At 46.2% G+C, this 1059755-nt stretch overlaps 18 protein-coding genes, 1 long non-coding RNA gene, 3 other non-coding genes and 1 pseudogene across 73 annotated transcripts in view; 11 read left to right on the top strand and 12 right to left on the bottom strand.

Annotated features, from left to right (window-relative positions):
* Positions 1-56296, top strand: part of MTMR3 (myotubularin related protein 3) — a 57049-nt gene extending 753 nt beyond the window's left edge. Inside the window, exons 2-24 of one of the 19 annotated variants that reach the window (XM_077920165.1) lie at positions 1501-1616; positions 7654-7742; positions 21315-21379; positions 23778-23854; positions 25174-25263; positions 26666-26782; positions 28708-28740; positions 32467-32549; positions 33495-33661; positions 35472-35568; positions 36224-36337; positions 37561-37766; positions 38995-39126; positions 40972-41083; positions 41826-42021; positions 42670-42855; positions 43191-43361; positions 44659-44804; positions 45031-46426; positions 49178-49288; positions 49815-49903; positions 51687-51713; positions 53819-56296. In XM_077920165.1, the coding sequence (XP_077776291.1) occupies positions 23852-23854; positions 25174-25263; positions 26666-26782; positions 28708-28740; positions 32467-32549; positions 33495-33661; positions 35472-35568; positions 36224-36337; positions 37561-37766; positions 38995-39126; positions 40972-41083; positions 41826-42021; positions 42670-42855; positions 43191-43361; positions 44659-44804; positions 45031-46426; positions 49178-49288; positions 49815-49903; positions 51687-51713; positions 53819-53990 (3648 nt within the window). In that variant the 5' untranslated portion in view covers positions 1501-1616; positions 7654-7742; positions 21315-21379; positions 23778-23851 and the 3' untranslated portion in view covers positions 53991-56296. The other 18 variants (XM_077920164.1, XM_077920166.1, XM_077920168.1 and 15 more) reach the window with 18 other exon arrangements.
* Positions 56297-58097: 1801 nt separating this feature from the next.
* Positions 58098-72602, bottom strand: LOC114586129 (acyl-CoA dehydrogenase family member 11-like). 2 transcript variants are annotated; one of them, XM_077920183.1, is made up of 15 exons: positions 71963-72602; positions 70332-70564; positions 69716-69815; positions 68542-68659; positions 67831-67973; positions 67065-67214; positions 65978-66072; positions 65354-65453; positions 64416-64556; positions 63815-63907; positions 63422-63586; positions 62167-62274; positions 60569-60740; positions 59093-59159; positions 58098-58376 (listed from the first exon to the last, which is right to left on the bottom strand). In XM_077920183.1, the coding sequence occupies exons 1-15, from the start codon at positions 72506-72508 to the stop codon at positions 58250-58252; spliced, it is 2358 nt and encodes a 785-aa protein (XP_077776309.1). In that variant the 5' UTR covers positions 72509-72602; the 3' UTR covers positions 58098-58249. The 2 variants fall into 2 exon arrangements, with proteins under 2 accessions (XP_077776309.1, XP_077776310.1); XM_077920184.1 differs by lacking the exon at positions 63422-63586 and having other exon boundaries at positions 71963-72596.
* HORMAD2 (HORMA domain containing 2) lies at positions 72491-101859 on the top strand. Of its 14 annotated transcripts, none has more exons than XM_028709126.2 (13): positions 72491-72598; positions 75948-76035; positions 76140-76284; positions 76979-77042; positions 77327-77366; positions 79241-79261; positions 81643-81669; positions 83462-83529; positions 85982-86139; positions 88577-88842; positions 89469-89565; positions 91363-91412; positions 100058-101855. In XM_028709126.2, the coding sequence occupies exons 2-13, from the start codon at positions 75985-75987 to the stop codon at positions 100163-100165; spliced, it is 1095 nt and encodes a 364-aa protein (XP_028564959.1). In that variant the 5' UTR covers positions 72491-72598; positions 75948-75984; the 3' UTR covers positions 100166-101855. The 14 variants fall into 14 exon arrangements, with proteins under 14 accessions (XP_028564959.1, XP_028564957.1, XP_028564962.1 ...); XM_028709124.2 differs by lacking the exon at positions 72491-72598 and adding an exon at positions 72635-72757; XM_028709129.2 differs by lacking the exon at positions 72491-72598 and adding an exon at positions 72783-72842.
* A 36682-nt stretch (positions 101860-138541) lies between these two features.
* On the bottom strand, positions 138542-140236 carry LOC114586982 (leukemia inhibitory factor-like). The gene is made up of 2 exons (XM_028710862.2): positions 140055-140236; positions 138542-139078 (listed from the first exon to the last, which is right to left on the bottom strand). Exons 1-2 carry the CDS (start codon positions 140208-140210, stop codon positions 138662-138664), a joined length of 573 nt encoding a protein of 190 aa, XP_028566695.2. The 5' UTR covers positions 140211-140236; the 3' UTR covers positions 138542-138661.
* Positions 140237-166820: 26584 nt separating this feature from the next.
* LOC114586088 (leukemia inhibitory factor-like) lies at positions 166821-176599 on the bottom strand. The gene is made up of 3 exons (XM_077920387.1): positions 176226-176599; positions 172857-173011; positions 166821-169273 (listed from the first exon to the last, which is right to left on the bottom strand). The coding sequence occupies exons 1-3, from the start codon at positions 176395-176397 to the stop codon at positions 168791-168793; spliced, it is 810 nt and encodes a 269-aa protein (XP_077776513.1). The 5' UTR covers positions 176398-176599; the 3' UTR covers positions 166821-168790.
* A 17546-nt stretch (positions 176600-194145) lies between these two features.
* CASTOR1 (cytosolic arginine sensor for mTORC1 subunit 1) lies at positions 194146-217874 on the bottom strand. The gene is made up of 9 exons (XM_028709898.2): positions 217651-217874; positions 212252-212322; positions 207211-207404; positions 205847-205979; positions 204167-204290; positions 203346-203459; positions 200869-200951; positions 195205-195299; positions 194146-194731 (listed from the first exon to the last, which is right to left on the bottom strand). The coding sequence occupies exons 1-9, from the start codon at positions 217761-217763 to the stop codon at positions 194666-194668; spliced, it is 993 nt and encodes a 330-aa protein (XP_028565731.2). The 5' UTR covers positions 217764-217874; the 3' UTR covers positions 194146-194665.
* A 16107-nt stretch (positions 217875-233981) lies between these two features.
* TBC1D10A (TBC1 domain family member 10A) lies at positions 233982-273071 on the bottom strand. Its single transcript, XM_028709726.2, has 9 exons — positions 272531-273071; positions 248967-249066; positions 243875-243982; positions 242724-242830; positions 241228-241342; positions 240182-240247; positions 239264-239453; positions 237642-237796; positions 233982-236200 (listed from the first exon to the last, which is right to left on the bottom strand). The coding sequence occupies exons 1-9, from the start codon at positions 272929-272931 to the stop codon at positions 235808-235810; spliced, it is 1635 nt and encodes a 544-aa protein (XP_028565559.2). The 5' UTR covers positions 272932-273071; the 3' UTR covers positions 233982-235807.
* A 12176-nt stretch (positions 273072-285247) lies between these two features.
* TMEM233 (transmembrane protein 233) lies at positions 285248-307726 on the top strand. 2 transcript variants are annotated; one of them, XM_028711000.2, is made up of 3 exons: positions 285250-285823; positions 297232-297366; positions 305703-307726. In XM_028711000.2, exons 1-3 carry the CDS (start codon positions 285602-285604, stop codon positions 305712-305714), a joined length of 369 nt encoding a protein of 122 aa, XP_028566833.1. In that variant the 5' UTR covers positions 285250-285601; the 3' UTR covers positions 305715-307726. The 2 variants fall into 2 exon arrangements, with proteins under 2 accessions (XP_028566831.2, XP_028566833.1); XM_028710998.2 differs by lacking the exon at positions 305703-307726 and having other exon boundaries at positions 285248-285823; positions 297232-299151.
* Positions 307727-314019: 6293 nt separating this feature from the next.
* On the top strand, positions 314020-323681 carry PRKAB1 (protein kinase AMP-activated non-catalytic subunit beta 1). 2 transcript variants are annotated; one of them, XM_028709902.2, is made up of 8 exons: positions 314020-314152; positions 316898-317092; positions 317645-317811; positions 318372-318465; positions 319104-319218; positions 320178-320311; positions 321947-322015; positions 322103-323681. In XM_028709902.2, exons 2-8 carry the CDS (start codon positions 316937-316939, stop codon positions 322178-322180), a joined length of 813 nt encoding a protein of 270 aa, XP_028565735.1. In that variant the 5' UTR covers positions 314020-314152; positions 316898-316936; the 3' UTR covers positions 322181-323681. The 2 variants fall into 2 exon arrangements, with proteins under 2 accessions (XP_028565735.1, XP_077776516.1); XM_077920390.1 differs by having other exon boundaries at positions 314070-314152; positions 316881-317092.
* A 3261-nt stretch (positions 323682-326942) lies between these two features.
* On the bottom strand, positions 326943-433948 carry CIT (citron rho-interacting serine/threonine kinase). Of its 10 annotated transcripts, none has more exons than XM_028710768.2 (48): positions 433813-433948; positions 431791-431945; positions 430659-430800; positions 429417-429592; positions 427715-427816; positions 425332-425474; positions 424362-424455; positions 420070-420273; positions 418811-418964; positions 411047-411227; positions 398313-398415; positions 397280-397423; positions 396344-396463; positions 395842-396021; positions 394681-394734; positions 392094-392147; positions 389118-389258; positions 388053-388178; positions 383176-383271; positions 381247-381363; positions 379926-380035; positions 378674-378848; positions 376545-376742; positions 372774-372827; positions 365987-366184; positions 362191-362384; positions 357979-358114; positions 356138-356242; positions 354229-354369; positions 353978-354085; positions 352897-353059; positions 352467-352631; positions 348550-348687; positions 346945-347125; positions 346646-346737; positions 345552-345656; positions 344649-344818; positions 342748-342828; positions 342431-342566; positions 340434-340573; positions 339222-339314; positions 337669-337777; positions 336919-337047; positions 336524-336604; positions 335087-335165; positions 334792-334971; positions 332221-332554; positions 326943-330496 (listed from the first exon to the last, which is right to left on the bottom strand). In XM_028710768.2, the coding sequence occupies exons 2-48, from the start codon at positions 431884-431886 to the stop codon at positions 330473-330475; spliced, it is 6246 nt and encodes a 2081-aa protein (XP_028566601.2). In that variant the 5' UTR covers positions 431887-431945; positions 433813-433948; the 3' UTR covers positions 326943-330472. The 10 variants fall into 10 exon arrangements, with proteins under 10 accessions (XP_028566601.2, XP_028566605.2, XP_028566603.2 ...); XM_028710772.2 differs by having other exon boundaries at positions 332221-332524; XM_028710770.2 differs by having other exon boundaries at positions 345552-345653.
* Positions 433949-458537: 24589 nt separating this feature from the next.
* BICDL1 (BICD family like cargo adaptor 1) lies at positions 458538-521392 on the top strand. 3 transcript variants are annotated; one of them, XR_013391022.1, is made up of 11 exons: positions 458538-459399; positions 470535-470750; positions 484577-484693; positions 496120-496266; positions 498519-498743; positions 499346-499564; positions 500995-501138; positions 503689-503819; positions 509214-509334; positions 509643-509753; positions 516374-516478. XR_013391022.1 is itself a non-coding variant. In XM_028709412.2 (10 exons), exons 1-10 carry the CDS (start codon positions 458959-458961, stop codon positions 516572-516574), a joined length of 1962 nt encoding a protein of 653 aa, XP_028565245.2. In that variant the 5' UTR covers positions 458540-458958; the 3' UTR covers positions 516575-521392. The 3 variants fall into 3 exon arrangements, 2 of the variants coding, with proteins under 2 accessions (XP_028565245.2, XP_028565247.2); XM_028709412.2 differs by lacking the exon at positions 509643-509753 and having other exon boundaries at positions 458540-459399; positions 516374-521392; XM_028709414.2 differs by lacking the exon at positions 509643-509753 and having other exon boundaries at positions 458541-459399; positions 498519-498698; positions 516374-521392.
* A 1098-nt stretch (positions 521393-522490) lies between these two features.
* Positions 522491-537332, bottom strand: RAB35 (RAB35, member RAS oncogene family). 2 transcript variants are annotated; one of them, XM_028709838.2, is made up of 6 exons: positions 537048-537326; positions 530828-530878; positions 530144-530267; positions 526142-526266; positions 525650-525774; positions 522491-524793 (listed from the first exon to the last, which is right to left on the bottom strand). In XM_028709838.2, exons 1-6 carry the CDS (start codon positions 537097-537099, stop codon positions 524662-524664), a joined length of 609 nt encoding a protein of 202 aa, XP_028565671.1. In that variant the 5' UTR covers positions 537100-537326; the 3' UTR covers positions 522491-524661. The 2 variants fall into 2 exon arrangements, with proteins under 2 accessions (XP_028565671.1, XP_028565672.1); XM_028709839.2 differs by lacking the exon at positions 525650-525774 and having other exon boundaries at positions 537048-537332.
* Positions 537333-540554: 3222 nt separating this feature from the next.
* Positions 540555-540695, top strand: LOC114587253 (U4 spliceosomal RNA). Its single transcript, XR_003704255.1, has one exon. It is a non-coding gene; the product is annotated as a U4 spliceosomal RNA (small nuclear RNA).
* A 3058-nt stretch (positions 540696-543753) lies between these two features.
* PXN (paxillin) lies at positions 543754-608369 on the top strand. Of its 3 annotated transcripts, XM_028709272.2 has the most exons (15): positions 543754-543910; positions 580472-580698; positions 583344-583441; positions 584546-584685; positions 585286-585487; positions 586872-587007; positions 589343-590329; positions 591499-591765; positions 592704-593078; positions 593957-594025; positions 596486-596656; positions 597029-597202; positions 602571-602652; positions 603432-603580; positions 604553-608369. In XM_028709272.2, exons 1-15 carry the CDS (start codon positions 543898-543900, stop codon positions 604817-604819), a joined length of 3357 nt encoding a protein of 1118 aa, XP_028565105.2. In that variant the 5' UTR covers positions 543754-543897; the 3' UTR covers positions 604820-608369. The 3 variants fall into 3 exon arrangements, with proteins under 3 accessions (XP_028565105.2, XP_077776878.1, XP_028565102.2); XM_077920752.1 differs by lacking the exons at positions 592704-593078; positions 593957-594025; XM_028709269.2 differs by lacking the exons at positions 589343-590329; positions 591499-591765; positions 592704-593078; positions 593957-594025.
* On the bottom strand, positions 595661-595983 carry LOC114586195 (protein S100-A6 pseudogene; annotated as a pseudogene).
* TRNAA-UGC (transfer RNA alanine (anticodon UGC)) lies at positions 605359-605427 on the top strand. The gene has a single exon. It is a non-coding gene; the product is annotated as a tRNA-Ala (tRNA).
* Positions 608370-611364: 2995 nt separating the features above from the next.
* On the top strand, positions 611365-618110 carry RPLP0 (ribosomal protein lateral stalk subunit P0). The gene is made up of 8 exons (XM_028709273.2): positions 611365-611453; positions 611544-611648; positions 614010-614185; positions 614452-614539; positions 615301-615447; positions 616178-616363; positions 616750-616890; positions 617893-618110. The coding sequence occupies exons 2-8, from the start codon at positions 611595-611597 to the stop codon at positions 618046-618048; spliced, it is 948 nt and encodes a 315-aa protein (XP_028565106.2). The 5' UTR covers positions 611365-611453; positions 611544-611594; the 3' UTR covers positions 618049-618110.
* Positions 618111-619480: 1370 nt separating this feature from the next.
* GCN1 (GCN1 activator of EIF2AK4) lies at positions 619481-695412 on the top strand. 2 transcript variants are annotated; one of them, XM_028709264.2, is made up of 58 exons: positions 619481-619568; positions 622572-622674; positions 622900-622963; positions 624369-624500; positions 624899-625007; positions 632398-632496; positions 632742-632876; positions 633567-633635; positions 635044-635152; positions 635935-636009; positions 636593-636721; positions 637567-637617; positions 638194-638292; positions 638418-638591; positions 638696-638848; positions 639957-640049; positions 641031-641106; positions 641462-641621; positions 642794-642983; positions 644185-644309; positions 645500-645678; positions 646539-646632; positions 647824-647937; positions 650626-650824; positions 651218-651373; positions 651888-652069; positions 653076-653156; positions 654675-654818; positions 655159-655286; positions 655645-655834; positions 658304-658374; positions 659227-659392; positions 659526-659720; positions 661326-661572; positions 663169-663290; positions 664007-664121; positions 665056-665235; positions 665983-666203; positions 667661-667729; positions 667824-667962; positions 669501-669697; positions 669871-670013; positions 671235-671352; positions 673344-673559; positions 676966-677130; positions 678488-678649; positions 679581-679673; positions 681813-681956; positions 683427-683696; positions 684702-684815; positions 686781-687011; positions 687960-688153; positions 688358-688472; positions 689894-689990; positions 691482-691630; positions 691780-691887; positions 692912-693130; positions 694720-695412. In XM_028709264.2, exons 1-58 carry the CDS (start codon positions 619551-619553, stop codon positions 694843-694845), a joined length of 8016 nt encoding a protein of 2671 aa, XP_028565097.2. In that variant the 5' UTR covers positions 619481-619550; the 3' UTR covers positions 694846-695412. The 2 variants fall into 2 exon arrangements, with proteins under 2 accessions (XP_028565097.2, XP_028565096.2); XM_028709263.2 differs by lacking the exon at positions 619481-619568 and adding an exon at positions 619580-619744.
* LOC144325827 (uncharacterized) lies at positions 657391-658073 on the bottom strand. The gene is made up of 2 exons (XR_013391016.1): positions 658037-658073; positions 657391-657955 (listed from the first exon to the last, which is right to left on the bottom strand). It is a non-coding gene; the product is annotated as an uncharacterized LOC144325827 (long non-coding RNA).
* A 520-nt stretch (positions 695413-695932) lies between the features above and the next one.
* CCDC60 (coiled-coil domain containing 60) lies at positions 695933-747176 on the bottom strand. The gene is made up of 16 exons (XM_028709267.2): positions 745831-747176; positions 726552-726632; positions 724578-724657; positions 709890-710081; positions 708301-708423; positions 707100-707204; positions 706223-706313; positions 704614-704845; positions 704419-704506; positions 703113-703178; positions 702468-702548; positions 701278-701367; positions 700499-700609; positions 699968-700099; positions 699051-699240; positions 695933-696855 (listed from the first exon to the last, which is right to left on the bottom strand). Exons 1-16 carry the CDS (start codon positions 746113-746115, stop codon positions 696748-696750), a joined length of 2055 nt encoding a protein of 684 aa, XP_028565100.2. The 5' UTR covers positions 746116-747176; the 3' UTR covers positions 695933-696747.
* Positions 747177-765579: 18403 nt separating this feature from the next.
* On the bottom strand, positions 765580-796674 carry HSPB8 (heat shock protein family B (small) member 8). 2 transcript variants are annotated; one of them, XM_077920786.1, is made up of 4 exons: positions 796290-796674; positions 780982-781409; positions 772364-772427; positions 765580-768607 (listed from the first exon to the last, which is right to left on the bottom strand). In XM_077920786.1, the coding sequence occupies exons 2-4, from the start codon at positions 781367-781369 to the stop codon at positions 768448-768450; spliced, it is 612 nt and encodes a 203-aa protein (XP_077776912.1). In that variant the 5' UTR covers positions 781370-781409; positions 796290-796674; the 3' UTR covers positions 765580-768447. The 2 variants fall into 2 exon arrangements, with proteins under 2 accessions (XP_077776912.1, XP_077776913.1); XM_077920787.1 differs by lacking the exon at positions 796290-796674 and adding an exon at positions 781528-781848.
* A 7117-nt stretch (positions 796675-803791) lies between these two features.
* TRNAA-UGC (transfer RNA alanine (anticodon UGC)) lies at positions 803792-803868 on the top strand. The gene has a single exon. It is a non-coding gene; the product is annotated as a tRNA-Ala (tRNA).
* Positions 803869-808132: 4264 nt separating this feature from the next.
* Positions 808133-922193, bottom strand: SRRM4 (serine/arginine repetitive matrix 4). Of its 2 annotated transcripts, none has more exons than XM_028710028.2 (13): positions 921492-922193; positions 847864-848004; positions 840182-840265; positions 838017-838091; positions 834698-834724; positions 833673-833723; positions 830794-830892; positions 828889-829051; positions 816208-816539; positions 815067-815189; positions 812935-813045; positions 810481-810627; positions 808133-809576 (listed from the first exon to the last, which is right to left on the bottom strand). In XM_028710028.2, the coding sequence occupies exons 1-13, from the start codon at positions 921620-921622 to the stop codon at positions 809303-809305; spliced, it is 1758 nt and encodes a 585-aa protein (XP_028565861.2). In that variant the 5' UTR covers positions 921623-922193; the 3' UTR covers positions 808133-809302. The 2 variants fall into 2 exon arrangements, with proteins under 2 accessions (XP_028565861.2, XP_028565862.2); XM_028710029.2 differs by having other exon boundaries at positions 816208-816407.
* Positions 922194-1059755: the final 137562 nt, after the last annotated feature.

Below are 1059755 nucleotides of genomic sequence, written 5' to 3'. Positions count from 1 at the left end.
GTAGTTTCCAAGGAAGCGTACACGGGTCCCAAATTTTGGCCTCTTAACTCTTGCTCAACTGCATGGGACATTTGAGGAACATAAACATACGTGTAAGTAAATGCAAGGTGTACTTGGCTTCCCTTTGGCTGTGTGCACCCATGTTTTAGGCCTGAGACCAATTTGTGTGGCAGAAGATTGAGTTTGTTAACCCCCCCCCCTTTTCCTCCCATATTGTGTGTTTCTCCTTTTCCCTTTTAACCCTAGATCTGATATTTTGGTTTTTTCCTCACCTTCCTGTATGTTGTCTTCCCTGCCCCCAGCTTAATGTTATCATCAGCACACAGTCATCTTTGGTTCTCCACAATAATTAATATCCAAAGTAACTCCCAATTTATGCTTCCATCCTTGCCGTCACCATGCAGATTAGACCACACTGAAAAGGGTGTACAGAAAATCCACCCATTTGTGTCTCTGTAATCTGCTATGAGTATGACTTGGTGATTGAAGCAGTGCTGTAATAACCACTTACCAGGTTACCTGTGGCAAGTGTAAATTGCCTCTGGAGACTAGCAAAGGAGCATGACAAAAGTTGGCTTTTAATATTGTGAAGACCACAAATGACTAGACACAAAGATGTGTGCCCTTACTGGGTTTGGGTTAACTTTTGTAGATTTTGATATGCAAGCTAAAGGGATACTGGGGGAGCATTTAATCTCTTTTAAGTGATCTTGGGAATGTCCTCAGGTGAGACCTTTTAACTCTCACACCCCTTATAGTATGCATGTGTGTAATGGATAAGTTTCCATTCCTCCTCATGCTGCACAACTGTTTGCAAGGTTGCTGGTGCTACCCACTGCACGTTGGTGACTTTCGTATGAGATACGGTCAGTATTGTGTGTGGGATACCTGCATATGAAAATAATTAAGACCGTTGTGAGGAAGCCTGGGTTAATCACCTTCTTTCCCACCCCTGTATCCTTCACCTTTCCAAAGGACTACAACATCCCTTTATTGGTTCAGAGTTTGCCTCTGTATTCAGATATAGGGGTTTATCTTTCTACTCCCCTGATGTATTAAACTAGGTTTTACCTAAAGTGGATAGAGACATAGAACCGAGAACATGAAGTTTTCTGTAGAAAGACAGGATTTTACCACTGCAGGGGTGTGACTAGAAAGTCAGAATGATGATTTCAGAATTATTGTTGTGTCATGGGATTCTGTTTTTACCTTTTCTGATGCAAGTTGTGTTGGAGACTATGTTCCATTTGTGGTGTTCTAGATATGGGGTGTGGTGTGCCATGCTGAGTTGGGTAGACACTGTTATGTGATTGCTTGCAGGTTTACAGGAGCTCGACTTGAGTTTGGTTCTGGACTTGAAGCAGTTCTTTCATCTTGAAAGTTGGCAGTGGTTGCTAATTTCAGGTTTTCTTGCATATAATATACTGTTGCTGGAATTTGTTGTTTTTGAAGGCCATTTCATTCTATACTTGTTACTATAAGCTTCACAATCTCTTCCAGATCTGTCTGTCTAGCTGTAAAGAAGGATTTTTTCCAAAATCATTCACCACCAGCACTATCCTAACCATGTCTACTCAGAAGGAAGTTCTATTGCATTCAGTGGGGCTTACTTCCAAGTAAGTGCAGCTAGGATTGCAGCCACAGATGTTTCTATATCTTTGCTTGGGAGCTGAAGGGATGGTGCTGGTGTTACCACAATGGTCTTGAGTGATTCAACTGTACAGTATTTCTAAGGCTGCAGTCTTATGCACACTGACCAGAGTGTTAGCCTAATTCAACATAGTGACACTTCCAACTAAACAAGCATAGGATTGAGCTGCAGGCTTCAAGTTCAGTGGAAATCTGTCAATTAACTAATGGACATCCCTTGGAAATTCAACTTCAGATCAAAGTGACCAGTGCCCTTTAAAAGCTGTATTGTGCTGAGAAAACATGTGGGATAGAGAAGGCCCGGCTTTCCCTCCCTTGTCGAGTGTCCACTATGAGTGGAATGTGTATGTGAGGATGGGGGTTGTTTGCCCTGGGCTGCCAGGAAGGTATTGGATATATCCACTGTGTAGGTGCATACTATTTAAATGTCCAACATTGCTTCCACATTATCTTATCTCTACTACTTATTGTGACATGATGAATGGTCACTGCTGCTTCACTCCTCCTCCATCTGCTGCGTCATTAATCCAGAACTGGAATGTCTTCTATCAGTACTTTACATATGGATACATGGAGGGGTTTGAATATTTCAGAAGTGTAGGTGAAGTGGAACATCAGAGTGATGAAAAGTACTGAGTGTTGTATGGAAAGATTTCTCAAAGTTTCATGTGACAGAGGGCAGGTAGATATAGGAACATTGCCAGGTTTTGAAGGAGTAATGATATATGGCAACTCCCCTCTCTGTGCCTAATGCCCTCCACTTGTTGTGGACTACAACTCTCATCATTCCCAGTCATTGACCATGCAGGTTGGGACTGATGGGAGTTAGGCTCCAAAAAAACTATCTGGAGGGAATAGTTGGGGAATGTTAATACAGTATGTGGAATTTGAGAACTGCCTGGTGTGGAGTAGGCACATAGCTTCAGGTGGTTGGGTATTTCTTGGTTAGTAGAAGACTGAAGAATGGAACTGCAGCCTGCTGTGTCATTTTGTGTGGCAGCAAGCAAAGCATCTCCTAATTGCATATTGCCATGCGAAGCTGTGTATTGAGACTGTAAACTGCAGAGGTGTTAAGGCAAGGGGGGAAGCCAAGATTAATGCAAAAGAGATACTTAATGTTCAAGGACAACATTGCAGGTGGTTGTTATGCATACGGGAATAAATAATCAAGTATGAGGAAAGAAGGCACACCACCTTTGATACTTCAGGTAAATTTTGCAGCTTGTTAAAGAATGATTCTAGTTGCTTTTAAACTGCTTGCACTAGGTGTGCTTAATGGATTTGACTAAAGTTTTAAATCCTCAAAAATTATGTTACTAAGTTTTGGATTTTCCCAGAACATTGGAAGTTGCATTATGCAGAGTTTATTTCAGATGGGTTTCAGGGAGGAGTCTTTCGTAGTCCTAGTTGAAGATATTGAGGATTGAACCTGGGATCTTTCACATCCAAAGCATGTGCTCTACTACTGAGCTGTGGCCCTGAGTAAATCCCATGAAGATGCTTTGCAGCTCACTGGCTATAAAATAGCAAACACTGTTGTTACAGGGAAGATTTGCCACTTGGCTCTTTGTACCATGTTTAGGGCTTTAGGCAGGTTTTAGCGATATCTGTCGCTTGAGATGGCTAGTAGTAGTGGGTTTGTGCATACCTGAATCAGAACCTTGTTTATGGCACACAAAATTTATTTTCCAGAAAAATATCCTGTAGAAAACGAGAGCCATCTATTTTTACAAAAGTAAAACCAACCAGCCAACCAACCTGTATGCATAACTTGTACAAGCTGGCATGCTGTATGCCATGGGTAGCCAAAGTGGTGCCCTGCAGATGTTTTGGACTACAACTCACATCCCTTATCATTGGATTTGCTGCTGGGAGCTGTAGTCCAAAACATTTGCAGGGTACCATGTTGGCTAGCTCTGTTGTAAGCCATACAGTGTAGCATATCACCTGGCACCAGAATTCCTCACTGAGGGAGAAGAGGACTGAAAGTGAATAAAAGAGTCATGCCATACTTTCATTTAGATCATACAGGACTTTCTTATGGTATCAGTGATGCAGACGTTTGTTTAGTTTGTTCCAGTTTAGCAATCTTTCCTTCAGTTTATTTGCACAAACTTGAGGCTGTTAGCTTGGATGCCAGAATAATTTGGGGTTGCCAACACACAAGGGAGGGAAAGGGAGCCTTCTCTGCCTGGGCTCCAATGTGCACTTCTTATTTATTCATTTATTTCATTTATGACTCGCTTCCCAAGAAATATCCTAACATCAAAAACATAAACAATTTCAAATTCAATACAAATTGGGATAAAAATCCCCACTTAAAGGTCTTGTTGAAAAAGGAAGATCTGAAAGGACAGTAGTAAGACTGCTCCTTTCTGACATGTAACGGGAGGGAGTTCCAAAGGGTAGGTGCTGCCATACTAAATTCTTGATTTCTACCTTGTATAGAACAGACCCTGTGATGAGATGGTCATGGTTTGAGTCAACCAGTTTAAGACCCAGGGTGTGAGCTTCCAGGCAAACCATTGCTTGTTGCTGTGTTTCCTTTCATTTCCAGTACACTAAGCACTTCACAAGTTGATTCCTGTCTCTGGAAGCAGTGGTGTGATTGTGTAACTATGGTTTGTCAGTTCAGATATCATGCCCATCATTCATTAATTATGTGTGATGCCAGAATTGAACCCTGTGCTGAACTTTGAAAATAAGTTTCTTCTGTAAGAGAGAGTTTTGCTTCTTGTATGGCTAATACAGTATACACAAACTGACTAGAGAAGCCTTTCTCAAACTTGAGTCCCCAGATGTTCGACTACAACTCTCATGAGTCCTAGCCAGAATGGCCAGTGGTCAGGTATGATGGGAGTTGTAGTTCAAGAACATCTGGGAACCCAAGGTTGAGAAAGGCTAGACTATAGTATTGTGTTTCAGGTCGGTTATCATAAGGGGAAAAGAAGGATGAGACTGATTGCTTCATTCTCTTTCCTAGGTGATTCTTGGTCCATAAGCAAATCACATCCTGGGTAGGATATTTTATTAGGGATGTGATGATGTAATCAAATCTCAAGAAGGTCTTTTAAGGAGTGCAGAATCCTAGGCAAACATTATAGCTAAGGTGTTCCTCATAGAGGAGAACATGCTTCTAGCTGATTTGAACACTTTAAAGTATGTGGATGTGACTTTACACCCAGGAGCACAGCATATAATTCTCACTGTTCTGTAAAGTGCTTGTCTGTGCATTGTGACATCATCTGATTTAAAATGGGGAGAGAGAAGCTGTTATTCCAAATTCCATTTTCAGAGTCTGGGAATAATAGCCTCAACTGGTATTTGCACGTGTATTTTCCTGCTTGTACAAGCCAGGCAAGTAGGCTTTGTTTGTCATATCATGTTTTTAAAGACTTGAGATCTCAGGAATCTCCAGTTAGAGTGGGGAACAATTCTGTGTGGAACCCTGGAGAGAGACTGTTACTCTGAGTAGACAGTATTGAATTTGGTGGACTAGTAGTCTGACTTGGTTTAAGGGAAGTGGTTCCTGCCTTCTGTTACCTGCCCTATGCATGGCAAGTGGAAGCTACAGTGTTGACCAGGAGATCATGTCTAATTACCTGGGAGGGGAATGAAAATGCTATAAAAATGTAATGGGTTAAAGTATATTTTCTTTAATCCCAATTCAGTCCTTCACTCTCATTTTTCTTGCATTCAGAATGGTTGTTTAAAATAATCAAGCAAATTGGGAGGCATGCTAACAATTTAAACATTAGCCAAAACATTACATCCAGAAACAAACAAAAAATAGTTATATCATAGTCCTATCTGAACTGGGAAGCATGAGCCCTGTCTGAAAAGGCCCTGTTGATTTACCTGCAGCCTAAGGCCTCTGTTGCTGCCAGCTGTCTGCATACCATTCCCTTTTCGCAAGCTTACTCTTGGGGGTAAGGATAGCAACAGAGAGGGCTTGTGGCTTTGAAGACCTCAGACGTGATGCTGAGGGAATGCTTATTACTGCCAGGAAGCATTGGAAATGCAATTTCTATTATTTTGTAATGTAGTGAACGCTCTACATTTGACACTGGAAGCATCAGGAACTAAATTCCCCATGTTTCCTTGTGTCAGACTGGAAGGTGTCCCTGCTGTCAGCATCCCCTTCTCATCTCCATGCAAGAGTAAGTGTGAGGAAGGGGCTGGAGGGGCTGCTTTGATGGCACTGAATCTAAACCCCTAGGTCTTTGGCAGGGACTTGGAGTGGGGGGAAATTCTTGCACTTTCCATTCCAAAGTTTCCCATTGCAACTGTGCAAGATCTCTAACTGGCTGAAGGCAAATGCCGTGGTTATCTTAAAAAAGGGAGGGTCCATGGAATTGTGTGCTTCCTAGAGATAATGAATAAGCTTGGCAAGTAGAACAAAAAAGCAATTTAAGCTTATAAACAAGCTGAGCAGTTCCTAGCAGTCTACAGTTTTGAAGAGCATTTTTATAAAGAGCAAACGGTGTCACCTTAGTTCAGCTTCCTCTGTTGGTATGGTAAATTGTTTGACTGAGGGTAACACACTAGATTGAAAGCATTCATACATCTATTTGATGACATTCATGAATTATAAATTGGAGAAATATATTTTAGAGCATTAGGTTGGGCTGTTGGAGAACTTCGCTAATAATTCATTGTTGGTGTACAACAAGATTTGGCTGGGATCTGCTTAGTCAATTCTAGTCACTTTTATTAGTCACCTAGATGAAGGGTGTGACATAGGCCTGGCTCTCACTGTGGTGGTAAGCTTGTCTCTGGATGTGGCACTTCAGACAGGTGCGGCTCACGTAATGAAATGCTGCTCCACGTATATATAGTAGATAATATCCTTGCACATTGAAAACTAGGGAGACTGGTTCTAGCCTTAGCCTTCTCTCCCATTTCCTAGTTTTCTGTGCAGAGTGGGTATTTTGTATGGAGAAGCATTCCATCACGTGAGCCCATACCTGTGGTCTAAAACAGAACAGCTCACGTTCAGGTCAACCACCTCAGTAGAAACAAGACCTAAGAAGGACTGATTTAGAATTCAAAGTTTATATTGGCCAGTTAAAGCACTTGCTTGGAAACCAAAGACAAATGCCAAGTTGTTACTGACCTCAAAATAGAGGAATTTATAAACTGGTGGATAATTGGTGGATGGGGGGGGGGGGGAGAGAGAGAGAGAGACGGGGACGAATCCACAACGCGACAGTGACAACAGAAAATGCAAATCAATTTTGAGGTGCAATAACAAATATGGCATGCAGATTAAATTGTGTACCTTCCATTGATTAAGCAGTATTCTGTCAATTTTTGTGAAAGATATACAACTAAGTAGAATAGTTGCGAACGCACAACACAGAGTTTCCTAAAGCTAGTTACCATATTTTTTTTAGAAATAGGGTGTTCCAAATGCTTAATAAATGGCTGTTATAATGTATATCTGCTTGCTTGTGAGTATAGATTACCCTTAGGCAAGCAAGCAGTTATTGGGAATGAATTTCCCTTCTCCTCCCCTTGCTCCCAGCTAATGTGCCGCAAACAACTTACTTTGTAATGCCTTAACAGGTGAACAGTAAAAATTATGGTGGGCTAGTAATTTTGGGAGTCTTATTTGCAAAGCTTTTATACTTGGAACCCCTTCTTCCTTTGGCACTAGGACTGTCACTAGTCCCATAATGAAATTTCTAATATGCAAATATCTTGTCTGATTTGTGGGAAGGGAATACTGTACCTATTTCTTGTTTCTGTGCCTGTCTTTGATTTGTAACCCTTTACCAGCTACATTTCCTGCTGGAAGTGGAGTACTCTTTTAGTTCATCATAATTAAAAAAAAATGGTCTTCCTTGTTTGCTCTAAAAATAAACGTCGTATGAAGTTATGAACTTTCTCTGGTATAGTCTATTGGTTCAAGTAATATATGTTGTAACTTAATTTTCTTAATTAAACTTAATTTTAACTTAAGTAACTTAATTTTCTGTTATGTTACTGATAAATTAATAGATAAAAGGAACCAATTACCTTGACTTAAAAAAGAACATTGAGGATGCTGAAGGGATCTAGAAGACATATGAAGAAAGGCTGAAGGAACTGTGAGTTTAGCTCATAAAGGATTTTTCTACCTTTCTGGGGACTTGTTTGCGAGGCTGTTATAATGTTGACTGTTGTCAAATACATATCCAAAAACTACAGAAAAGGCTGTTTACATTTTGCACTGAAGATCGACTAAGAAGCAGTGGGTTTAAACTACAGGAAGCTAGACTGAAAATGGAGGGGGGAGTTTTACAGCAGCAACAGCAAGATGATAATTCATTACTTAAGAGAATGTGGAATTTACAATCATTTAGTAGGTTTAGAGGAGATGGTATTGTGTCCCTGCCAGTTATGATTCTACAGATTTACTTTAGTTTTTTAAAAAATTAAACAAATGTACTCTGCTGGAGAACAAATTGGCTGCCTTTAGATATTTACTGTATTTCTGTTTAAATAGGAAGGTTTATGTTGCTGACAGCCAACCTTTTAAGCAAGCGTGCTACAGGTACAGCATTCCAGTTTTCATGTAAAACCCAAGCCAAGGATGAAAACTACAGAACCAGCTTCTTGGATCTTGCTTGGTCACTACGCTCTCACCCGCTGGAGCAAATGAAAAACCTTGCTTTCATTTGGTACAGTTGACGTTTACTATAGCTGTGTTATAGGCTGCTAGTAGCTCTAACTTATTATGGCTGCATTCCCCCCCCCCCCCGCCCCCGGTATACAGTCTTACTTGTCAAAAGTAGTCTTTGGTCAACTACATGCATTTTGTCTTAAGTTACTGGTCTCTTTCTACTTGTTGATGTTGACATGAGCCTAGGCAGAAAAGAAAAGTGTGGTTCTTCCAAGGGCACTAATAACTGCAAGAGAATTCCCTTGTACGTACCGTACTCAATTTTAAGAAGTGCTTTCATTGGTGAGAAATGAGAATTTCAGAACCTGTGTGTTTACTGCAGAAATTCCGGAAATTTTTAAAGTCAGCAGAGTCGGAGTTATATTCTGCAGCCTTCTGGAGAACACCTAAGTTGGGAGGGAACCAAAGGATGAAGTATAAAGTATCTTTGGAACAAATGTGAAATTTACCCAGAGCACATTTAAACTCCATAATGAATTCACTGTTACAGTTCTGTAAGGTATACTTGTTCAAAATGGAAAATTGAGTGTTTTTAGTATTTTATTGTCCTGCATATTTCTATTGTATTATTTGTGCAACTGCTTCCAGGTTGCATAAGTAAGACTGATAGGTACAGGTTTGTTTATATTAAATCTGTGAATTGTGAAGTCAGTTTTGATTCATATCAGTTTAATGCCACCACAGTAATATAAAATTTTGTCCACTCACTAAATAAATTGTTTACAATTTGTAATACAGTTCTGTTTGCTCAGAATGTCTGGGGCTGTTACCTAGTTGAACCCATTCTTATTAAGTCCTTAACTTGAGCGTGATAAGGGCCAGCCCTTCGGCAATTCTGTTCCTGGAACCGGCACCCACCCAGCCATCATGTGTGGAATCACTGGTTTTCATTCTCATGCTTGCAAAAGGATCTCACAATCTTGATCATCTATACCAGCTCCCTTAACTCAAGGTTTTAAAACCCCTTGTCCCAGCTTGGGTTGGGGGGAACGTAAACTCCCTGAAAAATTGATATGTTAGTATTTAGGACTTCAAAATATTGATTCACCATTTCAAAGAGCTAGTACTGAAAAAGCTGGTATGGTTTCTAGGAATTTGAAATATCTTTCTCTTCCTCCATCATGTTCACTCTTGCCCTTAGCATTGCTGTTGCATTATTTTTTGAAGAATGGTATGCTGGTTTACAGTCTTTTAAAAAAGTGATTCATGAGGAAAAGGGGGAAAGCTTAGGAGAGATAGGTACATCCTTGATTTCTTCAGTGGACTGGGGGTTTATTAATATAAGAAATGAAAGGCAGAGTGTCCAGATTGATGGCCATGTCCCCTCACAACACAGGAAGTCTCATAAAAGACACAAGAAGCAGCAGCAGATCATCTTAATCTATAGGGAGAAATTCCTCTAAGTCTCAGTCCCCAGCACTGCAGCTCTCTGCAGGCAGTGCTTGAAGAAGAGTGTTACTATACTTAGGAAACATGTCTCTTAACATGTCTGTAGACTACTACTCCATGTTCAGAGAACAATCTCTTCCATGAATGGTAGGGGAGTGGGGGGTAATCTTAACATGTGATAATATAACCATTTCTTACAGCAGCTCTGCTGGTAATCTGCCAGAAGCTGCTGTTTGTCCTGTGGGGCTGGCTCAGAAGCTAACACTAGAACGCAGGAGAGCAAAATATACGTAACTTGGATCATTTAGTTAGGCTAGTTGTGTTTTCAAGGGATCAGTGGAGACAAGATGAGTTTTTCCAGAAACGAAATTTTATTGAGAAACTCTACAGCAGGGATGTCCAACTTCCAAGAGACTGTGATCTACTCCCACTGTAAAAAAACTGGAAGTGATCTACCCATTGGATTGACCAAGTTGTTGAGCTTTTTTGGGAGAGGATGAACCAAAGTTTTTGAGCTCCCCCCCCCCCCCGGGGTGATTGAGTGCTCAGGATCACGGGATCAACCAGGGGTGCCCTGCGATAGACCAGTAGATCGGGATCAATGTTTTGGACACCCCTGTTCTGCAGTTTACTATTTAACAGTTAAGACTGATGAGACAAGCAGGATGAGTGAGGGCTGATGTTGCAGTGAGATTGTGTGATGAATTGCTTCAGGTACTGAGGAAAAAGGAAGAGGAAGTTGCAGTGAGAATTCAAAAGCTGGCAGGAGGAGTAGAGAATGAGATGGGGGGGGGGGAGCTTGCAATAATACTCTGGAAAACGGGAAGGAGGAATCGGGGTTCTGATGTGCCAGAATGGGCATCAAGCTGAGAGCTCCAATGTCTTCATAAAGCAGCATGCTTGCCAGCAGAACTAAATAAAAATGTACTTCAAGGACTGTGGAAAGACACTCAGGAAAGGGCATTCTAGAGACTCACTGAGTTCAGGGTTTGTGAAGCCATTTAGCCTCTGTAAAGACTCACAAAAGGAACAGCTGATCATGGACTGATTTCCAGATTGCTTGATGGAAAAAGTGAAGGATCTGACTCTACAGTGTTGTGTATTGCACTTCTTAGAAAAGCCACTTCCCCTCTTCTCGCCAATTCGTCTTATCTCACACAAACATGAACATCTTGCTGCTGATAAGTAAAGAGTTGATCCATCCAAGAAAAAAGTGATGTGTGTATATGTGGCCTCTCCATCTCACATGATTAGCTTATAGTTTCGCTTCTATAGATCAGTGCCCTGCAATTATCAGTTTGAAGTCTGGTCAATACCAGAGGCAGTAATTTAGGAGGGGATATTCCTGCTGAGCTCTGAGAAGCTCTGAAAAGTTACTTTGGGGAAGATGATGCATGGAGAAAATGTTCATATTGCTGGCAATGGGTCCTTACGACTGTTAGGTGCCCACAATTCCTTAGCCTTGGGAGCTACTATTCATGGATTGAACAGAGACTGGCTAGATAACAGAGTTACCTAATTACAAAACTGCCGGTTTAAAACTGTTATCTGTCACATCAAAAGAAATAATGATATGCTTTTGTTGAATACAGTTATTGAACTATAACTGCGGACCAAATTTTGTTTCCCAAGAGTCCATGGCAACATTTTACATTGCATCTATATTACCAGATGCATGAAATCTAGATGAATTGTTGCCAATCAAGAGACTGTTAAATAGGAAGAGGAAAGCTGTAGTTTTGGATTTTCAATTTATGGTGGAATCAATACATATTGCATGCAAGTTTGTAAGGAAATAACACATTTGGTGGGAATCCTTCCATCTTCACTGTTGTTAATACTCCTGGTAACAGGAATTTGCTGTGAACAGGGGCATTATATTCTGGTTGGGTGCTCATAATCAAATTATGCTCTTTGTCTGTATGCAGTGAACCTTTCTTCTTTATTAGACAAACTCCCACAGAAAGATAATGTACCTTTTCATTTTGGAAGGATCATGCTGCCCCCTCCCCATGTTTAATTTTCTTTTGTTAAGCAAACATTTATTGAGATCTAATGATTTTCCCACTGCTGACATTCTTGTAGGCTTTGGTTTATGGATTAAAGCTTTGAATATAGATTGCTCTTCTGTACAGGACAGAGCAGTTTGTTTGGTTTTCGTTTTGACTTGGGATCTCAGCTCAGTCCTTTCTTTCTCAAATGGGAATATCATGTGTTTTGAATGTATTATTCTGGTTTATGTAGTTTTGCTTGCAGGGGTCTAAAGTTTTTGGTGGACCAAGTAGTGTTTGTTTGTTTTTTACAACACTCCCGCCCTGGGGCATGGTAGTGTGTAGGTGTGTAGGTGTCACTGTTTGACACCTACAGACCTACACACTGTTTGACACATAGCACTGTTTGACACCTACACACTGTTTGACACCTAGCACCTTCCAGCAGTGGTACCGAACAACCCTCCCCAACAACCCTCCCCGTTAGCCTTTCCTAAGGGAAGGGCCGCTAAAAAAAGAGATTGGCTGCTTGGTCACTAGTACCGGAAGAGATAAAACCTAATGGAAAACACAGATGTTGAGCTTTGCAATAGAAATGTAATAAATCTGAATCTCTCTCCAGTTCATGCAAACCTGTTCCCTAAATGACTGAGATTTTTATCAATTTGGGGGGGGGGGGAATAGCAGCCACTGGACAAGATTTTTTGTCTAATTCAGTCTTCCTCAACCTGGTGCCTTCCAGATATTTTGAACTACTACTCCTGTCACCCCAGCCAGCACAGTCATATGATGCTAAGGTGGATGGGAGCACAACAGAGCTGGCTGAAGCTGGCAGGAGTTGTAGTCCAAAGCACCTGGAGGGCACTCGGTTGGGGAAGGCTGATTTCAATAATAACCTGGTAGCCACAGGTGACAGGGAATTCTGTGCAGGTGATGGCAAAGGAGCCAAAACATCTGGAGGGCATGAGGTTTGTGAAGGCTAATTAAACTTCAGTACAGTGATGGCCAAACTTCTGGAAAGCATGTCAGAAGTTTGAAACGTACCGACCCCCCCTCCATCTCCCAGCTTTCATTTTGCCTAAGGGAGAAACATGTACTGCCAACTGAAGAGACAGTGAGGTATCTATGCCATGGGGGCTCATGTCTCCATCCAAGATTCAGGGCATCTTGAATGAGAAGCATTTTGATAATTTTTGCTCAAGAATCTTGCTGAAGTCACAGAAAGGAGCTACTTCCAGTCAGTTCCGGTGCCTATCTTGTTTTTCGGGCTAGCTAATCATTCTTCAGGCAGTCATGTCACATTTTTCTGAAGTGACTGTTGTGTCTCATTAGAAGTAACTGATGTGGTTACAATAGAGGTAATCTGATATAATATGAAATAGTCCCGGTTCATTCTATATATATTTGTATCAAAGTTGTTTAAGGTTAAAGAGAAGGACAAAGAACAGTAATAAGACAATAAGATGGTTGAAGGGATTTTTCTAAATAGAGATGCTCAGAGCAAAGTTCATAATGTGTTGCAAAGGTAATAAAAAAAGAGGTAGCCACTCATTTCTCAAATGCTATTTTGGACAGCTGTGGACTTCACCACTACACAGAGACTACAAATAACGTTTGTAGAAAGCTCCCTTGGTAGTCAAATAAATTGCTACATATTTGTGACTAAAGTTTCACCTGTTGTGTTGATAATTATAGGATAGAGCTGAAACTTCTGCTTTGATTTAGGATCACTTTGGAAATCTCTGGGGAACCGGCCCCCATCAACCTCCTCTGTAGGAGGAATTCTGTATCCATCATCTGTGCTTCATTCGCAAGGCACAGAGTTGCAAAGCTCTGGTCTTCAACTTGGAGTTGTCTTTCATCACTTGGTGGTGGGTATTGTGGCTTGGCCTGCATAGACTAAGCTTCAGTCAGTAGTACTAGTGGTTTGAGTGTGACTCCATCAGATACATGCATTTTGTTCTATTTCTGCTACATCATTTTTACCTAAAACCAAGGTCTGAAGCAGCTTGGATTGTAAAAAACAAAACAACCTTTCTCAACCTTTTAAGAAATACAGTGGTACCTCGGGTTACATACGCTTCAGGTTACAGACTCCGCTAACCCAGAAATAGCGCTTCAGGTTAAGAACTTTGCTTCAGGTTAAGAACAGAAATCGTGCTCCGGCGGTGTGGCAGCAGCAGCAGCAGGAGACCCCATTAGCTAAAGTGGTGCTTCAGATTAAGAACAGTTTCAGGTTAAGTACGGACCTCCAGAACGAATTAAGTACTTAACCCGAGGTACCACTGTATCAAAGTGGAATAACAATTCAAGGAGGAAACCATAATTTAGGATTGATAGATGAAGCCAGCAATCAAGAGGCACTGTTCAGCACATGTAGGTCTGTTTTGCATGCAATGCAAAAACATAATTCAGTGCTATGTTCATGAGAAGGATTATCACACCTTGACCTCTCCTCCAGTGACCTTTCCTCCAGTGTGGCTGAGGAGAGGAAATTGAACAGCTTTGCGCCTGCCTTTTAAATTTCCAGGGTTCTTCTGAGCTCAGGAGAACAAATCATTTAAACGAAGCTTGGGGAAATGGACCTGACTACAGGACCAGATCCAGAAGTGGCCAGTCCTCCATAGACAAATGTCACCTGACATCACATGCCATCAGGTGATTCAAACTGTAAGCCATTGCTTGAATTCAGGCTGTGATTGCAAAGGGAGAATTGGAAGTACACTCTTAATAGTCCTCTTGATCCTTCCTTTCTAGCTTGAATTTGATGCTTTTTGAATTTGGTGGTTTTTTTTCTGCTGCTGTGCATGGCAACAAAAAAAGTTCCGAATTCAAGCAGTGGATGGAAAGGAAGTGTGATCCTGATTCTTCCTTTTGAATTTGGTGCTGCAACTTCATCTGTTCAGCATCCTCAATGGTTCAAATTAACTACTTCCTTTAGTTGGACATAACCCTGGTTTAGAAACAAATGCTTCCAATTTCCTTCTTGAGGCTGTGTCAGAGTGAGGAGTGTGTAATCCTGAGACCTGCTGCTTCTCAAAGGACTGGTGCATGTGAAACAGGCCGTTTTTGTGTGGCACTGACTCATACTTTGGCCTGGGCCTGTGGCACACTTAGCACTTCTTTTTAAAATCCCTTTTTAGTATGCCTCTTTAAAAATGCAAAGTTTGCTTTCAGTGACATGCAGTAAGTTTTCCCACAAGTACTTTCCTTAGCTCATGGCCTGTACAGACTAATGGATACAGTTCTGTTGCGTTCTAGCTTTTGTTTATTTCAGGAAGACTATAAAAATAAAACCTAAATTCTTATAATGCCATTTAATAACTCCTGTGTGTGAAATGCAAGATAATGAAATGTGCAGTAAGAATTATTCCATTATACCCGCAAAGTGGAAACGAGCCATCTCATTCTCGGGCATGATGTCAGACTTTAATGTTTGCCAAGTAGGAATTTACTCATGCTTCAAAAAAAAACCTGCTACCCCACTGGAAGTATTTAGTGAAAGCCACACAGGCTGCAGTGATGGAAAGGACAAATCTGCCACAATGGCATTTTATCCTCCACGGGTAAGGAGGAATAGAAATGCTTTATAGAAGTTCAAACAAGGAAGGCGGTGAATACTGTGCAAAGAAGGGATAATGAAAGTTTGAAAGCTGGAATATTTGCATGTGTCCAAGTTTGAAAATATGAATACATGTAGCTTTCTTAATACTGAGTCTGATTATTGGTCCATGTACCCCAGTATTGTTTAATATTTTGTTGGAAGCCATCCATAGTGGCTGGGGAAACCCAGCCAGATGGGCGGGGTATGTATGTATGTATGTATGTATGTATAATAATTTTATTTTATTGGAAATCTTTACTTGTTAAATCTGGGACCTTCTGCATCAGGATGGTCCCCCCAGATGTTGTTGTGCTCTAACTCACATCATCCCTGCATAGCCAGAAATCAGAGTTGATGGGAGTTGTAGCCCAGCAACATCTTGTGGAGTGGGGTGGGGGACATAGGCTTCCCATCCCTCACCTACATTCTAAGCATGTGCTCTACCACTAAGCTAAGGCCTAGTACATGAATCATAACTGAGAAGTTCATGGCTATTTTAAAAGCCCATCAGGACAACTGAGGGGACATGGGAGATTGATTATCTATTTATTTATTAATTTATATATTATTATATTTATTATATTTAATTATATCCTGCCTTTTCCCCTCACAGGGATGCAAGGCGGCTTAAGGCTAAACTAGGAGGACTTGTGTTATCAGTGGAAGCTGTCTTAAGAATGTTCTGTTTTTCAGCATGTCATCATCACATGCATCCCTGTTTGCTTGAGATACCACTTAAGAGCTTGTGACAAACATAGAGCGCAATGCTACGTATATTTTCTGAGAATCTAGCCTGGCAAGGGTTCCTCTCAAGGAAGCATGCACAGGGTTGCAGCTTTTGAAGAGTAGCTTGAAGAGTTTGTCATATTTGTAAGCAAGTGGCGCTTAAACTAGTTTCTCGCGTGAGAATTAAAAGGCAGGTGTTTTGAGAAATTAACTGGATTGGGGAAACTGAGCTGGATCTGACTGCCAATATCCACAGGGTACATGGTTGTAAATATACATCCTGCGAAACTGATTTGAAATAATTGTAAGTGCATGTGTTCATTTTAATATACCTTTGTATACAAAGTGTTGTGTGATATTTATTGTGTCAGGCATCATCATGTGGAACAAGCCACTGACATTTCAGTGCTCAGGAAGTGAGCCTAATGGCCTGTTCAGACAGTTTCCTCCCCCCCCCCCCTGATATTTGGAGAGTGAGAAACCCCTTGGGAAGAGAAGGAACATTCTTTTCTGAAGCCCAACTGACCTGGACACGAATCGACCAAATATGGATAACTAGAAGTCTGGCACCCAAGATCAGAAAGGTGGAAATCTGCCCAAAGACATGCTCCGACCATAACGCATTGAGAATGGATATGACACTGACCCCAATTGGCTCCTATAGATGGAAGATGAATGATGGCCTGTTTAGAGATCAAAAACTTGTAGAGAAGGCCCAAAAAACCTTAAAGGACTATTTTGAGGTTAATATGGGCACCACGGTGGAAAAAAGAACCATCTGGGATGCAAGCAAGGCCGTGATGAGAGGGTTCTTGATACAACAAAATTCGATAAAGAAAAGATTACAAAATGAAAAGAAGGACAAGATTCTGGAAAGAATTAAAGAGTTAGAAAAGAAGTTAAGATCTAACCCGAAGTCCCAACCGATTCTGCGAGAAATCAAACTTTATCAAGCACAATATTCTAAACTGATAAATCAGGAAATAGAATGGAAGATCAGAACAATGAAACAAAAAACTTTTGAATCGGCTAATAAATGCGGAAAACTGCTAGCTTGGCAGTTGAAAAAGAGACAAAGACTAAATACGGTAACAAATTTAGAGATTGAAGGAAGGAATATCCAGAACCCTGGAGAGATTAGAAAGTGCTTCCAGAGATACTTCAAAAAGCTATACACCCAAGGGCCACAAGACGAAATAGAGATTAAACAATTTTTAGAGAAAAATGGATTAGCAAAGCTGTCAGAAGAAAACAGAACAATTTTGAATGGTGAAATAACACGACAAGAGATTGAGCAGGCCATCCAGAGTTTGAAACAGGGCAAATCGCCAGGGCCAGATGGACTGACCTCCAACTATTATAAGACACTGAAAGATTATCTGATACAGCCATTGTTGGAGGTCAGTAATGAAATAATGGAGGGGAAGAAGGCGCCAGAATCGTGGAAAGAAGCATTTATCACATTGATACCAAAGTCGGAAACTGAAAAGACACAACTCAAGAACTACCGTCCCATTTCTCTTTTAAATGTGGATTACAAAATATTTGCAGACGTTTTGGCACGTAGATTCAAGAAAGTTTTAAGTGAGATAATCCATAAAGACCAGGCAGGCTTTCTCCCGGGTAGATATATGTTTGCTAATACAAGGAACATTATAGACATATTGGAACTTTTGCAAACAAACATAAACACTAAAGCAGTTTTAATTTTTATAGACGCGGAGAAAGCCTTTGACAACATATCCTGGAAATTTATGAAGGGGAACTTAAAAGAAATGGGAGTGGGACGTGGGTTTGAGAATGGGATTGAGGCTATATATTCAGAACAAAAGGCTAAACTGATAGTCAACAATGTGGTTACAGAAGAGTTCAAAATAGAAAAAGGTACACGACAAGGCTGCCCGATTTCCCCATTACTGTTTATTTCGGTTCTGGAAGTGCTGTTGAATATGATCAGGGGGGACCGGTTGGTGGAAGGGATCCAGGTCGGAGCGAAACAATATAAACTTAAGGCATTCGCAGATGACCTAGTTTTGACATTAAAGGAGCCGGAATCTAGTACGAAAATAGTATTACAACTGATTCAAAACTTTGGTCGAGTGGCGGGATTTAAATTAAATAAGCAAAAAACTAAGGTTTTGGGGAAAAATTTGACAGATACTGAGTTGGAACGGTTTCAGAAAGAGACAGAATTAACTGTGGTTAAAAAAGTCAAATACCTAGGGGTGAACATAACAGCAAAAAATCTGAGTTTATTTAAAGATAATTATGAAAAATGTTGGTCAGAAATTAAGAGAGACTTGGATAGTTGGTCAAGATTAAAACTTTCCTTGTTAGGCCGGATAGCTGCCATCAAAATGAATGTATTGCCAAAAATGTTATTTTTGTTTCAGACACTACAGATTGTAGACAAGACAGAATGTTTTCGGAAGTGGCAGAAAGATATTTCAAAATTTGTCTGGCAGGGCAAAAAGCCCAGAATTAAATTTAAAATATTAACAGATGCGAAAGAAAGAGGGGGCTTTGCCCTGCCAGACTTAAAGTTGTACTATGAAGCTGCAGCTTTCTGCTGGTTGAAAGATTGGATACTCCTTGAAGATACGGATGTATTGGATTTGGAAGGTTTTAATAATGCATTTGGATGGCATGCATATTTATGGTATGATAAGGTTAAGATAAACAAGGCTTTTAAGAACCATATTGTCAGAAAATCATTTTTTAATGTCTGGACAAAATATAAAGACTTATTGGAGAATAAAACTCCGAGGTGGTTGTCACCCCTGGAGGCTAAGGCCCGAAAAAGAGCCAATATGGAGGCCAATTGGCCAAAATATTGGGAGATATTAGAAAGAGATGGTGACAATTGGAAATTGCAGAGTTTAGAGAAAATGAGAGATAAAGTGCGAGACTGGTTACACTATGCTCAGATTAAAGAAGTGTTTAAAAATGATAAAAAGGTAGGATTCCAGGTGGAGAAGTCAAAGTTGGAAACTGAACTGTTAGAACCTAAGACTAAAGTACTTTCAAAGATGTATAATTTGCTGCTGAAATGGAACACACAAGACGAAATGGTTAAATCGGCAATGATAAAATGGGCTCAGGATATTGGGCATAATATTATGTTTGAAGATTGGGAAAGGTTGTGGACCTCTGGGCTGAACTTCACTGCATGTAATGCTTTGAAGGAAAATGTAATGAAAATGATATACAGATGGTACATGACCCCAGTCAAATTGGCTAAAATATACCATTCGTCGGATAATAAATGTTGGAAATGTAAGGAAAATGAAGGAACATTTTTTCACCTCTGGTGGTCTTGTCCTAGAGTGAAGGCCTTCTGGGAGATGATATACAATGAGTTAAAAAAGGTGTTTAAGTACACCTTTACTAAGCAACCAGAGGCCTTCCTCTTGGGCATTGTCGGCCAGAGTGTGTTAAAAAAAGACAGAACATTTTTTATGTATGCAACAGCGGCAGCAAGGATACTGATTGCTAAGAATTGGAAGACTCAAAATCTACCCACTCTGGAAGAATGGCAGATGCAGCTGATGGACTATATGCAACTAGCTGAGATGACCGGCAGAATTCGAGACCTGGGAGAAGAAAGGACGGAAGAAGACTGGAAGAAATTTAAGATTTATTTACAAAAGTATTGTAATTTGGCTGAATGCTGACCGGGATGTCAGAATAGAAATGATTGTCTACCACTAAATTAGATTTAAGATTAAATTATATGTCAATGAACAAAATTAAGATTATGGATAAAATGATAATTTGTTTGGAAACAATTGTATAATGATGTAAGTGTGTGCGGGAGGCGTGGGGGAGTCCAAAGCAATAATGGAAAGATGCTAAACAATCAATGTTGTTTTTGTAATATGCTTTTGTATTGAAAAAACTTTAATAAATATATATTTAAAAAAAAAAAAATGAGCTGGATCTGACTGCCAATATCCACAGGGTACATGGTTGTAAATATACATCCTGCGAAACTGATTTGAAATAATTGTAAGTGCATGTGTTCATTTTAATATACCTTTGTATACAAAGTGTTGTGTGATATTTATTGTGTCAGGCATCATCATGTGGAACAAGCCACTGACATTTCAGTGCTCAGGAAGTGAGCCTAATGGCCTGTTCAGACAGTTTCCTCCCCCCCCCCTTTCCCCACCTGATGGAGTTTTTGCCAGTTCTGTTTTTGTTTTCTGCTCTTGTGCGGAAGAAAAGTTGAAACTTAGAAACAAGTGTGTGGGTGGAGAAATGACTGCAGAAGCAACAGCTCTGGGGAATGTCTTGGTCAGTCCTTTTAAATGAAAGTCTTGCTCCATGACCACAACTATCTCCACCCAGACCATGTCTAGTCTCTCCCTTCCTTGTTTTCAGCAAAATATGTTTTCAGGATTTTGCATCATCCCTTATGAAATGGATATATTGGAAAGGAGAAGGAGGTGCACTCGGGCATTGCTCCATTGTGCCTAGTTACAGCTCTGTGACCTCCTGAATTACTGCCTGTTGTGCAGATTCAGAGGGTTTTAAATAGCAGTCAAGTCAAGACAATCTAACCTTACCTGAAAGGGAGTGCTGTACAAGTTTGTAATCTTTCCATCATTAGACAAAGGTTTCAGACTAGCTAAGACAGTAGGTTTTAGTGGACCGTTTTAGTGGCAGGATGGCTCACAGGTGGAAACATAAAAGGAAAGTTGTTGGGATTGGGAATGGATTGTACTGGACAATGTTTCTGCTGTAAATATGATGCCAAAATATTCTGGGGTGTGTGCGTGTATGAATGAAGCAAATTATCAAACTGGTTTGAGAGGACTTTGCCCTGAAAGGGGTCATATAAGTACAAATCAGTAAAAATAATTTTTAAAAAATGATATCACTGGATTTTGAGTAAGCACTTGAAATCTACCTTTCGTTCTGTATTTCAAGCTCAGCTGAGATCACGGCTACCCCCAACTTCCAAAATTATTAATTATCCCTTTATGCAATTGTTCTTGCTGCCTAGAGATAAAGTGAGCTCCAAACGGGTACAAGCTACTGAAAAATACATTTTAGGGCATGGACATCTTGAAAGCAGTGCTAAGATTAGAAGAATGGATGAACTGGAGAGTTAGAAATAACAGTTTACCTTTAATGCTTAAATGCTATTTTGGGATGAAGGCTGTTCATTTCTAGTATTTATATTTTGCTGTGGCTAGTTAAGCAGGCTTCTGAGGTGGCATACACCAAATAACCATGAATTCAGTTTGATTACAGCATGGCCTTTCGTTCTTTCTGCTTTCAGTTTGAAGTAACAGAACATTGAACCAACGCCTGGAATTTTTGGAAGGAATATTCTGGTACTAGCTGGTAAGTTAATAGATGGTTAGTAAAAAATGAAGCTTAAGCATCTCAGCTTACTGTGTTGAACCTTCTGGTAGTCCACATCTGCAGAATGTGAATGTATGGGGAAGGGCCACACCTCAGTGTTAGAGCATGTGCTTTGCATGTACAAGGCCTGCAGTTCAGTCCCTGGCATCTCCAGGTATGACTAGGAAAGAACCCAGCCTTAAACCCTGGTGAACTACTGCCAGTTGATTAGCAAAAGACAGAAGAGTGTGCCCCCATTTGTGGCATATTTCTGTGCACAATTGGAGGTATTCCATATGATTACGAAGGCAGAAATAGGGAGTAGCAGCTTGTTCTGATTCATCTGGTGGTAACCTTGTTATGGAGCTATTCATTTCGCTTTTCAGTTGAGCCAGCTATGTGGACCAAAAAGCTTTCCACTCTTATCTGCTTCATCCTGTAGCCTCTACTCCATTCAGTCTCCAGTTAGGAAGGACTGACATAGGCTTTGTACGTGAAGCTGTTATGATTCTGCCCCCTTCTAATCTTACTTTGTTCTGTATTGTCTTGGATTATGTCATGAAGTATGGATAGGCATTAGGTGAACATGACAGCATTGCCTGTGGTAATATTTCAGTTGCGAGCATAACTGCCATGAACACGTGTGTGTGATGCACCATTCAGTGTGAATGGAATTTCACAGACATGGGCAGGGTTAGCCCCACCTTCCACATAACAGATAGCTTCAGCAGTGCATGGTCTGCATGCTATGTTGGAGAGGCAACCAAGCTGCACATCTGAGCCATACCAGTCTCTGCAGTCCTGTTTCCTTGCACTTACAGGCTCAGAAGTTCTTTGCTACTCAGTAAGAATCAGAGTGCCTTTTAGGAAAGCCATGTTGCCGAATAGATGCTAGTAGAAAGCTGCCAAAAGGCTTCATAAATGAGTTATTATTGAATTTAATCAGACTGCCTTTCCCATATCACCTTGCCCACTGCATTGGATATAGAGGAGGCCCTTCTCTATGTCCCATCTTTGGGGAAGGATTGTTTGACTGGGATGAGAGTGAGGGCCTTCTCAGTCCACTCAGACTGTTCAACACATTGCCCCAAGAAGCCAGGGTGTGACACACACACACACCACTTGTTAAAGTTAAAGTTGTTGAATACTTTTTTATTTTTAAGGGCAGGCTTTGCCTTGATGAAGCAGTTTGCTTTATAGGTTCTGCCTTTTGCTATTGTATTGTATTCTACGGTATTTGTGTTTTGTCTTGGTGTTGTAGTTTTTATTGTGAAACTGTGAACTTGCTTGTTGTAAGCTGCATTGTATAAAAAAATACAAATATTTGCAGCTCCAGTTATTAGGCAGCTCTGATCCCTGAATAGCTAAAAAGTTAAACAGCAATGTTTTTAGTTAAATTCTCTTCCTAATACAGTTTAGTCAGACCAATCAATCAAATGTTTATTAAAGTCAACAAACCATTAAAGAAGCTATAAAAAATAAAATATGAAAAATATGACATCTCATCCTCTTAGTAGCCATGGTATTTCTCCCCCCCCCAACATATTATGGCCATTAACCCAGGCTCTGAATTTGTTGCACAGAAAGCTGGCACAAAATTTTCCTGTAATAGACAATAAACTCATTATTAGACTTCTTTCCAGGACTTTTCTTCTAACTCAGTATTATAATGGCTTTCTAACTTTTTAGTTAGGCATAATAGGGAGAGTATTGTAAGCAGCCCTGATTCATTTGAGGGCCTAGTTAGGATATCAGCCTTCTAAATAAATAAGGTTAGAACTTTTAGAGGGCTATAGGGCTTCTCGGAAGGCTGTATTTCATAGTGATATTCCAGGTAGTTAAACATATTGCAGAGCTCTATGTTAATAGGCTAAATGGCAGCCCACAGAACTGCATGACTTTGTACTTTTCTTGAGGTTCACTGTTAACAGTGACGTTAAAAGTGAATTCGTCACCATGGCAGGTGAGCTTGGTTAATAAATAGAACAGCCAGAATCCAAAGAGCTACTTTTGATGTGCCTCAGGAGTTAAGTGCACCCTGCGGGACTTGTTTTTACTTTTATTCTTTGAATGGCAGATTCCAATACCATTTTTTCAGACTCTTCAGAGCTTCAGAAATGGTTTGCTCTGCAGCATGGACATCTGTTATAATGCAAGTTCAAATCAGTCTTTTAAAGAAACCCAGCAACCAAAAATTCAGAACAAATTTGAGTGAGTCAGTTACGCTTTGAAAAAATCAAATGGAGTTAATTAAATGCCTTTGCCTATATTTTGTCGTTTGAACTCTGTTTTCTTACATCTGTACTTGAGTTATTTAGAATCCAAGTGAATATCGGTGCTTATTTACTAATAGTAAATGTGTTGTCCTGTTTACTCACTTTCTAATTTTGTCTTTCAGATTGTTACATGATATACAGCGCTACAGACAATTGAAAGCAGGGACAAGGCTCTGCCTATTAACCTGGCTCTGTCATGGTAAGCGTACAAATTCTGTTAAGCTTAATCAGCACAAGGCAGGTTGAAGCATGAGAAAGTGGGGTGTGACCCTTGGATGTATACAGTAGGCTGTACTACACTTGGGGATTATATTTCATTCAAAGGACAGAGCTGTTTGAAATGAGCAAGGATTGGTACGGCTCGTTTCTGCCCTGTTGAGTACATAATAAATAGCTGCCAGGTTCCATCAAAGCACCAGAGTTAGGGATTCAAGTTACTTACAGTACTTACTAACTTTTTCTTTCTCTTCCTGGAGAAGGAAAGTGGCTTTGATGTCCCACCCTTGCAGGGTTTTAGGTGTCTAAATCACATCCTTCAGCACAGTTAAAACACAATTTTTGGCACCTTGTGCACCATAATTTAACTCTGTATTTAATATTCATGGGGCATAAATTCAATTTGTCATCACTTTGAAACTAATCTGGAGTTCCATGCACTTAGATTACATTTCTGGGCATCTGACCAGTCCAGGTGTCAAATACAAGAGGCTGATCTGCTTTCTCAAAATGGCATCTAAAATAAAGGAAAAAATAAAAAGAGTTGCATACTTTCATATGTTTATCATGAAGTGAAAAAGATGTATAAAATATATGTTTTGATACTGTTCCGAGTGAGTTTACAATTAGTTACAGTTGTCAGTTATTTAATATATTTTTAAAAAAAAGAACCACAAGTTTTCTGAAGTAGTGCTGAGATTTCTCAGTGAGTCAGTACCATTAGGCAGGGGAGGGAAGAAAGGGAAGTTTCTTTTGAGTTTTTATGGTTGTTTTAACTTTTTGTTTTAAAACATTGTTGTAAACTTTCCTTGTGATGATGTTATTGTTTTATCTTTTTTGTAAGTAGCTTTCAGGTTTTTTTCTACAACCAAGTGGTGCATAAATTTTATTGTTTATTTAAAATTTCAAGGCATTCCAGACCTGAGTGATACCTCTGCAGGCAGCAAGTAGAGGGAGGTGCTGCTCAGTTCCTGTCTTTTGAGTCAGTTGAGAACGGGGAACTGGAGGGTAGGCCAGCACTTTGAACATCCCTTTGCCCCAATCTCCACATTTGTGTGGGCAGCAACAGGCAGCAAGCTAAAGTCTTGTATGCTCCTGTCAAAAAGGTGGTTGGTAATGTAAGCATAAAAGGATAGTGACAGATTTAAAAATTAGAGGCTTGTAATAGCAAAGCATTTCATTGGTGCATTGCAGTGATTCCCCGTGACCCACCCCATCCCCCCAAAAACTCAGTCAGTGAAAAGATTTAGTATGTATGGGTGTATAACTGTTGAAATAAACTGCATGATCTGTTTTTTTCAGGATGAAGAGACTCAACACAGCCTTGAATGCATCCAAGCTAATCAGATCTTCCCCAGGAAGCAGCTGATCCGTGAGGATGAGAATCTCCAGGTAGTCACCCGACTCTCCTTTGCCCTCGCAGCAATGACACATGGGCAGATCTGATGATGCTATTTCTAGCCAAGATCAGACACTTGATTTATCTTAACTCATGGGACTATTAATTCAAACCCTGTTGCTGCACTTGTGAGCTTGATTGCAAAAGTTATTTAACACTGCGTTTCTTAGTTGGAAGTTTTCCTGCAAACCCATCTATGCTGTCTGCAGCATGTTTCTGAATGCCACTTGCTGATGGGAGGGCTCCTGTGCTCATGTCCTGCTTGTGGGCTTCCCACAGGCATCTAGCTGACCATTGTGAGAAGCAGTCTGCTAGATTCAATAGGCTTTTGGTCTGATCTGTCAGGGCTCTTATATCCTCACTAGGCTTAATCACTTACTTTCAAGGGACATTCTCTTCCTTCCCTTCACCTTGTTAGAATTAATTCCTCAGCTATACAGTATATATGAAAACCTTGGACTTCTTTGTGTCACACTTTCCTTTCCTCTGTGTCAATTCTACAATTGTTTATAATACAGAAAAACTTCCTGCTTTCTGAAGTAGCTCCACAGGTTTTATTTCTGTCCATTGCTTATACAGTCGTACCTTGGTTTTCGCACATAATGCATTCCGGAAGTCTGTTTGAATTCCGAAACATTCGGAAACCAAGGTGCAGCTTCCGATTGGTTGCAGGAGCATCCTGCAGCCAATTGGAAACTGCGGAAGTTGCGCCAGACGTTCGGTTTCTGAGGCAAAGTTCGCAAACTGAACACCTACTTCTGGGTTTGCGACATTTGAATTCCAAGTTGTTGATTTCATTTGAATTCCAAGTTGCTTAGTTCCAATGAACTAAGCTGTTAGAAAACCAAAGTACGACTGTATTTCTATCCAACTTGATATTGAACTGAGGTGATGTTTCAGCTCTGTAACAGTCCCTTCTTCTACTGCTGGAGCTAATTATTTGGGGCGAATCTCCTTTTGGTGTTTTAGATCATCTTTGACTCTCTGTTCAGTGTGGAAGGTGGAGACGACTTCTCTACACTTTCACAATGGGCATCTTGCTGAAACAACATGAAAGTGGAAGGCAGCCACTGCCCAAGGGGTCTTTGGTTGTGGCTGCCTGCCATATTAATGTTGTTTCAGCAAGAATCAACTTACTGTGGGAACATTCAGCTGCAACCGCTTCCATCAAAATATGCCCCTCTTAATGTTTTGTGACACAGCTTAAAGCCCTTGTTCTGTCAGGTGTTTACCCAAAGCTTTCTGTGGCTTTTAACAACTACATGCACGTCCTTGTCATATTCTGTCAAGATCCGTATGCTTTGCATTTGAGGCGTGAGTGAGTGAACTCCTTGAGAATCCATCATCAACTTGTTTACATAAAACTTATTTCCCTCCCCCTTCCCCTTTCAACAGGTCCCGTTCCCCGAACTTCATGGGGAGAGCACTGAATACGTAGGTCGAGCTGAAGATGCCATCATTGCACTTTCCAACTATAGACTTCACATCAAATTTAAGGAATCAATTGTGAATGTAAGTCTTCACGTCTGCCCTGGCTGTTCACGGCTAGAGATCTTGCTGGTTATGTGGTTGGGAAACGCACAGCCACCCATTCCTTATATATTGGGGCTCTTATCATGTAATTCATAGATGTAAGTTAGGAAACAACAAGGATCCAGAATGAAGAATTATGTCCATCTCCCTGCTGCTGTTCTAGATAACTAACCTGCAGTTCTTCTTTCCTCATCCTGGTTCAGGGTGGGGAACCTTTGGCCCTCCAGATGCTGCTGACTGCCTAGGATATTGGGAGTTGTAGCTCAACAACATCTGGACTGTCAAAGGTTCCCCACACATGTCCTAGCCCCGCTGCATTAATTCTTCTTGGTTGCCTTATTAGTATCCTTGATTGAACACCTTTTTGGATTTGCTTCTTGGCAGCTGTAGCTCAGCTGAACAGCGGTAGGTCTTTGGCCCTTGCAAACTTTCCAATCCATTTGGTAGCAATGTATTGAGATTCCTGCTCTGGTTTTGGGGAACCGAGCTGTGAGCTTGCATAATATGGCTGCTGCCAAGGATCCTTTGAGACTGGTGGTGCCATGCAAATGTTTTCTCAGCCCCTGAGACCACATGTCAACAGGTAGTAGAATAGTAGTATTCAGTTTTCCACTGATGGGAGTATATAGGCCCACTTGTAGAGAGCATGGCTCATTGTCTGTGCCCAGCATTCCTTGGGTTGTGGTCCATGTGCTTCAGCTCAGAGACCTGGTAAAGTAAAATGCATGAGGTTGTTTGGAAATTGGAAGAGGCTGTCATGGAGCATAACAGTGCTCTTTGTATAGTAGCTGTTACATGCAATGAATCACGCTGTTGTTGAAATAACTTTCTCCATGTCACTCAGTGACATGTTAGAAATATCTGGCTTTCTTAATTTCTGACCCTGTTGAAGAGCACCTAGCTCAAAACTTGTTAGGCACCCAGTTCCCTAATTAAGAACAAAAAACAAAAACCAGCAGTGACTTCTGGTGCTGCACACAAAGAGCCTCATTCAAGTGAGAATTTATTGTTCTACTGCTTAAAATAGATTCCATGGGACAGAGTTCCTTGGTGCCCCCTTGCTGTGTGCTAAAGTGGATATGCAGTCTGAATTTGTTTTTGCATTTTTAAAATAAATAAATGATTAGGACTAGAAGTTCTTCTGTGTAATTTTTGTGTTGTGTTGTGTTGTGTGTGTATAAAAGTTAAAACAAGTTAAAACAGTTTCTTGGTTGCAGCTGTGGTCCTCACCTGACAACCCAAGTAATGTTCATTCTGCTTCGTAGCTTATCACCAGCTGCGAATCATGTGGAATTATGCGAGTCATGTTGGTGAGATGAAGTAGAATTAAAACACATATTGCTCTTCTGTAATGAAATCTGGGTGTGTATGCTAATCCTAATAGATGAGTGGAAACAAAATTGATACATTGCATTGAGAAGCTACTGACTCATAACATGGTAGTTTAGATTTAGAAGTATCTGCTTCAGTGTCACCGGACAAGTAATACTGCTGTAATTCTAAGTATTCTGAGATGCTATTAATTTCCATACTTTTAGTGTGTTTATCTGATCATAGGGAAATGTTTATCAATATAATCATTCTGGTTAAAATTTACACTGCAGTTTAATACACTGATTGGAATTTTGAGTCCTGACAAAACTGCTGGCACTTAATGTTGTAATGCTAGTTGAAGTTATCCCCATGTGACATCCTGAATTTTGTTTCTGTGCCTCTTGGCCAGGCAAAAATTAGTGCTCCTGAAGTCACTTGATATTGCACATTGGCAGTAGTAACCTGGGCCCCCAGCATTCATGTTTGGTATGCAAGTTAGCTGACTAATAGAAAGGGAAACTCAGCTGAGAATATCCAAAGCCTGCCTTTTGGTTTCATTCTAATTTTGTCCTTTGTTTACAATTCAATAGAGAGTCTGTAAACTTGCCGCTTGTGAGCTCTCAGTAAGTAAAACGGTGTTGCTGTGTAACATTTTACTGCTGCACCTTTGCTTGGAAAAGAATAAACTTGTGTGGCCAGTGCTCACCTTGCAACACAGGCAGGGGCTGTAATGCATGATGCATTTTGACTGACTGGATAAATTCATGGATCGCATAGCAATAGGAACTTGATGTCCCCTTTTGAAAAAGCAAACAAAAGGCTCAGTAAACGAAGCAATAAGCTGATGGAATGGTGGCTTTCAAAAGTGTTGACTTATTCATCCATGGGATTGTTTGCAAATTCAGCAGTGATACACACTCTGCACATCAAAACTTGAATGCCCAGGTTTATTTCTTAGTTGGCTCCATCTAAGGAAAGTGTTTAAATCGTGGCATTTGGTAAAGCTATGGGAACAGCAGCAGCAGCAGCAGCAAAAGAATTATAATTTGGTTCAAATGTCATAGATTTGAATTGGGACTTCTTGTAAGTTTGTAGTAGGTGCAGTGCACTAAAATTTAAAGGGTCAAACAAGGGAAGTTTAATGACACAGTGAAACTTATTTCCTGTTCAGTTCAGTTAATATTTAGGATTTTTGCCCCTCTACTCGTGGGCAATAATTTAGTTTCACCAAATGTAGCTCTCTTCATCTGCAATCCATAACAAATTCAGACACATAGCAGGAATATTAACATTTGTTGGAAATCGTATTTTTTTAATTAAAGGCAATAAACATGCTTAGAGATTTCCCACTGTAAAATGACACTGGTGGGTTTGGATAGCTTTGCATGCTCACTGAAAACAGGCAGAATGGTTTGTTCATTGTTTTACTGATTCTGCCTTATTAGTGCACTACTGCCTGACCAAGCATTTTGTGTTTTGGAGGCTGAACTAACTGCACGGATTTGTGGTGTTCTAAAGCATGACTATTGAACACAAGAAGAATCTGGCTGCTGGATCAGATCAAAAGCTCACCTAGTCCAGCATCCTGTTTTCTGCAGTGGCCAACCACATGGCCACACAAACAAGACATGAGCGCTGTAGCCCCTTTCCCCACTATTGTTTCCAGCAGTTGGTATTCACTGCATGCAGCCTCTAACCCTGGAGGTAGTTCCTAGCTGTCGGCATTCTCCTTCCTGAACTTGCCTGGTAGAAAGGCAAATGGAATTCACAGGTCAAGGTGAGGCAGAATGCTTGGCAATATGAGATGAAGGAAAGTTATATTCCAATAGTCCCCCCCCCCCCACCGGAAGCAAACGCTCCACTTTTCATAGAGAATACTGTGGAAGGCTGTATTTAATAAAGGAGGGTTGTTTAGAGCGAAAGAGAGAAGGGGAACAGATGGAGGCAAGGAACAGGGCGGGAGAAAAAATAAGGAGGGCAGCAGGAAACATCTATTTGAACTAATAAGTGATAAAGAGGAGGTTTTAATAGGATAATCTTGGTAAGGAAGTTTCAGCTCCGCAACTGTGATCTTGGAAAGGTTCAAGGAAGGGTACACAGGGAGAGGCTGATGCACAGCACAAATTCTTGAAGCAGCCCAGGTTCCAGAGTAGGACAAAGATGTGAGGAAAGTCTTTGACTTGATGGAGAGCTTGGGTTCGTTTGGTCACAAGGTTTCTGAGCAGAAATTTTCAAGTCCCCTCTTACTATTTTATTTTATTTTATTTTTGGTCCCCTAGCATGAAACCTTGGTCTATTGTCCGTTGCCACCCTCTTTATGCCTGTAGCAGGGACGCAGGTGGCGCTGTGGGTAAAAGCCTCAGTGCCTAGGGCTTGCCGATTGAAAGGTCGGCGGTTTGAATCCCTGCGGCGGGGTGCGCTCCCGTCGTTCGGTCCCAGCGCCTGCCAACCTAGCAGTTCGAAAGCACCCCCGGGTGCAAGTAGATAAATAGGGACCGCTTACTAGCGGGAAGGTAAACGGTGTTTCCGTGTGCAGCTCTGGCTCGCCAGAGCAGCGATGTCACGCTGGCCACGTGACCCGGAAGTGTCTCCGGACAGCGCTGGCCCCCGGCCTCTTGAGTGAGATGGGCACACAACCCTAGAGTCTGGCAAGACTGGCCCGTACGGGCAGGGGTACCTTTACCTTTTTACCTTATGCCTGTAGCAGTATTGACGCCAGCCTAGTTCCATCTCAAGCCAACAGCTCAGGATGTGGGAATATTTGTTTGTTTGTTTGCTTACTGCTGTATCATGAAAATGTATCACAGTGGTTTGCAACAATATAAAAACATAAAACCAAACAATAAAATCACAAGCAGTTAAAAACAAAAGCAGAAAGAAATTAAAAGCAAACATCAGTAGGCCATTATGGAGGACGTACTCTTAATTGCCTCCATAGGCCTGGCAGAATAGAAGAATTTTCAGCAGGCTTTTAAAAGTTGGCACAGAAGGTGCCCGTTTATGGTGCCTGCCCCCCAGCAACATTGCCCTGCTCTGTCTTTGCACAGATAATGCATTCCAGGGACCCTGGAGCCATGGTGACTGGTGCCCATAGGGGCTTCCAAGGTGGAAGTCAGGGAGACCAACATTAGGTGGAGCCAGCAAATTTTAGTTTTGCCTCTTCCCTGCTGGGTTCTGCAGTGCCAACTTCAACCAAGGAGGAGGAAGTAGCCAGCTGGAACCAGCCCCAGTAGGAAGGCAAAGCAGATGGGGGCTGGCTGAAGTAGAGTGAGATTGGTGGTCCAGTGCCCTGTTTGGCTTAATGGACCAGCCTCCACTGGCCTTGAGGCAATGCTGTTGCTTGGTTTCTCTGGCTGCCCCCATTGCACATGGGCCTTCTCCTGTTTAACGGGTGTGCACCTTCTGCCCAATCAGAAGTTCACGGCTGCCAAGAGACAGAAGTGATAAACTTGCTTAACAGCTCATATAATGGACATAATTATGGTGAGTTGGTCCATATATTATAGTGATTGCTAGTGGGGTGTAGTTGAGAATACACCATAGTTTCTGTAGGGTTTCTGTCGGCAGAAGCCGTATCAAGACAGATTGACCCATTTCTACATATTGATATAGGTGTGGTATTTTATTTATCAGTTGTGAGTTAAAGGCTGGTGTTTACTCTAAAAGGAAGCAGTGCTGAATTTGGGGATACTGTTGAAGTGGAGGCACGGGAGAATCCAGTAACAGAATTGTGAAGGGCAGAGTTTCCCCTTATCCCAACATTTGCTCTATAGAGAATTCGCCCTCCCTCCCGCCCCAAGGAGTGAATGAAGGTAAAACAGGAGTAGAAGAAGGTAAAACAGGAGTGTGGTTGTTTCTTAGGTTTGGAGATGAGAAAGGTGCACTGCACAAGAAGTATTGCATGACCAAACCATATAAGCTGGAGAACTGTCTCTAATGTTTGAGAGAAATGTACTTCTCTTTTCCTGTAGAATTGTTGCTGCTTTAAACATGGAACTCGAGTGATCGCCTTAAAATGTGCTTTATAAGTACCATAAACATAAAGCACATTTTAAGGAAGGCAAGTGTATATCTCTTACATTTCTGTAACATTTCTTGCATCTGGTGAAGTGTAACCCAGTCCATGAAAACTTAAATGCTATAATAAATGTGTTCGCCTTTAAGATGCCACAAAATAGGAGTCTGTTTATGCTGTGTCATAATTACACATGTTCCTTTTCCATGACTCAACTGTACCTGTTCATATGGGAAGAAAATGAGGGACAATAGTCTAATAAATCATTATATTAAATGCTGTGAAACTGTGTCAGCCTTTTTTAAGCAAGGTCATTTAATCTTTTTAATCACAGGTTCCATTGCAGCTTATAGAGAGTGTTGAATGCCGGGATATATTTCAGCTTCACTTGACTTGTAAGGACTGCAAAGTTATCAGGTATGTGTGTATATATACATATAAATTATCCTGATGGTTGTACACGTTACACTATTACAAGGAAGCATGGCCTGCTAAAGATTGGTATCAGTGCCCTGTTTAATAATTATTACTTGGTCTCATGACTGGGCAACGTTTTCCCCCTTGTCTTGTATTGTATCAATAGAACATTGACAATCCACTGTAGCAGTTTAACTTTTCAGTTGAAGGCATGCATTTGCAGGAGTATAACAAATTATCCATCTCCATCAATTGTGGGTGCCTTAGATTAACTGAAACAGCTTATTTCATTGTGTGTTCATTTTCACGTTATTGTTGTTGTTATTATTTATTACATTTGTGTACCACACCTCGTCCAAAGATCGCAGGGCGATTCACAACATAAAAATACAAAATAAGAAAATGCGTAATAAAAAACAAAAACCAATGGTTACCATCATGAACTTTAAAAAGGTCATTGGATGTTTAATCAGGCAAAGGCTTCGTTATAGAGAAATGATTTTGCCTGGCACTTAATGAAGGCACCAGGCGAGCCTCCCTGGAGGGGAGCAGGCCACAGATGGGAAGCCACTGTAGAAAAGGCCTGTTCTCATTTATCATTTGCATGATTTTGCTTCTTGGGGCCAGAGGTGGTGATGGCCTTTCTTCAAATTAAAAAAAAAAGTATTTAGATAGCTTTGGCTATGGTCTGAAGGTTTATGCAAAGAACCCTAGATTAAAAATGGATGATCTTGAGGTAATGATATTAACTTTGCATTTTTGCATATTGGAGTTCACTTGTAAAATATATGCAGTGCAGCTTTTGAAGCCAAATGCCAGGGTGTTCTCTCTTCTTGTCTGCTTTGAAGCTAAACTTTCATTGGATTCTGTGGCTTGGATCTCTCTGGGTGAGAATTAATAGATTTTTATCTGGCTTAATTTTTTTTAAAATTTTTTTTTTTACAGATGTCAGTTCTCTACTTTTGAGCAGTGTCAAGAGTGGCTTAAACGGCTGAACAATGCCATCCGCCCTCCTTCAAAGATAGAGGATCTCTTTTCATTTGCTTACCACGCCTGGTGTATGGAGGTGTATGCTAGTGAAAAAGAACAGCATGGTGATTTGTGTCGACCAGGTATGATGCAGACATTCTTTGTGTAGCTGTAGAGATAAATGAGCTTGTTCCAGTTGATTGAGGTGCTGGTGAATTTTTGCCTCTGAAAAGTTTCAAGGTTAAGGGAGTGAAGGGTTTAATGGATAGGTTTTAAAGCTGCCACTATTCAGTTGCCTTTTTTTTTTTTATTCATTGTTTGTGGCTGCTTTCTCCAACATGCAGCTTTCCTGCTATTTTTAATATTATGTTTGGGCTTCTTCATAGGCAGTTCAAGCCAATTGCATATTACATAAGCAGCATTAGGATGCCATGTCATCATGCATCTATTCAGTCTTGACTATGGGATGCCACAAAGCCAAATCAGAGCAAGGGCAATGAGTTTGGCCTTCTTTAATAATGGGTGAATATTCTGGCCTCATTTTGCAGACCCTCTGGAACAACAAGCTGAAATGGAGAGAAGGCTTTTAGTGGTAATAAAGTTCTTCCCCCTCTCTTTTGACATAGGCCTATAACGTATGCATGTGCAGAAACAAAAATTTATTATTACACTTTATGCTGTTACTATAGAAGGTCATCAGGTTGGGTTATGGCTCCACCTTCTTATAGTAATGGAGAACTGCCTTTCAGGTGAGAACCAACAGTTCTTTCTGCTGATGCCATCTTCATAATAGGAACAGCCAGTTACAATGCAAATGATGTTTTACTTGTTCTTGCTCTTGCAAATTCACATTGATATATGCAGTTCTCTGCAGAGCAGAATTCTTGAATTCAAACTCTTACTCGGTTGAGAGTTGACCAAAATTATACAGTGGTATGAAGGTGCTGCTGAGAAGAGCTTTCAGTATTGCAATTTTCTGGCATAGATCAAGAGAGCTTTGCTGCTGCACGACGATCAGTGAAAACTTTGGACCTGATCCACAGTCAGAGGGGTTTTATCATATTCAGGGAAGCTTACTTAACCCCTCCCACCCAGAAAGGGGACTTAGCTCTAGCTGCAAGTCATGCTTAGACCATAAAATTGAAGTGAAGCACACTCTTGGCCCCATCCATTGGCCCCATCAGGGGAAAGTTGGTATGTGTGTCATCTCATGACCCTGAGATTAAGAGTCTCATGCTCTTCCGACTGAGCTGCTAGTGCAGGATATTTGCAGCTATTAAAGAACCAGCATTTTCCCCAGCGAATGTTTACAAATTGTCTTTTGCTTGTGCAGTAGCATCATGTGTTCCTCAAACAGACCAGCCTAATTGTACAAAGTGATAATAAAATTTGTCTGAGCGCTTTTTTTACAGAGGGAAGAAGTGCATTGAAACTAGAAGGGGGCAGGCAGATACCAACCAATCTTTAAGGGGCCTTAGCTTAACTGGTCTTCAGCTAATAATCAGGAAGCAACTGATTATTAGAAGAAGAGAAGAAGAGTTTGGATTTGATATCCCGCCTTTCACTCCCCTTCAGGAGTCTCAAAGCGGCTAACAATCTCCTTTCCCTTCCTCCCCCACAACAAACACTCTGCGGGGTGAGTGGGGCTGAGAGACTTCAAAGAAGTGTGACTGGCCCAAGGTCACCCAGCAGCTGCATGTGGCGGAGCGGAGACGCGAACCCGGTTCCCCAGATTACGAGACTACCGCTCTTAACCACTACACCAAACCCATCACTGTGTGCAGAGCCAATTAAAATAACATGATACTGCTAAAGATGGTTACCAAATTTAGATTTTCATGGTTGGCATAAGCAAAGCAGATTTTCTGCTGTTTTAATTTCTTAACAAAATCACTGGAGCCATCTCATATTAAGTTCTTTTCATTCTATTCCTATTGTCTTCTTTTGTTGTAGGAGAACATGTAAGTTCGAGATTTAAAAATGAGGTTGAACGGATGGGTTTTGATATGAACAATGCCTGGAGGATCTCCAACATCAACGAGAAGTACAAGTAAGTTCTGTGGATGCTTGCAGACAGCTGGCACCAGCCTAACTTTTATTGAAGTAGGCATTTTGGAGCAGAGCATATCATAGCCTTTGCTGTGGTTGGATGCACTTGTAGATCCTGGTACTGCTGATGGTTTGGAACTGAGCGGGTGGGGTTTCTTAGTAGCCTTAAAGCTCTGAAAAGCAAAGTGATAGAGCACCCCATGTAGCTGCCATTTTGTAGTTCTGTTTCTCACCATCTATGAAACAGGCCTGCAGTGGTGTATTCAGACACTATCTGCCATCTAGCCTCAGAGGGCTGCTAAAACGAATAGTGCAAGCTACCTAAACACTTTGGGTCTCCTGTCCAGTTACTTCCTGGCCTTAAAAGACCCAGGAGCATCCGAGAATAAACAAGCAAGGTTGGGTCATGTAATATAAGGCTGTGTCTGGCAACTTGGAAACCATTGTTGCTCTCCCTAGGCGAGTGCTAAATTATAAGATTGCTCTGTTCTTGAGAAAGTAGTGCTCACAAAGGACTGTGGAATAAGGGAAGACAAGGAAAGAATACTTCCTTGAGCTTCTATGTTGGAAGGGTGCTAACAGCTTGTCATGGAAGGAAACCAATGCTGTGGCTATACATGCATGGCTTTAAAAAATGTCCTCTTTTTCCCACACAGGCTTTGTAGCAGCTACCCTCAAGAACTCATAGTTCCTGTTTGGATCACAGACAAAGAGCTGGAAAGTGTGGCAGGCTTCCGATCTTGGAAACGCATCCCTGCTGTGGTTTACAGGTGAGGCCTGCACTGAAGCACCCACTAAATTGAATGTAAAGTGGCGTGTGTGCTTTTTATCACCTTGCCAGATGCTTAATCAAGCAGCTTGGCAACTATGCTGAACTACAAAACTGGCACCATTGATCTTTCACTTGCCTTTCTTTGGGCTATGGAGCATTGACCCCAGATGCTCAGCTGTAAGCTAAGCTGGCTGGGACTTGTTCCTTGATTCACTCCAGCTGCAAAGCCCAGAACCCCTTCAAGATGTGTAGGAATGATTGGATAAATGGTGGCTGTCTCTGTAGTCCAACAGTTGTGAAATTGTCTCCCCAGGGAAGCCCATCTGTTTGTCTGATTATGACCTTTGTGGCATCAGGTGCAAAATATTCTACCTTTTAATTTTACTCTTATGTTTTGGTGTATTTAAACCTGGGCACTTTGCTTTCCTTTTAATGATTTTGAGGCTGGTTTTTATAATAATTATCTTGCTGCTCTGTTTTCAGTTGTGTTTTTTTTGGTCCTGATTTTGCACTGAATTCCGAGTTTTTATGTCATTTGTTTTGAGAAATGCTTTTTTGACTGGATTTTATTTGATTTATTTGTAAACTGCCCAGGGGACTTTGTTTGACGATCAGTCTAGAAATGTAATAATAATAGTTGGCTACATGGGTTGTTTTGGGACATGGCACAGGTTATATAAAACTATAGATGGGCTTCACGGACTGCCTGTTTCTGAACAAAAGGCACATCTAAAGTACTGAAGCTGCTGATCATCATTAACTTTGGCAGTTTGTCACTGATCTCTCTCTTTAGGATTAAACAGGCAGCCTCCCAGTTCTAGACATCTCTGCATTATAGACATTTTATATGCGTCAACAAAAAACTGTTTGAAATTCCGACCCTGGTATAAGTGGTGATAGATCTATTGGTTCAGCTACTTTGAAACTTGTTTCTTGAGCATTCTGACACAAATCTCTTTAAATCCTAACTTCTTTTTTTACTGCGTTTTGATTACAAATGTTGATTCAAATGAAATACTGTTTTCATAGGGCATACGTTAGAATGCCCTATGAAACAGTATTTCATAGAAAGTATTTCTGCTTTAGAAAGTCAAAATTACTTTTGGAATTCTACAGTAAGGTGGCAATTCCTATGTCACTGTGCTTTTGTTCTAGCATTACCTGCACTTAGGGCCCTATTGTGATGGCTACTGTTAGCTGTTTCATTTCTGTTTCCGATAGGCATCAGGGCAATGGGGCGGTCATTTCCCGTTGTGGGCAGCCAGAGGTCAGCTGGTGGGGCTGGAGAAATGCTGATGACGAACATCTTGTCCAGTCAGTGGCCAAAGCTTGTGCCTCAGATTCCAAGTCTAACAGCAGTAAACTAGTGAATGGAAACTGTTCAAGAGATTTCTCCAATGGAGGAGACCTCTCTGATGTAGAATTTGGTAAGTTTGATTATCTCTTTGTTTCTCAAATATTGCATTTCGGATTTCAGCCTTTTGTCTGCAACTCTTGTGTGTAGGACACCTGGATGCCTGCTCTGCCTTGGAGGAGGTGGGGGGTGGGGGGGAAGGATAGCCAGGGTGCCACTCATGTCATTGATGGGCCATAACTTAGTGGTAGAGCATCTGTTTTTCAGAATAATAATAATAATTTATTATTTATATCCCACCCATCTGGCTGGGTTTCCCCAGCCACTCTGGGCGGCTTCCAACAGAATATTAAAATACAATAGTCTATTAAACATTAAAAGCTTCCCTAAACAGGGCTGCCTTCAGATGTCTTCTAAAAGTCTGGTAGTTGTTTTTCTCTTTGACATCTGGTGGGAGGGCGTTCCACAGGGCAGGTGCCACTACCAAGAAGGCCCTCTGCCTGGTTCCCTGTAACTTGGCTTCTCGCTATGAGGGAACCACCAGAAGGCCCTTGGCACTGGACCTCAGTGTCCGGGCAGAATGATGAGGGTGGAGACACTCCTTCAGGTATACTGGACTGAGGCCGTTTAGGGCTTTAATGGTCAGCACCAACACTTTGAATTGTGCTCGGAAACGTACTGGGAGCCAATGTAGGTCTTTCAAGACTGGTGTTATGTGGTCTCGGCGGCTGCTCCTAGTCACCAGTCTAGCTGCCACATTCTGGATTAGTTGTAGTTTCTGGGTCACCTTCAAAGGTAGCCCCACGTAGAGCGCATTGCAGTAGTCCAAGCGAGAGATAACTAGAGCATGCACCACTCTGGTGAGACAGGTCCCAGGTTGAATCTCCAGCATCTTCAGGTAGGGTTGGGAAAATTCTCTGCCTGAAATCCTGAAGAGCTGCTGTTAGTGCAGATAATACTGAGCTACATAGATTCAGCAAAAAGTGGCCTCCTGAGTACATAATGACAGGGTGGAATGATAACTGCAGGAGACAGTTTGAAGGAAAAGCAAAATGGCAGTTGGTTCTAGGCAGCCCGGTGGGGTGGGCCTTGTGGCCTCACTTCTCCCTCTTCTGTAACCAGGTTGAATCAGCTACTGCTGGGGCCGGAATTAGACGTGAGGAGTATGTTCCACTGTCAAAAGCAGCTCCTCTGCTTCTCTCTCACTTTCTTGATGTAAGATGCCATGTAATCCATGTGTCAACTGTGCACTTTTTGGATATCTGCTGCAGAATAAGCTGTTCTCTCCTTTTCTTCTTCAGATTCCTCCATCTCCAACGCTTCAGGAGCAGAAAGTCTAGCCATTCAGCCTCAGAAACTTTTGATCTTGGATGCACGCTCTTATGCAGCTGCAGTGGCAAACAGGGCCAAAGGGGGAGGCTGTGAATGCCCAGGTGAGTAGCCGTGCTGTGCTCTGAGCATTGTGCAAAGGTGTTTACACGTGCAGAGAAGGAGTGGGAGTGGAGACCTTGTCTAAACCAGATCAAATTTTGATTACCAGAGTAGCTACCATTAATTCAAGGAGGTTGGAAATGGGGTGTGTATGCTAAAAAGTGTTAAAATCCAAAGGGGTTGTTGCTTAAGAAGAGAAAGATGCCACCTTTTGTCCTGCAATTTAGATCCAGTCTCTAAAGCCAAACTACAGCATTTGATCATGGAGTCCTTACCAGATTTTAGTCAAAAGTATGGGTTTTTTGTTTGTTTTTTTAAACCCACCTTGTTTTGTTTTAAGGAAGTGAAGGAATTGCACTGCATGGCCAAATTCACTAAACCATGGTGTTTAGTGTTGCATCTGAATTTCGCCACAGAATGCAGAAGCTGCAGGTAGCTTTGGGGTCATGTGTCTACCCCTTTCCCTGTTTGTAATTTGTAACAAAGAGCAGTTTTTAGTTTCACCCAAACTGGTGAAACTCCAGGTTGTTGCAGATTGCAAACAAGAAGTTTTTAAATTCCTTCTCCTGGTGTGCAAAGGAGGAAGGAAGGGAAAAATTGAGAGAGACATCTGCTTAAATTTCTGGAGAGGCACTACCAGTGTGGTGCAGACAGTAATGAGATCTACCGATCCAGGGGTCTGATAAGAAGGCCAAACACTTATGTTCCAAGTGACACCCTGATTCTCTGTATGATTCAAAATCTGCAATAGATGTCAGCTTAATAGTTTATAATATTATGGCATGCGCTTGACATCATTTATAAGTTCGCTGATCCACCCAAACCAATACATGGTGAAAAACTGCATGGTGCAGCAGCCAGGTGCATCTTATTTATGAAGACCTAATGATTGTAATTTGTTTAAAAATTGCAAGATGCTACGGAAGTCCAGCATGAACCCATATTTCTACCCTCCAGGCTGCATTCTAATTATACCAAAAAACTTCTGTGCAACTACGTCACCCATCCCAAACAAGTACAGTGGTACCTCAGTTTACAGACACTTCAGGTTACAGACTCCGCTAACCCAGAAATAATACCTTGGGTTAAGAACTTTGCTTCAGGATGAGAACAGAAATTGCGTGGTGGTGTCGCGGCAGCAGCAGTGGGAGGCTACATTAGCTATAATGGTACCTCAGGTTAAGAACAGTTTCAGGTTAAGAATGGACCTCTAGAACAAATTAAGTTCTTAACCCGAAGTACCACTGTATTGGGATCCGTATACTTGAAATTCCTACATACAAAGTAGCCCATGGAAACAATTGAACTTGTATGTCTACAGTTACAGGTGTTGCTTCCTGGCAGTGGTTCAGGAGTATAGTGGCTGAAGAATGTGCCACTGTTGTCATGCTAAATTGCCACCAGAGAGGGCAGAGGGTGAGAGATAATATCCAGACAGGTCCTGAGCATGCTGACACTACACAACTCTTATTTTTCAACTCCTCCACTGCCATGTCCGTGTTGCTAACTAAGGGGGTTGTCTGACTTATGTTCACTGGTGATAACAATCAGTTTCAAACCACTTCTATAGATAGAGACCATTGTTCCCAGCAAGCAGTCCAGTAGATCAGTAAGTTCATGTGTTTTCTTTAGACTGTGTTAGAATAACTCCCTCTATTCTGTCATAACAGTCGTCCTTTGTCATGATGTTTGGTGTGCCTGAGAGAACCTCAAAGGCTAGAGGAGGCTGATGGGATAATAGCGCCTAGCACAGGCCCCAGCTGCTGCTGGCTCATTTTTACAGTAAAGCTCCTTCATTCATTTCGCTTCTGCCTTGTTTGAAGTGCCTTATCTTCTGCTTTTAACAGAGTATTATCCAAACTGTGAAGTAGTGTTTATGGGAATGGCAAACATCCATTCTATTCGGAAGAGCTTTCAGTCGCTGCGTTTGCTCTGCACACAAATGCCGGACCCAGGAAAGTGAGTGACGTGTGCGCCTTCTCTCTGCTCCCCCCCACTGTTGTCCCCTTGCACATCTCCCCTTCCCAGCACGCACACTGTACTAATAGGTTTATTGGTATTGCTTTTTAAACAATCTAATCCTCAGTCTTCTGTTTGTCATTGTAAATAAAGGCAGTCATTTGCATGCCTTCCACCAACCTTGTGCCCCCCACATATTTTTGGATTGCAGCCCCCATTATCCCCAGCCATCATGGCCATTTAAAAGGCACCAGGTTAGCGAATGCTGGATTAGTTATTAGATAAGAGAAAATTAACATTTGTAATTATTTGTATATGTTTGTGTGTATATACACAAACACACGCATATATTTAATATTGGCTTTTTAAATTTAAAAAACCTAGTTGTTTTTTTTTAATCCACCTACCTCCAGACCTATTGACCTTTGCTGTTTTCCCACACAAAATGCCCCGGAATACTGCCAACACACACTCCTGCATTGTTGGCATGTGTGCAAGCTTACCTTTAGGGGGAACCTACCTGTTGTTACTGTTCTCTTTGGGAACCTTGGATAAGCTTCTGAGACACCCCAAGGTTTCTGGAAATAGAGGCTTGGATACCCACTAACATAAGCGATTTGTACTTTTTGATGCAGAAGAAAAAAAAGTATACCCTCCACTTGTTACTGAAATTTGCTCAACCTACAAACTTCACTTTAACAGAACAGAGAGGTCAAAACTATTCTCCCTTGTTGATCTGCAGCTGGCTGTCAGCTCTGGAAAGCACCAAATGGCTGCAACATTTGTCTGTCCTTCTGAAATCGGCACTTCTGGTAGTTCATGCAGTGGACAGAGATCAGCGGCCCGTCTTGGTACACTGCTCAGATGGCTGGGACAGAACCCCGCAGATAGTGGCTCTGGCTAAGCTGCTGCTGGATCCATATTACAGGACCATCGAGGTTCGTGGCATGGGAAATAGCACAGTTGGGGGACCTCTAAATTGTGTTTAAAAAGGTTTATGGTGGTGGCTCTTCTAAAGAAGAGCATCTGTGGCCCTCCAGATGTTGCTCAGCTGCTATCCCCATTGTTCCTGGCCATTGGCTATGCTTGCTAGGGCTAATGTGAATTGTAATTGAGCAACATCTGGAGAGCCAGTGGTCCCCCACGCCTGATCCATGTTCTTTCCTCCAAACTGCTGAAGAATAGACTTGGCATGAAATAAAATGGATTTAATGCTGGAAGGGTTTTTTGGGGCTGGGGTGCGTAAGAGAAATGTGAGTTTGTGTCCGAGAATGAAATAGGTAGTCTGAAGTAAGGATCATTTTGAAGTGTTATTAAGGATGGCAGAGATAGAAACATGGATCTGGCTCTTGGGGTGCCACCTGTGTGTAAGCTCTTTTCCTCAAGCCTCATTGATGCAAATGAGAGCAGCTTTTCTTCATTTCAGTGGGTCTTGCCCATGAGGCTTTCATAGTGAATTTGACCCCTTGCTGGTTAATTGCTAGGAGGGAAAGCATTTTGGGTTTTCCACCTCATGCCAGCATATCTTAGTTTGGCTTTGTGGACTTGAGCCTTGTGCAAATTTAATTCAGTGATGCTTCCCTCAGGGTTTCCAGGTGCTTGTGGAGATGGAGTGGCTGGATTTTGGCCATAAGTTTGCCGATCGCTGTGGTCATGGTGAGAATTCGGATGACCTGAATGAACGATGCCCAGTGTTCCTGCAGTGGCTCGACTGTGTCCATCAGCTCCAGAGGCAGTTCCCCTGCTCTTTCGAGTTTAATGAAGCATTCCTTGTGAGTTGAATACTTTTACACACTGCTTCTAATATTTTGAACCTTTTCGTAGTTCAGTATTCAGATCTGAAAAGGAAGCTACCAAGCCAAAAAAAGTAAAAAGTAAAAATCTCTCATTGGAGTCTGCAGAAATGCTCACTCAGAGGGTAGTTAGGTATGTTCCATAGCGTTATTTAAACTCTGAATTGGAAAATCAAATTTGGAGTTCACATTAAACTCACATATTTCAGACCTGCGTATCTGTGTTTTGGTGGTGTGTGCGAAAGAGAAATTGAGAGATCCTACTTTTCAGGCTTGTGTGCCAACAATAATATAGCTGCATCCTTTCTATATAGGTCAAGTTGGTGCAGCACACATACTCCTGCCTCTTTGGTACATTCCTGTGCAACAACGCGAAGGAGAGAGGTGAAAAGCACACCCAAGAGAGGACCTGTTCAGTTTGGTCTCTGCTGCGAGCAGGAAACAAAGCCTTCAAAAATCTGCTTTACTCCTCCCAATCAGAATCTGTATGTACTTTTTATTGTTTGCACTCCTATAAAAATGTAACCAGTCTGATGCACATAGTTCTTTTTCCCTTTCCCATTCCCACAACACACCTGTCAGGTAAATCAAGATAAGGTGAAGTATGATGCAGCTATTCTGCCTACCTCATTGAAGCAAGAGTTTGTATCTAAAGAGGGTAAAGGAACCTGGTCTTCCAAGACAATTCAAAACACTGCATTAGGTAACCCAAAAAGACTCTCAGAGCTACAGCACTCTGAGAATAGTCTAAAGATGTAGGACACAGTCCAGCAGGATGTTCCTTTCTGCAAACCCCCTTGAGATGAGTGGGAGCTGGGCAAGAGCACAGTAGGTCCATGTTGCAGTTTGAGTGTCTGTCCCCATATTCTGTCTTCATGGGAAACACCTGGGAAGAGTGACTTGAAAGCAGCCAACATATGTGGTGGACATACTGTACTACTATTCAGCTATTTTAGATTCAGAGCAAACAGGCTGTAGGCATATAATGTACTATTATTTCCCTATAGACGCCAAAAGGGCTTCTTGAAACCCACTCTTTTGACTACAAACATTCAGTGATCTTCAGTTAACCAATTTTGCAGCTGTTAATAATGTCAAAAAACTCTTAAGGCTTCGTGTGCGCACTCCCACACATCCTTGTAATGCTGGTAATGGTCTGGCATTACATGCAGCCACAGCAAATGTCACCCAACTGTAGGGAATGGGGTAGGTTTTGTGTTATTGGGGGTACATTGCTTGAGAGAGAATGTGTGCTGAAGGACACATTATTACAGTATTCTAAAAGTATGGCTGTAAATAAGATAGTTAAATCATCTGGGAAAATCATGTAAATCACTCTGAGCTCTTCTGAGACACAGAACGGCATAAGTGCAGTACATATAATAATACAATTTGTGGATGCACTACACTGCTCATCTGGTTGTTTTAAAATAAGTTGCCATTTTAATATAACATTCTTGGTTTTGGGCGTTTGCTTGCTTTCCCAGTCCTTGCAATGATTCACCCTCTTTTGAAATAGTTTGTCTACTTTCTAAATTAGTGGCACTGTGGTGGTTAAGAGTATGAGCAATGAGCTGGCGGGAGGGGCTGTATCAATTGATGGGGTGGGCAAACAGAGGCCATTCCAAAGTGTCTGGAAGGGGCAAGATTCAAATGGCTGCTCTTGAATATATTCAAGATTAACCTGCGACTGCAAATTAAAATGCAAGGTCAGTCAATCTCAAACCTTAATAAAAGGATTACAGCCTTCTTAGTAGTCTGTTCGTCCTCTCTCCCTCTCAGGTGCTGTATCCTGTGTGCCACGTGCGAAACCTCATGCTGTGGAGTGCCGTTTACTTGCCATGTTCTTCCCCTTCGACCCCTGCGGATGACACCTGTGCCCCTTACCCAGTCCCAGGTTCCAGCCCTGAAGATCAGCCTCTGGGCAGGTGAGCTCAGAGTTCAGATGATGTAATGTAAGTAGATGTTTGACAGGTGAGGGAGTTGCCTCTATTGCTGTCCACGTGATTAACAAATGGCAGTTTTCAGGAGTTGTTGAGAGAGTATAGCATCATGCGAAAGATGATTATCTGCAGGCGTGATTGGCCGTTAACAGCTGATTTCTAACCTGTAATTAGAAACAATTCTCAGCATTTTTCTTTCTTTCCTCTCCAGGCTGCCAAAGACAAGGTCATTTGACAATCTGACAATGGCTGGTGACAGCAGCGTACCGACAACCAACCGGCGTAGTAGCGACCCCAGCCTCAACGAGAAGTGGCAGGAGCACCGCCGGTCCCTGGAGCTGAGCAGCCTTGGGAACCCGGAGGACGACCCCTTTGACGGAGAATGTGTGAGCAAACAAGGCAGGACTCTGGTTGGAGCAGAGCTTTCAGTGGCTGTAGCAGAGGGGCAGATGGAGAACATTTTGCAAGAGGCTACCAAGGAGGAAGTGAGCCTGGAGGAGTGTGTGAGGGGCGTTCCAGAAACGGCAAGTAAAGAAGGGGGAGAGGACACTGCTCTTGATAAGGAAAGCAGGACTGAGAACCTGGACAGCTCTACTGATAACATGGGTGGGAAGACCGAACTGGATACAGCAACTTTATTAGACAATCCAGTTTCCAGCCCACAGATGGATTTACAGGGTGCTTTTGAGCTTCAGGGGCAAGATGAGCTCCATTACGATGTCCAGAAACCATCTCAGGTGAAGGAACTACGGCCTGGCTTTTTGGGCAATGCTGTAAATAGTAATATTCAAAGATCAGAGGAGGACAGTGTTAGTAGGCTACCTGTAGAGGTCAAAATCCCTCAGGGCACTCCCCAGCCCAGCCTCCCATTTCCTGTCCTGCATGAGATGGGAACATCAAACATGGAGAGCTCTACGGAAACTTTAACAGAGAATGGGGCAAAGACGGAGCTGATCCAGAATGTCTCTTGCCATTGGCTCCATCCCATGGACAACAGTGCTGGCGAACTTTCCCGCACTGTCGAAAGTCGGCCTGAGAACGAGGACTCAATAGAGCTACACAAACTGGCAGCGGACCTAAACAGGACTACTAAGAGCAGCAGCTTACATGACCCAATGCCTTCACCTTGTGCCTTGCCTTTAGCTGACTATAAAGAGATTGTGTGCAATGGAGAGCTGGAGCCTGAGAACAAGGTGGCAGAGAGCCCGGCAGGGTTCAGTGTTACCCAGAAATACCCTGCACCAAACGGACACTGTGTGAACGGGGAGGAAGGCAGGGTAAAGGCTTCCCTCAGCCGACAGGTCTCTGCAGCTAGCTGTAGTTCTGCCCCGCTGCATCTGAGGAATTTGCACCACAAGTGGGTTCATGCTATTCCAGGCCGGCAGCAGACAGCAAACAGCCCGGACCAGCCTGCCCGGAGTCACCTGGATGACGATGGGATGCCAATCTATGCCGATGTCATTCAGCAGCGCCTCCGCCAGATTGAAAGTGGGCACCAGCAGGAAGTGGAGACTTTAAAGAAGCAGGTGCAGGAGCTGAGGAGCCGTCTAGAGAGCCAGTACCTGAACAGCTCGCTGCGTTTCAACGGGGATTATGGGGATGAAGTGGTAAGTTAAGCGACCTTTGCCATGATTGTGCCCGTGGTTCTGTGCAAAGAAAATGGATCCTTGGAAGTGACTCCACAAAAAAAGGCTACCTGGATACATATGCCCTCTTCCCCACAGATATATATGGCACATTGATAGCCAGAGGCTGGGGGTGTAGGGAACCAGCCTTTCCCTGATTCACAAATTCTTTCTCACTTAGGCCCCCTGGAGGTGATTCTGATTCATTACAGGCAGCTAGATGAATGGCTAATTTGCAAAGCTACTCATTCTTTGGAAAGAGAGAGAGAGAGAGAGAGAGAGAGGAGTGTGTGTGTGTGTGTGTGTTTTAGTGCCAGTAAAAATGGCAAAGCCATACATGCTTTATTTGGTTGAGGAGGGCCACTGCCTTGTATAAACATTGTATAAAGGCTTGTTGATGTTGTATCAGGACTTCTTTATAGTTATTAGCAAAAGACGCCAAAGCACTGCTGCAGCAGAGACTAATTTATTCCATGTCCTGTCCAAGTTCATTGAAATGCCTATGCACCATTTAGGCCTGTTAAAAGGTCTCGACAGTCCAGTCCACTAGTTTCTGCATTTTCTTTTGAGTGGCCAAGAGTCCTCACTCAAAAGAGGCACCCCGTTGCATCATTTTTTAACCTGTTGGTGGTTTTAAAGGGCAGTTCTTTGTGTCACGTGTTTATGAGTGCAGGTGTTTATGGATGCTTGGGGCTGCTCCAGAATTTTAAAAAATGCATGCATAACATAAAGCATGAAAACAGGGCCGATCATGATGTGGCATGCAGTGGGATGGATCGCCAGCTGGCAGTCCTTGATCCAAATCCCTGCTGTGTTCTGCTCACCAACGTGAGATCTGTCATTGTGAGGTCTATTCAGAGGGGAATGAGCAACTGTGAAAAGGTGGTTAGTAGCCAGCCAGCCACATGTGTCCCGTTCTTTCCAGTGCAGCCTGGATGAGAGAGAGCAAAATTGCCAGTAAGTAACCTAATGAGTCGAGAGTACGCGGGTGGCGCTGTGGATTAAACCACGGCACCTAGGGCTTGCTGATCAGAAGGTCGGTAGTTCAAATCCCCGCGACGGGGTGAGCTCCCGTTGCTCGGTCCCTGCTACTGCCCACCTAGCAGTTTGAAAGCACCCAGTGCAAGTAGATAAATAGGTACCACTCCGGCGGGAAGGTAAACGGCATTTCCGTGCACCACTCTGGCTTCACTAGAAGCGGCTTAGTCATGCTGGCCACATGACCTGGAATCTGTATGCCGGCTCCCTTGGCCAGTAAAGCGAGATGAGTGCCACAACCCCAGAGACGTCTGCGACTGGACCTAATGGTCAGGAGTCCCTTTACCTTTAACCAAATGAATCGGGGGGGGGGGTGAATAGAGAGAGTGTGTGGATATTTGGAAGGTAGGCTGTTGGGCTTGTGCTTGGCTCTGGATTGGCCCTCCCAAGTGATGTAGTTGTCGTCTTAAAGGTTTTGGGTGTGATGGGAAGACATTAAGACCTCAGTTGAGACTTCATTTCTACCCCAATATATAGAACAATCCTAAGGTAGGATTGGGGAGCCTCAGCCCTGGGGGCCAAATGCAGCCCTCCAGGCCCCATCTGTTTGCCCTCTGAACTTTATCAAGGCTACACCTGCCCTATTTTGCATCCTCCTTGAGTGTATTTATCTGACTGGAATGGATGGAGAATAGAAGAGTGTGAGAGTGCTTATAAAACTTATCCTACTGTGCAGAAGTAAAATTCACATCCATTGGCCACTTTTGCTTCTAGTCCTGCTCATCACTGGCTCGCGGCCCCTGGAAGGAAATGTGGTCCTTGGGCTCAAAAAGCTTCCCCTTCCGTGTCCTAAGGAGAAAGGCTTGTCCCATAGACTTCTGCTGTGTGTTGAGTAGAACTGCACAGTAGCTGGAAAACTGGTATTTTAAAAATAACCAGTGTTTTGTTTGCACAGCCTTAAAACTGTCTGAAACTGGCCAAGGGATTTGGCTGACAGGAGGATGCTGCCATGGAGCAGCAGCATCTGCGGTGCTGGCACAAGTGGGGTGTCTGAAGAGTTTATACTAGCTTCTTCCTCCCAGCTGACAAAGCCTGAAAGAGAAACTAAGTACCCCTGATCTCCTCTCATTTTCTTCCCATTTTTACCCAAAGGGGATGTCTTCTGGCCACTGCTGCCACTCCATCACTCCACTGTTGCCTCTCCCAAATTGCTTGTACTCCCACAGTTGCTCTAGTGAAGCCCCATTCCGTTCTCCATGCCCCACAACCACTGCTGTAGGGCTTAAATAGTATTTTCTGCATGGTTGTATTAAATGGTGCTCTGCATGGCATACAGTTTTTCAAATGGATTGGAAAGCGACTGAGTCTGTTCAGGGATTCCATTGTTTACTGTTGGAGCTTTTGCAGCACCGTATTTATGCCACAGAGCTCTGTCTTCTGCTCCACATCTCACACACCTTCAAGTATCTACCATATAGAGAGAACATCAGCACCCCAATCATTGCCAAAATATATGAGCCGCGAAAGTATATTGCTATCAGATATGCTCATGGCAACATTTGAATTTTAGCAATGAGTTTGGGTTTTCTGTTTTGCAGAACTTTTGAGGAATTTGGTAGAAGCCACCTCTCCACCCTATCCCATAATCTGATCTCTGAGCAGGAGGTTAAGAAGGATTCCCTCTTCTCAGCTGCCTAATCCATGTTCTGAGGGGTTGGGAGTAGGTTCTGTTCAGCTGTGTTTGTTTGCCAACAGACTTCAATCCCTGACTCGGAAAGCAATCTGGATCAGAACTGTTTGTCTCGCTGCAGTACAGAGATTTTCTCTGAAGCCAGCTGGGAGCAGGTGGATAAACAGGACACAGAGGTACAGGCAAATTCCATCTCCGTGGCCTTCCTCTCCCTTTTCCTTATATCGGCACCTGCTACTAATCACCTGGCTCTACTCTGTATCCCTTTGGTTCTGACATTGGTCTCTTGAAACCTCTTCCCTCTTGTCCCTGTTGTCTCTAATACTTAAAAAATCTGTACCCGTGCCAAAGAAGCCCCATAGCTGTCAGTTTTCTGCCTTTGGACCTGCACTAGGAAATGATGAAAGCATTTTCCTTGACTAACATGTGGTGTGTCAGTGTGCTTGGCTTATTTAGCTATGTAAGTGTGAGAGAAAGTTGGGGGCCTTAGCACTGGTTGTGAAAACTTGGTATTTGAGATGCTCGGTTAGAAGATTCTTCTGTTATTTGGCCAAAGATGAAGAAACAATTCCTTCCTTCCTTCCTTCCTTCCTTCCTTCCTTCCTTCCTTCCTTCCTTCCTTCCTTCCCTCCCCTCTGTATCCAACTTACTTTCTAAACCATGTATTTAAAGTTCTCTCTCTCTTTACATCTCTGTTCCCAGGTGACACGATGGCTTCCCGATCACCTGGCTGCACACTGTTACGGCTGCGACAGTGCATTCTGGCTTGTCAGCAGGAAGCACCACTGCAGGTAATGCATGTAGGATGGATAGTGTGGGGTGCAGGTATGCTATTCTGCTGCCATGTCCTGGAGGGGCTCCTCTTTCTTTTAGCCTCTGGGCACTTTGCCTTTTATTTTTCCTTGATAAGATCACTCTCCCATGTCAGACCATAGAGCCACACACGGCAGTGTTATAGCAAGGGTAGACACCCACTGCATAGCATTCTTCTTGCTGAGTCCACCATGGCCTGCGTCAGAAGGGCTTAGCTTTTGACAAGCTGTAAGAGTGTTATAAAGTTTGTCACACAGCCCACCTCCACACCTTACAGTTAAAGTACTAGTATACCACTTTAAAGACTCCTGGCTTCTCCCAAATAATCATAGGAACTGTAATTTCTTAAGGGGGCAGAGAGTTGTTAGGAGGTCAGATTTCCCGTGGCTTTGCACTGGGGCTTAAGTATGAATCTTAAACTTCCCACCAATGCACAGTTCATAGAATCCTGTGGAAACTTGGTCCCCAGATGGTGATTTGAGAAGAGGGACAGAACCCTTTTGCTTTACACCTGCAGTCTTATATCCTGCCCTTCCTGCCAAAAATGCCCAAAGTTGCAAACATCAAAACATTAAAGCAATGCAATTTAAAATAAATTTTTAAAACACACATATAAAATAATTAAATGTAAAACATTTAAAAGCTGTCACTAAAGCTTAATTTCAAGTTTGCCATGGTCAGTATCTTTTAGCCATCAAATGCCTTGTGTAACCAGGAATGTGTTTCAGGGGAAAGTTAAAGTCAGTAATGAGGAAGACAGGCGCATCTCACCCAAGAGGGCAATTCTGCAACTGGGGAACCACCACTGAGAAGGCCCTGTCATGGGTCAGCACCAGCCAGGTGGCAGTCGGGTATAGCGCTGCCAACAAGGCCTCCCTTTTTAGTGTGTTTGCTTGTCTCAAACTTTCTCACTAACTTGTTTTGTTTCCAGTCAAGCAGCAGCACCAATAAGCTCCATGCCCCCCCACGTTCTTTTAGAAAAATATTCCTGGGCTTACTCTGCCAGTTTAGCACCTGGCCCGTGCTCAGCCTTTTAGACTGTATTTTCTGCTTTGAGCAAATGTTTAAATCACCTCATACAGAGAGGTCTTCTGCTTTGTGCTGAAGTCTGTTAGAACAGCAGCTTTGGAGAATGTTGGAAATGTCCCATTCAATTTCTTCATCTTCTAGCTGTGTCAAGACTTCTTAGCTGAGAAGGCTTCCAAAGAACAAGTAGGAGCCGATTTTGAGATTTGATCCATCTTGAGACAGTGTGTGCCATGTCCATTTCCTCAATAGTTAAATTGTGTTTCCCAGTCTGATTTCTGTGGCTCTCTTTATTTTATATTAAAATCAGAGGCATGTGCCTCATATCTCTTCACCACCACCAACCCCCCCAACCACCATCACCACCACCACCAAAAAACCCAAACCAGTTTATTTTCCACAATAAGAAATGATGTTTCTCAGTGGAGGCCATGCACTGTGTTTCTGCACGTGTCACTGTTCTTGCCATGCCTACTGATTGGAGGAAGGTGGGTCCGAAGAAAGATACCATGCAAAGATACAGCAGGGACAGCCTCTTCATTTGTTGGGCTCACAGGGGCCATTTAACTTCATTTCTCACAGCACACTATCATTTTTCATTTAAAACATAGCTGTATATTACCTTCTCTCAGGCTAGCAGGAAAAGACAGTGGTCTCACCTTGCCATTTCTGGGGGAAAAACCACAAATCCTCCGATTTAGTCTCCCCTCTGAGCTTTTTCTCCCCTCCTTGCAGGGACCCTGACCGTGTTGATCAGACTTGGTGAGCATTTGGAACAGCCTCTGTTGTCTGCTTGCACTTCTCCGATAACCTCTTCAAACTAACCTTTGACTCCCTCCCCTGCACGCCTCTTGCCCATAAATCGTTACACCAAAGACGAATGGTAGCAGCCCAGTTGGATATTGAGGTCTGTGGGCCTCTTTTCACGTTATACTAATAAGACTTTTTGTTTCATACTGCATACTGCAACTTTGGCTAACATGCAAGTGGCTTATCTGCAATGAGTATTTCAATTATAAGAGCAGGCAATTTCTGTGTATTGAGTGGTAAGATCCGGTTTGGTGGAGTGGAGACCCCCTGTATCGCTGCAGCTTACCTGCTAGAGCTGCAGCAAAGGCGATGTGTCCACCCTGCCCTGGCCCCATCCAGGTAAGCTGCAGTGACACCAGTATCAGGAGGGCAGCTCTACTTCTCCACACCTGCCACCACTGATATATAGAAACCAACAAATTATTTTGGCCTTTTTCCATTGAATTTGGTATTACAGAGAGCTGGCAGCTGTTGGGGAGTTCTTGAGCAGTACACTGAGAGAACCTTACCAATCACTTCTGAAATAGCACAAGAGTGAAAAAAGCCTTAATTGTGGGCTAATGGGCACTGAGTGAGGGACAAGGCAGCGTGAGCATTAGGGTCTCCTCTGCTAGCCAGGTGGAGTAGAGTCCCTGAGAAGGAACATGACTTTGACACTGAGGGCCAGGAGTCTGGCAAAAATCCTGCAATGGATATAGGTACCTACTTAGGGACTAAGTGATCCCTTTGCGTGAGATTTGAACAGATATACCCAGGCAGAAAATTCCAGATAGTATCTCTTTTACACAATGTCCAGGAGTTTCTCTTGAAAGGAAATATTTAGTCTTCTTTTGGCAGCTAGGTCATGCTGTGAACCATCACCCTTTCAGAATCTTCACTGTGACGGCATTTGAATGGCTTTTTAATAGAGTGGTCTGTCTTCACTGCATTATTGTTTTCACTCCTGCTGTTCTCTCTGATAGCAGTGTCTATTGGAGTCCATAAGAAGACTTCCAAATCACCAGCCCAAGTCTAGCCCTGAGTGAGTGATATCTAGAGGTTGCTTTGCCATGCTAGAAATATGAAAGTTTGTGAGATGAAAAATGGGGGTTTCCCTTTGCTTGTTACATCAACAGTTAACATAAAGAAAAACCACACCTGGCACGAACCCTTTATATAAAGCCAGTTGCCTCCTATCTCCCACTATTAAGCTACTGGAGAAGAGCAGATTAAACCTGCTATGTTTGTTTATGCCAACCTCAAGGCACCTGTAGTGAGGCGCAAAACAATTCTTACTTAATGCTTGCCTATACTGCAAGTCAAAGATTATGAACCAGGGACCTTGTCCACTTATGCGGCTCAGAGCTGCATTTGGGGGAGAGCAGGTTTGAGATCAGAAGTGGGGGGTTGTGGGGTTCTAGTTGCATGCAGGACCCCATCCCTGCCCCAAGATGCATGTGCTGTTATGGCCCTGCTGTGACTGACAACTGACAGATGTGTCAGCTGCTGCATCCCTCATTCACTCAGTATGTGGGCTGCATCTTTTCTGGCTGCTCACTGCGTGGCTTTGCATGGTCCCCATGGACTCACATTTTCTTTGTGCTGAAAGGCAGTGTTGCTGTAGTTCCCTTGAGCTGCAGCCGGCTCACTTCTGGCTTATGTAGGCTTTTTTCTTTTTCGGGGAGGAGTTGACTGGCTTGCCAGTCTTCAAGGCTCGATTCTAGTTAACTTCTTTTTGGGAAGCAACAGCCAGGAGCAGACGGAGACATAGCTGAAGTGTTCCATTGCACTGAAGATAGGCACAAAAGAAATTTGTGGCTCGGTTACAGGCTCTTTTCACCCCTCCAGATCACCATTTCTCGGCTGGCATCATAGCAGACATCACCATCCTTTGGCGCTCTGACCCACTGCAGCTTGCAGGGGGGAAAGAACTTAACCCTTTTCCACCCAAGCTGCTCTTTGGCAACTAGTCCAACCTTTTTCTGCAAGCACCAACTTAAGACATGTACTGTTGTGGAAACTGCATTTCTGAGTTGCAAATTTACTGTAATTTCTTCTCTTCCTGTTCCTGACTGAAGGAATTGTGGGAATGTCTTTTGCTCCAGCTGCTGTAACCAGAAGGTGCCGGTCCCCAGCCAGCAGCTCTTCGAACCCAGCCGGGTCTGCAAATCCTGCTACAGCAGCTTGCATCCCAGTAGCCCCAGCCTTGACCTCGAACTGGACAAACCTATTGCTGCCACCTCAAACTGAGGCTCCAGCGTGGAAGGAAAGCTGGGAAGAGACAGCACCACCTCTCCCTGCTAAGCAGATACGCACATTTCTCTGCTGACTGAAGCTGGTAGGACTGGAGAGAAGCCTTGCACTCTGGAGTCGGGAGGAGAGATGACATGCTCAGAGGGACAGGATGCTGGGCCTGTACTAGTGGAGCAGAAAGCCCTCCTTTCCAGCTGTTCCTCCCAGTGTCATTTTCATCCACCTCATGTAAATTTTGTGTGGATTTTGCTGGGAGACTACGAAAAGAGGGTCTGGAATCTTCCCCGCTGGCATTTCTGTTGCCCTGCTGTCAGAACTGTGCTGCAGACGGATGATTCTACCTTGCTGTGAGAGGAAGGGAAATCGGTCCAGGGACCTTGTGAATACCTTGTAGCGTCAGTGCTTATGCTTTCTTTTCCCCCAGTCACTCCTGTTGCTTCCCAACAGCAACCTGCTGTTTGGGAAGTTGTTGCTGCTAGAAGAAATGGGAGCTGCCTTCTCAAAAAAAAACCTCTCTCCCTCTCTGTTCTTAGAGTGGGCTTAGTTATCCTTGCTGCACGAAAGGGCAGGCATGGCGGAAGGGGCGGCAGAATGGGTTGCAGATCTCCACGTTGGGCAGTCCTTTGCCGATGTTGGCAGACTTGTGGCTCAAGGTAGGCAATGCCTGGACCACTTTGGCTAAAGAAAGTGTACGCTTGTTTGAGGGAAGTGAGAGGGAAGGGGGATTGGACAGACCATTCCTGTTCAGGGTTGTATTTTTAAACTGGCACCTCACTTGTACATGCAATTTGTTTTGAAGGAACTGGTGTTTGGGCTTATTACTAGCTGTTAAAATGCTATCCTTGCCCCCACTTTTTTCTTCTTAAAAAAAGATAGTTTACACGGAAGGCAGAGCTGCTTCGCTGCACTGGGAAGGCTGCATGCAAAGTCAAATAATACTGTTGGCCAGGCTCCCCCTCTCACAAGGAGAACCCCAAAGCAAATGGGGGATGGCTTTGATTTTTTGGGTTTTTTTCTGCCCAGGAGAGTCAGTGAAAACTGGTTTGCCAAGGCCCCCAAACTAGGGCATTTTAACAACTGCCCCCCAAAAGATATGTATGTAAAGATACAACTCATCTAAAATGAAAATGTGCCCCTTACATTAAAATCACTTTTCTGCTGCTGTGCTATGAAGAGTTTTGAGTCCTCCTATTTTTATTTTAATATCGTCTTCCCTACCCAACCCTGCCAACAAAAAAACACTTACAGGTTTTGGTTGGTGGGCGTGAAAATACATTTTTTTCTGCAATTCATTTGCTAGGGGAAGCTGAAGCAGCTTCTGCCTAAATATTCCACCAAGTAGTGACATGCCTCTATCTTCCTCTGCCCCAGCCTGTAGAATTTGACTACTGAACATGTTTCCCTTATCACACGGCTGCCACCACTTGAAACTGCCTCAGCTTGAGATGTCTTCCTCATGGCACAAGTTCGTAGGCAGCACTGATCTCCCTGTGGCTCTTACGCATTGTGGGCAACTGTACCTAAGCCAGCAACTGTGGGGAATGTGTGGCACTGCCAGTAAAGCCCTCCAACCATACCAAGGGGGGCTGTGTATTAATAGCAGCATGGAGGAAGAAGAGAGACTCCAGCAGCAGTGCTGTAATAAGCAAACCAATCTTCCAAAAAGAGATTGCAAAGTTAGAAGTAACCTATTGCCAAGATAGGGCAATGCCTTCTAAAGTGAAGTTTTCGAGTGTATTGGAATACCTGATAGAAGAAAGCCGTCAGCAAACTTTTGTTTCTTTCCATGTTCTCTGTGAAAAGGTGTGTGTGTTGATTACAAGACAGTCATACATGGGAAGCATTTGGGAATGAAAATCAAGTGTTTCCAAGAGACATAGGAAGAGACTTTGCACCTTTTAAGGCAGCTTGGGGATGTACGTAGCTTCTTTGTACTCCTCCTTTCTTCCAGCTGGGAGAACGGGCAATACAAAGTCTGGCTCTAATTTGGCTTTTGGATTTTTAATATAAAATTAAATGTTATGGGAGTATGCAGCAAAGATGCATAGCACTCTTTTTTTAAGAGGTGGGAGTTGCAATGGAGTAAATGGAGTTTATCTATACTTATCCATTAAAGTGGGTGAATAGAGAGATGATTTTTGAAGGAAAAGCATAATTGTGGTTTTAATGGTACAAATAGATGGTGAAAACAAGGTCTAATATTCTGCAGTTCATAACGACAGGTGCCAAGAGGTTCTGATACGGGTTTTTTGGGGGGGGGCGTGTCTGTGATGTACAGTGTGAATAAACGCTTGCAGCTCTTAGTCTTTTTGATCAATGAAGCACTTTTTTATTAATATTTTATTCTTTGTATGTAAAGCAGGACACTCGCGCCAGATAGCTGTGTATATATAATACTCTTCTCTCCTGAAGAGGAGCGCAAAGTTGCTCCTTTATATTTTTCAATTTTCTTTTGTCAAGAGCAAGACATAAATACTTTAGAATTGTTAAATATATAAATAAAAGTGAATAAAGTTTAGAGTTTTGCATGGGAGCATTTGCTGACCCACTTCCTACTTTTTTAACTGCCCCACCCTTCCGTAAGCTGGAGAAATGTGCTGCTACGTCTTCCCTTTTTCCTTATCACTGGTTTGGGCAGGGTGGTGGTGGCAACAACAGCAGCAGCAGCGGCACAGAGCCTTGTTTGCCTTTGGAAGCAAGTTGACCTCTTGAGGGTTTTACTAGTATGAGATGCCTCTCCTCTTGTAAAAAACCTTTCAAAACCTTTTCATGTATATATGCGCACACACTGTGTTGTACCAAATGCACAAGCTATGAGAGACACCGGTGTACTACACAGCTACATCCCTCATTACTCACACAAGAAGAGAACACTGCATCACCAATTGGGTATTCTGCTTGAGGTGTGTTCACTACCTCAGTGGCAGGCAGTAGGTAGGATCTACAGCAGCCTTTCTCAAACTGTGGGTCCCTAGATGTTGTTGAACTACAACTCCCATCACCCCTAGCTAGCAAGGCCAGAGCTCAGGGATGATGGGAGTTGTAGTCCAACATCTGGGGACCCACAGGTTGAGAACCGCTGATCTACAGCATTAAATGACTTTTCCTGCGCTCCCAGCTTACCATATAAATTTCCCAGTTTACCATATAAATCTGCTACAAATTTCTTTCTCCTTACTCCCTTTAAGCAGCCCAGCTAAGTATCCCACAATAAAACTAGAGTTCTTCCTAGCACTTTTCTTTCATCTGATCTGTTTTGGCAAGAATCTCCATGTTTATAGCCTTCTCTGTCATCCCCTCTGAGAGCTCCATCACACTCTCTGGAAAGACGTTCCTGTGTAAACCATTTTGCAAGTGGGTGAGACTTCATATGAACATTTGGCCTGTAGTCTTTGGTCTGTGTGGTGTGGCTACTTGGAGCTGCCGATCCTTGGATTCCCTTGTGGTTCATTAGGAGCAGCTAACACCCATCTGGCTGGATAAAATGGCTTTCCATCTAATAAATTCCATGGATTTTCTTCTGAAACCACCTACAGCTTTTGGGGATGCAGCCTAAGTGCCTGCAAATTGGAAAGGTTCCTAGGGCTTAAATGGGGTCTTTTTGGTTTGCAGCAGTTATATGGGCAAAGACAGAGCCTTCAGAACTTAGTAGTTGGGACACACACGCGCACACGCACACACACGCACACACTCAAACACACACACTGCTTTGTAACCTATGTCATTTAGCCCTGTTAATATCTTTTTGTGTGTTTCTTGACAAGTGTACATGAAATGTAACTGGGAGCTAAGCAGGTGTCCGATGGAGGAGCCACATTCCAAACTTTTTGACACAATGCCACTGTCCTTACAGGTCAGGTTTGCTTTGTATTCCATAATGAGCTAGAAGTTGATTATGCTGAGTGGTCATAACATACCTGTGTGTCATTAAGGTAGAGGCACAAAGAGTAACTTGGGGATCTATTCAACTGTGATTTGCAGCCATGGATTGCATCGAGACTTGGGCTCATACACTTCTTTCTATATCCTCATGGCTGTTAAAAATTAAGAACTGAAAAGATTTGAATGCACACAGTTGAATGCAGTGTTTTGTGACAAAGGCTGTTTGTTTCTCAAATTTCTACTTTTATTTACTGCAGTCTTTGCCAGCTTACTTCAGGGTAAAGCAATACCTTTTTTATTGTATCAGAACTGTCTCTATCCCCACTAACTTCTTTATTCCAGGATAGAGCATGGCATCTCTTCTGCCTTCCTTCTTACAGTCTTCCTTTCAGAACTGGGTGTTTGTCATAAACCAAGGAAGTATCCAGAGAAGCTGCTCCAGTGCTATAAGACCCAGCTTTGTCTTCACTGTCCACAGGACACATGTCTTGGTGACACCATCTGTAAGAGTTGCAGCAAAGCCCTTTGTGTACAACTGATTTAAACTGGAAATCTGGTTTTAAACTTTAAACCCATCAATGATTCTCCAACTGCATTAAGCAGAGGTGGTGAACCCTTGGCCCTCCAGGTGTTGCTGAGCTACATCTCCCATCAGCCTCAGTCAGCGTGGCCAATCATCAAGGCTGATGGGAGTTCTAGTTCAACAACTTATGGCGGGCCATAGATTTCCCACCTGGCTAAAGGTTTGCAAGAAACTGCCCTGATGTATGTTGGAAACTAAATACTATCTCTTCGCCATAAGCATCAACATTTAATATTTATATTTAGTGAAGAGATTTGTGACCATCTGCTCTGCCACCCATATTCAGGAGCCTAATGTTCACAAGGCACGTGTGGTCCCATTAGAAAACCAAACAGTTTACTGGATAGATTTGACCACTCTGAAATGCTTATGTGAGAGTTGACCGCTTCCCACCAATATCACACAGTTCTGTCCTCTCAGTATGTCCCTTTCTCGCTTCCCTACATGCATACAGCCTGGCGCTCTAGAGCCGTATGAGAGGTTCTCCGATCTAAACTGTTTCTCTTCAGCCTTGACAGCTGCACTGACTTTCAGCATTCCAGGACTGCCCCCCTTTCGTAAGCAGTTAAAAATATGAATATGCCTGTGCCATCTTAGAAATTGCTTTGGAGGATGGACTAAGCTTATTAAATACCTCTGAGCAGTATAGATGTCTGTGGCTGAAGCATTCGGCCTGGCAGCATATTCCAGCAGGAGAACTCCTATATAAAGCAAATACATAGGTGGTTAATATTACTGACCTATCGTCCAAGTAACATTATTCTGCTACAGCAAGGAGGGAAACCTCAGGTTCAGGGGTAAAATATGGCCCTCAAGCACCACTTAACCTGGCCCTTAAGACTCTCCCTAGACCCACCCCTCACCACCCTTCTGTCATATCCTATTTGCCTGTTTAGGCTGGCTGGAGTATTCCCTTGAGCTCTAATAATGCTGCTTGCTGGAGGACAGGGGTGCATAGAAGCTAGTCTATTGTAAAAGATAAAATTTACATTTATTTCTCCACCACTTTGGGTTTGGGCCTTACGCATCACAGGTCTGTGGTCCCTGAAATGTTTCCCTGAATGGTATGCAACCCTCTAACTGAAAAAAGTTCCCCATGCCTCTGCCAGAAATCAGCCAGTCATACGTGAGTCATTCTGGCCCATGGTGGGCCTTTGTGGCATACAGACTAGTCTGTGAATATCCCCTCACCCCCCGTATACACCTAATGCCACTAAAGTAACAGCAGTCCAAAGATCTAGTGCCATCTCTTTCCCACCCCTGCTGGGTGTTTTGTCTTTGCCACACTTAATTCCAGAGGCAAAAGCTGAAAAATGGGATTTAAACTAGAAGGTAATGAAGATAACGTTTCCAGATGGGTGTATGCCTGAGGAAGTAGTCAATAGATCAGGTAGTCACAGGTGGTGGAACAGATAATGGCAGTGATTGGGAGCAACAAGGAAAGGTGATCTGGCCATTGGCTTCTCTGAAATTACACTGATCACTGGCAGCCTGCTTGCTTAAAACGACAGCAGTTCACACAGACAGGAGATTGTGCATCCAGCATCTTCTGAAGAATTCCGAGACATGTTCTTAGGAACAATTGCCTCAATGAAAATAAACTATTCCAGCTTGATGTGCTGGCTTTCCAAGAAATTCAGTTCTGTGCTGGTAACTTAAATCTTTTTGATGTCCACTGATTTGGTGCTGCCCTCTTGTGTACTGCTATGTGCCATATGATGTTAGTTGTACTGAGGGAGCCAGACTCTCCTTTGTATCAGGAACTAGAACACATTTTGTGCCTGTCAAAAATCCTCTTTTGATTGTCACGGTATTGGAAACAGCTGTTTTTCAATTATGGATTTCTTCTCCCTATCCCAAAGTAAATTTCTTGCATCTTTTACATTAAGACATTTTACTCCTGCCTGAGATGAGTCACTTGCTACGTGGCTGTGCATCCAGTCAAAAAAATGCCACTTTTTAATCATTGGTCAGCGACTCGCAGTGCAGAGTTGGGTTGGAAGATCACCCAGAAATGCCCAGTGATCATAAGCTTCAGCCTACTGCACTGAATTCTACATCATTCCGTAGTAAGCTGGCAAAGTGATTATTTAACAGCATTTTTCATTACCTCCATAGATCCGTGCCAGAGCATAGGCAAAGTCTCTTGCAGACAGCTGCATCCCGGCTTCCCCCTTTAAGGTTATTTTCTGAGTGAACTGTTTGAGTTTGTGGAGAGCATTTTGAACTATTTGCACAGAAATTTCCAGTTCAGAGACGCTAAGCGCCACCTTCAACCTGGCCTGCAAGGAAATCAATCATATGGTAATCAGTGTTTCTCGAAACAGCCAGTACTGCTGTCCAATCTAAACCATCTTTTCAGCTGTTAGCAAATCTGAACCAAAGTTTACCTTTTTCTCCGGACAAGTATGTTGATCTGAACTAGAAAGAGGCTTCGGGTACCTTAAAGGATTTACAGTTGTCAGTATGACATAAACTTTTAAGAACTTGAGTCCGCTTTATCACATGCATAAGCGTTATCACATAGTGCAATGGGGAGGGAGGGGAGTCTGTAGTCCTCCAGCTATTTTTAGACTATACCTATCATTCCTGAATACATAGTGCCCATGCCAGCTAGCTGATGGAGACTCCAAATCCCATGTTGCAGCTTCCCAATCACATCTGGAGGGTCATGTCCCCCTCCCATGTCATAGAATAAACACACATGATGTTAGATGGAATGAAATACAAAAATACAGCCGGGATCAAATACATTAAACCTTGAGTCAGAGCTTTCCAAACTGTGTTTCATGACATTTTAGTGTGTCGGCTGCAGTGTATAAGTGCAGCTGGTATAACCTTCCATTTGACAGCATGGCTAAGAATCAAGCCATCTATGCTAGATGTTTTTGTCACCTCTTAATAGTGGCCTGCTCCTCAACCTGTTGCCCTCTGCCTTTCGGACTATAACTCCTGTTAGCCCCAGCCAGCATGATGGTTAAAAAGTACAGTGATTTCTTAAATACTTTGGCCCCTAATACACACATGTCTATTCACAAACTCTAGAAAACAACCATTCATCTTTATATTCATGATATTTGAGCTTTGTCTCTTTGAAAACCACTCTAGCACAGACAAACTGCTGCAATCTCTTCATCATAGCTGAGGGCACAGGAATGGATGTGGCTTATGCACTCCTTTCCACCTTCTGCAATCTTAAGATTGTTTTAATGCAGCCTTCCCCAGCATGGTGCCCTACACAAACTAGGCTATATTCAATGTAGTGGCTTTGGTGTATAAAATCCTATAGACCTTGGGACCACGGTACCTGAACGTTCATCTCACCCCCTATATACCCAGTCAATGATTATGTGCCACTTCTGTTGCCTTTTTGGTACCTGCTGAAGACCTCCCTCTTTCAATAAGCCTTTTAAGTGGCTATATTTCCCAGTCTGCATCTGTACTGGAATGGTTTTTAAGATGTTTGATTGTTTTATTGCTTCCTTGCTTACTGGGCTCCTTTGGGTGGAAGGATAGAATATAAATTTTAAAAAATCACACAAACACACATGCCATCAGCCCCTGCCAGCACAACTCTGTTGGCCATGGCTGTTGGGAATTGCAGTCAAAACCATTAGGAAGGCACCAGGTTGGAAGATAGGTATAGTTTAGAATTACATTTGTAGCAGTGGCATTAACAGTAATGTGTCCTTGTTGAGGAATGCTCACCTGGGCAGTAGAGAAAAATGCATCCAGCACTTTTCCTTGGCTCTTGACTAGGGAGCGCAGAACATCCAGAGAGAGGATATTGGTTGTTCCTTCCCAGATAGTTAGCACCTGTCGGGGAGTCAGAGAAAAGTGGGACAGCAAACAAAATGACAAGGGAAGGAACCAAAATCTAAAACGTTAGGGAAAGTTGAGATGTTAGACTAGTAATAGATGGAAGAGTAAGAACAACTGCATGTCACTCCAGATGAAATATCGCTCCTGAAATCTCTGCAATATATCAATCTCTGCCAATCTGTCACCCTCCAGATGTTTTGGACTACAACTCCCACCAGCTCTAGCATTCTATGGCTGTGCTGGCTGGGACTGCTAAGAATTGTAGTCCAGAACAACTGGAGGGCACCAAGCTGGCAAAGACTGAAGAAAATAAACGTAGAAATCTGAAAAACAAATTGCCCTTTCTGGTCACAAAATACACTGGTCAGCACGGTTTTGAGTTGGAAAATGGGTAGCAGAGGATGCTGAGCTCTTTCCCGACAGCTGCTTTCTACCATCTGTGATGTTCCCATCCAGACTATATTAACAAGCAGGGGAATAGCATGGGGCAGTGGGGAGAGCAGCAGGCGCATGATTTTTAGGGGGTGTGAGCAACACAGGGATTCCTGTCCCACTTGCCTGCTGCTGCGGGTTATCAGCACTGGAGTCTGGCCTGGCCTGACAGCTGTGTCCCCAGCCCCCTTGCTGAATGTCTGCCTGGCCAGCGTCAGGGTGGGTTGGGGATTTGCCAGCCAAGGGCCATGTCGGTCAGCCAGGCTTCTCCCTGCATGGGTGGGCAGGGGTGTAACCCCGCTTGATTCTGGTGGCCAGGGATGAACTAGCACGCAGGCTCCGTGAACCCTCCATGCCCCATGTACGTACACTTAGCAGTGTTGGCGGTGAGGGAAAGCCTGGCATGTTGGGTTTTCTGGGCCCTGCATGTCCGGCCCCCGCCCAGTGCACACTCGCCCCCGGCCACCAAAAAAGACCGCTGTAAACAAGTGAGAGTGGAATGATGACACGTGCCCCCAGCCCTTCTCTGATGAAATGCAGTCTCCTGGATGTGCTTTGCAATAGAGAAGGGATTGCCCTCCAAGTAATATTTTTGAATGCCCCTCCCAAATATAGCCTGTTTGTGTCTATCAGCTTACTATAAATATTCATCTTTGAAGAAATAACATTGGCACTAAGGGATTGTATCTAACTCATGATTAACACCTGCCGTTAAATTGAAGTCCCTGGCATTTGGCGCGTAAATCCAGTTACAAGCTGTAGGGGCACAGTTTGAAGCTGCTCTTTCTAAGACATTCTCTATCAACAGCTGGTGCATTCTTAATCCTGGAGAAACAGATGCAGAGAGTACATTTTTGAACTGCAGAACTTTTACCTGAAAGAAGAGTGAAAATAACTAATTCTAGTGTGAGCTTAGACCACTGTGACAAGCAATGTCTAAGCCCCTGGAGATTCCAAATAATGGAGCCACCACCAAGATTCTGAAGCCAGTTTTTGTCCCCTGCTCTACCTCAACAGCATTGCTATAGGATATAAGCTGCTGAAAGAAGGAGAAGCTAAGAAAAATGCATTTATTGCAGGGTGTGGGTGTGTGGCTTAATACCTGGGCATCCCGTAAAATTCCTGCCAGGCCTGTATCTTCCATGTAGCCCTGCCCTCCAAAACACTCCAGCCCTTCTGAGGTAACCGCAACAGCCTGCAACAAAGACATGTGGTATGTGCACATTCCCATTAACCTTGAACACCCAGAGATCTGCCCCTGGTCTCTGCCCATCTCTGACCACTTCATATACACCTAAAGCGCATTACAGACCTGTCAGCAGACTGGGGTGTGGGGAGGTCAAATGCGGCACATTTGCACTATCCCACTTTGCACTGTCTAGAATCTGGGGATGGGAAAGGCTTGTTGAAAAGAGGATCAAGGCTAAGGGACCACCTTAGGGCAGAAGCCCATCCAGGAAAACATCGGAGTAGCTATCATTCCAATATGTTTATAGTAGTTCAATTTCTTGAATACGCTTACCCTGGCAGGGTGTTACTATTTCACAACCACTTGGCCATTAAACAATTACCAAGTTTTGTTCTTTCCTTTCCTCTTCTCCCCCACAATTAGCATCTGGCTCCTCTGTGGATCCTCCCTTTTTGCTTCAGAGCCCAATATGTAACTAAACCATGAAACCAAATTCTAGGCCTTGAAACAGTACTTGTTTCCCAGTGTAAAGTTTGGCAACAGGCGTCAGCAGCCTAAGCATGTGCTGGTCTTGTTCAGTGTCCTTCTTGGTTTCTTCCAGTCCAAGCAATTTCCCTATCTCCATCATCAGCAGGAATGCTCCTCGAGCTTGCACCTGCAGGAGCAAGACTGCGTGGGATCATTGGGGCAGGGTGGAGGAGCACACAATGTTCTTACAACAAGTATCAGAAATAAGCAGAAACAAGGATTTCATATTGGGCAAGGGCGGTAGCTGAGAGGCAGAACACCTGGTTGGCATACAGAAAGTCCCAAGATCAATCCCTGGAATAGATAGGTAGGGCTGGAAGTGTTCCCTGCCTGAAACACAGGAAAGCCAGTGCCAGATAATGTAGACAGTAATGAACTAGATGGAAAACGATGTCTTACTCAGTTTAAGGCAGCTTCCTATGTCTTAAGGATTTTAGCTTAATGGTAGAGCATTTGCCTAGCATGCATTAGGTCCCAAGTCTGATGCCAGACATATCCAGGTAGGGCTGCCTGAAATCCTGGTTCAGTGCCTGATATATCCAGGTTCCCTGCCTGAAATCCTGGAGAGCCATTGCCACCACCTCTGGTCACTTCTTTTTGCACTCCCACTGGTAAGCTCCCACTGCACCTTGAGACAGAGAAAAACTACAGGCATTTTGCTTTTCTAAGGGAGCTGCTGGATCCAACAGAATTTATCTGAGGTCTGAAAAGAACGTGGAGCTGAAACAGGTTGTGAGAAAGAACCTCACTCTTCCAACTTCCTCCTTTGGCTCTATGGGCTTTTCAAGGGAGAAAGAAAAGACCACTTTCACCTCACGACCAAGAGGAACGTGAATGTGGAGAGGAGTCTCATGTGCTTCGTAGTTGGCAGGGGAAGACCTCAAGGGTCAAGGTCAAACAAAACCAGCACCTCCGAATGCTCACCTCCATTCGAGCCAAAGTCTGCATGTGCAAAGGGTGAGCCTTCAGGGGTTTTCCAAAGGCTTCCCTCTTGGTGGCATAATCTCTTGCCAGGGTGATCACTCTGGAGATGGAAGGCAATTTTTAGCTAATTAAATGCAAAGGTCACATGTGAGAAGACATGCCCCAAGGTCGCAAAGGCCACAGCTGTTGAGAGGAGTGACTAACCTGTGGCCTTCCAGATGTTGCTGAACTACAACTTGCACCAGCCCCAGCCAGCATGGCCAATGGTCAGAAATGATGGGAGCTGTAGTCTAACAACATCTGGAGTGTCTCAGGTTCCTCATTCTTCCTCTGTGTAGACTTCTGATTGAGGTAGCTAATTGTAGCTCACAAGTAGTGCTTTTATTTGAGAGATAGTAACATGGAAGTTACCATCTGTACCATACACTGCAAGTACATGTTTCTCCCAAAGGAATCCTGGAAACTGTAGTTTACTACCACAATTTGGAAACCAGGAGTTTCTTAACAGCATTTTCACAGCCAACTTCATCTTACTTTAATGCTTATTCAGACAGCAGCATGATTCAAAGAGCCATAATTAAGCTCAAGCACCCAGCAGGTCTTAGGGAAGAGGACATGAATTACCTTCTCATGGACGCAACTGCACCAATGACATTGTGGATCCTAGTGATGGTCAGCATGTTTACAATGGAAGCCACACCCCGGCCCTCTGCAGAGATCTGGAAGCATGAAGCAGAAAAAGCCAGAATAAGGTTAATTAGCATGGTCTGGATTGAAATTTAGTAAAAAGGGAATCTCTTTGCTTTCTCTCATGTTCTCCCTGGGGCATAAAAGCCTATAATAACCTTTCCGCCTGCCCGTAATTCCTAAGCAGAGCAGTGGGAACTCTGCACATATTCTTCAGTCAAGAAATACATACACACAGCACAGTTGCATAGATACATATCTAGCCATTAGGAAAGGAAGAGCTGCTCATAGGGTATAAACAACAGGAATGCTGTGAGGGGGCAGCTCAGTAAGCAAAACAAACCTGAAACATGCTAACCAACGATTGATGCAATTCTTTGGTAAGGATCTGCGTAACCAAAGCAGAAAGGGCATGAAGGCCAAGGAACGAATTTTCGAGGATGCCAGTGGTGGATGGGACCAAAAGTGATCATGGACAATAATCTACTTTCAACACACACACCTCTTTATTCTCCATCCAGACAAAGGCCATAATTGGAGTTCAAGGACACATTCCACCCTGGCCAGAAAAAAACAACCCTTGGAGTATAAAGTAGGCCCAGTGGGGTGTGTGGCCTGGGGTGTTTTAAAGCCCAGATAGAGAGACCTGGAGCACCGCATTTGGCCTCCAGGTCTGAGGTTCCCCATCTGTGAGGAGATTGTAAGGTAGCGGCCACAGAGTGCATTGGCCTGCTCTTAGTCTTCCTCTGAGTACCATAGTACTCCAGAAGGCATTATTCAACAGTTTGATGCTGTTTCTTTTTTGCTAGTAACTTGGTCTTCCTAAGGAGGCAGAAATTCTCATCCATGCTGCTTTGGCTGTTAGATGTCTGCTTCTGCAGCTGCATGGCAGCTCCATGCATGGGCAAAATCCACAGAGAGCTGCCCTACTCCAGAGCAACTTGCTTTCATTTGTCTCATACCAGGGAAGTAGAAAGTGAGCTTTGGAGGAAGTTTTCCTCCACACCTTTTTCTTTTTGCTCACCTTGAGTGACTTGGCTCCATTTAGGAGGAGCTCTGCAGTCGGCAGTTGCCTTGTGCCCAGCTTGTCTTTCAGCCGTTGTATCTCAATCCCATTCAGCTTCCCTTCCTCATCGCGCATCTTCAGGTAGAACAGAGACAGACCTTTGGAGCCCTGTGGCCGAGAATGCAAAGATGAGAAACACTGACTGGTAACAAGGAGAATGGAGCTAGAATGAATACATTGTGCAATACATTAGTGCAGCAATGGGAAACCTCCAGTCTGTGAACCAAATTAGGCCAGGCAAGGGTTCTCTTTGGCCTGTGAAGCTGTTTTCTGCAAACCAAGCCCACCTGATCCTCACCTGACATCGTATGTGAAATGAGTATGTGGCAGGTAAAGACATGGCTGTAAGGGAACAATCAGGATCCTTAAAGTGTACTACGCTGGATAGTTTCTTGGCAAACAAGGTTTGCTGTCAGTGCTGATCAGCTGTTCGGTGATGATACAAGCCCTGTAAGGGATTGGCTGTGCTACAGAGTTCTCAGAGCTTCTTAGTGCAGCTGAGCCACCACCCTTTTCCTGACCAAAGTGGGTCTTGCTATAAGCGCTGATCAACTGTTTAACACAGCAAGGCCCAATGGATCATGTGATGTCAGGTGAGTGGCAGGTAAGTGGCCCCAACGCCTGTCAAAATGGCCAGTGAAGGACCCTGTTTCTCACCCCACTTCCACATTACTGATTACTGCTTGTGAGCTGGTCCTTCAGTTTCCCCAGTAAGGAATCTGACCTGCTGTATTTGTCCATCAGCAGTCATGCTCCTTGCCAGTGTCAAAGTTATATCTGAATCGGTGGCCGAAGTAAACCATTTCAAGCCATGGAGACTGTAGCTGCCATCAGGGAGTTCCAGGGCTACTGTTTCTGTGCCACGAGCTGCAAGAAAAGAACACCCAGTCTTAGCTGCTGATGATCTTCACAAATAACCAGCACTGGCTTCAAGCTAAAGAAAAAGCAACATTATCATTCAGCAGTGTAGCGAAAAAAGAAACTGGCACCTCAGTAACTTTGGGAAAAGGTCATGGCACCAAGTTCAAGTTTAACAGAATCACATGAGAAAGCATTAGAAACTATCAAATTTTATTCATAAAGTCATGGTGGTGCTGTGAGTTAATTGAATTTTTAAACTGTGAGACTGCACATGCTTAACAGTATTATCTTTCTTATTACCAGGTTGGTAAACTGTTTTTGATTTGTTTATTTTTCTTTTCCATTAGAAATGTGGAAGCAGTTAAAAGCATGGAATGGAAGAGGTGTTGGGAGAAGTGTTAATTGTGCATTTCTCAACAGACGTTATACACATGGCCATCTAAATGACCTCTCTCCATGCCTCAACAGACCATTAGGCTGATGGTATAACATTATCTAGCTGCACCACTACTCATTTCTTAAGGCATTTTGTATTGCACTCTGTGTCAGACTTCCCACTTTGGGGCACACTTACCAACATCAGAGCCCCCTCTGCGTTCAGTCATCCACTGGCCAGAAGTCCAGAATTTGGCAGGGTCACGTGATGTCAAGTGGATAAAAACTTCTTTGAGGGGTTTGGGGATACCTAAGGACTGTTGGGAGTTGCAGGAAACAGATGGGAGAAAGAAAAACAAACAGGATTTCCTCTCCTGGTTCCTTCCACAGCAGCCCAAAGCTCTTTTGTCCTGTCATTTATTGCTCCTCCCTCTTTATTCCACTGCATGCTTTGGGAGACCAGGTGGGAGGAGAGCTGGTCTCAGCCGGAGGGGGAGACTCCCTGAATTCTTCAGCAGCCTCCCTCATTTCTGTCTCCTGGCCCCATTCCTCTGACACCTCTGAGGCTTGGCTGCCCTCCACCACAGCCTCTTCCTGCTCACTATACCTTGTTCCTTATTCAACTTTCAACACTTTCCTCTGACCCTGCATCATTGTCCTACCACAAATGCCCTGGCTCTGAACCTTCTCTGCCTGGTGGTTCCCTTCCTGTTGCCTCCCACCACTCCTCTGCATCCAACCAGTCCATGACAGTCTGGCTAGGGCTGGGTGGGCTGCAAAGTCAGGCAAGGGACCTTTCCCACAGAGGTCTTACACAACAACTCCAGATAGTTAGGGTTAGACTTTGATCTTTTAAATTTCAGTGGCGCCCTGTGCAAGACCAAATTTGGAGCCCCACCCCCGGCCTTTGCCTTCCATTCTGCTCTGTTCACTATGGTGCCCTGTAGGCTCAGAGCCCAGTATGGTGGAACCAGTTGTGCTGCCAAAGATCTGCCTCTGAGATAATGGCTAAAAGGGTTTTCAGCACAGCTGGCTGATATGCTTCACTTTGGATCTAAGCAGAGCCAGGATGCCACGTATGCACCAGTTTTGCTAACTTCCAATCTGGCCTTATTAGGGAAGGCCTTGGGGAACTGAGGAATATGTCTTATATAGAGTCAGACCATTAGCCTTCCTCAGTATTAGTCTAGCAGCTCTCCAAAGTTTCTAAATAATAGTGTTGTGGATAGGGGTTTTGTTTTTTGGTAAGGGGAACTTATGGGTACGGCGTTTTACTTTGGTAGCAGCATTCCAAAAATGAACCTCCAACTTAGTCTAATTCAGAGCAATGCAATATAGTGATCTACCTGCTGAGCACTGACTTGTGATCTCACCTCTATTACTTTTGCTGCTCCATCAGTCATGGCCAGAGGACATGAAAAAAAACCAGAAGAAGGTGCAAAAAGGTACAGTTTGGCAATCTGATGAACGCGGCTGTGGAAGGAGAAACAAAGCCTTGCTGAATTTAGAAATGCCAAGGGAAAAATATATTTGCTATAGAGAGATCTCAGTTGGATTATAGCTACACAAAAACAGAAGAAGAGCTTGGCTAAAGGCCTATCAGGTTCAGCACTCTGTTCTCACAGTGGCCAACCAGATGCCTCAATGGGAAGCTCACAAGCAGAACATGAGTACAACAGCAGTCTTCCCACTTCCAATTCCCAGCAAATGGGGTTCAGAGGCTTACTGCCTTCAACAGTGGAGGCAGAACATAGCCATCATAGCTACTAGTCATTGACAGTAGCCTTACATGAATTTGCCTTGCTGACTTTTAAAGCCATCCAAATCGGTGGCCAATCATTACATGCTGTGGGAGTGCTTTCATCTAGGAAAGTGTCACTATCCCCACTGTAGGGACATTTCATTTTGAATGGCACTGGAGGTATATGGACATGTTCGCCGCCCTGAAGTGTGGCCAACTGAGTCAGAAAGTGTCAACTAAATTTGTACCTCCAGTTAGAGTATCTCCTCTCATAAGCCTCAGCAATCAGCCCCTCCTCAGCCGAGATCTCCTTCATCCTCTTCCAGGCTGGGCAGGTGATAATTTCATCCACACGCCGCCCCCAGGCATCGAACTGCTTAAGTTGTGGAGGGTTTAACTCACACTCGCGTCCCAGGAGATCAATTTCATCCTTCACTCGAGCCCCAAACTGTTCAAGGTCCAAACTTACGTCAGCAAACACCTGCAAAGTAAAAGAATGTGGGCAGATGGACAAGTATGTACAGGTATGTATGTATGTATGTATGTATGTATGTATAAATAAAAAGTAAAATAAAATAAAATAAAAAAATTAAATAAAATTAAATAAAAACAAAACAAAACAGAACATCACAGCAAGCAGAACATAAAACAAATTATTGGGCTCCCTGTTTGACCTCACCTGTCTCTTGTACTGATCCTTTTAAACTGAGTATTATGTACTGCTGCTATTTGAAATGTGCTTATGTTAGGAAGAATCAACCCCGCTGCCTGAACTTTTGGACTTTCCTCCAGGACATGGCTTGGGAGACTGTCTTGCACTTAAAAAATATACTACTTAATAATAATTATTATTTTTATTTATTATTTATACCCCGCCCATCTGGCTGAGTTTGCCAGCCACTCTGGGTGGCTCCCAATCAAGTATTAAAAACAATACAGCGTTAAATGTTAAAAACTTCCCTGAACAGGGCTGCCTTCAGATGTCTTTTAAAGATAGGATAGCTACTTATTTCCTTCACATCTGAAGGGAGGGTGTTCCACAGGGTGGGTGCCACTACCGCACATACATAACTGCACATACCTGCTTCAACTAGCGAGGTTTGTTTTTAACTGTGGACAGCAGCTTGGGAACAGGGCAAACTGCTGGCTTCTTGCATAACTTTTAAGCAAAGAACAAACACCCATCTGACTTTTAAATCACTGGAGGGCAAAATACTTTTCTGTAACTCAGGGGAAGAGCATCTGCTTTGCAGACAAAAGGTCCCTAGTTCAATCCCCAATGGTGGCTCCAGGTAGGGCTGGGAAAGGTTCCCTGGAGAGCTGTTGCCAGTCAAATATACTGAGCTAGATAGGCCAATTGGTTTGATTCAGTGGAAGGTACCTTCCTATGTAGGGTCAATTAACACAGGTGAGAGAACAGAACCTTTAGCAATGTGCAAAAGATAGTGGTGGCTTGTGCAGTGGTCCTTGGTATAGGAACAGGAATTTTATTAACCTGTCTCTATTTCCATTTGTGAAATATTGGAGGGTATTCAAGGACAGCTTTGGAATTCAGTGTAGGCTGCTACATTTGGATGAATGGGGTGCTGCCCTAAGAGTCTCAGTCTTGCTTTTTTAAAAATCAGAGGAAGTAGTCAAATCCATGTAAATTGTCTGTGCAAACGAGCTGAGATTCTTGCATTGTAGGGGGTTGGATGAGATTACCCTTGGAGTCCCTTCTAATTCTACAATTCTAGGAGTCTCTAGATGTCACAGAACATTGTGTGTGTGTGTGTGTGTGTGTGTGTGTGTGTGTGTGTGCGTGTGTGTGTGCGTGTGTGCATGCATTAAATATATATCTGTGTGTCTATGTATAGAATATGATATATAAAATACAGACCTCAGTTGGTAGCTGTGATTTCAAGTAATCCTGAAGAAAAGCATCTTCCAGATATGGATTTCCAATCCTAGGCTGCTCTTGACAAAAGACCCCAATTTCTTTCCTGGCAAAAAGCTCCCTTGGGTGTTGTGAGGAGCATTGTTGATCCATGGGCTCCGCTTGCTGATTCCAGCCTTTGGAAAACGCGATTGGCCTTTTGCCCCAAGCTTTGCACTTTTGATTCCCTGCTTGCCCTAAGCTTTCCAACCAAACTTCGCAGTTTGACAGCTTCGGCTTGCAATGCGTCCACATGGCCAACTTTCCAAAATAAATAAACAAACAAGCCAAAAGCCCAAAAGCAAACCAAAAGCGGCCGAAGAAAGAACCTAGCGGGCGCGTTTGTTTCACCTTGAGCCACCTCCCCCTTCCAACAACACGATTATAAAGTTCAGTAAAGGCGGAAGCCGAAAGGGGGGCGATCCTGCGTGCATAAACAAGTTTAGAAAGAGACAGCTCCTCTGCGGGCCAGGAGGTCAATTGCCCCAGAGGCATGGCTGAGATTTGCATAAAAAAAGAAAAGAAAAATGGATCTCTTTCCCTTGCGCAAGCAGCCGGCAGGATCAGGCCGGCGAGCAACGCCGAAAGGAGACTTCATAGGTACACCTTGCAAAGCACCGATCTGAAGGTTTCCCCAACCGGCTAAAGGAGGAAAAGGAAACAGCGGAGCTGGCGGAGCAGACTCCCTCTCTCCACCCGATTCACCTTCATTTGCACGAAAAAAGGAAGCTGCCTTCTACAACTTAAGTCAGCCCATTGGTACTGTATTGTCAACAAGCCCTGGCAGATATCGCTCGCCAGGTTTTCAGGCAGGGAGTCTCTCCTCGCCCTTGCCTGGAGATAGGTGCTTTTTAGCCACTGAACCCGGATTCATGCTTCAATATGAAACCAACAACATGGTTTCAATATGAAACCAACAACATGACTAAAGAGGTTCAGGAAAGGAGGTTCCAGTAAAGGCGGAATACGAAACAGGGACTACGACGCCTCCTGCATAAACCAGTTTAGAAGCAGAGGCATGGCTGGAGGCGGGAACTGGGGCTTGTAACAAAACAAAGGACCCCTTTCCCTTGCGCAAGTAGCCGGCACGACGAGCCTGAACGGGACCTTGGAAAGGGCTGGCACCTATTGAAGGTTTCGGGGAAAGATTGGAGGAGGAGGAGGAGGAGGAAGCAGCGGAGCTGGCGAAGCAGATTCCCTCCCTCCACCCGAGCCAACTTTATTTGCAAGAAAATAGGAAGCTGCCCCTTGGTCCATCGAGCTCAGTATTGTCCACAAACCCTGGCAGCAATCGCTCTCCAAGTTTTCAGGCAGCGAGTCTCCCCCAGCCCAGCCTTTGGAGATAGATGCTTTGAGGCACTAAACCCGGATTAATGCTTTAATATGAAACTAAACGGCCAGAGGTTTTCCCTCAGACGGAGGTTTTTTCCCCCTCAGGCTGAATAGAATCCTACCCGTTTCCCGCCTAAATTCAGCGCCCACCTGAGGAGAGCGTCGGAGTCGACCGTTGAATTTAGGCGGGAAGCGGGCAGGATTCTATTCGACCTGAAGGGAAGCTCCGTCTGAGGGAAATTGCGGCTTTCCCTCCCGCCGTCGCAAAACTCCCCCAGATATATAGGGAAAGAAGGAAACAAATGTCCCCACTGCTTGCCCCACCTTCGAGATAGCCCACAGCCTAATTAGAGGTCTGGAGAGGTTCAGTTTCTTCTCAGTTTGAAAATAGCCCTTCTCTAATCTGATCCTCAAGGGAAATGCGCTCTGCACTTGCTCAGGGACACTTCAGCTGCTCTTCACGCGTTCCAGGGATCGCTTAGTACTCATTTCTTAAATTTATAATCCCGCCCTTCATTGCAAATGAGCCCAGGGAGGCAAACACTTCTTTAATAAAAAAATACAATTAACGACTAAACAAACAAAAAAAGAACTTCCAAAAGCAGTTAAAAAACCTCTGGGGAGAAATTCACCTCACAGCTAAACATTTCAGGGATTGTGTCCAACTTAAGTCCTGCTCAGGGTAAACCTGTGGAATTTAATTGATTTAAATGAGTCACACCCTCTATTGTATGGTACATACAGTGTATTTATAATTGTTGGAAACCACTTGGATATTGTTATGAGTATATACACATTTATTAAAAATAAATAACCCTCTGTGGGTCTGCTCCGAGTAGGACTAGCATTGGTGCAACCCAGAATTGCCAGGGACAGTATCTGTCAGCCTTCAAATGCACCGGATCAGGGGTCAGCAAACGTTTTCAGCAGGGGGTCAGTCCACTGTCCCTCAGGCCTTGTGGGGGGCCGGACTAAATTTTTTTTTGGGGGGGGGAATGAATGAATTCCTATGCCCCACAAATAATCCAAAGATGCATTTTAAATAAAAGCACACATTCTACTCATGTAAAAACACCAGGCAGGTCCCACAAATAACCCAGAAATGCATTTTAAATAAAAGCACACATTCTACTCATGTAAAAACACCAGGCAGGCCCCACAAATAATCCAAAGATGCATTTTAAATAAAAGCACACATTCTACTCATGTAAAAACACCAGGCAGGTCCCACAAATAACCCAGAAATGCATTTTAAATAAAAGCACACATTCTACTCATGTAAAAACACGCTGATTCCAGGTCTCGTCCGTGGGGCGGATTTAGAAGGCAGTTGGGCTGGATCCGGCCCCCAGGCATTAGTTTGCCTACTCATGACCTACGCAATATTCAGCAGCTATGGCTTACCTGATTGTGTGTAATAGTTTTTGCTGCCCTTTATTCACATGCCACTGGTTAGAATAATTGTATTTATAATTTAGTCGGCACCTTTCATCTATGTTACTCAAGGCAATGAACAATGTTATTTCCCTCTTCTCCTACCTCATTCCCGGTTACACACATACTTGGAATAAAAAGCACTCAGATGGCAGGCTAGAAAAAGACCTTTGCCTTAAACTAGGACAGAAGAAGGGAGACTAATGGTCTATGTGACTCAGTATAAGTACTGTACAAAGTTAATGAGTGTGGCACGCAGGGATAGTGAATAGCATAAAGCTTCACTTCTTACTGAGAATCACATTTTCTGAGTATTGGAAATTGGTTCAGTTACTGCTTTGAACCATAATAATATTATAAAGAATTGTATAGTCTTCCAGGTTTGAGCCCCAGGTTGGGCAAAAAGATTCCTGCATTGCAGGGGGTTGGACTAGATTACCATTGGGATCCCTTCCAACTCTACAGTTCTACAATTCTATGATTGGGGGACCATAGAGCCGCTGGCACCCAGATCATTCAGTTCCTGACAGAAGTTAAATGAATGCTGCTCAAGAAAGATATTACACAAGCGAATTTTTTATGTTCACAGCAAGAACCTCTGGCCACTCGTGATAAAACACTCAGCCATGTCAAAAGTTCAGATCTCATATTTTTTGCCACCACTCAAAACCTTAGGTACGAATGTGGGTGAGAACTCTTGAGAAATTCCTAAGGCAGGGGAGAGGTGATGCTCTTCCCCACACTCCCTAAATTTTGTATCAAATCTGCATGCACACTTAATAGTGGTGCTTAATTTGTGTCAAACACTCAGCCCCTTCAACACCATGACTTAATCATGGGCATTTGCCCACTTAGCCGTGAACTGTGACAGGGTCTTCTTGGTGGTGCTTTTATTTAAAATGCATCTCTGGGTTATTTGTGGGGCATAGGAATTTGTTCTTTTCTTCCTCCAAAAAATATAGTCCAGCCCCCCACAAGGTCTGAAACTGTTTGCTGACCCCTGGCATAGGTCAATCTTGAAAATCAGCCTCCAAAGCTTAACGGTCTTCAAAAACTTTTGCTAGCCTGCCATACTTATGGTAATCATTTGGAGTCTAAAATTGGGGCAGCCAGGGAACAGCTAAAATCCCTGGTTGCCTAGAAGTAACTCTTTCTTATCACAGGCATATCTGTCTTCTTGTAGGTCCAATACTCCTTGCAAAACAGTTAACTGAACGAATATGGCTACTGCTCAACTCTTGCATATTGGGCAGAAGCCCAAAACTTTGAAGGTACAAAGCAAACTTGTAGTATTATTTCAAGAAGAAAATGTAGACCTCCAATTTATTTATTTGTCTTCTAAAGCAAATAGGAAATATGTTTTCATCATTTTCAGGAAACGTCTCTGTTTCCAAACAGAGTTGCCACTGAGCAGCAGTCTATGGTTTTGGTGAAAAGGCTGCTAGCAGTTTCAATCTCCTGCATAACTTACCTCCGAGGGCTCTTCCCAGAAAGCTCTTATGGAACCTGCTATTTAGATGGTAACTTTTGCTGCCTTTGCCTTTTCTTTTTCATTGAGCTCTTGAGTTATTACATGTCAGGCGTATCCACATTGAAGTTTAGGGACGCAGGTGGCGCTGTGGTCTAAATCACTTAGCCTCTTGGGCTTGCTGATCAGAAGGTGGGTGGTACGAATCTGCATGATGGCTTGAGCTCCCGTTGCTCTGTCCCAGCTCGTGCCAACCTAGCAGTTCAAAAGCACGCTGGTGCAAGTAGATAAATAGGTACCGCTGTGGTGGGAAGGTAAACGGTGTTTCCGTGTGCTCTGGTTTCCATCACGGTGTCCTGTTGTGCCAGAAGCAGTTTAGTCATGCTGGCCACATGACCTGGAAAGCTGTCTGTGGACAAACGCCAGCTCCCTCGGCCTGAAAGCAAGATGAGTGCCGCAACCCCGTAGTCAGCTTCGACTGGACTTAACTGTCCCCGGGTCCTTTACCTTTACCTTACATTGAAGTTTAATGTGGATTTGAAGCTGCTCTCTCTGTCTTTGTCTCTGTCTCTCTTTGCAAATACGTATAGTGAGATGTACACATAGAAAAAGCACAATACTTCCGAGTTCCAACGGAAGAGCAGTTAGGTTGAACTTGAAGCCACTTGTCCGGAAGCAGCCAATATTTGGTAGCTGGAAATCAACTTGGCAAACACCAGTTAACTGCATTGTTTTTCTTCCTCCAGACATGTGCCTAAAAATTCTTCGAGAAGATAAAAGCTGCCAGGGTTCACTCCAGATAGTCAAGTGGTAAGAAACAGAAATCCTAAATGATCAAGAAGATACCATAGTGGATATTGATTGTAGCAGATGCCTGGCTCTGCACAAACTCTCTCCATACATCCCCAACCAAGGATGGTACAAAAACCAGAGATTTATATAATCCTTACTATTGATTAACTGGGCACAGGTTTTACATTCCAGAGCATTCCTTCATTTTGTTTGCTATGAGCTCTAAACTCCATTTGGCAACTAAGAATGTTATCACTATATATATTTGGATGAATGTTCATTCATTAATATATCTGCTCCAGCAGGATTCAAGGGTGCTTTGATGCGCTGGAAAAGAACTATGTAAGTTTTTATTTCATTTATATTAAACCGTGTTTTAAGTATCATGAGATTTCACCACAAGGTTACAGAAGGCAGGGAAACCTCACTGCAAAATTGTCTGCTCTTCACCTCTTGCCTTGAATGAATTGTCTTGACCAAAGAAAACTGTTCCTCTAGAGCTGTAAGGTTTGCCTATGCCATGTCTGCAACTGGAGTAAATATGGAGATGTCCATGAATAAAATCAATTTGCAGATTATTCTGCTGCATGTTGTGCCTGATAGTCAGTAATTCAATAAGTAAGTTTGAACCAGACTCGTAATATATATATATTATGATAATAAAAAAATTAGATGACCATATCCCAGTCCAAAAGTGCTGCTTGATATGCAGATATTGAACAGATGAAGTTTTTCTCTAAAGATGGAGATTCACTGACAGGAAAATCACATTTGCAAAAACAGTTGTCAAAGCATCATTTAAAGAAAAAGATACCTGTCCTAGGTACTTTTCTTTGCTTAGTGCTTGTTACTTTGGTTGCTTATTTTTTTAAGTTATAATGCTAGTTCTTTTGCTATATACCGATGGCCAAGCCAAACACTCTGCAGGATCTCCTGACATTTTTTTTAAGCTTAAAGCATTCACAATAAGTTCTGGTTTTAATCAGAGCAGAGGTGCGGGGAAAATATTTAAGAGGGGCGCACAGCAATTACAAGGATCTATTTGTATCGGTATTTGTAGCATTTAGAAGCAACCCAATCTCTTTTGGATCTGTTCTGTGTCATTCTGATTTGATTTATTATTCAGGTTAAATCTGAAAATCTGTTTCATCCCTGTTGACTATAATAGAGAATCTAAAAATAACTACAACACATTTTCCTTTTCACATAAGTAGATGAAATTATGTTGAGAATGTGAAATCATGACCTGACTCACCCTCATTTGCCTCCTTATTTGGTGTACATACAGAGGCAGCATATTTTTAGTCCTTTCCCACCATGCTGACCCTGAAGCTGCTATTAATCTCTCTCTCTCTCTCTCTCTCTCTCTCTCTCTCTCTCTCTCTCTCTCTCTGTGTGTGTGGGGGGGGGGGGTAGGGGTTGGGTATCAGGCACAATACAATTACCCATTTCCCTCTTCCTCTGGGCACCGAAAAGAGGTGTGTGTGATTTAGCACATTACCCCGCATCTGCATTCATAAAAACTAAAATCCCCCACAACCACTTCAAAGGTAAAAAGAAGTCGGAAGATCTAATTTGACCGTATGAAAGTAGTTGAGATATACCAAACACTGGGTTAAGACTGCCTTTTTAATTTGCATGTGGTACAGAAACTGATTTTATAAGATTTATACAGGTGGGTGCAACTAAGAAAAGGAATATAAACCTAAAGCTACCCTTTTATGTGTAATTAATCCAATTGGCCACAAGATGTCAGTGATGTTTCTTGCAGTTTCATCTACCACTCTAAGTGGGAAAAAGACTGTATTGGCACCAGTGAGGGGTCTCTCTCCCCATCCTTTGGGATGGAGATTTGCATCAGGACCACAGCTCAGGAGTGAAAGTTTAACACACCCACCCCATATGCTGTAGTCTCATTTCTGATAAGTCCTTCCCAGCAACTGCTATTTACAGTAAAGACAATTTTTGCAATGTTAAATCACGTGTAAAATGGCATCTGAGATATTTCTTTGCGTAAACAATTTAGACTTGAAAAGTTGCATTGTTCAGTCACCAAGATACCGCAACACATCCAAGTAAAAAAAAAGCTGGTTCCCCCGCCCCCTCAGCCCTGAGCTATTGGAAATAGTAGCAGTTGAAGGGAAGAAATGATGGGGACATTTTAAAATGAAATGCTGATTTTTGATAGTTCATTTGTTTTTTTGTTTGTTTTCCAGCTACATATGGCTGTCTTAACAGTAAGTAGTACATGAAATCAATTCACAGAGGATTTCCTCTTCCTCTGTTTGGAAAGAACAAATACTAACTTGGCCTCACCTACCTTGGGCAAAGATTAAGATATTTCAACAATATATTTTACCTCAGTATCTGAACACTTTGCTCAAGTTTTACTTCCCACTGTGATGTACACTCCGAAATCTCTAACTTGTTTGAATATGTTTACAAGTGCCATCTTTACACACCTACATCTTTTTATAAGGTTTAATACCAGTTCAGTTTGCACCAGTCTCCACCCACCCCAAGCCTCTGGGTATTGTAGTTTGGTGAAAGTGCTGAAAATTCTTTATGAGAAGTTTTAAGTTATTTCATTAAACTACAGTTCACTGTACAGCTCCGGGCCAGCCCAATACATTTTGGCACCTGAGGCGAACCACAAAATAGTATGTCCCCCACCCTCAGCCAGGGAAGAAGGGTTGAGTGAAGATCTACACTGGGAACAAGGGTGGGAGGAGATCAGGAGGGCCTCCTATGGGTCAAAAGCCTCTATAGCAGGCATAGGCAAACTCAGCCCTCCAGAAGTTTTGGGACTACAACTCCCATCATCCCTAGCTCACAGGACCAGTGGTCAGGGATGATGGGAGTTGTAGTCCCAAAACATCTGGAGGGCCGAGTTTGCCCATGCCTGCTTTACAGCCTCTACAGAGGCAGCACTGGGGAAGCAGATGATCTGACCTCCAAACGCAGCAGCAGGTGATGCGTTCCATGGAGGCCGGATCTGCTGCTCCTGTGGATCCTGCCACCTGAGGCGGTCACCTCACCTTGCCTCATGCAGGAGGGGCAGCAGCCCTGGTACAGCTGATAAATCACAGACAATAAGTTTGTTAAATGTAGGATTTCTTTATTTTTTATTGACACAGTAAACAAAAGCAGACTAATGTTTAATCACAGATACTGAGTTTATTGTAGATTTTGTTGCTAACAACTAAATAAATAAATAAATAAATAAATAAATAAATAAATAAACAAACATAATAGATTTGCTGTTGGAGTTTGGAGGGATGAAGAGGGTCTTTTTCACCACCCTGGTTTTTACTCTACTCTCCCCCATGTTGCAAAGGATAAGAAGCCCCTATCAACCCAAGGGCCACATTCCTTCATGGACAATCTCCTGGGGGCTGCGTGGTGGGTGGGGATCAGTGGCAATGTGGGCAGAGAAATTAATAGGACTCTTACTTTTGTACTGTAGGTTACATTCTGGTCATGCAAAAGTCAGCTTTATACACACACACCACACATCTCTCCATCCAAGACAAGCAGGGAGCATTATCAGAGTTCAAAGACACATTCCAGCCATGCAGAAACACTCCAAGAAGATGCAGAGAAGAGTGTGGCCTGGAGATTACTTGCGGGCTGGATAGAAAGGTCTAGGGGGCTGACAGTCCCCCACCCCCTGAACAGCAAGCTCCACACACCACACTTTACAAATAGCTGGAATGATTGGTTATAAAAGCTTATTCTTCCTGCAGTCTGTTGTTCATTTAGTTTTGACTGTCCCTGTTAAGTAGTGGCCAGGAGAGGGCAGTTTTTCACTTTGCGTGGTAGACTATTGTGGCTGTTACACTCGAAGTAAAACCAGTCTCATTTGCCCTAAAGGACCTCTCCAGACTAGTGTTTTATTGCAGGTGCATTTTGCATAATGTTCTTAACACAATAATAGTGCATTAGTGGTGGATTTATTCTGGTTTAGTTTATTCTGAGATACTTCCCCAATGCTACCATATTATTTCTGTCTGGAGGGACAGTGCAACAAAAGGCAGAACAAAAATAAACCAGAACATTTGTACGTATAAAAAATATAGCAAGTTATGGGATTTTGCACTGATTGGAAGTAAAGCAGTGTGTCAGCCCCAAACATTTTGCAGGCACAAACAGTATTGAAAGTGTGTGATTGCCCCAATAGCATCAAGAGAACAAGTAATCATGAATGTGCACTAAAAATTATGTCAGGAGAGGTCCCATGTTTCTGTAGTTGCTACACTGAGATATGATTGACATTTCTGCAGAGAAATGTGTATTAAAATCTGTTGGCTTTATTTAAATCTATTAAAATTAGAAGTCTTGAATATTGGGTGGTTTGGTGAACTGACTATAGGTATCTATGTGGGTGCTGCTGCTTTATTAATTCCCTGAATGAGAGCTGGGGTTATGGAAAGTTTTGCAAGACAGATATTTATATACACATCTCACAGTTTCACAGTTTGCATGACTAGTTACAGATCCAGGAAAGATGAGTAAAAAAAATTCCTGCGTTGAGATTTATAGTCCACCTGTGATCAAACAGAATTGTACAGTACTTGCTTCATTTTTACTATGAAAATTCAATGCTTTCTTAAAACAGATCTATACCAACCCTAAAGAACCTGAGGTAAGAGAAAGTCAAAAATCAAGTAGGCAGAAATTATGCTTTATGTTCAAGTTAGCCAGAATCTCAGCTTCCACCACCAACACATGCATGCTTGGAACATAGGAAGCTGTGTTATACTGAGTCAGGCCACTGGTCCAGCCAGCTCAGCTTTATCTACAATGACTGGCAGCTGCTCTCTAGAGTTCCAGACAGGGATATACCCAGACCTACTTTGAAATGCTGAGGATTGAACCTGGGACCTTTTGCATGCAAAGCTGGTAAGCTAAAGCTCTTTCCTTTGCTAAACAGAGGACACAGCTTTATTTTAAAAAAGAAAACCAGCAAAGGCACTCCTAGACAATCATTTCTAAGATCTACAATCATCACCAGGACTAAGCTGAAGCCATGAATCTTACTTCAATTTCCAATTGCCTATTGGATCTGTCAGCAGCTGAAGGAAGTGTCTGGCAACAAGCCCTCCTTTTGCCATTATGGTTGGCTTTAGAACATCCACAGTCAGCAGAAGAGGGAGGTGTCAAAACCAGCTTGCAGTTTTTATCCTGAATTACTATGATTTTTTATTTGATTTATTTTTTTGTATCATTTTTGTTCATTGTAATTGCTTTGTGCAATTTTGTTAGCTGTCTTGATCATCCTAATGAGAAGGCATGATGTGAACTTAATCAGTACACATTTGAGTAGGGACGCAGGTGGCGCTGTGGGTTAAACCACAGAGCCTATGGCTTGCCGATTGGAAGGTCGGCGGTTTGAATCGCCGCGATGGGGTGAGCTCCCATTGCTCGGTCTCTGCTCCTGCCAGCCTAGCAGTTCGAAAGCACACAGTGCAAGTAGATAAATAGGTACTGCTCCGGCGGGAAGGTAAACGGTGTTTCCATGCGCTGCTCTGGTTTGCCAGAAGCAGCTTAGTCATGCTGGCCACATGACCCAGAAGCTGTACGCCGGCTCCCTCAGCCAGTCAAGCGAGATGAGCACCACAACCCCAGAGTCGTCCGCGACTGGATCTAATGATCAGGGGTCCCTTTACCTTCTTTTCATTTGAGTATAATCACAGCATCTCCCACTCTGAGTTAGTGAACTCATTTATGCTTACACTGGTACCTCTAGTTAAGAACTTAATTCGTTCTGGAGGTCCATTCTTAACCTGAAACTGTTCTTAACCTGAGGTACCACTTTAGCTAATGGCCACTCCAGCTGCCGCCGCGCCACCGGAGCACGATTTCTGTTCTCATCCTGAAGCAAAGTTCTTAACCCGAGGTACTATTTCTGGGTTAGTGGAGTCTGTAACCTGAAGCATCTGTAACCTGAAGAATCTGCAACCCGAGGTACCACTGTATTTCAGAACAAGCAAACCATTTCAATTTTTATTTTCATTTTTTGCCCTCCTTCAGCTATTTACTTTTTCCATACACAGTTTTTCTTAGCATGACAGATGAGTTGGCTGGCACCATTGTACACGGAGCACTAAATGTTCCAGCTAATTAGAGCCAAAGTAATGTAATAAATGGTCTGTGTATGGATAAAATAACATTTTATAGGACAAACATAAAGTTTTCTGTGTAATGGCATCAAGTGTGGGACTGTCCTTAATACAACACAGTAATGATATCTAAGGACAAAGCAATCAACTTGAAGAAGGGAGTAAAATGTCAACAGATAGCTCATGTGCTTTAATCTAAGGAGATGGAAAACACTTTCTGAGATCTCATGTGGGAATTATTATATGGCTAGAACATCCCATGATGGTCAGAAGTCTAGTTACAATCGGTCTTGCTCTTTGCTTTTCGATCTCCAGCACATGACAGAATTCTACCGGTTCAAGTTCAAGTATTCAAGGAATGGACCTCAGATGGACTTTGATAGGTAAACACTTCATCATTTAATTTCTCGGACAAATACCTTGAGAGAGATGCCTGCCTTAAAACAGGGATGGGAAACCCTTTTCAGCTTGTGGGCAACACTCCTTCATGGGAAACCTTCCAGGGGCCACATGCCAGCCCTAGGGCCTAGGCAGTGCCAGAACCTAAAAGGAGCAGGGTCTATGTTTTTTTACAGAAGGCTATCCAGCAGTCAGAGGTTTCTACACTTCTCTCCATCCTCTATCCAGGTAAGCAAGAGACATTGTTCAAGGACACATCAGAACCAGGCAAAAGCTCTAGAGGAGGGGCAGTGAAGGGCATGGTCTGAGGAGAGTCCTGAGGGATGGACAGAGGCCTGGAGGGCTGCCTTTGGTTCCCTATCCCTGCCTTGAAGTGTTTAATTTGAGAAAACTGCTCTTATGCAGACAGACTTTTGTTTTATTTATTTATTTACTGTGTAGTGCCTTTTCACATGCAAACTACTTTGCAGTCTATTATTGCATGTCTCCTACAACAAGCCTGTGAATTAGATACCGTAACTATAAGATTTCTCTTTACAGTACTAAGGGTGCAATCATGTGTCCACCTCCTAAGGAATAAATCATAATAAATACAGTGGGACTTGCTTCAGGGCAAGATCAGGATCAGACAGAGACAATAGTGAGTGGCCTCAGGCCATATTCTGATTTGACAGATGAACTGAGATGTATTACGGTAATTGGACTCCAAATTGCACACTTTCCTGTCAGATGGTGTTTTCCCCACCACTGCCACCAGGTGGCACAAATCATGTGAAACTGTAGTTTGTAAACAGTTCCACAACATCATATACCATCTAGTTAAAATACCCTGTACAACCTAGAATTCAGATTTTCTTTGATAAGCCACTTCACAAGGTACTCATGATGTACCTCCATGATGAAAAAAAATGTTAATGTGATTTGGCACTTTCAATTATCCTCTTGAATATCTCACCACTCACTTTGCACCTAGTCCTCTCGCTGTGTGAACTGGAGCTAGATGTCAAGATCTGGTTTGCAGATTTAGAGGTGCTGAAATAAACCTGTTCAGTTTGCTATAATTAAATCTTTCTTAGAAGGATGAGCACATACTCTCCAGTGGCAATCTGATGGTTTCTGAAATTGCTTCCTTATTTCTTAGATAGGATTCATGGATACAAATGCTGAACAAATGAGTATTCATAACCATTTTTAATTTTGGAGCTGTGCCCTTTCCACAGTCATACTGTCAATTCATGTGTTAATGACAAATTTTGTAATTCTAGGCAGTAGCCCACTGCAAATCTGTCTTTCCTATTTATCTTGATTATAGTGGTGAAAAGTTTCTGCAGCCCTTTTATATCCTTACTGTAAAATGTGTCAGTGGGTGTTCTATATTTGCCAGTGGGGCATAAGTGGCAGTGGTTGCTTTTGTGACTGAAAATCATTTTGCTATTTTGGCTTCTACTGTCGCTGTGAGATTGATGTTCAAATCCTGTAGAATGGTTAGATGCTATAGCCAACATGTACACACTGGCTTGCGTTGGTGTAACTACAATGTTATCCTAAGTCTGGCAACTCAATCTGCAATCTTATCAGAAGAGGCTGCAGCAGCATATCACTGTACATGTTTCAAGTTGTCTTGTTGTAAGTAGATCTGTGATAGCTGAAGTGTCTTCAGATGGCACATACCTCTTGTCCTATCCTTGGCCCTCTTTCCATGTGTCTTCCACACATTTATGAAAGATATAATGACACAGAACACTTCAGAGTCAGTTCTAATGTTTCATAGGTTGCTCGCTCCCACAAATAATTTTTCACGTGAAATTATCTGATTACAGTACTGTGAACTCATGTAAGATCATTGCTCCGATTCCAGAGCAATGGCATTGTTAAAATTTTTCCAACAGATGCAATCAGATTTGCAATCTTGTGTGTGTTAAAGGCTTTCATGTCACACTGCTCATGCAACTAGTGTTCACACGAGCAGTTATTCATGAGAGCGGAACTGTCCATGAATGTCAATGGCACATCATCTTGCAACTGACTCATGCTCCTGTGGGTTCAAACTCCTAGGGTTGGCTCACAGGTTGGGGGAAGGACCAAAGTTCAGTAGCAGAGCACATGCTTTCCATGCAAAAGGCCCAAAGGTTTGGGAAAGACTCCTGCCAATGGGATCAGTGGTTTGACATAGCACATGTCAGCTTCCCATGTTGTCAGTACACAGCTATGCATTGCGCTGGTATTGCATATAAAGTAGTGTCCCTTTCATCTGATCCTGCACATCTATTTTCTGGTGCAGTAGCTTGTTTTGTAGGATTATATTGAACTTCAGCTCCTTGATTCCGTAAACTGTTTCTTGGCACCTGTTGAGTGTATCTACTTTTAAAGTTTGTTTTATGCCTTAATGTTGAGCCATATGATTTGGAGCAGACTTTGACTTCTTTATTGTTTCAGTGGTGACACTCAAGGGAACTTTACAAATGGAGGAAACAGTGAGGAAATTAAGCAAGCCAGCATCTTGCTGATCCGCAAACTGTATGTCTTAATGCAGAATCTTGGACCGCTGCCTAATGACATTACATTGACCATGAAACTGTTCTACTACAATGATGGTAGGTGATCATATTCCACCTTTCTTTGCTTCCCTTAATTTAATTCCCAGGACTAGCACACAAACAAGGAAATTGGGGAACTGCTGTCAAAATTTATGTCAGAGTTTGCAGCTTGGAGGCAAATTGGTTAACAAGGTGGGCAGCAGGAAGGAATGGAGGGATCATGTGAGAACAGCTACATACCTAAGTGGTTCCTTGTCATCCTAGAAAAATGTGTCAAGTGGGGGACCACAGGGTTCTGTCCCCAGGGTTCTGTTCTTGTTTAAGATCTTTCTAAATGACTTGGATGAAGGTATTGTGGTTATGCTCATCCAAACAAACTGGGAGGGGTAGCCAGTGCCTCAGAAGACAGAATCAGGATTCAAGATGACCTTAACAGATTGGAGAAGTGGGCCAAAACTAATAAAATGAATTTCAATAATGACAAATGTAAGGTTTTAGGTTGAACAAACAGCTGCACAAACATAAGATGGGAGACACCTGGCTTGACAGTAAAGGTAAAGGGACCCCTGTCCATTAGCTCCAGTCGTGGCCAACTCTGGGGTTGCTGCACTCATCTTGCTTTATTGGCTGAGGGAGCCGGCATACAGCTTCCGGGTCATGTGGCCAGCATGACTAAGCCGCTTCTGGCGAACCAGAGCAGCGCACGGAAACGCCATTTACCTTTCCGCCGGAGCAGTACCTATTTATCTACTTAAACTTTGACGTGCTTTCGAACTGCTAGGTTGGCAGGAGCAGGGACCGAGCAATGGGAGCTCACCCCGTCACGGGGATTTGAACCGCCGACCTTCTGATCAGCAAGTCCTAGGCTCTGTGGTTTAACCCACAGCACCACCCGCGTCCCTGGCTTGACAGTAGTACATGTGAAAAAGATCTAGGGGTCTTCGTAGACAACAAACCTGAGTCAACGGTGTTATGCAGCAGCAAAGAAACCTAATGCTATTCTAGGCTGCATCAACAGAGTAAGGTACTGTATCCTAATTAAGGGAAGTAATAGTCCTGCTCTATTCTGTCTTGGTCAGAGCACCTCTAGAGAACCACAATTTAAGAAAAATACTGACATGATGGAACATGTGCAGAGGAGGACTACCAAGATGATAAAAGGTCTGGAAGCCAAGCCTTATGAGGAACAGTTGAGGGAGTTGCTATGTTTGGCCTGGATAAGAGGAGACTGAGAGGAAATATGATAGCCATCTTCAAATATAAAAAATGCTGTCACATGGAAGAGGAAGCAAGCTTGTTTTCTCCTGCTCTGGAGGCTAGGGCCTGAACCAACAGGTTCAAATGAGGGGAAAAAGGAGATTGTGTGGCAAGGTCCCAATACCTTCCAGGATGCTGGAATAAAGACACATGAAACCAGTATTTTAGATTAATGGGCAAAAAAGGCCACAACTTTATTGGTTACAGAATGTGAGTGGTATTGGTATTGGCTTAGGCATTGGAAATGAAATGACTATATCTGACTTCTGCCCATCTGCAGGAAGTCTTGGAAGCATTAACTAACAGTTGGGGGAAGCCCTGCTGATGCACATCAACTAGGTACTCCCCCGGGGTCACCGCTAGGGGTTGTGCCATGGCCCTAACCCCCCATCTGGGGCTTTGGACAGAGACCACGCCCCTCAGATTTCTTTAACGGAATACCCTTGAATTAGGAGGGGTAGGTGATGGCCACTACCTCTCCTCACCTTCAACCTAATACTCCAATGCCTAACCGCATAACCTTACAAAGTTGTGACAATTTGCTACGAGGTAGGCGACAAAACCAAATGGGTTCAAATGGCTGGTTTCAAATATCTAAAATGCTTTCACATGGAAGAGGAAGCAAGCTTGTTTTCTCCTGCTCTGGAGGCTAGGACCTGAACCAATGGGTTCAAGTTACAAGAAAGGAGATTCCAACTAAACATCAGGAATAACTTTCTGACAGTAACAGCTGTTCACCTCCCTCAGGAGGTAGTGGGCTCTCCTTCCTTGAAGGTTTTAAAGCAGAGGTTGGATGGGATGCTTTAACTGAGATTCCAGCATAGTAAGAAGTTGGACTCGCTAGGTGACCCTTTGAGTTCATTCCAAGTTGACAATTCTCTGATTCTTATGTAAGCCATTCTGGGAACTTCTTTTGACTGAAAAGTGGTGTTAAAATGCTAAATAAATGTTTGAACAAATAATTCATTTTGATAACTTCATTGTTTTATTCTTTTCATAAACCACTTTGCAGGTGTTTTTTTTAAAACAATCAAGCGGTATTTAATTCTTTGACATAAATAATAAATAAACAAAAGATGCACAAAATAACATGGAGTACAATATCTAATGAACTAACCATGGTTGTTGTTTTTTCAATTTTCGTCAGCTGCCTAGCCTAGCTTCTTGCTCTGGGGACTGCATTTGCCTTTTGCTTCAGGCTGTGCAGCACAGGATTTCATATGTCTTTCCTTTGCAGTCACACCCAATGATTACCAACCCCCTGGCTTTAAGGAAGGCAACATCTCTGATTGCCTGCTTTTTGATGGTGAACCAGTGAACCTCAAAGTCGGGTCAGTCTCCACTGGGTTCCACATTATGAAAGTGAGAGTAACAACAGATAGCAAACGGATGGGGTTGCTGGAGAGCAATCTGGTTGAGGAGAATGGTTCCACTGAGATCTCCCATCAGGGGCTAGACTGTGATGAGGAAGAAGAGGAAGGCAGCACTAAAGTAAAGGAAGAGGTTATATACAATATCATTTTCCTGAATCCATTGTGTGTATGTGTTGTATAAGGGGACAGCCCTGTATCGGGAAATTTTTAATGTCTGATGTTTTACATTTTTTTATGTGCTGTAAGCTGCCCAGAGTTGCTGAGGAAACCCAGCCAGATGGGTGGAGTATAAATAATAAAATTATTATTACTATTACTACTACTTAAAATTCTAGATTTAAAAGGAATTGAATGGTGGTTGTGTTTGACCATGCTGCTGAAAGAAAACATCCTATTATTAAAGCATCCACTGCACAATATCTGTTCAGTCTTTCTTCAGGGCAGTTGTTTCACAGGCAGGATGGTGGACTGCTGAACAGTCCTTAGGCTCAAGAAGTTATTTCTAAGGGCACATCCAGATGTTTGATATGGTTTTAAAAAAAAAACCCCAAAACCAGCAACAACAAACCACCAGGGTTGTATAGAAAGGAACATAGGAAGTTCCAAATTTAATCAGTGGAATAATAACTCAAAATCACATATTATTGTTTGCGAAATAATTAACTAATTAGCAGAGTTAGTCATGAACATGCAGATAACTCTTCCCTGTACTGAACTGAATGAAAAAGAATCCCTGTGCTGTAAATTGTTTTACAGAACCTTCAAGTTGATGGCATGGACAAAAACAGGATGCATGAAGGGAATGCAGATTCAGAAGGCAAAAACAGTGTTTTTTTTAATCAAAAGGGAGCAGGTATTTCTTTATTCATTTGAAATATTTTTGTGCCACCTTTAACAGTGATAACCTTCTCAAAGTAATTTATAGAATATCAAGCTATAAAAAATAAACAAAAATAAAAATACTTATAATGGTTAAAATGATAACTATCAAATATGAGACCAACAATCAGTTAATAGCAATTATAAACATCAGAAATAGCCAGGCATTTAAGGCCTGTTTATAGTCAGCAAGGAACTAGGCGTATGTCACACAGAAGAGCATTTCATAGGGATGGGGCCACCACAGAAAGGCCTAGTCTGATGCTTGCCAAGTGAAGTGCCCCCCCCCCCCCGAAATAGTGCTTTCTGGTATTACCAAGGTCTCTTTCTGGGGCCTGTGATAGGCGGGAGTCTATCTCTGCAGATAGCTAGCCAGGAGCTGTTTAGTTCAAGGTGGAACTCAGTGCAAAGAGAAACTGTCTAAGCCTGGGACACAGGCAAGCAAATAAGAAAGGGCTGCTACTCAAGATAAAGATTCCTCTTGAGAGTCTGGTGAGGTGAGGACTGGTTAAGTCTAGGGAAAGTGGGTGGCATTTTTATCTACTTTATTTTGCTATTTTGCGCCAAAGGAAATGAATTGGTCTTCTGTAACTTTTGCATTGCATTTCTTTTTCTCAAAACTCCATATTGTTTTGCATCTTGGTAAACTCTTCACTTGTTTCATTAGCCTGTGTGGTCTTAAAGGTAAAGGGACCCCTGCCCGTTAGGTCCAGTTGCGGACAACTCTAGGCTTGCGGTCCTCATCTCGCTTTATTGGCCAAGGGAGCCAGTGTACAGCTTCCGGGTCATGTGGCCAGCATGGCGAACAAGAGCAGCGCACGGAAACACTGTTTACCTTGCTGCCGGAGCGGTACCTATTTATCTACTTGCACTTTGATGTGCTTTCGAACTGCTAGGTTGGCTGGAGCAGGGACCAAGCAACGGGAGCTCACACCATCACGGGGATTCGAACTGCTGACCTTCTGATCAGCAAGCCCTAGGCTCTGTGGTTTAACCTATAGCGCCACCCGCATCCCTGTGTGGTCTTAGCTTATGTTAAACACCCTCATACCTGGAAGCCATAGCCTACAGTACCTTGAAAGGCTTCAAGGAGGCACCAGGAAGGTTATCTAGGCTGAATAATAATGGGGTATCTGGTGGCAGTGAGTTCATAAGCAAAGAAAAGTTGGAAGAAAGGGGGAGAGCGTTTGGGGAAAATGACTTTGGCAGTCTCACCCGCAGTTGCACTCAATGTGGTTTGACTATATGGGATTTTGACTTCATGCGCTATCCCTGGAATGTAACCCCCTCATAAGTTGTGGGTCTGTTGCATTACAATTTTATGCCTGTCCCAGTGTTTGCCTCTGTTAGGATTATACTGCTAGAGGTTAAGACTACCAATGGCTTCTGGTTGCGATAGCTATACTACTTACAGGATCAGAAGTACCATGGCTCTAAATACCAATCACTAGGAAGAATAGTGGGAGGGGGCTACTACTTGGGGACTTCCCATAGATACTTAGTTAGCTACTGTAGGACACATAGATAGAGATAGGCCTTTGGTCTTATGCAGTAGGGATTATGTTCTTATGACTGATCTGGTGTCCAACTAATATTTAACATTAAAAGAGTTGCATTTTAATTTTCCTGATTTAGCTCCTTTGTGTTCAGTGATTTGTCTGTATTATAAATTTGTGTTTATCAAAATCTTTTTTTAAAAGGTATATATTTAAATAATAGAGTATTTTAAAAAAAGATATCTACCTGAAACAGCATAATGTTTATATTTCAGAAACATCTAGAAAGACTGGTGTAAAAGGGGCAGAAAAAGCATCTCATCAGGTGAGCATCACTACATTGTAAATATGATTAACAATAGCTGATTCTCTGACTACCAGTGCCAGTTCAAGGCATTTTTCTGCCTGAAGTGGTATGCAAATGTTCCTCTACCCCTGGCTTGGACCAACACTTCAATAAGTCTTCTTGCACCATGTGAAATCAATTGTTCCCTTCAACTATCCCTGCACCCTGAAGTGACACCTGAAGCTGGAGAATGTGGCTTACTGTCTTTGTTGGCACCATCTAAAGCCAATGTATCTGCATTTCCAATAGGAGTCCAGGAAGTTTGGAAAATATTTTGCAATAGTGCACAACGGAATACCACCTAAAAAGCAAAAACCCCAAATTGTGATTTATCTGAAACAGCTAGATCTTCTAGCATTAGGCCACACCTTTAACCAATCCCTAGTGCCACATGATGGTGCCAACATTAGATGAGAACTTAATGCTTGTTTTCAGTTTTTAGGGGATGCTTGGAATCAATGCTGACATTCCTTAAAACAGCAGTAGTTGTGTTGGTTCTGTCAAGATGTAAAATCCTTTAGTATTCAAGTTAGATTGAGGGGGGGGGGATTCGTAATCTCTGGATTACAAATGTACCATGGTTTTGGAACTTCTTGGTAATGGTTGATGAAATCAAATGACTGTAGAACTGTCTTTGGATTTTGCACACACACACACACACACACACACACACACACACACACACTTTAGGATTGCAGCCTCAGCTGCCTGCCTGCAAGATTAGAGTGGTAAGACTGGCCTGTCTTACAGGAAAGGATTTCTGAAATAAGTGTGTGCAGACTTTGAACACCATAAAAGTGCTATATAAATTATTATGCCAATGATTTTGCAAACCATTAAAAGGTTTCTTTTAAAATTATTTTAACTGTTTGAAATGTACAGCACACAGTAATGCATAGCCAGATGAAGGTGATAATAGAAACCTATGTAAGGGAAAATATACTTCAGTGCTTCTATGAACATCTTGCAATGTTTTAAAAAAGAAAGCCGAGGAGGACAAGGATACTGCTAGAGGGTTTGGCTTCATGGAGTAAAAAATGCTCGTTAACCCTGTGTCAGCCCAAAACATTTCAGTGCTTGAGGCAGAAAGTCTGAGTGGCAGCACAGGACAAAAATATACATACTGTAATATATTAAATAACTGAAAGTTTGGCGCCCTGTAATGGTGTCCAAACTTTGACCCACGAGGCTACTGACTCAGTGTATGTGGTATATTTTGAAATGATGACATGACATTTTGTCTGAAGTAATCATTGAGTAAGTTTAGGGCTTGTTCACGTCAGCCCTTGTCTCTTGTATGAAAAAATAGGAAGGATACAATTTTGCACTTCCTTTACTCAGCAGTCTGAAAGTGCTGACTCATTGAACACACACTGTGGATAGTGGCCCTCATTAAAATGGCATGATTCATGCATGCTGCAGATTTAAATTTGATGGCTTGTATTAAAGTAGAACACGTTAGTACTGGGCACTCTACTGTCAAGGAATAGATGTGGGCACATTCTTCCCTCTACTTTTTGTCACCACAGTAATTAATTTCTAGCATAAATAAATAACCATTTTCATTGGCAATTTTATCAATGGGAAAATGGACTCCCATTTTTCAGAGACTCTCTTGACTACAGGCAAGATCATGTGGACTACTTCAGGGGAAAAGAACACCAGGTTGCTAGACAAAAGCAGTACACTGATCTCAAAATGCCATTACTTTGTGAATGATTCATTCATTCTGTTCCACATACCACAGGGACTTTCCCTTCCCATTGTCTCACTAGGAAGTAGGCAAGCCAAATAAATGATTAGCACATACTTTAGTGGAATCGGGCTCACAAAGAAAACCAGACTACAAAAATTTGAATATAACATTGTGGGTAAGAAAGTGCAGTAAAACGTAGGCAAGAGAGATCAAAGAATATATTAGGGTGATCTCATTTTGTAGCTGACTCTTCTTTACTTAGCCCAGTATGCAGCCAAATTAATCTGAAGTACTTGGCTCAAGAGGGATGTGGGTGGCACTGTGGGTTAAACCACAGAGCCTAGGGCTTGCCGATCAGAAGGTCGGCGTTTCAAATTCCTGCGACGGGGTGAGCTCCTGTTGCTCGGTCCCTGCTCCCGCCAACCTAGCAGTTCGAAAGCACGTCAAAGTGCAAGTAGATAAATAGGTACCGCTCCGGCGGGAAGGTAAACGGCGTTTCCGTGCACTGCTCTGGTTTGCCTGAAACGGCTTACTCAAGCTGGCCACATGACCCAGAAGCTGTACGCCGGATCCTTTGGCCAATAAAGTGAGATGAGCACCGCAACCCCAGAGTCGTCTACGGCTGGACCTAATGGTCAGGGGTCCCTTTACCTTTACCTTTACCTTTACTTGGCTCAAGAGCTAACCAATAGAGAGATGGGAACCTGTGATCCTCCATGTGGTGATCGCACCATCTCAGACTATTCCTATATATTGGCAACTTTGGCTGGAGCAGATGGGAGACAACAGGAGGGCCACAGATTTCCCGTCCCTGTGCTAATGCATGTGTGTTCCAAGGCTCTCTTTTAAAAAGTTAAAGTCAGTTCCAAAGGGGAAATTTAGAAGTGGAAGGGAAGGCTGCTTAATCCTTTCTGTGTCCACCATTTCTTTGCTCTAAATCTCACTCATTTCCTGCCCAAATAACTTCCTCTCCTATGAGATGCAAAGTGTGCATTTGCAAGGATAATATTTGTTTGAAACCCTGTGCTAAGGAAAGCAGCTTTGAGGGAGGAATTATGAAATGATGAACAAAGAAAATGTTAATCAGCTCACCCACCTTTGCCAGTTCTCTGCTCTAAACACTCATTCCAGAAAAGGGCTGGGATGCTGTTGCACTCATTAGCTGTAATGCAGCTTGTCAATTCCATTAAAACTATTGCATGTACCCTCTCACTTCTCTCTACCTTCTTTTATTCCACTGATCTCCCTCAGTTCAGACACAGATCAGTTCATGTCAGATCTGAACCCACATCATTTGCATGTGAAATTTCCCCCTTCCTGGTGGATTTCAGTTTCCCAATAGCTTGTCTGGGTTTCTGAGTGCCTACTCATATTCCATAATGGCATATCTCATTGTATCTCTCTATTTCTAATAGGAACTTTTAAGCTAATGGTCCAGGCAATATAGATTTGGGTAACCTCAGTATTCACTAACCTCCCTGCTATTTTATCTTTATGTTTTGTCACTTTGAGCTGCAAAGCCATTTTTCTTATGTCTGCCATTTTTTTTGTAAATAAACATATATTCATTTAGATTAAGAACATAAAAAGAGACTTTCTGCTGGAGCTGGCTAATGGCCCATCTAACCTAGAATTCTGTTCTCATAGTGCCCATCCAGATGCTTGTAAGCAGGACCTTTTCTTACATTTGTTGGCCTTCGCTAACTCCCTTAAATAAGCAGGATTTCAACTGGTATTTTTAAAATAATAGTGTCCATTTCAATAACATCTGTGGCATGCAAGCATCTCCACTAATGAGCCCCACGATAATAGTTCCATGAACATGCATGATCGATACGGTTTCCCATATGCATGTACAGATACATGAGTAGATCTGTTCTATGAGTAGAACAGACTACCCATACGAAAATTGTTACAATGGAATGGATTATTAAGTTGCTCTGGGTGACCGAAATGTATTTTACTTATAAATCTCTTCCATTTAGCTTGGATCTTATAGTGTCTGCCATCCAGCTGGCACACCCATTGCAGTGGTATCACTTTTTCTGATCACTCAAACAAGTGCTGTTGCTAGGAAAATGTGGCAGTTCCGACCCACACCCTCTCCAGCCACCAACTGGTTCTTCCCCATCTAGCCATCCATTCTCCACACAGCATGTTAAAAGTGTGACTAAAGAAGTATTGGGGCAGACAGACTTTCCCTAAAAGCAGCTCTCTCCCCTTCGGCAGGAACTCTCAGACATACCTTCATCCTTAACATTGCTCTTGGCATAAGGACTGCTTTTCCTAGGACAAAGAAGCAACAGGGTGGAGCAGAAACTCTTCCACTGTTGTGATTCCAGGGAAGGGCAGAAAGGATGTTTGCCTGAGACAAGGGCTATCTAGGGAACAGATCTTAAAAAAGATGAAAATGCCTTTCTTGCAAAGTCACTTTTCTAATGATATACACACACATTCAAATGACAGTGGAGATACTAGTATGGAAAGAATTTCACAGAAAGGGGTGGCTTTACTATTCACTTGCTTTTCATAGTTTCCCTTACCATATTTGGTAAAAACTAGAGGTATATATAGGCTTTTTAAAAAAACCATGGAAGATCCTGTTCTTGGGCCTCAAACATTACAAAAAATGACATATTTGAATGAATAGATTCATGGCTACCATAAGTTTCCCCTGGCATAACCCTGTTTCCTTTTCCCTCATCTTGTTGGCATCCATCTGTCTTGGGAGATGATGGAGGAGTATGAATTTGAGAAGTTCTAGGAGAGGCAGGAATTATTAATAATTTGGACTCTTGTGCTAGTCAATTAATTAGCCTGTCTGCTTGTTTATATTTGGTGCTCCTGGTTAAATTATGGGGCCTTTTAAATGGGCTTTCTCCCAACATTATGATTTATTTGCTATGGTTTATTTATATACTGTACTGGTTTTTGGCCCAAAGGCTTCCACAACAGTGAACAGCATATTAATACAAAAGAAGGATACAATAAATAAAACTATATATATATATCCAAATATCCACCAACCACATCCATCCCTTACATCATCTAATCTTGAAATTCAGCCTCTAGCCTCACTCCTTGCCACACCCTCTCCTCAGTTGCAGTGACCTTTGAAGCAATCTGTAATGGGAGAAGAACTAGAGGGAGCAAATTAGTAATCAGTTGGATTACTTACCACCTAACTGAAAGGCATGGGAAAGCCTTAGGTTTACTCCATCCTTCAACCACCTGTACCATCATGGGATGGGAGACAGGCCAAGAAGAGAAGAGTGATATTCTGATGAAGCTGAGACTGGGGAGGCAGCTGCGATAGGCCTGAGAGCTGAACTGGATTATTGTTAATATTGCCTAGGTTTGGTTTTTTGTTTTTTTTGTTTTTTGAGGGGGGGAGACTTCATAATTTGAGGAGGTTGTGGTAATGAAAATAAGAATTTTCAAGTTGTGAGGTTGAGTTGGGAACTACACATTGTTGTTCCAGTTGGACCTGGAAATGCAGCAGGGAAGATGCAAAGAGCACTCATGTGACTTACAGCTGTCATAAGACTTGTGGTGTTTTTTTTAAAAAAAGAAAAAATCCCTACTCCACTTAGCCACCTTTCCTGATAAATAAAAGTAAGCCAGTCCCTTTCCAAATTCTTACAAACATTTCCCACCCCCAAAACTTCAGGGGAGTTCTCCTCCCCACCCCTTCCCAAATCACCAAGAGAACTTGAGCGGAAATGTTCATAGAATCATAGAAGTGTAGAGTTGGAATGTACAACAAGGTCATCTAGTCCAATCGCCTCCAATGCAGGAATCTTTTTGCTCAATGTGGGGCTTGAACCCACAACTCTGAGATTAATAGTCTCTTGTTCTTCCGACTGAGCTATCCCAGCTTCAGACCATTTCTAATTTGAACTAATTCCTTTGCATAGGAAGAGCTATAAATTAAACCTTAATTCACGAGACAATGATTTTTCTTTAAAAACTGACTTATCTGTACCTTCAGATGATTGCTGGAATTGTTCACCAAGAGAACTACACAGCCATTTTTGGACCAGTCAAATGATTTCCCCATAAGCATTTCCACTGACCAGCATTGACACTCTTAAATGAAGTGTCTTGTAAAATGGAACTCTTAATCTAAAGAAGCTCTACTGTACATTGCTTTTGGTGTGGAGAAGGTGGCCATATTAGTCATATCATCTAATTGATCTAATTAATTGGAGCCTATAGTATGAGCGTGAGGCAAGGCGAGGTAGGTAGATCACGTTTAATTCCCGGCCTCTCCGGGAAGGGCTGGGAAAGACTCCTGCCTGAAACTCTTCAGAACTATTGCCAGTAAGTGTTGACAATACTGAGCTAGGTGGAACAATAGGTCTAACTCAGAATAAGACAAAACAAAAAAAATTCCTTCCAGTAGCACCTTAAAGACCAACTAAGTTAGTTCTTGGTATGAGCTTTCGTGTGCATGCACACTTCTTCAGATACACGGAAGAAGTGTGTATCTGAAGAAGTGTGCATGCACACGAAAGCTCATACCAAGAACTAACTTAGTTGGTCTTTAAGGTGCTACTGGAAGGAATTTTTTTTGTTTTGACTATGGCAGACCAACACGGCTACCTATCTGTAATCAGAATAAGACAGTTTCCTATGACCCTGAGCACAAGTAAGGACCACAGAATGGAAGACAAGACAAATCTGACCTATGGGCATTCTCCTGAACAAGCTTCATTGAAAGGAAGCTTGTACATCAGAGCATCCCACTAGAATGTGCCCCAAAACATCTGTCTTCAGTTTTACAACAAGGCATGTTTGTACCAGTGTCTCTCCCATTCACTTCAATAGAACTACATTTGAACTTACTTGTGCTGTCAGCTACTTCAATTAGTGTCTGTGCATGGGGCAGGGGAAAGTTGCTGTTTTTGCCTTAGGAATCAAAATGTCTTGGTCTCAGGCCAACCCTGCATGAGGCACAGCAGAAGTCCCTACTCATGCATTTTAAATTCCCAGCCATTTGATGGTGGCTGTGGTGGGGAAGTCAGCTTAATCCTGTGTGCTTAACTTCTCCAGTCTTCAATGAAGACTTTTTCAAGACTGTGCAAAGGCTGAACTTCTCCTTTTTGATGATGTGGGGATGAGGAGATCACTGCATTAAGAGAAGTAACAGAAAACTGTGGGAAAAGTTCATCTATCTAGCAACTCCTGCATTTACTCGTAAGCCTAAGTTGGAAATGGTTGCTTTCTAACAATTTGAGGTTTCCTCCCTTCTATAAAAATAGTTTATTTTTGTTTAAGGTAGAATAATATTTATAGACCAGCTAGAAGAAAGCATTTGAACCCTCAAAAGCAGCATTTCTGCAAAGGAAACACGTCCTTGTGGTTGCAGTTCTGCCACTATGTACAGGGTAAAGAGGTGCACTGTGAGATCTGGCTGTGTAAAGTTTTATATACTATACCTTGAGCTGTGTGCAATCTGTGGATGTCTAAAAAAAAGTCAATGAAATTTCTGCATTTGTTCCGTGCACAGAACATGGAACCTCTGGCCCATTAGTTGTTGTTAGATTACAACTTCCACAACCCCTAAACATTGGCCACGCTGTCTGGGGCTGATGAGAGTTAAAAAAAACAGCATCTTAAGCGTCACAGTTTCTCTATCACTATTCTGTGCCCAAAAATAATTTATACAGATTAAATGTTTGTTTTTACATTTATGATTATGATTAATCATCACCGCCGTTAAATAATTCTGTGGAGAAGGGAACTTTCCTCAGGGTCAGAAACATGGAAGGGCAGCCAATTGCAATGAAATAGTGCTGTGGTGCAGGGGTGCTGGTATAATCGATCTGCATAATCGATCACATGACATCATGCGCGCACACACTATTTGAATGGCAATGCCCATCAGCTTGCGGTGGGGTGGTTCAAATATTTTCTTGGGGGTGAAGAACCCTCAGCCCCTAGGACTTGGCTCCTATGCTGTGGTGTCACTTAGAAGCCATGGTTACAGCATTCACTTGGTAATAGAACATAGAACATGGCCTCATGATGGAACGAGGATGAAAGCTGTAATCCATAACATCTGGAGGGCACTAGGTTGATGAAGGATGCTCTAGTCGGTACTATTCTTGTCCCTCTGCTCTGAACCTTCCCACTACCTGGATACAATTAAAAGACTTATGACAAAATGCTTTTTCACTGAAATATAATAAGCTAAGCCTGGGACACAAGGATATTTTGTGGCACAATCTGATGTATGAATACAATTAAAGAAGATTCAGAAAATGGACTGTTGGCCTTGGGCCATGAATGTTGATTAGGGTAGTTGGGTGTGACTGTGTGTACTTGCCTTTGTTTGATATTGCAGCACATTCAAAAGGCTACAGTCTTCTAGAGCTGTGGCACTCATACTGTGTACTTTGGGTGAATATGACGATTTTGGTTTCTCCCAATTCCTCATTTTTCCATCCTTAAATTTGGTTCTCCATATTTCTACATCAGTTTGTGATTTTTGTTTTAATCCTCATGAACATTTCTTATATTGTATTTTATTGTATTACAATTTGCGCTCCATAGAATTCAGTCTGTAACACAAGAAGAAATAACAGGAGGAATGAAAATACATTTAAAAATCAATATTAATAGTTGATGCAGATACGCTGCAGACCACCTGAATGAAGCTTGCAGACCACTGATGGTCCTTGGATCACAATTTGGGAACTCGTTCCCTAAAACATGCTCTGGAATATTCTGAAATATGTTACATTTCCATCAGTCTTCCTGCAAGTATTCCTTAGCAGACAAGTTGATGGGGAAAAGTTTAAGTTGATGGGGGAAAGTTTAGTGAATGATACACAGTTTGAAATACACTACTCTAGAGAGGCAGATGTGCCTAGAATTACAAGATATACTGAAGGACCAATCTTCTTTCCCATTACTCTTGCAGAAATTGAGACTGGACAGTGCTTTTAGCCAGGAGGAAGCAAGTGGCCCAGTGAAGAAGAGGAAGGTCAGCATGCCAGTCAACTCCATTCTTGCAGCTCAGCATCTATGACTGCCATGGACTGCTTTGCTTTGACAATAATGTGCTAGTAGGCATCCTTCCTGTTTACTATGTCTTCTAATCTTTTACCTGCTTTAGTGAACTCTATGCACAGAACATATCTATATTTTGAAGAGGCTATATCTAGTTTCCTGTTTTAAACCCTGTGTGGAATAGACCTGTATATATAAATGTATAGGGTGTAGTTACTTTGATGCTGTATAGCTAAGGTAGAATGAACCTACATAGATTCTATACGGTTTGGGGGTGTTGTTGTTTTTGCCACACTGATAGAAACATCCCCCATTCTTTCCTTTCCAGTCGTTTCTATTGAGCTTGTATCTGTCACTTGGTTATTAATTGTCATTGAAGATGCCACAGTCTGAAAATGCAAGTTGTAGCTCAAACTAGCAGGATATACAGTAGTTGCTTCATTGTCTACTTCCACTTCCCCAAGCAGTTGAAGGTTTTGGGGACAGTCACCATAAGATCCTATTTATTCTTTGTAGATGAGAGTACTGGAGATTTGCACTCACGCTCCATAATCTGTTAATTTACAAATATTCAGGTATTTATCTGCCTTCTGTCCACATAAAAAGTCTCATCTCTCATTCCGTGGCTCACCCCAGGCCAAATTGTCACATACTATACCTTTTCCCAGAGGGCAGTGCTCTTCAGACAACAGCCCCATTTCCTTTCCATTAAGTGACACGGCCCCAAAGTGCTTCATCACAAGGCACATAGCGTGGAATTGCTACACTTGGTTCATATTTTATGAGGAATCTACATCAGACCGCAAAATATCTGATGCATTTTAAAAGAATTGAAGAGCAATGCCGTCCCTGCAAGTATAGACTACTTTAGCACTTCTGTCTGTTTAACAGTTCTAGTTATGATATGTGCCAGGGAATCTATTGCCACTTTACACCATTTAAATTTGTATTCTATTTAGTGCTAGAATGCTTTTCCATCTATATTTCTTTTAAAAATGAGCATATGCATACAATAGTGCTTAACTGAAATACAGTTATAGGGGTGATTATAAAACTGATTTTAAAAAATTCATTTTTCTTCATCATTAATTTTAGCACTTCTTAATTTTTCCCAGTCATCCTAAAACACTTCATAATATTTAAAAACACTTTATAATATTTAAAAACATTTATATTAATTCCTACCTTTTCGAATATTCTTTATACACCAACTATATTAATCTATATATGCTAAATATAACGCAGCATGAAACTGTGTGTGTGTGCGTGTATATAAATATAAATGGTTTCTATACTAATATTACAAAGAAAATGAATATCTGTATTGTAAATAGATAAATAAATAAATAATTGGCAGTTTCAAAATGTAACTAACTTGTTTATTTCTTGTCCCAAGTTCCCCAATTCCTTCTCAGCTACCAAACTCCAACCATTAATAACTTCCTCTCTTTTTCTCCTTAAGCACAGCTGTTAGTTTTACAGTATTTGGTTGTTCCAAGAGTTTCCTTAGAAGGCCCATTTAATTAGGTTTTCAACATCTTCCAATGTGTTCTTTACAAGATTCTGGCCAGTGTTATCATAAACAATACTTGTGTTTGGTGTCATGTCATTTTGCATTCCTTTACATAGTTTGAGAGAACTTTCCATTTCAAAACATTTTTTACTAGCTCTGAAAGTAATAAGACAATTGTACTTGAATAAATATGTGCTTTAATGCAAATTAAATCATTGATGAAAAGGCTAGATTTTAAAAGTGGGGGAAATGGTTGTTCACGTGAATTGTGCCTGTCCTACATACACACCTCTATCCATCCTGTGGATGAAAAACAGCAGGATGAATAAACCACAAAAAAGCCACTATATCCCTGAAATATGGGACGTCAGGGTTCATCTACACTTTTGTTTGGTCCATGACTTCTAGGTTTGTTTGTTTTTGTTCTGCTGCTTTCCCCGGGAAAACCAGCTGTATACCACTAAATCAGAGCAAACATCAATCAAGTTTTTTGTGGATTGACTTTGTTCCAATTCAGTGGTAAACAGCAGATTTTCCCAGGAAAGCAGCAGGACAAAAGAAAATCCTCTCAGACCTGTGCCTAGAAGTCATAGACCAAATGGAAGACATCACTAGGCAAAAGGAAGTGTGGATGAGACCTCAGTTGCATTTCCTTACAGCAGAAGAGCAATGATTGACTAGCACTAGGAGCTTCCTGTCTGAGGATCCTACAAGGTGACTGAAGCAAGGGACTCAGGCCACATGGTACAGTAGAAGGTAAATATGAGGACCAGCCCTTATGAAATCTGTAACACATACCAGATGCAGACAAAGTATGTTTCCTGGAAGTAATCATATTGCAAGAAGATCTCTCCTTCATAACTCAAGTGATGTGCAGAGTGAGGCTAATTATGCACATGTTCTGAGGGTGGCGTCACAACTGATTTGTTATTCCCCAAAATCATCTGCCTCGTTGGTTCCAGAAACAAGCAGTGTTTTTATGTAGCTTTTCATATGACCACACTTCAGGTTGTGTAATCCGGCAGTCCAGAAAAGCTCACAATGGAAGCTGGAATGCGTGGGTGGTTTGGGGAATTTGTAGGAGGCTGTAGGAGGCCCCTTTGTGGGGTACAAAATATAATCCATCAACCCCCAGCAGCTAATGAATTCATGAAATCTGAACTCTGTAGAGTACTAGCAGCAGTGGCATTCCACAATAGTCTTTTTCTAGTCCTCTGCGGAGATGCCAGGGACTGAACCAGGAATCTTATGCGTGCAAAGCATGTACTCTACCACTGAGCTATGGTTTCCCCCCAAATGTTGGGCCAAACTAAACATGGCAGAGAGTACTTTTATCTTGTTAGTACTTTAAGTGGCAAAACCACTGGAGGGAAAAGGTTTAACATCCCCAAAAGCCTTGTGTCATTTGACGCTGAAGGAGGGACATGATAGAGGCTTATACACTGATGAATGGTGATGTTCCACTCACTCTCATTACACACAAATGCGGAGTCGGTTAATTGGCATTAACTGTATTTCTTCACATGATGCCTGTGGAAAGCCTGCAAGCAGGACCTGAGCATGAGAGCACTCTCCCCTCCTATGGTTTCCAGCAACTGGTATTCAGAAGCATACTGCCTCCGACTGTGGAGACAGAGCATAGCCATCATGGTTAACAGCCACTGATAGCCTTATGCTCCATGAATTCCTCTTATCTTATTTTAAAACCATCCAAGTTGGTGGCCATCACTGCTTCCTGAGAGAGCAAGTTCCGTCGTTTAACTAAGCACTGCATTGAAAAGTCCTTTTATATTCCAAGATTCAATCCCAAATGCTGCAACCTTTCCTCAGAGGGGAGTTGTTCTATCTTTATAATTTTGGTTGCTCTTCCACAACTCTACAGTAGCCACCCATCCCTAGCTATAAACACACATGCAGCACATAAATTGGCAGAAGCTTATAAAATAATTCTCAGATAAGATGAGGTCAAAGTTGCTTACCTGTTGTTGTTTTTTAAAAGCCCCTTAACCAACCAACCAACCAACCAACCAACCAACCAACCAACCAATACATTTACATATTATAGGGAGGCATGTTTATTCCCCTTTGGACAAAAGACAAGAAACTGTATAACACACATGTTTGTAAAAGTGTGAGTAATCCAGAAAGTCGCGTAACATCCTTTTGATCTGCCACCAGCATGAAAATTTCAGTGGGCAATAAGCATGACCTCTTCGAAAGATTCTGTGTGATGCAAGTTAATGACTTCTGCAGGGTTTTTCAGGAAACTGGTGAATAAGGGGAACTCTTTTGCGGTCACCTTCCCCCTATGAACACATGCCTTTCCTGCAATACTTCACAGAAACCTCACACCTTCCTTCACAAATGTTTCAAATTTCCCTAAGCAACCAGGTAGCATAGATTCAAGCAGAAGCAGCACCTTGATGGGGCTTTGCCGGGAAAAACACCAAAAGAGGTTAAAACATCTGCAAGCCACTTCCTTAAACTTCAAACCTATTTCAAGTTTTGATAGCGGGGAGGCAGGAGGCAACTATGACTGTTATCTTCTGTCCCTGAAGTCTTCTGAGTGAGTTACATGTTGCTCACTGCGGTCAACAGCTTTTGCTTTTGGTTAGACCGCTGCTTCCTCCTGATATGTAAAATGGGCCGACAAGCAAAAATGAAACTTTATTATTGCTTCTGGTAAGGAAGGCAAGGCCCCCGTGCTTTTCACATTGTGTAAAAGGGTTTTTAAGCAAAAAGGGAAGGACTCTTTCATCCCATACTTGATCAGTGGCATTTGCCAAAATTCCCTACTTTGCTCACGTATTAATTTGGCAGGATCTCACATACCTTCCAACATTCCTCTGGTGAAGATAGGAACATTTCTCACTTCCCCACACAACTGACCCTCCTTGATTCCCGCCCCCATTTTTGTCCTCCCACAATAGCATTTCCTATCAGAAGAAGGGCAATTGCCAACACCATCACACCAACAGGACACAGCACACACAGCCTTCACTGTCCTGAGAAAAGTCATTCATCCTTATTTTATGGTAGATTTACAAAGAAGTAAATTTGAGAAAGGGCCAAGATTAGATGTTGGACGCACAATGTTTTAGTTTTTTAAAAGACTCCTTATGCTCCTCTCTGCTCCCTCTCTGTGTGCCCTATTTTGTACTCCCTTGGTGGTGCATGTGACTGGCCCACCGTGACTTCACCCACCTGGTTCCCACCACCCCAATCAAAACAGGCATCCTTGGGAAAGCCTGTGATTCACTACTTGACAACTCATTTTTTCTAGGTCTTCCATGATCTCATTGTCTTCAGAAAATAGGTGTGCTTTATGACTGTGCACCTTTACCCTTAAAAGAGGCCACAAGAATTTTTTTGAAAGGGAAATTAAGGAAACTTTCCTAATAACCCCATAGTTGTAAGTGTTGTGAGGTTCCTCAGGGTTGCTAAGAGTCATCTTCCCATAATTTTTTATTTTTTGCTTCAAACAAACAAACAACTATTTTCCTTGTGGAGATATAAGTGAAAATAGGAAGGCAGTATTCTACCCAAATAGCCAATACAGTGGTACCTCGGGTTACAGATGCTTCAGGTTACAGACTCCGCTAACCCAGAAATAGTACCTCGGGCTAAGAACCTTGCTTCAGGATGAGAACAGAAATCATGCTCCGGTGGTATGGCGCCAGTGGGAGGCCCCATTAGCTAAAGTGGTACCTCAGGTTAAGAACAGTTTCAGGTTAAGAACGGACCTCCAGAACGAATTAAGTTCTTAACCCGAGATACCACTGTACATTTCTACCTTCCAGTGCTGTAGCTGATTAATGAGAAGGCTTTGGGCACTAATTTTGAAAACAAGTTTTATTATTTTATTAAAACAATTTAACACATTCATTCCATTCTAAGTTTTTACTGAGAAAAAACCCGCTTGACTTCAGTTCATCTAGTAAATGTCTCAAGGACTGCAGCATTAATAAATGCATTGGGTGGTAGTCAACATGAGTGAATAGTGCGATGCAGCAGCAAAAAACCTAATGCTATTCTAGGCTGCATCAACAGAAGTATAGGGAAGTAATAATACCACTCTATTCTGCTTTGGTCAAACCACGCCTGGAGTTGAGTTTTGGTTGCCGTAATTTAAGAAATATATTGACAAGCTGTGCAGAGGAGGGCTACCAAAATGATAAAAGGCCTAGAAGCCGAGCCTTATGAGGAACATTTGAGGGAGTTGGTATGTTTGGCCTGGAGAAGAGGAGACTGAGAGGAAATATGATAGCCATTTTCAAATATCTAAAGGGCTGTCACACTGAAGATGGAGCAAGCTTGTTTTCTCCTGCTCTGGAGGCTAGGACCTGAACCAATGGGTTCAAGTTACAAGAAATGAGATTCCGACTCAACATCAGGAATAACTTTCTGGGAGTAAGAGCTGTTCACCTCCCTCAGGAGGTGGTGGGCTCTCCTTCCATGAAGGTTTTAAAGCAGAGGTTGGATGGCCATCTGTCTAGGATGCTTTATTTGAGATCCCTGCGTTGCAGGGGGTAAGACTAGATGACCCTTGGGGTCCCTTTCAACTTTACAGTTCTAGGATTCTATAATTCTATAGCCAGCTAGGTTTTATTCAAATTAGACCTAATGAAATTAATGGGTCTAATTTTGTCATGTTATTTCAGTGGAGCAACTTTTGAGTAAAATTTAGTTAAATACCACCCATTTTGTTGTTGTTTAGTCGTTTAGTCGTGTCCAACTCTTCGTGACCCCATGGACCAGAGCACGCCAGGCACTCCTGTCTTCCACTGCCTCCCGCAGTTTGGTCAAACTCATGCTGGTAGCTTCAAGAACACTATCCAACCATCTCGTCCTCTGTCATCCCCTTCTCCTTGTGCCCTCCATCTTTCCCAACATCAGGGTCTTTTCCAGGGAGTCTTCTCTTCTCATGAGGTGGCCAAAGTATTGGAGCCTCAGCTTCATAATCTGTCCTTCTAGTGAGCACTCAGGGCTGATTACCTTAAGAATGGAGAGGTTTGATCTTCTTGCAGTCCATGGGACTCTCAAGAGTCTCCTTCCGCACCATAATTCAAAAGCACCAATTCTTCAGCGATCAGCCTTCTTTATGGTCCAGCTTTCACTTCCATACATCACTAAAATACCACCCATTAGATTAAGCTTTTCTTTTTCTACATTGGCTTATAACGGCCCCTTAAATTGACCATCCAGAGTGGTGGGGGGCAAGGCTTTTTAAGCCCAAGGGCCTCATTCCCTTCTGCGTACCAGTTAAACCTCTGTGCTTTTTTCACATTTTAAGGAGTATGTCCAGTTACAGAGCCATTTCTGACCAGCTGAGCAGAAAATGGCACGACCCAATCATTTGCCTTTAACAGTCTTTGGTGTGCAGAAATCAACAGTGAAAACCTCTCATGGCATGGAGATGCAAGTGTTATTATATCTAATGTCCACACACCAAGCTGCTGTTAAAAGCGCAGGAGCACAGTCTAGTTAAAAAGCTGGGTTTCTTACTGATCATCTTTCAACAGCCTTTAAAGTTACACAACATAAGCAACCCCACCCCCATATTACCCATGCAACTCAGAATGTTCTCTTTTTTTCAGATGTTTCTGTAACTGCAGGTCTCAGCATGGTTTACCCCACTGATCGGAAATTGCTTTAAAAACAACAATTATTGAGCACAGCAGAAACGAGAACTCAGCACATTGGTCACTAATTGCTATGCAATTTTTTTTTTAAATGAAGGTATTTTTTTTCCTGTCCCATCGATCTCATAATTTCTCACCAGGAAGACAATGGAATTGTCAACTGCAAGGGACAATCTTCCATTTTCTGTCATCTTCAAAGTAAAGAAAGAAAAAATTAAGAACACCCAAGCCAGTGCCGTAACTACGGGGGGCTAGTCAGGTTTTTTTTGCCCCTGGTGAAGCCTCTAGAGGGGCACCATTGGAGCTCCAGCCTGTGTGTGTGTGTGTGTGTGTGTGTGTGTGTGTGTGTACGCAAATGCACATGGTGGGGGGCGGGTACCAAACTGGGTCTTTGACCCGAGTGAAATGAAGCCAAGTTTCACCTCTGCCCAAACCTACATACTGAAGCAGTAACAGTGTTTGTCCATCTGTTCTGTGACCTGAAACCTCCTGGTATAGGGTTATACATAAATCCAATTAATAATAATAATAATAACAACAACAAAAGCCACAAATACTGTAGAGTTCTATGGCACCTTAGAGACCATAAAGTTCTATGGACTTTGGTCAGTCTCTCAACAGATAGCTAGATAAACAGAGGGGTGCCTAAATTGACCGGATTATGTATATACAGTGGTACCTCGGGTTAAGTACTTAATTCGTTCCGGAGGTCTGTACTTAACCTGAAACTGTTCTTAACCTGAAGCACCACTTTAGCTAATGGGGCCTCCCGCTGCTGCCGTGCCGCCGGAGCATGATTTCTGTTCTCATCCTGAAGCAAAGTTCTTAATCCAAGGTACTATTTCTGGGTTAGCGGAGTCTGTAAACTGAAGCATCTGTAACCTGAAGTGTATGTAACCTGAGGTACCACTGTGTATAGATTAGCACAATGAAGGATGAAGAATTTGGAAAGCATGAGTCAAAAAGTGAATGAATTACAAGGAGCAACTGAGAGTGTGTCATATTCTTGAGTAAAGCTAAAATATATGCAAGATAAAATCAGAATGACCCACTCCTCATGAGCAGTCATTGGTGATCAGTTAACACAGCATTTCAAGAGGTACTATCAGTTTCTGGATGTTTGCAGATGGGAAGTTAATTTTCAAAAGACTCATTGATTCAATGAATCATTGGCAACAGTTGTTTATTTAATATAGGATTTTCCCTGTAAATAGTAAATCGGGATTAAATGGAGGCGAGGTGATATGGGATGGGATTTTGATGCCAACAACACTATATGCATGCTGGGAAGTGAATAAGGAGCACGCATCCCATAATAAGCACCCGCCTGCAAGTACCCCCTGTGGTGGAAAAGCCACCTGAATCCTGACTCAGACCAAATTCAGTAGTGTCAGATTTGCAAAATGAATGATGAAGCGAGTGCTGTCTCCCTGTTAAGTAAGTAATGCCGCCCTTAAGTAATGTCTCCAAGCATGAACTGAATTCCCACGTATGCGTTCGTGTTACTAATCCCATTCTACCAGCTCTTGAGCGTCATGACTTCATGACTCAGCGGGTTTTTTGTCTGAGAAAGATCATACCGAGGGCAAATCTCCAGATTCCCCAGCTCTTGACCATGTGGTATGTGCCATAAGTCTAGTGAAGTGAACAACAGATGATGTTTTAATGGGTGCCGCAGAGCGTGCGCAGCAGTAGAGTTCGCAAAACTATTTTTGCCTTGGCATGCTCCCAAGGGCTGGACAAAAGACACATTCAGCAGCAGTCAGACAGCGTCCTGGTGAGTCAAAGGCTTCCAAACTAGACCTTTTGAAGCTTTGTAAAGCTGGAACAGTCCACAAACCTATAACAGTACGGCATGGGATAGATCTGGTGACAAGTGATCCTTTGAAGTTCACCTCTAGGAATTCAATTTCCTGCTTGATTTCATTGAGCCCAGCAGAAAACTTCACCAAACCATTGTGTTTGTTTATGCTGCTGCTGCTTTTTTTTTTTTTTTAATTGGCATCAAGCTAGACACAAGACTAGATGATGCCTCATAAAAAGAGCCGTGTATTGCTCACTGGCTGATTACATCAAAGAAATTTGACTCCTGAATCTGATGCCTCAAGTTTTTCAACAGCAGGAAATTCTGTTCTGATATAACACAGGAGTTTTGGTTTTTTTTACAAGCTTTTCATTCCTTTGACATTTCCCAAATTTCCTTTCCCTGCTTACTATTAATCTAGTTTTCTTTTTGATCCGTCTATTAATTAGTGCTGAAATAGTTTGGGCTATGCCTTTTTATTTTCTTTTTAAATTAGAATATTGGAGAATTAAAGAGTGCTGTAGTGCTTGCTTTTTAAAAAATAAAAATGAAAAGCCTCCTGGTTGACTTTTTGCTGCTGCCATTTCCAAGCCTCTAATTTAACTATGTATACATTTAATATTTTAAAAGTTTTTTGAGTTGCAAATGACTTTCTATATTTTGGTGGGTAAATTTATGAAAGCACTTTAACACCGAATAAAGCACAGATTACTAAAAGGCTTAAAACATTTTATTTTAAAAATTATAGGTGAATTGACCTCCACCCAGCATTTTTGTGTGAATTTCTATTAATAAAAGAACATGAAAACCCAAGAAAAGCCCTGCTGGATCAGGCCAAAGGCCCATCTAGTCAACATGCTGTTCTCACAACCAGATCCCTCTGGGAAGCCTATAATACACACATATATATGTATATATATACCTGAAGGAGCTTCTCCACCCCCATCGTTCTGCCCGGACGCTGAGGTCCAGCGCCGAGGGCCTTCTGGCGGTTCCCTCATTGCGAGAAGCAAAGCTACAGGGAACCAGGCAGAGGGCCTTCTGGGTAGTGGCACCCGCCCTGTGGAACGCCCTCCCATCAGATGTCAAAGAGATAAACAACTACCTGACATTCAGAAGACATCTGAAGGCAGCCCTGTTCAAGGAAGTTTTTAATGTGTGACATTTTAGTGTATTTTTGGTCTTTGTTGGAAGCCGCCCAGAGTGGCTGGGGAAACTGAGCCAGATGGGTGGGGTACAAATAATAAATTAGTAGTAGTAGTAGTAGTAGTAGTAATTTTGCCTAATGTATACAATTTTGCAAGCAGTTTGCAACAATATAATTATTTCAGTATGTTATTTTCCCTAATATATGCATGTTTAGGCACACTTTCTCCCAATATATCTTTTTTGTTCATTATTATTGGGTTGGAGAACTTCATCACAAAATTCAGAGAAGTGTGATATAGTTGCATTTTGGTTTTGCGGACAATTTAGGGAGGTGTAGATCAAGTAGGTTCATATTAAAATGCAAGCAGAACCAAATTTCTCCGGTGTTCCTAACCAGTGCACCAGCTGCCTGCTACCGCTGTCCAAAAAAGAAAGGAACGCTTTCCAACTTAACAAGAGTCCTCTGGCTCAAGAGCCGCAATTCCTGCTTTTGCTGCTGCCTCTCTAAAAATTATTTAAAGACATCAGGAAGTACTTGGAGATCTGCTGAGTAAGAGTGAATTCTACAAGCATGGGCCTCAGTTCCTGGAAGAAGAAGAAGAACAAAGTTTTTTCCCCCGTTTGGGTCATGACAAAGGGCCCTTCAGAAGGTGGGAGAGAGATAAAGCTGTGTTTCATTAGCAGAGAGATACCTACACATTCCTCACTCACCAGCAGAGCTGCCCAAGTCATTTTGCTGCCCGTTGTGAAGGAAAAGATCCACACACATCTCTGTAATTTAGGGATGTATCCAATGTAGTGTTAAGTTAAGGTCACTTAGTGGTATGCTTGCTCCGCTGGCAAAACTTCTATTTTCATGTCAGTTGATAGTAGTTGCGCAAGAGAACACGTAAGTAAATTGCTGGTAACTGTTGCAAAATAGGTTACATCATCTGTTGCCCAATGAGCTTTCACTAGTCCAACTGTTGCACCGGATTCCTTCGTTGTGCTAGCGGACAGAGGATACAACCCACAGAATCCAAATGGACCGGAAGTTGAATCTTACTTCAACACTGGCGATGAGACAGTATCCTTTACTGCAGTGGTGTAGCGTGGGGGTGGGGGAGCGTGACCCCAGGCACATTTCTTTTTTCCCCTTCTAATTTTTATTGGAATTTTATTTACAACATAACACAACCGCCCCCCAATACACAAATCCACTCTCATTAAACAGGAACACAACATACAGTGAGCATAACATACAGCAATAAAGGTAAAGGGACCCCTGACCATTAGGTCCAGTTGTGACCAACTCTGGGGTTGCGGCGCTCATCTCGCTTTATTGGCTGAGGGAGCCAGCATACAGCTTCCGCGTCACGTGGCTAGCATGACTAAGCCGCTTCTGGCGATATCAGAGCAGCACACGGAAACGCCGTTTACCTTCCCGCCGGAGTGGTACCTATTTATCTACTTGCACTTCAACATGCTTTCGAACTGCTAGCTTGGCAGGAGCTGGGACCGAGCAACGGGAGCTCACCCCGTCACAGGGAATCGAACCGCCGACCTTCTGATCGGCAAGCCCAAGAGGCTCAGTGGTTTAACCCACAGTGCCACCCGCGTCCCTTATAACATACAGCAATACAAATGACCAAATAAAAGACTTCCTTTATCCTGTATCTGGCCTCTTTATTTACTTCTTGAGGGGATACAACCAGGCCCCCCCCCCACAAGCAGGGGCGTAGGAAGCGGGGTGCGGTCCGCCCTGGGTGTCATCCCTGAGGGGGTGACATGGAGAGTGGCACTTACAGCGGGTCCTGGCCTGCAGCGTGCCCGAACCACGCGTCTCTCCTGGGAGTGATGCGGTGGCTCTGGGCCCCAGGCTGCCCGAAACAGCAGCGTGGGGCTTGTGTCTGCCAGGTGGACTCCATGGGCAGCTTGCTGTGCTGCCCCCTGGGTACATCGTCCTGCCCCTGCCGCTCCGGGTGCCTGAGTGGCTAGCTACGCTCCTGCCCGCAAGAAGCTCCCTCATTGAGGCCAGAGCCGAAGGGAGTGAAGTGGGCACCCAGGCTGGGGCTTTGGGGCTGGGGGGGGGAGGAGCCCCATTCTCCTTATGGCTGGTGAAGGGATACCCTCCCTCTGGGCTGACCGAAAGGGAGGGGAAGGGTGGCCCCACTGCCCATCAAGGAGGGAGGAAGAGGGTGTGACCCAAGGGCAGACCGCCCCTCTCCTCCGCTGGGCTCTTGTGTGCAAGGTCTCTTCCTATACTGGGGGAAGATGGAAACTTCGGAAGGAACTTGGAAGGGCATATTTTAAATGTCTAACAGCCTATATACCCATTGTAATAAACAAAAATCTTATTCCCTTATAGGGGACACAAGTGCCCTCATAGAGTCCTTTGTAGGTTCTCCATCGGTCGCAGAAAATAACAGAGGCCAACCAGAGAATATTGAGAAGCAAAGCAGCTAGTAAGCCTGATCTTTATTGAAACTGTTGCAACAGGCTGCTCCCCTCACACGCAGGAAGGGAGGAGGACTCCAAACAAAGGTGTGCCTGCCCTTATATAGACATTTTAAATTCCCTGCCCTAGAGCCCAAGACCACCCCTCCATACATCACAGAAAGGGGTGGAGCTCAAGACCACCCCCCAGATACATCATACCTACATCACAGAAAGGGCAGTCTACAACAGAAATATGAGTGGGTTGTTTAACGCCTGTCTGGCAGGTTACCTGTTAATGGTTACTTGATTGGATACCCTGGGGAGCCTGGCCAGTCTTTTGTAATGACAAATACTTAGTTCCTGAGCCAGGTCACAGGCTCACCCTATTCATACACAGACATACCCTTAAGACAGGATTTGTGAAGGAAAAGACAATGGGGAGACTTTTCCATTTACCTTCAACCTTGCAGAGAAATTATTTGAGGTCAATTTGGGAGGGACAAAATGGTTTCAGGACTTTTTCTGTGGGGTTTCAGACATGTGGTTTATATATGGAGTTATGAACATTATATATATATATATAGCCTTAAATTTTTTATTTCACCACACATTACTTTTCTGCACATTTTGTGACTTTGAATCTCTGCTGGGGTTCTCTCACCAAAGAGTACTTGCACCAACAGTCAGCTCAGTATTTTCTACACTGACTGGCAGGCACTCCAGGGATTCTAGGCCAGGGATGAGGAAGGTCAGACCTGGGGGCTGAGTGAAGGCCCGCCCCCCCCCCAGGCCTCCTTCCCTTGCCCTCAAGACTCTCCCAGGCCATACACCCTTCTGAACCACATCCATTCTCTGCAGCCACTGTACCCCCTCACCAGTCCTTCTGGGCACCCTTCTTGAAGTGTTTAATTATTTGGGGGGGGGGAGGGTCTGGATAGATTGTATCCTTGAACTCTGATTGTAGAATAGTGGGTAGACATGGCAGACGACACAGCGATTTCTCCAAAGCAGCTCTTTATTTTGTAAGCTGGAACAGAAACTGAACAGCAAACAGCTCAGCCGGCCTGCTTTTATAGGCAGCCGGCTGTCAACATTGTAGCAACAACAACCCAGGGTTTCCCGCCTAAAATAACTGACGTGGACCTGAGTGAAAACTATCTACAGTATCCCCCTGCTGGCCCAGGGTGAGAACTTCAGTACATAACACTGATCATGTTTCTTGCTTGAATTGAAAGGGTTGTGCAACTTTTGCCTGGAGAAAGGCCCTGTCTCCAGTCTCTGTTACCTGTACAGTGGACGCTCAGGTTGCGAACGTGATCCGTGCGAGAAGCATGTTCGCAACCCGCAGCGTTCGCAACCTGCAGCGGCGCATCTGCACACGCATGGGTTGCGATTTGGTGCTTCTCTGCATGCGCAACCCCCAAAACCTGGAAGTAACCTGTTCCGGTACTTCCGGGTTTCAGTGGGTCCATAACCCAAAAAAAAACGCAACCTGAAGTGTCTGTAACTCAAGGTATGACTGTAGTTGGAAATGCTTTGGTAGAAAGTGATAGGAGAGACACTTCCCTGCCTCCTGGCACCCTGAAAAGTGGCCAGGCGAAAACCTCCTCCCAGGCTGTCAATATTTTGCAGAAGGGATTCAGGGACATCCTGGAACATCAGGTTTGCACAGTGAAAGTCTGAGAAAGGGCTCTGCTGCCGTAGTGCAACAGCAAATGGACTTTTAAACAGAAACAGGCCCTTTATGTGGTTTGGAAAGTGACAGGAAGATGGAGTGGGAAGTGTGGGGTGGACAAACGATTAATAAGATGTCTAAACACACCATGCGAAGAACTCAGGATTCTAACTGAACTCTCAAATGAGGACAAATGTTCAATGAAGAACTGGCATTGCATAAACAACCCCATGAGGTCTGTGAAAGCAAATCAGGATCGATACTCGTTAAACAGGTTGCCTAACCTGGAAACAGGAATGAGATTCAATTCAGTTCACATTTTAAAAAGGAACCTACCTAATTTGCACTTTCTGAAACAATACGCACAATCGTCCTTTGAAATTTGCACTTCTCTGGATTTTGCAACGCAGTTCTCTGGCCACGTAATGTGCACAGAAATGCATATAATTAGGAGAACATCAGCACTGAAATGCAGGTTAATTTTCATGATGACTTCTTCTTTTTTCCTTTTCCTTTTTAAAAGGAAAATCACACACTGGCATGGAAATGTGAAGAGCTTAATTTAAAATGTGTGTGTGTGTGTGTATGTGAGAGAGAGAGAGAGAGAGAGAGAGAGAGAGAAAGAGAGAGAGAGTGAGTGTAATTAACTTGGCAGATTCATTCATCCATAATCTGACCTGGTATTAAATAGCTTCCTGTGAAACCGAAAAAAGCCAGGGACAATCCAGAGGACAGACAGCTGAGTCAGATGCACTTGTGCCCTCCCCAAGTCCCTGCTCATTTTACTTGGACTTGTAAAGATCTCATCGGATCGTGACCCTTGAGCTGAACCTCGTTGCCTTTCCCATCCTTAATAGTACCTAAGACCTGCCCTATCCTGCATCAGGTTGACCTCTGCATGGGATGAGCTCAAAACAACTCCCCCTCCCCCCAGCCCTGGAAGAGCGCCATTTGAATTCCGCTTCCTTGGGCCCTCAGGACGTCTAAGAATTCAAAGCCGGTGCCAACTATTTCGCTGATTATGCTCAAGGGGGTATAGCTGGAGCAAGGATCAATGCAACCTCTTGATTGGAAGCAGCAGCCTTCTCAGTCCAAAATATGCAGCCGCAGGGAAAGCAGTGACATCATGGTCTACTTACGCTGCCACTTCTCTTTTGCAGAGCAAAAACCTCAGGAAAGGTTGCCTGGGCTTGAAACTGGCCTTGGGATAAGATGGAAAAAGTTCAATGCATGTAGGCGTGCGTACAAGCATTGGGTGTGTAGGCAGGCCCGCTGTCAACGCCGGATTTAGGGCGGTGTGGGTGGTTCCCCCGCACAGGGTGCCAAGCTGGGGGGGGGGGGGAGCCAAGGAAGTGTGGGAGGGAGGAGGGCATGAAAATAAGCAATATTGGGGTGTATGTGTGGATTTTGTCCTTGATCAGGGCATCATATGACCAAAATCCACCCTTGCTAGCGTCAACACAATGCACAGCTGCAGAAGTGTTGAGGCCCCATTAGGACCACAACAGCTGACACCAGCACCTCCCTCCACCATATTAAAAAAAGGTTAAGACAAGAGATATCACCATATTTTTGTTTGTTGCTGTGAGACCATCCATTGCCCCAGTGGAATGTACAGGGTTTGACCTATGGTCAAAAACAGGGGTCAGCAAACTTTTTCAGCAGGGGGCCAGTCCACTGTCCCTCAGACCTTGTGGGGGGCCGGACTATATTTGGGGGTGTGTGGATGAATTCCTATGCCCCACAAATAACCCAGAGATGCAGTTTAAATAAAAGGACACATTCTACTCATGTTAAACCACGCTGATTCCCCTACTGTCCGCAGGCCGGATTTAGAAGGCGATTGGGCCGGATCCGGCCCCCGGGCCTTAGTTTGCCTACCCATGGTCTAAAAGGTATGGAGCTCTAAAGAGCTTTCGATATAGATGTTGCTGGCTGCAGGTAGGATTTCAATAGCCCAGCAATGGAAAATCTTGACAAATCTGCATTTGGCTGTATGGTACTGTATAAAGAATTCATGCATTTCAGCTATTGTGGGGGGAAATGACACATAAACCGTGTGTTTCCGGGGGGGTGGATGATACAGAACCATTTTATGTCCTCTGGTGGGATTTTATTTCCTATGCTTTGGACTGAGAAGCTCAATATTCACCGACCATATCTACTTATTAAATATGGATGCCTTGATTTATACTGGTGTGCCACCATTTCTTTCTCTTATTGTTTTTTGTTTGTCTTCTTTGTACAGTTGTATCTCAGAAGTCGAACAGAATCCATTCCGGAAGTCTGTTCGACTTCCAAAACGTTTGGAAACCAAGGTGCGCTGTTGCATTAAGGTCCTGCTGGTGGGTTCCCCATGGGCATCTGATTGGCCACTGTTTCATACAGCTGTTTTAGGTTGCATTTTGTGTTTTCATGATCTAGGTCTGTACACAATGCTAGTCTAGCTCAGAGCAGACTCATTGGAAAAAAATGCACTGGCATGACTAACCTAGGTTTATTAACTTTGATGTCTAGTTCAGAGAAAAGGCTAGCGAGAGGTGATATGAAAGAAGTTTACGAAATGATGCAAGGCATGGGGAAAGGGGAAAGTTTTGCTCCATCTCTCATGACGCTGGAACTCGTGAGCATCAGATTAAGCAGGAAGTTGGGAGGCTCAGGTAAAAGAAAGTGCCTCTTCATGCAGCACATCAGGCTTCTTCAGCCTCGGCCCTCCAGATGTTTTGAGACTACAATTCCCATCATCCCTGACCACTGGTCCTGCTAGCTAGGGTTCATGGGAGTTGTAGGCCAAAAACATCTGGAGGGCCGAGGTTGAGGGAGCCTGCAGTACATCGTTAACTATGGAACTCACTTCAGCAGGAGTGGAACTTCAGCCCCTCTTTCTGCAGGGGGAAGAGGGGAGAATTTGAGACCCTGCATGAGATAGATTTGACAGTGGATTAGACTCTTGCTTTTTGGAAGCGGACCTCCCAGCGGGGGAAGGCTCGACTCCATTATTGAGTCACAAAGGGAGCGGATACATTCAACTTTCGTTTTCCTCTTCGGGGATTACAAGGTAACTGCTGCTGTCTGAGCTTGCTATAACAGTACACAGTGTTTCTCTTAACCTCCTTGATTTGGATATAAGTGTCCAAATTAATTTTGGAGGGTAGTTAAAAAGAATAAGAAGAGTAAAAAGGATAAGACTTTGAAAGGGGGGAGCTGCTGAGTTGTTTGCTGCTGCCTGTGCACAGGAGTGGAACTTTGTTGTTGTTGTTTAGTCGTTTAGTCGTGTCCGACTCTTCATGACCCCATGGACCAGAGCACGCCAGCCACTTCTGTCTTCCACTGCCTCCCGCAGTTTAGTCAAGCTCATGCTGGTAGCTTCAAGAACACTATCCAACCATCTCGTCCTCTGTCCTCCCCTTCTCCTTGTGCCCTCCATCTTTCCCAACATCAGGGTCTTTTCAAGGGAGTCTTCTCTTCTCATGAGGTGGCCAAAGTATTGGAGTCTCAGCTTCAGGATCTGTCCTTCCAGTGAGCACTCAGGGCTGATTTCCTTAAGAATGGATAGGTTTGATCTTCTTGCAGTCCATGGGACTCTCAAGAGTCTCCTCCAGCACCATAATTCAAAAGCATCAATTCTTCACCGATCAGCCTTCTTTATGGTCCAGCTCTCACTTCTGTACATCACTACTGGGAAAACCATAGCTTTAACTATACGGACCTTTGTTGGCAAGGTGATGTCTCTGCTTTTTAAGATGCTGTCTAGGTTTGTCGAGTGGAACTTTAGGATTAGACAAATTTGTGAAGGCTATTGATGGCTACTAGCCATGATGGCTGTGCTAATGCTTCTGAATACTGGCTGCTGGAAACCAAAGGAGGGGAGAGGGCTATTGCACTTGCTGCTTTCTGAGTGGCCACTGTGAGAACAGGATGCTGGGGCCATTGGCCTGATCCAGCGGGCTCTTCTTATGCTTGCAGTGCAAGAGAAGAGCGAAAGTGGCAAAGCACCTTGGCCCAGAAAATTTAAATCCCACCCTGTCTTCACTAGATGCCCTGCGGCAAGATTCCTCTCCACACCCAGGCTGGGTGGCAAAGGATAGGATTTATGAGGATCACAGGAAGCATAGAAAGATGGCTTTTTGCCCTGCCAGCCATCAGCAATAGAGATTAAATGGAACTGAGGTGTGGTAGCACCTGGAGCTAAATCCTCTATGTGGGAGTAATTGAGATTAATTACCCACTTCCTTGATGTTGTTGTTAAGGGATGTATGGAAAGAGTTTATGGCATTTCCGTCCACTGTTTCGCAGGAAAGGTTGGGAACTAGCTCCTGGGTACCACGTCACGATATCACTCGACTGTGTATTGTGTATTTTATCATGTCTTGCATTTATACCCCACCTTTTCCTCCAAGGAGCTCAAGGTTCTCCACTTCCTCATTTAATCCCCACAACACCCCTGTGAGGTGGGTTAGGCTGGGAGCCTGTCATTGGCTCCCAAGGTCACCCAGTGAGCTTCATAGCCGAGTGGGAATTTGAACCGCAGTCTTGCAGGCTCTAGTCCAGTTCATCACGATGTTCAGTTGATGTCATAGAATCATAGAATTATAGAATCATAGAGTTGGAATAGACCACAAGGGCCATCGAGTCCAACCCCCTGCCAAGCAGGAAACACCATCAGAGCACTCCTGACATATGGTTGTCAAGCCTCTGCTTAAAGACCTCCAAAGACGGAGACTCCACCACACTCCTTGGCAGCAAATTCCACTGTCGAACAGCTCTTACTGTCAGGAAGTTCTTCCTAATGTTTAGGTGGAATCTTCTTTCTTGTAGTTTGGATCCATTGCTCCATGTCCGCTTCTCTGGAGCAGCAGAAAACAACCTTTCTCCCTCCTCTATGTGACATCCTTTTATATATTTGAACATGGCTATCATATCACCTTCTGGAAGATGTTGCAAGACAGCATCTGCACTAGAAATCTGTATTGATTGTACAGTGGAACCTCAACTTACGTATGGCTCTACTTACATACGATTCCAGTTACGAACTTGAGAAGGTGCTTTGACTTATGAACTTTCCTCTAGATATGAACAGAGGCTGGGGCCTCTGCTGCTGGGGAGAGGGCCCCCCCCCCCCCGAAGCTGTTGAAGAGGTGCCGCCTGCAAGAGGCACAGCAGGGTGCGTTGCAGCCCCAAACCCCGCCAAGGAACTAACCTGAGGAAGTCCAGAGAAGAACCTGGCCTGGCAAGAAGAAAAAATGACCCTGGCCAAAGTGAATCCACTCTTTACTGACCCTTGCCCCACCCCCAGCTTGTAGCCAGGTAAGCCCACCCACCCACAGTCCACGTAAGAAAAATAAATAAATGTTAATTTCCCCCCCATGTACAATAATGTCTTAATTATTTTATAGTACAGTACATTGGTTACTGCCTTCATTTTATGGATCTATGGTCTTGTTAGACAGTAAAATCCGTGTTAAATTGCTGTTTTAGGGGGTGTTTTTCATCATCTAGAACAGATTCACGTTTCCATTATTTTCTATGGGAAAGTGCGCCTCTACTTATGTACGTTTCTAGTTATGACCAGACCTCCGGAACGGATTATGCTTGTAAGTAGAGGTTCCACTGTATACCAGTTTGTTTGGCCTCTTCCCTCCCTCCCTCCCTCCCCCCCCCCTGTAAATTCTATGATGCCTGCATTCACTCAGAGCAACAGCAGAAAACAAATCTTGTGTAGATAGAACTCTCTTGCAGTTAAAGACCTGAGGGCTGATTCATTAGGACCACAATTTCAGTTTGCTTTTCACCTGCTTGCCTTCTAACTTACAAACAGTACAGGTGTGTGTGTTGGGGGGTGTCCGTGCCCATCAGCTTCCTCCTCCTTAGACTCAGTGTTGCCCTTATAGAACTCAACAGGAAGGAGGATGGGGACCAAACTAGAATTAGTTGGCTCTGCCCGCTATTGGCTCTGGCACCACCTACTGTTGGGCTCCCTCCTTTCCTTTTTTTTTTTAAATAATATTTATTAAAGTTTCAATCAAAGTTACAATAATACAAAAAACAAAAAACAAAAAAAGAGAAAATAAAATACAAAAAACAGGAAAAATAGAATAACAATTAAAAACAAATCAGTATTTCCATATCTTATCTTTCGTTCACTTGTTTCCCGGACCTCCTCACACCTCCCTTTTTTGCATCCCAAATCAGTTAATTAATTCAGCAAATCCTTTCCCTCTTTGCTCTTATCTTAATCCTTTATCTTAGTATATTTTTACTTCAAATTCCCATCTATTAACAATCCATTTTTACATAGAGCTTAATAACATTGCTGCTAAAACCACTTAACTTCATTCCAACATCATTCTAACATTCATTAATTTTGCAATATTTCTGTAAATAGTCTTTAAATTTCTTCCAATCTTCTTCCACCGACTCTTCTCCCTGGTCTCGGATTCTGCCAGTCATCTCCGCCAGTTCCATATAGTCCATCACCTTCATCTGCCATTCTTCCATGGGCTCCCTCCTTTCCACCCCAATCGCATGAGCATCAGCCAACAACAGTGATTTATTTTTTTTATGACTCAATAGTAAGTCCCATTGAATTCATTGGGCTCACTCTCAACTTACCTGAGAGTCAGGATTGCAACATTACTTGAGGAATCAAATTAGTTTTTATCAGTTTTTAAGAAGCATCCTTTGTTCTGTATATGTCGCAGCAGATACCACGTCTGTGTGCAATGTTAGGAGGCCCAATTCCATGTCTCCTATAAATTGTCTAGTTTGGCTCTCAGAAATCTGTTATTTTATTTTATAGTATATTTTTATTAAAGATTTTTAGTTTACAAAAATATGTGTCTCAGAAATCTGTTATGAGGCTCCTATCTGTCCTTACAGAAGTACTGTCAGGAACTGGGCAGAGGAGGAATGGCGGAGACTGCCTCACCAGCTCAGAGGTAGATAATGGGAGAGGGGGAAGAAGAAGCACCAGAGGGGGGAGAGAGGACGGACAAAGTGTCTTTAGAAAGCATTCCAGACCCCCCCCTCCCAGAACCTGGTGGGCATTGAAAGTAGGAGAGCAAAGAGCTCAAAGGCAGAGGGCAATTTTCAGCACCTGTAGCGATGATGCATGAGGAAGTGGGAGAAAGGGAAGGGGTGGAGACTCACTCGAGGCAATGCCACGATTCCAAGAGGCTGCATTCCCAAGCCTCTCTCTGTGAGTACTGAATAAAAAGCAGTTGGTAAGGACATTTCCTTGTCTTATCCATTCCTGGCAACCTGCTGTGGGGGTTGGATCCTCTGACGCCTGACAAGTACAGTTCCCAATATCCCCCGGGAAGATAACTGTTAAACCACATTACACTTGTAGTGTGGTTATGAACATAGGAGAAGCTCTACTGGGCCAAAGGCCCATATAATCCAGTATCCAGTCTGCCAACCAGATGTCTGTGGGAAGCCCGCCAACAGAAGCTGGGTGTAACAGCAACTCTCCCATTCCACCAACTGGTATTCAGAAGTGCATTGCCTCTGAAACTGGAGGTGGAACACAGCTATTGGTAACCATAATTTTATATACCTCTATCATGTCCCCATCCCCCTTTAACTTTTTTTTCTAAATCAAAACACCCCTTCTTTTGGGTGGGAACCCTACAACCCTCTTTCAATGTGGGGCAATGGTGGCTCGTCCCATTTCACCACTTAAGGCAAATCTCGAAGGGCTACTTTGCCCTGCCACTGCTACTACTACTCCTGCCACCACTTACCTGCTCCTGGCGCCGCCACCTGCTGTACCACCACTGTGCACCTTTTTGCACCCACCACTGGCAGAGAAGCAGCATCACCACTGGCACTGATTTTTTGATCAAGGCCGTGCTGATTTTGGGTGAGATCTCACCTGAAATGGATGCGATTTAGTGGAAACGGGCACTGTTTGCAGAGGTGCTTCTCTGCCCCTAGAGGTGGTGGCAGGACATGTGGGGCCCCTGGGGGTGTGAAGAAGAAGAAGAGTCTGGATTTGATATCCCGCTTTATCACTACCCTAAGGAGTCTCAAAGCGGCTAACAATCTCCTTTCCCTTCCTCCCCCACAACAAACACTCTGTGAGGTGAGTGGGGCTGAGAGACTTCAGAGAAGTGTGACTAGCCCAAGGTCACCCAGCAGCTGCATGTGGAGGAGCAGGGAAGCGAACCCGGTTCACCAGATTATGAGTCTACCGCTCTTAACCACTGCACCACACTGCCACCTAGGAGGCTTCTGCCGCTTGAAGCAGCGTCCTCCCCACGTCTAATGATTGGGTCGGCTCTGATATAAGGGGTAAAGTGTCTAAATCTTCACTTACATCTGATTGTTCCAGCCCTCAGAACCCACCCCCCTGTCTCCAAGACAGCTTTATTGTCTTCCCCTGAAAAATTTCCATTTGAATTGGCCAAAGAGGTTCTCTCCCTCTCCCCATTTCCCTGAAGAGTTGTTTCACCCACCTTGTTCAGCCCAAAGACCCTGCCTGTCTTCCCACGACTGTATCCTTTAACCTCTAGCGGCTTGCTCTTCTAGAGAGTCTCACTGCGGAACCGCCCAAGGTCTTGTTTCTCTTTTGGGACTGACGCCAAGCCAGTTCCTCCTCCTTCTCTATATCTCACCCAAATCCCTTCTCTTGCAGTCATTTCCGACAGGAATTTTTTGTTCTCAGAACACGTGGAGATGTCTGTCTGTGTTGTTGCATTGACATGTTTATGGCTGCCAATATGTTCTGCAATTTCCCTTTGTGGCACGAAGAAAGAGAAAAGGAAAGATGAAAAGAAAGGCAATTAAAAAAGAAAACGTTGGAAGGAAATGCTTTCTTGGTTTTGTTTTTGCCAGGTCATCGGGGCTGTGGTTGCTGTCTGACTGGAGGCTGAGAGACGCAAGAGTCAAGAAGGGGCCTCTGTTGTGGCTTCCCAGTTTGATTTTGCTTTCCAGGAAGTAGGGCTTGTACGTGATGGGCGCCTGTACACAGAATGCCCCCTGCCCCGCAGTGCTGAAGAGCTTTTATTCCCTGGACTTTGGAGCACGACAGGGAACACTGCAGGAATAGGACTTGCCACCTTTCTCAGACTTGGGAGCTGAATTCTCTTCTGGGCAATTTTCTCCAGGGACCACATTTCAGTGATGGGTGGGGCCAGAGGCAAAAGTGGGTGGAGCAACAGATGTAAATTTCACCCTTATACAGGAAGCTAGTTTCCCCCTCTCCATTCTCTATCCAGGCAACCAAGAGGCCTTATCACAGTAGAAGGAAACATGGAAAGAAAGAAAAAAAGCATTTCGCTCAGTTGGTAGAGTATGAGACTCTTAATCTCAGGGTCATGGGTCTGAGCCCTACGTTGGGCAAAAGATTCCCACATTGCAGGAATAATATAAATATAAATATAAATATAAATATAAATATAAATATAAATATAAATATAAATATAAATATAAATATAAATAATATAAATAATATAAATAAAATAAATAATATAAATAATATAAATAATATAAATATAAATATAAATATAAATAAATAAATTTATACCCCGCCCTCCCCAGCCAAGGGCGGCTAACACCAAATATAAAAACAATTGATTAAAATACTGCTTAAAAAACAAGATTAAAATACAACATTGAAACATTAAAATGCAGCCTCATTTCAGTGGAAACTCAATGAAAAACTTTTTGGGGGAACGTCTTCACCAAGGCTAACTATCCAGACTGGTCCTTGTCTCATTCTATGATTTCCAGTCAGGCAGAAACACTCAAACTAGATTTTCACTGCTGGTTCTAAATGTGTACTGATGTAACTAACGTTTTAACTAGTATTTAACTTTTGTGTTTTATAGTGAAGTTCTTAGATGTCGGAAGCCAACTTGAATCCCAACCTTAGAGGAAGGCAGGATATAAACTCAAAAACCAATAAGAATAAAGAAGATGTTGATGGACTCCCAGCAGTTCTGTTGGGTTTTCTGGCAGGGACTAATGGGAGCTGGAGCCCAAAGACAGCTGGAGGGCCACTGGTTCCCCCATTCCTGCCCTACATGGACCCCACCTTCGTGTTGAGACTCCATCATACCCAGTAAATATTTCTCTGACAGCAATGGCACTGTGCGCCCTCTGTCAACCCATTACCAACCACCTTCATCTCTCCATCTATGATGTGGCATTTCAGTTCAGAGACTATTTGTCCTTACCATTCCAAGAAAACCTCAGCGGAAACTTGAGAGAGGCAATGTGTGAGCGATAAAAGGCATCAAGGCCGATTAGATGCTAGCCTTGATTGCCGGATTGTATCACCTCCCTGTTATCTGTCAAGAGACCTCAGGTTCCATTTTTTCCTCATAGCGTCTTTTCATAGGGGGTTTGGTCTCTCAGCAATCTTTTTATGGATATGGTCTTTCACGAGGCAGGCATCCCTGGCAACCTTTCCCAAGCTGGTGCCCTCCAGTTGTTTTGGACTACAACTCTCAGCAACCCCACCTGGAATGGACATAGGTTGCAAGGATTGATGGGAGCAAAGGTGTGCTGGCTGGAGGTGATGGGAACCAAAGTTCAATACATGGGTGTGGGCCAAGTTGGTAAAGATTGATCTGAGAAATAAATAGCGTTGCAAGCCTTGGGGCTCTGTATGGTAGGCTTAGGGACGTGGGTGGTGCTGTGGGTTAAACCACAGAGCCTAGGACTTGCCAATCAAAAGGTTGGCGGTTCGAATCCCCATGACGGGGTGAGCTCCCGTTGCTCGGTCCCTGCTCCTGCCAACCTAGCAATTCGAAAGCACGTCAAAGTGCAAGTAGATAAATAGGTACCGCTCCGGCGTTTCCGTGTGCTGCTCTGGTTCTCCAGAAGCAGCTTAGTCATGCTGGCCACATGGCCCGGAAGCTGTACGCCGGCTCCCTTGGCCAATAAAGCAAGATGAGCACCGCAACCCCAGAGTCGGTCATGACTGGACCTAATGGTCAGGGGTCCCTTTACCTTTTTATGGTAGGCTTATTTCCACACACACTTAGACAACCCTCTCTCTAAATAAGTGGTTAAATAATTAAGCAAACCACTAATATGACGAAATGGCTTCTAAGCACTTGACAGATTACAGTCGTACCTTTGAAGTCAAACGGAATCCGTCCCGGAAGTCCGTTTGACTTCCAAAACCAAAACATGACTTCTGATTGGCTGCAGGAAGTTCCTGCAGCCAATCGGAAGCCACGGAAGCCCCGTCGGACATTCAGGTTCCAAAAATAGTTCACAAACCGGAACAGTCACTTCCGGGTTTGCGGGCTTTCGGGACCCAAAACGTTCAAGAACTAAGCTGTTCAAAAACCAAGGTACGACTATATAAAGTCAATGATAAAATAGTCACTTATAATTAAAACACACAGTAAAACAATTTAATCAAAATGTTTTTTAAAAAATCTGTCATACAATAAAACAAGCTTGTTTAAAAGGATCATTCAAACAGAAAAAGAGCAATTAAAACAATTAGATCAAGTGGTTCAGCTTCTGGAGAATGCTTGTCTAAACAGGTGCGCCTTCAAGAGCCGGAGGAATGCCAATACTGATGGAGCCTCTCATATTTCAGTTGGAAAAGCATTCCACAACACTGGTCCCACTGGTGATAAAGCCCCCAACAAGCCAATGATCACAAGGGTGTGGCAAGCTAGCCAGATTCCATTTGCCGATCTTATTACCCTGACCAGGCAGTGAAGTGGAAGATGATTTCTATTGTAACCTGGTCCAGTTGTTCAGGGCTTTTTAAAAGGTAAAGGTAAAGGACCCGTGACAGTTAAGTCCAGTCGCAGCCGACTCTGGGGTTGCGACGCTCATCTTGGCTTTATGGGCCAAGGGAGCCAGCGTTCATCTGCAGACAGTTTTTCCAGGTCATGTGGCCAGCACGACTAAGCCGCTTCTGGCACAATGGAACACCGAAACCAGAGCAGCGCACGGAAACGGCGTTTACCTTCCCACCACAGTGGTACCTATTTATCTACTTGCACTGGCATGCTTTCAAACTGCTAAGTTGGCAGGAGCTGGGACCGAGCAACAGGAGCTCACCCTTTCACGGGGATTTGAACTGCCAACCTTCTGATCGGTAAGCCCAAGAGGCTTAGTGGTTTAGACCACAGCGCCACCCGCATCCTCAGGGCTTTCTAGCAGGACCTTAAAACTGGTTCAGCACCTAATAGGCAGCTGGCGCAGATCCCCTTAGAACTGGTGTTCCTAACCAAGAGCACCGCTTGCCATGTGGGTTGCAGCATTCTGACCAGCTGTAGCCTCTGGGCCAGCTGCAAGGGAAGGCACACACACAGTGCATTACAGTAATCCAGAAAGGTGTGGATGGTGGAGCTCTGCTGCTCTCCCTGCTTGCCAACACATTTGAAGACGATTCTACCCAAGTCACACTTTCCGATTCAGTACAGGAATTGAAATACAGAGACCCTTTGAAAGTCTCCCTCCTCTGAATATTGCAAGGCAGTTCTCCAGCTGAGCAAAGTGTACAAAAATGCACACCCTAGGGTAACAATGTGTGCTCAGATCCATCTTTTAATGAAAACAATGTTCAAAAATCCTTCTGTACAGGAACATTGCTTTGAAAAAAATGTGTGCAACATCTTGCATGTCAACATATGCTTATTAGGAGAAACATGCACTTGAGTGTGGGCGGAGAGGTTTCATAAGGGCTTTTATTCAAAAGAATTTGAAAACCGATGTGGAAATGTGGAGGGCTGAATTTAAGATTAGAAAAATGAGAAGCCAGATTGGAGGGATTCGTCCTACTTCACTTCTGGCCCTTCCTTGTTCTCCAGATTTGTTCCCCCTGAACAAAAGAGCTTCTCAAGAAAAAGAAATTTGCATCTTAAGCACACTGAGATCTTAATTAAACATGGAAAAATTCTCCTGATCCAAATTACAGAACTCTTCCAGGTAGCATTTTCAACTGTGAGAAGGTTCTTTTTTTATGCTGGCTGCTCTCCAGTGTTGCAAATCTCATGCACAACGTGCCTACATTTTCTATTCATAGAGAACCGAAACTGATAACAGTGTAGCATGATCAACGATTTGATCAGATTATGTTACTGAACTCAATGCAAGCGCATAATCTTATCATCGGGTCTTGCTGTTTTTCAGCCCCAATAGCGTAATGTTCCACACTCCTCATGCCCCCGAGAGCTTAGCAATTCTAAAGAAGTCTCCTTCTGAGGAAAGACGATTGTATACTAATGATGCTTTTGCAATACCTGTTTCTTTATAAATGCAAAGGTTGGCAGTGAGCAGGCAAATGGTAGATACGGGCTTGCCGTGGTGCGTGGTGCCTGGTCACTCCCACTTTGCTCTTCCCTTGACCTGAGTGGAAAAACCAAACAAAGGAAGATGCAATTGAGCTTGCCTTCCCTGTTCCATCCAAATCCAGATTCGCTCAGTAAACCGTGGTTTGGCGTTATGTGCAAAAAAAGAGAGCATTGGTTATGTATTAAAACGATCAAGGGGATACAAAACAACTTCCTTACAAAGGAAGGTTGCAGTGCCCAGGACTTTTCAGTTTAGTGGAAAGGTGAGTAAGAGGTGATTTGACATAAGTTTTACAAATTATTCACGGCATGGAGGGAGTGGATAGAGAAAAGCTTTTCTCCCTCTCTCAGAACACTAAAACATCCAATTACCGGTAAATTGAATACTGGTAGATAAAAGATGTAAGAAATGACAACAACAACAACAACAACAACAACAACAACAACAACAACAACAACAAATTATTATTTATAATCCGCCCATCTGGCTTGGTTTCCCCAGCCCCACTCTGGATGGCTTCCAACAAAATATTAAAAATACAATAAAACATCAAACATTAAAAACTTCCCTAAACAGGGCTGCCTTCAGATGTCTTCTAAAAGTCAGACAGTTGTTTATTTCCTTGACATCTAACGGGATGGCGTTCCACAGGGCGGGCGCCACTGCTGAGAAGGCCCTCTGCCATGGAACTCGTTTCCACAACAGGTATTGATGGCCACCAACACAGATGGCTTTGAAACAGGATTAGGCCAATTCATTGGGGAGAGGGTTCTCAATGGCTGCCACCCAACATAGCTATGCTCTGCTTTCAGAGTTTGAGGCCGCAATGCTTCTGAATACCAGTTGCTGGAAACATCATGAGGGAAGAGGACTCTTGTGTTCTGGTCCTCCTTCCAGGTTCCTTACAGGCGTCTGATTGGCCACTGTGGGAACAGGATGCTGGATTAGATGGACCACTCACCTGGCCCTACAGGCTCTTCTGTTCTTGTGTGCAATGTGATCGATATGTCTTTGCATTGGGAGCTGTGAAATTCTTCGCCTTTCTTTTTTATACTCCCGCCACCCTCTTGCTGAGCTTTCACATCTGCTGTTTCAGTCACTCTTTGTGTCAGTCCAACACTGGTGTCACCAGAGGACACAAGATGTTCTGTGGCAATGTTTTGACAACCCCGTTCCCCTCACAGGGGCAGTTTAGGCTCCCACATGACACATCTGTATGACAGATGACTTTTGCTCCCGGATCAGAACTTTTGCACGCAACCAGAAAGAAAGGGAAACTCCCCGAGAGAGAGTCTCCCTGGGGATGGCATTGGGACACTCGCAGCCGCTGTTGTAACAGCTGTGGAGGAACCATCATGTATTCCATCATGTATTGTGAAGGTTCACGGATTCCCGCATGAACCTTGGCTATAGAACTTGGCTGGGTCTCAGTTGTGGGAGCCCACTGATTCTAGCCTCTGGGACCTTATATTAAAGCATAGGTGGGGGGAATTTCAGACGGGTGCAGAACCAGGACGGCAGGGACTTAATGAACGGAAACCTGTGAAATTGACGTGGTCCAAGATGTCCATTTTGAGACATCCTTAAATTCATATCTGTGAAATGTTTGCCTCTATTTTTCAGCCCGAGGGCCACGTTCCATCAAGAACAACCTTCTAGGGGCCGCATCCCAGTGGTGGCTGTGGCCAGAGGCAAAAAGTGGCTGCAGCAACAGGCATGTGCCACATTCCATTCATGCAACCATCAGAGTGGCTGCAGCAACAGTGTGCCACATTCCATTCATGCAGCCATCAGAGGTTCTTATGTTATTATTTATTAATTTAATTTAATTTAATTAATTTAATTTAATTAATTTAATTAGTCTTCATCATGAGATCTCAGGGCAGTTCACAGGACAAAATGGAAGGGGAAAGCACAAGTAAATAGTTAAAATGAAAACAGCAAAGCAATAACCTGTATAACACACCTATCAGTGGACATTGCTGTGTTGGGGCAGGTGGTTCACTGCCCTACCAGCCTCAGTCTGCCATTAGCCAACCCCCCATCCCTGCCTGCCATTCCAGAAGGGTTATCAGCTTACTCCTACTTCGCCTCAGTGTTAAGAACATAAGAAGAGCCTGCTGGGTCAGACCAGTGGCCTATCTAGTGCAGCGTCCTCTTCTCACAATGGCCAACCAGATGCCCTAAAGCCCACATGCAGGACCTAAGCACAAGAGCCCTCTCCCCTCCCGTGGTTTCCAGCAACTGGTATTCAAAAGCAACTGTGGAGGCAGAGCATAGGCATTGTGGCTAGAAGCCCTCAATAGCCCTCTGCTCCATTAAAGGAGGAGGATGGGGGCAAAACTAGAGTGTTAGCTCTGCCTGTCCTGGGCTCTGGTTACACATACTGTTGGGCTCCCTGATTGAGTCGTCATCTGCAGGTCCTTGCAGGCTAAATTTCTACAATGCACCTGAAGTGCGATGGGCTGGGGTTTTGCACTCTAATAGTAGGGCCGGCCTTATCATTAGGCAATAATGAGAAGAGCGCTTCAGGCAGCAAGTGCTGGGTGAGGGGCTCTGGTTCCATCTACTGTGGGCCTCCCTACCTTCCACCCCGCCAGTCTTAAAGGAGCAACCATCCCCACTGCCAAGAGCTATTATCACAGCTCCAGGAGCCAACGCAGCCAAGCAAACAATCTCAAGGCAAATGCAGAGCTAGACAGTGAGGGTCTGGCTTGGGAGTCCTGAGGGCCTGATAAACAGGCCTGGAGGACCACATTTGGCCTTTAGGCCTGAGTTCCCCCACCCTTGGAAGTCTGAGATTAAAGTTGTTCCAAAAAGTTCAGAAAATTCCATATCTACTTTTGCTTCCTTCAATGAACAACAAAATAAATTCAAAAATCATGAACTGAAACCCTGGTGAACTCCTGACCAATGCCTCTGGCCTGATTGAGTGTTCTGGAAAAGGCGTTTTTGGTTTGCTGTGCTGCTCAGCGCATGCTGGTGTGAGGCAGTAAGAACTTGCATGGCCAGATGGAAAGAAGAAGATAGAGAACTCTGGCTTGGTTGCGGAAACCCAGTTCTTGGAAAGCACATGAGCATGGGGAAGGGATGTAGCTCAGCGGTAGAGCATCTGCACTGTGTGCACAAGGTCCCAGGTTCAAATCCCCAGTGGCATCTCCAGGTAGGACTGGGATAGACATCCCTGCCTGAACTCCTGGACAGCCGCTGAGCTGGAATGGACCAGTGGTCCGATTTTGTGTAAGGCAGCATCCTGTGTCGCTATGCACCAGTCTGCATCCTCTGAGAATTTCTGCCCTTGGATGGTGGAAGTGCATCTTGCTTGGCTGGATGGTTGTTGTTGTTTAGTCGTTTAGTCGTGTCCAACTCTTCGTGACCCCATGGACCAGAGCACGCCAGGCACTCCTGTCTTCCACTGCCTCCCGCAGTTTGGTCAAACTCATGCTTTGAGAACACTATCCAACCATCTCGTCCTCTGTCGTCCCCTTCTCCTTGTGTCCTCCATCTTTCCCAACATCAGGGTCTTTTCCAGGGAGTCTTCTCTTCTCATGAGGTGGCCAAAGTATTGGAGCCTCAGCTTCAGGATCATTTTCAGTGAGCACTCAGGGCTGATTTCCTGAAGAATGGAGAGGTTGGATCTTCTTGCAGTCCATGGGACTCTCTTCTTGAATCTTCTTGCAGTCCATGGACTGCTTGGCTGGATGGAGAGGTGTGTTTCTGTCCGTGTGGTTCTGGTGCATGCATGTCTAAAATGGTACCTGCTGTGCAACCTTTGCCCTCTGTCCCTCCCATCACTGGCATGCAGCCCCCACATCAGATAATGTGGCCCTCAGGCTGAAAAAGTTTCTTCATCTCTGCCCTAACATCTACTAACATCTAATTCCTTAAAAATCAGCACTAGCATGCCACAGGGATGTGTGCTAAGTCCCTACCTGTATTCATTGTATACATACGTTTGTGTACCATCTGACTGTCTACTGCAATTATTAAGTTTGCAGATGACACCACCATAATGGATTTAATAACAGGTGGAGACGAATCAGTGTATAGAGGGGAGGTCCAAAAAGTATCTACACGGTGCCTAGGGAACAACTTGCTCCTTAATATCAGCAAGACAAAGGAGATGGTGTTGGACTTTCGGAGGAAGAGAGGAGAACTAGCCCCGCTGTACATCGGGGAGGGCTGTGTGGAGAGAGTCTCTTCCTTTAAATTCCTAGGAGTTTATCTCAGTGCAGACCTTACTTGGAATATCAATACAACCCAGGTGGTTAAGAAAGCCCAACAGAGACTCCATCTCCTCAGAGTATTGCGGAAGAACAGTGTCAATCAACATCTGGTGATCTCCTTCTACCGGTCAACAATAGAAAGTGTCCTTTCATACTTCATCACAATGTGGTATGCTGGTTTGACATCATCTGAGAGGAAGTGCCTACAGAGGGTGGTGAATACATGACAAGATATTATGGGCTGTCCCATGAATCCACTGGATGAAATAGCGGAAGAACGTTGCCTCAGGAGAGTGAGGAAAATTCTCAGGGATGATTCACACCCTGGCCGGCACTTTCTTGATCTCCTGCCCTCGGGCAGAAGATATAGAATCATGATAACTCGCACCAACAGGGTAAAGAACAGCTTCTATCCGTGGACCGTTAGGCTGCTGAATGAAAAGATAACAACAGGGCAACTGACTTTCGGGTTTGGTGGGTGTGCGTCAGTAAACGAGGGGAATTAAGACTAAGAGAGCTGAGTGGGGGTGTGTGCTCATGTAATCTCACTGTATAAAAGTTGTACAAGTGACAATAAAGTATTTCAATATTTCAATTTAAATAAAAGCTCTGAACGTCGGAGATGCTCAACCCCCGGCTTTCTTTCCATGTGGTTACGCTAGAGGAGGCTTCATGGTTCCTAAGAAGCAAGCAGATGCTTAATTTAAGCAAGCAAAGAATTCCAGGCTGCTCATCTGAGTGTAACTACACAGACGAGAGTTCACAGACTTTCTTTTCTTTCTTAAACTCCGTTTAAAAGGGCAACCGAAAGAGGAGATTTGTCCTCCAGCTTCACCATCCCGTGCCCTGCGGAGGCAGCAGGAACAGGCCTCTGATTCTCCTTGCCCCGAAAGGGCAGGGCTTCCGTGCCTCAGAACCAAAAGGGAGAGCCTGGATTAAGCGTTTGGCTGCCGTGGGTCTGCGTGACGCAGAACTCCGATGCCGTCTCAGCAGGACAGTCAGTGACACATGGTGAGACCTTTTCTCTGCAGGGAAGTCTAAAAGGAGCCATCAATGCAGCATTTGTCCTCCTCGGCCATTGTCTGGGGGCTGCCAAAAGGACAAGCCGGCCTCGGCCGCCTTGCATCACCAACGGCCAAAGGTCATCCCTCGACACCCCTCGTGATTTCTTCCCCTCGGGGAGCCCAGGAAAGGCCTAAGCAACCTGACGGGGCATGTCGTTCCTCCCAGAGAGAAAAGGGATTTTGCATTCCCCAGAGACGAAGGGCGATGATCAAACAGGATCTTAGCTCATCCGCTTTCTGTCCGCTTTCTGTCTCACTCCGGGGAGGTTTGGCAAGGCTCCTGCAAGCCTTTGGCGGGAGGATTTCATCACTCGGCATGCAAAATCACAATCGCCTTCTTGTGCACTGATACAACCCAGTTTTATTAGCCGGAGGAGGAGGAGGTCGTTGTCCTTTGGAAGACCTAGGTGGTCTGAGCTTAGCTAAATGATGGAATCTCAGAGCTGGCTGCGGCTTTTATCTGATCCTTTTGCCTGCCCTCCAGCCTTTCAAGCTTGCAAATCATCATATGGCTCTTCCCTTTGGCACTGGGGGGATTTTCAGTACGCGAAGGTCCAGACTGCCTCTCGCTCATTGCTGCCTCACAGTCTGGTTCTCTGGAAAATGCACACCTGCATAAGTTTGCCAAGTCGGGAGCATCCAGAGATTTCAGGGCCCTGAAACCTAGGGGCAGCCCCTGGTGATAATGCGGAGGGAGGCCCCATTTGATGTCGTTCAGGCAGCCTCTGGTGATGTCACAGGGACAGACCCAGGAGACGGAGGTTAATTGGGAGAGGGGAGCAGAGAAGGGCAGACCCCCTCCCCCTAGAATGCCCATGCTACAATTCACAGCCAGCTCCTTCCGGGCTGAAGTTTGCAAGCTCAATGCACACTCTTCTTAATGATTTATTTTATTAAAGGCACTCTCACTCACCTGGAGATTCAAGCCCTCCTACTCAGGGGTCAAAGGCCAGGGTAAAGAGGTGCATCTTTAGCATACGGCTGAAATTATGCCAATGAAGGTGCCAAGCACACCTCTGTGGGGACGCAATTCCACAGCTTAGGGGCTGCCACAGAGAAGGCCCTCTCCTGGGCTATCCACCCACCACCGACGTCCAAGGATGGTGGACCTAGCAAGAGAGACCCATTTTACTACATTTTGAAGCAAGCAGTAAAGGTAAAGGTAAATGGACCCCTGACCATTAGGTCCAGTCGCAGACGACTCTGGGGTTGCGGTGCTCATCTTGCTTTACTGGCTAAGGGAGCCGGCGTACAGCTTCCGGGTCATGTGGCCAGCATGACTAAGCTGCTTCTGGTGAACCAGAGCAGCACACGGAAACGCCATTTACCTTCCCGCCACAGCGGTACCTATTTATCTACTTGCACTGGTGTGCTTTCAAACTGCTAGGTTGGCAGGAGCTGGGACCGAGCAACGGGAGCTCACCTCGTTGCGGGGATTCAAACCTCCGACCTTCTGATCGGCAAGCCCTAGGCTCTGTGGTTTAACCCACAGTGCCACCCGCGTCCCTCGAAGCAAGCAGTATTACCAGCTAAAGAAAGGGCCACTGACTCCAGAGTTTAAAATTAGCTAACTGCAGTGATGTATTCATGGAGGCCGTGACAATTAAAAACAATTGCGAAACGTATTTTCAGTCAGAGGCAGTAAGCTTCTGAACACCAGCTGTTGTGCTTTTGGGCTTCCAATTCGAGCATCTGGTTGGCCACTGTGAGAACAGGATACTGGACTAGATGGGTCACTGGGCTGATGCAAGTGCCGGGTTATTCTGATGTTCTTATGACTAACAGTAAGAGAGGGCTGTTGCCTTCGTGGCCAGCCTGTGAACTTCCTGGAGCCACCTGATTGGCCACTGTAGGGATACGGGAAGCTGTATTCCACAGTGGCCAATCAGGTGGCTCCAGGAAGCTGGACTGGACAGGGTGGTGTTTTTTTTGCCAGATCCAGCTATGGGACTCTTTGGGTGCTCTTAGGGTCGACATGCGTTCGGAAATAGGTAAGCCAGTGTGGTGTAGTGGTTAAGAGCGGTGGACTCGTAATCTGGTGAACCAGGTTCGCGTCTCCGCTCCTCCACATGCAGCTGCTGGGTGACCTTGGGCCAGTCACACTTTTCTGAAGTCTCTCAGCCCCACTCACCTCACAGAGTGTTTGTTGTGGGGGAGGAAGGGAAAGGAGAATGTTAGCCACTTTGAGACTCCTTCGGGTAGTGAAAAAGCGCGATATCGAATCCAAACTCTTCTAAAAGCCAGGCAGATCAGAAACAAACCAGCAACGACAGGGTTCCACAGAACTTCTTTTTGGAAATGTTTATTTTATGAAAGGCATTCTTTCCATACAAAAAAAAAAATAGTATAAAAAATTAAATATTTAAATATTGCACAATATATTATTCATTCGAGACACGTTCTTTCTAAAGTCATATAAAACAAGTCATATAAAATCCTGCGCTCTTCAGAGCATTACTGCTTGTCTTAGCCCACCCGGGGGGTGGGGGGGAGAGAGACAAGCGTCAATGCCCCGCACCGGAACACATCCCTCTCGCCGGCGAGAGGGGGGCATTTCGGCAGCGGTGGGGCAGGTGGGGCGCCGCCTCTTGCGCTTCTGCCGACTGAGGCGGGTGCTTCACCCCGCCTCATGGGTGGGCCGGCAGTGCTTGTGGGTTAAAATGGTGGGAAAGTGGCCTCTCCCTTAGTAGGACTGCATAGAAGGGAGTGGCGAGTGCTGTCAGAATCTTTGCCTGGACTTCCCTTCAGTGGAAGGCACATTGGCTACCCTATTGCCAAAGATCAAATAAATATACTCTATTATTATTATTATTATTATTATTATTATTAAATTATATTTATACAACAAAAACAAATCACTAAACATTAAATATCCTCACACCATCCCTCCAAGGAGGTAGGTCATAATTGGAGTTTGATGGCTAAGCATAGGTAGGTTATTTCCTCATATCATGAGGAGGGGGGGAGAGAGAGGTGGGCCACCTCTGGTCCCATGAGTGCAACCTCTGGCACGAAGAAGGCACGGACTGCAGTGAACTGTCCAAAAGGGTCAGCTGAGTGCAAAGCAAATTCAAGCATTTTAAAAATCGGGTCCCAGACCGCCACTCTATTGCACCGTACATTGCTGGGAAATGTCAACATTCACCGGTCAGTCTGAGGATTCCTTCCCAGACACAGCCTTTTTTTGAGAACAGGACCAAAGGCTCTTCTTGCCGGAGAGGTCTCCCCAGCCCCAACTTTAATATCACACGAGGCAAAGTGCCTTTTTTATTTCCCCAAGACTTTCAAGAAGATATTTCTATCTCTGTATAATGCAGTGTTTTAAACTATGATGTTTCGGTTCTGGGATTTTGACTCTTGGTATCCATGAATATGGGAAGTGGCCATAGCTCAGGGGCATCTGAGGTCAGGAGGTCCCAGACTAAGGTCCTGGAGAGCTGCTGCCAATCAGTGTAAAGGTAAAGGTAAAGGTACCCCTGCCCGTACGGGCCAGTCTTGACAGACTTTAGGGTTGTGCGCCCATCTCACTCAAGAGGCCGGGGGCCAGCGCTGTCCGGAGACACTTCCGGGTCACATGGCCAGCGTGACATCACTGCTCTGGCGAGCCAGAGCCGCACACGGAAACGCTGCCAATCAGTGTAGACAACACTAAACTAGATGGACCCATTACCCTGACTCTGTATAAAGCAGCTTCCTGTTTTCCTATAATTGCTGTGTTGTTGTTTTCAATCTCTACTCTGGAATGGGTGTTTTTTAAAAAAATATACATACTTTTAAAAATTGCTTGCTCATTTGCATTTGTGGTTTTCCATATGTTATCCTGTCGCCTGTTCTAACAACTATTGATAGACTCACAGAGTTGCAACTATGAAGACCTGTTATTATAAAAATAACGATACCATCTAATAAATATTATAGCTGTAGAATCATGCTTACTCTTGAGCTGCTGGTTATTTCTTAAAATAAATACACAAACATCCGCAGGAAACTGTGGACCCTTTGAGAAAGCTTGGCTCCATTACGATTCGTAATTCTCGGGCGATATTCCCATCTGCCCCCACCCCCATTAAAAAGGGAGCGGGGAAGCCCAGGCATTGTGCATTGTGCCTATGCCAATATTTAAATGCATGCCTACTACTGCTAATCCTAATTACCCTTTGCTCAACACTGAAAAGAGTTGGGCAGCAAGAAACCCAAAATCACATTGAAACTGGCCGGTGTCAACATCTGAGACTGAACACGGTAAAAAAAGAAATCTTAAGTTATGAGCGTGAGAAAATAACCCTTTTTCGGAGGGTTCAAAGCATCATATTACATCATCTTGCCATAATCCTAAGGACAACCCTGTAAGGTACGGTAGGTCAGTATTATTATCAGTATTGCAGATCAGCATGGTGTTGGGTAAGGCAGAGAGAAAGACAAGAGGGCTCACCCACACTTATGTTTTGCCCTGTGTTTTCTGGCACAGGCTTGCGGTTTTCCAGTCCATGCCCAAGCCAGAGGTGTGTGGTCAGTTGACTAGGGCAACTAGGCTAGTCCCCTAAATGTTCCCCAGGCGCCTCCTTCCCAAAACCTGGGATGCTTCTGCCTGGCTTAGGGAGGGAGGCAGGATGTGGCAATGTCACACGCACAATGTTGCGTTCCCCCACCCCAAATTGCCCTCGCAAGCTGGCACCTCTGGACCTAACTTTTCCCCTACGAAAAATTTCAACAAGCATTGTCGTTGCTGTTGCTGTTTTGCCCTGCCAGTTCCCCCAGGAAAACCTGCTCTTCAACGCTGAATTGGAATCATACAGAATCATAGAGTCGTAAAGGTGGAAGCATAGCTGTCAACTTTTCCCTTTTCTTGCGAGGAATCCTATTCGGAATAAGGGAATTTCCCTTTAAAAAAGGGAAACGTTGACAGCTATGGTTGGAAGGGACCCTGAGGATCATCTAGCCCAACCCCCTGCAATGCAGGAATATGCAGCTGTCCCATATGGGGATCGAACCTGCAACCTTGGCGTAATCGGCACCACGCTCTGACCAACTAAGCTATCCAGCGACAAACAGCAATTTAGCTTTCAGAGGCAAAATTCAGTGGTGAAAAAAATGGGGTTTTTTGCTGGGAAAGCCCTGGGACAAAAAAGAAAAGGTGCTTGGACAGGGAACTTTAAAGCATGGATCAGTGCCTAGAAACGCAGAGCAAAGCTATGTGTAGATGAGCCCAGAGACAGAGACAGACAGACAGACAGACAGACAGACAGACAGACAGAGGCTTAGCTACGTCCACTTAGTGAGATGGGCTGCAGTCCCAACCTGGTTTGTTCAGAAGCAAGTCCTACTGGATTCAACGGGGCTTACTCCCAGGTAAGTAAGGTTAGGAGTGCAGCCTGAATCACTCAGGATAGCAGGAGCTTCCCTGCTCCACATACAGGCTCAGGACTGAGCACCGTTTTAAACCCCTTTGACCATCCTGACTGTGAGTAGTGAAGACTGTAAAACTAAGTAACTGCGAACAGGTGTGCAAAAGCTTATCATATCACGGTGAGGTAGCTGAGGTTGGTGGGTGTGCTCGGGGCCCCCTCCCCCCAGTAAACATTTCTCCAGAACTCTGCAGCCCGCCCGCCCCCCAGCTTTCCTGATCCGGAAAGGAAAAAGACCCATGGAGAGGAATGACTATGATGTCATCCCCAGGGCTATGGATACAACCCAAAACACGTTGGGTTGACGCTGCAGACAAAGAGTTCTTAGCATGGTCTCACGCGAAAGCTCATCTCTGCCTGTGGCATTTCCCCAAGGCCTGAGCGATGAGCGGGATGGTCTCTGCGTACATCCTGAGGGCCCAGCAGCCCTGCTTCTTCTTCTCAAACGCGCCCGTTTCCTCCGAGCCGTAGGTAACCTTCACGTCAGTGACTTTGTACTCGGAGCACAACAGGCAGGTGAGGTTGGCTAGGAGGCCCCGCGTCTTGGCGGTGGTGTTGCTGAGCCGTTCCAGCAGGTCCTTCCTCTCGTTGTTCTCCTGGTCTCTGGTGATGTTGCCCAGGGAGGCGTTGAAAAAGGTGAAGATCTTGTACAGCGAGATCAGCATCTCTTTCCTGGTCCGGTTGTCGAAGGAGGGGAAAGTGTCTTTGGAGACGCAGAGCGATTTCACCTCCGCTCTGTTGAAGGGGGAGCCTTGGCTCTCCAGCTGCTCAGGATAGAAGGAGGAACCAAATTAAGAGCTGGCATTGATACCCATTTTACTTTATGCTGCTTGCTTTAAAAAAAAATACCCTTGTTATACACATTTGGCCAAAAGTAGTCAGGGGAGCATGAGACACTTAATCTCGGGTTGTGGGTTCAAGTCCTACGTTTCTGCATCGCAGGGGGTTGAACTAGATGACCCTCGTGGTCCCTTCCGACTCTACAATTCTATGATTCTATTATCTGGATAATGTGCTTTTAATCTTTCATAATGTTTCTTTAATTCTGGCCATTGGCAGTAACAATCAAGATTTGAGAGCGGGAACCAATGTTTGTAAAGTGCCTAAAATCCCACCTAAAACCAAATTAAGAAGCACATTTCTGGGAGTGGATTAGTCTGCTGATTTCATTTTCTCCTTCCCATCTTAGGTTCAGTTTGACACATTTCCGTATCTGTTGATTTTATTTTACTTTTTAAGGTCCTCGTAAAAATTCATCAGTGATTTAGGATGACTTCCTCCCAGCACGTATATTTTTGCATGCAATTACCCCTTGTGTACGCATTTTTAAAAATCAATTTCCCCTAACATAACGCATTTTTGTATATTGTTTTTACTAAGATATTCATTTGGATGCAAACGTTAATAGATGCACCTTTTTTGTTGAAGGACCACATTCCCTTACGAGTAACCTTCTGGAAGGCCGTGTGGCATTGGTGGGCGGGACTAGAAGCAAAAGTTGGCGGAGCAACGAATGCAGATTTGTACAATAGACTAGTTTCTACACATACACTCTCTCTCCATCCTCCGTCCAGGAGCATCATCAGAATTCAGGGACATATCCCAGCCAGGCAAAAACACTCAAGGAGGGTGCAAATCAGGTGTGGCCTCGGGAGAGTCCCGAGGGCCAGCTAGACTGCCCTGGAGGGCCGCATTCCTGTGCCTAAAGTTCCCAGCCTCCCCTCTACACCCAAAACTTACATAGGCATCGAAGAGACCTGGGGCCGACAAATTGAGACGTGTCACTTGGCACTTAATTTGATTGAAGACTGTTTCTCCGCAAGGGCTGATGTTGTCGCACATGAGGTTCCGCCTGTTCCTCAGGAGGGGTTTTCCGGGCACCAGTCGGCAGTGCATGGCTAGCAGCAAAGGAACAACTCCTGTGCGGAAGAGGAGGAGGAGGAAAGGATGCGTCAGGGTTTGCTGTCCAGTAGGGAAACAATGTGCCCCAGAACCAAACATACAGCAAGTAAAGAGAGAAAAGCAGGAGGCTCTGGGCGCTTATATGCATGAGTTCTGCTGCATTTCAAATGCCAACTGTGCGACAGAGCCAACTTTGCCTAATGCACACATGTAGTTATTCACTTAAGGGACACGGGTGGTGCTGTGGGTTAAACCACAGAGCCTAGGACTTGCCGATCAGAAGGTTGGCGGTTCGAATCCCCGCGACGGGGTGAGCGCCTGTTGCTTGGTCCCTGCTCCTGCCAACCTAGCAGTTCGAAAGCACGTCAAAGTGCAAGTAGATAAATAGGTACCACTCCGGCGGGAAGGTAAAAAGCATTTCCGTGCATTGCTCTGGTTCGCCAGAAGTGGCTTAGTCATGCTGGCCACAAGACCCGGAAGCTGTATGCCGGCTCCCTCGGCCAATAAAGTGAGATGAGCGCCGCAACCCCAGAGTCGGCTACAACCTAATGGTCAGGGGTCCCTTTACCTTTACTTTTAGTTATTCACTTATTTTGCAAGGAATTCCCCCTGCCATAATGCATCTTGGCGCATTATTTTCATGAATGCAGATAAAAGAAAGGACTTCTTCAGAAAGTGCCGTGTTAAACTGTGGCTCACTGCTGCAGTGATGGTCACCAACTTGGATGTCATTATTATTATTATTATTATTATTATTATTATTATTATTATTATTATACCTTTGAAAGAGGACTGGACAAATTCATGCGAGGACAATGTTCTCAATGGCTGCTAGTCACAGTGGCTATCCTCTGCCTCCACTGTGAGAACAGGGTTAATTTTAAAATTATTAACCCCTTACGTTGATTTCTTACTGCTTTAATATAATTATTTTATATTTCTCACTGTTTTGTTTTTTTAAAAAACATTTTACGTTGTTTTTAATTCTAGATTTAATAGTCTGCTTAATGCATCCTATTGTGTTTTACATGCTCTGTTTTGCTTCCTAGCTTTCATACTGGTTATTGATCAAAATAAATATATAAATGGAAGATATAGATGTGAAATAGATGGGCCATTGGTGGCCTCACCTGATGGTCTTAATCATCCCTCTGGGTTTCCCCCTCCCCAAACACCACCAGTCCTGAGAGTGAATTGCAAATGCCCTCTCCTTACTCTCCCCTGGTTTTCTTTACTCTCTGCTCCTCCTCTTCCAGGCTACTATAGCTGGATCTGTACCTCCCTCGCCGGCCACCCACAGCTCCCATGTGCTATTGTTTGATTCGTGCAGCCTTGCCCAGCCAACGTCACCAGAATTCCCCTCGGTTCTGAGTGACGGGTGGCAACCTTCCCAGATTTCATAACCGCAGGCCAAACAATGTCAAATATGCAAAGCGGTTCCTACCGGGAACATCTCCAGCTCAGCATCAAAGCAGCAATTTGGGAAAACCTCTTCCCTCATTTCACAGTTATTTCTTTTTTAGACAGTCGGAGGAGGACTGTGCGCTAGGCAGGTGTCCCACAAAAGTAAAAAGAAAAAGAAAAAAGCAGGGCATAGGAAGCTACCTTATACTAACCAGCTTGATATTGTCTGCACTGACTGGCAGCAGCTCCTTAGGTCTCAGGCAAGGGACATTCCCAGCCCTACCTGGAGATGCCAGGAACTGAACATTAGGACCATCTCATGTGAAATAGTTGCTCTACCCCCTTCGCTATAGTCTTTCCCCATTGCTCCATCCAACTCAGTACAGTGGTACCTCAGGTTAAGTACTTAATTCATTCTGGAGGTCTGTTCTTAACCTGAAACTGTTCTTAACCTGAAGCACCACTTTAGCTAGTAGGGCCTCCCGCTGCCGCCGCACCACAATTTCTGTTCTCATCCTGAAGCAAAGTTCTTAACCCGAGGTACTATTTCTGGGTTAGCAGAGTCTGTAACCTGAAGCATCTGTAACCTGAAGCATCTGTAACCCGAGGCACCACAGTATTTTCAAGGGTTTGGCAGTCAAGCCTGATGAGGAATGGTTGAAGGAGCCTGGCATGTTCAGCGTGGAAAAGAGGCGACTGAGAGGAGATATGATAGCCATCTTCAAATATCTTAAGAACTGTCACGTGGAAGATGCAGCAAGCTTATTTTCCCTATTCTGGAGGATAGGTCTCAAACCAACGGCTTCAAGTTACAAGAAAGGAGATTCCGATGGAATAGCAGGAAGGACTTTCTGATGGCAAGAACAGTATAAGGCAGGGGGAAGTTGGGCAAATGTGTGGAGGAGAGCAAGATAGAGGATGAAGCACATTTGCAAGCAGACCTTCCATGTGTCCCTATTTTCCAGGGACAACCTTGGATTTACAGAAGCTGTCCCAGTTCCTTGGAATGTCCCAATTTTCCATAGGATGCCCCTATTTTCACCAGAGAAATATTGGAGGGTATGGAAGGAAGTCCCTCAGTGCTGGATTCAACCCTGTGGAGGCCCCTAGGCAATCAAAATCTCAGGGTGGGGAGGAGAGAGCCTCGTGGGTGAGCTCTAGTGGGATAACATTGAACTAAGGAAGATTGGTTGCAATTTGCTCTCAAGGTTAAATCAATATTATTTTTAATCCGTTGCCAAGAGGACCCTAAAATAAGGTTACCAGACGTCCCCGTTTCCCGGCGACAGTCCCTGGATTTACAAATCAGTCCTCTGACAAAATCCTATAATTCCTATTGAAATTGAAAAGTGTCCCCGGATTCATTGAAAAAAATCTGGTAACCTTATCCTAAAAGGTGTGGGGCTCATAAGCTCGGACACTGGCACCCCTATTTTCACCAGAGGAGAGAGAAAGCAGGGGGAACTGGGCAAGAGAGGGCAGAAGATTTCTCAAAAGAGAATTGCAGAGGGTATGATGTCTAGTCAATATGGTGCGCGGGCTGAGCAAGGCCTAGGGGGAGGCCACCAAATTCCAGAGATGTGGGCACCAGAAATTGGGAATCCTCTTGTCCGTGGGCCAAACTCTCCCCATCCAAGGTCTCAATCTGAGCCCTATTTTCCCCAAGCCATGCCCACCCACCCTTCAGACTTAAAGCAAAATCGTTTGGCTAGTGCACCCTTCAGTTGATGGGATGTTGAGGAGGAGGGCAGTCTTGCTCCAGGAAGAGGAAGCGGTTTCGGAAAACCGCTGCTGCTGCCATGGAAGTTGTTCGATAAGGGAAATAGCAGCACATGACATAGGCAGCCCTAACTCAAGGAGCTGTTGGTGATAGCATCTCCCCTAAGATCTGCAGTTGATTCCGGCTAAGCATTCAGCTCTGTTCCTCAAGAGTCAGGCTGGCTGTCCAAGAGGATCACACTAACACCTCTTTGCAATGAGAGGCAGAAGCTACTCCTCAAGTGAAAGCTATTACATTTCCAAGGACGGAAGAGGTGATTTGTTGCTGGGTAGCATTCAGGTCCAACATTCCAAAAACCATCCACTTCCACATGGATGCCTCCAGGAGCCAATCGGCTTCTCCTGTTGGCCTTTTTCCAGGCAGGTATTATTAGTCAGAGGTTTGGTTCTGTTCGCCAATCACAGATAAGTAGCCAAAAATTGTCTAGCCCTTTCTAAAAAGCATCTTGTAGCTAGTTTCTACAGATGGGCAAATCCATCTATTTCTTTTTCTCTCTCATTTTTCTCAATCTTAAATTCAGTTTGCTACATTTCCACATCATTTTCTGAATTTTTAAAGTTTTAACAATGCATGTTCCTCCCCACACACACACATTATACACATTTTTTGTATTAAATTTTGCCCAATACGCCCATTTTTTTGCATCCAGCTTTGCCTTATAAATCACATTTTTGTATACTACAAATAATCATAATCACAATCATAATATTTTTATGCCACCCATCCTACTGGTTTGCCCCAGCCACTCTGTACTGAGTTTTTGGTGGGAGAACTGCATTGCAAAATTGGAGAAAGTGTGAAATTGTGAAGCATGACTACATTTCAGTTTGTATACTGTTCCAGGAAGTGCACCACAGGTAGATCCAAATTAAAATGTGAAGCAAACTGAATTTACCGTATCTCTTATCTCGACTAGTGACCATTAAAATGTCTTGTGCTGGTGAATTCTGATGGCACAGCCTTAGAATGTACACACTATAATAAATGAGTATGTTTTCTGTTGAAGATGCTCAGGGACAACCCTGAGGTTTTGGGGTATTATTATTATTCTTAAAAAGCTTATCCAGGTTGCATTATTAGCCATTCATTCACCAGCTGAAGAGTTCTAGCAAGAAGTTATTCATCCCTCTAACACATGAGCTCTTGCAAAGCTTATCTTGCTTCTAGCTTTGCAGAGGGTTGGACTAGATGACCCTCAGGCTCCCTTCCGACTCTACAATTCTACAATTCTAACTGCCCTTTTAAAGGTGTCAGAGGATGCTGAGGTTTTGGGGTGGTGGTTGTTTAAACTTTTCTGGGTTTGCATTAATTAACAACTCAGGAGCTCTAACAATAAGCTGTCCACCTCTTGGCAGCTGAGCTCTTGGAAAGCTTATCTGGCTTATTCTAACTGCCAAACAGTTCAGGAAAATCCAGTGAAGAAAGAAATGCTCTGTATCACTAATTTAGGTAAGCCTGACCAGTGGGGTGGGGGGTGGGGAGCCTGTGAAGCAGGAAAGGAGACCCAATCTAAGAATCCCAAACTGGAAGAACAGAATAATTCCTTAGAGAGGCCCAAAACCTTGAGAGGTTAGCATGCCTTCATTCTAGGTTTGATTGCTCCCTATGATGGGCTGGTGGGATGCGGGTGGCGCTGTGGGTTAAACCACAGAGCCTAGGACTTGCCGATCAGAAGGTTGGTGGTTTGAATCCCTGCGACAGGGTGAGCTCCCTTGCTCGGTTCCTGCTCCTGCCAACCTAGCGGTTCGAAAGCACATCAGTGTGCAAGTAGATAAATAGGTACCGCTGTGGCGGGAAGGTAAACGGCGTTTCCGTGCGCTGCTCTGGTTTGCCAGAAGCGGCTTAGTCATGCTGGCCACATGACCCAGAAGCTGTACGCCGGCTCCCTTGGCCAGTAAAGCGAGATGAGCGCCGCAACCCCAGAGTCGGCCACGACTGGACCTAATGGGGTCCCTTTACCTTTTTTATGATGGGCTGACTACAATCTGAGCTGCTTCATCCGCTGGATAACATTTCCCTTCTTTCCAAACTTCCTTTTGGGAGGGGAAGGGGATTAAAATGTCTAATTCGATAAGTGAAGTGTTTCTCCCAACAGCCAGAAATATGGGGGGAATCTTTCAGAAGTTGCCAGGAAGTTTAGCAGAAGTCTGCCAAAAAGAAAAAAGCGAAACCATCTTTTTCTCACGCTGCCCCAAAATGCTCAGAAGTCTTTGGAGTAACTAGAGGGATAGAGCTGAAAGTTCAACCGGGGTCACGCTTTGGACTGCAGAGGGCAGAAGGCGCTGACAGCGGTCCTCAGTGAACTTTGGAAAGGGAAAGTGGGGGGGGGGAGACAACAAAGAAGAAGTAATTTGAACTGAAGAAAGGTGGGTTACCTGAAATGATGGCTTTCATTGTAAGCTGCATCCTGGAATGACGTAAGTGAATTGGCCGTTGGCAGGAGTGTTCATTCAGAGAGTGGTGCTTAATACTTGGGGATGCCACCGGTTTATATATACTTGTGAGCCTGTGTTGTAAGAAAGGGGAGGGAGATTTCATTGAGAGTGGAAATACTGAGCTCTTCCGAAGAATGAAAATGTTGAGGTCATTACATTTGTGGTTTTTCTGGTTCCTCCCCATCAGTCCCCCCCCCCCCACTCCACACCCGAGTGTGGCTCATTTTGGAATTGTTTGATACGAAATTAAGTGGGCAGATAAAACAACAACCATTTGAAGAAAAATCAGCTCCTGTTTTTCCCTGCCTACATCGAGACAATCATGTCACGAGTCATCGCAAGGAAAAGAGCTGTCAGACCAAAGGTTTGACATCATAGGCTCCCCCCCCCCTCCATCTTCTGTTCTCATCCCACCCCTCGCCACAGAGGGGAGTGCAACTTTCACTTTTGTAGCCCAATGATTTCCCCTGGGGAAGGCACTTTCTTCAGCGTTTCCGAGAGGCCGGGTTGTACAAAGGTAGACGCACACCCACGCATGGCCTCATTTGGTAATTATCGGGGCAAAACAAGAAGAAAAAACGGAAGCCGGTGGAGGAATTTCTGTGGAGGAAATCAAAAACCAAGAAAGTACATGAAAAGTCTGGGTGTGTGTGTGGGTGTCTGAGAGAGAGAGAGAGAGAGAGAGAGAGAGAGCTTTATCGCCCCCTGGTGGGCACTTTGGAACATAAATGGATTTGTGTAAAAACATCCAATCCTAGAACCAGCGCTTTTTTTCTCTTTTAAAAAATAATGTTTAGGGGTACTCTCGTTTTGACTCAAGAAAATCACCATTTTATAGTTCATGTCAGGAAAAATAAATACAGTAAATGGAAAAAGGTTCAGTGGTACCTCAGGTTACATACGCTTCAGGTTACATACGCTTCAGGTTACAGACTCCGCTAACCCAGAAATAGTGCTTCAGGTTAAGAACTTTGCTTCAGGATGAGAACAGAAATCGTGCTCCGGCGGCACGGCGGCAGCCGGAGGCCCCATTAGCTAAAGTGATGCTTCAGGTTAAGAACAGTTTCAGGTTAAGTACAGACCTCCAGAATGAATTAAGTACTTAACCTGAGGTACCACTGTACAAAGATTCACAAAATGTTTAGGGGTATGCGTCCCCCCAGGAAAAAAAAGCACTGCCTAGAATCCAAAGTACAAAGATGTTTCAAATCAGACACTGCAAAGCACTGGCACCCACAGATATCATACCCTCCAACATTTCTCTGATGAAAATAGGGACGTCCTAATCCATGAGAATGAAAATAATACTAATAATGTTATTATTCGTACCCCACCCATCTGATTGGATTGACCCAGCCATTCAGGGCAGCTTCCAGCATATATAAAAACATAATAAAACATTTTTAAAAAAAACCTTCCCTATACAGGGCTGCCTTCAGATGTCTTCTAAAGGTTATATAGTTACTTATTGTATCTCCTTGGCTCGGAGGCCACAAAACTCCATACCCTCCAACATTTGTCTGATGAAAATAGGAAACCCCCCCCCAACATTTCACCAATGAAAATAAGGAAATCTTAAGGAAAAGTAAGACATTCTGGGATCAAATCAGAAACAGACGACTTCTGTAAATCTGGGACAGTCCCTGGAAAATAGGGACACTTGGAAGGTCTGCACTAACCACTATATAGTGGTACCTCAGGTTAAGAACTTAATTCATTCTGGAGATCCGTTCTTAACCTGAAATTGTTCTTAACCTGAGGTACTATTTTAGCTAATGGGGCCTCCCGCTGCCGCCACACCTCTGTCGCGCAATTTCTGTTCTCATCCTGAAGCAAAGTTCTTAACCCAAGGTACTATTTCTGGGTTAGCAGAGTCTGTAACCTGAAGCGTATGTAACATGAAGCGTCTGTAACCCGAGGTACCACTATACTGCCATGGCTAATTTGTGTGAAGCAAGAGACTTGGAAGGAAAGCAGGCCACCATATTGCATGGCAAAGCAATGGATGTAAATTTTACCCCCGTAAAGGTAAAAAAGGTAAAGGACCCCTGGATGGTTAAGTCCAGTCAAAGGTGACTATGGGGTTGCGGCGCTCATCTCGCTTCAGGCCGAGGGAGCCAGCCTTTGTCCAAAGACAGCTTTCTGGGTCATGTGGCCAGCAGGACTAAACCACTTTTGGTGCACGGAAATGCCATTTCCCTTCCCGCCACAGCGGTACCTATTTATCTACTTGCACTGGTGTGCTTTCGAACTGCTAGGTTGGCAGGAGCTGTGACAGAGCAACAGGAGCTCACCCCGTTGCAGGGATTCGAACTCCCGATCTTCCGATCAGCAAGCCCAAGAGGCTCAGTAGTTTAGACCACAGCACCACTCACCTCTTGCATGCCAGTAGGCTGGCATGTAAGAGACGTCATCAGTGTTGGACAATATCATTCCAGCTAGCCAAAAATTCTCAGGTTGTGAAGCAAGGCCCATGAGTTGTGTCACCTGAGGAAAGGGGGAATGACCTGGGAAGTGTTCCAAGGGCCAGACACGGAAACCTGGAGGGGGATGAATTTGCACCACAGCTGTCAACTTTTCCCTTTTCTTCCATGGAATCCTAATCAAAATAAGGGAATTTCCTTTAAAAAAAGGAAAACATTGACAGCTATTATTTGCGCGCGCGCACACACACACACACACACACACACACACACACACCCCAGCTTGAGGTTCCCTGTCCTTGTTATAAAGCAAGTGTGGGGAATATTTGGCCCTCCAGATGTCACTGAACTACAACTCCCAACACCCCTAGTCATTGGCTGTGCTTGCTACGACTGGTGGGGAATTATAGTTCAGTAACATCAGGGGGTAATGGTCTCCCCCCACCAGCCCTCCTGCTATAAGGTGTGATGTCTATGTAGGAAATGGGAAACTCTGGACTGGAGTTTCTCAACGGAGGACTCAGGAATTCCGTTGCATTGTGGAAATCTTGAGGTTTGAACTCTGAGGCCAGAAGAGGATTCTGGTGAGAATGACCAAAAAGAAGAAGCAGGCCTCTGGGAGAGAGAGAGAGGGGGGGGGGAAAGGAGAAGTCGCATCCAGTATCAACAAATTCTACCTGAAGTGAGTTTCGAGAACAGAAAATGTGATATTTCCAACGCAGGCAGTATCTGGGCTGCAGCTGAAACGAAACTGCTCAGGAGACATTCTCCCTGAAAAGGTTTCTGGGGATTTTTAATCTGAATTAATCATCTGAATATAAACTAGTCATCCTTTCAACGTTAAAATTTACGTCGTTATCCACTGAACGAAACCTCGTGTTGAGAAGCTTTTGTCCCATGGAAGAAGTACAAGAGAACTGGGGATTTATTATGTGCCAGCTATTTCTAACCGTTAAGCAGGAAAAGCTGTCTTTTAAGATCGTTGTTCTCATTCCCAATGCCATTCCCAGCAGAACTCATCTTGCGTCCAAAGATCAATGGGTGTGCCCATAACTCAGATTGCTTCTTCAGACTGCATCCTTACCCACAATCAGCTGGTGATGGTTCCACACACAACTTCATATAGCTTTTTTTCTTTTTAAAAGGCAGTGCCCCTCCCTACAACCAAAATCCTTCTATATTAGAGATCATAGAATGGTATGGTTGGAAGGGACCTTGAGGATCATCTAGTCCAACCCCCGGCAATACAGGAATATGCAGCTGTCCCATAAGGGAACTAGCAACCTTGGCATTACCAGCACCATGCTCTAACCAACTGAGCAATCTAGGCTTGCTTAATCAGAAGGTCCCTTACAAGGTTAATTAATAGCTGTTTTAATTCTTTTATTACCTTTTTAACCTAATGTGCCGAGCCTATTTTGGGCCATTTATGCTTTATATACATCCGCATTTTAGATTCCCGGCGCTGGCAACTAAATCTTTACATTATTGTCTTAGGGTAATTTAAATGTCATAACGTCAGTAATATCACTTTGTATTTTGTTTGGTTGCTTGTCTCTAGCATTTTTGTCTTATCCTGCTATGGCTGTATGCTAATGCAATAAAGGTTTGATTGATTGATTGATTGATTGATTGATAATAGCTTCTCCCTTGTGACTTCTGCTCCTGTAATTGCTCCTAGTGCAGCACAGTGGGGTATTAATGATGACTTGCTCCTTAACACTCTAACTTGTGGGGTAGCTCAGGGTTCTGTCCTCTCCCCCATGCTTTTCAACATCTACATGCAGCCGCTGGGAGAGATCATCAGGGGGTTTGGGCTGGGTGTTCATCAGTATGCGGATGATACCCAGCTCTACCTCTCTTTCAAATCGGAACCAGAGAAGGTGGTGAAGGTCCTGTGTGAGTGTCTGGAGGCGGTTGGAGGATGGATGGCGGCTAACAGATTGAGGTTGAATCCTGACAAGACAGAAGTACTGTTTTTGGGGGACAGGAGGCGGGCAGGTGTGGAAGACTCCCTGGTCCTGAATGGGGTAACTGTGCCCCTGAAGGACCAGGTGTGCAGCCTGGGAGTCATTCTGGACTCACAGCTGTCCATGGAGGTGCAGGTCAATTCTGTGTCCAGGGCAGCTGCCTACCAGTTTCATCTGGTACGCAGGCTGAGACCCTACCTGCCCACGGACTGTCTTGCCAGAGTAGTGCATGCTCTGGTTATCTCTCGCTTGGACTACTGCAATGCGCTCTATGTGGGGCTACCTTTTAGAGTGACCTGGAAACTACAATTAATCCAGAATGTGGCAGCTAGACTGGTGACTGGGAGCGGCTGCCGAGACCATATAACACCAGTCTTGAAAGACCTACACTGGCTCCCAGTACGTTTCCGAGCACAATTCAAAGTGTTGGTGCTGACCTTTAAAGCCCTAAACGGCCTCGGTCCAGTATACCTGAAGGAGCGTCTCCACCCCCATCTTTCTCCCCGGACACTGAGGTCCAGCGCTGAGGGCCTTCTGGCGGTTCCCTCACTGCGAGAAGTGAAGTTACAGGGAACCAGGCAGAGGGCCTTCTCGGTAGTGGCGCCCTCCCTGTGGAACGCCCTCCCATCAGATGTCAAAGAGAACAACAACTACCAAACTTTTAGAAGACATCTAAAGGCAGCCCTGTTTAGGGAAGCTTTCAATGTTTAATAGGTTATTGTATTTTACTGTTTTGTTGGAAGCTGCCCAGAGTGGCTGGGGGGACCCAGCCAGATGGGCGGGGTATAAATAATAAATTATTATTAATATTATTAACCAGCAGCATTGATTTAAAATTGAAATTGGCTGTAATCCCTGAATTACTGACATTATTTTTTGTTTATTTCTGCTGCAGAAGGAATATTAGGGGGAAATGAACAGAAACATGAAACTGACGTCCGAGTTCCACTCTGGCGAGGAACAGAAACTGACGGAAGAAGGAGCTATTCATCAGTAATCTGCCCCCCACAAGCCTCAGTAGTGACTTTTTTGAATTTGCTGATGCTGCAAATTCATTGAATTATATTTAAAAATTGCTGAAAGCCAAGCTGGTGGGCAGACAGGCAAACAGGAGGACAGCTCTGCAAATGCTGGAATATACCAATTTGACATTGCAACCATATCTATAAATGCCATCTATAAACAGCATTGATTGCATCCCGATGCTCTGGAAAGTGAGTGAGCAGCAGATTGCAAATCCATAGTGAAGTATTGTGTGGAAACAAACAGACACACTAATTAAAATAGGTACCCCCAGTTAATCAACCAAAGCTATAGTTGATTAATCAGTGGAGCCCATTAAAATGTGCAACTCTATGTTTCTGCCATCCTCTTTATGGGCTTAGGAAGCCTCGAAGTTCCTCTACGAAAGTTCAAGTTGACAGTCATCTCATGACCTTACACTTTCACTCATGTCTAGACGGGGATATTGGCCAACAATGGGGAGTCAGAGGAGCAGAGGGCTCATTTGGCCCCATGACGAAATTTTATTTTCTATCATCTTCCCTCTTGATTTCTTGCAGACCTGCCCTGCCCAATTCCTGCTCATACACAGAGGGGGGGAATCCTTCCCTCCCCCAGGCACTCTCCCTGCCGCTTCCAGAATCATAAAGGAGACTATTTAACATCAAAGAGAAGAGAAAGAACTCTGTTCCTGCACTAGCCCACTGGAAATGTGTGCTCAGAATGAGGCCACAGATTCCAAAGGGAAGAGTTGTACCCAGTGCTTTTTTCCTTTAAAAAAAAATGTTTAGGGGTACTCTCATTTTCCTACTCATATTGAAACACTGCCCCTCAATGAGGCCAGACTTTGATTCACAAAATGTTTAGGGATATGCGTACCCCTGTGTCCCCCCCCCCAGAAAAAAATGCATTGGTTGTAGCTCAGTGGGGTAGCATTGCCCCTTAAAGGTACCCCTGCCCGTACGGGCCAGTCTTGACAGACTCTAGGGTTGTGCGCCCATCTCACTCAAGAGGCCAGGGGCCAGCGCTGTCCGCAGACACTTCCGGGTCACGTGGCCAGCGTGACAAAGCTGCATCTGGTGAGCCAGCGCAGCACACGGAAACGCCGTTTACCTTCCCGCTAGTAAGCGGTCCCTATTTATCTACTTGCACCCGGAGGTGCTTTCGAACTGCTAGGTTGGCAGGCGCTGGGACCGAGCAACGGGAGCGCACCCCACCGCGGGGATTCGAACCGCCGACCTTTCGATCGGCAAGCCCTAGGCGCTGAGGCTTTTACCCACAGCGCCACCCGCGTCCCTAGCATTGCCCCTTACCCAGCTACAAATTCCAGTATCCTTAACAAACTACATTCCCCAAGATTCCTTGAGGGAAGCCGTGTGACTTTAATTTATGGTGTGGATCTGACCTCTGTCGTCCTTACAGGGAATTAGTAGCAGTTTTCCTGTGTTTTGAATGGGGAAATGATCTTCCGCTACCTAGAGATGCCAGGGATTGACCTGGGACCTCTCTTTATTGCTCACCTTCCAATGGCAGGGATGCGAGTGAATGTCTCCTAACTTTTTCCTGTTTGCTGTGGTTGTGCAAATCCTCATCCTCTCTTCCTGGGATGGGAGGGTGGGAGCAGACAGGACGGGATGGTAAATTTCAATTAGGTTTCTCAGACAAGGGCTGGTCCGAGCTGACATTTCCTTTCTGAATCAACATGGGCAAGAATTTCCCATTTTAGGCAATCGATGACATCTTTTTGCCCAAAATCTTACACCGGATGCTTGGTACCACTCTGGAATGTAACTACAATAGAGAAAACTAAGCTCAGTGATTTTGACAAGGACTAGAACCACTTTTTGTACGATTTGGCATTTTACATATACAACATCGTTTTCGAGACAGCCCTCTACACCAGCCTGAGGGCACATGGACCATTCGTTCCTCTTTATTTGCCTGGAAGAGATGAGGTACATTCACATTTGTTCTGATTTGTGCGCAGGGAGGTTAGATAATGTTGTGTCAACATTGAGTGTTATCTCACACTTCCCAGTAAATTTCCCTATCTTGCTTTCCTTATCTTTTGGGCCACAGCTTTGTTTGCAACCGTTAGATCACACTGAGCCAAAGTTAAACACTATTGCACACTTCCCAGTGCATTCTCCCCCCCCCCCACACACTTCACTTTCCTTTATCTTTTGGGAGAGTGGTTTCCTTGCGCAAAACCTCCCAGTTGCACAGTCTCAGTTTGCGGGTATGGGTTTGAATACCACCTGAAGATAGCAAGAGCCTGGGACTGAGAGATAGCAATGGTGCCGTGGTTAGAGTGGACCTGGGAGACTAGGGCTCAAATGCCCACTGGGCCCTGAAACTCACTGGGTGTCCTTGGGCCAGTCATTCTCTCTTTGTCTGACCTACCCCACAAGGTTGTTGTGTGAGGATCAAATGGAGGGGTGGGGAGAAGCGTGTAGGCCACACCTTGAGATCCTTGGAGGATATCAATGTAGAAATAAATAAGAGTAGACTCCCATCAGCCCACATCCAACATGGTCAACGGCAGACCCTATTTTTCAGGGACAGTCCTGGATTTACAGAAGGGCTCCCAGTTTCTGATTTGATTCTGGAATGTCTCACTTTTCCTTAAAGGTAAAGGGACCCCTGACCGTTAGGTCCAGTCATGGACGACTCTGGGGTTGCGACGCTCATCTCGCTTTATTGGACAACGTACAGTTTCCGGGTCATGTGGCCAGCATGACTAAGTCGCTTCTGGCGAACCAGAGCAGCGCACGGAAATGCCGTTTACCTTCCCGCCAGAGTGGTACCTATTTATCTACTTGCACTTTGACGTGCTTTCGAACTGCTAGGTTGGCAGGAGCAGGGACCGAGCAACGGGAGCTCACCCCGTCGCGGGGATTCAAACTGCAGATCTCAACCATCTGCTCCCCCAGGACAATCCATTCTATTCCGCCCCTCCCCAACACAGCATTCCATGCCTACTGAGCATGCTCAGTAATCATTAGGCTATTTTTTGCATTTCACCCTCTTTGGGCTTTGTGCATGTGTGTGCTTTTACAGATATTTTTGTGGGTGATCTCCAATGCTAGTCCTGCTCAGAGCAGACCCGTTTAATGGATCTGCTCTCCGAGTGTGACTTAAAGGGCATTATCTACAAACTGTGTGCACCTATGTACACAAAGAGCTGAGCCATACACTCATGATTCACACGCAACATTCAGCAAGTGTCTGCACCAGGGAAGGGGAACCTCAGGCCCACATTGTGAACTGATGTGAGATCTTTGGATGAAGAGCAGTATATAAATTTAATTAATAATATGTGGCCCTACAGGCCTCTCTAACTGGCCCTTCCATCTTTCTGTAGGCCACACCCCCTCATTCACAGGCCACGCCTCCTCATTCACAGGCCACGCCCCTTCACTCACCAGCCTCCCTTCTCACACCCTCATTGAGTGAATCTGTCCTCGAACTCTGAATGATACCTCTTGCATTATCTGGGCAGTGGGTAGCCGCCCCTACCCCTTCCGTAGCTACAGCTCTGAAATGGAATAGCTATTTACTTATTTCATGGAATTTATATACTGCTTGATTGATTTTTTTTTAATTAAAAAACCAAATCCAAAGCAGATTACAAAAAAGGAAATAATGAAATGATTGGTAGAACAACAGCAACAGTTAAAAACAGCCATTTGATGCCTCTGAGAAAGAATTGCAATCAACGAGAAGCTAAAAAACACACACATTAAAACAAATGGCAACAGTCTACATGTGTGGATAGGCTTTGCCTAAAGAAAAATGCTTCGAGCAGGGACTGAAAATACAGTGAAGGCACCTGCCAGAATAAGAAATACGAGGTAAGGAAATCTTGCAGGTAAACTGGTCCCAAACTTGATTTCTCCTTGTTCGGCTGAAAACCTGTGGATACCTCTCTCTTGGGTGTTGATGGGACCATTTTGGCTACAGAAGGCTTAATTCTCTGTTTGCTATTAGTCTACTCTACAGCAAAGGTATGGTATCCCACAGCTGAAACAGTCCTAAGATGCTGAGATTGTCCGTGGTGTTTAAGCAGTAAGCAGGGGCAAGAGTTGACTAGCCAGGGAATTGCTCTGCAGCGATAATCTCTCCTCAACCCGCACCCAGCCCCACAGGGAATTTTCTGGGCTGGAGACCTGAATACAAATCTGTGTAGCCTTTTGGCTAGGAGGAATGATCTCTCGTGGGGGATTCTTTTATGCAGGCCAAGAAGCAGAAAATAAGTGTTTCACTCCCGTGGCTTGGGGAAAGCGTGGGGGGCACTCTGGCCCTCCTGAACTCATTAGACTACAATCCCAGCATTGCCCCCCAGCCAGCACAGGAATGATAACCCAATAATGTCTGAAGAGCTACAGATTTCCCCCACACCTAGCTTAGGATCTGTTTGAACAGAGTCCAAATTCAGCTGGTGAGCTTTGTGGGAGGATTTGAACACAGATCTCCCAGGTCAAAGTTTGACCTCTATGTCAGGCTGGCCTCCCAGGCATTCTACCTCTCAGTGAACACTTTACGTATCAGATAGTCTGCTCCTGAAGCTGTATGCACTGCAGAAAGTTTGAGGGTTGGGTAACCCAGAACTGCATTCAGCTAAATAGTAGAGCTGGCAGGAACCTCTGTGCAAGGACTCCTGTTTGGGCAACAGGGCTTCTCAGTCTCTCCTCCTCCCATCGCCCCCCCCCCTCAAATCAGCTGGGGGTGGGAGACGCTGGATCCTTCCATCCAGCAAGCAGAAATGCTTGTGCCAAAGGAATGCTCATTTATTTATTCATTTCATAAAATTTATACGCTGCTTTATTGTTAAAAACAATCCTCAAAGCAGTTTACAAAACGATGAAACGATAAAATTACCGACAAGCAAAATCGGCAACCGTAATTTGAGACTTTCAAAAAGTTAAAACTAGATTAAAACTCGCACCAGCTTTCTAAACATCTGAGCAGGCTTGTCTAAGCAAGACTGTTTTCAGCAGCTGCTGAAAAGAGTACAGTGGTACCTCGGGTTACATACGCTTCAGGTTACATACGCTTCAGGTTACAGACTCCGCTAACCCAGAAATAGTGCTTCAGGTTAAGAACTTTGCTTCAGGATAAGAAGAGAAATCGTGCTCCAGCGGCGCAGCGGCAGCAGGAGGCCCCACTAGCTAAAGTGGTGCTTCAGGTTAAGAACAGTTTCAGGTTAAGAACAGACCTCCGGAACGCATTAAGTACTTAACCCGAGGTACCACTGTACAGTGCAGACGCCTGCCTGATATCAATAAGCAGGGAGTTCCAAAGTGTAGACCTAGTTCTTTACAAATGCAGAATTGGTATTATGTGGGTATTAGTCTCAAAATAGCAAGACGTCGAATGATGTCCGTGGTTCACCCAGAGCAAATGGTTTGACAAACCGTTATTAAAATATGGCTCAGTCTGGATCAGGTGAAAGAATGTAGGTTGAGTTAAAAATAATAATATTCCAATTCTGAGGGGAAATGTGGGCTTATTGATCCACATTTTGATCCTAATGAAATGCCGATGATTCTCCCCTGTAACTGTACATTTCAGGACATGAACAAGGGAAGCTTCAGGGAAGTTTCTGTTGTTTTTTTTAAAATGATATTTATTAGAAGTTTAAAAATTGCAGAAAAAAGAAGAAAAAACAACAACAAAAAATTTAACAAGACATACATTACAATACATTAAAAAAAACCCACAAAAACCGATACAACAATACAGCAAAAAAGAACAATAACGTTAAAACACACATTCAATATTCCATATCTTTATCTTTCATTTACTTGTTTCATCGACCTCCTCACACCTCCCTTTTTGTATTCTATTTTAATTAATTGCTTCAGCAAATTCTTTCCATCTTTCTCAATTTTTGTTGAATAATTTATCTTAACGGTCTAACCTATTAATTGACTCGGCAAATCCTTTCCATCTTTCACTATATTCTGTCATTCAATTTACCTTAATTTATTTTAGCCTTATCTTACCATAAAATACCTTAAATCTTAAAACTTAATACTTATTTATACATAACTCCTTATATCATTTCTGTGCCATTACTGGGTTGTTCATCGAGAAGGCTATGGTGGAATTTAGACACATATAAAAACCACTTTGAAGCATTTTAAAAAATACATTGAATTTTCCAAAAGGCTCACCATCACCACCCAGTGTCACATATATTGCACTTAAAACACACTTAAAACTTTTTATTTGCAGCTGTATAGCTGAGTCCTAAGGCTGGATCTAGACACATCAAAAAAACTTTTCAGGAAAACGCATTGTAAACCTCATAAAGGGAAACTACGTTGCTGAAAGATGGAACTCCACAGCGCCATCTAGTTTCAAAGTGTTATAATGCATTTATAAAACACTTCTTTTTTAACTAATGTAGCTGAGTCCCCAGATGAGCTTCTGAAAAGCCCTAGAATCCACTCATCCCTGATCTGCTGCCTGCAATTGTAATTGTAATCCTTCTACATTGTAATTCTCCTTCCAGAGTAGCATATTTCCATTAGCAGAGCTATAGAGAATGGTTTGTATTCATTGCTAGTCCTACTCTGAGTAGACCCACTGAAATTAATAGAAGTCATTAACTTAAGTCCATTAATTTCCTTTTAAAAAAAATAAAAATTATTAAGTACAAATTGGAAAACATACATATTTACAACAAAATGCTATTCACAATAAAGGAGTGAAACGAAAGATGAGATGTCAGAAAAAAGAAAAAAAAAGAACAAATTAAAAAATTAAAGAACTAAAAGAAAAGGATCATAGGTGAAAAATTTTAAAAATAGATAAGTATTCACTATATATAGCCGTTTCCCATCTATATGTGGGAGCCCTAGGAAAATGCATTCACACTTTTTCCAGGGTCCCCTTTCTATCCACTGGAAAGAGATCATTTGCAAGAAGTATAAACAACCTATCCTGGGCCTAGTGCTACTTTCGGGAGAAGTTCCCACGCCCACCTCAGGGACTGGGTGCCTTGAAAAAATGCCTAGGTGCCCTTAACTCAAATTTCCCTGTCTTCCTACAATAAGAGCACGCAAGCATTCCAGTGGCAAGGAGTTCCTGCGGCAGGGACCTCTGCCTAGTGCACATTCTTAACCCCACCGCCAAAAAAAATGTAAGTCTAGTCAAAGCTCTCGCTTCACTTTCGTAGCTTGCGCCCCAAACACAGCAACAACTGAGCCATTCTGTACACACAGCACCATTCAGCGCCTTGCTGGATAGCATCAAAACATTACCTTGCTCTTCAATGTTCTCTTTGGATGGAGCTCAGATCAGCAGTGAAACGGAGGAGACCTCAAACGGCACTCAGTTGAAACGGGATGTGTAATTTGAGTCACTTCAAAGCAAGATGTTGGAAGAATGGAGAAGACCCTCTTTTATCTTTCCAAGACCTTCTTGAGAATCCACCTCTCGGGGCTGCCACAAGCCTCATCTATGGGTAATCCATTGCTTAGGCCGTCCTCCTTATTGTACCAAATCGGGGTTAGAAGGGGGAAAGGAGCTCAGATTCACTTGCCTTCTGAAAAGCAAAGCCCTCCAAGAGAGAGAGAGACTGACTCACTGATCCAGCTGATTCTTGCTCTCCATCCTGGGCTGTGGCCAGAGGCTGGTCCGGTGAGAGGGGAACGACTGACTGTCTTTGATCTCATGACCAGACAGTGGATGCCTCAGGGGGTTTTTGGACTCCATGAGGCTCTCGTTCACCTTGCACCACTGCAGCCCCATAGGGATAGCTCAGTCGGGAGAGAATGAGACTCTTAATGTTCAGGGCTGTGGGTTCAAGCCTCATGTTGGGCGAAAGATTCCTGCATTTGCAAGGGGTTGGGCTAGATGACCCTCGTGGTCCCTTCCAACTCTACGATTCTATGATTACAGCAGGCCAGTGGCTGTATTCTACCTCCACTGTTGGAGGCAGTATGCTGGGGCACTTGTTTGGCCACTGTAAGATGGACTAGATAGACCATTGGTATCATTCAGCAGGGTTCTTAATCCTCAACAGTGGCGGAGCTTCATGCTTCGGCACCAGGGGTGGGTGGGTGGAGAGCAGGTGGGGGTGTGGTGTGCATCTGGGGGCGTGGCTCCTGCAGCCAATCAGGAGCTGCGGAAGCCCCGCAGGATGTTCGGGTTCCAAAAGAGCATTCGCAAACCGGAACACTCACTTCTGGGTTTGCAGCGTTCGGAGCCAAAACGTTCAACTGCTAAGGCGTTTGTTAACCAAGGTACGGCTGTATGAACTTTATTTTATTAATCTAGATATTCAAGACATCCTACAAAAGAGAACCATAAAACAAATATAAAACAGATCAAAAAGCTTTTTGGGGTTTTAATTGGTTGTTTGTAAGTCACTTTAGATCACTTTCTCAGACCCTCCAAGTGACCCTATTTTCCAGGGACGTCCCTGATTTAGAGAAGCCATCCCGGTTTCTGATATGACCCCGGAATGTCCCATTTTTCCTTAGGATGTCCCTATATTCATTGGAGAAATGCTGGAAGGTATGGAGTTATCCGACCCACAAGCCGTCTGAAGGTACTCCTGTACAGTGGTACCTCGGGTTACAGACGCTTCAGGTTACAGACTCCACTAACCCAGAAATATTACCTCGGGTTAAGAACTTTGCTTCAGGATGAGAACAGAAATTGTGCTCTGGCAGCACGGCGGCAGCGGGAGGCCCCATTAGCTAAAGTGGTGCCTCAGGTTAAGAACAATTTCAGGTTAAGAACGGACCTCCAGAACGAATTAAGTTCTTAACCCAAAGTACCACTGTACAGTATAGGGAAGGGTTTTTTTAAAAAAATGTTTAATGTTTTATTATGCTTTTATATATATAGGAAGCTGCCCAGAGTGGCTGGGGCAATCCAGTCAGATGGGTGAGGTATAAATAGTTAAAATTATCATTATGGAATGGGACGTCCCTATTTTCACTGGAGAAATGTTGGAGGGTATGCTTTCTACTGCCACACCATCCTCGCTAAAGGGTGTACCTGAATGCCCAAGACTTCTCGGTTCTCCTTCTCTATCCCTTTCTGAACTTTTCCTAGTTCCTGATAGAAGAACATATGGATCAGGCCAGTAGCCCATCTGGTCCAGTGTCCTGTTCTCACAGTGCCCAGCCAGGTGTTCCCATGGGAAGCCCAGTAGCAAGAATGGAGTGCTCTCCCTCCTTCTGATTCTCAGGCTCTCGGAAGCCTACTGTCTCCAGCAGTGGAGGGAGAACGCAGCCACTGTGGCCAGGAGCCATAGAAAGCGTCATTCTCCATACCTGTAAGTGACGGGCTCTACTCTACCTGGAAAAGGCATCCAGCTGGATCTCCGATCACCCCAAGGATCTGGCAACCGTTTCCGCCACTGCTGCAGGCGTCCCTCAAGAGGAGCGAAGCTCACCTCTCACCTCCCTTTGCTGCAAGTTACCGGATGAGGTTTGGAAATCAGGGAGGGAGATATTTCTGCAAATGCAGTTGTGAAACAGAGGCAAATCTCGTTTGAGAGAGCTTAAACCAGATGGAGATGGTTGCGAGGCCGCCTAAAGTTTCCGAACGTAATGGAAAATTGAGGGCATAAGAACACGAGGCTTCCGGATCAGGTCCATGGCCTGTCTAGTTCAGCATCCTTGTTCCTGCAGTGGCCAACCAGAGGCCCCAGTGGGAAGCCCAGCAGCGAGATCTGAGCCTGAGAGGGAACCAGTAACTGCCCTTGGGAGGGAAATCCACAATCTGGGAGCAGCCACAGAAAAGGCTCTCTCTCAGGTCACCAACAGTTGTGCCTCTGACGCCTAGGAGACTGAGCGAAATATGCCCACCCAAGGATTGTGGCACCAGGGCAGGTTCCTGTAGGGCAAGGTTTCCCAAACCTGGGTCTCCAGCTCTTTTTGAACTACAATTTCCACCATACCTGGCCATAGGTCCTGCTAACTAGGGTTGATGGCAGCTGTAGTCCGAAAACAGCTGGAGACCAAAGTTTGGGAAAGACTGATATAGGGAGATATAATCTTTCAGCTAGCATGGGCCCAAGCTCCCTGGTCCTCAATGGGGTAGCTGTGCCCCTGAAGGACCAGGTGCGCAGCCTGGGAGTCATTTTGGGCTCACAGCTGTCCATGGAGACGCAGATCAACTCTGTGTCCAGGGCAGCTGTTTACCAGCTCCATCTGGTACGCAGGCTGAGACCTTATCTGCCCGTGGACTGCCTCGCCAAAGTGGTACATGCTCTGGTTATCTCCCTCTTGGACTACTGCAATGCGCTCTACGTGGGGCTACCTTTGAAGGTGAGCCGGAAACTACAACTAATCCAGAATGCGGCAGCTAAACTGGTGACTGGGAGTGGCTGCCGAGACCACATAACACCTGTCTTGAAAGACCTACATTGGCTCCCAGTATGTTTCTGAGCACAATTCAAAGTGTTGGTGCTGACCTTTAAAGCCCTAAACGGCCTCGGCCCAGTATATCTGAAGGAGCGTCTCCACCCCCACCGTTCTACCCGGACACTGAGGTCCAGCGCCGAGGCCTTCTGGTGGTTCCCTCACTGTGAGAAGTGAAGTTACAGGGAACCAGGCAGAGGGCCTTCTCAGTAGTGGCACCCGCCCTGTGGAACGCCCTCCCACCAGGTGTCAAAGAGAACAACAACTACCAGACTTTTAGAAGACATCTGAAGGCAGCCCTGTTTAGGGAAGCTTTTAATGTTTAATAGGTTATTGTATTTTAATATTCTGTTGCAAGCCGCCCAGAGTGGCTGGGGAAACACAGCCAGATGACCCAATAGAAACGAACCTGCAAGTTATCACTGAATTGTTGAAACTATGGGAAGGCTTTGCCCTGATCCAGTGAAGAGCTTCATGAATGTGGCTGCTTAAATGTGCATAGCATCTGCTGGATCAGGACTTGAAAAGCACATCAGAGTGTGGGTGCTCCCTATCCACAGAGCATTGCACAAAATTGGGTGGGTTGTCTTCACACCTATATTCCACATTCTAGGCTCCTGCTTGTCACATGGGAGATATATTTTTATATATTGATTTGAGCAGGTTCAGGGGTCTTGCTACAGGCTTCAGTTCCTCTCGTGGTTATTCGTCAACATGGTTGTGCTATTATTCTATAGCAGTTGCAGAGAAAACCCAGAATGTGCGACTGGCCACAGAATTCAGTTTCCTGCAAACTGAACTGTTTCCTTTTTAAAAATGCAAGTTTCTAGTCCTTATGAGTAAGTGCAAGAGATGGTTGAGAGTGTGTGGGCAATGCATGACATGAGATCTCAGAAGTGAGAGTATTCGATGAGTAAAATCTCCAGCAGTCACAGAATGAGGAATCAGTGAAATATATAGGGAAACTCAGGACCATTTCACCTATTAAAATGGTAGCCAATGCACAACCCACATTCACACAGAGTTTCAGCCATTCCTAGGTCCTTGGCTGATCATAGAATCATAGAGTTGGAAGGGAACACAAGGATCATCTAAGTCCAACCCCCTGAAATGCAGGAATATTTCACCCAATGTGGGGCTTGAACCCACAACCATGGGATTAAGAGACTCATGCTCTCCCGACTGAACTATCCTCTGTGCTAATTTGCCACATTAACCAAAGCAGAGCTAAACATTAATGAATTGATTAGGCTTCATTAGATTACAAAGCATTTGATCAAATAAAATGGTGAGGTCCCAGTCCAATCCCCATCATCTCCATGTAAGGCTGGGAGAGACACCTCTTTGAAGCCTTAAGAGAGTTGCTGCTGCTCAGTGTTGAGAATACTGAAAGGTAAATGACCCCTGGATGGTTAAGTCCAGTCAAAGGCGACTATGGGGTTAGGGCGCTCATCTTGCTTTCAGGCCGAGGGAGCACTTTGACGTGCTTTCGAACTGCTAGGTTGGCAGGAGCAGAGACCGAGCAACGGGAACTCACCCCGTTGCGGGGATTTGAACTGCCCACCTTCTGATCGGCAAGCCCAAGAGGCGCAGTGGTTTAGACCACAGTGCCACCTGCATCCCTACACACACAAACACACACACATGGTTCAGTATGGGACGCGGGTGGTGAGCTCCCATTGCTCTGTCCCAGCTCCTGCCAACCTAGCAGTTCGAAAGCAGGCCAGTGCAAGTAGATAAATAGGTACTACTGTGGCCGGAAGGTAAATGGCGTTTCCGTGCACTGTGGTTTCCGTCACGGTGTCCTGTTGTGCCAGAAGCAGTTTAGTGATGCTGGCCGCATGACCCGGAAAGCTGTCTGTGGACAAACATCGGCTCCCTTGGCCAGGAACTGCGTTCCATACTGAACTGTATGGTTCATTGGTCTGACGTATAAGGCAGCCATCTATGTTCCCATGTAACTCCAAGAACATAAAGACGAGCTCTCCTGGACCAGACCAATGACCCATCTAGTCTAAGTAACCTGTTCTCACAGTGGCCAACCAGATGCCTGCTGGGAACCCACAAGCAGGATCTGAGCACAAGAGCACTCTCCCCTCCTGAGGCTTCCTGCAACTGGTATTCAGAAGCAATACTCTCCCTGTGACTGTAAAGGCAGGGCATTGCTAGTGGCCATTGGTGGTCCTCTTGTCTCAGTAGGTAGAGAATGGGACTCTTAATCTCAGGGTTCGAGCCCCATGTTGGTCAAACGATTCCTGCATTGCAGGGGGCGTGGACTAGATGATCCATGGGGTCCCTTCCAACTCTATGATTCTCCTCCATGAATTTGTCTTTCAAAATCATCCAAGTTGGTGACCATTACTGCCCCCTTACGGGAGTGAGTTCCACTGTTTGTCTCTGCATTCTGTGAAGAAGTCCTTTTGATCATCTGTTCTGAACCTTCCAGCATTCAGCTTCTTGGAAGGCCCATAAGCTCCCAGTGCTATGAGAGAGGGAGAAAAATGTTTTCTCTGCCCACTCCCTACATGCTCTGCATAATTTTATTTTACTCTGTATTTCACATTATCTGAATTGCACATTTCAATTGAAAACTAACAGCCAGTTCTTTGACATTGGGTCTTGGGCTATAAATATGGAGCCATTGCTGAAGTTGCTTAAAAAAAAAAAAAAAAGACAATTATTTGCTTGCTTATTTAAAATACTTACCGTATTTTTTGCTCTATAAGACTCACTTTTTCCCTCCTAAAAAGTAAGGGGAAATGTGTGTGCGTCTTACGGAGCGAATGCAGGCTGCGCAGCTATCCCAGAAGGCAGAACAGCAAGAGGGATCGCTGCTTTCGCTGCGCAGCGATTCCTCTTGCTGTTCTGGCTTCTGGGAATCAGAATATTTTTTTCCTTGTTTTCCTCCTCCAAAAACTAGGTGCGTCTTATGGTCTGGTGCGTCTTATAGAGCGAAAAATACGGTATATTCCACCTGACCTCAAAGCTCAAAGGCGAGTAACTCAATAAGTGAAACTGGATGTACAATGGCAAAACATAAGGTTATTTATTTTATGAAAATACAAAAAACAAACAAGATTTATATTAATATCAGAAAATAGGTCAGTGCAGGTGGAACATTTATTATTCCACAAAGTCACATTCATACAACCGAGGCTGAATGCTCTTACTTATACAAACATATGTCATCCACTCTGGAAGAATAAATAAACCTGAGAAAACAAGTCCCATCTGCAGGACAGCAATGTGTTATTAAGTTAACTTTTACAAATATGTACATGTTGTATAAATATTGACCGCAATGTTTTAAATAGGCTTTCCCAGTGCAAAGGTGCTCTCCTAAAAATAAAAATCAGTGAAGTTTCAATAAATAATAGAACCTTAACATCGGAAATAGAAAGAATTGTATATACTGCACATTGGCTGCTGAAAGTTTAAAAATAAAAAGGCAGTGTGTTGTCTCAGAAGCCAGTCTTCTTCAAAGGAGATGCATTTAAGTTAATGGACATAACTATATCTTACCTCCACTGGTATCAGTGGGTCTCCTCTCACTGGGACTAGCCTTGGATGCAACCCAGTATCATATTAATTTAAAAATATATGCATTGTAAATATCTTCAGTAAACCCTCTCCATGTCTAATTGCCTGCAGAAGAACTCAGGTGTGCCGGTGAAATTTCTGAAAGATTTTCTATGACAGTGCAGCTGTCCTTCCCCCACCCACCCCCCAAAAAACTTAGGGTGTTAAAATCTCTGATCTGTAGCAGCTTAGCTGTAGATTTGTACTTATTTGTGGACATCATTCGCTGAAGAATTGATGCTTTTGAATTATGGTGCTGGAGGAGACTCTTGAGACTGCAAGAAGATCAAACCTCTCCATTCTGAAGGAAATCAGCCCTGAGTGCTCACTGGAAGGACAGATCCTGAAGTTGAGGCTCCAATACTTTGGCCACCTTATGAGAAGAGAAGACTCCCTGGAAAAGACCCTGATGTTGGGAAAGATGGAGGGCACAAGGAGAAGGGGACGACAAAGGACAAGATGGCTGGACAGTGTTCTCGAAGCTACCAGCATGAGTTTGACCAAACTGCGGGAGGCAGTGGAAGACAGGAGTGCCTGGCGTGCTCTGGTCCACGGGGTCACGAAGAGTCGGACACGACTAAACGACTAAACAACAACAACAATGGATGTCATCCCTGTGCATGGCTCCTGGGAGGCACCACGAAAGAACATAAAAAGAGGCTGCTGGATCAGGCCCATTTGTTCCAGACTCCTGTAGCCACAGTGGCCTCCCAGATGCCTTTGGGAACCAGGCACGTAGGACCTGAGCACTCTCCTTTTCTGTGGCTTCCAGCAACTGGTCTTCAGAAGCCTTACTGCTTCGCACTGTGGAAGCAGAGCACAGGATCATTTATGGTCAGCCTCAATATCTTTATCCTTCATGCATTTGTCCAATCCTCTTTTAAAGCCAACCAAGTTGCTGGCCATCACCGTCTCATGTGGCAGAGAGTTCCGCAGCCTAAACTATGTGCCTGCATCTGGGAAAGACGCATATAATGATACCAAGGAGGATGACCTAAAAAAAGGGTCAGATTTCCTCCAAAATGATTCCTACACAGGAATATAACTCAGCAGATTGTCGTACACATAACCTCCAGGGAAAGGCAGAGATAAACCCGCCTTTAATTATGAAAGCACAACACATAAGGGAGGGCAGTATAAGGTAAAGGGTAAAGGGACCCCTGACCATTAGGTCCAGTTGTGGCCGACTCTGGGGTTGCGGTGCTCATCTCGCTTTCCTGGCTGAGGGAGCCGGCATTTGTCCACAGACAGTTTTTCCGGGTCATGTGGCTAGCATGACTAAGCCGCTTCTGGCGAACCAGAGCAGTGCACAGAAACGCTGTTTACATTCCCACCAGAGTGGTACCTATTTATCTACTTGCACTTGATTTGCTTTTGAACTGCTAGGTTGGCAGGAGCAGGGACCGAGCAACGGGAGCTCACCCCGTTGCGGGGATTCGAACCGCCGACCTTCTGATCAGAAAGTCCTAGGCTCTGTGGTTTAACCCACAGCGCCACCCGCGTCCCTATAACCTCAAGGTAAAGGCAGAGATAAACCCACCTTTAATTATGAAAGCATAACACATAAGGGAGGGCAGTATATCGCCCCCTGAAAGGAAAAGCACCCCCAAGGAGATCTCTCTGGGCTTTTCGACTAAATGAGATATGTGCCTGCACGAGTAATTCCTGTCTTTTATCTGTCCAGAATCTCCCAACACTCAGCTTCACCGGTTGTCTATGAGTTCTAGCTTTACAAGGCCAGGGGAAATGCTTCTTTTCTCTATCTGCTTTCTTGCAGAATTTTCTTAACACCTATTATGTCACCTCCGACTTGCCTTTTCTCAGAACTGAAAATTCCCAAGCGCTGCAAACATTCCTCATCGGGGAGTCACCCTGAGTAAAGCCGTGGCTACAGGTAATTTGCTGCAGGCAAGACAGGCTCATTGAGGATTACTGCTGAAAACTTTTCCCCCCAGGCAGTGGCTCTACACTGGGAAAATCCCCCTGATCTAAATATGCCACAGGCAACTCCCAGCATCATCTCCCTCCTGAAAGGTGTAGATTCCACTGTCCAGTGACATACCGGGAAAATAGAACCCGGGGGTGGAGTTATGCAGATGAAGAGGAGGGACCATGCAAATGAAAGCTGGCTCAGTTTTCTGCAGCTTCCAGTGATGGGAGTAGATAACTTGACTGCAGCCTGAGACATGGTCCAAAGAGGGCACATGTGTCACCTGCAACCATGGGTTTACCAACCTTTTTTGGGGGGTGGCAAATGTAGCCTCTTTCCTTTCTCTCTTATGCATTGCAGAGGGTTTGGCCAGATCATCCTTTAGGAACCCTTCCAGCCCTACAGTTTTCTATGGTTCTACGACTAGCTGCCGTTTCGTTCCCATGGGAAAGCCACAACTTGGGTTGGAAGTAAACAGGTGAATGGATGATTCCCGCTCACCCCTTTTAGATCACAGAAACAACTTCTGCCTAGCAAAGGGAAGAGAGCATTTGCCTGTCAAAATCACATGCCATCGGCTGTGGGGCTTCTGCTCATTCTGCAACATGCAGCGATTTAGTCAAGCAGGGGATATTGAATCACTGCGGGAAAATCATTGGGCTACGATGGACAGCCATCCTCAGCTGGCCTCCGCTGATGCCCTGGAGTAACCTCTGAAGTGGATCCTTCCCAGGGATCTATTGCTGCAATCAAAACAGCAACAGCCCTTCAAATGCTAATTCAGGTGCCCCCTCCCCTATTATAATTTGTACAATCTTATCTCGCTCCCTAATTCAGCTGCCCCCCCATAATCAATAAAAAATCAATACAAATCTGAGGTTCTGCCCACCCCTAAGAAAAGCCTGTCCCCTAACAAAAATCCTTGCTATGCCCATGTGTACAGATGATATCGTTTCAAAGTGTAGCATACCAACCAAGAGAAAAGTATTCCTGTCCATGTGCAAAGTTCCCGAGGCCAGAGTGTTCCTGCCCTTGTGCAAAGTACATTCTGTGTCGGCGACACACACGTTTCCTCAGCGGGAAATATAGGAGGCCCCTTTGTGCAAAGTGCCAGCTGAGCAAAAGGCAGCGAATCTCTGCCCCTATATCGTTCCTCTTCTTAATGCTGCCTTCTGTTCCACTCTTCTTGAATTCTGGATCTCAGGCCCGGCAGCAGCCTATACTGCACAGAGCCTGGAGACAGGAAATAAAAGCTGTGAGGCAAGACTGAAGAACAAGCGCCCTAGCTCAGTGGTTAGAACATCTGACCCACATGGAGAGGACGCCAGGTTCAGTCCCTGCCATCTTCAGGTAGTGTTGAGAGAGACCTAGTCCGAGACACTGCAGAGCTGCTGGCAGTCAGTGTAGACAATACTGAGCTAGGTGGCCTCCCTATAAGGCAGTCCACTGTGTCCCTAAGTCAGCAACAAAGGGCCATAATCTGTGTTTTGAAACATGTCACCCAAAGGCCTCTTCATGTCTTGAGGGCACCGCTTCTGCATTTGGGCTGGTCTTGCACGCAGATGCCTTCTGAGTTATTATTGTCTTTCGGGGAGGCTGATGAAATTCCATGTTTCTTTTCCTTTTTTCTTTTTTGAAAAAGAACACGCTTTTGATGAGTCAGTCAGAAAGCTGCAGCCGGCTTAGTCCTGTTTCTCGTTTTCTGACGCTCTGCCCCTTTCCCTTTAGCTAGGTGCTTTCTGAAGGCCTTTGCCAAGCCGCCAATCAGCTTGGAGTAGTTCCTGAGCACCCGGCAGCCGTCAATCTTTTGCTGGAAGGCCGATGGGCCCGTGGGTCTCGCTGGAAGGGTGACGGCGGGCAGAGTCAGGCCCTGCAGGCAGAGGGTGCACTGAGTATTGGTGACCAGGCCGGTCACTTGCTGCTGGGCTTTCCCCAATTGGCTGTGCAACGCCTCGTGGTGACCAGTCAGTCCGCTTTGCTGCTCTCTGATGAGCATGAGGGAGTCTTTCAAACAGAGTGCTGTCCTGTACAACTCCTGCAGCATAAGATTCTGCGGTTTCCTAGCGATATTGCTATCTGGGAACCAGGGAACTGGCGTCGTGCTGCAAAGCTGGTCCGCATCTTGCACCAAGCCCATATGGGTCAACTAGAGACAAAATCAGAGGCATGTCAATTATGGGCATATTGATGAAGACTGGCTTCGCTTCTTTGAATATATTATCTTCCCATATCCCTCTGACTTCCTGTTCTTCACTACGGTGGCGGTATTTAAATCCCACCTGATATTCAGTGAAGTATTATTGTAATTTGGCGCAGAGGTTTGCTGCTGTTATATTTCATTCTGCAACTCTGCGGTGCTTTTTCTTTGTTAAAGGTAAAGGGACCCCTGACCATTAGGTCCAATCCTGGCCGACTCTGGGGTTGCGGCGCTCATCTCGCTTTATTGGCCGAGGGAGCCGGCGTACAGCTTCTGGGTCATGTGACCAGCATGACTAAGCCGCTTCTGGCGAACCAGAGCAGGGCACGGAAACGCCGTTTGCCTTCCTGCCAGAGCGGTACCTATTTATCTACTTGCACTTTGACGTGCTTTCGAACTGCTCAGTTGGCAGGAGCAGGGACCGAGAAACGGGAGCTCACCCCGTCGCGGGGATTCGAACCGCTGACCTTCTGATCAGCAAGCCCTAGGCTCTGTGGTTTAACCCACAGCGCCACCCACATCCCGTTTTCTTTGTTACCTACCTTCTTTTTCGGTGCCTACATGCTTTTGTTTATAACAAAAATTCAAAATAAAAAAGTTCAAAAAGTCATTTTGGGCATATGTCTTTTAATTCAAACCAACAGAGGCTGGTCTAGCCCTGTGGATCGCTTGGCTGGTACAGCGTGAGACCCTTAATCTCAGGGTCGAGGGTTTGAGCCCCACATTCGACAAAAGATACCTCCGTTGCAAGGGATTGGACTAGATTACCCTCATGGTGCCTTCCAATTCTACAATTCTATTCTATTAGAGCAAATAGGGTGCTTGCCCTCTCCACTTCAGTCTGCCCTCAGCCAGCACCCGCCTGTCTCCCTGCTTATTTGCAACCAATCCAGGGGGTTGGGACCTGTAGTTTGTTAAGGGTGCTGAGAGTTGTTAGGAGGCTCCCTGTCCCCCTCTCAGATCTACAATTCCCAGAGTTCCCTGTGAAGAGGGACTGATTGTTAAACCACCCTGGATTGTAACTCTGGGAAGGGAATATGGGTCCCCCAGCAACTCTCATCTTCCTTCACCAAGGCCGGTCCACCTATTAGCCCGGCTGAGGCAGTTGTCTCAGGCAGCAGGCTAGGAACAGCTGGGTGTACCAGCAGATCTGAGGAGCCTCTGTAGCCACCTGCCTAGATTCGTTTTCTCCTCTTCTGCTGCTCTGAAGGCCCTCAGAGGAGTGTGTCATTCGCCACCACCTGGCAAGAGCAAGGGCTTTCCTGGGTCACCTCCAGTGGCAGCAGAGATATAGGCGGCAGTGGCAGATTTTCTTTTTTCCATTAAGCAACAAAATGTCTTCAGCTGGCCCTGCCCTTGACAACCTACACTTCCCAGAATCCTCTGGAGGAAGCTGTGTGTCTGAGTGGTATCATAGTGCTTCGAATGTGGCCTTAGTCTCAGGGTTGCCCTTGTAGGACTCAGGTGGGTTCTACACACAGATAAAAACTGTTCTGAAAATGCTCTTTTTAAAAAGCGTTTTTAAAAACACATTGAATTTTCCATACGGCTCACCATCGCCATCTAGTGTCACATTGTATATTGCACTCCAAACACACTTAAAACGTTTTATTTGCAGCGGTATAGCTGAGTCCTCAGTGGGGGACGAAACTAGAATTCGTTGGCTCCGCCTGACGTTGGCTCTGTCGCCACCTGCTTTTGGCTGTGCTGGTTTCTCCCTACACCAATCCCACTTGGCGCCAGCCATCACTGATTCAAAGAGCTGATCTCACCAAAATGTAAAGGTAAAGGTAAAGGGAGCCCTGACCATTAGGTCCAGTCGTGACCGACTCTGGGGTTGCGGCGCTCATCTTGCTTTATTGGCCGAGGGAGCCGGCGTACAGCTTCCAGGTCATGTGGCCAGCATGACTAAGCTGCTTCTGGCGAACCAGAGCAGCGCACAGAAACGCCGTTTACCTTCCCGCCAGAGCGGTACCTATTTATCTACTTGCACTTTGACGTGCTTTTGAACTGCTAGGTTGGCAGGTGCTGGGACCAAGCAACAGGAGCTCACCCCGTCGCGGGGATTCGAACTGCCAACCTTCTGATCAGCAAGTCCTAGGCTCTGTGGTTTAACCCACAGCGCCACCTGCGTCCTTCGCCAAAATGTAGGGCAAAGCAAAAAAAATCTGAAGAGGGCAGGATTTCTCTACCACTGGGGTCGCTGGAATGAGCAACAGCAGCAGGCAAACAGGAAGGGCAGTAGGAAGTATGTCATAGACTTGCAACTTCCTGTTGTGGTGTGACAGAATGTGACCTTCTGTGCCAGGCTGGCAATGAAGCAGATTGCTTATTGTCCCCCAGATGTGTGTCAAAACACAAGTGCGGGTTGTATACGTCGACAGGTTTGTGCGGGCATGCAAATGAACAGAAATGGCAGGGCCGGCCCTATCCTTAGGCAAAGTGAGCCAACTGCCTCTGGCGGCAGATACTGGAGGGCAACAGTAGCGGCTTCTTGCTCCTCCTAATCCATTCTCCTCTGATTTGTATGTTCTGGCCTGCTGCCTCCAGTGGGTTGTAACCAATGCCAGTCCTACTTGGAGCAAACCCATTGGAATTAATGTACCTATGTCTGTCATTATTGTTAATTTCAATGGGTCTACTCTGAGGGGGACTAACATTGACTACAACCCAGTATCCTGTCCGCAGAGTTGAAATAAAACGCAGCTACCTGTATTATTGGTCGCCAGAGAAATGCTTCTTTCTGGTGCTTTTCTGGAAGTGCAGAACATCTGGAGGACACCAGACTGGGGAACTGTGATTTGGACTGCAGTTCTGACCCCATTTATCTGGGAGTAAGCCCCACTGAATTCAATAGGACTGACTTCTGAAGAGGGGTGTGGGGAAATTCTGATGGAAACAGGGAGTGGAAATTGCTACGGTTTGGTTTCAGTCCGCAAAAAAGATGTGTTTGATTAGATTCCTCACTACCAACACACTTGCATTGTTTCGTTGGCACTGAAATTGATGTGGTGGAATACCTTAATGACAACATTATTATTATTATTATTATTATTATTATTATTATTATTATTGCAATGGAAGACGTTCAATGGCATACAGAAATGTGTTTTGTGCAAAATTAGAAGATGACCCACTATACTGAATAATAATTAGCAATAATATTAACTGCCTGCCCTTCACCCTGAAGCCCAACAACTAAAACAGCATGTTGAAAACAACTTACAACACCAGAGATGAAGTGGGTTCTAAAAATATCCATCTCAAGTGTCGTAAGTCAGGGTAAAGAGGTGTATCTTATGTAACTAACTGAGCACACAAACGATCTAAATTATGTAATTCCGCCACAGCGGGACAGATAACATCGTTTTTGCAGAAGGCAAACTGCAACAGAATGTAAACAGAGTTGTGTGTGAGGAATGCAGGGGTAGGATAGCAAGTGATTCCTTCTTACACCCCTACTTCTGAGTAAGCATTGCTCTGTTAGATCCCCTTGTAGGATGTCCGAGTGAATCAATTCCAGTTTACTTACATAGGACTTGTAGAGTTTCCGGGCAGGCCTCCTCATCGATATAACCAGTTGCTTTGTTTGGAGGAGGGTCTCTGAACCAGCAAAGCACAGTTGGCAGGAGCTGGAGCTGGAATTCACCGGTGTCACACCCAGGAGAACAAGTGGGGTCACCACGACTGGATGAGAAGATAGAGACAAGGAGCAAGTGAGACAGGCAGGGTCCACAGAAGACGGCTGTCTCCGAAGTCCCAAGGCAAGCAGACTTGCGAGTCATTCAACGATACAGTGGTACCTCAGGTTACATATGCTTCAGGTTACATACACTTCAGGTTACAGACTCCACTAACCCAGAAATAGTGCTTCAGGTTAAGAACTTTGCTTCAGGATGAGAACAGAAATCGCGCAGCAGCGGCACGGAAGCAGTGGGAGGCCCCATTAGCTAAAGTGGTGCTTCGGGTTAAGAACAGTTTCAGGTTAAGAACGGACCTCCGGAACGAATTAAGTACTTAACCTGAGGTACCACTGTATATGGAAATGCATTTTGCACAAAAATTAGAAGATTTTGTCATTTAAAATAATCGGCCAAGCATTGCTCCTCCATGAGCACAACAGCATCCAAGCAATCTTTTGAATTTATCCACAAGAGCAGAGATTTCCAACCTTTTTGAGTCCACAGCTCCCTTGCCCTTTCTATGGCACCCCTGTGGAGCTCAGGATCCCAGTTTTGTCACCCCTTGCCTGCAGCCCCTCAACCTTTTTCGAACACCCCCCCCCCCGTAGAGCGTTCCCTCAGCCTCCTCTCTTCTCCCCTCTCCTTGGGAGTCCTCTGGGCAGCTGCCGCCACTGCCACTGGTCTCTGAGCTAATCTCCCACCCTGCCCCAAAGAGCGGTGCCTCCTCACACTGCCCCACAGGGGCCTGGCAAGAGGATGCCCCCAGCCTTAGTGGCCCAAAGGAGACTGGGCAAAGGTGAACATGAGGCCAGCACCTTACCTTGGGGAGTCAGCAGTGGCGGCAGCAGGCGCTGCCAAGGCCTGCATGGCAGAAAGGCTCCCCTTCAGCACCGGGCACTCAGCTCCCAGGCAGGCCTTGCACACAGCAAGCACAAGAAAAGCCAGCACAGCGCCAGCCTGCCTGGTCTCCCACTTGCCTGTCCATTCCCGACAGCAAGGGCTGGCGGACTGACTGGCTGGGCTCCCTCGCCCACTTGCTTGCTTACTCCAAGGCCACCTCAGCTCCTGGCAACCAGCCCCAGAGGCACCCTTTTCCTGGAGAGTTTGTAGCCAGGGCTGCTGCAAGGAAGAGTCGTGCAAGCCTTTGGGGACACGAGAGGGCATCAGAGGAGAGAGGGAAGAAAAAGGATAGAGGCTAGCGTTGCCCACGGCACTCCTGGCCATCATTCAAAGCGCCCTAAGCGCCCTAGGGTGCCACGGCACACTGGTTGAAAACCACTGCATAAGAGTTTCTGGCTGGCCCACTGCTGGGGGTCATTAGATCTTTCTGAAGCAGGTTGACATTTCTCTGCAAAGGAATAATGGGTTAAGGTCTCAAGATGTGTGCTGGTGGGTGCATGTTGTATGCATGCATGTATGTAAATATTACATGTATGTGCTGCATGTATATATAAGGGTAAAGGTAAAGGGACCCCTGGCCATTAAGACTCTGGGGTTGCGGCGCTCATCTTGCCTTACTGGCCAAGGGAGCCGGCGTACAGCTTCCAGGTCATGTGGCCAGCATGACTAAGCCGCTTCTGGCGAACCAGAGCAGCACACAGAAACGCCGTTTACCTTTCCGCCAGAGCGGTACCTATTTATCTACTTGTACTTTGACGTGCTTTCGAACTGCTAGATTGGCAGGAGCAGGGACAGAGCAACGGGAACTCACCCCATTGCGGGGATTCGAACCGCCGACCTTCTGATCGGCAAATCCTAGGCTCTGTGGTTTAACCCACAGCACCACCCGCATCCCTTGTATGTATGTATATTCCTTTTATATTCCACCTTTCCTCCAAGGAGATCAAGGTTACGTACATCGTTGTTCTCTTCCTTCCCATATTTTATCCAAACAATAACCCTGTGAGGTAGGTTAGGCTGAGAGTGAGTGTTGGACCCAGTGAGCTTCAGGTCCCGTTCCAATGCTCTAACCACTACACCACACTTGTGTGTGTGTGTACCTCTATGTAATATACATGTAACACACATACTGATTGTTCTACTGGAATAATTTGCGCTTGCAAATAAAGCAAAAGTGGCAATTAAAAACAGTGGCGGCATACATAGCATAGATTTAAAGCACACAACTGCCCCAAAAGAATCCCAGGCATTATAGTTTAGCCTCGCAGAGCTAGAATTCCCAGATCTACAGTTCTCAAGATTCTCTGTTGGGGTGGGAGAAATGTGCTTTTAATACTTCTGCATGCAGAAAGTCCCTCTCTCTGCACCTGAAACCCTAAGGTAAAGGTAAAGGGACCCCTCACCATTAGGTCTAGTTGTGACCGACTCTGGGGTTGCGGCGCTCATCTCGCTTTATTGGCCGAGGGAGCCAGCGTACAGCTTCCGGGTCATGTGGCCAGCATGGCTAAGCCGCTTCTGGCAAACCAGAGCAGCGCACGGAAACGGCGTTTGCCTTCCTGCCGCAGCGGTACCTATTTATCTACTTGCACTTTGACGTGCTTTCGAACTGCTAGGTTGGCAGGAGCAGGGACCGAGTAACGGGAGCTCACCCCGTCACAGAGATTCGAACCGCCGACCTTCTGATTGGCAAGCCCTAGGCTCTGTGGTTTAACCCACAGTGCTACCTGCATCCCGACCTGAAACCCTAGAGAGCTGCTGTTTGTCCGATTGGGCACTTGTGGATGTGAAAACGCTGAGCTTCCATATGTATATCTGCATTGCTGGCTGTGGCTGATGGGAGTTGTGGTCCGAAACATCTAGAGGGCACCAGGTTGGGGAAGTGAGCTCAAGGTGTGTTCAAAAGCTGGGCGCAGTGCTGCTTCCCCATGGATTCTGTTTCCAGCGTCTTAGAGGTAAACAGCCACGACACACAGAGGAGCAGACCAGATGCTGGGAACGAAACAATGCAGCACCCCATGCCAGTCCTACTCAGAGTAGACCCATTGAAATTAATGGACATGGCTAACCTAGACCCATTAATATCAGCGGGTCTGCTCTGTGCAGGACTAGCTTTGGCTACAACCCTCTGTACTCCAGCCATTCCATTTATCTGCCTAGCTCTGTCTTGTCACCTCATTAACAAACCAACGCAAAATAACAGTTTGAACTGAGTAGCACACATGGAAAGAGGAACTTGAAAAAGAGCAGGGAAAATAGAAGACACAGAATAGGCCAGCATCCCAGGCAAAAGGGAGGAGAGAGCGAGATTCACCACGTACCGAGACAAACGGCAATCACCCGGGGCTTCAACACCATGCTCAGACCGCCACGGGGTTGTTCAGCCAGCCACTGCTTCCTTCGCGAATGGCTCAATAAAGGTGGAAGTAGATTCTTCCTCCCAACCCCACCCCGCTTGCTGATTAGCCAAACTCTGCTTTCAGGGTGTGACATTGCGTGGTGGAAAGAAAAGAGAAGAAGGAAAAAAAACGAGAAAAAGAAGAAGCGCCGTGGACCAGCCTCAATGAGTCTCTCAATGTGCGGTCTCCCACAGGAAACACATCCTGCCCCCGGGTCTTCGAATTAAGTTCCTCGAGGTCATCGTGTTTCCTGGGTGCCACAGTCTAACTGTGTCTAACTGGGTTACCGAACCCCACTTCTCATGGTAGCAGGGTTCCAGTGATTTGGTGTCAAAACCAGGAGGGTGGGCAGGCGGTTATAGCTCAAAGCAGTGGTTGGCTTTTGCCAACCTAGGGCCCAAATGTTTTGTGCAGCTATTCCCATCATCCCAGCCAGCATGTCAAATTTAGACTATAGCGCCCATCGTGACAGCCATGCTAGCTGAGGCTGATGGAAATTGTAGTCCAAAAAACACTGTACAGTGGTACCTCGGGTTAAGTACTTAATTCGTTCTGGAGGTCCGTTCTTAACTTGAAACTGTTCTTAACCTGAAGCACCACTTTAGCTAATGGGGCCTCCTGCTGCCGCTGCGCCGCCGGAGCACGATTTCTGTTCTCATCCTGAAGCAAAGTTCTTAACCCGAGGTACTATTTCTGGGTTAGTGGAGTCTGTAACCTGAAGCGTATGTAACCCAAGGTACCACTATACTGAGACCCATTGTCTAAGCACAACTTACCCATTATATTATCAAATATAGACGCGGTGTGATTTATTACAGCGCTTGCATGCGTTATTTATAGTCGCATCGTCTCAAAGTGGTAACAGACCACAACAAATAGATAGTTCTTACTTATTTTAAAGTATTTCTCCCCTGCCATTCAGCCCAAAAGGCTCCTGTAGCAGTTTTACGTAAGATCAATAACAAACAAGGCAGTCCCTGCCTAAAGGCCCACAATCCAAAAAACTGACACAAAAGGAAAAAGGGAGAAGAAGAGAGGAAAACAAGGAACTCGCACACCAGTTCTTAAGTTCTTAGAATAATCAACTTGAAGGGAAACAGTTCAGAGAAAAGTAAGGAGTTAGACTGAGCTCGTCTCTCTGTCTGATGTTGGCCACCAACTTGAATGGTTTTCAAGTAAAACATGGAAGAAGATAAAGCTATTGATTGTGGCTACTAGTCATGACGCAGGTGGCGTTGTGGGTTAAACCACAGAGCCTAGGACTTGCCGATCAGAAGGTCGGCAGTTCAAATCCCCGTGACGGGGTGAGCTCCCGTTGCTCGGTCCCTGCTCCTGCCAACCTAGCAGTTTGAAAGCACATCAAAGTGCAAGTAGATAAATAGGTACCACTCCAGCGGGAAGGTAAACGGCGTTTCTGTGCGCTGCTCTGGTTCGCCAGAAGCGGCTTAGTCATGCTGGCCACATGACCCGGAAGCTGTACGCCGGCTCCCTCGACCAGTAAAGCGAGATGAGCGCCGCAACCCCAGAGTCGGTCATGACTGGACCTAATGGTCAGGGGTCCCTTTACCTTTACTAGTCATGATGGCTATGGTCTCCCTCCACGGTTGGAGGCAATAATGCTTCTAAATACCACTTGATGGCGATCACAGGAGCAGAGAATGTTCTTGTGTTCAGGTCCCGCTTGCGGGTTTCCTACAGGCATCCGGTTGGCCACTGTGAAAACAGGATGCTTAGATGAGATGGGCCATTGGCCTGATCCAGCAGGCTCTTCTTAAAGTTTTTACGCACTGGGAAGTGTAGGGTGACACTTGCTTTGACACAGTGTTTGGCTAGCCTCCCTGCAAACATACCAGAGTGAATGCACATTAAATAGCTAACTTCATCTAATCTCCCTGCAAACAAATGAGGATGGATGCGTAATAATAATAATAATAATAATAATAATAATAATAATAATAATAAATTATTTATACCCTGCCCATCTGGCTGGGCTTCCCCAGCCACTCTGGGCAGCTTCCAACAAAATATTAAAATACAGTAATGCATCAAACATTAAAAGCTTCCCTAAACAGGGCTGCCTTCAGATCATCTGGAGTCCTCCTCCATCGCCTCTGCATGAGCTTTCCTTCCTGTGCAGTGGGAAAATGAGTGCAACGCTACTGTCTGCTTTGACATTTCCACCAGCCTGATGGCGGAAGCAGGTAGGTGTTCCTCCTCCACTGGTCCACTTTCTTAAAAACTGCAAGACAGCAAATCTGCTGGCGGGATCTCTTTTCCAAACAGTTGTTTTGACTCATGGACTGGTTCTGTGCAGTTTCAGAATCTCACACTGGGAGCCTTGGTAAAGCTGAGGTGAGAGAAGCAACGAAAAGACTCCCCAGCGGTTTGTGGTCTGTTTCCATTCTGACTAGGCAGCCGTCTATGTACTGATGAAATTTCTGACAACCCTGCCACAATGGCCAACAGCTCCTTTATCTATCGGGGCATCGTTTTGCTGGCTTGGCGTATATGGGATGGAAAGCCACTACATTGACACAATGGAGGGAATAACAGAATTTGACTCCCCTCCTCTCCTGACCTTATCCTCCCCAGGTGCTCATTAGAAGACCTGGCAGCTATGATTTTGTACCTGAGCTTGCTCATTTCCTCCTCCCTCCCAACCCATTTTCCTTTTGTGTCTTGTCTTTTGTAGATCAGACTTCTCCAACCTAGTGCCTTCCAGATGTTCTGGAGTACAACTCCCGCCTCGAAGGCGAACCTTTCAAACGTGCAGAACACTGTTGCAAACTGAAATGCAGGCATCTTCGAAATATTGCAACCTCTCCAAATTTTGCTACGCAGTTAGCTCTCCAGCCAAGTCATGTGTACAAAAAATGCATACAGTTGGATAGAATGCGCATTAAAATGCATATATTGATGAAAAGAACATACAAAAAAATCTATTCTATTTGGGGAAATTGCTTTGCAAACTGATATGGGCATCTGGAGAGCTAAACTTAAGACTGGGGGGGGGGGGGGAATGAGAAACTAAGAGAAACTGGAATTGTCACATTTTCTCATTTCTGCTCCTGTCATCCCTGATCATTGGCCATGCAGTGTTTTGAGAGAGGGAGAAAAATGTCTCTACCCGCTTTCTCCATGCTAGGCATACATAATTTTATAAACTTCTATCATGTCGCGTTTTAATCGCCTTTTCTCTAGACTAAAAGAATCCCCAATGCTGCAACTTTTTCTTGCTCCATCATTTTCCAGCTCCTTTTTGAAGGGCGGCTTGCCAGAACTCACCAGAGATTTGTACGATGTACCGTAGATTTGTATAAGGGCCTTATGATATTGGCAGTTTTGTTTCCCAACAATCCCTTAAGTAATAGTAATAGGGACCCCTGACCGTTAGGTCCACTCGTGGCCAACTCTGGAGTTGCGGTGCTCATCTCGCCTTACTGGCCGAGGGAGCCGGCGTACAGCTTCCGGGTCATGTGGCCAGCATGACTAAGCCGCTTCTGGTGAACCAGAGCAGCGCACGGAAACACCGATTACCTTCCCGCCAGAGCGGTACCTATTAATCTACTTGCACTGTGTGCTTTCAAACTGCTAGGTTGGCAGGAGCAGGGACCGAGCAACGGGAGCTCACCCTGTCGTGGGGATTCGAACCGCCAACCTTCTGAGCGGCAAGTCCTAGGCTCTGTGGTTTAACCCATAGTCCCTTAGCATGAGGCAATAGACTATTTTTCCACAAGGGATCATCATTTTTTCCAGCAGGCTCAGTCTGGGAGCACCCAACTATGCCTCAAGCAAGTCACCACGACCCCCTTTGATGCTTTGTGATTAGATTTTTGTCACGTTTAATGACTGCAGGGTCTTTCGAGTGCTGATATTGACATAGCTGGCTTATCTATCACACAGAGATTGCATTTCTGCAGCTTTTTTGACAGTTGCCCTCTATTGCCATCCAGGTGGGGGGGGCACTCCTTCTGCATCTTGCTAATGAGAAGGAATGAGCTTACATGCCAAGGATTCCAGCTCCAACCTTTAGCATCCAACACTTAAAAGGAGGATTGGGGGAAAATATTTTCCCCCACCCACCTGCCTGAAGGAGAACCACTGCTGGGTTAGATAGTGCCAGGGCTGGGGTGGACAATCTGACCTAGTTCATAGAAGCTTCCTGCATTCCTAGCTTCATTGATATGGCCAATACAACTTTGATTGACTGTTCGCTGAGCTTTCCTTTTAGAATTTTTAAAGCAGCTCTCTTGGAACCCAATTTAAGGTGTGGAGGTTTGTGTTTAAAGCCCCCAAATGACTTGAGCTCTCAAATATCAAATACCTACTTCCCCACTGACCCTCTTGCAGACACGCCAACTCTATGGGGCTGAGGCCTCTATGTCCCCCAGGATGGGGTTCAGCCCCCCCCCCATTTTAAGGGGGCAGAGCAATTTTGGTGGGATATTTCCCTGGAGAGTTTTAATGTATTTTCTACTGGTTTTAATATATGTATGCATGTTTTCTGTCTATGGCAAAAAAGTAATAAAAATAAATTCAATTAATCATTATAATTATTATTTTAATGTTATATTTTTATACGGCTGGGACCTTGTGGAAAAGGTCAGGTTCACCTTCAATCATTTTCCTAGGATCTAGGTATTCTTTTGTAGAGTTGTACCCTGGAAACCGTTCCGGGAATCCGTTTGACTTCCAAAATGTTCTGAAACCAAAGCGTGTGTTCTGATTGGCGGCAGGAAGCTCCTGCAGCCAATCGGAAGCCCCGTCGGACATTCTGCTTCCAAAAACAGTTCGTAAACCGGAACAGTCACTTCTGGGTTTGTGGCGTTCGGGAGCCAAAATGTTCGAGAACTAAACTGTTTGAAAACCAAGGTATGACTGTATTCCCTCTCAGAAATGGAGTTACTTTGTGCTCCGGTGTCAATCTGAAATAATTATTAGCATTTCCTTTGGGCCTCTATGGAAGGCTGGCAACAGCTTCCTCTGTTCCAACGTCATCACTTATTGTGGTTGCGTCTAAGCAACAGCCTGCTTCTTCTCAGGAATGTTCCTAGTCCGTTACTTGCGTATCTGCTTGCATGCTTGCGTGTGCTTCTGAAATGCTTTGTCATAGGGTCCATCCTGCATATCTCGCTGGGGGATGAGAATTCATGCTGCCCTGCACATCTGCTCTCAGCATGCGACATGCAAGGAACCTACGAAGCAGCCTCAGAACAAGTCATGCCATTGGTCCATCTAGCTCAGTAGGCAAACTAAACACCTTCTAAATCCGGCCCACAGACGGTCCGGGAATCAGCGTGTTTTTACATGAGTAGAATGTGTGCTTTTATTTAAAATGCATCTCTGGGTTATTTGTGGGGCCTGCCTGGTGTTTTTACAGGAGTAGATTGTGTGCTTTTATTTAAAACACATCTCTGGGTTATTTGTGGGGCATAGAAATTCGTTTATTTTCATTTTCAAAATATAGTCCGGCCCACCACAAGGTCCGAGGGACAGTGGACCGGCCCCCTGCTGAAAAAGTTTGCTGACTGGCAGTGGCTCCCCGGAGGTTTCCGATATGGAGTTCCAACTCAACCAAGAGATGTCATGGGTCCTTCTGCATGCAAAGCAAATGTTCCACCTCTTCCCACTAGAGTGGATGCTCAGGCCTTTTGAACCAATATGGATCAGAAAATGTGTAGAACTTTCTTTTTGTGTGGGGGGACGACGACCCCCCAACCATCAATGTTACAGAAGCCCAAAGGGCTTTAACTTGGGCGTTTAGCATTCCTGGTCCCATCTCAGCTTCCCAGCAGAGATTCACATCCCTCACTGCTAACTTAAGGCCATCCCTTGAAGACCTTTTTATGCCGACAGGCCTATAGAGCTGTTTCAACTTTCCAGTGGTGGTTGGTGTCCGCTGGGACTGATAGTGCGGAACACAGGGAGCCCAAACAGTGGAACGCCCTCCGATCAGATTTCAAGGAGATAAGTAAATATACAGTGGTACCTCAGGTTACATACGCTTCAGGTTACAGACTCTGCTAACCCAGAAATATTACCTCGGATTAAGAACTTTGCTTCAGGATGAGAACAGAAATCGTGCTCCGGCAGCGCAGCGGCAGGTGGATGCCCCATTAGCTAAAGTGGTGCTTCAGGTTAAGAACAGTTTCAGGTTAAGAACGGACCTCCGGAACGAATTAAGTACTTAACCCGAGGTACCACTGTACAACCTTTAGAAGACATCTGAAGGCAGCCCTGTATAGGGAAGCTTTTTTTAAAAAAAGTTTTATATTTTACTATGTTTTTGTATATGTTGGAAGCCAGCCAAGATGGTGGGGTACACATAATAAAGTTGTTGTAGTTCTTGTTGTTGTTGTTAAACAGAGTGTAGCCAGAGACAATGATAGGCAGAGCCAAATAATTGTAGCTTTTTCCGGATCAAATGTTCAGTACTGGGCACCAGAGTTTACGAAGGACAGCTAGTTACAAGCTGGAAAGTGGGCAGAGACAGATGACTAAGATGATCAAGAGTCTGGAAACCAAGCCTTGTGAGGAATGGTTGAAGGATCTGGGTATGTCTATTCTGGGGAAGAAAAGGCCAAGAGATTATATGGCAGCCACCTTGAACTACAGTGGTACCTCGGGTTAAGAACTTAATTCGTTCCGGAGGTCTGTACTTAACCTGAAACTGTTCTTAACCTGAAGCACCACTTTAGCTAATGGGGCCTCCTGCTGCTGCCACGCCACCAGAGCACAATTTCTGTTCCCATCCTGAAGCAAAGTTCTTAACCTGAAGCAATATTTCTGGGTTAGCGGAGTCTGTAACCTGAAGCATTTGTAAGCTGAGGTACCACTGTATCTGATTTGTTCAGCAACTAAGCTGTTTGGGAACCAAGGTACCAATGTACGTTTGATCTAGTTAATTTGGGCTACTGGTACTCAGTTATCTGGCAGATAGCCTTGTTAGAAAAACTTCCCTTAAACTAAAAGTCTCTAGGGGGGTCTAGTTTTAAAAAAACCCAGACAGATTTTATGCAGTGTGGTTTGAATAAGGCAGCCTATGGATGGATGTTCCCTCCAATTTATGCTGCAGTGTGGATTACAGGAAAATACAATCAATAAGATACAACACATCCATGCTCTTTCGTTTTATCTTATTTTATTCTTATGACATCTCTGTTCATATGGTGTATACCTGGTAAGAAAGCGAGGGAATTAAGATTAACATTTTTGCTTGATTCCTCACATGTTCATCATATTGGTAATTGCAGTGTCATTTTCTTTTTCAAATAGGCAGGCGTGTTTCTTAAGCCACAATAATATTTAGGCTGCGTTCATGTTCCGTGTCTGCCCTGATGCTGCATAGTGATTTTCTTCTGGTATCTTCTTTTCCTTCTGTAATTTTTCTCATTTATCATTTTAAAGCTTCGACAAAAATGATAGTTAAAAAAATAAATATTTTAATATAAGAAACGGGTATGAGGCAGTGCTATTATTTTCTAGAAAAAGAGGTTCTGGAACTCACCATGAACGCTGCCTCCCATGTTCTCTTACAATGGCAATGGCGCATACCTGAGATGTGCCAGAACTGAGTTATGGCGAGTTCCGGCTGAAAAAAAAAAGCCCTTGCAATTTAATAAATTGTTAAAAAAATGTGCCCCTGCATCATAGCCCTTCCCTTTCCTTTCCTTTCCTTTCCTTCCCTGCCACTGCTTTTACAGAAATGCATTTCTTTTTTTAAAAAAAGATCAGGAGATCTGAACTTCCACGTCATTCTAGCTGGCCAGACGCAATGTAGGCACAGTGAGAAAGGAGGAATATTATTTGTCTCACCCAAGCGAGATTAAAAAAAAGACGAGTGGGCATTGGGGAATCCCAGACCACTGCTGGCGTAGTAATGACTGGGGGGGGGAGTTCTGGGGGGCTCTCCCGGGCTTGGAAGGCCCTTGGCTTTGCCCCTTAAATTCGCTGGAAAAGGATAAGAGGAAACACTTTACACAGAACTCGGTTTAAAAATAGCCTCTGTGGTTGGCTGTAGACTATCACGGTCTGTGGTTTCTTAATCTTACTTGCTCTTCAATAGACGTCACTGTGGCCTCATGATTCGGGAAAGAGCAGGAGGGCATTGCAAGGGAGGGAACTTCAAGCTTCACTAGAACTTCTCAAGAGTTGCCCTGCCCAAGCAAATCCCCGGCGGTGCTGGGCAGTTAGAAAACTGCTTGCAAAGGTGGAAACATTGCCACGTGAATGCCATGGTCTTCTGCATGACCCCAGCCGTGTTCAGTATGGCTGGAGGAGAGGGGAGGAGATGGCCTAGGGGGCTGGGAGATTAACCTGCCACCCCACCCATCCCAAACTCTGGATTGCTGCTGCCTGTCAGCGTTGCCAACACTGAACTAGGTCAGGGATCAGCAAGGTTTTACCTGCCTGGCTTGGTCAAGTCCCACAGAGATCTCTGCATGGGCCAGATCGTGCACATGAACAATTTCCGGTGTCTGGGCATGTGCAGACGCGATTTCCGTCGCCGCACCGGTTTATTTTAATTTTTTACCAATTTTCTCTATTGATTTTCCAGAATTTTTAAACAAACAAGCATAAATCTTAACTGTACTTCATCCAATCTTAGTAAAATTGTTAAGTGTCTTCCTCGAATCCCCGTGGCTGAGTTTCAGTGTATATCATTGTAACAGTTTTCCAAAACCAAATTTCTCATCAAATTAACTTAATCACTTAACATCATTCTTTCTTTTCATTTTAACTTTAAACATATTATTCTCTAACATCACATATTTAAATCCTAAGCCTATCTGGTATTTGCAAGTTTCCCCAATTAAGCTTTCTTAGCGTATTTAACTAAATAGTCTTTGAATTTCATCCATTCCTTCTGGTACTCTTCCTCCATCTGGTCGCGGACTCTTCCAGTCAGGTCGGAAAGCTCCGAAAAGTCCATCATCAGTTTAGCACAGCATGCGGGGACTCGCCGAGTAGGCGGCTCGGTTCGGGGGCGGCTCAGGGGCCAGTTAAACGGCTCTCGGGGGCCACAGGTTGCTGACCCCTGAGCTAGGTGGACCAGTGGTCTGACTCAGTGTATGAAATGTCTGTGTTGGCTTTTACAGCCCAGCTCGTGAATGGACTCAAGTCCCCCCACTCCCAGTCAATTATCTGTCAGAGAAGAATGGATGAAGACAGAAAGCAGTAGAAGGAAAGCATGGAAGATCTTTATTTTTTCTTTTGCAACAGAGGTGTCCCCCCCCCCCGCCCCGCTCACCCTGCAAGGAGGTGAGGACCCTAAACAAAGGTGTGTAACAGCTTTTAAAGGCTTTAGAAATTGCCCAACCCCTTAACCAAAGACCACCCAAAAGCATCACATGAGCATCACAGAAAGAAGCGGTGTGCAACAGAAATTTGAGAGTGTGGCTTGTCTCCTGTTTGTCAATATAATGCTTGCTGGTTGCATTATCCTGACGATCTGGCCTGTCTTCTGAAATGGCAAATACCCTAGTTTCTGAAACCATTGTCACAGCAGACCTCCCCTATTCATACACAAAATATGCTCTTTTGACAGCATTTGAAGGATCTGAAAGCGAAAAGGAACTATTGGGAAAGGTTTTTTTCCGAGATACTTCTACTGCAGAGGAAATATCTGGGGTCATTAAGAGAGTCAAGATGGCTTTGGGATTGCTCTTTGTACTCGGATAAAGCATATTTATTTTTCCTGGAATATTTCCTAATTTTGAAGGGTGGGGAGGGAGGATTCTAAATATTAGAACAGAAACCGAAAACAATGCAAACTACCACATTCATTAAAAAAATATGAAACCCAGTTTAAAAAAATAAGGCTGTATCCTGCGGAGGTGAGGGCATACGGTGCAATACTTTGTTGCAGCAGGTCCCCCTTGCAGGAGCCGATTCTCAGAATACAGAACAGCTTGCTGAGGAGTGTGGTCGTGCACTGCCTCGCGTCCCCTTTGTTCGAAATGCACCCTGCGACTCCATTGCATGAGTGGAATGGCGTCCGAAGGGATAATGTGCTGCGTGACTTCAGCCTGCAGGGACCTGAGGAATTCCTTCGTGATTCACAGCCATACAGTGGAGGCAGTGATGTGGAGCAGCATCGAAGATCTGGTAGCTCCGGGTGGAGCCTCCTTCCAGGTTACCAGGGATTATCCTAGTATGTAGTCACATCCTGTCACTTTCCAGTCACGGAGGGCAGAGGCAGAGTCGAGCGAGGACCTCAGGGCAAGGGCCGTTGGAAGCATCGTACGAGTGACGGCCAGCCCAGTAACATACCAAGTGACGTCATTCGCCTGCTCCTCCATTGGCCCAGGGAATCATCTGCTAAGGACATCCGTCCTTGGTTGAACGCTGCAGATTCGTGCAGTTTTACTTAAGTCTCCTGTTTCGTTAGAAGGGAAAGCACACAAAAAAGGCCTGCTCTTTTTAATCAGCAAGGGGCAGGTCTGTTCACGTCCCTGAATTAGTCATCCAGCTAGATTTCAGAGACTTTCTGCATCAAGGGCCCATCTCGTCTGACATTCCTGTTCGCACAGTGGCCAACCAAATGCCTCTTCCTGGGGAGCCCGGGAGCAGGATCTGAACTCAGCAGCCGTCTCCCACCCTCCTGCAGTTACCAGGAACTGGTATTCAGAGGCATAATAGATACCAGTCTAGCCTCTGGTGGAAAGTTATCTCATGTTAGTTTCGTACGAATGCATTCCTCCTATCCTGCCTTTCACAGTACGAGAAAACTGTGAAAGGTGCCTAACATTAAAATCAAATTAAACATCCCAATTAAAATCTAATGCACATAAATATTTTTAAAAAGTCATTCCTCTTTTGAGAAGCTTTCCATAATCTTTTATCTCAGTTGGTGTTTGACTTGGATTTTAGGAATAGGTTTTTACATTTATGAGTTTTATATTATATTATTATATTATATTATATTATATTATATTATTTAATATTTTATTTTATTGATCAAATTTATATCCCACCCTACCTCCAAAGGAGCCCAGGCAGCAAACACACAAATAATGAAACCCTTAAGATAGCTAAACATAAGGTAATTCCAGTGCAATCGTTTTAAGTGTGTATATTTCTGTTTTATATAAGTACAGTGGTACCTTGGGTTAAGTACTTAATTCGTTCCGATGGTCCATTCTTAACCTGAAACTGCTCTTAACCTGAAGCACCACTTTAGCTAATGGGGCCTCCCGCTGCTGCTCCGCTGCGGCAGCACAATTTCTGTTCTCATCCTGAAGCAAAGTTCTTAACCCGAGGTACTATTTCTGGGTTAGCAGAGTCTGTAACCTGAAGCGTCTGTAACCTGAGGTACCACTGTAGTGATATTGTAAATTGCTTCACGATGCCTCATGAAAAGTGACTGAAAAATGGAACACATGAATCAATGAGAAAATTAATACCCCCAAAAATGTCTTTTATACATCAAAATAACAGCAGCCCAAAGCCCAACTTGTCGTTAGATGCCCAAAGAGCAAAATATATGTCCTCTTTTGTGGGGGCCAACATGCCCCTCTGGTGGGAGTTTTACATTTTAAAGGAAATGTCTGGGATTTTGGGGGAGGGGATGGATGGATGTGTTTTTTAAATCTGGCTGGGGTGTGGGCTGCTCTGCATGCCGTGGCTGCTGCCAGCCTGAGCTGGGGAGAGAGGCATGCAAGCATGGCGGCGGCAGCCCCACACACCTCTTTCCTGGCACAGGCTCGCAGCAGCTCAGGCTGTCCTTTTTTCCGCTCTTCAAGATATGGCAATCCTATCCGGATCTCCAACCTCTGTTTGAAAACCTCCAAGGAAGGAGTCCACCATTTCTTGTGGGAGACTGTTCCACTGGAAAACTATCAAAGCAACATTCATTCATTCATTCATTCATTCATAACCCACGTTTCTCCCTGGTTGGACTTAACATTAGCCCAGTACATAAAGAGGAGAAACAGATTCCCTCAAAAAGCAAGAGTCTGGCTCCCTCTGTTGACCAACCCTGTCATTTTCACATTAGCCAACTATTTTAACTCTGGAAGAAGGAAAAACAACCCAAAAGCCTCTCAAAATTCTCCCCCCTATTTTCAAGCAGCAAAACCAGGTGCACAATTTTAGAAAATATTCTCCAAAGGTAGGAGAAATTGTACAGCAGCTTCTGAGGAAACGAGTCTACCAAAAATGCTTTGAGGTGGTGGTTTTACAATCATGCAGTTTATGAAATAAATTATGAGATGAAGTTTGGGACCCGGCTCTTTAAAAGCATCTAATGCAGCAGGGGCACCAAGAGGCAAGGAGAGGCGACAGGGCCAGAGCCGTAAATGACTAGAAGACCTTGAAAAGCTGGAATCATCAAATCAACTCCATCCATTTTGCTGGATTAATTATAAACCAAATTGTTTCAACTGCATTTTGAACAAATGTGATTTTGTTCAATTTTGAACAAACAAATAATATTTAATGCTGTATTTTTTTTAATATTTGATTGGGAGCCACCCAGAGTGGCTGGGGAAACTCAGCCAGATGGGCGGGGTATAAATAATAATTGATTATTATTACTATTACTACTACTACCACTACTACTACTACTACTACTACTACTACTACTACTACTACTGTTTTGGATTCTGTTGCATTATTACCATATTGGCCTGAATATAAGCCTCACTTTCCCTCCCAAATTCTGACTTGTGAAAAGTTGGGCAAAATATCCCTGCACTGCAGTGTGTTGGATTAGATTATACTTGTGATCCCTTCTAACTCTGATTTTTATTACTGTTATTTCCAGAGAATATTCTGGAAAATACCATCCTCTTTCTTCAGGGGGAAGCAAAGAAGTATCAACGTTTTGGCTCGTGTCTTTTACGTGTCATGTCGATTTTTCAGTTGGCTCTTCCATCCTGCGGATAGATTTACATTCTGGGCTGTGAATGTAAAATTTATTGCCCGTGTCTCGACAGCGTTACCACATAAACAGCTCCTACAGAGCTCCCACAGGCCCTGTTCCCTGCCAGGGAGAAGCCGCCGAGAAGAAAAGCTGTAAAAGAAATTCCTCTGCTGACAGGAAAGTCAAGTCCGGGTGTTGCTGTTATTTTAATGCCCAGTTTTTCACCACCAGTCTTCCTTGCCGGTAGCTGCTTAACAGGACTGGCGTCTCAATTTTCAGGCTTCTGTTTTCCAAGGCTGTCATTGGTGGCTGTCATCCCGACCTTTTACTATGATAAATCCCACATGGGGTGGCTGTGATAATCTATACAACGCAAGAACAGTCCCTGCTGGATCAGGCCCTGGCCCAACTAGTCCAGCATCCTGTCCTCACAAGGGCCAACCAGATGCCTGTGGAAAACCAGCAGGCAGGATCCGAGCACAACATCGCTCTCGCATCCCGCGGTTTCCAGCAACTGGCATTCAGAATTGAAACTGAAATACTTTATTGTCACTTGTACAACTTGTATACAGTGAGATTACATGAGCACCCCCCCCCCTCAGCTCTCTTAGTCTTAATTCCCCTCGTTTACTGAGACACACACACCAAACCCGAAAGTCAGTTGCCCTGTTGTTATCTTTTCATTCAGCAGCCTAACAGCCCACGGACAGAAGCTGTTCTTTACCCTGTTGGTGCGACTAATCAGGCTTCTATATCTTCTGCCTGAGGGCAGGAGATTAAGAAAGTGCCGGCCAGGGTGTGAATCATCCCTGAGAATTTTCCTCACTCTCCTGAAGCAATGTTCTTCCGCTATTTCATCCAGCGGATTCACAGGACAGCCCATAATATCTTGTGCTGTATTCACCACCCTCTGTAGGCACTTCCTATCAGTTGATGTCAAACCAGCGTACCACACAGTGATGCAGTATTAAAGGACACTTTCTATTGTTGACCGGTAGAAGATCAAATGTTGATTGACATTGTTCTCCCGCAATACTCAGAGGAGATGGAGTCTCTGTTGGGCTTTCTTAACCACCTGGGTTGTATTGATTTTCCAAGTAAGGTCTGCACTGAGATAAACTCCTAGGAATTTAAAGGAAGAGACTCTCTCCACACAGCCCTCCCTGGTGTACAGCGGGCCTAGTTCTCCTCTCTTCCTCCGAAAGTCCAACACCATCTCCTTTGTCTTGCTGATATTAAGGTGCAAGGCACCATGTAGATATTTTTTGGACCTCCCCTCTATACGCCGATTTGTCTCCACCTGTTATTAAACCCATTATGCCCATTATGGTGGTGTCATCTGCAAACTTAATTGCAGTAGACGGTAATTAATTACTACATCCAGATATGGAGTCAGAACATAGCCAAACACTCAGCTGATAACACTCAGAGGGACACAGGTGGTGCTGTAGTCAAACCACAGAGCCTCTTGGGCTTGCTGACCTTCTGATCAGCAGTTCGAATCCCGTGCAACGGGGGTGAGCTCCCGTTGCTCTGTCCCAGCTGTGCCAACCTAGCAGTTTGATAGCACACCAGTGCAAGTAGATAAACAGGTACCACTGTCATGGTGTCCTGTTGCACCAGAAGCGGTTTAGTCCTGCCGGCCACATGACCCGGAAAGCTGTCTGCGGACAAATGCCAGCTCCCTCGGCCTGAAAGCGAGATGAGCACCGCAACCCCACAGTCGCCTTTGACTAGACTTAACCATCAAGGGGTCCTTTACCTTTTTACCTATAGCCTTGGGTGTAGCTGAACACTCGGCAGAGCCATTTGTGACTGTTAATGTTAAAAATCCAGCAGGGGAAAATTTCTGTGTCCCCCCCCCCCGCCCCCCTTGATGCCCTGAGAATGTGCTTATTTTGCTTAATGGTTATTCCAGCCTTGATTAGACACAATCACCTGCCACAAGCATTATTTGCAAGAAATAAATGACCTTTATTGACAAAATGTAAAACTATGCGCACACGCACAAACACACACAAATAATGTAAAGGACTTTGCATTCTCGCAGCACGCAAACTGGCTTTCATTGGTGTAGTGTTGAAAAGAAGTTTCTCCGGGTAATTCATCTTAGAACTGAGCCAGGAATCCGGAACTAGCAGCCAAAATGAGGAATGTCAGTAGCTGTGAGTTACCCCCCTATGAGAGCCCTTCGCTTTCTTGAGATCTACATAGGAGGCGATCTCCTTATCTGAGCACACCTATTCTCAGCCCTGTATTAAAATACTGGAAAAAAGTTCAAGGATGCCATCACGGGTCTCTGTTCCCTTGCGTTCTGCCAGAGGTCTTCCAATGGTGCTGGGTGACTGCACAGGAGTTCTCAGGTCGGGTTTAGTGTCTGCAAAAAGCTTCATTTTCTATATAAACTGGCACAAAAGTTTCAAAGGAATCCAGGACTGGGAGGGTCTATTTCAGGCTCTGTGGGGTGGAGAGAAATGAGGGCAACACCATCCCTCTGGAGGGCAGGCACACAGGGCTTGGGCCAGCCCACCCAGAGGGCAAGGACTCCAGCCCTGATCAAACCTACCCTCTTAGACTTACCCAGCTCCCAACACTCCTTTGCGGCTGCCTGCTGAGACCTAGCCTTTGCCATGGCCTAGAGAAAGCACAGAGAGTGTCACTTGGCAGCTGTGCTACTTCCCCTTCACCTGTGCGCCAGGTGAGAGGACTAGGGATGAGCAAAAAAGGTGGCCACAAAGGGGGAAAGCATTGTGCAGCTCTTGGGCAGAGACTGACAATGCCCAGTCAGCTCTAGCTAATTGGCAACTGTAGAAACCCAGTTGTGCAAATGACAGACAGCCACACCTTTTCCTAAAGCTCTTCCTGAAATAAGCCTGAAACCAGACGTAGCTGTGGGACCTTACCCAAACTAAAGGGGTTGCACTTCACTTGGTTAGCAGGCCCAGATACAGTAGAACCTCTGTTTGCGACCAAAATCTGTTCTGGAGGTCCATCTGTAGGTCAAAACGGGTCGCTGGGAGAAGCGCCGTTGTGCACAGAAGCAGGCGGCGATCACCCGCTTCTGCGCATGTGTAAACAGCGATCGCTGCTCCTGCGCATGCGCAAACGGTGGCAGACGCACCAGTTACTTCTGGGTTTGCCACGGTCACGACCGTAAAAAGAGGCGGTGGTAAGTAGAGGTTCGACTGTACTGGCAACCTGCTTTATTTATTTATATATATATTTTAAAAAGAAACACAAATAGAATGGGTTCCCTTTAGGCTAGCTTGCAAATGAAAAAGTTCCAGTGACGCAAGGCTGATCCATCACAACCGGGAAAACTACATTCACAGCTGCTTCAAAAAGTTAGCACCCAGGAAAGGTTGAGAACTTGCCAAAGGCTCACATCTAAGCACTTCTGATTGCCCAAGGCCCAGCACAACAACACCCCCCCCCCAAAAAAAACCCCAAAGCAGAAATGGAGGCATTTTTTCAGCTCGCTCTGGTTCCCTAGTCAGTGGGTTCATTTCAGCAGGCAAGGACCCTCAATGTCTTTCACCTGGCTGGGTGAAACAAAAGGACTCTCACCCTTTGGGACAGAACAGAATGAGGGTGCCTTTTTCCTTGAGATGAACCCCAGCAACTCAGGTTTGGCACTACTCTCCTTACAAAGCACCTGCCATCTGGAACAGCTCCAAAGGTCTGCATGATCTCAACTACCCCCTTTTCCAGCACGGAGTTCTTCAGCTGGTTTGACATTGGTTGTTTTCAAAACAAATACCCAAAACCCAAATCAAGCTCTCCATGCTGGATCCGCATACACAGCAGAATAAGCGGGAGAGGGCTACGGGCACCAGTTTTAACTTGTTCAGAGCAGCTTCTGTAGGGGGGGCCAACCAAAAACAGGATCCCCACCACCACCAACCCACTTTCCAGCTTACCCCACCTTCTCCTTCTGTTCTGGCACCGGGTGCCCCTTTAACTGGGCTGCTGGCCCAGCTGCTCCTCTGTCTGTCTTGTCCCCTCCTCCCCAAAATAAAATGAAATCAAACACACGGTGGAGGGTGATAAATTTCTCAGGGTACCGCCGGCATGAGCTCCTTCGCCCGTAGCCCAAAGGAAGGAGGAGCGAGAGGAATGTGACTAACTTCATACATCGTTCTTTTGTAAAAAGTATATAAATGCTTCATGATAAAGCACAATAAGGCACCCTTGGGTTTTAAGGCCACATGAAATAGAGGAATTGGGGGGGGGGGGAGAGAAGGGTTGTTGTTTTTTTGCTCAAGTCCTTCTCCTCCAGCTCAAAGACCTGACAAAGTATCCTGTCCATTAATGCATTGGGGGGGGGGGGCGGCGGCGCAGATGCTGACAGATGCCAGCTCCCACCAGCTCCAGCCAACCTGGCAACATCTGGAGGGAACATCTGGAGGAATGAGCGTCACCTTAATACTGTTAAAACGGGGGGCACTGTCCCAGCAGAAAGCAAAGAGGATGCAGGACGTGCAGCCACTGGGCAAGCGACCTACAAATGGGAACTTGGCGGAAGGTTAGCGTTAAAAAACCCCTGGCGATGATCAGTCACTTAGGCCACAGTCCCACCATTCACAGTTAAAGCCCTGTGGTGCCCTTTTAAACAGTCATAGCTTCTCTCAATGAATTATGGGAGCTGTAGTTTGTTAAGGGTCATTGAAGGAGACACCCCCCCACACACACACCTTCTCATTACAGAGCTACAATTCGCAGAGTGTTAACAGTCAATCCCTCTCCCCAACGATCTCTGGGAAATGCAGCTCTGGGAGGGGAAATAGAGGGACTTCCTAACAACCCTTCAATGAACTACGGCTCCCATAATCCTTTGGAGGAAGCCAGGACTGTTTAAAGCAGTATCCTAGAGCTTTAAACTTGTGGTGTGAATGTGTGGATTTTGCCAACCACCTCAACAAGGAATGGCCCCAGTTATATCCCAATCTTAGCACTGTGGATCAAAAAATTAAAAAAAAAAATCACAATAAGAAGTAAACTGTGCAATTCCAACATATTAGCAACCACAACGAAAACGACAACAAAAAGTTCCAGGCTTGTCTTCCTATTGGAGAAGCTCAGGTAATGTGCAAAAGAGAGAGAGAGAGAGAAAGAGAGATTTTCCAGAAGCCCATCAGAAGCAGGAATCTCCCTCCTTGGCTCTAGATACAGCTAGGCCCAGGACCAAACGATAGGGCCGGAAGGCTAGAGCGGGGTTTGGAGAATACTAAAGTCTGACGCAGGCAATCGGAACTGATTCACCGGGTTCTGGGGAGTGTCTAGATAAGGCACAGGTTTGGGCTCCCCTCCTGGGAGCAAAGGAACAACAGCTCTCCTCCAGCTGGAGGGTGACGCACCAGTCGCTCCACGTTTCCAAGAAAACACTGTGAAAAAAGGACAGCTTGGCTCACACTCAGGGCAAGTGGCTTCCGCCTTGCTCCAGGGAACACCAGGTGTCAGGCGCAGCAGAAATCGGCGTACATACTGAGCCAAGGGGCTATCTCCCACTCTCCTGCCGTGTCTGAAGCACTTGGGTGACGTTATCAATGCCATCCTCTGGAACCTGGAAGAGATGGAGAAGGGTAGCAAACCATCCGGACCAAATAGCATCTCCTCCCTGCAGTACAGCTCAAAGAGGATTTAGAATATTTTTTCATTTAACAAAATTTATACAGTGGATGCTCAGGTTGCGAACGTAATCCGTGAGGGATGCACGTTCACAACCTGCAGTGGTGCGTCTGTGAACGCACAGGTTGAGATTCGGCGCTTCGGCGCATGCTCAAAGCGCGATTTAGCGCTCCTGCGCATGCGCAACTGCCGAAACCCGGAAGTAACCCGTTCCGGTACTTCCAGGTTTCGGCAGTCCGCAACCCAAAAAAGGCAACCTGAAACGTCTGTAACCTGAGGTATGACTGCATGCTGCTTTAGTTCAAAAGACAAACAAACATGGCCTCTAAATAAAACATTAAAATGATCATTTAAAATAAAATAGGTAGGCAGCTGCTCACAATTTGGAAGACAGCCTGACCGACTTACCAGGGCGTGGTCGAAGTTGAAGGTGCTAATGTAATATGCAGAGATGTCTGCATCGGCGAGAGGTTTGGCAATCTGAGCCACAATCCCACATTCGTCTGGGGAGGCAAGAAGGCAGGTGATAAACTTGTGCCCTTTTAAAAAGAGTAAGACAATCCCTACCCTTCTCTTAAGCGCTGATTGGTCACATGCACACCACACATCTAAGGCGCTATGATACCACTTAAGCAGTCCTGGCTTCTCCTTCCCCCAAAGGATTCTGGGAGTTGCAGTTTGTTAAGGGTGATGAGTTGTTAGGAGACCCCTATTCCCTTCCCATCATGTCCCAGAATTCCCTGTGAGGATGGATTGACCATTAAACTCATGGAACTTTGAAGTGTCAGGCATAGCCCTATTGGCTTTAGCCCAAACGTAGCAGAGTTTTCCTGCACAGCGAAGAAGCTAGTTGCGGCAGTAATGACTAGTCAGCTAGACTCAGAATAACTATTTACAGGATTTATTAAAAGGAAAAATAAAACCAGCAGAGTTTCTGCATACAAAACAAAGCAAAATAAATCCTCTCTTTCTCTCTCTCAAAACCATACACAGCACTTCTACTCCTAACAACACCTCACCTCAAACTGAGCTAGCAATCCCTTGATAACAGAGCAGAGTGCTGGTCGTTAACCAATCAGAGTGAGTAGTTTCTAGGTCAAGCAGACCTGGGCTTTCTGCCAAGAGTAAATTGACACCAGCTTGAGTTAATTGTGCAAAGCTAGAATCTGCAAGTTTCCCACGAGAACCAATTAACAGAAACTGAACACCCCCTCACAGATTCTGCTGAACAATTAACATCAAATACACCTATGTAGGAGATCATTTTTCCAGCAAACCTAAACCCTTGCACATTCGCTTGTTCTTTATCTTTGCCAATGGTTTAGTTAACACATCTGCTACATTTTCTTCACTTGATACATAAGTACAGGTGATTACATTGTCTTGTACACAGCAACGTACATTTTGGTATTTTACAGAGATATGTTTGGAACGCGATTTGAAACCCTCTGTTTTACTTAAGGTTATACAAGCTTGATTATCAATGTAAACTTGTACTGGTTCTCCACAATTTACATTTAAATCTGTTAACAAATGCTTGAAATAAATCACCTCGTTGCACAATTCACTCAATGCGGCGTACTCTGATTCCGTTGATGACACACTTACAACGTCTTGCTTGCGTGACCGCCAGCTGATTAAAGCTCCACCGACCATTATGACTAGTCCTGTGACAGATTTTCTATCCGGCAAATTTCCCCAGTCACTATCACAGTAGCAACTCAACATTTCATCCTCTGAAGAATTTAATTGTAACATATAGCCAATTGTCTGTTTGAGATACCTCAGAACTTGTTTTACCCCTTTCCAGGCATTTAGTGTGGGTCTTGAGACCAATCTACTTAATATGCCTACTGCATAGCTAATATCAGGTCTGGACCACTGTGCTAGATACAATAAACTTCCAATTACAGAATGATATACATCAGGATGTTCAAATTCAGGACTCTCATCTATATGAAGTGATTTTATGAAACCTGGATCCATAGGCACCACTGCCCCTTTGCAATCCTGCATCCTGTATGTAGTCAGTAGTTGTTTAACTTTGTTCTGCTGACTAATTAGGCAGCTGCCATCTTGGGCCCAGCACACTTCCAACCCTAGATATGTCCTAACCGGGCCTAAGTCTCGTCATAATCTTTTCCAGGCCTCTGAGAGTATCCTTGAGCCACTAAACGAGCTTTGTATTTGTACTCTCCTGTCACAAGAGGTTTAAGTTTGTACACCCACCTGCAGCCTACAATCTTTGCCCCCTCAGGCGCTGCTACTGGTGTAAAAACCTTGTGCTCATTCAGAGAGGACATCTCTTCCTCCATTGCCTGTTTCCAGAGCTCTGCCTCCTCTTTTGGTAACTTTAACACCTCCTGAAAACTCTTGGGTTCTGCACTTACACTAAACACATTTGCAGTATCTGGGGAAAAACGCACCGGAGGCACTCCTTTGTTTTGTCTTTTAGATCTTCTGGGAGAAAATTTTTCTTCTGACCCACTTTCCTCCTCAGAACTTCGACCTCTCTTTTGTTGCATAGCCACTGGTCTCTGGCTAACTTCACTTTCCTGAGAGCTCTTATCTGAACTTTCCTCCCCCTCAGACTCTGACTTCCTGTGTCTACCTTCAGAGTCATGAAGCTCCTGGGAAGGTTCAAACCAAACCTCAGTATTGGCATGTAGTCTCTCCCAGCCACTATGTTCACAAAAACTGGCATTCCTGGAGATCACAATGCCATTTGTCCCTTCAGCAAAACGGAAACCTTTTCCCAGTTCCTGGTAACCCACAAACACTAACTGTTTGGTCTTAGGATCTCCCTTCTTCCTCATTTGTTTTGGAATTAATACCCAGGCCTTTGATCCAAACACATGCAAATGGTCAATTTTGGGTTTTTTCTGAAACAATTTAAAGTACGGGGTTGTACCTATTGTTTGATGAAAGAGCCTGTTTTGGAGATAACACGCGGTGAGCATGCTCTCCCCCCAATAAGACATGGGCAAATCAGCATCGTCAAGCATGGCAAACATCATATCTTGTAAAGATCTGTTTTTTCGCTCTGCAACGCCATTCTCCTCTGGGGAAAAAACGTTCGTTTTTCTATGCCCAATGCCACGCTTTTGTAACCAATCTTTAAAGGCATTTGACATAAATTCGCCACCTCTGTCCGTCTGAATCCTTTTAAGTTTAATGGACAGAAATCTTTCCACAGATGCCACCCAGCCTTTAAACTTAGTGAACACGTCACCCTTATTCTTCATGGGAAAAACCCAGGAGTAACGCGTGGCGTCATCCACAATTGTTAGTGAAAAGCGCGATCCACCCCTGCTTACAGCAAATGGACCAATTACATCCATGTGAATCAGCTGTAATGGTGCCTCACTAACTCTGTCGCTTCTGGGGTAAGAGACTCTGTGGGTTTTGACCTTTTTACAAACATTACAATCAAGGTACTTGTTACAACTCTTTAAATTACCCCCATCAGCCAATTCAGACATTTTTAGTACACTTTTCCAGCAAGCATGCCCCATTTTCCTATGCAATAAGTGCACACAGTTGTCATGTATAGCTTTGTTATTCACTGCAGGCTGAGATTTACTGACTACTGCTGCAACTTGAGATCCTGCTTTAAGCCAAAACAAGCCTCCCTCTGACTTAGCAGTGTCTAAAATCTCACCAGCCTTCTTAATAATGCAACTGTCTCCTTCAAAATGCACTTTAAACCCAGCTTTTAACAAACAATCTACAGACATCAGATTGCTCCTTAATGAAGGCACACACAGTACATTTTGCAGACATTCACGAAGACAAGGAACAAAAACTGCACCCCCCGAAATCACTTCGGAAGTACTTCCGTCTGCTAGAGCCACCTGGCTGCGCTGTGCTGAGTTCTTGGAAACAAACAATTCATCTGTATTTACGATGTGGCGAGATGCTCCCGAATCGACCACCCAGACCGCTTGTTTCTCATCAGCAATCTTGACCTCGCCGGTCACCAGCTGAGCCGACTGTTTTCGTTTGAAGAACTTCTTTTTACGCTGCTGCTGCTGATCTCGTCTCTGCTCCTGCACCGGCAACTGAGACTTGACCAACTCCGGACATTGTCGTTTTAGATGCGCTGAAGACCCACATCGGAAACAACGCCTAACAGCAAACGCTGACTTCTCACCGGCACGCTGCTCTTGCTTCACCTCCGGCACGGCATGAGAACTCCTTCCAAACCGCCCACCTGTAGAAGCCTCTGCAGCCAACGACCTTTCTTGCCTCTTCTGCCATTCTTCAATCAAACGCCCAGTAACGTAACTGACTGATAAATCATGCTCCTGCATGCCTTCTAGAGACAAAACTAAATTATCCCAGCTTTCCGGGAGAGAACTCAAAATAATAGCCACCTTCTCCTGCTGGTCTAACGCACAGTCTCTTTCCTGTAGCGCAACAAACTTTAACTGTAAACTGTGTAGGTGTTCCTGCATTGTAACCCCAGGCTGTAACATTGCCTTGTACAATGCCTTGCGAATGAACAGCTTGGAAACCGCTGTCTCACGCACATGGAGTTCTTTAAGTGCTTGCCACACACCTCTAGCTGTCTTGATTCCCCTCACATACGGCAACTGGGAATCTTCCAGCCCCAAGACAATTGTGGCCCTTGCTCTTTGGTCTTTATCGAGGTCTTCATCATCAGGCTTCGCAGGAAACTTACTCACCACTTGCCAGAGACGATCCCTCTGCAGCACTGCCTGCATGCGTTCCGACCACAGCAAGTAATTGGAGTCATTCAGACGCTCAAAAGCCATCTGAACTGGTTGTGAGGCCATCTTGAGAGCGATGTCCCTGGAACCCGGAACCAGCTACTCACGACCACCGAGAGAGAAAACAGGAACCACAGCACCCAGCACTCACACGCTGCAGCTGTTGTCCTTGTGTCCACTGCGTCACCAGCTCACCACGGTCAGGAACCAGCCAGAGTCCATCTGCTGCACCAGGAGGAACAACAACTTCTGGAACTACTGGAACCAACGCCGTTGATGCTGACACCACCGCAACTCAGGCTGGCAGCACAATGCCCATAACCTCATGGAACTTTGAAGTGTCAGGCATAGCCCTATTGGCTTTAGCCCAAACGTAGCAGAGTTTTCCTGCACAGCGAAGAAGCTAGTTGCGGCAGTAATGACTAGTCAGCTAGACTCAGAATAACTATTTACAGGATTTATTAAAAGGAAAAATAAAACCAGCAGAGTTTCTGCATACAAAACAAAGCAAAATAAATCCTCTCTTTCTCTCTCTCAAAACCATACACAGCACTTCTACTCCTAACAACACCTCACCTCAAACTGAGCTAGCAATCCCTTGATAACAGAGCAGAGTGCTGGTCGTTAACCAATCAGAGTGAGTAGTTTCTAGGTCAAGCAGACCTGGGCTTTCTGCCAAGAGTAAATTGACACCAGCTTGAGTTAATTGTGCAAAGCTAGAATCTGCAAGTTTCCCACGAGAACCAATTAACAGAAACTGAACATAAACCACTCTGGGAACTGTAACCCTGGGAGGGGAATAGGGCCCTCAAAACAACTCTCAGCACCTGCAACAAACTACAGCTCCCAGAATTGTTTGGATGTCTTCCCCATTGATTGTAATATGGCAGCCAATACCTACCTTCCAGCGTTGGCTTAATGTTTTGTTTTATTTATTTAAACACACACATATTATCCCACCTTTCACCATGTTGGTCTCAAAGCAGCTTAGAGCAATAAAATATACAAACATGGTAAGCTCTTAAAATAGCCCCCACTAAGGCTGTACCAGCTGCACAAAGAACACATTTTTACTAGATAACCCACGCTTACCTGGTACAGGTAAGCATGGCTTAAAAGGGAAGGGAACAGAAAGAGTCTGCTCTTGCAAGATCTCGCTGCCTGCTCGCCTGGAGGAAATTCTAACTCGCCACAGGCGATCAGGTAACTGAGCACTTGCAAGGCTGTACTTTATGGCTAGCATCTTATACTGTTAAAAACAACAGCCGTCCCTGCGGCTATCAGTAACGCCGCCCACAAGGAAAAGCAGAGCTCAGAATGTGAGGGTGCACTCACTCACCGAAGCCCAGGGGCTGGCCACCAATCCTCACCATCCTCCAGAGCTCCCCTGAGGAGCTGGTCAGCAGGAGGTCGCTGGGGAACCTGGGAGAAGGAGACAGGAGAATTTAGTCATGCCACCAGGCACCTTTTCTAAAGCCCCACACCCAAGTGACGGTCTGTGCCTTCTGCCCTGTTTTTCCTACACACAGCAACACACCAGCACGATCGCATCCACACCACGCATTTAAAGCACACGGCTTATACATATATTCCAACCAAAGAAGAATGGTTGAATAAATTATGCGAATACTTGGAATTAGCAAGGTTGACCGATTTGATAAGACAAAAACCAAAAAATGTAATCCAGAAACAATGGAAATGCTTAAATGATTATCTATGTAGACAAGGATTAAATGTAAGGTATTGGTTGTGTTCAGAATATATTTATGAGATATTTAGAAAACTTATTGATTAGAATATTTGTGTGAGATTGTATGGGGAAAATACGGAACAACAGATACAATCTTGCTTAAAATGTATATAGGAAGTGCAGTGTAAGCGATGGAAGTCAATCAATGAAATTTTATTATTATTTTCCTATTGAGATATCTGTAGAATAAACTTGGAAGACATTCTTCCAACATTTCTTCTTTTTTCCTATTTCTTCTTCTTTTTTCTCTTTTGCTCCTTTTTTCATACATATGTGCTTATTTGAAATATATATGCATGTATGTATTTGTAACATTTTGCTTACATTTTGTAACAATTATGTTAAATAAACAATACAATTATCCAAAATAAATAAAGCACACGGCTTAACCAGATAACCCTGGGAACTGTGCTTTTACGGTGCTGCATGGATATGACCCTTTATCCCAAGACTGCCACGCGACAAATAGAAATCTCAGCCAAACCACCGCATGAATTCCAGCAATTGCCTAGGAACACAGCAGCCGGCAATTTCCTAAGGCAAACTACGAGATGCTGTCGCAGGGCTTTCAAACAAGAAAGGGGATTCCTGCCCTGACAGACACCCCCCACCAGGAGACGCTTCGACTGGCACTGCACATTGCCATCATCTGTGAAAGACAACGCTGGTGACCATTCTTGGAATATACTGTGTATGCAGTTCTGGTCCCCTCAAAAAGGATACTGCAGCGTTTGTAAAAGGTTCAGAAAAGGGCAACACAAATGATCAAGGGAATGATGCAGAGCCTCTCTATGAGGAAAGGTTGCAAAGTTTGGGACTTTTAAGTTTAGAGAAAAGTCAAGTAAGAGGCAACATGATAGACATTTCTATTAAAAGATGCGTGGCAAGGCAAGAGCAGACAGAGAAGGTATTTTCTCCCTTTCTCAAAACACTGGAACTTGTAAGCCTTTTGACTGATATACCGGCATGCTGTGCTAAATTTCATTTTGTGGGAATGTTCAGGGTGGCAGGAGAGGATATATTGTTTATTCATATTAATATCATTAATATCCTTCCTAACTTGCGCTAGCAAGTTCCTTCACTTAGCAGAGTTTACATTCACCTTTACACAGCAGAAAACTAGTTGCGAACTCGTGTGAGTTTCTTAAGACAATACACAATTCAATCTGGATTGTCCAGATGGAAATGTGTTCTAATATTTTCTTGGTAAGACCCCTTGAATCCCTCCTAAAAGAATAAAGACACCACAGTCTTATTCATAAGCAATGAAAAGAAAGTTTGCTCACAATCAGGCAGAGCACAGTGTGATCTCTGAAGGCAGGCTTAAGGCTTAAAGTTACAAACCTATACTAACAGGTTTATCCCATAAGGGAGATGACCTGAGGCTGCTTGGCTGGCAGCCAGCAGTTCATTCCAGGAAGTTTGCAGGAAGAAAGGAAAATGGAAAAGAGAAAGAGAGTGGCAGGATGCCTTGTCCTTTTACCAGGTCTGGAAAGGTCACGCCCACCCACTAGTCACATGCAAGGAAGGATGCTCCAAGCCAGGAGGAACAGGAAGGTTCAACTGGCTGGACCAAACATTCCCTTGCATGTCCACTCTAGGAAAACAAGGAATGTTGTATTTGACTGCTCCCAGTGGATTACATCCCACACATTTACACAGAGGGCCTGGTAAGGCACATCAACGAACGTCATTCAGTGTTGCCGATTTGCTTTTGTTCACCCATGGAAACCTCAAGGAAGAACTTGCAAGCTGGTTTACTGCTCCAAATTTCATCACTTTCCTCTTGCAATTTTCTGATTTAACGGGGCTGCAAACAGGGCCCCACCCCAAAGCAATTAATACGAAAATGAGTGCGAAATTTCCATAATGTTCTGCTACGTTTCCCAGAAGCGGCTTCCGAGTCATGCAAAAGCTCAGATGTAATGGGGAAATTAAGAGCCAGGGAAATGTTAGGGACATGGAATAAACCGCCAGTTGAATGCAGCCCTACTCTCAGAAAACATTAAATTTAATAAAAGTTTTCCTGCTACCTGCAACAAAGCTGTCTACCTGACGGCACTTACTTCTTCTTGGTCTCAGCATCCATGACGATGGAGATGTACCCCTCGATCAACGAAAAGGCAAAGAAAGTAATGGAGTCGAGGTCCTGGCTGGCTGAAGCAGCTTCTTTTGAGGGGCTGAAAATGGAGTGAAGAAGAAACATGAGTTGCCAAAGTAAGGACTGAATAGGCTAAGCTGACCAGTTTTTTAAAAAACAGAAGGGGGGTTAATCATAAATTTTTATTAGTTTTCAATTAAAGCCCAATAATAGCCTCATTATAACAATACCAATTTATATTACAATTATTAATACCAATCATTCAAATAACAAATTATATAATTTGGTTAAAGTGGGGCCCCCGCATGCTAGATTTGATAGTTTTCTTTATTTCTGCGTTGCAAAATCTTATTAGTTTCAGTTACATTCCGGTCATAATAATGATCCTTTATACAACAACTGCAATATTAAAAACTTCTATTCGTGTTGACAACTGAATGGATTTATAAGACTGCAAATGAGGAACCCAAACTATATCCTTGTTCTTCTTGTGTACGGGAATTATTCTGTCTGTGGTGTTTCTTCCTGTCCTTGTACGATATTATGGCTTTCTTTCCCCCGATTTTTGCTGTTATCCGTCATGCCTTGGGCAGAGCTGATATCCCATTGTTGTTCCAGAAATTTCTCAATCGTTCTGTCCCATGCTTCGTTGTTTTCCACCAAGAACTTTAACAACAGCTGCAAAAGTCACTCTGTACATAAACTGTACAGTACATAAACTGTTGTCACAATTTCCCCCCCAAACAAGTTTTGATCTTTACACAGAAAGCAGAACTGCGCTCTTACCTGTGTGAGTAGAACAGGACGTCAATGAGGATTGTGGCGATGGCGGGCAAGGAGTCCGGAGAGATGCTCAGGATACAGAACCTGTTTTGGGGGCTCTGCACAGGGTGGACAGTGGGGTTCACATCTAAGGACAAGAGACAAAAGTGTTAAGACACCTGACACAACAACAGCCAGAATTCCCAAGGGATTGGCTTGGACCAGACAAAGGAATGCCATGGCAATGACAGGAGAATTTCCAAGCAGAGGAGCAGGGCTGAATTGCATCTGCACAACAACTGCAGCAACAGCCCATTTGGCTAACAGCCATCTTTATTTTCTCCCTCTCTCATTGCACTAGAATTTGGAGACATCCATCAAAGTTGAATTTTGTTGTTGTTGTTATTATAATTTAATACCCACCATTCATCCGCATCTCGAGTGTCAGAATTTCAAGCGCTGCTCAGATCCATATAGTTTGGTTACTGGATTCTTTTAACCGCCTGCTCAATTTTACCTTTATAGTTTTTTATGTCTTAAATCTGTGGTTCCCAATGTGGGGCACACGCCCCACAGGGGGGCAATTTGATTTTTAAGGGGGGCAATTCAAGAAGAAAATAAATTGACTAGATATCACTAAACGAGGAGACTTGAGACTGAAGCGGATTAAATTGGTGCCTAATATAAAATCTGTCTGCAGCTGGCATGAAGCACAAGGATCTCACTAACTTTAAGTCTACTTATCTTGAGGTGAGCTCAAATTGTATTTTGAATTTGTTAGGTACCTTTTATTTTAGTAATTAAAATTATCAAAGTATTACAGGAAAAGCTTCCATTAAAATTATTTTATATTTATGCATTTCGGTTTTCTATTATACGTTTTGAAACTTTATTTGCTATTTTTTCATATCACTTCATATTACATCATTATTATTATTATTATTATTACTACTACTACTACAATTTCTTAGTGATTTCTTCCTCAATACTTCACTTGTCCTTTTGTTCTTTTATTTTTTCTCTTTCATGGGTACCATGTTCTTTGGAAGTTTGTTTAGACGAAGTTAATGGCCCTTTAGGCTTCTTCCACGTGAATAGGAGTTCACTTTTCGAATAATAAGAATTACCGTATTTTTCCGTGTATAAGGCTAGATTTTTTTATTTTAAAATTCTGCAAAAAATTGGGGGTCATCTTATACTCTGGGTAATCTCCCCCCATTTTCTCAATTTGGAGTCCCAAAAAAGAAGGGGCTGTCTTATACACAGGGGCGTGTTATACATGGGAAAATATGGTATATGTCACCTGGGGGAGGTGGACATCAGTATTTTAGAGATGCTTAGGTGGGACATGGCCAAAAAAAGGGGGGGTTGGGAACCACAGTTTTAAATGTTTCTTGGTTATGCTACCAAGAGAGTGGTGACTAAAAAAAATATTTTAAATCAGCCAACAGCTCCCACGGCTTTGTTTGCAAGGTTAAAGCACAAATCCCCCTATTGTCTAAGCAAAACAAAAAGATACTTTCTTCTCCTCCCAGCATCAACACAATAGATGAACTTTGTCCCCATCGGACTGGCCTGACATATTTTTGATAAAACTGGGTGGTGGTGGAGACGAGGAATCCAATTTCAAAGCCTCCAAAAGGAGGCCATAAGGTTACAGAGGCTGTTTCCATTGCAGCCCTCTCTCGTTCCAAAAAAACTCACCTTGCTTTGGCTTGAGGAACCCGTTGGTTGCGTCGTCGCAGCTTGCGGGGACCGGCTCCCCGTTCACCTCCTTGTAAATATCAAATTCGCCTTCCAGGGTGTGGATCACGACAGGGAGGTCCTTCTCCCGCACCTGGAAGAGAGAGCCAAGGTCGTCGCCGGTGCCTTTTGGGATGGGTAGAGCGGAAGGCAGGGAGGCCAAGAGTAGGTGGCGCCAGTGGCAAGCAGAGCCAACCAATTTGAGCATGTCCTCCCCATCCTTTTCTTCCTGGCTGAGTTCTACAAGGGGAACACAGAGGAGGAGGAGGAACCTGACAGGCAGGGTCTCCCCCCTTCATCGGTTGTAAGAAGGCAGGCAGGCTGAGGTTGGTGGGGCACTGCCCCACTAGCCCTAATTGATCAGCCTCCACTGGTGGTGGCCCAAGAGGCTGAAAGTGTATAGTTTGAATTTTGGCTCTGGCCAAAACTCATCTGATGCCCTTAGGAGAATCTCCTTTTATTATGCATAAGATGAACAGCCTAGGACAAGAGTTAGGAACCTCGGGCCTAGATGCTAAGTGTGGCCTTCTAAGTCTGTCTATCTGGCTTTTGGCCGCACCCCACATTGACTTTGCTTTGTGCCCTCCTTGAGTGGTTCTGCCTGGCTGGAATGTGTCCATAGACTCTGATCATGCCTCTTGCTTGTCTAAGTGAAGGATAGAGAAGGACAGTGGGAGTGTGTGCAGAAACTAGGTAAAATTTACATTCATTGCTCTGCCCACTTTCACCTCGGGCACTGCCCAGAACGGAATGTGGCCCCAAAAAGGTTGCCCAGAACAGAATGCGGCCCTCAGCCTGAAACCAATTCTCCACCACTGTCCTATGACTAAAGAAAACGGTGTTTTTTTCCTCGGCCACATTCACACCAAACATTTAAGGCACTATGGTGCCACTTTGAAAAATCATGGCTTAGCCCCAAAGAATTCTGAGAGCTGTGGTTTGTTAAGGGTGCTGAGAGTCATTAGGAGACCCCAACAATCCTCCAAGTGGTATAATAATCAATCCCTCTTCTCAAGGAGCTCTGGGAATTGTAGCTATGTGAGGCCTCCTAACAAAATTCTCAGCACCTTTAACAAACCACAGCTCCCAGAATTCTCTGACAGACGCCATGATGGTTTAAAGTAGTATCACAGCACATTGAATGTATCATGTGCACACAGTCCCAATTGTATCTAGAGATGTTGGGGGTTGAAGTTCGGGCCTTTGGGAAAAGAAAGGGCTCAACCATTAAGAGTCTGCCCTTCCTCGGGTGGCCTCCTCCCTTTACAATTGTCAACTGTCTCCCCTGGGGATGGGGGGGGGGAAAGTCACCCCAAAAGACTCACCAGGATGAAGTCTGTCTGATAGGTGGAGAGCATTAGCACCGAGACGTTGTGCTCTGCCAGTGGCGCGATGACCGACTTGGCGATCTTGGTGACCCCAATAGGCTGGAGGTTAGCGGAAGCGCTGCCGTTGGATGAGACATTGAGCACCAGCCAGGTGGAATCGACGACTTGCAGGAACTCAGACGGGGGCAGCTCTGGAAGACAAGGGTGGAGGGAGATCCAAGATTTGTTTTCGTGCTCCCCCCTCCAAAAAAATAGAATACTGCTGATGAAGTACAACTTATGTTCGTCAGATAAAATTACAATTACACACAACTGTCTACCCAGGTCAAAACCTGAACTAAATCTCTTTTATCTTCCTATATACATAAGAACGTAAGGCTGTCGTCAAAACAGGACAGCAGGCAGGCAAGCAAGCAAGTGAGCAGTGCTGGTGGCCCAAGTGAGCTGTTTAATGGAGGGGGGCAAGCACTTCACAGAGGTTTAGCGAGCAGGGGATGGGGCTTAAAAGAAGTGGGGCTTTGGTCAAGCTTTGAAAAGACAGTGAAGGAAGTGGGTAAGGTTTAAGACAGGGGGGTTGCTCAGATGTGGGGGGAGGGTGGTTGGCAAAGGGGTTGGCAGGTAGGCAGGGTTGGCAAGCAGAGCAAATGGGGCAGTAGCCCCTAGTAGCTACATAAAAGATTACCCAAACAACCATATTCTTCATAGTATCTGAATAAGTGTGCATGCACACAAAAGCTCATACCAATAACAAACTTAGTTGGTCTCTAAGGTGCTACTGGAAGGAATTTTTTTATTTTGTCCAAATAACCAGGTTTATCCCATTGCACAGATCTGCAAGGTTGCGTAGATCTGGGAAATTCTACTAGCAGCAATGCAGCCTACTGAATTTTACAGAGTGGTGACCCCAAAATGAGCATCTTTTTTGTTTTACAGTCTGTAGCACTTAAAAGGTAAAGGTACCCCTGCCCGTATGGGCCAGTCTTGACAGACTCTAGGGTTGTGCGCTCATCTCACTCTAGAGGCCGGGAGCCAGCGCTGTCCGGAGACACGTCCGGGTCACGTGGCCAGCGTGACAAGCTGCATCTGGCGAGCCAGCGCAGCACACGGAAACGCCGTTTACCTTCCCGCCAGTAAGCGGTCCCTATTTATCTACTTGCACTCGGGGGTGCTTTCGAACTGCTAGGTTGGCAGGCGCTGGGACCGAGCAACGGGAGCGCACCCCGCCGCAGGGATTCGAACCGCCGACCTTTCGATCGGCAAGTCCTAGGTGCTGAGGCTTTAACCCACAGCGCCACCCGCGTCCCGAAGCACTTAGGAATGTTTAAAAAAATATTAAGCTATTTAGAGGGACTTTTAAGTAAATAAACAAAATGGTGCTACAGTTTTTACACGAAGTTGTTGGGTTGTTTTTTTTTTTAAAAAAAACCTTGTCTCTTATTTTAAAACGATCCAGGGAACTTCACAGAATTTTGAGTTCCAATGAGGTTTTGGAATCAGGAGGAGAAGTTTACTGCAAGACTCCAAGCCCCTTGCCTCCCCACTTCCCTGCCAATGGGCTCTGATGCCTTTGGCAAGCCTGTTCCCACCTAAGACAAACTGTCCCTCTAACCAGAGATTTTAGCGCTCGCTCTCTCTCTCCAGAATGAAGCAAGAGCCAAAAAGGGGCTTGGAACAGTCCCCAGTCAAGGAGGGAAGTAAGTACATGGCGTTCTCGGCCAACAAGGATTCTTGTTGATTCAGCTACTCCAGAGGTTAATTCAGAAGATATGAACCGCCTTTGCTCGACCAGACCAAAAGACACAAGGAGGAAGAACAGGAGAGGCTGCTGGATTAGACCACTGGCCCATCAAGTCCAGCATCCTCTTCTCTCAATGGCAAACTCGCAAGCAGGAACCAGGCACAAGAGCACTCCCTCCCCTCCCTCCCCGCAGCTTCCAGCAAGCTGCCTTCATAAGCAAACATTAAGAGGCTTAACACAGAAGACGCCTGCTGAATCTCTATCGGAAGAGCAGCCCACAATTTAGAACCCTGCGCTGTTCAAGGTTCTAAGTCAGAACTTTAACCCAAGGTTCTAACACTTACAAATATCCAAGAGATGGCTTCCTTCCCAACAGACCTTCTCAGGTGTTAAAATCTGAGGTGTGTGTCTTATTCCTGTGGCTGTAACCTGTTTTAACTGTCCTTAATTCTAAGTGTTAACTGCTGTAATTCACCATGGGGCCTGCTGGTGAAGAGTGGGTAATAAATTTAGTAATAGTAATAATAATAATGATAATGATGGTGATAATAATAATATCGATACTGATGATATAAGATACCTGCTGGATTTTTATTGGAAGAGCATTCCAGTTTAGAACTCTGCGCTACACAATGTTCTAAATGAGAACCTTGCTTAACCCAAGGTTCTAACTCATAATCTTAACTCAAGATTCTGACTTGCTCTCTGTTGCAGATATTCAGACGCAACACATGATAGGGGTGGGGCCATGAGGAACTCAACAGAAGGGTGTCAAAGACGTTCCTGCTCCCCCTCTCGTGCCATGGGAAATGCACAAAGGGCATCTGGCTTGGGTGTCAAGGCACAACCACATATCTACATTTATATATGGAAGGAGGGGGCGATGCAGGTAGGAAGCAAAGCTATTGATTCATTTGCCGGCACTGCCTACCCTTCCCAACGGAAGGCAAAGGGTTACTTTCGAATGGGCCTTTTGGGGGCTTCTGTTCCAAGGAAACAGGATGGAGTCGTTCAGAAGAACAATGGCCAACCAGGCTGTAGAAATCCTGGGAACGAGAGCAAGGACTTCTCAAAAAAAAAAACATCAACCAAGAAAGCACCAGAGCTTTTTATCCAGAGAATAAAACTGCATCTCTAGACTTCTAGGGGAAAAAAGCACTGGCAAATCAGCTGCTCTCAACTTCCAAGGGGGCGGGAGGGTCAGAATGGCCCTTTTAAGAGAATCTGGTGTGAATGAAAGCAAACATCTTGGAGGCAAGTTATCAAAGGTTATGTAAATCCCTGTCACTGCCTGGAGAGAAGGCTAAACACTGGAGATCCCAGAAAAGGACCAGTGTGGCCTTCCCAGGTTGCTTATGCATCATACAGTACTGCAGCACACATACTTTGGAACTCCCTGCCACTTGAAATCAGGCAGACATCTTCACTGCACTCTTTCTGGCGCCCACTTAAAATATTTTTGTTTATGCATGCCTATCAGGACATGGATGGCACACAGAATGTTGGGTGCTTTGATCTATTTTTGCTGATTTAATTTAAAAAAATAAATCTTCTTTTTACTGGTAATTTTATTGTTTCCTTCTTTCTGCAAGTTCTTCCGAGGTCTGCTTGTTTGTTTTACAATCAAGAGGCATATGAGATAAATAAAATGGGGGGGACCCCAAACCATCCCTTGGGTGAGTAAAAACCAAGACTTCACCTGCCTGGCCCCCCTCCAGCTTCTCTCACACAAGCAGCCAGGTAGCCACATTTATGCATCACTCCAATGGATGTGTGTGTGTGTTGCTTTTCCATGGGAACAACACCAAAAGAAATCACAGCTTGGGAAGGCCACGCCTTCCATCCGCTCTGAAAAATGTCCTGCCAAAGCCACTCTGGAGTGGATCCAGGAAGCAGTTATACAAAAGCTGCTGTTGTCAGCAGTGACCGGGGCGGCTTCCTATCTCCCTTCCTGTGGCCCTGCTCCCTCTTCCCCATGGGGTAAATAAAACAGACGCACAATACCAACATCTGCTCTCCATCTGTTCCCTCCTATACTTGGAAAAAGCAGAGAACAGCAGGGAGATTTTCTTTTTCCTCTCTCTCTCTCTATCTCTTGATAATGCTCAAAATTAAGTCCAGGGCGGGGTCACCCGGCGGCAAAATTGATCAACAGCACATAGGGAGCTGCTTGCCTTACGATATCAGTGTGTTAAGTCCCTGCAGGCCAGTATCACCTGTTCTAACCAGCAGCATCTCATACTAAGGAAGGATATTTTTCTTTTTAAAAGGGAAAAGAAAAAAAAAGACTGGAAATTGAACCAGAGGCTGTCTGCATGCAAAAGGATGTTGCCAAACATCCTTTTCTCAGGGCTTCCTGGACTAGATGAACTTTTGCTCCTATCCAGCTAAGGCTCAGTGGCAGGGCCTAAATCCTTTTCCCACATTGCTTTTTGTCCAGGCGTTCCCTGACCCAGAAGGTTGGGTTTCGATTCATGCGTCGGAATCCTCAGAATTTCCGTTTTATTTTTCTCTTTCTATTACTAGTGTTTTTATAGGATTGGTTTTACAATGCATTTTTAAGGATAAATTGTCCAGCTTTCTTAGATCATATGCAAAGAATTTTTATTTTTAATTTAAAAAAGTTAAGTGGCGTATGAATGCTCTTAAGTAAGTGTAAACTCCAACCAAGGTGCCAGTTAAGACCCAAAAGGCATAATAACCTTGTGATGGGCCATTTCAGCATCAGAGAAAAGGCTCTTTGTAAGCAACAAAAATTAAACCCAGAAAATTGCATTAAGTCAGGGATGGGGAATCATTCACTCCTCTCTATCTGACCTTTTGGGACTCTTCCCAGGCCCCGCCTCCTCTCCCAGGCCCCGCCTCCTCTCCCGCCTTGCTTTACACCCTCCATGATTGCCGAGCAATAATCTTTTCTTAAACCCGCACCTCCAGCCAGATGTAGGAGAGAGGCGTGTGGGAAGAGTGTAGACGCTAGCCTACAAAGGCATCACTTACCTCCATTGCTCCCACCCATTTTTTCCCTCTGGCCCTGCCCACCACTGACATGTGGCCCCCGGAATATCACCCAGAAAGGAATGTGGCCCTGAGGCTGAAAAAGGAACAACTTAAGCCCCAAGTATTCCTTTATTGGTATGTATAAGCTGTTCCTTCACCATAACGTCCCCCTTGAGGGTTTCACGCAGCTCCATGCAAGTAATCCCGTGCGGCGCACCCTAAATTAAACTGAATCAACAGCTGTTGGAAACTGCAACAATGCCACGCTGGGAGTCAACACATAGAAAGGACGGACACTGGTACCTTTAAAGCCTTCTTCATCCAGCATGATCGTATAGTCTTCAGGAGTCTCTGTCAAGCTGAAGAATTTGCACCTGGGAAGACAGAAGAAGAAAAATCAGCATTGCGTTTTTTTATTTTTAGCCAACTGCGTGAATGTTTGCTAGCCTTTGAAAAAGCACCCAGAAATTTCAAGTAGCCCAAGATGTGGCAGGCAGGAGTTCTGTGTGTGTGTGTGTGTGTGTGTGTGTGTGTGTGTGTGTATAGATAGATAGATAGATAGATAGATAGATAGATAGATAGATAGATGATAGATGATAGATAGATAGATAGATAGATAGAGATAGATAGATAGATAGATAGATAGATAGATAGATAGATAGATATGCTACATACAGTGGTACCTCGGGTTACATACGCTTCAGGTTACACACTCCACTAACCCAGAAATAGTGCTTCAGGTTAAGAACTTTGCTTCAGGATAAGAACAGAAATCGTGCTTCGGCGGCGCAGCGGGAGGCCCCATTAACTAGTGGTGCTTCAGGTTAAGAACAGTTTCAGGTTAAGAACGGACCTCCGGAACGAATTAAGTACTTAACCCGAGGTACCACTGTATACATATTACTCCACATGCATCTGATTCCAAATCATTTCAAAGCCTAGCACAAGTGCCAGTTGCTACGGGCAACTAATGGCTGGCTAATGGGAGGCAAAGTCAACTCAGGAACCTGCCTATTACATTCAGACCACTGGCCCACCTAGCTCTGTACTGTCCACAGTCTGCACTGATTGGCAACGTCTCTCCAGGTACTTGGGTAGGCAAACTAAGGCCCGGGGGCCGGATGCGGCCCAATCGCCTTCTAAATCCAGCCCGCGGACGGCCCAGGAATCAGCGTGTTTTTACATGAGTAGAATGTGTGCTTTTATTTAAAATGCACCTCTGGGTTATTTGTGGGGCATAGGAATTCATTCTTCTTTTTTCAAAATATAGTCCAGCCCTCCACAAGGTCTGAGGGACAGTGGACCGGCCCCCTGCTGAAAAAGTTTGCTTATCCCTGGATTTCAGGCATTTATTAATAATAATAATAATAATAATAATAATAATAATTATTATTATTATTATTATTATTATTATTATTATTATTATTATTATACCACAGCAGCTCCCAACAAAATACTAAAATACAATAATTTATCCAATATTAAAAACTTCCCTAAACAGGGCTGCCTTCAGAAGTCTTCTAAAATCAGATATTTGTTTATTTCCTTGACTTCTGACGGGAGGGCGTTCCACAGGGCAGGTGCCACTACCGAGAAGGCCCTCTGCCTGGTTCCCTGTAACCTCACTTCTTGCAGTGAGGGAACCGCCAGAAGGCCCTCAGCGCTGGACCTCAGTGTCCCGGCTGAACGATGGGGGTGGAGACCCTCCTCCCAGCCCTACCTGGAGATGCCAGGAATTTAAGCTGGGGCTACAAGCAAAGCAGATGTTTTGCCGCTGAGCTACAGCCCTGCTTATTCTAGCTTTCTCCCCATTCTCTCATTCCCATTCTCCCTTGCAAAATTCCAGCAAACGCTTGTGCAATTCTCACGACAAAAAGCTTGAGGGGAGAAAAACGTGACCCCCATCTATTTCTCCTTCCCTGGAACTTTTTGATCAGAGGTTGGATAGTCATCTGTCATGGATGCTTTAGCTGAGACTCCTGCATTGCAGGCGGTTGGGCTAGATGAGGCTTCCTCAAACTCGGCCCCCCAGATATTTTGAGACTACAATTCCCATCATTCCTGACCACTGGTCCTGCTAGCTAGGGTTCATGGGAGTTGTAGGCCAAAAACATCTGGAGGGCAGAGTTTGAGGAAGCCTAAAGATGATCCTTGGGGTCCCTTCCAACTCTACAATATACAATTCCATTATTCTGTTTCACATTTCTAGGAGTCAACATCAATTACCAAGATAGAACCGTAACTGTTCAGTTCTGCTTCTACCAGGAGGGATGGACAAATAAAGACCGCAGAGAGTCTCCAAAGGATTGGAAATGTACAGATATCGCTCTGGGAAGACACAGGACTCCTTGGCAAAATACTTCCGATCTGAAACCTTGGAGAGCTATTATTTTTTATTATTAATTATTAATAATAATAATAATAATAATAATAATAATAATAATAATAATAATAATATTGACTCAGTACTGTATAGGGAAAGGATGTTAGCTCAACAGTGAAGCCTCAATTCCCAGCATCTCCAGATCTGGCTAGGGGAGACAGACCCTTGTTTAGAAACCCTAGAGGGTTGCTACAAGTTATGTGCCATTTCAACAAAACACAGTTTAAAAACAAACAAACCACCGTTTACACTGATGCAACCTCAGAGATGTAACAGAAACCCCTGACAGCCGAGAACTTACAATTGTAACATACTAAGAAATTAAGGTAAAATATTATGAATGGCGAATAAATGTTCTGATTGCTGTAGAACTACGGTAAATCCATTGGTACTTTGCAGAAGAGAAAACCACTCCCAACTCTGCATGGAAGAAATTCAGATTATTTCACTACAGAAACCTCCTAATTCCATGTGAGTTTTAAATGCATGGGTGAGTTTTAAATGCACGGGGATCCTATGCAAGGCAGAACTCAACCCTGAGGATTTTAACAGAATTTGGGGCAGTACCGGGATATTAAAAGGCAACAACAACAACAGCCCTTGATTGTCGAGAGACCAAAAATTTAACAATGGTGGTGCCTGAAGAAATTTAATTTCTTGGCTAACTTCACACACTCCAACTGCAGTGTTGGGGATTCTAAATCTTGATGTGATCTATTTGGACTGGGCTGGGTTACGGGACTAAGAAACCAGAACATGAGCAATGAAATTATTTGCTTCAGATCAGTGGTTCCCAAACTTTTTCAAGCCACCATAAACTCACTCCCAGTGCCCCTGAGGGATAGCTCCATCCATAGAGCAGGAGGCTCTTAATCTCAAGGTCATGGGTTCAAGCCCCAGGCTGGGCAAAAGATTCCTGCACTGGATTAAATGATGCCTTTCAACTCGATGATTCAGCACCCTATAAAATGCATTATTCAGAATAGAGGTTTGCATGACCCACTAAGGAAGATATCAGCACAATAACATCCAAAACAGTAGCAGTTAATCGTGCCTTCATTCAAAATCCGATTTAAACTAAATTTAATTAATTCAACACAACTGATAAAACTTGATCCAGCGATACCAGCTTCCCAGAGTCTGACAATCATTTAGCAAGTCTTAGATAAGAGGCTTAGATTACCATCTTTAGTAAACTACTTCACTACTCAGCAAACTCTTAAGATAGATGGGCTTGACGAAGGGATACCAGTTTCCCAACACCTGGGATAGGTCACTCAGCAGAGCAAGAGACTCTTTTAATCTCTGGGTCACGGATTCGAGTCCCGCGCTGGGCAAAAGATTCCTGCATTGCAGGGGGGTTGGGCTAGATGACCCTTGCGATCCCTTCCAACCCTACAATTCAATGATTCTAAGTCACTTAGCAGGAGCCTTAAAACACCACCTCCCGGTGACTCCCTATAGGGGGCAGTACCTCCTATTTTGGAAACAGCTGCTTTAACTGAAAGACTCAGCACAAACACAGGGACTTTCTCTCCAATTCCAGAATCCCAAAGCAAAGGGGGGGGGGCTCTTGCAAGTGTGGAACTCCAGAAATATTTCCCTGTGCTGACCGACTTCTGGAGTTCCACACTTGCAAGAGTCCCCCCTCCCAATGCGTTTGGATTCTGGAATTGGGGAGAAAACCCCTGTGTGTATTTATATATATTGGAAAGAGAGGGGCTGCCAGCCAGCTGTGAGATCCAGTTGGAAGGGCTGATCTAATAACACCCTGTAATTGTTTGCTTATTCTCTGCAAGGCGGGTAAGCGGAGGGTGTTAGTTAGGTTGTTTTTGCCAGCCTTTGCAAACAAACTGTAGGAGGAAAAAATAGGGGGGGGGGTGTCCATTTTCAATCCTGAGAAAGGGGAGGATTTTCCTTTTTTTCTTTAATTAAAAAAACACATTTTTTCCACAGTTGACTCAAAGCACAAAGTGTGGGAGTGCTTATAAGCAGAACATATTTAAAACCTTGGCCTGCAATTGCTTGCTTTGAAAAACAGGAGAAAGAAACAGAGTCCCACGGGCTCAAACGCCAGCAAGAATAGTCCGCTGTTACTACAGGAATATTACCACTTGCTCACCCAACACCCAGCTTTGAACCCTTAGTTTGGGAGAAGAGGCACATAGAGACCAGATTTGCCTGTTTGAGGCAGGGTTGGGTCTTCAGCTGCTCGTCCTCTGGGTTTTAAACAGGGTAGCACATTCTGCGTTACAAGATGCTGAGCAAAGATACCTGCTGCCCAAACAAGGCTCACTCCATTTAACCCAGATAAAGAAACAGAAGTGTTTTTCAGTAATTCCCTGAGCCGAGTTTGCAGCAAAGCACCCTGCCTATCCTATAAGATCCCATGCAAAGCAAGAGTTTGGAGGCAATCCTTGCTATGTCCAAGTGGGGTCAGGATTGCATCTGCCACCACACACACACACCCTTCTTGGCTCAACAGCACGACCCCTTGGTACAAGGGATGGCATCCAATTTTTAAGGGATGGCATCCAATTTCGTTGCACTTGTGCAATGTTGCACTTGTGTAATGACAATAAAGAATCTATTCTATTCTATTCTATTCTATTCTATTCTACAAGCACAGAGGACCCAGCCCCCTCCCCAAATGAGGTTTACTCAGAATGCTCCACACACTCCCTACAGCTCTCAGGTAAGTGGGCCCAATCCTGCAGTGACAAAAGAGGCTTTCGCACATTGCACTCAAAACAATGCGCTCTTGTGTTTGTGCATTCCCACAACCGCCTGGTAGACTCATATACACGCACGGAGGAACCCAATCCCTTGAAGGAGAGGAAGAATGTAGTCCAGTTCTCTCTCTCTCTCTCTCACACACACACCTCCTTTGCTCACCAACACAACCGCTTGGACCACATGTGCACGTGCCCCGCTACACCCCAATCCACACGTTCAATATACCACCTTGGTCCACCCCCACAACCTCGCCGTATGCACGCAATACTTTGCGGCACGTGAGCGCACCTAACAGGGACCAATTCTGCCCCTTCCCCAAAGGGCTTCACCCTGCGGATGGTCCACAACACTCAACACGCCTCCTCGGCCCAGCTTCCCACAACCTCCGTCTACACGTGCGCGGGCTTATAAAATGGGGCTTGGCAACCTTTGCTCAATGAAGCCTTCTCCTCTCTAGACTCTCGCATCCCCTTTCCGTGCTCCTTCCTTCAACCCCTTGGTGTACACGCGAGTGTGCGTACGCACGACACGCATACACGCCGCTAGGAACCCGACCCCGAGCCACCCCGTCCCGGTGGGGCACCTGCTTCGCTGGGGCAGCAGCAGCATCTTGAGCAGCGGGTGCGTGTAGAGCCAGAGGCCGCTGCGAGCCAGGCTCAGCACCCGCACGCGGGGCTCCAGGATCCGCAGGTCCATCGCGGCGGCGGCGGCCCGAAGCGCGTGTCTCGGCAGCGGCGCACCAAGCAAGGCCGGATCGCAACCCCGGCGCTCGGCTATAGGCGAAGCCGGGGCCGCGGCGCCGCCTCCTCGGCCAGGCCTGGCCCGGCCCACGGGGTGGAGGCTCGCCGGCCCCGGGATCCACCCACCGCCGCCTCCTTTCCGCCCCTTGGCTGCCGGCCGCCATGGGCGCCTCTGGGAGAAGGAGAGACGTCGGAGCTCAGGCAGCCCATCTGAAAACGCAGGCAGCTGCCTTATGTCGAGTCGGACCCTGACCCACTAATAAATAATAATAATAATTTTATTATTTATACCATCTGGCTGGGTTGCCCCAGCGGGGATCCTTTAGTACCAAGAGCAATGGCTTTCCAGGGTTTTCAGCAGGGCCAGATTTAGGTTTGATGAGGCCCTAAGGTAATGGGGGCCCTTTATATGCCCAGCTGTCCTTTGTCAACAACAAATTGTCACTGTTTATTGTGTTGAATATATGCTATATGGTAATTTATGGACCTAATAGGTATCTAAAGCCATTTGCACATAACAAATAGGAGCCTACACAACACAAAACACTCTTGCTGTATGTAGGTTTTGTTTTGTTTGTTTTTTATCTTATATTTTGGGAATGTACATCCAGTATTTTTTTCCTTTAATTTTTTTTGGGGCCCCCAAGAAAGTGGGGCCCTAAGCTTTAGCTTACACGTAAATCCAGCACTGGTTTTCAGAGACATACCCAGCCTGTGTGCAAAGCAGATGCCCCCACCACTAAGCTATGGTCCTTTCCTTAAAAGTAAGATTCTAGTCCTCATGGTCCTGTAAAAAAGAGAGCTGGTTTTCAATAGGAACCTATCGAGCTGAACCATTCGTCCACCTAGCTCAGTACTGTCTGCACTGACCGGCAGCAATGGCGCTCCAGGGATTCAGGTGAGGGACAGCCTTCCTGGAGATGCTGGGGATTGAACCTGGGACCTTCTGCACACAAGACAGGTGCTCTGGCACTAAGCTATGGACCATCCATTAGGTAAAGGTAAAGGGACCCCTGACCATTAGGTCCAGTCGTGAACGACTCTGGGGTTGCGGCGCTCATCTCGCTTTATTGGCCGAGGGAGCCGGCGTACAGCTTCCAGGTCATGTGGCCAGCATGACTAAGCCGCTTCTGGCGAACCAGAGCAGCGCACAGAAACACCATTTACCTTCCCGCCGGAGCGGTACCTATTTATCTACTTGCACTTTGACGTGCTTTCGAACTGCTAGGTTGGCAGGAGCAGGGACCGAGCAACAGGAGCTCACCCTGTCGCGGGGATTCGAACCACCGACCTTCTGATCGGCAAGTCCTAGGCTCTGTGGTTTAACCCACAGCGCCACCCGCGTCCCAGACCATCCATTATAGCAGAGTAAAAGGTGAGGCAAAAGATTCCTGCAGTACAGGGGGTTGGACTAGATGGACCCTTGTAGTCCCTTGCAACTACAGTTCAATGATTGAATGAAGCTGGGAATCACCAATTTAAACCATGAGACCCTCTGTAACCACAGAACACACATCCTTTCACTCTGGATATGGTTTACAGTATTATTCCTCAGTACGTCTTAGGTCTGTATTCCATATTTCCTTGGCAATTGCAATACTTTATTATGCTTAAACCTTTTTTTCTTTCCTTTTTTCTTGACCCTGTCTGTTGGGATTCAAATTCCATTTTAAAAAATATATATGCAAATAATTGGCAACGGGTTGGTGGTGGTTGTTTTTTACTTTTCAGCTATTCCCTGGAAAAGGGAAATCCAGATTAAATTGGGGAGGGGAGGGATTTGTGGACTGGCGTATTATTGATGCTGCCAACATCATGAAGAAGCTGCAAAAATCTTGCATCCACAAGAGTGCAATAAACACGCTTTTAGAAGCGCCCTCCTTGCTCTCTTTCCCTCGAATGAAAACGCTGAGCATGGAAAAAGTCGCCTCTCCCAAGTGTGGAAAATTTCAGCCCCGTGGCCAAATTTTGTGGAAAGTTACAGGCAGCTTTGATGACTGCTCAGTTATAAAGAGACCTGTTGTGCAACTGCCTGGCTACTAAGTTTTATTTCTGGTAAATCCAGGTTGTAGGATATGCTTTCTCTCCAGCGTTCAAAAAGTCAAGAACAGCAGCTGTCTTTCCGCTTAATCCTCAACACACCGCTACGTATCTATGTCATAAAGTTATAACAACACTGCCTTTGACAACCTGGTGGCTTGCACTACAATTCCCATCAGCCCAAGTGCTGGCAATTCTCCCCACCTCTCTCCCCTATTGGGCAAGAGAGGTCCTCAGAGCAAAGCAGCTGGGAAATTCTGTTTTAATGCACACACACACAAACATCAAATAATCGTGTGTTATGGAAAAAATCTAGGTGCGAGGCTGCTCAGTCACCCAGCTCGTCGGGCAGAGCCCGCGGGTCCCTGCGGAATAAAGGAAGGAGTCCAGTAACCAACCGGAGCAAATAGCTGTAGACCAGAGTTTATTGCGCAACAAGTTCAAAGAGGAATTTTGAACCCCGAGGATGGGGCGACAAGGACTTTTAAAACTTTCCCACCATATCCCAGAATACAGTTCGTACAGCATCATTGCTACATCACTGATATGTCACAAAAGGGGAAGGGTAGACAGGGGTTCCACTAGTTTAACCTTGGCAAACATGTCCAGACAAGTCCTTGGTACAAGATTAGCATAAGCAGACATGTCAGGGCAAGACCCAGGTATAAGATTAGCATAGGAAAACACCTCTGAAGTCCCACCACCCAAAGTACAATAGAACTTCCTTTGCATGTCTGGACTCCTTGGCAAGTCTGGTGATGGGATCAGGCTTTCCTTGGCCAACAACCAGCTCAGCAATTGTCACCTCTGAGCACTTCCTGGGCTAGGTGGTTTGCTCAGCTTAACAGACACTTGCCAGACTGTATTTGAAAAGGGAGGTGTAAGCCCCTACGGTCCAAAGACAATTGGAAAGCTTTCCCCATTTCCTTCCTCCTTGCAGAGAAATATTTGAGGTCAATTTGGGAGAGTCAAAATGGCTTCAGGATTGCTCTCCTGTACTATTTCAGACACGTGGTTTAAATACTTAATGTATGTGTTTGCCTTGTACATTTATGAATATTTATTCTGTATTTGAGACCTTAGAATTCTTATAACAGTGGTATGGAGGGTTCTGTTCTGTTCTTTTTCTATTATATATTTTGTGTTATAATCTTGTATTTTTATGCTGTGAACTGCCCTGCGATCTGTGGAGGAAGGACGGTGTAATATTTATTTATTTAATCAATCAATCAATCAATCAATAATCAAGGACCCCTTGGGCTTTCCTCAGAGCAAGACAGGAGCAAGGCAAAGCCTCAGGAGATTGGCGGATGATGGCCACCACCAGCAGAGCAAGAGGATCAAGCAGTAAGAGAGCTGTGGGGGGAGCCATTTATCACATACACCCCATGTATGCCATCTGCCTAAGGCAATTAACTCAGCTTGATGGGAGTTGGAACCATAGACTCAAAGTCTTTTCAAAGGGAGGGCCCATGAGCGTCATCTAGTCCAACCCCTTGCAATGCAGGAATCTTTTGTGCAACACAAGACTTGAACCCACGACTGAGACTAAGAGTCCTGTGTTCCACCAACTGAACTATGTGTCCAACAACATTTGGAGGGCAACAGATCCCCCCCCCAATCCTTGCAACAGAGCACAGAGTATTCTATGATTTGCAGTCAGCTCCTAGTGGATTGAAGGCTGCAAATTGCATGCACAGTTGTCTGAATAATTCTTGCTATAGATTTGGGGGAGACCCCCCCCCCAAACCACACCCTCCAAATGTCCATATTTTACTGGGACAGTCCTGGATTTACAGAAGCCGTCCCAGTTTCTGATTTGATCCTGAAATGTCCCACTTTTCCTTAGGACGTCCCTATTTTTCATTGGAGAAATATTGGAGGGCATGGTGTTATGAGACCCCTGAGCTGATAAAATAAGTAACTATACAACCTTTAGAAGATATCTGAAGTTTTAAAATGTTTGTTGTGGCTGGGGCAGCTCAGTCAGATGGGTGGAATATACGGTACATAATAAAATTGTTGTTGTTGTTGTTGTATAGGACGTCCCTATTTTTATCAGAGAAATGTTGGAGGGTATGCTAAACCCTAGAAATTAATGCTAGGATTTTGATTATTTGGGGTGTGAAAGGAGAAATGCAAGCTGCAGAGGAATTCCTGGGCTAGCCTATGAAAAAGGACCTGGCTAAGCTAGGGCCATCAAGAAACAATACAGGGCCATTGAGGACCATTGGCAATGTGAGAAGTCCCTGCTTGCCCTGAAGTGTGAACAGAGACTGGGGGGGTTGGAAGACTGCCTGGATAACAGGGTGTGAGATGACAGGAAAAGAGAGTTTTTAGCAAGGTGTTCTGCAGGGAAGAAGAAAGGAGAAGAAAGACTGGAATCCATCTTGGGCAGGCTGGCCGCTTGCTGCCTGGGAGAAAGGCCTTGGACTCCAGGGCTGTAGTGAGGTTCAAGCCCCTCTTGAAATAACCATGTTGTAAGATCTGGACTCCCTCCATGTGGCCCAGTTGTGTAAATAGGTGAATAAACCATATTTCTTCAAGCTGTGACAGTCTCCATTGTGTCTCAATCCTCCGAAGGAACACAGATCCTGGGTGAGGGCCTGGAACCCCCTGAGATCTTGCTATTGCTCGGCAGCGAGTGGGTTGGCACCTAAGTTTTGTAACTTTTTTATCATCGTCATTAAAGGCACTCTCACTCACCGGGAGATCCATGCCTTCTACCTAGAGGGGTTCAGGCAAAGCTGGGGACTTCAGGTCAGACCTGGAGACCTGGCAACCCTTTCAAGAATGTCCTTTGTTTGCATGGATAAAGGACAGAGGAGCATGTGAATTCATATGGAAACTACTCTAGTGTGCAAAGGACGAATTTACATCCAGTGCTGTGCCCACTCTTGCCTCCATCTCCACCTGCCATGTGGCCCCTGGAAGACTCTCCAGAAGGAAAGGTGGCCCCCGGTCTGAAAAATACCCCCTATCCTTATTTTGCAATTTTCTTCTGAACCGACTTCTTTTTCCTAATCCCTGCCACTCATTAATCATCTGGAGCCAGGGGGTTAAGCCAAAGTGGGTTACTTATTGATTTTGCACCTTTGTGTCGCCTTATCCCCTTGTCTATGATCAACCAGTTGCATTCTGACTGATGCCACCACCAGGACATAATTCATGCCCCTTAAGGAAGCAATTTCCAGAGGGGTCACCGCATTAGACTGCTGCAGCAAAAGCAACCCTCCAAAAGCCTTGGGATTTCCTTGAAGACGGACACTTTTATTATAGCATAAGCTTTCCCGGACTCGACAAGCTGCGCTCACGCTCCCATTCATTGGGCACCCCCTGAGTTTCCAGTGCTGAGGTTTTAATCTGTGTTCACATGGATAGCTCAGTTGGTGCTGACAACACCAAGGTTGCAAGTTTGATTCCCATATGGGATATTTGCATTGCAGGGGGTTGGACTAGACCAGGGGTAGGCAATCTAAGGCCCGTGGGCCGGATGCGGCCCAATCACCTTCTAAATCCGGCCTGCTGACAGTCCGGGAATCAGCGTGTTTTTACATGAGTAGAATGTGTCCTTTTATTTAAAATGCATCTCTGGGTTATTTGTGGGGCATAGGAATTCGTTCATTTCCCCCCCAAAAAATATAGTCCGGCCCACGACATGGTTTGAAGGATGGTGGACCTGCCCACGGCTGAAAAAGTTTGCTGACCCCTGGACTAGACAATCCTCAGGGTCCCTTCCAACTCTACAATTCTTTGATTCTATGACGTCCTCCAAAGAGCAAATGTATCCTCACTTGGTCAGAAAACCCTCGTGTCTGGTGGGTTGTCTCTCAAACCAGGTTCGCACCTTCACAGGAAAGCGGAACCCAAATGGATTCAGACCCTCCAAGTGTCCTTATTTTCCAGACACAGTCCTGGATTTACAGACGCTGTCTTGGTTTCTTATTTGATCCCAGAATGTCCTGCTTTTCCTTAAAAAGTAAAGGTAAAGGTACCCCTGCCCGTACAGGCCAGTCTTGACAGACTCTGGGGTTGTCAAGAGGCCGGGGGCCAGCGCTGTCCGGAGACACTTCCAGGTCACGTGGCCAGCGTGACATCGCTGCTCTGGCAAGCCAGAGCCGCACACGGAAACGCCGTTTACCTTGCCGCTAGTAAGCGGTCCCTATTTATCTACTTGCACCCGGGAGTGCTTTCGAACTGCTAGGTTGGCAGGCGCTGGGACCGAACAACGGGAGCGCACCCCGCTGCGGGGATTCGAACTGCCGACCTTTCGATCGGCAAGCCCTAGGCACTGAGGCTTTTACCCACAGCGCCACCCACGTCCCCTGCTTTTCCTTAGGACATCCCTATTTTCATTGCAGAAATGTTGAAGGGTATGCCCTGTGGGGAAAGGTTGCAAGTTTAGAGAATAGGCTGAAATTAGACATATCCATCATTTTCAACGGGTCTCTATAGGCGGCCTGTTGTTGGATAAAACCCATACTAACTGGGGGTGCATGGAATGGGAATGATTTGGTGATTTCACAGGGAGCATTAAAAGGGGAAAGAGACTTGTCCCTTAGAAACCAGTTGGACCACGTGCAAAATACCACAAGTAACTGGATAAGACTACTATATAAGATAAGACTGCAATCCAAAGGGTAACTGGAGCCCCAAAGTACGCAAGATAAGACTCTGATCCAATCATGACAAGTGTGTCCCGTTTGACAATGCTGTCTTTCTCCTTACCCTTTGCTAATCTAACACCTCTGTGGGGAAACAGGAGCAGAAGCAGCCCTGATTATATCAGAACTGAATAGAGAGGAATTTGCTGACACGTTTTCGATTCAGCATTTCTACCCCAGAACCTCCCTTTGAAGTCTTTGTGCTGAGGCACTCCCACTTTTGAGGTCGCAGAGGTTGTCATAGCAAATGTCATCATTTCCCCCCTCTGCTCTCGTTAAGTTCCCTTTTTGTGTGTGTGCATGCTCTAAAAAAACCCTGAACCATAATACTTAAGAAATTGAGTCCAACCACAAGTTTTAATTTATTCAAAAACCTAAGATGAGCTGTGCAGGATCAGGCCCATCAAATCCAGCATCCTTTTCTCACAGTGGCCAACTAGATGCCCATAGGAACCCCGTAAGGCATAAGCAGAATCTTGGGGTACCACCTTTGTTCTGGCAAAACACAGCGCAGGGCAGGGGGTTGGGGTGCAATTTATTTCCTCACCAGTTGCTGAAATGACTTCAAAACAATCCATTACAATCTATTGCAGCCTAAGGTGGCCCCTCTGGAATTTCACACAGACTCACGAATTTGCAAATTTGTCTGTGCTTTGCTGCCCAGAGCTTAAATGCATGACCTCTCACATACATACAGCAATATACATTCCTCCCATCAGATGTCAAGGAAATAAACAACTCTCTGACTTTTCGACGACACCTGAAGGCAGTCTTGTTTAGGGAAGTTTTTAATGTTTGATGCTTTATTGTATTTTTAATATTTTGTTGGAAGTCGCCCAGAGTGGCTGGGGAAACCCAGCCATATAAGCAGGGTATAAATAATAGATCATTATTATTATTATGCAAGCAACTGTCATTCAGAAGCTTCGCTGTCTCCAACCTTGGAAGAAGCAGAGTGTAACCTTTATGGCTAGTAGTCATTGATAGCTTTCATGAATTTGTCTTATCCACTTAAAAAACAAACAAGCCAAGTTTTTATTAAATATTTTCTTGTGCTACAAAACAAACAGATGAATGGGGGAAAGTACATCTTTCGCCTCCACTTTCAGTGAGATACACTTTTGTCATGGACCTTCTTCCTATGCCTGGCTTAAGTTGTGTCATGTTCAGAGAAGGCAAATGGGACTCTGCCCTGCCTGCCTGCCCACTTAACAGCCAGCCCAGGGGGTGGGCCTGTCTATCCGTTTCCTCCTCCTCAGGGTTGTCCCTCTAGAACTCAGCAGGGCCAAGGATGGGGACAAGGCAAGGAGGAGTTGCTTTGACCTGCCATTGGGCTCTGGCGCCACCTGCTGTTGGGCTCCCTGCTTCCTGCCCCTCAAGATTTCCAGGTTTCTTTAAAATCAGTATTGTCCTCATCAGGCTTAAGTAAAGAAAAAGAAAAAGTCCTTTAGCAGCTGTGACTGTGAGCACAAGAAGATGCTTCCAGGAGTTAGGAGAAGCTAAACTTAAGAATGTTGCGCTTCCTAATGAGCACCTTCTTTAAATAAGTAGCTGAAAGCTTCTGAAAAACAATTGTTTTCATTAAAGGCTAATGGTTCCTGGGTGCTAATGCAATGCCCAGACATGTGAGAATGGCAAGAGGGTTCTTGATGGCTTCTTGTTGTTGTTTATGGAGATAATTGCTGTTTTTTGCATTCATTCCTTCAAAACCACATCTGGGAACGCTGGCGACCACACCTCAAGAGAAAGACAGAGTGTTGGAAATTTCAGGACAGACAAAATAAAGGGTCTCTTTCGCACAGCACATAGGTTAAATATGTGAAACTGGCTAGGAGAGGTAGCAATGGGCGACAACCTGTTGTTGTTGTTGTTGTTGTTGTTGTTGTTGTTGTTGTTTAGTCGTTTAGTCATGTCCAACTCTTTGTGACCCCATGGACTAGAGCACACCAGGCACTCCTGTCTTCCACTGCCTCCCGCAGTTTGGTCAAACTCATGTTTGTAGCTTCGAGAACACTGTCCAACCATCTCGTCCTCTGTCGTCCCCTTCTCCCTGTGCCCTTCATCTTTCCCAACATCAGGGTCTTTTCCAGGGAGTCTTCTCTTCTCATGAGGTGGCCAAAGTACTGGAGCCTCAGCTTCAGGATCTGTCCTTCCAGTGAGCACTCAGGGCTGATTTCCTTAAGAATGGATAGGTTTGATCTTCTTGCAGTCCATGGGACTCTCAAGAGTCTCCTCCAGCACCATAATTCAAAAGCATCAACAACAACTTGGATGGCTTTAAAAGGTGGTTAGGCAGATTCTTGAAGGAGGCTGTCAGTGGTTACCAGCTGCTATGGCTACATCCTGACTCCACCATCAGGAACCACAGGAGGGGAGAGTGCTATCTATCTGTATATCTACTGCATTTATATTCTACCTTTTTCTCAATGGAGCTCAAGGTGGCTTACATAATTCTCTTCCTCCTCCTCATTTAATCCCCACAACAACCCTGTGAGGTAGGGTAGGCTGAGAGTCAGTGACTTGGCCCAGTGTTGCCCAGTGAGCTTCATGGCTGAGTGGGGATTCAATCCTGGGTCTCCCAGGTCCTAGTCCAACACTCTAACCACTGCACCACCTTGACCGTCAAGTTCCTATTATGAGAACAAGAAGCCTGGCAGCAGGTTTAACACCTTCCTCTTCCAGCTACGGCTGGGTGAATCCGACACTCTGGATTTCTCTCAGTTTCCCATTTTCCTAATTTTAAAGCTGAGTTCACCTCATTTCCGCATCAGGTTGCAATTTTTCTTCAATGGCCTCGTGAAAATTCACCAACATTTTTGGGCACACCTCTCCTAACAGACACGTTTTTGCGTGCAATTTCCCCGGACATGATGCAACTCGCATGATTTCCCTCTAATACGTCTCCTTTTATGCACATGACACACCACAAGCTCTGCAGGCCTGGACTGACGCTAAATTACTTCTTTTTAATTTGCCCTATACTTTCTCTCTTGCTGGGCTCTGCAGAGGCAAGATGCCTCCTTCCTGTTCCAACCTGTCTGCTGGCATCACTGCAAGTGCTGCTAACCCTCATCATCCAAACTCTGCCAGGTGAGAGAATGCTTTCTCCTCAACTGTCAGTGGTACGGAAAGCGGGTCTTGTGACAAGGGCAGCTTTCGGCCAAGGTGCATCTTCCAGAGAGGAAGTCATCGCAAATGTCGATGGAATCTGCCTGGTGTCAGGGAATGGTCTGAAGACAAGGACCGGGGAATGCATTCTATGGCAGACCAGTTTCTCTCCAATGGAGAGCTGGAGAGGGAAGAGTCGCTCCTCTTGTCCACAGCGTGTTTAGAAGCAGAGACACAGAAGCTGAACACCTTAGGGAGGAGTTACCCAGTTTCATTATATAGTGGTACCTCAGGTTACATACACTTCAGGTTACATACGCTTCAGGTTACAGACTCCGCTAACCCAGAAATAGTACCTCGGGTTAAGAACTTTGCTTCAGGATGAGAACAGAAATAGTGCTCTGGCGGTGCAGTGGCAGCAGGAGGCCCCATTAGCTAAAGTGGTGCTTCAGGTTAAGAACAGTTTCAGGTTAAGAACGGACCTCCGGAACGAATCAAGTACTTAACCCGAGGTACCACTGTAATGACAACAGAACCAGAAGGGAGGGGGCAGAAAAAAAGCACTGATAAATTCAAAGTTTTGATGGTTGTTATCTAAATGCTGCCAATGTTTTCAAGTGTACACAATTTCCCCCATATATTCAATAGACGTTTTCCAATCTTCTCTAAACGTATGTTCTTGTTCTCTTATTCAGTATGTTAAATCCGCAAGCTGCTTGCAATTTCTTCATCTCAAGACTCAACAGACGATATCCTCCAAACGCCATTTTTGGATGTCTATCTAGCCCTTAAATGGTTTAGTCTTTAGAAGAAGATAATAATTGTAATGTCTTTCGGCCTCTTTTGTACCACTGTATTGACGCAAATCTAGCTGGACCACAATGCTAAATTGCTAGTAGGGAGCAGGTTTTAGCTCTGCAATGCATCACCAAAGCTGCAGTCAGTATTGCTGGTGTGATAGATTTGCTTCTTGCTTTCACCCTTGGTGGGAGTTTTGGAGGAACTGGGTTGCCAATTACCACCAGGAATTTCTTCTCATTAGATCATGGTTAAGTCCTGAAGTGATGGCTTCTTCAAGGTTTTGAGCTCAGTGACCCTGGCTTCCTGCCTAAGGCTTGTCCTTGAACAGCAGATATTCATCTCCCAAGTAACCTTCCAAACAAGCGTGCACTGATAACTGACCTCCCAAATGTTATGTCCTACCATATGTAGTTTCCTAAACTCCTACCCACTCAAACCTCTCTTGTACCTGCGATACATTGATGATATTTTTATCATCTGGACACATGGTCAACAGACCCTGAACACCTTCCACCAGAAATTCAATGATTTTCACCCCACAATCAACCTAACAATGAATCAATCTATGCAAGAAATACATTTTTTGGACACTACTATAAAAATACAGGATGGGCGCATAGACACCACCTTATACCGTAAACCAACTGACCGACAAACATATCTACATGCCTCTAGCCACCATCCCAAACATACCAAACAGTCCATTGTTTATAGCCAGGCACTACGTTACAGCCGTATCTGTTCCAATTCTACAGACAGAGACTCTCACCTAAGAGATCTACAGCAAACCTTTTTAGAACTAAAATACCCAGCAGATGAAGTTAGACAACAGATCAACAGAGCCAGACTGATACCCAGAGAGAACTTGCTGCAAGACAGACCCAAAAAAGAAAATAACAGAACTCCTCTAGTCATCACATACAGCTCCCAAGTTAAAACAGTACAACGCATCATCAGAGATCTACAACCTCTCCTGGACAATGACAGTTCTCTTTCTCAAGCTCTGGGAGGAAGACCTTTCATTGCCTACAGACAGCCACCCAATCTTAAACAACTCCTAACCCACAATAATACTACAACCAGACTTAACACGGACACTGGCACCAGAGCCTGCAATAAACCCAGATGCCAACTTTGCTGCCACATACACCCGGACAACACCATTACTGGCCCCAACAACATCACACACACCATCTCTGGACTATTTAATTGCTCATCGTCTAACATTGTGTATGCCATCAAATGCCAACAGTGTCCTTCAGCTCTCTATATTGGACAAACAGGCCAAACCTTACGCCAAAGAATAAACGGACATAAATCTGACATCAAGAATCACAAGACAGAGAAACCAGTAGGAGAACACTTCAATCTCCCAGGACATTCTATACAAGATCTCAAAGTAGCTGTTTTAATACAAAGGAATTTCAGAAATAGACTGGAAAGAGAAGCTGCTGAATTGCAAATCATTACCAAACTTAAAACCATGGAGACACCTGGCCTGAATAAAGACATTGGATTCTTATCTCACTATACATGACAAAGCCATTTTTCACCTTCTCACCCCTTGCTTTTTCCTGTAAGACCTACTGCAGTCGTTAATAGTCGTCAACAGGCTCATCACAGCTATCTGCCAATCACCCATCCCCACCCTCCTCTGAGTAATACCCCTCCCCACCTTCTCACTATATAGAAGGATCTGGCAACTTCTGTTTCAGTGTATCTGAAGAAGTGTGCATGCACACGAAAGCTCATACCAAGAACTAACTTAGTTGGTCTTTAAGGTGCTACTGGAAGGAATTTTTTTTGTTTTGACATATGTAGTGAGTTACTTACTTCAAGCTTACATACCGGGCTAAATTCAAGGTCATGGGTATGGTGTATGAAAGCCCAATACAACTTGGGACCAGGAGAGCTGAAAGATCCTCTCACCCCGTATATACCCAATGCATAATTTTATAAACTTCTGTCATGTCACCTCTCGCTAGCCTTTTCTCCAAATTATAAAGCCAATAATGCATGAGACCAATGGTAATGTTTTTTGAGGGGTTTCAGAATGCAGGTCTAAACCCCAAAGAACACTTCATCCAAAACCCATGCCCTTAACTCTGAAAGGTAGCATCACACAAGGCATCGGCGTCAAGCAGAAAAAACGTGGATGGGCAAATCCCTTCAATGATTTACCCATTTGCCACATTACATCTTGATCTCCAGCTTCACATTAACCAGCCATCTTCATGTCCAGTTTTGTTGATCAGAGAACCGTCTTTTGAAGGAGGAACCAACGCAGAAGTAGTTCTTACTGCTGGGATTTTCCACCACGGATTTTGCTCTTAACGCAAGACGTTGGGGACTTCCAAATGTTGTTGGACGACAACTCCCATCATCCCTGACCGTTGGGCCATGCAAGCTGCAGCTGATGGGAATTGGAGTCCAACATCTAGAGCAGGGGTGGCAAACTGCAGGCCTAATTAGCCTTGCCAGACTCACAAAGGTCATGGTCACCTATCCCACACCACCTGGTGTCATATGTCAGGTATGGAGCAGGTAAAAACTTGGCACAGCTGACAGGCTTGTTTGTAGGCATTGCTGTTCATCTGATGGGCAGTGCCTTCACAGTGCAGCATGAGGTAGTGCTATGAGAGGGGCTTCTGAAGACACCTTGCCCAGCATTTTGAAAGAAGACATCAGAAGAGCTTGCTGGGTCAGGTCAATAATAATAATAATAATAATTTATTATTTATACCCCGCCCATCTGGCTGGGTTTCCCCAGCCACTCTGGGCGGCTTCCAACTGAATATTAAAAACAGTACAGCATCAAACATTAAAAACTTCCCTAAAGAGGGCTGCCTTCAGATGACTTTTAAAAGTAAAATAGTTGTTTATTGCTTTGACATCTGCTGGGAGGGCGTTCCACAGGGCAGGAGCCACTACCGAGAAGGCCCTCTGCCTGGTTCCCTGTAACCTTACTTCTCGCAATGAGGGAACCGCCAGAAGGCCCTCGGCGCTGGATCTCAGTGTCCGGGCTGAACGATGGGGGTGGAGACGCTCCTTCAGGTATACTGGACCGAGGCCGTTTAGGGCTTTAAAGGTCAGCACCAACACTTTGAATTGTGCTCGGAAACGTACTGGGAGCCAATGCAGATCTCTCAGAACTGGTGTTATGTGGTCCCAGCGGCCACTCCCAGTCACCAGTCTAGCGGCCGCATTCTGGATTAATTGCAGTTTCCGGGTCACCTTCAAAGGTAGCCCCACGTAGAGCGCGTTGCAGTAGTCTAAGCGGGAGATAACTAGAGCATGCACCACTCTGGCAAGACAGTCTGCGGGCAGGTAGGGTCTTAGCCTGCGTACCAGGTGGAGCTGGTAAACAGCTGCCCTGGACACAGAATTAACCTGTGCCTCCATGGACAGCTGTGAGTCCAAAATGACTCCCAGGCTGCGCACCTGGTCCTTCAGGGGCACAGTTACCCCATTCAGGACCAGGGAATCCCCCACACCTGCCCGCCCCCTGTCCCCCAAAAACAGTACTTCTGTCTTGTCAGGATTCAGCCTCAATCTGTTAGCCGCCATCCATCCTCCAACAGCCTCCAGGCACTCACACAGGACCTTCACCGCCTTCACTGGTTCTGATTTAAAGGAGAGGTAGAGCTGGGTGTCATCTGCATACTGATGAACACCCAGCCCAAACCCCCTGATGATCTCTCCCAATGGCTCATCTAGTCCAGCATCCTCTTCTCCCAATGGCCAACCAGATGACCCAGTGGGAAACCAGAAAGCAGGACCTGAGCACAAGAGCACTTGCCCCTCCTGTGGCTGCCAGCAGCTGGTATTCAGAAGCACTATTGCCTCTAACCACGGATACAGAGCACAGTCATCAGGACTAGTAGCCATCTCTATCCCTCTCCTCCATGGATTTGTCCAATCCTCTTTGAAAGCCCTCCAAGTTGGTAGTCATCCCTATCAGGAGCTCGTCCTACACTCGAGTAGGACCCTGGCAGAGACAACAGTCTCACTTCACAGAACACAGTAACACAAACATCCTGTCTCCGTCTTTGTGGAGTCAAAATATACGCCGTCATGTGAAAAACAACAATCCCATGACTGCAATCATGGAGCAGGAATTCTAACAATCCCTGCCTCCTGGGGAAGCAAGTTCCACAGTATATATATGTGCTGTGTGAAGAAGTCCTTTCTTTTGCCTGTCCTGAATCTTGCAACATTCATCTTCATTGGATGGCCACAAGTTTTAGTGTTATGAGAGAGAAACTTTTTTCACTATCAACCCCACCCAGGGTGTGTGCAGGTAGAAAAGAGGTTTCCCTATCCAGATTCTACAGGGGGCACAGGTTTTCCCTCCAAGCCCTAACTAAAGAGTTTACTGAGAGTACAAGGAAGGGGAAACCAAGGAAGGGTTTGTGCAAAACCCTTTGCTTTTTTTCTTTAACTGTCGAGGCTCTGCAAAAACACTCAAGATTTTGCTTGCTACCTTGCAAAGGGCTTTCAACCAATCTAGCAAGTGGAGATGTTGCAGTGTGATGAACTGCGTGGGGAACACACCCCGTCTCAAGAGTCTGTTAGCTCTACAAATGATTCCTGGTGCAGGAGTCAGAAAACATTAAAAAAACACAGACACATACAAACCAACAGCTAGCTGGTTAAGGGTGGGAAAATGATCTACTAGCATGAAATACATGTGAGTTACAGAATAGCCTATACATGTATTTAGCCAGATTCCTGGGAAAGCAGACTAAGAACTCCTCCACCATCCCTTCACTCACTTCCTTAGCAGAATTTCACTTTTGACACCCCACTGCTCTGGATTAAGGATTAAAATGAGAGTGGAATTCGGCAGACAAGAAGAAAGCAGCCCCTTTCTACCTAAACACGTCACTGGAGCTTCAAATCAGATCAAAGGTGAAGGGACAGAGCTTAATTTCCCCCCAAAAGTCTCATGCTCAGTCTAGGTTCTGACCCAAGGGCACGTTAACATGGATGCCATAAAACAAGTAACCTGCTTTTCAATGATGGACGCTAAGTCGACAAGCAGTATACATAGATCAGGGGTCAGCCAACTTTTTCAGAAGAGGGCCAGTCCACTGTCCCTCAGACCTTGTGGGGGGGCCGGACTATATTCCTATGCCCCAGAAATAACCCAGAGATGGACTTTAAAGAAAAGGACACATTCTACTCATGTAAAAACACCAGGCAGGCCCCACAAATAACCCAGAGATACATTTTAAATAAAAGAACACATTCTACTCATGTAAAAACACACTGATTCCCGGACTGTCAGCAGGCCGGATTTAGAAGGCGATCGGGCCAGATCCGGCCCCCAGGCCTTAGTTTGCCCACGATGACATAGATGCTTAGGAAAGCAACACACAGGGTGGGCTTTTCTGCAGCAAAGGCCATTGAGGAGAAAATCAGAATGGAATTTATAGAAGTGGCTGCAGGCTCAGCTGCCAAAGACACTCACAAAGGCTACTTGCCAGGCTACCAAATACTCACTTCTTTAACCGCCCCCGCCCCCCCATACCCAACAGAAAGCCACTCAGACAATGCAGACCATTTACATAATTATGGTTTTATTTTGCCTTTTGTACAAAACACTTTCAGCTAATGATTTCCCGTTTTTTTTTAAAAAATGCACAAAAATAACTCCAGACCCATCAGTAATAACCTAGCATTGGGGGAGAAGGAAGACAAGCCTCCACCTCCCCACCCAACCTGGACACACAACCGCCTGGGATGGGATGGTGCAGGCGAGGTCGGCTATCAGAAAAGATGGCCTCAAGTGCCACTGCGTCACCCCATCCTGACGGATCTGTGTTGAAGGAATGAAAGGGGGCCTGTGGAGAGGAGGGAGGGGCCTCTCCTTGAGCCTTCTTAATAAACTGCAGCCTCCCACTTTTTTGCTTTGGCCAGGAATTAAATTGTTGCCCATGGGAGCCTTCAAGAACAGGGAAGGTTCAACCTCAGCCTGCAAAGGGGCTAGAGAGAAAATGAACAGTGGCAGGGGTTTTGTATTTTGGAACCAACCATTCTATGAACAGCACCATATTAGTTGGGAGGCAGGGCCACAGGCAGCAACCAACGGTCAGTCCCTTCTCTCTGGCCATTCAGGGTTCCAGCTTTAATTCCATCAACTGGGGGAGGTTGTAGGTGAAGGACCAGGACAGCCTTCTGAAGAATGAGAGGATGGGCAATGGACTAATGCCTTGGAAACAAGCTGCCTCGTTTTCCAGGGCATCACTGGCAGAGCATGACAGTATGTCAGCTCAAGCCAATGCTCAAAGACCCAAATCGCACACACGAAGCAGCAAAAGCTAACAGATTTCTGCAGCAGTTCCTTCTATAAAGAAAATTGGTCCAGAAGTGAATAGTGATTTCAGTACTCCCAATTCCAGCATGGAAAACCCTTTTGAGAATTTTGGTCAAGACAGCAAGGGAAGGTGAACGTGTTAGTTCTCTGACCTTCACAAAACTCTGAACCATGTATGCACAGAACAGGTCACCCGACTGTTCTGGCGTACAGGGCAGAAGACACTGGGGTAGGAGGGGAAGAGGTTGGGCCCTCCAGGAGAAGAAGGATTTTCAGATCCAGGTCAGGGCCACCAGAGTACTGGCAGGCGCCTGCAATGCTTGGGCAGTAAAAGGAATAGTTTCATCAGCTGATGTGAGGAACCCAAAGGGAAGGGAAGAAGGCCCAGAGGGGAATTTTGGGAAGGGAATGTCAAAACGATACGAGAGCACACAGCTGCTCCCGTGATTGAGGTTGGAATGCAAGTCCTGTAAGAGGCAAAGTCTCGACCACAACCCTGATTGAGCGAGGAAAGAGTGACAGATGGCTAATAGGAATGGATGAAAGTCCCATCCGCCAGAACAGAGAGGGCCACCATCAGCCAGCCAACCTGGCTCCTGCCAATTCCCCACAGAACAGATACTCGCTGGGCTGTCCCCAGCACTGCCAAAGCAATGATGGTGGGTGCATAGCAGGAATTAAACCTGTATCTATACCTGTGTGATCCTCACAGACCAAACCCTGCAGGTGCACAGCAAGGGCAGCGCCCTGCCCCATCCTGTGAAGACTTCGCAACAGAAGGCAGAACAGCAGCTTCTTGCTTTAGCCTTTCCCACCGGAGACACAGAGAGGTGCACTTGTGCCTCACCTCCGGGCCACTAGGGGGCACTGCTGCATACAGTTAAGATCAAGCTAGAGAGCCCCTGCAGTCCTAGCTCACCTTGAGTGCAACAACAGAAATTCTCAGAATCCCAGCTACCCAATCACCCCCACCTATGGGTCGCTGGCTCCCTCTGGCTGCAGAGGCTACTAAGACAGACGGCAGAGCAGGCCGGGGTGGTGGTGGTCTGGAGTGTTCAGCCACACAGTTTACAGGTAAGTGTCCTCGCTCTCCTGAGAGCTGAGGCTCTCCTTGGACTGGTGGAGGAGAGAGGACTCTGGCTCCAGCAATGTCCGAGTCCCGTTTTCTTCGGGGATGGGGCCGTTGACCGGGGTGCTCTTCCCTTGGCCGCCTCTCTTGTTCCCCTTCAGCGGTTTGGTCTTGCGGCCCTTGGGCGAAAGTGTGGTGCCGGGGGGCAGGATGATGGAGGGGGAGGGCTCCAGGGCTTTGCGGGAGTAGGGCTCGGCGTCGCTGATGGCCTTGGCACCGTGGAAGCGGGGAGGGGATTTGCATTGCAGCTCCCCGCGGGTCTCTTTCCACTTCTTCAGCTGGATCAGGTGCTCTCGCTCTATCTGACGCTCCGTCACTGGCAACTCTATGATCTAAAGGAGGACCAAACAAATACATCAATGGCCAGTTCCTCCTTGGGCATCATGCCAGAACATGGTACGGAACAGAGGAATGCCAGCACCCAAAGTTTAAGGGTATTCTGTCCCCATCCCCAAATATCCACCAGGTTCAGCTTCTTAAACATGGAAACGCATTGATATCCACATCTTAACTTCCATTCAATAAAAAACGAACGAATGTTGACTTCTGCTCTTAAGACGCAAGCTGAATTTTGAAGGGGACCAAGTGCACAGGCTTACTCAAAAGATGAAAGAGTGTCTCTCTTCTTGAACTGGGGGCATATTTGTCCCATGGTTACAAGGTTAGCTGCCCCTTGCCTAGGAGAGTCACTAATATAAAAGTGACTAATCTTCGGAATACAACCTTCTGCAGAATATTGATTACACTTTGTGCTTCTTGAACAGTTAAGGCAAAAAGCAAGGCCTGCCTGTATAACACAGCACAATGGCAACCAGGAAAGACTCTACTTTTGTAAGCCAGTTATAAAAAGGCTATTCCAGCAGAGGGCAGTGTTGCCTTGAACACATCAACATCCCAGCAGGAATGAAGTTTCTGCAGAGTACCCCATTGGTCTGCCTAGCCCATTACTGTCAGTTCTGGCTGGCAGCTTCTCCAAGGCATCAGGCAAGACTCTAGAAGCAGGTGTGCACAGTGAGATTGAACCTTCAGGCAGGCATGGGCTGTGTTTTATATTACTTTTACACACTCTGGGACCTTCTGCTGAAGGAATCATAGAATCGGCAGAGTTGGGAGGAACCACAAGGGTCATCTAGTCCAACCCCCCGCAAGGCAGGAATCTTTCACCCAATGTGGGGCCCGAACCCAAGACCCTGAGATTAAGGGGTCTCATGCTCTACCAGTTGATATAAACAAACAAACAACAACAGCAACAGGTGAGGGGTGGGCAGAAGGTAGACTTGGCTCTACCTGAACATCTTGGGGTGATCTGCAGTAGATCCATAAGGATTTCCAACTCTCAACTGTTTCAGCAGGAGCAAAACAAAAAACTAAACAACATGCCCATGTGACACAGAATTCTAGTTCACTAAGCTTGACAGAGTTCTGTGTAGCCTGGAAATACACACACACTGCTTCAACTGACAGAGCTTGTAGTATAGTCAAATCTGGTTTTTTGGAAAGGGAAGTAGCAGTTCAAATGCAGCACATTTGCTGCGAATCTCAGGAAAATCCAGTTCTGTTTGCACTTCTCCAGAACCACAAGTTGGGCCTTTTTGGGGAACTCTGAGCTGATGTGGTTGGCTACTGACTTGGGAGAACTGAGGCAGCGATCAGTGCTATGAGCTGCACTGGGGAAAAGTGACTCCTTCAGTCTGATCAGGTGACCAGCTTACAGCCACGTGCAGTGAGGAAACCCACTGAACTGGCTGGGGCCAGCCCCCACTCCCATCTTACCTCTTGCACAAGGAAAGTCTCCTGCATGATCTTGGGGTTCAGGGCCCTCAGCCGTTCCATTGTCTCATACTGCCCCTGGCAGGACTTGAGCTTCTCAGAAGAGCCCAGGGTGTACTTCAGCAGCACCAGACCCACTCGGAATATAATCTTGACTCCTGGAAAAGAAGAGCAGGCTGTCAAGTTAGCCATCAATGTGTGGAACAGTCATCAAGAGGCAGAATACAAGTCAACCTACCTGCCCCTCCCAATTTATTTAGAATACTTCTGTCCTGTTTTATAAGCCTGAAAACAGGCAGGGAGAAGTCTCAGTCCTGGGGGCCAAATACAACCCCTCCCGGCCCTCCACCTGGCTCTCAGGACCTGCCCCAGGGGCCACACACCCTCCCTAAGCCACATTGCCTTACAGATCCTGCTGCACCCCCTCCAGGTGCTGTTGCCTGGATGGAATCCCACCTTTGAACTCTTGGCTTGTCTGGATGGGGGATGGAGAGGGGTGTCTGGAGAACTCTCTGACTTTGAGGTGTGTGTTCTGTACAACGGTGAGACTCGCCCACTTTTGCCTCGGGGCCTGCCTGAGGTTGCACACAAGGAACTGCAGCCATCTGGCTGAAAAATGGTTCCCCACACCCCTGCCTCAGAGACAGAATTCGCCCAAGCACGGTTATGCTGGTAAAAACTGGGCCAATCTAGGCTTTTTAGTCACCTTCTTCAGCAGGAAATGCCCAATACCACCTGATCAACCTACACTCAACATGCACAGGGGTCTTCCACCTTCCCATTCTTCCTCAAGTAAGGAAGTATGGCTTTACATTTAAGAGAGCCATCAGTGTGCTGTAGTAGAAGGAAAGAGTGTTAGATTTTGAGCCAAAGGGTGTGGGTCGAAATCCCCCTGTCCTCAGCTACAAAGTCTACTGGTGATCTTGGATCTCTCTCACACACAGACCCCACAGTGTGGATACAAGGGTCAAACATGCTGCATATTGCTGCCATCCAGATATACACTATCTGGGAATAAAGTGCAGGCATTCCTCAATATAAAGATGCACATATGCCAATTGCCAGCAGGAGGCAGCATTTCAACACAAATGGATTCTCCCAAAGTGGAAGATGAAAATTCAGCATTGAGAATGCTGCTTGCCCCACATCTGCAGGTTTAGGAGGCCCTCACGCTTATGTGACCTCCCCAGATATGGGACAACCTTCCGGGGGCCACCTTCCGGAGCTAGGCAGGGCCAGAGGCAAAAATGGGAAGAGCCTGCTATAAAGTAGGACAAATTTGTTATCAAGGAACCTGGGAACAGTAGCCCATTCCAGAAACTTTCTCCAGTGGGCTTAAAATACAGAGACAGGGAAGCGGTGGCCTTCCAAATGCTCATGGACTCACATCAGCCCTGACCACTAGTGATGCTGGCTACTCCTGGAGTCCAGTGATATCAGGGGGGTGGAGGGCACAGATCCCCCAGACCGGGCATAAAAAGACCCCCTCTATGGTTGTGGAGCCAGAGGCAGGAGGATGAGCTGGGATTATCCCTCATCCTAATGCAGCCAAGTGTGCCTCACCCCCTTGGTCTCCCCCCCTCCAGTTAGCAATGCGATTCAAGGTGCCCCACCCACGACGGTACCTTCGCAGAAAAACATGTCCCAGACGCGCAGCACGGAACTCCAGGGCAACGTCCTGGAGAAGGCGCACATGAACCACTCCGTCATGTACAGGATGGGGTCAATCTTCTGCTTGCTCAGGTGCTTGTAGGCCACAGGGGAGACCTTGTGCAGGAGGGAGAAGAGGATCTCCCCATCCAGCTGGATGGCCTCCTGTGCATGGAGAGAGAGAGAGGGAAGGAACCTGGGTCAAGGGCAGGCAAAGGGGTAAGGAAAGGCCTGAGTTGTCACAGGACCACATGCTCAACTCCTGCTGGTCACATGACAAGTTGAAAGCCGAAAGGAACATAGGGAGATGGGCCACTGGGCCCATGCTGCTCAGGGCTATTTACACTGACAGGCAGCACCTCTGTGGCATTTCAGTCTCTCCCCAAGCTCTAGAGGACTGAACCAGGGATTGTCTGCTTGCAAGGGCAATGCTCTACCACTGAGCATGCTTTTGAGGGAATTGGGTGTGGTTAGCCTGCGGAAGAGAAGACAAAGAGCTGATACAACAGCTATCTTCAAATATCTGGAGAGCTGTTCCATAGAAGATGGGAGTGAGCTGGTTTTCTGCCGCTCCAGAGCAGAGGACCCAAACTAATGGATTCAAATGACAAGAAAGGAGATTTCGACTAAGCATTAGGAAGAACTTTTGAAGAGAGGTTGGATGGCCATCTGTCAGGGATACGTTAACTGTGCTTGCTGCATTGTGGAGGTTTCGACTTAGATTATCCTTGCAGCCTCTTCCAACTCTACAATTCTATTATTCCATGTCCCCTTCCTCCTCCCTGCTGAATTCTACAAGGGGCAACACAGACTGAAGATTGAAGAAGTTGCCATCCCTTGGACTAGCCTGCCCCCCTCAAGGGGGGCATTCAGGATTGCTCCAGTTAACTCACCAGTTTCTCACTGTAGTAGCCAGGAAGGTACTTCTCGCAGATCTGCACAAGGCACCAGAACGCTTGCTGAGGGCAGGAAGGAAAAAGGAGAAAGGGCATCACTCTGCAGCACAGAACAGAGGTGATTGGAGCAACGTGCATTCAAGGTGGTCACGTGCAGACTGATTTAACACCCACCCCACCGCTTTCCCCATCTGTGCAGTCCCATGATGGGAGGAGCTGCAGCAGAGAAAATTCCCCCTTCTGTTGCAACTATTCATAGCTGCTTCATGCACCCCACTCACTCCCAATGCTCCCAGAGAGGCAACACTGTAAGTGAGCAGCACACAGAGAGCACGAAGCTGCAGCCATTGGGACAGAGCAGCTGCCCGGACATCTCCAGCTGTTTCAACTACATCGAAGCTGGGGGGGGGGATGCACAAGGGGTTTCTTCAGCTCACTATGTGGAGCTGTGCCTGACATGCAACACCTTGTGTGGATATGGATAAGTCTGGCTAAAGATTCCCGGGAGTTTGGGGTGCAAATCCAGGACCATGATTACTGGGTCCCAAATTGCTTTCAAAGCCAGATTCCAGATAAGAGAAATGTGAAGAGCTGCAAGGATCACGTCAGACCACACAGGCACCGCACCCCCTTTTAAGCAAATTTAAACAGACAGCACAGGATGTGTATGGGGGCTGAAACACCTTCTCCCCCCAAGTGCTGCTGACCCAAACAAATTCAGAGTCCTATGTGCCCATTTTACAGTTGTTGGTTTCCAAAAGCCAAAAAAATCCAATTGCTGATCATGCGGCCCTTCAGAAAAAAATGGGGCTGATGGGCCAATCTTGGCCTGCCAGGGGATCCAATGAGGGTCAGACCTGTGGAGCCAAAAAGGTTCCCTATCCCGGTCTTAGATGGAAGCGGGAATCAACCCAACAGGTTGATTAGGTTGAACTATGAGGGGAGAACTATGAATGGCACCTCAAGCTCCTTGGAGGTAAAGTTGGGATACAAATGTAAGAAATCAATCAGGGAACCTCTGTTCAAAGCAAGGCATCACCTACCTCTGCAGGCATGTGCATCAACAACACTGCAGCAATTGGAGCTTGGGCCTGGCAGTAACCTTCCTCCGGCCGATAGAGTGTGTAGGCCTTCAGTACCCGGAATAAGTCTTGCTGCCTGCAGGGAAAGAGCAACCCACACCAGAGGCATGAGATCTAAGGGAATGCAAAGTCTGTTGCTCATAAGTGGAGCCCCCAAGGACTCGAAATTGCACGCAAGCCAGGAGAGAGGTGATGTCCACAATAGGGACCACAGAATGAACTTCAGCTTACAGAGCCCTGGGTTAAAATCTTGCCTGTACTGCCGCAAACTTCAAGCAAACTTGTCACTGCCTCTTTGCTGCTGCAGCAGCACCCCATCTGCCACACTGGGAAGGCCTATCTTGAAAGGTTGTTTTAAGGCAGGGGTAGGAAACCTGTGGCCCTCTGGATGTCACTGGACCACAACTCCCAGCATCTCTGACCATTGACCATGCTGGCTGTGGAGAGATGGGAGCCCATGAACACCTGGAGGGCCACAGGCTCCCATGCCCTGTCCAAAGGAGGATTGCTTTTACTGAAAGGGCTCTGAGTGGTTGAAAAGCGGTGTTAAAACAAAAAACAAAACGTCATGTTTGGCAACCTGAAAACAACCATACTTGTGGTTTGCTTGGTAGAATTTCCATTCCCTTGGCAGAGCCTGGGAGATTAGCTAAGCTTGGAAGTTATCAATGAAATTTCAAAGCGGCTCTCTTTGCCCCTCTCACCATGAGCTGAATTTCAGTTATCCAAAGAGGGAAGGAACCTAGCGATCAGAGTTGAGACTTTGGCCCCTTGCCCCTTGTCCATTACTAGCAAAAGCAGGGAGAGGGAGGTAAGAGTACAAAGTTGTAGAACTACAACCGATGTAATCGCACCAAATCATGATGCAAGCTTGCTTATTTGCCTGAGCCACGGAGGCAGCAAGATTCAGCTGCCCTTGGTGCCAAAAGGTAACCAGAAATACTGCACCAAATGCTCACAGCCCTGTGAATATCCCTAACAATAATAAAAGAGATTGATGGCAGCTGATGGCTTCCATGGTCTGAAAGGAAAGTGAACTGCCTCTATTTGCCCAAGGGTATTATTTTCTTCCCTCCCCAGGCAACCCTCCCACCCTAAAGATTTGCCAGGCATGCCCAGAACTGCATCTCTTTGTATGCCAGACGTGCCCAGGTGGTCAAGGCAACCTGAATACCTGGCAGAGAGAACTTCCTTATAGTCACTGCCCTCTGCTAATCCACTTTCCTCAGCCCCCGTCAGCAAGACAAGAGGGTCCAGTGGGGTTGCCAAAGAGATTTCAGACAATGCCAACAACGCAACGCTAGGCAACCTGCAACACACACCTAAAGAAAAGCTGGGAAGCCTGCCCAACACTGGGCTCACCAAGCCACTGGGCGGGGAAGGTGGGTGCCCATGTGTTTGCCTTGAACAATAAGGATCAGCTGGTATTTGACAAGAGGAGAGACATTCTGGCTTACCCGTGTCCTCCACGAGCAACAAACATTTCGTGGAAGGGAAACTGCCTGTGGAGATCCCGCTCAATCACATCCAGCCACTTGGGGTCTCCCGGCGCCAAATCCAGCTCCTGGGGAACAGACAGAGTAACCACTTTGTTAGCTGCGAGACTGTGATAGAAAATGAGTTGTTGGGAGAGGTTTCCCCCCAAGTATCCAAGGTGATCTCCTCTGGATTGATGCTGTTAAAGATATACCAAAGTGGATGCTTAGAGATCCTTGTGCAGGGGGAAATAGTAAAATGGGCAACGACAAGACAGATTCTCAAATGAGGGAGTGTTGACACTGTGGGTTAAAGGTGAGGACAACAAGCACCACCTCCCTCCACGACTGAAGGAGGAAATGTACAGCCCAATAAGAACATCAGAAGAGTCAGATGGATCAGGCCAATGGTCCCTCTAGTCTGGCCTGCTGTTCTCACAGCAGCTACCCAGGTGTCTGTGGGAGACCCTCAAGCAGGACCCTGAGCACTTTCCCCTGCTGTGGCTTCCAGGAACCAGTATTCAGAAGCATTACTCCAACTATGGAGGCAGAGCATAGCCATTGATAGCTTTATCCTCTGATTGACATTAGAGGGGCTGAGACGGAAAACACTCTAGTAACCCTGAACCAGGGTGCACATAACAGGATCAGAGAAAGCTGCCTTACAGCAGGTCAGACAATTTGTCCATCAATGGCTATCAACCCTAATGGCTGTGTTTACCTCTTGATATTTGCGTCTGCCCATGTTTGTTCTCATTTATATATGCAGGCACAATGCCACAGAGAAGGAACTCCTTTTTGTTACTTGTGCTAGAGAAATTATTCAGCACCAAAACAACATGTTCAATTTTTTGTTAAGGGTGCAATGTCCAGAGACTTGGTTACATTTTAGCACCTTTTTGCAGACTTTGCCCCTTTAAAAAAAAAGTGAGTTGCCTCATAGGATCAGAGCAGGGTCTGAATTACACAAAATGTTAAATGCATCTTTACATTCCACCTAAGTCACATGGACTTTTCCATCTAAGCAACTGAGAAGTCAGCCCATCACGCGGTAGCAGATGCCCTTGAATAACTCTGCACTGTAGGAATGGGGGCAGAGAGGTCGTCTTATCCCGCCTCGAGAAACGCCTTACATCAAACTTCCCGGAATTCTGCTCCAACTTGACTTTCCCTCCGGAGAGGTACTGCCAGGCCCTACCCCGCAGCGATGGTGGGATCCCCTTCTGGCATCGCAGCCGGATCTGAAAAGGCAAAGGAGTTATTGCAGAGGTGTGAGAAAGCCATATTATACACAGCATGCAAGAATTGCACATGAACACAGAAAGCAGGGTCAGGCGTCCCAATGCCTGACTGGGTTGCTTGTAGGATGAAACCCAGAAGGCAGCTGTGTGTTTAGTAGCTCACAGGCCCATACAAAGGCCCCTATCTCTTTACCATGAACTCAGGGGCCCCTCTAGACATCTGTTTTATTGTGCATTGATAGTACTGGAAAGGCAACATATGAACTAGTTCTCAATACTGCTTGCACTTACAAACACTGAGTTAGGTGGATTGCTTCATTTCCAACAGTGCACATCCCGTAGCTTCCTGCTAAAACCTTGTAACTTTTCATGCCACAAAAGTTCAGAGGGGTGGGGGTCACCTGCTTTCATTGAGCTGCAGAGCACAAGAGAGCCCCTCCAGGCAGCAGTATTGCTGCAACACTGGGGATGCATAGCAGAACAGCTAATAAATTGGAGCAATGTGTGGACAGTTCAGTATAAATCCACCATTAATGCACTATTATTGCATCAATGATGTGCTGCAGAATACAACTACAACAACAACAACACGACTCTACAGGAAATCTAAGCTAGGGTGACAGCAGCAGAAGCAAAAGTGGTGCTGCCAACTCTAACTATATGCTTGCATATTTTATCCGTACTGCTCTAAAATGTGAATTTCTTTTGCTACTTTTCTGTGTTTGTCATTTTATTTAGGATCTTTTTAAGTTGCTGTAAATGGCTTAAGAGATTTTCTTTGATATAGGAAGCAGTGTATATCAATCCCCTAAATCAAACACTATAGATTTGCATGGGGGTGGGAAGCTAAGGGGTTCCTTAGAAAAAAAATCAAGGGCAGACACTCCAGAACAGCAGAGCATGTTGGGATATGGATGAGAGGGGGGGCTGTGGGCAGGCAGAGAGAAAAGTCAACACGGGATGCAGTTTTATTCATGGGAAGGCGCCAGAGATTAAATGCTGGAAAACAAAGGAAATCTGAAGGTCTAGTGCAGACAGAGGAGTCAGCAGTCTAAGGCAGGGCCTGGCCACAAGAGTCCACATCGGCGAAAACCAGTTGCAGGCAGACCTCTCTCTCTCCCCACCCTACCAATCCCAGTGTCTGTGGGAAAGGCAGCTTGCACTGCTAGTGCCAAAGGCAACTTCAGATGCAAACTCCTACCTCCTGCCAGACTCTTTGATGCTGGGGTGGAGGAGGAGCCAGGGAAAGCACAGGAGAAGAAACAGACAGCCTGAAAGGGGGAAGCATCGAAAAGTTTGCAGTTGACAGGGCCCCACAGGGAGCAAGGTTCAGCCCATTCTAGGAAAGAGCTTGAAAAACACAGACTGCAGAACTGATGGGCTCCCTGTGGGGCTGGCACACTGACAGAGCGAGTGCTGCCAGGAATTTGCAGTCACAAAGGGAATGGCCTCCTCTGGGACATGCCAGGTGCAAATTCAAAAGCTGACCTGGGGAAGTGGGCAGAACTTGCCAGGGCCAAGGAAGCTCCAGAGAACCGCACAGTCCCTTTAAACCCACCCACCCTGTGCCCAACAGAAGTGGGGGCAGGCGTGATTTGGCACCATTGATTCAGGTTGCAAAATCCAACCACCTTTTGTGCTGGTGAATACAAGTTAAGTTGGGCACAAAAATAAGAGGGGAAATGTATTTTGGAATGGTACTTGCAACATGCTTTTATTTATTCTGGTTCTCCCACCCAACCACCCATAACCAGGGAAGTTGGCCTGACAGGTGTCCCTGAGCTACTTGCATTCTACCTCCTTTCTTCACCTAAGAGGGAAACTGGGGAAAGGGGGCGGGACAGGGCTGTGTCCAGGGCATAGCTGTGCCCCATATGATGAAGCATGGTGTCTGTTTCAAATAGTTCCTACAAAATCCTAAGCAGCATGGCTTTTTAGGACAAAAGTCCCTAGTCTTCACAGTTGCATGGAAAACCAGGGACATTACCAGATGAGCCTTTGGTATCGTGTAGAAGCTACTAGTTTGTGCCCTACACACTTTGACAAGGTATGTCAGACACTAATCCAGTTCACCAATCTGATTACACTTCAGTTGGGGCTTCTATCTCCGTACACTTCCACCTTTGATCTCTCCAGAAAGGCGGGCGGGTGGGTGTTGGGCTGCACCTCCAAAAAATGCAGCGGAGGGATTTTTGAGTAAGAAGTGATCAAAGTATTTTGGGTAAGACAACCTGCTAGAATGTTTATGGCTACTTTCGCTCCCTTCCAAACTCTGGCTCCTTGGCGAGGCTTACCCATATCAATCCCAAGTTCCTAGTTCTTCCAGTTTAAGACTGCACTCTTAAAGCCCACTCTGATCACCTCCAAGGGAGCTTCTGCAGGGGGAGCTCTAAGCCTGTCCTATGCCACAGCTGGTAGGACAGCAGGCTCAAAAGTGCCAGGGAGTGTCCCAAAATACACACACAGCAGTGCTATCCTGCTTGGTGACTTCACAGGCAGGAAGGAAACAGACAGGAGGAGTTTAACTGGATGCCGCTTGTTGAAAGCTCTGTCTCAACAAAGCTGAGCCAAGCTCCTCTCGATTAGGGAAGCAGATGGATTCCAGCTTTGCATGGGGGCGGTGCAGGGAGGCAGAACAATTAAAAGGCCCAGCAGGACAAAGGATCCCTGGGAATTTCTGGGTACAGAGTCACTGATCTTGGCAGGGATGGCAGATTCTGTCTGCACAAAGCAGAAGCTGTTATCATGGGATGAGCTGACAGTGTAAACAGGAAAAAAAAGGGGATTCCCAGCCTGTGCATACAAGGGATTTGATGCAGGATAACAAGTCCTGTTGAGAGATCCCTGTCCACAAAGCCTGTATGTTTAAGCAACCTGCCCCACTCCTATGATGGGGTTGAGGAGGGGGTGTTAAGACCAAGAATGAAATGTTAACAGGAAATGCTTAGCCTCACCATCAAGCCACAATTATTCCTACTGTTTTTGATTTTGATTTTTTTTTAATTCTTACTATTTGAGTCCAGAACAGGAAAAAACCTGGAAGACCTAAGAAGCACCTTAGGGCCAAGCTCCGTCTGACAAGTATCTTGAATCACTGCAGGTTGCTTAATGTCACAATGGATTTGTGAGGCTTATCAATGCGTTTGCTTTCCTTGGCCAAGTTGGTCAGCATACCGATTACGAGGGACTGCAGTCAATGCCATGGAAGTCAGTGAGGATTATCAACCAGTAGAGATGGCTCTATTTGGTCACCAAACCACAATTCAGAAGTCATGCAAGTGAAGGCCCCTGACTCTCATTCTGCAGGCTAGAATTGTGAACCACAGTTTGATCAGTGGAGGCTGGTTCATGAGGGTGAATAAAGTACTGCCCCATTAACCTCAGCCAGCCCTCACCAGCTCTGCCAGCGGGTGGCAAACCTTAGCTTCAGTGTTACCTTTGCAGAACTCAGTAGGGGAGAGAATGCCATCAAAACCAGAATTAGCTGGCTCTGCTTGTCTTTGTCCCTGGCTCCCTGCCTTCTATCCTACCAGCCACTGCAGTTTGATCATGGCTCAGATGTTTATGGTGAAGTGTGGTTTGTGCTAAATAGAAAAAAAAATAGAACCCCAGAATTGTAGAGTTGGAAGAGACTTTGAGGGTCATCTTGTTCAATCCCTTGCAATGCAGGAATCTCAGCCAAATCATACATGACAGACAGCCATCAAATATCTGCTTAAAAACCTCCAAGGAAGGAGAATCCACCACCTCTCATGGTAGTCTGTTCCACTATCAAACAGCTCTTACTGTCAGAAAGTTCTTCCTGATGTTTTTCCTACAGTGCAAAGGGAATGTGAGGGTATGAGCTTTCAGTATGTCCCTGATCATGAGTGTTGTATCTGAACCAAACTTTGTATGAAGGACGGTATATAAATTTAATAAACAACAACAACAACCTAGCAGGCAGGTCTTAAGCATTCTCTCCTCGTTCCCCTCTTTCATCCAGCATATGGAGCTACCTAACAGGGGTGTTTTACAAATGAGATACTCAAAGAGTGCTCTATACGTGTCATTCCATTTAGAGAATGGACAGGGGTGTGAGTTACCAATTCCGGCAAGGTTAGGAAGACTCTTGCATGCCCATGCAAGCACAAATCCAAATGTTATCATCTTGGGACAAACTGACAGTATAAAGAAGCCCACAGCGGGTTAAGTACATGCTGGGATTCCCAGCCTGTGTAAACAAAAGCTTTGATTCAGGATAATAAGCCCTGCCAAGAGGCTGACTGGAAGCCTTTCCCAGCAATCTGCGGCAAGCTTTGCAGCATGGCCAAGTCAGATCAAAGCAGAAAGGGTTTCGCTGACACACAGAGGCAGGGCAACACAAGCCCTGAGCCCTCATCACAGGGAGACATTTTGCATCAGGAAGCCTGCCTTGGGTAGAACGCCTTGCCTGTTTGAGTGCTCAGTCTGCTCTCAATCAAGATGCTGAACTGCAAGAGGCAGAAAGGGGAAATTGTGGGAGGGCAAGGCAGTCTGATTGCCCTTCTGATTCATCATCATGATACACTGCCAAAAGCCCTTGATGTGGAAGATGTTATGAAATGCAGGATGATCTGCTGCTACAACTGACCACTTGGGAAGGTGGAGTCCTAACCTGGAGGGCAGAAACAACACCCACCTCCACCAACCCCAAAAAAATATGGCACACTGACTTTTGCATCATTCATGTGATTGTCTCATGTTGCAAATGTTGTTTTGTTTTTTAACATTCTGGCAAAGAAAGGAAGCAAAGAGCACAGGAAAACAGAGGAAAGGTAAAGTCTGTAGGGACTGGGTCACAGGATGTATCGCCCTGCCCAAGAGTGGCTCTACACATCAACTGCGGCTATAGCAGAAGACAATGTGACAAAGGAATGTTCAGAAAGTGTTAAAAAAACATAATACAGCGAAAGAAAGAGGAAGAGGGCAACAGCCATCACCCGACCCTTGGCCGGTGACTCACCTTTTTGTGTTTCTTTGCCATCCACTTGTCCCAGTTGTTGAGCATATCTAGCCACTTGGACTCCCTCTGCCTCAGCACTTCCAACGGCACCTCCTCCAGCCTAGGAAAATGAAGGTAACAGGCCAATTTACCCCTCCGAAGGTGATCGGTCTATCACAGTAGTGAGAAAGCTGTGGGCCTCCAGATGTGGCTGGACTACAACTCCCAACGCCAAATGTGAGAAGCAAAACAACAACAAAACCACCCCATTGCCAAACTCCCATTTTCTCTCTGATCTATTTGCAAGCCCCATCTGGAACCACCCAGTTAACAGCCACCCTTCCCAGGCTATAGGAATCACTTCCATGTCTAAAAACCTTGGGCTCTCCCAGAAGACCTGTTCATTCATCCTGATTTGGTTGCACAAAGCTTACATAGCGGTTAGACTATGTCTGGTATTTACTGAGTTTTTGCTTGGGTTTGTTTACGGGGCGGCTATGCAAAAATTAACATTCATCCCAATTTGCTGTTAATCATCCATTTGTTCCATACTTTTCAATGTCTTTCCATGTGACTTTCCAAGCTGTAAAAAGCCAATTGCATACAAGAGATTCCTCAGCACTCCCCCATCCAGGTGAGACAAAAACTAGGCTCTGCTAAGTTTCAAAGATGACTTACAGACTCATGGGCGTAGCCAGGATTTTTGTTAGGGGAGGGCAGAACCTCAGATATGTATTGATTTCCCCCGAAAGGGTTCTTAATGAATCACCCCTCTAGTCTAGGGAATAGACAGGGTGAAGCAGAACAATTGAGTGTCTTGTGACCCTAGACAGCCTCACTCATGTCCTTTTTAAATTTATCCCACGGATTTGAAATGTCTAAACTTGTAATGCCAATAAAGGTATTTGTATTGTATTGTATTCATTTTTATTGATGGGGGGCAACTGCCCCCCCGCCTACGTCCATGTACACACTGAACTTCTTTGGACCATAATCCGCTACCTCCTGCACTTCCATCACAAAGCAAGCACCCTCTCTCAACTTTAATCCATGAGTCACTCTGCCAATACGCAAACAGCAATATTAATATTAATATTAATAATATATTTACATGCCACCCATCTGACAGGGTTGCTACATTCTGCCAAACATTTAAGGCACACCCACCACAGCAATGGGAATGCTATAATCATACTCCTCGCTCCCTAGGGATTCCTGGGAATTGTAGGCTGGAGCTCAGCTTGGGAATTCCCAGCAACCTCAAACCACAATTCCCAGGATTCCTTAGGGAAAGAAAACAGATGAACCAATTGTAAGATGCTGCATTCAGCACCAGCTACAGTCTCTGGACCAACCCCAAACGTAGCCTCCCCTGCCCCCCACAGCACATGACAGTAATTGGCTTACTATACATGGAAACCTTGGAGACCATATTATCCTGCACCTCAGGCAGCAAACAGTCTTGAGCCAGCCCCAATAAACCCCATCTGTGCAGCACAGGAGGGGAGCAGCAGAGCTGGAGCACCCCATAAGTGAGGAAAGCAACCGCCAACACAGAACAGGCACCAGCTACGCAACTCCCTAGGTTCAGCAAGCACAACAAGTTACCATACAATCTGCAAATCAGGGTCAGGCAAAGTTTTCAGAAGCTGGGCCAGGGAATCAGGAGGCATTTTTTTAATAGAAAAAAAGGAAGTAGACAAGGCCAAACCATCCCGCCCACCTTGGAACCGAGCTGGCTGCTCCCACTTTCTCTGCCGGAAATGTGCATTTATGGAATTTCTAACGCTGAAAAGCCAAAGCCCAGTCCACTCACTTCCTCCCCCCTCCGGGCCTCTTGCAATGCAAGAAGAGTAGCAGAAGGGAGAAGCCAGCACAGGCTGCAGTCAAAAGACTGGGCAGACAGGAGTGACAGCAATGCACAGAGAATGGCTGGTGAAGGAAATCGAGCCCTAAACATCACGTCCAGCAGTTCACTGGCTTGCTATAAGGTGGGCAAAACTCTGTCCCCAAGCGATACCCAATACTGGTGTGTGTGACCCCAGTAGGATAAATCAGACCATTGTTTCCAGGTCATAAGGTCAAAAATTAAGAGGATTTTTTGGCCTGGAAAATTTTGTACAGATCCTTTCAACTATCAGGAGCTTTCTCCAAGAGCACAATATGGCTTGGCAGTGGTGACCGAACTCAATGCACGTCCTGTCAATGTACTATGAAATGGGGAGGAGGGATTTCAAGCACAGCATAGGAGCTGAACTCTCACCACTTTGTGGCTAACCTGGGGCCCTCCAGATGTCAATGGACTTCAACTTGCATGAGCACCAGCCAACATGGCCAATAGTCATGGGAATTGTAGTCCAGTGAGGGCCAAATGCCACCCTTGGTAGGAAGAAAGAAGGTGTGTGTGGGGGGGGAATCTTCTTGGGGCAATGCACAGATGCGCCTGCCCATGATAAGCCTTAAGCCACCCTTTACAGAGAATCAGCCCTAAACCACAGGTGGGGAACCTTTCTCGGCACAAGGGCCACATTCCCTCCTAGAAAACCTTCCAAGGGCCACAGGCCAATGGGGGCAGAGCAAGCAATGCAAACTTTAGCTTAGTACAGCAGGCTAGTTCCCACACACATTCACACTTCCCTCTGCATCCTCCATCCATGGAAGCAAGCAGAATCAGAGTTCAAGGACAAGCCAAGCCAAGCCAACACATTTCAGGTGTGAAGCAGAGCCAGTACTGGTAAGTGGAGCAGCCTGGAAGGCCGCCTTTTGTTCACAGGCTTGAGGTTCTCCACCAGTGCCCTAAACCTTCTCCAGGTGCTTATTTTAAAAACACATCCTCCCCAGAACTGGAAGGGTCCCCCCCCCCCACAATTGCACAGTTTCACTCTAGATTCCATTCTGCACACCTGCAGATGCAAGACATAAGCCAAGGCCTGCCGATAAGCATGGCAATCAGGCAACAGCAGTGCCTCAATGTATCAACAGGCATCAGTCACCACCAAGGCCAGTTTCCCTTGAACAAGTCTCAACAAGCAGCCAATAACTGTATAATCAATAACTGTACATGGTTTATTCATTTTTTACCCTTTTGAGTCACTTGCATTCTCACACTACTAGAGAATGTACATTTTAAACCCACTTACTCCAGCAAAGGCTTAAGGTGGGCAACAGAACTAAATGCCAAAAATTCCTTGGCTGATTGTGCTGAGATTGTGCCAAAGCACCTGGGATTTTTTTTTTGGGGGGGGAGGAGGAGATAAGAGAGAACCAGCTCTGTGCCTGGCTTAAACCACATGCAATTCAGCTGCGGGCACTGAGCGGTAGGGAGCCTATAATGCACTCCTTCAGCACATTCTGAGCCAAGCACGAAGGAAACGGGAACCATCCACTGCAGAAAGCCTCAAACATTCTCCACAGATGGCCAGCATTGGAAGCTGCTTTACTAAGAAGTCCAGCACCATCTGGAGGGCCACAGGTTCCTCCTTCTTGGTGCAGGATGAACAGGCGCTCTAATGTTTTTTCCTCCTGAATCACTTGGCTGAGGCAGTAAGGCCTGCTCATTGGAGGGGGGGGGTAGAGAGGAGGGGGCTAGGGATCTTTTAATCTGATGCTTGGAATGGACCCAACTGCTTGTGCTTGAGGCTCCCAGGGCTGCCTAAACAGGCCTTTGTGTACCTCTGTGAACAGGCTAGACGATTCATTAGGAGTTCGGGGGGCTGGACAAGGTCCCCTTTGTTTTCACATGGGGGCTGGAAAAAAGTCGGGATGCAGAACGGCCTCAAGAGGAAGTAAGTGCACAGCTCACTGCCAGCAGACACACCAGGTTGCCTCTCTGATGGCCTTCTGGTGCCACACACAGCAGGAATGCCACCTAGGCACATTTTGAGGCCCCGGTTCAAGTGTGCCAATGAACTCGCATCAAGAACAGCCCACTAGGGCCAATCCTCTGAGTCTACAGTGATGCTAGGTGAAAGCACAGGAACATAGGATGCTGCGTTATACAAAGCCAGTACTGCCTACACTGGCTGGCAGCATCTGCCCAGTGTTTCAGAAAGTGAATCACTCCAAGCCCTACCTGGAGATGCCAGGGATTGAACCTGGGAACTTCTGCATTAAAGCTCTACCACCACTGAGCTATGACCCTTGCCCAATCTTTCTAGGAGAGCTAGCACACAGGTGATGAAGAAACAGGGCTGTGAGCCAGCAAAGTCAACTCAGTTCACATCTCCCTGGTAGGTTCTGTCTGGTGCCACCATTAACCACCTTTCAGTGCCAGGTAAAAAAATTTCTGCCAGGTATTTGGGGAATTACTGCGATTGTGCTTTCTATTAATGGCATGTTTTTGCTGTTGAAATCTTCCCTGTTTTTTTCCATAGATTACTGTATGGCTCTTATTGCAACAACAGTGGTATCTCTAGATACGAACGGGATCCGTTCCGGAGCCCCGTTCGCATCTAGAGGTAAACGTAACTAGTGATGGCACGTCTGCGCGCATCGTTTTTCGCCGCTTCTGCGCATGTGTGTGACGTCATTTTGAGCATCTGCGCATGCGCAAGCGATGAAAAGCGATACGCGCTCCGTTACTTCCGGGTTGCCGAGGAGCGCATCTCGAACGCGCTCAACTCGAAGCATATTTAACCTGACGCGGGTGGCGCTGTGGGTAAAAGCCTCAGCGCCTAGGGCTTGCCGATCAAAAGGTCGGCGGTTCGAATCCCCGTGGCGGGGTGCGCTCCCATCGTTCGGTCCCAGCACCTGCCAACCTAGCAGTTCGAAAGCACCCCCGGGTGCAAGTAGATAAATAGGGACCGCTTACCAGCGGGAAGGTAAACGGCGTTCCGTGTGCTGCGCTGGCTCGCCAGATGCAGCTTTGTCACGCTGGCCATGTGACCCGGAAGTGTCTCCGGACAGCGCTGGCCCCCGGCCTCTTAAGTGAGATGGGCGCAGAATCCTAGAGTCTGTCTAGACTGGCCCGTACGGGGAGGGGTACCTTTACCTTTACCTTTTATGACTGTAACTGATTCCCCAGCCCCAATTTTATGTCAAGCTTTACGCTCCTAAAATATTTTAAGTCACTCTGAGACTCTCACACGCAAGCAACTAATAAACTGAATAAACATTAAACAGATAAGTGCCTCTGTCCAGTGGCTCCAGCACCACAGTCAGCAGATGGGGCCCCTAATGGAGCAGGACTGGCTCACCACATTTTGGCGCAAGTGAAGTAATTACCAACAAAAGAGGGAGGGTGTGGGGGGGGTAAGGTAATTAGGCTCTGGATTTAATGGTTTAGCTGCATGACTACCTGTTACAGACTTGCCTAAGGCAACTTGTTTTTGTCTCAGCCTCAATTGCTTTTGGCCTTTAATTTGGAGGGTGCTAGACATCATGGTTTCTGTTAGCGGGCGGGATTTCTTAGACTGCTTTTTATGTATATCAATGTTTTCAGCTTTTGTTTTGGTTTACATTGGTTTTAATGGTTCTTTATATTATATTGTATGCCATAAAAAGTGACTAGTAAGTCCAGTAAGTAATTAATAATAAACTTAATCTAGAGAAAACAGCCATGTTTTTCTTATACCTCCTGACCTAGATAGCCCCATCTTTTTAATCCAAAATGGATATAGACCATCTGCTGTGGCCATAAATCTCTCTTCCATCCACTCATTCATACACACCCCATATGGGCAAGTCAAGAAATACCACTGACTCACTCGTAAGGGATCATGAGGAGACAGTTGAATCCCCTCCAGAGAGCAAATTCACTCATCCCAACCATGGTTAAGGGGTACATCAGCAGCAACCCTAACCACAGTTAACATCAACCAGGGTTCCTTCTTCTGAACCCTGGGCACAAAACCTACATTCAAACTGCTATGCTTGCACCAGGTCCACAGAGTCACCAAAGCCGATAATCCAAATCTGACTTCTTGTGTCAGATAAATCAACTGCGCTTGCTTGACCTTCCTGAGAACTTGAAGCCTGCACAGGTTGATTTAATAATACAATCTGCACCAGCTTATAAACAGTTTGGCGACACACTGCCTAGCTGCATTGGCCCTATTCCAGGCTAGATTACCGGTTTCAGGCTAGGGAGAAGGAGTAACAGACAATAATAATCTATGAATGTGGGAGAGGTTCTAGGAGCAGGAAGCCAAGCAAAGTTGCACTGACAGATGCAGTCTTAGTGCAGGAGGTTGACCGGAGGCACAGCTAACAGAACCAGCACAACTCATTTTTTCCGGGTGTTGCCGAAAAAGGAGACATAACTCTAGAAACAAGCAATGCTGCCAAACCAGACTGAAATTAAAACTGGGGGCAGCCAGGACAGCACATTCCACAGAGATCTAACTGGCTCTTTGCACAGAAGTGTGTGGCCTTACTAAATCGAGAGTCCATGATGCAGGGGCTTCCCCTCACCCCATCAGCAGTTTAGGAGTTTTGAGAGCCAGCAAGTCTATGAAATTCCTGGAAATCCAGCGTGTCTAATAAAAACTGAAGCTAGAGTGATAAGCAAGGCAGCTTTCATCCAAGACTTGCCCATTTTATTCCCCAGTGGAAAGCTGCTTCAGTTTCTGTTAGACCTGCTGGGTTTCTGTCAACTCAGAATTCCCTGTTTGCTCTTCAACTCCCGGCTGCTGATGGAAAAGCCAACATTACACCTACGTATGGGGTGAGAAATTTGGGTTGGTATGAATCTGAAAGTGAACCCTCCTAACTCATACTTGCTGAAACAATATGCAAACTTTAAAGCAGCCACCCTTCAAAACTCACATTTCTCTAAATTTTGCAATGCAGTTCTCAAACCAAAATAAAATAAAATACAAAAGTACAAATATTAGGGGAAAGCATACATAAAATGCACGTATTAGTAGAAAACCTAGCAAAAGGCATTTAATATAAGGCAAAACTGCTAACAAAAAAAGCATTATCAGGAGATTGTACACAGTAAAGGGCTGATGAATTTTTGTGAGAACTTTTTATACAGTCGTACCTTGGAAGCCGAACATCTTGTGTTCCGATTTTCGGAAGCCAAACATCTGGCATGGCTTCTGATTGGCTGCAGGATGCTCCTGCAGCCAATCAGAAGCCGCGCTTTGGTTCTCGAACGATTCCAGGAGTCAAACGGACTCCCGGAATGCATTCTGTTCCGAGAACTTGGGTACGACTGTATTTTAAAAAATCAGAAACTGATTGAGAAATGTAGAGAACAGAACCTTTAGGGATGGGGAAATGAGAAAGTGAAATTGACAAATTCATCCATCCCTAGTTACACCCAGCTTCCACCTACATAAAGAATTGACTGCCATCAAAAACAGGCCCAAATATGAGAATCTCTACAAAGCACTTCTGGAAAGATGCTCAGGCTCTGACTTAGGCAAACCTCCAAGGAAGAGCAGTAGCCACAAGATCTATTTATTTATTGGATGTGGTTTAAAACTCCACCTCTCCGAGTGCTCAAAACTGCTTATTAACAAAAATACACATTAATTCTATAACCAAACCATTCTGGGAACACCCACACACAGCTGCAGCAGTATTTTATTTAGACATTGGACTGAGTGAAGGATTCTGACTCCGCTCTTAACTGGGGCTGGGGAGGGAGAAAGGGGACTCCCAGAGCAGCTTACAAATATCAATCCCACCAACAGTTAGCGCCCTCAATATTACGGTCTAAGAGACACAACACAACAGGGGAAAGTGGCAGGAAGGGAAAAAGAGAGAGATGAAAATCAGCTCAAACAGTTCTGTCATTCCACCAATCCTTACCTAGTAGAAGCCTTGAAAAATATGGTAATTACAATTTTCTTCAAGGAGATGTACCAACACATGGAGTATTATTGCATAATTTGAGATTCCAAGAATTCTGCTAGCGATGTTTCAGTCTTCTGTAAAGGGATATATGGAGTCCTATGACATCTGGAGGGCCATAGGGTCAACACCCCCCTCCTAGTATAGAGGGTGTGATCCTCTCCAAACATCTCAATCTGCTTGCTGGATTTCCTCTAGTGGACAGATCAGGATGAATTTGCACTCTCCCACCACCTTAACACTATTCAGGGCTCCTTGCTTCCTCTCCACTTACAGAGCAGAGAAGAAAGCAAGAGACCTGGGCATAAGAAACATTTCAAATCTTTTCTTTGGGAGAGTGGAAAATTAAGGTCCTCATCTGGCTCTACTGGGAGAAGCATTTTTAGTTAAAGTATTCTCCCAGCCTCCTTTTCCAGGCTTGCTCCTTTTTAATCCTACAACCACCCTGTGAGGTAGGTGAGGCTGAGAGAGCACACCCAGCAAACTTGGGGGCTGGTGACAGAATTTGAACCTGGCCCTCTCTAGTCCAAACTCAACCTTCTAGCCTCAACAACACACTGGCTCTCCAAAGTAGTTCTGAATATGCACTGGCCACGCATACATTGGGAATGCCAAGTCAGTGCTTCAAAGCTCCCCACTCTCTCTGCACCTCAGTCCCTGCTTGTATACGAGCTGCCATTTTACAGTCAATGACAATTGTCTCAAGAAGGGTGGGAGGCAGTGTACAGGTAGTCAGCCTTGCTCTTTTGCACAAGAACTGCCAAGTATGAACTCCTCCAAAATTCACGGGTGAGCTTTAACAGCAGGCTCACCTGCTGCTCCAAAGTGACACCCACCCACCCACTCTTTTCACAAAAGCGAGAGATTTTCCCATTCCTCCTGTAGGAAGGAGATTCTGAAGGGAGCCAGATAAAGCTGCTTATCTGACAATGCTTAAGCCAAGTGCACATCAGTGTGCAAAAATCCTGCGTTTGAATGGAAAAACCAGTTTTGCAGCAGACAAGAATCTGGCATGGCTTGACGGAAACGGAACAGCAAGATCCTGGAGCCTGGAATAGCTGCCAGAGATTCATTCCCTGCAGATTCTAAAAGCACTGGGCCTTCTTCTAGCCCACTTCATGTAGCTGGTGCCGGCTAAACTTCTATTACTGGTGGTGGAGCAGATGAGACATATAAGCCATGTGCCTTTCCTAACTATCAAGGCCCAGCTGGATCTACATGCTCAGGCCCATGCTTCACTAGATAGGAAGCTGCCAAATACAGAGTCAGACCATCTAGTTCAGTGTTGTCTACACTGACTGGCAGTGGCTCTCCCAAATTTCAGGCAGGGGATCCTCCCAGCCCTACCTGGAGATGCTGAGGACTGCGCCTGGGACCCTCTGCATGCCAAGCAGAAGCTCTACCAGATCAATCAGGCCAGCCCAATTTCCACAGTGCCATTGAACACTGATGAACAAAGGTAAAATTTGCCCAACCACTTCAGCAAGAGGTTATTCAAATCTCCCTACCATTTTTTATACAGTGGTACCTCTGGTTGCGAACAGGATCCGTTCCGGAGGTCTGGCTGTATCCCAAAGTTTTCTCAACCGGAGACACCGCTTCTGCACATGCACATGCGGTGGTAGACCGCTTCTGCACATGCACGAGCGGCAAAACACTACCAGGTTTGCCGCTTTCGCAACCCGAAGTTTACATTACCCGAGGGTAACGTAACCCAAGGTTCCACTGTATGTAACATATGCATGAAGAAGCTCATTAGTTAAACTGATTAGGCAGGTATGCCAAAATGTGGGGTGTACTTTGTGCTTTAAACACAACATTGTACACCAAAGTAACTCAAACTTTAAGATGCACAACTTGTGAGTCATGTCAAATTACACAAAGCATGTAATGTCCAGTGGCAAAGCTCCTGGCAGTGATCGGCAGAGCTGCCCTGAAGTCTCTGGCTGCCACTGGCTCAGCTGCTCTGACTCTTAAGAGGTCTTGCTGAGCTGCTCTTACCCTAGAGAAGCAGGGCACATGGATGGGCCTAGGAAAGGAGATGTAAGCAGCATGAATATCAAAAAAGAAGGTCCGAGAGGAAATGGTCAGAATGAGGGCAGAGGGGAGAAAAACAGAGGAAGGAGTCAGAGTTGGAAAATTAGGAGGCCACATAAGTCAGCTTAAGAGGTGAAGAGTCAAAGGATATAAGACTTTGGCTGCAGGCCTCTGAGTAAATCCCCAGCCGGTTGTTCCGACCACAGGCCAACAACACAATGAAGTTTGGAACACTTCAACCACCAGCATAATAAACCACCTCCTGCTAGCCAACTGCTCTCAACCATACCCATCTCAGAAAATGAGAAAAAGCCTTCAAGCTTTTTACTCTGGAAGGCGGCCTGCCACCATGCTTAAAATGGACTGTAAACTACACAATGTCCCTTGCCAACCCCTTTAGTCACTAGCTTCTATTCTCAAGTTAAGCCCTAGGTTTCTATACTCTGGACTCATAAGGCTTTACCCCCTCCTTCATTCTGATCCCTTGCTCTCAACAACCCATTTTCCTTTTAACTTCCTCAGGTTCCTGCTTTCCTCTGCTCCCCTTAACCTAGGTGTGAGGAGCCTCTGCCCCACCCCTTTGCCCCATATGTTCCTGAACTACAACTCCCATCAGCCCCAGCAAAAGTGGCCAATGGCCAGGGATGATAGGCACTGCAGTTCAGCAATGTGTGGAGGGCCAAAGGTTTTCTATACATGCCTTAATACCACCCACACACAGCTTTCTAATGACCAAATATTGGGAAGTAAGAGATAATAAAAGCTTCTGCTTCCCCATCAATCATGTACTGGCTTTATTGAAGTGTTTTCTAGCTTGATTTACACACTAGATTTGTTCCGCTTCTTTGTCAGAAAACAAACCAGTGGCACCGCTTGCTTCATTGCGATAAAACAGCTCAGTTAGAATGTGGCACATCTTAGGTGCAGGCACTCCCAGGCTAATCACTTTTGCAACAGCATCCCAATCCCACCACTCTGCCTAGTGCAGCATTACTTTAGGAACTAGATGGGATTTTAATGTGGAGCAAAGGCCCTGCTTTGACCTAGTTTTAAACGCACAATTCACACACCCCACTCACCCTTCTTTTCTTTTCTTTTTTTAAAAAAGAGCAAACCACCAGATTCATTAGGCAAGATCTTGCTTCTGATGCTATTTGTCAGCACAGAACAGATGAGGATGAGCTGCTAATAAATCCAATTTTAAAAAGACATGTTATTTACAGGCAAGCTGTACAAGTATTGTCAAAACATATGGGGAGGACAGCTCCCCACATTATAATTTAAATGACAGATGCCCAGAACCTGACATCTCACTCTGCCCTTAGGGTGCAGGAAATGGTTTACCCAACTCTGAAGGCATATTAGACCTGCACCATTTGCAAACAATCATTGAGGTAAAAAATGGGTCGTTGCAACTTAGCATGAAGGAAGTTCTGCTTCTCCTCCAAGTTCAGGAGCGTGTTGTCTCAACAATTCTGAGTCAACCTTTCGTAGGTGCGGCCAGTTTTAGGGCTATAATGTCCACTTGCAGAAAGATGATGACTCAATAAACCTAGGCTTTAAAAAATAGCTTCTAGTTAAAGAAGGTTTTCTACATGTATTTGGCTCAGCTGGAAAAGAAGAGCCTGGTCACTGGTCAGGCCAGTGGCCCATCTAATCCAGCATCCTGTTCTGGCCAATCAGATGCCCCAATGGGAAGCTTGTCAAGCTGGAACTGAGTGCAACACATTTCTCCCCACCTGGATTCCTGGTAACTGGCACTCAGAGGCATTCTGCCTCCTGATTGTGGAGGGATAACACAGACAAGGTGGTAGGAGGGAAGAGGGCTCCGGACATCTGCTTTTGGGGGAACAGATGCTATTCTTTTTTTTAAAAAAAATGAGGATATTTAAGAACTGCCCCACACCCAATTTGCAGGTATGCCCCACCCAGTATGTTTGTATGCAAACATAATATTACATGACATCTCCCCACAAGGAGACCTGCCCTGTCCAGGTCTTATTATTCATTTATTGTGGACGGTGATCTCTCAAGGCTGCATGCCTTTTGCAAAGATATTGCTTAGGTTTATCTCATTTACTGAAAGGGCAGGGAACTTTCTTTCTACTGAAGGCTATACTCCTTTCAAAGGTAATCAAGTGGGGGCCACTTGCTGGTAATGGGTGAGGAAAGGTCTGACATCTGGGGTGAAATACCATACCTTTTTCTCCCTGCCACCCCCCTTTCCTTCCCTCCTCCCTTGAACATAAGAAGAGCCTGCTGGATCAGGCAAGTGGCCCATCCAGTCCAGCATCCTTTGCTCACAATGGCCAACCAGATGCCTTTTCTGGGAAACCCACAAGCAGGACCTGCGCACAGGAGCACTCTCCCCTCCTGTGGTTTCCAGCAACTGGTGTTCTGAAGCATTATTGCCTGCAACTAATTGACCAACTGTGTTGCAGATAACTCTGTTTTGTCCCCCAATATAAAGCCTGCCCCCCTAAAATAAATCTTAGCTATGCCCATGTCCCTAGAACATAACCCTTATGCAAGTTGAAAGTGTCTTGTAGTTTGCCTCCTGCATCAACCTGAAGACAAAAGCCCCAAACAGGCAACTCCCCAAATCACAAACAAAACTGGAAAAACAAAACAAAATCTCTTGATTTTTGTAAGAAGGGGGTCTGGAAAGACACCTGAATGGGGAAGGCTACATTAAGCATACTTTCAATGTGCCACTCAAAGTGCTTAATGCAGTCTGCTGGTCAACCTCCCAGCTGCGGAGGTCTTCCAGGTCTTCTACCGTTTGCCCCCAGGCACCCATCCAAGCAGGATGTATTTGCCTCCTACCACAGCTGCATCTGTTCTCCCTCTAATCTTTGTTTTTCTGTTCTCTAGCCCCTTTGTCACCATCTTTCCTGGAAATGAGAGACTTTGGACCAAAATAATATTTAAAACTGCAGCAAAATCAGAGTAATCTGGAAAAGGAACCAAACTGCTTCTCGCACATTAACAGGATGTGTATTCCGTGTGCGTGCATATAAGTTATGCAGCACGGTCTCTCAATCCAGGCCTCAGGCCTCTCCCTAGCCATGCCTCCTCCCCAGGCTTCACTTCTCAATGCGTCCTTAAACTGTCCTTAAACTCCTACCTGTATAGGGAGAGGGGTGTGTATAGAACCCTTTGATGTTTGCTTTTCTGTAAAACAGAGTAATGTACAAAGGAAAGAGCCGTGTGTTGCTCCAGCCACTTTTGCCTCTGATCCCATCTATTTTTTACCCCTTTGCCCTGCCCACACCTGCCAGTGGCCCCTGAAAGGTTGCCCATGAGGGAATGCAACCCTCAGGCTGAATAATGTTCCCCAGCCCTACTGTGGTCAATACAGGGCAATGGCCTGACTCAGCATGGCAACTTCCTAGGTTCTTGACTCAAGCTATGGAATGAAGCACTCCTTTAGCATGCCCCGTGGCATATGCAAAGTGCCTGTAGCTACAGGGCAGTTCATTAAACAAGGATTAGGCAATGAGAATAAGATGAGAGTGTCGCTTTCACAACAGCCACTTGCTGCTCACCTGCAGTGTGGAATAATTGCCTTCCTGGCCACCAGGTAAGGGAAGTCTGATAAACAGGAAGAGAGAGACTGTTGTTGGATCATTCAGTTTCCTTTCAGGCTGTTGTCGGGTAACAAGCAACACTGCAGCATTATGTGTGGGCTAAAGGATAGGCTATTAAATGCTCGTAAGCCAAAAATAAGTAATAGGTTAGGTTTGTGGATTTATCTGCAAGCCTGAGATAGCAGAAGTCTCAGTAACTGTTTGTTCCAAGTCAGTGGTTTCACTTGCAACCTTCGTGCCAGCAACCTAGGAATGTGAAGAGATCTAAAAGCACCACAAACAGAAAGGGGGGGGGGGACCTACAAGCCTCTAATCAAAACTCTGATAACTGCCACAGAGCCGTGAGAGAGTAAGTTGGTTTCTTTAGACCTCACAGCTGCAGAGACAGACTCTGGGCCATTTGAGAGCTTCTGAGATGCTTTTGAAAAGTTTAGTGGAAGGTAGGTTAAGATGCAAGAAACCTTACACCCTTATGCTATTTTAAAGCAGAGGTTGGATGGCCATCTGTTATGGATGCTTTAGCTGAGATTCTTGCATTGCATGGGGTTGGACTAGATGACCCTTGGGTCCCTTCCAGCTCGGGGATTCTATGATTTTGTTTCTTTTGAATGGAGCTTTAAATCCATCCATGGCTACCAGGATAAGGTAGGACAGTAAAAACCTATTCTGCGTCTCAGATTATTATTGCATTGTTTTGTTTAGAACAGAAACTCCAAGCAAAAATGATCATGATGAAAGTTCCTAAGAGATGCATTTTGCATACAGTTGCCTTGACTCAAATGTTTGTTGCCCTCTTTTAATATTTCCTGTAGCTCAGAGATAGAGCACTTTGCATGCAGGGGGTCCCAAGTTCAATCCTTGGCATCTCCAGGCAGGGCTGAGAGAGAAACCCACTTGAAGTCCTGGAGAGATGCTGCCTATCAATGAAGACAATGCTAAGTTAGATGGACCAGTGCCCTCACTCAGTATAAGGCAGCTTCCTAGGGGTCTTTCCCTTAAATTGCTACCTGATTTTTTGTTGTTGCCAGTTCCTTAAGAGGAGCAATTTTTGTCAAGGCTCCAGCCAGGGAGGAAAACCCCCTCTTCTCATTCATTCCATTTCCAGTGGGGAGAAGTAGAAGGCGGACTCTTATGTTCCAGATCAGGCATCCCCAAACTTGGCCCTCCAGCTGTTTTGGGACTACAACTCCCACCACCCCTAGCTAACAAGACCAGTGGTCAGGGATGATGGGAATTGTAGTCCCAAAACAGCTGGAGGGCCGAGTTTGGGGATGCCTGTTCCATATTGTCATCATTCAAGGATACTTATGAGATGCACATAGGTTTTCCTGATCACCTTGACCTGGAACTCTTCTTAAGACTGCAAAATAGCCCAGTTAATATTGCCTCCAAACCTCTGATAATACCCTTTGGATCGTCAGTCAGGACTCAGGGATGGCACCATGCTCCCTAGCTAATGGAGATGCTAGGGTAATGCTGTGCCCATCCACAGTAGTGCAGCAGACTGCACTGTAGAATCCTGATACATCCTAAGGTCCGTCCTCAAGTTGATGTCACTGTTCATATGAGCAGGAGACAGGATCAATCCCACATGGGGCCTCTGAGCTCAAAGAGGTAGTGGGGGACACAACACCCAGTTTGGGAGTCACTACCACACTCAGAGCAGCCAAGGTAACAGGGACTGATTTCCCAAATCTCCTTTCATTGTTGCAACCTTTTCTGGGTGTTTTGCGCAACAGCCATAGCCTCCCAGCGAATGAAATTCATGCTCTCATATATACAATGGAGCAACAAGAGGGAGTAGCTCTGGCACCAGCACACTGCAGTACTGGCTGCTTGCTCTCTCCTTCACTCTCACTTATCTCCTCTGCTACATATTCCAGACACTCCTCCTGCATGTTAAGGAGCTCTCGCAGTCTGGCAAAAGCTCTCATAAAAAGCAACATTCACGCAGTCTGCATATCCTCCAACAGCCCTGAACATCAACCGTTTGCTATGTGTGGGTGGCAAATATTGACTCCTAGTCTCCATGAACTCAACCAGAGAAACCCACACTCCAATCCCTACACCTCTTTGATTCAGCGTACTATTTTCTTCCTAAACACAGCAGATCTCCTCTCAATACTAGAAGCAACTGAATTACATCAATTGGGCCTGGTAAACAATGGCTTATCTTGGAACCCCCCAACAGGAGGTAGCATGTTCTTAGATACCTCAGTCCATTTGGGGTCACAGTAAGAGCTAACAGGTCTGCTGTGATAGGATGATCAGGCTGTCCAGTTGTGCCCCTGCTCTTTTCAATACAAGGCAGTCAGAAACTGCTGGACAATATTTCAGAGCTAGGTATATTCACACCAAAAGCAAGTATCCAAGATGTATTTCCTCAATGAAGGCAGTGCCACAATTTTATTTTTAGTTGCTAGGAAAATAACAGTTTCTCTCCAGCTACCACATTCATTGAGATTCCTACCTGAAGAAGGAAAAGCACAGACCGTGCAGGCACCTTTTAATAAGTGGCAATATCTAATACTGTACAGTATAAGCCATGGGTAGGAAAACAAAGGCCTGGGGGCTGGATCTGGCCCAATCGCCTTCTAAATCTGGCCCACGGACAGTCTGGGAAGCAGTGTGTTTTTACATGAGTAGAATGTGTCCTTTTTATTTAAAAGGCATCTCTGGATTATTTGTGGGCCCTGCCTGGTGTTTTTACATGAGTAGAATGTGTGCTTTTATTTAAATGCATCTCTGGGTTATTTGTGGGGCATAGGAATTCATTCACACACACCCCAAAAAAATAGTACGGGCCCCCCCCCACAAGGTCTGAGGGACAGTGGACCGGCCCCCTGCTGAAAAAGTTTGCTGACCCCTGGTATAGGCTAATGCTGCAGGCATGAGCAGAAAGGGAAATCAGAGAGATACAAGTTGAGCAACACAAATTCCTCTACCATCCCATGTCCAACGCCTACACTGTCAGTAGATTTTGGATATATTGTGTAGGCTCAGTGCTCCCTCGCAGTATAGCCCCAGTTTACAAGTTCGAATCCGAATCTATGTGTTTTTTTAATAAACAAAAACAGGGTGTTTTCACTGCTTTAAGTCTATCCTCCTCTCTCTCTCCCTACCCCCCAGTCAGGGAGTGCCTCACCCATTCTGTGAACCTCTTGCGATTTTTAATCTGCCTACTGGCATACTGTTTGAAGGCCACCCACTCCCATTGTTCCAGGGTAGTGTACAGGATGTGTCATTTTCACTTCCTCATTTCTGACAGCAAAAGTGAAATTGACAAGCCCATTTGAAAAAAACAAAAACAAATCAATTCTGCGGAACTCCTTTACAGCCAACCAGGATCCACCTTCAATCTCAGGCTTCAACACAGAGCCCACAGCTGTCCCTGGGTGAGCTTCCACCACCAACCTTCCGGTTAACAGCTGGTCACACTGACCCATTATGTCGTAGGAGGTGCTTCTATTTCATATCTTTATCCTTTTCTGCTTCTGCTTCCCCCCTCAGGTGGTCTGAACCATCATATTGCTTGCTGGTGTACAAAAGTGGCCAAAAGCAGCTTCACTCCATAGTGGAGTGTGGCTATTTCCGCATCTTAACACCTGCTTTTACCCTGAAAAAAGCAGCTACTGTATTTTTCGCTCTATAAGATGTACCAGACCATAAGACGCACCTAGTTTTTGGAGGAGGAAAACAAGAAAAAAAATATTCTGAATCTCAAAAGCCAGAACAACAAGAGGGATCGCTGCACAGCAATCCCTCTTGCTGTTCTGGCTTCTGGGATAGCTGTGCAGCCTGCATTCGCTCCATAAGACGCACACACATTTCCCCTTACTTTTTAGGAGGGAAAAAGTGAGTCTTATAGAGCAAAAAATACGATATTTTAAGTTGGGAAATGAGACTGTGGCAGCACCACTGATATACCCCACCCAAGGTCCATTTGTAAACCACTTGTGAGTCACAGCTCACTGAATGAAGCTCAGTAGTTTAGGTTCTGAAGTTAAAGGACCCAGTGCTCCTATCCTAGGAAGAGGGGGACGAGGCTCAACAGTACTCTTTCCCCCTTCACAGCAAGGCATCTTGTTCCTATAACTCATAAAGGTTAGACATGGCAGGCTACTCACTTGGTCACCTGTAGGGAAAACAAAACAAAAAAGCAATCACTTCTCCACATGATCCAACAGGGAATCATTTGGGAAGTGGAAAAGACAGCATCTCCACTTCAGCATGCATTCAAGTTTTTAATGTGCCACAAATGACTATACATCCATATGCACTGGCAAGCAGGCTGGTAAACTAAACCAGGTGTGAGGAAGCTTTGGCCCTCCAGATGTTGCTGAATGGCAACTCTCACCATCCCTAAACACTCGCAGTGCTCTCTAGGGCTGATGGGAGCTGTCATTCAGCAACATCTGGAGGTTGAAAGTTCCCCACACCTGATCTAAACAGCCATGGCTCCTCCTTCCCCCACCACAGGGGCTTTTGAAGCACCCTTTGTCCTGAGGGTAGCAGAAAAAGAAGCCGAAAAACAGCTGCTTCAAAACTCCCCCCCCCCATTTGCATGTATACGTAATTTTTATTGTCTCGTTTTGTTGTACAAATATTATTGTAAACTGCTTTGCAGGATCCATTTGACAAAAAGTATATAAATGCCTTATAGAAATATAATAAATTATCCGCGGGTTTATTTGTAAGGCTGGGTTATATTTTAATTGCTGGGTGGCTATGAAAGGAAGGCTGCCCTATGGGAAATATCGCTATCGAGACATGCTTTTTACAGCGTCACGTGGGTAAGTGAACAGTGCCAACTGTCTGGGATGGGCCAGGTGTTGGCTGCTAGCCAGCTTACCACCTTTCCACAGTGACCCTGCTCTCACCAAAACAGGTATACCTACTCTCACACAAGAGATGTTGGAATGCAATACACGTCTCATTTGCAAGGTGTGCATTAATCATTCCTCAGGCTCGCCCACCCCAGAGTGTCACGGGTTACGTGGCTTCTTCCCCCCACATTTACTTCAGTTCAGAGGATATCATGCTCTTCAGTTCCAAAAAAAATCATGCTGAAGGGAATGTTTCCTCCTGGATCAATTGTCTTCTTTCAGAATGGGGAGGAAGCAGGCCACAGAGTCAAAGCCATACAAAGCAAAACAAAACAGTTGCTGCTTCTGTGGCGCAGCAGAAAAAATGCTTTACAATCATTAACCTGCCTCACGGTCAACTGAGAGAAGGGTAATTATCCAAGACAACTGCCTAGTGTCTTTGAACATGATCATCTATGCTTTACAGCAGACCAGCCCCTGAGAGGGAAAACTGCTTTGGGGAAGCCCAGTTCCAGGCTGGCTCAGATAGAGTAAAGGGACACAGACTGCAACTTAAGGAGCTTACATAAGAAGTCAAAACATCTTATGATGGAGGGCACCCCCTCCAAAACAGTGCATGAAGACTTGAGGAAAGAGGTTGATTTTAAGAGGCCCCATATAGCAAGCCCTAGCCTACTGCCACCACCCACCCAGTGGAGACTGGGATGAAGGTATCCCAGAGAAGGGGCATTTGGCAATCAAGATCCATTCCCCAAGCCATAACATCTGCATTCCTAAAGCCTGCCTTACTCTGCTACCCTCAGATAAAGCTCCTCTTGACTTCAAAACAAGAATACTCCCTGCACTGCAATTCCCATGTCATCCAGGATCAGAAACAAGGGGGTGGTGGTTTCACCCTGGTCACCCTCAGGCACTTGTGGCCCAGATGCCCCTAGACTGGGTTTGCTGCCTAAAGCCTCTATCCCTCAGTTGTTTCAATATCTCAGAAGGGCTCTGGTACTGTTAAGAGGGGAAGTTCAGCAGCAGCAACTTCTCACTACTGTTGAACTGAGACAATTTCCATTTTTCCTCCACCCCTCACTGGGAAGAACAGGGGAGGCCTCCCCTAAATCTGGCAATCCAAAATCTACACATCCTTCCCATTCCATGCCTTAGTACTCAGTCCCTAAACAAGTTTCCAGACTCAAGAGTGCTAAGCAGAGAGAGGGAGAATAAAAAGTGTGAAAACCCAAACTCATGAAAAGTGCCTTCTACTCAACCATACCCTGAGACATCCCAGGGAGAAGCTGGATAGGAGGCTTCAACCAAGTAGGCTTGGCTCCATTTTATTCTGGACCACAGTGGAGTTTAAAGTAACAAGAGGTCCTCAGAATCCCTTTAATCACACATCTCTCCAAGCCAGGTGGTGGGACACACCCCAATCTAGGCAGGCTGGAGCCCTGGTACCTCTCTGAAGGCAACAGACATCTGTAGCCAAAAGCGATATTCTTCAGCCTCGGGTCATCCTCAGACACAATTAGACTCCAACTCTCAAAAGCAAATGAACCTCTGCCCATGGGGAAAGCTTCCTCCAGCCCATCTGAGGTTACATAAATAGGAAGCTCTTTGTGCTTTACTACCAAAGCAATTGCTTACCCACCTCTCTCCTGCCTAGAAACAACTTTTAACACGGCCCACAAAAGCAAGAATATCCCTGCCCATGGAAAGAGGACCCCTGGCCATCTGGATTACACATGCATATACAGTAGCTCCCACCGACCGTTCTCCCTTCACAGGGCTCACCGTTAGGGCTCATTCCTCTGGGATGCAGACAGCACCCCTCCCCACCCTGGCTGCTGGGGATTACAGAAATTTACAGCCACTGGTTGTCCAGCCTCACCCACCCAGCCTGCCAGCCAGCAAAATTCCCAGAAAGGCAAGAGTGCTCCTGCCCATGGCAAAAATGCATCAGCGTCACTGGGCTTAGAGAAACTTGCCCTTGCCACTCCGGGAAGGGAGACAAGCCAATTTCCCCAAAAGGCAACAGGGGTTACAGTGGTACCCCGCAAGACGAATGCCTCGCAAGACGGAAAACCCGCAAGACGAAAGGGTTTTCTGTTTTGGAGGCGCTTCGCAAGACGAATTTCCCTATGGGCTTGCATCGCAAGACGAAAGCCCATAGGGAAATGCTGGCGGTCGGGAGCAAAGACTTTCGCCCACAGCCGGCCTTCAGAAGAGGACCTCTTCTGAAGGCCGGCGGGGGGGCAAAAGTCTTTGCTCCCCCCCGCCTGCCTTCCCCCCGCCTGCCGGGGGCGATCTTAAAATGCTGGCGGGCGGGAGCGAAGCGCTGCCGACCCCCTGCATTTTAAAATCTCCCCGTGTCCCGGGGAGGTTTTAAAATGCTTGGGGTCGGGAGCGAAGCGCTGCCGACCCCCAGCATTTTAAAATCTCCCCGTGTCCCGGGGAGGTTTTAAAATGCTGGGGGTCGGGAGCGAAGCGCTGCCGACCCCCTGCATTTTAAAATCTCCCCGTGTCCCGGGGAGGTTTTAAAATGCTTGGGGTCGGGAGCGAAGCGCTGCCGACCCCCAGCATTTTAAAATCTCCCCGTGTCCCGGGAAGGTTTTAAAATGCTGGGGGTCGGGAGCGAAGCGCTGCCGACCCCCTGCATTTTAAAATCTCCCCGTGTCCCGGGGAGGTTTTAAAATGCTGGGGGTCGGGAGCGAAGCGCTGCCGACCCCCTGCATTTTAAAATCTCCCCGTGTCCCGGGGAGATTTTAAAATGCAGGGGGTCGGCAGCGCTTCGCTCCCGACCCCCAGCATTTTAAAACCTTCCCGGGACACGGGGAGATTTTAAAATGCTGGGGGTCGGCAGCGCTTCGCTCCCGACCCCCAGCATTTTAAAACACTGTTCCGAAGGGGGGGGGGACACCTGCCCCAGCCGCCCCACTTCGGAAAGCTGTTCCGAAGCGGGGAGGGGGGGCGCGGACATCTGCCCCAGCCGCCCCACTTCGGAAAGCTGTTCCGAAGCGGGGAGGGGGGGCGGGGACATCTGCCCCAGCCGCCCCACTTCGGAAAGCTGTTCCGAAGCGGGGAGGGGGGGCGGGGACATCTGCCCCAGCCGCCCCACTTCGGAAAGCTGTTCCGAAGCGGGGAGGGGGGGCGGGGACATCTGCCCCAGCCGCCCCACTTCGGAAAGCTGTTCCGAAGCGGGGAGGGGGGGCGGGGACATCTGCCCCAGCCGCCCCACTTCGGAAAGCTGTTCCGAAGCGGGGAGGGGGGGCGGGGACATCTGCCCCAGCCGCCCCACTTCGGAAAGCTGTTCCGAAGCGGGGAGGGGGGGCGGGGACATCTGCCCCAGCCGCCCCACTTCGGAAAGCTGTTCCGAAGCGGGGAGGGGGGGCGGGGACATCTGCCCCAGCCGCCCCACTTCGGAAAGCTGTTCCGAAGCGGGGAGGGGGGGCGGGGACATCTGCCCCAGCCGCCCCACTTCGGAAAGCTGTTCCGAAGCGGGGAGGGGGGGCGGGGACATCTGCCCCAGCCGCCCCACTTCGGAAAGCTGTTCCGAAGCGGGGAGGGGGGGCGGGGACATCTGCCCCAGCCGCCCCACTTCGGAAAGCTGTTCCGAAGCGGGGAGGGGGGGCGGGGACATCTGCCCCAGCCGCCCCACTTCGGAAAGCTGTTCCGAAGCGGGGAGGGGGGGCGGGGACATCTGCCCCAGCCGCCCCACTTCGGAAAGCTGTTCCGAAGCGGGGAGGGGGGGCGGGGACATCTGCCCCAGCCGCCCCACTTCGGAAAGCTGTTCCGAAGCGGGGAGGGGGGGCGGGGACATCTGCCCCAGCCGCCCCACTTCGGAAAGCTGTTCCGAAGTGGGGAGGGGGGGCGGGGACACCTGCCCCAGCCGCCCCACTTCGGAAAGCTGTTCCGAAGTGGGGAGGGGGGGCGGGGACATCTGCCCCAGCCGCCCCACTTCGGAAAGCTGTTCCGAAGCGGGGCGGGGGCGGGAACACCTTCTGAAGGCGGGTGGGGGGTGAAAGTCTTTGTCCCCCCTGCCTGCCTTCCCAGGGGCTTTTAAATCGCCTCGGACAGCGGAGAAGTCCTCCGCTGTCCCGGGGTTTTTTAAAATGCTGGGGGTGGGAAGAAAAGCCCTTGTTCCCCCCCCCCCAGCCTTCAGAAGAGGTCCGGGGACAGACTGTCCCCGGACTTGGTCTGAAGGCGGTTTCCCTAGGAACGCATTAATTGATTTTCAATGCATTCCTATGGGAAACCGTGCATCGCAAGACGAAAAAACCGCAAGACGAAGAGACTTGCGGAACGAATTAATTTCGTCTTGCGAGGCACCACTGTATAACTCTTGGGTGCAAACTCCAGCCCACTGGGATGTGTGTGTGTTACAGAAACTTAGTCACCAGCTGTTCACCCTCACCCACACCTACCCACCCCCAGGAGTGGCACAAGCCAGCTCCCAAACAGGGAAGAGCACCCTTGCCCACAGACAGAGCGCCTCTACACCACAAACATATAGCTACCACTTGCAGTTTCCCTTCCACAGGGTTTTCCTACCACAGCTCATCATTCTTGGCACAGAGAGTGCCTCCTGACCATGGCAAGAGTGCCCTGCTAAGTGTGTGCGCGTGAGTGTATGTGAGAGACAGAAACTTCCACCTACCACCCTCCCCAAGAACATGGGATGCCAACTTGAATAAAATACAGTGGTACCTCGGGTTAAGAACTTGATTTGTTCTGGAGGTCCGTTCTTAACTTGAAACTGTTCTTCACCTGAAGCACCACTTTAGCTAATGGGGCCTCCTGCTGCCACGCCGCCGGGGCACGATTTCTGTTCTCATCCTGAAGCAAAGTTCTTAACCCGAGGTACTATTTCTGGGTTAGCGGAGTCTGTAACCTGAAGCGTCTGTAACCTGAAGCGTATGTAACCCGAGGTACCACTGTATTGGGAGAGGCAAGTAAGCCCCACCCCGTATAATCGATCGTATGGTGCTTTGCACGCGCACACCATTCCTAAGGCAATGTCCATCAACTTTGGGGGTGGGGGCGGCCCCCTCAAATATTTTATTTGGGGAGGCGGCGGCGAAGGAACCTATGCCAATAACAGAGACAGGCCAATCTCCGGGGAATGGCAACAGTGCCCCTGCGCATGGCGAGAGCGCCTCTGCCGCACTTGAGGCTACTACAAAGAGGTGGGACACCACTTGCCTCCTGATTCTGGCCGGCCACTCCCGGGCTCGAGGCGAGCCCATACCCACCCACACCCGAAAGGGGCAAGAGTGCCCCTGCCCATGGCAAGAGCGCCCAGCGCGCACTCCCCCCCCCCCCCGCCGCCGCTGCCACTCACGGCGCCTCCTGCTCTGGTCTGTCTCCGCCGTCGGCGACGAGGAAGCCGAACTTGTCGACGCGGCGCTCGCCGTCGGAGCTGCTGCCGCCGCCGCCCAAGGAGCTCCGCGAGTCCATCTCGCTGGCCGCTGCCGCCGACGCCGCCTCGTCTTCGGCAGCGTCGTCGTCCTCCTCCGCCTCGGCCAGGGGTCCGCGGGGCGCAGAGCCCATGCCGCCGGCCTGGGCGGCGGAGGCAGCCTCCCCGTCGTCGTCGCCGCCGCCGCTTCCTCCCGCTCGGCTCTTGGCCATACGCGGCCGCCTCAGCGGGAAGGAAGGGGCGCCGCCATCGGACGAAACCCACAGACTATCCGGCCGGGCCGTCTCTCCCTCAGCCGATCCGGCCACACCCATTGGCTGAGCCATCGCTCCCAAGCCCGCCCCTACGCAGCCGGCATTGGCTCTCGGGCGCGGGCGAGGGCCGGCGGCCTCGCAGGCCTCTTGAATGGAAAATGGGCGGGAAAGGGAGGGCGAGCCGGCAAAGCTCTTGGCCGTCCGAGCTGCCAATCAATCAAAGGCTTAAAGAACCCCCCTCCTCCTGCTTCTCAACCCCCCAATCCAGTTGACCAGGAGGAGCGCGGTGTTTCCTCCTCCGCACCCGCCTCCCCTCCTCCACACTCCTCTTCCATTCACTTTCCACGTAGGACAAAACTTGGAGAAACGCGGAAGGGGCGGGAGGTGGAGGCGGTGAAGGAGGTGTTTTCCAGTGTTACGGGCCTGTGCAATAGTGCAGCTCAAACGTATTCAACAGAATGGATTAAATTTAAGGAATACTTAGTTAAATATGTTAAGTTAAATTAACTGAAAATTGCTTGCAGATACTTAATTGGCTTAGGATTTTATTTATGTTAAGTGATGAAGTAATATGTTTAATTTCATAATGTGAAGATCTAAGGATGTTAAATTTTATAAGAACTGTGATTTGGAAAACCATTAAAAGGATATGCAATGAAATTCAACCAAGGGAAGTCACTTAACAATGTTAATAAGTGTAATTTTCAATAAGGCTATGATTTATGTTTGTTTGTTTTATCTGTTTGTTTATAATGTTGTGAAAACCAATAATTTTTTTTTTTTGAAAAAAACACACAAACGTATTCATCAGCAGGCTGCAATCCTATATCCACTTTTTTTGGGGGGGGGAGAGTAAGCCCCATTGAATTCAATGGAACTGATTTCAGTGTAGGCATTCATGGGATTACTTTGTCCCGCTTCGGACAGGCGGTTATGTAGAGGAGATGCAAGTCCTGTTGGCTTCTGTAATACAGCAGCGTTTATAAACCATCAAAAACATACAGTATACTGTATCATCTCAAATGGTAAAAACAAGCCTGCTCAGCTATGTAGAATGCTGATGTGTCTTTTAATGTGTCCCCCTCCAAAAAATATTTTAATGCTTTCACTTTTTTATTCAAGGATCATCAATCAGCATTCAACAATCTCCCCCACTCTGCCCAACCAAAGCACCAAATGTCTATTTGATTACAATAAACTTTCACATAGTGATGTATGGAAGTGAGAGCTGGACCATCAAGAAGGCTGATCGCCGAAGAATTGATGCTTTTGAATTATGGTGCTGGAGAAGACTCTTGAGAGTCCCATGGACTGCAAGAAGATCAAACGCATCCATTCTTAAGGAAATCAGCCCTGAGTGCTCACTGGAAGGACAGATCGTGAAGCTGAGGCTCCAGTACTTTGGCCACCTCATGAGAAGAGAAGACTCCCTGGAGAAGACACTGATGCTGGGAAAGATGGAGGGCACAAGGAGAAGGGGGCGACAGAGGACGAGATGGTTTGATAGTGTTTTCGAGGTTACCAGCATGAGTTTGACCAAACTGCGGGAAGTAGTGGAGGACAGAGGTGCCTGGCGTGCTCTGGTCCATGGGGTCACGAAGAGTCGGACACGACTAAACGACTAAACAACAACAACAACAACAACAAACTTTCACATCATTTCAGTTTTTAAACAAAAATATCATATGTTTTATTTCACTTTTAATTTATAATAAAAATAAATGGTAAATAAGTGTATACATTTCCTATAACCTGGGAGCATAGAATACTACCACTTCTCCTTTAACATAAAAAAACCCCTGATGGATGGGTTCAGATCCTACTGCTCATGCCATGTCAAAGAAAGTTTGGAGGACAGTCAAGAAGCTGCTAGACAATAACTTTCTGGTCTCTCTCAGGCAAAAGCAGAACAGATACAGGGAACTCCAGACAACAGCTAAATTCAAGTAAGTCCAGTACCATCTAGTGGCTAAATCATGTTGTTGTTTAGCCGTTTAGTCGTGTCCGACTCTTCGTGACCCCATGGACCAGAGCACACCAGGCACTCCTGTCTTCCACTGCCTCCCGCAGTTTGGTCAAACTCATGCTGGTAGCTTTGAGAACACTATCCAACCATCTCGTCCTCTGTCGTCCCCTTATCCTTCTGCCCTCCATCTTTCCCAACATCAGGGTCTTTTCCAGGGAGTCTTCTCTTCTCATGAGGTGGCCAAAGTATTGGAGCCTCAGCTTCAGGATCTGTCCTTCCAGTGAGCACTGATTTCCTTAAGAATGGATGCGTTTGATCTTCTTGCAGTCCATGGGACTCTCAAGAGTCTCCTCCAGCACCATAATTCAAAAGCATCAATTCTTCGGCGATCAGCCTTCTTTATGGTCCAGGTCTCACTTCCATACATCACTACTGGGAAAACCATAGCTTTAACTATACGGATCTTTGTCAGCAAGGTGATGTCTCTGCTTTTTAACATGCTGTCTAGGTTTGTCATCACTTTTCTCCCAAGAAGCAGGTGTCTTTTAATTTCGTGGCTGCTGTCACCATCTGCAGTGATCATGGAGCCCAAGAAAGTAAAATCTCTCACTGCCTCCATTTCTTCCCCTTCTATTTGCCAGGAGGTGATGGGACCAGTGGCCATGATCTTCATTTTTTTGATGTTGCACTTCAAACCATATTTTGCGCTCTCCTCTTTCACCCTCATTAAAAGGTACTAAATCATATACCAACAATATATACACAGCTAGGTCGCAGAAATGTTTGGCTGCCACCCCCACTTTCAGTAGGAAAGCTTAAGGTAAAGGTACCCCTGCCCGTACGGGCCAGTCTTAACAGATTCTAGGGTTGTGCGCCCATCTCACTCTAGAGGCCGGGGGCCAGCGCTTCCGGGTCACGTGGCCAGTGTGACAAGCTGCATCTGGCGAGCCAGAAGCTGCACACGGAAACGCCGTTTACCTTCCCGCTAATAAGCGGTCCCTATTTATCTACTTGCACTTAAGAGTGCTTTCGAACTGCTAGGTTGGCAGGCGCTGGGACCGAGCAACGGGAGCGCACCCCGCCGCGGGGATTTGAACCGCCGACCTTTCGATTGGCAAGCCCTAGGCGCTGAGACTTTTACCCACAGCGCCACCCGCGTCCCTCTGCTTAGGAAAGCTTAGGCCATAATAAAATTGATAATTTCTAAGGTGCTGCAAAACTCTTTGTTGTTTAAGTACAAATGCACCACCCCAGTTGGCTCTGCCACCACCCCCTAACTGGCATAGGAAAACCTCCTACAAAGGGCACATTAAAACCATCTAGATCTCGGGGGGGGGGCAGCAGCAGCAGCAACAACAACAACAACAACAAGCCACTATGAGAATAGGATCCTGAACTAGATGGGACATTGGCCTCATCCAGCAGGCTCTTATGATGTTCTTCCTGGATTTCCTATTAACCGGAAATACTTAGGACTTGCATATATTTTATCAGGGAGAGAGGATATTGACAGGTGAGGGACACCATGAATGCAGCTTACAGCAGGATAGTTTTATCAGTCCTTTGCAGCATCCAAACGTAGGAGTCCACCGGATCAGACCAATGGCCCATCTAGTTCATCATCCTGTTCTCACACTGGCCAGTCAGGTGCTTCTGGGAAGCCTGCAAGAGGCGCAGGAGCACTCTCTCCTCTGTGGTTTCCTGCAAGAGGCATTCCTAGGCACGTTGAAGAACATAGTTATTGTGGCTATGAATTTGACCCATCTCTTTTTAAGGCCCTCTGAGTTGGAATGAGCACCCAAGTTTTCTTCTTGCTTTCAGGCAGGGCTCTTGCGACTTTCCCAACTGCACCACAGCCAGAAGTTCAGCAGGTTGAGTTTTTTCCTGCAAGCGCTCTCCCCAGCCTTCTGGCACAAGGATGGTGGCTGCGGAGTACATCAGTCCATTTTTCGAAAGAAATACAGTATTGATGGCTGCTGCCACCTTCTGGTGGCAGGCTAGCATTGGGTTGTGGGAGAGAAGGGAAGCAAGGCTCATTCCATCAGCTCTGCTGAAAGGCTGGCTTCATCAGGCCTCTTTGGCCACTGAATTGTTTCCAGCTGCTCCTTATAAGAGTAAAATATACTCAGAGTCGAGAGTGGATTTCATGATCTTTATTCAGCTCATAGTGGTGAGGAGGAATGGAAGTTCCCCCACAATATCTGCTTTATATACATTATTTACACAATGGGCTGCACATGATTGGCTAATTCCGGGATTCTCCTGTAGGCCAATCAGGTTGTGGATTCACTTCCACCTGGAGCTGGATTGGGTGGCTCCTGCGGACCAATCATACTGCTGCATTGTTCTAGGACCAATCAGACTGCTGCATTCTGAATCCTATTGTTCTAGGACCAATCAGACTGCTGCATTTTTTATCCTATTGTTCTAGGACCAATCAGACTGCTGCATTTTAGATCCTATTCAACTCAGTACATAACAAAGAGCTACTATTTAACTTTAAGAATGGGCACCTGACTTGTTTTTCCCCCTCTTCCCTCCATGCCCTTTTCCTTTTGTGCTATGGCTTTTAGAATGCAAGCCTGAAGGCAGAGACTGTCTTGTTTTTAACTGATTGTATGTGAGTTGCTCTGGGAGCCTTTTCTGGATGAAGAGTGGGGTACAAATGCTCTAAATCAGAAATGGGGAACCCCAGGTGCAGGGACCAAATATGAACCCGCCCCCCAGTTTCTCTGTCTGCCCCTTGGGACTCTCGCCAGCCAACCCCCTTTCGTCAACCCTGCTCACATGACCATTTAGTGTTTTTCTCCTGGCTAAGATGTATCTTTCAACTCTGAAGATGTCTTTCCTTGCCGGATGTACAGTGGTACCTTGGTTCTCAAACTTAATCTGTTCTGGAAGTCCGTTCGACTCCCAAAACCGTTTGAAAAGCAAGGCACGGTTTCCGATTGGCTGCAGAAGCTCCTTCCACTGAAGCACTAGCTGTGTCGGACGTTTGGCTTCCGACAAACTTTCACAAACCGGAACACGTATTTCCAGGTTTGCGGTATTTGGGAGCCAATTTGTTCAGCAACTAAGCCATCTGGAAACCAAGATACCAATGTATATAGCATTTGCATATGTTGCTCCACCCACTTTTCTCTCTGGCCTTGCCACCACTGGAATGAGGCCCCTGGAAAGTTTCCCAGAAGGGGCTGGGGCCCTTAGAGAGCCAGTGTGGTGTAGTGGTTAAGAGTGGTGGACTCGTAATCTGGTGAACCGGGTTCGCTTCCCCGCTCCTCCACATGCAGCTGCTGGGTGACCTTGGGCCAGTCACACTTCTTTGAAGTCTCTCAGCCTCACTCACCTCACAGAGTGTTTGTTGTGGGGGAGGAAGGGAAAGGAGAATGTTAGCCGCTTTGAGACTCCTTTGGGTAGTGATAAAGTGAGATATCAAATCCAAACTCCTCCTCCTCCTCCTCCTCTTCCTCCTCCTCCTCCTCCTCCTCCTCCTCCTCCTCTTCTTCTTCTTCTCCTTCTCCTCAGGGTGAACAGGGTACCCACCCCTGCTACAACCTAACCACCTGGAGACTTACAATGCTTCTATAATATCTGGATTTATTTACAGATATGCAAGTTGAGTATAAGACATCTTAATATGCCAGCATGGTCTTGCACATGAGATCGTCACCAAGAGGCACCCCAGCCACTCCAGGTGCTTTTTATTCACCAGAGCCCCCCAACCCAGCTCTGTCTGCAAAACTGCAGCTTCTGGCTGGGCTGGCCCTTCCATTGGCAAAGGGAGACAGCTGCCTCAGGCGGCAGATGCAGCAGGGTGAGCAGTGACAGCAAGATATTGGAGGAAGAGTGTGGACCACGTAGCCTGCTCTGTACTTCCCTAATGCTCTTGGGTGAAGTGAAAGGTGTTGTGCATCAGCACTGCTGAAGTAAGAGTCACTGCGTGGTTTAGTCAGCTTGAGCAAAGTTCTGCAGCAAAACAGGCCTGAGTTGTACACAGGGCCGGCCCTACAATGAGGTAGAGTGAAGCATCTGCCTCAGGCGGCAGATGCTGAGGTGCGGGGATGACTGCTATCAAGTGCAGCAGAAGATACTATCACCAGTATGGAAGTTAAGATTTGACTACCAGCCCTGCTGGCTTCTGCATCTGCTTTGCAGGAGGAAGACATCTTGCTCTTCGCCTCAGGCAGCAAAATGTATTGAGCCGGCCCTGGTTCTATTGGTTCTTTCTCAACCACAGATCCTGTTTATATCTCCCTTAGTTGAGAGGGGCAGGGGAAGATGTAGCATTGCAGGGAGCTGTGATTCCTGGATTGCAAAGGGTTGGACTAGATGACCATTTGGACCCCTTCCAACTGTACAATTGTATGTTTCTATGATTCCTCCAAATGGTTGTCACCTGCCAGCAATTTCCTAACCATTCCTGCGAGCCTTCAACCTTTCATTTCCCTAGCAAGAGATGGCGCCTGATAACTAGAGAAGGGGGATAAATTCAGCTCAGTTTGCCAGAGCCCTTTGAAATTCGCTCTGCTCAAAATTGTGCACTGCAAATGACGCTTTCAAAAGTGCATTTATTAGGGTAAAATGTGCATTGGTGAAAGATTTAACCTGGGGCTGTCTGCATGCAAGGGAGATGTTCAGCCACTGAGCTATGGACCTTCCTAGGTGATGCAAAACACTACTAAACCTTAGGCTGCGTAAATACAATCCTGGTAGCCACACACACAATGTAACAGTCTGTTTTTGATAATGTGACTTCCATTTCAAACACAATTCAACATATAAGTGTAATTCCATAGACCAACACATAATGCAAACAGAACATATCAAGAGAAATTTTGTTGCATGTTTCCATCATACAAGAATATGGTATGTAAACTTGTTGTTTAACGGGTATGTTTTGTTACTTAGTTTGTATAAGGCTTATGTCATATCGTGTTTATTTAATTTAGAGTATGCACGGCTGATGAAGCCTGATTGGGTGAAACAAGGTATTATCCTGGAATCCTTGTCGTGCCATACTTTCAAGTTTTCCATCTGATCCGATATCTACATACAAGGAATGTTAGAATCGTCAAAGCAGCGATACCATAAGATAAGCATAGCATGTTGTGGTTATTACCGATATTGCCGATTTAGGAACCAAATGGACTTTATCTCCTGACCATCCATCAGACTTTAATTTATCTTGATATGTTCTGTTTGCATGATGTGCTGGTCTATGGAATTACACTTTGTGAGATATTATATGTTGAATTGTGTTTGAAATAGAAGATACACAGTCAAAAACAGCCTGTTACGTTGTGTGTGGGCAGGTAAGACAGTCAGCGGAGGAGAATAACCTAGGAGTGCAAAGTCCCTCTGCAACTTAACAGAAGGAAGAAGGACGTGTGTAAACTGCCCTGTTTTTCCCATCCCAAGGTGGAGCAGTACATTTTCTCCCTCGCTCCCATCAGTAAGTGGAGACAAATTGATGCTGTTTAAAAATTGATCAATTTCCTGCTAAATGGCTGCATCGCATCATTGGCTTTGAAAAGTGCTTTATCAGGCACATGCGTGAGATCCCTCTGTCTCTCCCTCTCCTCTCTGAAACCCCTTGATAACAAGAATGTCATTTCTACCAGGTCTGGTGTCACCATGCATTATCTTTTAAGAGCTTGACACCCCAGGCAGATTTACTGGAAAGCGATGCCTGCTCTGTCCTAGGTTTGGGCTTACGTAGGTAGGCGAAGTGGTAGAGCAACTGCTTCACATCCAGGTTCAACCCCTGGCATCCCCAGGTAGGGTCTGGAGAGATGCTGCCAGTCGGTGTTGGCAATACTAAGCAAGATGGGCCAATAGCCTATCTCAGTATAGAATTCAATATTAGGAATGGTGTGGCTCAATGGGTTGAGCGTCTGCTTTGCATGCAGAAGGTCTCAGGTTCAACCCCCAGCATCCCCAGGTGAGACCCCCCCCTTGCCTGAAAGTCTGGAGAGATGCTGCCAGTCGGTGTTGGCAATACTAAGCAAGATGGGCCAATAGCCTATCTCAGTATAGAATTCAATATTAGGAATGGTGTGGCTCAATGGGTTGAGTGTCTGCTTTGCATGCAGAAGGTCTCAGCATCCCCAGGTAGGGTTGGGAGAGACCCCCCCCCCTTGCCTGAAAGTCTGGAGAGATGCTGCCAGTCGGTGCTGGCAATACTAAGCAAGATGGGCTATTAGTCTATCTCAGTATAGAATTCAGTATTAGGAATGGTGTGGCTCAATGGGTTGAGTGTCTGCTTTGCATGCAGAAGGTCTCAGGTTCAACCCCCCAGCTTCTCCAGGTAGGATTGGGAGAGATCCCTTGTCTGAAACCTGGGACAGTTGCTGCCAGTCATGGTTGGCAGTGCTGGGCTGAATGGACCAGTGGTATGACTTAGTAATAAAGCACCTTCCTATGTCCTTATATGCAACTAACTGGCTGTCACAGAGTGAGTTGGTCAGTAAATCACACAGATCAGAGTTGGTGTTAACTCTTTATTAGCAAAAACACGATCTTCATAGACTTGTCTGAGTGTCAGACCTAATGAGCATAGCAGCTCATTCCCAGTAGGTCTTACTCCATGAAATCAGTTGCCAAGACCTCCCCATAGCTGCCTGTATCTCTTCCTCCCCAGGTCCCATTCCCCCCCCCCCCCAGCAATCAGAGACTGTGCTCTTCCCATTTCGCACCTCTTCTGGTTCTGGGGTTGGTGGGGGGAGGGAGCTTGTCACAGCAGGAAGGGGAGGCACCCATGACTCTTCACCAGTCTGACTCATCTCTGCCTCTTGGCCCCCCTCCTCCCATTAGCCTGCTTCAGCTTCTGCCTCTGATTCTGGACTGCTCTCTGCCACAGACTCTCCCTTCTCACTGAGCCCTGTTACCCCTTCGGCTTCCGACACCTCCTCTTCCCATCTTCTCCCTCTGACCACTCATCGTTGTCCCACCACCACCACTCCCTGGGCTCTGAGTCTTCTTCCCTTGGGGGTTCCCCAACTGGTTCCTTCCACCATTTCTCTGCGTCCAACCAGCAGCGATGATGACCACTATTGTAACTTGACTGCAACTGACTGGTGAGATTTCATTCCGTTTCCTATGTTTTTGCATAGCTGCCCATCCAAATCCTTCAGCACTGGGTGGCCTACCTATCTAAATGAATTAACAACAAAAATGGCCAGCTCTTACACCAGTTATTTCTTTAGTGATCACTCATAGCTGAGTAAGATTGACTTTTTTGTCTCCTAAGAACTCTCAGCACCCTCAACAAACTACAACCCCCAGGATCCTTTGGGAGAAGCCACGACTGCTTAAAGAAGTATCACGGTGGATGGTGTGAATGTGGCCATAGAGAAGTCCCCAACCTTCAGTAATGCTAGTGCAAAGCTATTATACTTTCAGCAGAAACCCCTGAGATCAAATCAGTCTGTCTTGGAGAGCGCCAAGGAGAAGGTGGAGGAGCTGCTTCAGGATTAATGGGCAAATTGGCAAGGAAATGAGCCCGATGGATCTGTGCCTTTTCTTGGAGATCAAGAAACGTCTGTCGGATCAGCATTTCTGTTTTGTTTCACAGCAAGAGGAAAGTGTGGCGACAGGCAGAGGCATCATCATGATGACAGTGTTGGCTGAGGGATTGGATGGAGTCCAAGCCAGGGTTCAGATCCTCCACTCAGTCGTGGCGCTTACGTGGTGTTCATCAGTATGCGGATGATACCCAGCGCTACCTCTCTTTTAAATCAGAACCAGTGAAGGCGGTGAAGGTCCTGTGTGAGTGTCTGGAGGTGGTTGGAGGATGGATGGCGGCTAACAGACTGAGGTTGAATCCTGACAAGTCAGAAGTACTGTTTTTGGGGGACAGGGAGCGGGTGGGGGGTGGAGGATTCCCTGGTCCTGAATGGGGTAACTGTGCCCCTGAAGAACCAGGTGCGCAGCCTGGGAGTCATTTTGGACTCACAGCTGTCCATGGAAGTGCAGGTCAATTCTGTGTCCAAGGCAGCTGTCTACCAACTCCATCTGGTACGCGGGCTAGGACCTTCCCTGCCCGTGGACTGTCTCAGCAGAGTGGTGCATGATCTAGTTATCTCCCGCTTGGACTACTGCAATGCGCTCTATGTGGGGCTACCTTTGAAGGTGACCCGGAAACTACAACTAATCCAAAATGCAGCAGCTAGACTGGTGACTGGGAGCGGCCGCCGAGACCATATAACACTGGTCTTGAAAGACCTACATTGGTTCCCAGTACGTTTCCGAGCACAATTCAAAGTGTTGGTGCTCACCTTTAAAGCCCTAAACGGCCTCGGTCCAGTATACCTGAAGGAGCGTCTCCACCCCCATCGTTCTAGCCGGACACTGCGGTCCAGCACCGAGTGCCTTCTGGCGGTTCCCTCACTGCGAGAAATGAGGTTACAGGGAACCAGGCAAAGGGCCTTCTCGGTAGTGGCGCCCACCCTGTAGAACATCCTCCCATCAGATGTTAAGGAAGTAAACAACTATCTGACTTTTAGAAAACATGTGAAGGCAGCCTTGTTTAAGGAAGTTTTTAATGTTTGATGTTTCATTGTGCTTTATTCTGCTTTTAATTCTGTTGGGAGTTCCCCAGATGGGTGGGGTATCAATATATTATTATTATTATTATTATTATTATTATTATTATTATTATTATTATTACTATTACTATTGTGTGACCCTGGGCCAGTCATAAGACCATAAGAAGAGCCTGCTGGGCAGGCCAATGGCCTATCTAATCCAGAATCCTAGCCACCAAGATGTCCCAAGGAGGTCACAAGCTCAAAAGAGGTAGCAGCTGGTATTCAGAAGCATTGCTGCCTCCTATAGAGCCCAGCCTTAGCACAGTGCAAGTGGCTTCCTTCCAGCAGGCCTGAAGGCCACCATCCAATCCACACACCATCAGCCTCTGCGCTTTCTCCCTTGTAATCATGTCCCTGGTTTATCAGGAAAGGAGAGCAATCTGCTGGAGTGTGTGTGTGTCATTTTGGAGTAAAGAAAGACTGGTGTACTGTGCAGTTTTCCAGTGTCCCATTGCCACACAGAATCATAGAGTTGGAAGGGGCCCTGGCGGTCATCTAGTCCAAGTCCCTGAACATAGCCATCCCCACCAACCTTCTAGTTCACAGCCAGACACACTGACCTAGTATGCCAAGACATGTGGATGTAAAACAGGGGTCAACAACCTTTTTCAGCTGTGGGCCAGTCCACCGTCCCTCAGACCTTGTGGGGGGCTGAACTATATTTTGAAAAAAAGAAAATGAACGAATTCCTATGCCCCACAAATAACCCAGAGATGCATTTTAAATAAAAGCACACATTCTACTCTTGTAAAAACACCAGGCAGGTCCCACAAATAACCCAGAGATGTATTTTAGATAAAAGGACACATTCTACTAATGTAAAAACACATTGATTCCCGGACTGTCCGTGGGCCGGATTGAGAAGGCGATTGGGCTGGATCCGGCCCCCGGGCCTTAGTTTGCTTACCCCTGATGTAAAACATTGCTTGATTGTCACGTCTCACACGGGAAGCTGCCCTATACGAAGTTAGACCACTGGGTCTATCTAACTCAGTTCTGTCTACACTGGCTGGTAGTGGCTCTCTGGGGTTTCAGGCTGAAAACATTTGGCAGCCCTACCTGGAGATTGAACCCAGGACTTTGGAAGTGTTGAGATGTAACCCAGCTTGCACCAAAGGCTGATGTGTCTGCATGGGAAAGAGCAGGCAGAGAGGGGAAACTTCCACATTCCCCTCTTCCTGTTGCTCTGAAGCAACTGATTTCAGTGGTATACTACCACTGGCTCTGGAGGTTCAGGTCACACCTACACAACACATTTAAAGCACATGGCTTCCTCCCCGGAAATCCCGGAAACGGTTGTGTGGTTAAGGGTGCCGGGAATTCTAGCTCACTGAGAGGTAAGCTAGAGTTCCCAGGATTGGGAAGCCGGCCATGTTGAATTTGCTTTAAATACATGGTGCGGATGTGACCGTAGGAGCAAACTCCTTGGGGCTGAGGGCTCTTTTCCGCCCCTCCAATAAAATATTTGATGGGGGCTCCCCCCCCCCAAGTTAATGGTCATTACCATTCAAATGGTGGGTGGGTGTGGGTGGGTGTACCATATCATGTGATCAATGCGGCTTTACCTCCACCCCCAAAAAAAATATTTTATTCAAGTTGGTACCCCTGGATGTGACCTCAATCATCCCCTTGCCATACTGCCTGGAAAGACCGTCTAGCCATCCTGGCTCAGAGCCAATTCCTGAGTCCTCTTCTCCTCCTCCTTCTCCCATCTCCCCACAATACCTGATTGGGTCGAAGAGCTCCGTGTAACTCCAAAGTGGGCGTCCCTTCCCTCCAATCAGACGGCGCTCCGAGTGCCTTGGTGCTGCTGCTACCGCCGCCGCTGCAGCCGCTGGCCATACCAAAGGCGCTTTCAGTCCTTGCTGAGCCCGTCGGGAGCGATCTCTTCTTCCCCAAGCCGCCAACCTCTTCGGCTTGGCCGGGGAGCGAAACCTGAGAGTTTGCCCGGGATCGAGGTGGGCTTGGCTCGGTCTGCCTTTTGGCCGCCGTCCCTGAAGGGAGACGGGAGCGAGTAGGAGAAGGAGAAGGAGAGAGGGGCTGAGCGAGGTCAAGCGGCTCCCTCTGCAGCCGACGGAGCAGCTCTTTCCGCCGCAGGGACAGCAGCAGCCGTGCGCTCCTCCTCGGCTCGCGTCCGCCCCGTCGAACTTCGTTTCTCCCTTCTTCTCCTTCTTCCCGCGCCGGCTTCATGGAGGGCTCCTCTTCGCCGCCGCCCGCCTACTCGGACCTCAGGCGGGGCCTGGGGAAGAGCAACAGCGGCGCCGACCTGCAGATGAACGGCGACGAGGAGGCGCCGGGCCCCGAGGAAGAGGAGATCCACGCGCCCAAAAACTACCTGTGGCTCAGCATCCTTTCCTGCTTCTGCCCGTCCTACCCCATCAACATCGTGGCCTTCGTCTTCTCAGTGATGGTAAGCCTTGTGTGGTGTTTTTTTTGGGTGGGTTTAAGGGGGCGCCGTCGGGGCTGGAGCGTCCCTATCTCCACCATTGCGCCCCTCCCCAGTTCGTCGCCTCCTACTGGACAGCTCTTACTTGGAAAGGGGAAGGACATAATAATAATAATTAATAATAATAATAATAATAATAATAATAATTTATTTATTATTTATACCCCGCCCATCTGGCTGGGCTTCCCCAGCCACTCTGGGCGGCTTCTAAAAAAAATATTAAAATACTGTAATACATCAAACATTAATCATTAGGGTTTAAAAGGGTTGTATTCAGCTGGACCCTACTCAGAGTAGACCTTTTGATTTCTTTCCAAGCCCTACTCAAGAGAATATTGGTTGGACTCAATGGGCATGAGGTAGCCATGCCCATTGGCTTCAGGGGGGTTTACTCTTGAGTAGAACCAGTGCTGGAGAGATTCGCCGACATTAAAAGGACACCAGTTAGCCATGTTCCTTACTTTTAGTGGCTCTAATGACAACCCCAGACTGACCCGTGATTCCCCTGGACTATAGAGGGAGGGGACACAACACCCCCTATGAAATTTATTTTTCAGAACCTCTCCTTTCCAGCTTCAATCTCCACTGCATCTTTAGATTCTGATCCGCTGCAGGTGTAACTCAAAAGTCCCATGGAGTTCAAACAGGGGCTTGCATCTAAGGAAGCATGGATGTGATGGCAGCCCCGACCTATTAATGGTTGGCTCAGAAGCAAGCTTCCTGGGTGATATTTAGCTGGGCTTAACTTTCCAGGAAGTGCAATAGATGGTTTCAAGATGCAATGTCGGGGGGGGGGGGAGCCTCCAGATGTCCCGTCATTCCATTGTCAGCCCACACTTCCCCAAGCATTTCTGCACTACTTTCCTTCCTGAAAAAGCCCCCTTTTTAAAAAAGGTGAATTTACTGCCTGAGAACACTTTAACCCACTTCTAATTGCTGAAGCCTAAATTTGCAGCTATGCAACTGAATCTTTCTCCCAAAAGAACCACAGGCTGTGTGTACATATTGCTGGCTTAAAATCCAGCTAGGTTGTTCTTTTTTCCAGTTGGGATCAAAGCCAGGGTGGGTGTTTTTTTTGGGGGGGAGGGGGAATGCAGCATTTTGTAAAAATAAATAAATCATAGAATTCTAGAGCTGGAACCTGCTCAAAGGGGTTGTCTAGTCTCTTCTCCCTGCAATGGGGAATCAAAGTTGAGGGTAGATTTTATCATTATTTATTATTGCATTTATCTCTCTCCCCCACCTTCGTCCCAAAGGGGTTCAGAGCAGCAAAAGGCAGGATAGATGTGGATAGATGTGGATTGAACCCAGGAGTGAGAGTGTAGTGGGTGCAGAGTAAAAGGGAAATGTGTGTTTACACAGCCCCAATCTGGAGGAGACCTGAGTTTACTCCGGATCCTAAGCACTGCGGAGTTCAGTGGGGCTCACTATGCTGTTGGTGCAAGCCTATGTTAAGGTTGTAACCTTTTGTCTCAAGATTTTGTTATCAATACAGTGGTACCTCTGGTTAAGTACTTAATTCGTTCCGGAGGTCCGTACTTAACCTGAAACTGTTCTTAACCTGAAGCACCACTTTAGCTAATGGGGCCTCCTGCTGCTGCCGCGCCACCGGAGCACGATTTCTGTTCTCATCCTGAAGCAAAGTTCTTAACCCGAGGTACTATTTCTGGGTTAGCGGAGTCTGTAACCTGAAGCGTATGCAACCTGAAGCGTATGTAACCCGAGGTACCACTGTACTGGATAGAAGTTGTGGTTTCTGTAGTGCAAAGATCCTGCTTCTCAGTCACTTGCCTTGATTATCTGACTGTCTTGTTTCTGGAACTTGTTCTCCTTCTGGTGCCCAGTCCATACAACAACCAGGGTGGTGTAGCGGTTGCAGCATCAGACTAGGGATCCGGGACAGCAGGGTTCAAATCCTCCTTCCCTCACTGAGCGACTTCCTAACTCCCTCTTGGCCTAGCCTACCTCACAGGGTGGTTGTGAGGATCAAACAGGGGAGGGGAGAAGAACCTTTGAGCTCTTTGAAAAGTGGGATATAAGTGCAATGAATAAATACAATTTCAAGAACATGCACCATTGGTTTTGTTTTCAGAGAGAGAGAGAAATTTCAGATAACAAGCGGCGAGTGATTGTGTCTTGTACAGCACCAGGCATAGGAAGGATAGAACAGCAAAGTTAAAACCAGAGAGCCAGTGTGGTGTAATGGTTAGCATGTCAGACTAGGACCTGGGAGACCAGAGTTCAAATCCCCGCTTGGCTATGCAGCTCACTGGGTCACCCTTGGAGGCCAGTCAGTCTCAGCCTAACCTACCTTGTAGGGTTGTTGTGGGGATTGAATGAGGAGCAGGAGAAGCCCATAAACCGCCTTGGGTGGATCTGGGTCAACCTGGGATTCGGGTGGATCAGACTGAGGCAGCCTTGGATACCCTTGGCTTGGATCAAGTCCACCTGAAGCAATCCAGGGCTGTCAAAATGCAAGACAAGGAAAGCAGGGAGAAGGAGCCCTGTGTGACTCTGTAAGGTTCCTGAATTGGGTCAGGGCCTGGATCCAAGTTGGGTGCAAGACAGGACGGGAGACCCGCTCAGCCCTCACATGCACACATGAGGAAGATGTGCACAAGTCTTTTATAGTGGTGCATGCTTTGTTGGCAAGTTGTCATCCTTACCCCCCTGGCAATTCTAAACTTTCTTCTCAAAAGGCCTCATCCCAGTCACTGTTATTCCAGTGCCTTAGGTGTGAATTTCAGAACAGAGGGTGGTGAACTCCCTTGCCCTGTGTTCTGGCAGATTCTAGGCTATATGGCAGCGAGATCCAGGAAGCAAAGATGGTTTAGGAGCTCTAGCCTGGAAAAGGGTGTGAGATCGACTCGTCCGTCTGTCCCCTCCACCCACCCTGCAATGAAAAGAATACCTGCAAGCTCTGGGGTCCTGGTAGAATGCAGTTCATGACCAAAATTAGGTTTATTACAGCAAACTTAAAGCAGAACTTTTAAATTCTTAAAGCATAACATTTCCAGTCGCTGATAAAAATGTTCATCAGTTGCTCTGATGAAAAGGATGCATTTAAAGGATGATTTTGAAACTTCTGTTTTGTCCGTCACTATGATATCTCTCTTTCTCTCTAGGAGGTGAAGATCTGTGGCCCATTTTGGCCCATTTTGCAGTTCTGCCTGTCTCAGGGGTAGAGAGTACACCTTCTGCATGCTAACTGCTGTCTCCTTCCCGACATTGGGGTAGGGTTGGGATCAGGGGTACAGCATCTGCCTTGCATTCAGAAGGACCCAGGTTCAATCCCCAGCATCTCAAGGTAGGGCCAGGAAAGACCCCTGTCTGAAAGCCTGGGAGAGATGCTGCCAGCCAGTGTAGACAATACTAAGCTAGATGGACCAATGGTCTGACTTGGTTTATGGCCGCTTCCTATGTTCCTAGCTGCCAACCCAGAAGCCCAAGAGGAATGTGAAGGCAGAGGTTCCTGTGGCCAAAGGACCATTCAACAGCCCAACCTAGCCCTGTCATTTACCAGTTTGAAAGATTTTGACCCCTGCTCTTCAGCCGGGGGTGGGGGAAGCTTCCCAGAGTGGCTTACAGCTATCCATAATAAGACTTGGCTTATAAGCTAAAAGATACAATGCAAAAGGAAAAGGGAGGAGGAGGGAAGAGGAAGAAGCAAATTCAGGTGCTAGGTCTTCGCTCTGGAGTTCTTGTAACAACCAGCTGTAATAGGTCAAGGAGAGGAGGTGCTCAAAAAAAGTCCTGTGTGTGCATGTGTGTACACGTGTGTGTGTGTGTGCACATGCAGGCACATAGGGGATTCAGGAGATCAGAAACGCTTCCAGTTGCAACTCTTTTTTCAATAAGAGCAACATTGGGCTGTGCATATGAGTCCCTTCTACAACAAATGCACAGTATATTGTTCTCTCCGTATTGATTGCTAGGGGCTGCGCCCCTGCTCACTCAGTTCACAAACCTCCCACCATTTCCCTGCCCCCCCTGAGCTTCCCCTTCCCACCTCAAGTGACTGCTAAGCTCCCTATTCTTCTCCATTTTTCTCTTCTATTCTGCAGTCCCACACTGCACCCCCATTTTCACAGGCATGCCCATGACTCTCCCCACCCGCCATGTTCCTTCAGTTCCCTCCATCCCTACTTCACACAAACCTCTGCTCTTGTTTTCAACCACAACATTTCACCTGTCTATGCCCCTCCCTCCTCGCTCCCACAACATGGTGTTGTGCAGCTTGCCTCCTCACCCCACCCTAACTTCCTGCAAATCTGGGATTTTGATGCGAGACCCAGAATCCTCCCAATGGGGGGGGGGGGCTACGTGACGACAACCTTACATTTTTATGCATATAGGAAGATAAGTGTAGAAGTGTGGGTGGATACGTGCACGACACAGACCATCCATTCCGAGAGAGTCCATTTAGCCAACCTAATGGGTTGCGGTCCATTACTTGCGCGAAGGGAGAAATGGCTGGCCGTTTCAGAGCCCTGAGAGATTAGGAGAGGCTAAGGGTGTGTGCTTGTGTGTGCCAAAGAACCTCGAAGCACGTTCCGTCTGCAGTTGGCAGGACGGTGGACTGGAGACAGAAGGTATTTCGCTAAGAGAGATGGCTTCTCCCCCATCTCTCTGGGGACCATAAAGCTTTCAAGCAGCAAGGGTTATTTGAGAGCTCAAAAGAGATGCCTCGAATCACTATACAGATATCTCACCCTGCTGATCTGCTCTTTAAATAATGGGTACCATTTTCTCGCCATCAGAGTTAATGGCTCAACAAAAAAACAAGTACGAATGGCACCAGCCCAGTACAGCAATATCCAACTGCCTTGTCCACAGTTGTTCCTCTGCATCAAAGGTAGGGAACCTCTTTCAGCCTGAGGGCCGCAAATCCCTTCTGGGCAATCTTCCAAGGGCCACATGCCAGTGGTGGGTGGAGCCAGAAGGAAAACTGGGAGGAGCAATAGATGCAAATTGGACCTCTGTACAATAGGCTAGTTTCTACACACACACACACACACACACACACACACACACACACACACACACACACAATCCAGTCAAGCAAGAGGCACGATCACAGTTCAAGGACACATTCCAGCCAGGCAAAACACTCAAGGAGGGTGCAAAGCAGGGCTGGTGAGGGCTGTGGCCTGGGGAGAAGAGATGTGGCTGGAGAGGGTTATGTGGCATGGGCATAGGTGTAGCCAGAATTTATATTGTAGGGGGGCAGGCTCTGATACCTAGCACATTTGGAATGAAGGGTCTCAGCTGTTTTTAAGTGACTTTCTTTTGACCCCCAGTGCTCAGGAAAATCTGTCCAGTTCTTTCTACAATTTCTATTTTTAGTTAAGTATTTTTATTTATTTATTTGATGGGCATGGGGAGAGTCTCAGGGGCCATGTGGAGGGTTGAATTTGGCCCCCGGGTCCAAGGTTCAATAGAAGCTTATAAAATTATACAGTGGTACCTCGGGTTACATAAGCTTCAGGTTACAGACTCCACTAACCCAACAATATTACCTCGGGTTAAGAACTTTGCTTCAGGATGAGGACAGAAATCGTGCTCCAGTGGTGCGGCAGCAGCAACAGCAGGAGGCCCCATTAGCTAAAGTGGTGCTTCAGGTTAAGAACAGTTTCAGGTTAAGAACGGACCTCCGGAACGAATTAAGTACTTAACCCGAGGTACCATTGGACACAGCTGGGAGAAAGTGGCTAGAGAAAAGTTTTTCTCCCTCTCTTTAATGCTAGAACTTGTGTATATCCAATGAACCTGAATGTTGGAAGATTCGGGTCTTCTTCCTGAAAGGTTAAAATGCAGCTTGGCTCTAAGCGATGAGGAGGCCTGAGCCCCTACATAAATTCAGGTGAAGACGAACCTCTTTTGTCAGGCTTTTACAGGTGGAGAGGTTTGATGGGTGAAGGACGTCACTGTTCCTGCATTAGCTTATGCAGGGAATGTATGCAAATTGGTTCAGATTATTTCGTTACATGGTGGCTGTGGCGGTGCAGAGCGATATGAAAGCACCTTAATAAATAAAACGAAACAAATGTCTTTAACCGAAGCATTTTTAGCTTTCTCTCCAGCTGAAGAAGCCTCCCACAGTGGTTGGCAAAGATCAATAACAAGGCAACCCTGAATTTTTAGAGTTGCGGCCTAAAAGGCACGTCACAAAAGGAAAAATGAACGGGGAGGGAGAAGGGGGGAAGCCTTTGGTTTTACCATAGAAAATACATGAAACAGAAGGGGGCGGGGGAGAAATGAAGCCATTTCATTTAGGAGAAAACAAACCACAATCCTTGGATCTGATGTAACACAAAGCCAAGGCTTCTTGGTTTGTTTGATTATTCTGCTTCCACCAGCGGATGATAGAAGAGGAGGCAATTGGGCAGTATATACCCGCCTTCTGTTCTTTCACAATAAACCACAATAAGCCATAACATCTGCCATATCATTACATGCAAACATGGCCATCAACTCATACAAAATCTGGGTAGGGGAACTTCAGGCCCAGGGGCCACAACTGGCCCTCCAGGCATCCCTGCCTGACCCTTGGCACTCTCCACAGGCCACGCCCTCCTTGAGGTCAAATTTAAATACGTTGCTCCGCGCAGTTGTGTTTCTGGCTCCACCCATTTGGCCCCCAGAAGGCTCCCCAGGAAGGCAGGAGGCCCTCACTCCCACAGAAGCTGCAATGTATTCGTTTTGTATTGTCTTATGGATAAGCTCTTGCAAGGCTCCCAAAAAACCCAAGTGTAATGAGAAGCTCAGGAATGCCCACATGATATATTTGCTGCATTGCTTCTGAAAAAGGGCCAGATGAGAAACTTGATCTACTAGCAATTTCCCTCCGGGCCTGCAATTCAGCTAATGCTGCATGCCGTCATCGCATGTGCAGTTGAGTAGACCTCTGCCTAGTTGTGTAGCCGATAGGATTTATTCTGTCTGCAGAATGTCTTCTTGAGGCGCTGGCAGTCTGAAAAGCTTGCATCCGTCGTGAATCGCCTGTGCTCCCAACCTGCCACAATTTATAGCAATTCCTCTGAGGGGAGGAGAAATAGGATGCCTTATACAGTGATACCTCGGGTTAAGTACTTAATTCGTTTCAGAGGTCCGTTCTTAACCTGAAACTGTTCTTAACCTGAAGCACCACTTTAGCTAATGGGGCCTCCCACTGTCGTCGCGCCGCTGGAGCACGATTTCTGTTCTCATCCTGAAGGAAAGTTCTTAACCTGAAGCACTGTTTCTGGGTTAGCGGAGTCTGTAACCTGAAGCGTATGTAACCTGAAGCGTATATAACCTGAGGTACCACTATACTGAGTCAGATCGCTGATTCCAGCTAGCTCAGAATTGTCCGCAGTGGCGGAGGAACCTGTGGTGGGGCGAATCGCCCGGCGGCGCACACACGACATCCCGTATGGTCGCCATGTGACAGCCAGTCCGTATGGACAGTGTGTGAGAGCGGCAGACCATGCAAACGCCACACGAGCGGTGCACATACTAACTGTGTGCATGCTCTCAGCTGCTCTACAGCTGGGGGGGGGCAACGGGCCATCTTGCCACCACCACCCCCCGAGTCCATCTTGGGAGTCATTCTGCAAAGAAACAGTCAAGATGTTTGTACCTTTAAGAACTGTTTCTGTGAGCTCTGGGCAGATTGGGTACAGCTGGTCATGACTACAAAAGGAGGAAAAGTTGCAGTTTGAATCTGCCTGCAAGGAAAAACACCCACAAACTTTGTTGTTTTGTAATAAAACCTTTATTTTATTTGATTTTACACCGGTCTCATGGTGTCGTAGTTTCTGTCACCTGCCACCAGAAGAAAAAACCCCTCTAACAGTCCGCATTGATGGAAGTATCTCCCAGCCCTATCTGGAGATGGCAAGAATTTAACCTGGGGCTTTCTGCATTCGAAGCAGATGCTTATTTATCATGGGCTGGCCAAGTCGGGAAAATGCAGAGGGAGGATATGGGGAAGGCCTCCAGTGGGATGTGGGGCATCTGCTGGGAGTGGGGGAATCTGCTAGCAAGGATTGCAGAGTGGGGGGCTTCCTCAGCCTGCTCTCTCCCCTCCTCCCTTTCCACGTTTGGTGGAGAACCTCTGTCAGACACAGCTGTCTGATACTGGGAATAGCTCTGCCTTCCCAGGAGAGAATAGTTCACCAGTCCCAGCCACCTCTCAGGTGGTAGCGACTTGTTCCCTGTCACCCAAGTCCAGGAGGAGCCCAAAGAGAAGGAAATAGAGAGCTCTGCCTACTGAGCATTGCAAGAGATTTCAGAAACTCTTTCAGCCTTAAGATGAGCGCACCCCGTTCCTATATTCAGGATAGTCATTGGATCATCTTTCAAAGCTTTGCCAGCTGGAGCGCCTACCTTTGTTGTAGCTGTATTGAGGATTAGCAAAGAGTATTGCCTAAAGTGCCTTAAGCCAACAATCTGCCTATGTACCACAATAATCTAAGCATAAAAGCCTTTGGAAAGCGTGTATCAATTTCCTTCAGCAACTGGGAGCCAGGACAATGGTCTGCCACTGAGCTATGGCCATTCTCAAGGTTTCGTCCTGCTCTGATCTGAGAGACGGGTGGGGAGGGGAAGGTTCCAGCACCATGGAGAGCTCCGAGCAAACCACTTGTTCCATCAAAGGTAGAGGGGGACCGAGGTCCTTGTGTATATTCATGAAAACAATATACAAACATGAATTAAATTAGGGTAAATGTCTTGGGGAAAAAGAGATGTGTATATTTGCCAAATGGACATGCAAAAATCTGTCTATATACCTTAAGAAATGTCCAGATTGGTGCATTTTTAAAATGTTGAGTCTGCCATATTGATTCACAATGGTGGCCAATATCAAAACATAGTTAAAAAACTGCTCCATGATCTCAGGACCCATTGTGCCAAATTGCTTGTGTCACCTTAAAGGTAAACGCAAAGGGACCCCTGACCATTAGGTCCAGTCATGGCCGACTCTGGGGTTGCGGCGCTCATCTTGCTTTATTGGCTGAGGGAGCCGGTGTACAGCTTCTGGGTTATGTGGCCAGCATGACTAAGCCGCTTCTGGCAAACCAGAGCAACACACAAAAACGCCGTTTACCTTCCCGCCAGAGCGGTACCTATATATCTACTTGCACTTTGACGTGCTTTTGAACTGCTAGGTTGGCAGGAGCAGGGACCGAACAACAGGAGCTCACCCCGTCATGGGGATTCGAACCGCCAACCTTCTGATCGGCAAGTCCTAGGCTCTGTGGTTTAACCCACAGTGCCACCCAATAAATAGAGGATTTAGCTTTTTGCCCTCAGCTTTCATCTGACCTTTGTGTAGTTTATATGCCAGGAATTAAACCTAGAACTTCTAAATGTTGGTGGCCATCACTGGCTCTTGTGGGAGTGAGTTCCGTAGTTTAACTATGTCCTGTGTGGAAAAGTTCTTTTATCTGTCCCAAATCATTCAGTTTCATTTTATGTCCCTGAGTTATAGCATTAGGAGAAAGGGAGAAAAGCCTGTTCTACATCCACTTTCTGTGTGCCATGCATCATTTTATAAGGTTCTATCCTGGCACCTCTTTCTCTCCTTTTCTCTAAACTAAAAAATCCCAAATGCTGCAAATTTTCCTCATGGGAGAGTCATTTAAACCAAAGTCAGCTACAATTTAGGAGCAAATAAATGTCAGTAAAACCACACCTAAAAATAGTTTGCCCTCTTACTCAAATGCCTGGCCAGTACAATGATATCTATGGCCTCCAGGTAAAACCAGAATCCCTTTCCTCCTCCCCTCCACTTCGCACTGCTCAGATGCATATTCTGTCAAGTGGACAGCCGAGCCTTCGAAGTGCAGCACTTAGTTAAATTGCTGTGGGATTTATTGATCAGCGGTGGTGGAGCAATGAACCGTACGAATGCAGCAGTAATAATCAGCTCCTGGATAAATGGCCGCTTCGTCCCTGGCGTTGATTGGGAATAGCCAGTGTGGTGTAGTGGTTAGAGTGTCAGGTTCTAGCACCCGGGAGGTAAAGGTAAAGGGACCCCTGACCATTAGGTCCAGACTCTGGGGTTGCGGCGCTCATCTCGCTTTACTGGCCGAGGGAGCCGGCGTACAGCTTCCGGGTCATGTGGCCAGCATGACTAAGCCGCTTCTGGCGAACTAGAGCAGCGCACGGAAACCCCGTTTACCTTCCCGCCAGAGCAGTACCTATTTATCTATTTGCACTTTGACGTGCTCAGGGTTCAAATCCCCCACTCAGCCATGGAGTGCATTGGGTGACCTCAGGCCTGTCATTAACCTACCTTGCAAGGTTGTTGTGGGGATTAAATGAGGAGGGAGAGAACCACGTACACTGCCTTGAGCGCAGCGGAGAAAAAAGTGGGATATAAATGCAATGAGTACATAAATACAGTGGTACCTCGGGTTACATACGCTTCAGGTTACAGACTCCGCTAACCCAGAAATAGTACCTCGGGTTAAGAACTTTGCTTCAGGATGAAAACAGAAATCATGCTCTGGTGGCACGGCGGCAGCAGGAGACCCCACTAGCTAAAGTGGTGCTTCAGGTTAAGAACAGTTTCAGGTTAAGAACGGACCTCCAGAACGAATTAAGTACTTAACCCCAGGTACCACTGTAATAAATAAAATTATAAGGAAACAAAAAAAGAAACCCAGTACCTTTTTGAAATCAGTGGTTAAAATCAGCACAGCTTTTAAAGGTTCAGTCCACCTTCTTGATTCAAAATGGTTTCCAAGTATATCCAAGCACAGACCAAAACCTATGATCTTGATCACAGGAACCACTGTGTAAGAATTGGTCACAATATCTTTTAAGAGATGTATGACAGCTTTCCAAATTATATAGATTTGGGTGGAGGGGGAGAGAGGACAGGAGAATGAAAAAACTGTGAGCTGGTTGTTAAATTATTATGCCGATGATTTATTCATTACTGAATTGATACACAGCCCTTCCTCCCCAAGGATCCCAGGCTGGCAGACAGATGCAAAACTGTAAAAAGAAAAAGAAAAACATTATAAAACAGATTAAAATGTCCTAAAATCAATTCCAATCAAAAACATACTTCCAGCCTATTCTCTCGAGGTGGCCGGGCGCAGTATTCTTCAGCCACCAAATGCTTGGGTGAACAGGGACATTTTCTCCTAGGGAGTTAATAATGATAGAGACAGGCACACCTGGCTAGAGAGGGCATTCCTCAACTGGGGGGCCACCACCAAAGAGGCCCCGTCACAGAACACTGCCAACCACGCAGCCTTCGGTGGCAGCGCCTCCGGCAGCAAGGCCTCACCCGCCAATGGTGACAAAAGGAGAATGGAGGCACAGGTTGGTTGGTTGGTTGTTTTTTTAATTAAAATCACATTTCTCCTCTGCAGGCATTAAACAGTTACACACAGGGAGATATAGAAGGGTCAAAAAGACTGGGCCACACTGCACTCCTGGTTGCTATCGCAGCGATCCTCATTGGCCTCGTGTTGATCGGTATCCTTTGTGCGGTTCATTTCACTACGGTAAGTCAGATTTTGCCATTCTCCAGCCAACACACTAGAACTTGATGCCATCTTTAACAACGCTGTTAATTTGCAGAGAAGGGAGAGAGGGAGAGGGAGGACAGTTATTTCTAGTACTGTAGTGGATACTCGCAGCTATGGCAGCTTCTAAGATTATGCTATCTTCTTTAATCTGTGTTTCTTGTGCTCCTGCATGCTTACAGGGGCAGGGCCAGCACTCAGGAGTTGGCTTTGCTGGGTACCTACCAGTGCCCACATCCCAGTGGGGGGACCACTGCCAACTCCTGGAGCTCCAGGAAGCATGGATAGGAGATGAGAGAAGAGGAGATGGCCTTTGCCCACCTTTCCCCCCTCTCTTCGGGCAGAGTAGGCCCAGAGGAAGAGGGTCAATCAATGGGGAGCGGTGACTTGCAGCGTAGCAGCAGGCTCAAAGCCACCAGCCCCTTCTGAGGTTGTGCAGCCTTCTAAAAACAGTCTTATTAATTTTCAGTAATTAGGGGTGCATTGCAACCATCAATGCAGATCTCCACGGGTTGCCTTTCAGCTAGTTCTACAATATTCCATGCATGTACATGGGCAAATGCTTTGGAGCGCTCCGATATCTTCTTTTGGAGCAAGTTATATTGTGTTTTCCGTGAAGGTCCGTTGGATGAAACAGAACATGCACCCTGTTCCCTTGAAGCTGGAACATCTGCTGTTTTCAGTCTTCCCAAATGTTTGGGCTTTGGAGCAGCTCTGGGTTTGATTTTATTTTTAATAATTTTTATTAATTTTTACAATTTGGCATAATATTCACCAGAGTCAACATTTTCCGCACAACGCTTCCTCGGGCATGACTCAGTGATACTCCGATTACCCAGATTCATAAAAATAAAAACAAATAAACACACATCAACAAAGTAACACTATATGTGGAGAGTCTTCGAATCTCACGACTTCCCCCCATCCTGTCCATGGAGTCTTGTTTTAAAACATCTACAACTGCATATTAGTTTGTACTCCAGTTATTATATCAAACCATATTATCCATAATATTTTTTTACACTAACAGTATGTCAAAATCCTGCTCTTGTTTCCATCTGCTTACAGTGGTCTCCTAAATAACTTGTAAATTTCCCCCATTCATTTATAAAGTTTTCATCCTCTTGGTTTCCGAGTTTTCCAGTCAGCTTTGCCATTTCGGCATAGTCCACCAGCTGGGTTTGCCATTCTTCTCTGGGAGGGAACAGCTCTGGATTTAGGGCAGTGTGGGCTGTCCCCCCCGCAGCACACAGGATGCCCAGCCGAGGGGGGGCAAAACAACAACCACGTATATTTATAAGGCTACCTAGTGAGAAGATCCATAACAATCAACTGTACCAAAAGGAATTATTGCGAAAATGAAAAATATTTCTGAGGTGGGGGAAGCATCAAATTTTGTCCTTGCTCAAGGGTGTCATATTACCAAAGTCCACCCCTGTTTGGAGCAGAATAACTCCTCCTTGGGTATTCTTCCCATGCACCTTCTCCAGAGTGACCCTAGGAGCCCATCCTCAGTGGCTAACTCGCCTCCTTTCACTCCAGTTGCCTCCAAGAGCCAGTGTGGTGTAGTGGTTAAGAGTGGTAGACTCGTAATCTGGTGAACCGGGTTCGCGTCCCCGCTCCTCCACATGCAGCTGCTGGGTGACCTTGGGCCAGTCACACTTCTCTGAAGTCTCTCAGCCCCACTCACCTCACAGAGTGTTTGTTGTGGGGGAGGAAGGGAAAGGAGATTGTTAGCTGCTTTAAGACTCCTCAGGGTAGTGATAAAGCAGGATATCAAATCCAAACTCCTCCTCCTCCTCCTCCTCCTCCTCCTCCTCCTCTTCTTCTTCTTCTTCCTCCTCCTCCAATCAGCGCATAGCAGGAGAAGGCTGCTTATCGGTAGCTAAAAAAGCTCCTCTTTCATGCTGATTGGGTGAATCCAGGAGTCTGTGGACAGGGACCCTGCTGCAGAAATATGAATGGGTCTTTGACCCCAACATGACCCCAGACCAAAACACCACTGGGCAACTCACAGGCTCTGGTTTAATTCCCGAGAAGCCAAAGCTTTCATTTTAAGAAATAAAGTCTCTAGACCTCATGCGCTGAAACTAGTGGAGCTGTTTTTTAAACACCAAAAAACAAAAGAAAACAAAACACCCGCACAAAAACAGATCAAAGGAGCAGGCAAACAGCCCAAATACATTAAAAATATTCTTTTGTGATTTCAGGTTCTGAATGAATAATAATGAGATTAGTGGTAGTAATGACATTTGAGTGTGCAATCCTGTACACACTTCCCTTGCCTCCCCATAAATCTTAGTCCTTCCTCCGGGTATCCTAAGGAGGAGGAGGCCAAAGCTGCAACCCTATCCCCACTTACCTGGGAGTAAGTGCCATTGTACCCAGTGGGACTTCCTTCTGAGTAGACACGGATTGGATTGCACTGTAAAGACCCCAGAACTTCAGGTCAGGCTGCATCGCCAGCTGGCAGCCTTACCTTGTCACGATGTAGGATCTGAAAGGGAAAGTTGCATAAGGGAAAGGTGGAAGGAAGTGGATAAATTTAGCCCAAAGAAGATTAAGGGGGGAATTCCGTCAAGTATCTAGAAGGAAGATGGGAAATGCTTGCGCTTTCAGCCTACGTGGCAAGGAGCAGAGGAATCTTCCCAGAGGCATCTGGTTGGCAGCTGCAAGGAAACGATGTCGGGCAAGGTGGACCTTTGGCCTGATCCGGAACCCAGGCCCTCCCTCCTCTGTCAGAGCCAGTATGCTTCTGAATTAACAGTTAACAAGGGGAAAGAAGATAAAGGAAACTTTTCTTCCCTCTCTCCTAACACTAGAACTGACCGACGTCCAAGGAAGTGGAAGATATGGGATGGATTAAAACAGGGGTCAGCAACCTTTTTCAGCCGTGGGCCGGTCCACCGTCCCTCAGACCATGTGGTGGGCCGGACTATATTTTTTTTGGGGGGGGGGGGAATGAACGAATTCCTATGCCCCACAAATAACCCAGAGATGCATTTTAAATAAAAGGACACATTCTACTCATGTAAAAACACGCTGATTCCCGGACCGTCCGCAGGCCGGATTGAGAAGGCAATTGGGCCGGATCCAGCCCCCAGGCCTTAGGTAATTATAATAATAATTATAATTATAATTTATTATTTGTACCCCGCCCATCTGGCTGGGCTTCCTCAGCCACTCTGGGCTGCTTCCAACAAAATATTAAAATACAGTAATGCACCACACATTAAAAGCTTTCCTAAACAGGGCTGCCTTCAGATGTCGTCTAAAAGTCGGGTAGTTGTTGTTCTCTTTGACATCTGACGGGAGGGCGTTCCACAGGGCGGGTGCCACTACCGAGAAGGCCCTCTGCCTGGTTCCCTGTAACTTGGCTTCTCGCAGTGAGGGAACCACCAGAAGGTTCTCAGAGCTGGACCTCAGTGTCCAGGTTGAACGATGGGGGTGGAGACGCTCCTTCAGATATACTGGACTGAGGTTTCCTACCCCTGGATTTTTTAAAAAAAGGTCTTCTTCACACAGCACATCGTTAACCTGTGGAACCAGCTCCTGCAGGAGGCAGTGATAGCCATCAACTTGGGTGGCTTTAAAAGAGGATTAGACAGATTCATGGAGGAAAAAGCTCTTAGTGGCTACTAGCCATTATGGCGAAGCTTTGCCTCCATGGTTGGAAGCAGTAAGTGCTTACCAATAGCAGTTGCTGGAGACCACAGGAGGGGAGAGGGCTCTTGTGCTCAGGTCCTGCTTGTGAGTTTCCCAGAAAAGGCATCTAGTTGGCCACTGTGAGAACAGGATGCAGAGGGCTAGATGGACCTCCTTTGGCCTAGATCCAGCTATAGGGCTCTCCTGGCGTTCTTACGAGTGTGGAACAATAAGGTTGATGGTCTGAACCGTAAGAATGGGGCAGGGAATGAAGGGAAGGCTGGTTTCACGCATGCAGGTTCACGGCAGTATCATCAGGTGAGTGGAAGCAGCCATGGTGGCCCAACAGCCATAGGCAAAGGTGTCCCATCACCTTTTCCCACGGAGGTGGCTCACCCACTCAGCTGAAAGGCTGGGGAGGGATGTAGCTCAGTAGTAGAGCATCTGCCTTGCATGCAGATGGTCACTGGTTCAATCCCTGACATCGCCAGGTAGGGTTGGGAATTTCCCCAGTCTGGAACCCTGGAGAGCCGCTGCCAGTCAGTGCAGACAATACTGAGCTAGATGGACCAAATAATCCAATTCGGTATAAGGTAGATTCCTGCAGCTGAATAATCCTATGCCCGAAACATCATGTACAGAAGGTATCATCAATCTTTTCAGACCCACGGCCCACTTTTAACCCAAACAGGCTTTGGAAGCCTCATTTCTTAATCGTTCTCCATTTATTTGCATGGCTGTGATGTTTCTGTTGTGACCCACTAGTGGGTCCCAGCTGACCAGCTGAAGACCAGTGATGCACAGGCATGGGTGAATCTACTCATGGGTGCTGGTTGTGCAAGTTGGGTGCAGAATTCAGGATGGGGGGGGGGACCTCGATTTTCATTAAATAGGGGATTTAAGTTCCTAGTCCCTAAGACTATGGAGAACATGTTGAAAGTGTAAAACAGGCATAGGCAAACTCAGCCTTCCAGATGTTTTGGGACTACAACTCCCATCATCCCTAGCTAACAGGACCAGTGGTCAGGGATGATGGGAATTGTAGTCTCAAAACATCTGGGGGGCCGAGTTTGCCTATGCCTGGTGTAAAATCTCACGTGGACAGAACCTGGGTGAAAGGAAAACCCAGAAGTCAGGAGGTTGTGCTTGGATGCCTGCAGAGCTCCTTACCTATTGCTGTGACTAGTCAAATAAGGTTTGCAAGTGAGCAGAACAAATTATCTAAAGAAATACAGTATTTTGAAATGCAGTAAGCTCATAACTTGTGTGCAATCAGCTTTATGCAAAATAAAAATAAAATAGAAAGGGGGCAGGCATCCAGGAAAAAAGACTTTTGCAATCCCACTTGCCATTGGACTTACAGTTTTTTTTAACTATATGCAGTTTTGGCTTTAGGGGTGATACCTGGAATGTACCCCCTGTGTAAACTGTGGGCTTGCTGTATGCATCCCTTTTGGTAGGTAGGGAATTGGGGGGAGTGGATGCAAAAGGGGACCGTGGCTCCTTCACCTTTAACGAAGTCAGGGGCAGGAGCCTGCCACCCTATCCAATTAAGGATTGCTCACATTGCTACTTATCTCCAGAATCTTCACAGCACTCCTGTAAGGTGGGCCAAAGACTAGCATAGCCAAAGTCGCCAGAGATCCTGCACCTTTAAGAGCTGAACAGAAGAGGGGATTTCTATACTATTAAAGGTGTGGGAGCATTTTGCCTCTGTAGCATTTGGCTACCTTATTACAACCAGGATTGTGAAACCTGCAGCCCCTCAGATGTTATTGAATTCCAAATCGCATCATCTCCAACTCTTGGCCCCCTGGAAACTGCAACGTAAAAGACAGCTTTCCTTGACACAGCCTTTTGGTTATTTCCCTCCCACTCCCTGTATAAAAAGCTCTGTGTCGATGCCCTAGATGCTGTTGGACTCCAACTCCCATCATCCCTGACCATCGACTAATTTTGCCAGGGATGATGGGAGTTGGAGTTCAACACGTGAAGCTCCAAGGTTGAAGAGTGCTATCCTGTGCTCTCAAAGAACAGCCTTTGGTAACCTGGTGCCCTCCAGATTCTTTGGAATACAACTTCTTCGAGAGCCAGTGTGGTGTCGTGGTTAGAGTGTCGGCCCTGGACCTGTGAAACCAGGGTTTCAAATCCTCGCTTGGCCATGTGAAACTCACTGGGTGACCCTGGGCCCATCGCTGCCTCTCAGCCTAATTTGCTTCACAGGTTTGCAGTGGGTATTAAATGGGGAGGGAGAGAACCACGTACAGTGGTACCTCGGGTTAAGAACATACAGTGGTGCCTCGCAAGACGAAAAGAATCCGTTCCGCGATTCTCTTCGTCTAGCGGTTTTTTCGTCTTGCGAAGCAACCCTATTAGCGGCTTAGCGGGTTAGCGCTATTAGCGGCTTAGCGGCTATTAAAGGCTTAGCGGATTATGGTAGCTGCTAAAAGGCTATTAGCGGCTTAGAAAAAGGGGGGGGGGAGCAGGAAAAAAAATCGCAAGACTAGCAAGACGTTTCGTCTTGCGAAGCAAGCCCATAGGGAAAATCGTCTTGCGAAGCAACTCAAAAACGGAAAACCCTTTCGTCTAGCGGGTTTTCCGTCTTGCGAGGCATTCATCTTGCGGGGCACCACTGTAATTCATTCTGGAGGTCCGTTCTTAACCTGAAACTGTTCTTAAGCTGAGGTACCACTTTAGCTAATGGGGCCTCCCGCTGCCACCGTGCAATTTCTGTTCTCATCCTGAAGCAAAGTTTTTAACCTGAGGTACTATTTCTGGGTTAGTGGAGTCTGTAACCTGAAGTGTCTGTAACCCGAGGTACCACTGTACACCGCTTTGAGCTCCTTGTAGAATAAATAATATAAATATAAATATAAATATAAATATAAATATAAATATAAATATAAATATAAATATAAATATAAATATAAATATAAATATAAATATAAATATAAAATATAAATATAAATAAATAATATAAATATAAATATAAATATAAATGCAAGAAAGAAATAACCCTGAAATATCTGTAGGGCACTCTGTTGTCAAAGAGAGATTGCAGGGAGAGGCTACTCATGGATGGACACAGGAAGTTAGTTCCTCTGCTGTACAGCCACGTCCTGGGTGTCTGGCAACCTTCGCTGGCATATTTACATCGCTGGCTCTTCATCCTGGCAGATGGAATTACCAGCTGTCCCCAAAGACACAGGAGCAGCAGAAGGGCTGTGGTGGGATGTTTCTGCAAGACACACAAGTTGAGATGGGCATGAACTTTTCACCTCGTTCTGCTGTACACCGTGCTTTGAGGAGGACGAGTTGTGTGTGTTTCTCTCCCCACAACCGAAACCAGAGCTCTCAAGAAACATCCTAAATAATTAGGCCTGCCTGCTTGAAACTGTTTATTACTTAGTCCTTTTTTTAAAAAAATCTGCCCTGGATCTTCCAATAATCAGCTTCATTGCATGTCCAAAAGTTCTGCTGTCACGAGAGAGGGAGAAAAACAACCTATCCATTTCTTCATGCCCTGCATAATTTTGTGAACCTTTATCAAATCCTTGCTCACTTTTGCTCTAAACTGGAAAAAGTCCATAATACTTGCATTAGATGTGGTAGAAATTGTGGGAGGCACATACTTACACAATCCATTATGCACAACAGTCCTTTGGGGTCTTTTCCCTGTGCAGCAACTGCTATGAGGGAGACTCCTGGTAGGAACCTCAGGGGTCAGGGGTCAGCAAACTTTTTCAGCACGGAACCGGTCCACCGTCCCTCAGACCACGTGGTGGGTTGGACTATATTTTTTTTGGGGGGGGAGATGAACAAATTCCTATGCCCCACAAATAACCCAGAAATGCATTTTAAATAAAAGCACACATTCTACTCATTTTGGAACTACAATTCCCATCATCCCTAGCTAACAGGACCACTGGTCAGGGACGATGGGAACTGTAGTCTCAAAACAGCTGGAGGGCCGGAGTTTGCCTATGCCTGTAAAATCTACCACTGAGCTGTGACTCTTCTCTCTCCTTAACTATCACCTTCCTTTCCCCTTTAAGTCAGGCATGGGGAAACTTTGGCCCCCCTGATGTTGCTGAACTGCACCACCCACCACCCCTGGCTATTGGCTCTGCTTGCTAGGGCTGATGGGAGTTGTAGTCCAGCTGGGAGTTGTAGTCCCCCATTCCTGCCTCTGCGTTACAGCTGTGCTTTGCCGCTATGAGCACCAGCGGCTCTGGTAATTGCCCAGGGTGTGGCTGATTGCTTCTTCTATGTTAAAACAAGGAAGGCTTTATGAAAACACCCAAGAACAAAACAAAACAAAAGCCATTAGTGAATATCAAACCATTTCCTGACAGTCAGGAATCCATTGATTTTTCGAGATCGCCCTGATACATAATTCAGCACGAACTGTCAGCGAGATGACAGCTACCAGTGGAGACTTAATGCTTCTGATTCAAAAGAGTATTGAGCCACTAATGCAGTGAGTTGTTTGTTTAATGGGAACAAGGGCTATTAAATAATGTGTCCATTAGGCCTTGAGGATGAATAATTTAAAGAAGGCAATCAAACTTTCTAACTTTCTCTTCTTCTCCTCTCTCTCTCCCCTTCCCGAATTCTCCTCTTCTCTTTGTGGGAGGGAAAAACCGCCATTATTTTTAACACCAACGCAGCACGTCATCTGACATCCAAGACTTAGGATGGGAAGCGTTGCCCGTCTTCAAACCTCTGGGAAAGGCACAGAGAATCTCCGACAAAGTGAAGGAAAACAAGGATCCTTCAGTCCAGACGGTTTGATTCCAGTTGCTGGTGAACAGATTGCGTCCGCTATCGCTGTCCACGGTGCTGCGTAAACCAAGACGAGCATAAAAAAGTATTTCTTAAGGAATGCTGTTAATAGAGAAATGCTTCCAATTCGCTTTTCAAACCCCCAAACTTCAGGCCTCCGTTTTCATGTATGTTGGAGGTGGTACCTCTATTCCTGCAACACACACAAACTCCTCTCCCTCCATCCTACATAGTAGGCTCACCCTTGTGTGCAACATGGCCCAGGTCAGAGGCATTCGCTGGCTGAACTTTTTGGATCACTGATGGATGCAAGGACCGAGCTGGAGGAGCAGGCCGGACAAGGTGATTTTTGGGTTGACTTCTGCTTCAGGTCCATTGACCCCATTGGAGCCTCTCAGGACAAAAAATGAGAATGCTTTCCCAGCCCATCATACATCTTTGATCTACTGCGGCTCAACCCTCTCTACAGCTTCAGAGTTATCATCTGAGTTTCTCAGTCTAGCATGGATATTTAGAAAGCTGCCTCGTTGGTCCATCTTGCTTAGTATTGCCTTATGCAGCCCTCCAGGGTGTCAGACAGAGTTCTCTTGCTTAGTATTGTCTTATGCAGCCCTCCAGGGTGTCAGACAGAGTTCTCTCCCAGTCCTACCTGGAGATGCTTGGGACTTGAATCTGAGACTTTCTGCATGCAAAGTAGATGCTCCACCAGTCCACTCTCTTTCTTCCTGAACTGCCTTCTCTCCAGTCCAGCTTTCTCCCTGCTCTTTCTGCAAAACAGACTCCTTCTTTTGCAGGAATGTTTTGCTATCTCTTTTTACAGACTCCCATTTCTTTGATCAGGCCACATGTTTGTGCTTGTCCGGCTGTGTATGATGTCATGTGCGACTCAAGAGGACAACTCGTCCTGAGAGTCGGGGAAGGATGGTGCTGGCGAAGGGAGATCAGCCTGGTCTGCTCAGGTGCCTTTAAGAACAACTCGATCCGCAGAAATGAGCAGGCGGAGCTTTCCTCTGCATGGAAATTACATGTAAACCACCTAACTTCCCCCAAAGAATCCTGGGAACTGTAGTTCTGGGTATTGTAATTCTGGGCGTTGCAGCTCGGGGGTAAACTACAGTTCCCAGGAATCTTTGGGGGAAAGCCATGTGCTTTGAATGTTAAACTTGTAGGCAGAGCACATGACTGAAAATCAAGCTTCAGTTAAAGGCACCAGCCAACTTTGGGGTGGCTATAAATTGGCAAGTGAAATGTAATCAGGCTTGACTTGCATTTTGATACCCCGTAGGACAGGCATCCCCAAACGTGGCCCTCCAGATGTTTTGGGACTACAACTCCCATCATCCCCGGCTAACAGGACCAGTGGTCAGGGATGATGGGAATTGTAGTCCCAAAACATCTGGAGGGCTGAGTTTGGGGATGCCTGCTGTAGGAAATACTCTTTTCTCATGCCGGATCCTGAATGGAATGGGTTGTAGCCAATGGTCAACCTACTCAGAGTGGATCCACTTAAATTAATTGACATGATTAACTGAGTTCTATTAATTTCAATTGGCTAACTCTAACTTAGTTCGATACAGCAGAATGGAAAATTTCTATAGGGTAGGGAGAATAAATTTTATTTTATTTATTATTTATTAAATTTGTATACCGCCCTATAGATCTCAGGGCGGTTCGCAACATAAAATGCATCCCCCCACCTTTACAAGTAAGGAAATATAAAAAAAATTATCCCTTCCCTTCCATCACCATAATCTAATTTAAGGGATGTTACAAGGAACTTTCCCCAAGGGATAAAGGGTAATTGTGATCACCCTGTGTCTGACTGTGGATTTTATTTATTTTTTAATTAACACTTAAATGTCATGTCTGGAAAGGGGGGGGATCAATAAACTTGTATTGGTTTGTATAATTATTTGTTCAAATAACTTGAATGGTTTATTGAGGACTTCTGTAAAGGATCTGCTCCCCAGCGCATGGGGCGGTCTACAGCAGAATCCTGTCTGGCAGGAAACCTGGTGATCAGTTTACCTGGACAGCCTGGCCATTCGTTTGTGATGATAAATACTTACCGGTAATTCCTGAGTCCAGGTCACAGACTCACTCTATTCATACCCAATGTGCCCTTAAGGCAGGATTTGTGAGCACAGAGACAATGGGGAGGCTTTCCCCACTTCCATCCAAACTGCAGAGGAATATTTGAGGTCACTGAAAGAGTCAAAATAGCTTTAGGACTGTTTTCCTGTACTGTTTCAGACATGTGGTTTATATAATTATGTATGTGTTTGCCTGGCACATTTAAGAACACTTATTTTATATCTTAGACCTTAAAATTCTCATAACAGTGACACAACCAGGGCTTTTTTTAAGGAGGAACTGACAGGAACTCAGTTCTGGCACCTCTTAGGTGGGTGCCATTGCCATTCTAAGAGAATGAGGGAGGGTTTCATGGCAAGTTTGGGCATTTCCCCCCCAGAAAAATAGCATTGGACACAACTATAGTACTTTAGTCTACACATCTCTACACTTTACATTAGTTTTCTCAGAGTTACCTCATTTTTGCTGTCCATTAACTGGAGAATAAGTGTCGTAGCAGTAGTCTCTCTAAAGATCATAGCCTAAGAACCTGATCATGACAATTCCAGCACATGTGTATAAAATTCCCTCCAGCAATTGTAATTTCTACTCTTCATTAAGCTAGCCTTAAAGGAATCAGATGTGATCCTGGGGTTTTTCTTGTACTATGGTGTTAAGGTTCCGTAGCTCTGGCAGCATTCAGACAGGTGTTTATGGCAGAATCATTGCTGCTCATGCAGGCAAGACCTATTATGCAAGATCCACAGGATATCATTGGCATCAAAATGCCAGGCTGCTCCCCCCCACCCTCATTTAATCAGGATTTACCCTTTCCGTGGGAAATCCAGTGAGTTAAAAAAAACAACACACCCATTGCAAGCAGCCTGTTTGTGATATCTGAATAACTCATTTGCAGTATTAAACCCCCCAGGGGGGCAGGAATGTTTTTTAGTGCCAAGTAAAAGATGGATGGCAATGTTTGTTCGCCGCCTGGGGTGAGTAAAGGTGATCTCAGACCAAGCAGTCTGCATCAGGAAGGGTGGACTAAAGAGCCTTTGACGTATGTGTTGGCTTGGGAGAAACCAGCTGAGGTCAGAGTCATCAGGTCCACATTGGGTCTCATCCAGGTTAGCAGTACACAGGACCAGATTTGGGCAGGCCACCAGCTATCCACCCCAGTCATTTGGTTTGTGAAGTCCAAAGGATGTGTATTCCTGTTTGCCTATGAGTGGAGCAGGACCTTTTTTATCCATTAATTTGCTTCAGGCTTTCACTGCCTCATGATATCTCTTTCTCTGTCTCTCTCTCACACACACACCATAAAATAGTCTGCTTTTATTTACCACCTCAAGTTCTGCTGTGCCATTCCCTGTGCCTCAAAACCAAGCCTGCCCGCCTGCCCCGCCACACACGCGTTACAGGCAGAGACAGATGGGAAGGTAAATTGCTGTCCTCAGCTCCTCGATCAGATTAGCCTCCTCCAGGTCTTTGGGACAGCTGGGCTCTGTAAAACAGCGGTGTGTGTGTAATTCTGATATGTAACTTTAGAGCAGGGCAGCTAAATATAAGAGATGAGGGCCCAGTGAAGATTTAAGCAACAGGCTTCTGCAGGGCTCCTTTCTCCACCAAATAGTAGTGAATTATCATCAGTAAGACAAATGCGCAGGCAAATCCACTCTTCGGTAATGTTCATTCATTCATTCATAAAAGGTAAAGGGACCCCTGACCATTAGGTCCAGTCGTGGCCGACTCTGGGGTTGCGGTGCTCATCTCGCTTTATTGGCCGAGGGAGCCGGCGTACAGCTTCCGGGTCATGTGGCCAGTGCTTCTGGCGAACCAGAGCAGCGCACGGAAACGCCGTTTGCCTTCCCGCCGGAGCGGTACCTATTTATCTACTTGCACTTTGACATGCTTTCGAACTGCTAGGTTGGCAGGAGCAGGGACCGAACAACGGGAGCTCACCCCGTCGCGGGGATTCGAACCGCTGACCTTCTGATTGGCAAGTCCTAGGCTCTGTGGTTTAACCCACAGCGCCACCCGTGTCCCTCATTCATTCATAGAATCATAGAATTGTAGAGAAGGAACTCCAAGGGTACTCTCATCCAACAGCTCTGCAATGCAGGAATCTTACCTAAAGCAACCATGACTGAGGGCCACCCAACCTCTGCTTAAAAACCTTCATTCATTTTGTTTACAAACCATCTTTCCTCCAAGGAGCTCAAGGGGGTGTATTTTGTGGGATTTCCCCCTCTCCACTCTATTCTCACAACAGGCCTGTGAAGTTGGCTGGTCTAAGAGACAGTGAATGGCCTGAGGTTGCCCACGAAAGTTCACATGGCTGAGTGGGGATTCGAACCCTGACCTATGCCAGGTCCTAGTCCAACACTCTAGCAACTACACCACTCTGGCTCTCTATAAACACAAACAGACTTCCTTTGAATGTTGAATTGCCCTGGTAAATCTCAGCATTCCCCTTTAGAAACTGGTCCCTAAACTAAACCAACCGGGACAGAAATGTGAATGCACTCACGCTTTGTGCCCCTGGAAAAGGAAAATGGAAGCCCCTTTTGCAGAGGAAGGAAATCTTTGGTAAGCTGGAGGGAAGATTTAGCCACAGCCCTACCACTGACCTATTCCTTGGCTATCTGTTGAATGTGAGCAACTTCGGAAGTCCTCAGTTATATCTCAAGCGGCAGAGAGCCAATTGCACTTGCAGAACTTCGGCCCTCCGCTAAGAAAGGCCACCCTGCTCCTTCCTTGCTCCACAAGGGTCCTCCTATGCTGCTCAGCTGCACCGCCAAGGCATTTAGGGGGTGAAATATCATCCCGACGCTTGGGAAGTTGTTAAACTGAGTAGACCGGAGAGGAGGAACAGCTTGTATTTAAACAGCCATCAGAGACTTCCAGGGCTTATCCGAGGTGTCAGCTTGCAGCCCTGGTACAGCATGCATATACTCTGCTTTTGTATTGGGCCATCTAATCTTGGAAGTGCTGTCACAGTTCTCAAGCAACAGCCCAGGGCTACCTCAGGAGAAGCTGTCTATTAGGGCTAATGGGGCACTGCCCCACCAACCTCAGTCTGTCCTCAGCCACTCCACACCTGCCTTCTTAAGTCGTAACAGGAGGAAGATGAAGGCAAAAATTAGAATTAGTCAGCCCTGCCTGTCATTGCCTCTGGCGCCACCTACTGCTGGCCTCCCCATCTTCCATCCTACCAGTCTCAGCGACTAGGTTAGTTATCTGTTTGGATTGATCCAGTAGACAGTTGCTTTCCCCAACAAAACAGGCTCGCCTGCAACCTGATAACAAAAAAAAAAAAAAACAGAGGTCAGTGCCTCTTCTATAAGACCACAAGGGAAGTCCAGCAGTTGTCCTGTCAGGAACTCCCAGAGCCCTCCTATGTAGCCTTAAGAACTGTTGTGTCTGCAAAGGTGTAGTGCCAACTGAAACCTTATATACCTTGACCAGGACCAGTAGTTCAGTGAGCTCCACCTCCTCCAGAGGAGCCAGCTGTCTGTTAAAGGGCCCTCGCCTTATTCAGCAGTCTTTGGTTCCTGCAGGCTTGGGAATCACAGGATGGTAAGCCTGTGTCTTCCAGTTGGGGAGATTCAGAAGGCAGCCCTGGCAGCTCTTCCCCCAGGGACAACGGCTCCAGAGACTTGCCATCTTCTGAGCTTATTGCATGGTATCTGGGTTCTAGAACTGTGAAGCTGGATGGGACCCCAAGGATAATATAGTCCAACCCCCTGCAATGTCATGGGCCATGACAGTCAGTTGGAGGGTAGGAGGGCTAAGGGAACGGGGAAGAGATCCAAGGGCGGACCAGGTCAGAAGAATGGCTATTATGAGGGGCTGAGTACATGCCTACATCCTGTTGCAGGAAACGTCATTCAGCTTGTACAATCATTCAGTTTGTACAAACATGACACACACACACTCACACACGACATATGCGACCTTTCTGTTATAAATTCATAGTAAATCAACCGTACATCGGATTTACACCGGTCCACTTTTATTTTGCTCCATGAAGGAGGGACTATCAAAGGGGTACAGTTTGATACAGGATGCCCATAATCCCTTAACCGTACCAACACATACTCAGGAGCCCTGCCCAGTTGGCATGGCAACCTTGATGGTCCCAGACAGAAGACCATCAAGGACACAACGGACTTGCATATGGGAGTGGATTCAACACGGACTGGAACAAAGGACAATGATCAGATCTTCCCTCTTGGGGCAGGAAACTGCCAACTCCCCTTTGTCCTCTAGAAATGACTCATGGGGAGGGGGAAAGGAGGAACCAGCCAGGTGACAAGATACTCAGGTTACTTCCACAACCCCTCCTTTTTGTGATGTGTCAATGATGTAGTCATGATGTAGTTGTGATGTAGTTCTAGGGGTGTAGCTTGGGGGATTAGTAGCTAATAAAAGTTGGGGTCTTCTTTTGTTTGGGACTTCCATCTTGCTTCATCTTGTTGTGGGTGGGAGTCCTGTCGCAACAGTTTTCAATAAAGGCCAAGCCTACAGGCTGCTGTTTTGCTCCAAATTGTCCTGGTTGGTGTCTTTGTCTTTTTGTCCAAGGGAGCCCTCAGATTCCTCCGTTAACACGCCAAACTGGGCTAATGAGAACTGAGGTCCAAACTGGAGGGCACCAGGTTGTGGAAGGCTGTGGTATGGAACATGCTTCTGCGGATTGCAGTCCACTGAATCAGATCCACCGAGTGTGTTGGTGCCTATTGCTAAACAGTCTGTTGCACCAAAACTCCAAAGACAAGGATGGGGAACCTGTACCCCCCAATCTCCAAATGTTGTTGGACCCCAGTTCCCACCAGCCCTGGCAAGCATGGCGAATGGGCAGGGGTGATGAAGTCCAGCAACCCCTGGAGGGCCACAGATGTTCCTCATCCCCACAAGAGTCTTGAAGCATCATTCCAAATACATTTGTAACCAGAGGTACCACTGTATTTTATTTAAGACAAGTCATGATTTAAGGTTCAAGGTGTGACTATTAGCATCCAAATCCACAGCTTGGGGCCAGTTTACTCCCAATATATAATAGTAATAATAATAATAATAATAATAATAATAATAATAATAATAATTTATTATTTATACCCCGCCCATCTGGCTGGGTCCCCCCAGCCACTCTAAGCAGGGCTGTCTTTAGATGTCTTCTAAAATTCTGGTAGTTGTTTTTCTCTTTGACATCTGGTGGGAGGGCGTTCCACAGGGCAGGCGCCACTACCGAGAAGGCCCTCTGCCTGGTTCCCTGTAACTTACTCTATATATGCTCTCTCAACCGCTTCAGTGGGCGGAACTGGCACTGTTTCAGGTGCCACATAATATAGGTTCGGTATCTGTAAGAAATCAACCTTTCAGTGTGGCAGCACCTACACTGTTGGTATCAGGCAGGTGCTTCACTGCACTCAGATATGTAAAATGCTGATGTGTGTGTGTGGGTTTTTTAAGCTTATTGCTGATTATACTTTTCTGAATGTTTTGATTGTTTTCACTGATCATTTTATTTTTCTATTCTTCATGCAAACTGCTTTGAGGTTTGTTACAATCAAGTAGTATGGAATCATTTTTGTGTGAAATAAATAATTTTGCTACCAGAGCAGGCAGGAGTTGGGTACCTCTGGGCTTCCAGGTTTTGTCAGGCTGTAGCACTTGTCTTCACCAATCAACATCTGACCAATGATCAGCAGTGGGTGGTGATGGTGGAAATAATTTAATTATTGTATACCCAAAGGGCAACAGGTTCCTCACCTCTACTTAAGGGTGCCACACAAGGTTTTATTTTTATTTTTGCTATTTTACTTCTGAATAAGCACATGTATGGGCTGGCAGCCTCTGAGCGCGTATAGAGGGAGCCTCTGAGCATGTACGGAGTGCAGTTTCCTTCCCTCTAACCACTTAGAATCCTCATATATTTCCAAGAGTCTGTTGGGCGGCGCGGGGGTAGGAACAAACTAGACGATGAGACTTGCGGGCGAGTGACGCTTCCTAGAACTCTCGCCGCCGGAGCAGAAGGCAAAAAGGCGACGCGGCCCCTTTAAATTCCGGCAAGCTCCCGCCCCGCCCCGCCCCCTGCCTGCTTCGCGCACCCGCATGCGCAGTAAGAACTAGAGTTCAGCTGCGCCGCCAGGATCTCCCCGAGACCGGAAGTTGTTCCTCAGGCGGCCGGGGAGAAACCGGAAGTGGCGAGAACGGCTGTTGCCCGGGGACCCCGAGAAGAGAGTCGCGGAGCCGCTTGCAGGTGAGTGAAAGGGAAGCGGGCGGGCGCTGCGGCGACTCCCTCCTCGGCACAAAGAGGCTGGTTGAGCCCCGGAACCTCCCCCCCCTCCGGCAGGGGAGAACAGGGCTCCTGAGCATGTGCAGAGGATAATTCTTTGCCTGCTGTTTAGCATTCAAGTGTTGGTGTTTAATGCGAGGAAGGTCCAGGCTGAGAGGAGGGGACTGGCCCAAGGTCACCAAGCGAGCCTTTTTAAAAGCCCGTTTCCCTGCGCAGCGCTAGAGGTGAAAGGAAGGTTCTTCGCGGACATCCGGTGCCACTTGCCTGCCAGACTTTGAATTTATGTTGTTGTTTAGTCGTTCAGTCGTGTCCGACTCTTCGTGACCCCATGGACCAGAGCACGCCAGGCACTCCTGTCTTCCACTGCCTCCCGCAGTTTGGTCAAACTCATGCTGGTAGCTTTGAGAACACTATCCAACCATCTCATCCTCTGTCGTCCCCTTCTCCTTGTGCCCTCCATCTTTCCCAACATCAGGGTCTTTTCCAGGGAGTCTTCTCTTCTCATGAGGGGGCCAAAGTATTGGAGCCTCAGCTTCAGGATCTGTCCTTCCAGTGAGCACTCAGGGCTGATTTCCTTCAGAATGGATAGGTTTGATTTTCTTGCAGTCCATGGGACTCTCAAGAGTCTCCTCCAGCACCATAATTCAAAAGCATCAATTCTTCGGCGATCAGCCTTCTTTATGGTCCAGCTCTCACTTCCATACATCACTATTTGAATTTATATATTAGGAACTGCCTCGAACCAGATCAGGTTATTCGTCCCTTTAGCCCAGTGTTTTATAGTTCCACCAACAGTGGCTCTCTGGAGGCTTTGGCACAGAGGGGTCTTTCCTTTCCTGCTGGATGTCCTTTTTATAAGTGGGGATATTTGAATAGTTGCAAATATTAGGGGCGGGAGGTTGGTGGGTGGGTGGGGGTGTCAAAGGGTGAATAACTCACAACTTGAGCAAAACCTTCAACAGTTGTAGCTATGCTAGTCCTTTTGTGGTATAAAAACGTAAGAGCCATACTGGGTCAAGCCGACAGCATCCTGTTCTCAGAGAAGCCAACCAGATGCTAAGGCATGGGTTCGAGCCCCACGCTGGGCAAAAGATTCCTGCGTTGCAGGGGGTTGGATTAGATGACCCTCGTGGTCCCTTCTGGCTCTCTGATTCTATGTACCTTCTGCTGGATGACTTCTTGACTGGTGGTACTTAGGGGTTGCATATGTTACTGGGGAGGGAGGGCCTGAAGGACAAGTCACAGCTTGAACACAACTCACAGCAGGTGAGAGAGCCTTGCTGGATCAGGTGAAAGGGACTCATCTGGTTCCAGCATCCTGTTCTCACACTGGCCCAAAGGGAAGCTTGCAAGTAGGGCATGAGTGCAATAGCACTCTGCCCACCTGCGATTCACAGCAGCTGGCATGCAAAAGAGTTGAATCCTCTTTTAAAGCTGTCCAAGTTTGTGACTGTCACTACATCCTGTGGCAGCTAATTTCGCAGATGAATTACATGCTGTGTGAAGAAGGACTTCCTGTTTGTCTGTCCTGAATCTTCCAAATGTTCAGCTTCCCAGGTCTTTTTTGAGTCTTGTGCATGTTTAAAGCTTAATAGCTTTATTTAGTGGAGCATACTTCATTGGAACCCAGGTGAAGAGTTTTCCTGATTTGGAAGATACATGTAGGGATATTGGGCTAGGAAGAGGGAGACCTGGGTTCATATCCCCCATTAATGTTGTTGTGTGATCTTGGTCCAGTCATACACACTCAGACTCACCTATCTCACAAGAGATGGGAGAACCATTATGCTATCTTGAGCTTCTTAGAGAAAAGGCTGAATATTTTGCTGGCATCCGTCTGTCTCGGGAGACAATGGAGGAGTGTACCTTTGTGGGTGAAGTCAAACTATTGGAAGGTTACAGTGCCTGTTGTGGCAGTAGAGATTGAAAAGGGAGAGACATGTTTTGTTGCAGCTGGGGCAGATGGCAGTTAAAAAGAATATATTTGTCTTGCTTGGACTTGTGAGGAGCACAGGCTGCAGATTCCCCTTTCTATTTTATCTCCACAACAACCCTGTGAGGGAGATTAGGTTGAGAATGTGGCCCAAGGTAATCTAATGATCTTCATGGCAGATGTTGCTCCTTTCAGCTGGAGATGCTTCCAAAGACCTTCTATGCTTTCACCTCATTGCATTTTTATTTTTTATTCCATCCTTCCACTAATTAGCCAAGGGCCTTTTTGCTCCCCTCCCCTTTTTGCTCTCCATTCTCTCCTCTCAATAGCCCTGTGAAGTAGTTTAGGCTGTGAGGGATGGGGAGTGAATCAAGGTCACTTAGTGAACTTCCTGGCTGAGTGGGGATTTGAACCCAGGTCTCTCAGGCACTTTAATTGTGACACCACACAGGTTCTAAGCTCCTCTCTCTACAGGACACAAGCCTTATGTCCTGGTGTTCATCCCCACCCAAATGGCATCATTGGCTTCAAGACAGGAAACAAACAAACAAACCAAAGACAGTAAACCAACCAAACAGCACATGTAGTGGACTTTGTAACTCAGCAGGGCTTTCAAACCAGATCTCTGCAGTCAAAAGCCAGCATTAAACCACACTGGCTCATTTTCACCACCAGCTTGTCATTCTCCTGCCCATTGCTTATTAGATTATGAGCTGGGCTGTTTGTTTATGCCGACTGAACAGCCTCTGGTTTCTCCGGCACCTGATTTGTTGCAGAGATTTGTGGCTGCCTTTCTCTTTGGGATCTGAAGAGCAATGGGGAACACGAGCAGTGAGCGGGCCGGTGTGGAGCGTCAAGGGAGCCACAAGACACCTCGGAGAGATAGCGGAGGAACAAAGGATGGAGACCGGCCGAAGATCTTGATGGACAGCCCTGAAGACGCCGACATGTTCCACGCCGAGGAAATAAAGGTATGTGACCTCAGGCGTTCGCCCTCATTCGCTGGGAAAGCCGAGCAAAAGGGTTCATGCTGCCATTTTGAAGGATGTGAGACAGGCGCCAGTTTACTCTTGCAGAAACTCCAGCAGCCAGTTGGTTGTTTCTCTTTTTAGAGAGGGGGAATCGGCCATTGGGTTACATCAAGCTTTAGTACCACTCAGAACAGACCCACTGAAAGCAATAGACATATCTAACTTGGATCTGTTAATTTCATTGGGTCCTCTCCAAGTCAGACCTAGGCAAATGCTGAGTCATTTGAATGTCTGTTTCCACCTCCTTCACCCTCTGCTAGGAGGTGGTCAGATAATGGTATGTAGGCCCAATGGAGCAAAGGTCTGCTTCAGAAGGTTGTGGGATCCTATGGATAAGATTTTGGGAGTGCCTGGAGAAAGGAAAGGAAGGAGAAATCCAGCTATGCAAGTGACCGACCCCATAGCCACTTAACCTAAAACAGATTGCGGAACTGAATTTTTGCCAAGACTTGGTCATTACACCACATGTTCCTCCCTCCCTGTCCCACGCAGCTTGGCAAGGAAAAAGAAGAATTCCTGGCCTGGCAGCATGACGTCGAGGTGAACGATAAGGCTCCTACACAAGCTCGGCCAACCGTTTTTCGCTGGACCGGAGGAGGCAAAGAGGTCTTTCTGTCTGGCTCTTTTAACAACTGGAGCAAACTTCCCCTGACACGGAGGTGAGCATCTTTGTGGCTTGGTCTGGGCTACCTTTGTTTGCTGTCTTGGTGAGGAGGCCCAATATGTTTTAAAGGGTATCTACAGTGTCTATCCTTACCGCAGTTTCCCACAAGAGCAGGAAAAGTGGGCTGAACTTGGCGCCATGCTGTTATCAAATACTGGTGGTGAAGCCAATGCTCATTTTCAAGAGCGGCTCACCTTTATGGGCATGGGGAGCCAGTCTTGCAACAAAACATCGCTGCAAATCCCCAGCCTCTAAGCAAGAGCGGCCTACAATCACACTCATGGAGAGCTGTTGGGGTTTTGCTTTTGGTGGGCAGGACGGTACTGTGTGTTTCATTCCAGTATATTGGGGTGGGTTGTCTGCAGAATGGGAAGAGGCAAAAATTGTCCTTCTGATTGGACCACTCTTCAAATTCAGACTTTTTAATTATTATTTAGCTGACTCACTTTCTACAGTAAAGGATTAATTGTATCCCCTCCCTCCCCCCCCCCTCTCTCTCTCTCTCTCTCTCTCTCCCTCTTTCTCTTTTTAATCCCCTCCCTCTCTCATTCATAGCCACAATAACTTTGTAGCAATTCTCGATCTCCCAGAAGGCGAACACCAATACAAGTTTTATGTGGATGGCCAATGGACACATGATCCTGCAGAGGTAATACTGCCTTTTTCAGTCGCCTTACTTGGCCATCATGAAGGGCTGGTTCATGCATCCATGCCTCCGCCTTCTTTAATTTCTCCGTGATTGGTGGCCGGCAGATGATCACGCGAAATGCCGGGTGCGTTAGAAAGCGTGTTGTTTTAGGGATGATAGTTCACATCAAAGGTGGTGGCCCATTTACACATGTAGGCCATCACTTGACGTTGCATCATAAAGTCACGTATATCCTTGTGCAAACCAATTTTGACAACTGACTTCTTTCTGTAATGAACCAGTGGGGCACCTGCCGTTGGTCAGACACTCAGCCAAAGACATCTCCTTTTTTTAAAAAAAAATCTTCCTACATCCTTCCCATGGGAAGGCCTGAGATTCATTCTTCAGGGCCTAGGTCATGGGTGGGGAGCCTGTGCCCCTCCAGGTGTTGCTGACATCATCCATGACCATTGGCCACTCTTGACTGGGGCTGATGGGTCTAACAGTCTGGAGGTTCCCAAAAGCTATGAGATGGAGCCTATTTTGGAGATGCAAAGTAGAGCTTTGCTGGTCTACATTCTGTTCCTCCTCCTCCTCCAATCTCTTCCCATGAGGCACTCCAAAGCGATTTACAAGCTGCCCCTTGGTTTTCTTCCTAGCCTGTAGTAACCAGCCAGCTGGGGACTGTCAACAACGTCATCCAGGTGAAGAAAACAGACTTTGAAGTATTTGATGCTTTAATGGTGGACTCCCAAAAGTCCTCAGATGTATCTGGTAGGTATCTTGGTGTCATGCTTCTCCATAGTTGGGGGTGCTGTGTTGCCTTGCTCCAGGGTTTAGTAGCATTTTGCATTAGTGACATCATTGAACACTATTTGTTTCCTGGCACTGGGGACGGTCTGAATGCTGTTAACTCTGGAGGACTTTGTTCTTCCCGGCACATTATTGAGAGTGTCAGTAACCACACGGAAGGTGGTGATCGAGCAGACATTGTGCACTTAAGAGTGTCAAACAGTTCTTCAGCAAGGACTCCCAAGTAAGCTTAGCAGTCGTGAGATAAGATCCCTTATGGATCAAAGACTGGAAAGCACCAGGTAGGAATAAATGGACATTTCTCACAGTGGAGAGATGTAAAAAGTGTCCTCCTTAATGGAATTGGTATTGGGGCCTGTGCTTTTTAAACTTGGCCTGGCGTTAGGTGTGAGCAGTGAGGTAGCGAAGTTTCCCGATGGTACCAAATTGCCCAGGGTGGTAAGAACAGCAGCAGCATCCAGAATTAAAGGCATAATATATTATTCGCCCAAATGTTGTTCTGCTGTCTTGGAACATCCCGTGGATGAGCTAGAAGAAATGATCTAGCTATGCAGATGTTGATCAGTTACATTCTGAACGTTTTAACTGTTTTTAATACTGAGTTTTAAATTGACATAGCCCTCCCTGGGACCTGGTGGTGAAGGATGGGCAATAAATTCAACAATGATAATGATTTTTGTTGTTGTTGAAAAAGGCATTGCTGAGAGTGCCAAAAGGATCTCTCTCAAGTGGGCTAAACAGGCAGTAAAGTTTGCTGAATAAATGGCATTCAGTGGTAAAGTGTAGAAATCAAGTAAGGAAACCTTTGGGGATTCAAGACCACGGCTGAAATGGGAAATTGTTTAGAAGTGCTTTCTCCCAAATAGACCAAGGTTAACCACAGGAACCTCCCCTCTCTCCCCCCTACCCTCCCTGAGCAGAGCTGTCGAGTTCACCCCCCGGACCCTACCACCAGGAACCCTACATCTGTAAGCCTGAAGAGCGCTTCAAGTCCCCCCCTATTCTTCCTCCGCACCTCCTGCAGGTTATCCTAAACAAAGACACTGGGATTTCGGTGAGTAGAGAAACGTGAAGATAGAAGCAAGCCCCCGCTTTCCCCCCAAATCAAATGCACTGTGTAAGCTGGTGTGTCCTTACCAGCTTTGGGCAGTTTTTATGTGGGGATTCTCCATTTGAAAACAGAGGTGGCGCAGTGAGACTGCACCACTGAAACTCCAAATTGTTTGAATTGACCTGGCGAGGAGGGTTATTGGTTTCTTTTGTTCTTATTATGTGTTTTTATCTTGTATTTTTATGCTGTGAACTGCCCTCAGATTTACACATGAAGGGAGATATAATTATTATTATTAACAATAAGCCCCGCCCCACCTAGCATCCTGTTTTCTTAATAAACCGGTCATGCTTGGGTTTGCATTTCAGAAGCTTCCACAGGAATGGAAAGTTTCTCTTTCATGCTACAAAAAAAAAAAAGTATTTGGTAGGTGTACAAGAGTCCTCTGGTGGCCCCTAGTGGCTTTCCTGATTTTGCATTCAAAGTTCTAAATAGGGCTAGGCGACATATTGTCCGAAAGCGGTTTGAAGTCCATATTGGGATATCGGTTTCATAATTTTTGACCTGGCAATATATTGCAAATCACGATGTGTTTGTTTGTGTGTGTGTTCGCTATGCACAAATCACAATGTGGGGAAAACCATGGAACCAGCCAATGTTTCTCTTAACTCTGCTCCACTGCCTCGTGCTGGGGGCAGATGAATCACAAGAGCAGGTGTCGGCAAAAATCACGATGCGGGGAAGACTGTGAAACCAGCCATTGCCTCTACATAGCGCCATCCTTATTTCAGATATTGTGATATATTGGTATATCACGATGCTTTGCTGGCGATATATCACGATGCTGAAAACCAGATATTGCCCAGCCCTAGTCCTAAATCGGGATGCGGGCAGCACTGTGGTCTAAACCACAGAGCCTAGGGCTTGCCGATCAGAAGGTTGGCGGTTTGAATCCCCACAACGGGGTGAGCTCCTGTTGTTCAGTCCCAGCTCCTGCCCACCTAGCAGTTCGAAAGTATGTCAAGTGCAAGTAGATAAATAGGTACCACTCCGGCGGGAAGGTAAACGGCATTTCCGTGCGCTGCTCTGGTTCGCCAGAAGCGGCTTAATCATGCTAGCCACATGACCCGGAAGCTGTCTGTGGGCAGACGCTGGCTCCCTCGGCCTATAGAGCGAGATGAGCGCCGCAACCTGAGTCATCCGCGAGTGGACCTAATGGTCAGGGTACCTTTACCTTTCAGTCCTAAATCGGGTAGAGTGCTTGGGGGCCAAATGCAACCCTCTGGGGCTGCGTACCCGACCCTTAGCCACACCCTCTCCTTAAGCTGCACCTCTCCCCCCAAACCACACGTTCACTGAACCCTCTCTGCCCTTTCCTCAGAAGCCTATGCCTGGCTGGAATGTGTCTGTGAACTGCATCAGTGCCTCTTACTTGGTTGGGTGGAGACAACAGTGGTGCAGAAACCTGTCCCTTGCATATTGTTGGAATGTAGCCATGCTCCACTCACTTGACTTTGGCGCCACCTGCAACAGCGATGTGGCCCCTGGCAGGCTCCTTGAGAGGGAACGTGGCCCTTGAGCTGAAAAAGGGTTCCCCATCCCTGTCCTGAACTATTCTCCTTTGTCGCTCTCTTTTAGTGCGATCCTGCCCTGCTTCCCGAGCCGAATCACGTCATGCTGAATCACCTCTATGCCCTTTCCATCAAGGTAAGGCGGCGGCTTAAGTCATTGCTGTCTGCCTGTGTTCAGACGGCTCCGTCTTCTGATCTCCCTCTCTTCGCAAATCTCTCCTAGGACGGGGTCATGGTGCTCAGCGCTACCCACCGTTACAAGAAGAAATATGTCACTACGCTGCTGTATAAGCCCATATGAAAGCAGAGCTGGGTGCCCGGGCCGATGGAGAAGCGGAGGGAACAAACGAGAAGCGTATGCTCTTTGAAACAGTAGCGGACTTGCTGTCGAATCATAACGGATATTTATATATATATATCTTTATATTTTTTAAAAGAGCCCAAATTTGCCTTGCTCTCTTTCTCTCCCTCCTGCTCTGAATGTTCTTTAGGCCCACACAAGCAGGTACCCACTTGTGCTGCCAATCAAGGCCGTGGGTTTTTGAGGGGGTTCATTGCCCTGTAATATTGCGGGGGGGGGGGGGATCTATGAAGACGCACAAGCTGCCAAGGGCATTTAGTTTGCAGAGTTAAGACAAACGAATTTTTGAACTGGGCACTCAGAATGAATGGACACCTTCAATCGTCCAAAGTCCCCAAAGTGGCTTTCCTTTTTTCGTACAGCAATATGTGTAAGAGAAGGTGTTTTCCTTCTGTAGCAATCTGGGCATACCCTTATAAATAACTTTATATTTTTTCGTTCTCGTCCATCCCTGCCCTCCCCGCTGGTCACCTTTTGTAACCTGGGCGCGACTTGCCAGGTTTCAGATGACTGGCAAAGGCAGCCAGCTTTGGTTACTTTCCAGCAGAAAATGCTTGGCACACCTTTCAGTTTACTGCAGCTGGACTGATGGCTTTAGGTTGGTGGTTTCACTGTCCAGTGGGCAGCAGGATGTTACTTACGAAGAGGCTAGAAGAGTCAGACACTGCTGTGAAGCTTCGAGACCAACCCTTTCTGGGTCCTATGAGCCTCCTCTCTCCCCCTAACTTCTTGGGTAGCTTGCTCAGAAATGTGGCTCCTTCCTTTCCAAAGATTAGAACTCCCAAGCAATATTGCTGCCCTGCTCCAGGGTTGCAAGGGGAGGTGGGCTTTGCACCCCAGGCCTTCACATGTCTCTACACTAAGGAATCAGGATGCTTCTCCTCTCAAACAGCTGTAGCCTCCCCTTGTTTGTGGAAGGAGGCTCGTCAAGGGGCTATGCCTCCCATAAAAGATAAGCTGCCTGCTTGTCCCTCCCCCCCACAAAAAAGGCCAATTAATGTGTTGTCTGTCACACCGAGGTGCACACACTCCCTAGCCTGCTGTGGCACCAGCTTGTGCCTTCTTAGCCAAGCGAGCCCTGTGTGGTTTTTCCCCTTCTGATTCCATACCAATCTTTTGAGGCCACCAGGCAGTTTTATTGCTTTGAGTAGCTGAAACTGATGTATAGGTAGAACAGGTGCTCTAGAACAGGGGCTGGCTAACCTGTGGCTCCTCCAGGTGTCATTGGGCTTCAACCGCCTTCCTCCCTAACCTTGTCTGACCAGCTGTTTGGGACAGATGGGAGCTGGGCGGCTCCAAGCTCCCATCCCTGCTCTAGACCGCCGCTGAGAACAGTATTTCACGTCTGCTTTTTTTAAAAAAAAATATCTTCTGTTTGCTGTTTTATTGGTTCTCTTCAGAAATCAGTTTTTTAAAAAGAAAATAAAATCAGTTTACATAATGAAGAGTGAGCATTTCCTCTGCACCTTTCTCGAAAGGAACACAGGTTAATTTCCCGACATTACGGCAAAGGTTGCAACCCATACTGTCACCTGTTGCAATATGTGAGAGGAACATGCCCTTTGGGTAGGGCAAGACAAAGGTCGGGGGGGGGGGGTTATATGGTCGGGTTTACAGAGTGCTGGAGGTCAACAAAATGATTGTCTCGCAGTGGAGCTAAGTTAGCTACATTACAGGAAAATGTAATGGTCACTATATAGTAGCCTCTCAACCTGTGATCCCTCATGTTCCAGGATGGTTAAGTTATTTCAGCCTGAGGGCCACACGCCAGTGGTAGGTGGGGCCAGAGGCAAAAATTGGGTGGACAAATGTAAATGCAACAAATGTAAATGCTACCTTTGTACAGTAGGCTAGTCTCTACTCAAACAGCCCTCTCTAATCTCCATCAACCAAGGGAGAGACATTATCAGCGTTCAAGGACAAACTGGAGGGCAAACTGGATAGGTCTGGAGGGCTGTATTTGGCTCCCGTCTGAGGTTCCCCACCCTCTGCTCTAGTTATTTTCACTATGATGAGGAAGATGAGCTAATCAAAAAGATCAGACTCTGGGAGCAGGCAGGCAAAGAAGCAAATGTCCAGAGTCATGCAGATTAGGGCAAAACAAATTCCTAACTACACATATGTGCTTGTAGTGACTAACCAAGAAGAGAGTTCTGGAGGCTATAACAGATAGCTTGGTGGAAATGTCAACTCTGCGTGGGGCAGGTTTTTTTTTTTTTTGGGGGGGGAGTGTAAACTCCATCTAGGTATTGCTAGAGAAAGGGTGGAAAAAATAAGACCGCCACTATCATTATGCTGTTGTACAAAAACAATGGTGTGAGCAGTTGGGATACCATAGCAGAAAGACACACAGTGGCGGGAAAGGTTATTGCATTTGAAGAGTTTCAGTTTAACAAAAAGAAAAAAAGGAAGGCAGGTTGATATTATAGATGTTTAAAACTATGTATGGTACATCGAAAATGGAGAGCTTTTTTCCTGTATTCGTAACTCTAGAAGCTGAAGGGTCATTCAAGGAAGCTAAAAGAGGGTGGGGGGATTCAGGACACAAAACAACTTCTTCCCACAGCACATTTAACTATTTCTCCCCGCAGAAACTTTAAAAGAAGTTTAGAATTATTCATGGAGAAGGGTATAGATAGCGACTAGCCACAAGAGCTGCCTCCAGGATGAGGCAGGATGCTTTTGCCTTTATGCCCTGGCTTTTATGTTTCTCACAGGACATTCAGTTGGTCACAGTGGGAAACTGGATCTGAGACTAGATGCCGTCCAAGCCAAGCAGCTCTTAGGCTCTGACATCTCTAAAACTGCTAGGCTTATGAGCCTAGCAGTTACTGGGACATTTAGAACATCAAAAAAGCCTTGCTGGATGAGGCCAGCGGTCTGTCAAGTCCAACATCCAGTTCTCTGGCTGCGAAGTCCACAAGCGAGACCTGAAGACAACACAGCAACCTCTCCCCACTTGTGATTTCCTGTAACTAACATTCAGAAGCATGCTAACTCTAGACATATCTGTTACAGCTCATGTAACTATGGCAAATCCTCCTCGAATTTGTCTAATCCTCTTTTGAAGTCAATTAAGCCCGTAAATTCAACCATGCTGGATCAGGTTAACCATTAAGGGCAGATGAGAGTTGAAGTCCAATATCTGCAGGGCCGCATGTTCCCCACCCCTGCGTCAAAGGTATAAAGCGACATTTAATATATAAAGGACAAATTAAGAAGTCATAATGAACAAGATTTTCATATTTAAACTTCTCTGCTGGCTCCGTTTTAAGCAACCATGCATAAACAGCTCTTGCAGAGGCTGAATCACCATACCTAATAACATTTATCTCTCATATAGACACACCCTTTTTCTTACATAATCCCAAGCTCTTCTGAACTCAATAGATCTACTGCTTTTTTGCCCCCATTTTTTTAAACATTTTTAAAATTAATAAACAAACCAAATTTTGCACATCTGTGTGATATTTTCGCCCCAATAGATGGCATTAGATTCAATTTGAAATCCTCAAGACTACGACTGAAATCTTCCCCACCTGCAATTTTTGGTGACTATAAATATAAAACTGGAGAGATAAGGGGAGTGAGTGGCCAGTTTTAGGTTAAGGGGAGAAGTCTGCTGGACGGCACTCCCAACCCCAGCCAGCTCTACGCACAGCTAGCACAACTCGCTGCCCTTGATGTTTCATTGTTGCAGACCACATCCACTAGCAGGAAGTACAGCTGTGTTCACCAGGAGTTGAGCAACAGCACCAAGTGTATTCTCAGAAAGTTCCCTGTTAGCTTCAGGGGCCTGGGGAGGTAGATAAGAGTCCCCCTCCTGTTAGAACAGCCTTCCCCTCTCATCTGTGCCCTAGTCAGTTTAGCTGGTGGTCAGCAGCGGTGGGAGATTTAATCTAACCATTTGGGGAAGGCTGTTGGAATGGGAGAATGACTGCTATGATGCAGTACGGTCATGTAAAATTCAGTTGCCCCAGAAACTCAGCTTCCCAGTTCTGGCCCTGACAGCTTCGAATATGGAAGTGTGTGGGGCGGGGGCTTTGCAGATGAGATCCCAGAAGTCAGGTGAGTAACTGAAGATGTGCAATGCTTGGGGGCAGGCCTTCAAACCCTGCGTACCCCTCCCCACCGTGAGCAAAATGCAGAATTATGCGCAGCTAGAGATGATGGATGAGGGACGCGGGTGGCGCTGTGGGTAAAACCTCAGTGCCTAGGACTTGCTGATTGTATGGTCGGCAGTTCGAATCCCTGCAGCGGGGTGAGCTCCCGCCGTTCGGTCCCAGCTCCTGCCCACCTAGCAGTTCAAAAGCACCCTTAAGTACAAGTAGATAAATAGGTACCGCTTTATAGCGGGAAGGTAAACGGCATTTCCGTGCGCTGCGCTGGTGCTGGCTCGCCAGAGCAGCTTCGTCACGCTGGCCATGTGACCCGGAAGTGTCCTCGGACAGTGCTGGCTCCCGGCCTCTTAAGCGAGATGAGTACGCAACCCCAGAGTCGGTCACGACTGGCCCGTACGGGCAGGGGTACCTTTACCTTTACTTTAGAGATGATGGACAAAGGGTGGGCAGCCCAATTGCTTTAAGTGCGGGAGAGCAGAGGAAAGAGAATGCTTGCTTTGTTTAGTTCACCAGCAGTCCTCCCCGCACCCCCCCAAAAAACCACAGTTTGATTATGAATCTTATCGACAGGACTGAAACAGTGAGTCTTAAATAAGTATATTTATGTGCACATTGAAAGAAAAATAAAGGAACATTTGTAAACAAGCTTGCAGTTCATTTATACATTCAAGATTAGGCACAACAGAAGTCAAAGCAGTTTGGTTTTTTTGTTTGTTTATGCAGAGCATCACTATGAGCTATATGGAGACCAAAAGGTGGTGGTTAAGGTGGTGGTTGGGGCGGGGCTGGGGGGGCATCGCTTACTGGTAACCTACCCACAGCAGGCTGGGAAAAGGTTAGGTGTACAACTCATCAGGAAACACACTTCAGTTCCTGTAAAGCCGATAAGTTAGTAATAGACACACACGATCCCTGTAGAAGAATACATCAGACCCTGTATAAACTGGCTTCGTTTAAAAATAGAAGTATTTACATTATAGTCTGAACTTGCATTCTCTTGCCAAGCGTTACTTGTTTTGAGATGTACAGTCTGAATTAACATGGGCAATAAGTTGTTTTTTTTACAAAACAAACAAACTTGAAGCTTTAGGGGTGTTGTTGCTAGGAAGAGGGCAAGGAACTATTCCCCCTTTGTTGTTTTAGGACGGTGCTTATGGGAAGCCATTGGCTCGTGTGTCTCTGCCGGGACCGCTGACCTGCTCAATGTTTAAAAATGGACAGATTGGCTTCCTTATGGGGACGGGATAGCTTACTCCAGGGCTGAAGATGGAGAGCTGGAAGTTTAGCAATTACTGCTGCTGCTGCGTTCTAGAAGGCCTGGCAGCTTTTATCCTGCAGCAATGGAGAGGGTTGGGACGCTCAGCTCATCCCTGTGACTTCAGGTAACAACCATGGAAGCCAAGCACTCACAGAGTAACTTCTGACAATTTATTTATAGTCTTGCTACTTGAAATATTTATAACGCCACCTTTCTGCCTGACGACAGGCCTCCAGGATGGCAGACGACAAGTGAAAGTTAGTATATAATTTTTTTAAAAATCCCCCCCTTTTAAAAGGCAGTGGTGAGTTATAAAGGCTCTGGGAGACAACGGTGGAAGATATGCTCTCCCACCCGCCTTAAGCTGCTGCTGCTGCTCCTGTAGGAAGGAAAAGGTCACTGCACCATGCCAGTCAGAGTGAATTTTGTTTTTATTTGATTATTGTTAACAACAAGTTCAATACTTTTCCAGGTGGAGTGTGAGTTGCTCCTGTTGTTTCTTTACCTTTTCTGCAACCGTTAAAAGGTAGTGGCGACAAATTCTATATTGTAGTTATGCTCGAGAACCTCACTGATGCTAGCAAGCTTCCGCTTGCAAATTTAACGTTATTTCTTCGTGGGATTCCTGGAGGGTGAGGGCGAGGCCCCTTCAAGTAGCTGAAGACGCCTTTCCCCAGCCACCGTTAAAACAAAGGGCTGGTGGTTGAAAATAAAGATGCACACTTTACAATAAAAAAGTAGAAACTGATTTGATTTCCTTTTTTTTTTGTTTTTTACGAATATAAAGTTTCTTGTAAATATGTACAGTCCTTTGAGCTATTCTATAGCAGGAAGCATTTCACAAACAAGACACAAGATATACACTCTCAGGACTCGACAAGCCGAGCTTTCAGGTCACGAGGGACTTTTTTTCCCATGAGATGCAAAGACCTTAAAAACCTTTCAGAACACCCAGACCCAGAGGCAGAAGTCTCAGCATGTTTCCTGACAAACCATCTGATATAAAATAGCCCGGATATACAACAGACCAGACCCTGTAATCCACAAGACCCTCCAGAAGGGCACTGATTGAAGCAGAAGAGATTTTAGGTGCCTCTCCAGTAGGGCAGCACCAGCTGGCAAAAGGAGTAAGCAGGAGAGGCAGAGTGGGATTTTTGCTCTTGCCAGCTTGGAGTGAAACGCAGCAGCTAAAGCAAACCAAATGGCCGAAAGCCTAAACTTGGAAACTTGTTTGCCTCAGTGGCTCAGCAACACCCGGACGTGAGAAGCTATAGAGGGGATTGCAGCGGGGAGGCAAAAAGTGATGGAGAAATGTTTGGAAGAGTTCGCCAAAGCTGTTAAAATTTGCCTTTATCCTCACTGCCGGGAAGGGGTGGTCCGTTGCTGTACTAGGGATGGGGAGCCTGCCGACCTCCAGAACGGGAGCCAAATGGGGACCTGACGAAGGCAGGAGCAAATGGCACGGTGAGAGCACCTACTCCCCAAAAGCTGCTGCCTGCCTTTGACCACCAGGTGAAGCCATCAACCCATTCCCACTGACTGTGGGCCTCCAGATGTTGGGCTCTGTCTCCCATCAGTCCTGGCCAGCGATCATTATGGGCCCAACGCCAACAGGAGAATCAAAGGTTCCCTGTCCCTGACCTACCCCAAAAAAGTACAAACCACACTATGGCTTGTTTTGTTTCGGTCCCCCACTCCCCTCTTTGGTAGCGTCTGAGCGCTGGTTGCACTGCTGCGGCAAGGAGGGCCTTTCCTTTAGCTTAGCCTTTATCCAGTATATAGTGATACGTTTGTGAACAGGATCCTGCCTAGTGCTGGCTGGGGATGGGAATGTCATCATGCCTCGCTAAGTTCTGTTGTCGTGGAATCGAGAACTGTTAAAGCTCATTCTCCTTCAGTGCCAGTTTCCCCAGTAAACAATGATGGTTAATTGTTGCAGCATAATCTATAAAGGCTTCAGTTTAGTTAACACGGGAGGTACAAGATACAATATCTAGCAAAAGCAACTGAAAAGGAGACTGCAGCCAGGAGGATGGTGGTGTATAGAAGCATGCAGGGAGCTGCCATGCAGAAAACCTGGGTAAGAGAGGGAGGTTTTACACCTCCATACTGCTTTAGTGCAGAAGGAGAGAGTGAGAGAAGTGGATCGCGACCACTTATTCTGTGTTATCGCGGGATATTTGGGGAGAGCTAAAACAGGACGTTCCCTTCCCTGTAACCCGGCTGACGGCAGAACTGCACTTAACGGGTATCTTTTTCTTTGGGAATCCTAAATTCCAAAAGGTTTTGGAAGGAGCGGATGGACTAAATTGATCAGGCTTTCTCTAAAAGCTCTACAGCAGAAGCTAATGATGTTGGGTGTGGAGACACGAATCGCTGTGGCCTTTTGCCGGTTAAAGGGCCTTCCCAGAATTCCAGCATCTTTCCCAAATGCTGATATAGCCCACCTTTCAAGACGTAGGTGAGATCCCCATCCCATCTGACTTCTGTTGATGGGGGGTGGGGCGAGGGGGGGCTGGTAAAAGGCTAAAAGCGAAGTATAAAAAGTCCATGAACTGCTTGAAAGAGCAACGGTAGTAACAAAGTGCTCAAAAAGAGGGAAGGGGCAAGAAGAGAGAGAAGGGAAGAGAAAAACCGAACTGCAGGAAGCTGCAGGAAAAGAAACTGAGATGCAAACGATCCTTGCGAGCAACTTGAGTCCTGGTGGATCGGATCCTGTTGCCAGAGCAATTATTTGGGGCCCAGTGCTGTTGGCTGGGTGGGTACCTGGGCAGCTAAGTTAAGAAGTGCATCTACTCAGTACATTTCCTCGGCTCTTCCTGCAGTTCAAGGTCAAGGGGAGGCTTGTGTAGCTTATACTGACGATTGGTCCCAGACCTGTTACAGAAAGGAAGAAAATGATATGAAGTTCAGCAGATGCACTTGGCGTCAGAGTTCCTAGAATTGTTTACAGCACATACTGCTTAGTAGTAAACAGAGGCTACTGTCTTGTGATCTTCAGATGAAGGGCGGTATAGAAATTTAATCAACAACATTTTCCAATAGTACCTTTCCCCAAAATCCACCATTTTGGGCCCTACAATTCAGTGAGGCCTTCTTGGTGGTGGCTCCCAATTTGTGGAATGCCCTCTCTAGTGAGGTGCATTGGCCTCCTTCATTACTAACTTTTGGAGGGAGCTTTAAAACATTCCTGTTTAGACAGGTATTTGATAGCTGAAATACCTGTCTCTGGCAGCCTTGAAATTATTAGATTTGAGAGTAGGTGACTTACTTTTAGAAGTTTTAATTGTATTGTTTTAGTATTGCTAGGTTAGCTGCCCTGGGTTCCTTTGGAAGGAGGGTGGCATATAAATTTAATAAGCGTTGAATCTGAACACACAGGGATGTATTGCTTGATTGCAAGGTTTGCCCCAGCCACCTAGACCACAAAGCCAACTCCTCTGGGATCATTCCTATATATAAGGGATTTTTCTAGTATGAAGGGCAGAATTGCTCTCTTGGAATTGCCACGATTTGAAGCTATTCCACACAATAGCACAGCCAATTAAGAGATTTCTGCTGAAATATGAAGCGGCACACAAGTTAATTAGATAGACAACAGAGTTGGGGTTTTCAAATTGAAGTCCATAGAAGCTCCATTCAAGTGGTTCATAGAAAGTTTGCAGAACAAATCAATAATAAGTCCTCTACTTTAGCTCCCCCCCCCCATGACAATATCAAGGCAGTTTTGACCAGGGGTAGATTCTCCAACAAGGAAATAAGGCCCTGCCATAGAGCCCATGATTTTCATAATATGGTTCTGGGGAGGTCTACTTAATTTCCCCTGAGAAATTAAAACGGTGATCTGGCCTAATGCCTGGACTGATTTCAACAATGACGCCTGTGCTGAAGGAAAAGTTCAGTTTACTTCACATTTAAAATCCAGAAGCAAAACTTGGTGTGTCCCTCCAAATTGTTATCAACCCAAATCAGTATCAGAACAGTCCAATTTTGTCAGCTGCGAATTCCTGGTTTACACTGAATACATTTTGTCAGATAGCCTACAAGGGCGGGTTTCACTGGCTGCGGTTCAGCTAACCCACGCAGACTGTTTGGACTGATTACATTCTACAGCGGCGTGGTCGTGAGGGTTTTATGTGAGTAATGCACTTCCCTTTGCCAGAATAACAAGATAATCAATTTTAAGTGATCTTTCAAGCCCCGCTGCAGCCCGCCCAGCAATTTTCAAGTGGTCTATGAGAAAAGAAACGTGTAACAACTGCTGTAATAGAGAAATTGCTACAGAGGAGAGAATCTGCTGGAATCATCAAGGGGCACCAGCTTTTCCCTCTGCCTGGGATCCTTTTAGGGAGGAGCCGCTGCTTGAGTATTTACTCTGGCTCTCTCTTAACATTTTTGTGGGGAATGTTCATTGCCCTGTTTTCAGGAACAGGAATGTATTTGTGTGTTTTTTAAAAAAATACATTTAAGGTTTTGTTTTGGATTTCTATCATTTGTATTGTTTGCATTTGCATGTTTATTGCATTTTTGGCTTTTGGCTAAAAGGCAGCATAAAAATAAACTGTAAAGTACGATAAATGGTGCAGGACAGTCCAGCTTACCTTGTTGACTTGGGAGAGGGGAGTCCTTGCTCCCCCCACCTGCATCCGTCCCCTGCTGCTCTCCTCAAACAGCCTCCCAGGAGACCTTTCCCTGCGGGTGCTCAGGACCCTGCCAGGAGATTTCTCCCTCTCTAGAGGACGCCCAGGAGACTTGTCCCTGCGCATCTCCGTCCTTCCCTCTCGATAGCGATGGGGTGTGCTTGGCTCCCGAGGGTGGCTTGGACCTTCCGGAGGCCCAGGGCTTGACGCTACCCGCTTGGTTATGTGCTCGTTATATGTCGGGGGGCCTCTCTTGTTCGGACTGCTGTCATTCAAAAACAATGGACGTGGACAGCTGAGTGACAATAAAAACCTTAACGTTACATTTTTATTTGCAACAGCAAAACCCCCCACTGTGCCTTTCCCCTTGCTCTGCGATGCCGTTTTTGGGGACGGACACAAGCGTGCCGCTGCGTCTGTAACAAAGCAGGGCTGGCAGACGGAAAGGGGAAAAGATTTCTCTGTTGTGGACTCTTTAACATGCGGCAGAAACCCTGCACTGCTGCGTAACCAGCCCCTAACATGTAACCTTTGGATCCAATCTAGTTCTGCCTCTGGGTTACTATCCCTCCATCAGTCACCAATCTTCCAGCTCTTTTCACATGGAATGTGCACATAAGAACATAAGAGGAACCTGATGGATAAGGGAAAATGGCCCATCTAGTCCAGCATCTTGTTTGCACAGTGGCCAAGCAGATGCCTGTGGGAAACATGCAAGCAGGACCTGAGCACAACAGCACTCTCCCCTCCGGTGGTTTCCAGCAGCTGGTATTCAAAAGCATTCCTGCCTCAACTGTGGAGGCAGAACATAGCCAGCACGGCTACTAGGCATTGATAGCCGGCTCCTCCAAGAATTTAACTAAACTGCTTTTAAGGTCATCTAAGTTGGTGGTGACCAATGCCTTCTGTGGGAGCAGTGATGGCCACACACACTACTGCTCCCTGCCCCCTTAAAAGCCAGCAAAAACCATCTCCTTTACATAGCCTGATCTCCTTTTCACCTTTCAATATCTGGATTTGTACCGTGCTCCCATTGACTCAGCTTTCTCTTTTTCCTACACCTCTCTCTTGAGAAAACGCAGTCTGGCTTCCATCCACTGCATTCCACTGAAACAGACCTCACTTAAATAAATAAATAGCCTTGTTCTCAGATCTAAAAAAATCTTCGCTCTTCCATCACCATCCTTAACCTCTCGGCCACCTTTGACGCAGATGCTTGTGAACATGCTCTTCAGGTCAACACCTTCCCCATCTTTGGATCTCTGTAACCCTGATGGTTTTATTTGAGCCCAGTTGAATGCAGCCTGCTTCAGTGTTTTCCCTGGAGGTCTTCCTCTGTTCCAGAGGACTCTGCCATGATCCCACAGCTATCTAAACACAGGGTGATCTTCATCAGGTCTCTATGCTGAAGATATCCAGATCTCTCTTCCCTACCACCAACCTCTTGCCTTCTGCTAGTCCTTCAGCGGCTCATCACTGCCCTCAACATGCCCAAGTCTGAACAGCTCCTCTTTCCCCTTCATCCTCCCCCTTGTCATTGGGTGTAGAGAGTAGCTGATATTACCACTACCTACCCAGCTGAGTAAGGGACGCGGGTGGCCGTGGGTTAAACCACAGAGCCTAGGACTTGCTGATCAGAAGGGTTGGCGGTTCGAATCCCCGTGACGGGGTGAGCTCCCATTGCTCAGTCCCTGCTCCTGCCAACCTAGCAGTTCGAAAGCATGTCCAAGTGCAAGTAGATAAATAGGTACCGCTCCGGTGGGAAGGTAAACAGCGTTTCCGTGCGCTGCTCTGGTTTGCCAGAAGCGGCTTAGTCAGGTTGGCCAAATGACCCGGCTCCCTCGGCCAATAAAGCTAGATGAGCGCCGCAACCCCAGAGTCGGTCACAACTGGACCTAACGGTCAGCGGTCCCTTTACCTTAACCTTTACCCAGCTGAGTGAGGTAAGGCATGCTCAGCTTCATCTTCTCTATATTCAACATCTGTTCCTTCCCCTGCATCTTCTCATTTAAGACACAGGCCCACATTCTCATCATCACTTGGCCTGGACCACCACTTTCTTTCAGAGGCATCCCCCTTATTATTACACCTTCTTCTCCTCAACTTGTCCCAAAACTCTGCCTCAAACTACTCAGTTTACCTCTCCCTTTGGGGAAGAGGCATAGCTGAGCGGTGGAGACTGTAAAAATGGGATGCTGGACTAGATAGGCCATTGACCTGATCCAGCAGTCTCTTCTTATGTTCTTAATGGGTCTACGCTGAGCAGAACTTGCATTGGCATGAACCACGTATCTTTCTCTAAGGCTTTTCTCAACACTGGTGATGCATCCTGCTTTCCATGCAATCTTTAATCTTCTCCACTTTTCTTCCCCAGTCAAACTGGCATCTCGGTAGGTCAAACTGTGCCTAGCTCATCATGTCCATCTACTGCCACCATGCTATCCCCATCCCTCCAAAGTAGAGGGCACCTTGGGGCAGGGGTCTCTCTTTCCCCCTCTCCTATAAGTGTAAAGCTGTAATATTACTTCTTACCTGCGCGTAGTAGAGGGGACCCGGTGGAGTTCGTTGTTTGATTCCTTCACCAAATTCCCCTTGCAGCAAATAACTCTTAGTTTGTCCTGGTAGGAAGAGGCCAGGTAAATTGCTCCTGATGAAATTGCTGGACCCAGGTAGCGAGGGCTCGGAATATCCAAGTGGGCTCGTGCTGGAGTGCTGGGGTGGGGTGGAGAGGGAAGAGTGCCTTTAAAATTGGCTCTTAAATCTTGCTTCGGCCAGTTTGGCCTCCACAGTTGTAGAAGGCAAGCAGTGAGGCGGCGTAATTACTTACCCGAGGGAGGCACGTGCTTGGATCTCAATCACTTCGAGAGAGTTGAAGTGCGTCACAAACAGGTAAGGCTCCCTGTAGGCTACAGCAAGAACAGTGCCAGGAACAAAGATGAGTAAAGTAGTCAGGGAACTCACAAGAAAACATCCTAAGAGCCTGGCTGCTGATTCAGGCCAATCTTGTCCAATACAGTGGTGCCCCGCAAGACGAATGCCTCGCAAGACGGAAAACCCGCTAGACGAAAGGGTTTTACGTTTCTGAGTTGCTTCGCAAGACGATTTTCCCTATGGGCTTGCTTCGCAAGACGAAACGTCTTGCTAGTCTTGCGATTCCCCCCCCCCGCTGTTTTCCCCCTTTTTCTAAGCCGCTAAGCCGCTAATAGCCTTTTAGCAGCTTAGCCGCTAATCCTTTAATAGCCACTAAACCGCTAATAGCGCTAATCCGCTTAGCCGCTAATAGGGTTGCTTCGCAAGACGAAAAAACCGCTAGACGAAGAGAATCGCGGAACGGATTCTTTTCGTCTTGCGAGGCACCACTGTATCCTGTTCTCAACCAGATGCCCCAATGGGACACCAGCAAGCAGGACCTGAGCATAAGAGCGCTCTCCCCACCTACTGGTATTCAGAGGTATACTGTGTCCAGTGGAGGTAAAATATAGCCATTGTGACCGGTAGCCACGGACAAGCTTGTCCTCCGTGAACTTGTCCAATTATCTCTTAAGAAGCGCATGTCTTGTCCTCCTACAGCCCTACTTCTGAAAATGTTTTAGACAGTTGTTCTTAACTATTTTTACCGATTTCTTTTACAATCAAGCGGGACCCCACATTTAAATTCTTCCCTGGTCTCCTTGCTGGCCCTAGTAGGATCAACTTAGCCAAGTGATCATTTGATGTCTGCTGACTGGGGTTCTTGTTCCACCCCCCCCAAAGAAAATGACCCCTGAATTTTTTAATTTTATTGATATTGATGCTGCATTTTATGTTGTATTTTATGCTGTTTTTAAGTCGCATTTTAATCAATGTTTTATATTTGCTGTTAGCTGCCCTGAGCCCGGTTTTTAAACTGGGGAGGGTGGGGTATAAATAAATTTGTTGTTTGTTTGTTCTTGTTGTTGTTTAAATTTTATGAAATAAATAAAACCATGCCTCAGATTTTTGAGTTTTTGTTTTGTAAAAGAACACATCTACTTAAGCCAGGGATGTGGGAACCTGTGACCTTTCAGATCTAGCTAGATTCCCAGCTCCCAACATCCAGGACCACTGGCCATGTTGGCTCAAGGCCATCACCACCAGGAAGGCCACAGGTTCTCCCTCCTTCTCTGCTGAAGGTCCTTCTACAAAAGGAAAGACAAATGCCCCCTCGCTATTTCTACAAGCCTCGGCATCTCTGAACGCTAGAAAAAGATGGGTGCACAGGTAATAAAATCACACAAATGCTTACCGAATGCTAAAGGCAGACGACTCCATTTCAGGTCATCTGAGCGACTGCGCCTTCCATAGGAGTCTACAAAGACGCCGAACTCTGCAGGAGGGGACACACACACACACCCAACAATCACCACCATTCCATTTCAAGCTATTATTCTTAAGAGAAATGAAATGTGTGTTTGCCAGGTTTCCAGAGCTCCACGAAGCCATAATTGCAGTTGTTGGATGTGGGAACAATTTCCCTTTGAAAAACCTAGAGCATGCGCTGAACATGCAGTTTGATCTTTGAAACTAAGCTGGCCTGAGAGTTGCCAGTACCTGAATCACCCTGGAAAGCTCCAGGTGTGCTGCTCTGAGCTCCTTGGGAGAAATGGGCAGAAGCTGAGCAAGACACTGGACTAGACTTACCATGAAAGCAAAGCAGATACTCCTCCCTCTGCCCTGTAGGGTTCACCTGGATGATATTGATTGGAAAACTGTTGGTGGATGATGCAAACACAGCAGAAGCTAAAGTATGGTCATTTTTGTCCAGGAATTCTAGAAGGCACAAGAGAACTAGATCAGTGCCTATTTCATTTTGAACAAAGGTCATATCTCAGTGCCAGAGCATCTACTATACATGCAGAAGGTCCCGGAATCAATCCTCAGCTTTGTCAAGTAAGGCTGGGTCAGACTCCTGCCTAAAACCCAGGAAGAGCCATTGAAAGTCAGTGTAGACCACGGGTAGGCAAACTAAGGCCTGGGGGCCGGATCTGGCCCAATCGCCTTCTAAATCCAGCCCACGGACAGTCCGGGAATCAGCGTGTTTTTACATGAGTAGAATGTGTCCTTTTATTTAAAATGCATCTCTGGGTTATTTGTGGGACATAGGAATTAGTTCATTCCCCCCACCCACCCCAAAAAATAATAATATAGTCCGGCCCCCCACAAGGTCTGAGGGACAGTGGACTGGCCCCCTGCTGAAAAAGTTTGCTGACCTCTGGTGTAGACAGTGCTGAGCTAGATAGATCAATGGTCTGATTTTGTTTAAGGAAGATTTCCTACACTCCTATGACCAAGGCAGGGCAGGCATGAAGGTGACAGCCCACCCCTGCCACACATCCCATTGAAGACTTAAAGCACTAGCTCTTCAAAGCATGGTTAGGAAGTGACACCTACCCTCAAGGGTGTACTGCTTCATCTCAATTTCATAGAACTTATTTGTTCCAATGATGATGCTGTAACTGGTGAAATGAATGCAGCTGCAGGGCTCCGAGGTTTCAATCTCCTGCAAGGACGGAAACAAAAGCACAGACATATAAGCCTCAGTTAGCCTACTTGGATTATACTAGAAAAATGCAACCTCTGCTGCTGATAGAAGTAGTGCGACTCATGCAACACGTTGGCAATTAATATACACAGAACAATAATTATACATACTTTATCAACCTTCCGATAAGTTCATTTTAGGCTGGGTAGTTCGCAAGTCTTTGTGGCTTTGTTTAATGTTTTGTATTTTTTTCAGAAGGTTGATAAGGTATGTATAATTATTGTTCTGTGTATATTAATCGCCAACGTGTTGCATGAGTCGCACTACTTAGAGTATACAGCACCCTAAGGGTGGTTAGGATTAAGAAGATCCTAGGAATCTGTCTGGCTGCAGTCACAAAATCCAAGATAGGTCTGGAGTTTCCTGGCTTGGGAATGTGACAACTGCATTGGCTTGTTCAGTCTCACTTTGAGGAGAGTGGTAGAGGATTCTAGGTAACACTGCTGGGATAGGGATTAAAATCCTTGCTCTGCAGGAACAAATAATAATGCAGCTGCCCATTGGCGTCCTTCCAGCTTGTCGGTTTTAGTCTCTTTCTTGAATTATGGGGTCCAGAACAGACCTCAGCATTCAAGGTACAGAATTATAAACCAAGTTGCTGCATTTAGCCCCTTGCAACTAGACTACCACGTTCTTGTTTACTCTGTGTTAAGTCTCACCAATGCCCTGCATAAAACCAGGTCACGTTGTGGACCACACATTTCAGCTGTACATTTCAGAAGACCGGTTGGCTTTCAAGGATGCATGTCCACCGTTACTGTTCTCCAAACTGATGGATCGCTAGTAAGCATCTGTGGGATTCTTGTAGCACAGATTAAATCTCAAACGGGGCTGCATATCCTAAACTACACTGACAGGCCAGTATAGGATCACCACTACGTACTTTTGCATCAGTCTGATTCTGTGTGGCAATGTGTAATGTCCAGGGGAGTAACTTAGAAGAAGAAGAAGAGTTTGGATTTGCTATCCTGCTTTATCACTACCCTAAGGAGTCTCAAAGCGGCTAACATTCTCCTTTCCCTTCCTCCCCCACAACAAACACTCTGTGAGGTGAGTGGGGCTGAGAGACTTCAGAGAAGTGTGACTGGCCCAAGGTCACCCAGCAGCTGCATGTGGAGGAGCGGAGACGCAAACCCAGTTCACCAGTTCACCAGATTATGAGTCTGCTGCTCTTAACCACTACACCACACTGTAGTGTGGTGAAATATTCATTACTGAATATTTATGATGAAGACACTATACGGTTGCAGCTTGGTCAGTGCAAAGGCAAAAATGGGTGGAAGGCAGGTCTAGTCATAACTAATGGAAGAGTGGGCAGGTTATTCGCCATGTCAGGGTTGGGACCAACTGTTGCCAGCCTCTTGTGGGCAAAAGGGGACTGCATTGCAATTGCAAACTTTACCTTCCTGATGCAGAACTTGCTGAGGCTCTCATTATAGCGCAGAACCACCACTTTGTTGGGCATTGCTGCACAGATGCACAGCCCATTCTCAATCTGCATGTGAAAGATAACAAATAGTGCTATTTTTTTTTTTTTAAATTTTATTTATATCCCGCCCTCCCCAGCCGAAGCTGGGCTCAGGGCGGCTAACAACAATCAAATAACCAAATAGTTGAATAATCACACATTCTAAAATATTTCATTATAAAAATTAATTAAAATCAAATTGATGGCAACCAAAATACTGTGCAGGTTGCCAGAGGAGGGAGTCAGGCTGCGCCCTGACCAAAGGCCTGGTGGAACAACTCTGTCTTGCAGGCCCTGCGGAAAGATGTCAGGTCCCGCAGGGCCCTAGTCTCTTGTGACAGAGCATTCCACCAGATTGGAGCCACAGCCGAGAAGGCCCTGGCTCTAGTTGAGGCCAGCCTAACCTCTCTGAGGCCTGGGACCTTAAGGATGTTTTTATTTACAGATCGTAGGTTTCTCTGTGGGGCATACCAGGAGAGGCGGTCCCGTAGGTACGAGGGTCCTAGGCCGTATTTTGTTGCACACAGCCTTGATAATATAATATAATATAATATAATATAATATAATATAATATAATATAATATAATATAATAATAATTTATTATTTATACCCCGCCCATCTGGCTGGGCTTCCCCAGCCACTCTGGGCGGCTTCCCAAAAAATATTAAAATACTGTAATACATCAAACATTAAAAGCTTCCCTAAACAGGGCTGCCTTCAGATGTCTTCTAAAAGTCTGGTAGTTGTTGTTCTCTTTGACATCTGGTGGGAGGGTGTTCCACAGGGCGGGCGCCACTACCGAGAAGGCCCTCTACCTGGTTCCCTGTAACTTGGCTTCTCGCAGTGAGGGAACTGCCAGAAGGCCCTCGGTGCTGGACCTCAGTGTCCGGGTAAAATGATGGGGGTGGAGACGCTCCTTCAGATATACTGGACCGAGGCCGTTTAGGGCTTTAAAGGTCAGCACCAACAATTGTGCTTGGAAATGTACTTGAAATCTAATATGACCCAGGGTGACATACAAATGTCGTAAACAAATAGTGGATGCATGGTCTTGAGATGGGGCCTAACAACCCTTTTGATCATCATACCCTGTGTTCCAGGGATCATTGCATTAAGAGGCAAATTCAGAGTTTGGGGGGTCCTACCTTGCCAGCAGCAAAAAGATGACATCCTTTCACAGCCTCGAAAACATTTGGAGAGACATCAGGCTGGGCTGGCAGGTGGGACTGGGCTAGAGACTGCTTAACTTTCTTCACGTCAACAAGACACAGTGCTCTCTCATCCCCTGAGGAAAGACACAAAGGAGCAGGGAAACATTTCTAGCTAAGCCAAGGAGCAAAATTACAGAAGTAAAAGCTTCATGCTGCTCCCGCACTTAATGGCACCAAATCACTAAGAGCTGGTTTCTAGAAATATTTTATGTCTAAACAGCACTGGAACTTGTTCCGTTCACTGAAAATGGGTTAAGTCCTACTTCACAAGTCAGAAGGATCATCAAAGAAAGCTTAATAAACTTTTATCAACTTCTGTTTATTAACTTAATGGAGGAGGGACCATAGCTCAACAGCAGAGCACCTGCTCTGCATGTAGAAAGTTATCAGTCCTGGTTGGACTGAGAATATTCCCTGCCTGAAAACCTGGAGTGCTGCTGCCAGCCAGTGTAGACAATACTGAGAATACTAAGCGCTGTGTAAGGCAACTCCCCAATTTCCTAAATTTGATGATGCAAAAGATAGTGGAAGGTGGTTGCATACAAAATAAACCATCCAAAATCATTGAAAGGTGTTTCAAAACAAGGACAAAATTGCCGACGCAATTCTATATGACTAAATGCAAACAAAAGAAAACAAAAACAAAACTCTCCAAGGAGAGAGTTACCAAGGTACACACGTACACACACACACTGCAGTCCTGAGAGTGCAGAAATGCCACACAGAATGTAGCATTAGCCACAAAATCTGCCATCACATAAACTATGATGTTTGTATGGTTTTTTCTCTTTTTCTAATAGTAAGTTTCCAGCTACAGTGGTGCCCCGCAAGACGAATGCCTCGCAAGACGGAAAACCCGCTAGACGAAAGGGTTTTCTGTTTTGGAGGCGCTTCGCAAAACGAATTTCCCTATGGGCTTGCTTCGCAAGACGACAGCCCATAGGGAAATCTCCGGGACAGCGGGGAAGCGCAGCGAGTCTTCCCCACTGTCCTCGGACCTCCTCCGAAGCCTGGCGGCGGGGCGGGAACACCTCCTCCCGCCGCTGCCGGGCTTCAGAAGGCTCCTCCGAAGCCTGGCGGCGGGGCGGGAACACCTCCTCCCGCCGCTGCCGGGCTTCGGAACGATGCTCCGAAGCCGGGCGGCGGGCGGAGAGGTCCGCGAAGCCTGTCCAGGACAGCTTTTGAAGGCAGGGGGGGAGCAAAGACTCTTCTGAAGGCGGGCGGGGGGCAAAAATCTTTGCTCCCCCCCGCCTGCCTTCAAAAGCCGTCCGGGACAGCGGAGAAACGCGCTGCCTTTCTCCGCTCTCCCGGGAAGGCAGGCAGGGGGGAGCAAAGACTTTCGCCCCCCGCCCGCCTTCAGAAGAGGTCCAGGACCTCTTCTGAAGGCTGGCGGGGGGCAAAAGTCTTTGTCCCCCCTGCCTGCCTTCCCAGGGGCTTTTAAATCGCCCCGGACAGCGGAGAAGTCCTCCGCTGTCCCGGGGCGATTTTAAAATGCCGCCCGCCAGCATTTTAAGATCGCCCCGGACAGCGGAGAAGTCCTCCGCTGTCCCGGGGTTTTTTAAAATGCTGGGGGTGGGAAGAAAAGCCCTTGCCCCCCCCCCAGCCTTCAGAAGAGGTCGGGGGACAGACTGTCCCCGGACCTGGTCTGAAGGCGGTTTCCATAGGAACGCATTAATTGATTTTCAATGCATTCCTATGGGAAACCGTGCATCGCAAGACGAAAAACTCGCAAGACGAAGAGACTTGCGGAACGAATTAATTTCGTCTTGCGAGGCACCACTGTATTATGGTTGGGGTAAGGTGTGCCTGTAAGAGTGCAGGCAATGCCCACTGAAGTTTCAGGAGCCTGATGAGGAAGGCTGATGAGGAAACATTCAAATTGACATATAAGAGTTCCATTATAGCAGAATACATGGTTTCCCGAACTCTACCTGCTATCATGAGCAGCTTCTCCAGATCCTTGATGAGGTGCACTTGGAAGACGGCACCAATTCCTGGGACATGTGTTAAAGAGTTCTTCAGCACATTCAGGGCATAAAGGCCTTCCTCAGCACCCACTAGGACCACCTGCAAAAGGGGTTTATGAAGAGTCAACACACAGAGAGAGAAAGGCTACAGGGATGCTATTAAAAACCACCACCACCACCGAAGGAAGAAATCCCAGAAGGTCCAAAACTAAAGAGGTTCCTTGTTCAGTTTGCTTATTCCCCAGCATGGCAAAGCAAGGGTTGGCAAAATCCCCCATTACCTGGTCACTGAAGGGCAGTGTGCAGTTGATATCCAAACGGTCCTCTCCCTCCAGCTTCAGGAGAGAATTTCCAAGGAGCTTCTGTGCATGAGGGAGAGAAAGGGAGAACTAGCATGGTGCACAGGAACGATACAATGGAAACTTCTTAAACCCACCAATGAAAAGCTATGTTTGCCAAAGACATCACCAGGAGCAGGCTAAGACTAAGGATGGCCGAGTCCGAAAGACCGCAGTGGCACAATCCTTTCTTTCTAACCTAGCCCATTTTGCCATGGGGTGGACACATTCCAGTAATTCTGCATGGCTACTAACAATAACAACAACCATAATAATAAAAAATACAGTTGTACCTCGTTGCAGACACGATCTGTTCTGGGGTGCCGTTTGCACCCCGAAAAGTCTGCAACTAGAGCGGCGCTTCTGCGCAAGTGCGGAGCGCGATAGAACGCTTCTGCCCGTGTGGCAAAACCCGGAAGTATACAGTTCTGGGTTTGCCGTGTTCGCAAGCCGAAAAGACGCAACATGAACCTAACGCAACACGAGGTATGACTGTACTTTCCCACCTTCTTCACAGAAGCACATGAGAGAAGAGCCCTCGGGTTCAGATCTCGCCCTGTGACAGCAGATCTTCACTCCATAAAGGAAAAAGTAATGCAAGCACATACTTTCTTGCCAGCCCCACAAAACTAGTTGCATGCAAGAGTAGATGCCAGGGTTCCTTTTGCTAAGAATGTAAAGAGAGCCTGCTGGATCAGACCAGTGGCCCATCTGGTCGAGAACCCTGAAAGTGGCCAGTCAGATGCCTATGGGAAGCCTACAACAACAGCACTCTCTACTCCTGCAGTTTCTAGAAACTGGTACAGTGGTACCTCTAGTTAAGTACTTAATTCGTTCCAGAGGGCCATTCTTAACCTGAAGCTGTTCTTAACCTGAAGCACCACTTTAGCTAATGGGGCCTCCTGCTGCCGCCGGAACCTGATTTCTGTTCTCATCCTGATGCAAAGTTCTTAACCCGAGGTACTATTTCTGGGTTAGCGGAGTCTGTAACCTGAAGCGTATATAACCCGAGGTACCACTGTATTCAGAAGCAGACTTTCTTTGACAGTGGACGGTATTCCATGCTTCTCAAGGGACACATACGCAGCCTCCAATCATACGTCCAGTACCTCTTTGTCCCTCCTCCCATGGATCACACAGGCTCTCTGGTTCTTTCCTTCCCCCACACCCCTAGCAAACTTAAATGTTTGCATTCTGAGAAGAAAATATCTTCCTGAATGGCAGAAAGGCTGCCAAATCAGAACTGTGCATTGCTCCTTCAGCTGCAAACCAAAACACTGTGTTTCCCCAGGGCTAGATTAAAAGATGCATGTCCAAAACATGGCCAATATGCTTCCACAGCAGGCTCACCTTTGAAATTGTGTGTGTCTGGATGCACCTGAAAAACCCAAGCCACACCTTAAAAATATATATTTCCATTCTGATTGCTTGATAAAAGGCCTAGAGTGCTGCGGTCATTAGATTTATTTTGTGCTTTAGGCCCTTGGTCAGAAATGTGATGCAAATGGCGAGTACCTAGGTTAGGGTACGCTGGGTGGTGATGGCTGTAAATCAATGGGAAACAGGAATTGCCTAAATGCAAATAATATTCTGTTTCGGTTAATTAAAACAGCTTGAGTTAAGTTTTAACAAAATCAGATAGTGCCTGTCCAAGAGCTTATTAATCATCCCACATAATTAGTTAGGATGCAGGAAGGGTGGAGATTTACTTACTCAGCAAATAGGATAGAATTCTCCTTGCCTATGTTTTTTTCTTAGAGAACTATGTTAAAAAGGCTAGAAATATCCCTCTTTTTAAAATGAAAGAGGATTACACCCCCCCAACCCTCAATGTTTTTACTTACAGCATCAGCCTCAGCCTTTTCCCTGGAGACTCTTCCTCCAGCAACTATGGATTCCAGCGCACTGACCCAGCGTTGCTTATCAGGAAAAGTGGGTGTGAGTAAGTAGAGAGTCCGGCCAGGCCAACACGTGGTATGAGGATGAGATTCCAGCTTCAATATATAGGGCACATCTGTTATCAAAAAACACAGAGGTTTAGGAAATGGGGTGGGTGGTGGGTGAATAAAGACCTAGAGGTCAAAAACGGCTTAGGGTGGAAAAGAAGTTTTCAAGGTATCTTGAGAAAAATGCCATCAGGAACTATGAGCCTCCGAAATCAAGGTCACAGACATAATTATTTTTATTTTTATTTATTTATTTATACCCCGCCCATCTGGCTGGGTTTCCCCAGCCACTCTGGGCGGCTCCCAACAGAATATTAAAAACACGATAAAACAGCAAACATTAAAAATTTCCCTAAACAGGGCTGCCTTCAGATGTCTTCTAAAAGTCAGATAGCTGTTTATTTCCTTGACATCTGATGGGAGGCCGTTCCACAGAGCGTACCTTCCTTGTTCTTCCTGTTCACTAAATACTGTTGCCCCTTCAGCATCCAGCCTCTCCTCCCAAACCTTTCCCTCTGACCTCTCCTCAGCATCCCACCACCCAATCCCCTGGCCCTGAGCCTTCCTCCTCTGTGGTTTCCCTTGTCCCTGACATCATGGACCTAGATGGATCAAGGGTCCAACTCAGTATATGGCAGCTTCCTGCATTGTATGGCTCAGGTTTGTAAAAATTTGTAAATTTAAATAACGAATGATGGGACCACACTGTTATTTTCTTTTAAAAAGATATCTGAAAAAGCCAGGGCTCTGCCACAGCCAGCTGATGTGTTCACACATCAAATGAAACACAATTGACCTCACCTGTCTTAGCTGTGTTTAGGAGCTCAGTTGCGCCCACAGCTCCATGGACGGTCACATCTCCGTCTGGAGGACACAGCTCAAACTCCTCCGAAGGCCTCTGTCCTGCTTTGGCAAAGACAAGAGTATGAAGGGGGAATGGAAACTTGGAAGACAAAGAAATCAGAGAGAAAAACAGGTGTCAGGGGAGAAGGCACCTCACACGTTAAATTTCACATCATTCTTGAGTTGGAACAAATGTAAGACAAAAGGCCCCTCCAGACGTACTTCTGATTGCGCATTCACAAAGATTTGTGCGCAAAATGCTATCAGGGAGGTCATACACAATTCCACTTTCAATACCGTTTGCACTTGCAGAATGGTTTTTTTTGGGGGGGGAGGGGGCATCATCACACTGCTTCATTGCCAGCTAATGTGCATCGCTGCTAAAATCAGCATTATTTTTGTCCCGCTTTCATTGCACTATAGGCCCTCTGGACAGCAATAACGGGGTAGCCTTGGGGAAGAATTGCGGAATGGACTAAAGCGGAACCAATCTGCCGCTAAGGAACTCTTTACCGTCTCAACAGCATGTTGCCAACTAAACCCACAATAAAGCACCAGCCTGGAGGGGCACTAAGACAACTAGAGCAGAAGTTTTCAAATTGCGCTTTGTTCCTAAGGGGCGGGGAGGCTCTGGGGCACCTCAGGGGGGAGAAGATCAGTAATGGCAGAGAAGCGCCCCTGAAAGATAACGTACCTGTCACTACTGATCTTCTGATCAATGGCTCAGCCACAGAGAAGGTTGGGGGCATGGTCAGTTTGTGTGGCGCAACAGCAATCAGCACCCCATATGTGCGGCAAATGCAGCCTAGAACGCACTCAGGTTCCTTTGCCAATCGTAGGGATTATACCGGAGGCGCCCAGTGGCAGCTCCTTGGCGGTCAGATGCAGAAAGGGTTCTCCAAGGGCGAGGCGTTACAAAGAGTGAAGTCCTAGAGTATTAAGCCAATCTCCCCACTTCCACAAAGTTCAAAGGTTTTTGTTCAGACAAAGTTATGCATTGAGAGGCCATGTCAGAGGAGACGGGGAAAGCGAGTCAGATGTTAAGAGGTTACCTTCTCTTGCTTCTGTGTCATAAACAAGCACTTTAGTTCCTTCCAGAACTATATACTTCCTGTCCCAGCCCTGCTGCCCACGCTTATTATTTCTGAAAACACAGAAAAAGGACAAAACTGCGTTAGAGGGTTGCGTCAAAGGTTCCCGTTTAGCGTGGTCAGCCAACCTCCCGTAGGAGTCTTCACCAGCGAACAAGAGAATCGGCTTCACAGCTACAGTCTACGGAGCGGCTCCTCCGGCGGCGGCAGCACCAGCAGCTCTGGGCAAGCAATTTTAGCGCAGAGACTCACGTTTGTACCTTGGCACCTTCATCCATCCTTCTAGCCGTAAACTGCTGCTTGGCTCTTTCAGCTGCAGACCCGGAGAGTTCAGTTTGTCCCGGCAGAAGGCTTCGGAGAAATGCGTGGCGTATTCGGCAGGCAAGCCACAAGTAGCCGGCAAACAGGTTGAGCACTTTGGATGGCACATCATCTGGCATTCTGGCAGGGGGAGGGTAGAAAGGGAAGAGGGGGAAACCTTATAGAAACATTAGGATTTAAGGGCTATCAAATGTAGCACTACATTAGTTGCTTAGCGGTATACTTGTTGCACAACAAGCTTCTGCTAATGTACCTGCTGTGCTGGATTTCTTCACTGCTCAACCTTTAAACTCCACCACCTGCTAGTGCAAAGGCTCTTGTGATAGCAGACAATAAATGTTGGATAGAGCCCTGCACTGAAAAACTTCAGGTAAAGGATTTTTCACAAAATCAGAATTGCTTGGACTCAAGTCTGCACCGACCCAATATTAAGCTGAAGAATCTCAACTAACTTCCCTATTATCACCACATGTTTTGGTTCACAACTTCTTGGCTTTAGGTACAGTGGTATCTCAGGTTACAGACGCTTCAGGTTACAGGTTCCGCTAACCCAGAAATGGTACCTCGGGTTAAGAACTTTGCTTCAAGATGAGAACAGAAATTGTGCAGCGGTGGTGCGGCGGCCCCATTAGCTAAAGTGGTACCTCAGGTTAAGAACTGTTTCAGGTTAAGAACGGACCTCCAGAACGAATTAAGTTCTTAACCCGAAGTACCACTGTACACCCATTCTTCCCTTTCTGGTTCCCTATCCAAGCTGCTTACCAAGGCCTATTGATAACCAATTCCGATACAGTGGTGCCTCGCAAGACGAAATTAATTCGTTCCGCAAGTTTTTTCTTCTTGCGAGTTTTTCGTCTTGCAAAGCACGGTTTCCCATAGGAATGCATTGAAAATCAATTAATGCGTTCCTAGGGAAACCGCCTTCAGACCAGGTCCGGGGACAGTCTGTCCCCCGACCTCTTCTGAAGGCTGGGGGGGGGGGGGAACAAGGGCTTCTGAAGGCTGGGGGGGGGGGTTGGGGGGAACAAGGGCTTTGCTGCCGACCCCCAGCATTTTAAAATCTCACCGGGACACGGGGAGATTTTAAAATGCTGGGGGTCAGCAGCGAACGCTTCGCTGATCCCGGGACGGCAGGCAGATCTGCACCGCCATCCAGATCCAAACTCTGAGGTAAATTTGGGCTGCTGTCTTTTAAGCTGCTCTAGCTAGTGATTAAGTGACTCTGGCTCCAACTGATGGAAATGAGCCATTACCAGGCATTGGTGTAGCTGCTGCGGTGTTATGGAACATTTACTAATATTCTAAGGAATTCTTTTTAAATAATAATAATATTTTTTTTAAATTGTCAGCCTACAAGGCCCAAGGACAAATAGGGCTATATAAGTGGAAACCTTTCTTGAGGCAGAGAGGACAGGAAAGGGAACACAGATAACAAGCTAAATTGGCCAAGAGAACAAAAAATTAGACAATATGGACATAACATTAGGTATTATTACTCTTCCAGTTCGGCCCTGTTACCACCTTTGTTTCCTTGCCATTCTTACCAAGACATTTAGATGCCTGTCGTCCAAAGTGAACCGTATCCAAGCAAACTGCACATTTAGTTGCTCTCATGTTCAGCCCCACATTGAACCGGTGAGGGATATTGTGATGCATCCGTTCTTTCAGACGCCGGTTAAACTCTGGGGGGAAGGAGCAAGTGGCAAAGCACAGTTAAAAGCAGCTCGGCAGCTATCAGCACGTCCTTCTCCCTCGGCTGGTTTGGTTGGTACCTAACTAAAAGGTCTTTTAGGCAGGGCTGCGCAGAGAGGTATATCTCACAATCCTAAGGCACTTAATATGCATATGCCACCAGCAAGCATATGGCCGGTGGTGGCAGAAGCAGCACACATACTCGGAACTCAACTGGCCAACGCATGTGAAAAGGAGACCTTAGGAATGTAAGAAGATGCTTTTTGCTGGTTCAGACTATTTGCCCAATCCTGTTTGGGAGTGGCTTTCTATTGTCACAGTACGTTTCCGATCACAATTCAAAGTGTTGGTGCTGACCTTTAAAGCCCTAAACAGCCTCGGTCCTGTGTACCTGAAGGAGCGTCTCCACCCCCATCGTTCAGCCCAGACACTGAGATCCAGCGCCAAGGGCCTTCTGGCGGTTCCCTCACTGCGAGAAGCCAAGTTACAGGGAGCCAGGCAGAGGGCCTTCTCGGTAGTGGCACCCGCCCAGTGGAACACCCTCCCACCAGATGTCAAAAAGAACAACAACTACCAGACTTTTAGAAGACATCTGAAGGCAGCCCTGTTCAGGAAAGCTTTTAATGTTTGATGTATTACAGTATTTTAATATTATTATTTTTGAAGCCGCCCAGAGTGGCTGGGGAAGCCCAGGCAGATGGGCGGGGTATAAATAATAAATTATTATTATTATTATTATTATTATTATTATTATTATTATTATTATTATTAAAGGTCCTTCCTGGCTTGAACTGGAGGCTTCAGGAATTGAGCTGGGGACCTGCAGCCAAGGCGCACACCCTACTACTGAGTTAGCTGCCCCTTCCCATTTCACCAAGCGCTGCCACCACCAGCAAGGGTGTAGCAAAAGAACGCTTGTGTGAGGCAGAAAAGCAGCCCTTCGATTTCAGTTGAAACAGGCTGCTCCCACCCCTAAGCGCAAATAACTGAATGCGGACGCAGTTGCTTGCTTGTTTAAACAGCGATACCTAATCCACTTGTTGTTTTTCAGAGGTTTGGCAGAGAGATCGCGCCAATTCTACAAAAAAAAAATATAACTCACTGTGCAAATAAGTGCTAAATGAAAGGGTTTCATGCGGCAACATGGAGTAAGAAAGGATGATGATTTAACAGCAGTGAGACTCAAGCAGCGCTGCTGTTAGCACTCAAGATATATACTCGGGTTTTGGCAGGAAAGTTAATACGTACCAAGTGTTTAGAGTTGGGGCACACCGGAGTTTAAAATCACAGGCCAGCCAGTTAATTTTAACTTTTGCAGATGAAAGAACAACTAGCACTTATAGTGCTCAGAGGGTTCAAAGCACGTCACGTAATTATCTCAGCGATCCTGATTATTGTGTAAAGCACAGGAGGCTAACATCTTCCGGCCAAAGGGCCACGCTGCCTTTCTGAAAGGCCCTTGGGGGGCTGAATGCTAGTGGTGGGTGTGCCCACCCCACACTTATGCACACACCATAGCCCCCTCTCTGGGGAGAGAGGTTGCAGAGAAAGGATAAAACTCTCCTCACTCTTGCTCAGCGGGTATATCATTGGGCTCTCTGACTCCTTGGTTTTCCAGATAGGAGAGCCACGTAAATCTTTCTTCTTCTTTGCCAGGAACTCCTTTCTATTACCTGAGCACTTGGAGAGGGATAATTCCCAATGCCACTGGGGGAGTGGGGCAGATAAATTGCACTGGGGCTGGCAAGCCGTTGGAGAAGGTTTGATGAGCCAGATAAGGCCTGTTGTTCACCACCCATGTTATAAGGTATGCCAGAATTATTCCTATATTTTAAATGGGGGGTTGATGCTAAGAGACACGGCTTTTGTAAAAGGCATACGTCATATTCACACCCGATAAGAGGTTTAAGTTGGGGGCCTTTCCCTCAGCTCAACAGTACACAATAGCCCTAGACCTGCAAGGCCTCTAGACCGGGCACAACAGTACACCAGCTCTAGACCACACGACTGAATCACACCGACAAGTACACCAACAGACCTGCAGGGATGGCAGACAAGCCGTACGTACTTCAGACATCAATAAAAGGGAGACAAGCACTGCAGAAGAAACACGGAGAAGTAACACACGCTGGAGAGCTGAAAACTTACGCTGAATGTTGTTCTTTTAGAGGGCAAAGCGTTCAAGTGTTAATGGCTAAACAGATCTGGAAAGCTAAAAGAAATCTTAGTGGCATGAGACACTGGAATAGTCACGGATGGGCATGGAAGACAGCCAAGTAGCTGCAGAAGCAGGTTGTCTGAAAAGGGTTCCCGAAAGCCACATTATTATTATTGGGGGTTTTTGGGGGCAGGGGGAGAGATGGCTCAGCATTTGAGAAAAGATGGCTCAACAGGAAATTGCCTACCCTAGGCAAAAGAAGGAGGACCCCAGATTTTCAATGGTTAAATTAGAATAACCCAAGATAATGCCCGAGGGTGCAAGTAGGAGGAACTGCTCACGAAAGAGACTTGGACGCTGTAGAACGAGTTCGGACCAGAACAGAATATTAGGATAACCACAGCTGGGTAAGATGGGAAAGCCTCTGATTCAAACTTATCACCAATAATTAGGGAAAAAACCAAATTGTTGGAAGTAGAAAGTTCAGTTTTTCAGAAGAAAAAGGAAGTATTGAAAACTATTAAAACAGATTACTATCAAGAGAAGAGGGTGGGTCCTAACATGTATCTCAAGTGTCAAAGGCCAGGGTAAAGAAGTGCTCCTTCAGCATATTTCTACTAGGAAGAAACCCTTTCTTTATGTTGTTGTTTCTGTTGGAACTAAAATCTTCTGCTTATTATGTATACAGCTCCATCACGGTATGTGACACTTTGGAATTAAGTGAGCATCCTGCAAAGAGGCAGGACCAGCCCCAAAGCACTCAGCATTTCTATATACACTTGAAAAGGAAAGGGAACAGAAGAGTTAAGTCTCCTTCCATGGAAAAACTGAGCAGTTCTATACATATTTGCCAAGAATCAAGTCCCTATGTGTTTAGTGGGGCTTGCTCCCTAGTAAGTGTGCTTATGATTAAAATAAAGCGATCACCCTTACATATAACACTTGTACTTTTAAGCAGCACAGAATTTTCCGCCACTCCAGCCCACACCTGCCATCATCCCAGCTGATTTGTGTTTCCAAATTGACATGTTCACTATTTCTTTATTATGATCTTCATATTGAGCAGCTCTGAAGCCTACCCCAGGCCCTGCTACCAAGTCTCTCTTAATAGGGAAATGCATAAGACCGAGCCTGGCACCTCCTACGTGCAAATAATTTTGCTGTGTGACAAAGCGACGAGGGTCCTTGAAATGAAAAGAAGAAGAAAAAACTTTTCACTTTCTCTGGAACTTGTAGTTTGCAGAATGAATCATATAGCAGCCTTTATTTTAAGAAGACTCTACTTTTCTCTCCCTTTCAACCGATTTCCATTTATGTTATTTGTTGCTTGGTCAAGTCAGACCTTTAGGTTGAAGAATAATATAAAAAGAATAATTATGAAGGCTTGGGTCACAATAGAAGAGGAAGTGATTGGGGCGGGGGGACATTTTCATGGGGATATATATATATATTTCTCTCTCTAACAAGTCTCCAAGCTTCCCGATTCCCTTAAGGTTGCCAAACTCATGGATATGCTTGGTTAGAATGTGCATAGATGAAAGGAGGGTGAATCAAGGTGAATCAAGGGATAGGGACTCTTCCCATACCCAACCCGCCCCCTCGAAGCCTTACCCTCTGGTGTGGAAGACTCCTTTCTGCGGCTTGAGGGAGGAGCAAGCAGACTGATGGGCGTGGGCTGATGTTCTGGTGACCGGACTATGGCAGACATGATGATCTGCTGCCTGGCCGTGGCAGGAGTGGATGGGTGAGGGTGGTCTGTAATTTTCCTATGGGCAGCTACAGATACACATAAATAGTTAGTCAACTCCTCCCCGGCACGAGGAGCAGCCGTGGTTCTAAGGCAGCCTTAAGAGTTACAGCCTGCAGAAAAGGTGTTGCTCTATTGGATCCTCAACAGCAAACAGGGGGAAAGGGGGGGGAGAGGATGGGGGGGGGGAAGAGAAAAACATTTCACTGCTACAGAAAACACAAAAATATGAGACACGCGTTTGGACTAAAAACGGCCCTTCTCTCCAGATGCAACTTTTCAGTAGCCCCCTACCTTCCTCTCGAGCAGATCTGAGCTCGATGCGAGTTTTCTGAAGGGCCTCCTCCAGCTCAGCCGAACGGGCCTTCTCCTTCTCCAGCGCCACCTTCAGCTCATTGTATTGCAGAGGAACCTGTGTGGGTAAACAAGGGTCCTCTTTCCGTCGACTAAACAGGCCCTAGCAACAGAAACACACAGACAGCTCCTAACTCCTAGTAAGTGATGGTTTAAACTAGGGGAAGGGAAACCTCACTAACTGCAGACCAGAGGGTCTGATGGTATTCCTCATCTCGATAAAGAAAGAGGTTAAGGGGTGGAAGCGGGGAGAACCTGAAGCTCTCCCCCCACTCAAATTGTTTTCGAGAAGCTTATCCGGGCAATTGCTAACATTTTCCATCTAGCTCGACGGAGAATTCTGTGGCGGGCATCCAACTGGCGTTAAAAGCTGAAGTCGCTTAGTGGCATGTTTGTTCCGCTGGTGAAATGTTTTGCACCAGGGGAACATCACTGTGCAAGGGAATGCGTAATCAGGCTGCTGGTAACTTTATTTCACAATAGATTGAGCAATCTGTTGTGCGGAATTGCGTCAGCGGATGGATAAAGCTGCATATAGCCCTCCCATCTCCACTGCCGCCTCGTCTCTGTCTAAGAGCTTGCTAGTAACAAAGGCGACATCCGGCCGTGATGAACCTGAACAGCCATTCCTGCCCTTATTTGCAAACATTTATTTCACGGTTTGCTCCCACGTTTCAGCATAAAAGTAGGGAAAGCGTGCACTTTCCCCAAATTGTTCCAAGTGGGTTCGCTCAGAGAAGAAAGAGCAAAATACTCCACTGTCATGTGCCGAAACTGTCTTTACAGCATCCTCTTATAGCTTGGGCATGTTTTTCCTTCGGGTTATGGCTTAATATCAAGACACCGCAGCTAATCATTTAGGCCAGGTTCCAAAGACAGACTTCAGGCACACGCAGGGGGCTTGCACACACCCAGCAGGATTCTGGGGCACACGGAACTAGCTGCAAGTGTTCTTTGGACTCCAGCCTTACGTTTATTTATTTTTTAAACACCATGTGTAACAAACAGCCTGATTCCTCACCTTTTTCTTTTTGGCTGGCTGGTCCATCTTTGCTTGCAGAAAGTCAATGAGCTTGGTTTGTTGTGAAATGGTGCCCTCCATTTTCACCTTTTCATGGGAATAGAGAACCTATGAAGTACAAAAAAAGGATGAAAAGGAAAGATAGGGGGGAAAAACCATATATTGTGACACATGTCCATGTAGACAGCAAAACAATCCCAGTGGAGGATGTGTGAAATCCAGAGCGTGTGTAAGGCATTGCCTCTTCTCACCTGGATATTTTCTAGCTGGTACTCCAGGTCACTTCTCTCAGTCTTCAGAAGATCTGCCCTATCCAAAGCCTCTTGCAGGCCTTGAGTCAGGCGGAATATGTGATTTTTCTGTAGATCCATTTGTTGCTGCAGCTTTGCTTGCTGTTGGTAAGAAGGAGAAATCCAGATTCTTTAAGTCAGGGGTAGTGAATTTCAGACTGGGGAGGGCAGGTGTCGAATGGGGCCCTCTAGGCCTCTCTATATGGCCCTCAGAAGTCTTCCCAGGCCACCTAGCCAGGTCACACACCTACTGCATGAAGGTTAAATTTACATTCATTGGCCCACCCACTTTTGCTTCTGGCCCCACCCACCACTGATATTGGGCCTTTGGAAGAGGTTGCTCAGAAGGGAATACAACCCTCAAGGGGAAAAGGAAAGAACCCTCAAGGAGGTTTACAAAAGGAATAAAGCAGTAAAATCATCAATAAGAACAGTTACGGCAGCTCCATTAAAATATTAAAAGCATAATAATTAAAATCAACAATAAGCTGAAAACAGATCAAAACACTTTCCAATATCCTACGTATCTGGGTAAGCTTGTCTAAGCAAAAATGCTTTGAGCAGGTGCCTAAAGTACAGTGAAGGTACCTGCCTGGTGTCAACAGGCAGGGAGTTCCAAAGGGTGTGGGTGCTGCCACACTAACAGATCAATTTCTTACAAATGCAGAAGTAGTATTAGTGTCACTTCTGCAGATTAAAGCAGTCGAGTGGGGGGAGGCGAGTTCAGTGGGTTTTGTAGTGGTTGGTCTCCCTTCCCTGAGACCAGAAACTTTTACAAAATACTAAAAAAAAGTTTCAGAATAAACGAAGTAAGGATTAAGAAAAAATATGCATGAAGTATACAGAATTATTGGATGTGGAACATGGGCTTTTGTGGTGCGGGAGTATTCGAAGATATTCATCTACCCCTTCCTTGTCCACAATCATGAAAGAGTCAAAAATTCAAAAATCTATTGAGAAGTCATTGAAAACAAATTGTGCAGATCAAGTAGTGTATTTATGCAGTATTTAGTTAGTGGAGAGAATATATTCCTATTAGAGGATCTGGTAATATTCCAGTGTTCTAAATCCCTTTTGGCCTTAAAACTATGCCCATGCAGTCTGCATTTTAAATAGAATCCTCTGCTTTTCCAAACGCACAAAAAAATCAAAAGAATCTAAAGACTGATACATAGAAAAGGTCAAGGTGGTTGTGACTTGGCAATAGAGTATTATTAACTGGCATAAATACACAACAGTGTCATTTTATTTGCCTTTCCAGTGGCAGACTTCTTTATTAAGGAAGAGAGGGGAGGCAACACTTGGGGGTTAAAATCAGCTTCCAAGCCAACTGAGAGCAGTTCTCTACCTCAAAACCTAACAGTGCAATCCTCTACATGTCTACTCATAAGCAAACCCCATTGAGTTCAATAGGATCTACTTCCAGGGAGGTGTATACAGCCTAAAACAGTTATGCATCACTATCTGGGATGGCTTCTCTCAAAAAATATTAGGAGCTGAAGTTTGGTGAGATGTTGAGAATTTCCCTGCTAAGTAACCCAAGCCTGCATCTCCCACCCGCCATCAGAGAATTTCAGAGTACAGACTGAAGGCAAATGACAAACACCACTTTATATGAAGCTAAGTGAGCCTGGGATTGATCAGTGCCTGGATGGCTGACTGCCTGGGGACCACTATGATGAAAGCAAAGCAGGATATAACAGCAAGCAAATATGTGCATGCATAACAATTGTAATTCCCAGGGAAGATGGAGTTATTATTAAACCAGTAAAGTCTGTGGTGTAAAATACCCGCTGTGTGAAGCTGGGCGATTTCATAATCTCTCCCAATACGGATGAATGGCATCTCATTATGAGTTGAGTATTATTACCTCTTCCAGAAGTCTCTGCTTGAGTTCACGCTCCGTCTCAAGCTTCTGTTGCAGGCTACGCGCGTTCATCTCCAGCATAGCATGCTTCTTCTCCAAATCATTAAGCTAGATAGAACAGATACACTGACATTAACACTTCCTTCCCCACTGGGAACAAACTGATCCTTATTTTTAAAGGATCTCCATCATTTTTCTTATCTTCCAACAGGCAAACAAAGCTGCCTTACACAGTGGTACCTTGGTTGTCGAACGGCTTGGCTCCCAAACAAATCAGCTCCCGAACGCCACAAACCCAGAAGTGAGCGTTCCAGTTTGCGAACGTTTTTTGGAAGCAGAATGTCCAATGCGACTTCTGCTTGAGTGCAAGCAGCTCCTGCAGCCAATCAGAAGCCGCCCCTTGATTTTCGAACGGTTCCGGGAGTCGAACGGAAGGGAATGGATTTAGTTCGACAACCAAGGTACCACTGTACAGATTCGGACCATCAAGTCCATCTAGCGGGGCATTATCTATCCTAGCTGGCAACAGTTCTTCAGGGGTTCAGGTAGGGAGTCTTTTTCACAGCCATACCTGAAGATGGCAGGAACTGTACCTGGGACCTTGGGCCTGCAAAGTGAATGCTCCAGCCACTGAGCTATAGTCCTCCCCTTTGCTCCTTCAGCTCTACCACACTCAGCTGCCCAAAAGTCTCCTAATTTCTTAGAGGACTCCACCCTTTCTCCCTTGCTGACCTGTTTAACTCCCTCTGGGAACACCTAAAAGGTAAAGGGTAAAGGTACCCCTGACCATTAGGTCCAGTCGTGGCCGACTCTGGGGTTGCGGCGCTCATCTCGCTTTACTGGCCGAGGGAGCTGGCGTACAGCTTCCGGGTCATGTGGCCAGCATAACTAAGCCGCTTCTGGCGAACCAGAGCAGCGCACGAAAATGCTGTTTACCTTCCCGCTGGAGCAGTACCTATTTATCTACTTGCACTTTTGAACTGCTAGGTTGGCAGGAGCAGGGACTGAGCAACAGGAGCTCACCCCGTGGCGGGGATTCGAACCGCCGACCTTCTGATCGGCAACTCCTAGGCTCTGGTTAAACCCACAGCACCACCCGTATCCCTTTGGGAACACCTAAGTAGCTTCATTTCTCACTTCCACTGGATAGCTTTAAAAGAGGATCAGACAAATTCATGGAGGTTAAGGCTATCAATGGCTACTAGCCGTGATGGCTATGCTCTGCCTCCACGGCTGGGGGCAGCAACACTTCTGAATATCACTTCCTGAGATTCGCAGGAGGGGAGAGGGCTCTTGTGCTCAGGTCCTGCTTGCATGTCTTTGACAGGCATCTGGTCAGCCACTGTGATGGGCCACTGGCTGATCCAGCAGGCTCTTCTTATGATCTTATGTTTCTTCTTTTCCAGGAGGCCTCCAGCTTAATACAACTTCACTGCCTGGCAGATGGCCTTCTTATTAAACATCTCCAGCCAAGATCACCTCCCTAGACATTCAGTTCCACTCTCAAGCGGCTCCTATGTCCCCTTCCTTCTGCTGCCCACTCCCCGCCTCTTTAAATTTTAGACTATAAGCTCCATGCAGGCAGGGACATGTCTCTACTCTACAAAACATATTATATATTCAATGCAACGTATCAAAGAAACAGTAACTGTCACACATGAAAAGAGCGATTTGCATTCATTGCATCTAAGCCAAATTAAGGTGAACGCTGGCCAGACTTTGGGCATTTCAGAGCCGTAATTATAACATGCTAAAAGATTTTTTGGCTGTGATGTAGCCTCTGGAACAACTGATTTTGTCAACGCTGTATGATGGAAAGGTGCTTAAAAAAACAACTAACTAACCTTGTCGGAAAGGCTCTCAGCCTTGAGTTTTTGCTCCTTCAACGCTTGCTGGAGAGCCAAGATTTCTGCTTTATGTTCTTTAACAGCAAGCTCTACCACCTGACGGGATTCAGTGATGCGCTGATCTGCTCGCACCCTGCATGAAAAACGAGAAATACGTTTTCTTAAAGACTCCTTTCCTGGGAACGGATTTCTTCCAAGGATCCCATGGCATCAGATGGGATCAATGGGTAGGAACTGTTCCAAACCTCTGCTTTAAAGAAAGTCATCATTATATGGCGCTCCCCGTACCACATAACTTATCCACACCTGCTGTGCTGAGAGAGATCCAAGTTGCCACAGTGAGAATCTGGAATCAAAGCCTAGTGCCATATGGCAGTACAGAAGAAGACAGTTGGCAAATCACCAGAGTGGCCGTTTTCCAACTCCACATCCCTTGTATTAGCATAAAAAGGGATCTGTAACTCAGTATAATCCATATTAAAACTAGGGCAGGCCTGGACTTTAATCTTTCTCCCCAGCTTTCATGGCCCCCACTCGTGAGCTGTGAAAGTAGAGATGTGAGTGGGGGTGGCTTCCTGGATGCCTGCTGCTGCCGGTTGCCATTTATATTGCCTCAGAACAATGTGTTGCAATTTCTCTCTGAGAGACATTTAGGGAAAATAAACACGTTGGCCAGCAAAAGGAAGAAGACTGTAGCACTGCCTTCCTCCCCCAAAAGGTGAAATTTTTCCCACACTTTCATCAGAACCCTCCTTCTGAACTCAGGCAGGTCTTCTGACATTTCAAAGCCTGAGTTAAAAGATTCCTAGTTTGCAGCTCTGTAGATCAATTTGGATTTCACCCAAAGGAAATTGGAAGCTAATGTGAATATTTAAGCTCAACGTGCTTAAGCATAACAAGTCCTCAACCAGTAGTCAGGCCACCATTATGGACCAGTTGTCCCACTCGCTGGATCATCACCTTGTCGTGGTGAGTGCGCTTGCATGTTCCTATGACCCTTGTGAGTGAAGCTGTCGGGAATCTCGTACTCCCAGCACAGTCACCCAAGACAGTAAGGTCAAAGGGAAGGAGCTAGACAAAGAATGATACAAGAAGTCCTCAATGGCAGAACAGGCAGATGATAACAAGCGGTATGTTACAACGGCTGTGAAGGCGGATGAAAGCTGCAGTAGATAAGAATCTAACGGTTTGTCGTGACTACTTCATGCCATCGGAACAGAGCCCTGCTGCGAAGACTGTGCATTGGTCGGCATGCAACTACACACATAAAACCAATTCACACACAGGCGTCTTCCAAAAACCCAACCCAAACCCCAAAAGTCCTAATACGCTCCACGATGGCTATCAAGATTATACCTCAACACAGGCTTCTAGGAAGGAAACCAAGGCACAAAATGAACACTCAAGCCCTTCAAGATCCCATTAAGCGGGACTGCTTCCAAACGACTCTTAAGGACCATCTGCTTTCAGAATTCCCTGATAACATCGAGGAACACTGGACCAGGCTAAAAACATCCATTATTGCAGTCTGTAAACAAACTATTGGATACCAAACCAAGAAACACCAGGACTTGTTTGATGAGAATGACAGTTAGATTGAACGCATGATTGACAAGAAAAGGAAGGCCTTTCAGATCTGGCAAAGAGATAGAAACTGTGCCACTAAGAAAAAAACCTATGCCAACGCTAAGGCTGAGGTTCAAAGAAGAACCAGAGAACTAAAAAACACCTGGGGGATAAAAAAAGCTCAAGAGATCCAGCACTTAGCCAACACTCATGATGCACAGAGTTTCTTTCAAGCCACAAAGACCATCTATGGGCCAATAAATCATGGCATATGCCCCCTACGCTCAGCAGACGGTATCACACTTCTAAAATATAAAGAAGCTATTACACTGTGCTGGAAAGAACATTACCAACATCTCCTTAACTGCAATTCCCCTGTAGCAGCTGAGGTCCTCTCACAAATTCTGCAAAAACAAGTTAGAGAAGAGCTTGCAGTATCTCCAAATCTGGGAGAGTTGTGTATAGCTATTAACCAAATGAAAAACAACAAAGCCAGTGGACCTGATGGGATACCTGTCAAAATCTTCAAAGTGGGCAGAATTGAACTTACACAAGAACTTCACAAGCTCATCGAAAAAATCTGGGAAAGAGAAGAAATCCCAGCATATCATCATCATTCGGCTCCTCCATGATAATATGACAGCAACAATCACAGATAACAATGGTTCTCAAAGTGAACCATTCACAGTGGGATCAGGTGTTAAAACAGGGTTGTGTTATTGCCCCAACTCTATTCATTATTTTCATTGCCATGATCCTACACTTTGTCGAAAGAAAACTACCCACCGGAGTAGAAATCATATACTGAACAGATGGAAAACTCTTCAACCTGAGCAGGCTGAAAGCAAAGAGTAAGGTTACCGTAACTTCCGTCATAGAGCTTCAGTATGCTGATGACAACGTAGTGTGCGCATGCTCAGAGGATGACCTCCAAACCATCCTAAATATCTTTGCAGAAGCTTACGAAAAGCTCGGCCTATCACTCAACATCCAAAAAACCAAAGTGCTGCACCAACAAGTACAAAATAACCCCTCTGCAGCGCCACAAACCCAACTCAATGGTGTAACATTGGAAAATGTTGATCACTTCTCCTACCTAGCAGTTATCTTTCCACAAGGGCCAACATTGATGCTGAAATCCAGCATCGCCTGAGCTCTGCGAGTGTGGCTTTCTCCTGATTGAAGTGCAGAGTGTTTGAGGACCGGGACATTCGCATGGAAACCAAAATGCTTGTTTACAAAGCTATTGTACTACCAGCCTTACTATATGCTTTTGAAACATGGACCACTTATAAACTCCAGCTCCAGCTCCTCAAAAGATTCCATCAACGGTGCCTCCGAAAAATCTTACACATCACTTTGGGAAGACAGGCGAACTAATATCAGTGTACTGGAAGAAGCAAAGATCACCAGTGTTGAAGCAATGTTCTTCCACATCAACTTCGTTGGACTGGTCATGTTGTGCGGATGCCTGATTATCGTCTTCCAAAGCAACTACTCTATTCCGAACTTAAAAATGGAAAGCGTAATGCTGGTAGTCAACAAAAGAGGTTTAAAGACTTTCTCAAGGCAAATCTTTAAAAATGTAGTATAAACACTGGCAACTGGGAAACACTGGCCTGCGAGCGTTCCAATTGGAGAACAGCCTTTACCAAAGGTGTCATGGGCTTTGAAGACACTTGAATTCAGGATGCAAGGGAGGAACGTGCTAAGAGGAAGGCTCACTTGGCAAATCCACACCATGATCAACTCCCGCCCGGAAACCAATGTCCCCACTGTGGAAAGATGTGTGGATCCAGAATTGGCCTCCACAGTCACTTACAGACTCATTGTTAAAATCATGTTTATGGAAGACAATCTTACTCGGCTACAAGTGATCGCCAAAGAAGATGAGCCAGTTGTAGTCTTAAGAGGGTTCCAAAGGCAGCCCCCCCCCCCAGCACATTGAGGAACCTGGATGTTGATAAGGCATGGACGATGGTGGCCAAATCAATTTGTCCCAAAGGGGATGTAGTGCACCAACTATGTTTCTGCACCATCAGCTGTAGGTGCCACCTGAACATCTAACTGTTGAGTCCGTTCCAGCAGCAAATTCCTGGCTGAGGCCTTGTGAAGATTCTGTCCCCAATCGCAGAGGCAGAACCAAATAGTTAAGGATGTCAAATGAAGAGGAAGGCAAGCCCTTGGACACCACTTCCTGTTCCTAAAATTAGAGCAATCTGCATGTGGCAGTTTGTTCTGGGACAGAACCCTCAGAGCTGGCAATACTTCTAAGTACCATTTGCTGGAAGCCACAAGAGGGGAAAGTGGTCCTGCTTGCCAGTTTCCCACAGACATCTGACTGACCACTGTCAGGACAGGGTGCTGGTTTAGATGGGTCATTGACCTGATCCAGCAGGTTCTTATGTTCCTCCCCAACCCTGTACAGTTGTACCTTGTCCGACACGACTTCCGTGACTTCCGATAGGCTGCAGGAGCTTCCTGCAGCCCATCAGAAGCCGCGGCTTGGTTTCTGAACGTTTTGGAAGTTGAACAGACGTCTGCAACAGATTCCGTTCGACTTCCGTGGTGCCACTGTATTTACTTATTGCTTTATGTAATGCAGAGCTCTCCAACAAAGCGTGCAGAAACAAAAGTCCATACCTGCTTTGTTTCTCTGTATCCAGCATTCTCTGCAGCTCTCGAACCCGACATTCAAACTGGGTCTTCTCGTCCCCCAGAACACTCCGCCAAGCCTCCCATTGGCGCTCCTTCTCAAGCAGCTCGTCATTCAGAGCCTCCAGATCCATCACTTGCTCTTCAAGCATCGTGCAGGTTGTCTTTAAGGCCTCCATCGTCTAAAAACAAAGCCTTTCATCACTTTTCTAATCTCTACCTCTGATCCACTGCAAAAATAAGCCTCCTTCATGATGGCATTCTAGAGCGAAACCTTCCTAGATCAAGAAATATATTTATATATACACAGTCCGAGCTTCTCCAAGTATAATACATGAACACAGACGGACAGTTCGGCTGGTCGTACGCACTCTTGTCCTCAGCCCAGAGGCAGCTAAAACAAAGGAAAAGGAAGGATCAGGGCTATGGGGGCCGGTGGTGTTCTTCAAGGTCAAACAAAGAAGGGGTGCCATGAGAACAAGTAAAACAGTCTACAGTCGTACCTTGGTTCTCGAACACAATGTGTTCCAGGAGTCCGTTCGACTCCCAGAACTGTTTGAAAACCAAGGCGCGGCTTCTGATTGACTGCAGGAGTGTCCTGCAGCCAATAGGAAGCCACGCAGGACGTTTGGCTTCTGAAAATTGTTCAAAAACCGGAACACTCACTTCCGGGTTTCGAACGTTTGGGAGCTGATTTGTTCAGGAGCCAAGGCACTTGAGATCCAAGGTATGACTGTAATAGGAAGTGGTCCAGAATGGAGCAACTGATGCAGCTGTACCCCTGGACTTCCAGGGGTGGGGTGGGAATCTGACCTAACTGAACTGAGGCTATTTGTTGGTAAATATTTCTATTGAATAGTTTTCTGAACAGAAAAACAACAAAAAGCAGAATCACAGTACTTTTACTGTAATGGTGTTCACTGTGACGTCCCATTGATAAACTCAGAAGAGAAACTTTATTTTGAGACTTCTGCAAAAGAAAGGGAGGGCTTGCAGGCAAATGTCTGTTCCCTTTTTGCCTGAAAAAATGACATAAAACACACCCAGCGTGCTCTTCCTGCAGCTCTATGTGGCAAAGAACTATGGTAGTGGTGTGGCCAATGTGCCTTTCAAGGAAATGGCTACCCCAACTGGCTTCTTGTTGGAAATCCCCTTTAAGTTAAAGGAAAAGGGACCCCTGACCATTAGGGCCAGTCGTGGCCGACCCTGGGGTTGCGGCGCTCATCTCGTTTTATTGGCAGAGGAAGCCGGCGTACAGCTTCCGGGTCATGTGGCCAGCATGACTAAGCCACTTCTGGAGAACCAGAGCAGTGCACGGAAATGCCGTTTACCTTCCCGCTGGAGTGGTACCTATTTATCTATTTGCACTTTGACGTGCTTTTGAACTGCTAGGTTGGCAGGAGCAGGGACCGAGCAACGGGAGCTCACCCTGTCACGGGGATTCCAACTACCGACCTTCTGATCGGCAAGTCCTAGGCTCTGTGGTTTAACCCACAGCACTACCCGCGTCCCTTATGAAAATCCCCTTTATTTAATTTATTTTCTGCCCTTCCTTCCAAAGGAGCCCTAGGCAGCCGACACAGAAGTGATAAAACATTTAAAACACATTTGAAGGAATTTCAATATAGATGCAGACAAAGAAAGACCTGTGCTTGAAAAGCTTGTTAGAAGAGGAAGGTCTTCAAAAGACAGTGCCTGATATTTAATGGGAGGGAATTCCAAAAGGGAGGGGCCACCACACTAAAGGCCTGTCCTCTTGATAAGGCCCTCACTTGCAGATCACAGTGATCAGTTGGGTATTTAAGGAATGAGATGATTTTTCAGGTATCTCTGATAAGCTTCAGAGAAACTGCAGAATCCCCCAGAAGTAAGTACAAAAAACCATTTGTGTTGTGCCGTATAATCTTTACTGCTCTGACATCAAATATGGTCATTATTTTAAGTCAAAAAACTCCATGAAATTGCATCTGTTTTCCGCCCTTCAGTTAAAACCAGGATCAGGTTGGTTTATAAACAAATTGGCAAAAATATAGCAAGCAATAAAACAAGAAACACATTAAAGCAAACAACCCGACACCAAAATCCCACCAGCAATTTCAAAGCCTGGCTTGAAAAAATGAAAAGCACAACAAGGCAAGCCCCCTTGGGGAGAAAATTAAGTGTGTAGAACTGTGTGATGTGATGGTGTGAAGACAAATGCTTGAATAGGCTAAATGGCTCCCCTTCAGTGCCTTCCTCTGACCTAAGGCTGAGGAAACAGGAACATGAGATGGTGAGCTATGTCAATGGGGACATGTCTCCTTGTGGCAGGCTCTTGTGCTTACGGATGAAATCTCTTGTGTTCATTAGCAATGTCTCATCCATATTTCTTTTCCATTCAATTTTACTGCGTACAAAGTCTACTGCCATTCAGACAGTTGACTAGACAACTTGCTGTTGACTCTAAGTGATGTTCCGCTATCAGTTTGCCACATGCCTTAATAGCAGCCGGCAACATTTTGGATGCTCCTCCTGTATCTTTCTGGGTAAGGTTCAGACTATGGATAAATAAAGGCTTCAAGACAACCACTTTAGAAGTTAATATTTTTAAAAAATAAAAATAAAAACCAGATTTTCAAATACCCCTCAATAGAACAGATGTGTGAAATTCACCAAGCAAAGAGGCTCAGTAAAATCTTGCCGCCATCAAGATTAGTAAATAAGGTGTTCACTCTCTGGCTCCCCCCCCCCCCCATGACAGTACTTACTGGTACAGAGTACTGGCATCTCGCTTTTTGCTGCCTATGGCAGTCGTTTTGTGCTGGCACCAATGGCACTTTTATCAATGTATGTGTACCAGCACCTCATTTTTTCACTTACAAAAGCACTATACCGTATATAAAACTGTCTCGGTTAATTAGGTGAAAGATTAAAGCAAGCCAAAGTCAGGACCTGTGATTTAAGCGAAATATTTACTTCTTGTTAACTAGAAACTTTGCACACGCTCAAAATAATGGTATAGTGAAGGGAACTGCTACTTTGTATGCAAACCTATTACAACTTTAAAAGGTAAAAAAAATCAACTGGAAAAAGAGGAAGTCGGACAAGATTAGATGGCAATGATGGTGCCTGCCATCAAGCAACCCCTCTGGAAAGCTTCTAGTCTCTGCCTTCATGTTGACCAGCTCCAAACCTGTCACGTTCTGTGTAGTACTTGACTGCTGTATCCCACACTGTGAAATACTGTATCAATAAAACGTGAGTTTTGTCTTAGCAGTTTCCATCTGTTCCACTGTCTGAAAAGATATGTTCTCCAAATTATACAGATAATTTGTATTCTTATACAGTAGTTATAGCTTAGATAATTTGTATTTTTGTGTTTTGCATGCACACACTCATGCACGTTTGCATGTACATTTGCTTTAACAACAATGCTTTTTATATCATTTCATTGTCACTTCGATTCCTGTGACTTCGTCCTTTGGATACTTATACTTTTGGGATCCCCCTCCTCTGTTTTCCTCTCCCCTGACCCTATATTTTGGTCACATATTTGGTCTACACTCCAGTCCAACAGGCAATTCTTTAGGTTACTCTGCTTCTGTTGTCCAATTCTGGCACAATCTGATTCAGGATTGTGTGCATTTAATTGTGAGACAAGAGCTGGCGATAGGAGAGTCCTGACCCTGAGGAGGAGGCAAACCATCAAAGCCCTACAAAGACCTCCAGTGACTGAATATTTAGTAACACTTAGACAAAAGCCTTGAGAAAGTTGGACTTTACAATGCAAATTCTGAACACCTACTTGCTTCTGGCTGGTCAGCTGCATCTCTCGCTCCGTGATCTCACGGCGGAGGTGGTCTACCTCGCTTCGCAGCTGCACGACCTCATCATTTGCCCCCGAAGCCTCATCTAGTTGTTTGGACAGGAAGAAATTCTGGTTGTTCAGCTCAGCGTTGTCCTCACTCAACTGATTCAGCTGCTCTTCCAAGTCTGTAATCACCTAAATAAAAATAATAAGCCAGAGAACCTAAGATAAATGGGGACTAAGGAAAAAAGGTTAATAAGGCCAGGATTCTTAAGATAAATGGGGACTAGCCAAGTCTTTTTTGAAAGTCAAACTTCAAACCCTAAAGAATGGGTTTCTGTAAAGCTCAGTATACAGTCTCGTAGGCTGATACATACCTAACAGATACACACTTTGAAAATCTGGGGACTTCAGGGAGAGGAACACAGCAGACTGAACATCTTCTGCCGGCAAGTTGCTGATGTGAGATAATTAAGACAAATCTTGGCTATTGAATTCACTCTGGAGATGAGTGAACCTCTGATGCTCTGATAAAGCCATGAGCACATTGCCAAAAGATTATCGTGCAACTGATTGCACAAGAGCCAGCTGTTGCACAAGCTTCTGCTAGCACAACTGTTGCGTTCGATTCCTTTGTTGCGCAACCTTTAAACTCTGCTGTCTGCTAGCACAAGAGCTCTTGCACCAGCAAACAAGAGAATGTCGGATACAGCCCTAAATGGCATCAAGCAAAGGATTTTTCACCAAGTAAAAATTGCTTGTACTAAGTCTGCACCTACCCAGTTTTAAGCTGATGTAACTCAACTTGCTTCACTATTGAGCATCACCACACTGTTCAGGTTCATACTTCTTGGCTTTAGGAACATCCATTCTTCCCTTGGGCAACTTTTAAACTTTGTCGTCTGCTAGCACAAGGGATCTCACCCTAGCAGACAGAGAACGTTGGATACGGACCTTTGTCTTCAGAAGAGCTAAGCTTAATTCAGCCTTAAGGTACAAAATACATTGGACTGTAAAGTTTTTGTGTCCTATGGCATGACTTTGAGAGCGCATCGTTGTGGCAAAATCCAGGAACTGGGAGTCCACAGTTAATGGTCTTCTCCCCAAACTTGCTGCATGGCGATAAAAGGGCATAAGCAGATTGGTTTCTCTCTCCAAACCTTACACTGTGCTATCTGAGGAAAGGTGATGCTAGCTTTCAAAAGAGAGATTTTCATAATACCCAACAGAGAGCTCTGTTTGAAGAGAGGTGCATTATCTGGAATGCCACTCTCTTAAAGCGTGTTTTAAAATAAGAAAACCAAGCAGAACTCGCAAACCGTTAGAAAAAGCCACACACACTGATTTAACAAGGACTGGATTTCTAATGTCAGCAGAGTTAAGGACAGCAAGATGAAACGTGAGGGGAAATGTTTGGCAGCACAACAGATTATAAGAGGAAAGTCAGTATCAGCGTCAAAACAAGAGATAAGAACCAGGCAACAATGTTTTTGTGCAAACAAGTGATGTCCAATGTTTTAAGCAGTACTGTAGCAATCTGGAAACATCTCCCCACCCCCAGCAAAATGCTGAATTCAACTATCCCATGTTAGTACACAGCTATATTGGGACAGGGGTTGGGGTTGGGGAGAGAGAGACAGAAACCACACAAAAAACACAGAAAGTCACAGTAACTCTGGAATAAGAAAAGCATGGCTTTCTTTTAACACCTGCTCACACTATTCCACTACGGACAGAGGCAACACTCGCTATAACCACGGGAACAGATTAAAAAAAGCTGTTCTAAAAGACCCTGGCCACCTACTAGTCTTCTAAAGCACAACCGCAGCAATTTTTTAAAATTCTTTTTTGGAAGTGAAGTTTAAGGGAAAGAGTTTAAGGGGGAGGGAAGAAAGTGAAGAGGAAAGAAAGAAGTGAGGGTGGGGATATTTAACAGGAAAATATGCCCCATATTACCGCTTAAATGTGGACCTCCTCCATTTTAAAAAGGAGACAATCCCTTTTCTTATGTGTAACTTAAAGCACACTACTGTAATTTTGCACAACAAAAAAGGTATAGTAGAATAGGTATGGGTGGAAAATTTGTTCTTTAGAAAACATATAACACTGATAATATCTTCCAACTGGTGGTTTGGAAAAGTTGCTGGGAGAGGATGAGGGGCAGCAGCGGGTGGGGGTGAGAAATTAGGGGAAAGTGCTTCTTCGGTTTTGTAAACGAATACTGATTTGGACTGAAGGTATTCATCATGGGGTAAAAGGGTCTATACGTTTTATCCTGGTGCACTTGCTTGAGCTGTTTGAGATAGGATCCCACAAGAATACGCTTTGCTCCCAAAGAGGACATTTAATCTAATCTCACAAAATAAATTACTGACTTCTAGCACCATCCAGGAGGACTCCTTCCCCTCTTCTCTTTTTAAGAGGACGGTGTCTGCGTTAAAACAAAATCACTGTGGAGTACAAGGCTTTTTCTTCTAGACATTTTGATCCTGGAATAGTGAACATGGTGCCATCTAGATGCTGCTACAACTCCCATCATCCCTGATGGGGATAATGATCCCTGATCATTAGCCAATGCTGGCTGGGGCTGGTAGCAGTTTTAGCCCATTAAATCTAGCAGGCACTATGTTACCTAATCCTGTCCTAGTCCAACTGCTTGTGACTTATCAAAGGTTAGGTGAGCAGTTGATTAAAAAGGGTGTTGGGGATTTCTGTTAACATATTACACACATAACTCTGAAACGTCAGGCCAAGAATATTCTTGTATCATGACCAACAGTGGTACAGAGCACTTGCTTCCTTTATGAATGTTCCTTTATACATGGACCCAGATTTTATTCAGTTTCTAAATAGCATGGACTAAAAGAAAACATGAATATGTGTTGGCAGATCTCTCATCATGTTGCTACTAGCTAAGAAGGAATTTAAAGAACCTAAAACAAATGTTGAAAATCACTCTGAATACACTGGAACTCATTTAACTAGCAAAGTAGACATCAAAGAGAAGGCATACAAAAGGAAGCACTTCCTATTTCAATGTATAATCAATTATGAAACTCATTGCCACCGGAAGTTGTCATGGCAACTAGCCTATGTGCATATATCTATCAATGGCTCAATCAGGCATGATAAATAAAATGGAATGAATTATATTGAGATGACATGACCCCAATTAGCAGGTGTGCAGAGGACAAAAGCAGCAATGTATCACTTCCACCCTGATATCTTCTTTTTGAGTTTCTCTGTGCTGTTTGGGCTGATCTCTAATGTAGACAATTGCTAGATTAAGTGGGCCATTGGTCTGATCCACCAAGGCAAGACTTTGGGTAAAAATTCTTGTCCACTGACTCATCCCCCAAACCCTTCCCTTGACAGATAGTTAATAAATGCATTTCTCATGTGCATCATAACTACAAGTGCATAGCGATCCTTACAGTGCAAGACAAAACACTATGACTCTGCTCAGAAGCAACATTAATCCAAGTGAACCCAGGCCAGGGAGCACACATACCATCAGATCTTCAAAGGACCACCAATGGTCTGATAGAACTCTTGGGGCAGCTCCTTCCACACCTGCTCTGCAGCCTGGAGAGGCCTGAGTAAAGGCAGGAGCGAGGGAGCACAGATACAATACTTACATACATTCCAATACAGATGAAGGCTAGAAAAGTTCCCTACTTAAAATGCTTGTTGGAAGAAGGGTTTCAGTAGGCACTGAAAAGACAACAGAGACGGCGCCTACCAAGGGGAGGGGATTCCAAAGGGCAGGTATCACAGGAGGTGGTCGACTATATAAAAGGTGTGAAGCAATTATTTCGGGTATGCCCCCGTTTCCTCCTGTCTCCTGGGAATAAGCATGACAACAGACATATTGCACCCTTTGCTTGAGGATGAAGTATAAAAACAGTCTAGGAGTCTTGATGCAGTATGGTCTCTATATACATAAACAGCAAAATATGGTAGCACAAACCATTCATCTTTTCCAAACTCCAAACAGCCCTTGGCTTCTCCATCTAATTCCTTCATCTAGGAAAGCAACTGCAATATGCAGCTTCCAGTTTTCCATCAAGAATCATCACAGATGGGTTCTGGAAGCAAAACCTCCAGTATCAAGGCACCAAAAGCTTAGGCACAAGAGATAAAACAGTCAGGACCTAACTGGAAGACTATGCTCCAACTTCCTAAGGAAGCAACCCACACACAGTTGTCTATTAGCCGAGCTGATGCAAAGAAGCAATTGCTTATATAGCTGAAATGAGCATAGACCAAAAGCTATGAAAGAGATGTTTGGGTTTATGAGAAGTCATGGCAAACTCCTTAGCTTTCCATGTTTGTATTCTCAATTTTTACACGTGCACCTCTATCCTGTTTCTGAACTTGGCAGACTGAGCATGAATAAAACGAAGAGACACTTAGTGGGGTTGCAGACTGTGTTAAATTTGAATAAAAAATTGCACGCAAAGGATCGACAGAAAAAAAAAAGTTGTCCCTCCAGCACACAGGAAACCACACCAATTTCAGCTGCAGCTTGGGTTTCCCATTTACCCAAAACAAGCATCTACACCCAAGCTGAAGCTCACAGAGAGAGGAGAAAATGCTGGTGGCTTGGGGAAACGTTTAATACAGTCCCAATAGGTTTTGGGATCTAGTCCTTCTTCAGGGGCAGGTTTAAAGAAGCAATTCTCATCAAGTGTGTGAAATGACAAATGAATTACTATAGTGGTTCAGGCACTATTGATGAGATCTGTTGTTTGAAACCTCCTTTATCTTATCACGTGAACAACATAACCCTTAAAGCCTCCAGAAGTCTTCTCAACCTTCTTGGAAAGCTCAGGAGAACATGAAGGAGGCTCCCAGAGAAATCCCAGAAACGGCAACTTATTTGGTGACTATTCCACAATACAACAGAAAATCAACTTGCACTGAAGAAAACGCCCAATTTCTTCCAACAGGCTTTCATTTCCATGTCCTTTTTGTTCCTCCAGGGTTCTTTGGTCAAGGTCCAGGGTTCTTTGGTGATTATTAGCAGCAGGGAATGGATATTTAACCCCACCCCTGTCCCTTGATTATTTTTTTTAAAGAAAAAGCAATATGGCTTTGCTGCAAAAACAAAGCCTTCAACCTCTAGCCTTGGCCTCCTCTACGGTGCAAGGTTATGTCTTTCCTTACAAACCAAGGCAGCCTTGGTACCAATGACACTCTGAGTCATTTATTTCACCTTCCCTATTCTTTGCCTAACTCCAGTAGCTTCTCTCCCTATTGTTACAACGTTATGATTTCTGCATAAGGACACGCAAAACCTATGCAACGATCTAGTTCCCTACAATGAGAACAAAAAAAAGTTTCCATTCATGCTTTTGCTCACAACAGCACTCCTTCCAAATTCTTCAGCATCTTTAGCGAGGATAACCTCCAATACCTGAAATGTACACTAGACAACAAAGCAGCTGAATGTGTGAACTGGAAAGCATTGTATTTGAGGTGATACAGTGATGTGACAGTTCAGTTTGTGGTGTAGTGCCTGCAACAGACCCTTCCACAGGTTGAAATCACCACCTGATGTTGCGGTCATCAAATGATGAATATGCATGCATAAACCAGCACTTTTTTTTTTTGCTAACTTAAAGAACAGCTAAAGGTTACACACAAACTGGTAAGAGATATTTGGAGCCACATAGCTGTAGTATAGCTCTTTCTATCATACTGCATGATGTGTGAAAGGAGATCCTTTGGTGGCATGTATTTTATGAAGAAATCCAGTACATGAAGCAGCCAAGATGATAAAGGAGGGAATCTTCCATTTCTAAAAGCTGCTTTGTTACTACTTTTGGGGTACACTTACCTCTTTTACAGAGAGTGCTTAGCCATAAGCCTTTCCTCCTTTTACTTACTTGCTTTCTGATTTAAAAATCTAAAACACTAGAGACATTTCAACTCCTAAAAAATATTTATTTCAAGGCAGACCACTTTGGATCTGTATCTTGAAGGCAAACTACGAGGAAAATTCTCTCTCTCTCTCTCTCTCTCTCTCTCTCTCTCTGTGTGTGTGTGTGTGTGTGTGTGTGTGTGTGTGTGTGTTGTTCACTTGCACAAAATGTAGAGGTCTTGAAAAGCAGTCAAGGAGCCTTAAGAGGCTCACCAAAATGCTGATGGCAGGAAACTGAAAACAATAATCTACATGCATGGTTCTGTGGGGAACTTTAGGGCTACTTCCCGTTACACACCTCAGTAATGGAAAATAAGACTACATGCAACAATTGCTTGATCTGTTTATTGGCACACCCATGTCGCACTTCAAATGTGACAAGTGTACGTACCGTTTCTTACATACAGATGAAATACTGCCACTGCTGCAGCCTACAGGTCATTTGGTAGTCAGGCTACATATTAGGAACATTTGAGCCCAGCTAAATGCCCTCCTTCGCCTTTCCATCCTACTGTACTATGATAGTTCCCTTCACCTGTAAGGGGGGAAATGTTATCTCTAGATATACATCACTTGTTGCAGCTGCTACACCATTCTTATTAGCTGCACTACAATGAGATTTCATACTGGCTTCTTCAAAAACTTGAGAAACACTGTCAATTTTAAATCAGGATAAAATCTCTAAGCTGAGATTCACCTGAGATCTAAAGAAGCAATCCAATCAGTCTTGGTCCTGCTAACTCCTTGAAAGCAAAAGGCCATGTCATGAACCCTTGTCTTCAAGGAGCAAAATTAAGATTGTTTTCCTTCCTTCTCCTTAATTTCAAAATAATTCAATGATCCGTATTTAATACTCACTGTGCAGCTATTACGAAGGGCTTCAAATTTACGCTGGATTTCATCTCTATGAGCCTAAAGGAGGTAAGAAGTTGATCATCAATTTTTTCATACATTACTTTTCGAATCCAACAGCTGTTTTCTTTCTTTCTAAATGAACTGCAGAACAATCTACCAGCAAGCAAAGTTAAAAAAGGCAGATGCTGCAGACTATGAATGCTACCAGGACAAAAGAACCAAACGTTGTGTCGACTTAAGGCATCCTCATGCTTCCGTGTTCTCAGCTACTGGAGCTAAATGTACAACTGAATGCACTGCTTCGTGGCAAATGCCAAAGTATTCCTTTTCGGCGGCCTTCAGAAGGTAGTTGCCATTTAATAAAGAGTTTTGAAATGGTTTGCCTTGCGTTTTTTATTTCCACATCTGAGCTACTACTTCATGGGATTTAAAAATAAATAAATAAACCCTACACATGTATTGAAGAGTCCACACACAAACACAAAGTGTTAGAAAAGCCTATCATGGAGATTAGGCAAACTTACCAAGCAATTCAGCCACACAACCACAAGCCTAACAAGCAGCCTGATGCCTTCCCCAAGGAGTGACCAAACCAACTAATAATTTTATGCTTATTATTGCTTGGATCATGGAAGTCTAACATTCAAAGACATGAAGCATTTCGTTTCAAGACAACTGCGAAAAGGCATGCACCGTTATAAGTGTTTTTGCAAGCAAAGTGTGACACAAAGACAAAGCTCATCTTCCAGCCACTGGACCCTCTCCCATCAGTCCGATTGAGGCAGTCTCAAGCCGCAGCAAAGGGACTCTCAGGTCACTGGTTGCTCATTGGACATTTCTTCTTTATTCAAGCCAACCCATTCATTCCCAAGACACCCAAGGCGGAAAAGCTGCTCAACCCAAGTCTGAAGTGAATGACTAGAAAATGAACTTTTTCTTCCACCAATCAGCTGAAAAAGGCTCAAACGAGACCCCGCCTCCCCCCTTCCCAGCATTCCACTATCTTTAATACCCAATTCTTAATGGGGTGTTTGAATCATTACACTGAAACAGGAGCTCTTTTGAGGAAATGCAGGTTGTCATTTTAGTGCTAAGTAAAATCATCTCATACAGCATGCCCCTGTTTCTATTGGCCTAGAAGCCAAGTATTCCACATTTCCGTATCTGCACTGGAAAAGATCGGATAGAGAAGCAGAGCAGTGGCCAACCTTTTGCAAGTGTGTCAGAAGTCCAACGTACAAGACATTGCCATTCTAACAGGCACTACAGCGCATGTGTAGATCTCTCCCACCACCCTCCAAAAAACGAAGAAACCATTGGGCTAGGTTTTGCCTCGCATCCACTGAGCCAGAGAGCAGGCAGCAGCACAGCATGGCAGAGGTTGGCACTATGGGCGTTTCCAAGCCGCACTGTGACCCTTTCCCATGGAAAGCTTCCTTATAGATTTGTCCAACTGGCCCAGCATTTTCTACTCTGAGCATCAGCGTCTCTCTGGAGCCCCAAGTTCCATTAGTTTGGGAGCAGGCAATGCAATTATAGATTCTAGGTAACTTTGGACAATCGCATTACAGAAAGCATTACGGTACAACCACCCATGTGAAAAGTCACCCTATGCTCTCTAACATGACCCACGGAGCTTTGGGCTTCAGTCCAGGAGTGTCACAAACTCCTAGTGCCTGTGCCACTTATGGCACCCATGCCTCAGGTTGACCACTCATGGGATAGAGCACGGCATTCATTACTCACAAGTTTCCTGCGCTAGTACAGTTGCATTTCCTAATAGTTAGCACTCAGCTTATGTGCATCTCTGAACGCAGAAGAGGTCGGGCTTTCCTTCCCCAGGATACCAATACCACAAGCAATACATGCACAGGTCTACTGCTTAACCCCTCAAGCCCCAAGGTACAGCTGCAAAAGCGGTTAAAGGGGTCCCTAATGAAAGACACTGCTCCTTTCATTAGCATCCACTGAGACACAAGCCCACTTCCAGCACTGCTGGATGCACGAAGCCACAGCTGGCAGCCAAAGCAGGAGTTAATAATCTCTACCACCCAACAATTTGGCAAACCTTAAAGTGAAGATCCAGCTTCATAAAGCACATAGTTGTTTATTTGAGTTTTTGTTTTGCAAGGGCAAGATCTTTTTTTAAAAAATCAGTAGCATATAGTATACATTTAGGTTCAGTTCAGGGGAGGGGATAAAAAATGAAAGAGTACCTTAATGAAGGATTCACTATTTCTGCATAGTAAGATATACAACTGACACCTTTGTTAGGGAACAAGTATAAGGCAACATTTATTTCACCAGCTTCCTTTAAAAACGGGGCAGCACAGCAGCATGAAACTACAATATTAAAGAGAATCCTCACCCACCTAAACAAAATCTCAGTACTTCTGTGAAAAAAGGGACACAAATCCACAGGAATGATGGTTCTGAAACATCAGTTACTTACCTGTAACCAGTCTTTTTCAAAGTTAAATCTGACCATTAATTTATATATATATTGGCAGAATGTCACCAAACTTCCATGAAAATAAAGACATTGTACTTCAATAATATACTGTATTTGGAGGCTGAGGAATCAATGCCCTATACTGGATTATCTGAAGGGAAATCCACATGAAGCTGCCACCAATTCTTAGAGCTACTGCCCTTTCGGGGGTTGAATAGGGTTACAGAGGGATTCTTTTGTCGCACTTCTTGCCTCTAAACCAGGATATTTCAATGCCAGTGCTGTACAATCCTAAAGTAGTTATGAAAGGCAGAGCACATGGTGTTTCAAAATCCAAGGAATACTGGATAAGAGCAGGCCCCGCTTGAGTACAGTGTTAGTTTATATTCTGATATCAAGGCATGATTCAGAGCACAGAGACGAAGTCTACTGCAGGCATTTCTTCCCCCTTTCAGAAGCCTTGATCATTCACTCTCCCAACTTTTCCTTCTACAGCTTCAGGACAGCATCTCAACTCACGTAAGGACTTTAGGTGCTCTTGGTGCACTCTTTAAAACAGAGCATTCCAATGTTAGTCCACGGCTTGTGAACCCACTGAAAATAATAGACGTGGCTAATTTAGGTCCATTAATTTCGATGGGTCTACTCGGAGTACAAAGCTTAGCTGGCTACAATCCTCATGTTATGCTGGGTAAACTCTTCCGAAAGATCATTCACCAACGGATCATCTTCCCCTCCTCTAAAAAGGCCTGGATGTAAAAGCCTTTGTGTCTGGACTGGGTTTCAAAATGGCAACAGAAATGGAGTTATACTTCTTCTCAATGTCACTTAGCTGTGCTCCTGTTTCAAAGAAACAGGTAGAAGGAATGAGACTGGTGCCCCAAAGGAGGAATTTGAAGACACCATATATGGGTACTTTCACTGAACCCAAAATGACTATCTAAATTTTGAATGTGCCAGATGACAAGTAGAAAGTAAAACAATGGCAACGTTCTAGTCCTTAAAAGGAAGTCACCATGCCTGATCAGGCATATTTCCTTTACTCTGAAGAGACAAACCCAGACGAAGAAAAACATCACATCTATGGAGGCTGATCCATATGAAAAAAAAAAAGTGTAGATCTGTTAGGAGCACATTGTCAACAAACATCAGAGACATAAGATGAAGCAAAGCAAAACAGATCAAGCTAAGCCATCTGCAGATGATCATTCTCAACCAAGGGTATATTTCAATATTACAATTTCAAGCCAGCCAAGAGCATCACTGGATCGTATGCTTCAAGGGCACAGCTCCTTACACCAGCCCAGAATTCTGGAGCTTACCGTCAGAGCTTGGATCTCCTCTTCTGCCTCAGCCGTGGTCTCCTCTAGCTCAGTTTTAGCCTCCCGGAGTTGACTTTCCAGGGCTGCGCGGGCAGCCTGCAACCCCGAAATCTGAGATTCCCTCTCCTGGAGGGTGAGCTGCAATTCTGTAAGCTGCCGCTTCAACTCCAATTTTTGTTCTTCGTGTTCAAGGCTAACCTGAAGAGTTTAAATACAGTATTGATACGTATGAACTTCAAAATGGAAGTTTGCTTAAGATCTTTCAGCAATGTCCTTCTGCTGTTTATGTAGGACAAAAAAGTCATCTCCATGCAGAGGAACACCTGGGCATAAATCTGATATCAGATAGGATAATATTCACAAAGCAGAAGGAGAACATTTTAATCTCCCTGGATACTCTGCTTCTGATCTGGCGGTTGTCATTCTCTGGAGGAATTTCAAAGGGTGAAATAGCTGAATTTATTTGGGTCTGAAATGAGATAGTGGTTTCCTGTCCTGCTACAGACCTGAACACAATCATCCTAGCACTGCTGAGTGAATTATCATGAACTACCACTGCTATGCATGTTCAATGGGCTTATTTTGCAAACATTTAACCTGAATTGGCACAAATTGCTTTTCTTACATGTTACCATGACAGCTCTATTTTTTGAAAAACGTATACCAAGGATCATACTACACCTCTATTGAAGTGGCCTCTGGTCCACAAAAGCTTATGCCGTGACAATCACAACCCACCACCCATGTGGCCAGATGTACATGAATTGCTCAACTACATGCAAGAACAGGCTTTCATTTGGAAAGCTCTCCCCCCCCCCCCACACACCTTAACTCACTCTCATATCCCTTTTCAACAACACCTGCATTCCTTGCAGCTCATTCCTCCAATGAAAACCACCCTCAGAATATTTGCCTCTCTCCATACACAGATCAACATTAATTTTCACTTCTTCTTTCCTAATACTATGGGACGCCAATATCTTAGAAAATTTACATTTTTGACAGTGAGGATATCATCTAATACAGGTGGCTCCCCACTTACGCAGAGGTTACATTCTCCACCACACAGTGTGTGCATAGATCGTGTAAAGTGGGGAGCACCGTCTAAATACCCTTTAAACCCCCTCTATGCCACTTTCTCTTCAACCCATACCAAAAATACTGTATCCAAAAGTATCCACAACTAGAATTGAAACTCTGGGGCTGGCAGGAGGCTGGAGGATGCACAGGAAAGCGGCTGTTGCTGCTGCACTACCCTGTACATCAGCTGTTAGGCGGGGAGGCTGAGCAGCGTAAACAAAGTCCCGCTGTGCCTCTGGTCACTTTGGGGTTTCCTCTGCCCACACTGACGTCCTCTTTGGGCTCTGGGGAGGCCACAAGGACTCACGGCTCTCTCCCACCATTTCTGGGTTTGAACTGACTTATTTATTTTCCAGCACCATGAGTATATAAGTCAGAAGTGAACTGATCGCACATAAGTGAGGTGCCGCCTGTAGTTGTCTAAACGTCCAGCTAAGCAGGCTGTTGAGTTTCTCTCTCTGTCATTTCTTGTTTCGGCTGCAGTTCAAAAAGCGTCAGCAACACATTTTCAAAATCCAAAACTGATCTTCCATCTGCCGTAAGCATTGCCACTTCTGAATAATTAAACCTGTCAGATGTTTATGGCAACCAAGTAGGTTAACATGCAGTTTTAAGGATGTCATCCTAGAAAAAGCTTCATGTACCGTTCTGAAGGAGGCCAACATTAAAATATACAATGAGGAAAAAAGAGTCACCTGTCTAGCTAGTCTTCAGACCCAAATTACAGATTGATCTACTCTGCGTACCACTGAAAACTATGCCCAAACAGCCCTGTGAAAGCCGTTCCAATGAGACCTAAAATAATCATGTTGAGCAGTCACCCCACTTTCTCCCATGACAAGAGGCAGTCTCATCTTGAAGTTATGAACAGACACTCCACAGTTATCATCCTGTTCAAGGGGGTTGAGAAGCTTCACCTTCATTCACCTGGAGCTACCACAAGGACAGAGAAAATCTGCCACACTGCCAATTTTGCCAGTGCCAGCTAGACAATTCAGTTTCATTTATAGAAGCAGCAGCAATACCGACATTGGCAAGCAAACTTTTACCTCTCGCAATCTAGTCTCCAGCTCCAACAAGCGAGCCTTGTCATTGTGGTCCTGATGACTGATTTTCTCCAACTGTTCCTCCAGCTTACTGTTCTGGGCCTCCAATTTTCCAGCTTGAGTTTCCAGATAAAATTTCTGCTGTCTGAGCTCAGAAATCATTTCTTCTTGGGCTTTCCTGAAAAGTGGGGGGGGGGGGGGGAGATGTACTCTAGTCCTGGCCAAAAGCCTTTTCTTACATTGGGGTGCAGAAGAAATGGCTCCCTAGGCCAGGAGTGCTGATGCATCAGCAGAGTCAACCCCATCCAATCATATGAACACTTTTATTTTGAAAAGGTAATGAGAGCACAAATGTAACTTGAGTCTTCTCCCTAATCACAAAAATATCTGGCCATTTCCCCAATGAAAATTAGCTAATCCTACAACTGGGCTTTAGGACAACAAGCTAACTGAATGCCAGTTGCTGCAAACCACAGGATAAATGGGAGGAGAGTGCTCTTGTGCCTGGGTCCTGGCTTGAGGGTTTCCCATACGCATCTGTTCAGCTACTGTGAGAACAGGATGCCGGACTAGATGGGCCATTGGTTCTTATGCTCAAAGTTAAGAGCAACCCTTAAGAGCTGCTCCCCCTTGTGACTTAATGTTGCTCACAACTACAATACTGACAACACGCCTGGAAACAGTAGTATACAGTATCTGCTTTCCCCCTGCTATATAACTAAAAGCCTCAGGAGTTTGTCCTGCTGTATCCAATTCCTATCCTACTCAAGAGTAGACCCAATGAAACAAATGAGCTTGACTATGTCCTTTAATTTCAATGGGTCTCCTCTGAAGAGAATTTTAGTTGGATACAAGTCACAGCTGTTAATTCTCCTACCTAAAGCTATCATTGCGCACACAAGAAATTTGCGTAATCTCAATTTTCCTCGCTCAGAAAATGTCTCAGAGGTTCGGGAACTGAAAATGAAAATTTAAAGCAAAAATTAATCAAGTGGCATGCCAAAAAATAAAAAAGAGGGAAAGGTTACTGAGGCACCTCACACCAAAGGGACATTTCTGACTAGCAAGAGCTAATAGACACAGTAGCCGAACAGGAGGCAGTGGAGATTTCAGGGAGTTTCTCTTCAGCTAGAAAAATGCCCTCGAGTCATCGGTTCTTTATGAAAAGCACAGAAAAGGGCTTGTTTCACTAGCAGTTACAGGCACTCCAAACTTCCCCAGGGGGCTGTGAGCCAAAGGACAGCTTCATGCTTACATGTTCCTCTGCGTAAATAGGCTGCTATTTGCTGCAAGCTTATTAGCTTCAGACAGTTCCACTATTCTCTGTTCCAGAGACCTAATCTTTGAATCCATGGCATTGAGCATCTGAAAGAAAGATACCTACAGTTAATATGACTTAAGGGTGGCTTTCAAACTATGTTCTGAAGAGCCCAGAGGTTCCTTGGAGGCTTAAGCAAGGATTCCTTACATAATAAGTTTAGTGGTGGCTGACAAGCTCACTTACCATTACTGAACTTCCTTTGCCATGCAAAACTGGGACACATTCTTAATTTGGAGAAGGGCTCAGAAGCTACTCATCACTTCATGTTAGTTGTGTGTGCACCCTACAGCACTCCCCAGAAACTTATGCTGTATGCAGGCATTCCACGGCACATGTGCACAGGGCTCCTGCAGACAAGCTGATGTCATGGGGATTTGAAAAATGCTGTGTGTGCTTCTTTCAGAACAAAGCAATTCTCTCCAGATATGAATATATAGCATGGTCTCTTGCTGAAACAGATCAAATTATTCAAGCTGGGGAATGCAGTCACAGTTATATGGAGCATGTCCGGTTTAGCAAAGCCAAACGGGGATTCCCATACAGAGGCACCAACAATAATCTGCTCATATTTATTTTTACAGGAAATTAAAACTAGATTAAGAGCACACTACCCCTTGGATATTTGCGGACATATTTCAAGGGATCCCAATTTAGCACAAACAAGCCCTTTGGCTAAGGACCACACAGAAGCTGTTTACAATGCAGTTCTCTCAAACTGCTCTTAGGAAGCTCTTCAATGGCCCAATTCTAGGAGTTGCTGCTCTAGAAATAAGCATTTAGGATGAGTGCATTGACTGCATCTCAAGCAAAGCTGATCTAGGACACCACACTGCAATATAAGGGCGTCTTTCAACACAAGCTCTTGTGCAGCACAGGTTAAGGTAGAGACAAGCAAGGTAGTAATATGACAAGGTTTATATAATTATGAAAGGCATGGAGAGATTTGAGAGGGATATGTTTTTCTCTCACACTGTCACCCTAGTGACACTGACTGACAGAGGCCCAGTTGGTGGAAAACAAATTCTGGCTTAATAAGCCAAGATACACACAAGCTCCATTCACCCACACACAGCCCCATCGAGTGAATGGGGAGACAAGCCAGGAAGCTGCAAGTTAACCATAGCTTCCCATTACACGCAAACCAAGAACTGTAGTTCACAGCTTCCAAACAAGCCAGGATTTGAAAGCCAACTTTAAACCACAACTGCATATCCCGGCTTGTTTGTGTTTGTAAGTAAATCGGAGCTTCACATACTGCCTTCTGTTCTGCAAGAATTTTGCATTTTTCATGGGCTTCTTCCTCATGCTTTCTCAACAAGTTCTCGAGCGCATCCTTGTCTGCAAGATCTTTTTTCATCTGATGGTCAAGCACCTAAAAGAAAAAGAAATACATACTTACTTTCTTCCTTCGTGCCTATTGCCAGTCATCAAGTGGACGGTTCCAGAATTAAGGCTGGCACAAGACATTTTGGTGCCTGAATCTTTTCCTATGGCAAACATTAGGAATATAAGGGAGCTGACCTACACCAAGTCTAACCACTGGTCTATCTAGCACAGGGCTGTCTATATTACACTGACTGGCAGTAGATCTCTAGGATTTGGGGCAGGAGTCTTATGCAAAGCACTATGCCCTTCCTCCTTTCTCGCTTCAAAGAAAAGGGCCGTAGCATGGAGGCAGAGCACAAACCTTGTGTACGAAAAGCTCCCAAGTTCAGTCCTCGCCATTGTCAGTTAAAGGAACTGAAGTAGCAGGATCAGTAATGACAACTGCCTAAATCCCTGGGTACTCGTTGTTAGCCAAAGTAGACAGTTACTTGACCAGGCGGGCCAGTGGCCTAATGCAGCTTAAAGCAGCTTCTTCTGCTCACATATGTTATGTTAAATGAAACATTCTTCCCTTAATGAACATCCAGTAATTTGGGAAAGGCAGGAGAAACTAATGATGTCAGAGATAACTCAAGTGGAAAGTGGTCACTTTCAGCTCTGGGAATTATCCTGAAGGTATCTCGGTTAATTGGCACATTATTAGAAGTTAGGATATAATCTATGGTGCTAGTAAATCCTCTGGGGGAGATAAAAGTAAAATAACCCTCTTGATCCCCTTGACCGTGCCCATTGCATAACAAAAGGTTATGTTCACAAGGATATTTCCCAGCGCGGTTAGAGGTGGTGTCCATTGCTGCCCTCTGACAGATTTCAGGTTCGTCCTCCAAGTTTAGTCCAGATAATATTGTATTTTGTGGGGAAACAATGCCGATCCAGGCATTGAAGTCGCCTCCCAAGACAAGGCGAGGGTTGGGTGACAAAGAGTCTATACTTTTGAGTAGTTGGGCCCTTAATGAACATGGGACACTACTGGGAACTAATAAATGTGAAGTAGGAGACAGATTTGACCTACTGGAGCTGACTTGGGAGAGCTGAAGCTGCTCAAAATTCCCACCAGCAATTTGTGCTCCATGGACCAGAACTGTCTCTCACTCTGCCAGTAAGAATTCCCAAAACCCACTGCACAAAGCAGCTTGGGGCCACCTCTGTTAAAGAGGTCACACTCCTTCCGGTTACTAGGTATGTTCAGCTACTGACTGACTGACTGATTGATGGATTGATTGATGGATTGATTGTGTGAATGCGGTACATTGTTTATTGCCTTCATTTTATGGATCAATGGATCAATGGTCTTGTTAAGAGAGTAAAATTCATGTTAAACTGCTGTTTAAGGGGTTTTAAAAAGTCTGGAACAGATGAATCCATTTCGCATTACTTTCTATGAGAAAGCGGGCTTTGGTTTTGGAACGGACTTCCAGAACGGATTAAGTTTGAGAACCAAGGTACCATTGTAGTTATGTGACCCAAACACAGCAACTCTTTCCTCACTCCCCCTTTCTGATTTTTGGCCTTTTAAGACTTCACAAATAAGCATTACTTTATCAAATAGCATTGCAAAACTACTTCTGACACCTGCAAAGCAACCATCTCCGACCACAAGGCACCACCAGCATGACAGAACAAGTCAACTAAGCATGTTTACCCGCTCCAAACACTGAGAGAGACAGAGACAATGCCTCAGAAGTGCAGGAGCGAGGGAGAAGGAAGCTGGAAATTTTAAAAGCACAACTACTTGGGGTTTTGTGCAGAGGGCCATGCATCTTTTAAGCATGCCTGAAGATAAAAAAGGTATCTTTACTTTGATCCTTTCTTCATACATCTGCTCTTTCTGTTTCAGATGCAACTCCAGGTGCTGCGCGGAGAGCTGGGCCTCCCGATGCTTCTCTTCTAATTCCTGGAAACAAAGGTTTAAACGTATCAAAGATTAAGGAAGAGGGGGAATGGCACCGCAAGCACACTCACGAAATGCACACCACAAACTACGCATTTCTTGCTCCGGGGGAGACAATTACAGGTCAGGCCTCATCAGACAAACGCCCCATTTGGATGGCTCTTTCCAGATGCTGCAGCAACAACACACGCTGTCACACAAGTGCACATTTTTAAAGAGACTTAGGCTACAATTATTTTGCTCGGGCACAGGTCAAAACTGATTTCACTCACTCTCTTGATTCAACAGCCTGCACACACAAAAGAAGGGTTGAAACAGCTTTCAAGGCCTTTGGCAAGTGATGCCATCAAGAAGTCACTGAATGGTTCGAAACATTACTGAATCTACTTGCATTCATGAGAAGCAAATGCCTGAAATGCATATTCATGAAAGTATATAAATAGTATGCAGCTGTTTAAACATGTTCTTGAGAAGCCAGCCACTTTAATGATTGTTTTGCAGTATTTCTAATGGCTTTTATGGTTTTCTATTGCTGTATGTCAACCTGAAATTTTATGCGAGGGTGGTATTTAAATACTTTTATAAATAACTCAACAATCTAAGTGAGATATTTGAATCTAAGGCCTGGAATGTAATGCCCTTATTTCAATAAATAAATCCAGAGCATCTCCTTCTAGGCCACAGAGTGCAGCTTCATATTTAACTTACAATCAGTATTATAGTGTATATCTGTGTGCTTCTGGGTGTGTCTGGATCCTTCCCGAGTCGAGGAGTAGCCACTTAAAAGTCAATATAAGCTCAGAGGCAAAGATAAATAATTTTAAAGGATTGTTCTTCGCCCGTTACCATAGCCACTGACAGCATCCACCTACACTTCCAAAAAACCTCAGACAAAATGTATACTTGGCAATTCTCTCACTTGTCTAGCTTTAGTCTTTTTCAGAGCAGATCCCAGTTTGAACGGGATCTTTTCTTAGTCAAGAGAAACGGTATGGTGCCCATTTCCCCAATAATTTAGGAAGTTTATTTATTTACTTCCTCACCGTTTCCTCCAAAGGGATCCCCGGTTTCCAGGTCTTGAGTTTGCTCAGGAGATAGGAAGATACCCTGATTTAGGACAGCTCATCTAGAGGCATGTGAGAATATATTGAAAGGGAATCCCACCTTTTTTAAAAAAAAAAGTGTGTCTAAAGCTGCTTGCAAACGAGACATTTCTTTGCCAGTTTGGATAGATCCCCAAAACCACAGCTTGCACTATAAGCGTGGCGGCTTTAAAATGGAACTTCCGTTTTCTTGACTGCTGTCATCAACAACCGCTATGGCCCATCTACTATATGCACCAGCTTGCAAGGATGTTGTCAGCATCAACTAGAGAGAGTGAGGATAATTTCCTATGCTACAAGGCAGCGCTGAGGCTGATCCATCTGGCTGATCCAGTGGTTCATTAAGCAAGAGGGGCCTTTCATTTCTCTGATGTGTCCTTTGCTAACGCCATCATTCATCTGTTGTGCCCTTCCTAATGTCACCAGTGCCTCATCCTTCAAGGGCCACTTCAGATGTGACCCATTTCCTCTTTGAAAAGCACCTCTTTGTAGGCAGAAGCATAGAAACTTTGCATGGATATTACCATGCCTATTTTGCAGCATGCAACATCCCTGAATGCTCCATGTATTATGATCTAATACATAAGAGGCTTCACATTTCAGTCCAGAATAGGTAAACAAAATCCAGGAAACTGATTGGCTGATTTCCCCAGGGAGACTTGCCCCCCGCCCACACATAGACCTTTTTTAGTTCTAGCTAATGCAATGAGAAGTTTAAAGGTGCAGCTTTTGTCTCAATCTGGTGCGCTGGACTTAACTGAATTCTGTTCTGAGCTGTCCAACCTGGAATATCACTGAATCACATGGGTCGAGAAGCAGCCTGCAACCCCACACTAATGATACAAGAACATGAAACTGCAGTACCCTCCTCTCTGGAAAGGTTTAAGCAGTTCAGACACCTACTGCTGAACCTTTAATTACAAGAAGGTATAGATAACGTGGTTGTTGTTGTTTTTTCATTTGACTGCCTACTTGGAAGCAGCTACCTTTTTTATAAATAAAGATGTTCTGGATTTATTTTAGACTTTTCAAACTGTCTTATTGCAAAAGGCTTTATTTATAAGCCTAAGCAGGTTTCATACTATTGAGAGCTATATAATCTGATGTTTGAAGAGAAAAGTAGAGGGTGCACAAATTCCTCAAGCTTAGCCCTCCCTCACCCTGAATTTTCTCAAATTATCATCATCATCATCATCATCATCTGGTTTTGTTTTTGCAGCAGCCTTTGGAGGATGATGGCAGTGATCTGCTGAAATAGCTTCTCTACAATTAAGCAGGGTTTTTTAAAAAAATAAATAATGTTCTGTTCCCTTCCCACCCCTCTCCCCAGGGAGGCCCGCCTGGCACTAATCTTGCCATTGTTTCAGTGCCAAGCAAATATGTTTTTGTTTTCCTGGGCATTTGGGCCTCACAAATGATACACTGTCTCATTCAATCTGTTTTTAAACCTGTTTATGTGGTTTTATCATTGTATTTTTTGCTTGGTTGTAAATTGTCTTGGGGTGCTTGTGTGATTGGGATCAGTAAAGCCCTGCTACAGAAGCTAAGAGCGTGTGTAGGCGTTCATATACCTTGGGGGTCCTCACAGGGGGGAAAAGACAGTATAACTGTTTCTATAAACAAACAAAAATGAGCAGGCTTATATGCATGTGCCTGAGTGCAGACAGGCATACAACCACAATGTATATATGGATGCAAGCAAAAGCAAATGGAGGATTATGTGCACACACAGATGCATGTCTAAGGATACGAATGGATGAGAGTGCAGCATACGAACCTACACACAGTTTTTGGACAGGAAGACTGATGCAAAACGAATGAATCTGAAACTGCTGAAATGGCCCTGGGTTGGTCCTGCAACAACAGCTGCAAGTCCCTCTGCCTGGCTCCCCAGTGAACAAAATTAATAAATAACAATGAGCATCATAAACAAAAAGTGAAACTCATGTACAGCAAAGGAGGAAATCCTTTCTCTCCCATGCACTGAAAAGCATCCAACCATTTATATTTGGATAGGAAAGAGTTACGATGACTCATTCGGTTCTTCAACAGGGAAGATGCAGCAGACATTGCAACACAGGAGAGGTTGCCAAGACTTCCCAAGCTGGGCTCTGCAGATTTTATTGTCACACAACTCAAAACACAGGATGGGTACGGAGTTTCCGAAACATGTTTTATTTGAGTTCTAGAGCTTCTGTCGAAGCAAATGGAAATTTTAAGTCTCTCTGACGTGGCAAGCAGGCGTTTTGAAATAACGTTGCAGAAAGGGTTCCCATCAAATTCCACTTATAATGGAATGTGAGAGAGCTACCAGGTGAGCGGGCAGGGATTTCACTGTTGTTGTTGTTGTTGTTGTTTAGTCGTTTAGTCATGTCCGACTCTTCGTGACCCCATGGACCAGAGCACACTGTCCAACCATCTCGTCCTCTGTCGTCCCCTTCTCCTTGTGCCCTCCATCTTTCCCAACATCAGGGTCTTTTCCAGGGAGTCTTCTCTTCTCATGAGGTGGCCAAAGTATTGGAGCCTCAGCTTCACGATCTGTCCTTCCAGCGAGCACTCAGGGCTGATTTCCTTAAGAATGGAGAGGTTTGATCTTCTTGCAGTCCATGGGACTCTCAAGAGTCTCCTGGAACCTATATTACTTCTGACCAGCTCTGCCTCGTTCCCTCAATGTTGCCACATCAAGGGCCAGCAGAGCACGAATAAGATAAACTCATGTGCACGTCACTTAGCTGTGCCACAGCTATCTCGCATGGGTGCAATTTGCCTGGTTGCACTGCAGCATGGGCACTATAGTGTACTGCAGATTACCTGTGACAGGATGTAGATGATTTCGGCCTATGTCTTGGGGACAGCCTAGGCACAGTCTCCAGGTCAGGGCTCACATGGTTGCATGTTCCTCCATTCAATAAGGTTCCTTTCATAAGAACATGAAAGTAACAGGCCTCTCTGTGCTGCTACTCAACAGTTGACATTCAGAGGCACATCTTGAGACATGTACTTGGGTTTAAAGTGGGATTAAAAGCATCTAAAACCAGATTTGCAGGGAAGGAGGACACTGGCACAACCTTGTCCCTAACATGATAGTTTGCTATGTGGAGCAATTCCTTTATTTTTGTACTAAAGAACATTCCGTCACGTGAACCACGGTGTGAAGTGGTACATCCCATACACAGATAGATCTCATTGAGAATTAGGCACTAATGAATCAATGCTAAGAGAATCTGGGCACCATATAATCCTAATAATAAATAATGTCAGTCTATGTGTCAGCCCAGAAGAGACAGAGAACAGGAAGACATCCTCTTGGCCCCGCCTTGTTACAAAAAGCAGCTATAGGTTAATTGGGGGAAAAACTATCCAAGGCCTTCTATGAGCTTCCATGTGTCTACAGTTTGCTGTCAGCCACTGAGAAGCCAGCTGGACTCTTCTTTCTGCCACAGAACCACAGTTGTGTTACATCTGCACAAAAGGCCCCCTACACTAAATGTTCAGTCCTGAACCAAGAGCCCAAGAATCTGCATGAAATCCCTTCATTTGGTTTCACCTGGCTCCGGCTACGCATTTTAACATCTAGAAAAAAAACTTTTCAAAATGTTAACACTTCCCACTGCATCTTATGGAGCCAGAAACTGTGCCCACTATTCCGCTCCAGTCTCCCATTTTGTAATCACTACCCACCAAAATTTTATCCGCCATCTGCTGGATCTGCTGAGATTTCGTCTGGATATCTTCCTTCAGCCGGTTCTCTCTGCGTTCAACCGTTTCCAATCGCTTCACTTGGTTCTCCAGAGAATGGCGCCTTTCCTGTCCGACATTCAGGAAAGCAGAATTGAGGCTAAAGGAGCCCTGGGTGTTCACACAGCAAGTAGCAGTCACAGTAGAACCATTTCAGCACCACTCCCTAAATTACATACCCACCCCCCACTTAAAGATTAATTTAAAAAGCAAATCCAGCAAAAAATAATAATTATTCTTTTGAGAAAAAACAGTACTTGAACACAGAAACAAGGATAAATATTGTTTACTTTAAAAACAAAAAAACAGTTCTTTAATTTGACACAACATAGTCCAGTTCAGATATAAAAATAAAGGGTGGTTTATGGCAGGTGTGGGGGACATGTTGCTGAACTAGTAAAGGTAAAGGGAACTAGTAAAGGTAAAGGGAACTAGTAAAGGTAAAGCTTCCCCCGACCCCAGAACAGGCAACTCTCCGCAAGCCTTGGGAGCCCAGCGCCGGGTTCCCGCGCCTTGCGGAGAGCTGCGCGAAGCCTGGGCGCGCTGAGCTCAGTGCGCCCAGGCTTCAGCATGCAGGCAACTCTCCGCAAGCCATGGGAGCCCTGTGCGGGCTCCCATGGCTTGCGGAGAGCTGCGCGAAGCCTGGAGAGCGAGAGGGGTCAGTGCGCACCGACCCCTCTCACTCTCCAGGCTTCAGCGAAAGCCTGCGTTTGCCCCATAGGACGCACACACATTTCCCCTTCATTTTTGGAGGGGGAAAAGTGCGTCCTATAGGGCAAAAAATACGGTAAGTCTCAGACTCACACAGAAGAGGGGTTTAATAAACCTTCCATTCCTGGTTTAGTCTAAACATCAGCTTCCCATTTCAACCAGACTCAAGAAGCCTGACCTGTACAACCCACAGGGAGTTAAATAAGCCAGGATATCAAACCAAGGATGGGATTTGGTATGCCTGAAGTGGACTTTCCGGTTACTCAAACATCTTAAAAGTTAAAAGCTTTTGCCAACCTCTGCTTCGAGCAATTTCTTTTTCATGCCTTCGTTAGAGTCTTCCCGGTTTTGCAACTTCTCCAGTTCTTTCTCGGCTCTTTCTTTCGCTTGGCGTATGTTCTGAAGGAGTTCAGTGGCCTCCGAGCTGGCTTTCATTGCCTTGAAGAACAGGCAGAATAATGCTAAAGTTTTTAACGTGTATAAGATTGCAAGCGCCAATATTCAGCATTCCAGTAACAACTTAATGAAGCAGCTAATCAGTGAGATTTTGATAGTGTGTGTGTGTGTGTGTGTGTGTGTGTGTGTGTGTGTGTGTAAAATAAGCATTTAAAGCATTGCTCTCTGCATTACCCTCAAACTCTGAACTAGAATATTACTGACAGATGCTCAGAAAGTTATGGTAATTTGTTTTAGTATTTTAACTTTCACATGTTTTATAGTAGGGTTGTAATTTTTTTATTGATCTTACTGTTATATCTTTTGTAAACCACTTTGAGGTTTTTACAGTCAAGCACTGTCTAAATTTTATATCTGTCTGTCTGTCTATCTATCTATCTATCTATCTATCTCCATACAAGTTTCCAGAAATTGAACTAGACTTCTTGACCCAAGTAGTAGTACACATATTTAGGTTAGAACCTCAAGAAAACCTTAATGGGAGCATTAATATAATTGCACGGCACTTGAGCAGACTTTCCAATTTACTGTGTTCACCAGTTATCCTTGCTGCAATTTATGGCAATTGCCTTTGCTTTAATTTGTCTGGGAGAGGGAGGCACCAATGGGAAAGTGGCAGGGAGAAGAGAAGGCAACTGACTGCTAGGCTCCAATGTAGGTTGGTGGAGCAGCTAGTTTTGAGAAGGCCCTAGCTAAACAAAACACATCTTAAGCAAAGAATGACAAGGCTTCTTAAACCTCTGTTGAATGACGGCAATGCAAAGTGCTTCTATGCCTAATACCAGAACAACTCACAGCCAATCCTTTCATGGGGCGATACCCACCTTCAAATAAGATTGCAACGTTTCTGCTCAACCTGAAGCAGCCAGCAACACACCCCTGCAAAAGTGCAATACCGCACATCTACTTAATTACTCATTAGTGTGACAGGTGCTGTTGCTCCTCCTGTCTGATAATGAAGCTCATGTAATCCAACACAAACCTTTGTGAATATGCTGGTCAGCTTGCCCACAGTAAACAAATGACTAACCAGAAAGTAATTAAATCTGAAGTACTACAACTAAAAGCATCCCTTTTGCAGAACTGGAAAAATATAGCTGTAAAATAGCAGACACATGTATGTTTTGACATTCCCCACATGTATGTTTTGACATTCTGATATTGTATCTTTGCATAGCTGGAAAAATATCCCCCAAACGCCCAAAATTACTCCGGGTAACAAAAGTTAGGCTGAAATTTTACGGTCCGTTTGGCAACTAGAAGCACATGTGGCCAATCCGTGGCCCATATTTAACTCTTGCGGGTGCCCAATGTAGCTCCAACGCCACAGCTACTGATCTCAGTGCACCTGCCCTGCCCGCCCTCTTGTGGTCTAACTAATCTAGAAAGCTACAATTCCTGTTTCCAGGCCCAAAGTGCTCCTGGTATGCTGTATGGTCAGACAGCATCACAGCTTGGTGTTCTCTGTTCAGATTTTGAGGAGGAAGGTGTGACCAAAGTGAGAGCAGAGTTGAAATGGGGGAGTCAAAGCCCAATCCAACCTCCCCTGTGTGTCCTTGCCATGCCCCCCCCCAAATGAAAAGTGAGAATGAGCTGCGGTTCTGCTCCAGCCACACCCACTACCACGCTATGCCATGCCTTATCTTTCAACATGTACACAGCACTTCAAAATATTTTGGATGCTCTACAGGTGATAAACAGCAACAACTCTAACTCATGAAGCAGGTTAGGAAATTAGCGGCTTGTCTCAAGCAAGGACTCCTTAGCCTAAGTCTCTACACATATCCACTGTGTAATGGCAGTTCCTTCCTCCGCAAGAAGTCTAATGCAATGGGAAACACTCAGCAGAGAGGTAGGCTTATGTTGGTGGCAAAAGTGTCCATGCATCTTTCAACCACATGTTTACAATTGCATTCTGAAGTTTGAGGCAAGGTTTGCTGTTCAGCTGTAAACCGGCGTGTTATTTGCATGGGATTACAGGAGTTCTAAAAGGAGATGGGTAACTTTTTTCCTTTTTTTAAAAAACAACCTTTAAAAAAGTATATGGAGAAAATAGAAGGTGAATTGTGAGTGGTTTGTGTGTGCCTTTGTTTCCATGGGAAATAGCTCTCTCTGTGTGCCCCGATAGCTTTCCACCAGGTCCAATGAGTTCCAATGTAGACCTCATCATGAAAAAGGTCTATCCCCCTACATGAAACACACACTTTACAAGAGAAATTAAGTTCAGTTTTAGAATCTCATTAGTGCTGAACGTGTCTCAGATTGCTCAGGGGCTGCTCTAAAAGGCCTCACACTTTGTATGCAAAGTTCCAGAACAGATGCAACATCGTCCACAAATTATGATTTGGCACCCACCCCATTCATGAAAAGTAGATCCAAATTAAGCAGTCGCAATCTGTTGCTGCTTCAGGGTTCATTCTATTTTTATAATGTGGCCCCCAGTACTGAAAAAGCTCACACCTGGTGCAGAGCGCCTGATCCGGCTTTCCAAAGTTAAATCTCTACCAAACATTCCAATTCTGGCTCAGCTTTGGTTTTAAAAATAAACATAGGATGACATGTTGTGAAGAGGAGAAAGCACTGAGATCATCACGATTTTGGATCCCAATCCCCCACCCTTCTTCTCCCTTTCCTACCCAAAGCACAATGACTAATTCTGTTTTTGAACACGAGACACCACTCCTCCCCTCCTCTGCATTACGGCTTGCTGGTAAGTCGAAGGAGGAGATGTATAAACCACACAAGAAAAGACTCACAACTTTTAACTCACATACAAAAGCAATCAATTCTCTTAACACGCACCTATCCAAACCTTACCTTTGTCAGCTTCTCCTGTAGCTCCTGGATTTTGACCTGCTGTTCTGCATTCACCTACAAGGAAGAAAGAGGCGTGGAAATACTAGGTAGTGTAATGCTACATTGAATCACTTCAATCCAATGACTGCAGTCCCCCCGCACTCTCACATGACGCTTCTTAAAGCAGGTCCCCTTGACTAAGGCATCCTCCTCCTGGGTGTTGTTGAATTACAGCTCCTATCAATCCCAGCCGACATAGCCAATGGTCAGGGATGATGGGGGCAGAAGTTCAGCAATATCTGGAGAGTACCATGTCAGCTACCCCAGTTGTCCAATGAAATATGGAGAATGAAAAGGGACCCAATTTGATTCTGATTGGCTAGCAAAATATTTCTGGGAATGGTGCAAAGTTTCTCTTTGCAAGGTAGAAAGGACTGAGGGTTGGTGAAAAGCCATTTGGGAATATAGAGCATTCATTGCTTTTCTGGCAATAAGCCATGTTTGGAAAGAAACACCTAGAAGGACCAGAGGTCTAAGGAAAATAGGGTTTGGCTGGTTGCTTATCTACCAACCACACTGCCCACTTGTTCTCCTGCTGCCCCTGGGCCCAATCCTCACTTCAAACAAGGAAAGGAAATGACAGCCAAGTGAGCTGGCAGAGATGGCTGCTGCTCTTTCTCACTCCCATTGCTTGATCTACATTGCTCTCCCTTCTTGACCAGAGGAAGAGAAAAGGAGGCAAATGTGAAAAGGAATAGCAGTAGAGCCAGAGGCTCAACGATGCCTACCCAGATGCCAGCTCTGCGCCTAGCAAGATGCCAGGGATTGGCAAGAAGCTGATGAGTGTGCACCGGGGGAAGGGGGATTGAAGTCTGACTCGGGAGAGGGGGCAGTGAGTTATGGGGAACTGTTGTTGCCAGGAGGCAAGAGTAAGGCTGGGAAGGCTTCAGAGCTGGAGGGTGGAGCACAGGATGGGTCAGAAGAAAAGGAGGAAGAGGCAAGTAAGGCAAGTGAAGAGCCAGGAGCTTCTCCACCCTCTCCTGCACCACTGTTTCCTAAATTCAGGAGGGGATTGAAGAGGGGTGAGCAGAGGAAGCTTCCACACAGACATAGACTTTGGCTACATGTGCGCAGTCCATCGGGGGGAGGTATATAAACTGGTAGAGGGGGAGTGGCCCCCTGTCGCTGCAACTGCTCCATTGAGTGATGACCTTGGAATAGCTGCCTAGACACCAGTCCTATGCGTGGGCATTCAGATCCATAGAAATGACTATGTGTCAGCTTTGATAATAAGGAGTTAACTATCTGCTGTGTCCACTCCTTTGGCTGGGGAGCGCCTTTGACAAAAACCTATGTCTCCTTGGCACTGCAGACCACAGTACTCCAGTACTAAAGGTAAAGGTACCCCTGACCATTAGGTCCAGTCGCGGACGACTCTGGAGTTGCGGCGCTCATCTCGCTCTATAGGCCGAGGGAGCCAGCGTTTGTCCGCAGACAGCTTCCGAGTCATGTGGCCAGCATGACTAAGCCACTTCTGGCGAACCAGAGCAGCACACAGAAACGCCGTTTACCTTCCCACCGGAGCGGTACCTATTTATCTACTTGCACTTTGACATGCTTTCGAACTGCTAGGTTGGCAGGAGCAGGGACTGAGCAATGGGAGCTCAACCCATCACGGGGATTCGAACCGCCAACCTTCTGATCGGCAAGCCCTAGGCTCTGTGGTTTACACCACAGCGCCACCCGCGTAGAACTCCAGTACTACCGGACCCTTATTTCTGGCATTCAATTCACAGTTCAGCTTTCTCCTTGGACGCTCCTTTCTTCATCTCCCTGCCCGTTTTCTCTGGCCCCACCCTTTACCACCCCGGCTTTCAGCGAGCTTCCCTATCAATTCAGAAGCAGCACTCTTGCCTCCATCCCTTCCTTCTAACACACTTGCATACAGGGATTTCTCCCTATAGCACCTTATTTTCTCAACTCCAGATCTCTGTTTGATATGCCTACCCTTCCTTAAAGTTCCTGGGTGGTAGCCATCTAAACAGCTCCACTATGAGTTTCAGCTGTGCAATGGAACGACCCTGCCCCCCTTTCTCTTTGTGTGCCCCTAAACTTGTTCTAGGGGCTCCCCCAACCCCCCAGAGCAGATTTATGGGGTAGGCAAGGGGCAGAAAGGGCAGGGAAGTCACCTAAAACTCATTGTATTAGAAGAGCTGTTTAAGATGGATAGCTCTCCATTTCTCAGTAAATTGTCACGAATAGCTTGCTTCTCTCATCCACCCACTCTGCCTCTGGGGTTCTCCTACCCACTAAGTATCCCTAACTTAGACATTTCTTTCTCTTGAACTTTCCAGTCTTCTTAACCCAAGGTACTATTTCTGGGTTAGTGGAGTCTGTAACCTGAAGCGTCTGTAACCTGAAGTGTATGTAATCCAAGGTACCACTGTATACATTTTCTTACATATATACATCTCCCAAGTGCCGGGGACGGGGGGACACCACCTATTGATCAGGCCTACTTCAAAATCAAACCACAAAATCACTAAATGAAAAGCCCATTGAATTCATACTGGGGTTCTATCAGTACAAAACACCCAGAGGAACATACCTTCTCCAGTTTGGAATACAGCTCTCCTACTTCCGTTTTCCCTTGATCTTTAACCTTTAAAAGCAAAGATGAAAGAAAGATGAACCACCCAGCCACAGGACTCAGATCAGACACCGCAGTATGAGCAGCAGTTCCTCAGTTTCAAAGCTGTCTCAATCTGTTCTTTCTTCAAACGAACATTAGAAAGTGAAGCTCTAAATGGGTCATGTTTTTTTTAAAAAAAATATTACTGGTATTTAAAATGAATAAATGGGGTCAAAATAAAAGTGCTGCGGTTCCAAACTGCCAGTGAATCATGTCTGTAGATCCATTATTAAGTTATGCTAAGAGGAAGGGGGTAAATTGATAAAGAGTAGTGAGAATGAACTCTTTCCTTTTGGAGAACAGGAATTCTAGAATAGATGCATCTATTCCAATTAATTTGCACAAAACGTTTCCCCCATGAACCCTTGATAGGCAGGCAAGAAAAACTGACTGGTAACAGAGAAAAATGTAGATATGTAGATATGACTATCAGATTTCATGGGTATTTTTTTTTAACCATTGCTGCTCCATATCATGCTATTTTTCTACTCATTAACAAAATAAAAAGTCTGAATTTCTACCAAAGCCATGTTTTTTTATTTGCAACCATATGAAGAGGCTGCTGGATCAGGCCAATAGCCCATTCTAGTCCAGCATCCTGTTCTCACAGTGGCCAACCAGATGCCTGGGGGAAACCTGCAAGCAGGATTCGAGCACAAGACCATTCTGCCCTCCTGCAGTTTCCAGCAACTGGTACAGTGGTACCTCTAGTTACGAACTTAATTTGTTCCGGAGGTCCGTTCTTAACCTGAAACTGTTCTTAACTAGAGGTGTGCTTTCGTTAATGGGGCCTCTTGCTGCCGCTGCGCCGCCAGCACACAATTTCCGTTCTCATCCTGGAGCAAAGTTCTCAACTCAAGGTAACTCTTCCAGGCTAGCGGAGTTTGTAACCTGAAGCGTTTGTAACTCGAGGTACCACTGTATTTGGAAGCATTGCTGCCTCCACCTTTGGAAGCAGAGCAGAGCAATCATGGCATGCAAACAAAACCTCATGAAGTCGAATCTATTCTCAATACATTGGTGTGAGGAGCAAGACTGCCAAAATTAACCCCCAAAACAGAATTATAGTTCCCTGACCTTAGCTACCTTCTGGAGCCTGTTGTGACATTCTGTGGCTTTACGTTTGAACTCTTCAGCAGCCAATCGGGACTCTCTCAATTCCGATTCATAAAGATCACTCCGTCTGCGAGCTGAAATGAGGTCTTCTTCTAACTGATTCATCATTAGCCTCATCTCTTCTACCTGAGCCTGATACTCCTGTGGGAGGAAGTGGGGTGTCACACACTTCAGAAAGAACAAAGGAAAAAATGGCAACCAGGCAGTTGTGTAAGGAAAAACACAGAGGGAGGAAGCACACAAAACGACACAGAGTGAAACACATTTTTGCCGAACACAAAGGTTATGTCCCCTTTCATTAAAAAAAAAAGTGTATATATGGAAAGCCACACATGAGAGAGAGAAAAGTTTTTAAACTCCACCAACACCCTGGATCTATTCCTAGTGTGAGGACTGGCTAGCACAAGCCAAAGCCAAAGCTATCATCAGCCACTAAATTCCTCTGAGAAGTAGCTACACACACCTGTTCTTTGATTTCCTGAAGCTTCCGGCTCTGTTCCCTGATATCATGAAGGAGCTGCAGTGCCTTGTCATCCTCCTGAGACACTTCCATCCGAGCCTGCTCCAGACTTCGCTTTAAGCTCTGCAAAAGCGCAACGTTTAATACACAGCCACTTTGCATGCAGCTGTACCAAGGAAAATGTTATCAGTTATGGATAAAAAAACACACCAACAGGACAGCAAAACCCAAAGCTTGCATCTTAGCTTCTGTTCAGCTCCAGTCTCCTGCCTCGACAGCAACAAAAGAACACGTCCACTTGAATGAAATATGGTATGTTGTTGTTTTTTTAAAAAAAATTGGAGTGCAATTTAAAGAGCTACATGAGCAAGGAGGACACCGGCAACTATCCCTGTTAAAGTACAGAATGGAAAAAGGATCTGCTATTGAGCTGTGGCCTATTTATGAACACAAGGTCCACTCTCTTGACACCTCCAGTTAGACCAAGAATTCCTTGGAAAGTCAAAGTATTGGCAGTTTCAGATATGCTAATACTACAGAAAGAAAAGGATCAATGTAAGAAGATTCTTTGCCCAGACTTCCCTACCAGTGTCAAATAAATGCTTCTGAATCATGACTACCTTGCTTCAGATTTGGTTAAGGAAATAGTCCAAAGTATGTAAACTCCAACAAGCACCATATCCGCTGCTATCTTCTGCATGGAAGACTCAAGCTAAATTTCCTTTGCCTTCTCTGCCACGCTGTCAACTTATCAGGTCATTAATGAATTAAAACCATGTAACAGGCTTACAGTGCTTTGCCAATTAACCACCCCTATTTAATTAAGACAGCTGTCCTTCTTAAGCTCCCTCTGCCATATGCCTTACTGAGACATCCATAACAGAAAGGTTTTAGACCAACGGAAGTCAGTGACTTCAGGGGGAACAGGTAGAGGCTCACACTGCATTCTGTGATGTAGGTAGCCAGGTCCTGCTCAAGGAGGGATCGCTGGGTCTCGGAGGCTTTCAGTTCCACCTCCTTTTGGCTAAGTACAGCCTCCACCTCCGATACTCTGCGGTGCAAGCGCGTCATTTCCTGCTCCATCTGCAACAAACATTAAAAGGTTTAAAAGCATTTTCCAAGGGTCTACGAGCAGACAAAGGGTCGATGCACAACTCGGGAGGAAAATCTGTCTCTGGAAGAGAGACTAGGCTAGAATTCTGTTTAAATTCAAATACCATGGTTCTGCTCCTGGGAATTCACAGTTCCTTCTCAAGGAAAGGCAGTAAGTCTAAGTCACCCCATTCATTCAAGCCGCTTGTTCACATTCAGTCATTCTTCGAACCCCAGTTAGCAAAGAAGCCACAATCATTTTTTCACCTGATTATTTTTTTTTCTCCAGAGATGGGTCACTTTAGCTTTATCCCAAATCCATGTTGGACCAGAGGAGGGCTCCCCCCCATGTCCTTCTGAGGGATCAAATGTCAAGTCCAGCACGGAACAGAAAGAGAAGTAACTGCACACTCTTTAAAGTCTCTCAAAACAAAGAGAGGGGTTTAAAATGTATATCCCAGTGAGTTTTCTTTCAGCAACAGTTCTCACTGTCAAATCAATGAAGCGGCAACAGTTACATAAGCAGAAACCGAAGGACGAAAAGAGGAAAAGAAGAAGCAGAAGAGAGACTTCGTAGCATTCAGAACAGAACCGAAGCTTCTGAGCATTTGATGGAAGAAGAAATGCCGCCTGCTGGAAACCACTGCCGTCACCGCCAGGCCAAGCAAAGGTCTAGAGAAAATCCAGAGCCTCCTTTTGTTATAAAATTAACGGGTCTAGAAACAGACATGACCTAAACTCATCTCCCTCATCTAACTGGTGAGGAGGAAGCTGATCCACCGAAGCTGTGGACCCATCAGCAGCATCTGGTAGGTCCTTTGGCATATACAGGTTGAAGATCCCTGGAGCAAGGTGGGAGGCTGGCCATGTAAATAAATACCTTGTGGCACTTATCCTGGGTGTCTTGCAGCTCTTTACTCTTAAGAAGGATTTTCTTTTCCATGGAGTTAATCTTGGCTGGAGAATCCAAACCCAAAGCAGACCTTTAAAGGAAAAAAAAGAACACCAAATAATAATAATAATAATAATAATAATTTGCACATATTTATGTACCACCACACCAGAGCAGTCTAAATGGTTTATAAAAAGATCATTACACACACACACACACACACACACACAAACCCCAAAAAACTGGTGTTATCTAACTTCAACTCAGAGCAGGTCCATTGAAATTAATGGATCCGAGTTAGTCAGACTATTTTCAATGGCTCTACTCTATATATGAGTATCATTGAATGCAACTCTGAATAGCAGATAATACAACAAAAGCAAAATCATAGCAGCACATTTTGATAATACCTTTACAGTCAGGTAAATTACTTAGTAACCTGGCCACCACATACTTTTTGTTGTGGACGGACTATAAGAGACATTATTTATGGAAGATTACTTATGGATATGAGCTGGGAGCCGGGAGCTGTTTCCTCCCAGACATTCCCAACTCCCATAATCCTTGGCCATTGGCCATGCTGGCTGGGCCTGATGGGAGTTGGAGTCCAAAACCCCTGGAGGACCCACAGGTCCTTCCTCACCCCACCCCAGAGGATGCAAAAACCCACCAGAACCTTGTTGGGATAGGTTGCAAGATGAATATGAGAATGCCCTAGTTACAAGAGCTGAGCCACTTTATGTTGCTATTAAGCATCACATAAAGACTTTTTTTCTGGGAAAGGTGGGTATATTATTATTTTCACAATGGCCATCACAATACATGGCAATCTTTATGGCTGCAATTTAGAAGCCAGTCAAAGGAAGTAATGGGAAAGACATGAAAAAGGTGTTGCTAAGATAGAAAGACCCCATGGGGTTTTCAACCATTAAGCACAACCTCCACTTAGAGCACATTATTGAGGTCTAACCTAGAGGCATTACTAGTAGCTTGCACAGTGTTTGTTAGCATTAGAAGAGCAAAGTGTTAAAACTCTTCATGGGGGAAAAGAAACATCCAGAGATGTGCTTGATGGCTTGAGAAAGACTGGCCTGGTTCAGACATCACCATCTCAGTGTGATAGACCAGGCGTGGGGAAGCTCTGGCCCTCCAGATGCTACTGAACTACAACTCCCATTATCCCTGGCCACTGGCCATGCTTGTTGGGGCTGATGGGAGTTGTAGTTCATTTCTCCACAACTATGAGAGACAGAAGGCAGAGTAAGACCCTCTTGCCCCTTACAACCTACCATGCAGCTCCCAGAAGGTTGCCCATGTAAGAATGGCTCAAAATAATACTAGCTATCCCAACCCCTATACAACGTTGTTGTCTAAAAATAAAATCAAATCAAAACCTACTCTACATGCCAGCACTGCAGAGGGCAAACACTGAAATATTCTTTCTGGAACTGGAGCTATTTGTTGTTAGACACTTTATATATTAAGAACTAGATTGATAAAACATGTTTATACTCCCCCACCCATCCTTGAATGCTTACCATAATAAAAGAAAAAGAAAACCACAACATGCACACACAAAAGCTATTCACAGCAGCACAGTCTATTTAACTAGGCAATTAATAAACTGGTTGTAGATCCCTGGAGCGAAGAGGGAAGCCAGCCATGGAAATAAATACCTTGGGGTAGTTTGAATAGCAAATGCTTACTACTAGAGGAATTTGCAGAAGCACAAATGCAAAGAAAAAGCAGGTCGCCTGTCCATACACATACACTTGCCAAGGTGCCATTGGTCACTACCTTCTTTTTGTCAGAGGAGAGCACCCCCAAAGTATGGCAGCTCCCCCAAATCCAAGGTTTCCCTGACTTTGGAGTTTCTACGAGGCTTGCTGCAACATTAGGGAGAGTCCCTGCCTTTCTCCAGAGTCCAGTTGGGCTTGACCGACAGCAAGTCATACTGACATTTTCTGACCCTCCCCATGGCTCTACATAACAGGGACACACATCCCAGTCTCCTTTCCACGCAACTATGAATGGGGGGAGGGGGGACATAGGCCGCACCAAGCCTTCAAAGCTTACCTATGGCATTACAAACAAGACCTTGCTTTGCTCTCTCAGAGGAACGGACAGAACCAATGGTGAACACACTTTGGTTGGTTAACAGAACCAATCGCTATCTGTAATTTGGTGAACATGGAAAATGTTTTCTCCATGAAGGCCTGCCAAATCATACCCCACCTTAATTTTTTGCCTGTAAGCAACTTGAGATTTTTATGTTTGTTTCATCTTAGTTGCTGCTTTGGTGATATCATTGTGTTATCCATGCACAAGTATGTAAGAGCGGCCCTACTGGATTGGGCCAAAGACCCAACTAGTCCACCATCTTGTTCTTACAGTGGGCAATCAGATACCCATGGGAAGTCCACAAGAAGGACACAAACCCCCAAGTATTACTCCTCCCTCTTGTGATTCCCACCAGTATGAGTACAGAGGCATGCTGCCTTCAACAGTTGAGGGAGAACATAGCCAACATAGCCTAGTCATATTTATCTTTTCTCTCTACCCATATCACCAAATTTCTTTCTTCTTATTTCTCTGGATAATTCCTTCTGCAAAGCCCCATTCTGACCTGTTTGCTGGGTTCTCAAGACTTCCAGCTCCTGCTTTCCTAAGCTCATGCTTCCACCTTCCTTATCTAGGCCTTCAAAATGTTCTTCCTGTCAAGGATCTAAGCAGCCAGCATTTCTTCTCCCTATCGTACTCTATTGTGCTTTGACTCATCTCAGGCAGTCAATGTAGAGTTTCACAACCACAAATGCCACTTGCACCCATAGCAGCCCTAGGAAACTGACTTCAAGATTATAGATTTCATAGAATTATAGAGTTGGAAGGGACCCTGAGGATCATCTAGTTCAACCCCCTGCAATGCAATGCAGCTGTCCCATACAGGAATCAAACCTGCAACCTTGGTGTTATCAGTACCATGCTTTAACTGACTGAGCTTAGATTCACTAACTCTTCTCCCTGGCCCACCATTTCTTAAATCAGACTGGTGGGTACCAAGGACAGGGCCTTTTCAAAGCTGGTGCTACAGCCCTATGGACATCTGCTACACACCTTCTCTTGCTGACTTTAGCTGTGCTGCAAGAAACACTCTGCTCGGAAACCCTTTCTATGATTAAGCCTTAGTGTCTCTTTAGGATGGCCCCTTAAATTCTTTGTATTGCTTGTGTTGTAGGACACCTTGGAAACATTTTATTTTGGAAGGTACGACTGACTGACTGAATTAATTAATGAATGAAAAAGCATTTCATCCCATTTTTAGAAGTACATACCCATCATCAACAGACTTTCTAATCTGAAGCCAGTTACTAAGGAACTACAATATGCCCAACTACGAGAGCGTTTAGTAATACGTATTCCAGTGATTACCCTGCACTACATAATTAGGAGAGCCTGCTCCAGATAAAGAAGAATTTAAAAAACGACCAAGAGACAAAATTCTTCTAACATAACCCAAACCAAGAAAAGGCATACAACAGGTCATATTAAAGCATGAAATGAACTTGGGCCATAACTTTGTTCCCAAACAAGCACTTACTTCAATATGCTGAATCCAGCTTCATGCAACACATGGGAAGCTGCCATACATTGAGTAAGACCATTGGCCCATTTTGCTTAATGCAATCTACACTGGCTGGCAGCAACTCTCCCGGATTTCAGGTAGGGGACACTCCCAGACCTATCTGAAGATGCTGGGGGTTGAACCTAGGACCTTTATGCAAAGCAGACACACTACCACTGAGCTATGCCCTTCCCCCAAACACCTACCCATTTCTTATTTCTTACATTTATATAACTACCCCCACGCCCCAGGAGCTCAAGGTAGTTCTCCCCTCTCCATTTTACTCTCACAACAACCCTGTGAAGTAGGTTAGGCTGAGAGACAGCAAACGGCTCAATGTCACACCCAGTGAGCTTCATGGCTGAATGGGGACTTGAAACCTGGTCTCCAAGGTCAAAGTCTGACACTCTAACCACTACCCCACCACTGACTCTCATGTACATCATCACTAAACGGTTTTGACAGCTCTGTTCACTGAAAACAAGAACTCAAATTAATGGGCAGTAGCACCTCTGCTGCGTGGCATGAAAAATAAAAGCTATCCAAGTTGCATAGGATCAGGAAACTGCAAGACTGTTGCTGCTTCTCTTCAGCCATCTTCATTTATAGAGGTATCGACGTATTGGCCTAGTTCATACAAACAAATGCAGCGGTAGGACTGTTTCTAGACTATATCCTATCAGACTTCCAGTAGGCGACTGTAGGAGTCCTTTCCCAACCCTACCTGGAGAGACCGGGTATTGAGTCTGGAAACTTCTGAACTTCTAAATCCTCTTGGCTTTAAAAAAAGATTAGACAAATTCATGGAGGAGAGGGCTATTGATGGCTACTAACCACAATGGCTATGCTCTGCCTCCTTAGAGAGAGGCAGCAATGCTTCTTAATATCAGCTGCTAGAAACCAAAGGAGGGGAGAGTACTCTTGTGCTCGAGTCCCAGAGGCAAGTGTTGCCAGAGGCGCTGTGAGATCAGGATGTTACACTAGGTGGACCATTGGCCTGATTTAGCAGGCTCTCCTTATGTTCTTATATATGCACAGCTCTACCCACCAAGTTACAGTCCCTCTCAGTCATGCAATACCACTTCCAGTTGCTAGTGGAGAAACATTTGTGAACTTTACCACCCTATAGGCTATTGATATGAACTGCTTAAATTGGGGACTGATCCCTGGTTTCTCATTTTTTCTCTTCCTACAGAACTCTATATACTCTGTTGGCGAAACTACCAAAAAAGCCCCCTCTGCAGATCATAAAGCCCAAGAAGGCCAGTAGGGAAGGAGGTCATTTATCTGTTAACTAATTAGAAGGGGAGAATTAACTAATTTAACCCTCTGAGACCACCAATTTTGGTAGTACTAGCTTTAGTAACAGCCCATCTCAGTTTTCCCTAGAACCCTTTTCACATTTAATAACTCTTCTGTACAATATAATTTAAGTGCCTAAGCCTGCTGAGGAAGTATTTTTTTCCACAGGCTGCCTAGAGTTTTTAAAATGTCTTCCATTTAATAAAAGTATAGCAATTTGTCCCCCCCCCCCTACATTTCAGAACTAATTAGATTTTTTTCTTCTGCAGTATATTTGATGAAGGCTACACACCTGGCATCCTGTAGGTTTAAGACTATTGTGGTTTGCTCCGTGTGGAGCTGCTTGCGGAGACAATCCAGAAACTTCCAGTCACCCAGTACGTTCCCTAACTGGTGTTCTTTCATTTTTTATTCTATTCTATTTATTTATTTTTAAATTATTTTAAATGAATAACTGGCTGGCTCCTGGCAGCAGCTAGGATGCTTATAGCACAAGTGTGGAGGACGCCACAGGGCCTGCTAATATCTTTATGGCGGGAAAACATACAGAACCTGACCATCGCAGAAAAGATAATGCATAATATTGCTATGAACTTGGGGGGGGGGGAGGCTAGATCTCCCTAAATGTGTTGTGGGTTTATGCCAGATCCTCCCCATAATTCTTGGCTTTAGTAAAAGTCAAAATTAAACAAGGTTTGATTACACCGGGCCAAACACGGAAATTCCTAGGTTTAGGTTTAGCATATGCAAACAAACCAGGCTAGCAGGGCAGGGCCAGCTGAGTGCAAGCCTTTAAGGCAGGCATGGCCAAATTTGGCCCGCCAGTTGTTTTGGGACTACAATTCCCATCATCCCGGGCCACTGGTCCTGTTAGTTAGGGATGATGGGCGTTGTAGTCCCAAAACAGCTGGGGGCCAAGTTTGGCCATGCCTGCTTTAAGGAATAAAGCAGAGTAAATGGCACATCAATGGAAACCATCACCAGGGCAGAAGACTCCCAGCCGGTCAACAGAAGAGGGCTGTTTCCAAAGGTTACAGGGGGGGCCCTTCTTTGCTGAGTGCTAGTAGACAGAGGCAAAGGCCAGGTTTAGGATTTCTAATAGAAATGCTGTAGGCCAGGGATGTCCAACCAGTAGATCGCGATCTACCAGGTTTTTTTATACAGTCTCTTGGGAGTTGGACATGCGTGCCGTAGGCTTTGGGAGCTCCTTGGAGTCAGATAGCAGTGAGAAGGAGGAAGAGGGGCAAAGCTCCATGTGAGCTGGGAATGACAGGCTGGAACTAAGACACGGGGAGATGGTGTTTTGGCTGCCCTGGAATCCAATACTGCACTCCTGCAGGAAGCAAGGCCACTAGAGATGTGAATGCTTTGAACTCTCCACAGTAGTTTCTGGTGCAAATAAAACCCTGTAACTTAAAGATATTATTCTCTGCCGTACCCAATTTTCCATGCCCAGCTAGAATCTTGTCGCTGCTAGGCAGAGTTTGGGGGTGGCGTGCAACAATATAAAAGTCTCCAAAGGTTTAGAAACCACAGAAAATGTTTATGTGGTATAGTCAGATTTCATTTCTAATGCTACAATAATTATCTCAGGACTCTTTGTCGCCAGCAATGTGGAAGTATGGCAATCTTAAAAGCTTATTTACAGGTGTTCGCTCATGTTTTCTCACCTTGTACTTAAGAAAGAAACTGATGGCCCTTTATTTGAGTTTCTTCCTCTTGTGTTATTTTCTGTGCATGATTGAATTTTTTTTTTTTTTTTACTTTTTTAAAGTGAATTCTTACCCACCCTTCACCACAAGGTCCCAGGGCAGGTAAGAATCATATAGTATTAAAACCTAATAGAACTACTTGGAACAAACTAAAGAATATATATCAGACAATAGAGATGGTCTCTCTCACACACAAATAAATAAATCACAAAAAAACTTAGCTGTCAATGTCCAAGCTAAAGAGGAGTATCTTTTGGAACCACATTCTGCCCATCTTAGAAGAATTTCATTAGCTGTGAAGTTGTTTCAGGACCATGAAAACCCTAGACTAGAGAGTCTTGATTAAGGGTGTTTCAGAAAAAACCCACTCCCATACAAGCTCCCCACCCACTGCAAGGTGATAAGGTCTTTGAATGAGACCCTGCTATGGTTTTACCACTCAAAAGGGGCCTTTTTAAGTAGTGGAATATCACCTGCAACCACTGTTCCCCTTGAAGTCCACAAGGTGGGCCCCATTCCTGTGGTTTTTTGATGAAAGGTTTGATGAGCTATAGGCAATCCTTTTTTTAAAAAAATCCTTTTGCTGCCTTGAAAGTTTTTAATGGGTCCCAACTGTTACTAAATAGTGTTGTAGATGTCACTGTTTACATTGCTTGTAAACAACCTGGTTGGTCTATTTGGGGGCAGAAAGGCAGTTAGGAAACAAAAATAAAAATTAGCCATCTCCTGCAAAGGCTTGCTCTAAATCCTCAAGAGGGCTTTCATGCAAGAGCATCTTCTACAGTCTCTGTCAAAACAATAACTAACCAATATTATCATATATTTGCAAAAGCATGCAAGCTATTGCATTGCTTGAACCATGGATGTTTGCCACCTTGGGCTACTTTGGGAGGAAGAGTCGGACAGAAATAAAATAAATAAGTAAGCTTGAGCTTGTGGCAGGCGAGCACAACAGCACAAACCAGCCCTGTCTACAACTTCAGCTTCCTTTGTGTGCATCTGATGCAATCTCTACAGTACACAGTGCAGAATGCCAGATGCATAGGCTTAAGAATGCATGTGACTTTGGACATTGTCACAACTCCTAATGCCGAGATGCAATGATCATGCATTAGAGCCAATGAGGCAATATGGCACGGGATGGAGGAAGAGAGATGATCCCAATGTAATACCTTAGTTTACATCATTGATGTCAGGAACCTGTGGCCCTCCAGATGTTCATCAGCATGACCAATGGTCAGAGGTGCTGGAAGTTGTTGTTCAACACCTTCAGAGAGGGACCACAGGTTCCTCATCCCTGCTTTACATACACATTAATAGGCTGAGTAAATGCTAGTTTTCTCCAAAGCCAGAAACCAGTTTCCAATGCAGAAAGTGTTTTATTTACCAAATTATTGAGAACCCCAGTTCCTGCTTAAAAAGAAAATCCATTTTCTATCCCTCTTCAATGTACCCCAGTTACAGCAACACATAAACAGCAGCTTTTAGAGGGTCACTGAACAGGAAGCCTCAGATGTTTAAGGAACTTAGCAGACCAGCTGATGACATTTTTCAAGGCTTGAATCAAGACTGTGGGTGGTTCTCTCATGGCAAGCAAAATCAGCCCATATAGACATTCTCCCACCAGTTCTCAGCTCATTAAAGTACTTAGTTTGGTAATTAGTTCTCAGCAGTCCTTGCCCAAGACATCTCACTGGTTGAAGCAGAGCTGGACTCCACACACAGCTCACAGGAAGATAGTAACCCATGTACCACTTCAGACTGTAGGTGGGGGAATCACATGACAGAATGCCCCTATCAAGTGATACCAAAATAAATTCCCTGCTTGTAGAAAACGAGAATGTCAACAACAGTCTTTTCCCTGATATGCTGGTTATCTATGTGCAGGGCATTTTAGTTACTTCATTTGTAGGGAGCGCCCTTGCAAGACTCCTTGTACCAGCACTCCAGAGTGGTACACCCCAGACACAGGTTACCACCACCTCTGTGAAAGCAAGGCCCAAGATTGCACAAGGTGCTTTAAGGGTCAGGATTCAACTTCAGAGCTTGCTGCCCTCTCTCATCCCCCCTCCTATACTTTATGGCAACAGCAACCCTGCAAATGCCATCACTTTCCTTAGCAGTGCACTAATGTGTTATTAAGACGGGAGATTTCACACTCCAGCATGGGTGGCACTGTGTCACATCCACGCTCGCTAATTCAATCCATGTCTAGTGTCTACTAAACAAGCAGTTATCGATCAAAATAAATCAAGGCATGCACATGGCCTTGTGATTTGCAAGATGAAGTCTATAAGCAATGGACTGTGTTACAACCCAGAATTTTCCTTATCAACTGGAATGCCACACAACTTTTCTGAATGTGGAATTATGAAATTCTGGTTTCAAATCTGCGTGAAACCAGGATTCCTGGTCACTGACAGGCATCTGAGACCCGAAGCAACTCAGTTGGATCTCAGTGGAGAGTTCAGTCCTTGTATCCAATGTCTGTCTAGCTCACAGTAGGTCTGTTGAAATTGGTAGACCTGACTAACTTATTATGTTTTTAAATGTGTTGGAAGCCGCCCAGAGTGTCTGGAGCAACCCAGCCAGTTGGGCAGGGAATAAATAATAAAATTATTATTAACTTTGATAAATTAATTTCAATTAGTCTAACGCTGAGTAGGACTGATTGGGTAGAACCCTTGTTCTCCCACACAATATACTTATCTAAAATACCCCAGTTGACAAGCCTGCTGTTGAGAAATGTCAGTTAACAAGCAGAAGGACACCGTTCCTTATTATTCCAGGTGACCCAAGCACTCACAGAAGCATCCTAATCTTCTGAAATCCACTTTATCTTTTCTACATGAAAGATATAGCCATTCTTATAAGACATCAAAAATGATAATGGTATTCAAGACCGAAAGATGAGAAGGGCAATTAAAATCATTGCTTCCAGATGTATGGCCATCTCATAAGCACCTCTCTCATTATTTTAAAGGGCAAGCTTATCAACCATTTCTGTGCACAGTGTCTAGGCTCTTGTTTCATCTAAATAGCTGGAAGACCCTTTTGACTGAGAAGTTACCTGCCATACTCCACAGTTAACAAAAATGGTTCCCCGAATTTTAAAAATACACAGAGCATATCAACACCACATAAGTAGTGTGGCACACACTATTGTCATTTCCTCTCCCTAGGGAATTCTGGGAACTAGTTCTGTGAGGAGGGGGTAAAGCTTTGCAGCAACTGCACAACACTACAATTCCCATGATTCTTTGGGGGAAGCCATTTCACTTAAACCAATATAAAATTCTATAACGGTCTGCAGCAGTGCTGTTTTCCTAGAAAAAGAGGTGCCGGAACTCAGCATGAACACCTCCCTCGTTCTCTTAGAATGGCAATGGCACCCACCTGAGAGGTGCCGGAACTGAGTTCCAGCTGAAAAAAGCCCTGGTTTGCAGTGTAACATAAATCCAGAGATCAGAATGTCTAGGCATATTCAGCAACACGACTTGGAATCTTGAGAGGTTTCCTAAAACTATCGTAACTGACCTTGCTACTTTTTAATTATGTCATTTGAGGATGCTGCACCTAGCCAGAAACAGACAATTAATCCTCTGGTTCTGACAATAAATGACAATAAATAAACAGTATCTACCAGATGTACGTGGAATTAGTGCAATACGTTTGTTAACATTTCTCTTTAAGAAATATCTGCTATTGCAAGAAAATCTTACTAAATCTGAATGAAATCATTTTCAATATATCCTAAAAATTATAAGGTGACCACAGAAACTGTCCAGCATCCAAGCCAAAGCAAATCAACCACAACCCTTTACTGTACAGGCACTGCCTTCTCACACATCCAAGATAGTCTTCACCAAGTTGCATGCCCATGTCGGAGGTGAAAAAAAATCCATCTGACAGCCAAGCTATCCCATGGGTCATCAATAAACTAATGCCATAAAACATGATCCGTAAGTCAATGAGCACAGTATGCAGTCTGGACTTCCAGTTCAACTAAAATGGCTCAAGTATCCTGGCAACAGTGGTCTATAGGTCTCTATACTGAGATCTATAATCTCAGTTATGGACTAATTTTCTGGACATGATCATACCAAAGAGTTTCATCTATTGGTCTCCAACTCAGTGCTAAATATTAATAGCAGCATTTGTACAACGCTTTCAGATGTTCAAGTCACACCCTATACATTATCTTGTTGCAATCCTTACAACAATCCTGCGAGGTAAGCTGATGCAATTAGCTGCACAAGGCAGATGGGGGCCACAGGCTGAGAGGGAGATGCTTGCCCAGAAGCCAGTACATGATTTTATGGAAGAGGCAAGATTCAAACCAATGCCTTAGCCACTCTTTATTTCTATTGCAATCAGAGCAGATGTTCTGGAGCACAATTTAAAGTCTCAGGGAAAGTCTCTGGTCTTTTATTTCAAGATCTTAATTGTTAATTTGATCACTATTCCTAGTCTAATCTTCAGCTTCCAAAATTTACATTTAAAAAAAATATAAATTACTTCCTTGAATAAAGGTTTATTTGTAAGAAACAGTAAAAGCCCGGGGGAATTGCCCTGCTGGATCAGACTAAAATGACTAGAAGTCTCTGGGCAGCTTACAAGTCGGATGTGAAGGCGACAGCCTCTATTTTATTTTATGCCCCCCTGCATTAGGTATTCACAGAGGTATACTGCCTCTGAGCATGGAGGTTTCAGCCAATAGCCATGGATAACCTCCACGAATTAGCCAATATAAACCCCACCGTTCCATCACATAGGTAGCAGCAGCTCAAGACGCCTAGTGTGAAAGGAAGATCTCCAGTCTAGCAACCATCTTCTTAGTTCTTATCGGAACATTTTAAAAAGCTTTTCAGGAGCGACAATGCCAAAATTGAGCACAAAAGACATCAAGAAAGGATTGTCTCACTGGCGCAGAGGCAACAGCACCACCTTCCAATTCCTGCTTGGTACTCCCTTGTCTTCCTCCCCCTCCAGAAAAGAGACACCTGCGAGTAGGAGGACACCACAGGCAGTCAAGAAGCTCCCTTCTAATTGCTGGCCTATTTAAGGTTCCTCTCTGACTCATAACACTGGGAACATCGTTGGTGCCAGGAGAGAAATCTGATTTGGTTTCCAGGCTTCTCTTTTAAACAGATCATCTTCCACACATGCCCCAAGAGTTCACATTTAAGAAATATAGAGACCTGATTTGGTTAGACTTTCCACCCCATAATACAACTTGCTTTATACTGAGACATCGGGGGCGGCTAACAGCACACTGTACATGGAATCCCAAGGAAAGTCTCTGCATTTATCTGACCGGCAACCCTATAGCTGTTCTTCAATTGGACGTGCTATATACTCATGCTTTACTTCTGGGCAGAAGCAGCAAAAAAAAATTAAGGGCCCACCAGACCAGAAGGGGCATCATTATACAACCGATACTCTTCCCTGTACCACTGTCGTATAGGACCTTCTATCTTCCCCTAAGACATCCAATAGCTATGGACCTCTGCATCATCTATCCTGCAGCTCCAATGCCTCTTTTGACCATGAGTTTTGTCGATACCTTGCTCCCAGTTTCAATGGGTAACCTGAGCTGCTAGTTTGCTCCTAGGAAAATGAACTCCACACCTCTGTGCCTCACCGGACCAACCTTGTAGACCTAGAGTGCTTAGCAATGCCCTAGCCATTTCACACCAATCAAACACACCCCCATCCCTCAAGATCTGAAACTCTTCTAAATTTCTCCTAAATTCCTGCAAAGCCACACAGAGAGAATTCAGTCAAAACCGTTCACTTCCCTCTAGGATGTAGCAGACAGATTCTAAGACGAGGAACGTTAAGACTCAGAATGAAGCATTCCTTTCATGCAACAATATTGGGAAGGGGGGTGAGAGCCAATGACATGAATCACAGCTAAAGCAAAGCCTGAATCATCTTCCTATAGCAGAGGGAAGACCAGTCAAAAGCTGGGTATTCACATTTCCCCAACCTAACCCCCCCCCCGACTCCCCGTTCCACCGCCAAGTACATCAAGCACTGATTTTCCCCTATTCATTCTCTACAAAACAGCAATTCCTACTTACTCTGTTCGGAGAATCCCCAACGCCTTGATGAAGGAGAACCCTACAAACGGCAAATCTTCTCCTGAGAAACCTGCAGGGTTCAGCTGGCACAGAGAGGATACAATTCGTGAATTCTTGTCTGGTTCATCGAAATTTGAGGTGTCATCATCAGACTTGATGGTAGGCACAAAGGGGGGAGGAGCTGGTTATTTCGTAAAAAAACATAAAGAAGAAGGGACAGAAAATTTTTAGCTGCAGTTTGCTGTCAAAGTCCCTCTCGTTCAGCATTGTCAATGGCACTGCAGCTCCTGCTTTTAATCTTGCTAACACCAGCAGGCTGAGCCACTGCTCTCCAACCTATTACAGCAACAAGAGATTAACCCTTCGGCTGCCAACATGGCTACCATTCTGCAGGCAGAGAATCTCTTGCTGCTTTTGAACCAGCCTTGCACCTTCAAGAACAAGCCAACGACGGCAATATGTCAAGTTTCAATCTTGTCTGTCTGCAGGATGCTTCTTCCTGATCTCTTTGGACAAGGGAGATCCATCTAAGCAACCTGAATCAATGAAGCAAACCGGCTGCTCTGCCTACAGATGGGGTCGTGCCAAACGGAACCAGTAGCACCCGCAGCCTGGATAGCAGACCCTCGCCTCCCTTTACTAAATTAATCTTGTCTGTGGGAACACTGCAGCTGATAAACCTCAGCCCTTTTGAGAATTCATGTTCCCAGCTTTGCTAAAACACTACTGATGGGACTCCACCGCAGTCTAGCTTCAGCGCTATCAACTCTATCAAATAGGCAACAGTAAGAATAATTTCTCCCCCTTTAGCTGGCACCCTTAAAGCTCCTGCACTCAAACTGCTTCATTTTAGCCTTCCTTTAAGGTTTAAATAAAGCAGCAGAGCTACAAAATCTTGAAGAGATAAGCTTTCCCTAAAAACCACGTTCAGCAGCAGAGTTGCTTGCTGGTCTGCATGTATACAGAACGAAGCCCTGCTCATTAGAATTATGCACCTTCGTTCGTTTCAAATATGCATTTAATCAATCAATGCAAATCATCGCAAAATGCAAATCAGCCAGGTTCTCTTTTTGCTCTGTGAAGCAGAATCCCTTCAGCCAGCTCGCTCCTCATCACAAGCTGATGAATGTATAGTGTGCTAATGCCGTTACCATGGATTCCGTATAGATCTCCGGCAGCTGAAGGGCTGATGGGAAATGAATGCTGGGAGCCAGCATTACAGTCCCTGCAGTGCAGACTCCTTGCTCCTCACTTTGTGCATGCTCCAGAGTTTAAAAGCCTGCCTGACTCCCTCTATTCCTGACAGATGCTGATACTTATCTGACTGACACAGGCAAAACATGAGTCACTACTGGAGCTTACTAGCTCCCTCTAGCCTGCCAGAACCTTTTGCAGCCCAGGTTTTTTAACTCTTTGCTTTTTCATACATACTTTTAAACCATCACAAGTGAATGGGCCAGAATTAATAAGCCAAAAAAAAAAAAAAAAGCGTCTTCCTAATTCAAATCACCCAGAACACATATTGGCAGCCTCTCATAGAGAAAATGCTGACACTGCTTTCACAAAATAGATGAGCAAGCTGATTTTCTCAGAGGTTAAAAGTAACTAAGAGTAAACGGCAGGGTGGATAACGCAATGAGGAGATTTATATTATAAGATACAGCCTAACGATTTTACATATAGGGATGTAAAGAATGATTTTTTTGAAGCATTGTTTTTAAAAGTTGGTTAAATTAGATTTTATTTTCCCTCTTCAATAGGTGTATGGCAGGGACGTCCAACGCCCAAGAGACTGTGATCTACTCACAGAATAAAAAACTGGCAGTGATCTACCTTTGGGGGGGGGGGGGTTTGAGGTCAAAGTTGTTTAGCTTTTCCAGGGAGGAAAGTCAATCTTGCATAAATTTTCCTCCACTGTTAGTTGATGAAACAAGGATAAAATGATGAACGTATCTTTGGATTCTTTTGAAACGCAAAAGGCCCATTGCAGACTACTTGCTTCCTGACCTCTTAACCTATGGGCTTATGTGCTCCCTCAGTTTTCAGCCTTAACCATGGTGTAAAAATGCCTGGAACAAGGCAATGCCCAATCCATGACTACCTTCTTACCCAGATTTAAAGTTGGTAGCCAACGGAAAAATATCCTGTAGTTTAATGCTAACAATGGAAGAAAGGAGGGAACAAGCCCGTGGAATGTTCTGTAATTTCTTAACCATGGTTAAAGATTGGGAAACAATCTTGGTGCTGCTAACCAAAAAGCAATATTAATCTGCACTCAGAGTTGAAATAGTCTATGGCCTAGGGAAATAGCAGGTGCAGTTTTTAGCAACTATGTATTAGAAAAATACAGTGGTACCTCTAGATGCGAACGGGATTCGTTCCGGAGCCCCGTTTGCATCTAGAAGCAGACGTAACCAGCAACGGCATGTCTGTGCACGCACGCACGCGTCGCTTTTCTCCGCTTCTGCGCATGACGTCATTTTGAGCGTCTGCGCATGCGCAAACAGCGAAACCCGGAAGTAATGCACTCCGTTACTTCCGGGTTGCTGCGGAGCGCAACTTGAACACGCTCATCCGGAAGCACATTCAACCCGAGGTATGACTGTACATCAGAATGTCTTTTTTCTGGTGCCTGGACACAACCAATTTCTGAAAGTTGGTTAAAGAATTTCCTTTCTACAGAGATTTTCCCTGTCCTGTAAAATTTATTCTACTTGTATCTTTGAAAACATGTTGAGTTCAGCAGCCCCTTAAGTGCTTGCCAGTAGAATGAGCCTTGAATTCCTTCTGCTGCCTGAAGGCAACCAGCTTCCTTATCCCCTTGCTAGTCTTCATTATTCAGCTGCCTGAGAACTTGAGCATGGACCCCTGTGGATCAAGCACTGTCTCTCTGTTCCAGCTCTGGGTTTTGGTCAAACGACAGAACTGCAGGCAACTCCAGCCTGAAGGTGCACATCACAGCCACAGTGCACCTAGTCTGGGAAGTCAAAGGACACTAGGGAGCCAATCTGGTGTCACTAACTGGCATACTCTCAGACCTACTGACTTCTTTCAGTCCGAACAATCTGTCATTGTAGGAACCACTGAGTTCTCACACCATGTTGCCTGGTGATTGGCCTCCTGCCAACCCGTTTGTCTCAAAGGCACTTGCCCACCCTCAGGGCTAAGCACCTGACACACTGCTGACTTATCTTCCAAAGACACAAGCACCTGATCTCCCAGGACAACCTAGAGACTGATTTTATAAAGCAAGGATGGGGAACCTGTAGCCCTCCAGATGTTGCTGGACTCTATCAACCCTGGGCATTGAGCATGCTGGCTAGGGTTGAAGAAGAAGAAGAAGAGTTTGGATTTGATATCCCGCTTTATCACTACCCGAAGGAGTCTCAAAGCAGCTAACATTCTCCTTTCCCTTCCTCCCCCACAACAAACACTCCGTGAGCTGAGTGGGGCTGAGAGACTTCAGAGAAGTGTGACTAGCCCAAGGTCACCCAGCAGCTGCATGTGGAGGAGCAGGGAAGCGAACCCGGTTCACCAGATTACAAGTCTACCACTCTTAACCACTACACCACACTGGGTTGATGGGAGTCGGGTCCAACTTCTGGAGGGCCACAATTCCCCAGCCCTGTTATCAAGGCATAACTGCTTGAAATATTTGGCTACTGTCCTAAACTTGCACAGCTGTTCCCCTTTCCCTGGTTTCTGAATCCAGTCCAACGCAAGTCCCTTGAAGTTGCAAAGCAAATCAGGGAGCTTTTTCCAAAGGAAGAACTGTGAGGTGGGAGAGAGTTTGTGCTGGCCACCAGGCAATGGCTTTTCCCACCTGCCTTGCCCCACCTTCCAGCTGTAGGAGCCTTTAGAATGGAGTTGCTGCCAAAGGCATTACAGTGGTACCTTGGGTTAAGAACTTAATTTGTTCTGGAGGTCCATTCTTAACCTGAGGTACCACTTTAGCTAATGGGGCCTGCCACTACACCGCCACCACACAATTTCTGTTTTCATCTTGAAGCAAAGTTCTTAACTCGAGGTACTATTTCTGGGTTAGCGGAGTCTGTAACCTGAAGCGTCTGTAACCCGAGGTACCACTATATGTGTATGTGTGAGGTGAGGAGAGGGAGTTGATCATGGTGATCAACACCCACTCGAAAACCTATGTCCCCACTGTGGAAAGAAGTGTGGATCCAGATTTGGTCTCCACAGTCACTGACAAACAGTCGCACCTAATAAGAATAGCTAATAGCACAGTCACTTACTGGTGATTTGTTAAATATTCTATGATTTATGTTGTGTCAGTTTGCATTTCTTAGTGTAGAAAGTATTGAACTGATGTGTAGAGATCTTTCCTATTCTACTTAATTCAAAAGGGTTCTGGAAGCTTCTCTGTATGTATGAAAGAAACAAAGCAGAACGTTCATGATGTTTGGGTTATTCCTTCAGAGAAGCTGAGAACAGCTGGCTTAAACTGGTTCTGTTATCTCTTCTGTGTCAAGGTCATGCTGACTATAACAAGAAGAGCCTGGGTTTCTCTTTCTCTTTCTATCTCTTTTCCTTCTGGTGTGGTGTTCTGTACATAGTATGCTTAGCGTTAAGGTTTAGGCTTATTATAAGTTATTGTAAGTTTAATTTAAGTCTGCTGCAACTGGATTTCTCATGGACAGTGCCAATCCTGAATGTATTGGATTTGTCACCATTATGCTCATTTGCCTTCAGTAGCAGTAAAGCTCTGCTGGATGAAATATTAATTGCCTCTGGACTATTTTTGGGAATCCTGCAACGTGTTTAAGTTTTTACTCTGCTAACTATACGTTGGAATCTGCTTTGGACCAATATTGTGTAGAATTCCATGACATGTTGTACTTGTGATGTTCTATTGTGTTATCGTTATTCATCATTTGTAAGCCAATTTGCAATTCATGTGAATGAAAAGCAGCATAGAAATATAATAAATCGAATCAAAAACCCAGTATTCCACCTGAGGCCTGGGATGCAGATCCTCCTTTCCTGGCAAGACTTAAGTCACTTCATGGCAATTTCATCTACTTTTGGAAGCAAGAAAACCTTCTGCTTAACCAGGGATGCGAACAGGCTAAGAGAAACAGGCAAGGGCAAGATGTAAGGATGGATGGGTGCTAGAATCAGAACTCTGACCTCTGGAGCTTGCTCTGGAAGGCACTGTGGAGGCGGCATGGGACAATATTTTAGATGTTATCGTGCATCACAGCTAAGAAGGAATCTCCTCTGAGAAAGCCGGAGATAAACATAACAGAAAAACAGCAAACAACTGTTTGCTCAAGGGAGAGGTCATTTGCACTTAGGTTAATTAGATTCTCTCCTTGAGAAATGAATGCTCCTTCCCATTTCTCTTCAGTAGATGGATTCATCTAAGACACTTTCGAAGGGCCTTAAAACATTAAGTGGTTTATAAAAGAATTAATTATTTGAAAACGAGAATACAAGACATCCCTTTCAAGGTCTTTGATTCTCTTGCTTATTTATCTGTTGAAGATTTTTACCCTGACCTTCCTCAAAAAATTGATATGGCTAACACTTCAAATGCAACAACACTGACAGAATTAAAAAGAACACCAAGGAAGTCTCAGAATAAAAGTGCAACAAAAAGCAAAGGGGGGGGCTGCAAAATAAGTCACAAACAAGTCAAACTGTGACATCATCCAAAAATATTGCAGTGATTGTTTAGCATTGAAATGTTTTCTGAATTTTTATCCACAAGACTCAAAATATGGCATTGGTATTCAAGATACCAACTCTAGCCCAATTGACAGCCATTTCAAACAGAAGGGACCCACAAGCATTTGTGGACCCGGCAACTTGAGGCTAGTCCCTTCATGAACTGCAAGGGATGAGTTGTCCATGTTATACAAGGAAGCTGGCAGTGTATAGAGGGAAATTAAGAGTATATGGCTCTTCCACTCATGGTCCCAAAGCACTTTCCCTTTACACCAGTGTTAGGGAAACTGTGGCCCTCCAAATGTTGCCACTGTACAACTCACATCATCCCTGATCAGTGGCCATGCTGACCTTGATGGGAATTGGAGTATGTGGTGTCTGCCCTCCTAGGTGTGTGACATCATACTGGGTTTATAGGGAAAGGGTTAACTAATTGTAAAATGACTAACCAATGGGAACCCAAGGGGAAGAGTTAGAAGGGAGTCAGAGTGGTTGAGAAGTCAGCCTGGAGTTAGAAGAGACAGAGAGGATCAGTCTGTGGGTTGGGCTAGTCTGATGAGAGAGAGAGAGAGAGAGAGAGAGGGGGGGGGGGGAGAATTTGTTAAGAGGAGTCAATCAAACAGTTGAGATAATCAGTCAGAAGGTATTAGGAAGGTATAGGCCGGTAAAGAAACTAAAGTTAAGATAATGACAGGAATATTATCTGAGAAACCATAAACTTGTTAATGTTTATAAAATAAACTTGTTTATTTGGTTCACTTTTAACAACTGTCTGGACTCAGTGTTTTACCCGAGAGTAACGGGTTGGCGGCAGCGGGGAAGCGAGCACAGTGGTGGCACAGGGATCAATAGACCGTTAAACGTCCAGGGACCCTGTGTGATCGCCACAGAGTCCAACAACAGCCAGAGGACCATAGGTCCCCCAACAGTGCTTTAAACACACGCTCACAAACTCTGTTCCATTGCAATGACTACTGTTGACTGGCAGAAATCAGCTTGGGTGCTTGTTGCCCGCAGGGCAGCAGTTGGGCACCCCTACCCTCTATACTCTCAAAAATAAAGTATCTTCATTCTGGCTTGTAAAGAACTATTCATTGGTCACCCGTGATGAATAATAATCTTCTCCAGGTGAACAAGAAAATAAGAGTCATGAAAGCTGGGGGGAGGTTATTTTAAGCAACAAATGACTTCTCCCACTTTTCTTATGGAAATGACTTAAAGAAGCTTAAACCATAAAATCATACACAAAACAGAAAAAAACAGCATTAAACACCCTCAACCAAATACCTAACAGGAAAAAACAGAAAGTCAGCAGGATTTAAAAGAGGGAAAGAAAACCTATTAAAAGAAACAGAATATGATTCCAGTAGTCATCTGCATAAGTCTCTATGAAGAGCCATATTTTGAGAAAGCAACAAAAAAAGGGGGGGGGATAGTCAGGCATGTTTCCTTGCGGGAAGGCATTTCATGATGTCACACATAAAAAGGTCCTGCACCTTTTACTCATCAGGTGAACCGCAGGTCAGCAACAGAATCCAGACCAGGACTTCAGATCTTAACTAACAGTGATAGGGTACACGTGTTGGCAGATGCATTCATGGAAGTATTTGTAAGCCAACGACTTGACTTAATTTGCTAGCCAAGTTTAAATACGTAAAGGAAGTCCTGTGTGTCTTTATTTTGTCTTAATAGCATTTAGGGAGGTCCAAGCAGCCTTCTCAATGCACCACTTGACAAAATTACACCCACTACTCGCATCCTTACCAAGTATCTCAAATACGTATAGCACATTTCAAGCACATAGCAAAGCAAATCATTTTCCATGCATCTCATTTTGTACGACGACATTTGTGGCAGTTCAGTGCAAACATCAACAAAATTCCCTTTGTAAATTATTGTCTCTCTTTATTCCATTCATATGTTCTCTCTGCCATGATAGTACTCATGGTGGCATACATGAGGGAAGTGAATGAAGGGAACACCCCTGAAAGTTGCTGCATAATGTTCCTTTGGAGTGTGCCCTGAGAATTAGCCACCAATCAAGGGCCTAAATTTCATCAGGAACATGTTACTCACAGTTACGGATGCAACTCCAGTCAACTGTAGAAAAGAATGGATGACAGCAGAGGCTTTCATAATCTAGTCTCTCTTTCTGCCCACACAGTAAGCTCTGCACCAGATCAAGGAATTCTTTGCTGACTTTCACATCCTCAGGGAACTTCAGGAACCTCTGAAGTTGAAGCAAAAATAAATCGTACTCAGTAGTACAGAAACCAAAATCTAAGAGCTGGGATCCAAAGAACTACTTTAGCCAAGCCAAAAAGCTTGCATACCCTGAAGTGGGCCATGTGGATTTGTATTTATTTTAACACAACATCCCATTAAGCTATATTGCAAACTGCTTTTGAAACTTCCTCCACACTTGAAAACAAAATAAGGAGGCAGCTGTTTGGAGAGGCGACAGCCCAGAGTCCTTTCAGGTACATGGGATGAGCAACACAGTTCTTTGGACCCCAGCCAAAGGGTTTCAGTATCCTTCAAAACATCCCCAAAAAGTAGTTAATGAAAGTATGCACATGCAGCAACTTCACAAAAGCACAGGAAAGCAAAAAAATATTCTTATTAGCTGATGGTGATGTTGTTGTTGCCATATTAGCTATTCTTATTAGGTGCAGCGTACAGAACATCAGATTTCACTTTTTAGTAATGAAAGTTTCTAGCCCTTATGCCAAGGATGGGGAATCTGTGGGTCTCCAGATGTTGCTGAAGTCCCAACTTCCATCAGTCATAGATTTAATAGTCAGTGGTCAGGGGTGATGGGAAATGTAGTCCAACATCTGGAGGGCTGCAGGTTCCCTGTTCCTGCGCCATGCAAAGCAATGTTTGAAAGCATGCTGACAATTCCTGATGATGAAGACTTTGCCAGCGACTCTGGATGGGGTTTTGCTGCCCCTTCCCAAGACTAACAGAAGCAGACTAAATAATGCAAGATAAATGATGAGAAATGCATAAATACCCATCATAGAAACTCACTTATTTGCCACAGAATTTGGGTCAATGGCACAGAGTATCTTGCTTTTAATCATGCAAAATGCACACAGTTCTAGGTAGAATTAAATGTATGATTGAACGAAGTTTTAGTATTGGCTAATCAGCACTAATTTCACAAAGTTCCTGTAGCTAATAATACATCTGTCAATAATGCCCAAAGCACTAGTACAGCAGGAAATAACTAGCAAAAGCTATGCAGGACACAGGACCATACAGACAAATGCTTGGAGCAGTTTTGTTCTGGCAAATTCCACCTTCACATGTACTGAGAACGTTGTTCGTACCTGAAAGTTCATTATGTTATTGAAGGTTTTGCTTGAGGTTCCTTCCGTAAATGGTGATTTTCCATACATCATTTCATAAGCAACCACCCCTAGAGACCACCAGTCACATTCTGATCCATATGAACCCTTGCCATTGCTATTCAGAACTGTTAGCATCTCTGGAGCCATATAATCTGGGGTGCCAACTGGCAGTTTGGCATCCACCTGGAAAGTAGAACACAATGGGTGCAGTACAGCTTACTCTATTGTTAATATACTCTGGAAACCAAGCATTCATCACGTTACTTATGAAAGGAATTTAAGATAACATTTTCTGTGTACATCCCTGAACAAGAAAATAATGGATTGCATGCTTAATACAACATTAACATGATGAACCAAGGAGGAAAATGGAAATGTGTGTTACATGGAGGAGTCTGTATTTCAAGTCTTTTGAATCATAACAAAGCCAAATCTTTTTACCATGGATAACAGATTTTGAAAAGATTGTGATATCACACATTCCTTCCTCCCAGGCATTTGCCTCAACAGCAAAAATGCCTCGCTTGAATTATCCGCAGTTAATGCTTTTGTCAGCACCAACTTTAGTCATGGTTAATGCTAACCATAATTTCCTGTGTCACTACACATAGCACCCAATGTATCAGAAGCTGTTTGTAATAGGAAACAAGAACTTCATCCGCTCAAAAATGCCTTTAACCAACTAAATGCCTTTAGCTAACAGCAGAAGAAATGGCAGCTCATCTCATTCAAATTTAGCTGCATCTCTCCTTTCCAATGTGTGAAAATTGCCATGCTACCATTCCCTTCAATAAGGTTTGGTTGCTAGATGCCTATCCCACCCGAAATAAGCAGTGGCTTCTACGTAATAGAGGATTCAAGGCATCCTCCAAGTAGGCACACAGGCTTATGAATTAAGTGAAAGATACATTTTAGCACTCACATAAACTGCCTGGGAGCCTACAGAAACTGAAGCACTTGAGTCTACCAATTGATATAAACAAGCTTCTAGAAGCAAAGATGGGGGAGGATGCTTCTCCTATCTCCTGATCTGTGTCCCCTACTACTTGCTGTATAGCTACAAAATACATTTTTCAAAAAAAATTATTGCATATCACACCCTTCCTCCAAAAGCAGCCCTGGTTTGGAGGTGGCAACCCTCTAGCACTATATAGCGTAGCAGATGGAGGTTGCGGAGCGTGAGCTATTTTTTAATGCCTTTCCCAATCCTAAGAATCTGAACAGCACTACAAGGCTCCTACTCCAATATGCCTGAAGATAAGAATAGGAGCACATCCACTATTTATTTATTATTGAATGGCCCTCTAGCCTACCTTTCCCAAGGAAGACTACAACAAATAAATAATATGCAAGAAGAAAATGGCAAGACTGACAAAACAATTAAAAACTAACAAAAGCACACACTTTAGGGTTTTCCTAAAGGACAACTGTTCTTTAGATTCCTTTGGCCCAAACTGTTTAGGGCTTTAAAGGCCAATGTTGTTGCTGTTTAGTCGTTTAGTCGTGTCCGACTCTTCGTGACCCCATGGACCAGAGCACGCCAGGCACTTCTGTCTTCCACTGCCTCCCGCAGTTTGGTCAAACTCATGTTGGTAGCTTCGAGAACACTGTCCAACCATCCCGTCCTCTGTTGTCCCCTTCTCCTTGTGCCCTCCATCTTTCCCAACATCAGGGTCTTTTCCAGGGAGTCTTCTCTTCTCATGAGGTGGCCAAAGTATTGGAGCCTCATCTTCAGGACCTGTCCTTCCAGTGAGCAATCAGGGCTGATTTCCTTCAGAATGGAGAGGTTTGATCTTCTTGCAGTCCATGGGACTCTCAAGAGCAGGGGTCAGCAACCTAAGGCCCATGGGCCACAAGCGGGGGTTGTTTAACCGGCCCATGAGCCGCCCCCGAACTAAACCGCCCACTCGGCAAGTCCCCACGCACTGCGCTAAACCGGTGCAGCGCAGCACGGGGACTCGCTTCCGCAGCGCCGGAAATCACATCTGCACAGATGCAGACACCGGAAATCACAGGCACGCACGCTCTCTCTCTCTCTCTCACACACACACACACGAGATCCAGCCCACGGAGGGATCTCTGCTAGAGTGAACTGACCCAGGTGAGGTAAACCTTGCCGACCCCTGCTCAAGAGTCTCCTCCAGCACCACAATTCAAAGGCCAATACAGTAGTACCTCTGGTTACATACTTAATTCATTCCGGAGGTCCATTCTTAACCTGAAACTGTTCTTAAACTGAAGCACCACTTTAGCTAATGGGGCCTCCTGCTGCCGCTGCGCCACCGGAGCACGATTTCTGTTCTCATCCTGAAGCAAAGTTCTTAAACCGAGGTACTATTTCTGGGTTAGCAGAGTCTGTAACCTGAAGCGTATGTAACCTGAAGCGTATGTAACCCGAGGTAACACTGTACAGCACCTTAAATTGGACCCTGAAGCAGACAGGCAACCAGCATAATGGATGTCATATGGTTAGGGCATCTGTCTCCTGCCAAGTGTCCTTGCTGTTCCATTTTGTCCCAGTTGATGTTTCCAGGCTGTTTTCCCCACGCAGAGTGCTTTATAGTAAGAATGCATTGAAAGATTTTGTTACAGGTCCCATTCATACAGTACTGTGATTGCACTTGTTCTGTTAGTGCAAGGACTCAAGCTTGGGCAACAGAACTTCTGCCCTTCTGTTCCCCAAGGCTGCTCTGAAGGATTGGGGGTACCCTTCTCCGGACATATCTAAGAAGCACATAGGGAAGGAGAGGAAAGACAAGGTTGCACAAGCATAAAGTCTTGCGCTAATGGAACCATTTATTTAGCACTACATTGGGTATCAATTGTTTACCGATTTTCCACTATTGTAAATCTTTCCACATCAACTCCTTTAACAAGGAACCCATGCACATTGGGCCTGTGTGTTGCAAAGGATTCTGGGGCATGTAATTATTTTTGATTAAACCAACAAGCACAATGACTCAAGAACACTGGCCTCACTCAGCCTACTTGAGCTGCATGTAAGAACACACCAAACACTCTCCTAGATGGAAGGGGAATATTATTTCCTTTAAAAGAAGCTTACTGTGGTACCTCGGGTTAAGTACTTAATTCGTTCCAGAGGTCCGTTCTTACCCTGAAACTGTTCTTAACCTGAAGCACCACTTTAGCTAATTGGGCCTCCTGCTGCCGCCGGAGCACGATTTCTGTTCTTATCCTGAAGCAAAGTTCTTAACCTGAATACAGTACCACTGTATTTGACATTTCTGGGAACACAGTCTGAAGACCACTGTTCTTTTAGATTAAATATGCATTAATAAATGCTGTTAGTTTAAGCAGCACACATTTCCAACTGGCTTTTAAACAAAAAATTAACAAAAGAATGTAATAATATTATATATCCAAGGCCAGGACTGGCAAATGTAACAAGATGAGTAATTAGCCAATATTCATTTCTATATCGAATCACATCCGTTGCATTAGTTTAATCAAGAAGCACTTGTTAGCATCACAAGAGACAAACAGTTCTAACTGTAATCAAAAAGACCATTACTCACCATCCACCAGACCTCAGCTACTTAATTACCCATTTCAGTTTCTTCCCAAATTAGCAGGAACATCATTAAACTCAAGAACCAGGGTACACTCTAGCTGCCTTTCAGTGCTATCCACTACTTCAGTTTTTTTAACTGAAAGGCACAGCTCTCTCTTTGGAAGTACAGCAATTTGAGAAAAACACATCAACTTAACCAGAAATCCATACTAATAATGAATATGTAAAACACTCAAAACTCATAGGTAAGGAATTTCAAGAGCCCGCAATTTCCTGAATAGGCATTCAGAGACAATCTGCATTGGGGCATTATTAATAATTACTTTTGGTGTCTGCCACACAGTTATCCATATAGAAGGGATGGCTGACCCATGCCCTGTAAGCTGCCCAAGGTTTTTTTGTGCCACTCCCAAAAGTTGTCATTCTTTAAAAGGTTGCTAGTGTTTTCCTTACCAACCAATCACACAGCTCCCTGCTGTGATTCTGCGATGCCAAAAGATCCAGATACAGAGCAACTACACACACACTCAAATAACAGTAAGGCTAGACATAAACAATTTGGCGAAATAAATGCTTTCACCTGTGCTAGCATTGCTTACATTTCTTTTAAAGAAACAGTATACTCATGCCTCATTACTAATAATCTGTATTAAATTAGTGACAACTACAATAGGCACCCGCAGCCATAAATAAAAAGCTGAGATGTTTACTTTCCCCATCCATTCTAGATCTTTATTACCTTTTTATCCACCGTCAGTTTGGCGGCAGACCCAAAGTCCACCAGCTTGATGTGTCCTGTTCGGTCAATAAGAATATTCTCTGGCTTAATATCTCTGTAAATAAAAAACCCAAAGCAATCGATAAAAGCTTTTCACAAGACCATAAATGCTTCCCTAACACATACTGTATTACAAAAACCATTAGAGTGGTAAAAAAATAATCCAAAAGGGATGTAGTCAAACACGAGTTCTCAAACTAGTCAGACTAACACTTTACAATACCACATGCATCTCACAGAGAGAGAGAGAGAGTATTTAGAAAGTTTAGAATACTCAACCTAGAACTATATTCCAACTCCAACTTCCAAGTTGGAAGGTGTAAACTGGAGTTCCTCATGGAAGCACCTGTACTGCTCACAGTCCTTTCTTTAGCTTTGGTGTCCTGTCCTGTCCCCCGACCACATCTTAGAGAGCCAGCGTGGTATAGTGGTTAAGAGCGGTAGACTCATAATCTGGTGAACCGGGTTCACTTCCCCACTCCTCCGCATGCAGATGCTAGGTGACCTTGGGCTAGTCACACTTCTCTGAAGTCTCTCAGCCCCACTCACCTCACAGAGTGTTTGTTGTGGGGGAGGAAGGGAAAGGAGAATGTTAGCCACTTTAAGACTCCTTAGAGTAGTGATAAAGCGGGGTATCAAATCCAAACTCCTCTTCTTCTTAGGCAATAAAGCTACTGAGAATTCTTCAGTGAACTCAAGAGTTTCAAAAGCTGATGACGATATTGCAACAGGGTGTTCAAATTCTAGAAACCCACTGCCTAAAACAGATGTTTGACTCCAACAATCTTAGTAGTATTTTAAGGGTAATGTCTCCAAATACAGTTAGAAGTATCGATAGTTTCCAAAACTGTTCCCTTCACTGATTTCCAAAATGATCCATTATTCCCAGTGTTGAATTAAGCCTACTGGTGTAAGGCACAGCAACACTTACCGGTGGGCATAGCCCATTTGATGGACACTATGGATGGCCAGAACTAACTCCGCTAGATAAAACTGAATAGTGCTTTCATCAAGTTGATCCTCATATCTGTTTAGGAAGGACAGAAGATCTCCTCCAGGCTCATATTCCATAACCTTCATGTAATTTCAAAGTAATCAGACAAAAAGAAAGCAAAGCTTTGTGAAGCTCTTCTACTATGAAAAGCACAGAGCATCAGCAAACAAACAATAATTTAAATAACATTTTCTGTGTTCTCAATATATTCAGCTTTGCTACAACAAAATAAATTCAGAAGCACTAATCTTTCTTACAATCCGGTAATTAAAGTTGGAGGACGGGACCCTAGATGCATCAAGAAGTATTTCTTTTTAACATGGCTTGACTACAAAAATGGCTGTTCCTTGGAAAATGGCTGTGTTAACTATAGCTGATGGGTACTGATGACTTCGTAACTTATAAAGCAGCACTATATGCGTGGGCAGCTAAGAAGATCAGGAGAAAAGAACTAGATAAAATAGCAGTCAAATGCAAAGGTGATTCGGACATTTAAGCTGGCACATTCTACCTGAGAACCCCCTGCTATTCTATCGTATGCAACAAATAATTCTTAGGAGACGTGACCATGGTTTATTGTATCTGCAGTGGCTGATGTTTTTATGGTTTTTATGGTTATTGTTGCTTTTCTTTTTGTTCCCTTTGTGAACGATGCCATGGCCTTTGGCTAGTGCAATAAAGTTTATGATGATATAGCTGATGGGCTTTGTAATCCAAAAGAGCTGGAGGGCACCAGGTTGGAGAAGGCTGGTTCTAACTCCATGCAGGCCTGCATAGGATTGCAGTCTTGGCCCATTCATTTATGTCTGAGGTACGCATACGTTTTTCAGGAAGTGGTTCCAAAGACAGGCTTGGGGGCAATGCCATGCTGGCTATGGCTGATAGGAATTGTCACCCAAAGGTGAATGATCTCCTCTGTTCTTTCCCTGTGTCTATTTTAAATTTTAAGCTTCTTAAAAGGTCCTGTCAAACCTTTGTGAAGTATCACACACACGGATGGCTTGCTCAGTCTCTTCTCCTCACATTCACCAGTGTGGCATAATGGTGGACTAGGAACTAGAAGAGACCAGGGTTCAAACCTTACTGGGTCATGAAACTCACTGGGTGGCCTTGGGCCAGTCACTGCATCTCAGCCTAACCTACCTCACAGGGTTGTTGTGGGGATTAAAGGAAATGGGTAAGAACCAAGGAACCTTGAGCTCCCTGAAGAACCTTGAGCTCCCTGAAGAAAAAGGCAGGGTATCAATGCAAGAAATACAAATGCAAACACATGCAACAAGGCTCAAGATGATACACTGCCCTGCTCCCTTTGCCTTCTTCATGCATAGAAGGTAATGCTTTTTTATTTAAAAATGTGCACACACACCCACTTCCTCCACTGGCTTACATCTCCCGCAAAAACAAACTTCACCAGCCAATCAAAATATAGAAACAAAAAAACACAGTACGATTCCAGGCACGGCCAAACTTGGCCCTCTAGCTGTTTTTGGGACTACAGTTTCCATCATCCCTGACCACTGGTCCTGTTAGCTAGGGATGATGGGAGTTGTAGTCCCAAAACAGCTGGAGGGCCAAGTTTGGACATGCCTGGATTAAGCAATATACCAGCATTAAAACGTGAAGTGTAAAACAAACTGTAAGATATAGATAATAAAAACAGTATTAAAACTTAAAAACCAAGAAGAATTAAAAACTGCAGAAATAAAATAGATTCATTTGAGAAGCCTTAGGAAAAAAGAAAAGTTTGCAGTCAGGTGTCCCAAAACATTGCTTGCTTCGTTTTAGTGGGAAGAGAAGTCCAGCCATAATGCTAAAAGCACATGCTTGAGTCATAGCATGGTTTACTATAGAGTGTGGCTTGAACCAGAGCACCCCACAAGTATTTCAGCATAGTTCAATAGTGGCTTCTGTATGCACAGAAGAGAATAAAATTCACTCTCCACCTCACTGTTTACAGTGGAAGGGGAGAAGTATTACCCATGCAGGGTACCCTGAAGGTATCAAATTCTTTATCAATCATGCTTTTTCCCTTCTTCTTAAAATGTTAGCATTTAAATACAGTTTGATAATTGGAAAAAAAAAGTTAATTAACTGTCAAGAATTCTCCATTCTCGGATTGAAGTATTCACTGTTCTGCAGAAAGGCTCCCACCTTTCCTAACAGGAAGATTTAATGACTAGTTTCTTCCTGTAATTGCTTTGAAGTGAATGTGGTAAAATCAAACTCTACCTAGTGGTCTCCAGCAGCGAGCAACTTGCCTGGCGTGTGAAAGTAAAAGCTGTCAGCCCACTTGAAGTGATGCTGCAAATACAAAACTCACCAAATAAAGATTCTTTTTGTCTTGAAATGCATAATGCAACTGTGGAATCCAAGGGCTGGTACTCTGGGATAATATATTCCTTTCTTCCTCAAAGAATAATACCTGTGAGGAGTAAATATTAATAAATCATCAACTCCTTGGAGGAACAATAAAGTGAGTGCAGATTTGCATTTTGAAGATTCAGCAGCAACAGTCACTCACATCTAAAGTCTTTCATCTACTATGGATCTAGCTTTCCTTTTCCAAAACTGTCAGCCTTTGGATTTTAAAAACCAAGTTCCTAGCCATCATGGAGAAAGATATATATTTTGAAAAGTTGCATGTTTAAAGTTCCAGCATTCATGATCTCCAATTACATTTTCCCTCCCCACACACCCTGTTACTCACTTTTTCGCACAATGTCTCTCCCTCCTAAAGAGCATCTTTTGTGCTCTTAGATAAAATACTATATGATTCACAACACATCATTTGCACAGATCGTACTAATCTGCAACAACTGAATGCAGAATGACTTTTCTGGGAATTATTTCCTTAGCACAGAGCTTAAAGAATTCAACTGCCTATCTCTTTTTTAAAAATCTGATGAACCCGGCTGAATGACCAAGCTTCTCCATTACATAACAACCTACCTGTTGTGTTTCCAGCAGCCTCCATACGGCCTATTCTAGAATGCACTGATCGCTCGGCGTATTAGTAGATGAGAAAGCTCTCTCAGCTCTCACCTTTTATCTTCCTGGGTTGTTCCTGGTGGCCTATCTTTCGCTGTCTAAATGTTGGGCGTCAGGTGTCCCATGCATCAAAACTCTGTCTCTACAGGTGTGCCCAAGGCCACATAGCCAAACCTGATTAGAGGATCCATCTCCCTCCCTGAAAACCCTCTCCTGCAATTCTACAGTTAAAAAGAGGGGGGTTCTTATTCCCCACAGAAATGCTGTCGGCTTCTGTGTCATGTAGCATCCTGTTTTCAGGAGGGTCATGTATAGTTCCTGAAAGTTTGAGCTTCCTTTTTAAGACTACTTAGCTTATGTTACTTAGAGCAGTGTTTCCCAACCTTGGGCCTCCAGCTGTTTTGGGACTACAACTCCCATCATCCCTAGCTAGCAAGACTAGTGGTCAGGGATGATGGGAATTGTATTTCAAAAACAGCTGGAGGCCCAAGGGTGGGAAACACTGACTTAGAGGAAACGGGGGGGCGGGGCTTATGCTACCTGTTTCCCCTCCATTCTAATCTCAATGACGCTTCTAAATTTGGAACCTGGGATTTGACCATACAATTTTTGACAACTCAGATCTTCTGCTGCTTGTCAGACCATATTTTCACGCTATATGCTTTGACCAAGGGGAGGTGACTCACTCCATTATGAGTGGGAAGTTGTCCCCTCCCAGGCAGAAATTTAACCTGCTACTCTTCTGAGCTCCTCTTACTCAGATGAAGCAGGAGGTGGTGGCAAATGTAAGTTGGGGTGTTGCAAGCTCCACAGCAGCCAAGCACTTTAGAGTTTTGCACTTCACACAGATGCCAGAGAAGCCCGTTCTCTACCACTTCTATGGGCATAGGTTATTTGATCTTGCTCTGGGGCAACTGTATATTTATATCTGGATCACAACTGGAACTCCTGATTCCATACCCTGTTAACACGCTTTCTCGCTATGAAAAGGTTATGAGCAATTTGAAGATTATAAAATCAAAACAGGAACTTACATGATCCTGTGCCAGCAGCCTCTCCTTGCTCATCACTTTCATGGCGTACACATCGCCAGTTGCCTTCTCTCTCACTACCTGCACTTCTGCAAAGTGACCACATCCCACTAGACTTCTGACTTCAAAGTCCTTCACACTGGGCTGAAGTTCTCGGAATGCTGCTACAGAGTCCGAATCTGCGCAATATTAGACAGACACTTTACGTTGGGGAGAAGCAAACCGTGAGGTACAATGCAGAATTTAACTTAAACAGCCATGGCCATCCCATCAATAAAATTGTTCCCATGTCCTCTCCTCAGTCCAGATCTTGGGGACCAAAACTGTTCATGTCTCTTTTTATTAATTTTATTTCATAACATTCATATACAGTGTTCAAAACTCCCATTGTTCTAGGCGCATTTTGCACAGGAAATTTCATTATTACAAGCACGTTTCTGAGCTCTGGGCACAGTACTGCGCCTAAGATTTCAGATTAGAACTGCAGAGTGGAAGGAAAGGAGGACCTTTTTCTGCCTCCCCACTTCCAGCCGCTCTCTGAAGACTGGAAAAGAGACCCTCTTAAGAATATTAGAGGGGTGGGCAGGGGAAGGACTAGATCATGTGAAAAATGAACATAGTATTTTAGCTGCATTTTCAGCTTTGCTTGTTATAAAAAACCGTGCATAAACATTCCATTGTTGCACTCATAACCTAGCCTTAAGGTGCCATTTCGTTCCTAGTTTTCATATCTCAGTTCCTAATACTGTTCATATATCACTTGATTGTGATGCCCCTTTGTACACAACAGTCAACACATATATCATGCCAAAACTATGCACAACAGCTGCCAGGTAGCATCTGCCCAACTCTTCAATTCACCAGACTCTTCCATTTGGGAATCTTATTTTCTACACTGGGTAAAAAGGAAGGATGCACATACAAGCCCAATACAATATCCTGCTGTTACTACATGGATTTCCTCTGTTGCAGTGGGGCTGCAGCTCAGTGATAAAGTATCTGCTTTGCAGGCAGAAAGCCCCAGGTTCATTCACTAGCATCCCTAAGTAAGACTGGCAAAAACTCCTTTGTGAAACCCTGGAGAACTTCTGCCCATCAGTGTGGGCAATATTAAGTAAGATGTACTGATGGTCTGGCTCAGAATAAGGCAGCTTCCTATGTTCCTAATGTATACGCTGAACAGGTCCTTCACAGAATAAATTCACTCTTGCATAAAAAAGCTGTAAGAAAGCCAACAAGACGTACACTTTTTAATGAAATTGCCCACATGCTTGATTTTCATTAAAACAGGGTTGCTGCATTCTTCGAAAAGCACCATTAGGGAGTCCAAAATGCCTTCCCTGGAAAATGGAGACATCTGCTGCTGTGCCACAGAGGGCAGCTTCCCCTGGTAACGAAGACAAATACCAGTGAGAGACAAGAATGGAAGAACATTGGTAGACAATTCATAGTTGCTAGCAAAATTAGAAGCATATGTTACAACAGGTCACTATGTGTATATATGGAACTGCTCAATTTCTTTTTCTCCTTTTAGGGTGAATAGTTGAAGTTTGTGTGTGTGTTTGTATGCTAGTTACAGTTATATTTCCCACCTTTTCCCTAAAGAGCTCTGGGTAACATATATGGTTCCTGCACTCTCAAGTTTATCCTCACAAACCTGTGGAGGTGAGTCAGGCTGAGAGGCAGTGACAGGCCCAATGTCATCCAGTGACTATTTGAACCTTTGTCTCCTGGTTTCTGTTCCAACACTCTAACCACTACACAGCACTGCTTTAACGACAACAGTCTACTGTCACACTAGTTAGAGGTGGCAATTTTGAAAGGCAATCATTAATAAGACCACCCTGTGTAATGAAGAAGAAAGGAAAAAAGTGTCACCACTGCTGTCTCTGCCTCCTGTACTCCCTTTAACAGAAGACTTTTAAGAGATACTAAAAAAATAAAGATAAAGAGGAGAAGTTCTAATATAAACTATGTAAACAAAGTGTAGAATGTACAGAATTCCGGGAGGTACCATTTATTTTTCTTTATTTAACAACATTTGTAAACTGTTTAACTATAAATAGAACCTCTAAGATGTTTACCTGTGCCCCCCTGACCAAATTGACCAAGCTCCAATGCATCAGATATTGCCCAACTACACCCAGCTTTTGTGATCAGCTGGTGGCTGATGATACCAGTCAGTGGGGTCCCAGAGGGTGAAGCAGTTGTTGGCCCCTCCTTACTGCATGGGACGTACAGAACTTTGAAGACAGCCACAAATATTTGGCTACAATAAATGTTACTCCTTCAACACAACAGAGAGTTGAATATGAATTGCAGATGCTGATGTGAAACCAGTATAGTTTACACAATCTGGGACAAAATAAACATTTACCTGTAAAAGCAGGTTAAGTCTAGAGACACGGCTGGCAATGGGCTCCATCATGTCTATCTCCGAAGGATTACGCACACCATACTTAAACTTCAACATCTTCAAAATTCACCACCAACAGACACCTCCCAAGATGGATGCTGTAGTTTGTTTTCAATCTGTATTAGAATTATTAATTTCAAGAAGTTATAAGAAGTTTGGGCTTCCTTCAAATCACACAATTCTAAAGGTATCATTGAATGTCATAGAACAGGACGGGGAAGCTGTGGCCCTTCAGATGTTAATGGACTCAACTTCAATCGGCCCCAGATAGCATGGCCAATGTGTCAGGGTTGACAGGAGGATTTAAAAGACTATGGTTTACCGACCCCTGAATTCCCTGCCCTGGGAGTCCAGGGTTCAAATCCCCACTCAGCCATGGGTCTCACTGGGTAATCTTGGGTTAGTCACTGCCACCTAGCCTAGCCTCACAGAGTTGCCATGAGAGCAAAATGGGGAGAGAGAGAACCACATACAACACACTGAGCTCATTGGAAGAAAAGTGGGATTGAAATGTAATAATAAATATTTATTTGGCCACTCATGTGCAGGGTTGAATAAGATGTGGAACAACAACAACTGTGAGGCGAAAGGTCGCTGTTAGGTGGTAGAACATCTGCTTTGCATGCAGAAGGCCCCAGGTTCAATCCTTGGCATCTGCAACTAAGGCTGGGAGAAACTCTTGTCTCAAACCCTGAGAGAACTGCAACCAGTCAGCACACTGAGCTAAGGTGGATCCAACTCAGTATAAAGCAGCTAACTATGTTCCTGGTTGCAGTTCATCTGCTTTGCATGCAGAGGTATCATGTTCAATCCCAAGTTTCTCCTACTAGTGCTTGAAACCCACCCCACCCCGGCTTTTTTCTTTTTCTTTTTTAAAGGTCAGCGGTTCGAATTCCCGCGATGGGGTGAGCTCCTGTTGCTCGGTCCCTGCTCCTGCCAACCTAGCAGTTCAAAAGCACCTCAAAGTGCAAGTAGATAAATACCATATTTTTTGCTCTATAAGACTCACTTTTTCCCTCCTAAAAAGTAAGAGGAAATGTGTGTGCGTCTTATGGAGCGAATGCAGGCTGCGCAGCTATCCCAGAAGCCAGAACAGCAAGAGGAATTGCTGCTTTCACTGCGCAGCGATCCCTCTTGCTGTTCTGGCTTCTGAGATTCAGAATATTTTTTTTCTTGTTTTCCTCCTCCAAAAACTAGGTGTGTCTTGTTGTCTGGTGCGTCTTACAGAGCGAAAAATACGGTAGGTACCGCTCCGGTGGGAAGGTAAACAGCGTTTCCGTGCGCTGCTCTGGTTTGCCAGAAGCGGCTTAGTCATGTTGGCCACATGACCCAGAAGCTGTACGCCAGCTCCCTCGGCCAATAAAGCGAGATGAGGGTCGCCACCCCAGAGTCAGCCACAACGGGACCTAATGGTCAGGGGTCCCTTTGCCTTTTTATAGTACAGTGGTACCTCGGCTTAAGTACTTAATTCGTTCCAGAGGTCTGTACTTAACCTGAAACTGCTCTTAACCTGAAGCACCACTTTAGCTAATGGGGCCTCCTGCTGCTGTCGTGCCGCCAGAGCACAATTTCTGTTCTCATCCTGAAGCAAAGTTCTTAACCTGAAGCACTATTTCTGGGTTAACAGAGTCTGTAACCTGAAGCGTATGTAACCCGAGGTACCACTGTAGTTGGAGCTCAAAAGTTGGAGCATCTGCGTGGCACACAGAAGGTCCCAGGCTCGATTTCCAAACTCTCCAGGTTACGCACGTCCCTGAGCATGTGCAGTGTGCCTTTCGCCGGTTACCCGCACCCTTGAAGTGTACGCGACTTCCAAGGCAAGCTTGAGCCACGATTTGAAATCCTCCCCCCACCCCGGCTCTCGCTCTCTCTCTCTCACACACACACACAAATATCACGTTACTATAATGTATAAAGCACTTGCATCCCCCACCACCCCTTTGGAAGGAAGGGCAGGACAGACATTTAATAAATCATCATTACCCAGCGGCATGTCAGGAAAGGAGCCCCCTGAAGCCTCAGTGCCCTTTTCCCCCAAACGCAACGAGCCACATCCGCCGCAGTCGCCGTCGCCTCAGAGAAGCGCCTCCTCCGCCTTTCCCGCCATCCGCATTTGAATGGACGAAGCGGAGAAGGGGCGTCACCGGCTTCCTTAAGCCACGTGACCAGAACACCCTCCGCCAATCCGCTCGCTGGGTGACGTCATGAGGAGACGGGAGCGCGCCCTTCTGTCTCCAACGCTCCCCTTTCAAAACAGCAGGGAGAGGCGTGGCCACGGAGCGAGATGGGGCGTGGCCAGCTCAAAAAGGGTCCTAACGGCTTTTTCCTCTCATCCTGTCAGAGCTCGTATTCCCACACCCTGCATATAATACAAAAGGCCGCAGTGCTTGCATACTGTAATAAGACACAATTATTTCAGGGAGGATAACAAACACAATTCTCCCCTCCTGTCCTGGATTTGTCTTCATGTGGTGAAATATACTCGGAGTCGAGTGTGGATTTCATGCTCTTTATTCAGCTCATAGTAGTGAGGAATGGAAGTTCCCCTGAAATGTCTGCTTTATATACATTATTTACACAATGGGCCCCACGTGATTGGCTATTTCTGGGATTCTCCTGTAGGCCAATCAGGTTGCGGATTCACTTCCACCTGGAGTTGGATTGGGTGGCTCCTGCGGACCAATCAAATTGCTGCATTCTGGATCCTATTGTTCTAGGACCAATCAGACTGCTGCATTTTGGATCCTATTCAACTCAGTACATAACATGTGGCAAATGCTCCACCACACAGATAACAGCTAGGAAGCCCCTTCATACTGTTTGCATCGTGTAGAAAAATTAAGAGTCACAACTGTTGCCCCGCCGACTTTTGCCTCTGGTCACACGCACCCCGGCATGCGGCCCCTGGAATGTTGCCATCAAAGGAACATGGCCCTCAGTCGTGAATGTGCCAGACGTGGTGGCTGGTGTCCATTGGGACTAGCAGAGTAGAAGGCAGGGAGGCCCAGCAGTCATTGGCGCCAGAGTGAATGATGGACAAAAGTCCCCACAACTAAGTTGTAAATATGGAAGCAGGGGTGAGAGACAGCAGACTGAGGATGGTGGGGCAATTGCCCTCAAAGAGCAGCCTCCACTGGGTTCAGAGATGATGGTGTATCAGTAGCCCAAAGGGCCACAATAAATGTAATAATGTGTACCCCTGTAAATCCTTGAGTGTGCTTCTAATACAGACGTTATGGTAGCCTCTTACATTATGAAACATTATTTTGCAAGTTGCTGCCCCTGTCCCCACCCCCACTGGGGCAGAAATACAGCTAATATGTGAATCACAAAGATACAGCTCAAAGCTAGAACGTGAGTTGCTACATGGTGCAAATGGCTACACGTAACACAGGTTCCCAACATGCACAACTAACACAATGTAACACAACACGGAATCAGAACTTAATCAGCAGAAATTGTCAGTGCTTATTGTGCATGTGTATTAAACATTAAATGAGGTAATGATGTATATGATTGGTGGGAATTGAAATGCTTTGTTTGAAATTTTATAAATACCACTGCCTGGACCACTGGGCAGGGCTGCAGTTTTGCAGAACAATCCGACTGTAACCTATTGCTTTGCAATAAACAACGTTGGACTCCTAACGCCTCACATTTCTGAGTATTCTTGAGAGAGCAAGTACAGTGGTTTAAGAACAGCTTAGTTTATGAACAACTTGGAATAAGAATGCTGCAAATCCAGAAGTATGTGTTTTGGTTTGTGAACTTTGCCTTGGAAGCAGAACATGTTCCGCTTCCTGTTGAGTGTGTTCCATTTGTAAATTGAGTCCCCCGCTGCTAATCAGAGGCTTCCTGTTGAGTCTGCCGGCTGTTGAGTCCCAAGCACCCACACAACACAGAAGTGATATTTGGAGCTTTTGTTTTTGCTATTTTTTTGCGTTTTTGTTTGTGTGGCATTTTCATTTTTTTCACTGTGAAAAAAATGGGACTGTGGCTTGTGACTTCGTTTTTGTGACTGTGGCTTGTTACTTCATTTTTGTGACTTGTTTTTGTGGAACCCAGTTCAGCTCCTGGCTGATAGTGTGACTGCAGAAATGGATAAAAGCCCCCCATCCAAACAATGACTATCATCAGTGCATGTAAGAAAAAATAATAATTTTAATCATCTACAATACTGTCTTATTCATTTTATAGTACAGTACATTGATTATTGCCTTCATTTTATGGATCAATGGTCTTGTTAGATAGTAAAATTCATGTTAAACTGTTGTTTCATCGTCTGGAATGGATTAATCCATTTTCCATTACTTTCTATGGGAAAGCACGCCTTGGTTTAAGAACGCTTTGGTTTAAGAACAGACTTCTGGAACGGATTATGTTCGTAAAAACTACAAGCATTTTTTTTTTAATCGGCTCAGATAAATATGGTTTACTTGATTGGGTTCTTGCTTACAACTTAAAAAAAGATGAAGCCTGAAAATGCATTCCCACTTTATTCATTAAACACCAAACAAGGGACCTTCTGTTATAAGAACATAAGAAGAGCCCTGCTGGATCAGACCAAAGGTCCATTCTAGTCCAACATCTTATTCTCACAAAAGCCAAGCAAATGCCTTTGAGAATCCTGCAATCAAGGCCTGAGCATAACAGCACTCTCCCCATTTGTGATTCTCAGCAACTGGTATTCAGAGGCATACTGACTCTGGCATTGGCAGTATTACACAACCACAATACAGTCTCTTTTTAAAAACACTGCTGACACATCACTGGTTTGTGGCTGATGCTTTGTGATGTCACTGCTGCCGGAGCAACTGTGTGTCCACATCTGTGAAGGTGCCGTCTGTCAGTAGAAGGGTATGGAAAAGTGAAAGAGGAGACACACACACATCTTGAGTCTCACAGGAACATGGCACGGGTTCAGCAGAAAGAACATTCTGAGTTTGAGTCCCTTATTCCAACCATGATGGCTCCAGACATTGACTGGTTGCACTGTCGGGCAAGCCTGTGTAAAGTTAACCTCTTCAGCAGTGAAAAACTGAAAAGTGACAAGGAGCGGAAACTGGTCTGCTTTGTGGATGTCACCAGCCTGAACGCAAAAGAGAGAGGTCAGAATTCCAAGCCATCTACTAGCGAGTCCAGTGACATGGAACCTATTGGTGGATTTGATCTGGAGGAGAAGGAGATAGTTATAATAAAAGATGAAAACAAAAATTCAGCCAACACTGAAGGAGCTGTCTGCTTTTTCAAGCAAGGCCGCTGTGAGAAAGGCAATGTGGTGAATTGGCTGAGTTGTGACCTTCAGAAATATGCCGCCGGATTTCAGCATGCGCTAACCCCTGCGAATTTCCCTCAGAAACCCAACCCTTCTGATTCAGCAGCAGAAACAGTATCTCAGGACAGCAGTACTTCAACTTTCAACTGTTCTGGTGCCTAAAGAAGAGCCCTAGATGATCATTTCCATTCTGTCAATAAGCTGTGTCTTCTAAACAGCCTGCAAAGAGATCAAGGAAGATCATCAATAAATTTTTTTAAAAGTGGAGAGGGGCTATTTCATTTCTCACTTCTGCAGAGCTTGACAAACATAACCAGCAAGATTCTAGCAAAGGAATTTATAAGATAGTGTCAAGAAAACCCAAATTAATGCTGCAATCATACATACAGTGGTACCTCGGGTTACAGACGCTTCAGGTTACAGACTCCGCTAACCCAGAAATAGTACCTCAGGTTAAGAACTTTGCTTCAGGATGAGAACAGAAATTGTGTGGTGGCGGTGCAGCGGCAGGCCCCATTAGTTAAAGTGGTGCTTCAGGTTAAGAACAGTTTCAGGTTAAGAACAGACCTCCAGAACAATTTAAGTTCTTAACCCGAGGTACCACTGTACATTTGCCTACAGTGGAGGCTGGTTTATTAGGGCAAATGCAGGCACTGCTCAACCAATCTCAGTCTGCCCTCAACCAGTTCCCATCTGTCTGCCTTCTAACTTACAACCTGTCCAGCGGGTGACAGCATTGCCTATTAGCTTCCTTCTCCTTAGTCTCAGTATTGCCCTTGTATAATTCAGCAGGGAGGAGGATGGGACAAAAGTAAAATTAGTTGGCTCTGCCTATCATTGGTTGCAGCTCCTCCTGTCAGGATCCCTGTATTCTGCTGTTCCAGGTCCCAGTGAGCACCAGCCACCACTGCTTACCTGAGAGTAGGAATATATGAATTTGTCATTAGTCTATCTAACTCAGTACGTATTGTCTACACTGACTGTGTGTCCAGGGTTTCAGACAGGGCGATTGTCCAGCTTACCTAGAGATGGCAGGGATTAAACCTGGGACCTTTGCATGGAAAGCATGGGCTCTGCCACTGAGCTACGGCCTTTCCTAATGCAACAGTAATCCCCATCAATCTCAGTGGTTCTTATTTCTGAATAAACATTTATAGGATCATGGTGTACATGTTTCTAATCAAACTTGTCCCTGTAGTTAGAGGTAGGGTTCTCATTAATCTGTAAGAAGTTCCAGCACTGGGATTGATCGGTATTAACCCAGTAATTAAACAAACCTGTAGAATGAAATTGACATTCTACAAAACATGAAGACAAGGGTGAACAATGAAGAAAATACATACAGTTCAATTACACACATGTATGGAGATTAAGGCTTAACTACAGGTGGGTGTGGTAACCAAGGCTGCTGTGCTAACCCCACACCTGGGAGCAAGTCCTACTTAATTCAGTAGGACTGCTAAGTATAAAGGTAAAGGGACCCCTAACCATTAGGTCCAGTCGTGGCTGACTCGGGTTGCGGCACTCATCTCGCTTTATTGGCCAAGGGACCCGGCGTACAGCTTCCAGGTCATGTGGCCAGCATGATTAAGCTGCTTCTGGCGAACCAGAGCAGCACACAGAAACACCGTTTACCTTCCCGCTGGAGCGGTACCTATTTATCTACTTGCACTTTAACTTGCTTTCAAACTGCTGGGTTGGCAGGAGCAGGGACCGAGCAACGGGAGCTCACCCCATCGCGGGGATTCGAACCGCCAACTTTCTGATCAACAACAACTAGGCTCTGTGGTTTAACCCACAGCGCCACCCGCATCCCTAAGAATACATGGTTAAAATTACAATGATTTGGAAGAAGCAATAAGGCGGCCTCACAAAAACTGTGTGGTAATTCCAGGCACAAGGGAGAAAGTGTAGAGTCATTTAAGGAAGCACGAAGCCTTAGGAAAACTGAGTGTTGAGGAAATACATTAGGATGGTTATATCATAGGGGTGATGATACTTTTTCAGTCTGAGGACTGCATAACCTTCTGAACAACCTTCCAGGGACCATATAGAAGAGGACGTGTCCAGAGGCAAAAATGGGCAGAGCAATGAATGTACACTACCTTTGTGCAGTAGTTAGGGGGCTGAACTAGATGACTCTTGAGGTCCCTTCCAATTCTACAATTCAATGATTTTAAAAGATTTTAAAATGTTTTTATTTAATTTCCTTATTACTTTAGGTCCAGTAAAAAAAAAATGCTTCAGTAATATACAACAAACAACATCTGGTAGGCTGGTTTCTGCATACCTTTCTATCTTCCATCTAGAAGAGCAAGGGTCCGAAGACACATTCCAGCTAGGCAAAAAATCTTAAGGATGCTGCAAAGGAGGGCCACTGAGAAGTGTGGCCTGGTGAGAAGGGGAGTAGCTGGGGAGGGGTGTTATCTGGTGAGGGTCAGACTGAGAGATCTGGAGGGTCTTGACCTTCTATCCCTGCTGCATCAGGATATTACGGCAGAGTGAGAACAAATGAAGGCAAGAACATTAAAGACTTTGAAAGCAAAGATGAGGAGTCTTCATCCTGAAATGGCATAAGGATCTACAGTGGTATCTCAGGTTAAGTACTTAATTCGTTCCGGAGGTCCGTACTTAACCTGAAACTGTTCTTAACCTGAAGCACCACTTTAGCTAATGGGGCCTCCTGCTGCTGCCGCGCCGCCGGAGCCCGATTTCTGTTCTTATCCTGAAGCAAAGTTCTTAACCTGAAGCAATATTTCTGGGTTAGTGGAGTGTGTAACCTGAAGCGTATGTAACCTGAAGTGTATGTAACCCGAGGTACCACTGTATACTCTTCAAAAAAATGAAATAGTGTTGTTGTTTTTTTAAACAACAACCCAGTGGGCATGTCTGAACCCCTCAGACAGCTAAAGTACTCCTTTGGGTCCCAGCCAGAGTACAGGCCAAAAGCAAAAGGACGGCATTGAATTGCAACTGAAGTTCCTTCGATTATATCCTGTCAGTTTCAGGAATTCAGCCAAGTTTGCTAATCTTTTCTTTTACAAAAAAAGATTACTAATTGAAAGGAAAGGACTAAAAAATGGATTGGATTCTTCTTTTCTTTTTTATACACACACATATGCACTCCCTGTTGAAGGACAGGACAGAGAACCTTATAGCCCAATCCTATGCGGATTTAGATGCTCTCAAACCTATAGGTTTAAGATAGTCTCAACTAGTTAACTAGTCTTTAAACTAAATTCTTAAAATCTTTATTCCTCAAAATCTCAAATACTGGATCTAAAACAAGATCTTGCCTTATGTTCTTGCATGATATTTTGGACCTACAATATTTTCCTCTCTAATCTTGAGTGTTCTATGTCAACAAAGCATTCATCCATTTAATTTGCAACCATGAATCTATGGTCCATGTTACTGGTTCTGCCTTTCCCATCACAGTGCAGATTTGAACCCTGATTCACAGCTTAGTGTAGTAACTCGTGCAAGGAAGGGGAGACAAAGAAAAGGATGCATGGTGTAGAGAAAGCTGAGAGGCTGAAGGTTTTTCTTCTCTCGTTATACTAGAACTCAGAGTAATTTAGTGAAGCTGTACATTAGAAAATTCTGAACAATATTATATATTATTGTATTTTAATAACATTATTTATCCCCTTATTACATGTTTACATTTTCTTATGGGATTAAAGTTGCATTTTAGCCTGAAAAGTAACCTGAAAAAAATTAATGAATTGATTAAAAACACACACAAAGCCTAGATCCCTAAACTTGCAGCGGCTCTTATTCAGATCTGTCCCACCGTTTAACCAGCTAAAGCTTTTGGTTTACTGTATTAACCTACCAAGTAACGCTTGCAGCCTTAATAATATGTTATGAAGCTAATTTCAAAGAACATGCACATAAAGTCTACTTAGTTTTTAAGCTATATAAATCGAGAAAGACACTCATATCTTTAATTTTCCTGTATAGCGTGGCTGACAACTTCTAAGCAAAAACACAGCACGTGAAGCAAAATTGGGAATGATTGCAGTGGGCTGAGTCCACACACTGCATTGTTCAGAGCTGGCTGTGCAAAAACAAGAATGCCTGTATGATGAGAAGCATGAAAAGAACACAAATGACTAATGCAGGTACTTTGTTTTTAGTGTAGGCAAGATCAACTGTGACAGGTATATGATGCAGTGAATTCTTTTCCAGACAAAATCGCAGAAAGACTACAGATATGATTGCCCATAGTTGTTATTCTGAATCATAGCATTTGGGTTCTGCACACAGTTAAGATGTCCCCTTCCTAAATGGCTGAACGTATTTCTGTTTCAGTAAAGCTTGGCAGAGCCTCCTACATGTTATTTTATTTCTCCCCTAAATTAATAATTATGTGCTGCTGCCGCCTTTGTCAGACTTGGCTCTGAAATCCTTTATATTATTGTTGTTGTTTCTTCAGTAATAAATAGCTAGTTAAGTCTCTTGTAACCAGTTCTCCCCACTGATGTTTGTGCTGTTTTATAAACATACTTTAAAAAAAAACCCATAATCTAAACATAGCAGTAGCATAAGGGGCAGCAAAAACAAAAACAAAAACACCTCATAAAAAGAGGTCAAAATCCTGGCATTATGTTTTTATGAATGACAGGTCACCATAGGATTATATTCATTTGTTTCATTGATTTATATACTGCTGTTCATCCAAGGATGACAGGGCAATTTACAGTATAAAGGTAAAGGTAAAGGGACCCCTGACTATTAGGTCCAGTCATGGCCGACTCTGGGGTTGCGGCGCTCATCTCGCTTTATTGGCTGAGGGAGCCAGCGTACAGCTTCTGGGTCATGTGGCCAGCATGACTGAGCCGCTTCTGGCGAACCAGAGCAGCGCACGGAAACGCTGTTTACCTTCCCGCCGGAGCGGTACCTATTTATCTACATGCACTTTGACATGCTTTCGAACTGCTAGGTTGGCAGGAGCAGGGACCAAGCAATGGGAGCTCACCCTGTCGCGGGGATTCGAACCGCTGACCTTCCGAACGGCAAGCCCTAGGCTCTGTGGTTTAGACCACAGCGCCACCCGCATCCCTAATTTACAGTATTATTGTTGTTTAGTCATTTAGTCGTGTCCGACTCTTCGTGACCCCATGGACCAGAGCACACCAGGCACTTCTGTCTTCCACAGCCTCCCGCAGTTTGGTCAAACTCATGCTGGTAGCTTCGAGAACACTATCCAACCATCTTGTCCTCTGTCGTCCCCTTCTCCTTGTGCCCTCCATCTTTCCCAACATCAGGGTCTTTTCCAGGGAGTCTTCTCTTCTCATGAGGTGACTAAAGTATTGGAGCCTCAGCTTCAGGATCTGTCCTTCCAGTGAGCACTCAGGGCTGGTTTCCTTGAGAATGGAGAGGTTTGATCTTCTTGCAGTCCATGGGACTCTCAAGAGTCTCCTCCAGCACCATAATTCAAAAACATCAATTCTTCGGCGACCAGCCTTCTTTATGGTCCAGCTCTCACTTCCATACATCACTACTGGGAAAACCATAGCTTTAACTATACGGACCTTTCTTGGCAAGGTGATGTCTCTACTTTTTAAGATGCTGTCTAGGTTTGTCATTGCAATTTACAGTAGAAACACACACAAATATACATGGGCATAGCCGGGGGGGGGGGGGGTAATCAATACAAATTGAGGTTCTGCTCCTCCCTAACTAAGCCACCATCCTCACATCCAAGGCAAGTTGCTCAGACTGAGGAGATAGCTTTTGAGGCTAGGCTTTTAGAAGGCCCAATGGGAAGAGATTAGCTTTTGGGAATCAGCTGACAGAATGCTGAGGCCAGCTGGTACTACAGCACAGCAGTACTGAAGCACAGAGGTCAGTTTGGAAGGCTTGCCCTGATTCATGACCCTCATGCACACACCTTATTTATTGCACTTTATAGAAAGTCCTGCCCACTGAAGCAGTGGCGTAGCGTGGGTTGTCAGCACCCGGGGCAAGGCAAGTAATTTGCGCCCCCTAACCCATGGATTTGCGCCCCCTAACCCGTGGATTTGCGCCCCCTAACCTATGGATTTGCCCTAACCCCAGATGTTGCGCCCGGTGCGGCCGGCCCCCCCTGCACCCCCCACGCTACGCCACTGCACTGAAGTCAGACTTACAGAGGAGAAATTTATCCTGGCAATCGTGTCACTTTTGTGATATGGCCTTTCCCTGCCAACCCATTCCTCCTCAGCCATTAGCCTAGCCTAGCCAATATTTTGTTGGCTGTTTATTCCAATCTTAAAGTCATTTCTATTTGTTGAAGTGTCAGCTATTTATAGTAATCCCTTTCAACTCTGGCACAGCAGCCATTTTAAATGTGAGTGCTTTTGTAGTCCCAGACTTTTATGTTGCCATTCCACAGTCCACTAGTCTGCTTCCTCACCATCATGGTAGCCCCAGTTGATATCAGCATCCTTAAGCAGCTCACAGGGCTCTGGCAGGGTCCCCTACTGATTCCTGCCCCAGGCTCCTTGTTATGTACTGTGTTGAATAGGATCCAAAATGCAGCAGTCTGACTGGTCCTAGAACAATAGGATTCAGAATGCAGCAGTCTGATTGGTCCACAGGAGCCACCCAATCCAGCTCCAGGTGGAAGTGAATCCACAACCTGATTGGCCTACAGGAGAATCCCAGAATAGCCAATCACGTGGGGCCCATTGTGTAAATAATGTATATAAAGCAGACATTCTGGGGGAACTTCCATTCCTCCTCACCACTATGAGCTGAATAAAGAGCATGAAATCCACTCTCGACTCCGAGTATATTTCACCCCTCTTTATATTTTCTCTGGCCTGGTACTCCAAGCAGCTAGATCTATCAGCATTGCCTAGACAGGGAGGAAAATAGGACAAAACTAGAAATAGTTGGCTCCACTTGTCATTGTCTCTGGTCCTGCCTATCATTGGCTTTGACTCAACCTACTGTTGACATCTCTGCCTTCCAACCCATCAGTTCCAATGAGCAGCACCCGCCACTAGCCACCTCCATGCACGGAGGAGACTCTAGCCTCACCTACTGGTGGCCTCCCTGCCTTCCATTCTACCAGTCCCAATGGGCACCAACCTCCACTTTCATTTCCCACAGTGCTCCTGACCTAACATTCTGGGGCATTGAAGAATATTTTAAATGGTGGCTTTATTCAGCTACTCAGTGCAGATTGGTGTAATGCCACCCCAGTCAGGTTAAGCCTAACAGAACATGCTGCCCAGGGACCCCTCAGATATGGAGCTGCCCCTGTTGGTGGCCTGGAGGCTGTGATTTTCGCTCTATACCGCAACTGTGATTGTGACTCTTGAATACCCGTGCCTCTTGTGGTTTCCAGAACCATGCGGCATGTATGCTGTCAAAACTACAGTGGTACCTCGGGTTACAGACTCTTCAGGTTACAGACTGCGCTAACCCAGAAATAGTACCTCAGATTAAAAACTTTGCTTCAGGATGAGAACAGAAATCGTGCTCTCGCATCACAGCGGCAGCAGGAGGCCTCATTAGCTAAAGTGGTACCTCAGGTTAAGAACAGTTTCAAGTTAAGAACGGACCTCCGGAATGAATTAAGTTCTTAACCGAAGGTACCACAGTACTGCAAAATTCTCCTATGTTAACTGAGGTCCTGTTTCCTGGCTAGCCAGATGTACAGGCTAAGGCTGATGGGAGTTGCAGTCCCAAACACCCTGAGGGCACCTAGGTTAAGGAAATCTGTGTTAACAGGATCTGTTGCAGTGTGCATGGGTTCTGTTGCAGTCATTTGAAGGGTTTTTCCACGGAGGAGTTGAAAGCAGAAAATTAGAAAAACACTGCTCTAGATAAAATTTAAATGTACTTTTTAGAGATATTAGCTACCGAGTTCAAGATCAAGGGGAGAAGTCTTTTTTTAGGGCATTTAGTTTCTTTTTTCTTTTTCAATAGGAGAAGCAGTCATCTTGTTATTCAGCTATTACAGAAGTGAACTTAGCAGGGGTGTCAGTGCAGAATCTCTTGCTAACAAAGTCTTTGAATCTAAAATTCACCCACACAAAATGGGTGTCGAAATAGATAATTGATATAGAACATATCAGTGACAAACCAGGGCCTGTGCACTTCCTAAAATATCTGGAAATATACAGTCTAATGTAGTGGGTGAGGAAAGCGACTTGTATAGAGAACTTCTTACCTTTTAAAACTTTTTTTTAATTCATCTAGAAGAAGGGGGGCTGAACTTTACCTACAACTCCTCCACCAAACCTGTTCATTTCCCAAGATTAATGAGCCCCAAATGTCAATCTGTTTCAGAAGCTTGTTGCCAGTCCTCAAAACACATGTGATGGTGAAATCTTGGCAACAAACTGTGTATATATATATCTATATCTATAAAACACCCTGTAGACTGCCAGGATTTTCTCCCCCAGTTGGTGGAATAGATCAAGCTGCCAAAGAGACGACAGGTGTGTCACTGAATTCTACCATCTTCCAGGGGATGGAGGGCAGCAGGACAGACCTCTGGTAGCATATGTATCATACATTTAAAAAAGATTCCCCCCCTCCCTAAAAAAGAATAATGGTAACTGTGGTTTGTTAATGATGCTGAAAATTATAGCTCTGCAAGGTAAGGACGAAACTACATTTCCCAACATTCTTTTTTGGCAGTGGTGGGGTGTGTGAGATAAATGGCCTCGGCCCAGTATACCTGAAGGAGCGTCTCCACCCCCATCGTTCTGCCTGGACGCTGAGGTCCAGCGCCAAAGGCCTTCTGGCGGTTCCCTCATTGCGAGAAGCAAAGCTACAGGGAACCAGGAAGAGGGCCTTCTCGGTAGTGGCGCCCGCCCTGTGGAACGCCCTCCCATCAGATGTCAAAGAGATAAACAACTACCTGACATTCAGAAGACATCTGAAGACGAAAGTTCAGGGAAGTTTTTAATGTGTGACATCTTAGTGTATTTTTGGTCTTTGTTGGAAGCCGCCCAGAGTGGCTGGGGAAACCCAGCCAGATGGGTGGGGTACAAATAAATTATTATTATAAATTATTATATGATTTAAATGTATGGTGTGAATGCAGCTTCTGTCCAGTTAGCAGCCAACCATTCTACCTGTGCCTGCTTAATAACACCATTAATTGATCTTAATTATAAAAGAGTAATATACATTTGTCAGGGACTGGATGGATGCACAAGAGTGGGGGGAGGCACCAGGTGGGGAACCCCCAAGGGAAGAAGGCTCAGAGCCAGGGGATTAGTAATGGGACAGAAATGAGTGGTCAGAGGAAAAAGAGGAAGCAAACTGGGTGCAGAAGGTGTCAAAAGCTGTAGAGGTAACAGGGCATAGTGAGAAGGAAGATGGTGTGGCAGAGAGCCGTCCAGAATCAGAGGCAGAAGCGGAGGCTGGAGAGGAGGGGGGGGCCAAAAGGCAGAGATGATGCAGGCTGCTAGAGAAGCCAGGGAGTTTCCCCCTCCTGCTGTGACCAGATTCACTCTTTCCTATTCTCAAAGAACCAAAAGAGGTATGAAGAGCGTGGAGCATAGACAGGCACAGTGATGAAGTCTGTCACAGTCCGGTTCACGGGCGATCAAAGTCCCGGCTGGGGATGTCAGGACCGGGGGCAAGATGGTGGGGTGGGAGCAGGAACGGGAGTCCAGAAGCCAGGAGTCAGGAAGCCAAGAGTCTGAGGGTCAGGAAGCAAGGAGTTACAAGGCCAAGGGTCCGAGGATCAAGAAGCAAGGAGTCATGAAGTCAAGGGTCCGAGGATCAAGAAGCAAGGAGTCACGAAGTCAAGGGTCCGAGGATCAAGAAGCAAGGAGTCACGAAGTCAGGGGTCCGAGGACCAAGAAGCAAGGAGTCAAGGAATCAAACGCAGCAAGGCAGGTAACATGTTGCTGTGGCAAAGAGCCGAAGGGAAAATGCTGACCTTATATCCCTTCCCGGCTCTTGCCACCAGGTGCTGTGAGTTACAATCGGCCTCACCTGTGTGGCTGCGCCTTGCCTCTTCAGAACAAACTTAGGAAGGCCCCAGTCCTGCAGAGTCCTATTGGTCACAGGGCCTGGGTCCTGCATGCACACCTGACAAAGTCTCAGGTTGCTTGGGAAGGACCCAAGGGAGGAGGAGACTTAGGGAACTGCTGGAACGCAGAAACCTTCATTCCCCACAATTGCCTCATGGGGGAAAGGTCTACCAGGAAGAATTGCTGTGATCTCTAGGCATGGCCTCCTGGGTCAACCTTGTTTCCCTGAATAAAGAGTTGCAGGTATCTCCCCACTTATGCAGGGGTTGTGTTCCTGGGTACCACACATGTGAAATTGGGTATAGTGGGGAACCCCATCTAAAAAGCCCGTAAACGTCTGGAAACCCTTGAAAAATGCTTTTAAAAAACCAGCAGCACTTATCAGACTGGCATGAATGGTTGGAATGGTGGCTCTCAGTCTTCCTCATTGCTGGAGGACAATGAAGAAACAACGACAAGTGGGATAAGCTGGTACCCTGAAGTACCTGACTATGATTCAGAGCTAGATTGGTACCCCAAAGTGGTATCCTCCAGCGTGGGCACCACTTGCTGCTTCTTGGGTTTCTCAGCACCCAAGGAAGGTGACGATGCCTTGTGTTTAGGTGTCGTCTCAAAAAAATCCTCCAAAAACTCAGCCCCAAACTCCACCACCATCACTCCCTCCAAAGCTCCTTTCTCAAACTCCAGCTCTCCACAGGCCTGAAAGTTTGGTGCAAAGGCTTGTGGGATTGCAGTTGCAAAGGCCTCTGGGATTGCTAGCCAATTGCTCTGCTATTTTTGCACCATTTTGCAGTTTGGAGGCTGTTTTTGCCCTTTTCGTGCCTTTTGGCAGTTTAAATAAATTTATTTAATTATTTCCTGGCGCAGCACATATGTGCGTTTGACTCACACGTGACCGCATATAAGTGGGAGATGCCTGTAACTTCACTGACACCGTGTGATTTATTGCCGGCTTGCTCCTGACTCCCACTCCTGACAAAATACCTCAGATTCTTTGGGTGTGTTTTTGAGGATTTTTGCTGCAACATGGCTAATAAAACACATTACAGCAAGTGATAAAGCTTTTCCTAAATAGTATCCTTTTAGGCTGCAGGAGTCTGTACATGCAGATTTGAATGTTTTCCAATGAAAAATATATGGCTGTAGCAGGAGAAAGAAAGCTAGCCTAGTCCTTATTGATAAGAGTTGCTTCTGCACCTGAGCCCTTTAGCTATTGAAGAGGAATTAAACTGAAGTTTTGACACAAGTTTTGCACTGTACTATCCAGCAATGCCCACTGCTCTGATCAAAATCCTTCTTGGTTTGCTCACAGGCAAGCAAAGCTGCTCAGGAATGTTAATTAAAAAGTTTCCCCCAGGATATGATGAAAATACATAATTGAACATAAATATAGATTGGAAATGGCTGTGTATAGTGAATACTTATCTACTTTTAAAATTCTCATTCTTGATCTTATTTCTTCCTTTTCTTTATCTTCTTGTTCTTTTCTTTTCTATTTTACCTTTCATTTCTTTTCTTTATTGTGAATATTGTTTTGTAGAGGTTTAAATAATTGTAACTATGAGAAGAGGTAAAATGTTTTCTAATTTTCTCTTGGTTACATGTATTTTCCTTTTTTTGTATATTTGTATTTTTTTCTAATTTGTACACAATAAAATTAATAATAATAATAATAATAAAAAAAGTTCCCCCCAGGTATGTTTTACCTATTTTATTGCTTTCTGATTAGCACAGGCAGGGGATTAGTTCTGAATTGCCCCTTGAAAATCCTCTTAGAAATGTTCCAGTGCGGGCTACTTTTCCAGCTATGTTGGGGAAACTTTAATCACCAGCTTCCTTTCAATTTTTTATAGGCAAAAGAACAGGTGGTTGCACTAGCTCCATATATAACAGTTAAACCTGCACCAGGTCACTTCTGAAGACCAACACAACAGCTTTCTGGTCACTTGCCACCCAGCTACTAAGATTCTATACTTCAGAGGTAGGCCAATTGGTTTAAACTTGTTCTGTCGTCTTTTCTCACTGCTGTTGTAATAAAAAAATTAAGGTCTTATATATATATAATAAATGTTCATAAATGTACCAACCAAGCACAAACATAGATATGTGGACCACATATCTGGAGTAGCACAGGAAGACCGTCCTGAAACCATTTTGACTCCCAAACTGACCAAATATTTTCTCTGCAAGGAGGGAGGGGGTGTGAGGGAACCTTCCCATTGACTCAGAAATTGGGAAATCACCATTTCAAAGGAATGGGCAGACTACCAGGAAAGGCAATCAGATAAGGCATTATGAGATAACCCAGCAGACAGGAAAAAACAACATTCAAATTTCTGTTGTAGACCACCTTTTCTGTGATGCAGGTATGATGTTTGTGGGGGGGTGGTCTTGGGCTACACCCCTTCTGTGATGTATGTATGATGTATGGAGGGGTGGTCTTGAGCTCCAGGGCAGGAAATTTAAAATGTCTATATAAGGGCAGGCACACCTTTGTTCTGGGTCCTCCTCCGTCCTCCTGCGGGTGAGGGGAGCACCCTGTTGCAACAGCTTTAATAAAGATCAGGCTTACTAGCTGCTATGCTTCTCAATATTCTCTGGTTGGCCTCTGTTATTTTCTCCTACCAATACAGAACCCACGTAAGTACTCTATACGGGCTCTTGGATACCCCATAAGGGGGAAAGGGCAGATTTTGTTTACAACAGCACTGTCTAAACCTCCAGTTGCCAAAAAAATCACCTCTTGAGCTTGGATAGTCTTGACACCCCTCTTCAGTTCTGTACACTAGCTTCCTCTTCCTTTCTACATATATCACTTGCTTTAGTAAAGGGCTCCCAGGTACAAGAGAGCAAGAATGGGGAACCTTTCACAGCCCATGATTTTCATTTCCTTCTGGGCAACATTGTGAGAGCCACATGCCAGTGGTGGGTGCGGTCAGATACAAAAGTGGGCCACACAATTAGTGTGCATTTTACCTGTGTTCACTTAACACATTTCTGTGCACACTCACACACTTGCCTCTATCTTCCATCTGGGCAAGCAAGAGTTATTGCATGGCAAGGTCCCATACCCTCCCGGGAAGTGGAATAAAGACACATGAAACAGTATTTTAGGTTAATGGGTGAAAAAGGCCACAACTTTATTGGTTACAGAATGTGAGTGGTATTGGCTTAGGCATTTGAAACCACACGACTACAGTATATAGTGGTACCTTGGGTTAAGAACTAATTCCTTCTGGAGGTCCATTCTTAACCTGAAACTGTTCTTAACCTGAGGTACCACTTTAGCTAATGGGGCCTCCTGCTGCTGCCGCACCGCCGGAGCACGATTTCTGTTCTCATCCTGAAGCAAAGTTCTTAACCCAAGGTACTATTTCTGGGTTAGCGGAGTCTGTAACCTGAAGTATCTGTAACCTCAAGCATCTGTAACCCGAGGTACCACTGTATCTGACTCCTGCCCATCTGCAGGAGTCTTGGAAGAGTTAACCACCAGTAGGGGGAGCCCTGCTGATGCACATCAACTAGGACTTCCCCAGGGTCACCGCTAGGGGTCGTGTCATGGCCCAACCCCCAACCCCCCCAGTCTGGTGCTTCAGACAGAAACTACACCCCCTTGGATTCCTTTAAGGGAATACCCTTGAATTAGGAGGGGTAGGTGATGGCCACTACCTCCCCTCCCCTTCTACCTAATACTCCAATGCCTAACCACCTAACCTTACAAAGTTGTGATGATTTGCTACGAGGTAGGCGACAAAACCAAATGGCCGGTGCCAATTTCCCAAGTGGATGAATCCTGACCAGGCCCCTTGGACAACCAAGGCGACCAACTGAGGTCCATAGCAAGGTCAAGAACTAAAAGAGCCTAACCTAAGGGAGGGAGGGAGGAAGAACTGGCTGAGCAGGGAGAAAAACAGAGGTGAGTCCTCAGCCGCGGGCAGTTTAAATAGCCTGCTCCATGCCCCCAGACTGTCCGACCCTACCCTGCACACGTGGTGAGGGCTTGTTCCCAGCCTACAATGTCATCTCCCTGGGAAATGGCTTTATCAGAGTTCAAGGACACATTCCAGCCAAACAAAAACACCCAAGGAGGATGTGAAAAAGGGCCAGTGAGGGGGTGTGGCTTAGAGAGAGTCCGGAGGGTGAGGCAGAGATATTGGGGGGTGGGGCTGCCTTTAGTTTGAGGACTTCAGCCCAGAATGTGCAATACAGCCACAGATACACCCACTCTTATTGGGTCCAAAGTTTGCTCAATGGAGCAAGGCCCCTATAATTACAGAAGGCTTTCCCTAGTCGAATGGAACTACCCAGCCCAAGCTGCAAGTCTGTTAAAGTTGCAGGAAACTCTAGACTTGTGCTAAAGTCTACAGTTCATGTGTCTGCGGGACTTGACATCCTTCTGCGGGGCCTGCAAGACGGAGCTGTTCTGGCCTTCGGTCCGGGCCCAGTTTGACTCCCCTCTATGGACCCTGTAAGTTACCTCTTTGGCCCTTTTATCAGCTCATGTGGGACCAACATGGATAGCTGGTCCTGATGTATACTTAAGGTTCCCGACCCCTATGGTTGTAATTCGTGGGCAGTCATTTAATTTTATCCTGATTCTAATTTCTAAGCTGTATTTTAATTAATTGTTTGATTATGTCTTAATGTATTTGATATTTGATGTTAGGCACCCTGAGCCCGGTCTTGGCCGGGGAGGGTGGGGTATAAATAAAAAATTACTTACTTACTTACTAAAGCAACATGTAAGGCTGTGAAGCTTGTGTGTGAGTCTTCAGTGTGCACTTTTGTTGGAGCTGTCCAGGGTCATATTTGACCTCATGCATGGACCTGAAATCCAATGGAAACTCCATCTTTGGGCTTGAAACTCTGGGATTCCTTGCCTGGAATAGAACACTACAGTACTTCTGTCCCTGTTTAAATTTAGATCAGGGTTAGACAATGTAGTGTCCAATAGTCATGGATAATGAGAACTGGAGTCTTAACATCTGGAGGACACCGTATTAGTTACCCTGATTGTTAGAAAGGGTCCTGTATTTTTCTATTTTTGCTTTGTTATTCTGTTCAACACCTTGTACATTAATGCTAATGCCAATAAAATGCTTATCACTGGGTGTGTTGTAAGTAGGTCCTGACTGCATGTTGCCATGATGTTTTGCAGGTACCAACTTTGGGTTCCTGAGGGAAGAGAGACACTTGGCTCATTTTTTTAAGCCTTGTATTTGAACCCTAGTCACCATAGCAACACCATTGTTTAAATGAGGCATATATAGCCAGTAAGGTTGAAATTGTCATGGAACAATTGATGACATTGATAAGTACGGTAACTAAAGCTCATGCTATATACTAAAATGTTTTGTGTTGATGTGGTCCAATTTGAGAGGATATGATGAAGATCTATTGTTTTCCATAGAGAAGCATCTTATAAAACCAGTCATGCAGGAGCAATTCACAAAGTCAAGACTCCCCTTCCCCCAGGTCCTGCTATATAATAAAAGGAATACTACTTTGAATTAAAAGGGACGCGGGTGGCGCTGTGGGTTAAACCACAGAGCCTAGGACTTGCCGATCAGAAGGTTGGCGGTTCGAATCCCCGCGATGGGGTGAGCTCCCGTTGCTTGGTCCCTGCTCCTGCCAACTGAGCAGTTCGAAAGCACGTCAAAGTGCAAGTAGATAAATAGGTAGTGCTCCAGTGGGAAGGTAAACGGCGTCAGCCGCTCCCTTGGCCAATAAAGTGAGATGAGCACCGCAACCCCAGAGTCGGTCACGACTGAACCTAATGGTCAGGGGTCCCTTTACCTTTTTACTTTGAATTAGTTCATATAGCAGCCCCTAAAATCTATGGCTGCGTATCAATAAGCCCAGTAGTATGAGAGTATCTCAATAACTTTTCCTATCCTGGGCAAAGCAATCTGACGTTACAGTATCCCAGGATCATTTGTTGTTGTTGTTTAGTCGTTTAGTCGTGTCCGACTCTTCGTGACCCCATGGACCAAAGCACGCCAGGCACTCCTGTCTTCCACTGCCTCCCGCAGTTTGGTCAGACTCATGTTTGTAGCTTCCTGGGAAGTTGGTAGCTTCCCAGGATCATAGAATCATAATATTGCAGAGTTGGAAGGGACCCCAAGGGGCATCTATTCCAACCCCCATGATGCATGAATATTAACTAGATCATACATGACAGATTGCCATCCAACCTCTCTTTAAAACCTCCAAGGAAGGAGAGTCCATCACCTCCTTAGGGAGTCTGTTGCACTGTCCAACAGCTCTTACTGTCAGAAAGGTATTCCTGATGTTTAGTCAGAATCTCCTTTCTTGTTTCTTGAGTCGCTTCGTTCAGGTCCTAGCCTCCAGAGCAGGAGAAAACAAGCTTGCTCCATCTTCCGTGTGACAGCCTTTTAGATATAAGAACATTGCGTATCTCCTCTTTGCCAAGCTAACATGCCAAGTTCCCTCAACTGTTCCTCATAAGGTTTGTTTTCCAGACCCTTTATCATCTTGGTATAGTCCAGGAGTCAGCAAACTTTTTCACTGTCTCTCAGACTTTGTGGGGGGCTGGACTATATATATTTTTTGGGGGGGGATGAACGAATTCCTATGCCCCACAAATAACCCAGAGATGTATTTTAAATAAAAGGACACATTCTACTCATGTAAAAACACGCTGATTCCCGGACCGCATTTAGAAGGCGATTGGGCCGGATCTGGCCCCTGGGCCTTAGTTTGCCTACCCATGGTCTAGTTTGCCCTCAGAACTCTCTCTCTCCCCCCTCCCCCTGAGTATTTTTACCTGACTGGGATGTGTCCTTGAACTCTGATAATGAATGAAACTAGTATTAGTTGGCTCTGTCTGTTGTCTCTGGTTCTGCCCACTATCTGGGCTCCTTGCATTTCACCCTACCAGTCTCAATGAGCACCAGCCACTACTGAGAGCAGTGAGCACTTGGCAGCAGCTGAAGCTTGCAGTCCTTTGCCTTGGATGCTTAGCAGGTGTTGCTGATGGAGAGGGGAGCGGTGTCACCTGAGTGCTCATGTCTTAACCCTCTACAGGTGGGAGAAGGGAATTACACTAACATACCGTACTTCCCCCAGGAAAGGTGCAGTAGCTGTTAGTTCTGTGGTAGCAACATCATTTGCGGGATGCCAGACAGGCTGTGTGGCTCACACTATTGTGTGCTCCAACATCTTCCTGCCATTTCCCAGCATTTTCCACCTGCCTCACTTCTTCTAATGTCCTGGCCGGCCAGTGGGTTGCAGGGTATACAGCTCAAAATAATTTAGGATGACTGATGTAGCAAGAGACAGTTTCATGGACAGCTTCCAATGCATTCATATTTGCCCTCAATTGAATGGCTTTCATTCATAGATTTGGATCGGTGCACTACTTTGATCTGCTTCTGTGCATACCACAGTCAATGGCTGGATGATGACATGAAGGAGTTCAAAGCAAGCTCCCAGCCTGCTTCTGGAAATGGCATTCAATAATTTAATTCAGAGGACGATGACAGAGTTGTTTCTGAACTGGAGATTAATGGATGACCTTGAAGTAAACAAAGCATTAATATCCGACAGAGGGAGCATGTGAAGTGGGACATGGGGTGGGGGATGGGCTGGCATGTCTGGGGCAGGGGTGAGCACATTGTTCCGGGTTTGCAAGCCAATGCACTTGAGTGGAACTAGACAGAAGCCATGTGTCTGTCTCTGTGTGTGTGTGTCACTTATGTGCATGGAAGGTGCGAAAGCAACACTGACATATGTGGGGAGCTGGGTATGCCCATTCTCCCACCCAGTCCTCTGAGCTCCAACAGTTTTGGGGCATGGCTTTGTTTGGAGTGGATTAAATCCTGCTCCATATAATCCCTTTGTGTGCCATGCTCTGGAAAGAGGCATTAGAGATTAATGCTAACAGCACAGTGGCTTTTGCTAATCAGGCCAGGAGGATTATAACGGGCTCTACCAGCAGAAGGCGTAATATTGTGGATGCTCATTTCCTCTTGGTGAAGAGAAAGGAGAGAGGCTGGAAACAATCTCATAGGCTCTGTGAAAGACAAATTGAGTTCGAGCAGAACAAACTGTCTGTGGCTGCTTCAGAGTCTACAGACATAGAAAATCAATGTGGGGAAATCTTTCACTTCGAGAGCAGTGACTGGAGTGTGTGAATTACTGTAGGCTGAATTATTGGGGCTTTACATGGGGTTGCTCTGGAACAGAATTCAGAAACTGCAACTGGCCTATGATGCTGTGGCCAGACTTCTGACAGGGCGAGTTGGAGGATGACTCAAATTATTATTTTGCAGATCTAGAATTAGTGAATGCTAGAAATTAGTAAAATGGTAGAATTTAGATAATATTGGGGATACTGAAGGGAAAATAAGAGTCAGAACCATCTTGGTGGGCTGGCTGAAGAGAGACCGGGACAGAGGCATGGAGATGTCTTGGAATCTGATGCTGCACAGCTTGTGGGGAACAAGCCCCTTTTGAGATTTGAATGCTGTAAACCCTGCACTCGCTCCATCTACACCCAGGTGTAAATATGTGTAAAGTAAACCATACTTCTTTAAGACACCACAGTCTTGGCCATGTGTTGACTCCCAATGGAAACACAACCCTGGGTAAGCATGTGAAACCTCCTGAAATCTCGCTACTACAAGATTGGAAGAGATTGGAAGTGGCATTCAACCTTCGTGTCAGTAGCGGGATCTGTGTTCCCTGGTGGAAAGGGCCAAGAAGCAAAGTGTGCCTAAAGTCAAAATGGAGGGAGAAGCAGCAGCACCCCTTGAGCAGTTCAAGTGGATGAAAGGAGCACCACAATCGGCAAATGGAGCAGTATAGGCAGTGAAGTAACCAAAGGCTGGAGCAGCTTCTGCAGTCACATAAATGGTAGAGAGCTGTTCAACATAACAAAATAACCACAACCAGAGTGGATGAGCAGAGTGAGAAGCCTCACTGGATAGCAAAGTGAGACTCCATGTGAGGTGATAACCTTGCAATGGGTTCAAAATGACCTAGAATCCGAGTTTCCAGGCATCCAGATGAAGAAGGTAGCCAAAGAGACCTAGAGCTGAGGGGCTACTGATCAATCTTCCTACTTCCAGGCAGCCTGCTGTGGGAAAGGGTGTACAGTGGTACCTCGGGTTACAGATGCTTCAGGTTACAGACACTTCAGGTTACAGACTCCGCTAACCCAGAAATAGTACCTTGGGTTAAGAACTTTGCTTCAGGATGAGAACAGAAATCATGTGGCACGGTGACAGCAGGAGGCCCCATTAGCTAAAGTGGTGCTTCAGGTTAAGAACAGTTTAAGGTCAAGAATGGACCTCCGGAACGAATTAAGTTCTTAACCTGAGGTACCACTGTACAAGAGAAGAAGGGCTGGCAGGCAGAGCTGCTTCCGATTGATTTCACCATTTCCTGGGAGACTGCTGTAGAGGACAAAATGGAGGTGCCCAAGGGCATACAATAAGTGCTGCTAATTGATCTCTCTGCCCCTCAGGAGCCTGCTGGAGAAAAGGGTGTGCAAGAGGAACTTGTGCCAGAAAAGATTTCAAAGAAGGCACCTCCTCGCTGGGGAATACATTCTGCAAATGGAAAGCCACAACTGAAAAATGCCCCCCCCCCCCACCGCTCTGCTTCAGGGTCACTGCCACCCTCTGAGCCTCCTTCAGAGGGAGTTATGTTTATTAATTTCTGACATTGTTAATAGTCTGCTACTAAAGTTTCCTGTGACTGTTGTGGGTTTTTTTTCCTGATTGTGTTTTAACAGTACTGTAAGTTGCTTGGAGACCTTTGAGTAACTAACAGATCAAATTTGTCTCTGGGGCAACCCAGCCAGATGGATGGAGTATAAATAATAAAATAATAAGGTAAAGGTAAAGGTAAAGGTACCCCTGCCCGTACGGGCCAGTCTTGACACTCTAGGGTTGTGCGCTCATCTCATAGAGGCCGGGAGCCAGCGCTGTCCGCAGACACTTCCGGGTCACGTGGCCAGCGTGACGAAGCTGCTCCGGCGAACCAGCACCAGAGCAGCACACGGAACGCCGTTTACCTTTACCGACAGCGCCACCCGCGTCCCAAGAAATAAAATAATAATTATTAGTAAAAGGTAATTAGGTTGTCATGACTGACTCTGGGGTTGCGGCGCTCATCTTGCTTTACTGGCCAAGGGAGCCGGCGTACAGCTTCCGGGTCATGTGGCCAGCATGACTAAGCCGCTTCTGGTGAACCAGAGCAGTGCACGGAAACGCCGTTTACTTTCCCGCCAGAGCGGTACCTATTTATCTACTTGCACTCTGACGTGCTTTCAAACTGCTAGGTTGGCAGGAGCAGGGACCGAGCAGCGGGAGCTCACCCTGTTGCAGGAATTCGAACCGCCGACCTTCTGATCGGCAAGTCCTAGGCTCTGTGGTTTAACCCACAGCGCCACCTGCATCCCAATAATTACTATAATTATTAGTAGTATTATAATTATTATTATTAGTAGTAGTAGTAAAAACAGCAACTTGGATCCAATTAATTTCAGCCGGTCTACTCTGAATAGAACTTAGTTCGCTACAACACTGAAGTCTTTTAAGTTGCCAGGGGACCCTTCCTTGAATTCAGGGAGGATCTGCTAATTCGTTATAGTGGCTGTGAAGAAGGTGTGGGAGGGAAGCTATTTAACACCACAAACGGAAGCTCAGTTTACTGAGAAGTAAATCCTGCCAAATTCAATTGGACTTACTCTCCAACCAGCGCCTTTAGGATTGCAGCCAGAGGCTATCACCACCCACCTGGGATGTAATTGAACTGCATGGGCCTTACTTCTGAGGAGACGTTTTATAGGGGTCCGCTCCAATATGCCGGATTCCTGAACGCAGAGTCTGCTGGCGAGAGCAGAAGAGCAATGCCCTTAGAGATGTGCTGTTTGATGCAGCTGCCTACAAATATGATACGATAATCTTTATTGTCATTGTCCCATACAGAACAACGAAATTGAAAAAAATCTGCATAAGACATTCAAAAACCTGCTATGCCAGCTATCCCGACCGGGTTAGCCCCCTAAAAACTCTGATACCCCATTTTTAAATACAGTATACTCCCTCAGAGAGTACACTGCATTTCAAACCAAAATCGCATTTGGATAGAAACTGTTTCTCAGGCGGCTAGTCCTAGTCTTTATAACCCTGTACAGTACCTTCTTCCAGAAGGCAAAAGCTGCAAGAGATAATTTCTTAGCAAATCAAACAATTGGGCCCAGCGCCAGCCCAGGGCAAGAAGAGCGAAGGGAAAGTTCCCGGGCATGCAGGGGGTTAAGTCAAGGCAGGGCTGCGGGGAGGGGAGGGGGCCGCACCTGTGGGCCAGTTTGTGTGGAGCTACCGGGCTAAGCGAATCAGAGCAGGCCGCCAAACAGGTGTTTGCTGCCGTCAGGGGCGAGGGGCGGGGCGGCGGGGCCGGGCTTGCGAGTCGGCTGGCTGTTTGTGCAGCAGCAGCCGGCGGCGGCGGCCTTCCGCGAGCTTCCCGGGGCCGCGCGATGTTTTGTAGGCGCCTCGGCGGAGATGGGGCTCGGGGAGCGGCGCTGCAAAGCTGGGCCGGCGGCAGCAGCAGGAAGAAAAGCCACGACGACGACGACTGCTGCTGCTGCTTTAACTCGGCCGAGGGAGGGACGTCCCGATCGCCTTGAGAGCGCGCGGCTCCAGCGGGGCGGCGAGACAGAGTAGGCGGCGGCGGCGGCGGCCCCCGCGCGCAAGCCCAGGGCGGCTCGGCTCGCCTCCGCGCAGGGGCGCACGGAAAAGGCAGGAGAGGAGAAACGCGGCTCCCTCCCCGCTGCGGGCTCCGGGCTCCCTGCTCCGCTGGCTTTCGTAGCCTGGAGTGGCCCGGGGCCCGGCCATGTCCGCTTTCTGCTTGGGGCCCGTTTCAGCACCATCGGAACTGGACAGCGCCTGCCGCATGGAACTGCAAGGGCCGCCCCAGTCGACGTCGGAGGGGGGAGCCAAGGACAGCCGGAGCTCGCCCACAGCCGGGCCCGCCGCCGCCGCCGCCGCTTCCTCTTCCTCTTCCTCGGCCTTCGAGGTGGGCGGCTCGGAAGGAGAGCTGGAGCTGGAGGAAGAGCTGGCTCTGCTAGCCGCCGCCGGGGATGCTGCGCCCGGGGAGCCCGAGTCCATGGGCCCGGCGGAGGCGGCTCCGCAGCCGGAGCTGCTCTCCCTGATGAGGCAGAAGGAGAAGGATTTGCTGTTAGCAGCGCGGCTCGGGAAGGCGCTGCTGGAGCGCAACCAGGATATGAGCCGCCAGTACGAGAGGATGCACAAGGAGCTGACGGATAAGCTGGAGGTGAGGCGGCCCGGACGAAGAGGGCGAGGAGGGGAGGGGAAGGGGAAGCCGCCCCTCGCTGGGGCTGATTCTGGAAGGGAGAGAGCTGCGTCTCTATGACTCAGGTGGCCTGCCCGGAGATTGGGGCCGAGGAGCTTCCTCCTACCCATAACCCCAGATGTGCAAGCAGGGGACAGTTAATGTGAACTCGGGTTTACAGAAGGCCTCGACCCAGAACCAAGGTGGCAGGTTCCAAAACACATTTTTGTGTGTATGTGTGTGTTTTTGGGTCTACAGTCTAGGCCCTGGGTGTGAATATTCAACCAAAGGGCATCTGACCATGTGCAGAGAACATCTTTTGGGGATGATGAAGAGTTTCTGAGCATGTGCAGAGAGCCTCTCCCATCAGCTAACTCCAGCCGCCCCCTTTCTTTCCCCAAGACCTTTGCATCTTGGATTGTGACATACACTTTCTAATTTGTCATTGCTAATAAGGGTTTATGACTTCAGGTTTGGGTCTCGGGGTCTCCTGTTTGTAGTGGGGGGGAGGGAAGTATTCTGCCCATGCTCAGGACTGCCATTTATGGGAACCTAACCTCATTTGAGAGGACTGAATTCAGGGTACTGGCAAATAGATTGTGCTGCCGGGGCCTAGCAAGTCATGGTGGCTCTAACTAAGGCCACAGAGAAGGTTTGAGCAGTGGAGCAGAGGAAGAGCAGAACTTCTGTGTAATATCAAACTAACCTGAAGTATCTGAAAGGTGCAGTCCTGAGAGGAGAGGGGAAGGCCCTGTACATTTGCCAGATGTCCCTTAATCATTTCTAATGCTACAGAAGACATATTTAGTGCCAGCATGGGATGAAATATAGAAACTGCATGCAACAAACATAGAAATGTCCTTCGTCTGACCAGGCTCTAGCGCTGGGAGCCCCATCAACATATTGCCCCTATTTGTGGTAAGCTCAGAGTCAGGGAAGCCTGAGGACCTCCAGGCCTCTCTGTCTGGCCCTTGGGACTCTCCTGTGCCACACCCTCTCTCCCCAAGCCACAACTCTTTCTGTCCCTGCTTCGCACCCTTGTGAGTGTTGTTGTCTGTCTGGAATTTTCATAAAGAAATAAATGTGTATTCTCCATTTCTAGGGCCTATGTACTGCTCAGTGTGCCTTACAGTTATTTTAAAATCACAGTAGCATATGAAAGGTGTGTGTGTGGGGGGGAATCGTTAAAATACAACAGAAAACAGTCTTCAACTTGGTGTCCTTCCAAATGTCCTGGACCACAGCTCCCATCATCCCCAGCCAGCATGGCCATGCTAGCTAGGGCTGATGGAAACATGTCCTTAAACTCTGGTAATGGCTCTTGCTTGTCTCGATGGAGTCTAGAGACGGAGGGGTGTGCAGAGAATCTAACCCGCTGTACAAAGGCACATTAACATACATTGTTCCATCTGCTTTTGCCTCTGGTCCCACCCACCAACAGCAGGCGACTCCCTGCAAGGGCGTGTGGCCCTTGCACTGAAAAAATATTTCCTAGCCCCTCTATAGGCCTCTTACTTTTACCCATTCAAAGGGAGTTGAGAAAGAATGGGATGGGGGAGAGAGACCAAGGATTGCCACCTAAGCAGTAGAGATGAGAGCAGGTTAACTATCCTGCACATCAGGGAGTGTGTGGGCCTAACCTGTAACCCTCCAGAGGTGGCTGTGTTCCAGCTTCCATAATCCCCGGCCATTGATGATGTGATGGGACATGGCATTGGGTTGCATCTGGAGGGACACAGGTTCCCCTTCCCTGTTTTAGATGTTCCTGGGCTGCAAGTTCCACCAGCCCCAGCCAGTATGGGCAATTGTCAGGGATTGTTGGAACTTTAGTCCAACGACATTTGGAGGTCCACGGGTTTCTCACTTTTTCTGTACATGAGAGTTGGAGCTCTGTGTGGTCTTACCCTGGGTAGGCTCCACGTGTAACTTCTTGGTCTTTTCCTGTTAGTATTTGGACTGTGTCATTTTTGTTTACACATACACACACACACACACACACACAAAACAAATTTTGCAAGTAGGAGGATAAGTTTGCAGGAAGCAACATGCTCCTAGTTGCCCAGATGATCAGCAGCAGTTATGCTGTGCTCCAAGGACGATGCTCTGTCCCACTTGCACTTTCCATGGTTTCATAACTTATTTTGAAGCCTTGATTCTCAGAGTGAGAGGGCCTCCCTAAACAAGCACAGGCAGTTGTCAGGGGGAGGGATAAAATGCCACTGTAGGCCCCTCCTAGCCTAGTTCTTTGGGCCTGCTGATTGGAGGAGGAGACAGCATGCTAGCCTATGCACTCTCCAATCAGTGTGCCCTGAATGACACTGGCATCCTACAGTGCTGAGGCTGACAGATCTGGGGGAGAATGGGTGTAATATCTCTTTCACCACTCACCCTTTCGTGATACCTTTTTTATTTCTGTGGATTCCTTCCCTTTAGGGCAGGGGTGTGGTTCAAGTAACACTTCAAAAGTTGTCAGACTCCTGGTCCCACCAGGCTTAGCCAGTGCAGCCAATGATCAGGGATGATGAAACTGTAGGCTGTGTAAAGGTAAAGGGACCCCTGACCATTAGGTCCAGTCGTGGCCGACTCTGGGGTTGCGGTGCTCATCTTGCTTTATTGGCCGAGGGAGCCGGCGTACAGCTTCCGGGTCATGTGGCCAGCATGACTAAGCTGCTTCTGGTGAACCAGAGCAGTGCATGGAAATGCCATTTACCTTCCCGCTGGAGCGGTTCCTATTTATCTACTTGCACTTTGACGTGCTTTCGAACTGCTAGGTGGGCAGGAGCTGAGACCGAGCAATGGGAGCTCACCCCGTTGCGGGGATTTGAACCGCCGACCTTCTGATCAGCAAGTCCTAGGCTCCGTGGTTTAACCCACAGCACCACTCGCGTCCTCCGTAGACTGTGTACCATAGCTGTCAACTTTTCCCTTTTCTTGTGAGGAATCCTTTTCGGAATAAGGGAATTTCCCTTTAAAAAAGGGAAATCTTGATAGCTATGCTGTGTACACACTATATATCATTAAAGCACGTTCAAGCACATTCTTTCCTTGAACTAATTCTGGGCACCATAGTTTAAGAGTATAGGTTTATACTGGACCGTTCACGTACCATTCTGTTTTATTATATTCTCTGTGAAACTTCCCCAGTGTTACTGCATTTTGTCGTCCAGAGGAGCACCCTTGCTCAATAGCACAACAAAAGCAGGACAAAACAAAACAGGACACTTGCCCCAAGAGTTCTGCAGGTGTAAACAATACTGAAGGCAGGATCATATATAACTTCCCTGATATTGCCATGAGCACCGAATGATAATGAATGCTCAGTAACAAGGATGTCTGGCTGGGTCCTTAATCTACATTCTCTCCTTCCCACTAAGCATTTAGTTACTTAGTTAACAGAAGCCGCTGGAGCAGTGTACAGGATAAAACACAAAACCCATTTCTAAAAGCAATAAAATCATTTCTAAAACCCCATCTTACCAATTCTATAAAACAACAAAACTGTTTTTGCAAACAGGCAATCAGTATTGTGTAAGTGACTGGGTCAGCCATCAAGGAAAGCCTAAAAAGGTATTAATTAGGGAGCTAAACAACATGATGTGATGCACCTGTGCAATTCTGGCTGGTAATTGATTGCAGGGGGCTGGGCTTACAATCCTGAAATCCTAGTTTCTAGGGCAAGCTAAGCACACCCTCAAGAGTGCCTGTCTGAGAATTGCAGTTGCTAGGCAGGTATATATTGGGTGAGGCGGTCCCTTAGGTAAGCTGGTCCCAATGCTAAAAGTAGAAACCTTGAAATGTTCCTTTTCATTTCATAAAATTGATACACCAGTTTAAAAAACCCCTCAAAGTAGTTTACAAAGAGAAATGTTCCTGGTAGCATATTGGCAGCCAGTGCAGCACTCTCAGAGGTGTCATACGGTGTTAAAAAAATGCCCCAGTCAACAACCTAGTTGCTGCATTCTATACCAGCTGTAGTTTCCAAGTTAAGCCCCAAGGGATGCCCCACTTAGAGCACATTGCAAACAACTTTAATGCAGATACCTACTAGGCTGTTTTGAGTTTGATTTATATACTGTACTTAAAAACCTCCAAGAAAGGAGAGTCCACCACAGAGGTCAGCAAACTTTTTCCACTGCCCCTCAGACCTTGTGGGGGGCCGGACTATATTTTGAAGGGAAAAAATGAATGAATTCCTATGCTCCACAAATAACCCAGAGATGCATTTTTAATAAAAGCACACATTCTACTCATGTAAAAACATGCAGATTCCCAGACCGTTCACGGGCCAGATTTAGAAGGCCGTTGGGCCGGATCTGACCCCAGGGCCTTAGTTTGCTGACCCATGGTTCACCATCTCTTGCAGAAGTCTGTTCCACTGTTGAATAGCTCTTACTGTCAGAAAATTCTTCCTGATGTTTAGTCAGAATCTACTTCATTGTAACTTGAATCCATTGGTTCGGCTCCTAGCCTCCAGAACAGGTAGAGGCAATTCAATACTATAGAGTTTACAGCAGCTGTCCTCGTGCCCTGCTGATATTTTTGGCTACAACTTCCATCAGCCCCTGCTGGCCCTAGACAGAGTGAGGTGGGATGAGACCAGCCACCCTGGGGAGGGGGACAGCCGTGTATGCCACCTTGAGCTCGTTGAAGGGAAGGTGGGATATAAATAAAATAAATAAATATTCACCACATCATCAATTCCGCTTTCAAACTGCTTTTGACAGGGAGAGTGTTCTGTCTCCAGCCTGTAACTTCTATGAAAAAAGCACAAAATGACCATTTTCCTGAAATTCCATCTATTAGCCCTAGTGTGGTGCTGTATTCTCCCCCACCCTCTTTCTATATAAAATGACCTTAATTCTTTCATGCCTGGAAATGACTGCACTAAATCCTCCAAATGAGCTTTCCATGACCTCCAGCATTAATGCTTTAGGACAGTGTTTCCCAACCTTGTGCCTCCAGCTGTTTTTGGACTACAATTCCCATCATCCCTTGCCACTGGTCTTGCTAGTCAGGGATGATGGGAGTTGTAGTTCAAAAACAGCTGGAGGCACAAGGTTGGGAAACACTGCTTTAGGAAACACAAGGAAACCACTGAGAGACCCTTTATGTATCCAGGAGTGACGGAGCGTTCTATAAATTGCTTCTGGTATGAACTGCTTTGCATACATCTAGCACCAACCTTTTTCTTAAAGGCCAATGAAGAACATAGAAAGCTGCCTTGCCTTGAGTCTGACCCATGCTCCCACCTTCCTGAGTGCTGTTGACACTGACTGGCAGCAGTTCTCCAGAGTTTCAGGCAGAAACCTTTGGAGAGCTGCTGCCACCAGTCAGTGTCAATAGTACTCAGCAAGTGTGGGATGTGAAACACAAGAGCAGTCAAGTACAACATTCCTAGAGTGAACATGTTTACACACGGGGAGGAATGTTTGTCCAGCCAACAGGTAAACTTCCTGTTTCCCTCCGGGCTGGGACAGACTTCCTCTGCATGTGACTAGAGGTGGGCGTGGCCTCACCTGTGCAGGTAACGACAAAAGCACAGGGCAGGACAGCCATCTCTCTCTCTATGACTATTTTCGTCGAAGAAGCAACATCTGCTTAGCCAAAGATGCTCTCTTGGCAAGGACAGTCTCCTTATGAGATAGTTTCCAGGTGTATGTTACTTTTCTAAGCTACATCTGCCTTCTGTGATCCGACTGTGAACAGAATGTGAGTGAGTAAACTTTTTAAAATACTTTTATAGAAGACTGTGTCGTGTCTTATCTTTTATGAGCGAATAAGGGGAAAATACCAGAGCAGTTATTACAGAGGCTTTAGCAAGCCTGAGCAAACGCATCCACTGTGAGTTTAAAAGGGGGAATGTTACTCTGCTAAATTGTGAACTTGTTAACACAAGCTGGAAAGGCTATAATCAAACAATATATCCTCTCCTGCATCCCTGAACAGTAAGATGGATCAGGAGTTCAGCTCAGTATAAAGCAGCTTCCTATGTTCCTTATTGATTTCACACAGGGAATGTTCCCAGCCCTACCTGGAGATGCCAGCAATTCAACCTGGGATTTTCTGCATGCTAAGCAGGTGCTCTACCACTGAGCTATGGCCCTTCACTATATTGAGTCACACTATTGGTCCATCTGGCTCAGTATTTTCTACCCTGACTGGCAGTACCTTTCCAGGATTTGGGGCAGCGGTCACTCCAGCCCTGAGACATTCTGCATGCAAAGCAGGTGCTCTACCACTAAGCTACAGCTGTTCCCCACTGGTCACCATCTTCTGCTTCCCCATATTTCAAGTTTCTCTCACCTTCCACAAATATGTAGGCCACACTGGTCTCTGGCCCATCATGAGTTTATTTCCGTGACAATATGTAGTCATTGAGCTCTCAGTCGTCTCTCATGCAACTGCACTAGATGCAACAGCTTCAATCCTGTATGCACTCACAGACTTTCTTGGGAGTAAGGCCCATTGAACACTATGGGCTTTTCCCCCCCTAAAGGCACGCAGCATGGCAATGTGAGAGATGGAGCCTGAATCTAGAATCCCTTTGTTCAACTCTTGCCTCGGCTATAAACTCACTTGTGACCTGAGATATGAACTCACTCAGTCTCTCTCTTCAGTAAAAAAAACACCAAACTAATGCTAAATAGTTTTTATATTGTGTTTCAATGCTGTAACCTGCCCTGGAACCTTAGGGTGAAGGGTGGGTAAATAATAATAATAATAATAATAATAATAATAATAATAATAATAATAATATTGCAAGTGGCCTGATGCCCTCCAGATATTTTGATTACAAATCTCAGGCAGCATGGTCATGCTAAAATCGTGTGCCTGAAGCACTTTGGACAATCAGAATTGTATAAATGCTATGCATTTTTTTTATCCTTGAATCTACTTGGAGATGAGGTGCTAAAAATGTAATAAGGTTGCTTTAAAAGCTTACTGTGTGGTAGATGCATTCAGAAGGTCCCAGGTGTGATCCCCTGCCTCTCCAGGAAAGGCTGGGACAAATCACTATCTGAAACTCTAGAGAGTGACTGCCAGTCAGTGTGGACCACACTGAGCTAGATTGACCAATGAGTCTGACTTGGTATAAATCAACTTCCTTTGTTCATCAGGAGGAATTTGAAGGAAGGAGAGATGCTATCGTACAGGTGTTGTAGGGAATGGTTTTAGGCAGAGGTGAAAGCAAGGGAGGAATGGCAGTTAAGGATAAGGATATCAGTGACTGCTAGCCATGGTGGCTAGGCTCTGCCTGCTGGCCTGATCCAGCAGGCTATTCTTATGTTTTTATTTAAGAGAACAAGAGACTTTGGGTGTTGTCCCAGATTATCTGTTTATTGAGCATTCATCTTGATAAAAGAATGAAAGACAATCCTAATGATAATTTTTGTTACTATATATCTTATATGGCTGCTTTTGTGTGTGTGTGTGTGTGTGTGTGTGTGTGTGTGTGTGTGTGATTGTATATGGATGTTTTTAGATGGTCTGTACCTGTAATGCATAATAAAGGTTTGGCAAAAGAAAGATTCATTTTGATTTGTTTTCAGAGAGACTGGACAACGGTGGCTATTTAATGAGCATTCATTCTGATTTGTTTGCAGGGAGGTTAGATGACATTGCATCAAAGCAGGTGTTATTCCACACTTTTCACAGCATTGCCCCAATGCTTTCCTTAGCTCGGAAAGTCTCGTCTTTTGCAGGAAGCAGGTATGCTGCAAAAGGCCTCCTAATTAGCCATAATTGTGTGACCTGAATTTGCTGGTATGTGATTGAATCCCACCGACAATACTGACGGGGTATAAAGCTGCTCCATTTTCTCGTTTAAGTTAACCCTTTGTTCCCAACCACGAGGACAGAGATGTTTACTTTTAGGAGAAGGGTCAAAGCACAGCGGTAGGGCAACTGCTTTGCATGCAGAAGATTCAATTGCTGGTGTCTGCAGTCAGGGCTGGGAAACCCCCTGCCTGAAATCCATGAGAAGCATAGAAAACTGCTTTACACTGGGCTGAACCCTTGATCTATCTACCACAGAACTGTTTTTTTAAAATGTATTTTTATTAAATATTTTCTTGATTTACAAAAGTATGTGCAATGTCTCTCTTATTTTTCCCCCATGTAACTTTTTTTACAAATCGGTTTCATTTGTTGAGACACTAGGAAGAAAAAGGGGGGAGAAAGATGAGTGGGGGTGGGGTTGGGTGGCGATGTTTCTATTTTACTCAATATATGTGGGGTTTGGTGTCAGCGTTGCTTGTGCAGGTTCTCTGCTGTTCACTTGTGTTCCTTTGGTGGTGAGAGAGGTTGGGGTTAGCCTAGGGCAGGGGTAGGCAGACCAAGGCCCGGGGGCCGGATCCGGCCCAATCGCCTTCTCAATCCGGCCTGCGGACAGTCCAGGAATCAGCGTGTTTTTAGATGAGTAGAATGTGTCCTTTTATTTAAAATGCATCTCTGGGTTATTTGTGGGGCCTGCCTGGTGTTTTTACATGAGTAGAATGTGTGCTTTTATTTAAAATGCATCTCTGGGTTATTTGTGGGGAATAGAAATTCGTTCATTTTTTTCCCTTCACAATATAGTCCGGCCCCCCACAAGGTCTGAAGGACAGTGGACCGGCTCCCTGCAGAAAAAGTTTGCTGACCCCTGGCCTAGGGTGTGGTTGTTCATTTGTACCACAGAACTGTTGACACTGACTGGCATCAGCTCTCCAAAGGCTTAGACAGGTTTCCGTCTGAAACTCTGGAGAGCTGCTGCCAGTCAGTGTCAACAGCATTCAGCAAGATGGATCTTTTTGTGGGGATATTCAGCAAATTGTCGTTGATGCAATAATAGTGGATTAGTGGTAGATTTACACTACAGTTTCTGCACATAATTCCTCTTTATTAATTTTTCTGTGATGCTGTGTGCTATAATGCAGCAAAGTAGGACACACACACCAGGACATTAGTGGTATAAAAACTTACAGGATATCACACTGGTGGCTGATGCCCATGGGACCGGTAGGGTGGAATTCAGCACCATGCTATTACAATAATGATGTCAGCACAAGCATGTCATTCCTGATAGAATTATCTCTCCTCGTCTCCCTCTGCACTCCTCAAATCCCCTTGGTGACTGGGAGCGGACGCCGAGACCACATAACACCCGTCTTGAAAGACCTACATTGGCTCCCAGTACGTTTCCCAGCACAATTCAAAGTGTTGGTGCTGACCTTTAAAGCCCTAAACGGCCTCAGTCCAGTATACCTGAAGGAGTGTCTCCACACCCATCGTTCGGCCCGGACACTGAGGTCCAGCTCCGAGGGCCTTCTGGCGGTTCCCTCACTGCGAGAAGCCAAGTTACAGGGAATCAAGCAGAGGGCCTTCTCGGTAGTGGCACCCACCCTGTGGAACGCCCTCCCACCAGATGTCAGAGAACAACAACTACCAGACTTTTAGAAGACATCTGAAGGCAGCCCTGTTTAGAGAAGCTTTTAATGTTTGATGTATTACGGTATTTTAATATTTTGTTGGAAGCCACCCAGAGTGGCTGGGGAAGCCCAGCCAGATGGGCAGGGTATAAATAATAAATTGTGCAGGGTATAAAATGATAAATTAATATTATTAGTATTATTATTATTAATTCCCTGGAGCCAATTTGGGGGAGCACAGGGGAGAAGAAGTTATAAAGCTCTGTTGTGCTAGTGGGTATCGTTGCACAGACTTCCACAAGTATAATATTTAGCCGAATCCGGTCTGTAATTCTAGATTTGTCCCCATTTTTCTCATTGTTGAGTCCTACAAAGGCAACACTAAGACTAAAGAGAAGGACGCTGACAGGCAGTGCCACTCTGTGGGCTGAATGTGAGTAGGAAGGCAGGGAGATGGGGGCTGGTTGAGGGCAGACTAAGGTTGGTGGGGCAGTACCCCATTTGCCAAAATGAATCAGTCTGCTAGACCATCTAATTCAGCATATTCTGTCAGCTTTTGGATCCGAGGTCTATCAGAAAAAATAAAGAATAAATCAAAACAGGATTTTTTTTCAAAGTGGGAGGTTTTCAAATAGTATCTGAAAAATAAATATAGTAGTTTAAATTCTGTTGCAGCACTTAAGGAACTTCAGTAATAGTCGCAAGGTAGGTATAAGAAATTAGATATATTAAGAGAAAGTTTAATTATGATAAAAGTGTGTATTGGCAATAAGTAATATGAAATTGAAATATGGAATAGACGGGAGGTTGGGTCTTTAGTGTTAAGACCAATATATGTTTTATTGTTTGCTAAGAAAATTATGTGTCTATGGTTATTCCTGTGTGTAATTTGGTATTTGTGTTTTTTTTCCCTTGCTGTATCAATAAAAATCTTTAAAAAATAAAATAAAAAAATGAATCAGTCTGCACTGGGTTTATCAGAGGGAAATTATCGGACATGCACTGATTGGAAATGAAGCTGTATGTCTGCCCCAAAACCTTTGCGGGCCCAAAGAGTATTAAAAAGCAGGATCCCACCTCACTGCCACAAAACCACAATGAGTACAAATAATCATGAATGCACAATAACAATAATAATAACTTTAGGTGCAAACCAAAGTTCTGGAATGCAGTTGAATTGCTGCTGGAAGATGCTTACAATCTCGAGATGCCTCGAAGAGGATTCAGATAACTACCGTATTTTTTGCTCTATAAGACTCACTTTTTCCCTCCTAAAAAGTAAAGGGAAATGTGTGTGCGTCTTATGGAGCGAATGCAGGCTGCGCAGCTATCCCAGAAGCCAGAACAGCAAGAGGGATTGGTGCTTTCACTGCGCAGCGATCCCTCTTGCTGTTCTGGCTTCTGGGATTCAGAATATTTTTTTTCTTGTTTTCCTCCTCCAAAAACTAGGTGCGTCTTGTGGTCTGGTGTGTCTTATAGAGAGAAAAATACGGTAGTTTTTCTGGCTTTCTTACGTGGGACTGAGAAAGGGCACCATCTAGTACTTGACCCCCAGAGAAGCAGATTGTCTTTGGGCAGCCCTGGCTGGAATTGATGTGACTTAAGTCATTAATTTTTAAATTTAAAAAACGTGCATGGCAGCAGGAAAGCGCAAAGGGTTGGAACAGTGACATTTTGACCCTTTCCTCCTCCCTCTCCCCTGTTACACAGCACTTGGAACAAGAGAAGCATGAACTAAGGCGACGCTTTGAGAACAAAGAAGGAGAATGGGAAGGACGAGTGTCGGAGCTGGAAAGCGATGTGAAGCAACTCCAGGATGAGCTGGAGAAGCAACAGGTTCACCTCCGAGAAGCTGATCGAGAGAAAACACGGGCAGTCCAGGAACTCTCTGAACAGAACCAAAGACTCTTAGATCAGCTCAGCAGGGTGAGTGAGACTCATGCGGTTGTCAGAACTGCTCAAACAGCTCAATATTTCTTTTGAAGTCCATGCTCCTTCACCTGACATTGCTTCACTTTCTCTTTGGTTCTGATGTGTGTAAGTGGAGTTTAGTGATTTGGAGCTGTTTTCAGCGTGAAGGCTACATTACTTTGCAAGCAGGATTTTGGGGGCCACACGGTGGTGGGTGGGACTGGAGGGGAAAGTGGACAGGGCAACAGATGTTACTCTTTGTAGGCAAGGCTGCATTCCAGCCACACAAAAATCAGAGTGATGTATGATAGAGCAAAGTATAAAGTGATGCATGTTGAGACAAAAAAATTTAATTTCATATATACATTCATGGGGTCTGATTCATGTGACGTACCAGGAAAAAGGCCTTGGCTGGGATTATAGTAGATAGCTCAATTAAGATGTGTGCAGCAGCTGTCAAAAGGGAAAATTCCACGCTAATGATCATTAGGAAAGGAATTGAAAATAAAATTGCTGATATCATCCCTGTTAAAAGTGCTGTTATACACATCTGTTGTGTACAATTCTGGTCACATCACCTCACAAAGGATATTGTAGATACAGGTAGGTAGCCGTGTTGGTCTGCCATAGTCAAAACAAAACAAAACAAAAAATTCTTCCAGTAGCACCTTAGACACCAACTAAGTTTGTTATTGGTATGAGCTTTCGCGTGCATGTCCACTTCTTCAGATACACTGAAACAGAAGTCGCCAGACCCTTATACAGTATATAGTGAGAGGGTGGGGAGGGGTATTACTCAGAAGGGTGGTGGGAATAGGTGATTGGCTGATCAGCCAATCTGAAGAATCAGTATCTGAAGAAGTGTGCATGCGCACAAAAGCTCATACCAACAACAAACTTTGTTGGTCTCTAAGGTGCTACTGGAAGGAATTGGTTTTTTTTATTAGGATATTGCAGAGTTGGAAAAGATTAAGAAAAGGGTTTAGAGAAAAGATGAGTCAGAGGCGAGATGCTAGAAATTTATGAAATTTTGCATGTCATGGAAAAAGTGGATAGAGAAAAGGTTTTCTCCATCTCTCTGAACAGTAGAACTCGTGGACATCCAATAATGCTCAGTGTTGGAAGTTTAAAAAAGGACTTTTCATATAACATATAGTTTAAACTGCAGAACTCGCTCCCAAAGGAGGCTTTGATGGCCACCAACTTGAATGGCTTTAAAAGAGGATTAGACAAATTCATGGAGTATAAGGTTGTCAACGGTTGCTAGCCATGATGGCTATGCTCTACCTCCACAATCAAAATACCAGAGGAGGCTAGAATGGTGTGGAGCTGGAGTCCTGCTTGCAAATTTCCTTTCAATGCATCTGCTTGGCCACTGTGAGAACAGGATGGTGGCCTAGATGGGCCATTGGCCTGTTCCAGTAGGCTCTTCTTAGATGCAGAAGGTTGCATCCAATGTTAATCCTATTCTGCGTAGGCCATTAAGATGAATGTACCTGAATTAGTCATGCCTGATCATTTCAATGGGACTACTCTGAGTAGGACTCACATTGACTACAACCTAGAGCAGCCTTTCTCAACCTTGGGTCCCCAGATGTTGTTGAACTACAACTCCCATCATTCCTAGCTAGCAAGGCCAGAGCTCAGGGATGATGGGAGTTGTAGTCCAACAGCATCTGGGGACCCAAGGTTGAGAAACACTGACCTAGAGGTTCCTGTATACACACTTCTCCATCCCAGGCGAGCAAGAGGAATTTTCGCAGTTCAAGGGGAAAGTGCTCAGGGAGAGCATGGTGCAAGCCTGGGGATGGGTGCTGGGAGAAACTAGCCTGCTGTATACAGGTAAAATTTGCATTTTTTTGCTCTGCCCATGTTTGCCTCTGATCCCATTCTCCACAGCACGGGGCTCCTGGAAGGTTGCCCAGACGGGTATGCAGCCCTCAGGCTGAAAAAGGTTTCACACCCTACTCTAAAAGGATTTGAGCATATCTTTTTCCTTTTCAAAAAGGCTGTGGCTTGGGGCAAAACTAGGCTTTATTTTACCCTGGTCAAAAACCCAGTTTGGCACACACACACACCCTACTGCACACACACATTTGCACTTTCACGATTTTTTATTCTTTAAAATAAAAAAATAAAACATATTCATCAGTATTTCTGTCAAATTTCTAGCATTCCTATGTTTGTGTGCAGTTTTGCCTAATGTACATTTTTGCAAGTGAAAATTCGCCAGCATTTTAGTGCAAGTTTTCCCCAACTGACACGTTTTTGTACGTCATTTCCCCTGTTATATCCACCATTCTGCAAGCTGGATTTTTGCATATTATTTCCACATATAATATATGCATTTTAGGCATTCTTCCCCCTAATAGTTGCATTTGGGGTCATGCTAATTTGGTTGGAGAGCTGAATCACAATTTTTGAAGAAGGGCAAATATCAAAGGTTAGCTGTGTTTCAGAAGCTGCTCATTAGGTAGGTTGACACTAAAAGACTACCAAATTTCTCTTCCATCCCTAATTGCAGCCCTTCTCTGTGTGGATTTATACTTTTGCTATGTCTGTTTTGCAAATGAACAATGAGACCTGAGAAGGATCTCATTATTCAGCATGAGGTTCTTGAAGTTAACACAAACTGGAAAGGTTGCCTGAAAATGTCTTCTTGGAAAGGACTGCAGCTCAGTGCTGGAACATCTGTTTTGTATTCATAAGGTTGCAGGTTCAATCCCTAACATCAGGCAGGGCTGGGAGAGAGACCCCCTATCTGAAGCCCTGAAGAGCTACTGCCAGGCAACGTAGACCAGGGGTAGTCAACCTTTTAATACCCACTGCCCACTGATGCATCTTTCTTGATGGTAAAATTTCCTTACTGCCCACCAGTGCTCGATGGAAGGAGGATTTCAGCTTGTGCCGTAGAACCCTCTGCCGCCCACCTAGAATCCTGCAATGCCCACTAGTGGGTGGTAGGGACCAGGTTGACAACCCCTGATGTAGACCATGGGTAGGCAAACTAAGGCCTGGGGGCCAGATCTGGCCCAATCGTCTTCTAAATCTGGCCCATGGACAGTCCAGGAATCAGCGTGTTTTCACATGAGTAGAATGTGTCCTTTTATTTAAAATGCATCTCTGGGTTATTTGTGGGGCCTGCCTGGTGTTTTCACATGAGTAGAATACGTGCTTTTATTAAAACTGGGTTATTTGTGGGGCATAGGAAATTGTTCCTTCAAAATATTGTCCGGCCCCTCACAAGGTCTGAGGGACAGTGGACCAGCCCCCTGCTGAAAAAGTTTGCTGACCTCTGACAATATTGAGTTAGATGGACCAATGTTCTGACTCAGTATAGTGAAGAACTATGTACAGCAGGCATGTCCAACCAGTAGATCACAATCTACTGGGAGATCCCTGGCTGATCCTGGTAGATTGTGGGACCCTTATCGATCGTGGGATTAAATAAAGTTTACCAGAAGTTAACAAATAAAAGCTGAAGAACTCTGGCCAATCCTCCACAAAAAAAGCTAAAGAACTCTAGGCAATCCACCCACCTCATGCACGCTCCTCCTCCATCCAGTGACAATGGATAGATCACTGCCAGTTTTTTTTAATATGGGGAGTAGATCACAGTCTCTGGGGAGTTGGACATGCCTGATGTACAGCATCTGTTTTGCATGTACAGTGGTACCTCGGGTTACATACGCTTCAGGTTACATACGCTTCAGGTTACATACTCCGCTAACCCAGAAATAGTGCTTCAGGTTAAGAACTTTGCTTCAGGATGAGAACAGAAATCGTGCTCCGGCGGCGCGGTGGCAGCAGGAGGCCCCATTAGCTAAAGTGGTGCTTCAGGTTAAGAACAGTTTCAGGTTAAGAACGGACCTCCGGAACGAATTAAGTACTTAACCTGAGGTATCTGAAGTTGAATCCTGACAAGACAGAAGTACTGTTTTTGGGGGACAGGGGGCGGGCTGGTGTGGAGGACTCCCTGGTCCTGAATAGGGTAACTGTGCCCCTGAAGGACCAGGTGCGCAGCCTGGGAGTCATTTTGGACTCACAGCTGTCCATGGAGGCGCAGGTCAATTCTGTATCCAGGGCAGCTGTCTACCAACTCCACCTGGTACACAGGCTGAGACCCTACCTGCCCGTGGACTGTCTCGCCAGAGTGGTGCATGCTCTAGTTATCTCCCGCTTGGACTACTGCAATGTGCTCTACGTGGGGCTACCTTTGAAGGTGACTCGGAAACTACAACTAATCCAGAATGCGGCAGCTAGACTGGTGACTGGGGGCGGCCGCCGAGACCACATAACACCGGTCTTGAAAGACCTACATTGGCTCCCAGTACGTTTCCGAGCACAATTCAAAGTGCTGGTGTTGACCTTTAAAGCCCTAAACAGCCTCGGCCCAGTATTCCTGAAGGAGCGTCTCCACCCCCATCGTTCTGCCCGGACGCTGAGGTCCAGCGCCGAGGGCCTTCTGGCGGTTCCCTCATTGCGAGAAGCAAAGCTACAGGGAACCAGGCAGAGGGCCTTCTCGGTAGTGGCGCCCACCCTGTGGAACGGTTCCACATTCAATTCCCAACATCTCCATGTATAGCTGGGATAGACTCCTTAGCTTAAACCCTGGAGAGCTGCGGCCAGACAGTGTAGACAATATTGAGTTAAAAGGACCACTGATGTGTCTCAGTATAAGGTAGTTTCCTATGTTTGGCTCTTCTTGCTGCTTTGGAAGGCATACGTCCCCTTCCTTCAGCTCCCGTATATCCCTCCTGGCCCCAGAAGCCGGGGATGACGTGTGCATTTCCCCTCATCATTCTTGTACCAGAACAGTCAGCGCTGCGGATTGCACAGCAATGTGCCTCGCCCCTCCTTTGCTTCAGGACGATCAATCTCGGCCTGGATGGCTTATTTGCAATTTCCAGAGCGGCTCAGGAGCTCTTGTCGCTGGTTGCTAGGCGACTGTATATCACAGTGTCCCAGTCGGCTGGTGTTGCCACGGAAACAAGGATGGTAGTTCCTGGATCCCCCCCCCCCCTGCAATTCTGTTACCGTGAGGCTGCAGATACCGTGGGAGACACGGCAGTGACGTCTGCAAGTGGCCACTGGGGGCTCAGCGAATGTCCTTTTAAAAAGAAATAGGTATTGAGCAGTAGGGATGTTACAGGGAACGGACCATTTTCACCCTATATTTTTATTATTTTGGAACAACAACAAAAGCAAATTCAGCTGTTTGAGCACATATAATTTTGTGATGTTTTTCAGAAGCGAGGTGTCCATATAGTCACAGGGTCACCTGTTTTGGTTGGAGGGGGCTATTCTGCAACAAGTCATTGAAGCAATAATAGTGCATTAATGGTGGGCTTATCCTGGATCATCTACACATCACTCTGCTTTATTAGATTATCTATTATTATTTATTTAATGTATTTATATCCCACCTGTATCAAAACCTGGGATTTAAGTTGCTTCTAATATTTAAAAAACATCATAATAAAATACAGATTAATAAAACAATCCCACAATCGGGACCTGAGCACAACAGCCCTCTCCCACATTGTGATTCCCAGGAACTGGTATTTTGAGGCATACGACCTCTGACAATGGAGAGAGAGGCAGAAAGAAGCCATCATGGCTAGAAGCCTTTGATAGTCTTATCCTGCATGAATTTGTCTAATCTTTTAAAGCCAGCCCAGTTGTTGGCCATCACTACCTCATGAGGGAGTGAACTGCATATAACTTTGCGCTGTGGGAAGAAGTACCATATTTTTTGCTCTATAAGACTCACTTTTTCCCTCCTAAAAAGTAAGGGGAAATGTGTGTTCGTCTTATGGAGCGAATGCAGGCTGCACAGCTATCCCAGAAGCCAGAACAGCAAGAGGGATTGCTGCTTTCACTGCGCAGCGATCCCTCTTGCTGTTCTGGCTTCTGAGATTCAGAATATTTTTTTTCTTGTTTTCCTCCTCCAAAAACCAGGTGCATCTTGTGGTCTGGTGCGTCCTATAGAGCGAAAAATATGGGACTTTCTGTTGTCCGTCTTGTATCTCCTAACATTCAGCTTCAACAGATGACTAATAAGTTCTAGCATTTTCTCCACACCTTCACAATGCATAATTTTATGCACACATTCCACCATTGCTCACCTTTTCTTTTAGGCAACTTTACACGAACATACAGATGATTGGCTCTTTAAATAATTTCCCATTATCAAGCACAGGAATGATACCTTAGATGAAATGCACAATTTGTCTATGATGGGGAGGTACTGGCAGGTTTGGGGGTGATCCAGAGGTTTGCACAAGTATAAAACATGCAGCAACTTTTCATTACAGGACCCAGTTGTGATTCCTGAATGTGGCTGCCCTTCTTGGGGCCTACCTCGTTGAGAACATTACTTAAAAAAACCCCACTACAACTGTGATCCTTAGCTTGTCCTTTGGATAAAAATAAACACTGAAACCATTCTCTCCATGGATGCTCTGGCAGCCATGAAACAACAGGGCTGTTTCTGAAAGCCTTCTTGTAAACTCAATACCTGGTGTTTTTGGTTTGAGTATACAGTGGTACCTCGGGTTACATACGCTTCAGGTTACATACGCTTCAGGTTACAGACTCCGCTAACCCAGAAATAGTGCTTCAGGTTAAGAACTTTGCATCAGGATAAGAACAGAAATCAGGCTCCAGCGGCGCAGCAGCAGCAGGAGGCCCCATTAGCTAAAGTGGTGCTTCAGGTTAAGAACAGTTTCAGGTTAAGAACAGACCTCCGGAACGAATTAAGTACTTAACCTGAGGTACCACTGTACAGTCATACCTTAGGTTACAGACGCTTCAGGTTGCATTTTTTTGGGTTACGGACCGCCGAAACCCGGAAGTACCGGAATGGGTTACTTCAGGGTTTCGACGGTCGCGCATGCGCAGAAGCGCTAAATTGTGCTTTGCGCATGTGCAGAAGTACCGAATCACAACCCTCATGTGCGCAGATGTGCCGCTGCAGGTTGGGGACGCTGTGGGTTGCGAACGTGCATCCTGCACGGATCACGTTCGCAACCCGAGCGTCCACTGTATATTCCACTATCTTGGCAATCCACAAAAGGCTGTTCAATGAACAGCTTACCTTGCAAGTAATCCTGTTTTAAAATAGCTTTAGCACACAGTCGGGGGTTATTATGGAACAGTGAGGCTATGTCCCCCAGTGGAATTGGTTCAATGGTTTTGTTTCTCTTTCGCAAGCAACAAGGCGGTTGGGCTTACTTGTGGCCTGGATGCCATGAGTGGCACACTGTGTAGCCATGGAGGCTGGTCCGCTGGGAAGAATGGGGCACTGCCCCACCAACCTCAATCCCACTTGACCTTTTTGCTTACAACCAGGACAGGGTTTAGCCCTGGCTATCAACTTCCTTTTCCGTAGTCTCTGCATTTCCTCTGTGGAACTCAGTAGGATGGAGGCAAGAATCCGTTGGCCCTCTCTGTCATTGTCTCTGGCCCCACCTACCTTCCACTCTACCAGTCCCACTGGGCACCACCCATTATGTGGGGGGAACTACTTTGAACACTTGTATGGGGGTGTGGTGTTTGCCCTCTTAGGTGGGTCATAAGGAAAGGGTTAAATGAGTGTGAAGTGATTGGCCAGTGGGAACCAAGGGGAGGAGTTAGAGTTGGAATTGTTTGGAAGTCAGTTGGGAGTTGGAGAAGGGAGAGGGAGGATAAGTCTGTGGGTTGGTCTAGTTTTGATGTGTGTGTGAGAGAGAAACTGTTAGGAGTCAGATAGACAGTTGGGATAATCAGGAGTTATTAGGAAGGTATAGGTCAGTACTAGGGACGCGGGTGGCGCTGTGGGTAAAAGCCTCAGCGCCTAGGGCTTGCCGATCGAAAGGTCAGCGGTTCGAATCCCCGCGGCGGGGTGCGCTCCCGTTGCTCGGTCCCAGCGCCTGCCAACCTAGCAGTTCGAAAGCACCCCCGGGTGCAAGTAGATAAATAGGGACCGCTTACTAGCGGGAAGGTAAACGGCGTTTCCGTGTGCGGCTCTGGCTCGCCAGAGCAGCGATGTCACGCTGGCCACGTGACCCGGAAGTGTCTCCGGACAGCGCTGGCTCCCGGCCTATAGAGTGAGATGAGCGCACAACCCCAGAGTCTGTCAAGACTGGCCCGTACGGGCAGGGGTACCTTTACCTTTACCTAGGTCAGTAAAGAAACTAAGATTAAGAAACTGACAAGAAAAATGATCTGAAACCATAAACTTGTTAAGGCTTATAAAATAAACTTGTTTATTTGGTTTAATGTTAACAGCTGTCTGGACTCCGTGTGTACCCGAGAGAAACGGGTTGGTGGCAGCGGGGAAGCAATCACAGTGGTGGCACAGGGATCAGTAGACCGTCAAACATCTGGAGATCCTGTGTGATCGCCACAGGGGCCCCGCAGCATTATCACTTGTGGGTCTGGCCGTGGCACAGGCCGGTATCACACAAGAGTTGCTCAATGCTGCTGTTGTGGGTGTTGCGGTGGAACTACAAAGCCTACATTGGCTTGAATGGGTTATCACAGTGCCTTCTGCTTTCCCAACAATCCCAGAAGTGGCAAATTAAAATACTGCCTGAGAGGCTCAAGTGTACTGTCCCTGTCTTGTGGGGAAATTGCATTTATTTATTTATCATCTCACTTTCCCGATAAAATGTTCCGCGGCAGCTCACCCCGCACTCTTAAATTGCAACAAAAGGCAAATCAATAATCAGCAGTGATAGTTTTAAAAGGAAGATGGACAATCGATGGCTTAAACCCAAGGTTTCACACGCCAATAGAATTCAAATTAAGAGGTCAGGATGCTTCGTAAATACCTGTCTAAATGAAGAGCTTCAGGAAGTAGCAGAAGGCTGCTGGGGAGTGAGGCAGATCTAGAAAACCTACTTTCCTCTGTTTGAAAGGCCACCTGGTGCCAAGTTTGTTTTTTTAAGATGAAGAATCCTAAGAAGGGAGAACAGGAAGTGGTCTTGGAGCTGCTCATAAGTACCTTCCATTCAGACATTTGAATTTTGGTAGGATGCATAGAACAGCCTTCACAGAATATCCTAAAGCATAATGCAAGATGGAGCTGTTCTGCCTGGCCTTTGGGCTGGACTCAGTCTGACCCCCCTCTCATTTTTTTATTTATTTTTTGATGGAACCCCTTATATGGGATTTTGTATACAAGTTTTCCCTCGGCTCTTTTTGCTGGCCCATGTAGGACCAGCACGGATAGTTGGCCCTGGTGAATATTTGACGTTTTCCCCCCTTATGGACTTGATTTATGGGCTACCACTAAAACGAGGCTGTATTTCAAGCTGTATTTTAAACTGTATTTTAACCTATATTTTAATTAACTGTTTGTTTGTTTGTTTGTTTGTTTGAAATGTTTTTACTGTATTTTATATTTGGTGTTAGCCGCCCTGAGCCCGGTCTTGGCCAGGGAAGGTGGGGTATAAATTATTATTATTATTATTATTATTATTATTATTATTATTATTATTATTTATTTTATAGCATATGTCCCAATTTTCATAGGAACAGCAGAAGCTACCTTATACCGAGACAGACTCTTAGTCCATGTAGCTCAGTATTTTCTACACATTGGCAGGGGCTCTCCAAGGTTTGAGGCAGGTGACAACCCCAACCCTACTTGGAGAGCTGGGGATTAAATTTTCTGCATGCAGAGCAGATGTTCTACCATTGAACTATGGCCTTTCCTATAAAGGTTTATATAGCCAAAGGTAGATATCTCAGTCCCAGGCTGTATGGGCATTAAAAATCAGAGCGGTGACTCCCCTGAAGACTTCAGTGATCAGGCAAGGATATAAGGAATCAGGCTGCCCTTGAGGTATCCTGGAACCAAATTGTTAATGGCCTTGTAAATTTCATACACACATACATAATTTTATTTGTATGCTGCCTTTCCATAGTTAAAACCATGCTCAAGGGGGCTTACAACATGAAAAAAAAAATACTTAATTACCAGCATAACAAAATGGCCATAAACAATATACAGTGGTACCTCGGGTTAAGTACTTAATTTGTTCCGGAGGTCCGTTCTTAACCTGAAACTGTTCTTAACCTGAAGCACCACTTTAGCTAATGGGGCCTCCCGCTGCCGCCGCGCTGCGATTTCTGTTCTCATCCTGAAGCAAAGTTCTTAACCTGAAGCACTATTTCTGGGTTAGCGGAGTCTTTAACCTGAAGCATATGTAACCTGAAGCGTATGTAACCCGAGGTACCACTGTATAAAACATCAGAAAGTACATAGTGATGATGATGTCGTCATCATCATCATCATCATCATCATCAACAACAACAACAACAACAACAACAACAACAACTTATACCCCACCCATCTGGCTGGGTTTCCCCAGCTACTCTGGGCTGTTCCAACAAAAGATTAAAAATACATTAAAACATCAGTCATTAAAAACTTCCCTAAACACAACCAAATTAAACAATTAACACATAAATCATAACAAGATCTAAAATGAAGTTGCAAAAAAAAAAAAAAAAATCAAAAACAGCAACAACTTGCTGCCTGCAACAAAACCCTTAAAGAATACCCCAATCCAATAGTTTATTCAGCAGCTTCAGCTTTCGTAGCTGGAGTCAGTCCGGGCCCCACCCTCCAAAGCCAGGTGGGAAAAGGCCTGCAAGACAAGGAGCAGGTCTTCCAGGGCTCACAGCCAAGATGGGAAAAGAACCTTGATACCTGACCCAGTAGTGTATATCCTATATCCTATATCCTATATCCTATATCCTATATCCTATATCCTATATCCTATATCCTATATCCTATATCCTATATCTATATCCCATCTAAATGGGAACAGAGATTCTTCTTTAAGGTGTCAGAGGACAGATGGTAGATGGCTTAGACGTAGCCCTGTATCAGGACCATAATCTTATTAACTCTGAGTCTGCACAGACCTGCACACTCGCACTGGCATCTAGACAAGAAGCAAGCAGATGGTCACTTAGCTCATCATCATGACACATGGCACTCTCTCTCCCCCACCTGCCTGCAGTACAGCAAACAAAGCCACTGAGGTCACTTGTGCATAAGCCACTTTCCTGGGGTCAGAGTGAAGCTCTTTTCCAGGCCCCACGCCTTGCCCTCCTTAGTAGCACAGCGCACATCCTCAGTTCTTGCTGCAATGCATTTTTGTTGCCAGCAGGGGGAGCACTGCATGCACACCAATTTAAGAAACACAGGTCACACTCCACACCTTACAGTGGTACTTCAGGTTAAGAACAGAAATCGTGCTCCGGCGGTGCAGTGGCAGCGGGAGGCCCCATTAGCTAAGGTGGTACCTCAGGTTAAGAACAGTTTCAGGTTAAGGACGGACCTCCAGAACGAATTAAGTTCTTAACCCGAGGTACCACTGTATAAGAGTGCTTTAAATGTCACTGCAGGATCTGTGCTGTGGAGGAATGGCATAACTCAGTGGTAGATCATCTGCAGGTTCAATCTCCAGTTATAGTTATAAATTGTGGGTTGGCATCTGATTTATTCTGATTTGAATCTGATTTGAATCTGTATTTCAGTTGATTGCTGGATTTTATGTTTTAATATATTATATACTTTGATGTTAGCCGCCCTGAGCCCAGTTTGGCTGGGGAGGGTGGGATATAAATAAATTATTATTATTATTATTATTATTATTATTATTATTATTATCATCATCATCATCATCATCATCGTCATCGTCATCATCATCACCATCATCTCCAGAAAGGATAAGTGGAAGAGGAAGTTTAGACAATACTGAGTGAAGTCACTTCCAGATGACCTGCGCATTGAGTAGTCATCTTGATTTGCTTGCACAAAGTTTGTGGGGAGGTTATGCGACATCATCAGCTGTTTTTTTGAGCGGTCATTCTGATTTGTTTGCCGGATAGTTATATGATGTTGTGCCAAGCAATTGTTTCTCCTACTCTTTCCTGTCACTTTCCCTACTGCAAAGCATCCTATGTTTGTGGGCAGGAAGTGGGAATTAGTTCCAGCAAGGGAAATAGTCCCCTCAGGATTCTGAATCTTTTTCAGCTCAAGGACTGTATTCCCTTCTGAGCAGCCTTCTGGGACTACATACCAGTGGCAGGAGGAGCCAGGGGGAAAAGCAGGCAGAGCATTGAGAGAGCCAGTGTGGTGTAGTGGTTAAGAGCGGTAGTCTCGTAATCTGGTGAACCAGGCTCGATTCCCAGCTCTTCCACATGCAGCTGCTGGGTGACCTTGGGCTAGTCATACTTCTCTGAAGTCTCTCAGCCCCACTCACCTCACAGAGTGTTTGTTGTGGGGGAGGAAGGGAAGGGAGAATGTTAGCCGCTTTGAGACTCCTTAAAGGGAGTGAAAGGCGGGATATCAAATCCAAACTCTTCTTCTTCTAAATTCTACTTTCGTGCAGTAGGCCGATTTCCACGCACTCTCACACGCCCTTCAGCTAGTCAAAAACAATAAAGAAAGTGTGTTTTTTGCAAATTGGGGCAAGTGGGGGAGTAATGAGGAGCCTCATGCCTGAGGTTCTCCCCCCACCACTGTACCAGATAAAAAATGTAAACTTTAAACCTGATGTCCCAGCTGAAATGTTACCTCAGCTATAAACACACTGGGTAGCCTTCTGCAGCTATGAGGCTGGTTCCATGTTGGATGTGGGAATATATGTTTAAAATATATAGCAGGCAACTCTTTATCAATGGATTATTTCAAATGCTCAGGCTTCCTCCTTCATTCAGCAGATCTCATTTTCAGTTGCTGGGAGATGGGTGCCTCTGGCGCTAAACGAGGTCTATTTTTACTTTTTGCAAAACAGAATGGTAATGATTTCCTTTGGGAACATCCTAGGGCAATTTGTGAATAACTGGAACCAATTCCCGGTCTCACTTTTTGTTTCCTTTTTAAAAAGCAACATCAACCCTGCAGGAAAGTGGCTATCCCCGAAGCTTTATTCCTGTGAACCTCCAATATTGGGGGACTTCATTGCTTCTGCACTCTGAGGTGGAAGACATTTCTCCACATGTGTTTATCAAGTGTGATTGGTTGCTTAAGTGTCTAATGCAGATGTGAGGAAGCTTTAGTCCTCCAAATGTTGCTAAACTGCAACTCCCATCATCCCTGGCCGTTGCCCACACTTGCTGGTGCTGATGGGAATTGTAGTCCAGCAATACCTTGAGGGTCAGAGGTTCCCCACACCTCGTCTAATGCACAATTAGAGTTAGACAGACCCAGTGTCAAACTGAAATTAGGATGCAACCCTGTACTTTAGATCAGTCAGCCAAGGGAACTTAGAATTTGGAAGACACTTCCATGACAGTAGGAATGAGGAACCTATGGCACTACAACTCCCATCTTCTCTGTCCTATGCTTGCCAGGGCTGAGGGCATTTGGAGAGCTACAGGTTCTCCACCTGCTCCATCACAAGTTATGCTGTCCTCTTTTGTCCTCTGGTGGTATTGTTAGGTGACTTACACCAACTGCATGTGCCTGCTTTGAGTACAGATCTGAAAGCTCACATGTTTACAGCTATAAGATTTTTGATCATTGCCCAATGGAAGAGCATTAATTCTCCATCTATAGCAGCACATATCGATAAGGTGTAGTAAGTTCTAGCATCCGATGGAATTACTTATTTAAGCACATCATGAATCCCAGTTGTATTTTTGGAAATGCTAACCTGGTGGAACGTGGGATTTGTCACTGTCTTACATGAAGCTGCCCAGCTAAGATGACAGAGCCATTCTGCCAGCAGAGAGACACCAGTGTTCAGTGGCAAGACCAAAACAAGGCAGAGTTCTACATTAAAACTGTTGGTACCTTTGATTGATTGATTGCTCAGCCCTTCCATCTTTTGCAGGCATCGGAGGTGGAAAAACAGCTCTCTATGCAGGTTCATGTCCTCCAAGAGGACTTCAGGGAGAAGAAGTCATCGACCAGCCAGCACATCGTACGACTCGAGAGCCTTCAAGCAGAGGTGAGTTCCCCCCATGGCTGGAATAGTCTATGGCAGTGGTAGAGAAGCTGGAGGGGAAGGCCCATAGCAAAATGGTAGAGGGTCCAAGGTTCAGTTCCCAATGGCATCTCCAGGTAGGGCTGGGAAGAGCCGCTGGAGAGCCGCTGCCAGTCAGTGTGGACAGTACTGGGCTAGATGGATCCACTGGTCTTATTCAGTATAAGGCAGATTCCTATGCTCCTATGTCGGTCCAAAGGCTGCAGGGAAACACACACGCCCTACCCTGACACTGCAGGCCCATACTTCCTCTACCCCATTAAGAAGTGGACTATAAAAAAGGTAAAGGGCCCCCTGACCATTAGGTCCAGTCACGGATGACTCTGGGGTTGCGGTGCTCATCTTGCTTTATTGGCCGAGGGAGCCAGCGTACAGCTTCCGGGTCATGTGGCCAGCATGACTAAGCCACTTCTGGCGAACCAGAGCAGCGCATGGAAACGCCGTTTCCCTTCCTGCCAGAGCGGTACCTATTTATCTACTTGCACTTTGACGTGCTTTTGAACTGCTAGGTTGGCAGGAGCTGGGACAGAGCAATGGGCACTTACCCCATCGTGGGGATTTGAACTGCCAACCTTCTGATCGGCAAGCCCTAGGCTCTGTGGTTTAGACCACAGTGCCACCCGAGTCCCATAATTGGACTACATTCCTCTAAGAATTGTTTGCTTTATCTGCAAAGTGTCTGTGTGTGTGTGTGTGTGTATGAGGGTGTGAGAGATAATGAGGTGGTGCAGGGAGTGCTATGCAATCCTCCAAACACCTCCCACCATTGGTTTCACCCCCTAATTGATTCCCCCTGAAGTAATATGGTCTTTAATAGGGGGGGGGGGAATCATCCACCAACCCCGGTCTATGGTCCATTTTGCAAGGATTCCAGAAATGGCGAGTCCACCATTGCAATTAAGACCAATTATGCATTCAGCACTATTAAATGGTGAAGCTCTTTCTGGAATGTTCCATGTCAGCCTTGCTGGCTGGGGTGGAATAGCTCCCTTTACACAGAAAGATGGGGGAAAGCTTAAAATAGACTGAATCTTCCTTCTAGACCACTTAGAGTTGGAGTTTTCATGAATGTACAGGGAGTATTTTTTAGTTGGGGGGAAAGCCAGCCAGATGGGCGGGGTATAAATTTATTATTATTATTATTATTATTATTATTATTATTATTATTATTATTAACATCCAGTCCGCTGCTTTCTGGATTCTGAGGACACATTCACACCATACATTTAAAGCCCATTAGTTCCCTGCCCCCTCGGCAAGGTAACATGGCAACTGTAGTTTGTTAAGGGTGCTGGAAGTATAGCTTTGTAAAGGATAAAAAAATACAGTTCCTACTATTCTTTGGGGGTTTGCCACATGCTTTCAATGTGTGTCGAATGTGCTTTAAATATAAGTTGTGGATATGAGTAGAACAAGATTTGGAGTCCTTGCTCCTTTGGCAAAATTCTCCAGATTTCCACTTTGATTCATGTTTCTAGATCTTATGGTTATAGAAATAACATATGGCACAGGCAAATATAAAATATCTGCTCAAAGAAACCGGAGGCTGGATCAATGCAACTTTGAGCAGGAACAGAAGCTTCTATATTTCTCTCTTCTCTTTTAGCTTCCTTGGGGGCCCCAGATCCTGCCCACCATGTTGAGACTCCTGTTTTCCCAATGACCCATGTGTCTATTCTTTTCTGTCCTTGTCTTTCTTCCCTTTCCCTCTTACTAAACAGAACAAAAAAGCTACAAAACCTTCCAATATTGCAGCAAGGTGGATAAATATTTGTTGCAGCTTTGCATAATTTACTCCACTTGTTCCAGGAGCTCTGGGTGTGAGTGTCTGCCACTTCCGGCATAGAATTATTTCCCCACTCTTCCTGGGGCAGCCAAAATGTCTCTTTGGCTTCCCCTACTTGACCTCCTGGCCAAGTGGGTTGGCCATCATTGGCTTAAATGCAAAGATGGCTTTGTCTATAATTTGTGCTTTGTACCACAATTGCACCTGCAGTGGTGCTAAACTGAAGCCACTCATCAGTATCTTTGTTCTGCAGGTGAACGGTTTTGTGCCGAAGGAAGGTTGTGCAACCAAATGCATAGGCAGGTTGCTGGTAGCTTTGTGTAAAGGGCTTCTGCTAGGTCCACATTGTACTACATGGGTTGGCAAACTAAGGTCTGGAGGGCGGATTCGGCCCAATTGCATTCTGAATCCGGTCCGTGGATGGTCCAGGAATCGCCGTGTGGATTGGCATGGGGATTTTGATCATTTGTGTTGTACCATTTCCTCCCACACACACTGTGATGGCGCCTCCTCCCTCCCTCCTCCTGGCTTCTCCCTGCCCTGCCTAGAGGAGGAAGGAGGCTGGGCTTTGTTGAGCCGCAGTTGGCTGAGCGCCATTTTAAGCAGCCCCTCTCCGGAGCCAGCCCTTTTGTGCCACTCATCATCCTGCCGCCAGTCCCTGCCACTCGCAAGGCACAGGTAAGCAGCCACCGGGGCTCATCCTGTGCTGTGGAGAAGGGAGGGGAGAGTCAGTGGAGGGGATTCTCCCCAAAAAAACATATAGTCCGGCCCCCCACAAGGTCTGAGGGACAGAAGACTGGCCCCCTGTGGAAAAAGTTTGCTGACCCCTGTTGTACAACATTAAAACTCAACATCTGCTACAATAGCCCTTGCTGACTCCAATAGCATCCAGATCAGGGGTCAGCAAACTTTTTCAGCAGGGGGCCGGTCCACTGTCCCTCAGACCTTGTGGTGGGCCGGACTATATTTTGAAAAAAATAATGAACGAATTCCTATGCCCCACAAATAACCCAGAGATTTTAAATAAAAAGCACACATTCTACACATGTAAAAACACGCTGATTCCTGGACCGTCTGGAGGCCGGATCCAGAAGGCGATTGGGCCAGATCCGGCCCCCAGGCCTTAGTTTGCCTACCCATGATCTAGAGCAGTGTTTCCCAACCTTGGGCCTCCAGCTGTTTTTGAACTACAACTCCCATCATCCCTGACTAGCAAGACCAGTGGCAAGGGATGATGGGAATTGTAGTCCAAAAACAGCTGGAGGGCCAAGGTTGGGAAACACTGATCTAGAGGGCCCCAGGCTCCCACCCCACTCTGTTTATTAAAAAAGGTTGGAGGGCTGGGATAAGCATTTTGTTTTCTTGTTTTAGAAAAGGTTTCCCCTCCCCCACCTTGAGCTTTTAGGTTTCTTGGTTTCTCCTCGTCAATCCTGACTTGTCCCCTTTCTCTCCTTCCCCGTTCCCTTCCTACTTGACTGTGGAGCAGCAAATCCTTGAAGTAAGTACAGAAGTGGTCCTTGGGTCCGAAATGCATGTCCATCAGCCTCCACCTCTTGCATGCCATGCTTGTGATGCTCTCCATGGGTTCTTGGCTTCCTCCATCATCTTCTTGTCTCTGCTGGTCTGCCAGAAGAGTTGGGGATTTGGTACCCTCAGTGGAGGCTGGTCCCCTATCAGTGTTTCCCAAACTTTTTTGGGCAACGGCACACCTGTTTACTGAAAAAAAATCTCGCGGCACACCACCATTAAAGCCCCGCCCCGTGACGTCAGCGCGCAGCGTCACGCCGGGAGGGACGCACGAAAGTGAAAGTTTTTTCCCTCCCCCCTCAGTCCCTCGCTCGGAATTCAGCTTGTTTGGGGCATCGCTCCGGCTGCTCCCTCTCCCGCCGCGCAGGAGCGATGCCTCTCTCTGGCTCTCCCTCCGCGCAGTCTACGGAGACAAAGCGAGAAATGTAAGACTAAATCTAAGTGAATCAATAAGAAAGGAGGATATGATGGTATGTAAATTAGACGGGCAGGTTGAGATGACAGGAGGGGCTGGGATGGATGCGGCTCTGTAGGAGAGAGGGGCAACCCGGGCAGCGGCTGAGAAACCCGCTGCGTCCGCCGGTTTCCACTTATTCTGCCCCGCGTGGGGAAGAAGGCGGGAGGCCTGTGGCAGGAGCTCCGCCCCGAGGGTTGTCTTCTGCTGCGCCGGGTGAGAGGATCCGTCGCTAAGCCGGACACACGCACGCTCTTCTCCGCCCAGAGGTTCGGGAGCGCACGCAGCTCGGGCTCGGCTGAATCTCCCACCAAGCGCCTCCTGCTCGCCGCTGCTCTTGGCTCCAGCCTCCCTCGCTTTGCGCGCCGAGCGGCTCCTCGCCGCCGCCGCCCCGCCTCTCGCCGCCCGACTCGCCCGCCTCCCTCCAGGCATCTCGCGGCACACCAGCCGATGTCTCACGGCACACTCGTGTGCCGCGGAACACCGGTTGGGAAACACTGCATTAGGGTAAACGGGGTACTGCTCCCGAATCCCAGTCTACCTTCAGCCAGCTCCCATCTGCTTGGCTTCTGACTTGTATCCGGTCCAGAGGGTGGCACTCACTGCCTATCAGCTTCCTCCTCCTCCTTAGTCTCAATGTTGCCCCCAGAGAACTCAGCAGGGGGGGGGAGGATGGGGACAAAACTAGAATTTTGGTTGGTTCTGCCTCTCATTGACTCTAGCACCACCTACTGTTGGGCTCCCTTCCTTCTGCCCCACCAGTCCCAATGGGCACCAGCCACCACTGGGTACAATCATTCATTGATAAAGGATGCTTTCATCATTGACGTATGCATTGTTTTTAAGTCTGGGTATCTGTGTTGATATTTCTCTCTTCCAAAGACCTTAAGACAATGGCGGGGAAACCCAGGGACTTCAAGATGTTGCTTGACTCCACCTGCCATCATCCCTGAGCATTGATCATGCTGGCTGCTGGGGCTAATGGGAGTTGAAATCCAGTAACGTCTGGCTGGTCACAGGTTCCCACCCCTGCCATTAAAAATTGGAAATCTCGGAAATTTAAACATAAAATATAAGATTTTTTTATTTAAAAAATCAGAACACCATTCATAATTCAAAGACCACCTGAAAACAGTTTTAACTAGACATCTAAAACTCACCTGATTTTATTTTTTATCCCTTTCCTAATGATCCCTAACATGGAAGCTGCCTTTTTCACAGTTGCTGTACACCTTGTGTATCTAGAAATTGGGTTTTTCTTTCTGCTGAAGAAGAGCTCTGAATGTCTCAAAACATTTTTTAGGTTCTTTTAAAGCCTGTCTGCACTCTATATTGCACCTAGCCTTTCTCTGACTTACATATTTCTGAGGGTTTTTTTTAAAAAAATTCTTTATGGGGCCTTTTGACCTTCTTTGTGTGAGAAACAGACTGGATAACGGGAAAGATCTGGAACTGGTGAACTGTTATTTGTGTACTAAAGAATTACAGACCACAGGACGGATGTGAGTAATAAAACATAAAACGTACGGGCAGAAAATCCCTTCAGTGGCACTGGATAACCTTGGGGGATGCTGAAAATTTCCCTGACACTCCCCCACGGGTACTGAGAACGCTACTCTCGAACCTTTGCTTTAAAATGTCCGACGTTCACTTGCAGCATCTTTGCTGGGACAGGGTTTTGTTTACCTGCCTCTGGTGGAGGTTGCACAGACAGAAAAGGGTCTCAACAGGAAACATCAAGAAAGTGGAGGCTGATCCATTGGGGCAAATAGGGCACTGCCCCACCAATCTCAGTCTGCCTTCAGCCACAGCCCCCACTTGCCTACCTTCTTATAATCAGCCCTGGCTGTCAAGTTCCTCCTCCTTAGTCTCAGGGTTGCCCTTGTAAAGCTCAGCAGGGAGTTGGAGGATGGGAACAAAATTAGCATGTGTTGCCATTGCCTGTCATCGGCTCTGGCGCCACCTACTGTTGGGCTCCTTGGCTACCGCCCTACCAGTCCCAATGGGCCCATATCAACATCAGTTGAATCCTACTTGTTAAGTTGTGGGTGAACATATCAGACGAAAAAGCGATTCTTCAAACAGCTCTTGTTTATTCACAGGCCAGGACAGAACTGAACTGAAGGGTTCAGTCAGCCTGCTTATATAGAGCTCCAGTACAACGTAACTGTAACAATTTTCTAAAACTATCCAATCACTGAACGTCACTTTCGATCCCTTATTTGCATAACTATCTACAGTATCCCCCTGCTGGCCCAAGGGTGAGAACTTCAGTACATAACACTACTTGTTCTCTGAAAGCTGCTGTTTTTTATTGCCTTCCTTAAACATTAATTATTTTAAAATTTATTTTCTTGCTTCTTCATCCTGTCTTTCCCACCATGGAACCCAGGCATCATAGCATGTGGTTTCCAGGCAGTCCTCCATCCAGGCTCTGGCCAAACCCAGACCTGCTTAGCTTTATTAAGGTGGTACCCTCAGATGTGCCTTCAGATCATGGCCAGGACCATTACTGATATCAAGGGAAAGGGCAGTAGCTCACTGGTAGAGCAGCTCTTTTGTAAGCAGAAATTCCCAAGCGATCAACAGAATGGCCAAAAATGTTTAAACAAGAACTAATGTAATCTAGAGAGCACTTTTGTGTGGACTAGAAGTCATCGCCTCAAGAGTAGTTCAAGTACAATCCCAGGCATCTCCAGGTACTGCAAGGAGAGAGCCCCTGGCAGTCAGCATAGACAATTCTGAGCTAGATGGACCAGTAGTCTAAATCAGGCATGTCCAACTCCCAAGAGACTGTGATCCACTCCCAGTATAAAATACGAATTGGCAGTGAGCTATCCCAGGGCTAGGCAACCTAAGGTCCATGGGCCAGATGCGGCCCAATCGCCTTCTAAATCCGGCCCATGGACGGTCCGGGAATCAGCGTGTTTTTACATGAGTAGAATGTGTCCTTTTATTTAAAATGCATCTCTAGATTATTTGTGGGGCATAGGAATTTGTTCATTTTTTTCTTCAAAATATAGTCCGGCCTCCCACAAGGTCTGAGGGATGGTGGACCGGCCCACGGCTGATCCCTGATCTACCCATTGTCATTGGAGGGAGGAGGAGTGTGTGTGGGGTGGATGGATTACCCAGAATTGTTGAGCTTTTTGGGGGGGAGGATTGCCCAGAGTTTTTTAGCTCTCCCCCATAACTTTCTGTACACAATAAGGATCCCGCGATCTGCCAGGATCAGCCGGGGATCTACCGGTAGATCGCGATCTACTGGTTGGACATCCCTGGTCTAAATCAATATAAGCTTCTTATGCTCCTAATGGTTTTTAAGCCCTTCCCTCTTGGCACATTGACTGTCCCTATGAACTACTTCTGTTTCTACCGAGCCCAAAAGAGAGGGTGGTTTCTCCATTCTTGATTCTCTTGATCCATTGCAGAAGGCAATTTTATCAAAGTCAACAGAGGGTACTCCTTAGTATGGTCATTCTCCTTTGATTTGTCCTTATCTCAGAGCAAAATAGTATATGAGTCATATGTGGTACCCAGTGGGAGGAAAGAGGGGGTGGGAAGGAATGCAAACAGGCAGTAATTGTGTTTTGCTGATAAAGCAAATTAGTTTCTGTAGAATCTACAGAATTCTAATTCTGTAGAATTCTGCAGAATTACCTCAGTTAAAACAAGTGTGAGTGTTAAACAGCCTTTCCCAACTTGATGCCTCCAGATGTTTTGGACTACATTTTCCATTGGCCCCAAACAACGCAGCCACATAATGCTGGGGTTGATAGGAATTGTCTTCTAAAACATCTGGAACGCACCAGTTTGGGAGAAGGCTAGCACAAAATGTTGTGATCATCCACCAGGCCTAATTGATGGGAGGTCAATTAGACAAGACTGGCAAGCTGCTACTCAAAATAACAAACCAAGTAACCCACGGTTTGGGGATCAATACCATCACACCCCTTATATTCTAGCTTGGTCTCTGAGATCATGTAGAGGAGTGCTGTTCGTTGTATTAGAGGCCCAGCTTGGCTCAACTAGAAATCAGGCATTTAGTGTTGCGGGTCCCATGCTGTGGAACGCTCTTCCAGCAGAGATTCGGCACACACCCTGTGACTTCTACGCATCTCCTTTCTATGCTGGCAGGGCTTTGTAGCTGCCTAATTTTTGTTTTTGGATTAGCCAGTTACCTCAATGGTTATCTGCATTATTATTTTTGTCAGTGGTGTTTTATGTTTCAACGTTCAGCACTATCCTAGTACTTTATGATATGGCAGAATGAAAACACTTTTATCAATAAATAAAGAACAGAGTTACAGCGACAGGCCCAGATCCCAACTCTGCCAGGACTGTTACAGAACCTAATAATATCACTTACAACATTAGGGGCTCCTTCGCTGCTCATCTTTCAATCTGGTATATATGCTGTCATCTGCCAGTAGCGCCTTCTGCATTAGGACAAATAGGCCAGACTCTTCTATGCAACAGAATAGGTAAAGGGACCCCTGACCATTAAGTCCAGTCGCAGATGACTCTGGGGTTGCGGTGCTCATCTTGCTTTACTGGCCGAGGGAGCCGGCGTACAGCTTCCGGGTCATGTGGCCAGCATGACTAAGCCGCTTCTGGCGAACCAGAGCAGCGCACGGAAACGCCGTTTACCTTCCCGCTGGAGTGGTACCTATTTATCTACTTGCTCTTTGACATGCTTTCAAACTGCTAGGTTGGCAGGAGCAGGGGCCAAGCAATGGGAGCTCACCCCGTCGCGGGGATTCAAACCACCGACCTTATGATCCACAAGCCCTAGGCTCTGTGGTGTAACCCACAGCGCCACCCGCGTCCCTTTTATGCAACAGAATAAATGGACCCAAATTTTATTTTAGAAACAGCAATAGCCCCAAACCAGTGTGGGGACATTGAAACTTTTCAAGAACACCCTGTGACTGACCTTGAGGTAGTAGACCATCCTTGAACAAAAAAAAAAATCTTCAGAGTAGTTTTTAAGATGCCACAAGACTCTTCATTGTTTTGACAAAGGAAATTCCTTCACATCATGTGCCTGTCGGAGCATATCTACATAGGAATAGCCTTGCTGGATGAGAACAAACTACTCCAGCATCTTTTTCTCACAGTGACCAACCAGGTGCCCCCATGGGAGTGATCTGGGGTTGTGTCAACCCAACCCAGCCAAATCTGACTAGGAATTGCCCAGAACTGGTTCAGGTTCTGGGCTTTGATTGCATATGGTGCACGTCCCTTAGACACACATACACATATTGGGATTTCCAAGCTGACTTAGCTGCAACATTCACAAAATGCAATCATTCCACTACAAACCATTGACAATTTCAACATTAAATTAAAGCTTTTTAACAGAGAGAGGGATCTTTTCTCTCTCTTTTTTTTACAGTACTGAGTTTTACTTTTTAAAATTTTTTATTCTTTTATATAATAATAGTAAAATAAATAATAATTTACCTTTAGATGGGGGAAACTGAAAAACAAGCAATAGTAAATCTCAGTGTAATTTGTTCAAAGAAAATAGACTGTATTATACCTAAATTAATGTTATGGATTTATGTGAGATCTATAAATGTTTATGTACCACACTGGAATCTCTGAATACTGGGTGCTTGGGGACAAATAGAAGAAAGGGGTCCGCTTGTGAGCTTCCAGAGGCAACTTGGTGGCTGTTGCTGGTAAATGAGCCAGGGTAATGTAATGGTTAGAACACGGGTAGCCAACCTGGTGCCCTCCAGATGTTGTTGGGCTCCAGCTCCCATCAAGCCCAGCCAGCATGGCCAATGGTCTGATATTATGGGAGTTGTTATGTACTGAAGTTCTCACCCTGGGCCAGCAGGGGGATATTGTAGATAGTTATCACTCAGGTCCACATATGCAAATAAGGGATTGAAAGTGACGTTCAGTGATTGGATAGTTACAGAAGGTGGTTACAGTTGCGTTGTAGTGGAGCTCTATATAAGCAGGCTGGCTGAACCCTTCAGTTCAGTTCTGTTGTGGCCTGTGAATAAACAAGAGCTGTTTGAAGAATCGCTGTGTCATCTGATATGTTCACCCACAACTTAACAGGAGTTACAGAGTGGGAAAATCTGGAGGGCACCACAGTGGCTACCCCTCAGTTGAAGTGCTGGCCATGGACTGGGGGAACCCAGGTTCAAATCCCCACACAGCTGTGAACCTCACCGATTGACCTTGGGCCAATCGCCTTCCCTCTCAGCTTCTATGGATATAAAAATGAGTTTCTGCAACTCACAGTGAGGATTCGTGAACATTATACAGCATTAACTTAAGTGTTAGCTGCAGGTTTTGATGGGGGATTTTATTGTACGGAACCTCTGAGAATTTGATTTGGGTAGGGGAGAAATATGTTCTCTCTTTTGAATTGCTTGGAGAAAAGGAGAGCTCAAATCTCCACTCCATGGGTGACTTTGAACCAGTCAATCTTTCAGTCTAGCCTACCTCACAGGGTTGTTGTCAAGACACAATGGGGGAAAGGGGGAGGGGTGAACCATGCACACTACAGTGGTACCTCGGGTTACAGACGCTTCAGGTTACAGACTCCGCTAATCCAGAAACAATACCTCAGGTTAAGAACTTTGCTTCAGGATGAGAACAGAAATCGGGTGGTGGCTAGGTCCAGTCGTGACCGACTCTGGGGTTGCGGCGCTCACCTCGCTTTATTGGCCGAGGGAGCCCGCGTACAGCTTCCAGGTCATGTGGACAGCATGACTAAGCCGCTTCTGACGAACCAGAGCAGCGCACGTAAACGCCGTTTACCTTCCCGCCGGAGCGGTACCTAGTTATCTACTTGCACTTTGATGTGCTTTCGAACTGTTAGGTTGGCAGGAGCAGGGACCGAGCAACGGGAGCTCACCCCGTTGCGGGGATTCGAACCGCCGACCTTCTGATCGGCAAGTCCTAGGCTCTGTGGTTTAGCCCACAGCGCCACCTGCGTCCCTTAAAAGTCCTTGGCGGAGTTCAATATCTATTTGAACTCCATTAAAGTCCTGGGAGGAGTTCAAATAGATATTGGCGTAAAAGTAAAAGAAAAGAAGCAACAGTCTTTGGCCTGAAGCAGCAAGAAGGCCTCTTCCCCCAATCTGATGGGGCTGTTTAGGTACCTGGAATCCAGACCATGGAAATTCCCCCACATTTGACTACCTAAAAGAAAAAGGGGGAAAGGCCCAGTGTGGAAAGCAGTTGCATAAACAAATCTGTTTGTGCTTTGAAGGTGTAAGCAAGGTGCTCCGTGAGCAGACTGAGAGAGGGGCAAGGCGTCCTTCCCCGGCGTTTTTATCTCTCTTGGGAATTCCAGAGAACACAGCGGCCTAGCTTTCCTCCTTCCCTCCCTCCTCCTTTGCCTGGCAACCCACATTCCAGCTCTCTAAGAGTTTAAATTCCTCCCCCACACTCTCTCTTTCTCGCCTCTCCAGACAAGTTTCTGGCCAGGGGGAAAGCGAACTCCTCTTTTGACCACAGGTGCAGGTAGATTTTGCATTCATTTCTCTCCTTCTCTACACCTGGCTGAGTTCTCATTCTCTCCAGACTGGGAAATTGCAAACACTTGAGACTTACTTTGGGGGTTCCTTCCCCCCCCCCTTCCTCTGCTTTCAGATTAAGATGCTTACGGATAGGAAGCATGAGCTGGAGCGTCGGCTGAGTGCCATGATGGAAGAAAACAACCTTCTTCAGGGGACGGTGGAGGAGCTTCAAGATCGCGTGTTGATTTTGGAGCGGCAGAGTCACGAGAAGGACCTGCAGGTATGGGGGGAACAGGGGCTTGGGGAAAGGGGGGGGGACAGCTGGAAGGAAGGGACTGATTTAAAATATTATTATTATGATTGAGCGATGCTGCCAGATCACCAGTTTGGGAACAGGAAGGTAACATTGTGAGGCTTGAGCAACCTGAATATTGGACTTTTACTAGTGTTTCAGGAATTTATGTATAGGTTGGGAGGGGGTTGCCCCTCCAGCAGATATCATGCACATGCAGCCCACTACCAAAACCAGCACTTTTGTAACTTTTGTGATTTGTCCCCACAAAACACTTCATCACAGTTTCTTCCTATCTATTCAAAGGGCCTTTGCTGCACGATACCAAATGTAACAATTCACTGATAAATGTCTCTATGTACTGGCTCACTGGGAAAACTTCAGAAATTCATATAGACACGTGAGCTCAGCTACTCAGCAGCCCCTCTGCCTGAGTGATAATCCCTGGCATCCTGATACCTGAGTGCCAGACAGGTAGCCATTCCAGAATTAACAAACCCAGATGAAGACAAAAGGGTGTGATTGACTTGATTAATTTACAGGGAAATGGTAAATATCTTTTTTGTTACATTTGATGGGTGTTTGGTGGAGGGCAAGGGGAACCATGGGGCAGGGTCCAGGACGCTCAGATTACTGCCACCAGACCTCCCCTTCCATGATGTAACCGTGATGTATGAGTGATGTAGTTTGGGGGGGGGTGTAACATGGGGATTAGCAACTAATAAAAGTTTGGGGGCTCTTTTGTTTGGGGCTTCCATCTTGTTCCACCTGGTGGCAGGTGGGAGTCCTGCCACGACAATCTTCAATAAAGACCAAGCCTACTGGCTGCTGTTTTGCTCTGGTATTCCTGGCTGGTGTCCTTGTTTTTTGTCCAAGGGAGCCCTCAGATTTCTCCGTTAACACTAGGAACCAGTATGTCATCGGTGGGAGGAAAGGGGAACCCATGGCCCGCCAGATGTCCCTGGACTACAACTCCCATCATTCTTGACCATTCATCACGTGGGTCGGAGTTAATGGGAGCTGAACTCCAATGAAATCTGGAGGGCTACAGATTCCCCTTCTCTGCTGCATATTCTCAAAGGCTGCTGCAATCCTAGACCTGCTTCCCTGGTACTGAGCCCTATTGAATTCAGTGGTACTTCCTGTTCAGAAAACATGTATTTTAGTTTATTATTATACTTCACAAAAACGTGTATGCCACTGAGCAGTAATTATAACCTCTAAAGTGGTTTACAGAGAATATAAAATATGCATTAAAATTGTATTGAGTTATATTTATTATGGGTAGCATTGATTTGTTTATGTGCCCAATTTACCGTATTTTTTTGTCTATAAGACGCCCCCATGTATAAGACGCCCCTTATTTTGGGGGACTCAGATTTAAGAAAATGGAGGGAGCTGTATCCGTGTATAAGACTCCCCCTAATTTTTGACATTATTTTTAGGGGGAAAGCCTAGTCTTATACACGGAAAAATACGGTATTTTCTGTCTCTTAGTGTTTAATTGTCCCTTCGAAGCAGCATACAAAGCTTTCTATCCAACCTAAGTTGGACTCGCTGAAATTAATGGATCCAAGGCAGCCATGCCCATTATTTTTAATGAGTCTACTCTGAGTAAGATTAACTGGATACAGCTTAAAACTTTGTAAAATACAATAATGATGATTAAACAAAAGGATATGATCATCCAGTTAAAGCCACATTATGCCCCCTTAAACGTGAACAATAGCTCTTAAAACATTAGCAGTGAATAAAAGCAACAGCAGTGATTAAAAAACAGACTGAAATAAAGGGTGTTTGAGCTGTTTTGGAGCTGTGCAATGTTTTTAAAAGACATGTAGGATTGTGTTGTAAAAGCCTCATTTATGTTTTTTTAATTGTTTACCTAAAAACAAAAACTCAATGTTGTGAATACAGTGAACAGGTGTAAAGGCATGCTAATTTTAACTAATAAAATACTGGCATCATACAGGCATGTGAAGCTGTGGGAATCCCTCCCCACAGAGGTGTGTCTTGCACATTCACAATGCAGTTTTCTTGAAATGCAGATATATATTTTAAGACCCACCCTATTCTTCTGATTGTAAATTGTTTTAACTGGTTTTTATCTTGTTTTTTATATTGCTGAAGCCTGCTCTGTGACCTTATGGTGAAGGGTGGAGGATGATTAATAATAATAATAATAATAATAATAATAATAATAATAATGAAAAATATATCTTTATAATTTCTTGTGCCAGTTGCATCAGAACCAGCTAGAACTTCAGGAGGTGAGACTGTCTTATCGGCAACTGCAGCTAAAGGTAGATGAACTCAGCGAGGAGAGAAGCCTCCAGAATTTCAACTCTACCAGCACGTCTTTGCTCTCAGAGATTGAGCAGAGCATGGAGGCCGAGGAACTGGAGCAAGAGAGAGAACAGGTAGCATCAAAACTCTTGGCTCCAGAAGAATTGGGTGCAGCACAGGTGTGTTTAAATGTGTGTGGTAGAGCCATAGTGGACTTCCTTCCTAAAATCCTCCGTCCGCAAACATTTGTGTTGCACATTCTCCGAATACTCCGGTGTTCCCTGAATGTTCCTGATCTGCATTTGACATCCAGTCATCAACTTGATTTCTCAAGATTTGCTCTTTTATGGTTGGCACACAATAATATTTAATACTAATAATTTATTTGCTGGGGGCGGAAGGGTAATCAATTCCACAAGGACAAGCTATGTGTCAGAATTGATGCCTAGCTTGGCGCCAAGTGTGCTTCTTTGTTCGAAATATATGGAAAAGTGCCACCCCAGGTCAAATGTAGACTGGCCATTAGGGAAACAGGGGTACTGCCCCACCAACCCCAGTCTGTCCTCAGCTGGCCCCAATTGCTTGCCTCTCCCTTAGACTCCATGTTGTCCTTCTAGATCTCAGCAGGGAGGAAGATGGGGGCAAGAGTAGAGTTCGTTGGCGCTGCCTGCCATTGGCTCTGGCGCCACCTACTGTTGGACTCCTTGCTTTCCACCCTATCAGTCCCAATCAGCACCTGTCACAACTCCCTAGAACAGTCCTTTCTGCATTCTCATCACAGCTCAGACTCCAGCTCTGGGAGGCCTACTGCCAGGTCCGATACTTGTGCACTCACCTTCGAGGGAACGACAGTGCGGATTCTGCGGTCTCCACGGACTCTTCCATGGACGAGTCATCGGAAACCTCCTCGGCCAAAGATGTGCCGGCTGGTAGCTTGCGGGCAGCCCTCAGCGAGCTGAAGAGGCTGATCCAAAGTGTGATAGATGGCACAGACTCCACGGTAAGGGGGGGGGGAGAGATTTGAAGCTCACATTTGAAGCAAATGTACCTGTGGTGTTTGCCCTCCTAGGTGGGTCATAAGGAAAGGGTTAAATGAGGGTGAAGTGATTGGCCAGTGGGAACCCAAGGGGAGGAGTTAGAGTTGGAGTTGTTGGAAAGTTGTTGGGAGTTGGAGAAGGAAGAGGGAGGATAAGTCTATGGGTTGGTCGAGTTGTGATGTGAGACAGTGAGAGGAACTGTTAGGAGGAGTCAGATAGATAGTTGGGATAATCAGTTTGAAGTTGTTAGGAACGTATAGAAACTAAGATTAAGAAACTGCCAAGAAAAATTAACTGAAACCTTAAACTTGTTCATGCCTATAAAATAAACTTGATTATTTGTTAACGTTAACAACTGTCTGGACTCCGTGTGTACCCGAGAGAAACGGGTTGGTGGCAGTGGGAAAGCAATCACAGTGGTGGCACAGGGATCAATAGACCGTCAAACGTCCAGGGACCCTGTGTGATCGCCACAGTACCTAATTTGCACTTTCCAGAATGAAACACCCAACCCAAACGCCGCCATCCCAATTTGCACTTCTCTAAATTTTGCAATGCTGCCAACTAATGGGATAAAAATGCACATACCAGGGTATAGTGTGCATAGAAATAGCATACAGGTGTATTATATCGGAGAAAATTGCTTTGCAAAACTGTGTACGGTGGTACCTTGGTTCTCAAATGCCTTGGTACTCAAACAACTTGGAACCCAAACACTGCAAACCCGGAAGTAAGTTTTCCGGTTTGCGAACTATTTTTGGAAGCTGAACGTGCTCCGGTTTGAGTGCCACGCTTCCGTTTTGAGTGTTATGCCGAGGTCTGTCTGTTTTTGCTTCTTCTTCTTTTGCATTTTTGTATTTGCTGCTCTTTTTTTTTGTTTTTGTGACTGTGTGGAACCCAGTTCAGTTACTGATTGATTGATTGTGTGCCTGCAGTACATTGTTTATCGTTTTCATTTTATGGATCAGTGGTCTCGTTAGATAGTAAAATTCATGTTAAATTGCTGTTTTAGGGGTTGTTTGTCTGGAACTATTTTTGGCTGGAACTAATCTATTTTGCATTACTTTCTATGGGAAAGTGGGCCTTGGTTTTGGACTTCTGGAACGGATTAAGTTTGAGAACCAAGGGACCACTGTATATGGGAAGAAATTGGCGCTAAAGTGCTGATGAGTTTCGATGAGGACTTCTATTAAAAATTTGCAAACTGGTGTGGAAATGTGGAGAACCAGACTTAAGACTGGGAAAAGGTGAAACTGAGAAGAATTAACCTTCAGAGTCACCTGTCCCTGACTGAACTTTGTGTGGTCCCTCCTGGATCTCTCCTTTCTTCCATTCTGCTTGCCAAACCTCTCCTGATTTCACTTTTCTTTCTTTGCTTCGTTACGGTTGCCAGAGCTCACGGCGAAGCGATGATGATGCCTTAGAAGAACAGATCAAGCAGACGAGCGAAGATTCGAGAGCCTTGAGGGAGTTGATGGAAGGCGAAAGGGGGAAACTGAGGCAGAGCCTGGAAGAGCTGCAACAGCTCCATAGCCAGGTAAGCATTCACCTCTATCCAAAGGTCTATCTATCCCAGCAACCTCTTTTCACTCTGGCCAGTCATACGCCAATGAGAAACCGAAGCAAGATCTGACCACAGCAACACACCCCTCACCAGCACTTCCCAGCAATTCTTTTTTTTACTATATAAATTATTATTAGCTTTTTTAACATATCATTTTCAACAATAATTAAACATACTTTTATATCTTATACAATTTTTTTACTTCCATCAACCACATCTGAAAATTTTGCAATCTATTCACTTAATTTACATTTCTTACATTTAAATCGCATAACTAATATCTCTATTCTTTCTCCACTTTGCAATATTTCATATATTTCGCCTTACAAAACTTCTTGTAGTCCTACTAGCGTAATTTGTTGATTACAGTTGCTCTTCAAATAGTTTGTATATTTCTTCCAATCTTCTGTAAATCTCTGGTCCCGCAGGTTTCAAATCTTTCCTGCCATTTTATCCAATTCTGCGTAGTCCATTAATTTTGTCTGCCATTCCTCTTTCGTTGGCGCTTCCCAGCAATTCAGTTGCATGCTACCCTGACTAAACTCCTTTGAGCTCATTTGTTTTCTGTTGCTGGTTTGAGTTGTCATGGAATTACGTAGCTTGTTTACATCGTTTCAATCTTACTGTCCAGTTAAAGGGAGGAGAGGCTTGTGGCTCTTTCAGTATAGCTGGACTACAACTCCCAAAATTCCTCCTGATGCCTTGGCCAAGAACATCTGAAGGGCTAGAGGTTGCCCACCCTTGGTTTAATTTTTGTTTGGGGATATCGTACACCAGTTTTGGTTCCTGAGAATGAGGAACAGGTTTTTCCTCTATATTTGGATGCAGTCGGACACCATTTTGAATGGTGGACTGAACCTTTCTAAAGCACAATCGTTTTAACCTCTGATTTCAAAACTCCACTGATGTTTCTTTGTTTCTTAGAATTTCCAAGCAGAGCTGAGCACAAGTATATTAATAAAAAAAAGTCGGCCTGGAAAGGCAGACTATAAAAACTAATAAGCATCAGGCCTTTGAGAGAGGGCCTGCCAAGGAAAGCTTGCCCATCAGGGTGAAGGAGCTCAATCTGCCCTCAGCCAGGCTCACCTGCCTATTTTCTCACCCAAGAGAAAGTCACTAAAGAGTAATCTAGCCCAAGCCTCTGCAATGCAGGAACCACAACTGAAGAATCCCTGACAGATGGCCATCCAGCCACTGTTTATAAACCTCCAAAGAAGGAGAGGGCACCACTTCCCAAGGGAGTCTGTTCCACTTACCATCAGAAAGTTCCTCCTAATGTTTAGTTGGAATCTCATTTCTTGTATTTTGAATCCACTGGTTCGAGTCTGAGCTTTTGCAGCAGCAGAAAACAACCTTGCTCCATCTTCCATCCCCTTAGTCTCAGTGTTGCCCTTCTGGGGCACAGCAGGGAGGAAGATGGAGACAAAAGGAGATTTGGTTGACTCTTTCATTGGCTCTGGCACCACCTACTGTTGGGCATCCTTGCCTTCTGCCACACCAGTCCCAATGGGTGCCAGCTGCCCCTGGAGCCTGAGGAGGGAGGCCGGCAAGCAAATGCACTGGTATGTGTGCCCAGTCCTGAATCCTATAATCTGCTTCCCCATGTTCCTGTGAACTGATCATTCTCTATATGTGGCGGACTTTGTTGTTTTTGTTGACTTATCTCTATATATTAAATGGATTTAAAACCCACTCCCCTCTTCCCCTCCCCAGCTATACTTTTTCCTTCTGGATCCATTTATGTGGTGTGTTTTTTAATTGATTGTAAATCCTTAAGGAACATGGACACGTGTGTGTGTGTGCGCACAAATTTAATTCATTTTAAATTAAGCTGCTGTTGTATTTGCTGAGCCTAACGGTAGGAGATAAGCCCTAAATAGATAGAGAAGACTAGCTGCAAAGCAAAGCTATGTGGTCCTCAAAACTCTGCAGCGGCCAATTTTCAATTTCTCTTGCAACTGAGGGGTGGTGCTGAGGAAATGATTTTTTATAGTGTTTCAGCTAGCTATGGTAACCACGAATTCTGTATTAGTGACCTTGAAATGTTCAAAAATCCTAATGTGGTTCCTTTCACTGATGGGAATTACTTAAAACAGCCTCACTCTAACCTGGTGCCTTTCAGATTGTTAGCCAGCACCGATGAGAGATGTAGTCCAAAACATCTGGAGGACCACCAGTCTGATTTAAAAATATGAGGTTTGAAAACCAGCATGGTGGCTTTTTCAAGTTTTTCTCCGCTGTAGGTTCTTTTTAGGAATTTAAGGTTTTAATATTTATTCCTACAGCCATGTGGTCTGGTTACATAAAACCTCCAGAATGCAGAGTCTCAAGATTGCAACCATTTTTGTTCCTGACTCCCCTCTCAGAATACCCCATTTATAACTGTGGTTGTGATATGACAAGCACAGCTCCCTATCCACGATCTTTTCCTTGCGGCACCTTCAGAGCGGTCACTCCAGCCCCTTATTCTTGCCATTCAATGAGTGGCAATCAAAGGTTAATTTTTCTTCTGCTTCTTATCAGGTGACGCTACTGAGTGTAGAGATGACTTCCCTGAAAGAGGAACGGGACAGACTCCGGGGATCAGTAGATGATAAGGATATGAGCGAACAACTCTTGAAGGCTATCAGGGATCGGGATGAAGCAATCGCCAAGTAAGCTGGATTATTTTTTAAAGACGTGTGGGGTTGTGACCCCCAGGGAGAGGGGCAGCTGCATCGTGATGGCTTTGTGTGTGACAAGAAGCTCAGTGAAAAGTCAGGGGTGGAGAACCAGTGGCTCTTCAAACGTCATTGGACTCCAACTCCCATCATCCCCAGGCAGCATGATCAACAGTCGGGGTGATTGGAATTGTACCTTGGAATCCTGGAGGGCCACAGGCTCCCCAGGTGTGCTGCAAAAACTTTTCTAGAAAGGTAAAGGGACCCCTGACCATTAGGTCCAGTCGTGACCGACTCTGAGGTTGCAGCGCTCATCTTGCTTTATTGACCGAGGGAGCCGGCGTACAGCTTCCGGGTCATGTGGCCAGCATGACTAAGCTGCTTCTGGTGAACCAGAGCAGCGCATGGAACCGCCATTTACCTTTCCGCTGGAGCGGTACCTATTTATCTACTTGCACTTTGACGTGCTTTCAAACTGCTAGGCTGGCAGGAGCTGGGACCGAGCAACAGGAGCTCACCCCGTCGCGGGGATTCGAACCGCCGACCTTCTGATCGGCAAGTCCTAGGCTCTGTGGTTTAACCCACAGCGCCACCCGCATCCCTGTTCTTTTCTATATAGAATAATTAATTTGCAATCCTGCAGAGCTGGGGAACGTAGCAGGTAGCCAGAAACAGTGTACATCAAGCAGATGCAAAACCTCTATCATGCATGTGAATGTGTATTGTTTTGAATCCATGGAGAAGGGCAAAATCAAAACCCCAAAATGCACCAAAATTAATCTGCTGCTTAGTTTGATTATGTCACCCTTCCTTAGCTAGGTCCCCTCTAGATGTTTTTGGCTGCAGCTTCCCTAAGGCCCAGCCAGCGCAGCCAATGGTCAGGGAGCTGGAGTCATAGCAAACTGCCTTATATTTACACCTTATTCCATTGGGAAAGATGGAGGGAACAAGGAGAAGGGGACGACAGAGGACGAGATGGTTGGATAGTGTTCTCGAAGCTACCAGCATGAGTCTGACCAAACTGCGGGAGGCAGTGGAAGACAGGAGTGCCTGGTGTGCTCTGGTCCATGGGGTCACGAAGAGTTGGACACGACTAAAAGTCTAAACAACAAATGCCATTGGTCCATCTAACTCAGTATTGTCCAGCTTATTGGTAGCAGCTATTTAGAGTTTCAAATGCGGGACATTCCCAGCCCTACCTGGAGATGCCAGGAATCGAAACAAGAGACTTTCTACATACAAAGCAGATGTTCTACCACTGAGCCACCACCCTTCCCATTTACAGAATATTACAGTTTATCTGGGTCTCAAACCCTTGTTGTTAGTTAGGGACTTCCTTTGCATGCACAGACAGGCTCTGGCAGATTGAGCGGACGATACCAATAGTTTCTCCAACAATCAAGAAGGTGGTTTCTGCACTTGCCATAGAGGGAGATGAGAGGCAGATGGGGCTCAACAGCCTGGGAAGGTAGCCCATCTAGGAGAAGGAAAACTCTAATCCTCTGCTGCCTTATGGGATATTTTGGGGAGAAAAAAAATCTAGAGTGGAGTCCCTGAGACAGTTGGGTGGTGCCTTGTATACTGAGAGAGGGCTTTTATCGTCTGTACAGTGGTACCTCGGGTTACAGACGCTTCAGGTTACAGACTCCGCTAACCCAGAAATAGTACCTCAGGTTAAGAACTTTGCTTCAGGATGAGAACAGAAATTGTGCTCCTGCGGTGTGGCAGCAGCAGGAGGCCCCATTAGCTAAAGTGGTGCTTCAGGTTAAGAACAGTTTCCGGTTAAGAACGGACCTCCAGAATGAATTAAGTTCTTAACCCGAGGTACCACTGTACAGCCCAGGACCTCCATACACACTGCCCAGGTTTTGCACCCCAGAGAAGTCATGTTTGGCTTGACTTCACCCCCGGAGGCACACTCCATTGTCTGAGACAGATGGATGCCAACAACAGCAGCTTATCAACAGGCTTTTTGCCAGGTCTTCAGCCATTTTGCCTCTGGACCACCCACACTGATGTATAGCTGTCCTTACAGAGTACTGGTAGGAATGCCAAAGTGATACTGTTAAATCTGTCTTTTTAAAATTATTGATCCATTATCCTAATTGCCACTCAGTGGTGATTTAGCCTCCTTGCCAGTTAGGAACATAGGAAGCTGCCTTATTCTGAGTCAGATCATGGGTCCACCTAGCTTAGTTTTGTTTATACCAACTGGTAGTAGTCCTCCCCTAGGACTTGCCAATCAGAAGGTTGGTGGTTCGAATCCCTGCAAGGGGGTGAGCTCCCGTTGTTCAGTCCCTGCTCCTGCCAACCTAGCAGTTCGAAAGCACGTCAAAGTGCAAGTAGATAAATAGGTACCGCTCCGGCGGGAAGGTAAACGGCGTTTCCGTGCACTGCTCTGGTTCACCAGAAGCGGCTTAGTCATGCTGGCCACATGACCCGGAAGCTGTACGCCGGCTCCCTCGGCCAATAAAGCGAGATGAGCGCCGCAACCCCAGAGTCGGTCACGACTGTACCTAATGGTCAGGGGTCCCTTTACCTTTTTAGTGGTCCTCCAGGATTTCAGAGGTGTCTCTCTCCTGTCCCTACCTGGGGAGGGTATGAATTGATCCTGGGACTTTCTGTATGCAAAGCAGATGCTCTACCATGGAGCTATGGTCCTTTCCCAAAATATAAATTATTTCTTATATATTTATATTTCCCCAAATATAAATCATTTCTTATATTTGCCGTACACGGGACACAACCAGATTTGTATTGGGGGAAGCTATGCAATGGCTCAATCTCCTTATCTTCAAGGACTCTGTCACCATCATCACTCAAGGGGACCTTTTCAGCACGTAGAACAGGAAGCATACAGATCTCTGTTTAAAGAGCCATTGTAGCGCTGCCACCTGTTGGCTAAGGGAAGGAACTGCCAACTGCTGAGTTTTGGATGCAAAAGGCAGCTTTTGATATTTTAGTATGTGTGTGGGTTACTGGCTCTCCTGTATCCATGGAAACCAGCTGCCGTTCTGGGGCTGTACGAGTCCCAGTGTTTTTAATATTCATTCAGCAGTAAGGGGATTTTGCAGTGCAGGACTTACTTGTTCTGGTCATCTATCTTGGAAGCCGCAGTTATATTTTGCTGAAACGTGACCCGTGATACATCTTAAAATACAGATATATTAATTTAAACAAACCTATCCCTCTTTCCAGGGACGCGGGTGGCGCTGTGGGTTAAACCACAGAGCCTAGGACTTGCCGATCAGAAGGTCGGCGGTTCGAATCCCCGCGACGGGGTGAGCTCCCATTGCTCGGTCCCTGCTCCTGCCAACCTAGCAGTTCGAAAGCACGTCAAAGTGCAAGTAGATAAATAGGTACCGTTCCGGCGGGAAGGTAAACGGCGTTTACGTGCGCTGCTCTGGTTTGCCAGAAGTGGCTTAGTCATGCTGGCCACATGACCCGGAAGCTGTACGCCGGCTCCCTTGGCCAGTAAAGCGAGATGAGCGCCGCAACCCCAGAGTCGGTCACGACTGGACCTAATGGTCAGGGGTTCCTTTACCTTTACCTATCCCTCTTTCCAGGCTCTGGGATGGTTCAAGGCAGCAGACAGGTTTAGCTTTGATTCCAGTGCTGTTCCACATAGGGGAAGATCTGTAACTCAGTGATAGAGCACCTGCTTGGCATGTAGAAGGTCCCAAGTTCCTTTAAATCCTGCTGCACTCAAATCCTGCTTGCAGACTTTCTGTATGCATCTGTTTGGCCACTGTGTGAACAGAATGCTGGACTAGGTGGGCCACTGGCCTGGTCCGGCAGAGTTTTCCTTTAATGAAGCAGATAGCTGTGTTGCCACCTATCAGAAATGCTATAACAATGGAATTCCTGCATTGACTGGGGGGTTGGACTTGATTACCTTTGAGCATCTCTTACATCTCTATGAGTCTGTGAAATGCCATGTACAGTGCTACCTCAGGTTACATATGCTTCAGGTTACAGACGCTTCAGGTTACAGACTCTGCTAACCCAGAAATAGTACCTCGGGTTAAGAACTTTGCTTCAGGATGAGAACAGAAATCGCGCGGTGGCAGGAGGCCCCATTAGCTAAAGTGGTACCTCAGGTTAAGAACAGTTTCAGGTTAAGAACAGACCTCCAGAACGAATTAAGTTCTTAACCCGAGGTACCACTGTACGCAAGTTCACCCTCTTGTATTTCATACAATCCAGTACAGTGGTACTTCGGGTTACAAACACCTCAGGTTACAAACACTTCGGGTTACAGACTCTGCTAACCCGGAAGTAGTACCTCGGGTTAAGAACTTTACCTCAGGATGAGAACAGAAATCGTGTGCCAGCGGCAGTGGGAGGCCCCATTAGCTAAAGTGGTACCTCAGGTTAAGAACGGTTTCATGTTAAGAACGGACCTCTGGAACGAATTAAGATCGTAACCAGAGGTACCACTGTATAATGATCATCTCCCCTCACTCCCTGGGCCACTTTTGTTAGCACAGTCCTTATTAAGGCCCCCCAGCCTTCCTTCCCCCTTTCAGTCCTTCTGCTGTTCTGCTTCTGCGGTGTTTTGAACTCTTTTCAGCCAGATCAGTGGGTGGGTGGGAGAGGTCTTTCCAGGCAGCCTCATCCCGAATTTGTAGAGGACCATCTGGTGACTCAGGGTGCTTCCAGATTACCTGTTTATTGAGCACTCGTCCTGATTGGTTTGCAAGAAGATTTGACCGCAGTGGCATTCATTCTGATTTGTTTGGTGGGGTTAGCTGACGTTATGTTATCTATCTATCTATCTATCTATCTATCTGTCTATCTCTTACTGCCAACTTCGGCTTCTAAGCAGCTTACATGTATAAAAATTGATTACATGTGTGAATATATAAACCTCCCTAATTAAAGTACATGATAAAACAACCCCATTAAAACATGCCGTAATTACCGTAAGTAAAAAAGTAAATTTTCTTACTTTTATGTCTTGATGTTTTCTTTTTTGTGTGTATTTAACTCTTCTATACTTACCTTCGTTGTACATTTGTATTTTAAACCAATAAAGATTTACCATGGAGAAAAATAAATAAATAAAAACAAAACTTGCCATAATTAAAATAGGAAGAGATCCAAGGAAAAATAACAGTCACGTCTTCAAAAGCTGGCAGAATGCCAGTTGGACTCCCAACTTCCATGAGACCCAGCCAGCATGACCAATGGTTAGGGGTGATGGGAGTTGGCGTGCAATGACGTCCGGAGGGCACCATATTGCCTTCCTCTGTGTTCACGCATGGACCGTCCTTTATTGTCCTTGAATTGCCACGTTTCTCGGGCTGTTTCTAAATCCAAAAAGCAAGCAATGGCAGAGGGTCTCCCGAGAAATGAATCTGACCGTCTTCTGCTTTTGCTTTTCAGGAAGAACGCTGTCGAAATGGAGCTAGCCAAATGCAAGATGGACATGATGTCACTGAATAGTCAGCTCTTGGATGCTATTCAGCAGAAGCTTAACCTTTCGCAGCAGCTGGAGGCGTGGCAGGTAAGAGGGAAAGGGGAGTGTGGAGTAACAGTACAGAGCCCTCCTCCCCAGCCCCTATGCTCTTAAGTCAGAAATGCTTTGCGGATTCCACCAGAAGTCCCTTTTTTGTGCGTTCATCCTGGTTCACTTGCCTAAACCTTGCACAGCGGTGACATACATGCATGTGTTATTGAACTAGGCCTGATTTTCCTACTTCCCTGTGATCAATAGAAACCTCCCCCTGGTTGACCTTTTCCCACCCCAGTTTTCAACTTCTCCGTCTTCTCCTCTCTCTCTTTCTCTCTCTCTCTTCTCTCCTCTGCTTCCAGTTTGCTTCCTCAGGCCTTTTTACAATATGGCTCCTTTGGTTTCTGATCTAGTGTGGCCTTTCTCAGTTCCCGTAACAACAGCTTTAGTCGTACACCCCTCCTGCCTTTAAGGTGAGCGCCCACCCACCTCTCTCCTTAACCACCTCATCCTGTTTCATCTCATCCCAGTTCAGTTTCACTGCATCCTCCGGGGGGAAAGAATGCGAGCATCTCATAGGCACCCACAGAATCAACTCTGTGGGCACGTCGCTCTTTTCATCTTCCATGAGCATGTCACAGTTTCTCTCTCTCTCTCCTCAAAAGTACCTTTCTGAATTTGCTTGCCTGTCTTGTGGACTAGTGTCTCTCTTTTTTTAAAACACATGCTTTCCTTTCCAGATCATGGACTTGTAGTAACATTGAAATATACTCAGTCGAGTGTGGATTTCATGCTCTTTATTCAGCTCATAGTAGTGAGGAATGAAAGTTCCCCCAAAACATTTGCTTTATATACCGTATTTTTCGCCCTATAGGACGCACTTTTCCCCCTCCAAAAATGGAGGGGAAATGTGTGTGCGTCCTATGGGGTGAATGCAGGCTTTCGCTGAAGCCTGGAGAGCGAGAGGGGTCGGTGCGCACCGACCCCTCTCGCTCTCCAGGCTTCAGGCAGCTCTGTGCAACCCTAGGGAGCCCAGCGCAAAGTCGCGCCGGTCTCCCGAGGTCTGCGCAGAGCTGCCTGCAGCCCTGGGCTTCGCGCAGCTCTGCGCAGCCCTAGGGAGCCCAGCACGAAGTTGACTTCTTGCCAGGCTCCTTAGACTTGCAGATAGCAGGCTGTTCTCGGGGCTGGGGTTGGGGGAAGCTCAGGCTTCCCCCGCGCCAGCCCCGCGCCTGGGGGGGAAATAAAATATTTTTTCTTTATTTCCCCCCCTCAAAAACCTAGGTGCGTCCTATGGGGCGGTGTGCCCTATGGGGTGAAAAATACGGTACATTATTTACACAATGGGCCGCACATGATTGGCTAATTCCTGGATTCTCCTGTAGGCCAATCAGGTTGCGGATTCATTTCCACCTGGAGCTGGATTGGGTGGCCCCTGCGGATCAGACTGCTGCATTGTTCTAGGACCAATCAGACTGCTGCATTTTGGATCCTATTGTTCTAGGACCAATCAGACTGCTGCATTCTGAATCCTATTGTTCTAGGACCAATCAGACTGCTGCATTTGGATCCTATTCAACTCAGTACATAACAAACATCTTGCATTATTATTATTCCAGCAATTAGAATGCAGAAGCATAGATACCTTCAAAGGTGGAGGTGTAGCGTAGCCATCATGGCTAGTAGCCATTGATAGCCTTATCTAGTGCTATTTTTCTAGAAAAAGAGGTGCCAGAACTCACCACGAATGTCTCCCTCGTTCTCTTAGAATGGCAATGGGGCCCACCTGAGAAGTGCTGGAACTGAACCCTGACTTATTCTCCTCTGCGAGGTTATCTGATCCTCCTTTAAAGCCATCCAAGCTGGTGGCCATTCCTGCATCCTGAGCGAGGTCCCTAGTTTAACTGTGCACTGTGTGAAGAAGGTCCTTTTCCAAAATCTGTCCTGGCCCAAAAGGCCCAAAGAGTCTAAAGAGGGTGGGGGAGGGGGAGTGTCATAGAATGAACTTGAAAATGAACTAGAAATTGCTCATGAATTTAATTCACATTCAGTTCACCTGGAAATTGTGGGGAAAACATAGTTTTTCAAAACTAATTCAGTAAACTTTGTTAAACCACACTAGTTCATTCCAAGCACTGTTTAGAACTAAATCACTGAGCACATATAGTTCCAGGGTGGGGAGCTCTTCATTTCCACGCAGAAGGTCCCTGGTTCAATCCCCGGCCTCTCCAGGTAGGGCTGGGAAAGGCTTCCTCAACCTTGGCCCTCCAGATGTTTTTGGCCTACAACTCCCATGAGCCCTAGCTCGCAGGACCAGTGGTCAGGGATGATGGGAATTGTAGTCTCAGAAACATCTGGAGGGCCGAGGTTGAGGAAGCCTGCCCTATATCCTAGAGAGCTGCTGCCAGTCAGTGTTGATAATATTGAGCTTCATGGACCAATGATGATTTTTCCTCCAAAGACCTCTAAGTGGTGCATATGACTCTTCCCTTTAACATCTTCTTCTCACAACAACCCTGTGAGGTAGGTTAGGCTGAGGGACTGTGATGGAGGAAGAGGAGTGCGGGGGCAGCGCAATCCCAGTAGGGTGCCATCATGGCTGCCCCCCCGCCTGCCCCCAGCGGCATGCCACACCCCCAGGACGCCTGTCATGCCCCTGTGGGAGGCGTGTCACACCTCTGGGATGCGCACCAGCCCCGCCCCCAACCGCACTCTGCGCCACCCGCCCCGGTGCCGGAGCATGAAGCTCTGCCACTGACTGTGATTGGCCTGGGGTCAGCCAGTGAGCAGAGCAGGCATTTGAACCGTGGTCTCCCTGGTCCCAGGGATGCGGGTGGCGCTGTGGGTTAAACCACAGAGCCTAGGACTTGCTTATCAGAAGGTCGGTGGTTCGAATCCCCGCGACGGTGTGAGCTCCCGTTGCTCGGTCCCTGCTCCTGCCAACCTAGCAGTTTGAAAGCACCTCAAAGTGCAAGTAGATAAATAGGTACCGCTCCAGCGGGAAAGTAAATGGCGTATCCGTGCGCTGCTCTGGTTTGCCAGAAGCAGCTTAGTCATGCTGGCCACATGACCTGGAAGCTGTACGCCGGCTCCCTCGGCCAATAAAGCGAGATGAGCGCCGCAACCCCAGAGTCGGCCATGACTGGACCTAATGGTCAGGGGTCCCTTTACCTCCCTGGTCCCAGTTTAACACCCTAACCACTACACTGCCAGTGGTGCTATGGAGCATTTTGCTCAGCTGGCGGAGAGATGCATGTTGTTTTGTTTTGGCCCCATGTGCCCCTCTCCCCAGCAAGATGACTCATAATCACAAGCTGAAAGCATTGTATAATAAGAACGTGGAATGGAGAACTTCAAACCGCTCCCTGTCTTCCTGTTTAGATCAGCCCTTTATTCACAGCCATGACGACGGGGATCTTTACTTTCAGTGTAAAGGCCAAAGCAAACGAGTCAAGCATCTGCTTTGCATGCAGAAGCTCCCGGGTTTCAGTCCCCAGCATCTCCAGGTAAGGCTGGGATAGACTCCTGCCATAATCCCTGGAGAGCTGCTGCCCATTGCTGCTTATATGAACACTGGCCTGTAGCTCAGTGGGAGACCAGGTAGGGATGGAAAAAGTCCCCTTCTCTGAAACCCTGGAAAGATACGACGGACAGTACTGAGCCAGATGGACCAGTGATCCGACTTGGTGTCAGGAGTCCCGTTTCCCCGCCTGAGGCGAAATGGGAACATGCTGTGCTGCAGCCTTACTTAGCTGGGTTGCTTGGTGGTGGCTACAAAATGGAGGTGATGGCGGGTTCCAGCGAGACCTTATGCTCTCCGCAAGATCTCACCGGAAGCCAGCACTGCTTCTTGGCCAGCAGAAGTGGCAGAGCATACATGGGGTCTCTGCTTCTTTGGTTTCTGCTGCCTGAGGCAGTTGCATCACCCCACCTCACGGGTGGTCAGCCGTGCTTGGTATATTTCTATTCCTGTGCACCCCTTCCTACAAGCAGCCCCTCCAGTCTCTTCCATTTGAATTTCCTGTCTCCTCTTTCTCTCCCCAGCTTGTCTTGCCTTCTCCAGCCCTCACTTCTGACTCGATCGCTCAGTAGAAATGAGAACAGCCAGGCCTGCTCCCATGACCAAAACAACTTGCTTTAACGCAGGGATGGGGAATCTGTGACCCTCCAGAGCAGGGGTCAGCAAACTTTTTCAGCAGGGGGCTGGTCCACTGTCCCTCAGACCTTGTGGGGGACCAGATGATATTTTGATGAAAATAATGAATAAATTCCTATGCCCCACAAATAACCCAGAGATGCATTTTAAATACAGTGGTACCTCAGGTTACATACGCTTCAGGTTACAGACTCTGCTAACCCAGAAATAGTGCTTCAGGTTAAGAACTTTGCTTCAGGATGAGAACAGAAATCGTGCTCCGGCGGCACAGCAGCAGCAGGAGGCCCCATTAGCTAAAGTGGTGCTTCAGGTTAAGAACAGTTTCAGGTTAAGTACGGACCTCTGGAACGAATTAAGTACTTAACCCGACGTACCACTGTAAAAGGACACATTCTACTCATGTAAAAACATGCTGATTCCCAGACCATCTGCGGGCCGGATTTAGAAGGTGATTGGACTGGATCCGGCCCTTAGTTTGCCTACCCATTCTCCAGAGGCATACCTTTCAAGTGACCCAGAAAAAAGGGGCATCTCGTTTTCTCTTGCGAGATCTTGGTAGCCATTTTGGGTGCTGCGATCTTGCATGCTCTCGTGCTGCGCTCTTGCCTCGAAAAAAGCACTTTTTTGGAGAGCGAGTGAGGCGCAGGACACATGACTCCCCTGGGAATGCGTCCCGGAAGATGCATGTCTTGGTTTTGCATCAGAAAAAGTTGGAAGGAATGCAGAGGTTGTTGGCTTCCAACTTCCATCATCACCAGCCAGCATCAGGGATGGTGGGAATTGTAGTCCCACAACCTTGGGAGGTCCACAGGTTCCACATCCCTGATGTTAAAGCCTGAAATATCTTTTGTGTGTGTTCTTTTTTAAAAAATAAATCACTTCCATTATTTGGGGGGCAGGGGTATTCTAGAAATGAACCCTTCCTTGGCATGCTCTTTGAAATTGCTAGGCCAAAGGGGATTTGCATATAGAGTGGTACCTCTGGATGCGAATGGGATCCATTCCCGAGTCCCATTCGCATCCTGAAGCAAAAGTAGCCCATGTCTGTGCGTGCGCGGGTCACAATTCACCACTTCCACGCATGTGCATGACGTAATTTTGAGTGTCTGCGCATGAGCGAGTGGCAAAACCCAGAAGTAACGCATTCCATTACTGCCGGGTTGCCGCAGAGCGCAACCAGAAAACGCTCAACCCAAAGCTACTTCAACCCCATGTATGACTGTAGATCAGGGGTTAGCAACCTAAGGCCCATGCGTTTAACCGGCCCATTAGCCACCCCCGAACTGAGCCGCCCGCTTAGTGAGTCCCCGCGCTCTGCACTAAGCTGGTGCAGTGCGGCATGGGGACTCGCTTCTGTGGCACCGGAAATCACGTCTGTGCAGACGCCGGAAATCACGGGCGCGCTCGCTCACACGCGCAATCCAGCCCATGGCGGGATCTCCGCTGGAGTGAACCGGCCCAGGCCAGGTAAACCTTGCCGACCCCTGATATAGATGATAGCCAATTGGCTGCTTACCAGACATGTAAAACAGTGGTGGGTGGCTGGTGCCCTTTGAGACTGGTGGAGCGGCAGGCAGGGAGCCTGACAGTAGGTGGCGCCAGAGCCAATGACGGGCAGAACCAACTAGTTCTAGGTTTGTTCCCATCCTCCTCCCTGCTGAGTTGTACAAGGGCAACAGAGAGACAGAGGAGGCAGGCAAAGACACCCCCTGGACTGGGTGCAAGTAAGAAGGCAGGCTGGCAGGTGAGGGCTGGCAAAGGGCAGGCTGAGATTGGTGGGATAATGCCCTGGTCAGCCTAATGGACCAGCCTCTCTGCTGGTGTAAGATGAGGCCTCAGAGCTAGGTGACTGGCTGTGTCTGTTTTACTGATGCTGGTGGTGATATGGTAGGAGTGAAGTGTGTGTGTTTCTGCATGAGTGCACAGACGTCTTCGCTGTGTCCATGTGCATTTGATGGTTGTTCCTAGCAACCGAGCCCTTGCTGTGATGATAATCCATGTGTCAGATGGAAATTCTTGTTTCTTTCCTCTTGGCTTCACTGATTTCTGGTTAATAATGATTCCCCCCCAACCCTCCTTTTAGTGCTAGAGTCTGCTTGTCATGCAGCTCATTCCTCCCATTACATAAGCCCCGAGTGCAAAAAGCTTTGATGGCTGAGAAAGAACTCATGGCAAGATTCTTGGAGCTATTTCACCTCAATTTAACATTTAAGTGATCTACAGGCACTACAGTTTAAATAATGGTACCCAAATGCCCTTTGCCATGATGCACAAGGAATGTGTTTCTGTGCAGAGGCAGAACTTAGTATGCCTATCTGTGTATAATACTGCTACCACTAGTACTTCTTCTACTACTACTTTTTATTATTAGACATTTTTATCCCACTCTTCAGCCAATAAAGGCTCCCAGAGCAGCTTACAAATAACCAGTGGGAAGACATGTTCTCACAATCTAAGAATTCATGACACAAGAGGAAAACGAGTTAGGGAGGGGAGAGGAAAAAAGCAGGCTCAGGCCCTAGTTATTAGTTACAGATATTTTGCAACGGGAAGAGTAATGGGAAATAAAATTGGCAGAGGAGGCAAAAGTTGCTGGTTTTCAGTTGAGCCAATGTACAGAGTCCGATCTCTCCCTCTCCTGGTGAGCTCTCTGCCTACAGGAGCGCTGTTTGTGGAGGCTGGGCTGGCCGCTATTCTGCATTTGTGACTTTGTTTGCAGAAGCCGGCACAGCCATTTATTTATATGGGTGGGAGGGAGTAAAAGAGAACATTTTTGGCAGCATGACTGAAGGGAGAGGGGGACCCCAGAGCCTGAGGATGGCCCAGGTTTTGCTGCTTCTCGGCCTTCCCAGAATTTGGCCCCTTTATGTTTGTTTTATCCCTCCTGCTCTCTCTTTGTCCTTCCTGTTAACAGCGTTCCTTCTTTCCTTCCTGCCGCAGGATGACATGCAGAGGGTCATTGACCAGCAGCTGATGGACAAACATCCAAAGGAATGGAGCCAGCCCACCTATTCCTTCTCCAGCGGTCACGGGGCAAAGCGGCGCACTAGACCCTCCCCCTTGCTGAGGCCAGAGCAGCAGGGGTCAGAGCCCAGCGGGGCAGAAGGGAACCGCCTCTTTTCTTTTTTCAAGAAAAATTAATTGGACAAGAGCAACCACTCTCCATTCCTTTCCCCCCCCCTTCCCTTTTCCTTTTTTATTTTTATTTTTTGAGATGAAGGATGCTGGAGAGAGATTCAGCAAGCCCAGCTTTTGATGGATGACGGTCTCCAATTCCGGTCACAGAAGAAGCCGCCAAAAAAGAAAAGAAAAAAAGGGGGGCAAGGAGTCCCGTCCCCCACCCTTAAGAACACTGCACTAATCTTGCAGGCTGCGTGGTCTGAACTCAATGTTTACATGCGTCATAGTCCAATCGCCGGTCTTCTGCGCGATAGCAATTGAAAAGGACACTCTTTGATACCTTAAAGCAACATGATAAGAAAACACACAACCTTCAGGGTCTCTTGTTAGGTCCACTCTGTTTCTGCTGTGAGTAATCCAGATGTCTTAAAAGTCATTCTCTTCTGCAAAAAGAGGAAACTTTAAAGGACCAGTTGAGATGTAGGAGCCAAGGAAGGGGCAGGGGCCAGGGGGGGGGGCAGACGGGGAAGAGAGAGAAGGGGGAAAATACCCATTCATTTTATTGGCTGAGTTTCCATTCTTTTCATCAGACCAGAGGGCACCAGGTTGGCAAAGGCGGGTCATGCTTATCTGTCCATTGAGAGAGAGAGAGAGAGAGAGAGAGAGAGAGAGAGAGAGAGAGAGAGTGAGAGTGCAGTCGTGGCTTCTGGTTTGGGCAGAGCCAGACAGAACTCAACGGACGGAGGAGTGTTTGTTCTCTGTCCTGGTCTCTCTCAGGGTGGGTGACTAAGCAAAAATGTAAGCACACTGAAGGCAGTTCAGCTTCCACGTCAGCTCTGTTCCCTGCTCTCCTTTCCCAGAGGTTGTGGCTGCAAGGAAATGGGCAAGTCTCTAGCCAGCTGGAAGTTGCAAGTATGCTGCAGCAGGAGTCTAAGAGGGGCAGCCGCCCCTGTGCCTAAACAAGCACCATACCCAACAAGCAGAAGAATCCCTGGACAAATCCTGCTGTCTCTGCTTGTGAGAACCAGAGCCCAGGTTTTTGCAAATCCTTGGAATTCACAGTATTCCCCCACCTCCTCTCCCAAGTTTGTCCTTCAGCAAAATGAGACCACTTGCTGTCTTCTAACCCTTAGGCCAGGACTGGCCATGTGGTGCTGTCCAGATCTTGTTGGACTACAGTTCCCAATATCATGAACCTTTGGCCATGCTGGCAGGGGCTGATGGGAGTCCAACAAGATCTGGAGGGCACCATGCTGGCAAGGGCAAATGGCATGTGCTGCCCTGCCCTGCCACTGACGGAGAAGTGGCACCAGCCTCAGTGCCAATTTTGGGAGAGATCTTGTATGTAATCCTGAAATCAGCACCAATGCCTGTGCTGGCAGTGGTCTGCCCACAAGGGTGCTGCCTTGCGGGCTTTTGCTGCCTGAGGCAGTGGCCTCACCCCACCAGCCCTGATGTTGGCTATCCCTGCCTAGGTGCTAACCCCCCCCCCCTTGCTGCTATTGTGAGGTTAAATTGGGAGTGAGGCTCATGGGAGAATAGAAATGACAGGAGCGTGGCATTTTCACAAAGGGGAGGCCCTACTGCTGAGATGTGGGAGCTGCTGAGACTTCAGCCTGATCCTCACTGACTCCCAGCCAGCATGGTCAATGGTCAGGGATACTAGGAGTTGTGTTGCCGCTGTCAGATTGAGGGTCACAGGTTCCTCACCCCAGCATAGGTGAAGCCAGATTCCATCTTTTCTTGGCATGGCAGTGTTCTAGGCTAGGAGTAGCCAACATGATGCCCCATAGGTGCTGTTGGACACCTAACATCTTGACTATTGGGCCTGTTGAGAATCCATGAACAGGTGCAGGGCAGCACATTTAGCTATTCCTCTTCGAATTGGAGGAAGGTTTGGGGGAGCTCCAATCTAGAAGTGGCAGAGCTGAGATGCAGGTGGACTTTATGAGAACAAATCCTTTTCAAACCATAGACAGTAGGTGGTGTATGAACACCCAGTCTGCTGTTCTATCTTCTCTTGGCCCTCCAAAAACAGGAACCCAACTCTTGCACCTGCTGCAGATGCCCTTCACAGCTGGAGCAGCCAGCAGAAATAAACTTGTCCCATATAGATTTAGACTGAGTGCACACTATACATTTGAAGCACATTTCCCCCTTAAAATTCTGGGCACTAAAGTTTGTTAAGAGTTGCTGGGAATTGTAACTCTGTAAGGGATAAACTACAGTGCCCAGAGTTATTTAAGGCAAAGAATGTATTTTAAAGATATAGTGTGTTACAGTCTTAATCTGGTAACTGGCTGTTAGAGCAGAATGCTTGCAAGGGAAAGACAATAGCTTATGAAAAGGATGAGAAACCTGTAGCCTACTGGCTGCTGTTTAACTACAGTTCCCATCATGCCCCTAACTATGTCGGCTGGGGTTGATGAGTGCGGCAGTCCAACATACGGAGGTCCGTGGGACAGATAGTGCTGGTTTATGCAGAAAGGAATCCCTGCGCTGTGAGTTCTGTTATACCAGGGGTGGGGAACCTGTTGTTACTGGAATCCCATCTGCCCCCAGCCAGCCTGGCCAATGGTCAGGAGTTGTAGTTCAGCAATATCTAGCCCATAGGTTCCTGATCCCTGCATTACACCAGTCTGGAACAGAACCCGAGTGGCAACATTCATAAAGGTATTCTGGTTAAAATAGTGTGCAAAGAACCTGTTATCTATATCCATACACTGGTTTGGCAGACAGCATCCTTGAGCACTGTGGGTCTTCCTTTTGAGTAAAAGCATGCATAGGGTGAGGCTGAAATCTTAGGGGGGTGGGTGGGAAGGAAAGCAGCGTCTTTCCTAAAATGTGATATACCATATTTTGCCGCTTTCTCCTGAAAGGTTAGCTGCTGCCCACTGCATTATGGGATAGTGAACTGAAAGCAATAACGAGAGAACAGGGAGGGCTGGTCTCCCTCCCCCCCCCCCCCCCCCGCCTTGAGAAACCTGACAGCCACACTTGTAGACTGTTTCCAGGAGTTGCCAGTCCCCCACCCACGCTCTCTGTGGAGCATTGCCATCTGTCATAACAGCACAGCTCCACGCCCCCCCACCTCCAGCCACATCATATTGTGATATTATTGAACTACACAGCCAGGGGTGATGGAGCTTCGTGACAGGAGTGGGGAGCTCCATTAATTTGGGAGAAGCGGGTGGCTGCAGAGCAATTGCAAGGAACCACACTGCCCGTTTTATCTCCCCCCTCCCCGCATTAGCTGAGAATCCTCACTAGGGGCATCAGTTGTGGTATCACTACCTAAAGATCAGATCAGACAAAACATTGCACAGATTCATTCAGTTAATTCTTGCACCTAAAAGTACACCATGGTATATTTTGGAACAGGAAAGGGAAAACTGTGTCCTGTTCCACCTGCCACCCCCATTCTGGGGACTGCGACTCCCATCAGCCTCAGCCAATGTGATCCAACTGGAGTCCAACAACAGCCCAAGGGCTGCAGTCGTTCCCCCCCCTGTTTTAGAGCCTGGCATACGTTTTGCCTGTAAGCAAGAGGCAGACTGATAATGCAAGAGGGGCACTTGTAGAGCCTCTGGCTCGCTCCATCATTGATCACTGCCAAGTAGCTAACCTTTCCTTAGGAGGAGCAAAGAAAGCTACAGTAAAACAGTGGCAGGAGAGAGATGGCCCACAGCTCCTGCTTTCCCTGTGTATGGCTATCTGGGATCCTTTTCAGCTTTCTCTGGCTGTGGGTTGGGCAGGCTCAGCATTGTCAAGAAGGAAGCAGAGCTAGCAAGCCCCGTGGGTACACTTCACACGGGAGGTGCAATGGGCCACCAAGTCTATTGCCTATAGCAAAAAAGAAAGTAATCAGGATCCAGAGAGGCCCAGTTCCACATGGCAAAACTGATCCTCATTTTTACCATTTGGAGGAGGGCAAGAGAGATTGCATGGGTGAATGCCTGTCTGTAATAAAATAAATCCCTGCACATCAAAAACTTGCCTACCAGGAAAGAAGGCAACTCTAGAACATTTCTCCAAGTTTTATTTTATGTGCAATTAAGAAGAAGAAAAATGAGCATTCAGTTGCTCAATTCCCCATTATAGAGCCCGAAGTAATATAGCCCAGGAAGTGAGCAGTACATAGCCTTTTTAAGAACATCGTAAGAACCTTCTTGCCGGATCAGGCCCATCTATTCCAGTATCCTGTTCTCACGGTAGCCAACCAGCCCTTTTCACACACGATTTGATCTAGGCTGTAAGCCAGAGCTGGGGCAAGCCTACAGTCCTTCAGACATTTCTGGACTCTCAGTGCCCATCATCTGTCACCCACTGGCCATGTTGGTGGGGCTAATGGGAACTGGAGTCTAACAACAGCTGGAGGGCCAGAGGTTGCCCAGCCCATCATAAGGGAACTAGGAACCTACTAGCAATGAGCATTCCCCACAGACCGTGGCAGGTTCTGGGGACAGTTTGCACCTCCAGAGGCCCTCGGATCTGGATCTGTCAGCGTTCCCCACTTCAGCAGCTCAAACCGCTTACCCAAAAGTAAAGCGAGATGTGCCTGGGAGCTGCATCAATAGGCTTCCCCCACCCTGCCCAAAGCCCTTGGAAACCAAGCACACAGCAGGGATGAACAGACAGAATGTATCTATAGAGGTATATGTACATATTACACAGTGCAGTAATTTTTGTATGTAGCAGTAATGTAAATAAATGTACTTTTTATATAAATATATATAAGATATTCTATAAAGGCATATTTTAGTAGAAAACGCCGCTCTACTGCTTCTTTTGTAAATAGTTCTCGTCAGAATAAAATGGGTACTTTCTATGGGTACTGTCTTTCTATGGGTACTGTGAATTGCTCACTGTTGTAGGGGGGGGGGGGAGAAAAGCTGTACCCTGCAAACATTGCTAGACTCCAACTCCCATCACCCTTGACTACTGGTCATGTTGGCTGAGGCTGATGGGAGTTGGAGTCCAGCAACATTGCAGGGGGGGGAGAGACCTTCTTTGGGAGTTCCAACAGGGAAAAGCACTCCCTTGCTGTACTTAAGCCAGTCCTGGAGAACTGCTTGGCATACTGACATTGTTGGACTCCAACGCCCATCAGCCTCCAGCCAGCATAGCCAGTGGCCAGGCATGATGGGAGTTGGGAGTCCAGCAACATCTGGAGGCCCACTGGTTTCCCTGTCCCCAACTTCAAACGATGGTAGCATGTTAAAAATAATAATTTGTGGTGCTCTTTGTACAAATATATGCCAGTTGTTCACAATGCAAATTACATAATTAAAATAATACAGGTTAAAAACAAAAGCACTTCTCAACAGCTCCAAAACCAATTCAGACAGAATGAATGATCCAATTGGGCTATTTAAAAAAACACCTTCATTTTCCATAGGATTTCTATTTAAAGCACCTAGGAGAATAAAAATGTCCTAACCTAGTACCTGATGGTGATGCTGACACTCAGGGCGGCTTACTGAACTGTTCAGCTTGTAGACTCCATCCCAGATGTGTCTCTTCTGGATTATAAACCAGCTTTCATTTTCCTAGAGATGAGGAGCAGCCATTGCTTTTTATCCAAAAATCTTAAGTGTATAACCACATTTTTGTACTCTACCCTCTTGCCCCCTGCTTTGTGCAACATCTTGTCCAATGAAGAGTTCTAGACAACTCAGAAACCTGCCACATTTAGGGCATTTTGATTGGCCCCAATAAAGTTGGTGGGCCCCCTCCGCTTTGTGAAGAAATATAATCTAGCAGATCCCTTTCCAAAAGAGGCTACATACAAGACATTTGCATACAATACATTTTCCTGACGGGCATATGGAGCCTAACTGGGAGGGCGGGGGGGGGGGGGGGGAAGAGTCAAGGAAGCCAGATAAGAAATTTGCACACCTGGTACTGGGGAAGAAGCAAAAGACAGGAGCCTCGAAGGAAGATTTGGCAGCTTGGCACCTTTATTTTTAGTTTTTTAAAATTATTTAAAAAGCATAATTAGAAAGTTTCAATATACAGAAATAGTCCTAGCAAACCAGTTAGACATTCCACCGCTTGACATCAGCACCGCTAAAAACGCAGCTCTCCCCCCCCCCATTTAATACTCCACAGGCACCACCCACTAGCACTGTCCACCAAGTAAATCTACCACCGTGAAGCATCCTTTAACGACTGGAGCTTATGCAGCAGCACTGAGCAAAGACAAGAACCGGGAGAGGTGCTGCTAACGGCATCCTTGGGAAAAGCATCCCATGCTTCAACATCGGAAACCGGGACTGCTGCATTGGCAAAGCTCACACCCACGCCCCCCCCCCCACGCTTCACAAAAGACCACTGCAATATGAGAACCATCCCCCCTCCCTGTCACACAATGAGGATCCACCGTTGCTTCAGCCCGTGAGTTCCAAAACAGCACGTTCCATCATTTTCTGCGGGCCTCTTAACGCTAGCCATTCCTTCCCAATTGGTTTGCTCAGCTCACATTCTCAATTCTGGAATTAGTGAGAAGTTAACTTACAAGAGACGCACAGAGCAGACAGCTGTGGAAGATGGGCAGCTGGGATGGATGTTGTCTTTGAGAACAATTTCACCGGCCGAAACCTGTCACATTCGCCGCTTGCGTGGGAAAAGCCTGCAGAGTCAGACTACTTGCAATGTGATTGCACGAGGGCTTTGTACAACCATAACTGTTGATTTTTGTTATTGAAGGCAAGCAAATAAGAAGGGTTTTCAACTTAGCCCTTCTTGCATAATTCAATGTCCAAAGGGTCAGTGACGCTGGAGAGCCTCCTATCAATTTCATATTCAGGGGGAGGAAGGAATCATTTTGGTTGAAAAACATGTGCTCTCCTATAGCCCGGGCCATCTTAATATGCTAGGTGAGCTCATTTTTAAACAATGAGGAGGTAAGCCTCTGGTTATTTCCCTCCTAAAGCCCACCATAGCCATTAAAAAAAGAATGAGGGGGATAAAAACCTTTTACTTTCAGCATAACCAGATCAGAAATCCAGTCAAAACTGCACAAACCACAGCAAGAAGCCCCATCCAATACCTAAGAGACCACCTCTGGTCTGATAAAGGACACAGAAAATAGCCTGTTGACACCTGTTGGGTGCAAGCACCATTTGGAAGAGCCCTTCAGCTCTTAATTTGTGGGAGAAGGGAACAAAGAAAGAGTCACAGAGAATGTTGGCAGCCAGAAATGCACTTTTGAGAAATGCACATCACGTAACTGTGTGCAGAATGATGAGTGCAGGAGTGGGGAATAGTTTTTGAGAGATTTACACTTTGGTAGCTCTTAAGGATGTTATGGGAGAGAGATTCCACCAGGGTGGGGATAATACTAGTTTTAAGTCTCACATCTAATTGCCAAAGATTTCATTTCAACTGGCCAGAGAAGTTAAATTGGGGTGGGGGTGGGGGAAGCCTCTCTCACCCCCTTGCCAGGGAGTGTGGAGAAGAAAGAGAGCACAGCTATTCCAAGAAGTGACAAAGCTCCAGCAACATTGGCTATTCTGGAGACTGGGGGAAAAGGAATCTCGGAAGGTTGCCCACACAGCCTGAAAAAGTAGCTAAGGCCTCCATCCTAGCCTGAAGGTTAACAAAGGCTGAAGAGGAATGAACGCCAACAAGGGGCAGCTTCACTTAAGGACACTGTACTGTACTCTTTCGAGGGAGAGAAAAAATGGTGAACTCTGAAGAAGCCATGATTGGTCGATAATTAAGAAGGCAGAAGCGACAACGAGGGAGGCGCAGCTGGTTAAAGCACAATATACATTATGTACAAAACTCTTGAGATCAAAAGTCCACTTGGTAGGCAAAGTCATTTTTGTCTACAAGATGTTCTTGGGGGGGGGGGGATAAGGTAGGAAAGAGGGGGCAGAATCACCTCCATCCAATACCTCCTTGGCACTATTGTGGTAAGGTGCCTCCTGACCGAAAAAAAAAACGTGGAGAGAACTCATTTAAATAACGGCACAAACTGAGGGGTGTGCGGGGGGGCAGGGAAGAGTCCTCCCGTGGCCTAGCCCAGTGGAATCGCCGCCTGCATCTGGCTGGAAGGGCTGAGCTGTCTGAGGGTGCAGTCTCTGCCGCAAAAGAAAAGGGCATTAGCAACACCGGGCCTTCTTCCGTTTACTGTTCTTCGTTAGCTTCACCACATCGTTCTGTTGCTGCTGCTGCTGCTTTGCTAGGTTGTCTTTTTTGGCTCGCAGAACCAACTCTGTGATGCAGTTGAACATCTGAAAAAGAAAAATGCAAGATGAGAGTGGAGAACTCTGAACAACAATAAGCAACACGCCGGAAAGCAGACCAGCAGCAGTCTCTGGCTACACCAGAAGTGGCCAGTTCTAGAATCAGGGGCACTGAAGACATTATGTTAGCTGGCCACTAACTAGAGTTAAGAGCTTGGATAATGGGATCACATGTTCCGTCCCGAGCTCCTCACCCATCTCGCCCCTCTTGTTCAGCATGGCAGCTGAACAATGTTGTCCCTGCTTAACACAAACTGTGGGGTGCTATTGAACAAGCTTTAAGAAAGGGATGCAGAAGCTCCAGATGTTGACAGATTCCCATCAGCCCCAGCACCAGGGCCAGTGATCAAGGGAGACAAGGGGAGGTGTAGTCCAACACCACTGGAAGGCCATAGGTTTAAAGCAGGGGCTTTAAAAGAGCTGCGAGGGGCAAGTGATATGGTTCTGGATAAAAGCCTTAAGGATACTAAATGGGGAGGGGTCCAGAATAAGAGGTAACTTTTGAACCACAACTCCCATCAGCCCCCAAGGTAAGGAAAGGAAATATGTGGCCTTTCACATGCTGTAGGGCTGCAACTCCCATCCCCCTGACCATCGGCCCCACTGGTTATGCCAAAGGACTCTCTTCGCCAGCCTCCAGAAGCAAGTCTATTGCTTTCTACTTCCTACATATCAGGCACTCAGCAGAGAGAGGGATGCTTTCTTCACAACCATGTCAACGCCTTCCTTGGTATGTAGCCTAGAACAGTCAAGGGATCAGCAATGTGCTCATCAGAAGCAACATGTCCCCTGTGGGATTAAACGTAAGCCACCACCTCCCATCTTTTCCTTGGTTATCACTTACTTCTTCCACATTAATGTTCTCTTTGGCGCTGGTCTCAAACAGTTGGATCCCCATCTGCCCAGCAAATTTATAGGCGTCTTCCGTCTCCACCACTTTCCGTTCTGGGTCATCATTCTTATTACCAACTGCAAGTACCAAGAAGTCATATTTAGCATTTATACAGCTCTTCAAGGTGATCAAACCCTTCATATTCTCAGTAATTCGGACAACAGCCTTATGAGGTAGGGCCATATGATGATGCCCACGTTGTAGGTCGGGGTGGGGGATAGACAGAGGCCAAGAGACAGAATCTTGCTTGCGTAAGACCACCTGAAAAGCTCATGGCTGAAGTGCGACATCAACTGGGACTTAAACTGAGAAATTTAAGCTGGTTCACAGCTCAATCTGCCACTAGGATTCTTTAGCCAGCATGGGAAAGTGCAGTCCTATGAATCAGCCATCAGCTGGCCACAGTAACATGACTCAAAAGGCTGCTCAAACCAGGCAGCTTACCTAATATCCGGCACACATCGTCGCAATTCTGGTTTATTTCATGCAACCACCGCTTGACGTTCACGAAGGACTCAGCGCTCGTAACATCATAAACCACAATAACCCCGTGTGTCCCTCTGTAGTACCTGAGGAGAGAAAGAGGTGTGTTAAGGCATGTGTCTGTGACACGTTGAGATGCTTCACATGCTTGCTTATTGGGGGGTGATAGGAGAGAGAAACACCAGTATACCTGAAGCAAGCAAGATGGCTGTGAAAGGCTTGGGGTTGCCTTTAACTGCTTGGACTGGGCAAATAGAAATTGTGATAGGAATAGAAGGGCAAAAACTGGAGCCTTTGAAGTGGGGAGAGGGGAACCACACAAACAGACAATGATAGGCTGCCTGGGCTTCAGCGCCGTGGGGGAAGCATATGATGCAGGAAGTGGAAGCAAGATTCTGTGGGATGCAGTGTTGGCAGAGATGGTTCAGAATCTCAGATTACCATGGAGAAGACTCTGTGAGCCATGGACAACTGCTGTCACCATGAGCTTGAAATGGATTAGAAATTCAGAAAAGAGAGATGAACACAAGAGGAAGATGTTACAGAAGGAATGATGTTGGCTGAACCAGTAATGTTACCGGCCAGCAAGCCATACTTGGGTAGGAAGTTTCCGAGCATGATAGGAATCCAACAGAACTGAGACATGCAAGGCCCATGGAAAGATTTGATGGACAGCTTTTTTGGTGGAATGATTGTGGCATTCACAGCTGCTATTTTGTGGGGAAGGGACCACAGTTCAACATTAAGGCCTGGCACGCAGAAGGTCCCAGGTGCAAACCCCAACATGTCTGGGTGGGGAAAAATTCTCTGCCTGTCAGTCAGTGTAGACCAGGACGGGGAAACCTTTAGCCCTCCAGATACTGCTGAACCACATATCCTATCAGCCCCAGCCAGCATGGCCAATAGTCAGGGCTGACAGGAACTGCAACCCAACAACATTCGCAGGGTCAAATGTTCCCCACCCTGGAGGAAGACAATCCACTACCAGATAAACTAGTAGTCTCAACTGGTGTGTAAGTCAACCTGGTGTGCTAAAAGATGGGTTGTAAGCACCTTTGGGCAGGGACCTGTTTATTTGCTGCCATGAACATTAGATGGTGTAGTATAAGCAAGAACAACTTGTAGGCAGCCTTACCACCAAGCAAATGGCACAATGGGGGACAAGGGTAGGAACAGAAGTCGGCTTTTACATGTTAATAAGCTTATTGTGCATTAAACAGCATCTGGACCTGTCACCTGAAGTCACCCTGCACACTCCCTTGGTTCCATTTCAGTAGAATTTACCAGATACAGTCTTAAGAACATCAACTGGACCACACAACTATGTTTCTTTGTTGTAACAAATAGAATAACAAAACACAGAACTAGACAATTGTAAATCAGCAAGTGTATCTCACATGCTGGTTCAAACCTACTATGCGGCCTGCAGCATTTAAGCCTTCAGTCCCTCTTCAGGGTGCAACACACAGATGCATGAGTGCACACAAATCCTGGAACAATACCAACTAAATGCTGCAACCTGAACTCTGCTCATGTGTATTATTTTGGCTGAGTTTGCATGTCACTGGGAGGGGCCAAGTGACGTACAGAGCCCTGAAGCCCCACCCTCTGATCCTGCAATGTCTTGTTCAGCATTTCCTCTGGCTTCTGAGATTTCCCCTTGCTCAACCCGGTCTTTATGCAAAAAGCTGAGATTCTGAGGGAACTGAATACCACACTGGATGGCTTCCCTGTGCAATTCTGGGGAACTTGAGTGCACACACCCAGTCCTGGGCGTTGCCCTTTCTTTACCAAGTGGATTAGGGGCAAAGGCATTCAGCAACTTTTCTTGTTTGCACCCGACATCTTCTGGGTATTCCACACAGGGTACTGGTTCAATTCCAAAAGAGCCCTAAGTCCAAGTCGCAATGTGGTGTGTTTGCACGTGCGCACACACACACTCACACAATCACACACAGGAAGAGAGCTCTGCTGACACAGCACCAATGAGACATGTTGCAGCTGACCCACACTGCCCATTTACCAGATATTCTGCAGTGCCTGGCTGTTTTACCCCCAACACATTTTCCTGTATGAATCTGGCCCACGCAGCACAACCCTCAGAGGATATGCCTCAGGACTTGAAGGAAGTCAGGGGCCAGTTCAAGCAGCATGCTCAAAGCTTGCTGTTCATACTACTTCCTGCAGCAATAAAGAAATGCAAGACAGCAGTTTCCAAACAGGCTTTCATGTAAATTGGGGAGACCCCCACTGCACCTCAAGGTATAACGTCTAGTTAAGACATGCATTTGTCTCATTTCCAAAATATTTGTATTTGAACAATAATTGATTTCCCCTGCAGATACGCTTTATGTAATATGAATTTCATCTGCAAATCTCACTTTATAATCTAAGTAACATGCCAACATTAACCTCTTCCTCTGCCCTGAAAAAACAGCAGACATGGAATCAGCCTAATAAAGCAAAGCTGATTTCCTGCCCTGATTTGCTCCTGTTCTGTGAACAAGCATGCCTCCTGTGTTCTGGGCAGTGCAAAGCCCTTCAGCCACTATTTTTTAAAGCACCCATTGGTTGAAGAAAAGCCATCATCTTGTATACACACTACGCATTAAAGGCTTATCAACACTGCAAACTTATATTGGTTTAATGCCGCTAACTGCCATGGCTTACCTCAAAGAATCCTGGGAACTGTAGTTTGCAAAAGGTGCTGGGGATTTTCTGTCAGTGATCCTTATCTGCCTTACACACTTCCCAGGATTCCTTGGGGGGAGGGTAGGACTACTGAACTAGTTCAAGTCATGAGGTGGCAGTACACCCTTCCTTGCTCTATAGTAAACAACCCACCTGAGACAACAGGCAACAGGATTTTAAAGACTAAATGCTGACAGGCAAATAATCCCCATTCAAAATACACACAGTATCTGGACTCAAGTCATCCAAATTACTTCTGTAGGGCACTTCCTCTTCTCAAGCATACGCCTATTTGCAGCTAGCCACACATTTCTTTTTGTGAGCAAGTCCTGCCAGAATGCTATGATGACATCCTCAAGAACAGAACAAGGATTTTTTTTCTCATTTTCCTACCAGTGCAAAAAGGAACTGGGACCAACAGAAAGACAACCCTCCTACCAAGCTGCGATTCCAGCCTATACTCTTAACATTAGATCATGTTGGGAGGGGTAAGGAACTGGCAACCTTCTAGATCAGCGGTTCTCAACATGTGGGTCCCCAGATGTTGTTGGACTACAACTCCCATCATCTCTGACCACTGGTCATGCTGTCTAGGAATTATGGGAGTTGTAGTCCAACAACATCTGGGGACCCACAGGCTGAGAAACACTGCTCTAGATCAGTGTTTCCCAACCTTGTGCCTCCAGCTGTTTTTGGACTACAATTCCCATCATCCCTTGCCACTGGTCTTGCTAGTCAGGGATGTTGGGAGTTGTAGTTCAAAAACAGCTGGAGGCACAAGGTTGGGAAACACTGCTCTAGATGATGTTGAGTTCCAAACTCCCATCAGCCCCACCCAGCAGGACCAATGGTCAAGGATGATGGGAGTTGGAGTCCAAAGAATCTTGAGGGCATCACATTGGTTAACCTTGGTCTAACCACCACACAGCACAGCAACATCTCATAGGCCACAGGTTAGCCACCTCTGGAGTAGAATCACAGGATCCTCATACCCTTATAATATACCTTTCTGTGGATCTTAACTGTCAAATGCTTTGGAAGCAAATCTTGGCAATAAAGCTAGGTAGTAGCAGCAATAAAAATAAATATTACTGTTATTGTTGTTATAGTACCGTGTGTTTATTAGGCGGCAAGTTCTCATATACTTCCTCTGGTATTGTGGAAAGGCACCTTAGCTAATAATATGCAAACTTATTTAAGCAACTAATTATTAAAAGACAGGATGAAATCAAGTCATTGGGTCAATTGACAATCCTACTGAAATAAACTCACGTAGACGTGATGGTCCGGAAGCGCTCCTGTCCAGCAGTATCCCAGATCTGCAGCTTGACCTTTTCTCCATTAATCTCAACTGTTCGGATTTTGAAGTCTACTCCAATTGTGGTGATGTAGCTGCCTGTTGAGGGAAGCAGCACAAACAAGAAGCAGTCAAGCTAATAAGCTCAGCTGTACATACAGAACTTCAACGGCCAACGAAAGGGAGGGCCCTGTTTTCTCACCAGAAAACATTCAAGCTTCAAACCCCGAACAATGAAAATAAAACTTTATATTTTGTTCAGAATTAAAGACTGCAAACCCAAGAGCATTTAACAGGGAGAAGAAAATTGTGTTGAATGGAAACCTTCTCCCTAAAAGACTTTAAATCATGACATTCAGGACTTTTACATATATATGTTTGAAATGTGTTGCAAGTCGCTTGGAGACCTTCAAGTAACAAGCAGCTAACAAGCTGAAATATTTATTATTATTAGTTCCGTGAGTATGTATGGACAAATAAAGGGGGGCATCCTTGTCCCACATGACCTGTTATCCCCAGGATCTAGGGTGATGAGCAAGGTGACTTGCCACCGGCTTCCCTGCCTTCAAGCCCCTTCTCTTCTCCTTGAGTGTGAATAGAAGCATTCTGGAGCTCTTTGGATGGAAAGCTCCTCTGGAGTTGTTCTGGGCCCAGCTTACCTGAGAAAGTGTTGTCTGCAAAACGTAACAGCAGACTGCTCTTGCCAACACCTGAAAGAAAAAAGAGGGAATGCTCAAGGATGCAAACTGAACCAGAGTAGTGCATTTTATGCTTTATTTCAAGCACTTTAGAACACAAAGCATGTAATGCTCTTTTTGTTGGGATACATCTAGCAACAGTAGCTTCACATATCTGGGACTCTTAAAGGTAAAGGTAAAGGTACCCCTGACCGTTAGGTCCAGTTGCGGAAGACTCTGGGGTTGCGTGCTCATCTCGCTCTATAGGCCGAGGGAGCTGGCGTTTGTCCGCAGACATGGCCAGCGTGACTAAGTCGCTTCTGGCGAACCAGAGCAGCTCATGGAAATGCCGTTTACCTTCCTGCCGGAGCGGTATCTATTTATCTCTTAGGTGTACCCAAATCTGCTTACTAGAGGCAAATGCTTTAGGTTTTCTGGTGAGCAGGTAACACAGATAATCACACCCAGGAGCTCTTATTTGGCTACAGTTTGGAGAAGATTAAGAAACAGGAGTCCTTCTTAAGCAGCAGGACAGATTCTACCAATCCCCTACATCAGTGTTCCCCAACCTTGGGCCTCCAGCTGTTTTTGGACTACAATTCCCATCATCCTTGACCACTGGTCTTGCTAGCGAGGGATGATGGAAGTTGTAGTCCAAAAACAGCTGGAGGCCCAAGGCTGGGGAACACTGCCCTACATCATACAAGCCCCCAACACAAATGAGCAGACCTCATCTCCAACTTGAGTCCTCTGCAGGTGCCAGATAGGGGAGGGAACTGGGTAGTGTCTATGAATAATGGTTGGCTAAAAAGCCATGGGAAGGGGCCACTAGGATATCATTATATGAGCTGGTTCTTAATGACATTGTATGTTGCCAACAAACAAGAAAAAAGTGAAGAACTCAGGACAGAGGCTCAATGAATGATTCATTTTAACTCTTGTAATTAAAGTTTTGTTATATATACTATTTTCTATTTATAAGCTACCTTGGCAAGACTGCAGTCTTGAAGAGCAATGCAAAAAAACATTCTAAATGAATAAATGAACAACATTACTAGGGGTGGGAAGGGACAGGAAGAATAGCTGCTATAGTTCATGCAGGAACCACATACGAGTCCTCATTATATCATGGAAATCTCTCCATGTTACCTTTTCTGGTTCAGAAGGTTTACCCCTTACAGGATCAATTGCACAGGATAAACAAGATAAGAAGTGTATAGTTTCTGTGGACTAGGACAAGCAGCATACAATGTACATTACATAAGCATGTGTTCCTAAGGCCTACAAACCATTTTTTCAAGAGAACTGGTAACATTAATATTGGGATTAAATGGTACACCTTTTGTTTTTACCTAATTGGGATTAAATGGAATTTCTGATACTGGATTACATTTTGATGACCAACCACTGAATACTACCTAACCACTGTACCTGTAATGATTTGGGAAGCCCGTCATACCACCCTTTGCACAAGCCACGGGGGCGGGGGAAGTTTACAATAAAATCAAATAATATAATAGTACATAAAATCCATAAACAACACAATCCTTCAAACCACCACCATTCATAACAAATCACTAAACAACAATTACTAATAGTGGCAACAACTAATTCATTTGTCTCATTGGGTCCCCAAATGGTCCACAGAAAAACGTTATGTCTTAACTAACTGGCAAGGAACTGAGGCCAGATGCACTTCATCATGAAGGGAGTCTCACATGCAAGGAGCCACCCCTGAAAAGCTCCTGCAAGCGCTGAAAAGAAGCCTCCTGCTTTTCTGTCATCTTTCCATTTTTTGTGCAGAAGCCTGGAAAAAATGAACATGGGCATATGAAGCTGCCTTATCCTGTCAGACCATTAGTTGATCTAGCCCAAAATGGTCTATCCCAACCAGGCCTTTGCCCTTTTAAAATTTGGGGTTGGGGGGATTATTGGGTTGTTTTTATTTTTATTATGTATTTTGTGGTTTTGTATTTTGATTATATTCTGTGAACCACCCTGAGACCTCCAGATATAGGGAGGTATATAAATACAATTATTAATATTAATAATAATAACAACAATAACAACAACAATAACAATAATGATGGCTGGCAGCAGCTCTCAGAGGTATGTTGTCATCACCCACTGTCTGATCCTTTTGTAACTAGAAATGCCAGATGCTGTTATAATAGCGTTCCAGTGCTTGGTGGGGCAATACAGACAACTGTTTTACTACAGTGTTGCATGGGCTCTGTGCTAAGCTACCATTTGGTAACTGGTCATCTAGATGCACCAGTTTTTAAGACATTTTAGAGCAGAAAATGGATGAAGAGTGGCTAAACTGTAAACTGCAGAAAGATCTCCCACAGCAGAGCCAAGGGAGCAGATGGAAAACTTGCACAAATTAGTGCCACTTCATACATTATGCATTCCCTACACAGGCAGCATTTTCATGTATGAATTAAACAGCGTGAAGCATTTTACACAGCACATGTCAAGCATTCAAAACCTTTCACGTACATTATCTCAGTAATCCCAACAACTATCTGAGGAGGTAGGCTAGTATTATCTGTATACAGCAGGTGAGGAGTGGGCTGAAATAATATAATCTTGCCTGTAGCCCCCTAGTGAGTTTGTGGTTGAGGTGAGATTGCAAAGGAGCATTTCCTGGCTCATACACAGCTACTATTGCTAATATTAAATCCTTAAAATGTTTTCTAGAGGCATTTATAAACTGTATGCAAAAGAAGAAGAAAAGGGGGGCAGGCTCTGCCCTTGGGTTTACAGTCTAAGTAAGACTAGACACAAAAGGAACGGGGAAATGTAAAACAGCTCTTACAAATGTTAGCTCTGGGAACAGAGAATTGCTTTTAATTAACCAACACTGGAGGTCTCTAAGCTCTCATAGGAATGGCCTACAAATCTAAACACCTACATTTCACAGTTGCCTCCTTCCCCATCCCATCAACCAGGTACCTCACATTCACAATGCAAACTGTATGTCGTGCAATCATTACAGAGAGAATTCTCATAGGCTGTTCCATTTTTATAGAATGTCCTTTCTCTGAAGGACCACCAAACTGAAAATAGTTCAGAGGCAGGGCAAGACCTTCCTGGTTTTTAAACTAGTTGTGGTTGAAGGGCTGCTTGCTTGGGAAGCCGGTGCTCAAATCCACATTCAGTTTTGAAACTCACAGAGGAAATAATTCCCTTTCCATCCAACCTGCTCAGCTCAATTATTGTGAGGTGACTACTCTAAGCTCTTTGGGAGGAAGGGCAGGAAACAATCGATATTAAGCCAAATTACATGTAACGTCGCTGCCAGGATTTGGACCTTGTCACCTGTGCTTGTCCTCCAAACTCTCCACCATTTCAGCATTTAAAATGCAATCTAGCTGGGACAGAGACCTATCCTTTTTGCAACACCACGCTCTAAGGTGTCATGTATATGAATGGTGCTCCATGAATAGAAATGACAACGCGTAGGCGATTCTAACCTTTGGGTAAATGTTTGGTGGCCATGGAGATTAGGAGGAAGCATATTTAAAATTTACTTGTTATTTCCAGTTACTCGGTCTCCTCTTATAAGAGTTTGGATTTGGATTTGATATCCCGCCTTTCACTCCCCTTCAGGAGTCTCAAAGCGGCTAACATCTATACTTTTTAAAAAATCTGCAAAATACTTTACAGTCTTTCATTCATTATTATTCCTCACATTTAAATCTACCCTCTCCCTCCAAGGAGCTCGGGGCATAATAAATAACAGTCTCCCTGCGCCTATTTTATTCTCACCACAAGCCTTGAAAGTATGCTGAGGGTTAAGAGCACAACTGGCTCAAGCTATGCAGTAGACTTCTCACCAGTGGCAAGTGGGGATGAAACCAGTGAAAACCTGTCTTGAACTACACCTGTGTTCAAGTATCCTTGTTTTCACCCATGAGATGTTCGACAACATGCAGACAGCTGGCATGGCATAGTGCCTAAGAGAGTTGTAGCCCAGCAGTTTACTCATACATGCCCCACTGTTTTTGAAGGGTCTTACTCAGAGGAAAGTAAGCATAGGATTGAAACCTCATTTACAAATCAGGAAGCTCTTGGTTCAGAATGTATCCTCTACCACAAACACACTAGGTAACCTAAGGCAAGCTGTTTCCTCTCTTTCAGACTTGCAACTTGGAGATACTACTGACCTACCTTTCAAGGCTGTTACAAGTATCACAACAAGAACATGCACAAGGTAACCAGTCTGTGTGGTGTAGTGGTCCAGGGATGGTCAACGGTGTGCCCTTCAAATGTTTTGGACTACAACTCCTATCATCCTCTACCATTGGATATGATGTCTGGGGCTGATGGGAGTTGTAGTCCAAAACATCTGGAGGATGCCACAGTCAAATACAAGATTAGACAGTTAAATACAAGAGATATCAGAGCTCCAAGTCTTCATTTACCCGCTAAGTGACATAGGGCAGGTCACTTTGTCTAAGCTACCTCACAAGATTGCTGTGAGGATAATACAGCAGACAAGAGATAAATATGCATGCCACGCTGACCTCCTTGGGGGGAAAGGGGGGATATAAAAATGTAAAATTTATTTATTTACAATACTTATATTCGGCTTTATGGGCCTGAGCAGCTCTCAAAGCAATTTAGAAAAGTTTCTCATAAAAATAATCAAGTCTGATATCAGGAAAAGAAATAGTATGGTTCCCTCTAGGGTGCCAAGATTATTTGAGTGGCATTGCCTGCCCTCATCCTTGGGCTTCCATGGCATTGTCCTTCAGGCCTCTGTTTACTAGGCAGCAGAGCCCACAGAGAGGGACTGAGCAGTTAGAACAGAGGACAGAAGGAGGCAACTGTTTTAACTGATTCTAATACTGTACTGTATTTTTGTATTATGGTTACCTGCCCTTTGCTTAGAAACAAATAACATAAAGGAGGAACAGAATAAGCATAATAATAATAATAATAATAATAATAATAATAATATACCGCTGCTTTACAAAGAAATACTTTGCTACCTCTCCTTGACATTCCAAACAAGAGCTCCAGGAAATACACACATACATAAATAAATAGAATATTGTTTTGAAGTAGAAATATACATTCATTTCTCTGACATGCCCCCTCCAATCTTCCACAGGCTAGCTCTTCCCATTCCAGTTTCTTTATTAATTAATTACGAACATTTATATCCAACTTTTCATCCAAGGAACTCAAGTTGGAGTTTGTAGCTTCCCACCCCCCCCCCCCAGCAGTTTATCCTCACAACAACATTGCAAGGTAGGTTAGGCTGAGAGGTACAATGACTGACCCAAGGTCACTGATTGAGTCTCACCCTGATTGAACAGGGGATTTGAAACCTGACCACCTCAGGTCCTAACCCAGCTGTAGCCAACCTGGCACCCTCCAGATGTTGTTGAACTACAACTCCTATCAATCCCGGCCAACTACTGTATTCCTACTATACTAGCTCATTGTTTCTTATACTGTGTTCTGTCCCAGGGATGGGAAACTTTGGTTCTCCGGATGTTTTACATCTCCCACCCTTGCTGCTCACTGACCTTGCTGGATGGGGTTGATGGGAGCTGTAGTCCAACAGCATTCAGAGTGCTTTAACCACTAGGAAACACTAGCTCTAGAGTCACCCTGCTTCCTCAAAGAAACCTCTGGGGTTCCCCCCCCCCAGCACCCTACAAACAATACTCTTAAAAGCTCCAGGGTACAGATACATACATTAATAAATAGAAAATGAAGAGGGGGAGGGGGTAAACAGATATTCTTCTTCTCACTTCCCCCACCCCTTGGGGATCAAATCCCTACTCGGCCACGATGAAGCTCACTGGATGACCTTGGGCCAGGCACGCTCCCTCTCAGGCTAGCCTACCTCAGGGGGTTGTTGTGAGGATCAAATGGGGAGAAGTTATGCACGCCACCTTGAGCTCCTTGGAGAAAAAAGGCGGTATGCAAAATGCAATGCAATAAATAAACCCCCTCCCCCCCTCCCTGATTTCCCCACTCTCCCCAAGGCTGATGCTGCCCCCCTCTTTGCCCAGCTGCCCCCCCCGGCTCTTCCGCCTCACACATCCTCCTCCCCGCTTTTCCTTCCTTCGAGGCTCTTCCGCTCCCTCCCTCCGCGCGGGCTGGGCCGAACTTCCTACCCTACCTCCCCGCCCGTGCCCCGCCCCGCCCCCTCCTCTCCCCCTCCCCCACCCTGCCTCACCGCTGTCGCCGATGATGAGGAGCTTGAAGAGGTGGTCGTAGTCCCGGGCCATGGCCGGCGAGGCTGGGGGAGGGGAGGACCGCCGGGCGCCCCTGGTGCCGTCGCGGGAAGGCCGAGTTCTCCTCAGGCGGCAGCGGCAACAGCGGCGCCTCCTCCTCACGAAGCCGACCCAGCAGCCGGAACTGACAGAAGCGGCGGCGGCGGCAAAGCAAGCGACGGCGACACCCGCCCCCTCCCCTCAGTCCGCCGTCTCGCTCTTCCGCACCAAGGCGCATGCGCGCCGCGCCGCCCGGGCAGCTGGAAAAACCGCCAGCTGCTCGAGCGCGGCTCGCAGCGCACGCGCGGCTCCGCCCCCTTTGGCCTGCCCTGCCGCTTCCTTTCTTCTTCCTCCCCTTACCTCGCTCTCATTCGCTTCCTCTGCCCTTGCTCGACATGGCGGCCGGAGCGACCATTCCCGTACTTCTTTCTTGCTCGGCGTATTAATACGCGTGCGCACGGAACGGGAAGCGGGTGCGGGAGGGGGGGTCACCTAATGGGAAGCGGCAAGGAGAGTGGGTTGGCACCTTGCGCATGCGCCGCCTGAGGACGCCTCTGTCATCTCACCTGACAGGTTTCCCTGACAGGGGTAAGAGAGCGTCTTGACAGGATCTAGTTCACCAAACGTAGCTTCTGGAAACTCTGTTAGCTGTATAGTGTGCGGAGGGGAGAGTGCCCCTGAGGGTGTGCAGAGTGCCTTCACTTCACCACATCAGTGAGCTGCCAGTCAAGGTGGGATGAACCATCATGAGACTGCGCTCCTGAGAACATAAGAATAGTCTGCTGGATCAGGCCAATGGCTCATCAAGACCAGCATTTCGAAAACAGGTCCTGAAGCCAAAGGCTACATCGGTACCCACATCTTCTAAAGTGGGATCACTATGGGGGCCAGGATGAGGCAGGGACAGCTCCTACTGACCATGGCCACATTCACAACATACATTTAAAGCCCTGGCTGATCGCCGAAGAATTGATGCTTTTGAGTTATGGTGCTGGAGGAGACTCTTGAGAGTCCCATGGACTGCAAGAAGATCAAACGCATCCATTCTTAAGGAAATCAGCCCTGATTGCTCACTGGAAGGACAGATCGTGAAGTTGAGGCTCCAATACTTTGGCCACCTCATGAGAAGAGAAGACTCCCTGGAAAATACCCTGATGTTGGGAAAGATGGAGGGCAAAAGGAGAAGAGGACGACAGAGGATGAGATGGTTGGATAGTGTTCTCGAAGCTACAAACATGAGCCTGACCAAACTGCGGGAGGCAGTGGAAGAAGACAGGAGTGCCTGGCGTGCTCTGGTCCATGGGGTCACGAAGAGTCGGACACGACTAAACGACTAAACAACAACAACAACAATACCACTTTGAACAGTTATTGTTTTCCCCAAAGAATCCTGGGAATTGTTGTCTGTTAAGGGTTGAGAGTTGCACAGTGGTACCTTGGTTCTCAAACTTAATCAGTTCCGGAAGTCTTTTCCAAAACCAATGCGTTCCAAAACCAAGGCCTGCTTTCACATTGAAAGTACAGTGGAACCTCGGGTTGTGGACATAATCCGTGACAGAGGCACGTCCGCAACCCGCAGTGTTCGCATCCTGAAGCGCCGCATCTGTGCAGGTGCCAGTGTGATTTGGTGCTTCTGTGCATGCGCAAAGCCTGATTTAGCGCTTCTGCACATGCGCGAGCGGTGAAACCCAGAAGTAACCCATTCCGGTACTTCCGGGTTTCCCATGGTCCGCAACCCAAAAACACGTAACCTGAAGCGGTCGTAACATGAGGTATGACTGTAATGCAAAACAGATTAATCCATTCCAGACTTTTAAAAACAACCCATAAAACAGCAATTTAACATGAATTTTACTATCTAATGACACCATTGATCCATAAAATGAAAGAAATAATCAATGTACTATAAAATAAATAAGGCAGTATTGTAGATGAAAAAAATTATCATCCACACAGTCACAAAAACAAATTAACCAGAAAAGCCTCAGAAACAAAAACGCAAAATAAATAGCAAAAACAAAAGTGCCAAACTTAATCCATTCTGGAAGTCCGTTTGACTTCTGAAATGTTCAAAAACCAAGGCACAGCTTCTGATTGGTGCAGGTGCCCTGGAAACAATAGCCGACAACCGCAACGGCCATTTGGCTTCCGAAAAACCTTCAAAAACCGGAACACTTACATCCGGGTTTTCAGTGTTTGATAACCTTAGTGCCCTGCTACCAAGTTTTAGGCCTGATGACTGGCCACACAGAGGTAAAAGTGGGATTCAAGTTGCCTCCAGACTCTCACTATTTTGTGTTTGCCCAGTCAAAGTGCTCTGTCACCCCAGTGCAACAAATTTGCTTAAAAAATAAAACTAAACAGCAACAGACTTTTGCATGGGGGAAATGCACTGAAAAGTGGGGGATAAATGATAAATGGGAAAGCATAGCCCCAAAAGAAAGAAATCAGGATGAATGCTCATTGTCATATAACCTCCCCGCAAACAAACTATAATTAAATATTTAGTGAAGACACGACACACTCTAACCTCTGTGCAAGCTTTGTGAAATCAAATCAGGATGAGCGCTCAACAAACAAGTTTCATCTGAGCTGGAACTCTCAGTGGTTTAGAGCCAGAACCTGTTCTCAATATCGGCACGGAAGCCATAAATTTGTGGCTTTATAAATAAGAGTATTGTGGACACGTGCATATTTTCTCTCACTGCCCTAACTATCCTAAACAAGCTTGGGGTTGGAGGGAGAGGCTGTCAGGGTGGTCTGGAAAGACGCGGGTTTCCAAGGCAGACTTGGTCCATTGTCTTTGCTTTTTGGAACAGTGTTCTGAAAGCATCCTCTCTCCAATGTATTTACGCTCAGCTCCATTGCCTTCAACAGTTCAGTTTGTATCTGGGCAAGCGTGTACATCAGAAGGGCTCGTGATAAGACTATGGTTAGATTAAAGTGCTGTGTAAAGGATCGTTTTTTTCAACATTTGTGCCTTCTTACCACTTTAGTGATCTGTATGCCTGTGCTTTGAGTCCCTAATCCCACAAAAGGTGACACAGTTGGTCTGTTTGTAGCCATCCAAATCCCCAATGCCTGTTGTTAGCTGTTCTATTGAGAGCAGTTCACTGTTAAAAAATCTTTAAACCACACTCCTTCACAATTGGATTATACTGTAATAGGAGTAGCGAAGCCAGTCAAAGAATCGTTGCACCCACCTCTTTTCTCGACAACTGCTCAGACTTCCGCGTATGACATCACAGGCGATTAACATAAGGCAACCAGAAGCCTTTGCGACTGCATGTCAGCTTTGTAACTAAGAAAAAGGGGAACCCCCGCCCCATTGAATGAAAGAGTGGCTGTGGATATTTTGAGATGCAGGGTATCAACTGATCGGTACCCCATCTTTTGCCTGGTTGGCTGCTCACCATAGCCTGATTAATTGTTGCTTGCTTGGGGGCCGAAGGGCCTTGCAAACGAACGTTAGCTTTGCGCAGTGGCAGTATCGTAGCCAATGAGGTTAATCCGAGGCGCGATTATTGCTAATTGAAAACTTTTCCCAATACCCCGCCATGACGACTTGAAATATAGTCGGCAATGGCAATTTTTGACAGTCTCTACGGAGACTGAATTTTCTGGTTTAAAAATAGATTAATATAGTCTGTCTTTAGTTGCGAGTCTAGCAGTATAAGAAGGTGTAGTGCTGTTTGATTATCACTATAATATTGCTTTTTATTTAGTGTGCTAGTTTGTGTCTTGGGTTTAAAGTTGTAGCTGAGTTTTCTTAAGAAAAAAGTTTTGTAAAATCCTGAAAAAAGGGTAATCATACAAAGGAAGTAGGTTTTTCCCATCCTCATGTTTGTTCTGGATCACAACTCCAGGTCTGAGATAATGGGAGTTGTAGCCCAAATATTTGGAGGGCACCTGGGTGGAAAAGGCAGACGCAAAACATTTGCTGTAGAAGGAAATACTGAAAAAGTGGCATTTTCTGACTGTAAATATGTAATTCCTGTATGGCAGGGGATTGGACCAGATGACCCTCATGTCCCCTTCCAATTCTACGGTTCTATATATAAATTGGTTGTCTGTTTGTTGGCATCAGTGTGTCTTGGGAGCCAAGTCAAACTGTCACGGCACCTGAGCTGCCCAGACACAAGACTAAGGGGGGGGGGGGTGTCTCAGCCTTGTTGATGTGGTCTAAAGGAAACCAGAGCAATACGTTTGGCACCAGCTTGGCTGCAGGAGTTGCCAGAGGGAAGCGTACAAGATTCCACCCGACCATCTTAGGGACTCCACTCTAGATTTGCACATAGTAAGGTAAAGGGACCCCAACCATTAGGTCCAGTCGTGACCGACTCTGGGGTTGCGGCGCTCATCTTGCTTTATTGGCCTAGGGAGCCGGCATACAGCTTCCGGGTCATGTGGCCAGCATGACTAAGCCGCTTCTGGCGAACCAGAGCAGCCCACGGAAACGCTGTTTACCTTCCCGCCGGAGCGGTACCTATTTATCTACTTGCACTTTGAGGTGTTTTTGAACTGCTAGGTTGGCAGGAGCAGGGACCGAGCAACGGGAGCTCACCCCGTCGTGGGGATTCGAACCGCCGACCTTCTGATCAGCAAGACCTAGGCTCTGTGGTTTAACTCACAATGCCACCCATGTCCCTAGATTTGCATGTAGTTTCTTGTATTTTTGTGTGTAGTACCAAGTCAGACCACGAGTTCATCTAGCTCAGTATTGTCTACACTGACTGGCAGTGGCTCTCCAGGTTTTCCGATGGGATCCATTCCCATCCTTACCTGGAGCAGCCGAGGATTGAACCTGGGACTTTCTGCATTCAAAGCAGATGCTGCACCACTGAGCTATGAGTGACAGCGTGCTGTGGAAGTTAAGAGTGTCGAACGAAGGCCTTGGGAACTCAAGGCTTCTCTCAGGCACCATGCAGAGCTCACTGGCAGCCACCCATCTCTCAGCCTAACGTACCACATAGAGGCTGCAGGAAAGATTAAAACAGGGAGGGGGAGAATAATGTAAGTCACCTTGAGGAAGGCTGGAATGCAAATCATAGAACTCTGCAGTTGGAAGCGATCCTGAGGACCATCTAGTCCAGGGGTCTGCAACTCCAGAGCCGCATGTGGCTCTTTTACACCTTTGCCGCGGCTCCGGGGCGGATACTAGCGAGGGGAGGAGGCACATTGTGCGCCGCGACACTCCCCACTGTGGCGGGCGCTGTACTGGCTGTGACGTCGCATGGGGGCGGTGCGTGTGTTAGTCACGCACCGTCCTGACGTCACCTTCCCACCCGCTGTCAGATCGGAGGGCAGCGGCGTGCATGCTTTAAATGTTGCAATGGTTTTGTGGCTCCCAGTTTTTTTTCCCTTCGGGAACGGGTCCAAGTGGCTCTTTTTGTCTTAAAGGTTGCAGACCCCTGATCTAGTCCAACCCCCAGCAATGCAGGAATATGTAGCTGTCCCATACATATGGGAGTCGAACCTGCAACCTCGGTGTTATCAGCACCCAGTTAAGCTATCTAGAATGTATAACACTTAAGAACGCACGGCCAGAGCTCTTGCGATTGTTGACCTCCCAGTAAACAACAAGGACATCTGAAGTAGGATGGGGTGGGGATGACGGGTACACATTTCAACAGGTCCGTTCAACCTCTCTCACCACCAAAGGAACACAAGTGAATGCAAAGAACCTGCACGAGCAACGCTGACACCAAACCCTACATATATTAAGTAAAATAGAAACATCGTCACCCTCCCCCCCACCTCTTTCCCCCTTTTCTTCTTAATGTCTCAACAAATGAAGCTGATTTGTAAAAATGTTACATGGGGGGGGGGGGGACGAGAGAGAGACATTGCACGTACTTTTGTAAATCAAGAAAATCTTTAATAAAAATACATTAAAAAAAAAGTTATGCTGGAGTGGAAGGAGCTGTCCCATTATTTACATTTATGTCCCACCTTTCAATCCCGGAGCTCATGGACAGCACCATCACCCCCACGTCTCCCATTTATTATTAGTAATTATTATTATTAGAGTGGTACCTCGGGTTAAGAACTTAATTCGTTCCGGAGGTCCGTTCTTAACCTGAAACTGTTCTTAACCTGAAGCACCACTTTAGCTAATGGGGCCTCCTGCTGCTGCTGCACCGCCGGAGCACGATTTCTGTTCTCATCCTGAAGCAAAGTTCTTAACCCGAGGTACTATTTCTGGGTTAGTGGAGTCTGTAACCTGAAGCGTATGTAACCCGAGGTACCACTGTATTATTATTATTATTTATATACCGCCCTATACCCGGAGGCCTCAGGGCGCTTCGCAGAGCAAAATCAAAACATAACATAAAACCGCAAAAATCATCCCCACAACAACCCTGCGAGGTAGGCGAGCTTGTGACTGTATGACCCAGCCTAATGACGGCGTGCGTTCTTTTCTTCCTACCCCGGAGGGTCGAATATTAGCCTCACACACATCCCGCGGGTGGCCGCTAGGAGGCGGTGGCGCTTCTAAGCCTATTCGGGGGGTCTCTCTTTCTCTCCCTCTCTCTGTATAGATTTATGTCGCGGGTTGGTTGGGAGTGTGGCGGTGGGGGAGGCGTGCGCGTACCTGAGTTCGAGCTCGCGCCCGCGTGAGGTGGTTTGCTGCTGCTACGGCGGCGAGAGGGCGGTTTGTGTGTGTGCGCGCGCGCGAGAAAGAGAGAGAGAGAGAAGCGAGCGGGGCTTCTCCAGGACGCGCTGCCTGCGCGAGCGAAGGGAAGAAGAAGAGGGGAAAGTTGCGGCTGCGCTTCCCTCCAGTCGAGCGGGGAGTGGCGGCCAGGCGGCAACATGGACGACCTCGGTGAGCTTGAAGGGCGGGAGGGCGAGGGAGGGAAGGAGGCAGGCAGGAGGTCCGACATGGGGCAACTTCCCCTTCCCCTCAGGGTCGGACTCCCACCCCCCTCCCCAAACCGCCGCCAATTTCCCTCACAATTTTGTCTCCCTTTTCCTCTTCGGATACTACACCCCCGTTTCTCACAACTCAACCTTTCTTCTTATTATTTGAGTCTCCTTGGTTTAACTAATACCTATTAATTTGGACAGTATTTCATAGATACCTTTTTTTAAAACGTTCCAAAGAAATGTGAAAGTTTTGCTGCAGTACTTACAAAAGGATAAAAAAATAATAATAACAGGTCTAAAATATGCCAAGAAATGCTGCCAAGTATAAAACTTGAGGAACCGTTTTGTAGGTTGCCTGACAAAAACCTTAGCTTTTACCTTGTTTTGTTATGTGTATTTATCACGATTATCATTGTGGAACATTGGAAATTGTACACCATAGCTTAGGGATTGTCCTTGGTATGTAATTTTACAAACGTTTCATTCCGCAAATAAACAGTTTCTTTTTTTTTCTTTTTAAAAAAAAGAAAGAAAAGAAAGGGGGAAAAATAACTCCACCTTTCTTTACTTTTTCTTGGGGGGAGGGAATCCCCAATGGTGCCTTCCATTATGTCCTCTCAACACCGTTCAGGGATTTTTTTTTTTTAGGGTGGGGGGGGGAAAGAGGCGTGTTAAGTCAGTTATGCCCCCCTTGTTGTTCCTTTTTGGGAGGTCCCCCTTTGCTTGTTTGGCGGGGCCCGCTGGTCTACTTTGATTTACCTTTACTTGGGGTGTGTGGGAGGTGATTGGTGGGGATCTATCACTGGCCCGTTTTGAGATTTCCCCTTACTGTTTTTATTATTTATTGAATTTATATACAGTACAGCCCTATACCCGGAGGTCTTAGGAGGGAGTCCCACGGATCCATTATCTTTCCTTTTCGTGGGGGTAGGAAGGGTCCCAGTAGTTTATTACGTACGTGCTTCCATTACTGGCTTTTGGGGGGGGGTGAGTCCCCGCTGCACCCTAACTGTTGCATCCTCCAACTTCTTCCCCTTCCCTCCCTACCAGCTTCCTCTCCACCTTAACTGGGCTCTTGCCATTTCCTCCCCCCCCCCCAAAAAAATTATGAATTTCTATATTGTAACATCACCCTCCATAAAAGCCTCTCCGCTAAGCCTCCTTCCTCTCACTTTGCTTAAATTCCTTTTGTTAAATTGATTCTTTCTATTCCTTTTGTTGTTGAATTGATTCTTTCTTGCTCCCTCCCTGCGAAGCCCTCACCTATTTGCTATATTTCCTCTTCACCCTGTGCACCTTCTGTGTTCTCTCTGCTTCTCCCCTTCTCTAAGTGATGTCTTTAACTTCTTTACGCACCCCACTTGAGTCTCTCTCAGAAGTCAGTAAGGAAGCAATCTCCCACCCCGATTTTCTGGCCGTATTTGAGAGAAGTGCTTGACGCAAGTGTGCCTTCAAGTACATTCAGATACAATTTGGAGGTCGTCCTTTTCTGAATCTTGTGTGTAGACAATAAAGGCAGGTAACTGTTTCTGTCCACTAAGAAAACCCCCAAGCTCAGCAGCAGCATGCAGCATTTTATTATTATGCCTGCTAAAATGCCACACAAAGTAGTTGACAAACTTTTTAAACATCCCGAAGCACAAATGTTTTGCTTTGCAAAACAGCCTGAAGAAGTGTGCAAGGGAAGTTGTGAGCTTGTGTCCTACTTTGTGCATCCTTTTTAGTCTTAATAAAGGTATTCAAACTCTTCCTGTTGCTTTGAGGTTTTATTTCATTTATAGGTTCTGCTGACTGTGAAAGTTGTGTAAAGTTTGGCTGCCCCTTTGGATATTAAGTCTGTGATTAAGTGCACAGTTCCTTGGGCAATTGTGTAAGCATGTTTAGGATCGCAGTGTTACACCTCAGCTATATTTAAGCTATGCAGCTTGGGTTATTGCCAACTAAATTCACCTCAAAGGAGACCCATTGACACTAAGAGACTTCAATCAGTCATGTCCTTTAATTTAGGTCTACTTTGAGTATGACATACAACCCCTTGGCTTTGGCAGATTATTTTGCATGTCTTCTCTTCATTCTGATGATGCTTTTTAATGTTCTGGGATTTTATTTATTTATTTTAACATACCGTATTTTTCGCACCATAGGGCGCACCGGACCATAGGGCGCACCCAGTTTTTAGGGGGGGAAATCAAGAAAAAAATCTTTCCCCCCCCCCCCAGCGTACAGGGTGCGCACAACCTCTCCCTGCCGGAGGGGTTGCGAGCAGCTATGGAGCAAGCCAAGTTTTGGCTTCCCCTTTAGCCCCATGCAGCCTCTCCTTGCCGGGAGACGCTGCACAGGGCTAAAGAAGGCATAGCCCCATGCAGCCTCTCCTTGCGGAGGGGTTGCGCGCGGCTATGGAAGAAGGCAAGGCAGCGAGCGGGATGGATCCCGCTCGCTGTTTTGCCTTCCCCTTTAGCCCCGCGCAGCCTCTCCTTGCGGAGGGGTTGCGCGCGGCTATGGAAGAAGGCAAGGCAGCGAGCGGGATCCATCCCGCTCGCTGTTTTGCCTTCTCCTTTAGCCCCGCGCAGCCTCTCCTTGCGGAGGGGTTGCGCGCGGCTATGGAAGAAGGCAAGGCAGCGAGCGGGATCCATCCCGCTCGCTGCCTTGCCTTCCCCTTTAGCCCCGCACAGCCTCTCCTTGCGGAGGGGTTGCGCGCGGCTATGGAAGAAGGCAAGGCAGCGAGCGGGATCCATCCCGCTCGCTGCCTTGCCTTCCCCTTTAGCCCCGCGCAGCCTCTCCTTGCGGAGGGGTTGCGCGCGGCTATGGAAGAAGGCAAGGCAGCGAGCGGGATGGATCCCGCTCGCTGTTTTGCCTCCTCCTTTAGCCCCGCGCAGCCTCTCCTTGCGGAGGGGTTGCGCGCGGCTATGGAAGAAGGCAAGGCAGCGAGCGGGATCCATCCCGCTCGCTGCCTTGCCTTCCCCTTTAGCCCCGCACAGCCTCTCCTTGCGGAGGGGTTGCGCGCGGCTATGGAAGAAGGCAAGGCAGCGAGCGGGATCCATCCCGCTCGCTGTTTTGCCTTCTCCTTTAGCCCCGCGCAGCCTCTCCTTGCGGAGGGGTTGCGCGCGGCTATGGAAGAAGGCAAGGCAGCGAGCGGGATCCATCCCGCTCGCTGCCTTGCCTTCCCCTTTAGCCCCGCACAGCCTCTCCTTGCGGAGGGGTTGCGCGCGGCTATGGAAGAAGGCAAGGCAGCGAGCGGGATCCATCCCGCTCGCTGCCTTGCCTTCCCCTTTAGCCCCGCGCAGCCTCTCCTTGTGGAGGGGTTGCGCGCGGCTATGGAAGAAGGCAAGGCAGCGAGCGGGATCCATCCCGCTCGCTGCCTTGCCTTCCCCTTTAGCCCCGCACAGCCTCTCCTTGCGGAGGGGTTGCGCGCGGCTATGGAAGAAGGCAAGGCAGCGAGCGGGATGGATCCCGCTCGCTGTTTTGCCTTCCCCTTTAGCCCCGCGCAGCCTCTCCTTGCCGGGAGATGCTGCGCAGGGCTTTCCTGGCTTTTCTGGGAGGTGGGGGAATTCCCCCACCTCCCGCAAAACCGGCAGAAGCCGCGCGCACTTTAAAAGGGCTGCACGGCTTCTTCTGGCTTTCCTGGGAGGTGGGGGGATTCCCTCACCTCTCGCAAAAGCCCGCAGAAGCCGTGAGCTCTTTAAAGGGGCTGCACGGCTTCTCCTGGCTTTTCTGGGAGGTGGGGGAATTCCCCCACCTCCCGCAAAACCGGCAGAAGCCGCTTGCACTTTAAAAGGGCTGCACGGCTTCTCCTGGCTTTCCTGGGAGGTGGGAGAAGGGACTGATGCGGCCAGTCAGTCCCTTCTCCCTCCTGTGGAAAAGCCCGCAAGAGCGCACGGAGCTTGTGTGCGGCTCTTGGGGGCTTTTCCCGCCTGCCTCCCCCCCTGCATTCGCTCCATAGGACGCACACACATTTTCCCTTGCTTTTTAGGAGGGAAAAAGTGCGTCCTATGGTGCGAAAAATACGGTAAATATGCTTCCATTTGTCACATGTCTCAATATAGCATTTTAAGGAACTCAGGTTTTTTTTTTTTTGTTTTCTGTACAAAAATCAGCAATAAGTAAAAGTTAGGTTTTTTAAAAGTTAAAACTTCCAATCACCTGATTTTCTTGGTTCCTCTCCAGTTTTCCAGCTTTCACTCACATTCTAGCTACCCTTTCCCAATTCACCTAGGCCCTTTTCCTTGCTGCTTCATCCTTTCATAGCCTCTGTATGGGCCAAGTTTTTCTCAAGGCTCTTCCTGCATCAGACTCTTGGTTGATCATTTCCCTTTGTTGGCTGCATTCCCCACCCCCCACACCATGGAGGGAAAATTCATGGTTGGGATAACTGAAAATGTGCCCAAGTCATAACCTGAATGTCACAGTATATTTTCAGTTTCTTATAAGATTTGTTTAAATGTTTCTGCTAACTGCACATGTTGCAGTAAATGTCACATTTTTATGTGGGAGTGGCAAGAAGTTGGCAAGGCAACCAAAGCTTATACTCGTAAAATGGTTACTCCATTTACTGTTATCTTTGCACACCTTATGCTTTCTACATATTGATGGCCCCACACTAATCCAAATTATACGCTTTATTCACCGGAATACATTTAAAGTACTTGACTTCCCCAAGCAACCCTGTGAACTGTATTTTGTTAAGGGTACTGGGAATTGTAGGTTTGTGAGGGGTAAACTACACTTCCCAGAATCCTATGGGTGGAATTAATGTAGTTTAAATGTATGGCATGTATGAAGCCTGTGTGTGCGATTATTGACTGTCTCCTGTATGCTCAGAACCTAGTGGAAATTCATATCATATCTTCTGCATATCATATCTACTGTAAAAACCAGGCACACTGCTTTCTGATAATATTCTACTTACGAATCCTCCATCTCTACCTCATCAAACCACATTTCTTATTGAGCTGCTCCCTTACCTAACCTATCCCTCCATGTTATTGCTTCCTGTTGCCATGTGTTTATTTAAGATCACTGCATTCTCCCCCAAACATCTGCATGTCGTATGTGGTATAATATATATGTAACATACCTGCTTTCCAATTTCCTCATTCAACCCTGAATTATTCATTGTTTGGATATGGATGTGGGCTTATATTGACTGTTGAGTTCCCTTCATGTTATAGCATATTTACTTTAATGTTTTCTAGCACACATCCTTTTACCAGCAGCAACATCTGGTGCAACCTGAGATGGCATACATGCTATTCTTTTTGTACTCCATTTTTCTTGCTTTCTGCCCTAAGTTGACTGCCTGTCTTCTTTCTTATGGTTCATGTGTGGAAAGTTGTTGATAATTGCACCTTCTATGTACTTGATGTGAATATTCAAAGGCAGGCTGGGAGGGGTGCTTACCATGTATGCTTATAGCACAATCCAAAATAGCTGCTTGGACATTCTGTTGAATTCAGCTGAATTCTCTTGAGGGGAGGGAACAGGGCTCATTGGTAGGGCACTTGATTTGAATGCAGAAGGTCCTTGGCTCTCAGTCCCTGGCATCTCCAGGTAGATCTGTGTTTGTCCCCTACATAAAATCCCAAAGAGCCACTGCAGTTTCAAAAAAAGCTGTTCTAGATTCACCAATGATCAGACTTGGTCTGCAACAGTTCCTGTGTTCCCCCAGGGAAGTGAGGTTAGAATTGCAGCCTTATTCTTCTAGGATTGTCTCACCTACAATAATAACCACCTTAGTCACATGCATCAGTTTCTGAAATTGATTTATCCTCTTATCCAGCCACACTTTCCATTCATAGCCTGTCTGGAACTTTTTGTTTCAGCCCTGCAATTCCATTTATACCATTAGACTTCTAGGCATCACACATTGCCTTCTCTTGGCGTTGATATTAACAAGACCTGGCGCCTATATTTAGTTTTGGCTTGTAATTTTTGCATTTGTAAAATGATCCCCTTGGATGTGAAACAAGCCATCTGATTTTACAACTAAACTAAAATACAATCATGTTGACGTTGGAGGCTCCTACTATCATATCATCCTTTCTCCCAATGCATGGATTCTGAGTGCCCTTCCCAAGTCATCTTCAGGTCCTCAGGTTTGAACAAGAGTTGAAAAAACTCTTGAGTGAAGGGCCCTGGAAAGTATTTGCTCCCTACAACTCTCATTGGAGAAAGAATCTCTATCACAAGTAACCTAAGATCCATTTATGGCATCTTCATCGTTCCTCTAATAGCAACCAAATGTTCTGTTCAGATGTGCTCCAAGAAAATCTCTGTTTTATTACTAGACTTAGAGTATTCAATTACCGTGCTAATTTAAAATCGGCAATAACACCTACAGAAGAGGAAGTCTAAACTGAGCCCGTGACAAATGCACCAAGACACTGTGTCCATCAGCCAGCTGACTACCTGAGACTATGCTCTGCACCCTTCATATGGGAGGGTGCAGACTGCTTAAAATGACTGAGAATCTCAGTAATGTGATAAAACAATTCTCAAAAAAGTTAAGTTCTCATTGGAGTATAGAAGTCCATGTTTTCCTCTCATGTATTTCTCCTTCCCAAGAACCTGTTGGGTTGTAAGGCCAGCCCTTTTGGTAGGCAGACTGAGGTGACTGCCTTAGGCAGGAGGGAGGAGAAATTTGATTCAGTTTGTATTTAAAAGCTACCTAATTTGCACTGTCTGAAACAATATGTGAATCAAAACCCAGTCATCCTCTGGCATTCACACGTGTCTGAACTTAGCAGTGCAGTTCTCCAGATGAGTAATATGTACAAAAATGCATATGCTGGAGGCAAAGTGTGCGTTAAAATGCATGGATTAGTGAAAATAACATAAAAATGCATGATGTTAGGGAACATTGCTTTGCAAAAATGCGTGCATTAGGCAAAATTGCATACAAACATGTGTATATTAAAATAAATTTGCACTAAATTGCTGATTTTTTTTTGTAAATTGCAAATTTATGTGGAAATACGGAGAGCTGATTTTAAGATTAGACAAATGAGAAACTGAATTAGCCAAAATTGGCTAATTGACACATCCCTAGCATCAGAGAGGGGCAGGGGAAGGGAAGTGGCTGCAAGGTTTCAGAGGACAGTCCTGTGTGTGCATGTGTCACACGCCTTCCCTTTAACTCAGGGTAGTCTAATGCAAAGCCCAAGGGCCACATGTGACTCTTGAGGCCTTTGTGTGGCCCTTGGCAACATTCAACACTCCCCCCGCCACCCTTACGTTGCCTTCCCAAAGTTGAGTAAGCGAGGCGCTGGGCTTTGGGAATGAGAATCCGTCCTTTTCCCCAAAGCTTATTAAGCACTTTCCCAGCTTTGACAAGGAGCTGGGAGGGCTTACACCTCCTTCCCAAATACAGGTGTCTTGCTCAGCTGATTTGGGAAGGCAGTGTAATGGCTAGGGAGAGGCGTCAAATTTTGGACTCTCTCTAGCCCTCACACTGCGACAAGACTGTGGCCCACAGGTTCTGTCACCATGTCAAAGTACTCTTGTGACTCACTTGGTATGAAAATTTGGACCACCCTGCTCTAACTAACCTGCTGTTTTTACAGGCAGTGGGAGAATGCTACCCCTTTACCAACACTGAAATGTCAGTTGCCAGTTGGGTTGACTTCTGTAGATGGAATTTGGGGAGTGAGGCAGAGGGGGAAGGGGCTTTTCCTTCCTAAGGAAGTAAAATACTTTGGTTTGGCCCTGACTGGGTATATCTTAGACTACATCTGCTCCATACGTATGAAGGGTAATCATACCACATTAACAGTCATGTTTCCCTACAAAGAATCTTGGGAACTGTAGTTTAAGGGTGCTGAGAGTTGTAGGAGACCCCTATTCCCCTCAGAGAGCTACAGTTCCAAGCTACGATTTTACAATCAATTCTTCACAGAGAACTGTGGAAATTGTAATTACATCAGAGGAAATGGGGTGTGTGTCTCCTAATAGCTGCCAGCATCTTAAACTAAAATTCCCAGGATTATTTTGGGGAAGCAATGACTGTTTGAAGTGGTATGGCACTGCTTAAAATGTGTGGATGTGGCCTTGGCATATGTGGTTCTGTCTGAAGGGTCCTTTGGGCTCTTACTTCAAGGTGTAAAAGTTTTCCCATAATTGCAGCCCATTTTTGTGAACAGCTTTCAGCTTTCCGTGAGAGGTTCTCTAGCTAAGCACACACAATTTGATGACGTTTATGAAATGAGCAGAGAAACTTTCCAGTATGTGCTAAGATCATGGGTATTGAAATATACAAGCTACAGCTGTTGCATTCCATAAATTCATTGAGGTATTTGTGACTCTGCCATCTGGTCAGATGGTGTACTGCTGCACCAGTGACTATTCTCCATAGAGGGATGCTTAATCTGTTTCTTTCTTTTCTTTTTGTAGGTTTGTCATGTGTATTGTTAACTTGCAGTATTTGAAATGATTTATTTCCAGTTGTATTACTAAACTTGTTTGTTGGTTGGTGGTATCAATGAAAACACAGGAGAGATTATTGAAATTGTTCCCTTTTTCCTGCTGTTTGTTACACACTTAGATTAAGTGTGTAGTAGTTAAAACTATGAACTTCTGCGTTCAAAAAGACTGATACCTAGCATAGGCCTGCTTATATCTAGCCCATCCACAAGTTTTCTTGCTCCTATTTTCACTTCCTTATCTGTAAATGAGAGTGAGAAAATCCCCAGTTTGTGGCTGACATGTGTAAAGGATTTGGTTCTCTGAAAGTACATGATATTACAGTGGTACCTCTGGTTATAAACGCTTCAGCTTCCAAACTCCGCTAACCCAGAAGTAGTACCCCGGGTTGAGAACTTTGCCCCAGGATGAGAACGGAAATTGTGTGCTGACAGCACAGCGGCAACAGGAGGCCCCATTAGCTAAAGTGGTACCTCAGGTTAAGAACAGTTTCAGGTTAAGAATGGAGCTCCGGAACGAATTAAGTTTGTAACCCGAGGTCCCACTGTACATTTCATGATTGAAGCAAGCAAAAAAGGAAACTGAGAGTTTCATTTTTATTCAGGGACAATACTTCTCCTCTAGCAAAGCCACAAACTTCTTTTTCTATGTCCACAGCTTCAGATTCAGAAAACCCGAATATAAAAATCTGAATAGCAGAAAAGCGGATGAGTTTCAACACTTACTTTTGGATGGATGTGATCACCTGTAGTAATTTCACACAATGCATTATTGGGACATGACATTTTATTTTATCTTCTTAATTGCATCGTGAGTGCTCTCAGTTGGTGTACTTGGTCACCTGCTACCCAGCTGATCCAGACACAAGACAGCAACCATACAGCAGCCATGCAGTCCACACAGACAGGGAAAGCGCTGTCAGGCTGCAAGGCACCACGTTCACAAGCACCGCTTCCTATGCTTCTCTCTTTATTTCTTTATTCATTACTTATTACATTTATCTCACATATTTCTTCTAAGGTGCTCAAGCACCCCCACGTTTTTAGCCTCACAACAGCCTTGTGAAGTAGGCTAGTCTGAGAGATGGTGATTGATCCAGGGTCACCCAGTGAGTTTTATGGCTGAGTTGGGATTGAATTCTGGTCTCCCATGTCCTTGTCCAGTACTCTAACAACTAGACCACACAATCTCTACTTGGGGAAGCTGGGGGTCCTCTATGGATGCAACCATGACCTAAGGGAGCCTTTGCCAACCTGGTGTTCTCCAGATGTTTTGTACTTAAAAGTGCCATCAACTATAGCCACTGGTGGGAGGATTAGATGGCAGTTGTCGTCCAAAACATCTGGAGGGCACCAGGTTGGCAAAGGCAGATCTGTAGCTTCATTAGCTAGCAGGTGAGATCAAGACTTTTTTAATTTCCGTGAACTACGGTTTTGGTTTTTGTTCTCCCTTACCCAAAATTTCAGTACTAGCTATAGCTGGAGGCTTAAGGAGTGGGAGTATTGTCTTACGTAAAGGTAATACAAAGAATATTGGACACAAAGCTTGGAGAACCTTTCTTGTATAAATCATCTTATTGAAAAGAATTGAAGCACACAGTTCTCAAGGACTTTAATTTCAGCTTATTTATTTGTTTCCTATTTTGGAGCTAGGTTCTTCCAATTCTTGGGAGCCTTATCAGATTTTAGGAGCTAGCCGTGTATTGAACTGAGGAAATGTTAGGTGCCATCTATAAGGTGTTTTAGGGGCCAAGGTAACCCATGTGCCTGAGTTTTTTTGAACACTGAACCAATAAGTAAAAAAGACATTTTCTCCAGTAAGCAAAGATCACAGCTTTCTAAATTTTGTCCGCTGAAACTAACACATTCACAGTGCATCCTACACAGAGTTACCCAGAAGTAAATCCCACTGTTTTATGTGAGGTTTGCTCCTTAGTGATATATCAATATTTGTATAGCACTTAACTTTTGAATTGCTAGGTTGCCAGGAGCTGGGACAAAGCAACGTCGCGTGGATTCGAACTGCTGTCCTTATGAGCACCACACCCTCTAGTCGAATTTGACTAGAGTTAACCATCCAGGGGTCCTTTTTTTTTAACCTTACCTATCGCTTAACTGTAAAGAAAAAGTCTGAGTGGTTTGTAAGATACATAAAATGTACAATAAAATTATCTATAACTGTCAGAGTTAAAAGCAAGTTTAAAAAAAAAGTGTAAGTAAAAGTAGCAGTTAACATTAGAAATCAAAACGTATGTCACCTGTACATTTCTGGGTAGGCTTGCCTAAACAGAAACAATTTAATCAGGTGCCAGAAAGTGCGCCAAAGACACCTCCTGGTGTCAGTAGGCAGGGAGTTCCAGAGTGATCACTGTTAAAACTCCATTCAGATCAGTGGAACTGCACCAGAATTATTAAGTGACATAAATCCAGATCTGTCGTAAAAGATGCTAGGGCAGGGATGGGGGACCATGCACCTACATCTCTACCCATGGATATACCTCATTTGTCCCCTATTACTGGCAATGTGACTCGTGACTGGGGAACCTGCAGCTCTCCAGTTGTTGTTGGACCACAACTCCCATTATCCTTGACCATTGACTATGCTGGCTTGGGCTGTTGTGAGTTCTGGCCCCACACCATATGAAGGTCCGCAAGTTCCTAGTTCCTGTATTTGGGGGTTCAATGCTCTTGTGACTGCTTCTATTTATATCAGTCAGACTTCTGGTAGAGAACTTCCTTGTGAAGTGGGAAGCTAGAATGGCGGAAGAGATACTCTTGACAGATGTAGATGTGCTGTGGTTCAACTTAAAACATCTTTTCCCTCTCCACCAAAGAATCTTACTGTATGCTTTGAATTTTGGTTTCTCTCCTGATGCATTTCTCTTCCCTCTTTCTGTGGTAGGGAATTTTTTCATGCTCCTGTAGAAGGCAGCAATACCTTTGCATGTTGACTTTGATTGGAGCTCTTTTGGGCCTGAAGTAGAGCACCTACACTCACATACGTCTGTTTTCTCATAGAAAAAAAGAGAGAGAAAGAGCCCTAGCTTCTGCCTGTGAAGCCATTCTGCTTGTTTGAGAGTGGGCTTTGTCTGCACAGGCTTCAATTATTGTTAGATGCACTGCAGTGTTTGAATGGTGATCTGTTTCTGGACTTAACTGACTGTTGTTGAAACACCCTCCTTGTGAGCTACAACCAGGAAATGGCTTTCGTTTGGAATGTTGGGTTTTTGTTTTGCTTTGTTTTTTTGCTTGCTGAGGTTCCTGAGAGTGTTGCCCCGACTGGGGTATGTATGTAAATTGGTCTGTAACCCCACCAGAGTGAAGAGTGATTCTCCCCTTCCTACTGCCTTAAGTGCTTCAATTCCCTTGTAAAACAGAGGTGCTATTGTCTTGTAGGACTTGGACGAAGTCCTGTGCCTGAAGCAGTGTGTGATGCAAAGCCCCCCCTTGCCCCCCTTTCTGTAGCATTTCCATGGAAAGTCCGGACTCTGCAGATACTTTTTAACTCCTTTGTGTCTCAGAGTATGCAAGTGTCTGCTCTCCCTGGAGCAATGGAGCAATGATCTCTCTCTCTGTCTCTGTCTCTGTCTCTGACGATATATATATATCATGCTCACTTTCTCCATGTCCTTTTAGCTTTCTGTTACATCACCTATTTCTCTCCATGTAGCAAGACAGAATATTTCAAAGCGAAAGGAGTATACATTCTGCTTTGTCCTTTAGAGACTTCCCATTCCTTTTCTGGAGTTGTGTGGTTTACTCCAGGACATCACTCCTAGGGGACAGTTAAACTTCAGATTTATTGTTGTTGTTGTTATTTATTTCATTTCATTTTTCTAATTTTAGGGAAAAAATCTCAAAGCGGTTTACACCCTAAATTAATACATCAAGTAAAACAATCCAGAATAAAACATTACTGAATCAAGTAAAATATAAAGTATATATTCAAACTAACATAATTAATAGGAACCTTAAAATATTATCATAAGATTTCAAAATTAAACATTAGAAATGAGGTCTACTACAGAATGCACATTTAATGCAGCAAAGTTAACAGCCTTGGGAAGCCCTAGGAAGAATTCCTTCCAGATTTTTTTAATGCTTTCCTCTGACTTTGCCTGCTTCACTGCTCACAAGTTTGCTCTTTAAGCATAGACATTTAGCCAGCATCCATGTAATTTGGAATTCACAATGGTGCCTTTATGGCTTTCCTGAACTCTGATGGCTTGTGAGACCTGAAGCTATTGTGCTATGCTTGGATCTCTTTAGCTACTGTAGCATTGGAGGCAGGGCAGGGTGTGGGTGCACATGCAGCCCGCGCAAGGACTGCAGCTCACATTTTGTATTGGCTACGTAATTCGCTTGACTCTGTCATTCAGAGCCAATAACACCATAATTCCTACAGATGTGAACTTCTGCAACCCTGAATGCTAGGAACATAAGCAGAGGGTGGAATGTAGGCTTGTCGACACAGCTAGGAATCCAAGTGGTTATCTTCTGTCCTGGTATTATTCATGGTTCATGAATTCCATAGTATTTCAGTACACTTCTAGATATGATGGGGGCAGATGCATGTTTATAAGAACATACGAAGAGCTGGCTGGATTGGGCCAATGGCCAATCTATTCCAGCATCCTGTTCTCACAGTGGTCGTTTATGTACATGCCTGTGCTGCTGACACAGGGGAATACAGTCCTTTAAAAAATAAAAATAAGAAAAAGAGCATACAGGTGAAGGTAACAATTCTCTCCCCCTCACCCCCAGGCCATGCTTTATTGCTTTAAGTGGTTTTCTCCCTAGCTGGCTCTTTACTGAATTTTAGTTGGGACGAAAGTTATTTGAAGAATGGAGGTAAGCTGAATAATAGAATTGTAGAGTTGGGACCCCGAGGGTAATCTAGTCCAACTCCCTGCCATGCAGGAACCTCAAAACACAGTCTTCCATCCAGTTTGAAACCATACCGGACCCTGCTTAGCTTCGCAAATGTGCTAGTAGGTTTGTTGCTGCCCCACTAGGAAGAGGGAGAGCGTTTAGCAATCCTGACCTGCCCACTCCTTTCTGTGTAAAAAATAAAAATAGATGCTCCTCCCTGCTTTAAATGTGAACAGGGCAGACACTGTTCGGCTTTCCCACCCCATCACCCTTTGCTGACTCTGTTGGTTCTTTTTCGGGTCATTGCCTTTCCCTGCAGGGAAAATAGGAATTCCACCCACTGGAGATGCTAACTTGAATTATTGTTCACCTGGAATCCCAGGATTAATGCAGGGTGAGTTAGGAGTCTCCCTGCTGTCACGAGGGATGGTAGGCTGTCTGCTTACTTCAACCTCAAATTCGTCCTTTGAACATGTAAACAAATCGGGCTGAAGTGATTACAGGGGTGTTTATTGCTGCACAATAACCGACTGTGTAAACACGGCGCTGGGATGGCTACAAAAGGTTTTGTTTTGTTTTGTTTTTAATGAAGGATTTTAGTAGACAAATACCATGGTGTACCAAACCTTAATGCGATTTGAGATTGCAGTTCTGTCTGGCATGAACAAATAGCACAAGTGGGAGTATCAAGTGGGTACTTAGTCTTCTCAGAGAGAAAAAAACCCTCAGACTCATGTCCCTGTGGTCCATTTAGAAAGCTTGTATCTCAACATGGTGTCCTTAAATTCCTTTTCATCCAAAGAAAGGCACACCTGATGGCCCCAAACAAGCTTTAATCTGAGCCAGAGCTCAGAACTGAGCTTGGTAGCTTATTTAAAGCACAAGGGCTTGAGCTGTCTGTAACTAGCGCCTTAAAAAAAAGAAGACCAGTGGCCCATCTAGTCCCTTCATCCTGTTCTCACAGGGGCCAACCAAAAGAAATACTGTATTTTTCTATGTCCCCCCCCCTGTTTTTTCAAGTTTAAAATTGGGGGTTGTCTTATACATGGATAGTGCATATGGGGGATTTCTTTATTTGGAGTCCCAAAATATAGGGGTTGTGTTATACATGGGGGCATTTTATACATGGAAAAATACGGTATCTGAGTGCAACAGCACTCTCATATCCTTCAGCCATCCCAGTTTATGTGAAACATCCCAGAATTACAGAAGCCATGCGGTGTTTTGGTCTCACGCTCTGGTACGAATTACCTGGCTCGCACTAGAGCACAGGACCAAAACATGCTCTTTTTTGTGGTCTTGCGCTCACACACAAACCAGCTGACTCATGTCAGAATACCAGACCAAAAGACACTCGTTTTTCTGGTGTCATTTGAATCAGCTGGCTCCTGCTAGAGCTTGGGACCAAAACCCTAGCATCCTGATTTTGATCAGTGGGAGGATATGTAGTCTACCCACATGTGATTCCCAGGAACTGGCATTCAGGGACATACTGCCTCCGACAGCAGATGTAGAACATTACTAGCATTGTTAGTAGCCATTGATAGCATTATCCTCCGTGAATTTATTTAATAAATGCACGGTGTGCCTTTCCCATGCCACTAAGAAACCACAGCTGTCTCCTTCACACAGGTCTATGACTGGTGAAAGTACTTTATGGTTCAGAGATGTGGCAGTTTGCTCTTATTTTAGAAATGAACTACTGAGCTTGTCCAAGCAATGAATAGACTCAGGAGACTGGGTTGTAGCTAACAAAGCTGTCCTGTTAACACAATGACTTTTCCCTATGCAACAGGTCTTCCTCTTTCTTTGCCTCCCTCCATATCTGTTGTAGGTTCCCTCCAGAGCAGATTTGAGGGGTGGGGGAATAGAAAAGGGACAGGAGATCTTATTGTTCTGGTACATCTGGTGGCAAGTCGTTTTATGGGAGGGCCACTTTGAGGCGGGTTGAAGGAGAGGGGTTGAGCCAGGGGCACACTTATCAGCCCCTAAATCTGAGATGGGGAATTTCAACTCCCATCAGGCCCCAGTCAGTGGTCAGGGATGATGGGAGCTGTAGTTCCAACAGCATATGGAGGGTCGCAGGTTCCCTATACCTGCCCTTAATAAACTCCAAGCAAGTCCCATTGCCACAGCCACGTCCCTGACACCATCTCTCTTGTCCTCAAGTTGGCAAATGGATGTTTAGCTGGTGTTGACTGGAGGGCTAGATTTGGCCCCAGGGCCTCTGTTTCCTTTTCCTGCTCTGTGGGCTTCATGGTCCTTGGCATTTATAAAGCTGGAGCTGCTCCTACTAGCTGTAAGCCTCTCTGGCATTTCAAAAGAAACTCTGCATAAGGAGTAGGGGGAGGGGAAGAAATACCATCTCTTTGACATCATATCATCTCTTATCAGTGCCTCCAGTTGTGCACGTGGGTAAGGCATAACCAAGGACAACTGGTCTCTTTTCACTCCTGTAAAATGCAAGAAAGTCTTGTCTGTCAGTCAAACTGAAGACAACCGTCCTACAATTGGATAATTTCAATTCAAAGGCTGGATCTGCTTTTTAATGGACATGCTCCTTTAACTAGTGTTTCTTTTAGGGTTTCTTTTTGTGTAGCTGATAAGGGCTCTGCAACTGTAGCTCACTGGCAGAGCACAATGTTTCCATGCAAAAGTTCTTAGGTTATAAATTTCCAGCATCCCCAGAGAGCTGCTGCCAGTTAGTGTTGATTGAACTGATGGATCAAGGGTTTGACTTGGTGTATAGCAGCTCCCTATGTTCAGATCTCTGCTGCAAGCAGGAGGGTATCAAATCCTGATTTATTAAAAGCAGGTTGTATTATGTAACATTTTGTTTTCAGAATGGAATAATTAAGCAAGTTTTTAAGGTGTTAGATGAGAAGCCAGATGCTAGCCTGCTCAGAGGCAAGGTATTGAGGAGTGCCAACAGGCCACACAGAGTTGTACTATAGCACCTTCTCATTAGCAACACACACAAAAATTCCAGCCATTCTAGTGAAGAAAGAGAAAACTGGAGAAATAATGGCATTGGACGACATCAGCTGTCAGATTTTTTTACATAATAGGAAGGGCGGGATATATAAATTGAATTAATGAATAAAATATTTAAAATTAAATAGGTTCAGTTGTTGGAGCTGTGGGGGCTTGGCATTTCAGCAGTGTTGCTGTCAAAGATTCACCACTATTCTTAACTTGCCTTGCTACTGATTCTTGGAAGTGAGGTTGACACGTAGAAGAAACTTCCTCAAATGCTGAAGTGACTAGTTATGGCTCTGGTGTTTCTGGGTGCTAACCCTGGGTGTTGGTCCATTACTTATGTGCTCAAGTCAGAAGTCAGGCAGAGAACGTAGCTTGACAAAATGAAGAGCTTTCCCCACCTCAATAACACATGAACCTGCTGGTTGAACCATTTAGTCCAACATCCTGTTCTCACAGTGGCCAACCAGATGCCTGTGGGAAATCTGCAAGCGCAACTCAAACACAAGAGCCCTTTCCTCACCTGTGGTACTTAATGGATGTCTGCTGCTGTGCATTGTCTACATTGAGCCACATTACCTGTAATGTGGGACAAGAGAGGCATCACCATGATGTAGAGATACAGGCACAAGGAAATGAACAACTGCACCCATGGAAGCAGTATTCAGGGGCAACCCCACGCTCGTTTACACTACTCTTGGTTGTTGCCTAGGATTCTTGGGTCAGTAAGGCATGCCTGCATTTCACATCCTGGTTGCTTTATATATTTTTCTGCATGTGACGCTTAAAGGGCCTTGTGTTGCCCCCTTCAGCCCTGTTTTCATAGGGTGGCGTGCATAATCTGTGCATGGTACAAATAGGGCTGGAAAGCAGTATGAAATATGCGGGTGGAGGAAAGGAGCTGGGGTGGTGCAGAGAGGAAGTTTTATGTAATTCTTGGCTGCCTTTCTGGTAATTGTTTTAATCAAATGGAATGCAGCATAGTCCAGGGCTTGCTTAGCAGAAATAACCATGTTCCCTCCTCCCGCTTTTTAGATTTTGGATCTGGGTACGTTCTTGTTTGTTCTCCAAGTGGTGAGATTTGGACGTGTGTTTCAGGGAAGGGAGTACAAACAGAAGAGGGCTAGGCAGTAATGAGGAAAGGACGTGTATTCTGTTCTGAAGAGCTGGAGAGAGTCGGGGTGGTGTAATAGTGCCAGGCTAGGATTGGGAAGACCTAGGCTCATTCAGACACAAAGCTCTCTTGAGTCATCAGCCACACACACACTGCATATCCTATCTCTCAGGGTTGTAGTGAGGAGGAGATCCATGGAAAGTGAGTCTTCAGCTCTTGAGAATTTCCATTTTCCATTTAAAAGATTAGCAAGCTGCATGCCCTCAGTGTCGTGGAGAAACGTGATCGTAGACAGGCAGGACAAGAGGTTGAGAAAAGCTGCTTAAAAGTATTTGTGGTGCAGGGAGATTTTATGCATCATATGAACAGTGGGTCTACTGTCCCACTCAGCCGATTCTGTGTAGCATGCAGAGCTGAAGGGCACATTATAAAAGTTTGATAAATAAAACCGCAATGCTACAAAAAGCAGCAACACCATATGCTTAAGAGGCAACCTGTGTTAAAGCTCAAATGCACCAGCATTGTAAAATAAAAAGCACCAACCCTGCTGTAGCGATTTAAAAACAGGTACTTTCCTTATGGGGAGCCTGTAGCCCTTTAGCTGCTGTTGCGCTATAACTCACACCTTCCCTGACGCTGATGGGAGTCCAAGTCCCAACAGCATTGAGAGGGCCAGAGGTTATTTATCTCTATTGTGCACTCAGGTTTAGGCTTTTGCCCTCCATTCAGAGGTGTTCTCTTAACTAGCGGGCATGCTGGGTCATGGGGATAAAGCCTGGAACATAACAATTTTATGCAACTGAGGTCACAAGAATGTATCTTATTTCCGCCATATCCTGCTAGTTGTTGGGACTTTGATTATATTGGTCCATCCAGGCTGATGGTTGCTGGCCCCGATTTCAGGGGTTACAATTCTCAGCTTTTCAAAATGACCACTTTTAATCTGTCAAATAATCATAGAGCTTTAACACTTTTAAAAACCACATTCATCCTTCTTATCCAGTGCCAGTTTCTTGTCTGATGATTACTTATAAATTGTTTAATCTTTTTGTTTTTAAAAAGCTTCCCTTCTCTGTCCAAATTTTTTTTTGCTTTGCAGTCTATGGTTAACAAAATTGGTCTCTCTTAAAGCTTTGTGTGTGGTTAATTTCACTTTGCAAAGTGAAAGGCATTCCTGTATTGGGAAGTTTTTAACATTTGACGTTTTATTATGTTTTTGTATTCTGCTGGAAGCCACCCAGAGTGGCTGGGGAAACCTAGCCAGATGGGCGGGGTATAAATAAAAAAACAACAACAGTTGCTGTGCTCTCTTAGTGTTCAATCACTTCTGTTGGAAAGAGCCTTATACAAATACCAGCTAAAGATAAACAAAATTCTAAGCAATTTAACCATAATCTACTTGTACTAATTAGTACTGCAAACAAAGCATAACGGGTTTTTAAATAAACATTTTTATTGAAAAGTTTTCAGATATACATTTCCATATTGAAGTACAGTGGTACCTCGGGTTACATACGCTTCAGGTTACAGACTCCGCTAACCCAGAAATAGTGCTTCAGGTTAAGAACTTTGCTTCAGGATAAGAACAGAAATTGTGCTCCGGCGGCGCGGCAGCAGCAGGAGGCCCCATTAGCTAAAGTGGTGCTTCAGGTTAAGAACAGTTTCAGGTTAAGAACGGACCTCCAGAACGAATTAAGTAGTTAACCTGAGGTACCACTGTAAATGTACTTAAGACTGCAACTTGAGTGTATTTCAGATACCTTTCTGGCACATGGATTTCCTTGCAGTGCAGCTGAAATATACATGTATATTTCATATTATAAGTAGATTTTCTTACAAGAATGTAATGAAAAAAATGGCTCTAAAATTATAGACCACACACATCTCTTTTTGGTTCTCCTCTTTATGATTTCAGGAAATACTGCTCATCTTTATTTATAGAGGTGGCTTGAATTCTTGCTTTGAGCTATTAATAGTGCATCTGATTCTTATTTTTTACCAATGGATTCTTGCATATCATGTGTGTGTGTGTGCGCGCATTAATCTATGGTTAATGGTTGGTATGATTTGCCTTTACTCAAATGCTCACTACTCTGCTGAAAGCAATAGATGCTGTTTGTAATTCTTATCTGTATAGCCTAATAATTCCACCTTTGCTAACCCTTCATGAATGCTATCCAATGAATTTGGTTGCTTCATGAAGCCCCTTTTGGAGATTTCTGTGCCTTGTGTTGGTGGCCTTCTTCTCCTCAAGAAGGTCTGAGAATTCTTGTGGCTCCGTAGTCTTCTGCTGTGCCTAGAGGCAGAAAGAAATATTATTTGTTGCTATAACCCGCCCATAAAGATAGCCAATGTTTTCCTTGGTCCAGGAAACATCCCTGAAGCGTTCCATGTATAGCAAAGGTCTAATTTAGGGTTTGTGTTTCATAGACTAGCTCTATCAGACCTCCCCTCTTCACTTGGCACCTGACAGCAGCCTTTCCATCAGGCTGCCTCAATGGGAGGGATAATAATAATAATAATAATAATAATAATAATAATAATAATAATAATTTATACCCCCGCCCATCTGACTGGGTTTCCCCAGCCACTCAGGGCGGCTTCCAACAAAATATTAAAAATACATTCTATCAGCTCTGCCAAAAGACCTCATACCCCTGAATGGTTTCTGTGCCAGCTGGTCATTATAAGAACTACTATTTAAGAATTGGTGCCTGAGCCTGAGTTTGCTTTTTTCTTCTTCCCTCCCTGTCCCATCCACCTTGTGTCTCTTGTTCTTTAGATTGTAAGCAGGTCTTGGTTTAACTGTTTTTATGTAAGTCACTCTGAGAGAATTTTTTGGATGAAGGGTAGGCTACAAATGCGCTAAATAGATAAATAAACACCTTGTGCCATTTGTGTGAAATGGCTTATGTTCTGGTAATGTTTCAATGTTCCTTTTATCCTAACAACAACCCCTATTAGTGATGTTATTGTAATGCCCTTGCTACAGATTGAGAACAGAGAGAACCTTCTTCAGACACTTTTTATGTGTTTTCTTAAGGTGCATGTCAAGAGGAGGCCCAAAGAATTGTGATGTCATACTGTGAGAGCTGACTGGTGTGCTTATTTTTCTGTGGCCCACACATAAATTTAGCATAAAGAACATGTTGGGGGGGAACTACAAAAAAGGCAGGGAACTTGAGATCGTACTTTTCCTGGCTGTGAGCTGTGTTTTGAGTCTAACTTGCCTGGACACCCTGATTTACTTTGTACTGTCATGTTACTTCAAGTAGATTTTTATATAATTGCTTGTTGTTGTTTTTTAAAAAAGCTTCTTCTCTGCTTGTGAAATATGGATGAATATGCCACTTACAAAATATAGCACATGCCCAATCTTTGCCCCAAATCCACTGCTTTTCATTCAGAGTCCCTGTATGACTCTAGGGTCACTTCCTTACATGTTCTTTGCTGCCAGTGAAACACCCGGCATTTATGGGCAGGCAGAGAGAGAGAGAGCCACTTTGCCTGACCAAACGTTGTTTTTGCAGGATATGGTGTGAGCGGTGACTTCTTGAACTCTTGTTTCCCAATTTCGAACTAAGTACTGCTTATGAAGCCACAGTTCTGCCGATGGCTTTCTATACTGTTGCTTCCTGCCATTTGTTCATCGGGTGGGCTGGAGATCTGTGGTGAGCCCTTGCCCTCCTCATAGTGAGGCTGGACAGAAAGGAGAAGAGGAGGTGCAGACTTTCCCTTAAATGAGAACACTTTCCCCTTTTTACACAACTTCCCCCTAGCTTTTACAGGGGCTATGTGCGTGTTTTAAGGTTCATGTATTGTTAAGAGCTTAAGCAGAGTGCAGCTGGATCAGATCAAAAGGCCCATCTAGTCTAGCACCAGCCAGCCTGATGATGATGATGATGATGTAGTAGATGTATTAAATTTATATCCGCCCTTCCTCCCAAAGGAGCCCAGGGCAACAAATGTATCTGCAATAAAACCAATTTTTAAAAAAACGGCTACAAACTTTCAGCCAGTGATCTCAGGTTTGCCAGGAACAGATCCCTCTGGGAAGCCTACCAGCAGGTATGAAAACACACTCTCCATCTTAATCTCGGCATCTGGTATTCAAAGCCTTTGATGTTGAAGGTAACATGTAATTATTGTGAGGCCACTGATAGCCTCATTTGAAATGATTCTGTCTAATCCCCTTTTAAATCAAACTTGTCGAATCACTGTCATTAAAATAACAAAGTTAAAATTGCATTGCATTCCCTGTTAATATGCGGAAAACTAAGAAACCATTCACAGAATACAGAACAATACAGCCCACAAAACACAGGTTACTCTGTCTACTCATTGGTGGCCTAAAATTTGATGGCCCTACTTTACTGATCAAAGGCAACCTTTACTCAGACAACCTGACAACCTGTTGTAATCCTTATCGACTTGCATTGGTAAAGTCGGTCGGTCCAAAAATATGTGTCAATTTTTAAAAGTCTTTGAGACTAATGTGGGCTAAAGAGCAGGAGATTTCCAGCCAAGAAAAACAGAGGGTTTTTAACAGCTAAACCAGCATTTTTCACTGCTTAAACATAGCCCCCTCCCCCTTTAAACCTTTGAATCTATCCTGCTGGTGCACATGTGGAAATCCTTGTGAGCATGTGCGCACAAACACAGTATATTTCTGTTAGTGCTCTAATATGCTAGTCCTTAGGATGTCAAAAAGTCTCTTGGTTTGGTATGCTGTCTAATGTTACAGGGGACTCACAAGCTTCCTCTGTGATGTTTTAGGTGGTCCTAATAAAAGTATTGTACTATGGCTACATTTATATTCCCCTGCCCTATTAGACCAGCACAGCAACCTGCAATTAAAGTCTTTGGTAAAAACTGTGGGGTAAGATAATGGTTCTGATTTTACAAATGAGGAACTAATGTTTGTTTATAGAATCCCAGGGGCCAGATAGGGAGACCTAGCTGGCCGCATTCAACCCTGGGACCTGATGTCCCCCTCAATTATATTAGATGGCCTCCATCTATTGAGAGAGAAATGAACACCATCTCTTTCTGCAAGACTAAATAATGTTTCTGTGCAAAATGTGGGTCTTGAAACTGTTTTCCTGGGCACATTTTGTTTATAAACCTCTGTCCAAAAGAACCTAGTAAAATAGACATTTTGTTTCTTGTAAGTGAGCACACAGCCCTGTGAAGCAGTGGAGGGATTGAACCTTGTGGGGCATGCAGACAAAACTTAATTCAGGTGGAGAGTGCCAAGAGAAATGGAGCCAAAGGGGGCTACTGAGGTAGTAATGCTCAGGGAAGTCCTGAGGTTTCAGAAGGAAGAAACTACCACCGCCTGGAAATCTAAGGGGGCTCCCCCCCACCAAAATAAAGTTCCACAGAGAGGGCTGAGTATGCTCAGTAGCCATGGAATGTTGAACATCAGTTTATCGTAAGGAATTTATCGTAAGGAGAGCAGAAGTAGAATGACCTAGAGCTCCTTACAGATTATAGTATCTTGGAGAAAAGTATGGCTGGCAGGAACACTTCTCCTAGGAGAAGAGCTTAATAAAAGCTCTGTTGGATCAGGCCAGAGGCCGATCCAATCCAGCATTATATTCTCACAGTTGCCAGCCAGATGCCCCAATGGGAAACCTGCCAGTAGGACAGTAGTGGTTAAGAGCGGTAGACTCATAATCTGGTGAACCGGGTTCGCTTCCCCGCTCCTCCACATGCAGCTGCTGGGTGACCTTGGGCTAGTCACACTTCTTTGAAGTCTCTCGGCCTCACTCACCTCACAGAGTGTTTGTTGTGGGGGAGAAAGGGAAAGGAGATTGTTAGCCACTTTGAGACGCCTTAGGGTAGTGATAAAGCGGGATATAAAATCCAAACTCTTCTTCTAGGACCTAAGCTCATCAGCACCCTTCTCACCTGCAATTTCTGACAACTGAGGCCGACTGCCTCCCACAGTGGAGCAAGAACATAGTCATCATGTTTAGTAGCTGCTGGTACCTTTATTCTCCTTTGTGAATTTATCTTACCCTCTTTTGAAGCCAATCCAAGGTGATGGTCATCACTACATCTTATGGAAGTGAATAAGTCATTCCTTTTCTCTGTTTTGACTCTTCCAACGTTCAGCTTTGTTGAATGACCCTGAGTGTTTCTAGTATTATGAGCATGTAGAGCAGTGTTTCCCAACCTTGTGCCTCCAGCTGTTTTTGAACTACAACTCCCATCATCCCTGACTAGCAAGACCAGTGGCAAGGGATGATGGGAATTGTAGGCCAAAAACAGCTGGAGGCACAAGGTTGGGAAACACTGATGTAGAGGATGCATTGCTTGCTATTTTATTACAGGGTACCCCTTCAAGGTAATAGTGATGTACATTGCCATGCCCTGGGCACATTGTGTTCCTGGTCAAGGTTTGGCAGGAGAGGGAGAAAGCTCTGGGGTTTTTTTTTGGGGGGGTCCCTCTCTGTGCACTTGATAGTGCCAGTACGAGGGACTGGATGTGGCTATTGTTCTACCTGTTTTGTATTTCTGGCCTCATTTTGCAAGGGTTGGCTGTAACCAGTGCAACACATCCTTTCAGCAGATCTGGCAGAACCACAACATGACTTTGGGCAAAAAGCCACGTCTGCTGCAGCTGCCTTGGTACAGCCAGTCCTCTTAACTGTGTCCCACAATACAGTTCCTTGTGCTTAGAAATAAACTAGAGACCTTCTGATGCTGAACCAAGAGTGCTACCCAGTGTTGGCCTTTCTATAAGTGGGTAAATATTCTAAATTTAAAAGCTTCAAACTTTTAAAGTTAAGCAGATCAAAAAGATTATAGTGAGCATCCTTTCAGATACAGGAAAAAAATATTTAATCTCAGGCATTATTCTTACATTACAATAATTTATTTTTTAAATGATGACAGAAGCATGTTTGTGTCTTTATTAACAAGAATTAGAAAGTTTATCCAGGGCTAATGAAGTAGCAGGTGCAGGCTGTTTTGTTTTTTTAGTAGGGATAGAATGCCATGTTAGAAATGTTAACTTGAGTCAAGCAATTGCTTCTTAAGACAAGTTTCAAGCTACTTTAACAATAGCAGGGCTAGTGGAATATACATAGTTATGATATCCAGAGCAAGTTAATGTGCAACTCTGCTTTAAATAATACTCCACATGTGGTCCAAGAGCATCTCTGTAACATCACCTATGATTGCAAGGACACCCTTTGTCACGGCATGGCAGGTAGATTCTATTCCAAACATCCCTCACTTTTCTCTCTTTAACTCCTTAAGAACTGGGGCATTATCTGGAATCTGCCATGGAGTGAGATTGTTACCTGCACAGAATTCATCTTTGCCTTGTTAGCTCAGTGCAACTGGATGTTGGCAACTGGTGGTTTATTTTTCTATGTAACTGCCTAGTTCCCAGTGGTGATTACCAGTGGCTGCTATGTGAATATGACAGTTGCTGTTAATATTCGGGGGGGGGGGCATTCGCTTTCAGCAATCCCTGGGATGCAATGTAAAGCCCTGCTCCCCTGCTTATATCATGAGCCCTTGTTTGTGTGTATGTAGAACGTCTTCTACAAATGTTCTACAGAGTGAACTGAGCAAGGCAGAAAGTGTGCAGGAAATGGGAGGGCTGCTGCAGTTTATTGCTGTTGCTTGTTGGGGATAACTCTGTTTTTGTGCAGGAAGGAAGTGCTGAGGTAAGAAGGGGAGGGTGCAAACTGGACTTCCTTTAAGCAAGGATGAAGAGGGTGGGGGACAGCAACTGTGTGGAAAGAGGAGCAGGACAAAGGAACTTTTCTCACATCAGCTTCTTGATCCTTTCAGAAGTCCCAGTGTTGGAGGAAAGTTATCTCACTCACAGTCAGGCTTTCAGTAGATTGGGGATATTTTTCATTTATTTTTATTATTACATTTATATCCCACCTTTTATCCAAAGTGCTCATGGTGGCGCTCATGCGTCTTCCCCTCTCCATTTTATCCTCACAATAACCCTGTAGGTTAAGCTGGCAGACAGTGATTGGCCCGAGGTCACCCAGTAAGCTTCATGGCTGAGTGAGGATTTGAACTCTGGTCTTCCAGGTCCTAGTCCAGGACTCTAACCACTACAGTGGTACCTTGGGTTACAGGTTACATACGCTTCAGGTTACAGACTCTGCTAACCCAGAAATAGTACCTCAGGCTAAGAACTTTGCTTCAGGATGAGAACAGAAATTGTGCTCCGGCAGCGTAGCTGCAGCAGCAGCAGGAGGCCCCATTAGCTAAAGTGGTACTTCAGGTTAGGAACAGTTTCAGGTTAAGAACAGACCTCCGGAATGAATTAAGTACTTGACACTGGCTTTCAGGGTGCTTTTTGGTGCAAATTAAAGTTCCTAACTCAGGCGTTGCCACTTCCTTCTATAAATTACAGTCTTTGTCCTGCTTCTTGATTGCTATTAACTCCAGGTGAGAGCCGCCCTAGCTGGGTTTGCTCTGAAGCATAGGCATTGAGGAAAGAACTGTGTACTGTATCCATGTTGCTGTGCCACCTGGTGAAAAGCACCATTTCATCACTGGCTGTACAGTTTGGCAGGGAACACGCTTTTTATTTTTTAACCCACAGCCTTCTTGCGTTACCCAGTGGCGCGTGGCTCGGGCGTGCTGCAGGTCCTGTGGTAAGTGCCGCCCCCTGGGTAAGTGGCACCCAGTGCGCCCCACCCCTAGCTACGCTGCTGTCTGAGTTAACCTCACTCCTCTCTTGTGTTGGAGGAGGCCTTGCTAGTTCCCTGACTTCTCTCTCTCTCTCTCTCTCTCTCTCTCTCTCTCTCTCTTTTCTTTTTGTGAGAGCTCAAGAACATGACAAAGAGACAATGTTTAGAACTGGTTGGTTTATATATAGAGATGACTGCTACTACTTTTCCATGTGGAAATTCAGATTCCAACTTGGTTTGGATAGCTACTGTCCCTTTCTACTTTCATTCTATCCCAGGGTCCTAGGTTTGCATTCTGATTTGAGTAATCCTCTCTGGGCAAGCCTACTCCTTTCAGGTAGGAGAGGATCCAGCATCTCTTCATCTGGGTTGGTTCTTTTAGCAGAGGCAGCAAGTGTCCGTCCTGAACGAATGCTTAAAGTGATAAATATACCCACGCCTCCCATTCCTGAACAGTTGCTCACCAAGTAAAACTGTCTTGCCAGGGATTGGGTTACTGCCTGGGATTGTGTCCTCCTTAAATGAGTAGTGAGCGCTGGGGAGGGCCAATTTACTTTGTGCAAAAGGGGTGGGGAGTAGGCTGATGGAGTCTGCCTTTTTTAATGTGAGGGTCTATTTCTGTCTGAGGGTCTCTTCTTTGCTCACAAGGACTTCTTAAATTCAGTCTACCAAAAAGATGCCATTCTAAATGCTTCTGTGCTCTCAGGACTTGTGCTAAGTGTTGGGAGTTCAAGCTGTAGAAAGCTGTTTGCATTCATTCTGTTGAGCCTGTAATGAATGAATCTATAGTGCAGACAATTCTTCAGCCATTCTTTTTTGTGGGGTGGGGGCATATATATTGTGAGCATTCCTTTTTCCCTCACTGCAGTTAGGTGCACAGATTCTGCTTCACATGTTACAGACAAACTTGTAGAAGCCTGGTATATTTCCACTTTCTGTTCCCCCTGTATTCCACAACACATAAGAAGAACCCTATTGGATCAGACTACAGATCAATCAAATGCTTGTTGGTAGGGCTGGGTGATATATGGATATATTGTCCTAAACCAACTTGAAGTCCATATCTTGATATTGGTTTCATAATTTTTGACCTGGCAAAATATTGCAAATCATATGCAAAAATCACAATGAGTGAAAAAAGGTGAAGGCAGCCAGTGCTTCTGCAGCTCTTGTTAACACTGCTGGCTCTGCAATCCCCTACCTCCTCCAGTGGGCAGTGAATCACAAGAGCAGGTACTGGAACAAATCACGATGTGGGGAAAACTGTGAAACCAGCCAATGCCTCTACATACATAGCTGTCAACTTTTCCCTTTTCTTGCAAGGAATCCTATTTGGAATAAGGGAATTTCCCTTAATAAAAGGGAAACGTTGACAGCTATGCTCTACATAGCTCCATCCTTATTTCAGTTATTGTGATATATTGGTATATTTAGCTGGTGATATATCACAGTGTTGAAAATCAGATATCGCCTAGCTCTACTTGTTTGCCACACTGTTCAGTTAGATGCAGAACCCAAACACAAGAACACTTTTCCAGCTACTGGTCTTCAGTGGTATATTGTCTCTAAACCTCGTGGTCGCATATAGTATAATGACTACTGTCATTAATAGACTTCTACTCCATGAATTTGTCTCTGACGCTTTTAAAGCAATCCAAGTCTGGTGGATATCACCATCTACCCACCACAAGTGGACAATGCTACACTATGCATGTGAAGTGTGTGGCCTCCAGTCATGTGATCTGGTCTCCCTGGGGTTTGGGTTGACATCATCCATTCTCCCTCCCACCCCTCCAGGCATATCCTTTGATAATGTGTGGGGCTCTTCCTGGAGCATTAACAAAATAATTGTTGGAGTGAATTGAGTTGACAGCTAGGTATGCACGCAGCCTGAAACTCCTCTTATCTGTTTCTGTAAATGATGGGTGGAGGAATATGGTTAATGTGGGAGGGGGCAATTTCCAGCATTTTTGTGTGAGTAAGACAATGGCTTTATGTTATAAGCCAGCTGAGTGGGTAGGAGGCAGACAGCTTATTATTTATGCTGGCTGAGCCTGTGCAGTGTAGGGTGGGCTCCATTATGCTCCTTCATTGCACTCATCTTGTCCTTCAAGGGCATTCCAAGGATGCATAGGAGGTTTCTGCTCTGGGGCGGGAGTTTAAAACACTGTAGCAAGTGCAGTCTCCAAGCTGTGTGTCAGCATAAAGGCAAACCACCCCTTTACAGTCATGCCTCATGTTGTGTCCGCTTCAGGTTGTGTGTTTTCGTGTTGCGTCCTGCAGCATCCCGGAAGTACCAGAACGGGTTACTTCTGGGTTCCACCGCTTGTGCATGCGCAGAAGTGCAAAATCGCACTGTACGCATGTGCATATGCACGCGTCAGTTCCATGTTACGGATGGGCCTCCGGAATGGATCATGTCCGTAATACGAGGTTCCACTGTAGTAGTGTTTTACCTAAAGGCTCCTGGAGAAACATAATTATCTGAAAGGGTCCACGTAGCCTGGAGTCAGTTATCCATTAAAATGGTCTAGAAACAGCAGCTAATGCAGAATGTATTGGCTATCTAAATTACTAACTTGGACAGAATATTGCAATTATATCACGCATGTGCTATACCAGCTTCAGTGGTCCTCTGTTTCTTAGTCCAATTCTGAGTGCTGGTCTTGGTCTTGGTTCATGGCTTAGGACCAGGGCAACTACGTGCCTACCCATATGTTAAAACTTTCAGTAGAGGATCTTCTGTGGCTGCCCTGCAGGGAGATGTCTTGTGTGCCCGGACCAAGCATCACTGTCCCTTCGCATTAGGCTAGGCTCTCCCTTTTGAGTCCTGTAGAAGGCGCCATTCAAAAGGTAGTCAGTACATTCTGGGAGCCTCCCATAAACACAAACACATATACAGTGGTACCTCAGTTTACAAACTTAATCTGTTCTGGAAGTCCGTTCTTAAACCGAAACCGTTCTTAAACTGAGGCACACTTTCCCTAATGAAACCTCCTGCCACCGGTACCCTTCCACCATTCGGCTTCCATTCTTGGACCATGGTAAAGTTTGCAAACCAGGACACTACTTCCGGTTTTGCAGAGTTCGTAAACCGAATAGTTCGTAAACAGTGCTGTTCTTAAACTGAGGTACTACTGTATATCTATCTATAAAGGTAAGATGAGAGGAGGGCAAAAAGTCCTTGAATTTCTTTATCTTTTTATTAACCTTCATGTAAATCCTCTACATCTACAGAGTACAATATAGTATGTGTGTCTCTTGCATGCTATTGCATGCTGCATAGGGTCATTCTTCAGAGAACTGGTCTGTAAATGTTGCTAATAATTTGTTAGAAATGAAATAGCTGTCATTGGCACTATTTTTCTCTGTGTTTGGCTTCACTGCTTTTATAGAGAAATCTGGGAAATGTAGGAAAACGCCTTTTCCTTGCTTATTCTGCCTAAGGTGCCTGCATTCTTGGCTGGCAAGAACCAACATGCAAGGATCACTGAAAAGCCTGCAGCGAAGTGCCTAGAATGAATGAGCTCTTCCCCTGTCTGATATGAGGGAATGTGTGCAACTAGGAACATAGTGAAGGAATGTTTACTGTATAACTTGGGGTCACTTGTGGAGTTTAAGAAAGGCATCTCTTACTTCACCTGAAACTTGTTCCCCCACATTTTTGTAACATGCCCTTGTTTATAGGGATGGTTTTATGCCAGGCGCAGCACTATTTCACAACTTTCCCACTGTATGGTCAGCCAGATACATTGTTCTATGACAATGGTAGAATCTGCTTCATGGTACATGAAACATATATTGCACCTGCTACCAGAACCCTAGCATTTCCTGGATATTATCTGGAGGTAGCTCAATTGCATATTGATTTTGTATGGTTGAGCAACATCCGGTTCAAAGACTAGGAGCCGGCAAGAACAAATAAACTCAGACTTTAAACAAGGCGGCCAGGCTCCATGCTCAGTCAGTCATGTAATGCTCTGGATTACCTTTTGTCTATCACTGCCTCTCATGGTCAGTTCTCTTTCTCTGTAAAAGAGAAAAAAATCACTGACCCACCTTGGGGTTATGAGAATAAATAGGAATTGTACTTAATATATTTCCCATGCAAAAAAATTATATAGAAATTATTGCTGCAATAAAAGATTAATTTCATAATGGTGGGATAAATTAAGGTCTAGATGCTTGGGCAGAGGCATATTTTTGGGGATATTTTGCTCATCAAAACCTTTTATCAGGAAAACCTCTAAGCCATTATTGCTTTAATGATATGGGAAATATAAACGCTTTCAAAATAAATGGGGGGATATCATCACCAAACCAATCTATATTGTGCTGAAAAATGTGCAAATGCACAGAACTCTTTATTTGGTTAAGCAAACTGGTCTGCATTTCCTACAAGCATTTTCAGAGTTAGCCTAACTTTGTCATTTGTGGATCCATACATGGCTGATGTTGTGGAGTTTTTTTTTAAAAGGTTTGGCTGCAGCCTATGACCTAGCATAGCTAGAATTTGCATTTGATCCAGGTAATTTGCCCCTGTTGGCACTGGTTGTCTGTCCTTCAGCTGCCGTGCCTGTGTTGCTGCATATTTTCTTCTCATAGTGAACACAGACTATATCAGTTGGCTCCTTCAGGACTATAACATTGTAGTCACTGGTTATGCTTCAGCATAATTTGTCACTAGCCCTTTTGATCAGATCCCACGTGAGAGATCAGCACCCAGTATTTCTTCTATCCTCTTTTACTTCCTATTCCTCAAACAGTGGAGCATGCTGCTAAAGTCAGGAAGGCAAAGGATGTGGGGTGGAGGAAGTTAATGAATAAACCTGTGATCTCCGCCACTTAACTGTTTCATAGGCTGGGCTTTCAGTGTTCACTTAGAAACCTCCCCTGCTTTACTTTGCCTGCATGCCAGATTGCCAAGACCAAAGGAAGGAGATTTTCTCTTCAGTGGAAAACATGTTGCTTAAGAATCCATCTTTGCTCGCCACACTTTTCTACTGGCTGAGTTTGCAGATCTAGCTTTGTTTCTGGCTGAAGACCATTACTTTGCATTTGTTTGGAACACAAACTAGTCTAGGTTGCCATGTGGCCTAAATCCTACTACACCAAAAACCCTCTACAGTACTTTTTTATTTACATAGAGTTGCATCCAATAATAGCCATACATAAAGTACATCCAGTGAGATTAATGGACTTGGCAAAATTAGATCCACCAATCTCAATAAGTCAAGTCTGAATAAAACTTACTTGGAAGCAACCATATATATATATATATATATATATATATATATATATATAATCATTTGCACAAGTCATTTACATTTACATTTAAATTATATAAATCCAATAAAATAAAACAATCCTTCAAACTCATAACAAATCACTGAAGAACAGTTACTAATAGCATTAGCAGTCAGGCCTTCTGTTCCAAACCCCTGCTTAGAGAATTGCCTTCACTAGCTACCTTAAAGTATAAAAGATGTGTCAGTAGGGAGGAAGTTCCCTCCTTTTTAAGCTGCAACTTAAAAAGCTGCTTCCCAGGCCCCCACAGTACTTACTTTATACTGTACTGAGGAGGAACCACCAGGAGGGCCTCATCTGTTGATCTTGGAGCTTACCTAGCTACCTACACAGAATGCCTGTTTAGAGATGGTGCCTCTTAAGGGTCGCAGCTGTGCCCCCTAACTTTTACTATATAATGCATGTTCACAACTGCCTTTTAAGCAATAGTCATTTCTTGCCCACCACATTAACTTAAGCAGTAAATTCTAATTTTCTATACTGGGGAAAAAACATTATACGTTACCCTTTGGACTCTGAGAATTGCAGCAGTATCACCCAAAGCTATTGATAAGGCACTGCACCCTTCACAAATCATTCATGAACAAATGTGGAAAATTTGGTAAATAACTTTTTGAAAAAAAAGTTAGGGAGTCAAGCAAATTGTCTATTGTACATCACTTCCAGTTCCAAGCAAGCCTGTGTGACGTATTACGGAGTCATTAATCACTAAAAAGGTCAAAGCAAAGCAGTGTCAATCGCCAGAGTTCATCATATGTCAAGTACTTCTTAGTAAGAGCTTGGGTCACATCCGTGCCATACATTTAAAGCAAATGGCTCCCCCCCCCCCCCGAATCCTGGGAGCTGTAGTGGACACCTTACAGAGCCACAGTTCCCAGCACCCTTAAGAAAAACAGTTCCCAGGATTCTTTGGGGTGGGGGTGGGTGGGGAGTGTGCATGCTTCAAATGTATGGTGTTGTGACCATGGTCTCAACAGATGTTGGCTATGTTTTTACTGCTAAGACAGCTGTTCCTCTTTGATTTACCTCTCACTGAAAGGGGAAAAAAAGCAACTGTCCAATAATGAAGACTTGTGTTGAATATGTGGGATACTGTATTTGAAAAGGGCACTCCATCTGACTACAGTATTTTATGCCCAGGAAGACAGAAATAGTTGCAGTTTATTCCAGAATTCTTATCTTTCAGGCACCCTAGAAGGGAACAGTGCATAAAACTGCCATAGAGGTGTGTCCAGCTGTAGCTGCAGCAGAAACCTAACAATGTGAACAAACACTCACTGGGAACTAAGTTTCATCCTTTTCAGAGACAATATTAAGCATTTGTTTAAAAAATAAGGGAAAAGGGCAGTGGAGTGGGAAAATGTGCCTGCATCAACAAGACTGCATACAGGCCAGGCAACTCCATTCCCCTCTTTCTCTGGACTGTTGACCTTTGCAATTGAGAATTCCTCCTTCGGTAATTCACAGAGTGGGGTGTGCGTGTGAGAGAGCGCATGAGCGCAAGAAAACATGATTTGATAATCATTTCACGAGGAAAGTTTTTGTCATTCAGAGCCACACCTTCTCTGATAGAGCTTGAATCATAAACTGTGTACACACAGTCACACATTCAAAGAGCAACAGTATTAGAACAACTGCAGCTTCTTGCCCTCTTCTCTGAGGTATGTATTCTGCGCCTTGGAAATCCTTGCTGCATATCGTGTTCCTTAAAAACAAGTCCTCTTTCTAGGCTGTGCTCCAGTTACGTACCCTGAGGGAACTGAGGGGTTCACAGATGACCTTAGAGTCCTTCTAAATAACTTGGAGCCCCTTTAGGCTTAGGTTATGTTCACTTGTCGTTAATATGAGGATGGCAGTAATTGTGTTAGCCTGGTTGTTTGAAAGGTATGTTGTGTACTGAGATGACCTCTTGTGGGGAAGGACTGTGGCTCAGTGGTAGAGCATCTGCTTTGCATGCAGAAGGTCTCAGGTTCATTCTCTGGCATCTCCAAGTAGGGCTGTGCATGTCTCCCATCTGAACCCCCAGAGAGCCTCTGCCAGTCAGTGTAGACAAGTCTGATAGTTGATCAACTGATAGTTGGCCTCTGTTTATGACTGTTTCCTATGTTTGTCTTACAGGCAAACACATTGACACCAACATGTAAAAATGCCTGTGTACAGTGGTACCTCGGGTTACAGACACTTCAGGTTACAGTCTCTGCTAACCCAGAAATAGTACCTCGGGTTAAGAACTTTGCTTCAGGATGAGAACAGAAATTGCGTGGCGGCAGCACAGTGGCAGCGGGAGGCCCCATTAGCTAAAGTGGTACCTCAGGTTAATAACAGTTTCAAGTTAAGAACGGACCTCCGGAATGAATTAAGTTCTTAACCTGAGGTACCACTGTATTTCTGATTTTTTTCCTTCACACACATGCAGCGTGTAGTTTATACAGGCAGTACTCCTTGCTCCCGAAGGGAGCGTTTTACTGTGTCCCTGGAGGCACTCTTTTAGTAATCTAATTAAAACAACGCCTACAATATCCTTGTCTTGAAAGACATGCAGGGTGCTCAGATGTTACTTCACCACTCTTTGCTATACATGGCAAGATTTTATATGTGGGCTGAAGCCTTGAGTTGGTGTATACTTTAAAGAAGAATTTAATAACCTGTGACAACTTCATCAGACGAGCTGGTATATTTATTCACCAATGTGTTATTCACCTAGAAATGAATCCGTAGGTTGCAGGGTCCTCCAACCATCAACTTACTTGTTTATTGAAATCTCTTTTAGAGAGAGCCAAGGGAGATAAATAAAGCATGCAAAAGCAGATACCCCATTGCAAAATCTCTTTGTCTGAGTGTTCAGTTTTGTATGCAGTACAGAGACATGGGTATGCAGTGTTGAGGCACTCTCCTGATCTGGCCACGTAGGTGTGTGTATGCTGAGTATCGTCTTCATAATTGGGTGAAGAATAACCTAAGAGGGCAATAATGTTTTTTCTTCCAACTCTGAACATCTAAAGATTGCTTTATGCACAGCATCTTTCGTTAATAGGTGCTATTTCTGCATAGGAAATTGCACATAGACCTTAACAAGTGATGAACTTTCCATCTGCTATGTATAGCAAAATACATGTATGCCGACATCACATGCAGTTTTGTGCCCATAGTTTCCTTTATGGCTGTGATAGCAACATAAGAGGGAGTTCATAATCAAAATGTCCAGAAATTTGAGTTCATATGGGGACTTCCGAGCAGCTTCTGAAGCCAGCCAGAGTGAACTGCTCCGGGTTGCTGAGACTGCCGCTGCTGCGTTTCCCAGGGACATTAGATGAAATCCGGGGACATTCCGGGGATGCAATTTGTCTGGGGACTTATTCGCAAATCCTGGGACTGTCCCCGGGAAACAGGGGCGTGTGGTAACCCTAAGAGTCCCCTAATTGTTCCCTAGGACTTCCTTCTCAAAGCCTGGGAAGCTTCTGCTCGGCTTAGGAAGGAAGGTGCAATGCTCCGATGGGTCCAAGAACCCTCCCTCCACCTTCCCAAAGCCCAGGAAGCTTTGGGAAGGAGGCAGGAGAGCTCCAGTATCCTGTCAGGGGCCTGGTACCTTCTTCCAAAAGCCTTGGAAACTTAGGGAGGGAGGTGATTCTCACAGGCATTATGTGGCTCCCCACCCCCATCGCCCTCGCTAGCTGGCACCTCTGATCCTACAAAAAAAATCACCACATGCCATTGATAGTTAGGCAGACACTGCCCTAGAAACACAGCTGGAAAATGAGCTTTGTGTGACTCAAAAGCTTACTTCTCTTTTTGAAACCTTAACTGGTCTATTGATAGCGTATTGTCTGGTTTGCCTTCAACCTTTCCTGTGCTCCATTTCTCTTTGAGAGTAGCCTGACTTGGCAAATGTCATCCATTGTTCTTTTCCTTGAAGCGTCTTTTTACAGCGACTCTGGCTGGGATTCACTGCAAGTTGCTGTAGCTTGTTATGCTGCAGACAAAACCTCTCATCTGTTGCACAGTTTCGCTTCTTGCACTTTTCTTCCTCCCTTACTAAGCAAGGACAGGCTGTGCTAGCTTAAGTATCCAGATTTCTCCCTGCCCCAGTTTCCCTCTGCCTTTTTTGAAGGTGCATTTTTATCTGGGAGAGGCTTTTCCTCCCCTTCAGGAATTTGCGATCTGACTCAGCATGTTGAAAGCTATTTGCAGGAGGCACAATTGCATTTACCTGGCAGGGAACTGATCTCGTGTTAACTCTTTGCACCTGGGAAGCAAGTTTGTGGGCCGACAGAGTCCTCTCCTAGATGTCTTTGGATTTTGAGGAAGAAAAATCTTTCCTGAGATCTCTGCTTTGCACAAGGCAGTGCTTGTGGCCACGTTTTGAATGAGTTCATGACACAGAACTAGTAATTAGTCTGCTTCAGACTTTGGTGGGTTTGTCTCAGAGAGAGGCCTGCTTAGGTTTCTCTTTAGCAAAGCTGTAGGGGCTGAGGAGTCATTACTATCTGGCTTTTCTTTGGATCTTCAGGGTGCTTTGTTGTTGCTATCACCTGCTGTAGTGTCTTGGTCTGTTTACTTTTTTGTAAAGGTAAGGAAGGTTTTATTAATTGTGTTGGTGCTGTGCTGGAAAGAACAGATTTCTAGAGACTTCGTTTCTGACAGTATAGTGAAGCTCGTTGAAGGGCTTCATTCAGGACAGCGATGCCTGTTGAATTGGCTGGGAGGAGTGAAAGAAAGTGTGTAGGCCCAGAGGAATGTTTTTCAGTCTGAGGGCTGCATTCCCTTCTAGGAGACCTTGTGGGGGCTGCAGTGGTGGGCAGGGCTGCAGGCAAGACAGAGCAATAGAAGGCTTCGTTCTAGCCATGCAAAAAATGAGGTTTCTGCGTACACACACACACACCCCTGCCCAAATCACACATGCATGTACCTTTCACTCCTGGTGAGCAAGATGCATTATCACCATTCAAGTACGCATTCTAGCCAGCAAAAGCACCAGAGAAGGGCTTGGAACAGGGCCAATGAGGTGGGTGGCTTGGAATTGGGACATGGCCAGGTTGGTCCTGAGAGTCAGATAAAGAGGCCTAGAGGGCTTTGTTTGGCCCCCAGACATGAGGTTCTCTACCCCTAATATAGACAAAACCCTCCTTTTCTAATTCTCCTCTTGTATGTCTTCTGTGCAGACGCATTGTTAGCAGACCTGGAATCCACTACCTCTCACATCTCCAAGCGACCAGTCTTCCTGTCAGAGGAAACATCTTACTCGTATCCAACTGGAAATCATACGTACCAGGAAATCACTATACCTCCTCCGGTGCCACCCCCTCCTTCTAATGAGGCCTTGAATGGGACTGTAAGTGAACCTTTAGACCAGTGGCAGCTCAGCATCCCCAGAAATATTCACCAGCAGGTAATTTTGCTTGTCTGTCTTAGTTATGCTCATGGAACTGAGGGAGCCAGTTGTTGGTGTGTTGTGGAGCAACTTATTGTCTGTTAAAATATTTGTATCCCATATTTCCGCTCAGAGCTGGTTTATGGCCATATTGATAAAAGCATTTGCTCTAATAACATAACATGAAAACTTTACTGCCAAGAACTGAAAATAAATGGCTAGTGATTGTTTAATGCTTCCATTTGGGATTGGACGCTTCCTCGTTTAATTGGAAGAAGCCTCCTCTGGCCAGCGATCTTCACATTGTGCTTGTTACCAGCTCAGTTTAAATGCTTACATGGAAACTGACTCTCCCCTCCCCACATAGCTCTGAGTAAACATGGCAGTACTCAGCTTTAGCTGGCAGCATAATGTGAAGATTGCTCAATTTTTCTTTCAGTCTGTAAAGCTAGACCTGAAGGTTCACGCCCTGAAAACACTACTCACAGTCTCCTCACCAGTGCCCTGTCTGAAGCCACAGTGGAATGATGCAGATCTTAATCAGTCACCTTGGGGCTTTTGGAAAAGAGATTGTAGTTTTGTAGATCACAGGTATATGAGCCATAGATCAGATTGGAGGAAGCATGAAATGTGTTTCTGGAGGGGGGTGAAGGCTAGCTCTAGGGAGAACAATTTGTTACCAGGTTGCATCCTGTTTGTTCCACATTCCAAGATCCCAGTCATGCATTGCATGTAAGTAGAGGGTGAGCTCTCAAAACTGTTTGGGCCTGTTCAAATGCGGAAGTGGCAACTTTTTGTAAAACTGGGGAGTGGGGGAGAGTAGTTTTCTTGCATGATCTGATTTTGTGTAGATATGTTTTGGAGGAAAGTCACTGTTCTAACAGCTGTACAAGTTGGGTTGTGAGCCTGAGTGAGCAGCTGGCTCAAGGCCATCCAATTTGTGTATATTCCTGAGGAAATAAGTGAACTGTAACTATTGCTACTTTATAAAATAAAAGGTGCTAGGGTTTGATCTGGAAGCCTGTGTGTTAGGGGTAAACTGTGATTTGCTTCCTTGTTACTTTGCATGTTCCAAAGGCTGAATTCACAATGGGTTCTTGGGGTTAAGCTGCAGCTCAGACTAATCTGCAAACCCAAATGCTAAGACCAGCAGATTTAACTGAACCCCATTGCTTTGCATGCACCCTGAATTGTTTTTGTTTTGTTTGTTTACAGCAAGGCTGGGGAACCCTTGGCCTCCAGACATTGTTGGACTACAGCTCCCATCATCCCTCACCCATTGCCTACACTGGTGGGAGCTGATGAGAGTTGAAGTCCAACAACATCTGGAGGGCTAAAGGTTCCCCAGCCTTGCTTTATTAGTACAACTAAAGAATAAAGTGTGCATTATGTGGAGCTCCATGTATCTCTCTCCTGACGGTTGAAGGAAAAGGAACATCTGGGGGCTGCATTTGGGAGCTGAAAAAGGGGCTGCTTATTCCTTTCCAGCTTATTCTGCTTTGTGTCCCCCCCCCCCTTGCCCGCCCCTAGACAGCCTCTCCTCAAGCTGCTTTTCTTGGGGGTGGGAAGAGCACATGGGAGAAGAATATTCTGAGAGAGGCAGCAATCAACAGGAAAGGGTTAAGGGCCTACTTGCCATTCCTTGGCCTTTGATTTCAGTCTTCAGTGGCAGCTTTTCATTTTTAAAAAAAATGTCAGGGAGAGCTCCATATGAAACCTGATTTTTACTCTGACGGTGTGCTGTCAGCCACCCAAATTCATCATTGGCTATGAACATACTAGCTGACCTTAAGTAGTCCACTACCTGCCAACCTTTCCCTCACCATCATCTGCACTAGGGATTTTAATGGTGGCTTGCAGTGAAGATTACGGTGACCATGGTTGTGTTTCCATTGCAGTGCTAAGCCATAAATCCGAGACTCAGATCTTAGCCATATACTTCCTATTATGTTCAGATCTGGAAACTATGGTCAGTGGCTTCCAAACAAATTCAGGTTTTAAGCCAGTTTCAAACTGTGGCTTCATATCCTGGCTTGTTCTGACCATAGTGTCTGAGTGCTCATATAACAGGAAGGGAGGCGCAAAGACACAGGAGAAGGGTTGTCTGCAAGTGCAGTCTTCTCATTTTGACTTAGTTTTGTGTGTTAATGTGACAATTTTATAGGATGGGGTGGGGAACCTCATACCCAGCGGCTGACAGTGGCTCTCCAGGTCTCTCTGTCTGGCCCTTGGAACTCTTCCCCAGGCCACACCCATCCCCTCCTCTACTTTGCACTCCAAGTGTTTCTGCCTTTTGCTTGTCTGGAAGAAATATAGAGAGGGTTGTGTACAGTGTGTGTAGAAAGCAGCCTACTGTGCAGAGGTAAAATTGACATTTTTTGCTGTCCCCACTTTTGACTCTGGCCCTGTCCACCACTGACTTGAGGCCCTCAGAAAGTTGTACATGTGGCCCTCAGGTTGAAAAAGGTTCCTCAGCCCTCATTCAGTGCTTTGAATTTGAAAAAGGACTACCTACTTGTGCTAAGATCCATGTGCAGCTCAGTAGTTGGGTGAAAGTCTCTTGCACAGAGCTGGTTTTGGAACAGAGGTTTTGACTCATATACATTCTCTCTGTCTCTCTCCTAATAAATTTAAATGAAATGTGCAAATGGTTTTTTCTGCAGCCACAGTCCCAGTCTCCTGTGTGCAGCTCCAGCACTTCGGTGTCCAGAGAGTGTGCCATCTCTCCTTCACGTGTAAGCGAAGAGGAGCACGTCTACAGGTAGCCCACTATTCCCATGCTTACTCTCCCAAATCCCCCCTACACTCAGAAGCTTATGGTGAAGCCAGGAGCTGGTTCCGCTTGTGGTGGTCGCAAAAATATTGGGCACCCATGTTGATACCACTTCCTGTTTCACTTCAGAGCTAGTTCTTGGGGATCTTTTCCTACTGCCTTTGTGGAATAACATTCCGTAAACAGGATTTTGAGGTGGCAAAATGCAGTTAACTTTCTCTAGCACAGCGGAGTTAGGAGATCAGGATTTTTATTTTCTGCTTTGCCATTCATTTTCGATCTGCCTTCGGTAATTTGGTTTTGATCACTGTATCTCCAGCTGTAAAATGGAGATTTGGGTGGCTGTCATTCCCAATCAAAGTTATTTTAAAATCTGTAAAACAAAAACACTATTTAAGCCAATCTAGCAAAATGCCACCAAGGCATCTCAGACTGCATCATAAATTGAAGCTCTTTGTGTGTGTGTGTGTGTGTGTGAGAGAGAGAGAGAGAGAGAGAGAGAGAGAAGGAAGGAAGGAAGGAAGGAAGGAAGGAAGGAAGGAAGGGAAGAAAGAGAAAGAAAGTAAGTAAGTTCAGGAATATGCAGCTAACTGCAGCTCCATGGTGATGGTTCTTAGAGGCTAGAGTGCCTCTTTAAGGTGCATTGCAAACAAAGGTGGCGGGGAGGAGCTTGGATGGATGCTGGCAAGAAAAATTACATGTACTTAGGTTTTAATTCCCTTGTACCATAAAGACAAGTGAATTAAGCTGTACACTCCCTCACCCCCAGTAGGTTTTGGGGAGAGAAATAAGAGAGGGCTCCACATCAGGTATATTCTGGGGAAGGGCTATAACTTTGCGGTGGAGCCCATGCTTTGCATGTGGAACTCTAGATGCATCAGCCCTCGTTGTTGCCAACTCAACAGTAAAACCACAAATGGGATGCAAATAAGCCATTTGGGGTTTATCACTTTTGATGACTTGGAACTGCGTTTATATAGAAGTAAAAACAGCAGCAACCATCCCTGCAAACCTATAATGCAAGTAACTTAACAAGGTTTAATAAGAAGATCTGTGATCAATTCACTTTCCTTTTGATCCCTTGAACACCAGTTTCCCCAACAAGCAGAAGTCTGCAGAACCATCTCCCACCCTGATGAGCTCTTCGCTAGGCAATAACCTGTCAGAACTGGACCGACTGCTACTGGAACTGAATGCCGTTCAGCACAACCCTCCCAGCGGCTATGCACCAGGTAGGAAGCAATAGCTCTGGCAGCACAGGACAACCATAGGTAAATTTGATGGCGGGAGTCAAATTCCTGTCCCCTGATCCTGGATCTGTTGCCTGCCCCATGCACATGCTGCGCTCTGACTCCCAGTGTAACTGAGATGCCTGCAGACACACATTTTGGTGGTCCCGAAGTAGCCCTTAAGTTATAATTTGAGGAATTAAAGTACAGGGAACTGAAGTGCCACATAATATTCATTCTGCACTTGTAGCAAATGGGTCTTTTAGCATGACAATACCTATAATTTGGAGCTCCCTTCCTATTTACACCAGGCAGATGCTTTTATTGTACTTTTTTGCTGCCTACTGAAAACATTTTCTTTAAGCAAAGCCTATCCAGACACAGAAAATGCTGACATGTTCTTTAATCTCTCTAAAGTTGATCTGAATTATCTTTAGATATCTTCTTTGATTGCTTGTTTTTTAAGCTGGTTGTTTCCCCCCTCGATAATTTTTCTGGTAAACCATTTAGAGGTTGGTTCTATTACAAGCAAGCAAGCGTGCATTTCCTTTTGAATAAATAAAATGAATAAAAAACATTTGCCTGTGTCTTTCTGCTTATAAGATGAAGCCACTAGGAGCCCTTCATTGCCTGGTGGGACTGGATCTCACTACGGTGTCCCTGAGAACACTACCTCTTTGAACACACAATCAGCAACCCCACCGAAGGAGAAGCCCAAGCGGAATGGAGGGCACGGCATTGAGGATGTGTGCCCTAGCGTGGAGAGCCTTTTGGATGAACTGGAAAGCTCTGTGCCCAGTCCAGTGTGAGTAACAACTTGACCACTTTCTCCCTTCCCACTATAATGCGGGGGCTCCCTGGGCGGTGCAGGAAGCAGTGGTGTCTCACGTCAGAGAATGCAATATGGGCCAGTTTCTGGTTCCTCAAAAGAGAAGGGGAACTTCTTTCCAAAGAAGAAATGGAAAACTGGGTCCCATGGGTTGTGTCAAGGGTCAACAAGTGCTCTCATAAGCAGAAGCAGCAAGGGTGAAAAGACGCAACCAGGGAACCGATTGGTGTGATTTTGCAGTTTACAAGAGTGGGTCTGAGAAAAAAGATAAAGAGTCTGACGACATTTAGAGGTCAATAGTGGAAGCTTAACTAGAGAGAGGAAAAAGGAAGCCAGTGTAGAGGAAAGGGGAGCATATTGTGTCAGCAGAATGGGTTAAGTAAGCTGCAGAATTCAAGAGGGAGGAAAGAGGTTTCTGAGAGGAAACCGGAAAGCTGAGAAGTGTTGCAGTAATCACTGCAAGCAAATAATGAGTGTGCTCGAGAGCATTACATCATTCAGGAAGAAGAAAAAGGTGGGCTTTGTACATGTTACAGAGCTGAAAGCAACAAGGTTCCGCAGCTATGACTGTTGAGAGAGTGGGAGAAAGAAAGAAAAAGAGAATTTTTAATTAAAGAGAGAGAAAATTTTAATTAATTAATTTTTAATTAATTAATTTTAATTAATTAAAAGATCAGGAGGCAGAGGCTTGAGGGCAGAGGAAACAATGGAAGTGTCTCTTAGAAGGCACTGTGTTTGAGAGAGAGAGTAGCTCTGTTTCAGTAATATACAGTAGCTCTCTTTCAACTTCCAGCATCTCCAGTTAGGGTTCGGAGAGACCTTGGAGAGCTGCTGCCAGTAGCTGGAGAGAGTACTGGGCTAGATGGACCCATGGTCTGACTCTGAACAAGGCAGCCTCCTATGAAAGGGAAGGGGCCATAGCTCAGTGATAGAGCTGCTGATTTGCATGCAGAAGGTCCCATGTTCAACCATTGGCATCTACAGGTAGGGCTGGGAGAAAACCTCGTCTAAAACCCACTGCCAATCCATGTTAGATGAACTAACTACTGAGTTAAATGAACCCAATGGTTTGACTTGGTATAAGGCAGCTTTGTGTATCCTCAAACCAGGCCCAGGTTCAACCGGATCTGAACGTAATGGATAGTTGTGCCCATGCATGCCTCAACAGGAGAGTGTACCTGTCTCCAAAAGGATCCACAGTTTTTATCTTCTGTGTGACAAGAGCCAGATACAAGCAGGAAGATTGTGGATAAAACAGTTTGGTGGGAGGCAGGGAGGAAGCCTTGCTGCGTGTCCTTGGGAAGAAATGGCCACCTCCCTCTTCTTAGCAGTGTGTGACTGTCTTCCGTCTTTCCCTTAGTCCAGCTATCACTGTGAATCAGGGTGAGATGAGCAGCCCCCAGCGGGTCACCTCCAGCCAGCAACAGACTCGCATATCTGCCTCATCAGCCACAAGAGAACTGGATGAGCTGATGGCTTCACTTTCTGACTTCAAGGTACCCAGTCAATACCATTCATTCCTTTCCCACTCACTTGTCGGTGTGTCGCCTCCACTTTTATTTTCCTGAACCCCTCTCCTCACCCTGCTGCATATAGGACCACCCCATTCCTCCTTTTGGTGTTCGTGTCTTAGAGCGAGCTCTACACTGGCGGCACATCTATTAAGACCCTGGACTTTTGGGTCTGCGATGCATGGATTCATTCTTGCCCTCATGTGGCATGCCTCACGTGCTGTACACAGCACTATCTTTTTATTCTACTGATTTCAGAACTGAGCTGTCTTTTCAAGGCAATACAGTTTCTTCAGTCACACATACCGTATACTATTTTGCACATCTCATGCATACCTTGCTAAATATGCAGGAACACTCAGCCCTGCCCCCTGTCCCCTCCCCAAATAAACCCAAAAGACAGGATGGGAGAGAAGAAATTCTGAGCAAGTGCGCTAATGTAAAACCAGAATTGGTTTTGTAACTTATTGTGTGTGTAACTTATGCAGTGCTTGATTGCAAAAAACCCAACAACCAGGAAGTCATTTTTAAAATAATAAAACAATTGGTAAAAACAGTAAAAAACAAATATTTTAAATATTTCAAAAAATAAAATCGGTGATAAACTAAAAATAGATTAAAATATATGTTAAGAAGAAACCACTAAGAATGGTATTTTTAATCTCTCCTACTCACAAGTAGATGGCAACCTTTAACATGCGTAGTTCAGCACAAAACCATGATAATGCCGTTGTGGGAGCATTCTGTTGAGTACCCAAAAGAATCTGTTAAGAAAAGTCTGGGATAGGACAGTTTCAATATGTGCAGTTTTCACCTGTTTGTGATCTTTTCCATGTTCACGTAGCAAACCTCCAGTTCTTCCTTTTTTGCTGATTAAAATTCAGTGAAAAATCCAAGGAAGTCGTAGGAGCGTTGTCCTTTTCTGTATTGATGAAAGAAAAACTTACTACAAGTTATGAGGTGTTAAATTCACATTTTACCCAGCAAATGGGGAGCAAGAACTACAACATATGTCATATAGGAACTTGCAGCTTTTGGGATGGAATGGCTCCTTGCCAAGAACAACATAGAGGAGACAGCCTGAGAAGTAGCAGAAGAGACAGACATGCCTGTTGGATAAGGGGTGGGGGAGAAGCCACACACACACACAGAGAAGAGGATAGGTTCAGGCTTCAAGAATAATACCATGAAAAGGACCCCTTCTTTGGTGAGAGGACCCTTTTTTCTGTGCTCTTGTGTGTCTTGCAACTAGCGTAGAAGAACAGCTGGGACAGCTTGGTGCTTTTTGTTGTTCTTGTTTCTTCTTTTTTTCAAAAAAAGAGATGCCCATTTTGTTGATAGATTAGTTTGGTTGCTGCTGTCCTCTGTGCCACTCCCCCTTCAGATTTAGAAAAGCAACAGCAACACTAACAGTAAAAACAGATATTTTAACTTAAAAGAATGATAATTGTAGCCCACTTGATTGTCACAAGAAATTCAGCATAACTAGCAAAATTAAAATAAGATATAAAATAGTCCATAATTGCAAACAAAATAAGATACAAAATAACCCATAACTGCAAACCTGAAAACTAAAAATATCTCTCTCCCCGCCCCTGTGTAAGCAATTATTTTTGAGAAGCTGAACTGTACATCTCTAGCCCCTTTTCTCTGTGCTTGTGGAGATGACAGCAAACATGCAGTACTAGTTAAAGAAATGGTTGAATTGCAGTCAATAAGTTTGTCAGATCTTCCCCTTCCTGAATGATGGGCATTCATTATTCCCTCTAAAGTTTGTTGTGCACGTGAGACTGAACATGTGGATTCAGAACAGAGCATTGTTGTTTGGTTTAAAGGGATGCAGTCTCTGGCCAGTATCTCTTTTCTTGTGGATCCAGTTGCATGTGGATGACCATGTCCCTAGAATCTTCTGTTGCAGGTCCTCCAAGCCTTCACTTTCATTGCTACCTGAGCAAGCAGTGGTGTGTCTGTGTGTGGTGGGGATTGTGGCATCTTGAGCAAGCTTGCGGCTCATGTGTCACAGTTATGTCAAGTGATTGTTGGCTTCCGGGTTGGTTTCTGGTATAACCGACTTGGGTGACCTAGTTCTGTGAAGAGGGGAGGACAGAGACAAAACAGTGCTTGCTGGCTGCCTATTGTAAGAAATCGCAGCACCCTTTCCAGATTTCCATTCTGCCTTCTTGTTCCTTCTGGCTAGCCTTAGGTTAGAGCCATTTTCCTTTTCCCCATCACTTCCCTACTCCTCCTTTCCCCTTCTTCCTCTTCCTTCAATTCTGTTTCCATCCTTTCTCCCCTCCCACATTTCTTTATCTTCTCACAGACCTCTTCTACCATATCACTGATCTCTGAACCCTCCCTGGAGCTACTTCCTGGCCCAGTTGGCTCAGATGCAGCCCATGTGCTTCCTAGTATATCTTTCCTGACTACCTCAAAGCAGCAAGCCATGGGCCACTCTGAGGGTGTTCTGTTCCCTCTGGCACCTCTCCCATTGGAGGTGCTCCATATTGAAGAGGAAAGCAACAGCCCAGTCACTGCTGTGATTCAAGAGCAATCTCTCATCACCCCTTCCAGACTCTGGACTGAGCCACTGCACCCAGAGACCTCTGCTACTCTCACAAGCTCGGACGGACCAAGCAGAGAGTCCACTTCCAATGTGAAACTTCTCTCATTTTCCAAGGCGGAGTCATTGCCCATTCATTCTGATGTAGGAACCCTGAATCAGAGGCTTGCAGAGCCAAAAGGACCTTGGAGGGATGAGCCGAGAGATGAAACCCAGGCTGCAACAATGCTTGTTTCAAACTCCTGCATAAGTAGCAAGGTGAAAGTGCCAGTGCCACAAGAGTTCGAACCTGTGTTTGATCCAACAGCTGATGCTCACAAAGGGATTGGCATCAACAAAGGAGCTTTGGATGATCTGAACAACTCTAAAGCACCTCACTTTGCACCAAGACTACAATCTGAGGGAGACGGCGTCGTGCCAACAATGCACAGACCTGGTCCTTTGAGCGTTGATCAATGGGAGAACTGTCCAGGTACCAGAAGCCACTTGGGCCAGAACATACTGCATGGTACTGAAGTCCAAGATCCAGCCAGGGCAAGCAGCTGTCCTGATGTTGCTGAGAAGAGGCAAGGTCCAGAGAGGATGCCTAGGAAAAACAGCCTTCAGAATGCTCCAACGGGTGAATGGAAAGAGCCACTCTCCTGCGTAGCAGCTGCTCCAGGGTCGACGGGAAATACATGGAAAGAGGAAATGGATCTGATTCCTTCTTGCAAGATTCCTGTGGAGAGGATTTCTACGTCAGGCCAGGCAGGCATCAAAGTGCATGTAGTGGCGAGTGAGCTAGTGTGGATTTCTTCTGCCGGTGCATCTCATTTGGCTGTGCATGGTGTGCTTTTGAGCCCTCTGAATTAAGCTGCTTTGCATGCTTCTCTGAAGTGAGACTTAGTAGCAGCTGCATGGGACTGTGAACTGGGAAAAGGCTGCAGGGAAACAACTTTTGTGGCAACCCTTTGCACGTTGGCCCCCATGCTCCCATAGGGTTGTGAAGACATACCAGCCACTTTCATCCCTCTTAGTAGTGGAAAGTGTGGCCTGGAGAGAGAGAGGGCCTTGGAAGCTTATAACAATTAGAGCTCAATGGATCTCTTCCTAACAGCCACCCACTTGCTAGATTGTTTTGCACAACTGGTGTGGTGGAACATTACCTATAAAAGGTCAAGCTACAAGAAAATCAAACCACCATAAACTAGACTGTTTTGATGCTGCATCTGTTCTCCTACCTATGGAATTATTATGAATATTATTAATTCTTAAATTTGTATACCGCCCTATACCCGCAGGTCTCAGGGAGGTTCACACCTTGATGAATCAGTACACCTTGATGCTCTCACTGAGCTGGCAGGGCGGGATAGTCCAGCGCCTCCATGAATTTACAGTGCTCTGTGCATGAAGATACTGCCATTGGTTGTGGTGTTTTAAAGCTGTTCCTAACACTTGATCTAGCACATTTGGCCTCGGAACATAGGACGCCACCTTACCATGAGTCAGGCCATTGGTCCAGTTAGCTCAGTATTGTCCATGCTGTCTAGCAAGAGCAGCTCTTCAGGGTGTCAGGCTTTTCCAGCCCTACCTGGATATGCTGGGGATTGAACCAGGGACCTTTTTGCATGCAGAGCATGTAAACTACTGAGCCATGGCCCTTCCCCTACTGCAACAAATTATTTGCTCTCTGTAATCAGTCCTGTTTGTTCAGCTGACATGGCTGACCTTGGAAGACCTAGCTCAAGGTTGACTTGCTGCTTGGGGATGGGCCAAAAGGATTTGTTGTTGTTTTCATCCCTCCCCTCGAAGAGGCAATGGCTGCTGTTTTTCCTGCTCCTGGTCACTAACCGTTCTTGAGCTTGAAGCGTGTGCATCCTGTGTTTTTGTTACCACTGCAGCTCTTGTACTGAAACTGCCATTTCCCTCCTGTTAAGATAAAATCTGTAATCAAGCAGACAAAAGAGACTTCCCACGTGCACCCGATGTGCCGCGATCTCTCGCCACGGCGCAAGCTGGGCCCAGCCATATTTCACAAGACGGTCTCCCAAGACCGCTTGATTGAGGAACTGCAAGACAGGTTGGGCATCAGCAAACCTGAACAGGAGGAGTGGAGAAGCCCAGACAACTGGATGACCGAGGGAGTCATCATTATCTCCAGGCCACAGAAGAAAGAGCAAGATGGTAGTCAGCAGGTAGAAAAGGTAGAGAGCGTAATGCCTTGTGGGTTTTCTTGTCTCTCCTCCAGGAGTCTCCTATCTGGTATATTGAAAATGGCTTAAAACACATCCGTACAGCACTTGTTAGCATGCCAAGTGTGGAGACGTAATCCACATCACCGAGACGCTCAGGAATTACCTTTCACCCTCTTGGTCCAAGAGAAGCAGCCAGCTGTGTAAGCTTCACAGCTTACTGTGTGCATCAACCATGCTGAATGCTCAGGGACTAGCTCAAGCTCAAGCTTCTGGAGTAGCAGATGAGCACATGCAATTCCTGAAATGAGAAAAGTACAGATATGCCATCGGAATGCTTATATGAGTAAGAATCTGCCCCTGACCACCAGTGTTTCGTTGAACACCAGGAGAAAGCAAGGGGATTCAAGATGGGTTTGTTGGCCAGATGATTAACAGCAAGGTCTTAGTGTGTCTTGAGTGTTAAACCTGCTGGAAACCTACTGGAGATTTACTTTTTGTCTAGATGACTCAGATCACCCTTACTGTTTTTCCATGCTGGCTTGTGACCTAGATCCCTCTAGTTGAACATGGGAACTTGCCTGTTTTCACTGGAAGGGATTTTAAATGAGGAGTGTGGGACCCTGGATTTATTAATTTTTGTTCTGTAGGTATGACACACTCAGAAGTAGAACAATATTCCAATTTTTTACTAAATGAAACATGATTTCATTGCCACATACGTTTCTGCAGATTGAAAGTCCATAAAGGCAGATTCTGGCTATTATTCCCCTTCATGTTTGATTATACTTGACTATTGCATTAGTTTTTTATAATTTCTGCTTGTTTTGCTCTACACTCAGGAGTGGGTCACTTCTTTCATTTCATGTTTTCTTCTCCTTGGTCTATGCAATTCCTCTGGACTAAGTGCCTCTGGACTTGTTTATGTTTTCTTCCTGCTTCCTTCCTAGGTTATTATTCCTGCAGAGTCACCCCTCCCTCTAAGAAGGACAATTGCTGTTCCACCCTCTCCCCCACCACAGTTTCCTAAAGATGTTTCAAAGGCCGCCTCTGTCAAGGCTGCCTTCTCTTCTCCTCTCCCTCACCCTCCGCCACCACCTCCTCCCTTGCCGCCGCCGCCACCATCTGTGCACGTCCCCCAGCTGCGCTATGTGCCATCAGCTCCACCTCCTCACCCTCTGCTCCAGTGGGAAATGCTTCTGGAGGAATGCCCCCCTTCCCAGGCACAGATCCCAGCAGAACCAGTTGAAGTGGCCTCTCCTCCCAAGATGGTGGTGTCAGTTGGTTGCCAAACGGATGAAGATTCATTCTTCCCACCAGATCAGGCATGGTCTCCTTTCTTTGGGCTCCTGACTTACTAGAATAGTGGCAATGTGAGCCCAGCAGATACAAGGTTGTTCATTTGGGGGGGGGGTCCTCTTAGACTGAATGTTTGGCCATAAGCTTATTCTAAGCTCACAGGGAAGAGCAACTATTTGGATGCTCAGGACAGAAAACACATTTTAGCTTTCATAGTGGTGCTAAGTACACATGAGTACACTCTGCCATGTGTGTGGAGTTGGGAGTAGTGCCACAAAGGGAATAGTGTGTGGCCCACATTGCGGGCAGCGGTTGGTTGAAGACTGAGCTAGATGCACGAAGCGGTCTGTGTAAGGCAGCTTACTATGTGTCCCTCTGTGGCCCATAGAAACTTATTGCACAAGCACTTTTCTTCTGACTTCATGAGCTGTTCAAGGGTTTTGGGAGCACCTGAGCTTTTCCTATGAATCCTCATGCTCCACGGTTTTAGTATGGTTGCATACTTGCTCCATGCTGGTGTTTTTATTTTTAAAAGTGCTGCAGAACCACCTGTATGCCACATAGCTGAGTGCTCAACTTTCTCCTTCAAGTGGCAATGATCCCAGGCAACGATCAGTTCACTGTAGAAAAAAGGCTGCACACAGGTTATGTGTGGTAAACCCACCTTATGTATAAAGCCGAGATAGACTTTCCTTATCTCACACACCTTTGTAATACATTAAATGGACAGCCATTATTTCCATTTTACAGATGCGAAGGTTTGGACTCTTTAGCCCTTCATGACTTAGCTAGGACTGGGGTGCAGGACTTTCCCTGAATCCACGTCCAGTGGCCTTTCTGCTGGCTTTCTCACATCACTGCAGCTTTCAGCCTGCTAGCACTCACTGTGAATTATGCTTTTCAGGTCTCGTATGCTCCACCTCCGGACTGGGGCTCCCAAGTTCTTGCCGTTCGTCCTCCCACACCTGAGAAGGCAGGGCATCCTCTCTCTCTTTTTTTCTGTAGCATGGCGTGTGGGAAACACTTCTCTTGGCATAGATTTGATTCTTGCATTGGTAGAATTGCAAGTTTTCCGCAGAAATGCAATTTTGTGCTTTTTCCTAAGGCTCAGCCTGCTTGTTTCTAATTAGTACAGGGAAGCAACAGTAGGTCTCTTGAAACCAGCATGATTTTTGAGAGCTTGTGGCATGATGTGTTCAAGGACGTGAATTTAGTGGCTGGAGAATGGAGAAGAAGCAACAAATGTTCATGCAGTTAACCAAGTAAAAAGTATGAATGTCTTTCCAGCATGTATTGAGCGAGGCATTTTTAAACAAGGTATCAAATGCTCAAATATATTTAACAATCCCAGGGAAGAGAATATATGTTTGTTAGGACTTGTCCTTTATTTTTTGCCGTGTTGCTTGTATATCACAAGAATAAAGTAGAATCATTTTCTGGGAGAACTGCATGCTGCGCCCCAGTCTTATCAATCACCAGTCACCTGTGGTGAGTAAAAACTGACCACAGGTTAAAAAAGCAGGAAAAGATGTGCAAAATCTGGCTTACTCTCTCTTCTTTCAGGCCATGACTAACTAACATGTGTGATCAGGTGGGCTAGTAAGAAACAAACAAACAAACAAACAGACTACTAATATTTGCAGACTTGCATGTAAACCTGTCATTCTAACCAAGTAAGTAAAAGGTCCAGGGGGGATAGTTTGAAAACATTTTATACAGCAACCTTTTTGGAGCTAAGCAGGTCTGAGCCCAATCAGTGTCTTGATGGGAGACTTGTATTTACAGCACCTTGATTTCATTCATGGAAGAATATGGTGTAGTGGTTAGAGTGTTGGGCTAGGACCTGGCAGACCTGGGTTGAAATCCCCACCCACTCATGAAGCTCACTGCGTGACTGTTGGCCTGTCACAATTTCTTAGCCTAACCTACCTCACAGGCTTATTGTGAGTATAAAATGGGACAGGGGATGCATGTCCTACCTTGAGCTCCCTGGAGGAAAAGTTAGATACCCAACATAATCAGTAATTAATAAATGTGGAATACAAATATAATAAATAAAAGTTCTGCTATGTAAATGACTAATACCTACTCTGTGTCCTTTGGCATCACACAGAGCAGCCTTCACCAACCTGATGTTCTCTAGATGCTTGATTAATTTATTTGTTTTATTAAATTTATATGCTGCCCTTTCCTCCGAAGTGGCAAACCCTTTCTGTAATAAGAATACAATTTAAAATAAAATAAAACCAAATTTAAAAATTGGTAAAACCGATAAAATATCAGAAGCAAATTTAAGAGATGATGGCATCTGGAGGACCCAAAGCTTCCCCATCTCTGCTTTAACCCTAGAAACGCAGAGCGAAGTTAGTGTGTACATGTGCAAGGATCAAAGGCTCTTGTAAGTGTGAGGTGTGACTTGTAGAACAGCACACGCTTCCCATCTGCCAACCCTCCCTGCACCCCATGTGTTAATTGGAACAGAAGGATTTACAGCAATAGACCATGTTTTGTTTTGTTTTTGTACAAAACTTAATTTTTTTTTGGACATGAAACCGCCTACAGAGGTATAATCCCGAACCACGACACCCCACCCCACCGGGGTATACATTTACGAACTCAAAGCTTCGTTGTAAATCATTGCCAGGGCACCCAAGAAAGTGACATATTCCTGGAAGTTCACCACTTGGTCCCCATTGCGGTCCAGATCTTTCATTAATGCATATATCTCTGCATCCTGCAGTTTCGGTCCAATGGTGATCTCCTTCTGTATCAGCTCCTTCAGTTCCTTCTTGCTTAGGGCGTTCTTATCGCCATCCTTGCCGGTGTAATTGTGGAAGGTGACAACCAGCATGCCAATAGCTTGGTCAAGAGGTGCCGCCATGGTGAGAGATCAGAAGCAAGATGGCCCAGTGCTGAGTGGCAGGAAGAGAAGTGGTCCACCAATAGACTGTGTTATAATCAAAAGTACACTGTGGTGTGACATCTCACGATCTTAAACCAAGTCACACATTCCTTTGGCTGATGTTAGAGCTGGAATTGTCATTGTGTGGATGTCTTGCATATTGTGGCACTGGCAGAGAAATCTAATTTAGGAATACGGTTTTATTGTGTTTACCTTGGGAAACTTGAAAGCACGCTCTGAGCTCACACAGCCTTCCCATTTTCATTAATCTGCCTATGGGAAGAGCCTTTTCTTGTGACTACCTAATCCATGGGTCTGTTGATTCGAGGAGACTTGCTCTGACAAAACTGCTGGAAACCATTCATCCTAGCCTTCACTGTGATCCCTTCACCAGCTTCTGCAATTACACTGTCCTTCCTGTTATATGTTAATGGAGGCAGGAGGTGGCTCAGCAAACTTCCACAGGGAGAGAAGAACTCTAGCATGGTTCTTAACTTTAATAGTCTCTGCTTTGACTCTCTGTTGTTGCAGTTCATGTCCCAAGGGAAAGGTGGGAACAACTACCCATCCACAACTTCTCCAAAGCCCGGAAGCCAGTTGGATAGCATGCTCGGAAGCCTCCAGTCAGACTTGCATAAACTCGGGGTAGCAACGGTTGCCAAAGGTGTCTGTGGAGCCTGCAAGAAGCCAATTGCTGGACAGGTGAGTGTGAAGGACAACCCCCACTTGTTGAGAGTCTCAAGCTACAACTGGGAGGGCTTTAAAAAATCATATGGATGAACGGACTGGCGATGCTGAAGAAACTGAAGTACTCTATTTATCCACTGGCTAGGTACGCTGTAAGCTCCTCCAGTGACCTCTACCCTGCCCATGAGGGACTGCCCTCTTCTGAGATGATAGGTAATTCAGTTTTCATGCTACCCCAGTCCAGGGATCCACCTGTTAGTAGAACGTTCTCTCTCATTTGTTCTGGACTCTGTGCTTTTTGATGTCTTTGTCACACATATGATGCCCATACTTGAGAGGTGGAGCATCTGCTGGAGCCAGGACCGTTTTTTCCTCTCTCTTTCCCAGGTTGTCACGGCGATGGGGAAGACTTGGCACCCTGAACACTTTGTCTGCACCCACTGCCAGGAGGAGATAGGATCACGTAACTTCTTTGAGCGTGATGGCCAGCCCTACTGCGAGAAGGACTATCACAACCTCTTCTCTCCGCGCTGCTACTACTGCAACGGTCCTATCCTGGATGTGAGTCCATGGCGTTTATGCCGTCTTATTCCTCTGGCTGTCCAGCCTTACACTTTCTACCTTACCGATCCCGTAGCTATGCACACATTTCATTTGCTTGTGCAGTGGGTGCCAGTAATCCCACCCTAGTCACTGTGGTTTAGAAAATTCAATCACAGTGGGGGATTTCGGCCCACCTCCAGCCTATAGGTCTCCTCTGCATCCAGCCCAACAACCTCTCCACAGGCCCTGCCCAAACCCACATGCTGCTGAACTGCAGTTTCTAATCAGCTGAGTAGTGGGGTTGGGGTTCATGGGGGAGGATACATTTAAACCTCCCTTCCTCATAGTCTTCCCCCAATCCTTTTGCTGGCCATCTGACCAGGGATTAATTTCTCCATTGCTGAGCTGTAATCTTTTAAATTCTGATCTTTGTGTGCATATAAGATCACAAGGTGAGAAGCTTTAGAGTATTTATTTTATTACTACTTTTCTACCCCAACCTTTCCTCCAAGGAGTTTAAGGTGGCATACACAATTCTCCCCCCCCCCCCTGTCCTTAAAACAATTGTGTGAGGTAGGTTAGACCAGGGGTCTCCAAACTAAGGCCTACGGGCTGGATAAGGCCCGAGGGACTCATTTATCTGGCCCGCAGCGACCCCCGCTGCCTGCTCTTACTGGCACTGTGCGGCTGCCCACTTCCGGGTCGGAGGAGCACCGGAAATAGCTTGTGCGCATGCGCACGCGTTATTTCCGGCGCACATCTGGGTCGGAGGAGGCCCGTGCACATGTGCACAAGCTATTTCCGGTGCTCCTCCGACCCGGAAGTACGCTGGAAATAGCGTGTGTGCACGCGTATGGGCACGCGGTTCCCTGCCCTCTGGCCTGCCGCGTGATTGGCGCTGGAGACGCCGGCCCAAGGCGCTGTAAGTTTGCTGACCCCTGGGTTAGACTGTGACCGCATGACTGGCCCAAGGTCACCCAGTTGCCTTCATGGCTGAGTGAGGATTTGAACTCTAGTCTTAGTTTTACACTCTAACCACATCAATGCACTGACTGGTGGAGTGTGCTGCGCATGGAAGAAGATATTGCTTTCTTAATGGGTTGCTTGCTGTGTATCATTTATCTGTTTAACTTTTATAATGCTTTATATTTAACCGAAATACCTGTCCGCATCCCAAGAAAAATAACATTTTAAAAAATACAATACAAATTCTGCATTCCGTAGTAAATACAGTGCTACTGTTACTGCCTCTTTCTCATTGCACAGCACAGAAATGAAGTGAACTGGGTGTGTGAATGAATGGGAAGGGTGGGTGTGCATGTGGATGTGCTTGTACCATTATACATACAGTCCCTGGCTACTTTCCCCAAGGAAATATGGCCTTTGGGCTGCTGGGAGGGTGGAACTTTTCACCTTTGCCTGTATACATGCATGGGCTTCCCTTAAAATGGCCAGTGAGCTCCTAGCAACCTCGTGGGTTCATGTTATCAACACTGCTACATCAGTTTCCACATTTATTTACACGTGGCTACTTTTTGTATTATATTGAAATGCTCTAGTTGGACACAACTAGAGACTGGCAAGACACACATTGGGAAAAGCAAGTATAGGAGTTAGATGCCCCCATGTGGCAGGTTGAGTGACGCCATTCTAGTGGTAGCTTGGGTGTTAGCAATGGGATCCCCCCTTATTGTCCTCGGTTCTCGAACATAATTCGTTCCGGAAGACCTTTTGAGTTTCGAAACATTTGAAAACCGAGGCACAAAGGGCTGCCTGCAAATTCAATTGAAAAAATTGAAAAACATGCAGCAGAAGCCGTTTGACTTCCGAGGTGCGTTTGAAAATGAAAGCATTTGCTTCCGGGTTTTTGGCGTTCGGGTTCCGAAATGTTCGTTAATGGAGGCATTCAAGGTACTAATGTACGTGAAACAGCAGGATTCTGTAAATACATTGGTACCTCGACTTACATACGCTTCAGGTTACAGACTCAGCTAACCCAGAAATAGTACCTCGGGTTAAGAACTTTGCTTCAGGATGAGAACAGAAATCATGCTCCAGCAGTACGGCAGCAGCGGGAGGCACCATTAGCTAAAGTGGTGCTTCAGGTTAAGAACAGTTTCAGGTTAAGTATGGACCTCCGGAACAAATTAAGTATTTAACCCGAGGTAGCACTGTATAATAAATTGAGATGATCTGTCAAAATGAAGTGAGAGAAGTGAGATTAAATAACCATAGAATCCCATATATGTCTCTCTCCCCACCTCACCCGCTAGTCTCATCAGAAGGAGCATAGGAGCCTTATGCTAGGTCAAACCACTGGTTCATCTAGCTCAGCACTGCTACACTGACTGGCAGCAGCTCTCCAGAGTTTCAGGCAGGGGTTACTTGCAGCCCTTCCTGACCAGGGATTGAACTTTTGCACTCTTGAGTGCAAAGCTGCTGCTATGCCACTGAGCTATGGAAAAGGCCCCCTCTCCCTTATGACTGCCACTTTTACTGGCACTGAACTAGGGTTCAGAGTGGACACTGCACAGAAGATGCCGCTTAGTTAAATTGCCACATCCCTCACCTACTTGCAAGATGCAATTCTCTACATTCCTAGTGGTGATGCTCATGCCCTTTGCTTTGTCAGTTCTGCTCTGCCACCAAGAAACCAGTCTTGGTGGAGGGAGTGGCATAGCTTGACAGGAAAGCAGGCAGGAAAATCCTGAGGAATCTCAGGATCAATCCAGGGTAAAAAGTAAAGGGTTCCCTTGCAACTGTAATTCGGACATATTTTGCCCAAGGGTGTGCAAAATATGGAAAACTAGAATTGATTCATAACAACAGGCTTTGATTGTATCCTTGGCCATATTTGCAGATTTTAGATGCCACATTAAACACAACAACTGATGTATTGAAAAACTGCAGCGGGATAAGGAGAGGGATCAATTATATTCCCAATTTTGTGCTTGAAGGGAGAAGAAGAGTTTTGTTCACCTATAGCTTCACACTCCATTCTCTTTTTCTTAGTTTTATCCTCATTTATGCCTTAGTGTACTGTTTCATCCGTTTGCTTTCTACATGGGTGGGGCCCATTGAGCAGACATACCACAGCAATCAGCCAGTTAATCTCTGTACACGTCGCAGGGTGGCTATCTGTCTGCTGGGGAGTTCATTGACCTTCCAAAGGCAACAGGAGAGAGATCGAGATCGGAAATGCATGTTCATGAAATTCTCGGCTTAATCCAGCCAGAGATCACATTACAGTGGTACCTCGGGTTACAGACGCTTCAGGTTACAGACTCCGCTAACCCAGAAATAGTACCTCGGGTTAAGAACTTTGCTTCAGGATGAGAACAGAAATCATGCTCCGGCGGCATGGAAGCAGCAGGAGGCCCCATTAGCTAAAGTGGTGCTTCAGGTTAAGAACAGTTTCAGGTTAAGAACAGACCTCCGGAACGAATTATGTACTTCAGTGTTTTTCAACCTTTTTTGGGCAAAGGCACACTTGTTTCATGAAAAAAAATCACGAGGCACACCACCATTAGAAAATGTTAAAAAATTTAACTCTGTGCCTATATTGACTATATATAAAGTAATTCTCTTGAATAGGAATCAAATAAACACAAAGAAAGTATTTTATAATTACTTTACAGTGGTGCCTCGCAAGACAAAATTAATTCGTTCCGCAAGTCTTGCGAGTTTTTCGTCTTGCGATGCACGGTTTCCCATAGGAATGCATTGAAAATCAATTAATGCGTTCCTAGGGAAACCGCCTTCAGACCAGGTCCGGGGACAGTCTGTCCCCCGACCTCTTCTGAAGGCTGGGGGGGGGGGGGACAAGGGCTTTTCTTCCCACCCCCAGCATTTTAAAAAGCCCCGGGACAGCGGACGACGTCTCCGCTGTCCGGGGCGATCTTAAAATGCTGACGGGCGGCATTTTAAAATCGCCCGGGACAGCGGAGGGCTTCTCCGCTGTCCGGGGCGATTTAAAAGCCCCTGGGAAGGCAGGCAGGGGGGACAAAGACTTTCGCCCCCCGCCAGCCTTCAGAAGAGGTCCTGGACCTCTTCTGAAGGCTGGCGGGGGGCGAAAGTCTTTGCTCCCCCCGCCTGCCTTCAAAAGCTGTCCGGCCCAGGCTTCGCGGACCTCTCCGCAAGCAGCGGCAGCGCTGCCGCTGCTTGCGGACAGGTGCCAGCATGCCGAAGCCTGCGCGCGCTGAGATCAGCGCGCCCAGGCTTCCCGCCCCGCCTCCCGGCATCGGGGCATCGTCCCGATGCCGGGCGGCGGCGGAGGCCCCCCCCGCCCGGAATCGGGGCATTGTCCCGATGGCGGGCGGCGGCGGAGGCGTTCCCGCCCCCCGCCGCCCGGGATCGGGGCATCGTCCCGATGGCGGGCGGCGGGGGGGGGGAGGCGTTCCCGCCCCCCGCCGCCCGGGATCGGGGCATCGTCCCGATGGCGGGCGGCGGCGGAGGCGTTCCCGCCCCCCGCCGCCCGGGATCGGGGCATCGTCCCGATGGCGGGTGGCGGCGGAGGCGCCCCCCCCCCGCCGCCTGGGATCGGGGCATTGTCCCGATGGCGGGCGGCGGAGGAGGCGTTCCCGCCCCCCGCCGCCCGGGATCGGGGCATCGTCCCGATGGCGGGCGGCGGCGGAGGTGTTCCCCCCCCCCCCCGCCGCCCGGGATCAGGGCATCGTCCCGATGGCGGGCGGAGGCGGAGGCGTTCCCCTCCGCTCCCCGGGATCGGGGCATCGTCCTGATGGCGGGCGGCGGTGGAGGCGTTCCCCCCTCCCCCGCCCGGCATCAGGGCATCGTTCCGAAGCCCGGCGGCGGTGGGAGGAGGTGTCCCCGCCCCGCCGCCAGGCTTCGGAGGAGGTCCAAGGACAGCGGGGAAGACGCGCTGCGCTTCCCCGCTGTCCCAGAGATTTCCCTATGGGCTGTCGTCTTGCGAAGCAAGCCCATAGGGAAATTCGTTTTGCGAAGCGCCTCCAAAACGGAAAACCCTTTCGTCTAGCGGGTTTTCCGTCTTGCGAGGCGTTCGTCTTGCGAGGTACCACTGTATTATGAAATAGTAAGTAAACAGAAATGTGAAAAATTATAAAATACTTTATTTTTAAATCTTTCGAATTTTTAAATTTTTCCCACGGCACACCAGGCAACATCTCGCGGCACACTAGTGTGCCGCGGAACAGTGGTTGAAAAACACTGATGTACTTAACCCGAGGTACCACTGTATTGGGATGTTAGTAGTCCAGTTTCCTGGGGTCAGAGGATTCCTCCCTTCCTCTCCTTGAAATGCACTTCTTGTCTTATCTACTATCCGTATCCCCTCACCGTGTTTCCTTGCAATTTTTTTTAGAATAAAGTTTTGGCTACTCATTCATGGTTTATGGTTTCTTTATACCAGAAAGTGGTGACGGCGCTGGATAGGACATGGCACCCCGAGCATTTCTTCTGTGCCCAGTGCGGAGCATTCTTCGGCCCAGAAGGTATGGTCCCTGAGGGCTGATCCACAGCTTGCACGGCTTGCTTATTTTCAGATGTGTAAACTGTCTCCAAGGTATTCAGCTTGAGGTCTTCTGAGCTGACATGCAAGTGCTGCGAGTGGAATTTCAGCTCAGATTTGCCATTTCTCCAATGCAAGACATTACTTCATGTTGCAGACACTGGCAGTAATGGGCATGCATAAATAAGCTTAGCACAGGCAATCCTCCCCCTGACATTCGGATTGCATAGACTCGTGTAGCCTTGCTCCCCAGGAAGTGGAAGTGCAGTGTAACAGCACTGTTCTCAGCCCCAATAGGCTTCTTCTTTGGTAAGTCCAATCCTGTTCATGTTTACGTGGAAGCAAGCCCAACCCCATTCAGCAGGGCTTACTCCCAGGGAAATGCTCACCAGATTGCACATTTGCATTTGCCTGATGATGAAGTGTGTTGATTCCAGCTTTGATGGTCCTCTCCATTTCTTAGAATCTTTTGGTGATGCCTTTCTTTTATGTTTAGGCTTTTATTTTTTTCTACTTTCCCCCCTTTCTATCCCCCACCAACTTTTTATTACATACAAATATGTGTAATTTTTAAACTGCTGTTTCTGTTTATGACGACAGTAATTATGGGGTGTAAATTTGTTCATTTTAATCAAATTCTATGTTTTTTGAGTGCCACATTCAGATTTGGAAAAACATTTTATAAATTCCTAAAATAAAAAGGCCAGGCAGATACTAATTTTCTTCTTTCTTTTTTTGCTGCTTACCCTTCTGTCCTGGCAGGTTTTCATGAGAAGGACGGCAAGGCCTACTGTCGCAAGGATTACTTTGATATGTTTGCTCCTAAGTGTGGAGGCTGTGCCCGGGCTATCTTGGAAAACTATATCTCTGCCTTGAATACCCTTTGGCACCCTGAATGTTTTGTCTGTCGGGTAAGAGCACTTCAGGAATTCATTCCCCTTCCTTTCCATTCAGCCAGCTGAGGACATCTATCATCCTGACCAGTCTTGATGTAATTTATGGGTCACCAGTGCAGTGCTCTCAGGCACACTAGTGCCAGCGGAGGCCTTTCTTGGTGCCCACAGGGTTCCTTTTTTCTCCTGCTGAAATTATGCTTGTAAGAAGCCTTTCATTGTAGACAATAGGAGGCTTAAAAAAAACTTAATTGCTGGCGGTGGGAGAAGATGAGCGTGCATGGTTGCATTGAGTGTGCATGTTTGTGTGCATGTTTGCAGTGTTTGCATGATGCTCACAACAGTTTCTCCAGTTTGCAAATATGCCTGGGGGGTCGGAAAGATTGGCAACCCTAGAGGGCTCTGAAGCAGGAGGATGAGTGCATCCACAAGTGCCTAGCTGTAACAGCAAAAATGATACCTTATTCCATCAGTGTGACAGTACTGTACTTTGGAACGCCTTGTGGTGTAGTGGTTAGGAGCAATAGACTCGTAATCTGGTGAACCGGGTTCGCGTCTCCGCTCCTCCACATGCAGCTGCTGGGTGACCTTGGGCTAGTCACACTTCTCTGAAGTCTCTCAGCCCCACTCACCTCACAGAGTGTTTGTGGGGGAGGAAGGGAAAGGAGAATGTTAGCCGCTTTGAGTCTCCTTTGGGTAGTGATAAAGCGGGATATCAAATCCAAACTCTTCTTCTCTTCTTCTTCTTATTGATATAATGCAGCCACCATCATTGTATTCTTTTAGACAGATGCCTGATGAAAACTATTCTGTTTTGGACCACCTATTTTGTTACAACTGTTCTTAATTTTGTTATAGATGTTTTCTTATCATGCTCTTATTGTGAGTGGTTTTCCAGAGCTGAGCTCTGGAGCTGCCCTCAGCTACTAGCGCCATGTTTTTCCATCTCTGATACCTGATTGTGGTCTTGCTTTTCCTTCTCCTCCACAGGAATGTTTTACTCCTTTCATTAATGGCAGCTTCTTTGAACACGACGGGCAGCCCTACTGCGAGGTGCATTACCATGAGCGTCGCGGCTCGCTGTGCTCCGGCTGCCAGAAGCCCATCACAGGCCGCTGCATCACTGCGATGGCCAAGAAATTTCACCCTGAGCACTTCGTCTGTGCCTTCTGTCTCAAGCAGCTCAACAAAGGAACCTTCAAGGAGCAGAACGACAAGCCCTACTGTCAGAACTGCTTCGTGAAACTCTTCTGCTAAGGCCAACATTCAGCATCGTTTTTGTTGCCTTTCCAGGAAACCTTGACTCTTTGGACATTGCCACAATTTGGCAACCTGTGGCCTTGGTGGGCTAATCTAGGAGAAGAGGAGGTGTGTGTGTGTGTGTGTGTGTGTGTGTGTGTGTGTGTGTGTGTCAGGGTGGGGTGGGATGGGATGGGGCAGGATGAGATGCTCACCACTGCTCTGGAAAAGTGGTAAATCCAGAGAACGGATCACATTGGACCATTCACTTAGAAGCTGTATTTTAGCAAGGAGATGCTAAGACTGCCATTGATGCACCAGATGGACAGCTTAGCCAAGCCGAGGCGGTTTGAGTGGGAGGCTCTGTTTAGTTGTGGTGGTTGGTTGATCAGTTGATTGGTTGCATTGGTAGCAAAGGTTCAGGCAGTCAAATAAAAATGGTTTGGGTTTCAGCTTGGGGGCAGTGGAATTTAATTCTCTTCCCCAAGAATGCTAAAATAGTCAGGAGGGCTGAGAACCCCAATATGGATTCTACTTAGAAATGGGGAATGGGAAGGGCTGTAGCTCAGTGGTAGAGCATCTGCTTTGCATGCAGAAGGCCCCAGGTTCAGTCCCTGGCATCTCCAGGTAGAGCTGGGAGAGACTCCCTGTCTGAAACCATAGAGAGCTGCTGCCAGTCAGTGTGGACAGTACTGAGCTTGATAGACCAATGGTCTGACTCAGTATAAGACAGGTTCCCATTTTCCTAAGTTGCCTCTCCCAAGAACACTGTGAAGGGTCAAAAGAGAGCAGAGAGCTCATCTTGCAGTTCCACATGGCAAGGGCCACATTGGCAGATACTGATCTGTGCAAGACTCTTGGGACTGGGTGAGCAACTTCCTTCCTGTCTGCATCCCCCTCCAGGGGAGATGAGGTTCAAATGATACTGGAAGAATGCCCAACGCCCCTTTCTATCACCACCTGCATGTACAGAGTGGATCGCTGACTCTTGTTTGTACTTCTACCCTTTTCAAATAGGACATCTTCCCATTTGGGGATGTTAATTTCGCCACCAGTGCTGCCATCCACTCCTGAGAAATCATGAGAGTGAAGGTGTGCTCAGTGGGGCGGAAGTGGTATTTGTTTTATATGACAATCCAGAGAAGCCAGGCGTCCCAGCCTTTCCAGGTTTTAGGCAGGGATGTAGCCTGTGTTGTGATTTTCTCCCAAAAGGCTAGAGAGGCTTCATTTAACAGCACTGACTTCTTTTGCCTGTCTCTCTCTCTTGCAATCACAAGCACATCTCTCACTCATGTGAAATATGCCCTAGAGAAACACAGTTCTGAGCAATAATTCTTTTTCTATTGACATAGTAAGTTTCTCAGTGTGTGTGTGGGTGTTCTTTCTCTCTTCTTGCCTCTTGTGATTTTTATGTCTGTGGGAGAGAGAGAGCGTGTGAATGACTTTTGTTATCAAACTGAATACTGTGTGTTTGGGGGAGATGCTGATTTCTACATTGAGTCTTGAATTCATAACAAAATGACTTTTAAATCTCTTGTATTAAAAATTTTAGTTTTTTGAAATGATTTTCAACAGATGACTTTCATACCTGACAATGTCTGGGCAGGGCCCTGGTTGTGCTGGTTCCTGCACCCGCAAGCCTTTGGTGCTTTGTTAAACACAACTATTAACATGACAAGTATTGTCTTTTTAAAACTGAGGTGGGAGAGGGGGAATGTGCAAGGAGCGTGTATGTGTGGTTTTATTTCATTTTTGCTTATTAAGTAGCTTTTCTATTGATCAGAGCTCAACTGGAACAGATTTCTTTTTTAAAAAATAACTTGTAAACTGCTGTATTTGGAATTGTTTGCCTTTCTCTCAAAATCAGAGCTGCAGATTTTTTTTTTAAGCGAGTCTTAAGTTACTCCAGCAGGGAGAAAGAGCTCAAATCTTACACGTTTGGCACCAAGCTTCATAATCTGTTTCAGAAGCTGACGCTGAGCCTGTGGTCTTAGCCCTCCCATACATAGTATTAACATAGTTGACCAGCCTTTTTTTGTGCCCAAGTGTGCCGTTACTCAACTTTGCAGTGTGAGACTGCTGTGCTAGTGTATTCCACAGTGTGTATGTGCACACACTGCTGTACCTATGTGTCCTCTGGTGCCTTTACCTCTTGTCTACTGAGCCAGGGAGCAGGCAGCAGTTATGGCATGGGAGGTGTTGGCAGAAACACACTTTTGTCTCTGCCGATCTTCTGGGCCTTGTGTAACTCCACGTGTGATGCTTTGCAAGCCCTGACAATCTGCTGATGCCAGCATTTTTCAAAGAGCTGCCAAGTGTGCTTTGCACTGCAAACTCCCTTTGGCCCCAGTGCGCCTTTACCTGCCCTGTGGGTGTGGTTTGGTGGGATGAATGAGGGAGGCCTGGCGGGCTGGAGGCTCTGTAGCCAGGCCTGTGGATCCTCATACTCCAGCCCAGGAGTGCCATCAATTCCTATTGCCTCTCTTGCATGTGGTCCCCTCCACTGCTGCAAGCTGGCCATTTGTGCATTGGCGCCAGCAGGCTGTCCTGAAAGCTCATGTCTGGATCGCTCAACTTCTATGCACATGTGCTTTCTTCCCCACCACATAACCATACCAAGCACCCAGGCAAGCCAAAGTAATATTGAGCTTTTCTCGAACTACGAGGGGCAGGCAGGGAAGAGCCATGATTTTGTATAGCTGTTTCCATAACTTTTCTGCACCTGCTTGCCTCTGTAAACTGGGAATTTCCCATGGGGGTGGAGAACAGGATCTCAGGCAGAGGACAGTGAGGGGTGGGGATGGACTGAGCTGGGTGTGCTGGGCCACCAGCTCCACATCCCATAAGCTAGCCTGCTGCCCTCAACTGCAGCAGAAGATGCTCCCGCTCACCAGCGTTGAAGTCTGATTCAGCTGCCACTCTGGTCGGCTTATTTTTTTTACTTGGAATGGGATGTGGCACTATTTTGTCCTTTGCGACCGGAGCTGGCCTTGGTTGGGGAATGATGAAAAACAATATTGGGCAAAAAGTCTGTCAGCTGGCGAAGTGATTCTGAGAGTGGCCGAGTGGGTCTTTCAGTTTTGTGGGAGAGGAAAGCCTGCATTGTTTTGCTGGTACCAGGCTGCTCAGGTTATAAAGGATTGTGTGAAGTTGGGCCTTTTGGAAGTCTGGGATGTTGTTGTTTTTTATGGATCTGGGCATGAGGAGGTACTGCAATCTGATGGAATGGCCTGGTGCTGCCTCTGATGGGTGTCAGATGAAGATACACCATTGTTTTTCTGAAAATACCCACTCTGCTACCATAGCTTTGTGACATTTTAGGCCTGGGGCACGGTTTCTTTCTTTCTTTCTTTTGTTTAACTTTAAAAAATGCATCAGAATGAAGTGGGTCTCTATTAAAGCTTCAACAGATCTTCTGGGAAGGAGGAGGAGGAGAGATTCTCCTGTGGAATGACATTTCTCTCCCCTCTTCCTGTTTTCCCCTTTTGTAAACTTCTAACTCTGCTGGTTTTTTACCCCACTTTTAAAATTCCTGTGATGATGCTAATAAATTTTATGATAATTTTCAGTGTCATTGGTTGTGGCCTTTCTTAAATAAACAGTAAAAAAGCAAACCCCACTTTCATAATAAAACAGCAAATATAACAGTATACAAACCCCCACAACATTTCAGTACTGTAAATATAACATTAATTATGTTCCACCTCCTGGCAAGGGGTTTGACAGTTTCACTTTGGACCTAGAAACACCCTTCTCATAATGTTGCTTTCAATCCCTCTCCTGAAGCTGCCTACAAGGCTTTGAAAGGCATGGGGCTGGGACAGCTGCAAACACCTCTCCCATAATGTTGTTGCACCATAAAATACTTTACCATTTTATTTCTGCACTGGGGGGAAAGCCAGCCAGCAACTTACGCAGGGGCTACGTTCCAGGGATCACACCTAAAGCCAAAATTGGGTTCAATGGAGTATAGGATTGCCCAAAGTCTTATTTCTTGTACTCCCACCCCCTTTCCATTTTTTAAAAACATTTTTTCCCCAAGCGTGTAAATGGGCACAAGTTAACTCTGCATAAGTTGTGGGCTTCCTGAATTCAACCTTCTGATCTCAAATCTTTCCTTTGGGCTCACTTACTGGCCTTGGGGAATTCAATATTCAATCCTACATATACAAGCAATATTGTAGGGAAGGGCCTTCACTGTGCAACAGAGTAGCCTAGATCAGAGGTTTTCAACCTTTTGGGGTCCATGGCTCCCTTGACCAAACTATATTCTTTCTGTGGCACCCCTGTGGGACTTGGGAGCCCAGTTATGTCACCCCTTGCCTGCAGAGCTGGCAGTCCCTCATCCTTTTTCGAACACCCTCCCCTTGTGGAGTGTTCCCTCATCCTCCTCTCCTCTCCCCTCTCCTTGGAAGTTCTCTGGGCAGCCACAGTTGCTGCCCCTGGTCTCTAAGCTGTCCCCCACAGCAAAGAGAGGTGCTTCCTCACACTGCTGCACAAGGGCCTGGGAAGCCCTCCCACGCCAGCCCCAGAGGCACCATTCGCCTGGGAAGTTTGTAGCCAGGACTGCTGCAACAAACAGCCATGCTCTGTTGTAAACAAAAAATCTGCCCTTTTTCCCTTATGGGGTATCCAAGAGCCCATATAGAGTCCTTACATAGGTTCCCTATTGGTAGGAGAAAATAACAGAGGCCAACCAGAGAATATTGAGAAGCAAAGCAGCTAGTAAACTTGATCTTTATTGATCTGTTGCAACAGGGTCCTCACTCACCACACACATGAGGGAGGAGGAACCCAGAACAATGGTGCACAAGGCCTTATATAGACATTTTGAAATTGCCACCCTGTAGATCAAGACCACTACCCCAGATAAGGACAGATCGTGAAGCTGAGGCTCCAATACTTTGGCCACCTCATGAGAAGAGAAGACTCCTTGGAAAAGACCCTGATGTTGGGAAAGATGGAGGGCACAAGGAGAAGGGGACGACAGAGGACGAAATGGTTGGATAGTGTCTTTGAAGCTACAAACATGAGTCTGACCAAACTGCGGGAGGCAGTGGAAGACAGAAGTGCCTGGCGTGCTCTGGTCCATGGAGTCACGAAGAGTTGGACACGACTAAACAACAACACCCCAGATACATCATACCTACATCACAGAAAAGGTGGTCTAAAACAGAAAATTGATTGTAGTTTATTCTCCTGTCTGGCAGGTTACTTGATTGGGTACCCTGCTTACTTGATTGGATACCCTGGGGAGCCTGGCCAGTCTTTTGTAATGATAAATACTTTGTAATGATAAATACTTAAAACAAAACAAATTCCTTCCAGTAGCACCTTAAAGACCAACTAAGTTAGTTATTGGTATGAGCTTTTGTGTGCATGCACACTTCTTCAGATACAGTGCATGCACACTTCTTCTGTATCTGAAGAAGTGTGCATGCACACGAAAGCTCATACCAAGAACTAACTTACCGGTAGTTGGTCTTTAAGGTGCTACTGGAAGGAATTTGTTTTGTTTTGACTATGGCAGACCAACACGGCTACCTATCTGTAACTGATAAATACTTAGTTCCTGAGTCAGGTCAGAGGCTCACCCTATTCAAACCTTAAGACAGGATTTGTGAAGGAAAAGTCAATGGGGAGGCTTTTCCATTTTCCTTTGACCTTGCAGAGAAAACATTTGGTCAGTTTGGGAATCAAAAATGGTTCCAGGTCGGTCTTCCTGTGCTGATCTATGTACATGCTTGGTTGGTACACTTATGAACATTTAACATATATCTAAGACCTCAAAATAGGGATGCGGGTGGCGCGGTGGGTTAAACCACAGAGCCTAGGACTTGCTGATCAGAAGGTCAGCGATTTGAATCCCCGCAACGGGGTGAGCTCCCATTGCTCGGTCCCGGCTCCTGCCAACCTAGCAGTTCGAAAGCACCTCGAAGTGCAAGTAGATAAATAGGTACCGCTCCGGCGGGAAGGTAAAGCGCATTTTCGTGCGCTGCTCTGGTTCGCCAGAAGCGGCTTAGTCATGCTGGCCACATGACCCGGAAGCTGTACGCCGGCTCCCTCTGCCAATAAACCGAGATGAGCGCCGCAACCCCAGAGTCGGCCATGACTGGATCTAATGGTCAGGGGTCCCTTTACCTTTAAGATCTCAGAATTCCTATCACACAGCCATGCAAGCCTTTGAGAGGCAGAGATTGAAGAGGGCATCAGAGGAAGGGAGGGAAAGAAAGCAGGACAGAGGCCAGTGTTGCCCGCAGCACCCCTGACTATTCAAGGCACCCTGGCTGAAAACCACTGGCCTATATCTTTCTCTCTACATCTATGTGCGTTTCTGCCCCAGCAGGGGGAGCATGCCTCTCTCAGCCTGCACAGCTACGAAAGCTTCCTCTCCCTTTAAAAGGCGGGAGAGGAAGTTTCTGGGTATTTGGAAGGACGGCTCTTTACGCCAATAAGAGCTGAGAACAGCTCTTCTCTCCCCCGCTCCCCACGCTCTTCCTTTCGTCATCGACAGATCTGTCCAATCCGCAGCGAGAGGAAGGGGGAGGAGGAAGCTGTTGCTCTCCGCCGATTGGCCGCGGAGCTCGGGGAGGTTATAAAAGCGTGGGGCGGGGGCGGGGCCAGTTCTTTTGCTCCACGGAGGCCTCGTGAGGTAGGTGTGCTGCTGGCGGTGGGCCGGGGAGGCCTTGGGGCCTAGGTGGGGCCGGGCCTAACCGGAGCCTCTTTTGTCTGTCCTCTGTAGAGAAACACCGGAGTCTTTAAACCGCTGCCGTGCGATCCTTGGGTCACCGCGATGCCCAGGGAAGACCGAGCCACGTGGAAATCCAACTACTTCCTCAAGATCATCGTGAGTCCTTCTGGTGGCTTGGGCGAGGGGGAGCAGGGCTGATGTTATTATTTCTCCCGTTGGAAACCTTTTCTCCGTGGCACAAACGAAAAACAAGATAAAAAAGTGTTGCCGGCGAGGGTTTCTCTGAGCATGTACAAAGTACCATTAGTTCCTAGCATCCATTAGGTGCCTCATAAAATAAATCCTTTGGGCGCCGTGTAGAATAATAAAATAAGATTTAAGATCACTGGCTCGCTATTATTATTAATCACTTCATGGAATTTATCTCGTGCTTGATTTTTAAAACCGCGACAACCCTTAAAGCAGTTAGTGATAAGATACCATCAATAGGTCTAACATAAAAAGAGCCTTGCTGGACAAGGCCAATGTTCCATCTTAGTTAAGCATGAAACCCGCAAGCAGGATTTGAGCACAACAGCCCTTTTCCCTTGTGTGGTTTACAGCAACTGGTATTTGTATTGCTTCCTCAGACTCTGGAGGCAGAGCATAAGCATAAGCACCTTACATTACACCTTGCAGGAATCATGTAATTAATTCCAAGAGAGATGCCTATGATTATAAGTACATTGTATGATTTGCCCTGAAAGCTATTGGGCACAGATACTAAGTTGAGAAAGTAATAAGCAGTAGGAGAGTCATTGAAGGCTTCTTTCCACCAGGTAGAGAACACTTTTTTAAAAAGTAACAAATTATTGTAATCACAAAGCAGTACAGTGATCACAAATTACTGTAATCACAAAGCAGTACAGTACTCTGGTGAAAGTAATCTTCTTTGTATATTCTGCAAAAAAAAAATAAGTTTCAAGAGCAGCAGCAGGAATAACAATACACAATTAAAAAGCACTTCTGTATGTACAGGATGCTTTTCTATTTAAGTTGCAAGACCAAACCTGCTGGGTAAGACCAAAGGCCCATCTGTCCAAAATACTGTTTTCATAGTGGTCAGCCAGATGCTAATGGGAAGCCTACATGCAGGACACAAGCACAACTCTGCCCACTTGTTATTCTGAATGATATTGTCTCCATGATTAGTAGCCGCTGATAGCCTTATTCTCCATGAATCTGTTTATTCCCAATTAAAACAGCCAAAGTTGGTGGCCATCACTGAATCATTTAGCAAATTGTATGGGCTCACCACACCATACAGCTCTGTCCCTATGTTGCAGCATCGGCTCAAGTCTGGAATGTTGGAATCTTAAGAATAAGGATCTCTCGGTGCATACAGAATAATGTGGGATTGTAGCTAGACCCTTTCAGTGATGCATGGTTGGAGCAGGGCTCAGATTGTACTGTCATATTGCAGTACAGTGGTGCCTCGCAAGACGAAATTAATTCGTTCCACGAGTTTTTTCGTCTTGCGGTTTTTTCGTCTTGCGAAGCACGGTGTCGGAAAAGTTTTGGAAAAGCTTCAAAAATCACCAAAGTCTTCAAAAACCTCAAAAAAGGCTACCACACCGTGTGCTATGAGTTGCTCCTCGAAGTCAAGTCGCAACTGTATTAACGGTTTTAAGAAAAAGGAAACGAACTTGCAAGACGTTTCTGTCTTGCGAAGCAAGCCCATAGGGAAAATTGTCTTGCGAAGCAACTCAAGAAACCAAAAACCCTTTCGACTTGCGAGTTTTCCGTCTTGCGAGGCATTCGTCTTGCGAGGTACCACTGTATCCGAGATCATAATATGAGAAGCAGGAATCTGATGGTCCCTCTGAGCGTGTACAGTAAAGGGTGACCACAGTTGGCCCATAGATCATAATCAGCATAAATTTGTCTACAGCAGGCATGTCCAAACAGTAGATCGTGATCTACTGGTAGATCACCGGCTGATCCTGGTAGATCGTGGGACCCTTATCGATCGTAGGATTAAATGAAGTTTACCAAAAGTTAACAAATAAAAACTGAAGAACTCCGGGCAATTCTACCCCCAAAAAAGCTCAACAACTCTGGGCAATCCACCTGCCCCACGCACACTCCTCCCTCCAATGACAATGGGTAGATCACTGCCAGTTTTTTTATACTGGGAGTAGATCACAGTCTCTTGGGATTTGGACGTGCCTGGTCTACAGGAATGGTGTAATAATGGGCAAGATAATGTATATGAAACACTGAACGCACAAAAATGCTAAGTATTGTTACTGTTACTAATTAGGCTATATGCAGAATTTCGTAAGTGCTCAAAGTGATTTGTATGTGTTAACTTGATTGTGTGCCACAGAGAAAGCCAGCACTTTCTGTTCCGAGTTAATTTTTTAAATTTAAACGTTACCCCTGTTTGATGTTTGGTATCTGCATCTTACTGCAAGCAGACAGTGTGTCAGCCCTAAGTTTGAAAAGGTTTTCTCAGGGTTTGCTTTCTTTCCACAGCAACTCTTGGACGACTATCCAAAATGCTTCATTGTGGGAGCAGACAATGTCGGTTCCAAGCAGATGCAGCAAATCCGCATGTCCTTGCGTGGGAAGGCCGTGGTCCTGATGGGGAAGAACACCATGATGCGCAAGGCAATCCGGGGACATCTGGAAAACAACCCTGCTCTGGAAAAGTTAGTGATGCAGCATTTCCTAGGCTTCTTTGCATTGGCAGTAAAAAACAAACACATTTTTAAAATAAGATTGAGCCAGTAAGTCCTTTGTTCAAAGTGTGCTTGAGCTGCAAATTTACTAGATGACCCTTTATCAGTCTCAGAGCATGTATGTAAAACATTTGTTAATTCTACAGCTGGATGTTATTGTTACCTACCTATAATTTTTGTTTGTTTATTGTTAGAATTTGGATGTTGCTAATAGAACATGCCTTGTTTCTCATTAGGCTTCTGCCTCATATCCGTGGTAATGTGGGCTTCGTGTTCACCAAGGAGGATCTGACTGAAATCAGGGACATGTTGTTGGCCAACAAGGTAAGTGGTAACCACTTAGGAGGAAGAGAGTGGCTCTTTTCACCTAAATTGCCCCAACCTGGTGGTCTCCAGATGTTGTAGAGTACATCTGATATAACAACAACAATTTAATATTTATACCCCGGCCTTCTGGCTGGGTTTCCCCAGCCACACTGGGTGGCTGCCAACAAAATATTAAAAATACATTAAAACATCAGTCATTAAAAACTTCCCTAAACAGGGCTGCCTTCAGATGTCTTCTAAAAGTCCTTGACATCTGATGAGAGGGCATTCCACAGGGCGGGCGCCACCACTGAGAAGACCCTCTGCCTGGTTCCCTGTAACCTCACTTCTCACAGTGATGGAACCACCAGAAGGCCGTTGGAGCTGGACCTCAGTGATAAGGAAATAATAAGAGCTTGCTGGATTAGGCCCATATAGTCCAGTGTCCTGTTCTTACAGTTGCCAACCAGATGCTCCAGTGGGAAGCCTGCAAGTGGGACCTGAGTGCAAGGACACTCCCCTCCTGTGGTTTCCAGCAACTGGAATTCAGAAGCTTACTGCCTCCGGTAGTGGAAGAACAGCAGCCACTGTGGCTAATCACTTTATCCATTAATTTATTAAAATGTCTTTAAAAGCCTCCCACGTTGGGGACCATCACTGCCTCCTTTGGAAGCGAAATTCCATAGGTAATTTCACCTCTTTGAAGAAGTACTTTCTTTGGTCCTGAATCCTCCCAACATTCAATGCCAAGGATGACTTGGTTTTTCCCCCTCCCTCAGGTACCAGCTGCTGCTCGTGCGGGTGCTATTGCCCCCTGTGAGGTCACTGTGCCAGCTCAAAACACCGGCCTTGGCCCTGAGAAGACCTCCTTTTTCCAGGCTTTGGGCATCACCACCAAGATCTCCAGAGGCACCATTGAAATTCTGGTGAGTACTTAGTGGCTGTCTTGTGCTTAGTGGTGATTGTGCTTATACTTCTGTTGCGTTTTTTAAAAAGCTACCCCAGGCTTTCATGAGAAGAAGGGCAAGTTATATGGGGTGGCAGGACAAGGAGCACTAATAGTAATGTATACTCCCAAGGTTGGAAGGATAAACACCCATTTGGTGGTCTGAAGATCTCACTGACCTTTCTATGTTTGAACATGTATCTTAACCATTGTCAATCTTGTTTGGCTTGTAGGGCAGCTTATATCAATAAATTGTCTTAAGTGTGTATAGGGGGTTATTGTTTTGTTTGTAATTACGTGATATATTTTTGTGTTTCTATATTGTAAACCACCCTGTGTTCCTTGAATGAAGGGCAATATGTAAGTGTAAAATAATAAATCAGGAATGATTTATTGTTTTTATTGATAACATGAGCTGATTGTTTCTTTCCTTTTGTTAATTTTTCAAAATATAAGAGGTGTGTGTGAATGATACTCAACTTTCTGCAAAAGGACTTGAAATGACTCACTGTTTGAAATGAATGAAGCAGAGGGGCCGAGGGACTTGGCCTTAGCCAGCCTGACAGGAGAGCGTGTTGTTTTCTCCTTTCAGCACTTCTGACTCAACTGAACTAAACATACATCACCTTGCTGAGATGGTGTACAATTCTTGTTCTTGTAAAGAGGTTGCTGTTGAATTTGCTGGTTTTTCTCCCCCTCTTCTTTCTCAGAGTGATGTGCAGTTGATCAAGACCGGAGACAAAGTGGGTGCCAGCGAAGCCACCTTGCTGAACATGTTGAACATCTCCCCCTTTTCCTTTGGGCTCGTCATCCAGCAGGTGTTTGATAATGGCAGCATTTACAGCCCTGAAGTCCTGGACATCACTGAAGAGACCCTGCATGGGCGCTTCTTGGAAGTAAGTGATGCCTCTTTTGATTTGCATGGACAAGTGGCCTGCCTTCGCTTGGTGTGGTCTGATTCAGTGGAAGGCAGATTTGTTGTGCTTGAAGTTGGCCACCCCATATTCACTTATCCTAGGAGTAAGCCCCACTGAATTTGATAGGACTTACTTCTCAAAAGACATGTATAGGATTGTGCTGTGAGTGTTCCAGAAGCAGCTCTGAAAATTGCTTCGGTTGTATGGGTGTGTACCTAGTTTGAAGTCACTAGGCTACAGTTGGGAAGTACAAATGCCAGAAGTTGTTTATTTTGCATCGTGAATTGGGGAGAGTAAAGGGAGCACTAAAACATATTGGAATTGCCATGGGGTAAACAGAAGACTTGCACTTTTTCTCCTACCAGGGTGTTCGCAATGTTGCCAGTGTTTGCCTGCAAATTGGCTACCCGACAGTTGCCTCTGTGCCCCACTCCATCATCAATGGGTACAAACGAGTCCTGGCTGTGGCTGTAGAGACTGATTACTCTTTCCCATTAGCTGACAAGGTAAGGATGATGATATGTTGAACTGGATGATGAGTGCATAATGTTTAATTGGAAAGAGTGGTTCCAGTGGCTACAGCTTTCCTTTTTGTATGTGTGCATATATTATTTCAATTTCACATATAAACATAACGTAGAGCAAGCTAACTAGCGTGCATCAAGGTACAACTTTGAAACATTATCTAACACCCAAGCACATCAGGTGCTCTGCTACAATTATATTGTTCGTTTTGAAATTATTAGGTATAGTAATAAGTGCGAACCCTGAAGAACTTGAATTCTCTGTTGTCAGTGTAACACCAGACAGCTTAAGACTCTGAAATTCACATGTGTGGAAGTTGTATTATTACCCTCCCTCCAAAAAAAAGAAAAAGAAAAAAATCACATTTTTCACGCAAAATCTTATGTGTGAACTGCAACTTAATCTGGTTTCTTGTGCTTGTATTGTAGTCTTTGAGGCAGGTTTTGCAGAAAGTTTGAAGAAGCCCACTGGAAAATTCTACCACAAGTTAATCAATCATTCTTCGGTTCCTCCAAACCTCCCCCCCCCAGCTGTTTTAAGTGCCAAAATCCCATTAGCCCCAGCAAGCGTGGCTTAGGGATGATAGGAGTTGTAGTTCAGACACACCTGGAGCGTCAATAGTTCTCCACACCTTCAAACATGATCTAACATAAATAGGGAGATTGTTTAGAGGTGAGCATAAGTCTATTTTTGAATCGGGGTGGGGAACCCTTTTCACCTGTAGGGCTATATTTGCTTCTGATGGTGGTGCACATACCAGTGGTGGGAAGGGCAAGAGACAAAAGTGGGTAGAGCGACAAATGCAGATTTTACCTTCCTTTGCAGTACATTAGTTTCTACACACACTTGTGCACCCCTCTCCATCCAGGCAAACATGATCCGAGTTCAAGTGACACATTCCTGCCAGCAGAAACAATTCATGGCACAAAGTGCCAGTGGTGGATGTATGGAGCTGACCTTGCTTTTTTTTTATTTCTCCACAGGTAAAGGCCTTCCTGGCTGACCCTTCTGCTTTTGTGACTGCTGCCCCTGTGGCAGCTGAGGTTGCAGCTCCCGTTGCAGCAGCCCCAGCCAAGGTGGAGGCCAAGGAGGAGTCTGAAGAGTCTGACGAGGACATGGGATTCGGTCTCTTTGACTAACTTTCAGAGTTTTGTTACCAATCAGTCGGAGCAGAATGAAACAATAAAAGTACTTCTCTACACACCCATGTCGCATTATCATTTCTTGGTTAGTCCTCTGCTAGGGGGAACTATCAACTTCTCTCCTTCAGTGGTTATGGCCCTCCACCTGTTATAAATGCAGGGCTATGCAACTGAATGCATGCCTGGTCCGCAGTCAGTGACCTCCCCCTTCCACAATTCAGGGAACCACTTCCTTCCACAATTCTAGCCCTCCCTGATCTGAAGCAACAAGGCTTTCAGAAATTTTTTTCCAGCTCAGGAAACTGAATGATCTGCAGTTTTGCAGATCAAAGAGTAGTTTTGCCCTGGGCCTCTTACTCCCTTGAGCAGAAAACTAAGGGAGGAATATGTAAATCTGAGATAAGGAACCTTTGGACTAGTAGATGTTGCTGGAATGGCGTGAAGCCCCAGCATTGCTTGTTCTTTGCCCCATGTAGGTGAACTAAAACCGCATTGTTAACTCAAAAAAGATAGGACATAATAAGTAATGGCCAACTCCTGGGTAATATCCTATATCGTATGTATATATGTACATAAGTATTTTCAACCTGTTTTTCTGGACAAGTCCAGCCTATCTTAGGTGTGAGGATAAAATGAGGGAAGGAGAAATATATACTACCTTCAGCTTCATTCAGGGAAAAGGTTGGGGTATATTGTTAGTGAGTGAGTGAAGAATATGGCAACCACTGTGGGGAATTGGATGTTTGCTCTGAATCAGCAGGGTGGCTATCACACACCCCTAACCTACCTAGCAGTATCTGAAGAAGTGTGCATGCACACGAAAGCTCATACCAAGAACTAACTTAGTTGGTCTTTAAGGTGCTACTGGAAGGATTTTTTTTTGTTTCTACCTAGCAGGGATAGGCTTGTGGGAAGTTAGGGATCCTCCCTAGTAATTATGGGAGATTTAGCTGTTACAGTCTGTTGAAACATAAGCAGTCTTGTGCTGCCAATTTGTGAAAGCCTTTGTAGATGGTAATCCTAGTTTTTTCTCCATCCTTCCTGAACTTGCCTTTTTTCCTGCTTCCCATTCCCTTTTTGTGCTGTCTCAGGCCCTGCCCTTCGGTGCCAGAATCATCTTCCTAATATGCCACTTTGGAAACTTAGTTTTTATGCCTGGGGAGTGGCACAATTTGCCCCCTATTACTAATAAACAGTCGTCCACAGAAGTTATACCATAGTGATTTTTTATCTTTAATGAGTTGACAAGACTGGGAATTAACGGGGACAATTTAGGTAATTTGGAGTGGTGGCTGCTTGTAGGCCGCAGCCTCACTTTAGCTTAGCCACCACAGAAGGCGTGGTAAAAGGAGGAGGAGCCTTAATTAGCTTACGTCAGCCTACCTCGCTCATCGCCTCCGTCTTTTAACAGCTCGGCAGGGAACTTCGTGACACCATCAGGCTGCGCCCAACACTCCCCGGAAGTGACGGAGAATTATTTCCGGGTTGGAGCCGGCGCTATGGCGGCTGACACGCAGGTGGGTGCTGCTTGAAGCGAGGCGAGGGGCGGTGCGAGGAGGCGAGAGGAATGGAAGCGAGCCGTGGGGAGGCGAGGGCGGAAGGCAGTGGCTCTTCCCTCTCTGGCCGCGGGGCCGCGTCCTCCCTGTCTCCGCCCAGCTGCGGAGCCCCTCGGGCAGGGCTGGGGGAGGGGGAGGTCAGTAATTGGAGCCCGTCCAGCTTGTCTGTTGGCTGTCAGAGGGGGAGAAACAGGTTCCAAGGAAGAAAGGAAGCGGCCTTATACCACGCCAGACGCCACCGAGGAAGAGCCCTTCTGCTAAAAATAAAGCAAGATTCCAGTCCTCAGGGTTCTGGAGAAAGTCCTCGTTTTAATAGGAGCTTGCTTCATGTTTAACCAGACTGTTGGTCCGTCTAGCTCAGTGTTGTTAACTCAGCAGCGCTCCAGGTTTTCAGACAGTGACTCTTCTAAGCCTTGCCAGGAATTGAACCTGGTACCCTTTGCATGCAAACTAGGTTCTCTGTTGTTGAGCAAGGACCGCTCCCCAGGAACATACAAAGCTGCCTAATGGCTCTTCCAAACTTCCTTTTGTGCTTCGTGCCTAGGCACAGATCTGGGATTTCAAGGTCCATTTTGGAGCAGGTTTCCCCCTCCCCCCCCCCCCGTTTTCCCTGGGGAAGCCTGCGTTTTACCACTGAATTGGAACAAATAGCAATTGGGTTTCCCCGCACATTGTTGTTTGCTCTGATGCAGTGATAAAACTGGGTTTTCCTGGTGAAAGTGGCATGGCATTGAAACAAACCAAAAATGCACCACTGCTTAGACATGGACCTGGAAATCCCAGACCTGTGCCCTGAAAACACGGAACAAAAAGGAGTGTGGTTGAACCCTCAGACCATTGGTCCATATAGCTCAATATTGTCCTTGCAGAATGGGTTTCAGAAAGAAGACATTCCTAGACGTACTTAGGGATGCCAGGGATTTTACCGCCCCTGCATCCGTTTCTTACCTGCCCTTCACCATAAAATCCCAGGGTTACAGTTATTTTAAAATGTAGTGTTGAAAATAGTTTAAAACAAATTGAGCTTGGGAGCTTCTGCATGCAAAAAAAAAAAAAAAATGCTGTGTAACTGAGCCACGGTTTCTAGTTCTCATGGTTCTGAATTAAAGACTGGTTTTAAATAGAAGCATAGGAAGCTGCCTTACAGTGAATCAAATCATTTGTCCATCTAGCACAGCGTTGTCTGTCTGCAATGACTGGCAGTAGCTCTCCTGGGTTTTAGACAGGGAGTCTTTCCATGCCCTACCTGGAAATTCTGGAAATTTAACCTGGAGCCCTCTGCATATAAAGTATATGCGTCACCACTGAGCCACATCCTTTACCACTAGTTCACTATTTTCATGCTAGGAGCAGTTCTCCAGTTGTCAGTCTCTTATTTGACAGTGGGCATAGCTAAGTGGTACAGCACTTGCTTTCCATGCAGAAGATACCAAGTTCAGTCCTCTCTGTTAGCCTAGGAAAAACTCCCGTTGGAGGTTCTGAATAGCCTCTTCAGGGTAGCCAACATGTTGCCCTTGAGGTGGTGGTGTAGTACTCCAACTCCCATAGTTCCTGAGCATTGGTTATACTGGCTGGGGCTGATGAGAGTTGGAGTCCAACAGCATCTGGAGGGCACCATGCTGACTACTGCCAACACCACAGTTAGATGAATCGAAGATCTTACTCTGTTTGGGCCAGCTTCCTACGTGGTGACAATGTGACAAACCTGTTGGGTACCTTTGTGTTTTCTGCTAAGCATAGTTCCTCTTGGAACAAGTGAAATTTGAGAAAACAAAAACTTTTCTAATGTAACCACTGTAATACACTGCATTGCGACTTTCCTGCTGGGTTGCTAGGGAAACCAGACCTATAGGTAGAGCTACAGGAGAATAGAAGCAGATGGAACTGGAAACATTTAGTGGACAGACTCTGCCAGAAATAAGCTGGATTTGAATACTTCCTCTGTACCGAATAACTGGCTTTGAGCAAGCTGCTAGGAGTCAGCCTGGTCAAGCTCATAGAGTTGTTAAGGATAAAATGGGATAATACACAGGAAAGAGCTTTATACCATGACAGGCTATTGGTCTACTCAGCTTGGTATTGTCTTCACTAGCTGGCAGTGGCTCTCTCCAGGATTTCAGACAGAAGTCCTTCCCAGCACTGCCTTGAAATGCCTGTGATTAAACCTGGGACCTTCTGCATTCAAAACAGATGCTTTGCCACTGATTTTCCTGCCCTTCCTTCAACACACACGAGCATAGGAAGATGCCTTATACTGAGTCAGACCACTGAACCATCTAGCTCAATATAATGTCTATGCTGTGAGTTTCATATAGCAGTCTTTTCCATCTTTGTCTCGAGATGCCAGATATTGAACCTGTGACCTTCTGCATACAATGCACATACTCTGCTTTCTGACCTACAGCCACCCCCTCATCCATCTCTGCCTTGGCTTGTTTTCCTGACCAAGGGTGTTATGTCAGGAGGCGTAGCTATCCAAGGGTCTTGTTCATTTATTTTATTAAATTCTACTCTTTTTCTTGATTGGCTCCCACTTGTTGTTAGCTCACTAGGAGGCAGACCCAGGACCTGTCTGTCATACCTTTATCAAAATTTGATACTGTGTTAAGACCTTTCCCTTTCCCTTTTATTTTATTTTTGAGTCTTTCTCCCTTGTTTTGTGTGTGTGTGTGTGTGTGTGTGTGTGTGTGTGTGTGTGTGTACTACAAAGAACTAATGAGTAGTAAGGAATCCAGTCAAAAACACTTTCAGGTGAAACTGGCAACTTGATCTGATGCATGTTAAGCTTGCAAGCTGATGTACACCTACCTGAGAGTAAGTCCCAATGAACATTTCTCAAGAAGAAAAACACATAGGATCAGGGTCTTAGTTCAATCAAGGAGCTCTAAGGTAGATGTACATTGGACATCTGGAGAGGACTAAACTGGAAACCCTTCTCTCCTTCCACCCCGATTGGCCGTTTAGGTTTCCGAAGCACTGAAGAGATTTGCAGTGAAAGTGACCACATCCAGTGTGAAGGAACGAAGAGACATCCTCAATGAACTTGCAAGATGCATCACTGGGAAAGGTATTCACATTGCGCCACAGAAAGGCTCAGTCACTAGAAATCTCTGGGCGAAATCTGGCCCCTTCATTGCAAACTCAGAAGCAAAAAAAAGCTTGTTGTTTCATATTCATCTCTTTCTACAGAATATGAAACAAAGTCCTGCAATCTGAAGATTCCCAGGGCAGCACATAATTTATAAAATGCACACATCAATACAAGATCATTAATCCCTCTACCTTGTTTCAGATCTTCCAGAAGGTGTCGTGAAGGGCCTCTGCAAGCTGTTCTGCCTCACCCTGCATCGATACAGGTAAGAGTGTGAGCTTGGAGTGTCAGAAGATATTCAGAAAAGACTAACCAAAATAAGGGCTTGTAACAGCTGCACTCTGAGGAAAAGTTAACAATGTTTGGGGACATGAGGGAGGTGTTCTTCTCCCTCCCTCCCTCTGTAATAGCTGTTTATTGGCATTTCTGTTTGATTCATGTAAATCAAAGTTGAGAAACTTTTTTTTAATCCTGAGGGCTAGATTCTCTTTGGGGCAGCCTTCCAGGGTCCTGCATGCCATAGGTGGTGTCATGGACTGGCTGGATGCAGGGAAGTGGTAGGAGGCACCAGATGGGAAGAAGACTCAGAGCCTGAGGATTGGTGGTGGGACAGCAATGAGTGGTCAGAGGGAGAAGACTGGGAAGAGAAGGTGTCAGAAGCTGAAGCGGTAACAGGGTTTAGTGAGCAGAAAGAGGCTGTGGGCGAGAGCAGTCCAGAAGTGGAGGCTGGAGAAGAGGAGGCCAAGAGGCAGAGATCAGACAGGCTGCTGAATAAGCCAGGGGGTCTCCCTCTCCTGCTGCAACCAGCTCTCTTCCCCCTTGGTCACCCAGAACCAGAAGAGGTATGAAGAGGGCAAAGCAAAGACAGACAAGGTGGAGAAGGCTCAGGGTGCTTGGGAATAACCCCGGGGAGGAGGAGTTTCAGGGAGCCGTGGGAAGGTGTGGACCTCACAACTGTGTCATGGAGGCAAGACCTACTGGGAAGAGTTGCTGTGCTCACTAGGCCTGAGCTGTTTTGCTTCTTTGAATAAAGAATTAACTTCCCCGACACCTTGTGAGTTATTCCTGACCTGCTCCCGACTCCTGCCTCGACAGGTGGGCAGAGCAGTAAAAGTGAATCTTACATTTGTATAGTACATACACTTACTTGCATGCACCCTGCTCCAGCCTCCATCCAGGCAAGCAAGAAGCATTATCAGAATTCAAGGGCATATTCCAAAGCACAGACAGAAACACCCAAGAAAAGCAAAACAGAGCTGGTTTGAGGGGTGTGGTCTGGGAAGGGTGTGGGGCCTGGTAAAAGTCTCAAGGGCCAGGTAGAGAGGCTGGTGGTGGTGCACATTTGACCCCTATGTCGGAAGTTCTTCATCCCTGATGTAAACATTTGCCATGCTCAGTGAAATAATTATTTTTAAAAGACTGTCTTACAACAATCTAGTAGTCGCCATTGTTTACCTAATTGAAAAATTACGTTACGTGTCTTTCCATTTCAAAGAAACATCGATATTGAGGTCCGATAATATGCAGATTTGTTTAAATTTACTTAATAGGTTAATCAGTTGAAACGTAGCTTGTTAATAATGTAGGCTGGTAGGAAGGTGCTTGCAACCAGAACCTTAAGGATAATCAGCTGATTATTTCTGAAACCCTCCAATTTCTTCCCCCATCAGAGATGCAGCCTCTCACAGAGCCCTCCAGGCAGCGCTTCAGCAGCTTGCAGAATGTCAGCCGGAAGCAACTGCCAAGAACCTTCTGCAGTCCCTGCAGTCTTCGGGGATCAGCAGCAAGTCTGGGGGACCCAGGTGAGAGTCGGAATTCAGTGCCATGGCATTTTTGGGAAGCATTTCTTGAAAAGGTGGCTGTCTGCTTCCCAGGGCCCCTCCAGACACCCTCTTTATTGTGCATTTGTGACGATTTGCATTTGTAACGGTGCTGGGGCAGTTATATGTGATTCCTGCTTTCAATGCTGTTTGCTCCTGCAAAAGCTTTAGGGTAGGCATGCTTCTTCATTTCCGATCACCGCATGCCTTGTAGCTTCCTGCTGAAACCCTGTAACTTCTTATATCACAGATATTACAGGTTGGGAGTTTTTTGGCTCAGCTTTTGTTGCACTCAGGAGAGCAATAATATAACTGTTAACATTATTGACTGTTTTTCCTGGAGTTGAGGCCTCATTTCCTTCTCGCTCTTTCTGTGGCAGTAAAAGCAGTGGATCTGCAGCCTCACAGGCCCTCTCCTGGACTTGCCTGCTTGTTCGCATCGTCTTCCCCACACATGAGAAGAGACAGGGAGAAACCTGGGAGAAACTAGTAAGAAACCTTGACCTCCACTTTTTGTTAAAGCATTGTATACGTGTGTCAGGGTTGCTTCAAGATCCCAGCTCACAGAGGATCACGCTAGCCAACGGTCATTAAGTAAAAGTCTTTATTGAGTTACAGTTTCCATTCTCAAGCTGCTGCGTGCAACTCTACGTCTAGTAGCTAGACCGGCGAAGCTCCGTCTGAATCTCCGCCCCTCGTACACCAACTTAATATCCTAGCCCTGCTCCACCTTTTCCGCCTGACTGTTCTTCTCTGGGTCCCTCTGCCCCCCTGGGTCTCTTCCTTCCGGGATTCTTCTGACGCTGACCCCCCGGACCCTCCTGTCTCCTTGCGCCGGGCTTTAGGACCCGGCTCCCTTTCCGGGCTGCCTACTGCGCCGCCTTCCTGTGCATTTGAACTTGGCGCGCGCACCCAACCTTCCACCTTCCGTCTAACCGTCTCTTCGCTCCCAGATGGAGGTGTGGCCACTCCTGACTCGTGCCCTCCCTCCTGTTGTGAGCTGCCAGCGCTTGCCCCCTGGCTCCCTTCCTCTTCTCTGTTCTCTGGCGGTGACGCTGGTCCCGATCTCCAACTGCTCTCCTCTGAGTCCCCTCTGGCTCTATCTTCCTGGGGTGCCCCCCTAAACTCCCCCCTTGCCCTGGCCACTGGTGCTCCTTTCTGTGAATCCTCCGATTCACTGGAAAGGCTCGGAGATCTCGGGTCGTCGTCATCGCTCATCTTTTCTTCTGCCTCCTCCCCTTCGCTCTCTGTTTCCTCCCTTGCCCTTGCCTCTGCTCCTGAACCCCTGACATCCATCCCCCCCTCGAAGCCCCCCACTCCCCCTTCCCCTCCTTCCGGTGCTGGAGTTGGGTGCTGCTGTGTCAAGGGGACGAATGTCGGGTACCGTTCGCTTCCTGTAGCGGGCCTCCTTCCGAATTCTTCCGGTTCTTCCTCCCTGCTCTCGTCGACGACGGTCACCTCTGCTTCCATCTCTGTGCCGCCGTGCTCGAAACCAGGGTCGTCCCCGAAAACGTCCATGTCCGTCTCTCCCTCACTTCCTCCTGGCGGCGTTGCTCGTCCTGGACCTTCTTGCCACTTCCTGCGCCACTGCTCCTCTGGTCTGTCGTCCCACCAATACGAGGGTTCTGAGGCAGATCCCGAGGGTGACCCCTCCGGGGAACGGACGTCTCGTGTCGGGTCCTCGTCCGAGTCGAACCCCCGGAACGTGCTGGCCGAAAGCGTGGGCGTGAAAAGCCAGTCGTCGAAAAAGTCTGCTGGCATTGGTCTATGTGGGAAGAGGGCATGAAACTCGTCTTTGAGCAGAGGTTCGTCCAAGGCGTAGCCCGGCACCCAGCTGTTCGCACTGGCCGGGGTGCCCTCCTTGGCGAGAAAGTATTCTACCCCTTCTTCCCCCCATCTGGAATCCAAAATCTCTGTGACTTCGTTGATGCGCTCCTTCTGTGCCCCTCCTGCGCGCCCTGTTCTGTCTCTGACCGGACTCGGCGCCGTTCCGGGTTCCTGAAACCTGTGCGGTGCCTTGTAGGGAGTGAGCACCGATCTGTGGAACACCGGATGCATTCTGGAACCCTCCGGAAGCGCCAGCCTGAAGGCCACCGGGTTGATCTGCTCTTCGACTTGATAGGGCCCCAGTTGCTTATGCCCTAGTTTCTTCTTGGCCAACGACCTGGCCGGCACTGCGTGGGCTGCTAACCAGACCCAGTCTCCCACGTGGAGCTCTTCGCCAACCCTTCTACTTTTGTCCGCTTGTACCTTGTATGCGTGCTTGGCCAGCTCCAGGTGGCGCCTCAGCTGATCGTGGACTTCCTGCAGCTCCGACGCGAACGCATCTGCCGTCTGCGGCTCCCCCTCCCCCAGCCTTTCCAGTCCCGGAAAAGTTCTGGGGTGCCTCCCGTTGTTGGCGAAGAACGGCGTGATCCCCGTGGACACGTGCTTCGTGTTGTTGTAGGCGAACTCGGCGAGCGGCAGGTAATCCACCCACGTCGCAGGCTGTTGATTTGCATAACACCTCAAGTACTGCTGCATGATGGCATTGACCCGCTCCGCTTGCCCGTTGGTCTGCGGGTGTCTCGCCGACGCCAGGTTGATCTTGACGTTCAGGAAGCCCATCAGCTTCTGCCAGAAATTCGAGATGAACTGCCGCCCCCGGTCGGACAGAATAGACCGTGGCAGACCGTGAACCTTGAACACGTGGTCTATGAACAGTTTGGCGGTTTGCTCCGCCGTGGTCACCTTCGCACACGGAATGAAATGTGCCATCTTGGAAAACAGGTCCACCACCACCAGCACTGCCGTCTTGCCCCTCGAGCTGGGCAGATCCGTGACAAAGTCCAGGGCCACTCTCTCCCAAGGTTCGACCGGAGTTTGCAGCGGTTCCAACAGTCCGACCGGCGGTCTATGCACTGGCTTCGCCCTCTGGCAGGTGTCACACCTCGCCACGTAGTCCGCGACCTCCCCTCTCATTCCAGGCCACCAGAAATCCCTGGCGACTAATTCCACCGTCTTCTCCTTGCCGAAGTGCCCAGCCGTGGGCGCGTCGTGCAGCTGCTGCAGCACCTTGGCGCGAAGTTCGTCTCCCGGCACGTAGATGGCCCCTTTACGGATGAGCAATCCATCTCTTAGCTGGAAACCGTCGGCCGCTGCCTTGCCCCTTTGCACCTCTGCCATCTTTGCTTGTGCGAAGGAGTCCCCCTGCAACGCTCGTCGCACCGCCTCCAGGTCCACGGTTGCCGCGGCGCACGCCCACACTGTTGGTGCGAAGATGTGCATGGCGGCCGCTGGCGTTGCGTCCTCCAGATACTGTGGCTTACGAGAGAGAGCGTCCGCCATGATGTTGGTGTCCCCCGGGACATACTCTATTCGGAAGTCGAAGTTCGCAAAGAACTCAGCCCAACGTATCTGCCTCTGGTTCAGGAACTGTGCCGTGCGCCAGTGCTCTAGGTTCTTGTGGTCCGTGCAAACCTGCACCGTGTGCTTGGCGCCGATCAGAAAGTGCCTCCACGCCTTGAACGCTGCATGAATGGCCAGCAACTCCCTGTCCCATATGGTGTAGTTCTGCTCGGACTTGCTGAGCTTCCTGGAGTAAAACGCTCCCGGTCGCCACACCCCTTGCGGGTCTTTCTGCAGCAGGACCGCCCCCACGGCTCTGTCCGAGGCGTCTGTCTCCACCCTCATCGGCTTGCTGGGGTTGACGTGAAGCAGCTGCTCTTCCGACGCGAAGAGACGCTTGAGTGCCTGAAAGGACTGTTCCGCCTGCTCTGTCCAAATGAACTTCTTTTTCTTGGAGCTAAGCGTGTCAGTGATGGCCGCCGTCTGCATAGCGAAGCCCTTGATAAACTTGCGATAGAAGTTCGCAAAGCCGACAAACCGTTGGACCTCCTTCCGGTTGCGCGGGCTCTTCCAATCCAACACCGCTTGAACCTTGGCGCTGTCCATGGCGAGCCCCTTGTCAGACAGCTTGTAGCCCAGAAAATCCACCTCCGTCACGTCAAATTGGCACTTCTCCAGCTTGGCGTAGAGCCTATGTTGCTTTAGCCTGTTCAGCACTTCCTTGACGTGTTTGTCATGCTCCTGTTGCGACTCCGAAAAGATCAGGATGTCATCTAAGAAACAGACGCACGTCTTGTAGAGAAGTCCTGCCAACACGTGATGCATGAATGCTTGAAAAACGTGGGCGCCATTTTGCAATCCAAACGGCATAACTCTATATTCGTAGGTCCCCAGTGGCGTGAACATGGCTGTTTTCCATTCATCTCCCTCCCGCATGCGAATGAGGTTGTACGCCCCTCGCAGGTCCAACTTGGTGAACACTCTGCCCTTCCGCACCTTTGCGAGGAGGTCGTCAATTCGGGGCATGGGGAAGTCCGATGGCTTAGTCACACTGTTCAAGATCCTGTAATCCACTACAAGTCTCTTTTGGGGCGTATCCCGCTTCTTAACGAAGAACACCGGACTGCCTCCCGCTGCCTTGGACTCCCGGATGAAACCGCGCTCCAAATTATGATCTATGAACTCCTTGAGTTCTTGCAGTTCGTCCTCTGACATGGAATACAGTCTCCCCTTAGGCAGCGCCGCCCCTGGCAGCAGGTCAATCTTGCAGTCATATGGCCTGTGAGGTGGTAGCCGGTCTGCCTCCTTCTCGCAGAAAACTTCCAAAAATTCTGTGTACTTTTGGGGAATCGCTTGCAGCGTGCCTAGCAGCAGCTGTGACTCCTCTTCCTCTCCTTCCTGCCTGGGCACGATGCAGTGTTCAGCACAAAAGGAAGAGCCGAAGGTCAGCTGCCTCTGGTACCAAGCCAGCGTTGGGCTGTGCTTGTCCAGCCAACTCATGCCCAACACAATGGGCGTGTCCGATAATTGAGTGACGTTGAAGCTGATGACTTCTTTGTGATTCCCAAGTCACATCACCATTGGTGGCGTTTGCTGCACCACTTGCCCCCCTAGCAGCTCCCTGCCGTCCACCGTGACAACTTGCAGGGGCAGTGTGGCCGGCAGCAACTGTATAGCATGCTTGTTGACAAAGTCCTGCCCTATAAAGTCCGCATTGCTGCCTGAGTCAATGGTGATTGGCACGTCCATGGTGATGCCATTGGGCAGCTGGAGCGATGCGGTGAGCCTCACCACTGGTTTGGGCGGGAGGGGGTTCACGGTCTGTAAAATCTCTGGGGACTGCATCATTAACACGTCTGGCTGGGCCCCAGTGCCTCTTCCTCCAGCCAGACTGCGTCGTTTCCCTGCTGTGGTCCTCCTTGCTGTGTTGCTGCAGTCACCATTGCTGAGGCTGCAGTGAGCTTGTTGAGCCTCTGGGGACACTCTTTCGCCATATGCCCTGGCTCCTCACAGACGTAACACTTCCTGTTCCCTCTAGGAGGCTTCGCTTTCACTGCTGCTGGTGCTAGGGCTCTGGTTGCTGACTGAGCCCTGGCACCTCCAACCTCCATAGGTTCAGCTCCTCCTCCTGGCGGAGGCGTGGATTGCGTACGCGCTGCTTCTCTGGGAAAGAAGGAGGAGCCCCTGGCTGTTTCGCGCCCTCCACGCCCTTCGTCCCTGCTCCACGGACGTCCTTCCAGCCGCACCCCCACTGCCAGCGCCCTCTGCACGACCTCCTGGGTGGTTCGGGGTCTCTCCCCCCTCGCAATTTCATCTTTCACAGAGCTGTGTAATCCCTCCCAGAACAGGTCTCTTACAGGAGTCGAATCTCTGTCCCATTCTAGGGCACTGGCCAAGGCGAAAAAGCGGGCATGGTACTGCCGTACGCTGGCCCTTCCCTGTTTCAGTCCATGAATCTGTTGCCTAGCAAGATCCACGTCAATGCTTGATAAAAAACACGCATCCATCGCTTTAATAAAGGCATTCGCATTTTGGAGCGCCGGATCGTTATCCCTCCACAAATTGCGCAGCCATGCTCTGGCATCCCCATGCAAATAGGACATGATGAATCCCACTTTCTCTTGCTCATCTCTAAAATCTTTACTCAGCAGTTGCAGTGCACACAGTACGTCTGCTCTAAAATTGGGATACTGTTGCAGGTTCCCATCGAAGTGAGAGACCAGACCGCCTGTGCGTCTCCCCAACCCAATCCCCTCTGGTTTGGGTGTCTGTTGCCCTTGCTTCGTAAGCACTTCCAACCTGACCTGGAGATCCCTGTAGGCGGCAGCTGCGTCCTCCTCTCTCTTCCTGGATGCGAGAGCCTCGGCATTCAGCTGTGACACTGCTTCTCTGAGTTCCGCTATCTGCTGTTCAGCCGTCATGTCGGCTGCCGTTCGTGAGCTCGCTAGTAGGCACCTGCTTCTCTCCTCTCCTCGAGGCTGTAGATGCCCACAATTCTAGAGACGGAGCTTACTGTCAGGGTTGCTTCAAGATCCCAGCTCACAGAGGATCACGCTAGCCAACGGTCATTAAGTAAAAGTCTTTATTGAGTTACAGTTTCCATTCTCAAGCTGCTGCGTGCAACTCTACGTCTAGTAGCTAGACCGGCGAAGCTCCGTCTGAATCTCCGCCCCTCGTACACCAACTTAATATCCTAGCCCTGCTCCACCTTTTCCGCCTGACTGTTCTTCTCTGGGTCCCTCTGCCCCCCTGGGTCTCTTCCTTCCGGGATTCTTCTGACGCTGACCCCCCGGACCCTCCTGTCTCCTTGCGCCGGGCTTTAGGACCCGGCTCCCTTTCCGGGCTGCCTACTGCGCCGCCTTCCTGTGCATTTGAACTTGGCGCGCGCACCCAACCTTCCACCTTCCGTCTAACCGTCTCTTCGCTCCCAGATGGAGGTGTGGCCACTCCTGACTCGTGCCCTCCCTCCTGTTGTGAGCTGCCAGCGCTTGCCCCCTGGCTCCCTTCCTCTTCTCTGTTCTCTGGCGGTGACGCTGGTCCCGATCTCCAACTGCTCTCCTCTGAGTCCCCTCTGGCTCTATCTTCCTGGGGTGCCCCCCTAAACTCCCCCCTTGCCCTGGCCACTGGTGCTCCTTTCTGTGAATCCTCCGATTCACTGGAAAGGCTCGGAGATCTCGGGTCGTCGTCATCGCTCATCTTTTCTTCTGCCTCCTCCCCTTCGCTCTCTGTTTCCTCCCTTGCCCTTGCCTCTGCTCCTGAACCCCTGACAACGTGTATATTGCAAAGCAATTAAAATACAAAAATTTAAAGCAAAAATGAAAAAAATTACCCACATCCTCTGCATGAGATGAAGTCTACATCCAAATCAGACGTCCATTCAAGTCCATATCATATATCCATATTCCATAGGTCCACAAAGAATGACAGAAAGTAAAGCAACCAAAAATGCTTGTATGAAGTATTTTATGCTCATTCTTCACTGTATACAGAATGAAGCAAAATGGTCTAAACCACTGAGCCTCTAGGACTTGCCGATCAGAAGGTCAGCAGTTCGAATCCCCGCAATGGAGTGAGCTCCTGTTGCTCTGTCCCAGCTCCTGCCAACCTAGCAGTTCGAAAGCATGCCAGTGCAAGTAGATAAATAGGTACTGCTGCTGCAGGAAGGTAAACAGTGTTTCTGTGCGCTCTGATTTCTGTCACGGTGTCCTGTTGCGCCAGAAGCAGTTTAGTCCTGCTGGCCACATGAACCGGAAAGCTGTCTGTGGACAAACATTGGCCCCCTCAGCCTGAAAGCCAGATGAGCGCCGCAACCCCATAGTTGCCTTTGACTGGACTTAACCATCCAGGGGTCCTTTCATTCTGCACTTTGTGCCATTCTAAGTTTATTGGCGTGTTTGTCAACAAGTGCAAATTTCCATACTTTTTCATGCCAGTTCGTCGAAGAGACCCCGTCCATACTTTTCCAGTCATAGTTACACTGAAGTTCAGCAACATCTGGAGGACCAAAGGTTCCCCATCATTTATACTGGTCCGTTATCTCATTTTTAAACAGGTGGAAGTTCAGTGTCTGCTGCTGTTGGAGGTTCTGGGTGGCTCTCGCAAGCCGGTGGTGGACGGGGCTGTGAAGAAACTGAACAGGCTGTGGAAAGAGGTGTTGTATACATCTTCTGAGAGCATGAACAGATTCTGATTATTTTGGTCATGGGTGGCCAGCATGGAACCCTCCCGATCATTGTTGGACTGCAACTCCCATCAGCCCCAGCTAGCATATCCAGTAGTTAGAGATTGTGGGAGTTGTAGTACAACAACATATGGAGAACCCCGTGTTTGATACCCCCCAATTTGAGCTCCTTGAATTAGCTTCTTGGTTTTGCTGATTTGATGTCTTCTCCTCAGAACCCTGGGCTGGTGGATCAGTACCTCTCTGTTATTCTCAGCCTCGAAGCCAGCCAAGGCTACGCAGGCATGTTGGGCCTACTAGTGCAATTCTGCACCACTCAGAAAGAACTTGACGTCATTAACCGATACAAGGCAAGTACCCCAGGGCAGCCATTGAGAAAGATGTGACTAGTTAGCAGGTTGCCAGCAGGGGCATGGGTTGAGCTTGCATCCAGGGTCAGAATCAGCCGGTGGTGGAACCTTAAATCAGGTTGTGGAGAAGTGGATCCAGTCAGTGGCTTGCATCCTTATCTCCCCAACCCACAATGCCATCAGGTGACCGGTTTTTGCCCATGTTGATGATCAAGCAGATTTTTTGGGCTTGCATAGCCCCTTTGACTCAGCAACATCTTGTAGAATTCCCTTTGTAGGGCAGGTTGGTGTGGCTGGGCCAAATTGTGGGGCGAAGGCAGGGCACTGGTGAGTCTTATTCGGACGGATTCTAAGATTTTGGACGGATTCTAAGATTTTGGAGGCTCTTTCTGGTGGGGGAGGTGTCAGTCCTGGGGGGTGCTACCTTTTAATATCTGAAAAAGTAAAGCACCTCAAGTTCAGATTCCTGTCTGTTGTGCATCAAATTCTTGCACACTTCTTTCTGGGGAAATAAGGATGGTGTTTGCAACTGTGCCTGTGAAGGGGGTGGGGGCTCAAGCAGCGGTGGGGTCCCAAGCCTCTAAGCAGATACTTTGTAGCCTTGGTGAACTGCTACAGCAAACCCTTGCTGTTTGTCCAGCGTAGTGGTACATTGCTGAATGATTATAACAGGTGTTCTGTCTTCTCTAGAGCGCCCTCCTTGATTTCTACATGAAGAACATCCTGATGAGCAAGACAAGACCTCAGAAGCACCTGCTGGTGAGAGAAACTCCTAGCCTTGAGCATCTAAGGCTGCAATTCTAACTCCACTCACAATGGAAGTAAGCCCAATTCAATAGGGCTTATTTCTGTGAGTAGACATAGTTAGGATTGCAGCCCCAGTCAAAAATAGTTAGCTGGCTCACTGGGTTAAGTCTGCCGCAGCAAACACAAAACAAGAGTATCTTGGCACTTTTTAAGGTAAAGGTACCCCTGCCCGTACGGGCCAGTCTTGACAGATTCTGGGGTTGTGCGCCCATCTCACTCAAGAGGCCGGGGGCCAGCGCTGTCCGGCGACACTTCTGGGTCACGTGGCCAGCGTGACAAAGCTGCATCTGGCGAGCCAGCGCAGCACACGGAAACGCCGTTTACCTTCCCGCTGGTAAGCGGTCCCTATTTATCTACTTGCACCCGGGGGTGCTTTCGAACTGCTAGGTTGGTAGGCGCTGGGACCGAGCAACGGGAGCGCACCCCGCCACGGGGTTTCGAACCACCGACCTTCCGATCGGCAAGCCCTAGGCGCTGAGGCTTTCACCCACAGCGCCACCCGCGTCCCGATACTTTTTAAAGGCAAGCAAATTTATTGTGGTGGAAGGTTTCATGACCTAGGGTCAGCTTTATCAGATGAATGGACTGTTTTCCTTAGTTGTCAGGCATGCATACAGAGAAAAGAACTGGAAAGCCATGGAGGAAAATGGCTATGAAATGTTTCCAGCGTTTCTGCGCTTTGCTCAGCTTAATAATAATAAATAATAATAATTTTTGTCTGCCGCTCATCTGGCTGGGTTGCCCCAGCCATGCTGGGCAGCTCCCAACAGAGTATTAAAAACACGATAAAATATCAAACATTACAAGCTTCCCTAAACAGGGTTGCCTGAATACAGACATTAGAAACAATCCTTACTTAAAAACAACACTTGGTCTTAATATTGCGTTTTGAATTTCTGTTACCTGTCCTGGAATTTTGTGAAGAGTGGATAAGAAATCATAATCGTCATAACAGTTATGCTAGGTGCCATCATAGTCTTCCTGACTTGTAAGTTAAACACCCATATTATTACTGGAAGTCAGCTTGCTGGATGGGAATTTGTGCTCTCCCTAGGTGACCAGGCAAGTGGCTATTAAACTGTGCTTAATTATTTAAGTTACAGGTAGGTAGCCGTGTTGGTCTGCCATAGTCAAAACAAAATAAAAAAAATCCTTCCAGTAGCACCTTAGAGACCAACTAAGTTTGTCATTGACAATGTTGGTCTCTAAGGTGCTACTGGAAGGAATTCTTTAAGTGTAAATTGCCTTTGGACCATGGTTTGGAAGGCGATGAATAAATTGTAACAACAGCGGCAACAGTAATATTTGCACTAAGGATCCCGAGCCGTGTATTGCATTAAAGCGGGTGGGTTTCTTGCAGGACAACTGTGCCCCTCTGCTCCGCTATGTGTCTCATACTGAATTCAAGGACCTCGTCTTGCCAGCTTTGCAGAAGTCCCTCTTGCGGAGCCCTGAGAACGCAATTGAAAGTGAGTGGCCAGTGAAAGCATGTGCGGTGGGGGGTGGGGTACATTGCAAAGGAAGTTTGCACCAAGCTGATTTGTCAGCACCTGAGACCCACATAGTGGCTCTTCATTGCATGGGGGTCAAGAATGAGCTCCAGCTGGGTTAGAGAAGCAGCATTTGGTTCTTGATGTCCATGTGTGGGTGGATCTGTTTTAAGTTTATGCAATAGGCCTTTCATGTTTTTGGCCTAAGGTACAGATTCTGTTCATCTGTGGGGGGAACATGTCACATGCCAATGTTGCATTGGAATTCTGTGTTTCATTAGATCACATAAACTCAAAATCTTCTGGAATGCCCTGTGCTTTTTTTATTTTATTCACAGCATTAAAAAGCAACTTGCCATGTAGGTATTAGACAAACATACAATTCTCTGCAAGTAGATAAAAACCAGGGGGTTAACAGTTTGCTGGATTGTTTCTCTCGCACCCTGGTACAGGTTTCTCATTTTTTAGGAAGCGGCATCTCAAGTGTCAACCTCTTTGTAGTTCCCAGTTACTTTATTTTGGTTCTTGTGCATGGACCATGAATGCTTGTTGTATTCATGTCCCACTTGCAGGCTTCCCTTTGGGGGCACCTGGGTGGCTGCTGGGTGAGAGAACAGAATGCTAGACTAGATGGGCCCATAGGCCTGATCCAGCAGGTCTTGTCTTACAGAAAGCTTGCTGTTGTGGACTTTCAGAGATTGGTCCCCGGCAAACCTGTAAGCTAATGAACGTTAACACACTTCTCTCCTTCCTGTCTTCAGCTATCTCCTCTCTCTTGGCATCTGTGACCCTCGATCTCAGCCAGTATGCTCTGGACATAGTGAAAGGTCTAGCTGGTAAGTTCCATTGTCTGCGCTTACAGAGACCAGCAGAAATTTTCCTCTATTGCTGCTGCTTTTACCAATGCCATCCTGTACTGTTGCAGGCATAGGCAAACTCGGCCCTCCAGATGTTTTGAGACTACAGTTCCCATCATCCCTGACCGTGGGTCCTGTTATCTAGGGATGATGGGAGTTGTAGTCCCAGAACATCTGGAGGGCCGAGTTTGCCTATGCCTGGTTTTGAGAGTGGAGCTTTGTTATAGTGAGAGCAATTGAGAATGGTTTGAAGCACTTGAAGCCTGGTGGTTGTTTGCCATTCCAAGCAGGTGCTTTTTGGGAGAAGAAGGTGCTAGTCTTCAAGGAGAAGGAAACAATTACTCTGAGTAAGTGACCCAAGCATTTCATGATTGGCAGGGGCCAATTTTTAATAGGTGGAGAGAAAATTTAAAAGTTGGGGCATGTTTGTTTTTCAAAGAGGGGAACTAGGCTGCAGTCATCATGTCCATATCTCTTCTTCCCAACCCCAGTTGTTAGTAAAGATAATTGTAAGCTTCCATACAGCTCCAAAGATTTGAGCATTTGTGTTTCGATTTTATAGGTCAGTTGAAATCCAACAGTTCTCAGCTGATGGACGAGGCTATTGTAGCATTGAAGAACTTGGCTCGGCAGTGCAGCGACCCATCAACAGTGGAGTCACTTGGGAGACACCTGTTTGCCATTTTGGGAGGTGAGTGGCTCTGATCATTCCCTTTTCTTGTGTCACTTGCACCTTGCCTGGGAGATAAGCAGTGTTAGTCCTACTCACAGTAGACCCATCAAAACTGACGGGCAGGTAACTTAAGTTCATAGATTTGAATGGGGCTGCTCTGCGCATGACTTAGGCTAAGTTCACACCATACCTTTAAACTGTAGTGGTGTCACTTGAAACAGTCGCGGCTTCTCCCAAAGAATCCTGGTAACTGTAGGTGCTGAGAGTTTCCAGGGGGACCCCTGTTTCACTCCTAGAGCTGCAATTCCCGGAGTGGCTTAACAACCAGTCCTCCTTTCCCAGGGAACTCTGGGAATTGTGGCTCTGGGAGGAGAACAAACTACAGCTCCCAGAAATGAAGGCGTGAATATGGCCTTAGTTGGATATCGCCCTCTGCCCTGTTTCGCAGTGCACCTAACCTCTGCTTGTGGTGTCTCGGTTGTGGGATTTGAGGAACGGCCAAGGTCAGGAGAGCTGGGAGCAGACTTAGTTGCATATTCCCATTCTACATCTGGCTTCAGGAACCTCATGCCTCTTCATGGTTCCTGGAAAGCCTTCCAATGGGGCACTTTTGGTGGTGTCCCCCAACCCCCAAGATTTCCTGGTTTAAACATAATCGGACGCTGATTATGCAGCAGGTTTCTTGGCTTGTGCCCTAGTTTGCATGAAGAAGGGAGAGGCAAAGTTTTTTCCTGTTGGTACCCAGAGCTCATTAATATCTTGGCCTATTAAGCTGAGATGTGCTTAAGCCAGAGCATTAAAATTTGGGTTTTATGTCTTTTTGAACTTTGAGTCTACGGCTAACCCGCAATTCTTGTTGACAGGTGCCGAGGGAAAGCTAACAGTTGTGGCACAGAAAATCAGTGTCCTCTCAGGTAAGGGAAAACGTCTGGGATTGCCTTACAGTTGTAGTGGAATGTTGGAAGATTCAGTACTTATTCACACAATGCATAGTTAAACTGTAGAACTTCTTCCCATGGGAGGCATGGATGGCCGCCATCTTGGATGGCTTTGAAAGAGGGTTGGACAAATTCATGGAGGAGAATAAGGCTACAAGTTGGGCTGTTAGCTCTATGCTCTGGCTCTGTGGTCAGAGGCAGTAATGCTTCTGAATACCAGTTGCTGGAGGGGAGAGTGTCCCTGTGCTCAGGTCCAGCTTGCAGGTTTCTCAAAGGCAGCCAGGTGGCCACTGTGAAAACAGGCTGTTGGACAAGATGGGCCATGAGTGTGATCCAGCAGACTTTTTAAAAAAAATTAAATAATCTTTATTAATTTAAATTATACATACAAAGAATTTACAATCTCATACTACAAAAAGAAAATGAAAGAAAAAGAAAATTAAAGAAAAGACTTTTCAATATGTTCCTGCAGATACAGAGTATTTTTCTTTCCTGCTTTCGAAATGCCAAAAGGAAATGTAGCTCTAACCTAGGGAGTTTTTCTGCTTTTAGGGATCGGCAGCTGTAGCCACCATGCAGTTTCTGGGCCTTCAAACCAAGTTGTAAGCGGAACTATAACAGAACTTTTCATCCCTTTCCTTCAGCAGGAAGGTAAGGTGTCTTATTTTGTGGCACACTGTCGACTTCAGTGATTGGAACGTGATTGTGAAAAGCACACTGCTGATTGACAGGTTGCTTTCTTTGCCCCAGTTTCTTTTCGTTTTCTCTCTCCTCAGTCCACGAAGGCACTTTGGTGCACGCCATCTCTGTCCTCGCACTCTGGTGTAATCGGTTCACCACCGAAGTGCCCAAGAAGCTGGTCGAGTGGTTCAAGAAAGCCTTCAGCCTTAAAACCTCCACTTCCGCTGTAAGGCATGCATATCTTCAGTGCATGCTGGCATCCTTCAAAGGCAAGAAAGAGCCTCTTTTAGTTCCATTCCTGTGTCTGTGCAATCCCTTCCGCTAGCAGGTTTTTGGGGAAAGGCCTCCCTGACTTCTCTTTCTGCTTCCACAGGCAATGTACTTATGCAGGGAGTAGACTTGCTGCCATTGCTGATGCAAACGGTTGAAAAAGCAGCAGCGCAGAGCACTCAGGTTGCCCTGGTGACGGAAGGCGTGGCAGCAGCCTTGCTGATTTGTAGGCTCTCGGTAGCTGATGCACAAATAGGTAAGGTCCCACGATGTTTAGAAACAAGTTTCCCTTTTTGATGGGGTGAAGGAACCATAGGTACAGATGAACAATCTTAGTGCACCTGCATAATTCAGGTGTCTCTCTTTTTCCTCACCCACCCCTGTGGTCTTCACAGTTGTAAGATCTGGTACAGAATTATTACTCAGAGACAATTGTAGTGGTTCACTTTCCTGCGTTCTGCTCGTGTGGATTTATATAGTTAGTTGTTGCATTTCTCTCCCATCTTTTTCTCCAAGGAGCTCAAGGTGGCATACACAGTTCTCCCCCCTGCCATCATTTAATCCCCACAACAACCCTGTGAGGTTGGTAGGTTAGGCTGAGAGGCAGTGGCTGTGGCCCAAGGTCACCCAGGGAACTTCATGGATGAGTGGGGATTCGAACCCTGGTCTCCTAGGTCCTAGTCCAACACTCTAACCACTACACCAACATTGGCGCTCATTGGATTGCAATGGCCTCAGACCATTCTCCCTCCCACCACCAATCCCCCCCCCCCCCCTTATGCAAGCAAAACACTGTGCAGTGTTGGATACAACCCTTTGTTTTTTATCAATGTGTTTTTATTTTTGCTTATAGTACAGTGTTAATGGAAAAAATAAAGTTTTATTATAAGTAAGCCACTTAGGATCTTGCATGCTAAGTGGTATATAAATATAGTAAATACAGTGGTGCCCCGCAAGACGAATGCCTCGCAAGACGAAAAACCCGCTAGACGAAAGGGTTTTCCGTTTTTGAGTTGCTTCGCAAGACGATTTTCGTATGGCCTTGCTTCGCAAGACGAAAACGTCTTGCGAGTCTTGCGATTTTTTCCCGCTCCCCCCCCCTTTTCTAAGCCACTAATAGCCTTTTAGCCGCTAAGCCTTTAATAGCCGCTAAGCCGCTAATAGCGCTAAGCCGCTAATAGGGTTGCTTCGCAAGACGAAAAAAACGCTAGACGAAGAGACTCGCGGAACGGATTGTTTTCGTCTTGCGAGGCACCACTGTAATAGGGTATAGCTTTCTTTATATAAGCAGTGCCTGCAGGGCTGGTTGCCTCCTCTTCTTTTTGTTATATACATGGCCACAATCTCTTTCTTTTCCTCTCCAGAGAACAAACTGAGCAGCTTCTGGCCCCTCGTTCTGGATGAGAAAAAGCAGATTTTCACTTCTGAGAAGTTCCTGCAGTCTGCATCAGAGGAAGGTGAGCTGGATGCCTTTGCTTTAAGGTCATCCTCAGGTTTTGCAAAAGGGTTTCCTAAGATGGACAGGCTTCTGTATTTTGGGGCTTTGGGGCACTGTATGTTCTCCTCTTCTACTGCTTGTAGGCAAAGCTGAGTGAGGCAGGTTAGTCTGCCTTGTGGACAAGGAAGATGGGCTACTAACTTTTGCATCTCTCCTTAGTACACTTGTGCAGTGGATTGTGTTGCCCAGGTCTTTGCTGGTAAAGGCTTAATACGCACAGTTCTGCCTCTCTTGTTTCTTTGTTCTTTGGGATCAGATGTCTTTTTTAGTTAAGAACTTTAGCAAGAAAACATCAACTGAAAACATATGGGAATACTGATAACATCATAGTAAATTAAACACCGTGTAAGGTTGTACATTGTCATGAAGCGTATTATTCTGGAACATCACAAAAAAATCCTCAATCTCTTCATAAACTTATTGGATCCAAAAGATCCAGTCCTTTATGATGACGATAAAACCAAGCTGCCATAAAAGAATACATGTAAATCAACAAAGTGCCTCTTTTTAAATTTTTTTGTTTTTAAATTATTTGAATATCGTGCCTACAATATCTTAGGCAAAACTTTTGTAGCTGTTAAGTTGCTTTTTTTGAAAGGAAAGCTGTGATTCTCTTTACGCAGAGGGCCTTCTCAGTAGTGGCACCCGCCCTGTGGAATGCCCTCCCTCCAGATGTCAAAGAGAAAAACAACTACCAGACTTTTAGAAGACATCTGAAGGCAGCCCTGTTTAGGGAAGCTTTTAATGTTTAATAGGTTATTGTATTTTAATATTCTATTGGAAGCCGCCCAGAGTGGCTGGGGAAACCCAGCCAGATGGGTGGGGTATAAATAATAAATTATTATTTATTGTGGGATTGTGATTTACATGCAAGGGTAGGTATGGTGAATGCAACAAGGCTGGCTTCCACACCTTTTGTGTTTTTCCTCCCCTCTTGCAGCAATGTGCACAGTTCTGCAGCTGACAGAACGCCTCCTCTTGGACCATGAGCATCGACTACCTGGGGCTAAAGTCCAGTACGTATAGCTTGGTCTCCGTCTATTGCTTATCATCAAACTCTTGAACCTTCCTCTGAGGTTGAGGGCACCCCCAGAACTTTGCACAAAAGGCTGGTATGCTTTGGGTCATGATCACACTGTTGTTGACTGCTTGCCTCCTCCCCATACTGAATCAGACCATTGGCCCATCTAGCTCAGTACTGTGTACACTGACTGGCAGCAGCCTCTCTGGGTTTCCAGATGGGACATTCCCAGCCCTAGATTGAACATGGGACCTTCTGCATGCAAATCAGATGCTCTGTCCCTGGTGCATGGCTCTCCTCCCTCTTATGTCTCTCTCTCCTTCCCCTCTACCTTTTTTTCTCGCTTTCAGGCAATATCACAAAGCCCTGGCTGCAGTCCTCCTCAGCCGATCATGGGGTGTCCGAAAGCTCGCCCAGCAGACTGTGAGGAAGCTCCTGTCTTTGCCCAGAGGGTTCAAGTTGGCTTATGGGCTCTTAGAAGAGCTGAAAGTAGTGCTCAGTTCTCACAAGGTAAAGTCCATACAACTTTGGGGACGAGGTCCAGCCTTTTAAAGGCCTCCATCCTGAGGTTCATGGAGGATAAGGCTAATATCCACAATGGCTAGGTTCTGTCTCCACTGCTGGAGGGAGCGTACTTCATGGGGACGCGGGTGGCGCTGTGGTCTAAACCACTGAGCCTCTTGGGCTTGCTGATCAGAAGGTTGGCGGTTTGAATCCCCGTGACAGAGTGAGCTCCCGTTGTTCTGTCCCAGCTCCTGCCAACCTAGCAGTTCGAAAGCACACCAGTGCAAGTAGATAAATAGGTACTGCTGCGGCAGGAAGGTAAATGGTGTTTCCTTGCACTCTGGCTTCCATCATGGTGTTCTGTTGCGCCAGAAGTGGTTTTGTCATGCGGGCCATGTATGACCCGGAAAGCTGTCTGAGGACAAATGGCGGCTCCCTCAGCCTGAAAGTGAGATGAGCTCCCTACCCCATAGACACCTTTGACTGGACTTAACAGTGCAGAGGTCCTTTACCTTTTTTACCTTTATGGGGGCAAAATTTACATCTATTGCTTTGCTATGCAATATTGTGCAAGAGAGGGGATTGTTTTTGTTGCATTCAGGTCTGGTTTGCAGGCTTCCCATAGACATCCGCTATTCATTCAGCCTTTATTGGGATAATTTAGACAACAAGACTGTAAAGGAGAAAAAAAGAAAACCATCCATAAAACATTGATAAATACATAAAACATCTAAAAGATCCATTAGCCACCATTAAGTACAATTAAGTAGTTTTAGATTTTAGATTTGACTTTAAAGATCTTGGCTAAATAATCCTGAAACAATCTCAGTAATTTTGGGTAATACCCTCAGCAGATAATTGGATTACAAATTCTTTGCAAGTTTGAGCTTCAATACTTTGAGCTTCAATGGAGTTGCCAGTTGATGGGGACTACAGGAGGGGGAAAGTGTTTCTGTTGCACTCAGGTCGGGTCGCAGGCTTCCCACAGACATCCGATCAGCCACTATGAGAACAGGATCCTGGGCTGGGTGGGCCTTTTAGCCTGATCCTGATGTCAGACTCCTGCTGCATTCGGCTGTGCTTTACTCTACAAGACTTGGATCGACGTTCTCTCTACACTCCAGCACTTGTCTTACATTTATATTTATATCCGTGCATTTATATTCACGATTTGTCAGGTACTGCCCACCGAGGCCTTGCTCACTGAGACAGGAGAGCTGTCGGAACAAGGAAAGACCTACATCCCTCCTCGTGTCCTCCAGGAGACGCTGTGCATGATCTCTTGCGTGTCAGGGCTGGAGGGCGATCCAGAGGAGAAGGAAAAGTTAGCCTTGGAAATGTTGCTAGTAAGCAATCACCCTTCCCTAGGTGAGTAGGAGAGGGGAAAGTTCCCAGTATGTTATTCTTTGAAGGAGAACTACTTGAAAATGGTACAGATGGTATTTAACTCTGAGTAGGCTTGCTAAGAGGGGACGCAGCTGGTGCTGTGGGTTGAACCACAGAGCCTAGGGCTTGCCGATCAGAAGGTTGGCGGTTCGAATCCCCGCGAGGGGGTGAGCTCCTGTTGCTCGGTCCCTTCTCCTGCCAACCTAGCAGTTCGAAAGCACATCAAAGTGCAAGTAGATAAATAGGTACTGTTTCGGCGGGAAGGTAAACGGCATTTCCGTGCGCTGCTCTGGTTCGCCAGAAGCGGCTTAGTCATGCTGGCCACATGACCCGGAAGCTGTATGCCGGCTCCCTCGGCCAATAAAGCGAGATGAGCTCCACAACCCCAGAGTCATCCACAAATGGATCTAATGGTCAGGGGCCCCTTTACTCTTTACCTTTAGGCTTGCTAAGATGTATAATGAGATTGAATCAGGTAAGTGCTGGAGATGCAAAGAGGTGGAGGGAACGTTTTTTCACATGTGGTGAACTTGTAAAAGGGTAAAAGAGTATTGGGAAGTAATCCATAATGAACTGAAAAAAGTTTAAGCGTTTTTTTCCAAAAAAACAAACACCAGAATCCTTTTCCTTGGGAATAAGTCAGACTGAAATTCCCAGGTGTCAAAAAAGGTTATTTATGTATGCTACTACTGTGGCCCGTGTTTGGTTAGCCCCAAAATGAAAAACGAGCGAGGTCCCAACTAAAGAAAAATGGCAACTTAAGCTGACAGAATATGCGCAGCTTGCAGACTTAACATATAGAATAAGAGACCAAAAAGAACATACATTTAGAGAAGATTGGTAAACGTTTGTTGAATATATGGGGGGAAATTGTGTACACATGAAAACGTTGGCAGCATTAAGGTAAATTCAACAGTGTAAATAAGTTTTGATGGATGCAATAACGGAATACTGAATGGTTTAGTTTTTGTAAAAATATGCAGGGATATATGATATGCAAATTAAACCATGGAAAGAGAAGAAGGGAAATCCTTGATATTTTTAGGATGGTAAAATGAGTATTTTAAAATGTAAAACAGAAAATTTAATTATATATTTTACCAGTTGGGTATGTGACGGAAGCAGGGTCTGTTGTGCCTTTTGTAAGTCTCTCCCTCCCTCTTTCCTTGTATCTCCCTTTCAGTAACAGGGCAGTCTGGCCTTTGGACAGCCCTCCTGATCAAGATGAAACTGGACCCTGTCGATTTCATCGCCAAGTACCTGGAAAAGATCTTTGACCGGATTGTCACCCAGAGCCCCATGAATAAGGTGACTGGGTTTGATTCTTCTGCAGAGGTTTTCAAGGGCATCCTGGGCTGAGAGATGATGAAACTGCCATAGTCAACACAAACTGCGGTCCACTTAATTTCAGTACTGCCAACTCTCCAGAGGCGGGGGAACTTTTTCCAGGCCGGAAGCTTCATTCCCTTCTTGGCATCCTTTCAAGGGCTACATGGGGGGGGGGGGGGGCTAGAGGCGAAGGTAGGCAGAACAGTAAGCTAGTTTTTCCACCCCACCTCCAGCAGGAGGCATAATCTGAGTTCAAGGGCACGTTCCAGACAGGCAAAGCTACTCAAGGTGGGTGCAGAGGGCCAGCCAGAGAGGTTTAGAGGGCTGTATGTGGTCTGGGGCCCAAGGCTCTCCTCACACCTGGTCCACTCTGAACAGGCTCTCTAGGGGTGCAGGCAAAGGGTCTCTTTTTGATCTGTTGTTTATAAATTTTAATTGGAAATGGCAGGGATTGGACCTGTTGCTTTCCCTCCTGCAGAGTTGATGATGCTCTATCACTGATCTGTGCTCCCTTCCTAAATGCTTCTTAATGGACCTAGTGTGATAAGATTTTAGACCTGGGGGTTGCAGGTTGAAAAATCTTGCCGATGCTGCTTCTCTCCCATCTGCAAAAGGACACAGAGACCACAGGTGCATGCAGTGAAGAGTGCTGCAGATCAGCCCCAAGTGTTGAGAGAATATTATGTTGTTGTTGTTTAGTCGTTTAGTCGTGTCCGACTCTTTGTCGGGACCAGAGCACGCCAGGCACTCCTGTCTTCCACTGCCTCCCGCAGCTTGGTCAAACTCATGCTGGTAGCTTCGAGAACACTGTCCAACCATCTCGTCCTCTGTCGTCCCCTTCTCCTTGTGCCCTCCATCTTTCCCAACATCAGGGTCTTTTCCAGGGAGTCTTCTCTTCTCATGAGGTGGCCAAAGTATTGGAGCCTCAGCTTCACGATCTGTCCTTCCAGTGAGCACTCAGTGCTGATTTCCTTAAGAATGGATAGGTTTGATCTTCTTGCAGTCCATGGGACTCTCAAGAGTCTCCTCCAGCACCATAATTCAAAAGCATCGATTCTTCGGCAATTGGCCTTCTTTATGGTCCAGCTCTCACTTCCATACATCACTACTGGGATAGTGCTGCAATCCTTGACAAGTGGCTGTTTCCCCTCCCCTTCCTTGTTTCACAGTCGTCCCTGAATGCAGTGGGTCTGCTCTCTGCCCTCTCTCCCAGCCAAGTCCTCCCTCAGGTCATCAGCACCATCTCTGCCTTTCTAGAAAACCCAGCTCTGTGTCTTGTGACCCAGGAGGAGTTTGCTATCATGAAGACGCCCGAAGGGGAACTGTATGACAAGTCCATCTTGCACAGGTGAGGACGAGCACTTGGATACAGGAAGCTGCCTTATACTGAGCCAGGCCATTGGTCCATCTAGCTCAGTGTTGTCTACACTGACTGGCAGCGGCTCTCCCGTTCCAGACAGGGAACCTTTTGCTTAACCCTACCTGGAGATACCAGGAATTTAACAAAGCAGATGTTTTACCATTGAGCTACAGCCCTCCTTATTTTTGACAGCCCATTACAGGTTTCCAAAGCACTTTTAGGAGAAAAAAAATCTCTTTAATCAATACATATATGCCACTAACCTATGGACCTTTTGTACACACAGCACTAAGCGATGACCCGTCCCCTTGAAATGTGTGTGGCATAACAAACCACCACTATCTAAAGCGCTTTGATCTGTGGAACTGGCACTGTTACAAGTGAAACATGATACTCGTTCTGCACTTGTAAGAAATCAATCTTTTAGTGTAGCAATGCTTAAACTTCAGAACTCCCTGCATATTGACATCAGGCATGCACCTTTGCTGTACTTTTTTGGTGCCTGCTTAAAATGTTTCTGTTTAGGCAGGCCTGTCCAAACATGTAGAAGTTACATGTGTCTGAATCTTTTCCCCTTATTGTTGATTTCCATAAGATTTTAAAATCTCTTTTTAGCTGTCGTATATATAGAGATATATAGTTTGTGTAAAATGCTTAGAGTGGTCTTTATCACAATTAAACCGTATATACTTTTTGTTTAAATAAATAACAAATATTAATTTTTTTCTGTTCTTTTGTGGTAGCTGTAATTGAAGCTGATAACCTGAGATGATTTCACTGGATTGTGCTAATCTCTCTCTCTCTCTCTCTCTCTCTCTCTCTCTCTCTCTCTCCTTTGCTGTCTTCAGCGCTCAGCAAGACAGCCTGAAAAAGGCCAACATGAAGAGAGAAAACAAAGCTTATTCTTTCAAGGAGCAGATCATTGAACTGGAGCTGAAGGAGGTGAGGTCTTGCATGGTGGATAATGCCATATTTAGGTCTAATATAAGCCCTGTTTTAAAGCAACTGTACTGGTTGCCTCCCTTAGCATTTAATGTTTGTTGTTTTATTATGTTCTTATATATGCTGTAAGCTGTCCAAAGTGCAGCTGCTGCTGCTGCTGCTGCTGCTGCTGCTTCTTCTTCTTCTTCTTCTTCTTCTTCTTCTTCTTCTATATTACAGTCGTACCTTGGTTCTCAAACGCCTTGGTACTCATACGTTTTGGCTTCCGAACGCCAAAAACCTGGAAGTAAGTGTTCCAGTTTTTGAACGTTTTTTGGAAGGCGAACATCTGACGCAGCTTCTACTTGAGTGCAGGGAGCTCCTGCAGCCAATTGGAAGCTGTGCCTTGGTTTTCGAACATTTCGTAAGTCAAAAGGACTCATTGAATGGATTACATTCGAGAACCAAGGTACGACTGTACAGTGGTACCTCGAGTTACATACGCTTCAGGTTACAGATGCTTCAGGTTACAGACTCCGCTAACCCAGAAGTAGTACCTCGGGTTAAGAACTTTGCTTCAGGATGAGAACAGAAATCGTGCTCTGGTGGTGCAGCGGCAGTGGGGGGCCCTATTAGCTAAAGTGGTGCTTCAGGTTAAGAACAGTTTCAGGTTAAGAACGGACCTCCGGAACGAATTAAGTACATAACCCGAGGTACCACTGTATTATTATTAAAGCCCTAAATGACTCAGACATGGACTGGAGGAAAGTTGGATTTCAGATCTTCACTCAGTTCTGCAGGGGGTTTTTTTGGAACACTCGCCTTTTCTCAAGCCTGAAGAGCCACCTCTCAGGGGATAACAGGGAAAGCATCCCATGTAAAGCTCCCTAAGTTTCTGGGAGAGAAGGGGAAAGAAAACGAAGATGAAAAGAAGACTGAATAGTTTTAAGTTGCATCAAGAGCCTTTTGGGTAGCGTTTGATGAGCAACCTGTGATAAACTAAGTCAGATTGCCTAGAGCTAGGTGTTTTCTTTCTTTCTTGCTGCTGTTGTCCTGAGCTTGTCTGTCTCTGGACACAACTCCCAATTCACTCTCATTTTCTCTCCCATCATGTTGTTCGTTGTCTTTGAACTGCTGAAGCTGCTTCCTTTGGCGGGAATGCTGCCGCCCGCTTCCCCGTTATAACCAAAAAGATGGTTTTCTCTTCTGCAGGAGATTAAGAAGAAGAAGGGGATAAAGGAGGAGATCCAGCTAACCAGCAAACAGAAGGAAATGCTGAATGCCCAGCTGGAAAAGGAATCTCAGACCAGGAAGCAGTTGAAAGAGGTAAGCTATAGCTGGACCTAATGTTCAGAACATAAGAGGAGCCTGCTGGATCAGGCCATCGTGTTCTCACAGTGGCCAGCCAGATACCTGTGGGTGTTATAGGAAAATCCTTGGGCTCACTTGCATTGTCAAACAAAGACACCAGCCAGGAATATAGTAGTAGTAGTAGTAGTAATAGTAATAATAATGATAATAATAATAATAATAATAATAATAATAATAATAATAATAATAATAATTTATTTATACCCCGCCATCTGGCTGGGTCTCCCCAGCCACCCTGGGTGGCTTCCATCAAAGTATTAAAATACAGTGGTCTGTTAAACATTAGAAGCTTCCCTAAACAGGGCTGCCTTCAGATGTCTTCTAAAACTCTGGTAGTTGTTCTTCTCCTTGACATCTGGTGGGAGGGCGTTCCACAGGGCAGGTGCCACTACCGAGAAGGCCCTCTGCCTGGTTCCCTGTAACTTGGCTTCTCGCAGCGAGGGAACCGCCAGAAGGCCCTCAGTGCTGGACCTCAGTGTAAAAAATGGTAAAGGTACCCCCTGCCCGTACAGGCCAGTCTTGACAGACTCTAGGGTTGTGCGCCCATCTCACTCAAGAGGCCGGGGGCCAGCGCTGTCCGGAGACACTTCCGGGTCACGTGGCCAGCGTGACAAGCTGCATCTGGCGAGCCAGAGCCGCACACGGAACGCCGTTTACCTTCCCGCTGGTAAGCGGTCCCTATTTATCTACTTGCACCCGGGGGTGCTTTCGAACTGCTAGGTTGGCAGGTGCTGGGACTGAGCGACGGGAGCGCACCCCACCGCGGGGATTCGAACCGCCGACCTTTCAATCGGCAAGTCCTAGTCGCTGAGGCTTTAACCCACAGCGCCACCCACGTCCCTTGGACCTCAGTGTATATAGGAGCAAAACAACAGCCTGTAGGCCTGATCTTTATTCAAAAGACGGTTGCAACAGGACTTCCACCCACCACATGGAATAATAATAATAATAATAATAATAATAATAATTTTTATTTATTTATATCCCACCCTCCCCAGCTGAAGCCGGGCTCAGGGCAGCTAACAACAATAAAAATAAAATAGTACAACATTCTAAAATCATTCATTATAAAATTTATTCAAATCAAATTGATGGCAACCATTGGGCTAGAGATTCTATGAAGATTGCCAAAGGAGGGAGTCAGGCTGTGCCCTGACCAAAGGCTTGGTAGAACAGCTCTGTCTTGCAGGCCCTGCGGAAAGATGTCAAGTCCTGAACAAAAGGGTGCCCCTTCTTTTATAAGCTTCTCCTTTTCCCACAAACCCCTTTGGTGAAGCTTCATGCATGCATCACAGATACATCATACATATGTCACAAAGGGGGAGGGGTTTTCTTGCCCCCAACCCTCCCTTGCACTCCACTTTACACTCATCAAGTGATAACAATGGAAGTATTTACAAGTTCCTGCTTTTCCCTGTTCAGGTAATCACACTTCTTTGTCCTGACCCAGACCCTGGATGGTTTGCTATTGTCCACAGGATGACTACCTGTCTGGCACCCATTTGCCAGGATGCCAGTGATTACAGTGGTGCCTCGCAAGACGAAAAGAATCCGTTCCGCGAGTCTCTTCGTCTAGCGGTTTTTTCATCTTGCGAAGCAACCCGATTAGCGGCTTAGCGGCTATTAAAGGCTTAGCGGCTTAGCTGCTAAAAGGCTATTAGCGGCTTAGAAAAAGGGGGGAAAGCGGGGGGGGGGGGGAAATCGCAAGACTCGCAAGACGTTTTCGTCTTGCGAAGCAAGCCCATAGGGAAAATCGTCTTGCGAAGCAGCTCAAAAACGGAAAACCCTTTCGTCTAGCGGGTTTTTCGTCTTGCGAGGCATTCGTCTTGCGGGGCACCACTGTATCTCTTATGTAAGAGGCTGCTGTGTACGTGATCCCGGGTTTCAGGGATTATGGCTGTCTTTTACCAGTTTCCCAAGTCCCCCCCCCCCTTTGGTAGCCATATTTTCCCTGAGTAAAATGAAGTTGGAATGGTGTCGATTTGGGTGGTGGTGGTCTGGGGGTGCAATGTCCCGTTTAACTGGAAACAAAACCCCACCACCACCTTTATAAAAATTCTGGTAACATGGGAAACCCACTAGCAGGATCTGAGCACATGAGATTTCTCCCCTCCAGCATTGAGATGAGAGGGGCTAGGGAGAGACCTTGAAATTACAAGCAAGAATAGGGTCTCTCCTCTGAACTGGCACATTTCCACACTCAAGGGCAATGTTTGCTTCCTGGCTGGTTGTTGTTGTTGTTTTAATAAATTAAATTAAATTAAAAAAATAACGTGGACTGGATCACACAAAAGAGGTTAGCCTAGCCCACAGCAGAGCATATGTCAACAATTTGTTACCTGTTGCCTCTGAGGACCCTCTTGACTCTCTAAAGAGCACCCCCTCCATCTCCCATTAGCAGATCAACTGCCCCACCATATCCACTGGTCACCAGCTGCTGCTGCTGTGGTCCAATATTGTCATGCCATCTGTTTCTGGGTCAGCAAGTCCCCTTTCCCCTCTTACTGTGCTGAGAATATTGATAAAGGAAGAAAATACGGAGAAAGGATTGTGCTTATGGGTGTGTGGGTGTGTTAGTCCGAAGCGTGGCTGCTTCTTTCAAGATTGCCTTTCGCCAGTAACCACCGCAGTGTTCTATTGCAGCTTGACAATGAACTGGAATCAATGCTGGGTCTCCTGGATGCTGTTCTAAAGAGGAACCCCCCTGGTCTCTCCCAGTACATCCCCAGTCTCATAGGCTTCTTCCTGCCTCTGCTGAAGTCCCCTCTGGCGGCTCCAAGGATTAAGACCCCTTTCCTTTCTTTGGCATCCTGTGTGATGCCTGATCGGTTGAAGACTTTTGGTTAGTGTTCTGCTTTGTGTGTGTTTATATCATCTATCATCTATCTATCTATATCTATCTATCTATCTATCATCTATCTCTATCATCTATCTATCTATCATCTATCTATCTATCTATCTATCTATCTATCTATCTATCTATCTATCATCTATCTATATCTGTAGCTGTCTGTCTGTCTGTCTGTCTATCTATCTGTAGCTGTCTGTCTGTCTGTCTGTCTGTCTGTCTATCTATCTATCTCTGTGATGGGGGAAAACCCAGATAAGTTAAGCTTTTGTAGCATAAATCTGCAAAAATACAAACAAACGTAGATTGGGGTAGCCAGCCAGGGTACCTCCCCCCCCTCCTCAATTTTGGTGCTGGACTTACAACTCCCTTCACCCCTTTCCCCAGGTACTGTAGTGAGTCACGTGACCTTGAGGATGATAAAGCCTGAGTGTGTTTTGGACGAATCCTGGTGCCAAGAGGACCTGCCCACTGCTGTGACCAGAGTGGTGACCTTGTTGCACACGCACACTGTGCCTGTCCGGATGAGCAAGGGAGAGGCAGGTGAGGACCCGCTTCTGATTTTTTCCACCTGATTTGGTTGCTAAGCAGTGCCTCCTCGCTCCTCCCCGAGCAGCTGACTCGAAGAAGAAGAGGAGGAGTTTGGATTTGAAATCCCGCTTTATCACTACCCGAAGGAGTCTCAAAGCGGCTAACATTCTCCTTTCCCTTCCTCCCCCACAACAAACACTCTGTGAGGTGCGTGGGGCTGAGAGACTTCAGAGAAGTGTGACTGGCCCAAGGTCACCCAGCAGCTGCATGTGGAGGAGCGGGGAAGCGAACCCGGTTCACCAGATTACGAGTCTACCGCTCTTAACCACTAGACCATACTGGCTCTCTACTGAGAACAGAATTAACTCTTTAAGTTATGAACTGAATGATCACTGCTGTTGCACTCCCAACAAGTCAGCCGTGCCCATTGATTTCAGCAGATCTACTCTGTCAATGGCTGACATTGGCATGTATGGGCATGTCTTTCTGCGTCTGTATCTCCCCTCTTCTTTTCTGCCTGTTGCAGGTCCTGTGCCATTAACGGCCCCAGCCTTTTCCTTAGTCTTCCCTCTCCTCAAAATGGTGCTGCTGGAGACTCCCAACGACAGTGAAGAGAAGGAGGAGCTGTTGGTCAAGGCTCTGCAGACAATCACAGTCCATGCTCAGCTGAGATCATCTGCCAGCAGCCAGAGTTTGCTGGTGGACGAGGTCAGTGTTTTCCATGGGGTTGCATCATTTTCAGAAAGCCATTTTAATTGGTGGCAGACAGATGTGCCCTACCCCCCCAGGAGGTTCAAAGGGAGCTGAAAATGCACATCCAAACAAAGCTGATGCAAGTGTTGAGATACTTTCCTTCTCATCACATCCCTCCTCCTCTGCCTCTTTGTCTTGAGAGTCGCCTCCCTCTCCTGACCCCAGATGCAACACACAACAGCTTGTAGCCATAGAAGAACAGGAAGTACTTCAACATGAATTTAAAAAGTTGTAACATTAATGCAACTGAACAGAGTTACAGTGGTACCTTGGTTCTCAAACTTAATCCGTTCCGGGAGTCGGTTCGACTCCTGAAACGGTTCGAAAACCAAGGCACGACTTCTGATTGGCTGCAGGAGATTCCTGCAGGCAAGCAGAAGCCGCGTCAGATGTTGGGCTTCCGTAAACCGTTCACAAACCAGAACAGTTCCGGGTTTGCGGCGTTTGGGAGCCAAGCCGTTTGAGAACCAAGGTACCACTGTATTTGCTGGATTTGGGTGTTACATTTTAGTATTCAACCGCTATTTTAGCGATGTATCGATTCACATTTTGTTCTGTTGTAAGCCGCTTTGAAAAAGCAACATATACAGTATATTTCTGTGTGTAAGACTAGGTTTCCCCCCCAAAAAAATAATGTCAAAAATTAGGGGGCGTCTTACACACAGATACATCTCCCCCATTTTCTTAAATCTGAGTCCCCCAAAATATACATGGGGTTGTCTTATAGACGGAAAAATATGGTAAATGTAAATAATAACAGCAACTTAGTAAATCGACTAGTATGTAAATTTTGTTAAGAACATAAAATACAGAATGCTCACCTTCTGTGTGCCATTCCAAATCCCCCAGCTTCATTGCATGATGAGGATGATTATTCATTGTTGGTTGGGCAGTTGCCTTTTTTTAAATGACAAGTGTTTGCGTTTCTCTTTTGCCCCTCTTTCCCCCGGTCACCTGTCAGAACGGACCCGAGTTACTGCCTCGCACAGAGATGCTGCGGCTCCTGAGTAAAGTGATCGGGACAGGCTCTCCACGCTTACAGGTGAGCTGGCCACCCATTCTAGTACGGCAACAGCTCGCAGACCAGATGCAGAGCCCCCCTAGCTCTTTTTATCTGGTCTTTGTTGGTCCTGTTAAACCTGTACAGTGGTGCCTCGCAAGATGAAAATAATCCGTACCGCGAGTCTCTTCGTCTAGCGGTTTTTTCGTCTTGCGAAGCAACCCTATTAGCGGCTTAGCAGATTAGCGCTATTAGCGGTTTAGCGGCTTAGCGGCTATTAAAGGCTTAGCGGCTTAGCGGCTAAAAGGCTATTAGTGGCTTAGCGGCTTAGAAAACGGGGGGGGGGGGAGCGGGAAAAAATCGCAACACTCGCAAGACGTTTTCGTCTTGCGAAGCAAGCCCATAGGGAAAATCGTCTTGCGAAGCAACTCAAAAACGGAAAACCCTTTCGTCTAGCGGGTTTTTCGTCTTGCAAGGCATTTGTCTTGCGGGGCACCACTGTATTCGGCTCCCATACTTCTAATGTTAACTCTCTTCCGGGTTTTCTGTACAGTGCCCGTATTAATATGTTATGCAGTGCCTGAGTACATTGTGAGCCGTTGTGGCACAGTGGTTAGAGTGCTGGACAAGGATTTGGGAGACGAGGGTTCAAATCCTCACTCGGCCATGAGGCTCACTGTCTCTCAGCCCTAACCTACCTCACAGGGTTATTGTGGGGATAAAATTAAGAGGGGAGGAACTGTGGATGCTACCTTGAACTCCTTGGAGGAAAGATGGTGTCAGGGAACTGCCATCAGTGCCGGAGGGAGAGAGCAAGCTCCAGAGGGATCCCAGAGAGCGTCCCGGGATTGGGAGAGGCAGCCCATCTTCTGGGGAAGGGAATCAGCTCAGCTCCAGTGGAGAAGGGGGGGCAGATGGGGAAATCAGAGAGGTGGTCACATGACTCCTTGCCGGGGACCAGCGGGGAGAGGAAGGGTCCTCCGCTGCCTACGCCCTCCTTGCGCAGAAGGCTTCTGCGCAGGGAGAGTAGGAGGAGACTGGGCGTCAAAGAACTTCTTTGCTGGAAGAAGTTTAAGAAACGCCCACTGACGGATTCTGCCAGCGATTGAGACAGCGACGGGTGAGTGGCTGTCCGGACAGGAAAGGTTCACTCAGGCAACCCAGCCAGGTGTTGGCACAGGCTTACGCACGAGCAACCCCTAGAACCATTACAGATGGTTTATGAATGCAATTGATTGATTCACTCATGGATTTTCCAGTTTGGTGCCATTAATGAAATTATGTTTAGGTATCTGCTGAAAACATTTGTGCTTTCCCTTGAGGGTGCAACCCGGCCATTCATGGAATATCAATTTCATATCTGATGGAATTGCTTTGATGTTGTTTTGGTTTGTATGGATGGTTCCATGGTTTTTAGTTGGTTGAATCAGTTTTTATTTCTTTCAGAGTGTGCTTTAATGTTCTTCTTGTACCCCTTTGGTGGCTTTGTGCCTATGAATTTGTATGGCAACAATTATATTCCTTCGCTGCCTGGTTTTAAGCTCTCTTGCCTCTTGTCAGGTCTTGGCTTCCAATGCCCTGACCGCCCTGTGTGCCAGCAGCAGTGGAGAGGACGGCTGTGCCTATGCAGAACAGGAAGAAGTGGACGTGTTACTCCAAGCCCTTCAGTCCCCGTGCATGAATGTCCGAGATGCAGCCCTCCGGGTCAGTTGGGACCTCTTTCCAGCCAGCACAGGGGAGGAGGTGGGGAGATGAGTGGCTTCCCATCCAACACTGGAGGAAGATACGTTTGTAGAGCTGTGTTAGGGAATCCCAGGCCTGGGGGCCTTAATGTGGCCCTCTGGGTCTTCATGCCTGGCTCTCAGAATGCGGCACCCCCTCCCAATCTTGCTGCAAGCGTGTGCCTGCAAAGTAATACCTGAACAGCCTTAATGCATGCGTTTGCAACCCCTGGAAAGGGGACGTCACTTCTCATGGCAGTTTTAGAATACAAAGGGGCTGGGGAGGAAGGCTTTCTACTGACTTGTCCTCTTCTGATCTTCAGGGCTTGATGGAGCTGCAGTTGGTGCTGCCAACGCCGGACAGCGATGAGAAGAATGGCATGAACCTTTTGCGCCGTCTCTGGGTGGTGAATTTCGACAAGGAAGAAGCAATCAGGACGCTGGCCCAGAGGTGAGAATTTGCTGTCCCACCAAAGAGATGCTCTTGTTTGTTTGGTTTTTTTTGCACCAGATGCACATTGCTCAAATGTCAGGTGATGCTTCTCTGCCAGGACCTGAGGAAGTGCTTTGACCAATGAACATAGGAAACTGCCTCTGCAGAGTATTGCCTAACAAATGGAACCCTCCTAAGTCCTGCCAGGGCCTAACAATTATTGGCCCACCTTGACGCAGAGGCAGGCTTTTTCACTGGTCGCAGCTTGGTTGTGGAATGCGCTACCTGCTGAAAACTCCCCTCGTCACTGCCTGATACGAGACAGGGGTGGCTCTTTGATACCTGGAGGATGACCTTCGGTTTTCGTCTCTTACAGGCTTTGGGAGTCGATGGGTCTGGAGTTGCAGCCTGACATCTGTTCGGTCCTCATTAAAGATGTCATCCACTACGAGGAAGCCGTGCGCCAGGCTGGCGCAGAGGCCCTTTCCAAGAGCGTTGAGCAGTATCGAAGCCAGACGAGGGACGTCATGACCAAACTGATGGAGATCTATCAGGAGAAACTCTATGTAAGCCATTCGTGAGGAGGGACTGGGGGGAGGTCTAGAGCAAGATTGGGGGGAACCTCTGGCTTAGGGGCTGTGGCACTGAGACCACTAGGTGTCCCCAGTCCTCGGGACACTCCCTAGGCCATACCTCTCCTCCTCCCAAACTACATTCCTGTGTACTATCCTTGTGTGCTTTCACCTGGCAGCAATGTTTGTTTGTTTGTTTATTTCCTGCCCATCTGGCTGGGTTCCCCTAGCCACTCTGGGCAGCTCCCAACTGAATAGTAAAGGTAAAGAGACCCCTGACCATTAGGTCCAGTTGTGACTCACTCTGGGGTTGCGGCGCTCATCTCGCTTTACTGGCCGAGGGAGCCGGCATACAGCTTCCGGGTCATGTGGCCAGCAGGACTAAGCCGCTTCTGGCGAACCAGAGCAGCACACAGAAATGCCGTTTCCCTTTCCGCCGGAGCAGTACCTATTTATCTACTTGCACTTTGACGCGCTTTCAAACTGCTAGGTTGGCAGGAGCAGGGACCGAGCAACAGGAGCTCACCCCGTCACGGGGATTCGAACCGCCAACCTTCTGATCGGCAAGCTCTAGACTCTGTGGTTTAACCCACAGCGCCACCCGCGTCCCTGTAGTAGTAGTAGTTTTATTTATTTATACATACATACATATATACATACATACCCTGCCCATCTGGCTGTGTTTCCCCAGCCACTCTGGGCAGCTCCCAACAGAATATTAAAAACACGATAAAACATCAGACATTAAAAACTTCCCTAAACAGGGCTTCCTTCAGATGTCTTCTAAAAGTCAGATAGTTGTTTATTTCCTTGACATCTGGTGGGAGGGTGTTCCACAGGGCAGGCACCACCACCGAGAAGGCCCTCCGCCTGGTTCCCTGTAACCTCACTTCTCGCAGGGGGGGAACCGCCAGAAGGCCCTTGAAGCTGGACCTCAGTGTCTGGGCAGAACAATGGGGGTGGAGACGCTCCTTCAGGTATACTGGGTTGAGGCCATTTAGGGCTTTAAAGGTCAGCACCAACGCTTTGAATTGTGCTCGGAAACGTACTGGGAGCCAAAGAAGGTCTTTCAGGCCCTTCAGTGTCCTTGTTCTGTGATAATGAGGATAAGAAGAGCCTGCTGGGTCAGGCCAAAGGTCCACCTAGTCAAGCATCCACTGTCCAATCAGATGCCCCAGTGGGACAGCTCTCCTGACACGGTTACCTGACAAATGATGACCATAAAGCAATATAGTAGTTCAAGCACCAGGTGTGGGGAGAGCAATACTGGTTAAAGCATTGTGGAATAAAGCACAACAGAACACAGCAAGAGCCTGGCTGCTGGATCAAATGCCAAATGCCCACCCAGTCTAGCATCTTGTTCTCCCAGTGGCCAACCAGATGCCCCAATGGGAAGCCTGCAAGCAGGATCCAATCACAACAGCGCTCTCTCCACTTGTGATTCCCATCACCCAGTACTCATGAGGTGTGCTGCCCTTGACACCATGAAAAGGATATACCAAGAGCTCTGGCCACAAGTTTCAATATAAGGAATAATTCCTACTCGAGAGTTGAAAAGAAAAACGTGTATATTCTGCTAAGAATAACAGTTTGAAGCTAATAGTAAATTTAAGCACAACGTGTAAGTACGATAGTTTTAAGGTAATAGTAAATTTCGATACAACATTTAAGTGCAGAAATAATGTAGTTTCAAATATGCAGTGATATAGTACAAAGGTACATAAAATACCAGTACACAACAATTGTTTTATACAAGTCTCAATGGCAGTCAAAAAGAGTCCATATTATATAAAATCAGAATAAAGAATAAAGAATCAAATAGGGCCAAAAAGGAGTATCCGGAGTGTGAATCAGATGTACGACTCAGTAGTGGTGACCAGGACAGGGCCCTGTTTTGGAGTAAACGCCTTCTTCAGCTGGTAATATCAAATAATATGTCAAAATAGATCAAGGTTCTTCAATACCATAGATCATAAATATAATAAAGTATATACATTCTAAAGTGTATTAACACATATTATGATATTTGGTTCCATACCTCGGTTTTTTGAGGACTATAAATCTGTTGGAAGTCTATATCATTTAATTCTTTTATGTTTCTTTTTCGACATACGTCTAGAAATAAGAATTTACAAGAGTTATTATTTCCAGTCAGATTGTTTGTGAAAAACGGACATCAGATGAGTGTTTTCTCACCTTAGATAATTGAATCCAAGTTTTCTTGCGTTTCTCTGTGCATTTTCTGTGCTGGTAGCTCTTGAGTCAGATTCCAGCCACATCTACAGGGCCACAGGTTCCCCACGCCTTGGTCTTGCAGAGAAACTTATGTCTAGCATGGTGTGCCTCTGTCCCTGCCCCCTCCCTCCCCCTTATTTGTTTTGCACCTGGATTTTGACTGTGTGTTCAGCTTTTATAAGCTCCTTTGCTGGGTTTTCTGACGGAATGCCTGTTTCTCTTGAACAGAGGCCTCCACCGGTTTTGGATGCTCTGGGACGTGTGATATCTGAATCTCCACCCGACCAGTGGGAAGCCAGGTAGTCCTTACTTAAATTAAAATTCTGACTCTTCTCTATCCAGCTGAGGTGCTTCAGGCCTCTGACGTTATAAGGCGAGGTGTAAACGTAATAGTTTAAATTGGGGTTTCCCAAACTTGTGTCTCTGGCTGTTTTTTGACTACCATTCCCAGCATCCCTGACCTGGTAGCTAGTAGGGCTGGGCGATACCTGGTTTTCAACATTGTGATATATCACCAGCTAAACATTGCAATATACTGATACAGCACGGTGTCTGAAATAAAGATGAGGCTATGTAGAAGCACTGGTAGGCTTCACAGTTTTTCCTACATTGTGATTTTTGCATAGTACTAGTTTCTTCTTTTTGCGATCACTCGTAGCCGAGTAAGATTGTCTTCCATAAACACGGTTTTAATAATGAGTCCGTAAGTGACTGTGGAGGCCAATTTTGGATCCACACGTCCTTCCACAGTGGGGACATTGGTTTCCGGGCGGGAGCTGATCACAGTGTGGATTTGTCAAGCGTGCCTTCCTCTTAGCACAGTAGTACTAGCGCTATACACACACACACACACACACAACATCATATTGCCAGGTGAAAAATTATGAAACCAATATCACAATAGGGACTTCAAACTGGTTTTGGATGAAATATAGATATATTGCCCAGCCCTAAACCCTGGTTTAAAAACATAGGAACGCAAGAATCTGACTTAAGTACTGACTTAACTGGTCGTGCCTCTCCAGGTTTCAGGCAGGAGACATTCCCAGCCCTACCTAGAAAGACCTGGGACCTTCCTCAGGCAGAGCAGATGCTGCTCTGCCACTGAACCATGGCCCTTCGGAACCATAGCTACCATGTTACCTTTACAGGTGTGGCATTGCGTTGGCCCTGAACAAGCTCTCTGAGCACCTGGACAGTTCGCAGGTGAAGCCTCTCTTCCAGTTCTTTGTACCGGATGCCCTTAACGATCGCAACCCTGAAGTCCGGAAGTGCATGCTTGACGCAGCCCTCTCAGCGCTCAATACCCATGGCAAGGTAGGCATTAAGATACATCGGAAGGAAACGGCCTTATATTGACTTGGTCTTTTGGTTCATCTAGCTCACCATTGCGTCCAGGTCTTTGAAATCACGGTTAATGCTATTGTGTGTGTGTCCTACGGCTTTTCAGGACAGTGTCAACTCCCTGCTGCCTGTGTTTGAGGAGTTCCTGAAGGACGCACCAAACGATGCCAGCTATGATGCCGTCCGGCAGAGTGTCGTCATTCTGATGGGCTCCCTGGCCAAACATTTGGACAAAAGCGATCCGAAAGTCAAGCCGATCGTTGCCAAACTGATAGCAGCCCTTTCCACTCCGTCCCAACAGGTAAGCTCTTTCTCTTTTCCTTGACACTTTTGCGGAGACGGGAGCAGGGTAGGAGATTTTTGGAGGGCGGGTTCAAAACGCTGAGAAGAGATCTCTGAACCAGTTTTGCATTTTCGGTTCGTTTTGACTCTTTTGGTAGTTTGGTTAATGCAGTAGTCCCCAGGCAGTCCACCAGGGGGCAGCGGCATACCATGAGAAACAAATCAATTAAACACGCAGCAATAGAATGGTGCTTAAGTATACTGTGAAATTCGAAGATTATTGCTTCCCTTCTTGCTTCATTGCAGTGTTATTTTGTCCAAATTGAGGTTGACGTTAACTGGTTTCGCGTTGCCTTGTTTCAGACTGCAGTTAATATTAACCACAGTTTGTCAGTTCGGGTGAAATGACAAACTGCGGTTAAGCCAAAGCGAAAGCTTGCTGTCTCCTTTCCCTGGCTGCTTGAGAGGCTTGCTGTGACTCATATGACTCTACTCGCACTAGACAACGGTTTAGGGTGTTGTGCGAATGTGGTCTCTATCTCTGTGTGGGAGAGCTACAATAGATTGAAAATGAATTCACATAAGACAGAGGGTCCTGATAATGGTGAGGTCTTTGAGCTTTGCTTTCAGAATTTGGCTGCCCGTGATACTTTTTCTAAAAAGGAAATAATAATAAAGAGGCACATTTTGAGGAGGTTGCTCCTGACCTGACTTTGCTCCAGGAGACCCAGGATGCAGTGTCCCTTTTACCTGGTTTATCTCACGGCCCTTCCTTTCTAAAATGGACTGGTCATCAAATCTTTTTTTTTTTAAACCTGCCTTAATTAGGGTCAGTTATAAAAGTGTGTTTTAAACAATGGGGGACAGTAATAAAAAGTGCATTATATTCCATTAGGGAGCAAATCATCCACCTGCCTAATCATACCAAATTCACTGGGATGCGGGTGGTGCTGTGGTCTAAACCACTGAGCCTCTTGGGCTTGCCCATCTGAAGGTCGGTGGTTCGAAAGCAAACCAGTGCAAGTAGATAAATAGGTACCGCTGTGGTGGGAAGGTAAATGGCGTTTCTGTGCGCTCTTCTTTCTGTTGCGGTGTTTTGTTGCACCAGAAGCGGTTTAGCCATACTGGCTACATGACTCAGAAAGCTGTCGGTGGACAATTGCTGGCTCCCTCTGCCTGAAAGCGAGATGAGCACTGCAACCCCATAGTCACCTTTGCCTGGACTTAACCGTCCAGTGGTCTTTAAAAAGGTAAAGGTAAAGGGACCCCTGACCATTAGGTCCAGTCGTGGCCGACTCAGGGGTTGCGGCGCTCCTCTCGCTTTATTGGCCAAGGGAGCCGACCAGCAGCTTCTGGGTCATATGGCCAGCATGACTGAGCCACTTCTGGCAAACTAGAGCAGCACATGGAAATGCCGTTTACCTTCCCACTGAAGCGGTACCTATTTATCTACTTGCACTTGACATGCTTTTGAACTGCTAGGTTGGCAGGAGCATTGACCGAGCAATGGGAGCTCACCCCGTTGTCCTTTACCTTTACCAAATTCACTTTCTATGACTGGCCCCCGAGTCAGCCCAGGGTAACTTTTGCCTGAATTGCATTCTTGTCACGGTGATCCCTGTAGGTCCAGGAGTCCGTGGCCAGCTGCTTGCCCCCCCTGGTGCCTGCCATCAAGGAGGATGCAGGAGGGATGATCCAGAAGCTGCTGCAGCTGCTGCTGGAGTCCGATAAGTACGCCGAGCGGAAAGGAGCCGCTTATGGGCTGGCTGGCCTGGTGAAAGGCTTGGGCATCCTCTCCCTCAAACAACAGGAAATGATGGCCACGCTGACAGATGCCATCCAGGACAAGAAGAACTTCCGGCGGCGAGAAGGTGAATTGATTGGCAGATTCTCCCCCTGTTCTCCCCATCTTAACTTCTTTAGGACTTCTGCCCTTGATGTGGGTGGGTGTTTTGCTTGCTTGGAACCTCACCCAATGTTCTCTGCTTGCTAGATGGCAGGCTCTTGCGCTAAGGGACATGCAATTTTTTTTCTTTTTATTTTTTTATGTATGTATGTTACAAATGCATACATTGTCATATTACATTACAGGGCTTATTATAATGTAATTTCCAACATGTATACAAAGTTTATATACAAAATTTATATACAGTGGTGCCTCGCAAGCCGAAATTAATCCGTTCCGCGAGTCTCTTCGTTTTGCGGTTTCTTCGTCTTGCGAAGCACGGCTATTAGCGGCTATAAGCGGCTTAGCGACTATTAACGGCTTAGCGGCTTTAAGAAAAAGGAAACAAACTCGCAAGAACTCGCAAGACGTTTCGTCTTGCGAAGCAAGCCCATAGGGAAATTCGTCTTGCGGAACGACTCAAAAAACGGAAAACCCTTTCGTCTAGCGAGTTTTTCGTCTTGCGTGGCATTCGTCTTGCGGGGCACCACTGTACCTAAAAAAGGAAAAAAAGGAAAAACAAAGACACAAAACTATTCCAAAATAGTATTTGTAGCAGCACTACGGACTTCCTGTCAAATCTCATTGTATATTCCTTTTTTTACAAGTGAATGTACTCTTATTATTGTATGTTTCTTTACATTTTATCTAATACATTCCTATATCACTATGTACCCTTGATCTTGTTTCTCAACTCAATTTTTCTCCAATGTCGATCGAATGCTAGCATAGATAGCGTACCTTTACTATATTTTTGAACATATATCTTATATCTATCCCATTTTTCCATAAATTTTTGTTTTGAATTGCCTCTCAGGCTATTTGTCAATTGCGCCATTTCAGCAAATTCTTGTAGTTTATTATTTTCAGCAAATTCTTGTAGTTTATTAGGGACTTGCAAATTTTAATGTTTCGCAAACAGCAAAGTCATGGCCTGTAGAGGCTCTGTCCTCAGGGAACCATTTCTACATATGTGGATCTGCTGCAGTTCCTGTAGGGATGGGGAGCAACAGATCCAGGGTCCACATGTGGCCCTCCAGGCCTTTCTATCTGGCCCTCGGAACCCTACCCAGGATGCACCTCTCACCAGTCATGATCCACCCCCTGCGTATTTTATCTAAATCTATAGCTATCTGCAGTGCTTTTTTTCTTTAAAAAAATATGTTTAGGGGTACTCTCATTTTCCTATTCATGAGGCCAAACTTAGATTCACAAATTGTTTAGGGGTATGTGTACCCCTGCATCCCCCCCCAGAAAAACACACTGGCTATCTGTGTGTGTATGTATATATGCATGTATGTATCTGTCTGTCTGTCTGTCTGTCTATCATCTATCTATCTATCTATCTATCTACCTACCTACCTCTCTATCATTGCTTTTTCATATACATAATTTATATGACAATAGGCAGCAACAACAATAGCAGCTGGTCTGTCATTTCTTAAAAAGAGTCCTAACTGCAGCTGAAGGCTTGCCAGTCTGCCACTTGCCCTGATAAAAGCCTTGTTTGCCTCCCATTTAGGGGCCTTGTTTGCCTTTGAGATGCTCTGCAGCATGCTTGGGAAGCTCTTTGAGCCTTACGTGGTCCACGTCTTGCCCCACCTGCTGCTTTGCTTCGGAGACGGGAATCAGTACGTCCGAGAGGTAAGAAGCCCCTGGTGTTCCCAAGACAGTAGGTTAAGGACGGAAGAAGCATTAGGCCAAAGCCACCCACCCACCCACCCCCTGCCCAGGTCCAGCACCCTGTTCCCCACGGTGGCAGTAGCCACCTTACTGCATAAGAACATAAGAAGCACCTGGCTGCAGGATCAGGGTCCTCTCTTCCAGCATCTTGTTCACACACTGTCCAACCAGATGCTGCTGGACATAAGAATCTCTTAATTAGCATACTTACGCAGTAAACACCCAAGAAGGAATTCCTTAAAACTAGGTGAAAATCAGATAAGAGCGCAACTGTATATCACAAGCATAACACCTTAAAAAACATTATGCGGGTCCTGGCTGGAGACAGAGAAACTCGCTCCAGTCTGCTACTGCTGATGAGCGTAAAAATGGATTACAAATAATTGTATGGTGATTCCCTTAGCCCAGGGGCAGCCAGTGCTGAGAACTCCGGATGTTAATGGACTCCAGATTCCATCAGCCCCAGCCAGCATGGCCAGGAATGATGGGAGTTGTAGTTCAACATTCACCTGGAAGGCACCGCAGTGGCTACCTCACCTTAGATTTAGTTTTCTGGTGCCCCCACCCCTGCATACATGGTTCATTGCTGGTGTGAGACTGATCCTCCATAATGTTTGGCTGCTGGATCTTGAAGTGGCTTGAGGCCAGTTGTGACTTCTCCGTTTCCTTCCTTTGAGGCCGCGGACGATTGCGCCAAGGCTGTGATGAGTAACCTGAGTGCCCACGGGGTGAAGCTGGTGCTGCCTTCGTTGCTGGCTGCGCTTGAGGAGGAGTCTTGGAGAACCAAAGCTGGTAAGAACTTTGGACTGGGTTAGTTTTTTATTTAAGGGAAGGGAGGCTGACTGACAGCTTTTGGAATGGCTGTAGCTCCTTCGTTCTTGCGGGAAGATTATACCAGCGTTGCCTTATTTTGCTCAGGTATTATTCTCTGCAAAGAGCCATCTTAACTAGGTAGGATCTTTACAGCTTTTGGGAAACCTTAGGCTCTCGAAGTTTATTGTTTAAGTAGTGGTAGCAGCTTAGCTGTCAACTTTCAGATTTGAAAATAAGGAATCAGCAGACCCGAAAAAAAGGGATCAGCAGCCTCACCTGTCCCGGGGACAGTCTATGGGATATCTAACAATCCAGGATAGCAGCGGGAAACAGCGCTGGAATAAGGGAATTTCCCACAAAAAAAGGGAAGGTTGGGTGGCAGGGTCCATTGAGAATGAAATTTAGTCTCTGTCGGTCACTGTTTATCTTAGCTCTCCAAAACTTTTGAAGCTGCATGCATGACTGTGGCTGTAATCCTCTGTACACTTAATTTTGGGGAGGGAGGTCCCACCGAGCTTGGTGGATATGACTTCCTAGTAAGGCTGCCCTGTGGACTGACTATTAACTCTACCTCTATCATCTATCTATCTATCATCTATCTATCTATCTATCTATCATCTATCTATCATCTATCTATATCTATCTATCATCTATCTATCTATCATCTATCTATCTATCTATCTATCTATCTATCTATCTATCTATCTATCATCTATCTATCATCTATCTATCATCTATCTATCATCTATCTATCTATCATCTATCTATCTATCTATCTATCTATCTATCTATCTATCTATCTATCTATCTATCTCTCTATCTCTCTATCTCTCTATCTCTCTATCTCTCTATCTCTCTATCTCTCTATCTCTATCTTTCCATCATTCCCTGCCTTCCTGCTCTTCCCCACCAGGGTCAGTGGAGCTGCTGGGTGCCATGGCTTACTGCGCCCCCAAACAACTCTCCTCCTGCTTGCCAAACATTGTGCCAAAACTCACCGAGGTGCTCACAGACTCCCACGTGAAGGTCCAGAAGGCTGGGCAGCAGGCGCTCCGGCAAATTGGGTCGGTTATCAGGAACCCCGAGATCTTGGGTAAGAGCTTGTAGTTTGTGTTTCTGTGCGGACTAGCATCTTCCTCTTGAGGTGTGCAAGGTGGAACAAATGGGACCACATTGCAAATTAAAAATAAAGCACAATAAAACATGAGATTCAGGGAGCCAGCCACCTAACTCTACCCTACCCTACCCTATTCCAGGATACTCCATTCCCCAGCCTATTTCCTATTTTCTGCTCCAGATGTTTGGCGTTCCATGGTCCCTAAGCATACACAGTCCTCATTGGGCTGTTGCTCCTTTGGGATTCCCTGCTCCCATTTCCCCCTCCATAGTTCTGAAAATCGTGGGGTTCCTCCAGGCCTGCTGAAATCTCCCTCTTGTATCCCAGCGACCTCGTTGCGTAGTACATAATGGCATGGACTCTACTGAGTTTGCTGGTGGAGGGAGCAGGTAGACCCAAGCATGGAGGTTGGATGTATCAATGGCTACTAATTATGGAGTCTGGATAGAACCTCCATGTACTGAAGCAGTATACCTCTGAATACCAGCTGCTGGCCTCTGTCCAGAATGGAACAGGACTTTATAGACATCTAATGAAAGCTTGAATCTAGCCAGGTCAAAAACAGTCAGCTAGTGCATCACTTTCAACAGAAGCATCACAGGTTGTTGCCAGCAGCATTTTGCATATGGGTTACCAACATACGGACTGTTGTTGCCAAACTATCAGCTGGCTCTTTGCTCTGATCCTGACCCTGTCCTCCTCCTTTTCTTCCCCTCCATACAGCGATCGCGCCTGTCCTGTTGGATGCCTTGACAGACCCATCCAGAAAGACGCAGAAGTGCCTGCAGACCCTGCTGGACACCAAATTTGTCCATTTCATTGACGCCCCTTCACTGGCTCTCATCATGCCCATCGTCCAGAGGGCTTTCCAGGATCGCTCCACAGACACGAGGAAAATGGCTGCCCAGATCATCGGCAACATGTACTCTTTGACGGATCAGAAGGTGAGCTGGAGAGAGGCTTCAGAGCCAGGGGTGGGAGCCTTTTTTTCAGCTCAAGGGCTGTATTATCTCTTGCGGGGGACACATGCCATTGGTAGGCGGGGCTAGACTCAAAAGGGGGTGGAGCAATGAATGTAAATGTTACCTTCATACAGCAGGCTAGTTTCTACACACACGCCTCTCTCTGTCCTCCCATCTGGACAAACAAGCCATTGTTGCAGGTCAAAGAGACATCTCAGCCAGGCAAAAACATGCAATAGATTCAGGGTATGAAACTGACAGCCAGAGGCAAGATGAGTTCTGTAACTCCTGACATCCATTCATCTCCTATGTGAGATGCAACGATCAATCAAGGCAACCTCCCCAGACCCACAGAAGCACCCGGAGACTTATTGGACTTGAATTGTTCATAGGCATCATAAACTTGTTCCGAGTTGTGGTTCCAACCTTAAGACGCAGTTAGGCCTCTTTTTAAGAAATGACAGGCAGCTTGTTGTTGTTGCCTATTGTCGTTTAAATTATTTATATGAAAAAGCAATGATAGATAGATAGATACATACATACATACATACAGTGGCGCCTCGCAAGACGAAATTAATTCGTTCCGCGAGTTTTTTTGGCTTGCGATTTTTTCGGCTTGCGAAGCACGGTGTCGGAAAAGTTTTGGAAAAGCTTCAAAAATCACCAAAGTCTTTAAAAACCTCAAAAAAGGCTACCACACCGCGTTCTATGAGTTGCTCCTTGAAGTCAAGTCACAACTGTATTAACGGTGTTAAGAAAAAGGAAACAAACTTGCAAGACGTTTCCGTCTTGCGAAGCAAGCCCATAGGGAAAATCGTCTTGCGAAGCAACTCAAAAAACCAAAAAACCTTTCGTCTTGCGAGGTACCACTGTACATACATACATACATACATACATACATACATACACAGATAGCCAGTGCATTTTTCTGGGGATATGCATACCCCTAAGCATTTTATGAATCTGTTTGGCTTCACAGAGTTTGGCCTCACGAGTAGGAAAATGAGAGTACCCCTAAACATATTTTTTAAAATAAAAAAAAGCATTGCAGATAGCTATAGATTTAGATAAAATACGCAGGTGGTGGATCATGACTGGTGAGAGGTGCATCCTGGGTAGGGTTCTGTGGGCCAGATAGAAAGGCCTGGAGGGCCACATGTGGCCCCTGGATCTGTTGTTCCCCATCCCTACAGGAACTGCAGCCCATCCACATATGTAGAAATGGTTCCCTGAGGACAGAGCCTCTGCAGGCCATGACTTTACTGTTTGCTGCCCTCCCAGCTGTGTTTGGAGGGGGACTGGATGCTAAGTGAAAATCAGGGCGCACGTGTCATCTGCACTGTTTGCCATCTGCACCCTTCCAAGTTCCACGTGCACTGATCCCAAAATCCCAGTTTGTGATGTTCATCCCACTTAACCTGTCCCCATCTCCATTTCAGGATCTGGCTCCTTATCTGCCCAGTGTGACCCCAGGTCTGAAGGCCTCTCTGCTGGACCCGGTGCCTGAGGTACGCCGTCCCTGTGCAGTTCCTTCGTTAGGTGGCCCTTCCCCCCTCACCTTTTCCTCCCAGTTTCCCACAATCCTTTCCTTTGGACTCTCAGGTGCGCACGGTATCCGCGAAGGCGCTGGGAGCCATGGTGAAGGGGATGGGCGAGTCTTGCTTCGAGGACCTCCTGCCGTGGCTGATGGAGACCCTGACGTACGAGCAGAGTTCGGTGGATCGGTCTGGAGCCGCCCAAGGTAAGGACAGCAGGCTGTTTCCTGGCGTTTGATAAAAACAATGGATTTGGCTGCAAGCGAGTTGGGGGCCGGTTGCCTGCTCAGCTCACCAGCATGTTGGGCAGCCTCAGGCAAAGTTATTTACTTATTATGGGAGAGAGCCATTGTGGTGGTGTGGTTAGATAAGAGTCTTCGACCAGGACCCGAGAGAAAAGGATTCAAAGGTGGGTTGTGCTAAGAGGCAGTGTCCGGCCCCCAAGGTCACCCAGTGAGCTTCACAGCCGCCAAGTGGGGATTTTGAACACTGGTCCCTCCCAGGTCCTAGTCCGACACTCTCGCCGGTACAACCACACCAGCTTTCAAGTTACTCTCCGCCCCGTTGCACCATTTTGCAAGATCAGGTTTCTATTTTTATTTTTTTTAAAAGAAATATTTATTAAGGTTTTACAAAAAACATAGGTTTACAGAATAGAAAAAATTAAAACAAAAATTAACAAGCTAAAAAACACACATAGAAAAAAATAAGAAAAAAGATACAAAATGCAAAAAACAAATAGCTAGAAAGAAAAAATTTAAAAAATAAATCCATTTTTCAATATCTTTAGGCTCATTTACTTATTTCCTTAACCTCCTCACACCTCCCCTTTTTGTATTCCCATTTACAAAAACATTTCAGCAAATCCTTAAACTCTTTCATTTATCTTTACTCTATATCTTAGCCTATTATAACTATATATTTCCATCCATTATCAATCCGTATTTACATATTCTTGTTAATCTTGTTACCAATACCACTTATTTTCAATCCAACATCATTTTAACATTCATTAATTTTACAGTATTTCTGCAAGTAGTCTTTAAATTTCTTCCAATCTTCTTCCACCAACTCTTCTCCCTGGTCTCGGATTCTGCCAGTCATTTCTGCCAATTCCATATAGTCTATCACCTTCATCTGCCACTCTTCCAGTGTGGGTAAATCTTGTGTCTTCCAATACTTTGCAATCAGTATTCTTGCTGCTGTTGTTGCATACATAAAAAAAGTTCTATCCTTCTTTGGCACTCAAGATCAGGTTTCTAAATGGCCTAGCTCACAAAGTTGTTGTGAACGTCGGAAATCTGGGAAGCTGCTTTATATGCCGAGAGAGACTTATTTGTCAATGTAGATTCTGTGCCAATATGCGCTCTGCCATTTTGCTGTGGCTCCTCACCCACAAGAGACAGGATTTACCTCACCAAGGCATTTCAGATTCTGCTATTCCTGGGCATGGGTGGGGCAGGGAGCTGTATACATCACTGAAGTCCTCCAGTCACTGAAATCCCTTCCAGGCTCTGGGATTTTACCAGAGGCTGCCCACACATTGTTTGATCACATCTTCACAAACATAAGGGCTAGCTATTTGCTTTGTCTTATTAAACCCAGGAAAGTAAGAGATTCTCAGAAGGCTGTTCTGAACCCAGTGGCACATTCTGCATTTCAATGGGATCATACCTTTTGCGGGTATACACACCTGTGCGATCCTGAGCAAGAGAGTTACACCAAAACACACCATCTTTTCCAGGTCTGGCTGAAGTCATGGCTGGCTTAGGAGTGGAGAAGCTGGAGAAACTTATGCCAGAAATTGTGGCTACAGCAAGCAAAGTGGACATCGCCCCCCATGTCCGGGATGGTTACATCATGATGTTCAACTACCTGCCCATCACCTTTGGGGAGAAGTTCACACCTTATGTTGGGCCCATCATACCTTGCATCCTTAAGGTAGGGTTTTCGGGGCAGGTTTTTGATCCTTCCATTCAGAAGGGATGGAGGCTTGCATTCAGTGGAGGAGGGCTATTGCCTCCAAGTCTCTGACGGCTGGAGACCCGACTCTTAGCCACTGTGCTGCGCCCACAAAACCAACCCTTTTTGGTAATTTGTACCCTCCTACTTAGGCGCTGGCAGACGAGAACGAGTTCGTGCGGGACACGGCTTTGCGCGCCGGGCAGAGGATCATAAGCATGTACGCAGAGACAGCCATTGCGCTCCTCTTGCCTCAGCTGGAGCAAGGCCTCTTCGATGACCTCTGGAGAATCAGGTTAGAGCCGACATCCCATTCATGTGGCTTGTCACTTGCGGGGAATCTCATGGTCTAGGAACCTCGTACCTACGGGACCGCCTCTCCTGATATGCCCCACGGAGGACCTTAAGGTCCATAAATAGCAACACCCTAGAGGTCCCGGGCCCTAAGGAAGTCAGATTAGCTTCAGCCAGAGCCAGGGCCTTTTCAACACTGGCTCCGGCCTGGTGGAACGCTCTTGTCTCATGAGACCAGGGCCCTGCAGGATCTGATTTCTTTCCGCAGGGCCTGTAAGACAGAGTTGTTCCGCCTGGCCTTTGGCTTGGAGTCAATTTGATTCCCTCCCCCTCTTTCTTTTTTCCTTTCTCCTCCTGTGATGAGGCTGCATTTTAATGTTTTATTGCTGTATTTTAATCTTGTTTTTTAAGTTGTATTCATTCAACTTGTTTTTATTACTGGTTGTTAGCTGCCCTGAGCCCAGCCTTGGCTGGGGAGGGCGGGGTATAAATAAAATTTATTATTATTTTGAATGGGGACAGAGAACCACATGCGCAGGGGACCAATGCGACCCTCCAGTCTTCCCTCAGGACCCTCTGGGCTCTCCAGAGGCCACACCAACACTCTGAACCTGCTTTGCTGTTTACTTATTTGTTCTTGCTCGGCTGGGGTGTGTACAGCTACCCTACTGTACAAAGATAGAATTCACCCTCATGGCTCCACCCACTTTTGTTTCTGACCCTGCCCAGGGTCATGTGACTCCCAGAGCTTGTGCAAAAGGGAATGCTGCCCTCTGCTGAAAAATGCTTTCTCATTTGTGCTATACGGCAGTCTTGCCTTAGGTAAAGGTAAAGGGACCCCTGGCCATTAGGTCCAGTCGTCACCGCCTCTGGGGTTGTGGCGCTCATCTCGCTTTATTGGCCAAGGGAGCCGGCGTACAGCATCTGGGTCATGTGGCCAGCATGACTAAGCCACTTCTGGCGAACCAGAGCAGCCCACGGAAACGCCATTTACCTTCCCGCCGGAGCGGTACCTATTTATCTACTTGCACTTTGATGTGCTTTGGAACTGCTAGGTTGGCAGGAGCAGGGACTGAGCAACGGGAGCTCACTCCATCGCGGGGATTCAAACCGCTGACCTTCTGATCGGCAAGCCCTAGGCTCTGTGGTTTAACCCACAGCGCCATCCACGTCCCTTAATCTTGCCTTACCTGCCCTTTTTAAAAATTTATTTTTCAAACAGGTACAGCTCAGTTCAGCTACTCGGAGACCTCCTCTTCTATATTTCGGGAGTCACAGGGAAGATGACAACGGAGACGGCTTCTGAGGACGACAACTTTGGAACAGCCCAGTCCAACAAGGCGAGTGCTATCCTTTCCTCTCCTGGCTGCTTTGAGAGCAAACAGCTGGAGCCCAGACTAAGCAAGACGGTGGATATTTGCAGTGTTAGAAACTCAGGTGTATAAGCCAAATGGCACCTTAAACTTAGGTTACGCTTGCCACAACAGAAGGTCTGTTCGCCAGGGGGTTGGGCTAGGCGACCCCTTTCTAGCGTTACAATTCTACATTTCTATGATTCTATTGTCTCGGCCACATTGCCTGACTGTAGCTTGCTCTTACAACAGTTCACTTGTCCCAGTATGCAAGGAGGAGAAGCACACACAGTGGAAATGGTATTAACCATGGACTATGGCAGAGATTTTTAAACTGTGGTTGCCAACCCTGACACCCAGAAATCTCAACGTGCAGTGGTACCTTGGTTTAATAACAGCTTAGTTTATGAACAACTTGGATTAAGAACGCTGCAAACTTGGAAGTAGGTGTTTCGGTTTGTGAACTTTGCCTTGGAAGCAGAACATGTTCCACTTCCTTTTGTGTGTGTTCCATTTGTAATTTGAGTCCCCCGCTGGCTATGGGAAAGCATGCCTTGGTTTAAGAACGCTTTGGTTTAAGAACAGACTTCTGGAACGGATTAAGTTCATAAACCAAGGTACTACTGTACTTGCAATTGGACCTGCACCAGTAGCAAAACACACATGGCACCTGGGGAATTTCAAACACTTGATATATGACTACCCTCTTTTTTCCTTTTCCCTCTTTTTTTTTTTTAATAGCCGCCACCAACCTTATATTAAAAAAACAGTGCCTTTTGCTTCACTGGTAGATCTCTCCACCCAAAAATTATTGCTTTCCCTTCTTTGGGGGTAGGGGATGTGAAGAGATGAATGATATGATTCGAGATCTCCCAATGAATGCCTTCCCTAGTTTGGCCCTGTAGTATGTTTCTTGCTAGTGTGAAACACAGTAGGCTTTATCCAGATAAATTCTCCTCAGAGGAGAAGACCCATAGAAATCCATGCATCTTATAGAATCATAGAATCATAGAGTTGGAAGAGACCACAAGGGCCATCGAGTCCAAACCCCTGCCAAGCAGGAAACACCATCAGAGCACTCCTGACATATGGTTGTCAAGCCTCTGCTTAAAGACCTCCAAAGAAGGAGACTCCACCACACTCCTTGGCAGCAAATTCCACTGTCGAACAGCTCTTACTGTCAGGAAGTTCTTCCTAATGTTTAGGTGAAATCTTCTTTCTTGTAGTTTGGATCCATTGCTCCGTGTCCGCTTCTCTGGAGCGGCAGAAAACAACCTTTCTCCCTCCTCTATGTGACATCCTTTTATATATTTGAACATGGCTATCATATCACCCCTTACCCTCCTCTTCTCCAGGCTAAACATGCCCAGCTCCCTTAGCTGTTCCTCATAAGGCATCGTTTCCAGGCCTTTGACCATTTTGGTCAATGTTGCTGTTGCTGGTTTGATTTCTTACCTGCCCTCCACCATGAGGTCCCAGGGTGCTGGTTACAACAATTTTTTAAAAAATACAATATTAAGAATGGTTGAAGCAGTTTGCAGTCATAAGAACAGACTGCTAGATCAGGGCAGTGGCCCAAGCAAGGCGGCATCCTGTTCTCACAGAGGGCAGCCATAAGCCTTTTCTGGGGAAATCTGCAAACAGGACCTGAGCACAAGAGCCCTCTCCCCTCCTGTGGTCTCCAGCAACTGGGATTCAGAAGTATTACAGCCTCCAACTAGAGGAAGGGCATAGCGGCCATTGATAGCCTTGCCCTCCAAGAGTTTGTCCAATCCTCTTTTTAAGCCATCCAAATAAGTAGCCATCACTGCTTCCTGCAGCAGTGAGTTTCATTGTTAAACTGTGTGCATACAAAGAACGCATACAGTTTCAGTGGGCCTACTCTCAGTGTGTCTAACGCTGGATGCAAACTGGAACTTGTTTTCTTGGCCGCACCTCTTTTTTTTAAAAAAAATAACACATTATTTTTATTTTTCCAGGCAATCATTAACGCGCTTGGAGTGGAGAGGAGGAACCGGGTGCTGGCGGGGCTGTACATGGGCCGCTCGGATACGCAGCTGGCCGTCCGACAGGCATCCTTGCATGTTTGGAAAATTGTCGTCTCCAACACGCCTCGCACGCTCCGCGAGATTCTGCCAACGCTCTTCGGCCTCCTCCTGGGATTCTTGGCCAGCACCTGTGCGGACAAGAGAACAGTTAAGTCTTTGGGCCAACCAACTTGACTCTGCCACTTTTCAGGTGTTAACAGAGTTTCGCTTTATGGTTCTGCAACGCAGGGGTGCCAGCTTGAATAAAATATTGTGGGGGACCAGGTAAGCCCTGCCCCCCATAATCGACCACATGATGCAGTGCGCGCACACACACATATACACCATTTGAATAGGAATGTCTATCAAGTTTGTGGGGGCCCGGCCCCTAGTAGTTGGCTCCTACGCTGCAATGTAGTGTTCATTTGCACAAAATTGGAACTGTGGGGATCAGTGCTAGATAGGTTGAATTTGTAGATGCTCTGCTATGTATTCCAGTGGGACACAGAGTCTGTTGGATTTCTGGGATCAGGTTAGGCATGTGGGATAAAGGGAGACCTCAGCCCCTCATAATGCATAGGCTTTACGCACGTGTAAAACGGATATCTTCTCTCTCTCAAAATTTCCAATTGAATCCGAACTTAAATGTCTAAAATCCCTGGTAGAGGACAAGGATCCTGAGATCACGTTAAAGGTAGCCAGATTCTGTGCGATTGCCATAAAACATAGGGAACAAGCTGTGCTATATTAATGATTAAGGTTTTAAATGATAATTTTAGGTTATATGTTAATGACTAAGTTTTAATTTATACAGTGGTGCCTCGCAAGACGAAATTAATTCGTTCCGCAAGTTTATTCTTCTTGCGAGTTTTTCGTCTTGCGATGCACGGTTTCCCATAGGAATGCATTGAAAATCAATTAATGCGTTCCTAGGGAAACCGCCTTCAGACCAGGTCTGGGGACAGTCTGTCCCCCGACCTCTTCTGAAGGCTGGGTGGGGGGGACAAGGGCTTTTCTTCCCACCGCCAGCCTTCAGAAGGCTGTTCTGAAGGCTGGCGGTAGGAAGAAAAGCCCTTCTCCCCCCCACAGGACTTCAAAAGAGCTGCGGGAAGTCCGGCGGGGGTCCAAGGGATTCCCTCACTGCCGCCTGCGTTTAAAAGGACTCTGGGGAAAGCAGCGAAGCGCGCTGCTTTCCCCGAGCGCTTCTAAAGGTGGGCGGCAGTGAGGGAATCCCTTGGACCCCCGCCGGACTTCCCGCAGCTCTTTTGAAGTCCGGCGAGGGTCCAAGGGATTCTCTCCCAGCCGCCCGCGTTTAAAAGCACTCCGGGGAAAGCAACAAAGCGCGCCGCGCTTTGCTGCTTTCCCCGGAGTGCTTTTAAAGGCGGGGGCTGGGAGGGAATCCCTTGGACCCCCCCCCCGGACTTCCCGCAGCTCTTTTGAAGTCTGGCGAGGGTCCAAGGGATTCCCTCCCAGCCGCCCGCGTTTAAAAGCACTCCGGGGAAAGCAACAAAGCGTGCCGCGCTTTGCTGCTTTCCCCGGAGTGCTTTTAAAGGCGGGGGCTGGGAGGGAATCCCTTGGACCCCCCGGACTTCCCGCAGCTCTTTAGAAGTCCGGCGAGGGTCCAAGGGATTCTCTCCCAGCCGCCCGCGTTTAAAAGCACTCCGGGGAAAGCAACAAAGCGCGCCGCGCTTTGCTGCTTTCCCCGGAGTGCTTTTAAAGGCGGGGGCTGGGAGGGAATCCCTTGGACCCCCCCCCGGACTTCCCGCAGCTCTTTTGAAGTCCGGCGAGGGTCCAAGGGATTCCCTCCCAGCCGCCCGCGTTTAAAAGCACTCCGGGGAAAGCAACAAAGCGTGCCGCGCTTTGCTGCTTTCCCCGGAGTGCTTTTAAAGGCGGGGGCTGGAGGGAATCCCAAGGACCCCCGCCGGACTTACCGATGCTCGGGGAAAGCAGCGCGCTTCGCTGCTTTCCCCAGAGTGCTTTTAAAGGCGGGGGCTGGGAGGGAATCCCAAGGACCCCCGCCGGACTTCCCGATGCTCGGGGAAAGCAGCGCGCTTTGCTGCTTTCCCCGGAGTGCTTTTAAAGGCGGGGGCTGGAGGGAATCCCAAGGACCCCCGCCGGACTTACCGATGCTCGGGGAAAGCAGCGCGCTTCGCTGCTTTCCCCAGAGTGCTTTTAAAGGCGGGGGCTGGAGGGAATCCCAAGGACCCCCGCCGGACTTACCGATGCTCGGGGAAAGCAGCGCGCTTCGCTGCTTTCCCCAGAGTGCTTTTAAAGGCGGGGGCTCGGAGGGAATCCCAAGGACCCCCGCCGGACTTCCCGATGCTCGGGGAAAGCAGCGCGCTTCGCTGCTTTCCCCAGAGTGCTTTTAAAGGCGGGGGCTGGGAGGGAATCCCAAGGACCCCCGCCGGACTTCCCGATGCTCGGGGAAAGCAGCGCGCTTCGCTGCTTTCCCCAGAGTGCTTTTAAACGCCGGCGGCGGTGACCATGCCCCGCCCCGTCCCCGCCGCCCAGCATCGGGGCATGGTCCCAATGGCGGGGGGCGGGGGGAGGCGTTCCCGCCCGCCCCTGGCATCGGGGCATCGTTCCGAAGCCCGGCGGCGGCAGGAGGAGCTGTCCCCGCCCCGCCGCCAGCCTTCGGAGGAGGTCCGAGGACCTTCGGAGGAGGTCCCGGAGATTTCCCTATGGGCTGTCGTCTTGCGAAGCAAGCCCATAGGGAAATTCGTTTTGCGAAGCGCCTCCGCGACGGAAAACCCTTTCGTCTAGCGGGTTTTCCGTCTTGCGAGGCGTTCGTCTTGCGAGGTACCACTGTATATTTTTTAACTGTTGCTATATCTGTATTGTCCCTCTTATACCTAATTGCAAATTCAAATGTATCCCTGTCGTGTTTTATGACTTCCTTGATATTGTATGTGGGCTGCAACTGGTCTGTGACCGAAATAATCAAATTCAAATTCCCTCTCTCTCTCTCTCGGAGGGGTTGCTCCCTCTTTCCCTCTGTACCTTTCCCTTCACCTTTCTCTTCGTCCTTAAAACTTGGAATGTGAGCTTCATGAGGCAGCGATCTGTTGCTACTCAGTCGATAGCAGGTACCAACCTATCAGGTGGTCTGTTTCATGCAACATAGGAGTCTTGCCTTTGTTGTGGTGACACCGCCTTTGGAAGCCCTTCTTGTTGAATATTATACAGGGGTCTCTTTTGTTGCCTTTCCGGCACTCACTGAAGACCTTCCTTCCCCAACACAACTGTTTAGGTAGAGATTTTTCAAAGCCTGCATCTGTATTGGAATCGTTTAGCAGATGCTTTAATTGTTAATTCCCCCCACCCCTTCTTTCATCTCTCTCTTGTAAGAATAATTGTTTTATCACATGTGTTTACTGCCCTGGGCTCCTTCGGGAGGAAGGGTGGGATAGAAATGTAATAATAATAATAATAATAATATTTGGGAAAGCATAATGGGACATTCACAGTGAATCAGAGCGGGGACAGCCAGCCCTTCCAAGTGCAGTTGTTTTTGCTTCTTTTCAAACCTTGTGAGTGGCTCTGTTTTGACACACCTAAAACTATCTCTCGGCAGATCGCAGCACGCACGTTGGGGGACCTTGTCCGGAAGCTGGGGGAGAAGATTCTTCCAGAAATCATCCCTATTTTGGAGGAAGGTCTGAGGTCGGAGAAGAGCGACAAGAGGCAAGGAGTCTGCATTGGCCTGAGTGAGATCATGAAGTCCACCAGCAGGGATGCTGTAAGTTCTTATTCACAGCAGCAGTAACTTGGAACCTGGTGGTCTGGGCTGCTTTAGTTATTTAATTTAGTCATCATTATTATTATGCTTTACATAGAAACCAAAATAAAAAAGAAGAAGGATGCAGTTAACTTAAGGAATGCCAGAAGATACTAAATATCCGAAACCAAAATCAGACACGAAGCGGATTTAACATATTTAATCAAATTCAGAGTTCCAAGCAACAACTGCTCTAGTAAATTATGAAAAGATTCTGTTTTTTCCACAAGGACATTCTCTGTTTATTAACCATATTTCTAAGTTTACCATGTTCAAAACTTTAGTTATCCATTCTCTCATAGAGCCTTTTCTCCTTTTCTCCCCATTTTGGCAGATAATAATTACTGAAGGAGTCAGGAAATGTATCAATTCCAATAGTGTAGTACTCTGGGGTTGTGGGGGTGGGTCAAAGACCCTCGACTATTTCTGCAGCAGGGTCCCTGTCTCCAGCGTCAGTCGGCATGAAAGGAGAGCTTTGTAGCCCCAGAGAAATCTTCTCTCCCTTTGTGCTGATTGGAGCCGATCAGAGCGAAAGGAGGCAAACCAACCACTGAGGATGGGTTCCTAGGGTCCTTCTGGAGAAGGTGCGGGAAGAACACTGAGAAGAAGCTGTTCTGTAGGTTTCAAAGCTAAGGAACCCTGAAAACACCAGGTGCTTTGGTTTCAAGGCAACTGTGTGCATGTGTGGCGCTATGGTCTAAACCACTGAGCCTCTTGGGCTTGCCGATCAGAAGGTTGGCAGTTCGAATCCCCGCAACAGGGTGAGTTCCTGTTGCACTGTCCCATCTTCTGCCAACCCAGCAGTTTGAAAGCACACCAGTGCAAGTAGATAAATAGGTACCGCCGCGATGGGAAGGATAATGGCATTTCCGTGCGCTCTGGTTTCCGTCACAGTGTTCTGTTGCGCCAGATTCGGTTTAGTCATGCTGGCCACATGACCTGGAAAGCTGTCTGTGGACAAACGCCGGCTCCCTTGGCCTGAAAGCGAGATGAGCGCCACAACCCCATAGTTGTCTTTGACTGAACTTAACCATCCAGGGGTCCTTTACCTTTTTACCTCTTTCTGTTATGTACAATAGAACTTCACACAACTTTGCATACAAAAACACAACTTTGCATAGGTTTCCTAGGAGTCGATTGCACCTTTTCCCACGTGGAAAGAAACCCAGAACCCTCCTGAACTAATCAGAATAGGAAAGATCTCTATACATCAGATCAATACTTTCTGTCCTAAGAAATGATAACTTGACTGCGCCTTTCCCCTTGTACTCGCCATGGAAATCCACCCAGCAGCGGTCTTCATCTGCCCCCTTTCCAGGTGCTGTGCTTCTCAGAGTCTCTGGTCCCAACAGTGAGGAAAGCTCTGTGCGACCCTTTGGAGGAGGTCCGGGAAGCAGCCGCAAAGACCTTCGAACAGCTGCACTCTACCGTCGGGTACCAGGCTCTGGAAGACATCCTGCCCTTCTTGTTGAAGCAGCTGGTGAGCGCATCAGAAGTTCTTTCTCTCTGTGTCCTGTTGAATTAGGAAAGATATGCAGCTGTAGCTCTCCTTATTTTGAGGTGCTGCAGAGAACACTCCAAAAATAACTTGGAAGGTGGACTGATTGATGAAAGCTAAGCGGGAACCTCTGTGTATAGAGACCGCAAATCTCTGAATATCAGATGCTGAGGACCAGGATCATGGCTTTGGGGACTTCCAGGGGCATTTGGGTGCTGGAAGATGAATCGCTGGGCTTGGATCAGGGCTGGGGAACTGGGAGTTAGCAGAAGTACAGATTCTCCCACCATTGGCTTAAATGGGTCTCCATCTGCTCCAGCAACACCGTTCTTGACATCTTAGGTCTTTGCTGTAGGAGATGGATCTGGCAGGTGGAGAGGATGGGGCAGGCCTTCCCCTGCAGTGGCCAGACCATCAATGGAGCTGATGAAATCCGATTTCATGTTTAAAGTGCTTTTAGCTTCCTGGACAAAGGGACATGGGTGGTGCTGTGGGTTAAACCACAGAGCCTAGGACTTGCCGATCAGAAGGTCAGCGGTTCAAATCCCCATGACGGGGTGAGCTCCCGTTCCTCAGTCCCTGCTCCTGCCAACCTAGCAGTTCGAAAGCAAGTCAAGTGCAAGTAGATAAATAGGTACTGCTCCGGCAGGAAGGTAAACGGCGTTTCGGTGCGGTGCTCCGGTTCGCCAGAAGCGGCTTAGTCATGCTGGCCACATGACCTGGAAGCTGTACACTGGCTCCCTCCGCCAATAAAGCGAGATGAGCACCGCAACCCCAGAGTTGGTCATGACTGGACCTAATGGTCAGGGGTCCCTTTATCTTTAGCTTCCTGGACAAGTAATGTTTACAGTAATACTTGCAGAGGCTGTAATGGCTGTACATACAATGGCTTCTTTCCTTTTCTTCCTCATAGGAATGTGAAGAGACATCGGAGTTTGCTCTGGATGGCCTTAAGCAGGTGATGGCCGTGAAGAGCCGAGTGGTGCTGCCTTACTTGGTGCCAAAGGTATGTGTGTGATCACTCCCCCCTGCCCCACTCTTTATGTAACCTTTGAAGGTGAGTCCCTCTCAGCTCATTTCCTTGATAAGCAGTTGCAAACTCAGTTGGATAGAGCGTGGTGCTGATAATCCCAGCGTTGCAAGTTTGATCCCCGAATGGAACAGCTGCCTATTCTTCATTGCAGGAGGTTGCACTAGATCAGGCTTCCTCAACCTCGGCCCTCCAGATGTTTTTGGCCTACAACTCCCATGATCCCTAGCTAGCAGGTCCAGTGGTCAGGGATGATGGGAACTGTAGTCTCCGAGTTTGAGGAAACCTGCACTAGATAAACCTCAGGGTCCCTTCCAACTCTATGATACCTTAAAATATCTTAAAACTTTTCAAGCACTTACATGGAAATCTCAAGGTTTTCGAAAACACATATTTCCATCAGGAGTGAGGAATGTCTGACTGGCTCTTGGAACTCTCCTCCGTCCACACCCCTCACCAGCCCTAAATTTACACCCTCCTTGAGTGTTTTTGCCTGGCTGGACTGTGCCCTTGAACTCTGACACTGCCTGGATGGGCGACAGAGAGAGAAGGGTGTGTAGAAAGTAGTCTACTATTCAAAGGAAATATGTGTGTCTTGTTGCCCTGCCCACTTTGGCCTCTGGCCCCTCCTACTGCTGACATCTGGCCCTGAGGAGGGAATATGGCCCTCAGGTAGGAAAGAAAAATCCTACCCAGGTGCAGGTGGACCCTCCAGAGCAGGCATAGGCAAACTCGGCCCTCCAGATGTTTTGGGACTACAACTCCCATCATCCCTGACCACTGGTTCTGTTAGCTGGGGATGATGGGAGTTGTAGTCCCAAAACATCTGGAGGGCCGAGTTTGCCTATGCCTGCTCCGGAGGGCCAGGATTTGGCTGTTTATGTATTTCCCACTTTTCTTACGCGGAGCTGAAGGTGGAGTGCACGATTCTCCTCTCCCAGTTTTATCCTGACACCCATCCCGTAATGTAGGTTAGGCAGCAGCTGGCCCAAGGCCTCTATGTACTGATGCACAAGAGGTAGGGATGGCCACCAACTTGGACAGCTTTGAAAGGGAACTAGACTTCGCTCACAGAGGATAAAGGTGCCAGCGACTGCCAGTTGTGATGGCAGCGTTGCTGTCCCCAGAATCGGAGGCAGTATGCTGGGGAACATGGCTGGGGAAATGCTAACGGGCTCAGGTCCTGCTTGTGTGCTTCCTGTATGGGAAACAGGTTGCTAGACTAGACAGGCCATTGGTCTGATCCAGCAAGGCTCTTCTTGCAGCATTCAGCGAGGTTGTGGCCAAGCGGGAATTTTTAAAATATATTTTTATTAATTTTCAACATATCATTTTCAACAGTAATCAGACATGTTTTAACATCTTATACAATTCTTTTGACTTCCATCAAGCTCATCTGAAAATTTTCCAATCTAATCACTAAATACACACTTCCCACTTCTTTATTTACATTTAGCTCATAACTAATATCACTGTTCTTTCTCTAATTTGCAATGCTTCATACATTTCTCCTTAACACAGCTTCTTGTAGTCCTACTAGCATAATTTGTTGGTTACAGTTGCTCTTCAAATAGTTCGTATATTTCTTCCAATCTTCTGTAAATCTCTGGTCCCGCAGGTTTCGAATCCTCCCAGTCATTTTATCTAATTCTGCATCCTCCATTAATTTTGTTTGCCATTCTTCTTTCATCGGAATCTCTTCTGGCTTCCATTTCTGGGTTAACAATACACTTGCCGCTGTTGTTTGCGGGCCAAGCGGGAATTTTAATCTGGGTCTCGCACGCTGTATGCCAACACTCTACCCGATATGGCACCATGCTTCTGAGTATGCACACTCAAGAGCAAGCCTATTGCTTGGTTGATGTGCAAAAGCATCCTTGGGAATTTGGGGTCACAGAACAGTGTCTGGAGTCAATGTCCAGGCTGTAGGTCAGACAGAGATGGGGGAACCTGTAGCCTTCCCATTGTTGTCGGACTCCATCTCCCATCAGCCCCAGCCAGGGAGGGTGGGAGTTGTAGTCCAACAACATCTGGAGGGCTGCAGGGCACCCCACCCCTGTTACAGGTCAGTAGTATAAAGTATTCTTCTTATTTCTAATTTCTTGTTTCCCTTAGCTTATTTCTCCTCCTGTAAACACCAGAGTCCTGGCCTTCCTCTCATCTGTGGCTGGCGACGCTCTCACCCGGCACCTTGGCGTGATCTTGCCTGCCATGATGTCGGCGCTAAAGGGGAAGCTTGGGACTAACGAAGAGCAGCAGGTAAGAATGTTTTTGGAGAGAAAGATGAGCTGAAGCTACCGTATTTTTTGCTCTATAAGACTCACTTTTTCCCTCCTAAAAAGTAAGGGGAAATGTGTGTGCGTCTTATGGGGCGAATGCAGGCTGCGCAGCTATCCCAGAAGCCAGAACAGCAAGAGGGATTGCTGCTTTCGCTGCGCATCGATCCCTCTTGCTGTTCTGGCTTCTGAGATTCAGAATATATTTTTTCTTGTTTTCCTCCTCCAAAAACTAGGTGCGTCTTGTGGTCTGGTATGTCTTAATAGAGCGAAAAATACGGTATTTCATTTTCTCCAGTGTGCTCAAGGTGGCATACATGGTTCACACCTCCTCCTTTAATCCCCACAACAACCCTGTGAGGTAGGTTAGGCCAAGAGGCAGTTACTGGTCCAACTCACACCCAGCGATCTCCATAGCCAAGTGGGGATTTGATCCTTGGTCTCTTCCAGGTCCTAGTCTAAACCACTACTCCATGCTGGACCCCCAGCTAGAGTCTGGCACTGATAGGAATTCTAGTCCAAAGCAGCAGTAGCGCACTGGGTTGGTGAAGGATGCTGGCAGTGATGTTGCAAGTAGAAGGTGGCACAGGAACAGAGAAGCTGGGGAGGGACAGAGAAGACTGCCAGTCGGTCATTGCCAGCGATAGAGGATTTGTATCATTTCTGTGACATCATTACCATTACCATTGAATTTATCAATTGCTTTCTAAACCGCTGTCTCAAGGTGATTTACATATAAGATGGTTAGAAACCATCAAGACACCAAAACAACCAATACATTTAAAATAAGGCTAAAACCCAACAAGGGGACACTTGTGGCAAAGACCCATTCATTCAGCTGGGAAAACCTGTCGGAACAAAAATATCTCCAGTTGTTTCTGGAAAGTGCAGGTAGTGGATGCCTGTCGTGTCTTGCCAGGAACAGAACAAGGATGGACACACTAAAAGTCCTGCTCCAAGTTACTCCAGAGGAGGCTTCTGAGATCTTTGGGACGTGGTCTGTTGGAGTTTCTCCCATAGGGTATATAAGACTCAGGTGGTCTCTCAAGTAACCAGTCCTTATATTTTTAGTGCTAGCACCTTGAACTTGGCCCAGTTATAGATTGGCAGCGAGTCAAAGCAAGCAGTTACGTCCCAGCAGTAGTCTGGCCCCACAAGCAACATAGCCACTGTATTCTGCAGCAGCTGCAGCCCCACAGAAAGTGAATTGTAGTAATCCAACCCTAAACATGTCGCTCCACCACCACTGCCTTTTGGTCTTCATATGTCCATTGAACTGTGTGACTAAATCCCACCTTTAAGAGGGCTCACTAAATGGGGAGAAGAGGTCTATTTCCTTTAGGCTTTGGACAGCAAGGAGAAGGGTTCTCCGGCACGCCATCTTGGGAAGGACTCATTCCCAGGATAAAGTTGCGGCCGAAAACCAACAGGACACCCGTTGCTACTTTCCCAGGAGATGTCAAACTGCCAGGTGGTCATCCTGTCGGTGGAGGACGAGGCCGGGCAGAGGATTATAATTGAGGACCTGCTGGAGGCGACACGCAGCCCCGAGGTGGGGATGAGGCAGGCAGCCGCCGTCATTCTCAACATCTACTGCTCCAAGACGAAGGCCGACTACACGGCCCACCTGCGGAGCCTGGTCTCGGGCCTGATCCGGCTCTTCAACGACACAAACACCGTGGTTCTGAACGAAAGCTGGGATGCTCTCAATGCCATCACCAAGGTAGGAGCCAGTTGCTTCTGAGAGGATGATGATGCTGTGATTGGTTCAGGGACATTAAAATTGAGTGAGATAAATCAAAATTGAATTGAATTAGAGTTTGGTTAGATGCTTGGAAGAGGTGATCTCCGATCAATCAGTTGGTGGATTTTTACCATGTTGTGTTTAAGGCAACTGCATTCAACAAGAAAGTTGATTGCATTCCCAAGGGCAAAATGTTTGCACCTTGCACCCTCTTGAGGGTGTGGGCAACATCTGAATGTTGTTGGGGAGTAAGTTCTGTAATCGGGGATGCAGGGAAGGCAGCCACCACCAGGAAGGCCCTGTCTCACATCATCACCCGCCCAGCAGAAGCTAAAGTTGGAATAACAAGCAGGACATCCCCAGCAGATCTTAGTGCCTGTTCTACCTCCGCTGTTGGCTGCTAGCTGTGATGGATATGCTTTGCCTCTACAACTGGATGCAGCAATGCTTCTGAAGACCAGTTGCTGGAAACTGCAGGTGGGGGGTGTCCTGCTTTTGGGTTTCCCACAGGCATCTGGTTGGCCACAGTGAGAACAGGATGCTGGACTAGATAGGCCATTGGCCTGATCCAGCAGCAAGGCTCTTCTTATGTTCTTACGCTGGAAGCAGTACACCCCTGAAATACCAGATCTTCCTTGTGAACTTCCAATTGGGGCATCTGGTTAGCTGCTATGAAAACAGAATGCTGGACTAGATGGGCACTTTTTGTTGTTGTTTAGGGCTGTACAGTGGTACCTCGGGTTAAGAACTTAATTCGTTCCGGAGGTCCGTTCTTAACCGTTCTTAACTGTTCTTAACCTGAGGTACCACTTTAGCTAATGGGGCCTCCCGCTGCCGCCACACGATTTCTCTTCTCATCCTGAAGCAAAGTTCTTAACCCGAGGTACTATTTCTGGGTTAGCGGAGTCTGTAACCTGAAGCGTCTGTAACCCGAGGTACCACTGTATCTGCTAATCCTAGTCCTATCTCTGCTTCTTCCCCCAGAAATTAGATGCTGGCAACCAGCTGGCTCTCATAGAGGATCTGCACAGGGATATCCGTATGGTAGGCAATGATGCCGGTGGAGACCACGTCCCTGGGTTCTGCATTGTGAAAAAGGTAAGAGCTCTGAGCTCTGGTGGGACCCTGGAATGTTACGGTGATCCCTGTTCTATTCTGGGTTTTTAACCATTGTTCATTTTTCTGTTTTTATTATTGTTAAGCCCGCAAAAATCTCTTGAGAAGAGTGCAAGGCAGGGCTGCCAGCCTAGGTGATCTTTTCCTTCTTCTGGCCCCGAGAGGGAGAGAATTGGGGTGGTGGTGGTAGTCAAGGGCAGTGGCACCCTGGGGTACACCTTGAATGATGGTCAGGGGTGCTGCAGGCAACACTGGCCTCTGCCCCTCTTTCCTTCCCTCCCTTCTTCTGATGCCCTCTCGTGTCTCTGCCTCCCAAACACTTGCACAGTTGTGTGTTGCAGCAGCCCTGGCTACAAGCTCCACAGGTGACCGTCAGGGGGTGCTTCCCAGGCCCCTGTGGGGAGTTGTGAGGAGGCACCTCTCTTTGGGGCAGGGGCAGGCAGCTCAGGGACGGCTGCAGCAGCTGCCCGGAGGACTCCCAAGGAGAAGGGAGAAGAGGCTGAGTGAATACTCCACAAGGGAGGGTGTTCAAAAAAGGGTGAGGGGCTGCCAGCTCTGCAGGCAAGGGGTGACAGAACTGGGATCCTGAGCCCCACAGGGGTGCTGCAGAAAGAATGGAGTTGGTTAAGGGAGCCGTGGAATAAAAAAAGGTTGAAAACCTCTGGTCAAGGGACTTCCTTGAAAAGGCAGGCAGGATGATTAGTTGGCTGACTAGAGCAGGGGTGGGAGACATCTTTCAACCCAAGGGCTGCATGGCCAGTGATGGGTGGGTAGAGCCAGAGGCAAAAGTGGGCAGAGAAATGGGTGCAGATTGTACCATTGTTCAGGAAGCTATCTTACCCCACACTCACATGCCCCTCTCTGTCCTCCATCCAGGCAAGAAAGACACATGGTCAGAATTCAGGGACACTTTCCAGCCAGGCAAAAAACACTTGAGGGTGCAGAGCAGGGTCATTGAGGGGTGAGGCCTGGGGAAGAGGGCGTGGCTAAGGGGGGTGCAGGTCCAGGGGAGAGCCCTGAAAGCCAGCCAGAGGAGCCTGGAGAGCCACATTTGGCCCACACACCTGGATAGGGACACCACTGGAATCGCAAAAGAAAACCCCTCTCTGGTCAAGAGAAGGCAAAGCAGAGAGAAGTGAATATGGCCCCCTTAGGAGCAGACCGAGGTCTCCCTTTCTCTGCTTGCTCTCCCCCACCAGCTGAGCAGAGCATAAAGGGACTATTATTATTATTATTATTATTATTATTATTATTATTAATTTATTTCCCCTCTTTATTTTCAACTTTCTTGGGCACATGAAACTAACCACAATTACCTTGAATTTCTGCTTAACCCTCAAGAACGAATGGCATTTTCGCTGGCCAGGTTTAATTCAAATCCATCAAACCTCCTTTGGGGAAGGTTCTCAGGCAGGGTGGAAGGAGAAAGAACTTGCCCATGTGAAGACCACCTGGTGGAAACCCTTACACATATGGTTCTTAATTGTAAACTATATGCTGATCTCCGTCAGCAATTTCTAGATCAACTCTGTATCCCCAAATGTAAACCAGAGTTGGAGGTCATACATTTTGTATTACTGGGGTATGACCAGGAGCTCACCAAGCTAAATATCTCTATTTGTTTTTTTGTTGTCGAAATACACTGCAGACGTCTGATCTCCCTGGAGACCTAGAGATGTGACGATAGACTGCTCTGCCTCCTTTCTTTTAGCAAATGTTTTGTGCCACTGGGGAATTCTGTATTGATTTGTTTTGGATGTTTGTATGTGATGCCAATAAAAGGTTTGATGATGATATTATTATTATTATTTGTATATCGCCCTATACCTGTGGGTCTCAGGACAGTTACAACATAAAATCACAATATAAAACTCAAAACTCTTACGACTTCCTTCTTCATTTATTTTCCCACTTGTCTTGTCCCCCCCTCCTTTTTTTTTTACACAGGGCGTGACATCCATCCTTCCTGTGCTTCGGGAGGGAGTCCTGACGGGCAGCTCGGAGCAGAAGGAGGAGGCGGCCAAGGCGCTGGGGCTTGTGATCAAGCTGACCTCGGCCGAAGCCCTGAAGCCCTCCGTCGTGAGCATTACGGGGCCGCTCATCCGTATCTTGGGAGACCGGTTCAGCTGGAACGTCAAGGTGGCTCTTCTTGAGACACTAAGCCTTCTGCTGGCGAAGGTAAGTGGCAAACGCTTTGGGCAGTCGCTGTGCGTTGAGAAACCTTTTGAGAACGGTATTATCAGAATGAGATCCTCTGGATTGGAGGTTGAGGAGCCCTGCGTAGAAGCTGCGTGCTTCTTTCCTCCAGCTTTCCTACTCACAGCAGACCTCTAGTGCCGTAACCTTGAGGAGCAGCCCCAGTAAGATCAGCCTGGCAAACAAGCCAACAGAAATCACAAGATTGCTGTCCCACAACAGACCCCCATGTTAATGATTTGTAGCCTGAAAGAGAGACCTTTACTCAAATTGCTTTGAGTGATTTTTGCAAAACAAAATAGGGTGTAAAAGTATAAAATATAGAGAAAAGTTGGAAAAAGGAAATGAGAAAGAAACTGCTTACCAAATATGACATTAGACCCACGTTGAGGATGAAGGAAGTCAATTAGAAAAGAATAAGAATTGAAATATGGATATACGTTTATTATTTGTTTTGTATCTGTATTTTTTTTTTAAAAAGTATGTTTGTTGTGTGTGTTTGTGTTGTAATAATAAGCTAATAAAAAGCATATACATAAAAAAGAGACATTTAGTTTTTTAAAATCACATTTCCTGGCCTAGTCACCTCTAAGAGATGCTTACTTGCCAAAGGCGACTAGAAGAAAGTATCTGTTCTCCCTTTTTGCTGGGCTGGCTCAGCCGGGAGAGCATGAGACTCTTAATTTCAGGGCCACGAGTCTGAGCCTCGGAAGTTGCCCTTTAAAGCAATCCCGTGGGTGCGCTCAGAGATTCCAGGAAGAGCCCACTATGCTTAAAATAGTCCACAAGGCTCTTCTTTGTGCTTCGTTCTTTTGCGTTGGCTTTGAATCAGAAACCAGAGAATTGATGGGCTGCCATGTTTTCTTGGAAGCGGCAGTCACGCTTTTTTGCCGCCAGCTCTGCTGATGTGCTTTCTCCGACACGTTACAGGTGGGCATTGCTCTGAAGCCGTTCTTGCCCCAGCTGCAAACCACCTTCACGAAGGCGCTGCAAGACCCCAACCGCATCGTCCGCCTGAAGGCCGCCGACGCCCTGGGGAAGCTGATTGCCATGCATGCCAAAGTCGACCCACTCTTCACCGAGCTGCTGAACGGCATCCGAACCAGCGAAGATTCCGGCATCAGGCAAGCGAGATTCTGGGGGGCTGAAGTGTCGGGGGACCAGAAGCCACGTGGAGTGGTTGCTTCCTGTCTCTTGGCTCGGGGCAGGAGGGGTATCCTGTGACGAGGGACTTCTCCCAGGCAGGATTTCCAAGGCTTAGGCTTGACTTGAAGGAAGTGATTGTCCCTGACCGGCTGGCGGACCTAATGTTTCTTGCTGCTTTCCAGGGACACGATGCTCCAGGCCTTGCGGTTCGTCACTCAAAGCGCTGGTGCTAAAGTTGATGCTGCTGTTAGGAAGAACATCACCACGGTGCTCCTGGGCATGTTGGGACACGATGAGGTATTTTTAATTACTGTATATACTCGAGTATAAGCGAACCCGAATATAAGCCGAGGCACCTAATTCTAGCACAAAAAACTGGGAAAACTTGCGGCTCAAGTACAGTGGTACCTTGGGTTAAGAACTTAATTTGTTCTGGAGGTCCGTTCTTAACCTGAAACTGTTCTTAACCTGAGGTACCACTTTAGCTAATGGGGCCTCCTGCTGCCGCCCGATTTCTGTTCTCATCCTGAAGCAAAGTTCTTAACCCGAGGTACTATTTCTGGGGTAGCAGAGTCTGTAACCTGAAGCGTATGTAAGCCAAGGTACCACTGTATAAGTGGAGGAAGAACAAGCAGCCCAAAAGGGCTGCTTTCAGGCTGCTCGTTCCTCCTCTGCTGCCGCCGCCAGCAGCAAAGGTGGAGGAGGAAAGAGCAGCCTGAAAGGACCCTCACTCGAGTATAAGCCGAGGGGGCCTTTTGCAGCATTAAAAACGTGCTGAAAAAGTTGGCTTATACTCCAGTATACGGTAGATTGATTTTTGCGGAAGCTGATCTGCCCCATATTGTGAGAAGGCTCATAGCTCAGCTATGGCCTAAAGGGACGCTGCCTCCAGCCTTGGAGAGCCACAGCTAGTTGTAGTCACAGATGGGCCAAGGGCCTCGTGGCAGCTTTGTGTGTGCTTGTTCAAAAAAAATATTACCACCTTTTTCTCCTCCCGTTCTTCCAAGGAGCTCAGGGCCGCATAAACAGCACTTGATAGAATTTGGTCTTGGCTGAAGTCGAGCTTAGCAATGAATCTCCACTTAGAGCAGCACCTTTTATATACCCTGAATGCGATCACATGGAGACTTTGCCTTTAGGAAAACGAGGACGTTTATTAAAGGAAATACTTGGTTGATAGAACTAGGATATTTTCATCTAACTAAGGTGGGGGGTGCAAAGAGCCCTGCTTGTTCTTCTGTCTCTGTAGGGGGAGGGAGGGAGGGAGGAAAGATGTCTCATCCCCCAAGGTTGGGAAGGCAGAAGTGAGAACAGCAGCCCTAAGGGTACCAGTCCAGCATCAGATCTGCACAGGACAGGAAGGTTGGAGAGTCTTCTCTCAATCTTCTTTACCTCCACCTTAATACAAGATGAGTTTGTTTCCCAGGACTTTCAACAAGTCCTCTCTTCCCTGTTTTCCCCCCTGGGCCTCACTCGATTCATTTTTTTCATTTCTTTCGCAAAATGAACTCACCCCTTAAAATCGAGTGATTAACACGAGAGTGACTGCGAAAGAGCTCTCAAAGGGGGGCGGCATCTGGTATGAGGGCGACCTCATGCTATTCTTTTGCCAGGCACTAAGTGTATAGGAACAGAACCTAGAGAAACCCAAGTGTGTTCCTGCTAGAACCTCTGTTTTGCTGGAAAGCCTCAATGTTACTTGAAATATTTCCTTTTAGGATGCCACCCGTATGGCCTCCGCTGGCTGCCTGGCAGAGCTGTGCGCGTTTCTGTCGGAAGAAGAACTTGGCAGCGTTCTCCAGAATCACCTGCTAGGTATGCTTTGGCAGGGGGTGCAGAATGATTCCCAGGAGCAGAAAAGGTGTCCTCTCAGCTTGTCACCATAGAGTGGTCCAGACCTGGGTGGGGAAACAGTACTGTCTTCTCTGTCCACTAAGGTAAAGGTAAAGGTACCCCTGCCCGTATGGGCCAGTCGTGACCGACTCTGGGGTTGCGCGCCCATCTCGCTTAAGAGGCCGGGGGCCAGTGCTGTCCGGAGACACTTCTGGGTCACGTGGCCAGCGTGACGAAGCTGCTCTGGCGAGCCAGCACCAGCGCAGCACACGGAAACGCTGTTTACCTTCCCACTATAAAGCGGTACCTATTTATCTACTTGCACTTAAGAGTGCTTTTGAACTGCTAGGTGGGCAGGAGCTGGGACCGAACGATGGGAGCTCACCCCGCCGCGGGGATTCGAACCGCCGACCATACGATCGGCAAGTCCTAGGCGCTGAGGTTTTACCCACAGCGCCACCCGCGTCCCTTTCTCTGTCCGCTAGGAGGCTGTAAAAATTATTATGATTGTTGTCATTGTGCATGTAATGGAGTGCCCCAGACCTCAGACTGGGTGGCATGCTAGGGGTTGAGTTGGTTGGAGTGCCCTGGTTCAGTTCTTAAGTTACGGATTTTAAATTTACACTGGGAAAGCTTTTTCAGGCCATTGCCCCCTCGCTTGCACAAACACATTCCCAGTGCCCCCTACCCTCTAAAAAAAGCATTGTTCAAAATAGCAGTTTCCACAACCCACTAAGGAAGATAATAACACAATAAAATTCAAAAGAGTAACAATTAATTGCACATTTATTCAGTATGCAATTAAGACTATTTAGTTAACTTAACAAAATTGACAAACTTGATCACTGATTGATTGAGTTTATATACTGCTCTATACCAGGGGGTCTCAGGGCATTTGACAGAGTAAAATCAAGATATAAGACCACAAAATACCTAATAAAAATAAAAACAACCCAATAGCCCCCCCCCCCCATTTTAAAAGGGCATAGGATGTAAATCGGATCAACCAAAGGCCTGGTTAAAAAGGAACATTTTTGCCTGGCGCCTAAAGGTGTATAATGAAGGCGCCAGGCAAACTTCTCTGGGGAGATCATTCCACAGACAGGGAGCCACTGCAGAGAAGGCCCCGTTCTTGTGTTGCCACCCTTCAGACCTCTCGAGGAGGCGGCACACGAAGGAGGGCCTCAGAAGATGATCTCAGGGTCCAGGTAGGTTCATATGGAAAGAGGCGGTCCTTGAGGTATCGTGGTCCTAACAGCTATTCAAAGTCAGATAGCCATTTACACCTCCTGTGACCCCCCCTGCCTCTTTGTGCCCCCTTCAGTAATCCCAGGGGGCAGTACCACCCAGTTTAGGAACCATTGTTTTAAAATGATTGGCATCCTGAAAATACAGGTGCCATCCAGATTTGCGGGGGAGAGGAAGTGTTGCCCTGATGCCAGGCTCAGAAACTCTCTTCCTTCACTCCTGCAGCGGACGTCTCTGGCATTGACTGGATGGTGCGGCACGGGCGCAGCCTGGCGCTTTCCGTGGCTGTCAGCGTGGCCCCCGGCAGAGTGTGCGCCCCCAAATACAGCAACAGCGTCCATGAAATGATCTTTAGCAATACTACTGCGGATCGGGTAAGCGTCTCCTTCCAGCATGGCTGTCGGGTGTTAGGCCTTAAAACCGGGAGGCCCTGATCTGAAAGACAAAATGAGTACCGCCTCGAGGTTGTGAGGTCCAGTGGCAAGGAGTTCCGAATGTCACTTTCCTGCTTCTTCTTCTCCAGATCCCAATCGCGATCAGTGGCATCAGAGGGATGGGTTTCCTGATGAAGTACCACATAGAAGCCAGTGGGGGAAATCTGCCCGCCAAACTCTCCAACCTCTTCATTAAGGTGAGCCCCTTTCTGAATGTATAGACTTTGCTGGTAATCAGAGATCTGCTTTCCAGGAACCAGCCAGATGTGGTTTGGATGAGCACAGGACTGTGGCCTGTCCTTTGCTGGCTCCTTCCTTGCTGTGTACAAAGAGCCTGCATGTAAGACCTAGAGCAGAGTGGTCCGATGCACGGCCTGAGGGCCACATGTAGCCCTTGACGCCTTTTTCATGGCGGACCGCAGCAAAATTTGACACCCCAGCTTTGGGGAAATGTGGGGGGGGGGGCTCTAGGACCCTGCCAGAGCCTCATGCCTCCTTCCAAAAGCCTGGCACAGTGTTTAATCCAGCTTTGGGAAGGCAGCATTGAGGGTTGAGGGGGGTGTCAAATTTTGACCTCGCTCTCCGCCCCCAACCTAGCAGAACAAGGCAGTGTGCAGCCCCCCATTTCCATGTTGAACTACTCTTGCAGCCCACTTGGTATAAAAAGTTAGATTGTCCTGCCCTAGAGCAAGAGGCTTGAGCGATACCAGCAGGTTCTAGGAACCTTCTTCATTGTGAGATTTAGCGGGGTGATGTATGAGTTTGCTTGGGGCCAGGATGGGGAGTTGGGAGTCCTGGGTGAGAGCCAGGAGGCCAAGAGGTGCCGAGTGTGTCAGAAGAAGGAAATTGTATCAGGATACAATGAAGTCATTTGTATTATCCCCTAGCTATTGCCTAGGAGAGAGGTCTTCTCAGTGGCTGCTCCCAGACTTGGGAACTCCCTTCCACTGGAGGCTAGGCTGGCCCCTTTTTCGTTTTCCTTTTGCGGGCACACAAACACTTTTTTCTTCTGACAGGCCTGTTGCCACCACTGACTGTTTTCTGACGGCAGGTGTCCTGTGACTGTAATGTGTTTTCACTGCTTTTAATTCTGAATTGTAACTTGTAAATATCATAATTCTTTCTAAGGACAACCTGTAGTTGTTTGTGTTGAATTGTTTTGTTAGTAAAAATTAGCTTCTTGTTCGGAACTGAAGTTTGTGTGTGTGTTTTCCCTTGCAGTGTCTTCAGAATCCATCCAGCGACATCAAGTTAGTGGCAGAGAAGATGCTCTGGTGGGCCAACAAAAGCCCCCTCCCTCCCTTGGATCCCCAGACCATGAAGCCCATCCTCAAAGCGCTTCTGGACAATACAAAAGACAAGAACACCAGCGTCAGGGCCTACAGCGACCAGGCCATCGTCAACCTCCTGAAGATGCGAGAGGGCGAGGAAGTGCTTCAGGTATTGGCCCATCTTGGAGGAGGAAGTCAGTTTCTCTTCCCCCTCTCCCCTCCCTTCCTCACGCTCTCTACTAATTGGCAGAAGCATCTTCTTCCTAAGTTGTAAAAATCTCCCACTCCCGGTTCTGTGCTGGTGGTAACGCCAGCCAAGCCCTTTGTAGTGTGTGACCTCTGTCCTCTCTGCTCACCCCCTTGATACGGAACTGTGGACCTCCATTCCCCCACCTCCAGCTACCCCCTCAGAATGACGCCGCATCGCGGTGTCACATTGTTTAGGGATGATAATTATTTATAATTTCTATGCTGCCCATCTGACTGGGTTGCCCCAGTCACTCTGGGCAGCTTCCAACAAATTAAACCACTGTAAGACACCAGACGGACGCGGGTGGCGCTGTGGGTAAAAGCCTCAGCGCCTAGGGCTTGCCGATTGCATGGTTGGCGGTTCGAATCCCCGCGGCGGGGTGAGCTCCCGCCGTTCGGTCCTAGCTCCTGCCCACCTAGCAGTTCGAAAGCGCCCCTAAGTGCAAGTAGATAAATAGGTACCGCTTTATAGCAGGAAGGTAAATGGCGTTTCTGTGTGCTGCGCTGGTGCTGGCTCGCCAGAGCAGCTTCGTCACGCTGGCCACGTGACCCGGAAGTGTCTCCGGACAGCGCTGGCCCCCAGCCTCTTAAGTGAGATGGGCGCACAACCCTAGAGTCGGACACGACTGGCCTGTACGGGCAGGGGTACCTTTACCTTTTTACTAAGACACCACACATTAAAAGCGTCCCTACGCAGGGCAGCTTTCAGTTGCCTTCTAAACGTTGTATAGTTATTTACCGTATTTACTCAAATCAAATGCTCACCTTTTTTGGCTAAATTGCGCCACGAAAATTAAGGTGCGCGTTAGATTCGACGGCACATTTATGTTTGTGTATTCAAGCTTCTGAAAATCGAGGGGTGTATTAGATTTGATGGCACATTAGACTCTAGTAAATACGGCCTTTCCTTGACATCTGATGGGAGGGCGTTCCACAGGTCTGGTGCCACTACCAAGAAGGCCCTCTGCCTGGTTCCCTGTAACCTCACTTCTCGCAGTGAGGGAACCACCAAAAGGCCCTCGGAGCTGGACCTCAGTGTCCGGGCTGAACAATGGGGATGGAGATGCTCCTTCAGGTATACAGGGATAGAATGGAAAGTTCTGCTGCTGCCTGTTCAGAAATGTTTGCTGCCTCCCCAGATTCCTAACCGCTGCTTTCGTTTGCCACTTGTAAATTGGACGCAGAACAGGAGGAAGAGGGTTTTCACTTAGCCTTAGCTTTAATAGTGCTGATTGTGGTCCATTTGGGCAAACAGGGCACTGCCCCACCAATCCCCACCTGCCCTTAGCCAGTCCCCCACCCGCCTACCTTCTTCTTACAACCAGTCAGAGGGTGGCTGTGCCCATCCATGGCTCTAGCTCCACCTATTGCTGATCTCCTTGCTTTCCCCCCTGCCAGTCCCAATGAGCATTAGCTGCCGCCATGATGAGCCACAGAAGCAGGCTTCGTGGCCACCTCCCACCTCCCACACCACACACCCTTTCCTCTAATAACAATTATTTCCTGCAGTCCGTCTCCAAGATCCTCGATGCCGCCAGTCTGGAACTGCTGAACGAGAGCTGCCGTCGATCCCTGAAGAAGCTCGCTAGCCAGGCCGACTCCATTGAGCAGATTGACGACACGATCCTGACGTGATTTTCAAGGCGCAGAAGGGAGAGGTGGCCCTCCTTACCCATCACTGCATCAACATTACAGCTCAAAACACCAGTGGAAATGTTTTCATTTTCGAAAATGCTAAATTCTGATGGGCGCTTATGGAAAACAAAGAAAAAAGGGCTTCCGGAGTATTTTAATAAAGAAGTAAACCAGAATAGCCTTAATAAGAGTTCTGATAGGTTAAGTAAATAAATAAATAGAATTTGGCTCCCCCTACTTTAATTTTTTTTTTTTAACACAGAATTACATGGTGAAGGAGTCCTATCAATTGTGAACCGGTAATTGATAGTTGGTCCTGTTGTGAATCTCCCTCCCCACCTTTGTGTTAAAGGAGCAATTCCCACTCTGTGTAAGTGGAATTAAAGAGTTCTGTGGAAGTTGAGCAGTTTGTTTTGATGTACTGCTGATTTGCTGTTGTTGTAGCTCAGGGGGCTGCAAATTCTGTAAATCAAAACTTAATTTAAAGAGCCTCAGAAATTAGAGGGGAAAGGGGGATGAAAATTAGGCTGTTTGGGTGGCAGTTTAATAAAAAGCTTTGAAACGAAACTGTGGTGCTAAAGCATTATTTGCAGATGCGCACTTCAGCACGGCACAGATATGGCTTGCTGTAATTCATTAAAAAGAGCTACTTGTGGTTTTCTAGAATCCAGTGATGTGCTTCCAGGCTCATAAGGACTTTCACTGGATAGTGAAATCATTTTTAGCAAATGCCTTAGCAAGGTTTTCGTTTTCCTCTCTGTCGGTTGGTGAGATCATGAGCACTGACCTTTGAAATACCACCAGCCCGGCTTAAAAATCACGTGCAAGGTTGTTCGGTAAGATCCTCTCTTGTACAGAAGATGGCAGTAGGAGACAAGGTGTGTTATCTGATGAACGAGTAAATCCCATCTGCAGATACTGGATCCCTAAGTGGAAGCTCAGTATATCATAGAATTGTAGAGTTCAAAGGGACCACGAGGGTCATCTAGTCCAACCCCCTGTAATGCAGGAGTCTTGCCCAATATGGGGCTCAAACACACAACCCTGAGCTTAAGAGTCTAATGCTCTACTAACTGGATGAGAAGCCTACTGCTAAAACAATTTTTTTAATAATTCAAAGCATACAGAAATAACAAAACATTTGCAAATGCTGGCATTGGTCTGAAGCCTCAGAACTGCCCCTTTCAGCAGAGAGAGCTGATCACCACAAGTAAAGGGATCCACTCCCTTTCAGCAGAGAGAGCTGATCACCACAAGCAAAGGGATCTGCTCCCTTTCAGCAGAGAGAGCTGATCACCACAAGCAAAGGGATCTGCTCCCTTTCAGCAGAGAGAGCTGATCACCACAAGCAAAGGGATCCGCTCCCTTTCAGCAGAGAGAGCTGATCACCACAAGCAAAGGGATCCGCTCCCTTTCAGCAGAGAGAGCTGATCACCACAAGCAAAGGGATCTGCTCCCTTTCAGCAGAGAGAGCTGATCACCACAAGCAAAGGGATCTGCTCCCTTCACTAAACTGCAGGTTGCCACAGGCACGTAATTCCATGCCTCCTGTCCCAAATTAAATTAAACATCTAAAAGTTAAAATGGCTTTGGCTGTTCAATTCTCTTCCTTGTCATTTTGAGCCTGCAGCTGCAAGCGATGGTGATGCAATTCCAAATGAACCTTTCTGAGAATGAGCAATTCCAGCCTTTTGAGAGGGTTCTAGAGTGTGGCCCTTGGGCCCTCGCCACGCATCATTCCAGGCGTATGAGCAAGAGTACAGTTCTCCAAGTAGACACTCCAGGTGTCGGCTTCATCCAGCTCTTTCTCAGCACGTGTCTGATTTCTTTTTTTTATATATATAAAAAATGAAGCCTTTGTCCTTAGTCTTTTCGACCCGGCCCTTGCGGGGAGGGGGGCTTTCAGCATATCGGTGGAGCGCTGTGTGCTCGCTTAGGGATTGTCACTCGAGACTGTAACCATTGTTTGTAATCGTCCATGGGCATCTCCACAATATATTCACGCAGGAACTAAGAAAGAGGCGAGAGGGAATGTGTGACAGGTTGTAAAGGAGAAACATACAGGCCACAGAGCAGGAGTGAAAAACCTTTAGCCCAGGGGCCAAATGTGGCTCTCTAGGGTTCTCTATCTGGCCTTAGTAACTAAGCCCTCACCTGTCCTGCTTTGCACCTTCCTTGAGTGCTTCTTGCCTGGCTGGAATTTGCTCTTGAACTCTGATAATACCATTCTGGTTTGTTTTTTTGTTCTGCTGTTTACATGCATGAGGTTGTTGCTATACCTTTGCATGTATACATCTTTTATAAACAAAAATCTCCAGGAAGAGCACAATGGCAAGTGTTACCAGCCTCGGCCATCGTGCTTCACACCGGGCAAAACGGAAGTGTCTGCTTTTTTCAGGGGGGCAACAGGCAAATGCCCATTTCATTTCCTGAAATAATAAGAGTGAGGTCTTGCGCAAAAGTGATGAAGAGGTTTTGCACAAGACCTGGAACTTGCATCCTTTTTAAAAACAGCCCAATTAGGAGCGATTAGGCTCCACACTAGTTTCCCCACCATCTATTGGGTGGATATCTTATAGGAACGGGTCCTCCTAACCAGGTTACTGGAAGCCAAATGGGCAGCAATTGGTGGAATTGGCACTGGTATTGTTTGAATTGCCGGAAACAAAACGAGTTTGTGGTTGAGGGACAAGTAAGTGGAAGGTGGGTTTGGTAGTGGTACATCATTCCTGCTGCAATGTCACCCTGGTGGGAGATCTGGCTTACGAGCTACAAGGCTGGACTCTGGACTCCAGGGAAGGTGAGGGTTCCCTTTGCCTCTGCTGCTATAGCCCTCTAGCTGCACCTCCACTAGTTCAGCAGCAGGGGAGAGTTGTAGCTCAGTGGTAGGGCAACTGCAGAAGATCCCAAGTTCAAATCCTGCTGTCTCCCAAGTAGGGCCCTGCCTGAAACTCTGGAGAGCTGCTGCCAATCAGTGTGGACATTACTGAGCTAGATGGGCCCAAGGGTCTGACTTGGTAAGAGGCAGCTCCTGCGGTTGTTCCCTGCAGATCCAAATCACACTCATCTAGTCATTTGTTCAGGACTGGTCAGGAAACTCTCCTAGTTGCAGATTTACCTCCCTTCAATACCTTGTCAGTCTAAACAAGTAAATCCAGCACAAGGTGAGTTAAATATACAATTGAGGGCGAATGTAGGGTGTGTGTGCATCATCTTCCCCCAAATTTCCTTTTTCCTTTAAACCTAAAAGCAGATTCAAGAGGCTGTGTGTATAAACAAGAAAAAAACACAAGGACCCTTGGGCTCTTTTCCCACACAAGGTCGTCCCCCTCCTCTCCACCTGCCAAAATTGCTTGTACCCAAGGAGAGGGGTGTGTGAGCAGCTTCTAAAAACAAGCCTGCAGGACCACGGCACTTATGTGAAAGGAACTGTATTGGATATCTTTTGTTGGATGTTCTCTGTTCTCATGCACCCGGAGGCACTCGAGACAAACGGGAAATAGTATTCCTCTGCTGTCCAAGACTCCCCCTGCCCCCTTTTGCCTCGGGTGGTTCTTTAGCAAACTCAGGTGTTCTCCTCTCGAGGTGGTACTGAAGCAGCTCCAAGCCCGCCGCATCCTCAATTACCTAGGACAGGAGACAGAGCCCAGAGGAAGGGGGGAGTTGTAGTCCAACAACATCTGGGGACCCAGGGTTAAGAAAGGGGATCTGCTTGGCCACAATGAGCACAGGAAAGATGCTGGACTTGATAGGCCTTTGGGGGTATATTTTTCATCCTGGGAGTTCAATGGTGCACTATGTGAAATTGTCCATGCTAATCTTACCCTAGATCAATTCCACTGTGCGACCCTCCTTGAGCTTCCAGGATTTATATAGAGAGAGGAGAGGAGGAAACGCCTCTCTCTCAGCTCTCTCCTTTGCAAGATGTCAATAATAACGCTGACCGATCTTGCAGAGGCTTTGTACCGATTGCTCCAATAAAACAAACGTGGAGCCCTCTGAGCACGTTTAAAAAGGTAATCTAAATCATTCTGGATAGAAGCAGAGGCCCGCAGAGCACAGCATCCCTCCCAGAAGGCCAAAGATTTCTTACCAGGATCCTTGAGCTAGAGCCTAATGAACTGAATTTGTTTTCTCTCGTCATGGAGAAGCTCAGGGATGAGCAAATCTGCCTTGGGCTCTCTCGGCCCTTTCGCATCTCTCACCTCCACAGCTGCGCAGATGTCCGGAGAGCAGATTTCCCAGATCCGAAGCTCCCCCAACACTTTCAGGAAGGTAGGCGGCCGGATGCGCAAGTCCGGATTCCTCGCAAACCTCTCCAGTTTCTTTAGGACTTTCTGGGTACGGTGGTCTCTCTTGACGTCATCTGGGATCCTGGCCAGCAAAGTGGAGAACCTTGGAACAGATACGAAAACAGGCATTTCAACGCAAGTGTCCTGGACAGCTTGTGGTGAGCTGTTAGGCCAGTGTTTCCCAAACCTGGGTCTGCAGCTGATTTCGGACGATAATTCCCATCATCCCTGACCACTGGGGTTGCTACCTAGGGATGATAGGAGTTGTAATCCAGAAACTGCTGGAGACCCAAGTTTGGAAAACATTGTGTTAGGGTCTTCCAAGATGGCATTTCCTCCACAATGTGATGGAGAGCAACTGTATGTCAAACAGTTTCTTTCCCACCCACCAAATGCCCATGACAGGTCCGCAAGGTGGTGTCTTAAGGCTGCAAAATCCTAAGATGGGAAATGGCAAAACCTATCCAGCCATATCCACCTGCCTACTGGAAACTGAGATGGTAGGGCAGAACTCTGCCCACTTCCTGGTTTTAAAACACCTTGTCCACCGTTTTTGCATATTGTTATCCTGCTGGAATTTTTTTTTACATGCCTGCTGCTCACTGAGAAGCGACTTCCTGTGACTGCTCAGATTCCTGGACTCCTGGAGGTCACCTGTAAATGCCTCTGTGCTTTCAACTGCCTCCTGACAAGCCAGAAACTTTGGGTTTTGTTTTTTAAATGCAAGTGCCAAGGTTCTTAGGAAGTTGGCTCCTGATGCCAGTACCTTGTTTTGCACTCTCCCCATGGCAAAGCGCTCTGGTTTTAAGCCCCTTTACCCGTTTCCTCACCAGTTCTCGGACTCAGCGTCTTGTTCCGGCTCCGTCCCCACCATCGACTGCCTCATCCGCTCGAGATCTTTTCGGAACTTGGTGATGCGACTCAGGCACAGGTACTTCCTCGTGCTCTTCTCTTCTCGCCTCCTGCCAATTTAGCTCACGTGTTGTTGTTTTTTAAAGTGAACCCTCTGAGCAACGTGTGATTGCCAGCTCCCACCCAGCTGCAAGTTCAAATCTGCCCTGTTCTGGGGACAGGGCCATAGGGACGCAGCACAGGCAGGGCTGAAGCTGGGAGCCGCAGAGTAAAAACGGGAGGGGTTTTTAGCGGGGATGCAGGGGGACAGTTTCCCTAAGTAGTAGCAGTTGCCAGGACATTACCCTGTTTGCCTCTACATAGTCACACTGTTATTTCGGACATTGTGATATATCGGTGCATCATAATGTTTAGGTGGCGATATATCACGATGTCGATAACCAGACAATGCCCAGCCCTAGTTCTGGGCTCGGGCTCATTACCAAGATGGAAGACGAAATATGATTTACCTCTCTAGGATGTCCAGTTGATCGTGCAGCCTGAAAGCAGACTCGTGGGCCACCTCGTGGAAGATATCCTTCATGTTCTGGAAAGTCTGCTCTTTCCTTTTAAGGAAGAGGCTAGAGGCGAGAGAGGCAGAGGGATAAACCCACAGGCTCCAGATCTCTAGACAGGTGGAAGAAGGGTAGGCCCAGTTTATCTGCCCAAGCTGGCCAGTTTGGGAAACGGACCTCTCTGGGGCAAACAAAAGGGCTTGGGTTGGAAAACCCTCCCCTTGCCTGAGATTCACAGCAATGGGTATTCAGATGCACACCGCCTGGGACAATGGAACTGGAAGAATATAGTTAGCAGCCACAGATAGCTTGATCCTCCATGAATTGGTCTCATCCTCTCTTAAAACCATTGCCACACCTTGTGGGAGAGCGAGTTCCATACTATATACTATAAAGAATGGGAAGAAGCCCATTCTTTTGTCAGCCCTGAAACTCCCACTGTTCAGCTTCACCGGACGGCCTCTGATTCAGCTCCTGGGACAAAAAAGTTCCCTGTCCTATGTTTCTCTCCTATGCTAACTCAGCTGAACAGCCCACTAAACCCCCTGCTCTAGAAACAAGTATGTTGAGAGGTCACCTTCATCACCTTACTTTCTGCCACTGAGACTTCCCTGGGTGTGTGTGCAAACTCCTCCCGTGGGTGATGTCAGAGTTTGTGGGAGGAGCTTCTGCACAGCCAGAATAGAGTCCATCTTATTGACCCTCAGGAAAGAAGCCTACCTCCGCACACCTACCTTTGAGGTTTGTTGAGCTGCTCAGTGGTGTCTTCGTCCGAGTAGGTCGCTGTCACCGTTTTATCTTCTCGGACAGTCACTGTCATCGAACTGCAAGGAACAATGACAGCTAACAATGGAGGGAGAGCAGGTCTGAAATCAGGGGGCTTCTGTGCAAGAACAAGGATACAAAAGTTTGCGGACCCAGGATTGTTAGCTTGAGGAATCCAGTCTCGATTACTCAGGCAAAGAATCCCGGAGCGCTTCTCTCATACACGATTGCTCTTGGCACCTGTCTCTTCCAGACATCCAGAGTTAGGACTCTCAAGTACTTGAGGACCCGTGCTGCTGTTTTGCAACGAGTGCAAGTCCAGAGTTCAAATCCTACCAACACTTCAGTTTCAAGAGAACGGCCTGCAAGTTCTGTTATGTACAATGGAACGTCACAGAAAACACGATTTAAGTTGCTCTGAAAGAATATATTGGAGCAGGGGTCTGCAACCTTTAAGACAAAAAGAGCCACTTGGACCCGTTTCCGAAGAAAACAACAACCTGGGAGCCGCAAAACCGGGAAGGTGACGTAGGGACGGTGCGTGACTAACGCACGCACCGCCCCCATGCGACATCACAGCCAGTACAGCGCCTGCCACAGTGGGGAGTGTCGGGGCGCACAATGCGCCTCCTCCCCTCGCTAGTATCCGCCCCGGAGCCGCAACAAAGGTGTAAAAGAGCCACATGCGGCTCCGGAGCCATGGGTTGCAGACCCTTGTATTGGAGCATTTCAAGTCTTTTGTCCCAGTACGTGGACAGAAAATAGAGCTAGCTGAAAGGCAGCACATGGAGAGCTAGCTGCACTGATTGTAGCAAGGCATCCCTAATTAGTATTATTAGGTCATTATGAGATTGTTCCATAATCCTAGGATGATGCTGAAGGCACCCTGGCCTTCTGAACTTGCCACTACAGTGGTACCTCGGGTTAAGTACTTAATTCGTTCTGGAGGTCCGTACTTAACCTGAAACTGTTCTTAACCTGAAGCACCACTTTAGCTAATGGGGCCTCCCGCTGCTGCTGCGCCGCCGGAGCACGATTTCTGTTCTCATTCTGAAGCAAAGTTCTTAACCTGAAGCACTATTTCTGGGTTAGGGGAGTCTGTAATCTGAAGCGTATGTAACCTGAGGTACCACTGTACACGGTTGCTCCCCCTCCCTACCTCTTTGGCCTCTGCTCCCCTGAGGTCTCCTCTTTCGCGACTCCTGTGCTGGTCTTCTCTTCCTTCGAGGACGAAACTGAGCTGAAAAGCAAGACACTCGGATTTACCAACAATAGAGGAGTGGCAGACAAAGATGGTGGAATGTGTGTTTTACGCAAAATTGCATAAAAAATAATAATCACAGAGTTGGAAGGCACCTCAAGGACCATCTTGTCCAACCCCCCACAATGCAGGAATTCTTTACCCAACATGGGGATTGAACCCACAACCCTGCCTCCTGTGCTCTACCGACTGAGCTATCCCTTGAGATAAATTTGCATTAAAAAATACTGGCGAGTTTTCATATGGACATTTTTTAAACACACACACACACACACAATCTAAAAACATTTCAAAGCAACCACACTGACTCATGGTATTGCCATTGCACCCATAATATTCACACTAGAGCTCCTTTGAACATAAGATCTCAGCTGCTCATCCTGTTCTTGCAGTGGCCAGGCGGGATGCTCTGTGGCTTCCAGCAACTGCATGAAGAAAAACTGTGTCTGAATTGCAGCAAAACCCACAGAAATAAATGATATGTTCAGCTGCATCGCTGCCATGTGCACCATGCTCCGTCGCGTTCTCTTGCAGAGTCCCTACCTTTTGCCCTTCTGCCCAAATGAAAATTCGCTCTCCAGCTCACGTCTCGACAGTATGGTGTGCGAGCTGCAAAATAAGGAGCAGAAACTGAGTCTAGCACATGACCAGAATGCAGGGACTGAAGCAAAAATGCAATGAGAAATGCCCCCCCCCCAAATCTGGCCTCTCTTTTGAGATACACAGTCATCCGATCCAATTAACAGGTATAATTTTCCGCAGTTGTCCAATCGGGGCTCTCTGGGTAGGGCCTTTGGAGGAAATTGGGGAGATGGGAAAACTCTTAAGCCACACTCACATCATATGTGAAGGACAATGCCACTTTAAGGATAAGGATAAATTTATTGTCATTGTCCGTATATACACAGTATACACAACAACGAAAATCAAACACCCACCCAAAGACCGGGTTCACATACACATTTGCACGTATCTCCAACACTCTCATCCTATTCAGACATAATCTATAAAAACATAACATAATCCAGAATATAACATAACCTATTAAAGGCATAACATAACCTAAAACCTATCTCATTCCTTCCTACTCCCTGCTTGCTATTTCTTGCAACTGGCCCTGAGATCATTATTTAGTGCAATCAGAGCTCTTGGATAGAAACTATTCAGAAGGCGTGTGGTTCGTGTTTTCATTGTCCTATATCTTCTGCCCGAAGGCAACAGTTCAAAGAAGTTGTGAGCAGGATGGGTGGGATTTAAACTTTCATGGCTTCCCCCAAAGAATCCTGGGAGCTGCAGTTTGTTATGGGTCACTAGAAGACACCCCGCTGCTGTCCCAGAGCTACAATCCCCAGAGTTCCCTGGAAAGAGGGATCAGCTGTTGAATGACTCCGAGACACGTAGGCCCACGAGGCGGAAGAGAAGTTTGCTAATAACTCTTAGCACCCTTGGCAAAACAAGACTCACAGAATTCTTTGAGGGAAGCCGCGACTGTTTGGATTTGATATCCCGCTTTATCACTACCCAAAGGAGTTTCAAAGCAGCTAACATTCTCCTTTCCCTTCCTCCCCCACAACAAACACTCTGTGAGGTGAGTGGGGCTGAGAGACTTCAGAGAAGTGTGAGTAGCCCAAGGTCATCCAGCAGCTGCATGTGGAGGAGCAGAGACGCGAACCTGGTTCACCAGATTACGAGACTACCGCTCTTAACCACTATACCACACTGGCTCTCAGGGACTGGGCAGAGGAAGAAGAGGAGGAGGAAGAGGAGGAGGAGTTTGGACTTGATACCCCGCCTTTCACTCTCTCTTTATACTGTGACCCCGTCCGCTTCTGCAAAAGGCCCGACGTACCAGCCGTGTGTCAAGTTCCAAAACATATTTTCTTTGCTAAAATTCTTCGCCACGTCTTCGTGTATCATCTGAAGCAGCGTCTGCAGTTCTGAGAAGAGGTTGGGGGGGGGGGAGGCAGGTGATATAATAAATAAATTCTGGAGAGGGGTAGCCGTGACAGCCTAGAGGGGAGTCGCTGAGCTCTCCGGGACTCACGGTAGCACATCGGCTCCTCTTCTTCCCTGGTTGTCTTGCTGAAGATGGACTCCATCTCCTCCCCTTCCTTGGCGCTGTCGGAAGGGGGCTGGGCCGCTTCGTCGTAGATGGGCGACAGGGAGCTTGTGCTGGTCAGGGTCGTTTTGCTGTGGGGAGAGGAGATGCTCATGGTGGAAGACCTCTTGGGGATTCTCCTGCCCCGGTACTGTCCTTTCTGGGTGTATTTTCTGCTCTGGAGAAATGCAACAGAAAGCCCTTAAGAGGCGGTGCCTCATCAGGATGGACCTACTGTTTGACAGAGACATACACACACACACACAATTCCACAAAGTATTAGGAAAACATGGGAAACCGATTTAGGCACCTGGCTTGAGGATGAACAAAGGGGGAGAAAATGTGGTCAGATTTGCCATTTTGGCACGCATTCAAGGAGGTGCTTTGAAGATGCTATTCTGCTGGGACCGGACACTTGTAAAAAATTCCATATGTTATAAAACTCCAACAATACTATGGCGGAGAAGAGGATTGTTGCTTTGCCTGCAGTGGGATTGCCCGATAGGTCAAATTTTTTGGAATGAGGTCTTTTTTGAACAAGACCAAATCCTCTGCTGAGACCTGATTCTAGCACTCTTCTTGACCGGAAGGAGAAATAATCGTGGAATTCAATACAGAGAATTATTGGCTACGTTTCTGGTTGCTGCGTGGATGGGATGCTCTCCCCAGGGAAGTTTGCCTGGCGCCTTCATTAGACACCTTTAGGGGCCAGGCAAAAATGTTCCTCTTTAACTAGGCCTTGGGCTGATTGGCATCCAATGCCCTTTTAAAATGTGTTGGGGAGGAGGGAGGGATTATTATGTTGTTCTTGTTTTTATTATGTATTTTGTATTTCCATATTGTGATTTTATGTTGTGAACCGCCCTGAGCCCTGTGGGTATAGATTGGTATACAAATTTAGTAAACAACAACAACAGCAGCAGCAACAATAATAGCTAGTTGTTGGAAGGGGGGTTCAGAGCCCACCAATGATGGATGGTATAAAAACAAGTATGAGGGGCTGGTGGGGTGGAGGCGCTGAGCCTATGTGTAGTGGCATCCAACACTCACTGCAGAGCCATAAGGCAAGCCTCAGTTATCCCATCTGCAGTATGGAGACAATGACAGCTACCCAGTATAGCACTAAGTAACCACCCCACCAGAAAAAGAATTTACACTCCTCCTCCAACCACACATGCCATGGAAACTGTTCTGAAGAGCTGGCGGAAAACCCCAGAACCCCAGGGAGGGTGTCAGGAATGGTGATTTGTTTTTTTAAGGCTCTAAACAAACACTAAACAACTACAGTCATACCTTGGTTGTTAAACGGAATCTGTTCTGGGAGTCCGTTCAACTTCTGAAAACGTTTGACAACCAAGGCACGGCTTCCGATTGGCTGCAGGAGCTTCCTGCACTCAATCGGAAGCCACGCCAGACATTTGGCATCCAAAGAACGTTCACAAACTGGAACACTCACTTCCGGGTTTGCGGCGTTCAGGAGCCAAAACGTTCGAGTCACAAGGCGTTCGAGATCCAAGGTACGGCTGTATTTGGAAACTGGCATAAACCGATTTACCTTTGTTTGCAAGAGAAAGTGCTCCCATCGAGCCTTCACCGTCTTTTCTTTCGCGATGACTTTCAAGGAACTTTTTGCACCGCCGTACTGCCTAAGGGGGAAAAATGAAGGGGGCGAGCTTTCAGTGGCTACACCCTGGCTTTTATTCCAAGCCCCTTTTGGCACCGCTGAGACACAACTGACTCTTAGGCCTAGCCACAGATTCTACATCCAGTGGCAGGACCCAGTCATGGAAAGTGCCCAGCTTCTGGCTCTAAACACATGCAGAGTGCTTTTCTTACGGCTAGTGGCCTGTCCTCTCTTGAAAGTATAGAATACGGAATTTACAGCTGTGTAGCCTTCTAAATGGGACACGGATGGCGCTGTGGGTTACACCACAGAGCCTAGGACTTGCCGATCAGAAGGTCGGCGGTTCGAATCCCCGGGACGGGGTGAGCTCCCTGCTCCTGCCAAACTAGCAGTTCGAAAGCATGTCAAAGTGCAAGTAAATAAATAGGTACCGCTCCGGCGGGAAGGTAAACGGCGTTTCCGTGCGCTGCTCTGGTTCGCCAGAAGCAGCTTAGTCATGCTGGCCACATGACCCGGAAGCTGTACGCCGGCTCCCTCAGCCAATAAAGCGAGATGAGCGCCGCAACCCCAGAGTCAGCCACGACTGGACCTAATGGTCAGGGGTCCCTTTACTTTTAGCCTTCTGAATCCTTGGCTAAATTCTTCAACCCAAGCTCATGGGGTGATTTTTTGCATAGTTTACTCACAGGGTGAAGCCACACTCAACCCCAACCAACAGAGGAGTTGCTCTACTCTATTTTCAGAGCCACCTGCCCATTTCCAAGGTATATCCATTTCCATCACCTGGCCTGAAGGCACCAAGACCCACCTGGGATTCCAGCATGTCATCACAGGTTTCATGCTGCTGTTGGGATCCAGAGTCAAAGCTTCCAAGAGCCAGTTGAGGGCGCACAGCTGCCGGAAGATGGAGTCGCTGTCAAAGAAAAAGAGAGAGAAAGGCAGATGGTGAGTTGATTGGCAGATGGTGGGGCTGATTGGCAGAGGGGGCGGGCTCAGGGGCTGCAGGGCTTGTGAGTTTTGAGAGGGGGAAATGGTCCACAAAGCAGAGAACTATGCAACCGGGCTTTGGGCTTGTGGTCCTCAAAACAGAAGTTTAACTAGATATAACAATAATAAATTCCTTAAACCCCACCCAACTGACTGGGTTTCCCCAGCCACTCCAGGCAGCTTCCAACAGAATATGAAAAACCCCACAGCAAAAAACTTTAAAAACTTCCCATACAGTGCTGCTTTCAGAGGTCTACAGAAAGTTGTACGATTGTTTATCTCTTTTGGCATTTTGATGGGTGTTCCACAGGGCAGGCGCCACTACCGATAAGACCCTCTGCCTGGTTCCCTGTAGTTACACTTCCTGCAGTGAGGGAACCGCCAGAAGGTCCTCAGAGATGGATCTCAGTGTCTGGGCTGAATGATGTGGGTGGAGACACTCCTTCAGGTATACTGGGCCATTTAGGGCTCTAAAGGTCAGCACCAACACTTTGAATTGTGCTCGGAAACATACTGAGAGCCGATGTAGGTGTTATATGGTCCTGGCGGCCACTCCCAGTCACCAGTCTAGCTGACACATTCTGGATTAGTTGTAGTTTCAGAGTCACCTTCAAAGGTAGCCCCACATAGAGCGCATTACAGTAGTCCAAGCGAGAGATAACCAGAGCACGCACCATTCTGGCAAGACAGTCTGCAGGCAGGCAGGGTCTCAGCCAGCATACCAGAAGGAGCTGGTAGACAGCTGCCCTGGACATAGAATATATGCTAAACTCTCTTGCAGGTACTGTTCAAAGGAAACAAACTCTCTTCCTTTAACCACCTGCTTAGCACCTTCATGTTCCATACGTGGTTATGATCCCCCTTTCCCCAGGGGAACAAATATAAAGGAGCCCAAGTCCCCTCTGAGCATGTAAAGAGAGCCTTCCCCAGACCAACAGGCAAACTGCAAGTGGTCTCTGAAAAGAAATGGCATGCAGAGAGTCGGAGACTATTCCTGACGTTATTAACGCCTTCGAACGTACAAATGGGCATCGGGATGCTTTTCCGACAGCAGGCCGTTGTAGACGGGGGTGAAAGGTCGGACAATTTTCTTCTTCTTCTTTTTCTCCGTCTCTCTCAGAAAGGGACATTCTGTTAGAAAGAAACTTGGGGGTGGAGGGTGGGGGGAGAGAGAGACAAAGAGACAGAGCTGTCAGAAAACAAAAGCACAATCTGTTCTAGACAGGAACTGCGTATTGATCTGATTTACACCCACTCCTGGCACTCCTCGTCCTTTCTGAAGAGCACCCTGACCTGCAAAATTAGCACCCCCATAGACATTTACAACTGCGGAGTCCTGTACAAGGAAAATGTCATAATAGCAAAATCACCCTCCTCTTTGGTCTCCTGCATGCTTAACAGCTAAAGATGTTCCTTTAATGCAAGACTGGGGAATCTTCTTTTAAAAAAGCTGATTTATATTGTGAAAAGTGTCTCATGTGCTTCGGGCACAGAGATATTATCATAATTCCTTCTAATACTGATTCAAATTGTGCCATGCAGAGCCTCCACTTGTTCCCCCATACTAATGTCCGGTCTGTGAGCGCCATTGCGTGTATACCCTAAACCCATGTGCAAGAGAGGCGTTCAGGGGCAGAGAACACGCTCTGCTTGCCAAAAGGTTCGATCTCTGGGTAGGGCTGCGAGGAACTCCGGCAGAGCTGCTGCCAGCCCGTGTAGAAAATGCTGAGCTGGGTGAGCCAATGGTCTGATTCGGCATAAGGAAGCCTCCTATGATTGGTCAGGGGTAGAGCATCTGTTTTGCAGGCAGAAAGTCTGTGACTCGATCCCTGGAATCTCCAAGTAGGACTGAGCTCCTAGAGGGCAGCTGCCAGACAGTGTAGATGACACTGAGCCAAGAATCTCACTTGGTGTAAGGTAAAGGTAAAGGACCCCTGGATGGTTTAGCCCAGTCAAAGGCGACTATGGGGTTGCAGCACTCATCTCACATCAGGCTGAGGGAGCCGGCATTTGTCCACAGATAGCTTTCTGGGTCGTGGCCGGCATGACTAAACCGCTTCTGGCGCAACCGGACACCGTGGCGGAAGCCAGAGCGCACGGAAAGGGCATTTACCTTCCCGCCGCAGTGGTACCTATTTATCTACTTGCACTGGTGTGCTTTCGAACTGCTAGGTTGGCAGGAGCTGGGACAGAGCAACAGCAGCTCACCCCGTCATGGGGATTCAAACCACCGACCTTCTGATCGGCAAGCCTAAGAGGCTCAGTGGTTTAGACCACAGCGCCGCCCGTGTCCCACTTGGTGTATGTAGGGCTGCCATGCATCATGGATCTTAGACCTAAGTCAATCGACAAGCCCCGGTTTTTACTTTTTGAAATATGGCAGCCCTAGGTTACATGGCCGTTTCTCACACTGTCTAAAATGTCTGGAGGGCATCGCATTGGCCAACTCTGAGCTAGTCAACCGTGCAAACAGGTGTGTGTGGATGATCTCCTGAGACGCCGTCAGCTCAGCTCTCAATCGAACCTCAGGAACCCGATGGCGCCACTTAGAGGTCACATTTGGAAAAAGGAAATGGCTGTTAATAGATTAAGAGCCTCGAAGAACACCTACTCAGTCAGTTCTTCATCCCCTGAGTCTTCATCGGAGGACGAGGATGATGGGTATTTCGGCGGCTGACAGTCAGTCCTCTGCCTTTCCTGCTCCTTCCACTCTTCCAGCCTGGTTGCCTCCTGCCTCTCCAGAGTTTCTCTGCGAAGCATATGGAAGTAGCCCCGCCCGATCTTCACCGAGTTGATCAGATACCTGTTAAAAATGGCGGGAGGTCAAGCACTGAAGTGATGGCAAAGCTACCAATATGGAGATACATTATTCCCCTCCAGCAACCCTCCAGAAGAATTCTCTGTCTCTCTCAATTTCTGCAAAGAGTAAAAGAGCCCATGTTGAAAGAAGTCCAGGACCCAAAGGATTATGGGTTGTCTCAGAGGCCTTCCTCTTCCTCATTCCTGTCAGGAGAACTTATTTAATTCAATTTTTTAAAATTTAGATCTTTGTGAACACTAATCGCAACCCCGAAAGTGCAGTAGTAGGACGTTACATCACAACATAAACAGGGCAAACAAAGAATCAATAATAAGGAAAAGAAACGGTGACGCGCCAGAATAAAGCAATACATTACGAGCTGCAGTGGTTGGTGAACGTTGAGCATCACAGTCTATCGTAGGGCTGGGTGATACATCAATACATCGTCCAAAAATGGTTTCGATATTGGTTTCATAATTTTTAACCTGGCAGTATATTGCGAATCATGATGTTTGTGTGTGTGTGTGTGTGTGTGTGATGCAAAAATCGGCTTGCTGTAAAAACCATGAAGCCAGACAATGCCTCTACATAGCTCCATCCTTATTTCAGACATTGTGATATATTAGTATAGCACAGGCATGTTTTGGGACTACAACTCCCATCATCCCTAGCTAACAGGACCAGTGGTCAGGGATGATGGGAATTGTAGTCCAAAACATCTGGAGGGCCGAGTTTGCCTATGCCTGGTATAGCACAACGTTTAGCTGATGATATATCACGATGTTGAAAACCAGATATCGCCCAGCCCTAAATAGTAGGAAATAAGATCCTACTGGATGACTTAAAAGCATTCTGGACCCTCCATCCCCCTGGAGATACACGATTTTTGTGCATTTTTTCCCATGGTAGCCAAAGTCTGTAAGTTATAATACCACACAGCCAAATGCGGATTTTTTCAAGGTTTCCCATTGCTGGGCTGTTGAAATCCCAGTGGCAGCGAAAATCCAAATCAAGAGCTCTTCGGAGTGACAAGCTGTCTGTCCACATATTGACGAATGACAGTTGTGGGGAAGCCTGAGCAGGTGATTTAATTGTTTTGGATATTTCTTAATATACTCGGGACCGGAATAATGAAACCTGATGGCATTCCCACCAAAGGTGGAAGGAAGTCCCTCAGAGCCCGCAGGCCCTCCAGCAATCTTGCGTTGATTGCGACGCGATAGGAAACATCTGCACAGGTGCGCAATTGCCATCTGTGCTGCCAACTCCCTCTCATATAACGAAAAGGATTTATAGGAATTCGCTAACCGCCGTGATTACCATTCAGATTCCTGTACTAGAACTGATGGACACCCTGTACGCCTAAACACAGACCCTTTATGGAAGGTGAGCTATTGAATTCCCTATTCTAGCCCACGGGTAGGTAAACTAAGGCCTGGGGGCTGGATCTGGCCCAATCGCCTTCTAAATCCGGCCCATGGATGTTCCGGGAATCAGTGTGTTTTTACATGAGTAGAATGTGTCCTTTTATTTAAAATGCATCTCAGGGTTATTTGTGGGGCATAGGAATTCATTCATTTTATTTTTTCCAAAATATAGTCCGGCCCCCCCACAAGGTCTGAGGAATAGCGGACTGGCTCCCTGCTGAAAAAGTTTGCTGACCCCTGTTCTAGCCCATAATGGAGGAGTCTGAGAAAGGAGGGTTACTCCGAGGAGCACATCATCCTGACCCAAGTGTTGGACTACCTAAAACAGCCTTTGTCAACCTTACATGCCTACAGACATCTGGCAGGCTCCTTCAGTCTGCTCTTTCTGGCGCCTGGCAAGAACATTTTCGCTTAGGCAAAGCCTACGCAGACATATTGAAAGTTGCCATGTGTTTTAATCTGGCCACTGCTGAATTTGATTATTTTTGGTCATTGCTGAATTTCATTATTTTCTGGAGGTTTTTAATGGCTGTGCTTAACTGTTTCTTTTAAGATGATTTAATCTAAACTCTTTTTGTAAATTGCTTTGAGGTCCATTATTCATCACAGAATCGTAGAGAAAACCATAGAGTTGTACAGCTGAAAACGCTTGCAGCATTAAGATAAATTCAACAGTGTAAATAAGTTTTGATGGATGTAATAGTGGAATACTGAATGGTATCGTTTTTTGTAAAATATGCAGGGATTTATGATATATAAAATGAACCATGGAATAAGAAGGGAAGACACTGATATCTTAAGGATACAAAAATGAGTACTTTAAATTGTAAAACAAAATTATTACACACACACACACATGTATATATATTGAGAAAATGATAGAGTTGGAAGGGACTGCGAGGTTCATCTAGTCCAGGGGTCTGCAACCCACGGCTCCGTAGCCGCATGTGGCTCTTTTACACCTTTGCCGCGGCTCCGGGGCGGATACTAGCGAGGGGAGGAGGCGCATTGTGCGCCCCGACACTCCCCACTGTGGCGGGCACTGTACTGGCTGTGACGTCGCATGGGGGCGGTGCGTGCATTAGTGCACACACACACACAAAAAGGTAACTTGTTAATTTAACGTTTATTTCTATGAGGAGGAATAATTCTGAGGGGTCAAACAAAGAAATAATAAAAAGTGACAAAAAAGTTATTTTTATAATGACGAGTTTTGCGGCTCCCAGTTGTTTTTTCTTCGGAAACGGGTCCAAGTGGCTCTTTTTGTCTTAAAGGTTGCAGACCCCTGATCTAGTCCAACCCCTGCAGTGCAGATTATTATTATTATTATTATTAATTCCTCATTGCATTTCTGTCCTTTTCTTCAAAGGAGCTTAAGGTGGGAAACGCTCTTCTCTCCCTTCCTCATTTAATCCCCACAACATCCCTGTGAGGCAGGTTAGACTGAGAGGCAGTGACTGGCCCAACATCACCCAGGGAAGTTCATGGTCAAGTGGGGATTTGAACCGTGGTTTCCCAGGTCCTAGTCTAACACTCTAACCACAACACCACACTGGTATATCATCATCGTCACCACCATAGGATCATAGAATTGTAAGGGACCATGAGGATCATCTAGTCGAACCCCCTGCAATACAGGAATCTTTTGCCCAACGTGGGTTTCGAACTCACAACCCTGAGATTTAGAGTCTCATGCTCTACCGACTGAGCTATCCCTTCACCACGATTTATTTATATCCCACCTTTTCTGCAGAACTGGGATTGAAGGCAGCTCACAAAAAAATAAAACAAACACAAAAAGCTAAAAACCTATAAAATATAACAGTTAAAAAGCAACTGTGCTAAGATGACTATGTAACAGTGGCTTCCATCGTGAGATGCATTTATGCCCCTATAAGGCTGGTGTTCACATATTTGATAAATATATATGTGACATATAAGGGGAGAAGACCTTACCCAGATTCTAGGCAAATAAAGGCTTGTGGTTCAGAGAGAGATGAAGACAGTTGAATTTTGCATTGGCTATGAGACTGCAGTAGAAGATTTCTTTCGTCTCTCTCTCTCTCTCTCTCTCTCTCTCTCTCCCCCTTTCTATTTTTAAAAGAAGTCTTTTGTCGGATGACAGACGAGACAGACAACGCAAAGCGCTCACTGCCATCACGACAAGTTGTTCTGCAGTCCGCGTGCAAAACATATTTCTACCCCGTCCGAATCAGACAAGCCCATCCATCTCCCGAAACATTGCGCGCGTACCTCCTAAAGTAATGGCTGCAACCGGGTTCAGAACACCCTCTTCCTTCCTAGCAATGTATTAAAACTACTCGAAGGCTACTAGACACTTAACAAATGGCGCTTCTGAATCTCAAGGTGATTCTCCGTCTGCCTGTAATGCCCGTGGAATTCCAGACGTATGGGAACCCATGTTGGAATGCATAGATTTTGGCAAATTTCCTTTAAAAAAGCTCAAAAACTTCTTTTTTCCATTTTTTAAAAACTATTTTATTTATGACTTTCAGGTTTATGCATTTCAATAATTTTACTGTCGTTTTAACATTTCAAAACTTGACTTCCTTCTCCCTCTTTCTGCTGTTCCTTAAATTTATTTTTAATATTTTCTGCATATCCAAATTAACTTATTCATCTGCTTTAAATACCGTATTTTTCGCACGATTGGACGCACCGGACCATAGGACGCACCTAGTTTTTTGGGGGGGAAATAAAGGAAAAAAATTTCCCCTTTATTTCCCCCCCAAAAGCAGGTCAGGGAAACCGAACCAGGTCGAGGAACAGCGGGATAGTGGCGCTGCGCCTCCCTGCTGTCCCCCAAGCTTGTGGGGCTGGCCGATGTCTGTCCGGCGGGCGGGGAGCTCTGCTTCAGGGCGCCCCACCCACCAGGCAGCAGGCTGCTATCCGCAGCGTGGGGAGCCCTGTGGGGAACTCCTGCGAGGCTCCCCACTCTGCGGATGTATGCCTGGCGCGAGGGGCGCTCTGCTTCAGGGCGCCCCACCCGCCAGGCAGCAGGCTGCTATCCGCAGCGTGGGGAGCCCTGTGGGGAATTCCTGCAAGGCTCCCCACGCTGCGGGTGTGTTCCCGAAGCGCCTGGAGCTCTGCTTCCAGGGCGCCCGGCGCTCCGGGAAGCAGGCTGCTATCCGCAGCCTAGACACGGCTAGCGGAGCGCTAATCCCGAAGCCCCAAGCTTCGGGATTAGCGCGGCGCTTCACTAGCCCTGGGAGAGCCACGCAACGTCGCGGGGCTCTCCCAGGGCTAGCGAGACCTTGCCGGCACCCAGAAGCTTGGGGCGCGCTGAGCTCCGCGCGCCCCAAGCTTCGGGATTAGCGCAGCGGTCCGCTAGCCGTGGGAGAGCCGTGCGACGTCGCGGGGCTCTCCCAGGGCTAGCGGAGACCTTGCCGGCACCCAGAAGCTTGGGGCGCCCTGAGCTCCGCGCGCCCCAAGCTTCGGGATTAGCGCGGCACTTCGCTAGCCCTGGGAGAGCCACGCAACGTCGCGGGGCTCTCCCAGGGCTAGCAAGACCTTGCCGGCACCCAGAAGCTTGGGGCGCGCTGAGCTCCGCGCGCCCCAAGCTTCGGGATTAGCGCAGCGGTCCGCTAGCCGTGGGAGAGCCGTGCGACGTCGCGGGGCTCTCCCAGGGCTAGCGGAGACCTTGCCGGCACCCAGAAGCTTGGGGCGCCCTGAGCTCCGCGCGCCCCAAGCTTCGGGATTAGCGCGGCACTTCGCTAGCCCTGGGAGAGCCACGCAACGTCGCGGGGCTCTCCCAGGGCTAGCGAGACCTTGCCGGCACCCAGAAGCTTGGGGCGCGCTGAGCTCCGCATGCCCCAAGCTTCGGGATTAATGCAGCGCTCCGCTAGCCGTGGGAGAGCTGGGTCTCCCACGGCTAGCGGATAGCTTCCTGAAGCCTGGAGAGCGAGAGGGGTCGGTGCGCACCGACCCCTCTCACTCTCCAGGCTTCAGCGAAAGCCTGCATTCGCTCCATAGGACGCACACACATTTTCCCTTGCTTTTTAGGAGGGAAAAAGTGCGTCCTATGGTGCGAAAAATACGGTACATACTCTTACGAAACTGCAGGTTATTACAATAATCCTGCCAATGTTCTTATCTGTTTACAGTTTGTTCGTAAATATCCAATAAACCATTTCCATGCTTTTATGAAAAGCCTGTTATCTTGCTTTCTTATTTTTCTGGTAAGTTTTGCTATTTCTGCATATTCCATATGTTTTTGTATCCATTCCTGGGACTTCGTCTTCTTTCCATTTTTGGACAAGTAAAATTCTTGCTGCTGTGGTCGCATACATGAATAAGATTCTATACTGTTTCAGTTGTTCTGTTCCTATAACTCCCAAAAAGAAAGCTTCTGGTGTTGTTGTTTTTTACAAATGTTATTTTAAACATCTTTTTCAATTCATTATATATCATTCCCAGTAAACACAAAACTTCTTTTTCAGATTCTGCAAAAGTCCAACAATTATTGTGTCTGGATTTTCACTTTTGGAAATATGGCAACCCAAGAAATGTATGCCTCTGACAGTGGAGGTAGAAACACAGTCATTGTGGCTAGCAGCCAATGAGAGCCCTGCCCTCTCTGAATTTGTCCAATCGCCTTTTAAAGCCACCTAAGTTGGTTGGCTATGCCTCCCTCCTGCGGGAGAGAGTTCCATAGTTCAACTATGCGTTGAATAAAGAAATACTTTCATTTATCTGTCCCGAGTCTCCCAACTGTACGGAAGCTCTCCATTTCACACACCACTTCCAATCTTTTAAGTTTGTTGTTGTTGTTTACTCGTTTAGTCGTGTCTGACTCTTCATGACCCCATGGACCAGAGCACGGCAGGCACTCCTGTCTTCCATTGCCTCCCGCAGTTTGGTCAAACTCATGCTATTAGCTTCGAGAACACTGTCCAACCATCTCGTCCTCTGTCGTCCCCTTCTCCTTGTGCCCTCCATCTTTCCCAACATCAGGGTCTTTTCCAGGGAGTCTTCTCTTCTCATGAGGTGGCCAAAGTACTAGAGCCTCAGCTTCATGATCTGTCCTTCCAGTGAGCACTCAGGGCTGATTTCCTTCAGAATGGAGAAGTTTGATCTTCTTGCAGTCCATGGGACTCTCAAGAGTCTCCTCCAGCACCATAATTCAAAAGCATCGATTCTTCGGCGATCAGCCTTCTTTATGGTCCAGCTCTCACTTCCAGACATCACTACTGGGAAAACCATAGCTTTAACCTTTTAAGTTTGTTGTTGTTGTTGTTTAGTAGTTTAGTCGTGTCCGACTCTTCGTGACCCCATGGACCAGAGCACGCCAGGCACTCCTGTCTTCCACTGCCTCCCGCAGTTTGGTCAGGCTCATGTTTGTAACCTTTTAAGTTTAGTTCTCCACAATTCCATAGCAGCTTCTGATGCTTTTTTATTTTTGCTTTTAAAAAGCCTCATCGAAATTCTGCAGAATTTAAGGGTCGTTTTCTCCAAATATAGGTATACCGTTTCATGCAATTTTGCTTTGCTTGTTCCTTAAACTTCAGCAGTTGCATCCACCCAGGAAGGGTGCTGCTGCGACGGGGACTGCAACCATCAATTTTGAACGATGACTGTGTTTCAGTTCACATATTGTTTCAGAAACTGCAAATCAGAACCGAACTGAATTTCTACCCTGTCTCTACCAGGCAAGCATTATGTTCTGACAGCTCTCTCTCTCTACCTCTATCTCTCAACACACACACACATTCTGCACTGTCTCTGGCAGGTGGCACAAACAAGGGCTAGTCATTTTCACACAAGGGGTGGGGTGGGGGGCAAAGCAAATACCTTTCCATTTAAATCCTCGTTTCAAAAGCATCGTATTTATGCAGCAACTTAATAAAATTAGCCTCTGCCGCCAACTTGACGAGTAGGTAAGAATCATTCATTAAAATGCAAATGCATTTGAGATGAACTTTGGAATGCATTTATTACAGTAATTGAGCTCCAGCCGGCTGGAAGTCACAACACGGATTTTCCGCCACCTTGCCGACAAAGGCCATGCCTTTCTTGTAAACTAATAACTTCGTCACTGGGAAAATTGAGAGAGCTTCTCCCACCCCCCCACCCCCCCGCCGCCTTTTTGAGTGCTAATCATTTTCGTCGGAATGCTCCGGTTCCTTTATAGGATTAAATTAATATAGATAAAGGTCAGGTTTGTACTGTACCAAAATAAAAATGACCTGGCAGCAAACCAGGTGGATGGCAGGCTGACGAGGTGCTCGCTTTCATGCTTAATACAACATCATGTGCGTATAATTATCTTAAAACGTCTGACCGCCCCGCTGATCTATTCGTAAATTTGTAACATGGAATAACAAAGGAGTCGAGTTTGAATAGGCCAGATGCATTTATTTGAAGCAGGAGTGAAAACATACTTATCAAAGGGTACGATCCGACTATTATTAATAATATTATTATTACTGACCCGTACTTCACTCAGAGGTCCCAGAGCAGGTTACAATAGTAAAGGTAAAGGTAAAAGGACCCCTGACCATTAGGTCCAGTCATGACCGACTCTGGGGTTGCGGCGCTCATCTCGCTTTATTGGCTGAGGGAGCCGGCGTACAGCTTCCGGTCATGTGGCCAGCATGACTAAGCCGCTTCTGGCAAACCAGAGCAGCACACAGAAACGCAATTTACCTTCCCGCTGGAGTGGTACCTATTTATCTACTTGCACTTTGACGTGCTTTTGAACTGCTAGGTGGGCAGGAGCAGGGACTGAGCAATGGGAGCTAACCCTGTAGCGGGGATTCGAACAATAGTAAAACAACAGTAAAACACAGTATTAAAAGCAGGTTTAAACAACTGACAATTGCAAAATAACACACCTCAAGTGTCCAAAGCCTAGGTAAAGAGGTGTGTTATCAGCACTCGCCAGAAACAGTATAATGAAGGTGTCAGACTCACCTCCGAGGGGAGGGAGTTACACACTTAGCGACCACATCTGTGCATCCCCAGACCACATCTGGGCACCCCCAGAACCATACACACTGCCCAGGCTTGCACTTTGGTGCAGCTATTGCAGCAGTTTGGCTTCACCCCCGTAGGCGCACTCTATTGTCTCACAAGACAATGCCAACGACTATAGAGTCTGCACTGCAAGAACGGGATGTTGGACTAGATGCCATTGGCCTAATCCTGCAGGCTTTCCTCATGTTCTTATGTTCTTTACAGAGTTCCACTCCAGGGCAAACTGCGTCGCGGGTGCTCAACTGGGAGATGCAGTGCTGTTGCTGGGCCCAGAAAATAGCGCTTTCCTTTCATGACTGATGGCGTAGGTAATATTCCACCCATCCAGACACTCTGCTCCCTGTCTGCTCAGGTCTGCTGTCTAATTAACGTGAGCTGTCATTCATGGAGAAAGAAAGTCTCCCCCCCCCCCCAACACAGATCCACTCTCTTTCTCCCCTCTTTCTTTCTGGAACAGAATTTTGCAAACCTCCAGCCGTGACCACGCAAGAAGCATGCCAATTAGAGCGCTGGCTGCCAAATGGCAAAAAAGGGAAGAAGCCTAGGATACGAGGCAACAGAGCACCTGTTTCCAAGCAACTGGCATTACCAGGCATTAGCTGCAGAGGAAGTCTAGCGTTGGCAGGTAATGCCAAAGTCCCCAAGCGGCGGCACAATTTCTCTCTTTCTCTCTGTGCTGCAGGTGCTCATCGTATCTCCGGCCACGATCACGGCCACACCGACAGCCTGATCTGCTCCGGCTGATATGCTAGCGTTGGGAGAGGAGGGAATTTGCAGAGTACAAACAGGGGCTTACAACAGCCGAGGCTGAAAAGCAGTGGGCTGAAGAGGAACAGAAGAAAGAAAGAAAGAAAGAAAGAAAGAAAGAAAGAAAGAAAGAAAGAAAGAAGAAAGAAAGAAAGAAAGAGGGAGTTGAGGCCTGGCAGAATACCAGTGTTAACAGCTTGGCACAGGGCAAAGGAGCAGGAAGTGTCTTAAGCCTGGAGGTTAGCAGAGAACAGAATGAATACATCAGGTCCATGCCTGCGAATCCCGCGATTTGAGTCTCTGCGTTTTGAGTGCCTTATCTGTGATGCTGCTGTTATAGGAATTCTAAGGTCTCATATATATAAATCATATGTTCATGAATCTACACGGCAAATACATACATAAATATATAAACCATGTGTCTGAAATAGTAAAGGTAAAGGGACCCCTGACCATTAGGTCCAGTCGTGGCCAACTCTAGGTTTGTGGCGCTCTTCTCGCTTTATTGGCGGAGGGAGCCGGCGTACAGCTTCCGGGTCATGTGGCCAGCATGACTAAGCGGCTCCTGGCAAACCAGAGCAGCGCACGGAAACGCCGTTTACCTTCCCGCCGGAGCGGTACCTATTTATCTACTTGCACTTGACGTGCTTTCGAACTGCTAGGTTGGCAGGAGCTGGGACCGAGCAATGGGAGCTCACCCTGTCGCAGGGATTCAAACCACTGACCTTCCGATCAGCAAGCCCTGGGCTCTGTGGTTTAACCCAGAGCACCACCCGCGTCCCTTTGTCCAGGAAGCTAAAAGCACTTTAAACATGAAATCGGATTTCATCAGCTCTTGCTTTTGAACTGCTAGGTTGGCAGGAGCTGGGACCGAGCAACGGGAGCTCACCCCCTCGCGGGGATTCGAACTGCCGACCTGTCTGAAATAGTACAGGAGAGCAATCCTGAAGCCGTTTTGACTCTCCCAAATTGACCTCAAATATTTCTCTGCAAGGAGAGGGGAAATGGGAAAGCCTGCCCATGGTCTTTTGCTTACAAATCCTGTGCTATGTCTATAGCTGACATTTTTCTCTCTCCCCCCCCCCCCAGTTACTTTATAATGTTGCGGGTTGTGTTAATAAAGCTTTTAAAGGCAATTTCAACGGCCTCAGTCTTCTCTGGCATTTCAGTTTAATTACCTGTGATTCATGCCGCGAGCTGAGGAGTGTATCACTGTCAAATCCTCAACAGTGTAGGGATTGGGATACATTGACCTTAGCAGCCTTTCAGATGTTTTGGACTAAAAACCTTATTGGTCAAAGCCAGCAGAGCCAAGTTCAGGGGCCGTCTCCTCACTCCCCAGAACACTATTGATGATGGACCGGGTCAGAAGCAGCAATGACGTGCCCAAGGTGGTGTAGTGGTTAGAGCGTTGGATTAGGACCTGGGAGACCAGGGTTCAGTTCCCCACTCGGTCATATTACAGGGGTCAGCAAACTTTTTCAGCAGGGGGCCAGTCCACTGTCCCTCAGACCTTGTGGGGGGCCGGACTATATTTTGAAGGAAAAAAATGAACGAATTCCTATGCCCCACAAATAACCCAGAGATGCATTTTAAATAAAAGGACACATTCTACTTATTTAAGAACATGCTGACTCCTGGGCCGGATTGAGAAGGTGATTGGGCTGGATCCGGCCCCCGGGCCTTAGTTTGCCTACCCCTGGTCATGAAGCTCACTGAGTGACCTTGGAGTCAGTCACTCACTTTCAGTCTCACCTACCTCACAGGGTTGTTGTAAGGATGAAATGGTGAGGAGAACTATTCCCTCCCCTCCACCGTGATTGAGCTCCTTGGAGGAAAGGTGGGATGCAAATGTAATTACCATATTTTTCGCCCTATAGGACGCACTTTCCCCCCTCCAAATATGAAGGGCCCCTCTCACTCTCCAGGCTTCAGGAAGCTATCCGCAAGCCTTGGGAGCCCGGCATGATTTTCTGCCGGGCTCCCAAGGCTTGCGGATAGCAGCCTGCAGCCCGAAACCCGGGGAGTGCAGCGGGGTGCACCCCAGGCTTCGGGCAGCTCTCCGCAAGCCTTGGGAGCCCGGCGCAACTTCCCTCCAGGCTCCCAAGGCTTGCAGATAGCAGTCTGTTCTGGGGGCTGGGGTCGGGGGAAGCTTGGGCTTCCCCCACCCCAGCCCCGAGCCTTGAGGGGAAAAAAAAAATTTCTCCCCCCCCCAAAAAAAACTAGGTGCGCCCTATGGGCCGGTGCGCCCTATAGGGCGAAAAATACAGTAATAATTGTTGTTGTTTACCTGCCTGGGATCTGCCTCTTTAGGGAAGCTGACATTTCTAGCTTTCATTTATCATCGGAAAATGGAAGAATTTGCATCCTTGTATAGGAACCAACGGTTGCTGGTAAAAGAGACCTCTTCACATCAGGAAACATTACTTTCAGGAAACAACTGGAGACCTTTTCGTTCCGACAAGATTTTCCAGCAGGATGAAAAGGTCTCTGCTTTAGGTACTCCTTTCTTTGCATTGTTTTTTAATGTATATCTTCAGCTGGATTTCTGTACAGCTTTCAAAACTGTTTTTAGCATTTTTCATGGGACGTTTGAAAACTGCCTCAAGGCAAAGGTAAGGAATTAAGGAATTAATCAAAACAGAGTTATTATTTGTTGGGATTGAATCTGTACCCTGCTCTTTGTCCTCAAGGAGCTCAGGGTGGCAAACAGGTAACATGGAGATAAAAATGAAGCAAAAACACTCTAAAACAGATTCAAACATTACAAAAAACAATTATAACTAAAGACATTATTCTAGCCAATGATCTCAGGGTTGCCAGGAACAGTATTCTTCAGCCACCAAATGCCTGGGTGAACAGAATTGTTTTCAAATTCCTCCTGAAAGCTGATCATGATGGAGAGAGGCGTGCCTCACATGGGGAGGCCATTCTGCAACTGGGGAGTCACCACTGAAAAGGCCCTGCCGTGGGTCAACACCAACAAGGCAGCCTCCAGTGGCGATATTACCACCAAGGTCTCACCCGATGTTTGTAATAACGTTTTCAGCAAAAGCCCAGTCACCCAGCTGCTTCTCCTATCTTCTTGCTCAAAGATAACATAGTTCTGTTCCTGATCTCCCCAGTGCTCAGAATACATGTACTTCTAATGCCTCATGTGATGTCTTGAGGAAACCTAGCGCAAGGGAGACCTGAAATAGCCAGCCAAAAGAATTAGGACAAATTGCCTGGGCACAACTGCCCTAAGATTAACTAGCACCTGCCTCCTTTCTGTTGTTTACTGTCTGTTCTCTGCGGAACTGCTTTTGAAAGATGCCACTCTGGATGAGAATGTGAGTTTGGGGATGTATGCGCCCTTCTGCGGTTGGCAGCGATCGTTTGTCAGCGTTCATTTTGCATCGGGCTGTTGCTAAACCCCGCAAGCGGTAAATCATGGCTTTTGCACCCACCGCTGATGTTCTCGCTGCAAAAGTCTGATATTCAAATTAATGAGCATATGAAGACCAAAGGAGCCATCACGTGAATCAAGCATACAAATGGAAATTTCCAACAGTTCCAGCCACCTCTGCTCAATTTTAAAGTGTCGTCGCTGGAGGCCACTTCATTTGTGACTCCCCCCCCCCCTTAAATGGCATTTCTCTGCTTTAGAAACCAATGCATGCACCAGCCAAACAGAACATGAGATGGTCTGTTTTGCCACCTGCGCATAAGCCTGAACATCAGTAGGTAGCACCTGAGTCTCTTAATCTCAGGGTCATGGGTCGAGCCCCATGTTGGGTGGAAGATTCCTGTGTTGCAGGGCTGCTGGACAAGATGGTCCCAACTCTATAAATCTATGATGGCATATTAAATTCCCACCAATATAAAGGTAAAAAGGTAATGGACCACTGGACAGTTAAGTCTAGTCAAAGGCAACTATGGGGTTGCAGTGCTCATCTTGCTTTTAGGCCAAGGGAGCTGGCGTTTGTCCACAGACAGCTTTCCGGGTCATGTGGCCAGCATGACTAAACCGCTTCTGGCACAATGGGACACCATGACAGAAACCAGAGCCCATGGAAATGCCATTTGCCTTCCCACCACAGCGGTCCCTATTTATCTACTTGCACTGGCATGCTTTCGAACTGCTAGGCTAGCAGGAGCTGGGACAGAGCAACGGGAGCTCACTCTGTTGCAGAGATTTGAACCTCTGACCTTCTGATTGGCAAGGCCAAGTGGCTTAGTGGTTTAGATCACAGTGTGATCCACGTCCCTATTATAAGCACTTAAAAACATAAAAGGAGCCAGTGGCCCATCTAGTCCAGAATGCTGCTATCGTTTGAGGACATCTCAGACATTAGGTTGCATCCAGTTAAGTTCTAGTGAGACTAGACCTCCTGAAATCAATGGGCCTAAGTTAGTCATGCCTTTTAGTCTCAGTGGATCAGTATGACAAACACTCAATACAACTCAATGGGCTGCATCTAACTAAATAGAGCCACTATAGAATCATAGAACTGTAGGGTCAGAAGGGACCCTGAGGTTCATCTGGTCCAACTCCCTACAATGCAGGAATAGGCAAGTGTCCCATATGAGGATCGAACCTGCAACCTTGGAGCCATCAGCACCACGCTCTAACCAACTGAGCTATCCACTAGAGCAAGGACTTTTGGCTGTGCAAGGGAACTCCTCCCCCTCCCTGTGTTCCCCCTAAATGGGAGGGCCATGACTCAGTGTGCGGGGGGGGGGGGTGTCCATCAACCAACTGCAGAGAATCTTCTTTGCATGAAGAAAGTTGCAACATCTCTAGGTAGGACTGAGAGAGACCCCCTGCCTGAAACCCTGGAGAGCCACTGCCAGTCAGGGAGGACAGTTCTGAGCTGGATGGACCAATGATCTGACTTAGTATAGTGAAGGGCTGTAGCTCAGAGGTAGAGCATCTGCCTTGCATGCAAGGACATCACAGGTTCAATCCTTGGAATCTCCAGGTAGGACTAGAAGAGACAAGTGGCCTGATTTGTTTTCAGGAAGCTTCCTACACTGCTAATTCTGTTCTGGAGGTTTCCTCAACCCTCCAAAGCAGATTTGAGGCGCAAGAGAAGGCAGGGCAGCTCTGTTGCTCAAGCAGAAATCCTTGTGCTGGCAGATCTATTTAGACGGATAGCGCCCAATATCTCTGATAATAAGAGGGTGAAAAGTCAGGTTCAAAACCTGTGGCTAGTACAAGGGTGATAAAGCACATCTGGGAATGAGCTCAGAAACCAAGAGTAGAGTGCAGGGATTCCTGCGTTTGCAGCTACAGATCAACAATTTCGCTAGACGTTGACGTACGGTATCGCGCCATCCTTCCTACCTTGTGTGTGCAAGGTCTTTATGGAGGGTCCTCAGGTCCTTTTCTAAGTTTCTAAAAGGCAGGAGCTTCTTCTCAGGTTCCTGCAGACATGGAACGTAATGTTAGAAGACCCTTTGATGGATCAGGCCAGAGGAGCACCTAGCCCACTGTTCCGTTCTCACGGGTACCCAACCAGAGGCCTTTGGGAAACCCGTAATCTCTGAGATCCCTATTGGCAACCCATCATGGCTCCCTGGCAACTGTGGCTGTGTGATACACTTGGTGGCATTAAGCCTAAAGCTCAAATCACAGGCTAATTGAGGGACTGCCTTATCCTTTATACCCCCAGGTGTTAGGGACTGGGCAGAGGGGGAATGGTGGAGACCGCCTCCCCATCCTGACCCTTCCAGTGAAGAAGAAGACAGTTCAGAATCACAACAGGGGTTTGAGGGAGATCACAGCTCAGAGGCAGATGAGGGAAAAAGCTGGGGAAAAGCTGGGAGAGGAGGAAGAAGAAGCTCCAGAGAGGGGACAGATGACAAACTCAATGTCTTTAGAAAGCATTCCAGACCCCAACTCTCCCAGAACCTGGTGGGCATTGAAAGTAAGAGAGCAAAGAGCTCAAAGACAGAGGGCACTTTTCAGCACTTGTAGCAATGATGCATGAGAGAAGGAGGAGGTAGAGAGTCACTCAGGGCAACGCGATTATTCCAAGAGGCTGCATTTCCAAGCCTCTCTCTGTGAATACTGAATAAAAAGCAGTTGGTAAGAATTTTTCCTTCTTATCCGTTCCTGGCAACCTGCCGTGGGGGTTGGATCCTCTGCCGCCTGACACCAGGAGATCTCTTGCAAGTTCCAAAGATCACAGAAGCTTGCTCTGCAATAACTTGGAGCAGGGCTTTCAGTGTGGCTGCCCTTGTTTTGTGGATCAGCATCCTTGTTGAGATATGACAGGCACACCCTAACTACAGTACATCTTCCAGAAACAAGTGGAGGCATTTCTGCTCCATTTCCCAGCTGGATAAACAGGACTTTAGCACAAATGTCCACTTGTTTGGGTTTTCATTTTGCTTCAAATGCATTGCTGGTTTTTGTGTTTCTAATGATCTTATATGTAAATCGCCTTAACGCAGTGGCTTAGAAGGCAATTAATAAATCAATACTGACAGTCATGTGAATGTGAGAAATGAAGTGTGTGTGTGGCACGAACACACACCTGTGGGTATGTACACTGTCCTGTCTGAGTGTGCATCCCGTGACAAATTATATCCAAGCTGTGCTCCAGTGAAATCTGCCCTCAGCCAAAATGCTCATCATTCCCCTGCCAATATTTGGTGTTTCCCTAGGTGGGGCAGCTTCTCTGTTTGGGAACCGATATATTGATTTATTGGGACGCGGGTGGCGCTGTGGGTTAAACCACAGAGCCTAGGACTTGCCGATCAGAAGGTCGGCAGTTCGAATCCCCGCGACGGGGTGAGCTCCCATTGCTCAGTCCCTGCTCCTGCCAACCTAGCAGCTTGAAAGCACGTCAAAGTGCAAGTAGATAAATAGGTACCGCTCCGGCGGGAAGATAAACGGCGTTTCCGTGCGCTGCTCTGGTTTGCCAGAAGCGGCTTAGTCATGCTGGCCACATGACCCGGAAGCTGTATGCTGGCTCCCTTGGCCAGTAAAGCGAGATGAGCGCCGCAACCCCAGAGTCAGTCACGACTGGATCTAATGGTCAGGGGTCCTTTTACCTTTACATTGATTTATTATGCATTTATTGCACATCTATCCACTTTTTTCCTGCAAGGAGCTCAAAGTGGCATGCATGGTTCTCCTCCACCCTATTTTAAACTCAGAACAACCCTGTCCAGTAGTTGACGCTGAGAGAGGCAGGCCCTGGCCCATGGTCACCCGGTGAGCTTAATGGCCAAGTGGGGATTTGAACCCAGCACTCTGACCAGTACACCATGTTGGCTCTCAAGACAGAGATACAGATCATATTACATTTACCTTTGGTTTCGGCTTCTTAGCACTGACTGGTTCCACTGGTTCTGCCACTTCTTCGGGGCCAACATCCTCTCTGAAGAATCCCTGCAAGAAGAGGCAAAACACTGTCATCAATACGGAGCGTTTCTGCTAAGAACTTGAGGCATTCTGGGAGGGAAAAAAGCTTCCAGGACCGACGGTGCTAAAACGATACCTACCAATACAAGAGATAAACGAGCACAATGAAGATTCAAAGATAGCTGAAGGTATGTCCAGCGAATATACCAGCCTCTACCCTGCCACCTGACATAGCCTCCAGATATTTTGGCCTGTAACTCCCATCAGCCCCAGTAATGGGAGTCTAAAACATCTGGAGGGCACTGGGTTGAAAGGATGGAGTAGAGTAGACAAAAGTGACTGTTTTGGGGAGCCAGCCAGGCACAGTGACTGAGCACTAGGTGGAGCCTGGAGCTGCCTAATTGATCTCTGAAAGCGGAGCTGCAAAAAGCATTACAGGAGGCTATCAAAACGAATCTGGGCAGTGAGTACCACAGAGCGGTTGTTAGCCATACGGCGGGCTTAATAGGGCAGCAGCAAACCAACGACCAGCCTGGTAGAAATGAACCCCTTGTCCTCCTATAAATAAAGGCAATCAGTTCTCTTGAAACACTTTTCGAGCTTGGCAGCCTGCAGCTCATCTTCCTGGATTGCGCTTGAAAAATGGAATCCCAGGGCAGGGATTCGTTTTTATGCTACCACTAAACAGACACACACACACACACAGCGCTATCGCTTAGGTACAGCCCTTTAGGTATTGCCTTGAACAAGGAAAAGAGGTTTTTGTTGTTGTTTTGCATTCAGATGCCAGAACACTCTGTTAAGATTGCAAGGAATGAAACCGAGCATATCGTGAGAATTGTGACAGGGGCAAACTGTAGGCCCTCCAGTTCTTTAACCATGTCATTAACATAAAAATTAAACAGGAAAGGCGCCAAAAGGCATCCCTGTTTGACTCCAGTAATGGTCTTAATTCTAGTTGTGAGATGGCCAGTCAGATCCACCTTTACTTGTATCAATGTGTCAGTATATAGTGTTTTGATGAGAAATAATAGACGGAGGTCTATATTTGTCTTTTCCAATTTTTGCCACAATGCGTGTCTTGGGACCGTATCAAAAGCTGACTTTAGATCGATAAAAGTGACATATAATTTTTGCTTCAAATTACGGATGTATTTACATAGCAGAAAGTTCATCACAAAGCACTGGTCCAATGTGGATGTTCCTCTTTGGAAACCTGCCTGGACTTCAGATATCACCTTATTTGTATCTGCCCATTCTTCCAGTCTCCCAAGAAGGAGCCTGGCATATAGTTTAGAGGCTACATCTAACAAACTAATGGGTCTATAATTGGCAGGGTTTTTCTTATCACCCATTTTATATATTGGGGCAATTCTACTCAGCTTCCACCCTTCCGGTATGCAACCTGAGCTGTTAATGTATGAAAACAGTTTTGCAAAAATGGGTGACCAGAAATCAGGTCTTATCTTAGAAATCTCCATTGGGATCATGCTGAGCATATCTGGTGCTTGTTTTTTTGTTTTTGTTTTAAATGAACTGAAGCATGTTGTTTTCCTCAAATACAAAATCTGGATATTAAAGTTTTCCGTACTGAGTTTTCAGTTTTCAAACATTTCGGAACTCGAATGGTCTTCTGGAATGGATTAGGTTCAGAAACCGAGGTACCACTGTACATGTTTACATGATGCTGACACAAAAGCTTGGGCCTGGGACGGTTCAGTCGGTAGATCATGAGACTCACTATCTAAGGGTTGTGGGTCCCAGATTCCTGCATTGCAGGGGGGTGGACTAGGTGATCCCTGGGGTCCTTTCCAACCCTATAATACTATGGTGCTATGATATACTGTGTAAAAGAATGACATTTTACTGCCTCCACTCCTCTCTCTTCCCACTTCAATTGCCTCCCCTAAAAAATGCTCAACAACTGCTTCTGAGGGAGGATTTACTGCTTCTGGTAAATTTTGCCATTTCTGCATAAGCCATTAGTTTCTGTAGCCATTCTTCTCCCGTCGAGACTTCTTCTACAGTATATTGTGTTTCTCTACAGTTTATGGCAATTTTATGGAATCACATTTATGGTATTTTTTAATATATTAATGTTTTGTAAGTCTCCCAGTAAATTTATTTTGAAAGTAAAACAACAACAACCACATAGTAGAAACCGTGTCAATTATTTATCTACTTATTAGTTCAATTTATATCCAGCCCTTTATCAGTTTCATCGATCCCAGGGCGGCCGACGCCGTAATACCCTATTAAACAGGATGGTAACATATTGAATAATTAATCCCTCCACTAAAATATAACCAAATAATTAAATAGGTATTAAGCTGTCATGAAATTAAATAACTACTGGTGGGCTCACTGTGCTTCTGGAGGGCCTCTTGGGAGTAGCTTTTAGGATGCCAGATGTTGCTGGACTACAACTCCCATCATCCTTTGCTCAGGTTGGCTGTTGGGAACTGGAGTCCAACAGGTTGACCACCCCCAAGTTAGGGGAAAAGAGAACTTTCGGCTTTAGAATTCCATTGTGTGCAACTCTGCCTCTTTCATTTATTTCAGTATTCATCCTTCCGCATTTTGAGGATTCAGACCAGGTATTAGTGAAACAAGGCCTGCCTTAAATGGATCCAAACCATAGATCCGTCTAGTTTTATAGGTTTCTGTCACTGTTTTGAACATGAGAAAGGAAGCTAACAAATTGAGGAACAGCCATAATTCCAGGGCAGGGATGCCAGTTTGCTCCTGTAATTGAGGAGGCTGGCACCGTGTGATGTGCTCAAATCACAAGCGCATGCAGTGCAACTTGCGCATGTAACACGCAAGTCCTCCTTGGCCCCCCTTAGCTGGAGCCCTTTTTGCATTGTTTTTCAGTGTATACCTTCAGCTGGATTTTTGTACAGCTTTCAAAACTCTTTTTAGCGTTTTTCATGGTGCGTTTGCAAACTGCCTCAAGGCATAGGTAAAAGGTAAGGAATTAATGAAAACAGAGTTGCTGTTTATTGAATTGAATCTGCACCCTGCCCTTTGTCCTCAAGGAGCTCAGGATGGCAAACAGGTAACCTGAAGGTAAAAATGAAGCAAATGATATATAATAATATATAATAATAATAATTTATTATTTATACCGCGGCCATCTGGCTGGATTTCCCCAGCCACTCTGGGCAGCTGCCAACAAAATATTAAAAATACATTAAAACATCAGTCATTAAAAACTTCCCTAAACAGGGCTGAATTCAGATGTCTTCTAAAAGTCAGATAGTTGTTTATTTCCTTGACATCTGATGGGAGGGTGTTCCACAGGGCGGGCGCCACTACCGAGAAGGCCCTCTGCCTGGTTCCCTATAACCTCACTTCTCGAAGGGAACCATTAGAAGGCCCTCGGAGCTGGACCTCATTGTTTGGGCTGAACGAGGGGTGTGGAGACACTCCTTCAGGTATATAGGACCGTTTAGAGCTTTAAAGGTCAGCACCAACACTTTGAATTGTGCTCAGAAACATACTGGGAGCCAATGTAGGTTTTCAGGACCAGTGTTATATGGTCTTGGCAGCCACTCCCAGTCACCAGTCTAGCTGCTGCATTCTGGATTAGTTGCAGTTTCTGGGTCACCTTCAAAGGTAGCCCCACATAGGGTGCATTGAAGTAGTGAAAGCGGGAGATAACCAGAGCATGCACCACCCAGGTGAGACAGTCTGCAGGCAGGTAGGGCCTCTGCCTGCGTACCAGATTGAGCTGGTAGACAGCTGTCCTGGACACAGGATAGACAGCTGTGAGTCCAAAATGACTCCCAGCCTGCACACCTGTTCCTTCAGGGGCACAGTTACCCCATTCAGGATCTGGAAATCCTCCAACCCCGCCTGTCCCCCCAAAACAGTACTTCTGTCTTATCAGGATTCAACCTCAATCTGTTAGCCGCCATCCATCGTCCAACCACAAAAACATTCTAAAACAGATTAAAACATTATTAAAAAACCCCAATTAAAACTAAAGACATTTTTCTAGCCAATGATCTCAGGGTTGCCAGGAACAGTATTCTATAGCCACCAAATGCCTGGGTAAACAGGATTGTTTTCAAATTCCTCCTGAAAGCTGATCATGATGGAGACAGGCGTGCCTCACATGGGGAGGCCATTCTGCAACTGGGGAATCACCACTGAAAAGGGGTCAACAGCAACAAGGCAGCCCCCAGTCGTGATATCACCACCAAGGTCTCACCCGATGTTTGTAATAACAACGCTTTCAGCAAAAGCCCGGTCACTCAGCTGCTTCTGCTCTCTTGACACGCAAGTCCCCCTTGCCCCCCCCCTTAGCTGGCGCCCCTGCTCACGGGTCAGAGCTCTGTGTGCAGAAGCTCCCAGGTTCAGCCCCCAAGGACATCTCCAGCTAGGGATGGCAATGTCCCCTGCCTGAGAGCCTCTACCAGTCACTGTAGACAATACTGAACTGTAGACAATACTGAACAATAGATGGAGCAACGGTCTGACATGGCATAAGGCAATTTCCTACATTCCTAAATGGTTTTAGTAAATCAGCATCCTCCTCCTCGCCAGTAGTGATTCTCCAACATCTCAGGCCGGGACCTTTCCCAGCTCTGACTTCTGAACAATGAAAGTTTTTGTAGATGCTCATCAAAACATCAGGCCCACTGTATTTGTGGCATTGTGCAAAGAGCTGTCCCCTCCTGAGAAGTGAACGGAGGAGCTCTGCACCAGTAAAAAAACAACCCAAAACCTCCATGAGGGCTAGAAGCTTGCTTTTAAAGAACAGAACAGCGAGGCCTTGAATCTTGCTGGTAACTTAATTCCGCAGCAGAGAGAGACCTTATTCTAAGTATGGACTGGTTAATTGAAAAGAAAAAGATTCACTATATTCTGCCTGTTTTAGCAAGAGGTTTTTAAACTTACATTGTACGTCTTCCCAAGAGGCTTTTAATATATGCATTATTAATGCTAACTGCTAATGTCTCCCTTTCATTTTTCCTCAGCTTTCTGTTTTATTTTTACTAAATTCTCATGTCTCTTGAAATAAGCTTAATTAAACCAGCAAACCAAATGGGAACAAAACGGGAAATGAATTAGTTGAGCTTGAAAAATCCTGATTGCCTTTGAGCTAAAAAGCCTTTGGGCATGATCCAGCCCATGCTCTTAGGCAGAAATTGTGAACGTGCATATGAGGGAGTAAGGCTTCTGTGCTGTATACATTACCTGGGAGTAAGTCCCATTGAAATCAAAGGGGCTTTCTCCTGCATAGACATATGTAAGTCCTACTGAACACATGGGGGCTTACTGAGTAAACATGCTTAAGATTGGTCTGAAAGTCCCACTGATTTCAATAGGACAAAGGTGAGCACATGCTCAGTGACCCAATTCAAACATTAACCACCTCAATCTGATAAACCATGGTTTACTGGGCAAAGAATCAAGGTGTTCCTGTGCTTCATCCTCCCTTTCCTTCTCTCTGCTCTCTCACTGCCATACATCTGAGGTTTGTTAAACCACAGTTTCCTCTTCTTACACCTGAACCAGGAAACTGTAGTTTAAGCTCCAACTACAAACTAGGATTTCAGACTATTGATGATGCCTCGCAAGCCAGAGTTGTAGTCCGAGCTTCAATGGGAAACTGTGGTTTAACAAATCCCACATTTATGGCAGTTAGGCACTTGAGAGAAGGGGAGAAGGGAACAAGCAGCCATAACGCTCATTCTTGGTCCTACAGGTCAATGTAGTTATGTCTGAGTCAGGCCTCTATTTTGCTTAAATCACTCCAGGAAATCTATAGGTCTTAAAACAGCCAATGTTTTGGCAGATTGTGCCTTAGATTTCTTGCATCAGACTTCCTGTATTTACCTGTGTAGTCTTAACACTGAAATTTCAGCCTGACATTGTGTTGTCTTTGGGAGCGTCCAAACAATCTCATTTTATTCTGCTATATCCTCATTTCTATCCAGATCTCTCTTCCATCTCCCGGTCTTTTAAGCCATTACATGCTACCACCAGCCGTAGGGGCAATGTGCCATTGATGTAGTAATAGTGCATTGGTGTGTCAGGAGATGGTGATGGGTTTATACTGGACCGTCCACACACATCATCCCACGTTCTTAGTTGCTCAGCAATGTCTCCCCAATGTTATCACATTATTGCCGCCTGGAGGGGTGCTCTTCAAGTACAGCACACAAAAAAGGGAGGTGGAAATTTAACCGGATCATTTGTGCTATAAAAAGCTACAAGACTTTAGTAGGAAATTACAAGACGAAAAAATGTTTAAAATAACCTTTTCGAAAAACCCTGAAGCCTTCCTTTCACGAATTCTAGGTGCCGAAATCCCAAAGGAGCTGAAAAGACTATTTATGTATGCGACCACAGCTGCATGGATGTTACTGGCCCAGAGATGGAAAAGAAGATAAAGTCACTACCAGAAAAGAATGGCAGATCAAGTTGATGGATTATGCCGAAATGGCTAAAATGACCAGAAGAATCAGAAATCAGGAAGACCAAAATTTTAATAACAAATGGGGGAAATGTATAACTTATCTTAAAGACCATTGTAAACTGTTAAAATTGTTAGTAGGATTGTCGTTTAAGGGTGAGTTCTGGATACGATGGAGAGGTAAAAGATATGGATTATTATAAAAGATGCAGGAGGAAATGATTAACAGTAGGACCCACAAAGGGGAGGAAGTCCAAGAGATTGCTTGGAATGTTGTATGTTTTCAATCTGAAAAACCAAATTGTTAACTTGTGGGTGAACATATCAGACGACACAGCGATTCTTCAAACAGCTCTTGTTTATTCACAGGCCAGAACAGAACTGAACTGAAGGGTTCAGCCAGCCTGCTTATATAGAGCTCCACTACAACGCAACAGCAACCACTTTCTGTAACTATCCAATCACTGAATGTCACTTTCAATCCCTTATTTGCATATGCGGACCTGAGTGAAAACTATCTGCAGTATCTCCCTGCTGGCCCAGGGTGAGAACTTCAGTACATAACACAAATAAATAAAAAAAAACTGGGGGGAGTTACAAGATGTGCACCAATTGGAAACGGAGCAGCAAGTTAGCCCCGAAACTTCTGCAGGTCCAAACAGTATTGAAAAATGGTAGTGTGTATAACTGCCCTGATACCATTGTGGATAGAGAAGGATGTCAGCAACTACTAGACATGATGGCTTTGTGCTGCCTCCACGGTTGGAGGCTGTAATGTTTCTGGGTACCAATTCCTGGAAACCACAGGAAGGGAGAGTGCTCTTATGCTTGGGTCCCGCTTGCAGGTTTCCCATTAGCCAATGTGAGAACAGGATTCTGCACTAGATGAGCCACTGGTCTGATCCAGCAGCCTCTTCTGAGGTTCTTATCTTGAGCACAAATGAATGCATGATAAAAAGGACAACCGCATGGGGGGAGGTCCCGAAATCTACTATCTGCCTACTTTCAGAGCAGACCAAATGAATGCAACGAGGCTGCTTCTGCAGTCAATTAATTCTGGATTGCTGCCTTTCAGAATTAAAATGCCAGAGCCATTTCTGATGTAAATCCAATTAGTGCCATTCTTAAATTTAGGCTTAGAAACCCTGAGTTATTTCAGTCAGCCTTGGTTCTATTCCCAGGCAGGGTATCTGAAAAGCAGTTTCTTCTTTCTTTTTTTCTAATCTACCCACGCGAGCCAGTGCTTTTGTGTAGGCACGTTTTTAAAAAAATCATAATCATAATCATCCTATTGTATACAACATCTCCATTTCTGCTTCTCAAATTCCTTTCTCTCTCGCTTTGCTTTGTCTCATTTCCATGACCGTTCGGAGGTGTGCCAAAAATTTCAGATTCTTCTTGCAAACATCCCCCACATCTTCTGTTTGTTGCATGTTACCAATGAAACTCTTATTGTCCTTGGCAAGTTTCCTCTTTATCTATCCTATTCAGTTTCTAGCTTTCCATCCATCACCTAAACAAGAGGAAAGTGGAGATTATTTCTCTCCACCCCCAAGTATATTTTCCAGGAAGCAACTACCACTGGCCACGGCACTGTTATTATTTTAAAAAACTGCTTGTTGTCAGGACGTGCTCATGAAGCCGTTTTTGGCACGGGGATGAGCTTTACTGGAGCCACAGTTGCGGACCTGATTTCAAGACTCTCAATAAGCTGTCTCCAACTTTGATTAAAAAAATAGAAGCAGGGCGGCGAGGTGGAGCCACACTCAAGGTGGAGGAAAGTCAGGCTGCACCTGGGGTATAATAAACACATTTTAGAAAATATGAATAATAATGATACAGTGGTACCTCTGGACACAAACGGGATCTGTTCCGGAGCCCTGTTCGCATCCTTAAGCGAACGTAACATGTGACTGCGCGTCTGCGGGTCGTGTTTCGCTGCTTCCGTGCATGCGCGTGATGTCATTTTGAGTGTCTGCGCATGCGCGAGTGGTGAAACCCGGAAGCAACGCATTCCGTTATTTCTGGGTCGCCGCGGAGTGAAACCCAAAAACCCTTAACCTGAAGCGTATTCATCCCAAGGTATGACTGTACTTGCAGAGCTTTCTAGTGCCCCACAAACCTCCCTGCCTGCCTTCTTAGCACTGCTACAACAACTATTTTACTGCTCTTCACCCTAATGTGCCAGTGCAGATTATAACAACTTAAAATCAGAAAATAAAGTGTGTTGTAAAAATATGCATTTTGTGTGTCAAAGAGGTGTGTCTTCAGCGTTCACCAACATCTGGAGAGTTGCTCCGAAGGAGGCTGCTTGGTGCCTTCAGAGCCTAGACGCCCAACTGTCAGACCAGTGTCTAGCACAGCAAAATAAACACACTGACAATCCTTACAACATAAAAAAATGCAGCGTGACAGGGTCTCTTGGCACTACAGCCTCACAGAGCAGCTGGTCCTAAGAAGAACAGAAACATTTGCTCCAGATGAGAGAGAGAGAGAAAGAGAGAGAGAGAGAGAGAGTGTGTCATATATTAAGTCAGATCATGCGTGTCTCTTTCTGCTCACTGAGAACCAGGCGTAAAAAAATGCATGGGTAGCTCACGGAGAATCTGTTGGAAATCAAAAAGCCAGCAATCAAGGACAGAGTCAATTCGGTCTGCATTTAAAGGCGAAGCTACGTAATTCAAGCTTTTTGAAAAATGAAAAATGACATCATGGGCATAGCCGGGATTTAGGGGGGGGGGGCAGGACACCCACCTGTCATCATCCTCTGTCTGGCAAATTTGGAATGAAATGTCTCAACAACAGATGTTTTAAATGACTTTCTTTTGACCCCAAGTGCTCAGTGAAATCTGTCAAAGCATTTCAAATATTCTAATTATTTCTACTTTTCATTTTTATTTATTTACTCGGGGGTTTTTTTTGGGGGGGGGGGTGATAGTTGCCCACCCATGCCTCCTTCAGCTAGGCCCGTGGATGACATGCCCAACTTGTATAAAAGTTATACACAGCAAGCAGAAAGCGAATAGAGAGAAGCTGTTTCTCCCTCTCTCGTAACACTTAGAACAGGTGGACATCCAATGAAGATGAATGATGGGAGGTTCAGGACAGATGACAAGAAAGAACTTCTTCATGCAGCGCATATTTAAACTGTGGAACTCACTTCCTCCCACAGGAGGTAGTGATGGCCACCAACTTGCGTGGCTTCAAAAGAGGACTGGATAAACTCAGGAAGAAGGCTATCAATGGCTGCTAGCTATGACGGCATTGGTCTGCCCCAAAGTTCAGAGGCAGTATTTCCAAAAGCCAGTGGCTGGAAACTATAGGAGGGGAGAGAGCTCTTGTGCTTGGATTCTACTTGTGGGTTGAACGCAGGCATCTGGTGGGCGGCTGTGAGATGAGGATGCTGGGGTTAGATGGGCCGTTAGCCTGATCCGGCCAGTCTTCTAATTTTCTTTATTTAATTATTTTTAATATTTTTTTATTAATTATTTCTGCATGACATTTTATTTTTTAAAAAATATCATCCTTAAATTCCCCCCGTTTTTTCCCTCCCCCCGCCCCAAAAACCTGACCCCCCCCCCAGACTTCCCTTAGCTCCTCTCTCTGGTTTATCAACCTATGTTATTTTCTGCATGTTACAAAACTGTACAGATCCTTACTTTATCTGAGTGTTACCAATAAAAAGTTTGTGAATGTTTATTCAAAGCCTGCCAAGGAGTCCAGTTCATTTTGTTGTTTCTTTAAATACTTTGTAAAGGGTTCCCATTCATCTTTAAAATCACAGTTATCCTTGTCATGTAGTATGTGTGTCAATTTTGCCAGTTCTGCATAGTCCATCGATTTCTCTTGCCATAGGTCTTTAGTCGGGATTTCCTCATTCTTCCATCCTTGTGCTATTAAGACTCTTGCCGCCGGTGTCGCATACATAAAGATATTTTTCAATTTCCTTGGCAGGTCTTTTCCTACAATCCCTAACAAAAATGCTTCAGGTTTTTTAACAAATGTTAGTTGGAACATTTTCTTCAGTTCGTTATATATCATTTCCCAAAACTTTTTAATTTCATTACAATCCCACCACATATGATAAAAGTTCCGTTCTTTTTCTTTGCACTTCCAACACATAATTGAACTGGTTTTGTACATTCTTCCTAGGTGTACTGGTGTTATATACCATCTATACATCATCTTCATATAATTTTCTTTCAGCAAGGAGCAATCTATAAATTTTAAATCAATTTTCCATAACCTTTCCCAAGCTTCCAGCATAATATTATGTGCCCATTTAATCATAACTGATTTCACCTCTTCGTCTTTCGTCTCCCATTCCCCCAGACAGTCTTCTGATTTTCTTAAACAATGCACAAACCGAAACGGCAGCCATCCTTACAGAATTTGCGCTCCTTCAAAGTTTGCAAATGCAGTTCTGTGCGCACGCTGGGGCAAAGTCTGCCTCAAAATACATAAAATAACATAGAAAAATGAGCAAGTATGTAAGCTGAACCTGCTGGATCAGGCCAACGGAAACCCGTTTTGCAAAAAAATGTGCGCTTTAGGGGAAAAAATATTGTATACACAAATGTGTATATTGGGAAGATATCACGCCAAAATGCTGATGAATGACCTGGTGGCTCTGAACTACAAAACCCATGCTCGCCCTTCCTGTACACAGATTTTTCTGCAACACACGTAGGAGGCAGGGACATGCAGTGACATTATGTATATTTAAAAAGGCGAAGAATAGAGGCAGGTTGAGGCTCTGAAAGACAGAGATACGGCAGTTTAGAGAAAAGCTGAAACAGAGAGAAAAGAACTCTGGAAAATTAGAAGCATCCAAAGGATCATTCTGACTAAGCATTAGGAAGAGTTTTCTGACGGCAAGAGCTGACCAACAGTGGAAGCTTGGAAGATAGTGGATTCTCCTTCATTGGAGGTTTCCAAGAAGAGGCTGGATGGCCATCTGTCAGGGATTCTTGAGCTGTGATTCCTGCATTGTTGGACCCGTTAGGACCTCCCAACTCTATGATTCTGTCTTGGGGTGCCTCTCTGGAGATTTGATGGGAACCAGGCAGAGGGCCTTCTCAGTAGTGGTGCCCACCCTGTGGAACACCCTCCCATCAGATGTCAAAGAAATAAACAACTACAGTGGTACCTAGGGTTAAGAACTTGATTCGTTCTGGAGGTCCGTCCTTAACCTGAAACTGTTCTTAACCTGAGGTACCACTTTAGCTAATGGAGCCTCTCGCTGCCGCCGCGCTGCCGCCTAGCGATTTCTGTTCTCATCCTGAAGCAAAGTTCTTAACCCGAGGTACTATTTCTGGGTTAGTGGATTCTGTAACCTGAAGCGTCTATAACCCGAGGTACCACTGTATCTGACTTATTTATTTATTTATTTATTTATTTATTTATTTATTTATTTATTTCAAAGCACTTATAAACTGGAATATGTTTTTTAAAGACCTTGAGGCGGTGTACGATGGGGGGGGGGAGTACAATTAAAACGAAAATGCATCCTAAAACTGATAAAAATGCAGTCTAAAAATACTTAGGAACAAACAAGAACAAATAAAAGATTCGGACCCACAAAACAGGGGCTGATTCAATGGGTGATAATAATGATAATGATAACGATGACGACGACGATGACGATGATGATGATGATAATAATAATTGTACTGCGCTCATCTGACTGGGCTGCCTGCGCAAAAAGATAAATCTGTATATGCCTTATGCTCACCTTTTATATCTGTAAATTAAAGCACATTACAGAAATGCCTTCAGCCATCTTTCTCCCCAAGGGAACGGAGGCCTGATAAACAGAGCCCCAGGATCTTGTCAAATTGAGAAATGCACAGCGGTATGTTCTGGTTTAAATATTGTTATATATAAAAAATTGTAGGAAACATGAGATCTGCTGCCTTGGAGGATGCTGGTCTCTGGCTTGAACCCGGCCCCAGAATAACTTTATGCTAACATGAGAAGGAGTGGTCCTATCGCAGCAAAACTGCAGAGCATCACGAGAGCTGTCCACGCGTTTGCCCACTGGTACAGGCTTACTGTCACCACGCAGGCATCCTCCTCGCCATTGTTATTTGACCTTCTGAAAGAGAACTAATCGCTGCTGACATTTTGTGATTGTAATGACAGCTGCAGGCAGAGACTGTATCATAATTGCAGCCTAGGAGCCTTAAAACATTCACTCGGCTTCGATTTCTAGGTTGTGTTCCATTAGTCCCGGGGCCTTCATGTCACAAAGCCATTAAATCATTGTTTTCACTTGACAGTATCATCTTTAGCCAACCCTGCAGGGAGGGGAGGGCGGTTGGGATTACAGTGTTTCTTAAAACTCGCGGCGAGGGCAATTGGCTGTTCTGAGCAATCGGCCTCAAGGAGAGTCATCCCAAGGCCGGGCTCCTGCCAACCCTCTGTCGGCCAAAAGAAGGAACGCTTCAGAAGTGCTTAAGTTGTCTGTACATGTATTTTGTACTCGGACTGCAAAGGCCGATGGCTGATGCAAACATCTAACTACCCTATTTTTCGCTCTATAAGACGCACCAGACCACAAGACACACCTAGTTTTTGGAGGAGGAAAACAAGAAAAAAATATGTTCTGAATCTCAGAAGCCAGAACAGCAAGAGGGATCGCTGCACAGTGAAAGCAACAATCCCTCTTGCTGTTCTGGCTTCTGGGATAGCTGCGCAGCCTGCATTCGCTCTATAAGACGCACACACATCTCCCCTTTTTAGGAAGGAAAAAGTTAGTCTTATAAAGCAAAAAATACGGTATCTAAAAATCAGGTGCTTAGCTTGGGATCACTGCCTTGCCGTGGTGAAGGGGCTTGAATAGCTCAGAGAAGCTATGAACTATGCCGTGCAGGGCCAACCAAGATGGACAGGTCATAGTGGAGAGTTTTGACCAAATGTGACCCACCTGGAGCAGGAACCGGCAAGCCACTCCAGTATCCCTGCCAAGAAAACTCCATGGACAAAGACAACAGACATATAAGAATTACGGTGCTGGAGGAGACTCTTGAGAGTCCAATGGACTGCAAGATGATCAAACCTCTCCATTCTGAAGGAAATCAGCCCTGAGTGCTCACTGGAAAGACAGATCCAGAAGCGGAGGCTCCAATACTTTGGCCACCTCATGAGAAGAGAAGACTCCCTGGAAAAGACACTGATGTTGGGAAAGATGGAGGGCACAAGGAGAAGGGGACGACAGAGGACGAGATGGTTGGATAGTGTTCTCAAAGCTACCAGCATGAGTTTGACCAAACTGCGGGAGGCAGTGGAAGACAGGGGTGCCTGGCGTGCTCTGGTCCATGGGGTCACGAAGAGTCGGACACGACTGAACGACTAAACAACAACAACAAAGCTTGAGAATGCTCCTGGATGCCAAGGAGGTTGCTGTAGCAAGAAATGCCTGTTCCCACCACTTTCCTGGGTAGAACAGGTGTTAAGCTAAAGCTAAAAAGGTAAAGTACCCCTGGATGGTGAAGTCTGGTCAAAGGGGACTAAGGGGTTGCAGCGCTCATTTTGCTTTCAGGCCAAGGGAGCCAGCATTTGTCCACAGACAGCTTTCCGGGTCATGTGGCCAGCATGACTAAACCACTTCTGGTGCAACGGGACACTGTGACGGAAACCAGAGCGCACAGAAATGCCATTTACCTTCCCACCGCAGCGGGACCTATTTATCTATTTGCACTGGCGTGCTTTCGAATTGCTAGGTTGGCAGAAGCTGGGACAGAGCAAAGCTGGAAGATAATGGGAGGAGGGGAGGCGGGAGAGCAGCTGAAACAGCTGGCTGACACATTATCATTAGAGAGCATTCCAGATCCCCCTTCCCCCAGAACCCGACGGGCAGTGAAAGTAGGAGAGCAGAGAGCTAAGAGGCAATTGGCCTTAAGTAGCCACTATAAGGTGGGTGGTGCTGTTGACAAGTAAGAAGTAAAGGCGGGGGAGATTACTCGGAGCAACGCCATTAGTCCAAGAGGCTAACTTTCTAAGCCCTTCTCTGTGCATATGCATAAAAGACTTTGGTAAGGAGCTTTCCCTGTCTTTCTATCTCTGGTAGCTGGCCGTGGGTAGGTGGGGAGGGGGTAGGATTCCCTGACGCCTGACACCACCCTACCTGGTCCCATGATCATAGTCCACCCTGGGGCTACATCCACTTGTGCTTCAGTAAAGTTCACGTAGGGCTACCTTTGCAGAAGAGCGTCAAGGAACTTTAGCTGGTTCAAAATGCAGCTGCCAAACTTGTGACTGGAACCACGCAGATGGAGCCTGTCGCTCTGCATATTCTCTCACCTGCCTCGACTACCAATTTACTCCTGAGCGGAAGTCCTTATCTTTAAGGACCTAAATTCTCTACCTCGAAATTGCTTTCTGAATGCAAGACGTTCTGTCTGAAACAGACAGAGCCTTGGGGACTCCTTACCCCTCGGCTGTGTGACTGGTGCTCTTGTGTATCAGCTGTGGTGACTGCAGGCCTGGGATGAAGCAAGAACGAGAATTTACTAAATGACTGGCATGCAGCAGACATGCACTTTTTTGCTTTGTACCCTGAACTGGTTCTGGGAAAGGAACAGATTTGGATCACTTAAGGAAAAGTGCTCCACAAGATCTCTCTCCTTTGAAAAAAAACACACTTGGCTGCATTTTGGCTACATGCCAATTTAAAAGATCATTTTCCCACAGCTGAAAACCAACAGTAATAACAACATTTCCATCCCAACTTTCCCCCGAAGAGCTCAAGGTGGCATACACAGATATCCCACCTGTCCCCATTTTATTCTCACAACCACCCTAGAGTCATAGAATTGTAGAGTTGGAAAACTTGTCATGTGCGCCACAGTAGACTTCAAATATTTTGTCGTGGGGCAAGCTTAGCAGCTGCGCTGAACAGGCAGGAAAAAAACCACATCGGAAAATGCAAGTGTACATTAAAACTGAGCCTAACCCATCAGCATTAAGGGGCCACTCGGAAAGGCTGATTCACAAAGCCATCATGCCGGCAGCATGACAAAAGCGAGCCAGAGGTCATTTGGCAGAAAATATCAGGAAGCCATTGGAAATGGTCAGGAAAACAAACAGACCCAAGGCGTGAGTTACATACCCTTGGCTAAGGAGTCCCCCATTTCTCGTTTGTCATAGATAACTGTCATGGCTAACTGCTATGGCTGGCTGCTTGATGACACCGAAGGACAAAGCCGTCCTCTAGAAATAGCTCTGATGATGGCTTAAAAATGAGCTCATTTTTCCAGGCCACTTCTGAACTTTGCCCACAGACAACGGCGGGCTTTAATTACACAGAGCAAATGGCCAAGTGTTAGGGAAGTGTGTGTGCCAGTTGTGCAGTGAAAAGCCAAAACAGCCTTGATCCCGGGGATGGTTCAGTTGTCAACAACTTCAGACATTACTCTCTCCCGGTCTTAAAGTCTGGGAGACATAACAAGCGGCCTTTGACAGAGATTGAAACATATGGGAATATAATGATCTCTGTATGCCTCTGATTGTGGGTTTGATGCTGCTGAAGACAACCCTTTGAGCATACGGTACCTGCACCACGCCAACTTAAACTTGCTCTCCGACCCAGAATATACTGGGAAATGAAGTTCACCCTAGACGACCCTAGGGGTCCAAATCATTCTCCTTGGCACCCTAGCCAAATTGAATCTCCCACTCTGGCAGCTAAACTCAGCCTTGCAAATGGGCATACAAAAATTACTAGCCTTCCTCCCCTTACTAGCCCCGGTAATGCGGTTGAGTCTTCTCCCCCTTTTGAAAGATGGGGACAACATTTGCATGCCTCCAGTTTGCAGGGACCTTACCTGTTCTCCAAGAATTCTCAGCAGTTTTATTTTCAAGATCTTTCCTAATAATAATATCTGCTCTGACTGGTAATTTTAATGCATATATTGTGCAAACCGATTAGAGGCTTTGAAGATTCATCAGTATATAAATCCTTTAAATAAATATATGAAACAGCATGCAATAAAATGTCTGCCAAAGCTTCTAAAGTCGTTCCTTGGAAGTCAAACAGCTTAGTTCCCATTTTGGCTCCTAAACGTCGCAAACCTGGAAGTGACTGTTCCAGTTTGCGAACTATTTTTGCAAGCCGAACGTTCGAAGGGGCTTCTGCGGCTTCTGATTGGCTGCAGGAGCTTCCTGCAGGAGCTTCCTGCAGCCACTCAGAAGCTGTGCTTTGGTTTTCGAACGTTTTGGAAGTCGAACTGACTTCTGAAACGGATTCTGTTCAACTTCCAAGGTACAACTGTACAGTGGTGCCCCGCAAGACGAATGCCTTGCACGACGAAAAACTCGCTAGACGAAAGGGTTTTCCGTTTTTTGAGTCGTTCCGCAAGACAAATTTCCCCATGGGCTTGCTTTGCAAGAGTTCTTGCGAGTTCTTGTGAGTTTGTTTCCTTTTTCTTAAAGCCGCTAAGCCGTTAATAGCCGCTAAGCCGCTAATAGCCGTGCTTCGCAAGACGAAAAAACCGCAAGACGAAGAGACTCGCGGAACGGATTAATTTCGTCTTGCGAGGCACCACTGTATTGCTGTTCTGACCAAGAAAGAGTAGGTTAAAGAGCCATTTGTCCTAAAGAGCCCTTTGTCCTCTTAGCGCATGCAGGATGAGCCATGGCTGCTGACCCCTCAGCCCCCACTTAATTCAAAGCCTGCCAACTGAGGGATCTAACTACAGGTGCAGAAATTACGCCAGTCAACAAAAATGGCTCCATTTTCTTCCTGGATAGATGTAGTTACCCATCTCATTACCCATCTTCTTTCTGTATAGCACACAATTACTCAGCGGGGTCTGATTACAAGCGCAGAGCAGGCTTGAAGCATCCATGATGCTCCAAGTTGAAAAGAACAGAAATGTTTTGAGTGCGTCCAAAAAAGAAAAAGGGAGAGAGAAAGAGAGAGGGAAAAGTCACCTTTCTTTACTTGGAAGAAGTCAACAAGCCGGCTCCTGGGTATCGCAGACAAGCTTGCCATGGCAATTAACTCTCTGAACGGATAAAAAGGGGACTAATATCCCCCTGTGCCGGCTCACTAAGGAATCAAACCAGACCTTTTAACACAGAGCTTGGAACACTCAGGTAATCAAAAAGCCTGTCTGGGGACGCGACGTTCCTTGATTTTCAATGAATCAGAGCTGCCTGCCTAATGCACGCCCATCTCTGGAGAGCAGAAGCCGGGATTCTAAAACCAAAATGGGTCATTTCACAGTCCTTAAATGAATACTAACAGAGCTCTGCTGGGCCATTTGGGGACAGATGCGGAAGAGAGGGGGGCGAGAACCGACTGCATTCAGCAAGCACTTTCAAGAGTAGGCTAGAGGCGCTGTGCTCTAAAAACCGAGTTAAACATGGAGGGGAAATGTTGGGGCTAGGCCAGCACTGAGGGTGGCCGACCCCAAACTCTCACCTGAGTTTCTGAACCCGACAATGCAGGCTCTTTGAAGGGCACAAATCGTCCTGTTCCATTAATCAGCCAGAAAGAGAGGTTCCTGGTATCTATATATGAAGGAGCAACCATCAATTGCTTCGGGTGCCTTGTAAAGATGTATTTTTTAAGCCCAGGATTTCCCCGCCATGTAAAATCAGACCCTGTTTTTATCTATACAGATACCCCAAATTTCACCTTTATTTGCTTTTATAGCACTCTTTTAATTGGCCTTCCATTGTTGTTGTGGGTATTCAAGTATTTATCGGCCACCTTTTTGCGTGCAGCCCTCACAAGGAGGCACCTTTATTCAGATGGGAAATATTACGATACATTAGAAGCAACAAATCCTAAGAGGCTCAGAAAGCAGCAACGCAAAAGCACTGTTACGGAAAGGCAGCCTGGAACAGGTACATTTTGGAAGGCCTGTTTGAGGACATGTGCAGTTAGGTTGGAAGGGAATTCCGCAGCAGTGGAGCCACCACCAAAAAGCCTCCCCCCCTCACACACACCCCTAGCTTATCTTAGTGGAAGCAAGATCACAGGGGCGAAGGTAGCTCTTTAGTTAAACTTGAAAGCCATTTAGATAAACCTTTAAAACTCAGGCCCAGGGGCCTCTTCAGGTCTCTTTGCCCAGGATTCAGAACCTGGCAACCAGTGCTACCTGCTGTAATAATCATGTCTCTCATGTAATAATAATATTATAATAATTTATTATTTATACCCCGCCCATCCGGCAGGGTTTCCCCAGTCATCATCATCATCATCGACTTTTATTGTGCTAGCCATAGGCCATGTCATCATTTGGAAAAATAACAAAAAGAAAAACAGCAATAACCATAAAAATCATCAGGCACCACACATACAATATAAAGCACCATCACAACTACTAAGATTGTTTGTTGCATAAAATAGAATAGCAGAAGATTCTCTAGTAAAATGTGCCAAATTAAATATCTGAATCCCCTTTGCAGTTGACTGCTATTTTGGGTTTCCCCAGTCACTCTGGGCAGCTCCCAACAGATTAAAGACAGAATAAAACATCAATTATTAAAAAAGCTTCCCTAAACAGGGCTGCTTTCAGATGTCTTCTAAAAGTCAGGTAGTTGTTTATTTCCTTGAAATCTGATGGGAGGGCGTTCCACAGGGCGGGCGCCACCAATGAGAAGGCCCTCTAACATCACATCTTGCAGTGAGTGAACCGCCCTGTAACATCACATCTTGCAGTGAGTGAATTGCCAGAAGACCCTCGGAGCTGGACCTCAGTGCGCGGTTTCTATGGCTTAATGAGGTCCACCACCTACTTTTTAATATCACAAGCAAAGAACATACTAAGAGAGCACTGTACTTACCAGTGGGAGCTGTCCAAGACCATAGAGGGTGAGTTTCCTCGGATCGAGGTAAAGAGGGTCCCCAAAATCTTGATAGGGCTTCCAGCTGGGAGTAAAGTAGCCTTGTTGTGTGAGCTGTTTGATTCTCCGATGGTAGTTCTCCCGGAAGACCTGCTCTCTCGTGACATCCCAGCAGTTGTAGATGGTGTTGCTTCGAGCTTGGACCTTGAGGCCTTTCTGGTTGGGGATGGGCAGAGGCCGGATCATGACAAAGTAACGGGGGTCTGACTTTGGGTGCATAGGCATATTGACGGTGTTGTAGAGCCACCTCACTTCCTAGGAAAAACCACTCCTTTAACCGGGCTTCTGAACCTTCGTTTCGGTTACTATAACGGTACCCTTTCTCACATGCACCTCACACCACAAACAGTACCTGGAAGGATAAAATGCAGCTTCAAAAGATAAAGGCTGCAGATTTGGGTTTTTTTTTTCTTTAGCCACTCACAAGTAGGAAATAACAACAAATGCACAACTCCCACTTTCAATTCCCATCAAACTAGGACCATGATTCCACTAAGCGAGTCAGGCTGCTGCAAGGAGCTCAGGTATAAACATCTCTGTGCCTTGGGAACCCAAAGAAAGGTAACTAATTGAAAAGGCAAGGCAGATCTGACAGCCTTGTCTTTGTCCAGGGCTGACTGACAGCAACTGCCCGCAATTAAAATGCCAGCAAGGCTGCACGATTCCCCTTCAGATCCAACTAAGAACTGCCACCAGTCTCAAACCACTCGGCTAATCATTTCTCTTAAGAAGTTGCTAAACACAGGCCCTGGGGTGGGTGGGTGTAGCCTCAACACAAATCCAGTCCTTCCTGAGGCCACTCTATTGCCCTACTGATCAATCTTCCTACTGCTAATGACAACCAGATCTCAGCTCAAATTATCCTCTTTTCTTTTTAAATAGATTCTCACCCCTAAGTTTTCCCTACCAACCAACCCCACTGATTCCCCCTTTTTTTCTAGAGTGCTAACTCGAGGCCCAAATACACCCCACCTTTTAAAAACAGGACAAGATTCTAGTCCCTAAGACTTCTCCACCATTTCCTGTTTGAGATTCCCAACGCCAGTCGCCAGCTGGCATCACCCCCTCTTTACTATAAAGACCCCCCCCCTGAACTTGAGACTTCTTTCCCAGCCCCCTCCTCTCTTTCAGAAAGCCCTAACTGGGACGACCCTTCTCGCTGAGTGGTTTATTTACAACCAAGCTCAGTCCCAGAGAGGGCGGTTTCATGAAGTGAAGCACACCCTTCAAAGACCCTAACCCTCCTCCCGGACCCCACAAACCCTCCCCCACCCCGGAACAACCCCCCCGACGTCGCTTTCAAGGCCTTCCCCCCATCTAGAACTTGAGCGCCTTCTCAGCCCCAGCTGGAACGCTCACAGTGGGGAGGGAGCGGGGAGGAAAAGGCGTCGCCTGTTGCCCTTGGCAACCGCTTGGGAACGCTCCGGCGCCGGCTGGGAATGGTCGCTCGTCGCTTTCCGTAGCCATGGCAGCGGCGGCTCGCTGAAGCTGTTTCCGCCCTTACAATTTTGCCCTCACTTTAATGAATGAGATGGGCGATCCCATCGCTCGGTAGGATTGCGTCCTAAATGAACTGAGAATCCCTCGTGGCAGAATGGAAACAGGAACTTTCTATACATGACTTCCTCTCCCCCGTTCATTGTAATTTCTTTTAAATGACCTCATATGGTTTATTTTAACTACGTATTGGTGAAAATAGAAGGATCCGTGGAAGCATGGGCGTAGCCAGGATTTTTGTTGGAGTCTTTTGGGGGACCAGAACCTTAATTTGCTATGTATTTTTCTGAATTTTATTGATTTAGGGGGGCATCTGCCCCTCCCTGCCCCCCACTTGGCTACGCCCATGCGTAGAAGTGGATATACGTGTAGATCATGGGTAGGCAACCTAAGGCCCGGGGGCCGGATCCAGCCCAATCGCCTTCTAAATCTGGCTCGTGGACGGTCCGGGAATCAGCGGGTTTTTACATGAGTAGAATATGTCCTTTTATTCAAAATGCATCTCTGGGTTATTTGTGGGGCATAGGAATTTGTTCATTTCCCCCCTCCAAAATATATTCCGTCCCCCGTCCCCCCAAGGTCTGAGGGACAGTAGACCGGCCCCCTGCTGAAAAAGTTGCTTCCTTTGGTACAGTTGCAAAGTTCCTTCTTTGGCAGTTCAGTGAGATCTTCTGCTTGAGACAGTGGTATTTATTGGGGCGTACCCAAAATAGTAAGCCAGACTTTGGCTTTCACAGAATTTTTCTTCTAATCAAGCGGTGCTTGTATTCGTTTAAAGGTGGAGATTGGGGGGAAAGAACCTCTACCTTTCTTTGAGCCCTCTAACTCGAAAATATGGGGGGGGGGAGTTTTTTTCCTCCCTCCTAAGGCTAGATCTTGTGGATGTTTAGTGAAGCTGAATGTTGGCAGATTCAGGACAGATAAAAAGAAAGTCCTCCTTCACACAGAACATAGTTAAACTATGGAACTCACTGCCACAGGACAGGAGGCACTGATGGCCACCACCTTGGATGGCTTTACAAGAGGAGAGGAGAGGAGAAAGCTCCATGGGAGCAACTTTTTTAAAATGAAAAAGTTCAAGAAGCTACTTGCACGGTTGAGCCTCTTTTCTCCTCACTATATGGAGTTGGGGGGGCAGATAGAATCTGGAGGTCTGTGGGCTTGTTAACAAACTTGAGCTGAACTGGGTAAAAGGTAAAGGGACTCCTGACCATTAGGTCCAGTCGTGGCCGACTCTGGGGTTGCGGCGCTCATCTCGATTTATTGGCCGAGGGAGCCAGCGTACAGCTTCCGGGTCATGTGACCAGCATGACTAAGCCTCTTCTGGCGAACCAGAACAGCGCACGGAAATGCTGTTTAACTTCCCGCCGGAGTGGTACCTATTTATCTACTTGCACTTTGATGTGCTTTCAAACTGCTAGGTTGGCAGGAATAGGGACCGAGCAACGGGAGCTCACCCCGTCGCGGGGATTCGAACTGCTGACTTTCCAAACGGCAAGCCCTAGGCTCTGTGGTTTAACCCACAGCGCCACCCGCATCCGAGCTGAACTGGGAGGGGGTGGTAAATAAATCCTCTTGCTGGTGTGGGGGCATCCTTCTCCAGCTGGGGAGGCCCCAACATAGCATTGATTATCTGCACCTGCCAATACAAGAACAGGAAGATTTATTTATTTACAGCATTTCATATATATCAAACAATAATGAGTGTTCTCTAGAGGGTTTGCACTTTTTTATATAAAAAGGCAGTAAAATATATATTGCAAAACATCATCCTATGGTTCCCTGACCCAGCCAGAGCTACTGCCGTTGACAGACACTGCTCAGATAGCCCAGATTAGATTAGACTTTAATCTGTAAAGAACTTTTCCGCAACTGAAATCGTGTTCAGAATGGAAGCAATGACAGCAATTTTTTTTTTTAATGTTCTCTCGTCCATGGACATGTCAACAATATGCGAAAACATAAAAACAATTCTTTGCAGTGGAGTAATGTTAGCATTTCAATCACATTTCAATAACAGCTTATGGGAAAACAGAATCTTAAGAGCCAAAACAAAAATCAAGCCAGAACCTGTGCAGAGACATTAAAGTGTCAACACACTACTCCTGTGTTAAATCTCCCAAATGCTTCTTTTTCAGCAATTCCGACAGTAGGGGAGGTTAATTGAAAAGGCTGGGAAAAAGAGATCTACATCGCTATTTTGTGGGGCAGAGGTATCTGTGTATGAGGTACCCAAGAGTCCTTTTCCTCTTCTAAATTTTTACAGTTCCATGCCCCCCAGTGCAATTGACAGTTGCCGTAGCACTGAGCTATGATGCTTTCCACGGAGGATGAAAGTTTTGCTGTTGTCGTCTCGAGAGACAATGGAGTGTGCCTCTGGCGGTGAAGTCCAACCTCTGGAGAATCACAGCGCCTGAAGTGGCTGCAGAGACCAGTAACTCATAACTGCTGTCTCCTGCATTGTTTTTGCTGCATCTGCAGCACTGAAATGACCTCATCGGGGTACAAGCCTGGGCAGTGCATGTAGGTCCTGGGGTGCCCAGACAACGACCCCCTTCTAAGTTTCATCAATATGATGTTGTTGTTGTTTAGTCGTTTAGTCGTGTCCGACTCTTCGTAACCCCATGGGCCAGAGCATGTCAGGCACTCCTGTCTTCCACTGCCTCCCGCATTTTGGTCAAACTCACGTTGGTAGCTTCAAGAACACTATCCAACCATCTCATCCTCTGTCATCCCCTTCTCCTTGTGCCCTCCATCTTTCCCAACATCAGGGTCTTTTCCAGGGAGTCTTCTCTTCTCATGAGGTGGCCAAAGTATTGGAGTCTCAGCTTCATGATCTGTCCTTCCAGTGAGCACTCAGGGCTGATTTCCTTCAGAATGGATAGGTTTGATCTTCTTGCAGTCCATGGGACTCTCAAGAGTCTCCTGCAGCACCATAATGCAAAAGCATCAATTCTTCGGCGATCAGCCTTCTTTATGGTCCAGCTCTCACTTCCATACATCACTACTGGGTAAACCATAGCTTTAACTATACGGACCTTTGTTGGCAAGGTGATGTCTCTGCTTGTCAAAAGGAAAGCAGAGCAATATGTTTGGCACCAAGTTGGCAGCTGGGATTACTGGAAGGAGGTGTTCAAGACTCCATCCAACCATCTTAGGGACTCCACCCCAGATGCAGCGGTTCTCAACCTGTGGGTCCTGAGATGTTGGACTACAACTCCCATCATCCCTGAGCTCTGGTCTTGCTAGCTAGGGGTGATGGGAGTTGTAGTTCAACAACATCTGGGGACCCACAGGTTGAGAAAGGCTGTGTGTGGCGTTTACTCTAGGCTTGCCATACGTTCGGGAATTCCCAGACACGTCCTCTTTTGGGGGGCCCGAAAAGCTCAACAACTTTGTTCACCTCTTGAAATATGGCAACCATCGTTTACTCCTTAGCCTTTTCTTCCGCTGAAGATGTCCCACAAGGCAGTGGGTAATATGCTTTAATTGTGCAAACTTAAGTTTCTGGCATGTGACTGAACCGCTCCTGCAGAATAGTGACAGTCTGGAGGCAACCCTGGTGGGTACTTGAAGATGAAAAGCTGTTACGGTTAAGTCTCTGACAGGTTCTTAATGTACTTGGAAAGTTTTGTGTTCGTGAAATTGTTCCAGGGCTCCAGGGGCGTCATCAGAACAAATGCCGTAAGAGAGCATACCAAAGGAACGCAGTCATCAGCTGGCTCTTTGACAAACGTTATTACCAAATGTTCAAAAACATTTTCGCTCCCTCGACTCTCATCTTTACATGAGGAAGTTATCCTGGGCAAGTGGATACTGGGCGAGATTCACCTTGTGTGCACCGTCAGTGAAAGCACCGTGGGAGGACTTTTCCTTGCACAATGGGGCTTCCTCTTCTCCGTTACACCCCTGAAATGGGGGGGGGAGTGTTGGGAGAACCCCCAGAACAGCATATGGGCGGGGGAGAAGAGGGGGGATGGTTCCATCTGGCTAGTGGCAAGATTTGTGAAAGATGGAACATTCATAACAGAGTCCCAACTATTATTTTTATTATTTTATGTACAGTACCTCGGGTTACAAACAACTCAGGTTACAAACACCTCGGGTTACAGACTCTGCTAACCCAGAAGTAGTACCTCGGGTTAAGAACTTTACCTCAGGATGAGAATAGATATTGTGTGCCAGCGGCACAGTCGCAGCGGGAGGCCCCATTAACTAAAGTGGTACCTCAGGTTAAGAACGGTTTCAGGTTAAGAACGGACCTCCAGAGCGAATTAAGTTCGTAACCAGAGGTACCACTGTATTATTCTTTATTATTAATTGAACTCAAGGTGCTTTGCATGGTTCCCTCCCCTCCTCATTTAATCCAAACAACAACCTTTCAAGGTAGGTTAGGCTGAGAGGCAGCGCCTGACCTGTGGTCACCCTGTGAAGCATCATGGTGGGGATTCCAAAGTCTTTATAGGGGCTTCCCCACCATTCTTCAGGGTCTTTCCTACCTCCTTGCAAGGAGGGGAGGGAACTATGTTGCAACCGGAAAAATAAAGATCTGCCTTGCTTTCTATGAATCTTGCCGCCATCCATTCATCTCTGACCAGTCATGGACTTAGGGGGACTCAGTCCCTTGGGGAGTTGGGCAGCAAAAGCCAGACCCCCTATTTTTTCTATAACACCCCCTCCCACAACACTTTTTATTTTTTATTAATTTTTACATATTAATTATCATTCATACAACAAAACTTCACTTCTTATACAATCTTTTTGGACTTCCATCAACCCCTCTGATGATCCTCCGTTCTTATCACTAATTCTGCATTTCTTAAATTCCTATTGCCTTTAATTATCATAACTAACAGACCCCCTCTTTACCTTTTTTTTTTTTTACAATATTTCAAATAGTCCACCTTACAAAACTTCTAACCTACAAGCGTAATCTGATCATCACAATTACTCTCCAAATAGTTCGTAAATTTATGCCAGTCTTTTGTGAATCTCTGGTCCCGCAGATTTCAAATTCTTCCTGTTAATTTATCTAATTCTGCATAGTCCATCAGTTTCATCCTCCATTCTTCTTTTATCGGTAATTCTTCTTGCTTCCATTTTTGTGCCAATAATATTCTTGCTGCCGTCACTGCATATAAAAATAATTTACAATCCTTTCTTTTTATATCATCTCCTACAATGCCAAGTAATAATGCTTCTGGTTTCTTAGTAAATGTATATTTCAACATTTTTTTCATCTCATTATATATCATTTCCCAGAAGTTTTTCACTTTTTTACATTCCCACCACATATGGTAAAATGTTCCTTCCCCTCCCACAACACTTTTAAAAGGGCATCGGATGTTGATTAGCCAAAGGCCTGGTTAAAGAGGAACATTTTCGCCTGCCGCCTAAAGTTGCCACAAACCTCCCTGGAACTGCCTGGGGAAAGCACATGAAGAAGGCCCTCCAACGACCAATATGAATTATGCCAATCAAGTTAGTTGCAATTTTCTTTCTAGGTTGCATACTTAATGCTGCTGGTTCTAATCGTTAGGAGGAGCGAGGGCAGTGAAACTGCCTCTCCCTGCCCTAGAAATCTTATTCAGCACTTCCTTTGGCTTGCTTCAGTGGCCCTTGCCTACCTGCTTCCAAGTGTGTTGTTGTAACCCTGAAGGCTAGATATTTGCTCTTTGGAATAGCCCTGCTATATTTATTTCCCACATATGCTTCTGTTTTCAAAGCAGTTCACATTAAAAGAGAAACAGGCGAAAGACAGTTGTAAAATAAGGATACGTAATATATAAAAGGATCCTTGGAACTGTAGGATGTTACGGGTGTTTGAGAGACGCCCATTCCCCTCACTGGGCAACCATTCCTAGAGTGGTTTAACAATCAGTCCCTCTTCCAATGGAACCCTGGGAATTGTAGATCTGTGAAGGGAAGGGGGGGGTGTCGCCTAACAACTCTCAGCACCCTTAGCAAGCTTCATTTCCCAGGATGCTTTGAGGAAAAGCCACAACAGCTAAAAGTGCTTTAAATGTATGGTGTACAAGTTGCTTTAAATTTGCACATAAGCAAATTCGCATTGAGGTCCTTTTGCTCTAGAAGTTTTAAGCACTTGCTTCACATCGTGCATCATTTTATGCATTTTGTGTTCAATTTGTCCCTACGAGCAGTGCATAGAGAGAGGTTCGGAGAGCCAGATGGACTCATTCCAGAAGTCCATCCGAGACACACTCTGAGAAACAACCTCTGGAAAGGTGAGAGGCGGTGGTCAGCCTCTTCTTCTTCTTTGGTGATCACTCGTAGCCGAGTAAGATTGTCTTCCATAAACATGTGTTTAACAGTGAGTCTGTAAGTGACTGTGGAGGCCAATTCTGGATCCACACGTCCTTCCATAGTGGGGACATAGGTTTCCGGGAGGGAGTTGATCATGGCGAGGGTTTGTCAAACGTGCCTTCCTCTTAGCTCGTTTCTCCCTTTCAACCTGAGTTGGAGTGTCTTCAAAGCCCATGATACCTTTGGCAAAGGCTGTTCTCCAATTGGAACGCTCGCAGGCCAGTGTTTCCCAGTTGTCGGTGTTTATACTACATTTTAAAAAGATTTATCTTGAGAGATTCTTTAAACCCCTTTTGTTGACCACCAGCATTACGCTTTCCATTTTAAAGTTTGGAATAGAGTAGTTGCTTTGGAAGACGATAATCAGGCATCCGCACAACATGATCAGTCCAACAAAGTTGATGTTGAAGAATCATTGCTTCAACACTGGTGATCTTTGCTTCTTCCAGTACACTGACATTAGTTTGCCTGTCTTCCCAAGTGATGTGTAAAAATTTTTGGAGACACCGTTGATGGAATCTTTTGAGGAGCTGGAGATGGTGTTTATAAGTGGTCCACATTTCAGAAGCATACAGTAAGGTTGGTAGTACAATAGCTTTGTGAACAAGCATTTTGGTTTCCCTGTGAATGTCTCGGTCCTCAAACACTCTGCCTCTAAAACCGTGATGGTTTTATAACAATAATCAGTGCTAATTTTTTTTTAGAAAAAAAGGTGCCAGAACACCTCCCTTGTTCTCTTATAATGACAATGGTGCCCACCTGAGAGGTGTCAGAATTGAATTCCGGCAAGTTCCGGATGGGAAAAAAAAACCCCTGCCTATGAGGGAAAGAAAATGGTTTCCGTATATTGATCTGAAGCAGCCAGGCATTGGATCCCTTACTACTGTTGTTAAATTACACCTTTCAATCAATAAAGAGAGAATACAAAGAACTAACCTCTTAACATGATCGTGGCTGTAAGCTTGCCATTTACTCAGGGAACAAACTGGAAAGCTTTAATAATACCTCAGAGTAGAGATTGGATAAATGAGCTTTGGGAATTAGCTTTGATGTCAAAATCATTGTACTACTTAAGATCAAAGAACGGGGATGTCGGCAAAACAGATTTCCAGAAGCGTGGTGTAGCAGTCAGTCAAGTTGTTTTCGGTCCTGGTGGCGTAGTGGCAAATTCAGAAGTGTACGGTCCCTTCACGATAACCACAGCCAGGCCCCTTCACAGCCACACCTCTTCTAAGATTATACAATAACTTTATCATTATGCAATAATTATAATTAGGGATCTCCATCAGCTTTGATCTACTATTTTCTGTGCATGTACTGTTCTTGTGCTCGGACACTGTTTGAGGGTTTCCGAGAAGCATCTGGTTGGCCACCGTGAGAACAGGATGATGATTGAAAGGGCCATTGGCCTGATCCTGCAGGCTCTTTTTATGCTCTTAAACTCTGCCTGAGCCTTCATTGCTGTCCCAGATGGGGATGAGTAAGTTAAAGAGTAAGTTAAAGAGGGACGCGGGTGGTGCTCTGGGTTAAACCACAGAGCCTAGGACTTGCCGATCAGAAGGTCGGCGGTTTGAATCCCCACAATGGGGTGAGCTCCTGTTGTTCGGTCCCAGCTCCTGCCAACATAGCAGTTCGAAAGCACGTCAAAGTGCAAGTAGATAAATAGGCGGGAAGGTAAACGGTGTTTCCGTGCGCTGCTCTGGTTCACCAGAAGCTGCTTAGTCATGCTGGCCACATGACCCGGAAGCTGTCTGCGGACAAACGCCAGCTCCCTCGGCCCATAGAGCGAGATGAGCGCCGCAACCCCAGAGTCGGTCACAACTGGACCTAATGGTCAGGGATACCTTTACCTTTAAGTTTAAGAGCCCTTTGTCCTCTTAGTGCATGTTTAAAAGAGCCATTCCTGCTGATCCCTCAGCCCTTAATTAAAAGCAAAATACTTGCTGCCAACTGGGGATCCTTATAACTGCAGGTGCAAAAATACCACTAGTCAACAGGGGAGACTGCAGCACTCAGTGCAGATTTTCCGTCATTGACGTCTCTCATTGGCCACTGTGAGAACAGGATGCTGAACTAGACGGGTCACTGTCCTGCAAGCTTTGTGCCAGCTCCGTTTCTGACACTGTTGTGTTTGTGGCATCGTGGTCTCCATGGCAGCTGAGCGGACGATGCTGGAAAACAAGCTGGGGTGTGTGTGTGTGTGTGTGTGTGCGTGCGTGCGTCATTTGAGGGGTGCTGCCTGCTTTGCCAAAGGCAACTGGGCAAAGATTCCTTAGACAGTTGTGTGAGACCAAGAGACATGCAGACTGCCATAACTTTTACTAAGAAACCAGAGGCTTTTTTTGGTTGGGAATAATAGGGGTAGAGATACCTAAAGGATACAAAATTTTATTTATGTACGCAACCATGGAGACCTGAATGATTTATGCCCAGAGACGGAAAGAAGATAACGTTGCAACCAAAGAAGAATGGCAGCAAAAACTGTTGGAGTACGCAAAAATGGCGGAACTTACTGGGAGAAAAAAGAAACCAAGAAGACAGAGTTTTTAATTTAGAGTGGAAATCATTTACTGAATATCTAAAAAGTTATTGTAAACGGATTAAATTATTAGCTGGATTAATATAAAGACGTGCAGTGAAACAAAGCTGGTTTTGACAATACTGGATAAATAGTAATTAGGTTTAACTTGGATATGCATTGAAAATAATAAAACAAGCAGCTGCAGAAAGTGGGGAGGGGGTCGAAACTGGGTACAGTGGTACCTCAGGTTAAGAACTTGATTCGTTCTGGAGGTCCGTTCTTAACCTGAAACTGTTCTTAACCTGAGGTACCACTTTAGCTAATGGGGCCTCCTGCTGCCACTGCGCCACCGCCGCGCAATTTCTGTTCTCATCCTGAGGTAAAGTTTTTAACCTAAGGTACTATTTCTGGGTTTGCGGAGTCTGTAACCTGAAGTATCTGTAACCTGAAGTATCTGTAACCTGAGGTACCGCTATACTGGAATTTGATGTAAAAATATTTGTTTTCTGCAATGGTAAATGGAGAGAGAGAGAGTGTGTGTCATGCAGGCTGCCTCACTGTGGAAGTGGGTGCCAATTAGCATTTCCTCAGCAACCCTGGGCAGATCTGATCCTAGGTACCAGGGCTTGTTTGTTTTGTTGACTGGCAAGGATGATCGGTCGTCGTCAGGGCAGGTGGCAGCGCAGTCAAAAGCATGTCCTGCCGTGGACTCCTGTTATCTAAGGGCACAGCGAATGTAGGCCTCACTTGAGAAGAACTGTTGCTGTTGCAAGAGGAATCATGTTGTTGTGGTTTCGGGAGGCAGTCTGGATAATGACCAGTTTTTCGGCTCCTGTATCCATGGGGGTAGGATGTAAGGAACTCGGGATAGCTGAGTCGGTAGAGCATGAGAATCCTAATCTCCGGGGTCGTGGATTCGAGCCCTACATTGGGTAATAAATTCCTGCACTGCAAGAGGTTGGACTAGATGATTGTGGTCCCTTCGAACTCTACAATTCTCTGAATGTGTAAGACCAAGCTTGCCAAACCAGTCCTTTTGTTTAGGCAAAGCCTTTGGCTGGCTAGTTAAGCACCACAATCAGCATGACCAAAGAAGTTGCTGAGTGCCATAAAATAAGTGGGTGGGCCTCTCCACTTTCCCTTCCCTGCCACCACCTCACCAAACTAGTAGGTAAGAGAACAATAACCAGCGGTATATGTGAGCACTTAGCTGGGAGCAGGTGGCACAGAGATGAATGGAGAAGCAAGCTCTGCTGGGGTGTTAATGCTGTGAGCTCTTCCATCTTATGCTCAGGTGGTAAAGGTAAAGGGACCCCTGACCATTAGGTCCAGTCGTGACCGACTCTGGGGTTGCAGCATTCATCTCGCTTTATTGGCCGAGGGAGCTGGCGTACAGCTTCCAGGTCATGTGGCCAGCATGACTAAGCCACTTCTGGCGAACCAGAGCAGCGCACGGAAACGCCGTTTACCTTCCTGCCGGAGTGGTACCTATTTATCAACTTGCACTTTGATGTGCTTTCGAACTGATAGGTTGGCAGGAGCAGGGACCGAGCAAGGGGAGCTCACCCCGTCACGGGGATTCGAACCGCCGGTCTTCTGATCGGCAAGTCTTAGGCTCTGTGGTTTAACCGACAGCGCCACCCGCGTCCCTTGCTCAGGTGGTATATCTGTGTAAATAAAATCATATATCCCATACCCGGCAAGTGTCCCAAACAAACTGGGAAATCTTGGGGGGGTTTTCTCGTGAGAGGACAGCGGCCATTTTGAGCAACATAATCTAGTGCAATTTCAGGCTGCGATTAAGACATCGTAGCACAAAATTGCTCAAGATCACAGTGCCCAAAATAGCCACCGTCCTCTCGCGAGTAAAAACAGGAAGGTGGCATCCTGGAAGACGGTGTCCCAGGTTTTTTTGCCTTTAATGTGTTGGAGGGTATGATACCCTTAGCACACCACAGTCTCTGCTGACCTTCGTACCAAGGAAACTGAACTCGGGGTAAGTGCTTTGAACTACTTGGGTAGTGCGCAACGTTGTTTTAAGGGCTGGGAAAATGTGACAGTGATTTCTTCTCCCCCGTTATGACTTTGGGTTAACATGAACAAGGGAAAATGCTTATTCTCTGCCCCACATACAATTATCACTTATTGTCAGGCTTCGGGGAATCGACTTCCTCCCCCCTGGCCGTAAATGAGCAGATCAAACAAAAAGAATTCTTACCAGTTAGTTTCTTTAATAAACACAGCAAAGGACAAAGGAAAGTGTCCACCCAGAATAGCGGTGCTCCCAATTAAGGTTTACACCTCCTCCATCCCTATTAATCTACATCACTCCTACGTCTTGTAATCTGAGTTTGTACCCTCTGCGCTTTCTGTTCTAACACTTTATGAGCTCTCTGTGTCTTTGGAGATGGGTGTGTGTGTGAATGCTGTCCAGAGACTGTGAATCTGTTAACTCTCTCTCTTCTTCTGTTTCTTCTGCTAGCTGTTCCCCATCCAGGATTTCCCAGCTTCTGCCTTCTGAATTATCCCCTTCTGCAAACCACTGTTCCAAATCTATACTGTCTTCCTGCTCTTTAGACCATTCAGGATCCAGATCAGGGGGAGGGGTGGCCCCCACCATTCCTCCTCAGCACAGTCCCTGATATGTATTCTGTTTGAGTGTGTAAACCAGCAGTGAGGAACCTCAGGTTCAGGGCCCAAAGTCAGCCCTCCAGGCATCTCTACCTGGTCCTTGGTACTCTTCCCAGGCCAGACCCCTCCCCAGCCTTGCTCCACCTTATTTCACCCCTGCCTGGGATATGTCCCTGAACTCTGATAACGGTCACATCTGCACCATACAGCAAAGCACACTTGTTTCCTTGCAAAGAATTCTGGGAATTGTAGTTGGTTAAGAGTACGGAGAATGGTTGCTCTGTGAGGGGTGAACTGCGCTTCCCAGGATTCCTTGGAGGAAGCCATATGCTTTAATTGTGTGGTCTGGGTGTAGGACCAAACCCGCTTGCTTGCCTGGATGCAGGGTTGAGAGGGGTTTGCTTGCAAACTAGTCTACTGGACAGAGGTAACTCTGTCCCCTTGTGCCTCTGGCTTTGCTCACCTCTGGCCTGTGGTCCTGGGAAGGCTGCCTTGGAAGGATTGCGACCCTCAGGCTGAAAAAAGGGTTCTCCATCCTTGGACAAAAAATGGAAGAAAAACCTGATCGCATACGAGATGCCATTGAGATTCCAGTCACGCCTCTCCAGAGTTTGCACTGATTTCCGAAAGATTGCAGTATGTCTATATCGATGTAAATTGCGGGTCTTGATGAAAAAGGAAAACAAATGGAGTTTTAAAATGCAGCTAATCAGGGAGTTAAAGAGAGGTTAATCCTTATGGATTAATCAAATTGCATGTGTAAAGGGAGGGGAAGGAGGTGAGAGGTAAAGAGGGATGAGAGAGGAGACGAGAGGAGGGAAGGAGATGGAAACTGGGCTTGGCTGTTTTGAAGCAAAGCTTTCTGAGGAAACTTTGGGAGAAATTGATCTTCCGAACTTCGTTTGTTTGCTAAGCAAAGAGTAGGGCCACTTGGTTCTTTCTCAGGTGAGGGTTTAGGAACTATTGAGGGCTTCAATTTGCCCCTTGGAAACATCTCAGGGAAGGGGGGAGGGTCTGGACAACCTTAGACTCTGCCCCAATCCCTGATAAATGTGTGAGTCATTGAAACCCCACAAGGCTACTTGCTGTGGTGTAGTAGTTCGGACTAGGACCTGGAAGAGCAGGGTTCAAATCCTCACTCGGCCAAGAAGCTCGCTGGGTGTCCTTGGGCCAGTCATTGCCTCTTAGCCTAACCTACCTCAAAGGGTTGTTGTAGGGATTTAATGAGTGGGGGGAAGGGAACAACGCACATCACTTTGAGCTCCTTGGAGAGAAAAAGCGGGGTGTTTACACAATAAATCACAAATAAATGAATAAAATTTTAAATTAGGGAGGGGGAACATGTGGCCCTCTAGATGTGGTTAGACTCCAGCTCCTATCAGCCCCAGCCAGCAGTTCACCAAGGATGATGGGAGTTTCTGCTCAACAACAACAACATGTTGTTCTTATTATTTTATTTATACGTATACCCAATGCTTTTTTTTCTTAAAAAAATGTTTAGGGGTACAGTGGTACCTCGGGTTACATACACTTCAGGTTACAGACTCCACTAACCCAGAAATATTACCTCAGGTTAAGAACTTTGCTTCAGGATGAGAACAGAAATCGTGCTCCGGCAGCGCAGCGGCAGCAGGAGGCCCTGTAGCCTTATGAGGCTTTGCCCTCGGGTGGGAAAAATATTGTGCCCGGGAAAGGGAAGTGGGAGTCAACAGACACTCAAGGAATAGTTTCAGAGAAAAAGCTTTATTTCTACCATCCATGAACTGGTAGAAGGAGCAAGTGTGATAACTCACAAAAAGCATGCACGAGTTCACAGTCATGTGCACAAACATATATACCCCTTCCAGTTCCCTCCTCCTTTCTCCTCCTTCCAGAGTCCTGCCCCATGAGTTCCTCTGAGCATGAACAGAAAGCTGTCTTGGGACTATTGTGGACTCTTGGCACCCTTCCCAGGAAAGGGGAATGAAAGCGGATCAGCATGTCCAAAGATGTTGCAGCTGAATGAGATAAGATTCGTTTCTCAGGCCTGCTTTGAACAGAGCCTATTCATTAGCTTTTTGAAGCCTTCTCATACTGATAAAAAGTATTGGTTTTGCCTTGCAACAGCAGAGCAAATGAGCAGATGCTTAGCTGCTGAGAAAATGATTTTGAAAAGCTTTGAGAAGCTATGAGCCTGCTTTGGGGGGGGGGGGTGACTTCGGGCCTAGGTGGGGTCACCTGTCCTCACCTCCTACAGCCCCATTAGCTAAAGTGGTGCTTCAGGTTAAGAACAGTTTCAGGTTAAGTACTGACCTCCAGAACGAATTAAATGCTTAACCTGAGGTACCACTGTACTCTCATTTTCCTACTCGTATTGAGATACTGCCCCTCAATGAGGCCAAACTTAGATTAACAAAATGTTTAGGGGTATGTGTACCCCTGCGTCCCCCAAGAAAAAAAGCACTGCGTATACCACCTTTTCCTCCAAAGAGCTTAAGGTGGTGTACATAGAGTCACAGAACTGTAGATTTGGAAGAGACCCCAGGGGCCATCTAGTCTGACCCCCTGCAATGCAGGAATCTTCACTTAAGAATTCATGACAGACAGTTCTCCTCCGATCCCTATTTCTTCCTCACAACAACCCTGTGAGGTAGGTTAGGCTGAGAGATGCTGACTGCCCCAAGGTCACACCCAGTGAGTGTCAAGGTCAAGCGGGAATTTGAACCCCTGGTCTCCCAGGTCATTGTCCAACACTAACCATCACACGACACTGGCTGGCTGGCGGGGAGGCACATGCTCTCTGTCCCTCTTTCAAATGAATTGCAGAGGTTACTCTGCACAGAGGAAATGCGTGCATGGTAAAAAGTTTGCTTTTCCAAACATGGTGCAAAGCAATGTGCAAGTTTGAATGCAACAGATGCCAGCAGCATGGCTTCCTTCTTTGTGGTGGCATGTTTGGCCAAGTAGGGAGTGCAGAACGAAGACGCCACCATCAAGAGTAATCGCCCATCTCAATTTGCAATCGGCCTCTCCTGTTCCATCCTGTCGGGAGCCCGTTTCCCCCCTTCCAGATGGGAGCGGGCTCCCCTCGTTAAAATTCTGAGCGCCCGCATCTCCGTATTAAAGCGGATATTAAGCCATAAAGCGTAATATGTTATGACACCATAAAAGGCAGCGTAATTGCTACGGAACCATAAAATGTAATACAGTTGGCTCAGCGGCCATTATCTTCCCCTCCTCTTGCGGCTCTAAGTATTTGAAAGTGTTATCGAACAGCCCGGGTGAGGGCAAAGAGAGCAGCTCAAAAAGCCTCTTTGTTGCTAGAGACTGCAAGCGGAGGAATGACCTCAGATGCCCTCTTCCCGCTCCTGGAGGAGTTGACTCCTTTTCTATGCAGTAGGCAGCCCAACCGAAAGTGAACTGGAAAGTAGGGCGCTAGTACGCTCAGTTGGTTCGAGCGTGGTGCTGAGAACGCCAAGGTTTGCGAGTTTGATCCCCATACGGGACAGCTGTGTATTTATTTATGCATTGCAGGACGTAGGACTTGTTATAGAAATTCTAAGGTCTCTCTCATGTCCATAAATGTACAATGCAAACACATACATAAGTATATACTGTATTTTTCGCTCTATAGGACGCACCGGACCATAGGAGGGGGAGAACAGGAAAAAAAAATTCTCCCCCTCTCTGCGCAGCGCCCCTTCAGCGGAGCGGTAGGAGAAACGGAACCCCTTCAATTTCTCCTCCCGCTTTGCTGAAGGGGCGCTGTGCAGAGAGGGAAAACTGTGTAGCACCTCTCCAGTGAAGCGAAGCCTGGAGAGCAAGAGGGATCGGTGTGCACCAACCCCTCTCGCTCTCCAGGCTTCAGGCGGCTATCCGCAAGCCTTTGGAGCGCAGCGGGAACTCCTGCTGCACTCCGAAGGCTTGCGGATAGCTGCCTGAAGCCCCCGAAGCGCAGTGGGAGTTCGCACTGTGCTCCGGGGGCTTCAGGCAGCTTCAGCGAAAGCAACGCAAAGCCGCCGGAGTGCGGAGGGAGCTATCCCTCTGCGCTTCGGAGGCTTCGCGCTGCTATCGCTGAAGCTAAGGAGCCTGCATTCGCTCCATAAGACGCACACACACTTCCCCTTAATTTTTGAAGGGGAAAAAGTGTGTCTTATAGAGCGAAAAATACGGTAAACCACGTGTCTGAAATACTACAGGAGAACAATCCTGAAGGTTTTCTTTTAAAACAACAAAAAAAATTGTTTTAAGATTGCTGATTTTAATGATGTCAATTTGTTTTGAATATATATTGGTATTTTTAATGTAGTCTGTAGCTTGTCCTTTGTAAACTGCTTTGTAAACAGCCGTCTTTTTAAATTGCGAAAGCAGTATACAAATATACTTGAGTAAGCAGTATACAAATTTCATTGAGTAAATATAATATGCCTGATATATATACAATATATCTGAGACTTTTCTCCCAGGGAGGTGGGGATAATGGCAACACTAGAATGGGGCCTTTTTAGTGGTGGCTCCTGTGCTTTCGAACTACTAGGCTGGCAGGAGCAGGGACCTAGCAATGGGAGCTCACCCTGTCGCGGAGGTTTGAATCCCCGCAATGGGGTGAGCTCCCGTTGCTCAGTCCCTGTTCCTGCCAACCTAGCAGTTCGAAAGCACATCAAAGTGCAAGTAGATAAATAGGTACCACTCCTGCGGGAAGGTAAACAGCGTTTCCATGCGCTGCTCTGGTTCGCCAGAAGCAGCTTAGTCATGCTGGCCACATGACCCGGAAGCTGTACGCCGGCTCCCTCAGCCAGTAAAGCGAGATGAGCGCTGCAACCCCAGAGTCGGCCATGACTGGACCTAATGGTCAGGGGTCCCTTTACCTTTACCTGGCTTGTGGAATGTTCTTCCCCATCACTATCTATTTTCAGGTGCTGTGCCAGGCAAAACCATGTTTTTTTAAAGTATTTATGTTTTGGTTTGAAAATTGGTTTGTTTTGGTTTGAAAATTGCTTTGGGTTGCTCTTGTGTAAAAGGGACTAATGAATACTAATCATAATGCTAATGATTTATTTATCTTATATTTCTTGCATTTATCTCCCACCTTTTTCTCCAAGGAGCTCAAAGTAGCTGGCATACATGGTCCCCCCCCCCCCCCCAATTTAATTTCCACAACAATCCTGTGAAGTAGTTTAGGCTGAGAGACAGTGACAGGTCCAAGGTCATGCAGTGAGCTTCATGTCTGAGCGGGGATTTGAACCCTGATCTCTTCCAGGTCCTAGTCCAACCCTCTAACCACTGCACCACATACAAATGGTATTCATAATAATATAGGATTTACACTCATGAAAAGGTAAGAATGCTGAGCTGAATGGAGCGGTGATTTCTAAATCTGTTGCAAATGGGACAACAATAGATGACATTGTTGTCTGCCAGAGAGGGAACTGGTAAGGCTTTTTTTACAGGTGGTGTGAATTTCACAGTTCATGGTTTTCCATAATGATACATTACATCTTTCGAGGCCACGCTACTGCATCCTATAATTCTGGTTGCAGTCCAGGACTCAGAAACCCACAATTGTACAGCTGTATTCATTAGACATGCTCCAGGAACATATCCCAGAAGGATCCGGTTTTTATCTGAAGATTAAAAGCTCAATAAAGCCTTGATTAAAGAGAGAGAGGCTTTATTCTCAACACACCCTTGGATCGCAGGGTTGCCACAACCCATATAAATTAGGAATCTTCATAAATGCGATTGCTCACGTTTCCTGAAGGCGGCAGCTTGGCAATTTAAACAGCTGCGGAAAGAAATAAGCAAATACTTTCTCCCCCACATTTCCCTCCCCACTCTGGAACTGTAACAATGGGGCACCTGTTTGATTGTTGCCTGTTGGTCAGAGGCGTTGCAGTCTGTTCAACAGGAGTGGCTATGGCTAGAAAAGGTATGGGAGAGAGCACTTTCAGAGCATCCTCCATGACATGGGGAGAGGTGATAAGGCAGGTCAAACATGCCCACCTTGATACAATTTGGCTTCCTTTATTAATCTGGCAATAGGAACAATGCCCCCACCCTGGCCACTCACATTCATCTATGGAGGGGCTTCATAACAGATAAATAATATGTTTATTTGTACAGTGTCATACATATGTGCCAAAAAGATAAAACTTCTGCTTATGTGCCTTCCTATATACATAGAAACGTAAGGCTATCAAGGGGTGGGGAAGTCCAAATAGGGATTTAATTTTTTGTTTGTTTTTTTTTGTTAAAAAAGAAAAAATTGTTTCTTGTATCTACTGTATTCGTCTGGAATGTACAAAATTATGGAAAGAAACGAAATAAAAAAACTTAAAAAAAAAAAAAAGAAACGTAAGGCTATCATCACACTGCAGTTCACATGGCCATCAATAGGTGGCTTCACCAACTGCACTGAATGGCAGGCAAGTGAGTGAACAAGCAGCATGGGGGAAGCCAGCCCAGAAGAGTTGTTTAATGGAGGGGTTGAGGTGCTTCAGAGAGCAGTTTGGCAAACCGCTCTTTAAAGCACCTACCCCCTCCTTAAAAAAGGGAATGGGGCTTGGGGTGAGCTGTGAGGGGCTAGCCGAGGGCGAGGTGTAAAAAGATGTATTGGGTCAGGTATAAAGCCCAGTTGTTCTGGATTACCATCAGCCTTAGCCAGCCATGAATGGAACTAGTGGACCAATCTGAAAACCTCCGAGTTAAGATGTAGCAGATATACATGTACACACAACTAAAAACTTCAGTTTGGGTTTATTGTTCAATAAAAGCACAAGTCTTATTTGGAAAAGAAAAAGGACATTGCTCCAAACAAGGGCATAATTTCACATGTTTAAGTATTTTCAGACTAATGACATCCTCCAGGTATAGAATGTACCCACCCCACTCAAAAATAGCTAATCTTGCGGTTCACATCAACTTTATGGGGAGCTGGATTGCCTTTAATTAAAAAACGAAAGCAGGAAAAGCTTCCTAAAGGCCAAGAATACTGAACATTTAACCTATCTATTCCTACTGTCATAAATATCTCACATACACCAAAATTATATTAACACAAACGACTTGTTGCTACGTTCCACATACAGATACAAAATGCTGGAGCATGGCTTGTAAGACCTTGATAAAACCAGGGGTCATAGAGGCAGTTGTACCCAATTAAATCTTGCAGAAAGTAGGCCCATTGAAATGAACAGAGCCAAGTTAGCCATGCTTATTGTTTTGAATGGGTCTACTCTGAGTGGGATTAACATAGCCTACAACCCCAGGCATTAATTTGCAACTAGGGAGTGTTTCCGTAAAAAGGATCGGTTGATAAGGTGTTGTTGCAATCCCGAGTTTCTGTAAGACTGGCTTGGCCTGGCCTGTCCCAACGCAAGGACAGCCCTTGAGAGAACAAGAAGCAATCGTGAGAACCTGGCAGGGAACTGGATAAAGACCAGAGCACTGAGGACTCCGCGTCTCTCAAGGACCAAAGCGTTCTCAGTCTTAATCAGTAGTTAGACATTGACGCTCCAGGAAGACTCGTAAACTTTGATGGATTACGGCAACCCAGAGGGACAGCTTTAGTGCAAAATCAGGGATGGGTGTGTTGGTGAACCTCCCAGGAGCAGCCCATGGTTCAAAGGGCCCAAGAACAGCGCTCGATTGTAGTGAATGGGACACGGAGGGGAGCCAAGTTTTCTGACACAGTGTGAGCTGTCTGGTGGCTTCCAGAGCATCACATTGAACAGGGCATGGGATTCAGTCACATCCTTGCAAATTCAGGTGATGCCAGTAAAAAGAGGATTCTAAACCCGCTTCTAAACCAAACCAAACCAATGGATGTTTTTGCAGGAAGGAAAGTGATGGGGAAAGGAACAGGGAAAGTTGGTAGAACAGCTGCTTGAATCAGCATTGTTTGCCTGGCAAACAGATCAGAATGGTTACTCAATGAATGACGGATGTTGTATAACCTCCACATAAGCTTTGTGCAAATAAAAAGGAGGATGGATACTCAATAAACGGGCTGTCTGAGAGTGATTTCTGACCCTACACTTCTGTGTGATTTCCTCCAGCCAAGGGGACTACATCTAATCTTAGTATTCGAGCCATAGGAAGGATGCCCTGGACCCTGAGCTCTCTTTGGGAACACAAGCCAGGAGCTTTCAAGTAGGGAGAAAGACCTTAGTTAACTGTGGCACCAGGAAGAATGTGCAGCTTAACTGAGCAGAGGTGGGAAGGCATTTAACTGCTGGAGTAAAGGCGGCTGGACTTAGACCAGTTCTGCCTTCAACATACTGAGTCAGACCTATTGGTTTATCTTGCTCAGTATTTTCCACACTGAGTGGCAGCTGAGTCCAGGGTTTCAAGTACAGAATCTCTCTCAGTCCTACATGGGGGTGCCAAAGGGGGATTGAACCTGCATGCAAAGTGAAGGCTAGATGGCAAATGAGCCCATATACCTCTGCCCTGCTCCCCCCTCCAGGGAAGGACCAATGACTGCCATAGCCCTGCCCTCTTCAAGCTGAAGGAATTTCAAGTGTCATTGAACCTGTTGCCTCCTCAACCTCTGGAACACCTGGACAGCCTTGGGATGTTGATGGGCTGATGTAGTAGAGATTCAGGGAAGGTTGGGCATCACCTTGGGGGAAGCTAAGAAGGTCTCAGCACCTGAGAAAGGGCCCACTCCCACCACCCCCTCTAGCCAGTGTGACAACCTGAGTGAGTGCTTGCAAGCTGGGTCAGTGGGAGCCACCATTTTAGTGCCCCCAACACATCACAGCTGCTAGGAATTGTGGGAAATTGGAGCTCACCCAGGCTCCAAACGATCTGAACTGCCCTTCAGATGCCAAACAGATAAATAACCACACAACTTTCCGAAGACATCTGAAGGCAGCCCTGTATCAGGACGTTTTTAATGTCTGATGTTTTGCTGTGTTTTTATTATCCTGGAAGCCGCCCACAGTGTAGCTGGGGCAATTATTTATTATATAACCCCCACGGTTTTAGAAGCTGACCGCCACCTCTCACCTTCCTCTGGGAAGCCTCCCAGAGGTTGCGTCTCAGATGGTGACAGGACTTCTGGAATGAGTCCCTCTGGCACGGAGGTGGGGAGCCTCAGGTCCCAGGGCCAATTCTGGCCCTCCGAACCTTTCTCTATGTGGCCTTTGTGGCTCTCCCCAGGGCAATGCCCCTCATTGTCCCTGCTTTGCATTCTCCTTGAGTGCTTTTCACTGGTTGAAAAGTGCCCTTGAACCCCAATAATGCCGTTTTGCTTGGCTAGATGGAGGGAGGGGTGTTTGCGTGCCTGTGTGTGCAGAAACTATCTGGCCACACAAAGGTAAAATTAGCATTTCTTGCCCCGCCTACCACTGACATGTGGCTGCCTAGGAATGCCCTACTCGTGGCAAGGACCCGGGTCATGTGATTTTAAAAGGCCACTGATACGAAAGCCACGCACTGATCTGATTGGAATACTGGGAGGAAGCAGCAGAATGTTTTGAGGAGGAAAAATGCTCTTTATAAGAAAAAAAAAATGTACAACATCAAGTGGCAAATGCATGTAGGGAGAGAAACAGGGGGTGGGGATGAAGGGAGCTGGGAACTTCTAGATGGGCCATCCTTCAGGCACAAGTCGCTTCTTGGTTCTCCAGAGGTATTTCATTACCATAGCTGCCATCTCCGTACTGGATGTAAGGAGGTATCTGAGGAGCCTCGATGATCAGCAGCCCCTCTGGTGACAAGGATGCGAAAACTGTGACGGGATCCACTTCTCCAGGAAGCCTAGGGAGGGAACATAATGATTCATAAATAACACACACATTATCATTCAGCCCAGACACTGAGATCCATCTCTGAGGGACTTCTGGCGGTTCCCTCACTGCGAGAAGTGATGTCACTGGGAACTAAGAAACAGGGCCTTCTTGGTAGTGGCGCCCGCCCTGTGGAACACCCTCTCACCAGACGTCAAACAGATAAACAATTTGAAGGCAGCATATAAATTCTAATAATTTTCTTCATCATATATTGTATATATATATTTATTTCCCACCTCTTTCTCTGAGGAGCTGAAGGTGGTTATGTGGTTCTCCTCATGGTCTAAACCCCGCAACAACCCTGTGAAGTAGGCTAGGCTGGGTGAGGGATTTGAACCTTGGTTTCCCTGGTCTGACATACCGGTACTTATCACTAACCCACACAACTAACAATGAATGAATTAGGCATCCCTGGTAGCTAATCATTTGGCCTTAAATGTTAACTGGGTACACGCCCTACATTGAAAGGACATGATTTCCCCCCACGAAAAAAAAAAAAGGTCCTGGGAACTGTAGTTAAGAATTTGGGAATTGTAGCTTTGCAATTGGGTAAAAGCAACACCTCCCAAGATTCTGTGAAGGAAGCTATGTCCTTTAAACATGTTTTAAATTTGTGGTGTGTATCCATAAAGGGGGGAGAGTTTAGAAGGGAAAAGGCTTAGGAGAGGGATTATGCTCGCTTTTCTTGCTTTCCCCCCATTTTTTTTTAAAAAGGGGTGTTGTATTGTAATACAGGCTTTGTGTTAAATCTGTGCAAATTCTTTGGCAAGCCGGTTTGGCTGGATGCCTTCGTTTAAGCTGAGTACAAGCACATCAAAGTAAACTTTGGCCGTTGCAAGCAGGAAAGAAGCATGCCCAAATAAGGAGCTCTTGTGAAACTCAACAGACAGGCCAACCGTGGCCTAGTTGGGTTCTCAGCGAGATGGTAAACCTGGAGAAGACTCTTCTACCCTTTGTGACTTGCAGTCCCCTGCTATTATTTTTTTCTTAATGGCAGAGAAAGTTCTGGAGCATGACTCATCGCTTAAAAGTAAACAATGAGGGCCCGAGAGCATGATGAGGCATAGATTCTAAAATAGACATCAAGAAGCAGCTTTGCAAAGCAACTCCAGGACTGAGCTCAAAGCCCTACCTGAACCATCCATTGTGAAAGAAACAAAACGCAAAGCAGTATGATGTCAGATGTCAAAGCGATAAACATCTACCTGACATTCAGAAGACATCTGAAGGCAGCCCTGTTCAGGGAAGTTTTTAATATGTGACATTTTAGTGTATCTTTCATCTTTGCTGGAAGCCGCCCAGAGTGGCTGGGGAAACCCAGCCAGATGGGCGGGGTACAAATAATAATAATAAATAATAATAATAATAATAATACTAATAATAATAATAATAATAATAATAATAATAATAATAATAATAATAATAATAATATAACTTTAAGCAATATAGGCTTTCCCCAAAGGCTCCTGGGAAATCCACATAGCTCAGTGTTGTCTACACGGAGGCCTCTTCTACACCGTACATTTAAAGTGGTATCATACCACTTCAAACAGCCACAGCTTCCCCTCAAAGAATCTGATGGTCATTTATACCTCTGGCACCTCCCTGCTGCTGCCCTCTGGCTTCTTAGCACCCCCCCAAGGAAATAACCACTGCCCAAGGGGGCAGTGCCACCTGCTTTGGGAATCACTGCCTCACAGCGTGGCGCTCTGGCCAAATGGCACCCTGTCCTGTGAGGGGTGGGGAACGGCCAAGGATTTCCATGAATGTGCAGAACACCCCTACTCCAGTGTTCGGAGGGGTCTGTCCTCCTCCTCCCATCTCCCAATTAACCTCTGTCTCCAGACAGCCTGGGAGCTCCTCAAAATGCCTATCAGCTCAGAGCATCTGCACAAGATAGCCATGATAGTGACCACGCTGCTGTCAGCCGGGAGGAAAGGTCAACATTGCTCCAGCCTTACTGGCACCTAGAGAGCCCTGTATCATCTTTACAGGAAAAGGTTCCAGGAGTGCGATGGGCAGAGGTCAAAGAGTCAGCGAGCAAGTGAGGAGAGGCTTTCAATCTGCTTGCCTGGTGAGCCGATTCTGTAATAAAATCCCACCAAGCGAGGAAGGGGAAAGCCTGAATGTCGGTTCAAGGCAGGGAGCCCATATCCTTGAAATCCAGAGCATACGATACATTCAGCATTCCTGACCCTGATCAAACTAGTGTTCAGAGAAGTTAACCTAAAGGCAACCATTTACAGTACAGTGGTACCTTGGGTTACATACGCTTCAGGTTACAGACTCCCCTAACCCAGAAATAGTACCTTGGGTTAAGAACTTTGCTTCAGGATAAGAACAGAAATTGTGCTCCAGCGGTGCGGCGGCAGCAGGAGGCCCCATTAGCTAAACTGGTGCTTCAGGTTAAGAACAGTTTCAGGTTAAGACCGGCCCTCTGGAACGAATTAAGTACTTAACCTGAGGTACCACTGTATTTATTTTTTCTGTTAAAAACATGTTTCCACTAATTTAGTGCCCTTCAGATGTTCTGGAGCATGCTGGCTGGCTGAGGTTGTCAGGTCAGGATATTCCCAGACCCTGAGATTTTAGGGCCCAAACCTGAGACCTACTCATAGCTGTCAACTTTTCCCTTTTCTTGCGAGGAATCCTATTCAGAATAAGGGAATTTCCCTTAAAAAAAAGGAAAACGTTGACATCTATGGACCTACTGGCAGTCTCTGGCGATGTCACGGTGACAGGCCCTGGTGATTCTTCCTCTGCAATCTCTCCCACCACTGATCTCTGGAGACAGAGGTTAATTGGGAGAGGGGAGGAGGAAAGTCTATGTAATCATTTGTAGTTTGCTTCTGCCAGGCTTAAACTTGCAAGGTGCACTCATAATAGTTTGCTTCTGCTTTGAAGGCATTCCCAGCCAGAGATTCAAGCCCTCTCTCTGCCACCTGGCGGGGGGCCAGGAAAAACCTGGAGACTTCAGGTCAGCCCTGGAGGTCTGGCAACCCTATTGATGGGAGTTGTAATCCCAAACATCTGGATTTGGAGTTGGCTCAGGGTCGGGGAACTCGTGGCTAAGTCGTTGTTGAACTCCAGCTCCCATCAGCCCCAATCAGCATGACCCACCCCCGTTTTAATTTGCCCAAAATTGAATGCCCTGTCCTATAGATCTATGAAATCTAGGAGCCCAGTTAGAAGGGAGGTAAGTGGTAGCATAGTTGGGTCATGAGGAACCCTTCTGAGATGCTAGAGACCTTGGCTCACTGACTTGGCTGATCGGTGGCACTGGACCCAGGCAGAGATATACCGGGTACTTTTCCCGGACATACTTAGAAGTAAGGTAAAGGACTCCAGGACGGTAAATTCCAGTCAAAGGTGACTTTGAGGTGTGGCACTCATCTCACTTTCAGGCCGAGGGAGCCGGCGTTTGTCCACGGACAGCTTTCCGGGTCATGTGGCCAGCATGACTAAACCGCTTCTGGCGCAATGGAACACCGTGATGGAGCACACAGAAACGCTGTTTACCTTCCCTCCATAGTGGTACCTATTTATCTACTTGCACTGGCATGCTTTCGAATTGCTAGGTTGGCAGCAGCTGGGACCGAGCAACGGGAGCTCACCTCGTCATGCGGATTCAAACCGCTGACCTTATCGGCAAGCCCAAGAGGCTCAGTGGTTTAGACCACAACGCCACCCATTTCCCTGGGAAACAAAGCTATGAAATACTTACTGGATTTTCTTGGTAAAGTTTTTGGATACAATTCCGCCTTCCACCTGTTGTTCTTCATGTTTACCTGCAAAGAACAGAGGGGGTTTTTTGGTGTAGAAATTCCACAGTGCAACAAATTTCCATCAAGCTTGCCACACATTCTGGTTTGTTAACTCAGCTGGTTATTAAAATTTCATGTTGTTGGGGGGGGGGTGTTAAAGCAGCAGTTCTCAAACATTGCCCCCCATCCCAAGCAGACCATCTGAAAATTGTAGGGGAGTCTCAGTGGACTACTTGATCTTTCATTCATATAGCACCAGCATAATTTTCAAATCTAGCATGGAATTATCAAAATCACAGTCCGCAGAGGGCCACTTACCTAGTATGTTTTAAGAAACAATTAGCAATTACACCAGCTCCATCTGCACTATACATTTAAAGCTGTACCATCCCACTTTAAGCAGTCATGGTTTCCTCCCAAAGAATCATGGGAACTGTAGTTTGTTAAGGGTGCTGGGAATTGTAGCTCTGTAAATTCCCAGGATTTTTTTTGTGTGTGTGTGGTGTGTTCTTTAAATGTACGGAGCATATGCAGCCTCTCTCAATCTCACCTCATGTTGAGTTAGGACATTTTTTTAATTTTTATTTTACTGTTGCCTTCTAAATAATGTTATGACTTTACACAATTTCAGCTCTGTGGGGTTTCATTCCTCTGCCCTTACTTTGTAAAAATTGATTTGTCCCTGTAAAGTTTCTTTCCCTCTGTTCTCTGTCATGGCTTTTTAAAAAAGCGATCTGTTAAACTACAATGAAGGCATTTTGCTGTTGCAATTTTGTTTAATCCCTATTATATATATATATATATATATATCTTTTTTGCAAACTGCTTTCAGGTTTTACTACAAATCTTGAGAAACAAACAAACAAAAATAAATTGCCCAGAGAACTTGGGTTATAGGGTGGCCTATGATTGTATAAATAAAATAAACAGTGGGATAACATGGGGCGTAAATAGCATGGGATGCAAGCTGAACTCCTCTGCCCTGAAGCAAGGCAGGATTATTTATTATTTTAACTACTAAATGTTGATCCCATTTCTTCCAAAGGAGCCCAGGGTGACAAACCGTGAAATATAAACTCTCTCTCTCTATGATATCATATATCTATATAATATATAAAAAAGCCAAATATTCTCAAACTAAATTAATGGGTTTTTTGCTCATTAGTTTTTACTAATTTTTCAAAACTGTCAACAAATTAACCTCAAATTACTGTATTTTTCCATGTACAAGACACCCCTGTGTATAAGACGCACCCTATTTTTTGGAACTCAAATTAAGAAAATGCACGATGCACTATCCCTGTATAAGACGACCCCTTATTTTAAACTTGAAAAGTTTAGGAAAAAATATAGTCGTATACACAGAAAAATAGTAATTCAAATTTAAAAGCTGACTTCCCACCCTTCTCCCACGATGTTGCCATTCTCCCCCCCTTTTCTTGCCACATTATATAACATAAAAAGGTAAAAGTAAAGGACCCCTGACAGTTAAGTCCAGTGACAGATGACTCTGGGGTTGCGGCGCTCATCTCGCTTTATTGGCTGGGGGAGCCAGTGTACAGCTTCCGGGTCATGTGGCCAGCATGACTAAGCTGCTTCTGGCAAACCAGAGCAGCGCACAAAAACGCCATTTACCTTCCCACCGGAGCGGTACCTATTTATCTACTTGCACTGGCGTGCTTTCGAACTGCTAGGTTGACAGGAGCTGGGACCGAGCAACGGGAGCTCACCCCGTCACGGGGATTCGAACCGCCAACCTTCTGATCGGCAAGCCCAAGAGACTCAGTGGTTTAGACGACAGCGCCACCTGCGCCCCATTATATAACATGCTTTTATCTAATTCGGAACTAAATAAATGATTTCATAGTTTTCAGAAACAATGGATTTCAGGAGAAAGTCAGCACTAGAACTCAAGAGTCATCTGATGAAGCTGAATGAGGGAGGATCCAGGACCGGCAGAAAGAAGGATTTAGTCACAGAGCGCTTAGTTAAAACTATGGGATTCATTCTCATAAGAGGCAGGGATGGCTGCCGAATTGGGCGCGTTTAAAGGAGGATTAGACAAATTCCTGGAGGATACAGTTATTGATGACTGCTAACCATGATGCTGTGGGTTAAACCACAGAGCCTAGGACTTGCCGATCAGAAGGTTGGTGGTTCGAATCCCCGCGACGGGGTGAGCTCCTCTTGCTCGGTCCCTGCTCCTGCCAACCTAGCAGTTCGAAAGCACGTCAAAGTGCAAGTAGATAATTAGGTACCGCTCCGGCGGGAAGGTAAACGGCGTTTCCGTGCTCTGCTCTGGTTCGCCAGAAGCGGCTTAGTCATGCTGGCCACATGACCCGGAAGCTGTACGCCGGCTCCCTCGGCCAATAAAGCGAGATGAGCGCCGCAACCCCAGAGTCAGCCATGACTGGACCTAATGGTCAGGGGTCCCTTTATCTTTACCTAGCCATGATGGCTGTGTTCTGCCTTCACTGTCAGAGGCAGGGTACCCTATTTTTGGGAATCACAAGTGGGGAGATGTGATGTTGCACCCAGGACCTACTTGTGGGTTTCCAAAGAGGCATCAGACTGGCCACTTTGAGAACAGGATGGACCTTTGGCCTGATCCAATGAGATTTTTATTACACTCAGACACCAAATGCATGGCTGAACAGGAATGTTTTAAAACTCTACCTACTGGTTAATAATAAGGGAGGAGAGATGCAGGTCTTTGCCAGCCAGGGCAGCACCCAGCAGTGATTTAAAAACATGCTGTGCTCCAGTTACTGCGGACGTTACTGATATGCTGTTCAGCTGCTGCGTCTATTTTTGACCTGGCCAATCCTTGTACCTGGATTGTTTTCTCCTAGCTACTGAATGGTAGCGAGATACCAAGGTGGGGTGGTATATCTCTGTATTAAATACATATACAGTGGTACCTTGGTTCCCAAATGGCTTAGTTGTTGAACAAATCAGCTCCTGAATACCGCAAACACGGAAGTAAGTGTTCCAGTTTGCGAATGTTTTTAGGAAGCTGAACGTCGAACGCGGCTTCTGATTGAGTGCAGGAAGTGCCTACAGCCAATCGGAAGCCGTGCCTTGGTTTTCGAATGGTTTCAGGAGTCGAATGGACTCCAGGAATGGATTAAGTTTGAGAACTAAGGTACCACTGTATAAAGAAAAGGTTGTAGCCAAGTAAATTTTACTATGAGAAGAACTACTGAGATTAATGGACCTAAGTTGGTCATGTTCATTAATGTCAATGAGTCTATAATGAGTAGGCTTAGCACTAGACACAACCAAGTACAGTAGTACCTCGGGTTACATATGCTTCAGGTTACATGCGCTTCAGGTTACAGACTCCGCTAACCCAGAAATAGTACCTCGGGTTAAGAACTTTGCTTCAGGATGAGAACAGAAATCGGGCTCCGGCAGCACGGCAGCAGCAGGAGGCCCCATTAGCTAAAGTGGTGCTTCAGGTTAAGAACAGTTTCAGGTTAAGAACAGACCTCCAGAATGAATTAATACTTAACCTGAGGTACCACTGTAGTTCTCATATTTGCTCCGTGTTTTGCTTCTGATCACATTTCACTGGTGGACAACGCTCACTTGAAGCCATGAATCTGGTTGCAGCCTTTGTGCTAAGCATAGGAGTAGGGGATAGGTTCGTGGCTACTAGCCAATGAGACGCTTCTCCATGAATTGGTCCAAAAGTCTTTTAACAAATCCAAGTTCCTGTGGGAGCGAGTTCTGTAGTTCAACTATGTACTGTACAAAGAAGCCATTTTTTCTGTCTTTCAGCGCCTGCTAAACACATTCTTGTTTAGACAAGCCTACCCAGATTCCTAGAAACGCTGGCATGGATTTTATCTTTCTGTAAACCACTTTGAGGTGCTTTTTAAACCTAACAATCAAGCAATGATTTTATGAAATAAATCTGTCCTGAATCTTCCAGCATTCAGCTTCGTTGGATTCCCCAGGGTTTCAGTGTTATCAGAGAGGGAGACAAACTTTTCTCTATGCTGTACATCGTTTTATACATGAGGATCCAGCATCGCCAGGAACAGCTGCTGTCTGAGGCACTGCCATAAAAACGCTCAGAAAATCTCTACGGAATGGAATTCCCTGGCAAGAGTCTACCCACAGACTGCCCTCATGGCAGACAGGTTGTCTCTGCCGTCATTCCCAACAGCTTCTGGGTGAACTAGCAAAAGCCTCAGTAGGAGCGAATCCACCTCAGATACAGCTCTGGAGAAACAGCTGCTGCTGCTGACATTCTCTCCCTAGGCCACATTCATACCGCACATTTAAAGCACTATGGCGACATTTTAAACATCCTCAGCTTCCCCCTAAGAATTCTGGGAGCTGTTGTTCGCTAAGGGTGCTGAGAGGAGACCCCCTTTCCCCCTTGCAGAGCTGCAATTCCCAGAGTGGTTTAACAACAACAATTGGTTATTTATATGCTGCCCATCTGACTGGGTCGCCTCAGCCATTCCTCCTTCCTGGGCAACTCTGGGAATTATAGTTCCGGGAAGGGAATAAGGGTCTCTTGACAACTCTCAGCACCCCGAACAGACTGCAACTCCCAGAATTCTTTGGGGGGAAGCAGTGAAAGTGGTATCATAGCATTTTAAATGTATAGCGTGAAAATGGCCTCAGTACATTCAGCATGGATTTCAGTCACCACACAGAACATGGGTATTTATTGTAGGCAGGCCGGATCCCTGACCAGCCCTGTGATTATCCATTAACTACCTGTTGATGTGCAGAATAATGTAGGGAGAGAGAGACAGAGATTGCCATCCATCAACAACCTGATTAAAACTGTTTGCACACTATACTTTAAAAGGCATTCAAAACACATTCCTTTCCTCAGAGAATGACGGGCACTGTAGTTCCACCCCTCACAGAGTTAAAATTCCCAGCAACCCTTAAACTGCCCAGAATTCTTTGAGGGAAAGGATGCGTTTCAAGTGTGTTTTAAAAGTATAGTTTGTACACAGCAGATGGCTGCTATTTGCAGGTGAGATTCAAGGTTCATCAATACTGTCGTTCAATGTTGATAGCCAGTTTCCTGTACCTCTGTGTATTCTCCGTTGTCTGTATGACATTTCTCCTCTAAATCACTGTCTTCACACACTTCCTCCTACCACAATCTGGATTTTTAAAAATACCCTCTTCTCCTTTTTGGAGTGCCCCTGGTATGAGGAAATACAAACTGAGAGAAGGGTGTACAATGGCCGTGATTTGTAGGAGAACACCATATGGTCAATACGATGGTCATCAAATAGCCTGCTTTGTCTAACCTCCCTGAAAACCAATCACGATGAATGCTCATAAAGAGATTGTCTGGAAGTGACCTAAGGGATGTCCCCAACTTAAAAATAAATGCAGGAATACTTCGACCCCAGATATCTCTTGCTTTGAGTGGGCATCTGTGTGCTGTCATAGCACATGGCATCGCATGGGGATGGTGAATGCATGTACAGTGTTATGCACATTCCAGTGCCAAACTGATTAGACCAGCTTTCCCCAGCCAATGACTAGTGGTGTGTGGTAACACAGAGGCAGGCTTTTTCACTGGAGACACCTGCTGAAATATGAGAGGCCCCATCACTATTGGCATTCCGCTGGCTCCTGAAGGCACTCCTGTTTAGGGAAGCGTTCCCCTGAGCTGAACTTGTGATTTTATCATTGTAACTGTTTTCTTCTCTTTTCTTTTTAAAAACTGTATTAACTGTCATGCTTCCAAATTGTTTTATTGACTAGTTTAACTGAGGATGCTTTAACGTGATTGTGTGTGTGTGTGTGTGTGCGCGCGCGCGCATTTAAATTATGGATTGGCTTCATATTTGCAAACCACTTAGAACAAGTCATTTTGTCATATAAGTGGCATCAATCTAATCATCACCATCATCTGATGCCTTCCATATTGTTTTGGACCACAACTTGCCTCAGCCCCAGCTAATATGATCTAGTGCAGTGTTTCCCAACCTTGGGCCTCCAGCTGTTTTTGAACTACAATTCCCATCATCCCTGACCACTGGTCTTGCTAGCTAGGGATGATGGGAGTTGTAGTCCAAAAACAGCTGGAGGCCCAAGGTTGGGAAACACTGATCTAGTGTATAATTTACATGCACTGTGGATGGGGGAATCTTAGAACTGGTTCAGACATGCATGTTGATGACTAAACCAGGGGTCTGCAACCTTTAAGACAAAAAGAGCCACTTGGACCCGTTTCCGAAGAAAAAACAACTGGGAGCCGCAAAACTCGTCATTATAAAAATAACTTTTTTGTCACTTTTTAAAATTATTTCTTTGTTTGACCCCTCAGAATTACTCCTCCTCATAGAAATAAACGTTAAATTAACAAGTTGCCTTTTTGTGTGTGTGTGTTCTTCACTCCCCTTCAAAACAGTGACCAGCGTACATGCCCCCTTTCAATGCAGTGACCAGCGTACATGCCCCTTACAATGTAGCGGGCGGGCAGGCGGGCAGGAAGGTGACGTCGGGACGGTGCGTGACTAACGCACGCACTGCCCCCATGTGACGTCACAGCCAGTACAGCGCCCACCACAGTGGGGAGTGTCGGGGCGCACAATGCGCCTCCTCCCCTCGCTAGTATCCGCCCCGGAGCTGCGGCAAAGGTGTAAAAGAGCCACATGCGGCTCCGGAGCCGCGGGTTGCAGACCCCTGGACTAAACCATCCAGCGAGGCTGGGCAGCTTCAGATTTAAAAACAAAAACAAAACACTACTGGGGAAGTGCCATAGCTCAGTGGTTAGGGCAGTTGCTTTGCATGCAGAAAAGCACAGGTTGGATTCCTGGGACTGGGAAATACTCATTGCCTGAAACCCCCAATAACTGCTCCTTCTCAATGTAGACAGTATTGAGCTAGATGGATTAATGGCTTGACTTGGTACAAGATGGCTTCCTATGCTCCTTTTATATCAGGGAAGGGACGTAGCACAGTGGTAGAGCATCTGCTTTGCATGCAGAAGGTCCCAGGTTCAATCCCTAGTGAGGGCTGGGAGAGATCCCTTGCCTGAAGCCCTGGAGAACCTCTGCCAGCCAGTGTAGACAGTAGTGAGCAAGGTGGACCAATGGTCTGACTCAGTATAAACCAGCTTCCTAGGAACCACAGAACTCCAAACAGAAGGCATCTCAAAAACAAGCAGTTCACACATATGGCAACCGGCCAGGAATCAAATGACGCACTTTGCTTTCATTCTCCCTGTCTCAGAAGCCTGACAGGCTTCAACTAGATGTCGGGGATTGAATGTCACTAACCCCATGCTGCCTCCTCGCTTTCAACTTTGTCTCTTGAAGACCCTTGTTCAGGTCTTTGCAGCTGCTGAATTATTCTTATAAAGAGCCAGTCATGTTAGTGATCATTCTGCATTGTTTTCAACGCTCCTTTAGGCTTCACTGCATTCCTCTACATTCTTACACATCACCTAGGTATTTTATAGGAGTGGGTGGTATATAGATACTTTAATAGCAGATGGGTAGCATATAAATAGTAATTTATTATTATTATATCAGACTTCCTCAACCTCAGCCCTCCGGATGTTTTTGGCCTACAACTCCCAAGATCCCTAGCTAGCAGGACCAGTGGTCAGGGATGATGGGAATTGTGGTCTCAAAACATCTGGAGGGCCGAGGTTGAGGAAGCCTGTTATATTATTATTACAGTATTAATGCACAGATCCCAGAAAATCCTATTAAAGCACATTAATTCATTTCCCCCCCTGGTTGGGGCGATGAAAAAAAGAGGCTTTGGTTGATTAGTTTCCCCGCCTCCCCATCTTCAAACGGGAATTGAATTTCAGTGAATTTGGAGATTATAAAATGAATCACGATAGGTGCTTTCTGGAGATAGTGAAGGCTGTTCAATCAGCAACATATATTTCTTCCCCCACTCCCCAAAAAATCCTAGGCAGTTTGTTAAGGGTGCTGAAAGTTGTTAGGAGACCCTATTCCCCTCACAAAACTACAATTCCCAGCATGGTTCAACAGTCAACCCCTCTTCTCAGGGACCTCAAATAATAATAATAATAATAATAATAATAATAATAATAATACCCTGTCCATCTGGCTAGGTTTCTCTAGCCACTCTGGAAATTGCAGCTCTCTGAGAGGAATAGGAGTCTCCAAACAACTCTCAACACCGTTAAAAACTACAGTTCTCGTGATTCTTTGGGGGATGCCATGACTGCAAAGTCAGCGATTTAGTGGTTAGAGTGTCAGACTATGACCTGGGAGACCCAGGTTCAAATCCTCCCTTGGCTCTGTTGCTCACTAGGTAACCTTGGGCCTGTCACTGCCTCTTAAGCTTCACCTACCTCACAGGGTTGTTGTGGAGGTTAAAGGAGGAAGCGAAGAATCACGTACACCTCCTTGAGTTGGGAAAGGTGGGATAATATAGATGCAATAAAACAAATAATAAATAAGATGCGACGACACGGCCTTAACTGGGTAGTGAAGATGGGTTCTTAGTCTTACACATGTTTCGAAGGCTTGCTCTGACATGTACCGTACTTTCCCACCCCCAAATCCAAAATGACAGCCCTCTGCTTAATTTCCCCATCACTCACCTGAGACTTCCACATAACCGTCCTTGGTTTTCACCGTCAGTTCCTCAGGTTTAAAGCTCTGCACATTGACACACACTTTCCACGGCTCCCCTGAAAAGGGGGGAGGGCTGCCCCCAAAGGCCGGACCTTCTGTGTACTCCCCAAATCTGGGGCCATATCCTGGCGGGGATAGGCCAGTGGTCCGGGACCTCAGCGACCCCGGCCACGCTGGACCCAGTCGGGAGCGGGCCCAGTCCGGCCAGTCTGAGGTCAGGCCTGCGGGGAAGGAGGACAGGCCAAAGTCATCGTCCAGAAGCCGCGAAGACAAGCTGGGTTCCCGGAACGTGTCTCGAAGGGTCCGGTGCCGGCCGGGATAATGGCATGAGAAGGGGATCTGGCTGTCAGCCATGACAAGTTTCTTCTGAGTCGGAGCCGAGAAGAGTCAGAGACTAAGGGAGAGAAAAATCCAAGAAAGATAACTTGATTGAATTTGGTTCGGGACCCAAAAATATCACTCAAGTGCTGTATGTGAAATTTCAGCTACAAAGGTGCTGGTTCGATCGATACCTGGATACTTCCCCGCTTTTAAAGCACCCAAAATGAAAATGTTCGCGTCCGCAAATCTGAAATGAGAAAGCGCCTCTTCAATGCTGAGAAATGAATTCCGGAGAGGAGGCAAGCAATCCTTTGGCCGCAAGGTTGAAAAGCAAAGGCACCAGGCTGCTGTGCTCTCCTGATTAAAAAACTCCCTCTCCCTCCTGTTGCTCACACAGGAGCTTAAATAAACCTCTTTCGTAAGAGCCGCGAAACTTCTCTGAAGTTCTAGGCAGCTGCTTGCCCTCTATTTATAAGCGCTTTAGTGCTGCTGCTGGTGTTGCAATGTGTGCCCTGCAAAGCCGTATTTTTGGAGAGGGTGAAACAGCCTTGGAGAATCTGGGCTGAAACAGCTGACTTCACCCCAGCGGCACAGACAAGCCCCAATGGAGAGCCAAGTTTAGACAGCCTCTCTCACCAGCCCCACCTTCTCCTTGACTCCTTCCCTCTTAACATAAAGCAGACAAGACGGCTATTATTAGTTTGGGGTGTCAGGCCTGTTCCTCTGCGAACGTCTCTTAATATCACCTTTTGGGGGTTTGCCCTGAAAACAGAGCCTTGTTGTTGTGGCACCTTTAAAAAGCCAAGTGGACATAGGAAGCTGCCTTATGTTTTTTGGGGGGGAAAGACTTTTAGCTCAGTGCTTTGCAAGCAGAAGGTCCTAGGTCCAATCCCTGGTTTTCATCTCCAGGTAGGGCTATGAGAGATTCCTGGTTTGAAACCCTGGGGAACCAGTCAATGTTGACAATCCTAAGATAGATGGAGCAACTCAGTCTAATGGATATTTATTTGGGGAAAATCCATGGGTCAGTGGAAGAGGACCTGCTTTGCATGAACGAAGCTCCCAGGTTTAATCCCTGGCATCTCCAGGTAGGAAAGGGTTCTGTGGCTGCTCAGTTATGCTAATACATGGGTAGGCAAACTAAGGCCCGGGGGCTGGATCCGGCCCAATCGCCTTCTAAATCCAGCCTGTGGACGGTCCGGGAATCAGCATGTCTTTACATGAGTAGAATGTGTCCTTTTATTTAAAATGCATCTCTGGGTTATTTGTGGGGCCTGCCTGTTGTTTTTACATAAGTAGAATGTGTCCTTTTATTTAAAATGCATCTCTGGGTTATTTGTGGGACCTGCCTGGTGTTTTTGCATGAGTAGAATGTGTGCTTTTATTTAAAATGCACCTCTGGGTTATTTGTGGGGAATAGAAATTTGTTCATTAATTTTTTCCCAAAACATAGTCTGGCCCCCCGACAAGGTCTGAGGGACAGCGGACCGGTTTCCTGCTGAAAAAGTTTGCTGACCCCTGTCTAATGCATCAGGAAGAACCACCTGGACAAAATTGCAGTAAATTGTAAGGTATAAATAGGAAAATATTGCATGCTTTGTGAAGTCCCCAATCTACACGTACATCTGCATTTTATGATTGGGTTGGTTCAGGCAGCGGCTCTGCTTTTTATATACAGTTGTATAGTTATATAGATATTTCTTTTCCTGACAGTGTTTGCATGGTTTTGTCATGGCCTTTGGCTAGCACAGTAAAGCTTATTTTGATTGATTTGAGGTAGGCCTGGGAGAGCTGCTGCAAATCAGTGTGGGCAATGCTGAGCTCTGTCTGTGTTTATTGGGCATTTGTTCTGGGATAGTTATATGACAAAGAGCATGACCACTATTATTATTTATTGATGATGATGATGAGTGGTTACATTCATTATTATAATTATATTATTTATAATTATCCCAATTCATTCATCATGTAGTCATTTTGATTTGAGGGGTTCTTATACCATCAGCCATCCATCCACTTTTCAGTGAGGGGTCTCCTAACAACTCTCAACATCATTAAAAACTAAAGTGCTCAGAATTTTTGGGGGGAAGCCATGACTGCAGAGGCAGAGTAGTGTAGTGGTTAGTGTTGGACTAGGACCTGGGAGACCAGGTTCAAAACCCACCCCCCATTCAGCTTTGAAGCTCACTAGGTGGGCTTGGCCAGTTGCTTCCTCCCAGTCTAATCTACCTCCCAGTACTGTGCAGGAAAAGGTGGGATATAAATGCAATAATAATAATGAATATATTGCCTCATCTTGTGGCAGTGAGTCCCACAAGTTAATTACACACTGTGTGAAGAAGTACACAGCTAGGTGGGGCGTTGAGGACACTTCTCCTGGGTGCAACCCTGTCTGGGGGCAATAGGCATCAAAGATCATGCTGTAATAATATTATTTTAATACCTGTAATTATCAATATGTAATGTTTTCCTTTCAGCGTGGAATAATTAAAGATGAGCCAGCATTGTGCTGTAGTGGTTAGAGGGTCAGATTAGAATGCAAGAGATCCTGGCTGAAGTCTCCACCCATTGAACAACTCCAGTCATTTACCTCAGTATTGTCTATCGAGGGAAACTTTGGCCCGCCAGATGTTGCTGAACTACAACTCCCGTCATTCTTGACTATTGGCCATGACTGCTGAGGCTGTTGGGAGTTGGAGTCCAACAGCAACTGGAGGGCTGAAGATCCCCCAAGCCCTGGTCTCTTCTGACTGGCGGTCTCTACAGGGTTTCAAAAAGGAGTTTTTCCCAGCCCAAGAAACTGTTGATCACCCATCCTTTTTCCCTTTGTTTTGTGCATACAGTGGTACCTCGGTTTTCGAACGCCGCCGTAGTCAAACATTTCGGAATTCGAATGCCCAAAACCCAGAAATAAATGCCTCAGTTTTCGAACGCGCCTCGGAAGTCGAACAGGAAACGTGGCTTCTGTTTTGAGTTTTCCGTTTTGAGGCTTTCGGTTTTTGAACGTTTTGGAACTCGGATGGACTTCCGGAACGGATTACATTCGAAAACCGAGGTACCACTGTACTAGGAATGCCCTCAAGGAAGCCTGGGAAGAGGAATTCAAGGTAAGAATTTCAGGTTTTCCCCAGCCCAAAGCATGTGCTGCGCTACTGAGCTATGACAATTCCTCTGGCGCTCAGGGTTCTTGAAGCTTATGGGGAGACCCTGGGCCACAATCTTTGAGTCTATCCCACCTCACAAGGTTGATGTGATAAAAGATGTCTATGGGAAGAACGCAAGAAGATCAAACCTCTCCATTCTGAAGGAAATCAGCCCTGAGTGCTCACTGGAAGGACAGATCCTGAAGCTGAGGCTCCAATACTTTGGCCGCCTCATGAGAAGAGAAGACTCCCTGGAAAAGACCCTGATGTTGGGAAAAATGGAGGACACAAGGAGAAGGGGACGACAGAGGACGAGATGGTTGGACAGTGTTCTCGAAGCTATGAATTTGAGTTTGACCAAACTGTGGGAGGCAGTGGAAGACAGAAGTGCCTGGCGTGCTCTGGTCCATGGGGTCACGAAGAGTCAGACACGACTAAACAACAATAACAATGGAAAGAACCACTTAAGAACCTCAGGCCTAGGGGTCAAATGCAGCTCTCTATCCGTCCCTTAGCATATTCCTCAGGCCATACCCTGCACTGGTCCTGCTGCATGCCCCAAATGTTTTTGCCTGGCTGGAATGTGTCTTGATAATGCCTCATGCTTGTCTGGGTCGAGGACACAGAGGTGTGTGTATAGAAGGTACCGGTAGTTTAATGTACCAAAGTAAAAACTGCATTCATTGCTCTACTCACTTTTGCCCCTGGCCTGGCCCACAACCGACGTGGCCCCCAGAATCTTGTGCACAAGAGAATGTGGCTCTCTGGTTCTAAAAGGGTTTAAGCCTCCCTGATCTCCTTGGATGAAGAAAGCAAAATGAGCCTACTAAATATATAAAGCTTTCCAGGTGGCAAATTAAAAAAGCTAGACGTCAGCTTTCTCGGAGGCTTAGTCAGGGCAGCAGGCCACACCCGCAGCCTAACCCAGCGTAGCACATTCAGCTTTGTCAAGAAGGATAAAATTGGGGGGGGGGGCAGCTGAAAGAAAGACATCCAGACAGGAGGAAATTAAAGATTTAGATTTTCTGTGGCTAAAAATTAAGGAGGAGTTTAAGCAGAACGAAATTCATATGGAAAATAAGCTAGAAGAAATGCAGGAGATGATAGATAGGAAGATAGAAGGAGCAGTAGGGGAGCTCTCTATCAAAATACAAGAATTATCTGTCAAGTCAAAAGCATTTGAAGAGACCAATAAAAGAATCCAAAAAGAGATGAGAGAACAGAAAAAGGAGACAGAAAAAATAAAGGAAGAGATGAGGGAGGTGAATAAAACGCAGGAGCAAATTTTGGACAATATTGTGATGACAGAAATTCGACAGAGACAATTACACCTAAAATTTAGAGGAATAGGAGAAGAGATGAAAGAGAATATAAAGGAGAAAATGATTAAGGAGCTGGCAAAATGGTTAGAATTGAAAGAGGAAGAAGTAGCATACACGATAGAAAATGCCTTCAGAATAAGAATGAGAACATACCAAAATAGGATAAAAAAAACCCTTGGGGACTGTCTAGTAGTTTTTAACTCAACTGAGATGAAGAATCTGATACTTAAAACGAGCTACCATAAAAAACTAATAATAGATGGTAGAGCAATAATTGTCCTTAAAGAAATACCAGTTAGACTTTTACGTAAAAGGGAAGGATACAGACAAATAGTAGGTGCTTTGAGAAGAAATGGTATACAATATAGATGGGAGTTCCCTGAAGGGATCACCTTTTTCTTTAAGGATAAGAGATTTAGGTTGACAGATCCGCTAGAGGTGGAAAAATTTCTGAGGAGGTATGAGAAAGAGCTTGGTAAGACTGAGGACAGACGAAGAGATGGAGAAGGGGGTAGGGACGGAGCAGTCTTGCCTAAGCAGCTTCAACAGCATTTCCTCAGTAATATCTTTTAAAAGCCCATGACTATGTGCCTTAACCCAGCGTTGGTTCCGGCCGAAGGGGGTGAAGAGTTCAGAGAGCTTGTCTCAGGTGTAGGAATTTCTATTTATGGCACCGAGTGCCAAGGCTGTTTTTAAAGCACCGCTTTTAAAAGTTGGCAACCTTATTTGCTGGTGATAGCCTACTTTTTGGGGTCTTATCGTGTTGCCTGAGGTTGAATCAGACCATCTTGTCAAGCCCTGATGACTGACTGGCAGCAGCAATAAGGGGTCTCAGCAGGAGGCATTCATATCACCGTCACCCGAGAGCTCTTCATAACTAGAAATGTGGAGGATTAAAACCTTAGATTTTCTCCATGGATGAGATGAACGAAATGCATGAGGTTACAATAAACAGGGTGGATTTGATTTAAATCATTTTTTTACAGAAAGACTCATTCTTGCTGGTATAATCTTCATATTTACAACCAAAGGGAGGTTTCATTTTAGGAATTATAAATTTTCAGAGTAGTTTTTACAAAAAAAATTCTGATTATATTATTAGAAATACATAGACGGATAATTATGAAATTATTGTGAGGTTTAATAAGTTCACTGTTTATATTTGGGCAACTTTTCTGCTGTGCTTTATTGGAAGGAGAAAAACAATCATTTCCTTAATAACAATTTAAACTATTTATTTAACTAAAACAATAACATTAAAGCATATGGATCCATGTTTGTTAACTGATGTGGTTGAACAATTAAAAAAACCCCAAAACTTAGACTGAGTTTTAGCACACATGAAAAACTTAAAGCAAATCCTTATTTCCTGATGGACTATAATGTAACTTAAATAGAAAACTACCTTTAGAAAGATTTTTCCTCTAAAAGCATTTTATTTTAAAAATCCGATTTAAATTTTAAAAAATCTGATTTAAATAAAAGAATCTGATTTTTTTAAAAAAATAATTGATTTTTATCCACCCTGGCAATAAAGGCACTTGTTATTATTATAGAAAAATATGGGAGGTGCTCACTCAGAACAAAATGTTGCAGTGTGGAGTGTTTTAAACTGTTTTAAAAATGTGTTTTAAATGTTGTAAACTGCCGTGGGACCTTAGGGTGAAGGGCAGGTAGACAATAATGAGTTAAAAGGGCCCGACCCCCTTTTTGGATTGTTTTAGGATTCTCCATTCCGGAAACTACAGTTTACCCCCGCAGGGCTATAATTCCTGGCACCTAGAAACAAACTTTCGTTTCCAGAATTCTTAGTTTTAAGTGTATGGTGTACAGGCAGCCTAGGACAGAATACCGAAACTGTAGAAGCTCTGTGTCTTTACTTAAGGTCTATACAAACTGCTTGCTTTCAATGAAATATGCATTCTGGTTTGAGCAGTTTAGAAAGCAGATTATGTCTCGCCACATGTGCGAAATTGACTGAGCCTGAGTCAGCACCCAAAGGGAGAGTCCTGCTGTCAGTAGGTGTTGACAGCTGGTATCTAAGGAAAAGTCTGGACCTGGTGGAGTAACTGGGAAGGATGAACCTTCCGGATAAGCTGGTTTTTCGGGGTACTTCTGCACAATCTCAAGATTTCCCCAAACTTGCTGGTGCTCCCATCTTGTGCCTGGATGCTGTGTTTTTGACAACATAAACAACAGCTCTCATAGCTCCAACACTGGAAATAGAGGGAATTTAGTCCGATTGGGCTCTGAAGTAAGCAACTGTATATTCTAGGCGAAAACTGTACAGTGGTACCTCGGGTTACATACGCTTCAGGTTACAGACTCCACTAACCCAGAAATAGTACCTCGGGTTAAGTACGTACTTTGCTTCAGGATGAGAACAGAAATCGTGCTCCGGCGGCGTGGCGGCAGCAGGAGGCCCCATTAGCTAAAGTGGTGCTTCAGGTTAAGAACAGTTTCAGGTTAAGAACGGACCTCCGGAACGAATTAAGTACTTAACCCGAGGTACCACTGTACAGTGGAACCTCGGGTTGCGAATGTGATCCATCCAGGAGGCACATTCGCAACCCGCAGCGCTGTGTCTGCGCATGCGTGTGACGTAATCTGGTGCTTCTGTGCATGCGCAAAGCACAAATTAGCGCTTCTGCACATGTGCCGAAACCCGGAAGTAGCTCGTTCCGGTACTTCCGGGTTCAGCGCGTCCGTAACCCGAAAATGCGCAACCCAAGCGTTCGCAACCCGAGATATGACTGTAGTCAAATCCATACCACATACAGTGGTACCTTGCTTCTCAAACTTAATCCGTTCCGGAGGTCTGTTCCAAAACCAAAGCGTTCCAAAACCAAGATGCGCTTTCCCATAGAAAGTAATGCAAAATGGATTAATCCGTTCCAGACTTTCAAAAACAACCCGTAAAACAGCAATTTAACATTAATTTTACTATACAATGCGACCATTGAGCCATAAAATGAAAGCAATAAACAATGTACTGCAGTCACGCAATCAATCAATAAGTAGCAAAACTGGGTTCCACACAGTCCCAAAAACAAAAAGAAAAAAGAGCCGCAAAATAAATAGCAAAAACAGAGAGACCTCAGCGTAACACTCAAAATGGTAAGTGTGCCACTCAAAATGGAAGCGTAACACTTGAAATGGAGCATGTTCGGCTTCTGAAAAAAAGTTCGCAAACTGGAACAGTGTTTGGGTTCCAAGTTGTTTGAGTACTAAGGCGTTTAAGAACCAAGGTACCACTGTATTTTAAGCACACTCTGCCCCAAGAATGCTGGGATACTTCCCTTAACAAACTGCGGCTCCCAGGATTCTTTGGGGAAAGCCATGCACTTTAAATTTATGTTGTGGATGTGACCCGTTGTAATGAAAGTTCAGAAGCTGCTGCCAGTCAGCGTAGGCAATATTGAGCTATATGGGCCAGTGGCCTGACACAGTATAAAGCAGCCTCCTATGAGAGGGAAATTAGCTCTGTGACAGAGCATATGATTTATATTCAGGCGGTCCCAGGCTCGACCCCTGGTGTCTCAGTGTAGGGCTGGGGCAGAACCCTTTCTGAAACCCTGAAGAGCTGCTGCCGGTCAGTGTAGACATAATGGAGCTAAATGGACCAATGGACTGACCTGGCATATGGCAGTTTATTTACTTAATTATTTCAGGTGTGTGTGTGTGTGTGTGTGTGTAATAAATCACCAAACCATTTTTTTAAAAAAGCATCATGGTGGTATACAACATCCCCTATTATTCTTAACCTTATTTTGCTAGCGGTGTGTGTGTGTGTGTGTGTGTGTGTGTGTGTGTGTGTACCGAGACTGAGCGAGCAGCAGCAGCCTACATGTAAATCTTGTTGAAGGGTGGGGTATAATAAATACCTAAAGTTGGGAGGCTCTAAAAGACATCGGTCACAGACGATGAAAGGAAATACCATTCCTGACTCAGTTGAGTTTAACAAGATCTCCGTCGTTTGACCACCCCTAGAGACTTAATGCATGCATGCTTGCTATCCACAGTCTGAATCCAATCTGCCTAACATTACATCACACGTGAGATAATTACTGTTTATAGTAGGGAACTAGGCACTCCCAATTCTGCCTGAGGCCTAAAAAGAGGCAGCACTGAATCCTTCTGTGAACTCAAAACTCAGCCATTCTACGCTCTGCAAAGTTGGTCTCGCCAACTAGGCGGAGGACGCAAATTTTAATCTCGGTTTTTAATCCTCTTTCATTTCATAAAATTTATACACCCCTTGATTATGGAGTGCTCAATCCCTGTATATTCCAAATTAGTTCCATCTCAAAAGGTTGGTGATGGAACTGAAGCCTTTTACTGTTGCCTAGCGACCGCAAGGCACACTCCCAACCCTCTTAGGGCTGGCCTGGAAGAGAATGGGGTATGTTTCTCGCTGCTGTTGCTAGGCAACCACCAGTGTTTCCCTGTCCTCTGAATCCACAACACAGCTGGCTACGAACAAGGGCCAAAAAGTGTCCTGTGATGCAGGAGGTCTGCAATCATATCCCCTGACATTTTTATTTTTATTTTTTACTTCCTTTAAAGCAGCCAGATTTTGACAGGGGAGAAGTTCCATTGTAAGACCATGACCTCAGCTGACCACTTAAAAGTGCCCTCATCAGCACCCCCAAAGAATAGGCTAGGTTGCAAGAAGAAGTTGAGGAAGAGTTTGGATTTGATATCCCGCCTTTCACTCCCTTTAAGGAGTCTCAAAGCAGCTAACATTCTCCTTTCCCTTCCTCCCCCACAACAAACACTCTGTGAGGTGAGGTGAGTGGGGCTGAGAGACTTCAAAGAAGTGTGACTGGCCCAAGGTCACCCAGCAGCTGCATGTGGAGGAGCGGAGACGCGAACCCGGTTCCCCAGATTACGAGACTACCGCTCTTAACCACTACACCACACTGGCTCTCAGAGCTAAAGAACGATGCTCTCCGGGCCAATGGGTGGGCATTCCCTCCACCCGGCCCTGTCCTAGCCGCTAGGAAGGAGAACAGTAGCCATAGGGATGTGAGTGGCTGAGCTAGAAGCGGACTGGGAGTTGGAGACACAGAGACCTGCTTGCTCTGTCCTGGATCCAGAGCTGTGACTAATGGAGAAGCAAGATCTGTTGGGGTGTTAATGCTGTGAGCCCCTCCATCTTATACCCAGGTTGTTCAGCCCGGACACTGAGATCCACGCCGAGGGCCTCATTGCGAGAAGTGAGGTTACAGGGAACCAGGCAGAGGGCCTTCTTGGTGGTGGCGCCCGCCCTGTGGAACGCCCTCCCTTCAGATGTGAAGGAAATAAGCAGCTATCCTATCTTTAAAAGACATCTGAAGGCAGTCCTGTTTAGGGAAGTTTTTAATATTTAATGCTGTATTGTTTTTAACACTTGATTGAGAGCCGCCCAGAGTGGCTGGGGAAACTCAGCCAGATCGGCGGGGTATAAATAATAAATTATTATTAATTATTATTATTATTATTATTATTATTATTATTATTATTCAGTATGTGTAAATAAATCTATATATCCTAAAGATGCCACAGTCTCCAACGAAGCAGTATTCTTTCTGTTGTGAGACTAATTATAGCACTTTTTCCTCTTTTTTTTTTTTTGCTGGAGGATAGGGCAGTGGGAGATTTACTTTAGGAGGGTGGCAACATGAGAACGGGCTTTTTCTTTAGTGTAATGCTCTCCCCAGGGAGGTTTGGCCGGCGCCTTCATGATATACCGGTACCCTTAGGTACCAGGTGAAAGGGACATGGGTGGCGCTGTGGTCTAAACCACTGAGACCAGGGCGGTGGTTCGAATCCCTGCAATGGGGTGAGCTCCTGTTGCTCAGTCCCAGCTCCTGCCAACCTAGCAGTTCGAAAGCATGTCAAAGTGTAAGTAGATAAATAGGTACCACTCCGGTGGAAAGGTAAACGGCGTTTCCGTGCGCTGCTCTGGTTTCGCCAGAAGCGGCTTAGTCATGCTGGCCACATGACCCGGAAAAACTGTCTGCAGACAAACGTCGGCTCCCTCGGCCAGTAAAGCGAGATGAGTGCCGCAACTCCAGAGTCGTTCGCGACTGGACTTAACTGTCAGGGGTCCTTTACCTTTACCAGGTGAAAATGTTCCTCTTTAACCACCAACATCCAATGCCATTTTGACATCCAATGCCATTTTAAATGTGTTTGGGGGGTATTATTGGGTTGTCATTTTTGTTTTTATGTATCTTCTGGGTTTTTAAAAATATATATTGTGATTTTATGTTGTGAACCGCCCTGAGATCTACGGGGATAGGGCAATAGACAAAACAAACAAAACAAACAAACAAACAAACAAACAAACAAAGTGTTCTGTGGGGTGGGGGAGGGTTAAGCAGTCTGCATGCAGCAAGCCAGGGTTGCGAATTTAGGAATCTTATTCTAGCAGAAGGGTCACCTCTTCATGGGAGAGCGTCTGCATTTGCAGGTTCGATCCTGAACGGCATCTGCAGGTAGGGTGAGACCGTCGCCTGAAATCCTAGACAGCTGAACTCCCTGTTTAACTAAGGAAGTACATGACTTTAAACAGTCAACAAACGACCAGATTTCTTTGGGGTGGGGGGAGCCGGGACTGAAGGAGTGTCTCCACCCCCATCGTTCTGCCCAGACACTGAGGTCCAGCACTGAGGGCCTTCTGGCGGTTCCCTCCCTGCGAGAAGTGAGGTTACAGGGAACCAGGCGGAGGGCCTTCTTGGTAGTGGCACCCTCTTTGTGAAACGCCCTCCCATCAGATGTCAAGGAAATAAACAACTACCTGACTTTTAGAAGACATCTGAAGGCAGCCCTGTTCAGGGAAGCTTTTAATGTTTGATGTTTTACTGCGATTTTAATATTTTGCTGGAAGCCACCTAGAATGGCTGGGGAAACCCAGCCAGATGGGTGGTATTATTATTATTATTTGGGATGATACGGCCTTAGACCTATATGCAGCAGAGATGGTGAGCCACATGACCATGGCAGGCTGGGCCGCAGGAAAAAAAGTGAGTGGGGCAATGAATGTAAATGTCACCTTTATACATTAGACTGCTTTCTACACAAACACACACACACCTCTTTTTCTAGAAAAAATAGCCCTGCATCCAGGCACACAAGAGCCATGATCAGAGTTCAAGGGCACTCATGACATGGGTGTAGCCAAGGGAGGGGCAGCTGCCCCCCATTAAATCAATAAAAATACATAGCAAACTAAGGTTCTGCCCCCCTGAAAAAGCCTGCCCCACCTAACAAAAATCCTGGCTACGCGCATGACTCAAGGAAGGAGCAAAGCAGAGCCAGTGTGGAGTGTGGCCTGGAGAAAGTCCTGAGGGGCAGGTAGACAGGCCTAACAGGTTGCATTTGCCCCCTGAGTTCATACATGTGCATACGTGCACGCATGCATCCACCCACCCACCCACCCCTTGAGTGTTGGTAGCTATCCAGCTGAGACATGAAACATAGCAAGGTAGAATCAAAGTTGGAAGGGACCCCAGGGGTCATCTAGTCCAACCCCCTCACTTTGCTAGAAGTCCTAACTCTTTGCCTCCTTGGCAAATCTCCACCTGGCACTTAACACCACACCTCTTTACTCCATTGAGAATCATAAAGCCACACAGACGGAGACGCCTGTCCACCCACCCTTTCCCCTCGGCAGGAATGAACAAGAAGTTGGTTCCTTCCATCTGCTCTTCTCTCCATTTTGGTTTGCTGCGTCCTTTCCTTTGACAGGTGGTCGCTCTGGTCGCCCCTCCCTCCTTCCCCTGCCAAGGCTGTTGCCAGTTTTTTTGAGAGGGACCTGGGCAAAGTGCCCTCCCCACAGAGGTTAAACAGTGGCAGATGAGGATGGGCAGTGGCAGCTGAGAAGGGCAGGCAGCTGTGCAGATGCAACACACTCCTTGAGCCCCATGGCTATCTACAGATAGCGTGATTATCTTCCTTGAACCCAGTGCTTCTGGGACCTGCCTCGGATATGTATGTCAGGGCCCAGAGGCGTAAGGGATCAGGATCGGGGGGGGGGGGGATTTGATGCAGTTTGCATTTAAGCCCTTCTGAATTTGCACTTCCTGGAACAATAGACAAACTAAAACACAGCCATCCTTCAAAATTTGCACTTTTTAGAAGTTTTTGATGCAGTTCTCTAGCCAAGAAGTGTGTACAGTGGTACCTCGCAAGACGAATGCCTCGCAAGACGGAAAACTCGCAAGACGAAAGGGTTTTTGGTTTTTTGAGTTGCTTCGCAAGACGATTTTCCCTATGGGCTTGCTTCGCAAGACGGAAACGTCTTGCAAGTTTGTTTCCTTTTTCTTAAAACCGTTAATACAGTTGCGACTTGACTTCAAGGAGCAACTCATAGCACGCGGTGTGGTAGCCTTTTTTGAGGTTTTTGAAGACTTTGGTGATTTTTGAAGCTTTTCCAAAACTTTTCCGAAACCGTGCTTCGCAAGACGAAAAAATCGCAAGACGAAAAAACTCGCGGAACGAATTAATTTCGTCTTGCGAGGCACCACTGTACAAAAATGCCTATAGTCTCCATAAAAATGCATACGACATACAATAACACATTATATCAGGGAAGATTGCTTTGCAAAAAATAGGTTCCTCAAGAGCCACTGCATACAAAAAAGTGTTTGTTAGGATGGTCACGCAAAAATGCTGATGAATTTTCATGACCTTTTCTTCTTTTTTTAAAAAAAGGCTAACTGGAGATGTACAGAACTGAACTGAAGACTGGAGAAATGAGAAGCAGAAAACAGAAACTGATGTTATCTCACTGATCCTTCATCAGGGATAAAGAAGATGGTGGTTGCAGCCATGTGGCCTAGCACTTTAATTTCATGATTTCTTTCTTTCACAATATGCATATACCGCCTGATGGTGAAAAAACAAGAGAACCTTCTCTTCACAGTAGCAGGAAAACCACGGTTACAACTAATGGCTAATCTGGAGAGAGCTAAATCATGAACCCGGGTTTGGACAACATGCTAATCTAAACTACAACCGTATCTGTACTGTACCTTTAAAGCAGTATCACACCACTTTAAACAGCCATGGCTTCCCTCAAAGAATCTTGGGAAGTGTAGTTTGTAAAGGTTGCTGAGAGTTGCTAGGAGACCCCCTGTTCCCCTCACAGAACTACTGTTGCCAGAGTGGTTTAACCGTCAATTCCTTTTCCCAGGGGACTGAGGGGAAAAGGGGTCTCCAACAACTCTCACAGCACCATTAACAAACTTCACTTTTGAGGTGCCTTTGCGGGGAAGCCATGACTGTTTAAAGGGGGCACAATCCTGTTTTAAATGTATTGTGCTTCAGGGGATCAAGATTGCAATCCTATATATATGTGGGAATAAGGCCCAATGATACTAATAAGACATACTTCTGGGTATCACACACAGGAATCATGTGCTGCAAGGTTAAATTATTATTTCATCACCAAAACCTCAGACAGGGCCTATGGCTTTAATCAGCATGGTAATGTGGAGAGCAAGGCTTATCTGAACCAAGACACCAACATATAAAGAAGAAAGTCATGAGGGAAGATTTGTTAACAGGCTTACACCTAACATTCAGAAACCTGTGAAATAACATTCCAGTTTCAGACGATACTCTTCTGCTGACATGAAACCTGCTGCACCTGAATTTATTGGCAAGTTTGATTTAACTAATCTAGGACTCAGTTGAGAGCAGGGTTGTCTCTACTGCTAACACTGTTACGGCCAGTCAATACGGAACATTTGCTCCGATTTATTTCCCAGTCAGCCTTTTGTTCATCCGTTTTGATGCATTCCTAACCACACTTTTTCAAAAAGTGATTATGTCATGCTAGGGTGACAAAGCTCTTCATGCCTTTTAATTGCACCAACCAAAAGTTGCAGCATACTCTTGAATCCCTCCTGCAAAAATACCGACAAGGCTGGAGGCATTGTGCGTTCTCACCAATAACAGCTGTTGTGAAAGGTCACTGCAATAAACTAGGAGACATTTGAGCTTCGCAGAAACATGCCATGGAGTTACTCTTATCTCTGGCATTTCTTAACCCACTTTCTCTCTCGCACACAGGTGTAGAGAGAGAATCTGCCAACCAGTAACAGCACTTCAGAGACGAAGAGCCTTGTGGCGCCTTAAAGACTTCGTTTTCCGGTGCACAAAAGCTCGTGCTAGAAGAATATAGTTGTTAACCTTCAAGGCAAAATGGGACATTTTTGTTGCTTTCGTTGCAATAGCCCTAACACTGCGAAACCCGCCCCAGGAAAGTCTAAAACTTGGTGCAGGCACAACAAACCTTTAAATTAGCATGTGATGCTCTGTTTATCTGTGTGGTTTGCTCTCCCGGGCTAAATCCCACCGGGACTGGAGGTCTGAAATGCATGCAGGAGACCTAAACTCTGAGACATCCACATAAGCAGTTTGAAAGCATGACCCTCCCATAGCTCAAAGCATCAAGTCTTCCTTCCCCCCCTCCCTGGCTCCCTAGTAGTCTCTTACCCACAGAAGCCTCTGTCTGGAAAGGTCTCCAAAGGATGCCAGGCAGTGCCCAGTCACTGAAGTAGGCTCTGGGGCGTTCCCAACTGAGCAATGGCGCCTTCAGTGCTGAATCAGACGTGCACCACTCAGTCCCCTACTCCTCTTGACAGTTCAGCAATGCAGATAGAAAAAAGCTTTCAGCCGTGTCCCTGGCTTCCCTGGGCAGGCAGCCACACAGCAAAGCGGTGTTCTCACACTGGGCAGAGGTGGAGCGAGGCAATGCGCCAGGAATGCTATCTGGAGAGGCCCTAGGAAAAGGAGCTTGGAGGTTGTTTGTTTTATTTTTGCTGGGTTTTTTTCCCCCAGCAGAGATGGCCTTGGCTCAAGCCCAGCGCTCTCTCCGGAAGGCCTGCGCTTTTCGGCCAGTCCCTTCTGACCCTGACACTTGGAGGCCGGAGCGAGGAACTGCATTTAACTCCACCCAAAACCACCCAACCTGCATCAGCTGGAAAATGCTGATAGCAATTGGGCTTTTATTGGATGGAGGGGGGGAAGAAGGGATCAAAGAAACAAGCGCAGGCTGGGTGGCTGCAGGCTGTTTTTCAATTAACCCTCTGGAAAGGAAAAAGGCCTTGAAATACCTGGAAATAAAAGCCACATTTTCACCACACCTGCACCCCTTTCCAGGATCTTGAGATGCCTTCTCTTTCATTTTGGAGTCCTGGATTTGAGCCAGCTGCCAAAATAAAGGAGTGAAATGAAAAATGAACAATGCTTTCAATTTCATTTCTCTCTCTGTTTCCCTCGCCCACCAGTCTTAAATTCATTTCTGCATCTGTTTGTGACTGGATAAGTAGAAACCCTCAAGGAAATTTATCAGCATTTTAGTGTGAATTTCACCTAATATTTTGGGCTCCTTTTTTGGGGAGAAAGGACAGGATATAAATTCAATAAATAAATAATGTACACGTTTTTATACGCAGCTTTAACTAATATACACGTTATTGCAAGTGATTCCCCCTAATGGAAAGGATCTTTTTGTATGTTACTTTACTAATGCATGCCTTTTCAATATATGTGTTTTTGTATAAACATTGTCTGCCTGCACTGCAAAATTTGAGGCACTGTGAACGTTGAAGGGCAGCTGTGTTTGGATTCACACGCTGATCTGAAAAGTGTGAATTTGTTTCTCGTTAAAATGTAAGCAAAACGGCAACTCTCCTGCATCCCTGGGCCAGATCACTATTCTTGGGCCTTTTTAAAATGCCGTGCCTCACATCACCTCTCTCTTTTTCTGCTGTGATCAGCCTTGCCATTATTTTGTATTTACAGTCGTACCTTGGATCCCAAACACCTTGGTACTCGGACGTTTTGGCTCCCGAATGCCACAAACCTGGAAGTGAGTGTTCCAGTTTGTGAACGTTTTTTGGAACCTGAACATCTGATGGAGCTTCCTGCAGCCAATCAGAAGCCGTGCTTTGGTTTCCAAATGTTTTGGAAGTCGAAAGGACTTCCGGAACAGATTCTGTTCAACTTCCAAGGTATGACTGTATAGGGTACTTTAATATTTGGGGTGCTTGACAAGAGAGGCAGCCTAAAGGTACATTGCAGTCTACCACAAGTTCTCTGGGTAATTGGCAGAAAATCAGTAATGGCCTGGCTTCCTAAGATTTCAGCAGTAACAGTAAAGCTGCAAGTAAAAAAGCCCAACCCTGCTGTATCTGCTCCTCTTGGTGTTTATCTTTTGCATGGTGTTCTAAACAAGCTGTCAACTTTTCCCTTTTCTTGCGAGGAATCCTATTCAGGATAAGGGAATTTCCCTTTAAAAAAGGGAAACGTTGACAGCTGTGGTTCTAAATAAATTTTGCTACCAGTTGCTGATACAGTAGTCCTGGCTTCCATCCAGCCCACCATGACATAGGCTCTTACTCCTTTATCATGACAGATAAGAGATAAGAGGTTCAGCAATAGGTAAATGAGTCACAGCAGCTTTTACGTCCAGGTTTGATGATGGGAAAGCCAAGGTTAGACAGACTAGAAGTATTGGTCCAAGCTCGAGGAGTCCCAAGATGTAGGCAAGGAGGTCAAAACTGCATGGAAGCCACAAAATTGTCCCAATGGGTTGGCACACCCACCCACCAAGCTTTTAAAGATCTGGCAAGGTGCTCTCACTTGCCCTTGTGCCTAGCTAGATTGTCAAGTGTGCAGGCACTCCCTGTGCCAGGGAGGGTGTGTCTGGGTCCTGGGTGACCAGACTGTCCCTTTCCCTTCTGACTCCAGTTCCTCTATCCCCAGTGATGGACCATTGCCCAGCCCAGATTCCATTGCTTTGCTCCTTTCTCCTGGTAGGAAGAAGGGACCTGGGAGTCTTGCCTCTCCTGCTGTGGCAGCTGGATCTGGGGAGGGGGAAAGTACCTACCTTCTCCAGCCATCATTCCCTGGTCTCAGCGCCCCCCTCCCCATGTTACCCTCGTATTTCCCCTGTTTCAGCCTTCCACTCCAGATCTGAGACACATGATACCTGAGGATGACTGACAAGAGCATTGTTTTACCGTATTTTTCGCTCCATAAGATGCACTTTTTTCCTCCTAAAAAGTAAAGGGAAATGTGAGTACGTCTTATGGAATGAATGGCGCTGCGCAGAGAGGAAGAACTGTGCAGCGCCCCTTCAGCGACGCGCCTGTCCTGCAAAGCCAGAGAAGGAACAGAAGTGGCTCCTTCTGTTCCTCCTCCTGCTTCGCTGAAGGGGCACTGCACAGTTCTCCCTCTATGCGCAGCGCCCCTTCAGCCAAGCGCCGTTCCTGGCTTCTGCCTTAGTCGCGCGCAGCCTCTTTGGGCAGGGGGAGCCTTCATCCTGCTTCCTTAAGAGGCTTGGCACGGCTATCCCAGAAGCCAGAACAGCCAGAGGCTATCCCAGAAGCCAGATCCCTCTTGCTGTTCTGGCTTCTGGGATTCAGAATATTTTTTTTCTTGTTTTCCTCCTCCCAAAACTAGGTGCGCCTTATGGTCTGGTGCGTCTTACGGAGCGGAAAATACCGTGCTTTATACAGCTTAGGGAGAGAGAATCTGTGCCCACCCCCTCCTCCAGATTAGCCTCCCCCAACCTGATGCTCTCCTGTTTTGGTTGGACTCCAGCTCCCATCAGCCCCAGTCAGCATGGCCAATGGAACCAAGGATGCTGGGAGTTGTTGTTGACGTCTGTTTGTCTCAAGAGACGATGGAGTGTGAGGATGAAATCAAGCTGCTGCATTAGCGACACTGAAGTGACCTCTCCGCAGTGCAAGCCTGGGCAGTGTGTATAATAATAATAATAATAATAATAATAATAATAATAATAATAATAAATTTATTATTTATACCCCGCCCATCTGGCTGGGTCCCCCCAGCCACTCTGGGCGGCTTCCAACAAAACACTAAAATACAATAACCTATTAAACATTAGAAGCTTCCCTAACCAGGGCTGCCTTTAGACGTCTTCTAAACATTTGGTAGTTATTTTTCTCTTTGACATCTGACAGGAGGGCAATCCACAGGGCGGGTGCCACTACCGAGAAGGCCCTCTGCCTGGTTCCCTGTAACTTGGCTTCTCTCAGCGAGGGAACCGCCAGAAGGCCCTCGGCGCTGGACCTCAGTGTCCGGGCTGAACGATGGGGGTGGAGACGCTCCTTCAGGTATACTGGACTGAGGCCGTTTAGGGCTTTAAAGGTCTGGAGGTCCTGGGCTGCCCAGATGAGAAGACCCTCTTCTGGGCCTCACTGGTGTGGTCCAAAGGAAAGCAGAGCAAGATGTTTGGCACCAGCTTGGCTGCAGGAGTAGCTGGAAGGAGGTGTGCAAGGCACCATTCATCTGTCTTAAGGACTCAGCTCCAGATGTTTTTAGGATTTACCCCTTAGCCTTTTCTTTGCCTGAAGGTATCCTGCAAGTGGTTTCAGATCAGAGTTTTCCTTCTCCTAAATGGAAGCTGGGCTATCTTCCCAGGTTGATGAGCCCCATCTGCCTCTTTGCAGTTGTAGTCCAACAATACTTGGAGAGTATTGACATTTAGAGGACGTCCCTGTTTAGGGAAGTTTTTAATGACTGATGTTTTAATGTGTTTTTAATCTTTTGTTAGAAGCCGCCCAGAGTAGCTGGGGAAACCCAGCCAGATGGGTGGGGGTAGAAATAATAAATTAATATATTATTATTAAAGGTGAGCTACCAATGCCCTGTGATAGGAATAGAAGGTTGTGTCAATTTCACTTATCTCAGTTTCTCATTTCCCCAAATTTAAATTTAAATTCAGTTCTTCACATTTTGCAACAATTTGAGGGTTGTTTTTTTTAAAAAAATCCTCATTTACCAGCAAATTTTGTGTGAATTTCTCCTAACATATACATTTTTAATATGCAGTTCTGACTAATCTTTGCAAGCAATTCGCCTAATATAATGCATTTTGCATGTAATTTTCACTAATATTTTCATGCACCTTCCCCCCTAATCTGATCTATGCATTTTTAGAAACAATTGATGTGAGAACTGCATTGCAACATTTCAGATAAGCCTGAATTTCCAAGGATAGCTGTATCTCACTTTGCATTTTGTTTCGGAAGTTTTGGATTTGATAGATTTGATTTTAAACATGCATTGAATCAGATTTCTCTTCCACCCCTAGCCCGACCGTGTGAAAAACAGAATTGCACCATGGGAAGAAAACCTTGGGAAGGGCTAGGAGGAACAGAAGCTATGCAAGGAAAAGGCAAATATTGTTAAAGGGTTGTTACAATATAAAAACAAACTGGGTCAAGGTTGCTTTAGCTTCAGATGCAGCTAGAACAAATGTTGTGGTTGCTCATGTTATGGTTGTGTTTTTAAAAAAACAACCTGGTGAAACAGGAAGGGAGTCAGAGAGCAGGGGCCTGATCTTAAAGGAGACAATATTAGGAGTTAAGCATATATGGGTGGATTTACACAAGAACAAAATAATGTAAGAAGGGTTAAGTATAGTAATTTAATTCACTGAACTTGTGAATGCCTGTAGGCCTTACTATGTGCTTGAATTTGATTGGTTGGGAACTGAATTCTGGACCTAGCTGTCAACGTTTCCCATGTTTAAAGGGAAATTCCCTTATTCTGAATAGGATTCCTCACAAGAAAAGGGAAATGTTGACAGCTATTATTCTGGAGAGTTCTCTAGTACAGTGGTACCTCGGGTTACAGGTGCTTCAGGTTACAGACTCCGCTAACCCAGATATAGTACCTCAGGTTAAGAACTTTGCTTCGGGATGAGAACAGAAATCGTGCTCCGGCGGCGTGGCAGCGGGAGGCCCTATTAGCTAAAGTGGTGCTTCAGGTTAAGAACAGTTTCAGGTTAAGAATGGACCTCCAGAACGAATTAAGTTCTTAACCCGAGGTACTATATACCACTGTATATAGAAATGAGCAAACCAGTGATATTTTAGGGAGCAGGCTAGCAGGCTGGGCCCATTACTTACATCATAGCAGCCTCCACAACGCAAAACACTGTTGCTGTATGTAGGTTTTATTTGTTTTTTATCTTATATTTTGTAAATGTACATCCAGTGTTGTTTTCCTTTAATTTTTTTGGGGCCCCCCAAGATAGTGGGGCCCTAAGCTATAGCTTGTTTCGCTTATACGTAAATCCGGCACTGAGCAGGATCTGAGCACAAGAGCCCTCTCCTCCTCCTGTGGTCTCCAGCAACAGGTATTCAGAATCATTACTGCCTCCAGATGTGGAGGTAGACAGGGGTCAGCAAACTTTTACAGCAGGGGGCCGGTCCACTGTCCCTCAGACCTTGTGGGGGGGGGCGGACTATATTTTGAGAAAAAAAATAATGCACGAATTTGTATGCCCCACAAATAACCTAGAGATGCATTATAAATAAAAGGACACATTCTACTCATGTAAAAACATGGATTCCCGGACTGTCCGTGGGCAGGATTTAGGAGGCAATTGGGCCGGATCCAGCCCCCGGGCCTTAGTTTGCCTACCCATGAGGTAGAGCATAGCTATAGTGGCTAATAGCCACTGATAGCTTTTTCCTGTACAAAGTTGTCTAATTGTCTTTTAAAACCATCCAAGTTGATGGCCATTGGTTACCAGCCTTTGACAGCCTCATTCTCCACGAATTTATCTAATTCACTGTGATTTCTTGGTGCTGAGGTTATACAACGACGTGCATCCATGCTGATTTGCTTGCAGGGTGTTTCTGCATCTGCCTGTTAAAATCATTTCTACATCTGCATGTCAATCGCTTACTTTCTAGCACCTTTCCCAATCGCTATCTCCTAAATGCAAGAAATCCGTTTGTTTCTAAGTGGATTTGCTATGGCGACGGAAAGCTTCAAGGCCGTTTTATTGCGTTTTATTTCTGGTATGTACTTGAACCCCTTCTGCAAAACAGCGGCAGCCTTGTGGCACATTCTGTGTGCGTTAATTTATTTCAGGAACAAAAACAAGCAGTAACGACGGATGAGAATGAAACACAGCAGGATTTTATTATTAGTATTATTTGTACATTTGTGTGTGTGTGAAACTTCTTCAGGAAGACTAAAGAATACAGCCATGTCAAAGGTAGGTTTTTTGTTTAAATCTGAAGTTCAATGAACCAATGTTTTGGAGCAGCTTAGTAGCCGCTTGTCAAAATGTGAGAACGAGAGGGATGTGTTGCCTTGCTACTCATCACACACAGCCCATTCTGCGGCCTGGCTTTGTTCTAAAGGATTTGAATTCATGTCAGGACTGGCTCTACCATTAGGTGGAGTGAAGCAGCTGCCTCAGGCGGCAGATTTTGAGGGGCAGGCAGTGGCGGCAAGGAGTTGGAAGACAGCCTGCTATGCCCCTTAGGCTAGCCTGCTCCCCTCACAGGAGGGCAAGTAGACAGGGGAAAAAAATCAACTGCCAATTGCGTCAGCTTCTGGGTCTGAAATGAGGACCACATCTTGTCTTTTGCCTTGTTCTGCTTGAGTTCAGATGCTTCAGGAAAAGAAAACCTCTATTTCTCCTTCATGAAATGTTCTACTGCGTGTTCTTCTTCAGAATATGTAGCTGTCACATGTGAACAGAATTTAAAAGGAAAACACCCCTGTCTGGGTCCGAAATGTTTAAATTTCTGAGATGTTCAGTTGCTGATTTTCTTCGTTAGAGAGGAGCTAGTGGTTCTCAAAATGAAATGAAAACAATTTTTGTTGGGGTGGGGGGTAAATACCCACCCCTCAACAACCCAAAACCCAGTGACAGAATTGTTTTCATTAAAAAAAATATCCAAATAAATAAATAAATAAATAAATAAATAAATAACGCGACACCTGTCTCTCATCATATATACAGTGCATGATAAATTAACAACAACAACAATAATAATACCAGTGGTTTGACTGGAGACAGAAATGAATTGGTAACATGTAAGGTGGAAGAGCAATTCAGCATTTAGCAGTTAAAGCAGAGAGGGAGGGAGGGAGGCAGGGAGGGAGAGAATCAAACCCTCTAATAGGGAGGCTACAATACTACCCCCCCACCCCAGGAAACCACTGTAGCTCAGGGGTAAGAGCATCTGCTTTGCATGCAGAAGGTCCCGGGTTCAAGTCCCGGCATCTCTAGGTATGGTTAGGAGAAAGACCCCTGCCTCCATATACACTGAATTCAGCGGCCCTTACTTTTGAGTAAGCAGTTCATGTTTTGGATTGGGCTTTCTGAAATCTCTTGGAATGGAGGTGGCCGTCTTTTGGGGAGATCTTCCCCTAAACGTTTTCCCATTCTTTGGATGCAGAGTGGGAAACCAGACGTGGGGGCAGTAATTACGTGCAGAAAATTGGAAATATTTTAAGGTATTTATTTTAGGGGAAGCTGGAGATTTTCGTGAGTGCAGAAGAGGAGAACGTACTGGGCAGGGTTACAATTCCCAGAGTTCCCTGGGGAGAGGGATCAATTGTTACACCACTCTGGGAATTGTAGCTCTGTGAGGGGAAGAGGGATCCTCTAACACCTTTCAGCCTCCTTAACAAACTATAGTTCCCAATATGATATGGGGGGGGAAAGCTAAAAAAGTGGTAGCTAGAAGCAAGCTGGTTTAGGGGATAGTCTACGGGGCATGCATTGTTCTATCTTCTGGCATCTCACCCCCCCCCCCCTCTAAGTCTATAGCTGTCAACTAACAGATTTGAAAATAAGGGACCAGCAGCCTCGAAAATAAGGGATCAGCAGCCAAAATAAGGGATTTTCCAGGCACAGGTATGTTCAACTTCTGAGCCCCTCTGAGCCAAAGGCAGAAAACCCAGCCAGCAGCCAAACAAAGCCTCAAGCGGTGGTTCCCACAGCACAGCAACCCGGCAAAGGGGATGCAGCAAGGAAAACCACCGTCACCTCTCCGCTGGGAAGCGCTGAGCAAAGGAGAGTCCCCAAGCAACGCGGCTTATTTGATTGGCACAAGGCATGCAAGCTCCACCCCCAGTCGTTCTTAGACTCCTTATTGGGTGAGCAACGCAGCCAAGCAACACAGTTGGAGCCTCCCTCCTCCCTGGCTGGCAGGGAGGGAGGGAGGGAGGGAGAGGAGCTGCTTCCTTTGAAACTCGGGAAATTTAAGGGACATCATCAATAAGGGACAGCAGAGGGACACGGCGCTGGGATAAGGGACTTTCCCACCAAATAAGGGACAGGTGACAGCTATGTCTAAGTCCATACGCCTCCTTCCCACACCTGCCATTGGAAGCCTCTGCCTCATTCTTACTTATGGTAGGGCCAGTCCCAAATTTGGCACTAAACACTGTTGAAGTTGCTGCTTGTGACCAAAAACTGTCCCTCCCAAAGGGACAAGAAATCCCTAAAATCTTGGCATGTTCACATAGGCTTCGGGGAAGCAGGGCACACCCTTTAATTTTGTTCTAGGAGGAGCACCACCCAGAACTGAATGCTTGGTTTAGCCAGTCACAGTTGCTGAAGGAGTCAAGTAGCCTCCAAACTAAGATGGCATTGTAGGTAGAGGCAGGGGCGTCGCAAGGGGGGTGCGGTCTGGCCTGGGTATCATGCTTAAAGGTAAAGAGACCCCTGACCATTAGGTCCAGTCGTGACAGACTCTGGGGTTGCGGCGCTCATCTTGCTTTATTGGCCGAGGGAGCCGGCGTACAGCTTCCAGGTCATGTGGCCAGCATGACTAAGCCGCTTCTGGCGAACCAGAGCAGCGCACGGAAATGCCGTTTACCTTCCCGCTGGAGTGGTACCTATTTATCTACTTGCACTTTGACGTGCTTTCGAACTGCTAGGTGGGCAGGAGCAGGCACCAAGCAATGGGAGCTCACCCCGTTGCGGGGATTCGAACCGCCAACCTTCTGATTGGCAAGTCTTAGGCTCTGTGGTTTAATCCACAGCGCCACCCATGTCCCGGCGTGTCATGCTTAGGGGGGTGGTGTAAATACGCCTTGTTCTAGGAGGAGCACCACCCAGAACTGAATGCTTGGTTTAGCCAGTCACAGTTGCTGAAGGAGTCAAGCAGCCTCCGAACTAAGGTGGCATTGTGGGTAGAGGCAGGGGCATCGCAAGGGGGGTGCGGTCTGGCCCGGGTATCATGCTTAAAGGTAAAGGGACCCCTGACCATCAGGTCCAGTCGTGACCGACCGACATCAGTCCTGCACCCCCCATCAGGCTGCGTTTGCACCCTCCGCTGGGCGGTTTTATGCGATTGGCAGTCGGATTTGCTCAACAACTCTGGGCAACCTTCCCTAACCTTCAACAACTTTTTGGGGGGTGACAAAATTTTTTTTGCACTGGGGACCATCTGACCTTGCTATGCCTCTGATTGCCTGCAGCACTGCTTCTGACTGCTGCGATTCATTTTCCATACAAAGCAACATTCTTTTTTTTCAGGTCCACTGGGGCAAAATTGTGAAATGTGTGATTTAGGTAACTAACTATGTAAGTTACTTTGCCATTGCAATAGGGCCCAACCCTACTTTGTGATTGTCAGTTGTTTTAAGCTACTTTTAACGTCGTGTCTCGCCATCTGCTGTGGTGAGATTACGCAACTTGCGTAATTTCTGTAATCATTGCATATTGTCATTGCAATAGGACCCAAATTATTTTTGTGACTGTAAGTGGATTTAAACTGTTTTTAACTTTGAGTTTCAATTGTTGCAATCCACTCTGAGACCTTAGGGTAAAGGGCAGGTAATAAATTAAAATAATAATAATAATAATAACAATAGTAATGTTTTTCCACCCAACATTTCAATGCAAAGAAAACACAATGCTAATAGTGGGAAGGGGGGGTGTAATCAGCAACATATGATTTGCAGATTGAAACCAATAACAGTGAATCCCAATTCAATTCACCGGATTGATTTCCACTCCAGATATGGGACCAAACACCAGCAATTTCCACTCCTATTTCCATTTTCATCAGAGTTTTCTGACATTCCTAATTAGGGGGAAAGAGCCAGAGGTAGCAAAATATAGTAAAACTGAGCCTGAACGTCACTCGTGGGCCTCTACATCCCTGCATTAAATGAATCAAAACAACCCTAATAATAATAATAATAAATACTAATAACTTAGTGCTCAAAAATGGGAATAAATTAAACTTTGATAGTGACAGCAAGTGATTGACATGCAACTCAGGACCGAATCCCAAACGTAATAAATAATTACAGCAATCAATAAATAACAAAGGAACATATAACAGCACACGGTCGGATTGAGGGGAAAAGAAGGAGCCTTTGCTGCCACGGAGTCAAACGCCTGTGGACAGCCCCTCTAAGCAGGCACATCTTTCCAGGGTCTGCAAAATCCCACATTTAACCACTCTCTATGTGGTCTGGCAGGAAAGGTTGGGGTGGATGCAATACAGGGGAGGAGGGGGTTGTTCAGAGATCCCTCCCACCTCCAATAAATAACATGGAACTTCTGTCTCTCTCTCTCCTTTTTTGCCTCTATTTATACAGGTTTTACAAAAATGAATGTTGCTACGGGTCAAAGGGTATTAATGCACATGATGCCTCGCCTTCCTCAGAGTGATGGACTTCCCTTATCTATTTACAGATAGGTAGCCGTGTTGGTCTGCCATAGTCAAAACAAAAAAAATTCCTTCCAGTAGCACCTTAAAGACCAACTAAGTTAGTTCTTGGTATGAGCTTTCGTGTGCATGCACACTTCTTCAGATACACTGAAACAGAAGTTGCCAGATCCTTCTATATAGTGAGAAGGTGGGGAGGGGTATTACTCAGAAGGGTGGTGGGAATGGGTGATTGGCAGATAGCTGTGATGAGCCTGTTGACGACTCTTAACGACTGCACTAGGTCTTACAGGAAAAAGCAAGGGGTGAGAAGGTGAAAAATGGCTTTGTCAAACAGGCCAAACCTTACGCCAAAGAATAAATGGACATAAATCTGACATCAAGAATCACAAGACAGAGAAACCAGTAGGAGAACACTTCAATCTCCCAGGACATTCTATACAAGATCTCAAAGTAGCTGTTTTACTACAAAGGAATTTCAGAAATAGACTGGAAAGAGAAGCTGCTGAATTGCAACTTATTACCAAACTTAAAACCATGGAGAGACCTGGTCTGAACAAAGACATTGGATTCTTATCTCATTATACATGACAAAGCCATTTTTCACCTTCTCACCCCTTGCTTTTTCCTGTAAGACCTAGTGCAGTCGTTAAGAGTCGTCAACAGGCTCATCACAGCTATCTGCCAATCACCCATTCCCACCACCCTTCTGAGTAATACCCCTCCCCACCTTCTCACTATATAGAAGGATCTGGCAACTTCTGTTTCAGTGTATCTGAAGAAGTGTGCATGCACACGAAAGCTCATACCAAGAACTAACTTAGTTGGTCTTTAAGGTGCTACTGGAAGGAATTTTTTTTGTTTTCCCTTATCTATGTTGGAGATGCTATTTCACTTCACTTTACCCCCTCCCTCAAATTTCCTGCATCATTAGCTTGGTAGATTTTAACAACTCCTCATTAATTCCGGAGGTGGGTTTGAGAATCGTAGGTTGGGGGTGGTCCTGGTTGTGGGGTACCCGTACCCCTCCAGCTGTTGTGGGACTTCAACTCTCCAAAAATATCTAAGAAGAGCCCAGCCAAAGGCCCATCTCATCCAGCATCCTGTGATGGCCAATCAAGATGACCCAGCTGGGAAGACCACAAACATCCATGACTGTTGGCCATGTTGGCTTGGAGTTGATGGACGTTGATGGAGTCCATCAAGCATCTGGAAGGCCACAGGTTCCTCACCCTTGGGTCTTACTAAGTTCCATGGCCTGGACTGGGAGATGCCGCCACCTTAACGAGGAAGTTTGACGATCCAGTTTGATGTCCTTGGAAGGCTGGCAACTGGTGTGTCGTCACACGACTGTCACTCTCTGGTGGCAGAAAGCGAGATTTCTGCAGCCGCCTGGATCAGCCAGGGAAGGTTGAGGGTGCAGATCACAAGAGGAAGAAGGACATGGAGGACAGAAGCTCAGAAGAAGGACAGAATTGTAGAGTTCGGAGGGCCATCCAAGTCCAGCCCCCTGCAATGCAGGGTTCTTAGTGGATGACATAGCAAAGTCTACTCCGCCTTTAATGGGGAGCAACAGGAACCAGCAACATGACCTGCTGAATAGTGGAGGAATTTGGGGTGAGGCATCAACAGCACTCCCTCAATGGGACGGTCCAATGGTGGCTGTGATACAGGCAAGAGGAGGACGCACCCAGTTCTCTTGAGTTCCCAGAGCTGATGGACTGGTGTGAAGCAGATCCCATCCCTGCAGGAGAAACGTGCTAGAGACAGCCCAGGTTTGCACTCGCCGGCCTGCAATGACAAGGGATCAGTTTCATGGCTGGTTTTTTTCCCATGGGTTGGTGGGTCAGGTGGAAAAAGACAGAAAGATGCGTCCCTCTGGGACGTCCCCCACAATTTAGGGTTGCTGAACGAGTGGTGTCGTTTGCTTCCGGTCAAGAACAGGACGCCTTTCTGGATCTGCCCCTTGAGAAATTCATTCTGTTGAGTCCATTGAAGTGGGAGGGAAGGGCACCCCTTCCTGGCCGTGGTCCGCTAACGCCGCAAGCTGTCGTAGCTGCCTCCCGACTCGCCGCTCCTGCTGCCGCTCCGCCGGCTGTTCCGTGCCCCTGAGCTGCTGCCACTGCGGCTCCGGTTGCTGCCGCTGCTGCTCCAGCTTCTGCTGCGGCTGGTCCTTTTGCTGGAGTAGCTGCGGCTACGGCTGGGGGAGTAGCTGAAGGGGCTGTGCCAGGAGGAGTAGCTGCTGATGCTGCTGGGGGATGAGGAAGAGGGGCTGGGGCGGTAGTAGGGGATTGGGCGCTTCCGGGCACTGCGGAGACAAAAGAAACGAAGAGGGAAGCTTTTTTCTTCCTTTTCTCATTACTCAAGAACTCGCGGACATGCAAAGAAGCCGACAAGAGCAAAAACATTTGTCCAAATTTTGAAAGAAATTTCAAAAAAGAAAATTAAATTTGCAGTTTAAATGCGTAAATTTGAATCAATTTAGATTGCTTTTAAATGCAAAATAAATTTAGATTACTTTTAAATGCAAAATCATTTTAGATTATATTTATTATATAATCAGACAATATATCTTCTCCTGCATCCCTGAACATTCCCACAATCAGAAGGTTGGTGGTCCTAATCCCCGCAGTGGGGTGAGCTCCCGTTGCTCTGTCCCAGCTCCTGCCAACCTGTTTAGGGAAGTTTTTAATATTTAATGCTGTATTGTTTTTAATACTTGATTGGAAGCCGCCCAGAGTGGCTGGGGAAACTCAGCCAGATGGGCGGGGTATAAATAATAAATTATTATTATTATAGCAGTTCAAAAGCACGCCAGTGCAAGTAGATAAATAGGTACCACTGCAGCGGGAAGGTAAACAGCGCTTCTGTGCGCTCTGGTTTCCTGCACGGTGTTCCTTTGCACCAGAAGCGGTTTAGTCCTGCTGGCCACATGACCAGGAAAGCTGTCTGTGGACAAACACCGGCTCCCTTGGCCTGAAAGCAAGATGAACACTGCAACCCCATAGTCGCCTTTGACTGGACTTAACCATCCAGGGGTCCTTTACCTTTTAACAGACTGTTCTTATATTTTTATGCCTCTTGAGGTGTAATTCCCAAGTGGGTGGCAGCTCGGCCCTGACATCTAACCTTTCAAGGTGGTTTGATCACTTTGACAGCAGCTGAGAAGGACAGTCTTCTTTTTTTTTACCTCTGGGACAGCCCTAGCTCACCTTGTTATGCGTCGGGCTTCCAGATGGCTGGGGGAATCTCTTCTCCGCTTCCTCATGGGTGAATATGACTGTTTGCGGCGTCGGCGGTCACGGTGCCTGTGAGACTCCTTCCCACTGGACCCGTACTTGTGATCTCGTTCACGGTCCCTGAGAAAAAAAGATAATCCCACGAATGATCAACAATGCTTATCTTAGTGAGTACTGGAAATGCAAAAGAGGTTGAGGGAACGTTCTTTCACGTGTGGTGGGCTCGTAAAAGGGTAAAAGAGTACTGGGAAATGATCCATAATGAATTGAAAAAAATGTTTAAAAGTACTTTCCCCAAAAAAACTCAGAATCCTTTCTTTTGGGGATAATTAAGACTGAATTTCCCAGGTGTCAAAAAAAGGTTACAGTGGTACCTCGCAAGATGAATGCCTTGCAAAATGAAAAACTCGCAAGACGAAAGGGGTTTTGGTTTTTTGAGTTGCTTCGCAAGACGAATTTCCCTATGGGCTTGCTTTGCAAGATGAAAACGTCTTGCAAGTTTGTTTCCTTTTTCTTAAAACTGTTAATACCCAGGGTGCATTGCTTGAAGAGGTGCAGTTGCACGCGGTGTGGTAGCCTTTTTTGAGGTTTTTGAAGACTTTGGTGATTTTTGAAGCTTTTCCAAAGCTTCTTTTGAAACCGTGCTTCGCAAGACGAAAAATTCACAAGACGAAAAAACTCACAGAATGAATTAATTTCGTCTTGCGAGGCACCACTGTATATATGTATGCCACTACTGCTGCCCGTGTTTTGTTAGCCCAAAAATGGAAAATGAGCAAGGTCCCAACCAAAGAAGAATGGCAACTTAAGTTGACAGAATATGCACAACTTGCAGACTTAACATATAGAATTAGAGAATAAGAAGAACGTACATTTAGAGAAGATTGGAAAACTTTTATTGAATATATGGGAAATGCCTGTGTACAGCTGAAAACAATGGAAGCACTATGAAAAATTCAACAGTGTAAATAAGTTATGATGGATGTAATAATGAAATACTGAATGGTATAGTTTCTGTAAATATACAGGGATTTATGATATGTAAAATAAACCAAGGGAAGTCATTGATATCTTAAGGATGTAAAAAAGTACTTTAAATTGTAAAACAGAAAATTTAATAAAAATTACACACACACACACACACACACACACACACACCTTATCTTAGCTCAGGCAGATACACAAGTTCTTGTTATTTACTGGATTTGTCAGTTGCCTTTTTTTTTTTTTTTTTTTGCTGTGGCAACTCAAAGCAAATATTCTAAGCAATAAACAAACACAGGCATACATTGAAGCTTTTCTCCCTCTCTCAGAATGCTAGAACTTGTTCAGGGAAGTTTTTAATGTGTGATATTTAAATGTATTTTTAATCTTTGTTGGAAGCTGCCCAGAGTAGCTGGGGAAACCCAGCCAGATGGGCGGGGTACAAATAATAAATAATAAAATTATTATTATTATTATTATTATTATTATTATTATTATTATTATTATCATTATTATCATTACTACTACTAATACTATTACTACTACTACTACTACTACTACTACTTGTGGCCATCCAAGTTGAGTGTCAGAAGATTCAAGACTCATAAAAGAAAGGACTTCTTTTGAACTATGGAACTCATTGCCACTGGAGGCAGCGATGAGGGCCACCAACTTGGATGGCTTTAAAAGAGGGTTAGACAAATTTGTGGAAGATCAGGCTATGAGCCATGATGGCTACCTTCTTCCTCATCGAGAAGTGCAAATTTGGCAGTTCCCAAATTGAAATGCAAAGGAAACTGAACCCCTCCCCCAACCCTAGTCTGAAGTTTGCCCTCGGCCTGGTGTTGTTCCTGGCCACCGCCAGGCCTTGTGCGGCTTTCTTGGGGCTGCGTTAGACCCCGTGCTGGTCCTGGCGCTCACCTGGCCTTGTGTGACCTTCCTGGGGCTGCAAAGGTAAGAGAGGGGAGGGCAGAAGGGGGGGAAACAGGCAGGTGAGGAAGGGGCTAGCGGCAGGGAGGGAGGGAGTGAGCAAGGGAGATGTGGGGTGGGGCTTGCCCCAATAGTGGTGGTGAGGGTCTGGGCTTTTGATCCCTGGAAAATGGCAACCCTAGATTAGTTGACATGGGAAAGAAGACTCTCATATCTTCTGTTAATAACCTCTTAACAACATCCTCAGATTAACTGCCCACCAACTCCTATCTCCAAGTCCTTCCTATCTCTTACATATCTGCTAATGTCAAATCTCTTGCAACCATCTACAGAGCCTTCAAACATCATTCCGCAACCACCCTGTGAACCGCCCTGAGACCCCCAGGTATACGGTGGTATATACAGTCAGTCAATGAATGAATGAATGAATGAATGAATGATGATGGAGATCCCGGATGAGAAGTGTGTGGATGGTAAGATGGGGGCACTGGACACAGCACAAGCGAGTGGTACCTGATAGGACTATAGCGAGCATAGCTGGGACTTCGCCGCTGCCTGGAGCTTCTGCTGCCGGGGCTTCTCTTGCAGGACTTGGGTGAGTAGCTAGGAGAACGTGAATAGGATCTGGAAACAGGGGAGAAATATAAGGCTGATGGGAAAGAGCAAGAGGCGCAAGATTCAACCCCCAATAGAAGCCGTATGCACTGGAAGGTGGTCTTGCTGAGGTTGTGGTTACACAGGGCCACAGAACTGGTTCACAGAGACTTCTTGCTACCTGGTGTAGGCTTCTGTTGAGCTCAGGGGTGCAGAACCCTTTGGTCCTCTAGATCAGTGTTCCCCAACCTTGGGCCTAAAGCTGTTTTTGGACTACAACTCCCATCATCCCTCGCTAGCAAGACCAGTGGTCAAGGATGATGGGAATTGTAGTCCAACAAACAGCTGGAGGCCCAAGGTTGGGAAACACTGCTCTAGATGCATACCTTCCAACATTTCTCCGATGAAAATAGGGACGTCCCATTCCATAATGATAATTTTACTATTTAAACCCCACACATCTCAGTGACCCAGCCACTCTGGATAGCTTCCAACATATATGGGTAAAGGTAAAGGGACCCCTGACCAGTCACGGACGACTCTGGGGTTGCGGCGCTCATCTCGCTTTATTGGCCGAGGGAGCCGGCATACAGCTTCTGGGTCATGTGGCCAGCATGACTAAGCTGCTTCTGGCGAACCAGAGCAGTGCATGGAAATGCCGTTTACCTTCCCGCCAGTGCGGTACCTATTTATCTACTTGCACCTTGACATGCTTTCAAACTGCTAGGTTGGCAGGAGCAGGGACTGGGCAGGGACAGGATTGCCTTCAGATGGCTCGGGGGTTGGATAACTCCATACCTTCCAACATTGCTCCAATGAAAATAGGGACACCCTAAGGCAAGCATGGCCAAACCTGGCCCTCCAGCTGTTTTGGGACTACAACTCCCATCATCCCTAACTAACAGGACCAGTGGCCAGGGATGATGGGAATTGTAGTCCCAAAACAGCTGGAGGGCCAAGTTTGGCCATGCTTGTCCTAAGGAAAAAGGGGACATTCCAGGATCAAATCAGAAACCAGGATGGCTTCTGTAAATCTGGGGCCCTCCCTGGAAAATAGGGACGCTTGCAGGGTCTGTAGATGTTGCCAGACCTCAGCTCCCATCAGCCCCTGCCAACATGGCCCACTGTCAAAAATGTTGGGAGCTTCATAGATCATAGAATCATAGAGTTCGAAGGGACCCTGAGGATCATCTGTTCCAGCCCCCTGCCATGCAGGACTATGCAGCTGTCCCATAGGGGGATTGATCCTGCAACCTTGGTGCTATCAGCACCATGCTCTGACCAACTGAGTTGTAGTCCAGCAGCATCTGGAGAGGCACAGGTTTCTCATTCTGCCGGGTATGAATGACAAGCAGTGTGGCACAATGGTTAGAGCATCGTACTAGGACCTGGGAGACCCCGGTTCGAATCCTCCCACTCAGCTATGTGAAGCACCTTGGGGGCCAGTCATTGCCTCTCAACCTAACCTCCTCATGAGGTTGTTGGGAAGATAAAATGGGGACTTGGAGAACCATGTGACCACCCTGAGGTCCTTGGAGGAAAAGGTGGGACATAAAATACAATACATAAATAATATAAACATTTATATCATGCATTTTAAAATAGTACTTAATCAACCAAAACCTCTATGTGGTTTCAAAACTTTTTAAAGCAAGCCTCCCCAGACATGCACAGTTGATATAAATTTAAACATGTCATTTTATTTGTGTGAAAACTGCTGATTTTGTTTTTGAATTCCTTTTTAGGTTTACTTTTTTTTAAAAAAACCATGATTGGTAATTAGAAATGTATATTTTATCTAAGCTGCTTAGAAGCTTCGATGGCTAAGCAGCATATAATTCCAATGTAAAAAACGAGTTCGCATAAAAACGCATGCCTCTGAAGTTTCAAAACAAATACGCATAATCAAATTCCACGCTAAAAGTAGGTTTCAGCATAGGCTTTTCTAAATGTAAAATGATAAGAGTGAAGGTGCTTCCCTGATATCAGTGGGGAAGGGGAGTTCCAGAGAGTCAGTACTGCCAATAGATGACCCCCCCAAAATACCTCACCTTGTCCCTGATGAACAGGATCTGCTGTGTGAAGACCGGGATCCCGCCTTGTGATGTAATAAATGGGAGTGGTTAGACTCTGGAGATGACCTGCTGGATGTAGAATCATTCCGGGCACATGACCTAAGAGGTGAGCCAGAAAAAAACCAAGACTTTCTTTTCTGAGTGCCCAGGAGATTGCAACGACCCTTTTCCCGAAAAGGGACATTTCACACCCCAAAATAGCATTCTAGCCTTACAGGAACTTGGTACAGCAAACCAGTTTCTGCTCCAGTTTCACTCCCTTTAAAAGATGCAATCTGAAACACAGAAAAGCTGCCTGATACTAGCTCAGGCTATTCATCCATCTGGCTCTATACTGGCTACTCTGACTGGCAGCAGCCTACTCTACCCATCACTGCTATCAGAGACCCTTTTGCCTTGCATGAAAAAGGTCCCAGTTTCAATCCCCAGCAACTCCAAGTAGGGCTATGTGAGAACCCTCTCTGAAACCCGTGTCAGCCATGAATTTGTCTAATCCTCCTTTAAAGCAATCTAATTTGGTGGTCATCCCTGCCTCCTGTGGCAGCGAGTTCCATAGTTTAACTAGGAGGACTTTCTTTTATCTGAATCTTCCAACATTCAGCTTCATCCATGAGTCCTAGTGTCATGGGAGATGCAGAGACACCTTTCTCTGGCCAATTACGCCATGCATAATTTTATAAACCTCTTTCATCTTCACTCAGGTCCAGTATATCTGAAGGAGCATATCCACCCCCATCTTTCTGCCCGGACACTGAGGTCCAGCACCGAGGGCCTTCTGGCGGTTCCCTCACTGCGAGAGGCCAAGTTACAGGGAACCAGGCAGAGGGCGTTCTTGGTAGTGGCGCAACTAGAGAACAACAACTACCAGACTTTTAGAAGACATCTGAAGGCAGCCCTCTTTAGGAAAGCTTTTAATATATGATGTATTACAGTATTTAGTATTTTAATATTTTTTTGGAAGCCACCCAGAGTGTCTGGGGAAGCCCAGCCAGATGGGTGGGGTATAAATAAATTATTATTATTATTATTATTATTATTATTATTATTATTATTATTATCAGGAGCTACAGCAACTTCCTGTTGCTCCAGAGCTCAGACTTTCGGGATGGTTGCTCACCTTTGATCCTTGGCTCGAACCCTTGGAGATGGATTGTCTAAAGTTGCCCCCTTCGTCCGGGAGAAGCAGCTGGTGAAGGAATTTCCTGAATCAGAACTGCTCCCGTTGCTCACCTTCCCGGAAGAGAAGGCCCGGCTGAAACCATCACAGACTTGATCACCTGGTGGTTTGGGGCCCCCCTTTGACCTGGATGCACTTGTCTGGGTGGATGGAGGGGAAGAAGTATCATTTCCTGAGTCGTACTCGTGGGCTTCTCCATTCTGTTGGGCCAGCCTGCCAACCCGACCCTCTGCTTTTTTAAAGAGGTCAGCAGGACACCCAGACTTTGAAATCTGCAAGCAAAACAAAAGCCATTGGCCAGCGTTTAAATAGATTTTTCCTCAGCCCATTAGTTTTGTCTGATTTTATATACACTCAATCGTTATTTTATTTTATTTTCCAAATAAACCTTTTTTCTTTTCTTTTCTTTTTAACCATCATGATGCACAGTCTGTAATCAAAGGAAAGAAAGAAAGGAAGGAAGGAAAGAAGGAGAAAGGAAGAAACGAACAAAGAAAGAAAGAATAATAAAAAAAAAAACAACGCATCTCCCTGAAAGAAAGAAGAAATGTCTTTTTTCCCCACCCAGATATAAATTGGAAGATTTTAAGGCATCATGCAAAGAGTCCTAGGCATGCGAATCAATGTTGAATGAAAGATCAAATAAAAAATATATATAAAGCAGACTTAAAACCAAAGCCTTCTCTAAAAACAAAGGGGTCGAAAAAGAAAAGGAGTATCTTTAAAAAGACGGACAGACATATGCCTTAGAAATTAAACAGAACAGAACAGAATCCTGCAAGCATAATCCAGCTAAAATTAAGCACTTCTAGTTCCCATTGATTCCAGCAGGGGAGCCTTAAACAGCCATCGCTGACCTGGTTCCCTCCAGATGCCCCCTGCTGGTGGGGGCTGATGGGAGTAGTAGGCCAGAACATCTGGAAGGCACCAGGTTGGCAAAGGATGGTATTAATCGTGCATAGGTTCTTTATTGAAGAAATCAACAGAGTATAAGGAGGCAATTCAAAGCAATCCTATGCACCAGTATTCCCCAACCTGGGAAGTCCTCCAGCCTGTTTTGGACGACAACTCCCATCAGCCAACATGGCAAATTGTCAGGGATAATGGGAGCTGTAGTAGCAACATCTGGAGTGCCACAGGCAGGCACCCAATCCCTGATACAAACAAATGTCCTGTCTTGCCCTGACTTTGTCTGGAAGACCACTGGAAGGACATAAGGCAGGCCAGTAGTTTCAGCACCATGGGCAAAAGGCTGGCCAGTGGTTTCAGCACCATGGAAAGCTCCAAGTGAGCTACTTGCTCCAAGAATGTCTGGGACTTAATTGAAGCCTTCATTGCCTCCAGGGGCCAGATCACCCCCTCTGAGACACCACACCTTCCTCAAGGAGTGGAAGGACATACAGCCTGGGACTGATGGGAATTGTAGTTCAAAACATCTGGAAGGCACCAGGTTGAGGAAGGCTATATGAGATTAAATCCCATTTGAAATGCAGTGGGGCTCGATCCCAATTAGATATGGATCGATTGCATGTCCCATTGAAAGGAGTGAGACTTAACTCCTGAGGGAACATGCCTGGAGCCAAGCTGTAGAAGAGCTTAACTTTGGCTGGGGTCTTGCCCTTTTGTGATTGATCTCCATTTCAAATCAACCAACCAATCAATCAATCAATCAACTCTCGACAAGGAGATGGGATGTCTATCACAAACTTTAAAAGAAAAGGGATATCTTAGGAATGACATAAAGGAAATCTGGCAGGCAAACTGTAATGCCTTGAAACAATAATCAAAAGAAGGAAATGAAAGAAAACTTTAAGAAAACAAAAAGCAAAACTCCCTCTGGGGAAAAAGGTAGACATATATATATATCTCGGTGTGGTTTTTTCCCCCTCCTAGAAGGCACAGCTCAGGAATGGGGAACCAATGGACTCCCAGATGCTGCTGGACTACATCTCCCAGAATCCTCAGCAGCCAGAACGGCCAATGGTGGAGGATGCTGGGATTTGCATTCCTGCGATATCCGGGAGGCCACAGGTTAGTCACCCCTGGTACAGCTCATACTTTCGAGGGACCTCTAGTAATAAACGTCCTAGCATCTTGCGGTTTTCATCCACTTACCAATCAAGATTTCCTCCTTTAGTAGGGTAAGGTGTAAGAAAAAGGGAAGAGTGGGCATCATAAGTCCATCATTAGAGTCTCAAATTACAAGAGAAGATTAAAAAAAAGAAGAAGAATCCACAAACCCTCTCTCTATCTCTCTCCACTCAAGTGTTGGGTGGTTGTTGTTTTTTTTGTCTTGTCCGATTTTAAACAGCTTTGCCATCGTTTTCTCTCTCTCTTTGCAAACAATCCCTTTTGAGCTATTTCCTTTTGGCCACTTGTTTATCAGGGATTTATATGGCATCTATTCACATCATCACCTTTGGCTTTTAATGCTGACCCACATAAAAAAAAAAATCATTAAAAGGAGAACGGAGATTTATTTATTTTTTGGTTAAAAAAAAAGAGAGGAACATTTCCCGCTTTGCTTTTTAGTGAGGACCAAAAGGAAGACATAGGCACTGGCTACAAAGTACAAACACACCTGTTCTCCCATTGATGCTTTGTGGATCATCAGATCCACAATATCATCAGATCCATGGGGAGACGTTCCTGGGTTCTAGAGCAGCTCATACTAGCCTCGCCTGCAGACGGTCCCAATGCAGATTGCAAGACGTAGCAAACAACTACAACAAGCTCCAAATCTCACAAAGCATGCTGCCTTATACCAAGTCAGCTGCCTGACCGTAACTAGCTCAGGACTGTTTTTGCTGTCTGGCAGAATGTGACAGCTGGTGCCCATTGAGACTGCTGGGGAAGAAGGCAGGGAGTCCCACAGCACTGGCGGAGGAAGAGGGGGGTGAGGGGAGCGTACCGCCCCTGGCACCATGATCTTGGTGGGGTGCCATCGTGGCTGCCCCCCCGTGCTGGGCACCACGTCCCCAGGACACGTGCCATGCCCCTGTGGGTGGTGCACCATGCCCCAGGACGCATGTCACGCCCCCAGGACGCGCACCATGCCCCTGGGACATGCACCACGCCCCTGTAGGTGGCACGCCATGCCCCCAGGACGTGCGTCACACCCCTGCGAGCGGCACGCCACACCCCCGGGACGTGTGCCACACCCCTGCGGGCGGTGTGCCATGCCCCTGGGCTGTGCACCACACCCCCGGGACGCATGCCAGTCATGCCCCTGCCTGAGAGCCAGTGTGGTGTAGTGGTTAAGAGCGGTGGACTCGTAATCTGGTGAACCGGGTTCACTTCCCCGCTCCTCCACATGCAGCTGCTGGGTGACCTTGGGCTAGTCACACTTCTCTGAAGTCTCTCAGCCCCACTCACCTCACAGAGTGTTTGTTGTGGGGGAGGAAGGGAAAGGAGAATGTTAGCCGCTTTGAGACTCCTTTGGGTAGTGATAAAGCGGGATATCAGATCCAAACTCTTCTTCTTCTTCTGCTGCTGCTCTTCACCCCGGTTCTGGAGCATGAAGCTCCGCCACTGTCCAACAGTAGAGGGCACCAGAGCTAATGACAGGTAGAACCAACTGATTCTGGTTTCCCATCCTTGTCCCTAGTGAGTTATGCAAGGGGCAAGACTGAGAGGAAGCTGAAAGCCAGGGCTACCCCCTGGACTGGTTGTAAGTGGAAAAGCAGGCAGCAGAGATTGAGTCTGGTGGGGGCAGTGCCCCATTCTCCACCTGGCATCCTTGGGCAGCTGTCGGGGCCTTGGGGGTCCCATCTGCCAGGCGGCTGGATATGGGATCTTTCCAGCATTTTAATTACCCACAATGCCCCTGTCATTGTGTTGCTACTCCAGGACATTGTGAGCAATGAAAACTAAAATGGGGCCGGTCATTTGCATTTCCTGCCATGCCCCAGAATGATGTCACACCAGGGGCATTGTGGGTAATTAAAGCGGTGGGTGGTTCCCAAAGCCCTTTGCCACAGACCCTTGCCAAGGTGAGGAGGAATGTACCAGGGGACATCCTCAAGCAGGGGTTCCTAAAGTGGGTGATACCATCCCTTGAGGGGGATTACCTAGGGGGTCTAAGAGGCAAGTGGGAATGTGTAAATGGCTATCAGACTTTGAAAAGCTGGTCTTATGGGATCAAGTTCATCAGTTTTGTTGAATTAATAATAACACATAATAATAATTTTATCATTTGCACTCAGCCTACGTGACTGAGCTGCCCCAGCCACTCTGGGCGGCTTCCAACAGATATAGAAACATGAGAAAACATCAAACATTAGAAACTTCCCTATACAGGGCTGCCTTTAGATGCCTTCTGAAAGTTGTATGGTTATTTATCTTCTTGACATCTGGTGGGAAGGGGCATTTTACAGGGTCCCTGTAGCCTCACTTCTCGCAGTGAAGGAACCGCCAGAAGGCCCTTGGAGCTGGACCTCAGTGTCCGGGCTGAACCGTGGGCGTGGAGACGCTCCCTCAGGTATACAGGGCTGAGGCCGTTTAAGGCTCTAATTACTCAAACCAAATGGTTTATACTGGATTTTGAATAAATGTGCAGTTAAGGGCTACTTGCTTTGAATTTTGTTGTGTTATCACCTTCCTTAGCAGGGATGCCAACTTGAATAAAATATTGGGGGAGAGGGCAGGTAAGCCCTGCCCTGCATAATCCACAAGATGTGGTACATGCACACCTTCTGAATGGCAATGTCCATCAACTTTGGGGGTCCCCGGCCCCCTCAAATATTTTATGGGGGTGGCGGTGAAGAAACCTCGGCCCCTGGGAGTTGGCTCCTAGGTTCCTTAGTGGCTTGTGCAGACTGCTATTCTGAGTACAGTCATACCTTGGTTTCCAAACAGCTTAGTTCTTGAATGTTTTGGCTCCCAAACGCCACAAACCTGGAAGTGAGTGTTCTGGTTTGCGAACTATTTTTGGAAGCCGAACATCCGATGCGGCTTACACAGCTTCCGATTGGCTGCAGGAGCTTTCTGCAGCCAATAGGAAGGCGCCTTGGTTTCTGAACATTTTGGAAGTCGAACGGACTTCTGGAATGGATTCTGAGAAACAAGATACGACTGTGATGCTTTTTATAGGTCAGGGTAGGGGGAACTGGGGGATGAGTTTATGGAACCAAGAAAAAGTTTCAGAGCAGCTACCCTACACTATCTGCATATAAACAAACTGAAATATTTACTCGTTTAATGTGGGGCCTGGGAAATAACCCTCAGACCAATGCGCCACAGTTGCTGCGCAGACACCTTCTGCCATTCATTCTCAAACGCGTTAATTTCACGGTGAGTGCCTTGTTTCATATCGCTTTGCTTAGATCTCTATCTAGGTGAAATGATGGAGATTTCTCGGTTCTCCTGCCAAGAGAACATTGCTGTTACCGTTTTGCCGCCAGGCCATGGGTCTGTGAGATAGGCAAGAGTCCTGCAGGGGAAACTTCACTAAGCCTACTTACTCTTATCAAAAGTCCCATTGAACTCCGCAGGACTTAACTTCTAACTAAATATATTTGGGATCAGGCTGTTTGCAAGTTTTCTGGTCGGGTCAAAACATTATTTAATTGAAGTGGGAGGAGGAGAAAAGAAAGGCTCGTACCTCGGGCTTCAATTTCCGCCGAATGCTTAACTCAAGAAGCAGGGTAGCCCAATAGGTTACAAAAGTATAATTGCAGCGAATTTTCCAATTAAACTGAACAAGCCTGTTTGGTGTGCTTTAAATGCCTCCTTGGAGAGACGTTGCTATCAATTTTCTCAACCATATGGAACCAGCAATTTTTGCAGCGCGCTTAAGAAACCTCTCTCTTTCTGGGGGGTCTTTCTTGTGTTTTAAAGCTCCAACTTCAAAGTCAGAATATCCTTCCCTTCCAGGAGGTGCCTGCCGGCGGAACGAGCCTGCACAAATCCACAGATTTTCTGCATGAAGTCCCAGATTTCTCTTTGGCTGCTCTTTCCTTTACTCTCCCATACAACACTCCCACCCCACCCTGAAAGCGTGCACATCTATTATCAAAATGTGAGTGACAGCCGCCAGCTTGGTTGGTTTCAGAAAAGGAGCCGGCAAATCCACGGAGGATATGGCTATCGATGGCTGCTGGCCACAGTTGGAAGAGCCCGCTGGATCAGGCCAATGGCCCATCTAGTCCAGCATCCTTTGCTCACAGTGGCCGACCAGATGCCTGTGGAAAACCAGCAAGCAGGATTTGATCACAAGAGCCCTCTCCCCTCCTGTGGTTTCCAGCAACTGGCATTCAGAAGCATCGCTGCCTCCGACGTTGGAGGCAGAGGACAGCCATTGTGGGTAGTAGCTATCGACAGCCCTCTCCACCATACTGGAAGCAGTGTGTTTCTGACTACCCAGTGCTGGAAACTGTGGGATGTACAGCGAGGGGGGGGAAGTATTTGATCCCCTGCTAAATTTGCCCGTTTGCCCTCGGACGAAGAAATGACCAGGCCATAATTTTAATGGTAGGTTTATTGTAGCTGTGGGAGACAGAATAACAAGAGGAAAACCCCCAGAAACCCAGAAGACAAAAGTCAGAGATTGATGTGCATTAGAATGAGTGAAATAAATATTTGACCCCTTTGCAAAAGATGACTTAGTACTTGGTGGCAAAACCCTTGTTGGCAATTACAGAGATGAGACGTTTCTTGTAGGTGGCCACCAGGCAAATTTAACAGGGGATCAAATACCTTTTCCCCTCACTGTAAAACTGCAGTCAAGTACAACATTCCTCCAGTGGACATGTCAGGGGATGTTTTGTACCACTCAGGAGAAGACTTCCTGTTTCCTCCTGAGCTGGGACAGACTTCCACCACATGTGGCTTGAAGAGGGTGTGGTCTCTTGTACTAGCATGGAGGAGCACACAGCCTCCACGTTCTGATCAGTGTGTGTTCTCCATTTTGTATGTCGCTGTGTGTTTGGAGAAGTGACTGCTTAGTTGCAGTCACTTGGGACTAACTTCTTTATGGAATAGTTCTAGTTGTTATGTAACCTAAGCCTGCCTTCAAGGATATGCCTGTGAACCTGAATGAATCTGCGAGTAAACTACTTTTATATTAACATTAATCAGATTCTTGTGTTTATTCTTTTTAAGAGGGATTAGAAGGGATTTTACCAAGAAGGAATCTTTAACAGTAAGACTCAGATGAGTCAGCAACAAGCTGATCGCTGCGTAATTTAAAAAGGGGGATGTTTGGAATTCTGATAGAATATGGAACTTGCTAGAGCAAGTTAGGAAGGATATCATTAAATAATATATCCTCTCCTGCCTCCCTAATCATCCCACAGAAACCACAGCAAGGGAGAGTTCTGTTGTGCTCAGGTCCTGTTTTTGGGCTTCTCAGAAAAGTCACCTGGTTGCCCACCACGAGAACAGGATGCCAGACTAGATGTGCCATTCACCTTGAATCAGCAGTGCTCCCCCTAATCCTCCTCCTCATCTTACATGCAATATCTGTAAAAAACAGCAACAATAAGATGACCTCCTGTTTGGCAAAGAGCCTTCTCCATCTGCTAATCTGGCCATAGACTTATTCAGAATCTTGAGAAGCCACCTGCAATTTTAAGTTCCCACAACGTTCCAGAGGAAGGCTGCATCAGCCGTTCCAAAGCACTGTGGGAAATTCAAAGCGATGGGTGGTTTCCCAGCGCCTGCTGTTGCTAGGCAACCGTGCGGGGCTTGTAGGCCACATGTCGACAACAGTAAGCCATGTCAGTGTGCTGGAATGCCAAAGCTGTCCAGATCAGGGTTAGCCTTCCAATACTGTGGACTACATCTCCCATCACCCCTGAACATTGGTCATGCTGGCTGGGGCTCACCACAGTTCCCAAAGTATCTAGAGGGCGCCGTGCCAACTTTTCCCGGTCCAGACCTAGATCTGAACTTTCCCCTGCCGCAGCTCAAGTTTAATTCTGTGTTTTTTAAAATAAAAATTAACTCAATTAGTGCTTTTGCTATCAAGCTCCCCAGGAGGCATCTTGATTAAGTTTAATGGGCAGTGGAATAATAATGCTTAACAATGAGTGTTCAGACAAAGTATAGCAACAGCAACTATCTCCATAGCTTTCCTCTCAGGCTACCCTTAGGAACAGACAACCCTTGGTCATAGAGTGGGGAAACTGGTTGCCTTTCTCTCAGCTTACCATATTTTTCGCTCTATAGGATGCACCCGACCATAGGACGCACCTTGTTTTAGAAGGGGAGAACAAGAAAAAAATAAATCTCTCCCTCTCTGCGCAGCCCCTTCCATTTCTCCTCCTGCTTTGCTGAAGGGGCGCTGCGCAGAGCTGTGGCGTAGCGTGGGTTGTCAGCACCCGGGGCAAGGCAAGTAATTTACGCCCCCTAACCCGTGGATTTGCGCCCCCTAACCCGTGGATTTGCCCTAACCCCAGATGTTGCGCCCGGTGCGGCCGGCCCCCCCCTGCACCCCCCACGCTACGCCACTGGCGCAGAGAGAGAAAGCTGTGCAGCACCTCTCCAGCGAAGCAAAACCAGGAGAGCAAGAGGGATCGGTGTGCACCGACCCCTCTCGCTCTTCAGTTCCCGCCTCGCTCCGGAGGCTTTGGGTCCCTTTCGCTGAAACCGAGAATGTCTTGCTCTCCTGGCTTCAGCGAAAGGAACCCGAAGCCTGGAGAGTGAGAGGGGTTGAAGCCTCCTGTCAGGCAGCTATCCTTGAAGCCTGGAGAGCGAGAGGGGTCGGTGCACACCGATGGGAGCCCTTCCTCTGCACTTCAGAGGCTTTGCGTTGCTATCGCTGAAGCCATGGAGCCTGCATTTGCTCCATAAGATGCACACACATTTCCCCTTAATTTCTGGATGGGAAAAAGTGCATCTTATAGAGCGAAAAATATGGTAATTCTATTGTATCTGACGTTTACAAAGATCCACTGGAAAAAGCGGTTTGTGCTCTCCCTCCCTTTCTATCTCTGGAGGAGAAAGTGGCCTTGTGTGTATGTGTGTGGCTCATTTAGGGAAGTGACCAGAAGGGGGGGCACCCAAGGCACTTGCTCAAAAATCCAAATCTGCTCATTAACTGAAAGAGGTGGGTGACCCCTCTTTCAACTGCTACTCACTATGTTAACTATGTTAAACGTTCAGAGTGAGTCATAGATAGGAGTGGGTGACTCTGTCTCTTTCAATTTCTCATTTTTCCAATCTTCAGTTCTCCACATCAGCTTGCATTAAAAAGAAAAAAATCCTCATGAAAACTCACCAACATTTAAGGGCACATTTATCCTAATATGCTCATTTTTAAAATGCAATTTTGCATAATATACACTTTTTTTTTTGCAAAACAATGTCCTCCTAAAACATTGAATTTTTGTGTGTTACTGCAAAATTGATAGATAATTTTTAATGGACACTTTACCCCAGGATATGAACATAAGAACATAAGATAATAAGAAGAGCATGTTGAATCAGGCCAATGGGCCATCTAGACCAGCATCATGTTCTCCCAGTGGGCAGCCAGATGCCTCTTGAGAAGTCTGCAAGCAGATTCAAGCACAAGAGCAACTCTCCCTTTCTGTGGTTTCCAGCAACTGGTATTCAGAAGCATTTCTCCTTGTGAGCATGGAGGCAGAGCATAGCCACCATGGCTAGTAGCTTTTGATAGCCTTCATGAATTTATCAAATCCTCTTTGGAGCCATCCAAGTTGGTGACCACCACTGACGCAATTTCTTCTACCTGTCCTGAACCTTCCAACATTCAGCTTCCGTGGATGCCCATGAGAGACTTTTCTCTATTTCTCCATATCATGCATCATTTAGAAACTTCTATCATGTCAGCTTCTACTCGCCTGCACTCTAAATGAAGAAATCCCTTACATCTCAGCCTCTCCTCATAGAGTCACTCCACCACCTCGATCATCTGAGTTGGCCTTTTCTGAACCTGAATATCCTTTTTTGAAGTGAGGCCACCAGACCTGCACACCAAGTGTGGTTTGCATCATCAATACACATTTTTGTACACATCACTTGACTGGAGAACTTGGCTTTGCAAAATTCAGAGAGGAGTGAATTCTGAAGGATGGCTGTATTTCAGTTCTCCTATTGTAGATTCACCTTGAATTACAAACTGAATCAAATTCCTCCCCTGTCTCCAGCACACATCACCTAAAACAGAAGGCTGTGCTTTTCATGCAACACAGCTTCCTTCTATCATCTCTTTCAAAATACAAAGGTTCTGCTTTTAAACCTACCTATGAGAAGCTACTGCAGAGAAACTTCTACACATAGGGGGCAGAAATGCCCAGATCAGATTTCACACACAGCACAGTTTCCATTTTGCTGCAGTTCATATTCTGCTAAAAACCATGCTATTTGCCTGTCGTCCCCAGTGGCAAAATTATGTATGCAATGTACAAAATCAGTCACATACATTCCGTAAGTTACTTTGCCATTGTATCATTTGCAGACTGAAAGCAACAACAACAATGAATACTGATTGTTTTTGCTGGATCGATTTCCAAGACAGACATGGAACAAATAAGGAAACACCAGCAATTTCCGCTCTCATTTTTGGTTTTGTTGCAACTCTCTTACTTCTGAGTCTTTTTAGTTTCTATGCCTGAGGGCAGGGTCCACCTCTCTTTGTCTCTGTCCCCGTCTCTCTTGTTAATGTGAGCCACTTTGGGCCCTGCCATTGGGTAGTTTGAGATGGCAACCTCAGGTGGCATATACTGTAGGATGGCAGCAAAATATTGAGCTGTGTACACCACATGGCCTGGCCTGTGCCTGCTGCCCTCAGGTGTGATAAAGGTTGCTATCCTGTCACCGGCGTTAAAGGCTGGTCTGTTGGTGTACAAGGAATGGGGGTGGCATCTTCTCGCCCTTTGCCTCAGGCAGCAGAATGTCACGGGCCAGCCCTGATGTAGGTCAACGATATTTGTTTGAAATGCTGTACACACACACACACACACACACACTCACACACACACACACACACACTCTAAATAAATACATTTTTGAGAGTATGCACTTTGAGAGTATGAGGCCATGTAGATTCCCTACATGGGATGTGGGTGGCGCTGTGGGTTTAACCACAGAGCCTAGGACTTGCCGATCAGAAGGTCGGCAGTTTGAATCCCTGTGACGGGGTGAGCTCCTGTTGCTTGGTCCCTGCTCCTGCCAACCTAGCAGTTCAAAAGCATGTCAAAGTGCAAGTAGATAAATAGGTACCATTCCGATGGGAAGATAAACGGCGTTTCCGTGTGCTGCTCTGGTTCGCCAGAAGCAGCTTAGTCATGCTGGCCACATGACCCAGAAGCTGTACGCCAACTCCCTCGGCCAATAAAGTGAGAAGAGCGCCGCAACCCCAGAGTCGGCCACGACTGGACCTAATGGTCAGGGGTCCCTTTGCCTTTACCTAGATTACCTACACATTCACTTGAATGCTCTGATTTAGGGAAGTGGGGGTCTCCGGATGTTGGGGTCCAAATGCAGCCGTCCAGACCTCTCTCACCTGGCCCTTGAGACTCTCTTTGGACCACACCCTTCTTCATAGACCACACCCCTCACTAGCTCTGCATCAGACACACACACACACACACACACACACACCATCCCTGGTTGGATCTGTGTCTGATAATGCCTCTTGCTTACCTGGTTGGAGGACAGGAGAGGGTTTTGTGTGAGTGTAGAAACCAGCCTACTGAAATTTACATCCATTGCTCCACCTGCTTTTACAGCTGGTCCTGCCCACTACTAGCATGTGGCCCCTGGAGCGTAGCCGAGAAGGAAACATGGCCCTTGGCTGAAAAGGGTTCCCCACTCCTGCTCTAACACCTACACAGGAACGCTTGTTTGCTTGCTTTATATAAAAAAAGGGGATCCTAGCAGAAAATCAGGCACATTAAATTAACACTGCGTGTCAACTCCTCTGTCTGGCTTGGAGGTGGAGGAAAGGCAAGTCTTGGTGCCAGAAGTAGATGCATCCAGGCAGGCCTTGAGCACAAACAAACCCGGCCTTGAGCTCACAGCGATTGCTGTGCCCAAGCCAGCCCTGTTACGTCTGTGCGTTCAGAGGAAGGATGCCCCCGGGAGCCGGCTGCCCATTTTCTCCTCTGATGCTCGCAAGGCGTCTATTAGCATCCATGGGAGCAGCCACGGGGCCTGTTTGTCGAGAGTCCTCCAGCATCCCCCTTCGTCTCTCGCCACCCTTGCACCTCCGCTCCTACCCGATTCAATGCAAATGTTGCTTTTTTAAAAAACAGGTTTAATCTTGCATGCCTCCGAGGACCAAACCGCCTGGGTGCAAGAGGCAGCAAGCCCACGGAGCGGAAGAGGCATGCTACAGAGACACCCGTGTGAAATATTATCGCTGGAGGCCACTGCCTTGGTAAATGTCTCCCCTGTATTATTCATGGGCTACAGCCTAAGCAATCTCTCGTCCTCCCCACCCCCCCGCGGTCCCATCCTCCGCCCTCCCTTTCTCCCCACCCTCTGTGCAAAAAACTGCACGCTCTCCATACATCAGAGAGCCACGCCGTTAATAATGCATCGAGCTTTCAAACCGACTTTTAGTATAACATGCCTGTAATTGAGTCATAAACATTGCATAACGGATCCTCGGGGCCTTAAACCAAGGGGCAAAGCAGATAGGGGGATACTTACAGCTTCCGTGGCGGGGAGCAAGCCGTCGTTCTGGGGGGTGCAGCCAGGGAAAGGAGTGGTGGTCAGCTCTGTAGTGCCATCGGGCTTTCGAGGGCTCTTCAAGGAATGCCGGGAGTGTTTCCATCTCGTTTTGCGGCCTTCCTCCCGTGACCTGGCTCCCGGCCTGGAGGGAGAAGGAGGGTGTCTCCTACTTAGGAAGATGCCTCATAGTGTCAGGATGAAGAAGAATTGTGGGAGGTGATAGCCAGGGAACCCCAGAGGGAACCCCCAGAGGAGGAAGGTTCAGAGCCAGGGGCTTGGTGGTGGGACACTGAGGAGAGGTCAGAGGGAGAAGATTGGGAGGAGGCGCCGGATGCCGAAGGGGCAACAGGGTTTAGTGAGCAGGAGGAGCCTGTGACAGGAAGCAGTTCAGACTCCGAGGCTGAAGCAGGGGGGGGTGTCAAGAGACTGCCGAAGAGTCCAAGAAGTCTCCCTTTCCTGCTGCGACAAGCTACCCTCCCGCTGGTCTCCCAGAACACGCAAAATAATGAGGAGAGCAAAACAGAGGCTAGAGGTGAGCAGACACAGTTTGAGACTGTTTGGGAAGCATCTGGGAGAGAAGGAGCTTTTGAAGGGGTGGAAGCCAGGTGAAATATACTCGGAGTTGAGAGTGGATTTTATGCTCTTTATTCAGCTCATAGTGGTGAGGAGGAATGGAAATTCCCCCAGAATGTCTGCTTTATATACATTATTTACACGATGGGCCCCACGTGATTGGCTAATTCCGGGATTCTCCTGTAGGCCAATCATGCTGCGGATTCCCTTCCACCTGGAGCTGGATTGGGTGGCTCCTGTGGACCAATCAGACTGCTGCATTCTGAATCCTATTGTTCTAGGACCAATCAGACGGCTGCTGCATTTTGGATCCTATTCAACTCAGTACATAACAGCAGGGACCTTCAGTCCTGGCAACTGCTCCATAGGGACAAGACCTACTGGGAAGGGTTGCTGAATTGTATACAGTCTCCTTGAATAAAGAGGATTTCCTACAGGATTCTCTTCCAACCTTACATAGAGGTGCCACTGGCCCTTTCCTTAAGACAGTGGTTTTCAACCAGTGTGCCCTGGCACCCTGTGGTGCCTTGAATGATAGTCAGGGGTGCCGCAGACAACATTTGAAGTTGCTAGTCCTCAGTGAGTACCTGGGCAGCCAGCTGAGGAGGCACGCAGTCCACTTGGTCACAATCCACATTATGTTTCTGCTTAAATCAGTGGTTTTCAACCAGTGTGCTGTGATACCTTGAGGCGCCTTAAATGATGGTCAGGGGTGCCTTGGGCAACACTGGCCTCTGTCCCTCTTTCCTTCCCTCCCTCATCTGATGCCCTCTCACGTCTTTGCCTCCCAAAGGCTTGCACAGCTGTTTGTTGCAGCAGCCCTGGCTACAAGCTCTGCAGGCGAATGGTGCCTCTGGGGCTGGCCAGGGAGTGCTTCCCAGGCCACTGTGGGGCAGTGTGAGGAGGCACCTCTCTTTGGGGCGTGGGGGGGGGGCAGATCAAAGACCCGGGGTGCCAGCCGTGGCTGTCCGGAGGACTCCCAAGGAGAGGGGAGATGAGGCTGAGTAAACACTCTACAAGGGAGGGTGTTTGAAAAAGGGTGAGAGGCTGCCAGCTCTGCAGGCAAGGGGTGATGCAACTGGGCTCCTGAGCCCCACAGGGATGTCGAAGGAAGAATGTGGTTGGTCCAGGGAGTCGTGGACCCAGAAAGGTTGAAAACCTCCTATGCCTTAAGACATAGGTAGACAGGAAGCTGCCTTGCACTGAGTTAGACTGCTGGTCCATCTAGCTTAGTATTGTCATCAGTGACTGGCAGCAGCTCTCCAGGGTTTTAGACAAATAAATAAATAAATTCCCAGGTAAGATTCTTACCTGCTTCCACAGCTCTCTGTGAGGGAATTGGTGCTCTCTGAGTCAGAGCGGCAGCGGTGATGGCGGCGGCGTTGGGATTTCTGTGACTGACTGCGAGAGCTTTTGAAAAAGAAGACAGAAAAACAGAACACCTTAACATTCACCTGCAGGTGGGAAGCCGTCTTTGAAAGGTCCATGGAGCGTTGGGAAATTAGTCAGAAAATACAGCTGGTAAATGCCAGCTCATCAGTCGTAGGGCTAAATGAAAACAGCTTCCCTAAAGCCTCTGCAATGGCCTTCCCTAACCTGGTTGTCAGACTACAACTCACCTCGTCCTTGCTCCATCTCCCATGTGACAGCCCTCCAGATATTTGAAGATGGCTCTCATATCTCCTCTGTTTTTCATCTCACTTAATGTTGAATGAGACCCTGCTGTTAGTTCATATTGATGAGCAAGGAAGGGGTTGAAAGAGGAAGGCTAAACAGAATATGCCCATCGATTCCTTCAAGATTAAAATAATGCCAAGCAATATGACAGCTAGATCCACAGTTGTACCCAAAGTTCACAGAAACAGAGTTGGCCACTTTGCCCCATATTCTCCAGCGGAAGACTGAAATTCTCCAGTGCTTTAGCGGTCATCTGTCAAGTAAGTGGCATATAAGTTTTGTGAACCAAATAAAACCATTTTTCGGTCTGCTTTTCCTCCTGAAGGAGCCCAGCGCACTCACACAGCTATAGGAGCCAACTCCAGGGGGCTGTGGGTATACCCTATTGGCCCGAATATAAGCCGCACCAGAATATAAGCTGGACCTTTAAAGTTGGAGTGGTGAAAGGAAAAAATACCCGAATATAAGCCGCTCCCTTCCTCGCTGCTCCTGGCTGCATACTGGGAGGAGGGAGGGAGCCGCGCTGCATTGCTGGCAGCCTTTCCCCTTCCTTACTCTCTCCCTTCCCGGCCTTGGGGGAGAGGACAGGGGAACTACGCACGGGGCGGGAGCTGCTTTGCTGTGCACCAGTGTGGTGTAGTGGTTAAGAGCAGTAGATTTGTAATCTGGTGAACTGGGTTCGCTTCCCCGCTCCTCCACGTGCAGCTGCTGGGTGACCTTGGGCCAGTCACACTTCTTTGAAGTCTCTCAGCCCCACTCACCTCACAGAGTGTTTGTTGTGGGAGAGGAAGGGAAAGGAGAATGTTAGCCGCTTTGAGACTTCTTTGGGTAGTGATAAAGCAGGATATCAAATCCAAACTCTTCTTCCTGGCACTGTTTGCCCCACGCTCCTGGCTGCATACCATAAGGTCACAAATATAAACTGCATCTTAACTTTTCACGGTCAGAATTTGGGGGGAAAGTGTGGCTTATATTCAGGCCAATACGGTAATATGCCGCATTTTTCGCTCCATAAGGTGCACCTGACCATAAGGCGCATCTAGTTTTTAGAGGGGGGTTCAAGAAAAAAAAAATTATTTAAAGAGAGCGCTGAGCAGAGCCTGTATGCATCCCAGGCTCTGCTCAGCGCTCCCTTTCATGAGCCACATGGAGCATGTGTGCGGCGCTTGCAGGCTTTTTCCGGAGAAGGGAGAAGGGCAGCCCATCACTGACAGCCCATCACTGAACTTGGGGGCTTTTCCCGCCTGCCTCCCCCTGCATTCGCACCATAAGGCGCACACACATTTCCCCTTACTTTTTAGGAGGGGAAAAGTGTGTCTTATGGAGTGAAAAATATGGTAATTGTGGGGGCCACCAGGGGCGTCTTACCCATAGAGGCTAGTGGTGCAGGGCACTGGGGCACCAAGTTCTAGAGGACACCAGGGAAGAGGCGGACGTGGCGCCTCCCGGCATCAGCTTGCCACCCTTGCCCGCTTCTGCCATGCCGTGCCGAAGCAGCGCCGCGCCCGGAGCCTCCGTCTGCCGTGGCCACCGTGGCCCAAAGCCAGCTGAGCCTGGAGGTGCTGCGTCCAGCCTCCACCTCTTCCCCACCGATGGAGCCGCTCTCCAGCCTCCTCCAGCCCCTCCGGCAGCGCCGTCCTCCCTAAAAAACTCTGGGAAATGGGGGCGTCGGAGGGAGTTTTGCACCACAGCGCTGGATATGCTTAAGACAGCCCTGGGGGCCACACACCCACAAAGTCATTGAGCAAAGCCGGCGGGTGGCAGTGGTACTGCCTTTGAGAGAGAAGCAGTTCAGCTACATCCTCTGCAGCCAGTGAGCAAGGCACCCTATTACCACTCATAAACGCCATCTCCAACTCCATTAACGGTGTCTCCGAAAATGTTTACACATCACTTGGGAAGACAGGCGAACTAATACCAGTGTACTGGAAGAAGCAAAGATCACCAGTGTTGAAGCAATGATTCTTCAGCATCAGCTTCGTTGGACTAGCCATGCTGTGCGGATGCCTGATGATCGTTTTCCAAAGCAACTACGCTATTCCGAACTTAAAAATGGAAAGCGTGATGCTGGTGGTCAACAAAAGAGGTTTAAAGACCGTCTCAAGGCAAATCTAGAAAAATGTAGTATCAACACTGACAACTGGGAAACATTGGCCTGTGAGCGCTCCAGTTGGAGAACAGCCTTTACCACGCAAAATGACATCACGTGCATGTGCAGAAGCGTCGAATCGCACCACGCGCAGACACGACGCTTCAGGCTGCGAACGCTGTGGGTTGTGAACGTGCCTCCCGCACGGATCACGTTCGCAACCCAAGGTATGACTTTATTACTATAATATGGATTTTTCTTTTTTTCTTTTGGGACAACATGACTACCTCTCCCCCTTTTTTTTTTTTAGCCGAAGAACTTACTTGAGCCAACGACACCCACCCACCAATGTACGCACCAATTTGCATGCATGCGCAAATCAACCACGAACGCTGGTGCATTCATAGCGACTGCCTCCACTTACTGTTTCTTGTGTTTTCTTTCTTCCTTCCTTTTGCCTTTGGGGCTTGGGGAACTAAATAAGAGGGTGGGGGAAAAAAAGTATAAGCTAATGAACGGGTAACTGACCATTCGATTTAGAGAGCTGGTAAAAGTTCAACGGGGCCATGTAAACCTGTAGGAGCGCCACTGTGCTCGTTTATTTATTTATTTTTATTTCATACAATTTATATACCATTGATGGTAAACACCCCACCCCCCAAAAAAACCCCACAGAGCAGTATAACCATAAAATCAGCAGTAAGAACAATTAAAAACAACAATTTGGAACAGGGGTCAGCAAACCTTTTTAGCAGGGGGCCGGCCCACTGTCCCTCAAACCTTGTGGGGGGCCGGACTATATTTTGAAAAGAAAAAAAATGAATTTCTATGTCCCACAAATAACCCAGAAATGCATTATTTTAAATAAAAGCACACATTCTACTCATGTAAAAACACCAGGCAGGTCCCACAAATAACCCAGAGATGCATTTTAAATAAAAGGGCACATTATACTCATGTAAAAACACGCTGATTCCCGGACCATCCGTGGGCCGGATTTAGAAGGCGATTGGGCCGGATCCAGCCCCCGGGCCTTAGTTTGCCTACCCATGATTTGGAACATTAAAAAAAAACCCTGAAACAAGTGATGAACTAAAAAAGGCATTAAAATGCTGGGGAAACACTGTTTTGGGGGGGCTTATCTAAACAAAAACGTTTTAGCCCAATTCTCAGGGAGTTCCAAAGTGTGGGTTCTGCCACATTAAAGATGAATTTCTTACAAAAGCTAACATGCCGTGGCATCAGATCATTACCCAAAATGGTCCTTTGGCAGGATCAGTGGAAGAATGCTGAAACTAGGATCAGCAACTAGGGGCCTTCCCCATTAGATCTGGTTGGACCAAAATGGTTATCTTCCACTGACCACTGGTGAGCTGGTTCAGCCTGTGATTCTAGAATTATTCCAGACAGTTTAGGAAGGTTTTTCCCCAAAGCCCTCACTATCCTTACCTGTGTCTCCTCTTCTTTGAAGAAAACCTGGAACATAAAATGCAAAATATTAATATTAATATTAAAATAAAAATGATTAAACCAGGCAAGAGCATCACTGGACAGAATCAGCAAAGATTTTGTGGGAAAACCAGCCTCAGGTAACCAACATGCCTAATTAATTCTTGAAAGTGTTAATAGCATAGAGTAAGCTGTCCTGCCTGGCTTAGCTGAGGTCACTTCCCCTCACCCTGGGAGGAAGAAGGTTACCAAGCCTTACCAGTTGACTTAAGAAGCTGAACTTGTGAAGAAGTTTGAGCTGGTTGCTCCAGTTCAGCCGCATGGCTCTCATCAGCCACTCTTGTGTTCCTATACTAATAGGAACTTTTACCACTTTGTAACTAAGCTAAGTTTTGCTGCCTGTGCAGATGTATGGAATAGCACATGAACAAGACCTTTGAAGAGTTTGTAAGTAAACCAATTTTAAACTTACCAAATATGTGGCTTTTTCTTACGCTGGGGGAAGTGGGAAACTTTGGAAGGGACTTGATCTCATGGTTGGCACATTCCTCCTAAATATGATTTTATCTCTATGTATGAATACTTAATAGTGTTACAAAAGTTGGGTGCCGCCCCCTTTCTCTGCTGAGTAGTGGCAAGAGGCCATGAGGTTCTGGGAACTCACCCAGGATCTGTGTTCCTTTGGAGAATTGAGACATAGCAGAGACCGTCATAGCTTTAAGAAATAAGGTTTATTCCCCAATTTGCACCTTTGGACTGCATGGAGGGAGTCCTGATCTTATAGCATGGTTATTTCAAGAGGGGCTTGTACCCCACAGCAGTGTAGCCCTGGAGTCCAAGGCCTCTCTCCCAGCCAGCAAGCAGCCATCCTGCCCAAGATGGATCCCATTCCTTCTTCTCCTTTCTTCTCCCCCGCAGAACACCTTGCTAAGAAACTCTCTTTTTCTGTCACCTCACACCCAGTTATCCTGGCAACCTTCCAAATACCCAGTCTCTGTTCACACCTCAGGGCAAAGAGGGACTTCCCTCACATTGCCAATGGCCCTCAAGGGCCCTGTATTGTGTCTTCCTGGCCCTAGCTTGGCCAGGTCATTTTGCATAGGCTAGACCATTCCTCTGCAGCTTGCATTTCTCCCTTCACATCCCAAATCATCAAAATCTTACCATTTATTAATATCTAAGGTTTAGGAAATGGGACGTGGGTGGCGCTGTGGGTTAAACCACAGAGCCTAGGACTTGCCGATCAGAAGGTCGGCGGTTCGAATCCCCGCGACGGGGTGAGCTCCTGTTCCTCGGTCCCTGCTCCTGCCAACCTAGCAGTTTGAAAGCACGTCAAAGTGCAAGTAGATAAATAGGTACCGCTCTGGCGGGAAGGTAAACGGTGTTTCTGTGCGCTGCTCTGGTTCGCCAGAAGCGGCTTAGTCATGCTGGCCACATGATCCAGAAGCTGTACACCAGCTCCCTCAGCCAATAAAGCGAGATGAGCGCCACAACCCCAGAGTCGTTCACGACCGGACCTAATGGTCAGGGGTCCCTTTACCTCTACCTTTTAGGGTTTAGGAAAGAGGGTCCCCCCAAACCTATAACAATTTATTTTGTATCCATTTGAAACTTGCATTCAAACGTGGAATATATTTTATGCTATTCATTAGTTTTTAAGTTCTTTTAAAAATGTATTTTTTACTCCTCTTGAGCTTATGACTTTTCCATGGTGTATTTTAGCTTAATGTTCTGTTTGCTATATTTGCAAATCATACTAATTTAGAAAAAGAAAAAATGAACCAAGCAAGGCAGCTCATATTTTATCTTGGCTCCATGACTGTTCCTGGCATTTTATAAAAGTTTGCCAAACCTAGGGACAATAGAGAAATTCAGTTGGGTCCCCGTTTTAAGGCTAAGGCAGAGGAAGCTGCCAGGCAGCTCCATCACCCTCTGGACAACAGAGAAAGCAAGAAGGCAGGCATGCGCAGGGGTGTCTGGCTGAGAAGAAGAAGAGTTTGGATTTGATATCCCACTTTATCACTACCCGAAGGAGTCTCAAAGCGGCTAACATTCTCCTTTCCCTTCCTCCCCCACAACAAACACTCTGTGAGGTGAGTGGGGCTGAGAGATTTCAGAGAAGTGGGACTGGCCCAAGGTCACCCAGCAGCTGCATGTGGAGGAGCGGAGATGCGAACCCGGTTCCCCAGATTGCGAGTCTATCACTCTTAACCACTACACCACACTGGCTCTGAGGTTGGTGGGATGGTCCTGTGGGATGTAATCCACCGAAAGCAGTCAAGTACAGCATTCCTTGTTTTCCTAGAGTGGCCATGTAAGGGAATGTTTGGTCCTGCCAGTCGAAACCTCCTGTTCCTCCTGGCCTGGAGCATCTTTCCTTGCATGTGACTAGTGGGTGGGTGCGACCTTTCCAGACCTGGTAAAAGGCCACTCTCTCCTTTTTTCATCTTCCTTTCTTCCTGCGAACTTCCCGGACTGCTAACTGCAGTCACTAGGTCAACCCACATATGGGGTAAACCTGTTTGTATATGCTTGCAACTTTAAGCCTTAAGCTTACCTTCAGGAATCACACTGTGCTCTGCCTGATCGTGAGCAAACTTTCTTTTTATTGCTTATGAATAAGACTGTGGTGTCTTTATTCTTTTAGGCGGGATTCAAGGGGCCTTACTAGGAAAATATTAGAACACATTTCAATCTGGAGAAGCCAGAATGAATTCCGTATTGTCTTAAGAAACTCACACGAGTTTGCAACTAGTTTTCTGCTGTGTAAAGGGGAATGCACTTTTTAAAGTACAGTGGTACCTCGGGTTACAGACGCTTCAGCTTACAGACACTTCAGGTTACAGACTCCGCTAACCCAGAAATAGTACCTCGGGTTAAGAACTTTGCTTCAGGATGAGAACAGAAATCGTGCAGCGGCAGCGGGAGGCCCCATTAGCTAAAGTGGTACCTCAGGTTAAGAACAGTTTCAGGTTAAGAACGGACCTCCGGAATGAATTAAGTTCTTAACCCGAGGTACCACTGTAAAGGAACTTGCTAGCGGAAGTTAGGAAGGATATTAATAAGCAATATATCCTCTCCTGCCACCCTGAACATTCCCACAGGTCCACCCTAACTGCCTAGCCTCCCCTGCCTTTCCCTCCTGGCCACAGTGGGGATTGGGGCCAGGGGTGGGAGGCAAGTGAACAGGCAATGGTGAGCAGAAGGACCAATAACATCTCTGCCCAAATCTGGAACCACCAGTACAGTGGAATCCTCTTGAGCACGAGGGAATTTGGCAGTCATTCAGGGGTGGGAGCACAGCAGAAGAAAGACTTGCCTGTTTCTTTTCCTTTTCTTTGAGCTCTTCTTTTTCTTCTTCTTCTTCGGTGGGGAGGGGCTGCAGGATGGAGACCTAGGGAGAAGTCACAGAATCACAGAACTGCAGGGTTGGAAGGGACCCCCTGAGGGTCATCTAGTCCAACCCCCCTGCAACACAGGAATCCTTTGCCCCAACGTGGGGCTCAAACCCCAGCGCACCGCCCCTGGCTGCGCTATCCCGGTGGGATGCCATCGCGGCTGCCTCCCCGCCCATGCTCCCCGCCCACACACCCCCAGGACATGTGCCATGCCCCTGGGACGCACACCAGCCACTGGGCAGGGCACTCATTTTGCGGATAAGTCAAGCCCATTGCTGCTAGCTGTGCGAATGAAAGGACCTCGACACCTTTCCCTGCTTTCAGGGCCAACCCAGATGCTTGAACGCAGCAATATGTTTTATTATTTCTTCCTAAATTACAGGGGTATATGTGTGCAGGCTTGCAGGGGGCAGGTAAAGGTAAAGGACCCCTGGACGGTTAAGTCCAGTCAAAGGCGACTCTGGGGTTGCGTTGCTCATCTCGCTTTCAGGCCGAGGGAGCCGGCGTTTGTCCACAGACAGCTTTCTGGGTCTTGCGGCCAGCAGGACTAAACCACTTCCGGTTTAGTCTTGGGTTTGTCAGTTAGAAAGCTGGCAGCTGAATTTGGGTGATGGGGTTACAGGAAGCACAGCCTATGGAGGGGGAGGATTATCTCCCCCTCTCGCCTGTGCAGTTGGATCCAACCCTCTCCATCATGCACATGGGAAATAAAGTCTCCTGTCAGGTGCTTATGTGGTTGCTCGGGAGCAAACAGGCAAGACTCCAACCTGTCTTTTCCAGGCTTTATTATCTGTACAAACTATTTACAGTGCAGAGCGTCGCAAGTCCAGGTCTGCTCAGTCGCTAGCAGAATCTGGGAGTGGGCGGTCCTTATACCTTCCCCAGCATAACAGCCGTGTGACCCCCACCCTTCTCGTCCCCTCTCTGCGCTGAAGACTACTGCACAGAGCAGGCGCTGGCAAAGGGGGACTCCCCTCCCCTCCGCTTTGCTCAGGCTCGGTGTTGAAGCTCTCCCTAGCATCTTCTGCTCCTTGCACCCCCTCTCTACTGGAGGTGGGGCTTCCCTCCTCACCAGAGGAAGAACTACTTCGCTCCCTGTAACACAACTGCCCTTCCACCTCTCTCCTCTGAGTTGATGGCAGTTCCCTGACATCTCCATTGGCAGTAATAGGTACATCCAGATTTCGGACAGCGACACTCCCACTGTTGCCCTGCCCTGCCCTGGTGATGCCAAGCATTGAGAGGAACCTTCTGCATGCAAAGCAACAGACTTTCCTTAGGGTTTTCCAAATGGGATCTGTAATAAAACGGCTAGCTGAACCTAAATATCTGGGGCCCCCTTCCGACTATTTGATTCAATGTCTGTCAGCTCTATTCTCCTGCTCCGGAAGGATTTTTTTGGGAGGTACGGTAGGGTTTTTGGTGGTCACAATAAAACTTGTGGGGATAGAGCCTGCTGGCCACAGGTTAGCCGCCCCTGGTTCATAGCTGTCAACTTTTCCCTTTTTTTAAAGGGAAATTCCCTTATTCCGAATAGGATTCCTTACAAGAAAAGTTGACAGGTATGCCCTGGTTGCCAGGGACTGGGCAGAAGAGGAATGGTGGAGACTGCCTCCCCAGACTGACCCTTCCAGAGAAGAAGAAGAAGACTGTTCAGAATCACAACAGGGGTTTGAGGGAGGTCACAGCTCAGAGGCAGATGAGGGGGAAAGCTGGGAAAGAATGGAAGAGGAGGAAGAAGAAGAAGCACAGCTGATGGATACAGCGTCTTTAGAAAGCATTCCAGGCCCCTCCTCTCCCATAACCCGGCGAGCATTAAAAGTAGGAGAGCAAAGAGCTCAAAGGCAGAGGGCACTTCTTAACACCTGTAGCGATGACGCATGAGGAAGTGGGAGAGAGGGAGGGGTGGAGACTAAATTAGGGCAAGATTCTGCATTCCCAAGCCTCTCTCTGTAAATACTGAATAAAAAGCAGTTGGTAAGGACTTTTCATTGTCTTATCTGTTCCTGGCAACCTGCCATGGGGGTTGGTTCCTCGGCTACCTGACACTGGCGCAGAAATAAGCCAGTGATCGATTTCCACTCACCTCCTTCTCTTCTTCCGCGTAGATTTCTTCTTTTTCTTCTTCCCCTTGGTAGGAGGTGGTGTGAATTCCTCAGTACAGGATGGGCTTTGGATAGAGGAAGGGAAAGAGAGAGAGAGAAGGTATTAAGTTTGCATGATGACTACTAGCCAAGATGGCTGTGTTCTGCCCCCACTGTCAGAGGCAGTAGTACAATGGGCCTCTGAAAACCGGTTGCTGGGAATCTCAAGTGTTGTTGCATTCGTGTCCAGACTGCAGGCTTCCCACAGATATCTGGTCGGCCACTGTGAGATCAGGATGATGGACTAGGCGGGCCACAAGCCTGATCCGACAGGCTCGTCTTATGTTCTCATGTTCTCATGTGTCAATCACAGCCATCTGTCAACATCTTGACAGTTCTGATCCCCAAAGTACGGTTTCCTGTGAAGGATGGGGTCTTGCGGGAGATCCATAAACGTAGGGTGAATGTTTAATTGCCATGTTCCGGGTAATTTAGTCATGCTTGAAATTAACTGTCTCCTCCAGGGATTTATTGCAGATCTAATGAGAGAGTTACTGTATGTTAACTGGCTTGGCACCGAGTTATTTAAGACATATTTATCGAGGTTAACAACTCTATAATAGATTTATACATTTGGCTCCTCTCAGTAAATATGTTTTAAAATAAATTAATCAGACTTTAATTTGCATAGGATAATGGTTGCAAAGTACGGGCATCCGCCTAATTTATTTTTAAAAGAGACTTGGCAATGTTTATTAAATAGCAATCAATTACATAAACAGGAGATTTAGGCTGCAATCCCAAGGCTGGGAAATGGTGGTGTGGAGCTGATGAAGGTTTGGTCACCTTATCCAAGGCTCTGCCAGACTCTTGCCAGAAGGGCAGAAGTGAGAGTGGAGAAGGCCTCTTGCATCCCTCCATCCTTTCCCCGTGCACAGAGGTTTTTGCAGAGGTGCCCCATGCTATTGGTTGTCTTCCCCCAACTGCAGGCTAGTCATTGCATTCTACACCAGCTGGAACCATGAGATTGTGGGCAAGGGCAGCCCCACATTGCAGTAGTCCAGGGGCCATTGGATTGTATGCCCAATTGCAAGAGTCCCTTGAAAAAACCACAGGGGGTTGTTCCAGCTATAACAGAGGCTCATTTATGTACTAGATTTAGATATTTTTTTTTAATCTTGCCCTGTCTGAAAGGCTCAGAACAGCCTACAACCAAGAAGCAAAATGCCATTGTCCTCTGTGTGAGGAAGGACCCCAGGCAAGGCCTCAAGGCAGGTGATGAGTCAACTTTGCCGTATCCAAGCAGCTCTGGGACTAGCTAGTGCTGATAAGTGCCTACGCGCCTTTCTGAATTCATTGGAAGGTAGGGTATAAACTGAATATATACATATGCACATATAGGAAAGAGCACCTGAAGTCACGATCCCATACACACTTACTTGAGAGTAAGCCCCACTGAGCACTGTGAGAGAATTATTTCTGAGTAGTAATTTTAGTTAGCTCTATGTTGCAAACCACCTTGAGCTTGAGGAAAGGTAGTGTGTGATATACAGTGGTACCTCGGGTTATATACGCTTCAGGTTACATACGCTTCAGGTTACAGACTCTGCTAACCCAGAAATAGTACCTTGGGTTAAGAACTTTGCTTCAGGATGAGAACAGAAATCATGCTCCGGCAGCGCAGCAGCAGCAGGAGGCCCCATTAGCTAAAGTGGTGCTTCAGGTTAAGAACAGTTTCAGGTTAAGAATGGACCTCCAGAACGAATTAAGTACTTAACCCGAGGTACCACTGTGTGTGTATGTATGTGTGTATGTGTGTGTGTGTGTGTGTGTGTGTGTATATATATATATATATATATATATATATATACACACACATACATACACATATGGAGAGGGAGAGAAGTTAGATAGGTAGACTGGTAACCTGAAGCGTCTGTAACTCGAGGTACCACTGTATATATATATAGAGAGAGATTCAGTTAAGCGGCACCCCGAAATATTTCAGGGTTCAGAGCCAGCAATGAAGGATGAGTCACCGCGAGCCACTCAGCATGAAAGAGCCAAGATATTGACATGATGCAAGCAAAGGCAGCCAGCCTTTGTGTTCTTGATCAAGAACATACAGTCCCTCTCATGCCGTCCATTGCCATTTAAAAGCATCCACTTCACTATCTCCCTCTTGGTGAGGGTTTCAAAGATCCCAATGAAGATTTTTAAAAAAAAATAAGTGGTGTGATGTGCTATTAAAAAAAAGTGAAAATCTGCATCAAGGACTATCTTTACAAAGAACTCAGTCACCTTATTTCAGATCAAGCCGCCTTTTAAGAGGCTCGTGTTATCAGCAGATGAGCATTTGCTCTTGGAAAGCCTGAACGCAATTCCAGGAATGCCTCCTTTGTCTAGCCCTACCTAGTTCCTTCGGTCCTCGTGAAAGACGCTCTTAGAAGTGCTGGATGCTCCCAAGGTTCATCTTATGCCCACAAAGGCAGCACATGTGTTTTAAGCCTGGATAGCTCAGTTGGTTAGAGCATGGTGCTGATAACACCAAGGCTGCAGGTTGGAACCCCGTATGGGTCAGCTACATATTCCTGCATTGCAGGGAGTTGGACTAGTCAATCCTCATGGTCCCTTCCAACTCTATAATTCTGTGATTCTATGTCCTCTACGAACTCAGCAGCAGACCAGCTACCGCAACTTGACCGAGCTGGTGATTTATATGTGCTTTGACTAGGACAGGAAACACAGGTTGTGTTGATTCTCCTGTACAGCACAGGGGGCTATTTTTAAAAGAGGGGACGCGGGTGTCTCTGTGGTCTAAACCACTGAGCCTCTTAGGCTTGCCTAAGGTTGGCGGAGTGAGCTCCCGTTGCTCTGTCCCAGCTCCTGGCCAACCTAGCAGTTCTAAAGCAGACCAGCGCAAGCAGCATTTTCATGCGCATCACAGTGTCCCGTTGTGCCAGAAGCAGTTTAGTCATGCTGACCACATGACCCAGAAAGCTGTCTGTGAACAAACGCCAGCTCCCTTGGCCTGAAAGCAGATGAGCGCCGGAACCCCATAGTCGCCTTTGACTGGACCTAACCGTCCAGGGGTCCTTTACCTTTACCTTTTGCTATTTTAAAGCTATGGAGTCAAAGTCAGCTGGGGCCTGACATGGCTCAAATGCAACCTTCTCCAGTGTTTTAATTCCGGCAGATAACAATGGGTTCAAGTTTGTGCCTTTCGTGTGGTTTATTTCTATGGCTCGTGGCATCTGTGTGGCTGGCGTAAGCTTAAAATGAAATATATCCCCTCACGAACTATCTGTGGCCCCGGAACAGCCTCCCATCTAACAACATGACCTGGAATGAATAAGTAACACCCTGAATAGCTCAGCCGGTAGAGCATGAGACTCTTAAGCTCAGGGTCGTGGGTTTGATCCCCACATTGGGCAAAAGATTCCTGCATTGCAGGGGGTTGGACGAGATGACCCTTGTGGCCCCTTCAAATTCTACAATTTTATGATTGCGTGGCGAGTTCCCGCCCCCCACCAGGATAAATAAAGACATGAGACACCATAGTTTAAGGTTAAATGGGCGAATTAGGCCACAACTTTATTGAATTCAGGAATGAGAGGCATTGGCTTAGGCATTGGTCCTAACGACTATCCGGCTCCAGCCCACTTGCTGGAGACACGGGGAAGGGTTAACACTATATCGGGGGAGTCTCCCGCCGAGGCACGTCGACTAGGAGCTCCCCCGGGTCACCGCTCTGGGGCGTGCCTTTGGCCCTCACCTCCATAGGCTTCGGACAGGGCCACGCCCCCCGGAGTCCTTTAACGGACCACCCTTCTCTCACTGGGGGGAGGTGATGGCGTTCCTCCCCCCCCCCCCACATCCTCTTAACCCCTTCTTACCAATGCCTACCGCCAATGCCGAAGAGTTGTGACGAGTTGCTACGAGGTAGGCGAAAAACCAAATGGCTGAAATTGCCAATTGGGAAAAATTCCTACCATGCCCCTTGCGGCGACAGACCGAAGTCCATAGCAAAGTCAGAGACCTACCTAAAGCCTACCTAAAGGGAGGGAGGGTGGGAAAACGTGAGGGCTAGCCGGCGAAAAGAGGGCGAGCCCCCTCTGCGTCGGCCCTAAATAGGGCAGGTCACAGCCGGGATTCCCCTGCTCTTGCGGGGGCTGAAACCAGCCCCCGCTCACGTGGGGGGTGGGTGTGAAGCCCGCAACCCCACCTCCTGGGCAGGCCGGAAGTGGCTTTCTATGGCATCCACAGAAAAGAGCAGCATTCTAATCTTTGCGTTTACCAGCAAAACTTAATTGTCACTCTCCAGGAACCAGGCTTGGCACAGACAATGAACTATCTCTCAGTGTATGTTTGTTATTCAAGAACGTGCTGTCTTTCCATAATTAGAGTTGTGTCTCCTCCATCTAACCTAACTTACGGAGGAAGGCGATCTCACAGGTAAACTGGTTCCAAATTGTTAAGGGCTTTATATGCTCACTTCATGCCCACCTCTCATCTTTATTTGGTGAGGGTTTGGGCGTTTCGTCTCGTCTTGGAGGCCTCCTAAAGCTGATGCGGATTTAATTGCACCTCACTGATTGCAATCTAAGTCTAATTAAGAAAAGCAACTACAATGCACTCCAGGCCGATGCAGCGCTAAGCTCGAAATCTGGGCATCTGTAGCAGCCCCACCTCCCACCTTCCTGCTTGCTGCAGTTGGAAGCAAAACAGTTACGTGCTTCAATTCCGGGGACAGTTTGGCAAATAGGGCCCTTTTAAACAACAATCCGCTTCGCCGCAGGCTTCATTCCCCCCCACCTTCAAAGTGACAAAGAGCAAAGGTTGGTCGATAGCAGAAAGAAGCCACAAAGGATGGGGGCAGAGGGAGATTATGGGCGGCCCTTTTATCGGGAAGTTTTTAATGTTTGATGTTTTATTATGTTTTTATGTGTGCTGTAAGCCACCCAGAGTTGCTGGGGAAACCCAGCCAGATGGGTGGGCTATAAATTATAAAAAATTATTATTATTATTATTATTATTATTATTAGCACTGTGATTCTACTTTAAATAGTCACAGCTTCCCTCAAAGAATTCTGGAAGCTGCATGCTCTATGGCAGTCTTTCCCAACCTTGGGTCTCTAGCTGTTTTTTAGACTACAACTCCCATCATCCCTGACCACTGGTCTTGCTAGCTAGGGATGATGGGAGTTGTAGTCCCAAAACAGCTGGAGGCCCAAGGTTGGGAAACACTGCTCTATGGGCCTCTCTTTAGGGTGGTTTGCCTTGAAGCAGTACGGTGATTTAGGCTCTATTTTTACTCTCTTCAAACTCCCCGACGTGCTTGCACTCAGGTGCTGAAAACATGAGCTCCAAGCCTACGCAGTGCCTTAAATGCATGGCAAGGACTGCTTCTTAATTGCCACCCGGGCTTATTATATCCGAAAGAGAGACAGGCAGTCTTGGAATGCAGAATCTTAAAATAAAAATAAAAAACCCAGGCTGCTCTGAAAGACTGCGGCAAAGACTGCACCGCGGGGAAGCCGAAGCATTCAGCTTTCTCTTGACTTGGATGTAAAGCCCTTTGCGAGGAAGTCGGCAACTGAGCCATCTCGCCAGCCTCTTGGAAAACACGTGGGTGCAAATGGGTCCCCTTTAGGCAGAACTCTCATTACTTCGCCATGTTTTATTGAAGAAGCGGCAGAAAGCATTTCAGAGAAAGCAGGAAAACAAAGGATGACTTAAGGAGGCATGTTCCTTTGCTGCTAGCCCTGGGTCTAATTACCAAGCAAGGCTAAACTAAAATAAAAAGAAATGCAAATACTATTCTAAAAGCCTTTTGCACCAGCCATTTCAAAGGGTCTGAGATGGGCACTGACCTCAGGGCAACTAGTTCCTACGGGTCCTTGAATAACCTGTCTGCTATACGGAAAGGTTAAACAGAAGGTAGGCTGAGATCTGCTAGTAGATTCCTGCATGGTTTTCAGCAAATTGGGGGGAACATTTGTCAGCCTGAGATCACATACCTTTCTGAGCAACCTGCCAGGGGAGCCACATGTCAGAGTTGGGCAGGGGAAGAGGCCAAAGATGCAATGCTAGAACTCATAGACAGCCAATGAAGCGGAATGTTGGGAGGTTCCAGGACAGATAAAAAGAAGGACTTATTCACACAGCGCATCGTTAACCTATGGAACTCACCCCTGCAGGAAGGAGCAATGGCCACCAACTTGTATGGCTTTAAAAACGGATGAGACAGATTCATGGAGGATATGGCTATCAATGGCTTTGAGGCTTGATGGAGGCTATGCTCTGCTTCCACAGTCGGAGGCAGCAATGCTTTTGAATACCAGTTGCTGGAAGCCACAGGAGGGGGAGAGATGTTCTTGTGCTCTGGGGGTGAAATCCCCAAAAAGGATGTTACTTTTTTTTCTGTATGCCATAAGAGCTGCGAGAATATTGCTAGTGAAGAATTGGAAGAAGCAAGATTTACCAGCTATCAAAGAATGGCAGATGAAGATGATGGACTATATGGAACTTGCCAAACTGACAGGGAGACTCTGAGACCAGAGAGAAGAGACGGTGGAAGAAGACTGGAAGAAGTTTAAGGAATATTTGAAAAAATACGTTAATATTTAAATCTTTGAATAGCTTTGGAAGTAGATATCGGCTGTAGGGTTAGAAGAGAGTGTATTTTAAAATAGTATTATTTGTAAATGATAAAATGTGAAGTTATTTTAAGTGTGATTAAAAAAAAAAGATGGTTAGAAACTATGATATATGTAAACTGCTAAAGATGAAGTAAAATGAAAACCAGACAGGTGGGACCTGGGGAAGCCCACTTAACAATCTTTAGAAAAATAAGGATATGACAAGAATTTGTTTGTATTGTTTGTTTTTTTGTTTGTGTTCTTTATTTGCATTATAAAATGAATATAAAGGTAAATGTAAAGGTACCCCTGCCTGTACGGGCCAGTCGTGTCCGACTCTGGGGTTGCGCGCCCATCTCGCTTAAGAGGCCGGGGGCCAGCGCTGTCTGGAGACACTTCCAGGTCACGTGGCCAGCGTGATGAAGCTGCTCTGGCAAACCTGCACCAGCGCAGCACACGGAAACGCCATTTACCTTCCCGCTATGAAGTGGTACCTATTTATCTACTTGCACTTTGACGTGCTTTCGAACTGCTAGGTAGGCAGGAGCTGGGACCGAACGATGGGAGCTCACCCCACCGCGGGGATTCGAACCGCCGTCCATGCGATCGGCAATATATATATATATATATATATATATATATATATATATATATATGTTCTTGTGCTCATGTCCGGCTTGCAGGTTTCTCACGGGCATCTGGTTGGCCACTGTGAGAAGAGGATGATGCTGGAATAGATGGGCCACTCGCCTAGTTCAGCAAGCTCTTCTTATGTTCTTAAGTGGCAACAACAAATGTGAATTCTACCTTTGTACAGGAGGCTTAGTTTCCGCACACACTAACCCCCATTCTCTCCTCCACCCAGGCAAGGAAGAGGCATGATCAGACTTCAAGGACACATCCCAGCCAGGAGAAAACACTCAAGGAAGGTACAAAGCAGCTGTGGGCTGTGGAGAAGCATTGTGGCCTGTGGAGAGTCCCGAGGGGCAGATGGAGTGACCCAGAGTGCCGTTTCTGGAGAGGCCTCAGGCCCTGAGTCTTACCTGCATGATTTGTGCCTAGCGTACTCCTGGCTGTCTTTCAACCTCACACAGCCATTGGTGCTAGAGGTCTCTTGAGTTTGGCATGGCTCCTCCGGGTGCTTGTTGTCTGTTGGAAGCGGCAGGCAGCTGAGTGCCTCAGTGCTGGAAAAGAAGGAGGGAGAAGAAGAACTTTGTCAGCGAAACATTCACAGGGCAGGCAGGGCTTCTATTGCAAGCTCCATGGGGCAGAGAACTCTCAGGACCAAGAGAGCACTGCCATCTTGCCAACTGTTACTAATTTACTTTGGATCTGCCTAACCTGTACTGTTAGGGATCGGTGCCGACAAAGGAAGTGGCGATGGATGCCAGAGGCTCGTCCAGATCAGGTCAAAGACAAGGCAAAGCAGATCAGGACCATGGACACTTCCCAGGGCCTCCTGCTACCTGAGCGTGGGAAGATGCTGCAGCAAAGGGCCATCAGAGATAGCAAAGCCACTGGGAGCTGTCCACGGTCCTGATTTTCTTTGCCTGTGACCTGACCTAGAAGTGTCTGTTACCACATCCTTTGAGGCTCTCCAAGCCACGCCACCACTCAGTCCATCTAGCCCAGTGTTCTCCAAACTTGGGTCTTCAGCTGTCTTTGGACTACAACTCCCATCATCTCTAGCTAGCAGGACCAATGGTCAGGGATGATGGGAGTTGTAGTCTAAAAACAGCTAGAGACCCAAGTTTGGGAAACACTGATCTAGCCCATGTGGTCAGACTCCAACACACGTGAGCACCAGTTAGTATGAATGACCAGGGGTGATGGGATTGAGTCCAGCAACATTTGTAGGGCAAAAGATTTCCCAATGCCTGCACTATCAGGGCTGTGGATATGGTGACTCTCTTGCTACAGATTCCCCCCTTCCTGTCTCCATGAGATTGTTCTGTAAAAACAGTGCTTGAGGTGGTTAAAGCATATTCAAAGCAGTCCAAAAGACACCAGGGTACTTGTGATATACATTCAGAACCCTTTAGTATCACAGAAGGCAGAACAGAGGCATCCCACTTACTGAATAGATCAGTAATAAAGTATTAATTTTTAAAACAAAAACAAATGAGTTTCAATAATAAATAAGAGTAGGGAGTAATAAAGCAGTAGTTGAGGGTACAGTTTTGAAGATTCGTTTTCAGCTTTTCCAGTGACAGGAGTATCTCTCTCTCTGACACACACACACACACACACACACACACACACACACACAGGCAGACAGACACACACACACACACACACACACACACACACACTGTTACAGCACATCTATTCCCAGAGCTTCCTCCACAGGTGTTACCCCACTCTTCCAGGACAGGAACTTGACCTGAGGCACTTAAGGGAAGCTGCACTCCTTAGGAAGCCATAAAGTTAGCGGAACCTCCCAAAAGGAATCATTTACCTAAAGTTACAGGAGTGCCTGGAAACCACAATAGCATTTTTCCTGCTCACTTATGCATTTATTTACAGTGGTACTTCGGGTTACAGACTCTGCTAACCCAGAAATAGTACCTTGGGTTAAGAACTTTGCTTCAGGATGAGATCAGAAATCGCGCGGCAGTAGCGGGAGGCCCCATTAGCTAAAGTGGTACCTCAGCTTAAGAACAGTTTCAGGTTAAGAACGGACCTCCGGAACGAATTAAGTTCTTAACCCAAGGTACCACTGTATTTTTAAAGCACCAAGCTGGAAGACAAATGATGTTGAATCCAGGGAGGAGAGATAGCACAGAAGTTGTCTGAGTGCCCTGGTGGTGTCTGAGAATCTATGGCTGCCTGAGATCTTAATTTTAGCACATCCGTTTGCCACATTGCCCCTTCTGGTCCTGTACTGCAGCTTCCAGAGCTCTTTCTCTCCCAGAAAAGTTGCGTTTGGCAGCTGGGATGAAAAGCTGCTAAACCAAATCAAGCCATCCGTTAAGAAATGAGGGCTTGGGGTGGAGGCATTGAGTGGCCAACCTCCCCAGATTGATTGGGGCACTGGGAAGCCGGGACACACTTTCAGATTTGCACAAGCCAGTGGTCTTGTCAGGAAGCATTTAGCAAACAAGCAGTTCTTTTGTGCTGCGATATGGCAACTAATGACAGTCTGGGAGCCCCAGCCATGCATAGCTTTCCTGGAAGCAGGAAAGCAGCCCGAAGAGAACGCTGGAATAGAGAAGACAGTTGTCAGGGTGACATGCCATGCTGTGAGTCACAGATGTTGGGAGCGGGCTGGGAACAGACATCACCAGGTCTGGAGCATGAAGAGGAGCAGGAAAATCGCAAGTTGGACCTGTGACAAAAAATGTTGCTGAGTGGGGCAAATCCCTGTTCAGGGTTTCCAGCCAGCCATGCCCTTTTGCAGGAGGCTCCATTCCATTATTTCCAGGACACACTATTCCTTTTCCATGCCAATGTTGCTGTGTGGAGTGGTCCTTTTTAGGGTTCCAGCCAGCCAGCCAGCCATGCTGTTTTCCTTCTCACCCACCCCAGGGCACTCCATTCTTTTTCCATATGGAGGACCCCTGTTCAGGTTTTCAGCCTGCCAGTCAGGACAGTCTTTGGGCAATTCTCCTCGATTAAGTTTCCTGCAGGGAGTTCTGCGATAATCCTTTCCTTTAAGATTAGAATAATCGTTCATATTAAATTGCAAATGCATTTCCCATCACAAACATGAAAGTCTGCAAAGAGGAAACGCGCGCACGCACTCGCACACAGCCATTTATCTGCCTCCGCAAGAATCCAGCCCAAAGAGATTACTAGTATTTTAGGGCTCAGGGGAGCTTCGGGAATCAATGAAAAAGAATATTGGGCTGAAGCAAAAGCAGACTTTGATGGGATTGGGGAACAATTATTTGCATCAATAATTGCTCTCCACCCCTGGGGGAATAGTTCAGAGCTTGCTCCACAATTGTAGCACTACGCCGTCCTAAGGCCAGCTATGAATTAACCCAGGAAACAAAGATGCTATTTTAAAAAAACCCTGTAGAGTTAAAAGTACATTGGGGAGGGCTGCCCCTTTCGCCAAGCAGAGATGGTGCACTGCCTGTATTGCATCCAAAGCCAGAGTAACACCACACAGATATTCCCCCCGGGGTGGGGTGGTGGTGGTGGAGAAACAAAAACAGAAATAAAAAAACACCAATCGAAATTCACCAAGGAGTGAGCAAGCTTTCACATTGCCCACAGATGAACAAAGAAAAAAAAGAGAGGGGAGGGAATATTTTTGCCGCAAAGTAGGGCACCTCAACCTTTGCTGGGGCTTGAACCTGGGACTTTCTGCATGTGAAACAGGGGCATTACACAAGTGACCTCATCACTGCTCTTGAAGATGGTACCATCTGAATGGGGTTGCTTCATTCTGCTGCGGGACGGTGCTGGTCCTGAGTGAGTTTGCTAGGCAGTTTCAATTTTTTCTCCTTCTCACCATAAGGCTTATAAGGCGGTTCAGGAAAGGGCTACAAAGAGACTGTTGCAGATGTAGCGGATGTCTTCTGAATGAAGGCCTGTGAAATTGCTGCGGTCCACAAATAGACTGATCAGGATGGAGCGGTCTTTTGTGAAGGAACACCTGCAAAATTGGCACGGGCCGCAAAGAGGACTGAGTCATCCATCCCTATTAGAAAGCCCCGAGGCATTAAGAGGGACTTGAAAGTCACAATTGATTGGCTAGCGCAGCGAGAAGCCACGCTTGGCCCAACGAGAGCCTGCAAGATCTTGTTTTCATTCTCTTCCCCCCATTTAATTTACAACCACAAAGTCCCTGTCCTCACAGGCAGAGGAGCAGCAGCGAGGGATATGATTGCCCTTTGGCACACCTTCCCATCACAAAGACACATCAATTGGAAATGCCAGCGGGAGGGACCTCCGAGATGATCTTCCCGGCTTGAGTGACTTGCAGTTAATCAAGGGGAGAATATTGCTCTGCGGCCTGAATGGCAGATTTCAAAATGCAGCCTCTGGAGAATGTACTGGTTAAGGGGCATGGCGTATTGGAGGGCAGAGGAACATATAATCAAACCCAGTAGGAAGCTGCAGGAGAAGCTCGTGCTTTGATGCATGTGCCTTCCACTGAGCTTCATAAAAGAGAAGAAACCCACAGAATGTGAGTTGTAGGGTGCCCCAGTCTCCTGCCTCACTGGGGGACAGCCCTCTTTTTGGAGGCATCTTCTCTTGGGCGGACTGGCTGGTCCAAGGCCAGTTTCAAGGTCAAGATGCCTAAGAAAAGTGAGCAGGCACTTCAAGATGCCAGTCCTCAGTGAGTACCTGGGCAGCCAGCTATGGAAGAAGAAGAGGAGGAGTTTGGATTTGATATCCCGCTTTATCACTACCCGAAGGAGTCTCAAAGCGGCTAACATTCTCCTTCCCCTTCCACCCCCACAACAAACACTCTGTGAGGTGAGTGGGGCTGAGAGACTTCAGAGAAGTGTGACTAGCCCAAGGTCACCCAGCAGCTCCATGTGGAGGAGCGGGAAAGTGAACCCGGTTCACCAGATTACGAGTCTACCACTCTTAACCACACCACTACACCACTACACCACACTGGAGGCACACAGTCCACTTGTTCACAATCCACATTGAGTTTCTGCTTAGATCAGTGGTTTTCAACCAGTGTTGGTACCTTGGGGCGCCTTGAATGATGGTCAGGGGTGCTACAGGCAACACTGGCCTCTGTTTCTCTTTCCTTTCCTCCCTCCTCTGATGCTCTCTCCCAGTCTCTGCCTCCCAAAGGCTTGCACAGCTGTTTGTTGTAGCAGTCCTGGCTACAAGCTCTGTAGGTGAATGGTGCCTCTGGGGCTGGCTAGGGGGTGCTGGTCACCAGGAGTTGAGGTGGTGTTGGAGCAAGCAAGCAAGCAAGCAAGCAAGCAAGCAAGCAAGCAAGCAAGCGGGCGAGGGAGCCCAGCCAGACAGTCCACCAGCCCTAGCTGTTGGGAATGGACAGACAAGTTCCTAGGCCCCTGTGGGGCAGTGTGAGGAGGCACCTCTTTTTGGGGCGCGGGGGTGGGGCATGACCAGAAGGAGAGGAGGGAAGGCTGAGGGAACACCCCACAGGGGAGGGTGTTCGAAAAGGGGTGAGAGGCTGTGAGCTCTGCAGGCAAGGGGTGACATAACTGGGCTCCTGAGCTCCACAGATGTGCCACAGAAAGAATGTAGTTGGTCAAGGGAGCTGTGGACTCGAAAGGGTTGAAACCCTCTGGCTTAGATCATAGGGATTATTTCTCAAGTTTGCATCTCTCTGCATATCAGTTAGGTTTTACACAGCTGTGCCATCTTTTCTCCTCTTATTTCTTTAAATATTACTTTCTTCTCCTCCCCCAAAACCCACTGGAGCAGTCTCCAAGTCCCCACCATCAGGCTTATACAATCTAGAAAGAATCGACACAAAAGGAAAACAGATGGGCAGGGGGAATATGCAAACTCGGGTTCAAGTTCTTCACAGGGTGCTTTGGTCTGCTCTTACCCCACCCCAGAACTGCTGGGAGCAAGTGTGAGAGAGATTATGCATAGCATTCGTATAAATGCTCAGGCAGTTTGCATGCACCCAAATAAGTAAAGGTAAAGGGACCCCTGACCATTAGGTCCAGTCGTGGCCGACTCTGGGGTTGCGGCGCTCATCTCGCTTTATTGGCCGAGGGAGCCAGAGTACAGCTTCTGGGTCATGTGGCCAGCATGACTAAGCCGCTTCTGGCGAACCAGAGCAGCACACGGAAACGCCGTTTACCTTCCCACCGGAGCGGTACCTAATTATCTACTTGCACTTTGAACTGCTAGGTTGGCAGGAGCAGGGACCGAGCAACAGGAGCTCACCCCATCGCGGGGATTCGAACCGTTGACTTTCTGATCGGCAAGTCCTAGGCTCTGTGGTTTAACCCACAAGTGCTATGCCGTAAAAATAGGTGCCTCTGGAAGGTCTGCAGTTTTAAGGCAGTTATAGTGCTCATTCCTTGTGCTCACCAAAAATTCTGTATTAAGAAAGGCTGTGTAACTCAGTGTCAGAGCACGTGATCTACATGCAGAAGGTCCTGGGTTAAACTCTGACATCTCCAGATATGGCAAGGAAAGACTCTTGTTTGACTGCCAGGGTTTCAATGTGGACAACACTGAGCTAGTTGGGTAACAAGGTAAAGGACCCCTGGATGGTTAAATCCAGTCAAAGGCGACTATGGGGTTGCGGCGCTCATCTCGCTTTCAGGCCGAGGGAGCCGGTGTTTGTCCACAGACAGCTTTCTGGGTCATGTGGCCAGCATGACTAAACCACTTCTGGCACAACAGAACACCATCATGGAAACCAGAGCGCATGGAAACGCCATTTACCTTCCTGCTGCAGCGGTACCTATTTATCTACTTGCACTGGCGTGCTTTTGAACTGCTAGGTTGGCAGGAGCTGGGACAGAGCAACGGGAGCTTACTTCGTTGCGGGATTCGAACTGCCGACCTTCCAATCGGCAAGCCCAAGATGCTCAGTGGTTTAGACCACAGTGCCACCCACGCTAGTTGGTCTGTCTCAGTATGAGGCAGGTTCCTACCAGACTGGCATTTGGTAAGCTACATGCAGTAGTGGAGACACTTTGTCCAGGTGGGACCAGTGGGGCCCCAGGATCAAGCCCCACTGACAGCTGGATCAACCAGTGACATTTTTGTTCCCATGATACCTCCACAGGTGGTGTTTGTGGATGATTTGGGGCTTGTGCCCAGGTCTCAACTGGATCTGGTACACCATCTCATTCAACTTTAGCCAGTCTAACTTTAACCTCACTTAACCAGTTTGGGGCTCCTGTCCTTTTTCCCTTTTCATTTTACAGAACTACCCAAGGTCACCCTTCGCAAAGCTTTCTCCATAGGGGCTGACATCATACAGTCACATCTATTGGTAATCAACAAAGTTTGTAGGTTCTTCCGTTCCAGCTAATTGATGCCTGACCTTCTCTGAAAGCCCCATTTAAAACTAAAACCCCTTTTGAAGCTAAGTCTTTTGGAATCAATTTTGAAATGTTTTCTGGAACCGGTGACCTGGGTTAATGACCAATTAGGGTGCATTAGTTAAAATGTGAGCCTTGGGCTAAATATGGCTCATAGGAGTCGATAAATAGGAGAGACTTCTGGAAGGAAAGTAGGGTTAGATCAGCCAGGAAGCTGAGGAACCTTTTGCTTTCTCCATGAAAAGCATTTATGCGGTTTCCAACACCTGGTATTCGCAAGCATTAGTGCCTCAGACCATGGAGACAGAGCATAGCCATCATGGTTAGTAAATACATAGAAATGTAGAGTTAGTTGGGAGGGGTCATGAGGGTCATCTAGTCCAACCCCCTGCATTGCAGAAATCTTTCATCCAAAGTGGGGCTCGAACCCTGGGATTAAGGGTCTCATGCTCTACTGACTGAGCTATCCAGCCTCGTCTAAGTAGCCATCAATAGCCTTCTCCGTGAATCTAATCCTCTTCTGAAGCTATCCAAGTTGGTCTCCTCACTGCCTCTTGTGGAAGTGAGTTCCATAGGCTAATTATGGGCCGCATGAAGTACTTTCTGTTCTTTGTCTTGAATCTTCCAACATTGGCTGTCCAGAGAGAGAGAGAAAGGGGTTCTCTATTTAGCTCAGTTGGTTAGAGCATGGTGCTGATAACGCCAAGGTTGCAGGCTTGATTCGCATATGGGACACCTGGGGTTGGGCTAGATGATCTTCAGGATCCCTTCCAACTCTACAGTTCTTTGATTTTATCCATTTACTTGCCTATTCTCTGAATCAACATTTCCTCGCAGGGGGAGTTGCTCCAGAAATAACAATGAAGAGTTTGAGCCTCAGTGGTGTCAAACAGTGCCTGAAACTGCTGCTATAGGAATAATTGCTAAAATACTTAACTCTGATCACTTTCTGGTTTGGATTTTCATTCCAAGATACCCTCCGCAAAGGGCACGTCAGGTCATAGCAAAGGTCAGTCTAGCTCGGCGTTGTGTTGCGATACAGAAACCCAGTGCTCCATCAACTTCTTGCATTTTTTACTTTTTTGCGTTTTTTTTTTAAAACTCAAATCAGTTCACTTCCCACTCAGAATCAGAGCAAAAATTTGCATTGCAATTTGCATAATATGCAAAGCAGACTTTCCATGCTTTCATGAACTGGAATATGACAAGGCTAGGTGAAAATTTCTCAGCAAAGATTCAATACCTGCTCGTGGATATATTTAGGATGGTTAAATTACCGAAAAGCATTTTTATATACATAAAAAAAATCAAAAGTGTTTTAATGGTGTTGGCTCTGCCTGTAACCACAATCTTATCTACACAGGTCAAACAGTCAAGGTGATTTTCTCCTTCGGCATGTATGCTCTGTACACAAGGCTTGTTCACAGTGCAATCCTAGGCCTTCCTACTCAGAGAAAGCCCTATGAAGTTCAAGGGAAATTTCTCTAGACCCACCAAGTGTCCCTGTTTTCCAGGGACAGTCCTGGATTTACAGAAGCCATCTCAGTTTCTGGTTTGATCCCACAATGTCCCTATTTTCACTGGAGAAATGTTGGAGGGCACCCCCAAGCCAAGGAGATAAGTAACTATACAACCTTTAGAAGACATCTGAAGGCAGCCTTGCATAGTGAAGTTTCTTTTTTAATGTTTAATGTTTTATTATGTGTTTATATATGTTGGAAACCTCACAGAGTGGCTGGGGTGACCCAGTCAGATGGGTGGGGTATAAATAAGAAAACAATTATCATAACCACCATTGAATAGGACGTCCCTATTTTCATCGGAGAAATGTTGGAGGGTAGGATACTATCAAGTAACTTTGTTTAAGGGACGCGGGTGGCGCTGTGGGTTAAACCACAGAGCCTAGAACTTGCCGATCAGAAGGTCGGTGGTTTGAATCCCCGCAACGGGGTGAGCTCCTGTTGCTCAGTCCCTGCTCCTGCCAACCTAGCAGTTCGAAAGCACCTCAAAGTGCAAGTAGATAAATAGGTACCGCTCTGGCGGGAAGGTAAACGGCGTTTCCGTGCGCTGCTCTGGTTCGCCTGAAGCGGCTTAGTCATGCTGGCCACATGACCCGGAAGCCACATGACCCGGAACCAGAGCAGCACACAGAAATGCCGTTTACCTTCCCGCCGGAGCGGTCCCTATTTATCTACTTGCACATGACGTGCTTTCAAACTGCTAGGTTGGCAGGAGAGAGCCTGTTAGAATGCTGAAAAATAATAAACCCCCCTAAATGGGACCACTGGCAGAGGAAGCGTGTGTGTGCAGTGGGTGTGGTCTACCCCAGGTGTCATCCCTGAGGGGGGGGACATTGCTGCCCCCCCCGGGATGCTCACCCCGCCCCTGCGGACGGTAGCCCCGCCCCTGCCTGGGAGAGTTCCACGTCCTACCTTGAGCAAATCGAGAGCCGTTCTTTCAGACACAGCCTCATTCCAAACTCAGAACCCAGGGCCTTATAAAGATGGATGCAGATGGATTCAATCGGGAGGGAAATCAATTAAATTTTAAACAGGGAGGAAGATTAGAAATCAGGCACAATGCTTTCTTAATTATAGCACCTCACCACTGACTTTAGGGGGGAAAATAAAGTTGAGCTCATTTCCCTTCCTCCGTGCATAGATTGGATGGCTCATAACAAGCGTCTGCGACTCTCCTCAAGCACTCATTCACCGGGGAGGCTTGTCGGATTCATAAAATGATCAGGTGTCACAGCAGAGTGTTTCATATGGTTTCGCTCTCACGCACCCCTGAGATTTTCCTCTCTCCCCCCCCCCCCTTTTTGAAAGGTTTTTGTCGCTTATCACCTCCCCTTGGACTCTGGGTTTATTGTGCAGAGATAAGACGGGAGGAAAAGCTTTATGGACAGAACGTGATGAAACGAGTCTTTGCAAGGCTGCCGGAACGAGGCGATGGCAGGAACATCGAGCTCTAAAGAAAATAGCTTGAATTGCAATCAGTGTCAAGTCGCCCGAGATATAAATTACTTGGAATGGGATCCTCCTCCAGTAATTGTTCCCTCTTCCTGCTCTGTGTATTCTCTTCCAGGCCCACCTTGTACAATAGAGGCTGAGCTTAACACTTCACTATCTACCATGCCATCTGCAGTGTATAATGCAACACAATCCATTCCTTTAAAAAAATAAATAAGAGAGCCTTTCACAATGGAGGGAGCACAGAAGACAGAGGACTCAGCTACCTGGAGGATCTTCTTCTCTCCTATCGGTCTGCCTGGTCCCTGAGGACAGTGAATGAGGTGCCTGTTGTTTTGCCGCAGCCTGAAAAAGCCCACCTCGAAGCAACCAGGGGCAGGGCCTTCTCTGCTGTGGCACCCTCCCTATGAAATCATCTCCCCTCTGAACTGAGGCAACCCTGCTATCATTCAGACACCTGCTGAAGACATTTCTTTCCTCACAAACCCCCTGCGAATTGCTGCTCAAATGAAGGCGACTAAGGGTCTCTCCTCGAAACTCCCAGCACCCATAAAAAAACCACACTTCCCAGAATTCTTTGGGGATATTTGAAGTGATACAAAACTGCTTTAAATGTACATTGCAGATGGGGCCTAAGCACAGTGAAGGGCCTTAACTTGGTTGGTAGACACAACAGCTGCGGATCCGAACCAAGAAGCGGGATTGCTGATGGGAGCCTTTTAAAGCAGCGAAATGGAAGAAGGCGTTCTTAATTGAAATTTTAAAAGTAAAACCACATTCCATTACATCACGGCAAAATATTTCCCTGCTCGTCACCAGCATGTTTTCCAAACGGTACGCCTGCCCATGATGATCTCTCCGGAGTGAAATAAATGCAGGCTGTTTGTTTTGAAACGTATACAGCTGGTTACTATCAAACCTTGATTTAAAACAGGCTGCAATCATTCCCATAGTTTACACAACCAGCCTTTCTTTGAGAGGGGGATCACTGCATGATTTACACCATCACTGGGCCAGAGAAATCAGCTGCGCTGCTGCTAAAACCATCCTAGATCAGATTCTGTCATCCCCACTTTGCATTTTCTGGAACATATTCCAACCACAGTAGGTAATATGTCTGGTACTGAACACCCTTGTCACAATATTTATAGCATGCAACATGTCTTTTCAATACATTCTCAGGGAAGGCGGGTATTTAAAGCACAGGCTGGGTTAGCATGGTGGGAAAGGGATCTTTTTCAGCCCAATGATTACATTCCCTCCTGAGCCATCTTCCAGGAGCCACATGTCAGTGGCAGGCCGGCCCGGGAGTGGGGAAATGAGTGGAGCAATTAATGTAGATTTTGCCCTGTACAGTAGGCTAGCTGCTATATACCTTCCTCCATCTCAGCAAGCAAAAAGCACGATCAGAGTTCAAGGACGCATTCTGGCTAGGCAAAAGCATAGGGCCAGGGAGGGGTGTGGCCTATGGAAAGGGGTGTGGCTTAGAAAGGGGGTGTGGCCTGTGGATAATTCCAAGGGCCAGGCAGAGAGGTATTTGGCCCCCAGGCCTGAAACTCTCCAGCATCTTGGTTAGCAGAAGCGGGAAGCTAAACCCTCAAGCTGCCCATACTCTCCTCCCTGTTCTCAGGAGGACTTAGACTTCCTCTTTCTCTCCTAGTGTCTGGAAGGAATATTAGCTTAGGTTGCCCATGTCTGAAGGGAGGGGGGTTTGGTGAGGTGGAAAGGGAGGAAGGGGTGGTTTGGGGGGGGGAGGTTGACAAAGTAGGTAGGGTTGGCAAGTGGATTGAGTGGGGTGACAGTCCCAGTCAAAACAAAACACAAAATTTGCTATCTATCATCTATATCTGTCTGTCTGTCTGTCTGTCTGTCTGTCTGTCTGTCTATCGTCTATTCCTTCATTGCAGGGGGTGGACTAGATAACTCTCATGGTCCCTTCCAATGCTACAATTCTATGATTCCATCAAACCTATCACCTGTATCTATATACTATTGCATTCACTATAAATACAGTGATACTCGGGTTATAGACGCTTCAGGTTACAGACGCTTCAGGTTACAGACTCCGCTAACCCAGAAATAGTACCTCGGGTTAAGAACTTTGCTTCAGGATGAGAACAGAAATCGTGCTCCGGCGACGCAGCAGCAGCAGGAGGCCCCATTAGCTAAAGTGGTGCTTCAGGTTAAGAACAGTTTCAGGTTAAGAATGGACCTCCAGAACAAATTAAGTTCTTAACCCGATTTACCACTAACCTGAGGTACCACTGTATACACTTTTAAGTTCTTTACGCGGTATGTAAAACCATTTAAAGAACTCTTATTTCATTAAAAAACAATAATCCTAAAATTAGAATTGATGCAAACTCTCAAATTGCCTCCTTGTAAAATCTATACAGGAGATGCACAAATACACTTTGCAGCAGGAACACAGGAACACATAAATTATTTCCAATGCCTTCTAATTTAATAATTAATAATTCTCCTTTACATTTGTTACTTCCTAGAGCCACATGCAACCCATGCTTTTTACTTGCTAGACCTAGCTTTATGAGAATCATGGGAAATCCTGAAATGGCGGTGTCACAAGCCAAGCCAATCTCTGAGCGGCGAGAGACTCCGGGGTTCCTGGTGCTTATCCAGGTTCACTTTCCTTGGAATGAAGGTCAGCAGAATATGTGGTGCCTTTAGCATACATGGTTTTATTAACACATATGTGCAACCTGAGCATGAGATGGAGGGGCTCGCCATATTACCAGACCTGCAGATCTTGCTTCTCCATTTGTCGCAGCTTTGGACCCAGCACAGAGCAAGCAAATCTGTGTCTCCGGCTTCCAGCCTGTTTCTAGCTTTGCTCAAACACACCACTCTGGCTATTGTACTCCTACCAATCTGCAAGGTGGCAGGGAGTGGGATGGAGAAACAGGACCCATTAGCCTGGAGGGTCCCATCACTTAGTGGAAGCTCTTGCAACCTGGGTCATTCTTTAGGGATGTTGATGAGGACACTTAAGTGACCAGCGATGATGATGATGATGATGATGATGATTTATTATTTATACCCCGCCCATCTGGCTGGGCTTCCCCAGCCACTCTGGGCGGCTTCCAACACAATATTAAAATACAGTAATGCATCAAACATTAAAAGCTTCTCTAAACAGGGCTGCCTTCGGATGTCGCCTAAAAGTCTGGTAGTTGTTTATCTCTTTGACATCTGATGGGAGGCTGTTCCACAGGGCGGGTGCCACTACCAAGAAGGCCCTCTGCCTGGTTCCCTGTAACCTCACTTCTCGCAATGAGGGAACCGCCAGAAGGCCCTCGGCGCTGGACCTCAGTGTCCGGGTAGAACGATGGGGGTGGAGATGCTCCTTCAGATATACTGGACCGAGGCCATTTAGGGCTTTAAAGGTCAGCATCAACACTTTTAATTGTGCTCAGAAACGTACTGGGAGCCAATGTAGGTCTTTCAGGACCAGTGTTACGTGGTCTCGGCAGCCGCTCCCAGTCACCAGTCTAGCTGCCGCATTCTGGACTAGTTGCAGTTTCTGGGTCACCTTCAAAGGTAGCCCCACATACAGCGCATTGCGATGGCCCTTGCCTTACAAAGAAACCTGTCTGACAACTTCAGCAATAGAATCCTTTGCAGGTTTCAGTGACTGAAGCTTGGATCTCTTTGCACACAAAGGATGAGGCCCCCACCTAGAGCATCTTTTCAAATCTGGGGTAGGAGGGAGGACTTCTGAAATGCTGGTTCCAAACAGGCTTAAGGCCTGACACCTCTCTCTTCCTCTTTCTAAAATGAGGCAGGAGGCAGCAAACAGGCTTGCAGGTAGCTATGCAAAGCATCGGCAGGCAACGTATGACTGCTCTGTTCAATTACTTTCATCTATAGGTAAACAGCTCTGGTGTAATGGGCTGATTAATCTTCTTATCACACAAAACCCATAAGTGTAATTACATCAGAGACTACGGATCCCTGAGCATAGTATCAATCAAGCAATCGCAGATTCCCTCCCCTCCTGTTCACACACACACACACACACACACACACACACACACACACACACCAACTCCAGCTGAGATGGAAGGAGAGGAAAAAGAGAAGTTCTTATATTTCCTTTGTGTTGCCAAACAGGACTGATTGAGGGGGCGGTTTGCAATTTTAAGAAGGGTATCGACAGCCAAGGTGATCAAAGGTCTGGAAACTAAGCCTTATGAGGGATGTTTGAGTATGTTTAGCCAGGAGAAGGGCAGACTGAAAGGGGATATGATAGGCATCTTCAAATATCTGAAGGGCTGTCTGATGGAAGATGGAGCAAGCTTGTTCTCTGCCACTGCAGAAGGTAGGACCCGAACCAACGGATTCTAAAGATACGGAAGGAGATTCTAACAAAACATTAGAACATGGGTAGGCAAACTAAGGCCCAGGGGTCGAATCTGGCCCAATCGCCTTCTAAATCCAGCCCGCAGACGGTCCAGGAACCAGCGTGTTTTTACATGAGTAGAATGTGTCCTTTTATTTAAAATGCATCTCTGGGTTATTTGTGGGGCCTGCCTGGTGTTTTTACATGAGTAGAATGTGTGCTTTTATTTAAAATTCATCTTTGGGTTATTTGTGGGGCATAGGAATTTGTTCATTTTTTTCTCTCCAAAATATAGTCCGGCTCCCCACAAGGTCTGAGGGACAGTGGACCGGACCCCTGTTGAAAAAGTTCATTGACCACTGTAATATAAGGTGTCTGTTGGGGTGTTTAATGCTGCAAATCTCCATCTATGACCAACCTGTAGGGTAGCTAACCTATGGCTCTGCAACTGTTGTTGGAGTCTTCAACTCCCATCAGCCCCAGGCACGATGGCCAATAGTCAGGGAATGATGGGACTTGTAGTATGACAACATCTGGAAAGCCAAAGGTTAGCCACCCATGGTGCAAAGAATCTATAGGGCACCAGAATGTCAAAAGTCCACAGGGATCTAACTCCTAAGGAAATAAAACCCAGGCACCCCCTGTACCCCTAGAACTCTCACTGCACAGACAGTTGGAGTGTGCATTAAAATTCATTTTGAGTTTTATCTTCCAAAGAAGGAATTATCCATTCGAAAGTGTTAAGGCAGGAAGAGTGGAAGGCGAAGCAGGGGGAAGCTCTTGAAACAACAGCGTCAAAGAATGCACCACTCGCCCTTCAAATTAAATGAAAGGAAGTAAAATAAACGTCGTCAAGTTCTCATGATTTTCACGCCGGTGACATCAGTGGGGATTTTGATTTGGCTATTATATTCATCTCACAGCCTGTCTTCTAAGCTCCTTTCTCCCCCCCCCCTTTTTTTACGGGGGGTGGTGGGATCAATTAACTTTTAACAAGCACCTTTTATCGCTTTTGCTTTTGGAAAAAAACAAACGCCTCCGCTCCTTTTTTGGAGGGAGACCATGTATTGGCAGCTCCGTCAGTGGCAGGCCCCCTCGTGGAGCCCAGATATCAAGGAATTGTGGAGCTTCAAAACCTACCTGGTGGGGATTACTGCACTGAAGGCTTGTGCTAAAGAAGAGATAAACTAGAAAACAGCAGGCAGGGGAAGGAGGGAGGGATCTGCAGTCAGTGATGGTGATTTTGTGGGGGAGGGGGTTGGTTTAAAAAAATACCAAATAGAGACTGGGAGTTAGCCATGTTGTTGGATCTGGGTGGTTTGTGCGTGTGCTTATATATGAATGAAATGTGCGTATATATATTGTGTGTGTGTGTGTGTGTGTGTGTGTGTGTGTGTATATACACATACCGTATTTTTTGCACCATAACACTCACTTTTTTCCTCCTAGAAAGTAAGGGGAAATGTCTGTGTGTGTTATGGAGGGAATGCCTACGGGTGGCATGCCTACGAATTTTCCTCCTCTAAAAACTACGTGCGTGTTATGGTTGGCTGTGTGTTATAGAGCGAAAAATACGGTATTCAGTGGACACTCGGGTTGCGAACGTGATCCGTGCGGGAGGCAGGTTCGCAACCTGCAGCGTTCGCAAACCACAGCGCCGCGTCTGCGCACATGCGGGTTGCGATTCGGTGCTTCTGTGCATGCGCAAAGCGCCGAAACCCGAAAACGTTCAACCTGAAGCATCTGTAACCCAAGGTATGACTCTCTCTCTCTCTCTCTCTCTCTCTCTCTCTGAATGAAATATTCCCTGAGAAAACTTCACATTATTTTAGCACATCAAACAACCCCCAATGCGCAAAGCGCCGAAACCCGAAAACGTTCAACCTGAAGCATCTGTAACCCAAGGTATGACACTCTCTCTCTCTCTCTCTCTCTCTCTCTCTCTCTCTCTCTCTGAATGAAATATTCCCTGAGAAAACTTCACATTATTTTAGCACATCAAACAACCCACAATGCCATCTTGGCTTTTCTAATTACCGTATTTTTCCGTGTATAAGACTAGGTCCCCCCACCCAATGTGAAAAATTAGGGGATGTCTTATACACGGATAGTGCCGAGGGAAGACTGGCGGTTGGTTGTTGCCCAAAAATAGGGGGTGTCTAATACATGGGGGCGTCTTATAGACAGAAAAATACGGTACTCTAAATATTTCCTCTGCAGAAGGAGATGTCCTGGAGAAAACTTTCCCAGTAGTTATTTTCACTTACAAATCCTATCTGCCGTACGTCTGAGATTTCCCAGACATATGTAGGATTTGTCTGTCAAAAATAGGGTCCGGGCGGAATTTCTGAAAACTGGTAAAAATGTCCAGGAAAACCCAGGCATATGGCAGCCCATGTCGGAAGCTCAACAACTTTGCAAAAAACAACTTTTGTGTCCAGATTTTCACTTTTTGAAATATGGCAACCCTCGTTTGAAGGGCATATTTGTGTATGAATAGGGTATGCCTGCCTGCAACTTGGATCCAAGAACTACAGTATTTACCATCTCAGAAGAATGGTCAGGCTGCCCAGGTAATGCAATCAGCAAAACATTATCAGGGATCTTGGCAGACAGCCACACTCTCAAATTTCTGTGGTGGACCGCCTCTTTCTGTGATGTATGTGTGATGCTTTAAGGTGGTCTTTGGCTAAGGGGTTGGGCAATGTCAAAAGTCTTTAAAAGTTCCTGCACACTTTGTTCTGGGTCTTACTTACTTTCTTGCAAGGTGTGGAAGCAGGGCCAGATTTAGGTTTGATGAGGCCCTAAGCTGCTGAAGGTAATGGGGCCCTTTATATGTCCAGCTGTCCTTTGTCAACAACAAATTGTCGCTGTTTTTTGTGTTGGAATATATGCTATATGGTAATTTATGGACCTAATAAGTATCTAAAGCCATTTGCACATAACAAATAGGAGCCTACACAACACAAAACGCTCTTGCTGTATGTAGGTTTTATTTTATTTGTTTTTTATCTTATATTTTGGAAATGTTCATCCAGTTTTTCCCCCTTTAATTTTTGGGGGGCCCGCAAGAGAGTGGGGCCCTAAGCTATAGCTTGTTTAGCTTATATGTAAATCCAGCACTGAGAAGGGTGGGGGGCATGCTGTTAAAACATAAAAATAAAGACCAGCCTTGCTTTCTCTGGCTCCTGCCTCCATTCATTCTTCTCTGACTGATCATGGACTTAGGGGACTCAGTCCCTTGGGGAGTTGGGCAGCAAAAGGCAACAGATGATAGATAGATAGATAGATAGATCATAGAACTGTAGAGTTTGAAGGGGCATGGAGTATCGAGGGCTTTGGCAAGGAATAAACAGAGTACAGTGGTACCTTGGGTTAAGAACTTAATTCGTTCCGGAGGTCCGTACTTAACCTGAAACTGCTCTTAACCTGAGGTACCACTTTAGCTAATAGGGCCTTCCACTGCCGCCGTGCAATTTCTGTTCCAATCCTGAGGTAAAGTTCTTAACCCGAGGTACTATTTCTGGGTTAGCGGAGTCTGTAACCTGAAGCGTCTGTAACTCGAGCTACCACTGAATTCCTGGCCTTTGGGACGGAGGCACCAGCCTTTAAAACTTTAATTTGCTGGGAACATTTTGAGGGACTAGCTTAGCCCCTCTAGTTGGCTGACCCCACACTACTGATCTATCCCAGCATCCTATTCTCACAGCCAGATGCCCGCAAGTAAACCCTTTAGTTGCCCCACTTGCTGCTTTCTAACTTTCCCCAGCTAAATCTTTTCCTCCTTTTTCTCTCTCTCTCCTGATGCCATTTCTGCTGGCTGCCAGCTTTGAAGTAAGATGGATATAGCTTCCCGCACCCCCACTGCAGGCGTCAGGGTCTGCCTTCGCTCAAGCTGGTTTTGAGCCATCGGAGCATGAAAAAGAAAATTGCCTCCCGCCCCCATATGTTCGGCTCCAAAGCATTCCACTCAGATAACTCAGAGGGTCGCAAAACACCCCGCGGCTGCGCTGCAGCCCTGGGGGTCCCGAGCAAAATGCCGGCTCAGTAGAGTCGAAAAGCCATGGATTCGAAAACTGCCAGCTTTGTGCAAATGCAAGAGAACTTCAAACAGCAGAGTTTGCTTTTCCTCCACAGCGGTTCTTTAGATGGGGTTTGGGACGACGGCTGCAGAGCTGTAAGACATGGGGTGGTGGGGCTAGATGGCTCAGTCAGCAGAGCTGTGGCTTTGAATTGTAGGGTCGTGGGTTCGAAACCCACGCAGGACAAATGATCCCTGTGCTGTGTGGGGGTTGGGCTATATGACCCTCGGGGTCCCCTCTAGCGCTACAATTCTATGATTGCGTGAGATGGCTATTTAGAATGTTCGGGCATGCAAATAAGGGGAGCAGTTAGAGGGAACCGATTGGTTTACCGGCAGATGATATCACAGTGGGTCTTCAGTCTGCAACATCCTGACTGCATCATCAAAGGCTTTAATGCTTTTCCTAGAAGACTGGGACTTGGGAGTGGAGGCTCTCCCTCTCTGCTAACCCTGAAGAGTTGGCTGATTCACTTCAGTTCTTTAAACTTTCTTAAATTAGCCAGTCATTTTAAAAATTATTCTGTGTTGTTTGGATGGTATTTTTTGTTGTGGGAGATGATGACTTGTAAACCACCCTGATATTTGTATATGATGAATGGGGAGCAGGGGGATAGATTAGATAGATAGATAGATAGATAGATAGATAGATAGATAGATAGATAGATAGATGTGGGTGGGTGTGAGAGAGAAGCTGCAATGTGCCACACATCCCCGGGATGGGTGGGTCTAGAAGCAAGAGTGTAAGCAATTTGTATGACCAACTAGGAAGTGCCTGGCCATTGGTCCTTCTATCTCAGTTCTGCTGGCCCTGACTGGCAGCAGCTTCCCAGGGTTTCTAGCAGTGGCTACATGGAAATGCTGTTGGGGATTGAACCTAGGACATTTCCTCATTCAAAGCAAGTGCTCCATCACTAAGGTACAGCTCTTCCTCCATAAAAACATAGGTAGCTTCGTTCTACTGAGCAACACCTTCAGTCAGTCTAGCTAGCTCAGTACAGTTGACACTGACTGGCAGCAGCTCTCAGTGGTTTCAGGCAGGGGAGACTTCAAGCTCCATCTAGTGGTGGTTCTCCAAGGTTTCACAAGGTTGACACAAAAGGAGGTGGGGGAGGAAGGAGGAAGAGGAGGGAGCGGAAAGCAAAGTTGGGTGTCAGTTCTTAAGGGTTTTCATAACACCTATAAAGGAGACAATTCAGGAAAAGTTCGCTACCGGGTGGCATTGGAGGCAGAACCGAAGGCAGCCGCCCTCTTAGCAGAACAGATGGCATAGCTCCCCTTCCATTTTCTCCCTTCCACTCCTCTTCAGCCTGATGGAAATAATGCAGGACTGCTACTTCACATTCACAAGGAAAAGCTCCCTTTTGCATCTGTGCCAGAGTGAGTCACATGCATGGCTCTGTGTCCTCTATGCTGCAAAACAAACAAACAAGAACCAAGTCCTGCATTCAGGAAATCCAGATCCTCCACAAAAAATAGTGGAACTTTCTGACTTGTTTAAAAGGATCTAAGTGGCCCTGTGTGAGTACTATGGTGGGAGAGAAATAAGGATCCCTGACCATTAGGTCCAGTCGTGACCGACTCTGGGGTTGCGGCGCTCATCTCGCTTTATTGGCCGAGGGAGCCGGCATACAGCTTCTGGGTCATGTGGCCAGCATGACTAAGCCGCTTCTGGCGAACCAGAGCAGCGCACAGAAACACAGTTTACCTTCCCGCTGGAGTGGTAAATATTTATCTACTTGCACTTTGACGTGCTTTCGAACTGCTAGGTTGGCAGGAGCAGGGACTGAGCAACAGGAGCTCACCCCATCACGGGGATTCGAACCGCCGACCTTCTGATTGGCAAGTCCTAGGCTCTGTGGTTTAACCCACAGCACCACCCGCGTCCCGTGGGAGAGAAATAGATGCAGCTAAATAACATAAGAACGTAAGATGAGCCGGCTGGATCAGACCAATGGCCCATCTAGTCCAGCATCCTATTCTCACAGTGGTTGACCAGATGTCCTTATGGGAAACTCTCAAGCAGGACCCAAGCACAAGGGCACTCTCCCCTCCTGCAGTTTCCAGCAACTGCTTATTCAGAAGCATTACTGCCTCCAACTGTGCATAGCCATGGCTTGCAGCAATCAATAGCCTTATATACTCTGTGAACTTATCTAGTACTCTCTTAAAACCATCTAAGTTGCTGGCCATCCCTGCCTTCCTGTGGGAGGGAGTTCCATAGTTTAAATATGCACTACTTAAAGAATTCCTTTCTTTTCTCTGCCCTGAATCTTCCAACATTCAGCTTCATTGGATGTTCATGAATTTTAATGTTGCAAGAGAGGGAGAAAAACCTTTCTCTATCCAGGCAGTTGGAGGATGGATGGCGGCTAACAGATTGAGGTTGAATCCTGCCAAGACAGTAGTACTGTCTTTGGGGGACAGGGGGCTGGTCCTGAATGGGGTAACTGTGCCCCTGAAGGACCAGGTGCGCAGCCTGGGAGTCATTTTGGACTCACAGCTGTCCATGGAGGCACAGGTATAAATAAATTATTATTATTATTATTGAAAGCACTTCTTCATGCAACACGTAGTAGGGTATTATTATTATTATTATTATTATTATTATTATTATTATTATTATTATTTTCTCCATGCCATGTATCATTTTATAAACTTCTATTATGTTAAGTTTAAAAGCAAATTTTAAAAAATTGTTGCAACAAAAGAAAACTAAATGTCCATTTGTTTAAAGGTAATGCTTGTTGCATGTTATATACATCACAAAAAATAAAAAAAACCAGGGCAGTAGGCTTTAGGGATGAAGGAGAAATTTCATCCAGTTTACATCCTACTGTAGGAGTCGCATCCATTGCTCTGCTCACTTTCATCTCTGGCTTTACCCACGACTTTACCTATATATAGCATGTTTTGAGTAGAATTGCACTGTAAACTGTGCAACCCTGAATTTTGCCCTTGTAAACCTAGGTTAGGATAAAACGCCATTCTAGGTTTCTCCTGATGTAGGTGAAGTTATGTTTGGTGGACTAAATCTTGCATGACTACAAGAGAGAGAGAGAGAGAGAGAGAGAGAGAGAGAGAGGAGAGACGGAGAAGCAGCAACTGACCGGGTGCTTTGACTCCTGTCCTTGAGAGGAGGAATGCAGTTTCCTCTCTTGCTGGACGACAATTAGTGTCAGAGTCCTTAATCTGTGGCTGTGAGGCTCTGTTGGAGCGTGGATGCTTTGGGGCTGAGAGTGTCACAGTCTTTTAAATCCAAACAACCCCAGGGAAACAGAGGTCCTTCAACACAGGCTAAATGTATGTGGTGTCTGTGATGAGGAAACAGGCTACGTTTGTGGGCAGGGGTGCAGAGACGGAGATTCATTTCCCTACTCGCTCTGGGATATGCACTGGGTAAGTACGGATCAGATCAGCTGTGGCATCTCCTAGGGGTTTGGGAAGTATCTATCAGGTCTTTTCTGAGCAGGGAGGACACTAGATTATTTTTTAGAGTGTTGTAAGTGATATGAGACTCTTGGGTGGTGGGGGTCAGTTTGGATGATGCCACGGGCCCCTTTCCAGGTCTTGGGGTCCTGTATTTGTAGGTGGGTTTTCCCAGTAGTGATGTATGGAAGTGAGAGCTGGACCATAAAGAAGGCTGATCGCCGAAGAATTGATGCTTTTGAATTATGGTGCTGGAGGAGACTCTTGAGAGTCCCATGGACTGCAAGAAGATCAAACCTCTCCATTCTGAAGGAAATCAGCCCTGAGTGCTCACTGGAAGGACGGATCCTGAAGCTGAGGCTCCAATACTTTGGCCACCTCATGAGAAGAGAAGACTCCCTGGAAAAGACCCTGATGTTGGGGAAGATGGAGGGCACAAGGAGAAGGGGACGACAGAGGACGAGATGGTTGGACAGTGTTCTCGAAGCTACCAGCATGAGTTTGACCAAGCTGCGGGAGGCAGTGGAGGACAGGAGTGCCTGGCGTGCTCTGGTCCATGGGGTCACGAAGAGTCGGACACGACTGAACGACTAAACAACAACATCAACATCTGTAGGTGTAGAATGTATAAGAGAAGGCGTGCCAAACCAGCTCCTTTATTAAGACAATGGCTTTGGCTAGCTAGTTAAGCACCACAACCCACATAACCAAAGAAGTTGTTCTGTGCCATTGCTGGCATGTGGCCATCAGAAGGTTGCTATGAATGGAATGTGGCCCTCGGGATGAAATATGCTTCCTCACCCCTCCTGAACAAGGCTTTCTGCCTAGATCCAAATCTTTCCTAGACTTTGACTCAACCAACTTCCTCCGTTGACCAAGGACTCCTGGGACAACTGACTGTTCCCAAATGGGGCTCAGCTGAGGACCTCTAGGCGCCCTTTGTGGTTATGATTCTGCCTCCGTCTCTCAGCAAACATTGCCATCAATTCTCGGGGAAGGAGAGATAAAAAGGTGCGTGGATTATTCAACGCCACATGTTTTCTTCCCTCCCTACCTCACATTTTTAATTATTTCTCTTTATAAAAAATAATTAGTCTCAATCAAGGCAGAAGCTCTTCAGAATTACAGCTCATTAGCCACTCTCCCGCTTCCCAGTTGCTATAAAAAGTCAGGCTCTGCTGATGAAAATTAGACCCTTGGAACTAGTTTTGCATATGAGGAGGGTGAGCTTCCTATATAACCATCATCTGCATCTGCTTAGCATAGCCAATTGCCACCAGGGACAAAAAAGAGGAATTAGGTCTCTGTGCTGATGAGCAGCCAAAGTCCAGAAGGAAGAATGGGAGACCTCCGGACCTTCTAGGTGCTAGGAATGGGGGATCTTTGTCCCTCCTGATGCTGAGGACCCACCTCCCATCAGCCCCAGCAAGCATGCCAATAACCAGGAATGATGGGAGTTGTAGTTCAGCAACATCTGGAGGGCCAAGGTCTCCACCGCACCTTTCCTAAACCCTTCAGGAATAAGATGTGGGATGGCTCGTGGGTCTCGTTCAATTTCATCTGTTTATTCCAAAGCAGCTGCAAGTTGGGAGGTTCAGGGTGGAGAAAAGGAAGGAATTCTCCACACAGCACAGGGTTAGACTGTGGAACTCTCTCCCACTGGAGGCAGTGATGCCCACCAACTCGATGTCAGGGACCGTGCTGAGGAGGGCTGCACTGAGGAAGAATGGTGGGAGCCTTCCCCCTGATCCTGACCCTGAACCAGGAGCAGGTTTGAAGTTAACTAACTTGATCCAGACTTTTCAGACTATAACAGCCACCCACCAGTTTTTGCACTGAATTTTGCTATTACTATTGAATAGGACACCCCTATTTTCATCAGAGAAATGTTGGACGGTATGCGAATGCAAGAAGCATCATAAGAATTCAAGGACAAACCCCAGCTTTGCAAAAACACTCACAAGTGCAAAGAAGCAGTGCTAGTGAGAGGCATGACATTTGGAAAGTTCCAAGGACCAGATACGGAGGCTTGGAGGGCCGCAATCCCTGCCATGCCAAAGGTTCCCTGTTTTATTGCATCGCTCTCTTTCAAATAAAAAAACTGCAGAGAAATAATAAAGGAGTCCCGTAACCCCAACGCGGCGTTTGATCAGGGCCGGATTTAGGTCTGATGAGGCCCTAAGCTACTGAAGGTAATGGGGCCCTTTATATGTCCAGCTGTCCTTTGTCGACAACAAATTGTCGCTGGTTTTTTTTTTTTTTTTGCGTTGAATATATGCTGTATGGTAATTTATGGACCCTCTTCATGGACTGCAAGAAGATCAAACATATCCATTCTGAAGGAAATCAGCCCTGAGTGCTCACTGGAAGGACAGACTGTGAAGCTGAGGCTCCAATACTTTGACCACCTTAGGAGAAGAGAAGACTCCCTGGAAAAGACCCTGATGTTGGGAAAGATGGAGGGCACAAGGAGAAGGGGACAACAGAGAACGAGATGGTTGGACAGTGTTCTCGAAGCTACCAGCATGAGTTTGACCAAACTGCAGGAGGCAGTGGAAGACAGGAGTGCCTGGTGTGCTCTGATCCATGGGGTCACGCAGTGGCGTAGCGTGGGGGGTGCAGGGGGGGCCGGCCGCACCGGGCGCAACATCTGGGGTTAGGGCAAATCCACAGGTTAGGGGGCGCAAATCCACGGGTTAGGGGGCGCAAATTACTTGCCTTGCCCTGGGTGCTGACAACCCACGCTACGCCACTGGGGTCACGAAGAGTCGGACATGACTAAACGACTAAATAACAAAATTTATAGACCTAATAGGTATCTACATGCAGAATGTAGCCACCCTATATATAGAAATGAGCAAACCAGTGATATTTTAGGGAGCAGACTAGCAGGCGGAGCCCATTACTTATATCATAGGAGCCTATAAAACACAAAACACTGTTGCTATATGTAGGTTTTATTTTATTGGTTTTTTTATCTTATATTTTGGAAATGTGCATTCAGTTTTTTTCCTTTAAATTTTTTTGGGGCTGCCAGGAGAGTGGGGCCCTAAGCTATAGTTTGATTAGCTTATACGTAAATCTGGCACTGCGTTTGATGCATAGTAGTTTGTTCATAAACGCCAGCCAGAACTTGACGCTGCAGGTCCTTGAGTGGTGAACCTGCTATGTCCAGGCCAGACCTAGGAGGGTCTGCTCTGAATTGTCCCTGAAAGACCCTCCCCAAGCTTACTGCACCCCCTCTCCTGTCATGGGCACAGGAGGACAGAGTTTGCACACAGGCATTCAGCAATTGGCAGGCTGTCACGGCTGATTTGCAGCCCTGAGCTTATGCGTTTGGATTTTGCCTGCTGGGGTCGTCGGCCCATGCTCAGAGTTTGCGTGCTGATCTGCTCCGTCCAGCCACTAAACTCTGCTCTTCCTGCAGGAGAATATTTAAAGCGGCCTTGGCTCTTTGGTTCAGCTGAGACAAGAGAGAGAGACAGGGAGAGATGGTTCCACGGGGGAAAAGAAGAGAGAACAGGACAAAATTTCCCTGCAGGGGTATCCTGAGACCACTCGGGGCTCCAGGACACAGCTGTCACTTCCCATCAGTCTGACAGGCCTTGGCCGCTGACTGCATCACTCAGCCCAGAAGCAATCTAGCCAAAGTCAATCCGCTTGTTCTCCAGTTTTGTTTTGTTTTGCTCGGCTTGCAGCGGCTCCTTGCGAAACCAGGCTGCTTTTTCTCAGTGGCACAGATCCTGCCTTGCAGTTTGGGCAGCTAAAATCCGGGGCCGTGTTATTTATTTACTTAATAAAATCCACGCACCATTTGATTGTAACTGCGCCTCCCCTCCCCCCCCAAAAACACACACACCTCAAAGTGGTTTACCAAAGAAGATAAAGCAATAGAATAGTCGATAATAGCAACAATGATTTAAGAGTTTCAGGACGTTCACAATAAACGAAAAGCAAATTAAAATTTGCACCGACTTTCTAAACATCTGGGTGGTCTTGTCTAAACGACAACAACAACAAGTTTTATCAGGTGCCAAAAGAGTAAAATGCATTAATAACAGTAATAATAATAATAATAATAATAATAATAATAATAATAATAATAAAGTATAGTGAAGGTACCTGCCTGATGCCAAGAGGCAGTTCCTCATACGAAAAAAATATTGAAATAGTGCTTCTCCAGTTCAGAAGCATTCTCTATTCCGCCCCCTTGCCACCGCCTTTACCTCAAGCACATTCTTCAACTTCCAAACCCTTTGCCATCTTTTGCTAATTGTTTGTGTACACACTTAAAAGAATTCAGATCCGACCTCCCTCTCGGCACTCCTTGGGAACAGCCATCAAGGCTGTAATTATCTGCGCCAGCTTTTATTTATTAAGAGCTGTACAGAATGAGCTACAGAAGGAGAAGGTGTGGCCTTCAAGGAAACAAACAGTCCCAAACAGGCTCTCCCGGAGCAGCAATGGTATTTTGAAGATGCTGTCGGCATCACATGGCCCTGGGGCCGGACCTCTCATATTCAGGGGAGAAGACCAGGTCTTCCGAGTGGAAGGGGGTAAGGGCTGTAGCACAAAGGTACAGCAGTTGTGAGTCGAGGACCCACCACCCGCATGGGATTAAAATAAGACACAAAGACACATTATTTTAGGTTAATGGGCAAAATTAGGCCACAACTTTATTGGTTACAGCATGTGAGTGGTATTGGCTTAGGCATTGGATAAAACAGCAATACATGACTCCACCCACTCAGCGGGGAGTCATTTCAGGGGTTAACAACCAGTGGGAGGAGCTTGTTGATGCAAATACAACTGGAAGCTCCCCTATGATGTCACCAGGGTTCCATTGTTAATCTTTTCCCACCTACATCATATGTTTGCCATTTCCCCTTAAAATTTTACCACAGTTCTTGCTACATTACAAGTGTTGTTAAAAACCCGCCAATGTTTTTAATTGTTTACAGTGTTCTCCAAGGTAACCTATAAATTTTCCCCATTCTTTATTAAATTTATTGTCTTCTTGATTCCTGATCTTCCCCTCATTTTCACCATTTCGGCGTAGTCCATCATCTTTATCAACCATTCTTCATTGGTATGGAGTTTTTGTGTCCAAACTTTTAATTCTAGAACATGGGTCACCAACATGGCGCTTTTGGGCACCGGGATGCCCTTGAGTTTTCTGCTGGGGGCCAACAAAGCCTCTTAGCCTTTTGTCTGTTGTGAATCTTCCAGCATTCAGCATGCTTTTATTTTATTCCTAATTATTAAATTTCTAGTCCTTGGATGGCCCCGAGTTCTAGTACAGTGGTACCTTGGGTTAAGAACTTAATTCGTTCTGGAGGTCCGTTCTTAACCTGAAACTGTTCTTTAAAAAAATAATAATTAAATTTTCCATTTTAACAATCCAATCCAACCACATTAAATATTCCAAATTATACAAATACATATCATATAGTCCGAATATTCTGCCAAATTATAATTTTTTATTGGGACTTCCCATGCTTCAAGTTCGGCGGGGCTCTGATCATCTTATATCTCTACTGCCTCGAGTTTCCAATAGTTCCTTTACATCTTCCTGTTGTTACCCTTCCTTCTTTCATGGCCTCTGAGTTTTTTCCACAGGCGAGTTGAAGGAAGCAATGATGTGCTAACCTGAAACTGTTCTTAACCTGAGGTACCACTTTAGCTAATGGGGCCCCCTGCTGCCGCCGCCCTGCCGCCGGAGCACGATTTCTGTTCTCATCCTGAAGCAAAGTTCTTAACCCGAGGTACTATTTCTGGGTTAGCGGAGTAACCCGAAATGCCACTGTATGCTTCTGTGTTCTCATCAAATGATGGCGGTATATAAGAACATAAGAAGAGCTTGTTGGCCCATCTAGTCCAGCGTCCTATTCTCACAGTGACCAGCCAGATGCCTGGATCTGAGCACAAGAGCCCTCTCCCCTCCCATGGTCTCCAGCAACTGGTACTCAGAAGCATCACTGCCTCTGACTTTGGAGGCAGAACTTAGCCACCCGACTAGTAGCTATTGATAGCCCTCTCCTCCTCCATGAATTTGTCCAATCCTCTTTTAAAGCCATCTAGATTGGTGGCCATGACTGCCTCCAGTGGCAGTGAGTTTCAGAGTTTACCTACACACTTTTTTGTGTGGAGGGGTGGGGGAGGAAGTTAGGCATTATTCCTGCAACAGATACGGTTGGAGGGTATGATCTTGCAAACTATCGAGCACAGGGGCTGAGCCAACCTGGTGGAGATTATATAGGGCTTTCCCTGCAAATCCAAAAACTGGGATGTGTTTCAACCAGGGCCTAAGGGAGCCCTGCAGGAACAGTGCAAAATGGGGGAAGTTTCTGTTTTTAAATGGCATACCATGTTTACTGCCGACTCTGAAGAGGTATCACCCGCAGGTGTGAACGGAATAAAATCCTCTCCATTATGGTCCCTTCCGTTGGGCTTTGAAACATTCCAGTCACATCCACTTCTTGCAAAATGCACCCAGATATTAGCCCACGTTTTAAAAACAAACAAACTGGTCCGCCTGCTCACATAGACTGACGCAAGCCTGTTTCTAGCACAGCTCCATCCAGAAGAGTAAAGGAAATAGCCTCTCTCTTTTCTAGATGTTCTTCATTGTTCTTAAATGTTTGGAGCATGCTTTATTTTAATTGTATTGTTTCCCCTGCTTTGTTGCTTGCTGCCCTGGGCTTCTTTGAAAGGAAAGCTGGGAAGTTAAGAATAATGATGATGACAATAATTACACTCCCCTCCCTGGTTGCTTGGAGGCAAATGTCTGCTCGCCATAGGTGAATAGACGAGAAGCTATTTTATACAATCCTATACTTGTTCATTTCTACTTGCCTTTGGCTGTTGAGTTCATCCTTTGTTTTTATATTTGTAAGCAGCCCATCTTGACCATCTGCTTAATTTCCATTGCCCAGGGGAGAAATATGCTCACAGGGTCCTTAGCAGCACATCCTCAACTAGCTGACAGCTGCAGAGGTTTCCGGCATGTACAGCAGTACCTCGCAGGGTCTCTTGTTTCTTCCAAAGCTCAGTTGGGCTCTATTAGGCTTGCCGATTTACTGCACTGCCCCAGAGAGAGATCTGCTCCTGGGATACACAAAGCTGATCAGAAAGTAGTTGGTTGGCGTCCTGTTCTCACCCTGGCAAGCAGATACCCCAGTGGGGAGCCTGAACGCACAAAAGCCCTGTCACCTCCTATAGCTTCCAGTAACTGATATTCAGTGGCATTTCCTCCCTTCAACCGTGGAGGTGGAATATGGCTAAGTAGCCACTAACAGACTTCTCCTCCATAAATTTGTCTAACTCTCTTTGAAAGCAATCTAAATCGGTTTGCCATCGCTGGCTTCTTTGGGAGTGAATTGTGCCCTGTGTGCAGAAGTCCTTTATTTTGTCTGTCCTGAATCTTCCAACTCTCAGCTTCCTTGGGTGTCCCTGAGTTCTAGTGTTATGGTAAAGGTAAAGGGACCCCTGACCATTAGGTCCAGTCACTGCCGACACTGGGGATGTGGCCTCATCTCACTTTACTGGCCAAGGGAGCCGGCGTACAGCTTCCGGGTCATGTGGCTAAGCCGCTTCTGGCAAACCAGAGCAACGTACGGAAACGCCATTTACCTTCCCGCCAGAGCGGTACCTATTTATCTACTTGCACTCTGACGTTCTTTTGAACTGCTAGGTTGGCAGGAGCAGGGACCGAGCAACGGGAGCTCACCCCATCGCGGGGATTCGAACTGCCGACCTTCTGATCGGCAAGTGCTAGGCTCTGTGGTTTAACCCACAGCGCCACCCGCATCCCTATATGTGATCTATTCCTGCGTTAATTTTGTTACCTGCACCCCATTCTCTGAGCAGCATAAAGGTAAAGGGACCCCTGACCATTAGGTCCAGTCATGACCGACTCTGGGGTTGCGGCGCTCATCTCACTTTATTGGCCGAGGGAGCCGGCGTACAGCTTCCGGGTCATGTGGCCAGCATGACTAAGCCGCTTCTGGCAAACCAGAGCAGCGCATGGAAACGCGGTTTACCTTCCCGCCGGAGCGGTACCTATTTATCTACTTGCACTTTGACGTGCTTTTGAACTGCCAGGTTGGCAGGAGCTGGGACCAAGCAATGGGAGCTCACCCCATCATGGGGATTCGAATCACCGACCTTCTGATCGGCAGGTCCTAGGCTCTGTGGTTTAACCCACAGCACTACCCGCGTCCCTTCTCTAGTGTTATAAGAGAGGAATAAAAATATTCTCTCAATCCTTGAAGGATAACTACTTGAAAATGATTTACAGATGGTACCTAACTCTGAGTAGGCTTGCTAAGATGTATAAGATTGAATCAGATAAGTGCTGGAGATGCAATGAGGCCAAGGGTATGTTCTTTCATATGTGGTGGACCTGTAAAAGGGTAAAAGAGTACTGGGAAATAATTTATAATGAATTGAAAAAAATGTTTAAAAGTACTTTTCCGAAAAAACCCACCCAGAATCCTTTCTGTTAGGGATAATTCTGATGGAAATTCCCAGGTATCAAAAAAGGTTATTTATATATGCCACTACTGCAGCTTGTGTTTTGTTAGCCCCCAAATGGAAAACAAGCGAGGTCACAACCAAAGAAGAATGGCAACTTAGACTGATGGAATATGTGCAGCTTGCGGACCTAATTTATAGAATAAGAGAACAAGAAGAACATATGTTTAAAAAAGATTAGAAAACGTTTATTGAATATATGGGGGGGGAATTGTGTACACTTGAAAACGTTGGCAGCATTAAGATAAATTCAACAGTGTAAATAAGTTTTGATGGATGTAATAATAGAATACTGAATGGTTTAGTTTATATAAAATATGCAGGGAGTTATGTTATGCAAAATGAACCATGGAAAGAGAAGAAAGGAAATTGATATTTTAAGGTTGTTTAAATGAATATTTTAAATTGTAAAACAGAAAATCTATACATATATCTCTTCTCTCTATCCACTCTCTTATCTAATTTTAGACACCTCTACCATGTCTCCTCTTGTTTGCCTTTTCAGATGGTTCCCCAGGCAAGGAGCATCTCCTGTGCTGCTTCTACTTGTTCAACAGGGTTGTGGGTTTGAGCAAAAAGATTCCTGCATTGCAAGGGGTTGAACTAACTAAATGACCCTCGTGGTCCATCCAACTTTCCATTTCTAGGGTTCTTTTTATTTTATTGCAAAACTGCAGCTTGTTTCATGACTTGGAGGCAGAATCTGCATGCATGACCTTTCCCCCATCACATAATAATACATCTGCACACTTGGAGCTGAACACAAATCACTTGCAACACAGACGGCCTGGTGAACTGGCACTTTTCCTGCATAACGCCATACGTAATAACACCCAGGGCAGTGTTATTATTATGACCATTATTAATTACCCGTCTGTCAACCCCAAGCTCCCAGGGCTGGTTACAACAATTAAAACACAGCATTAAAACCTACAGAAATACTGTGGGTCCTAAAAATACACATCTCAAAAGTCAAGGTGCATCTCCAGCATTTGCTGAAAGCTTTGTAGTGCCAGACACACCTCCATAGGGAGAGAGTCCCACAACTTAGGGGCCACCACAGAGAAGGTCCTCCTCTCCTGGGCTGTGACCCTCCAGTTTCTTAGAGGGCATGCTCTGCCCATCTTAGCACCTGAGAGGGTCTGCAATGAAGGAGGTGGTGTTTTGGCTATTTGGGGTCCGAGTCGTTTAGGGCTTTAAACACTAATGCGAGCGCCTTGAATTGGGTCCAGCGATGAACTGGCAAGCAGTGCAGCCAGTTGCATAGCATGGGTTGCCAGAGCCCTGGGCATGGCAAGTATCCTCAGCACTGCCCGCCAATAAGCTGGAACGAAGGGGCAATAGTATGTGACCTGCCCGAGTGGCAGCTGTGGTGCCCCATGAGCGTTGAGCACAGTGGAGAGCTGAATGGGGGATTGGTCAGGAGCGAGTATCTTTCTAAAGACTGTGCAGAGGGCGCCCTAGCAACCAGCCGTCACCCAAATCTGATCCTCAGTCTGCCTGCACAAACATTGGGAGATTTTCTGTGTGAGGGTGAGGGGGCAGTGGCGGAGTGCGGGGGGAGCGCACCGCCCCCAGCAGCGCAATCCTGGTGGGGTGCCATCGCGGCTGCTCCCTGCCCACAGGCGGTGTGCCACGCCCCCAGGACATGCGCCATCCCCATCCCCACCTGTTCTCCGCCCCCCCCCAGTGCCGGAGCATGAAGCTCCACCACTGCAAGGGGGTACATTTTTAAAATTTATTGTTACTACTTTTTTCCCCTTTTGAAATTTTGCACCCCTAAGAATTTTGCACCTGGGGCAACTGCCCACGCTACTTTTCCAACTGCTTTTCCAGCTGCACTGGCCCCCGGTGGAGTAGAGGGTCAGATTTAAGGTGCTGGTTTTGACCTTTAAAGCCCTTCACGGCCTAGGACCCTCTTATCTACGGGACCGCCTCTCCAGCTTTGCCCCACGGAGGACCTTAAGGTCCATAAATAGCAACACCCTAGAGGTCCCGGGCCCTAAGGAAGTTAGATTAGCTTCAACCAGAGCCAGGGCCTTCTCTACACTGGCTCCGGCCTGGTGGAACGCTCTGTCTCATGAGACCAGGGCCCTGCAGGATCTGATTTCTTTCCGCAGGGCCTGTAAGACAGAGTTGTTCCGCCTGGCCTTTGGCTTAGAATAAGTTTGATTCCCTCCCCCTCTTTCTTTTTCCTTTCTCCTCCTGTGAAGAGGCTGCATCCTAATGTTTCAATGTTGTGTTTTAATCTTGTTTTTTTAAAAAAATTATTTTAATCAACTTGTTTTTATTAGCCGCCCTGAGCCCGGTCTTGGCTGGGGAGGGCGGGGTATAAATAAATTATTTATTATTATTATTCATATTGTTGTTGTTGTTATTATTATTATTATTATTATTATTATTATTATTATTATTACACCACTGAGGGCTGTTCTTTCAAAACAGGGGTTGTATCTTGTATGAGATCTAAATGGAACCCCAGCCAGCAATCTGGCTGCTGCATTACGGACCAATTGAAATTTTTCAAGTCGTCTTCACTCAGAGGAGGCAACGCTGAGCTAGAGGAACCAATGGCCTGACTCCATCATATAAAGTAGTTTCAGGGGTTCCTGTGTTCAGTGGCTAATGCTTGGCTGTCCACCAGAGGGCAGCAACACAGCTTGGCAGATGTGCTCTCTTTATGCTGCCTCCTCCAGAGACAGGTGTTCAGCACCTGCAAGCATGGGGCATAAGATAAAGCAGGAGAAGTAGACTTCCCAGCTTCTACTGCACTTAACAAAACATAATCGGCTTCACCCTGGGCAACTGTGGGAAACAGCTGGCAATTCTGATTTATAGGGGGAAGTTTGAAAAATTGAGGACAGTCACCATCAGGGCTAGTGTATTATTAGGATATGCCTGAAAATTTGTTCAGAAAAGCCAAGCTTTTGGGAAGGGGGAGCCTTTATGTTCCATGCAAATCCGGCTTCTTTTAATACAGTGGTACCTCGGGTTATATACGCTTCAGGTTACATACACTTCAGGTTACAGACTCCGCTAACCCAGAAATAGTATCTCGGGTTAAGAACTTTGCTTCAGAATGAGAACAGAAATCGTGCTCTGGCGGCGCGGCGGCCGCAAGAGGTCCCATTAGCTAAAGTGGTGCTTCAGGTTAAGAACAGTTTCAGGTTAAGAACAGACCTCCGGAACGAATTAAGTACTTAACCAGAGGTACCACTGTATTTTCCCAAGGAGTGTTGCCAACATACTAAGGAAAATCACACCTGGTCTGCTCTTCTGTCTGTAAGAGAAGCCCAATGCATAGAACATGGGTAGGCAAACTAAGGCCTGGGGGCCAGATCCGGCCCAATTGCCTTCTAAATCCAGCCCGCGGACAGTCTGGGAATCAGTGTGTTTTTACATGAGTAGAATGTGTCCTTTTATTTAAAATGCATCTCTGGGTTATTTGTGGGGTCTGCATGGTGTTTTTACATGAGTAGAATGTGTGCTTTTATTTAAAGTGCATCTCTAGGTTATTTGTAGGGCATAGGAAATTATTCATTCCCCCCCCCCCCAAATATAGTCTGCCCCCCACAAGGTTTGAGGGACAGTGTGCTTTTATTTAAAGTGCATCTCTGGATTATTTGTGAGGCATAGGAATTCATTCATTTCCCCCCAAAGTATCATCCGGCCCCCCATAGGACTGGCCCTCTGCTGAAAAAGTTTGCAGACCCCTGGCATAGAAAATAGCAGATGAGGCTTTTCAGTGCATTGAGGCAAAGGTATAGGGACTCCTAACCACAGAGGACACTTGCCCCCCTGCTGGGGGGGGGGCGGGGGGGGCAGGGGGGCAGCTGCCCCCCATCAAGTAAAACAAAAGAAATACTTAACTAACTGTCCAATCAAGTCAGTTCTGCCCCCCCAACAAAAGTCCTGCCCCTCAAAACAAAAATCCTTGCAACACCCATGCCTCTAGTTACAAAAACATATCCATCCAAAACAAGTAACTTGCCAATTTCCTGAACATAGGAGTTACCTGCCAAAGAATCCCCATCTTTCCAGGATTCAAGCACAGTTTATTGGACCTCATCCAGCCCACCACTGCATCCAGACACAGATTCAAAGCTTTCACCGGTCTAGACAATCAGTCTTATACAGGAACACCTGGGCACTTAATGTATACTCCCCCTATGGCAGGAGCAGCTCCTTCACACAGGCACGGTCAAGGGTGAGATCAAATATTTAGATAAAGTACTGAGTCACCCTTTTCTTAGGCCCCCACTCAGTTCCCATCTCCAGCAGCCAACTTCCTTCCACGCCGTTTCAGCAAGCAATCAGGCTTGGCTTTGCGCTAAGGCTTGGCAACACTGGTACCTGCCTTCACAGCCTCTCTAAGCTCTCTCTCTCTCTCTCTCTCTCTCTCTCTCTCTCTCTCTCTCTGGCAGCAGGATTGCAAGGAAGTGGCTTAGGACTCCTGCATGGGCACACCTTGGCCTCAATTTGCACAGGTGTGAAAGAGGTGTGACATATACTCGGAGTCGAGTGTGGATTTCATGCTCTTTATTCAACTCATAGTAGTGAGGAATGAAAGTTCCCCCAAAATATCTGCTTTATATACATTATTTACACAATGGGCTGCACGTGATTGGCTAATTCTGGGATTCTCCTGTAGGCCAATCAGGTTGTGGAATCACTTCCACCTGGAGCTGGATTGGGTGGCTCCTGCAGACCAATCATACTGCTGCATTGTTCTAGGATCAATCAGACTGCTGCATTCTGGACCCTATTGTTCTAGGACCAATCAGACTGCTTCATTCTGAATCCTATTGTTCTAGGACCAATCAGACTGCTGCTTTTTGGATCCTATTCAACTCAGTGAATAACAAGGTGGCATGTTTGCGCTCACTTGTGGGACTTGCTCACCTTGTGGGAAGGTCTGGATTGCAAACCTGTGCTCCTTTAAGGCCACGTGGGTCTGTTCCTACCTGCAAAGGCACTCCTAACCAGAGGACACTTGCCCCCCTCCCCTGCCAAGGCGCCTGGTTCTAGGCAATATAAGAAGAGCCAGATGAATCAGGCCAATGATTCATCTAGTCCACCATCTTCTCACAGCTGCAAACCAGATGCCCCAATGGGAAATCTGCAAACAGGACAAAAACACAAGAGCATTCTTCCCTCCTGTGGTGTCCAACAACTGATATTCAGAAGCATTACTGCATCCAACTGAAGAGGCAAAGCATAGCCATCCTGGCTAGTAGCCATTGATGGCCTTCTCCTCCAGGAATCTGTCCAATCATTTTACGATACGATAATCTTTATTGTCATTGTCCCATACAGAACAACGAAATTGAAAATCTACATCAGACATTCAGAAACCAACAAGCCTGCTATCCCAGTTATCCCAGCCTGGTTAGCCCCCTAAAAACTCTGATACCCCATAATTAAACACAATATACAGTGGTACCTCGGGTTAGGTATTTAATTCGTTGCGGAGGTCCGTACTTAACCTGAAACTGTTCTTAACCTGAAGCACCACTTTAGCTAATGGGGCCTCCTGCTGCTGCTGCGCCGCCAGAGCACGATTTCTGTTCTCATCCTGAAGCAAAGTTCTTAACCTGAAGCACTATTTCTGGGTTAGCGGAGTCTGTAACCTGAAGCGTATGTAACCTGAAGCGTATGTAACCCGAGGTACCACTGTACTCCCATAGAGACTACCTTACACTGTGTTTAAAACCAAGATCGCATTTGAATAGAAACTGTTTCTCAGGCGGATAATCCTAGTCTTTTTAACCCTGCACCTTCTTCCAGAAGGCAAAAGCTGAAAGAGATCATTTCTGGGGTGCGCACTATCCTGCACTATCTCTGCAGCTTTCTTATGGCACCTGGAAGCATAGATTTGATCCAAGGTGGGAAGAGTGCACCCAATTATTCTCTCTGCTGTCTTTACAACCCTGGACAGCATTGTTTTTCCCCTGACCATGCAGTTCCCAAGCCACACACACAGACCTTAAGTTAATACACTCTCCACAGTACAATGGTAAAATGCCATCAACAGGTCCTTTGAGAGATTATTTCTCTGGGGGATTCTCAGAAAATATAACCTCTGCTGTGCTCTCTCTTTCAGGTCTTCTAAAACTATCCAAGTTGTTGGCCATCACTGTTGCCTGAGGAAGTGAGTTCCGCAGTTTAACTACGAACTGCGTGAAGGATTTTTATCTGTCCTGACTCAGCTTTATTCTAGTGTTATGAGAGAGGGAGGAAAACATTTCTCTATCTACTCCCTCCATTCCAGTGGTTCTCAAACTATTTTTTCCTCTGGGCCACACTTTCAGAATAAAAATTGGCTCGTGCCGACAGGTTTTTTTTTTTTTAAATTGTTATGAAATACATTGGAAAACAAAAAGAAACAGCTAGCAATGCTTGATTTATAACACAAAACACAATTACTTTATAATACAATCATGGGACTTCTGGAAAGTATACAAGAACGAAGAACGTGAATCATTCCCAAAATATAATTATAAACGAGCCTCTTACACATGTACCTTAAGTATGTATACAAACTCAGTGAGAGGTGTGAGTTTGCTTTCGCCGGCTCAATCTCATTTATATTAGGTCTAATTTGAGACAAACAAGCTCTCATCTCCTCATCAACACAAAGAAGCCTTTCTCTTTTCTGGTCTTTCATACTGACAGAGTTGAAAATCCCTGTTGACAACAGTATGTCAGGGAGAGCTGTAGAAGAATAGCCGGTGCTCTTGAAGACAGGCGTGGACACTGTTACTGGGTTCCTAAACCCAGCACCAAGCACTAAAGCACCAAAAACTACCATGCAAAAACCTAAGTGGCTTGGGGTCAAAGGACCTCAGGGATGCCCCCTACCAAGAGGGACCACCTCAGACCTTGCCCTTGGCAGGAGGAGGTCCTGATGGTGGGACTGCAGGCGGGGGGGGGGAGGTACCTGACTGGTGCCGACCCTCCATAAGTCCATCTCCAGAGTGGCTTCCTGCTTGTGAAATGCCCCCATCCTTGGTGAGGTTTTCCTCCTTATGGAAATTTAGGCAGGATGTTAAAGCATCTCTGTTGACCCAGACACTTGATGCCTGAATTCCATCATTTCTGGCAACCTTGACATTATTTAGCAGAGAAAGTGTGTGATTGTTTAAACATATTTTAAAGTTTTTATGTTGTAGTTTTTCTGTTCGGCCACCCAGGGCTTTTTTTGAGAGAAAAACCTGGACAAAAAGTCCAATAAGTAAATAAATAAAAATCTAGACCATAAGAACCCCACTAGATAAAAGTGATGAGCCAGTGAGGCTCTTCTGAACGGCTGTGCCGCAGAGGGGGAAACCCAGCTCCCCTCCTTCCAGCTCCTCACCTCCACATCAATCCCAGGGCCACAGATGTGAGGCCCGTTGATCACACTCCTTGCACCTTTGGACACCCGCTTGTCCCACACCTGGCACAGGAAAGAGCAAAAGGGTGAACTGTGTATCCCCCTGTATGCACTGTATATCCCAAAAAATTATTTTGATACTAATACTGTACTGTACCATACTGTACGGAAATGTTTAAAATGTATTTGATTGTCTGTGAATCTTCCTGCCACATCTCCCATCTTCCCTGCCACACCAGCAGGGGCGGAGGAAAGGGGGGGGCGGTCTGCCCTGTGTGTCACCACTGAGAAGGGCTGACAAAATGGCGGGTGGCACTCACCGCAGGGCCTGCAGCGTGCCTGAGCCACGCATCTCTCCTGGGAATGACACAGTGGCTTGGGCACCCGCAGGCTCCGCTCTGCCTCAAATGGTCCACCCACCGCCTCCCCCTCAGCTGTAGAGTGGCTGAGTGGGAGGAGGCAGGCAGACTCCTCGGAGGCCCCACGGAGCGTCCTACCCTGGCTGCCTTCTATGGGGATATACGCTTGGTATTTATCACCCCTGCTATGCAAAAATCTCCAAATGAATCCGAACTTCAGTGTCTAAAATCCCTGGTAGAGGACAAGGATCCTGAGATCACCCTAGGAGTAGCCAAATTCTGTGCGATTGCCATAAAACTTAGGGAACAAGCAGTGCTATCATAATGATTAAGGTTTTAAATGATAATTTTAGGTTATATGTTGATGGCTAAGTTTTAATTTATATATTTTTAAACTGTTGCTATATCTGTATTGTCCCTGTTATACCTGATTGCAAATTCAAATGTATCCCTATCGTGTTTTATGACTTCCTTGATATTGTATGTGGGCTGCAACTGGTCTGTGACTGAAATAATAAAATTCAAATTCAAAAGTCCTGCCCCGGCTGGCCCCGCCCCCGGGCACAGGGCACGTGCGCCGCCCCAGGCTCCTGATTGGCTTGCTCCGCCGCTGCACACCTATGTGGTGCGCCACATAGGAGAACCTCTTCTCTCTGCCATGCTTAATTTTATAAACTTCTATCATTTCACCTCTTTCTCACCTTACCTCTAAACTAATAAGTCCCAAATGCTTCAACCTTTCTTCAGTGGGGAGTCGCTAAATCCTTGCCCTTTTCTGAACCTTTCTGAACTCTGCAACCTCCTTTTTTTGAGGTGGGGGCAACCAGAACTGTATGCAGTGTTCCAAATTGGGTTGCACCATAACTTTGGATAACAATGTTATGATGTCTGTGGTTTTATTTTCAATTCCTTTCCTATCCTCTCTGCCTCTCCCCTTCCAAACCCGCTGAAGTTGGGGGGGGATGGGGAGACCCTTTCCTCCTCCAACCCACATTTTCACCATTCACCCCCCCCATTCCTTCTCCCTCCTCCTGCTCGCAACCGTATTGCTCTTCCATCAAGCAAACACGCATTTCGAGCGTAAATTTGGCAATGCAAATGATCAATCCACAGTGATTAATCTGCATTGGCTCGGTCACACATGGACAAGTGCCATAGCTTAGGGAAGGTGCCCGGAATCTGAAGAATGGCAACTCTGGTATCAGATTGTGCCTGCTAACAAGATTTTAAGAAGGCAGCCCCAAGTGATAAAAGAGTGAGAAAATAAGGAAGAGTGATTTATCAGAGAAAAGCATCAGAAAGCAGGGATCGTTGGAGTGTATGCGTGAGACAAATGACAGGATATCCCCCATTTGGTGGAAGGTGTTTGATGTCAGAGAGTCCCAGTGATGGAGTTATAATGTTCCAGATATGTGAGCAAATGAATTTACTATCAACATCACCGCTACTGCTGAAGAGGTATTGGCAGCGTTGAGAAGGAAAAGAAAAAAAGAAACGTTTAGGGAATAGGTGCCCATTCACATTTTATTTTATTTTATTTTAAGTATTTATAGATCTCCCCCACCTCCAGTCATATAAAAACATCAGGATGGTTTGCAAGTCCCCCAAACAGAAAATACTATCTCATGGGTAGGCAAACTAAGGCCCAGGGGCCGGATCCGGCCCAATCGCCTTCTAAATCTGGCCCGCAGACGGTCTGGGAATCAGCGTGTTTTTACATGAGTAGAATGTGTGCTTTTATTTAAAATGCATCTCTGGGTTATTTGTGGGGCATAGGAATTCGTTCACCCCCCCAAAAAAAAATATATAGTCTGCCCCCCCACAAGGTGCTGAAAAAGTTTGCTGACCCCTTATCTAAACAACACAAAATAGAATTACAGATCATAGAATTGTAGAGTTGGAAGGGACCTTTTGCCCAATGTGAGATTCAAACCAATGACCTTGAGATTAAGAGCCACGCACTCTACTGACTGAGCCATCCCAGCTGACCTATGCTGCCAATCTCAATTGTTCCAACCATTAAGTGGGCCTCGCCATTGGTGTAAATCTCAAAGGAATCCAGGAGGCCATTAGAGTTCCATGTCTCCCTCTTCCCAACGAACTTATTGCCAACAATCCAATGCGCACACACAGAGAGTTAGAAAGGCAATGTTATGAATCTTGCACTTCGAATTAATAGGCCACCGCTCAACTTTTGCAACACTTTAAATAGGCCCCGTTTTCAAAGTACCACTTTTCCTGCCTGCCATTTGTCATTTATTGGCCATTAAACTCGGCCCCTGCAGGCTCCCTGGCAACGTGTGACCCGGCGACATTCCTGGCAGCGCTCTCAAGATGCTCATAATTTCCCTGGAGATAAAAAGATGCAGCCGGTAATCCGATCTCGGTTCCAAAGAAATTGGTCCCAAACCGGTAACTTAATTCGACTTACGAAGGCACAAGGACAGAAGAAGAACCCGCAGGATCAGGCCAACAGCCCATCTACTCCAGAATCCCGGCCTTCCCATTTTAAATTGGGGCAGTGTGTGTCCTGGCTCTTAAACACAGAACACAGAAGCTACATCTTAAGGAGGAAGAAGAGATCGGAGCCTGTTCCGCCTCGACTGTCCACTTGGTTTACAGAGCCTCCAACTGCCCTGTGGGAAGAATTCCAGGGGCAGGAATAAGAACATAAGAAAACCCCAAGAGCCCATCTAATCTAGCATCGTCTTCTCACCAAGGTCAACCAAATGCCCAGATGGCAAACCCTCAAGCAGGACCCAAGCCCAAGGGCCCTCTCCTCTCCTGTGGTTTTCCAGCAACTGGTATTCAGAAGCACAACTACCTCTGACCATGAGTGTAGCCATCATGGCAAGCAGCCACCAATAGCTTTCTTCTCCATGAATTTGTCCAATTGTCTTTCATAGGTGCCTAAGTTGGTAGCCATCACTGCCTCCTGTGGCAGTGAGTTCCATAGTTTAACAGCATGGAGAAGTCCCTCCTTTAATCTGCCCTACATGCCGCGCAGAAGGCAGAAAGGCACCCCAGGAAGATGTCCTATTCTGAGTCAGACCATTGGCTCATCTACTTTATATGATCTAATGCCAAGGTTAAATCTTAAGAAGCAGAGACATCACCTTGCCGACAAAGGTCCGTATAGTTAAAGCTATGGTTTTCCCAGTAGTGATGTATGGAAGTGAGAGCTGGACCATAAAGAAGGCTGATTGCCGAAGAATTAATGCTTTTGAATTATGGTGCTGGAGGAGACTCTTGAGAGTCCCATGGACTGCAAGAAGATCAAACCTATCCATTCTGAAGGAAATCAGCCCTGAGTGCTCACTGGAAGGACAGATCCTGAAGCTGAGACTCCAATACTTTGGCCACCTCATGAGAAGAGAAGACTCCCTGGAAAAGACCCTGATGTTGGGGAAGATGGAGGGCACAAGGGGACGACAGAGGACGAGATGGTTGGACAGTGTTCTTGAAGCTACGAACATGAGTTTGACCAAACTGCGGGAGGCAGTGGAAGACAGGAGTGCCTGGTGTGCTCTGGTCCATGGGGTCACGAAGAGTTGGACACGACTAAACAACAACAATAGCAAGCTTGCAAGTTCAGTCCCCACATAGGACAGCTGCATATTCCTGCATTGCAGGGGGTTGGACTAGATGATCCTCAAGGTCCCTTCCAGCTCCACAATTCTATGATCCTATGATTCACTGCCTGGGTCTAAGGCTGGAGATCCTCCCAGCCCGACCTGGAGAGGCTGGGGATTGAACCAGGGACCTTCTGTACATAAAACAGATGCTCCACCCCTGAGCAACAGTCCTTCCCCAAGTTCAGCCTTGGGAATAGTCCCAAGGGCCAGAGAGAGAGGTCTGGAGGGCCACCAGCCCACAAGCTTGAGGATCCCGACTCCTAATAAACAAAATCTGTCTGTAAACCAGGAGGAAGGCTGACTTCAGTCTTGCAAATGGTGCATGGTCATTCTTCGCGCATTTCTAATACCGCCAGTTCCTTCTAATGATGCAAATCTTCAAATCTGAGCCCGGAGGGTCAAATGTATCTATGCTCTGCTAGTGAGCTGGTAAAAGAAGCCATGTCAGCAGCTTCGTTCTCTGTGTCTCTGCCCGCCGGGAGCCTGGCATCACCTGAGTCTGCCACACCTGGTTTCTACAGCTCTCTGCTGCAGCGTCTCTGAGACTGCATCCTTCAAGAGTTCTCCAGCCTACCAGAACTCTTTTCTTTGCTCCTGTCTGTCATAGCAGAGGGGCCTGAGGATTTCATTCGGTCACACTTTTAAGAGAAAAGGACTGGATTTGTGCTCTTCTGCCACTCGCACACATTTTTTCACTGTGATCCCAGCATTGCTGTGGGTTGGACTAGATAACCTGTGGGTCTCTCCCAACAACACAGTTCTGTGACTCTACCAGAATCCAACAGCATCTGGCTGGCCACATGGAGAACAGGGTTCTGGACAAGATGATAATGATTAATTGAATTTATACACTGCCCTATACCGGGGGGGGGGGGATGCAGGTGGCGCTGTGGGTTAAACCACAGAGCCTAGGACTTGCCAGTCAGAAGGTCGGTGGTTCGAATCTCCGCAACGGGGTGAGCTCCCGTTGCTTGGTCCCTGCTCCTGCCAACCTAGCAGTTCAAAAGCACGTCAAAGTGCAAGTAGATAAATAGGTACCACTCCGGCGGGAAGGTAAACGGCATTTCCGTGCACTGCTCTGGTTCGCCAGAAGTGGCTTAGTCATGCTGGCCACCTGACCCAGAAGCTGTACACCGGCTCCCTCGGCCAATAAAGAGAGATGAGCGCGCAACCCCAGAGTCGGGCATGACTGGACCTAATGGTCAGGAGTCCCCTTTACCTTTACCTTTATACCAGGGAGTCTCGGGGCGATTCACAGAATAAAATCAAGATATAAAACCACATAATACATAGTACAAAATGTAGAGGAGCCACTGGCTTGATCCTGCAGGCATTTATTATGTTCTCATTATCCTACTTCGGCCACAAAGCTCACTGGATCACCTTGGGCCAGTCGCTGCCTCTCAGCCTAACTAACCTACCTCACAAGGCTGTTGTGCAGATTACATGAGGAAGGAAAACAAGGTGGGGCAGAAATGCAATCAAACAAAAGTACAGTGGACGCTCGGGTTGCGAACGTGATCCGTGTGGGATGCACATTCGCAACCCGCAGCGGCACGTTTGCGCACACAGGGTTGCGATTCAGCGCTTCTGCACATGCGCCAAGCACGATTTAGCGCTTCTACGCATGCGCGACCGCCAAAACCCGGAAGTAACCCGTTCCGGTACTTCCGGGTTTCGGCGGTCCATAACCCCAAAAAATGCAGCCGGAAGCATCTGTAACCTGAGGTATGACTGTAAATAGAACAAACTCGGGCAGGTAGAAGAAGCAGACAGTGAGCGCATCCTGCCAAGGCGACAGGCAGCCGGCAAGGGGTATTTCTCACAATATCCAAGCAGCTAATGAGAGAGGCAGATGGCAGCGAGGGGATGTGTGTGACAGAGAGGGAGAGGGAGAGAAATGCACGAGCCCCCAAAAAGTTCCACTTGTCCTGTGACCAGAAGCCCTTTCCACCTTCAGAGGACACCCCCTGCTCTTCCCTTCCTTAATCCTAGCATCTTCCAACCCCCCTGGGTCCTTCTCCATCCCCTCTCGCCCTCTCCCTCCCCCTTCAGGGCTGCCTGCACTGCTGTGTGGCCTGGTAATTAGAGATGTGAATCACCTCGGCAGACCCAGGGAGGGCCGCTGTACAGCTGGAGTCCCCCCCCCCAACTACCTTGGGGTCAAGGAGCAGGGGGGCAGCTTGGCTCTTAAAGGCTTTCTTTCCCTCCCTCGCCTCCGCCACCCTCAATTCACCCACTTTGCAGTTGGGCTGAGGAGGACCGAGAGGGGCTCATTATGAGGATGCGTTTCTGGGGGGGTGGGGGCCGCTGGGAAGGAGCAGATGGCAGACAGGCGGGTGGCGGAGCCCAGGCTGCTCCTCTCTCTCGCTCAGCAGATGCCCCAGAACAAGAGCAGGGAGAGAGAGAGAGGGAGAAAGAGAGAGAGAGAGGATTAAAGGCCTCTTTGTATCAATTAACATCTAAGGTCAGAGAGAGGCAGAGAGGATGGCAAGGAGGCAACAGCAGGCCCCAAGAAGAGCAGGGATTCAGCAAGGTCAGGAAGGGGGCTGAAGGAGGAAGGGGAGAAGGAAGAAAGATGACTCCAGGCTCAGAGGGAAGCTGCCCCGTCCATTTCAGTCCCTCTCCAGTTTGGTTCTCCAAATTTCCGCGTTTCATTCCTATTCGAGGCTCCCGCTCTGCTCCTCTTGCGATCCTCTTTATACACCAGATTAAAACTGGACAGTTCTCAGTTAGAAGGTGCTTTTAAAATATTGCATTTATCAAGCTGATGGATAAATTAACTGGGAAGCTCAGGAATCAAGAAGACAATATTTTTTTAAAAAAAGAATGGGAAATGTTTATAATGTATATACAAAACCATTGTAAGCAGTTTGAAACATTAGCAGAATTTTAAATGCAGGGCTGCCTTCAGACATCTTCTAAAAGTTGCATAGTTACTTATCTCCTTGGATCGGGGGTTGCATAACTCCATACCCTCCAACATTTCTCTGGTGAAAATAGGGAAGCAACAGGGTGAGCTCCTGTTGCCCGGTCCCTGCTCCTGCCCACCTAGCAGTTTGAAAGCACGTCAAAGTGCAAGTAGATAAATAGGTACCACTCCGGCAGGAAGGTAAACGGTGTTTCTGTGTGCTGCTCTGGTTCGCCAGAAGCGGCTTAGTCATGCTGGCCACATGACCCGGAAGCTGTACGCCGGCTCCCTCGGCCAATAAAGCGAGATGAGTGCCGCAACCACAGAGTTGTTTGCGACTGGACCTAACGGTCAGGGGTACCTTTACCTTTACCTTTAGGGAAAAGTGGACGCGGGTGGTGCTGTGGTCTAAACCACTGAGCCTAGGACTTGCCGATTAGAAGGTCAGCGGTTTGAATCCCCGTGACGGGGTGAACTCCCCTTGCTCTGTCTCAGCTCCTGCCAACCTAGCAGTTTGAAAGCATGTCAAAGTGCAAGTAGATAAATAGGTACCACTCTGGCAGGGAGGTAAACGGCATTTCCTGTGCTGCTCTGGTTTCACCAGAAGCGGCTTAGTCATGCTTCAATTTAATTTCAATTTCAATTAATTGATGATGATGATGATGGCCACATGACTCGGAAAAACTGTCTATGGACAAATGTCGGCTCCCTCAGCCAGTAAAGTTAGATGAGTGCCGCAACCCCAGAGTCGTTCGCGGCTGGACTTAACTGTCAGGGGTCCTTTACCTTTACCTTTTTAAGGAATAGTGGGACATTTCAGGATCAAATCAGAACCCGGGATGGCTTCTGTAAATCCGAGATTGTTCCTGGAAAATAGGGACACTTGGAGGGTCTACTCATGTGTGCATTGCACCCAACCTGGAAGTGACCAAAAAACATCACAAAAAGGGGTGGAACAGGGTGTTTTTCAATTGTGTTTCAAATTTACATGATTTCACTTAAATGCGCTCAGAACATAACCCCGTATAAATGGGGCGTTGCCCATAATTAAACTAGTTTTAACTGGAATTTTGAATAAATGTGCAATTGATGGTTACTGCTTTGAACTTTATTGTGTTATTATCTTCCTTAATTGGTCATGCAAACCACTATTTGTAATGGTGCTTTTTATAGGGGGTACTGGGGATAAGTTTAGGGAACCCAAAAAATTAGGAACCGACGCTCCAAGCAGTTTACAAAAGACAGTTGAAAATATTCATTGAACATGCCAGCAACATTAAAAACAAGTTACATAATTTTATTTCTTTCTAATAAAAAATGAAATACAAAATGAAACCAGTAGCTTTATCAGACTACTAAAAACACATGTCAAGATTACATGCTAAAATGACGGGACCGGGTCAGGCCAGGGCTGTCTGCCCTTCAAAACAGAGGACAGTCCTCTGCAATGTAGAACATGCAGATGCCCTCGGAGAGATTCCCAGGGTCAGCTTGGGCCTTGTGCCCGACACGCAGGCTGCACACGGGCTCCCGAGATTAGCAAGCGACTGCGCAAATCTCCCTTTTTAATCTTCCATGCAAACAGATCAAGCGACCAAATCTCTCCCACCCGCCCATGATGTGCTCTTGCGCATAACGCTCTGTCGTTCCTCTGGCAATATGTCTCGGAAGATTAAGGGTTAACGGGTGTATCGCTCCAGATCTCTAGCCCCAAGTGACTCTGGGAAGAGGGAAGAGGCCAGTCTGCCATCTGGCCCATTTGTCAACCTAGAATTTGCAGGAGTCTGCCCACGCCCCCCAGCACTCTCCAATTTCCTATGGGACACAATCAGTTTGGGGTTGTTCCAAACTCAATCTTCCCGGAGGCATGGGAAATGTAGGAAAGGGCCGTGGCTCAGCGGTAGAGCATCTGCTTGGAGTGCAGAAGGTCCCGGGTTCAATCCCCAACAGCCCTCGTAGGGCCGAGAGAGGACCGTGTCTGAAATGCTGGAGAGCTGCTGCCAGTCAGAATAAACACTACTGGGCTAGATGGAGGGCTGCTGCCAGTCAGAGTAAACAATACTGAGTTAGATGGACCAATTATATGGCTCAGTATACGGAAGCCTTCTATGATGGGGAAAGGGCAGTTGCTCAGTGAAAAAGCGTTTATGTTGCATGGAAAAGGTCCCAGATTCAATCCTCAGCATCTCCAGGTAGGGCCGGGAGATAATCCGGGATTTGAACTTGGGTCTCCTTGCCTTAAGTTTAGCACTACATTGCACCAGTTCACCAACAGGTTGAGCAGGTGTGCCATTGAAAGTTGAGGATGAATTGCTCTCTTAGTCAAGCGGAAAAGCAACCATGGATTTATTCCCACGTCTGAAACAAACACTGGGGCTCAACCACTGACTCTTGTCATTTCCAAGTTATTTGCAGGTGTTGTCATGGTAATGGTATTTGCGTTCTGCCTCAGAAGTCAAGAGACGACTTGTTTCTCTAGCCTTTTCTCCGTCACCTGATGCTCGCTTAATGAGTGCTGGTGGCCTTTGGTGACTGATGGCTTCTAGCTACCCGATAGATAGCGTGAAAGCATTTTTTTTATCTTGCTCTTTACCCGCTTCCCCTCACCTCAAAGGCTGCCTGAACAGCTTACAAATGTCAGCGATAAGGCAGTCTCTGCCTTTAGGATGATAATCTGAAAGGCGTGACACAAAAGGAAATGGGTTTGGGAGGGATGAGGGGAAAGGAAAACCCAGGTAGCATTTCTCAGTTACAGAGACATCTGCAGGAGGCTGAAAGAAAATGACAGTGGCCCTATAAGACTCTGTTGCAGGAACTTTCCACAATCAGGGAAAACAGGAAGCAGGAACAACTCTGAACCACCCCTCAATATGTCAAGATCTAGTTTTGTTTTGTTTTAAACATATTTTTTATTGATTTTCTCAGGTTTTACAAATTTAAAGGTAAAGGTAAAGGGACCCCTGACCATTAGGTCCAGTTGTGACCGACTCTGGGGTTGCTGCGCTCATCTTGCTTTATTGACTGAGGGAACCGGTGTACAGCTTCCGGGTCATGTGGCCAGCATGACTAAGCCGCTTCTGGCGAACCAGAGCAGCGCACAGAAACGCCGTTTACCTTCCCGCCGGAGCGGTACCTATTTATCTACTTGCACTTTGATGTGCTTTTGAACTGATAGGTTGGCAGGAGCAGGGACCGAGCAACGGGAGCTCACCCCGTCACAGGGATTCAAACTGCCGACCTTCTGATCGGCAAGCCCTAGGCTCTGTGGTTTAACCCACAGCGCCTACAAATTTACTTACATTTTTATTTACAAATTTACTTACAAATTTACTTAAATATATATTTTCCTTAAAGTTTTGACTTCCCGCCTTTACTCCCATGATCTTTTTATTCCCAGTTTATACCAACTGCTTTATATGACATACTTGAATCTAAAACAATTATCCTCTATTTCAGTTGTTTTCATTCCACTGCTCATGATTCTAACTTTTCCCATTTGACAGCAACAGTTGTTCGAACAGTCCAAAAAGATCCAGTTGCTTTCTTCAGGTACAGCCTGGACAATGTTCTGAGGGAATTGAATGTGTCTAGACCATGGTTTTTTAAAAAAACAACAACACACTTTTGATCCAGGAAAAATTCTGCCACCTAATCTACCTATTGGGTGGTTTCTTCTTCTTTACATAGTATGTGTTACATTTTGAGTACAGTGGTAACTCGGGTTAAGAACTTAATTCGTTCTGGAGGTCCGTTCTTAACCTAAAACTGTTCTTAACCTGAGGTACCACTTTAGCTAATGGGGCCTCCCACTGCTGCTGCGCCGTCGGAGCACGATTTCTGTTCTCATCCTGAAGCAAAGTTCTTAACCTGAGGTACTATTTCTGGATTAGCGGAGTCTGTAACCCGAAGTGTCTGTAATCTGAAGCGTCTGTAAACCGAGGTACCACTGTACTTTGCAGAACAATCCTGCTTTTGCCATGCAGGAGAAATAACAAAGTATTTTATGCATGCACGTAGGCACACACATTTCCATGTGCCCATGTGTGCACCCAGGGGGAACTGAAGCTCCACCCTCTGACAACTGGAAATCTTATTCTATCGCTTTTCTCCAGCTTTGAAATGCCACCAGGCCCAATAACTCCATGAAATTTTCTTTGGGAACATACAGACTAGGGCCTTGTATTTGGAAATAACCAAATCTAGAAGATTAAGAAGCCGAGATTCAGAGCTTTCCAAACTGTGTGTCGTGACACGTTAGTGTGTCGGCTGCAGTGTGCAGGTGTGCTATGTGAATGCTCCCCGCTTTCTTTCTTGGGGCTGGAAAGGGGTTAGTTTCCCTTCTGCTTTGCTAGCAAAACTGAATTACTGTGTCGCCAAATGATGCACATCTGAAAAGTTCTATAGCATTTCAGAATTGCACGACGCCCGGAATAAAATTCCGAAATGAAATTCATTTCCACTGTCAGTCCGGATCCACCTGCTTCCTGCGGCGACTTTTGAAGACATGCTCTGTTTTACATCCCCCCTTTTATGCCCTGTGAATAAAGCTTAAATATAAAATAATAAAAGGATTCTTTCTCTTGTCTCTTTACAGCAGTGGTGTTGAAATGAAATTGTGCCGGGGATTTAAATAGGGCTTACATATAAATTTGCCAGCAGGAGGGAGAAATAGCCCTTGAGCTGCTTAGATTGCAGGCAGGGATATTGGGCGGCGGGGGAGAATATTTATGGGGCGGGTGGAGTTTATCAATCGGGAATTTCCTCTGCTCCGGTGCTCCCTAATTTATAACTGGGCTAAATACGCTCTTGTCACCTGGGGGCTTTCTGGCTGGTGACCCACTTTCTCCCTGTCATTTGGAAGCCAGGCATGCCTGCCTGTCAGCACAATTTTACAACAGGGAGGGGGACCTGGTGGCCCTGCAGATGTTGCTGGACTGTAACTCCTCATTGTCTCTGACCATTGGGTTGTGCTGTCTGGACTGGTGTGTGTTGTGGTCCAGAAGCATCTAAAGGGGTTTGCCAGCCCTGAATGAGAGCCAAAACCTGGGAAGGGATAGGACTTTGAATGGGGTGCTGATATCTAACTGAGAATATGAATATCTAAACACAGTGGTGGCTGAAGCCCACTGGGACTGGTAGGGCAGAAGGCAGGGAGCTTAACAGTAGGGGGCGCCATAGCCAATGACAGGTAGAGCCAACTCACTCTAGTTTTGTCCCCATCCGCTTCCTTGCAAGGGCAACACTGAGACTAATGAGGAAGCCGAAAAGCATTGTTTACTCCCTGGACTGGTTGCAAATAAGCACACAGGCAGGTTGAGGGAAGGGCTGGCTAAGAGCAGAATGAGGTTGGTGGGACAGCTTGCCAGTCATGCTAATGGATCAGCCACCACTGCCTGAATAAACTGGGAGTGAAACCCATCTTACTGAATGTTGTTGTTGTTTAGTTGTGTCCGACTCTTCGTGACCCCATGGACGCCAGGGCCCTCCTGTCTTCCACTGCCTCCCACAGTTTGGTCAAACTCATGCTGGTAGCTTCGAGAACACTATCCAACCATCTCGTTCTCTGTCGTCCCCTTCTCCTTGTGCCCTCCATCTTCCCCAACAACAGGGTCTTTTCCAGGGAGTCTTCTCTTCTCATGAGGTGGCCAAAGTATTGGAGCCTCAGCTTCAGGATCTGTCCTTCCAGTGAGCACTCAGGGCTGATTTCCTTCAGAATGGAGAGGTTTGCTCTTCTTGCAGTCCATGGGACTCTCAAGAGTCTCCTCCAGCACCATAATTCAAAAGCATCAATTCTTCGGCGATCAGTACTGCTGAATACTACCAGCTTATTCTGTTATGGTTTATTTTGGGCTGATAATGATGCTGCTGATAATACAACAACAACAACAACAACAACAACAACAACAACAACAACAACAACAACAACAACAACAACACCACGCTCCCTTCTCTGTTTGCTTGATGGCAAATGTCTACTCGCCATAGGTGATTAGGCAAGAAGCTATTTAATTCTTATTCATTTCTCCTGTCCTTTTATATCCCTCTAGTCTTGACCTTCGGGACACGGGTGGCTGTGTGGGTTAAACCACAGAGCCTAGGACTTGCTGATCAGAAGGTCGGTGGTTCGAATCCCCATGATGGGGTGAGCTCCCGTTGCTCGGTCCCTGCTCCTTTAGTGTTGACCTTCAGTGCCATTGCTTATGTATCCAAAATGGCATGTCCAAGCAAAAGGAAGAAGTATCAGTGGGATAGGATTACAAACTCCAAAGTTTGCATAAGTGGGGGTTTTTTTTGGGGGGGGGAGAGTTAAAGGAGGAAGATTTCCCAAAGAGCTCAATGAGAAGTGAGCATTGCTTACTGATAATGGGATGTTGGCTGGCTATTGGCAGGAGGGAAATGGGAAGCCAGGGTCGGAGAGGGAACAGAACAGAGTGGATGGAATCTAAAGGATCGTGCTTTATGCTGCAACATTTTGTTGCAAGGCCCAGTTGTAGTAGTGGCAGTAGCAATGATAGTAATCACAGTGAGAAGCCAGAAATCATAGATCACATGGTCTTTAGACATATTTTCTGGGACAACTCCGATCATTCGTCAAGACCCAATCAACTCACACAAAAAAAACTGATCACAGGCACCTGACAATGAAACAACGAACTCTTTGTTTTGGTATCGGCACTACACTACGACAATATGTGCACTATCTGAGCTTAGAAAAATGCAGATTCGGTAATCATCTGGCCGAAAGCTGTTGAAGCCAACCAAGCAATAAATTGTCAGATGCCAGATTCAATATTTCCAGGCATAAATAAGAAGCAAGTCATGTCACTGCTAGCCACAATGCCTATGTTCTTCTCCTTCTGTAGCTGACTGAATAGTATTTGCTGGGAATCGTAGGCAGGGAGAAAGGTTGGCTGCAGGTGAGAGGGTTTAGAATAATAGATTTGTAGAATTGGATGAGACCTTAAAGGACGTCCAGACCAGCCCCCTGCAATGCAGGAATCCCAGAATCCCTATCTAACCTCTGTTTAAAAACCTTGAACAGAGTCCACAAACTGCTGTTGTACAGTCGTACCTTGGCTCCCAAACGCCTTGGCTCCCAAACAAATCGGCTGCTGAATGATCAGAACCCAGAAGTGAGTGTTCCGGTTTCCGAACGATTTTCGGAAGCCGAACATCCGGCGCAGCTTCCGTGGCTCCCAATTGGCTGCAGGACCTTCCTGCAGCCAATCAGAGGCTGCGCTTTCGTTTCTGAACATTTTGGAAGCCGAACGGACTTCCGGAACGGATTCCATTCGACTTCCCAGGTACGACTGTAGTCAGTTCCTTTGTCAAACAGCTCTTACCCTCAAAAATTTCTACCTAAGAGAATCTCTCTCTTATCATTTGAATCCATTGGTTCAGGCCCTACCCTCTAGAGCAGCAGAAAACAAGCTTGCTCCATCTTCCATGGGAAAGCCCTTCAGATACAGTGGTACCTTGGGTTAAGTACTTAATTCGTTCCGGAGGTCCGTTCTTAACCTGAAGCTGTTCTTAACCTGAAGCACCACTTTAGCTAATGGGGCCTCCTGCTGCTGCCGCGCCGTCAGAGCACGATTTCTGTTCTCATCCTGAAGCAAAGTTCTTAACCCGAGGTTCTATTTTTGGGTTAGCGGAGTCTGTAACCTGAAGCGTCTGTAACCTGAAGCACCACTGTATTTGAAGATGGCCATCTCAGCCTTCTCTTCTTCTGGCTAAACAAACACAGCACCAACGACCGTTCCTCATAAGGCTCGATTTCCAGACCAAGAGTTGTAGTTTCAAACATCAGGAGCAGGGGGTGACGAAGTGGGGGGCACTGTCTCCTGAGATGGTGATGGTAGGATTATCTCAGGGGGTGCCAAGAGGCAAGGGGGTGGCAGCAGGTGGGCTGCTGGAGGTGCCAAACAGACCATGAAAAGCTGGCATCCCTAGATCAAGTCCATCAGTTTTGTTGAATTAATCAAACTAAATCGGATTTTGGATAAATGTGCATTCAAATTGTTCCTGTTTTGAATTTTATCGTGTTACTGAGTGGGGAGGCTATGATTTTTTATAGGGTAGGGGGCCTTGGGGATGAGTTTATGAACCCAAGGGTGCACAGCTTCAAAAATGTTTGGGGACCCCCTGATCTGGAGGGCACCAGGTTGGAGAAGGTTGACAAAGGTCCACCTAGGCCAGGGAGCTGCATCCAGAGGTCACGCCAGCAGCAGATCCAAGACACGAAGGAGAAGATGTGGCGTGGTTTTCTGTCCCCGCTTCAGGCCTCAATGCCAGGCTCTGACAAGCTCCAGGAAAGGTTAATTGGAAAAAGTCCTTTCTCCCGATTGTCTTATTTATTCTGCCACGGTACAAGCAGCTCAATAATCCATTCGCAGAGAGACATTGTTCCGACCGCACAGGGGAAACCAGAAGCCCCCAGGCCTCACTGCAAAACATTTAAAAGAATCTATATGAAGGAGGGAAGGAGGGAAGGAGTAGGGAACAAAAGGGGGCAGTTTCCTTCCACCACCCCCCCCCCCCCGATAAACAAAGACAAGCCAGGTATGTTTCAATTTCAGCTTCTTTGATGGTTTGCAAGGAATGCTGGCAGCAATTAGAATAAATGGCCCAGAGTGTTTAACACAGGGACTGGGAGCGGGTCCAGTCACTGCCAGGGACAATGGCAGTCTGGATGAGTGCAGACCCTCTAAGTCATGGGTAGGCAAACTACGGCCCGGGGGCCGGATCCGGCCCAATCGCCTTCTAAATCCGGCCCATGGACAGTCCGGGAATCAGCGTGGTTTTACATGAGTAGAATGTGTGCTTTTATTTAAAATGCATCTCTGAGTTATTTGTGGGGCATAGGAATTCGTTCATTTCCCCCCTGCAAAATATAGTCCGGCCCCCCACAAGGTCTGAGGGACAGTGGACCGGCCCTCTGCTGAAAACATTTGCTGACCCCTGCTCTAATTGTCCCTATTTTCCAGGGACAGTCCCAGATTTACAGAAGCCATCCCAGTTTCTGATTTGATCCCAGAATGTCCTGCTTTTTCTAAGGAAATCCCTCTTTTCAGCAGAGAAATGTTGGAGGGTGTGGAGTTAGGTGACCCCCAAGCAAAGGAAGCCACGGACCTCCCTGGGTTTTTTGAGCCAGTCACTGCCTCTCAGCCTAACCTACCTGGCAGGGTTATAAAAAGGTAAAGGGACCCCTGACCGTTAGGTCCAGTCGTGGCCGACTCTGGGGTTGCGGCGCTCATCTCGCTTTCCTGGCCGAGGGAGCCGGCGTACAGCTTCTGGGTCATGTGGCCAGCATGACTAAGCTGCTTCTGGCAAACCAGAGCAGCGCATGGAAACGCCATTTCCCTTCCCGCCGGAGTGGTACCTATTTGTCTACTTGCACTTTGACGTGCTTTCGAACTGCTAGGTGGGCAGGAGCAGGGACCGAGCAACGGGAGCTCACCCCCTCGCAGGGATTCAAACCGCCGACCTTCTGATCGGCAAGCCCAAGGCTCTGTGGTTTAACCCACAGCAGCACAGTTATAGTGGGGATTAAATAAGGAGGAGGGGGGGAACCATGCATGGCACCTTGAGCTCCTCAGAGAGAAAGGTAGGATATCAATGCAATAAATAAACACTTGATTTTTTTTTTTTTACCTTTGCTGCTCGATTCACTTCGGCTTCTGTCCCAGCCCACCACCAGCCCACGGCCCCTGCAAGCTTGCCCAGAACAGAATGCGGCCCTCAAGCAAGAATACTCATCGCAAAGAATTGGAAGACACAAGATTTACCCACGTTGGAGGAATGGCAGACGCAGTTGATGGACTACATGGAGTTAGCTGAAATGACCGGCAGAATCCGAGATTTGGATGAGGAATCGGTTGAGGCGGACTGGAAAAAATTTAAAGACTACTTGCAAAAATATTATAAGTTGTATGAACCCTAAGATAGTGCATGTTACTGGAAATGTTATGCTTTAGCAAATATGATTAAGCAAATGGCAAAATAAGTGATAAAAGAGAAAAGAGGACAAAGTGAACCAAACATATTATGTTTATTTTAAAGGTATCAAATTTGAGATACAATACATTGAATACGGATACATAATAATTGAAAGTTGTAACAAGGTTTGAAATAAGGTAACAAATTGCTGACATTGATATTACAAAGAATGCAGATTTGGAAGGTGTGGGGAAGTACAATGGTTTTTTTTCTTTTTCTTTTGTTAAAAAAAAATCAAAAAATTGTTTCTTGTATTTGATTTATTCTGTATTGTTTGGAATGCAAAAATTATGAAAAGAAACGCAATAAAAAATATTTTTTTTAAAAAAAAAAAACAGAATGCGGCCCTCAGGCTGGACAACACCCCCAACCCATTCTAACCTGATGCAGGTGAAGGCTAGGATCAACGTCTCTGCATCATCATGAGTTAAAACCAATAAACTCCCCATCTCGCCAGACTGACAGCTGGAACACACACCTGTCGCTTTTTCCCTTCCTTCACAATAAAATGCAATCTGATGCATTTTCCCCCAGCGGGAAGGGAATCAGGTTTCTGGCATGGCAGCGCCAGGCAGCTGACCCCTGGCTGTCTGGCAGACCCAGGGGGCTCGAGTTTGCATCTGGACAGCAGAGGTTGGTCTGTTAGAGCAGCTGGAGCAGTGCCCCACTGACCTCAGCCAGCCTGCCTTCTTACCTACAACGGGCCCTATCAGCTTCCCTCTCCTAAGTCTCACCATGTTCCCCCTTGCTGGTTTTGACCTTTAAAGCCCTTTGTGGCTTAGGGCCCTTGTATTTACGGGACCGCCTCTCCTGGTCTGCCCCGCAGAGGACCTTAAGGCCCATGAATAATCATTAGAGGTCCCTGGCCCTAAGGAAGTCAGATTATCCTCCACCAGGGCCAGGGCCAGGGCCTTCTCAGTGATGCCTCCAACCTGGTGGGATGCTCTGTCCCATGAGACCAGGGCCCTGCAGGATTTAACTTCCTTCCGCAGGGCCTGTAAGACAGAGCCTTTCCCCCCTAAACTTAAAAAATCCCAAACCCAGAACCTTCCTTCATCCCCCTCGATCATTTGGGTCACCCTTTGCCGAACCATTTCCCCCTTTACAATATCCTTTCGGAGCGAAGGTGACCAGAAAGCAGAACTGTACACACAAGTATTCCAAATGACAAATGTGTCAATACTCTCGTTCTTGGCTTTGTTGACGCAGAACATGGAATCTTTAGGTGGCCACAGTATTTTTTATTTATTTAACTTATTAAATCTTCTCCCCACCCTTCCTCCCCGAGGAACCTCGGAGAAGAAAAAGGAGGAAGAAAATCAAAAGCACATTAATGCGTCTGTGGCCAGGCACAGATGAGCTAACATTTCAACAAACTAAAGGGGCAAATGTTCCATGATGCTTTCTTGGCCAGATGTCTGTTTTGAAAATTCTCTGGCAGAGAGCCTCGCGGTCTCATGAAACTCCCCATTTCCACTGAACGCAAAGCATGCCTGCTTATTCCACCCCCCTCCCTGTCAAATTCTGGAGAGCAGGCATCCTTCAAAACTGGATTTTCATCTGACAGCTCCCCCCATTCGATACAAAGCCTCTCACACCACTTCACAGATGGTCCCTCTCGCCCACTACAGCGTTCTTGCAAAGGAAAGAAAGCCTTCTGCCCTCTACCAAATGCCCCACTTCTACTCCTCCTGGCCAAGTCTGAAATAACCCCCTCTTGCTTTTGCTCAGGCAAAGACATCCATCTGACATTGAGGCCTGTGCAGAGCAAGCAGCCCCAAAGGAGCTGAAAACTTGATATCGGGTGAGCCCAACACAGGGGCTGAAACACAAACCTGAATTTATTAGGAACTTACTAGGTGCAGGTCTAAGGCTATGGACATACCAGACTTTTAAAGCATACATTTCCCCCGCCCAAGAATCTTTGGTAGTGTAGCTTAACCCTCACAGATTTACAATTCCCAGCACCCTTAAAAACTACAGTTCCCAGGTTTTTTGTTTTTTTTGAGGGGAGGAGAAATGCCTGAAATGTTACAAAACATACGAAGCTTCTGCTGAAAATAGTAGCCTTGTGTTTTATCTGACAAGCCTTGGTGAATCACTTCCCATAAAATATCTCGGAGCAATTTCACAGTCAAAGCATCGGCAGCACTAAAAACCCAGTTAGAACACACACAAACGATCCAAACCAATTCCATACATGAAAACAATTTCAAATCCGATTACGGAGACAGGAGTGTGATAAAGATCTCTACTTAAAAGGCTGGAGATCCTACCATGCAGACGAAAAACACACTAGAGAAAGTGCCTGTCTGATGTGCAAGAAGAGTGTCCCTAATTTCCAGGGTTGTCCCTGAATTAGAGAAGCTGTCCCAGTTTCTGATTTGATCCTGGAATGTCCCCCCTTTCCTTAAAGGTAAAGGTAAAGGGACCCCTGACCATTAGGTCCAGTCGTGACCGACTCTGGGGTTGCAGCGCCCATCTTGGTTTATTGGCCGAGGGAGCTGGCGTGCAGCTTCCGGGTCATGTGGCCAGCATGACTAAGCCGCTTCTGGCAAACCAGAGCAGCACCCGGAAATGCCGTTTACCTTCCCGCCGGAGTGGTACCTATTTATCTACTTGCACTTTGACGTGCTTTCGAACTGCTAGGTTGGCAGGAGCAACGGGAGCTCACCCTGTCACTGGGATTCGAACTGCCGACCTTCTGATTGGCAAGTCCTAGGCTGTGTGGTTTCAATTTTTATTGGAGAAATGTTGGAGGGTACGCCAAAGAGCAGGTGTTGCCACACTCAGTCTGCTCCACTTACCTGTGGGGAGGAGTTGCGGTGGACTGCGTGGCCACCCCCTCTCCTCCAGGGGGTGGGGGACGAAGTCCTGTGTTGCCTGGTGGATCCTGGCCACGTCATCGCCAGCCAGCCAATCCAGTGGCTGGGGGGCGTGGCTGGGAACAATTTCAACAGTGGCGTTCTCTTGGCTCGCTGCGTTAAACTCCTGCCCTCTCTCCCTAATTTTCAGGTTTACTTTTTCATTGGCCTTGCTATCAACCTTGGTTGGTCGCTGTTGAGAGACCTGGTGGGAATTTTTCCACTTGGCAAAATTGGCATGGGGCCATTTGGTTTTCACCTACCTCATAGCAAACGTCACAACTTTGTAAGGTTTTGCGGTTAGGCATTGTTTGACCTTATGATGAGGGAGGGGAGGTGTGGCCATCACCTGCCCCTCCAAGCTTAAGGGTATTCCGCTAAAGGAATCTGGGGGTGTAGATCTTGTCCGAAGCCCGGGTCGGGGGCTAGGGCCATGACACAACCGCAATGGGAACATCTGGGGGAGCTCGAATTGGTCTGCATCGACAGGGCTCCGCCTTCCGGTGGTTTACCCTTACCGGACTTCCTGCGCAGTGGGCAGGAGTCAGATATAGTCGGGTCCATTCAATGCCTAAGCCAATACCGCTCACAGTCTGTAATCAATAAAGTTGTGGCCAAAATTTGCCCAATAACATTAACATAGTATCTGTGTCCTGGTGTCTTATTCTTTAAGAGGGGGTGGCTGCGGGGTCTCGACATGCAAATACGTGATTCCTGTATCATACGGAAGGGCCCTCCTGATAAAAGTTATCTGCAGGCAGTAGGAGCTGTTTGTGGTTCATTGGGTCTGGTCAGGTGGAAGGCAGGGAGGCCAACAGTAGGTGGCGCCAGAGCAGGCAGGGCCGACTAATTCTAGCTTTGTCCTTAGCCTCCTCCCTGCTGAGTTATACAAGGCGCAAGACAGAGACTGAAGAGGAGGGGGCAGCTGATGGGCGGTGCCAACTCCTGGACTGGCGGTTAATAAAGAGGTTTCACAATTTTTTTAAAAAAAATATTATGGCACACTTTCCCCTGATATAAACTATTTAGGGTGTGGGTGCAGTTTTTGGATGGAGAAACGCATTGCAAAATCTGGAGAAATGTAAATTTTGACGAATAGCTGCGTTTGTGAATTGTTTCAGGAAGTACAAATTAGTTAACGTGAGCATTAAAAGGATCACTCGGCCGGATTTCTCAAAACCATCATTTTTTTAATTCTCTCTACTGTCAAAATCAATCAGTGTGTCCCACGATTATCTGGATGTCAAAGGATCGTCTCAGGACAGAAAGTAATTGCTTCTGGACAATTGATATTCATGTTTGCAATTGTGCCGCTTGACTTTTTTTTTTTTTAATCGAAACATGTACACCAAGGAAATCTTGTGTCTCCACCACCATGTTCTGGATGAGAGGCATCCAACCCGAAAAGGATTGTGTGTACTTCATCACAATGATATTGGCAAGGGAGTCTTTGCAGGTATGTCAAGCTACAGCTTTTGGCCAGGTCTGTGGGAGAAATATTCGCATCAAGCAAAGACAGCCCTTGAAAAATTTTATGGATTCAGACTTCTTGCAAAAGCAGGTCTGTATGTCTCAAGGCTCAGAAAAAAATATGGAAATTCTGCACCTGGGCTGAGCATATTGCAGTCAGCCTGCTCTACACAGTGTAAAATGTTTTTATTGTTGAGGACCAGAGCCAGTGGTGGGGTGAGACAAAGGCCAAAAGGGGTCGGGCAGCCCCTTTAATTTCTTTTAGTTTCTGGCACACCTTTCTCATTCTCTCTCTCTCTCTCTCTCTGTATCACTCTCATTGACACCCCCTTTCTCTTTCTGGCACCCCTTATCTTCTCTTTCTGACAATACAGTGGTACCTCGGGTTAAGAACTTAATTCGTTCCGGAGATCTGTTCTTAACCTGAAACTGTTCTTAACCTGAAGCACCACTTTAGCTAATGGGGCTTCCCGCTGCCGCCGCGCCGCCGGAGCACGATTTCTGTTCTCATCCTGAAGCAAAGTTCTTAACCCGAGGTACTATTTCTGGGTTAGCGGAGTCTGTAACCTGAAGCGTCTGTAACCTGAAGCGTATGTAACCCGAGGTACCACTGTACCTTTTTTCCTTTCTCTTTTTGACATCCCATTTTCTTTCTCTTTCTGACACCCAGTGTGGTGTAGAGCGGTAGGCTCGTAATTTGGTGAACCAGGTTCGATTCCCCGCTCCTCCACATGCAGCTGCTGGGTGACCTTGGGCTAGTCACACTTCTCTGAAGTCTCTCAGCCTCACTCACCTCACAGAGTGTTTGTTGTGGGGGAGGAAGGGAAAGGAGAATGTTAGGCTCTTTGAGACTCCTTCGGGTAGTGATAAAGCGGGATATCAAATCCAAACTCCTCCTCCTCTTCTTCTTCTTCTTCTTCTTCTTCTTCTTCTTCTTCTTCTTCTTCTTCTTCTTCTCTGTGGCTCTGACACCCCATTTCTCTCTCTCTCTCTCTCTCTCTCTCTCTCTCTCTTTGACACTGCTTTCCCCCTTTTGGCACCCCTTTCTCTTTCTGACACCTCCTTCCAAGGGTGCCAACTTGAATAAAATATTTTTTGGGGGGGAGGTAAGCTCCGCCCCTATTAATCAATCACATGATATGGTGCACACACGCTATTTGAATGGCAATGCCCATCAACTTTGGGGAGGCCTAACCCCCTCAAATATTTTATTGGGAGGGCCGAAGGGGCCAGCAGGCTCCGAGCGGGGAAGAGAGATTACTCTTGCCAGTGGTTTGAACTCTCAGATGACTTTTCCCATTCTCTTACCATCACCCCATCCATTGGAGCTTCTCCCCATGTTTTCTTTATCTCCCTTCTTGACTCCCCCCAGCTGAATGAGATAAGGCCAAGGGTATACACAGCTTCCTTGTGCCTACGTTAGTGTCAGATCTTGGGACTGAAGGGAACTGAGTTCAAAACCCCACTCAGGCATGAAGCTCATTCGGTGGTTTGGGGCCAGTCATTACCAGCTCTCAGGCTACCCTACCTCACAAGGTTGTTGTGAGTTTAAAATGGGGAGGGGAGAGAGCCATGTGGAGCTCATTAGTGGAAAACTGGTATATCAATGTAAGATGAATGAATGAATGAAATTGGGTGATATCTGTAGCCTTGAATGATCTAGAACCAACTCCATCTATAAATCGGACAAAGTTGCAAGATACTGTCCAGGATCCATGGCAACATATCCTTAACAGAGGACAAGAATATACACTTAAGCAACCTCTTCTTGACCAATATGAGATTAATTTAACATCAACTCCAAAATGGAGTTTGGTTTTAAATCGCCTAAAATAGGTCTTCTCAAATTTTCCTAAGCCCAGAGGTATGCTTACCCAGACCCAGCATAAGATACATTTTTTTGCAACTAGTAGAAGCAATAATTCTATCATCTCTCAGTATATAGAGGATATATCAAACATTGATTCTTTTCTATGATTACCACTATGCTCGTCCAGTGGTCACTTTTAGAACTTGGAACATCACTCACAGAGTATATGGAAAAAACCTCAAACTTCTGGAAGTCGGCATAGAGGTGAACAGATATTTTGAAAACAATGTAAGAAGAATATTCTCCCACAGGAGAACCTCCGATCTGTGTAAGATATGCACAAATTAGCTCCCCTTATTTTCCGTAACTGATTTGGCTGTTCCTGGGTGAGGAACTTTGCAACCCCATTCCCAACCACTGGGAATCCTGCAGAGTCTCCACACTCTTGTGGCTTTGGTGAATTCACCAGGCCTTGCTCACACACTTTCAGGCTAGTTTCCTAGCAATGAGGGCTAGAAGCTTGCTTTTTTATTTTTTGAGTTGGGGGGGAAATAGAAATTCTCTGGAAAGTGAATCCTCTACCTGAAATCGCAGCATCCAGACAGGTGTATTGGAGCCTGTGAAGATCAGAAGACAAAGCACGTAACATTTAATTCGTCTAATAAGGCGACCTCACTGCAGGCTAAGCCTTTGACGATAAATGGCAGCGCGGCCTGACCGGTGATTCAAAGCCAATCACACTTTTTTCAAGAAATATGGAAATAGCACCCAGCTCTTCAGCTTACGGTACATATTTAACTTGAAGGTTGTGGTTTGCAGTGTGTGTGTGTAGGGGGGAAGAACCGCGCCCCGCAAGAGGCAGAGATGACATCAATTACTCCTCCGAGCAAAACACCCATCAGTTCTGAGAGCCCGATCATCCATTATGGAGCTCTCGAGATAGCCAAGTGGTCATAACCACAGGCTGTCAAAGGGAAAAGAGTGAAAGGTAGACTAGGCCACCCGCAACAGCCTTTGAATATATTCCAGGCAAGCGAAGGTTAGAATTGCAGGCAGATCTTTGGATGCGACGCCACAAAATTTGATTGAACCAAATGGGGAGAGGAACAGAGGAGGGAGATGCTCTCTGTTCTGTCAATATGACAATCTCTTGCTTCTTTTAAGATGATGGGGCTGACAGTTGCCTCTAAATTACTTTCCCCCTTCCCCCCCACCTTAATTTCCCCAATGAGCATCCGATGGAGCAGAACTTAGGGGAGGGGGGGGTGTTACAGGAAGGAAGGAAGGAACAAGAAAAGAAAGTCAAAAAACGATTGTTGAATTTCTTGGATCAGAATGGGTGCAATTTCCTCGGAGTTGCCACTTCTGAAAGCTTTTACGTGCTGCCTGAGTTTGGCAGGGAACGGATGAGCAGAAATTGCTTAGGAAAAAATATATAGATATAGATATATAGATCGGCCGACAAAATAACAAAATAAATTGCTGGAGGAGAAATTGCTTGACAAAATAAAATGGTTTGAGAAGATCCCACCCCCCTGCACCTCTGAATTCCCGTCAAGAATGCCACACAGACAAAGGTGAGAATTCTGCTATAGAGAATGTAAGCACATAAGAACTTAGCAGGACCCCAATGGATCAGGCCAATGGCCCATCTAGTCCAGTATCCTGTTCTCACAGTGGCCACCCTGAGATGCCTATAGATGCATGCAGGATCTGAGCACAAGAGCCCTCTTCCCCTCCTGTGGCTTCTAATCACCGGTATTCAGAAGCATTGCAGAGCCATCCTAGCTAGTGCCCATTGGCTGCCTTCCTGTCCCCCATGAATTTGTCCAGTCCTCTTAGAAAGCCATTCAAGTTGGCTGCCATCCCTGCCTCCTGTGGCAGAGAGTTCCACAGATTAATTGATGGATTAGATTTGCATCAAAAGGTCTCAGGGCGGTTCACAAGATAAAAATACAGTACAGGATAAAAGCACAAATGAATAAATAGTTACAATCTTTTTTAACTACGTGCTGCGAGAAAAGGTTCTTTCTTTTATCTGCCCTTAATATTCCAACATTCCTCTGCATGGGATCCCCACCAGTTCTAGTCTGATGAGAGAGCGAGAGAAACTTTTCTGTCTAGTTCTTCCATAACATGTATCATTTAATAAACTTCTATCAGGTCAGCTCCTACTCACCATAGGTTATACTATAGCATGATGGAGACCTTAGCCAGCATGGCTGGCTAGCAGAATACTACTGAGCATGAATAGCTCAGTTGGAGGATGATGATGATGATGATGATGATGATTATTATTATTAAATGAGTTCATATACCACCCTATACCTAGAGGTCTCAGGGCTGTTCACAGAAAATACCACAACATATAAAATCAGAATAAAAACAACCCACTAACACCCCTCCAAAGAACCACATTTTAAAAGGGTGAAAGGTAAAGGGTAAAGGTACCCCTGACCATTAAGGTCCAGTCGTGGATGACTCTGGGGTTGCGCGCTCATCTTGCTTTACTGGCCGAGGGAGCCAGCGTACAGCTTCTGGGTCATGTGGCCAGCATGACTAAGCCACTTCTGGCAAACCAAAGCAGTGCACGAAAACGCCGTTTACCTTCCCGCCGGAGCGATACCTATTTATCTACTTGCACTGCATGCTTTCAAACTGCTAGGTTGGCAGGAGCTGGGACCGAGCAACGGGAGCTCAACCCTTTGCGGGGATTCGAACTGCCGACCTTCTGATCGGTAAGCCCTAAGCTCTGTGGTTTAACCCACAGCGCCACCCTTGTCCCATAAAAGGGTGCAGGATGTCAAACGGATCAACCAAAGGCCTGGTTAAAAAGGAACATTTTTGCCTGGTGCCTAAAAGATGTATAATGAAGGTGCCAGGCGAACTTCCCTGGGGAGAGCATTCCACAGACGGGGAGCCACTGCAGAAAAGGCCCTGTTCTCATGTTGCCGGCCTCTGGATCTCTTGAGGAGGAGGCACATGAAGGAGGGCCTCAGAAGATAATCTCAGGCTATGGGGCAGTTCATATGGAAAGAGGTGGTCTAGGGTATGGTGCTGATGACACCAAGGTTGCAGGTTCGATTCCCATGAGGGACAGCTGATATTCCTGCATTGCAGGGGGTCGGACTACTAGATGATACTCAGGATCTGTCCCAACTCTATGATTCTGTGATTAACCCCTGGTCTGTGCTACATACAGTGTCAGGTGTGGGGTGTTTGGCCTCCAGGCCAAAAGGTTCCCCACTCCTGATATGCGTAATGCAGCAGTCAGGAGAGAGACAAAACCACATTTGCTGGATGAGAGCTTAGGTAAAAACCTGCTGTACGCAGCAGACTTCCCTGGGAAATAATCCTTCTTGAAGCTGGGTTTGCAAGGAAGTAGTAGAGTGCAAGAAGGGATGCGGGTGGCACTGTGGGTTAAACCACAGAGCCTAGGACTTGCCGATCAGAAGGTTGGCGGTTCGAATCCCCGTGACGGGGTGAGCTCCCATTGCTTGGTCCCTGCTCCTGCCAACCTAGCAATTTTAAAGCACGTCAAAGTGTAAGTAGATAAATAGGTACCGCTCTGGCAGGAAGGTAAATGGCGTTTCCGTGCGCTGCTCTGGTTCGCCAGAAGCGGCTTAGTCATGCTGGCCACATGACCCGGAAGCTGTACGCCGGCTCCCTCGGCCAATAAAGCGAGATGAGCGCCGCAACCCCAGAGTCGGTCACGACTGGACCAAATGGTCAGGGGTCCCTTTACCTTTACCTTTAGTAGAGTGCAAAGAGGCCCAGAGAGCCAAAGTTGGCTACAGTCATCTTTCAAGCATACACTCAGTTGCAGACGTGATTTTTCTGCCATGTTGACCCGGGGAACGGCGTTCGTCGCTTTAAAAGCCACATGCATAAAGCGCCCTTGCAAATTCGCATTATTTCATGCTAGATTTCATTGTGCTGCTTTGCCCCAAAGACTCAGATTGGAAAGGGAGAGAGGCAGTGATGGATACAGACCAATGCTTTCCACCTCTCTCTCTCTCTCTGCAAGTGTGTTTCTTCCAAAATAGCATTGGGGGGTGGGGGAAGCTGCCTGCTAGCTGACTCTGTAATAAAGAGAAAGGTTCTGGAATTAGCTGTGCGGCAGTAAATTTCCAGGATAATATAAAAAAAACAACAACCCATCTACAAAAGCGTTTTCATCTTTGTTCAAAACTGCAGTCAAAACTGCAGAATTTCCCAGGCGTCAGAGGATGAAGTTAATGGCAGGCACCCAAGGCATCAAAAAGGGACGGTTCGTAAGCACCCACAACCACCCACTGTGTCTCATTTCGATCTCCCTGCCTCTCCCCGCAAACGCCATCTCCCCACTTCACCTCCCACCATCACCTTCATTGCTCGCCTCTGGAATGAGCACCAGCAATGTGCTGTAGTGGTTAGAGTACAAGGGAGCAGTGCCTGGGAGAACCAAGGCTCAAATTCTCCCCACTTAGCCATGCTGAAGCTCCTTGGGCAACCTTGGGCCATAGTCACTGTCTCTCAGCCTAAGCTACCTTGCAGGGTTGTCGTGAGGATAAAGTGGAGAGGGGATTAATTTATATTGGGGGATTACCGGTTTGTTTTGGTTCTTATTTTTTATTATGTATTTTGTGGTGGGTTTTTTTTTACTGTAATTCTATGTTGTGAACTGCCCTGAGACCTATGGGTATATAGGGTGGTATACAAATTTAATTAATAAAAATAATTATATAATACAGTACCTCGGGTTACATACGCTTCAGGTTACATACGCTTCAGGTTACAGACTCCGCTAACCCAGAAATACTACCTCGGATTAAGAACTTTGCTTCAGGATGAGAACAGAAATTGTGCCCCGGCGGTGCGGCGGCAGCAGGAGGCCCCATTAACTAAAGTGGTGCTTCAGGTTAAGAACAGACCTCCAGAACGAAGTAAGTACTTAACCCCAGGTACCACTGTATTATTTTTTCTACGCACATATCCCCCCCAATATAAACTCTTTTCCACGATATCCTTTTTAAAAAAGTGAATATTGAGGAGAAGGCTATCACTGGCTGCTAGTGACGGTTGGCTGCATCTTCCCTAGATTATCAGAGACAGGATACCTCTAAGTGCTGGTTGCTAGGGACACACAAGCAGAAGAGGACTATTACTCTCATCACGGCCTGTCTACGAGCCATCTGATTGGCCGCTGTGGGATGCAGGACTAACTAGGTGGCCCTTTGCTCTGATCCTAGCAGGTCTCTTTTTTACATCCTTATTTATTAGAGAAAGCTCCTCATTATGAGCAGGTACATTCTTCTGAACATAAAGGCGGCTGTTCCCGTTTGGCTTATCCGTTTCCAACACTAACAGTTTGCAGACATGAAAAAGCACATCGATGCTTTGCTCTTAAGCAAGAGGCTTACAGAAGCTTCTGTTGGTTGTGAGATAAATCGCTCCTTGTTCGTTCGTTTCTTTGAAGCCTCCTTTGTGTGGGGGGGGAGACGGCAACCTCACCTCGCATGGAAGGGTGTCTGTGCCTTTATATAAAGGATTGGAAACTGCCAGCCCATAGGCCTAATCTGGCCCACCAAGCCTCTCCATTTGGCCCACGAGGCCATTTTAATTAAGTTGTTCCCACCTGACACCCAGTCCAGAGAGGCCACCACCTTCCTTCTCCTTAGTGGCAGTACAGTGGTACCTCAGGTTACAGACGCTTCAGGTTACAGACTCCGCTAACCCAGAAATAGAAGAACTTTGCTTCAGGATGATAACTGAAATCGCGCTGCGGCTACCATCATTTACCACCATTAGCTAAAGTGGTACCTCAGGTTAAGGACAGTTTCAGGTTAAGAACGGACCTCCAGAACAAATTAAGTTCTTAACCCGAGGTACCGCTCTCTTGCCTTTGTGGAACTCAGCAAGGAGGGGGATGAGTGCAAAACTAGAATTGGTTGGCTCCGAGCCTTGTCTGTCAAGGGCTCTGGCTCCGCCTCCTGTTGGTCTCTCTACCTTCTGCCCACCAGTCCAGATGGGCACAACCAACCGCTGGGTTATGGAGGTGGGTGTTCAAGACTAAGTCAGTGGCTCTCATCTAGTTAAGTACTATGAATTCCCTGTTTTTCAAAAGCCAAGCCATGGACCCCCTTCTTTTGAAAATTTAGATGTCTCTATGCAGTGCTATCTTTCTAGAAAAAGAGGTCCTGGGACTCACCATGAACGCCTCCCTTGTTCTCTTATAATGGCAATGGCCAGAATGGAGTTCTGGCTGAAAAAAAGCCCTGTCTCTATGGTAGTCTTTATGTGAATGGTGCCATGGGCCCCTTGGGTGGGTTATGTAGATCCCCAGGGTCCATGTGTTGGTTTCTGTGTGTTGCCACTGTGCAGTGCTCTTGGAGTCACAAGACTCTGTTTACATTCCAGAGACATTCCAGGCTGTTGGAAGTCTCAAGGAAAACAGGAGATGGATGTGATATTACTGGTTTCCTGTTCCTTTGTTTTTCAGTTGCTCTCTGCTTTCACAGAGAGAGCATGTATATTTCTTTTCTGTCTGCGTAGTTAGGAATAAAACTCTTTAGCAATGTAGCTCATAAACTTCTCGTCCTTCCCTGTGCTGGATACTCTGCGTAATGGGGGAACATGCTTGGAGCCTTATCAGAGGCTCAGGTCATTAATCACGTCGGAGGTGATTCCGGAGGACTCGACCAGAAGAGTCGCTTGGTCGAACGCAAGTCTGACACCATGGACCACCAATTGGGAACCACCGGACTAAGTTTTTGCTGGCTTGAGTCGACACATCTCCTTTCTAACCTTTGACTTAAAGGTTTGCATACAAAGGTATTGTTATTATTATTATTACTACTACTATTACTATTACTATTTGATTAAACTGCCTCTTGCATGTACATTTTCTCATGAGAACCAAAAATGAAACAGTCAGTTCATTTAAGAATGTGAGAAGACCCCTGTTGGATCAGGCCCAGTGGCCAATCTAGTCCAGCATCCTGTTCTCCCAATGGCCAACCAGATGCAAGCAGAATCTGAGCACAAGAGCCCTCTCCCCTCCTGTGGCTTCTGACAACTGGTATTCAGAAGCATTGCTGCATCTGTCTGTCTTTGGAGGGAGAGCATAGCCTTTGTGGCTAGTAGCCATTTGTGCTGACTTGGTTACTGAACCTTCTTTGGCCTTAACTGGGGCAAGCTTCCTTGCAACTGAACCTGAACTGGAACCAAGCCAAAACAATGTTAACTGTTTACCTGCCTGCCAACCACACCGTTCATCCTCTGCAAATCCTATTGATTGATTGATTGATTGATTGCAAAAACAAACTTCAAATATCGACATATCACATAGAATAATCAATGCAAAATAAGAAGACATAAAAAGAATAAAAACGCCTTCCCTCCACCCGTATGTGACTTTTCCTTTTAAATTTTACTTCTCTCGTTGTGTTCTTATGCTATCTTATACCACCATTTCTGCTATGCCTGTCATTACTCTATCTCTTCTCCTTGCAATAGCTTAGACTTCATATCAATATTTCAGTACTCATCCTCTGCAAATCCTGTGGCTCCTCCTTTTCTTTCTCTTCTTTTGCTTCCTCTCCCACTTTCAGTTACAAGATCTTTGGGGCAGAGTCCTGTATATCTTTAAAAATGCTTATAGAGTATACTGACTGTGACAATAAACAGCAACACTTCCCTTCATGTTTGAAAATAGGGATTCCCCTCCACTGTCAGGACCTCTGTAGTTCAACTCCAATCAACATTAGGGATTATGATACAAAAGGAATCAAGGTGACCCCTGGTCTCCTGCCAGGTGAGATTTGCTCTGGATTAATATAATCAGAATTTGTATTCAAAAAAGAAAAAGAATTAGATGTCACGAACAAGCCCAGGGATTCAGCGTTCCTTTCCCTGCATTAACCTGACAGTAAAAGGTCTGGGATGAAAATGCCATCGGAGAATGAAACCTTGACCGCCTCTGCAGTCTTTGTTACAACAACAGATGCAGGCAGTCATTAGCTGGTCTCCTAAGAAGATCTTGTTATCTAGAGCTGCACTCTTCCCTCCCAGTTCTTTGCCAGTGAGCCGAGAGCTTCCCTGTATCATTGCCCCCCAAAGCAGCCCACAATCTGTCTCGCCAGACCTTGGCAATGCTGCCCTCCAACAAGATACCCAGCAACCCTGACCATCGTGACAGCATCATCACTAGCACCCGCCTTAACTGCCCCACTCAGAAAGTCAGTTCAAGGCTGGATCAGTGTCGCCAAAGCTCTTCAAATGCCCCGGAGGCAGTCTGGGCATTTATCTCTGCTAATGCATGCATATGTTCAATTGCAAGGCATTTTTTAATAATGAGGGAGGTGAGGGTCACTTTCTCCAACACTTGTGCTCATGCTTGAGCTCGTTTACCAGTTGATAACCATATTCCCATCCGGAATGAGATTTATTAAAAAGATTTTCAAGCATTACAAATGGTTAAGTGTAAACGATTTCAAGAGGCAGCACACAGGAATCCGGGAAGCTGCCTTATACTGAATCAGACCATCCAGCTCAGTGCAGTCTACACTGACTGGCAGAGGCTCTGGGGGTGGGGTGGGGGGTTTGCAGATATAAGGCATTCCAAGTCCTACTGGGAGATGCCAGGGATTGAATCTGGATTCTCCAGCATGCAAGGTACTGTAGATACTCTATCACTGAGCCAATGTCCATTTGCAAATATCAGAAACTAAACTGGGATGGAGATATGCATTTTTAAAAAAATAAAACAATGAAGAAATAGTTTAAAGCGGTTCTCAACCTGTGGATCCCCAGATGTTGTTGGACTACAACTCCCATCATCCCTGAGCTCTGGCCTTGCTAGCTAGGGGTGATGGGAGTTGTAGTTCAACAACATCTGGGGACCCACAGATTGAGAAAGGCTGGAAGGAAAAAGAGGAAATGCAAGAGGAACAAAGGCAGTCTAGCAAGGGTGCAGCCTACCCTCTGTATGTTTTGGACTACAACTCCCATCAGCCTCTGCCAACGGTGATGTTGGGATCCAATACATACAGTGGGCAGCAGGTATGTGAATGTTGGCATAATGAGTCACCCATCTGAAATAAAGACTTGCACATGGTTACTTTGGGCACAGATAATGAAAGGCAATCAAATGATCCAGGAGTCATCTATAGGAGTCGGATCTCATTGGGCTTTTGTTTGGTGAGATATTTTTACCCAATATGAGGAGGTTTTCTCAAACCATTATTTTAATAGATGGTACCTTCTCACTGCAGTAAGGAGGGAAATGATGTAAGCAGTGCTTTTGTAGGTTTTTTAATGCTTCTAATGGCGTAACAAATGGGAAGTGTGGGAGACAAGCTTGTGTACTCAGAGCATACAGGGATTTGGGCTTTCAAATGTTAGCACCTATTGCTTCAGAGCACCTCATTCTAGCTGTTGATGTTTGCTTGCCATTATGGTTAATTGCTGCAATATACACACTTTGGGAGCCCAGCAGATGTAATACTGCTCTTTAACATAAGATTAAAAACTACAGTGCAAAATATAAATTGTACGAAATCGTGACCACAGTCAATGTATCCTTTGTCTATTCAAGGCTGATAAAAGAACATACTTTTTCACACGGCACATAGTTAAACTCACTCCCACAAGAAGCAGTGATGGTGACCAGCAGGCTCTTCTTATGTTCTTATGAGGAATGAAACAAAGCCTCTGTTTCCAAATTGTCCCTCTCTAAAGATTTTGCAAGCACCACACCTCCTTCCTTCTCTACAAGAACAGAAATGCTGTAAGAATGTTATTCTTTATAGATAGTCAACGCCTGCATTCCCAGAGGTCACTATATTCTCTTGAATAAGCCATATCAGCCTGGTGCCTTCCAGACTTTTTGGGCTACAACCTCCATCAGCTCTAGGAAAATTCGATCCAAACCTTAAATTTGAAGCTGGGACAATCAGCCCTTTACCACCTCCAATATACACAGATGGTCAGATTCTTGAAAGAAGCTATCAGTTATCGGTAAGAAGTTCATAGGTATGGAAGATTCACCATAAGGAAGTTATATGTGGGGAGGGAGTGGCTGAGGAACCAAAGTGCTTTATGAAAGACCCTCTAGAGAAGCAGATTGACAGTTTCCCATCTCCTTTCCAGAAAGGAAATATGCAACCAACAGGTATAATGAATTGGACTGGTAGCTCTCTAGGGTTTTAGATGGGGAATCTTTCTCAGCCCTACCTGGAGATGCCATTGGGGATTGAACCTGGGACCTTCTGCATGGAAAACAGATGCTCAACCTACTGAGCTATGGTCCTTCACCATATTGAATCAGACAATTCATCCATCCAGCTCAATACTATATAAACTGACCGGGAGTGGCTCTCAAGGGTTTCAGAATGGGAGTCCTACCTGGAGATCCTGGGCATGGAACCAGGGAACTTCTGCATGCAATGCAGATGTGCTTCCACTGAGTGATCAAGTTGCATCACAGGCTCAATAGCTAGCTGTTCCTAATGCCAGTGATAGTGGAGAATTATGTGCGCTGTTCCATATCAACATCTCTTCCCAGAATGTGAAAGCAATGGAAGCACCATCACTGAGAGATGCCTGGACAAACATTTGCACTCAAAATGCCATTTATGTGCTGGGGTGGAGAAGACCTCTGCATGGGGATTTTGTTTGACCCTACAGTGCCACCAGCCCCTATAAGCCCCACTTGGCAAGAGTGCCAATTCTTGCGCTTATCCATGCAATAATCTGGGAGAAGCCACATAGATTGCTGTACTTGCCCTAAGCCTCTTGGAAGAGCTGCAGCTCAGTCCTATGGGTAATCCTCCTGAGTTCTAGCAGAAATGTTGCAAAACAGCAGTGCAGGAAACTCCAGCGTCAACAAACTCCCCAGTGTGCAGCTCGGGGAGTTTTATTTGAAAAATGCTGCTGTCTTTCTGCCCCAAAGTCCATTTATTTATTTATTTAGCAAAATGTATGCGCCGCTTTACTTATTTATTCCCCAAGATTGATATAATGCTTGATGGTAATAAAATAAAAGCCAGTGGTAATGTAGTGGTTAGAGTGTCAGAGTAGGACCTGGAGGGGACAAGGGTTCAAATTCCCACTTGGCATGAAGCTCACTGGGTGACCTTGGGTCAGTGGCTGTCTCTCAGCCTAGTCTACCTCACAAGGTTGTTGTGGAGATTAAATAAGGACCATGCATGCTACCCTGAGATCATTGGAGAGAGAAAACGAGGGATATAAATGCAATAAAGTAAATAATAAAACCTCAAAGGAGTTTACAAAAAGAACAAAGCTATAACATTTTCAGTTTTTTCATTAAAACATTTAAAAACAAATATTGAAATCATTAAAAAATATATATAATTGTAAATAAACCTCTGAACAGTTTAATAATATGTATGTGTGCCACATACAATTTCCTTCCTCATCACCTTCACCTTTGGACTTTACACCTTTTAAAGGTCAGAGCACCACAGATCAGTAAGCCCAACTTTATTTTTCACACATCCAGTTGCTCATACATCATGGCTTTTTACAAAAGGGACTAAAAGGTCAGACTCCTCTGCCATTCTTCCGCACTCCTGAATTTTTGTGTTTAGGTGGATGCAATTTTAATATCTTTTTTTATTAGTCATTCCCAAACCAGGGCACACTTGCTGTGTTCTAGATGCATCAATTTCAGTCTCTTGCTCACCCTATCCTGAATGTTGGGTAGTGGAGGAAAGTAACTGTACATTTACAAAAATTTGTATTTTTTAAATGCCATTAAATCTGTTTCAGATTGACTGGAGAATAGGCACATCATCAAGGCTCAACCCGCAAACCTACCTTGCTTCTAAAACCCAACCATCACCACCTTCATAATCAATATATTTGGTTTTCTCTTGCAGATGCTACTCTTTAGCTCCCCTGCTCCCATCAAAGCCCAGCTGGTCTAGAAAAAGTTTTCATGCCCACCTCCTCCATTCACAGAGATGCTCGGTGCACAAAACCAGGGAAGAGTCATTGTTTATTCCTGAGGTACATTTTTCAGGATCTAACCCACCCCATCCTGAATTCTGCAGGGTGGTAGGAAAGGATGCAGGTCCCGTAAAGTGACAGTATATTAAATATGGTCATTAAAACTCAAACATTCAGAGAGATTGGACATATTCTTCAAAGCTCAACCCCAAAACCTTTCTTGCTCCTTAATAAGCCAACCACCACCATCCAGGTATCTGATATGCTCCTGCAGGCTCTTAATTTCTACCGGTCCAGGAAAAGTTTCCACATCCACCTCCTCATTTACACACGGACTCTCACAAACCCCTGATCTACCCCAATTAGGGAAGATCTCTTAGGCATTGATCAAACAGAAGGCGAGAGGGTCCCTGACTCTCTGCACCCACAGGGCTGGAGCAAAGGGCCCTCTTCCTCCATAATTTTTATTTACCATTTAATATGCAAAATCCCTGAGTAGCTTACAATAAATATAGTAAGATAAGGGGGGGGGGGGCAAAATGCATATACTACATTGAAAACCCAAACCACAGAGAAATACATGAGTCAAGACAGAGAAGTCATCAATAAAACATGCGGTGAAACATTTATTTATTTGTTTATTTATTTATATCCCGCCTTTTCCCCAAGACCAGGGCTCAAGGTGGCTTACACAATGCAGATAAAACAAAGGAGGCAGAAAAGCATATGCAAATTAATAGTTAAAAAGTATAACGGAATTAAAGCAAGATTAAAAACAACAACAGATCTACTAAAACGCAGAGAGTAAAAGCAGCAAAAGCACTATTTTCAAAGCTCTTTCCTTACAAAACGGCCAGTCTCCCCCGTGCCCCAGCATGTTGGAATAAAACAGAGTAAACCGCGGAAGGAGAGGAAGGAGGCAGCCGGTCTAGCTTCAAATACAGAGCAATGCGAACAAGTTTCCTACCTGGCCAGGGGCTTGCGTGAGGTGATGCTGGCCACGATGACGCTGCCGGGTCTTGGCGTGGCCACGGCTTTGAAGGTCCCTCTCCAGAACTTCTCGAACAGCTGCTTTTCGCCCTGCTGGACGCTCGCCATGGCCCGACCGTCAAAGCGCCGCCGCGCTCGGAACTGTCCAGGGTGCTGAAATGTTACATTTCCGCCTCTCCAAGCCCGGGGGCTCTCTCACCTGGCCGGCGCCTGCCTAAGACGGTTTGCCCTGGCGGGGTAATAGCCTGGATCGACAATATTTGGGGGGGGGGGGATCACCAAGCCCTGTGTTTCCTGCGTAAGGGAAGCGCCTCCGTCTGCCTCCCGACCCGGCTGTGCGTGCGCGCTAAGCCCAGGCAGGCGGGCGTTTTGTCTTTGCTCCGATGTGACGCGCAGCTCGGGGGGCTGGTCAATTTTCAAGAGCTGCTGCTGCGCTCTCTCCTCCTCCGTCTGCCTGGAAAACATCAGACAAAAGACGGAGGGGCTCCTCCAGCCCGAATCAGCATCACAAAGGGCGGCTGGTCCCCGGGTCCTCCGGGCGTGTGCCTGTCAATGGCCTGGGAGGGGAGAACGGGGGTGGGGAGGACAGGGCGAGGCGCTGACTCAGACGCGATTTAATTGAGAAGGGGAGGAAATGAGCAGAAACTCACGCTCGCCCCTCCAGCTGCTTGTATGCATCTCTTCCCCGCCCCCAGCAGAATCGGGGAGGGAGGGAAGGAACAAGCCTAATTAAATAACCTCACCCCCCCTCTATTTTGGAGAGAGGCGGGGTAAGGACAGGCCCTCAAGTGCTCAGCGCAATGGCACTTCCTAAGGACTCACAGTCTGTCGCAGGCAAACACAAAGGCTTGAGCTTGCACTTTGTTCGTTTCACGAAATTTATTATGTCCCGCTCGACTGCGAAATAAAATAAAGCCTGAAAGCGGTTAACAAAAATAAAACAAAACAGTGAAATTATCAGTAAAAACAACTGTTTAAAACGTCAGTTTAAAAAAATGTATTCAAATGTATTCGAATAAGCTGTGATAAATTATATACTGTACATCTGATTGTCCCAGAAACGATGCTAATCAAGCCTTTTAACGAAAAATTAAATTGCCATATCTAACCTCCCCCCTCAAAAAATAATATGTAAGTTAAAAACGAATTGCAACTAAAAACAGGTTGCATTCAATTTTACTTCTAGACACGTGGAAATGGATGGGCAACTTAGGTCCCTTAATTTCAATGGTTCTACTTTGAGTAGAACTTTGCTGCATACAACCAAAAGAATCTTGTGATACCCTAAAGCCTAACAGTCCCTGTTCCTTTTTGTGGGCTAGGAAAGGAAAGGAGATTTCAGGCTTAGAATCATAGATTTATAAAATGTAGAGTTGACCCATCCCGTCATCTAGTCCAACCCCCTGCAATGCCTGCAGGATCGACTTTCTTTGGGGCTATATATTATTTACTTGTGACATTTGCATCCTTACCTTTCTTCCAAGGAGCTCTAGGTGGTGTGAGTGGATCTACGCTTTCTGACCTTTCAACATCTTGATCCAGTGAGGTGGGCTAGGTTGCGACTGCCACCCCCAGGTCAGCCAATGTGTCTCACGACTGGATGGGAAGTTGAAACCTGGTCTTAACCTTCTCACCACTTCAACCGGAGATCCATCAGTCAAATCAATGCTTTCCTTTCCTGGCAGTTTCCACTCAATATGGCCCATTGAGGGTGTGTGTGGAGATACAGATCTCTTTCCCATTGCGTTCTGCTCCTACCTGATTTGAAACATCCCAGCTGATATCAGTCCTATGGTTTACACAGTCGAATCCAAAGCATGTTTACTCAAAAGAAATCCTCACTGTGTTCAATGGGGGTTTCACTCAGGTGTGGGCGAACAGAAGGTGTATGGAAAAGAACCTGGTTGGTGGGACATGACTCCTCATCAATTACTTCTGTAACACTTCCTGGGGTTGGGGATAGGAAAACTGGGGGAGGGGGATTCATGTTGTTCTTCTATTTCTTCTACAATTCTACAACCTATAAAAGATAGCATATATATATATATATATATATATATATATATATATATATATATTTGCTTTCGTAGATTTTCACGGGTACAGGAATGCAGGTTTTGGTGTCCTCGGGTATCTTCCCGTGTAAAAGTTGGGGTGTCTAGGCGACGTTTCGACGAGGTCTCACTCGTCATCTTCAGGCTGGTGCTTTCGGCTTCTTGTTACTGGAACAGAGCAGGATCTCAGTGTTTGAGTTCCTATAAATACTGTTGAGGAGGTATGGGCCTCCAATGTTCTGGGCAGAGAGGAAGTTCCCAGGCTAGTGTGCCTTTTCTTCTTTTGTTCCTTAATTGCTTGAGGGATATCTTGAGTGATTTCTTGAGTGATATCCTGAGTACCACTTAGGTGGGTCATTAGGTGTGGATTAGTTGCTAAAGCCTTTGTGTCTTGACCTCTTGAACTTTGTGAAGAGTTTTTCTGAGAAGATGGGTGTACTGCATTTAGTTGTGCTCTGGCTTGGCTTCGTGTATAGGGGCGAGCTGTGGTTTTGTGGCCTGTGCCAGCCAGATCTGTGTAGGGATTGCAGGGGGGTGCAGCATCCGGAGGTGCCACCATGGTTTGGCTACTGGATGGTGTCTGTAATTTATCTGTGGAGAGGGTCTGGGTTTGGGTCTGGTGTGGTTGATTGGTGATGGCGTTCTGTGTGCCTCTGGATCTGGTGTCAGTTTTTGTGGGGAGGGCTAATTTCCAGATGTCTGGCAAGCGGGATGTGTCGTCACGCTTGTTCATGTTGTGAGGGTGTTTCTCTATCTCGATGGCTTCCATGATTATTCTCTTGTGGTGATGTTCCATGTTAGAGAGCAATTTGGAATCTGCAAAATTAATTTCGTGTCCTGTTTCTTTCATGTGTTGGAAGAGAGAGGAAGTTTTTTCTTCTTTTTTGACGGCATTCTTGTGTTCTGCGATACGTGCATTTATTCGTCTGTTTGTTTGTCCAATGTACGTGGCTGGGCAGACTTTGCAGGGTATTTCATAGACCCCTTGGTTTTCCAACTGGATTTTATCTTTGGGGTTTCTGAGGATATTGGCTATTTTTTGGTTGGCGCAAAAGGCTGTTTTGATATTGTGTTTATGGAGGATTTTGCTAATTTTATCTGTAGTGCCCTTGATATAAGGAAGGAGGGCCATGCCATTGTTTTCTTCTGTGTCTTGGTTTTTGGGGGGTGTTTCTTTTTGGATTAGCTTCGTAACCCTGTTTTGCTGGTATCCATTGGCAATTAACACATTTGAGAGATTCTGTAACTCAGTTGTCAAGTGGTCTTTGTCAGCCAGGCGTTTGGTTCTGGAGATGAGAGTCTTGGCTACGGAGTTTATTTGTGCAGGGTGGTGGTGTGATTGTGCATGTAAGTAGCGGTTGGTGTGTGTTTTTTTCCGGTAGATAGTGTGTCCTAGGGAGCCATCAGGTTTTTTGTAGATTAGGACGTCAAGAAAGGGAAGTTGGTTGTTGGCTTCTATTTCCATGGTGAATTGTAATTTGGCCACACGGGAAGGAAAAACTGGACAGCTTCCTCACACATCTCAACAGCCTACACCCCAAAATACAATTCACCATGGAAATAGAAGCCAACAACCAACTTCCCTTTCTTGACGTCCTAATCTACAAAAAACCTGATTGCTCCCTAGGACACACTATCTACCGGAAAAAAACACACACCAACCGCTACTTACATGCACAATCACACCACCACCCTGCACAAATAAACTCCGTAGCCAAGACTCTCATCTCCAGAACCAAACGCCTGGCTGACAAAGACCACTTGACAACTGAGTTACAGAATCTCTCAAATGTGTTAATTGCCAATGGATACCAGCAAAACAGGGTTACGAAGCTAATCCAAAAAGAAACACCCCCCAAAAACCAAGACACAGAAGAAAACAATGGCATGGCCCTCCTTCCTTATATCAAGGGCACTACAGATAAAATTAGCAAAATCCTCCATAAACACAATATCAAAACAGCCTTTTGCGCCAACCAAAAAATAGCCAATATCCTCAGAAACCCCAAAGATAAAATCCAGTTGGAAAACCAAGGGGTCTATGAAATACCCTGCAAAGTCTGCCCAGCCACGTACATTGGACAAACAAACAGACGAATAAATGCACGTATCGCAGAACACAAGAATGCCGTCAAAAAAGAAGAAAAAACTTCCTCTCTCTTCCAACACATGAAAGAAACAGGACACGAAATTAATTTTGCAGATTCCAAATTGCTCTCTAACATGGAACATCACCACAAGAGAATAATCATGGAAGCCATCGAGATAGAGAAACACCCTCACAACATGAACAAGCGTGACGACACATCCCGCTTGCCAGACATCTGGAAATTAGCCCTCCCCACAAAAACGGACACCAGATCCAGAGGCACACAGAACGCCATCACCAATCAACCACACCAGACCCAAACCCAGACCCTCTCCACAGATAAATTACAGACACCATCCAGTAGCCAAACCATGGTGGCACCTCCGGATGCTGCACCCCCCTGCAATCCCTACACAGATCTGGCTGGCACAGGCCACAAAACCACAGCTCGCCCCTATACACGAAGCCAAGCCAGAGCACAACTAAATGCAGTACACCCATCTTCTCAGAAAAACTCTTCACAAAGTTCAAGAGGTCAAGACACAAAGGCTTTAGCAACTAATCCACACCTAATGACCCACCTAAGTGGTACTCAGGATATCACTCAAGAAATCACTCAAGATATCCCTCAAGCAATTAAGGAACAAAAGAAGAAAAGGCACACTAGCCTGGGAACTTCCTCTCTGCCCAGAACATTGGAGGCCCATACCTCCTCAACAGTATTTATAGGAACTCAAACACTGAGATCCTGCTCTGTTCCAGTAACAAGAAGCCGAAAGCACCAGCCTGAAGATGACGAGTGAGACCTCGTCGAAACGTCGCCTAGACACCCCAACTTTTACACGGGAAGATACCCGAGGACACCAAAACCATATATATATATATATATATATATATATATATATATATATATATTCAGAACATATGATTTCACCTTACACACACACACCATAAGGAAAGCTCTGCTGTATGCAGCCTAAGGCCCATCTAGTCCAGCATCATGTCCTCACAGTGGCAAGGGGGCACTGTGGTCTAAACCGCTGAGCCTCTTGGGCTTGCCGATCAGAAGGTTGGCAGTTCGAATCCCCGTGACGGGGTGAGCTCCCCTTGCTCTGTCCCAGCTCCTGCCAACCTAGCAGTTCGAACGCACACATGTGCAAGTAGATAAATGGGTACCGCTGTGGTGGGAAGGTAAATGGTGCTTCCATGTGCTCTGGCTTCCATCACAGTGTTCCGTTGCGCCAGAAGCAGTTTAGTCATGCTGGCCACATAACCCGGAAAGCTGTCTGTGGACAAGAGCCAGCTCCCTTGGCCGGAAGCGAGATGAGTGCTGCAACCTCACAGCCGCCTTTGACTGAACTTAACCATCCAGGGGGCCTTCATCTTTTTACCTGTACCTTTTTACCTTGGATCTGGTATAACGTTTCACCTGCTTAATTTACACCAGCTTGCTCTATGCCAGCTTCTTGTGCATAGGATCACTCCCGAAGGATGTAATGAGTTTGAGGTTTTCCCTCTCGTAGGCCATGCCTTGCCTCATTCACTCTTAAAGCTGGGCAGGTGGGTTGGCCCATGAAATGAAATACAAGCAGAGATAGCAACACAGTACCTTGACAAGGCCCAAAGAGCATAATTAGCAATTTCTCTCGTCTCCTCTTTCCTGCTCCTTTCTTAACATCAAACCTAAGGAAGAATTCTGCAAATCCAGAGGGCCAGCTCCTTGCTTTGTGGTCCTTCTTTTCCTTCTTTGCCTTAAGACAAAATTATATCACTGTCCATGTTTGGAGTCATTAGACTGATGTCTTCCAGACTTTTGATAGTTGAGACACAGGCTATTAGGAGCATAGAATGGAAGAGTTGGAAGGTACCCCAAGGGCCGTCTATTTCAACCTCCTGTAATCCAAGAATCGCAGCGAAAGAATCTCTGACAGCTGGCCACTCAATTTCTGTTTTAGAAAACCTTCAGTGAAGGAGAGTCCACCACCTTCCAAAGTAATCTGTTCCACTGACAAACAGCTCCTACTGTCAGAAAGTTCTCCCTAATATTTATGCCACAGTCCGGTTCACGGGCAATTGAAGTCCCGGCTGGGGACGTCGGGACCGGGGGCAAGATGGTGGGGTGGGAGCAGGAATGGGAGTCCAGAAGCCAGGAGTCAGGAAGCCAAGAGTCCAAGGGTCAGAGAGAAGGGAATCAAGAAGCCAAGGGTCCAAGGGTCAGGAAGCAAGGAGTCACAAAGTCAAGGGTCCGAGGATCAAGAAGCAAGGAGTCACAAAGTCAAGGGTCCGAGGATCAAGAAGCAAGGAGTCACGAAGTCAAGGGTCCGAGGATCAAGAAGCAAGGAGTCACGAAGTCAAGGGTCCAAGGATCAAGAAGCAAGGAGTCACGAAGTCAGGGGTCCGAGGACCAAGAAGCAAGGAGTCAAGGAATCAAACGCAGCAAGGCAGGTAACATGTTGCTGTGGCAAAGAGCCGAAGGGAAAATGCTGACCTTATATCCCTTCCTGGCTCTTGCCACCAGGTGCTGTGAGTTACCAATCGGCCTCACCTGTGTGGCCGCGCCTTGTCTCTTCAGAACAAACTTAGGAAGGCCCCAGTCCTGCAAAGTCCTACTGGTCACAGGGCCTGGCTCCTGCATGCACTCCTGACAGTTTAGTTGGAATCTCCTTTCTTGTAACTTGAACCCACCGGTTCAGATGCTAGCCTCCAGAGCAGGAGAAAACAAGCTTGCTCCCTCTTCCATGGGCCTTTCAGGTTTTTTGAAGATGGTTCTTTTATCACCTCCCAGTCTTCTCTTCTCTTCTATTATTATTCATAATATTATCATCATTTCTGGATTAAAAACATTGGGGGGGAGGGGGATCTAAGCCGCTTGCAGGTATAAGACACCATAAATTAAGATGAGAAAATAGCAAATATATTATGATAAAAGGAATCAAATGGGTTCTGAATAGACATTTAAAGCACCCAGCTGATTGAACGTCCATAATCTCTTTTGGGAAGGTATTCTGGAGGATTGATGCTACAGCTTAGACCTGGAAGGTTTGAAAACTGCATGTTGGAAGATTCAGAAGAGACAAAATGAAGTCCTTCTTCGCACAGTGTGTGGTTGAACTGTGGAGTTTGCTCCCATACGAAGCAGTGATTACTGCCACATATCCTTCAACATTCCTCTAATGAAAACAGGAACATTTTTCACTCCCCCCCCCATGCAAACTGACCCTCCTCAACCACCCATTTTTTTGGTCTCCCCATTGAACAGCATTTCCAATCAGAAGAATGGCAAGTGCCACCATTTTTAATGTGTGACATTTTAATGTATTTTTAATCTTTGTTGGAAGCCGCCCAGAGTGGCTGGGAAAACCCAGCCAGATGGGCGGGGTACAAATAAATTATTATTATTATTATTACTATTATTATTATTATTATTGCTACACCAACAGGACAAAACACACACACTTTCCACCATCTCGAGAAAACCCCTTAATCCCAATTCTATTTTATTATTGGGTAGATTTACAAAATGAAAAATGCACACCGATAAATAAACTTTAGAAAGGGGCAAGACTAGATACAGACACAAAAAGCATTAAATTTTTTTTCAAGATTCCTTGCACTCCGCTCTGCTCCACTTCCCCTTTCTTCCTGCCCAGGGAGGCCTTGCCCCTCTGCCTGCCCCTCAAAGCTGGTGTGTCATGTGGGGCTGGGCCCAGCGGTGTCAGCCTCTCCTCTCCCTTGCCTGCTAGAAGCTGCCCAAGGGTGGAGGTTGGCAGTGGTGACCATGAAGGGACCATAGAGAGGCAATGGGATGCTCCCTCGCAGCAGCAGCAGCAGCCCCCTCCCAGGCCCAGACAGAAGGGGGACCATATGGGCTACTTGGCCTGGGCCTCCGATTCCAAAGGGGGCCTTGGTCAGCATATTCACAAAAGCATTTTTAAATGTAAATACTTAAAATAATCCTTTTCCCTGTGTATTTTTAAAAAGCACTATTGTTTATCTACATTTAGGATGGCGCTGTGGGTTAAACCACAGAGCCTAGGACTTACTGATCAGAAGGTCGGTGGTTTGAATCCCCATGACGGGGTGAGCTCCCGTTGCTCGGTCCCTGCTCCTGCCAACCTAGCAGTTCGAAAGCACATCAAGTGCAAGTAGATAAATAGGTACCGCTCCAGCGGGAAGGTAAGCGATGTTTCTGTGCGCTGCTCTGCTTCGCCAGAAGCGGCTTAGTCATGCTGGCCACATGACCCGGAGCTGTACGCCGGCTCCCTCGGCCTATAGAGCGAGATGAGCGCCGCAACCCCAGAGTCGGCCACGACTGGACCAAATGGTCAGGGGTCCCTTTACCTTTACCTATATCTATATTTTCCATTTTGTCTTTATATGCAGATATGGTTCAAGCCTTGAAATAAATTTATTTGTCAGCATAACTTTTGTGAAAATTATTTATATACTTACTTATTTATAAGACTTCAGTTCTTCCCAGGATAAAAAAACGGGTGGAGCACATTATCTACCTGGCCCGGGCCTCTGCCTGGCTCTGCAAGGCCCTGCCCACCACCACTCAAAACAAGTGTCATCTCATCCTCCCCCCTGAGCTTGGTGGCAGCAGCCCTGATAGAGGAAACAGGGACATTCCTGGATCAAATCAGAATCTGGGATGACTTTCATAATCCCAAGGCTGTCCCTGGAAAATCGGGACACTTGGAGGGTATGCTGCCAACATGGGTGGCTTTAAAAGAGGCGTAGATGAATTCGTGAAAGATAAGGCTATCAGTGGTTGCTAGCCACTATGGGTATGTTATCCCCTCCCCTGTCGAAGGCAGTAGACTTCTGAATACCAGATACTTGGAGTCATAAATGCAGAGGGTGGTGCTGTGCTTGGACCCTTCTTGTGGACTTCCCAGAAAAGGCACCTTGCTGGCCACTGTGAGAACAGGATGCTGAAATAGTTGGGCCATCACCACAAGCTTTCCAGATGACAATTCATGAGTTTTGGTATGTATATGTGTGTATGTATACAGGAGATGGAAAACCAGAGGCAGTAAGTAACCTTGCAGATACAGTGGTATCTCGGGTTACATACGCTTCAGGTTACAGACTCCACTAACCCAGAAAGAGTACCTCAGGTTAAGAACTTTGCTTCAAGATAAGAACAGAAATCGTGCTCCGGCGGCGCGGCAGCAGTAGGAGGCCCCATTAGCTAAAGTGGTACCTCAGGTTAAGAACAGTTTCAGGTTAAGAACAGACCTCCGGAACAAATTAAGTACTTAACCCGAGGTACCACTGTACTCTGTCCCGGGGTGCCAACTTAAATAAAATATTGGGTGGGGGCTGATAAGCCCCACCCCACATAATCAGTTATAATATGCAGCATGCACATGACATTTGAATTGCAATGTCCATCAACTATTTTTTTTGGGGGGGGACCCCCCTCAAATATTTTACTGGGGGGAGGGAGGGGACCTTGGCCCTTGGCTCCTATCCTCTGTCCCAATCACCTATGATCACTGCATTCATTCAAGCAACTGTAGGAAATCAACTCTCCCTCCCAAACAGTTCTTCCTCCAGATTCCTGACATACATTGCGCTTGGACTGGAAAGCCATCAAGTTGCATTAGCATTGTTATTACGCTCGTCTCTTGCACCAGCCGTTGTGCGGAGAATGGGAACCAAGGGGCAGACAGAGAATGGAGTGCTCAGAAACTCAGCGAGATTGGTGGGTAAGAGTGCCCTCTAGTGGTTCCTTGGAGCTGTGCCAGAGAGAGGGTTCTTTCCAGCCATACTCTTGCGGACAGCAGGTTTTTGTTCTGTTGCAAAATTTTACTTGAGTTTAAAAATCCCTTTCTGTCTCCAGTTTCACTACAACCGGGGTATGCCTCCTTGCTCTAGATAAGCTCTGGCTGGGAAACGCTGAAACGTGCACCCGCACTCATGCCATCAGCTCACACATAGTTAACTATGGAACTCACTGCCACTGGACTTGCTGATAGCTTTGGGTGGCTTTAATAACTGATTAGACAAATTAATGGAGGAGAGGGCTATCGATGGGCAATACCAGCCACAGTGACTCGGCTCGGCCTTCACGGTGAGCCTCCCAGGGGGTGCGCCACCTGCGGCGTCCTGGGGGTGCGCTGCCCATGGCGAGTGTCCAGGGGCGGCGTGGTGATGTCACCCTCCCTCAGGTATGTCACCCGGGGCAGTCCACACCCACCGCACCCCCTTCCTACACTTCTGGTTGGAGGCAGCCATGCTTCTGAATACCAGCTGCTGGAAGCCACAAGAGTGGAAAATGCTCTTGTGCTCGGGTCCTGCTTAATTAATCAATCAATTAATTAATTCAATTTTATTTATACCCTGCCCTCCCCAGCCAAGACCGGGCTCAGGGCAGCTAACACCGGTATAAAAACAAGTGATTGAAATACAACTTAAAAACAAGATTAAAATACAACATTAAAATGCAGCCTCATTTCAGTAGGAACTCAAATCAAAAACTTTTTTGGGGGGTGAAAACATCAAGTCTTCACCAAGGCCAACTGTCCAGACTGGTCCTATGTGGGCCAGAAAAAAGCCAGGGAAGTGCCCAAATAGGAGTTCCATCACAGAAGGAGAAAGGAGAAAGGAAGAGGGGGAGGGGATCAATTTGATTCCAAGCCGAAGGCCAGGCGGAACAACTCTGTCTTATAGGCCCTGCGGAAAGAAATCAGATCCTGCAGGGCCCTGGTCTCATGAGACAGAGTGTTCCACCAGGCCAGAGCCAGTGTTGAAAAGGCCCTGGCTCTGGTTGAGGCTAATCTGACTTCCTTAGGGCCCAGGACCACTAGGGTGTTGCTTTTTATAGACCTTAAGGTCCTCCGTGGGGCATACCTGCTTGCTGGTTTCCCATAGGTACCTGGTTGGCCACTGCGAGAAAGAGGATGCTGGATCATTGGTCTGGCCCAGCAGGCTCTTCTGATCTCACTTTTCATGGTGGTCATATGCTGCTTCCTGGATCAGAGGCACCAGGACAGTGGAAAAGGGACCACAGAGGGAGTGGGCTGTTGCCTTCACATCCTGCTTGCAGACTCCCCAGAGGCATCTGGTTGGTCCCTGCGAGAACACAGTGATCGATGAGATGAGCCTGATCCACAGGGGCTTTTCTTATGCCATGTTTTACCTCCACAATCCAAGGCAGTATGCCTCTGTTAACCAGATGCTGGGAATTACAAGTAGGGAGAGATGCTGTTGTGGCCCAGGTCCTGCTTTTGGGCTTTCTGTTAAGGCATTTGCTTGGCCCCAGGATGCTGGGTGAGATGGGCCATTGGCCTGATCCAGCAGGATCTTGTTGTTGTTGTTTAGTCATTTAGTTGTGTCCGACTCTTCGTGACTCCATGGACCAGAGCACGCCAGGCACTCCTGTCTTCCACTGCCTCCTGCAGTTTGGTCAAACTCATGCTGGTAGCTTCGAGAACATTATCCAACCATCTCGTCCTCTGCCGTCCCCTTCTCCTTCTGCCCTCCATCTTTCCCAACATCAGGGTCTTTTCCAGGGAGTCTTCTCTTCTCATGAGGTGGCCAAAGTATTGGAGCCTCAGCTTCAGCATCTGTCTTTCCAGTGAGCACTCAGGGCTGATTTCCTTCAGAATGGAGAGGTTTGATCTTCTTGCAGTCCATGGGACTCTCAAGAGTCTCCTCCAGCACCATAATTCAAAAGCATCAATTCTTTGGCGATCAACCTTCTTTATGGTCCAGCTGTCACTTCCATACATCACTGCTGGGAAAACTATAGCTTTAACTATTGCTTTGTTGGCAAGGTGATGTCTCTACTTTTTAAGATGCAGGGTCTTATACATGCTCTTCTTTTGGCCATCCCCCCCACATTGTTTAAGTCAGCAACAATTGATAAATGTTGTGGCGGTGAATTTCATAGACCTGTGATAGTCAACATGGAAACCTCTAGAAATTGTTGGACCACCAGCTCCATCACCCTTGCCTAGGACTGATGGGAGCTGGGAGTCCAGCAGTTCTGCATTCACGACCCCTGGAATAAATGAATATTCTGAGTGAAGAAGTGCTATGTTTGGTCTGCCCTCCTCCTGCCATTTATTGCCTTTATATCATGCCTTCCTCCCTTCAAGGAGCTCAAGGTGGACTATGTGCTTTTCCTCTTTGTCATGTCATCCCTACAACAACCCTGTGAGGTAAGTGTTGGGAATCTGAATACGTGCAGCTACTCACACAGAGTCAATGAGAGTTTGGCAGACAGCCAAGGTAATGTGAAGGAGTAAGTCTGCCTGGTGATAACAGAGGCATGGAGACAGCTCCCTGATTGGTCAAGCTCTCTCAAGGGAGTGATAATTAATGGCCTACTAACTGGAATGTGTTAGTTCAGTGGTTCAGTGTGTCAGTGTAGGAGTTGTGAGTCGTGTATGAGAGAGCAAGCTAAAGATCCGTGTTCTGTTCCTGTAAATAGTCCACTGTATATAATAAACACCTAACTACTAGTTCTTGGTTCCTGCTTCGTCTATCCTGTCTGCAGCCAAGTTGCCAATTGCTTCCGTGGACTCTGCTTTTACTCTGCTAGGTCTGGCTAAGGTCCTGCAACTAGTCAGAAAGTTGTGAAACACCAATAGGTTTTGCCAATAGTAGGTTAGGCTGAGAGTGAGTGTCTGGCCCAAGGTCACCCAGCAAGCAAAATGGCCAAGCGGAGATTTGAACCCTGGTCTCCCAGGTCCTAGTCTGACATTCTAACCACTATACCGCACTGACTCTCGTCTGCCACCAGTCCTTTTCACTGGATGACACCCCCCCTCCCAAGTTCTAGTATTACAAATGCATTGTCTTACCCACAGGGAAATTCAGTCTTAGAAATTATGAGGAAAGGAATTGGTTGGGGGGGGGGGCCTGAGTTTTAAGCTACTTTTCAATCTAAACCATGTAGTTTTATTTTATCTCCAAATTGCTACTCTGAGATCCATGCTGTTCCTGTTTATACCACTGTTTATATCACTCTGCTTTACAGCTGGCCTATTATATGCTTATTTTGTCTGGATAACATGTCCATGTCTTGTGGCTATCATTTTATAAATGATAAAATAGGTCAAACCTTGAAATGTTCCATCATCTCATTGAATTGCAGCTCATCACATCCTAGGAAATGTACAGAATCTGGGATGAGCCAGGAAGTGTGTTCAATGCTTACTTGTCAGGAACACAGGAAGCTGTCTTTTGTCAAGCCAGATCTTTCTTTCTTTCCTTCTTTCTTTCTTTCTTTCTTTCTTTCTTTCTTTCTTCCTTCCTTCCTTCCTTCCTTCCTTCCTTCCTTCCTTCCTTCCTTCCTTCCTTCCTCTCCGCCCCCCTCCCCATCCTACAGGAACGACAAGCTCATACTTAAAATGAGCCAAATATGTCACTTGCTCTGCACTGCATGGATCTAATGATAGAGAAAACAGCAGATGGAAAATCTGTGTGGGGCTTAGGAAACAGTGCCAGAGAGAAGAATTCCGTTTCGGGATCCATGCCTCGCCTGTTTCCTTCTTTCTGCTGCTCTAGCTGTGACTGCTTCTCGGTTTGGAACAGCAGCTGAAGAACTTGGATTGTCAGTCCATTGGTGAGTAAGAGGAGACATAATGGAAGTTTATGAAATGATGCGCAGCATGGAGGGGAAAAAACAGATCGGGAAAAGTTTTTCTTCCTCTCTCGTAACACTAGAACTCGTGGACGTCTGATGAAGTTGAATGCTGGAAGATTCAGGGCAGAGGAAAGAAAGGATTTCTTCATGCAGTGCGTGATTGAACTGTGGAACTCACTCCCACAGGAAACAGTGGTAGCCACCAACCTAAATGGCTTCCAAAGAGGATTAGATGAATTAATGGTGGAGAGCGCTACCCATGGCTACTAGGCAAGGGGTCCATGCTCTGCCTCCACAGTTAGACGCAACAACACTTCTGAATCCTAGTTGATGGAAGCCGCAGGAGGGAAGAGGGCTCTTGTGCTCAGATCCTGCTTGCTGGTTTCCTATAGGCATCTGGTTGGCCAATGTGAGAGGCCGGATTACATGGACCCTTGTCCAGATCTGGCAATGTTCTTATGTTCTTGTTGATGTTTAGTCGTTTAGTTGTGTCCGACTCTTCGTGACCCCATGGACCAGAGCATGCCAGGCACTCCTGTCTTCCACTGCTTCCCGCAGTTTGGTCAAACTCATGTTGTTAGCTTTGAGAACACTATCCAACCATCTTGTCCTCTGTCATCCCCTTCTCCTTGTGCCCTCCATCTTCCCCAACATCAGGGTCTTTTCCAGGGAGTCTTCTCTTCTCATGAGGTGGCCAAAGTATTGGAGCCTCAGCTTCACGATCTGTCCTTCCAGTGAGCACTCAGGGCTGCTTTCCTTCAGAATGGAGAGGTTTGATCTTCTTGCAGTCCCTGGGACTCTCAAGAGTCTCCTCCAGCACCATAATTCAAAAGCATCAATAATTCTTCAGCGATCAGCCTTCTTTCATACATCACTCCTGGGAAAACCATAGCTTTAACTATACGAACCTTTGTCGACAAGGTGATGTCTCTGCTTTTTAAGATGCTGCCTAGGTTTGTCATTTTCTCCCAAGAAGCAGGCGTCTTTTAATTTTGTGACTGCTGTCACCATCTGCAGTGATCATGGAGCCCAAGATATTCTTATGTTCTTACCATACCCCAAGTCAACAAGATGTCCTGAGCCATTTTCTTTCCTGATTAGCATCACCAGCAAAAAGAGTATCTCATCTCATATACCCAGATCTGTGCTCAGCTAGCATGCCAGCCAAACAGAAGGCATTCTCTCCTCTCTGGCCCTTCCACACAGGGGTGGTGACAGCACCTGGCATCCTCAAACAGATGACTCTGGCCGAAAGTGGTTCTTGCGTTATCTGCCACAAACGGAGAGCCACCTGTTTTTTTTTATTTCCTAAATTCTCCCAGAGTGATCCCACGCTGGGGACATTGTGGGTAATTAAAATGGCAGGTGGTTTGTGCAGGTTTCAGATAAGCACACCGAGTGACCACCAATGTGTGTGTTTGGGGTGGTGAGAAAGTTCTTTAAACTTAGAGCTAGTCCAACTTGCAATGGTTTATAGGTAAAGGTAAAGGACCCCTTTACCTTGTTGCCTTTGCCTTAAACCACTGAGCCTCTTGGGCTTGCTGATTGGAAGGTTGGCAGTTTGAATCCCCACGATGGAGTGAGCTCCTGTTGCTCTGTCTCAGCTCCTGCCAACCTAGCAGTTCAAAAGCACACCAGTGCAAGTAGATAAATAGGTACCGCTGCGATGAGAAGGTAAACAGCATTTCTGTGTGCTCCGGCTTCCATCATGGTGTCCTGTTGTGCCAGAAGCAGTTTAGTCCTGCTGGCCACATGACCCGGAATGCTGTCTGTGGACAAACACCGGCTTCTTTGGCCTGAAGCGAGATGAGCACCGCAACCCCATAGTCGCCTTTGGCAGGACTTAACCATCCAGAGTTCCTTGTCCTTGACCTTGACCTTAAAGGACCCCTGGATGGTTAAGTCCAGTCAAAGGCGACTATGGGGTTGTGGCACTCATCTCGCTTTTCAGGCCAAGGGAGCCAGTGTTTGTCCACAGACAGATTTCCGGGTCATGTGGCCAGTATATGACTAAACTGCTTCTGGTGCAACAGGACACCATGATGGAAGCTGGAGCACACAGAAACACCATTTAATGGTTTATAACCCCACCGCCACCACCACAATTATTGCATCCTCAAATCAACAAGCCTCAAACTGATATAAATGGTGGTCCACAGGGGTGGGGAACTTCAGTCTCAGGGGCCAAATGTGCCCCCCAGGCTTGTCTGTCTGACCCTTGGGGTTCTTCCCAGGCCCCTCCCTTTGACCAGCCATACTTCCACATTCCTCTGGGGTGTTTTTCTCTGATCCTGGTGCCTGCTTGACTGGAGGATAGAGATGGGTGTGTGATCTTGTGTAGAACGTAGCGTTCTGCGCAAAGGTTTACATTCTTTGCTCCACCCACTCCCACCTCTGGCCCCGCCCTACTCTGGCATGTGGCCCTCAGAAGGTCACCAGGAAGGGAAGATGGTCCTCAGGCTGAGACAGGTCCCCCATCTTTGTAACAGAGCCTTCTTTGGAGACGCCTTCTTTTCCCATGTCTGTGCATGCATGGTTCCAACAAAACGGCTTTCTTGAAAGGCTGGGTTGGATGAGGGCCTTCTTACATGAACACCTGGGCTCCTACTCCAGCTGCAGAGCCTTCTGGGTAATGCCAAATCCAACGCCTCCCCTAGCAAGCACAGTTGGCAGCTCTTCAACAGCCATTGATCCACAGCACGGAAATAACAGCTTTTAGCAGCAGCCATTAGACTTGAAGACGGTAATCAAATCCTGAGCCGTTTCCAGAGGTGCCCCTCAAAATCCTAGAGGCCGACGTGCTTCCCATCACAATGCTCCCTGCCTCCCAGCAGCACAACAGCTGCAAGGGTAAGCAGAAGAGGGCAACGTTGACCTCCAGATCCTTGGAAATCCTTGGGAAAGGGTGAGCAAAATAGTCAAGGGGATGGAGCGACTCCCCTTTAAGGTAAGGGTGAAGCTTTTTGGTTCAGAGGAAAGGCGAGTAAGAGGCAACATGTTGGCTGTTTGTAAAATCATGGCTGGCTTGGAGTAAGCAGATAGAGAAAACTCTCTCTCTCTCTCTCTCTCTCTCTCTCTCTCTCTCTCTCTCTCTCATAACACTAGAATTCATGGACACCCAATAAAGTTGAACTTTGGAAGATTCGAGACAGATTTTGAAACATGCTGTTATGTATGCCAACGTGGTTGCTCGAGAGCAAACAGGCAAGACTCCCCGTTGGTCTTTTCAAGGCTTTATTATCTGTCCAAAACGTTCACAATGTAGATCGACTCAATTTCATGACTGCTCAGTCGCTAGCCGAATCTGGGAGTGGGCGGTCCTTAAACTTTCCCCAGCAGAGCAGTTTTTTGACCCCCATCCTACGCCTCCCCTCTCTGTGTGTAAGCCTTCTGCGCAGAGAGGGCGTGGGCAAAGGGGGACCTGCTCCTCCCCCGCTTTGCTCAGGTTCGGTGTTGCGGCTCTCCCTTGCATCTTCCGAGCCCCACATCCCTTCCCCACTGGAGGCATGGCTTCGCTCCTCCCTGAAGGACAAGCTGCTTCTCACACTATCTTTGGAGGCTCCCTGTAACCCAACTGCCCTTCCACCTCCCGCCTCTGAGCTGATGGCAGTTCCCTGACACATACTTATTCACACATCTCATAGTTAAGCTATGGAACTCCCTCCCACAACAGACAGTGCTGGCCACTAATATGTATGTATGGCTTTAAAAGAGGATTGGACACATTTATGGATATAAGGCTATTGCTCTACCTTCATGGTCAGAGGCAGAACACCAGTTGTTCAAAGCCACGGGGGGTGGGGGAGTGTGCTCTTGTGCTCAAGACCTGCCTGTTGGTTTCCCCCAGATATCTGGTTGGACATTATGAGAACAGGAATCTGGGCTAGACCCTGATCCAGCAGCCGGTTCTTATGGCTCCGTTCGGTTCTTGTCAAAGGACTGTTCTGGATTGATCAGTGTATCTCTCTCTCACACACACACCAGTCAGAGGACTGGCCAGGGATATAGGAAGTTCCACCTGGAATCTGTCATTAAGTCTTCTTCACCCATATATACAGCTTCCACCTTCAAGAGGGGATGTAGCTCAGTGGTACAAATCTGCCTTCCTAGAGTCTCCACCCATTGGTTCTAGCTCTGAAAGTTCTGCCAGGACTAGAGCATACAATACTTGGACCATGAGGACCATGAGGATCAGTGGTGGCAGAAGGCATGGAGGCCCAACAGTAGATGGCGCCAGAGCAGAGAAGCTAACAGGCATAGAAGCCAGCTAGTTTTGTCCCCATTCCCTACAAAAGCAACACTGGGGCTGAAGAGGAGGAAGCTGATTGCCAGGGCCACCCCACTGACTGGTTGTAGGAAAGAAGACAGGCAGGTGGGAGCTGCCTGAGGTTGGTGGGGCACCACTGACAAGGACTCCTGTAAGGAAACAAAATGGGCCATGAGAGTCTAATGTCAGCCCAGTCCTGCTCCTTTGCACAACTCTCCTCCAACTACACTGTGACCTGTCCATGGTCCTGATCTTTTGCCTGCCTTCCTAGACTTGCACAATGTGTTGTGGGCTGCCTGCTGATCACCCAGTTCCTCTATTGCTAGAATATAGGAGACATGGGATGCGGGTGGCGCTGTGGTCTAAACCACAGAGCCTAGGGCTTGCTGATCAGAAGGTCGGCAGTTTGAATCCCTGCGACGGGGTGAGCTCCCGTTGCTCGGTCCCTGCTCCTGCCAACTTAACAGTTCGAAAGCACGTCAAAGTGCAAGTAGATAAATAGGTACCACTCCAGCGGGAAGGTAAACGGCGTTTCCGTGCGCTGCTCTGGTTCGCCAGAAGTGGCTTAGTCATGCTGGCCACATGACCCGGAAGCTGTACGCCGACTCCTTTGGCCAGTAAAACAAGATGAGCGCCGCAACCCCAGAGTCGTCCGCAACTGGACCTAACAGGGGTCCCTTTACCTTTACCTTTACCTTTAGGAGACACTCCAGAGTTTCACCACGCCACCACAAGGCAGCAATGCCTCAAACAAGAAGAGCTTGTGACTCTACAACAGAGCATGTGCTTTACATATAGGTTCAAGCCACAGCTTCTCCAGGTAGGACTGGAATGTTCTGAAGCCCTGGAGATCCACTGCCAGTGAGTGTAGGAAAATACTGACCTAGTTAGACCCAGGCTCTGACTCCATTTAAAGCAGCACCCCATATTCCCATGATGGTAGAGAGTTCCAAAACCTGGGGACTCTGTTTTACAGCAGACCTGCTTGTAGAAAGCTGCAGTACCAGTTGTAAATAGAATGCATAGTGTCAACTGGCCTGCATGAGTTCGGAGAGAGAAATTGCAAGAATATTCTGACTAAAGATTAGGAAGTCATTTCAGATGGTAAGAGCTGTTTGACGGTGGAATGAGCTCCCTCAGAAGACTCTCCTTCACTGCAGGTTTTTAAACAGAAGTTGTGGGGCCATCTGTCAGTGATTCTTCAGCTGTGATTCCTTCATTACAGGGAGTTTGGACTAGATGAGCCTTTGGTACACCTCCAACTCTGCAATTATATGATTCTATGAAGATCAGACTGGTACAGCATGACCTTTTGGCAGAAAGCAAGGGCTACCACTTCCTGCAACTTCCAGTGTAGAAGTCTCCCTCACTCGCACTGCCTCAGGTATGGTAGTCACTGGAAAAGACAGCATGCCCTAAGTTAGGGTTACCACACATCCCCGGTTCCCGGGGACAGTCCCCAGATTTGCAAATCTGTCCCCAGGAAACGTGGCAGTGATAGCCTCAGCAGCCCAGAGCCAGCCTGGTAGCACAGTTGGCTCTGGCTGGCTTCAGGAGCTGCTCGCTGCCATGGTGCCCGCCATTTTTCCTCTCTGGAAGTCCCCATTATGATGTGTCTTGTGCACAACACATCATATGGGGATTTCTGGCAAGGAAAAATGGCGGGCGACACGGCAGCAAGCCACAAGCAGCTCCTGAAGCCAGCCAAAGCCAACTGTGCTACCAGGCTGGCTCCGGGCTGCTGACTGCTGCTGCCGCCGCCACTGCCAAAGGGGAACCAGGGACGTCTGGCGGTACAGATCTCCTGCCCCCTTTCCCCTTTGTTTTGACTGATGGGGGGTGGCTCGGGAGTTGCGAGCGACGCACTGTTGCCCAGTTTTTTAAAAACTCTGCGCATTTATGTTTCACAGGATGCGAAAGAAGGGCTTTGCACCCTTATACAATATGCATGTGTGCTTGGGCCCAGGGTCTTTTGCCTCAACATCCCTACTACTGACTCCCTGTTCCTACTCAGCTTCCAAAAAAAAGAAAAAGAAAATAAAAAGTGTCCCCGGATTCATTGAAAAAAAATCTGGTAACCATACCCTAAGTGGAAGGAAGGATCCTGATTCCCACAGCCAACTCAGCACGGCACCTCATTGCAAATATTTCCCCTTTCTCTGTCGCATCCCTTTACAGCCTGAATCCTACTGATTGCAGTTATGTTGTGTTCAGTCCCTGCGCTCTCTCTCCTGCTTCCTCTGGCAGCAGGCTGGCTTTCCATTTGCAAGGCAATGCAAGCAAAGCCGAACACAGCATGCTCCAGTACCTTTGCAAAACAACACAATAAAGGGACACACACACACACACACACACACACACACACACTCCAGTTCCCGAGCGAGGCCACCGGGCGGGAGAATCACATGGCGCTTTGTCTGACGCTTCCTCTTTAACAGGATTGAAAAGAAAACCACAAACACCCGAACCGAACCCAAACAAAAAGCCAGCCTTCATTTCTCCCTTTCTTCTCTCCAAATAAAAGAATCCCTACAATGTGCAGCCCATTAGCGACTGCGGCAGCGTTTTTCTGTGGCTGCACTCAAATGTTCGAGGTAAAAAGGAAGATGCAAGCTTTAAGGCGATTTCTTTAGAAAAACAATATCATGGCCCAATGGCCCATAGATTCAGAGGACTGAATGGGCATGCAACAAAGCTGAATGCTGGAAGATTCAGGACAGGTAAATGGGCGAAGTTCTTCATGCAGTGCATAGATAAACTGTGGAACTCACTGTGGTGGCCGCCAACTTAATTTTATTTGCTGCATTTAAATCCCACTTTCTCCTCCGGGGTGCTCAAGGTGGCAGACATGGTTCCCCCTGTCCTCGTTTAATTCCCATAACAACAACCTTGTGATGTGGGTTAAGCTGAGAGGCAGTGACTGGCCCAAGGACAACCAGTGAGCTTCATGGCTGAGTGGAGATATCAGCCCTAGACTCCCAGGGCTAGTCTAACCACCATGCCATGCTGACGCTCAATGTGGATGGATTGAAACTTCAAGGGGGAGAGGGGGCTACCCATGGCTACTAACCACGATGGCTGTGCTCCATGACTGGAGGCAGAACAGCTTCTGGGTACCCGTTGCTAGAGAGGACAGTACTCTTGTGCTCAGGTCCTGCTTGTGGGTTTCCCATGGGCATCTGGGTAGACAGTGTGAGAACAGGATGATGGAATTGATGGGCCATTAGGCTGGTCCAGTGGGGCTCATTCTGCTCTTATGATTATTAGCATCAACTCTCTGAAGAATCCTTTTATGGGTTTTTATAGGTTTATGCAAGAAGCCATGTGTTGTGGCACATTGTAAATTGCAATCAGACCTCCTGGGTTCTTGCTCACATTGGTGTTTCTGCATTCCTTAAAAGGTAAATGTACCCCTGCCTATACGGGCCAGTCTTGCCAGACTATAGGGTTGTGCGCTCATCTCACTCTATAGGCCGGGAGCCAGCGCTGTCCGCAGACACTTCCGGGTCACGTGGCCAGCGTGACGAAGCTGCTCCGGCGAACCAGCACCAGAGCAGCACACGGAACGCCGTTTACCTTCCCGCTGGTAAGCGGTCCCTATTTATCTACTTGCACCCGGGGGTGCTTTCGAACTGCTAGGTTGGCAGGCGCTGGGACCGAATGACGGGAGCGCACCCCACCGCGGGGGTTTGAACCGCCGACCATGCGATCGGCAAGTCCTAGGCGCTGAGGTTTTACCCACAGCGCCACCCGCGTCCTTACTCTGCATTCCTTATCTGGCTACAAATACAGGCTTTGGAAAATATTTGTTTCATGCAATCGTGGGCATTATTTCATTGTGATTCACACCTATCTGGCTTGTCAACGTGGCTGCAAATGGAGTTGAATCTACTTCTCGGCCTTCTCGGTAGTGGCACCTGCCCTGTGGAATGCCCTCCCACCAGATGTCAAAGAAATAAACAACTATCGGACTTTTAGAAGACATCTGAAGGCAGCCCTGTGTCGGGAAGTTTTCAATGTCATTTTTTATGTGCTGTAAAGATTGGCTGGGGAAACCCAGCCAGATGGGCGGGGTATAAATAATAAATTTATTATTATTACTATTATTATTATTAGCCAATAAGAGGACTGGAAGGTCATTTTAGGTCCCTCCTCCCTGAATCTGAGGTCTCCTACCCCAGCTGTTGCACTAGGACAACAAAGACACAGCCCTCCCAAGGAGAACGCCAAGCAATTTTAACCCCACCCCCAAAATATCAAAGCCACACCCTCTTTCCTCTACCACACACATTATATGCCCTCATTTGAGCTCTTTGAGATGTTCATGTTAATCTCCTGTTCCCTGGCCAACCAGCTCATCCAATCCAGAATATGGCAAGGAGGTCCCTCCCCTGTGTCTCTGGGCAGAAAAACCATGTAAGATTTGTATAGTACAGTGGTACCTCTGGTTACGTACTTAATTCCTTCTGGAGGTCTGTTCTTGACCTGAAACTGTTCTTAACCTGAAGCACCACTTTAGCTAATGGGGCCTCCTGCTGCCACCGCACGATTTCTGTTCTCATCCTGAAGCAAAGTTATTAACCCAAGGTACTATTCCTGGGTTAGCGGAGTCTGTAACCTGAAGCGTATGTAACCCGAGGTACCACTGTACAGGGTCTCTCAGCTAATCAGCCACGGTTGCGCAGGTTCCCACTTTTCCTAGCTGTCATTAGGGCAACTTCCCTGGCACATGGCTTCACTGGGTGACCTTGGGCCAGTCACTGCCTCCCAGCCTTAACCTACCTCTCAGGGTTGTTGTGGGGGTTAGTTGAGGTGGGGGAGAACCATGCATGCCACCTGAGCTCCTTGGAGAAGAAGGTGGGATGCTGTTCAATAAATAAAATAATAAAAACAGTGGGTGAGCTTCAGTGTCCCACTATGACAAAAATTGTCTTCAGCATAAGCAGGAAAGGGGATTTGAACTCGGGTCTCAGAAATCCACACCTGGCACTAGCTGACACGGTTCCTCCTTGCAGGTTGGGAGGATCAGCCGCTCAATTCTCAAAACAAGCTTTCCCAAACACGTTTTAGTCAACAGGGAAGATGATTTTTTGCAATATCGAACATTAAGCAGAAAGAATGCCATGCCTAGTTTAATGGACAGTTTAAAACGGAATTAAGCAGCTGTCAAAAGGCAGCACAGGCATCATACTATTAAAACCACATTATCTTGATATTTGGGAAAGCAGAGAGGAGGAGAAAGAGGGAAAGGCAAAAAGATGATGGGGGGAGGGGAGGGGAGCTGAGCAAATAAATAACAAACACATTGAGAATCATATTTCACAATCTAAATTGGGTTTGATCTTAAATGCAAAACCACCAGCAACTCTGGAATCGTATCTTTCAGTTCAAAAAAGCATTTAGACGGGAAACTGATGAGAATCAATGAGCCGATAAAAATAAAATAAACTGATATCCTTACGCTGTCAGATAGGTTGCAATGGCAAGCTTGTGGAGTGGGCCTTTCTGCAGGTGAGAGGGCTTGCTGGAGAGTAACCTGCCTTTAAATAGCTAACAAGGGACACGGGTGGCGCTGCGGTCTAAACCGCTGAAACTCTTGCGCTTGCCGATTGGAAGGTCGGCAGTTCAAACCCCTGCAGTGAATGGGGTGAGCTCCTGTTGCTCTGTCTCAGCTCCTGCCAACCTAGCAGTTCAAAAGAACACCAGTGCAAGTAGATAAATAGGTACTACTGCGGCGGGAAGGTAAACGGCGTTTCTGTGCACTCTGGTTTCTGTCACGGTGTTCCGTTGCACCAGAAGAGGTTTAGTCATGCTGGCCACATGACCCGGAAAGTTGTCTGTGGACAAATGCCAGCTCCCTCGGTCTGAAAAGTGAGATGAGTGCCACACCCCATAGTTGCCTTTGACTGGACTTAACTGTCCAGGGGTCCTTTACCTTTCTTTTTTACCGTAAATAGTTAACTCAGGATGCACATACTAATTGCAGCTCTTCCTTGCATTTGTAGTGCAAAGGCACAAATGAGCCTATTCTGCGTCTGATAAGAACTGGAGGAGGAGGAGCGCCATAGCTCAATGGAAGAGCACCCGTCCTGCATGCAGAAGTTCCCAAGTTCAATCCCCAATGGCATCTCCAAGTAGAACTGGGAGAGATTCACCCCAGAGGGCCACAAAGAGAAACCCCAGAGGGCCACTGCCAGTTGCTGTAAGCAAAAGGGAGCTGGAAGGACCAATGGCCTCACTTGGTACAAGGAAGTGTCCTATCTTCCTATGGGAATCATGTAGCTCAATGGCAGAGCACCCGGTTGGCAGGCAAAAGGTCCCAGGTTCAAAACCCAGCTTCTCCAGGAAGGGCTGGGAGAAAGTCATTGTCTAAAAACTTGGAGAGCCACTGCCAGTCAGTACAGACAATACTGAGTTTCATCAGTGGTTCCCAAACTTGCTACCTGAGCGTGGGAAGATGTTGCAGCAAAGACCCATCAGAGATAGTAGAGCCACTGGGAGCTTTCTGCGGCCCTGATTTTCTTTGCCTTTGACCTGACCTAGAAGTGTCTGGTACAGTGGTACCTTGGGTTAAGTATTTAATTCGTTCCGGAGGTCCGTTCTTAACCTGAAACTGTTCTTAACCTGAAGCACCACTTTAGCTAATGGGGCCTCCTGCTGCCGCCGCACCGCCAGAGCACGATTTCTGTTCTCATCCTGAAGCAAAGTTCTTAACCCGAGGTACTATTTCTGGGTTAGCGGAGTCTGTAACTGGAAGCGTATGTAACCCGAGGTACCACTGTATTCCTTACCACATCCTTTGTGGGTCTCCAAGCCCCTCTGCCACTCAGTCCACCTAGCCCAGTGTTTCCCAAACTTGGGTCTCCAGCTATTTTTGGACTACAACTCCCATCATCCCTAGCTAGCAAGACCAGTGCTCAGGGATAATGGGGAACGGTAGTCCGAAAACAGCTGGAGACCCAAGTTAGAGGAACCATTTTCATGTCTCATGTAACTGCCGACAGCACCATAATGAGTGCAAATCACCACCTATCTGGGGATGCCCACTTCTCAGGTGTGATGTAGCAGTGGGTTGTTTTCCCTTTTTTGCACCATCAGGGGTTAGCCTGGGCTAGATGATGTCTGGGGGTAACATTCCAGTTCTGGAAGCACCAGCTTAAACAGTTATCATTGGGCAACTCTCCGAAGGATATCTTTGGAAGGCAGCAAAATGTTATTGAATGCATTGCTGCATCACTGCCCAAGCAGAAAATCCCACCTGAAGTTTTTCACACCCCATGAGCAAGCCTCACGCCGATGATTAATAACCCACCCTGGGGTATGATATGTGTGTGAGAGAGTAAGAACAAGTGATGCTATCTTTAGGAAGCAGAATTTGAAAGGTGCAAGATCCTGGGAGATCACAAGGTCACACACCAATGGTTAACGTGCCCTAAATGTGTCCCAGCTGTCATTACAACTGTGTCATTACAACAGTGAGATTGCGATGGCTCAGGAATTTTGGTCTCTCTCTCTCTCTCTCTCTCTCTCTCTCTCTCTCTCTCTCTCTCTCTCTCTCTTACACACACACACACACACACACACACACTCACACACACTTAGACTGCCTAATTCCAAAGGCTCCAGCTGTGTACCACAAGAGAATTGCAAGCTCTTTAATCAAATTGATTGCTAGATTAATCAACTCAAGTCTCGATTCATCTATTTAGCCAGATTTAATTGATCAGCTGTGGTCAGGGGGGCAATTTTAATTAGCAATAGGCAAATTTTCATGAATGTGAGTGACATGTACACCAATTTGATTTTTGAGGCTATTTTGGTTCTAACACATTGATGTGATAGGGATTTTTCTTCTTCAAAAAATCAAAGACCTGTTACCCTTATCCTGCTCATGGGCTTTTCATTAAGGCATCTGCTTGGCGATTGTGAGAACAGGACGCTGGATTAGATGGGCCACTGGCCTGATCCAGCAGAAAGGCTCTTCTGGTGTTGTTAAAATCAACACGAGTAGCTGGAAAATGCAACGGGACAAATGCAAACAAATTTAAACACAATGGAAGCGATGACAATGGGCAATTCGACTCAGCTGTTGAGACTGTGTTGTCCCTGTTATCTGATCATTCCCATCTTTCTCTGTGTGCTTTGGCCATTATATTTACGTACCACCAAACGGCCTGAAGTAACAATCAGTGAGGCAAAGAGAGCACACCAGAAGCCTGCTCCTGTGCAAGGAGTGTATCCCCGACCCACACCCTCAAACCAAGGTAAAGGGACCCCTGACCATTAGGTCCAGTTGTGGCTGACTCTGGGGTTGTGGCGCTCATCTCACTTCCGGGTCATGTGGCCAGCATGACTAAGCTGCTTCTGGCGAACCAGAGCAGCACACGGAAACGCCGTTTACCTTCCCGCCGGAGCGGTACCTATTTAGCTATTTGCACTTTGACGAGCTTTCGAACTGCTAGGTTGGCAGGAGCAGGGACCGAGCAACGGGAGCTCACCCCTTTGCAGGGATTCGAACCACCAACCTTCTGATCGGCAAGTCCTAGGCTCTGTGGTTTAACCCAGTGGCGTAGCATGGGGGGTGCAGGGGGGGCCGGCCGCACCGGGCGCAACATCTGGGGTTAGGGCAAACCCACAGGTTAGGGGGTGCAAATCCACGGGTTAGGGGGCGCAAATTACCTGCCTTGCCCCGGGTGCTGACAACCCACGCTACGCCACTGGTTTAACCCACAGCGCCACCCGCGTCCCAAACCAAGTTACAAGGTCCTTAACTTACAGTTAAAGAAGGTCAAAACAGCCCTACTGAACCAGTGTCCCTTCTAGCCCAGCATCCGGTTCTCACAGTGGCCAACCAGAGGCACATGGAGAGCCACATGGATGCCACAGCACTCTCTCCCACCTGCGATTCTCAGCGACTGGCATTCAGAGGTATGCAGTCCCTCCAACATTCCTCTGATGAAAATAGGGATGTTTTTCTCTCCCCCTACACTTGATGCTCCTCAACCCAGCGTTTTTTGTCGTCATCATCTCCCTACACCTGAACATTTACTATCAGAAGAAGGACAAGTGCCACCATCACTACCTCAACAGGATATGGCATACACTCCTTCCCCTGTACTGAGAAAACCCCTTAATCCCTATTCTATTCTATTCTATTCTATTCTATTCTGTATAGAAGTGAGAGTTGGACCCTAAAGAAGGCTGATCGCTGAAGAATTGATGCTTTTGAATTATGGTGCTGGAGGAGACTCTTGAGAGTCCCATGGACTGCAAAAAGATCAAACCTATCCATTCTTAAGGAAATCAGCCCTGAGTGCTCACTGGAAGGACAGGTCCTGAAGCTGAGACTCCAATACTTTGGCCACCTCATGAGAAGAGAAGACTCCCTGGAAAAGACCCTGATGTTGGGAAACACTGAGGGCACAAGGAGAAGGGGATGACAGAGGATGAGATGGTTGGACAGTGTTCTTGAATCTACCAGCATGAGTTTGACCAAACTGCGGGAGGCAGTGGAAGACAGGAGTGCCTGGCGTGTTCTGGTCCATGGGGTCATGAAGAGTTGGACACGACTGAATGACTAAACAGCAACAACATTCCATTCCATGTGTTGTGTTGTACTGTTGTACTGTTTTATTGTTGTTAGCCGCCCTGAGCCCGGCTTCGGCTGGGGAGGGCGGGATATAAATAAAATTTCTTCTTCTTCTTCTTCTTCTTCTTCTTCTTCTTATTATTATTATTATTACATTCCATTCTTTGGTAGATTTACAAAAAGAAAAAACCACACACCAATAAGTCAACTTTAGAGAGGGGCAATAATGGCCATGGAGAGGCAATGGGATGTTCCCTCACCGCAGCTACAAGGGACAAGTGCCAGCTCATTCCCCCCTCCTTGAGCTCAGCAGTAACAGCACTGGCGGGGAAAATAGGGACATTCCAATATCAGATCAGGAGCTGGGATGGCTTTCATAATTCCAGGACTGTCCCTGGAAAACTGGGACACTTGGAGGGTATGGGGTGTCAGGAGTTCAGCCTACACTCGAGTAGGACCCTGGCAGAGATACATGCCCAACTGGCATGTTCTCTCCCTCCTGGTCAATCGTTTGGGAGCTTCAGCCTGAACATCACAGTGACCAATACCAATAGACATCGGCACACTTAGGGATCCGCAGAGTCTGCGCAGTTCGCATGACAGACCTCAGCAACTCAGCATTTTGGCTAATCTACTTTATTTACATATAAACACACACAGAGCACTGCAACATGGCTCCCTCTCTCTCTAGCATCAGACAGCAAAGAGAAAAAGAACAAAGGACAATAGTCCCACTTCACGGAACACAGTAACACAAACATCCTGTCTCCATCACTTCCCACTCTGTGGAGTCAAAACATATACTGTCATGATTGGCACAAAATTGGAAGCAAGAAGAATTACCGACGAATGAAAAATGGAGGATGAAAATGATGGACTATGCAGAATTAAATAAACTAACAGGAAGAATTCAAAACCTGCGGGAACGGAGATTCTCAGAAGACTGCAGTAAATTTACGGACTATTTGAAAAGTAATTGTGATGAACAGATTACGCTAGTAGGTTTGCAAGAAGTTTTGTAAGGTAAATTATCTGAAATATTGCAAAAAAGACAATGAGTAGAATTATTAATTAAAGATCATTAAAGGTAATATGAAATTAAGAAATGAATAATAAGTGATAAGAACGGAAAATCATCAGAGGTGTTGACGGAAGTCCAAAAATTATTGTACAAGATGAGATGTTCTGTTGTATGAATGATAATTAATATGTTAAGGGTAAAGGGACCCCTGACCATTAGGTCCAGTCATGACCGACTCTGGGGTTGCGGCGCTCATTTCGCTTTATTGGCCGAGGGAGCTGGCCTACAGCTTCCTGGTCATGTGGCCAGCATAACTAAGCCGCTTCTGGTGAACCAGAGCAGCGCACAGAAATGCCGTTTACCTTCCCACCAGAGCGGTACCTATTTATCTACTTGCACTTTGACGTGCTTTCGAACTGCAAGGTGGGCAGGAGCAGGGACTGAGCAACGGGAGCTCACCCCGTCGCGGGGATTCGAACCGCCGACCTTCTGATCGGCAAGTCCTAGACTCTGTGGTTTAACCCACAGCACCACCCGCGTCCCATAATTAATACGTTAAAAACTAATAAAAATGTGTGTGTGTATATATATATATATATATATATATATATATATATATATATATAAAATATACTGTCATGTGATAGACAACAATCCCATGACTGCAATCATGGAGCAGGAATTCTAACATGGGGTATATATAGTGCCTCCGACAATGGAAGTAGAATAGTAACCATGGTCCATCACGGCTAGAAGCCATTGCTAGCGTTCTCCTCCATGCATTTGCCAAATCCTCTTTGAGAGCTGCTTTAACCTGCAGTTTTCAATGAGGAGTCAGTAGCTCTGGGAAATCGACTACAAACCAGAATCACAGAGTTGAAAGGGATGCAAAAGGTCATCTAGCCCAACCCCCTGCAATGCAGAAATCATAGCTAAGCGGTGCAGGAATCGCGGCTAAAGTCCCAAGCTGCTTCCTGCTCACCAGTTCAGAACAGGCTCCCCCCCCCCCAGCAGCTAGCAAAAAAAGCAAAACAGATTTTGCAAAACAGTAAACATGGCAGGCTAATTTGGGCAAAAAAATAAATAAATAGAAGAGCCGTCCCATTCCAATTTGTTTTCTTTTCCTGGCGCAGAATGCCCCTCAGCACCATGTTTACCTTCCTCTTCATCCCCTGCTCCAGATTCGCTTTTAAATCGCTGCTCGGGAAGGGGGGAGTGCCAGCTCTTATCTCCCCATTGCCAAAGGAAAACCAGAGGCAGGAATTATCGAGCTAAATGGGATCCTCATTCGAGGCAGTGGCGGGGGCTTCTCTGCGCCGCTCCCCTACCTGCCTGAATCAAAAGGCAATCAAAGGGAAATGTTCCTAGTTTCCCTTGCGTCCTTTGTTCCCATTTATAGAACACATAAGCAGGGACTCGGGGAGGTGATTAAAGCTTCGAGGAAGATTTGCTAGCTATTTTATATTTTCGAGCAACAATTTTTGTTTAAAAAAAGGGGGGGAAAGGAAATGTTTTGCCACTGGGAGAAAAAAAACACAGGTAAACAAACATGATAAGAACATCCTGAAATTAAATGCTTGCTTTTCCTATCATGCTCCCTACTTTGCTTCTATTCCCTCCTGCCTCCTCCTACATCTTTTCTGGTAACAATGGCTAAAATATATTCTGGGGGAAAACAGCTGGAGAATAGAAAGGACCTGTGTTTGTTTGTTTAAAAAAAACCCCAAAACCAGATCAAGCAAACTCTTCCCAGCTGGATTAATTATTATGGGAAGCCCTGGTTTGTACAGAGGCAGGTGGAGGATCTCTGCCGGAATGCAAACAGGTGTGGCGGTGGCACACCTGGGATGAGATCCTTTAGCATCTGGAAGCAGACACTTAATCCATTCAGACAGGTTGGCATCAGGAGCTGGCAGCTGGCAGGGTCTCAGTGCCAAAGTTAGTTTGGTACCAATGTTAAATCCAGGGCTGGCTCAAGACATGTTGCTGCCTGAGGCAAAGGACAAGATGGTGCCCTCCTCTGAGGCATATATGGAAGCCATTTGGACTGGTGAAAATATAGTGTCTTCATGGGCGTAGCCAGGATTTTGGGTGGGGGGGGCAGGACTTGGGGGGGCGCAGAACTGATGTGATTGGTCAGACCTACATTGGCTCCCAGTATGTTTCCAAGCACAATTCAAAGTGTTGGTGCTGGCCTTCAAAATCCTAAATGGCCTCGGTCCAGTATACCTGAAGGAGCGTCTCCACCCCCATTGTTCAGCCTGAGGTCCAGCTCTGAGAGCCTTCTGGTGCTTTCCTCACTGCGAGAGGTAATATTACAGGGAACCAGTCAGAGGGCCTTCTCGGTAGTGGCACCCGTCCTGTGGAACGCCCTCCCATCAGATGTCAAGAAAACAAACTTTTAGAAGACATCTGAAGGCAGCCCTGCTTAGGGTAGTTTTTGATGTTTGATGTTTTATTGTGTTTTTAATATTCTGTTGGGAGCCGCCCAGAGTGGCTGGGGAAAACCCAGCCAGATGTGAGGGGTATAAATAATAAAATTATTATTATTATTATTATTATTATTATTATTATTATTCAGTTAGTTAAGTATTTCTGTTGTTTTACTTGATCTGGAGGGGGGCAACTGACCCCCTCGCCCCCCCCCCCCGGCTATGCCCATGTCTTCCACTGCACTTGAGGGCTAGCACAAGGTACAAGGCAGGTCACACGGCACTCACGGCTTTGGCCACTCCCTCCACCTCAGCATCGACCGCCTGAGGCAGCTGCCTCAGTCTGTCTCATTATAGAGCCAGCCCTGGTTACAACTCTAGTCAACCTGACTTCAGCCTGTTCAGCTGGCAGTGCACTGTCTTCCCTGGAAAATGACCCCCAAAACAGCTGGACCCCAAAGTTCAGGTGGATCAGAATGATTTTGCTGTTCCACTTTGAGTTCCACCGAGATGAAAACCTAAGAATATAAGAAAAGCCTGTTGAATCAGGCCAATGGTCCATCTGGTCTAGAATCCTGTTCTCACAGTGGCTGACCAGATGCCTGTCAGAAACCCACAATCAGCACTAAGAATTTGTTGTGGGGAAGCAAGAATATTACTGGCCCAAAAATGGAAGCAAGAAGAATTACCGACGATTGAAGAATGGAGGATGAAGTTAATGGACTATGCAGAAATAGATAAACTAACAGGAAGGATTCGAAACCGGCGGGACCAGAAATTCACGGAAGACTGGAGTAAATTTACGGACTATTTGAAAAGTATCTGTGAAGATCAGACAACGTTTGTAGGTTTGCAAGAAGTTTTGTGAGAAGCATGATTGGAAGTATTGCAAAAATGAAGAAGGGGAAGGACGATTTGTTAAGAGATGTAAAGGCAATATAAAGTTAAGAAATGCATAAGAAGTGGTTAAAACGGTGGATCATCAGAGGTGCTGATGGAAGTCTAAAAAGATTGTATAAGTGATAAGTTTTGTGGTACATTTTATAATTTATATATTAAAATCAATAAAAATCTAATAATAATAATTTTTAAAAAGAATTTGTTGCGGGGAGGATTTTGAATTGAACTTCTGCAAAAAAAGAAGAAGGTCGGGTTCTTCCAGGTATGCTGATTCCTGACCCTTCTTTCTCAGTGGTTTCATTTGGGTTCCATTTCTATCAGCGCTCGCCACCTGACACTGGTATTAGAAGGAGCGAAGGACCCTCAGCGGCTCCAGACCCTGGGAAATCTGCGCTGACAGCTAAACAGAGCTGTACAAACCGCCTAGATGTCTTCCGACAACGCAGACAAAAGGTACAGCTGTTCTCCCGTGGAGTGATTGCAAATCACCAGCAAAGGCCAGATTGGCCTTGACGGAGGCATCACCAAGACAGAGGCTTTTATGCGAAATGTGCATGGCGCTGAATGAGCAATTTGAGGAAGTGGTCTCCTGCCAGCATCGGGGAAAGGCATACAAACCGTAATGAAGTGCTCATCAATTGCTATCACGAGACCAAGTCACCATGCTAATATCTGCAACGTGTTATTATATTTCCAGGAGCCGTCCGTGACGGTTTGGCAGATGAAGGGCCCCGGCTGATAGAATCAGGGTCCTTGCCAAATTCCACTCAAAGCAGCAGTTCCTTTGAAAGGTGCAGTCCGTAAAAATGTGGAAAGCATCCTGGAAATGCTAGCAGGCTTTCCCTCAGCTTGCTAGTGAGACTACGTACAACACAGAACAGGCGCCTGAAGGGTAACAGGGAGAGGTGATGAGAGCTGGCTAATCTATCACCATCATCATCATCATCATCATCATTTATTACCCACCCTTCACCAGCAGGTCCCAAGGTGAGTTACAACAATTGAAGAATTCAGAATTAAAAACAGTTAAAATAGATTATAATAATAATATAATAATTTTATCATTTATACCCCGCCCATCCAGCTGGGTTTCCCCAGCCACTCTGGGCAGCTCACAGCATATAACAGAACATACTAAAACATCAAACATTTTTGAAACATTAAAAACTCCCTGATACAGGGCTGCCTTCAGATGTTTTCTAAAAGTCAGATAGAAAGTTTATTTCATTGATATCTGAAGGGAGGGTGTTTCACAGGGAGGGTGCCACTACCTCATCTTTCAGAGTGAGGGAACCAGCAGAAGACCCTTAGAGGAGGACCTCAGTGTCCAAGCGATGGGGAAGGAGATGCACCTTCAGGTATACTGGACCGAAGCTGTTATGTTAGAGAGGGAGAAAATCTTTTCTGTACATACTTTTTCCAAAGCGTGTATAATTCTATACACTTCTACCGCCTACAGTCTTCACACTGAGAAGGGAAATGCCAAGTGCATACCCTCCAACATTTCTCTGATGAAAATAGGGACATCCCATTCCAAAATGATCATTTTACTATTTATACCCCTATGTCTTATTGGTTTGCCCCAGCCACTCTGGGCAGCTTCTAACATATATAAAAGTGCAATAAAGCATTAAACATTAAAAAAAACTTCCCTATACAGGATTGCCTTCAGACGGCTCGGGGAGTCGGATAACTCCATACCCTCCAACATTTCTCCGATGAAAATAGGGACGTCCTTAGGAAAAGTAGGATATTCCAGGATCAAATCAGAAACTGGGACGGCTTCCCTAAATAAGGGACATCCCTGGAAAATAGGGACACTTGGAGGGTCTGAAGGTGGCAGCTCCACCGCTCCAGCCTGATACCAGCTGCTGGTGCAGGATGTACAAACATGGCGGTGGCAGGTCTGAATTTGATAGGCAGCAAAAGACATTCCTTTGATGACAGCCTCCACCAACTTGGCATTCATCTAGATGTTTCGGACTACAACTCCCATCAGCCCCAGCCAACAGGGCCTATAGTCAGTGCTGATGGGAGTTGTAGTCCAAAACATCTAGATGAACGCCAGGTTGACGAAGGCTGATTTCTGCCACAATGTTTACCGGCGGTAGTGGAGAATACGGCATTGAGAATGTTTGGGGGCTCATCAGCTTGCTCCATCGGAGCGCGCAGCTAGAATAATTCCCTCGAAGCAAATCATGATATTTTAAAATATTAACTTGAAAAATGCTAGGGATCATCCGTTGCATTAATTTGTTTCCCTTTTAAAAAAATACATGCGCTGCTTGTTTTAATCCTTTGCAGCTGGAAGCGCCCCGCTGTTCCACAGGCAAACGAATGATTGCAGGGCTGTAATCTAAGATGGGTTTTTGGTACTGAGTGTGTCTGAGAGAGTGAGTTGAAATCTCCTCCTCCAAACAGATCAGCCTAAAGACTCCTGTGGGATCCAGGCGATCCAGAAACCACAGGGAGGATGTCTGGTCGCGTCAGATACTTCTCCTTGCAAGTTTAAGGAAGCAAGTGTTAGCGGTCTGAAAAGCCTGCCAAATACACAGTTTACAGGGGGGAGTTCCGTCATTACGGGGTAGCAAAAGGTGGAAATAAGAATCTAAGGCAGGAAGCTGGCTCAGCAAAATGCTGTCTGTGGTGTGGAACAGATCAAGGGCACTGCAAGTGCAAGCAGATAGAGAAGATAGAGACAGGAAGGTGCCATATTCTCTGAGGAAATGAAGCCAGAAGACAAGTGTCATTTGTCTAGAGCAGAGGTGGCCAACCTTAGGTCCAGGGGACAACTGTGACCCTCCAGGTCTCTGACAGGCCCTCAAGATTCTCTGCAGGCCATACCTTTCCAGGCCCTGAATCTCATCAGTCCTGCTACACAGGAACCTCCAGCCCATGGGGCAAATATGGCCCACCTGACCTGTTGGGATAGCCAGTGGTCCATGTCATACCTCAACTCCCATGGCCAGGGAGAGTCAACATGGTGCCCTTCAGGTGTTGTTGAGCTCCAAGCCCCATCAACCCCTGCCTAAAGGGCTAGTTCAATAGCATAAGAACATAGTACGTTTCCGAGCACAATTCAAAACATTGGTGTTGACCTTTAAAGCTGTGATGGCCTGGGAATCCAATTCAGAGGCTGAACCGGAGGAATCCCAGCCTGCACAGGAGTCCTCGCCTCCAGGGCCGGCTGAACTGGGGCAGGGCCTTGATTCTGAAGTGCCTGCACCTGTGCCGGATCCTCAGGAGCAGGCACCAGGTGAATCCACTCTGGCTCTGGAGGGGGTTGAGGACACAGTGCCTACAGGTGCGCCTCTCCCAGCCCTGTCAGGGGAAGGTGAGTCTCCCCCTGGGTCCAGTAACCCTCCAGCCTCTCCTGAACTGCAGAGGCTCAGGGCAGAGAGGTGGAGGGAACTGGTTTCTCCCAGGAGGAGTGCTCGCCTTAAGGCCAGGAGAGGCGGGTTTCCTGGGGGCTGGGGCCGCCCCTGGCCTCAGAGAAGATAAAGGCCAGTCAGCCCAGTCCCAGGTTGCGGGAGCAATGTCGTCAAAGAGCTGTTTTGGCCAGCAACCAGTCCTGTTCCCCCAGAGTTCCTGTCCTTGCCCGGCTCCTCGCTTTGGACCCCACTTCACCCGTGGAGGACTGTCTGCCGACCCTCGACTCAGGTCCTGGACCTCGCCCCACGGTAACCTCCCCCCAGGACCAGCACAAAAGCCCTAAATGGCCTCAGCCCAGTATACCTGAAGTAGCGTCTCCTCCCCCATTGTTCAGCCCGGACACCGAGGTCCAGCTCCAAGAGCCTTCTGGTGGTTCCCTCACTGTGAGAAGCAAAGCTACAGGGAACCAGACAGAGGGCCTTCTCGGTAGTGGCACCCGCCCTGTGGAACACTCTCCCATTAGATGTCAAAGAGATAAACAACTATTTAGGAGACATCTGAAGGCAGCCCTGTTCAGGGAAGTTTTTAATGTGTGACATTTTAATGCATTTTTAATCTTTGTTGGAAGCCGCCCAGAGTGGCTTGGGAAACCCAGCCAGATGGGTGGGGTACAAAGAATAAATTGTTGTTGTTGTTGTTGTTGTTGTTGTTGTTGTTGTTGTTGTTGTTGTTGTTGTTATTTCCTGCTGGATGAGGCCAAAGGGCCAATCTCATCCAGCATCCTGTTCTCACAGTGGCTAACCAGATGCAGGATTCAAGAACAAGAGCCCCCTCTGCTGGTCTCCAACAACTGGTATTCAGAAGCATTGCTGCCTCCAACTGTGGAAGCAGAACAGAGCCATCGTTGCTAGTTACCTACTGAAAGACTTCTCCTCCAACACCCAAGCTGGTGGTCATCACTGCCTCCTTCTGGAACAACTCCTCCATGAGTGTCATCTTCACATATCTGAAGGGCTGACACATGGAAGATGGAGCAAACTTATCCTCCGCTGCTATAGAGGGGAGGACCCAAACGAAGGGATCCAAAATTACAAGAAAAGAGATTCTGACTGGGAAGAACTTTCTGACAGTGAGAGTTGTTTGACTGTGGAATGGACTACCTCCAAAAGTGGTAGACTCTCCTTCGTTTGGGGTTTTCAAGCAGAGTTTGGGTGGTCATCTGTTACGGTTTCTTCAGCTGTGATATCTGCATTGCAAGGGATTGCATGAGACGACCCTTGGGGTCTCTTCCAACTCTAGCATTCTGTGATAAGTGTATAGAGGATTGCATCTCTGAGTCTATTCTCAGAGTTGACTTGCTTGCCTTGCCAGTAATGTATCTAGGAATGGAATGGGATAGCATTGACTTGGAAGGTTGGGAGACACTGATGTGATCAGACATCCCCTTATGTTGTCATTATAAGACTTGGAAGGACACCGAATGATGCTCTTTTACCAGTGGAGATGCCTTCTGTCAACTGATTAATTAAGCCTGGCATTTAACCTGCCTGATTATGAGGATCGCTAGGAGAAGAAAACGATTGTCACATTGAACGCCATGCGGCCACACATGAACTTGTGGAAATACCCTGTTTGGTTTCAGACTACACCTGTGCTCAAGAAATCCCTCACGCATCACGCTAGAAGTCAGGGCCATCTAATGAAGCTGAGTGCTGGGAGACTTGGGACAAAGCACTTCTTCATGCAACACATGATTATTATTATTTTTATATAAATTTTTATTAGTTTTTTTAAAACATATCATTTTCAAATAATTAAACATACTTTTACATCTTATACAATTTTTTTGGACATCCATCACATTTGAACATTTTCCAATCTAATCACTTGATATACACTTCTTACTTTCACTATTACCTTTAAATAGCTAATCTCTCTTCTTTCTCTATTTTGCAATATTTCATATATTTCTCCTTACAAAACTTCTAGTGTAATTTCTTAGTTACAGTTGTTCTTCAAATAGTTCATATATTTCTTCCAATCTTCTGTAAATCTCTGTTCCCATTGGTTTCAAATCCTTCCTGTAATTTTATCCAATTCTGCGTAGTCCATTAATTTTGTCTGCCATTCTTATTTTGTCGGAATTTCTTCTTGCTTCCATTTCTGGGCTAACCATGCAACACATGATTAAACTACAAAGCTCATTCCAGAAGGAGGCAGTGATGGTCACCAACTTGGATGTAATGGTTCTAGGGGTTGCTTGTGCGTAAATCGGCGCCACCCTTGGTTGGCTGCCTTAGTGAACCCTTTCTGTCTGGACAGCCACGCGCCCGTGACTGTCTCAGTCGCTGGCAGAATCCGTTAGTGGGCGTTTCTTGAACTTCTTCCAGCATAAAAGTTCTAGTCTCCGCCTACTTTCCCTGCGCGGAAGCCTTCTGCGCAGGGAGGGTGTTGGCATCGGAGGACCCGTGCTCTCCCCACTGGTCCCCGGCGAGGAGTCTTGGAGCCACCTCGCCGATTCCCCCATCTGCCCCCCTTCTCCACTGGTGCTACGCTGATTTCCTTCCCCAGAAGACGTGCTGCTTCTCTCCCTCCCGGGACGCTCTCCGGAATCCCTCTGGAGCCCTCCCTCTCCCTCTGGCTCCGATGGCAGTTCCCTGACATTGGATGTCCATAAAAGGGGTTAGGAACATTCATCGAGGATAAGGCTTTCCATCACTGCTTGTCACAACAACTATATTCTGTCTCCACTGCTGGAGACAGTATGCTTTGGGATTCCAGTTGCTGGGGGGAATGAGAAGTGGGGTGAGTGCACAAAGGAGGAATGGCTTTTTAAAGTTATGGACTACGCAGAAATGGCAATGCTGACAGCCATATTAAGAGATCAAAATGATGAACTTTGTATAGAAGAATGGAATCCTTTAATGGAATATTTTGCAAAGTATTATAAACAAAAAGAAATCGCGGGCAGGATTTGAGAAAGGAATAGAGGAAGAAAAATAAAGGAATTGGTAATTACATGAGAATTTGATATCTAACGCAGTATTATTATTAATTAAATATATAAATATTGCCCTTCATCCAAGGATTACAGGGTGGTCTACAATATAAATATGCAAAAATTACAACATAATAACAAACAAAAACAATACCCCCCAGTTTAATTAGCCAAAGGCCTGGGAAAAGAGGAATGTTTCTACCTGGTGCCTAAAGATATGCAACGAAGGTGCCCGGTGCTGCTTTAAGATGATTGCCATATTTCAAACAGTGAAAATCCAGACAGGAAAGTTGTTGAGCCCAAAAAAGTTGTTTTAGGCATTTTTTTCAATTTGTTATAAATCATTTCCCAGAAGGCTTTTACAATCTTACAAGACCACCACATATTTCCGTCCTGACACTGCTGCTGACTGCAGTATTTTGGATATGTCCAGGAAATTCCTCACGTATGGCAACCCTACCTAAGAGCTATACTGCAGGGTGTATTCTAAATAATAACTATGATTGCATGTTAATAGATTTGACTTCTGTGAAGCATAAAAGCTCAAGGAAAGAGTTTGATTAAAAGCACTATGGAGATGGAAGCTGCTTTATACTGAGTCAGACCATTTGTTCATTTAGCTCAATATTTATAGTGACTGCTTTACCTGGAGAACCCAAGGATTGAACCCAGAACCTTCTGCATGCAAAGCTGATGCTGTACCATTGAGCTACAGTCCTTCCCCTATCATAGGAGGCTTCCTTATACTGAGTCAGAAGCTTGGTCCACCAGATCAGTAATGTCGACACTGACCAGCAGGGGGTCTCCAGAGTTTCAGACTTTGCACTGCCCATTCTTTCATGTATAATATTTCATGTCCCACTCAAAATGGGATACAGATTCTCCCCTTCTTAGAGGCTGGCTGGAGATTAAGTGGTCATCTTCTAGTGACCGTCAGCCACTTGGGGCCAAGCCATGTTCATCTGCAACTCTGAAAACCACTGAACTGTGCTTTGATATGCCACTGCATGTGACAGTGTATGCAATCTAGTTTTCAAAAATACTTCAAAGGGACTCGGTTTGGTCTTCCCCTTTGAAGTCCCTTTGTGCAAGGCTGGTAGCCTTGCAGTCATCATTCCCCAACAAAAGAACTTCAAAGGGAAATATGTTGGCATGAAATTGCTGGGTAAGAATTTATCAGCAAGTTTGATTCTATTCACTTAGGACCTAATCAAGACTGAGGTTATCTCCCCAGGCCAGGTCAGTGCTTGAATTATGGTGGTGGATTTTACGAGTCTTATCAACAAGTTTTGAATCCTGACACCCTACGCCTTGTTTAAATCACATTGTTGTCCCCATAGCCTTTGACAGATAGTAGCTAAGGGGATTTTCGCAAGGGATCATGCCCACATGACCTGAGCTAAGGTTGACTGGCAATGTGGTCTGCAGCAGTCACCATTGTTAGCAGTTCTCCCAGAATGCACCTTGAATCTGGACATTTTGGAGAAAGGCATGGTACCCACTGGCTTGATGGAACTTGCAGGGCTACAATAAGCACCTCCCCTCCACCGGTCCAATATTCTCCATAAAGGTAAAGGGACCCCTGACCATTAGGTCCAGACGCGGCCGACTCTGGGGTTGCGGCGCTCATCTCGCTTTATTGGCCAAGGGAGCCGGCGTATAGCTTCCGGGTCATGTGGCCAGCATGACTAAGCTGCTTCTGGTGAACCAGAGCAGCGCACGGAAACACCGTTTACCTTCCTGCCGGAGCGGTACCTACTTATCTACTTGCACTTCATGCTTTCGAACTGCTAGGTTGCCAGGAGCAGGGACCAAGCAACGGGAGCTCACCCCGTCACGGGCATTCAAACCGCCGACATTCTGATCAGCAAGTCCTAAGCTCTGTGGTTTAACCCACAGCACCACTCGTGTCCCAATATTCTCCATATCCCTCTACAAATTGCAGAAACCAGAGCTCTACTTTCAAGGTCTTTCTCCTTTGAGGAAAGCTTGCAGTGTTTATAGTTTAGAGAAAAGGTGAGCAAGACATGACATGTTGGAAGTTTGTAGAAAGATGCATGTCATGGAGAAAGTGCATGGGAAACAGCTTTTCTCCGTGTCTCATAGCACTGGAACTCATGAATGTCCAGCGAAGCTGAGTGTTGGAAGATAAAAGGAAGAGTGGTGGCCACCACCCTGGGTGGCTTTAAAAGAGGTTGGACAAATTCATGGAGGAGAAAGTTATCAATGGCTACTAGGCATGCCGGCTATGCTCCACCTCCATGATTGGATGCAGTTTTCCCAGTAGTGATGTATGGAAGTGAGAACTGGACCATAAAGAAGGCTGGTCGCTGAAGAATTGATGCTTTTGAATTATGGTGCTGGAGGAGACTCTTGAGAGTCCCATGGACTGCAAGAAGATCAAACCTCTCCATTCTTAAGGAAATCAGCCCTGAGTGCTCACTGGAAGGACAGATCCTGAAGCTGAGGCTCCAATACTTTGGCCACCTCATGAGAAGACCTCATGAGAAGAGAAGACTCCCTGGAAAAGACCCTGATGTTGGGAAAGATGGAGGGCACAAGGAGAAGGGGATGATAGAGGACGAGATGGTTGGACAGTGTTCTCGAAGCTACCAGCATGAGTTTGACCAAACTGCGGGAGGCAGTGGAAGACAGGAGTGCCTGGTGTGCTCTGGTCCATGGGGTCACGAAGAGTCGCACACAACTAAACGACTAAACAACAACAACAACGCTACTGAATGCCAGTTGCTGGAAACTACAGAAAGGAAGAGCACTGTTGTGCTCAGGTCCTGCTTGTTGGTTCCTCGCAAGTATTTGGTTGGCCACACTGGGAACAGGATACTGGACTAGATGGGCCATTTGCCAGATCCAGCAGGACACTTCTTATGATCTTATGTAGTGTGAGAATAAGGCAATCAATTTGAGGAGTGTGACTTGGCACAGGGATAACCAATGAGTTTCCATCCTGACACTGTTGAACTACAGCTCCCCAGCCCAGATGGCCAATGGTCAAGGATGATGGGACTGGGACTGAACTGAACTGCTACACACAGAAGGTCCCGCTCAATCCCCAGCACCACCAGGTTGGGCTGGGAACATCTCCAGCCTGAAACCCCAGACAGCCTTTAAATGTGAACCAAATTCAATTCCTCCCTCCCTCCCTAGAGAACGTCTGTTTTAACTCAGACCACCAACAGGGAATGGCAGAAAGGAAAGCTAGGCTGGGAAAAGGAAGCTGAGAGCAGCGAGACATGGGATAATTTTTGTTTGTTTGATGGGTATAGAAGATGTTCCTGGATATCACTGAAGGGTCAGTCCATCATCACAAGGAGCCTCTATTTGCTGTCTTCAGCATGTGGCCTCAAGGACGAGCGTCTGGGAGAGATGGGGAGAAAGGTGCTGAGTCTCCTCAGCCAGCCTGTCGATCAATAAGTGGCAGGCATCATGTTTGGAAGTGCAGCCTTCCATGAAGATTGCAGGTCTCAGTACATACATCACCAGCAAGGAGCACCCCTATCCATCAAAACTTCAAGAGCAGCATCACAGGATTCAACTTAATCAGCCCCGTCTAGGCATGGAAATGGATTTGTGCTGCAGCAGGAGGGATAAAAAGATGGGGGCGCTTTGTGCCCCCCAGGAGCATCAGAGTAGTTGTCCAAGGTCAACACAGGATTCTCCCACCCCTGCTTTCAAGAATCCTTAACAATAGTACTGGCAGTCTGAGTCAAGAGCAGATGTTGCTATCAGAGATCTTTGCAAGACAGATGAGCTCCTTTGAAAGCCTTGCAGAACCTCAGCTGTCTGGTCCAAGCAATGCTGCACCTGAAACCCCAGCTCCTGGGCAGATTGGCTTAGCAAACAGGAGCTCACAGATCATTTAGGGCTGTGTCAGATATTAAAGTATAGAGGCAGAAATGCTTCTGAATACCAGCTGCTGGAAACCACAGAAGGGGAGAGTGCTCAGGACCTGCTTGGTGGGGTTGTTAGTGTGTTAGCTCCAAGCCTTTGGGGTTCCTTTTACAGCCGAGTTACCCAGAAAGTCTTCCTGCATCTTCACAGCAGCAGTCCAGCTCTCTGTTGGTGAATTCCCTTGAAGGAATAAACACCGCGCCCTTTCATGTTCTTCTCCAAAGTATTTATTTATATGACAAGTTGCATAACTCTATTCCACTGCTACTGGTCTACATTAACTATATGGGAATGTTCAGGGTGGCAGGAGAGGATATATTGTTTATTAATATCCTCCCTAACTTGCACTAGCAAGTTCCTTTACTTAGCAGAGTTTACATTTCCCTTCTCAGGCAGAGCAGAAAACCAGTTGCAAACTCATGTGAGTTTCGTAAGACAATATACAATTCAATCTGGCTTGTCCAGATTGAAATGTGTTCTAATATTTTCCTGGTAAGACCCATTGAATCCCTCCTAAAAGAACAAAGACACCACAGTCTTATTCATAGGCAATAAAAAGAAAGTTTACTCATGATCAGAAAGAGCACAGTGTGATCCCTGAAGGCAGGCTTATGGCTTAAAGTTACAAGCATATACAAATAGGTTTACCCCATATGTGGGTTGACCTAGTGACCACAATTAGCAGTCCGGCAGTTCACAGGATGAAAGGGAGATGGAAAAGGGAGAGAGTGGCAGGATGCCTTGGCCTTTTACCGGGTCTGGAAAGGTCGCACCCACCCACTAGTCACATGCAAGGAAAAATGCTCCAGTCCAGGAGGAACAGGAAGTTTCGACTGGCAGGACCAAACATTCCTTTGCATGTCCACTCTAGCAAAACAAGGAATGTTGTACTTGACTGCTCCCAGTGGATTACATCGCACAAACTATATACAGAGATTTCAGTCCTCTCTCCTCCCTGCAGCCATCCGCCAAAAAACAAACAAACAGGCTCACAAAAACTTATAGGCACTGGCTCTCTTTACCTCCCCCAGGTAAAGACACCTGTTCCTGGGGAGAATTCTCATTTCTAAGCAGACTTGCTTCAATGCAGCCCTGTTTCAAGAAACGTTTCAAGTTTATTTTTTTGGAATACACCAACAGGGGTCTCCACAGGCATCTGGTTGGCCACTGTGAGAACAGGATGCTGGACTAGATGGGCCATTGGCCTGATCCTGCAGGCAGGCTCTTCTGAATGTTCTTGTGGCTCACTTTCAGCATGCAAAAGAGCAGAAACGGGGAACTTCAGGCCTAGAGAGCTGCCCTTTCTCGATCTGGCCCTTGGGAATCTCTCCAGTGGCCCTTCTTTGCAACTTCTTGAGTGTTTTTGTTAGTCTGTCTCCTTGCACTCCGATGATGCTCCCTTGCTTACCTTGGGAAAGAACAGAAAGGTGTGCGTGCATCAATTCCCACCAGTTGCTCCACCCACTTTTGTTCCTGGTCCCGCCCACCACCGGCATAAGACACGCCCCCACCATAAGGTTGCTTAGAAAGGTTTCCATGCTGGAAAATGTTCTCGGCCCCTAATGTAAAGGTAGCTGGGAAAGGTAAGCTCTGCCTTTTGGGGGTGATGGCATCTCCCAGTCCCTTGACCTCCACCTCTTCCTCTCTTCCTCTCTGCAGCATTTAGCACTTCCTAGATACAGAGGTGAGATGAAATATTGTGGTGACAGGTAAACGTCGCCACTTTTAAGGTGAATCGATTGGCAGCCTTGGAGAGCGGGAGAGGGCAGGAACGTGCCTTTGCCTCCCCTCCGACTCGTGGGCTCCGATGCAAGAAGTGGCTATTTGGAAGGGGGTGGGGATGTAGATCAAAATGTAATTTTCCCTTACAAGCTTCAGGAGAACACGAGGCCTGGTAGGTAACCTGCCCCGGGGGCCTCTAAGCAATAACTGCGCTCGCATTTCTTTTCTTTTGCACAGAAGTGGTGCTTATTAAAGGTCAAACGCAGCTGCAGGGTCTGAGAACGGATGGAGGTTGGGAAAGGGGGAAGCGGGGCTTTGCAGGAAGCCACAAAATTGAGCAAGTAAATATTGGGGCTGGCGAGGTGGCCGCTTCCGTGTGTAATTTCTGCTAAGGTCAAAGGACCCCAGTTGGTTCTCATCAGCCAGGGATCAAACCCAGAGACTGGAAGGCCCTTTGCAACAGTCAATTGGCCGGGAATCACTGGCAAGGTGTTTAACGTAGGAGGGCTAAGTCCCCCATCAAAAATAGGGAGGGGCCGGAGCTCAGCTGTATGTAAAGCACCAGCTCTGCAGGCAAGCCATTGCAGGATATGGTCCTGCAATCTCCAACTCAAAGGGCTTCAAGAGGCAGGGCCATAAAATGTGGCCCACGCCCCGCCGGATGCCATTGGACTACAATTCCCATCATCCCTGACTAGAAACGCACACCTGTGCCACTGTGGCATAATGCCTGGCATGCCAGACAAGAAACCAGGGGTCAAATCCCCACTTGACCGCGAAGCTCACTGGGTGAGCCTTCGGCCAGTCACTGTCGTGTATTGGCAGGGATGCCAGGAGTGACAGGATGAGAATGACCCAGAGGAAGATGCCAGAGGGGCTGGGGGACAAGAGGCCAGTGGGAGAGCAGGCAGGCAGCATTGAATACCAGGAACGCAGGGAAGAAGAGATTGCAATGTCTTCCAGCACAGAGGGGGCCCTTAGGACCCTGCAGGATCATGGCTCCCACAGTTGTCTCCAAGAGCCAGGAGCAGAATTAGGAAGGCAGACAGCTGAGGTGCTGGTATGAAGGAGTACAAGGTTGGGGGCACATGACTCACCACCTGAAGCCACTTAAGAGTCAGGCCAGCACCTGAAACCAATGGAGCCAAGACCCAGGTGGTGAGTCTCTGCCCAGCAATTGAGGGAAATATAATAATAATAATAATTTGTTGTACCTCGTGTTAGGATATTGATGTTCCATTCCACCCTAAGAGGAACAGATATGTGGATTGCTGCACATCACATGTTTGTTTACATTCCAGCACAGCTTGCTGGGAACTTCCGTTTGTGTATTGCCTTTGCTTATGCTTCCTGCTCTTGGACATGAAAGAGAGCAGACATGTTTTCTTTGTCCTGAACTATGCTGAATAAACTGCTTGTAGATATGCTTTACATATGCCTCTGTCCACCACTTCTGTTGCGTGTTATTCACTCTGCTGATTGAGGCGTGCTCTAGCTTCTGAAGGCTTCTGAAGCTGTGTGTCACTGTTTTGATGCTGTTCCAAGTGCGCCTGGCTGCCGGCTGGAGGGCTGGAGCCAGCTGGGGGCCTGCAAATTGCCCCCGTTCCCTTGGACACATCGCAACAGCTCCTCCATCTGACTGGGTTGCCACAGCCACTCTGAGCAGCTTTCAACATAATATACAGAAACGCAACAGCAAAAACAGAGGTAGCAGGCACAACTTCAAAGGTGGGTGCTTGCTCAATGAGAGCATGGGAAGGGGACATTGGAGACCAGCAGAGGCAATGATGGTGGAAGGAAGAGAGCATCACCTGGGCAGTGGAGGTTGTACCAGGGAACTGCTGTGATGCCAGGTGGTGGGAGGAGGAGAAGGCAAGCATGGGGAGAACCATCATTGCTGACACCTAAGCGTCACCAGGGGTTGAGAACTCCAGCGTTGATAGCTGGTGCAGAGGAGCCACTGGTCCCGGTGTTGAGACTAAGAACACCCTAGGATCAGCGGGACACATGGGCTGCTGAGCTCAGCATTAAGCATCTATAAGACAGTCACCACCTTTCAGCCTAACCAACCTAAAATGAGGGAAGGGGAGAACCTTGGGGTATAAAGGGTGGGGTATAAATTGAATGAATATAACCATCAACATAATCCTCTTTTAAAGCCATCTGATTGTATGGAGACAGTTGTGATTCCTGGTGGAGACATCCTGATCCTCTGCCTCCTTACTGCGGCTCAGCAGTGTGGGAGGTGCAATCCTGCCAATGTCCTTTGCCTTGTAGCAGAGCCGTTAGTGTGTGATGTAGCTGTTCAGCAGCTGATCCTACAGCAGAAAGAGTGTTTGCCACCCTGAGCAATCGACTGCAGCAAGGCTCGGTTGCCGGGTAACACCTCGTTTTGCATCTCGGTACGAAACGGTGGAGGCAAGAGTGTGTGAAGGACATTGGGTGGCTCATCGTGTTTTATTTTTAATGCAGCCATGTAGGCGGCTGGTGTTCACCAGAAGCTGCAGACTCCCAGCTCTGAAACCGTCCCATGTTGTTTCATATCGAACTGGGGAAGATCTGTAGGTCTGTGGTGGAGCATGGCCTGAACGGCTTGGTATCCTAATCCTGATGGCTCCTTATCTGTTATAGAGCCCTGGCTGCATCAGGCCAATGGCCCATCTAGCCCATAATCCTGTTCTCACAGTGGCCACCCAGATGCATCTGCTGAAGCCTCAAGCAGGACCTAGGAGCACAAGAGCACTCTCTTCTCCTGTGGCTTCCAGTAATTGGTATTCAGAAGTGTTGCTGCCTCCAGCTGTGGAGGCAGAGCATAGCCATCATGGCTTATATTCATCCAAAGCCCTCTCCTCCATCATCTGTCTATTCCTCTTTTGAAGCCATTAGGTAGGTTGCCATCACTGCCCCCTGTGTCCAACCTCCGAAGCATACCAGAAGCTACAGAGAGGTCTTCCTCCATCTCTGCTTGCATGTCTAAGTACTTGTGGGCATTTGTGGGTGGCTAACATCCATTGGAGCTGGTAGGGTGGACTGTTGGGAGCCCAAGAAGTAGGCAGAGCCAATGACAGGCAGGGACAACAAGGGCCACGTTGCTCACCATACATTTAAAGCACTATGATACCACTTGAAACAGCCATGGTACAACAAGAATCTGCCGACAGCATACAAATCAATCTGGCTAACCTGAGCCTAAAACACACACATACATACATACCCCACTCACACAGAAAAACAAATCTCACTACAGCCAACCAAAGACAACCAACCACACCCTAGGCTATTGTAATGGTTCTAAGGGGTTGCTCGTGCGTAAGCAGGTGCCTATCTCCCTGGCTGGGTGCAAACACCTGGCTGGGCTGCCAAAGTGAACCTCTTCTGTCCGGACAGCCACTCACCCGTGGCTGACTCAGTCGCTGGCAGAATCCGTGAGTGGGCGTTTCTTAAACTTCTTCCAGCAAAGAAGTTCTTTGATGCCTAGTCTCCGCCTACCCTCTCTGCACGAAAGCCTTCTGCGCAGGGAGGGCGTGGGCAACGGAGGACCCCTACTCTCCCCGCTGGTCCCAGGCAAGGAGTCATGGGACCGCCTCGCCACTTCCCCCACCTGCCCCCCTTCTCCACTGGTGCTACGCTGATTCTCTTCCCCAGAAGATGGGCTGCTCCTCCCGATCCCTGGACGCTCTCTGGAATCCCTCTGGCTTTTGCGCTCGCCCTCCAGTACTGATGGCAGTTCCCTGACAGCTATGCTCCTGAAGGAGCGTCTCCATCCCCATCGTTCTGCCTGGACACTGAGGTCCAGCTCTGAGGGCCTTCTGGTGGTTCCCTCCCTGCGAGGTGAGGTTACAGGGAACCAGGCAGAGGGCCTTCTCGGTAGTGGCGCCCACCCTGTGAAACGCCCTCCCATCAGATGTCAAGGAAATAAACAACTATCTCACGTTTAGAAGACATCTGAAGGCAGCCCTGTTTAGGGAAGTTTTTAATGACTGATGTCTTCATGTATTTTTAATATTTTATTGGAAGCCACCCAATGGCTGGGGAAACCCAGCCAGATGGGCGGGGTATAAACAACAATAACAACAACCTCTCTCACCACCAAGGAAATACAACAAGCGAATAGTAAGAGAACCCACACAAGTGACGCTGACGCAAAACCCCACACTTACACCAATTAGAAGAATAGAAGTGTTGTCATGTGACCCCCCACCCCACTCACCACTCTCCCCTTCTTTTCTTCCTAACCTAACAGTGTGTTAATGTCTCGCATGAAACTGACCTGTAGAAAACGCAACTTGAAAAAAAGCGACAATGCACGGTTTTTTTGTAAACTAAGGTAAAGGTAAAGGTACCCCTGCCCATACGGGCCAGTCTTGACAGACTCTGGGGTTGTGCGCCCATCTCACTTAAGAGGCCGGGGGCCAGCGCTGTCTGGAAACACTTTCCGGGTCACGTGGCCAGCGTGACAAGCTGCATCTGGCGAGCCAGCGCAGCACACGGAACGCTGTTTACCTTCCCGCCAGTAAGCGGTCCCTATTTATCTACTTGCACCTGGGGGTGCTTTCGAACTGCTAGGTTGGCAGGCGCTGGGACCGAGCAACGGGAGTGCACCCCGCCGCGGGGATTCGAACCGCCGACCTTTCGATCGGCAAGCCCTAGGCGCTGAGGCTTTTACCCACAGCGCCACCCGCGTCCTTTTTGTAAACTAAGAAATCTTTAATAAAAATATTTTTTAAGAAAAAGAAACAGCAATGGCTTCCCCCAGAGAACCCTGGGAGCTGTCGTTTGTTAAGGTGCTGAGAGGTGTTTCAGAGACCCCATTAACCTCACAGAGTGACAATTCCCAGACTGCTTGAACAAACAATCCCTCTTCAACAGAGAATTCTGGGAAATGTATCTCTGGGAGGGGAATAGGGGTCCCCCAACAACTCTCAGCACCCTTAATAAACCACAGGGCCCAGGATTGTTTGGGGTAAGCCATGACTGTTTAAACCAGGGGTCAGCAACCTTTGTCAACCGTGGGCAAGTCCACCATCCCTCATACCATGTGGTGGGCCGGAATATATTTTGGGGGGGAAATGAACGAATTCCTATGCCCCACAAATAACCCAGAGATGCATTTTAAATAAAAGGACACATTCTACTCATGTAAAAACACACTGATTCCCAGATTCTCCATGGTCAGATTTAGAAGACGATTGGGCCACATCTGGCCCACAGACCTTAGGTTGCCTACCCCTGGTTTAAACGGTTGCCATAGTGCTTTAAATGTATGCTGTGAATGTGGCCTGAAAATGCTGGATGGGGGAGATTTTTTTAATTCTGAAGGCTGCATTCTCTTCTGGGCCATCTTCCAGAGCAGGCATCTTCAAACTCGGCCCTCCAGATGTTTTGGGACTACAACTCCCAACATCCCTAGCTAACAGGACCAGTGGTCAGGGATGTTGGGAATTGTAGTCCCAAAAAGATCTGGAGGGCCGAGTTTTGGGGTGCCTGTTCCAGAGGGTGCATGCTAGTGGTGGGCGGGGCCAGAAACAAACATGGGTGGAGTAATGGATGCAAATTTTACCTTTGTACAGCAGGCTAGTTTCTGCGCACACACCTCTCTCTTTCTCTCTTTTTTTAAAATAACTTTTATTCAAAATTGAAAAAAACATATTATCCAGAAACATATAATCCTTATTTTCCCCCATTTTCCCTCCCTCCCCCCACAGAACCCACCCACCCACCCCTGACTTCCCTCAGTTTCAGTCTTTGATTTCTTTACAAATGCTGTTTTCTGCATGTTACAAAGTTGTATAGATCCTCAAACTACAGTGGTGCCTCGCAAGACGAAAAGAATCCGTTCCGCGATTCTCTTCGTCTAGCGGTTTTTTCGTCTTGCGAAGCAACCCCATTAGCGGCTAAGCGGATTAGCGCTATTAGCGATTTAGCGGCTTAGCGGCTATTAAAGGCTTAGTGGCTAAGCTGTTAAAAGGCTATTAATGGCTTAGCGGCTTTGAAAAAGGGGGGGAAAGCGGGAGGGAAATGGCAAGACTCGCAAGACGTTTTCGTCTTGTGAAGCAAGCCCATAGGGAAATTCGTCTTGCGAAGCGCCTCCGAAACGGAAAACCCTTTCGTCTTGCGGGTTTTTCGTCTTGCGAGGCGTTCGTCTTGCGGGGCACCACTGTATTTAGCTGATTATTATCAATAAAAAGTTTGTGAATGTTTATTCAAAACCAGCCAAGGAGTCCAGTTCGCTTTGTTGCGTCTTCAAATACTTTGTAAAGGGTTCCCATTCATCTTTAAAGTCACAGTTATCCTTGTCCTGTAGCTTGTATGTCAGTTTTGCCATTTCTGCATAGTCCATCAATTTTTCTTGCCGTGGTTCTTTAGTTGGGGTTTCTTCAGTCTTCCATCCTTGTGCTAGTAAAACTCTCGCGGTCATTGTCGCATACATGAAGATGTTTTTCAGCTTTTTTGGCAGATCTTTCCCTACAATCCCTAATAAAAATGTTTAGTTTTTTTTAACAAATGTTAAATGGAACATTTTCTTCAATTCGTTGTATATCATTTCCCAAAATATTTTAATTACTTTACAATCCCACCACATATGATAAAATGTCCCCTCCTTTTCCTTATGAAGCAAGTGGGTACTCGCGAAGAGTTTAAAATAAGGATCAGCCAGACAGCAATTGGAGAATAAGAAGGTGAGGTTTATTGCCAGGCAATAAGAACCCAGTTGGAATATCTTCCAAAGAACTGGGACCCCGATTGACAGAAATCCAGAGGTCTTTATACCTGAGTAAATCACAGCAAATCATGGATCATAAGACAATCATGAGGGACTCACAATATTGTCAGCGAGAATCAGCCAATCAGCAAGCGGTTGTCACGCTACCTGACCCCTGGTCAAGCCTTGGTCAGCACCGGATTCCAGTTCTGCTTTCCGATGCTTGCAGTGACGCTCTGTCTAACCTTTCCCCTAGTTATGACAGGACAGGACAGGGAGCTTGGACATTTTGTGGTTTTGCTCTTCCTGTTCTGTGGATTTATTTAGCCTGTTCTGAGGGGAATTTGTACCAGAATCTCTGATTCATGTCTTTTCCCCTTGTCCGGGTGCACAGATGTTTAGGGGAAAGGTCGGCTCCTAACTTTGCTGTTTCAAGCAGTTTGCAGTTAGCTAAGGCACAGCTTCCCTTTTGATTCAAAATGGATTATAAGTACTGTAATCCTTGATTTGTGTAAGCATATTTGGATATATATTGAATATATTGGTTTCTGATAACTGATTATGTGGACAGCATAGGGGTAGCCCTTCTTCCTTGCCTCACTTACACTTCCAACATATATTTGAACTAGTTTTGTACATTTTCCCTAACTGCACTGGTGTTGTGTACCATCTGTACATCATCTTCATGTAATTCTCCTTCAACAGGGATCTGTAATCTGTAAATTTTAAATCTGTAAATTTTAAATCAGTTTTCCATAATTTTTCCCAATCTTCCATAATAATGTTGTGACCTACATCTTGTGCCCATTTAATTATAACTGATTTTACCTCTTCATCTTTCGTCTCCCATTCTAATAGTATACTGTATGCGGCCTTCAGAGACCTCTCTCTCTCCATCCAGGGAAGCGGCAGGCATGATCTGATTTGAAGGATACATTCCAGCCAGGTAAAAGCACTCAAGGAGGGTATGAAGGAAGGTTGCTCCCCAGACAGTTTCCTTCCTGCTCTCCTGGTCCAGATTTTGTGTGTGTGTGTGTGTTTCTCTCTCTGTGTGTCCTGACACTAGCTGCCCACCAACCCTCTTCTTTCTATCTGTGCCCATTAAAGAAACCCACTACGTTTATGGCAGAAACGTGGTGGCTCTCACTCCCGTCTGTAGTGGTATCACTTCTTCTTTTTTCCTCTGCAGCTATTTGATGGCAATTTCGCCGGGTTTAATGGGCATTTAAATGAGCCACAAATGGAAGCACACCAGCAGCTACAGAAAGCATGCAAACATACATACACAATTATGGCCTAGTAAAACGTTTTCACATTTCATTAGTGCCTCTTAATGGGAAGTGCCTACTCTCGCAACCCTCTGCTCGTTCGGTGGAGCCATAAAAGTTTCACCATTAGCAATTGCACTAACGATTAATAAGGCCAAGTGATCCACGGCAGTTTTGCTTTGTCTTCCTCTTGGACCATCAGGGGAAGGATGGGGAAGGTAAACAGATGCTGGCAGAGCAGGCATTTAATGAAACAGGAAGATGGTTGTTGCTGAAGCTGTTATATTTACTTATATAATAGGTAATGGACTCTCCTTCCTTTAAAAAAAAACAACAGAGGTCAGGTGACCATCTGTCAGGGATTCTTTAGCTGTGATTCCATGCATTTCAGGAATTTGGACTAGATGACCCTTGTGATCCTTTCCAGCTCTGCAATCCTATGGTTCTAAATAATAATAATAATAATAATAATAATAATAATAATAATAATAATAATTTATTTATACCCCGCCCATCTGGCTGAGTTTCCCCAGCCACTCTGGGCGGCTCCCGATCAGTGTTAAAAACAGTACAGCATTACATATTAAAAACTTCCCTGAACAGGGCTGCCTTAAGATGTCTTCCGAATGTCAGGTAATTATTTATCTCTTTGACATCTGATGGGAGGGCGTTCCACAGGGCGGGCGCCACTACCGAGAAGGCCCTCTGTCTGGCTCCCTGTAGCCTCACTTCTCGCAATGAGGGAACCGCCAGAAGGCCCTCGGCGCTGGATCTCAGTGTCCGGGCTGAACGATGGGGGTGGAGACGCTGAACGGGCTGAACGATGGGGTGTGTGTGTGTTAGATTCCTCCTTTCCCCCAGACCTGGACTCGAGGCAACTTACACCCATCAAAACAACACAGATAAAATACACAAGGCCGGAAACAAATAAAGAGAATTGTAAATAAGCTGTAATAGATAAAAGCAATTATATTGAAATACCGGAAGTGAAAACAGCACAGCGCTATTAAAAACTCTTTTCTTTTTTTAAAAGTCAGTTCCCAAAAGCCTGTCAAAATAAGACAGTCTTCACCTGCCGGTGGAAGGATAGCCAGGAGGGAGCCACTCTAGCTTCTCTAGGAAGGAAATTTCAAAGTTTGGGAGCAGCCACCGAGAAGGCCCTGTCCCACATCCCCACCAGGGTAGCAGGACTGAGAGAAAAACCTGTGATATGAGGCAGTTATGGCAGTTGGTTCAGTTATGGCAGTAAGTTGGCAGTCTTAACAGAGCAGCAGGTATGTTGTGTTGTGCTGCTGCCTGTCTCAGAGTTAGTCTGTAACAGTTTAATCTATGTAATATATTTTACAATTTAAGTATCATCTACCTGCATTGCATATATTTTAATCTGTGACTGTAAGTACACTAAGGAAAAGTGATATGTTCTTTAAACTGAAAAATATAGTGTATTGCTTGACTTTTATAGGAAGGAAAAGGCAACCAATTAAAGGACCACACAACCCAGATCTGTCTTCCGCATACTTTGCAAATGGGAACTGGAGTCTAATTCCCACATTTTATGCTGCATGGCAACTTTTTATTTTATATAGAAATCAAAGTAGTATAAAATATACTCCATCTGCAACAGGGATGGGGTTCCTACAGGCTTCCAGACATTGTCAGACTGCAACTCCCATCAGCCCCAGTCAGCCTGGCCAATCATAGAATTGTAGAGTTGGAAGGGACCCTGAGGATCATCTAGTCCAGCCCCCTGTAATGCAGGAAGAATGGCCAAGAATTATAGGAGTTGCTGTCCAGCAGTATTCTGAGAGTCACAGCTTCCTCATCCCTGATCTGCAGCACCAAAAGTACAGACGTCACGAAAGCATTTAGTAACAAGGTGTTTTATTTTTGTTCCCATTTCAATATTACTTGCAAGAGCCCTATCCATTCTAATTCCCCTTGGGCTGTCTTCGTATATTACCTACCTAAATATAGAAATAGACAGCAATTTACAAATTGTTATTATAACCAAGGTGAAGAAGATTATTCTTGGTTATGCTCAAGCCTCCTGGGACGGCATGACATTTGAGCTGGTGTTTTATTCTGAACATGGCCCATGAAGGGAGAATTGGGATAGCAGAACCAGAGTTCAGCAACAGGTGCAGGACCATGGACAGCTCCAAGTGGAGAGGGGTGAAATTCATATAGGACAGGGGTCAGCAAACTTTTTCCGCAGGGGGCCGGTCCACTGTCCCTCAGACCTTGTGGGGGGATGGGCTATATTTTTTGGGAGGGGATGAATGAATTCCTATGCTCCACAAATAACCCAGAGATGCATTTTAAATAAAAGCACACATTCTACTCATGTAAAAAAACGCTGATTCCCAGACTGTCCATGGGCCAGATTTAGAAGGTGATTGGGCCAGATCCGGGCCCGGGCCTTAGTTTGCCTACCCATGATATAGGAGATGAATAACATTACGTTGGTCTTGGGCAAATTCTTGATGATAAGAGGCACCAATATAATAATCAGCTACATATCTTCCAGGTGGGGGTTATTTAAAGAGCACCAAGCTATTGTAACTGCAAAATGAATAATTCCCCAACATTCCCAGAGCTGCCTTTCCCAGAGTGTTTGAACAGTCAATCCCTATTCCAGTGGTTTTCAACCAGTGTGCCGTAGCACCCTGGGGTGCCTTGAATGATTGTCAGGGGTGTCGACAGCAATACCAGCCTCTGTTGCTCTTTCCTTCCCTCCCTCCTCAGTTGCCCTCTCAAGTCTCTGCCTCCCAAAGGCTTACATAGCTGTTTGTTGCAGTAGCTCTGGCTACAAGCTCCCTGGGTGAATGGTGCCTCTGGGGCTGGTCAAGGGGTGCTTCCCAGGCTCCTGTGGGGCAATGTGAGGAGGCACCTCTCTTTGGGGCAGGGTTGGGCAGCAACAGTTGCCTGGAAGACTCACAAGGAGAGGGGAGAGGAGGTTGAAAGAACACTCCACAAGGGAGGGTGTTTGAAAAAAAATGCAAGAGGCTGCCAGCTCTGCAGGGAAGGGGTGACATAATTGGGCTTCTGGGCCCCACAGGGGGGCCGCAGAAAGAATGTAGTTGGTCAAGGGAGCCATGGACCCGAAAGGGTTGAAAACCTCTGCCCTATTCACAGGGAACTCTGGGAATTGTAGCTGTGGGCAGGAGGAATTGATCCTGTGAGACCCTCCAGATGGCACTGAACTAAGGCCATATTCACACCATACTTTTGAAGCACTGTTATGCCGCTTCAAGCAGCCATGGTATCCCCCCCCCCAAAAAAAAAGAATTGTGGGAGCTGTAATTTGTTAAAAGGGCTGAGAGTTGTTAAAGGTAAAGGGGCCCCTGACCATCAGGTCCAGTCGTGACCAACTCTGGGGTTGCGGCGCTCATCTCGCTTTATTGGCCGAGGGAGCTGGTGTACAGCTTCCGGGTCATGTGGCCAGCATGACTAAGCCGCTTCTGGTGAACCAGAGCAGCGCACGGAAACACCGTTTACCTTCCCGCCGGAGTGGTACCTATTTATCTACTTGCACTTTGATGTGCTTTCGAACTGCTAGGTTGGCAGGAGCAGGGACCGAGCAACGGGAGCTCACCCCGTTGTGGGGATTTGAACCGCCGACCTTCTGATCGGCAAGTCCTAGGCTCTGTGGTTTAACCCACAGCGCCACCCGCGTCCCTGAGAGTTGTTAGGAGGCCCCTATTCCCCACCCCCAGCTACAATCCCTAGAGTTTCCTGTGAAGAGGGATTGATTGTTAAGAGAATTATCACTCTGTGGGGGGCATAGGGGTGTCTCATAACACCTCTCAGCACTCGTAATAAACTACAGCACCCAAAACTCTGGGGGAAGCCATGACTGTTTCAAGTCATCATAGTGCTTCTTTTCGAAAGCCCTTTATTGTCATTTTTCAAAACAAAAGTGTTACATACTTGTGCAGAGGCTTAATAAGGTAGTAATGATAGTCATAAAACATAGGAAGTGTTAGTTTCTGTTTGCCACTGAGCAGCTGCTTAGAGTCACAGGATTCTGTTTACATTCCAGACACATTCCAGGCTATTGGAAGTCTCACAGGAATGGGAGACGGATGTGACGTTACTGGTTTCCTGTTCCTTTGTTGTTCAGTTGCTCTCTGCTTTCATAGAGAGAGAATGTATATTTCTTTGCTGTCTGCGTAGTAAGAAATAAAGCATAGCGATGTAGCCATGAATCTCGTCACTTCCCTGTGCTGGAAACTCTGCTGAACGAGAATGTGCCTGAGGCCTCATCAAAGGCTCAGGTCGTTAATTATTCGTCGGGAGGGTGATTCTGGAGGAAGATGAGCTTTGGCCGAGTGGAGATCCCGACAGGGAGATGGGGGACATAAAATGTGCAATGCAGCTTAAGACAGCAATTGTATATGAAGAAAGGGAAGAAAGTTAGCTTACTTTTCTACAAAACCTCTCCATAATATAATATAATATAATATAATATAATATAATATAATATAATATAATATAATAATATAATATAATATAATATAATATAATATTAATATAATATAAATAATATAATATAATATAATATAATATAATATAATATAATATAATATAATATAATATAATATAATATAATATAATATAATATAATATAATATAATAATATATACAATAATAATAATTTATTATTTATACCCCGCCCATCTGGCTGAGTCTCCCAGCCACTCTGGGCGGCTCCCAATCAAGTGTTAAAAACAGTACAGCATTAAATATTAAAAAGCTTCCCTGAACAGGGCTGCCTTCAGATGTCTTTTAAAGATAGGATAGCTGCTTATTTCCTTCACATCTGAAGGGAGGGTGTTCCATAGGGTGGGCGCCATTACTGAGAAGGCCCTCTGTCTGGTTCCCTGCAACCTCACTTCTTGCAATGAGGGAACCGCCAGAAGGCCCTCAGCGCTGGATCTCAGTGTCCTGTGGCTGAACGATGGGGGTGGAGACGCTCCTTAATGCTGTGAATGTGGCCTTGGTCATGTCAGTCCTTACATTTCGTTTCCTCTGTGTCCATGCTACTTCCTTCTCTGTTCTCTCTCCCTGAGTCCCTCTCACTTTCTCTTTTCCCTGTGCACAACATTCTACACCTCCCCTCCTCACTTCTCCCTGGGTTCTATACCGGCACAGAAGTAGACCTGAGCACTCATCTCATGGGATACAAATGATAAAATAGAGCTTCCTTGTCTGATCACGAACAGAATGGGAAACAGCTCCACGGGGGGCTACCCTACAGCTCAACCTACTGACACTCTGAAAGTACGGCTTTGTCTAGAGAATCTCTCTCACACACACCACTGGAGAAGTAAAACTGCATTTCCCCCGTGCACGCCGGGCCCTGTAGCTGGCATCAGAGCAGATCCTTTGTGTCCTATCCTTTGTCCTTCTGAAAGACAACCTCAGCCGCCCTATCCATCTCACACTCACAGGGAAAACATCCCCGCAGCCCCATCAATGCGGGACTGTCAAAGGAGCAAGAATGGTTGGAGCCATAAATAGAACATTTTATTTTTCATCCCCCTACGTACTGCCCCAGACAGTCTTTGTGGAGGAGATGATTGTCTGCTGGTAAGGATCCTGGGGGGGGGGGAGGGGGGAGAGAAGCACAATTTATTTCTCTGTGGGTATACAGGCGAGGAGCGGGGTAAGTCATTTTTTCATTTTCCTGGAAGGACACCTGTCAAGCTGGAGGCGACATCTTAGGATGTATCTGCACTGGGCTTGGGGGCAGGATGATGCTCACTAAGTGCTGTCAAGGAGGGGGTCGCTTTCCCGAGTCCTCTCTCCAAGCTACTAATCAATCACATGCAGGCACCAAATGGGTTACAGTGGTACTTCGGGTAAAGAACTTAATTCGTTCTGGAGGTCCGTTCTTAACCTGAAACTGTTCTTAACCTGAAGCACCACTTTAGCTGATGGGGCCTTTTGCTGCTGCCACGCCGCCGGAGCATGATTTCTGTTCTCATCCTGAAGCAAAGTTCTTAACCCGAGGTACTATTTCTGGGTTAGCGGAGTCTGTAACCTGAAGCGTCTGTAACCTGAAGCATCTGTAACCCAAGGTGGCACTGTACTAGGCTTTATCGGCCGGCGTGGTGTAGTGGTTAAGAGCGGTAGTCTCGTAATCTGGTGAACCGGGTTCGCTTCCCCGCTCCTCCACATGCAGCTGCTGGGTGACCTTGGGCCAGTCACACTTCTCTGAAGTCTCTCAGCCTCGCTCACCTCACAGAGTGTTTGTTGTGGGGGAGGAAGGGAAAGGAGAATGTTAGCCGCTTTGAGACTCCTTAGGGTAGTGATAAAGCGGGATATCAAATCCAAACTCCTCCTCCTCCTCCTCCTCCTCCTCCTCCTCTTCTCTGGCACCATCTACAGAACATCAAATAGCAAGTCTAAAACACAACGTGCAAGTCTCCCTCCCCTGGCAGGTTAATGCGAAGATTTATAGGGGCTGGGGAATGGACAGTAAGAGCTGTTCGACAGTGGAATTTGCTGCCAAGGAGTGTGGTGGAGTCTCCTTCTTTGGAGGTCTTTAAGCAGAGGCTTGACAACCATATGTCAGGAGTGCTCTGATGGTGTTTCCTGCTTGGCAGGGGGTTGGACTCGATGGCCCTTGTGGTCTCTTCCAACTCTATGATTCTATGAATGCTGGCAACCAGCCAACCCCATCACATCCCCCCCCCCACTTTGGGGACTAATTGTTACCACCTGCCCGAGGGGCCCCCACCCAGCAGCACTTGCTTACAGGATCACTACTTCATGACATCCTTTCTTTTCTCTGAAGATGAAATTATCAATGTTAGAATTTTCATCTTCAGGTAGAACTGAACCACAAACAATATACGTACTATAACTATTCTAAAACCAACAAAAACAGAGAAAATACTGTAAGTTACAAAACGAGAAACAGGCATAACAAAAAATATCCATAGTACATACTGCAAGATTAAAACACACCAGTTAAAATTAACTGTAATCCTCGTAATCCACATAGATTCTAGATAAAAAAATCAGCAACTTTATTAGCACTTCCTTTTAAATGAACTGTGTCAAAATTGAGACTTTGGGCACAATGGAGGACTGTAATTTGGATGAATTATAATATGCAGTTGCCAAAGTATTTAAAGGACCAATGGAGGTGAGGAAGGAAGTCCTAAGACTCGGAAGAATCTTGTTTTATTTTCAATATTTTTAAGAATGTTAATTGTGTGACTGATTATGTAAAACTAAATAAAAATTATTTTTTAAAAACCCAAACCAAAATTGAAATCCTGATGAGGGAGATTCCACGTTAAAAGTTTTGAGTTAGAATTTTTTACTCTGTCTAACCAACATAATGGGGAATGATCTGTTTCAGGTGTAAACCGCTGACCCCAGAGGTAAGATCGTAATTTATTAAGGGCCCATACTACAGCTAAACCACAGCATAATTACTTCTCGACCACAGCATAATTACGTTCTCTGGGAAATAACTTCTTACTGATAAATACAACAGGACGTAGTTCATCTTCGTCATCTTGTTGAAGAAAGGAAAGCACCAAGTCCAGCTTCTGAAGTGTCGGTCTGAACTACAAAAGGCTTCCTTCGGATCAGGTGCCATTAACAGCTGAGACCGCAGTAAAGCTTGCTTTAGGGCATTGAAACATTTTGACAGATATCGTTAAATTCTAACCCTTTCCTGGTTCCAGGAATTTAGGAGAGTCTTGCCCTTCCCCCCAAAAACCCCCCCACATATATTGAGCAAGTTGCATCACCACATTGCCCTGGTCCAGGTGCAATTGGAAATTGTGAAAATTGTTACCAGAGATTCACAGAAGATAGGTGTAAATTTACGGACTATTTGAAAAGTAATTGTGATGACCAGATTATGTTTGTAGGTTTGCAAGAAGTTTTGTGAGGTGAATTATTTGAATTATTGCAACAATGGATAAAGAAGAGAATGGTTAGTTAATTAAAGGCAATATGAATTTAAGAAATGCAGAAGAAATGATAAGAATGGTGGATCATCAGAGGTGCTGATGGAAGTCCAAAAAGACTGTATAAGATGTGAAGTTCTGTGGAATGTATAATAATTGGTATGTTGAAATTAATAAAAATTATATATATATAAAAAGGAAATTGTGAAAATTGCTTTTCACTATGTGAGTGAGCTGTAGATCACCACAGGTTTGTGAGCTCCATGCACCACAAGAGAAAATCACGAACATCTGCTTCCAGTGTTTTGTTTTGTTTTGTTTTGTTGTTTTGTTTTTAAAAAGCACAACCAGTTTCCCATGACATCAGATCTCAGAGAACAGTGGCTTTTTAAGGATTACAGTCAGTGAAAACAAGCCAGGTTCTGAAACCGCACTTTGATCCTGACTTATTCTAATTAATCATTATTTAAACAAGCCAAGGTTTCCCTGAGTTTGGATGTTACAAGGCATTGTGGTTTGTTTCGTATCACAAGGCTTGCCACACTTCATCCGTGTAGTGGGATGCTGTTTTTGCATTGCGTGTGAACCGGCCACTATCGTGCCTTTCATCAATGACTAAGATTGTGGTTGGGTTTCTTTTTCACCCTTACTAAGTTAAACTTTGAAAAGAAAGAAAAAGGGGGGAAAAGTGTAAACAGTTGAACAATTCCAAAATTTGCATTCTAAAATTTGACAAAATTCCAAACACACAAAATGCAACTCCCATCTTCAAGAAAAACCTCAGTTGCCACGAAGCAAGAATCATCAGATGTCTTACGAAGACTCTTTTTTTATCCAGGCTTTCCCTGGTCCACAAGATTGGACCCTCTTGTATGGGTTAGAATTCTCTGGATGTCTTTTTTTATTCACTTTTATATGCTTCCATGTGTTTTTATATTACTGTATCTAAACACATCAAAAAAACCTTTATGGAAAATGTGTTGCAAACTCATAATGGGAAACCACGTTGCCAAAAGACAGAACTCCACAGCGCCATCTGGTGTCACAGTGTTATAACGCATTTAAAACGCTTTTTCTTTACTAATGTAGCTGACTCCTTGGATTAGATTATCATTTTAGTTTTAATGATATATTCATAGAATCGTAGAATTGTAGAGTTGGAAGGGACCCTGAGGATCATCTGGTCCAACCCCTTGCAATGCAGGAATGTGCAGCTGCCCCCTACAGGAATCGAACCTGCAACCTTGGGCATTATCAGCACCACACTCTAAACAACTGAGCCATCCAGGCTGGTTCTTTGGGGGTTTTCCTGCACCATTTAAAGTGGTATATAAATAAATTCTAATAGATAAAATGCAACAAATGCACCAGACACGTACCGTTGATTAAATCAAACTAATCAATAATAGCAGCATGAGAATAATAAAACCAGCGGGTGGTCTTCAAACTTCCTCCAGTGATAGAGTAAGTTAATTCAGGCTGGGGGTTAAGAAGGGCTTTAGGGAATCTGCTAAGCAGTCGTGGCCCCCCCCCCCATGCTGAGCTGCAAATTAGCTCTTCAGATCACCTGATTTTGTTGGGCAGAAAGCTGCATTAGATATCCCGCTTATCTTTAAGGGCGAGCATTCAGAAAAGGGCAGCCGAAATGATCAAGAGGATGGAATGACTCCCCCACGAGGAAAGGTTGCCGCATTTGGGACTTTTTAGTTCAGAGACAAGGTGAGTCAGAAGCGACATTATAGAAGTTTGTGAAATCATACACGGCATGGAGAAAGCAGATAAAGAATTTTTCCCCCTCCCTGTTTCGTAACACTAGAACTCATGGGCACCCGATGTGGCTAAATGTTGGGAAATAAAAGAAAGGACATTTTTATGCAACACAGAGTTAAAGCTATGGAACTCCCTCCTGCAGGGTCACTGACTTGGATGACTTTAAAAGAGGATGAGACCAGCTCATGGAGGACTGCACTTCTCAGAATTGTACTGATTCTAATCAATTTTCTTGCATGATGGTTCCCAAGATCAAGGAACAGGTTTCCGTCTAGCTTTGGGTGCAAGTGGACATTATTTTGGCTCTAGAATCTAGATCAGCAGTTCTCAACCTGTGGGTCCCCAGATGTTGTTGGACTACAACTCCCATCATCCCTGAGCTCTGGCCTTGCTAGCTAGGGGTGATGGGAGTTGTAGTTCAACAACATCTGGGGACCCACAGGTTGAGAAAGGCTGCTCTAGATGATGCACTGAACCTTTCAAAACTGCAACGATTTCAACCGCTGACCTCAAAACTGAACTGATATTTTGGTTTCCTTGAATTCCCGAGCAATGAGGCTGCTAGCCTGGTGTAAAACCGATAGACGTTTGCCCTACAGCAGATGGGCTCTGTTTCTGATTTCTTTCCTAAAGAGAGCTATTTCATTTCTTCCATTTGTCCCTTAACAAGCAGCTGTTAAACAAAAAGCCGGGCACAATGTTTCCAGTTCTTGCAGAATAATTAGCCTCATGCTGCCAGAAAGAGGGGTGACAAGAGCTGCCCATGTCCTATGCCTCTATTACTTTGCACTATTACTTAGAACAATGAGGCAAAAGGCAATTTTCTTGAGACACTCACAAATCCATTCCCTGTTCCTCTCCAATCACTGGGGGTAGGGGGGGAGAGAACACTTGATAGAAGAGTGAGGAAATAAGAACTCAAAAGACCTCCTCTCCCATTCTGTAGCATCTAGGACAGGGGTCAGCAAACTTTTTCAGCAGGGGGCAGGTCCACTGTCCGTCAGACCTTGTGGGGGCCCGGACTATATTTTGAAAAAAAATAAATGAATTCCTATGCCCCACAGATAAACCAGAGATGCATTTAAATATGACACATTCTACTCATGTAAAACACCAGGCAGGCCCCACAAATAAGCCAAATATAAGGACACATTCTACTCATGTAAAAACACGCTGATTCCCAGACCGTCCACAGGCTGGATTTAGAAGGCAATTGGGCCAGATCCGGCCCCCGGGCCTTAGTTTGCCTACCCATGATCTAGGAGCTGGCAGGCATGGTGTGTGTTTCTCCGCACCTTGCAAACTATGGGGTGTGGGTCATTCCCTCCCTGCCCCATAGCCTTGAAACTCCAACTATTTCTCAGACCCACCAATTATTTTTGAAACATCTGTATCTACCTCTATTGATATGGATATCTTCCTATATACATAAAAATGGAATGCTGTCGTCGCATAGCCTCCACTGCCGGATTTGTAGTGCCCCATCATAATCTGGGATTTTCATGAAGAAAAACCCAAGAGCCCAAGAAAAGCAAGCTTAGCTGCGTGAGGTGTTGGGGGGAGCCCTAAGGAGTTAATTTGAGGGGAATGGCAGGGGGGGGTGAGTAGAGCAAGTGGAGATATAGAATATATGTGTGTGTTTGTATCCTTTATCATCATCATCATCATTTTATTTATTATTTGTTAAATTTGTGTACAGTCCTAGAACTGTAGATCTCAGGGTGACTCACAACATAAAATTAGAACATGAAAAACACAAAATACATAATAAAAATAAGAACAGAGACAAGCCAATAACCACCCCCACCCTTCCATAGCACATTTAAAAGGGCATCGGATGTCTATCAGCCCAAGGCCTGGTTAAAGACCAGGAGTATAATGAAGGCGCCAGCCGAACCTTCCTTGGGAGAGCATTCCACAAATGGGGAGCCAATGCAGAGAAGGCCCGTTCTCATGTTGCCACCCTCCAGACATCTCATATCACACCCAGGGTAGGATGGCAATGAGTGAGGAACCTCAAAGACAGTCAGGCATACCCAAGTGCCTTCTGGGGAAAGCATTGAGTGGGTAAATTCGCAACAGCTTAGAAAGAGAGACGGCTAATGTGGCCACATTCTTACCTTAGGAACTCTGGGAATTGAAGCTTCATACTTTCTCCGAACTCTCAAAATCTCTTTAGGTTGTCTGAATGGAGCTTAGACCAAAGTGTGCATAGGAACTAACCTGCACAGAGGAAAAATTGCATACATCTCTGCCCCCACCCACTTTAGGGAAGCTTTTAATGTTTAATACACTATTGTATTTTAATATTCTGTTGGAAGCCGCCCAGGGTGGCTGGGGAAACCCAGCCAGGTGGGCGGGATATAAATAATATAGTATTATTATTATTATTATTTTATCCCTGGCCCCTCCCACCACTGGTATGTGGCCCCCCCAGAAGATTGCCCAGACATGAACATGGCTCTCAGTTTGGAAAAACGCGCCCACCCCCAATCTAGCTGTTCTCCGAAGGACCCTCATTGACTACAGTGCCTGGAAACCCCAAATTTGCAACAGAGGCTCGCTGTCCCATGTTCCCCAAAGGGGGGGGGGCAACTGGCATGGTATCAGAGGTGCTATTTGTGGGATAATTAATTCTCTTCTGATCATCTGCTTTGCCAAACACTAGCTGGCAGAAGTTAATCATGCATAGGAAATGAATCCGTTCTCCGCCTTAATGAGTATTGAATCAAGATCAGCATCTGTTTATTCCCCTACACTTTTTCGTTGTCTTGGCAGTTTGAACAATTAATTGCACCAATAATCCGCTTTCTGCCGTTAAAAGGAAAGGGGGCCCTCAAAGCAAACAGGCTTCCACTTGTGTCCTTGTCTGTCTTCATCTATTAGTTTTATCACTTCAGTGTACGTTATTTATCACGGGGGGTAAGTATTGTTGGAGGCAGTAAAGGAGTCGGGGAAGAAGGATGAGTCTGGAAAGGGGGAGAGTCCATAGCTCAGCAGCAGAGCAGGTGCACCATAGATCACGAGGATTTGCACAATTGGCTGTCTATACATTGATGGACCAGATTCAAGGTGTCAGTTTTAACCAATAAAGCCTTACAAGGCTCAGGACTAAGGATTTGGGAGAAATTCAATTCGGTTTGCATGAGAGCCAGTGTGGTGTAGTGGTTAGAGTGTCAGACTAGGACCTGCGAGACCAGGGTTCAAATCCCCACTCAGCCATGGACCTCCGTGGGTGGCCTTGGGCCAGTCACTCGCTCTCAGCCTAACCTACCTCACAGGGTTGTTGTTGTTGTGAAGACAACATGGGGAGGAGAAGGAGAAGTGTGTGTGCTGCCTTGGGCTCCTGGGAGCAAAAGTGGGATAGAAATGTAATAAATAAATGATTTAAAAGTGAGCGTACCAGATGTTCGCTTTCTGAAAAAATACGACCCCCCTTTGAAATTCAAACTCCTCTGAATTTTGCAATGAAGTTTTCCCCCGAAAAAGTTTTCACAATTACACAAGTGTGCTAACGAGTTGCAATAACATATCCCAATAATCCCCACCCCCATGTGGGATCGGGCAGAATGTTTAATGAAATTCTTTGCTCCTGAGTTGCAGCTGGGTGTTCAGAGGACATCACGCTACAGGATTATCAACTGAGAAGGCAATGAAATAGTATCAAGTGTCTATAACGGGGTCAGCAAACTTTTTCAGCAGGGGGCCGGTCCACTGTCCCTCAGACCTTGTGGGGGGCCAGACTATATTTTGGAGGGGGGGAATGAACAAATTCCTAAGCCCCACAAATAACCCAGAGATGCATTTTAAATAAAAGCACACATTCTACTCATGTAAAAACACGCTGATTCCTGGACCGTCTGCAAGCCGGATTTAGAAGGCGATTGGGCTGGATCCTGCCCCCGGGCCTTAGTTTGCCTACCCATGGTCTATAATGTCATTCATGCCTTGTTCACCCCACAAAGCTTTCAGGTGTTTGGTAAGCTTCTCCAGTCCTGCCACTGCCCATATTCTTTTGCCGCCACAGGGATGGATGTAAATTGTCCAGATCTTTCCAGTTCTGAGCAAATTCCTGGAACGTTTCCTAGAACTCTGACAATGACTGTCACTTGTCTGGATGGAGAGGGGTGTCTCTCTGTAGGAACTAAAGGTAAAGGTAAAGGTACCCCTGCCCGTACGGGCCAGTCTTGACAGACTCTGGGGTTGTGCGCCCATCTCACTCAAGAGGCCGGAGGCCAGCGCTGTCCGGAGACACTTCCGGGTCACGTGGCCAGCGTGACATCGCTGCTCTGGCGAGCCAGAGCCGCACACAGAAACACCATTTACCTTCCCGCTAGTAAGCGGTCCCTATTTATCTACTTGCACCCGGGAGTGCCTTCGAACTGCTAGGTTGGCAGGCGCTGGGACCGAACGACGGGAGCGCACCCCGCCGCGGGGATTCGAACCGCCAACCTTTCGATCGGCAAGCCCTAGGCGCTGAGGCTTTTACCCACAGCACCACCCGCGTCCTGCAGAAGGTTCAAATTCACACCAGTTCTTTCACCTGCATTTGTGTCTGACTCTGCTGACCTGTGGCCCACAGAGGATTTCCTGGAAGGGAATACCGTATTTTTTACTCTATAAGACTCACTTTTTCCCTCCTAAAAAGTAAGGGGAAATGTGTGTGCGTCTTACGGAGTGAATGCAGGCTGCCCAGCTATCCCAGAAGCCAGAACAGCAAGAGAGATTGCTGCTTTCACTGTGCAGCGATCCCTCTTGCTGTTCTGGCTTCTGAGATTCAGAATATTTTTTTTCTTGTTTTCCTCCTCCAAAAACTAGGTGCGTCTTGTGGTCTGGTCTGTCTTATAGAGCAAAAAATACGAGTAATTCTCCCTTGGTATTGCCTTCTCTCTCCAGGGGAAAAAAGGCTCATTCCTGCCTCCTGCAAACAGCAAAGAATGAAGCCGAGATTGCCTACAGGCAAAGTGAGTGCTTGACCATATCTCTCAGTCACAGCACGAGGAGGGCTGCTGGGTTTTATCCGTGACACCGTGAGCTTCCCAGAGGCACTGTGTTTCAATGCCCTTAAGCCAGTCAACCAGAGAGTCGCGTATCAGCTCTTCCAGTACCAGGGAGAAAAGGAATACAGATATCCAGTCCAGTTGGCCCTAGTTAGGTAGCAAGCACAGCACCATTCTACATGCAGATGTCACTGGATTAGGGGAAACAAACATAATCATTGCAAGCATATGTTTGCTCTTCTGGGAGGGGCTGAGTGAGGCAGGTTTGCTGCCAGGACCCCTTCCTTTCGATTGGGTTGGAGGCAGCTGCTGAATACCAGCTGCTAGAAACTGCAGGAATTAATAATAATAATAATAATAATAATAATAATAATTTGTAATTTGTACCCCGCCCATCTGGCTGGGTTTCTCCAGCCACTCTGGGCAGCTTCCAACAAAGATTAAAAATGTGCTCATGTCCTGTTTGCAGGTTTCCCACAGTGCTTGGCCACCGTGAGAAAATGATGCTGGACTAGATGCTCCTTAGACCTGATCCAGAGGCCACTGGCTATTATGAAAGTTGCCGGGAATCACAAGCGGGAAGAGTGCTCTAGAGCTCAGGTGCTGCTTGAGGGTTTACCACAGGCATCTGGTTGGCCACTGTGAGAACAGGATGCTGGCCTGGATAGCTCAGTTGGTTAGAACACAGTGCTGATAATGCCAAGGTTGCAGGTTCGATCCCCGAATGGGGCAGCTGCATTGTAGGGAGTTGGACTAGAGCAGGCATAAGCAAACTCGGCCCTCCAGATGTTTTGAAACTGCAATTCCCATCATCCCTGGCCACTGGTCCTGCTAGCTAAGGTTCATGGGAGTTGTAGTCCCAAAACATCTGGAGGACCGAGTTTGCCTACACCTGGACTAGAGGATCCTCAGGGTCCCTTCCAACTCTACAATTACAGTGGTACCTTGGGTTAAGTACTTAATTCGTTCCGGAGGTCCGTTCTTAACCTGAAACTGTTCTTAGCCTGAAGCACCACTTTAGCTAATGGGGCCTCCCGCTGCTTCCACGCCGCTGGAGCACAATTTCTGTTCTCATCCTGAAGCAAAGTTCTTAACCCGAGGTACTATTTCTGGGTTAGCGGAGTCTGTAACCTGAAGTGTATGTAACCCGAGGTACCACTGTAAATGATTCTATGATGAGACGGGCCCTTGGCCTGACCCAACAGGGTTCTTCTGATGTACTGATGTTCTCCATTTGAAGGATTGTCCGGTCTGTGTCTAGTTTAAAGATTAAACAAAAACATTGGGAAAAGAAGGTACCTTTTATCATATGTGGTGGAAATGTAAGGTAGAAAAGGAATTTTGGGAAATGATGTTTAATGAGTCGAATATTTTTTTTTTAAAAAAATAACCTTTTCTTTAAAAACCCTGAAGCTTTCCTTTTAGGAATACTAGGTGCTGAAATCCTAAGGGAGCAGAAAAGACTATTTATGCATGTGACCACAACTGATTGGATGTTATTGTCCCAGAGATGGAAATAAGATAAAGTCCCGACCAGAGAAGAATGGCAGATCAAGTTGATGGATTATGCCAAAATGGCTAAAATGACTGGAAGAATCAGAAATCAGGAAGACCAATAGTTTAATAAGGAATGGGGGAAATTGATAACTTTTCTTAAAGACCATTGTAAACAGTTAAAATCGTTAGATTGGAATATTGTTTGCAATTTAATGGTGAATTTGGGATACACTGGAGAGTTGAAATATCTGGATTATTATAAAAGATGCAGGAGGAAATGATTAACACTAAGACCCACAAAGGGGAGTAGGGAAGCCCAAGAGATTCCTTGGAATCTTGTTTTTATGTTGTACGGTGAATATGTGACTGTAAAATTTCAATCTGAAAAACCAAATAAATAAATTTCAAAAACTACAACAACAACATTGGGAAGGGAGAGCTGAGAGGGGAGCCTTGAAGCTACCCATCAACACCTGGGCACTGGACAGTGCAGGGACACAGATATACCTTATCAGTCTTCACTGCTATGGTGAGATGCACTGCATTTCTGCATCAATGACGATGCATCTGGTTAGCCACTGTTAGAACAGGACGCTGGACAAGATGGACCACTGGCCTGATCCAGCAGGGCTCTTTGGGTGTTCTTATGGGTGGAAGCTCAGTGATAGAGGTCTTCATTGATATGCGGAAGATTTTGATCAGCGGTGAGTGGTGGCCATTGAGGCAGGAAGCAGGAGGCCCAACAGTAGGGGGCGCCAGAGCCAATGACGGGCAGAGCAAACTAATGCTAGCTTTGCCCCCATACTTCTCTCTACAAGGCTAGCACTGAAAATAAGAAGAGCCTACTGGATTAGGCCAATGGCCCAGCAGGTCCACCATCCTGTTCTCACAGTGGCCAACCACTGGGAGACTGTGGGAATGTTCAGGGATGCAGGAGAGGATATATTGTTTGATTATAGCCTTTCCGACTTGTGTAAACAAGTTCACAATTTAGCAGAGTAACATTCCCCCTTTTAAACTCACAGCGGATGCGTTCACTCAGGCTCGCTAAAGCCTCTATAATAACTGTTCTGGTGTTTGCCCCCTATTCCCTCATAAAAGGTAAGACACAACACAGTCTTCTATAAAAGTATAAAAAGAGTTTACTCACATTCTGTTCACAATCAGATCCCAGAAGGCAGACTTAGCTTAGAAAAGTAACATACACCTGGAAACTATCTCATAAGGAGACAGTCCCTTTGTCCTCTCTTGGCTGGAAGCATCTTTGGCTAAGCAGATGTTGCTTCTTCAACGAAAGTAGTCATAGAGAGAGAGATGGCTGCCCTGCCCTGTGCTTTTGTTGTTACCTGCACAGGTGAGGCCACGCCCACCTCTAGTCAAATGCAGGAGAAGTCTGTCCCAGCCCAGAAGGAAACAGGAAGTTTACCTGCTGGCTGGACAAACATTCCTCCCCATGTGTAAACATGTTCACTCTAGGAATGTTGTACTTGACTGCTCTTGTGTTTCACATCCCACAGAGACCTGAGCACAAGAGCCCTCTCTCCTCCTGTGGTTTCCAGTGACTGGAAACCAGAAGCATTGCTGCCTCCAGCTGTGGAGAAAGAGCATCGCTGTCGTGACTAGTAGCCACTGATAGTCCTCTCCCCCAGGAGGCCGAGGAGGTAGAAGCTGCCAGCCAGGGCTACTCCCTGGACTGGATCAAAGTGAAAAGGCAGTCAGGTGGGCCTGGTTGAGATTGGTGGGGCCGTTCCCCGTTTGCCTTCACAGAGCAGCCACCACGGATCTCAAGGGTCGTCACAGAATCATAGTGTTGAAAGGGGCCATGAGGGTCATCTAGTCCAGCCCCCTGCAATGCAGGACTCTCGAACTCAGTGCGGCTCGAACTCAGGACCCTAAGATTAAGAGTCTCATGCCTCAATCTCTGGCTACATCCACAGGAGTTTAGGGGAAATGCTTGCTTACAGGAAAGGTTCTGGCAGTGCTGTTCACCAGAGAGCCAGTCAGCGTAGTGGTTAGAGCATCAGACTAACACCTGGGAGACCAGGGTTCAAATCCCCGCATGGCCATGTAGCTCCCTGGGTTAAATTGGGCCAGTCACTGTCTCTCAGCAGTTGCTCCTTGTGTCATCTTTGCTTATCCACAGATCATCATAGGCACTCTTAAAAATCTGGGGGCGGAGGCAGCCCTGACAGATCCTTGATCCCTGAGTCAAGCCGTCTCAAGCACTGCTTTGCATTCCCCTCCCCCCAGATGTTAACATGCTTGACATTTAACAAAAGTTACAACTGGGTGGGTGGAAGGGTCTGTTTCTCTGGAATGCTGCAGTCAATTCTGCCTTCTGCATCACTCCATCTCTCTCCCCTTTTGTTGACGCTTCCTAAATACAGACAGCAAAAAACCTTGGAATGTCTGGCTGGTGTCGCATATGACAAACTGAGGCAAAAGTGCTTGAGGAAAGGGCTTCTTTTGACTCCAGCCCTGTGGCAGAAGCTGGCCTGAGACACTTTGCCACCTGAGAGGGAGAAGAAGATGGAGTCCCTCCCCATCAGTAGCATAACATGGGGAGGCAGGGGGGCCATGTCCCTGGGCACAAAATTCTGTGGGGCTGCCATGCAGGCAACAGATTCCATGGGGATGCCTGCCCCACCCTGGTGAAGGCAGCAGAGCAGCTCAGGCCCATGGTGAGCAGGCGCAGAGGGAGGCGGGCAAAGGGGCGACCCCAGAGTGGCACGGTCTGGCGCTCCTCTCTGCGGGTGTCAGGGAATTCTCTTGCCAAGGGCCATGTCAGTGGGCCAGGCTCCCCCCTGCGCTGGCAGGCAGGCAGTGCAGCATGGCCCCACTTGGCTCCACTGTGTGTAGAGATGCTCCAGAGCCATCAGTAGCTTGCCTGCCCCGGGCACTGGCAACCCATGCTATGCTGCGGCTTTGCATTCCAAGCACAAAACCCTGAGCAGACTGGCTGACAAACCAAGGCAGATGTACATGGGGCAGAAGCCATCTAGCTCAGTTTTGTCTACACAGACCAGCAGTGGCTTTCCAGAGCTTCATCCAGGCGGCATTCCCAACCCTACCAGGAGATGCCATTGGGGACTGAACCTTCTGAATGCAAAGCTGATGCTCTAATCACTGAGCTATGGACCTTCCTCAGTCACTGTCTCACTGTCTGCTTGCCACTTCTGCAATTGTAGATATCTCCCGCAATCCCAGGTAAGTAAAGAGAGACAACCAAATTGCAGCCAGAAACCTTGTCGCCCTCACAAAGGAATTGCTGTCCTCCCACTCCAAAAAAGAAACAGTTGTCCCAGGAAGCTCATGCTACTGCTGTGTGTGTGTGTGTGTGTGTGTGTGTGTGTGTGTGAGAGAGAGAGAGAGAGAGAGAGAGAGAGAGAGAGAGAGAGAGAGAGGCGATCTCTATATATGCTATAGAAAGACATCATAATTTGGCCAACTATCTCTCCAGCCTCCCTCCCTCTTGTCTGGTTAGATGCAGCTCATGTTCCATGGGACGGTGGTGAAAAGAACAAGATCATCAGGCTTATCTAATGCTGCCTGTTCTGTGCAGGCTGGTGAGGAGGCCTGCCTGCTGACCTTTTTCATGCTGTGATAGGCAAGAGAGATGTACACACAGAGAGAGAGATGGGGGTGGGGAAGAGAGCGCTACGCATCAGCCAGGCTCCTGCCCTCGCTTTAGACTGAGCTGCAAGCTGAGACCCAGCGAGTCTGTCTGCTCTTCAGCCCCCATCCTCTTTGTTCCCTTCTAGCCCCTTCCACAAAAGGGATGGAAATGTCAAAACCGGTCCAGGATGCACGCCCTCCATGTTATTTCCAGAGAGAGCCCCTGGTTAGCTGAGCTCCTCGTATCCTTCTCCCCGCTTCTCCAGTCTGCACCAATTACCATTCCTGGAGCCCACACGCTGAGGACTTGGAACAAACTGCCCCGGCCCCCTTTGACACTTAGGCTGACCCAGATAGCAGTGACATCCTTGGTAAAGTCAAGGCGGGAAGCTGATTGCTTCTGATGGAGGGGCTGTGGGGCAGTCGGAGGCAAGGGAAGGCTCACATTTTTGCAGAAGACGGAGCAGAAGGGACGTGCTCTGACCACGCGGGTCCCCAGTCTAGCAACAGTCAGGCTGATGATTGAGTTTCCCCACATTGTACGCTGGGTAAAGAAACATGGAAAATAAAATTGACTACTTGGCACATCCAGTTTTAAGCAGGCGGGGTGGACTTGCAGATGTTGAGGGACTCAAACCCTGCCAGCCCTGGCTTAGTTGAATGTTGCCCTTCTGGTTTCCCAATCTGGCCCCCAGGACTCTCTGCAGCCACACACCCCACTGAATCCATCTTTCTGCCCTGAATATTTTTGCCTGGCTGGCGTGCATCTTAGATCTCCAATCTGGATAGAGGAGAGAAAGAAGGTGTGGGGGGGGGGAACAGCTGACTGTACAGAGGTAAAATTTGCATTCATTTCTCCAGCTATACGTTTGCCTCTGGCTCTGCTGCCCACTCCTGGCATGCAGCCCCCGCCCCATGCTATCCAGAAGAGAATGTGTTCCTCTTGCCAGAAGAGCTTCTCCAGCCTTGCTTTAGAATCAAATAGTCATTGCCAATGAAAACTAAGAAGCTAGCCGTGTGACTCTGACACCAAAACCTCACACATACACTGTGTGAAAGAATGAAAGGTTACTACCTCCATCTCTCTCCACCACTACCCTGGCTCTCTCTCCCTGCCTCTCTTCTCCCCGACCTTATACGGTTTCACCGGTGCTGGGTATAGTGGGTGCAAGGGGCTTCAGCCCCCTCAATATTTTGAAGCAGGAGACCCAGCCCCCCAATACTGAGAGGGCCAATGTCCCCGGCCACCACCTGGTGCGCTCTCCACGCACTCCTACCCCCTGCCTCCTTGAGCTCTCCTATAAACCCTCTTCATTCTGCCAGCACTCTTCACATGCCCTGGAACTACTTGCCTCATTTAGATTTGCTGCACATGGGAATTGTGCAAGTGGGGGATGGGACTTTTTGCAAGGACCAATGAAAGAGGGGGATCCTGACATAAAGCTTTCCCTAATGTGGGATTCAGAGGAGTGCGCACCCAGGACGCATGCTAATACTTAAAATGTTGCATGTTGATTGCCCAAGACCACCTCCTTCCCTGCAGACCCTCTTGCATGCTGAGATGGGCAGAAGACGTCCTCTTGGTAGTTCCTCTGCCCTCAGAAGGTTAGGCGGGGGTGTGGCCTGACACAGGGCCTTCTCTGTGGTGGCCCCTAAGCTGTGCCTCTTTCTCCCCAAAGAGGTGCACCTGGCACCTTCATTATAGAGCTTCCAGAGGAGGCTGATGATACAACTCTTTACCCTGGTTCTTGCACCTGAGGTGTATATTTTTAGAAACCCACTGATTGGTTTTAAACTGTTTTAATGTTGTAACCCACCCTGGCACCCTAGGGGAAAGGGAAGGGGAGGAGGAAGAGGGCCCCCCAGCCCAGCTCTGTAGCCATTGTACTCAAATCATGGAGAGCATGGGCCTACTCCAAAGGGGTGCGCCTCTCTGAGCACATCCCTTCTGACTGGGCGCAGGGGAGGAAATGTTGGAGGCGGTCCAGACTGTTTTGCCTTTCCCCCCGTACCACTTGTCAGCTGCTCAACAGAGCTATAACATCGGGCTGACATTTGCGACGGAACAAGCTGACACCGTCGGAGGCCCGCGGAGCTAATTAGGACTCAAAGCGGATGTGACAAGGAGACAGATTCCCGGGGAAGGGATGTCCAGGACAGCCAGGGTGCGTGGGATCCAGAGACCAGAGAGACTGCCAGTCGTCTGGCTTGAAGTGGGTAACTTGTCGCCAGATGGCGAGGCTTCCGCCCAGTTCATTCATTTCAGAGCTTCTGATGGGAGCCGTTTGTATTTGAAGTTGCAAAAGCTTCCTGGTTTGGAGGGATTTCTTTGGGGGGAAATGGTCCTTGAGCTTGGGAGCTCAAATGCTGCTTTTGGGGGCAGCACTGGGCCTGCCAGAAGGTACCCAGAAGGGATAAAGCAGCTCAATTGCCCTGCAGCCCCAGTTCCACCCAGGGCCCCCTGCTCCTCCCTTCCTACTCTACTGTCTCCCTCCCTGAGTTCTCCTCTGTTTTCATTTTGAACTGAGCCTGGCACTGTAGCCAGGGCAGTTGTGCATGGACCAGTGCAATAGATTCTCAGGCCTTGTGGTCCCCGTTAGTAATCTGGCTGCTGAAATCTGCACTAGCGGCAGCTTCCAGACCATCTTCAAGGGCAGCCCTACCCCCCATGTGCAGTGCAGTAGTCTAACCAAGAATATGCACCCACCCGACAAACAAACAATCCAAAATTCCCCCAAATGTTCAGCATGGCTCTCTTGCATTTTGTTGTTGTTTAGTCGTATTCAACTCTCCGTGACCCCATGAACCAGAGCATGCCTTGGGAACTCTCACTTTCTTCTCAAAGCTTCTCCTTTTTTTATGTCCATGGAGTTTTCTTGGCAAAATACTGGAGTGGTTTGCCAGTTCCTCCTCCAAGTGGATCACATTTAGTCTAGACCCTCGGCTATGACCTGTCCATCTTGAGTGGCCCTGCACGGCATAGCTCATCGTTTCTTGGAGTTCTCCAAGCCCCTTCGCCATGACAAGGCAGTGATCCATGAAGGGGCTCTTGCATTTTAGCCTGCTGTTAAAAGCACCAGCCTGCAGTTAGGCAGCAGGGGTGGGGGTGGGGGCCTTCGTGCCAACCTTACATGAATTGCAAAGGCACCTTGCTTCCTCCCTCTGAATGGATAGTCTCTCTCTCTCTCTGTCTTTTCCAACTGTCAACAATGTATTGCATTTGAAAGATAAAGTTGCCTGGAGCCCCCCAGAAAGGAAGGGGGAGGGGGGAATAGTGAGTAGGAAGGGGTGGGAAGCCTCCATGTTAATTGAGACATTTGCTTTAAACCAGCCAAGGGCTTTGAGTGTTTGCTTGCATTATGATTAGTGTTTGTTATCTGCTGTGCTTAGCCAATGTTCTCCTTGTTCCTCTATTAGTGGAGCTCATTTCCTCAGTCAATGATGAAATGCAAACCCGGAGGCCAGGCAACATCGCTGCCTTTGTTTGCTTCAAACTAGCGAATACTCTCCAGTTTGGATTTTTCAGGTCAAAAATAGCCGCTGGTTTGGCGCAGAAACATTTCCTGACAATATCGCTCCCCCCGCATCTACCCACCCCATATTCTCTCCTAAAACTGTTGGGTGTCGTTGTTTCTTCTGGTTGCTGGTGTGGTCCAGGTCTCACCCCCTCTCGGTTTCTCTCCCCCCTCCCAGCTGGTCCTTTGTCCTTTGTCACTGATTGGCCAGGACCATCAGCTAATCAGGGAACACACAATGAATGGGGGTGACATCATGACACTAGGCAGCCAATCAGGGATAACTGAGACCCTGAGAATTCAGGCCCAAAGCTGAGACCTGCAGGTGGCCCTTGGTGATGTCACAGGGTGCTTCTTAGTGATGTCACAAGGACTCTCTGGTGATGTCATGGGAGCTGGCCCCAGTGATGTCATTAAACACGGCACTGTAAGTATGATCCACAATCACTGGGAGCATGCCATTAAAATGAGAAAAACAAAACCTAAAAGGTGAGCAAATGAGTCTGTGCTGGTCCCGGGGGGGAAGGTACTAATACCGTAGCCAAAGTTCAGTCCTAAGTCACTAGCCGGGTAGAAGTTCACAAGATGAGACGCGAGGTCCGAAACAGGGAGCCGGGCGGGAACAGGAACGCTGGAAGGTCAGAAGCAGGAAGCCGGGCGAGGAACAGGAACACTGGAAATGCAGATCTAGGTCCAGGTCAGAACAAGTACTCCACAACGACGTTGCTCCCGCAACCTGGGACCGGGCTGACTGACCTTTATCTTCTTCTAAGGCCAGGGGCGGTCCCGGCCCCCAGGAGCCCCGCCTCTCCTGGCCTTAAGGCGAGCATTCCTCCTGGGAGAAACCAGTTCCCTTCGCCTCTCTGCCCTAAGCCTCTGCAGTTCAGGAGAGGCCGAAGGGTTACTGGGCCCCGGGGGAGGCTCACCTGTAGACACTGAGTCCTCAAGCACCTCTGGGGCCAGAATGGTTTCACCTGGTGCCTGCTCCTGAGGATCTGGCACAGGTGCAGGCTCCTCAGAATCTAGGCCTTGCCCCAGTTCAGCCGGCCCTGGAGGCGGGGACTCCTGTGCCGGCTGGGATTCCTCCGGTTCACTCTCAGACTCGGAATCCCAGGCCATCACAGAGTCACTGCTTGGAAATTAAGACTGAAACTTTAGTGAAAGTGGTGTGGGGGTTTCCCAGGTCCATCAGGGTTCCCCGCAGAGAACAGGATGACATCACACCTGGCTTTGCAGACAATCAGATTTGGAATGCAGTCAGGAATGAGAGCAGCGTTGAATGAGAAGGCAAGCAATATTTGCAGAAAGAAGGCCAAAAAAATGAACTAAGAGGAGAGGTATTTTTCAACACGGCTGTAAGCATTTGCAATCAAAACAGAAACACAACAACCTGTGCGTCATTGTGGCTCCAACTGGCAGCCTGTTTCCTAAGCAGGTGCTAGTTTTTGGAACTCCCTGTTGGAAGGGTGACTGGGGGATCCCAACATTGTGCTTCACACAATAATTGTACGGTTGGAAGCTACACCCAAGAGACATCTAGTCTGAGCCGCTGCAATGCAAAACACAGCAAACACACACTCTCCTTCCTTGCTCCTCCGTCTTATTTATGACATTTATATCCCATGTTTCCCCCCAAAGAGCTCAAGGGGGCATGCACAGTTCTCCTGCCCATTAATCCTCACCACAACCTTGCAAGGTGGGTTAAGCTGACACAGAGAGAGCAGGGGAGGGAGAGAGACTGGTCCACAGTCATCCAGAGGGCTTTATATCTGAGTAGGGATTTGAACCTGAGTCTCCCTGGTCCTAATATAATATTCAGGCTTCCCATTGGAAGCACTGGCTGGCCACTGTGAGAACAGGATGCTGAACTAGTTATGGGCCACTGGCCTGATCCACCAGCACTGTTCTTACGTTTACTCTAAGCCATACATTATGTTGGCTATCTCTGTGTAATGTAGGAACATGGAACTCCTCTGTGGCAAGAGGCGTCAGTGCCCAACTAGGACTGTGTGTCTTGCTCAGTAAACTGTAGACAGTTTGGAGGCCCCAAATAATCCTGGGAATCCTGGAGTTTGTTGAGGGTGCCAAGGGCGCTCACAGATCTACAGTTCCCAGAGTTGCTTGGGAAGAGGGATTGATTGTTAAGCTACTCTGGGAATTCTAGCTCTGGGGGGTGGGGGATTAAGGGTCTCCTAACAACTCTCAGCACCTTTAAGAAACTATAGCTCCCAAAATTCTTTGGGCAAAGCCATGGCTGCTTCAAGTGGTACCATAGCACTTCTGGCAGTTCCCTCGCTGCGAGAAGTGAGGTTACAGTGAACCAGGCAGAGGAGGCCTTCTTGGTGGTGGCGCCCACACTGTGGAACGCCCTCCCATCAGATGTCAAGGAAATAAACAACTACCTGACTTTTAAAAGACATCTGAGGGCAGCCCTGTTTAGGGAAGCTTTTAATGTTTGATGTTTTATCGTGTTTTTAATTTTCTGTTGGGAGCTGCCCAGAGTGGCTGGGGAAACCTAGCCAGCTGGCCGGGGTATAAATATAACAACCACAACCACAACAACAACAACAACAACAACAACAACAACAACAACAACAACAACAACATACATACTGAGGAGATTTCACCCCTCCCATATCCAAGAATCTCCTGATGACTCTGCTGACTCTCCAGAGAGGAGGAGGCGTGTCCTGCTATCTACTTATTCTGCCCAGCACCACATCAATCTGTGTGTGTGTGTGTGTGTGAGTCAGTCAGTCAGTCAGTGTATCGGAGAGAGAGAGAGAGTGTTAGAGATCCTAGAGATAAGGTTGCTGCTAAGAGCAGCTGCAGACTCTCAGTGTAGCATTGATTTATGCTTAGAATATTCAGCTCTGTATATAGTTTTGTATCATAGTTGTAGTTACAGAATAAAAGGAAGATATTCTACAGAGCTGCTCTCCGAGTGGTTTATACTCTGCAAGACTCTGCAAAACTCTGCTGCGCAACGACTGTATTATTGAGACAGTGAATCCGGTGCTCTCAGCTCTAAGCTGTGAGTCCACAGCACTGTGACCTGTTCCTGTGAGAAAGGAGGTCTCTGGCAGTGCTACCCAGCTCGCCTAGCCCAGTCGGGGTTGAGGTGCATGAGTCCAGTTGGCGCACTGGCTCAAGGGCGATGCTGACACATACATACATACATACATACATACATACTGAATAGCGCAGATGTGTCCTGGGGCAGAAACCTAACCTCCTATTGTTTACACCAAGCTTAACCAATCCAGAGAGGCTTTGCACCACCTGCCTGTTCCATCCCTTCCTTTCCAGTCTCTAGGGACATCTCACCCATCGCCAGCCCTGGCAAAGTGGTCCAGGAGGAGCAGGCAGCATGAGTCAGCCTTGAGCGAAGTGGAGCATGATTACAGATGATGGGAGGCTCAGATTGGCCCTAAATATGTGGTTGAGGCATCTTCTTCCCAGTCTGTAGGGTAGCCTGATTTCATCTTGTGATTTTCTCTCTCTCTCCCCTCTGGAGTGGGAGGCAAGCAATGGTCAGCCTGGCTTATTTGACAGATAATCACCGGCAATTTCTCGCCACCAAGTCTCGCTCTGAGTAAAAGCATGAAAAGAGGAAGCCAGCCAACCCAGTGAATAGCGGAGGCCAGTCCGTTTATAAGGATACCGGCTTCTGAGAATCCCATAAGACGGCATTGCCAGGGCCACTTACGGCAATTGACCTCAACAGGTCTAAGTGTATCTAATGGTGTTGGGCGGTTTCTGCTACATTTTCAGACCAGTCTATGTCCCACATCAGCCTTCCTCAATGTGCTGGACTTCAAAGTTTTTGGAGTTCATCTCCCATCAGTTTCAGACAGTACAGTCATACCTCATGTTATGTTTGCTTCATGTTACGTCTTTTCAGGTTGTGTCCCACGGCGATCCGGAAGTACCGGAAAGGGTTACTTCCGGGTTTCGCCGTTCGCGCATGCGCAGAAGTGCTAAATCACGCTTTGCGCATGCGCACAAGCACTAAATTGCATTGCGTACCTGCGCAGATACGGCACTTCAGGTTGCAGGCTTTTCATGTTGCAAACGGGCCTCCAGAACGGATCCTGTTCGCAACCAGAGGTACCACTGTACCAACATTTTGGGTGACAACGCCCATCAGCCCCAGAGAGCATAGTCATCCTGGACTTTGTTGGCCCCCGTCTGTCTCAAGAGACACTGGAATGCGCCACCGGGGACAAAGCCAAGCTGCTGGAGAATCTCAGTGCCCATTGTGGCTGCAGAGACTGGTAACTCATAACTGCTGCCTCCTGTGTTGTTTTTGCTGTGTTAGCAGCACCAAGGTGACCCCACCCTGGGGTGCAAGCCTGGGCAGTGTGCATGGAGGTCCTCAGCTGCCCAGACAACAAGGCATCCCTCCCGGCCTCACTGATTTGGTCCAAAGGAAAGCAGAGCAATACATCTGGCACCAGCTTGACTGCAGGAGTTGCCGGAAGGAGGCATACAAGGAGCTACCCAACCGTCTTAGGGCCTCCACTCTGGATTATATAGGGTTTATACTGCTTAGCCTTTTCTTCTCTCAAAGATATCAAATGAGGCAGGACTACAATGCCCATTAACTGCAGCGCACACAGAGCCATATTGGACTATAATGCCCATCACATACCCTCCGACATGACTTGGCCAAAATCTAGGACACCATGTTCAGGGTCCAAAACCCCACACAAGTCAAGAGACCTGTGTGAAATCAGGACCCCAGAAAAAAGTGCTTCCCCCCCCCCAGGCACAGCACCCAAAAACACATGGTTTGGGTCAGGGTGTGAGATTGTGAACCCGGAAAAGGCATCAGGGCGAGATCTTAGCCCAAAATTGCAAGAGAGCAAGGCGCCCAAAGTAGCCACCATACTTTCAAGCCAAAGAATGGGATGTCCCAGTTTTTCTGGGGCAGTTGATGGGTATACCATCGGACCTGGCAAGTAAACCATATGATGAGGTATATAAGAGCTGAGACAATCTTTTTCCAGTTTCCTGGTTGCAAACTGCTGTGTAGAGCTTCATATGAGCACCTTGCATGTAGCTCAATACTTAATTGGAGTTTTAGCTTCAACTTTTGTAGGAGAATGCATTTTGGTTATTTGGGGTCTAATCCGCTTAGGACTTTGTGAGCATCTTGAACTGGGATTGCAAATGAACTGGCAACCAGTGCAAATATTACCCAGCCTGGAAGAGGCCAGCTCATACGTGGTTAGTTATGGGGCTGCGCAGTGCTGGTCGGCCTAAGGCTCCCCCCCCCCCGCCTCAGCCTATTTCTCGCCACCTCTCGCCGTTGCCTGGTTACTTCCCTCTGCGGACAGACAGCCCAAAAGTACAGCAAACAAAGCAGCGATCCGTCATCTCCTTTTGTCCAAACTTATTTACTCCCCCCAACCACCCCCGTTCCAAGCAGCCTCTCACGCAGATCCTCCTATTATTCGGCGCTTTGCTTTCGACAGCCTTGGGATATTCATAGACTTGTTTCCTGGCCTCTGAGCATAATAGGCTTTTGTGCCATCTTGCCTTCATGATTGAATCTCACAAAGGACGGCGCATGCAGAGAGTCCTCTCCTCAGCTCCCCCCCCCCTCAGGTGACACGGGGGGTCAGTGGGGGAGAGCGAGCCACATCAACCATTTGTGGGCAAAGTGTGGCGACACCCACAACATGGGTGTCCTTGGTCCTGCCCTTGAAGCTCCTCTGCCCACCGCCCTCCATGAAGGATGGCCAGAAAATGAGAATTTGTTGGGGTTTCCTGTCATCTGCTCTTGCACCACCTAGTGTCAAGCTCCATGCCTTCTGGCCTATGTGCACCAGGTGTCACTGCCAGCTCCATGCCTTCCCTGCCCTCTGCTCCTTAAAAAAAATACACACTCTGTGTGAGGAGTATATGAGGAATAAGCATGCACACGGCCTGAGATAGCTTTTGGCTACCTGTGGTATAAGGGACATGGGTGGCACTGTGGGTTAAACCACAGAGCCTAGGACTTGCCGATCAGAAGGTCGGCGGTTTGAATCTCCGTGACGGGGTGAGCTCCCGTTGCTCGGTACCTGCTCCTGCAGTTTGAAAGCACATCAAAGTACAAGTAGATAAATAGGTACCGCTCTGGTGGGAAGGTAAACGGCGTTTCTTTGTGCTGCTCTGGTTCACCAGAAGCGGCTTAGTCATGCTGGCGACATGACGCCGGCTCCCTCGGCCAATAAAGCAAGATGAGCACCGCAACCCCAGAGTCGGCCACGACTGGACCTAATGGTCAGGGGTCCCTTTATCTTTACCTTTACCTGTGGTATAAGTGGAGGCAGCCAGGAGCTCAACTATGATGGGCTCCTCCTACCAACAGCTGCCTGTCTGAGCTGGGCAAAGAGAGAACTCAGCTTCATTCAAGCACCCTGCTGCGTGGGGAATCTGGGGCTTTGGATTACTCTGTTCAACACACTATCCATTTCTCATGAGTCCCATGGAGTCTTGGAGCAGATGGTCAGATCCTGAGAAGGAATGGGAGGAGCTTAAGGAGTTGGATCTAGACGACCTTGGGGAGGTTCCTCATGGGGTGGGTGGGTGCAATTAGCAGCCCGAGAAGTGTCTGAGTCTGGGGAGGACACCCTAAGTCCAGAAAATGGAGAGCTGGATCTAGAGGAGGGACCAAAACGGTTGACAGAAGAGTTTTCCACCCCCACGACACTGGACAATCCATATCAGATATATCCTGCTGTGCAGCTGTCCCCAGTGCCTAATCTTTTTTTGGGGGGGGTGGCAGCTCCTATTTCAGAAGAGGCAACTGAGAGCAAATTGGATGCTGAAATGGTGTTGACCCCACCTCCATCTCCCAGGACACAGAGATGCCAGCCCAACCCAATTGAGTGCCCGTTTGCTTACCCAGCCCCAGGACACATGCTAAGTGGTGTGCTCACCCCACTCTTCATAGAATCATAGAATTCTAGAGTTGGAAGTCATCCAGTCCACCCCCTGGAATGTAGGACTCACAGCTACAGAATCCTTGACAGGTGACCATCCAACCTCTGTTTAAATACCTCCAATGAAGGAGACTTCACCACTTTCCGTGATAGTCCATTCCACGGTTGAACAGCTCTCACCACCAGAAAGTTCTGCCTCATGTTTAGCCGGAATCTCTTATCATTTGAATCCATTGGCTCAGGTCCTCCTCTCTGGAGCAGCAGAAAACAAGCTTGCTCCATCTTCCATGTGATAGCCCTCCAGATATTCAAAGCTGTCTATGATAGCATCTCTCAGTCTTCTCTTCTCCAGGCTAAATATAGTCAACTCCCTCAACCGGTTCTCATAAGGCCTGGTTTCCAGATCCTTTCATATCTTGGCCACCCTCCTTTGCACATGTTCCAGCTTGTTGATTTCCTTTTTGAACAGTGGTGCTCAGAATTGGTCACAGTATTCCAGGTGGGGTCCTTCAAAAGGAAGACGCAGGGGTGTGTGTGTGTGTGTTACTTGTTGGATCAACATCTTAGCTAGCACTTAGCCGTGCATCTATATGTCTTCTGTACTTGCTGTAGCCTGTGCCTAGGCTACCTGCCACTCTGATGGATGGATTAAAGACTTTGGCAGAAACCAAGCTGGGAGTTCCAAGTTCTTCCTTCCAGCAGTGAGGGCCAGGATACCTCCTCTGTTTTGATCGATGTTGTCAGTCAGCTAAAGCTTGGCCCGCCACTCATCCAGAAAGAAAGCAGATAGCTTCCAGTGGAGCTGCCATCATCCCCTACCGGAATGCACACTGAAATGGCACCGAAATCACCCCAGTGCATTATGGGAATTAAAACATGCCAACCATTGAAAGAGAGGCACGTCAGTGAATTTGGCACCCCCTGCTTTCAAAATCTGCCCTGCACCTTGAAATGTGAAGAAACCATGCAGCTTCAGCCCTCACTTCTTCTCTGCAAAATCCAGGCTCGCTTTTCAAATATTTGAAAGCTCAGCTGAGCCTTGGACAAGACAGACCTTCCTTGGTCCCAGTCAATTTGCTTTTCGGATCAATCTTGGCCTTTGTGATTTCTCTGAAATGCAGATTATCTTCCCTTTGACAACCCATAAATTCAGCAAAAGCTGTCCCATTGTCTCTGGGTGTTATCAATCGTGAGTTTCTCAATTGTATCGTGTCTTCTTAATGGCCGAGGTCTGCTCTGGCCCCAACTAGGGATCTTTTTCGGTTTTCTGCCTTATACTGGATCAAAAGGTTAATTAGCTATAGATTAAGTCGATGCCGGCTACTGCATCTTGAGCAGGCCTGAGCTCCTTGGAGGAAAAGTGAGATACAAATGTTCAAACTGTGGAGGTTGGTCCATTAGTGAGAAATGGAGCGCTGCCCCCACCAACCTCTGCCTGCCCTTAGCCAGCTCCTACCTGCAGATTCTCTAACTTGTAAACAGTTAGGGAGCCTGCTTCTTGGGAGAAAAGCTATGACAAACCTAGACAGCATCTTAAAAAGCAGAGACATCACCTTGCCAACAAAGGTCCGTATAGTTAAAGCTATGGTTTTCCCAGTAGTGATGTATGGAAGTGGGAGCTGGACCATAAAGAAGGCTGATTGCCGAATAATTGATGCTTTTGAATTCTGGTGCTGGAGGAGACTCTTGAGAGTCCCATGGACTGCAAGAAGATCAAACCTATCCATTCTGAAGGAAATCAGCCCTGAGTGCTCACTGGAAGGACAGGTCCTGAAGCTGAGACTCCAATACTTTGGCCACCTCATGAGAAGAGAAGACTCCCTGGAAAAGACCCTGATGTTGGGAAAGATGAAGGGCACAAGGAGAAGGGGACGACAGAGGACGATGTTCTCGAAGCTACCAGCATGAGTTTGACCAAACTGCGGGAGGCAGTGGAAGACAGAAGTGCCTGGCGTGCTCTGGTCCATGGGGTCATGAAGAGTCAGACACGACTAAACGACTAAACAACAACAACAAGGGAGTGGCTCTGCCTGCCATTGGTTCTAGCACCACCTGCTGCTGACCTCCCTGCCTTCTGCCCTACCAGCCCCAGACCCACTGGGTATGAACAACAACACAAATAAAAACACAGGGAAGGAGCGGGAACGAGGCCATTCTACCACTTTGTAAGTGTACTGCATATACTTTGGCGAATCCGGTGGCATTTTGTGATGCCTTCTTGCCAGGGAGAAAGAAAAGGCTCCGTTCCAAAGCTCCAGATTGTGAGCCGGCCCCCAGAACCACCACATTCCAGCACGGCTCTGCCGTTTGCCGTTAGAAAACGCCCACGCCTGATCCTGGCATGTCCTTCCTACAGAATCGGAGCGGCACAGACTGCCTCGTTCATGGCAAGACTACCAAAACGGCATGATGGCATTTGAAGCAACAATATGTTTTCCCAGCGACTCCGAGCGGTGCCCGTCATCGACGCTGAAGGGCAGCTGCAGCGGGAAAAGGCTGTCGCAGGCAGCCACGAAGCACGCAGCCATCTGCCAGTGTGAAACCCAGACTCCCAAATGCTTAATATCCGATAGAGTTACTGATAACACCACTTGATCTTAGCCAGAGGGACTGAGATTGCAAGTGCCCAGGGCTCCTGGCTAGGGAGATTACCGTTGCTGTGAACACGGTATAAAAAGATCTTATAGTTTGCAGAGATTGAAACTGGTTGTGTTTTTATGTGGGCTTTTTTTTTTTTAACACAGTACTTTGGGGGAAGGGCTCACGGCTGAGCATCCAGAAGGATCCAGGTTTAATCCCCAGCGTCTCTAGGGAGGCCTGGAATCCTGGAGCCGCTGCCAGTCAGTGTAGACAATACTGAAGGCAGCCCTGTTTAGAGAAGCTTTTAATGTTTGATAGATTACTGTATTTTTATATTTTGTTGGAAGCTGCCCAGAGTGGCTGGGAAAGCCCAGCCAGATGGGTGGGGTATAAATTATTATTATTATTATTATTATTATTATTATTATTATTATTATTATTGAGCCAGATGGACCAATGGGTCTGACTCAGTGTAAAGTTGCTTTCTATGAGTTACTCCATGTTACCACCTGTAGCAGAGAAACCGTTAGGAGTTCAGAGCTGCAAATTACCACATTACCTATGGAGAGATGTATCATTAAAAAAGGTAAAGGTAAAAAAGGACAGTTAAGTCCAGTCTAGATGACTCTGGGGTTGCGGTGCTCATTTCGACTTTAGAGGCTGAGGGAGCCGGCGTTTGTCCGCAGACAGTTTTTCCAGGTTTTGGGGCCAGCATGATTAAGCCACTTCTGGCACAACGGAAGACCAAAACCAGAGCAGTGCACGGAAAAGCTGTTTACTTTCCCACCGGACCGGTACCTATTTATCTACTTGCACTGGCATGCTTTTGAACTGCTAGGTTAGCGGGAGCAGGGACCGAGCAATGGGAGCTCACCTGTTCGTGGGGATTTGAACCTCCGACCTTCTGATCGGCAAGCCCAAGAGGCTCAGTGGTTTAGACCACAGCACAATTTCATATTTTTTTTTAAATAAATTTTTATTAGTTTTCCAAACACATAATAAAAACAAACAATACACAATACACAAACATACAAACATATAAACATGTATAATTTCATAATCTTATTTTCATACACCTTACTTCCCGGACTTCCCCATACCTCCCCTTTTCTGCATCCTTGTTTTACATTTCTTCAGCAACTCCTCCAATTAACTAATTATTCAATTCAATTTCATTTAAGTTCTTTTTTTTTACTTATTGATTACAGCTGCAATTCTCTATTTCCTAATTCCTTGACATCTTAACACTCCTCAATTTTACAACAATTTTTAAGATATGTTTTAAATTTCTTCCAGTCTTCTTCCACTGTCTCTTTCCCCTGGTCACGGATTCTGCCAGTCATCTCCGCCAGTCCCATATAGTCAATCACCTTCGTCTGCCATTCTTCCAGCGTGGGTAGTTCTTGTGTCTTCCAATACTTTGCTAAAAGGATCCTTGCTGCTGTGGTAGCATACATAAAAAACGTCCTATCACAATTTCATCCTCCTACGATAACCGGAAGTGGGTCAGGGGAAATTTTTCAATGAGCGGCCCTCGTATGTTCCTGTGTCTTAAGGGAACAGCTGTAGCTCATTGGGATAACATCTGCTTTGCATGCAGAAGGTTCCAGGTTATTGTTATTATTTATTAAATTTGCAAACCGCCCTTCATTCGTAGATCTCAGGGAGGTACACAACATAAAGATACACTATAAAAAACACAAAATTCATAATAAAAATAAGAACAAAAATAAACCACAACACATTTAAAAGGTTCAGTCCACAGCATCTCCAGGTTGGGTTGGGAGAGGCTCCCTGACTGAAGGTGTAAAGAGTTACTGCCAGCCAGTGCAGGCAACACTGAGATAGATGGGCCAATGGTCTCAGTATGAAACAGCTTCCAGTGGAAATGCAAATGAAGGCAGTATGAGTGCTGCTCTCCATACAGTTCCTGGGATCCAGCCAGCAGCTTCAGATCTCCTGGGAAACACATTTCTCCTTGACCAATGAGAGGAGCAGACAGACTTCTTTGTCTCCTTTCTTTTCACATTTGGCCAGGCCACTGCTGCATGCTGAGATTACCACCTGAAAAACAAAAACATATCCCTTCTGGGAAATGAACGGGATGAGAATGGCGGGTCTACATGCCGTTGCCCCTTGTGGTGAGGCTTTGGAACTGCAGGTTGGAGCTGAGCTCAATAGCGCCTCTTCCTATTGGCTGCTCCATCTGATGTCAAAGAACAGTCAGAACACACAAGGTTATTTCTCAAGGCCAAATGTCTCTAGCTTCAGGATAATGGCCAGGATTAGGACCTGGGAGAGGCAGAGCTCCATCACAATCTAGTCGAGATTCTTGCATTGCAGAGGGTTGGACCAGATGACCTTTGGGATTCCTTCCAACCTTACAGTTCCTTGATTCTATGATTCTATGAACTGAACTAAGGTTACCAGATTTTTTGCAATGAACCCAGGGACACTTTTCAACCTCCATTGATTTTGTATGGGGACTGATTTGTAAATCTGGGGACTGTCCCCGGGAAACGGGGATGTCTGGTAAGCTTAAACTGACCGCTCTGGCTCGCCATCAGAGAAAAATATTTATTTACTTATTGCATTTATATCCTACTTTTTCCTCCAAGGAGCTCCAAGGCAGTGTGCATGGTTCTCCCCTTCCTCGTTCAATCCTAACAACCCTGTGAGGTAGGTGAGGCGGAGAGACAGTGACTGGCCCAAAGACGACCAGTAAGCTTCAAGGCTGTGTAAAGGTAAAGGGACCCCTGACCATTAGGTCCAGTCGCGGACAACTCTGGGGTTGCAGTGCTCATCTTGCTTTACTGGCCGAGGGAGCTGGCGTACAGCTTCCGGGTCATGTGGCCAGCATGACTAAGCCACTTCTGGCGAACCAGAGCATCGCACAGAAACACCGTTTACCTTCCCGCCAGAGCCGTACCTATTTATCTACTTGCACTTTGATGTGCTTTTGAACTGCTAGGTTGGCAGGAGTAGGGACCAAGCAATGGGAGCTCACTCTGTCGCAGGGATTTGAACCGCTGACTTTCCGATCGGCAAGCCCTAGGCTCAGTGGTTTAACCCACAGCGCCACCCGCATCCCTCAAGGCTGTGTAGGCAGTGCTATTTTTCTATTAAAAAAAAAAAAAAGAGGTGCCAGAACACACCACGAAAACCTCCCTTTTGGCAGAGCATAAGTCTCTGAATCTCAGGGCAGTGGGTTTGAGCCCCACATTGGGCGAAATATTCCTGCATTGCAGGGGATTGGACTAGATGACCTCGTGGTTCCTTCCAACTCTTTGATTCTGTGAGCCATGACCCTTGTTCTCTTAGAATGGCAATGGCACACACCTGAGAAGTGCCGGAACTGAGTTCCGGCGGCGGGGGGGAGGGGGAGGGGAGCCCTGGCTGTAGGGGTTTGAACCCTGATCTTGCAGGTCCTTATTTAACACTCTAACCACTATGCCACACTGGCTCTACAATCCTAGTGCTGCTTTTGTTGTTTTTCTTTGTGTGTATGTAAAGAGAGCGAGCGCGAGAGAGATCAGTTTTCCATCAGCACCAGCCAGTGGATCACCACTGGAGATCCTGTCAACAGCAACAAAAAGGAGAGGAGTAAACGTGGAACGTGGGTGGCGCTGTGGGTTAAACCACAGAGCCTAGGACTTGCCGATCAGAAGGTTGGCGGTTCGAATCACCGTGACGGGGTGAGCTCCTGTTGCTCGGTCCCTGCTCCTGCCAACCTAGCAGTGTGAAAGCACGTCAAAGTGCAAGTAGATAAATAGGTACCGCTCTGGCGGGAAGGTAAACGGCGTTTCCGTGTGCTGCTCTGGCCACATGACCTGGAAGCTGTATGCCGACTCCCTTGGCCAATAAAGTGAGATGAGCACCGCAACCCCAGAGTCAGCCATGACTGGACCTAATGGTCAGGGGTCCCTTTACCTTTTTAAACATACTAATATTCATAGAGGTGATAGATAGATAGATAGATAGATAGATAGATAGATAGATAGATAGATAGATGATAGATAGATAGATAGATAGATAGATAGATAGATAGATAGATAGATGATAGATAGATGATATAGATAGATAGATGATGATAGATAGATGATAGATAGATGATAGATAGATAGATAGATAGATAGATAGATAGATAGATAGATGATAGATAGATAGATAGATAGATAGATAGATAGATAGATAGATATAGATAGATAGATATAGACAGATAGATGAACATGATCAGATTAATTTGCGGACATTTGTCCAGTCACAGAATTCAGGTGTCAGAATCAGTTAGTGCAGAATCCCAGCCACAGGCAAACATCTGCTGCAATGATGATCTTCTGCCACTCTAAGCATCCCCACAACCACTGTGTACACCGGTAGAATTTTGCTAGAGGAAATATGACCCTGAAAAAGCCAAAGTCCTCTTTGTCCCCTTTGAGGCCAATATAAATGCCATAATATGTGGTGTCGGCCATAAATTTTTAATGCAGAAATCATTGCTTCTCCTGCTCTTTGGCTGTTAAAGTCGGAAGTGTTGAAAAGGCTTCACCACTATAACAACTGCATCTTGCATTAAAAGATGGAGCCCTTTACGCTTTTTGTTTTGTTTTTACGGCAAGGAAGAAATCACCCAGGAGCACGACCCAGTGCTCAAACTCCTTTTCTTATCTTGACACTGTCATCAATACTCTTGGCTCCTTCCTCTCCATCTCTGATTAAGGTTTCAGAGCTCTGCCCCTCATCTCCAGATGTTACGATGTTCAGAGAGTTCTTGCTGGGTGTGCGAAAGGCTCCGGGGGGGGGGGCGACAATTAGATTTGCTCACACTGGCGGCAGAGCAGAAAGAGATGGAAAAGGGTGTGCCCAGGCAGGTAGGAGAATAGGTAAAATGTAAAGGACCCCTGGACGGTTAAGTCACATCAACGGCGACTATGGGGTGCGACGCTCATCTCGCTTTCAGGCCAAAGAAGCCGGTGTTTGTCCACAGACAGCTTTCTGGGTCATGCAGCCAGCATGACTAAACCACTTCTGGCACAACAGAACACCATGAAGGAAACCAGAGCTCATGGAAACACTGTTGACCTTCCCGCCGCAGTGGTACCTATTTATCTACTTGCACTGGCATGCTTTCAAAGTGCTAGGTTGGCAGTAGCTGGGACAGAGCAATGGGAGCTCACCCCGTCATGGGGATTGGAACCGCCTACCTTCCAATCGGCAAGCCCAAGTGGCTCAGTGGTTTAGACCACAGCGCCACCTGCATCCCCTAAAGAGAATAGATAGAAAGTAAAGGTAAAGGACTGCTGTACGGTCAAGTCGAGTCAAAGGCAACTATGCGGTGCGGTGCTCATCTCACTTCAGGCCAAGGGAGCCGGAATTTGTCCGCAGTATACACCCTCCCTGTCAGGGCACAATAGGAGTGTCTCTCACAGAGTTTTCTCTAGCAAGCTTACAGGAAAACTCTGTGAGTGTCCACTCCTATCAGGTGCCTATCTAGCAAAACATGGCTTGTTGTTCTGATTGCATTTTAAATATCCCACACTAGCTTCTACACCACACAGGCTCACTGTGCTGCAAAACTCCCTGATCCACCCTTCCCAAAACCATACACAGACCGAACCATGGCCATCCTTCAGCCTTCACACTTCTCCAGATTAACATTGGGTGGAGCCCATGGTTCGTCCCCTACTTCCTATTTTATCCTCGCAACAACCATGTGAGGCAGTTTAGCCCAAGGCAGAGTGCATGGCTTGAGGTCACCCAGCGAGCTTCGTGGCTGAGTGGGGATTCGAACGTGGGTCTCCTGGGTCACGGTCTGGAACTCTAACCACTACGCTGTCCTGCCTTTCTCTATGGTGAGCAAAAACTTGAATTTTGACCTTGCACGTCTTCTGCGTCGCAATTTCCCTAGTGAGATCAATGTCCCAGAATCTTTGGTTTGCAAACAAGCTCTTAGAAAGGATCCATTGGTTTCATCCCTTCTGTACACTGCTTGCTCCCCACCACCACCCGCCTTCTCACCAATATTTAAGAATCAGGGACACGCTGCGTTTATTTAACTGTTCTGTTAAGCACGGTCTGTTGGGTTGAAATATGGCGCCTTTCCCACCGAGCCTGGCTCCCGTGGTTTTATTAGACAGTGTGGCGATGTCTGTTTTGCATTATTGCTTCTGCTTAGCTGGACGCCACAGATCGTTTGGCAGAAATCTAATATCTGGGCACTTGAGAAATATGGCGTTGGTTCCAAGATATCTATTATTTACTGAGCCCCGCGCAGATCTCTGTAGATTCCTCCGAGCCTTCTCATCCTGCTCTGTTCTGAGAGACATCAACAGAATCGTCTGTGTATATGTTTAGATGTGGCAGCAGATTCGGAATTTTTCAAAATGTAGCATGTGGCATTTGTCTTAAGATTCTCAGCCTTCATTTTTGAAAAATAAAAATAAACCCTTTCAAAGTTGTTAGGATTGTGCAGCTTTGAAGGATTCCTCCAGAAATCTCAAGGGTGGTCAGAAGGGGCAAGGGAGGCATTCTATACCCTTCATAGCTCTGTGATCCCTGTCCTAACTAGCTGAAGGAGATACAATTGTTCAGAGTAAATTTGTACAGAATAACAGCGCTGGTTTAGGCATACTTACTTGGAAGCAAGTCTTGTGTTGTCTTTTGTGGCTCACATCGCATCCATGCCATACATTTAAAGCACATTTAAAGAGTATAGCTCCCACCGATTAATCCCGGGAACTATAGTTTGCTCCTTGCAGAACTACAATTCCCAGCACCCTTGACAAGGGACTGGGCATGCAACAAACCTTGCATGCATAGGGCACTACTGAGTGTCTCCATCAGGAATCAAAGTAACCAGATAGGGGTATACAAGATAAGACATCCCTGGAGGCCCTGGTTCTGTCACCGGTTGAGGCAGGGACTTTGTCATGTGTTCTAATTTGCCTGTTGCCAACTCCAAGTTGTTCTGGATGTTGGTCAAAAGGGTCTCCCGGCATGATAGGAAGAGAGCTGTTGACACATCATATTGATACCCAGCACAGGACTTCCAAGAGGGTTTTTCCCAACTCTAAAACTCTATGGTTGTGAAACGGACGTCTCACCACATGCAAAGACCTAATAACTCTTCACTGCTGAGATCCTAACTATGGCAGCTTTAATGGCAGCTAATTTCTGCATCCTGTATTTATAGACACTGTGCTGCTTTCTGATTATTAAAACAGCCTTGGGGGCAAAAGGCCTATAGGAACGAGCTAAAGCCTTTATCAGTCCTTGCGCTTGTAATCATGGAGATTTTTGCTTTGCAGTGGACTCCCTCTCTTCCCCTCCAGCCGTGTCCCAAGGCAAAGCTGATTTCCAGCCACATCAAAATGTGAGATCCGAGGCTTTAGGCATCATGTATATTTCAGCCACTGCTCAACGCCGGTTGTTCTCACCACTGCAAATTGTTCCCCATAAAAAGGAACAAAACGTTGAAAGCTGGAGGGGGGAACTTCACACTCACAGGCTGGATGTGGCCCTTCAGGGCTCCCTATCAGGCCCTCAGAACTCTCCCCAGCCCACACACCTTCTTAACCCTCCTCTGGGATGTGGGTGGCCTAAGCCACAGAACCTCTTGGACTTGCCGATCGGAAGGTCAGCGGTTTGAATCCCTGTGACGGGGTGAGCTCCCGTTGCTCTGTCCCAGCTCCTGCCAACCTAGCAGCTCAAAAGCACACCAGTGCAAGTAGATAAATAGGTATGGCCGTGGCGGGAAGGTAACCAGCATTTCCGTACGCTCTGGTTTCCATCATGGTGTTCTGTTGCACCAGAAGCGGTTTAGTCATGCTGGCCACATGACCCGGAAAGCTGTCTGTGGACAAACGCCGGCTCCCTTGGCCTGAAAGCGAGATGAGCGCCACAACCCCATAGTTGCCTTTGACAGGACTTAACCATTCAGGGGTCCTTGACCTTTACTTTTACCTAACCCTCCTTGTGCCCTGGATGTTTCTGCTTGGCTGGAATGTGTCCTTGAACTGTGATCATGCCATTGGCTTGTCTGGATGGATGATAGAGAGAAAAACCTGCCTATGGTAAAAGGTAACACTTGCATTCATTGCCCCACCAGCTTTTTACTATGACAGACAGACTTGTAGTGTTGGAAGGGATCACAGGAGTCATCTAGTCCCCTGCAATGCAGAAATCTTTCATCCAATAGTAGATGATTTTATTGTTGTTTCCTTTGTTCTGTAAACCACTTTGAGGTTTCAGTACAATCGAGTGGTATATGAAATTTGTGAAATAAAAATAAATAGCAGAGTTGTACTGGAAATCCTTCGTGAAGACCCAGGTGATATGAAAGGGTTTGGTATGCTTGTTACACCTGCCCTGTGAGCCTGTCAAGAAGTCTCCAGTGTTCCTACAATTAACCTTCAAAGCCGTAGTTCATGCTTGTTTGCTTCGATCTGAAGTTATATAGAGCTGCATCAATGTTCTCCCCAAGACACATCCTCCCTGTGATCTTTATCAATTGGTCAAAGTATCCTACCCACTGCCCATCATCGATGGCTATAACAATTAGCTGCTTAAATTGGTCTTCTTTTTGCAAGAGCTGAGCTGAAATGACTCACTGTTTGGGGGAATAGTTTCAACAGCACCTCACTTCCTATAATTTTAAAGTTGGCAATAATTGTCACCTATTTATCTCCTTGCTGACCTACTGCTCAATTGGCTTCATTTGACCCGGTGATATTACCAGGAAGCCAAATCTGAATGCATACCATAGAGATGATTCTCTACTAAATGATCCCCACTTGACTGGGATCACCAGTGCAATGGATCCAGGAATTCTCAATTGACATTTGTTTGTCTTCACTGATGCCGTCACATAATCAATTCTGATTGGTTATGTATCATCACAGACCCTCCAAGTGTCCTTATTTTCCAGGGACAGTCCCTGATTTAGAGAAGCCGTCCCAGTTTCTGATTTGATCCTGGAATGTCCCACTTTTCCTTAGAATGTCCCTATTTTCTGTAGGGATATCGCGGAGTGGGGAGTGGGGTCCAGAGGGAGCACACTTCCCCACCAGCAGGCAGCCATGTCTGCCTGCACGCGTGACCTTGGGGTGCAGGGAACCCCCCCCCCAGACAAGCCACAGCTGTCTGTACATCGTTCCACCTCTGCCTGACCTTTCGCGATCTCAGCAGTTTGCAGTGTCCTGTCTGTAACCCTTTCCCATGAGACCTTTGTCTCCTACGTCACACGTTGTGCAAGGGGGAAATGACGCCGTGGAACAGGTGCCAAAATAGCTTTGTACCACCCCACGATTTTGGGACGGAAGATGTGTAAAGGTCACAGCCCAAAAATGGCTTGCATATTTGTCTCAATAAAAAGAGGCTCCACAGGAATGGCAGCAGCTCGCTTGCTTCAGACCACCTGTGCGCAGCTCACATGATGATCAACACCTGTCTTGGGCCTTCACTTCAATTTTCATTGGAGAAATGTTGGAGGGTATGGAGTTATGCGACCCCTGAGCCAATGAGATAAGTAACTATACAACCTTTAGAAGACATCTGAAGACAACCCTGCATAGGGAAGTTTTTTAAGGTGCAATTTTTATTATGTTTTTATATATGTTGGAAGCAGCTCAGAGTGGCTGGGGCAACCCAGTCAGATGGGCAGGGTATAAGTAATAACATTATTATTATTATTATTATTATTATTATTATTATTATTATTAAATAGGACGTCCCTATTTTCAGCAGAGAAATGTTGAAGGGTATGTCATCATCACATCATTCTTGACTGGCTTTCGATTGTTGATGGGACTAACCCTAGAAGAAGAAAGAAGCAGGTGGAAAAGTTTGAAAGAACGGCACAAGACCTGTTCATAAAATTTGGATATTCTCCGTTTGAATATTATTCCAGTAACAGTTTCTATCTTGCTCTCAAAATTAGCACTTATGTGCAAAGAACCTGTTATGTATTCAGTGGTCGGTGTTTGCCTGAGCTTGAGTCTGGACTAAGGATTCTGAGCCCCTGTGTTCTGATTCGATACATGATATCCAATCACAGAACATTTCAGGATTTGGGCCTCTGCCATTGGCCCTTAAACTCTGAGTTATGATTCGCAGCTTGGAAGTTTAGACAGCCAATCACGTTGGGAGTGGGAGTGGCCCAGGCCTTCAGAAATATATATAAGCAGTTGCTTTGCCCTTGTTGTCCAGTTCTGTTAGTTCAATAAAGGTTCTTGCTGTAATTGCTGTGTCTTGCCTTGTGGGAACCCACCTACGCTTCAGGACCTTAGGCCTTCCAGGTGGCGCTGAACTACAACTCCCATCATCCCATCTTGGCTGGTGCTGACAGGAGATGTCTTTCAGGAACACCTGGAAGGCCAAAGGTTCCTCATCCTTGACATATGTCCTAAAAATAAAAATAGGGGAATAATATTTAGTTCAGCTCTGTTTTTATTTAATTTTCCTAGTTCTGTGTCTGGCGGCTGCTAGATTGATTTGCCTCTAAAATGTCATAAGGGCCTCCTTTTGCTTTCTGCACATTTGCAGGTGATGAAATCCACACACACACACTCAAAAGGAATTCTTTAGCATTGTTTTCCAGAAAACACCCATTGCTTTGCTCAGGAAGCGACTCCTGAGCCCCATTTGCCCAAAATTTATGCCTCCATCCCCCCACCCCCCACAGCTGTGGAAAAATGCAAGCAAGGGCTGGGAGGCCATGAATTAAGGGAAAGATAGGGGGATCTAAATCACTGTCGCACCTCATTACGATGCTGCTGGGAACAATGTTCCTTTTTGCATTCGTAATTAAAGGGGGAGAGGCAGATGGTGGCTGCCATAACCAAAAGTGATGAGTCTATTAAAATAATACTTAGCCCTTCTCCCATTGTTTTGTGATTGTAAGAGCTCTTTGTCACTCAGGAGAGGTGATGGACTGTGTTACACCTGACTCTGATAGCACAGGTTTTATTTACAACAAGGAGAAGAAGAAGATGCTACCTTGGTGGGGGCGGGGGAGATTAGAAAGTCGCCAGCACAATTAAATAGGCAAGTTGAAAAAGAGACAGACAAACAGACAGAGGAGAAGAGAGAGGGGGGAAGACAGGGCTCTATGCATCTTTAATAGCTGAGTAGAATTTAGCTGAAATCCCCTCTTCTTCACAACTATTAAAGGTGCTTGAGTCCTGTTCATTTTGGTATCTGGTGAGCTTAGGTGCAAACTTCTAAGGCAGTGGTCTCCAAACTTCCCTCCCCCCCCCCCCCATAACATGGGCCATTAGGTTTCCAGAGAGATCCCCAAATCATAGCTTGGGATCCAGCACAGAGCAAGACAAGCCTCTGTGTCTCCAGTACCAACTAAAATTCTCTCTCACACCCAACTCATCCTAGCCTGTTGTTCTCCATCCTTGGATGATGTGGCTCACTGTTTGAGATGATAACAGAATCACAGAATTGTAGCGTTGGAAGGGACCACAAGGATCAACGAGGCCAGCGGTGTCCAAACTTTTTTCAAAGAGGGCCGGATCTGATGAAGTAGAGGGCCGTGAGGGCCGACCAAAGTTGCTGATCATTTTTTTAAGATTGAAGTTTGAAGTTGTTGCACTTTTAAAAATGATTTTAGCCCAAAGCTTTCTTTAGGGTTGAAGTAAGGTAAGGAGACCCCAGACCATTAGGTCCAGTCGTGACCGACTCTGGGGTTGCAGCGCTCATCTCGCTTTACTGGCTGAGGGAGCCGGCATACAGCTTCCGGGTCATGTGGCCAGCAGGACTAAGCCGCTTCTGGCGAACCAGAGCAGCGCACAGAAACACTGTTTACCTTCCCACCGGAGCAGTACCTATTTGTCTACTTGCACTTGGATGTGCTTTCGAACTGCTAGGTTGGCAGGAGCAGGGACTGAGCAACGGGAGCTCACCCCGTCACGGGGATTCGAACCGCCAACCTTCTGATCAGCAAGCCCTAGGCTCTGTGGTTTAACCCACAGCGCCACCCACATCCCTAGGGTTGAAGTAGTTGAGCTTTTTTTAGGATTGAAGTTGTTGAGGGTGAGGTTTTTTTTAGGATTTTACCCCAGGAAATAAACTGCCACAGGGGCTGGATTAAACTGACCAGCGGGCTGGATTAGGATCCCGAAACAGACTTTGGACATGCCTGAACTAGGCCAACACCCTGCAATGCAGGAATCTCACCAGGGGCGCCGACTTATAAAAAATATTGGGGGGGCCCATACCGACTTATAAAAAATATTGGGGGGGCCCATACCGACTTATAAAAAATATTGGGGGGGCCCAAGACCTCCAAACCGCTGCTGCTGGGGGAACGAAAGGGGCGAGCCCCGGGCTGCCCCGACCTTAAGTGAACCTGTGAGGGCCCGCCCTTTGCGGCAGCCAATTGGCTGCCGCCGTGGGCGGTGAATATTAATGAGCTAGGGGGAATCCCCGCTTCTCGCGGGGCTGACGCCAGCCCCGCGAGATTGTTGATGGGTCGAGAGCCCGCAACCCCACCCCCTCTCTAGATCGGGAGTGGCTTTGTTTTAACTCATTACTGAATGTATTTTAAAAGGTAACTATCGTCAAACAAGGAAAATAAAAAATACCAACATAATTTTGTGATTTTACAAAGCATAATATAACTAATAATTTTCTTAAATTATTGGGGGGGCAGAGCTCCCCCAAACGAATTTTTGAGGGGGCTCGGGCCCCCTCAGGCCCCATGGAGTCGGCGCCTATGAATCTCACCCAAACTGGGGCTCAAATCTACAACTCTGAGATTAAGAGTCTCACGCTCTACCAACTGAGATGATTACTTAGCTGTGTGGTTAAGACCATTACCTTCACAGATTGCCTGGTTCAGCGGGTTTCTAACCTTACAGATACAGGATGGCAGGCCCCGGAGGAGCCCACAGATCTCCTCCAGACCCTCCCACAAATCAATAACAATAGAAACAGAGGAAGCTCCATAGCAGAGACCTGCTTCGCATGCAGCTTCAATCTCCAACATCTCCTGCTTGTGCTGGGAGCATCCCTTACTGGGAGCCCTGGAGAACTGCTGCCAGTTAGTGTAGACAACAATAAGCTAGATTGGGTCAGAATCGGGGCATAGAGGCAGCTTCCTGTATTCACAGCTAGGTGACAACACCCAACCACATAACTTCCCGAACAGCCTGCACTTCTGTTTTTCTGAGCTGGTTGCCAAAGCAAAACTTCCCTCCTCTCACCATCATCTGGAGGTCACTTAGACCTCAGACGGTTGCCTTGGGCGAGATTGGGTGGCAGCTCGAAACCGTGATGACACTAACAGGGATTTCTTTAAAAATAGCAACCTGTGTGCGGGAAGATACACCCCCGTCACTATCCAATTTGCAAATCAATGTTACTGCTTGCCTAATGAATTTAGTCTGATTATCATGTCTGTTTCCAAGTCTCTTTAATTCCCAGCGGAGTCACCTTGAGACTCGAAAGTCAGCTCACCCGAAGAGAGGAGAAGCAGGGAGTGGCAGGCGAGGCTGATTGCACCATCTGATTAGCAATTAAAGTCAGAGCGCTTCCGATGGGCACTATTCCTCTGGCAGGAGAAGAGGATCGCAAGTTCCCTAGAGAAAGGGGGAGAGGCTGGCAGAGGCAGCCAGTCCATCAAGGCATCTGAGGCACTGGGCCACCAACCTCAACCTGTCCTCACCCACCCAGCCAGCCAGCCAGCCACCTGCCTGCCTTCCTGCCTACAACCTGTCCAAAGCGTGCCAGTGGCTGCCAGCTTCGCCCTCCTCCTCAGCCGCAAGGTCACTTCTGCAGAACTGGGCAGGGAGGAGGATGCTAAAATGAGTTGGCTCTGCCTCTCATTGGCTCTGGCGCCACCTACTGTTGGACTCCCTGCTTGGAAGAACTTCGTTGGACTGGTCATGTTCTGTGGATGCCTGATGATCGTCTTCCAAAGCAACTACTCTATTCCGAACTTAATAAATCTAAAGAAATGTAGTATAAACACTGACAACTGGGAAACACTGGCCTGCGAGCGCCTCAGTTGGAAAACAGCCTTTACCAAAGGTGTCATGGGCTTTGAAGACACTTGAACGCAGGACACAAGGGAGAAGCATGCTAGGAGGAAGGCACGCTTGGCTAATCCACACCGTGATCAGCTCCCGCCCGGAAACCAATATTCCCACTGTGGAACGATGTGTGGATCCAGAATTGGCCTCCACAGTCACTTACGCACTCATTGTTAAAACCGTGTTTATGGAAGACAATCTTACTCGGCTACGAGTGATCACCAAAGAAGAAGCAGGACTTCCTGCACCTTCAAGACTCAACATGCTCTCCCTTCTTAGGGTGCATTATTTTAAAGTTGGACTTTCCTTTCCACTAGAGGACTCCTTCAAATAGAGGGCTGTCCTCTGGAAAGTTGGGTGCCTTGCCACCCAACCTCCTATCCCAAGGACAGGGAATCTGTGTCTCCATACAGACCTGGAATATGTTGGCACCATTAGCCATTGGCTCTGGCTCCACCAACACTTTGGGTTCCCTGCTTTCAGCCTCATCAGTCTGCATGGGCACCAGCAGTATTTCAACACACATCATAGCAGGAATGGGCAACCTCCAGCCCAAGGGTCAAACGTGGCCCTTGAGCCTTCTCTAGCTGGTCCTTCAGACACCCCCCCTGGCTGTGCCTCCTTGGGAATTATAATGAGTTAGCATTTAAAGAGGAACACCCATAGGGACGCGGGTGGTGCTGTGGGTAAAAGCCTCAGCACCTAGGGCTTGCCGATCGAAAGGTCAGTGGTTCGAATCCCCATGGCGGGGTGCGCTCCCGTTGCTCGGTCCCAGCGCCTGCCAACCTAGCAGTTCGAAAGCACCCCCGGGTGCAAGCAGATAAATAGGGACCGCTTACCAGCGGGAAGGTAAACGGCGTTTCTGTGTGCGGCTCCGGCTCGCCAGAGCAGCGATGTCACGCTGGCCACGTGACCCGGAAGTGTCTGCGGACAGTGCTGGCCCCCGGCCTCTTGAGTGAGATGGGCGCACAACCCTAGAGTCTGTCAAGACTGGCCCGTACGGGCAGGGGTACCTTTACCTTTACCTTACCCATTTAAAAGGGCACCACATTGGCCCCGCTGTCCCACTCCAATGCAGCATCGCTCTGTGAAACAGCACGAATGTGACATGCTTGGGTGGGACAAATCTTCCTCCCACCCTTCCTCTCCAGCTGACCCTAGCTTGCCATCTAAAGAGCATGCGAGATTAGATAGCAAAGCACACACAAATATTAATACTTACTTTCAGCCTTGGGGTTTTTTTCCTCTATGCGAAAAAATGGGGTTAGTGCATGGTCTCTAAGCAGCAAAGGAAATCAATGTTATATGGCTTGGAGTGCGGTTTCCCCTCGCCCCCTCCGTAGCCTAATGGGTAATTATCTTCTCATGCAACCTAAATCAACAGACCATGCTCAAAGGCATTTATGACTTGTGTTTTTAATACTAAAGCAAAAATATTTGACCAATAAATTCATGGCCACCAAGTTACAGATTGCCTCTTACATGTTATTAATAAACCTATTATGGGTGTATTACGAGCCACCGCTTCCTTATTATATACCCTTCCTTATTATATACCCTGTAAGGTAGGTTAGGCTGAGAGGCCCAAGGCTTCATGGCTGAGTGGGGATTTGAACAGTCTTCCAGGTCCTAGCCTGACATTCTAACCATATTGGCTTCTTGCAGGCTGCCCTGAGCTCTGTTTTGGAGAAAGGGCTGGATATAACTCTATCAAATCATTAAATACATTATTCGAAAAGCAAAAATCTGAATGTATTTTGCACGCACACACACCAGAAAAACCTACAGATGGTGGAAAGAGCAGGGAGCTGGCAGGTTGAAATTCACACATGCAATCTTTTCTCAGGATTTCAAGATCCCCCGTCGGTGCCAGTTGGGTACGATCAATTAAACTTCTCAATTGCTAAACAAAAGTAAAGGACATGATTTAGATCTCATCATATTCAAAGCCAGCATGCTCAAGCATTGGATCTGAGGCCCGCTGCAGAGGCTGCAAGGAAACTAGGCAGGTGGGTGATTACACTTCTGTTTTTCATTATATCGAATGGGAAGTTTATTATGCGCTATCTTCTTCTCTCTTTTTTTGCAATTCCGTGCGGTGGCAGGATGCATTTCACTCCACTGCTTCCGAAAAGGCTTGCAGAAACATTTCCAGAAACAAGCGGCCTTGATGCAGATTTAGACAAGAGAATTTTTCATCCCTGTCACTATAGACATGTCGGGAAAGGAAGCAGGAAACCAAGCTGATACTGTAGAAGAAGGCTTTAGGGAGCCTGTGGCCTTCTGGATCTTGCTGGACTACAATTCCCATCATTCCTGACCACGTTAGACAACGTACAATTGCCATCATCCACAGGGTGTTTTGAATTACAGCTCCCTGTCAGTTTGCATTTTTTAGTGCGGAAAGTATTGATCTAATGTGTAGGAGGTATCTTTCCTGTTCTAATTAATTCAAGCTGGTTTCTGGAAGCTACTAGAAGCTTCTCTGTGTGAGAGGAGCAGAGGAAGAAGGGTTATTGATTGTTTGGGTTATACCTTCTGGGAAGCTGCTTTGAACTGGTTCTCTTACCTCTATAGCCATGCTGACTATAAAATATAGGCCAGAAGGAGCCTGGGATTTACTTTTCTCTTTGTCTCTCTTCCTTCTGGTGTGGTGTTTCTGTACGTAGGATGTTTAATGCTAAGGTTTAGTCTTCTTATGAGTTACGTTTGTAAATACTGCAACTGGATTTTGTATGGACTGAGCCAATCCTGATTGTATTGGATTTGATAACCATTACGCTACATTTGCCTTCAGCACAAGTAAAGCTCTGCTGAGTGAAGTACAATAGCCTCTGGTCTATTTCTGGGAACTCTGCTGAACTCTGCAATGTGTTTAAGGTTTCCCTCCACACGTATGACAATGTAAGACACTCACATCATCCGATGGTATATTACGGACTACGAATAGAGTGAGCCTGTGACCTGGACTCAGGAATTAAGTATTTATCATCACAAAAGAATGGCCAGGCTCTGCAGGTAAACCCATTAACAGGTTTCCTGCCAGACAGGATTCTGCTGTAGACTGCCCCTTCTGTGATGTATGTATGATGTATTGGGGGGTGGTCTTGAGCTACAGGGTGGCAATTTCAAGTCTACATAAGGGCTTGCACACCATTGTTCTGGGTTCCTCCTCCCTCCTGCATGTGGGTGGGGGATGAGCACCCTGTTGCAACAGTTCAATAAAGATCAGGCTTACTAGCTGCTTTGCTTCTCAATATTCTCTGGTTGGCCTCTGTTATTTAATCCTACCGATAGAGAACCTACATAAGGACTCTATACGGGCTCTTGGGTACCCCATAAGGGAAAAAGGAGCAGTTTTTTTCTTGTAGCAGTGTGGGTCTTGACCAACCTGGACCAGGGGATGCTGGAGGGGATGGAGCCCATGTCTCAGATGGCCCTCCTTTTTCCTTCCCAGTGAAAATGCATTTCAGAGCCATCCCTCCTCCTCCTCCTCCTCCATCTCCTCCGCCTTTGATTTTCTTCTTCTTTTTTGAACAGCCCTGTGAAATGTTACACTTTTTAGCCAGCGATGGAGTTTGATGTGTCAGTTGCTCCAGTAAGCAGAACTAATCTGGACAGATTAGGTGCCATTTTCATAAGTCACGCTGAGCTGCATTCTTCGGGCCAATTAGACCAAGAGGGATCTCAGGAGACAGGGTCTTACAGGGGTGGATTGAGGTTGCCGGCATCAGGGAAACGTGGCTGAAATGGCGGGTCTTCCGATAGCAACTCTTGTGTTATGTAAAGATGCCCGGGATGCTTTTACAATTCGCGGTCCAAACTTGTGCAGCTGTCTCCGGTGCTTGAGAAGGGGCTGGGTCCTCAACATGGCACCGGGGAGAGAAGATAACTTCAATTCACCTTAAAAGGGAGAGCCAGTGTGGTGTAGTGGTTAAGAGTGGTAGTCTAGTAATCTGGGGAACCGGGTTTGCGTCTCCGCTCCTCCACATGCAGCTGCTGGGTGACCTTGGGCTAGTCACACTTCTCTGAAGTCTCTCAGCCCCACTCACCTCACAGAGTGTTTGTTGTGGGGGAGGAAGGGAAAGGAGAATGTTAGCCGCTTTGAGACTCCTTAAAGGGAGTGAAAGGCGGGATATCAAATCCAAACTCTTCTTCTTCTTCTTCTAAAAGGTAACTTAAAATAATATGAGAAGAGCCTGCTGGGTCTGGCCACTGACCCATCTAGTCCAGCATCCTGTTCTCACAGTGGCCAGCCAAATATGTCTGAAAAACCCAAGCACAAGAGCTCTCTCCCCTCCTGAGGTTTCCACCAACCATTGTTCAAAAGAATCACTTCCTTTCACCTTGATGGTACAGCATCTCCAACATGGCTAGCAGCCATCGACAGCCCTCTCCTCCTTGAATTTGTCCAATCTTCTTTTAAAGCAGCGTTTCCCAAATTGGGGTCTCCAGCTGGTTTTGGACTACAACTCCCATCATCCTTAGCTAGCAAGTGGTCAGGGATGATGAGAATTGTAGTCCCAAAACAGCTGGAGACCCAAGATTGGGAAACAGTGTTTTAAAAGAAGATTAGACAAATTCACAGAGGAGAAGGTTGTTGGGTGTTCACCATAAAAGGTAAAGGGACCCCTGACCATTAGGTCCAGTCGTGGCTGACTCTGGGGTTGTGGCACTCATCTCGCTTTATTGGCCGAGGGAGCCAGCGTACAGCTAAGCCGCTTCTGGCGAACCAGAGCAGCGCACGGAAAGGCCGTTTACCTTCCTGCCAGAGTGGTACCTATTTATCTACTTGCACTTTGACGTGCTTTCGAACTGCTAGGTTGGCAGGGGCTGTTGGTAAATATCACTGTCTCCTGTGGGAGTGAGTTCCACAGTTTAGCTATGGCTGCGTGAAGAGGAACATTGCAAACTACCTTATACCCAGGCAACCACAGTGGTCAGTAATTCTCCTTGGTGAGGATGAGATCAGAGAAACATAAAAGTGCATACACACACTGAGCTACAATGGTCTGTTTAGTCCAGCATCATGTTCTCACGGTGGCCAATCAGATGCCTGTGGAAGGCCCACAAACAGGATTTCAGCACAAGAGCACTCCCTCCCCCTGTGATTTCCAGGAATTAGCAGCAAGTGTGAATTATCTAATTCATACTTTTCAAAACCATGCAAGGTCTGAAACACAGCCATCCTTATAAAATCCACACTTCCAGATATTCCAACGCAGTTTTCCAGCCAAGTAACAAGTACGGAAATGCATTTATTTGTGAAAATAACCCACACAGATGCAGTATACTGAGAATTACTTTGCAAAAATGTGTAGACCGGGCAAAATTGTGTACCCAAAAATGTGTGTACCCAGAGAAATTTGCGCGAAAAGCTGATGGCAGGGGCAACCGAAACAGATGGGCGGGGTATAAATATTAAAATTATTGTTTTTATTATTTAAAAACCAAAACAGAAAATGAACCATCAACTGATCTAGAAATATGGAGATCTGGGCTGAACGTTGGAAAACAGAGAAATTGAGAGAAACTGAACTGAGAGATTTGCCTATCGCTACCTAGTACCTTCCTAGGTCAGTGGGCAGCCTTGCCCAGCTCCTCTAACTGGCTTCAGGCAGACACCTCTTTTGATCAGCAGGCAGGATTTTAAATTTCCCAGAGTGCCCTTGAGTGTCTACACAGCATCACATCAGAGTATTGCATGTCATTCTCTTAAATTTCAAACCATTATTGTAAAATGTAAACTAGGGGCTGCATCCAGTGTTCTCTGGCCTGGTGGAGGGACCGGTTTTAACGCTGTGCATCAGTTACACTGGCAGTAATCTAGTGCACAACCTATTTTACAGCCTATTGTACAACCCCCCCCCAAAAAAAAAAAAAAAACAGCGACCGGCTTCTGCCTTTTCTCTTGCGACAGCACCTCAGTGGCACAAAACATTTCGCCAGCGGAACGAACACACAGCTTAAGTGGCTTTCACTGAGTGCATTACATTGGATGGAACCTTATCTTGTGTTCTCAGGTCTGAAAGGCAGGATGCAAACGTGGTAACTAAATGAAAAGCAAACACCTCAGTTCCCCTGAAAGCAGCCACACACTGGGACCAGAGTGAGGAGGTGCTATTTGCTGCTCCGTCTCAGTCGGCAAAACGCTTTGGACCAGCCCTGGTGCTGTTTGGAATGGTGCCATAGAACATCTGCTTTGCATGCAGAAGGCCCCAGGTTGAATCCAAGAGATATCCAGGTCGGACTGGGAAGACTGAAACCCTCAAGAGCAACTGCCAAGCACACGGAGCTTCAACCTTTCCAGACCCTGTGGCAATGTTCGGGGAGGCAGGAGAGGATACAGTGGTACCTCGGGTTACATACGCTTCAGGTTACAGACTCCGCTAACCCAGAAATAGTACCTCGGGTTAAGAACTTTGCTTCAGGATGAGAACAGAAATTGTGCTCCGGCGGCGCGGCAGCAGCAGGAGGCCCCATTAGCTAAAGTGGTGCTTCAGGTTAAGAACAGTTTCAGGTTAAGAATGGACCTTTGGATCCATTGCTCCGTGTCCGCTTCTCTGGAGCAGCAGAAAACAACCTTTCTCCCTCCTCTATATGACATCCTTTTATATATTTGAACATGGCTATCATATCACCCCTTAACCTCCTCTTCTCCAGGCTAAACATGTCCAGCTCCCTTAGCCGTTCCTCATAAGGCATCGTTTCCAGACCTTTGACCATTTTGGTTGCCCTCCTCTGGACTCGTTCCAGTTTGTCAGTGTCCTCCTTGAACTGTGGTGCCCAGAACTGGACACAGTACTCCAGGTGAGGTCTGACCAGAGCAGAATACAGTGGCACTATTACTTCCCTTGATCTAGATGCTATACTCCTATTGATGCAGCCCAGAATTGCATTGGCTTTTTTAGCTGCCGCGTCACACTGTTGGCTCATGTCAAGTTTGTGGTCAACCAAGACTCCTAGATCCTTTTCACATGTACTGCTCTCAAACCAGGTGTCCCCCATCTTGTATTTGTGCCTCTCTTTTATTTTTTTTGCCCAAGTGCAATACTTTACATTTCTCCCTGTTAAAGTTCATCTTGTTTGTTTTGGCCCAGTTCTCTAATCTGTCAAGGTCGTTTTGAAGTGTGATCCTGTCCTCTGGGGTGTTAGCCACCCCTCCCAGTTTGGTGTCATCTGCAAATTTGATCAGGATGCCCTTGAGTCCGTCATCCAAGTCGTTGATAAAGATGTTGAATAAGACCGGGCCCAAGACAGAACCCTGTGGCACCCCACTAGTCACTCTTCTCCAGGATGAAAAGGAACCATTGATGTGCACCCTTTGGGTGCGGTCAGTCAGCCAGTTACAAATCCAAATTGGTTTAAGTTTTTCGCACCTGTTTTTCTTGCTGTTTTGATAAAGCCCATATCAGTGCAAGAGGCCAGTTCATCTCTTTTGATTTGCAAAGCTCCAGCTCCAGCGATGGTCGAAGGTCTAGAAATCTTCCCATTTCCCCTCAAACTGCCTCAGCTCGCAGCCCACACAGAATATTCTTAACATTGCCTTTTTCTTTCTTTTTTTCCTGCTTCGGGGGAAGAAAGGAAACACGGAGGGAAAACCCTAAAGCAAGACGGCCTAATCTTCACAGCGCCGTCTGTTTGCCACCCAGCCATTCCAGATCTCATTTCAAGCGGGCCAGCCGCATCCCATCACCGCAATATGTTAACCATCAAAACAAATAAATAGATAACACACAGCCAGCGAGCTTCACCGGGGACATTGATTTCATATAATGCACCATTTATTTTCAATTATCGTGGCATTTCCCCTTGCTCCTCCCCCCTCCATGCACTCGCAAACGCACGCGCTGTTCCATATAACACCCTTGTCAGCTCGGCACAGGAAAGTTTGCAGAGTTGCAGAAGGGAGGGGGCCGTCTGGAGGAAAAGGCCAGCGTTGAGAGGCAAAGGTGGCGGGAGAGGAGGAGGCGTAGATTTTTCACGCCGAGATTATTAAAATGTCACCCAGGGAAAACAAGGTCGCTCCTTGCATTGTGATGCAGCGATGAATGAGGCCTCAAACGGCGCCTTTGCGTACTCCTGCCTCAGATCATCAAGCAGAAGCTACTGTCACACTCCTGTCCTGAAACACGATTGCAGCGGTTCTTACTCATGGAAACATACAGTAGGAAGGCAACCTAAGGGTCATCTAGTCCAACCCCCTACAAATTCAGGAATCATAGCGATAAAATCCCTGACAGGGATTCAGCTCTGTATACCTGAAGGAGTGTCTCCACCTCCATCTTTCTACCCGGACACTGAGGTCCAGCACTGAGGGCCTTCTGGCGGTTCCCTCACTGCGAGAAGCGAGGTTACAGGGAACCAGGCAGAGGGCCTTCTCAGTAGTGGCGCCCGCCCTGTGGAACGCCCTCCCATCAGATGTCAAGGAGAATAAAGAACTACACAACTTTTAGAAGACATCTGAAGGCAACCCTGTATAGGGAAGTTTTTTAATGTTTGATGTTTTTACAGTGGTACCTCGGGTTACATACGCTTCAGGTTACAGACTCCGCTAACCCAGAAATAGTACCTCGGGTTAAGAACTTTGCTTCAGGATGAGAACAGAAATCGTGCTCTGGCGGCACAGGAGCAGCGGGAGGCCCCATTACCTAAAGTGGTACCTCAGGTTAAGAACAGTTTCAGGTTAAGAACGGACCTCCAGAACGAATTAAGTTCTTAACCTGAGGTACCACTGTATTATGTTTTTATATGTGTTGAAATCACCCAGAGCGGCTGGAGCAACTCAGCCAGTTGGGTGGGGTATAAATAGTAAAATAATAATAATAATAATAATAATAATAATAATAATAATAATAATAATAATATCAGCGAGACCACGTACAACACAGAGCAGGTGCTTGAAGGATAACAGAAAGATGTGATGAGAGCTGGCTCATCTAATAATAATAATAACAACAACAACAACAACAACAACAACAACAACAACAATAATAACAGTAACAAAAACAACCCCTATTTAAAAATCTCCACTGAAGGAGAGCCCACCACCTTCTGTGGACCAAAAGCTGTTGAGAAGGCATATCTATCTATCTATCTATCTATCTATCTATCTATCTATCATCTATCTATCTATCTATCTATCTATCTATCTATCTATCTATCATCTATCATCTATCTATCTATCTATCTATCTATCTATCTATCTATCTATCTATCTATCATCTATATCTATCTATCTATATCTACCGTATATCTATATATCACTTACTTCAAGGATTTTGCTCCTTCCAGATGCCCTTGGTCAATATTCTCGATCTGGCCAATGGACAGTGGCAACAGGTGTTGGTGCCCACCAATGCCAGGAGGGCCAGACACTCCCCTCGCCCTGCACCCAAGGACCTGTGCCACCAACACAAGTAGAGGGACAAGAGGGAGGGCCAGGGTTTGTGGGGAGAAGCTCAAGGATGTTGACAAACCTCACTGTGCGCTAATTATTCCTGGCATTATCTGCGTGGACAGATAAGGCTTTCCATTTAATAAACTCAAGGGTGGGAACCCTCCGTGCCAAGTGAAATCTGCAAATTAACAAAGACACACAGACAGCGCCAAGAAGGCAGAGAGGCGCGATTCGGTGATGGGCAGGTGGTGATGACGGTGGCAATGGCGGCAAAAACCTTGGGGTGTGTGCGTGTGTGTGTGTCAGAGCTAATTAGCTCTGTTCTTGGTCACTGCTTGGCCTCCTTCCTCTGGCTGCCTCGTAACTCTTAACATATTGGAAACACAATAATTTCCTGCACAGGGCCTCTTTTTATTCCTTGATTTAGGGCAACGCCTGGCTGTACATACGATAAACGAGTGGGGAAGGGATGAAGATGGGAACATCGGGGGAACGCAGATGTCCTTACTGGGTGATGTAATTCAGAAGCAATTGGACATGACTTTTATTTTATGTTAAATATGGCATGGTTTTATTTCTTATACAAATTTTGAGGCACACAGTCACTAGGGTATGCAAATGTCTGGCTCATTTAAGGCTATACAGAATCATTATTTGAAATAATGATGGAAACCACAGGTGGAGAATGCTTTCATTTTTTATAAATCATTATTATTTGTAAAGGAAATCTTGCTTTGAGTTAGTATTTTATTATCTCTTTGAGCTGCACTGCATCTTGGCACTTTTGCCCTTCCAGGCTGTGATGCTTTGATTTTTGATTCTTTCATTTTGTTACATTTGCACTTCGTTTGCTAACAAATAATAAAAAAAAAATTTTTAAAGAAGCAGCAGCAGCAATTGGATGTGGCATGTAACTTATGTCATAGGGACATGAGAAGAACCTGTTGGATTAAGACAATGGCCCATCTAGTCCAGAATCCTATTCTCACAGTGGCCAAGTAGAAGTCCCAGTGGGAAATCTGCAAGCATGGTCTTAACAGTGAGTCCGTAAGTGACTGTGGAGGCCTATTCTGGATCCACACATCCTTCAGCAGTGGGAGTTGATCATGGTGAGGGTTTGCCAAGCATGCCGTCCTCTTAGCACGTTTCTCCCTTGAGTCCTGAGTTTGAGCATCTTCAAAGTCCATGGCGCCTTTGGTAAAGGCTGTTCTCCAACTGGAGCGCTCGCAGTCCAATGTTTCCCAGTTGTCGGTGTTTATACTATATTTTTAAAGATTTGCCTGGAGAGAGTCTTTAAACCTCTTTTGTTGACCACCAGCATCACACTTTCCTTTTTAAATTTCGGAATAGAGTAGGTAGTTGCTTTGGAAGACGAGAATCAGGCATCCACACAACATGACCAGTCCAACAAAGTTGATGTTGAAGAATCATTGCTTCAACACTGGTGATCTTCACTTCTTCCAGTACACTGGCATTAGTTTGCCTGTCTTCCCAAGTGATGTGTAAAAAGTTTCGGAGACACCGTTGTTGGAGGCAGAGCACAGACAGCCTGGCTAGCAGCCATTGACAGCCTTCTGCTCCATGATTTTGTCCGATCCTCTTTCGAAACCATCCAAGTTGGTGGCCCTCACTGCCTCCTGTTCCACAATTTAACTATGGGCTGTGTGAAGAACGTTGCAAAACTGCCTTTTACTGAGACAACCATGGTGATTGGTCATTATCCTGCTTCATAGGTGTTTGGCAAGGATTAAGCTGAACACACACAAACAGGCACAAAGGTTTGTTGTTGTTTAGTCGTGTCCGACTCTTCGTGACCCCATGGACCAGAGCACGCCAGCCACTCCTGTCTTCTACTGCCTCCCGCAGTTTAGTCAAACTCATGCTGGTAGCTTCGAGAACACTATCCAACCATCTCATCCTCTGTCATCCCCTTCTCCTTGTGCCCTCCATCTTTCCCAACTTCAGGGTCTTTTCCAGGGAGTCTTCTCTTCTCATGAGGTGGCCAAAGTATTGGAGCCTCAGCTTCAGGATCTTTCCTTCCAGTGAGCACTCAGGGCTGATTTCCTTAAGAATGGAGAGGTTTGGTCTTCTTGCAGTCCAGGGGTACCCCTCAAGAGTACCCCTTCATGGATCACTGCCTTGCCGTGGCGAAGGGGCTTGAATAACTCAGAGAAGCTATGAACTATGCCGAGCAGGCACAAGGGTAGGATACAAATATTAATCCTGTGTTTTCCCTTTGTACATAGGAAGCTACCTTCTCCTGAGTCAAACCATTGGTCCATCAAGCTCAGTGCACCAGCTGGAAGAAGATATCCCAGGTTTCATACAGGGATCTCTCCCAGCCCGACTTAGAGATGCCATTGGGGACTGAACCTGGGACCTTCTGCATGCAAAGCAGATGTACTAACACTGAGCTATCCCTATCATAGGAGGCTTCCTTACACTGAGTTAGTTCCTGGGGTCCATCTAGCCCAGTCTACACTGACTTGGAGAAACTCTCATTTCATTTCATATACACTTTTAATTTTTATTCCACCTTTCTATACACAAGGCAGTTTGCCTCCTTATAACAAACTGATCCAACAAAAAATGTCAAAATAAACTTTAAATTAGACAACATATATCAAATAAAGTAATATTCAACAATCCATTAGAATATAAAAGAGCACAATAAAATTCAACATCAGCAAATAATAATTAAACAGAAATTCACTCTTAACAATTACAATGAATTATTTCTAAACGATAATAAAAATGACAGCAAGCCACGGTACATAAAATAACACAATACAAATTGGGAAGCCAAGACACACAACTAATGAAATTATCTTTTAAAATATCCCTGAACTCCTCTCCTCTCTTCCCAGCTGCTTCTGCTGTTCCTAAAGTCATGGTCCGGGAAAGGCTCCTATGGAGGGCTGGAGGGTGGGGCAAGGCAGGTGGGGAAAGCCAGGGATCTCTCCCAGCCCTACCTAGAGATGACATTGGGGGTTGGAACCTGGGATCATCTGCATATCTTGCACTAGTGGAACACAGTTGTGCAAAAGAATGCATGAAAGAGTTGCTAGCAACTTTGTTGGAACGCTGGTGGTGCTGTGGGTTAAACCACAGAGCCTAGGACTTGCCGATCAGAAGGTCGGCGGTTCGAATCCCCATGATGGGGTGAGCTCCCGTTGCTCGGTCCCTGCTCCTGCCAACCTAGCAGTTCAAAAGCACATCAAAGTGCAAGTAGATAAGTAGGTACCGCTCCGGCGGGAAGGTAAACAGTGTTTCCGTGCGCTGCTCTGGTTCGCCAGAAGTGGCTTAGTCATGCTGGCCACAAGACCCGGAAGCTGTACGCCGGCTCCCTCGGCCAATAAAGCCAGATGAGCGCTGCAACACCAGAGTCGGCCACAACTGGACCTAATGGTCAGGGGTCCCTTTACCTAGCAACTTTGTTGAGCATAGGTTGCACACCCTTTTGGAGCAATAGATTTATCCTCTATTCCACAATATTAAAGCTCACTCATCTACTCCTGCTGGAGCTCTCACACCACCAGGCAGAGGACACTGAAAATAGCCATGCGCTCCCTGCTTGAAAATTAGCAAAGCCGCAAATATCACAGCAAGAGGGGCCAGGAATTTGACTGCCTCAGCATTGCAACGTCATGGCAGCTGAACTCGAGGCCAGAAAGAGTTTGACTGCTGAAGCTCTGCCTCTCCCCAGCCCAATAAAGAGCCAATTGCAAGGGGACAGCAAGACGTTATCCTGGTGTCTTCTGAAGGAGCGGCCTCATCTGAAACCAAGGAAGGGCTGTGCAATGGACGTGTTTTCTCCAATAAAGGCAAAAAGGTCAGGCCCGCAGCAATGGATTGCAATCTCTAGGGTGGTCTTCATACATATTCAGACATGCCAGAAGCCCTGAGCGTCCCACGAGACCAGACCTCTAAGAATTAAAGAAACAGGGAAGCAAGCGAGATGCTGAAGTGTAGAATAGTAATAATACAGAGTCCAACAACAGTGGAAATGTAAAGGATGGAGAAGTGGATGTGATTTCAGCCCAGAACAAACAACCAATTGTTGCTGGTGGTGGGAGATTTAGGCCACATTCACACCAGCCTTTGATCATTTTGGTTGCCCTAACTAACTAACTAACTAACTAAACTAACTGCAGTCCATAGATTATGTTAAGACCAAACATGAGAGGCAAGATGGAAATTTTTTAAAAATAAGGTGAACTCCTATGTCCAGTATCCATATCTCATATGACCATACCAGGAGCGAAAAAGCCACTAGTATAGCTGTTTTGAGTTCCAAAGTCATGAAAAATTTGCACAGATGGTGGATGTTTCTTGGGAGAGAAAGGGAGGGGGAAATTGGTGTATGAGCCACTAGGAAGCAAGCAGGATCCATCATATCTAATTATTTGTTCTTAATTGTCAGGGAAAAGGGTGGATTGATGAAAAGCAGCTGGGTGATAACATTAAGTTTCTCAAAGCCAAGAACTGTAGTAGATTGAAAGTTTTGCCTTTTCATAATCCACGGACTGTTAATTATCTAAACACAGGTCCCTTGGAGCTGCCGGAGTGAAGATTAATTAGTTTTTGAAAGAATAGCTAAATTGATGCCAGAAAAGGGGGCTTGGGCTTTGAAAATAATGGCTGAAAATTAGCCAAGCCTCTTTCTTCATTCCTCTTTGTGGGGCTCCAGATGAGATTTGTCTCTGCTGTTTTGGTGGAGAGGAGCCATTAATCAAACAGGCAGACGTTCCTTCCCAAAGTCGGGAACGCGGCGGAGTGGACGACAAAATCATCCACATGGAAGGGAAATGACGAGAAAGCGTGGCAGATTCCATGCTGCACGGATCTGCACAGGTTCCAGCTTTGTTTCTGCAAGCCATTCTGCATACATGCATTGGTAAGACTTGACTACTACAAGGTGCTCTGTGTGGGGCTACTCTTGGTGGCCTGGTCCAGGGGTCCAGCTGGTGCAAAACACTACAACTAGGCCATTGATGGGGGCAGAAAACTGCTAGCACATACTCAAGAGCTCACACTGGCTTGAACCAAGCCAGGTTCAAGTTCCTTGCATTAATTTACAAGGCCCTTGACAACTTGGGTTGAGGGCATCTCAGGAGCTTCATGAGCCCTCATATCCCTTGTCTAATCATCAGGCCCATGCAGAGCTTGCCTGCAGCCTGGGGCTGCATACCTTCCAAGTGTCCCTATTTTCCAGGGGCAGTCCCGGAATTACAAAAGCTATCCTGGCTTTGGATTTGGTCCTGGAATGTCCCCCATGATGCCACCACTGCCGAGCTTGGGGAGGCGGATGAGCCATCGCATGTCCTGAGCAATGGCAGTGGCAGCATTGGCAGCTGCCAGGGAGTGCCCAGTTGCTTCTCTGTGTCTGCTGCTGCCAGCCTCCCCCCTTGGGCATCCCATAGTGGCTGCTTGAAAGTGGGTGAGGAGGAGGAAGAGAGGCTGCTGATGCCAAGGCCCAGCCTCTCATGACGCACCAACTCAGAGGGATAGGCAGAGGGCAGAGTGTCAAGAACAAGCCAGCTCCAAGCAAAGGTTTGCAGCCAACTGCAGAAAGCATCCAGGAACAGAGAGGCTTACACGTTAGTCAGGCAGGGGAGAGCTGGCAGCTGCAGACTTCGGCTCTTCCTGACCTTGACGGACAGGCTGATAAGGCAGTAGCTGAGAGCAGGCTGGAACACAGCCAAAGCTCGCAGGAAGCACAAAACGGAGCAAACAAACTCAGAGGCAGCCTCTCAGACCAGGAAGAGGCTGGAGCTGATCCACTAAGTCCAAAGTGTCGGTGAATGGGAGGACTGATAGATAAGAAGCAAAACAAGAGACTTAAGGGTCATAAGTTCAATATCTTCTGGCGTTGCTGGAAAGCGTCTTCAGAAGGTTCATCTTGAGTAGTGATGCTGGAGGCTTTATTGTTTTTGCAATAAATCTTCCTTTTTATTTGCCTACGCTTACTGCGTTATCAAGCTGGGAACTGGGACTCCTGACATAGGGACACCCTGGGTGGGAAGAAAGAGGAAGTGAAGCAAAACACAAGGAGTATTGATTTATTTATTTCCTTAATGCTTTGTGCATCTAAGTCTAATCTTGCCCCTTTGCTAAAATTTATTCATTGGTGCGTGTTTTACTTTTTGTAAATCTACCAAATAAAATAAAATTGGGATTAAGAGGTTTTCTCAGGACGGTGGAGGGTATGTGTCCTGTTAGCATGGTGGTGGCGGCAGCCGCACGTCTTCTGATAGGAAATGCTTGGGGGGCACAAAAATGTGGGGTTGGGGAGGGTCGGTCCGGGGAGAGTGAGAAATGTCTCTATTTTCATCTTTGTTGGAGGGTATGGGGCAGTCATCTTTTTAGAATAAATTTATAAACTCAAACATAAAAGCATGTGGTACCTGGAGGGCTCCCCCAACCAGCTTAGCCTTCTAAGGCCCAGGGCAAGTATACTTGGCTGCCCCCAACCCTCTGCACAGGCCTGCCAATCACTGAGGTCTTGGGGGGGGGACGACACTGCTAGTGGTTCCCCCACGGCTCAGTTGCACAGCTCGCATTGACCAGAGCATTCAAGATTGCGGGCTCCATTCTGAACAGGTGTGTGTGTGTTTCTGCAGGGAGAAAACTGCTCTCTGGTGCAGGAGAAGGAAAGACAAGTTGAGTAATGGGACACAGTTACTCCTGGCAAGGTCTGAAGAGGGCAGTCTGTGCGGGATTCGTGTGTGTTTGTGCACGAACGCACGGGCGTTCATGTGTGCAGCGAGACTTCAACTGCCTTGGGTCCTGCTCTAAGTCATTTTTTATCCTCAGCCAGCAAACAATGAAAAATCCACCCCCAAAAAAACTCGGGAGGGAGGTGATGGCAGCAGCAGCAGCAGCTTGGCTTTTCCCAGATAGAGAGAAGCTATTAATCTACGGCGGGTCCAGCAGCCAAGTGAGACACGCAAGCATCCCACAACACCACCACCAGAAGGTGATGCGTTTCTTCAAGCTCAGTCCGAGTTTTTGAAGATAACAGAAGACATCTTTTTTTAAAAGTGCATGAGCTGAAGTGGAGACTTGAATACATTCCTTCCACCTGGTCAGGTGAAAAAGACCAGACAAGACATTGTTCAGATGCAGGAAAGGAAGCTCTTCCATAATACTAGAACTTAGGGATATCCAATGAAGCTGAATATTGGAGATTCAGGCCAGAACAAGGAAAGGACTGATTCACACAGCACATCGTTATGCGACCCATGAGCCAAGGAGATAGAAGACATCTGAAGGCAGCCCTGTAGGGAAGTTTCTTATTGTTTTGTTAAGTTTTTATATCTGTTGGAAGCCACCCAGAGTGGCTGGGTCAACCCAGTCAGATGGGCAGGGTATAAATAATAAAACTGTTGTTGTTATATAGGATGTCCCTATTTCCATCAGAGGGTATGGAACTATGGAACTCCTGGATGGAAAACCTGGATGGCTTTAAGATAGGATTAGAGATATGCATGGAGACAGCTCTCAATCTCCATCTTACAATCAGATTGTGTAGATGTGTAAATAAAAAATATATATACTGTTTCCTGAAGCCACCACAGTCTCTGCTGACCTTTATTCCAAGGGAGCAGAACTCCTGGAACCTCTTGGAGATTGGGGTTTTGTGTAACAATATAGCGGTACCTTGGTTTTCAAACGCCTCTGTTGACAAACATTTCGGTTTTCAAACGCCATGCACCTGGAAGTAAATGCTTCGGTTTTTGAACTCGCCTCAGAAGTCAAACATGAAACATGGCTTACATACTGAGGCTTCTGTACTGAGTTTTTGGTTTTCGAACATTTGGAAACTTGAATGGTCTTCTGGAACAGATTACGTTCAAAAACTGAGGTACCTCTCGACTCTGAGTATATTTCACACTGTATTTGTTATTCACATTTAAGATTATTTGTTGTCTTTAGAGCAGCATGATTAAAAAAAACCTCACAAAGCTAGTAGCCACCACCCCTTCCAAGATTACTGAGCAAGTATCTTCAGCTAGCAAACAATATTTGTTGCTGTTTCCCCGCCCCCCCTTCAGTAGAAGTAGTGGCGCAGCAATAAAACTGCTTGCACATTTGCAATGCTAAGCAGGGTCTGGTATGGTTTCAATTTGGATGGGAGACCTCATGTTGAGATTCCTGCCTTGCGGGGGGAGGGTTCGACTAGATGACCCTTAGGGTACTTTCCAACTCTACAGTTCTATGATTCTGCGACAGTGGCCTCCAGCCCATCAAAATATGACTGAGCGAGCATCTTCTTCAGACAGCCTACAAAAGCTTCGGGACAAGGTCATTTGTACGTATTGCAGCAAGCCCAAATGTGACAGAGGGTAGACGGAGGCAACTAGGAAACGTCTTGGCTAGACAGCATCCCTGCATAATGCCATATCTTTAAAGCTACAGGCACTGCAAGGCGCCAGAAACTCACCCCACCCTTATCCTGCCCCCCACCCCCTTAAAACCTCCACCAGTGCTTCGCTCTTCCTGATTGGCTGACGTGAACCCTGAATGCACAGTTGCCTTTCGCTTCCAAAAAAACCCCTAGCAAGCAGATAGGTGTGGAGAGAAGATAAGAGAATCAACCTCCTATAGCAGCCTCTTATTAAAGCAAGTCTGGCGGGGAGATCATATCTCTTTCCCTGAGATATCATCCAGTTTATCCTTGACTGTAACTTGAATTGAAGCCTATTAAGGGGGAAGTGAGATAATCAGACTCTCCTCGAAGTAAGACTGTGGAAACAGAGGTGGATCAGGAGGCAGCCACAGGAAGATAGTTGGATCGACAAACTTAGCTGACGGGGAGGGGGCTGGCACCGGGTGCCAGTTTCTTCGTGGTGCTCATGCCAATGTTTAAAGCCCTAAACAACTTAGGCTCCAAATACCTGAAAGACCACCTGCTCCAGTGGCATGCGGTGAACATTTTCGTAGGGGAAAAGTTAGGGCCAGAGACGCACGTGAGCATCACTCCTCCCTCCCTAAGCCAGGCAGAAGCTCCTGGGCTTTTTGAAGGAGGCTGCAAGCTGTAATACTTTAATACTGTACTCTGATTTACCGGGAACATTTAGGGAACTAGCCTAGTCCCTCTAGCCCATGGGTAGGCAAACTAAGGCCCAGGAGCCGGATCCAGGCCAACTGCCTTCTAAATCAAGCCCACGGACGATCTGGGAATCAGGTGTTCATGGAGAGTTCCAGGGTCTCTTTTTCTGGAAAAATAGCACTGAATGGGGAGAAATGTTGGAGGGTATGGTATTCCTGTGTCTTATTGAAAGGGTTGTAGCTCAGGGCATCTGTGGGCATCTCCTAGAAGGCCTGTGTAGTGTAGTGGTTAAGAGTGGTAGTCTTGCAATCTGGGGAACTGGGTTCGCGTCTCCGCTCCTCCACATGCAGCTGCTGGGTGACCTTGGGCCAGTCACACTTCTTTGAAGTCTCTCAGCCTCACTCACCTCACAGAGTGTTTGTTGTGGGGGAGGAAGGGAAAGGAGAATGTTAGCCGCTTTGAGACTCCTTCAGGTAGTGATAAAGCCAAATCCAAACTCTTCTTCTTCTTCCTGGGAGAGACCCCTGTTTGAAACCCTGCTAAGTCAGTGCAGACCAGTTGTGAGGAAACTGTGACTATCACCCCGACCATTGGGCCATGATAGCTGGCGCTGATGGGATAAGTAGTCCAACAACAACTGTAGCGATACATGTTCCCCATCCCTGGGTGGACAAAACTGAACTACGTAGATGGGCCAGTGGTCTAACTCAGTATAAAGCAGCTTTTCCTGGGGATTAAATCTGTTGTATGCCAATGACTGAGAGCCAATTAAAACCACCCATTAGCCCCCGCTGAGCTCTTTATATTTTAAAGTGTTCCTTTTCAAGCTGCGTTTCTCGGTCTCTTTGTATTACAGCTTCAAAAGTCATCTGAACCCCCCGCCGTGGGGCAGTGGGGGGGGGGAGGAGGAAACACCTGAAGACAACCAACTTCTTTCAGCGACATGAATTGTGCTACCTGCACGCAAGGTGCTTTGATCTTCTGAAACTGTTACATTTCCCTCAGGTACCCTCGCTCTCCGGATGGAAATAATTTCCGCTCTGTTCACATTAAAAAAAATTGGGGACCTACTTAGAGCCACCACTAAGATCTTGTACTTTTTCTAAAGAGTTTAATAGCAGGTGGAAGACAGCGAATTGGACCAGGGTCACAGGAATCGGGTGGGATGGGGAGCCAGAGAGCTTTTACCCTTATTCAAAACTTGCATGTTTCGCCCGTGGAGCAAAGCACAACTTGGAAGGGAAACTTACAGGCAATGCAAAACCCAAGGAAGTGTGGATCTGTCTTCTCTGTTCCGCAGTGATGGGCCATTTGCTTACCTTTCACAAAGGAGCCTTTTGATTTCTACCTGCAGCCTAGTTGGAACCAATGGCCCATCTAGGTTAGGCTGCTTATACACAGGGGTGAGGGTGGGGACACCAGACCCTCCAAGTGTCCCTATTTCCCAGGGACAGTTCCAGATTTACAGAAGCCAGTCTGGTTTCTGATTTGAACCTAGAATGTCCAGCTTTTCCTTAAGACGTCTTTGACTGGAGAAATGTTGGAGAGTATGGGACACAGAACTGTCCTGGCTTGTGTCCAGATCTAGATTGTAAGGAAGATATTTTTATTGCGGCAGCGAGGAGTTCACAGGCTCAGCAACAGGTCACAGTAGCATTTTCCAGTGTCAGAGACAGGATGCCTCTGAGTAGCAGTTGTTGGGGGATCCAGGGCAGAAGGGAGATACTGTGGTGGGAAGGTAAATGGCATTTCCGTGCTCTCTGGCTTCCATCATGGTGTCCCATTATGCCAGAAGCAGTTTAGTCCTGCTGGCCACATGACTCGGAAAGCTGTCTATGGACAAACGATGGCTCCCTTGGCCTGAAAGAGAGATGAGCACCCCAACCCCATAGTTGCCTTTGGCTGGACTTAACTGGCCAGAGGTCCTTTACCATGGGTAGGCAAACTAAGGCCCAGGGGCCAGATGCAGCCCAATCGCCTTCTAAATCCAGCCTGTGGACGGTCTGGGAATCAGCGTGTTTTTACATGAGTCGAATGTGTGCTTTTATTTAAAATGCATCTCTGGGTTATTTGTGGGGCATAGGAATTCGTTCATTTTTTTCTTCAAAATATAGTCTGGCCCCCCACAAGGTCTGAAGGACAGTGGACCGGTCCCCTGCTGAAAAAGGTTGCTGACTCCTGTCCTTTACCTTTTACCTTTACCTTTATATATGTATATTTATATTTTACTTAATACACTTTATCACCCACCCTGCCCCCTAAGGTGGGTTACAACAATTAAAATGCCAACATTACTATTAAAACATAATATTTAAAAACAACTTGAAATTACAAAAACCAGGTGGGTCCTAAAAATAAGCTAACCCTAGCCCAAGTGATGATTTCCAACCCCCCCCAAAAAAAAATCCCACTAAAAGCTGATGCTGTCTCTACAAAGCCACATTTCTCTGCAAAATCATGCTGCTCCCTATACAAGCAATGGTTGCTATCGGTAAAGAGTAAATATCCAATCAGCGCTGTAATTGCCTTGACCCTAATTGCACATTTGCTCTGCCGCTGAGTGGCTAATTGAGGCATCCCATGGAATGATAGAGAGGGCAGGAACTCCAGAATGGGGGAAAGCATTGGGTTCATGTGAAGGCAGAGCAACCCAGTTAATCCTTGCCATACTAGCCTATGAACTGCCATGGAGATGTCCTTCAGAATTCACACACACACCAAATTTTGTTGCTGGGTTGCAGGTTTGGGATTTCCTTCCACAGGACTATCCAGAAACCTGAGAACGAGATGGTGAGATATAACAACAACAACAACAACAACAACAACAACAACAACAACAACAACAACAACAACAATTTATTATTTGTACCCCGCCCATCTAGCTGAGTTTCCCCAGCCACTCTGGGCGGCTTCCAATCAGGTGTTAAAAACAGTACAGCGTTAAATATTAAAAACTTCCCTAAGCAGGGCTGCCTTCAGATGTCTTTTAAAGATACGATAGCTGCTTATTTCCTTCACATGGGAGGGTGTTCCACAGGACAGGCACCACTACCAAGAAGGCCCTCTGCCTGGTTCCCTGTAGCCTTACTTTTTGCAATGAGGGAACCGCCAGAAGGCCCTCGGAGCTGGACCTCAGTGTCCGGGCAGAACGATGGGGGTGGAGACGCTCCTTCAGGTATACTGGACCGAGACCATTTAGGGCTTTAAAGGTCAGGACCAACACTTTGAATTGTGCTCGGAAACGTACTGGGAGATGATCAGAACAGCTGCGGCTATTGGTCGATGGCAACTTGGCCCCTTTGATTTCATGATGATTCAGAGGGGCCCACAAAGGGTGGCGGGCTTTGGGCTTTAACATTTCAGCGGTGCCCTGTGAAACGCCAACCTCTCACCTTCCATTGTTCATCATTGTTGTGGTGCCCTCTTGGCTCGGCACCCAGTGCAGGTGAACTTGTCACACTCCCAAATCTGCCTCTGATATAGGGCTTCCTGAGTCTTTAGGTTTCTGTGTTCGTTGAAAGAAAGAAAGAAAGAAAGAAAGAAAGAAAGAAAGAAAGAAAGAAAGAAAGAAAGAAAGATTTTGTGATTGAAGAAATAGAGGTGATGGAGAGGGAAGAAGTAACAATGAAACTATTAATTTCCTGTCCCAAGGAATAGAGAAGAAAAGGGATGAGTTTCATAAATTTCATTGCAATCTGTCAGTCTGGGGTCACAGCTGCATACAAAAGTTCCAGCAACAGCTAAGCAACAAGAATTGAGAAGGGTTTTTTGTTTTCTTTGTGATGGGCAATGGGTAAGTGACCGCTCTCAAGAAGTGGGAGCATGCATCAGTCTTCCCTATCTGTTTTGAAAGTCATGAGCGTTCATCAGCGTTTCTGAGCGAACTTCTCCCAAGCTACACCTTTTTTGTGTGCAATTTTACCAAATAAACACAAATTTGCAGGGCCTTTCCCCGCTAACACCACACAGTGTTTGCATGTCATTTTCTCTAACATAGGCATTTTATTGCAGATTTTATCAAAGGATGTGCATGTCTGTACACAGTGCTTGGCTGCAGAAGGACATTGCAAAATTCAGAGAAGAGAGAATTTCAAAAGATGGCTGCGTTTCAGTTGGTGTACTCTTCAGGAAAGCGAAAATAATAATTAGGTAAGTTTGCCTTTAAATCCAAACTGAATCAAATGTTTTCCCTGTCACTATCTGCAGGCGATCAACTTTATCTTCCTACCTTCTGAAGCATCATCTGCTGATTTCTGCATATCACGGTACTGTTAATTAAAATGCACAAGAGCGGGTGGGTCTGTATTCTTCCAGCGAGTTGGCAACCCCACTGCAATTATTCAGAGGGGGAATTCGAATGAATTCAGTAGGACTTTACTCCTGAGTAAACATACCTAGGGGCAAGGTTTTCAGGCACCTATTGCTAGCTAAAATATTGCTGGCAGTTGAGATTATTTTGATAGCACCAGTGTTGCGTTGGACATGTGACCAGATAGGTAAACAACACCAACCCTGAAGCAAATGGCTGCCTTTCCCCATCAGCGAATAAATTAACATTTCCCATTGAGACAGGATTTGGCTGAAGATTTCGCTGATTAAATCATCAAGACTATAATCCTCCCTAACATCACTATGAGAGTGATGCGAAAATACAGATATCAGCTACTAAGCCCCAGCTGGGAGAGAGCAGAGTCATCTCCCAAAGGCGAGGCCTGTTGAGGATATGTTAGAGCTGGCAAGAAATAGTGATTCAGACCAAAATTTGTGGCACGGTCCCAGCCATTCAGGGGGAAACACTTTTTTTTTTTGTCATTAATCTGATTCATCAGCTTGTTTATTTGGGAGTCAATCCGAGTGCCTACAGTGCTCTTCTGATCAGATATGCTCATTCTATTAATCTCTTGTTTTCCTTTATATTCTCTCCCCCCCCGCCCGAAAAACCAAGCTGACATATTATGCATTTTAAAACTCTGGAACTACTTTCAGATAAAGCATATTTAGATACTAACAAAGCATCACCAGGGCAGTTTCCAAGAACCTGGTGCAGTGTTGTGGCGACAGTTGTTGGACTTGAAGCTGGGAGTTCAGGGTTCAAATCCCGACTCAACAATGAAGTTCACTGGGTGGTCAGTCCCTTCCCACAGCCTAACCTACTTCACAAGGATGTTTTGGGGACTCATTGAGGAGGGGGAGAACCATGTATTATTATTTTTTTAATAAAATTTTTATTAAGATTTTTACATTACAAAATAGAAAAAGAAAAAAGAAAAAGTACAAAATAAAAATAGTTAAAAACAATCAATCTTTTCATCACATTATTTTTCATTTACTTGTTTCTCGGACCTCCTCATACCTCCCTTTTTTGTATTCCAGTTCAATTTATTAGCTCAGCAGTTTCTTTCCCTCTTTATTCTACCCAGATCTTTAATCTTAAATTATTATAACCTTGAATTTGTACTTATAAAAAGCCATTTTTTCATATTCTTTTATACCATTTCAGCTAGAAACCACTTAATTTCAATCCAGCATCATTCTAACATTCATTAATTTTACAATGTCTCTGTAAATAGTCTTTACATTTCTTCCAGTCTTCTTCCACTGACTCTTCTCCCTGGTCTCGGATCCTGCCAGACATTTCCGCCAATTCCATGTAGTCCATCACCTTCATCTGCCATTCTTCCAGAGTGGGTAAATCTTGTGTCTTCCGGGGGAGAACCATGTATGGCACCTTGAGCTCCTTGGAGACCAAAGTGGGGTATAAGTCCAATAATTAATTATTGCAAAGAAAATAAAGTCAAACTAAAAATTTTTAAATCCCTCATATTTCAGGTTCTAAATAGGTTTGTGTGACATAGTACTTTGTGACTTTTCAACAATGGTATTTCAATCACTGTCCTTTTCTGAGGTGTGTGAATGGATTATTTGTTAACACAGCAGTTCTCGGGTGTGATGAGCTATCGGAGGAATAATAGCACCCACTTTATAAAAGTTGGTTTTTTTAAAAATAGAAAAACTCCAGCAATAGTCAAGTATAATGGTGGCCTGCATAAAGCAGTAAAGGAGGTGGCCATTTTGGTACAGCGGTGGCCATTTTGAATTTCCCACAGCACTTTCCAGGTAGAAAATGGCTCTGGTTGCCTTCTCTAGAAAGCTCAACAACTTTCCTTTAAAAAATCTCAGCAACTTAGGAACCCTAGGCTGCTCCCCAAAACACCCCCCCCCCACTGAAATACTGACAAATACCGTGATGGGGGGTGGGTATTGTGACAAAAATCACGATGTGGGGAATACCGTAGAGCCAGCCAATGCCTCTACATAGTTCCATCCTTATTTCAGACATTGTGATATATTTATTAGTATTGTGATACTTAGCTGGTGATATATCATGATGTTGAAAAACAGATATCACCCAGCCCTAAATATTGTGATGTTTACGGTAGTTTGTTTTATAGTTGTCACTTTGTTAACAGATGCAGGTAGGTAGCCGTGTTGGTCTGACGCAGTCAAAATAAATAATTTTTTTTAAAAAATTGTCCAGTAGCACCTTAGAGACCAACTAAGTTTGTTCTGGGTATAAGCTTTTGTGTGCATGCACAGTTCTTCAGATACCTTTGTTAACAGTGTTTCACAGATTGTGATTGTTTTACTGATGGCTTGTTAATTGTTCTACACCATTTCCGCTGTATTTGTGACGTTCAGCAGAGACATCACCTTGCCAACAAAGGTCCGTATAGTAAAAGCTATGGTTTTCCCAGTAGTGATGTATGGAAGGGTCCGGCCTACCACTCACATGCAATTTCCACCTAGGGAAGCATGAGAGATGAAGCCGCAGTGAGGCTTGTGCTGTCTCCACCAAGTTTCTTTCATTTATAATCCAGCAAGGATGCGGGCTGTCTTCCACACATGAAACCACCTGGCAATTATGGATGTCAGATTTAAAAGAGCAGTCACAGCAGCTTCTTAACCAGCAGTGCAAGGCAGGCATTGCGCCGCTCTCAAAAGCATTATGCCTGCCTTACGTAGCTGATGGCGAGGACTGCACATTCCAACGAGCCCATCACTGAAACAGCTGTCAGCCCATCCCTCTCCTCCTACGTTTAATCTTCCTTGATAAAAACAGCAACAGCACACATCAATGTTTGTTTGTGCATATTACTAACAAAAGGAATCCTAAACATTTCAACAGGGGCTGGCAACTGAGTGGCGTTCCAGGCATGCTGCTGGCCTTTCTTAGCTGTGGTTCCTGCACTGCCAGGAACTAGATGAGCCTTAGGGTCCCTCCCGACTTTACAGTTCTATGATTAAACTCCCATCATCTGTCCCTACCCTCCCACCGTCCTTCTTAAAAATCTCTATTTATTTATTAATTTATTGGTTTCACATATTATATTACAATACAAATGTACAAAAGCCAACACCATTTCCCCCATCCCCCCATACATTTCCCCCATTCCCCCATACATTTGCATTTACCATAAAGGTAAAGGGACCCCTGACCGTTAGGTCCAGTCGTGACCAACTCTGGGGTTGCGGCGCTCATCTCACTTTATTGGCCAAGGGAGCCGGCGTACAGCTTCTGGGTCATGTGGCCAGCATGACTAAGCCGCTTCTGGCGAACCAGAGCAGTGCACGGAAACGCCGTTTACCTTCCCGCCGGAGCGGTACCTCTTTATCTACTTGCACTTTGACGTGCTTTTGAACTGCTAGGTGGGCAGGAGCAGGGACCGAGCAACGGGAGCTCACCCCGTTGTGGGGATTCGAACAGCCAACCTTCTGATCGGCAAGTCCTAGGCTCTGTGGTTTAACCCACGGTGCCACCCGCGGCCCACTTACATTTAGCATATATTTCCTCAATCCATAATATTATTCTTTTCCCCCTCCTCCCACTTCCCTCCGTCCCCACTTGATTTCCTCCACATTATACAGTTTATAATAATCTTTGCATTCTACAGTCTTCTCAAGTCATCTATATATTCTTATTATCTTTCCTTACTAATTTTTCTTCCATCCAGTACTTCACATTTTAATCTAGGCACATTAGCATATCTTTTTTTGAGCAATATTTTGCCAGTTATTCATCAAAACATTTCCACTCCTTTTTTTAATTTTTGATTTGACTGATTTCTTCTTATAGCAGTTAATTTTGCCAAAATTAAATATTCATTTAGTTTACAAAGCCATTCCTCCATTGTGGGTATAGTTTGTGACTTCCACCTAGCAGCAAACACTATTCTAGCAGCTTCTTAAAATCTTGATTGTCTCTGTCTCAAAGTCTTTCCATTAGTTTTGCCATTTCAGCGTATTCCATCAGTTTTCCTTGCCATTCTTCTTTAGCTGGTATTTCAGCACTTTTCCATCTTTGTGCTGGCAGTATCCTAGCTGCAGTTGTAGCATACATAAACAGTTTTTTCTTCTCTTTTGGCAAATCTTGACCTGAAATGCCTAACAAAAAAAGCTTCTGGATTTTTCACAAAGGTTATCTTAAACATTTTCTTCAATTCATTATAATTTATTTCCCAGTATTTTTAAAAAATTAATTTACAATTCCACCACATATGAAAGAAGGTACGCTCTTTAAAAATGGGGGTTTTTTGGGAGGGGGCCTTCTGATACACCTCCTTGCCAGGGGTGCCAGGGACCAAAGATACGTCTCTGAGCATTCCACATTATTTCACAATGACATGGAACAGAGTTCTTGCACTTTGAGCTCCATACCAGGAGGTTCCCCACTCCTGATTTTTATTTTTTTGAATCCAGTTGCAACATTGCTCTAGGGATGTGCGTGTTTGCAACATCACAGGTGCTAGACCATATAACACCGGTCTTGAAAGACCTACACTGGCTCCCAGTATGTTTCCGAGCACAATTCAAGGTGTTGGTGCTGACCTTTAAAGCCCTAAACGGCCTCGATCCAGTGTATCTGAAGGAGCGTCTCCACCTCCATCGTTCTGTCCAGACACTGAGGTGCAGCACCGAGGGCCTTCTGGCAGTTCCCTCGCTACGAGAAGCCAAGTTACAGGGAACCAGGCAGAGGGCCTTCTCGGTAGTGGCACCCGCCCTGTGGAAAGCCCTCCCACCAGATGTCAAAGAGAAAAATAACTACCAAACTTTTAGAAGTCATCTGAAGGCAGCCCTGTTTAGGGAAGCTTTTAATGTTTAATAGGTTATTGTATTTTAGTGTTCTGTTGGAAGCCACCCAGAGTGGTTGGGAAAACCTGCCAGATGGGCGGGGTATAAATAAGAAATTATTATTATTATTATTATTATTATTATTATTATTATTATTGCCTGTAGGCACCCCTTACAGCAGGGGGTGGAGGACCTGCAGCCCTCCCAATGTCCCTAGATTGCAACTCTCATCTTCCCTGACCGTTGTCCATGCTGGCGAGAGCCAATGGGATTTGGAGTGGCCCCAGGTTACCCACACCTGCTCCACAGGTAGCTTTCCCTCGGTTGCAACTGACTGAGCTGCAAATGTGTTGTTTCGGAGACCACCCTATGAGATAAATGTCAGTATTGAACGCAACGAGTGCTTTCCAAGCTGCCCACCTGCTGCTCTGAAAAAATGTGCACCCGTCTTGTACAGCATTACTTTCGCCCCTTCTGGGTTTCTCTTTTTTTCCAACCAGTTCCACACAGTGGTGTAGCGTGGGTTGTCAGCACCCGGGGCAAGGCAAGTAATTTGCGCCCCCTCTGCCCTAGGGGCAGAGAGCTGCGAGTGCGAGCGCCCCCCCAGATGTTGCGCCCGGTGCGGCCGGCCCCCCCTGCACCTCCCACGCTACGCCACTGGTTCCACACACTGAGATTTTCTCCCCTTTCCGCTCAGCTCTACGCACCTGCCTTCCAGTTACCCACAGGACTCAAGAAATCATTACAATGACTAATTTGATTTCATGCCAATTCTCTCTGCCCTCCGGATGACATTGCAGGGAAGGAGTAGCCCATTTGCATTCCCAGAGTGGAAGAGGGCGAGGCGAGAACGGTGATGGGCGATCAGAGTTCACAGCGTTTCGGGTGGCAAATGTCTGCTCTACAAGCCTCCCCTCCCACCATCTCATTTTGATTAGTTATGCTCAGCCCAGGTGGCAAAATGTTAGTGCTGTTAAGTGAAATGTACACACAGAGAAAATCACACACACCTTCTTGCTTTCAGTGATCCTACGATAAGCTTGAAGTTCTAAAGACAGCCATCCAGCTGGCATTCTCTCCAAAACCAACCAGCTCACAGGCAACCAGGGATACTTCTGAACAAGGTACAGCGACAACCTCCTGCTTGCCTTTACCTTAAAAACAAAAAATGCAGCCACATGGCAAAGCATCAAAGCTTCCAGATTTAAAACCTATTCTTTTATCTTTCTTGCCAAGATAAAAAAAATCAAACAATCTCACCTTTCCAATGATTTTTTTAAAATTTAAAAATGCATGTTTGCATAATAATAATATAATATAATAATAATTTATAATTTAAACCTCGCCCATCTGGCTGGGTTTCCAGCGTGTATTTTGCTGGAGGAGCTTGTCCTCCCATCATCATCAAAATGTTTATTCGGCTTTACGCCCATTATAAAACACAACACAACAAAACAAATCAAATAAAACAGCGGACTCATACAAACCACAAGTAGTATAACACAGTTCACAACTCACAAGGACAGATATTAGCCATTCATAAGGAAAGTTTAAGATTAAGATTTTCAATATATTTATTATTTATTTACACAGCTTCATTACTGAAGTTTCTAAGCCAGGTACAGAAAAAATGAATGGGTTTCTCAAAAACAAGTCATGCCAAACGAATCTCATTTCTTTTTCTTCTTTTTCTGAGACAGCTACAAGCTTGGTGGATCAGGGGAATGCTGCGGAGGTGGTTGTTGTTGTTTAGTCGTTTAGTCGTATCCGACTCTTCGTGACCCCATGGACCAGAGCACGCCAGGCACTCCTGCCTTCCACTGACTCCTGCAGTCTGGTCAAACTCATTCTGGTAGCCTCGAGAACACTGTCCAACCATCTCGTCCTCTGTCGTCCCCTTCTCCTTGTGCCCTCCATCTTTCCCAACATCAGGGTCTTTTCCAGGGAGTCTTCTCTTCTCATGGGGTGGCCAAAGTATTGGAGCCTCAGCTTCAGGATCTGTCCTTCCAGTGAGCACTCAGGGCTGATTTCCTGAAGAATGGATAGGTTTGATCTTCTTGCAGTCCATGGGACTCTCAAGAGTCTCCTCCAGCACCATAACTGAAAGGCATCAATTCTTCAGCGATCAGCCTTCTTGATGGTCCAGCTCTCACTTCCATACATCACTATTGGGAAAACCATAGCTTTAACTATACGGACCTTTGTTGGCAAGGTGATGTCTCTGCTTTTTAAGATGCTGTCCATCTTGATTTCAGTAAGGCTTTTAACCAAGTCTCCCATGGTATTATTGCAGAGAAGCTGGTAAAATGTGGGTTGAACGAGGTAACTGTTAGATGGATTTGTAGCTGGTTGATTGAACATACAAAAAGAGTGCTCACCAGTGCCTTTTTTCCGGGGGGACGCAGGGGTATGCATACCCCTAAACATTTTGTGAATCTAAGTCTGGCCTCATTGAGGGGCAATATTTCAATATGAGTAGGAAAATGAGTGTACCCCTAAACATTTTTTAAGAGGGGGGGGGAGCAAGGCTGCTCACTAATGTTTTCTCATCATCCTGGGAAAAAGTGGGGTGCCTCAGGGTTCTGTCCTGGGCCTGTTGCTGTTCAGTGTCTTTATAAACAACTTGGAAGAAGGAATTGAAGGGACGCTCATCAAATTTGCGGATGACACCTAACCGGGAGGGTTAGCTAATGTCACAGAAGACAGAATCGGATGTGAATTTTACCTTTTTACAACAGGGGAGTTTCTACACCACCACCCATCTCTATGCTCCACCCGGACAAGCAAGACGCATGAATGACACATTAAAAAAGGTAAAGGGACCCCTGACCATTAGGTCCAGTCGTGGCTGACTCTGGGGTTGCGGTGCTCATCTCGCTTTATTGGCTGAGGGAGCCGGCGTACAGCTTCCGGGTCATGTGGCCAGCATGACTAAGCCGCTTCTGGCGAACCAGAGCAGCGCACGAAAACACCGTTTACCTTCCCGCCGGAGCGGTACCTATTTATCTACTTGCACTTTGACATGCTTTTGAACTGCTAGGTGGGCAGGAGAATGACACATTACAGCCAGGCAAAAACACTCAAGAGTGCAAAGCAGGGCCAGTTTGTCCTGGAGAAGAGTCCCAAGAGGCAGACAGAGAGACCCCAGAGTAATGTTACCAGATTTTCCCCCCAAGGAATCTGGGGACACTTTAATTAATTAATTAATTAATTAATTAATTAATTAATTAATACATGCTGGGACATTGATGCTTGATGCTGCAGCAATGGCGGTGGCAGAGGGGTGGCCGCCCCCTTGACCTCAACCGCCACGTTTCCCCTTTCTCCGAGGCTTCTGTCTTCTTTTTCCATGAGCCTGGGCAGCCCCTGAGTTGTTGGTTCTTTGGTGGCGATGGTGGTGGGGAAGCAGCGCACGGTGGGTCAGGCATGGAAGACAGAGAAGGAGGACCGAGAGTGGTGGTGGCAGCAAGGCTTGGGCAGCGTGATGCCTCCCTTCCCATCGGAACAGCCCCAATCCCATTCCTACTTGCGTGCAATTAGGAGGGGACAGGGATCCCTGAGCTAGGAAGGGAGGCTTTCCGTTGCCTAACTGAGAGATCCCTGCCCCCTCCTGCTTGCACGCAAGCTCTGATAGGCAGCGTGAAGCCTCCTTCACAGCTGAGAGATCCCCTTCCCGCTCCTGCTTGCACGCAAGTAGGAGTTGGGAGGCTGCTCCTATAGGCAGCATGAAGCCTCCCTTCACAGCTTAGTTGCTGGGGTCAGGGAAGGTGGAGGCAGCCTGGAGGCAGCTGCATCTCAGAGCCCCTGCACAACCATCATATGGGGACTTCTGAGCAGCTCCTGAAGCCAGCGAGAGCCAATTGCTCTGGGCTGCTGAGACTGCCACTGCCCCGTTTCCCGGGGACATTAGATGAAATCTGGGGACATTCCGGGGATGGAATTTGTCCAAGGACTTATTCGCAAATCCGGGGACTGCCCCTGGGAAATGGGAAAGTCTGGTAACCCTACCCTAGAGGGCCGCATTTGGCTCCTAGACTTGGTTTCCCACCCTTGATATAGAGAAACAAAAGGGAAGCTGCAAGAAAATGTTGCAGTGCATTCACACCTCCTAACTGCAGCTCTTCTGATCAGCGTCCCGGTCAGGCAGAGCATTCCATTCCTCCATCTCCATTTTTCATTTGCAACCGGCCCCCGATATTCCTTGCATACTGAGCATGCTCAGCCCCCATTTGGCTTATTTGGGGTGGGAGGAGCTGCTCCATTTTGCACTCCTATGCCGGCCCTAAGACTAGCAGCTGTACAATCCAACGTACAACCCTGATGGACAGTTTTGAGGATTTACAAGGGGATTAAAAAAAATACTCCATTTATAATCATTTCTCCCCTAGCTGTGCGAGACAGGCAGGCGACTACCAGGGAGAGATCGGAGCTGCCATCAAAAGCCGCCTCATTTGTTTCGGCTCCGAGCGGAAGATAATTGTGCTGCTTATGAATGCGGATGCCGTCTTGCTGCCCATTCCGGTTGCCTCCTTAATTGCTTCGTGTTTTATCCTCGCCTTGTTTTAATCCACTGTAAGCTGCCGTGGAGATGGCGCGATCAAAAGGTGGGCTTCGAATCTTCAACACAAACATAAAGAAAATGAAGTTGCTGCTGATCTCCTCCAGCTTTTTGCTCTTGGGCTGGTTGTTTAACCTGCGATCATAAGCCGCTCCAATTCCAGAAAAGCAGATGGTCACCTACTGGGTATTACTATGTATGAGTAACAACTTGGGACCAGTTTACCTACAAGAGCATCTTGCTATATATATGCCCACTTGACCACTTGGATCAGCAGAAGTGGCACTGTTACAGTTGCCACCTAATACCTTTGTAAGAAATAGATCTTTTAATGTGGCTGCAGCTACACTTTGGAACTCCCTGCCTATTGATATCAGGCAGAAACCCTCACCATATGCTTTTTAGTGCCTGCTCAAAACATTATGTTTTAGACCAGGGGTCAGCAATTTTTTTCAGCAGGGGGCCGGTCCACTGTCCCTCAGACCTTGTGGGGGGCTGGACTTTATTTTTTGGGGGGTGGGGGGAAATGAACGAATTCCTATGCCCCACAAATAACCCAGAGATGCATTTTAAATATAAAGCACACATTCTACTCATGTAAAAACATGCTGATTCCCAGACTGTCCGCAGGCTGGATTTAGAAGGCGATTGGGCCAGATCCGGCCCCCGGGCCTTAGTTTGCCTACCCATGTTTACTTTTAGTTTGCTTACCCATGTTTTAGACAAACCTATGCAGATGTTTAGAAAGTTGTGAGTTTTAATCTGTTTTTGGTCCACATTTTAAAAGTCTTAATTATTTTTCCTCATTGATAAATTTCTTGTTTTATCTTGTTTTTCATTTTCACAAACAAGCAATGCATAAATTTTATGAAATAAAATAAATAATTCCCAGCATGATGTGGGGTATGTCTGTTTGTTAATAAATAATAATAATAATAATTTATATGCTGCCCATCTGACTGGGTTGCCCAAGCCACTCTGGGCAGCTTCCAGCAAATCAAAACATCAAACATTAAAAACTTTCCTATAACTGCATTTGTAGCTGCAGAAGGGTCATAGCAAAGTGTCCCTATTTTCCAGGAAGTCCTGAATTTACGGAAGCTGTCCTGGTTTTTTATTTGATCCTGGAATGTCCCACTTTACCCTGGGACATTATTTTCATTGGAGAAATGTTGGAGGGTATGGAGTTAATGTGACCCCCCCAAACCAAGGAGATAAGTAACTAGACAACCTTTAGGAGACGTCTGGAGGCAGCCCTGTATAGGGAAGTGGGGTTTTTTAAAAAAATGTTTAGTGTTTTATTATGTTTTTATATTTATTGGAAGCCACCCGGAGTGCCTGGGGCAACCCAGTCAGACGGACAGGGTATAAATGATAAAATTATTATTATGATGGAATAGGACATTCCTACTTTCATCAGAGAAGTGTTCGAGGGTATGTAAATCTTTATTAAACGCCACATGTGCAACTGTACAGGTTGGGGAAAGTGCCCAACTCTAAATCAAAAGGATCTGAGCTCTGTACAGTGGTACCTCAGGTTAAGAACTTAATTCGTTCTAGAGGTCTGTTCTTACCCTGAAACTGTTCTTAACCTGAGGTACCACTTTAGCTAATGGGGCCTGCCGCAGTGCCGCTGCCACGCGATTTCTGTTCTCATCCTGAGGTAAAGTTCTTAACCTGAGGTACTATTTCTGGGTTAGCGGAGTATGTAACATGAAGCGTCTGTAACCTGAGGTACCACTGTACTTCAACACAAAGCTGGGGGGGGGGGAGAGAGAGATTTCCTGGGGGACATTAACAGGCTTTAGAGGAGGCAGAAATAAAGTTGGGGTGCCAGAGGCAACCCCCTCCCCAGGACAGAAACAGGCGAAGGACAAGCACCCATTAAAGAGGCAAATGGGACGAGTTTGTTTTGCCCACATGCATTTCTGTGCTTTCAAGGGAATCAACATGACATTTGTTTACAGTATCACAGAAACCATGTCAGTGTGAACCTGGAAGCACCGGAGTGCAAGTAAAAAACACTCTGTTGGGTGTGAGACTGGCAGGCAAGCAGGCAGGGTGCTGCTGCCCCAGGTAAGACATAGGAGAGATTATTATTTTTATATGAATTCCCAGGCTGCCGCTTGTTTTTAATCTGGTTAGCTGTCTTCGTTGCACATGATGAATTGACCGGGATTTTTGGTCGTGAGGGATGTATCTGTTTGTGTTACTGATTGAATGGTACATTTCAATAGGTTTGTTTGTTAATATATTGCACTCTGCACTTGATTGCCATTTCGTGATTCACTACAAAGCAATTAAGAAATGTTGTGTATGTGTGTTTGTGTGTATGAAAGATACATGTGCACACACAAACATCTCTTGCTCTTATGTTCTTAAGGTAAAGGTAAAGGTACCCCTGACTATTAGGTCCAGTAGTGACCGACTCTGGGGTTGTGGCGCTCATCTCGCTTTACTGGCTGAGGGAGCCGGCGTACAGCTTCCGGGTCATGTGGCCAGCATGACCAAGCCGTTTCTGGTGAACCAGAGCAGTGCACGGAAACGCCGTTTATCTTCCTTCCTGCTGGAGCAGTACCTATTTATCTACTTGCACTTTGACATGCTTTTGAACTGCTAGGTTGGCAGGAGCAGGGACCGAGCAACGGGAGCTCACCCTGTCGCGGGGATTCGAATGGCTGACCTTCTGATCGGCAAGCCCTAGGCTCTGTGGTTTAACCCACAGCGCCACCTGCGTCCCTCTTATGATCTTGGTTTGCATCTAAAGGCAGTTACCTAACTTGCACTTTCTGAAACAACACAGCCGTCCTTTGAAACGTTCACGTCTCTGAATTTTGTAATGCACTCTCCTCCAGCCAAGTAAAGTGTGCAAAAAAGTGTATCGGATAACATATCCATATATTAGTGGGGGGGGGGACAACTACAATGCATCGTATTGGGGAAAACTGCCTTGCCAGACATGTGTATACCAGGCAAGGTTATGTACAAAAATGTGTACACTAGGAGAAAATCGTACAAGAATGCTGAAGAATTTCTTGGATCTAACCAAATAAACCAAAAGCAAAGTGATGTGGAAATATGGAAAATCAAACTGAAGAATGGAAAAATCTGTCCAATTGTGAATGACCCGTGACAGGTCCTTTCCAGTGGTGGCTCCCCAGTTGTGGAATGCCATCCCTAGGGAGATACGCCTGTCTCCACCGTTAACCTTCAGGAGGAATTTGAAAACATTTGTTTACCCAGCTGAATTTGGTGGCTGAAGAATAACTCTCCTGGAATCATCAGATGGAAACAAATGTTTTTAACCACTCTTAGAAGGTCTTCAGGGACACGGGTGGCGCTGTGGGTAAAAGCCTCAGTGCCTAGGGCTTGCCGATCGAAAGGTCGGCGGTTCGAATCCCCGCGGCAGGGTGCGCTCCCATTGTTCGGTCCCAGTGCCTGCCAACCTAGCAGTTCGAAAGCACCCCCGGGTGCAAGTAGATAAATAGGGACCGCTTACAAGCGGGAAGGTAAACGGCGTTTCCGTGTGCGGCTCTGGCTCGCCAGAGCAGCGATGTCACGCTGGCCACGTGACCCGGAAGTGTCTCCGGACAGCGCTGGCCCCCGGCCTCTTGAGTGAGATGGGCGCACAACCCCAGAGTCTGTCAAGACTGGCCCGTACGGGCAGGGGTACCTTTACCTTTTACCTTAGAAGGTCTTCAACTGCAACTGCTTCTAGATGTTTGTAACTGTAACTACTTTTAAATTGTTTTAACCTGTTTTGGGATGGTTTTTTTTTCATTTTGTTTTTAAGTTGTGTGTCTGTCTGCCACCCTGGGCTCCTTGAGGAGGAAGGGCGGGGTATGAATGGAATTCAGTAACATTTTTTAGAAGTTGAAAAAAATGAGGAACTGAGAGATACCAAAATCAACAGGTTTGGCTATCCTTACACTCTCTCCTAACACCTTCCACTCGCTAGTTAGGCTGTCCTAAAGGTAAAGGTAAAGGTACCCCTGCCCGTACGGGCCAGTCTTGACAGACTCTAGGGTTGTGCGCCCATCTCACTCAAGAGGCCGGAGGCCAGCGCTGTCCGGAGACACTTCCGGGTCACGTGGCCAGCGTGACATTGCTGCTCTGGCGAGCCAGAGCCGCACACGGAAACGCCGTTTACCTTCCCGCTAGTAAGCGGTCCCTATTTATCTACTTGTACCCGGGAGTGCTTTCGAACTGCTAGGTTGGCAGACGCTGGGACCGAACAACGGGAGTGCACCCCGCCGTGGGGATTCGAACTGCCGACCTTTCGTTTGGCAAGCCCTAGGTGCTGAGGCTTTTACCCACAGCGCCACCCGCGTCCCTTAGGCTGTCCTAAGGAGCCTTCATATGGGCATTTTGCCCCTTGTGCTTTATTCCCGACATGCAAAAACCCTTTCGCCTGTGGCAAGTCCTTTTTCAACGGCTGGTTGATTAAATTAGCTTTTCCCGTCCTTGCAGCGAGGAGAGGATTGGAGAGATGGCGCCAAGGAAATTCCATGCCAATTTCTGCAAGGTTGTTTGGTGCTCTGCGGCGATAAAACCACAGAGGATTATCCTTTTGCGAGAGAGGTGGCGGTGAAGCAAACCTGTGTGCTCAGAGGGTGTACGGCCTGGAGCCCCGACCGCGAACTGCAGGGAATTGTGGATTAAAGGGTGGGGAGATGTGCGTAGCTCTGAATTCCATGCACACGACACAGCACTAAAGAGATCCATCAAGATGGGGGCTTGTGAAACTTTGCTTCTGCAGCAGTTTTCAACTTCTCCGGAACCAGCCCCAGCTAAAACAGACCTTGTCGGCAGTGTTTTGTGCTGATCTCGGAGCAATTGCACTCTGTACGGTTTTGCTGTGCCGATCAGTTAAGCTTGCTCAGACTCTAATAGCTGTTGCAAGAATCATGGCTGCAGGGGGAACATGTTATCCTCAAACCATCAGGGCTGGTGCGCAACCCTCGAAAACAGCAGAGCATTCATAATCAGCTCCGTTTGGGATACGTGGGTCTGGAAGCAAAAAGCCTCTTGACTCTCTATGCTGCTTCTGGCATTAAACCACTTACCCCTAGCCTTCTGAAACCTGGTGACCATGAGATGCTTTAGGCCACGACTCTTAGCAACCTGAGCTCTCACATTTACCAGCACCTTAGAACAGCATTTGAAATTCACCAGGCACGTTTTGCACCAGGCTATCGGCCACTGGTGACCAAGGGAAGATGCCCGGGTACCAGGATGGCACCTGACATTTCTACCATCTGGAGGTGCGTGCCTGGAGATCCTTGGACCTTGTCTGTTTCCACACACTTGGCAACGCATCCTGTAGAATTCTATCCATTATATTTTATCTGCACAACCAGAATTAATTTCAGGAACACAAAAGTTGCACTGAAAAATACGACTTTTGAGCCATCTGGCCCCAAAATGTCAACTAGGCATTCTGTTTCGGTGGCTGCAATCCTGGTTTATGGTGCCCTATGTGGCCTGGCTTATAGATCTGAGTTTCTAACACAGCCTTGGAAGCTGTGAAGTTCTGGTGTTATATAGGAAACTGCCTATTGTATGCCCAGAGTGGTATATCGAAAGGATAAAGCAAATTCCACAAGGATAGATCAAATGGCCAATGCAGCAAATGGTGCCAAACACAGAGATGGGGAATGTGTGACCTTCCAGATATTGCTGGACCACAGATCTCATTATCCTTCAGCATTAGCCATGCTGGCTGGAGCTGATGGGAGCTGGATCCCAGCATCTGGAAGGCTATACTGTTTGATTTATCGCATTTATATCCCACTTTTTCCCCATAGGAGCTCAAGGTGGTGTACATGGCTCCCCCCTTCCTCATTTAATCCCCACAACAACCCTGTGAGGTAGGTAAGGCTGGGAGGCAGCGACTGGCCCAAGGTCACCCAGTGAGCTTCGTGACAGAGTGGGGATTTGAACCCTGGTCATAGTTTGACATGCCATCCACTATACCACCACAGGCTCCCATCCCCAGCTATAAGGAACCTCTGTGTTCAGAACTTAGGGACCAGCCTGATACTGAGTCACACCAGGTGAAGGTTGAAGGAAACTGAGACTTTCTCTGACGCTCTTGTATGTTATCCTTGACCCACAGATGGAAGAGCCCAAATCCCTTTATGCATAAGGGGCCGAGCAATAGAACAGGGGATAGTATACCTCCGCAGGAAGGGATGAACAGCAGGGGACAGCAATTGCTTTCGAGGCCTGCTTTGTTGCCTTGGCAGAGATTTCTGACGGGCTGAACACATAGCCTTGCTGCCAATTCCTCTCCCTGAATACCACGCTTGTCAGAAGGCTGCCAACTCGGCAATGATTTCCACAAACAATATTGGAAGAAAGCAAGTGATTGGAAGATGCTTATACTGCAAATCGGCAAAATGCTTTATTGATTTGCATCCTCACTGCACATAAGAATTTGACTCATCCTCGTAAAAAAACACCCCTAAATAAATAAAAGTTGGCACCAGCGTATAAGACCCCAAATGGGGTTGGTATGAGCAATCAAGGATGAATTCCGCCTTATTTCAAGCCCCAGGCTGAAGGAAACCACCCCACCCACTGTCCTGCTCTGCTAAACACAACGCTATCCACTCTCATGAAACACAAAGAATCCTTCTGGCAAGAGGAAAGGCTAATGTGAATCCATAACAGAATATTGAGCCGTCCTAAACAAAAAACTCATTTTTTTACTTTTTTTTTTAAGGCTCCCTTTTGGAAATTTGCCTTTGGAGATGCTAAAATGGTCAGAACCCCTTTTGAAAAAAAGCAACAGAACACAGCCCAGATCTGCGGCAAGCACATTTGCTTTTGTTTCTTAGGGTCAAGTTCCCGAGGCAGCCTGTGAACCAGTCCTGACAGGATCAGGGGTCTCCTGTTGACAGATCAGGGATGGTCTGGTGTGGTCTTACAGTTGTTACTAGGCTGCGACATGACTGCTGGTGATCCTGGCAGGGGATGATGGGAATTCAACCACATCTAAAGGGTCCCAGGCACCACCAACCCCAGAATAAGACGGAACGCTTACAGGCACCAAAAGAGAGCCTCCTTTTCTGCTATCGATGCTGCTGCTCATTTTTTCCACCCTGCCTGCCTTCTCCCAACAACTGGTTCTCCCCCAGCACCCTGGTGAGAAGCTATCAGGCAATGTAGGACAACTGCCTAAAAGAAGCACAGCATGGACTAGTTACTTAAAAGGCAGCAAAAAAAAATGGGAAAGAAGTCTAGACTTGCATGCTTCTGGCTGCTCTCCACGCAGTATGTCA

Source organism: Podarcis muralis, chromosome 16 (genome assembly GCF_964188315.1).
Source record: "Podarcis muralis chromosome 16, rPodMur119.hap1.1, whole genome shotgun sequence".
Classification (NCBI taxonomy): Eukaryota; Metazoa; Chordata; class Lepidosauria; order Squamata; family Lacertidae; genus Podarcis; species Podarcis muralis.
Note: the sequence above shows the minus strand (reverse complement) of the source record. Positions and strands in the feature narration are given on the sequence as shown.

Coding starts and splice junctions, on each gene's coding strand:
- TMEM233 (XM_028710998.2), top strand. CDS start 285,602: ATGGAGGGCTCCTCTTCGCCGCCGCCCGCCTACTCGGACCTCAGGCGG. Junction 285,824..297,231: donor CCTTCGTCTTCTCAGTGATG/GTAAGCCTTGTG, acceptor TCTCCTCTGCAG/GCATTAAACAGTTACACACA.
- HORMAD2 (XM_028709126.2), top strand. CDS start 75,985: ATGGCTACTGCTCAACTCTTGCATATTGGGCAGAAGCCCAAAACTTTG. Junction 86,140..88,576: donor ACTGTTCTACTACAATGATG/GTAGGTGATCAT, acceptor TTTCCTTTGCAG/TCACACCCAATGATTACCAA. Junction 88,843..89,468: donor GCACTAAAGTAAAGGAAGAG/GTTATATACAAT, acceptor ATTGTTTTACAG/AACCTTCAAGTTGATGGCAT.
- LOC114586129 (XM_077920183.1), bottom strand. CDS start 72,508: ATGCAAATCTCAGCCATGCCTCTGGGGCAATTGACCTCCTGGCCCGCA. Junction 68,660..69,715: donor GAGCAGCAAAAGTAATAGAG/GTGAGATCACAA, acceptor AACTCCCAACAG/TCCTTAGGTATCCCCAAACC. Junction 63,587..63,814: donor GAATTTTACGGGATGCCCAG/GTATTAAGCCAC, acceptor CTCTTCTTTCAG/GTAAAAGTTCTGCAGTTCAA.
- GCN1 (XM_028709263.2), top strand. CDS start 619,619: ATGGAAGCGAGCCGTGGGGAGGCGAGGGCGGAAGGCAGTGGCTCTTCC. Junction 637,618..638,193: donor GAAAATCAGTGTCCTCTCAG/GTAAGGGAAAAC, acceptor TTCTGCTTTTAG/GGATCGGCAGCTGTAGCCAC. Junction 683,697..684,701: donor CTCTCAATGCCATCACCAAG/GTAGGAGCCAGT, acceptor TTCTTCCCCCAG/AAATTAGATGCTGGCAACCA.
- SRRM4 (XM_028710028.2), bottom strand. CDS start 921,622: ATGGCGAGCGTCCAGCAGGGCGAAAAGCAGCTGTTCGAGAAGTTCTGG. Junction 838,092..840,181: donor ACGCGGAAGAAGAGAAGGAG/GTGAGTGGAAAT, acceptor ACTTCTCCCTAG/GTCTCCATCCTGCAGCCCCT. Junction 834,725..838,016: donor AAGAAAAGGAAAAGAAACAG/GCAAGTCTTTCT, acceptor TTTATGTTCCAG/GTTTTCTTCAAAGAAGAGGA.
- RAB35 (XM_028709838.2), bottom strand. CDS start 537,099: ATGGCCCGGGACTACGACCACCTCTTCAAGCTCCTCATCATCGGCGAC. Junction 530,268..530,827: donor TGCAGACAACACTTTCTCAG/GTAAGCTGGGCC, acceptor TTCCCTCAACAG/GCAGCTACATCACCACAATT. Junction 524,794..525,649: donor AGAACATTAATGTGGAAGAA/GTAAGTGATAAC, acceptor TTTCTTTTTCAG/ATGTTCAACTGCATCACAGA.
- TBC1D10A (XM_028709726.2), bottom strand. CDS start 272,931: ATGGCTCAGCCAATGGGTGTGGCCGGATCGGCTGAGGGAGAGACGGCC. Junction 240,248..241,227: donor TGATGCACATGCCTGCAGAG/GTAGGTGATGCC, acceptor TCCTGCCCTCAG/CAAGCGTTCTGGTGCCTTGT. Junction 236,201..237,641: donor AGACTTTCCTTGTGCAAGAG/GTAAGATGGGAG, acceptor GTCCTCCTTTAG/ATCATAGAGTTGCCAGTGAC.
- HSPB8 (XM_077920786.1), bottom strand. CDS start 781,369: ATGGCTGACAGCCAGATCCCCTTCTCATGCCATTATCCCGGCCGGCAC. Junction 772,428..780,981: donor CGGTTATGTGGAAGTCTCAG/GTGAGTGATGGG, acceptor TGTTCTTTGCAG/GTAAACATGAAGAACAACAG. Junction 768,608..772,363: donor AACTTTACCAAGAAAATCCA/GTAAGTATTTCA, acceptor TTCCCTCCCTAG/GCTTCCTGGAGAAGTGGATC.
- CCDC60 (XM_028709267.2), bottom strand. CDS start 746,115: ATGCCTATGCACCCAAAGTCAGACCCCCGTTACTTTGTCATGATCCGG. Junction 701,368..702,467: donor GGGGAGCAGAGGCCAAAGAG/GTAGGGAGGGGG, acceptor TGTTCCTTGCAG/TTCGATGACAGTGACTGTCC. Junction 699,241..699,967: donor GACGCTGAGTCCGAGAACTG/GTGAGGAAACGG, acceptor ATCTGTTCCAAG/GTTCTCCACTTTGCTGGCCA.
- BICDL1 (XM_028709412.2), top strand. CDS start 458,959: ATGTCCGCTTTCTGCTTGGGGCCCGTTTCAGCACCATCGGAACTGGAC. Junction 459,400..470,534: donor AGCTGACGGATAAGCTGGAG/GTGAGGCGGCCC, acceptor CCTGTTACACAG/CACTTGGAACAAGAGAAGCA. Junction 501,139..503,688: donor TGCAACAGCTCCATAGCCAG/GTAAGCATTCAC, acceptor GCTTCTTATCAG/GTGACGCTACTGAGTGTAGA.
- LOC114586088 (XM_077920387.1), bottom strand. CDS start 176,397: ATGTCACACCCTGAAAGCAGAGTTTGGCTAATCAGCAAGCGGGGTGGG. Junction 173,012..176,225: donor GGTGATTGCCGTTTGTCTCG/GTACGTGGTGAA, acceptor CTTCTCATCCAG/TCGTGGTGACCCCACTTGTT. Junction 169,274..172,856: donor GGAAACTCTACAAGTCCTAT/GTAAGTAAACTG, acceptor TTTTGTCTCTAG/TTGACCCATATGGGCTTGGT.
- PRKAB1 (XM_028709902.2), top strand. CDS start 316,937: ATGGGGAACACGAGCAGTGAGCGGGCCGGTGTGGAGCGTCAAGGGAGC. Junction 318,466..319,103: donor GGACACATGATCCTGCAGAG/GTAATACTGCCT, acceptor TTTTCTTCCTAG/CCTGTAGTAACCAGCCAGCT. Junction 322,016..322,102: donor TCTATGCCCTTTCCATCAAG/GTAAGGCGGCGG, acceptor AATCTCTCCTAG/GACGGGGTCATGGTGCTCAG.
- PXN (XM_028709272.2), top strand. Junction 580,699..583,343: donor CCAGAAATATTCACCAGCAG/GTAATTTTGCTT, acceptor TTTTTTCTGCAG/CCACAGTCCCAGTCTCCTGT. Junction 593,079..593,956: donor CATTCTTCCCACCAGATCAG/GCATGGTCTCCT, acceptor TATGCTTTTCAG/GTCTCGTATGCTCCACCTCC.
- LOC114586982 (XM_028710862.2), bottom strand. CDS start 140,210: ATGCACTGCCGACTGGTGCCCGGAAAACCCCTCCTGAGGAACAGGCGG. Junction 139,079..140,054: donor CAGGTCTCTTCGATGCCTAT/GTAAGTTTTGGG, acceptor TATCCTGAGCAG/CTGGAGAGCCAAGGCTCCCC.
- RPLP0 (XM_028709273.2), top strand. CDS start 611,595: ATGCCCAGGGAAGACCGAGCCACGTGGAAATCCAACTACTTCCTCAAG. Junction 614,186..614,451: donor AACAACCCTGCTCTGGAAAA/GTTAGTGATGCA, acceptor GTTTCTCATTAG/GCTTCTGCCTCATATCCGTG. Junction 615,448..616,177: donor GAGGCACCATTGAAATTCTG/GTGAGTACTTAG, acceptor CTTCTTTCTCAG/AGTGATGTGCAGTTGATCAA.
- CASTOR1 (XM_028709898.2), bottom strand. CDS start 217,763: ATGGACCTGCGGATCCTGGAGCCCCGCGTGCGGGTGCTGAGCCTGGCT. Junction 212,323..217,650: donor CTGCTGCCCCAGCGAAGCAG/GTGCCCCACCGG, acceptor CTGTCTTCCCAG/GTGCAAATTCTTCAGCTTGA. Junction 203,460..204,166: donor GTCCTGTTCTACTCACACAG/GTAAGAGCGCAG, acceptor CTCCATTTTCAG/CCCCTCAAAAGAAGCTGCTT.
- CIT (XM_028710768.2), bottom strand. CDS start 431,886: ATGTTGAAGTTTAAGTATGGTGTGCGTAATCCTTCGGAGATAGACATG. Junction 411,228..418,810: donor CTGGAGTTGCATCCGTAACT/GTGAGTAACATG, acceptor CGAAATAACCAG/CTCCTCCCCCCTTTGTGCCT. Junction 392,148..394,680: donor TGTATTCCAAACTGGAGAAG/GTATGTTCCTCT, acceptor TCTTCCTTGTAG/GTGAATGCAGAACAGCAGGT.